At 43.4% G+C, this 1,153,433-nt stretch overlaps 5 protein-coding genes, 1 non-coding gene and 1 pseudogene across 21 annotated transcripts in view; 4 read left to right on the top strand and 3 right to left on the bottom strand.

Annotated features, from left to right (window-relative positions):
- PRMT3 (protein arginine methyltransferase 3) overlaps positions 1 to 12,310 on the bottom strand; it is a 128,083-nt gene extending 115,773 nt beyond the window's left edge. The window contains exons 1-6 of one of the 2 annotated variants that reach the window (XM_057299124.2): positions 12,108 to 12,310; positions 10,067 to 10,149; positions 7,621 to 7,670; positions 6,886 to 6,988; positions 3,928 to 4,087; positions 2,174 to 2,318 (exon numbers count right to left, since the gene is read on the bottom strand). In XM_057299124.2, the coding sequence (XP_057155107.2) occupies positions 2,174 to 2,318; positions 3,928 to 4,087; positions 6,886 to 6,988; positions 7,621 to 7,670; positions 10,067 to 10,082 (474 nt within the window). In that variant the 5' untranslated portion in view covers positions 10,083 to 10,149; positions 12,108 to 12,310. Of the gene's footprint in view, positions 1 to 2,173; positions 2,319 to 3,927; positions 4,088 to 6,885; positions 6,989 to 7,620; positions 7,671 to 10,066; positions 10,150 to 11,727; positions 11,859 to 12,107 lie in introns of those variants that run through there. The other variant, XM_063608135.1, reaches the window with a different exon arrangement.
- A 3,817-nt stretch (positions 12,311 to 16,127) lies between these two features.
- Positions 16,128 to 36,290, bottom strand: HTATIP2 (HIV-1 Tat interactive protein 2). 3 transcript variants are annotated; one of them, XM_008955908.4, is made up of 6 exons: positions 36,146 to 36,290; positions 35,464 to 35,659; positions 32,635 to 32,742; positions 23,198 to 23,335; positions 17,665 to 17,726; positions 16,128 to 16,928 (listed from the first exon to the last, which is right to left on the bottom strand). In XM_008955908.4, exons 2-6 carry the CDS (start codon positions 35,656 to 35,658, stop codon positions 16,703 to 16,705), a joined length of 729 nt encoding a protein of 242 aa, XP_008954156.1. In that variant the 5' UTR covers position 35,659; positions 36,146 to 36,290; the 3' UTR covers positions 16,128 to 16,702. The 3 variants fall into 3 exon arrangements, with proteins under 3 accessions (XP_008954156.1, XP_008954157.1, XP_003830508.1); XM_008955909.4 differs by having other exon boundaries at positions 36,098 to 36,197; XM_003830460.6 differs by having other exon boundaries at positions 35,984 to 36,190.
- A 203,327-nt stretch (positions 36,291 to 239,617) lies between these two features.
- On the top strand, positions 239,618 to 243,954 carry DBX1 (developing brain homeobox 1). Its single transcript, XM_024930566.4, has 4 exons — positions 239,618 to 240,136; positions 240,800 to 240,901; positions 242,846 to 243,048; positions 243,511 to 243,954. Exons 1-4 carry the CDS (start codon positions 239,770 to 239,772, stop codon positions 243,883 to 243,885), a joined length of 1,047 nt encoding a protein of 348 aa, XP_024786334.2. The 5' UTR covers positions 239,618 to 239,769; the 3' UTR covers positions 243,886 to 243,954.
- Positions 243,955 to 281,543: 37,589 nt separating this feature from the next.
- NAV2 (neuron navigator 2) lies at positions 281,544 to 1,051,906 on the bottom strand. 13 transcript variants are annotated; one of them, XM_055094236.2, is made up of 40 exons: positions 685,983 to 686,630; positions 567,281 to 567,398; positions 557,193 to 557,245; positions 533,151 to 533,223; positions 521,980 to 522,238; positions 517,747 to 517,815; positions 509,713 to 509,873; positions 468,345 to 469,446; positions 462,849 to 462,961; positions 456,421 to 456,529; positions 453,849 to 454,238; positions 418,793 to 418,915; positions 366,950 to 367,088; positions 358,759 to 359,050; positions 357,361 to 358,063; positions 353,818 to 354,285; positions 353,112 to 353,177; positions 351,677 to 351,721; positions 348,765 to 348,925; positions 347,048 to 347,236; positions 346,377 to 346,475; positions 340,647 to 340,699; positions 334,798 to 334,821; positions 334,609 to 334,683; positions 325,385 to 325,468; positions 324,916 to 325,027; positions 322,814 to 322,959; positions 319,836 to 320,008; positions 312,039 to 312,192; positions 310,690 to 310,852; positions 309,859 to 309,959; positions 307,296 to 307,391; positions 305,317 to 305,485; positions 301,886 to 302,121; positions 299,651 to 299,805; positions 299,336 to 299,407; positions 297,333 to 297,529; positions 295,350 to 295,468; positions 288,336 to 288,539; positions 281,544 to 285,004 (listed from the first exon to the last, which is right to left on the bottom strand). In XM_055094236.2, exons 1-40 carry the CDS (start codon positions 686,247 to 686,249, stop codon positions 284,879 to 284,881), a joined length of 7,458 nt encoding a protein of 2,485 aa, XP_054950211.2. In that variant the 5' UTR covers positions 686,250 to 686,630; the 3' UTR covers positions 281,544 to 284,878. The 13 variants fall into 13 exon arrangements, 12 of the variants coding, with proteins under 12 accessions (XP_054950211.2, XP_063464202.1, XP_008954159.3 ...); XM_063608132.1 differs by lacking the exons at positions 346,377 to 346,475; positions 517,747 to 517,815; positions 685,983 to 686,630 and adding exons at positions 1,046,071 to 1,046,725; positions 1,051,780 to 1,051,906; XM_008955911.5 differs by lacking the exon at positions 346,377 to 346,475 and having other exon boundaries at positions 685,983 to 687,109.
- On the top strand, positions 686,490 to 689,010 carry LOC130540586 (uncharacterized). Its single transcript, XM_057299123.1, has one exon. The coding sequence runs from the start codon at positions 686,490 to 686,492 to the stop codon at positions 687,225 to 687,227; it is 738 nt and encodes a 245-aa protein (XP_057155106.1). The 3' UTR covers positions 687,228 to 689,010.
- Positions 809,504 to 809,639, top strand: LOC112441285 (small nucleolar RNA SNORA1). Its single transcript, XR_003029222.2, has one exon. It is a non-coding gene; the product is annotated as a small nucleolar RNA SNORA1 (small nucleolar RNA).
- A 69,119-nt stretch (positions 1,051,907 to 1,121,025) lies between the features above and the next one.
- LOC100970761 (proliferating cell nuclear antigen-like) lies at positions 1,121,026 to 1,122,083 on the top strand (annotated as a pseudogene).
- Positions 1,122,084 to 1,153,433: the final 31,350 nt, after the last annotated feature.

Below are 1,153,433 nucleotides of genomic sequence, written 5' to 3'. Positions count from 1 at the left end.
GATTCTCTCAAAGGGAAAAGGTGGCGCTGGAAACTTCAAGTTGGAACTTCTTAAATCTATACGTACATTGAAAGGAGTTAAACATACCAGAGCAGGTGTGAAATCTTATGGTTACTGACATATAGATACAAGTGTCCAGGATAAAGATTTGTAAATGGTAAGTACTCAAACTGAATTTCCCTGATGATTGTACTCACAACACTCAACACTCTACTGAAAGTTTCGGTGACCTTTAATCTGTCTGAAAAGCCCAACACAATTTCCATACCAAAGGAATGAAAGGTTTATGGTATTTAAGCTGATGGGGTGATTTAAAATGACAAACATGGCCCTAGATAAACCTCTTTAAAGAAAATACTCTAAACATAAAAAAATTATTTTAATAAAGAAAATGAAGCAAGTCAATTTCTTTTCAACAAATTCACTGAGACTTAAAATAACGTATTACTTATAATAACATATCTATTATTTATAATGTTATGCCATTACCTACATGACAAAAAAAAGCACAACCATGACATGCAATTAGTAATGACATGACAATGTTTTAAAAGACCCTATATAAGTACAATTATCAATTACCAAACTTCTATTCTGTGATCCAGCAAAACTGAATCAACAAAATATATACATGTTATCAAATATCCCTGGTTAGCTTAAATGCCTATGCTTCAGGGAAACCATAAAATAAAACAATCTCTGAAAGAAGGATTTAGAAAGGGATATTTTGTTTGTTGGTTTTAAGAACAGGTAATGGTGGCATCTAAAATTCAGAGATAAACATCTAAAACTTTCAATTTTACGTTCCAACATTTATTTTACTCTATGTAGATATTCTCAATTTCACTGAACTAAAAATTACATCTTCCTATTTTACAATCTATAATACTTAATAAAATGTATAATTATCAAGTATAGCTAGAAATCAACTTCTATTTTATATGGATATTACCGTTATAAAAATTAAAACCAGCCAGATTTAAATACAGTCACATGTTGCTTAATGCTAGGGATACTTCTGAGAAATGTGTTGTTGTGTGAACATCATAGAGAATACTTCACAAATGGAGATGGTATATAGCCTACTACACACCTAGGCTCTGTAAGATAGCCTATTACTCCTAGGCTACAAACCTGTACAGCATGTCACTGACTGAATACTGTAGGCAACTGTAACACAATGGTATTTGTGTATCTAAGCATATCTAAAGATAGAAAAGGTACAGTAAAAATATGGCATTACGGTGAAACCCCGTCTCTACTAAAAAATACAAAAAATTAGCCAGGCGCCATGGCGGGCACCTGTAGTCCCAGCTACTCGGTAGGCTGAGGCAAGAGAATGGCGTGAACCCGGGAGGCGGAGCTTGCAGTGAGCCGAGATCGCGCCACTGCACTCCAGCCTGGGTGACAGAGCGAGACTCCATCTCAACAACAACAACAAAAAAATATGGCATTATAGTCTCATGGAAGCACCATCACACCAGTCTGACTGACCAAAACACTAGCATGCAGTGCACAACTGTACCTAATTTGACCAATTCAGGAAATACTCCTATATGTCAATTATTTCAAATGTAAAAAAGTTACACCATAATAATTGTGAGATTTATAATTAAACTTTATATCAAAGAATTATTATTGGCCCAAACAAAAGTCAGTATGGCTATTTAAAACACTGAAATTAATCATTTCCTTTACACATTAAAAGGTAATATATAATTTAATCCATCTAATTGTTCCTGTTTAATAGCTGCCCTCGAGAAGACTAAAATTGTCGTTTTTCCAATATTTTAAGGAAAAAGTGGTTTCATAAAAAGATTAATGATTTTAAATGGAATGTACAAATGACTGATGCCTCTGTAATCTTTTTTTTTTTTTTTTTAAATAGAGACAGGGTCTCACTATATTGCCCAGGCTGGTGTCAAACTCCTGGGCTCAAGCAATCCTCCTGCCTCGGGCTCCCAAAGTGCTGGTATTACAGGCATGTGCCACTGTGCCCAGTCTTGTAATATTTTCAACCCAAGATGAGCTACCAAGCACCAAAGAGGTGTTTAAAAAGCAGTTCTCCCCACCCAAAAAAAAGAGGTCTCTTATAGTGCACACATATATTAAGAAAGAACCTGTTCTATTTTTCCTTTAGTATGGATTTGACGCATTTGTGTTCTTTTCTAACCTTTAGCATTTCTTCATGTATCCCATAATGCCCGTATGAGCTGAAATAAACACCATCCTCATCCTCCTGGAGGTCCGCAATGACACTAGCAGATGACGAGCAGGTTCTGACATCTGTGTGCATCACAAAATCCTGAGCAAATTGTCTGTAATCAATTTGAAATACACCCTTGAGACAGGTTTATTGGACCATGAATAAAGGAAAGGCTAGAGGTTGAGGAAGAGGAAAGGGGAGGCAGTACAGCGTGATGAGTCTTCTAAATCACATTCTATCTTGAACAACTGAAAGCTCCCCCTGCGGGATCTGAAGCAATGGCAATATTCAGAAACAATTATACGCACTCCTTCTACAAACCACAATAGCAATGCCAACCGCAGATTATAGCTCCTTATGTCTTTCAACTGAACAAATAAGCATATTACTTTTATAATCCTCTATGATTTCTATTGTTTTAAAATCCTTTTTTAGCAAATGAATCAATGTCGTTTATTTCAGCTCTATTAATATTCTTTAAAACCATATTATTTCTTGGGAGTATTATGTAAGCAGAAAGTAGACCCAAATAGATAATTATTTACATACACCAGCACCACCCACTCCAGCTCTAAAACTTAGATCCCTCTCCGATCATGACATATTAGGAATCCATAAGGTATATAAAAGGGAGAAGTTCAAAGGGGCAAAAGGTAGAGCTGGTGTTGGTTACTTGGTTACCTAGCATAAAAATTCTGAAACAGGGAAGAGGAACTACAATTGGCTCTACTATCTTTCCTGCTGGACATTCATTCTGGCAAACCATCAGATGGGTACTCAGGCAACAGCAAACAGCTTACAAATCCAACAGGAAGGCCTGTGAGGTATACTTGTCAGAAATGCAGAATCTCAGGCCCTATTCTCAATCTTCTGAATCAGAATTTACATTTTAACACGATCCCAGTTGATTCCTATGCACATTAAACTTTGAAAAGTACTACACCAGTAGAATGCTAATTTATTCACTGGAAAAAACTGTCACCGTGTATCTGGTTTTCTGGGTTCATACTACACCATAATTACATTTTGATTCCCCCCCACCGACCCCACCCCGACAAAGTCTTGCTCTGTTGCCCAGGCTGGAGTACAGTGGTGCGATCTCAGCTCACTGCAACCTCCCCTTCCCGGATTCAAGTAATCCTCCTGTCTCAGCCTCCCAAGTAGCTGGGATTACAGGCATGCACCACCACAACCCGGCTAATTTTTGTATTTTTAGTAGAGACAGGGTTTCACCATGTTGGCCAGGCTGGTCTCAAACTCCTGACCTCATGATCCTCCTGCCTCGGCCTCCCAAAGTGCTGAGATTACAGGTGTGAGCCACCACACCCAGCCTACATTTTGATTCTTTAAAAATAAAAACTTCAACCCTGTATTTTCCCCAAACCTCAAAAAGATTAATCCTTCCACTTTAAAAAACTAGGATAGAAAAAGTAAAATGGAGAAATCAACACAAACAGGAAAACTGAAAGGAAGGCAATAAAGAACAAAAACATTCATGAGGACAACATTTGTCAGAACATATCAGAATAGGTAAAACTGTAAGATTTTATATTAACTATATCCATAGTGTACAAAAATGCTACATATCTTTAACAGTATGAAGATAAAATATCTACATTGTACTTTCCAGTATATGAAATGTTCTACTATATTCTACTTTGCCATTAGGTTGTATTATTCTGGAGATCTAAAGAATTAATTTTGCAAGATTGATAAATTACTTCATTTTTTGCAGATCCTCACGTGCTCTAGCCAATGCGGCTTCAGCAGACAGTGCCCTGGCTTCCATATGTTTCAATTTTTCAACAACAGATGTATTTTCACTGAGTCCATTGGGGTATGAGAAGGGTACTGACACCGGTTCATAAAGATCTTCTACATCTAAAGAAATAAATGGACATTATTATCAGGCCATCTTATAACAATAAAACAAGTATAAATATGTTAGGAATAAATATGCCCTAAGTTTCTACTATGTGGCCAATTGAGAAAGATTAGTGAAAGTACTTTTAATTGAATATTACTCATCTTGGCTTTGCACAGTGGCTCTTGCCTGTAATCCCAGCACTTTGGAAGGCCGAGGCAGGCAGATCACTTGAGGCCAACAGTTCAAGACCAGCCTGGCCAATTTGGTGAAACCTTGTCTCTACTAAAAAAAAAAAAAATACAAAAAGTTAGCCAGGTCTGGTGGTGCGAGCCTTTAGTCCCAGCTACCTGGGAGGCTGAGGCAGAAGAATTGCTTGAACCTCGGAAGCGGAGGTTGCAGTGAGCTGAGATCGCACCACTGTACTCCAACCTGGGCAATACAGTGAGACTCGGTCTTAAAAGTAATAATGATAATAATAAATACTTATCATCTACACTATTTTAATTTGAATTCAAAGAGCATGCTGTTAGTCTAAGTTTTTCATTAGTTGGCTAAACTGAACATATATTTAAATATTAATTATTAATTATACTCAACCAAATCCAGGAAGAAAGAAAAAAGTAGAAAGAAAAAAACCTAATATTTATTGATCAGCAGGTATCTTTCGAGTACATCATTACATCTTGTTTTATTCTCAAAACACAGTTAAGATGTATTTATCCCTATTTTAGGCAAGGAAAAAATAAATTTCAGAGAAATTAAGTGACTATCCTAAAGTTATATATCTGTTTATGGAGGAACTAAGATTTAAACCCAAACCTGCCTTCCCAGCCCACGTTCTTGCCATTACACAAAGCCACCTCCTAGCCCATGTCCTTATTGTAGCAGGTATTAAATTCAGATATTGCTTAAGGAAAATCCTGCCTATATGACAATATGAATGAACATGGAGGACATTATGTGAAGCAAAATAAGCCAGACACAAACAGACAAATACTGTGTGATCTCACTCTTGTGTGGAATTAAAAAAAAACTCACAGCAGCAGAGAGTGGAATGGTGGTGGGAATGAGGAGATGTTGGTCAAAGGGTACACACTTTCAGCTACAAGATGAGTAAGTTCTGGGCATCTGTCTATTGTAAAGTGACTATAGTTAAAAATGCTGCACTGTATACTTGAAATCTGCAGACAGTAGATCTTAACTGTTCTCACCACAAAAATAAAAAATGGAATGTGAGGTGATGATGTTAATCAGCTTGGTTATGGTAATCATTTCACAATGTATATGTATATCAAATCATCACATTGTATACCTGAAATGTACACAATTTTCACTTATCAATTATACCTGAATAAAACTGGAGGAAAAAAAAAACATTCCTAAGGACAGTGTGTAAAGAATTCTACACATTCAATAATTTTTCATCCTGGGCAAGGTGGAGTGAAATCTATACACTAAAGTCTTATTGCTGATATTATTAAATATCCTAATTCCTAGTATTTAATTTTAATTTCACTTCTCTACAAAGAGAAGTTAATATATGTAGTTAGTGAATTTCACAAAATCAGTGTCCATTTACTGATCTAACTTTCGGATCAACTTAAGGCAGTGAGCAGTGCAAATATTACATTTTCCCCTCAGGATAGCACTGGAAGAAACGTGACTTCGTAAAAATTCCTATTCATTTTTTAGTTGTGAAGACACGTCCTTGGAATTAGGACAAAATAGCTAAGCCAAACGAATGCATTATACTATAAGAGACTACAGCCTAAGTTGAATTCTTGTTATAAAAGCAGTGCAGGGTGTCACTAACTTCTCATCACTGTGGCAGAATATTGAGTCACTGAGGTTTAAAAACTGCATCATTCACTATCTAATTCACCAAAAATTAATGAGCACAACAAAATATTTCCAAACTATATAAGGCTGGTATACTGTATTTTCTACTTCCTACTACAAACCTCATTTTGTATTTTGATTTCAAAATTCTTCAAACTGTTTGGCCAGTTTCTGTTTTGCTTTCTGCTGCAATAAAAATTAGTCATAATAAAAACTTTTTAATGTTAAGAATATGCAGATAATTATATATTAAAGATTAAACTTAGAGATTTGAAAAAAAGAGGATTCAGTAAATATTAAGATTCCTAACTACAATTTGCTAGAACAGTCTAATTCAAAGGCCTAAACCATATTCAGAAAGATGAACATCTACATCTACCTTCTGTCTCAGGATGTTCAAATCACCTGGATACTTCTTTCGGGCAGAGAAGAATTACTGCAAAAGCTGACCAATTTTTCAGTAAAATATAACAATTATAAATGTGTATAAACCTCACATAAGAGCTCCAAAATACATGAAGCAATTAAAGGCAAAACCAGACAATCTTTTGATCACAGAGTTTTTAGTTTTTTTAGACAGTCTTGCTCTGTCACCTGTATCCCAGGTTCAAGTGATTCTCCTGCCTCAACCTCCCGAGTAGCTGGGACTACAGGCGCCCGCCACCACGCCCGGCTAATTTTTTGTATTTTTAGTAGAGATGGGGTTTCACTGTGTTAGCCATGATGGTCTGGATCTCCTGACCTCCTGATCTGCCTGTAGCCTCCCAAAGTGTTGGGATTACAGGCGTGAGCCACCACACCTGGCCGACTATTAGTTTTTAAGCAACTTAACTTTTCTACTGAAACTAATTACCTGATGAAGCATTTAGAGAATTTTAAAAAGCATGTCTTTTCCTAAAACACTCTACCTCCATTTTACCGTTAACAAATGGCCTTATGTTAATTAAAGGAGATACACTTATGTTCATCTTACCAAATTGAAGTAAAAGGTCATCTTCTAATACTGGCTTCAAATACTCTTCTTTCTCCCAAGGCACTGGGTTGTATATGGAATTCATGTACTCAACTGTAGGATTCTGGATATAAAATTAATCTCATGTTTTTTTTCATTACATATAATCACAAAATCCCCTTAGTAAAAACTACAGAAATTAAACAAAAAGGAAATCATGTTTGCATTACACAAAGTCAGTATGTCTCTAAAAAGTCTACGTGCCTGTCATTTCATTAACTTGCTGGATGATTGCTTAATCAGCAGTTTCAATGCAGAGTTTTTTTTACTGTTTGGATTTGGGGAAAGCCTTGTCATGTCATTAGACATTCATTTAAACAGGACAAAAAAAAAAAAAAAGTATCTGAAAAAAACAGAATAAAAAAGAGCAACCAAAATACTTAAAATCACATTAGAAATTATTTCTGATTTTACGGATCCTGTCCATCAGTATTTCCCTTTATTTGACACTGAATTACTTTTTCACATACACCGATTCATCTCTTAGATGCAGTGAAAACAATATTTGTTCGTTATGGTAGACATTTACATGGTGCTTTCTGCTGTGCTACCTCCTAATGTCCGTGATTCCCCCAATATGATGAGTACCAAATTTAATGCAGTTCCTCATATTCTTTTAAATAATCAGTACACTGACAGTCACTGTAGCATTTCTTTGATTTCTAAACGAAATTATAAATTAAGCTGTCAACTTACCTTAAGTCTAATAAAATTTATTAGCTTAATGTATCCATAAAATTCAAGTCCTAAAGGGGGAAAAAGATAATTCACCTATGTTAACATAATGAGTTTTGTTTAACTGACCTGTTCTATAAAGCCTTCTCTGATTAAACAATAAAATAATTCTGACCTCTAAATTACTACTTATATTTTGAATTTTATTAAGAATTAGAAGTAGTAATACAATGATACTTCTGAATATCTTGAGAAGCAGCCATAGATGACGAATTAAAGCTTTTGTAGTATTTCTAAAAAGATGGGAAACTGATTTTTAAAATTCTACTCCTCCTTTGTCAGAACAATACTAATCTGGAAAATTAGATCCACATTTTACCAAGTATTTGGCAACTGATATCAGAGCTGAAAGTATTAAATCCCTAATTTTTACGGTGTGTATCAAATTATAATTTTGCCAGGACATGGTGTATACTAGCTTTTACATGAAGTTAAATGATGCAAGCCCAATAAGGCTTGTTATCTGGTTCTCGTATCTTTCCAGAAATGAAGCAGCATTTAAAACAAAGGAAAGCAGTAATACATCCAACCAACCAATTATTTGTCATAAAACTCTTGTTATGAGAAAGCTTTAATAGTATACAAACGCCCTATGTCGGTAAGTTAAAAAAAAAAGCAAAACAAAATTCTATCTTAAGTATGATTCTAATACTTTAGAAATGCAACATTAAAAACATTAAGGCTGGGCACAGTGGCTCATGCCTGTAATCCCAGCACTTTGGGAGGCCAAGGCAGGCGGATCACCTGAGGTTGGGAGTTCCAGACCAGCCTGACCAACATGGAGAAACCCTGTCTCTACTAAAAATACAAAATTAGCCAGTGTGGTGGCGAATGCCTATAATCCCAGCTACTCGGGAGGCTGAGGCAGGAGAATCACTTGAACCCGGGAGGCGGAGGTTGCAGTGAACCGAGATCGTGCCATTGCACTCCAGCCTGGGCAACAAGAGCGAGACTGCGTCTCAAAAACAAAAACAAAAACAAAAAACATTAAAAAATGAGGCTGTCATTTATGCCTTACGAAAGTACTTGCAGTTGAATTTATGATTTATAAACATGTGATACCACGTATTTATCTGACACTGAAACATCTGTTAGTATTTGCTATTCTTCAGTAATGTCCCTTCTTAGTTGTCAACAAATATAGGGACCAAAAAACCTATTCTGTATTTTTTTTTTTTTTTTTGAGACGGCGTCTCAGTCTGTCACCCAGGCTGGAGTGCAGTGGCATGATCTTAGCTCACTGCAACCTCCGCCTCCCGGGTTCAAGTAATTCTCCTGTCTCAGCCTCCCAAGTAGCTGGGACTACAGGCACATGCCACCATGCCCGACTAATTTTTTGTATTTTTAGTAGAGTCGGGTTTTCACTGGGTTAGCCAGGATGGTCTCGATCTCCTGACCTTGTGATCCACCCGCCTTGGCCTCCCAAAGGTTTTCACTGGGTTAGCCAGGATGGTCTCGATCTCTTGACCTTGTGATCCACCCGCCTTGGCCTCCCAAAGTGTTGGAATCACAGGCGTGAGCCACAGCACCTGGCCTATTTAGTTAATTTTATTGTAGTATAGCTCTTCTACATCCATTTAAAGTGGAAGGCCTTAATTGTAAGGCAAGTGTGTTTAAATAAAAGTTTCAATAGAAACATCACCTGAGTATTTTGCATATTAACCTTAACTTCATCACTCTTTTTCCAGTCTCTACCAAACTTTGTATAAAACTCAGTCTCGTAGGCTGTGAAGTTCATGTCATGCTTTGAGCTGATTGTCTTTTTTCAAATGACCTGCCTCCTTTTTCGAGTCCTACATCTACACTTGCTCTCCCTAAATCTAATATGTAATCACATAAAATGTAAAAATGTAATCACATGCCAAGTCTGTTTTTGTTTTTAGTTGAAAAGCTAATATAAGCTTAAATACAGTGAATCTTGTCTAGAAGAGTGACTTATTCATCTTTTCTCAAGGACCGCTTGTCAAAAAAACTCCATTTCCACAAGATGTTGCTGTGTGATTCGCCATATTAAACTCGTACAGAAAAGGGTCTGAAAAACTATAAAATCTGAACTTATATTTCACAGATTTTTTTTTTTTTTTGAGAAGAGTCTCACTCTGTTGCCCAGGCTGGAGTGCAGTGATACCATCTCAGCTCACTGCCACCTCTGCCTCCCAGGTTTAAGCAATTCACCTGCCTCAGTCTTCTGAGCAGCTGCTATTACAGGTGTGCGTCACCACACCCAGATAACTTTTGTATTTTAGTACAGGTGGGGTTTCAGCATGTTGGCCAGGCTGGTCTTGAACTCCCGACCTAAAGTGATCCACCCACCTCGGCCTCCCAAAGTGCTGGGATTACAGGCGTGAGCTGCCACGCCTGGCCAAATTTCACAACTTAAATTGCCTTTATTCTAAAAACTACTCACCATGTTTATGAACCATGCTGTCAATATTAAACTGATGCTCAGACTTACAGTGTGAAAATGTTTCTTCAGCAGATGTGAATAACCTGAAAAATCAAGCAATAGCTTCACGGAATAGTCCCCTAAGAAGTCTAAATACTGATTTCATGTTACATATACACTTTTTTTTTTTTTTTTTTTTACTCTGCTGGTTTCTAGTTTTACTTCCAATTAAGAAAAAACAAACACACTTGTATCTGAAAGGAAGGGAACCCAGCACTTTTAAAGGGAATTAGTACTTCTGAGTCCCATTTTATACCTAAAACCAATTATCCTTTAAATGTCAAAGTGAATTTATTTGTCAAATAATATCACTGATTTTATCAAAAGGCTTTTAAGAGAGTTCCCTTTGATAGAGTCTGTTTCTCTCAAGTCATACAATTTCTCTACTTGAGATTCTTTTCTCCTCTAAGTGTCAACTCTGCTTTCAGAGGCTTTGAACTGGCACAGCTCAAACTGCTTTTACAAATAAAGCATAAAATGTCATTTTACAGCTGGCATACTCCCCAAGTGCCTTATTTCAAAAGTGATCTTGTAGTATTCCCAACGTACTTGCATCACAGACACTGTGAGGATCAATCCTCTTTATTATGTGACATGCAAATCTGAAGGCTACTTAAAGACAGGAATACACAGCAGAGAAGCTGTATACCTTATCTATATTCCTAACACATGTGGAGCATTAGTTTTCCACAAATGTTTACCGAGATAGGTTATTTGGACTATTTATGGAGGCTATCACAGCCACTGCACCACTGGTGCTCAGTAAATATCTTATGACAACTAGAATATATACAGGAATTCTATCTACCCAATGGGGCTACAGATGAGAACACTAACGCACCACCACTCAGCACCATGCCCAGATACAGGGAACACTGGAAAATGTATTAAAGTAACACCGGCCAATGCCAACCGGGCCTCTTTCATGCCTACTTGCCTAGGACAGGAGCCAAAGCTTCCCAAGACTAACAGGCAGAATTTTAAGTGGCAAGAATGTGAGTTTGGAAATAAGCACATCACAGCTTTGTGACCTTGAGCAAATTATTGATACTACAGTCTTTTTCCTTAAGTGAAAAGTCCTACTTAAGTAAGGTGAACTTCCTTCTTAGACTATGGAAACCGCTCAAATAAAAAAGAAATGTTTCACCTGAGAAGCTCTGTAGTGGTCAAAGAATTAGCATAGTAAAGCCGGAAGGCTCCGTAGGGATTATCTAGTTCAGGGTGGCTGCCAAATATGTTACTCATTAGTAACTTCACTGTTACTTCCGATCTTGTCCTCATAAAAGCAGAATATTCTTAGACCCAACCCCGACTTGGAAGGATTCAGGTGCAGAGTTCAGTATCATTTTGTTTTCAGCGTCTCAAGTGACAAGATTTGGGAACCACAGATTCAATGCTCTACGAGTCAAAAGCTCGTAGTACAACCGGCCTTCCAGTTCACGGTTCCCCCTCTCTACTACCGAGGGTCCTCCTTCTCCACAAGCCCTCACCCCAGACCAGTGGTTCCAGAATTCAGAGACAGGCCACTCTGGCTTGCCTCCCGCCCGAACGCGTTCCTGGGCACACAGACCCCACGCGCCCGGGCACCCTAGGGCAGAGGCCAGGCGCTGAGGCGGACGAACCTGTTACAGAACAGGCAGGGGGTCTGCTGCTTGTCGTGGGGGAGATCTGCATCGTCCTCATCCTCCCAGGCGGCCTCGTCCCCGCTGTCCGACAGTTCTGGCAGGTCCTCCTCATTCTCCACAGCGCCCCGGCCGCCTAACACACACACACAACAATCAGATCGGCCTCGGACACCGGTGCGGCCCGGGGGCTCGAGGAGCAGGTGAGGATGGGCTCTCCTCCGCCCCGTTCGCCCGCGGCCCTCACTCAGCACCTCCTTCATGATCCCTGCGAGCCCCCCACCCTGCCCGGGCCCGTGTCCCGGAGGGTCTTCCACCGGCCCCACAGCGGCGCGGCCTGGGGCTGGACGAGCCGGGTGCTGAGGGGCCAGGGTACCCACCGGTAGCGCCAGACGCTAACGAGCACATGGCTGTGGTGCCCCGAGAGCCCGGCGTGTCTGGGGGCGGGGACCGGGTTGGGCAACGAGCGCGCGCAGCGGCCGCCGACTCCAGGAACGAGCGCGAGCACAAGCGCGAACCCGCGGCGGGACCGGGGCTCCGGAAACTTCGCAGACCGCCGGGAACGCCGAAGCGCGCGCTGGCTCGCAATCGCTTCCGGCCTCGAGGCGCCGTGCGGGTCACGTGAGATGGGGGCGGGGCGAGAGCGGGGGCTCCGCCTCCTCCTGCCGCAGGGTTGGCGCAGTGCGCGCTGAAGAGGCGCGCTGATGACGGTTAATGTTGCAGCCCGGAAGATGACTTTTGTCACCTCCTTGGGTTGCGGCAGGCGTTAGTGGGCGGTCGCGGCCCGCTGCTGTGAGCCCCAAGGCAGAGAGACGTCGCTGCGGTTTTGGGGTTGGCATCCTGTCCTCTGTGCGCCCCTTTTTCCTGGGATGAGCGGTTAGCGGAGGGGCGATCGGCCCATGACGCCCTCTGGTGGCGGAGGAGGCCAAACGCTGGAGGCTCGGCTGGTTTCTGGGCTCCCAGGTCCTGGAGGGGGTGCAGCTGGCGAGAGGGAACGAACTGCATGGGCCAGGGTGGGTCTACTGCAGGGACAGATAGGTGTCAAACCCCCCAAAACGGATTTTAATCTTTGGTTAAGTGAGAACGTGAACTCTAGAGGCAGCCTGCTGGGTTTGAATCCTACCCACGTCACTTTGTAACTGTGATCTTGGGCAAGTTACTCGACCTCTCTCTGTCTCAGTTTCATCAAATACAAAACAAGGATAATAACTGCACTTGGGCAGGGCACGGTGGCTCACGTCTATAGTACCAGCACTTTGGGAGGCTGAGGCGGGCGGATCACCTGAGGTCAGGAGTTGGAGACCAGCCTGGCCAACATGGTGAAACCCTGTCCCTACTAAAAATACAAAAATTAACCAGGTGTGGTGGCACGCGCCTGCAATCCCAGCTACTTGGGAGGCTGAGGCAGGAGAATTGCTTGAGCCCGGGAGGCGGAGCTTGTAGTGAGCCGAGATTGTGCCACCGTACTCCAGCCTGGGCAACAGAGCAAGACTCCATCTTAAAAAAAAAAAAAAAAAACCTGGGCTAACTTCAGAACTACAGTAAGGATAAAACGAGTTAATACATGTAAAGTGCTCAGACATAAGTGTTAACTTTGTCCTAAACAATGGAAAATGGTTGAACTATTTAAGCCAGGGAGTGATGCTCTCAGATGTGTTGAGAAAGTAACATTCTGGCTGCTGTGTGGGGAAGAACACAAATGTTCCCCTGCCTGCCTCATGCCACGTCCCTTTCTTCCTTTCCTTATATCTATTCAAACCATAGAACTTTTTTTTGTTTGTTTTTTGAGACGGAGTTTCGCTCTTGTTGCCCAGGCTGGAGTGCAATGGCACGATCTCAGGCTCACCGCAACCTCCACCTTCCGGGTTCAAGCGATTCTCCTGCCTCAGCCTCCCGAGTAGCTGGGATTACAGGCATGCGCCACCACGTCCGGCTGATTTTGGATTTTTAGTAGAGACAGGGTTTCTCCATGTTGGTCAGGCTGGTCTGGAACTCCCGACCTCAGGTGATCCACCTGCCCGCGAGCCACCGCCCGGCCCGGAATTCTTGCTTAGGAGGGAGTGCCCCAGGCTCTAGCAGAGTTTATCTAATTGGCCTATCAGGCCCCGCATAATCCTGCCTCTTTCCAATGGAACCCTTCACCTTGGGTCCCACCCTTAAGCCTTTTATTTACTGCTAATCATTGAATGTTCTACACATGAGTAAGTCCCTTTGGTCTCAACCAGAAACACTTTCCTCAGGCCATTTCTAAAATAGTTTCCACCATTATTTCAGGAGTATCCTGTTAGTTTCTTAGCACCCACCATTGGCTTACTTGATTTTTTTTTCTTTTTTGGTGATACCCCACAGCACTGAACAATAAGGGTAAGTAAGGGCGATGTCTCTTTACTTTCATTTCTCTGGCACATAATATGTGGCCTGGCCCATAGTATTAATAGATACGGAATGTATTCACTGAATAAAAATGATGCCTTATATTATTGCTAAATGTACTTCTAAATGTACTTCTCTCCCTTAATTGTAAATTCCTAAAGGACAGAATCCATTAAACATTAGTTTTTGTTTTTGTTTTTCTTTGAGACAGAGTCTCGCTCGGTTGCCCAGGCTGGAGTGCAGTGGTGCGATCTTGTCCCACTGCAACCTCCACCTCCCAGGTTCAAGCGATTCTCCTGCCTCAGCCTCCCAAGTAGCTGGGATTACAGGTGCTCACCACCATGCCTGGCTAATTTTTATATTTTTAGTAGTGACAGGGTTTCACCATGTTGGTCAGACTGGTCTTGAACTCCTGACCTCAAGTGATCTGCCCACCTCGGCTTCCCAAAGTCCTGAGATTACAGGCGTGATTGACCGCACCCGGCCCAAATATTAATTTTGAAGCTTTCTTACATCCTAGGACATTGCCAGAATAGCTGCTGGCTCTTTTGAGTTGGAGTCATCGTTCATGGATGCATCCCCAGTGCCTGTGTGCTCAGTGGCACATGAAAGGCACTGAATAAGCATTTGCTGAATGAATTAATGAACACTTTTGATTACCTGGGCCCATCCAACTTTTCCCTTCATCCTTCCAACATAAACTTTTTCTGTCTGTGTAACATTTGGTGGAAAACTTCCTGAATCCCTTAGTACTAAATGGAACACCTAGTCCATTCAGTGTTGACAATAAAACAAGTTAACACCCATTGTGGAGGAGTGATTGGGCCAGAGACTTGTTCCTTAGTAAGTTCATATCTCACCACAATGCAGAGCTCAAGAGAGGGCTGCTTTTCTCTCTACTCCAAAGGTGAACACAGACCCTTCCTCATTATCCCACATCACTGCTGAGACCAGAATAACATGTTGAATGAAACCTGCTCGAAGGTTTGTGAGTAAGGAAATAATATAAGGAGAATAACTTAAAACAGGCCACTAGGTTTAGCTGCTTTCAGAGCCCAGAGGCCTCAACATATCCTCGGCCCATGCTTTTTCACCACCAAAACAACACACTTAGGCTCTTCAAAGTCCAACTCCCAGGGAACCCCACCTGGCAGAAGGAAGATATTTCATTTCCTTTTAAAGCTCACATTTCAATATCCCACCCTGCCCTAAAATATGCCTCTTTTTTGGGTGACTGACACTGGGAATGTCTTCTCCCTTCTAAGGATATACACTCCAAATTAAGGAGAATGGCCTTTATCCTCCAGTGTATACTGAAGCTTGAAATGTACTTGGCATACAGTAGGCCTTGGAAGAATTGACTGAGTCCCTCGAATCACTTTGCTTCCCTGGTGCAGACGTTAAGACAAGTTACATTAACATCTTTTGTTCTATGATGGAAATTAGCAATGTATGTTCCTCTTGGCTTTGACCCTTCCTTCTGCATCTTCCTTTGCCTTAATTTTTAAAGTGCAGCAGCATGAGCACTTTAAAGTGTGGTGGCATAGAATTTTACTGGCTATGTGAACATTTAGTAATTAATCACTAGAACAAAGGAGAAACCCAAATATTTCGATTTTGTTCATCCACAACATGTAGTAACAATCAACTGGAGCTACCTGGAAATATACGGGAACAGAGTGCTCTTGCAGGGTGCTTAAAAACACGATCTATGGGATCTGTGGGATCAGGCAGACCTGGGTTAGAATCCTGACTCTGCCATTTCTTTGCTTCAGTTCTTCAGATTTGGACTCTTGAGCAAGGCACTTAACCACAGTGAGCCTCATTTCCCCATCTAAGACATGAAGATCATGATAGTATCACTTTATAAGGATCGTTTATAAGAGGGTTAAAGCACAGATAACACATGTAAAGACTGGCGCTTAGCAAGCATTTGGTAAATATTAGCTGCTATTATATCACCCCATAGGCTGAAATGCTGCATATCACACTACATGGGCATTTTCAAGCAATCTAAGAGGCACCCAGGAGTTGTCCATTCATCTTTATTCCTTTATTTAATCCTCCCCATGTATTATATAAGCTTAGGTACATAACTTCTATTACATAAAGAAGTAGTAAAGGCACAATGTTTACTTACACAATTACATGTAGTGAATTAGCACTTTTGTAACTCAGAGACATGAATGTCAACAATTTTAGAGCAGAGCTCATTTGCACGGTCATAAGGTTTTCATGGCTGCTGTGACTCTGCAGACAAGCATTTCAAAGCAGGCCCCCCAGCCAGTGGCATCAGAACCAGTGGCATCAGGGGAAGTATAAACAAAGAAAATTACAGATTATTGTGCCCACACCCCAGAAATTTTGATTCAAGTTTGAGATAGGGCTGACAAATCTTTATTTTTCCAAAGCTCCCTGAGTGATCTATATGTATAGCCAGGCTCTGAACCACTGATGCAGAGCACCATCATTTCTTGATTGGAATGGATGCCTGAGGATACTAAACAACAAAGTTAAAACATGCTGATTTTTTTAGACCCTGAAATTACCGATTTGGTGATGGGTGTTAAGGTTGACAATAAAAACCATTTCTCCAGTGTGGTCATGGCTTGAGAGAGCCATGCGCTTTCCCCAGGTCATGGATGGCCTTGTTCTCCAGCAGTTCCATCTGCTTGTCTCTTGGTCTCACCACATTGTTCAGCATTGCTCTAACCACGGTCACCACAGGCACAGAATGCCCACTGGCCCAAGAGTCTGGTAAGGAGCCAAAGAACTTTCTAACCAGCCATTCACCTGGGCGAGATTCTTGCCTATCACATAACAGAACTCTAAAATAAAAATAAAAAAAAAAAGCAAGAAAAGCAGAGGAAGAGATGGTAAATTGCACTGAGACCACAGTGGGCATTACGGACAAAACTGTATCCCCTCAATATTCTAATGTTGAAGCCCTAATCCCCAAGGTGTCTATATTTGAAGATAAGGCATTAAGGGAAGTAATTAAGTTTAATGAGGTCTTAAGGATGGAATAGGACTAGTGTGATGGGACTGGGGTCCTCATAAGAGGAAGAGACATCAGAGGTCTCTCTCTCTCTCTGCATACACAAAGAAGAAAGGCCATGTGAGGACACTGCCAGAAGGTGGTCTGTCTGCCAGCCAGGAAAAGAGGCCTCACCAGACACCAACCCTGAGGGCACCTTGATCTTGGACTTCCAATCTCCGGACTGCGTGAAAAAAAATTTCTGTTGTTTAAGACACCCAATCTGTGTGGTATTCTGTTATGGCAACCCAAGCAGACTAATACAGTAGACGTAAGGTTTTATTTGGCACATGAAGAGGATTTAAGAAGGCAGCAAATGCTGTCCAGGAAGTTCCAGACTATTCTGAAGCAGGCCCCACCATCTACCCTTTCTTTCTAAGCAAAAAGGTGTGTCCTTCAGAGAAGCAATCTACCTCTAGCCAATGTCTTTCATATCTTAGATATTTCAGCTGTCAGCCTTTCCAAATGAAAAATTAGTATCTAGGGATTAACCAACAGTGGCATACTCTCATAAATATTATACTTACCCAGGCCTAAATACAGAGTAACGATCAAATTTTAATTCTTCAACCTTGGCTTCTACTTCTCCCTATTAAGAAAAAACACATTTTCAGTATTTAATCGCGACCAGCTCACCTGTGTGAAGTTTAAGAGAGAATAATTTGTGGTTTTGAGATAATCTGCTTTTGCAGATCTCAATACTCAAAATATCCTTATCCAGAATTTTAGGTTCCAAGGAGTCTGGGAAATTAAAGAAGAGATCATTTAATCCTGATGTGTAGTCTTGCATTTAAAAGATCCACTAAATGAGTGAATGGCTGCATAGTCAGTCCTCTCACTTTATTGATATTAAAACAGATTCAGAGAGGGTAAGTCATATGTTAGTACAATCATAAAAGAATATCCTCTATTTAGTCCAGAATTCATGTTGCATGCTAGCAGACACTAACGTTTTTTTGGTTTATAGGTAGTTCCACTGGGTCAGAAAACCATAGACACACTATATTACTCACTTCTTAAACCTCACAAAATGTTAAGACAGATTACATCTAGATGATGCTTTAAATCTAATTTGTTAAATAAAGCATGCATTTTCATGGCAGGCATCTCTGGAAACAAAATGCCTGAGGAGCTCAGCCCACAGGCACTTCCAAAGGCCTGTGAACTACCACACGGTCATGCACGCCTCCTTCTTGGCCTGTGTGTACCACTCAATTGGCACTTAACCTGTCTCATCACAGACATTTAAGTAGCTATTTTTAAATATCTTTTTCTTTTTAAAAATTTTTTAATTTTAATTATTTATTTATTTATGTATTTTGTGTGTGTGATAGAGTCTCACCATGTCACCTAGGCTGGAGTGCAAGGGCATGATCTTGGCTCACTGCAACTTCCACCTCCCAGGTTCAAGCAATTCTCCTGCCTCAGCCTCCCAAGTAGCTAGGATTACAGGCATCCGCCATTATGCCTGGCTAATTTTTGTATTTTTAGTAGTGATGGGGTTGTCACCATGTTGACCAGGCTGGTCTCGAACTCCTGACCTCAAGGGATCCACCGGCCTCAGCCTCCCAAAGTGCTGGGATTACAGGCGAGAGCCACCGCGCTTGGCCATTCTTTTTTTTTAATAGGTGGTTTTTAGTATATACACAGAACTCTGTAACCTTCATCATGATCTAAGTTTTAAAATATTTCATCACCCTGAAAAGAAATCCCATATCATTAGCAGTCACTCCTCGTACCCTACCCTCTGGGGACCTAGTCAACCACTAATCTACCTTCTATCTCTATAGATTTGCCTATTCTGGACATTTCATATAAATGGAATCATATAATTTGTGGTCTTTTGTGACTGTCTCCTCACACTTAGCATAATATTTTCAAGGTTCACCCATGTTGTAGTATGTATCATTTCTTTTTATAGCTGAATAATATTCTATTGCATGAATATATCACATTTTATTCATCTGTTCATCAGTCGATGGCTATCTAGGTTGTTCCCACTCTTTGGCCATTACAAATAATGCTGCTATGAACAGTCATACACAAGATTTTATGTGTACACACATTTCTTAGCTTTTTTTTTTTTTTTTTTTTTTGAGATGGAGTCTCACTCTGTCGCCCAGGCTGGAGTGCAGTGGCGCAATCTCAGCTCACTGCAAGCTCCACCTCCTGGGTTCATGCCGTTCTCCTGCCTCAGCCTCCCGAGCAGCTGGGACTACAGGCACCCGCCATCACGCCCGGCTAATTTTTTGTATTTTTAGTAGAGATGGGGTTTCACCGTGTTAGCCAGGATGGTCTCAATCTCCTGACCTCGTGATCCGCCCGCCTCGGCCTCCCAAAGGGCTGGGATTACAGGCGTGAGCCACCGCGCCCGGCCCATTTCTTAGCTTTTTAAAATATTTGTTTTGTCTCTATTAGCAGTGTGCATAAAAGAGATACCATAGCAGGCTGAGACTGCTATCCTTAGAAAGGCCTGTTGCAAGTTTGGCCCCTGGCTTGTGCTTGCAAACTTGGATTTTCGGTGTGTTCTCACCATTCCCTATCTGATAAGGGTCATGTACTATGCCTAAACTGTCTGTACCAACAATGTGGTTTGTGCTGAAAACTTGCCTTTCTTCTGGAGGGCTGCAATTTGGCTAGGCCAATGTGCCTATGTAACTGGCTCCCATAAAAACCCTGCATTCCTAGGCTCAGATGAGTTTCTCTGGCAGAAAACATTCATCGCTGGAGACATTAAGCACATCCTGTGCAAGCTCTATGGGGAGAGGCCTCTTGGAAGCTTGTACCTACTTTCCTCCAGACTTCACCCGACACACCTTTTCCCTTTGCTGATTTTGCTCTATATCCTTTCAATGCGATAAGCTGTAGCTGTGAGTATGACTATATGCTGAGTCCTATGAAACCTTCTAGTGAATTACCAAACTTGGGGGTGTCTTTGAGGATCCCTCAATACAAGCAGATTATAAACTCCTTGAGGTCAGGGATGATACCCAATAATAAAATGTCACATGTCTGGAAAGTATACCTTCACCCTGAATAGATGAGGAAACCAAAGCTTATAAACCCTGAGAACAGAGGACATGAGGCCCATCCAGTACTCTGGGCTCCACATCCTGACACGTCTCCCCACAGCACCAGCAGAGTGCCCATAAAGCACATGATTGATCCAAGCCCCCAGAGCTGGCCCACCATGAATGAATGCAATTGAAACTTCATTGAGTAGAATAAATGTTCCTAAACAATAAAGGAGTTTCTAAAATTGGGTGGGGCGGGGGAGTTCATACACACATGGAGGCTGAGAAAATAAGCAATAAATACTAGGAATGTTACACACAGTAGTTGAAGGATTATTTTGGAAAGATAATCTTTCCAAATTGTACAAGCAATTATATATTGTTCAGCGTCATTCTGGGTTGGATCATTTGGTTGTCATTTCTGTCCTTTATTAATCTAATTCATAATCCCAGGCTGCAGGTAATGCAGGCCAATTGCAGTGAAATCAGAAGTGTCTTTCCGTTGTATTGGCCTTAATATTTGCTGAGGCTCTGTCATGGTCCAATCTCTGCTGGGTCCCTTTTGCATGTATTAGTGACAAAGGCTATTCATTACTTAATAGCTAGTGGCATAGGCCTTCGAATCAGCCTGGGTTCAAGCTCTAGCTTTGCCGCTTAACAGCTGGTGTTTTTGTTGTTGTTGTTGTTGTTTGTTTTGTTTTGTTTTGTTTTTGAGACAGAGTCTCACTCTGTCCCCATGCTGGAGTGCAGTGATGTGATCTCGGCTCACTGCAGCCTCTGCCTCCCGGGTTCATGCAATTCTCCTGCCTCAGCCTCCCGAGTAGCTGGGATTACAGGCATACACCACTGTGCCAGTTAATTTTTGTATTTTTAGTACAGACAGGGTTTTGCCACGTTTCCCAGGCTGGTTTCAAACTCCCAGCCTCAAGTGATCTTCCCACCTCGGCCTCCCAAAGTGCTAGAATTACAGGTGTGAGCCACCGTGCCCAGCCAACAGTTGGTGGTCTTAATATCACAGTACCTGTTTCCACACAAATGCACATAAAAGTCCTCAGAATACTGCCTGGCTCATTTAGTGTTAGCTATTTTTTTAAAAATCTGGTTAAATCATTATTATAACCCAGTGAGTCAGTAGTAATGCCTTTATCTTTAACAATGAGGAAATATCTTATGTATATTTTCTTTCCTAAAAGGTATAAATGTTGATCTTGCTAATGAGAGCAAAAATCCTATTTGATAACCTTTCTCAGAACCCACATGTGTCAGTGTTTTGAAAAACAAGTTGGGCCTGGTCCCTCATGCCTGTAGTCCCAGCTACTCAGGAGGTTGAGGCTGGAGATTGCTTGAGCCCAAGAATCTGAGGTTGTAGTGAGCTGTGACCGCACCACTGCACTTCAACCTGGGTGACAGAGCAAGACTTCGACTCTAAAAAAAAAGGAAAACAGATTTTTTCCTTTTAAGAATTGTTCTAAACTCTGACAATTAAGTGGAAACTTTTCCATTCTTCGTGTAATTTCATTGGTGGCTCACTGATCTTCATCTGGTTCAAAATACTATTTTAGGATAGGTGAGATATGGCTCACTATAAGCCATGTGAAAAAAATCTGGAAATTTTTATTATTACAGGCTGATCATGAGCCAACAACATAATAAGGATGTTTGGTAAAATAGTAACAATCTTATATCTTATTTTTAAAAAAAAACATAGTGTTCGGAGCATGAATAGTACTCCCAGTGCAGTTCCAGTATAATATCACTGCAAAGTTCACCCTTAGCAAAGTGATGCAGTCATGAAGGAGCTAGACACAGGAACCCATAAAGAATGGTGCAAGGATTTAAAGGTGTTATGCCTGGGAAACATACAATTAAGGGGGCCATAATCTCCAAATGTCTTAAAAACTACAATGCAAAAGAAAGACTGGACGTATTTTTGTTATTTTACAAGGCAGAACTGATAACAATTTGTATTTACATAACAATAAATTTCACTTCAAGGTAAAGACTTTTGGACAAGTAGATCTGACCCAAAATAGAAAAAGTTGGCTAACAAGATAGTGATCTCTGTAGTGCTGGAGATATTTAAGCAGAAGGGAGATGAACTTCTGTAAAAGGACTTCACATAGGAAAAGTCTATGGCTGAATGACCTCTGTGGCTCTGCTGCTTAAACTGTGGGCACCTGGGGTGCAAAGGGAGGCACACAAAGACAAAGCCATGCCTATCTTCCAACAGCATCAATTTAACTGAAAGGTAAGTTAATAGAAACCTTTTAAATTAAAATAAACAGGGATATGTATAGTACTAAGAATAGCAAAATGTGCATAAATTTTTAAAAGATAAAACATAAGACTTTTAAGAAAGTTGAGGCCAGACGCAGTGGCTCACACCTGTAATCCCAGCACTTTGGGAGGCTGAGATGGGCTGATCATTTGAACTCAGGAGTTTGAGACCAGCCTGGGCAACATGGCAAAACCCCATCTGTACCAAAAATACAAAAATTAGCCAGGCATGGTGGCTCGTGCCTCTAGTCCCAGTTACTTGGCGGGGCAGAGGCTGCAGTGAGCCAAGATCATGCCACTGCACTCCAGCCTGGGAACCTGTCTCAAAAAAAAAAAGAAGAAGAAGAAGAAGAAAAAGAAAAGAAAGTTGAGTCTGTAACTAGAATACTGCTTCAGGATAGATTTCTCCAAATCTCTACACAAATAAAAGCTCTTCTTTCCGCTCAGTCATTAGGGAAACTGACGGAAAAGTTTAAGAATCACTGCCTCCAAGTCTCTTCCAATGCTAAGTTGCCATGCTGACAGTCAAGGCTGGAGATGCCATATCTCATTCCATTTGTTGCTGGATAATTAATAGAGAGGAAGACATTGGAAATTACCTTTCAAATCATTCCTGTTTACTAAATATATTCCTGCAGTCCCGTAGCCATACAAACGCATAATATGATGTATTTGATGGTTTTTGTATTACATAATATTTTATATTCTTTAGTACTGCCAAATAGCTAGGGTTCTCCAAAGTGTATGAAAAACAAAAAATTGCACAAACCTTAACTTGTAGATATAAAAAATTGCTTGATTTATCAGCTCCTTTAGAGGATAGCAAGTTGAAATGTTTGCACCCTCCAGCTTTTGCCAGCTCTGCAGACTTCAGCACATAATCTCGGTCAACACGAGCAAATCCCTCCTAAGGGGGAAAAGGACATGAGTTATTTCCAAAAAGCAGCAAGTTCATCTTAAAGATTACTACTTGGCTTGGGTAGCAGGCTGGGAGGCCTGGAAGGATGGAGATCTAAATAAAATGTGTCCAAGCAATACATGAAAGTCAGGCTTAGACCCTGGGAAAGGCTCCAGGTCTGGTCCTCTGGATAGACATACCAGCTTTAGCAGCAAGGCTGGACTGCAATAAGGAAACAAGGACAATGACATTGAAACACAGACACCAAACAAATCTGCAAAGAACAAAGGGAACAGTAAGATCAGGCTGAGAAACTACTTTTAAGCCAGACTTTTTTTTTTGTCTTAATAACTTCACAACTTTACACTCCTGTTTTCTGTGTCAATTCTAATGTGGTAGGGTCTCCGAGTATGGGTGAGGACACTCCCCAGGCACTAAGAGAACAAAGTCTATTTAATTCCCAATTTTTGTGTATGCTTTACAGTGTACCTCACACATTAGTAAAGAACGCATCCTCAAACGTTTTTATTAATGGGTCTCTAATCAAAAGTGTTTGGAGACACCCAATCTAGATTCAGTCCAGTGAAGGCAGTGGCTGGGTCTTTTTTCTTAATTCATCTCTCAGCATCAGCACATGTCCAGCATATGGTAGATGCTCCAAAAATGAATGAACAAAACTCCAATGAAAGCAGAGAAAAGGTAAATCCAGTCAGAAACAAACAGAACTAAGTGGCAATAAAAGGGGGAGGGAAGAGAATGACACAAATAACAGAATATAGACTCACTTCCAGGGCCTAACTGAAAAGCATGCACCTTTACCCAGAAAAGGGAATTCCAAGGAGTAACAGTCTCTTGAGACCACCATAAATCCTGGCATCTTCAAACCCAAGACAGCTGAAGACAAGTCTAAAGTCTATTGAAGCTGAACTTTATAGGTAGTCACAATTACAGAATGAGGTCTTAAGAGTAGTAGGAATTCCAAATCTGAAGACTGGACTACTGCCCCAGTGATTGATTGAGACAGTCTTGCTCTGTTGCCCAGGCTGGAGGGCAGTGGCGTGGTCTCCACTCACCACAACCTCTGCCTCCTGAGTTCAAGTGATTCTCCTGCCTCAGCCTCCCAAGTAGCTGGGATTATAGACACACGCCACCATGTCCGGCTAATTTTTGTATTTTAGTAGAGACAGGGTTTCACCACGTTAGCCAGGCTGGTCTTGAACTCCTGACCTCAGATGACCCGCCCACCTTGGCCTTCCAAAGTGCTGGGATTACAGGTGTGAGCCACCGTGCCCGGCCTGATTTTTTTTTAATTAAAAAATTTGCTCTGCAGTAGTTACTGATTCTAAATGTTCTATTTGGTAGGGCGATGTGTATCTTTCACAGAATGTTAGAAGGTACTTTAGGAAATATCACATCCAGTCCCCTCATAATATAGACAGGAACCAAGGTCCAGTGGGCGGGTGAACTGTTAGCTGGGAAGTGGGAGAGCCGAGAGCAGAGTGCAGATTCTGGACTCTGAGCAGTGCTCTTTTCACTGTACCCATGTTCCTTTTTTATCCCCCACTCTCTCTCGCTAATGAAAATGACTAATCCGTGATTGTGGTAGGCAGAATAATGGTCCCTCAAAGATGCCCACGTCCTAATCTTTGTGAATATGTCATGTTACATGACAAGGGGGAATTCCATCACAGATGGTATTTAGGCAGAAGCAAGATGAATCATGCTAAAACAACAACAACAAAAAAACTGAATTTATTTCACTAGTCAACTGTGTCATTTTGTTGTAACAAACACATTATTAAAATCAGAGTTCTAGTGAACTGGCATGAGGGGAAGAAATAGATGTGGAAGGGAAATTCAGTGTTTTAGAAATTCAGTGTTTAGAATTAGGGTGCTAATCAGCTGGCCTTGAAACAGAGAGATTACTTTGAATTATCCATGTGGGCCCAATGTGATCACAAGGGCCCTTAAAAGTAAAAGAATGAGGCAGAAGAGCAGGCTGGAGTAATGCAACCTAAGAAGGGCTCAGCTACCACATTGCTGGCCTTAAGGATGGGAAGGGGACCACAGGCCAAGGAATGGGGGTGGCCTCTAGAAGCTGAAAAACATATGGAAATGGTTTCTGTCCTACAGCCTCCCAGAAAGGAATGCAGCTCTGTCAACACCTTGATTTTATCTCAGGTAAACCCGTGTCAGACTTCTAAGATGATAAATTTGTGTTGTCTTAAGCTGCTAAATTTGAGGAATTTATTAAAGCAGCAATAGGAAACTAATACAGAATTCAATTTTAAAACAATACGCCCGTGCAGATTTTTTAACTTTGTATGGAAGTGTATCATAAAAGTAAACATAAGTATAGAGCTCAATAAATTTTCATAAACTGAACATGCTCTGCCACCAGTTCCAAGATCAAGAAATAGAACATTACCATTACCGTAAAAGCCTTCCTCATCCTCCTTTCCCATCACTCACAAGTATATTTTTAACTATATCCACCACCTGGAGGACAGTGTTATTTTTCTGCCTTACTTTTTCTACCTTAGTTTATGGGTAATATAAACTTACCTCTTTACTCACGAGTCATCACCATCTCCTTTTGTATACTTTTTGTTGTATACTTTGACACTCAATCCTGAACAACGGACTTGCCAAGCTGTCTATATACTGACTCAAATTCATGCAGTTGCTTTTAAAGTCACTGTAAAGCAAACCAATTTTAGTACTCAGCACATCCTGAGAGAAGTGATTACCCTCAGAGCCATTCTCCAAATGGAGACTTTAGATGTGCTGAAAGTGTGCCAAGAGAAACAGCCCAAAACTACATAGAAAAATTCTAAAACACTAAATTTTTCTTCCACATCTGTTTCTTCCCCTCATGCCAGTTCAGCAGAACTCTGATTTTAATGACAGGTTAGTTATTCACAACAAAATGACACAGTTGACTAGTGAAATAAATTCAGTTTTTTTGTTGTTGTTGTTGTTTTAGCAAGATTGATTGGAGGGATTATTATAGTCGTCTGTTAAAATACTTTTTCTTTCATCCGTTTCTTTAAAAATAAGGGAAAGATTCAGCCAATCACAAGTCTCCTGACCGACGCTGTCTCTCTCACTTAATCCAAAGCCAGTAAAAGGATAATTTGATTAAACTGAGACCCTAATTTATTTGGCTTTAGTTCTGGATCAACCTCTCCTTAATAGAGTGCTGTCGTCTCCAATTGTTTGATGAAAATTAAAGTGACATAAATACCATGGGACTTTTTCAATCTGATTAGTCAGCTAAGGCACATCAATACCACCCCAGCCATCAGACTTTGGCGTCCTTCCTTTCACCCGCCTCGCTAACAACTGACAACCGCTCCTTGAAGGACGAGCACCCACGCTGCTGCAGAGACCCCCACACTTAGCCCATCATCCCTGCTCAATGGGGCCTGTTGACAAGGTGCCCATACCTTTCTCCATTGCTGTTCTCTGGACAAAGCTAAATATTGTTTTATTAGCAATCAATGGCTGTTAATCCAAAACGATTTCACAAATCCTCTGAGCCTTCAAGCTCATTATAAATACGCGTTTTTCCAAGCCCACTAAATTTTGAATTTCACTTCCGTCACCCTGATGGCGTGGCCTTTTAGCTGGTGAATGAAACTCAAAAGCAAAAGGGTCAACAGCTTTCAAAGACTTAAAAATCAAACCGAAGCATGGGTCCTGATGACTGACTAGGAGGTATCACACACCAATTTTCTCTGGAGTGAGGAAGATTCTATTTACAGATGAAAGGAGCGATCTCGAAAATCTTATTCATGTCCTTTGTTGTTCTCCAATAGCTCGATTAAAAAGACAACAGAAAAACTAACTAAAGCAAGCTATTTCATATCTCAGAAACACAATTTTTAGAAAAACTGTACTTAGTTTCCCTAACCATGTGGACAGACATCTCTTCTGAGAGTAGTAAGTCCACATGTCATTCTGTCTTTATGATTCCATAGCCAATGTGTCCTGCTCTAAGCTAGGAATCTGAGTCCCTTCTAGAAAAAGGAATTAATTAAATAAGTTCCCACTATAAAGTCCTTTCCCAACACCCTCTCAAAAAGAATAAACACAGTATACTACACTCAGTAGAGATATCCTCATAGGCTCCACAACATCAAAGGCAACAAATTCTCCAACGACTCTTAAGTCTTACTAAAATCCAAAGCTACTAAGTATTTCTTCTAATCTTCTTTACCAGTGCCTGAAAACTAAAAACAACATTCTGGCTTCAGAACAACTCATCCTAACAAGGTATAGTATTTCAGTGCTGACTGATAGGACAAGTTAGCACATCTAAATGACTCAAGAAGGTCATGGGGTCAGTCACGGTGGTCTGTGGTCCCAGCTACTCAGGAGGCTGAAGCAGGAAGATCGCTTGATCCCAGGAATTTGAGTCTAGCCTTGGCAACACAGTGAGACCCTGTCTCTAAAAAATTAATTAATTTATAAAAAAGTAAATCATGGGGATCTTTTTCTAAGAAGGGTGGGTCTATCATTCTGTAAAGGTCCCACTCAGCCCTATTTCTGCTTCAGGTTCTTTCTCCTTCACTCCCTTTCAATCCAACCCTATAAATTAGACTAGAAAACAAAGATGCTGACAAACACCAAATGGTATAATCTGAGGCACCTTTTGTTTGTGTCCTGGAGGGCATCTCCATATTTGATGTTCAATGGTAGGGGAAAGATCTTGGTTAGAGAAGGAGTTCTGGATAGATAAATAAAATCAAGCAGATACTGAGGATTCCTGGGTCAATCTACATGTTCTTGAAAAAGTTTTCCAATTGGATATTCTTTCTTCTGTGTTTCATAGAGTCAAAGAATTTTTCAGGCCGGGTGCGATGGCTCATGGTAATCCCAGCACTTTGGGAGGCCAAGGCAAGCAGATCACTTGAACCCAGGAGTTCAAGACCAGCCTGGGTGGGAAGCATGGCAAAACCCTGTCTCTACAAAAAAAAATACAAAAATTAGCCAGCCATGGTGGTGCATGCCTGTGGTCCCAGCTACTTGGGAGGCTGAGGTGGGAGGATTGCTTGAGCTGGGTAGGTGGAGGCTGCAGTGACTGAAATCGCACTCCTGCAGTGAGCCGAAATCACACAACTGCACTCCAGCCTGGGCGATGGAATGAGACTCTGTCTCAAAAAAACAGAAAAATGTTTAAGAATTTTGCAGTAGGAAGGTGGGTTCACCGGTCACCTCCTTCTGACAGACAAGGAGGCAGTGGCCTCCAAAAGCTAACCAGCAAACTCCAGGCTCCATAGCTACTTGGCAACCAAACAGGGCCTGTGATCTGGGTCCCCTGAACCAGCTAGGACCTCGCCACTTCACAAGCCCCCTCCTAGACATCAAATAAAACAACAGAGATTAGAACAAGGGTGGGCAAACTTTTCCTGTAAAGGATCAGACAGTAACTATTTTTAGCTTTGCAGGCCTCTGTTGCAACTATATAGCTCTACCATTATATTAATAGCACAAAAGCAGCCACAGATAATACATAAAGTAATGAGCATGGCTGTGTCCCGATACCACTTTATGTATAAAGACTAAAATTTGAAGTTTTTATATTTTCACGTGTTATGACATTATTCTTTTGAATTTTTTAACCATTTAAAAATATAGGCCGGGTGCAGTGGCTCATGACTGTAATCCCAGCACCTTGGGAGGCCAAGACGGGCAGATCACGAGGTCAGGAGATTGAGACCATCCTGGCTAACACGGTAAAACCCCATCTCTACTAAAAATACAAAAAATTAGCTGGGCATGGTGGTGGGTGCCTGTAGTCCCAGCTACTTGGGAGGCTGAGGCAGGAGAATGGCGTGAACCTGGGAGGCGGAGCTTGCAGTGAGCCGAGATTGCGCCACTGCGCTCTAGCCTGGGCGACTGAGCGAGACTCCGTCTCAAAAAATATATATATGTATAAAGACATTCTTAGTTCACAGGCTGTACCAAAACAGGTGGCGGGCTGTATTGCAAACCTTTGAATTAGAAGAGCAGATCGTTAGAATCAGAAGCCATAAGATTCTAATGAGATGGGCCATGAGATGCCTAATAAATGTCACAGTGGCCACACTAATCACATTAATGACATCATCCACTCAACAGAAAACAAGAACCTGGACTTCTGGAGCCTACTACTACCAGGTGAGGAAACAAATGAAAATGTGAAACCACATCGAACCACCTTGAATTCACTAATCAAATCCCTCTTTTGATACAAATAAGGGGAAATGAACTATTCTCACTGGCATCTCTAAGTTTTTGTGCTTCACTCCAGGACAATACAGATCTGGTTTTCAAAGGCTATTTCGATCTTCACTAGCAAACAAGTTACTCACTAAAGCAAGGCAAAGGTTATCCAGGACCACAGTACCCAGAAAACCAGCAAGTGAGGAGAATTAATACACCCCAATGCCTCTTGAAAGTAGGTTCAACAAGAAGGACAGGGTTGACTGCATCAGGATCTCCCACGGAGCGTGCTAAAAATACAGATTCCAAGCTTCCAAATTCAGAGATTCTGATGCAGTAGATCTGGATCAGGGCCAAGTCAGGGAGCCAGTGCATTGACTGAACAACTATGTTCTGTGAATATGAAAAGGAAGATTAGCATCTACCCAGCTACTGCTAAAGGAAATAGTCTTCCAAACAGCTGAGGAAAGCTAACAGACCTTTTCGTAGAACCAGTGTCAATAGAAACCTGAGTAGACTGAAATTTGTGGGTTGGATTACATCCCCCCAAAATGCGTATGTTGAACTCCTAACCCCCATTACCTCAGAATATGACCTTATTTGGAAATAAGTTCATTGCAGATGTAATTAGTTGAGATCATACTAAATAGGGTGGTCCCTAATCCAGTATGACTAGTGGTCTTATAAAAAGGGGAAATGTGGACATAAGCACAGGTATTCAGGGAAAATACCACGTAAAGAGACACAAAGAGAAGGCTGCCATCTACAAGACAAGGAGAGAGCCTGGAAACTCAAGGGCTCAGCCTCAGAGCACTGACCAGCCTGCTGAGACCTGGATCTCAGACTTCTAGCCTCCAGAACTGTGAGACAATACATTTCTGTTGTTCAAGCTACTTGGGTTATGGCAGCCCTAGCAAACTAATACACTGAACATCACAGGGAAATAAGCCACCTACTCAGAGGATCTCAATACTGAGACAAAAACGCTGAATTTCTAGAAGTTTCTCTGCTGGAAACACAGACTGCTAAGGCAATATGTGAGGTGTTCCAGTTACAAAATCCCTAGTGAAGCGTACTAGTTTTGCCCCTAGCTTTGTAGTACTCATATGATAAACCACCCAACGAACTTTTTTCTACAGAGAGGGCTGCTGACCCAGAACACCAGCTGGGATAAGCTTGGAAATCCACAACCCCCACTTAAAACACTATCGTTACTTAGCCACATATGAACTGTCACCTCTTTCATATTGGCTAAAGTTATCAACCTCCCAACTTTATATTGTACACAGCCCAAATTAGTTTTTTTTTTAAAGCCCCCAAAACAAACAAAACACTTTTCTGGTATAAGTGTCAGCTTGCTTCCTACCACTAACCTCTTAAATCATTTAAGTCCTAATTCATTTCTAAGCTAGGTGAATAGTCTAGGCTCATTAGTCTATTCTTGCTTACTAGTTAATTACTTTTATCTTTCCAAATTGATTTTAAAGGAGAACAAAAGGTATTGAATAGCCTGAGAGGTGAAGAACCAACCCCATTAAAAAAGAAAATTCTGGATAGTGAAGACACACAATTCCTCTGATTAAAATTGCATTACCCAGTTTGAACACAAAAAGCAGTTTAGACTTTTCCCTGGCACACCCTATAATGAGATTTGCCTTATGTCATGAAAATCAACCCTTCTATGCCTAATGCAGCATTTTGTTTTGCTGACTCACCACCAAAACCAGGTTGGCACTTGAGACAAACCTGCAGTGTCCTGGAACAAAAGTTTTTCAATGCTTTTGGAGGGCACACCACTTGTGACTGTGCCTGGGACAGAAAAGACTGTACCCACTGTTAAGCAGGAACATGACCCTTTCTAGGAGAGATAATGTGCCAATTCCTGGGAAAGTCAAACTTCTCTATAATCCATAGTTCCCATCACAGAGCTCAAATCCCAGCTGTGTTCCAGGATAGATATGCAGAACTGCAGAAGGTATGGAAATACATCTTGATTGAAAGCATACATAGAATTACTCTTTGCATCACAAGGAGGCCCAGAGAAATACATCTGAATCTAACTACTCGGTTGGTATAAATGAATAGTTCTTCACTATATGCTCCCTTAATGATTCAGGTGAAGGGGTCTGGCTTATAAACCTAAGGAGAATTCCCACGGCAGAGTCATAGTCATATATATATATTTTTTTCTTTTTTCTTTTTTTCCTGGGATTACAGGCATGAACCACTGTGCCTGGGCTTTATTTATTTATTTACTTTTTTCAGTTTCTTCTGTTTTATTTATGTATTTATTATTAAATATTTTTAAATTTTACTTTAAGTTCTGGGATACATATGCAGAACGTGCAGGTTTTTTCAGCTCCAGCATGTAAATTCTACCAGAGGAATAAACTATAGTCAAAGTATAAATTAAATAAGATGTACCCGCATTAACATTTGCCCAGAATCCAGGTAGTAAACTCTGATTTCTAACTATGTAGTAAACTATGACTTCTGTACAGGAGCTGACTCCATTTAGAACACCATTAAAAAGAAAATAAAATGTGTGTTAAAAGACTTTTGCGTCAGTAAAGACTGAATCATTAGTGGGGTTGAATCATCGCTGAAGGCTGAGTCATCGCTGGAGGCTGGTTGAATCGTGCCTGTGTTCTGATGTTCTATTCCAGAAGTTTAAAGCTTGACATGAAAATAAGTTGAAGCAAATCACTCAAGTGAGACAGAACATTTCAAATTTCAAACATTTATTAAGGGGAAAAACAGCTGATTGTTAACAGCATAAACCAATTAGTTTTACTCAGACATCATGGTTTCCCTTAGTCAGGGGATGTAGTGATAGCGATAATCACAATAGGCAAAATCATGTAAATATTTACGACGTCTCCAGCACTGGGGCCTGAACTCAAGGATTACTTTGAAAGACGAACTTATCAGTACTATTAAAAGGATACCAAAGGTTAGTGCAGCATATAGAATCTTAAACAATAAAGGCTTATTCACATTTAAGCATTGCAACAGGCACAAAGAAAAAGAGTGAGCAAGAAAAGAATCCTTGATATTACTGGCCAGCAAAAAGGGAAAAGAGCATATGCCTTCCTTACCGCCCCAGCTTTCCCTCTGGTGGTACCCAGGCAACAGAATCCAACATCATGACCTTGAAAGGCAGAAGCGTAGTCATCCAACTTTTCAAAGTCCACCACTTCTTGATTCTAGGCAAGGACACAGTTGTATGTAGTTTCATGTTATTTAAACAACAGACCAAAACCCCCCTCTAGATTTAAAGACTAAGTTACAGAACATTACTGATAGGCCTGTCCACTTAACATCAAATTTTACAAATTCCTTTTCTCCAACCAAAAAGCAATGAACCTCAATTGAAAATCAATAACACACACATATGTCCACAGTCTATATAACCGGACTAGGGGTGATCCAGATTTCTGAAGTCAGGTTCGATTATAATCTCTCTCTGGAAAAATAAAAGACCTGTGTGTAGCTTACCAGGAAGGAGACCACTGAGGTATGATGTGAGGGCAAGAGATGGTGTTTGGCATCTTAAAGAAGACCTAGCTGCAAATCTTGGGCTGGCTACTCACTAGGCATGTAATTATGGGCAAATTATTCATCATACACTACAGCTTTTTTTTTTCCAGCTGTAAAATGGGGGTGACAATCTTTCCTTCAGTCCAATCCATGAACCATTTGCATTATAATTAGTCAGGGAGTGCTTAATAAAAAGGCATATTCCTACATCCCACACCAATAGTTCTGAATCAGAATCTGCACTTTTAACAAGCACCCACCTTAATTCTCATGCACACAGAAGTTTAAGAACCTCCATCTAACCTTATAAGTTGGCTGTATAACTTAAAAAAGAAAGCATGATAAATTCCTATCATCCAAGAACTCAGATAAAATGTTGGTTTCCATCCTTACCGTCAACTCTGAAAAGAATTTTTCTGGCACTGCCTATGACACTAAAGAAAAATAGGGTTTCACTGTAATCCCAGCACTTTGGGAGGCTGAGGTGGGTGGATCACGAGGTCAGAAGATCGAGACCATCCTGGCTAACATGGTGAAACCCCGTCTCTACTAAAAATGCAAAAAAAAAATTAGCCGGGTGTGGTGGTAGGCACCTGTAGTCGCAGCTACTTGGGAGGCTGAGGCAGGAGAATGGCGTGAACCCAGGAAGCGGAGCTTGCAGTGAGCTGAGATCGCACCACTGCACTCCAGACTGGGCGACAGAGTGAGACTCCATCTCAAAAAAAAAAAAAAAAAAGAAAAGAAAAGAAAAGAAAAAGAAAAATAGGGTTTCACAAAGTACCTAGTCAAACAGATGTGCCACCAAAACTCGACACTCAAAACACACATTTCAATTTTTTTCTTTTCTTTGCTTTTTTTTTTTTTTTGAGACAGAGTCTTGCTCTGTCACCCAGGCTGGAGTGCAGTGGCACAATTTCTGCTCACTGCAACCTCCATCTCCTGGGTTCAAGTGATTCTCGCACCTCCGCCTCCTGAGTAGCTGAGATTACAGGCGTGCACCACCACGCCCAGCTAATTTCTGTATTTTTAGTAGAGACAGGGTTTCACCATGTTGGCCAGGCTGGTCTGGAACTCTTGACCTCAAGAGATCCCCTACCTCGGACTCCCAAAGCGCTGGGATTACAGGCATGAGCCACCACGCCCAGCCTTCAGTTTCAGCTTCTAATTACCATGAATATCTGACACAGCCCATGAAACCGGTGAGAACACATCTGCCTCAGCCTGAGGAAAGATGTCTGTTTTAAATAAACAAGTCCTGATGGACCAAAGGCATTCACACCATGACCTGAACACAGACCTGCGAGAATCAAGAACATTTATTTGCAAGATGGCTTGTTATTTGAAATGTTCTTCCTATGAAACCTGTGGGGCCAAATTCTGTAGCTGTGGTGTCTTGAGATCACACCATGTTAATTTGTTGCAGTTCACAGATAATTCCCTTTAAATAAAGAACAGAATCTCCAAGAAACTCAGGCTTCTGATATTTAGGGGGTCATGACAAGACAAAAGTCTGGTATATCATTCCTATAATCATAAAAGTGTAACTTAGGCTGGGCGCGGTGGCTCACGCCTGTAATCGCAGCACTTTGGGAGGCTGAAGCGGGAGCATCATCTGAGGTCATGAGTTCGAGACCAGCCTGGCCAACATGGTGAAACCTTGTCTCTACTAAAAATACAAAAGTTAGCCAGGAGTGGTGACACACGCCTGTAGTTCCAGTTACTCAGGAGGCTGAGGCAGAAGAATCGCTTGAACCTGAAAGGCAGAGGTTGCACTGAGCCGAGATCGTGCCACTGCACTCCAGCCTGGGGGACAGAGTGAGACTCCGTCTCAAAAAAAAAAACAAAAAACCTTTAACTTAGAGTGAAGGTAATATCCGATTTACAGACACAAGCCTGGGAAGTCAGGCAGGGCAAATTCTTGTAAGTGAATAACCCCATCTTTCACTGCCATAGACCTTTCTCACTCTGCAAAGCAGTTTCAGAATCCCTGACAATATTAGTGTGAAGTGCGCAGGTTGACAAAATCAGCAAAGTGGCTGAGAAAATTCTCAAGGTCACCAGGGCTGCTTCTAGAAGACAGCTGAAAACAGTGCTCTTCTGTCTCACCAGCCCCCACCCCCATTACAACCCAGACCCAGCTTTATAGGGTTGCAGATGGAGAGAAGGGCTTTGCCCAAGACCACACAATGAGCGGGAGGGAGGCACACCTGGGCTACAATCCAGGAGTCAGACTTCTGGGAGGGACTCTCACAGACCAATCTTGGCCAAGTTTTGATGGCCTCTCACTACCCCCACCACTGGCAGGGCAGTATTCAGCCTTTAGGCATGAAATATGTTCACCTCGCAGAATCCTGGGGGTCCATTTGAGTCCCAGCTGAAATACCCACCACATTTTTATAAGCTTCCTCGTCGAAGGTGAGCTTCCTCCGGCCAATGAGCGTGACTTTGGAAAACAGGCCCTGCTCCAGGATTTCCTTTAAGAGCACTCTGCCGGTTTCTCCGCTGGCGCCCAAAATAAAGACGGATTTATTCTGCATCCTGAAGTCTTCCCGAAGCTTCGACAGGGCTTCTGTTTCGGCCATGCTGGGGAAATAACATCGACAGGTGCCGGTCTTAGGGTGTCAGGGGACTGCCCGTCCTTATCCCGAGGAACAAGGGCTGTTTATCTGTTAGGGAGGAGGCTATTGTTCTCCGCAGTCCCGGCTCTGGGGAAAGTGCTGAGTCACGTGCGGGGCGCGGCTCCCCGGCCATCGCCCGCACCTGAGCCAGCAGACCCATCGGAAGGGGCCCGAGCTGGAGGGTGGGCCCAGGTGCCACAAGCTGCTGGCATCACTGGGCATCCCCCACGGTATCCCCGGCCCGGCCAGGAGACCTGGCCCAGCTCGGTCCCATACGCGGAGGGGTTACCTGGGGCCAGCCCCCGGCCCCGGGTCCTCACGACGCAGCAGGAGCAGGGCGGCCGCCAGAGCAGCCGCCGCCGCCGCGCTCAGCGCCGCAGGCCCGGCCATCAGAGCATCCCACCTTCCCTGGTCGGACCGGGGGGTTGGAGGCGACGGAGACAGCGCCTACCCGGCTTGGTCTTCCGGGTGGCCTCGCGGCGACGCTGCCTCGCCCCGCCCACAGGGGCGGGACCTGGGGACGAACTCCCGGCACCCTCACAGGCGCGGGGAAGGTGACCCCGAGAGCACGTGCGCGGAGCCGCGACCCTTCCTAAGTCTGGAATCTGCAAGACCCTCTTCCCGCGTTTTCCCTCACCTGCTGGGCTCAGCTCACCCAGGCGCCAGCTAGTAGACTTGCCAGACTTGATCTTCAATGGTCCCCCCAGCTGGAATGTCAATTGTATATTGGCCATCATCTCAAATTCACCAAGTCAAAAACTTAACCCTGCCTACCCAACCACCCCAAACAGGAATAAAACAAACCTATTCCTAGCCTCTCTTGGGTGTCACTGTCCCTACATACACATACACATACACACACACACGCACACACACACACACCTCCTTCTACCCTGTCAAGTCAGAAATCAGGATTCCTTTGATCCCTTTCTTTTCTAGCCTTTCCACACTACAGACTTATCAAGTCCTGTTATCCCATCTGCCTTACAAATATTTCTCCCATGTAATTCAAGCTCTCATCATATCTCCCCAGAATAAATGCTCTTCCTGCCCAGGTCCTGGCCTAATTCGTCACCTAGATGGTTGAACCCGGGTGACCTTCCACACCTGTGATTCAGTCTTCCTAGCCCAGATCAGTGGTTTGGGACACAGGTATCTACACTGGGCCTGTCCTGGATCTTGGAAGTCCTGAACAGAGGTTAGAATGACAAGCAGAAATCTGAATAATTTCAGATTGTTCAGGTTTTGTTGGGAACATTGGTCATTTGGGGGCCCCACCTCCCATCTAGAAGCCAATGAAACACATTGCCTCTTCCATCTCCATGGGAGTTATTATATGTAGGCTTTGCCTAGGGTCAGCCAACCAGAGGCTCACACATAGGTTTTCAGTTTTGGAGGAGTAATGAAAAGATGCAGTGAAGGCCTGAGATATATGTGGGTTGGTTGGGGCAAGGGTATAGGATTATGGCATCATATGATCCACCAGCCATCTGATGATCTGATCTTGTCTTAAATTCCTGCCTGTTTTCAGAGACTGTTGTGAATACAGTACTTCCTGTTATTCTTCTGATAAATTCCTGTGCTGTATAAGCTTACCAGATATATTCTGTTGTTTGCAATAAAAAAGCTTGATTAATACAGAGCAGTGTGGTTCATTCCCCACTGGCCTGTCACAGTGCCTGGACTCTTCCCTTTGAGTTCCTAAAGCTTTTCTACAAGAATGCAATGTTAAACCTTGTCAGCAAACACTGTCCTAGTAATTCATTTATCAAATCTGTCACAGAAATTATTCATTGTACCCTGTCTATTCTTCCCCTTTGTTTAAAATTGTGGCATAATTAATATACAATAAAATGTACAGATCCTAAAGTTTCTGTTCCATGATTTTAGAAGATTGTATATACACCTAAATAACCACCACCAAAAACAAGATATAGAGCATGTCTGCCATCCCTGAAAGTGCCTTCATTCCCTTCTTGGCAATCTCTCCCCACTCCAGAGGTAATCACTTTCTGGTCACTATCAACATAGATTAGTTTTGCCTGTTGTAGAATTATATTTAAGAGTACAGCATGTACTCTTTTGTGTCCCAGGTTTTTGGCTTAACACATATTTTAATATTTATTCTTGTTTGTAGGCCTGCATTATGATTTCTATGGGCCCTAAGCACTTCATGAGCCCCTTCATTTTATGTGTACACACTATATAATCAAAAATTATGTCTTATGACTATGTTGCTATAAAGATAAATATGACAAACTATTTATATAATCAAAAATTATGTCTTATGACTATGTTGCTATAAAGATGAATATGACAATTTCTTTCACCTAAAACATTTTCTTCCACCTAAAAGTTTATTTTCACAGGCCCCAGAACTGTGCCTACTATGCCAAATGAGTAAATCAGCCCTGGTTGTTTCATGTGTCAGGAATTCATTCCTTTTTATTGCTGAGTAGCCTTCCAGTATTCCAGTATGAATATCCCACAACATGTTTAAATATTCTCCTGTTGATGGACATTTGGTTTGTTTCTACCTTTTAGCTAATTATGAATAAGGCTCCTATGAACATTATTGGACCAGTCTTTCTGCAGTAACATGTTTTCATTACTCTTGGACATACACACACACACACACACACACACATATAATGTTATATATATATATATATATATAATGTGTATATATATATAAAATGTGTATATATATAATGTGTGTATATATAATGTGTATATATATAATGGGTATGTATATAATGTGTATATATATAATGTGTGTGTATATATATAATGTGTGTGTATATATATATAAAATGTGTATATATATAAAATGTGTATATATATATAAAATGTGTGTATATATATATATATAAAATGTGTATATATTATATATATAATATAATGACCCTGCAGGCAATCAGACCTTATGGTTGTCTTCCCTTGTTCCCTAAAAATTGCTGTTATTCTGTTCTTTTTCAAGGTGCACTGATTTCATATTGTTCAAACACACATTTTACAATCAATTTGTACAGTTAATACAGTTATCATAATGGTCCTGAGGTGACGTATATCCTCAGCTTACGAAGATAACAGGATTAAGAGATTAAAGTAAAGACAGGCATAAGAAATTATAAAAGTATTATTTGGGAACTGATAAGTGTCCATGAAATCTTCACAATTTATGTTCCTCTGCCAGAGCTCCAGGCAGTCCCTCCATTCGGGGTCCCTGACTTCCCACAACACACTTGCAAGCTAGCATGAGCACGTGACAGTGATTTAGCCAGTGAGAAGCAAACAGAGGTAATATGTGCACATTTGAATCACATCTTTATAAGGAAGTTACCTTCTTTCCTTTCACTTTCCCTTTCCCTTCACTTTCCCTTTCCCCCTTTGCTTAGGCCAGAATGTGAATGTACTGGTAAACCAGCTCTGACCATGAGGAGAAAGACACTCTCTAGAGGATAGCAGGGCAAGGAGTCCTTGGATGACTTCATAGAACAGAGCCGCCTGCCCACCCTGGACTGCCTGCACACCTCTGGGGAGTAAGAGAAAAATAAACTTCTGTCATGTTGGAGCCACTGTAATTTTGTTACAGCAGCTTAGCCAGCATTTTGCCTAATGTAAGATTCTTTTAGTCAATCTTGTCAATGGATATTTACTGATTATCTAATGCAAGCCAGATACTGTGCTAGGCACAATAGATTTTTCCAAGGTGAATCAGGGACACCAGCTAAATTCACTCTCATCTTGAAGGCAAGTCATAAATACTTGGGAAGCTAAATAAAGTTAAGCAACATTATAAAACATCCCCCAAACTTTCATAGGGTGGCACATGCTGAAGGCCAAATGAGCATACAGAAATAGAAGGAAACTCAGAGAAAAACAAGTCCATGCCTTTCCTTCTCTGACAGCTGGAACGTCTCATCCAAGTGCTGAGATAATGTGACAAGACCTAGGCTCCTAGAGCAACTGGACCACAAAAATTCAGGGCAAAGGGGAAGGGGAAAGCATAGGGAAGGAGGGAAAGGGGACATAAAGAAACGGAGCTGGCATGGAAAGATCCTTGGCCAGAGACCTGCCTGCCACGTTCAGGTTTGCCTTTGATGAAGTCTCTTCATATATCTTGGCCTCCATTTCCCTATCTGTAAGATGGGAACTGTTTCATTACATTCACTTTGCTCCAAGGAACAAACTGACTCATGGCGAGTAAAGATGGTGAATATTGTAATATTGTAAGGCTATAAATCATGTATAAGAGAGACGGAATCTCAGAGAAATCTCAAAACAGGATCTGCTGTAGGATGGGGCCTTAGGGAGACTGGAACTGTATTTAGGTCAGATTTAGAGTCCTCAGGATCAGGGATCCATGCATCTTCACTTCAGAGCTATATTTTTAGTTATACCTTCATTAAGACTCTGTTTCACGTGTTTGAAGCCCCAAACTCAAAATGTTTTGAGGAAAAAAAAAAAAAGGAAATGTCCTGGCTCATGCAACTAAAGAATCAGTGTATACAATAGTCTTGGCATGACCAGAATCAGCCAGTCAGCCAATGGGGCCAGGACCCAGTCCCTTTCCCAACCATGGCTCTATTTCCCTTCACATCGGCCTTACTCTCAGACCCTGCAAGATGACCCAAAGGCTGTACTCTTGCTCATACTCTTCATTGTCTAAATTCAACCAGAAGCTAGAGGGAACTTATATTGTGCAGACCAGTTTTCTTCAGGGCATACAATAAGGTAGATAAATGAGGAGAATGGATGATTGAAGCTATCAAGTCCAGTAGAAGCTATCAAGTCCCCCTAGATTCAAGTCCAGTAGAAAGAGCATAATTGTAAGCAGAAGTCCCCAGCTGTATCTCCTTAGTTCTGATTAAACCTGATTGTCACTGTGGCTCTGGGAATGAAGCCGGGTGGGGCTATCTCTTCCCACATGTCTGGGAGTAGGGGAGGAAGTAAGGTCCCCAAGGAAAGTAGAGGTCACTATTATAGAAAGAAAAGAGAACGGATGTTAAATAGCATCTAAAATGGCTATACTTGTTCCCCCATTTATCTCATTTATTTGTAAATATGAATGCTAGATATTTTTTTTTTTTTTTTTTTTTTTTTTTTTTTTTTTTTTTTTTTTTTTACAAACGAGAGCTTTAAATAACTGTAGCATGACTAAGATATCTGGTTGGGCACATAAGAGGTTGGATTTGGTAAAGGTAGGTGTCTGAAAGAAAGTATTGTAATTTTCTGCTGTCACATAACAAATACAACCATGAATTGCATTCAACAGTTTAGGTAGTTGATTTAGTGTATCTATCGTGTTCTTGATAGCTAATTGTTTTTATAGATGGAGAAACTGAGTCACACGTTTATTAAATATATCATCTAAGATCTTGGGATTAAACTTTGGTGCCAGGACAAGAACCTGGATATCCAGATCAATGACAAAATCATGCGTAATACCTGTGTAATTCTAGAATGTTTTCAGGAAAGCATAATTCTTCTTGTTTTTAGCTGATAGCACTGTATTTGTTAAATTCTTCAGGTTCCCTAGCACTCATGGGTATGTCCTCTTACTGATATATACCAAAGGAATAACCTATGTAAAAGCACTGTGGTAGGTAGAAGTATGGCTGGTTTTGAAGGGCCAAAAACCAATATGTTTGAAATGGAGAGATGGAAGCACGGGGCAGGGGCAGGGCAGGGGAGGGGAGACTAGAGAGGCAGGTAGGGACCAGCCTGTGAAGGACATCATAAGATACATTATCATTTATAATTATTGTTAAATTTTAGGTTTTAAAATTTAGCAAACTTGATTTTATTAGATTTATTTTTTATGGTTTTCTTCTATTCAAGGTAGTGAAATATTACCTTAATTACCATTAATACATTTATTAGTACCTGTTACCAGTAGTACATTTAACAAAGTTTAAAAAAAAAGAGGACATTTTCATAAAATATTAAGTACAGCTGAGTGTATAGTAAACATAGGATATGGTAAACTCATGAAAATAGTATCAGAAGGAGTAAAGTTTGGGAAACACTGGTATGTTGGGCATTTTTCTTTTTTCTTTCTTTTGTGAGATATGATTTTGCTCTGTCGCCCAGGCTGTAGGGCAGTGGCATGATCTCAGCTCATTGCAACCTCTGCCTCCTGGGTTCAAGCTCCCACAGCCTCCCGTGTGGCTGAGACTACAGACACGCATCTTTTTTTTTTTTTTCCTCCAGAAACAGGGTTTTGTCATGTTGCCCAGGCTGGTCTTGAACTCCTGAGCTCAAGTGATTATCTGTGTCAGCCTCCCAAGTACTGGGATTACAGGCACATTTTTCATTTGCCCCTCCAGATCCACTTTCCACTCTCTGTATCCCTTTTTGTGACTCCACAGCTGACCTCTAAGGCCTGCATCACCCAGTCTACCTTGTCCTCCTTGACCTATCACCTACCTTGGTGATAAGAGTCACCAGTAGGAAATTGAAGCAGAGGAGGAGTATGGGGTTAGGGGCTTTATTCCCCTGAATTCCTGCTGTGAGATTGCTATTCCTCGACCCAAGATCCTCACTCCCGTTTGATAGCCTCCCTGACAGCTACAGGCACTCTCTCCAGGTTCCAGTAACCACCTCCTTGCCTCAACCTTTTAGACTTAGGAGTAGAAATGGCTCCCCGCTATTGCTAGCACTGAGACACAGCACCATTCCTTGTTGGGTTTTCTTTAACCCTTCCTGCTTCCTTGTAAATAATCTTTCACTAAATTCTCCCTCAGTTACTCTGTTGGTACACGTTCTCTGTTTCTTGCCAGGACCCAAACTGATACACATGATGTGCTAGAAAGCAACTTTGCAGTCAGACGGAAGTAGATTTGAATCCTGGCCATCCACTTAGTAGCTGTGTGACCTCAGTGAAGTTCAACTAGATAAGCACAATATTTATCAAAACAGGAAGACTCTGCTCTGTGAGGTCAGCCACCACATCTATCTCACTGCTACAGCCCCAGCTCTGGGGCAGTGTTTGGCACTTAGTAGGTGCTCAAGAAAAATGTTTTCATGGGGTAGATTTCACCATACCTTATGCATGAGACCTAGGAGTGTAAGAGGTCAACTAGTCAAACATGCTTTATGGATGACCCCCAAGAATGTAGCAAGACTTGTGCAAGTAGTGGATCTTAGACACACTCTTTAATGCAGGCAACAAAAGGAAGGGTTGAGGCTGGTAAAAAAAAAAATTAGAAAACATGTCAAGGAACTGACTGGCAAAGAGCACCCTGCCTACTATATCACCACGTCCCTAGAGATCTCATCTCCTCCCCCACTATCACTCCACCTCAAAAGTCAGTTCCCTTCTGAAGGGGGACTCTGTTGAGAGGGCATGTCTTCTTTCTGATGAGGAGGGAACATGAGGGAAGTCACACAAGGAGACCTGAGGGTCCCAGGGAGAAGACATTGAAGGAACAACCAGATGGGCAGAGGATTTATGCAAGACCAGGGCTGGATTGGCAGGGAAGCCACAGATGTCATGGTCCCTGAAAGTCAAAAAGAGGTGATGAGCTGGTATATTAGTTTCCTAAGGCTGCTGTAACAAATGACCACACACTGGATGGTTTACAACACCAGAAACTTACTCTCTCAGAAGTCTGAAGTTGAAGTGTCAGCAGGACCATGTTCCCTCTGCAGGTTCTAGGGGAGAATGCTCCCTTCCCTCTTCCTGCTTCTGATGGCTCCAGGCGTTCCTCGGGTTGTGGCTGTAAAACTCCCATCTCTGCCTCTGTCTTCACGTGGTCTTCTCTTCTGGTGTCTGTGTCTTCTGTCTCTTATAAGGACAATTGTCAATGGATTTAGGGCCTGCCCAGATAATCCAGGATGACCTCATACGAAGATCTTTAACTTATTTATATCTACAAAGACCTTTTTTCCAAATAAGTTCATGCTCATAGGGTGCAGAGGTTAGGATGAGGACAGGTCTTTTGGGGGGCCACCATTCAACCCACTACAGATGTTGATATGGCTTGGCTGTGTCCCCACCCAAATCTCATCTTGAATTGTAGTTCCCATAGTCCCCACATGTTGTGGGAGGGACCCAGTGGAAAGTAATTGAATCGTGGGGGCAGTTTCTCCCATGCTATTCTCATGATAGTAAGTTCTCACAAGATCTCACGGTTTTATAAGGGGCTTCCCCCTTTGCTCAGCTCTCATTCTTCTCTTTCCTGTCATTGTGTGAAGAAGGATATGTTTGCTTCCCCTTCCACCATGATTGTAAGCTTCCTGAGGCCTCCCCAGCCACGCTGAACTGTGAGTCAATTAAACCTCTTTCCTTCATAAATTACCCAGTCTCAGGTATGTCTATTAGCAGCGTGAGAATGGACTAATATAGTCGGTAAACAGGACAAATATTGGTCATTTTTAAACGAAAGAGTTACTTGATGAACTCTGCACTTAATGGTTAAAGATTAAGCCGAAGGTAGTGTCCAGGGAAGAGATAAAGACAGGAGGGGGCTTCTGGTGAAAGCTCTTGCCAAAGTAACCTACGGGATGATGAAAATATGAACCGATGTAGCCACTGCAGGAAAGAGGAGGAAGTAATGCATATGAAAGACCTTATTTTTTAAAAAATCAATCTCGTTCTCTCCAACAACATGGAAAGAGCATAAGTTTTTGAGTCATATGACCCACATATAAGCCCCAGTTTGTATACTGACTAGCTATGTACATTTGGTCAAGCTCTTAGTTTTAGTCTTTTTATCTGTAAGTTGAGGGTAATGGCAAACCTGCTTATTGCATAGGTTTATAGGAAAGTTCAAATCAGATACCACACAGCACTGGTTGTGTGCTGTGACAGTATACCACATGGCCACATGGTGGCGATTTGCAATTCTGACAACACGTGGACATCCCTTGAAGCTTTAGAAAAATAAAGATGCCTGAGTTTGCCCTAGACCTACTGAATTAGGAACAGCAGGTTTAAAAACTCCTTGAGTCATACTGCTGCCCAGTTAAAGGAGAAATTCACCGTGGAAGGACATGGTATTAAGATATAATATCCATAAAGAGAACGAACATAGTCTTCACCTTAGGAAGACCATGTAGTGGCCTGAAGCAAACTGGGGTTCAACTCTCCTCCTTTAAAAAAAAAAAAAAACTTATGAACATCCTTATAAATCAGGAATTATGATTATTATGGATTCATTTTGTATTTTTAGTAGAGACAGAGTTTCACCATGTTGGCCAGGCTGGTCTTGATCTCCTGACCTCAGGCGATCCACCCGCCTCGTCTCCCACAGTGCTGGGATTACAGGCATGAGCCACCATGCCCGGCCAATTATTATTAATTTTAATATTATCACTAATTATTCAGTTTCATGTAAACATAAAACAAGTTCCAGTTTAATTCTAACTAAGAATTTGAAATATCCGAGCCTGTTTATCTAGCCACTGGGACAGGACACCCAAAGTCTACTTGCTGGGGTCTGAGGAGCTTCCTGGGAGATAAAGCATCCAAACAAAAGAAAGATCCTGGTACGAAAAGTTTCACCTCATAAGAAAGATTTAGCCATCAGAAAGGAAGGAGGGTTATTCAAATACAACGTAGGATCTGTTTCTTAATGACATTTACTTCCTGAGCTTCTGCTAGTTTCCCATGGCTTTGTGTAACAGTCCTGTGGTGCACACACAGTGAACCTGAAAAACCAAAACGCTTGTTTTACTAAGGAATGAACAAAAAGCTCTGCAAGACATTGAAGAACAAGCAGCACTGCTTGGAGGCTGCCTTTAAATAAAGGAAAAGTGGAAGGAGAATGGCTATATTTTATTCTTCCAAAAGGAATTTCCTGCAGTTTTAACTCCTCAAGGAATTCAGAGCCTTGGCCTCAGAAATGAGGAAGAGGGTAGATGGAGGAGGGGAGAGAGAGGGAAAGAGAGAGAGAGAGAGAATGAGATGAGAACAATCTTATCAAATAACACAGTCAGACAGGGAGACATACTTCCAAAAACGCATTTCATAGATTGTGTGAGTCTTCAGAAGCAGGAGCTGAAGGGACTTCAAATGGATAAGGACAATTTCAGCCTAGGAAACCCAGGGTAAAGGATATTTTACAATTCCTGACATAAGCACTGATTAGAGTAACATACAGGGAAGAAAAACAAGTTTAGTTTATAAAGGTTTGTGTGTACAACGCAGAACATAAATCCAGATCCAGTATCACCATCCTGCACTCCTGGAAGCATCGCAATCTTGACAGTTGCAGCTAGGAAGCACAAGAGGGCGCCAGAGAAGGTGGAAATGTTTTATTTTCCCGGGTACTATTCAGTGTTGGAAAATCCCCTTTGATCTATTTTTTTCCTTTTTTACCATTAATTCTAGTTAACCCCTTTTATCTTTATTTATAAGCATGCTTACTATTAGTTCTCTTGGCTTTTTTAAGAAATGGAATGACTATGAGCTTTAAGTTTATTGGCTAATATTTCATTATCAACTTGGTTAAGTTGAGGGGTGGGATAGTTCACAAGTGAAAAAGCTAAAATAAGTAAGCAGTTTTGGAGAATGCAGAAGGGAAAGAAGTTGCTAGTGATGGATTAATTAAATAAATTAACATTTACTGGTTGGGTGCCCAGTCGTGCGTTAAACCCTATGGGTAGAAAGATAAAATGCACTCACAAATTTTCATTGAAACATCAGAAGTTAAAATTTCATAATACCTTATTTTCCCTATTTGAAACTCTCCTTATCCTCTTCACCTCTTCATCTGTTAATCTCTTCAGAGGAACTATCTGTAATAGTTAAGCACAAAGGCTTTGGAGTAAGACAGCTGAGTTCAGTTCCCAGTTCTTTCACTTTCTGGCGATTAACTTCCTTGTGCCCTACTTTCCTCGTCTGTAAAATGGGATGATAACAGCACCAACCTCATTGGGTGGTGTGAAGATTAAATGAGATAATCCACGTAAAGTGCTTGGAATTGTGTGATATTTAAGAGTGCAGTCTCTATTATTATTATTATTATTTGAGACAGTCTCTGTCGCCCAGGCTGGAGTGCAGTGGCTCGATCGATCTCAGCTCACTGCAACCTCAGCCTCCTAGATTCAAGCGATTCTCCTGCCTCAGCCTCTTGAGTTAGCTGGGATTACAGGCATGAGCCACCACACCAGGCTAATTTTTGTATTTTTAGTAGAGATGGGGTTTCACCACGTTGGCCAGGCTGGTGTCAAACTCCTGACCTCAGGTTATCCTCCCACCTTGGCCTCCCAAAGTGCTGGGATTACAGGCATGTGCCATCACGCATGGCTAATTTTTTGTATTTTTAGTACAGATGAGATTTCACCATGTTGGCCAGGCTGGTCTCGAACTCCTGACCTCAAGTGACCTCCTGCCTCGGCCTCCCAAAATGCTGGGATTACAGGTGTGGCCTGGCCTTTTTTTTTTTCCTTTTTTTCTTTTCCTCGAGAGAGGGTATTGCTCTATGGCCCAGGCTGGAGTGTAGTGGTTTGATCATGGCTTACTACAACCTCAACTTCCCAGGTTCAAGGGACCCTCCCACCTTAGCGTCTGGCATAGCTGGGACTATAGGTGGCACTGCCATGCCCAGCTAATTTTTTTTTTTTTTAATAGAGACAGGGTCTCACTATGTTATCCTGGCTGGTCTGGAACTCCTGGACTCAAGCAATCCTCCCACCTTGGCCCTCCCAAACTGCTGGGATTACAGGTATGAGCTACTGTGCCTGGCCCGCTATTTGTTCTTGTTCAGGTACTACCCATTCATAGGATTCCAACTGCAACAATAAATTCAAACAACTACAGAGCTGGAAAGGAAATAATATCTAATCTAATTCTCTCATCTTATAAATGAGAAAATGAAAGTTTGCCACTTGCTAGCTGTGTAAGATGGAAAAGTTCTTCACCTTTCCAATCCTGTAAAAGGGAATAATGAGCCTCAACAGTCTCTTGAAGCTGTTGAGAGAATTAAATGAGGTAATGTACATACAGCTATCAATATCACACAAAGTCAGTGCTCAGTTCTTCCATACTAGGGTATGGTAAAAAAAAACAAAACAAAACAAACAAAAAACACAATACACTCCAGCCAACTACAAACCCTAGCCTTTCAAGAAAAGATGGTCAAGTAGTTTCAGATTTTACAATCATCCTTCTCACCAAACCAAATGAATGACACCCAGAAAGACTATGCAGGCTGTACTCACACAAAGGAAGGGCACTCCCTCATACCTCAAACTTTAAAGTGGCAGCTGGAGATCAAAGAGCGTGGAAATTAAAACACAGCCTAGACCTCTCCCTTCCAGGGAGGAAGAAGAGTCTAGAGACTGTAAGGCAGACAGCCAGGAGGAAAAGACATGGAAAGTTCCTTGAGGCTAAATTCCCTCTTGGCAATGACATAAGAAGAGCTGAGCTAAGAAACATATTTTTCCCCCAGTTTAAAAGAAAGCTGGGGAGAAGGGCTGAGGAATGAATGCCTTATTCAATCATCTCAGATTGTGAGCAGAAGCTTGGGTGGGTGCAGGTGAACATCCCACTAGAAAGAAAACTCCATGAAGACAGGAGTTGTATCTGTTTGGTTCATTACTATATTCCTGCCACCTAGATTAGTGCCTGGAACTTGGCGGATGCTCAGTAAATATTGAGTAAATATATTGAAACACTCCTTATAGTAGGGAAAAGTGCAAACATATTTTTGGAGCTTGGGGAATGCAAAAATAAATTTTAATGAAATTATATATATTTTCTTAAAAATTCATGCAAATTTTATGCTGTGTCATCTATTAGTGTTTATTTTTACATAAATTAGTGACAACACTTGTAGCAGACAGCTGTACTTTTTTATCCAGCATCGATTCATATTTCCTTTATGACCCACCCCTTCCCATTCCCCGTCCTGCAGGTGACTCTAGCAGCAATTCTACTTTCAACTCTAAGGCTGGGCCTATGATTCACTTCTAGCCAGTCTGAACATTTCCTTCCCCGACAACAGTGATTGTTTTAGGGTTAGGCACATTACTCAATCAGACCTCATGTGACATAATTCCTATTTGGCTGTGACTATGAAAAGAGATGCACTGTCTTCCCTACTGGACCTGGAGCTGTGAGGGTATTTGTCTGTGTAGGAGAGGAAAACCAACCTTTCCTTCTATCCTTCTAAGTTCTTAGCTGAAGCCCCTATAACCAAGGACAGATTAACAAGAGAAAATCATATGAATGTATTTAAGATGTTTTATGTGACATGGAAGCCTTCATTAGGAAATAAAGACCCAAAAAGGAGGTTAAAGACAGTCCCAATAAAAATAGGAGCAGTCAGGTTTTAGCTCTCAGTGGTGCCATTTTAGGAGGCTAGAGAAAAATGTGAAACATTAATTTGAAGAGCTGTAGACAGATATTGGAGGAAACTAGAAGATTTAGGACTCAGTTTATAGGTAGATAACAAAACCTTAAAGACAATGAACAAGACTAAAATGGAATACTCACAAAGCTGTGCTACAGGTTTCCATTGAAACATAATTTTTCTCTCTACAATCACCTCCATTTCTATAAAAAAAATCAAAGTAAAACTAATTTGTTGGCAAAAGAAGCCTAGTCTCATTAAACTTGGTCTGATTGTTGACAACACTACAGCAAGAATAGTGACTGACCACATAGGTCCCTTTCTTTTAGTTCGCTTTGCTAAAACTTTGCATAAAAAAATCTCAGATTAGACTTTTAAAAGCCTCTTAAGGCTAGGAAGCCATGCCAGGGACTTGCCATCAGATCTTGTCTGCAATCTCTGCAGATTTAGGCAAATTCCTCTTTTCTTAAGTTTCCCCCAATATTATGAAGTTCCTGGGCCTGCAAGAACTGAAAAGACAACATGAAGCACAGGAAATTATTTTGATCAGACACAAATCTTTGTTTGCTAGGCAGGTTACTTAAAAGATAAGGAAAAGCCATTTTACAATTTCTTTTTAAGAGAAGACCCATAATCCAAAAGACCATCATTTTAATGTTGCATCATACATTTATGACACTAACATTCTTTTTTTCCCTTTTTCTTTTCTTTTCTTTCTTTCTTTCTTTCTTTCTTTCTTTTTTTTTTTTTTTTTTTGGAGACAGGGTCTTGCTCTGTTGCCCAGCCTGGAGTACAATGACACAATCACTGCTCACTGCAGCCTCAACCTTCCAGGCTCAAGCGATCCTTCCACCTCAGCCTCCTGAATAGCTGGGACTATCGGAATGCACCACCACACTTGGCTAATTTTTTTTACTTTTTATTTTGTAGAGATGGGGTCTTGCTATGTTGACCAGGCTGGTCTCAAACTCCTTGTCTCAAGTGATCCTCCCACCTCAGCCTCCCAAAATGCTGGGATTACAGGCGTGAGCCACCATGCCAGCCTCATCTCACATTTCTTATAGGTATATGCTGTTTCCTCATAGTACAATTTCTCATATTTATTAGCAGACTCAAATATATTTAGATTCTCTATACTGCATAAAAACAAGATGCCAGAAGTATACAAACTTAAACTTATATTCAGCAATTAATGTTTCATTGTTTTATCTTATTTGGAAATGATCTAGATATTCAATGAATACTCATAATTTAACTTAACTTACTAAAGCTTTAAGGTTTCAAATTACCAAAAAGAGTGGAAACTATTTTTAAGTAGACATATTAAAAACCATAATTTATACATCATAATTATTGCTGAAAAGTTCATTTACAAACTTTTATCCCACTTACATTAATTCACTTGTTCTTAGTAATTATGCTTGAATTGCTCATGAAAATTTCATGAGATATTAAACACAGCCATCACCTCAAATTATTTTTTGTTTTTGCTGACAAATCAGGCAAATATCAAAAATATCACAGGAGCAAAGAACCTAAAAAGTTAAACATATAGCTTTTTAAAATTTTACTGCTGTACTTGATATATGTCAAGCAATTCATTTTTATTGTATATTTTGTTCTGAGGTTGGATTTATAGTCTTACAATCTTAACTAATCCAGTAAAGATAACTAAAGCTTGTTTGACTAGTAAAGCTAGGTAGAAAATATGTCTGCATTATATTTAATGCTGACAACTCTAAAGGCATATTTATTGTCTTTAACTAAACCAACAATATTTTTATTTACCAAAGATTACCCAGGGCACATGTACTTGAAAATCATTTGAGTTAGTTCCTATATTTTTGAGAGAATACATAATATATATGAGTATTTTTTAAAGCTGATTAAATAGAACTCTTTTACAAATTAATTTTGGAAATACCATTCAGAGCTAGAAAAATATCACACGTACATAACATTACATGCCAGACACATATATATACATATAAACATATGTACAGATACAAAAAGATCTTATCGCTTTCATTCTAAATCTTAGCAATGAGTTAGATATAAACACAGAAACACAAAATTCACTAATCTACCAAAGAGTTGATTTTCATTTTTGTCTTATTTTTGTAATGCAAATTATGTTTTTGGCAGATGGAACAAGTTAAGGTTACCTACACAATGATGGCTAAAGGAATTTATTTTATTTTATTTTACTTTAAGTTCCAGGATACATGGGCAGAACGTGCAGGTTTGTTACATAAGTATACGTGTGCCATGGTGGTTTGCTGCACCTATTGACCTGTCCTCTAGGTTCCCTCCCCTTGCCTGCCACCCCCCAGAAGGCCCTGGTGTGTGTCATTCCCCTCCATGTGTCCATGTGTTCTCATTGTTCAGCTCCTACTTATGAGTGAGAACATGCAGTGCTGGTTTCTGTTTTTGTGTTAGTTTGCTGAGGATGATAGCTTCCAGCTTCATCCATGTCCCTGCAAAGGACATGATCTCATTCCTTTTTACGGCTGCATAATATGCCATGGTGTATATGTACCACATTTTCTTTATCCAGTCTATCATTGATGAGCATTTGGGTTGGTTCCATGCCTTTGCTATTGTAAATAGTGCTGCAATAAACATACATGTGGATGTATCTTTACAGTAGAATGATTTGTATTTCTTTGAGTATATACCCAGTAATGGGATTGCTGGGTCAAATGGTATTTCTAGTTCTAGATCCTTGAGGAATCGCCACACTGTCTTCCACAATGGTTGAACTAATTTACATCCCACCAACAGTGTAAAAGTTTTCCTATTTCTCCACGGCCTCACCAGCATCCATTGTTTCTTGACTTTTTAATAATCACCATTCTGACTGGTGTGAGATGGTATCTCACTGTGGTTTTGATTTGCATTTCTCTAATGATCAGTGATGTTGAGCATTTTTTCGTATGTTTTTTGGCCACATAAATGTTTTCTTTTGAGAAGTGTCTGTTCATATCCTTTACCCACTTTTTGATGGGGTTGTTTGTTTCTTGTAAATTTGTTTAAGTTTCTTGTAGATTCTGGATATCAGACCTTTGTCAGATAGGTAGATTGCAAAAATTTTCTCCCATTCTGTAAGTTGCCAGTTCACTTTGATGATAGTTTCTTTTGCTGTGCATAAGCTCTTTAGTTTAATTAGATCCCATTTGTCAATTTTGGCTTTTGTTGCAATTGCTTTTGGCATTTTCGTCATGAAGTCTTTGCTTATGCCTATGTGCTGAATGGTATTGCCTAGGTTTTTTTCTAGGGTTTTTATGGTTTTGTGTTTTACATGTGAGTCTTTAATCCATAGCAAGTTAAGTTTTGTATAAGGTGTAAGGAAGGGGTCCGGTTTCAGTTTTCTGCATATGGCTAGCCAGTTTTCCCAGGACCATTTATTGAACAGGAAATCCTTTCCCTGTTGCTTGTTTTTGTCAGGTTTGTTGAAGATCAGATGGTTGTAGATGTGTGGTGTTGTTTCTGAGGTCTCTGTTCTGTTCCATTAGTCTATATGTCTGTTTTGGCACCAGTACCTGCTGCTTTGGTTACTGTAGACTCGTAGCATAGTTTGAAGTCAGGTAGCATGATGCCTCCAGCTTCATTCTTTTTACTTAGGATTGTCTTGGCTATATGGGCTCTTCTTTGGTTCCATATGAACTTTAGTTTTCTCTAATTCTGTGAAGAATGTCAATGGTGGTTTGATGGGAATAGCATTGAATCTATAAATTACTTTGGGCAGTATGGCCATTTTCACAATATTGATTCTTCCTTTCCATAAGGATGGAATGTTTTTCCATTTGTGTCCTCTCTTATTTCCTTAAGCAGTGGTTTGTAGTTCTCCTTGAAGAGGTCCTTCTCATCCCTTGTTAGCTGTATTCCTAGGTATTTTATTTTCTTTGTAGCAATTGTGAATGGGAGTTCATTCATGATTTGGTTCTCTGCTTGTCTATTGTTGGTGAATAGGAATGCTTGTGATTTTTGCACATGGATTTTGAGACTGAGACTTTGCCGAAGTTGCTTATCAGCTTAAGAGTTTTGGGGCTGAGATGATGGGGTTTTCTAAATATAGAATCCTGTCATCTGCAAACAGAGACAATTTTACTTCCTCTCTTCCTATTTGAATACGCTTTATTTCTTTCTCTTGCCTGACTTCCCTGGCCAGAACTTCCAATACTATGTTGAAAAGGAGTGGTGAGGGAAGGCATCCTTGTCTTCTACTGGTTTTCAAAGGGAATGCTTCCAGCTTTTGACCATTCAATATGATACTGGCTGTGGTTTTCTCATAAGTAGCTCTTATTATTTTGAGATATGTTCCATCAGTACCTAGTTTATTGAGAGTTTTTAACATGAAGGGATGTTGAATTTTATCAAAGGCCTTTTCTGCATCTATTGAGGTAATCAGGTGGCTTTTGTCACTGGTTTTGTTTATGTGATGGATTATGTTTATTGATTTACGTATGTTGAATCAGCCTTGCATCCCAGAGATGAAGCTGACTTGATAGTGGTGGATAAGGTTTTTGATGTGCTGCTGGATTCAGTTTGCCAGTATTTTATTGAGGATTTTTATATCGATGTTTATCAGAGATATTGGCCTGAAGTTTTCTTTTCTTTCTTTTTTTTTTTTTTTTGTGTGTGTGTGTGTCTCTGCCAGGTTTAGGTATCAGGATGATGCTGGCTTCATAAAATGAGTTGGGGAGGAGTCCCTCCTTTTCAATTGTTTGGAATAGTTTTAGAAGGAATGGTACCAGCTCCTCCTTGTACCTCTGGTAGAATTAGGCTGTGAATCCTTCTGGTCCTGGGCTTTTCTTGGTTGGTAAACTATCAATTACTGCCTCAATTTCAGAACTTGTTATTGGTCTATTCAGGGATTCGACTTCATCACGGTTCAGTCTTGGGAGGGTGTATGTGTCCAGGAAGTTATCCATTTCTTGTAGATTTTCTAGTTTATTCGCATAGAGGTGTTTATAGCAATCTCTGATGGTAGTCTCTATTTCTGTGGGGTCAGTGGCGATATCCCCTTTATAATTTTTTATTGTATCTATTTGATTCTTCTCTCTTTTCTTCTTTATTAGTCTAGCTAGCAGTCTATCCAATTTGTTATTTTTTTCAAAAAACCAATGAAAACCTGGATTCATTGTTTTTTTGGAGGGTTTTTCATTTCTATCTTCTTCAGTTCTGCTCTGATCTTAGTTATTTCCTGTCTTCTGTCAGGTTTTGGATTTGTTTGCCCTTGTTTCTCCAGTTCTTTTAATTGTTATGTTAAGGTGTTGATTTGAGATCTTTCTAGCTCTCTGATGTGGCCATTTAGAGCTATAAATTTCCCTCTTAACACTGCTTTAGCTGTGTCCCAGAGATTCTGGTATGTTGTCTCTTTGTTGTCATTGGTTTCAAAGAACTTCTTGATTTCTGCCTTAATTTCATTATTTACTCAGGAGTCATATTGTTCATTTTCCATGTAATTGTGTGGTTTTGAGTGAGTTTCTTAATCCTAAATTCTAATTTGATTGCACTGTGGTCTGAGAGACTGTTATGGTTTCAGTTCTTTTGCTTTTGCTGCAGAGTGTTTTACTTCCAATTATGTGGTCAATTTTAGAATAAGTGCCAGTAGCACTGAGAAGAATGTATATTCTGTTGATTTGGGGTGGAGAGTTCTGTCGATGTCTATTAGGTGCATTTGTTTCAGAGCTGAGTTAAAGTCCTGAATATCCTTGTTAATTTTCTGTCTCATTGATCTAATATTGACAGTGGGGTGTTAAAGTCTCCCACTATTATTGTGTGGGAGTCTAAGTCTCTTTGTAGGTCTCTAAGAACTTGCTTTATGAATCTGGGTGCTCCTGTATTAGGTGGATATATATTTAGGATAGTTAGCTCTTCTTGTTGAATTGATCTCTTTACCATTATGTAATGCCTTTCTTTGTCTTTTTTGATCTTTGTTGGTTTATAGTCTGTTTTGCCAGAGACTAGGATTTGCTTGGTAAATTTTCCTCTATCCCTTTATTTTGAGCCTATGTGTGTCTTTGCAAGTGAGATGGGTCTTCTGAATACAGCACACCAATGGGTCTTGATTCATTATCAAATTCGCCAGTCTGTGTCTTTTGATTGGGTCATTTAGCCCATTTACATTTAAGGTTAGTATTGTTATGTGTGAATTTGATCCTGTCATCATGATGCTATCTGGTTATTTTGCACGCTAGTTGATGTAGCTTCTTCATAGTGTCATTGGTCTTTATATTTTGGTGTGTTTTGCAGTGGTTGGTACTGGTTTTTCCTTTCCATATTTAGTGCTTCCTTCAGGAGCTCCTGAAAGGCAGACTGGTGGTGATGAAATCCCTCTGCATTTGCTTGTCTGGAAAGGATTTTGTTTCTCCTTTGCTTATGAAGCTTAGTTTGGCTGGCTATGAAATTCTGGGTTGAAAATTCTTATCTTTAAGAATGTTGAATATTGGCCCCCACCCTCTTCTGGCTTGCAGGGTTTCTGTTGAGACATCTGCTGTTAGTCTGATGGGCTTCCCTTTGTAGGTGACCTGGCCTTTCTCTCTGGCTGCCCTTAACATTTTTTCCTTCATTTCGATTTTGGAGAATCTGCTGATTATGTGTTTTGGGGTTGATCTTCTCATGGAGTATCTGAGTGGTGTTCTCGGTATTTCCTGAATTTGAATATTGGCCTGTCTTGCTAGATTGGGGAAGTTCTCCTGGATAATATCCTGAAGTGTGTTTTCCAGCTTGTTTGCATTCTCCCGTCTCCTTCAGGTACTCCAATCAATCGTAGGTTCGGCCCTTTTACATAGTCCCATATTTCTCGGAGGCTTTGTTCATTCCTTTTCATTTCTCTAATCTTGTCTGCATGCCTTATTTCAGCAAGGTGTTCTTCAAACTTTGATATCCTTTCTTCCACTGGGTCGATTTGGCTATTGATACTTGTGTATGCTTCATGAAGTTCTCATGCTGTGTTTTTCAGCTCCATCAGGTCATTTGTGTTCCTCTCTAAACTGGTTATTCTAGTTAGAAGCTCCTCTAACCTTTTATCAAGGTTCTTAGCTTCTTTGCATTGGGTTAGAACATGCTCCTTTAGCTCAGCAAAGTTTGTTATTACCCACCTTCTGAAGCCTACTTCTATCAATTCACCCATCTCATCCTCTGTCCAGTTCTGCACCCTTGCTGGAGAGGTGTTGCAACAATTTGGAGAAGAAGAGGCACTCTGGCCTTTTGGGTTTTCAGTGTTTTTTCATTGACTCTTTCTCGTCTTCATGAGTTTGTCTAGTTTTGATATTTGAGGCTGCTGACCCTTGGATGGAGTTTTCATGAGGACTTTTTTTTGTGTTGTTGATGCTGTTGTTGCTTTCTGTTTGTTTGTTTTCAATGGTCAGTTCCCTCTTCTGTAGGGGTGCTGCAGTTTGCTAGGGGTTCACTTCAGGTCCTATTCATCTGGTTCGCTCCCATGCCTGGAGATGTCACTCAGTGAGGCTGGAGAACAGCAAAGATGGGTGCCTGCTCCTTCCTCTGGGATCGCTGACCTCGAGAGGCACCAACCTGATGCCAGTAGGATCACTCCTGTATAGGGTGTCTGACAACCCTTATTGGAGTGTCTCACCCAGTTGGGTGGCATGGGGAACAGGACCCTTTTAATGAAGCACTTTGTCCCTTGGTGGAGGGAGTGTGCTTCCCTGGGGGGAAACCCACTTGCCTGGGCTGCCTGGATTCCTCAGAACTAGCAGAAGGAAAGGTTAAGTCTGCTGGTCTGCAGAGACTGTGGCCAATCCTCCCCGTAGGGGCTTAAGCCTAGGGAGATCAGAGTTCTGTCCCTGAGATCCTGGCTGGAGTTGCTGGAGTTCCTGCAGGAAAGCCCCGCCCAGTGAGGAGGGATGGGTCAGGGTCAGGCCTGAAAAGGCGGTCTGGCTATAGTCTGCCTCAGCTGGTGTGTTGGGTTGTGGGGCACACCTCTTGGGAGCAAGCCATCCTGCCTCCCTGGCTCCAGCGGGGGCCGGGCGGGGGGGTGGGGGCGGTGTGAAGCGCAGCCTGGAGCTATAGAGATGGCTTGCGTCCTACTCCTGCCCAGGGAGCTTAGCGTGTTAGGCAGTTATCAGTCCCAGTGCTGGCTGCTGCCCCTCCCCCAAGGAGCTCAAAGGGCTTAGACAGTAGGCAGCCGCAGCTGTGGTGATGGTTGCCCCTCCCCGCAGGAACTCAGCAGGCTTAAGCAGATTTTAGCTTACTGGCTGTTGAGAATCTGCATGGCTCCATGGTTGGGACCCTAGGCCCCGGTGGCATGGGTTCATGAGTGGGATCTTCCGATCCGTGGGTTGCACAGTTCCGTGGAAAAAGCACGGTTTCCCCGCTGGGTAGCACACTCGCTCACCACCTCCCTTGGCTGGGGGATGGGTGCTCCCCCGGCCCGTGTGGCTCTAAGGTGAGCTGCTGCAACACACTGCTCTTCCTTCCTCTCTGTGGGTCATGCTAGTCACCTAGTCAGTTCTAATGAGAGAACCTCAGTTGCTGGTGCAGGATTTGCACGCTATTATGGTTCTTTTAAATGGGAACCTCCGATCGCCACTGCTTCTACTTGGCCTTCTTGGCCCCACCCCCAGGAATTTTTTAACCAATATCTGTGGGAAAATATGTTTAAATTCTCATTTGCCCTGACATGTAATCTTATGCAGGCTGTGAACTACATTCTAGGCAAGTGACTAGAAGACATCTAGCAGTTATCTGTGTGCATGTGTGTGTGTGAGTGTGTGTGTGTTTCAAGAGACGGAATCTACTATGTTGCCCAAGCTGGTCTTGAACTCCTGACCTCAAGCCATCCTTCCACCTCAGCCTCCCAAGTAGCTGGGATTTCAGGTATGTGTCACCACACTGGGCTCTATCTGGATATTTTCAAAGCACATCTGAGTGGATAAAATAGACTATTTCCAATTAGGCTTTTTCCTTTTCAGCCTCAGATACTTGCTTTTGGGGGCCCTCGAGTCTCTTGAGAGCAGAGGAGCTGAAGGTTCAAGTGACTGAGGGGCTGGGGTGGAAAAAGGTCTGGCAGAGATGGACAGAAGAATGGAGGAGGTAGGAGCTTGAAGGGGGACATATCAAAGGATTCAGGAAACTGAATGGAAGATTGAAAGTGGCAAAAGGATGAAGGAGGAGCAGAAGCAAAGGGAAGGCAGAAACTTCAGAGGGGCCAGTTTTGGGAGATCTTAAGTTTCCCCAAGGAGCCAATGGAGTTCCAAATTATCCTCAGCAAAATTGTGCCAACAAGAAGGAGGTGGACATCTAGTCAGCAGGGGCTTGAGAAGGGGATTTCAGTCAAGTGAGAAGTTCCCATGGGAGGAGCAGGATTAAACAGAGAAAACAGAGAAGACTTAAACGAAATTGGTTCCATTAGGCCCTGAATATCAGCTTCCAATTAAGCCAATTTCTGACCATAGATCTTTAAAAAAAAAATTCTTTCAAATATCTTATTATCAAGTTTTAGCTGGGACAAACAGTAAATATCTCTGGCAATACTGAACTTCTTTTTAAAATAATTTTTTTGAAACTAAAGGTATCTATTTCAAGTGACTCAAAACAAAAGCCAATAAGCCTTTTATGACTTACAACCAATAAGACTTTTATAGCTTAACCGTGGACGCAAGAGCCATCTTCAAAGAGAGTGCAAAAAAGGCAGCCTTTCAAGATCCAGACCACTCCCAAAGATAGCCACAAGAAAGACAGACTTAGATGGCCCTTCTTGGGGGCTGGCAACAGTCAGTAAGACATTAGTGGAGAATGAGATGCAACCTACATTTCCATCAGGCCATATTCTCAGGGCCAACAACCTGATGGTTGACTGTCTGCACATTTCCCTGGCAGGCAGAAAGCCAAGCCAAGCTCTCAGGATGCAAAATGAGATAACTAGGAAAGCAGTAGCTGTCTCTGGCATGGAAAGAATCAGTAAACAAGATGTACCTCAAAACCAAGTTAGCCAAATGTGCAAGAATCATAATCCAAAGAACTAATGTTTGCAAGTTTTTCTTCTGCAAATATGAATATGGAAAAGAAAAAGTGACAAGGAGAAATTTTTACCTTTGTCTCTTAACTGGGTGCTACAAACAGAGATCTGAGAAAGCTGACTTTGGGAGAATGCTTACCTTTTTCTGGCTTTTGTCAGTTTCCCTGGATCCCATCAGCAGGATCTGAAATGAGTGAGGTGTCCAGCCGTCCCTTTGTGGTCACCAGAAACTGTAGGGGAAGAAAAATTTCTTTTTATCCTTCTAAGTTCTCAGCTGGGGCCTCTGTAACAAAAGGCAGATTAAGAAGAGAAAAGCATACAAATTTATTTAATGTAAATTTTATGTGACAAGGGAGTCTTCACAAGGAAATGAAGATCAGAAGTGGTTAAACCTGAGCGTTTTTTGTTTTGTCATTTTAAGACGGAGTCTCGCTCTGTCACTCAGGCTGGAGTGCAGTGGTGCAGTCTCAGCTCACTGCAACCTCCGCCTCCCACGTTCAAGTGATTCTCCTGCCTCAGCCTCCTGGAGTAGCTGGGATTACACGCACCTGCCACCATGCCCGGCTAATTTTTTTTTTTTTTTTGTATTTTTAGTAGAGATGGGGTTTTGCCATGTTGACTGGGCTGGTCTTGAACTCCTGACCTCAAGTGATCCACCCACCTCGGCCTCCCAAAGTGCTGGATTATAGGAGTGAGCCACTGCTCCCGACCAAACCTGAGTGTTTTTATGCTAGGTTTGAAAAGTCATGGAAAGTTAGGAAAGTTGTGGAAAAATGTGATAGGACAAAAGTAACAAACTGGGGGAAATTTAGCAAGACCTGTTCATTCATATTTCTTTTGGAGTCCCTTCATCTTTAGGAATATGGATATTCCTTTCCTCCGGGTATAGAGTAAGGTACGAAGGTCTATAACCTGCTTCAGGATAGAAGGGCAAGGGAAAGTCAGAGAGTTCCTCCTACTGTTTCTCAAATTACTTCAGCTTAAAAATATTCAATATGCCAAGCTCCTATATTTTGGGGTAATGTGTCTTTGGGGTAGGCATCCTGAACTCCATTATCTCATGTAAGCCATCATGCCACCTTGGGAAGATCTATCAAGGAGTGAGGGCAGAGCAGAAGTAAAGCGCAGTCAACCAACAGAGAGAGAAATTGGGTCCTAAGGCCTTGTTTGCTATGATTATGCAGGCCGGTAAATTCTTTTCTCATTGCAATCTCTTGCAACAGAAGTAATCCAACCTGACGTGGCAGTTATATTTATTAATTTCTTACTTTGTGTCTATCCCTGTGCTAAGCGCTTTCCATGTCTTATCTGTTTTATCTTCTAACTGTCATAATAGCTCTATTAAGTAGAAATGAGATAGGCACTACTATTTTGGGGAAACTGTAAAAACCATGAAATAACTCATCTGAGAGCACACAATTTGTAAACGGAACAATCAGAATTTGAATCCAGTTTCAGGCTTTTCTTATAAAACTAGTATTCCCAGAAATGACACAACTACTCCCTAATGTAATATACATGCTCTAAAAAATATGACCTTGGTTGGTTGTCGCTCTAGGTAAGAGTAGCACATTTCTATCTATTCAAAGTTTCATTGATTTCTCCTTTCTCTGGGTATTGGTCAGGGTCACCATAGTCGAAGCCACCAAAATTTATCTCTCAGTTGCATATTGTGCTATATTACTTGCCAACTGTCTTACTAGAATGAACATTCTATGAAAGCAGGAACATTGTTTTATTCACCGTTGCATCCCTAACACCTAGAACAGTACCTAATCACCAAGGCATTAAATAATATGTTGCATGAGTGAATGAACAAATGTGGATTAGCTTTCCTTGACTGTATTGGACAACTTGGAGAGCAAGAGAATACTTGAGAATGTTACATGCTTGATAATATTGATCGAAATCCTTTTTGTATCTTCCATATCTTCATATTGTAGAGGCTAAATGCACTTGGTCACACGTACACACATGCAGGCAGGTATGCACGCATGTTAACAGATAGATATGTCAACTGCACTCTTAAAACTCACTTGTTTCTCTCAGCTTCCACAGCAGGATCTGAGAGCATCTGGTTAGTGCCTTGAAACTGAATGTAAATGTTCCCAAACCCTGTTCTAGGCTCCTTTGCTAAGAGCAAAGCAGGGTCTACATTCTTGGCACTGTTGTGGTGGAACTGGCCCCAGCAGAGGAGGCTGAGAGATCTGAGGTCTCATCCTAGCTTTGCCACTTACTAGCTTTGTGGCCTTAGGCAGAGCCTTTTATGTCATCATACCTCCATTTCCTTGGGCATAATACAGGAATAATAATTCAGACCCATTTATCTGCCAGCTTTTTGTGAGAAGCAAATTATATGGCTATGAGAAGACTGAAAAACCAAACAGGATATTTAAGAGTATAAATTGGATTCATACCATTTCTGGGTAAAAGAGGTTAAAAATCTCATTTTGATGCCTAAATCCCTTATATTTATTGACTGTGTGGGTAGCACAGGATTTGACTGAATGCAAATTGAAAGCAATTTAGCCAAATGATTTGGAAGAAAGAAATCTGGTTGAAATTAGTTGGCTCATAAAACAGATTGGTCAAAATAACAATTTGATAAAGAAAACTTGATTTTCCCAATTATTGGTTTTACAATAATTGGTTATTTGGTTTTACTTTGATGGGGAAGTCTTTTCCCATCTTTTGATATTATTTTTTGCCTTAAGGAATTTCTTAGACTTTAAAAAATTTTACCTGTTTAAGTCATTTTAAGGACACTTTTGATTTGGGTCTTTCATCAGTTTGGCCATGTATCAAATGTTCCTCTCAGGAGATCTTACTAGCATCCATTAATTATTTATAACTGGGAATTCATAATTGAATAATTAAAAAAATAGATTGCCGGAACACACTCAACTTCTCAGCTTGATAAATGTTGGAGTTTCCCTTTCAAACATTTGGACTCTCGGCAACTGGCTGCTTTTGGGTCCTTTTTACCACTTTTATGCAATTTGCTGTTGAGAGAGAGCAATGAAGGGGAGAAAATCTTGAGTGCAGGGGAGGAAGCAGTCAGGATTCCAGTGTGGACAAAGACACTATTATCGGCTAAGAGCCTTCTAAAACCTCCATTTAAATTTAAAACTAGCGGGCAAACTCAACTGTTGAAGTGGAAGAGGAAAGATTGGGTGAGAGGAAGGCAGTGAGGGGATATGCATCAAGCCGTAAACTCCGTGGAAAGCACAAGAGGGCGGTGTAACGCTAAATATTTCAACACTGACTGCTTGAAATCCTAACACTTGGACCTAAACATTACATTAAAATTCAAAGCCTTGAGATAAGAACTATAGCATCTATTTATGAGGCCATCAACAAAATACTTGCAAGTGGTTTTTTTCAGTGCTTTTACTGGGAAAAATTGAAATATACACACAAGTAGCAAGAGTTGTATATTGAATTCTCACGCCCATCACCCAGACAAAATAATCAGCAAGAGTTCACCACCTGTGCTTCATCTTGCCTTTCTTCTTTTCTCTAACTTTTGTTTGGAAGTATTTTAAAGCAGATCCCAGACATTATGTTATTTTGCCCCTACCTAGTTCAGTTTGCATTCCTGAAAGGCATGGAGATTTTTCTATTTTACATAAATATAGGCCATTCTCACTCTTGATAAAGTTTCTTGTTATTTTAAAATATCCAATTCATAATCCAATAATTCCAGTTGTCTCTAAAATATCATTTTCTAGTTTTGTTTGAATCCGTAACCAAACAAGGTCCATAAATTGTATTTGGTTGATCTATTTCTTGTCTCTTTTAATCTAGATAGAACAACAGTCACCCTTTCCCTTGCCCTCATACTTTTTCTGATGCCACTATACATTCAAGAAAGATCCAGATTCTGGATTTGCCTGTTTGATTCTTCATAATGTTTAGAAGTAACTTTTTATATTTTTTTAAGCAAGAGTAAATAAATGTTGTATTCTTAATAGATCGTTTAGGATTATTAGAGTATTTGGATTGTAGATGTTGGTTTTATGCTGTGTTACTCTTAAACTCAACAGCACAAACTATGAAGGCAGATAGAACCACGTTTAAATCCCAGCTTGGCTGTTTAATAGCTGAATATTCATCAATCTGAGCCTCAATTTCTTTATTTGTAAAGCGGATGTCTTGGGACGTATGATTCTTGGGAAGATTAAATGACAATTTATGGTAAGCTCTTGGGACATAATAGCTGTACCATAATTGATAACTATTATTGATAATTGTTAATTTGATAGTTAATAATTGATAACTATTTGATAATTGATTACTATTATCACCAAACTGTATTTTCATAATGCTTACCATTTCTGAACAAGACAGGTAATACACAATCTGATGACAATAACAGTCAGTTCATTTTCATCCTCAAGGGTGAAAAGTGTAATTAGTTTAGTTCTGCCACATTTATTCTCCTCCTGAAACTCATTTAATGACTATGGAAATCAGTATAACTCATTCAAATATAGAAATTAGTGTTCTGTGGAGCCATAGCAAATGAAAATGTCCTGTTATGTGTTAAGATGTTAAAGAAAGATTTATGAGTAGAGACTAGCAAGCCAAGAATTTATAAACCCATTTTTCTTGTCAAATCTCAGTACCTGATCCAATAACAACAGTAACCATAATAATAACAGCCCTTATTTTTCCAATTGACAAGACTGCCAAGCCCTAATTGATGAAAAGAATTCACCTGGTGATCCAACAGTCACCCTGCCATAATGTCAATCATAATAAATTGCAAGGCTGCAGATGAAGCACTCAGAAAATAAATATTGGCTGTTGAGGGTTTAAAGGAAAGAACACCTAGGACTGGAGAGTCACTGACGCTCCCGACTCCACTGGAGACGATTGTGTGAGAATGTAACATTTAATAGAAGTAGTAGTATTCTGCATGTGAGAAAAATTTCGATCACCACTATTGACATGGACTAATTCAGTCTAAAACAAAAATCCATTAGGGAATTGAAAGTAGAAGAACTTAAGTCTATTCTCAAATTGTGTATAAACAGAAAGAGGAGAGTGAAGTTAGCTGCTGATATTTTAAGTTTCTTTTATTGACCTGGAATAGTCTATTTACATACATTTAAAAAATCTTACATTTAAATTAAAATATAGCATTCTGCCTCCTATCCTTTTTGGTACAAATCCAACTACATGTAAATAAATACAATAAAATGAAAATATACTAATTGCATTTTAAAATAACATGTGCTTATTATGTTAAATAATTGTGTATGCTTATTAAGAAAAAAGTCCAATACATGAGCATTTATTTGAAGGTAATATAATTTGGCAACAGTTTTGTTATTATGCTGATCCAATAAAAAATCACCCCTATAAATGCATGTTACGTTGGAGATGATGATTCACTCTTCCACAGTAACTTTGAAAGTATCTGCTTTAATTAGCACTGCTTATAACAAAAGCATCATTCTGTTTTCTAATGTGCTGTAAAAATGGATATCAAAATTATTCTCTTAAATGTATTGTACTTTTGTAGTGAAATTCATACTGCAAATATCTGAGATGCAAGGACTATATATAAAGGACTATAAAATAAAGAACAAAAATGTGTTCCTTATAGGAAAGCTTGATTAGTTTCTACTTTTCTAACTAATGATTTACATCAAACCTACTGCAATCCAAAGAGACAAATGGTAATCAACTGGACAACTGTGGTCAGTGGCCACATAAATGACTTCATCTGCAAACCAAATCCCTCAATTTTAAATTGGATGGCTCTTTCCCTTGAAATTACAAGAAGGAGATCATACCCTTCCAACAAGGCCAACATGAATTCATTTGGTTGTTATTACTGTCTTTCTCCGGGCAACATAAACTGCCAGAGAATATTAGTCCTTTTGTAGTCATGTTTCAAAAGCAGACCTAATTGTTGGTAAAACATGCTAATTGTCAGAAACAGATGCTTGAAGATGGGTATGTCATTTTTGACAATGTAATCAAAGATCTTGTAATGATTATCTGCCCTTGAATTATGGATTCCAGAGTTCCAGAATTTCAGTGTTGGAGGGACCTTCAAGTCTTTTTTAGCTCTTCCTCTAGCGTCTACCCAGATTAAGCTGGAGACTCTTCTGATCTTGTAAAACTCCCCACAGATGAAGATTCTATTCTTTTTTTTTTTTTTTGTCTTTTTTTTAGGACAGGGTCTCACTCTGTTGCCGAGGCTGGAGTGCAGTGACATGATCTCAGCTCTCTGTAACCTCCACCTCCCAGGTTCAGGCGACTCGCCTGCTTCAGCCTCCCGAATAGCTGGGACTACAGGCATGCGCCACCACGTCTGACTAATTTTTGTATTTTTAGTAGAGACAGGGGTTTCACTATATTTGCCAGGCTGGTCTCGAACTCTCGACCTCGAGTGATCTGCCCGCCTTGGCCTCCCAAAGTGCTGGGATTTCAGGTGTGAGCCACTGCGCCCAGCCGAAGACTCTATTCTTATCTTACTAATTGATTTCAAGAGTTTACTAACACAGATGTTTAAGTTCTTTCCCAGAGCCCAAAGTGAATCTGATATTTTTGTAGTAGTCTCCACAAACTTCCAAATGTGTACACCGTACTGTTGTAGAAAGAGCACTGAACTTGGAAGCAAAAGACCTGGATTTGACACTTCCTATTTGACCTTCGACAACTCCTTAATCTTTCTTGGGTTCAGTTTCCTTATTGGAACAGTGAAGCTAGTAATTCTTCACTAATCTATCTCAAAGGAAGTTGTGAGAATCAAATGAACAAAGTTATGTAAAAACACATAACAATTGTAAAGTTGCAGACTTTTAAGTCTCATGATATTTAGGAAGTATAGAAAGAAGTAAAACTTTAGGTCTTAAGTATTTATTTTGCTACGGATTTTGGTTATGATTGTTTTCAGTTTACATTAGACATACCCTTTATGCAGGGGTCTGATCCCCAGGCCTAACATCTACAAAATTTCAACATCCATCCATCGCTTAGATTCTTTTTAAGCATATTGGGAGCTGTGAAGTCATATAAATTAAGCTGTTGCAAAAATGGTTAGTGCTGTTCTATTAAGAATTACAGTGAACCACCTGTTTCAGAAAATCCTGAGGCTACATTGTTTAATGAGGGCTGGGCTGAGTAGTTTTTTTTGGAAACTATAAGGCATATCCTTTATGAATAAATCTAGTTTGCAAGGAACTTGACTATACAGAGAATCATCTGATCCTAACATGGTAGTCAGCATCCCCAACTCGAAAGACCATAATGAAATCAAAGAAGCAAGGAGAGTATCTGCCATTTGTATAGTGCAGTTTTCTAAGTTCTTCCATATATTACAAATAGAATGTGTAATATGACTTACATCATTGGAATAATCTCAGTAATTTGAGAAGTGGCAACAAAAAGTAAGGAAGTAAATGTCATAAGTTCAACCACTTAAATATCTTAAGGCAAAACTGTAGGGAGATTAAAAACACAGATGTAAAAAGTGTGTATCCAAACTCAGGTGTGATACTAACATCCATCAGAATACAAAGCTGTACCATTTATGCAATGGAGTGGAGATTTGTACCTACTCCTCATTTGTTTCCTTTTTCTCATTCTAACTTTCCTTTGGAAAACCATCACTCATTGCCTAGCATCCATATACTTTGGGTGTTATAGACGTTATACTTTGGTCCTGGGGTGGGCTCTGATTGCTCTCAATCAATCTGGTTGATCCTTACTTCTTTGACATTATTCAGGATTGGTCTAAGCACAGTGAAACTCAGACCTGTGTTTGAAGGATGCGTAAAGCATCCTCTTTTCCAGGATGTGAAGGAGAAAGCCCAGTCTTCTGCTGTCAGCTATCTTAAGACTATGCCTGAAGCCCATCTAATGATAAGTTCACCCACACTGAAGAGCAGGGTGGACAGGTGTGTGGAGAAAAGAGGTGAAGCCTAAACCATCTCATGGCTTATCAAGTATGAAAGCCAACACATTTTCTGCATATTTAAGCTACTTTGAAATGGATTTTCTCTTACTTGCAACCTAAACCACCCTAAATGATATATTTAATATACAAAGCACTTTTTGGTTTTGTTGTTGTTGTTTTGCTTTTTGAGGCAGGGTCTTTCTCTGTGTTACCTAGGCTAAGTGTAATGGTGTATCACAGCTCATTGCAGCCTCAACCTGCTGGTCTCAAGCGATCTTCCCACCTCAGCCCCCCAAGTAGCTGGAACTACAGATGCATGCCACAAAGCCCAGGTAATTTAAAATTTTTTTGTAGAGATGGGGTCTCACTATGTTGCCCAGGCTGGTCCTGAACTCCTGGGATCAAGTGATCCTTCTGCTTTGGCCTCCCAAAGTGCTGGGATTACAGGTGTGAGCCACCACCCCCAGCCATAAAATACTTTTGCATCATATATTGTGTAATTGTACATTCACAATGACTCTGTAGAGTGGGTTTCACTGTTATTCCCATTTTACAGAAGAGGAAGGGAATCTCAGAGGTTTATGACCTGCATAAAGGCCATACCAGGCAAGTGTTGGAGCCAGAAATTGAATCAGGTGTTCTAGCCTAAGAGCAATTGCTTTCTGCTCTACCATGTCATGTTGAAAAGCCAAATTAAAGGCAGATTTTTGGGTTTTTATGACCTAGGAAGCATATAAGATTGTTTAATTATTAATATTATTAAAAATGGCAGGCATAAATTACAAAACTTAAAATCTGAATCTTTTGTTTGCAGCAGTGGTTGGATTCCTTAATTTAAAAAATCCTTTTGACATATGGGCCCTAACCTGTGGTCTGAGTATGCTGTAACTTTCATTGACTATACTGTAGTTTTAGCTCTGTACTGTACAACCAGGCAGCAATGATGATCTTCCGTTATGTGAAAGCTGGGATTATACACCTTTATGGTTAGTGCTACTAGCCCTGCAGTTAAGAGTGTCCAGCAAAAATCTTTGAATTGCTACCAGTTTCAAAACCCTATTCTTTGAAGGCAAGATGAGATGCTACATAATCCTGTTGTTTGTTTTTTAGTATTTCACTAAAAAGCCCATTTTCCAATGTCATGGGTGTAGAGTCTCATTGTATCAGAAAGGCTCAAGTGATATTCATTTATTTGGCAAAAATGTATTGAGCACAAACCAAGTGTCAGAAACTACTGGAACCCAGTTATACATATGAATGAACCATAGTTTCTTCTACCCCAGGTTCGCCTGTCCTTTTGTTTTCATTCAGTCAGCCAATAATTAGCTTTTATTGATTGAGTACCTTCTAGAGGAATGTGAGGGAATCAAGATGTGGTGTTCACCTTTGAGGAACTCACAGTAGAGAAAAAATAATGAAACATCAAGCTATTCAAGAACAACTAAATTATACATTTGTGACACTAAATCTGTTTATACTTGGTGGCCACATAATGAATATCAGGGTGGGCCCAGTTTTCCGTAAAGCCTTTGAGAAGGTAGTAGAACAGAAATCCAGTAAGAATAGGAGTATCCTATTTTCCTTAATGGAGGGTCGCTATACCATGACAAGACCTACCTCTACAGATCTGTCTATAAATTATGTTTGTTTCAGGCAAAGATCCTGCTTTTGCAGCTGGTGTCACCATCCGTAAAATGGGGATGCAACAAAAACTGTCTTCATAGATTGGCTGTGATTATCTAATCATATGATGTATAAAATGAAGGCATTTTCCTATCAGTTATAAGCTTTCAGTTGTAAGTAACAGACAACCAATTTTAAGTTTGGCTTAAATAATACAAGGAATGTCTTCTCTTTGAAATCCATAGGACGATCGGTCTTTAGACACAGCTTGATGAAAGCTCTGTATCTCTGTGAATTTCTCTAGTTTGTCCTTTTTGTTTTTTGTTTTTTCTCTGTATAATGGCTTTATCCTCAGGCTGACTTCTAGTGTTATTCAAAGCATTTATCACCCTTATCAGAATGTCCTCTTAAATCAGAATCTTGGAGTATGGGGCTGGGGAGCGGGTGTCCAGGAATCTTTTGACACGATTCTAGGTGACCGTTAGGCACATTAAAGATGGGGAATCATTGGATAGCCCAGAAAGAGGAAGAAGCTGAGAGGACATCATTTATCCCAGGTTTTTCAGTCACAAGCCTATGATTATAGGGCATTAGCTAACTACTTGGTAAAGCCCACGTCCCTTCATTCTTATACTAGAAGCACTCAAAGAGAAATTCAGGTCTGAGACTCTATAAACATAGTGTTTAGCTCAAGTCCCTTTTTCCTGTGTGCTTCCCTTCAGACACTTGACATATACACCATTATCTTCTCAGCGGAATCGATAGAGGGAGAGGCAGGTGGAAGGTGAACCATTAGGATTTTTTATCACAGCAACAAAAACAGACTCTGACTATATTAGGGAAAAAATAATTTATTAGGGCTGGGTGCAGTGGCTCACGCCTGTAATCCCAGCACTTTGGGAGGCCGAGGCCGGCAGATCACGAGGTCAGGAGATCAAGACCATCCTGGCTAACACGGTGAAACCCCATCTCTACTAAAAATACAAAAAATTAGCCGGGTGTGGTGGCGGGTGCCTATAGTCCCAGCTACTTGGGAGGCTGAGGCAGGAGAATCACTTGAACCCATGAGGCAGAGGTTGCAGTGAGCCAAGATTGTGCCATTGCACTCCATCCTGGGCAACAGAGTGAGACTCCATCTCAAAAAAAAAAAAAAAAAAGAATTTATTAGATAAATACTAGGTGCTTACAGAATTGACAAGCAGCTGAGGAACAGCATTTGGAGACAGGAAGGAAGCATGAAAGACCTGGAAGTTTAGGCAGAAGGAACAATGCACAGGTATGGCCACACCTACTGTTTGGCCTCTAGAATTTACAGTCCCCAGAAGACTGAGGGCATAGGGACATGTGTTGATTATAATTTCTTGGAGTCAATCTTTATTGAATGTTCTTCCTGTAACAGGCCACGTGCTAGGGATACATGAATTTAAAAAAAAAGAAATAACAACAAAAAACCGTCCTTGCTTGGAGGGTACTCACAGACACATAAGCAAAGGCTGGGGCTCAGAACCCCAAAATGAAGATATCAGAAGCAGCTCTCTCTTACTTTCTCCTGCCCTGGCCTCCCATTCTACCCCACGGCCAGCCATAGAAACTAGAATCCCTGCTCCCTAAAGCAGCTCATAGAAACCAGAACCCTTTTCCCCAGAGCCAGCCATAAAACCTAAAAATATTACTCTAATTTTCTCTTTTCTTCTGTGTAAAAACTGGCCATAAGGAAATCATCTGACTGACCTTACTTGAGCGTAGGTCATAAGACTTCCATTCCACAGAGAGTCCTGCCCCATACCTGGGAGGAAGGAAAGCTGCACAGAGAGGCCAAGAATAACCTAGATAGACTCACCTTGCTGGGTTTGCCTACTCGGTCCATTAGCATTCAATCATACCCTTTTTGCCTATCATATTTCTACAGGGCTATCTACACTTCATTGAACTTAAGTATAAAAATGGGCCATTCCTTTGTATCTTTGGGTCTTTATTCTGAAGGCTCCCACATCATGCAAAACTATGATCAAATACATTTCTATGCCTTTTCTCCTTTTAATCTGCCTTTTGTCTGTGATTTTCAGTGAACTTTCAGAAGATAATGAGGAAGTTTTCCCTTGGTGCCTACACAAGCAAGTAGAATAACATGTCAAAATTGTTATTATCCAAGATAGCAATTTTTTTATATCTTTAGAGCTATAGGACACAGATGAGGCTGCCATTGCTTTTAACTGGGGAGTAGCGGGGAGTCAAAGAAAGCCATAGGGAAACACTGACCTGGGCAGAGCTTGGAAGAACACGGTGCAGTTCACCAGTGGATCTGTGAATGTTGGGTAAGATTTTATCTTTTTATCTAGCTTGACACTAGACCATTCAAAATATACAGTTTCAGGAAATAAACAGAAACAACTGCAGCAAAGTACATTTAGTCTTAATTTGGCTCATTTAGAAACACAATTAGATTAAAAATTAGTTTTCTTCTTGATTTTGTTAAAATGCCCTCCCACTGAGACCTTGTCATTAGTAACATATCACTCTGGGTATCAGGTGTTTGGGGTTTATAAGGTACTGTGTGGTTAACATGCAAGTTTTTCACTGATTTTCTATGAATATTTTAACTTTATCTTTTCTAGACGTTGCTTACCAACCTGGACAATGACAAAGTGAAAAAAGAAAGAAGGAAAGAGAAGAAGGAGAGAAAGAACAAGAAAGAGAAGAAGAGGAAGAAGGAAGGAAGGAAGAGAGAGAGAGGAAGGAAAAAAAGGAGGAAGGAAGGAAGGAAGGGAGGGAGGAAGGGAGGGAGGGAGGGAGGGGAAGAAAAAAAGGAAGGAAGGAAGGAAAAGAAGAAAGAAAGAGATTGATCCTGGGGGCATATTCATTTGGAGATTAGAATCCAGTGCAAAAGATACATCAGTTCTTAAAAGAAACAGCATGACCTAGCACCAAATAAAGTATGAGACAAGCATGCTGGGAGTTGAAAGAATAACAAACAAAAAAGACCCAATAGGAATAAGTCAGAAAAGAATGGTGGCGGAGTATACCCGGCAGAGATGACCCAATTCCAAAAGCAGACACAAAAGACTAGGCTGTTGCTCTACTTACTAGGAAAAAGGATTAAAAGTGTGTAAAAATTTACCTCCCTGCACAAACAAAAACAAAAATTGCATCAGCAGAGGGAAAGTAGTTAAAATTGACAGTTTGTAAATAAAGCAAATTAAAATTTCATATCCTGTGTGGAGTAGGCTGAAAACTGTCTCCCTAATGCCAGCAGGAATTGTGCTCTGAGGGTCGTTGGCTTTCAAAGATACAAGGGTAGTTGCTGGTCCTTCTGTTGAGCCTTTGGCCCAGAACAATTTCCCACTTTGATGATGATTCCTGTTTGTCACTAGCTAGGGTTGCACTAAAAGAATCCTTTTCAGCTCTTTTGCAAGTTGAAATTAGCTTCTGGGGAAGATGACAAAGCCATCCTATTTCTGACTGCTATGGCTGAGTCCTAGAAAGTTCCATTCCTTGCAAATATCTGAATCCCAGGCAGCTGCACATGTCTTGATTTTCAAACAGAATCCCGGGACCGTCACTTCCCTGGGGATTTACCCTTTAAGCTGCAGAGCGACAGGCATTCAAATGATACCCATCCTCTGCCATGGGGGAGCCCAGGGAGAATTTTTACGTTTCACAGCTGAACCAAACTTCACAATGTGCCAGGGAAGAATTGGTAAAAGGTTGAGCTAGAGCGACCGTCTTCAAATTGGAATACTAATGATGACCTTTAATGAAGCCTGACAGTACAATCTGTTTCTCATTGTTGCTTAAGTGCCAGCTCCCAAGCACACCCTGGCTTTCGAGGCAGGAGCAGACTGGGATAAATGGGCCCTGCTGGTTAGCAGGCCTGAGCACAGCTGATCTTTCAGCCAGGATTAAATTAATTAAAATGATTCTCTTGGCCAAAGAATTAGTCTTTTTATCTGTCATTATTGTATTGTTTATTAATCTCCACTGGAGGCTAATTGGTGTCTGAGCTTTTAGGGGCAAGGGATCTCAGAGTGATAGGGATGAAATTGCTCTCATTTAGAATGGGGAGAAGAGGAAGGGTTGTCTTAGTTCTAGATGTAAAATAAGCTTGTTAATTTAAGACCTTCATCAAAAGACTACAACAGCCCAAGGCAAGAACAGTAAGGCAAAATGGACCTATACGGAGAAAGGTTTAACTGTGTTGGCTGACCCAGATTACCAATCAATGGAATAGTCACTATATGGAATAGAAACCTACTATATGCAGAGTCCTATGCCGGGAAATTAGAGAACCCAATTCAGATGTCCTGGTTCCTCAAATAGGGGCACTTCCATTAAAGAGATGCCCACGTTCCATACCCCAGAGGAATCTGGAAAAAAGTCGAACACTCATCTAGTTCAAATTTTCATTTTAACAGATAATAACGAAAATGCCATCAGTGGTGCCTAAGTTTATTAAAGCTAGAGTATTTCTTAGGGTGGGAGAAAAGTGCCAGGCCAAGCTTAGAGCACCAACATGTCAGCTGAGTCCAAAGGAAATAAGGCCTCCCTTCTACTCTGCTTTCAATTCTTCCCTTGGAACTGGGGTAGATTTGGAAGGATAATCCAAGGAGAGGATCTCCAGGTTGTGCAGATATGGGTGGGGTATGTACCCAATGCTTCTTGAAACCAGCCTAGCCAGGAAAAGAGAGAACCCAAGTTCTGTTTGTATTAGTTAAGGCTTTTAGGTTGCAAATGACAGAAACCTCTTTGTCCTTTGCCTTTATGGCCATTTGTGGGAGGGACATTCTGGGGAAATTCTTATTCTGAAGGCTATGCTGCTTTCGCAGTTCTCTTTCTGTTGGTTTGAGTTCTGGTGTCTAGGGATGGCAAAAGAAGGTGATCAATTACAAGATGTTATTTTGCAAGCTTGGGGCTTCTCTGGCAATACCAACCCTTAAAACCTCAAGTCAGATGCTAGACTGTTAGCATTATGTCAGGTGTCAGGGATGGTGGGCTAATGTCCAAAGCCAGAAATCTTGGCTTATGATTCTTGAATGTAGACTCCAGCCTTGGGGTTTCTGTCTCTTAGCAACAGTCTTGTCTTGCTAACCTTTTCCCACTCTGATCATTAAGTGCTTCTTAGCCTCTGCTGAGCAAAACAATAGCCTGAGAGGTAAAACACAGCTGATGTTTCTCTTGCCTCCAGGCTGCATCCCAGTGGATGGCTGCCTACAATAGGGTCAGATAGGGAGTACACGGCATAGATGTTTGGGAAAATAAGGAGGGTCAGTCTTCCCTAGTTCCATGATTATGCCCAAATTCTAAAAATATTTTCTGTTCTATATTGCATCCTTTTCCTTTGTTGGCAGTATAGGGTGGGATAAAGGATTCAGCCTTCTCAACTCAGGCAAGATACAACCATCTTGAATCACTGACCACAGCAGAAAGGGTACCTCAACAATTCCCCTCTGTTGCTAATGCTCTCACCTGGAGCATGTAGGAGACTTACAAGGACTCAGCGCTGTAATGGCCACCTCCACCATGCCTATGTTGGGGAAGGCCTGCCCCTTGTGAAAGTTGTCACAATAAAAATGGAGTCAATAATGTTAAGAAAACCCTGATGAATAGAGCCAGAGAAAGCCATGAAGAGCGGGTTTTACTTGTATGCCTGATAATGAAAAAAACTACAAAAACCACAACCTTGCACAAAGGCCATCGTAACCTTACACCAAAAAAATACTTCTGCAAGGACATCTGCCCAGCAACTGCCTGTCCAACCTTGGATTGGAGTCACCCTTGTTACTGATCTTCATAGCCAAGGATAATTATTTCTAAACAATTATGTAATCCTCCTTCTTTTTCTCCTTTAAAAACCTTTGTCTGCTTCTCAAAAGAAGACATTTATGAGGCCAAAGAACATATGAAAAAAAGCTCATCATCACTGGTCATCAGAGAAATGCAAATCAAAACCACAATGAGATACCATCTCATACCAGTTAGAATGGTGATCATTAAAAAGTCAGGAAACAACAGGTGCTGGAGAGGATGTGGAGAAATAGGAACGCTTTTACACTGTTGGTGGGAGTGTAAATTAGTTCAACCATTGTGGAAGAGAGTGTGGCAATTCCTCAAGGATCTAGAACCAGAAATACCATTTGACCCAGCAGTCCCATTACTGGGTATATACCCGAAGGATTATAAATCATTCTACTATGGCAAGGTGGCTCAAGCCTGTAATCCCAGCACTCTGGGAGGCCAAGGTGAGCAGATCACGAGGTCAGGAGGTCGAGACCATCCTGGCCAACACAGTGAAACCCTATCTCTACTAAAAATACAAAAAATTAGCCGGGCATGGTGGCACACCCCTGTAATCCCAGCTACTCAGGAGGCTGAGGCAGGAGAATCACTTGAACCCGGGAGGCAGAGGTTGCAGTGAGCCGAGATTGTGCCACTGCACTCCAGCCTGGGCAACATAGAGAGACTCTGTCTCAAAAAATAAAAATTAAAATAAAATAATAAAATAAAATAAAATAAATCATTCTACTATAAAGACACATGCATACGTATGTTTATTGCAGCACTATTCACAATAGCAAAGACTTGGAACCAACCCAAATGCCCATCAATGATAGCCTGGATAAAGAAAACGTGGTACATATACACCATGGTACATATGCTGCCATAAGAAATGATGAGTTCATGTCCTTTGTAGGGACATGGGTGAAGCTGGAAACCATCATTCTCGGCCAACTAACAAAGGAACAGAAAACCAAACACCGCATGTTCTCACTCATAAGTGCAAGTTGAACAATGAGAACACATGGACACAGGGAGGGGAACATCACACACCAGGGCCTGTTGGGGGGTTGGGGGCTAGGGGAGGGATAGCATTAGGAGAAATACCTAATGTAGATGAGGGGTTGATGGGTGCAGCAAACCACCATGGCACATGTATAACTATGTAACAAACCTGCACGTTCTGCACATGTATCCCAGAACTTAAAGTATAATAAAAAATAAAAAATAAATAAAAAAAAACTTTTGTCTGCCGGGCACGGGCTCACATCTGTAATCCCAGCACTTTGGGAGGCCGAGATGGGTGGATCACCTGAGGTGAGGAGTTTGAGACCAGCCTGGTCAACATGGTGAAACCCCATTTCTACTTAAAATACAGCTACTCACTGTAATTCCAGCTACTCACAAGGCTGAGGCAGGAGAATTGCTTGAACTCAGGAGGCAGAGGTTGCAGTGAGCTGAGACTGTGCCACTGCACTCCAGCCTGGGTGACAAAGTGAGACTCCGTCTCAAAACCAAACAAATAAAAATATTTGTCCTCCTTTACCTCCCTGAATATGCACAGTTTACTATGGCATGTATATGCCCATTGCAATGTTTTATTCTTAAATAAATATCTTTTCTCTTAGAGAGCCTCTCTCTGTTATTTAGGTTGACACCTTTCATTGCTAGGGTGGGTAGAATCCCAAGGGCTTTACCCAACAGAGGTCACTTTTTCCTCTCTCTCCTTCCATCTTTTTTCTTTCCTTCTTTTCTTTCTCCTCTCCTCTTCTCTCTCTTTCTCTTTCTTTCTTTTCTTTCTTTCTTTCTTTCTTTCCTTCTTTCTTTCTTTCTTTCTTTCTCTCTCTCTCTCTCTCTCTCTCTCTCTCTCTCTCTCTCTCTCTCTCCCTCTCTCTCATAAGTTCTTGCTTTGTGCAGTGGCCCAATCATAATTGACTTCACTGGCAGGCATGGTGGCTCATGCCTATAACCCCAGCACTTTGGGACACTGAGGCCAGTGGATCACCTGAGGTTAGGAGTTTGAAACCAGCTTGACCAACATAGTGAAACTCTGTCTCTACTAAAAATACAAAATTAGCTGGGCATGGTGGCGCATGCCTGTTATCCCAGCTACTTGGGAGGCTGAGGCAGGAGAATCACCTCTGGGAGGCAGAGGTTGCAGTGAGCTGAGATTGCACCATTGCACTCCAGTCTGTCCAATAAAAGCAAAACTCCACCTCAAAAAGAGAGAAAGAGAGGCAGAGAGGCAAAAAGGAAGAAGGAAGGAAGGAAGGAAGGAAGGAAACTCACTGCAGCTTTGAACTCCTGGGCTGAAGAGATCCTCCTGCCTCAGCTTCCCAAGTAGCTAAGACTACAGGCATCCACCCCTGCACCTAGCTAATTTTTTGTGGAGATGACACCTTGCTATGATGGGCAGGCCGGTTTCGAATTCCTGACCTCAAATGATCCTACCTCCTCGGCCTCCCAAAGTGCTGGGATTACAGGTGTGAGACACTGCGCCCAGCCAAGGGGTTGGTTACTTTCAGTGCTGCTGCTGCCACTGATAGGGAGAACAGGCTTGCTGTTTCCTTGCTGACTCTCACCTGGAGTGGGCCAGAAAAAGTCAGAAGACCTTCATATTGTAGCATTCCCCCGCATCTTGCAGGTCCTCTGGCTAGAGAGCATGGGCTTTTCTCAAGCTTTTTCTGTCCATAACCACATGTAATTCTAGGTTTCAGGCTTCCCTGGAGCCTGAGACAGGATGTATAGGAAGGAAAAGCAACCCAGGAAATTAACTGCTGGTTTGTCCCTCAGGTACAGAGTTCTTTATGCAGTGTACCTTCCAGAATCCTCTGAGAGTTGCTTTATGCATTTTGTCTAGGGTTTTAGTTGCAGTCAGTGGAAGTAACATTTCTATCATTGCAGTACTGGTCTAGGTAATTTCAGCTAAATAATGTCTTCATCATCTGTATTATTTTACATGTGAAAACAAAGCATAAAGCCAGGTCAAAATTCCCATAACATCTACGTATTAAATTAAATACACGTAAGAGGCATACATATAACCCAGGAAGTGCTTTTGAGCAAAAGGAAGATCAATGTTTTCAAACAATCAAATTGCTTTCCAGGCCAGCAGTTTATCTACTTAAGTCAGTTTTCACTCTCAAAAGAGACTTGAGATTATAACCAATACATTTCTCAAAAATTCAGAGTCCAAGATGCAGTACCATCTGAAATGAGAAATTCTTTATTTTTATTCCCTGTTTGTATTTTTTCCACTGAGTCAATGAGGGAGGGCTACTAAGTAAACACATTGTTGATTATACAAGGCATGTCCTAGCAGTACAATACATAAAGTCCGTCCTCTCTAGAGGACCACAGGATGGAGCCTTTGATGTTTTGACAAAAAATTGAAGAAGCTGACACAGTTCTCATTTTGTTAGCATTCTTACTAAAGTGTCACAAATCCAGGCCTGCTGACAGACTGGCTAGAGAAAAAGGAAAAAAATAATCTCAAAATTGTGTCCTATATTGTCTCAAATGTTATCACATAGCTGGTGATGCTGGTTTTTGAGAAAACGATTCAACAGTTACCACCATACAACAAACATCAAAATTTTCAAAAATTGAAGCTACAATGTCTTTAGCCTTATATTAAGAGGAGCATATAATCAGAAAATTTAAAACAGTAGTAAATCCAGTTGCTATAGGTATTCTATTCCCATACACTATTGGAATTGTTATTCTCTACCAACCAACTCTCACATTATTTAGTTGTTATTTCTTTATCCTTCACACAAATACATTCTGTCACACACACACACACACACACACACACTCTCAGCTCCTTTAGAAGAACTTGACCATTATGTTTATCTTTCTGAATTATTCTGACTCTTTGCACTTAAGACTTATAGCTCCTTGAGTGGCAATATGCCTGAAAGAAAAGAGAAGATCAGTTGAAAAACATGAGTGGAGTTGCTTAGAAAACTGCAAGCCTCCATCACAGGGCTGTTGTGAGGATCAAAGTGAGAATGTACGTGACTCCGTTTTGAAAACTCCAAAGGCGTTTTCAAGGGATGGAAGGGATCGCTATTGTCATCATACTAAAAACAAAATACCACCTCTTCTTCCCAAAACAATTCCCCCAAACACAGATCAGTGGAAAGGCAGAGCCTGTGGTTCATAGCCTTTCTTTTTATTGTCAGACCTCAGACAATTTGTAGGTTTTTTTGTTGTTGTTGCTGTTACTGTTTGTTTCACTAGGTTGCATAAGACTTGCACAAGCTCATGAACACTGTGCAGTAAAAGATTCATCTATGAATTGGTCCAACAGATGACACATTTTTTCAGGGAAATTTGCGTTTGTCGTTGCAATAATTGATTCATGCTCAACACATGAGTACATTTCTGAAAGATGTCTTTGTGTTGTGTTTGGGATTAAGAGTATTTTTTTTCTGTCAAAGCAAGGCAAATTCTGCCTGAACTCAATTCCTTTATAAAGCACAAAAAAGTAAGTTTGTAAAAAGATGCTAAGACAATCCTTTGGATGTGATGACCTCAGCTGAGCCTTTTTGCCATGTGGCCTGAGTAAAACATCATAAAACTTCTCCAGGTCACAGTTTTTCTAGCTAGAAAAACTGGATGAATGGACTAGGACTTTGTAATCCATTCAGACACTCACATTTTATGATTTTATGATTCTTCCCTTCTGAGATGCTCAAATGATTAAATGTGGTGCACTTAGGCCTTTAAAATGGATAAATCCTAGCATCTTCTCCAATTAACAGTGACATGGCTATTTTTGTTTTTGGCCAATTTGATGGCATAAGATGGTACCACATCATTACTACATTTGGCATGTCCGTCACTACTGAGGTTAAGTCTCTTTTCATGTGTTTTAGGACTTTTAGATTTCCTCTTATGTGAGTTTCTTGTTTATGTTATTTATCCAGTCCTATAGTTTGCCTGTTAAAATTTGTAGGAGCACCTAGCATAGTACAGATATTGTTTTCATTTGTCATATATTTCATATTTTTTTCTAGGCTACCACTTTGATTTTGTCATTGCATATTTTGCCATATTAAAAAAAAACACTTCTATTCCTTCATGGCTTCTAGGTTTCCTGTTTAGATTAAGAAGGTCTCTCACATAAAATGTTTCTACAAATATTTAAAAAAATTTTTAATTCTATTTTTGAAACACTGAAATATTTTATCAATCTGTAACTTTCACAAAGGATATGAGTTAGGAAGTCTTTTTCTTCCAGGTGGAGAGCCAGTACCATTTCTATAATGGGCCATCTATTTGTATTGAATTATAATGCCATATCTCATATTTTAAGTTCTCACTTGCACACGATCTTTAGATTTTCTATTTGGCTCCATTGTTTTATTTACTTAAAAAAATTTTCTGCGTTGTGGCAATCCTATACTGTGAGAACAGTAGACTTGTGATAAGTCTTTACTTGCCTTAGTTAGTTGTCATTTTTTTATAAGAAAGAATTGAGTAAAAAGTCAAATTATTTAAATTGAAAAGCTTATTACTCAAATGGAAGAACAAATGAAAACAAGCAATAAGCTAGTTTTACCTAACTGAGCTATTTTTGAAATGTCCTTTATTTTCCTCAACTTCAGACTTCTCATCTCTAAACTGGGTGTTGATAATTGACACCTACTCCCTGGGTTTGTTGTGACAAGCTAAGGAAATTGTAACACAGTTCATCTATCTAAAGAATGTTACAGATGTCTGCTGTTATTATTTACATATGTCACAATATGTGGGATATTATTTCTTTATGGAATATGTGTGAATATGTAAACATGATGACACCTTGTAAAATGTCATGAGCCTGCTCTTGTTTCTCTCCACTGGGAACAGAGGAATGGGCTACAAGGCATTAAAATCACATGGTTTTCAAAGCCTTGGCCAGTTAATTGAGAGGAACTACAGAAAACAAATGGCAGTGATGAACAATGTGGTGTGGAAAAGCTGCCTCCCCAAATCCCCAGGTTAAATAGACTTAAGCATCCTATGTTGTGGGCCTTGCCTGGAGAGGATTCAAAGAGGATCACTTCCCCATGGCAGGCTGGGTAAAGGGTGAAAGGTTAACAGGCCAATCCCAGGACAAGGTGTTGGCCCAAATTAAGTATTTAGAACATTTACTGAAGGACTTAGTCAGCTGAGTTCTTTATTTCCAATAGCAAAAGTATTTAGGGAACAAAAAAAGACATTTGTATGGAAGAACTTGAGAAATCTAGTTGGGTCCTCTCTTCTTCAAGGGAACCAAAAAAGTAAAAAAGTTTTCCTTCTATTTCAAGGAGACAGTTATAGATTGAAACTTATTTTGTGTTCTGAGAACCAATATCATATGTAAGACTCTGTGCTCAATAACTTTCATTTGGAATTACTCTTCCAAAGACCAACCAGAACCACCAAGAAGTACATACGTTTGCCTGGTAATCTGGCATCTCAGTACTTCGATAGGTTGGTGCAAAAGTAACTACGGTCTTTGCCCTTACTTTCAACCTAATAATTTTTATTTTTTTTATTTTTTATTTTTCAGAGAAAATGAATTCTCCAGTAAAGCCTAGGCTGGGGCAAGGGCAAGAAGAGGCAGACAATTTTAGAGTTTGGGGAAAGAAGTATAACTGGACACCTGCCTCCATTCACTCCAAGGTCAGAAAAATTTTCTCCCATCAAGTTGCAAGGTACTCAAGCACTGACTTTTGGCTACGTTGTTATCCAAAGATGGAATTCCATAGCAAATAGATCACAGACCTGGAAAATGGCATTTTTGAAGACAGAGAAAAGAATTTCTTCAGATATTTATATAATACACTCTGTAAAGACCTCTGTTGAATTTTATCTAGTGCCAAAACTCTCATATCATCTTTCTAAATTCTGAAGATGTTGGCATAGATAGAATACAAAGGATCACATTAGCAAATCCCTAGGAAACTGATGCCAATCAATCAAATAAGGATTTACCTTCATTCTGCAATGACAGGCAAGATAATTTTAGAAAGCAAAGTCATTGTACATGAGACTAAAGCCTATAAACTACAGAATTTAGAAAAATAGGTGTTTGGAATGGGATAAAAGGTAAATATGGGAGGGAGAGGGTAGCAATTATTCACTTTACTGAGGAATTGCAAATACAGCAAGATGCCTTAATGGATTTAAATGATATGGTATACAGAACAAAAATCTGAGTTTCATACATACCTTCGGCATAAGATAAAGTAAAATGCCACAAAAGCAAGGACAAGCCTGAAACACCAGTTTCTTTTTTTTGAGACATGGTCTTGCCTTGTCACCAAGGCAGGGGTGCAGTGGTGTGATCTCGACTCATTGCAGCCTCAACCTCCTGGGCTCAAGCTATCTTCCCATCTCAGCCTCCCGAGTAGCTGAGACCACAGGTGCACACCACCGTGCTCTGCTAATTTTTAAATGTTTTTGTACAGATGAGGTCTCACTATATTGCCCATACTGGTCTGAAACTCCTGGGCTCAAGTGATCTGCCTGCCTCGGCTTCCCAAATTGCTGGGATTACAGGCATGCGCCACCACACTCAGCTAAATTTTTCTGTGTTTTTAGTACAGATGGGGTTTTGCCATGTTGTCTGGGCTGGTGTCGAACTCCTGGCCTCAAGTGATCTGCTCACCTCGGCTTCCCAAAGTGCTGGGATGACAGGCGTGACCCACCATGCCCAGCCTGAAACATCAGTCTTCAGCTCTGTAAAATCCTTCTCATTTTAGGCCTCTTGTGACCAAGCGCATATACTCAAAAGATGGCTAGCTAGGGTTTAGGTGCTATCTGCAGAAGTTGGAACAAAGCCATTTTCTCCTGGAGAACCATCCCAGGTGACCTCACAGCCCGGGCTATTCTAGTTGCTTCTCCCTGCAGATAGATGCTTCCAACAAACCCTTCCCTCCCGGTGTCCTGCCTGCCTCCTTGCTAGACCATGAGCTCCTGCTGAAATGCAGCAGGGGCTTTTTGTCTTTGTTTCCCTATACCTAGCCAAGGACACAACATGTAGTAGAAGTTGGATCAAATTTTGTCAAGTAAAGTAAGCAAGGATGGGAAGGAAGAAAGCCAGGAGGAGGCCCTCCTTAGCCCTGAGCTTTTCAGGAGGTTGAGAAAACGGCAGATGGAGGGGTTGTGTCTATTCAACAAACACTCATTAAATACCTATGACTGCCAGACACTGTACTGGTTCTGGGGACAAGTAGGACCCAGTTCTTGCTTTCAGGAAGTTTGTAATTTACCAAAGTATTATGAAGCCAGACAGTTTATTGCAACGGAGGTGATGAAACAACATGGGGAAAATACAAGGGTAATAGGAAGGGGTTTTGTTGCCAGAGAAAGCTGGTTTGACTCCTTTCTTGGTCCTTCAGGAGCTGAATTACCTCAATAACTAATTAGTAATAGCCTAATATCTTATTATGTCACTGAACTTCTCTGTAAAATTCTGTATAATGCCCACTTTATTCGGTAATTGTAAGAATAAATTAATAAGACAAGGTATGTTACAACATCTAGCAGTCTCTGGTAGTCAGCAGGAACCCAGTTGTGTTTATTTTTCTCCTTGCCTTAATAAAAAGTAAGGGTAGAATATAAAATGATTTCTATGCTATGATGACAACATGTAATCATCATGGCTGCTTGTGGGTCAAGCCTGAAAGAGATCATTAAACACACAAACAAAAAAAAAACTGTGTGGGGGTGGGGTGGGGGATTAAAGGTAATTTTTTCTTTCCTTTTTTTTAAAAGGCTTATTAAGTTGCAATATTCCTTGGGAAGTAAATAAGAATTGCACTTTTTAAAAAGAATTTTTTTTTTTTTTTGGAGACAGAGTCTCACTCTGTCATCCAGGCTGGAGTGCAGTGGTGTGATCTTGGCTCACTGCAACCTTCACCCCCTGGGTTCAAGCAATTCTCTTGCCTCAGCCTCTCTAGTAGCTGGGATTACAGGTGTGTGCTACCGTGCCCGGCAAATTTTTGTATTTTTAATGGAGACGGGGTTTTGTCATGTTGGCCAGGCTGGTCTCGAATTCCTGACCTCGAGTGATCCGCCCGCCTCGGCCTCCCAAAGTGCTTGGATTACAGGCATGAGCCACCACAACTGGCCAAGAGTAACACTTTTTAAAGTCTAACTCTTAAAGTCTAACTCATCATATGATTTTCGCCAGAAGGATAACGATCCCTTATGATAATGGGGGTGTAGATTTGCTGTTTTCCAGAAGTGATAGTTTGCAGAAAGTCAGGTCAAAACATGTAGCAGTGTGTTTTCACTAAAAGTAAATGAAATCTAAAAATTAGAAAGGTCTAAAATTCTCCAAGCCTGATTTTGCATTACACACACTTCTTTTCTTTCTGTGTGTGCCAAAGATCACCAACATTTCAAAGGCCCTCAGGCCAAAGAGGACCTCACAGAGGTGCTGATAAGTCCCCAGTTTTCCCTAATCAGGAGAGTACACTCTGGTGAGGACCTCACCATTTTCTTTTGCAGTGTTTTCAAGTTTGCACCCTCATAAGGACTAGGAAGGCAACATAAATGTGGGAATCAGGGGGAGTGTATGAATGGGGAGTGGTGGGACCTGGAACAATTTAAACTTATCAAACACAGTGCCAGCTAAACAAAACACAGTCCCAGGATACATATGCTCCAGACCCCAGCAGCCAGAGTCATCATTCTAAATTGCAGATCAGATCAGATCAGATCATGACCCTACTTAAAGACTTCCTGTGGCTTCCAGTTGCCCACTAAATAAACACAAACTCCTAGGCAGGCAAAGCAGACAAGGCATCCCGAGCTTCAGAAGCTGTCCCTTGCCCTTCTCCCTTGCTGCCCCACAAAATCACAGGTCCAGCCAAGCCGACCTTCTTATGGTAATGAAAGCGCGTGCCCTCCTGGCTTACATAACCTGCCTGGCTTCCCCTTCACATCACCTTCATTAAGCAAACTCTTACTCATTCTTCAAGACAAAGAATAATATCCCACTAGATCAGTAGTTTCCAAATTTTTTGGTTTCAGAATCCCTGTATACTTTAAAATTATAAAGAACTCCAGAGGATTCTGCTGGTGAGAATTATATCTCTTGATATTTGTAGTATTAAAAATTAAAACTGAAGTTTAAAAAATATTTAATTCATTAAAAAGAATATAAATGCATTATATATTAACAAAGACAACATTTTTATGAAAAATAACCATTTTTCAAAAGAAAACATATTAGGTAAGAAGAGTGGCATTATTTTACATTTTCATAAATCCTTTTAGTATCTAAGTAGAAGACAGCTGGATTTTCATAGCTACCTCTGCATTCAGTTTGTTGGAAATGTGGTTTTGGCTGAAGTATATGAAGAAAATCATCCTCACAGATATGTAGTTGGGGAGAAAATGTGTTTTAATAACCATTTCAGATAATTGGATTGTATTCTTTGCCATTATACCCTAGCTTGACAAGTGGTGATTTCTTAAAGGTTGGTCACAATATGTAATTTGAAACCATTTCAATGAAATTTTCATACTCTCTCATGTTAAAATTTGTTACTCTATCTGGCACTCTGAATGGATCTTTTACCTGTGCCTGATTTTGTGCCACCGCGCACTGGTCAATTGGAAAACACTGGTTCACTGAGTTATGCAGATCTTTCAAATGTTGACACATTTCATCATGCAACACCAAAACATCACTTTCTTTAATATCTCCACTAATCTAAAGAGAAAAGTCATTATATCAGGAGATGTCAAGCTCATGATGGAGGATACATACACTTCTAAGATTTTAATTTTTGCTTTGAAATTTCAAATGTTAGGCCGGGCGCGGTGGCTCATACCTGTAATCCCAGCACTTTGGGAGGCCGACGTGGGCGGATCACAAGGTCAGGAGTTCAAGACCAGCCTGACCAACATGGTGAAACCCCATCTCTACTAAAAATACAAAAATTAGCTGGGCATGGTGGCACGTGCCTGTAATCCCAGCTACTCAGGAGGCTGAGGCAGGAGAATCGCTTGAACCCAGGAGGCGGAGGTGGCAGTGAGCTGAGATAGTGCCATTGCACTCCAGCCTGGGCAACAGAGTGAGACTCCATCTCAAAAAAAGAAAGGAAAAGAAAAGAAATTTCAAATTTTATTGTTCGCAACGCAACAAGTATTCTCAGCTGTTTCCCCTGAAGTGATCAGGCCCACTTCATTCATTTGCAGGAAAATGTCTGTCCAGTACCCAAGTCTGAATAAGTATAGTTTGCTCTTTGAAATAAAAATGTTTCATGAAAAAGCAGCTAGTGCTACTTCAGCTCAGAACCTGAGCAATCCCACAGTGCTTTACCTTGAGGTGATCATCACGTTTGAAGTAGTATGTTATATGCATTTCCCAAGTAATCACACAGAATATTTAAAAAGACATGTATTCAAGGATCAAGATTTAATAAAATTAATATTTTTTGCTGTTTCATCAAAGGCATTCTTAAGAAAACCTGGAATTTTTAATTTTCCTGCAAGTGTGTGGTGGTGAAGAACACAAAGATTGTGCTATGAGTGCCATGCCTTGATTCACACTAAGGCTCTAGTGTCTCCTGCCATTGCTTTTGCACCAACTGTGCAAATGTCAACACAGTGAAAAAAGGCAAAGAACCCAGTGAAAAAAGGCAAAGTATAATGTGAAAATAGTGTTAACCTCACAGACACCCTTTGAGAACTACTGCCCTGGACTGTAAGTGGTATGAAGGCAAGGCCTATGTCCAGGGGCATGCCAGAGTCAGCTCATACTGGCTAGCAAGAACTTGTTAACTTTTCAGTGATTTTTGCAAGGCTGTTGATGTCACATTGGCTGTCTGGCATCAGCCATGGTAGAAGTGTTTACTCTATGGAAATCAGCAGACATTACAAATCAGGGTTTTTTTTTTTTTTTCTGGAAAGCTTATTGTTAAACATCTACCAATATACCACTATCTATGTCTTTACTTCTTTGTGAATTAGCATCTTCCATTGTGTTTGTCACATATAGGTATTTAATAAATATTTGTTAAATAAACAAGAGAAAATGAATAATTCAACCTATTGATGCTACCCCCTCCAGGAGGATTTCCCAGGCTTTCCAGGAAGAGTCAGTCTCGCCTTTGTGTTCTCAGTATTTGACATTCTAACATTGATTACATTGAGCCATAATTATTTTACAAGTCAGTTTTCCCCACCAGTGTGAGAACATCTCAAGAGACTATTTCTTGCAGAGTGGTAAGACAGCAAATTTCAGCATAGATACTTTGTTGTGAAATCACCTGAGTTCTAATCTCAATTTTGCTAATGCTAACTGTATCACCAGGCAATTGATGTCTCTTCTTTGGGCCTTATGATCAAAGTAGAGATCACATTAGCTTATCCTTCCAGGGATTTTGGGGAAAATTAAACAGATTAACACATGTCTATCAATGCGAACAGTAAATTAGTTCAACAAACTTTTACTTTTTCTTTTTCTTTTTTTTTTTTTTTTTGAGACAGAGTCTTGCTCTGTTGCCAGGCTGGAGTGCAGTGGCACTGTCTTGGCTCACTGCAACCTCCACCTCCCAAGTTCAAGCGATTCTCCTGCCTCAGCCTCCCAAGTAGCTGGGACTACAGGCGCACGCCACCACGCCCAGCTTATTTTTGTATTTGTAGTAGAGACGGGGTTTTGCCATGTTGGCCAGGATGGTCTCAATTACTTCTACATCAACTATTTCTTCATCCATTCTATCTTCCTAGAATCTGGTATATAGCAGAGGTTCGTGAAATATGTTGTGAATGCATCCTGTATTTCAAGCCTTGTACTAGTTGCTTATGAGGATAAATTAAGTCTGGAATTCTAACCTCAAGATATTTTATAGAAAGGCACACATATAATACAAATAAGAAAGGAAGAAAGCAGAAAGCTCCACAAGATGGTAAAGGTGAAATGATGAAGGCTCTATTCTCAAGAAGATGAGGATAATAGAAAAGAAAACAGAAATAGGCGACTGACCAGTTTGAGGAAATGGTGAGACAAAATAACCTTCAGAAACAGAAGTTGCTGGTAATACTTGGCTAGCTTCTGCTATGCCATCTGAAGGGGAGGGGAAAAGTGAATGTGTTCTGGTTACTAGAATAAAGAATTCTATTCTGGGGTAGTTATAATTTATTGCATCTTACCTAAGTCTGGATTAAATATCCCTCAAAATACTTTCAGAATAGTAGCCCTCTTAGTCTTGGTTCCTCCACTTATAAAATGGGAATTATGATAGTGCCAGCTTCAGAGGTTTTTGTGTGTGCTAAACAACTCAGTGTTTGCAAAACATGGCACATAGGAAATACTTTACGAATATTAGCTATTGTTACTGGTTGTTCAAATTATTCTATGCTTACCTTCTAACTTCTGATTACTGTTTTGCTTTTTAAGGTACCTTGATGACTAGGAAATGGTTAACCTGTACTGATTACCAGTATGCTAGTCATCAGAAAATTATTTTGGTAGACATAATAATGTAGTGTTTTGGTGAAATGTTCCTCTGGTGCTTGATTACCTTTGGGTTAACTGATGATTCAGTTTTCTAACTCCTTTCCTGAAACCCTTGGGCCAGATATGTTTCAGGATTCAGATTTTTAAAGAAAATTTTTAGAATAATATCAAGTATATATCATAATTTAGATAAAACCCTGTGTGTTTTATCTAGTGTATGGTATATACTTTATATTATAAGCACCTCAAAATCAGACATATTAATAATATTCGTGCAATAAAATACATAAATACTTAATGAGATAGAAAGGTTATAAGTAGCTTCATGTCAGGTTTTGCTGTTAAATGAGTTATGAAAAATAACCTCTTTGGTTTTTCTGATCTTTGAGGATTTCAGAATTGCAGAGAAGGCGTGTAGGCTGGTTTTGGGCTTTGGGCTGGTGGAGCTGGGGATCCGACCTGCCTGGTAGTGACCTCTCCAGAAACAATTGCTCAGTTGCAGCCAGTCAGTCTCTCTCTGACCTTCTCTTTTGCAGCACATTCCACAGATAGGCTGTCATCCTCTGTAGGTAAGTACTTGTCTCAGGACACAAGAAAAAAGAAAAAAAGATGAGGGGCTAGGTGCAACTCCCAGATAGCATTCCTGGTGGAGGCTGCAGAGGCAGCAGTGAGTGGTGAATAATATTGGATACAATGCCCGCTCACTGCTCCATAGCAGTTTCTCAGGCCCTTCCCCATGTGGGAAGAGAAAGAAATCCCCTACCGTGAGGCCACTCTCATGTTGCTGTGTATGCCTAAACACCCAATGACCGGATTTATTAACTTCGTATCTTTTAGCGAGGAGTTCATGTCAGACCTACCACAGGCCTAAAGATGGCTCCTGCTGGCCCCCAGGGTGAGGACAAATGTCCAGGCTAAGAGTGTAAGCGCAGCATGAATAGGCCTAAATTAGGCCAGGCCTAATAACCCGTTCACTAACACCTGTATTAGTCCTCCATCACTAGGGGTGCACTGCTGTCTGACAAGCCATAATCCCATAAGCTTTTCATTTGCATGTACCTCATTAGCTGATTAAAACTTAAAGAAGGCAGGTTTTTGCAGCTGGCGGGCCCATTCCTTCACACTGCCTGCCTGGGTGGCTTTGGTAATGAAGTCATATGGGTGGATGTGAGGTTTATATGTATGGAAGGGATTAAGAGTATTAGAATTTGTGTGAGCTGATGTTGCCATATTCTCTCTACTGGAGCCCAGTAATTGGATGGGAGGAGAAATGGCAGACCCATTAGTTTTGTCTGTTTACTCAGGAGCAGGGTGCTAGAGATTCAATTTTGCTTTCTTTGGCTCCCTCGCCTTTGTGAAGCAGGCCCGCTTTGTCTCCTCTGGCCCTGAGCACCTCCAAACACCAGCCCCGCTAAGGCGATTCAGCCTCAAAGAAGAGACATCGGTGACTAGGGGCCCAGGGAGGAGAAAATGCAGCCCTGACTCAAGTACTACTTGAAGGCAACCTCATCCCGTCTAGTCCAATCCTGGGATAGAGAGCAAAAGATAATTGAAATTTATAAACACTTCTGAGGCCTTTTTTGATTATTTTATTAGTTTTCCACATTTGGGATTAACAATCCTCAGCATCAAACGCACCGCAGCCTCCTTATTTGAGAAATGAATGGTTAGACATTTCGGAGACTTAACAAAGCAATTGTTGTATTTGCTGGGTTTGCATAATTTTAATAGACAAAAAATAACACGAAGAAAAAATCCATTTCCTGTGTTGTTTGTACAGCTGGAGACAGAGCTCCTTGTGTTTGATGATGTAAGAGATGCACCATTGTCTCACCCCTCACCCCGACAATGCGGTCCCACTAATGTCGTTAACAAAACCGGACTGGGCAATTCTGAAAACTTTGAAGCTGAACATTGTCTCCAAAGTGTATGGGGCGCCACAGACACAACGATGTTTATTCATCAGCGGGGCTGGGTTTTGCAAAGCCCGGAGATGAGGACTGGAACCAGCAAAGAGTGAAGAAAAACGTGGCCTGAGCTTGAAGCCAGGGAATATACAGGGAAAATGTGGATTTGGAAATTTTATTTTTCTTCCATAAAGATATTACGGAAGCATAGAATATTTCAGGTCACTTATGTTCTGTGAAGGTTTATTTTATGTTTTCAATTTGCTTCATTAAAAGCCACAGTTCCCCTTTTCCCTCCAAAAATTTCTGATGTGAAACTGTGCAAGTATTTTTATCACTTACTGAAATATTTCATTTTAATTTGGTTTATGTTTTTAAATGTCTTTAGTGAAGAAACAAATTAAAACACCCATCACATGCAACTCTTGAGTTTCGGAGTTGGGTCATTGGTGGCGTTTTTAGTGAAATCACTCAGCGAGATTACAGAATTCTAATGAGACTCTCATAGGGAATAGAAAGAGAAACAGCAATACTGGTCATTGTAAAAAGTTTCCCATAGTACAATTGAGATGAAATGTTTAAAAACAAAACAAACAAAACCAAGCAAGCCAAAAAAAGAAACAAACAAATAAAAACACTAACAATAATGTAATAACCATCCTATGGGAATATTTATGTGTGTTTCACCAATCATTAAAACAAAACTTTTCTATCTCTCTCTGCCTTTTTTACTGTAATGATTTTTTTCTGCTCCTGTTAACACTTTTAGTAAAAGCAATGGAATCCCCTGTGCTTAGTGTTCAATTCAGCTAACATTTTAGATCCCCTACTCTGCTGTACTTAACTTGGGGTTAGAAAGAGACCCACTAACAAAGCCTGCAAGATTTCAACCACAGCTCGGCATTACCAGTGGGCATGAAAGGAAATCTGGTTGTAAAGATAGTGAGGAAAAGAGAATAGGAGAAAGTTTTATCCTGGCTCACGTAGTGATTCTTAGAGCCAGAGATTAATGGAATCTTAAGAACAGAATGACCTTTAAAGGTCCCCAAGTCCATCCATGTAACCTGCATTCTACATCCCTTCTCAGTAAAAAATTCAATGGATCTACTTACCTGTTCCAAGCATTTGTGACCTATCATGTTCCTAAATTTTTGTAACCCTAATCTACAAACTGATCTTCCAGCCACTTTGCATTCCTCTCAAGCTTATCTTTAGGTAACATAATCTTCATAAAGAAGGAATTTCACATTTTTTGAGGACCTACTTACCATATAGCAAGTAACATACAACATCCTGGGAAGTGGGAATAAATATGCTCATTCATAGATAATGAAATGGAGGCTCCAGAGGGCTAAGCAGCCTATCTATGAACAAATAGCCCCTAAGCAGATTGGCCCCCCATCTGATCTCTTGCTACATAACAAACCACTCCAAACTTTGTGGTTTAGAACAACAATTATTCTATTACTTTTCATAATCCTGTGGTTGAGCAGGGATGTTATGCTGTTTTGGACTGGCTTGGCTGGGTGATCTAGGAAGGCCCCACTCACAGGTCTGGGCCTCAGCATGAATGGCTAAGACAGCTGGACCTCTCTTCACGTCATCTCAAGGAGGCTAATGAAGACTTGCTCATATGGTGGCAGTATTTCAAGAGAGCAGAAGCTGCGAGTCCCCTGAGGTCTAGGCTCAGAACTCACAGTCACTTCCCTTGCATTCTGTTGACCAAAGCAAGTCACAAAATAAGCCCAAGCTCAACAGGTGGGAAAACAGATTCTGCCTCTTGATAGCAGTAGCTGCAAAAAAAAAAAAAAAAAAAAAAAAAAACAGACAAAAAAAAACAAAAACAAAAAACAAAGTTTGGCCATTTGCAACTGAATACATTATCTGGGTTCTATTCACTTAACTCTGGAGCCAGATAGTGTATGTTCAAATCTTGGCTTTGCTAGTTTTTAGCTGTGATGCTTTGGGAAAGTTAACAAACTCCTTTCTCTGTCTGTTTCTTTATTTGTAAAACAGGGATAATAATAGTACCTTAGTCAGAGGGTGGTCATAAGGGTTAAATAAATAGCTCTCCAGAAAGCACTTAGAATGCTGCCTGGCATAGAGTCTGCACACAGTGGAAAACTGTGTGTTTGTGACTTATGATCGTCATTCACTCATATGTTGTACTGTCTACCTCGATATTTACTAATGTTTAGCATGTGCTAAGACGTGGGGACCCAAAACCAAAGAGTTAGGTGGGAAAGATTTTTATCACCTATTTATGTAGGCACCACACTGGGTGCTTCATAAGTGTATTTTATTAAGTTCTTAGAAGGATTCAGTAGGGTAGATGTTATTCTCTCTGGTTACACGTAAATAGTGTCTCTTTTCTCAAAAAGCTCATAGAGTGTGGAAAACATTACAAATGATAACAGTTGTTTGGTAATTTTATAACACACTCATATACATTACTAACTCATGGGAACTTCATGTTTTTGTCATACCTATGAAGCAGCTGAAGACACTGATGTGCAGAGAAGTGAAGCATCGGGAGGTCACACAGCTAGTGCGAACAGCCTGCACTAGGACTAATGTCTCTGGCACTCCATTCGAGGCTTTTCCATGATGCCCCAATGTCTCTCTTATTTATATCGGCATTTAACACATTAGGAGGGAAAAGATCTCCAGAAATTGCTGAAGATCTCCAGACATTGATTAGATGAAGGCAGAACCGCCAAACAAAGCATATGATGGCTGCCCCTGGTGCATTCCATGCCTTGCCATAACACTTCCAGTTGTTTGCTGAAATCATTTCGGATGTGGTATGCCTCTTAAGCTGATACAGCAACACTAATGTACCATGGCCTTCTCAGGACTAGACGTATAGTCCAGTTCATACAAGGAAATCATGCGATAGCTGGCTTGATGAGTAATCAGCTCACAGATGCAAAGCGTTAGTCAAGGACTAGGATGGTCACTATGAGAACAGCTTTAGAAAAACTGGGGATCATCTACGTAATTTAGGATTGTCACAGTTCCCGGTCAAGGTGATATTGGCACATGGGGGCTCCTTTCGTACAGTGGAGGGGACCCAGTATCAGCCATCAGAAAAAGCAAGAGTTGGAGTCAGACAGACCTGAGTTTTGATGAACTGCCTCTTATTGGTTGTGTTACCTTGGGCAAGTCCTTCACCCCGTGAATCTCGATTTCCTCATCCATTATAATAGCAGCTTCCTCAGATGGCTATTAGGAGAACTATGTGAGATTCTGCACATAAAGTGCTGAGCATAGTGCCTGGCCCAGGGAGAACCCTTCTTTTTGGTGAAAGATGAATTGATAGTGTCAGAGTAAGGAAAACCCAGGCATTCCCAAATCCTGCCCTGCAATCACCTTTCCTATTGAGGAAGCTAAACACATAGGAACATGAGCAGAATGGAAATTCAGGTTCCATTTTGGCATTCAGCTGCTTGTACACCCTTTTCTAAGTTCTGGAAAAGCTGTGGGGGAACTCAGAGTTTTAACTTGAGGACAAAGCAGGGCCTTCACCTTCTTCTTTAAAGAAGAAATCTCAGAATTACCTACTCTCTGATGGGTTCACGAAGGAAACTGGTCAAAGAGAAGAGGAAGGACAAGTGGGCATGTTGACCAGGTTTGGAGGGAGGAAGAGAGAGAAAGAGAAAAAAAAAAAAGACAAGGACAGGAGGGGGAGGTAGTGGTGGACGACGAGGAGGAAGAAAAGGAGATGGTTGGCCCCTTTGATGTGCCAGGCTTTGTCTAGGTTTGCTAACCACACAGAGGTAGGAAGAAATGGAAAGGCTGTTTAACACAGTGATACTGCCTTTTGGTAATCATAACTCACTCAGTGTTTTAGAATCTCATTATTCAGATTAGCAATTCTTCTTCCCTTGACAGGGATCATGGAAAAAGGTGGGTGGAGGTGGGCTTGGCATTGGGATACAAGGCTGAAGACTCGTGTCCACTATGGGACTCAATCTACCATACTATTGTCATTGTTGTTGTTGTAATATGCCTATACTTCAGTGTCCCCACTAACAGTTATAGAGAAATTGAATAGTGGGGGCTAAAGTTCTTTTCAACTTGGAATTAATGACAGTAATATTTTAGAAAAACTGTAGGTAAGTAAAATTCATTATTTTCTAATGGTACATTGAAAGAAAGAGAGAGTAGCATAAAAATAGAGCACAAAGAGAAAACCATACTTGGGCAAATTATTTAACCCCTCTAAGTCTTAGTTTCCCCATCTGTAAATAAGAACTCATGATAACTATCTTCCAAATTTGGGAGAATTAACGAGCTAATATAGAATAAAACCTTGTATATGGTCAAGGTCCAAGAAGCGGTAGTTTATTATTATTCTTATTCATTAATTCTGATCTTTATTATGTTACTCAATGTACTCCTACTTTTTCAGCTTGAAGTTTATCATTCCTTACCCACCCACACCCCATAGCCCCACAGTGCCATGTCCAGGTGGAGCATCATAATAGAAGTATCATTGAATTTGGATTTAGGAAGGACTAGAATTAAGCCCAGGACAGTTTTCTAGTTTTGTGACTCATGACAAACTATTTACTATCTCTGAACTGCTTCCTTATTTACATAATAATTCTGTGGCCAAATTTCTAACTGTTAACCCCCGTATCCATTCTTTTCCTTTTTATCTGGGCATATTGCTGCTTGGTTAGAAGACTACATTTCTCAGCTTTCCAGTGGTGACCACATGATTAAGTAGTGGCCAGTGAGATACAATTGGGAATTTGTGATGACCCTTCTTTAATTCTTTCCTGTTTCTCAGGACAAAGATATGACGCCTGGAGCTTGGTCCCTGGGGACAATTGAATAGCTGGAAACAGGCCAAAACCCTGACATAGTATGGGTGCCCATACCAGCCCTGTAACAACTACCTTTTAACATCTCCTATGAATGACTAAAAATAATCAACCTTATTTAAATTAATATTTTAAGTTTTCTGTCACATAGAGCCAACTTTAAATAAAATAATGAATGTTCAACTGTTTGGTGTATTGTAGGCACTTTTAAAGAAATTTTAGTTTCTCTCTTCTTCCCATCAAATCCATTCTTCTTGCTCTAGTCAAAGAACCTTTCTTAAATTCAAATATTAAACAACATATTCCACAGATGTGCTTGTGTTATCCCCACTTCAAAGTCCTTGGTAGGATTATAATGAGGGTCAATTGAAATGATTCTGTAAAAGTACTCTGTACTTTGTAAAGCCCTATCTAGGTAGGAAGCCTGGGGGCCCTTCCCATCCTGACCGCAGACTTTCTGACCAGCCTTTTTTTCCACTGTTTTCTCCTGCCCATCCCAACTCTGTCTTTATGTACCTTATTTTCCAGGTGCACCAAACTGGACATGTCATACACAAGTCTCAAATGTTTCTACCAATGGCAGAGAAGCAAAAGCTCAAACCCCGGGAGTATCTAGGGACAGAATCTGAAGCAGCCTTAAACAAAAGCCCCAAATTTCTTGGATGTATTAGATTTTTATCTCAAAAAATTAATCTGAATTTTTACTCCTTAATATCCTGTTTACATGAATAAAACTTTACTGTTTAATTAACTCACCCTTGGGTAGCCTGTAGCTTTGAGAACTCCTGAGATCCAGGTCTGGGAAAGAAGAGCAAATTTGTCACATCTCTGTTTTTCTATGCTGCTGCTTCTGCCAGAAATGTCTTTCGCTGAACTTACTCCTTGCTAGCCTCCTCTGTAAAAATATTCTTGACTTCTTAAAGCAGACTTGGTCATTCTGTAGCATGTTGTATATCCGTCCACTATGGGTATTTAAGACGTTGTATCTAAAGTGGTCTTGAGGTGGGGAGGTGTTGGGTGGGATGGGCTCTTTATGAGTCTGCAGTATCTTCCAGAAAAATTACTTCATTTTTGTACCATCACCACTGATAAAACCACCATACCCCCATCTCCCTTAGGGCCTAGCACTATGCCTATGTCCATAATAGATACTCATTAAAGATTAGATGGAATGAATAAATGAATGAATGTTCAGCAAATGAATGCCCCTCATAACATCAAAAGAAAGGTAGCTTTGTGGATCTTAGACCTCAGATTTCACCCATGTGCACTGTCTAGTTTAGCCTGGGGCAATGCCAGTGGTGACCTCCTCCATGTACATGGCTTGCTACACTTCTGAGGTGGGCCCTGGACCCTTCTCCGAGTTCAATGGAAAGATAAAGGCAACCACCTATAATTCAAGTCAGCCCAGCTAGGAAAATCCACTGCCAAGGTCCCAGTGGTCTCCGAAATGTCAATACTATGAAGGTTGACGCTAAGCTTTGCACACCCCACATTATCAAATGCCCTTTTGCTTCATGTTTTGTCTGGTCTGTCAGCACCATTTACTGCTGAGCAGGTCCCTTATCTTTATTGATCACTTAATTTGTCTTTTCTTAACTTCCCTTGCACCGTCTGGTGCCGTGTGTCCGTCTGTTGAGGCTGTCATGACTGGTTTGCTCTTGAAATAATAGGGGCAGCAGGTGGTGTGACTAAGTCGACCCTGTGCAGAATGGGGGACCATTCCCAGTCCCTGTCTCAACCTGCCGGTGTGTCTACACCCTCCCAGCTGTTCCACATTAAAGCAGTCAACTGTGACTTTACAGTCCGAGTTTTACACAACTGTTTTACAAACTGGGAAGAGGGTCTTTTGTGACAAATCCTTTGTCAGGCAGTAGAATGGGGGGAGAGAAAGCCAGTTCCGAGACTTGGTGCATTTTAATGAATATGCAGATAGACACACAACCCTTTGCCTTGGTAAAGGGGGTGTGTAACAGAGATGGGTGGCTGGCTGGAAGGAGAGAGAGCAGGCTCACTTCTTGCTCTTGGGACAATTTAGTATGAGGAGCAAGTGCTCTTTCAACACTAGTTTCTGCTTCAAACAGACCTCGACTCCATGAAAGCCTTCATTCCTCTTGTATGAAGGGTAGTTAGTTAAGAGCTTTATGTCCTAGGGTCAGTACTCTGTAGGCAGGTGTTATGCAATTGGGAAAACAAGAAAAGCATGCCTTTGGGAGGCAAAAGCAAGTCCCTTTATGATTTGAGGCTTGTACTCACATGTGAGAAGACATGAGACAAAATGAAAAGAGCACAGAGTTTTGAATCAGACAGACGTGGCTCCAAAGTTAACTGACTTTGACATAACTCACTATTAACAATATGTTGCATTAAAATTTCTATTTCTTAAAACAGAAATCTTTGATATGACAACATCTCTATTAACCAGAAGTTGATTAATCAAAAATTTTAAGTAATTAAAATCTACCTCTCTCTCTCTCTCTACACACACACCCCTATACTTTAGTTATAAGCTAAAAGGCAAGGGAGAAATGATTTAATCTTAACACTATGGAAAGCGTACATTTGAGGAAGAGTCAGGAAACTTTCTATGTTCTAATACTAACCAGATGATTGAGTTTAGGCATATCACTTAAGCATTCCAAGCCTTAGTTAGGAAATTGTAGTAAGTTATTTTATCTCTAAGGTGTGTAAATTGGGAAAGGTGATGGTAATAGCTAAGCATGGTGGCTCATCCCTGTAATTCCAACATTTTGGGAGGCTGAGAAGGGAGGATCATTTGAGACCAGGAGTTTGAGACCAGCCTGGGCAACATAGCGAGACCCCATCTGTACTAAAAACAAAAAAAATAGCCGGGCGTGGTGGCACACGATTGTAGTCCCAGCTGCTTGGGAGGCTGAGGTGGGAGGATTGCTTAAGCCTTGGAGATTGAGGCTGTAGTGAGCTGTGACCATGCCACGGCACTCCAGCCTAGGCAAGACAGCAAGACCCTGTCTCAAAAAAAAAAAAAAAAAGAGGAGAATGGAACACTTGTTTTCTTTTCTCCCTTATTCATGTTCATGCAGGTCCATGGAATGGGAATTCCTACTCTCTTTTTGGTATTAAGAAGGCACTTTATTTAACTCTTCCTCACCTTGACTCCTTTCTAAGGTGGGAGAGGACTAGAGCCCTATCCCTTGGATCCACCTCTCTAACACACTATGTGGGGTGTTAAAGGTTGCAGTTTCCAACGGCCTGCTCTCCTCTTTCTGGTTGGTTGCCTGAGTAGTCACAGATACAATATTCTCCCTCCAGCCTATACATCTTCATCCATATGCTGAGCAAAGCTGGATCAAAACCCTGGTCCCATGGAGTCTCGCTCTGTTGCCCAGGCTGGAGTGCCGTGGTGTAATCTTGGCTCACTGCAACCTCCACCTCCCAGGTTCAAGCGATTCTCCTGCTCAGCCTCTCGAGTAGCTGGGATTACAGGCATGTGCCACCATGCCCTGCTAATTTTTGTATTTTTAGTAGAGACGGTTTCACCATGTTGGCCAGGCTGCTATCGAACTCCTGACCTCAAGTGATCCACCAGCCTCAGCCTCCCAAAGTGCTGGGATTATAGGCGTGAGCCACTGCACCCGACCCCTGGTCACATCTTCTAATGCAGAGATACTAAACATTTGATCCGTTGACCAAAATGTTTATTACTGATCCAAGACAAGTAATGCAGACACTGTCACTAAGCATTTAAAAATATGTCAGTTCAACCCAGGCTAGATAAATTAATCACAAAGCAAGCTTATTTTTCACATTAAAAACTCATGATGTAGCTTAGAGGAGAATGTATAGCATTATATGTTCTTATTAGAAAACAAGTAAGTCCTTTAATCAATAATCTAAGATTCCACCTTAAGAAACTAAAAAAAAAAGAAGAAGAAAAGAAATAAAAATCAAATGCAAACCAAAGCAAGAAGGCAAGCAAAAGGAAGGAAACAATAAAGAGCAATAAATAAATAAATAAATTAATTAATTAAAAAATACAATTTAAAATAGAAAATGATAGAGAAAAAATTTTGAAGTTAAAATTTGTTTCTTTGAAAAGGTCATTAACATTGATAAACTTCTAGACAGGCTGATCAAGGAAAAAAGAGGGAAGACAGAAGTTATCAAATCAGTAATGAAAAAGAGAACATTAATATATGTATTACAGAAATTAGAAGAGAAAATAATATTGTGAATATCTTTATGCCAATGAATTTGATCTCAGGTAGATGTACAGATTTTTTTGAAACACAAAAACTACTCAGGAAGAAATATAATCTGAATTGTCCTTTATTTATTAAAGCAATTCAATTAATTACTAGAAACTTTCTCACAAAGAACACTTCAGGCCCAGAGGAGTTCACTGGTGAATTCTACCAAACATTTAAAGAAGAAATTATGCCAATCCTAAATAAACTCTTCCAGGAAATAGAAGAGAAAGAAATATATCCTAAGTCATTTTATGAGGTCAGCATTACCCTGACAGCAAAACCACAGAAAAACATTATAGGAAAAGAAAACAGTGTAATATTTCTCATGAATACTAAACATAAAAATCTTTAACAAAATATTTATTAAGTTGAATTCATCAATATATAAATGACATTTCATGAGTTTATCCTACAAAGCCAAAGTTGAGTCAACATATGAACATCAATCAGCATAAATAATCATGTCAAAGGACCAAAAAGAAAAATCCCATGCTCATCTCAGTAGATGCAGAAAAGCATTTGACAAAATCCAACATCAATTGATGATAAAAATTTTTAGCAAGCTAGGAATAGAAGGGAACTTCCTTAACCTTATAAAGGACATCTATGAAAAACCTATACTGGTATCTTACTTTGTGGTAAAAGACTGAATTTTTCTCCTTTAAAATCAAGAGGAAGGCAAGGATGTTTGCTCTCACTACTATTGTTTAACATTGTATTAAAGATTATAGCCAATGCAATAATTCAAGAAAAAAAAGGCATACAATTGGAAAGGAAAAAATAAATCTCTCTTTACTAGAAGATTTATAATCACCTATATACAAAATTAAAAAACTATTTAAAATGCTACTAGAAATAATAAGTGAGTTTAGGATAATTTCAGGATACAAGCTCAATATACCAAAATCAATTATACTTCTACATACTAACAGTGAACAATCAGAAAGTTTAAAAGTTTTTAAACGCTATTTACAATAGCTTCCAAAACCATCAAATACATAGAAATAAATCTAACTGAATTTGTGCAAGATTTGTAAAATGAAAATTACAAAACCCTGAAGAGAGAAATTAAAGAATACTTAATAAATAGAGAGATATACTATATTATTGGATTAATATTGGGAATATGTCAATTCTGCCCAAATTGATCTATAGATTTCAATCAATTCGAACCAAAATCCCAGCAGGATATTTTGTAGAAATCACAAGCTTATTTTAAAATATGTGCTTTATTTTAGATAAGTATTATTACTTGTAATAATACTTTATAAAGATTATATATAAATAATATAGAATATATAAGTATATTTTTTAAAATAATATTTTAAACAAAATGTATACTGTATTTTAAAATGTATACAGAAAATCAAGGCCCCCAAATAGCCAGAACAACTTTGAAAAAGAACAACATCAACTGATTTCAAGGCTTACTGTAATGCTACACTAATAAATACCATGTGGAATTAGAATAAAGATAGACCTATTGATCAATGAAACATAATATAGGGTGCAGAAATATACCCACAGATATATATTCAATTGATTTTTGACAATAGTGTTAAGGTTATTCAATGAATAAAGTATAATCTTTTCAGCAAATGGTACTTCAAAAGTTGAATATTCATGTAAAAAAAAGAAAAAAGAAAGAAAAAAAGGAATTGCAACTCTTATTTACAACATATACAAAAATTAACTCAAATTGAGTCAGAGACCTAAATGTGAAGCCTAAAACTACAGAGCTCCTAGAATAAAGCACTACAGAGAATCTTTGTAATCTTGGATCAGGCAAATATTTCTTAGATAAAATGCAAAAAGCTTGAGCCATAAAAGAAAAACCTTGATAAAGTATATTTAAACAAAATATAAAATTTCTGCTCTTTAAAAGACATTGAGAAAATGAAAAGTCAAACCATAGACTGGGAGGAAATATTTGCAAATAAAACATTTGATAAAAGACTTGCATCCAGTATGTATAAAGAACTCTTACAACTCTATAATAGTAAAAAAATTTAATGGGCAAAAGAGTTAAATAGACGTTATCAAAGAAGAGATTTGGATGGCCAATAAGCACTTTCGAACATGCTAACATTTTTAGTCATTAGGGAAATACAAATTAAAACTACAGTGAGATATTACTACACACTTTTTAGAATGGTTAAAAGAAAAAAAGAAAGAAAAACAACTCCAAATACTAGTGAAAATGTAGAGCAATTTGAATTCTCATATAATGTTGGTGAAAATGTACAATAGTTTAGTTATTTAGAAAACAGTCTGACAATTTCTTATAAACTTAAAAATACCCTTACCATATGAACTAGCAATTCTACTTCTAGACATTTATCCAAGAGGAATGAAAATATATGTAGAGACAAAATCTGTTCATAAATATTTATAGTAACTTGATTCATAATTGCCCAAGACTGAAAATAACCCAAATGTCCATTGACTGGTGAACAGATAAATGAATTTTGCTACATCCATACAATGAAATACCACTCAATAATGAGAATAAACTACTGATATGTGTAATAACATGTATGATTCTGAAAATCATTGTGCTAAGTAAAAAAAGTCAGATACAAAAGATTGTGGAATCAAACTGTGTGGCTCCATTTATATGATATTTAAAAAAAGGTAAAACTACAGGAACAGGCTCAGAGTTACCAAGGGGTACCCTGAAAGGACTCTTGGAGGAATATTGGAATATTTTGTACCTTGATTGGTTGGTGGTTACCTGACTGCATGTATGTAGCAAAACTCATTGAACTATATATGAAAAAAGGGTAAATTTTACTCGATTTAAATCATAACTCAATAAACCTGATTTTTTTCCATTCCAAATACTTGGATCAATAAATCTGATTTAAAAAAATGTTTTGGATGATACATTTGTAAAAGTCTTGAAACAAAACCAACATATAGATGAGTGAAGCCCATCTTTTAAGCAACAAGTATGCTTATGCAGTTAAACTGTTGTAGACAATAGAAAAAGATGAAAAGTTTCCCAGTTTCTCAGCTGAGAATAGCCCAAAATTGATAACATACCTTAACAATGATAGCAATTAAAATCCAAAATTATAATTATAGATACAAATATATAAAATGCAATATTAGCAAACCTGTTTGAGAATTATTTTAAAATAATTATGTATTATAGCAAAATGGGGTTTATTCAGAATTTTTTTTTTTTTTTTTGAGATGGAGTCTCGCTCTTGTCGCCCAGGCTGGAGTGCAATGGCGTGATCTCGGCTCACTGCAAACTCCACCTCCCAGGTTCAAGCGATTCTTCTGCCTCAGCCTCCCGAGTAGCTGGGATTATAGGCATGTGCCACCACACCTGGCTAATTTTGTATTTTTAGTAGAGAGAGTGTTTCTCCATGTTGGTCAGGCTGGTCTTGAACTCCCGACCTCAGGTGATCCACCTGCCTCGGCCTCCCAAAGTGCTGGGATTACAGGCGTAAGCCACCACACCTGGCCTTCAGAATTTTTTAAATGGTTCAATATAAGGTAATCTATTGGCATCTATTCCTGGTTTTAAAATGCCTCAACAAACAAAAAGTAATAATGTAACTTAATATGCAACTAAAATGTAATGTTATGAGGAATTGCCTAAAATTATCAGCCAAAATCCTTCTAAATAAGGAAATATCAAAGAAATGAGATACAAAAATCAGAAAAGTAGAGATAAAGTTATAATTATTTACAGATTATATAACTATATATTTAGAAAACCCCTCAAAATAAGCTCAAATACTTTTGAAACTAATTAGAATACTTACTTTTTTAGTTTTAAATAAAAATCTATAAATATAATACCATGGAAAAACAGTAATCAGTTGGAAAATATAATGAAAAAACAGGTGCCAGCAGTAAAAATAAGAACAACAACATAATTCTTTGCATAACCCAAAACATACAGAACCTATTAAAGAGCTATAAAACTTGGCTGGGTGCAGTGGCTCACACCTGTAATCCTAGCACTTTGGGAGGCCAAGGCAGGCAGATCACTTGAGGTCAGGAGTTTAAAACCATCCTGACCAACATGGTAAAAACCCATCTCTACTAAAAATACAAAAAATTAGCTGGACGTGGTGGTGCATGCCTGTAATCCCAGCTACTTGGGAGGCTGAGGCAGGAGAATTGCTTGAACCAGGAGGCGGATGTTGCAGTGAGCAGAGATTGCACCACAGCACTCCAGCCTGGGCGACAGAGTGAGACTGTCTCAAAAAACAAAACAAAACAAAAAAACTTTACTGAAGAACATAAGTGAAAACATGAGTAAATGCTAAGACCCAGCTTGTCTCTCAATGATAAGGCTGATTGTTATAAAGATGTAAATTCTTCTCAGATTAATGTATAATCTATAAATGTAATGAAATGCAATAATCTATAAATCTAATGAAATTGCAATAAAAATTCCAATTCCTGTTTTAAACTCAAATATGCTTTTAAGAATATCCAGAATACTAAGGTCTGAGAACAGTCAAGAACATCTAGAGAAAGTATTGTAAAGGGTATGATAGGGACAGTGCTTGTTACACCAGATATCAGAACATATTATAAAACTATAGTAATTAAAAGACTGTAGCATTGTCTTTCACTTCAAATGAAATAATTTCATTTTCAGAGAAGAGAGGAAATTTTGTGGAACAAAATTCAAAGTTCAGAAACATACCTAAGTGTATGATAAATTTATACATGATAAAGGTGATATTTCAAAATAGGAGAAGGTCCACAAAGAGAGCTGGGAAAACTGGCTCAAAATGTGGGGGGAAAGTTAAAGCTTTACTCCTTTAATATATCAAAATCAATTCCAAATGCATTAAATATTGAAATGTAAATCGGAAATATGTAAATAATCAGAGAGAGGAAAAGAACATCATGAGGGTGACTTCTGACACAGGTCTATAAGAAAAGATTGACAGATTAAAATACATAAACTTAAGGCCAGGCGCAGTGGCTCATGCCTGTAATCCCAGCACTGTGGGAGACTGAGGTGGGTGGATCACCTGAGGTCAGGAGTTCGAGACCAGCCTGGCCAACACGGTGAAACCTCATCTCCACTAAAAATACAAAAATTAGTCAAGCGTGGTGGTGGGCACCTGTAATCCCAGCTACTCAAGAGGCTAAGGCAGGAGAATTGCTTGAGCCCAGGAGGTGGAGGTTGCAGTGAGCTGAAATCATGCCATTGCACTCTAGCCTGGGTGACAGAGTAAGACTCTGTCTCAAAAAAAAAAAGCAAAAAACCATAAAATTTTGTAGAAAAAAAGTATAAACATCATTAAAAGAGGCAAATCATAAGAGAAACACATTGGTAATGCGATATATCAACAAAAGAAAAAGAGTTTTTACAAATTATTGAGAGATAAATAGGTAAAAATATAGGCCAAGAACATAAATGAAAAATTCATGAAAAATTTATTAATGCATAGAAACAGAAAATACACATAAAATATTCAATTTTACTACAAATCAAACAAGTGCAACTTATGATAGAAATGTTCATATTTAAATTGTTTTTATTTTAAGGATATCGCCCCTACATTAATCTTTATTATGCTGTTGGTAGATATAAATTTATATAACTTTACCAGGAAACACTGCAGTGTAGGGTAAAACTCACCAAGGCTTTAAAAATATTTATTTCTTTTGAAAGAGCAATTTCCCTACCAGGAATTTATCTTAAAGAAAACATTGCTTAAGTGCGCAGCAATTCACCTCCTGAATGTTCAGTAAATGATTGTTTATAGTTATGGAAATTTGGAAACAACTAAAATGACTTACTATAGGAAATTAATTTTAGAAATTTATGAATGTTCCTACATTGTACAATCGCATACTGATGGTGTTGTAGAAGACTATTTAATAGCATGGAAAGACGTTCAGGTTAAAACGCTGGTATAGTATGATCCCATTTTGATAAATAAACAAAAAAATACTTATAAGGAAAAAAAAAAGTAAAAGTACATAGACCAAAATGTTAATAGTGATTTTTCTTCTATCTGAAAGCTTCTTCTAAGCTTTCTAAAGTGGAAAATTTTATTTAAAAAGATCTAATTGGTTTTATATTGTTTATGTCATCTGTGTCACTCTTAACATTGCAGAATGACTGTGATGATAAATATCTTCATGCATATGTGAGTCTGTATGTCAAGTGTGGGCTATGTTCTTACCATACTGTATTCTAGTTCTTTGATTAAATATCTCTTTCCAGTAGACATAGTATTATTTAGAGTTCTTCTTCTTCTGTGAATAACACAATATCTGGTGTATGTGATAAATAAATATTTAAACTGGAAAAAATATGGGCTAAAAATTTGAACCAATATTTCTCCAAAAAAAAAAAAAAAAGAGAGATTCTGGAGACGAATACATGTCAAGATACTCAACTTCATTAGATATCAGAGAAATCCAAATTAAAACCACAATCATATACCATTTCACACCTATTAAAACAGCTAAAGATTTTTTAAATGACAATACTGAATATTGGTATATCGGTGAGCAATGAACTCTTACATATTGCTAGTGAGAATGCAAACTGCTACAGGTACTTTGAAAAACTTTGGCAGTTTCTTATAAAATTAAATATGCTATTACCATAAGACTCAGTAACTCTAGGAATTCACTCAAGAGCTATGAAAAAATCTGTCCACACAAAATATGTGAATATTTACAGCAGCTGTATTTGTAATTACCCAAAACTATAGACACTCCAAAGGTCCATCTACTGGAGAACAAACAGATTGTATTATATCCCATACAAATGACATATTTCTCAGCAATGAAAACTAATGAACTATGGATACATGCAACAACATGGCTAAATCTTAAAAGCATTATGTTAAATGAAAAAAGCCAGACACAAATAGCTTCATCGTATTTGGTTCCATTTATATGTCATTCGGGGAAAGAAAAAAAAATCATACTATCAGAAATTAGATCTGGTTGCCAGAGGCTAAGAGTAGTGAAAAGGGTTTAATTGTAAGAGGGTATAATGGAAATTTCTGGGATGTTGAAATATCCTATATCTTGATTGGTTACATGACTTTACACATTTGTACTTGTCAAACTGTGCACCTAAAAGGGGTGGATTTGCTGGCAAATTATAACGTAAATTATAATAAACATAAGTTATACTTCCAAAAACCTGGCTTATAAAAATAACGTTGATGTACATAATGTTCACGCAAAGCACGCAATAGGTATTAAAAGTGGGGAATTGCTATTTTACTCATAATTTTAAATTTTGTTCTGATTTAGGAGTGGCAAAAAGTTGTGAGTATAATAGTAATTCTACATATTAATTGCCCATATGCACACTTTCAATGAAATGTACATAAAGCTTTGTAATTCTCTGCTTTTATCTATGTGATTTGGTTTTTGTTTGTTTAGTGATGGGAGTCTATGTTGCTCAACTGGCCTTGAACTCCTAGGCTCATGCAATCCCCCCACCTTAGCTGTCTGAGTCGCTGTGACCACAGGTGCATACCACTGCATGCAGCTCTTACTTTATTATATTAATTGAAATATAATTTTATATGTGTCAAATATAATAAACATTAACATTTGTGTTTTACATGTCTTTTCTTTCTTCATTTGTCTAGTAATTCATACTTATTGCATTTGGAAAATTTATAGTGTGCTATGGATTGGAAATTTTAAAAACCTAGTCCTTCAATATAGATAGTGTCTAGAAGTCTCTAGAACCACTATTCTAGAGACAAGTCTAGAGGTTCATATGAGTGTGTGTGTGTGTGTGTGTGTGTGTGAGAGAGAGAGAGAGAGTTTGTGAGTTAGTTATTTCCCTTGCAATTGGATTGAGTGACTGCCCATTCTTCAGACCCAATCTCCTCTCTATAAGGTAACAATTTTAGAAATTCCATTGGTTTAAAATATAAGATAAATTCTCCAATATAGCCCTATTGGCAGTCTGTAGCTAATTCTCAACTTTTTCTGAAACTGCAGGAAACAAGGTGTGATTGGCCATATCAAACCTCAAGATGAAGTTCCTTCCAGTTTTAAAATCCTAACTTTTGTTCCTTGAGCACTGAAACAGTGCTCAACGGTGGTTGCCAGGGCCAATTCACAGAGAAGTCTCCTTCCACTAGTCATTTTTGCCAATTTTGGGCACTTCCTTCTAAACTAGCAAACAGTTACAGGTGCCTGGGCTGCATAAGGTCCCTGCCTAGCACTATAATAGGGAAGATGAACAAAGCCGTCTGTGCCCACAAGGATTTATAGCTTATCTTATAATAAGAATTGCTCTCCAAAATGATGGTCCCAAGGTCAGAAAGATCTATAATTATCATGAAACATTCAATTGTGTTTTCCTTCTTATGTAATAAAGTAGTGCCAGAAATGCTAGAGAGGTTTTATACCTACAGTCATGAAAATTAATAGCTTCTTCCTTAAATTTCAGCAAACTAAGCATTTATTTTATCCAAATATCCAAATCTCAAATTTCTCAAGATTTTTATTCCTTCTAGTTAAGGATTTTTTTTTCTTTGAGATGGAGTTTCACTCTTGTTGCCCAGGCTGGAGTGTGCAGTGGTGCTATCTCGGCTCACTGCAGCTTCCGCCTCCCAAGTAGCTGGGATTACAGGCATGTGCCACCACGTCTGACCAGTTTTTGTATTTTTTTTACTACAGACAGGGTTTCACCATGTTGGCCAGGCTGGTCTCGAATTCCTGACCTCAAGTGATCCGCCCACCTTGGCCTCCCAAAGTGCTAGGATTATAGGCGTGAGCCACTGTGCCCAGCCCCTACTAGTTAAGGTTTTCACTGCCCACTTGGAACTGTTATCCGAGCAGGGTAGGACCTTCACTCCTAAAGGACCAAACCACTGTCTGCAAAACAGCCACAGTCAATCAGATAATTAGCTTGATTCTGATACACCTTCATTTCTTCCATTGTCTTAGTTTTTTAGCTTACAATTTAATGTATTTATGTAACATAAAAATACTTTAGAGATTTTTCCAAGTAAGATAATAGATATAGCATTAATTTCTTCTAGTTTGTTGATACTTTCAAATATTGGAATGCGAGGTTTATATAGAGATCTAATTTCCAGGCTTTTCTTTTGCTAAAATGTGAAACCCTGGACCTTAAGAAATAATGATCTAAAGGCTTTTCATTTCTGGAGCAAATAGTTTAAAACCCAACCATTTATCAAGAACATCCTTCTAGAATATTTTGTTCAGGAAAAGGTCTTACTTTCCTCATAAACCCATATAACTACATTTAACATAAAATGGGAGATATATGATTTATCACATATCCCCTTTTGGTTTAAGCCAAACACTTTTCTCTGGTTCACAATTACTTAACCCTTCCTAATCTCTGATGTCTCACTTTATCTGTCTTGCACCTTTATGTAAGGTGCCTCTGAACTTCTGTGGAGGCAAGAAAGTATGTAGTACTCAAAAATAAGCTGATTAACCTAATAACTGCAGTTTAAGAATGGGTTTTCTATGAGGTCCTTCCCCTCCTTCACCATTATTTTGTTTAATTACTTAGATCTGGAGGTCTTTCAAGACCCTACATTTATTTAACTAAATCCATGTAATGATATAATCACGTAAAAATATTTATTAAAACTGGATGTTATTCACTCTTTCTCCCCTAATGAAATCAGAAATAACTCTTACTGGGTTTCTGGAAACGATAATTTTTTTTTATTATTATACTTTAAGTTTTAGCCATCATTCTCAGCAAACTATCACAAGGACAAAAAACCAAACACCGCATGTTCTCACTCATAGATGGGAATTGAACAATGGAAAAGATAATTTTTTAAAACAAAAATAAAAAATGTTGCAAGCAACTAAACTCAGATAGTGGGTACCGGTGTTCCTCAACAAAGTACTAGAATAAGCATCTGAAATTAGTCTTTAAGAATAAAAATTCAGGCCACGTGTAGTGGCTCATGCCTGTAATTCCAGCTACTCAGGAGGCTGAGGCAGGAGGATAGCTTGAACCTATTCAAAGCAATATGCAAGATATTTGATATTTGGATAACATAAATAAAAGCAACATGTTTTCTTAAAGATAGCATAAAAGATTTAACTTATAACCAAAATCTGGGGCTCAGGTTTACCCCTGAATACAAGTCTTATAAAGGATGACCTTTTTTCAAACATCTCTTATACCCCTGTGTCAGTAATAAAACCATGAAAGCAAGCAACTTCAATGCCTGTCATCACATTCAGAAAGCTGGATTCTTTCTAAACTCCTTCAGTTAAAAGTCCTCCAGTTGGTCTTATTTACTGTGGTCAGATGATCAAATAGTAGGGTCTCTCACCTCATGGATCCAGGGTATAAATTACAGAGAAGGCACAAGTGAACTGAGTTTGGTGGCTTCAGTTGAGACCCTGATGGAAATTTGTCTACTTCACAAAAGCCTTTGTACAATTGGGTTCAATTTGTCACAATTGACAGTTTCTGCTCTAAAGAATCTGGAGTGGCACAGATGTTATAGTTTTTATCCTTCCTCAATTTGGACCAGAGAGACTCAGGAGAGTTAATAATTCCAAGCAATCTGCCCAACCCAAAATATAAACTTTTATATTTTTTCCCCTATCTCTCTGATATTATTTGAGATCAGATTCCTTAGCATGAGAGAAGTAGTTTCCCAGCCATTGCCAGACCCAACCAGGAGACCTGCAAAAACGTAGTCATTTTATAAACTCTTAAAAGAGCTCTAAAAGGTACAAGCCGAGAGAACATCCTAACAGAAGTCCAGCTTGTGGAAGGCAGAACACTGCCTGACCTGTTACTGTATTCCCACGTAGTGTGTGAGTCAGTTGATAGTGCAATAGTCCCTCAGCACAGGTAATAGATATTGCAATAGTCCCTCATCACTGGTAACAGAATTGACAGAGGAGCTTGACACGTTGCCTTAAATGCCAATGGACTCATTTAACTCAAATCTCCCTTAGGCTAGTTTCAAAGAAAGCCCAATTTGTAATCAAACATCGACAGCAGGGCCATAAGAAGGCACAATTATAATTGCTTTTGGGACAAAAGTCACCAAACTCATGTTTTTTTTGTTGTTTCCAGGAAGATGACTGAGGAAAACAAAAATTGTTGTGTAGGCACCTTGCAGTGAGTGCAGTTTCCATATAATTGTCTTAAGAGTAATTGAATCTGTCCTTTAACAACTCACAAATTATCTCCTGACAACTCGAAATAATAGACCTTTTTGTTAAAAGGAGAAAGCTTGTGGAGACCAAAGGTTAAACAGGTCTTTTCATCATGATAAATCACTGGTTAATGAGGTTACTATTGTTGGGTATTATGACCATTCCCTTTAATGCCATTACCTCCTGTTTGTAAAGCTGACACTAGTAATGATCTACATTCTTTGAACTTTTCCACAATATTGACTGGCTTCTCTGAGCAGATGTTCCTTGGATGCAATTGCAATAGGGACTACAATTCTTCGTCATGGAAAGAGCTTCAAGAAAGTTTATGAAATCCAGATGGTCTAGGCATTTGCAGAGAGGCAGGAAGAGGTAGTAGAAAACATAAGAACACAACATTTTAATTCTGTGATAACAATATCAATTTGCTGTAAGGACCAGAATGAATGGCCCTTAATTGGAAGGTCACACTGCCATTGCCACCAGGAGAAGAAATTAACCAATTACTGCAGTAGACTCTGTAGTATCAAATATCAAAATTAAGATTTTTCCCTTACAAATGCAATTCCACAATAAAGTAGTTCTTCATTTGAACTTGATGATTGAACAGAAATAGAACTATATAATTTTCACAACGGAAGGATTCTGAAGATCAATTACATAGGGAACAGATACCCAGAGGCAGGCATTTTAGCAACATTGGAAGCCACATAATGAATATATTATCAATGTTACATTTGTAGCAGTGTTCTTAGGGCAGAATGGTTTCCAGGGCACATTGCAATTTTTGAATCACAAAATCGCCCTTCTTTTGTTGTTTATTTTTGTTATTGTTTTGTTTCACTTTTTGTTTTGCTTATCTGATTCAAAAAAGAAAAAAAACAAATCAATAATCCAGACATACTGCTAATATGAAATAAATTATGCACAATGCCTTCCAAATATACATATGATTAGTGTTGTATAGGCTGGATATCCTGGTATGTTGGCATGAATTATATGTGCTGTTCGTCACTCAATGTCCACTGCCTTCGTGAAAGAAGAAAACAATAAAACCGTGCAATTGCAATCACTCAAGAGCTAGCAGGCACTCAGTAAATATCAGTTGAGTTAAACAGAAAAACATTTGTATGAATTTATGCCATTAATATTTGATACACTGAGATATTATAAATGTTTTCTTCTTTGCATTGCCGGGAAAGAACTTTTCTTATAGATGAATGAATCTAGAAATACCAATGCTTGTTACTTTTTCTCCCTCACAGTAAGTAATCACATCAGCAGGTTAGCTAATCTTTGGTACTTCAATCTTGAGCCCAGCTAACACAGTGTGGGTTTGTTTCACTTTTGAGAGGACATTGATGAGATTCAGAGAGAAAAAAATGAAGCAGTTAAAAAAAAAAAAAAAAAAAGAGAAGAGGGGGAAGTAAGAGAATGGTCTGTATTCAACATGTAAAAACTCTCCTTAATGGCAAGGACTATATTTTATTCACTTAGTACCTGTCAGATGGAAGGTATTCAATATATGTTTGTTGAATTAATTTCACAAATACATAAAGATACAAATTCACGAATGAAAACTTCATGTACACACTATAGTTTATGGCTTAACTATTTCAGAATTCCTTTTCCAAATTTGGCTCACTTCAAATACCTAATTTGTTATTACAAATTCCATGAGTCAATTGAGTGGGGAATCATTTTGTCTATTTTGATGGATTAAGGACATGGATCCACAGAGCAGGTAACAAACTGCATAAAAAGGAAATATTGATTTCAAAGGGATTTTGTTCTACTTTTAAAAATTGCAAAAAGGAGACTGTCCAAAGTAAAATGGATCAAATTAATGCAATAAGAGGTGGTCTTGGCTGAGTGCCTTTCTTGTGGAAAGAGGTTTCCATCCTTGGTAAAAGAATCAAAATCTTTCCTTTTGCACAACAAAGGGTGAAACATGGTATTGAAACATTAATCTCTTAAGTGCTTTGTCTCTGCACCACCAAAGATTCTGAGATAGGGGGAAAACTCTGGATGTCTGGAATCTCATATCAAAGCACTAATAATTAGCTGTTTTTCACTTTTTTTGAAAACACAACCCTGGAACCACAGCGGGGATTAGGCAAATGTTAAATAGTAGGGCTTAATTTCCAAACCAAAGCTCAGACCAGGCCTATTCAGCATTCAGCTGAAATCTGGGGGGAAAAATCAAGAGAACATCAGGATGTTTTGAAATATATGAGTATCAAGTCCCGTATAAGCAAAACAGATATTCCACTTAATTCCATTTTTCACCACATTGAGGTATCATAGATAGTCTAAATTGGAGATTAAGCCTTTTTTCTCATTTTCAGGGCTTACAGAGTTTCAGTCATCAATTAACTTGTGATTCTGAGAATCTAGAGACAGGTCAGTAGACAGAGACATGATGAGAAAATGACAATTTACATTTCACTTGAGCCTCACAACAATTTTACATTGTGTTAGCTTTGGCTGGTATTATTATTCCTGTTTTAGATGAGAAAACTGAAGTTCTAAGAGGTGAGATGAGAGGCTAGATAAAGCCCAGGGACATATGACTACTAGGGAAAGATGCTCATGTAAACTAAAAATAAAATCCTAAGCCCCCTACTGATTGAATGGACCCCTTCTTGGCCAAGGGGACCCAAGAAAAAAATAAAAAGTGAATTCCTGGCCATGACTGGAAGAGAGGTTGAACACGTCTCATTGTATCCCCTTCCTTTTGGAGTTCAGACACAACTGTCCAGCATTAATATTAAAATAGAGATCATAAGACTGACAGAACAGATTCTTTGTGGCACTAAGATACCGAAGTATACATGACCTAAGGCCATATGAGGCAAGGGTTAAATTGATGCCTGTAGGTCATCAATTTTGTTACATAAGATCCTTATCTTTACTTAAAACAACCTTTCTGCTGACTCCAAGTGTTAGACAGAGACTTACTCCTTTAACTAATTGTAAATTAAAGAATGTCCAAATCTACCTTAATCTGTAAGCCCTCCTTCAAGATATCCTGCCTTTTGGGGCCACACCAATATATATCATCCATGTACTGATTTGTCTTTGCCTGTAACTCTTGCCTCCCTAAAATGTATAAAACAAACTGTAATCCAACCACCTTGGGACCACTTGAGCGAGGCTTCTTGGATTTGTGTTTTCCCTGGGCTGTGGTCACTCATATTAGCTCAGAATAAACCTCTTTAAAATACGTTACGGAGTTCATTTTTTCTGTTAACACTTGCCTCTCTCCTGCTATGACTATGGGAATTTTCTTGTTGCACATAGATAACTAGACCCGTTTCTGTCACAATATACAAAATTCAAATCCAAATAGATTAAAGACTTAAATCTAAGACCCCAAACTATGAAACTACTAATAAAAAAATTTTGGGGAACTCTCCAGGACTTTGGAGTGGGCAATAATTTCTTGAGTAATAATCCACAAACACAGGCATCCAAAGCAAAAATGGACAAACGGGATCACGTCAAGTTAAAAAGCTTCTGCACAGCAAAATAAACAATCAACAAAGTGAAGAGATGACCCACAGAATGGGAGAAAATATCTGCAAAACTGCCCATCTCACAAGAGATTAATAACCAGAATATATAAGGAGCTCAAACAACTCTATAGGAAAAAAAAATCTAATAATCCAATTTAAAAATGGGCAAAACATCTGAATAGACATTTCTCAAAAGAAGACATACAAATAGCAAACAGGTGCTCAACATCACTGATTATCAGAGAAATGCAAAAAGGTGCTCAACATCATTGATTATCAGAGAAATGCAAATCAAAACTACAATGAGATATCATCTCACCCCAGTTAAAATGGCTTTTATCCAAAAGACAGGCAATAACAAATGCTGGTGTGGATGAGGAGAAAAGGGAACCCTTGTACACTGTTGGTGGGAGTGTAAATTAGTACAACCACTATGGAGAACAAAAAACTAAGAATAGAGCTATATATAAAAATGTATAAACATTAATGTAAAAATATTACATACAAAAGTGTATGAACATAACTGTAAAAACAAAAATGTACAAAGTATGCTCTCATTTTAAGAAAGTTATAAAAATTGCTCTGTGTTCAGCTGGTGAACTGTACTTCTAAGTGTCTACACCTGTATCTGTCCTCCTAGCATCCCACCTAGCTGGGGTTGCATTTCCCAGATGTAGTCCTTTGCAGGCCATGGGATTATTGCAACTATTGGGCAATTCTAAAATCTATAAATGAAGTGGCACAAAATGACCACAGCATAAGGCACAGTGAAAAAAAAAACTCTAAGATAGTGCTGTAGGAATTGAAAGAAGGGAAACACCACATTAATGAATGAAAAGGCCAAACACAGTGATAACAAAGTCAACGGGATGGAATCTCATGAGCTCATAGCCTCCTTGGCAGGAGCACATGAGCCTAGAGGCTTGTAGGAAATCTAAGGAGGTTGGGGATACCTTGTGAAGGACTGAAAATGCTCACCAGAGTATGTGTGTTTTGCCTTATTCTGGAAGCATTCATCTACAGTTGCATTGGGTAGGTCTGGTTAATGAAGGCTCTTTTACTTGCCTTTGCCCCTGATTCTGGAGTCAGTTTTCCCTGTACCCTCCATATGGATCATCCTCTCCTCAGATAGGTGAGTATTGTTGGGTTCAGGACACACCACCCCAGAATTTGACTAGAGAAGACCAGAATATGCCACCCCAAAATATACTTCTGTTAAAAGACAAAATTACAACAAATCTATCCTTATATTAAGTTTAGCCTAAAGCTGCCTCCTTACATATTTTAAGTTTGGCCTAGAGATTTACCCATATATAGTGAACTATAACCTAACTGGATGTGTAAACAGACTGTCATCTATACTTGTACCAATCACCAAGTTTTGGGTGGTCACAAGTGGCCAACTGTTCAAGCTGTGTTCAAATAAGGGAGATGGTGAGCTATAACCAATCTGGCTGTTTCTGTAAGTAAGATGTGTGCAAGGCTTTAGGAGAGCCTAGCAGCCACCTATTTTATTATTTATTTAGGAGATGGAGTGTCACTCTGGGGCCCAGGCCAGAGTGCAGTGGCATGATCTCGGCTCACTGCAACATCTGCCTCCCAGGTTCAAGCAATTATCCTGCCTCAGCCTCCTGAGTAGCTGGGACTACAGACGTGAGCCATCACACCTGGCTGATTTTTGTATTTTTAGTAGAAATGGTGTTTCACCATGTTGGCCAGACTGGTTTTGAACTCCTGACCTCAGGTGATCTGCCCACCTTGGTCTCCTAAAGTGCTGGGATTACAGGAGTGAGCCACCACACCCAGCCTGTATCTGACTTCTGTTTTCTGTATGTCACTTTCCTTTTTCTGTCCACAAATGCTTTCCAACCACATGGCAGTGCAAAAGTCGCAGGGAAACAGGCTATCCAATTCAAGAATCCTTCTTTGCTCAATGAAACTGTTAAATTCAATTTAAGTTTTTTGTTTTGTTTTATGTTTTTTGTTTTTTAACAGATGGTGTCAGAAGTGCTGTTAGAAGTAGAACTTTCAGTGACCCCCAAAAGCATCAAGTGGCCAAATGAGGTACATGCCGGGCCCATTGTGTCACTGCTTTCTTGGATTCTGAAGCTCCATGACTTTGTGTTTTGGGCTATCCAAGTTTGTTTGAGCAAATTTTTTACCCAAACTTGGTTCAGAAGCCATGACTGAAACTGGACTGGGTCCAGGATTTGATCGAATCTGATAATTAACTGGTCTAGATCCAGATAGAGGGTTTAGATGTCTGACTGGGTTATAGACAGAAACTGGCAGCAAATGTCAGTACTGCAGGAGGTGTGGACTTCAGCTTTCAAAAATTTGCAGACATGTTTGTGTTCTATCCCCTTTGTTTCCTTTTCTTGCATGCTTTAGGTAGGGAAAAAAATCACTAAGTTGATCAAAAGGGGATCCAAGAGCCAAAGCCAAGATTCAATGTGAAAATGGGATTTTTAGTTTCTGAAAAACTGAGTACTCCATCTTTTGGCTACACCTACCTATACACATATAAGTATTAGGCCCTGAAAGTAGCAAATGCTTATAAAATGGCAAAATCTTACTAAAGCTAATTTAAAATTATAGTGGAATTTTCCAAATGAACAACACTGTACTTTAAAAAATCCATTCAAAAATCATTGTTGGTGTGTCTGTATATCTACACATCTATGTATGTTATATGTATGTGATAATCCTTGGTAAATGAAGCTAGTTTTCAAATTGTTAGCAAACTAAAATATAAAAGCCTTCAAAATTGTCAGTTAAACATAATTGAGACATTTTTACCTGAGTCTACTGGTCAGACAGGTTTATTCTGTCTTAGCTACATGTTTTAAGGTCATAAAACTGATACTTCTGTAATATTTGTCACACTTGTTTGACTTGTCTGTGAGCTAAAGCTGTAAGAGTTGGCTGCTAGACTCTCCTAAAGCCTTGCACACATCTTGCTGTGAGCCTGTCTTAGGTTTGAGCCTCTAGATTTTTGAGGTCTGGACAGGTGACCATGCTGAGGCCTAGGGACATAGTCTCAACAGTTGAATCACCAGCTGCAAGGCAGAGCCACGCCCCATATGGCCCTATCCTCCCTGGTCCAACTTTGCCTCCTGGCCATTTTGGGATTGGTTGGATCCTCCAAGCATCCTCTTCACCACTGTGTTCTCTGTCCTGAGCTCTATATCTGGGACATAGAAGGGTCCTGCCTTTCATAGCTCTTCTGGGTGCCATGTGGTTACTTGGGACCCAGGAAAACTGGGAAAGACATTAGGGAGTTTATCTATGTCACAGTTTCAAAACTCTTCAGTAATTTAAAATCTTACAGTCATGTTAATAATTTAATAAATTAAGTAAAAATAATATAGTGTTTGAGTCATTTCTAAGTTAAAATACTGAAACATTAATTATTATTATTATATTACTTTTTGAGACAGAATTTCACTCTGTTGCCCAAGCTGGAGTGTAGTGGCTCAATCCTGGCTCTCTACAACCTTTGTCTCCCAGGTTCAAGTGATTCTCCTGCCTCAGCTTTCAGAGTAGCTGAGATTACAGGCATGCACCACCACGCCTGGCTAACTTTTTTTGTATTTAGTAGAGACGGGGTTTCACCATGTTGATCAGGCTGGTCTCAAACTCCTCACCTCAAATGATCCACCCGCCTCTGCCTCCCAAAGTGTGGGATTACAGGCATGAGCCACTGTGCCCAGCTGAAACATTAATTATTAAACATACGTTTAAGTTTATATACTTTGGCATTTTATTTTTATGTGGTATACAAAAGCTAAATATATTTAGATCTGTTAATAAAAAAATTGAGAAAGTATATCTTTTTAAAAATATGTAATATGGTTTTTATCTATAAATAATAATATAAAACAATTAAAACTTAAATCCTAGGTTTTCACTAGAAATTTGGGTTACTAGAGTTAAAATTGTAGTTAATATATGTAATTCAAACTACTAGATACTTTAAAATTCTGTACACAAAGTATATAAAAAGCAAAATATGTTTTTGGTGAGGAAAGTTGTAAAGGAATAAAAATGTGTGTTTGTTAAAAAAATAATTTTGTCTAGTTTAAAAGTTATTTAAAGGTAATTTTTAATTTCAAAAATAAAAAATATATAAATAAAACTAAAATATAAAAAGCTTAAAAAAGAAAAAAGAAAAATCTTGTAAGAAATTATAAAAGGTTTATGAAGATCTTGTGGTTAAAAGCTGACTGAGATTGGATGATATATTTATAAATTTATTAAAATTAGCTTAATATTAATAATACATTAATACAAAAGTAAAATTTGGTTTTTACTTTTAAAAAACTTTATGTAGTATTAAGAAGAGACAGTAAAATACTTTCGTTCAAATTTGCATAAACTACAAAAAAAGTGGGGGAGAGGGAGACAGATTCTATCTCATACTGTTTTTATTAGGTCTTTTGATTTTTTTGGAAAATAGTCTCCTCTTTATCAAAGAATAGAGGTTTTTGCTTTTTTTAAAAAAATAATTGATTATCTGTTTGGCTAAGTGAATGACTTTTATTTTACAGTGACCTGTGATTCTTTTTTTTTTTTTTTTGAGACAGGGTTTCACTCCCATCACCCAGGCTGGAGTACAGTGGTGCAATCTCAGCTCACTACAGTCTCCACATCCTGGGCTCAAGTAATTCTCCTGCCTCAGCCTCGTGAGTAGCTGGGACTATAGGTGTGCACCACCATGTCCAGCTAATTTTTGTATTTTTAGTAGAGACAAGGTTTCACAATGTTGGTCAGGCTGGTCTCCAACTCCTGACCTCAAGTGATCCACCTGCTTCGGCCTCCCAAAGTGCTGGGATTACAGGCATGAGCCACCACGCCCGGCCTCTGTTTTGATTAAGTGTTTTAAACTTTTGATATATTTGACAGGCTTCCAAAAATCAAATTTCAAAATCAGAATTAAGGCTTTTCACCTCAAACTAACTTTGGGATGTTACGGAGGGCCCCTGCAGCATCTAAAAGAGATAATAAATAGGCTTATTAGATATGTTAAATTATATGGGAAACCTTGTCAAATAACAAATGATGGTTAACCTTCTTCAAGTTACATTTTTATGAATATGTTATTAATATATCTTTCAAAATTGCATGAGATTCCTAAAATTCTAGTAGGTCTTTCTATGTTACCCATCATAACTATGGTTATTATGTTAAATTATTATAGGCCACAGAAATAACCAAATTTTCTTGTCAACTGTGTCTTTAACCATGACCATTCTAAGTCCTTTCCACAGTTAATTGCTGAATTCTGATGCATTTCCTGGAAGTTCTTTGCAAGCAAGTAAAATCCTAGAGTGTTGTGTCTTCAAGGAAGTTCATGGAAAGTATGGAAAGGACCCTGAGAAGCACTGCTGAATAGAGATTTTTGATAACTTTAGGATAATATCGTTTGGACTGGGTAAGAATTCCTGGAATTCTAATAAAGAGACTGGCTGGTTTATAAAACTGCTAACCCAAGCAGAACAAGAATTAGTTATATACCAAGGAAATACTTTGCCAGATTTTCATGCTAAATCAGCCAGTACTGAAATTGTTAAGATAGACAATTTGAGTGAATTCCATATCCAAGTTAAATTACCTATGATAACCCATTTAATAAACAGTTATGCACCTGAATTGGAGAAACAAAATTGATATTTAAGAGGATATTTAAATATCAATTTAAGAGGATTTATATCCTTTTAAATATCAATATAGAAGCTTTCCCATGGAAGAAGGCTGATGCTATAACAATAGCTAAAAGATTATTAGAAAGTGTGATTCCCTCATAGGACACTCCTGGAAAAATCTCTAACAATAAAAGTACTTGTTTCACTGGACAAATTGCAGAACAGTTAAATATGATATTATAGATACAATGGCATTAGGTAAAGCTAATTGAATCAACTGGATTGCCTTGGTCAAAGGTATTGCAGACTGATGACAATCAGATCTACTTCCAGTGGAAACTAAAAGTTAATCTTCTATAAATAGTCACTGGTAGGCTTATGCCCCTAATAATAGAACCTCATGTATCTCCTGCTCCTAAACTCCCATACGACTAAATGCTGCAAGCTTTAATGCATTATGCCAAAGTGTATTGCCACAAGGTAAAGAAAGCTTTTCCATGATCCACCAACTGAGGACCGTCATGATCTAGAACGCAGAGATTGGGTCTTCTGGAAATGACCTCAGAGAAAGATCACCCTTGCCACTCACACTGCAGCAAAACTGCAGCCAACTGTTTAAACCATGTTTAAATAAGGCAAAGATTGAGCTGCAACCAATCTGGCTATTTCTATACCTCACTTCTGTTTTCTTTATGTCACTTTCCTTTTCCCATACATAAATCTTCTCCAACCACACAGCCACACCAGAGTTGCTCTGAACGTATTCTGGTTTGGGGGGCTCCTCATTCAAGAATTCTTTGCTCAATTAAACTCTGTTAAATTTAATTTGTTTAAAGTTTTTCTTTTCACACTGGTTTTGCAGATCTTAATTGGCTTCTATTTGCAATTCTAGAATTGGGCAACATTTTACATCAAAAATGGTTCAGAAGCCAGGTATGGTGGTGTGGACCTGTAGTCCCAGCTACTCAGGAGACTGAGGTGGGAGGATCACTTGAGCCCGGGAGTTCAAGGGTGCAGTGCGCTATGATTGTGGCTGTGAATAGCAACTGAATTCCAGCCTGGGCAACATGGCAAGACCCCCATCTCTAAAACAAATAGAAAAATGGTTCAGAATGCTTCATCCCACCACATGTGCAGGTTATACTTATAGTCAGAGGAAATGAAATGACACACAGAAAGCAAAAATGAGGTATATAGACAGTCAGTTGGTTAAATCCCTGCATTTGCCTTAACTGAACCTAGTTCGAACAGTTGACCACCTGCCACAGGCTGAAATTCGGCTGCTATAATTGGCTGAGACTCAGTTGTTTTTACAAAGCCAAATTCCTAAGTTAGGTTTTCTGTTGGTTTATTTGCTAAGTTAGCTTGCAGTTAGTTACACGGACTTGTACAGAGACTTCTAAAGCCCAAATGTAGTTTGATTTAGAAATTTTTTCGTATATTTTCAGCTGGTCATTCTAAGAAACTGCACACACAGGAGTAGCTCTAAAAAGCTGTCCTTCTGTAAAGGAAATTTACATCTAGAACAGAAATCTACATTATTGGAGTATCTGTATCAGGAAGAGGGCTGCTGGGAGATATATTACCTGAGAGAGACTTCAGCTGCATGACAAGACAACCTTTATTCACTGTACAATTCCTCTCCTCACCTTTCCATAACTTGTACTGTCTGCCACTCCCCGAACCCACAAACTCAAAGCCTCTATTTCTTTCTGTAACTCAGGATGCTACAGAAACTTCAATCATCTGACCCTTCTTTGAGTCTCATATTTTGTGGGACTCCCATGGTTATGCATGTAATTAAAATGATTTTTTTTCATGTTAATCTGTCTACTTTCAGTTTATTTCACAGACTCAATTCTCAAACCTTCAGAGGGTAGAGAGAAAGTTTTTCTCTCCCCGAAATACATTAGTTTCACGTCCTCAAACACAGCCCACGCCAACACTGCCCACAAATGTGCAGGGCTTCATGTTGAAGAGATGGGCAGGTCTGACAGGCTCTGTCCAGTTCTCCACTGCTGCGTACTTTCCTGATGTCGGCCCCGCTTGCTGTGTGCCTCAGCTGAGGAATGTGGCTGTATAGACTCCCCTCATGTATCATGTCTCCAATTGAAAGAAGTAGAATTTGTAAAAAGAAAAAAATTTTAAAAGCTTCTTTCATGTACACTGATTAGCATAAAATTGCTCCTTTGTCTCAGCTTCAAGGGAGGACAATGGTGCTGAGACTCCCGGCTGGGGGGAGTCTTCCTTCCTGCACTCTGAGCTCAGCAAGCCACCCCACACACAGACCCCATCCGCACGGGAAACCAGCATCAGCCACACTTTCAACTGTAACACCTAAAGGGGGGCCACCTGGCCAGACCTCTTTCACCCCAAGGTAAAAGTATCAACATGTATAAACAAGTATAAACATGACCTAGAGACCTGGACAGGAGAGAAAATATTCTGCCTTAAGGTAAAGCTTCAGCTTTCCTTCAGGAAACACATCAGAAACTTCATTCATCTAGTCTTTCAATATTTATTCAGTGGCCACTATGTCCCAGCCACTTGCTAAGTACTGATTTGCCCAGACCCCTGGCACTTGAGAAAGAGATGAGAAACAGCAAACAAAGCCATTGCTTTTTCCAAGAACATGGAAAAATACAGCAGCCCTATGATGCTGAGATCCAGGTACATATATTGGATTCTAAAATATACAACTTTCTACATCGTAATACCTCTCAAGTAGGGATAATCCTATAATTAATAGCACTCTGAAATCAGTAGCACATAAAATAAAGGCATGTCTAATAATGGAGGGTGTCTTGGATAAAAATCTTACAGTGAAAGGCAATAACAGAATGTTAGAAACTGAGAAACTAATAAAAAAGCCTCATAGTTATAAAGCTCTGCGCATCTCATAGAAATTTTCCTTCCCATTCCAACCCTTTAAAATGTCTTCCAAAAGACCGAATTATATCTTATCAATCTGAATATGAGACCGTGTATTTAAAATTATCTAAGAGTATTTTGTTCCTGGCAAAATTGCATGGAAACAGAACCAACTTTGGAACAACAGAGCCAACAAGTCAGTAGACAGACTTGGTTCTAACTTCCATTTCAGGTACCTCTGATTCCTTTTCCTTTTTGAAGCCTTATTTTCCTGATCTATAAAAGATAGACGACAACATTCCCTTCCTTGTTGTTGTTGTAGGATTAAATGAAATAAAGCATGGCACATAAGAGATATTTAATAAGTTACTTTCCTCTTTATATATAATTCCAACAAGTTCATTCGATCTGCAAAACGTGTCTATCAAGTGAGGAACTGAGGAAGTTCAGCAAGATCACGCAGCTTGTGAAAGAGTCAGAGCTGGTGTCTCCAACAGATCTTCCAGAGCCAAGAGTCTAGTGCCCTATTTTCTATAAAATGGCCAATTCCATCAAAATCCTCATCACAGGATTTTCACTCTCCAGAGCAGGGTCTCCAGCAAGCCCCTTATTTAGGAACATTCTGGTTCCTGAAGAGCCACAACTCATTCAATAACAAAGTTCAGAATAAACAAATCCAGAGAATGACATTAAAACGGCTAGGCTACTTATAAGACATTGATTGATTCTAGTGAACATTTGTGTGAGTTCTTGTGTCAAAGATGCAGGGGTCATAATCAGCTCTGATAGGATCCAATGCCTGTGACCCTCTCCTCCTGACACCCTCTGGGGCCCACCAGTTCTGGGCCGACACAGCTGCTCTGCTACCCCAGTTTGCAGCTATATTGACACAGCCATTTTCATGGTAGGCCTGTTGTAAATGTGTTGTTACATGGTGCGTCTGCCCCAAATTGCACGGTGTACGTAAATTTTTGTGTGTGTGGTGGGGCTGGCACGGGGGTTGTGGGGGTGCTAGGGCTGAATGGAGCGTGTGATGGGGCAACCCGCAGGAGACCTAACCCTGATAAATTGTTTACTTGTTAGCGATGGGGCTCAAGAGTGGGCTGGGGGCTGCAGGCTCAGCAGGACAGACGTAGAAGGTGGACCCACGCCAATTACCAGCCATTGTGGTGTCCCACCCCATGATTGACACCAATGTCTCCCCTCTCACCATGGGTCCTTTTACTATCCCGGACCCAACACAAGCCCCACTGTGCTAATACTATGGTGTCTTCAATTTCCTTTGCAGCTAGCAAAAATTAACCTAGGCCTCCGGCCTGTAGGAGACCTAAGGGCCTATTTTATTATGCATTTTTTCCCCAGTTTTTCAAGGATGAGTAAAAAAATAGAGGTTGCTAAGGCCAGTTGGACAACAAAGGAAGCAAAGGTACAAACATTATCTTTGGATGACTGACTTCAAAGTTAATGATCTCCCCCCACTGAATTGTGCCCTCTGCAGCTCAATGAGGTCTTTGCCATCAGATAAAGAAGCACCTCTTTAATCCACTAAGACTTCTTTGTCCCATTGTGGCAAAATGATCATTTCATCAGTTTCGGGTACTCTCTGCCTGGAGAGTTTTTTAGCCTGAATGATTCAGAGCAGGGGAGACAGAGAAGGGTATTTCTCTACTTCATTTTTCCTCAAGTGACGGCTGAATAACTATGCAAAAAAATTAAGGCATAATGACCCGGCAACACTGACAAAACCTAATTAGTCACGGAGGCCACTGGGTAATGAGCCGCAAAACCCGGCTCTTGAGTGTGTAATAACTGTATTTTTCTCCATTTCTTCCCCTTTAGTCACAGTCTTGTGTGGCATTTTTAACAAACTAAAATGGCACCAGATGCAACAGGGTTCAGACATTTTAACTTGAATTAAGAAACCATATGTTCCGATAAGTCATGGTCTCTTCTTTCCCACAGGCTAGGTCCTCCATCTGTGAGGTAACACTCCAGTGGTGAGGGAGTGATGGCCACTGGGACGATCACCCCACGAAGGTGACTGGGTGTTAGGGTTGGGAGTGGGTCCTCCAGAACCCGCCTGAGACTGAGGGTCCAGCTCTTGGAAGCAGCCCGGACATTCCAGCTGTGGGCCCCAGATATGCTCCCAAGCCACAGCAAGACTGAGAGGCCAAAGCTGGAAGAGAAGATGGGAGGGAGGGGGAAGAAGTGGGAAGGGCTCTGTGTTCGAATACCAGTGTGGAAAGCTGAGAGCTGCCTTTAGCAACGTTATCCGCTTTCACGTAGAAGAGTGCTTGGCCATCTAAGGCATACGTTAGCCAACGCTGAGTGCCACAAAAACCTTGGGCCTTAGTACCTCCATTGCTTTTGAGATGAAGGAACTACAGACCAGTGAAGTTAGGAAATTGCCCGTGGTCACAGTTAGAAATGCAGGAATCAGGATTTCAAGCTCTATTTGTGATCATTATCCCAGTATGTTTCCTATGTTTGTGGTCATTATTACTGTTAATCATACTTTCTTCTTAGAATTAGAAAAACTTAAAAGGATGGAAAGTTTGCATATCATACAGCTTGGCATGATGTATCTCTTCAATCCTTGGACAGGGAATTACTTTCCAAAGTCAGTGAGGTAAAGTGTCATTAAGACATAATTTTTATTTAAAGCAAGCCATCATCTATGGTGTGTTCTTGGTCCCACTCTGGGTTTAATATGAGACATTTCCATCCCAGTTTATGGAGGAGACACTGCCCCACAGTGCTAAGTTGAATTTCTGTTCTAGTTTCATGAATGTCATCTTCTGGCTGTCACTAACATGGGGACTGTGAGTGGGTTTACGAAACGGCAGACATTATGATCTCTGTTCTCTGAGAAACAGGAAAGCTGACCTTTCTTTTGTTTTTCTCCTTACCCAGCAGATGAAGGAAAAAATCTCCCCAAGATGAATCCAATTCTCCCTTGACTTCAATAAGGGATTCATTTCCTCCTGAGCCTCTCTGGTCATGGAATCACGTAAGGGAATCCTGAATCAGGAATTCCATGTAGAATGTGGAGAATAGAATTAACCGCAGAACACAGACACAGTTTTGGACAGGGACTGCTGTCTTCTTGAGAAATCTTAAAACAGCATGCATTAAACAATAAAAACAAAAAATGTGGCCCTTCTCTCCCTGTAACAGGAACAAGACATGAAAAGAAAATGCAAACAGAACTAATAAACAAAAACAGATGTATCTGTGCAGTTTGAAGGTTTATACAATGTCAATTATATTCTTAACTCCTCATACCATTCTGACACAGCAAAGACCTGGTGTCTGGGACTGTATAAAGTGACAGCTCTTTGTCTTTCTAAACCAGGACTGGCTGCATAATTTGCTGGGCCCGATGCAAACTGAGAATGTGGGATATCTTGTTCAAAAATTATTAAGAATTTCAAGATGGCTATGCAGAGTGTTAGAACTCGTGCAGGAGGACCTCTTTAGGGATGGGGCCCTGTGTGACTCCACAGATTACACTCCCATGAAGCCAGCCCTGTAGAGAGAGCTAGTGCCTCAGTGTCCATGTAGTGAAGGCACACACTAGACAACTGTGAATAGTTCAGAAGGCTGCCTACCATTATTCCAGCTTCTCACTCAGAACCGTTCAAAGTTGAGTCTTTCTTCTTTAAACTTTGAACTTCAGAAAGTCTACTTTAGCATCTCAGAAGTACTGTATGTAAAATGGGGAGTTTCTCCATGCAGACAATGCCATTTCTTCTCGACTCTTCTCCAAACTTTCATCTATTCTAGTCCCGGCAAGCTTGGCTGCTCTGTTCATTGGGCCTTTTCCTGCACTGAAGTCAAGTCATTATCCTCTTTTTATATACTGCACTTCGTGCCCTTGTGAACCTGTTGAAAAATAGTGAAAGAGAGTTGAAAAGTACCACTGGCTCCTAAAAATAGTGCTGACTAGGAGGCAGAAAGGGGGAACTCCGGTTTTATTCAGTGCTAAAGATAACACCACCAGAATGATAGACTCCTCCGAATTGTTTGTCCCCACTGGCCATTGTCCCTCGGGCACTGAATGAGCCTCTTAGCAGCTCTTGAGGGCCTGTCACAGGTAGGCACCCAACAGAGATAATTCCCAGCCTATGCTTGACTGCCCCTTTATAGACACTCACTCATGGCTCTGAAAGGCCTCAGACACTGTTGAATAAACTCCTACTCGCTTCCATAAACTTTTTCTCCCACTGAATTTTCCGGGGATGTGAACAGCTTCCCAGCCTCACCAGAGGATGCTTCTGAATGCACTCCTGTTCTGAATCAAAGCCTGACAGCCAAGCCTCTTTCGAAAACAAGAAAGAAAAAACGGACCATCAGTCCCCAGGAAGAATCTCTGTGCTTTCTTCTGCAGGTGAGGGCCAACTCCCAGTGGCTCTGGTCTGCTTTCCGCTCTTCTTATGGGTTTATTTATTTTGGTTGCAGGAGGCATCTTTTTCTATGAAGAAAAAAACCCTCTGTTTGTGGTTCAAGTCTGTCTCCTTTGGTTTTAAAAACAGAAGGGTCTCCCTATAGGGCAAAAAGACTCCAGGGCATGCTTATCGGGATGTCCTAGAAAAGCATGGGCTTTAGGGCTCTGCCAAGCTGGAATCTGGCTCCCACACTCGCTTGCCTTTCTGAGGCACAGTTTTCTCATCTATAAAATATAATAGAGCTGCCTGTAATCCCAGCACTTTGAGAGGCCAAGGCAGGCAGATCACAAGGTCAGGAGTCAAGACCAGCCTGGCCAATATGGTGAAACACTGTCTCTACTAAAAATACAAAAAATTATCTGGGTGTGGTGGCAGGTGCCTGTAATCCCAGCTACTCAGGAGGCTGAGGCAGGAGAATGGCTTGAACCTGGGAGGTGGAGGTTGCAGTGAGGCGAGATGGTGCCACTGCACCCCAGCCTGGGCGACAGAGTGAGACTCCATCTCAAAAAAAAAAAAAATATATATATATATATATATACACACATACACACACACACACACATATCACACACATATATAATAGAGCTAGTAATAACCTATCTCAAAGGCTTTTTTTGGAAGGTTAAAATAGATAATGTATGTAACATATTTAGCATAGTTCCCAGCAGATTTTATGACTATATAATTATTATATTTTTCTTATATTATTCTTCTGACTTATCAGATTCTTGGGAGCCCCCTACAGCCAGTCCTTACATTCTGAAGTTATCATTTACCTATTGGTCGTTCAGATCTTTCTAAACTGGCTTCTTGAAGGAGACATTAATTCCTCCTTAATACTTACAATTCAACTCTCCAAAATATCCCAGGTAGACACATAGTGGGCTGTTCCAAGGAAATCCTGCCCCAATTCTAACTCACCCTGAAGAATCCATTCCTCTGAAACATCTCTCCTCCAAGTTTCATACAGCAGGACTGCTTTTCAGTAACCACTTACTCTTCGGCTACTATTTATTGAGCATCTACTCTGTGCCCAGTCCTGTTTAGGTGTGGTGATATAAAAATGAGTCAGGAACAGATCCCCAGGGCAAAGAACTTACTGTCTAGATGGGATAATGGGACTATATACAAAAAAAATGGGACTATATACAAGTTTTTTTTTTTAAATACACTATGCCCCAAAAGGGGTACAGATAAAATACTGTGAGGGTCCAGAAGAAGAGAGATTAGTTCAATTTTGAAGTGTAAGAAGGAGAGAGGATACGGTCAGGAAGGTCCTCTTGAGTTGCATCTTACAGGATAAAGCGGATTTGTCCTTGCTGAGCTTGGCCAGGGGGAGGAAGGGAGCTCTCAGGTGGGGAAACCATCAAAGCAGGGAAATGTGGGATCAAGGGGCATGTTCAGGAACCAGGGGCTGGGCACATATCCATCAAGTTCTCAAATAAGAATGAACTCAGAGGAACGGACCTTCCTTACCCATAGCCTTAGCAGTCAGCAGGCCTATTTGGTGTGGCCTTCTTGTTCTTGGTTAAATACCACAAATGCTTACCTCTTTCCAAAGGGCAGAAATTTACACTAGGAGTTCTGGGAAGTCAAACCAACGTGAGACTTGGTCCTTACTCTCCCAGGAATAAAAGCCCTGCTTCCCAGCCCTCTCCTTCCAATAGCGTCATTTAATTTGCTACTACATTGAAATTATCTCTCTATATTATCATATGTGATATAACCTACCTACATATGTGATTTCAAAAAAGCAATGTGATGCCCTATCAGTAATTTAAAGGAGAAACATAAAGAAAATAATTTATAATAAAACAGAATATATTTCAATATGTAAGTGCTTGAGGAAAAATAGTTATGAGAGGTCAGCAATTTTCATCTATAATCATTGTAAATGCAATAGCTATAAAAGCAAACTGACATAGCTATACTTTGTTGGAGACTCAAATGCCACAAGCAGTGTTGCCATTGGTGGGTATAATTTTCTGCAATAGTGAAAAACTCTTGGCCCTTTAAAGACCAAACTAAACAAAGTATAATTGTCTTTTAAATTTTTGTTAGTAATGTTAGTTCCTTTCCTGGAAAGTTCTCTGGGTCAGTTTAAGCTATGCAAAAATTATTTAGTGCCTATATGTAAAATAGTATTTGGTTTGAGCTTTGGATAATTATGAACAGGTTTTTAATCTTGGATATCTAGTGGGACATCCGAAGTTCTAATGAGTTGTGGGATGATTCTTTGTTGCCTGGGGCTGTGCGGTGCACTACTCCTGCAGGGTAAATGACAATGGTTCTCCCCAGTCAATGTGATGACCAATCTCTCTACACATATAAATTTCTACAATGCCTCCTAGGGGCAGTACCACCCCCATTGAGAACCACTAGCCTAGAGTTTAGTTGGGGAGGGAAGGTCTACATCCCAAAGGAAGGTCTATATCCCAAAAGACAATTTGTATTGTAAGTAATCACTGATTAAATGACAAATCAGCCATTCAGAAGAGACATCAGGTACTCTTCAAAAGAGGGCAAGCCACCGTGGGTACAAGTCATCAGGAAAGTCTTCATGACTAAGCATGGTGTCAGAAAAAGTATAGACTCTGAAGTCGGGCAGGCCCTGAGTTCAGAATCCCAACTTTGGCACTTATTCCCTATGGGAATTTGGGTAAATAATTTAACCTCTCCAAGCCTCCAGTTTCCCACCTGTAGAATGGGAGCAATGGTACCCACTTTGAAAGGTAAGTAGAGGGGATTCAGTAAGATTATATATGTAAAGTACCTAGGAGAATACCTGGTACATGGCAGATGCTTAATAACAGTAGCTAGTATTGGTATAAAAAGAGCAACTTCAGCCAGACTTTGAAGGATGACAGGGGTCGGCGAGGGCAAGGCAGGTATAGCATGAGCTAAGGCTTAGGGGGAAGAATGTCTAAGGTGGGTTTTTGGGCAAAGTAAATAGGTAAGTCGGGCTAACAAAGAGGGTAAGAGTGGGAGGCCCGACTGGAAAGATGGGCACATTTAAGAGTGTAAAACCTTAAATGCTTGGCTAAGGAGTATGGCACTTATTCTTGTTGACTAGACAGAGTCAATGAACATGGAGCATTCCTAGACACAACTTAGGTGAAAGCCAACTACAAACAAACCCAGTGAGAGCTACAGCATCTGCTTCTTTAAACAGCCAAGTTATACACCACAGGCTTCTTCTCACACTGCCCTATACCTCACCTGATGTGAAATGGGGTGGCCTTGGACTTGAGAGCAGCCTGTCCAGTAATCTGTAATTTATTCTTAAAATGCTTCCTTGTGGCTGAATGTGGTAGCTCATGCCTGTAATCCCAGAGCTTTAGGGGGCCAAGACAGGAGGATCATTTGAGCCCAGGAGTTGGAGACCAGCTAGGGCAATATAGCAAGACCTTGTCTCTACAAACAAAATGTTAACAATTAGCCAGTCATGGTGGTGCACACCTGTCATCCTAGCTACTCGAGGAGGTGAGGAAGGAAGATCACTTGAACCCAAGAGTTTGAGGTTACAGTGAGTTATGGTCACGCCACTGCATTCCAGCCTGGGCAACAGAGAAAGACCCTAACTCAAAAACAAACAAACAAACACCCCTACCTTGCTTACAGAGTTGAGCTGGACCAATCAGACAATGAGATTCTTCTCTCGGGAATTTGAAAAGATACAGTTGCTAGAGCCAAGCAGACCTGGTGCTGGAGACTTTAGTTGGGGCCATGGGGAAGTTAGGAGGAGGCCAGTTGATAGAGGGCTTGAGGACTGGATCAAACACGGACAGAAGCAAAAACATCATTATGAGAAACCACGTGGCTTCTGGAGAGGCTGAGAGAGTAGCTGCACCCTACCATTTGTACTGGTGGTTTTCTGGATCCAGATCCAGTTTCCATACAATTCTTATAAAAATTCCCCTTTTCTTAAGGTTAGTTTATGATCCTAGATACCCAAACTTCTCTAAGCACACTGATGTTTATCTCTTCTGGAAATTCATGGATAAAGTGATTCCAACCCTTTGAAAACCTTATGCATATTCATATTTCAACTTTGTATGTAGCCTAATTGTGGAGATGATATGCTAAGTTACAATCTATGACACCATAAGAAAGACAAAGAATGGATTCTGGTGAAGAATGTGATCATAGACCTAATGCTTGATGTTCCCTGCCTCAACAAAATTTCCACTAAAATTATCAAAGAAAATAAACTGTGTAGAGTTAAAAATTCACCTTATCCCTGGAAGCTAGGGAACTGTGGCACTCACATGCCAGCAATTTTGAGGAATTTCTGCAGATTATAGCACAGGCAGCACTGAATTGGTGGAGGGAATACCAATACACTGTGTGGGGAAATAACACTGCCTGAGTTGTAAATGGAAGAAATCCCAGTGAGCCCCACATAACGATCCGTAGTTTGCAGCATTTTTGGGGGGGAAATCAGTGAAAGGGCATATTTCAAGCTTCCTAAAGACTCTAAAGAGGCAGCATGCTATAATCCTAAAGGAATTAGGGATCCTGTTGCCACAGGTTGTACCCAACACAGATGGATAGTCTGTCAAAGTATGAAGACAATGGCCACAGGTGGTCCCTAGCAAGAGCAGCCCTGCAAGTTAGAGAAGAGAATGGGGGCACAGTTAATTCAGACAATCAATCCCAAGGAAGAAACAACTCATACACAAAAGTAAATACTCCAGCTTTGACACTTCTGGTAGCCACTTGTTTCTACTCCATGATCCATGAGAGTGACAGACTGCTGGTTTCCCCTCAGAGCCATTCTATGCCCCTTTCTAAGTAGTGAAATGTTTAGTGGAGCACACAACTGCTTAGAATAAAAAGTGTGTTTCCCAGCCTTCCCTGCAGGTAGGATTCAGCCATGTAACTAAATTCTGGCCAATAGGATGCAAGTGAAAGTACAATGTGGCAGCTTCCATAAACCTCCCTTAGTCCCTTTTTCCCCCTTTCCTTCATTCTGCCCCTTGGAATGTGGATATGATGACTGGAACTCTATCATGGACAGGGGAATAAGGAACACACCCTTATGATGGCAAAGCAGAAAGCTAGAGGGAGCCTGCACCCTGAGGACTTGAAGAGGGCTGCCTTACCAGCTCCAGGTTGATTCTCTCTGGATTTTTAATCTCTAGAAATTTGTTTATGTTCCATTTAAAATAGTATTATTTCATATCTTTGATACAGCCAGACCTAATTCTAACTGATTCAAAAAATAAAACTATACCAAATCTGAGGTGTTCACTTCCCCCTTTATCTGAGTTTAAAGAGCTGTATAAAGGTCAGATATAATCACACAACCTCGATACTCAACAAATAAGCACACCACATTGTAATGCTAAACAAAAAGAGAGAATCCCCTGGATACATAAAAATATTCAGCAATTCAAAAGAGGGTTAGTATGAGGAATGAGAAGATGTACATCTCTAAGAAACAAAGAAAAATTGTAGGAACGTCTACAATTTGTATTGTCAATAACCTCTAAAAGCTATTGATCTATAAAACAGGATCAAATTGGCAACAAGAAAAAAATCTGCTTAGAGGAAAGTTTTCTTAAAGAAACCAAACATGACCAGGTGTGGTGGCTCACACCTGTAATCCCAGCACTTTGGGAGGCTGAGGTGGGTGGATCAGCTGAGGTGACCAGCCTGGCCAACATGGTGAAACCCCATCTCTACTAAAAATACAAAAATCAGTCGGGTGTGGTGGCACACACCTGTAATGCCAGCTACTCAGGAGGCCGAGGCAGGAGAATCGCTCAAACCCAGGAGGCGGAGGTTGCAGTGAGCCACAATCGTGCCACTGCATTCCAGCCTGGGCAACAGAGCAAGGAAAGAAAGAAAGAGAGAGAGAGGAAGGAAAGGAAGGACAGAAAAAAGGAATGAAGGAAGGAAGGAAGGAAACAGGAGTAATGAATTTTAGAATGCAATGAAGGCAATAAACAGCAGATAGAGTGTTGCAGAAATCTGTGTGCCCCTGGTTATTTACCTTGCTCATTTCAACTTATAACAAGTGCTAAATCAAACTAAATTTGGGCTTTAGAAGCTTCAGTATGAGTCCTAAGTAATGAACTGCAACCTAACTTAGTATGTAAACAAACTGGAAACCTAATTTAGGAATTTGCCTTTATAACAAATAGCTGAGGTTCAGCCAATCACAGTAGCTGAGCTTCAGTCAACGATAGGCAGCCAACTGTTCAAACCAGGTTAAATTAAGGCAAACACCAGCTTTAACCAATTAAGCTGTCTCTATACCCCACTTCCATTTTCTGTATATCACTTTCTTTTCTCTATCAATAAATATAACCTGCACATGTGGTAGGGCAGAGCATTCTGAACTACTTTTGACTTGGACTGTAATTGAGTCTAAAGTCACAAATAAAAGCCAACTAAGATCTGCAAAGTTAGATTTGTTGTAATTTTGTCTTTTTTAACACCATTTTTTCTGAAGCTTACAACACAAATCTATTCTATTCTTTCCAACATTTGGCTTAACCTGTTTCATTGTGAATATTAGGTCTATTAGGTATGAAATCCATCAAGTTTTTCTTTATACTTTATACCTCATCTCCACCTGCCTGTGTCTTCACCAAAAAAAACTTCTAAATCTAAGAGAAATATTTATATTCTTCCCTGTTTTAAGGCCAACCCTTTAATCTGCATGCTTGATCACCCCCTTTTCTGATTTCTCTAAGATCAGGAACTTGTACCTTTCTTTCTCCCCTATACTATAACCGTTTAATCCTTTCCTGAGTCCTTTCATGCAAATTATAAATATGCTCAAATTACCTATCTTTTAAAAAGCCCTGTCATTCTTCATCCACCATGGGTACCACATCACCTATCATCTCCTGTCTCAGTCATGGTCCCCAAAAGAACAGGTGATACTATCTCTATTTTCTCATTTCCCTAGCACTGTTTTTAAATGAGTTGCTTTCATTGTTATAAAATAATTTTTAATTATAACAATTTTGAAAAACGTAAAAAGATACATAAAATAAAAATCATCCACAGTTATGTGACTCACTGAATATTACTGTGACTATTTGAGATTTTTAAATTCATCCAGTCTTTATATATTAGAATATAAAATTGAGTCCTACCACAATTATAATTTTGTAAGCTTTTCTCATGTTATACAGTATTTTGCAATTTTTCTATATCAATTTTTGTCAAAAATGGTATTTGTTCAGACAAAAATTTATACATGAACATTCATAGCAGCACTACTCACAACAGCCAAAATGTGTAAACAACCTAATTATCTTTTTTTTTTTTTTTTTTTTTGAGACCAAGTCTCACTCTGTTACCCAGGCTGGAGTGCGGTGGCAGCATCTCAGCTCACTGCAACCTCTGCCTCCTGGGTTCAAGTCATTCTCCTACCTCAGCCTCCCAAGTAGCTGGGACTACAGGTGCATGGTACCATGCCCGGCTAATTTTTGTATTTTTAAAATGGGGTTTCACCATGTTAGCCAGGCTTGTCTCTTAACTCCTGACCTCAAATGATCCGCCTGCCTTGGTCTCCCAAAGTGCTGGGATTATAGGTGTGAGCCACCGTGCCCAGCCAACGACCTAATTATATATCAGCTGATGAATGGACAGACAAAATACCATATAGACATACAATGGAATACCATATTGTTCAGCCATAAAAGGGAAGGGAGTACTGACACATGCTACTATATGGATAAAACTTAAAAACATTATGTTAAGTGAAAGAAGCCAGACACCAAAGGTTACACATTGTGTGATTCCCTACATAAGAAATGTCCAGAATAGGCAAATCCGTAGACAAAAAGTAGATTAATTGCTGCCAGTAGATAAGGGGTGGGGGGGAAAGGAGTAACTGCTTAATGGGTATGGGGTTTCCTTTTGGAGTGATTAAAATATTCTGGATCTAGATAATGGTGGTGATGTCACATTAGGTTATGTATATTTTACCACAATAAAAAAATGATATTCAATGACTACAAAAGTTAACGTTGTATGGTCATGCCATAATTTACTTATTTTCTCTATTGTCTAAATTTTAATGTATTTAAAATTTGATTTTAGCCTAATATTACAATAAAGTTATTTTTCATTAAATCTGACTCACAGTATAATAATGACTGTTAATTTGATGCATATGCCTTTATTAGTTTGAGGAAACATTAATCTATTCCTAATATTCCAGGAATTTTTATCAGAAATAAGTGCTGAATTTTATCAAGCACCTTTTCATTACCCATTGGTTGAAATAATTATTTTATTATGTGACCTTTTGCCATGATATATTTGCACATTTCCTTATAGCAAACTGCTCTTGCATTTCTGTTATATATCTTACTTGGTCATAATGTACTGTCGAATTCTATATATTAACATTTTACTTTGGACTCTTCTATCTATATCAAGAAATAAGATGATCTACAGTAGTGTTTCCATGTCTGGGTGTCTCAGGATATCTGCCAATGCCAAACAGTTTCAGAAAATTTGGGTAAATGCATTTAAGGTGTTTTTTTAATTGCAGAGTTCCTCAGATTCTTTAATATGCAAACGTATATTGTGAATCTCCAAGGGGAAGATACAATGTGAGAATTTCCCACATTTATTTGACCACAGACACATTTTTCAAGTCCTATCTGTTAATGGAACAGAGTTCCCTAATGTGGAAGTGTGTTCCACAAAATATCATTAGGAAACTGGCTATATTTTTTGTGGACTAAATTTGAATATATTATGTTTAATTTATAAAATAAGTTGGCCATCTCTTCATCTTTTCCTCTACTTCAAAACATATAAATTCCCTGCCGCCTTCAAAATATGATTTTCCAGAGCTCTGTCTCTTGATTTTATTAAAGAACTACTTGGGCCTGTAATCCCAGCACTTTGGGAGGCCGAGGCGGGTGGATCACGAGGTCAGGAGGTCGAGACCATCCTGGCTAACACGGTGAAACCCTGTCTCTATTAAAAATACAAAATATTAGCTGGGCATGGTGGCGGGCGCCTGTAGTCCCAGCTACTCAGGAGGCTGAGGCAGGAAAATGGCGTGAACCTGGGAAGTAGAGCTTGCAGTGAGCCGAGACCGCGCCACTGCATTCCAGCCTGGGCGACAGAGCCAGACTCCGTCTCAAAAACAAACAAACAAACAAACAAACAAACAAAAAACTACTTGGATCTATCTGTAAATTCAGTCTCTAATTTGGTGATTTCTGTTTCCATCTTTATTATTTCCATGCGTATCCATCAGTATCCTATCAGGAAAACAGAAACCATGGCAGTTATGTGGCCCGAGAAGATGTAACATAAGGAATGAGTGAAATGACGATCAGAGGGCTGAAAATTGAAAGGGGACTCAGGTAACACAGAGCTAGTAAATACTGGAAACAACTCCCACCCCTGGGGAAACAAAGGACAGAGCTTGGGCTTTTAAAACCTGAATCTTGGAGAAGGGAACCCTGTAAAGTCAGGGCCCAGTCTCGGAGGAGGAGGGGCTGCTGTCTGGCTGCTGCTAGCATCTTTTGAGGGGACATTGTGGAAAGCATCAGGACGCTGGAACCAATGTTGCTGCCATGGTCAAGAACTGTTGCCAGGGTGGTATAAAGAGGAACAGCAAGCAAACCACTGAAGCATATCCGTCTTCCTCTTCCACTTCCCTGTCCCCCTCTAATCCCTCCTAACTGACACCTAGCTAGCAAAGGAGGAATGTGGCTTGCAGGTTCCCAGCCTCAGCACCACACGGCAGGTATAGAAGGATGGGCTTGGAGCTGAAGACCAGAGCTTAATGGCCTGCACACCTTCCTTTTCACTCTTGTTTGTTCTTTCCTCTGCTCTTTTTTTTTTTTTTTTTTTTGGTATAGTTTTATTGAAATACAATTCACATGCCAAAAAATTCACCCTTTTAAAGTATACAATTCAGTGGTTTTTAGTACGTTCACAATGTTGCATAACCATCACTACCATCTAATTCCGTATTTCCATCACTCCATAAAGAAACTGCATACCTATTAGCAGTCATTTCTCTTTCCCCACTGCCCCCAGCCTCTGGTCATTCTTAATCTACCGTCTGTCTCCATGGATTTGCCTATTCTGGGCATATAAATGAAATCATCCAACACGTGGCCTTTTGCATCTGGCTTCTTTCACTTTAGTATAATATTTCCAAGGTTCATCCTTGCTGTAGCACGTATTAGTACTTCATTCTTTTTGTGCATGAATAATATCCATTTATATCAATATACGGCATTTTATTTATCCATTCATCATGATTCATCTTTTGTGTTCTTTTTGCTTGATATAAGAAAATGATATCAACATATTTCACAGTTATTTTGTCTCTCAATTTTTCTCTATAGTTTCTGGTTAGTTGACCCATAAAAATGGTTAGTTATCCATTCATTGTGAGTGGATAAATGAAATGTTGTATATTCATATAAATGGATATTATTGTTTTGTTTCTACTTTTTGGCTATTATGAATAATACTGCTATGAACATTTGTGTATAAGTTTTTGTGTGAACTGAGGTTTTTCAATTTTCTTGTGTATATACTCTTTTGTTTTTTATTTTTATTTTGAGACAGGGTCTCACTCTGTTGCCCAGGCTAGAGTGCAGTGGTGGGATCATGGCTCACTGCAGCCTCCACCTCCCAGGCCCAAGTGATCCTCCTGCTTCAGCCTCTGAGTCGCTGGGACCACAAGTATGTGCCACCACGCCCAGATAATTTTTTTATTTTTGTAGAGACAGTGTTTCCCTATGTTGCTTGGGCTGATCTCCAACTCCTGGGCTCAAGCGATCCTCCCACCTCTGCCCACAAAGTGCTGGGATTACAGGTGTGAGCCACCATGCCTGGCCTCTTTCATTTATTCTCAAACATAATGTTTCATGTAATTATTGGTTGTGTTTAAAAGCTGACCCCTTTGAGATCATTAGTCTTGCTCTGGTACAACTTTTCCACATCTGATAAAGCTTGACATGCAGTGTTCTCATGTATGCCTCTTCCTAAATAGCCATTAGTTGGAGGGTTTTTTTTTTTTTAACCCAATGATTATTTAGGAGAGTATTTTAAACTGCATATAAAACTTCTTTTAAAATTGCGTAGAGCACTTAAAGCTATTTGGAATGTGTTGAGCTTTTCTTGGCAGCCTAGTGTATTTTCAATATTTTATAAGACCCATGATTGCTTAAAAAGTTTTGTTATACACATTTTTCTAATTTTATTCTGCAAATTGTTTTTTGTCTGGTTGATATAAGAAAATACTATCAATATCTTTCACAATAATTTTGTCTCTCAATTTTTCTTCATAGTTTACCTAATTTCAGCTTTATGCATATTCACCCTTGGTTAGTCGATGCATAGAAATCTTTGACTATTAATTCTTCCTTGTGAATTTTTTATTAATATAAATTATTCGATTTAATACTTTTTAAATTTTGAACACATGCTAAACAAGGGAATAAGCACGCTTTCGCTGATATCTTTTCTTCCTGGATTACTTTTGCAATTGCTTTCAGTATGAAAACAACTATTTTTATGGAAATCATTCAGTGTTAATTCTAAATTTACTTTTTTCCCAGAATATTTCCTGTCATGTTCCAGTCAGGGTATCCAAAATGCTTCTATTATTTAGTCACTGGGGAAAAGGAGAGTGAAGTGATTATGTTTTGGGTAACTGCCTAAAAAAACAAAACCTAAAAATACTGAATGCTTATTGAACATTTCTACATGCTAACATCTGTTTTTAAAGCCCTATTTATATTAAATTATTTAATACTCACAGAAAGATGCCGACCTGCCACACTTAACCACTTCATTCCCCGACTCTGCACAGCTGACCACCATCTCCCTGTCTTTGGCAGTGTCTCCTCCTCTGTCCCCTGCCGGGAAGTCATGTTCATATATCATGACATGGCCGCACTCACCACAGTGATGAGACTAGGGCTAGTGGGAATTGGGCTGGGCCTCTGACCCAAGGTAACAATCTGTAGATTAGGCTGAATCATTTATATATTTTGTCCAAGAGACACTGAGACATTAGAGGGACAGGGGCACCTGTATAGAAAGGCTATGTGGAATCTATACTGGGCAGCCATTTCCAACCACAGGATGTTGATGATGCAGCCTGTGAGAGGCTGAACCAAATGCAAAGAGAGATGCAGTGTCAGAGGCCACGTGGATCCTGAGAGAGAGGACGATAGAGTTCCTACAAGGCTGAGCTATACTTCCTATATATTGTTACTGTGAGATATCCTTGCCTTCTTTTAATAATCCCTTTTAACTTTGACTGGTTTTGGTGTCCTCTTTCTTAGATGAGCCCTGATTAAAATAGAGCCAAGATTAAAATGCTATTTAACTAGAGAAGATATTGTGGCAAAGTATATTTTCCAAAGGTAGACACCATAATATCCCCCATACCACATGCTCTTCTAGACCCTTGCTATTTCTCAAATAAGAGGTGGAATCTATGTCCTCTCCCATTGAGACTGGGTAGCTCTTAATAATTGTATTGCCCAATGCAGTATGGTGGAAATGGCACCATGTGACTTCCAAGGCTAGCTCATACAAGTGGATATTACGGTGTTTATCTTTGGAAAATACACATTGCCACACTATCTTACATAGTTAAGTAGGGACACTTGCTCTTGGAACCCAACACCTTGTTGTAAGGAAGCTCAAGTAGTTAGTGGAGAGGTCCATGTAGAGAGAAATGAGGGCTCCAGGCCCAAACCCAGCTGACAACCAGCATCAACTTGCCAGCTAAGTAAATGAGCCATTTTGAAAGTGTATCTTCTAGTCCTGAGTTAAGCTGTCCCTGTTAATGCCACTGAAATCATAGATGGAGTTGCTCCTAACAAGTTCTGCTCTAATTGCAGATTCATGAGCAAAATAAATGATCACTGTTCTTTTAAGCCACTAAATTTGGTGGTGGAGGGGAGAGCTTTTTCCTGCTTTAGGAATATATAAGTCATACAAACACCACATTAAACTATAGTCATCAATTAATATATAGTTATTTCTTAGTGGGGATCTATAAAAATTGGACTTGGGGAAAGATGTCTTAAGATGGAGAGGAAGGGAACAAACAATGAGGAAAAGAGCCACCTTGCAGTCACCCATAGTCAGTGCATTTTGACACCTTGAGGGCAGGTTACTAAAGAAATGGATGAAAAAAGGAAGAGAGGATGGAGGGGAGGACGACTTTGGTTTCTTTCCCTATGCTCTGCAGAAATCTCATGAGTGGCTTGGAGGCAGTGGTGGAGGTGGTGATGGGAATGCATGAGATGCTGGCATGAACTGTAGAGTCCTCAGGAGTATATCCTGCTCTTTATTCCTTATGGTTTCCGCAGAGGCTGGCACAATGCCAGCCACATAGCAGATGCTTAATACATATTTTACATTAAAGAAATAAATGAAAATTCCATGGTGTCCTGGTCAGAATCTTTGTTTATAAAGAATAAAAACTCCATCAAATTAACTTGGGTAAAAGTGAGTTTAGTGTGCAGATAAAGGTGAATTGCCTATAACCCAACTATACAATGTAGAGCAGGGTCTTGTGAGGACGAACAGATAGGATGTTTATATGTTTCCCTCTGCCTGGAGCCATGGGCATCTCTTACCTTGGCTCCCTTCTCCATCTCTAATCAACTTTTCCTCTTTACAGGTTAGCTTCCTCTGCCAAGCTTTTAGTTTATTTTTTCCTAAAATTCTTCTTGCTTTATAGAACCTTGTTGACCACCCAACATGCCTACTGCGCTATGACCAAAACTAACTGGCTCTCTCAGCCTAAATTTCAAACTCCTGTAAGGGAGACTTTAATTGGCTAAGTTGGGGCTTGGTGTCCCCATGAGTCTAAGCAGCTGTGACCAGGCTGGAGCCATGCAGTTCTTTGGGCTTTCTCTTCTAGACTGTGAGTGAGACAGCTTTCTAAGATGGGCATTGTTGAGGAGGAAATAGTGAGGCTATGACAGGGTTAAGCACAAGAGTTAAGGGGCTTGCATTCCACCCTCCAAAGCTTTGCTACAATCTATGGTCCTATGAAAATGCCTTTAGGATATAAAATACCACCATTGCCATAAAAATACCATCAACAAGATGCTTCCACTGCCCATCTGTTTTTCAAGCCACAATGTAAGCCTCAAGGAAGGAGATCAGGCTACAGGGTGAACCACAAAGTCATGACTCATGTTGTCCAAGATTCCCTATGCTTCTAAAAATTAGCACCTCTGGACCCAAGGGCACTCTCAGGCTAAACAATGCGATCCACAGGCAGCCAATGATTAAGATTCAGCGTTCCTCCCTGATTGAGAAGTGCAAATACCAATCCCCTTTCTCAGAGTTCCAGCATTCTAGTCTTCTAGTAACCTATATAGAAGCATACAGGAACCAGGATGTCAATTTGAATCAATCAGCTGTGTTGAAGCAGGAAAGCAAACAGAGGGTTTCTGTAGTGCCCACCTTAGGCTGATGGTCTGGATGGATCTTCAGACTTTCAAAGGTCTCCTAGTGATCTGACAGGCGCAAAGCTAAATCTCCGGCTCCACCTTCTTCTTAAAGAGTAGCTCCCAATGGTTAATTACTTTTTATCATTTGGGCCACATACAAGAGTTGAACACACATTGAGTTACAAACACATTTTCTAGGCCACACATCAAGTTGGCCCAGAAAAAAAAAAAAAAAAAACCTTTAAATATGATATATTTTTATACTTGCTTGGTCATGTCTTTCGGATAACAGCTGATCAAAATTCTAGTTGGACAGTTTAAAAAAATAGCATTTTCTTCATTCTGATATTCTGCACAGTGTTCTAATCAGTGTGATAATAGGACCCTCTAAAGACATAATATGGGGGAAACTTTTATATTTATTAGTGACAGCCCCTAATGTCAAGTTTGTATCATGTTAGTTTCTAAAATGTTTACAATCCATTGCTCTATTTCGAAAAACTTAGTCTGAGATGGGGTTAAGTGCTGAAATAAACCAGATAAACTTAAGTTCTTGCCCCAAGGTACTTTTCTAAAAATTCCTTTTTAAATCTTTGAAGGTCCAGGCTGTTGGTTAACTGAGAGAAAGCCAGGGTTGATTGACAGTATCTGTCAGAGGCAATGAACTGCACTTCAACGATGCCTTTATGCCGGCGTGTCAAGTTGTTCAACTGTGACCCTTCCATCTGTTCCAGCTAATCTGAAAGTCATTTAGACCCGCTTCCCCATTCATTTGAAACACAGCACATTCTCCTGTTAACACACATATGCAAAGTTGTCCGCTGTCAGCAACCTAAGGAGTTTGTTGAAAAGTCTCACTTACAACATCTGTATAAACATTTACACAACAGAAAATCCATTTATGGACTATTACTGCCTCCCTAACTTAATTTTTTCGGACATTTCCAAGTATGGGGTCAATTTGAATGCACGTTTAGAAATTTACCTCCTCAAATTATTTTTTAAGCAGGTATGGTCACTTGATTTTGATATTTGAAAAAAAGAATCATTCTGTATTCCGTATATTAAGACTTCTTAAGAATACACAATCTTATTTTCAAGGATTCAGTTAAAATTGAAAATGCTTGCATACTTTGGGGTTTTCTTCAAGAAAGTCTGGGAGCAGATAGTCAAGTTCATTGTATCTACTGAATCAGAATCTCTGGGGTGGGGTTCTGAGAATCTGTATTTCAAAAAGTACCCCAAGTGATTTTGTGAATCAACCAGGCTCAGAAACAGCTGATCAGGTTTATTTACACCTTAATAAAGTGCCTCCTACTTCATGATTCTATTTTCTTATTCATATGACTCATATGATCCCATTGAATAAATTTCTTCACAAAAGGTAAAAAATAAAACATAACAAAAACAGGAAAGTTTATTTGAGTGATTTACATGAATGTTTCCTTGTGTTACTTGTAAACTGAGATTGTATTTGGATGTAATACAAAAGCATTTATATTAAATAAACACCTCCTTTGGTCCAGAACTTAAAATAATTGCTTTGCTCTATTTTAACCTGGTTCCTTCCTATACTTTGTCCAGATTTACATTGTATTGCTCAAGTATCCTCAACCCTGACACTGAATCTCTGTGTGACCTTGAATGGGTTAATCTCATCTCTTAGTTTGTATAAAGGAGTTGGAGAAGATGATCTCTAAAGTTCCTTATAACTCTGACATTCTCTGTGTATCTAAAACAAGTTTCCTCAATGATAAAATCACCTCCAGCTTTGAACATTATCTCCAACCACACAAAATCAGAGCCCACAAAGGTACAAGTTTATCAAGGTATCTTAGAAAAGTAATTCAGAGGTATAGGAGCTTAAGGGACCACCTTTGTGAAATCTCCCTAGAACTTAAATGTACACCTCAAGCTCCAATACAATTTTTATTGACCTCTTCACAAGATCTTCCACTCTGTTCCTTGAGGTTATATTTATAATATCCAATGGTTCTTTTCATTACATTTGTCCCTCCATTTCCCCACCTCCTCTTCATTTTTGTCTTTAGCCCTCTTGGTGCGGTCAAAAACACATAAAAGACCTCTGATGAGGTGTGTGAACTTGAACAAACAAGTCATTTAACCTTCCCAAGCTTTAGTTATTTTCATCTGTAAGATGGAAATAATATCTGCTTGAGTACTAAAGGAGGTAAGTGAATGTCAAAGCACTTTCTATGCTTTAACTTGTAAAGAGGTCATTATCATTATTTATTATAGTACTTCTGGTGCTGCTGCTGCTCATAAATTGATCCTCTGTTTTACTATTGTGAATAAAATGCCTTCTAATAAATTACTGTTTTGGACACCTATGGAGAAAAATGGAATTGCAGACATATATATCAAAAGACATGTATATTAAAATGTTTAAAAACATTCATAACTTTTGGCACAGGAATCTTTTTTCTAAAAACATATCAAAATATGTATCCTATATTTTACATAAGAACATCCATAAAAACACTGTTTATAATAGCCCCCATTAAAACCAATCCTATATCCATGAGTAAATCATTATCTAGCCATCAATGAGATACTATGTGGCCATTCACAATGGTGTTTTGGAAAAATATTTAATGACTTAGGAGATGCTCTTATTATATTGTAAAGAATAAAAATAAAGCAAGATTCAAATTTACTTTTTTTTTTTGAGACAGGGTCTCACTATGTTGCCCAGGCTGGAGAGCAGTGATGCGATCTCGGCTTACTGCAACCTCTGCCTCCTGGGTTCAAGCGATTTTCCTGATTCAGCCTCCCGAGTAGCTGGGATTACAGATGCCCACCACCAGGCCCAATTAATTTTTGTATTTTTAGTAAAGACAGGGTTTTACCATGTTGGCCAGGCTGGTCTCCAACTCCTGACCTCAAGTGATCTGCCTACCTCGGCCTCCCTAAGTGCTCGGATTACAGGCGTGAGCCACCGCGCCTGACCCAAACTTACATTTAAGTTTGTATCTTATTAAGTATGTGAAATATATTCCCTAAATGTATCTTAAACAAAGAAAAACAACTGACATATATTGAAGTATTTACAGTGGTTGTCAGCAATGGCAGTATAGATAACTTATGTTTTCTTTGCACCTCTGAGTTTTCTAAATTTTCTTTTAAAAATATATTTTTTTAAAACCTGCAGCACCTGCTCCTCTCTCAAATTTCAAGTCATATATACATTCACCCAAGGAAAACATTTTTAGTATCTCCTGTGTATCTTTGTGCATCTTTATACTCTGTTGGACACAGTGGAGACACAGAAATATATATATTAGGCTTTAAGGCACTTACAACTTAGAGGGAGAAATTGTTCGTTATACCAAGAATGGCATGTGAAAAGGGTCCTTAGAACAGTGCAAATGAAATGCCAAAGAAGTTAACAGAGGAGGTTTCTCTGAGGATGTGAAAGTTAAGCTATTTATCAAATCCCTTAAGAACTGCTATTGAGGTAATAAACAATTGATAGGACTATTTTAATCTGGTAAGAGTCTGCATAAACTATACCTTCTCACTGGAAAATGGGTAATATTTTAGCTTTTATTTACTGAATGTCTCCTATCAAATTAAGGCCCAACCTGGTGAGCCCCTTATTTTTCAGAAGAACAGATAAAAGTTAATTTATCAACAATTCATTGTTAGGAAGTAAGATATCTAAGAAAGAATTTGAGGAGTCTTCAAATAACAGGTTACTCAAATCATATGAGGGCACCTGGCTTCATCTTATGATGCTCACTCAGTCCCCTAAACTCAGAGGTAGGACTTCGCATGGAAACGAGCAGGAGCTAATGTGAGGAGGGAAAGAACACTTTCTATCCAGTTCCAAACTGCCTAGCTAGGGGAGAAAATAAATAAATCATAGTTGGAGTCTATAATGGTTGACCTCACTGTAGAAATACAAATAAAATTGCCCACATAGCTGTCCCGTCTTCCACCTTGAACAGCACAATTTTCTATTGGTGAATAAATTGGGGATAGATTATTCCACTTGGATGAGCACTTCTATGTCTAAAGCATGGGCCATGAACTTTAGTTGCTTACAGCAGCCAGGACAGGCAATATAGATTTGCGAACTAGATGGGTATTAGACCCTGATACTGCAGTAAATTGGAAAGTATGCCTCACCTAGAGGTATACTAAAGCATCCAAACACCACGTCAAACATTTGCTTCCCTATATTGTAGCCAGTTTTTTCCTGTACAGAGTGGCCCACAGAAGACATATTCATCAACACACTATTCACAATTCCAGGTAAGAGCTATCAATTTCTCCACCAATGCTAGCATTCACATCCTGGAAATGATTCCTTTTCAATGAGGAAGCTAGAACAATGAGAAGCTGAAAAAAAGCTCAATGTGACCAGAGAGCCAAGCAGAGCTTAAGTCTTAAGTCAAGAAATGTAAATGGTGAGGGAAGTTACACCCTACCTAAGGAAATGAATGAGGAGCTGCTGGTCTTCTTCTGATGCCCCCAGATGATATGATGAATTGCTTCATATCAGTGGTTCTCACTGGGGCAATTTTGCCCCAAAGGCCATTTGGGAATGTCTGGAGACATTTTTGGTCATCACAACTGGGGGACAGGGGACAATGTGACTGGTACCTAGTAGATAGAGGCTAGGGATACTGCTAAACATCCTACAATGCACAGGACAGTTCCCACAAGAAATACTGTCAGCATCCCAGAGGTCGAGAAATCCTGTCCCATGCTCATGGCCAATGGGTGTTAAAGGTAACACATTGCTACACTGAATCACAGAATTATATATTTGCATGTTTCTTCATTTCTAGGAGTAATCCTAGAGGGCATTTCGGAGTCTGTGGCAGACTGATGGTAGAAATGTTGAGGCAGGAAGCCCTTTGTTATCAAATCAATCCTAGCTCCACAATTGTGATTCAGCAGGTTGTCACAAAGTTTCCACAACAGAGTCTCCTGCTCCCAAACCTTCCAGGCCTCCCTACTGCCATCAAGATGAAGACTAGGCTTCTCAGTGTACCTTCCAAGGCATTTCATAATCTGATTATATCCTGTGCTGCCAGCTCCATCTCTAGTCAACACCTGCCACCTGTTCCAGATCTAGACTGTCTTGCCTTCTCCCAAACGTGGCTTGTTCTTCACACCTCCATGCCTTTGCCCATGGAATTCCCTCTGCCTCAACTGTCTTCTCAGCTCCACTCCCCTTCCCTGATTTTGCCAAAGGTAAAACCTCATTCATCCTTTTTGACCCAGTGAAAATGTTATACCCTCTCTATCCCCAGGAACCAGGTAGGGTGAACCACTTCTTCCCGTGTCTTCTATGGCGTTTTGTCCTCACCTCTGTTAACCTACTTAGCACTTACCGTCACGTGTTTTAGTTGCAGGTGTTTCCTCTAGCACTTTACCGTCATGTGTTTAGTTTCAGACTGTGCCTGGCACTCGGCCCGGCACAGGCTAACCCTCAAATCTTCCCTAAACTTAGTTCAATTGAATCATACGGCACTGTAGGTCTTTAGTGCTTACTATTCATTCATTCATTCGTTCATTCATTTTTTTTGGACACTCACTATGTATCAGGCATTAAACAGGCCATATGGTCTCTCATGGGGCAGAAGTTCTATTGGGGGAGATAGATAATAAAGCTGATTCTGAGGTGAGAAATGGACTCCATAGGCTTCCTGACCATCAACTTCCTCATCTCTGCTTGAACTCTCTCTGTGATGAGAAACTCACTTTCTGAAGAAATCTAATCCAATGCTGGTAGACTCAGACTCTCCTTTGATTGAGCTGGAAACTCTCCCCCTGTACCTTCTACAAATGGATCCCAGGTCAGCTCCCTGCAGCCATGCAGAAAAAGCCAGCCTTGCTCTTTCTCACGATGATGCTTTGTGGATTTGAAGATGGATCTCCAGGCCCTCACTTCCTTCAGTAATTCTCACACGCCATGGCTCAGACTGCTAACTGCTATCATATTGCTCCTACTCCTTTGGGGGTCTCCCAGAATCTCTAACCCTATAATTGTGATCATTGCCATAATAGCCAAGATATATTAAACATTTACTATCAGCCAGGCATTGTGCTAAGACTTTTTTTTTTTTGAAACGGAGTTTTGCTCCTGTCGCCCAGGCTCCCTGCAACCTCCACCTCCTGGGTTTAAGTGATTCTCCTGCCTCAGCCTCCCAAGTAGCTGGGACTACAGGCATGTGCCACCATGCCTGGCTAATTTTGTATTTTTAGTACAGATGGGGTTTCACCATATTGGTTAGATGGGTCTGGAACTCCTGACCATAGGTGATCTGCCCCGGGCTCCCAAAATGCTGGGATTTCAGGTGGAAGCCACTGCACCCCTCCTGTGCTAAGATTTTTAAAAGCCTTATCTCACTTAATTTTCATAACAATTCTATGAGGTGGGTACTATTATTATCTCCATTTTACAGATGAGAAATCTAAGGCTAAGAAGAATAAATAACTTGCCTAGGTTTACAGTTGTTACATGATAGGGTTGGGACTCATACCCTGAACTGAATTTGTAACTATTATATAATACTGCTTTTATGGCCTGTGTAAGGGGCCTTTTATAAACCTGGAACTTGGGTAATAACTCTACATCATATTGCATTTTTACAGATGACCACACAATCCTAGTGATTCATTGACTTCCAACTTTTTCAATCCTGGTACTGCTAAGGTCCCCGGTTCAGTGCCTGGCAAAACTCGGTATCAATAAATAGTTTTTAAAAAAATAAATCAGGTACATCTTCTAGCCATATCTGCACATTTTTTTTTTGTTTTATCTTGCCCAAGTACAGGACTTCACATTTATGCCTGAAATATTTAACTTTGTCAGATCCGACTCCTGGCTTTACAATGCTGTAGTAGGCTGAATAATGGCAACCCGAAGATATCAGGACCTAATTCCTGGGACCTGTAATGTTACCTAATTTGGAAAAGGGTCTTTACAGATGTGATTAATTTAAGGATCATGTGATGAAGAGATGAGCCTAGATTATCTGGGTGGGAACTAAATGCCATCACAAATGTCTTATAAGGGGGAGGCAGCAGGAGATTTGGCACACAGAAAGAAGAGGTGTGGGCAATGTAACCAGGGAGGCACATGTTGGAATCATGCTGTCATAAATCAAAGAATACCAACAGGTACCAGAAGCTGGAAGAGACAAGGAAGACATTTTCCCCTGGAGCCTCTAGAGCGAGTACAGCCTTGCTGACACCTTGATTTTGGCTCAGTGCAATTGATTTCAGTTTCCAACTTCTAGTACTGTGAGAGAATACATTTCCGTAGTTTTAAGCCACCACGTTTGTATAATTTGTCACAGCAGCTACAACGAACTAATACAAATGCTGAGTAGTTTTGGATCCTAATTTCCTAATCCAATGAATTAATTGTATCTCCCCAACCTTAAGCCATCAGCAATGTAAAAGATCTTGATCATGTCTTCTATTAAATATATATACTGTACAATCATGTAACTGCCAAAATGTACACCAGATGCAAGACCACAGGCATTGTCAGCCCAGGCATTTTCAGAATATGTTCATAGGATGCTAGTTTCACAGTAGGAATTACCACACAAAAGAAGCTTCATGGTTAGCAAGGAAGTTTGGAAAACGCTGGGTTGAAAACATTTGAAAAAGTTTCTCTACTACAGGACTTCTCAGAGCCTTTAGCATGCTAATGCACGCTGTGAATGTCTAAGTAGGCATGTGGTCTGGTGTGTTTCCCAAGCTTATTTACTCACATTCATTTCACCCTTGGAAAAAGCACTTCTACAAACACATCTTGCAAGGACCACAGTTAAGAGAAAAATATGTCTGGAAGTCCAAAGCAATTGCTTTGCTGAAATCCACTGTTGGTACATTCAGGACTATAACACAGGTCTCCTAAGATTGTGTCCAGCATTCCTACTACTAAATATGTCGAACATCCAAAAAGGAAGCACTGAATCTTACCTTTAAAATAAAGGACACAGATTCTCCAAAGACAACTTTATTGAAAGGAAACTTTTTTTTTTTTTTTTTTTTTTTTGCAGTGAGTTAACAGCTTATAGAATACAGCAGTGAGATATGAGAAAGGGTGAATTTTTCCTATCTTTTGTTATTGGCATTGACCCTGAAGGTCCTTAGTCCTTTGCAGAAGCTTAAGGAGCTTAGATCAAGGGCAGATTTTGAAATTGAATTTATTCAGATTAAGCAAAACCTTCAGTGAGAGGATTTACTCCCCACAAGCTGTTGCCAAGTTGGGGCTGCCCAGGCCAGGCCCATTTTCCTGAGTCATAATCGACCTGTTTCCAAATTGCTGTCAGTGTATGGGCAGCCAGTTTCCCCAGGACATTAAACATTCAGAGCTTCCTCAGCCTTCTGGATCATTTTCTATCTCTCCAATATTTTTAGACAGGTTTCTTGCAGGCTGCATATTTTATAACAATTGTACAGGAAAATGATCCTAGGGACAGTAGCCAGAGATTCAAAGTTTAGAAAAATGCTCCTTCCTTATCAGTTGGCAGTTGACAAATCACAGTGAGATTACTTTTGGCAAGGAGGATATATTTTCCCATAACAATCTAGAAGACAGAGTGCAGTTGGGAGCCCAGTGTTACGAGTAGTTGTTTGGAGATTTTTCTTTTAATGCCATATTCTCCTGGTTTACCAGACGCTACTTTTATTCTTCAAGTCTGAAAAATTGCCACTGATTTTGAGAGATCTGCCTGTGGCAGAAATAGTAGTTGTAGTGATATCTCTCAGAGTAGATGTCCTGCTTCTGAGATGCAACATTATCCATCTTCTATTAATAGTTTAAACCTACTTTGCTTTAAGACCTAGCATTTGGAAGGCCTTAGGTCTCAAGTTTTGTTCTTTCGTGTCTATATTTTAAATGCAGCTTTTATGGATGTGTTTCAAAAGTAATGCATATTTCTTTCAGAAATGTTGAAAATACAAGAAAAGCATAAAGACAGAAGTTAAAAATCTCCTCTCTTCCCGCCACTAAGAGATAAAGATCATTAACACCGTAGGCTCCTTTTAGAGTCATTTAAGAATATCTCAGCAGGATGCTGATGAGGGCAAACTTTGAGATTAGTCCCTCTAATCCCCACAAAATGAAGGTAGTCTGTGTGATTCAGCTCTGTATCAAGCACAAAGAGAATCACCTATAATTCGCTGAGCTACTATTTTTTTAAAAAATTATAGTTTGTGAAACTGAATGGGGTCTGTGAATCCCAATGAATAGATGAGGAAACTGAGAATCAGAGAGTGGCTGACTGTCCCGATCGCCCAGCATTTCAGTAGTAGGGCAGAGAGTATGAAACTCTTCTGATTTTCATTTAGTGTAGTTTCCCTTGTTATAACAGCTGTCTCACTACAGAAAGAATTCTAGCTATAAAATTCCACTTGAGTAAGAACATTTGGCTATGCCCTCAAAGCACAGGCAATTTTCATGCACCAATTTGGCATTATGGAGAAAGAAATGATCTCCACATAAATCCAAATTTCCAAACACCTGAAGGTGAGCTCCTTTAAGCCCAAAGACTTTTATCTTAACTTTAACACATTTCAGTGAAAATTATTCTAAATATACATTTGAAGGTCAGGCACACAATAACATTTAATAGTTTCTTGATGACTCAAAATTATAAGCATCAGTTTTTATTCTGTGCTACAATACAGTGAGACCTTCTGGGATTGGTAAATCGTAAAACCCTGAACTGCTCTTGACTGCTAAGCTTTTATAGTTTTATGTTTGCTTTATATGGATTTTCTGTCTCTCCCTGTGCAATCAAGCTGTCAGCTCTTATTTCTTGCTGCTCCCAGTATGTCCGAGATCTTCTCTTTATTTGTTTCCCATCTGCTATGCTGCTTCTAATCTGTATGTGCGGGGGAAGCAGATACTCATGTTTGTTAGAAGCATTTGTAATGTAAGAGTAAGTAGGTTCTGAGTGAGTATTGAGGGTCATAAAATTAGTGAGCAGACTTAGGGACATACATTTTGGTTAATCAGAATCCTCGTTAACTTTATTTTCTTTTTAGATTGGCAAATAAATGATGTCTAGATAAATGATACAGGACAGTACTTTAAAAAATAGGCATAAAAAACGCAGACATCCTTTGCTTATTTATATACATCAGTCTTTCCTTGGGAAGTGAACCAAATCTCCAAGCAACAGAGTGGGTCCCGGGTTTTTTAAGTTATTTCTTTCATTTCTTTTAAATTTCTAAAATCAATTTCCAACTTAAAAGTGGTCTTTTCTAAACTCAAATGGAGAGTAAATGGAAACTCAGCCAAGGTGTCACTCATGAGAGACTGGCAAGTACAGAGGACATATCTCTAAACATTGAGGCTGCTTCTCTCCCTAGCAGCTGCTATCTTCCCTCTGCCAATATTTTCATTTCTTCACTTGTTGCTTGTGTGTTTTTGAAAAAATTTAAAATATTTCCCTTCATCCAAACTTTAAAATGCAATTTTTCTTTTAAATAATTGATAAGACTGATTTTTCCTCTTGTCACCATATTTTCTCCCAGATTCCAAATTTCTAAAAATACAGTCACCAAAAAACAAACAAGTAAACATGATGGACTTGAAAACTTCAAGCTCACTTGAGGCTGAAATCATTTTTAAAGCTACCATTAGCAATGGTGCTGTGGGAGCGATATGGGTTGTAAAAGCCAAGCGATTTACAAAATTATGTTAAGACAAGGAATTACTCAATGCAAACACCTGCTTCAGAGTGATCATCAAATTATTCACAGCCTAGCTATGACCCTGCAAGCTGACTTCCCTGCAAGCTGACTTTCCTTTACTCCTACTCTGTGGTCGTTTGCGTTTATCAGTAAACACCCACAGACCCACTACACTTTGCTAAACCAAGAGGCCAAATTAAACAACTCATACTGGAGTTAATGATGGGTTGTAATAACAACAGCCCAGAAACATTTGAATGGTGCATTAACAATTTGCAAAGGACTTCACACGCAGGATCTCACTTACACTTTGTAATCACTCTACGCTTAGGCTGTTCCCTGGGAAAGTTGCCACCAATGAGTTTTCCCAAAGAATGTGCAAAACTTTAAAATAAACTGAGGTTAATATACTACCCTAAGTCTCCTTTCTACTGTCTCCTCCCCCTTTTCCTTTCCAGCTGTCAGTTTTAAAAGTGTATGTTTTAATTTTCCACGGTTGACCACATCCAAAGCTGTTTTAAGAGGCACGGGATTCTATTCTTCTCTAAAATCTATATGCAGCCGTGGATTACCACAGCTGGTTCTGGTAACATTTGCAAATTCTAAACTATCTAAGACTATTTCTAAGGCTATCGTGAGTGACATTAGGCCCATTTCTGGCAAGAAATCCTCTAGTTGTAATGTATACTATCTTAAATGGTCTTTTTGTGACCATGGTCTGTATCCTTAAACAAATGAAAGGCATATTTCCCCTGATGGGTGTCCCAAGGAGAGCTTGGGAAGAAATCATCATTATCAAGGCAGTTCACCCAGACACACAGACTTGCTTGTTACCGTATTTAAAGAAGTGGCCACAAAGAAATAGTCATTGGATTTACAATAGGGGAAACCTAGTATGCATTTCCAAGGAATCACATTTTGGGGAGAATTACAGAATAATTACACATATGCTTAGATCACGAGCATTCAATGAAGCGGACAGTATTTTGAGGATTTAAGATGTTGGTGTTGTGGTCGTCTCTAAGAAACCAGGATAATTCAGACATTCAAATGCAAAACCGCACCATTTGGAGAGTGTAATGCGGTCTGTTCTGGTCACTGTTACAAATTCGGAAAGGATTCCCTGGCTGCAGACATTAGAGGCACTTAATACTTAAATCTGTTTCCAAATGTAAAGAATAGAACAAAAGTGCTGGGCATTAATGAAACGTATCCTAACACTGGTGTGCTGACACATTTCATTAAAGTGTCACTTTGGGAGAGTAAAAAATAATGACAAGAGCTTTGCTGTGTGCAACTTGATAAGGTCCTCAGATGAAATATCATTAACTAATAACACATTAAACATCCATTTTAATGCTATCAGGGTTTTCAGATTGGGACTGAATTAATTTCATGCCTAGGATGTTTCCTATAACCAATTACTATAAATAAATCTCTCTCATTGGTCTAAATACTTATTATTTATTCATGTTAGTTTCATTTTAACTTCCAGGAAATCAAGTATTGTTAGAAATTACCTTAATAAAATACTTTGACATATCAAATATCTTGTTTACTTATAAGGCCAGCCATAAATTATTTCCTGAAGGAATGTATTTTGTGAATATTTTAAAATACAAACTTTCTCCATTTTTGTTGGGTAACTGGCAAAATAATTTTCTATTGAACTCTAAAATGCTAAAGTGCTCTTCTACACTCAAAATAGTTTCTTTAATTAAAAAATTGTGATAAAAATACTTAACAAATGTAGTCCTAAAACTCAGCATTTTATAGGTTCAAAAAGACTGCTAATTTAATGTTCCAGTTTAAAGCTAAGTTGTTTTCTAGAAAATTTTCCATACATAAATATATGTAATTTGTATTTTCAGTAAACTTTAAAAACTTCCTCTTCTAAGATCTTGTATGCAAAATATCAAAATAACAAAAACTTTGCAACTTTGATAGCCACTTCGATACTCTGGCAGATTTACATGGTGTTCTCCACATTTACAGATTTGTTTGGTTTTGTGCAGAAGAGTCATTTGGTGAAATGAACCAAGACAAGAAATTCTCCCAACAGGGCCTATGCAGCCAAGAATCAAGTTGCAAAGTAACACACAACAGGAGAGATGAAATAGAGAAATTAGTCCACAACAAAACAAGAAAATTGCTCAAGGAACTTGGAGCTGGCAGTCTCGCAATGTGAGAGGTTAATCACAAGATTCAAAATCTAATCTTGCTTTCAAACGCAGTTCATGTAATTGCATACATTGTGAAGGAACATGAGAACAGTGGGAACAGAAAAAAAATTTAAACAAGTGGGCTTGATATAAGCTGTAAATTTAATATGGAGAAATGTAAAAAGTTAGCAAGAGTAAGCACAGACCTCAGTAAAGGGTCAGCCCGGGACCTGGGACAGCAGAAATGGCCACAAATCGCCACCTTGAAAGGAAAAGAAAGTTTAAATTTTGGATAAACATGTATTCGGATGGGATACTCCCTAAAAGACCCATTAAATTCAATTCCATTCATTCATGTTGTCTAACCCATATTTATAGGGGACCTATCATTTGCTGATATCGTGGGAATACGCAGATAAATGAGACACTAGAGGAAGAAAGTCATAGTTCCTTAGAGCATGAAGCAGAAAGTTTGGAAGTGGAAGAACTCACTCCATAAAGGGGATGGCATTTAAACTATGCCTTGAAGAAGGGCAGGACTTGGTCATACGGAGGTGGGAATGGGAAAACACAGCTGGCAGAGGCAACTTCAGGAGCAGGACACTAGACTATGCACAGAAGCCAGGGAGCACTTCAGGCTGAACAGCAGTGGCTTCCTATGTGGGAACAGTGGGGGCTGGAAAGGTAAGAGGCCTGGAGGAGTTTGGCTTAATTCTATGGAAAGCAGGAAACCTTCCCCTGGAGGTTTTAGAGTCCAAGAATAATATGATGCTAAAGGTTAATTTATTTATTTTTAAAATTAATTTTTTTTTGAGACAGCATCTCTGTCTACTAGACTAGAGTGCAGTGGCACAATCTTGGCTCACTGCAACCTCTGCCTCCTGGGTTCAAGCAATTCTCCTGCCTCAGACTCCCAAGTAGCTGGGATTACAGGTGTCTGCCACCATGCCTGGCTAATTTTTGTATTTTTAGTAGAGACAGAGTTTTGCCATGTTGGCCAGGCTGGTCTTGAACTCTTGACCTCAGGTGATCCGCCTGCCTCAGCCTCACAAAGTGCTGGGATTATAGGCATAAGCCACTGCGCTCGGCCCAAAGGTTAATTTGACATCTATTGTGAGGCAATCTAGAAGAGGAAGAGGATAATATAATCTTAGCAGAATATATTTCAATATAGCAAAAATGTAGAGGTCTATATTCTTGGACTAGAAAGTACAGAAGCCGTATTTATGAGTTAAGTGTTTCTAAATTCCAAGACTACTACTTCTTGTTAACTGGAAAAGCAGTAAGAAAGAGGTGCCACTGAGGAACGTGGTTTTTTTGATTTTTTTTTTTTCTTTTTTTGCGACGGAATCCCGCTCTGTTGCCAGGCTAGAGCGCAGTGGTGCGATCTTGGCTCACTGCAACCTCCACCTCCCCGGTTAAAGCAATTATCCTGTCCCAGCCTCCTGAGTAGCTGGGCCCAGTTAATTTTTGTATTTTTAGTACAGATGGGGTTTCACCATGTTGGTCAGGCTGGTCTGAAACTCCTGACCTCATGATCTGCCCACCTCGGCCTCCCATGGGATCACAGGCATGAGCCACCACACCTGGCTGGACATGTGGTTTATCAAGGGACAGTGAAGGCCCTGACCAGTTGGTGCTCTCAGAGCAAATTCCCTGGTTTCCCCAGAGAGAGGTGCAAGTTCTAGAGTGGTTGGGGGAGGGGGGGTGATAAATGCCGGGGACTGAAAATAACCACCCCCAAGGGCATATGTAATTCCCCCATCATAGCATAAATTTGAATTTGGATACATCCCAGATCTCAGCCCCAATCATGATATACAACTGCTGGCCAATCCATGAGCACCACCACCCCTGTCTAGAATTGTGCTAATCAGGATAAAAACTGCCTCTGCATTAATATCTAGGAAGGAAAGCAGCCCTCACCATGCGGCAAACACATTTAGGGGCCCTTGGTAATAACTGTATGATGTTAAGGTGTGGGGGAGACAGTACAAAAACGGGTAATGGACAAGTGAGTAAAAGAAAAAGTCTTGGTTTTCATAGACGTATTTCTTTATCTGTCATATTTATGCAGTATTTTATACTTTTCAAGGTGCTTTTAAATATCTGATACTATTTCATTTCTCCTAATAACTCCATTATTTCCATTTTACAGGAAGAGTTATGGAAGCCCAAAGAGGCTGTGTGACGCATCTGACAGCCACTTGGCAGAGGAATGAGAACCCAGAGCCCTAATTTTTTTATTCCTCCACCACTACATCACCTGGTCTCCTACTTATATCAACAGATTTTTTATTGAGAGCCTATTCTATAGAGGCCATGCTTTAAATCTGAGGAAAACCTATGTTGCGTGAAAACTCCCCTGCACAGGGCCCTCTGGTGGCAGGTAAATTAAGAATTATAAGGTAGGAAATTGAGAAATGTTTAGGATCTGATTTTACGGAGAGAGGAGGATATTGAAATATAGAAAGTTGTTCAGAAGGGCTTATCTAATATAGTTCTCTCACTTGGCATATTAAGAAATTGATGCCCAGAGAGGTCAAGCAATGTGCTCATGGTGGCACAGCATCCCAAGTCAGCACTTCTCTCCAATCAGAAAGGCACCTCTCAGCATCTTCCTCATTCTCATTTGTCTTAAAAAAGATTAATATTCGCCCTTCTTATTCCCTTTTGAGCTTCAGTTTTTTCATTTGTAAGCTAGGAATAGGGATAGTTCTCACCTCATTGGGTTGTTTTAGAGACTGAATGAAATAATGCAAGTCACACACTTAGCACAAGCCTGCCATGTAGTAAACACTCAATGTGTGGTCATTATTATAATGCTTAAGGAACCATCTCTGTCTTGATGTACTCAGAACCATTAACCCTAAAGCTTTGTGTTTGCCCTCATCTGTAGATCAGAAATAAAAAATATTTTCAGGGGAAGTGAGTGCTTTAAAGATGGTTTCTTCTCCAAGCTGAAAATAATGACCACATAACCTCTGAGACAGCGTCTCTCAGTGTGCCCAGGGAGCCTGGTTATTCTTCCAGGGTTAATGAGATTGGTCCTTCTTGGGGCAGGGCCGAAGGAATCTACCTCCTGCCCATTTTCTGAATGCAACCTCAATCCCATGGGTGGATCAGGGAAAAGGAATTGCAACATTTCCCTGTGCTTTTCTATCTGCCCCTCAGTGCCTCTTCTAAGTTGCTCAGTTAAGAGGCATTGTTAGTACCTCTCATCCATAGTTGTAAAATGGGAGTCAATAAAAATGCCTTGCCCTTCCTAACCTCAGTGAAGATATGAAGAGCACAAGCAGAATACAGTAGCCTCACTTAACAGAGGTGACAGAAGTCAGATCTCAGTGAGGCTGAGACAACAAAAGTTTGTGGGGAACACTACTGGAAAGCAGAAAGCTACTTGGTGGAAGAGTGCTATAAATCTGCATGGGGTCCTATGAGTCTCTGATGGAATATTAAGCTGACATGCATAGAGTGAGACTTCACAAAGTCAGGGAAAGGACAACTGCTGCAGTGCTATAAGCTGAAAAATTATAGGAGCTTGCACAGGGATGGGAGACATTTGAGCTCTCCAGAGTAGTGGACCTGATAGAATATCAAGAATATGTCACAGAGACCCCAAAAGGCCACAGCTTCAAAGTACAGTCATTCATCTCTTAATGTATGAGATACATTCTGAGAAATACATCATTAGGCAATTTTTTCATTGTACAAACATCATAGACTGTACTTACATAAGCCTAGATGGTATAGCCTAGGTGATATGGAATAGCCTATTACTCCTAGGCTACCAACCTGTATTGCATGTCACTGTATTGACTACTGTATACAATTGTAATGTAGTGGTATTTGTATATCTAAAAATTGAAAAAGTACAGTAAAAATATTATAATCTGGCATAATATGGTACTATAATCTAATGTATAATGAACTATAGGTTTAAATTAGCCTAAGAGTAAAGAGTTTTCTAGTCCCACCGTAATAAAGATTTTTTTAAGTCTTTACAGGATAAATCTGATCTTACAGAAAATTAGCTGTCTATAATAATAAAACTCAAAACTCAACATGCTTTAAAGGGAGACAGCAAAATCTGAACTCTCAAATATTTAGCATCCACATTGTCCAGAATATAATTTTAAAATTACTGGCCTGCAAAGCAGGAAAATATGACCCATAACCTGTACAAAACTAAGTCACTAGAACAGACCCAGATATAAGAGAAATGATGGAAGCAGTGAAAAAGAACTTTAAATACCTATTATAAATATGTTCAAGGATTTAAAGGAAAACATGAACACAATGAGGAGACAGATGGAAATTATAAAAATAAAAGGAAATTCTAAATCTTAAAAATGCAACTTCTGAAATTAAAAATGTACTGGATGGGGTTAACAGAAGAGTAGATACTGCAGAATAAAAGGTTAATGAACTTAACATTGCATCAGAAACTATCCACACTAAAGTGAAAGGCTCGAAAATTTAACAGAGCCTCCATAAACTATGGAACAACATTAAGTGGTAATTGGACTCCCAGAAGGAAAGGAGGTGGGAGATGGGAAAGGATACAATTTGATGAATTAATTACTGGATATTTTCTCAATTTAATGAAAAGCATCAACCACAGATCCATAAAACACAATAAATTTCAAGAAGGACAAACACAAAAACACACACCAAGGCATATCTTAATAAAATTGCTGAAAACCAATAATAAAGAAACTAACTTCAAAGCAGCCAGAGAGGGAAGAGGACATAATACATAGAGAAATGAATGAAGATAGGAATTATTACTGATTTCTAATATAAACAATGCAAGTCAAAAGATAATAAAGTTTTTTTAATGCTAAAAGGAACGGAAAAAAATAACTTTATATCTGTAAATAAAGCTGTATTCAATTCAACATTTAGACCTATCTAAATCTGTATTCTATTCTGTTCTATAGGTATAACTATTCTAATTTATCCACATCTGGCTAAAATATCCTTCAAAAATAAAGACAAAATGAAAACATTTTTAGAAAAGGAAGAATTGAAATAATTTGTAGAACTGCACCATAAGAAATGTTAAAGAAAGTGCTTTAGGTTGAAGAAAAACAATACTAGAAGGAAATTTAGGTCCACATGAAGAAATGAACAGCATTGGAAATGGTAATGATTTTTACACTTTACATGAAACAATAGAATACTATTTATTAACCTATAATAACATTATTAACTTATATATAATTTAGTAACTGTGAGAAGTTAAAAATGCATATTGTAAATCAGGACATAGGGATAAGCTTAAGAAACTATTCTCAGAAACAGTATAATGAAAACAATTATACAGTATAATGAAAACAATTCTTTAACTGTTAGAAGTTAAAGAAGATCTAAATGTTCATAGATTGGAGGCCTCAATATTACCAAAATGTCCACTTTCAACTAACTGACTATTTAAAGTAATCCAATTGAAAATTGAAGTGGTTTGTAAAAAGAAGAAACTGAAAAGCTGATTCTAAAATTTATAAGAAAATGCAAAATAATTAGAATAGTCAAAACAATTTTGAAAAAGAAGAGCCAATTAGGGAGGCTTTTAATACCTGATTTCAAGATTCATTACTATAGTAAGTATACTAAGTATGGTATCATTTTGATAGACATACAGATAAATGGAAGAGAATAGAGAGTTTAAGTACATATATATGCATATATATCTATGTATATGTTCAACTGATTTTTAAAAAGCTTAGCAACATAATTTAATGGGAAAAGCAAAGTCATTTTAACTAACAGTTAATGATACTGAACAACTGGATATCCCTATGGGAGAAAATAATGAACCTTCACCACCAGCTCTCACCATATACAAAAATAAACTCCAAATGGATAATAGACCTAAATATAAAAAATAAAACTATAAAACTTATAGAAGAAAATCTTCACTGCCTTGAGATAAGCAAAGTTTTGTTAAATGTGATAGAAAAGCACTAACCACAGAGAAAAATATTGACAAACTGGATTTCCTCAAAATTAAAAACTCTGCTCTTCAAGACACACTATTAGGAAAAGAAAAAGCAAGCCCCTTACTTGGAAAAAATACTCACAGTACAGATATCTGAAAAAGAACTTGTGTTTAGAATAAATATTTTTTAAATGGGCAAAAGATTTGAACAGTCACTTCACAAAAAGATATAAACATCCCATTTATACTCACATACTATTGTCAGCCAAAAAGCACAAGAAAAATTGGCCATGATTCATAAACAGGGAAATGCAAATTAAAACTATAACCAGATACCAACTCCTGATGAGAATGTGGAGTAATTGAAATTCATACACTGTAGGTAATACAACCACTTTGGAAAACAATTTGGCAGTATCTTACAAACTTGAACGTAAGCTTTACATATAACACAACAATTCTACTCTTAGATGTTTACTCAATAAAAGTATATGTCCAAGATTTAAAAAAAAAAAGCCTTGAACATGAAGACTTATAGCCGCTTCATTCCCAACAGCCTCAAACTGTGAACAATTCAAATGATGTTTCATCAGGAGAATGAATAAACAAACTGTGGTTTATTCATATCATGGCATACTACTCAACAGTAAAAAGGAACATACGTGAACCTCAAGAATATTATGCTGAGCAAAAGAAGTCAGACAGAGTACATATTGTATGATTCCTTAATATGCAGTTCTAGAACAGGCAAATTGAATCTATAGTTATAGAAACCAGATCAGTAGAATGTTCTGGTTCTAGGCACAGAACCAGAGGCACAGAAATAGGCACAGAAATAGAAATGTTCTGTGCCTTGATTGGCAAGGCAGTTACATGGGTCCATATATTTGTCAAAACTCAATGAACTGCACATTTAAAATGGATGTATTTTACTGTTAAATTATACCTCAATAAAATTGTTTTTTTAAGACAAGTGAAAGGGGAAGAAGACATGGCAAAGTTATAAAATAGTATGCAGCTATTAAAAGGAATAAGGTAGATAAATATTTCTGAATTGAAAGATATAGTGTTAAGTGGAGGATAAGAGTTGTTAAATAGTACACTTGATCTAGTTTACATTTTCAAAAAAAGTAGTAGAGTGTGAGGGCAGAACAAGATGGTCAAATAGAAGCCTCCACCAAACTGCCCCCCTATCTGGCAGGAACACCAAATTTTAACAAGTAACTACACATAAAAAAGCACTGTCACAAGAATAAAAAATCAGGTGAGTAGTCACAGTACCTGACTTTAACTTCATATCACTGAAAGAGGCTCTGAAGAGGCTAAAAAAGAAAGTCTTGAATCACTGATGCCACCCCTCCTCCATCTTTGGCAGTGGGTGCATGGCACAGAGAGAGAATCTGTGCACTTGCTGGAGGTAGAGCACAGTGACTGGGGGACTTGGCATTGAATTCAGTGCTGCCCTGTCACAGAGGGAAGCAAAACCAGGCTGAACTCCTTGACCCCTATGGGGGGAGCATTTAGAAGACCTCTAGCCAGAGGGGAATTGCCCATCCCAGTGGTCAAAACTTGAGTTTGTCAGCAAACCTTGCCAATATGGGCTGAAGTGCTCTGGGATCCCAGGTAAACTTGAAAGACAGTATAGGACACAAAGGCTGCAGTTTCTAGGTAACTCCCAGTGCTGGGCTGGGCTTAGAGCCAGTAAACCAGGGTGGCATGTGACCTGGGGAGACTTTAGCCAGGGTGGCTAATGGAGTGCTTGTGCTAATCCTCCCCCAACCTCAGGCAATGCAGCTTGCAGAAACAAAAGTAACTCCTTTCTTCTTGAGGAAAGGACTCAAGAAGTAAAGAGGACTTCGTCTTGCATCTTGGATACCAGCTTAGCCACAATAGGATAGGGCACTGGGGAGTCATAAGGTCCCCATTCCAGGCCCTAGCTCCCCGCTGACATTTCTAGACATACCCCGGGGCCAGAAGGGAGCCCACTGCCTTGAAGAGAAAGACCCAGTCCTGGCAGGATTCATCACGTGCTGACTAAAGAGTCCCTGGGCCCTGAATGACCAACAGCGATATCCAGGTAGTAGGCTGTGGGCCTTGGCTTCGGGTGAGACCCAGCGTATTCCCAGCTGTGGCAGCTACAGTGCAAGATTCCTGCTTAAGAAAAGCGGAGGGAAAAGTAAGGGGGATTTTTGTCTTGTATTTTAGGTACCTGCTCAGCCACAGTGGAGTACAGCAGGGGTCCCCAACTGTACCATGGTACCAGTACCAATCTGTGGCCCTTTAGGTACTGGGCCACAGAGCAGGAGGTGAACGGGGGGCTGAGTGAGCATTACCGCCTGAGCGTTGCCTCTTGTCAGATCAACAGTGGCATTAGATTCTCATAGGAGTGCGAACCCTATTGTGAACTGCACACGCCAGGGACCTAGGCTGAATGCTCCTCATGAGAATCTAACTAATGCCTGACAATCTGAAGTGGAACAGTTTCATCCCAAAACCCCCAGCCCCCGTCTGTCCATGGAAAAATTGTCTTCCACAAAACTGGTTCCTGGTGCCAAAAAGTTGGAGACCGCTAGAGGTAGAGCACCAAGCAGGCTCAGAGTCCCTGATTCCAGGTCTAGGTTCATGTACAACATTTCTGGAAGTGCCCTGGGCCAGAGGGGGGCCCACTGCTCTGAAGGGTGAGTTCCAGGCATGGCAGCGTTTATCACAAGCTGACTGAAGAGCCCTTTGGCTTTAAGGGAACATTGGTGGTGGCCTGGCAGAACTCCTCATGGGCTAGTGGTGGTGGTAGCCACTGGGAGAGGTTGCTCTGCCTGTGGAAAGAGGAGAGAAGACAGAAGGGCTTTGTCTTGTGGTTTGAGGGCCAGCTTAGCTGCAGTAGAATAGAACACCATGTAGATTTATAAGGTTTTTGACTCCAATCTCTGGCTCTCAGACAGTGTCTCTAGACACCTGGGGCCAGGGGGAACTCACTGTCCTGAAATGAAGGACACAAACCTGGCTGGCTTCCATACCTGCTAATTGTAGAGCCTCAGAGCCTTGAGTGAACACAGGCAGTAACCAGGTAGTGGTTACAGTGGCCCTTTGGAGAGACCCAGTGTTGTGTTGGCTTCAGGTCTGACCCAGTGCAGTCTCAGTGGTGGTGACCATAGGGGTGCTTGTGTAACCCCACCCTCAGTTCAGCACAGACAGAGAGAGAGAGAGACTCCATTTGTTTGGGAGAAAGCAAGGGAAGAGAACAGGAGTCTCTGCCTGGTAAGCCAGAGAATTTTTCTGGATCGTATCAAGACCACCATGGCAGTACTCCTACAAATCTGCAAGAACCACAGCATTTTGGGGCTTGGGCTCAACTCCCTTTGAATGCCTGGAAAGCCTTCCCAAGAGAGATGGACACAAACAAGCCCAGACTGCAAAGACTATAATAAATACTTAACTCTTCAATGCCCAGACATCGACGAACATCTATAAGTATGAAGACCATCCAGGAAAATATGACATCTCCAAACAAACTAAATAAGGCACCAGGGACTAATCCTGGAAAGACAGAAATATGTGACCTTTCAGAGGATTCAAAATAGCTGTTTTGAGGAAATTCAAAGAAATTCAAGATAGCACAGAGAAGGAATTCAGAATTCTATGAGATAAATTTAACAAAGAGACCAAACTAATGAAGAACCAAGTAGAAATAGAACTGAAAAATGTAATTGATTATTCCCTCAAATAAGTTTTTTTAATTTCATATTTTATTTTTTTATATATATATATTTTTATTATACTTTAAGTTCTAGGGTACATGTGCACAACATGCAGGTTTGTTACATATGTATACATGTGCCATGTTGGTGTGCTGCACCCATTAACTCATCATTTACATTAGGTATATCTCCTAATGCTATCCCTCCCCACTCCCCCCACCCCACAACAGGCTCCGGTGTTTGATGTTCCCCTTCCTGTGTCCAAGTGTTCTCATTGTTCAATTCCCACCTATGAGTGAGAATATGTGGTGTTTGGTTTTTTGTCCTTGTGATAGTTTGCTGAGAATGATGGTTTCCAGCTTCATCCATGTCCCTACAAAGGACATGAACTCATCTTTTTTTATGGCTGCATAGTATTCCATGGTGTATATGTGCCACATTTTCTTAATCCAGTCTATCATTGTTGGACATTTGGGTTGGTTCCAAGTCTTTGCTATTGTGAGTAGTGCCACAATAAACATACGTGTGCGTGTGTCTTTATAGCAGCATGATTTATATTCCTTCCCTCAAATAAGTTGTACAAACTTTTAGATTTCTCTTCTTCCTCAGGAACACCAATTATTCTTATGTTTGGTCATTTAACATCATCCAAAATTTCTTGGAGGCTTCATTCATTTTTTAAATTCTTTGTCTTTGTCTTTGTTGGATTGCATTAATTCTAAAGCCTTGTCTTCAAGCTCTGAAGCTCTTTCTTCTGCTTGTTTGATTCTATTGTTGAAACTTTCCAGTGCATTTTGCATTTCTGTAAGTGTATCTTTCCAGAAGTTGTGATTGTCTTTTCTTTATATCTATTTCTCTGGAGAATTTTTCACCCATATCCTGTATTTTTTTTTCAATTTTTAAAATTTGGTCTTCACCTTTCTCTAGTACCTCCTTGAATAGCTTAATAACCTTCTGAATTATTTATCTGGCAATTTAGATATTTATTCTTGGTTTGGATCCATTGCTGGGAGCTAGTGTGATATTTTGAGGGTGTAATAGAACCTTGTTTTTTCATATTAACAGAATTACTTTTTTCATTTGGGTAGACTGTTTCAGTGAAAGAATCTGTAACTCAGGGGCTGCTGTTCAGATTCTTTTGTCCCACGGGGTGGGACATGTCATGCTCTCCCCCTTCCCCTAGGGGTGGGGCTTCCTGAGAGCCAGACTGCTGTGATTGTTATTGTTCTTCTGGGTCTAGCCACCCAGTGGGCTTGCTGGGCTCCAGGCTGGTGCTGGAGAATGTCTGCAAGGAGTCCTGTGAAGTGATCCATCTTCAGGTCTCCCAGCCATGGATACCAGCACCTGCTCCAGTGCAGGTGGCAGGGGAGTGAAGTGGACTCTGTGGGAGTTCTTGGTTGTAGTTTTGCTTAGTGCACAGGTTTTCTTGAGTGTTGGTTATGCTAGCAGTCACATAAACAGACTCAGGACCTCTGGTTAGTGAGGCTGTTGTTTTCTCCTCCTTTGGAGTGGGGTTGTTCTGTTATGAGTTACTGTAATGGCTTGAGTTTGTTGGCCTCCAGCCAGGAAGTGGCACTTTCAAGAGGGCACCAGCTGTGGTAGAAGAAGGGAGATATAAGCTTGCCCTACATTGGCTGGGATAAGTATTTTATAAGAATTTTATTTTTGGTTTACACACATAGACTGAAAATAAAGAGATAGAAAAAGATATTCCATGTGAAAGAAAACCAGAAAAGGGCAGGAGTAGCTCTACTTATATCAGAAAAAAATAGATTTCAAGACAAAAATTGTAAGAAGAGACAAAGAAGATCATTATATGATAATAAAAAGGTAAATTCAGCAGGAGGATATAATAATTATATAATAATTATATAATATAATAGTTATAATAATCATAACTATATATGCACCCAATGCTGGAGAACCCAGATATACTAAGCAAATATTATTAGAGCTGAGAAGAGAGACAGACCTGAATACAATAACAGCGGGAGACTTAAACACCCCAATTTCACCACTGGACAGATCTTTCAGACAAAAAATCAACAAAGAAACATCAGACTTAATCTGTACTACAGACCAAATGGACATAATTGATATTTACAGGATGTTTTACCCAGTGGCTAGAGAATACATATTATTCTCCTCAACAAATGGGTCACTCTCAAGGAAAGACCAGGTGTTAGGTCATAAAATAAGTCTTAAAATATTCAAAAAATTGAAATAATATCAAGCATCTTCTCTGACCACAATGGTATAAAACTAGAAATCAATAACAAGAGGAATTTTGGAAACTACAAAACACATGGAAATTAAACAATATGCTCCTGAATGACCAGTGGGTCAATGAAGAAATTAAGAAGATAATTGAAAAATTTCGTGAAACAAATGCTAATAGAAACACAACACCAAAACCTATGGGATACAGCAAAAGCAGCACTAAGAGGAAAATTTATAGCTGTAAGTACCTATATCAAAAAACCAGAAAAACTTCAAATAAATAACCTAGTGATGCATCTTAAAGAACTAGAAAAGCAAAAGCAAACCAAACCCAAAATTAGTAGAAGAAATAATAAAGATTGAAGCAGAAATAAATGATTTCAAAATGAAGAAAATTATACAAAAGATCAGTGAAACAAAAGGTTGTTTTTTTAAAAAAGATAAACAAAGTTGACAAACCATTAGCCAGACTAAGAAAAAATGAGAGAAGACACAAATAAATAAAATCAGAGACAAAAAAGGTGACATCACAATTGATATCACAGAAATTCAAAGGATTATTAGTGGCTACTATGAGCTACTATATGCCAATAAATTGGAAAATCTCAAGAAAATGGATAAATTCTTCTTAGACACATACAATCTACCAAGACTGGACCATGAAAGAAATCCAAAACCTGAACAGACTAATAACAAGCAATGAGATTGAAACCATAATAAAAAGTCTTCCAGCAAAAAGTGCCTGGGGCCCGATGGCTTCACTGTTGAATTCTACCACACATTTAAAGAAGAACTAGGCTGGGTGTGGTGGCTCACACCTGTAATCTCAGCAATTTGGGAAGCCGAGGAAGGTGGTTTGCTTGAGCTCAGTAGCTTGAGACCAGACTGGGCAACATGGCAAAACTCTGTCTCTACTAAAACTAACTTTGCATGGTGGCATGTGCCTGTAGTCCCAGCTACTTGGGAGGCTGAGGTGGGAGGACCACTTGAAATCAGGAGGTCGAGGCTGCAGTGAGCCATGATCATGCCACTGCACTCCAGCCTGGGTTACAGAGTCAGACCCTGTGTCAAAAAATAAAAATAAAGAAGAACTAATACCAATCTTATTCAAACTGTTCTGAAAAATAGAAGAGGAAAGAATACTTCCAAACTCATTCTACAAAGCCAGTATTACACCGATACCAAAACCAGGCAAGGACATATCAAAAAAGATATCAAAACAAAAAACAAAAAACAAAAACAAACCTACAGGCCAGGCCAGGCACAGTGGCTCACACCTATAATTCAAGCACTTTGGGAGGCCATGGCAGGTGGATCGCTTGAGGCCAGGAGTTCGAGACCACCCTGGCCAACACGGTGAAACCCTGTCTCTACTAAAAATACAAAAATTAGCCAGGCATTAGTCCCAGCTACTCGGGAGGCTGAGGCAGGAGAATTGCTGGAACCCGGGAGGCAGAGGCTGCAGTGAGTCCAGATGGTGCCACTGCACTCCAGCCTGGTTGACAGAGTGAGACTCCCTCTCAAAAAAAGAAGGCGAGGCGAGGCAGGGCGAGGCGGGGCAGGGCGGGGCGGGGCAAGGCAGGGCAAGGCAAAGCAAAAAATCAATGGAAAAAAAAAATCAACATTCCTATGATAAAAATCCTCCAAAAAATTGGGTTTAGAAGAAACATACTTCAACATAATAAAAACTACATACAACAGAGCCATAGTTGGTATTCTGAAAGGGGAAAAACTAAAAGCCTTTCCTCTAAGATCTGGAACAAGATCTTAGGATGCCCATTTTTAACACAGTTATTTAACATAGTGCTGGAAGTCCTGGGTAGATCAATCAGACAAGAGAAAAACATAAAGGGCATCCAAATTGGAAAGAAAGAAGTCAAATTATCCTTGTTTACAGACGATATAATATTATATTTGGAAAAACCTAAAGACGCCACAAAAAACTATTAGGACTGATAAATTCAGTAAAGTTCCACGGCACAAAATCAACACACTAAAATCAGTAACATCTCTATATGCCAGCTGTGAACAACTTTTGATATAGGCATGCGATGTGTAATAATGATATCATGGTAACTGGGGTATCCATCCCCTCAAGAATTTATTCTTTGTGTTACAAACAATCCAATTACACTTTTCTAGTTCTCTTAAAATGTACAATTATATTATTGACTACAGACACTCTGTTGTGCTATCAAATACGAGGACTTATTCATTCTTTCTAATTATTATTACTTTTTGTACCCATTAACCATCCCCACTTATCCTTCTACCGCACGCCCCCATTACCCTTCCCAACCTCTGGTAAGCATCTTTCTCCATAAGTTCAATTGTTTTAATTTTTAGCTCCCACAAATAAGTGAGGATATGCAAAGTTTGTCTTTGCATGTACCCCATATATATGTACAATTACTATATAACCAGAAAAATTAAAAATTAAAAAAATGTTTTAAGAAGTGGGGGGGAGAGAGAGAGAGAGTGTGTGTGTGTGTGCATGTGCGTGTGCACCCAGAAAGAATGCCTGAAAGGATACAGAGGAAAGTATATCAGTAGTTACTTTGGAGAGCATCAAAGAGGGGGAGAGAGCTTTTATTTTCACTCTGGGCTCTTCCACACTTCTCAAAATTTTAATGAGCCTTAATAGTTTTAAAATAAAATAATTTTTAAAACTTTAATACCCTCAAAGACAAGCTTTCTTCTCTCTAAATGATAGGGTTAATACAATAAAATAGAAAAGCATTTATTTTTCCAAATATTTTTATTATTCATACTTTAAAAATGTTTAGAAGCCTATACATGTTTTACTGTAGTTATATATACATTATAACTATACATGTTTTTCTGTAGTTACATATATATATACACGAAACTGATCATTTTAACCATTTTTAAGTATACAGCTGAGTGATAGTAAGTACATTCCCATTGTTGTGCAACCATCATTGCTATCCATCTCCAGAACTTATTCACCATCCCAAACAGACACTCTGTACCCAGTAGACCATAACTTCCCACTCCCTCCTTCTCACCCCTGACAATGACTAATCTACTTTCTGTCTCTATGAATTTTACTATTCCACGTACCTAAGTGATTAATACAATATTTGCCCTTTGTGTCTGACTTTATTCACTTAGTATAATGTCTTCAGGGTTAGTCTATGTTGTAGCATATATCAGAATGTCATTCATTTTTAAGGCTGAACAATATTTCATTGTGCATATATATTACATTTTATTTATTCATTAATCCATCCATGGGCACTTGGGTTGCTTCCATCTTATGGCTATTGTGAATAATGCTGCTATGAAAATTGGCTCAAATTCCTGCTTTCAATTCCTTTGGGTATATATCTAGAAGTGGAATTGCTGGGTCATATGATTATTCTGTATTTAATATTTTGAGGAGCCAACATACCATTTTCCACAGTGGCTGTACCACCTCACATTCCTACTTGTAATGCACAAGGGTCTCCATCTCTCCACATCCTAACCAACATTTGTTTGTTTCTGGGATTCATTTGTTTTTTGTTTTTATAATAGCCATCCTAGTAAACGTGAAGTGATATCTCATTGTGGTTTTGATTTGCATTTCCCTAATAATTAGTGATGTTGAACATCATTTTATGTGCTTATTGGCCATTTGAATTTCTTCTTTGGAGAAATGTCTATTCCAGTGCTTTACCCATTTATAAATTGTGTTGTTTGCTTTTTGTTGAGTTTTAGAAGTTTTTAAAAAATATATTCTGGATATATAATTGTTTATCAGATAAAGATTTGCAATTATTTTCACCCATTCTGTGGGTAGCCTTTTAATTTTGTTGATGATGTTCTTTGATGCTCAAAAGTTTTTCATTTTTATGCAGTCCAATTTATCTATATTTTCTTTGTTGCCCATGCTTTTGGTATCACATCTCAGAAACCATTGCCAAATCCAATGGCATGAAGCTGTTTTCTTCTAAGAGTCTTATAGTTTTAGTTCTTATGTTTAAGTCTTTGACCCATTGTGAGTTAATTTTTTATATGGTGTAAGGTAAGAGCCCAACTTCATTCTTTCACATGTGGATATTCATTTTTCTTAGAACCTTTTGTTGAAAAGCCTGTCTTTTCCTCATCAAATGGTCTTGGTATCCTTGTTGAAAATCATTTGACCAAATATAGGAGGGTTTATTCCTGGGCTTTCTATCCCTTTCCATTGGTTTGGTGTGTCTGTCTTATGCTAGTACCACACTGTTTTGATTACTGTAGCTTTGTAGTAAGTTTTGCACTCAGGAAGTATGAGTTCTCCAACTTCATTTTTCTTTGTTCAAGATTGTTTTGGCTATATGGGGTCTCTGGAGATTTCATAATAATTTAAGGAAAGATTTTTCTATTTCTGCAAAAAATAATGTCAGAATTTTAATAGGGATTATATTTAATCTGTAGATCACTTCGGGTAGTATTGGCATTTTAGCAATAGTAAGTCTTTTAATCCATGAACACAGGATGCTTTCCCATTTATTTATGTCTTTAATTTTTTTCAGCAATGCTTTGTAGTTTTCAGTATATATCTTTCACTTCCTTGGCTAAACTAATTCCTAAATATTTCATTCTTTTTGATGTTGTTGTAAATGGAATTTTATTTTAAATTTCCTTTTTGGATTATTAATGCACAGAAATGCAACTGATTTTTGTGTGTTGATTTTGTATCCTACAACTGCTGAATTTGTTTATTAGACCTAATAATTAATCTAAATAATTTTATGGGAACTTAGACCTCTCCATACAAGATAATGTCATCTCTCTAGTGTTTTCTTATTCACCACCTGATGTTTTATACACTGGGTTTTAATCATGTATTTGTTTGTTTCCTATCTCCTTTGCTAGAATTTAAGCTCCATAGGAAAAGGAACATTGTTTCCATTGTTTACTGCTGCCTCCCCAGTGCTGTGGACAGTATTAACACAAAACAAAGGCTTGATAAGTATTCATTGCCTAAATAAATGAAAGAATAAAACTTTTCTTATTGGAAAAAGAGATTATGTTTCAGCAAGCTTGAGCTATTTCTTCATATGGAAAATATTTTCTTTCTATTTCCTTAACAGTTGCGTCCAGACAATAGTAAGTGGGTAAAACTTGTAGTCAGGGCAAAATAGAAGCTTTCTAAAGCAGGGTTTTCAAGGCATGGTCCGTTAATCTATGACACCAGAACCACCTGGTGATACATACTAAAGATATAGACTGTTTCCTGAGGTCTATAAAATCAAGCATCTTTTGGAAATAGATTCCAAGTATCTACACTGGTAACAAGTTCCCAGTCGCTTCTATTTATACTAAAGTTTGAGACTCACTGCTAAGATGATGATATGACTCCTCTATGGTCTCCATTATCTCCACCTGTAAATGGTGGATGACAATGATAATAGTAAGATGTGGTGATGAGCAATGGAAAGGATAGAGAGTTCTCACTCATAAGTGGGAGTTGAACAATGAGAACACAAGGACACAGGGAGGGGAACATCACACACCGGGGCCTGTCGGGGGTTGGGGAACAAGGGGAGGGATAGCATTAGGAGAAATACCTAATGTAGATGATGGGTTGATAGGCGCAGCAAACCACCATGGCATGTGTACACCTATGTAACAAACCTGCACGTTCTGCATATGTATCCCAGAACTTAAAGTATAATTAAAAAATACAGATAAAAAAAGAAAGGATAGAGAACTAGAAGTCCAAAGAACCAGGTTCAAGACCTGATTTTGACACTTTCTAGCTCTGTGAGTGCAAGCTAGTCGTTGTGTCTTAGTTTCCTCATCTGTAGAATTGGTATGATAATCCCTGCTCTGTCCGTACCTATGGGGCTATGAAAACAAAATATGAAACCCTCTTATCAGTTGCTAAACACTAAGTTCCTGTAAAGAATTATGAGAAAGTTTTATGAGGAAGAGTATAATCCTAAAAATAAAATATGTATAAATAATTGTAAATTTAAAAATACAAATTAAGAATAACAACTAAAAGAAACATCTACTGTGTTTACATGTGCCAAACACTGATGTCAGTATTTTACAGGTGTTAACAAACTGAAGCCTCATGATATCTTCTGAAGTATTACTATGATAATAATAAATAAGAAAACAGAGGCAAAAAGAAGTAACTTTGTAACTAACTCACCCAAAGTCATGCAGCTAGTAAATAGCATAGTTAGAAATAAATTCAAGTAGTAAGGAACTTTCCCACACAACAGAATTCTTTCAATATTTAGTAGGTTTTGTTATGACTTACAGTTACCAATTTTGAGAATAAAATGCATTTTTCTAATTTCAAAGCCATATGAGTAGTATAGGGAAGACAAAGGCAAATACATTTGTTGTTATAAATGCTACATAAGTTTCTCTATAAATGGTTCCTACTTTGATTCTGGAAGGCAAGAAGAGAAGGGTCTAGACTTTATAGACACCAACATTATAAGTATCCTAAAAACTCGCTTTGGAAAAGATTTTGACCTCCTTGTTACCTGAGAGGATTGGGCAAGGGGGCAGGAGGGTGGGGCATGGAAGATGGAAAGTAATGTCTACCCTTGGTGTTAACATCAAGGAAAGAGAGAGCAAAGGAAAGCCTACACCAAAGGCATGTACGAGCCAACATGAGACACACCATATTTCTAATGAGGTCTTCATGCATTTCCTTCCTTCAAGTAAAAACTGGAGCCATGAAATTCCTTTTTTGTTAACGTAAAGATATGGTAATGCCAAGCATTCATGACCGTAAGCATGGAAAATTGATGAAATTACAGTCTGTTCAGGGAAATAATATGGTGATGAGAGAAAGCATCTTTGCCTGTGTCAGGATCTTAGTGGCAGCTTTTAAAAACAGGTGAACATTTTCTTCTCCCTTGGCTAAAAAACATCCCTTTGTACAATATGCCAAGTAGATGTCTATGGAGAAAGGTCAAAGGAAAACAGAATGACACAAATAATTGAGATATTTTTAAGGGCATGTAAGTCAGTGAACATTTCATGAGTATCATTTCAGAAATTTTCTGCTCTCAAAGAAGTAGCCAAATTGAAATCATATACTTCTACTTAATGAGAAAAAGAATGTGATTATGTTGCCATAACATTAAGATTTGAGATGGTCATGTGACAAGCATCAGAAAAGTCAGAGTTTAAAAATCTAAGTAAAATCAACATGGTCCTTTCCCATAAATACTTTTCAGCAGAATGCATTAGAGAAATCACTAATTTATGAGCTAGTAGCAGCCACAAGTTAATGTTCAGAGTGATGCATTTCTAGTATATGCTATATTAAAGTCTCAAGTGATTGAAAAAAGTGTCGGCGTATCCAATCATGGAGTACTCAATTTCCATCTTAAGTACCATCTCCCAAGGTTCAAAGCTGCTTAAGTGTATCAGTTAGTTATTGCTGTTTAATAAGTCAAAATTTTGTGACTTAAACTCAACCACTTATTAACTTTCATGAGTTATGCTGACCTGTATGAGCTTTGGCTGATCTCAGCTGGGCTCACTCATATGGGCAGCTGCTTTGTTGACTGGGGGTTGGCTGGTTTAGAACGGCTTTGGCTAGCATGACTTGGCTCTGCTCCACATGGTGTCTCATCCTCCAGCAGGCTAGTCCAAATGAAAGCAGTCAGAATCTCTTGAGGGCTAGGCTCAGAATTGGCACATTATCTCTTTATTACATTCTATTGGCCTAAGGCACCTTGATTCAAAGGGTGAGGAGGAAACAGTTCATCTCTGGATGGGAAAACTGAAAAATAATATTGCCAAGGGGTAGATAGAAGCCATTTTTGCAAGAAACCACTATAATTAGCTAATTGAAAAAAGATTGCCCCAAATTTACAAATAGACTAGGGTCATCGTTTGACTCTTAGGCCATATATTCCTCGGGTAACAAATGTTAGATTATGGTCCCAGATTTATTCATGAGTCTGTTATCTTAAAAGGCTGAAAAAACAATTATGCATTGGCAATATAATTTAAAAATAAATAATGTAGTTGCTAAAAAATTACAAAGAGAAAATAAACAGCATTAAATCAGGCATTTATTTTTTAGATACAGGTGCCTGAGAAAAGCAAGTTTTGTTAGAAGATGGCTATATGGCATTTTCAAGCCACTGGGATACAGTAAGTAATCTATAAAATTAGGAATGCCTTGTCTCTAAGCCCTTTTTTGCCATCTGCTACTTGCACCATTCCCTGCCCACCAAGAAAATGCAGTTTTAGTTCTAAATTCCCATCCCAATTTCTTTTTTTCATTTACTGCTGGGAAATTCAGGCAACTGCAGTAATGCTTAGGCTGGAAGCCTTGATTCCAATGCAGATTTTTTTTTGTGATGACTCTAAAAAGAACTTCTGTTCACTTTCAAGTGCTTAGAATTTAATGTCATTTATTCCTTTTCTTTAAATGCATTTTAATATGCTTCAACCATACAGAAAAATAGAGAATCACATAAGAAACACCCCATGTCCATTGTTCAGCTGTATCCCAATCCTAAATTATCATATTTGTTTTATATTTCTTTTAAATAAATAAAACATTACTGAAACGATTGCCCCTGTGTATCTCTCACTCCCTCATCTTTCTGCCCCTAACTCTCTACAAGTAAGAATGCCTCAGAGTTTGATCCTAGCCCCTTTTCTTGAACTGTACTTTCCTCCCAGGTTATCTCAGCCATTCTGCTGGCTTAAAATCAGAAGAGCACTACTCCCTTAAAATTACTCCTAGAGGCAGGACAGTAGGAGTTTTCTATCCCTGGTGCAAATAATAATGAGTGCCTTATCTGTAGACATTTTAGAAACAATATATGAGTGGGTCTAATTTTTATTATCACCATTTCTAAGCAGTATCAGTGATTAAATGGTCCTTCCAAGGTTGAGAGGGGGGATCTTTTTAAAAATTTAACTATGGGCTGGACGCGGTGGCTCACGCCTGTAATCCCAGCACTTTGGGAGGCCGTGGTGGGTGGATCATGAGATCAGGAGTTCGAGACAAGCCTGGCCAACATAGTGAAACCCCATTTCTGCTGAAAATACAAAAATTAGCCCAGCATGGTGGCACACGCCTGTAATTCCAACTCCTCAGGAGGCTAAGGCAGGAGAATAGCCTAAACCCGGGAAGCGGAAGTTGCAGTGAGCAGAGATTGCACCACAGCACTCCAACCTGGGCAACAGAGTGAGACTCTGTCTCAAAAAAAAAAAAAAAAATCAACTTATAAACAATGGTTACAGTTACTGTTGAGTTTTTATTAAAAAGATGTGAGTTTTGAATTTATACATTTTTATTATTGATTCTTTAATAAGCATTGTATCCTACAAGGAAGAAAATTTGGAGGATGCCCATTTATATAGTCAGCTCTTCTCCTCCCTGTAGGACACAGATAAACTCAGCCATATGCATTCATTTCAAGAGTGGTTCATAATAGTTGAAATTATTTAGTCTGTGTCAGGTATGGTTCACTCACTTTCCATATCTAAGTAATCTCCAAGGGGTTCCCACTAGTATCAATCTAGTTTAAGCCATCTGGGTGCCATGACCTCCCAGTACCCGTGCATTTTCATCTCTCTTCAATTAGTGCTTCCCATATCCCCTGGAGCAGGTGACGCTGACTCCTCTCAAAAACTTTCAATGACTTGCAATTGCACTAAGCATCATTACCACGGCCTGAAAGCCTCTCTGTTTCCTGTCCATCATCATCTCAGAACACTCTCATCCTCCCTTCCTCACTTCTATCTACAGAGGGCTTGTTTCTGATTCCCAAACACCCCAATATGTTCCCTAACTCAGAGCCACCACACTTGCCCTCTCCTTTTCCTGGAAGAGTCTAGAAGGCTTTTATTCCAGTTCTTGCAAGGGCTCATTCATTGTCATCCTTTATCTTATAGTTTAAAGTCACTTCTTCAGGGCAGTATTCCTTGACCCTGTCTACATTTGTTATCAAGTTCATAATTACAGTGTTTATTTGCATCCTAGTGAATGATTTATCCCCTTCACTATAATGTAAGCTCCAAGAAAGCAGGAACCTGGTCTGCTTGATGTTTAGTATCTAGCACAGTGTGGGTACACATTGGGCATACAGTAAATATTTTTTGAGAATGAATGAATGAACTCTCCCTTTTTGCTCTGCATTTGTATGATTGCTATAGAAGTTGCCACGTTTTCACGTGATATACTCCCACTGTACAGAAGAATACCCATGGCTTATGTTGAAACAGCAAGCCTCTGCCTCAGGGTTTTTGAACTTGGATTGAGAAAGAGTCATTCAATTCCTCTCAGGTAGATAAAGTTGTACTGTAAAAAACTCATTGGCTATCAATGACTTTGCTTTCCTTCATGTAAACCAGAAAAACAGAGACAACACATTGGCAGAGAGATAAACAAAGCAGATGTGCATGGAGTAGTAAATACAAGAGATAGCATTCCTGATGGTGTTATTGTACCTGGCTCCAGGTGTTCCTGAGGCCCCACTACAGCCCTATCCTTGGTGTCTACTAGAAAATGACAAAATCCACATACTAAAGAACCCTTTTGCTTAAATTTGTTCAGACTGAATTCCTCTCATTTGCAATCTTAAAAATACCACGAATGCACTATGCTTTACCCAAAAAGTCACATGGATAAACAATAAATTGTTGTGCCCATCAAGTGAGCAGTTTAAGAAGGTAGTTAGGTGAGTGAACATAAGTCAATGTCACTCTTATAAAAGACACTGATAATCTGAACTCACATTTACCAGCCAAATAGGACAATAAGAAAATGAGATAAATGACCAAAGGACTCACTGAGAAGACTCCATTGTCATGAGGCAGGAGGATGATAGCACCAAGTAAGAGGGTGTCCTCAGAGATAAGGGGGAGGAATGATGTCTTGGAGCACGTTCCCTTTGGTGGACTTGGTACTTGTAATGATCATCAGATTAGGTGATTTCACAACCTAGAAGACATTCATCCATCAGACATTCACCAAGTATCCTCTGTGTGCAAGGTACTAAGCATGGCCTGCACCTTTGGTTTGGTATGCAGTCTCTGTACTCAATAAGGGGGAGTGGAGTTAGTGGTCTGAAATCCAAGCCAAGTGCTGCTTGCCAAACTGTGAGCAGGAGCTATAATAAGCAGAAAGACAAGGGGGCTAAATGTTTTGACCAAGGGAATAGCATGTGCAAAAGCTTAAAAGCATGACACAATGACACATAGTAGTTTGTGTCAGGTACTATAAGCAAGTCAGAAAAGCTAGCAAATTGGGAACAGAGAAGAAAGATGTGGAAAGGATGCTGGAAAGGGAAGAAGCCATCAAGGAAGGTCCCCTGAGGGGGCCCTTGTTTAAAGTTCACACAAAAATCAGTAGTGGTCCTGCCTGAGGTCCCAAGCTTCTAGAGAATAATCAAACACAGGTATCACCCTCAGGGTACTCCTAGGCTAAATCCACACATTGTTATATGGCAAAAGTCTTCCCAAAGTAGAGGACATTTGAGCAAAATCTTGGATGATTTATAGGCAGAAAGACAAAGGGGCTAAATGTTTTGAGCAAGGGAACAGCATGTACAAGAGCTTGAAAGCATGACATGAGGTAGTTTGTGTTGGGTACTGCAAGCAAGCTAGAACAGCTAGAGAACTGGGTGCAGAGAAGAAAGAGGTGGGAAGGATGCTGGAAAGGGAAGGAGCCATCAAGGAGGGCCACGTGTTCTACACTAAGGAGCTTCGTGTTTATCCTCCAGTGCACAGAGCCACTGAAGGGATTTACTCCAGAAAAATCATATAAATGGGAATGGTGGATGAATTTCAGAAGGCCAGGTCTGGAAACAGGGAGACCAGTTAGGAGGCTGGTGCAATAGTTGGGGAGGGGGCTAGTGAGAAAGCAGTGGCAAAGGCAATTGAACAGAGGAAACAGACTGAGTGACATTTAAGGGGTGGGATGGAGACAATCCGAAGACCATAGGTCCTGTTTGCCCCAGATGATTTCAGTTTACATCTGTTGTCTGGCCTAATTATTAACAGTGCCTCTTGCACCCATAAAAATGTTCAGGTTTGGGTGATAAACTGTGTGTTCACCCCACCTGTAGGGCATAAAAGAAAGAGGAATCTAGGGTGTCCTTCAGGATCTGGTGTGGACATCCTTGAAAATCATCGTCTCAGTTAGTAGTGTAGAGTACAAAGGAGCAGTTCTGAGCCAAAAATAACAAGACTGTTCCATACTCGCTTTAAGGTGTTTGTGGGACATTTGAGTGAAATTACTGAGTAAGTAGTTTCAAATGTACTACAGTATGGTATGCGATGTTACAAAATATCATAAGTGACTTTAGGGCCATCTGTCATTGTTACATAATTCTTTCCCCTAAAATGTTCTTCCAGTCCTTAAATGTGTGAAGTTCTACACCAGAAACTCAAAATCATTGATAGAAAGCTAAAGGCACATCCATGACACATGGAGAGAGTAAAACCAATGGATTTTACTGATTGACACTGACAAAGGAATCTGGTTTCTTTTGCCAAATCCTTTTCCAGAGGAAACTCTCCTGCCTGGGACAGAAATATTTTACAGAAATGGCAGCATCCCAGGCTCTCAGAGGAGAGACTGAAATTATAATGTACAATAAGTCAATAAAGGAGCTTAATTTTTTATCTAGTCATTTGAGGCCAAAGCATTCCAAAACATAAAGTGGAAATTCACAGACTGCAATTAAAAACTACACTCCTCATTCTGGATTGAAAATTAAATAGGAAGAATAATGTAAGATAAGCTGAAAACTAGCTTCTTTCATGACTACTGCCTCTCTCTATGGCTTCTTAAAATTTAGCTTGCCTTCTTAACTAACCCCACCCCAGTCCCCCAACTACACATGCACATACACACACACACCACTGATACTTGGGTTGAACTTCAGCAAAGAACCAATTTGTCACAGCAACAGCTGAAACAAGAAGTGTCAGCAAGATTGATTAGACTTATTATTACAGGCTCTAGCACCCATCAGAACCATGACAACCATGCCTTCTCCTTACAGCCTGTGCTGGGGGAGTAGTAACCAGCCCAAAACTGACGGCCACGGAAGCCAACGACACCCATGCTCTCCTGGGCTACTGGAAACAGGCAGCCCACTCCACACCCCACCAACTGAGCCCCCATCTGACATGACCACCCCACCCATCCTGCCCTATTACCAGCCTCATTAGGCCCTATTTATGCCTGCAACAATCCAAACATCACACAGCAGCACCATCATAATTGATTAAGGAGATCTACCAAAGAGCAGTTTTGCTCAGAGATGTTTTTGGAATTCCAGTAGTCCACCCTAAACAGGGAGGGCGCAGAGTCATAAAGAGTGTGCTTACTAGGAGATATACCTAATGTAAATAATGCATTAATGGGTGCAGCACACCAACATGGCACATGTATACATATGTAACAAACCTGCACGTTGTGCACATGTACCCTAGAACTTAAAATATTATATGTGTATATATATATATATATATGTATATGTGTATGTGTGTGTGTGTGTGTGTGTGTGTGTGTGTGCGCGCGCTCACTCCTCTCTTGCTTTTAACTGGGTGAGGTTTAGAGAAGAAAGAAAATGGGGAGGAGGATGGGAAATGCCTTATCTAGAAGAGTGAAAAGCAGCATGAGCTTCAGGATACTCTCTGCTACTAACAAGTTGGGTGACCACAGACAAGTCCCTTCCACTTGCTGATTCCTAGTTTCCAAGCCAGAAGTCTGGAAGCAACCCTTTTTCTCCTTATTCATCAGGCACCTCAATTCCCAACTATATTTTTATTAATAAAATCTGCCTTGGTTTTAAGCATCTGTTACTCTACAACTTAAAATCCTTCATTGGCTTCTCAGTGATGGGTAGGAAAAAGACTCACCTCCCTCTTGAGACATACAACATTTTAGGATTTACTCCTATAGCAGAAATAGGAAAATAATGACCAAATCAACTGGACTTTCCTGACACTGATCCTTCTCCTGGATTACCTCATCTTTTAACCCCATATCCTCTGGATGCTATGGTCCACCTGCATGGCTGGATCCCACCCATCACTTAGAACTGAAATGTTCATATATATTCTCCCCCTTTTGACCTCAGGATCCCCTACTATCTTAAAAATTATTGAGAACTCCAAAGAGATTGTGTTTATACAGATTATATCTGTCAGTTATTACTCTATTAGACATTAGAACTGAGGGTTTTGAAAATATTTGTTAATTCAATATCCAGAAAGCCATAACTTGTTAACATAAGTAACATATTTGGGTAAAAATAACTATATTTCCAAAAGAAAAACAACAGGGCATAAAGTAACATTGTTGTGCATTTTTGCAAATTTCTTTTAATGTCTGGCTTAGTAAAAGACAGCTGGATTTTCATATCTGCTTCTGCATTAAATCTGTTACAATATTATATGTCATGTAGCCTCTGGAACACTACACACTTGTAAGACAATGAGAATGAACAAATCAAATAGCACCTTAGTATTACTATGAAAATAATTTTGAGCCCCTGAAAGACTCTTGGAAAGCCCCAGAAGGCCAAGGTCACATTTTGAGAACTTCTGATCTAGTGCAAATGGGAATGAGTTAAACTTCTTAAGATCAAAGACCACGGGAAGCAGTAGGGCAAACCAGGTAACACGCAGATTTAGAATCAGGCAGAATTGGATTTGAATCTCAACTTTGCCACTTACATGCTATTTAAGTTACATAAGCCTCAGTTTACTCACCTCTCAAATGGGAATAATGCCATCTAAAAATAGGGCATATAAGTGCTTGCCACAGCCTAGGACATGGTAATTATGAGAAAAAGAGAGAGAGAGAGTGTGTGTGTCATTAAATGACCTAAAAAAGTTATGTGCTGTCCTGACATGTCCTGGCACACTTCGGCTCTTGCTATCTAGTTTAAGGGGGAAAAAGGTACAAATGTATATAGTATATTATGGCAATGCTATACCATTGCCATTCCAAGCTATGCCATACCACGCCATGCTATAATATATTATGCTATGACATGACATAGGATGGTATGATACAGTATGGTACAGCATGGTATGGTATGGAATGGTGTGGTGTGGTGTGGTATGGCATGGTATGGTATATGGCATGGCATGGCATGATATAGTATGGTATGGTGTGGTGTGGTATGGTATGGCATGGTATGGTATATGGTATGTCATGGAATACCATGGTGAAGTTCCTGCATCCGGGGCTGGCCGTTCGTCAGCTAGTTGAAAGAGCAGTTAAAGCAGACCACAGAAGGTAATGCACGTTTACGTGAAACATGTTATCTTAATCTAAAATGTGTGTAAAGATTCATCAGTTTTCCAAAATGGGGTCAATGCTTTTGAGGACAAGTCTTCTCATTGGTGTTCTGTGTTATTACTCTTATATAAACCACACCCAAAAAATATCAGCTATACTTTCAAACTTCAGTTTTTAAGTGTAAGGAGAAATTAAAGACACTTGAGAAGCAATATAAATACAAAATCCTTTTTAGATTTTTACTATTTTTCCCCAAATATCCCCAGTTTTCTTCAGTTGTATAGCAGTGGCTTTTAGTGGTCGACTTTGACCTTAGTCCCAAGTATTAGACTTTATTTTTATAGAAACAACAGCTGTCTTTCATTGTGCACTTAAATTTCATTGACTTATCTAATATTTAGTTAAGTTATATATCTACAATAGCAAGAACAACTGGCATAAACGGGTTTGGGAACAAACAATTGACTCTTGGTGAACATACAACTCACCTGATGAGGGCAGACATGCTTGGGTGTGCTATGGAGTGGCCAACAAGACAAGAGTGTTCACGGTGCCTCAAGCATAGGTCTGTATATTTAACAGAGAAAATGGAAAGTGATGGTTTATCAGAATTGGTTACATGGAGACTGCTTAAGAGAGTTTCTATAGATCTGTCTATACCATAATGGAAAAATATTCAGAAATCTCAAATGGAAAATACTAGCTGCAGAATACCTAGCTTCACTTCATTGAAAACAAACCAAAAAATCTGTGTATGTCCAAATGATATAATGCGTAGAAAAAGGTCTCGGAAGATGGACACCACATCCTTGGTTGTAGTGGTCACCTGTGGGGCAAGCAGAGATTTAGGATTATAGTAGAAAGTGAGTTTCACTTTTTTCTCTAGATACTTCTATATTGATTGAATTCTTCTACAGTGGTGATTACTTCTATAATAAAAAAATAAGTAAAAGAGTAATGCAAAGCCCTCCCCAAATAGTAAAATTAGAGGATAGCAAAACAGCTGTCCTCAGCTGGCTAAAGCAAACTCCAAAGTCCCCAGTGTTTGTCCTTGATGCACCCTCATTCCACTTCTGTGGCCCTCCCCATGTGGGTCCCAGTGAGCTAATTCTGCACTGCCACTCTTCACTTAAGTTAAAGGCTGGCCAAGGAAAATGACTTTTATCAATTAATTGTACAAATATGTCCCCTGATAAGAAAGGAAAAGTGCTATGAGAACAAATAGAGAAACCAGACCTATTCAGGAAAAGGCATATAGGGTGAACTGAGATCCAAACTAGAAGTTAGCCCAGAAAGGAGATAAGAGGTGGGAAAAGCATTCCAAGTAGAAGGAACAGCATATGTAAAGACCTGGTGATGAGAAATGCTGAGCATGCTGGATATTTGAAAGATGAGCAATGCGACAGAATCATAGAAAGAAAAGAGAGGAAAGTGTGGTAAGAGAAGCATCTGGAAGAGTGGGAGCCTTGGGGGTGGAAGCAGCTCATTCTCAGTGTCATAGGCCAGGCTAAGAAATTTGGTCTTTATCTTATGAACAGTGGGAAGCCATGAAAAGATTTTAAACGAGGAGTAACATGATCAGATTTACTTTTTGTAAAGATAGTGCTGGTGGAAACATGAAACAGTTCATATCAAATGATACAATTTTTCTAGCTGGTGGTTACCCTTGATAGGAAGGTTAGTGATTGCAGTAAGGCACTAACTAGGGAGCTTCTGGGGACTGGAAATGTTCTGATTCTTGATCTGGGCACTGGTTACATTGGTGGGCTCAGTTTGTAAAAATTCAGGTTGTACATCTATGACAGGTATACTTTTTATAAATATACTTCAATAATAATGGTTTATTTTAAGAAAAGATGATGCTGGCTCTAATATGGACAACCAAGTCAGAAGCAACAAGAGTAGAGGCAGAAAGGCCAGTTAGAAAGCAACTGCTGAGGTAGAGGCAAGATGGAGACTTGGGCTAATGCAGTGACAGTGGAGATGTAGACAGTGGAGATGTAGGGGTGGATTCGAGAGTGGCTTAGGAGATGATGGGGAGTAGGGATGTCAAGAATGTCTCCTAGATTTCCTCCTATATAGTTTGATGGATGCTTATACCATTCACTCAAAGAAAACAAGACACTAGAGGAAGACCAAACTGGTTCTTGTTGGTGCTGCTATTGTCTTAAGGGCAGGGGAGGCAGGAATGCATGAGATGAAATTTAGGCATGTTGAGTTTGAGACAGCATGAAAACATCTAAGTGGAGATGCTAACAGCCTGCTAGATATGCAAGAGCTCATAGGGGATATTTGGGTTAGAGATTTATACTGGAGGATCATCTGGGAAGTTGAAGCCATGGCATAGATAGCCTCAAATATGGAGAAAGTCTAGTGTTTGAAGGGAAGGGAGCTCAAGAACTTTGAAAAATGTCAGCATTTAAAGGACTTCATGGAGGAGGATGAGCCAATAAATGAGAGGGAGAAAGAAAAGTCAGAGAGAGAGGAGGAAATCCAGACATGTTCTATTTGGGGAGCCAAATAGAGAAAGAGAAATAATGCTTGCAGGACAGCATGGTGAGAAGTGCTTACTGCTGTTGAGAAGTCAAAATAAAATATGAAAATGCTCATTGGAAAAAAAAATGCCCTTTGGATTTAGTGGCATTTTTTTTCCAATGAGCATTTTCATATTTCATATTTTTTTCCAATGAGCATTTTCATACAAAAGCCTCTTTTGTAGGCAACTGGTGAACACTGCTGATGATATGCCTGATGGTGCCCACGCCCAGGCCAGCACAATGAGCATTTAGAGGTCACCAGTGGCTTTATCAAGTACTCTTTTGATAGAATGATGAGGCTACATGCTAGCCTGGAGTGGTTGAGAGGTGAGTGGCAGGTGGGAAAATGGAACAGTGAGGATGAAGAGAGCTTCTGAGAAGTTTGGCTGTGAAGAGGGAGGAAGGGGAGACACTAATTGCAGTAGGTAGGGTTTTCTGTTATTGTTGTTTAACATGGCACAGAATTGAGCACATTTAAACAATAAAGAGAAAGATCCAGGAGATAGAGATTGGAAACCCAAGAGACGGAAAAGGAGAAACAATAGGGACATTTCCTGAAGAGTGAGAATCCAGTGGAATTGGAGCACAGGTAGAGGTTTTGGTTTTAGACAGAAGGTGAAATATTTCCCTATTATGGAGAAGAGGCAGAGGATGAGTACAGAAGCTGGTGGGAGTGGAGGCAGCAGAGCAGGAAGTTGGGAGAGTTCTCATCTGATAACTCCTATTTCTTTCCAAAATGGGGCCATTTGCTGAGTGTGATGGGGAGGCAATTGTTACACATACCCTGATAGTACCACAGAAATTCCAATGTTAAACACCCTCAGTCCAGCATTTTACCTCCCACTCCAGTGTTGCACGCGGTCACTGACAGCTCACACATAGGGATGTAACAACACAGGCATTCAGGTGTTACACACATGCTCACATCTTACAGAGTAGCTCAAGTGCTGTAGTGCATGCACACACATATTCATCCACCTATTCAGGTGTTCCCACGTAATGGCTGCCAAAGAGGTGGCCAATCCAGTTGTGAACAATGCAGGGAGGCTCTAAAGTTCTGGCATGGTCTCCTTGATCAGTCACCTATTTTCCTCCCTCTTTCCTCAGAAGAGTTCCACCTTTTCTCTTATATGGTTTTATTTTAACATCATCCAGTGTGTTTCTGCTTTCAGAGTACATGACATTCACTAGATGACAACGGGTTGTAATCTAGCTAAGGCCTAATCTCCAGAAGCCTCTTTTGTAGGCAACTGGTGAACACTGCTGATGATATGCCTGATGGCGCCCACGCACAGGCCAGCACATGGTCCCCGAGTGCTATGTTTAGGAAAACATGGCAATTATTGTTACGAGGCATTTCAAGGCTCTAGTGACCTTGTGTGATCATGGGTCACAGTCTCTTGACTATTGTCATTATAAATGGCTTTAAATAGCCTCTCCTTGTTAGGCTTCCATCTCCTTATTTGTAAGTTGAGGGGCTTGAATAGGTCATTTTTCAAGTCCTTTTCATCGATATCATTCTATGGTACCAAGCCTCTTTGGCTTTGACCTCCAAAACCAGTTTTTCAATGGGGCAATGTCCACAGACAGGCCAGATCATTGAAGAAAAAGAAACCAAGGCCAGATATGTTTTTTTCCCAAAGCCCAAGAGATTACCAAGCACAAAGCAAACGTTGGACCCAGAAGTTGCTAGCCACTTAGTGTCTGTGATAGCTAGCTTTACATGTCAACTTAGCTAGGCTATAGCAACCACTTATTTAATCAAACTCTAAGCTAGATATTGCTGTGAATATGTTCTGTAGATGTGATTATGATATATAATCAGTTCACTTTAAATAAAAGAGATTGCCCTCAATAATATGGATGACCCTCATCTAATCAGTTGAAAGCCTTAAAAGCAAAAACTGCAGTTTCCCAAAGAAGAAATTCAGTCTCAAGACTGAATTCTTGAGAATTCAAGAATTCAGTAACAGCAACTCCTACCTTAGTTTCCAGCCTGGCAGCCTGCCCTATAGATTTCAAACTTGCAGCTTCCACAATCTCATGAGCCAATTTTTAAAAATAAATATCTTAACACACATATATGTGTATGTATATATATATAAATACATATGTATATGTATACATGTGTATCTATCTACATCTATATTTATAGCAATTGTCTAATCTAATCTATTTATCTAATTGGTCTGTTTCTCTGGAGTATCCTGACTGATGGTATCTGAGAGGTCTGCAGGGAGAAGGGACAGTTGGTGATGTCCATTCTGATGATGATAAATGCAGAGAATGAAAGTGCAGCTGAGTTTTTAGTTTTTGTCTCAGAAAGAAGCAAGAACACTAGTTCATAGGCTTTGATTCTAAAATCCTGTAAGACTTAAAATCACTGCACTATGTTCAAGTTGACCACTTTTGTTACTTTCCCCGTTTCTGCACATTAGCAGTGATAAAACTGTTCAATGCCAAAGTATTATGTCTAGTTTCAGATGTGGCATAAAATGTGCAAAAGAGTGAGATGCACCCTACTGCAATTGTACTTAGGAAAGGGAGAATCCCAAAGGGAAGGGCTAGGGGCAGGACCCTAAGTCCCAAGAGCAGGCTAAGACCCCAAATCCATGGCCATCAGGAACAAAATATACTGGAAGGCACATTCCAGGCAAGGCCCTGAGGGTTAACAGCAGAAAGGCCTCTGATGTCTCCCCTTCCCTAAGAGTCCACAGTTTTTAGCACTGATTAGAGGGTGTATAGAGATAATCCTCTTGCCCAATACTGCTTTTCTCTTCTGTGCTGACTTATAGGATGGTAAGCATCTAGCAGCAAAAAACTACAAACGAGGCTGGCAGGTGTACTCATGATACATGTATGCTTTCCCAGGCAGTCATTCTAAGAAAGCCTTTATCTGTCATGGCCAGCTCCAGCAGGTGATGCTTTCAGTTTCCACTAATTCAATTTGTGTAGAAATAAGCATAGCTCATTGGCTAAATCTCTCTTTCTCTTAGAGAGGAACTTGATATGGCTTGAAGTGGCCAGCTTAATTCTCATCTCCTATTACAGTCAGGAAGCTATATTTTTATTTGGTTAAAATTAAGAAATCTGATATCTGGAAAAGACCTTAGAACACATCAAGTTTAGCCTCTTCTTTTAATGGTAAGGACCTGGAAGTCCACAGAGAAACACACCCAAATAAGGCAACTGAGAAAATAAGTGGTGGGGATCAGAAATGACACAGTAAGATATCAATCCAGGGTGCTCAAGTGTGGGGTCAGGTGGAGGTGAGAATGCATGTTGAGGGTGATGACATGGAAGTTCATCTGCCGGTAGGAATGGCATCCTGGTCATCTGGTCCAAACTCTCCCCCAAAACCCCTACACTATTTCCAATCTCTGCTTAAATACTTTTCAGGATGAAAGTCTCACAATTTTTTTTTTTTTTTTTTTTGAAACACAGTCTTGCTCTGTTACCCAGGCTAGAGTGCAGTGGCACGATCTCGGCTCATTGCAACCTCTGCCTCCCGGGTTCAAGCGATTTTTCTACCTCAGCCTCCCGAGTAGCTGGGACTACAGGCGCAAGCCACCACGCCTGGCTAATTTTTGTATTTCTAGTAGAGACAGGGTTTCACCATATTGGCCAGGCTGGTCTCAAACTCCTGACCTCAGATGATCCGCCCTCCTCGGACTCCCACAGTGCTGGGATTACAGGCGTGAGTCATGCACCGGGACCAGAAATGGTAAAAAGGCTAACGAAGGTCAAACAAGAGACAGAATCACGGGCAAAAGGGGCACATTCAGGGTTTTCTGGACGTCAGGCAGGGACTGCGGGGGCAGCTTTAGAAGGGGCCGGAGCCCGCCCCTGCACGCAGCTCACGCAGAAAGCGCCTGGATACTCCCTTAGGACCTTTTGCACTCTGGCCGCTCGACAAAAACACCATTTTGAAAAGGTGGTATTCACTGGGCTGTCAGAATTGAGGAACACCAAATTAAGGCCAACAGAACCGTGCTGGGCTCAGAACTGAGCCTTGGTTTTAATCCTGATGCTTTGGATTAATACCAGGTGCTAATTAGTTGACCCAAGACAAAGGTTTGGATTATTTTCAGAAAGAATTAAATCTGTCTCCTTAAAATTTCTATCTATTGCCCCAGTGATTCTTACCTTGCCTGCACATTAGGCTCACCTGTGGAACTTTTTAAGTGTCCTGATAGGCAGGTTACACAGCTGGCCAATCAAATCCGAATTTTTGAGGGTAGAACCCAGGCATTTGCCTAAAGCTCCTCAGTGATCCTAATAGGGAGCCAAGATTGAAAACCACTGCATTTGGCTCCATTCTTGTATTAGCCTGCTGTGGGGTGCCATAATAAAATACCTTAGACTCAGTGGGTTAAACAACAGAAATTTATTTTCTCATAGTTCTAGGGGCTGGAAGTCCGAGAGATGAGTGCTGGCAAGTTTGGTTTCCCCTGAGGCCTCTCTCCTTGGCTTGCAGAGGGCCACCTTCTTGCTGTGTCCTCACTTGGCCTTTGCTCTTCGGGCTTGCATCCCTGGTGTCTCTCCCTTTTCTTAGAAGAACACCAGTCACATTGAATTGGGGCCCCAGCCCTATGACTTCATTTAACTTTAGTTACCTCCTTAAAGACCCTTTCTCCAAATACAGTCACATTGGAAGTTATGGCTTCAACATATGAATTTTGGGAGGACACAAGTCAGTTCATAACAGTTCTGCTCATTGACTAGAACTGGTTGGGTTAGAGCACCTTACCCAATGAGCTGTGGCACCCACAGGTAGCATCATGTTAGGCTGTGAGGGTGGCCACTAGAGGCCCTGGGATAGCAACCTCTGGCTTTATGGGATCTACTCAAGCACCCAGTGAGTTGAGCATGGCCTGGATTTCTCCTTTCACAGTCAGCTGCAGGGCACCCACGGAGATACTAGAGGAATTTCAGGTGCCCAAGGAGCCCAGAGCCAGAGGGCGGGAGACCTCTGTAGAGAGCTACAGACCAAGGAGGCGGGAGCTAGAGACCACACAGGAGCATCTCCAGGTGGTGGTTTCTACCCTCTCCTTTCCCATATGTCAGATGACATATTGTAACAAATGAGCTGGTGTGTTAGGCAAGCAGACTCTGCAAATTAGAGTTTCATTATTTTGAAGTGCTTCGTATTTATGTGGCTAGAACAGTACCTGAACATAGTAATCTTCAATAAATATTTGTTGAATGAACACATAAATACAGTAAATGAAAACATTTGATTGGATTTGAAATTCATTTAAAATATCAAAGATTTTAGCACTAAAAGTTCTAAAATTTAACTGCAATTATTAAAAGTTTTGAATGATGATTAAAAATAGTTTAACTTATGTTTCCTGTGTGAATACAAGTTTTCACTGATTGTGTTTTTCAGGAATTTTAAGAGCTTATTGTTAAGTAGTCTTTGTTAGAATTGTATAAGCTATTTCAAGCTTAAAACCATTTTTTTTTCAAGTCTTGATCATTGAAGCAATGTCCCTCCTTGTTCCCAAGCAATATTCCCAAACAGGTTTCTCATCACATTTTTAAGAGATTTTATTTGAAATATATTTTTGACGTATTTACATGTGTTACATATTTGAGATTTAAATCCTTCCTAATACTTTGTATTTGATTTTTCTTATAATTGTATCATATATAGAAAAACAGTGAAAAATTTCACCTTAGACATCTGCAAATCTCCTCTAGTTTATCCAGCTAAATCTTACAAATATTATCAATTTGTATATGTGTTATGACACGAAAATGGATAGAAAACAGTCTTCTACTTCTCTCAGTAAATGGCACCCCCATCTAAATTACTAAACCAAAAACCTGGGGGTCGTCCTGATTTTTGTTCCTCCTGCTCTAAATCCCATTCTTTCAAAATTATCCCCACTGCCCACTCCTTTCCCTTCAACTAAGCCACAGTTATCTCTTGCCTGGACTATTGCAAAAGACTCCTAACTGCTCTGCCATCTTCTGCATTTCTTGCCCTTCTACAATTTCTTCTTTACATGACAGCCCGAGTGTCCTTTTAAAACCTTAAATAGATCATGTAATGTCTCCCCAACTCTCTGCACTTTTTAAAACCTCCCAAAGTCACTTCAAATAAAACCTAGGCTCCTTCCTATGGCCTAAGGGGCTCTACATGAGCTGGCTTTTGTCTTCCACTCCAACCTTATCTACTGTTCTTCCATAGCATGTCATGCTCCAGGCACACTGGCCTTCTCTCTGATACCTGGGGAGAGAATATCCCAAACCAAAGACCAAGGCCAAGTGGAGATACCAAGCAAGCAAATAGATATACAGAGGGTCTAGGGTTCAGGGGGACACTGAGCTGGAGGTATAACTCTGGGTGTCTAGTAGAAACCTACAAGGCTGGAGGAGTGCACCCAGGAGGTGAAGCTTAAAAAGAACAGTACTCAAGACTGAGCCATGGTGCTCTCCAACATTTTGAGGTCAGGGAGATGAAAAGGCATCTGTTAATTAGCTCAAGTGACTCTTTCTATAATGTGTACATAGATCAAAACATCACACTGTACTCCATACACACATACAATTATTTATCAACTAAAAATAAATTTTAAATTTTAAAAAGGAATCTGTAAGGCTGAGAAGCAGCAACCAGTGGCATAGGAAAAAAATCAGATTTGGGGGCCTTCATAGCCCTCTGAGAAGCTTGTTAAAAATATACATTTTTTCCCCATAATCTATCCATCGGAGTTTTGTTTCAGTATGAAGATGGACACCCAAAATTTGTTTGTTTGTTTTTTTTAAACAAGCTTAGTGTTGTTATCATAAGAGAAACCTGGGAAACGCTGCGTTAGAGCTTGGCCCAATCAGAAGAATCACCTGTGTGGGGCCCTGTTCAACCATGTACCTTCCAGGGACCATATCCCCCAAAACACTGAATCTGGATCCCCAGGGGACTTAGAGCTTGGCAGCTCATCATCCAAACTTCAAACTTATTATTCCTTCTTAGGACTTGTTCCAAAACAAGCCACATGGTTTTGCTTCGGAGCCGATGAATCAGTAGTTCTCGCTCCATTTACAAAGGCTGATATGCTATTTCTACAACTGGAGGTGCTTTCTCTAAAACCATGTGGAATTTATTTCAGTTCATGTATGGTATGTTAGGGTCTTGGCCAAGAGTCTTAGGTAGGAACTAGGATTACAATAAACAAACAAATGGGAATCTCTCATGTAGACCTAATGGTAAAACTAAGAGCTTGAGCTCGTCACCCAAGCTTCTCAGCTGATCTTGGCTTTCAAAAGCACAGGAAGTTATTTTCTCTGAGTCTCAGGAACCACATTTACTTTTCCCAAGTGTTCTGAATCTGATGATGCCAAAATGGTACTTAACAGCCTCTCTTACTGATGTCCCCACACTTCACTCAACCCAACCTGCAGACAGCTGGCTTTTCGGATTCTGCATTGAGGGTCTTTCTACATTTCCTTACTCTGGATGTTAACCATTCCCCCTTCCATTTGCTCAAAATGGGAAACTTTTTGCCCTTTCTGACAGAAATCATTCCTTGTTGGCCACCTGATGGGTACTTGGGGTTAATTAGAAAATCCCCATCAAGAGTTCAGAGGCCAATATCAGCTGTCAAAATCCCACATTCCCCTCTTTCCTCTCTTTCAAGTGCAAAACAACCTGTGTCTGAAGATGTGCCGGAGATAAAAGGGCACACACCAGCGCAGGGGGCTTTAGCCCAGCCCTATTCACGGCCCCACCACCATGAATACAACAAAATCTCAATGAAAGTTTTAATCTCCCCACTGCATTCAGCCTAAAGAGAAAAGCGCTTCCTTTTAACAATTTCCCCCCTTAAATCTTTTGTGTTGCAATGCTCCTGAAAAAAGGCGGAGATTTCACTCTGACCCGGCAAGGGCTTTACGCCAAAGAAAGCAATGCACCTCAAACCTTTTGTGCTAAAATAAGAAGGGCTGCCGGCCCGAAGCAACCGGCGCAAAAGCAGCAACCCAGTGGTGGGGCTCGCGGGGACAGAGAGTGCCCGCGTCTCTGCAGACCCCGGCTCTGGCCTCTAGGCCAAAGGGCCTAAAACGATTCCTGAGTATGATCAGGCTAAAGGCCCCATTGCGCCTCAAAACTGCGGCGTCTGGAGTGGGAATGCGACACGGGTGCATGATTTCCCAGCCCAGAGTCTGAAATGCACCCACAACCCGCAGGCCAGTAGGCCCAATTATGCCCTTTGTTTTCACATTGGACTGAAGAGAACAAGAAAGAACAATTGCAACATAAACTCCACTCAAAGGCCAGCCCTCTCCAAGCACCCTTTGGGGAGAACTTCTGACGGCTTAAGGGTTGTTCACAAGACCCTGGCTGGTTGCTGTGAACCAGATTCCAACTGCTCCACCATGCCTACCTTTCGGCACAGGCTCCAGGTCACTCCGCCAGCTGGAAGCGGGGAGCTCCCTCCCGCCCTCTGCAAAATACCTTTTGGTGAAAAGCGCCTCTCCCTCTCAGGCTCGCCTTTCCCAAGAGGACTTGGGAAGAACTTGCCGGGCGCCGCTTCGGTCTTTGGCTGCCTTCGCAATGACTCCCTTCGCACTTTCTTAACTGTTAGGGGTGCTCTTGGCAAAAAACGCAACCCCCCAGCTCTTGTAGCATAAACAAAACACAAATGTTTGTTTAATAAATCTGTATGACGTTCTTGTCTTCTTTATTTCTTCCAAAGAGCTGCCCTGAATGTTTGAAATTAGAGCCTGGTATTAATCCAAAGCATCGGGATTAAAACCAAGGCTCAGTTCTGAGCCCAGCACGGTTTTATTAGCCTTAATTTGGTGTTCCTCAATTCTGACAGCCCAGTGAATACCACCTTTTCAAAAGGGTGTTTTTGTCGAGCGGCCAGAGTGCAAAAGGTCCTAAGGGAGCGTCCAGGCGCTTTCTGCGCGAGCTGCGTGCAGGGGCGGGCTCCGGCCACTTCTAAAGCACCCCACGGCGGTCCCTTCCTGACGTCTAGAAAACCCTGAATGCGCCCCCTTCGCCCGTGATTCTGTCTCTTCTTGTTTGATCTTCGTTAGCCTTTTTACCATTTCTGAACATGATTTTTATGGAGGGTCAGAAACAGCACAGCAGATACTTTGCCACTGTCCATAGCAAAATTCTTTGGTTTGTTGTTTCTTTTTAAAATTTGTTGGTAAAAAGCCTCCTTTCTGGCCGGGTCCGGGGGCTCACGCCTGTAATCCTAGCACTTTGGGAGGCCAAGGCGGGTGGATCATCTGAGGTCCGGAGTTCGAGACCAGCCTGGCCAACGTGGTGAATCCCCGTCTCTACTAAAATACAAAAATTAGCCTGGTGCAGTGGCAAATGCCTGTAATCCCAGCTACTCGGGAGGCTGAGACATGAAAATCGCTTGCACCAAGAGGCAGAGGTTGCAGTGAGCCGAGATCGCGCTACTGCACTCCAGCCTGGGTGACAGAGTGAGACTCTCCCTCAAAAAACAACAAACCTTTCTCCTTCCCTGACCAGTTCTTTTTGGTGTGCATGGCTTGAGGTGTGTTTATCTTCAGGACAGTGACAGACACCGGGATAGATTTAAAAGATATCTCAAATTAGAGGTTTAAAGATACAGCGATGAGAAGGGAGTAGAGTGAGGGTGACTGTGTTACAGGAAAGGGGTCCTGATCCAGACCCCAACAGGGGGTTCTTGGATCTCATGTAAGAAAGAATTCAGCGCAAGTCTGCAGTGCGAAGTGAAAGCAAGTTTATTAAGAAAGTACAGGAATAAAAGAATGGCTACTCCATAGATACAGCAGTCCTGAGGGGTGCTGGTTGCCCATTTTTATGGTTATTTCTAGATGATGATATGTTAAACAAGGGATGGATTATTTATGCCTCCCCTTTTTGGACTACACAGGGAAACTTCATGACTTGCCATGGCATTTGTAAACTGCATTGGCGCTGTTGGGAGTGTAGCAGTGAGGACAACCAGAAGTCACTCTCATCACTCTTTGGGTTTTGGTGGGTTTTAGCTGGTTCTTTTACTGCAGCCTGTTTTATCAGCAAGGTCTTCATGATCTGTATTTTGTGTTGACCTCCTAACTCATCCTGTGACTTAGAATGCCTTAACTGTCTGGGAATGCAGCCTAGTAGGTTTCAGCCTCATTTTACGCAGCTCCTATTGAAAATGGAATTGCTCTGGTTCACACTCCTCTAACATTTCTTCTCTCCCTTTTATAAGAGAATCATTAATCTTAAGGGTTGTAGAGGGAGGAAGATCCATCTTCTGTAACTTCTTTAGGCTGAATAGGGGTGATGATATTCCTATCTCACTGTGAGCGTTTCTTGCATTCAGGGTAGAGAGGAGTTCAATCAGAAAGTATCGCTATGGTGGCTGGGCGCGGTGGCTCATGCCTGTAATTCCCAGCACTTTGGGAGGCTGAGGCAGGTGGATCACCTGAAGTCAGGAGTATGAGACCAGCCTGGCCAACATGGTGAAACCCCGTCTCTACTAAAAATACAAAAATTAGCCGGGTGTGGTGGCAGGAGCCTGTAATCCCAGCTACTCGGGAGGCTGAAGCAGGGAGAATTGCTCAAACCCAGGAGGTGGAGGTTGCAGTGAGCCAAGATTGTGCCATTGCACTCCAGCCTGGGTGACAGAGTGAGACTCCCACTCAAAAAAAAAAAAAAAAGAAAAAAGAAAAAAGAAAAAAAGAAAGTATCAGTATCATAAGGTCTATTCACAACTCTTGAGTTTTGACAAAAGGTGATATCTGGAATATTAATAAATGTTTAAGAAAACATTCAGTAAGTTTGTCCTGTATTTCTATACAAAGAGTAGAACAGTAATATATTCCACAAGAGTAATGTAAAATAAGTAAAGTTATTCTAAGTAAATTAAATTAGAAGGCTTTTCATGAACTGGGCAGCTGTTAGAACTAAGTTGGTATGGGGTTGTTACTTGATTCTAATATATCCAGAATTAGAATACTGATCCAGATTTTTACATTACCTGTCCCTCTTGTTTCTTCTGTGTAGCAGTCAGAGAGCCCTGGTTGGTTTACAGCAATAAGTAGGGTTAGCCTAAATTGTAGAAACAAACTTAAAAACAATTGATGAGACCAGAAAGTATAACATAGTTTTTGAAACATATTTCTCTCTCTCCAGTTTCTCATTTTTATTAAAGACAAATCATGGTAAGACTGATTTGTTTTATTATACTTGGCCTGATTATTTGTATAAAGTGTAATAAGAATAATTATTTTTCACATAGGTTTTTAATTGGCTTTGATGGAACTCTGTTTCATAAGGAATCTCAGATAAGACTTTTTTAAAGTCGAGTCCTGCCATGGGTTTTTACCCTCAAATACCTATGAGTGGGGTAAATTCTTCTCCTTTTGAGGTCCCAAGATAACTTGGGGCTCCTGGACCTGTGAGAAAGTGACATTCTTTACTTAACACAGGTCAGAAACCCTATACAGGGACTGTGTAGGGAAGGTATGAGGCTAGTTCCCCACAGGCCTTTACAAGTTAAGTTTGATTCCTTAAAGGAAAGTACACCATTCTAGTCAAAGTCTTAGTAAAATTAACCAATTTCTCCAATTGTGTCCTATTACAAAAGAAAACAGAATCTTATCGTACTTATGTAACTAACTATATTGCCATAAGAATGCTCACAGCTAGTTTCTAAACTCTGGAGAAATCAGGTAGAAAGAAACAAATATGTTCTAAATTTTGTTCACAGTAGTATACTTTACTCAGTTGTTACAAGCTGTAAATAGCTTAAAAGTTTCCTTGACTCTGAAAAACAAAACAAAGGATTAGTAGTGTTTTAAGCAAAGTTAAAAAGATTGCTTCAGTTTTTTATTGGTTCAGTTAATTCCATTAACTCCTCTTCTATTTGATATTCATGAATATTCCAGTTCTTCATGAGAGTTCTGAAAGTTGTTTCCTCTATTCTAATGTTACAATTTTCCAAAGTTATTAGAAAACCTTTATTTAGGAACATCTGTTAGAGTTCTATAGTTGATTATAAACCACCTTCTAAAGAGGATTAAAACAAGACAACAATTGTCTGTGGAAGATAAAAAGTTTTAGGACAGCCACTGTTAAAGCCACAACTGATAAGGAAATTTGGTTACTTCTGTGGCACACAAAATTTTACATAACAATTATAAGTATTAATAACATACACTAAGTTACATTAGAATTATAGGAGTTTCCCATAATTTTGGAACATATACTAATAACACATTTATGCAAATATAGTCCAAAGAAAGCAAAATACTATTTCATATTTGATAATGCTTCCTGTATAGTTTTTATACCAAATAAGTGAAATTTCACCTTTACATTAATGTACTATTAAACTCAATTTTTAATAAAACCTTATAGACATATTTACCTAATTTTAATGTTTAACCATAAGATTCTTATAAACCTGCTATAACCCTTTACATTTTTTTGTGAAAGATCCGATCAGTGCTCTAAGAAAAGCCCGTTGTGCTTTTATTCCAATGTTTAATTTATGGAAAAACTGAATAATATTCCTTTAACTTTAGCCAATATGTTCACATACAGAATCTCTTACAATTAATCTTTATAAACCTTCCACAACTTGTTTACATTTTTAGATTTTTTTTTTTCACTTAAAACAATCCTTTAGTACTCTAGGCCGAAAAAATCCACATTCCCATGACTTCTTATAATATTTCACCAAAAACACATTTTACTTTCTTTACACACCTTGCATATAAAGTTGTTTCTTTAGTAGTTTTAATCATGTTATAATATTAACTCTTAGCAACTTTTACTTTTGGTGAAAACCCTGGTTAGTAAGGATTTTTAATTGTGTACTAGGTATGGAGTCTAGTCTAGGACACCAGGCAGAAGTGTAGATAAGAACTGACTCTCTAGCATAGTTAGGGGTGTGGCTAACTCCACATGTCCCCAGGCCTTATCTAGAATCTAATGGCTTTAAGGGAGGTAAATTGAACAATTTTCAAAAGTCAAAGAAACAGTTTGACCTTAAAGTAGTTAGTAAATCTGATATCTGGTCTTAATTTAGACCAAATGTCTACATTTTGAAGACATTTTACTTTACCAATAATCTTTAAAATTGTCTTTATTTCCAAAAGATTACTAAAGTCACATGAACAAAAAGGCATTAAAGTTTCTATTTTTCTGACAAAATATTTTATTTAATTGTTCATTTTTCTAAGCCAGTTAATTAGAGCTCTTTTATATATAAACAAATGACACATATGACACACAGACAGAAGATTCAGCACACTTGTAAGATTTTTCATTGGTCAGTTTCTTAATTGGATTACTGGCTTCAGGGTGGAGCCCTTGGAAGAACAGGGCCAGGAAAGCATCCATTTCTAGGGCCAAATAAGCAGCTGAAGGCAAAGACAGATCCCCAAAATTAAGGGTATCATTTTATACTGGTTCCTGGATCCCCAAATGGAGGGAAATACTGTGGAAGAGAGTGTAGTGCTTCTACTCTGTATTTCATTGTAGAACAACCCAAAGCTAATCAGCCCATTTGGTAATCAGCCCATCCCTCAGGGAAGCCTCATCTCCCGAGGGGGTAGGGGTGTTTCCTTATCTTCCAGGTGGCCAAGAGCATGTTTCTCTGATACAAGTGTGCAAAGAGTCAAGTATCCCTCTGTAACTACTATTAACTACCTAGTTATTACACATCAAAGCTCTCTCATAATGTGAAGTAATTTCTGATATCCCCAAAACTCAAAGCCGTCATATAACATAATGTAAAACAGAACAGAGTCTTTGATTTTGAGAGGGATCTATCTGTTTTTAATTCTTGGGGTTTCACGAGGAAAACAGATTTTTCCCCAAAACGGGGTCTGTGGCACCTCCTCTGTTTTTCCCAAGGAGTCCCAGAAAAACAAGTTCCAAGAAGAGAAAAACATAAAGGCCTTTAAAATATATCTATAGCTTGTTTATCCACTTTTAGTTAAGTTGACTTTTAACCATAGTGCTCTTTAAAAAAGAAATCCTTTCAGATCTCTTATTACCTGACTTTAGCCATGCCAAGCAGCCAATATTTCTAGCTTCTGAACTTTACCAAAGGTAACCTGCTAGGTGCATAGAGAAAGGAAAATGTAAGATAGTCCACAGAGAAGAGAATAGACAAGGTCATGCAGATATTAAGCCAGAAATGATTTACTTCCTAGGTGAGGAATTGAACCCAGACCACCACTGTAAAAGTGTAAAACCTTAGTTACTGAGTTACAGTAGGAGGCAGTCTCCATTTTCTTTCCCAGAAGAAGTCTAGAGTAGTTAATTTTGAGGTTGTAAAGGGTTTTAACTGTTTAATATGATTTTTAGAGTTGACTATGACATGAACCCTAAAATTCCTGTTCCCTGCAAGGCGGAGACCAAGAGAAGGTACCACTACGTGGTTAAAAAGTCAAGCTCCCAAGGACATGAAACAAGGTGGAGACTTCATCCAGTTTTTTTGTTTGTTTCAGGGACCTGCAGCCAAGTTTGTTTACTGACCAGCTTGTTGGGTCGTCTTGAAACGTGGGGTTACAGGTATTCTAAGCCCATGTTTTATTCTACAGAAAAACGAATTCATAGCATAAAATACAACAGTTTAAGACTAGCCTTAGAATTCTTTTTCACATTAATCAAAACTTTACAGAGGAGATAAACACTGGTTTTTGTTTTGTTTTGTTTTTTCCATTCATTTAACCATTTGCACAGAGAGAGAGAGAGAGAGAAGCCAGAAATCTGACTGGTAAGAAATGGTTACCCTTTGGCCGGCATGCCAGGCTTCTGGGTTCCCTTCCTCTGAATGGCCCTAGTGATCCGGTTTGTGGCATCATCGCCCTGGGGGCCAAGCCGCATCATAAAGGAAAATTACTTTTTTTCATTCTGGCCAGAGTAAAATACGTGTGATAAAACATAGATATTAGCCACTCTGCTTAGCACCCAATATCAAACTGGCAAGACTTAAATTTGCCACCAGATGGGCCCTGTCATCTTTAATCCAACCTCTGACTTGGAGTTTCGACACGTGGTCAATGGGCAAGATGGCTGCCCTGAGTAATAGAAAAGATAAGAAAGGGAAAGGAGAGACAGAAAAGCATTGCCTGTGGCAGTGTGGGGAAGGCGAAATGCTCAGGGAGGTGAGAAAGACCCACCCACTGCAGCAATATTGAAAAGTTCAGGCGGCTGTTTCTCGGTAGCAAAGGGATATTTTCCAGCCATCCTATTAGCTCTCAAGTTTCCCTTTTAGGGAGGAAAAAGGTCCCTATGTCCCAGGATCCTGTACATGCCTAACCCTGTCACCCACAGCCATCAGCAAAGAGTGCAAGGCAGATTAATCCAAAGAGAACAGCAGTTAACATCACTAAGTGCCAAACCTGTTCTTAACTGAGAGAGACTTTACTGAGAGAGGCCTCTAACCCCCTAAATCTTAGAAGGGACTCTAACCCTCCTAAGTCGGGCCTCTAACCTAAAGTCAAGCATCCTTGCCTTTTATTAAGATGGGCCTCTAACCCATTCTGTTTTAGGAGAGACCCTAACTCCCCTAAGTTGGGCCCTTAACCCAATCCCATTCTTTACCTGGGTACCTCACCACTTACCCAAAGTTGTCCCATCAGTGAGTGCTGCAGTCTATTTCCTTTGGGTCGGGCGGGCGGGGGAGGGTCTCCTTAGTATTGTCCCTTTTGTGGTTCCCTAGAAAGATGTTACCGGACCCCACCACTTACCGAAAGGTAGCCTTTGGGTCAGGGGTTTCCACAGTATAGTCGCTTCCTTGGTTGCCAGAAAGACGTTACAGGACCCCGACACTTACCCAAAGGTAGCCATTGGGTCAGGGCTACTGCACTATAGTCCCTTCATGGTCACCAGAAATATGTTACAGGACAGGGGTCCCGATCCAGACCCCAAGAGAGGGTTCTTGGATCTCGCATAAGAAAGAATTCAGGGCGAGTCTGCAGTGCAAAGTGAAAGCAAGTTTATTTAGAAAGTAAAGGAATAAAAGAATGGCTACTCCATAGACAGAGCAGCCCCGAGGGCTGCTGGTTGCCCATTTTTATGGTTATTTCTGGATGATATGTTAAACAAGGGGTGGATAATTCACACCTCCCCTTTTTAGACCACATAGGGTAACTTCCTGATTTGCTTTGGCACTTGTAAACTGTCATGGTGCTGTTGGGAGTGTAGCAGTGAGGACAACCAGAGGTCACTCTCGTCGACATTTGGGTTTTGGTGGGTTTTAGCCGGCTTCTTTACTGCCACCTGTTTTATCAGCAAGGTCTTCATGACCTGTATTTTGTGCTGATCTCCTGTCTCATCCTGTGACTTAGAATGCCTTCACCATCTGGGAATGCAGCCCAGTACGTTTCAGCCTCATTTTACCCAGCTCCTACTTAAGATGGAGTTGCTCTGGTTCACACACCTCTGACAACTGCATGATTTTGTTTTGTTTTGTTAAGACAAATAATAACAAAGGCCAGATAGCATTTAAAACTAGTACATAGATGTGGGTCATATGTCATATATTTTTCAAATAAAAGTCACCTATAAAGACTTTAAGGTTCCTTTCTTTGTATTTGCTACTTGCTGAATAAAGGGGTAGTAGAAAATACTCCTTTAAGGAGAAGGTATAGCCCAGGGGTAGAGCATTTGACTGCAGATCAAGAAAATACTCCTTTGATCATTTTTAGGCTAGGAAATTTTAGCCAACTTCTTATGCCAAATACACACATGCACACACACACACTTACAAAATGAGAGCTAGAATAAATTAATAAGTGATGATAATGCTGATCAACTTTCCTGCATCTACATTCTAACTACAAGCTCAACATTAAAAAAACAAATCTACATACAGCTTGATTAAAGGGTTTCTCAGTTCCCTTCCAGTTCTAATGTTCTATAAATAACATTGTTTCTCAGGTTTGGGGTAGTTCAGGTGAAAGCATATCTTTCTTAAAAACCATAATTATCTGGATAATTAGACAAATGCAATAAAATTTAAGATAGTAATAAGTACACACTTTTAATACAAAATCATATTTCGGATGCACACAGATAAAATGAACTCCGGTGCAAATTATCCTGTAAGGTGAATAATTTTCTAATAAGAGTAAGCACTTCCTTATTAGTCTGTTTTATATGTCTGATTTTTCTTGAACTAGGTTCCTGTAAAACCATGCATAGCTTTTTTATACACAAAATGGCTATATTCATAATATACTCAAATTAACAATTCTCCAGAGTCCTGTTAAATCAAGATTAGCCTAAAGTTGCCTCTGTACGTATTTTAAGTTCGACTTAAAGGTTTTTCTGTACACTGTGAACTATAACAAGTGGAGGTGTAAACAGACCGTAGCTTACATTTGTGCCAATCATTGAGTTTTGGCCAAATGTAGCCAATTGTTTGAACATGTTGAAATAAGGCAAATGCCAACCTGTAACCAATCCAGTTGCTTCTGTGCCTCACTTTCGTTTTTCTGTCCATAAATCTTCTCCCATGTGGCTGTGCTGGAGTCTCTGAGCCTACTCTGGCTGGGAAAGCTGCTTGATTCACGAATCGTTGGTTGTTCAGTTAAACTTCTTTAAATTTAATTCAGCTGAAGTTTTTCTTTTATCAGTCAAATAAGTACAAAACTGAGGAGGTTGGGTGGCATTTCTTCTCTGTAAACAAGAAAAGGGTAGGGACAAATGTCATTTATATAAATATGTCCCTAGAATTTAAAATCACCTTTTTTTTTTTTTTTTTTTTTTTTTGAGATGGAGTCTCTGTCATCCAGGCTGGAGTGCAGTGGCACGATCTCGGCCCACTGCAACCTTCACCTCCCAGGTTCAAGCGATTCTCCTCCCTCAGCTTCCTGAGAGGCTGGGACTACAGGCACGCGCCACTAAGCCCAGCTAATTTTTGTATTTTTAGTAGAGATGGGATTTCACCATGTTGGCCAAACTGGTCTCAAACTCCTGACCTCAGGTGATCCGCCTGCCTCGGCCTCGCAAAGTGCTGGGATTACAGGGGTGAGCCACTGTGCCTGGCCTGAAAATCCTTTTTTAAATTCAGATCAAATCTTAATCTTTTTTTTTTTTTTTTGGCCTTTCCTGTTTATTTGCTTCAACGGTTTTCAGGAGCAGTGATGAGAATTATTCCACATGTGCTGGATAGATTTTAGGCTTTAAAAGAGGCAAGATGCCTCTGACTTTGTCAGCATGAAAAGACTGCCCTGAGCAGTCTTCAACATACGTTGTTAAAGACACTTGACTTTTTGTCTTGTTAAAAAAAAAAAAAAAAAAGAGATACAAAACGTAGGGCTATCTCTTGATCAGTGGGGAAAAAAAAGTCACTTAGAAAATATAAAAGTATTTTAACCCCTCCATTAAATAAATCTGTGCCAAATTTACATCTTTGTCAAGAGAAAATAAGATATCAAATTTAAATATTTTATATTTTAACTGAATTATGAGTAATGTATTCTTTACATAAGTCAATTTAATGTGGCTGTTTGTGGAAATGTTTTCATTTGATGTTGATGCTCTTTCCAGAAGTTTTAGAGAAGGGAAAATTGTGGGGTGAAAAAAAAAGATTAATACAATGGCTTACGGATTTCAGTTAAGCCAAGATAGGAAAGGAAACAAAGTTGTAGGTTATGGTGATAACTTGAACTTTGACTTCTAACACTAAAAATACTAACACTCCTTCAAAACTCAGCAATTTGAAAATTAATTTGTGAACTTTGCTGGAGTGAGATTTCTCACCTGAGCATTTTCTCTGCTTTTTGTAAAGCAAAGAGAAGACTTGATACAAACCACCTGTTGTGCTACCCACCTTATCCAATTAGACAAGTCTTTTGTCTTTGTGGAAATAATAACCCATATGAGTCACTACTTTCAGACTAACCAAATCTGAAAACCCTGCTCAGGGTAGTCTTTTCGTGCTCACAATGTCAGAGGCATCTTGCCTCTTTTAAAGCCTAAAATCTATCCAGCACATGCGGAATAATTCACATCACTGCTCCTGAAAACCTTTGAAGCAAATTAAACAGAAGAGGCCAGAACAACAACAACAACAAAGATTAAGATTTGATCTGAATTTAAACAAGTTAACAGTAACCCTATATTATTCCATATTTTACCCAGCTGTTTTGGGTATTTAATGAATTTGAACAAGGGAGCAGACCTGTGTTAAGGATTAGAGGCTATAAAGGTTCAAGAGGATTCGAAACCTTTGCTGAACTACGTATCTCTTACCCTGGCTTCTTGCTTGGAAGACTTTTAGGATTCAATGCCATTGACTTCTTTCTTATTTTATTTTACTGCAAAAATCTGGTTTTCTTGTCATTGCTTCCCAAACCAGATCCCTCAAATATTCAAAAACTATAAACAGTATATGTCATGCAGAGTGGGCTCTAAGTCATTTAGCCTCGTAGGACACTGAGGTTTATTTCTGAAGTCTTTCATAATCACCTGTGTCGACTGCAATGAAAGAGGCTTTATTTCAGTTTTACTCTTTTTCTAGGAAGGCATGAGAAAGAAAAAGACCAAATATTACCACATTTAGAGTAAAGTTGCAACCACTTCTCAAATTATCACTTCTCCAAAAAGAGTGAATCTCCTTAGTTTTCCCAGAATTGTAGAGAGAAAGATGAACATTTTCATAGATTAAAAAATTTGATGTTTAATAGAAGCTGATTCTGTGGATTAAGTTCAAATGGAGAGCAAGAGGGACATACAGTCACTCCTCAGGGTAGTTGGGGGATTTGTTCCAGGACCCACCCCAAGGTTTTACAGAACATGGACAATGAGACTCGAGTTCATGCTCTTAATTAAGTGCCATTTTTGACTGCCTCTGTAGTCACCAGAAAGATTAGAGCGATGCTGGAATTGTGCAATGGCTTGCAAAATAGGTAATACAGATGAAAGGAGAAGAAAACATTCCATAAAATTGATCCGAAAACGTAGCAAGACCCTGACTCTACAAAAATAAAAATAAAAAATTAGCTGGGCATGGTGGTGTGGGCCTGTATTCTCAGCTGCTCAGGAGACTGAGGCAGGAGAATCGTTCAAGCCCAGGAGTTGCAGGTTACAATAAGCTATGATGGCACTACTGCGCCCCAGCCTGGGCAACATAGTGAGACCCTGTCTCAAAAAAAAAAAATCCAACAAGAGGATGTATGCTTCCTAACTCAATTTGGCATTTGGGAAAGATTTCTAGAGTACCAAGAATAAATCATTGATCAAATGGGATGATAGCAACAAAGGTGAAGATATCCTAGAAGATGGGATTGATTTTCTACAAAGGAAAGCAATAGCATCACTACTTCTCTGTTAGTAAGAGTAAGTAGACAACTACAATATGTACAAAGTAACAAATAATATTTTTTGTTCATATAGAAAATTTAGGAAATGTACAAAAATTAGAAAATAAAAAAAATCATCCATAGTCTCACCACTCAGAGATAGTTGCTATTTTTTTTTTTTTGGTAATGCACATGTAAATACATATATAATACACATGCATAGGTACATTTTAAGTAGAATTAAATCTTATATATAATGTGTTATCTGCCTTTTTAGTCACTTATTATATCAGATAAATTTTCCTATTCCATTAAAAAGTATTTGAAAATATTCTTCCTAATGTTACACGTATATATCATAATTAAACCAATTCCCTAGAATTGGGCATCCAGTAATTCTGTTTTTTGCTATTATAAGTAGCTCCATATTATACAAGTATATTTTTATGGAAATCTCTGATTATTTAATCAATATTAAATAACATTTTTTAAGTTCTTTATACATACTGCCATATTGTCTTCCAAAATGGTTGTATTCATTTACTTTCCCATGAACAAGATACAAAATGATCTTTTCACTGCTGGGTGATGATATATAAAAAAATTTTTTCTACCAACTGAATGGGGTTGGGGGAGAGAAGCATATTATTATTTGAAGTTGTTTCATTATTAGGTTGAATATTTTAATATGTTTCTTTACATTTTTGCCTTTAGTAAATTATCTTTGATGTCCTTTGGCTTTTTTTTTTTTTTTTTTTTGCTATTGGCATGCTTGTCTTGTTTATTTTTAAGAGCTCTTTACATATTGAAAATATTAAATAATTTCATGAAATTACATTTGGACCTATTTTTCAAGGCCCAGACTAAATTATGCATCGTTCATTATATTTTTCCTGACTTAATCTGCCTAAGTCAAATCTCCTGCTTCTAAGTCCTAATACAATATTCAATACTGAATTATACACTGTTTGCAATTCTTTAGAGTTTTTTCTTTTATCCTCCATAATAACTTTTCAAAGGAGAGTTCATGGATTTTAACAACTAAAAAGATGATCAACTTGACATCTCTGAATTCTCAGTGTCATTTGCTGTGACAGAGTTACTGGAATTGGGTGGGGTTCAGCCCGGTTTCCTTAGCTACTATGTGGTTATTCTTGGGACATGACCAGGCTTTTTGTTTGTTTGTTTGTTTGAGACAGGGTCTTGCTCTGTTGCACGGGCTGGAGTGCAGCAGTGCGATCTCAGCTCACCATAGCCTCCGCCTCCCAGGTTCAAGTGATTCTCCTGCCTCAGCCTCCCAAAGTAGCTGGGACTACAGGCATGCGCCACCATGCCTGGCTAATTTTTGTATTTTTAGTAGAGATGGGGTTTCACCATGTTGGCAGGCTGGTCTCAAACTCCTGACCTCAAGTGATCCTCCCAGCTCAGCCTCCCAAAGTGCAGGGATTACAGGCATGAGCCACAGCGCCTGGCCTCACAGTTTATTTTAAATATATGAGACATAATTCAAAGAGAGCCTATAGTAAGAAATAGAACCAAAAAAAGAAATTTTGGATTTTTTGTGAAGAGAGTTGAAATATTTTTTCTCATAATAATTTCTTTAATGATTCTTTATAAAGAATATTAAATTTTTCCGAACTTAATTTTATGGTTTGCTTACATAATAAACCAGGTGTCCAATCTTTTGGATCCCCTAGGCCACGTTGGAAGAAAAATTGTCTTGGCCACACATAAAATACACTAACACTAATGATAGCTGATGAGCTAAAAAAAAAAAATTGCCAAAAAAATCTCATAATGTTTTATGAAAGTTTATGAATTTGTGTTGGGCCACATTCAAAGCAGTCCTAGGCCGCAGGCAGCCTGTGTGCCTCAGGCTGGACAAGCTTGATGTAAAGCATTTACATGAGTCACCTTAAAATTACAGCACAGATAAGCAATGATAATCGAAATAAAATTAAGCATCTTAGGGCTTTCAACATTTGTTTCCTCTTACATGACTTGCTCTAGAATCCAAGTCTTTATGAGTTATTTGGATGTCCTGAATGAATGTCTTTATCTTTCTTTTTATTAGTAATAGGAACTTATTTTGAACCAGTGTTCACCCACAAAAACCTTTTATTTAAAAATCACTCTGAAATGGAGTGGCTCCAGGGATGGTCTAGAACCCAATGGAGAGGAATCTGAAATCACTTCCTCTAAGGAGGGAATCTATCTATCTATCTATATCTATCTAACTAGAAAGATAGAGTGGGGTGCATACTTGATTTGTCTACTTGTATTATTTTTTGCGCAATCTAATATAAATTATCTGGGGAGAGAACTAATGAGGAGGAGGAAATGTTGTATGAAAAGGTGAAAATCATGCATCCTGTCTGGAACAGAGGCCTGATTTGAATGTTATTAACATAGCTGGACTTCCAGGCTTTCTGAAATGGTCTTTCATTTCCATATGAATATTGGAAAATGCTCCACTTAGGGAGGGGGAGATGTTGGGGAACAGACCTCTTTGCCTACATCTCAGCTAATTTATATGCTCTCCAATGGAGGTCATATCGATATGAGGCCCAACCCCTGTCAGCTTTGTGGGTCCCTTAACCTGAGAACCTTGAAGCCCATTGAGAGCTATTCATACTTGGCAGATTGATTTCTTCTGTCATTTTGTCATAGTAACTGACAATTCACTGCCATCCAAGTGTATCTGGGAGCACAATGCCCACATAAATATTGTTGGCAATTCTGAGCATATCCCTTTGTGGAAATAGTAGGTTAATTTCCTTCTGCCGCTCGACTTTCTATAGCTATGTGGCAGAAGATCATTTCCACTGGAGCCATATAGCCGACAGGCCCAGCAGGGCTTGTTTTGAAGAAGCACAGAGTTTAGAATCCCCCATCAGTGCAGAATAAAATTAATCAAAGCTTCAAACACAGGCTAATCTGAAAAGGGAGATGGGGTTAATAGGGACATAAAAACTTTGATGAGAAACAGGTGCAGCCCAAGTCCTAAAACTAGTCTAGAAAGTTTCAGGCATGAAATTAACAGACACAGGAAACTGTCTTTACTTTCAAACAACAATAATCACACAAGGGACAAAAGTCATTGAACCTCCTTAATCACACCAGCCTATTTGAAAGGTGCACTCTGAGCTGTGCTGACTCACAGAGCAGGTGGGGGACTTCTTGAAAGCAGTGCACAGAGTTCTGGGGTGGCCTTGGTCTATGGAGGACTTTCTTGTTGCATCCCCCGATGTTAATCCAATCATCACTGAATGGAGAGGCAGTCACAGTATGGCATGGCAGAAAGAGCAAGAGCTTCGGTAGTAAACATTCCTGGATTTGATATCAGGCTCCCCCACTTAGCCATGGTAGTCTAAGTCCCTTAACCTTTCTGAGCTCAGTTTCACTACCTGTAAAACGGGATTATAAAAGTACCCACTTTATGGGGCAGCCATAAGGATTAAATGAGAGAATTTATTCATTCAATAAATCTTTTAAGTGTCTTCTTTGAATTAGGCACAGCATTTAGGACTGGTGAGTGAAACTGTTGGGGTCGGGGGAGGTCTCTGTCTTTGATTTTAGTGCATCCAGTTAGAATAGAAAATAAAATTCCTTCAGTGCAGGACTTGACTCTCTGAGTTAGCTTGGGAGAGTCAAGGAAGGCTTCTCAGAAAAGATAGCTCTTGAGATTCGAAAGAAAAGATGTTTGTCAAGCAGACCAGCAGAATACAGGCATCCCAGGATTGTGTGAAGGCCATGAGCAAAGACTAGAGGGGTGGATGAGGGCACATTCATTGTTGCTAGAGTTTAATGTGCAAGGAGCATGTGGTAGAAGACACTGCTGAGTAGAAAGAAGGGGACCTAATCACACTGAGCTTTGTGTATGCCCATTGCTGAGGAGTTTGGATTTTATATTGTAATCACAAGGAGCCTGTGAGATATGCCTGCCCTGTTGAGGGTTTACTATGGAGCACGTGCTGTGCTCAATTTCTGTACTATCTCAACAACTCATAAAGTGTCAGGCCTATAAAATGGCAATACGATTTCTCTAGTCAGGGGTAATCAGAGCTGTTGTCCCATGGGAGTTGATTTTCTAATTAGTTCCTTGTGATGGAAAATGGTGAAACAAGTTTGAGTGTGGGTGTGCAGGGAGAGGGATGAGAAACTTTTGAAAAATTCTACTCATGTCTGGGGTTAAGAGGCATGGAACAACCTCTAATTGATTTCTTTATCTCTCTGAACCTCTCTTGGACTCTCTGGTATGTGTGTAAATGACATCTGCCAAGCCTTAATGTAGCGCTTTCATGGCATGAGGGATGGCTAGCATCTTAAAAAATTCAAGTGCTATCTAAGGCTATAATCTGCTGCAATTTTCTTCTTCCTGTTTCTGAAGTGTGAGGCCAGGATGCTGGAACATCTGAAAGAGCCCAAGCTTAAAGAGAGGGGAGCTCCAAGCTTCCCAAGTCCAATTAAACAGGAGACAGGATTCCCTCGGAGATTAGTAACATCCTTTGCTGCTGAGGCTTATGTATGAGATTCAGGACTTTGTGGGGGATATAGGGAAGACAAATCCTAGAAATCCAGATGCCTGGACTTTACCACCCACCGGCTATGTGACCTTGAGGAGGTCACTTAACTCCTGTGAGTTTCAGCTCCCTCATCTGAAAAATGAGAATAAATGGTAATGCCCACCTTGATTACTGCGTGGGCCAGCAGGGGCTGGGATTACCCTGTGTTCTGGTTATCTGTTGCAGCATAACAATGACTACAAAACATAGTGGCTTAAAACTACAACAGCATCTATTTTGTTTACAAACCTACAATCTGAACAGGGATCAGTGGGGACAACTTGTTTCCGCTCCACCTGATACCAACCAGCTGGGGCTACTCAAATGCTAGTCCTGGGCAGGGCACAGTGCCTCACCCCTGTAATCCCAGCACTTCAGGAGGCCGAGATGGGCAGATCACCTGTGGTCAGGAATTCAAGACAAGCCAGGCCAACATGGTGAAACCCCGTCTCTACTAAAAATATAAAACTTAGCTAGGCATGGTGGCACATGCCTGTAGTCACAGCTACTTGGGAGGCTGAGGTGGGAGAATTGCTTGAACCTGGGAGGTGGAGGTTGCAGTGAGCCAAGATCGTGCCACTGCACTCCAGTCAGGGTGACACAGCAAGACTCCGTCTCAAAAAAAAAAGAGGCTCGCTCCTTCCCATGTCTGGGAGTTGATGGTAAGTCTGTCAGCGCCTCCTCATGACACGGTGGCATGGTGGTGGCAGATTAAAGGGCGAGCACCTGAGATAAGCAGAGTGCCAAGTCAAAGCTATACCATTCTTATAACCTAGCCTCAGAAGTCAGGTAGCATCACTTCTGCCATTTCCCTTGGTTAGAGCAGTCACAAGCCCCCACAGGATTCAACGGGAGGAAACACAGACCCTCCCCTGCCACCCCTCTGCAGAAGGAACGGCAGTGATGTTATAAGAGGGTGTGGGATGGGATATATGTATTGATGGAGCTATCTTTGGAAAACACAATCTTCTACTCCACGTGTAGCAAACAGCTTTATTAAGTTTAAAGCATCATACAAATGATGCTGCTAACACTTGGGCCTTTCACTTAAGTGCTGGCTCACAGATTTAAAGAGTACTATTAAGCTCTGTATTTATTCAGATAAGCAATATTTATACCTATTAAATGCAATTACTGTCCAAGACATGATTTTTTGTTGCTGTTGTTTTGAGACAGTCTTGCTCTATCGCCCAGGCTGGAGTGTAGTGGTGCAATCTCGGCTCACTGCAACCTGTGCCTCCAGGGTTCGAGCTATTCTCCTGCCTCAGCCTCCTGAGAAGATGGGACTACAGGTGCCTGCCACCACGACCGGCTAATTTGTGTGTGTGTGTGTGTGTTTGTAGAGACAGGGTTTCACCATGTTAGCCAGGATCGTCTTGATCTCCTGACCTCGTGATCTGCCCGCCTCGGCCTCCCAAAGTGCTGGGAATACAGGCGTGAGCCACCACACCCAGCCGTCCAAGACACTTTTAAGCACAGGAACTCATTTCTCCCATAAAACAACCATAAGAGGTAGGCTTTATGATCCCTGTTTTATAGGAAACTGAAGCTCAGGGCATGTATGTGATAGCTTTATTCATTCACTCAATAAATATGTATTGAACCTCTACTTTCTGCCAGGCAATATGTTCCAAGGGGAACAATAATAAGCAGAACAGATATAATCTCCACTTGATCTAGTGAGATAAAAATAAAAAACAAATACTTTAATCATAAAATACATTGATGACCTTTGTGATCAACATCATGATGGGAAGACCCCCATATAGATGGAGTCAGGGAAGGATTCTCTATGGAAATGATACCTTAAATGACACCTGAAGAAAGAGTAGGAGTGAGGACAGGCAGGAGAGCATGCCAGGCAAAGGGACCAGTCCATGCAAAGGTCCTGTGGTGGAGGGAGAAGGGTATAGCTGGAGTATAGAGAGTGAGGAGGGGCTTGCTTTGAGAGCAGCCAGAGGGGTAGACAGGCACAAAAGCAGATCTTTGCCCAATCATAAGACAGAAGCTGCAGACTCAGGGCTTGAACGTAGGTCTTCTGCACACCCATTGAGGGCCTTCAACCCAAGACAATTGCCTGGATTGTGTTAGGCAGAGAGCTACCTTCCTGTCATCTCCAAAAGACCATTATACAGGTTTGGTTGAACCATGTGTTTCTCCACTCAAGTAACAGGCTCTTGAAGGGCTGCATGTTCTCCCACTTTAATTAATCTCTGTGTAATATTAAGTGTAGAGCCTCAGCTAATTACTCCCAGACTGACAGTGAATAATGCAAACTCCTCTGTTAATTACTTTTTTTGAGATAGAGTCTTGCTCTGTTGCCCAGGCTGGAGTGCAGTGGCATGATCTCGGCTCACTGCAACCACCGCCTCCCGGGTTCAAGCAATTCTCATGCCTCAGCCTCCTCAGTAGCTAGGATTACAGGCGCATGCCACCACACCCAGCTAATTTTTATATTTTTAGTAAAGATAGGGTTTCACCAATTTGGCCATGCTGGTCTTGAACTCCTGACCTCAAGTGATCTGCCCACCTCGGCCTCCCAAAGTGTTGGGATGACAGGCATGAGCAACAGCGCCTGGCCAATTCCCTCTTAGCCCCCAAAAGGCAAATGCCCAAGCACAGCCCTAAGACCAAAGGGCCTCCCTTGGAATCAGGATGGCACATTAGTGAAAGAAATAAGAAAGCAGGACCTTTTTCAAAGCCTCAACCTGCCCTTCTGTGAAATAGGAGAAATTCTGCCCAATTACTTCTTGCTGAAGTTATTAAAAATTAATAGCACCAAATCTAATATAATCAGTTCAGTTACATACCCAGTGCAGGGATGGCATCCTTTGCTGTTTTTGCAGGGGAACCAGTAAGCTGGAGCAGATGGAACAGGAAGGCCCCAGGGAGAGAGAATCTCAGCACTCAGATGCACCATCAGAAAAGAATGTTTGCAGAGAGTGAAATGTGTGTTACAGCACGCACTTCCTAGCAGCCCTTTGACTCGCTTACCCAGTGGCTGAACTGTTTCCAAAATAGTTCTGTATAGGCTTTTGAAAGAAAACATCCTGGTTTCTCTGCTGGCAATTGTTTAGGCTACTGGAAGCTTGGACATTAAAAAAAAAAAAAAAATTCTCTCTCTTTAGCCAAAGACAGATTACTGGATCCTCTGACATGAGGGAAAAATGATTCCTTGGAGATAGGCACTATGTAAAAGGTATTCCGATTGTCACTGTCATTCACAGTTTTCAGATCTGTTTTATTATGGTGTCCAGTAGTAGAATAGTTAAACCATGATCCTCTACATAAATCTTTTTCTCATGTGTTTATTCATAACAACTACAACAACAAAATGCCAACTTAAATGACAGGAATTAGAATTGCTCACCAAAGGCAGGTAAAACATTTCAAAGTTAAAAAGAAAGGACACCCACTTTTCCAATTCATCTCAGCAAACTGCTCTGAGTTTCTTTCATAGTAGCTCAGTCATTATTCTGGCAACAAGACCATGACAGTTTTCATCTTGAACAGCTATTACTGATGAGCTATACTTGAAATTTCCATTCACTTAGAAGGATTACAATCTCAGTTATAGACTTCTCATCTGGGATAAAACTCAGTAAAATGATTCTTACATGAGAAACCCTCAAAATAGCCACTGAGATGAGACTAGGTTGGAAATAAAAAGGCAGTTAGGAAAAGAGTTAATCTTTGGGGGAAAATATCCTCCCTGTAGTTTTCATTTCAGTAACTCTTTCATTGTGAAAAGAATCACTTTAAGATCACACATTGATGTGCTTCTGTCTAGGAACTAATACATTCCATGTGGTCATCTACCCTTTCTGGGCAGAAGTCTTTATTTCTAACCATGTTTAGGTGCCAAAGTAGGTTATACTTGGTTGCCATAGGGTGCCAGTAAACTATTGTGAAAAGTTGTCTTTTTTTTTAAAGTAAGCTCATAGGCAGATCTGAGGCAATGATTAATTGTTGCTTATAATTAAAAATACCCTGAGAACATAATAATTATGCTCCCTTTGTCACCGGCATAAAAAATTTCCTGATGTTTTCAGACTAACCTGGTAGCAGCTGTCTAACAATCAATCAACATATCATTGACCAGATCTTCTAACCGTGAACTATAAATCCCATCTGCAGCATCCCAGGCTGAGGTTAAGAGCATTGTGGAAAATGGGGGACAGCCCAGGATAGCAAGACCTTAGAAAGCAAGGGCAAATATGAGGGAAGGTGACACTGGAGAGCTCTGTGGTGCCTGGTCTTATACACAAGATCTAAAACTCTGTACTCTGTGGCCCTTGCTGTCTTGGAGACCCAACCTGTGACTATGAGCCATTCTTGTGATTGCATTCAAACAAACCTCCACTCAGTTACAAATGAATGAGTAAATACTTGCAATGGAAAAAAATTTAGACATCATAAAAAATAATTATTTTCTATGAGGATGGAAATGAGAACTTAGGTACTGTACTCACAGGTCTAATATCCATAGTTGTGATGAAAACATCCATCCATCTTGTTCTATGGTGATGTTTCAGACATGGTGTTGGACTCCTGAAATAAAGTGATTCTCAATATAGACCTTCAACATTTTCCCTGCCATCGTGGAGCTACAACCCGGGAGGAATGCACTCAATGAACTTGCGAGTCTGAATGTGGTGGGTGTTAGAATGGAGAAATGTCAAGTGCCACAGGCCCCGAGTTTTCTGTTGGTTGTGGTTAGGGAAGGTTTCCTAGAGGAAATGGCACTGAAGCATCTAATGCTACGATCTTATGTTGTAGGGAGAGGGAGAGGCGGTAGAGCATCCCAGGCAGAGAGAATAACGTATATAACAGCCCCATGGTGGAGAGACAATGCCTGACAAATATGCTGAGAGGAATTAAAGGTTTTAAATTATAGCCCGTGCAGCAAGGGTGTGGGGAAAAGAGATGAAAAGCGGGGTCTGTAGAGATTGCCAGGGGCCACAGCGTGAACATTTGCCAGCCAAGTTAAGGCATTTGGATTTTATCCAAATTCAACAAGCCATTCAGGGTTTTTAAACAGAAGAGTGACAAGAGATCTTTATTTCTTAAAGACCCCTCTGTCAATCAAAGAATAAAAAATGGCTTTATCTGTGTCAGAGAGGTTGGGGAGAAACCAGGTAAAGGCTGTTGCAGTCGCACAGGTTAAGAGATAGTGCTGGCCTAGAGGTAGATGGTTGTATTTGTTCTATTTATTTACCCAGATTAATAGAAATCACATTTTTGCATTTTTATCTCATTATATAGCATAATCAAACTATGATAGGTAAGTTAGACCAAAGAGTTTAATACAATTCAATCCAACTTTATTATTTTTATTTATTTAGAGACAGAGTTTCACTCTTGTCAACCAGGCTGGAGTGCAGTGGCACAATCTCGGCTCACTGCAACCTCTGCCTCCCGGGTTCAAGTGATTCTCCTGCCTCAGCCTCCCGTGTAGCTGGGACTACAGGCGCACGCCACCATACTCAGCTAATTTTTGTATTTTTAGTAGAGATTGGGTTTCACCATGTTGGTCAGGCTAGTCTCAAACTCCTGACCTCAGGTGATCCACCCACCTTGGCCTCCTTTGGCTGGGTTGCAGGTGTGAGCCACCACAGCTGGCCCCAACTTTATTAAATGAACCTAATCTAAGTACTAACATTTCTAAATTTGTAGAGAATTCTATGAAAATGAGAAAATGTTTAGAGGACTCAAGTTATATTAGGATGGCTCAGTTATATATTCATAAATCTAAAACTTGATATACTATAAATAATACTGAACGCTTACTATTTGTATGCCCCTCTTTGCTTCCAAAACACACACACACACACACACACACACACACACACACAAACAAAAATACAATCCTATAACTTTCTTAGTAATGGTTTTCCTCTCAGTTGACATCCTAACTTGGGTGGAGCCAAAAGTCTTTAACTTCAAAGAATGCCAATTTGGGATTCTCTGGGTCTGATTCAAGCACTGGAAACAACAGCAAAGAAAACAGGAGACTTGCTCAATACCCCCACCCATTCGCCTAAATAATTATGTCACTATTTTAGGTGAAATCACCATCACATGTTTACTATAACTGTGCAAATATTATTTATTAACGTGCTGGTATTATACTATGGTTACATTTCCTTTAATGTGTAATTATTTTTTTTTTTGAGATGGAGTCTTGCTCTGTGGCCCAGGCTGGAGTGCAGTGGCACGATCTTGGCTCACTACAACCTCTGCCTCCTGGGTTCAAGCGATTCTCCTGTCTCAGCCTCCTGAGTAGCTGGGATTACAGGTGTGCACCACCATGCCTGGCTAATTTTTTGTATTTTTAGTAGACATGGGGTCTCACCATGTTGGCCAGGCTGGTCTCGAACTCCTGGCCTCAGGTAATCCTCCCGCCTCAGCCTCCCAAAGGGCTGGGATTACAGGCGTGAGCCAATGCACCCAGCCTATTATATAACTTTTTATTTTTCCTGAAGTGAATACTTTCTTCTTTTTTGTTTACGTCGCTCTCTATGTAACTATCATTAGTGGTTCTAAAACTCTACATCAAAATTTTATTATTATTTTTTATTTTAGTTAGTATTTTGAGATGGAGTCTTGCTCTGTCTCCCAGGCTGTAGTACAGTGGCGTGATCTCGGCTTACTGCAGCCTTCGCCTTCTGGGTTCAAGCAATTCTCCTGCCTCAGACTCCCAAGTGGCTGGGATTACAGGCATGCACCACCGCGCCCAGCTAATTTTTTGTATTTTTAGTAGAGATGGGGTTTCACAGGCTGGTCTTGAACGCCTGACCTTAAGTGATTCACTGTTTCAACTTCCCAAAGTGCTGGGATTATAGGTGTGAGCGACTGCGCCCAGCAAAAATTGTAAAACACCTCGGAGTGCTGTTCTCTTTTCCATATCGGAGGGCTGTTCTCTTTTCCATATGGTCAAATGCAACAGGTGACAAAGATTCTCTCTTCGGCCAAACTCTACTTAAACTCCCCTGAACTTCAAACTAGGCCTTACATATTTCTCTCTGCATTGTTCAGTTTCAGCAGGAATCCCGATGAATTAATTTAACCAGAATCCTCCACCCCTGATACCTGATCACCCTGGCCTAACTTTTGGAAGAAGTTTATTAGGTTTGTTTAGCCAGAATCTGTCCTTTCCCCTGTGTTAGGCCATTCTTGCATTGCTATAAAGAAATACGTGAGACTGGGTAATTCACAAAGAAAACAGGTTAAATTGGCTCCTGGTTCTGCAGACCATGCAGAAAGCATGCTTTGGCATCTGCTCAGCTTCCGGGGAGGCCTAAGGGAGCTTTTACTCATGGCAAAAGGCTAAGTGGGAGGAGGCATGTCATATTGCAAAAGCAGGAGCAAGAGAGAGTGAGTGTGAGACACCACACACTTTTAAACAACTAGATCTTGCAAGAACTCACTCACCACCAAGGGCATGGTGCTAAGCCATTCATGAGGGATCTGCCCGCCGATCCAAATACCTCCCACCAGACCCCACCTCCAAATTTTGGGGATTACAATTTCACATAAGGTTTGGCGTGGACATATATTCAAACTATATCAACCCCTGATGTTTCCTGTCAGTAACTTTTCATCCAGTGACCACCACCCTGCTTTTTGGCTGGAAGTTCCCGCTTGCCCATGCTGTGTTCGGAGTTGAGTGCAATCTTTCTTCCCCACTGCAAATTCTATCTTGGTGGTTTCTACACCTATTGTGAATAAAGTGAATAAATCACTCGAATAAAATGGTTCCTACGCCTACTTCCCTTGAATAAGTCTGTCTTACTGTGCTTACCAAGTGTCATAGAATCATTTTTTAACACAGGTGACTGACAGCTCTGTTTTCCTCAGAAACTTTCCATTTTCCTGCTCCTCTTTGCACCATCTAGTCCTGCTGTCCCTAGACTTGCCTTTGTTTCTCTCCTGGGTTGGATCCCTTATTTCCAGAACCCTATGTCTTCTTTCTTGGTTTATACCCTCTTTTGGTAAAACACATCTTCCTGAAGCTTCTTCAGAAAGGATGGAAGACAGGTTCCTCATTGCTAAGAGTCCCAGTCCTCATTTCTAAGAATCCTGCTCCGTTGCAACCTTCTTTAAGGCAGATGCCATATGCTATGTTTTTTTTTTTTTATCTTTCAGGCTCAACATTCCCATTCTTCCACCAGTCATTCTTCATCATAAAGCCCTGAAATGATCTCAGTAACTTATCTGTTTACCTGTCTATTGTTTTTCTGCCTTGCATGCTTTATTCAAATACATTCAATGGAAAATGTATTTTCCATTCATAGGACCCCCATCTCACCCTGCCCCACCAAAAACTGTTGAAAGCATGATTAACAAAAATGGTAGTGTAGAAAGAGCATGAGTTTGGGAGTTGGGCAGCCTTATGCTCAAATATTGGCCTTGTGCTTTTAGTTCTGAGACTCTGAGGAATCTACTTAACATTGCTGAGATCCCATTTTCTCATATGTCAAATAAGAGTGACCATCTCTCATTTTCATACCAGGTGATGATGCTGATATAGTTAAGGGTTGAGTTGTCATGATATCTGTAACTTACTTTCAAATGGTTAGGTCTCCACCTTCCCAAATATACACATACACATGCAGAGAACAGATGTGAAAAAATGGGAACAATTAGTGAACCCAAGTTAAGGATATGCAGGTGTTTATTGTACTTGTTTTTTCAAACTTTTCTGTAGTTTGACAATTTCCAAAATACACATTTGAGGCACGGGGAAAAGCAGAGCTATCTTACAGGGTCTTTGTTAGGATTAAAGGAAGCTAATGATGAAGCACTTAGTATGCCTGGTTATATCAGATGCTGAATAAATGTTAATGTCCTTCATTCCCTGGGGCTAATCCCAACTGTAGACTGGCCATCAGCCAGCCCTGCAGAGGGCTCCCTTTTAACCTCACAACCCAGTTGTAGAAACTTGTCTCTTGACTTTGCTCCCTATGCTAGGCCCACAAATGGCCTCCCAAAAGATACCCACATCAAATCTGTTGAACCTATGTTACTTTATTTAGTTAAAGGCATTTACAGATGTAATTAAATTAAGGATCTTGAGATGAGATCATCCTAGATTATCTTGGTGGGCCCTAAATCCAATGGCAAGTGTCCTTACAAGAAACATACAAAGGAAAACAGACAGAAGAGAAGGCTGGCCAGGCATGGTGGCTCACGCCTGTAATCCTAGCACTTTGGGAGGCCGAGGCGGGCAGATCACTTGAGGTCAGGAGTCCGAGACCAGCCTGGCAAACATGGTGAACCCTCATCTCTACTAAAAATACAAAAATTAGCTGGCCATGATGGCGCATGCCTGTAATCCCAGCTACTTGGGAGGCTGAGGCACAAGAATTGCTTGAACCCGCGAGGCGGAGGTCCAGCGAGCCAAGATTGCACACTGCACTCCTGCCTAGGTGACAGAGCAAGACTCTGTCTCAAAAAAAAAAAGAGGAGAAGGCAGTGTGAAGACAGAGGCAGAGATGGGAGTGATGTGGCCACAAGCCAAGGAAGCCAGGGAATGCTGGCAGCCACCAAAGTTGGAAGAGGTAAAGAACATATTTTTCTCTTAGAGCTTCCAAAGGGAGTACAGCCCTCTAACACCTTGAGTTTAGACTTCTGGCCTCCAGAACTCTGAGTTTCAAGCCACCACGTTTGTGGTCATTTCTTATGGAAGGCCTAGGAGACTAATATACTCCCCCTGCCAAGTCCTCAACTTGTGCTCCTATTCATGCAGCCTGGCTCTGCCCAAGTCTTCCCATAGCTCTTTCTAAGCTTCTGAGACTTCATTTCCACAGCCAGAGATCCACCCTTGTCACGGGCACTCCTTTGTCTCTCACCTGCCCTCCTGGCAGCATCTCAGTCAGCTGCTTGCTGCAGCATCTCTCTGATACCAGCTAGCTGCTTCTCTGCTCTTTGCATTTGACTTTTCCTTCATATCTCAAGCCCCATTCTTGCAGTTCAGCTGTCTGGTTCCTAGGGTCTAGTTATCTCTAACCTAACTAACCCTACCAACTACCATGCCCAGTTATGAGATTTTTAATATTTAAAAACAATGAGCATAACAATCTATGGTGACAAGAAATCAGACAGGGGTGGTGTGGGAACAGATTGGAAAGGGGCATAAGAGAACTTACTAGGGTGAAAGAGATGGTCTATGTAGTGATAGAAATCTGGGATACACAAAAGTTTGCACTTGCTAAAAGTAATCAAAATGTAACAAGATCTGTGCATTTCATTATGTATATGTAAGTTATTCCTCAACCAAAAAAAAAATAAAAAATTAAAAAGAACAAGGCAAACCTGCTTTTAACAAAAAAACTTAAAAGAAAACAAAAGTCACAAATAAAAAACAAATTTTTTAAAAAGGCACTTAGTAAATTCAGGGTTTCTCACCTTTGGCACTACTGGTATTTTGAGCTAAATAATTATTTGACGGGCTGTCTTGCACATTGACTAGCAGCAGCCCTGGCTTCTGCCACTAAATACCAATACCATCCTCTGCATTTCCCCCAACTTGCCCAATTTGTGACAACCAAAAACATCTCCAGACATTGCCAAATGTCCCGTAGAGGGAAAAGTCGACACCCTATTGAGAATGGATGGGTTAGTTAACATGTAGTGTTCACCTATAGCCATCCCATACAAGGTGATTTGTGTACAATATGACAAGTTTGGGAGACAAACTGAAAGTGACCCGCCAAAAAACCTTTCTCAAGTGGAAAAAAAAGTTGGTCATTAGAGATATGGGCATGACCTGATATTTATTTCTCCACTCTTCAGTTCTAGTTGTGAAAAAAATATTAATACCTACGAGGACACCTAACAAGTAAGAATACCAAAAACAATAGCAGGAGGAAGAGGAGAGAAGAAGAGGAAGAGGGAGGAGGAGGAAGGAGGACAAAGCATATCAGTTAATTTAGCAGTTGCTATCATGGTAGTGATACAATACTAATGATAACTGATATTTATATATGTAATATATGTTTAAATCCTTAAAAATCCACTAATTTCTCCTCAACAATATCCCTTTGGGAAAGGTAAATATATTAGTTTTCTCTACTTCATAGGTAATAAAATCAGGGACAAAGGTTAAGTAACTGCCCAAGGTCACAGTCAATTAAGGGAAGAGCTGGAACCACCATCTTCGCCTTGGCCTTGTGATTTTTAATCCATCACTTTCTTCCCACTGCAAACCCTATTTCTAGGCATCAGCATCACTTGGAGGCTGGACACAAATCAGAGAAAATTGTGTGCCTGGGAGGAAATAATCAATCCGTCCGTGAAGGGCTTGCCCTACAGACCCAAGTTCACCTATGTGAATAATAAATAGTAAAAAAAAAAATTACTTTAGAAACAACAGTCATTGAAGGTTTTCTTCATCAGTAAGATGTCTGAGGAGCACAATTTGTGGGGATGTATGTGTGGGTAAGGAGACCATGTGACAGTGGTGCCCAGCACAAAGCAAAGCTCAGAGAATCCCAGAGACTGTTTCTGAGATAATAAACTCAGTCATCAAGCGAGGACTCCTCATTTCTCAGAATCTCAGTACTGTAATCTCTGGAAAGGCAGAGGCCTTGTTGTCTCATTTTTTACATGCCCCTGAGTATCTTTTAGGTAACAGATCCTAATAGACCCTGAATGGGTCGAGCTCTTTCCAAGCCTCTACCTTAAGGATTATTGGAGTTGGGAGGATTCTATTTCAAATAGGGTGTTCAGAGAGGGCTTCATTAATATGGTAAGGTTGGAGCATAGACTTGAGGAATGTGAGGAGTGAACCATGTAAATATCTGGAAAGTGAGCATTCCAGACAGAAGGAAGAACCAGGCAAAGGCCCTAAGATGAGAGTACACCTGCCAAGTTCAAAGAGCCACAAGGAGATCAGTGTGTCTGGAGCAGAGAGAGGGAGAAGACCAACAGGAGATGAAGTCTGAGATATAATAGGGTGGTGAGGGAGGCAGGGCAAGGTCATGGAGGACCTATGGGCTTTTGTGAGGACTTTGGCTTTTATTCTGAGATGAGATGCATTGGAGGGTTTTGAGCAGAGATATGACAGATCTGACTTGCATTTTCAATGGGTCCCTCTGGCTTCTGTGTTGAGCACAAGGTTAGAAGCAGAGAGACCATTGCATTAATGGGGGCAAGGACCAGCAGATAGCAGTGAAGCTGGTGAAGAGTGATCAGATTTGCAGATGTAGTTGGAGAGGAAAGCCTGCAAAAATCTGTATCTTAAAGCTGTGTGTCAGGGATGGGTAGGAACAAGCCAGGACTGAGAAAAACCTTTGCATGAACTCTGAAGCACAAAATAGCTCTGCTGGTTCAAGGATCCAAAGGCCAAGGCAGTTTGAGTTTAGTAAACAGGAAGGGGATGGGGTAAGAAGCTGACCAGGTGGGAAGGGGACAGATGAGGCTGGGCACTGCAGGCCACAGGGAGGAAGTCTCTGATGGGTTTCAAGCAGGGCCATGTTTTGATGTAATTTATGTTTTCAAAGGTCACTCTTCTATAAGGAGACTAAATAAACTGGCAAATGAGCCATTAAAATAGTCATATTTGTATTCAGCCAAATCAGTGTTCCTCTAGCAGTCCCAGTTCTACTTGCTTAGGGCCGTGTGAAATGAGTCTCATTTCCTTCCCTGAGACTCCTTGCTGTCATGAGAACTCATCCACTTTGTTCAGCACCTCTCACAGTTACCCATGACTGAGTGCAGCATCACAGCTGCCCTGAGGCCCACACACAGCCAAACCAAACAGGGTGCTCCAGCTTCTATGCTTCCAGCTTGAGCAGCAGCAAGGACAGGCCACTTGCCATTCTTTGCATTCTGGTGCTTGCTAGGTGATGCACTCATTTGGCCCCAGTGACTTCTCTTTATCTGATCTATTTCACAATCTGATTACCACAATCATTTTGGCCTCCAGGGATAATGGCTTCCCACTAATGCTCGGCTATTGGGAATATATGGGTATGAGTGTGGGAAAGTATTTGTCTTGTTTCCCTGATAGGTAATAAGATGTTGGAGGGAATGAGTGAATTAGCTTCTCTCTCTCAGTAGGTAGTATAATCTTTTGCATAAAAGTTGGTGACTCTCTTTCAGAGTAAATATAAAAGAAGTATTGAGTATACCATGACCAACTAATTAGAGAACAGGACTTGCATTAAATGAGGGCTAATTTCAACACAAAATTAGTATTACTGCTGAAAGGGTTAAAAAAAGCTATTGGAGGCTCACCTTTATTTAATAGGGGGTGGGATAAGCAGAGCTCAAAGAAAGGGTCCTCAGCTAGGTGGGCACTCCTAAAGCAGTGGAAATGCATAAAATAGACCTTTTCTTCTCTGCTGGTATTAGGCCCTTATTCCTTGATTTTCCTAAGCAACAAGGACATCTAATTGTCATTCTGGGTATAGTCAAGAAGAGAAAATGAAATGAACATTTGTCAAGCACCTACCATAGGCATTTCTACTATAGCAGGAAGTTTTCAAAATAAAATTTGGAATTAACCATGTGATCAGTTAGAAAACAGGATTTGCCTTGTTGTTGTTTGTCATGTTTCTCCATCTGGAACTGGTGAAAATAGAAGCATTTTCAGCCAACATGGCAGTTGCATCTAAATGGCTTTGGTGCTTTCTTTATCACAACAGTGAATGATAAGGGAATAAAAGTAATAAGAATGAGTAAGAAATACCGAAGACAGTGCCTATAGTACTATGAAAAAGAAAGGCCTTTCTTCTTGAGCAAAGGCTGGAAGTAATGAAGGCTGGATTTGCCAAGTAACGTTTATAGCTATATTTCAAAATTCTGTTAAAATTTTTACAGAAAAAATAACTTTGGTATCAAAAATCTGAAATTCATGAACCCTTAGTCCTCTTCCATCCATCCTGTGTTTATAATATGGTTTTTAAAAATAACACGCAGATTTCATTGTCATACCCACCATCACACACCAGCAGCACCAGGCTGTGCTCAGCAGATTCTCACTGATTGAATGCACTGAGTCAAAATAGGTCATGAATGTCCTGAGTTTTATAAGCCCAATTACTTATTTCTCAGTGAAATAGCAAATAGACGTGAAATTCTTTTCAGAAACACCCAGCGAACTTGAGTACACCAGAACTGAACCTACATATTTTTGAAACTATGATGTCCTTTGACCAGAACCTAAACCTGGGGGGATATTTCACTCTGGGCCGATGTCCTGAGCCTCTACTGAACAAGACCCCACCATCTGAGCCGAGAGCTAAGACTCCTAATGCTTCAGAAAAAGGTGATTTTTTCCTAGGAAGAGTTAAACTTCTTGAGGCAACGGGGCTTCCCTCAACTCCAACTCTTCTTGGTCCAGAAAACAGCTCTGGGAACCCCAGAGGGGGCTTTTGCTTCTCTGACTTCTCACACCCTCTTCTTTCAAATGAATTTAAACCTTTTTTTGTCCAAATCCCTGCAGAAGAAAAAAAAAGTAACCACTCTGCAGTTTTTCTACTATTATGCAAATAGATTAATCAGGCAATGCTCCTGTGAGAATTAATTTATATTTGAATCCAATGAGGCCTGGATGCTTGCTAACTGAACCCCCAGGCCAATGCCTCAGCTAGGTAGCACTTCATATTATTCCTTTGACGAAATGTGAACTGACATAAATACTATGGCTCCCTTTCAATCCGATTACCCCATTACCTCACATCAATGCTACCCCAGCCATCAGATTCTGGCGTCTTTCCTTTCACCAGCTCCAGGAACAACGGACAACTCCTCCTTGATAAACAAGCATCCACGCTGCCATCTCGTACCCCCACTCCTAACCCATCATCCACACTCAATGGGCTCTATTCGACAAGGTATTTTATTTTGTTTGTAGGAATCAAGGATTAAAACCAGTTCAAAATCAAGCCAGGCTGGAGCTGCTCATTCAGAGCTACCCTTTCACACAATCAGTCACTAAGAGCCTCTGGAAATAACACCCCTGAAGTATCCACCCTTTAATAGACGTCATCCCCCTGGGAGGCCCCCTCCACTTCATCTCCCTCCCTTAACGTCTTATGAACTCTTTTTAAAACACACAAAAAACAAATAGCAGCACAGGTTTCCCTGGACTTGTGTGACCTGAAGCTCAGTCAAAATGAACCTACGTTTTACACCATACCTTTGTACTAAACTCATGTTGACAACCACTAAATTCTTTCCGTTGCTCTGCATAGAAACTTAAAAAAAAAAAAAGATTTATTTCTTTACCCCTGCCTCCTCTTGTCCCCCCTTTTTAAAACTCTGCACATTTAAAAAGCTTGGCTAAACAATCCACCAGGTGGGAGGAAAGCTTTTCTATGTGGGCAGCTCTATTTCTGGAGCCCCCACCTCAGTAATTAGATTAACAGGCAATGTATGAATAGCAGCCCCGCTCTCTTCATGCTTTATGCGATTGATTGCACATAACTGATAGCAAAACATCTTCAATGGTGGCAGAAAAAAAACATGGATTTGTGAACTGTTCTATGATGAAAATGCAAATGAGAGGAAGAAAACAATGCAAGCTTTATTTTTAAAAAGCAACGCCTAGTAATCATAGTACTCAGTTTTTTGAGAAAGGGTCAGAAGTTACACATGAGAAGAAACTGGGCTGTGGGTATGTTTGTTAGCTTTGTAGTAAAATAGTTTGAATATTTTGGTGTCCCCTTTTAACACAACCTAAAATAGAGGGGCATGACCCTGTAGGCAAAGCTTGTCTTTCTGAATTGGTGAAGGCAGAAATATCTTTTCTAACCACAGTCCCTCTAGAGGCTCTGAATTTGAGAAAGCCTTTGAAACATATTTTAACTACATATACATATTAGGAAATTATTCACTTTTTAAAAATAAGATAAAGCAAAATAACTATTAAGAATTAAAATTCATAAACACTCATTCAGCTAACTACAAGAAAAATTATGTTTTTTTGCCAAATACCATTTATATTTTTTTGCAATTTTCTTTTGCTTTCTGTTATTCCAGAGGATATCTCTATTTTCATAAAAAGTAGACTTCCATTGAAAAGTAAAAGAGGCATTGAGGAAACACATTGAATTGTAGCAATTAATTTTTATTAAAAATGCCACACCCCCTTTCCTCTCACCCTAACCCTGATAATTTTCAGCAAATGTCTAAAATTTGCTGCTAAGTATCTGCCAATTACAGGTTTAGTGGTTATTCAGGAATATTGTTTGATATCACATTTTTACTCAAAAATAAATGCAACTCAGGCTGGATGTGGTGGCTCACACCTGTAACCCCAGCACTTTGGGAGGTTGAGGCAGGCGGATCACTTGAGCTCAGCAGTTTGACACCAGCCTGGGCAACATGGCAAAACCCCATCTCTACAAAAAATACAAAAATAATTAGCTGGGCATGGTGGCACGCACCTGTATTTCCAGCTACTCAGGAGGCTGACGTCGGAGATTACTCGAGCCTGGGAGGTCAAGGCTGCATTGCATTGAGATTGCACTACTGCACTCTAGCCTGGGCAACAGAGCAAAACTGTCTCAGAAAAAAAAATAATAATAAGTGCAACTCCATTTTTCCCTTCCTTTGTTCTGGTTTTTCATCATTTATTTAACAAACTCCCATTTAGTATGTACTGATGGCTAGATGCATCTGCAGTGACAGACGCTCAGGAGTGTTCAGGATGACCAGTCTGGTTAAAATCCCTCTCCCGTCACATCCTTCCTTTACCTACAATTGAGGGCCACAGGAATCTTCTCCAGCAATCTCAGCCCTATTCAGCCCTGCCCCTCAACAGGAAACATCTAGGAGACTTAGTGCATCAGCCTAGAGGACTCAGCCTCTAGTTGCCTTCTTCTGGTGACAAACACTCCCAGACTACCCTGACTGGCCCTTGCTTTCTGGGTTTCCATAACTGACCCTTTGTGGTCACCTTCTCATTCTTCAGTCCCTTCCCAGCTCATGGCCTGCCCAGAACCAGAATTGCTCCAAGTGCAGGGCTTGCTATCCTCTAACCTAGTCGTCCTCAAATGGGGCAAATAGCGCTGCCCCCCACCCCCACCCGGGAACATTTGGCAGTTTCTGGATGTATTAGTCCATTCTCATGCTGCTAATAAAGACATACCCGAGACTGGGTAACTTATAAAGGAAGGAGGTTTAATTGACTTTCAGTTCAGCATGGCTGGGGAGGCCTCAGGAAACTTACAATCACGGTGGAAGAGAAAGCAAACATGTCCTTCTTCACATGATGAGAGGAGAGAGAAGAATGACAGTTAGTGGGGTGGGGCAGCCCCTTATAAAACCATCAAACCTCGTGAGAACTCACTATCATGAGAACAGCATGAGGGTAACCACCCCCATGATTAAATTACCTACCACCGGGTCCCTCCCACAACAGGTGGAGATTATGGGAACTACAATTAAGATGAGATTTGGGTGGGGACACAGCCAAACCATATCACTGGAGACATTTCTGACTCTCATGATGAGGTGTTTGAGAGATGTGCTACTGGTATCTAGTGGGTAGAAGCCAGTGATGCCATTAAACATCCTACAATATACCATATGGCTCCACATGATGTTAAAAAAACCTTGCCATAACCAGTCCTTTCCCCAATCCCATAGGCAGTTTAGGCTGCTAGGTAGGAACACAGACTTTGGGTTAGATCATTCCAGGTCCAAATCCACTTCTGCCACTAAATTAGCTACATGACCCCTTGCAAGCTACTTTATACTTTTTGAGCCTCAGTTTCTTTGTCTATAAAATGGACTTATGAGGAGACAAGGAAATAAAATACATAAAGCACTAGCACAGTACTCACTAAAATAGAGGCCATCATTATTGCTGCAACTGTTCTTATTATAATCCCCAAATCCAGTCCCCTGAGTCCTGCTATTTAATGGCAAACTTCCTTCCTATGAACTTTCTCCCCATTGCTTAGACCAGAGGTGCCATATGGGGGCATGAGTCCACCACTTCTGCCTTCACAGCCTTGGAAGGCATTATTAATTAACAGTAGAAGTTTTTTCCATACCACTCAGAGTTGGCCTCAGAATCCTTCTTTGCACAGTGTGCTGAATCTATTTCAGTTCATGTGCTGAATCTCTACAAATTAGTGAGATTCAGCACATGAGCTGAAATCTAGTTGTCATCCTTAGTCCATATGCTATCTCTTACTAGAGGTTATTTCTTGCTAGATATAATGAGTTCCCAGTCACTAGAAGTGCTTAAGTAAGGCTGACATGAAAGGGATTTCACAGAGAGGATCCAAAAATTGGATGCATGTTTGGATAACCACCTTGGTAGCATGAGACCTGCACTCCAGATTGGCAACCCCTGTTCTCAAAACACAAGTCACAAGGAATATGATTTTGATGAGTACATAAGTCAATATAGGATGAATTCTCTGATAACTCCAAAATCTTATAAGAAAAGCTTGTTTCTTGCCCATGCTGCAATCTGATGCAAAGTGGGGGGCTCTCCTAAGTAACTCAGAGATCCAGGTTCATTCCTTCTTGTACCACTGCCACCCCAACATGTAGTATCCCACTGGAAGGAGAAAAAGCAAAGAAGTGTATATTGGGAATTTTGTATGCCAGGCCTGAAAGTGGTGTACATCACTTCTACCTACGTTCTGTTAGCCAGAACACAGTCACATGGCTCTATCTAACTGCAAGAGAAGCCAGGAAATGTCTAACTGTGTGCCCGTAAAGAAGAAAAGAATGGGTATTTGTGAGCATAAGCAGTACCTGTGGTAGAGTAATTAAACCACGAACAAAAGCCAGAAGTGAGACACAGTGATAAAGGGCAGCTACTAAGACTCAGCCCTGGTTCTAGCTTTGGGTAGAGCATATTTCACAAATCATGCTTTAATACGCAGTAACAGGCATTGTCTGTTGCCTACCCAAAGATACACCCCCCTTTTCCTTAATAACATGCACGTGTTTCCAGGAAGTTGGGCCCTTCACTAGCCCCAGGGAGGTGAACCTTGATCTGTTTAATCAAATAACGGTGATTCCATTTTCCTTGCCACTGACTGGTCAATTGGCACTATTCTGACTGATGACGTAAAAGCAATCCTTAGGTTGCACTTCTGGAAAAGATTTTCCCTGCTGATAAAAGGAAGGAGAATAGAATAAATTGGCTCATTTCTCTTCTGCTGAACATTGTCACTGGCTTGTGATGCCTGGAGGGGGGCAGCCATCAGGGACCAATTGGGAACCAGCCAAAGAGGACAATTCAAACACTAAAGATGGCTGAGCAGAGAAGGAAGGAACCTGAGTCTTTGGTGCTATCAACAAGCTGATGAATTAATGAACTCTTATCCACCATCCCTTCTCTGTCTGTCTGGGATTCTTCCTTCTGGGATTACCTTCCTTCTGGGTTTCTTGTTTTGTGAAATAATAATTTTTCTTTAGAGTTTATTCTATTTTTGCACAGGTCTTTTGCCACTTGCAGTCAAAAGCATCCTGACTGATAGATATGTACTAGACACTTGAGATATATGTACTTCAAACTGGAGCCAAGGTAGAACTGGAATTCATATTTAATCTCCCTTTGTCAGGGCAGGAATCTGAGAACTCTCCCACATGCTTGGTCCCCTGCCCTCACAAAGTTCACTTTTTAAAAATCTAATAACTACTTCTGTGAATAAGTAGGTGCTGGAAATGCTGCATCCATTTATTGAGATTGCTGTAAAGATTAAATGAGTTGATATCTAAGCACTTAGAACAGTACCTGGAATTCTGTAAGTGCTAAATATGTGGTCACATCATTGGTAGTAGTAGTACTGGTAGTTGTAGTAGTGGTAGTAGTAGTGGAACTCCTGATTTTTATAAGCCAGTGAAACTTTATTTGTTGCTGAATGCCTTCTGGGTGTCAGTTTGGCTTGGCTTATGAGTATAATGATGTTTTAATCCCTGTTAGTATTTCAAGGAAGAAGAAGGCCCCAGATTAATTGAAACCACAGACAACTCTCATCAACCTCCAAAATCCCAAAACTTTCTTAGAGAGTGGTTCTGAGTTGGTATAGAATAATGGTTATGAACATTGGTTCTGGGGCAGACTACTGAGTTCCAAGCCTCAGCTCTGGCATTTACTCTCTGTGTGTCCTTGGGCACTGTACCAGTCAGGATTCAACTAGAGGTTCAGAACGAATAAAATATATGCATACATATATATCTTACAAAGATACTATACCTCATATATACCTCATATATATCATACATAATATATGTAGCATATATATCATCTATGTATTATGTAGTACATATGTAGCATATATATTATATATCCATATCCATATATATGTATATAGATTTGTTACAGGAGTTTAACCTGATACAATTGTGAGAGCCAGCTAAGCATTTTCCATAAGGCTGTCACCTTCACATCTAATGCTGGTGCGCGAGGTCCACGGGGCAGGCAGTCGAGAAGGAATGGTGGATGAAAAGTAAGGGGAGATCAAGAGCAGGATAGAACCCACCAGCATGAGCTGGAAGCCCATGAGAACAGACTAAAACCCACACTGGTCAGTCCCTGCTGCCCCCATCCTTGTGAGTGAGTGTGGAAGTCCTTTCAAAGCCCAGGCCTTTCTTCATATGGCTAAACATGCACACCTGGCCCTGGAGTCAGGAAAGCTGGGGAACATGGAGCACTTGCAGGACCAGCTGCTGCCTCGTGCCAGTGAAGTGGCTACAACAGGGCTATCACTTTTCTTTCACTCTCCAAATTTCTCAGGCTTTCTTTTGTGGCCTACCCTGACTGGAATCACATAGGGAGGGAATTCTGAAAAGTGTAGTTCAGCCTAGTCAAGTTAACACCATGTAAAGCTACCACAATTAATATTATTAACTTTCCCTCAGTTTCTGTGTCCTCTCCTTTAAATAAGCAGGAATAATAATAGTATCTACCTCATAAGGTTCTTTTGAGGATTATTTTAAATAATGCATGGAAAATATTTAACATAGTACCAGACACATAGTAAGTACTCAATAAAGGTATATATCACTATATCACTATCATTGTTGCTGTTATTATTATTGGTTTAAGTATTCTTCACCAGGCCGAACGTGGTGGCTTACGGCTGTAATCCTAGCACTTTGGGAAACCAAGGCAGGTGGATCACCACTTGAGGTCAGCAGTTCCAGACCAGCCAGGCCAACATAGTGAAATCTCGTCTCTAATAAAAATAGAAAAAATTAGCTGGGTATGGTGTTGCACACCTGTAGTCCCAGCTACTTGGTAACTGGGGCAGGAGAATTGCTTGAACCCAGGAGGCAGAGGTTGCATTGAGCCAAGATTGCACCACTGTACTCCAGCCTGGGTGACTGTGAGACTCCATCTCAAAAAACAAACAAAACAAAAATCTTCATCAATATCTAAAAGGAAATCTGGTACAGAATTAGGAGTTAGAATATTTTGTTTCTTGAGGGGTAAAGGCATTAAACTTCTCATGTATCTAAATATAGGCTGGTCACTGTTGTAGGGAATATGTATTTTTTACAATCTTTTATGGCAGGTATTATTATACTTATTTTAGATAAAGCAGTTGAAGAAACTAAGGAACAAAAAGGCTGAGTAACTAGACCCAAGGTCACACAGTTAGTAAGTGGCAATGCTTTATATATATCATCCCAAGAAGAAAAAATATAAGGTGATTAAAACTGAATGATGAGAAAGTAGTATTTAAGCTGTAATTTGAAGGATGAACAAGAGTTAAACAAATTAAGAAGGCAGAGGAAAAACCACATGTGAAACTAGAGTAGTAAGAAGAAACCTGGCACCTTACAGGAGAGAGGAGATGGGGATGGCAGGAGTACGGGTAAGGAGGGGAGGATGAAGGGGCCAGCAGGACCTGCTTCCGCTTTATTCTCTGTGGAATAGGAAGGCCCAGGATGGCAGGAACTGTGTATGTCTTGTTACTCCAGCATTCCCAGCTCTTGGAATAGTACCTGCTGGCTTATGCTAGGGTGTCACTAAATATTTGTTGACTGAAGGAAAGGGTGGAGTGATAAGATCTAACGTATGTTTTAAAATCTCCCTTCTTGCTGTAAAGTATGCTATTCCTTGGCTCCTTCTAGTAACAGGGAACTCATTACTTACTCATTACTTACTCTAGGCAGCCCTTTTAATATCTGAATACCGCAGTCATATCTTTCTAGGTTTCCATTTCTGCAGGCCAACAGCCTCAGCTTTTTGGCTTCATTTTCCCATATTCAGGAACCCTAGTCAATGCTATCCAAAAGAACTTCTGCAGGCATCATATGACCTGATTTCAAAACACACTACAAAGCTATAGTAACCAAAACAGCATGGTACTGGCATAAACACAGACACACAGGTCAATGGAACAGAATTGAGAGCCCAGAAACAAAGCTACATGTTTAGCACTAACTGATTTTTGGCAAAGATGCCAAGAACACGTAATGGGAAAAGAATATTCTCTTCAATAAAGAGTTCTGGGAAAACTGGATAGCCACATGCAGAAGAATAAAATTAGACTGTTACCTCACACCATATACAAAAATCAACTCAAAACAGATTAAAGACTTAAATGTAAGACCTGAAACTATGAAATTACTAGAAGAAAACATAGGGGAAAATCTTTATGACATTGGTCTGGGCAATAGTTATTTTGAATATGACCCTAAAAGCACAGGCAACAAAACTAAAATTAGACAAACGGGGTTGCATCCAACTAAAAAATTTTCTGCATTGCAAAGGAAACGATCAACAGAGTGAAGAGAAAACCTACAGAATAAGAGAAAATATTTGTAAACTACACATCTGCTAAGAAGTTAATATCCAAAATATATAAGGAATGCAAATAATTCTATAGCAAAAAACTCAATTTTTTAAATGGACAAAGGATCTAAATAGACATTTCTCAAAAGAAGACATACAAATGACCAACAGGAATATAAAAAACTGTTCAACATCACTAATCATCAGGGAAATGCCAATTAAAGCCACAATGAGATACCACCTCACACCTGTTAGAATGGCTACTATCAAAAAGATAAAAGATGACACGTGTTGGTGAGAATGTGGAGAAAATGAATGTCTCACACACTTTTGGTGGGAATGTGAATTAGTATAGACATTATGAAAAACAGTATATAGATTCTTCAAAAAATTAAAAGTAGAACTACCATATGATCCAGCAATCCCATTACTGGGTATACATCCAAAGGAAATGAAATCAGTTTGTTGAAGATGTATCTGCTGTTTATTGCAGCATTATTCATAAGAGCCTAGAAATGGAATCAACCTGAGTGTCCATAAGTATATGGATGGATAAAATGTGCTACACATACATAATGGAATACTATTCAACCACAGAAAGGAATAAAATTTTGTCATTTGGGACAACATGAATGAACTGGAAGGACATTATGTTAAATGAAATAAGCCAAGGCAGACATCACTTTCAAAAACTTTGGTTATGAAAGAAGTACCATGCTTAGACCAAACAGGAACCTTGCTTGGGGCATGTACTTTAGATAGGTCCCTAGTCTGGGTTCTCTACAGCCCTATGCATCTCCATGGGGCAGGAGTCCGTAGGGCCACAGAGACACATGTTCACCTAGAGCCTATAAATTCCCTTTTAGGCCCAGGAATTCTTTGCCCAAATAGAACCAAGCTCATTTTCAAAGACTGCACAAGCCCCTCCCAGGTCTCTCTGCCCAAGGATGGATCATATCACTGGTATGCCTATCACCAAACCTAAGGCATAGCCCAGGGATGGCTGTTTTTGGGGCTTGGGGATGGATTTCAGATAGTCAGACCAGGTGTCAACACTTTAGGTTGTGTGGCCCTTCATAATGTAGGGTGAGTAGTAAAGCAGGGTGAGCCTCCATCTGTAGGCCTCATAGGAGTTAGAGGACATTTCTAAGAAGAGGTAGTTACGGGTAGACATAAGGCCAATGGAAAGTCCTTTTGAAAATGAACACAATTTGAAAGAACCAGTGGTGAAGGGAATATTGAAGCTATATAGAGAGAATATGAAGCTATATAGAGAGAGAATAATGGAGAACAAAGTCCTTGTATCATTTAGGATTCCAGCAGCATATTTTCCAGTGCATATGGAAGAGACTGTTTGTAGAGGTGTGAGTGGGTAAAGGAAATAAACAAAGGATATTAATGTACTTAAAGACCAGCAACAGTGGGAAGCCATTATATCCCATTATGCCCATAGGTGTGAAAGGGCAGAAGGCTGAAAGGACAATGTTGCTAGAGTCCAGTGACCTTGGAAGCTGTAGCTACAGTCCCTCCCAGAAATGCAACTAGGCAAGAAGGGAGTGGGAGGAATAAATACCTCTTCTGCCCTTGAGTTGGTGCTGGTGCTTTCCATTGATAGATATCAACTAGAAGAATCTAGCCAGCAAGGTATCCTGGTGTCAATGCACGGCCTAAAGGCCAGCCTCTCAGGGCAAAGCAGGAGGGAGAAAGAGTAGACAGTGGGGTTTAGAAGTGTAAACAGAAAACAACTAACCAGCACAATTCCCAAGGAGGCAGGATGGGGCTTATCTGCAGGGATGTGAATAGAATGGAGAGTAAGCTGGCAGAAAGGAACCTCTCTGTCTGATGACCATCTCTTTTCTCTCTGCAGTGGGAGGGGAGGTTGATGGTAGATGAAGGTAAGCAGGCAGGGGATTGTCTTATTATTCCTTCTACAGATGGAAGCTGGCATTTGGACTTGAGGCCTTTGTGTAGTATAGTAATACCAGAAATAAAGCTATTTTCCTCATCTCTTACCCATGTAAGAGAATGTCACATTCTCTTATGCCTCCCTCTCCCTTCCCTACACTGACTAAGTGGAACTGCAGAGCAGGCAAAAGTCCCTGGAGATTTCTTCTCTCTTTACTGCATTAAAGCCTACCTTTAATGCATCTAAGCCTACCTTAGCCCCAGGCAAAAAACTCTCCAGCAATTTAGAGGCTCACACAATTCAGAATTTCCTCTCAAGCATTGGCTCATGGTTCAAAACAGCCCCTCTGATAGGTCCCTCCTTTGGCCAAATCAAGACTCCCTACCTGTTAGAAGAAAAATAATTTTTAAAACTAACTTTCACTACATTATAAAGAACTAGTAGCTTTGCCTCCAATCCTCCCATGGGTGTCTACCTCTTTGTCCCAACAGGGTAAATCTCTAAATCTCAAACAGAGACAAAATGAGCTTTGATGTTTAGAGGCAAGGATGTTTCTCCCACACTCCTTCTCCAGTTTACGGGTCCTGATTCTAAAAATGATTCATTTTCCTTCTGTTGGGGCTCAGAAAACAATAGCCCAAAATATGGCGCTTTGGCATGCTGAGTGCTTTGAACAAAGGAGACTGAAAGTTCTCAGAAATAAGCCTCAGATACAAGGTCTCTCACTGACCTTCTCCTGCCTCTCCCACTTCTCCTTCTGAAGTACAGGGAGTGAGTGGCTTGCTCTGAAATTCCCTTATCTGACTGAAGGAAGTTCTTCCAAAAGAAACACAACTGGCCGGGCGCGGTGGCTCATGCCTGTAATCCCAGCACTTTGGGAGGCTGAGGCGGGTGGATCACGAAGTCAGGAGATCATAGCCATCCTGGCTAACACGGTGAAACCCCATCTCTACTAAAAATACAAAAAATTGGCCAGGCTCGGTGGTGGGTGCCTGTAGTCCCAGCTACTCGGGAGGCTGAGGCAGGAGAATGGTGTAAACCCGGAGGGCGGAGCCTGCAGTGACAGTGAGCCGAGATCGCGCCACTGCACTCCAGCCTGGGCGACCAAAAAAAAAAAAAAAAAGAAACACAACTGTCTTCAGCCCCCTCCCTAAGAATCTCATCAAACCATCAGGGAAGATTAATCACTTGAGAAAAGATTGCAAGTCATCACTACACCCAACAAGCTATTCTTATTCTTCTGGAAGCTGCTCCAAAACAGCTTTTAAAAAGAAATTCAAAAAAAATTTTTTTTTTTTTGTAGAGACAGTCTCAATATGTTGCCCAGGCTGGTCTCCAACTCCTGGACTCAAATGATCTGCCAACCTCGGCCCCCCCAGAGTGCTGGGATTACAGGTGTGTGCCACCGCACCAGGCCAACTTTTTTTTTTTAAGCAGATACTTACCTACATCATAAGACAACCTTCGTTCACAGCACAGTTCTGCTCCTTTTGCCTTGGACAAAAGCAGCCCTTTCAGAGAAAAATTCTATACCCTTTCCCACCCAGCACCAATTTCATCTTCATCCAAGCCTCTTTAACCAGAAAGATTCCAGGACAGAACATCAATAGTTCCAGCTTGGGGTGGGGGGAAGGCAGAAAAGGCAAGAGAGGGAAAAGATGATGGAGCATAGAGGGGAAGGGGCTCATTGTGGCATTCCACAAGCTAAAAAGTGAGGCCCAGGACAAGGGGAGTGGGTCAGGGAGGATCCCCTCCTACTTTTCACCTAGTGTCGGGCCATGCCTCATGGTGGGACAAGAACTGGCGAGGACAGTAGGCAGGGCAGCCTGTTTGAAGGGAGGGATGTGGACTGGAATGTGAGGGTGAAGGGGCATGACCTCAAGGCTTTTGCTCTTGGTACCCAGTGTATCTTGAGACCCCAGGAGTGACAGCCCAGTGTGTGCAGTCCTCCCTGGCTGGCAGATTTGCCTTAGGCCTCTAGAGCACTCCACTTTCCTCCCCTCCACCAAGGGAGCACCCTAGAACCTGGAGGTGCTGTCCTTCCTGTCATCACCCTGGGCTCAGAGGCTGGTTGTTGCTGGGCCCCTTCATAAGGCAACAAAGAGCTGAGGGGTTTTAAACCTCAGGAGATCAGATCTGAAAGGGCCCTTAGAGAGCTTTCTGAGGCAACCCCCCTCGTTTTACCCATAGGGACACTGAGGCCCAGGAGACAAGAACTTTTCCTAAAGACATACAGTAAAGTGAAATGGATTCAAATGTGAGTTAAAAGAATATTTAGATGCTGGAGGATCACTTGGGGCCAGGAGTTGGAGACTAGGCTGGACAACAAAATGAGACTCTGTCTTTATTATTATTTTCTTTTTTAAAAAAAGAAGAATATTTAATCCTGCAGTCTGTGAAGAGCTGGTTAAGCAAGGAGAAACAATGGCTATTTTCAAGCAGAGTGGGATGGAATCTTCAGCTTTAAAAAGTAGCAGTATGAAATTAATTTCCCAGACAAGTGGGCAGAGATAATGATGGAGAGAGAAAGCACTCAAGGCTGGGCTTACCAAAATTTAATTTTGATTATTTTGAACGGTCTCATATCTCCTTGGCCCAACATGGTTTTAATATTGCTAGGGCAGAGGGTTGTCCAAGAAGGGAGTTGAAGTAAACTTTCTCCAAGTCCGCACTGCAAGCCCTGCACCGCTCTACAGAGATCCCCTTTATTCGGGTTAAAAAAAAAATAATTAAAAAAAAAAGAAAAAGAAAACACCAAAAAAACCCACACACACAGAAAAACAACACACAGTTAACCACCTGTCAGGGCTGAGGATACAATGAGACTCCTGGAAAAAGAGCTTTTCATGCATGCGTAATATATTTGTTCAGCTATTCACTTAATGAAGCTGATAAATGTGATGCAAGACAATAGTCAAGTTAATCTATTTAGTAAAATGTTTTGAGACTTTCAGGCTACGTTAAGGAGGGGAGCGTCCGGCGACATTTTCATTTAAATGCGCTCATCTCCTCTCTTAGGCAGCACAAGGGGGTTCGGGCAATCTATGTGAATATAATTTCTTATAAATGTGTCTTTAATGGGTTTAATTCACCCTTGCCAGCTGTTTTGGGGGCTACTTTGTAAGAGCAAAACAAACGTTTCGGGCTTGGAAAGCTAGTTAAAATTAGTTTCGGTCAGCAAGGCCAAGCTATATTTCCTGCAAACCATCTGCTTGATTGGCACAATAGAAGGATTTTCAAGGAAAAAGAGAGGAGTGAGTGTGAAAGGGATGGGGGGTGAGGGGGGAGATACTAGAAAGAGCTGGTGCAGCGGTAGCTCCTAGTGGCCTATTCTGAAGGTGAACCCCTTAGAGCTGTCTTAAAAGAGAGGCTTGCGAAGAGGGGCTGGGGCGGTAGGAAAGCTCTTTCAGTCCGAGCCTCGCAGCCCTCCTCCCTTCGCCTCGCCCGTTAGCTCCCTGCCCCCCCTCCCCACACCCCCCACCCCAAAGCCAGGCGTCGGGCGCTTTTCCCTGTCGCCGCCCGGCATCCTGCCAATCTTTCCAAAATGCGCTCTCACTCTGTTGGCTGCTCCGGCAGGGAGCATGGAGGACTGGGGGTCCGAAGCCTGCAAAGGGTGACCTTAGCGTTGCAGCCTTCCCGAAACGGAGACTTGCCATCTTTTCAGAGGGCGGGGAAGCTCACACCACTCTCTGCTTTGTAGTGTCCGTTTCGCCTCGCTTGCTGGCCTTCGCTTACCCGAAACATTCTAGGCACGGCCCGCACTGGAGAGGCCAGCGCTGCTGCTGCGACCGCACGGCGCCCGGGGCAGGAACATGCTCGCTCTCCCCTGCGCGGGGGGAACGAAACCCCCAGAGTGCGTTCCGACACGCTCTTTCTACTATCCAAGGCAGGTTTCGGCAGCTTTGGCCACCTAGGCCCGGGGAGCCCCAGCCGGATCTGCTGCGGCCTCCCCGCTTAGGCAAGGACCTTAAACCCCAAACCAGGGACTCCGATTCTCTCTTTTCCCCTCCCGTCTTCTTTTCTCTTAAAAGAGAAATAGAAAGCTCAGCCTTGAGACAAAGAACGCGAGTGATTTCTCTGAAATAAACTTGAAGATAACGACATAACAGTGAATGGCAGGACGCACAAAACCCCATGGGGTCAGGTCAAATGGCATTAGTCACAGGTCTTAGCCGCAGCCGCCGCGCCGCGCAGCTCCTTGGGCTATCGCGGAGTTTGAAAAGACGCGTTCAAGGAGATCACTTAAAGTAAGATCCTTTCGTCCGATTTCTTGCTTCCTTAGGATTTATTTTTCCTTTCACGGGCGGCCAGCCCTCGCCTCCTCGCCCCCGCCCTCACTTTTCCTCTTTGGCGCTTTAGGAATTCTTTAGGAGGCTGTGGAGACCGACCCCAGGAAGCAGGGTCCACGTGGATCGCAGCAAGGGGTTGATCCACCCTCCAAAAAATGGCAGGGTAGACTTTTAAAAGCCGAGAAGTTAGTAGCAGTTAGTCTATAGTGAAGCAGAATGGCTGGGGCTTGGGGTGGGGGCTGGGGGGTGGCATGAAGCCTGTCGACGGGCAGGAAACCGTGAAAACTACATCCCGGCAAATGCCCCAACAGGGAAGGAGGAGCTGGGAAGGGCTCACGCTGGCTTCAAGTTCTTACCGTTCCCCCCTCCAAAAAAACAAAATCCAAGTTGATTTTGGCAAATATAGACTCTATTCTGATCATCCGGAAGACTTGGACAAGCGCTTCACCGGTAGGGAATCAAACATCCTGAAGCCCCCGGCGCGTCCTTCTGGGAACTGGCAATTGCCCAAGTCCTTAAGACTCGGGGAGAAAAAGGGGTGGGGGGCAGAGGGAAAGGGAGTGGGAGAAGGAGGGAGGTGGGCCTGAGGAAAAAAGTAAGGGAGAGGAAGGGAGAGAGCCAGTCTTATTGCAATGGGAAACTGTCTCGTGGCAAGGTTAAAGTGCAGGTGTTCAGATAGCTTATGCTTTTCTCACCTATTTTATTGCAAACTTCAAAAAGGAACTTTTGACGTTCTTCGACAGATCTCCTTCTTCCGTTTCCAGGAGACTCCAATTAACTCTAGCAAGGCGCTTCCCATATTTAAATAGCCCCTTATTTAAAAGTTGTTTCTTTCCTGATTGGTTTTCTCCCGCTGCCCATGAGCATGAGCGGTCTTGGGCTCAGAAACTCCGCACTTACGTCATCTTCTAGCATTAATTCGCCTCTGGAGCTGGGCCCTGAATAACTTTTTAATTTGAATCAAGGGAGAGTTTTAGCGGGCTCCGTTTCTGGTTTAATGTGATATAAATCGCAGATGCACTTTTATTGAATGGTTAAAGCAGCGACATGGAGATCATCAACACAAAACACCCCGAACAAAACCATCGAGAAAAATAAAGCTGGTTAATAAGATTTTTGAGAAAGCTTTGTGTTAAAAAGCAAAAAGGAAAACCAGCTGAAGGTGACAGTTAGTTCATGGTTAATAGGATCAGGGCGGCCTGGCGGGGCTGCACACTTCTCTTTGGGGAGGTTCAGCCACACTAAAGAGATGAATGGGACATTTAACACATCTGTTATCTCGCCGAACAGAGAAATGGGGGGAATCGAGTCTTAGTACCACCTCAGCCCCAACCAGAGGAAAGCGAAGGGACTGTCTCCAGGAAGATTCTCCTTTGAAGCCCCACATTCAGGGGAGGCTTTCTCGGAGTGGACCAACATTCTTGGGAACCGCATCCCTTCCCTCTGGTTTTCACGCGTTTGTGCGTTGTAGTTAATTAAGAAGCTGCCAAACCTTGGGCCAAGTTAAGGGCCCCGCAAGTGGTAGGGTTCTCTCCAGACGACGTCTGGACCTTCGCTGCTATGGCTTAAAATGTCAGGGCTGTGAGTTTCAACTTAAACTGCCGAGAGCTCCCTGTGTTTGGAGAACGGCCAGCATAGCACTCACAGCCTTTGGATACCCTTGCCCGAGGCAGTTTCCGGTCAGCCTAAGCTCTTTGCAAGCGGAATCCTGCCGCTCGGCAGCCCAGCGCCGGTCTCCTCCGCTCCTCCCGCAAGGTGAGGTGCGGAGAGCCCCTTGCAGAAACTCCTAGAGAAAATCGTTTTCCAAGTTGCTGGGAATTTGAAGGAGACTCGTTTTACTGTTCAGGTATCCACCAACGCTCAAACTCAACCAGTCTCCCGAAATGAAATAACTCCAGACCTCTCCCCACTCTTACGGACACACATCCAGTGGCCCCAAAGCATCCGTTTCCAAGTTTCCCTGAGTCGTCAGAATGGGACTTCTAACACTGATTTCACTCATCCCTACATTTGCTTTATGCTTCAGCTGGAGTAACGGATAGGGCTAGAGACCGGAAAGGGAGTATATTTTCATGTCCACTGACTTGAAACTTTTCATTGCCCCACCCCCACAAGAGGGAGGGCAACTTTGCTGATAGCCTGAAGATGTATTTCTATGAATATTTATTGATTTATTTTCCAGGCTTAGCAGGGGAGCTGCAAATAAATTTAGTGCGTTCTTTAAATAATTCCTTTTCTATGAGGCAAGATGTCATCTGAAACTTCTAAGTAGGCATTTAATTAGCCCGGGTGTTGCTTCGGAACAAAAACCTTCGGCGAGAGCTTTGGGGGCGCACTGTATTGCAAAGAGGCGGTCGATATGCAGAATTGATGCGCGCGGGCCTTTGTTGCCGGCCCATTGTGCGGGCCATGCTTATGAAGACTAATCCAATCATAAATTGCACCCCTGCGCCAATCAGAGAGTCCAGAGCCTCCGGCGAATGAAGCTCGAGTGGAGAACTTTGTTGAACTTCATTGTCAGAGCTGTCACTTTTCAAAGTGCTTTAGCGGGCGGGCCACTATAAAACCATCACCTCGACGAGAGGACCACGGAGGACTCGCAGACGCCCAAGTGGGATTGTTACTTGGAGACGTTTGCTAAGCCCAAGAGAGAGGACACTGTGGGGGCGGGAGGGGCGGGAAGCGAGGCGTCTACCCTCCGGCCACTGAAAGAAGGGTTATTTCGCCCGCCCCGCGCCTACCATGATGTTCCCCGGCCTCCTCGCGCCCCCCGCCGGGTACCCTAGCCTCCTGCGGCCCACGCCCACCTTGACGCTGCCCCAGTCCTTGCAGTCGGCATTTTCCGGCCACTCCAGCTTCCTGGTGGAGGATCTGATCCGCATCAGCCGACCCCCCGCCTACCTGCCCCGCAGCGTGCCCACCGCCAGCATGTCGCCGCCCAGGCAGGGGGCCCCCACGGCCCTCACCGACACGGAGGCCTCGGACCTGGGCTCCCCGGGTCCCGGCAGCCGACGGGGCGGCTCTCCGCCGACTGCTTTCTCCCCTGCCAGCGAGACGACGTTTCTGAAGTTTGGAGTGAACGCCATCCTCTCCTCGGGGCCCAGAACAGGTAAGCGAGGGCAGAACCCTGAGGGCCCATTCAGGTACCAGGCATGCGCGGAGTCATCCTGGCCTCAGTTTCCTCTAGCGAGCGGGCCCCCACACACACATCGGTGCACACACATATGCACGAACTCTGAGACCCTACGTCAGGCAATGTGAGAATAGCACAGTCAATTCCGGGGAAGAAAAGCCTCCAGGCTCGCCCCATCCTCGGAGTGAACTTGAGCACACGCAGTCGGAGACGGTGCGCAGTCAGCTGGTGCAGTAACGCTGAGCGCACGCGCCTGGACGTCTGCGTTTCTGCCTTCGAGCTTTTGGGAGACAGTTTTTTTTTTAACTCAATATGATATATTTATTGGATTAGCAAATATTATAAACCTGCAATTTCTTTCCTCCCCACTCAGTCCTATCTCGTTAGTGCCTAGGATGGAGATTGGGGTAGAGTGGGACGGCGCAGAGAATTATGTTGGGGAGAAAGAAAAGAGTTTTACAGATAAGACAATGTTGGGAAGATTTATTTTACCCTGCCAACGTATGAGAAAGATGTCTTTGAAACCAGATGAAGGGCTAATTATATCGTGTGTTCAGTGTGCTATACAATAGGCAAGTACGTAATCAGATTCTTTCTGTCTCCCTCTCTCCTTTCTGTCCCCCCTCCACCGCCCACCAGAAACATCCCCAGCCTTGCTCCAGAGCGTCCCTCCCAAGACCTTCGCCTTTCCCTACTTCGAAGGGTCTTTTCAGCCTTTCATCAGATCTTCTTATTTCCCAGGTAGGTCTCGTCCCCCTTCTTTGCGCGAGGCAGGGCGGCGCCCCAGACCCGGCCCATCGCTCCCTGCTCCGAAGCCATATTTCTCCGTCCACCCCTCGGGGTTATGCTCTAGTTCAGAGGTTGCGAGGCGTACAACATTCATGAATCCGTCGCGCCAATTTGATGCCCTATTTAGCACAAGCAGTGACTGCTTGACACTTTGCACCAATTCCCTGCTCTACAAATTAGCAGGAATTGTCATGGTCCCAATTTGAGGCGGTTCCCTTCCCTGCGAGGAGCTGTTGGCATCCCTTCACGCCGCCGTTTTCCCACAGAGTCAGCGCACTTGGCCACGATTCCCCACAAAGGTTTCAGCACCATGACCAATTGGTCAGCTCCTCCGGGCAGCCACACACAGACCGGCCCTAGTCCCTCCACGCCGCCGAGAGACACCTACCAGCCGGGGCTAATTTCTTTTTAAGACTCATTCAGGGCTTCGGGCTTTTCACAAGACCACATGGGGTGCCCTCTTGTGTGGGATGCCTAGGGTCGCCCACGGGGAGGGGGATTAGATCCTCCCCCAATCCCAACCTATTTCCAGCCTGATTTCCAAACCCCTTCTCATACTCCTTTCCCACCCTGTCTTATAAAATACCGTTGATCTTGCAAAATAAGAAGCAGTTAGAAGAAAGCCCATAATTGAGTCCCAGCCTAAAGGAGCAACACCTTAGGCAGCTTCCACCAGGTTTTCTTCCTGTAACCTCAATGATGATTCAAACTATGGCTCAAAAACTCTGCCACTGGTCAAAACTAAAAAGGAGGCAGGAGAGTCCCTATACAGAGAAGAAAAACTGGGTATGGCCTGCGGGGGATGGGTAAAATCACGACAGCACTCCCAAATATCAGCAAAAGAAACAAGCAATTGATTTTTTAAAGGGGGAGAGATAATTCACCATCCCCCCACCCCCCAGCACCACCACCACCACCACCACCACCACCATTCACACTGCTGCTAATAATGGAATTTGCTCCCTTTCTCCCTCATCTCAATGCTCTAACAAAAACAACCCGAGCTTTATAAATAGCTTTTCATGTCCATTTAATGAAAACGATTCGGGGAAGAGAAGCCTCTGCCATCAGTATTCTCCCAACGGTCTTGGCCTGCAGTTGTGTTTAGTTTGAAAGTGTAAATCTCTTTTGTCCCAGTAATATATGGCTTTCGCTGCTTGTCCTCAGTCTTTTTCTGTTAGTTCATTACTACACAATTACCATTCACGCTTCATTAGAGTCTCTGTTTCTTTTTGTTTTGTTTTTTTCTTTCGCTTAAAGCGAAACTCTCCTCCCTTTTATCATACCAATACCCATTGGGAAGCAGTCAATGTGCTAATTAGCTGCCACTTTTCATGTATTCGGGCCGAATTCTTTACGTTTCGTGGGGGAGGGGAGGAAGGATTAATATAAAAAAGATGAATACTTATTGGATTTTTCAAAAAAATCTAAATCGGATTTTTCCCTCTTTATCAAAATAGTAAAGCACCTCATTTTCATCTAAAGAATGCAAAAGCCACTGAAATGATAAAAGCTTAGGGGAGAAACCCAGTGGCCTCGGCTGGATATTTTATTTTTATTTTTGTAATTTATTTTTTCTATTGCTGTTTTAGCTGATGTACGCAGGTTTGTTTCCCTAAGTCCACTGAATGGAAAAACGAAACAGGCTATTGTGGGGGCTGTTTTCTCTGTTTCCGTGGTTTTACCTAATCCGGGTTTGCACGGTTGAAAGGGAAAGTTATTTGGGCGGAAAGCGCCTTTCACTCTCGCAGGTTTGTAGGTTCGTGGCCTATTCTCCAGGGGGAGAAAAAGGAGCGCTTTAAAGAGATGAACAGATCAGAGCAAAAAGCCAGGGAGAGCCGTGTTGGGACTGGGGGGCGTACGCCCACTCACTCGCCACCTCCCCCCACCCTGCAGCTTCCTCCAGCGTGGTGCCCATCCCCGGGACCTTCTCCTGGCCTCTGGCCGCGCGCGGGAAGCCTCGGCGGGGCATGCTGCGTCGAGCAGTCTTCTCCGACGTGCAGCGGAAGGCGCTGGAGAAGATGTTCCAGAAGCAGAAGTACATCAGCAAGCCCGACCGCAAGAAGCTGGCGGCCAAGCTGGGCCTGAAAGACTCGCAGGTGAGCGCAGTTCCTCCACAGCATCCCCCCGCCCCCGCCCTTCACCCCTCCCCGGCGCACTCGTCAATTGCAAGGGTTCGGAAACGGCTTAGGTCCCACTGTACAGATGGGAAAACCGAGGCCTAGAGAGGGAGTGAGTACACGGGCCACTACCCTCGAAGCTCCGCAGGATAGCCCTCTTCTCTCCCCACCCCGACTCCCCGCCTTCTCTCCCGGCCTCACCGGCCCCCAACCCCGCCCTTCGGGGCAGGGTGGCAGCGGATGAGGCTAACGGAACCGCGAGCTGAGGCGGGGGCAGAGTCAATGCGGGAATCCACCGGAACTCATTTCTGGGGGTGGGGAGAGGACACAGCCCGAAGGACAGAGCCTGCACCCCACTCCACTCCCCGCCCCCGTGCGTCCCCCGGGGCCCCTGATCTGACCTCTGCTTCTCCCTTCTTCTCGCCGACCGGGACATTCCAGGTGAAAATCTGGTTCCAGAACCGACGCATGAAATGGCGGAACTCCAAGGAGCGCGAACTCCTGTCTAGCGGGGGCTGTCGCGAGCAGACCCTGCCCACCAAGCTCAATCCGCACCCGGACCTCAGCGACGTGGGCCAGAAAGGCCCTGGGAACGAAGAGGAGGAGGAGGAGGAGGAGGAGGAGGGCCCGGGCAGCCCCAGCCTCCGCCTGGCCTACCACGCGTCCCCCGACCCCCAGCACCTGCGGGACCCGCGGCTGCCAGGGCCGCTGCCCCCCTCGCCCGCGCACTCGAGCAGCCCCGGGAAACCTTCGGACTTCTCAGATTCCGAGGAGGAAGAGGAGGGCGAGGAACAGGAGGAAATCACCGTGTCCTAGGAGCCGCTCGCACGCCAGAGTACTATTTTTAAGTGCTTTGAAATCGAAGATGTGGGGTCCAGTCTGCGCATTCACTTTGTCCCCGTGCCCAGATGCTGCCTCTCCCGACGGTAGAAACCATCACCTCATTGAGGGCGCCACCGGCCCTGCGGTAGCCCCAAAGAGACATTTCCTTCCCAACAAAACCAACTCCAAATAGTCCTCCCCACATCAGTTCACTTTAAGTCTTGGTCCCAGCCTTAACTTTTCAGCAAGGGCTCCATTCTATTCTGTTTATTACAAACTATTTTAAACACAGTGGGGTGTTCTATGGTCCCACGACGGCCTGGACCTTACTGTGAGACAGACTCTGCTGGTCGTTAGCAGCAACCACCCTATATGGTAGGAAACCTGTTTATGGAGGAGGAAACCGAGTTGGGAGTGAAAACACCAAACCATATAACTAACTCCAGCACCGTTGACCCTCTAGATCCCTTCCCCTCCCCTAATAGGTAGCAAGGGGCTCCTATTTCACTCCAGTCTCTCATTTCCACCCCCTACCCCACTTCTGTCTTCCCATAGATGTTCTCTTAGAAAGCTCAAGATTTTCAAAAAGGAAACATATATATATATATATTAGTGCCTTCTGATTCAAGGCACAACATACATATTGAGTCTTCTCTGTCACCTTCCAAAAGCTCTCTGGCGAAAGAAGTGAGTTCTCTAAAGGGGGAAAAAAGCAGCAGTCCCTATTCTTGTATGTGTGTTTTAAAGCTTTTTCTTTTTAATGTCTGTATCCATGGTATACGCACCACACACTCTACCTTGTGCCCTTTTGTTATTCCTAGGGAGGTGTTGCTGAGCTGCAAACCTCCTGGAATTGGGCATGATGTGGACAGAGAGACCTATACAGCCTCTTTGTTTTTTTTTTTTAACTGAACTTTGCTGTCTTTGCACAGCTCTTATGAACTGTACACTATTTTGTACACACAGGTTGTATGGATATTTTATACCAAGGTTATTGTCAATGACTATAAAGGACTGACTAGATTTCTCACTTTTTTTTTTTTTTGCAATGGCTTTTAAAGTTTAAAAAGGTAGCTGTTTAATTGCATAACTTATAAAGAAATACTTATTTTGTATTTTTATCATGTACAGATTTTTATATATGTATATATGTATCAAATGAACAAATGCCAAATAAAAGTAGAATGGATGCAATCAATGGTCAACTGATGTCATTAATTCACAGAATGGTAGAGCTGAAAGAAATGGAGCTGTTCTAGCCCTGGGACTGGGTTTTACAGTAGGTAAGCTGAGGATCAAGAGGTGCAGGCACTTATCCAAAGCCACCCAGCTAGTAAGTAGCCAAGCTGGAACTAGAAACCATCTGACTCTCAGGCCAGTGTCTTTTCTGCTTTCCTGTACCTTAAAGTAACCATATTTGCTATGTTACAAGTAAAGGAGCTCCAGAGTGATACCAAAAGTTGAATCTGCAATAAGCCGCCTCCCCTTCTCTGAGGACTGAAACGATGGGATAAGAGAAATCCATGCAAGTCAAAGTGGCTCAAGTTTGTAATGGTTTTTCTTTTCCTCCTTGAAGGCATTTTTCCTGGTCCTCAGGGAAGCTTCAGAACTGGTCTTGACTCATTCCTTCTGTGTATTACCTAATTTTATCAGGAATGCCATCTACAGGCCTGACATGGGAGCCCAGATATTGACTCTGGGGTCTGCATATGAAACAAAAGTTCTTTAAAGACTAGCTTTCAGCAGGAATGATTTCTTTAACCAGCAAGCTAGGGAATAAAGAACATCTGGTTAGATCCTGGCAGGGGCTTTTGTGCCCTTTGAGAGTTTGGTCTCTGCCCCATCAGCTACACACACCCATGTTTCTTTGCAATCCTAATCCAAACTCATGGTAGTTTGTATTATATTTGAAATTGAATATATTCTATTTTATATTAACCCTGTTTTCAAATAACACAAACCACCTCCATGCTAAGATCCCCTGCTGGGCTTGCTCCTGATGTTGGTGATCACTTTTCATTATTGTTATATATGATGTTGTGAAGTTGAAGAAAATAATTGTCCTCATTTTCATAATCATAAAATTCAAAAAACCTCCCACATTTCCCTATCAACAGACACAAAAGTGTTCAGCATGGTCAGCATTCAACCCAAGTTAGTGCTTTCCTTTCAGACAGGACTCTGAAGGATTCAGGCTGTTTTCTATCTCTCTGCTGTTGCCTGGATGTCCAACATGGGAGCCTGACTGGAAGCCTGACCTGGCCTACCTTTCCCTTTCTGCCAGCTCAAAAATTCTTTCTCATAGTCAAGAATCACATTCAGGCACAGGTGCGCATTAGTGTCTACATCTGGAGTCAAAGCACTCTGAAGGCATAACCGTGTTCATTGCAGTATTATTCACAATAGCCAGGAGGTGGAAACAACCCAAAGGTCCACGAATGGATGGATGAATGGATAAATAAAATGTGATATATACATACAATGGAATATTATTTGGCCTTAGAAAAGAAAGACACCCTGTCACATGCTACAACGTGGGTGAACCTTGAAGACATTGCATGAAGTGAAATAAACCAGTTACAAAAAGACAAATTGTACATGATTCCACTTGTATGAGATATCTAAAGTAGTCAAACTCAGAGAAACAGTAGAATTGTGGTTCCAGGGGCTGGAGGAGGAGGGAACAGAAAGTTGTTTGTTGTTCAATGAATATAGAGTTTCAGTCTTACAAGATGAAAAAGTTCTAGAGATTTGTTGCACAACAATATGAATATAGTCAGCACTACTCAACTGTACACTTAAAAATGATTAAGGTAGTATATTTTATGTCATGTGCATTTTTTAACCACAATGCTAAATTAAAAATTTGTTTTATTGGAAAAATAACTCACATGCTAGAAGGATTAAAAATCTAGCAACCATCAAAGTTATGGCAGGCAAGTGAAAAATGTGAAATAAGCAATATTATAAGACAATGTAGAAGTCAAAGCACTTAAGATATACATCAAGTGCTTTTTAAAATCAATAAAATGTAGAAAAGGAAAAAAATACTTGAGTTTTTTTTTGTTTGTTTTTTGTGTTTTTTGTTTGTTTGTTTGTATTTTGACTGTTTATTTGTTTTTGTTTTTGAGACAGCGTCTCACTCTGTTGCCCAGGCTGGAATGCAGTGGTATGATCTCGGCTCACTGCAACCTCTGCCTCCCAGGTTCAAGCGATTCTCCTGCCTCGGCCTCCCAAGTAGCTAGGACTACAGGCCCATGCCACCATGCCCGGCTAATTTTTGTGTTTTTAGTAGAGACGGGGTTTCACCATATTGGCCAGGTTGGTCTCGAACTCCTGACCTCAGGTGATCTGCCTGCCTCGGCCTCCCAAAGTGCTGGGATTCAGGCATGAGCCACTGTACCCAGTCAATACTCGAGATTTTTTTTTAAAAGCATATATTATTTACATATTCACAAAGTGTTCCTGAGAACTACAAATGCTGTATTTCGGTTCATTCTTTTAGTGTTTCTTTCATCACAAGGGTGAGGATCATGTTCATTTCACACTGCTCCCCTAATGTCATTCACAATCCCATACATATATTGGTTATTTGATATGTGTTGAGTGAATAAATGAATTATTATAAAAGGAGGGACAGATCTTCTAGTTATACAGGCAGTGGGTCTCCACACAGCAACCACATGGGGCTCATTGTCAGGGTGGCTGCTTTAAATTTTTTATTATTTTTATTTTATTTTATTTTTATTTTTATTTTTTATTTTTTTTGAGATGGAGTCTTGCTCTGTTACCCAGGCTGGAATGCAGTGGCGCGATCTCGGCTCATTGCAAGCTCCACCTTCTGGGTTCACGCCAGTCTCCTGCCTCAGCCTCCCGAGTAGCTGGGACTACAGGCGCCTGCCACTAGGCCTGGCTAATTTTTTTTTGTATTTTTAGTACAGACGAGGTTTCACCGTGTTAGCCAGGATGGTCTTGATCTCCTGACCTCATGATCCCCCTGCCTCCACCTCCCAAAGTGCCGGGATTACAAGTGTGAGCCACCGCGCCCGGCCTAAATTTTTCTTTTTTTTTTTTAATAAAAAAGGAGAAAAGAGACACTCTAGAATCTAGACTGCAGGCCTGGAAGTTTTAAACTTTACAAATGAATGTAAAGATTACTTTGGCTGATAAGAAAAAGGGAGTAAATTAACAGGTCAGATGTATTTTTAAAAATCAAACCAATAACTTTAGTCCAAAAAGACTGAAATAGTTACATGTATAAGCTAAAGAATAAGAAACAAATAGTAAAAGAAAAAAAAAGGAGATATTTATTGAGCACCTACAATGTGACAGGCAGTCAGTCTCCTGGGTGCCTTACACCAGCACTACTCTGTGCATAAGGACCGCTTGAGGGTCTCACTGAAATGCAGATCATGATTCAGAGCTCTGGGTATCTGCTTTGCTAATGTGGTTGGTCCACAAAACACACTGTAGCAAAATTTACATGAGTTTTAACCTCACAGTAACCCTTCTAAGGTAGATGCAAGTTACAGATGCAAAAATTGAGGCTAGGAGTTTTGGTGATATTCCTGTGGTCACCCAGTCAGAATTCAAATTAAGATTAATCACAATCCTACTCCCTTGACTAAACTGATTAAAAACACATTTAACTGAAACTCAACCAGTGGGAACTCTCTAATAGAGCTTTATGTCTTTTAATGTTGTGCAGTTATGTGAAAAAAATAAATTATCAATAGTTATTAAAACCTTTCTTATGCTTCTAAATGTCCTACCCCACCACGAGATCTCCTTCCTATGGTCTAAACCTGTGATTCTCAAACTTTAGTGTTAAAACTCCTTTATATTCTTAAAAATTATTGAAGTCTTAAGATTTTTTTTGTTTTTATAGGTTTTATCTATTGATATTTATTGTAGAAGAAATTAAGATTGAGATAAATTTTAAATATTTTACTAATTAAAACAAATCCACTAAATATCAATAAAATATCACATTTTATGACAAATATATTATAAAACAAAAAAAGTTAGAAGAGTAGAGCCGGGCACGGTGACTCACGCCTGTAATCCCAGCACTTTGGGAGGCCAAGGCAGATGCATCACAAGGTCAGGGGTTTGAGAATAGCCTGACCAACATGGTGAAAGCCCATCTCTACTAAAAAATACAAAAATTAGCCGGGTGTGGTGGCACACACCTGTAGTCCCAGCTGCTTGCAAGGCTGAGGCAGGAGAAACGCTTGAACCCAGGAGGCAGAGGTTGCAGTGAGCCTAGACTGTGTCATTGCACTCCTGTCTGGGCGACAGAGCAAGACTCCGTCTCAAAAAAAAGAAGAGTGGCACTGTCGTACCTTTCTGCAAATCTTTTTTTTTTTTTAGACAGTGTCACACTCTGTTTCCCAGGCTGGAGTACAGTGGCACAATCTCAGTCCATTGTAGCCTCAACATTCCCAGGCTCCGGCAATCCTCCCACCTCACCCTCCCAAGCTGGGTCTATAGGCACGTGCCACTATGCTGGGCTAATTTTTGTATTTTTTGTAGAAACGGAGTTTTGACATGTTGCCCAGGCTGGTCTGGAGCTCCTGGACTCAAGTAATCCACTTGCCTCGGCCTCCCGAAGTGCTGGGAGTACAGACATGTGCCATAGCATCTGGCCACAAATCTCTTTAATGATTGACTTTATAGAAAACAGCTGGATTCTCTTATATGTTTCTGTCATTTGTTGCGATATGAAGAAAATTCGGCTTTATATAGATATGCAATTGAAAAAGGAGGAGTATTTGTATAGTCTTTTTAGATAATTGGGGTTGTTCTTAGAACAACAAGACTTGACAAGTGGTAGTTATTTAATGGTTAGCTGCAATATGTAATCTAAAATCTTATTAATGAACTTTTCAGCTCCTTTACATGAAGATCCATTGGTCTCTCTTCCACTTAGAATGGGTATTTTAAAAGAACTAGAAAAGCAAGAGCAAACACATTCAAAAGCTAGCAGAAGGCAAGAAATAACTAAAATTAGAGCAGAACTGAAGGAAATAGAGACACAAAAAACCCTTCCAAAAATTAATGAATCCAGGAGCTGGTTTTTTGAAAGGATCAACAAAATTGATAGACCGCTAGCAAGACTAATAAAGAAAAAAAGAGAGAAGAATCAAATAGACACAATAAAAAATGATAAAGCGGATATCACCACCGATCCCACAGAAATACAAACTACCATCAGAGAATACTACAAACACCTCTACGCAAATAAACTAGAAAATCTAGAAGAAATGGATAAATTCCTTGACACATACACTCTCCCAAGACTAAACCAGGAAGAAGTTGAATCTCTGAATAGACCAACAACAGGATCTGAAATTGTGGCAATAATCAATAGCTTACCAACCAAAAAGAGTCCAGGACCAGATGGACTCACAGCCGAATTCTACCAGAGGTATAAGGAGGAGCTGGTACCATTCCTTCTGAAACTATTCCAATCAATAGAAAAAGAGGGAATTCTCCCTAACTCATTTTATGAGGCCAGCATCATTCTGATACCAAAGCCGGGCAGAGACACAACAAAAAAAGAGAATTTTAGACCAGTATCCTTGATGAACATTGATGCAAAAATCCTCAATAAAATACTGGCAAAACGAATCCAGCAGCACATCAAGAAGCTTATCCACCGTGATCAAGTGGGCTTCATCCCTGGGATGCAAGGCTGGTTCAATATACGCAGATCAATAAATGTAATCCAGCATATAAACAGATCCAAAGACAAAAACCACATGATTATCTCAATAGATGCAGAAAAAGCCTTTGACAAAATTCAACAACCCTTCATGCTAAAAACTCTCAATAAATTAGGTATTGATGGGACGTATTTCAAAATAATAAGAGCTATCTATGACAAACCCACAGCCAATATCATACTGAATGGGCAAAAACTGGAAGCATTCCCTTTGAAAACTGGCACAAGACAGGGATGCCCTCTCTCACCACTCCTATTCAACATAGTGTTGGAAGTTCTGGCCAGGGCAATTAGGCAGGAGAAGGAAATAAAGGGTATTCAATTAGGAAAAGAGGAAGTCAAATTGTCCCTGTTTGCAGACGACATGATTGTATATCTAGAAAACCCCATTGTCTCAGCCCAAAATCTCCTTAAGCTGATAAGCAACTTCAGCAAAGTCTCAGGATACAAAATCAATGTGCAAAAATCACAAGCATTCTTATACACCAACAACAGACAAACAGAGAGCCAAATCATGAGTGAAATCCCATTCACAATTGCTTCAAAGAGAATAAAATACCTAGGAATCCAACTTACAAGGGATGTGAAGGACCTCTTCAAGGAGAACTACAAACCACTGCTCAAGGAAATAAAAGAGGATACAAACAAATGGAAGAACATTCCATGCTCATGGGTAGGAAGAATCAATATCGTGAAAATGGCCATACTGCCCAAGGTAATTTATAGATTCAATGCCATCCCCATCAAGCTACCAATGACTTTCTTCACAGAATTGGAAAAAACTACTTTAAAGTTCATATGGAACCAAAAAAGAGCCTGCATTGCCAAGTCAATCCTAAGCCAAAAGAACAAAGCTGGAGGCATCACACTACCTGACTTCAAACTATACTACAAGGCTACAGTAACCAAAACAGCATGGTACTGGTACCAAAACAGAGATATAGATCAATGGAACAGAACAGAGCCCTCAGAAATAACGCCGCATATCTACAACTATCTGATCTTTGACAAACCTGAGAAAAACAAGCAATGGGGAAAGGATTCCCTATTTAATAAATGGTGCTGGGAAAACTGGCTAGCCATATGTAGAAAGCTGAAACTGGATCCCTTCCTTACACCTTATACAAAAATCAATTCAAGATGGATTAAAGACTTAAACGTTAGACCTAAAACCATAAAAACCCTAGAAGAAAACCTAGGCATTACCATTCAGGACATAGGCATGGGCAAGGACTTCATGTCGAAAACACCAAAAGCAATGGCAACAAAAGACAAAATTGACAAATGGGATCTAATTAAACTAAAGAGCTTCTGCACAGCAAAGGAAACTACCATCAGAGTGAACAGGCAACCTACAAAATGGGAGAAAATTTTTGCAACCTACTCATCTGACAAAAGGCTAATATCCAGAATCTACAATGAACTCAAACAAATTTACAGGAAAAAAACAAACAACCCCATCAAAAAGTGGGCAAAGGACATGAACAGACACTTCTCAAAAGAAGACATTTATGCAGCCAAAAAACACATGAAAAAATGCTCATCATCACTGGCCATCAGAGAAATGCAAATCAAAACCACAATGAGATACCATCTCACACCAGTTAGAATGGCAATCATTAAAAAGTCAGGAAACAACAGGTGCTGGAGAGGATGTGGAGAAATAGGAACACTTTTACACTGTTGGTGGGAGTGTAAACTAGTTCAACCATTGTGGAAGTCAGTGTGGCGATTCCTCAGGGATCTAGAACTAGAAATACCATTTGACCCAGCCATCCCATTACTGGGTATATACCCAAAAGAATATAAATCATGCTGCTATAAAGACACATGCACACGTATGTTTATTGCGGCATTATTCACAATAGCAAAATCTTGGAACCAACCCAAATGTCCAACATTGATAGACTGGATTAAGAAAATGTGGCACATATACACCATGGAATACTATGCAGCCATAAAAAATGATGAATTCATGTCTTTTGTAGGGACATGGATGAAATTGGAAATCATCATTCTCAGTAAACTATCGCAAGAACAAAAAACCAAACACCGCATATTCTCACTCATAGGTGGGAATTGAACAATGAGATCACATGGACACAGGAAGGGGAATATCACACTCTGGGGACTGTTGTGGGGTGAGGGGAGGGGGGAGGGATAGCATTGGGAGATATACCTAATGCTAGATGATGAGTTAGTGGGTGCAGCGCACCAGCATGGCACATGTATACATATGTAACTAACCTGCACAATATGCACATGTACCCTAAAACTTAAAGTATAATTTAAAAAAAAAATGTAGTAAAGAAAAAAAAAATGGGTATTTTACCCATGTATGATTTTGTAACATGATGCATTGGTCATATGGAAAATATTGGGTTCATTGACTCATGCAGATATTCCAAATATTAATCCTTTTCACACATCATCAAACATCACATTTGTTAATATCACCACCCATCTCATCATCAAAGTAAGTATTGAGAAGCTGTCAAGCTTATAGTAGCAGATACAAGCTTCCAAGACTCAAATTTTTATTTAAAAGCTCTAATTTTACTATTGAGAAAAATGCTATCAGTTGTTTTTTCAATGGATAGGTTCACTTTATTTATTTTTGAGAAAATATCTATGACATATCCAACTCTGAGCATGGTTTGTCTGTCAGTCATATTTTCAAGTAAAAAGGGAGTTACATGAGAAACATGGCTAGTTCTAACAATTGTACGAGTGCTTTTCTTGAAACAATCATCACACTTCAGTATGCAGCAGAAATATTTGTTTATTTATTTATTTATTTATTTATTTATTTATTTATTTATTGAGATGAAGTCTCGCTCTCTCACCCAGGCTGGAGTGCAGTGGCGCAATCTCAGCTCACTGCAACCTCTGCCTCCAGGGTTTAAGCGATTCTCCTCCCTCAGCAGCCTGAGTAGGTGGGATCACAGGAGCATGCCACCAAGCCCAGCTAATTTTTTGTACTTTTAGTAGAGATGGGGTTTCACCACGTTGGCCAGCCTAGTCTCGAACTCCTGACCTCAGGTGATCCGCTCACCTCAGTCTCCCAAAGTGCTGAGATTACAGGTATGAGCCACCGCACCCGGCCTAGCAGAAATATTTTATGCATACTTCTCATTTCATCATATAGAATATTGAAAGGGTTGAGTATTATATACTCTAGGGTTGAGATTTAATAACACTAATAAACTTTTCTGCTTTATCAAGCACATTCATAAGTGAAACTGGCTGGGTGTTGGGATGACTGGGGAATCATAGCGAATGTAATGACCGCTAGCATGGGTTGGTGCTACTCCCTTGATTTCTTTTAAGGTAGGCTAGCAGCTTTATTGATCACCGGTTTTACATTATCCACAAAAATCTCAACACAGTTGTTCCACAAAAAGCCATGAGATTTAAAAAGGCATTCAACACTTTAAATATTTCAGCAATACTTGTGTTGTTGTTAGGCATTCGTATAAAAGAAGCTCTTTGTTAATTAGTTGGTGCAAGTACTAAATGAATACAATCAGAATAAAAGGTCCAGGTACTTCTGTATATTTGGCCATTTTCAAAGCAAAAGTACAATTTTTCAGGTAATTTATTAACTCAGTCTTTTTCGAGCTGTTATACCACTGGAAGATGGCATTGCCATAATTTCGTTAGCTGACTATCCAGTAGGTGTTAATTAATGTAACTGTACAGGGTTTTATTAGTCTTTTACCTATTGAGGGCACTTTCCTAGCCAATGCAAATAATAACTTATTTTGTAAGATGCTTTAGTGACCTTTTTGTTTCTAGTTAGAAAAGGTGTAACAAACAGGTTTTATTTATTTATTTATTTATTTATTTATTTATTTATTTTTGAGACAGAGTTTTACTCTGATGTCCGAGGGTGGAGTGCAATGGCAGATCTTGGCACACTGCAACCTCCGCCCCTGAGTTCAAGCAATTCTCCTGCCTCAGCCTCCCAAGTAGCTGGATTACAGGCATGCACCATCACTTCCGGCTAATTTTGTATTTTTAGTAGAGATGGGGTTTCACCATGTGGATCAGGCTGGTCTCAAACTCCTGACCTCAGGCAATCCACTCGCCTTGGCCTCCCAAAGTGCTGGAATTACAGGCATGAGCCACTGCGCCCGGGTGAGAAAAGGTGTAACAAACAGTGTTTCAGTTTTTAAAGAGTGCGTCATATCAACGTTTTAAAAGTTCACTTCGATTCCTTTGTTTAAATTCCAGTGGCTGCCCTCAAAAGGATAGTAAAACTTAATTGGAAGAATAACAATTTCTAAGAATGGTCTCTTGTGTAAAACAATAAAGATAAATTATTAGCATCAATAAAGCTGAGGGAAAAGGTAACTTTTGACATAATTTCTTTCTTAATTAGTTACATTCAGATTTTTGTGTGTGTATATTTCTCCCTTCCATGGCTCAGAGAAGCTTTGATACGTCATCTTCAATTTTTCTTAGCATTTTGAGAAGTATACAGTGCAGCTGTGGACTGAGAGAAAATGAGTCTGCTAATTTCCTTATTTTATTTTTATTTTTTTTAGACAGAGTCTCGCTCTGGCGCCAAGCTGGAGTGCAGTGGCGCTCTCTCGGCTCACTGCAACCTCCACCTCCTGGGTTCAAGTGATTCTCCTGCCTCAGCCTCCCGAGTAGCTGGGACTACAGGTGCATGCCACCACGCCCAGCTAATTTTTGTATTTTTAGTAGAGACAGGGTTTCACCATGTTGGCCAGGATGGTCTCAAGCTTTTGACCTCTTGATTTGCCCACCTCGGCCTCCCAAAGTGCTGGGGTTACAGATGTGAGCCATTGAGCCCAGTCTGCTAATCTCCTTTCTAAAAGCCAACAATTCATCCTTAAATATGAGAAAAATACAGTCATCCCTTGGTATCCATGGGGCATTCGGTCTGGTACCTCCTTCAGATATCAAAATCCACAGATGCTCAAGTTCATGGTATAAAATGGTGTAGTATTTGCATATAATCTATGCACATCCTCTTGTATATTTTATATCATCTCTGGATTACTTATAATACCCAATACACTGTAAATGCTATGCAAATAGTTGTTGTGCTGTATTGGTTTTTTTTTTTTTTTTGAGATAGTCTTGCTCTGTTGCACAGGCTGGAGTGCAGTGGCTTGATCTCAGCTCACTGCAGCCTCCACCTCCCAGGCTCAGGTGATCCTCCCACATTAGCCTCCCTAGTAGCTGGGATTACAGGCACATGCCACCATGCCAGGCTAATTTTTTTATTTTTTATTTTGTAGAGATGGGGTCTCACTATATTGCCCAGGCTGGTCTCAAACTCCTGGGCTCAAGAAACCATCCCATCTCGGCCTCCCAAAGTGCTGGGATTACAGGCATGAGCCACCACCATACCCAGCCTTGTCATCCACGTATTGTTTAGGGAATAGTGATAAGAGAAAAAGTCTGTACATGTTCAGTACAAACAAATTTTTTTCAAGTATTTTTGATCCACAGTTAGTTGAATTCATGGATGCAAAACCCATGGATATGGAGGGCCAACTGTATATGACAAATGAATTTTCTTTCACTTTAAAATAAAATATAAAATTCTAAAATTATAGCAGTGTTTGGTAAAATCTTGTAGAACATTTTCAAAGATTTTTAAAATACTATATTGTTGCTAAACAAGACAACAAAGTGCACTTCTTGTGTTTCTGCACAGACTCAAAGGAAACTTGGGAATTTCAAAATAACAATTGGTTGAATAACAGGGTTACAGGTGTTGTAGCAGGTATAACAAGAGAGCAGATAAGAGCACAGTAGAAGTGCTGAAGAAAAAAATGGAGTTAATCCCGAGAAATGCACATAAATCTACATCTACTTCCCTAGAAAATTCTGGGAAGCACAAGAAAATACAAGCAAACATTCCATTTGCAGCCATCAGAGGGGGAGATGCGGACATCATCACACATGTAGCCTCTGGAAAACTCCACCACACAATTGCAGAAGGGTCTTGGGGACTTGCAGGGATCCTCACACCCCACTTTGAGAACCACTTCTCTACACATATAAACTACTTTACTGTGGTGAGAGATGGGAGAAATCTATGAGGCCAAGTTCCTACCACCCCACCTAAAAATTCAACTGCAACCACACCTGTGCCTTTCACAGGTCTTCATGTCACTCTCCCTTCTTGCAAGTCTTCCTTTCTACAACCTCTTCTCTACCCACGTTCAGCCTGTCTTTCTCACTGGTAACTTCTCAACAGCGTTAAACATCCCTCACCTGAAATATACCTCAAGGTGTCTAAGCCTCATCCTTGGACTCCTCAATCTCTGTCTTTCTCTTAAATGTTAGTGTACCTCAAGGTTCTATCCTTAGCCCTTGCTCCTTCTTTCTCTACAAGCTACCTGGGTGATCTGCTCCTCTCTTCTTCAGTTTCAATTAGCACCTGTATGATGCAGAACCCCAATCTGCCACTCAAAGTTTTTTCTTCTTGTTACGGTAGGTAGCTAGTCAGACATGAGCAGGGCAGGAGAGGGACTCCCCACACCTCACCAGGAATGTGAGGTGACCATCAGGTGATGGTCAGGTGGTTGTTAAACTCTCTAAAATAATTGGTCATAGCCAGCACCAGGGAAAGGCAGTCTCCCAACAGACAGAAAAAACCCAAAACTGGTCATCTGCATCTTTCTTATAAGATCCCAGGAGTTGGGTGAGTTGGCTCAAGCATGTGCATTAAGAGGCAAAATGGCGGGGTTTAACTGGTATATGACCTTCCTCTAGGAATGCTAGATGGTAACGGAAGAACGCCTCAAGTGAGCATGTGTACAACTCCAGTAAACACTCTGCGCACGTGGCCCCTCCCAAGTGCTGGTGAGCCACTGCACATGGGGATAGCCCACCCCAAGGGAAGAATCAGGGGAGAAGGGATGCAAGACATTGGAATTATGCCAACATATAAAACCCCAAGCCAAAGGTCAAACAGTGCACTTGATCTTTGAAGTTGCCTGCTTGGCCCTCTTGTAAGTGTACTTTCCTTCCTTTCATTCCTGCTCCAAAGCTTTCTAATAAACTTTCACTCCTCCTCTAAAACTTGCCTCAGTCTCTCACACTGCCTTATGCTCTCAGTTGAATTCTTTTTTCTGAGGAGGCAAGAATTGAGGTTGCTGCAGACCCCTACAAATTCACCACCACTAACATACTTTGGTGCCGGGTGACTCAAATACATTCCGCTGCTAACATTCTCATCTCCAGACCCAGATGGTCAACAGTCTCTGGACATCGGCCCTGCAGTGTCCCCACGACTTGTTAAATTCCATATGATCAGTGTCAAGTGCCATGTCCTCTAGTTGCAACAACACATTCATATAAAGCAAAAATGACTCTTGCCCCTAACTTTATGAATGCCTTTATTTCTCTTGCTCAAAAATTTAGAGACCCAGTGCCATTCCTGACTCCCCCCTTTCTCCTCCACACAAAACAATGAATCAACTGCTAAGACCTGCCACTGCATGTATGCCCTGAACAGGTTTTCTGCTTCTTCCCATTTCTCATTGCTACTATCTAAAACATTAGCTATTATTATTATTGGAGGAACATACTATATGCTAGATGCAGTAATTTGCATTTTACATACATTATTTTCTTTATTCCACATGATGACTATTTTAAATTCCATTTTACAGATGAGTAAACAGGTTCAGAGATCTTTTTGGTTATCCCTGACTCCAAAACCCTTCCCCTCTCACCAGCACTGAAGGCATCAAGGAAGGCTTTGTGGTGAAATTTGCCTATAGCCCTGAAGAATGGTATAATTTTTATAGGGTAAGATGGGGAAACCATACACCATATTGTTTCAAGAAAGACATAAGAAAGAGCAGAGAGAAGAATATTGCTGGCGTGTGTTTTGTGGACAATGATGTTGAGTGGAAAGGGGTCCCTAACCCCCCGGGCCATGAACTGGTACTGGTCTGTGGCCTATTAGGAACCAGGCTGCACTGCAGGAGGTGAGCATGGGCAAATGAGTGAAGCTTCATCTGTATTTACATCCACTCCCCATTGTTCGCATTACCTCCTGAGCTCCACCTCCTGTAAGATCATCGTCGACATTAGATTTTCATAGGAGCACGAACTCTATTGTGAACTACACATGCGAGGGACCTAGGTTGCGTGCTCCTTATGAGAATCTAATGCCTGATGGTCTGTCACTACCTCCCATCACCCCCAGATGGGACCATCTAGCTGCCAGAAAACAAGCTCAGGGCTCCCACTGATTCTACGTTATGGGGAGTTGTATAATTATTGTATTATATATTACAATGTAATAATAGAAATGAAATGCACAATACATATAATGTACTTGAATCATCCTGAAACCATCCTTCACCCCCCGTCCATGGAAAAATTGTCTTCCACAAAACCAGTCCCTGGTGCCAAAAAGGTTGGAGACCACTGTTGTAGGAGACGTTTTCACTCAGAGGCAATAAACTGCAACAAGTAAAACATTTCTAAAATGCTTCTTTCCCTTACTTAAGTATAAATGAATAAAAATAATGGCTACTTAACGCACCATAGTGTTCTGGGTATAATGCTAATGCTTTTATTTCCTTTTCTTCTAACCTTTACCTCAGCCCTGCGTGAAAGGATCAATATCTGCATGTGACAGAATGGGAAACTGAGGCTAAGTAACTTTCCCTCAATTAACCAGACAGCAGAGGTGAGATTCGACTACATTCTTTCCACTAAGGGCAGAGACACTGGAGAATTCCAATCTCTACCACTTCTCCCCACCAACTTCAGCCCCTACAAGGGGTCCTTTTGGTAGCTATTTACTCTTTCTCCTTTAAGAAGTAATTTTAGCTGGAGTTGCACAATCCAAATTTGAAAAGACAACCAGTATTAATTGACTATATACCTGGCAGAAATGTAAATAAGTTTGTAACTTTACACCCTCCAAAAAGAAAAACGTTTCCTTAATTTTAACATGATAGTTTTACTTTAAAAGAAAAAAATATGACTTTTTGATGCCAATGCAAAAAGAAGCCCAATCTAATGCAAAGTACTATCCTATCCAGATCCTAGAACAGAAAGAAGGACATTAGAGCATTAGGCAAAAACTAGGACAATCTCAATAAAGAAATGACTTTTGTGAATAATGATGCATCAATATTGGTTCATCAATGATGACAGAGGTACCATACTAACGTAAGATGTTAATATTAGAGAAGTTGGGTGATGGGTATACGGGAACACTCTGAACTATCTTTGCAGCTTTTATGTAAATCTACAATTATCCCCAAATAAAAAGTTTATGTAAAAAGAGTCCAAATGTGTTTGCGTAGAGGTTGCTAAGAACAAAATGAGACCACATTCTTTATCATGTAAATGACAAAAATACTATTAGAATAAGGTGTTTAATAAAAGAAAAAGTGAAGTTTCAATTCATTCTTTGGTAATCCAAAGCAACAAAAGTGTACCCCACCTCCAACTGGCTCAAGCTCAGGGGGGCTGAAGATTCTATCATTTAACTCACTCACCCCTGCTCCCCCACACCCCTCAACCATCAGGGTAATGCCTCTTGGAATTCCTTTTGGCACAAACATCTTGTTTTAGAACCATGTTTAGACTGTGATTAAAAGAGGATTATTTACACCACACAGCCATCCCAATGTGAAAGGACAGGCCACCCCCTACATTTTACTAAACTTTTCTGTAAATACTACATCCAAGCAATCACTAGCAAACTAAGCAAAGTAGATAAAGGGGCAAAAGAGCTGAATTTGATTGTTCTGAGCAAAAAGTTTCATTTCAACTAGCAGCTGCCACTAAACTCTTCATTCTCAAGTCAAAAGGACCCATTTCCTGGGTTTGATGACATAAGCAGTGCCAAGGTTTATATTCCAAGAAAATGCTTCCTTTAAAGCTATAGCTACAGGGGATGTGACCAGGGATAAATAGTTATGATTGATAAGGCCTTGGACAGACTATTTTACAGAAGCCCATTCTACTTACACATATTTAAGAAAGCAGGTTCCTCTAAAACTGGGTAAGCTAAGTTCTCATGTAAGTTTCCTTTGCTTCAATAGTAAATTTCCCTGCTTCACATTTGTTCAGAGTATTAAAATTTTACCTTGCATCATCACCCTTGATTTTCATAATCTCATGAGGATAATCAGGGTAGGTCTTATTATCTGCATGTTCCACATAGGCTCTGATAGGTTGACTGATTTTCCTAACACAGCACCACAGCACGGCCTGTTAGTGGTGAAGACGGTACTTTTTTTTTTTTTTTTGGAGACAGAGTCTCACTCTATTGTCCAGGCTGGAGTGCAGTGGCGCGATCTTGGCCACTGCAAACTCTGCCTCCCAGGTTCAAGCGATTCTTCTGCCTCAGCCTCCCAAATAGCTGGGATTACAGGTGCCCACCACCATGCCCAGCTTATTTTTTTGTACTTTTGGTAGAGACAGGGTTTTACCATGTTGGCCAGGCTGGCCTTGAACTCCTGACATTGGGTGAACCACCCACCTTGGCCTTCCAAAGTGTTGGGATTACAGGCATCAGCCACTGCACCCGGCAGTGAAAATGGTATTTGAATCAAGGTTTCTTAACTCTAGTTCAGGGCAGTTTCCTTTAGCAAGTATTTATTGCATGCTTTCTGTGTGTCTAGATATATGATTGTTTCTGTGGATAGAGTGATTCCTGAAATAAACAGACACCTTTCTCTTAGGGAGCTTATAGCCCAGTAGGAGAAGAAAATAATCAAGTAAATTAATAAGTGCATACATAATTATAAATTGTGAGAAGGGCTATGAGGGAAATAAGTACGACGTAAAGCTAGCCAGAGGAGCCTCTTTAAGAAGGTGACATTTTAGCAGATATCTGAAGAAGCCAATGAGGCACATATTGTAGAAAGGGTGTTTGTATCAGTCTGTTCTCATGCTGCTAATAAAGACATACCCAAGACTGGGTAATTTATAAAGGAAAGAGGTTTAATTGACTCACAGTTCCACGTGGCTGGGGAGGCCTCACAATCATGGCAGACGGCAAAGAAGGAACAAAGTCACATCTTACATGGCAGCAAGAGAGCTTATGTAGGGAAACTCCCATTTATAAAACCATCAGATCTTGTGAGACTTACTCACTACCATGAGACTAGTAAGGGGGAAACTGCCCCCATGATTCAATTATCTCCACCTGGCCCCACCCTTGACACGTGGGGATTATTGCAATTCAAGGTGAGATTTGGGCAGGGAAACAGCCAAACCATATCGGTGTTCCAGGCGGCTTATCACTGAGTCTGTGAAGGGCAGGAAGAGGTGGAAAAGGCTTGAAAGGAAATTGATACAATGTGGTCAAAGAGAGTGATAGTCTGGACCAAAATGGATCCAAAGAGATGAACACAGAATAACTCCTGTGGATGTTTGTGGGCCCATAAAAGACTTACATTTCATTCTATATGGGACAGGAAAGTACAGAAGGGTTTTAAGCACGGATTGATATAAATTGATTTGTGTTTTTAAAAAATTATCCTGAACACTATGTAGGGAACGAATTGAAGAATGAGCTAGTTCTATCTATGGGCAAAAGTTGAGGCAGAATGACCAGTTGGCATCAGTTATAAATTACGGTAGCTTGGATGGGGGGAGTGGCAATGAGGGTGCAGAGAGGCTGAGAAGTTAAAGGTAAAATCAACAGATTGTAGGAATTAAGTGTGAGAAGTGAGGGGAATGGAGGAATATACTGTTTGGTAATAAAAAATTCAGCCACAGAATCACATATGGACATTTTATGAAAAAGAAAAGACATATTAGCATGTAGTTAGATAAATTTTGAGTGTGAGAGAAAATCTCAAATGATAATAGTTCACAAAAGCATGCACATTTATCACCTGTGTACAAGTATGGGATGGAATGGTGGCTCCAAGATTATCGGTGTCTACGCCTTTCTAATCTTCCCCTCTCTCCCTCAACACACAGCTCCTACTTTATGGTTCCAGGTGGTTGCTCTGGCTCTGGGCATCCAATAGTGGAAAGGAGAAAAGAGAGGGAGAAGAGCATGTCCTTTCCTTTGAGGGAATGTCCTTGAAGTTACACACACCAATTTCCCTTCTCAACCCTCAGCCACAACTCAGTCACAGGACTACACCGAGCTGCAAGGGAGGGAAATGTCAGCTCACTTCTGGGCAGTTCGATTACAGAAGATGAAGGGGCGAATGGATATTTGGGGCAGCTCCCATTCTGTGCCCCATGTCTCCAACTGTCTACAGTACCTCTGTGGGGAAACAGGGGGAGGCAGAGATGAAAAGATGCTTCATGTTTCCTCTTATAGCTGTGCCCTGCTTCATTTATCTACTTTAGGAATGTGTTCATGCATTATTTACATACTTTTTTTGAAGATAAAGAAGGGTGGAAAAAGAGGGAGGAGGAGGAGGCGGGGGAACTGGTACCAAGGCTGGATAGAGTAGAAGGCACTAGTGAAGGTGATGGAAAGGATGCTGCCCTAAATGTGGGCAGAAGGCCAGGAGAGTAAGTCCTCATAGAAGCAAAGAGGAGAGAACATTTCAAAAAGCAGGATGCCAACTCCCCTGAAATTTCTAAAATGTCAATGAAAATGAATAGAAACTACTCTACTAGGTAGAAGTCACCAGGGACCCTGACAAGACCACTTTTCCTTGTGAGATGGATGTATAAGCCAAATGGAAGTGAACTGAGGAATAAAATGCACCAGAAACAGAACCAAATATATATGAAAGCTTGCTAGAGAAGCCATTTCAGATCAATGGAGAGAAAACACACAATTCAATAAAGGATGCTGAGACAATCGGCTCTTCAAAATCTTGTGCACTTCTGATCCTGAGCTCCTGTCATATGCAAACATTTACTCCAAATAAATTAACGAAAATGTAAAATATAAAATTTTCAAATTGGAAAAAGATATCTAGTAGATATACATAGATTTACTAAAAGTGAAGAATGCACACAGGATACACATCCAATTCTTGCCTGGAAAGAGGGAGAAAGGGAAATAGAGCGAGGTGGAGGTCATACAGAGGACTTGAATTTTGCCAGGTTTTCACCTGAAGGAAATATGGCAGTTAACATTTGTAAATTCTAAGTAGTAAGAACAAATTTTATTATACTACCCTTTGACCTTTAACATATTTAAACATTTCTTAATGCCAAAAAATTTAATAGGAAAAAAGGAGGCGGACAAAAATGTAGGTTAGTTTTTTTTAAAAAATTAAATAGCATAACATAGTATAGAATTGAACAGAAAAATCTTAGCATGCATTCCATGAGTAATGTTTCATAAAACATTTGTTCCCACTTTATATGTCTGTTTGTGTGTGACTATGTGTGTGCAGGTGTCTGTGTTTGGGTGTGTGTGCTTGTGTGAGAGTGTATGTGTGCATTGGGCTGCTTTATAAAAATATATTTCCTACTGTGGGTCATAGTCAAAAAAATCCGAAAGCTGAATATAGACAAGTTTTTCAAGCCGGTTAGCTATAAAAGGAAGCAGACCAATGAAACAGTAGCTGAGAAGGTACGTGTTGTTAAGGAAAGTTCTTGATTTGTTTTGCCTTTGTCTTATTTTAAGTCTATAGATACTGGGCTGATGCAAGATAAATCAGTAGGGAAGCGGAGTTTGGTGATTCAGACTGGGTGGGGCGCATGAAAATGAGAAGAGAATTGAGTGAGTGGATGGTGCAGTCAGATATCCAGCAGGCTTTGCTGAGCACTGATTACGTACACAGGTATAATAGTGTGTGTATGCATGCATATGGGAGAGGGTGCAGAAAAATGCATAAGATACATTCCCATCCCTTGCACTCCATGCCATGGCTGAAAGTCTGTGTGATGTGATGCACAGTCTTTGACACAAAGTCTGTGTGCTGGCAGCCACACAGAACAGGCCAGCCAACAGGCAGGCAAGACTGGGCGGTAACAGTGTGCAAGTTGGAGCTTAGGCAAAAGACAAGGGATAGAAGTGACCAAGGGGGAGAAGCCTTCTTAGGGGACATGGACCTTGAGGTGGACTTGGGGATAGGCACTGAATGGGGGCAAAAAGCAAGAGGGCATTTGGGAAAAATGGTATTTCCTTGTGGAGGGGATATGGGAGGAAGAAGAATTGGGTCTTGGTAAAGGAGAGCAGAGGGGAGATAGACCCTGGGCTTTGGATTCCAGCCTGGAGAAGGGGACTGGGACGCGAAGATGGAACTCTCTTACTCAAGGCCAAGTTACAAGTAGACAGAATAATAACATTTACAGAACATTTACTGCATACTAGGTACTAGTCTACACAAACTACATGTATTTACTTTCCAAGTTATTCCTCATAACAACCCTACAGGGTAGGTTCTATTTAATATATTTATTTATACTGACAGTGAAACAGAGGCACAAAGTGTGAAGGAGTTTGCTTGCTGGAGGTCACACAACTGGCAACTGGCAAGCAGAGCTTCAGACCTAAGCAGTCTTGCTCCAGAGGCTCTGCACTTCCTAATGTGTGCCACGTCTAACAGTGAGCTGCTTTATGGTAGATGGCACTTAGTAGGTATTCAGGAAATGATTGAATTACAAAAGGAAGGGCATAACTTGGAGAAAAAAAAAAAAACATCCCTACTCTGTCCTTCTATTGTGCCTCAATTTTTTGCAATTTAGCCTGAGTTACGCCCACAAGTCATTCATTGAGAATCCACTATGTTCAAGTCATGTTACTGAAGTCAGTTAAAACACTGCCTATTAATACTTCTGTGACAAAGATACTTGTGACCTGACTGAGAAGAGCAGCAGGAGGCAGTTGGATCCAAACTTCTTTGATTTTGGACTAACTTGTAAGTTGAAAGACATTGTCAAAGAGGCAGTTGTTATGTGAGTAAAGAAGACAGAAGTGTCTTAGTTCACATCTTAGCTCTGTCATTCACTGCTGTGTACGCCTTGGCCGAGTTATTTAATTTTTTAGACATCAGTGTCTCCATAAATAAAATAGCAGCATATTGGTAGTGGTCCAAGACAGGGAGAAAAATAGATCAGATTGTTTAATTGGCACTCCATGACCATATTTTGATCCATCAATTAGCATTGAAGAAGCTCCCACATTTATTTTTGTTATTTTTTATTTATTTATTTATTTTTTTTTGAGACAGAGTCTTGCTCTGTCACCCAGGCTGGAGTGCAGTGGTGCAATCTTGGCTCACTGCAAGCTCTGCCTTCCTGGTTCAAGTGATTCTCCTGCCTCAGCCTCCCGAGTAGCTGGAATTACAGGTTTCTGCCACCATGCCCAGCTAATTTTTGTATTTCTAGTAGAGATGAGGTTTCACCATGTTGGCCAGGCTGGTCTTGAACACCTGACCTCAGGTGATCCACCCACCTCGGCCTCCCAAAGTGCTGGGATTACAGGCATGAGCCACCACACCTGGCCTTATCTTGAAATAGGAGGAGAAACTAACATAGACCAACCTGTCACCAAGTAGCTCACATAGGATGCGAAGGCCCATAGTTAGTGGCATCGTGTCTTCATCAGGGGATCATGCCTGCAACTCAGGTTCTGTGGCATAGCTTATCATGTTCTGCAGGTAGACCATTCCATGCTCAATACTGTAGAGATTTATTTTGTGCTTTCTTACAACCTCTCATAATCAGTCCCTACCACCTTTCAAGGTCAGTTCCCACTGGGAAAAGAAAGGTTTTCTTTTACATTCTTTCCAAGTTTTCTGCTTGCCAATATTCCTTGGAGCCACAATAGTTCTCCTACCACTTCCAGCTGCCCTAACTTCTTTGCTCATGACCACTCTGGGATCTGGGACCCCATTTCTCGGTAGGATACTGCCATCTCTGTATAGGCATCAGTGGAGGAGTGAAAATGGACCAGGTCATGTTTCTCATACTGCCTTGTTCTGTTATTCTCCTATTCAACCTTCCTTGACATTTTGGCTTTGGAGCTGGTTGCTTTATGGTGGCAAGGTGGCTGCGGCAGCTCCAACCATCACTTCTTCATATGACAGCATCCAAAATGGGAAGCAAAAGGGACAATGGCAAAGGGAACTTCTTGCATGAATCTCTTTTATTTTGGAGGAAAGTCCTTCCCAGAATCCTCCTTATGTCTCTCACTGGACACAACTGGATTCTTGCCATGTATAGGCCAATCACAAGCAATGGAGCTACCATAATCAGACCAATCATGGTTTATTCTCTGTCGCTGGGCACACTGATGCTTGAACAAACCTGGGGTACTCTTACTCAGAAGGGTAGGGTGGCTGTTGTGTAAACAACCACCAGATGCCTCTTCCGAGACATCTAAAATAAATTCTTTAAGCAATTAGCCAATTTTGCTCCTCAAACCCATCCCATCATTTGGCCCCCTTCCAAAAGAGCCTTCTTAAGGCATTAACTGGCTTGAAGCCTTCCATCAACTTTTTGGAAAACTTGACCCCTTTCCCCTAGGGAACATTCTACTTCCAGTTGTATCTCCTTCCCCTCCTGTTTCAATTATTACCCCCACCCAAGCTCACATGGAATGGAAGGTAAAGAAGAGGTGTCCACATGACAAGTGAGGTGGCTGGGTGCTCCGAGTCCAGGGAGACTTTTGATGTCCCAAATTCTTTGTTTTTTTCAGATAGAGTCTCGCTCTATCACCCAGGCTGGAGTGCGGTGGTATGATCTCGGCTCACAGCAACTTCTGCCTCCTGCGTTCAAGCTATTTTCCTGTCTCAGCCTCCTGTGTAGCTGGGATTACGGGCGTGTGCCACCACACTTGGCTAATTTTTGTATTTTTAGTAGAGACGGGTTTTCATCATGTTGGCCAGGCTGGTCTTAAACTCCTGATCTCAAGTGATCCACCTGCCTTGGCCTCTCAAAGTGCTGGGATTATAGGCGTGAGCCACCGCACCTGGCCTAATGTCCTAAATTCTCCAGTGAAGTCCAGGAAGAGTGCTTCCAAATCTAGTCTTCACAAGTGGGAGTTCATCTCTTCATTCTCCCAACTGTCTTGTTAGCAGATGTTGAATCAAATTTCATCAAGCACACACATACACACACACACACACACACACACACCTCTATCCTAATGACAGACACTAATTCTCAGAGGCAGTGAAGTTTAAACTAGTGGTCATTCCAGTTTTATAGCTCATAAGTCAGAAACATAAACAAACTAGTGGTCATAAAGGATAATGTCTCCAGGGGCCAGACAGGTGGCAACAATCAGTGAAGGGAGCCTGTACTACTGGGAGCTCTGATGAGCCCAAGGATGCAGGCCCTACTGAATAGGACAATTTCTGCTCATGTTAGCTGACTGTTTTCAGGTTGGAATGAAGACTAGATTGCCTGGTTTTTAAGACAATCCAGAAATCTGGAATTTAAGTGCAATTTCCCAATTAAAGAAGTTTGTGAGTAAAAATATCTGTGAGTCATAGCAGGACATTAAGCCACCAGTTTTTAAGCCCTTGTCTAACCCATAATAAGGAAGAGAAATATGTTCTCATTTGGTAATACCTCCTCTCTCATAATGAAATCTCAGTAATATTATGCAGGCCTGTACCGTGCCTTTCCTTCATCTCGCCAACTCTTTTCAAATGGTCCTCTTTATGCCTGCCTGGCAAAAGAAAGTGGCCTGTAGCTGAGCAGTATGGTTTGGCATGGTAGCACCTTTAGCCTTTACTTGTCACAATGACTCACAGGTTTTTGTTTTATTCAATTATCTTATGATACGTAGCCACCGTTGCTCTTGTTGATGCTCAGGTCTTTCAGATCTGGCCAGGGATGCCCCTTTAAGCTGGATCTGGTGTTCTCCACTGTTTTTGTTTGTTTGTTTTTAGCACCTCCATGTTTTCTGATAGAAGATGTTCAGGCTTGCCTTGTAATTTTTCTGTCAAATACCTGGAATCGGCCACTTCTCTAAGAAGTTCAGGTTTTTAAAATTAGAGAATGGCATTTAGAAATCATGGTGTGGTGGCTGCGATCATTTGTACTATAATATCATTGCTTCTATGCTCTTTCAGGGAACAGATTTATAGCTATCATCTCTCTATCTATCTTTCTGGAGCAAGAGGGAGGTCTTACTGGTAATCTTTAATTTAATACAGCAATGTGGTGTTCTTCCTTTGTTCTCATTCCATATGTTTTCTCCCTTCTCTCTTAGTGAATGAGAATTATTATTCCCCCAAACAATATATTTGCTTTAACATTCCTTAGTCACAAATAGTGCTGGAATTACTACATCAATACCACGACCATCAACACATCTACAAAGCAAAGCACAAGATTATATTCCATTAACATTATATTCCACTAAATTATTAAAGTTCAATTTGATATACAGTTAGGTCTTTTTTCTGTTGGTGTCGACGTTTAAGATATCTTTCCATCCTTGCTGATTAACTTTATTTTCCATGCGCATTCTGTAGAGTTCCCCCTCTGAACTTCCTTGCACTCAACTTCCCTTCATCTCACTCCCTCCTCAACCCCTCTTTCTTTTTCTGCCAGACTGAGTCCTTTAAACTTCTGAGCTTCCTTCTACCTCTCTCTTTCTTTGTTCGCTGTCCTTATTGCATTTCCCCATAGGAGACTAGTTCTGTTCTAGGGACTAGATCTGTATCATGGAGTGAGCCATGCCTCCAGCTCTCATTTCATGTGGAAGAGATGCAGGGCCACAGCTACCACAGCAGATTGGGGGGCACTCTGTAACAGGGAAGCACAGGACTGCTGGGAGAACAGAGGGGACACTTCTCACCCCATGGTTGGGGGGAGGGCTTGCACTCCTTAGCTGGCTCTCACGCTATAGGAAGAAGAGATATTTCCTTGAGTTTTTCCTTTCATGAAGCACCATTAATAATACTCTCGCCATAGAGTCGCTGAGAGGATTAAATGAGATAGTACATGTTAATTGCTTAGCACAGTGCCTGGCACAGGAAAGGAGTGTTGCACAGGTTGGGTATTACTATGTTATTAGTTCTTCGAATAAGCTTTCTACCCCTTGCTCTTGCTCAGCTCCCACTGTTTTGGTTTTGTTTTTTTTTTTTTTTTTGAGACAGGGTCTCACTCTGTCATGCATGCTGGAGTGCAGTGGCACGATCACGGCTCACTGCAACCTTCATCTCTCAGGCTCAAGCGATCTTCCAGCCTCAGCCTCCTGAGTAGCTGGGACTACAGGTGCACATCACTGTGCCCAGCTAATATTTTTTAAATGTTTAGTAGAGACAAGGTCTTGCTATGTTGTCCAGGCTGGTCTCGAACTCCTGGCCTCAAGCAGTCCTCCCACCTCTGCCTCCCAAAGTGCTGGGATTGCAGGCATGAGCCACATGCTCGGCCTCAGCTCCCTCTTGAACACCAACAATTCTTAGATTTGGTCTTTTGAGTTACTTTTGTAGATCTTAGATTTGGTCTTTTGAGTTACTTTTGTAGATCTTGTTGGCGGTCTTCATTCCTTTCCGTTATTTTTTTCCTTTCTTTTCCTCTGGCTGTATTTTCAAATAGCCAGTCTTCAAGCTCACTGATACTTTCCTCTGTTTGGTTCCCTCTGCTGTTGAGAGTCTATCGAGTTCATCAGCAAATGAACTTCAGCGATTGAGCAAATGAACTTCTCAGTTTCAAGATTTGCTTGATTTTTAAAATTACTTTAATATTTTGTTAACTTTGATAAGTTTCTGAAATGCGCTTGTGTGCTATCTCGGAGATCACTGAGTTTCCTTAAAACTGCTATTTTGAATTCTTGGTCAGGGAGCTCACCAATCGCCATGTCGTTAGGCCCAGTCACTGGATTTTTGCTTTGTCCTTTTGCGTAGGTCATGGTCTCCTGCTTGCTGGTGTTTTTGTGGATATACGCCTGTGTCTTTGCAATGAAGGATTATTTATTCCAGTTTTCTCTGTCTGGCTTGTTTGGGTTTCTGTGGGACATCCTTGCCTAGCGAAGCTTCGCGGCCAGGTCGCTTCCTCTTTTTTGGCTCTAGGTGGCGCCCTAAGCCCAGGTTCGCCTCGTCTCCAGTAAAAGGTGGGAGCACGGCCTGTCCCAAATAGGGGAGGTTTCAAAAGGGTTATCCTGGCAGTGTGGGAAAGCTGGCTAGGGGTTTGCGCCCAGGGCATCAGAGGAACGTACCTTCTACAGCATGGTGCTGCGGAACAGCCGCTCCAATGCGGCGTCTCCTTTGGCCGAGTTACAGGGCAGAGTTTCCGGGCTGGGGTTGGCCCTCGCCTCCCTTTGTCTCCGACTGTGCTCAGGGATGCCGCTCCCTTCAGTCACAGCCACACCTACTGCGGTAAGGCAAGGACCAGGTCTCCTGCCAGGGGACCCGCGAAGGTGGGGGAGTTGGCGCACCCCCTTAGTTTCAATCGTTCCAGTGTAGAAACCGTGCGTTGGGGAGAGATTCCGCGGGATCGGTGCCAGGCCGAATGTGGATGGGCGGAGGTGTCCTGAACACGGAGGTTCCCTTCCTTCACCATCTGCCCGAGGTTTTCCTCTTTTCTGTGGCCCTGGAACCGTCTCATCCTCAGACTGGAGCTCTGGGTTGCTGCTGGTGTGGATCTGGGCGCTGGGTATTTGTTTCTGGTTGTCGGAGGGAGGGGTATTGGAAGCAGCTTGCCTGACGCTGCCATTTCGGGACTGGAACTCTCCACGCTGCGAGTATTGCTGCACGGTGCGTCACGCCCTCCATGGAGCCACACATGCCGCGGTGCGGTTCCAGGAAGAGCTCCGACGGCATGATTTTGGGTCTTCCCTCAACTACTCAGAACGTATCCCACGTCGGTGTCGATACGCACATGTATTCAATTTTGCCGACGCCACAACCATTCTTGCTTCTGGTAACGCTCTTCAGTTTTTCTTTAGCAACCCTGCCCCCCGCTTCTGGGTCCGTGTGGTCTGGGTGTAGCTGATGATCCCCGTACCCCAGCTCAATGAATGGGCACGGAACCCAGGCACATGAATCCACACCAGGACCCACTACGTAATAATCTGCAGGACCCGGTGCAGATGAAAATGCAGGGCTCCTTGTTGGAAAAGTATGAAGAATGACAAAGCTTTGCCCAGAGGTTCATGCCTGTAATCCCAGCACCTTGGGAGGCTGAGGTGGGAGGATGGCTTGAGCCCAGGACTTTGAGGCTGCAGTGAGCCGAGATTGGGCCATTGCACTGAAGCCTGGGTGACAGAGAGTGAGAAACTTTCTCTTTTTCTTTTCTTTCTGAGACAAAGTCTCACTTTGTCACCCAGGCTGGAGTGCAGTGGCATGATCTCAGCTCACTGCAACCTCCACCTCCCAGGTTCAAATGATTCTCCTGCCTCAGCCTCCTGAGTAGCTGGAATTACAGGTGGCTGCCAACATGTCCAGCTAATTTTTTTTTAATTTTTTTATTTTTAGTACAGACAGGGTTTCATTGCGTTGGCCAGGCTAGTCTCGAACTCCTGACCTCAGGTGATCCACCCGCTTTGGCCTCCCAAAGTGCTGGGATTACAGGTGTCAGCCACCATGCCTAGCCCCTTTCTCTTAAAAAATAAAAGGAAGAAGAAGTGTTCCACTGAAAAAGTGACCAGAGCCAAGAGGCTCAGAAACTGTAACTGAACCCAAAAAACCCTCCAAGCTTCTGCATCTCAGTGGTGCCTGAGGCAGGTCCAGCGCTCACTTGGGATACAGAGCAAAGAAAAGTCAAGGAAGCAAGGGGATGGGTCAGCAGTGAGGGAGGGCTCACTGATGTGTTGCCTTTGCTTCACACCTGACTGTCCTGAGCCCACAGATGGGAAGTGAGTCCCCACAGGGAATGCAGCAACTTCATGGAAATGAGCCCACAGATGGGAAATGAGTCCCTACAGGGAATGCAGCAAGTTCATGGAAATGTCTAAACTGAAACCCAGGTCCCCTAGCAGCAATCCAATCACAGGAAACTACATTGGTCTTTACTAGACAGGAGGCCAGAAATAAATTCCAGCCTGGCAAGATCTGGGGCAACTGCTATGGTTTGAATGTGTCCCTCAAAGTCTGTGTATTGGAAATGCAATCCCCAAGGCAACAGTGCTGGGAGGTGGGACCTTGGAGAGGTGATTAGGTCATGATGGCTCTGCCCTCACGAGTAGCTTAATGCTGTTATTGAAGGAGTGGGTTGTGGGTTAGTTTTTGCAAAAGTGGGTCCCTTGTAAAAGGATGAGTTCAGTCGCCTCACCCCTTTCTCGCTCTCTTACCTTTCTGCCTTCTGCCATGGGATGATGCGGCAAGAAGGTCCTTGCCCAGAGTTCAGGCGCCTTGACCATAGACTTCTCACCTTCCACAAAAAATAAATATCTGTTCATTATAAATTACCCAGTCTCAGGTATTCTGTTATTGCAGCATAAAACAAAGACAGTGACCTTTTAAAAACAGCTGTGATAACGATTGCAGTTCAGTTACGAAGAGTGGACAGTGGCTGCTAATGTCAGGGTTCAGAAAACGATATCCCAAAGTATGGTGTCTTGGCATGCTGAGTGCTTTGAACTGAATGACACTGAAAGGGTTTCATAAACAAAGTCTTTTTCTGTCCTTTTTCCTTTCTCTTCTGCTAACCTTTCTCCTCCAAGTCAGGCCATAAAAACTAGAATTCCTTTTCCCCAAAGCCAGCCATAAAACCTAGAAATATGACTTTAACTTTCCCCTGCCTTTCTGTGTAAGAGCTGGCCATAAAGAAATTCTCTGACCTACCTTGTCTGATAGCAGATAATAAGACCCTTATTCCAGAAGGGACCTTGCCCCATACCAGGGAGGAAGGAACGGCACACAGAGAGGCCAAGAAGAATCTGAAGTCGGGCCTTGCTAGGTTTCCCCACTCCACCTATTAGCATTAGATCATACTCTTTCTGTCCAATCATCCAATCACATTTCTACATGGCTGTGCATTCTTCATGGGGTCTAAGGCTAAAAACAGACAGTTTTCTCTTGAGTTTTTAGGTCTTTATTCTGAAAGCTCCTGTGTCACATAAAACTTTAAGTCAATTTGTTATGCTTTTCTCTTGTTGTCTTTTGTTATAGGAGTGTCATTCGTGAGTCTTATGATGGGTGAAGAAAGGTATCATACCTTTCCACCCCTACACTGAGAAGGACACTTATAGCATCACCTGCAGGTTAATATTGTCATGTCTATTTTACAGATTTGCAAGCTGAGCTCAGAGAGAGCTGCACCACTTGCCCAGGGTCACAGCTTGCAAACAGTGGAGCCCTGATTTGACTCTAGAGTCTGGGGCCTAACTGCTCCCCTAGTTGCCTGGGAAGGGAAGTTAGAGCACCTGGATTCTTATTCTGGCAGCATCATTAGCTCAGGGTCCATTCTGAGACAGTTTCCCTTCCTAAGTGTCACTATACCTTCCGGGCCTCACCTGCAAGGCCAAGGCAGAATGCCAGTGGGGTCATGGATGTGAATGCATAGTCAGCAGTGGCTGGTAGGGGTGCAGGCTGGTATAGGAGCAAGACTCCATGCTTTCTGGCAGGGCCTGGGTTCAAATCCTTACTCTGTCTCTGATTAGCAAGACCTTGCCCAAGTCCCTTGACCAATCATGAGACAGAGGATGACACCAACCTCACGCGAATGTTATGCAGATCACATGGTCCACGAAGGCAGGCTGCTTGGCTTAAGAAGATGCCTGACACACATCAATTCCTTTTCCTATCTCCTTTATAGAGAATGTAGCTTCATTCTCCAAGCATGAGGTAGAGGGAAAAATAGTATGCTCGACCTTCTGAGGGTCCTTTTGATTTTATTTTGAGACAGAGTCTTGCTCTGTCGCCTAGGCTGGAGTGTAGTGGCTCAGTCTTGGCTCACTGCAACCTCTGCCTCCTGGGTTCAAGTGATTCTTCTGTCTCAGTCTCCTGAATAGCTGGGATTATAGGCGTGCGCCACCACACCTGGCTAATTTTTATATTTTTAGTAGAGATGGGATTTGGCCGTGATGGCCGTGCCGGTCTCAAACTCCTGACCTCAGGTGATCCACTGGCCTCGGCCTCCTAAAGTGCTGGGCTTACAGGTGTGAGCCACCACACCAGGGCCCAATCCTTTTAAAAATACTCTAACTAAATCTGAGAGAGAGCTGAATTTACTGCTTTGCAGGTCCACCCGTAAAGTCAGGGCCTGCCTAAGGATGGCATTGCTTGGGCTTTGCTGCCCTCTTGTGGCCACTGTGAGGTCGAAGGAGCTGCCCCTAATTGCGGCCCTGGAATATAGGAGTTGGGGGAGGACTGTATTCCTGATTCCCCACCCCGGGACATTCTGATCCAGCAGCAATAGGGGAGGTTCTGTGTCACTGGTGATAAGCCACATTAAGGAACCACTGAACTAGTCCAATCCCTCATTAGAGAGGAAGACTATGTCCCTGAAGGTGGATAGGACTTCTCTGAGAGTAGCAGCTAGGGTAGGCTAAGTAACTCAGGTCTCCAGACCTCAACACCCTTTCCACTATCTCCCCTGCACAAGGCAATCCTGCCAGGTGAACAAAGCTCCCGAGACATCTGGACCCACCTGTCACCCAGGGCGAGGATTCGTCCGCTGCTTCGGTCAGGTCGTTCCCCAGCCTTTGTGTGAATCCAGTGGTGACAGGGCGCTCAGTATCCCATTAAAGCAGCCTATTCCTGTGGCCCTTAGGACGTTTTCCTTTGTATGGGGTCTTGATGTGCCTGTCTGCATCCTCCCCTGTTGGGCCTAATTCTGGCCTTAGAGGCTCTGCAGCTCCATCCTCTGACTCCTGCAGAGACTGCAGAGGCAAGCAATCACAGCTGGGAGAATGAAGAAGATGGAGTCAGTGTTTCATGGCATCTGGCACACGTGATGCATCACCCTTCCTCAATCCTGCAAGACAGGGGAGTGGCATTAACTTGTCCAAGCTCACACATCAGTTAGTGTCAAGGTGGACAAAGCGTCCTCGATTTATGCATTCAGGAACCGACATACTGCTGAGAATTCAAGCAGTGAGTTAGTGATGGGGTGAAGGCCAAAGCCGGTGCTCAAGGGCAGCATTCTCAGCTGCACTGCAGCTTTCACTGATGGCCAGGTGGGCAGCCTGGGGTCGTGTTTACTTTCTAAAAACCTTCTGGTGCACAAAACAAAGACATATAGCTCAAAGATCTACAACAAAGCAAACACTTGTGTCACCACCACCTGTCTTGGTCTGTTAAGGATGCTATAACAGAAATACCATAAACTGGGTGGCTTTTAAACAACAGAAAATTTTTTCTTCCAGATCTGGAAGCTGGGAAGCCCACAATCAAGGCACCAGCAGACTCGGCATCTGGTGAAGGATTACTCTCTGGTTCATAGGTGGCTTCTGTGCTCTGTGTCCTCACACAGTGGAAGGTACTAGCTAGCTCTGTGGCTTCTTTTTTAAGGGCACTAATCTCATTCATGACAGTGGATTCCCATGACCTAATCACCCCGTAAGGGCCCATTTCCTCATATTAACACATTGGGATTTAGGTTTCATTTTATGAATTTTGGAGGGATAAAAAACTCAGACCGTAGCATCACCCAAGTCAAGAAGGAGGACATGTGCCAGCACCCAAAAGCACCTTTCCACCCCTCCCAACTGCTGCCCCTCCCTTCTCGCTTTCCTTTATATTTCTATGATCTAAGCCTGCACTCACTCCTGAAGGCTATTGTGAACTTTATAGACGTGGAATCATACATTTGGCATGAGTTTGTGTCTGGCGGTTTTCACTCAACATTTACTCAACATTCATCCACATACATTTTCACTGTGGGGTGATAGTGACGGATCACAATTTCATTTGTCCTACTGTCAGCGGACGTGTGGGTTGTTTCCAGTTTTTGTAATTATGAATAGTGCTGCTATGAACATTTGTGTCTATGTTTCTTGGCCCATATATGTATGCTTTTCTGTTGGATAAATGATTGTGCTAGTTTCCTAGGGCTACCATAACTAAGTGCCACCCCCAAGGTGACTTCACACAATGGAAGCGTATTCTCTCGAGGTTCTGGATGACGGAGGTCTGAAGTCAGGGTGTCAGCAGGACTATGTTCCCTCTGAGACTGTGGGTACTTGCTTCTACTTGACTCCTTTCTGTGCCTCCATTTTCCCATGGCATTCGTCTCTTGGATCTTCACATTGTCTTCTTATGAGGAAACTAGTCAGATTAGATGAAAGGCCTGCCTTACTCTAGTGAGACCCCATCTTAATTAATTACACCTGTAACCACTCTGTTCCTAAATAAGGCCACATTCTGTGCTGGGGTTTAGGACTTCAACCTGTCTTTTTGGGGGACACAGCTTACTTAACCCATAACAATAAGAGGAATTGCTGAGTTATCTTAGCAGATCCTGAGAAAGGAGTTGAGTGCAGATCATTTGTGCTGTGGTGCCAGGAAGCATGGCTGAGGCTGGGGCCAGGACTAGGCTCTCCTGAGGCAAGTGAAGTGAGTCGGTGCAAAATTTAAAGGGGACTCCCAGGGCTGCGCCCTCGGTGCTGACTCAACTCATCATCATTCCAGCTCTGAGGGAGGGAGTAGGAAAATGTGACAAGGAAGGGAGAAATTCCAGCTGAGTTTCCTTCATTATGACTGTGGGCGACGTGGCGTTCAGTCCCACTGGAGATCCTCTAATGCACCTTGTGGAGGGTGCCTCCCATGCCTCCCACTTGTCCCACAGAAGGATGAGAAAGCTGGGCATAGGCTGCCCCTGGGCCACTAAGTCCCTAGTCCTTGTGGGCCGCTCTGCCCCAGGACTGGACAAGCTTCTGCAGCACTGGAGAAAGGTCCCAGGTAGAGAAGCAGAGAGACACAGGTGCTTGAGATGGACCACTGTGAGCGTGCCAGGAGTTGTCCACTGGAAGTTCGGGTGAAGTCAGGCTGAAGGGGTACAAATTAAGGAATTTTTTTTTTTTTGAGACTGAGTCTCGCTCTGTCACCCAGGCTGGAGTATGATGATGCAGTCTCAGCTCACTGCAACCTCCACCTCCAGGGTTCAAGCGATTCTCCTGCCTCAGCCTCCCAAGTAGCTGGGATTACAAGAGCCTGCCACCACGCCTGGCTAATTTTTGTATTTTTAGTAGAGACAGTGTTTCACCATGTTGGCCAGGCTGGTCTTGAACTGCTGACCTTGTGATCTACCCACCTCGGCCCCCCAAAGTGCTGGGATTACAGGCGTGAGCCACTGGGCCTGGCCCAAATTAAGGAATTATTGATGTCTGCTACAACCCATCCATTATACCCCAGACACATGTATTCCAGCTATTGGGCATTCAACAGTAAATTACAGCAGGCACAGTGGCTAACACCTGTAACCTCAGCACTTTGGGAGGCTGAGGCTGGAGGTTCACTTGAGGCCAGGAGTTTGACATTAGCCAGGGCAACATAGTGAGACCCCATCTCTACTCAAATATTTTTTAAAAATTAGCTGGGGCCAGGCATGGTGGCTCACACCTGTAATCCCAGCAATTTGGGAGGCCGAGGCAGGCAGATCACTTGAGGATGGTAGTTCCAGACCAACCTGGCCAACATGGCAAACCCCATCTCTACTAAAAATGCAAAAAATTAGCTGGGCATGGTGCCATGCACCTGTAATCCCAGCTACTTGGGAGGCTGAGCCAAAAGAATCGCTTGAACCTGGGAGGCGGAGGTTGCAGTGAGCCAAGATCGTACCACCACACTCCAGCCTGGGTGACAGAGAGAGACTCCATCTCAAAAAAAAAAAAAAAAAAAAAAAAATTAGCTGGGTTTAGTGGTGTGTGTCTGTGGTCCTAGCTACTCAGGAGGCTGGGGCAGGAGGATCGATTGAGGCCAGGAGGTGGAGGCTGCAATAAGCTATAATCACGCCACTGCACTCAAGCCTGGGTGACAGAGTAAGACCCAGTCTCCAAAACAAAAACCAACAAACAACAAATAATGGCTGACTGTTGAAAATTTATACTGTTTCCTAGATGACAGTGCTCTAACACAAAATGTCTTTCCTGAGCTGGTGCCTTAGTTACACTAACCTTGAAGAGGGCAGTCCAACCTTCGGCTTTAGAGTAAAAACCAGTGGATCCCATTGTCATGTGTTCTTTGTCACATTTTCTTCGCTTCTGAGACATTATTCATGATTCCATATAGCAAAGCAAGTGTGTGTTGGGTTTATTTCAGGGGTGTCTATCCTGTTCTTTTTAACTATTTGTCAATTCTTATACTAATAGCACAAGGTCTTAATGACCTTTATACTAAGTCTTGATTTTTGGTAGAAAAATCTCTCTCTTCTTCTTCTTCTTCATTGGCTATGCTTCACCTGTTGCATTTCCATGTACGTTTCCATGCATTTCCATGTAAGTTTTAGAATCATTTTGTCAATTCTATAAAAACTCTGTTGGGCTTTTAAATGAGATTGCATCAAATCTCATTTTGCAGGGATTGACGTGTTCACAACATGTATTCTAACTCAAAAGCATAATATTTTCCTACTTTTATTTGGGGTTTAATTTCTCTCAACAATGTTTAATAGGTTTCTTTATAGAAGTCTTGCACACCTTATATTGCATTTATTCTGCAGTATTTGATATTTTTGCTCTTAAATTGTTTTTTTTTTTTTTTTTTTTTTTGAGATGGAGTCTTGCTCTGTCCCCAGGCTGGAGTGCAGAGGTGCAATCTCGGCTCACTGCAAGCTCCGCCTCCCGGGTTCACGCCATTCTCCTGCCTCAGCCTCCCCAGTAGCTGGGACTACAGGCACCCGCCACCACACCTGGCTAATTTTTTCTGTGTTTTAGTAGAGATGGGGTTTCACCATGTTAGCCAGGATGGTCTCCATCTCCTGACCTCGTGATCCGCCCGCCTCGGCCTCCCAAAGTGCTGGGGTTACAGGCGTGGGCCACCGCGCCCGGCCTAAATTGGTATTCTTAAAAATTTAAAACTTCTGGCTGCATATAGATGTTCAACTGATTTTTATGTACTGACTTTGAAAACTTAGTTACCTTATTATTTCTAATAACTTACCGGCAAATTCTGTTGCATAATCTAAATACAAAGTGTTACCTGTGAATAAAGACTGTTGAATTTCTTCCTTTTCCAATCCTCATAATTTATTTTTCTTGTTTCTCTGTATTGACTAGGATCTCTACCACAGTATTCAGTGGTGGTAAGAGACATCTTTATCTGTTTCTTAATCTGCAAGGAAAAACATTTAACATTTTACCATTAAATATGATTTATATAGTTCTTGCTTTTAAATATTTTCTTCCTTGCAAATTTTATTTCAGACATGTTGACTACAGCTCTGTGGGAAACCCTGAGGCACAGTACTCAACAAGACATACCTGAACCCCTGATGCACAGAAACTGTTAGAAAATGTTCTGCTGTAAGCTGCCAAATTTGGGGTTAATTTGTTACACAGCAATAAAGAGCTAATGCAGAAGGGATGTGTAATCCTCCATCAAAGTCCAATCTAAGTTGATTGTAGCTTAGCGTAGCAGAAAAGGCATGGGTTTTGAATCAGATATACCAAGAATTCCATTTCTACTATGTATTAATTTAACATTACTCAGCCTCAGTTTTCTTAACTGTAAAATGGAGATAATTACACCTACCTCTTAGAGGTGCTGTAATTATATGTGATAGAGTGAAATTTTCTATACGTCTGGTACCCAGTGAGTACGTAAATGCAGTTCCTGTCCTTCCCTTTTTTTTTTTTTTTTTGACAGTCTCGCTCTGTTGCCCAGGCTGGAGTGCAGTGATGTGATTCTTGGCTCACTGCAACCTCCGCCTCCTTGGTTCAAGTGATTCTCGTGCCTCGGCCTCCTGAATAGCTGGGACTACAGGCACGTGCCACCACGCCTGGCTAATTTTTTGTATTTTTAGTAGAGACGGGCTTTCACCATGTTGCCCAGGATGGTCTCGAACTCCTGGGCTCAGGTAATCCACCTGCCTTGGCCTCCCAAAGTGTTGGGATTACAGGCGTGAGCCACCGCACCTGGCTCTTCCCTGCTCTTTAAAAAGCCATCTGTCCACCATCCCCTTTATGTATGCTGATCATATTTCCTAGGTAACCTCAGAATATATCATGGAGCAATGGGATAGAATGTTTGACATGGAATCTTGGAATTCAGGACATCTAGTCGTCAGACTTGTACTACCCCTTCTTTATTATTTTTTTGACAGGGATTAAAACTGCCTATGCTAAATATCCGGATTCTTCACCTCCTCCCTGGTTGGGCCACTGTTGTATGTTAAGAGTTAGACACTTCATGTTGTGAGCAGTTGAGCCAGCCATGTGGGATCAATTTCACTGTGAACCCACAGGACTCCAAACCATGCCTTTTTTGTTGTTGCTATTCAAAGTGAATGCTGAGATGTAAGGTCATCTCCCACGGCCTGTGTCTGCTATGGATGTGAGCTGCAATGTGGCAGGAGGCCCCCAAGATTAGAAGGCAGCCTGGCAAGCCAGGACGGTCAGAAGATGGGGCTGAAACTCCAACTCACTTCTTGGCTATAGGTTCCTTGGCACGTCATTTTCTCTGTTTTTTTTTTTTTTTTTTTTTTTTCCACTTGTAAAATGGGAGTAAGAATACCTCTCTGGCATCATTTTGCATTATACTGAGTATTTGGGAAAGCATTTGGAAATTAGTAGGTACTCAATACATTAAAAAAAATCCTTTTCATGCCAAGGGATTGACTTAGGGGGCTGGCTGGACACTGATGTTGCTTGCCACTCAATGTGTGGTCCAGGCACTAGAGCACTGGTATTGCCTAGGAGTTTGTTAGAAATTGAGGATCCACTAGATCCCTGGTGATTCATAAAGTCTGAGAGGATCTGAAATTCTACAGCTCTAACAAGCTCCACAGGAGTGGCAAGAAGACCTGAGAAACTGAGAAGATGTGGGATATTGATGGCATACTAGCCAAGATGGGTTTGCAAAGGTTTTGGGTTTTCCCTGCGTTTGCTGCATCCAGATAAGACTGACTTGCTCTTAGCATGAAATAAAACTCCTATGAGGACTTGCTCTAGCACAGACAAGCCAAACCACTAATCTGAATAAATAAGCATCAATTTTATTGAATCATGAATAATTTAAGACTGGTACAATCATCAGCTTTATTCTCTATGACATGGGGCATGATGTCCAGCAGATCATTGGCAAATCCAAAAACCTCATGACAAATGAAAATTAAATAGGTAGGAAGAGAGAGAGAGGAGGGGAGGAGGAAGGGAAGGGAGGATGGAAACATACCGTACACAAAATACTCAATTCCTAGTTTTCTCTTTAAAAATGGCTAGAAAAAATTCATCAAAATGCAGCACTTTAATCAATTATTTACAATTTCTATGTTACAATGAAAAAATGTACATCTTATAGAACATATTTCATAAACTGCTCCACTGGAAACAACTAGATCAAAACAGCAAACCTTCCATTTAATATCCACAAAGTTGGATTATTTTTCCTTTTTGAAGGAGATTCGCCACAATCAAATTTGAATACAGAGAATTTTGCAGTTTAAGCATCAAACAACAAAGTAAAAGTCCCCAAGATACAACAAAGATCTAGGCAAGTCTTGTTCCTGTCCCACTCCCACCCCACCCCTAATGAAACTTAAAAGGTATTCCCATTTCAATTATGGCCTGTATCATTCTTGGCAGTTTGGGAAGAGAACTTTTGGCTTCCATTGGTAACTCAACATAAATGTTGCATAGAATTTATATATTTCAAAATTGGCCTAACTGTAGAAAAGGCAAAATGGAAGCATTTCCGATAGAGCCCTAAATGAGTACAAAGTCACTTCGTAAAAGGTGAGTGACACTAAAGTAAAAATATGACCAAAATAAGAAATGTGCATATTAGACAACCCTGCTTCCTGAAACTTTAGGAAGGACACGGAGTTGTGAGTCACACAAGGGCTATGCTACTTGAAGTCAATGTTCACCAATCAGGCAGCACTAGGTACAGAAGTCTTGGTTCTGAACCTGGACCCAGTGGGAGGGAAGTCTGTGGGAAAGGGGAGAAGAGAATGACAAGAGAGGATCTCACATTAAAAAAAGGTTTCAAACAATATTGGCAGGTGTCTACTCACAAGGTGATTGGAAAACTGCCCACGAGGAGAAGTCAACTTTACCTCCTCCCAAATTCACAGTACGCGAGTGTAGTAGGGTCATTGCTGGGAGATAAATTGTCTGAGGAGGGCCACCCTTCAGGTTTACCAGAAATCTTAGGGTTTGGCCCCCCTGGTCACAGGCTAAATATATGGTTTAAAAGTTTTATTAAAAAGAAAAACAGAACAAGACACACTCACACCCAGATGACTAATGAAGGCTAAGCAGAATAGTCTGAGTTTGCTGAGATTAAAGCAGGGACAGTGTTGAAAAGTTTTCCTTTCACTAGTGGGACACATTCCCCTTTTCTTTTCAAAGAGGAAGAACATGGTGTCATCCAATGTGAAGTGAGCAGTTTCGGGTCAAACTCTTATGGTAAGAAACTAAAAAAAGATGCCAAGAGACAAACCTTCAGAAATAGAAGAAATGCAAAAGATGGAATAAAAACCCTGATCATTAAAACAGAGACACCTTCACTGGTGTCCAATAAGGATTCTCTTTACAAAACAGAAACAAAAAACTCAAAAATTTACCATACTTTGTAATGAAAATACCAGTATGTTGAAGACACAGCAGACTGGGTTTCTATTAGAACAAGTATCAGCAAGGTCATGTAGACTTGTAGAAACTTTTGCCTTCTCCTGCACCAGACAGATCATTGTCCAGTTGGGTTGTCAGCTGGAGACTGATAAGAACCTAAAAAATGGATCTTTTTTTTTTCTTTTTCCCATGGTCACGCATCCACACAAATGAGTCTTTTGGATGAGAAAAGTCACAGCAACTTGAGTTCTCCTAATGAATAGATGACTTTTTAGCCCTGTTTGTTTCAATGGGGAAAACAATGACAAAAAAACAAACCCCAGGCAGGCACGACACTTATGTAAAATGAACACAGTTAGTACAAAACGAGTAAGGCATCACTTTGGGAAGGTCAGCACCGAAGAGGTCAGGCAAGGCTCGTCCAGACGGGGCTTCTGGGAGGGAGTGACCCTCACCCTTATTGAGCTGCGTCATGTTGGTTCTGAGGAAAGTGCAAGTCTTTTGCAGGGTGACCGCATCACCCCACCGGAAGCTGGGGCGGGCACGCTGGAGGTGTTGGTGTGTGTTCTAAACCCTCGAGGACGAGAAGGGAAGGCAAGGTCCATGGCTCACCCACATGTCGAGGACCAGGTCCTCGTCCATTTTAAAGGACACAGATACCCCCAGCCCTAGCAGGAGGAGGCGAGTGTGTAGGACTGTGAGGATGGACAACTAAAAACCAAAACTGAGCAGGACCAAACCAAAACTCAACTCCTGCGGTTCTTACTTTCACCAAAGGATTGATTCTGACCAAGAGGGGAAGGGGGAAAAAAAATCTTCAAAAATCAATGCATCAGAAAGGAAGAAACTCAACCTCATTTTCAAAAGGTAATCTGTTCTCCAAAGTAGAACAAGTCTCACTATACACAGTGTTTGCAGAAAAAAAAAAAACCTGATTCATTCATATATCAGAAGGAAAGAGACACATGCTGTTCTGCACTGACAGCCACATCCACTCACTCACACTCTCACTCCGTCACTCACTCTCAAGGATATTAATCAGAGGCTGATGGACCTGAATGGGGTGGTTCGATTGGAACAGGCAAAATACCTCTCGGGTAAGGAAAGCACCATTTAAGAAACATGAAAGCACGGTTTATTTGCTCCTAAGGTTTCCCTGTGTCGTAGCTCTGTAGTGCGTTGAACGTGACCAAAGCAAGCACCCTGGTTAGCACCAGTTCTCCCTGTGGCCGGCTGTGTGGGAGGGTGGGTGGCATGGCTCTGAGACCCAGTCTGGAGGGTCTGTGCTGAGGGGAAGCCGTGCTTCTCTGTGTTTCCGACTTTGCTCCAGTCTCTTCTGTCTCTGGGAAGCTCATGGCAGGATGCTGTTTGGTTTCAGAGCTTCATGTGGGTTCTCTTTTTTTTTTTCTCTCTGTCTCTCTTTTCATTTCAACGGCGATGATCCTTTCCCGAGAAGTATCTTCAGTGTCTTAGGGAGGTCACAGCAACAAGGCAAAACAATAATTAAAGTACAACAGAAGGTAGTGCAGTTCTCGCTGTGGAAGGAAGCGGTCCGCAGGCAGCTGGCCCGGGATGCCTGCACCCAGGTCGAGGCTGAAGGACGAGGGGTCTCGGTGTTCCCGCAGCTCTAAGGCTGTGGCTGGGGGCTGGCTCAGGAAGTCATCTTCAGGGTGATGTGGGGGATGCAGGTGGAATGCGGTGAGGAGAAGAGGAGGGCGCTGGGCTCCGGGCCCCTGTCACAGAGTGGACTCCAAAGAGGAGTCCAAGATGTCATCGTGATGGCTGTTGCTGTTGGAGTCGCTGTCATAGCTCTGGGGGCTGGAGTAGTTGGCTGCCTCCTGCAGCCTCATCAGCATGTTCATCTAGGGGAAGAGTGGAGAAGCATGAGCCGCTTTCTGTCTAGTTGGCCGCCCACCCTGGACTCCTAGAAGGTCATGCCACCTCCTCCAGACTCACCTGGGATAACAGCCCACAGTGGAGGCAGTGGACAAGAACATGGACTTTGGGCCAGGCTTCTAGGGTTCAAATCCCAGCTTCACCAATTACTAGCTGCATGACTTTGAACACATTACTTAACCTCTTAATACTTGTTTCTTTACTGGTCAAATGTGAATAATAATAGTACCTGCCCTATAATGTTAAGGGTAGATTGAGTTAATATACGTAGAGCACTGAAAACAAAATGACGCTCTCTATACATATTTTATTTCTTTTTTATTTAGGAGGGGCACACCTTTCAGGCATAGCCCTTGGCCTGGATGAAGGTGTGGCTGAGCATCCCTGTTCCTGGAACTTGGCATCAGCATCACTGACATCGGAAGCACACGGACCCCCTCCCACTTCGACAAGCATCAAACCCATCTCTTCTCCTTGCTCTGGCCAGGTCAGACTGGAGCCAACTGTGCTGCAGCTCCTGTGGAAGCCTTGGCAGGGAGGTGAGGGGGAGCACCAGTTACAAGCAAAGCCTCCGAGTGCAAAGAGCCTTCGCTTATGATTCAGGAATCTCTGGGCAAGTTACCTAAGGTATCTGAGCCAGCAGTTCATCATCTGTGGAATGGGGAGAATGGCAACACTTCTCATAGGGTTGAAGTAGGGAATAAAATGATATAATGTGTATTAAACCCTTAGAAAAGGGGCTGGCCTGGCATATAGTAAGTGCTTAATAAATGTCATCTGTTGTCATCATCATCTAACTTAAAAGAGTTTAGCGACAGTGTTCTTGAATCTGCCTTTGTTTACATACTACGGGTCACATGTTTGGGAGTGGGGAGAGGGAATAAAAACTACTTTTATTTATAACTGTAAATTGTGTGTATGTATTTTATATTTTATATAGGAAGTAAGTCAGGAATATGGGGCCTCTCTGAGCTAAGGCCAAGATGTGGTGCAGCTGGGCATACAATCCAGCTGCCCCTCAGGATGCTTTGCAGAGTCTACCCAGATGCACCAGGCTGCAGAAGCACCATCATCTGGTGTCCATCTGCACAGCCATAACTAGGGAAGAGGCAGAGCTGAAGTATAATGGACAATCCTTGGCAACTGGGATTACTTATTCACTCATTAAACACTCCCAGTATGTCCACAGTATATGGTTCTGGAACAAAAGCAAGTAAATTCTGTTTTCATGAAAGTCTCAGTCTCATGAGTGAGAAGCATTAATACATAAGAGAGCTATGATAATAGAGACACATGGCCCTGGGTAGAAAGGGCAGAACTGAGGAGAAATACCAAATATCTAACTTGGTAATGGAAGTGGCTGGACTGGCACAGCTCACTTCTGGGGGCCTGGGGTTGGAAGGAGAAATCTGTTTCTGCATTTCCAAGAATCCTGGGTCTTACCTACACACCTTCTGTGTCCAACCAGTGATACAAATGTTACTGGCTCAGAAAAGATTGTTTAGGGATGGGCTGGCCATTCTTTCCTCTAAATATACTAAATTCTATTTTCTATGTAAGTTAAGACCTCATGAGTTTGCCCCTGCAAAAATACCTCCATGACTTTGGCTTTCAGCAATGGTTAACGTTGCAAACGGCTGTTTAAAGTATGCTTCTTTCCTTTGTAAGACTACTGTTATAAATATTGCAAACTAGGTTGTACATGGCAACACAAATAATAAATCCTTAAAAAATACAGTTCCCACTGCAATCTTCAACAGAACCACAGCTACATCCCACCAAACAGTAGGATAGCAACCTGAATCGCCTGTTAATATTATTATTTTTTTAATCTAGGGACTTAATTAGCTGCTAGGAATAGAACAGTAAATCAGTTGTCTTTTAATCCTGCTACATCTCTTATAATATTTTCTTTCATTAGGTAATGTAAATAATATTCTCTGTTATGTTTTCTTTTTGCTATGCCTGCCAAGAAAGCTTGGGGCTAAATTTAAGGCATGATAATAGTCCTTTAACCATGGGAGGTTTTGGTATATTTGCTTCCTTTTTATTTTACTGGGCTTTTGATTTGTTAGGTCTAATTTAGTAGTGTGACTCTGTGTGGGTCTTATATTGGTAGAGTACTACAGTCGATTAGAAATACTACTGTTATTGGCCCGGGTGTTTCTTTTGTTTGTTTGTTTGAGACAAGGTTTGGTTCTATCAACCAGGCTGGAGTGCAGTGGCACAATCTTGGCTCACTGCAAACTCTGCCTCCTAGGCTCAAGTCCTCCTCCCACCTCAGCCTCCTGAGTAGCTGGGACTATAGGCGTGTGCCACCATGCCCAGTTAATTTTTGTATTTTTTGTAGAGAAGAGGTTTTGTTACGTTGCCCAGTTACCTGCCCACCAAAAGTGCTGGGACTACAGGCATGAGCCACCACACCCAGCCCGGGTGCTTCTTCTTTTTTTTTTTTTTTTTTTGAGACAGAGTCTTGCTCTGTTGCCCAGGCTGGAGTGCAGTGGCGCGATCTCATCTCACTGCAAGCTCCACCTCCCAGGTTCACGCCATTCTCCTGCCTCAGCCTCCCGAGTAGCTGGGACTACAGGTGGCCGCCACCACGCCCAGCTAAATTTTTATATTTTTAGTAGAGACGGTGTTTCACCGTGTTAGCCAGGATGTCTCGATCTCCTGACCTCGATCCACCCGCCTTGGCCTCTCAAAGTGCTGGGATTACAGGTGTGAGCCACCCCAGCCTGGGTGCTTCTTAAAGGGCCTTTATTGTTTTAGCAACAGCCGAATAAATAAGAAGCTTAAGCAGTGTGAAAGACTTAGCTCATCTCAATGGCCATGGGACTCATATTCAGGCCTCCTCCCCTCTGTGAGTCCCTCCTGCCCTCAAACCTCTCCCTGTTTACCCTATCATTTGCCTTGGGCTTCTGGTCCTTAGCAATCTCTTCCTCTGCTCTGCTATTGGTAGGAGAGATCAAAGTAATAGGATAGTAGGTAATAGAGGTGGCATCCCAAATCAGAGGGCAAAGTGTTGTATAGAGACAGTAGGTATAAGAACATTTAAGGGGAAAAATCAATTCTTAATCTTTTATCTAATACCAGAAAAAAATTTCAGAGGAGAAGTTTTTAGTGAAAAACTAAAACCATGGAAGAAAATATTGGCAAAAATGGCCCAGTCATTTGGGTCCAGCCTTCCAAAGCGAGGCTGGATTTAGTCACCTTTGTATTTCCAGAGGCTCTGCATCATACCCAACACACAGTAAGTGCTAAAGGAATGCTGAGCTGCTCTGGTGGCTGAGGACTCACCAGCGGGTCACCTTCAGCATCACTGGGGGGCATCTGCTTGCTTGTCGATCCCTCTCGAGGCATGGAGTAGCCGTCGAAGCCGACATCCTCAGGCCGTAACTGCAGCAGGGGAGGCCACTCGTGCTGTTGTGGGCTGGCTGCCCATGGATATGTGTCCATCACCCACTTGGCAGGATCCTCCCAGGGGGCGCGCCTTCCATAGAGCTGAAAACAGGCAAAGAAGGAACAGTCTGGAAGTGGCCCACATCTCTCTTGTAGCCCCAGTTTTGCGGCTTTCTGAAAAACTCCCCAAATCCAGCATCATGCCTTCCCTGTTGGAGTAATTCCACTTCTATTCCATGCTCAGGAAGTCATCCAAGATGCAGACAGTTCGAGGTGCTAAGGCTGAAGGCAGCATGACCCAGTGGTCTAGAATACAGGCTTTGGAGTCAGGCTGATCTAGGTTCATGTCTCAGCTCTGCCACTGACTCACCGTGTGACCCTAAACTCTGAGCCTTGATAATCCAATGTGAAAAACTGGCTGTGGGGGAAAAACAATGACCTGATTTGAAGCATTTGCCAACATCCATGGTACAATCCCACCATGACTGATTTCAAACCACTGACATGATGTCACTGGATGTGGAGTTGGAAAAAGGTGCTATCAGTTTTCAAGAGCCAGCTCTAGTACTCCATTTGGTGCATCTACCCAAAGAATACTGCCTACATACCTTGGGTTCTGGGCACCAACACTGCAGGCAGAGGTCACAATGGCCCTGGCTCAATATTTACTTTGATTTTGTATTGAGACAAGGTTTTGCAATGTTGCTCAGGCTGGAGTATAGTGGCATGATCATGCTCCCTGTGGCCTCCATCTCCCGGGCTCAAGTGATGCTCCTGCCTCAGCCTCCCAAGTAGCTGAGACTACTTGTGTGCCACCATGTCTGGCTAATTTTTAAAACATTTTTTTTAAGAGATGGGATCTCTCTATATTGCCCAGGCTGGTCTCGAACTTCTGGGCTCAAACAATCCTCGTGCCTTGGTCTCCCAAATGTCTGGGATTATAGGTGTGAGCCACTGTGCTGGGCTGGTCCTGGCTCAATAAAACCCCGTTTCTTGAAAGGGGTCTGACTCTTACAGCCCCTATATAGAAGTGCTACTCCTTTTCAAAACAGCAAATTGCTAACAGAGGTTGCACATAGGCAGTGAAATTATAAGGGCTTCTCTCTTGTCATGTATTTCTCAAAATTCCATAATAGCTAATTGGCTCTTAAAACAGTAAACTATATTATCACTTAATTTTATGGTAAGATCAACACCATGCCTCCAAGCTCCTTTTCTTAAGCCTCAATTATCTAATGGTAAAATGATTTTAGTGACCATTACTAGCAATTTCAAGAAATACATACATTCTCTGAAGAACAGAAACCTAGACTGGCCCAACACGAGGCTCTGTATATTACACAGCTAGGTATAGGCTTTATATTTTTCTCCTTTAACACCACCACATCTTCCAGCTGACTTTGTGCCAGGTACCGTGAGAAATGCTTTACGAATACCTTGCTTAACCACCGTGCAACTCCAAGAGGAAGTACTAATACCCGTGATTTACAGATGAGGAAATAGGCCCAGGGAGGAGAGAAGCCAGAATTGGAAACTAAGTATGTTCAATTCCACGGCCCACTAGTTTGGCCCACTTGGTCCATGTGGCAGGACATGCTCACAGCCAGGGCAGTGTCACCTGTAGTTCTGCAGAGAGGACTCTGCAGGGGGCCTTAGGGCACAGAGACTAAAGAGTCCTGTGGGCCACCACGGCTGCAGTGTGTCTCTAGGGTGGCCACGGCTGTCTGTCTGTCTGTCTGCTCCCCCTGCCCTCCCGCGAATCCTGCCGTGGAGAGGGTACAGAGAGCAAGGTGCTGACAACAGTGCGAAGCTGAGCTCTGAACCAACAAAACCACGTCTTTCCAAGGGGAAGGAGCTGGGGCCACCTAGCCCCACCCCCTCATTTACCAGATGGGCCAATCAAGGCCTGAAGAGCAGAGCCCGCTAAGAAAGGCTGTCAGGCAGAGCCTGATTTGAACCTAGAACCTCAGCTTCCTTTGCCAGGCCTTTTTCCTCTCCACCCCTCCTGACTGACACCACCTTGAACAACTCTGAGTCATGTGAGCCACGTGACTCAGCCAGACCCGGAGCAGGGAGATGCGGAGCAGGCTGTTGGCCAGATATCAGTGTGACAGCCTGCTGGGCTCATTGTCCCTGCCAGCAGTGCCCATACTCCCATGACTGTCTGTGCCATCTGGGACCTCTAGCTATGATTTCTGTCAGGGAAGCTGCCCACCCTGCCCCTTCTCAGATGGGCCCATCTCTCTGTATTCGTGGCTATCACCCCCTCTGCTTAAGTCATGCAGCCTCCTATGACTCATTGCCTTCCCAGACACCAGCACTCCTCCCGTCCTGCGCTCTGGCCCAGTCTGTTGCTAAGTCTTCCTTAACCTGGGGCAGGAGTGAGTCTCAGGCCTAGGAGCTCAGTCTGGCATTTGAAAAGCAATTATTGTGTGAGCAGGAAGGAATCGTGTGAGGGGCATGAGTTTGTGTGTATGTGGGCATGTGTCTCAGGGCAGAAGAGAATGCAAAAGTGGGATATTTGGAGCAGAAGAAGGCTGCTCCACATTAGAACCATTTGTGCAATTTTGAGAAGTTTCTCCCTCTGAGGTCTTTCCCTGTGGAAACTGGGCTGCATTTCCCAAGCCAGACCTCACATGAGGCTGAACCAAACCCTCACAGCTACTGCTTCTGTGACAGCTACTGCTTCTGTCTCCACTCTACAGCCTGGATGAGGACATGCTCAGGGCTGCAGAATCACAGAGGCTAGAACTCCTGGAGCTGAACATGTCCTCAGAGATTATCTGGCACCATGGTTTTCAAACATTTGCTCTTCATCTCTGGTCCTCAACTGAGTAGACTGGGGAACTTTTGGGCTTCATAGAAACCAGCCTGAAAAAACACTCTTCCAGTCCAAACTTGTCAATTTATAGATGGAGAACCCAAGGCCAAGAGACGGGAGACCTGTCTGGGGTCTCAGAGCAGGCTGGATAATCCGATAAATGGCCCCACACTCACTCTGCACTGTTCCTGTTCCCTGCAGGCACCAAGCCTGCCCTGGGCACGAGAAAGGTCTTTTGAGTTACCCTGCAGACTTTAGACACTTTGGCAAGTGTTTCCAATGACAGCTCCAAAGGGAAGCAGGGCTCAGGACTGAGTCATAAGACAAATGCGCATTAGGTACAAGTTAACATCATCTGCAGGAACAGAAAATATTTTTACAAGCCTCCTCACTTGTCACTGGACATGTTCAAGTCTGGGTGATGAATGGCTGGGTAAGTACTGTGGTAAGCAAAGGAAACATCATAAAGCTCCTCAGCTCCACTGCAGGCCCCGAGGGCAGCAGCAGAGACATCTGGACAGACAGACACAGAGGGGAGGACATTCACTTTCCCTAAGGCAGGAGAAGGAAACTGGCATCCCCACTGGGTCAGGAAAAATGGGAGCAGGACAACAGGGAGCTGAGACATTGAAAACTAAAACCTGGGCCACTGTGAGCCTTCTGACTGTGGGATGCAGGGGGCTCCTGGGAGGGTGTGCACATCACAGAAGGATGCATCGGCTGCACATTCAGGAAGGTCCTCCAAGCAGTTCCACAAGTGCATCTGCACATACACGCCCTTGCAGTGCTACCTTATGCTCACTAGAGGGCGATATCATGTTTCCTCCTGGCATGGGTGTACCTGTGGGAGGGGCTACCTGGAAGCCATCCTCATCCCCTGATGACAGCAGGTCTCCTTACATTCCCACCAAATCCATACTACCATGGGCAGCCCTCCATCCCAGCTCCTGGTGCACGGTAGCCCTGTCAGAACCCATTCTAGGGACTCCACCTGTTCTCAGCCTAGAACCTCACTCTGAACTGCAATGTGCTCACTTCATGGCCACTTACCCGGGTTAGGTGAGGGGCAGGTGACCCTAGAGTAGGTGTGGACTCAAAGTAACACAAAGGAGAGTAGGGAATTTTAATTTTTTAAAAATAAAGGAATCCTTTTGTCAAATGAAATCACAGGGAGAACTCCACTCTATAAAATTCAGTATTTGGTTCCCCAAGCCACCTGTGGCTTCTCAGTGGAGTGATGGGTGTCCTCAGGATAGCCTGAAAATAACAGAAGTAGCCAAGGGGCCAGCTAGTCCTGGGCACCAACACGCACTCCACCATACCCTGCTGAGTGGACATGGTACGGGGCAAGAACGTCCGTGAGCCTCAGTTTCCTCATCTGTTAAGAGACTCACTGGGCTGTCAGAACTAAATGAGATCATGCACGTCGGGCCCCTAATGGTGCCTGGCAAGTAGCAGGCCCTCAAAAAACATCACCAAATGTTCCTTCAAAACCAGAGGCATGAAGAACACAGCAAGCTTCCCCAGGAATCCGCAGAGTCTATACAGTCTCCTGGGCTGATCAGGATGGCGAGGTCACAAGTTTGGGGCATAGTGACTCACTTTTGAGCCACTTAGTGGGATGCAAACTCTGGCCGCCTCCCTTTGCAGCTCCACACTCTTGAAAGACTAACCTTCAAATGACCTCTAAGCACAAAGCAGTGATGACTTTTCCTGCCTCACACTGAACTAGTGAGTCTTGAGATTGAAGCATGTCTCTGCTCTCTGCCCCAGATGGCTGGGGCCTCACTTTCCCATGGTGGGAAGGACGCCCAATGATCCTCTATGATCAGCTCCATCAGCAACCTCTCCTAGGTGGGAAGGGGAGTTCCTTTCCAGCCATGCCCAGAAAGCCTTCCTTTAGGTTCAGGTCCAAAGGAGCAGGGCCTTGGCACCGCCAACCACTGTTAACCAGTGAGGGGCTTGCTCAAGTGCAGCGCAAGGCTGGAGCACAGACAGGCTCCCTGCTTCCTGGTTAATGCCTTCCAGGGCAGGGGAGGCCTTTATTCAGCAGAGCCCGTGAGTTCTTCCCAGTGACTCTGAGGTTCACTCCCCTTCCTACACCAGAAGACCACATTTAGAGCAAAGATGAAGCAAATGGGAGAAGGTGAGGTGGAATCAGGGGCAAACAGTCCACCTCATCTGCCTGCAATTCTCTTTGCTTTTCTTAAGCAGCTTGGGTTTCCCAGAGGTGCTGGGCATATCACACTCCCTGGAAGCCATCAATGAGAACAGAGGAGAGAGCCTTCTGAAATGAGACAGACTGCAAGAATCCAGCAGGTAGGAGATGCTTCCACTGGTCCCAAAATAGGAATGACTGAGTGGTTGTTTGGGTCTGTGGTCTTAACAAAACCATTTGATTAAGGACTAAATTATGGTCAATTTATCCACGCCAGTGACTTTACCTACCTAGGGAGGTTCCACTGCAAAGATCTAAAATCATTCATACCTTCTTGTATGAAAGCAACAGTTGATAGAGCTCTGCTAACCAATGATTTTAGGCTGGCCAAAAGTTGCCTAATTTCTTGCTTTTTTCCTGCTTTCACAATACACTTTATTAAATATGCTGACTTGAATTTGCAATGTGCATGCTCCAGTTTAGTGAAATACATCACAAGAGGCAAAATACTTTCCTTTTCAAGCTCTCTTTGTCCTGAATGCCTCTGAAGACCATCATTGCTGCTATAAATCATAGATAGAAAATAGTTGAATACTCCTCAGTTCAGCCCTATACAGAAATGACAAACACTGACTGCAGCCATTAACTTGCATTTGTCACACACGTGCCTGTGGGTGCACACCAGTCCCTGCACCCTCCACAGGCCTATGATAGCATCTTGTGTCTCCCACTGTCCAGTACCAAGGAAACAAAGAAACTCTTGGAAACCTGGCTACCAAACTGGTTTCTGGATTATTCAGCCACATGTGATGTCTGCTGATTACTCACTGTGAGTGTTAAAAGCCTACAGAACTTCTTAGGCTGCCTCCAGGCTCAACAATAAAACTATCCCAAGTTCCAAATTAATGGTAAGCTTCCAGTTAAACCCTGGGTCAAGTGAGAAGTAAAGAATTTTTGCTTTCCGGGCTGGGCACAGTGGCTCATGCCTGTAATCCCAGTACTTTGGGAGGCCAAGGTGGGTGAATTGCTTGAGGCCAGAAGTTCAAGAGCAGCCTGGCCAACATGGTGAAACACCGTATCTACTAAAATTCAAAAAAAAAAAAAAAAAAAGCCAGGTGTGGTAGCACACGCCTGTAATCCCAGCTACTTGGGAGGCTGAGGCACGAGAACTGCTTGAACCCAGGAGGTGGAGGTTGCAGTGAGCTGAGATTGTGCCACTGTACTCCAGTCTGGGTGACAGAACAAGACTCTGTCTAAAAAAAAATAAAAAGAATTTGTGCTTTCCAACTGCTGCCAGGCAGGAGGAACTGGCAGCCTTATGGGCCCCAAAGTTCCTAAGAGGGTAGGGGTGCTGATGTCAGGGAAAGAATGCCACCAGCCTCAGGGCTAAGAACCTGGGATTTGACCCAGAAGGCATGGATTCAAATCCCAGACCTTTCAAGCTTCCCTTTTATAAACTTAAGCACATAATTTGTTCTCTTTGAGCCTCATTTTTTCTCTTAAAAATGGAGTAAAAAACCAAATTTCTGTCCAAGTTCCAGGACTAATCCAAGGCTTAACCCAAAAGGCAGATAGGAGAATATTTTGCAAACTGTGAAGTATACACATGTGTGTGGTTCTACTTCTCAGGCACTCGCGATGCTGAGCACTTTCATTTCATCCTTGCAACAAACTCTTTGTGGCAGAATATCAATGAGGGCTCTGAGGCACAGAAAGGCTAACCAGCTGGCCTGGGGTCACAATGCTAATGGGTGGTAGAGCCAGGACTTGCAGCCAGGTGTGTCCCTACACTGCACTATACTGATGAACTCCCAGGTGAGGGGTTGTCACCCCATGTCAGTCAGATTCCTGGAGGAGGAGATAAAGACAACTCATCTGGTCACCAGAACAGTCCCCCTCAGCTTCAAGGAAGCCAGCAGGGGTGTCTTCTCACCTGGAGTCCTTCTCTGACGGCTTCCAGGAGATAGGGGATAATGGAATAGTTCCACAAGTCGGTGAACCACACTCTTGAGCCGTCCACATCGATGGGGCATGACAGGAAGAGCCGGGGGCCTGGAGACCACAGTGAAAATACATTAGCACTCAAATGGGCATGGGTGATGGGGCATCAGGTGAAGCCATGGTCCGAGCACCCTTCACAGGAGGGACCCTAGACGTTCTGAGGGATGGCAGGGCTGAGGCCTGAACGCAGGTATACTAGCCCTGGATGGTGGCCACAGAGAAGGACACTCTGATCCCTGATTCCACCTGGGGGGTCTCCCTCCTCCAGAAAAGGCTTTATGGGGAAGATGCTCACTGTGGCATCACTAATCTTGATTTTTAAAAATGGAAGCCCATGCGCGGTGGCTCACGCCTGTAATCCCAGCACTTTGGGAGGCTGAGGCGGGTGGATCACGAGGTCAGGAGATCAAGACCATCCTGGCTAACACGGTGAAACACCGTCTCTACTAAAAATACAAAAAAAAAAACTAGCCAGGCGTGGTGGTGGGTGCCTGTAGTCCCAGCTACTCGGGAGGCTGAGGCAGGAGAATGGCGTGAACCTGGGAGGCAGAGCTTGCAGTGAGCCGAGATTGCGCCACTGCACTCCAGCCTGGGCAACAGAGCGAGACTCCATCCAAAAAAAAAAAAAATGGAAGCCCATGACTGCAAGTCCAAAAGAACAGAAACAGTTAAGCAAATGAGAGTACATCTACATTTGATAATGTTGTAGCCTTTAAAAATAATTTTTAAAACTGAGTAATTGGCTGGGCACAGTGGCTCACACCTGTAATCCCAGCACTTTGGGAGGCCGAGGCCGGTGGAACACCTGAGGTCAGGAGTTCGAGATCAGCCTAGCCAACATGAAGAAACCCCTTCTCTACTAAAAAATACAAAAAAATTAGCTGGGTGTGGTGGTGGGCACCTGTAATCCCAGCTACTTGGGAGGCTGAGGCAGAAGAATCACTTGAACCCGGGAGGCAGAGGTTGCAGTGAGCCAAGATCACACCATTGCACTCCAGCCTGGGCAACAAGAGCAAAACTCTGTCTCAAAAAACAAAAACAAAAAAAAACAACAACTGAGTAGCAACAGAGAATGCTCATGAGATAGTGCTAAATGAAAAAGGATTTTTTTTTTTTTTTGGAGTCTCACTCTGTTCCCCAGGCTGGAGTGCAATGGCGCAATCTCGGCTCACTGCAGCCTCCGCCTCCTGGGTTCAAGCGATTCTCCTGCCTCAGCCTCCTGAGTAGCTGGGATTACAGGTGCATGCCACCACACCCAGCTAATTTTTTGTATTTTTAGTAGAGACGGGGTTTCACCATGTTGGCCAGGCTGGTTTCAAACTCTTAATTTGAGGTGATCCATCTGCCTTGGCCTCCCAAAGTGCTGAGATTACAGGCATGAGCCACCATGCCTGGCCAAAAGGAACATGTTATATGTATGCTATGATTGCCACTTCATAAAGCATATATATATATATATATATATATATATATATATATATGCTTTTATATATACACACATATGAACAAGGACAGAAAAAATAAGCTCAAATTAAAATTATGTCAAGATGGTGGGGTGGTTAGTGATTTTTTTCTCTGTTCTAAATGTCCAGCTTTCAGAAATGCTGATAAAATTTTATTTTTCAAGCAAAGCCAATCCCAGAGTGTAGCTTCAGCTTGGGGGAACCTTGAGGTGGGAGCTCTTTAGTGAGCCAGCAGTTTCTACATTGGGCCAGGCTGGACACATCTCTCTTCTGCAGACCACTAGCAATTTGGGGTCTACCTGGTCTGTGACTGTCCCTCTGCCCCCCTTTCTATCTTTATGGGCAGTCCAGCTTCTGCTGACTGTGCCTGCAAAGTGCTGTCCTGGCCAGGGCCCAGAGGATGGGCACCTGAGGATGCCAGCCCGCCCCCCTGACCCCAGTCTCCCACCCACCGATGGTGACGTCCGAGGAACTGTGAGCCTCCAGGAAGCGGTTGAGGTGATGCCAGACCTTGGGAATCCAGTCAATGATTTTTACCAGCTCCATATTGCGCACCCGCCCACTGATCTCTGTTTCCATGAGCTTCCTCCTCAGGAATCGGCCAAGGAAACCCTTCACAGGCTCCGTGTGGTTGGCACAAAGCACCCATCTGGAGGAAGTCAGAAACACTTTTGAAGCTGATGATGGTGATCCAAATGGTGGCTGACCTCAGGAACCAAAGCACGTTAGAAACAGAAGGTGTATATGCTAATGCAACAAATTGGATTAGCTATGCACTGAACACTGTTCTAAACATTGTAACTATGTATTAACTCACAGTTCCTGATACCAACCCTCTAACATAGATATTATCTCCACCTCCGTTTTACAGACAGAAATGCTGAGGAACAGACAGGTCATGTAACTTTTCCAGGATCAAACAGCTAGTTAATCGAAGAACTAAGATGAGAACCAAGAAGCCTGGCTCCAGAGGCTAGGCTCTAACCACTGAGATAAACTGCCTCTTGTGCTTGATGTCAGGCCCGGTGCTAGGCTATGGAACTATCACTATGACTAAGACACAGTCCTGGTTCCCAGGAGCTCACAGTCTGGTGGAGGAGGCAGACAGGCAAAGAAAGAAATGAAATATGATGAAGCCTAAGGGAATCAGGGAAGGGTCCCCAGAGGAGGGGATGTCTGGGCTGAGACTGGACAGATAATGGGCAGCAACATAAGGAAAGGCAGGAGCAGTTGTTGGGGTCAGGAGTGGGGTGATGCTGCAGCCTTTGCAAAGGCATGGGAAATAGCGTGGATGTTTGGGGAAACTACCAGAGGTTTAGTGTAACTGAAGTTCATACTTGACCTGCCAACCCATGGAGTCTGGATTTCATCCTGCAGGCCACAGGGAGCTGGAGCTACTGAAGGACTTTAAGCACAAGAGTTCTATGGTCAGATGTGTACTCTAGAATGCTCACTCTGGTCTGGCTGCCACAGTGCAGAGGATTGGCTACAGAGTGCAGGGGGAAATCTGCAAGCAGACGTACCGGCTAGGTGATGGCAATGGTGTGCTGGGTGATGATGGGGCAGTGATAGGGGGAAAGAGGAGGACGATGGACTTGAGGGATAATTAGGGGAAAGCATGAATAAGACCAGGACAGCCTAAATGCAGAGGTGAGCCATGCTCTCAGTGTGCTGGAGGAGTCAACATTTCTCTGGTAATTACATTCAGACCCACTTTCAATAGATCTCCCTCAGAGATGCCCATAGAATGGCCAGTGGAAATGAGCCGGGGGTCCTAGCCCAGGAGACAGCTTCACATCCACCTCTAAGGGCCCAGGCAGGAGAGGCGGAGTCAACTGAGATTCAATATGGGGCAAGGGGTGTTTGGTGATGTCAATCAGGCAGCAATGCAATCTAGCACAATCGAGGTGAACAGCCCCTCCCACATCCTGGCCATGAGAGAGCACTAGCGTGGTGCTGTGACAGCGGGGCAGGGAAGACAAGCTGGTAGGGAGTCACAGCAGCTGGGACTCGAGGGCCCACAGACCCAGCTAGGTGGGGACATTTTAGGTAAAAGCTGTCATTGCTCATGTTCACTTGGGACAGAGAGATGCCACTGGAAACAAGCAGGGCAGCAGGGTCACCTGCAGTCCCTTCCAGAGCTGCCCCCTTGACCCTGTGACAGCAGGACTCAGAGGCAGAGACTTGATTGCAAGTTCCACTCTGCCACTGACCAGTGTGTGACCTCACCCAAGTCACTTAAGTCTCTGGGCCTTAGTTTCCCCATTTGTAAACTGAGAGTGGTGAATGTAATTACTTGAGGCTGAAGTTAAAATTAAATGGATTAAGCTGAGAAAAATGCTTAACGATACCTAGCATACAACACATACTCAACACAGGCATCTCTACCCGCCCCTTCTTGCTTTCCTTCTTTGTGATTCCATTGTTTAACTGGACAAGGGAAGGGAAAACTGACCTGAAGTTATGGTGAAGCTGCAGGTTGGGAGTCGAAGAGGTAGCCTGGTTCATTGTGCCAATTATGTAAGGGCTGCGGATAAAATAAAGGAAAAGAAAGCTGTGAGTCCAAGCCAAGCTAGAGAACAAGGTGGTCACAGAGGCCCATGGCCCTGTGCTTCCAGGCCAGTGGACAGCTGGCTGCCTCCCACTTCCAACCCTATGCGTGTGCACAGCTTCACTCCTACACCGGCCCCGGGCCACCTGTGTGCACAGTGCCCCATCAGCTGGCAGCACTCTCTCCCGGGGGGCTATGAGGTCCAGAACCAGCCTTTACCATTTGTGGTACTTGCAGTTGAGCAGCCCATTGAAGATCTCGCCCAGAGAGCTCACGTGGTGTAGGTTGTCCAGGATGATGACGAGGGGCATGTCCACAGCATTGTTCTCACTGTTGCACTGGTCAGCAAGGTTGGACAGGTACTGGCGCAATTCCTATGGTGGCCAGGAAGGCCGAAGGAGAACAAGTTGGTGAATGCACTCAGTGAAGACACACCGCTCAGGGCCTTTGCCTCACCCAAGCCAGTGGAGGCAGAAAGGCCCTTCATGATTCTGCACTGTAAACACATTCTGGGTGCCTGCCTATTACAGGGCACTGGCTTGGTGCTCAGGGGATGCAGAGTGGGCATGGGATGAGTTAGGACTGGGTCCTGACTTCCAGTATTCACCTGATGAGTGAAAACCTTGAGCCTGGGGTAAAAGCACAGCACTGTGCTCTGTATGTATGTAGCCTGAGAGCTACATACACAGAAGCCCTCTACACATCAGAGCAGCAGAGGAGCCAGACACACACTTCAGTCATGCTGAGTAGTGCTGTGGCAGACACAACACACAGCATTGGGGAGACAAGTCAATATGCACCGGGCTTGGGGAAGTCCTGCTGAAAGGGCAAGCTTTGTATTTAACCTTGGAGAATGGGTGGGGCACTGGCTCAGCAGGGACTAGAACACAGCCCTGCATGCCTGGGGTAAGGGATGCATGTCATAAATGGAAGAGGAAGAATAATGGTGCATCAGTGGAAAAGGCTGAAACGGCAAGGTAAGGAGCTGGCAGAGAACCTAGGATGGCTGCCTGCCATTACTGTCATAATGATAGCTGGCATCACTTAGAGTCAGGCAGGGCTTTAAGGGCCTTACGCACAGGAACTTCTGTAGTCCCACAATAACCTAGAAGGCGAGTACTATGATTACGTCCATTTTACAGAAGAAGAAGCTGAGGCATGGTATGATAAGGTGCCTGGCCTGAGAGTGCACAACGGGTAAGCAGCGGGCATGGGTCAGACCTGGGTGCCTGCCCCAGTCTGTGTCTTCACCACACTGGCCTGTCTTAGATGCTAGCCTGCTTGCTCAGGGGGTAACACCTTCTCCATCTCCTACCAGCACCCACCCACCCTGGGCCTCCATTTTAAGTCAAAATATGTCTTGTTAGCAGTAGAAAAAGCACACCTTTTAAAGTGGCTAGTTCTCTTAGTCCCTCTTCACCGTGATCTCTGGGCCCCAGGCACGTGGCTCCCCATGCCTGCGGAGCCTTCACTTACTGGTCCCAGGAGAAGTTCCCTAACTCACACAAAGGCTCTCAACAGAAGAGCTCTGGGTACTTCTCTCTTGTCCTGCACCTACATCAAGTTACTTGGGGAACTTGTAGATGGTGCAGATACCCAGCCTCAAACAACCTAGTGAAATAGATCATCAAGAAGTGAGGTCTAGGAACCTGTATCTTCAAGCACACTAGGTGATCCTTAAGGCGAAGGAGTCATTTCCAATCTGCCTTTGATTCTCTGGCCCCTTTGCATAGGGCCAGATAGAGTGAATTATCCATCAATGCTCACTAATGCATGCATGAACAGGTCTGAGAAAGCACTTTCCAACTCTCGGCTGGGACCAGGTTAGGCTCCATTCAAACAGGTTTCCGTTGCTCACTGTGAAGCAGGAGCCAATCTATTTGCTGGCCACAGGGCTCTAGAGTCCAAGACTTTGACTTGAGCTTCAGTTCTACCACTTAGTACCATCTGAGTGGTCTTAGGTGCAGGACCAATCTGCTTCAAGCCTCTGTTTCCTTCTCTGTAAAATGGGGATGGTGACAACTACTCCCGTGAAGGTATTGCTGTGAGAAGGTGTTTGCTGGTGATGGGGCAAACAGTCTATAAATGTGGGCTTCTATTATTTTTATTATTGTTATTTTTGTTATTGGTGTTATTATCATTGTTCCACAAAATATTTTACTTTGGAAAATCAAACACCCAGTATGCACATGATAAATTCTTGGTAAACTGCAACAGATGTATCGTGGATAACATTAAAGAACTACCAGCACTGAGCATCATAAATGAGCTTGATCAGCTTAACCACAGATGGAACTTCTTTTCTGCTAGCCCCCTCTGGACCTCGTTCACTTGGATTTCTAAAACCACCCAAGGATTGTTGATAGGAAATGCTGCTTTCCCTTCAGGCTAGTGGTGATATCATCAGTTTTGAAAGGGCCAAAAAATACAGCAGACTCAGAATGACCTCCTCACCTTGCTGGACTTATGGTCCACGTTAAAGGTGGCGATAACCCCATCTGTCAACTCCCGTCCCTCTCGAAGCACTATATACTCAGACAGCCGGTTGGCCAGGTAGGTTTTCCCAGTGCCGCTGGGGCCAGAGAGAATGATCCGACGGTGCTCTATCAGGAGGGAGACGTAGCGCTGCAGGATGGGCTTGGGAATCAAGGACTCAAACACCAGTGAGTCCAGGCTGTTTTCTGCGAGCCCTGCATTTGAGAGAGACAGGAAGCATCTGAAGCCCTGTAGAAAAGGCAGCTCTCTGTGCTTGCCTAACTGGGACTGCCAAGACCTGAGGTTATTCCTCTCCTCGGCAGTCCACTCACCTGAGACTCCTGCACACCCAGGAACACTGGAGGCTGAGAGCAAAGTGCTACTGCTCTAGGAAGTCACCTCCCTGTTCATCAACGCCATGTGCTTCTGTCTCCTGTCTTGGCTAACTTCCCAGATTCAAACTCACCTTGAACATTTTGGCTCTCAGTCCCTATCTGTCCTCTGCAGAATTCATGAGGCTCTGGGCTCTATTTGCCTGTCTGGATTTACTATACTTACTACACACACACACACACACACACACACACACACACACACACACACACACACCCCTCTAGTATACTATACCTATGGCATCTGCCCAAACCAAACCTGAGTCCTGTCTGTCACAACCCTGAGGTTGCCTCTTCACCCTGCTCCCTCCCACATACCAGGTACCACTGCTATCCACACTAAGATGTGCCACGAAGGCAACAGCACTTTTATCTTTAAAAGGAGGAAAAATGCAAGGCGGGATCATTTGATTCCGGAATGTGAATACTGGCAGACCTAGCCTGAAATGTTGTTAGCTGGGACTCTTGGTCCTCAACAACATCAAGTGGAAACTTATCCTTCTCCTTTCCTATCTGGGACAATGTCATTAATCAGGGTTGTTGGCTTCACAAGGGGTACCTTTTGGATACTGTCTCTAAGAGAAGATCCATCCAAGGTTAGCTGTCCAGAACCTCAGGTCACTGTTAAAAGGTACTCTCAAGAAACCAGCAAAATTAATAAAAAGTAAACTGAAGAGTATGTACTGTTTTATAATAGCATATTCCTTCTACGTACTCAGTCACTGCTAGCAGATCCCCCCAATGCATCTATATCTAAGTGTACAATGACTCTTCCAGAATGAACATGACAAAGGCCCCCAGATGCCTTATCTGCTAGGGACAAGCCTAAGATTTTCCTGCTACTGAGCTTGATGTAGTGTACACTTGCTCAAACCTCAATGCAAAGTATGGAGTGTAGGGTCTCTAAATTTAATAATAATAATAAACACAGGAAAAAAACACGAGAACACCCTCTCTGTATATATATGTACTGCTCTGTTTCGGTCTTCTGCCATAAACCCCACAGGAAGTGACTATTTTGCACAAGAGCTCACTTGAGGAAATGCAAAGTCAAACCCCCTTCCCCTGGTACCACTGAAGTGAATCACTGCAGCTCAGGCAACTCTTTCAGCTCAAATCCTTGAGTGGTTTTTAGTGTCTTGAAGGCATAAGTTTTAAGTACTCTAGGAAAGAGAAGAGTCAGGTGTCACTGAAAAATAAACCTGAGCTGATCCCTTGAGGTGCTAAAACTTGATGTGCTGACAGCAGCAACGGATCAGGGTCTGCAGAGGGGTGGCACGCTCCACTAGAGGCAGGTAATCTTGTTACTTTCTAGAGAGGCTTGGCCTGGTCTCAGCAATAGGCCATTCCTTTTACTCCTCAGTCCTTTGTAATGCTCACAGGTAAAACCAGCAAGTGAACAACGCATGCTTGGCAGGAGGGATGAAATGCAATTTGAACTCAGGACATAAAAGGCTCTCCTTAAAGGGTTCTTGTCGAGGATGATTGTTCCAGTGGGTCTGGTACTCCTTCCTGCTTCCCCTCATGGTAGAACTCTTCTTTCCCATGGGGAGCTCATTCCTGGTGGTTCAAGTGGAACCAATCCAGCTCCTCCACCAATTCTCCTCCACTGGTCCAGCTCTTCCACCAACCCAAATGGATGGGCTGGTGCCCAGGCTCGGACAAATCCTCTCCCTGGTCATAATGACCAATTCAGTGATGGGCATTTGACCTATAGTGGGCCAGAGTCATCCCTAGGAATTATCTGTTACATTTTCCCAAAAATCCCTCTTTCCTTCAGGTTCCTAAGCTAGAATAAGGAATTGGGCTATCAGGGGCCATTTCATCAACCATGTACAAAGAGCTCAATAAATAAGCACAGTCGATGGGCAAAGCTGAGGCAGGCCTGGTCCTGATTCACTGTCTGACCACCTGGATCCAGCTGTGCTTGAGGTGTACCCCTGGATTGCCCAGGGCCATGAGCCCATACATTTCCTTTTTTGTTACAGCTACTTTTGAGTCTGTTTCTGTCACTTATAGTCCAAAGGCACAATTGTGGAATTTCACTTGCTAGCAGGAGAAGGCTGTGTGAGGCTCAAGCAATATGTACCACTTGCCACCTGCAGAGCAAGATCTTAATTCCTGCTGATGGAAAATGGTGGGGTGCTTGTGGAAATTCTACCAACCAGGAAATACACCTTGCATCAAACAACTGCAAAACTGCAGTCAAGAGCAGTGCCTTTCAGGGAAGAAAGAAATGAGACAACACAAAAGAATGAGCCTAGTACAGTATTTATGAAAGTCTATATTCAAGTGGTCCATAACATATAGGAAATGACAGGGTTTTACAATCAAATACATTTGGGACAGACTGGATTAAACAGCCTTTTTAACAGCAGGAGTTAGGACATTGAATGACAGAGCCTTTGATGTACCAGTGCACTCCTGTCCCCTAAACACAAATGGGGATAACGATGTAGTTTCCCAGAATTGCATGGCAGTGAAGCTTTTTTTTTCCTCAGTGAACTTTGTGGGCCTGGAGTTCTAAGGAATCCACTGGCCTGGGACTTAATATCACTAGGTAATGAGAAACTGGAAGCTCTAGCAGCATCATGCGTGGGCACAAGCTTCAGCAGTTTCATCAGGATGCTCAGAGTGACTCCTACAGCCTATTGCAAGTCGTGGTTTTCCCATCTGTAGAACAGGACTGCATCCAAAGCTTGCTGGCAAGAGTAATTCATCAGTATTGGTGAAGCCCTATTTCAACAGGGTTATTAAGATTCCATCATCTCAGAGTCATAAGGCTAATGGGATCTTTTGTTAGATAATTGCAGCAATAAACTAAAATGATTTTGTTTCCTAAGGTGGTTGAAAAAGCAAAAGACGGTTCAACTTGTGTAGAGTAACTGTGGTAGAAGGGAGAAAAGCAGCCCACAAATATATGCACAAACAAAACTGGGGCCACAAGTGCCTATGCCAAGTCACAAAACGAACACTGCAATTCCTGAAAGCTCCGACCTCTGCAACAAGCTCAATTACCTTTCACAGTCACTGAGATGGTCGTGTTCTCTCCAACCAGATAGCCACAAGGAAGCAGCTCCGGTGTTTCGGAAGTGTTGCTGCGCTTGATTTCTCCAATGCTGTAGCCAAGAACGCTGTCTGAATTCAGCCCTAGCTGACTCACTGGGTCGACATGAATGATGTATTCCTGGAAAAAATAAAAAATAAAGACCCCATCAAAGATGTGGCTAAAATCTGCCCATGACTCATGTTTTCCCTGGGTGATTTATGATCATATTCTCTTCTTTCTCAGATGTCTGAGTTGAAATTGAGCTGTGGGATGAGGGGGAGAAAAACTGACTTTCTAAGGGGATAAAGCCCGAGTACCACAGGCCTCTTAAAATACAGATTTATTTGGGTAGCAGTGGAAGAAAAAAAACAAACCCCTAACAAGGTTGTGAACGTTTAGTCTGGATGAACCAAGTACGGAAAAGCTAGGCTGCTTTTCCTAAGTTTGGCTGAAGTCTTGAAGACATCAGGGCCTGTGAATGGTGCTGGAAAGTTCACAAAAAATTAATTTTGACGGGAAATCTCTCTTCCATCCCCTTCTTTTGGCTCAAAGATCATACAAAGAGATTAAAATGCAGACTGCTAGAAAAAATCAGCTCTAGATCTTTGAGAAGGAAAACGTGCGTTTAATTTGGAAAGTGTTCCCTCTTAGTTGAGTGAACAAAAGGTTTTAGGTTAGTAAATGTAGAACTAAGGTCCATGTACTAGGAGGTGACTGCACGATGACTTAGGTGGAATCCCAGTAACAGGCTTTGCATGGTCTCATTTCCTCACTTACTATGATGCCAGTGTGTCTCTTTTCAGCCCAAACTGTTATTCTAATCCAAGGATGTCCCAACTGTCCATCACCAGAGATAAGTTTTTGGCCTAGGTCGGAGAATCGGTCCATCTAAGCCATTCATATGTCTTCTCTGGTCTCATTTCTATAGGCTGGCTTACCAGGATGGGGACCAATCTCCAGTCAAAAAACAGAATTTTCTCTGTATGAGGCTACCTGGATCTAGCTGTTAGAAAGAAACTATAGTGTACTATTAGGTTGTTGCAAAAGTAATTACGGTGGTGCAATTACTTTTGCACCAACATAATAGTTAAGTTAGGTTTTGAAGTCAGACCAACTAAACCGGACCAACGGGGTCTAATTCTAGATCCATGACCTTGAACAAGTGCCCAACCTGACCCTCACTTTCTTCACCTTTAAATGGGATAATATAAGGGGCTTGGCATAGTGTCTGGCACAAAAAACGTGGGCTATTATTACTACTCAGGGAATATGATTAATGAGCACTTATAGTTGTTGACTTACTTCAGGACAATAGAAAAAAATGTACCAAAAGCTTCCTTCAAATCACCGTGTGTTTCAAGGTTCACCTTGGTACTCATTAGTTATTTATCCCATGGCAAACACCCAATCTAATAATGTGATTAAAAAGAATAGAGAAATAAGTATGGCAACATCCTTGAGCCTGGCCATCGATCAGACATTAATGTCACTCGTAAAACAAATCAAAGACTCTGAAGTGTTGGCACAGGATACCTGGAAAATCAAATTAAATCCCCCAAAATGAAGGCTAGAAATCTGATGTCTAAGCCCTGGCCACAGATTACACACTCCAAAGCATATGTCCTAAGACACAATTCTAAGGTGAAAAGAGAGTTGGACATTAGCAGTTCACTGTGAGAGGATCAAAGAGTTGCTCAGATCACACTCACTAGCTGGCCCACCACTGCAAAGGGCAGATGGAAAGAATTTGGCCGATGACCAGTCTGTACTTACCATTGTCCTTCCATTCCCTTGAGAGCCAGGGAACAAGTTCCAGCAACATTAACATGTAGGGAAGGGGACAGGTCTGAGAAATGGCCAAGCTCAGGACATCAACCTCTCTTTTCCTCCCCAGGCCCGGATGCCCATGTTAGGTAGTATGCTGTAGCCGTTGTCTTGAAACACTTACTTTGAACAGCCGTCTAACCACCCCATCGAGCACATCCCACTTCGTCTTGCCACTAACTCCAATGCAGCCAATAAGAAAGAGGTGTGGTCTGGAATCCTAAGGGTAAGGAAATGTACACAGGTGAAAAAGAGGTGGATCTTTTCTGACTCAGTTCAGCAGAGGACTCAGGTTGCCTTAGAACTCCGCCAATGGTTTGAGAGGGGAATAAAAGTCCTATTTGTATTAATACCAGGTATAACTTAGGTGGAAGTAATAGTCTTAATACCTTTCCCTGCTTTACTGCTAAAACAGCGTTCCAAGAGTCAGGAAGAGAGGATTTCCTCTCTGGAATATGGAAACTTTGGCTAAGTAAATGTGTCAGACAGGGCATAAATCACATATTCCTTGTATGGAACTCTCTCCACATCTGTCTAGCATCTCTCTCTTTTCAAACCTTGCTTATAAACTCACCTCTTCCAGGAAGCCTTCAGTGATTAACCCCATCAGGCTCAGAGCTTAAATTGCTTCAGCAATTCTGTACATAACTTATATAATGATACATTCTGTACTAATTTATATTTAGTTTTAGGTATTTCTGTCGTATTTTTGCATATCAAGTTTACCTCCTTACTAGATCTTAAACATTGTCAGGACAAAATGTGTTTCTATTTTTTCTTCTATCTTGTTTTTAAATAACATTTATTGTTTTTATTCTTGTTAAAACTTAAAACATGTGCAACTCAGAAAATTAGTAAAACTCTGGGAAGAATACTCTCAAAACATCTTTTTCTAACTCTTTTGCATCTCTGTTCACAGGGCTTTGCGTAGTGGCAGCTAACCAGATCACAGTGATAAAAGAAAAGCTGATAGAACATGCCATAATATTGGGTTTTTACATGCTCATAAGGATCAGAGTCAGGAGCGTGGTTGGGCGGAGGTGGGGGAGGTGTCATATGGCGGCTAAGCAAAATCAGCAGAGAAAAGAGCACCAGTCTTGCAGTGACATGATCTGACCCCACCACTTGCCCCTGGCTTCAAATAAGTAATGTTTGGGGTCTTGGGTTTCTCAATTGTATAATGAGGATAATAATCCCTGGTCAACCAACCTCACCTGTATGCTGTAGTGATGCAGAATAATATAACTTTTGAAGGTGACTTGTAAACTTTTGTAAAAGGTATGCTCTATCTGTTCATATTGACAATCACTAGAATAAATAGTCCACAAGGTATAACCTGCATTTACTGTAAGAATGAGTTTCCCAGCCGGCTGTGGTGGTTCATGCCTATAATCCCAACACTTTGGGAGGCCGAGGCAGGTGGATCACAAGGTTGGGAGTTTGAGACCAGCCTGGCCAATATGGTGAAACCCCATCTCTACTAAAAATACAAAAATTAGCCGGGCATGGTGGCAGGTACCTATAGTCCCAGCTACTTGGAAGGCTGAGGCAGAAGAATCGCTTGAACCTGGGAGGCAGAGGTTGCAGTGAGCCGAGATCGCACCACTGCACTCCAGCCTGGGCAACAGAGTGAGACTCTGTCTTCAAAAAAAAAAAAAAAAAAGATAAAGAAAAGAAAAAAGAACGAGTTTCCCCTAATAGTCCATCACTTTACTAGCTATGTTTTGAAAACGGAGCTATCTATTGTATATTTCATGGCTAGATGACGCTAATGGAAGTGCCAAAATGCTGAGCTTACCCCCTATAGTGAGGCTAGCAAGCCAGCCACAAAGCTGAATCCCCTAAGAAAGGTCTGGCTGCAGACGCTTTGCTCTGTGGGTTCCCTAGCTGTCTGAAACTACAATAGCATGTTGGCTAGAAATACTAAGAAATAACAAACAAAAAACACAAGGGAACTTGAAATGGTGACTCATGAGGCCTTTTCACATTTATTCGAGAAATAGTCATTCAAAGCATCACTGGGTTTTAATCACTGGCTAAAATTCAACTTTCAATATCAGCTCTAGCCCCCATCCCAAAACAGTCTCTGGCAGTGGTATAGACTCTGGAAGTTCCTAGACTTTGGAAGTGAACAGAAACCGTACTAGGAAAACTCAGATTCCCCAGCCTTGGGGAGTCAGGACGCCCCACTAGCTCTATTTTCAGCCACCTGCATGCTCCCAGGGCTTGGCATCTCCATCCCTTGATGTCTACCAAGATGTCTACTCTTGGTGACTGATGACCGATAAAACTGGTGCTCTTGGTCGGCTGCATGTGGTCAGCTTACTTCTGTACCTTACATGCTGAATGTGCATAGCTGCCTCTGAAGTGCTTTGGGAGTATATTACATTCAGAAAGGCCCTTTCCAATGGATGTTAGTGTTTAGTTAATTACATGAAAGTGAAACGTGGGACCATTTTTAGTATTCTTTATTAGACTTTCAAGCACACGAGAAAGGGAAATGCCGTTCGCACACTTTACTTGTGTCAGAATGCTGCAAGGGATTATGGTTAGTTAAGAGAAGGGTTAGTAGTATTTCCAAATCACCTTAGGCTCCAAGGTGATAGAGGTTTTACAATTAGATCACTAAGCTAGGTAGTTCTACCTGGGGGAGGGACAGGCAAAGCAGGGAAAGGGATCCAACTAACCTCCTTCCACTTCATTTCCTCCTGAAAGCTGACAACTATCTTAACATGCCTGCCTCCTTCCTTCCGAGCCGAGCATTCACCAGTGTCATCCAGCAACATGTCTGCGAATGGAAAACATCAACAGCCTTAGGCACATGGGGACAGCAAAGCCAGCTTCCTGACACCCCCGCTGCTGGTTGGCACAGCAGCGGGACAAACAGGTGTCAGGGTGCAGGGGGTGGGGGGGAAGGGGAAGAGGAGAGGGCAAAATGGAGAATGCAATCACAGAAACCAATGGTGGACCAACCAAAGAACCAGTAGGCTGACAATGCACCTTGCCGGATGGAAGTGCGAGGGAGAGACTCAACCAAAACAACAACAGCAGCAGCATCATGGATAAAAAATAAAAGCATCAGCCTTAATACGCTTACAAAGAAAACCTAGATTGTGTTCACTGATGGTTGCGCCAGCCTGGAATCCATCCTGAAGGCAGGAAGATCATAGACCAAGCCACTGCCTCAACTGAGACCTGCTACTATGGGGTTTGTGTACAGCATTCAGCTTGCAGGTCAGCCTCTTAAAATGGATCAAACAAACTCAGCATGGTGGGCGAGGGGATCCAAGCTCAGGGCTTGGAGAATTTGGGGTGCTGGAGCAAAGCATGAGAGCAGTCTAACGGCTGGGCTCATGTTGGTAGCAGACTCACACCCAGACACATACACACCCCAAGTGCACACACGCCTCTTGCCTCTCCATTTGATCTGTTGATCTGCTTATTTTGGGGTTCTCGCTTAGAGATCAGGGTGCCAGCTGTAGGTCCATTCCTGCCCCCAAACCCTGTAGGCCACTCACCCAGGCTGGTTGACTCAGTGAGGTTCAAGCTGTGCTGGGAGAGGCCCATGGACTGCCTCGGGGAGGCAGAGATGGACACTTGGGAAGGAGCCCGGCTGCAGCCACTGCCTTGAGACTCTGACTTCAGCCGATCATTCTCAGCTTTCAGCTTCTCTATTTCACTCTGCAAAGAGTAATGGAGAAGCTCCCTTAGTAGGCAGAAGTAATGTGAACAAGATTTTTCTGAAGGAAGGATCTGAAAGTTCCCTGCAGAAACCAGGCTGGTCTTCCACCCAAGGCGAACAACACCCTCAGAGAGATTTAGCAGTGTTTGCTAACCCTGCTGTAGACACAAGACATGCTGCCACGGGAGATCCATCCATTCAGAGAACAGGCCTTTGAAAAGACCTCTGAAATGCTTCCCAGAGTCTGCTGCTTGAGGGTTAAGTGAAAAACAGTCTTATGATCTAAGAGGTTTGTGCAACTCTGGCTTTTACAGGCTTCTTTCCTGCAGGACTTCTCAGAATCTTTAATGAGCTCCTCTACGCCATGAATTGAACAGAGGCACATGGTGTGCAGCATTTTCCAAACATATTTGATCAAGGTATTCTCCTTTCATAGAGCTTCTCATGGAAAGAGTGTTTCAGGGAACCTCCTTTGCGAAACACTGACTCCATTAAGGTCCCAGCAGACTCTAGAGGTATCTTTCATTCTATGAATATTCATGAAGAACCTACAATGTGCAAGGCATTGGTGCTACGTCCACAGAAAGGTATGCAAAAAGCCCAGAAGACCCAAATGTCTTCACTCCATGGCAGAAGGTGGGAGGGGCTGTAAGAACAAATCTACAAGAATACTCAGATAAGGGTACTAACTCTCCAGCTGCAAGACTTGGAAAGGAATCAGGCCGAGCATTAAGGGAAGGGTCTAACTTGGATGTGCCGAGGAATATACCCAGTGGAGGGAACAATATGAAAGAGGAATTTCCAAGGATGCAAAGGGGGCAGTCAGCGACTCCATCTGGCTGGCGAGTAGATTCTGGGAAGAGGAGCTGGGGAGGGTGGTGTGGATTAACAGTGGAAATGACCCTGCAGAAGGCCTTGAAGGCCAGCTGAAGGAGACTGTACCACATGCCACAGGCACCAGGGGAGTCACCAAAAGTATTACGTAAAGGAAGAGCATGGGTACTCTTATTCTTCCAAAAGACTGGTCTTTGAGCAATGTGTGGGAGGGACTGAAAAGAGATAGAGGCTGGGAAAGTGAGGGCTGCCACCAGATTCTGATGTAGCCCTCAGGGCTTAGTGGAGAGCAGCCTCTGGGAGCTCCTTCATAGACAGCCTTGAGCTCAGCCCATGCTCCTGGGCTCTCACCTGCATCCTGTTCATGGCCTCCCGGAGCTGGTCCAGCTGGTGGGCAGAACTGAGAGCTTCTAAGCGGATATCCGTCAGCTTCATCTCCTTGTCTCTTAACTCATTTCGGAGCTGCATGACGGTCTCAGCTTCACTATCCATGCATTCTGAAATTCTAGGGAAAGAGGAATGTTACTGATGAAAGCAGCTCCTTTTAGTCCCCTACTGAACACTGGTCCACATCAATCATCAGGTTTGTTTAGCAGTAACTGTGAATAACCAGCTGCCTGGTGCTTCCTGGGGGTGACAATGCCAAAAGCACCTGAAAACAGATTTTATTCCTTCTCTGTATTCTTTTTTTCTTCTTTACATTGGTTTATTTAGACCACTGATGTTTAAAATCGTTAATATAGTTAGATTATTATTTACTGTATTGTTACTTTCTATTTGTTGTCCTTTTTCTTTGTTCCTATTTTTGTCTTTCACTCTTTTCCTGCTTTTTGTGGTTTCACTTTTTAAATTTTATTTTTATTTTTATTTTTAGAGACAAGATTTCATTCTCTACATTCTTTCTTTGCTGAGCTCTGGCAATCAGAATGGCTTTGGTGTGCCTTTCAGCAAAATTCCAGGAATATAAGGATAAGCAGGAGCTGGCAAAAGAGAGTAGTAACCTTCCAGTTTGATAACCCCCTCCCCCACCATGTGTACACAGCTGGGCTTCCATGACACCACACGCCCTTGAGTTCCAAACCGACTCAGAGAAGCAGGGTCAGCTTACTGTTTTAAAGATTAGAAACTTCTTTATTAAACAACTGAGGGGTGATTTTTATTTGCCAAAATGGGGATGAAACCTAAAGATATGCGTGGAAGGTGTTAATCTGTTCCTGATCACATTCTGAAAACTCACTCCCCTAAAAGTGTCTAGACAGATCAACCTTCTTTAGTTCTCTCAGCCCCCACACTGCTTAACACACTCAGGGCAAGAAGGGAAACCTCTTCAGGGAGTTAGAGAACAGACGGGATGGTGTGACAGGCAAGCCAAAGTTGTATCTGAAAACTCTGCAACAGCCTGGCTAATTATCTTCTTTTCCCTGCTGCACACCAGGTCAAGGTCACCATGGGACCCTGTAGAGTTCCTCTTTCTGAAGAGGTGGTTCTTCTAGCTTAGGCTCCTTAGTTACTTAGGTTTGCTCTTCAAACACCTGGCAAATCAGCACAAAGTAGAAGATCATACAAGTCGTGATGAATTGCAATGTTAGGAAAGATAGTTCTCTTAAAAAAAATAGTTCTGTGAGTTTCAACGATCTTAGCATCTGGGTTACTGGGTGATCCAGAATAGAAAGCTTTGACATTTCTTGGACTGAAAACAGAAAAACAACCCCAAACACCCCCATTCTCAAGTTCATAAAGTTACAAAGCTGAAGCTGATTATGTCTAAAGGAGATGATAAGCATGTGGTCTCTGCAGAAATAAATGATCACATGAGTCTGCTCTCCAAGACCCAAGCTATGGGTTTGGGGCCAAACAAAACCTGACCTGTAAAACTGGGTGAGGGTGTGGAAATTTTAATTCCCAAAGGAAAATGATTTATAAAATTGTTAAAAGAGATGAAATTGTATTTCGGGGGCAGAAAGAACTGGAAGAAAAATTTAACACTTGAATAGCCAAATGTTTCTGTTGCTCTTTTCTTGACCTGAACCTGAACTTTTTTGATTTGAGAGACACGGTAAAACCACCTTATGTTTTTAAAAGTTACCAGTCACCAAGGAAGATTCTTAGCTTCAAAATCTTATTGAAAAACCCAAAGAACTCCTGAAAATGATCTAATTATTTCCATCTCACACTTTTGAGAGACTGAAGCCAATAGATTCAGGGCTAAAAGGGCGAGACAGAAATGTCTTTAGAATTTGCAACATCCTTTCTTTCTCAGCTCTCTGTACTTTGAATAGCCTGTGGTTTGTGAGGTTTACTGATAGAACCATGCTTTTTTTTTTTTCTTTGGTTTGGGAGGTTTGCAGGAGGAGCTTGCAAAAACTGGTTCTATCTTGAGAAGACTATGGTTTCTTGATTTAAATGGAGTGTAAAGTCTGAACAAAATTCCACTGTGATACTCCCTTCTTAGCCAAATCATGTCCTACATGAATCTTGAAGGCTCAGATTCACTGCAGAGAACAGTCTGTTCTGGCTGACACCATGTGAGGCTGGTCTGTCCAGCACTCCACGATAAGGCACCTTGCTCAAGTCATCTTCACCTGATCTGCACCCTTTTCCCAGAAAGCTCTCAGCAAGAGAGAAAACACCTTCTTGGCACTCATGTTATGGAACGTATCACATGGGTTACTTTGCAGAGCTTGGCCTAAACCCTTGACTTTACAAACGGTACCAAACTGAAATGAAGAAAGTCTGTGTTGGGAGGACTCTGTCCTCCCTATGCTCCTCCAGAATCAGCCAGCTCTCAGAAACACACAATGATGAGGCCTCATGAGACAGATGCCCTATAACGTAGACATGATGTTGAAAACACATTCTTGGCCCGGCGTGGCGGCTCACTCCTGTAATCCCAGCTGAGGCAGGTGGATCATCTGAGGTCGGGAGTTCGAGACAAGCCTGGCCAACACGGCGAAACCCCGTCTCTACTAAAAATACACAAATTAGCTGGGTGGTGTAGCTTTGGTGGCAGGCACTTGTAATCCCAGCTACTCAGGAGGCTGAGGCAGGAGAATCGCTTGAACCTGAGAGGTCGAGGTTGCAGTGAGCCAAGATTGCGCCACTGCACTCCAGCCTGGGAGGCAAGAGCGAAACTCAGTCTCAAAAAAAAAAAAGAAAACACATTCTTTTGCAGCAGCCTTAACTAAGCTTTAGTCCCTAATCCTAATGCCCAAGACAGAGCCTTCTCCCCTAGTTCCTTCCCTGACTAGACTTATGCTGTATCGCTGATAATTTCATTTCAACTTAACATGTCACCTCTGCTTGGCTGCTGGCTCCTCAGGGACCAGGGTTATTCTCTGCATCATTTCTGGTATCTGATCACATTTACATAATGGGTACCTAACAAATGCTTATGGAATACCTAAACAAATGGGCTAGGTAGTTGAAGTATATTATTCCATTTCCTTTGTACATTACTCACTCCATGAAGAGGTACTGTAATTATCTCCAGTTTTAAAATGGGGAGGCAGAGACATGGACACAAACAGGCCCAAGACTGCACCATGTAAAAATGATAGAGGCAGATTCAAACCTGGCAGGTCTGCTCAGCTCTAGAGCCTGTGTTCCTGAACTATACCCACTAGGCGCTCAATACATGCTTGTCCACTTCATAAACTGCTTACTGAAGACACCTTATGTGTGTTTTTCCCTACTCAGTCCCTTAACTGTGATTCAAGCCTTTTTCCACTGTCTCGTCCACAGTCAGGGCTGGTGGCATACCTAATTTTAAAATGCCTCGAGTGTGGGAAAACGTTGCCTTACCACAACTACCATTCCTTTCGCCCACGGATTGGGGAATTTCCTAAGCCCAACTCCTCTGCCTATGGTTTTGTCTTTGAACTCCCTCTCACATCTAGATTTGCACATTCTTACAAACCCTTCGAGGTTGGAAACAAGCATTTGCTCTCAGCCTACCCTTTGGAAAACGAGACCAAAAACAAACATCTCCAGTGTGCATGGATGCTGTGGAATGTAAGAAAAGGGCTGGGGAGCCAGGAGCCAACCCCACCTGATTCCTCTGGGGAAAGTGAGTGGCTTGGAGGATAGTTCGGCCATGGTCCTGCACAGCTGAGTGCATCACCGCCTCTCTCTGCTCATCTTACTTGGCCGCCCAGCAGCATCTGGCCCCGTTCCTACTCCCTCCAGCAACAGTTTCTCCTCTCTGCTCCCAGGTTTCCTCCCACCTTGCTGGCCGGCAGCTGTAACTCCCTCTTTCTGAACTTCAAATATCAGAGTGCCCCAGAGCTCAGTCCTCTTGCCCTCTTGCCCTCTGATCATCTTCGTCTTCATTCAGCCCCTTGGAGAACTCTTCCAGTTGCCCAGCTTTCGACACCACCAATAAGTCTGTGTCTCCCAAATCTACACCTCTAGGAAGTCCAGGCTGGTTGACCTGGATATGGATGTCTGCTGGCACCTCAAATTTAATGGAACCAAAGTAGTGCTCTGACTCCCCACTCTGCCCCACTCTGTGTCTCCCACTCATCCCAGGTACTCAAGTTGTAAATCTAGGAATATCCCAGGATGGCTCTCCTCTTTCCCTTGCACTCACATCTGATCCATCACCATACACTGTCAACTTTTCTTCAAGAATATATCCTAAATACATCCAGAACTCACTACTGTTATCAGTGGCTCATTCTTTCCACCAAATATTTGAGTGCCTGCAAAACCAATACAGTACTTACCTCCATGGAGCTTCTACTGTAGATCTGGGGTTGGGGTGGGGGACAGAGAACAAATAATCAAGGAAAACCTCTATGTCAGGTGTCAGGGGGCAACATGAACAATGGGGAAAAATGAAGCAGGGGCAAAGGGACCATGGGGAGCACTGGCTCATGGTGGAATGTTGGTTTATGCAAGTGAATGGGCAAGGCCTTATTCATTAAGTCACATTGAGCAGAGACCTAAGGAAATAAATATCTGAGGGAAGAGCATACCAGGCAGAGGACACAGGAAGGACACAGGCCTTGAGGTGGAGAGTGTGATTGGAATGTTCAAAGAAAAAGTGGGCCAGAGTGGCTAAGAGCCCCTGGGTGATCTCCCTTCCCCATATTCCTTATACACAGAACAGAGACTGATCTTTGTAAATTCAGATTATCTCATATTCCTGTTTCAAACTCCACCACACCCACCCATTATACATGAAATCGGATGCGAATTCACTTCAAAGCCTTGCGTGTTCTAGGCCCTGACTATGTCTGTGGCTGTAGCCTCTTCGCATATGTGGGAAGTCACGCTGTCCATCCCTCTCTGTTTCAGACACATCGAACCTGTTTCTACATCAGGCTCCTTGTGTTATTTATTTTTTGGGTCAGGAAGACTGCCCTGCTCATTGGGAGGCTGGGGTGGCAGAGGCTGCTATGTGTTCACCAAAGCCCATTTCCTCCTTCACTTCTTCTGCTGCAGGTGGTATGGCTTTGAGTCCTGGTCAGTGGACTGTGGGAAGAGGCGACATAAGCCTCTTCTAGGCCTGGTCCTTAAAACCCTCCTGCAGGTTCCTCTGCACTCTCCACACCTCCACGCCCACTGGCTGGACACAGAATGTTGAGCAGTGGACTGGGCCCTGTGGATGGCGGGAGCCTCAGTGCCTACATCACTAGAGGGCAGGCCACCTGCTGACTAGGACTATCTGCACTGGGTTTGGAGTGAGCAAGAAATAAACAGTCATATGTAAAGCTGCTGAGCGTTGGGCTGAGTTTGTTACAGCAGCTAATGTTACACGCTGAAACTAACCCAGTGGCTCCCCCTGGCATGCAGATTCAGCTGAAATGTCACCTACTCAGAGGGCTCTTTTCTGACCACCCCATCTAAAGTTGCTGCCAAGGTACTCTGTATCTCAGCACTGTTTTAATTCACAGCATTAGCCCTTAGCACTCTCTAATTTTCCTAGTTTATTCAGGATTTATTTGTTTAACATTCACCTCCTCTCTTGGTATACAGGGTCCATGAGTAGGAACTTTGTCTTGTACTTTATCGTAACCACAGCTGAGAATGGGGCCTTCAGAATGAAAGTTCAGGAGTAGAATGAACTGTACTATGTCATGTCTCCACTAGTATTTACTCTTCTCAGGGGTGCAGAATCTGTTTAACTTTTTTTTTTTTTTTTTAAACGGAGACATGGCCTTACTCTGTCACCCAGGCTGGAGTACAGGGTGATCACAGCTCACTGGAGTCTCAAATTCCTGGGCTCAAGTGACCCTCCTACCTCAGCCTCCCAAGTAGCTGGGACTACAAGTATGCAACACCATGCCTGACCGATTAAAAAAAATTTTTTTTTGTAGAGACAGAGTCTCACTATGTTGACCAGGCTGGTTGCCAGCTCTTGGCCTCAAGCAATCCTCCCTCCTTGGCCTCCCAAAGCACTGGGATTACAGGCGACAGTAACTGCACCTGGCTTGGTTAACCCCTTTTTGGTCTCTTCAGAGCATCTGGAATAGTGCTCTGCTCACACAGGTTGCTATACAAAAAGTTTAAATCAATAAATAAAGAAGACATGATGAGTTCCTTTTTCTCCTGGTCAGGAGACAACTGAGTTGGGATGCTTTGGGATGATGGCATGTGTGAGAGTCACAGGCAACTGGTTCTTTACTCTTTCCTTAGGCACTCTGCAGATGGAGGAGGACACACTCTCTCAGTCATTTGTCTAATTCTTCACTCAAAATAACACAGGGCACTGGGCTGGGCACTGCAGGGCCAAACCGAAGTCCAGTCCCTCAGTGTCCTTCTTCCTTCCCCCATTCAGTTTTACCCTCACCCATAGCAGTAGGAAGTACACATCCCTGTGGCTATCTTTTACTAGGGTGTTCTCCAAGAAAAGAGGAATTGATCATCTAACTCAGTAAAGTAGAGACCCTGACAGGGCCATGTTTCAATAGTGGGTGAGGTTGCTTAAAAGTCATAACCCTGGTTGGGTGCAGTGGCTCATGCCTGTAATCCAAGCACTTTGGGAGGCCGAAGCAGGTGGGTCACCTGAGGTCAGGAGTTCAAGACCAGATTGACCAATATGGTGAAACCTCGTCTCTACTAAAACTACAAAAATTAGCCGGGCATGGTGGCATGCGCCTGTAGTCCCAGCTATTCAGGAGGCTGAGACAGGAGAATTGCTTGAACCTGGGCAGCAGAAGTTGCAGTGAGCCGAGATCATGCCTCTGCACTCCAGCCTGGGCAACAGATGAAGACTCCATCTCAAAAACGAAAACAAAACCAAAAAAATTTCATAACCCTACTATCCTCTGTTTCCCCTCTTCCACTCCCATGCAGTTGGTATACTACAAAGACCTGGCCTCTGATTTTGCCTGTACTCCCTCTACCCATCTGGTAAGCTGCTAAGGCAGAGCCTTAAGACACTTATGCTGTCTTCAGTGGGCTGGCTGGTTAAGTGGACTTAGGGTCAGCGGCACAGACCTGGCCCCCTGAGAATGAAGAAAGATGGAACAGCACGGAAAAGGCCCTTCATGCATAGTATTTAACTTGGCCTTCCCAAGAATCCAGTGAAGTAGATGTAATGAACCCTATTTTTTACTAGTGAGGAAACTGAAGTTTATACAACCAAACTTCTTTCTCTAACCCTATCTCAGTGGCTGTCCTGACCCTGGCCATGACTTCCCTCTTCTCCCATGCACTGTCTCATCTCTCTGACAACTTTCCTTGCAGACTACCTGTGCTCCAGTTCTTTAATTCTAGACCTGGAACACCATGATTTCAAAAGAAATTCAGCCCTACTGAGCAGGGCCAGCCTTTCTTACTGCTGCAGGAAGCAAGCTCCTGTGTATCCATTTATCTCATTCAATTCTTAGGGCTAGGATACGTACACAAAAACCATTATCCCAAATTGATATACAAAGGTATGGAAACAAAGAGAACTTAAGTAACCCGCTTAAGGCCAACAAGTTAGTTATGGATATTGACACCGTCAGAACGAAAACCTAAGTTTCTTTTCTCTTTCAACTTTCCCAGTCCTAAAGCATTGAAAGAACATGCACAGTCCTATTAAAGCAAAGCATAAAGGATCCCAAGGAGCAGATGTGTCATAACAGGACTCCTAGCCATTCCTACTGGAGAAGGTTCTCAGGGGCCAAAGATGTTATCTGACTAGGCAGACAGACTTACAGAGAGTTGGAGTGAGAATTCCTCAGCAGTGGGGTGGAACCTGTGGACCCATTGTGTGGTAACTTTGGTGAGGAAGGCAAAGAAGAATCCGTCATCTCCTCAATGTCTGAATGAGAGGATGCAGATTTTGGGGACTTCTTCTTCCCGAAAGCTTGCTTGAAGGAGCTGCGTAACTGAATATACAAGACTGTCAGTCTCACAGCGGGGGCAACCAATGCTTAGACCTTGGCAAAACAGAGACATGCACACAAAAAAGCGATTAATTCTCCCATGTTTTTCCCCCCACCAATGGAAGAGGTTCCCAAGAGCTCTTTTGAATCAGTGCATTAAGGGAGGAAGAGTTATCTGGTGTTGCCAGCTTGAGGGACTGCATCTGTGGGTAACATTCCATGCCTACTCTTGGTTCAAGACTAGATGCCAACAGCAACACAGAGTCTGGCTCAGCAGATGGATGTTGGGAAGATGAGGTTACACAGCAACAAAGCAGGATGCTCAGACACGGTGATGGATGCGGATGAGGTTAGTCATATCAATGGATGGGTTAGCTTGGTATCTGATATTAAAGTTGGTCTTGCTTACCTCATTGACCTGCCAGAGAAAACGCAAGCAAAAATGGGGAAGGGGGAGGAAAAAAGACAATTTTTTAACAGAGAAAGCCAGTGACAGGGAAAGCTTCGGACTTTCAGACACAACATGGCTAATAATAAACACCACACACAGGGGAGGTTTCCAGTAGGAACACAGATCTTTAAAAGCACTGGGGGCATGTTCCTCCCTTCTGAAAGGAAGGGAATAGCAGGTTGGGGAGTCCTCTACAATTCCAGTTCTTCCAGCTTTTCCCTGTCTGGCTGAAATGGCTGCCTCCCACCTTCCTGTGCTTCTCATTCTCTTCTTTTTTCTTGTCAGTCACCTCTCTGTGCTTTAAATTTCTGGGGAGGTTGGAGTGGATGTCTTCTTTTTGAGCAGTTCTAGCTTCACTGTTACACTGGCCCTGGATGGCTGTATAGCTCCTTAACCTATCCACTTAGGAGTTTCAGCTATTTGTGTATATAAGAAGATACTCTAATAAGCAGCAAATTAGCCATGTCACTTGTTACTCAGAAAATGGTTATTTTAAAGAAATTTATTAACCATATTGGGGGAAAAGGAACTAGTATATTACAATTTCCCCAAATCATGAGATGGATCTGAAAATTCTTCCCCCCCCCCCCCCCGCCCCCCGTTGCAGGAAATGGATACCTAAACATTTTAATGAGAACATAAAGAATTAAAATGCAATGTCTTCTCTGAAAGCCATAATCAGATTTTTCTAGGCCAAAAACTAATGTTTCATCTTGAAAACAGGCCTTTTCAAAGTAATTTCCTTTTTCTAAAGTCTTTTTTCCTTGTGAAAATACATTCCAGGGGTTTTCTTAGTCACTGAAAAATTCAGAAAACAGGCCATTCTAAAAATTGATGAGATTTTTCTCCCATCAACAGGTTTCATCTATAATAAACCACATGTCCAGCTTGTGGGCAAATCTAGATCCCTTTTCTCTCCCATTTCCTACCTCTGATAATATTTCCAGAGAGCAGTCACAGAAACAGAAGGATTAGGGACACAAGCCATCAACTGAAATCCTTGCCTCTACCTCTGGTGAAAAGCCAGGTGGAAGAGGAGATTACAAAGATCAGACAGAGCTAAGCTTTGGGATTAGCTGAGGATGCCAATTATCCATCTTCCCTGATTTGACTGATAAGCGGGAGTTGTCTTAAAGCAACATAAGCACGTTTTATTTCTTGAAGAAAATGGAATAACCACTATTTTTCGTAGAAAATATCTCTCTCGTCACTTTGAAAATCAAAGCTGACCATGTTTATCGATTGCATATTAGAGACAGCAATATGAATTAATCCTATCTGTGTTTAGTCATAACAAATAAGTTGACTAAGAGCCATTAGTAACTTAAAAAAGAAAATTTAATCAGAAAGATGAGAGGGTCACACTAGACTGGCTTTTTAGCTTGCTTCCAATGCAAGTCATTGACAACCAAAATTACTAAATCCCTGATGTCTGTATCACTAGACCTCGCCACCCATCCAAGATAACACAAAATGAGTGAGAAGTGTACAGAATGAATGAGGACACTGAAGCTACTAGTGAAACAGGATGCCGTCAGCACAAATGGGGAATGGGGCCACTGGTCAACTCCAGATCAACTTGAGATATTCTTGCACTGAAGACAAGGGATAGCAAATCTCAGTCAGAGCTCTGTAGCCTTTAAAGAAGAATTAAAAAACTGGATGGAGAGTGGGGGGTGGAATTTTTCTGGGAGAGTGGAAAAAACCACTCAAGGCACCATTGTCCAAAAATTCAAATAACTCATTGGGATTATGAACACATGGAGAAACACTGTAATGGAGACTGATTCTATTAAACTTGCTATTTGAGGTACAACCTCTGGTTTAGAACTACTTGCTAACTTCTAACACTGACATTAGGAAACTTTTATTTATAGGACATGGTCAAAAAGTTTTCAAAGAGAGGGTTGGTTTGATGCTATCCCTAGGCATTTGTGATAATAAATAGATAAAGATTATGGCTAAAGATGGGATAACTAGCAATATGCTCAAAAAATATTTTGGATCTATGAAGAAACCATTTAAGAATAACTTTCCTCTAGTACCTGAAACTTTGTGGCCAACATATAATGAGGAAGAAATGACACACATATGAAATGAAAGATGAGTACTTTATGAAAAGTCTCATGAATGAGAAAAAAATACAAAGTGGTAGGGATGTTACAGATTCTAGTGTTTTGCTGAGTACAATATTGATTTTAGTAAAAATCCATCCACAAACCATTTCCTGGGATCTACGCCCAAAGTGCTATGTTCCACAGATAGTAGCTGGGCTGGACTTTATCTGGGGAGATGCAGCAGCCAGTTCTGCAACTGACTCTGTCCGTCAGTCCCCAGGAGAGTGGATGTGCACTCACCCAGTTCTTCCTCTTCTTCTTCTTTGAGTCACTCTCTATGTTGCTGCCCACGCTGGAGTGGCTGGTGGCACTGTTGATGCTGGAGACGCTGTCTGAGGAGTGCTGCCTGCGGATGCGGAGGTCTGCAGACTGGGCAGTGCCGTTTCCTGGAGACCAAGGCAGGGTGTTTCAGCAGCTGCCAGCCTGAGCCCTATTCTTTATCTCAGGATTTTGCCCTTTAAGCAAAACCCACCCACCTGAGGACTACTGGGTGTTTTCCACATATACATCAACTCTGTTCCCTACAGCTGTTTCTAAGATCCTTGAATAGGTGAGTGCATTGCCCTCTTTGGTCAGTTAAATGAGGCCTATCTCTCCCCACTTTACAAAACAGAAGTCAAGGGAGGTGTAGGGAGAATTTCCCCAACATCAGCTCTTAAGCTTTAGATAGGTGTGGAAATGTGCCTGTGAACTGAGCAGTTGGCACCTTCATTGCTAGCCCCCTCCCTCTCCTGCTCTCTGGGCTCCTGTCACAGTGGCCTTCTTGCAGCCCTCTGGAAGTGCCATGCCTGCCTCATCTAGGGCCCTTCCATGTGCTATCCCTCTATCTGGATATTCTTTTCCCTTAACTCTGTCCAGCCAACTCATTTGCAAATCCTTCCCATTTCAAAGCTATTATCACTTTTTCGGGAGGCCCAATAGACTAAACAACACCAATATTGAAAATGTGTGATATCTGACATAAAGTTTGCAGATAGTTTTTCTCATGAGGACAGAACTACACCTAAAGGCTGGTCTTTGAGAACACTAGTTGTAGGGTCAAACCAACTCATCAGGTTCTAGCCTCACTTCAGTTTCTCCCTAATCCCTGACCTTAAAAAGTGACCCTCGGCTGGGTGTAGTGGATCATGCCTGTAATCCCAGCACTTTAGGAAGCCAAAGCAGGCAGATCACTTGAGGTCAGAAGTTCGAGACCAGCCTGGCCAACATGGTGAAACCCTGTCTCTACTAAAAATACAAAAACCAGCCAGGCGTGTTCGCATGCACCTGTAGTCCCCGCTACTCAGGAGGTGGAGGCAGGAGAATCACTTGAACGCAGGAGGCAGAGGTTACAGTGAGTGGAGATCATGCCAGTGCACTCCAGCCTGGGCAACAGAGTGAGACTCCGTCTCAAAAAAAGAAAAAGAAAGTGACTCTCATCTATGAACACTAGTGTCCTCATCAGTACAAGGAGGAAAGAACAGAATCACACTCACAAGATTGTTGTAGAAAGAAAACCAGATAATGAAATCATTGAAACACTTAGCACTGCCCTTAGAACATATTAAGTGTTCCATAAATCCTAGCTCTCCATATTACTTCTATGATTACTATTACTGTTAATATTATTGTTATGAGAGCTAACTCACCTGCACTCCTACATTACCCCAAGATACACAAGGACAAAATAATTCACTTAGAAACGTTTTCCTGGGCTGGGCATGGTGGCTCATGCTCGTAATCCTAGCACTTTCGGAGGCCGAGGTGAGCGGATTGCTTGAGGACAGGAGTTCAAGACCAGCCCAGCCAACATGGCAAGACCTGTCTCTACTAAGAATACATAAATTAGCCAGGCATGGTGGCACATGCCTGTAATCCCAGCTACTTGGGAGGCTGAGGCAGGAGAATCACTTGAACCCGGGAAGCAGAGGTTGCAGTGAGCCAAGATTGCACCACTGCACTTCAACCTGGGTGACAGAGCAAGAGTGTCTCAGAAAAAAAAAGAAATCTTTTCTTGGACAAATAAGGGAGGAACTCAGTTCAGCTTATGCCATATATCAGCATGCAAATATCAAAGTGCTAGTGAAATTAAGGGTTGTAAAATACTTTAACACTCTGCCAATAGAAACATGTTTTCTTCCATTTTTCAGATATATCAGAGAAGATGAACTACCATAGCCATCTTTGTAGAGGCCAGAAGTGACTTGATTAAAGGTGTTTGCCTTCCAGTTCCTGCTCGCCTGACATGGAGCTGAATTACGCAGACACTGTCTTCTAGCAAGGAGGTTGCATCATATGATGTCAGGGGAGGGCTCCTAAGGGCAGGCAGGTCTTCTGGCTAAAGGCTGTTTCCCTTACTTTACCTTTGCAGTTGAGCTCAGGTGTGTTAATTACTCCATTAATGGCAGCCTGGGCAGCTGCGTTCTGTTTCTTTAGCAGCTCAATGGTTTTTCTTAACTCATTCAGTTCTGAATCCTAGGGAACAGAAAAAATTATTGGTCAGCCTAAAATCATTCTGTACAGAGTTCAACTGAAGTACAACTTGGCTTCAACACAGGAGGAGCGGGAATGAAGTAGCTCAACAAAACCTTTCAGATGGATCAACAGGCATGAACAAACACATAAAAGTAGGATTATAACTACAAGATCTATCATTGATGCCATTATCAATCTGTCATATTTTCACTCAACAGATTGGACTCCTTACAATTAAACTTTAACAATTCAAGAAATACATTAACATCCACACAATGATCTGAAATGAAAGAATAGTATTTTCAAGTTTGTTGTTAACTCCAAGTAGGGAGGGTTAAAGTATCCTTTCTGCCATACCTTCTGCTCAGCTGTCATGGTCAGACTCTGGAGCCTGATTGTCATGTTACCAAGACTCTGTTCAAAGGCTGCCACAAGGTGAGCCTGGAGGGGAAGACACAACCTCAGTTATATTACCTTGCAAGGCAAGAGTGCTTAGAAGGTGTCTGGCTCTTAAAGATGAAAATGCTGTGGGTCCATTGATCTAGGCTACTTTTTCAGCCTCCTCTTGAATCCCACTCCCCACCACTCTTTGGGATCCAGTCACTCCAGTCTTCTACTTGCTCAAACAACCCGTGCTCCTTCACACCTTAGGGCCCTTGTACATCTTTTCCCCTCTACCTGAAATGTTCTTCCCTCTCAACCCTTTCTCCCATTCCTTGCCTAATAATTTTTACCTGTCTGTGTAAAGAGCTCTCGGCTTGTACTTTCACGACACCCTCATATGCACTCTCACAAGCAAACTGTACTTCTGATATACACTTTGAGATATCATAGTTAAAAATACATGCAGTCTTGTAATTGGTAATGTATGTCTGTCTTCTCTACTACAATGGAGGATGATCTTCTGTTCACCAAGTGCTAAGCTCACAATAGAGGCTCATATTAAGCATGTTAGTAGAATGAACAAACAAAATGATTGGCGTAGTTTGCTTGTTATAATCCTGGTTAATAAAAAGCCACTGAAAGGCCCATCTGCTACCTCCTCAGAGAAATGTTTCCCAGTTCCTCCAGAGGGTTACCACTTTCCCACAGGCTTTCACGTAGTTTTATACACTTCTGTTAGAATATGACATAAGATGTACCATTATTTTATATTTCTAAGAATTTTTTAAATGCTTCCAGTTATAAGTAAAATAGCATCTAATTTTCAGAGATGTTAAAATACAAAAAAAGAGTAAGTTTAAGAATGGGGAAATGTGGCATTTTCCTGACTGCCACTTGCTCTGCAACTCTCTTCAAGGGTAAGAGGTAACTTTGTGCCCTAACACTAAGTTTTTGACTGTGAAGCAGAGTAGTAGGTGATATATTAGTTGATTGAATGAGAATCCTGGTAATGTTATTAAAGCCAAAAATAAAGAATGGAGCTGTTTCAAACAGTCATGCTAAGGAATTTCCAGCAATAGACTGAAGAAGCCATTAGGCAGCTAGGATCTTCTAATCTTCAATCTCTACTTGTATAATGGAATAGTGGCATGTCCAAGAGTGAGAGGCATTTGAGCAGCAGATGAGAAGGATCACCAGATTGTGCATTTGATGAGGACTGACACCATGTCTACCTTGCTCCTTACTGTATCCACACTGCTGGTACAAAAACAGCCACTCAATCATATATGTTGGATGAGCAATTAAAGGATTGAAAAGAAAAGCACTTAGATGAAGGAGGCAGTGTAGTACAGGGGAAGGGAACAGGATTTAGAGTTAGAGGTCTTCAGCTCTCCCTGTAGTTCCTTCTGAATACCCATAACAGAGCAAATCACCTGATCCTAGCAGCCTCAGCTTCATATATGAAATGGTACCAATATCTATTTTCCTCCCAGGGTTATTTTCAGCTAAATGAAACAAGACCGGTGAAAATGGTCTATGAACTGTTCAGGTACTGCAAAACACAGAAATGCATGGACACTTGTGGGGAAAAAAGGAGGTTTGGGAATGAGAAAGTGACAAGAGAAACTATGAGAGGAGTGCGAGTACCTGAGAACACAGGTGTAGACGGGGGAGTAGAAACACAGTGGGCTACAAGAGGGATGAGAAGGGCAGAGAATACATGGGAGGAGCTTGGGAGATGTGAGATTTGATCATGCTGTGAAATTCGAGAGGAGGAGATGACTGACACACACAGTGAGGAATCAACGCTGGATAAGCATGGGGGGTCGGTGGGGAGAAGCTTTTGCCGTGCACTGTGAGGAGGCACAGTGACATTTCAATCTAAGGAGAGATGTGAGGGGTAAAGAGAGGCCTGTTATTAGACTTCATTAAACAGGGATGGTGGAGGCTAAGACATCTCTAGAATCAACCGCTGGCAGGGAGCATTTCTACTTGTAGTAGAAATGTTAAGTGGAATAGTTAGCTTCTCTCTGATTGCACTCCCTCTCTCTATTAAAAATGGAGACAGGCCAGGCGTGGTAGCTCATGCCTGTAATCCCAGCACTTTGGGAGGCTAAGGCGGGCGGACCCTGAGGTCAGGAGATCGAGACTATCCTGGCTGACACGGTGAAACCCCGTCTCTACTAAAAATACAAAAACAAACAAACAAACAAACAAAAAACTAGCTGGGCATGGTGGTGGGCACCTGTAGTCCCAGCTACTCGGGAGGCTGAGGCAGGAGAATGGCGTGAACCCAGGAGGCGGAGCTTGCAGTGAGCCAAGATTGTGCCACTGCGCTTCAGCCTGGGCAAAAGAGCAGGACGAGACTTTGTCTCAAAAAAACAAAAAACAAAAAACATGGAGACAGTGCCTCTGCATTTTAAAATAAAGAGATATGCTTTAGTCTGCCCTGGAGAGTGTGGCAAAACAAAAGCCAAACAATTTATGACAGTCACATAGTTGACAAAGGAAACAGGCCAGGGTCTGGATGTCTCAAAGAACATTTACTATCCTCATATTGCAAATGAATGACAAAGTTAAATGTAAATGATTGGATTTCCATTGATTTCAGTTCTGCATTTGATTGTCACCCATGACTCCACTTACGGGCATTCCTATTGTAAACAGGCTAAATGCCCCAATCAAAAGACACAGACTGACAAATTGGATAAAGAGCCCACACCCTTCAGTGTGCTGTATTCAGGAGACCCATCTCACATGCAAAGACAGACATAGGCTCAAAATAAAGGGATGAAGGAATATTTATCAAGCAAATGGAAAGCAAAAAAAAAAAAAAAAAAGCAGAGTTGCAATCCTAGTCTCCAATAAAACAGACTTTAAACCAAGAAAGATAAAAAGATACAAAGAAGGCCATTACATGACGGTAAAGAGATCAATGCAACAAGAAGAGCTCACTATCCTAAATATATATGCACCCAAAACAGGAGCACCCAGATTCATAAAGCAAGTCCTTAGAGACCTACAAAGAGACTTAGACTCCCACACAATAACAGTGGGAGACTTTAACACCCTACTGTCAATATTAGACAGATGAACAAAACAGAAAATTAACAAGGATATCCAGGACTTGAGCTCAGCTCTGGACCAAGCACACCTAATAGACATCTACAGACCTCTCAACCCCACATCAACAGAAAATATGTTCTTCTCAGCACCACATCACACTTATTCTAAAATTGACCTCATAATCGGAAGTAAAACACTCCTCAGCAAATGCAAAAGAATGGAAATCATAGCAAACAGACTCTCAGACCACAGTGCAATCAAATTAGAACTCATGAATAAGAAACTCACTCAAAACCACACAACTAATGGAAACTGAACAACCTGCTCCTGAATGACTACTGGGTACATAAGGAAATGAAGGCAGAAATAAAGATGTTCTTTGAAACCAATGAGAACAAAGATACAACATACTAGAATATCTGGGACACATTTAAAGCAGTGTGTAGAGGGAAATTTATAGCACTAAATGCCCACAAGAGAAAGCAGGAAAGATCTAAAATCGACACCCTGAGATCACAATTAAAAGAACTAGAGAAGCAAGAGCAAACAAATTCAAAAGCTAGCAGAAGACAAGAAATAACTAAGATCAGAGCAGAACTGAAGGAGATAGAGACACAAAAAACCCTTCAAAAAATCAGTGAATTCAGGAGGTCGTTTTTTGAAAAGATCAACAAAATAGACTGCTAGCCAGACTAATACAGAAGAAAGGAGAAAAGAATCAAATAAGATGGAATAGAAAATGATAAAGGGGATATCACCACCAATCCCACAGAAATACAAACTACCATCAGAGAATACTATAAACACCTCTACATAAACGAACTAGAAAATCTAGAAGAAATGGATAAATTCCTGGACACATACACCCTCCCAAGACTAAACCAGGAAGAAGTCAAATCCCTGAGAAGACCAATCAGAAGTTCTGACATTGAGGCAGCAATTAATAGCCTACCAACCAAAAAAAGTCCAGAACTAGATGGATTCACATCCAAATTTTACCAGAGGTACAAAGAGGATCTAGTACCATTCCTTGTGAAACTATTCCAAATAATAGAAAAAGAAGGAATCCTCCCTGGCTCATTTTATGAGGCCAGCATCATCCTGATACCAAAACCTGGCAAAGACAAAACAAAAAAAGAAAATTTCAGGCCAATATCCTTGATGAACATCAATGTGAAAATCCTCAGTAAAATACTGGCAAACCAAATCCAGCAGCACATCAAAAAGCTTATCCACCATGATCAAGTGGGCTTCATCCCTGGGATGCAAGGCTGGTTCAACATAAGAAAATCAATAAACATAATCCATCACATAAACAGAACCAAAGACAAAAACCACATGATTATCTCAATAGATGCAGAAAAGGCCTTGGACAAATTCAACAGCCCTTCATGCTAAACACTCTTAATAAACTAGATATTGATGGAATGTATCTCAAAATAATAAGAGCTATCTATGACAAACCCACAGCCAATATCATACTGAATGGGCAAAGACTGGAAGCATTCCCTTTGAAAACTGGCACAAGACAAGGATGCCCTCTCTCACCACTCCTATTCAACATAGTATTGGAAGTTCTGGCCAGGGCAATCAAGCAAGAGAAGGAAATAAAGGGTATTCAATTGGGAAAACAGGAAGTCAAATTGTCTCTGTTTGCAGATAACATGATTGTATGTTTAGAAAACCCCATCTTCTCAGCCCAAAATCTCCTTAACCTGATAAGCAACTTCAGCAACATCTCAGGATACAAAATCAATGTGCAAAAATCACAAGCATTCCTATACGCCAATAACAGAAAAACAGAGAACCAAATCATGAGTGAACTCCCATTCACAATTGCTAAAAAGAGAATAAAATACCTAGGAATACAACTTACAAGGGACGTGAAGGACCTCTTGAAGGAGAACTACAAACCACTGCTCAAGGAAATAAGAGAGGACATAAACAAATGCAAAAACATTCCATGTTCATGGATAGTAAGAATCAATATCATGAAAATGGCCATACTGCCCAAAGTAATTTATAGATTCAATGCTATCCCCATCAAGCTACCAACGACTTTCTTCACAGAATTGTAAAAAAACTACTTTAAGTTTCATATGGAACCAAAAAAGAGTCTGCATAGCCAAGACAATCTTAAGCAAAAAGAACAAAGCTGGAGACATCACACTGACTTCAAACTATACTACAAGGCTACAGTAACCAAAACAGCATGGTACTGGTACCAAAACAGATATATAGACCAATGGGACAGAACAGAGGCCTCAGAAATAATGCCACACATCTACAACCATCTGATCTTTGACAAACCTGACAAAAACAAGCAATGGGGAAAGGATTCCCTATTTAATAAATGGTGTTGGCAAAACTGGCTAGCCATATGCAGAAAGCTGAAACTGGACCCCTTCCTTACACCTCATACAAAAATTAACCCAAGATGGATTAAAGAATTAAACCTAAGACCTAAAATCATAAAAACCTTAGAAGAAAACCTAGGCAATACTATTCAGGACATAGGCATGGGCAAAGACTTCATGACTAAAATATCAAAAGCAATGGGAACAAAACCAAAATAGACAAAAGGGATCTAATTAAAGAGCTTCTGCACAGCAAAAGAAACTTCATCAGAGTGAACAGGCAACCTACAGAATTGAAGAAAATTTTTGCAATCTATCCATCTGACAAAGGGCTAATATCCAGAACTTAAACAAATTTATAAAGAACTTAAACAAATTTACAAGAAAAAAACACCCACCCACCCATTTAGTGGGTGAAGGATATGAACAGACACTTTTCAAAAGAAGACACTTACGCAGCCAACAAACATATGAAGAAATGCAAATCAAAATCACAATGAGATACCATCTCATGTCAGTTAGAATGGCAATCATTAAAAAGTCAGGGAACAACAGATGCTGGAGAGGATGTGGAGAAATAGGAACACTTTTATACTGTTGATGAGAGTGTAAATTAGTTCAACCATTATGTAAGACAGTGTGGCAATTCCTCAAGGATCTAGAACTAGAAATACCATTTGACCCAGCAATCCCATTACTGGGTATATACCCAAAGGATTAGAAATCATTTTACTATAAAGACACATGCACACGTATGTTTATTGCAGCACTGTTCACAATAGCAAAGATTTGGAACCAACCCAAATGCCCATCAATGATAGAGTGGATAAAGAAGTGTGGCACATATACACCATGGAATTCTATGCAGCCATAAAAAGGATGAGTTCATGTCCTTTTCAGGGACATGGATGAAGCTGGAAACCATAATTCTCAGCAAACTAACACAAGAACCGAAAACCAAACACTGGATGTTCTCATTCATAAGTGGGAGTTGAACAATGAGAACACATGGCACATGGATACATGGAGGGGAACATCAGACACCAGGGCCTGTCGGAGGGTGGGGGGCTAGGGGAGGGATAGTATTAGGAGAAATGCCTAATGTAGATGACGAGTTGATGGGTGCAGCAAACCGTCATGGCACATGTATACGTACGTAACGAACCTGCATATTCTGCACATGTACCCCAGAACTTAAAGTATAATAAAAAAAAATTAAAAAAACCTGACCCCATGAAGACTGCTATTGAGAAGGTGTTTTTGCAAGCTTAAAAAGAAAACACATTTGCTCTGGAGATCCAGAGGATCCCATTTTTCTGCTAAGCAAAAGGGTTGCCTTTGTGTCATTAGCACAACTATGAAAATACAGGCTGTGGAGGCTGTTCCAAGCCTGGTTCAGAGCCACACACAACAGCCTACTCATCAAGTGCCACGCTCACATTCCCAGGGAAAACAAACACAAGTGGTATAAAAACACTCAGAGAAGGTGGCTTTGAGTAGTTTGTCCTAGAAAAACAAACACAGCTTGGTTTGCGAGAAAGATGGCAGACAATAAAACATGTTCACCCTTCCAGCAGTGTGCGGTAAGACTAAATATTTACTTTAAAACAATACTGGATTCAGTGCCTTTTATGAGGAACAAAACACCTTCTGGAATAATATAAGGGATCTCACTCTGACTCTTCTAGAACAGAGAGCAGAGTTCCAAATGGCCCAAGGTGAGGCTCCTGTGGCAGCACGAGGTCACTGGAACAATTAACCCAAGTTCACCGGAAAGTAAGTTAACTACTATTTGTTGACTAGTAAAGGCAACAATTGGCATCTGTAACTCTTAAACTAGGAGAGTAGCTCAGAATCACTGTGGTTTGACAGGGGTTTGCTGTCAAACCACACATTTGGATTACACCCAGAAGACCCTGACTTGCTGGTCTAGGGTTTGTTCTGGATTCAAATCTACACATCTAGTTATCCAGATGAAGAATCTGCCCATGGAATAGAACCTGTCTATAGAATACTGCTTTTCTGAATAGGACCTACGCCTCATAATTAAGTTCTCATGTCAGTTTTTAAGGTTCTTTTGATAGCATTACTGGTGGCAGAAGAGGTAAAGAAAATAAAAGATTACAAAACACGTTGTGGTCTCCTATGTTAGGGTTTTTTAAAAAAATCAAAGATTTCCAGAAAAGAAAGAGAACTTAGGAGACTATATATTAATGGGGGCAGCTACCAGTTACTGAGCTAATAACTAAGGTCAAGCACTGTACTAGGTATCTCACATGCCGACCTTAAAGAGAAATGGTTCCCTTGAGTAAACTAAGGCTCAAGCTGGGAATACCATGGCAAAAACTCCAGGCGAATGACTAATGTGGGGGACTGGCTCAGTTTTCTAGTTGAGGGAAGACAGCCTCTTGAAGTTGGTTTCCATTTTAACGACATGCCGTGGTCATGCAGGTTGCTTTCTGTCTGGCTTGAACACATTTATCAACGGGCTCAGGCTGGGTGGTGAACTCCTGGGCAGCAAGCCTTGCCTCAGAGGCACCTTAGCACCTTTCGATATCTCAGGCTCTGCCTTCTGAGCTTCAGCCTTCACCTGGTCACAGCTGTGCATCAGGGCTCCAATACAGACATGGCTGATGGGGGTGGGGGATGAGGCACCTCTGCCTCTACTCTGATCCTCTATCTAAAATGCAAACCAGCCCACCCACTGCTTACTTAAAACGCACTGAGAGGTGTCTACTAACTTCAGGAGGAAGCCCGGATGCTCACCCCAACAGCTCAGACACTGTGATCTGACCCCTGGCTTTCTTCGCTGCCTTCTTCCTCCCTACTTCTGTCCCCTCTCCACCCTTACCTCTCCTCCACATCCAAGCCATAGACACTAATTACACCCACCTACTGAGAGTTCAAAATACACCAAGATCTTTCTCCTTAACCTTTGTGCAAATTATTCTCTTTGGTTAGAATGCTGTCATCCCTGTGCATTCTCCCCTACCTAGCATCCATTAGATGTCACCTCCTCCAGGAAGTCCTTCCTGTCCCCCTTTTAAAAAATTTTTTTCTTATTTTCAATATCAGATGAGCTGTCCCCTTTTTCATCCCCCACCAAGAGTGAGCTAGGTGCCCCCCCCAGATATTCCCACTACCACCTCCTCCCTTTATCTTAACAATTATCATGTTATAGCAAAATTGTTTGTTTTGTTTCTCTGCTGTCCCAGAGACTGAATGTTAAGATGTCAGTCACTGTGCTTGCTCTGCTGTTGAACCCACAGTGCCCGGGGCATAGCTGGCACTCAAACAGTTGTTGAATTGAATGCTGGTTGGCAGCATCTCCTAAACTCATAATCGTGTATATCACAATGACAGAGCAGCTACCTACATATTGAAAAGCCCTACATTTCGTTTCTTCCCCCTTCTTTCCTTTTTGCTTCTTTTTCCCACCCTTAAAATCAAAATTTTCAGAAAGAGGAAGAGAAATTAAGATTTTAATAAGCACTTCGCATATTGCAAGCATTGACTGTGGGCCAATACTGAGATGTAAATACTATCACCCTCGTTACACAGATGAGGACACGCAGGCTGAGATTCAAGAACTTACCCAAAGTCACAAAGCCAGTAAGTGTCCAAACTGACATTCACACCCATGATGCTAAAGCCTGTGTCTTTTTCTTTATAATGTGCTACTTCTATTTGTTCAGCACAGGAGGACTTGAGGCTGTTCAGAAGGCAAGGATGGTGCTTCCTGTCCCGATGCTACTGCCCTATGTCTGTACTTACATTTGCTGTCAGCTGGGTGGTCAAAGCTGAAACTTTCTCCTGGGAGGCATCCAGTTCCCGCCGCAGCTTGCGAATCTAAAGATGACAAGGGAGAGGGTTACATGCTTTGGGAGTCCATTTCCAAGGTGAGCAGGGTCAAATAATTGACAATAGTTAAAGAGGAAATCCAACCAGAAAGCTGTTCCTTACCTCTGACTGGCATTTTTCTTCTGGCTGTAAAGAAAACATAAAGGAAATTAGACCAGTTAAGGAACAAAGAATAGTGTAGTCCAGCCCATCAGGAACACCATATTCAGATAGTTGCAGCAGTCTGGAAGAATTATTAGTTTCTTTTCTGGTGTATTTCTCTGGAAAAACTGGTTCAATTAAATTGACCCATCAGAAAGGCTAAATACAAACAGCTTATGATTTTTAAAAATTAGGAAGAATGAGAACACCACTCCACATTTTGGTTGTGAGGAGCCACCCTGCTCCCCAGGCAAGGATGGTGATAGGTAAAGTGCTCAGAAGAAGATATGTGATAAGAAGGCCATGAGTCAGATTTAGTAAACAAAAATACAGGAGGCCTAGTTAAATTTGAATAGCTTTAAAAAAAACAAAAAAGTCTAGGGCTGGGCATGGTAGCTCATGCCTGACATCCCAGTACTTTGGGAGGCTGAGGTTGGTGGACCACTTGAGGTCAGGAGTTGAAGACCAGCCTGGCCAACATGGTGTAACCTGTCTCTACTGAAAATACAAAAAAAAAAAAAAAATTAGCCAGGTGTGATGGCATGCACCCATAATCCCAACTACTTGGAGGCTGAGGCAGGAGAATGGCTTGAACCCAGGAGGTGGAGATTGCAGTGAGCTGAGATCACACCACTGCACTCTAGCCTGGGCAACAGAGGCTACCCGTCTCAAAAAATAAAATAAAGGGTCTAATATGTCCCATGCAATATTAGGGACATATTTATACTAAAAAAAATTTTGTTGTTAATCTAAATTTCACATTTAATTGAGGGTTTAGTATTTTCTCTGGCAACCCTGTCTAGGGAGCAAGGAAGACTGCTCCTGGGTTAATTCTGCCCCATTTTCTGCCCTCCTCTCACTTCCCTAGGACACTGCAGTGGGAGCACCAGGGTAGAAAGATCTCAAAGTGAGGGGGGTTTGGGAGCCCCTATCAGCCAGCCTGGTAACTCCACAGGTTGTGAGGATAAATGTGGCCTTCATCTTTGTGCTGTCCCATTTCAAGGACCCCAATTACCTGTGACCCTGTGAAGTAATCGTGAACTCTGCTGCCCCTCTTACTGGCTTTCCTCTTTGTCCCTTACATGCTGGCTCTGTGTCTAGGTGACACAGGTACCTGCTAGCCAGAAACTATAAGACCCTCTCTCCTCCCACAGGGGGAGCCCACATGAATTGGGGAGCCTGCTGCAGGAGGAACCTTTCTTTCCCTCTCCTCTAGTTCCCACAGGGGCTCATAAAGAGGAACCCTCCTCCTTCCTGGAAATGTTGAGTGTTCCTGACCTTCTCTCTACCCATCGCTGTACCCAGGGAGGGAAGAGTGACTTGGGAACCAGATAGGTGAGTGAACATCAGTAAGAACTCTATTTTGTCCTTGGGTCCTCGCTAGGTGTCCTAATCCAATTTTACTAGGGATAAGCCCATTATTTTTAAAAAATCAGCATCTGACCCTGATGTCAGCATCTCCATTAGTTCACAATACAAAGTGGGTATGATTCATTAGAACTCGCAGGGCACATCCATCAGCTGGAATAGGTAGGCAGCTGCTTCCTGTCTGATCCGCCTTCAACCTATGCTCCCCATTGTCCTCCCTCCTGATCCTGCCCACAAGTCCCCTCCTCTAGGTTGGCTCCTACTAGCAGCAACCAATTTTTAAATACACGGAGCCAAGTCATTTAATCCTTGCAGAAATTCCATTAGGTAGGTTTGTTTGTATTCCTTCTGAGGTTCAGAGAGGTTAAATGTTTTGTATGAAATCACACTGAACAACCTCGTTATCTAAGAAATGCTTTCAGGAGAAGGTTGGAAGATGTCTTCAGAGCTCACTCTTCCCTCCCAGATAATATTCATTTGTCTTTGTCTGTCCATCTATCCTCACTACCACCACCTATCAAATATTTACTGATTTCCTACTGTGTGCCAGGCACTATTTTTAAGAACCTAAGATAGAGCCGTGAACATGACCAAGTCCCTGACCTTGTGTTGCCTGCATTCTGGTAATAACAGCTAGCATTTATTGAATGCTTACCATGTGCCAGAGACTGTTCCAAGCACTTTACATTCATTATTCATCTAATCCTTATAACAACTCTTTGAGGAGGTACTAATACTATTGCTTTCTGTTTTGTGTATGAGGAAACTGAGGCACAGGAAGGTTCAGTCATTTGTCCAGGGTCACAGCTGGTAAGTGGCAGAGTTGGGACTGGATCTAAAGTAGTCTGGCTCCAGAGCCTAGGCATATTCTCCTGCACTTTTACTATAGCTACATTCTCACGGGGGCTTTCCAGAAATAAGCCCCGAGTTCAATCCAAAGGGTACAAGTTAATGGTGAGAATGTAACCACTATCTAACATTTAGAAGGCTGGCGGAGACCTGTTAGCAGGCTTAGCCATCCACATAGGACAAGCCCTACTTTGAAACACTTCTATCGACAGGCCCTAACAGCCCTTCCCCATGCCTCTGCCACTGTCTGTCACTGTGCCCACCTGTCTCTGGGGTTGGGCCCCAATTATCAACAGCAGCCTAGAGAAAGCATGTGCTTTGCATCTTGCCCCCCTTGCTGCTGTTCTGCACATCTGGTAACACTATGTGAAGCTGCTAGCCTCCATCCATCCAGCAGCTCTCCTGGGAACTCCAGTGTTCCCTACCAAACAAGAAAGCAAGTCTAATGCCAGAAGTGGCCTTTGAGATTTTCTCTACTCCAAGAGCTAGCCATAACTTTTCCATGGCAATCATTTAGCACTGTGTAATCTTTTCTTTCACTGATAATTAAAATTGCAAATTTCATGCAGAATGAGCATTCTTGAATATTCATTATAGAGATTTCAAGGAAAGAATCTACTGTCATCCAATAAGAGCCTTTAAAACTCTCAGCAGGCTCCTTGGTCTGGGTCTGTGGCAACTTAACATTTCAAAGATCTCTTTTCAGACAACAAACAAGTACTTTATTCACCTTAACATTTACAAAGGTGCCTGGAGCATGTGTTTCAGAATTTCATTATCACCAAGAATGTAATAACAGATAAAGGACCACACCTCAGTGCTAGGCGGTAGCAGAGTCTAGCCAGACTTGTAGTTTTTCTTGAAATTAGTAGACAGCACCAGCATAAAAACATTCAACTGATAGGCTATTTTTTTTCAAGTCTGCAAAAGCAACCTATATTCTCAGAGAAGGCATACTGAGGACAGTAAATGGGAGCCTTTGACTCCATGACTCATGGAATGTCAGAGATTGTAGGGGCCTCAGAAGATCACCTTGCTTGGTTTCCTGATGCCAAGGGCAAAACTGGGGAGACACTCTGAATAACCAGATGACTTGCCCAAAGTCATATGGTGAGAAGAACGCTATGATTACACCTCGGGTCTCTTGTTATCCAGATAAAAATGGAATTCAAAAGTATTATTATTAGGTCTTTACTAATTCATTGAATTTATATCAGCTCAGAAAAGACAATTTCAAATTTCATGAAAACAGTATCTTCATGTCCCCATATCCACAACAACAGCTACTGAAGGAGAGTCTTTTACTGTAAGGACTTCTAGTGGTTGGCATGAAGGGGCTGCCCCCGGGAACTGCATGTGACAGTTTCCTAGATCTGAAGACACACAGGTTGAGAAGGTTATGCTCTTTCCCTCCAAGTCTGGATAATGCTGGCCAGTCTCCCATTTTTTTAATCTTCTGGAAAACCCACTCTCCTCTGTGTTGGCAAGAACCCCTGGGAATGCCACAGGGAAAACACGGGGCTGGGCACTGAAATATCCACTACAGCTTCTCTGTGCCAGTCCTGTGAAGCTAGAGTCCCATGTCCCTCTGGTGCCTACAGCTTCCTCCGTCAGTAGCAGGCTCCTTTCTCTCCTAAATTATATCCTAGGGGTTAGTCCAGAGCCTGGTATATCCATGGTGCTAGTAAATACTGTTGAAGAAGTGCATTTAGGTTTGAAAGTACCAGCCTTGGTACCCATATTCCACAGTTTCATTCTAGAAGAAAGGACATAGTTTATCTACAGGCTGACAGCTGAAAGACCATCTCTATGCTTTCTTAGCAGATGATGGCTTAAAAAACCTCTCTCCAAGGTTACTCTACATAAAGCCTTTAAAAGGAAAGCTAGGACTTAGTGATGAAATTTCAAACAAGATGACTAGCTGAGGAAAGAGGAATTTTAGAGTTGGAGGGGTGAGGTGGGTAGAAGCAAGGGTTTCTAGGTCCTTCAAAACAGACCATATCAGCAATCACTGAAGTTTGTTTGCTCAATACAGGCCTAAGTTAGGCCCTGGTATCTTTAACTTGATTCTGGGGTGTCCTCTTATTTTCCAGGAGCTATACACAGTGTATTCTGCTATATAGAAACCAGGCATTATCAAAACCTAAATTATTAAAACATTTGTTTCCATGGGATTAAGGGCTAAAGAATTTCCAATTCACAATTAACAAAGAGACTTTTTTTTTTCCCTGTAGAAATTCCCAAATTACTGTTTTTAAAGTAAATAGCATACAGCTATAGCCATGCGCGGTGGCTCACGCCTGTGATCCCAGCACTTCGGGAGGCTGAGATGGGCGGATCAGTTGAGGTCAGGAGTTCAAGAACAGCCTGGCCAACATGGTGAAATCCCATCTCTACTAAAAATGTAAAAAAATTAGCCAGGCATGGTGGTGCCTGCCTGTAATCCCAGCTACTCAGGAGGCTGAGGCAGGAGAATTGCTTGAACCCAGGAGGCAGAGGTTGCAGTGAGCCAAGGTCGTGCCACTTTACTCCAGCCTGGGCGACAGAGCGAGAGTCTGTCTAAAATAAAATAAAATAAATAGTGTACAGCTATAAAAAGTAAATACTACTGAACAAATCCAGTAGTACTGAAGATCTAAATGTATTTGATTACATTTGGCTTTCGTTTAGTAAACCTCTCTCATGTATGATAGCTAGCATTTAGGAGTGCTTGCTCTGAGCTGTGTGTACTATATTCATTGTTTTAGATTCATTTTCCCATTTCTTTCAAACCTACTTAAAAAATACCTACTACGTGCTAGGTACTGTTCTAGGCACTAGGAATAAAAACAAAAATGTCCTTGTCTAGAAAGAGTTTATATTGTAGTGAAATGTAATCTTCATAACATTTAATCCTCATTACACCTCTATAAGGTAGGAACTGCTATTATTTCTACTTTACAGATAAAGAAACTGAGGCTGTTCGGGCACCATGGCTCACGCCTGTAATGCCAGCACTTTGGGAGGCCGAGGTGGGTGGATCACAAGGTCAGGAGTTTGAGACCAGCCTGGCCAATATAGTGAAACTCTGTCTCTACTAAAAATATAAAAATTAGCTGGGCGTGGTGGCACGTGCCTATAGTCCCAGCTACTCAGGAAGCTGAGGCAAGAGAATCACCTGAGCTCAGGAGGCGGAGGTTGCAGTGAGCCGAGATCAAGCCACTGCATTTCAGCCTGGGCAACAGAGGGAGACTCCGTCTCAAATAAAAAAAGAAAGAAAGAAAGAAACTGAGGCAGACAAAGGATTAATAAATTGCTCAAGGCCTTTATTTTCCAAGTCCATCAGCAGGTGGCCAAGGCTTCTCACACATTCTGAATAGTTATCACCTAAAGCACAATGCCACTTTAACAAGGCAGCCAGTTCTGGATTTTGGGATTGGTATAATATAATTAATAGCTGTTTGTGAATTTTAAATCTTGTTCCCTAATTAATTGATCCCCTTATAATGGAAATGCTTTCCCTAGGATAAATGCATATATTTTATTCTTGACACATTTGATAAAGGAACCCCAGTTCTCATGATCACAGCCACACAGCATTGATTTATACTCACTGTAGAATAAATTGACGATGTGCTGGAAACCAAGGAGAGTGAGGATCCATGAACTATTAAAAGAAAAAAAAAAGGTGAATTGATAGATGGCTGTTATGGAACCAAAAAGGGGACAGGGGAGGAGAACATCAGCAATACAGGACACTCCAGGCTTGGAATGACTTAATCTCACCTTGACACAACCTTTCCTGGTTTGGCGATAGGTCAGTGACAAATAAGTAATAGTTTGCTAAGGATGTCACTTTTCTATTACCACATTTTCCCCTTCAACCTTCTGAATACTTTTTCTCTTGACTGTCAGAATAATATATGATTACTGAACAAAAATGTTCAAGTACGGAGAAGGGTTAAGAAGCATATTCACTGTCACAACCTGCACTGACTCACAATTGCATTGCCCGGAGGCAACCTGTTACTGTTCCAGCATATTTCGCTTCACTCTTTTTTCTAATGTATTCCTTTAGGGTTAAGACTGTGTTCCAAATACAGTTTTTTACCCTGTTGGCATCTGTCAGTTGTATATGCAAAAAAAGAGCTGATTATTTTTAACCTAAGAGGCTGTTGGCCACAGTAAGTTCATTCTAGATGACCATATAGCAGATTATTTGTTTAGAAAACATATCCATCAAAATATAGATTCTTTATTTGATTTCTATCATGTCTACAAAGTGATGAGCAAGTGGTGTCTTCTTTTCTGTTTCAAACTGATACTTTTGGACTAGAACCACTTATATGTCCTTAGCACCCTTCCTGCCCCCAGCCAGTGGAGACATCTTTTTTTTTTTTTTGAGATGGAGTTTCACTCTGTTGCCCAGGCTGCAGCGCAATGGCACGATCTCAGCTCACCACAACCTCTGCCTCCCAAGTTCAAGTGATTCTTCTGCTTCAGCCTCCCGAGTAGCTGGGATTATAGGCGTGCGCCACCATGCCTGGCTAGTTTTGTATTTTTAGTAGAGATGGGGTTTCTCCACGTTAGTCAGGCTGCTCTCGAACTCCCAGTCTCAGGTGATCCACCCAGCTTGGCCTCCCAAAGTGCTGGGATTACAGTCATGAGCCACTGCGCCCGGCCGAGACATCTTATTATTTGTTCTAATTTTGCAGCATAGTGTTTTCTAGGACTTGGGTATTCTGGCCGCCTTCTTCTGTGGGAAGAAGGTTCTTTATTTTCTTGGTAACTTCTTGACAACTTGTTTGAAAAACAGAACTATTCCTATGTTAAGGCGTCACAGGACTTGTAACTGGGCACAGCTTTCCTGGCCATGGGTGGAATGGCTCTACTCCCACACCGAGTTATGACCTGTAGTCTAAAGTGGGAGGCACTGGGGTAACTTCCACGTGTACTAAATGGCATTCATCTACCACCCACGAAGTGAACTCACCTTGGATTAGCAGTCGGCAGAAGCTATATGCCAACAAGATAGCTGATAAGTAGCTCAGCCTAACACTCAGGTTCCTCTCTGTCATCTTTCCAATAAACCTTCCCTGACCTCTCCTTCTTCCCTTATATGTTCTTGTTACACTATGAATTCTGCACTGCTCTCCCAAGCTTGCCCTAGACAGTACTTTCCTGCCTCAGAGTCTCTGCCCATGCAGTTCTCTTCGTTTAGGCTGCATCTAAATACTGTCTATGAAAACAGATCTGCTCAAATGACATCTTCTCTATGGGACCTTTCCTCATTTCCCGGACTGCCACCTGGGTGGGCTTCCTCCTCCCTCTGAGCCCACGTAACTCTTGGCTTGCTATTCCAGCCCTCTTCTCTCTTAGCAGCTCCCTAATGCTCTAAGCTGTCCCTATATCAGCATGTACATCCACCCTCCTTAGCAATGCCCTGTGTTCTAGATCTTTTCCTCCATGCTTTCTTCATCCATGACTAATCTGACTCATGCCCATAAAAAATCAGGTTAAGGTGTTAATGGCCAATAATGGCTTTCAGTGTTAATATGTCCACACATTAACAGAGGCCTTTAATGTCCCAACTTTGTGGCCTAATGTTCCACAGAGGTAAGTTAATTCAGCTTACGACACAGACAATAGTGGAGGAATTATGTTGGAGGCCAAGCTGGGTGAAGAGATGTGTGTAACACATAGCCACACACACTTGCATGACTGGTCTGCCAGAGACTAGCACAGGGCTGCTATATGGCCTGTGGCTAATGGAAAATGGAAGTTTTTTCTTTTCTATTTCTGCATCTCATATACAGACATTTACTGACACAGTTTTAGCAACAACTCAGTACAAGCATGGGGCCACAGGCAGAGAAGAGCACATCTGGCAGGCTTAAGGTAGAGGTAATTATTTTTCTCAATAATTAACTCCTCTCACTTTGTAAATAGCAACAGCAAGGCTGTGTTCCAAAGAGACAGATCCTTGATTTTCAGAGTCAACCCAAAACTGGATGTGTTTTACCTGAACCATTGCAGTTCGGCCTCCTTCAAGGGAATTGAGCCAAGTCAGAGCCTAGGTTGTGCAATGTGGTTATTTTTGGACAACAAAATGCCTGTGGGAGTTACAGAAGCTAAACAGCTAAAGCAGGCTACATATTTTTCCTCCCTATAGCTATACCTCCACATTTTTTCAGCTACAAGGAACCACAGAGAATATCTAGGCCACTTCTGCCATTGAGAAATCTGAAACTCGGAGAGGTTAAATGACTTGTTTAAGGTCACACAGCAATTCAAGAACAGGATCTGCTGACTAGAAGTCCGGAGATCGCTCTGCCTTTGAGTAATCTATTGTACTGGTTTCTGATTTTTTTTTCGTTTGTTTGTTTTTTTTTAAAGAGCCTTTTGGTGTCTTTTAGAATGGTGTCCTAGTCCCTTCATTCAGTCAACACATGGGCACAAGCTAGGAATGTTTGAGAAGAAAGATGCTTTAGTAGGAGTGAAAACACTAGATAGAATGAAACAACTAGGCATATTCCAGCCAATAAAGCAATCAAGTGCCTCTGACCCTCATCACAGAGAATCTGCAGGTAACAATCCCAGACTAGGCAGGAGTTTCCACCGTTAATCAACAACAGAGTACATTACATCTCAGAATGGTTAAGTGACGTGGCCAGACACACAGCTAGTCAGGAGCAGAAAGAGAATGTGGATCTAGGCATCACGATCTACTTCTCATTCCACAATTGGGTACTGTGGAAAGAGTCAGAAGAATGAAATGCAGTTCTGATGGCTAATGGACTGCCCTGCCTCTCCACCAGCAAAGGAAGCATCACAAAACAGAGAAGACATTGATGAAAGATCAGAGCTTGCCTCAGACAGGTTTTAAAAAAAAAAACCCAACTGAGTCAGATATCAAGGTAGGATTGAGTGAAAAGAAAGAGGGACTGGAATCAAGAGGCTTAAGACATCATTGTGGCTGCATAAAGTCTTCAAGTCACTTTTGCCTCAATTTTGCCATTAAAAAAATGAGGATGATAATGGCCCTTGGGGAGAAGGCTATAATATGACAATTATAACAATAGCTACCATTGAGTGAGCACTTACAATACTCCCCCTTCAAAGTTATTTGTTAAATGCTTTCCAAGATTCATCTCACCTAATCTTCACTTCAATTTTCCAAAGCAGGTACAATTATTTTTCACATTTCAGTGAATAGGAAACAGGCTGAGCAGGTCAAGTCCTTTCTCAGAATCACACTGCTAACAGTAGAGGTGCCAGGATTTGAACCACTTCAGCAATTCAGGGGCTAGATACACAAGCATGCTGCAATACAAGCTTTCTTGATTAATAAGCTTCTGTGCTCCTGGGGATTCCATATAAATTGATAGGGTGGAGGGTTTCTGTGTTTTTCACTGCATTAGCTCTTAGTGATGATTGGTGAAGTCATGGGATTTTTTTTTCTCTAGAATCCATTTTAATAATGCCTCAAGCATCCCCTTAAATGTACGCTATTAAAGTTGACTTTAAGATCGCATAGTGCATCTGATAGAAAGTAATTTACCTGAAACACCTTTGAAAGGCTGCATCTGGCCATGCCTGTACCTAATCTACATATTTATAATTCCTAAAACTCCTTCAAAGTGGAAAGAGCTAATTAAATTGCACAAAAACCTCACACAAATACTTGTGCTACTTCTTCCTAAATTTCTATTCTGCTTTATGGCGTATAATACACCTAACTGATTATTACAAGGAGGTTCTGTTCGGTCCAAACATGAAATGTCAATTTTCTTCCAACTGCTCCTGCAATACTGGGAGTTAATAAATTCAAAAAAAGGAATTTCAACGAAAGGAATTAAAAACCTAATTACACAAACTCTATTTTATTTTTGAATGTAATAACCTTAGAAGAAATAAAATCAATCTGATGCCATATTTTCCAAAAGATGATAATGTTATGTATTCACAGTGTATTCACAGCGGTCCCTATCCATTCCCCTAAAGTTTGACTTTTACCTCTGTGCTTCAGTTCCATGTCACCATGAATCATTAGGTTTACAAAAGTCTAGACACTGCTTGTGGGCAAGCACTTTTTATCAATGTCATTTTGATATCCCAGATATTCCACAGTTGTGCTGTCTGCCAGCTTGATTCCAGATGGAATAAATAAAAGCTATCTGATGACGATACTGTAATGGTCCTGGATCTTTATGAGGCAAAGTGTGCTTGTTTGGACAAGTTTCAGTACTGGACATGGTTCACTCAGGAACACACATGGCAGAGAAGAGGAATACAGTGCAGGACAAACTCCATATGCAAATCCTTCCCAGGGAGGTTGGGAAATGCTCCCTGGCGATGCTTGGCCAGTACACTGACTAGAAAGAAGTTCAAGACAAACTGCCACTTCCTTCACCTTAGGATCACAATATATTCTCTACTATCACTGTTCTGAGCAGTTATAGCATTAATTTCTAGCTCTTAAATCTCACAAATGCCCCTCAGTGACTCAGGCTTCTCCCCTCCTTAATCCTTGGTCCCAGCAGCTTCCCATATATGGATTTACAGACTTGTGCCTGTTCACTGAATGTCATGGTATGCAAATGATACATAAATCAGGGTGGAAAGTATTAAGTTAACAAGAAAATAAACCAGGGGGCAATTGTTCTGTAAATACATTCTTTAAAACTTCTGTTAAAAAGAACATTAGGCAAAAGCAGAATCCTGTGCGTTGTGTTTCTCTCCCTTTTGACTTGAAACTTCCTAAACAATCACAAATTTGTTTGTTCTTTCATGCTGGGAGGATGGTGGCCCTTTTTCCCTACTCATATGGGGACCGGGAAGCACCTATAACTCACCCTCCACATTCTGCTTTTTCAATGGCAACAAAGGGACAACTAGATGTATAGTCCTCAGACTAGGCTCCGTTTGCTCCAAGATTCCCCACTCTCTGGCTGGGGACTTTGAGCTGCCAGGAAGTCAATGCTGAAGCTGTGTTTTTACAGCTATGTTATTATAGCTTTACGGCTGTGTTATTACAGGCCATGACATGTAATAACATTATTGTGTTAACATTTATATGTATTATCTCATTTAATTCTCATAATTCCATGAGCTGAATACTATTATTACTCCTATTTTATCCATGAAAAAACAGAGGCACAGAGAGGTGAAGCAACTTGTTCAAAATCATATACCTAAAAAGCAGTGGAGCTGGAATTTAAACTCTGCTAGTCTGACTCCTATTCTTAATCATTGGTTAATGAGCATTGCCGCCAATGTCCCATCAGCCCCATCTTCATGGGGTGGGGATGATATCCTCCACAGAATTCTGACGGCTTACTCACCTAACTCATACCTTGGGTGATGGAACAAAGGAAGAGAGAAATGAAGTGAGCTGTGAAGACGGCTGACAAAGTTGTCCACAGAACTTTTCTCCCATGATTCTGATTAAAATGAACCAAACATAAAAATCCAACCCCAAATATTCTCAGTTAGCAACCAAAGAAAGAAAAGGGCATAACTGAAAACAATACACTTAAAAACCCAGTGCTTGAGAAAAGAGATGAAAAATTCTGGAGCAGAGCAGAAAGGCGTGGCTGCCCGGCCCCCAGAGCTACATGGGCGTGTCAGCACAGGGAAATGAACTCTCCAGTAGTTCTCTCTGCCAAGATGGTGAGCCGGTGGCTGAGCCTCAAGGTGGAGGCGCATGCCAAGAAGCTGTGGCCCAAGTCCAGGAGGGAGAAGCCTAAAGCGGACCTCAGTCAGCTCTATGGTTCACCAGTGATTTTTAAGCAGCCTCTTCCTCAAAGGCCTGGAAGGTTAATTAAGGGTCAGGCCAGACCTTACTCTTCAGAGATCCCCATCCCTGACCCCCAGAGTAGGTGGGAGAGGTGGGAGCACTTATAGGTGGGCTCTCAGGTTAAGGAAGTGAACTTAGCATAGAGGACCCTTAACTACACTGAGTAACCTGGGAGATGGAAGTTTCCTTCCTTACCTTCTTCCTTTCCTTCCTTACCTTCTTCAAACCCATCCCGGAATGAGCCTGAACGGCTCATGGTTCTGCTTTTCTCATCCAGGGACATGGAGCTATTCCGGAAGCGGCTGTCAGTGTATGGATCATACTGCCCATCAGCATTGGAGAGGCTGTGGGTCCTCAGCATGGTCGGGTTGGACAAGCTCATCTGGGTGACAGTGGTGGGACTCGCTGGAATAAAAGGAATAGAATCAAAAGGTTAGACATTCATGTCTCTGTTCAAATCCTGGTTGGGGACAAAGAGAAGACTGCTTATTTTTAGCCATATGTGTTTCTGCCAACTCTTCTCCCATCTGTTTTCTAAATGGTAGTCCCATCAGCATTTGAGTTACACACCGGGAGCTAAAAATAAGAGTAAAAAGGCAGGTCAGCTCCAAAGCAAGGCTCTGGGCCTCAGCTTTCCAACTTGGCACGTTCAGACAGGCCAGTATCACCTTCCAGGCATGAGCTAATTACTCCCCAGGCTCATCTGGAATGATTTTCTCTAAAGCCAAAAGCCCAAAATAGTCCAATCAGGCTTTTGATCAGATGGGAAGCATTTGTGCATGACAAGAATCTCTTGCCTCAAAGAGTTATGGCTGGGAAAGAACAGTATGAACACAGATCCCATTGCCTCAGATGAGGGACATTTAATAATGGTATATAAAGAGTTTCAATGCAAGGAAGGTACATTTGTCTCAGCTAAAACTAGCTTTCTTATGAAAATCCTGTCCATTTGAGTCATGTGCAATATTTTCAGAGGTACTCATTTAGTCAATCAGAAATGAAGTGTTAAACCTCACTTGATTACAAGCCACCTCTATCCTTAGAGACTCTGAATTTGTTATTCACTATATTCAGAAAAGCCTGCCTCTCTAAAGAGTGAGATGAGATTAGAAAAGATTTCTCACCCTCTATCAGTCCTTCAAGGCTCAGCTCCTACTCTGCCACCTTCACATAACCTCTGCCTATAACTTCAGCCAGCACTAATCTTTCCTTTTTCTAAATGTGTCTAATACTTGCTATCTAATTATATTCAGCTTTTACATGATTTCATATAAAGCTTTGGATTGTTCTCTTTTACTCTATTATATAGGTGTGCATTGATGTGTTTGTCTTCCTGAAAAAGAATTCCATTGACATGTCAGCAGGGACTGTGACACAAATTCTTTTCCTTACCCCACTGTGCCAGTCAAAGCATTATGTCAGAAGTAGGCATTGTTAAGAATACCTATTCAATCAAAACTTAACTTTTATTTCCAACTTAATAAAGCAATGAGGATGACCTAACATGGCATATGCGATAAAATCTATTTCTTCAGAGGTCTTAGAAAAAGAATGCATTCTTTTTAAGAATGGGATAACATGTTCTTTGCTATAGCCCTACCAATATCAACCAAATAAAGAAAATCATTGATTACAGTATCAAAAACTTTACTATTTTCTCTATTTATTTTTCTGTCAATCTCCTGTAATCGAACTATATTGCCGAGGGCTAATCAGACACTGAGCGGGATGTGACTATATGTCTATTTCAAAATATAAGATAACTCAAGTGATGGGCGCACCAAAATCTCAGAAATCACCACTAAAGAACTTACCCATGTAACCAAAACCACCTGCTCCCCAAAAACTATTGAAATAAAAACATGTTATGTATATAAGATAACCACTGCCCTGTGGAGCTGATCAACATAGGTAATGACAAGTGGCTACTCACCAAGCTGGGAAAAGTTGAATCTTGTTCCGGAGGGAGAAGTCACGCTGGAGCCAGAGGAAAAGGGGGAATTGGCAGCGGTGTCCTGCAGGCCTCCTGCAGAATGGGACCGTAACCATTCTTTTGCATCTTCTTGCGTGCGAAGCTGGGAGGTGGGAGTATACCTGGACAGACAGAAATCAAGCCGGAATTAACTATGAACAATGCTTATTAAAATGAACTCTGTGGAGCTGATGGTAAATATATAAAAAGAAAACATATATCCGAAGATGATTTTTTTTAAAAATCAGATCACTACATGTCCTGAAACTTATGAAGTTTCTCAAAACCTTTTTTCTATTTGGCTGTGTTTGGGGAAAATGACTACTCCTTTCAGTTTGGAGGGAACACATAAAGGGAAGAAGATTGGTAAATGCTCAGAAGAGCCGTCACTGGGCGTATCTGTAACATGTTGCTTCATGACAGTGTCACGTCAAAGCCCCCACCTTGACAGGACTGAAGCAACAAAATGAGCTGCTGTTAGAGCTTTGAGGGAGGTTTAATTAGACAACTCATGGCATCTGCCATTCTACAACACAAATAAATGACCGTGAATCACAGCATATGAAAAAGCAGACATACAAAGCAAGGTTTGAGGACACTGATGCTTATAGTAGTTGCTGTAATAGAGCACAAACAAATCTTCATAAAAGCAACCCCAAATTGTTGAGTTTTATAGGAGAGGGTCTTCAGAAGTTATGTGGTCCACCTCCTCATTTATTCTGAAATGTATATGGTGATGATTTATTGAACATCTACAATGTGCTAGGTGCCTTCATGTGCATTATCTTACCAAAGCCTCAGACCTACTCAGCAATGCAGATGCCATTATTCCTATTTTACATTCAGGGAAGGTAAGGACCCTGCTGGTAGTCACAGAGTTGAGATTTCAATCCATGTTTGATTTTAAAATGCATGTTCTTTTCATTATGCCCATAAGTAGCATGTGAAATGTCTTTCCTCATTTTTTTTTTTTTTTTTTTTTTTTTTCCGAGACGTAGTCTTGCTCTACTGCCCAGGCTGGAGCAAGGTGGCATGATCTCGGCTCACTGCAACCACTGTCTCTTGGGTTCAAGTGATTCTCCCACCTCAGCCACCCGAGTAGCTGGGACTATAGGCATGTGCCACCATGCCCAGCTAATTTTTTGTATTTTCAGTAGAGACAGGGTTTTACCGTGTTGACCAGGCTGGTCTTGAACTCCCGCCCTCAAGTGATCCACCTACCTCGGCCTCCCAAAGTGCTGGGATTACAGGCATGAGCCACCGCACCTGGCCTGCATCTGAAATTTCTGAGTGCCAAGTGGCCAGGGTATCCTCGGACTTATATATTATGGAGTGACTACTGATTATGTCAATAGAGGGATTCTTTGGGCTTAAGGAAAGATGTTGTCAGTGTGTTCGTACTGGATGTTCATGTGTATGGAGTGGGTGAGCTACACAGGAAGAATCAGAGTGAGAGGGAGCACAGAAATGTTTTCTCCTTAATGTTTTTACTATATCTGACAGATATGCAACTTTCCAGGACACATCAATTGCCTGAAAATAGCCTGTCACGTATCTCTATTCTGAATTTTTAAAAAACCAGAGCTACATAATTTTGATAGGCTAGATCTGCTACAGAAGTATACGCACCATTTCACAATGTTAACATTTAGAAGTTAGCTTTCTCTCAGGGCACCAGTGGGGCATCAAAGTCAAACTCACAGTGAGAGTGGCCATGATTTAAGCATCTGGCATGGTTGCTGACAAGCAGCTCATAGGCATGATTGAAACTGGTAAGTACAAAAGGCCTTGCCAAGGCCCCCTCTAAGGCCACACTGCTCAACAACTTCCTGCAGGATGACTGTTGGGAGATTTTAATACTTTCCTTCTTAGATTCTTAGAACTGGCTTTACTCAGAGGATCCCATTGAAAGGAAGCATTGATACCTACCTCACATTACTGTTCAAAATGCTCTCAGTCTTAAGAGCTGCAGGTTATTAACTACAGACATACATGACAGCAATGAAACATTTCATTCCAAGTCCCATTTTATGCGAAAGCACTTAATGCTTAGTGCAGGGTGAAGCTGATGCTACAGGGCATGTGGTGTTTAGAAAGCAGAAGAAATGACGGCTGCAACCATAAGACAGCAAGATCACAGGGGAGGCATTAGCAAACTGAATTTTCTCTGATTGGCAAAGTGATATAGATGGTGTGAGCAATGGTGACTTATAGCATCTTGTTTTGCCAGGACTAGCACCAAAAATGAACCTGAGCCACCACTTACCAGGAATGGAAGGACAGTCCTTCCTGGGAGTCTTTTCTTTATTATCCACCAAAAAATGATCACACCCATGTCTTGTTGGGCAATGAAAGTGGACCAATTTTCCATTAGAATATTTAGACAAGGGCAAAGTATCTGTCTAGCAATTTTTTATGGGGAGAAAAGTTAAATATTTTCAAATTGGGGGAAAATATTCCTTGCCTCCTGTGCTCTTGTCCTAGCTTACAAATCAGTATGCTATAAGTCATGTCCTTTCTCTTGGAAGACAGCCATGTGAACAGAATGGTCATGGTGAAGTGCTCAGAAATTAAACCCATTGGCCCCAGAAGCAGCAATGACTGCTCCTTGGGCTTGCCCAGGGATGTTTTTCATGAGATGGTTTTACCACATTAAGCCTGAAAAAGCACAGCCCCTGCTCAAGCAAATAAGCTGACAAATGGAGAGTGAGAACGAGAGGGTGCAAGGGGAGCCGTCATCCAAAAGGTCCTGCTGTGGTGGTCAAAGCGGGGACCCCAGCCCAGCCCAAACCCCCACCAGCCATGAAGGAGTCACACAGCCAAGCTCCAAAGCCACAACAGATGGCACAGATGCAAGGAGGAAACACAGATACCTGAGTCCTTTCTTAGGCAAAGTGTTCCTATCAAGGTGCGGGTCACTGTAGGAAAGTTAAAACAAAAATAAGAACTTCAGAGCAGCACACAGAAGGCAGAAAGAGGGAAAGCTAGGGAGGGGGCTGAAGGGCCCTGGAGAAAGAGGTGCACATCACCAGGAAGTGCCTTATCCAGCTAGGCATGCAATGCAACACATCCACATCCGTGGAAAACAAAAGAAACCCAATCCTCAGCCTGAGCTGACACCAGCGCATACTTTACCCCAGGTCACCAGGAGGCCTGAGTCCCTTAACCCCAATTGTTCCTCGTTTTCCACAGATTCAAAGCAAAATTCAGGGGTTGCTCCACCTCAAAGCAGAGGTCCTGTGCCTTCTACTGCCCAGGGGCACTCTCTGCACCAACACGGCTTCTCAGAGAGAGGGATGCCCACTTCCCTGCACCCCTAACTCTGACCCACCCCCTAAATGCCACTGGCAATGACTTCAAATGGGAGAACGGACTTGTTGGAGGTTTCAAGAGGCCAGCAGTCTGCATATTTGGAATTCATCTGTAACGAAGTGAATTCCAGGTCCCTCTCAATTTCTGCGGCCCAGGCATAGCTAGGAGCTGAGTCCTGGGTGGGGCATGTTACAACTTGCTGGCTGATAAAGTCAAAGCCCCTGGATTTCTAAAGACCAACGGTTTAAAGGCTTGGTTTGTGAGCTGACAAAAACAAAGTTTTCACTGTTGATGGGGTGAAGAGTTTTGTTTTTTTTTTTTTTTTCTGGCAGGGGACAACATCTGTTTGTTATGTTTGGCCAAGTCATCACTCCCCCACAAAATTAAGGTCAGTATCCATCTCTGAGGCCCACCTACAGCTAGGGGCAAACACAAGTGTGTACATTCGTAAAGTCTTAATACTCTACACATTCTTTTTCATTATCATCGCAGGAAATGGGCACACAGAACACAACAGTCTGCAAGACATAATGAGCCAAACTTCAGCAAAGGATTTTGAAAGGGAGAAGAGGCAGCTGCATGGGGAGGGGTAGACAAAGGTGAGGGCCAAGCTACACAGTGGGTGGCAGGTCATTTCTGGGCTTGGGGTTGGGGGTGGCAAAAGGAATGGGAAGGAAGCTGAAAAGCAGGAACATGCCACAGGAGGCCACAAGAGATGCAAGCGAGAGCTTCCGCTGCCCCAGATCAAGTGGCAGGGTTTGAGGTCGCCTTCCCAAAATGGGAATGAAGAGGCCAGCCCAACTCCACCTCTCCCTGGGCTTTAGCAGACAGAGGAACAGACTCTCACTGGCATGTCCATGTGTCACAGAGTACACTAGAGCCACAAACACAAGCAGGTGGCTTAGGCCAACAGCCTCGCACAAGACATCTGGCTTGACAACGAATGGGCAGAAGAACCTAGAGGCTCGGTTGGTCCCCGGCCTGCAATGTCATTACCTGTCCTGTTTCCTGGGCAGAGTACTTCTGCAGAACTTAGGGCTAGCAGCAGGGGAAGAGAGAGGGCTAGAAGTCCAGGCAGGTAGAAAACAAGAGAAGGAACATTAGCTTGGAAGAAAGGAGTGGTGTTGTTATATACATTTTTTTCATTCCCCATGCTGATCCTCGCTTTCTTCCCTATATGCAGAAACTGGACACATTTATCCCTGCTGCAGAGAAATCCAGGGCTCCGAGAACACTTTTAATTTCTTGATTTCCTATCAGTCCAGGAGGAGGGTGTTTGCCACGATGACAACAAACCTACCCAGCTGTCTAAAGAGCATCCTACTAAACACTCCATGTCTGCACCCAGTCACCTGCTCTGCTTGCACAATTACAAGGGGAGGGAAAAGAAGCTGTTGATGAACAAACAGGATAAAACTGAAGGATTTCAAAAGCTGAATGCCATTTCAAATGGTAGCATAAATCTGCCCCCGAGAGACTGAGCAGCTCCAAGCACCAAAAATAACCACAGAGGAAAAGATAACAGGGAGCAGAGCCAAGCTTGATTCCATCCTGAAGTGGTTTCCCCATGAAAGACAGCAGTAATTAGAAACAGAGAAATCTTACAGGCAAAGGCTATTCGACATTTGGGATTCCTAAGCTAATCTTTTTATTTTTGGAAGGGTGTCTTTCTGAGAAAGGCAGCCAGAGGCACAGCACCAACCTTTCTGACAGTGTGGTCTTCACACTGTTAGTTCTGACAAAGGGAGTCAAGGAGTCGTCCTTGGAGGAGGCGATGAGGCCAGTGGAAGAATTGTGGCTGGGGACCCCTCCACTGCTGAGGGAGATGTCGATGGACTCACAGCTGGTGTGGAGGCTGCTGATAGACTGAAAGCCCAGGCCATCCTTGCTAACTGCGGAGGAGCTGCTGGCGTTGGTGCCCCAGGTGAGGCTGTTGGAAGGGGCCGAGTGGGCTGAGCTGGGGCTGGAGGCTAGCGGAGACTGGTTGAGGTCCACATTCTTGCTGTAGAGAGGACTGCTGCTCCCACTGCTCAGGACGCCACTGCCTGACGGGGAGTCTAGGTTACCTTGCTGAGTCATGGTGGCATGAGGATTGGAGATGACCACCGAATTTTTCATGTTTTCAGCTGTGGCGATGGGCACTTGCTTGGTAGGCTTCCCACCAAAGAGTCTGTGAAGAGACAAAGGGTTGTGTAGGTTGAACACCCAGTGCCAAGGGGCACCGGACTGTTAAAGAAGGGTAGGGCAGAGGAGTTGGTGAGAATTCCTGGGGAAGGAAGCACAGCCATTCCTACTGAAATGGCTAACGGTACTTCAGGGAAAGGTCAGCCAAAAAGTGGGCCTAGACACTAGTGCATCACAGGCTGCCGTCTTCAAGTTCTAAGCTGCAGCTGAGACTCTGACTCCATCTGAGCCAAAGAGCCATGAGTAATAATTTTCTACAGGCCTATTCACATGACACTGGGCCAAGATCTTGCTTCCCTTTCTTTCAATAGATAGACTAACTAGAAAACTGCCCTGGCCCAGGAAGATGGTTGTCTTCATCATCTCTGTCTCTGCGGCCCCAGGCATAAAGCAGGCACACAGTTTATGACAGCTCAACTCTAAGGGATTTGGTTTCTTGACCTCTGAGCACAATACATAGAATCAAGAGCATGAATTTAGATCTGGAGGGGGCCTAGGAAAAGTATCTTCAGAGATTTATCCACAATAGAAAACGCAACTGGAAAGATGTATCTTTTGAAGCCAGAGAGCTTACTTATCCAGTGACATACATGGAAATCTTGCTTGGTTCACAAGACATTAGACCAGACACACTGGGTGGGAACTGTGTCTCTGTGACAGACACACAGAAATGCCATTCTATGTCATCTCCCCTGCTCGTGGCCAAAAATGTGCCATCAGACTACAAGGAATGACATAAATGCCCCCTCTTCCACTGGCAGAGAGCTCTCTGGTAGAATGTTGAAATTATCTTTAAGTCAGAGAATTGTCCACATTCTAGTAATGCAAAGGCTCTATTACACTCACTGAAACCTGTGTTGAGTAAGTATCTCACAAGTGACAAAACTACTATGTATTTCTGACATGCAGGTTGCCTTGGGTGCTAAAAGTGGTGACAGTTTGATCTCTGCCCTCTCTAGACTGTCCTATAAATCTCAAGTATTGTAAAGACAATCAATCAATCAATCCTTACTACAGTGTGTGGTGGCAGAAGGGAAACACTTTGTGCCTGGTGACAACCAGGGAATGAAATATCCTAATGTAGAATCTTGGCTTTAGAATGCTTACATACTTCCAGTGATGACAGGGACCTCATTACTTCAAAGGGTAACTTGTTCCATTGCCAAGCACTTCCAATTATTAGGAAACCCAAATCTCATCCACTTTTTTTTCTGACTTTTGCATATTGCTCCTCATTCTGCTATGCATGACTACATACAAAAGTCTAATCTTTGGTCTGTTAGTCCTTGAAATCATTTGAAGAGAGTTATCTATCAAATTCACCAAAGATTTTTCTTCACCATACTAATACACATCAAGAGAACTGAGAATACCTTAACGATTTAGGAAGAAATGTAATTTACCAGGAATTGGCTAAAAGGTGTTCAATGTAGAGCCGTAGGAGCTGCATGCATTTTCAAGCATTCCATTACACTAGCCTAAGGGTCTAATAAAATGCCTTTGTAGTTAGTAAAGGAAATCTATAATACCAAAGAGTGAATATTACATATAATACTTGAGGCAAGAAACAGAGAACATTTTCATTTACAAGGCAATCTGTTAAAACAACAAAGAGCAGCACAACAGACTTACCCCTGGAAAAAAAAATCGTTACTGAAATTCTAATAATCAAGTCTGGACAAAGAACAGTGAACTGCTTCATTATACCTTTCATGTGGAATGCTTCTTCTGAAGTCTTTTCAAACATTCCTGTTCATCCCCAAATATGTACGTGTGCATATAATTTTTATTTTCTCACTGCTTGATTTTCTTTTCTTGGGACTTATTCTTTCTTATGATAAGAAATTTCCTGGGAAAGTAGGATGAACTGTAACCTAGCAGTTGCAGTTTGAGAATGGTCCAGTGGATATTATAATAAGATAATATGAACAGGCAAAAGTTGAATAAATTTAAAAGAAACTTTAAACAAGTGAATAATTTGTTTATATCTAGAGCTTCCACCCAGTGTGAAAATGTGGGGAAATGATGTCTATTTAAGGTAACAGGAAATCAATTTCTCTTTTTCAGAAATATTTCTTCTTTAAGAGGTTTGTGTGTATGTATGTGTGTGTGTGTGTGTGTGTGTGTGTGTGTGTGATGGGGAGGGGGAAGTTAAAATTTCAGAATGACTTGGAATTCTGGAGTAGCGTAAAAGTATATGTGGGGACACTGGGCTTTTTGAGTAAAGGAAGGAGCTGGTCAAGATCACTGCCTGCCATAATGAGGAAGCTCAGCTGAAGAATTATTAACACAAGAAAAAAATGTATCTGCTCCCCTGAGCTACCCACCCAGGTCCAAGGGTGTATCAAGACCTCATTCTGGATTGGATGGTAGCTAACTTCTTTTTTTTTTTTTTTGAGATGGAGTCTCGCTCTGTTGCCCAGGCTGGAGTGCAGTGGTGTGATCTTGGCTCACTGCAACCTCCGCCTCCTGGGTTCAAGTGATTCTTCTGCCTCAGCTTCCTGAGTAGCTGGGACTACAGGTGCACACCACCATGCCAGGCTAATTTTTTTGTATTTTTAGTAGAGACGGGGTTTCACCATATTGGCCAGGCTGGTCTCGAACTCCTGACCTCATGATCTGCCCGCCTTGGCCTCCCAAAGTGCTGGGATTACAGGCGTGAGCCACGGTGCCCAGCAGTAGCTAACTTCTATTGAGTGCATACTACGACCAGACACAGCTACAAAGACGTATCTTTACAAAAACCCTGACAAAAAAGTATCTTCATCCCCATTTTACAGGTAAGGAAACTAAGGCAGAATTGTTAAAAAAGGTTATATGGCAGCTAATTAAAATGGACCTAAGATTTGATTCCAAGATGATTGATTCCAGAGGCCTAAGTTTTTCATCCCAACATGGGAAAATAGTCAACTGCAAAACTGCCGGCATGATCTGACAAAACAGCTTTACTGGAGGACTAAAGTGGAGAAAAACAGAGGGTGCTTCAACTAAGAAACAGGAAATTACTAAATCCATTCCCTGTATTCTGGTTCTGCTCTGCACCATTTATGTACTCACTTACCTGCGGAGTGTGGGAGAGGCCACATCTGGGTACTTGGCTCCAGGCTGGAGACTGGTCTGAGCCGGACTGGACACAGGCTGGGCTGCCGGATTCACTTTCACCGAGTTACAGGAAGCCACACTCTCGTTGTCTGATGAGATGCCTTTCTCCTTATCTGTTTGGTTGACCAGACCTGGTAGAGAGCTGCCTAGGGCTGTTTTGGAAGGCTCCCTCAGTTTGGGCACTGGCAGGCCTGCGGACTTGCTGCTAATGTTGGAATCTATGCTGCTGGTGCTAGACCTGTTCCCAGCCCCGTTCCGGCTGTTGGACTTACTGGGCCTCGGCAAACTCCGGTACTGAAGGTTTGTCCGGGAGCTTAGGGCTAGATACCCGTCATCCTGATTCTGAGCCCCATCCATGCTTGACTTCCGACCAGCAGACCGACTGACGAGTGCAGATGACTTTGGGATTTTGCCCAGTGTGGCTGACCTGCTGGTGACAGTCACCCCGCTGGCTGTGATCATGGCCAGGCCGGCGGCGGAACCACTCTGCTTCTTGAACCCAAAGCTGTTGGCATTGGCAGTGGGTGTCCTCGAGCTGCTGGGGAGGGGCTTTTTGGATTCGTCACCACTGCTCCGGCCTGCATCTGATGGGGAGCGCTTCACCTGGGAGGCTTTAGGAGAAAGCCTTCCTTTCTCAGACACCTTTGCGTCGTCTGTTTTTCCTAAGAGAGAGATCAGCAAGATTAGCCTGCAAGCCAAGAGCCAGCTCATCCATCTCGTCTGTTTAAGATGCTCTCCTCCTCTGAAGAGCTGGTTCACTTTTCCCTTGGGGAGGCAGAGGAAAGAGCTTTTTATAAAAATAATATAGTCTACTAATGTACCGTGAGCCTTTTAGGAAATGTCAATAATTTTACTCATTTGCAAAGCAGTCTAAATTTACCCAGGATAAAGCAAAGCCAGCCAATCACTGATATGTCTGGGGGGAAAGAACCCCCTGCCTTTCCTGATCTTTCACCCTCTGTCCATTAAAGGGCTGTCCCTAACATGTCCAGGGGATACCTCTGCCCTTGTTTATAAATATCCCCTAAGTCAGGGACAACATCAACTCACCACACACCCACAGCTCATAAACCCATGCTGTTGAATAGCCTGAACTGGCTGCATTAACTCACCCAGTGTCTAGTTAAACCAATTCAGTATGTCTCAGCAGCCGAACCATCTTCAGAGCTTAAGAGGCTCCCATGCTTACTTATTTCCACTTAGAAAAAGGTAGGGATGTGAAAGTTTATGGAAGCTCGTTGTTAGCAGAGTATAAATCCTGAGACAAAATATATAATGTCACATCCTTGCTAGAGTTAACTATGGCTTTGGTTTTCAAAATGTCAACTGTAGGGCCAAGACAGCCCCGGCCTCTTACCAGTTCCTGGGGTCTTCAGTGCACCTGCCGGGGCTGAAGGCTTCGTCCTTGGCATGGTGATGCCCACCTGAGCTGTCATGCCTCGCCGCCATGAGCCTGTCTGGGAGATGACAGGATTCTTCTTGCCCGACGTGCTTTTGTCGGACTCGTCAGACACATCAGAAGGATTCCGCCTCCACTTGGAACCTGGCTCCATTTTTATGCCGCTGTCTGAGCCTCCGTCTGATTTCTTGACATCATCACCAGACCACAGGGAATTCCTCTCCACCTGTGAGTGCTTCTCAGCATCAGTCTACGGACAGAGACTCTCTGAATTAGTCCTTCCCCAATCCCAGGCTGGGAAGCCCCTCACTCCAAAGGCAAAAATGCCAAAACACTGGAGTAGTTAAGGGAAAAATAATCATTACTTTAAAGATGTTTGGACTTTTGTACTCTGGTTATCTTGTTAGAAAGACTGATTTTTTTTTTTTTGGAAAAAAAATAAAAAAGTAAATAATATCAATGTATCCCTGGAATGGAATGGAACGAGATGGCTGGGCACAGTGGCTCACGCCTATAATCCTAATATTTTAGGAGGTTGAGGCGGGAGGATCACTTGATCCCACAAGTTTAAGACCAGCCTGGGCATCATGGCAAAACCCCATCTCTACAAAAAAATAGAAAAATTAGCTGAGTGTGGTGGCACACGCCTATAGTTCTACCCACTCGGGTGGTTGAGGTGAGAGGATCACCCCGGGGAGGTGGAGGCTGCAGTAAGCCGTGACCGCACCACTGTACTCTAGCCTGGATGACAGAGCGAGACTGTCTCAAAAAAGAAGAAAAGAAAAGCAAAAGAAAGGAGTAAGGGAAGAGAGGAAAAGGGGCCCAGGAAAAAAGAAGGAAAGAGCCCTAGCGAGGGGAAGGGGCAGAGCAGATGGAGATGCAGTGGGAATTCAGCCACCACCTATTTTCTGCCACTTGAACAAGCCTCCTCCAACTCTGGCGGCTGATCTCTAACCAGCATCCAGTCTCCTGGCCCGTTTCCCTTTGTTCTGCCTTCTTCCCATCACTGCACCGCAGAGAGATCTTTGGATCTAACACACCAAGCAAGGGAGCAAGTGAGCAAGGGTGGCTGCTGGTTCTACTCAAATCAGGGAGAGCCAGGAGCTGAGGGGAAGCACATCCTCAAATGCTACTTCCCCCAAATGTGGAGAGCCAATGATGCCTGCTCCGACCCCAGCATTATTTATATGCCACTGCTTTGCTCCCCTTGTGGGATTTTGTTCTGACAAGGGATATAATTAGCCAGCTTTCTTTGGAAGAGCCCTGACCTGCTGGCCATAAAACCCAGAAGGGGACAGAAGTGTGACGTTAATGATCTCCTGCAGCTAAAAGGCATAAAGCTGACCAGAATGCTTTGGAGGCCTCCTGGGGTTTGAGGCCAGTTGGAGGATGTCAGTAGTGAGAAGCAGCACAGTAAAAGGGGAAGGGAGGTCAGGAGCGCTTTCAGGGTGGGTATACTAAGATACCAGTCCCATATTTGCAATGCTTAACTACCGAGAGTAGGCAAGATAGGAAATTAAAATGAACACCTGGCAAGAATCTGCCTAACGCCTGTCATCCAAGAGTGGAAGAAATGCCTTCCTCCATGGAATACAATGGCTGAATGGGATAAAAGCTAAAAAACAGATAGGCAGCCCAAGTTCAATCGCCTCCCCAACACCACCCCAACCCCTTCTCCCCTTATGAATTCCACTCATCCATTACAGACACCTTATGAGTTCTTTCATTTGTTTTTTTCCAGCTAAGTATTAGTCACTAGAGATATGAGGAGGACAAACACACACTGCCTGGCTATGAGAAGCTCATCATTCAGCTGTGGCAAGGGACAGAGAGAGGGGAGCTCCTACATGTGGGCACGGGGCAGGAGCTCACTCAAAGCTTGATGAGCGAATGAATGAGCCTAGGAAGGAGCCAAGGAACACACGCTTTTCAGGCCACAACAGACATTAGCAAAATTATCTTATCCGATCTCAGCCTCTATTTAATCAGAAAGGGTAAGTACACAAGTACTCAAGTACTGTTATCTTTATCTCAATCTTACAGAAACTAAAGTTGCCCATTCTTTGTCCCAACTACCTCAGGTCAGTTTCCTTCCTCTAAACACTTCCAGTACATTCATCCAACCAGAATTTACTCCATGCTTGCTGTCTGCCAGGCACCACGGAGGGTCAGAGAATCTGGGGATAAGACTGATTTCCCACCCATGGTGGAGCTTACGATCCAGTGAAACAGGCAGAGATAGAATAAATAAACACAAACAAGGGTGTAATTGTAGACTACGAAGACTATTATAAGGAAAAAGACAAAAAGTCTGAGAAATAAATATAGACATTGACCTAATTTAGATGACAATGAGGTGGGTAGGCGACAGTGATCAGTTCAAAAAGAAGTACCCTAAAGAAAGAAAAGAAACTTACTTAGTAAAAGAAGAGTTTGGGGCAGAGCATACCAGGGAGAGGGAACCACATGTATAAAGGTCCTGAGGCAGAAAATAACTTGGCTTTGGAACATTCACTTCACAAATATTTATTGGGTGCCACTACGTGCCAGGAAAGCTTATTCGCACTAGGAATACTGCAATGAACAAGTATAAATCATTAACCTCATGGAGCTTACATTCAAGTACATTTTAACATATTCTAATATGCTCTAAGAGGTACTGAAAATTTAGCACATGCCACATCCTGGGTTACTGCATTATTTATTCTTTTAATGTTCCTATACTTATTTCCCCCCAATCAAACTGTAATGGTGCTAATACTAGTAGCATAACAACTACAATTTATTGAGTACTTACTACGTCCCAGGCACTAAGCTAAAGTGTTTGATATGTATCATTAAATTTAATCCTTATCAAAAACCTATGAGGAAATTACAGTTAATAGTCTCAATTTTACATGACAAAACTGAGGCACACAGTGAAAAGAAAATTTCCCAAGATCACATAGTGAGGAAGTAGAGATGCAGGGAATTCAGGGAGTCTAACTGCAGAGCCCACATTTTAACCACCATGCCACACTGCCCTCCCTAAGGCTAAGTCGAGGTATATGATACATTTGTGCATACTCAGTAGCACCTAATAGCTATACCCAGCAGATTCTCCTTCCATACTGGCAGGCTCCCCAACCCCAGTTCTAGAGCAGCTCTAGCTTAGCCTCTGGGTGGGACCCATACAACTCCATTTCCATCAGTGGCAGAGACAGCGCACATGCCCCTGGCCTGGGAATGTGGCTTGACTTTCTCTCTCTGGAAAGAACAATCATCCAGCCATCACATCTCCCTAGCTTGGTCCAGGGTGGTCACCTTCCCAGCTCTACTCTGAATCCTTCATGAGCTACATGCCGGACTATAAGGTGGCACCCCTTGGGATTAAAAAACGAGAAAGTCCCAGCCTCTCTGTTCCTGGAGCTCGCAACAGCGGAACCAGCCAACAGGACATCCACATGGGGACGTACAAAGAGTTCTATCCTGCCTTCCCCTCCATGCCTTGGCCAGTTGTTTCCATCTCAATGGTACCTCCTTTCTGAAGGGTTTTCTTCTGCCTGTTCTTGGAAGTCTATGTAGTCATTCGATATCCACATGGGAAGGTGAGGAAAGAAGCCACGCACAAGGGACTTCAGAAGGGAGGCCAGTCTTCTGAGAGCAAGAGGTGAGGCCTGAGGAGCATGATGTGGGGGAAGAGTGTGGGCTTTGGGTCTGACAGATCTGGGTTCAAGTGCTGGGTGCTGCCACTCATTTGCTGTGCATGACCTTGGAGGACATTGCCCTACTTATCTGAACTTATTAACTCATGTATAAAACATGGATGATAAATAGGTCTCTTACAGCATTGATGGTGAACTCAGTGAACTCAGTGTGGGGGGACTCAATAAACAGTGGTTCTATTCATTACCAACTTTCCTACCTCTGAAAATCCCCAGCACTCTGTTGTCCATCTTTAGCATTTATCCTGCCTTTGTCTTGCATTATGGGAGAACAGGTACTTGTCTCTTCTGCCACTGGGCCACAGGCCTTTGGAAGGCAGGGATATTCCCTCCCTGTGCCATATCCCTTGCGGATCTAGATGCTGAGCTGGCTCAAGTTTAAGCCCCAGTGACCGTGGAGATAATTATCTGCATCAACATCATCGCCTGCCAGTCATCCTGCCAGGCACTGTGTCCCTCCACATACATCCTGAACTCATCTTATCCTCTCAGGCTGTGTTATTATCCACATTTTACACATCAGGAAAATACAGGACTGAAGAGGAAAAGTAACTTACCCAGCGGGTGAGCAGAAAGGGGCACCCCTCCTCACCCCCAGCCAAACCCCATCCCTACATCCATGCCAACATCTAGAGAGCTCTAGGGTCATTCAAGGCCACACAAGACAGGAATCCTTGCCACATAATTCAGAATTTTATTTCCCTGAGTAGCAAAAAATAAACTGACATGGAATTATCTTTTTCCTCCGCATATGTTATTAAACATTTCACAGGCATTGAAAATGAGAGGAAATCTTGATGTGTGCATCTTTGCTCCTCAGCACCTGGGATGGTGCCTTCCACAGAACTGAGAGAAAATACTGAATGTACAGATGAATATGTGAGGGAGTTGCGTGTGTTTGTTAAAGCCCTTTGCCACCAATATCTGTCCTCAAAATAAAATACTGCAAAGTAAGATGAGTTGCTTTGAGACTACAAACAAAATATATTAAGAACGTAGTCAACCTTTAGTTAACCGCCATGAATGGAGGCTGGAGGCAGAGGAACAGTTAACCCAGGTGGCAGGGGCTGGGAAGGGACGAAGGGAAGGAGAGGAGGGAGGAAGGGAGGGAGAGATAAGAGAAATGGAGGGAAGGAAGAAGGAAAGAAAGTAACTTCTGAGGAACCATCCAGTCTCAGGCACCTAGGGAAGCATGTGCTGATAAAGCATTTCCCTGTTACTTTCACACTCACCCTTGAAGATGCATCTAATTAGTGCCATGTTATGGATGAGGAGGCAGGGGCTCGGAGAGAGTGCTTAGTTCATCCAAGGATGTCATAGAGTGAGGAGCACAACTCAAGATCATCTGGCTTCCAGGCCCACACCTACTCCCTGACACCTCAATTTGCTTGGCCAACCAGACTCACCAGCTCTCCTGGAGGAGTTGCTCAAGAGGCTCTTGGGCCTCAAGAAGGGGATTCTCTGCCTGGCCCTGAGGAAACAGTGGGCACAGGAGCTGATGCTGGACAGCTGGCACCTGTGCTCTGTGGGGGGCATTCTCCATTGCTCCTCAATGTCCCCAATGATAGCGGAGTCCCTCACAGACAAAAGGAATCTCCATTCCCAATGATCCGTCTCCTCTTCTTTCAATCAGCTACACGAGGCTGTTTCTTAGGTTTTCCAGACAATAACTTCCCTGTTCCTGAGATGCTTTAGTTATTTCTCAGAGGCTTTTCAAACAGCAAAAACCTAGGCAGGCAACCTGTCCTCAATTTGCTTTCCTGATGGACATGCTGAGCCACTTCTCCCTGCCTCCCCATGCCTTGCCTGGCAGACTGTGTGCTGCCCACCCGTTCCAGGGTAAACCAGTATGTGACAGGAACCCAAATGAGTGACAGCATAGAAGGCGCAGCTCTTGGGAAGGGTACAACGCACATCTTCCCATTGCCTGATGCCGCTCAGACAGGAGTAATGGCCCTTAGCATTCCTCAGCGTGATACGAGGGAGGAGGATGGGAGCCTGTGAATTATGCTGATTCAAATATTTTGAGATGCTCCCTGGACAGGAACAAAAGGAATGTCACTAAAAATCCATTTAAAGAAACCATTGCGTTAGAAATCTTAGTAACTATTGGTGTAATCTGCATTTAGTTTACTTTAAGACCTACTTTTTTTTTAGTTTTCATTTCAACATTTTTAAACTCAGGTAGTTTTATAGGAAAAAAAACCTACCCAATGAATAGTAAACCATTTACATCCCTTAAAATAACTTCTGATCTTGATCAAAAGGCATGTTTGTGCAGAATCCTGCAGCCTTTTCTGATGTGACATTTACAAGATGAAAGCGAAGAGCTGGTCTAAAGAGCTGGGGCGACTGTATCAGCTAGAAAATCATGTAAAAATCCGAGGTGTTTATCAATGTGGAACCAGAGATTTCAATTCCAGCTTTGCAAGAAGGGAACAAAGGCAAGGACATTCTTCCAGTACAGTGTTTTACTGGCTCCACCTGCATCTCAGGAGCAAGCTTCTCCTACCTTGTAAGTCAAAAAGGGAAACCTCATGGATCTCTCTCTCTCTCTCTCTGCAGTACCTCTAATAGCCTGCCTCCTGAATATGTAGATGCAGGTGAGCAATTCCTTGGTTCCTTCCTTAGTATCTAAGGACAGTCTGGTTGTTCTTATCTTGAATATACAATGAGCCTCAGGAAAAAAAAATTAGTGTTCACAAGGAAAGGAAAATTGGTGGCAGGAGCATAGCCTGGCTGGGCACTTCTGACTTGCGTCTAATCACTGATGAAACAGTGATCGGCTTGTGAAGTGTGGGTTAGGTTTTGTTTGTTTGGTTTTTGTACAGTAAAGTACACAAATCTTAAGTACATAGCTTGAATACATTTTAGAAAATTAACATACTTACATAACCACTGCTCAGATTAACATACAGAGCATTACCCATGGCCCCCTTTCTAGTCATATGGGTAGTTTTTGTTTCTTAAAACAACTACCACCACCCACTGTCACTAGGTTGGGTTTCTGAACAATAATCAGAAAGTCTGGCTCAAATGAAGAATACAAGAAGTAACTGGGAATCCCAGGGGCAACACCTAGTGTATTTCATCAGGCAGTAAACGTTTCCATTTCTGTGGGACAGAATTACTCCCACACTCTGATACATCCTTTTCTTTTTTTTTTTTTTTTAGCCCTATTGTCAAAGAAGAGACACCTTTAAAAGAAAATAGATTTCCAAATCAGCTCCTATCTGTATGAAGTAAAGCACTGCTGAGAAAGGAAGAGGTTATGGAAGGGAGTGAAAGACGGGGCAGTGCTAGTTCTGCCTCCCCGCAAGGTTGCTCTGAGAGACTTTGTCCCAAACAGATTTCTCCAAGGGTTCGCCAAAGATGGGGGGTGGGGAGGGGTGGCGCCTGCAAATGGGGGGGATCAATCATGAAAAAGATTCCAGCCTGCGACGCCAGTGCCACCACAGCTGGCCAGTTCTGGTGCTGGTCAGTCCCAAACTGGGGACAAGCTGTGAGGACAGCACTTTAAGTTTCCACTAGTAAAATGGGCCTTTCAGAACCATCCCTTGCCAATCATGAAGGAATGGTCTGAGGGTCAGTGAACGTGTCCACATGAAACTACACCACATTTGAAACATGAAATCTGAAGCCTTAAAGTAGGAATGGAAAACTCCAGTGCCTTGGGGTCAGGCAGGTAATTTAAGGAGTACAGCTGGCCAGCAGGGTAGCAGCTGTGCACCCTGGAGCAGGAGTGGCAGGTCTAAGGGGTTGGATACTGGGACATCTGTTGATTGTCACCACATGGAGAATGTAGGCTCAAGGAAGCAATATCTTTGTTTTTCTCAAGAGCAACCAGGAAGACATTTTCATGTGAAATAATGTAATTCTAAAAATTTGACAGGGAATCTAGTTTAAAAGAAGGGTAACACTGTGGGCCAAATAAAACACGTCAGCAGGGGAATGTAACCCAGAGACAGAGTTCTCAACCACAGGTCAGGACATCCTGGCCTTCCGGTCCAGGGTTCTCAATCTTTATTTCCACCCCATCCTCCTACAGGGATTAGACATGTGCCCCTGGATAGCAGTGGCTTGCTGCGGCAAATAAGAGACACACACTCTGGGCTGAAAATTGCTAAAGTCCAACATCCTTTTCTGTTGTTTGTTTTTAAACAAATTATGAAACCGAGGTCCAGGGAGGAAGAGTGATTTCATCAAGTCCACACAGTGAGGGTGGTGAAGCCTCCCTACTCCCGTGTCCACCATCCGCTGCCTGACCCCTCCCTTGTGGACACAGGTCAGGGTCAGGAGGTGAGAGCAGAGGCGGCAGGAGGCTGGGCCTCATCTCATCAACCTGGAGATTCTGGTTGCCCCAAATGGCCCTCTTACCCCACAAGCCCAAGGTTCCCTGCTGCCAGAGGCTACTGGAGGAGCCTGGGAGGGCCTGTGTTCCTCACCTGCACATCCAGGTTTTTTCGAGAGGAGGCAGGTGTGTTGGCATAAGAGCTGATGGAGGAGCTGGTGTTGATGTCATCAGTGCTGAGGTTGTCTATGGTGTCGCTGATGCCGCTGCTGACGGAGCTGCTGTCGTCCCAGCTGCCAAGACAAACACACATCCTGAGCACCAAAACCTCAGGCTGTTCCAGCTCAGGCTGATGACACAGACAGACAAACACCATCCCCGAAAAGATCCAATCTATGCCATGAAGCCCCGGACAAAGCTCTTTTGCCTCAGATGTGACTCATCTCCACATCAATCATTGCTGTCTGGGATTGGAAGCTGGGTGAAGAGGCTGACAGATACCTTCCCCAAACTAAGTGCTTCCATAGCAGGGGTGGCTACAGACACTACCCATGTCCTACCCCATCCTCAACTTCATCCTGAGAATTTTATGGAAACCAATTTGTTCCTTCCCAGGCCTAGTGGCAGAGTAGGGGCATTGAGTCTGGGGACTAGAGCTAAAAGCATGCAGGGAAGGACTCCGCAGCAGGCACCTGTCGGGTCAGAGGGCAGAGCTGCTGTATGACTTCTGCAGACTTCACTCCTGGAATGAAACGCCGAGCGAGGGAGAGCGGCAACAGTTAGGAGAAACCTGTCAACTTGGTTAGCAGCTCTAACTCTAATAATATCCCCAAATACATCTAAAATAGATGTTCTTCATTTCCCAACCCTCCAACCGAATGAGGTCAGTCCCAAGCTGCCTAAGTCCAGTCTCCTAGCAATGGTTCTTTCTTTCTTTTTTCTTTTGTACCATCTCCCCACCTGCCAATACCACCACCACATTTAATCCAGCACCCAGTCCTATCACCTTGCTTCCAAAACATATCCAAATGTGCAGTTCTCTGCCCCCACTGCCACCCTGCAGTTCATGGTGCGGTCAATGCTGCCTGGATTACTGCTAAAAGGCCAGCTGGTCTCTGTGGTCTGCTTCTGCTCCCTAATGGTCCATCCGCCCGCAGCAGTCAGAATATCCTGTCACTTTACTGCTTAATACCCTTGAGTTGTTTCTCAGGTAATTAAGAGTCCAAACTCTCTATATGGCCCCTCAAGACCCTCTGAGCTTGCCTCCTACCCCAGTCCTGTTTTGCACCCCTCTCCATTGCGAGTGGCTCTGATCACATGCACTTCTGTTCCTTCTAAGCCAAGATTGCTCTCTTTGAGGCTTTCTGTTGGTTGTCCCTCTTTCTGAACACTTGCCCCTGCCTCCTCTCATCTTTCAGATCTCAGCTGAAGTGTTACCTTCTCAGGAAAACCACCCCACCAGCCATCAAGCCTGTCACACTCTGTCACGTCACCCTGTTGCATTTACTCATTTGTTTGCTGTGGGGTAGCAGATATGTAGCAAGTGCTCAATAAATACTTGCTAATCGAGGGCTGGGCACAGTGGCTCATGCCTGTAATCCCAGCACTTTGGGAAGCCAAGGCGGGTGGATCACCTGAGGTCAGGAGTTCGAGACCAGCCTGGCCAACATGGTGAAACCCCATCTCTACTAAAAGTACACAAAAATTAGCCGGGCGTGGTGGCACATGCCTATAATCCCAGCTACTTGGGAACCTGAGGCAGGATGATTGCTTGAACCCGGGAGGCAGAGGTTGCAGTGAGCTGAGATCACATGACTGCACTCCAGCCTGGGCAACAGAGTAAGACTCTGTCTCAAAAACAAACAAACAAACAAAAAAAAAAACAAAAAAAAACTTGCTGATCGAAACTTACAGAAGTGAGAAGTCAGGTAGACAATAAAGCAGAATTCCAAGATCAGTGTGACACTACTCTAATTGACCTATAGGGGAAAAGGGTAAGTATTATTGTTTTTCTAGTGTACAGGCAGAGAAAGTGAGGCTTAGAAAAAAATAGATACCCTGTACAAGGTCAGAGGGCTAGGAAGAGACAGAGTGGATCTTGATTGAGCCATTCTGATTCCAGAACCAACTACCCTCTTTACTGTGACTGCAGACAGTTTTGTATTATGTCAATTCTCAGCACACACCAGATGTGACACAGCCCACTTTCTCAGGAGGAAGCCAGGCTTGGGAGGCCAGGCAGCCTGGTTAAAGGCCGCTCAGCCAGGAGTGGCAGGTCTGATACCAAAGCATTGACTTAACCTCATCATTCTACCACTCAGTCTTCCACAGTCTTGCTGAAAGCCCTACAAAGTGGCAGCGTGGAACCTGGGAAATGCTGAGTGGTTGAGATTTTGAAAGCCAACAGAACATCTGCCACACACACACATAACCCCAAAGTTCTAGTTCATTCCAGCAGCTTGGAAGATACCTGCCTGTACATCTTGAGCTCTGCTGATCAGGCAGGAAGACCAAGGCTTACTAAAAACCTGTTTTCATCACCTTCTCCTTCAACACTATTTGGCTTCCAAAACCCAACCTGGAACATCGCACAGAAATGCGGGGGAATGTGAGGGTGGTCCCAAGGTGGGAGGATGAGGCAGGGAGAGTGAGGGCTCAAAAGGGGCTTATTGTGAATGAATCCACAAGGGTCCAGCAGCTCTGGAACTCTGCACACTTCACTCCTGTAATTCTACTTCTTGTGCCCAGCCCTCCATCCTGTTCCAAATTCTTCCTTTAAGGCTTTCTTCAAATACTCCAGCCCACCCACATCATCTCCTACTTTAAATTCCTACATAGCGTCACACATTTCTATTTGCTTCTATACACTCTTACACAGTTTTCTAGCTATTCTCTATACAAAGGGCTGTCCTATCTTCCAAACATATGCAGGGGCCTGCTTAGCGATAACAACTAAGTGCTTATCATGATCAGGCATTGTGCTGGGTACTTTAAATATATTGTTATAGGTTTCTCCAGTCCTCATATCATACCTGCAAGGTAGGTATCATCCTGCCCATTTTACAAATGAAGAAATAGAGGCTGAAAGAATAAGTACGCTGACCGATGTCATTCAGGGTTGGAACTGGGTTTAAAAAGCAAATGTCTAATTGCAAAATATGTGGTCCTTCTAGTCTGTGTCATGCTGCCTTCTGTAGCAACAACGGCTGTTCCCTGAGCCTGTGCCACATGCCAAACTATTCAACATTTGCACATACTCTCCTAGTCACTCTTAAGGGTGTTTCATAATGAAGAAACTGAGGCCGTGAGGACTGAGGGGCAATGCTGCAGCAATGTCAAGTTCATTCGGTGGACCACGTGCCTTCCATCTCCAAAGACACAGTCTGTGCTCCTTAAATACCTCCTGACGAACTCAATGTGCAGAGGCAAGACAGAGCAAGTTTCTGGTGCAAACTCGCCACCAGTAGTGGATTCTAAGCCCAGCTCCCTGCCCAATGATTCTTTGCAGGGTCACAGCTTCTGTGCCTGTTTCACCTAGGCTGGTAACCACAGGAGGATCTGATTGGGAAAGCATGGTGTCACAGATGGAAAAGGACTCAAATTTGTTCTAGTGATTAAAAGAAAATCCTATGTGTCTTTTCTTGCATCTGCTCTTTGGGGTTAGGAATTTAATGTATCTAAAATTTCTCATAATTTGATGAACAAGAAAGGGGAATGGTGGGAGACGACCGTGGCTGGCAGGGAGGAAGGAGAGCAGTTGTAACAGATGCTCATGAATCCAAGTCCCAGATTTTGTGCTTTGAAATTGTAACCTTTCTTCCCCCATGTCCTTTCAACACCAAGATAATATTCCGGAGGGGCATGTGGCCCTCGATACACAGGATTCTTCCCATATCAGTGCCTGGAGCACTGGGTGCTTACCCTGAGTTGACAGGAAGCCTTTGTAACTGAGCCACCCAGAAGAGGGGAAGCCAGGGATCTAATCCATGGGTGGGAGTGGGGGACACTTATGACAAGGATGAAGGGCAGTGACACAAGGGAAGGCCACAATGAGCAAGGGCAGCCTCGATATTTGCCAGAGCTGTCTGTGGCCAGAAACCAAAGCTGCCCCTGCAGCTGGAAAACCAGCCATGTCTCCTTTGCTTCTGGGTCTCTGGGATACTGGCAAGTTCATCTTGACATAAAGTCACTTAGTTCTAACTTGTCCTTTTCCATTCAGGGTACAAATGATCAGGAGCCACCAAGATTAGTTCAGTGAGTTAGCAGATGTATTCTGAGGAAAACCAGTTCCACCAGATGCTCTGTGATAAGAATGTTGCCCTAAGAAGGGAATGTGGAATCTCCTGCCTTGTTGGAGATTCACACTGTAAACAGTACATCAACATTTTAACAGCTGTGAAGTCCAGTAAAGATCACTATAACTTTGCCTAAAGGAGCATTCCCCAAACTTATGTGACTACACAGGAAACGCTGAGAAGAATGAAGCACACACACACACAAAAAAAGCGAAAATGAAGAAAAATGCAATAGAGCCTAGAGCTGCCAGTGGCTACTTGATTTTCACTTCCCTGAGAAGGAAGCTGGCACAGTGGGAAGCAGAGCTGAGAGGGATGGAAGTGTGCCTTTGACATCGCTTGAGTGCCCATATCCAGCCATACTGAAAGCCAGAAGCACCCCTGGGAGATCCAGCCATGAGAAATAGTAAATTCCTTTCTTTCGCTTTTTGTCACTTGGCATACTCATGCTAACTAATGGGGAAGCGTAACTTGTTTGTAAAATAACTCCAGATATGTGGTTGAGAGTCAGATGGGAAAAATGTGGAAAGCATGCAGAATTCACTCAGGCAGTAAGGACACTGGTTGAATCTAATCAAGTGACAAAGGAAATTAGGTACAACCTGGGATGAGGCACAAAACTCCACTGACCCAAATCGGGCAATAAATGTTGAAAGCAGTTACAAAAAGTGATTAAGATAGCAACTTGAAAGGAACCTAGAGAATTCGTGTTTACTATGTGGTGAAATGAAATTCCAGAGAAGTGGCTTGGGGACCTCGATAACACAGCAGAAAGAACTACAGTGTACTCAGCTATGATTCTGGAACCATCATTCCTGGAAGAGGATTGGACCATTCCTGTGTCCTGGTCCTGAAACGGTCGGAGAAAAACCATATGATGGCGCTGAGCCCACCTGAGATGATAAACCGACTACCCTTATTTCAGAGTGTGTGATTTTAAATCTGGGAAAGGTTTAAAAAGATGAAAAAGAATGATGAAGTAAATCATAATATTAAGATTAAGGCTTTGTGATCATTGGGTTAATCAGTATGTATTTATAACATTTAAAAGAATACACAGCATATAACAGGATCTGACAAAACAGTCTTGTGATTTCAATTTGAAATGACTATTGATTTTTTACTTGAGACTTTTAAGCTGAAATGTTTAAGAATTGGATTACGGTTGTAAAAAGAATTGAAATGTTTATGAAAATAATTTATGACATTTGTAACTTTAAATTATTTGATTTGCAAGAGTTGCTTAAGTGCTTAGAAAGATTTTGCTTGTTTGGCTGGGAAATCTACTCTGTTAGACATCTGAAGAGCTTAAGGAAACCAGGTATGTTAAATTTACGAATGCAGTCTAAAATATTTCAGAAAATTTAATTATCCAAGCTTTCAAACAGCACTAATTTTGTAGGTAAGTGTAATCTGTTGCCTGAATAAAGTACTAATTGACAACAAGTGAAAATGATCTTAATTTATGAATAAAATACTTGTTTTATAGATGTGATTTCTAAGAAAATCTAGATAAAAAACCAAAAACTTCGATTAAATATTAAATCCTAGTTAACTCTAAGAAGTTATTTTTGGGCACAAAAGCACTCTTAAAAATAAGATATTTTTTAAAGTATTAAAGCAGGTTTCATCTTTTGAATGAATCAATGATTTTTATATGAATGACTAGAAGAATAAATGAACCCACGATGGCATCTTCTCTCCTCACCAGTTTTTGCCACTCCAGTTCACCTTCACTCTACACAATAAAACTTTCAAAGCAGCTCCAAAATTGCTCTGAAAATGTTGGTGGAGATAGCACTGTGTTTGACAACCTTGGGAAATAAGCAAAACAACCCCAGGGCCTCCTCCTGGAAACTAACAGGAATATGGGACACAGAGCTTGGCTGGTTTCCCTATCTTTTTGGTTTTTTAATAATTTTAAGACAGCCTATCACAGATATACCTGACTTCTTTGGCTGAAACATCTAGAGAAATGGCTAGAAGATAATTCCATTGATTCATCAGAACAATCAACACAAAAGCATGATTTCCTAGCCAGATCACAGTCATGTACCTTTTTCTCCACCAATGAAATGCCCTACATTGGTCAAGTCAGATAAGAACATAACTGGAGTTATAAGTGATCAGATTTTAAAATAACCTTCACATATTTTTAGCCAATGTATAGGTGGAAGGAATTTTATGAAACATTTTCTATGTTTCTTCTCATAAACTCAACATTTTTAGACCCTTAGCCAAGGGCTTTGAATTCACTTGTTCATCTTATCCATTGAGCCACTGCCCCTGTGTGCCAGGCACTGTGCAAGGCGGTGGGGATACAGTGAGAACTCAGAGTTTTCCCTGCCTTGACCATAAATCCAGTAGACATAACAGACAAGAACATAGCTTAGACACAAATGAAAACATAAAATAGGGAGATGAGCAAAGGGCACCAAGTGGAAACAACACTGGTTCCAAACATCATTTCTATAGCCTCCCATATCTCCTAAAGCCACCAGCCAAGTTGGAGCACAAAGAGCTCTTCTGGCAGAGTTCCAAAGCCCGGGCCCACCAACGCTTTTAGCTATGCTGCTTTCTTCTTCAACACATGGACACGCCAAGGGCCAGGAGCAAGGAGAGCCAGGCCTTTGCTCCAGGCTTCCACAGAACTACCACCCGTGAGGGTTCAGACAAGACACATCCTCTCCAGGCCCCAGTCTTCTCTTCTTCATAATGGAGTAGCTGGACTAAGCCATCCCAAAGGTTCCTTTCCAACGGACGTCCTTTACATTTATGCTCAGAGAAAAGTTGGTACAAAGGCAAGTGGGCACACTGGAGTTCTCCACACTGAATGGTCTCCCCTGGTTCAGTAAAAGCTGCCAAACAGGTAACTCCATTTTCTAATGTCTGGGCTTTTTCATTGCTGATTTCACCTGTCAGATTATTTTTAGGTAGCCCTGAGTTAGCGGCCCTTTTTAGACAGAAGTATGTTCTCTTATTTGATACAATCCCCATGGGAGCCTTTCAGTTCACATGTGCTACCTGCTTGGTCCTGCAATTTGAGTTGGCAAACTCTGGTATAGAGGCGTTACAACTCAACTCACAACAGAGTGTCTGAACCAGACCATGCTATTTATCCAAAGAAAGAGGATGCAATCTTGCCTAATACTTAAAGCCACCATTGACAGCGTTACCAAATATGCCAGGCACTGTAGTAGGCACATTATTTATATTATTCCACTCCCAGTTTCCCCCGGATGGAAAGGAGACTTAGGACGCAGAGCTCATCAGAAGGATGAGATTCAAACCACGGCAGAATGACTGCAAGCAGCCTTCCAGCTCATCTGAAAGATGGCAGTGTCTTATAGATTGTAGCGCACAGCTATAGTACATACAGATCAGCTTTGAAATCTGTTAACTAGCTTAATCAAAAAGAACCTCCATCTACCAGCAGCCACCAAGTGTATCAAGAACAGACCCCATTTTGGCCAACATGTAGCCTTTTAACCAGAATCAAGGCTCTCACAGCCTCAGCCTCAGCTGTTTCTCTACTACCTCTTGGAGAAATACAGATGTGAAGGGAAAAGCCTCTACAAAAGTGACCAGAAAATCCATTCAAACATGGAAGGGCCCATTAAACCACGAGATCCAGTTTCAGTCTTAGAAGGGATGCTGACATCACCGCGTCAGGAATCCAAATGCCACTCAGAGGGCTTAAAGCACAATTTTAACAACCCCAAGACAAGCGATTTGCTATGAAAAAATGCAGGTGAAAGAAGCATAAATTATTTCAGCTTCACACATCTATTTTGCTCCACTGTTGTGAGGAGTGAGAATTCCACAGAACTGAGAAAGTAAACCAGACTTCACTGGGACCCCTGAGAAACTATATTTAATATAGGCAAATTTTTAATATCAAGCTCTTCCAGAGAGGTATCTAAAAGGAGCAAGAATCTGTAATGGTCCTGAATTAATGTGATATGATATTTACAATTTCATCTCTCACGAAGCAAAAAAAGCAAAATAGAATCCCAAGGTTCCAGGGATGATTAAACAGATTTTTCCACTAGGATATACACACCCTTGCTTTCAGCAAAAGACCCCGGGAGGAGGAGTTATTGAAGGATCTGGAGGGAGGATCATTACACCTTTCAAATGAACTCCCTGTGAGATAATGTTGTTTATTCAAGGGAAAGACATGCTACATGATGCTGTAAAAAAATCAGATTGTAGATATATATTAGTTCCTCTCTACTTACTAATAAAACCACAGCCGGTGAGCAGAGATGAGGTTCTCTAACTACGGTTCTGAAAAGCAGTCTTCACAAAGCAAGGATCCTAATCCTCCCCAAACTCCAAAGGCTGGGTCTGCTTCCAGGAGGCCCTTACTGTCCTTGGAAACAGTCTGGGCCAGCCCCCGCCCCTCTGTCTGCCTCTTTCTAGGTGACTAAGCTCACACTGCGCAGCTGTGACCAGCTGCATCCAGGACTTACCTGCTCAATTTTCCAGTTCTGCTCCAGAATCAAGGCAGAGCCCATTTACAGGGCTGGCCCATGCCCCCCGCCAGACAGCTGCATTCAGTTGCAAAAAAGTCCAGACTGGTGGAACTCGTTTTCTGGCTATTGTTCAAGGCAATTGTTCCCGTGAAACCCCAGGGCCCGAGCGGAACGAGATCCTTTGGTGTGGATGAGTGAGCAAGCCTAACTGTAGGCTTAGTAGTAACCCCTGGGGAAGAGAAAGGGTTTGGCTACCTACATTTCCCACCAAACAGGTATGTTAACTATTTCCTCCCCAGGAGGTTTTCTCGGGAGCATCATATCCTCTAACTATTGCTGGGGCCTGTTAAGAAAATCCACCTTCAAAGAATGAAGCAGGGCTCCTGCAGGGTCCTACCTTTTGTAGTCTATGTGGAAAGCATAATAATAGCCAACTTTAATCGACATTTACAGTTGTCAGCCCCTGTGCTAACTGCACTACATACATTATCTCAGTTAATCCTCCAAACTCTGATAAAAATAATCACCAACACTTATTAATGGTTTGCTATGTGTCAGGCTCTGTTGTTATGTAACATATGTTCTCCCAGTTACTGTTAGATAAATATTAACACTATACCCATTTTACAGATGAGGCAATTGAGGATTGGAGAAATAGTCCCACGGGTCATACAACTAAGAAATGTTGAGGCTGAGATTTAAACACAGACACATGAGTGTTCAACCATCGCATTTATTTATTCATTTTACACATTTTAATGAACACTCATCATGTGTTCATTAGACTTTGAAGGACTTCAAAGTTTCCCACACCAAAGAAGATACAGTTACTTGAATTAAAACTATAAGCAAGCTGGCCAGGCACAATGGCTCACGCCTGTAATCCCGGCACTTTGGGAGGCCGAGGCGGGTGGATCACGAGGTCAGGAGATCGAGACCATCCTGGCTAACACAGTGAAACCCCTTCTCTACTAAAAATACAAAAAATTAGCCAGGTATGGTGGCGGGCACCTGTAGTCCTAGCTACTCGGGAGGCTGAGACAGGAGAATGGCGTGAACCTGGGAGGCAGAGCTTGCAGTGAGACGAGATTGCACCACTGAACTCCAGCCTGGGTGACAGAGTGAGACTCTGTCTCAAAAAAAATAAAAATAAAAAATAAATTAAAAAAAAAACTATAAGCAAGCCACCTGTCTCTGGACTACAGCTCTGGGACCAGCTTACATAGTTTGCAGTTCTGGTGCAAGATGATCCAGAGCCTAAGCTTCAATTAATGCAAGGACAGAATGTAGTCACTAACCCCAGCAAATTTAGTCTCATCTAGTACCACTAATACCAGGAGGCTCCAAATGGAGGGACCACAGCTCTGCAGAGAAAATGAAAATAGGTCTGTGTTTGAATTCTGGCTCTGCCATCTCCTTATCAGGGCACCTTTACCTCCTGGGTGGCACTGTGCTAATAACATCCAGTTATCATAATCATTTTGGTGGGACCAAATCAGGTAGCCTAAGTACAGCTCTCCATGTATATGGGAGAGAGTCCATGCATGTCAGTTGCAGTACAGGATCCAGGGAAGCTGCAAGGACTGCAGGAAGGAGATGCAGGCCTACATTCTCAAACAGATGATTAAGTTCTAGTGTAAGAACTTGCTTCTTACTGCCATAAATGGATAGTGTCCTAGGGGAGAAGCAACGTCTACAGACGGTGCCAGGTGCAAGGCCAGTGATTTGAGGTGGAGAGAGGAAAACACAAACCGCATAAAAAAGGCTCCAAGGGGATTTAGCAGCCATCAGGCTTGAGTTTCACCCCACCGCACCTTTGTCCCATTTTGGTAACTCATTCCTTGACAAGTAGGTGGTCCCCTGAGTAAGCATGAAATTTTTCCCTTTGGCTTCAGGAGCTTGGTCGGGTTAGAAAGCCCAGAGCTTTGGTCCGGATGCCTTCGACCCTCATTGTTACACTAGGCACCAGCGTGTCTGCTGACCTCAGCTACACAAAGCCCTCTCTCCTTCAAGGCTCCTCTGGAGAGGGCTGCTTACCCTTGGGCCACTGCCGGCTGGCTTTTGCCAAGGATATCAACAAACTCATCCTAGTTTTCTGTTTACCAGAAGATATATTTCCCCTAAACATCAACAGAGTTCAGCATATTATAGCAAATGAAAATAACAGTAAACATTTATACAAGGTGAAAAGTTTTAATAATAGGTTTCAGATACCATGCTAAGCACCAACCCCTAAACACCTCTCCACTTTCTTATCAGGCACAAACTACTAATGCCCCCTTTGGATAGATGTGGAAACTGAAGCTTAGAGAGGCTATGTGACCTGCCCAAGGTGCCAGGGCTAACAAACAGAGCTGGATTTGAATACAGATCTGCCTGATTCTGAAACCCAAGCTTTTTAAAATCACATTGACTCAATGTTAAGAACAGAGGTAAAGATGCATTTAAATAGATCATGGTCATATAAGAACTCAGAACTTCCAACTGTTATTCAAAATACACAGGACACTTTAATGCAATCAAGTTACTTTTAAAACATCTCAAAGAAATTAAAGGAAAGGGGATGGGGGACAAATCCCAGACAGGGCATTGGCCAGCTGTCTTAAAACTAAGTAGAATGGGACAGGAGTTCAATACCCCCATAGTCTCCCTCCCTCCAACCCTCCACTAAGCTCCCAATATATCTTAGGGATGTGGGAACCTGAATGCACAAAACAGAACCACAGTTGCCCCAGGGCAGCCAAGGGAGGCGGCTATCTCCCAAAAACAGGCTGGCCTCATTTTGCAGTTTGTCAAGGACTTGCCCTTAAGCTGTCTCTTTCTTGGGGTAAGAGGAAAGCGAAGGGACCTCAGGTCAAGATTTCTACAGCCCAAGAGAAGCTCAGCTTTAGCTAATTAGGCACCTCCAGCACACATGTGAACAGCTAGCGCCAATAGCTTTGGTCAGCATTAATATGCTGGGTGTAGATCTTCTCCCTCCAAGACTCCATACATTCAGCGTCTTAAGAAGCAGACCCAGAGTTCCAGGGCACAGCCTCAGCAGCCCAAGGCCAGCTCCAAGGTCACTGGCCTTTCCTGATTTGACCTTCACTTGGGATCAAGTCTTCCTGAACCAGGTACAAACTAAAGCTCCAGCCTGATCCATCCAGCAGCCCCGGAGCCTCAAGATCACAGAACTCCCAGCTAGGTCCTACTGCCAAAGCAGGGCTGCTTCTTAATACACAGCCCTCTTCCTTCCAGAAACAAGCTGAATCCGAGAAGCCCAGGCAGGCTGTGCTGCTAGCATCCTGTGTATTTCGGTGAGTCCTCCACAACAAAGTACGCCCTTCATCCAGCTGAAGTCACATTTAAAATTAACAGGTAAAACCATTCCGAGCTCAGATGCCAAGCCCACCCAGGAAGGCATGGTGGTAGAGTGAACCTGGGTTCCAATCCCAGCTTTGCCTCTTATCAGCTGTGTAACCTTAATCAAGTTACTTAACCTCTCTTGGTTCCCACTGGTGATTTTCAAAATTGAATGTGATCTCCCTGGCTTTGCAATGAAATTGAATGACACAATGTCTGCTAGATGCTTGGCATGTGGTAGGTGGTCATGAACATTGTTTTCTTCTCCCCTTGTCTGGCTTAAAAACAGAAATGTGCTTCCCTGGGCAGCTCTATAGGTCATAAGGTAGCAAGAAAAGTCCTTATGCTTAAACCTCCCATGCCATCTCTCCTGGAGCCTAGTTTACTTACACACACACACACACACACACACACACCCCCAGTAATTTGCTGTATAAACACAACCACAAGTTCACCAGGATCCTTAAATTCCAAACAAAACCTCCAACTGCAAGTCTTTTTAATCAGGGCCCTCTGAACCACAAGCAGCCCTTGCTTGGGGCCACACTGCCTTTTTCCGGCTCACCCCTCTGTACTGCCCCCACCAGCTGAAAAGTCCGGAATAACGACTTAAGACAGCTAGGTGATCAACACCCAGATTTTCAGGCTCAGCAGCCTAATTTGATAAGACGGTTTGGAAAATATTGACATTACCCAAATGTCTAGGTGGACCCAGGACATTCGGGTAATGCCCCAGTTTCCTCTGAAACCATCAAGGTTAGAATCAATGGGGGCGGAAGAGGAGAAGAGGTGAATTTCCTGACCAGCAACCTTGCCCCCCGCCCCCTCCCGCCCCCACTCACACACCACCACATAGCTCACAGTGATTTAGGCAGCTGCACCACAGGCTGCTCCACCAGGCTTTTCAATACCGGCCAAGGAAGACAAGGCAGTACATGCACCACACCCACCCCCTGGCCCCAGAAATTTTAGAAAATCGTCCTACCTTGTAAGGTTCCTAGGCCAGAGCATTTCACTACATTGCGGCCCTTGGAGAACAGCGGACAAAGAAGCTGAATGAATCTCACAGGATGGCAAGTCCTTTAGCCAGCTGAGCCAGCCCACACTGGGCCAGGGAATCCCAGGCACCCAGCAACTCTGTAACTAAAGGACTAGCTAGCAGGGATCACCATTCCCCAGGCCAGGAAAGAAATCCGATCCCCCAACAAAATTAACCTCTGAAGTGCTGAAGGATTGAGAGGTCAGGCCTCAGTGCTGGTATCAAGTCAGCTGTGAAAAGTTTCAGCAAAGCAAAAGCTAACACCAAACTCTGAAACCATTACCGTAAAGCACTGAATGGAAGGGCCCTCCATGTGGTCCCAGGGGAGTTTGCAACAGCGGGTCAAATTGAAGAAAATCTAAGAATGAAAAACTACTTTAAATCCTCACAGACTGCACAGAAACATTGTAGAAAGTCATTCCAGCCCTAAGTGCTACTTTTAATGATGCAAAAATCATTGACTATAACATTTCTTAGCTCATTCCATTGACGTCTGAAGGCAAAGCATTTGATTGAAATGATTAGCCTACAGAGAGAATTTCTGAACCTAAAAAGGAAATGATACCTGTTTGTACAGTTAACAACGACACACATACATTATTTCCGGTGATGTCAATTTTGATGCAGTGCCAACAAAAATATGCATTAATTCCGCAGGCTACTTATTTCAAAAGAAAAAGAATCTCAGTCTAGGCATGGCTACATTAAACATTATGGTACAGAGGCTGGAAGGGGAGGTGGGTGGGAGAGAGCCCCAGCTCTGGGATGGGAAGGGGTTGCACGGACTAATCCCTATTAAAACCTGTAATCAAGGCACTCAGAAAGAACTATGTAAACAGATGCTATGAACAATGAACAACTGTATTACTACTGAGAACTCAAAAGCAAACTTATGTTATAGCCACAAGCTTTATTTGAAAACGAAGGATTAAGATGTTCTCCAAAACCCTGACTCCCTCTCCAAAAATCCTACCAGTTGGTTCCTGGTAGCTTTCAAAGACTTTCCCCAAGAAAGGCTCTCCCCCTGGCCAGGGTGGCCTCTCCAGTGGAAGCAGGGAGCGGGGGTTGTGGCCCTGGGGGATGGTTAGGGAAGGAAGCAGTAACTGGCTCCAAGCGAGGTCTCTGTGTGGTCAGCATTTGCTCAGCAAACAGAAGCTTTCAAAGTGGAATGAAGAGCCATTCCTCCCCCACTGAAAAGGGAGGGAATAAAAGATCTGCTCAAAGAGGAGAGGAGGGTCTGGTGGTGATTCCCAGGTGAATGAAAAAAAGATTGTAATCTCGAAGGAGTCCCAACCAAAGTTAATCATTCACATCTCATCCTTCAGGGTCCTCGTCCACTTGAAATACTGCTGAGGCATCTGCCGTAGGGAGTGGGAAGCAGAGGTGGGGGTGGGCAGTGGGTGAGTTTGAGGGAAGGAGTAGTGTCTAGATTTATTAAGACAAAAAAGTTGGGACAGACCCAAGTTCTGGCTGACAAGGATGCTTCAAACCACCCCTTACCTTCTATGCTGTCCCTGGAACTGACTGTATCTTTACGATATTACTTCTTTGAGAATCTGTCCAACATCCGAGTTAACTTGGGAATGGGATGGTGATTGTGTGTATGGAGACACACAGGCACATGGGCACAGATGCACACACACGCTCTAAAAAGTTTCCATTGTTTCCTCGCTCTAGGCAAACATAATAGGTAAACATTCTGATTTGTCATCAAGGTAAGCTAGGAAATGTTGATCTATTCATTTATTCATTCATCAACTACCATATTTATAAAGCATCTGCAATGTGGCAAGTGCTGTTCTAAGTGCAGAAGATACAAGCAGTCAACAAAATAGACCAAAAATCTCAACTCTAATGGAACTTAGCTTCAGTGGTAGAACTATAAAATAAATGAGACAAAATGTAAATTTTACAGTACATTAGCAATAAATGCTCGGGAGAACAACGTATTGTAAAGAAGATGTGATTTGTCAAGGTGGGGTGTGGGAAATTTTACATGGGCTGGCTATGGCAGATCTGCTGAGGGCATGGTTTTTATTACAAATCTAAAAGAAGTATGGGAGCTGGGTATCTGAATACCTGGGGATAAGGGACTTTCAAGAGAGGAAATGGTCAGTGCAAAGGCCCTGAGATAGTATACGACTTGCAATGCATTCCAAGAATGAGTGGCTGGAGCAGTGAGTGGTGAACCAAAGTGGGGTGAGGAGGGGGTCAGGCCAGAGAGTCCAAGGGTACAGTGAGAGAGGAGAGTGCCTAAATGGGGCCCTGCAAGTCAGCGTAAGCAGCTTGTCTTTTACTCTGAGGGAGAGAGGATACATGGTTAATAGATGGAGTTTCTTCTTTTTATAAAAGTTCATGTAAATGTACAACACTAAACATATCGTTTTGATTACACATGATTTTTACAGGGGTGAGTTTATTGTAGGAGACATAGTGCTTTAAGGAGGTCTTAGTTTTCTTTCTGTGGTTAAAAGAATCACACCTTTCATGTTAGAGGCTCTGAATTATTTGCAGCTACAGGTTCTAATTGAGTCAGGGTTTTCTCATGGTTTGAAAGATAATAATTAGCAGGGATAAGGGAGACCCAGGCAACGAGAGAGGAAAAGGGAAAGTAAACCAACTCCATGAGGGCAGATGCCCTTTGGCGCTTTTCAAGAGCCAGGATTGCTCTGTCATTTTTGACCCTTGCTTCTAAACAGGCCAAATTCCAAAGGGCTCCCAGAACTCATAACACTTTTCTCCATAGAAACAATGTTATCAGTGATGTTAAGGTTTCCAGGTTACTCACAGAGCCATCTATAAAACCAAGATGTAGTTGATGAACTCTACTCAGGTATCAAAGAGTAGAAGAAAACTTTATTCTTGGAACACAGTACATAATTAGACAAAACAGAAAACCACAAAGATAAATCTAAAAAGATGTTCACTTATTTCTAATGAGTATTTTATGAAAACAATGCTAGTGAAGACACTTCGTTCCTTTTCTTCCAACATATTCAACCCTCTTTCCTGGCTTTTCCCTGCAGGCTGAAAAATATATCACTAATCTCATCAAATCAAACAAAAACTTTTTTTTTTTTTTTTTTTTACCTCATGCCCATATTCTCCTCCACTCCTTTGAGGTGTTTTCCTGTACTTCTCATGTTCCGTGATCCTTCAACCCACCAGGCAAGATGTTTGTTCCCACTACTCCACTGAGACCACTTTCTGTTTTCCCTGAGAACATCAATGGCTTCCTCCTTGCCAAAGCCAATGGTCAACTCTCTGTCCTTACCCTACTTGAGTTTTCAGCAGCAGGTAGCATCGACAGATTCTCCCTTCTTGAGTGGGCCTCATCCCGGGTTTCCATACTGTCATCTGTACCTGGTTCCTACCTCCCTAACTGCGCTTCTCAATCTCCTAGGCTCACCCTCCTCTTCACCTCTCCAGAACTCCAGGGCCTCCATCCCTGGACCCCTCCTCTTCTCTAACTATAACTTCTCACTAACTTCTAACTAAGTTATAACTACCACTTCTAACTAACTTCTTTTCCTGGGTGATCTCATCCATGGCTTCAAATACTAGGTGCAGGCAGACAACTCTAAAGTCTGTAATCTCTAGCCTGGCCCCTTTGTGTACCCAACACATCTGAAATCAAATTTACCTTACTCAAAACTATTGCTCCCAACTTCCAATGTGTCTGCACCCCCACTCCCAAAGTCTTCTGTATCTCAGAGTATGACTCTACATTAACAGTCCTAATTCTCTCCTTCCTTCTCGCCTCTCATGTAATCCATTAAGAAGGCCTTTTGCCTAGAGTCCCCAAATATACCTTGAACCCAATCACTACTGAACATCTGCAATAAGATAACCTTGGACCAAGATGCCATCATCTCTTTCCTACAACAGCCACCTCCCGGGTCGCTCAGCCTTCCCTCATGCCTTGCTAGGCTCCATCCTGCACACCCCAGGGGCAGCAATCTTTCTCCAGTGTACAGCAGATTCTGTCACATTCCTGCTTAAAGCCCACTGATAGCTTCCCAGGGAACTTAGAATAAAATTCAAATTTGTTCCCTTGGCCTAGAAGCCCTGATGTGATCTGGCTTCTCCTCTTCATTACGTCCAAAGACAGGACCCACAAATGCACCAAGCTTCTTCCCACTTCCTAGGCCCTCGCACTGTGCCTCCTTTCTGGAATGCTCCTCCCCATGTCTCCCACTGGCGGCCCACTTCTCACGGGTCAGATGTTGGTTGGAACGGCACCTCCTCAGGGATTTCCTCTTAGATCCTGGCCCAATTACATTCCACCATATGATTTTCTTCATGGCATCAACCAGTCAACACATTGTCTTTCAACAGTCTGTCTTTCCCTCAACACAGGGAGCTCCTCGAGCACAGGTGTACCGTTTGCCTTTGTTCTGAGCCATATCCTCCCAGTGCCTAGATCACTGCTGATGTGGTCCTGGATCAACCAAGCATAGGAGGACAAAATGGAACTGATTATTCCATGCAGTCTCCTGGGGACTGTGTAGTACTTCCAAGGACTTTAGTTCAATGGTTTTATTTGGTCACAGACCCACTTAGGGGCCCGTCTCTCCATAAGAAAAAAGATATACAAACAATATTTTACACAGAATTTCCAGGGACTCACTGATCCCCTGAATCCTGTCCATAAAGCCCAGGTTAAGCGCAGCTGCTTCTGAGTTTTGTAATACCACTTTAGTTTCACTTTTTTTTTTTTTTTTTTTTTGAGATGGAATCTCACTCTGTTGCCCAGGCTGGAGTGCAGTGGGCCGATCTCAGCTCACTGCAACCTCCACCTCCCGGGTTCAAGCGATCCTCATGCCTCGGCCTCCCGAACAGCTGGGACTACAGGCATGCACCACCATTCCTGGTTAATTTTTGTATTTTTAGTAGAGACTGAGTTTCATCGTGTTGGCCAGGCTGGTCTCAAACTCCTGATCTCAAGTGATCCGCCTGCCTTGGCCTCCCAAAGTGCTGGGATTACAGGAGTGAGCCACCACACCTGGCAGTTTCACTTTTATACTGACTTTTTGTTTCCTTAATTTGGGAATCAGTATCATACTCAATTCAGTGGCTTTCTTCTTGCTTGCTAGTAACAGAACAAAGAGAGAAAGGGAAGGGAGGGAGGGAGGAAGGAAAGCTCTCCTGGATGAATGAACAAGAAGGAAAACAGAAAGGTTTAAAAGAGGATCTGTGTGTATGGGACACATTAAAACATGTGACACACATCGCATTGCCTGGTGTGGAATTTTACTGGGTGTGATCTGCAACAGGCAGTGGGAAGGAGAGTCTTTAGCAAAGATTTTGAAGTACAGCAGTTAATACTAGGGAGTTTATTATTTTCAACAAGAATTATAGGAAACTAGGCAGCTTTGGGGTAGAAAATGAACAACATTCAACAAATAGTCAATGCAAAACCTTTGCCAGATACTAGACTGGACACTGAGAATATAAGGCGGAGGAAAAGGAAATGCCCCAGTCCTGACAGAGCTCTTTACATGGAGGAGACAAACAAGCAAAATCATTATGGATGTTACGGGGAAAGTGATGGCAGAAATAAACAGGGTGCTGTGAAAGAGAGTCACACAGGAAGCACTTACTTTAAATAGCGTGGTAGGGACAGGCCATTCCCAGGAAGTGACATTTAAAGGAAGACATGAAAGATGAGAGGGCACCAAGCAGCCATCAGAAGGAGAAAGCCAGGTGTTCCAGACGAAGGGGTTGGGGAGTGGAAGGGGGACGCATCAAGTGCAGAGACCAGAGGGAGAGGCTGGGTGTGCTGGAGGGGCTGAAAGGTGGTTACTATGTTTGAAGCTTAGTAAGTGGGTGTGGGGACATTAGTGGAAAAGAAAGACTATCCTCTGGAGAACTCTCAAACCATTAATAACAACTGATCCTAGAAAAGTATCAATAAAGAGCTTTGAAAGGTAGTCAGTGTGCCTCTGCATCTCCCCCCATTCCTTTTCCACTTCCTCTATTCTTTTCTGGGAATTAGGACCTAAAGGATAAGCAAGAGGGCCTCCCTTCCTGTTAATGTTCTTTTTCTTTTCTTTTCTATTTTTATTTTTTGGAGACAGAGTCTTGCTCTGTTGTTAAGGCTGGAGTGCAGTGGCACGATCTCAGCTCACTGCAACCTCCACCTCCCAGGTTCATGCAATTCTCATGCCTCAGCCTCCTGAGTAGCTGGCACCACGGGTGTGCGCCACCGCACCTGGCTAATTTTTTTTTTTTTTTTTTTTTTTTGTATTTTAGTAGACAGGGTTTTGCCATGTGGGCCAGGTTGGTCTTGAACTCCTGAGGTCAGGCAATCTGCCTTCCTTGGCCTCCCAAGGTGCTGGAATTACAGGCGTGAGTCACTGCGCCTGGCCCTATTCATGTTCTTATGCAGAATCTCTATTTCCACCGGGTCCAGGGAAGCAGGACCTCACTCTTTGCATTTACCCAGATTGTGGATCCCTCCCTCCCTACTGTTTCCAGTGAAGTGGTGATACTGTGCTCCAATTATATTACAAAAACAGAATGAGCTGCCTTTCAGCTTCAAATATTTTATCTTATAGAGCTGCAGTTTCTGTTACCTTTTGTTGGTTAATTGTTGAGATTGTCTGGACTCCACATTTGTGAGTACTCACATGTAAAAGCACACATATTCCTTAATCTCTAAACAAAAGATTTCATTCAGCAGGAACAGTATCCAATCTGTTATCCATGCTTATGCCCTTCCCATTCTAAATCTGAAACCAGCGGATTGTTAACAAAACCTTAAAGACAGCTAAGGAACAGGACCATGTGGGTGCCAGCATCTTCAGCCTCAACTCACAAATCCAGACTTTCCACCCTCAGTCCAACATCAGGGATGTCTTTTCTGGAAGGGTGCCAATCGGCTATATCAACTCCAAAATGGCAGCATTTCCAGTAAAGGACATAAGAGGTCGAAGTTACTCCCAACAATAACGATAATTAAACTTTATAAGCTTTACTGCCTACACATCTCATCTCATTTAATTCTAAGAACTGTTCTAACACGCGTTATTATCCCCATGTTATGAAAAAGAAACCGGGGCTCAGAGAATTTAGATGATTTGCTCGTAGTCATACAACTGCCAAGCGACAGACTGGAGCCAAATCCTGTTTGATTTCCGTGACACGGCATCAGAGGAGTGAACACCTCCAGGTCACTATGCCAACAGATGACACTAAGACACTTAGTGGGCCAGGGCCATCCACAGGTTATCCCACAGTCCTTCAGCTCCTTCTAATACTTTTGGGTTTGGTCCAATTGAGATACAGTCATTTACCAAATTCCACACTATAGTCGCTCCTCCTATATTTGCAGTGATTGTTCTCTTTAAAATATCAGCTGGATATTGACTTTTGTGTGCCAGGCATTGTGCTGGGGAAACAGTGGTATGTCAAAGAGAAGATGTCTCTCTCTACCCCCTCGTGGAGCTTATAATTGGGGGTATGTGGGGGTACCAAGCAGTCAAATAAAAAACAAATACATTTAACCGCAATCCATGAGATATGCCATGAAAGAAAAAAAGAAATAGTAAACTGTGAGGACATATTATAGGGAAGAAGAGAAGGAAATTATTGTCCACAAAGTCAGAAAAATCTGTACTCAGGCTGCCTGTATAGGAATGCTGTGCAATGGTGAAAGTTGACAATTTTGGTGAAAATCTTGAAACTTGACCCTAGATGTAGCTTTCTAAATAGCAAAACCTAGATTACCCCATAAAACCCCATCCCACACATCCCTGGCTAAGAACAACAGCCACAAAAATTTCTGTGTCATTGTCTCCAAGGCCATAAGGAGTAGCAGCAGATGGCAATGCTCGACACGTATTTCAGGGAACAGTATGAAGTGAGGCTATCTTGCCTATTTGGTCATGATCATAAATCTGGTTATTTAGAGGAAAACAGGAAAAAAACCCAAAGAAGCAAATCCATGTGGCAATTGGGTCTTTTATTTATTAATTAACTACCTTTTTTGAGACAGTGTTTCACTATTGCCCAGCAGGAGTGCAGTGACACAATCTCAGCTCCTTGAAACTTTAAACTCCTGGGCTCAAGCAATCCTCCCGCCTCAGCCTCCCCAGTAGCTGGGACTACTGGCATGTGCCATCATGCCTCTAATTTTTATTTTTATTTATATTTATTTATTTATTTTTGAGATGAAGTCTTGCTGTGTCACCCAGGCTGGAGTGCAGTGGCGTGATCTCGGCAAACTGCAATCTCTGCCTCCCGGGTTCAAGTGAGTCTCCTGCCTCAGCCTCCCAAGTAGCTGCGACTACAGGTGTGCACCACCACACACAGCTAATTTTTGTATTTTTAGTAGAGAGAGGGTTTCGCCATGTTGTCCAGGCTGGTCTTGAACTCCTGACCTCAGGTGATCCGCCTGCCTTGGCCTCCAAAAGGGCTGGGAATACAGGCATGAGCCACTGCACCTGGCCTATGCCTGGCTAACTTTTAAAATTTTTTGTAGAGGCAGGGTCTTGCTTTGTTGCCCAGGTGGGTTTTGAATTCCTGGCCTCAAGCAATCCTCTCACCCCGGCCTCCCAAAGTGCTGGAATATTACAGACATGACCAAATACACCTAGCCATGGTCTTTTAAACAGAAAATTAAAGGAGATTTAAAAGAACATGATGGGCTTTGAGGATCTATATTTTATTAAGGGTGCTGTAGGGGCACAGAGAGAGTTCAAATGTTTATTTTTGCAGCTGCACTATTATCTCTATTAAGATGGATGGGGAATGAAAAAAATGTTTCAGTGCTACTCTTTGGCTTTTTCCAATGGGAGTCCGGCTCCAAGGACATCCTTGACTGTGTCTACCACAGGGTGATAATGAGGGAGAGGGACAGGTGGCTGGGGTGAGGAGGGGGAAGTGTAATCGGGGAGAAGGAAGGGATTGGAGAGGAAACTTGTAGGTGCTCATCATTGGCAGTCCCTAGGCAGACTGCGACTTAAGCCAACAGTTGGGGACTCTGATCTCACTCCACTTCCTGCACCCAAAGTTTTCCCACTGGCCCCGGTCATGCAGCCCTCATGTTGTAGGACGCGCTGCAGGGCAGAGGAGAGAACACTGGAACAGAACAGAAGCTTGGGGCTGAGCCCCTACATCTGTCACCACATTGACTTTGGCCAAATCACTTCCTGACTGTGGCTCTCAGATTACTCTCCTGCTTACTGAGCAGGCTGCCACCCCAGAGGTCCGCTAAGAACCTTCCAAGTATGAAGGTTTTGTAAAACTATACCCCTAGATCTCCCACTGAATTCCTTCTCAAAAGAAAATTCATTTGCCTTGTGAATTTGACTCATGATCCATCTGTCCCCTACTGGGGACAGACCTTGAATTTACTGCAGACTTTCTAGGGACCGGGCATTGTATGAAATGCTGTAAATACCTTTTCCCGCAGAACCCTTCCTACAGCTCCATGAGGTCGTAATTTCCCTTGTAAGAAAACCTGTTCTATACCTTAGCTTTGGCATTTCATTGTTTCCCTTCTGAGTTTATAGGGACTATAAAATAGGTTCACAAAACCTTTCCCAACCTCTGAACCACAGTCTTGTCTACAATGAAAGGAAAAAAAAAAAGTTTGGCAAAGAGCCCAACTCATTCTAGGTATTTGCCTAGCGGGAAGGCTAGCTGAAAAAGTTATAGACTGGTTAAGAATTAAACTCCTTCCATTTGACCATTAGTCTCTAAGAGAAAAACTGTTTTGAATGGAAGAAGAGAAGTTAAATAGAGTGACTGGCACACAGAAAGTACTTACAAATTTTGCTATTGGTTCTGGAAACCAACAGCGCGCCAGAGACTCTACTAACTTTGTATACAACGTTGGTATCAAAACTCACAATATCCCAGTATGATAGATTTTATTATCTCTCATATACAGATGATCTACAACTCAGAGAGGTTAAGTAAGTTGCTCAAGGTCACATAGCCAAAAAATGCTAAAGCCAAAATCTGGACCCAGGTCCAACTTATTCATAAATCAGTGTCCTTCTGGGGCTTTCTTAAGCTCCCATTTATGGAGTTCTTATCATGGTGTTTACTGTGCTGAATTTTCTGGTCTTATTTCATCCTTCTGACATTCCCTATGCAGTAGGTATAATCATCCCAAGTTTATATGAAGAAATTGGGGAGCAGTGGGTTAAGTAAGATGCCCAAGGCCACACTGCTGGTAAGCCCCCAGGCTTCTGATTTCAAAGCCCATGCTTAAAACTACTCTTTATCACCTCTGGATTTTTGCCTTGAGACTGGTAATTGGCACATTGGGGATGATTTTCTTGACTTTACAGACAGCCACTTCACTGGTTTGAGTATTAAGAGTGTATTGACAACAACCCTATCCCCTGGTCGCTCTTTTCCCTCCTTTCTTTTTTTTTTTTTTTTTTTTGAGATGGAGTCTAACTTTGTTGCCCAGGCTGGAGTGCAGTGGCACAATCTCGGCTCACTGCAACCTCCGCCTCCTGGGTTCAAGTGATTCTTCTGCCTCAGCCTCCCGAGTAGCTAGGATTACAGGCGTGTGCCACCGTGCCCGGCTAATTCTTGTATTTTTAGTAAAGATTGGTTTTCTCCATGTTGGCCAGGCTAGTCTTGAACTCCTGATTCCGGTGATCCACCTGCCTCGGCCTCCCAAACTTCTGGGATTACAGGCTTGAGCCACTGTGCCCGGCCATGAGTGGGTGATTCTATCAGTAGGCACCATCATGGTATTAGGTTGGTGCAAAAGTAAGTGCAGTTTTCACAATTAAGAGTAATGGCAAAAACCACAATTACTTTTGCACCAACCTAATAGTTTCAAGTTCTATATTTTTGCTTAAGTTTAGAGAGAAAGATAAATGTTCTCATTCAATTCAGAGCACAATGTAAACTGATGCTATATGTGTAGGTTCAGCTGCAGGGAGCTAGCTGGACCTAGACAGAAACTCCATTCTTCAGCCAACTTTCTTCCAAACACCGTACTAGGAACAATGGAGTATGGATAGAAAAAGTATGTGAATGGTTCAGGGTAGCCCCATCACCACTGCCAGAAGATACTCGAGACTATGCTCCTCTGTAGTGCCTCAAGGGCATCATCTGCACACACAAATGTCAGAATTATAAGGGAAATATACAATACAAGCTTTATTGGCAGCCCACACTAGTGTGCATACATTAGGTCCAAGAATGGTCTTTGCATTTTTGTTTATAAGAACAAAAGAAGTGAAATACCCTAAATATTCACCAGTAGGAAGAGAGTTAATCAAATTATGGCTCCGCCACATAGAATGGAATCCTGTGTGTGACCATTAAGAATGATGTTAATGAATCCTGATAAAGAAAAATGCTCATGCTGTACTACACAATTACAAAATTAGATTATAAAACATCTCTCATTTTTTAGAGGCTGTATAATGTAATTAAAATTAAAGACTATAGAGTCACACTGTCTAGCTACAAATCCTGGCTCTGTCACTTTTAGCTGTGTGACTTTGGACACGTTGCTTAAGCGATGTGTCTCTGTTTCATCACCTGTACAATGAGTTCTTACTCCCAGAGGTGTTGTAAACACCAAATGAATCAATACATGTAAAGAATTTAAACTAGTGTGTGACTCATTGCAAGCAAGTATTCAAGACATGTTTGGTCTTTCAAAAAACAAAATGTCTAAGTGCTTACATGAACAAAAAACACCTGGAAAGCACCACGGTGTTAACGATAGATTTCTCTGTGTCATGTAACATTACAACCTTTTTCTTTTATCCCTATTGTTTGCTTATCTGCATTTTCAATATTTTTTTCCAAAATTAAACATACGCTAAAAAAAAAAACAAGAAAATCACATTTAATATTTTTAAATCCCAATCTTTTATCAGAAACAGAAACCTCACCAAAACTCATTTTTTTAAAAAAGCTATGGGTCAGGCCAGGTAATTACAAAACCTGGAGTCTGAAGAAAGTTCATTGTGTTTCCTCGTCTTTGCTAGTTTGATGGCCTAACAGCAAGAAAGAATTTGCACCCCAGCACCTTGATCCTGAAGATGCATAGGCAGGGCTGCGGAGAGGAAGAGACTAGAGAGATGGGAAAGCCTGATTTCATTCCTAGCTATCCACTTAGTTTAAAATGTCAGGAAGTTTAGCGGATTAAGGGTATTACAGTCGCTATTCATAAAGGTGTTTTGTTAGAACTTCTAAATAGCAATCTGGTGAAATAAGCCTTGCACAGGCTTAAATGAAAGCCTGTTACAGTACTTAAAGTTTCCTAGAGAAGGAAAAAGACCCCCAGGTATTAATTTACCTAAAGAGCAGCTGCCTGGAAGACACTGTAATGTATCTTAAGTAGCCAATGCTATAAAATAGATAACCAGTCACAGAACTAGGAGGTTTGAGCCCAGATCACCCGGTGGTAGAACTGCAATTAGCAGTAATGAGAGGCATGTCTACATTTTGATAAAAGCCACAGCTGTACATATATTATAGACTTGGGCGCTTTCTAAAAAATCCAAGGACATTTAAAGCCGTTGGAATCCAAGAGACAGAGAGGCGTGTTTGAATTTCAAAATTCGCAAATTAAAAAAAAGGTGGTGGGGGGCTGTCACGCTTATCTCACAAATGCATCTGGATGGGACAGTATGTCAAACTCCAGGGAGAAAAGGAGACTCACAATTATTAAGCCCCTATTTGCACAGCAGACACAGTGCCATTTAAGCCAATTGACCTAAGTGTTCTCCTTTGCAGTCCTGATCCACGGGAGCAGACAATCTTGTAAATGAGTCTCTAAATCAAAGGTCTGCAAAACAAATTCCATTTTCCCCCAGTCCTTCTTATGAGATCATAGAAGGCATCTCAAGAAAAAAGACATCTTCACAATTAGGGGAAAGATGGGTCAGGATGAGAAGTCTTACAGAATGGAAGGGGGTGGGGTTTGAGAGAAGCAGGCTTGGGAGTGAATTCTGGCTTCACTAATAAGCTGAGCTATACAGACTGGAGCTAGTCTACCTGTCTGAGCAGTTTCCTCATTTGGCTTGGGTAATGAGGAAACACTGGTGAACAAGATAGGTTCTTGCCCTCAAGATGCTTACAGTATAGATGAGGTGACAGGCTAGTAGCAGACATTTAAAATAGGATGTATTTGGTACTATGATAAGGAAAAGTTCAGGCTATCATGGGAGCAAATAGGAGGGACACCCAATCTGGTCTTTGGTGTGGGGTAGAGAAGGCTTCCTGGAGGAGGTGACATTTAACGTGAGCCCTGAAGGGATGGGGTGAGGATGAAGAGAATGTCTCTGCAAAGATTGGAAGGCAAGAAAAAGGATGGTTTGGGGCGTGGGGGAAGCAAGTAATTCAGTGTGGTTGAAGAGAGGAGAAGGAGGGGAAGAATAGCAGGAGTCAGATCTCATAGTAAGCCCGGTAACAGTTTGAACTTTATCCAAGGGGGATCGGAAGCTCATAGACAGGCATTTGCTGCTTTTGGAAAAGCCATGGGTAGCAGAGATGCAGACGTACCAAAGGAAAATTACTCCAGCTCTGCTTCCCAATTCAGAAATCTCACGGCGCTGTTTGCATTTTATCTAATTTCTCTGACAAAGTCAGCGTTTTAAAAATTATGATGTCCACCCCATGGAAAGCTGTAAATCATAACACTATCTCACAGCTCATTTGTCACAGGTTCTAGAGCTCGTTCAGACACCATTGAGTTCAACGAGCACCTGCCTTCATGCACTTCATTTTGGATAATCAAATCTCAAATTTTATACAGGGTTGGTTATCTAGTAAACTGAAGTTACTCTAGACGCTCACAACTGAAAAGAAAATTAGGGGCCATTTGACTCAAATCCGAATTTGAGTAAGTAAGCTCAGGGGGAAAAGTACCTTGCTTGAGGTCACAGAGTTTAGGGATAGATCCAAGGTTAAACCTCAGACCTCCAACCTCCAACCTATGCTTTTTTGTCTTGCACCTTCATCTCTCCCCGTTACAGACTAGGAATTCCAAATTCCTAGCCCAAGGTCAGAGAGGTCTCACTGATGCCTGTGTAGCCACGTGAGGATGGGAAGTCTCATTTGCCAGTAAGCACTACAGGAAGTGATGGTTGAACACGATGGGACTAATAAGAAGGAAACGTAGTTAGAGTGATCTTATTCATTTAAAAACAAAAGCAGCAACAATACAGCAGTCGAGGAAAAGAATCAATTCTATTTAAGCAAAGCAATTTAAAGTAATAAAAAATGTTTCCAGCATTATCCTATTTCAAAACATTTATCAGATGCCAGGGAAATTAAGCATGTGCAAGCACACACACCACTCTGTGCAAACGGTTTATCTAGCAAAACAAGCAGGCGGAAAAAAAAAAGGTCTGAGGAACTTCAATTTTTAACTGCCAAGTGGATCAAAGACACAAGCAACAGAAAAAGAAATACACAAGTCTAAATTTAGTCATCTCTTATACTGGTTAAGTCTTTTTTCAAAGTCTGTTGGCTGTTGCCTGGACACAGCTTTGGTGTGAATGACTTTCATCTGAGCCTCTATCCTAAGGGTCAAGCTTAAGATGCTGATGGCAAGCATGCTTGTTTGCTGTGTCCCTGAAGTCTCTGTTTGGCTGTTAGGGGGCAGGAAAAGCTCTCTGGAAGTTTTTGGACCTCAAGAAGTAGCTGAAAAGAGTCAAAGTGATAGAGAAAAGACAGAGAAGATGACAGGCATTCATACACATACACTGATTTAAACTTTTTTTTTGAGACAGTCTCACTTTTTCACCTAGGCTGGAGTGCAGTGGTGCGATCTTGGCTCATTGCAACCTCGGCCTCACAGATTCTCCTGCCTCAGCCTCCTTAGTAACTGGGATTACAGGCACACGCCACCACACTTGGCTAATTTTTGTGTTTTTAGTAGAGATGGGGTTTCACCATGTTGGCCAGGCCGGTCTTGAACTCCTGACCTCAGGTGATCTGCCCGCCTTGGCCTCCCAAAGTGCTGGGATTACAGGCATAAGCCACCGTGCCTGGCCTGATTTAAACTTAAAATACACAGGCTGGCAGTTCTGAAATATTTGGTTTCTGCAACTTTGCTCTATAAAACAAAGCTCTCTCAATGACCAGTCTCACAAGATTTCTACAAGGGGTAAAGTATGATAACGTTCTCTTCTATAAAAATATTTTTTGTTTTTGTGAACGTAAAATGTTTTTACAAATCCAAAACAGCATCATAAAGCAAAGGATCTAAAGTGTGTGGCTGGGGATAGCAGGCAGTTACTGTACCACTGGCTGATCTTGGAAGATGATTACAGCTGAAGCCCCACAGTGGTGGCAGTTGCGCCTCCTAGTACCACCACTCCATTCTCCCATCGCAGCTGCTGATCAATGGGCTCACACACCAGGCTTGATAGAGAAAAATAATTAGTCTGACTTACCTTTCAAAGGAGAACTGATTTCTTCAAGGGCTGGCTTTTGTCCCCCAGCCAACCTGTCAAATCTATCTTCTCCTGGTGACCCAGGTGCAAAACAGCACATGAATACACTGTGCTGGCTAAATTTAGACTTTGAGAGCCTTTCTAACCTGTCATTTCACTCCACAGAAAAGCAGATCAGTTTCTTCAGTGAAAATACTGCCAACCCAATCAATGTGGAGAGATGAGGCAAAGCCCCAAGGCCACTCAAAGGTCCTCTCAAACTTGCCCTGCACCTCCAGGAAAAATTCTGTTCACACATCCTGGGCATATGAACAGAGTCTCATTTTCAAAACTGTTAGAGAGAGCAGTGCCACCATTTTACTTAATCACCTAATTCTTCTGTTTCAGAAAGTCCTATGGAGTCCTTACTACACCAATAAAGCCCTTACTAAAAATGGGCTGGGCACAGTGGCTCAAGTCTGTAATCCTAACACTTTTGAGAGGCCAAAGCCGTGGAGTCCAGAAGTTCAAGACCAGACTGTATGACATGGTGAAACCCTGTCTCTACAAAAAAAACAAAAATTAGCCGGGCATGGTGGTGCATACCTGTAGTCCCAACTACTCTGGAGGCTGAGGTGGGAGGATTGTTGAGCCTGGGAGGCGGAGGTTGCAGTGAGCTGAGATTGTGCTACTGTACTCCAGCCTGGGTGACAAGAGTGAGACACTGTCTCCAAAGAAAAAAAAAAAAGAAGAAAATGATCTTCAGAAACCAGGGTCCAGTCTCAGCTCTACCACCAATTATGTGCAAATTATTTTGCATTTTTGTACCTTGGTCCTCTGTTGTTTTTCTTTTTGAGATAGGGTCTTGCTCTGTTGCCCAGGCTGGAATGCAGTGGTATGATTACAACTCACTGCAGCCTCAATCTCCCAGGCTCAAGTGATCCTCCCATCTCAGCCACTTGACTAGCTAGGACTGCAGGCATGTGCCACTATGCCTGGCTAATTTATTTATTTATTTATTTATTTATTTATTTATTTATTTGAGATGGAGTTTTGCTCTTGTCGCCCAGGCTGGAGTGCAATGGTGTGATCTTGGCTCACTGCAACCTCCGCCTCCCGGGTTCAAGTGATTCTCCTGCCTCAGCCTCTCAAGTAGCTGGGATTATAGGCACCTGCCACCACACCTGGCTAATTTTTGTATTTTTTGTAGAGACAGGGTTTCACCATGTTGGTCAGGATGGTCTTGATCTCTTGGCCTCATGATCCACCCACCTCAGCCTCCCAAAGTGCTGGGATTACATGTGTGAGCCACTGCACTCGGCCACAATTTTTATATTTAATAGAAGGAGGCATGGGTTAAACATTTTTCAGAAGAAACATCTTTGGTGCCTCTGCTACCACCCCCAGGCTGGCATGACCTGTGGGAACCTGGCTTTCCGAGGAGGCCCTTATCTCCAGAATACAATACCCAGTCTGCTTTGTCTATAATCAAGCCCTAATGATCCCTATGGGAACCTGGACACCCTGAATCATACAACTGAAAGACCTTTGAAAGATCACCTCTCTGTCTCCTTCTCACCTCACGCAGGAACCCCTTCTGTAATGTCAGGGATATACAGTTTTCCAGATTCTGAGTGAATATTCCCAGGAACAGGGAGTAACAGGGTCTGGAACTCCTGACCTCAGGTGATCCACCCGCCTCGGCCTCTCAAATGCTGGGATTACAGGCGTGAGCCACTGCAGTCAGCTGGTTCCCTCATCTTTAAAATGATGAAATCTCACTGAGTTGTCATGAGGATTAAATGAGTCAATTTAGGTAAAGTGTCTGGCTCACAGTATATGCTACATACATGTTAGCTGCTGCTGCTGCTATTACTACTTCTACTATTATTCTAGCTTACCCAGCTGTCCGACCTCAGGCAAGTTCACTTCTCTGAGCCTCATTTCAGTTTTCTGGCATGAAAAGTGAAGGACACACCAGCCTTGCAGGAGTTCTGAAGGGTGAAGTGAGATGAAATACTTTGAGCATTCAGCTCACTGCCTGGCACAATGAAGTGCACAGAAATGTTGATTCCCTGTCCCTGTATTCCTCTCCTTATTGAAAATCGGTCTTATTATAGATAGGACTCATTTCTCGTTTTCTTTTTTTTTCTTTTTTTTAAAGAATGACTAGGCTGGGTACAGTGGCTCAAGCCTATAATCCCAGCACTTTGGGAGGCTGAGGCAGATGGATCACCTGAGGTCAGGAGTTGAAGACCAGCTTGGCTAACAAGGTGAAACCCTATCTCTACTAAAAATATAAAAATTAGCTGGGCTTGGTGGCAGACGCCTGTAGTCCCAGCTGCTCAGGAGGTTGAGAGAGGAGAATTGCTTGAACCCGGGAGGCAGAGGTTCCTCTGAGATTGTGCCACTGTACTCCAGCCTGGGCAACAGAGCAAGACTCCATCTCAAAAAAAAAAAAATATATATATATATATATATATATATATATATATATATATATGATTAAAACTCAGCAGAATCACTTGGGATTGAAATTGTTCTCAAACATTTATTGAACTTTTATCATGTGGCAGTTTCTTCTCAGGCCTTGGCTTTAAAGTGTTAAGACAGACAGAAAGGGTCTCTATTGTCAGAGAGCTTGTGGGCCAGTGAGAATGAATCAGAAGACACTTCCGTTCCTGCTCTGCCTTGGAGCTTAAACTTCCTTCCAAATAATAGCTATTGTTTATTGGGATTATCGCAAGTAAGCCTCACAACTCCACCAAGAAGCACTTCTTACTATCTGCATTAATTTACTCTAAGTCATTCACTGGTTAGCAAGTGGCTGAGCTGGGATTTGAGCTGAACCCTATTCTGGAGCCTTTGCTCTTAACCACTGTGCTATACTGCCTTGGGTTCAAGGTCTTGCATCAAAAGAAGGATTGGAAAAAAGGAATGGCAGACGAGAAACCCTGACTCCCTAAAACACATCTGGTGGTGTCTGGAACAACAACCAAGGCCAGTGTAGTCCATGATGAGGGCTTAATGTTTGTAATGTGAAAAGCAACCCAGTGGATTTAGATGCTATCTTCTTTCAGCAACCCCTTAAGTTACACTAAGGCACTGGGAGGGAGAGGGAATTTATGAGAATGGCAGGACTGAGCCCCTCTGAAAAAAGTCACTGTAACCTGATCAGAATACCAAAACTGCCCAGCATCAGAGCCCACTGCAGTCACTTCTTCAGTGGCAGCAGAGAGAAGCCAGGCTTCTCTGGCCAGAGCCCTGCATTTACAATGCCCCTGGGTTCCTAGGGGTGCTGTAAGCTCCTCGCCAGTATTGACTTACGGCAGTGGGGAGAGGAGAGACCAGGACTTTCCATGCCCATTTGACAGAAAGGGAAACTGAAGCACAAAAAAGGTGTGGATTACACAAGAAACATGGATTCTGAAATTAAAGGTTCCTCCTGAGGATATTTTAGCCTGGCAAGCTTACCACCTTTTGGCATCACAATTCTAACTGTTCTGGTGAACATACAAAATAGCAAATTAAGCCTTTTGAGGTGATATGGAGGGGAATGTAGGACCAGTGTAATAACATCTGCTACTAGGAATTCCAGGTGAGCTTCTGGATGGTCTGGAGGTGTCTCCATCTCTGGAGTTTAAAGACCCCTGGTGTTTGGGAACCAATTTTCAGGAGTTCACCAGCAAGTTAAGAGAACGGGCTTATGCAGACTGGATGCAATTTTCCTAAGATGTTTTCTTCTCAAATATTCCTGAACTCACATGAGCCTTCCATACTCTCTAGCAGTAACTAGAAATAGATAGTATTATTAACAATTTAACAAAACCAGAAGCTAGAACATCCAAATCCAATGAACAGAATGGCTGTTTTTCTTACTGAAGAATAAGAGCAACAGATCCCAATAATTCAGGCTAGCAATAAGGAAGGGCTTTGTTCTCATCCCCAGCTCTTAGAGACTGGTGAGGGTCTGCTTCATGCCCACAGCCCTGGTCTGGCCTGTCCAGAACAGTGGGAGGTGTGCAGGTAGGTGGATGTGACTCTCTCACCTTTCCCACCAATAGGGTCCAGTTGCTTCCTTCCTGGAGAGGCAACAAACCAGAGCAGGGGTGATTCTTTTACCTGCTGAACTCAAGTAGAACTAACTTAGAGATGGAGGGAAGTGGGTGTGGGTAGAACAACAGAGGCAGTGTCCCACACCTGGCACGCTGAGTCATTTACCCCTGGGAGTCGCTCAGTATAATCATTTCAGATAATGGAGAAGGCTTGTATTGCAGGGTCAGAGGACCTGGATTCTGGTCCTGTTTCTAGTCACTTGCTTGCTGTGTGATTCCGGACAAAAGACCTAGTCTCTCTGAATCAGCTGTATCAACTAACTTAAGGGTAGTGGCAATAGTTTTCCCCTCATAAATGGATATGCAGATAAAATAGACCCTCAATACAGATGTCATCCGAATCCATCCTGATCAATTGCCAGTTCTCACCAGGTTATGATGTAAGTTAATGTGCAGCATGTTTAGAGCACCTAGCACAGGGGAGGGGAGGGAGGTACTTGTCATTTTCCACTCTCAGTGACCTCAGAATCCCACCTTTCCCTCTCCGACTTCCCTCCCAGGGTGCAGGAAAGGTCTGCGTTTGTTTTCTGGGCTCTGCCTGAAGGGCTAGTTGCTTAGGACAGAAAGCATTTCTGTAGCCTCGCTTCCTCCCAGTTGGTGGAACAGCCACTGTCCACTCTGGTTTACAGCCCATTTATGGTGGGGTAATCTGGTCACTGGGTGTTTGTGTAGTGTTTAATCATTAGGAGGTGGCCAGTTCTAATACTGTGAGCCCCAGGGCATCTATGAATAAGTCAGCTATTTGCTTCAACCTATCAGAGTCTGTTTTTGGAAGGCTTCTCTCCAAGAACACAAGGCTGACCCCTGACACAGACAGTTCCAGGGGCGCTGGGGTAGGTTACTTCTGAAGGGCACAGTGGAACACAGCTACCGGAGGTGGCTATTACAGTGGCTTTGAGTATCAGAGTGGGGCACCTACTGGCCTGGAAAACAAGTGGTTGGCCTTCAACGATAGGATTTCCCAGAGAACAAAACTCCCCAGGCTCAGTCTCTTTTCTCCATCCCTCCCGCACATTCTGTCTTCCTTTCCACCAAACCTGGACTGCTGTTTCTCTCCCTCACCACCTATAACTCCCACCTGTTTTCCAAGGTCCAGCTAAAAGCCTACCACCTCCAGGAAGCCTTCCTTCTGACCCATGCTACAGTGCTCTTGTTCTGCCCTCTGAATCTGAACGCACTGACATCTCCCTGACTGCGCTGTCCCTTCCTTTAGTCGCTCACGACCTGATCTCTGAGATAGAGAGAGGGCTTTGGGATCTTTGAAAAAGGCTCCACTCCAGGCCTCTGTGTCCCCAAAGCACCTCTTACACAAGGAGTTCCCAGCAAGTACTATGCCTGATGACAGGTGTGAGGGACTGAATTCCCCTTCCCATGCCCCAAATTCACATTGAAATCTAACCCCCAATGCGATAGTGTTTAGAGGTGGAGTCTTTGGAAGGTGATTAGTCATGAAGACAGAGCCCTTGTGAGTGAAGTTAGTGCCTAATAAAAAGGATCCCAGAGAGCTAGCTTGCCCTCTTTCTGCCATGTGAACGTACAAGTAGAAGTCAGAATTTCTGCAGCCCAGAAGAGGGCCTTCATCAGAACTCGACCATGCCGGCATCCTGACCTTGGACTTCCAGCTTCCAGAACTGTGAGAAAGAAGTGCCTGTTGCTTATAGCCACACAATGTGTGCTACTTTGTTATAGCAGCCTGAATGGATTAAAACACGTGGGACAGCCACACCCCCACATCATCTCAGGGAGGCTTGCCCTGATTTTTTTTTTTTTAATTATACTTTAGATTCTAGGGTACATGTGCACAATGTGCAGGTTTGTTATATATGTATACATGTGCCATGTTGGTGTGCTGCACCCATTAACTCGACATTTACATTAGGTATATCTCCTAATGCTTTCCGTCCCCCCTCCCCCCACCCCACAACAGGCCCCAGTATGCGATGTTCCCCTTCCTGTGTCCGAGTGTTCTCATTGTTCAATTCCCACCTATGAGTGAGAACATGCGGTGGCTTGCCCTGATGTTTATTGAAGACCTACTCTGTGTCACCCACTGTGCTAAGGGCTGAGACAGTCCTGAGAGTGAGAAAAACAACAGTGTTCATAGTGAAAAAGCCAAGGTCTCTGGATGGAGAGAGATAACCCATCCATCTAAAACTGGAGTTCATTTCAGTAAGTGCTGAATGAGCACCGACTATGTGGCAGACATCATATTTTTGGGTCCTGAAAACCCAGTGATAAATAAGATAATCCCTGTCTTCAAGCCAAGCAATAGGGAAAATAGGAAAAAAGAAGGTAAAGATTTGGTTAGACTTAAAATAAAGGATTGCACGGGGTCCTTTGGGAGCCGTGAGGAAGGGACTTACTAGGCCTGAGATGCCTAGAAGTGGGCATTGGAGCTGAATCCAGGAAGAGGATGTGTTAGCCTGGCAAAGAAGGGTCAGGAGAGGGCATCCCAGGGGGCAAAGGCATGGAGGTTTACAATACCCCGGAGCGTGCTAGAGACTGCCAAGTGTTTGGCGCAGCCGGCTTAGATGTTGGGGACGAGGCGGGTGTGATAGCAGGGGCCAAGGCTGGAGGGTCATCTCTGAGGCTTGCACTTTATCCTGTATGTGACACAGAGCCACAAAGGGTTTTCAGCAGGCAGGTGGCACACAGGATCAGATCTGCATTTCAGGAGGATCACTGTGGCTGTGCTGGGATGATGCGCTGGGTAACAGGACGGGCACAGCAGGACAGTAGCAGTGAGAGCAGAGAGACAGTGCCAGGAACCGCAGCACACAAGGACGTGCTACAGAGCAGTGGATGAGGGAGGGAGAGGAAGCGTTCGTCCCAGCTCTCCAGTGGAGCTCAAACCTGAAGTCTCGGAGCTGACCTCTGTGGCACCAGAGAGGCTGGGTCATTAGCATGACAAGTGCTGCTTGTGTACAGAAGCCTCCCTAGCTGACTTCCTGCAGGGACATTCAAGGCCAGGGCTCCCATTAGCTCCCCCAGCTTGCTGGCTTTGCTCACTACCCCTTTATTCCAGATCATTAAGAATGCAGCCCTCTGGGAGGTTTCCTTGAGGCCTTTGTTTAAACTGAGAAGCAAGTACATTTAATTGCCTCAGCTAGACACCCTGCTTTACTCTCCTCACACCACCCTCCACACCCCTTCCTGGTCGGTACCCCAGGCCCTCCCCCAGGCAGCTTCATCCCACAGCTTGTGTCCTGAAACATAATAAGTGCATGCTCTGAGGCCCTCCTCAAATTATGGTTCTGATCTTTATTTCCAAAAACAGAGCTGGAATTATAGCTTGGCTCCATGAGAAGTTCAAATCCACAGGGTCATAAACCCTTTCATGTTCTGTTTCAAGACCTTTGCTGGGGATTTTAACAGGTTTGCACCTCTGATGTTGTTACACGGTGGTTAGTCTGCCAGTTCCAAAGATTGAGACCTCCTGCCAGGATGTGGAGCGTGTTAACTACTTCGGGTTTTGCCAGTTATCCATCGGGGTCTCAGGCCTTAAATATCTTCTGCCTTTTTTTCATTGCCAGAGTTCCCCAAGGACAGAAGTCAGGGAATAAGAGCTGAGTGAGACCTCCCAAAGCAGATCACAAAGAGAAGGGGACACTGCACCACGGAGGTGACACAGGCCAGTGGCCACGGTGCTGGACCTGGGGCTGAGAGGACCCACATGTATATCCTGGCAGATTTAGGCATCTTAGACTTTCTGTGCCTCACTTTCCTTATCTGTGAAATCAGCATTCTGATCATGACTAAATAAAAATTGCTGCCATTGATCAAGGGCACTGACTGGGCCAGGCACTGTGCTAACCTTGTGCCTGGCACTGTCTCATTCAATCTTCACAGCAGCCCAATGAAGACATGGGGGCTCAGGATGGTTAACTGACCTCTACGCAGCAGCAAAGTCGGCGTCTGAACTTGTAAGAGTGTCACATAGGTTAAAATCATTTTTCCTGGCCCAGCGCGGTGACTCACGCCTGTAATCCCAGCACTTTGGGAGGCCGAGATGGGCTGATCACCTGAGGTCAGGAATTTGAGACCAGCCTGGCCAACATGGTGAAACCCCGTCTCTACTAAAAATACAAAAGCATTAGCCAGGCATGGTGGCGGGTGCCTGTAATCCCAGCTACTGGGGAGGCCGAGGCAGGAGAATTGCTTGAATCCGGGAGGCTGAGGTTGCAGTGAGCTGAGATTGCGCCATTGTGCTCCAGCCTGGGCGACAAGAGCAAAACTCCATCCAAAAAAACCCCACATTTTCCCAAAGCAATAGTAGACTGGGTTAAACCATTCAGTCTCCCACAAGAGAAGTTCCTGAACATGAATAACCCGATTTTTTTGAAGGCAAGTTGGGCCATGATTATCTCTCTTTGAGGACTGGCTGAGGACTGAGTGGGTGGGTTCACTGTGTGCCACAACAGCAGGGTTGATTTATGCCAGGCATGAGTGGCTTACAGCCGACTGATGCCCCTTTCTAATGGGTCACAGCCCTGTTCTGGCTATTGGCTAGTGCCCTATTCTGGTTGGTTGGCACCAGAAGCACACTGGTTTTAAACATTTTGCACATCAGCCCTGCATCACAGTGCCTGGCAGTCATTTATTCCTTCATGGTATATGTAATAAGCACCCTCTCTGGACGGGCCCTGTGCTGGGAGAGGGGATTCACCTGCAAACGGAGCTGACCTGGTTTCTGTCTTATTGATACTGATAGTCTAGTGGGAAAGACATAACAGGCAAATAAATAAAAATTAACACAAATGAAAGTAAGAGATGTCAAATAAACAGTTTCCAAAAAGAAACCAACAGCTGAAACTTTCTTTAGATTGAGTGGTCAGTAGCAGCCTCTCTAAGTGGTGAAGTTTGAGTTGAGACCTGAAGGAAGAGAATAAGCCAGGCTTATAAGGAGAAAAGGAGAGGGGTGGGAAGCACAGTCTATGCAGAGGGGACAGTATATGCAAAGCTTCTGACGAAAGAGAAGATCCGGCACGTCCAGGGGAATGGATGAAGGCAGGAGTCAGGGAGGTAAAGCGTGATGAGGTGAGGCTGGAGAGGTGCGCAGGGGCCAGAACACACACCACCCTGGAGGCCACGGCAAGGAGTCTGACCTTTATTCTAGGTGCAATGGAAAGGCACTAAGGGAGGGTTTCAGGCAAGGGCAGAGGAGATCTGATGTATATGTTAAGATTACAATAGCTTCTGGGTGGAGAACGTACCGCATGAAGGCCCTGGTGGGTACAGTGGGCCTGGAAGGCTGCAGTGGGAGAGCTTAGATGAGAGAGGATAGCAGCCTAGACTCCTGGACCATGGTAAATGAGAGAGAAGGAGACGGAGGTGGGCGGAGAGAGGGAGAGAGAGAAGCAGAGAGACAGGGAGAAACAGAGAGAGAGAGAGAAGCTGAGAGATTTGAAACTGTTTGGGAGGAGTTTGCCGACTAGAAGGAAAAGGGGGAGGAAAACTAATTACCTAAAATATAGCAAACATCTCCTACTGTATATGCCCAGCTCTGTGCAAAGCCTGGGAATGCTGAGAAAAACACACTTTTGTTCTGCTTCCTTCCTCTCAGTCTTGGGGGAGACCATACCTAGGAGCCTATTGTTCCAAAGGCATGTTAAGGGCTACCAGAGAACAAAACATGGTTATGGAGAGACCCCGGATAGATGAGAGCCCCCAGAGGATCCTACCTGGGGTGGAGGGAGGAGTGTGGAAGGCAGGGGGCTATAGCCAGCCATGGACCATGAGTCGGGATTCCCTGGATAACGTAAAGGATGCCAGGAAGCTTTTCCTGATTATTCTTGGTGCTGGATCTACCGACTAGTCAACAGCGGCCTGCCCTCCCCTTTTAGAGATGGGGCAGCCTGGTGTCTCTGATATAACACTGGCTTTAGAGCCAGACAGGCCTAAGTTAGAATTCAAGCTCTGCTTCTCTCTGCCTATGTAACCCTGAGCAAGTCACATAAGCTCACTGAGCCAGGATTCCTTATTTGTGAAATATGGATAATTCCTGATGTGGTAAGTCCTCTGGGAGGTTAAAGCTAATATGTAGAGTACCTAGGAGAACACCTAGAACATAGCAGGTGCTCAGTGAATGAAAATTGTTGTTTTTGATGATGAAATTCAGACTAGGACCACAGATCCCAAACTGTCAAGAGTCCTACGGTAGAGTTTAAGCAGCCTCCCAAGGAGCCTCTGTTTCTGGTGTACCCAGAGCTCTCATGAGTTGCTACCACACTGACAATGGAAAAATGAACCTATTCTCTCCACAAAACTCTTCCACAAGTTGGAGGGGCCCTGGAGGCCCACCAACATCTCCCCACATAGTGCTCCACCAGCTTCTGGTTAGGTGTAGGGCACCCAAAGTCGTCCCTGCACTCACCTTCTAGTGTCAAACTTTGCACCCCATAGGAGGTGACATGACAGACTCCTACCCAGACTACCATGGCCTGTGGTTCTGTTCACATCTTCTCTAGGGCTTCAATTACTGCATACTCATAGGTTGCCCACAAGCAATGTCCAGGCAACTCAAATAAGCAGCCAGGGAGAATTTTTTTCAAGCCTTATTTTGCCAGTACAGAAACCGTAGGCTTGTGAGTCTCTCTCTCCAAACCTCAGGGTCAGCTAAAGAAAGAGGTACCAATAGAAATCCTCAAGTTGGAGGTTTGAGCCCACTGAGCCATGCAGCCACCTCATTTCCCTCTGTCCCCATTTAATCTCCTCCACACAATCCTGCAACATCCCTCAAAATGTCAGGGTCTCTCTTCAGATCTCGTTTCAGGCAATTTTACAGTACTGAGCACCACAGATTAATGAGGAAGATAAATCAAAGAGCACAGTGGACGAGCGAAAATAACAGGACTGCAGCTGAAACACACAAGGCTAGCCTCTTCTTTCTGCATTACTGAGACGCAAAACAGCCACAGGGGTTTACAGCAGAGGCTGCTCCTAGAGAAGGCAATGGAAGACAGACCCTGAAGGTCAACTGGTGTGATCAACACGACAGGGGAAACTCTGAAGCCTCAGCTGGGGGTTCTGGCAATAAAACAGTTAAATGTCCTTTAGAGAAAAATATTATACTCACAGCTTCAAGCATCCCTAAGATCTTCTTAAGTAAAGGATAGAATTCCCTCAGCAATAGCAGAGCTTGGCCTGAGCCTGAGCCACACTCTTGGGCTTTCTTTTTGCTGAGCCTCCCAGATGGGGAAAATGATACCCGGAAGGCGGACTGGCTTAAAGGTCAGAAATCCAGAGGCAGTGGCTTTGCAAGCACCTCAGTTGGTGCTAGGCCCTAGGGGATGCTCACTTATTACTCATGTAGGTCTAAACAAGGTTTGCTTTTTGGAAGGATAACAACTGACTCTTTAAACAAAGAGGGAGGCAAGCACAATGATTAAAAGCAGAAGTTTTGTGGCCAGAGAGACCTTAATTCAAATCCTAACTTTGCCCCTTATAGCACTGTGGCTTTGGGGAAGAAATGTCACCTTTCTGAGCCTCATTTTCCTTATTTGTAAGCCTATCCTTTCCTTGTGTAACTTACAACTCATTCCAAGAGCTGTTTTGTCCTCTGGCACTCAGGAGTACCATGCAAAGCCTGTCAACTGCATGAAAAATCACAGCATAGGAGAGTCCCTCCAAATGACCTGACATTGCCCATTCTCCAGGCTGACCACTGCCCTGCTCAGGACAGGCAGCACCCACTATTAGTGCTGATTTAGGGAACAACGTACATCCAAGTCTGATTAAATCCTGAGTCAAAGCACCCAAAAAAAATAAAAACAATTCAGTTACTTGGAATTTTGTTATCTCAATGAAAACAAGACTACAATTTCATGAGTGTCATCTCTGAATATAATTTTGATGAAGCTCCAATTAGAACAAAATCCATTGCAATGTATAATAGCAGATACTCTCCAAAGCATTAGAAAAGTCCAAGACCCCACCACTCTCCACCGCAGCTGTCCTCCTTGCACTTCTCCTTGGGAAGATTTCATTCTGGTTCTTCAGGTCCAGACATTCTTCTTTACCTGCCATCAGCAACAACAGCTATCCACCTCTCTCAAACACCTCGAAGTGCATTACAGCTTACCCTAGGCTTAGCTTTGAAGTACAGCGAGAATGGACACCTTAAGGCCTTCTCCTCTGCTGCCTGCACAAGAGGGGGCCCCACGGCATGCCAGCTGCAAGAAGCCACTCAGCCTGCTGGAGTTGTACACATGAAGGGCCTTGGGCAAGAACCTCACTCCTAACTGAAATACCATCAAATGAGACACATGTCATCATCACCGTCAGAGACAAACAGTTCACAGAGTCCCTGCCCTGCATGGATAAGCTATACCCATGAGTCATTCTGTTAACTCTGCCCTTCAAGTAATAAACAAGAACACTGACTTACAGGAGCTCGAGGACCTTAAAGATCAGCTGGGCTGACCACACAAATGAACAAATAGAGGTGCAGAGAGGGGAAGCATCTTGCCCAAGGTAATTCACTAGTGGCAGAGCCAGGTATAGAACAAGGTCTTTTGGTTCCTACTGCACTCCTTTCCTTATCGCCTGGATTGCATTCATAATCATCACCAAATAAATAATGTGTGCCTTCATCAGAGTTACTTAGAGTTCATGCTTTCCAAACCCAAGAGATGACCTTACCCCCGAAGGCTAGAGGACAGAGAGTAGTCACTGGGCTACTAACAATCTCAATTTCCTCATTGGCAAAATGACAGGGCTACAATTGATGATTCTGAACAAACCCAACCTTGACATTGAAAGCTTCTATCTGGTGTGAACTGGCTGAGGAGAGACAGCCCTGGGAAAATACATTTATATACAAAGTAACCTTGGATAGAAACATCAGTTCACTACAACTCTGGGTGTCACAGCTGTCCAGCATGTGAAGGTTATAGTGAAACCAGGGACCCTTTTCCATAGGCCACCGTAAGTGCCTTATATTCTGGGCTTATTTCAATCAGATCTTACATTTCAGTAACAGAAATCATGGCTAGGCTGACCTTTCTTTTTTTACTCTTTTTTTTTTTTTTTTCTTCTTTGAGACAGAGTTTTTTGCTCTTGTCGCCCAGGCTGGAGGGCAGAGGCGTGATCTGGGCTCACTGCAACCTCCACCTCCCGGTTCAAGCGATTCTCCTGTCTCAGCCTGCTGCGTAGCTGGGATTACAGGCGCCCGCCACCACGCCCAGCTAATTTTTGTATTTTTAGTAGAGACGGGGTTTTGCCATGTTGGGTAGGCTAGCCTCGAACTCCTGACCTTAGGTGATCCGTCCGCCTCAGCCTCCCAAAGTGCTGGGATTACAGGCATGAGCCACCACGCCTGGCCCTAGGCTGACCTTTCAACATGACAAAAGATACTTAGGGAAATAAAACGAAAATCCCAAATGGTTGATGAGATAAGCAGGACTATTGGACACTTGGGTAATGTTTCTAAAGGATCTTTCACATCATCACTGGCAGGAAAAGGAAATTTCCTGCATTTTATTAGGATAACAGCAAGTTCCCAGTATAGGACCATATGCAGTCCCCGATGCTTCTGGTCCTCTCTGCACCCAAGGCACATGGTTAAAGTCTCTATAGCACTTGGCACATCACGTTACAATGGCTTATTTAGGTCTTTCTCTCTCTACTTGATTGTAAGCTTCTTGAGTACAGGGACTACATCCCACTCATCTTTGGATCCCAAGAGCCCGTTGCATAGTAGGTGCTCAGTAAATTCTAAACAATCACCAGCATTTTCTATGAGCCATTACATATGAAAACATGGTCCAAATACTTTGTTGAAATACAACTGACTCATAGCATTGAATAAAATTCCTTAACCAACTCAACCATTATGTTCCTTCATCTACCAAGAAGACAATTTTACCTGCTCACTCTTCCCCATCCAGAGGAGCTACCAGAGGCCATGTGATCAGACTGGGTGGCATAATGCCTGGCATCTGATATTACTGCATGCAGTAAATACGTGATGAACTGCATGATAAGGCGTTGGTTAAATAACGGGGGGAGAGGGGAAACATCAAGCACAGGCACTCACTTGCATGTGATAAAAGCATGATAGTCATTAGTGCAGTTCACTACATATTTTCTGTTCTCCTTGCAGGCATATGGTATAACTGTACTTCCCTTCGCCTTTGAATTTAAGTGTAGCCATGTGACTTCCTTTGGCCAATAATGAGGAAAAGTTACGTGGGTCATTTCCAGACAGAAGCTTTAAGAAACTGTGTGTGGTTCACCATGCTCTCTTTCTTCTTGCAGTGAAGACTGTCAGTGCTCTAAATGGTAGTTCCTCTAACTCTGGATCCCAGAGTGAGAATGATGTACAACATAGCCTTCCACTGACCTGTTATGGCCAAATAGAGTTTTTTGAGAATTGTTTGTTATGCAGCATAACCTATGCTATCCTGACTCATACAAAAACATTCACAGGTACCCAGATTAAAACACATGAAGTTATTTTCTATTGCAGGGCACAGATATAGTCAAATTCTGACTTGGGATTGGGGCCTATGCTTTGGGTGACCAGGGGAGTTGGCATAGAGAAAGGTGACCCATCTTGGCCTTTCTCTTTGGCCTCTTATTCTTGCTTTCATATTGCTAGACATCTTTTCCTCCACACTTTGAACAATGATTAAGTTTAAACAATCACCTTTAAACAACAACTGTTGAACAGTTACCATTTATAGAAAATGTACTTCAGGTGGGGCACAGTGGCTCATGTCTGTAATCTCAGCACTTTGGGAGGCTGAGTAGGTGGATCACCGGAGATCAGGAGTTCAAGACCAGCCTGGCCAACATGGCGAAACCCTGTCTCTACTAAAAAGCAACAACAAAAAATTAGCTGGGCATGGTGGTGTGCACCTGTAATCCCAGCTACTCAGGAGGCTGAGGCAGAAGAATCGCTTGAACCTGGAAGGCAGAGGTTACATTGAGCTGAGATCGTGTCACTGCACTCCAGCCTGGGGAACAGAGCGAGACTCCATCTCAAAAAAAAAAAAAAAAAAAAAAAAAAAAAGTACTTCAGGAGCATGATTATACTCTCTCTGACCCTCAGGTCTGCTTTTACTATAGTGTAAAAAAGTTATGGAACAAAGTTATGAAGTTGGGCAACATTAGGGAATGAGCGATTCCCATGAGGCCACCATACAGCTCTTTCCTTTTTAAAGTGAAAACACTGCATGCACAAGAATGATACTCTGCAGACTATTCCTTCTCCTCTCTTTACAACCCCCTGGTAGAATTCCTCCGTGGTTTAAGTTACAGATGGTTTACTTCCTGTCAGCACCATCCCTTGTTCAGCACTTGTGGCTCCAGCCACTGATCCCACAGGTAGTGGCACTAGCATAAAAGAGCCTCTTGGGCAAGGCCAATGTAGTTATTATTACCCTGCTACTGAGGAAATAGGCATTTGCCTCTAAGGCTCCTTTTATGAGCTTTAAAATGAAAATGACTTTCACTGTCTCTTACTTTGTTTCTAGTTGTTATACACAACTAGGAGAAGAGGAAAGGGGATGGAAAGAAACCAGTGAAGATCGTTAATGCTGGCCACTGTGCTGGAAGCATCTTCTCATCCCAAGACAATGAGTATAACTCTTGAATGCAGGACTGAAAAATGCTCAGGGGCACTAATAGTATAACAGAAAGTTATAAGGCAGACAAAAGGAGAAGGCAAGGAAAATGAAAGAGGAAGAGAGGGGAAGGGCTGGGAATGAGAGGTAAAGAATGACAGAGAGTCAGAGAGAGGGTCAATTGATTGACCCTAGCAAGAAAAGATGAAGACAAAATAATACAAGAGAAGTCATGAAGGAAGGAGGGAAAAGCAAGGACAAGTTCATTCTCACTTGGGCCAGTAGGAAGCTCAATGCTGAATTACTAAAAAATGCAACCATGTGGGATGAAACACGGATTGTGTTTCATCAATCCGTGTTCTCTATTTTTACCTTTTTTTGCACATCATATTCAAACTTACATTTCCCCACAGTCTTAATGCTATACTCATTTATTTTATAATTGTTCTTTTTATTAAATGCAGTTATTATAAGCTGTTATAGAAATAAAAGGGGTTAATTATGAGCTAATTAATTAAATATAAAGAAAAGTGAGTTGCAACGAGGTAGAGCCTAGATTGTCCTAAGTAGCTTGCAGGACCTAAGAATTAGAGTATTTATCTTGGAGGCTTGGCACAGTGGCTCACACCTGTAATACCAGCACTTTGGGAGGCTGAGGCAGGCAGATCACTTGAGCTCAGGATTTTGAGACCAGCCTGGGCAACATGGTGAAACTCTGTCTCTACAAAAATGCAAAAATTAGCCGGGTGCAGTGGCATGCACCTGTAATCCCAGCTACTTGGGAGGCTGAGACAGGAAAATCACCTGAGCCGGGGTGGAGGCTGCAGTCAGCCAAGATCACGCCATTGCACTCCAGCCTGGGTGATGGGGCCAGTGAAACACTGTCTCAAAAAATAAAATAAAAATAAAATATTTGTCTTAGGTGCTTCGCAAAAACACTTTCACCACCCTCATTCGCCTCATTTGATCCTCACAACAGTCCTGTGAGACAGGTATGAATACTGCCCTCATTTCAGAGACAAAAACCTAAACTCAGGGGAGTTAAGTGACATGGAGAGTGAAGACTGGAATTAGGGCATGTTTACAGCAAAACTCACATCTTTTCTTTATAGCTGCCTTGGCAATATAACTGTGATGGTTTGTATCAGTGCTGTCCAAAAGAGTTTTCTACAGTGTGGGAAATGTTCTGTGTCTAGGAGAGCACTGGCCACATGAGACTTTTGAGTACTGGAAATGAGGCTAGTGTGATTAAGAAACCAAACTTTTAGTTAATTTTCATTAATTTTAAATAGCGGTGGCCATTACAGTAGGCAGCACAGATCTAGATTCTCTCACCTCTACCACATGTATGTAGGGGAGATAAGGCTCAAATACTGGCAGCTAGAGATTGTATGAAGTGGGATTAGTGGTCAAAGAGGAGAGCTCACCTTTGCTTTACTTGATGACGGTGGGAAGATTAGGAACAGACCGTACATAACAAGTAGAGAGGGGAGGTAATGGGGGGAGGGGGAAGGTATTTTAGGGTGCCCTTCTTAAACCATGGTCCCAGCCTCTGGAGGCCCTACAGATCCCCAAGCTCTGGGTAGAGAACCTCTAGCAATTGCTTAAGGGTCCATGTAGTGGTTAGCCAAGACCCGGAGAGAAAAGTTTTTGAATGACTGCAGAATCTCTGCAGATCTGGTGGCCTTGGAATTCCTAGCTCACTAAAGGGAAGCATCACCTCTGACCTGTGATCTTGACATTGCAGGCTCCTCCCTCAACTAACAATATAAAAATTGCAATAAGTCAGAATTCACAAATGGGCATCCCTTTTCTAAACTTGCAGGAAGGCCGAGGAGGCAACTGGCCCAGCTCTGTGTAAGAAAGGACCTTTTCCTTGAAGTCTGAGAACAGTGATGAGAAAAGGGGTGAGGGCAAGCCCACTCGCACGGTCCATGTGCAACAGGTCTGGGAGGGAGACAAGTCAAGAACTATTCCCTTTTTCCTCTTAATGTGAATCATTTTGCATTGTCTCTGAAGGACAGAGTTCACTTTTCCAGCTGTTTGGGCATTGCTTGTATTTTCAGTGGCTAAGGGCTCATTTGAAGAGACGATACCATGGTAAGAACTCAAAATTAGGGAATCTCTACAAGGAGAGCTCCCTAAAAGAAGCAGTATGTTAGGTGACTGGAGGATTTGGGGGGTGATCAGACAGGCCTGGGTTTGAACCCCAGCTTGGACACTCATTAGGTGTGTAACCCTGGGCACGTTTACTCACCCTCTCTGAGGACCACTGCTTCAAATCTATGAAACCAGGATAACATCTCCTCTCAAAGGGTCAGGGGTAAATGAGATATTTGTAAGGTGCTTGACACAGTTCCTGGCATAGAGCAACCCATCAGGAAATGGCAACTATTACTGGTTTTATTACCTTCTGATATAAGTTTATATTAGTTTTCTATTGCTGACATAAGTTTATGTCAGTTTTCTATTGCCATAACAAGTTAATATAAACTTAGTAGCTAAAAACAAAAAAAATTGATTAGCTCACAGTTCTGTGAGTCAGAAGCTGACATGGGTCTCGTGGGCTAAAATGATGGGTATGTGCAGGGCTACATTCATTTCTGGAGGCTCTAGGAGCATCTGTTCCTATGGCTTTTCCCCTACATAGAGGCCACCTGCATTCTTGGGCTGTAGCCTTCTTCCTCCATCTTCAAAGCTGGCAATGGCATGATGAGTCCTTCTTACATCACATCATTCTGACCTCCTCCTCTTGGCCTCCCTCTTTCACTTTTGAGGACCTTGTGATTACGTTGGACCCACCTGAATAAGCCAGAGTAATCTCCCTGTCAGCTGACTGGCAACCTTAATTCCCCTCGCCATGAAACTTAACATATCCACAGGTTCTGGAGATTAGAATGTGGCCATCTTTGGGGATGATTATTAAACCTACCACAGGCTTAGAATGAAGCGTGAGGGGAGCAGCCTCTTCCCGTTTTTGCTGCTTCTCTTATGTGGCTCTCAGTAGGGACTATGCTTCAGAAATAACTGGCTTGTTGGGGACCTACCACCTGGTAAGGGTGCCAATTGCATCTGCAGGCTGGGGACCTCTGGCCTGGATTAAACTCTTTCCTCCAGATCAGACCTGAATCCATGAATGCACTGCTTGGTGCCAGGAGGCCTGCTTTGTTCCATATGAATCACAAAGCCAAGCAGTGTCCTGGGCTCTTGGAGTTCTTATGACACTCCCAGCAAGGAAGGAGGGCTCAGCTTGGCAGGCTGCTCAAATACCAGGTTGCATAGTTACATTCTCGCACCATGAGACTCTCCTTGAGAGAGGCCTCCCAATTCAAGCTGAAACTGGGACGCCTCTGAGTGCCAAGGCCCTGGATGCAGCCTGGAAAGTCTGTACAGTGACTCTGAATCCTTCACTGAAACAGCAATCTCAGTACTTAAAACATTCAGAATTTAAAGGGTAATGAAAAACTTATAACAAGATGAAAAGAAAAATCTCTCCTTTCTGCTTGGTTTCCTGGCACAAAGGTGGAGGGTGATTTTCATTTTGTTCAAGTTTCAGGCTGACTCTTTACCACACAGCATTTGTTTTTTTGTCTTTAGAAGGTTTGAAGTAATATGGCCTTATCATCTAAATTAATAAAAAGCACTGAAATTCAGTAAGTATTCTAACGGCTTAGAAGAAAGTTACCAGGTAGTTCCAAAGTCCTCCTCCTGATCTAATGTCACACCAAGCCTGATTTCTGTCCTCGTTGTGCTCTCAATGGCATTTATGTGATCTTGGGATGACATTCGAGAGGAGCATCTAACTGGCTCAGCCCGTTCTGTGCTAAAACACAGGTTGGTAAAGAAAAGGATGAGGAGGATGGTGTGGCTTTGCAGTCACCAAGAAAGGGACTTAGAACTTTCCCAGAGCTGATCTTTACGCTATCAAAGCTCTCAACTTGCTGGAGTTCGGGAACTTTTGATGGGTTCTGAGAGGACAGCAGTGCATGTAGGAACTGGCAGGAGTTCAATGAGCCATTTGACTGTCTGTTAGCCTAGTCTTGGCCCTCCTTGCCATATTTCTTCTTCTTCCCAGTCTGCCAGTTTGGAGACCTCCATGCCAAAGCTCCTTTTATCTGTCTGTTATCTGGAGCCTATGATGTGTAATAAGCCACTCCATTTGTCCCTTTTGATCCTCTCTTCTCAGACACCTGGCTCTAGTCTGCTGGAAGTAGACACTGATCACTATCAGGAAAAACCTGGAGCCCAGGAGTGGCAACCCTAAAGAGTGACAAGAGATCAAGGGCACACTTTACTATCTTCATTTATTATTTCTTAGAAGCTGGCTGGTAACATACCAGACTCACCAACTGACACAGTCTCTATCTCCCAGGCTCTGAAGGCATCCATTCTTATCAGTTACTTTTAATAACCCTGAAGATACCCCAGCCACATTCTGCTGCAAACAGGCAAGTTCTGCCTGGTAGGCCAGCGTCCCTTAAGGTCTTTTCCTGGAAGAGCTGTTCTCCCCAGCTGCTTGGCTGTGGTTACTAATTTTCTTATTCACACAGTGATCTGCCTTTCTTTCATTTGCTGAGGTCTAATCAGGTCTAATCACTCAGTACTTTTCCTCTTTCCTTTGTAGAACTCATGTGGTCTATTGCTTATGTGTGAATGGAAAAAGGACCGGGCTATCTTTTTATACAGAACTTCCTGGAAAAACCTTAGCTCCGGGACCTTCGATTTTCAGGTTTAAAGGAAAGAATTCGGGTCAATTATCTAAGTTGTTTAAAGAACATATTTCCAATTACAGGGACAAGAACAGTATTATCGAAATTGCAGCCACTTGCATACTACCTTTGTTTTCTGATATAACTACATACCACCTGTGATATTCTTCCTTGATATTTCACATTAAATTGCCTCAAGTCTACACTATCCTTACCTTAAGCAGCACTTGTAAAATCACAGGTTTGATGTGCTAGTTGTAAGTTTTTAAAAAAATATTAAAATTAAAATGTAATTATTAAAAAGGAGTATTTTCCTATCTGCCATCTAAAATTATCTCCTATACCACCATGATAGCCTCCCACTTTGGGAAACACTCATTTAGAATATAGATTTTGTAACTACATGAGACTAAATTTGCGATTTACATAAAGAATTTTACAGAAACAAATGTACTATTTCAACTTAGCCAAAGATGAACTATTACTATGGTCAGCTCATAATAACTTTGGAAGTTATAAAAATTTAGCATATTCTAGAATAATGGAAAATATCTCCTTGCCTATAGGCCAGAACTTATGTAAAACAAGGGCAAATTTGTAGTCTTTTACAAATCCTATGTCTTTAAAAAGCCATCTGAGTTCTTTCTTTAAAACTTTGTCAGTTATCCACTCAGTTTGTTTTTTGTTTTGAGACTGAGTCTCACTCTGTTCCCCAGGCTGGAATGCAATGGCTGCAATGGCACAATCTCGGCTCATTGCAACCTCTGCCTCCCGGGTTCAAGCAATTCTCATGCCTCCACCTCCCGAGTAGCTGGGATTACAGGTGTGCATCACCACAAATGGCTAATTTTTGCATTCTTAGTAGAGACAGGGTTTCATCATGTTTGCCAGGCTGGTCTCAAACTCCTGACCTCAGGTGATCTGCCCGCCTTGGCCTCCCAAAGTGCTGAGATTACAGGCGTGAGCCACCATGCCCGGACTCATTCAGTTTTAAATAAATGATCATATTGGAGCATTCCAGTCTGGAGAGAACCAAAGGACATTGTTGTCCATTTGGTTTAACCATACAGGCTGAACTAAAACAACCTAACAAGTGCTACCTATCTTTTCAACCCCACCCTCATCCTCCATCTCCAGAAGCAGGAAACAAGCTCAACTGTGATCTATAGTAATCCCATTAATCTTACAATGAAGCATTAAATTAAACTGCCTAGCATAGATTCTTCTGCTACAAGGAAAACTGTATCTTGTAAGGCCTGTATTTTATGCAGATAGATTTACTAAACAACGTATAGAAGAATACAAATAAGCAAAATAATTTGGCAAATTGTCAAATCTCCAGTGGGGGTGTTGTAGCAACTGATTTTTTTTTTACTGTTATTATTTACTATGAAGATTTTAGTTACAGAGAGTTTAGTTTCTCCTTAGTAAGAGCAGTTCTCAGCCTGGGCGCAGTGGCTCACGCCTGTAATCCCAGCACTTTGGGAGGCCGAAGCAGGTGGATCACCTGAATTTGAGAGTTCGAGACCAGCCTGGCCAACATGGTGAAACCCCGTCTCCACTAAAAATTCAAAATTAGCTGGGCATGCTGGTACACACCTATAATCTCACCTACTTGGGAGGCTGAGGCAGAAGAATTGCTTGAACCCGGGAGATGGAGGTTGCAGTAAGCCAGGATCATGCCACTGCACTCCAGCCTGGATGACAGAGTGAGACTCTGTCTCAAAAACAAACAAACAAACAAACAACAACAAAAAAACAAAAAAAACTTTTTTTTCTCAAATGGTTCATGTTTCTATGGAATTTTCAAACCCATTCCTTTCTTTGTTAATTACAGGAAAAAATCTGACTTGAGCTAGAACCCTAGTGGAAGGCCTTTTAACATCCCTGATATAAATCACAAGCCTGGGCACTGGGGGGACTCTAAGGAGGACACATTCAAGTTAGTGGTAGAGACTGGGCCAGATCGCAAGTTCCTAACAACTCATTCAGTGTTTCCCAGCCTTCCCTGAGAGAACATGAAGATTCTTCTTCAGCAAATTCCATCTCTGGGTGTGATTTCAGTATTTGTCTCTTTGGTGTGCTGCCCTATTTCTCTAAAGCCACACAATTACAGAAGTCACTTAGCTCTTTGTAAAAAGCATGCCCTGGGAACAGCAGGAAGCTGTTGTTGTGCTACTATTTGGCTTTCTGACATAAAAGGTTTAGTACCCGAAAAGTCGATGGTCATTTTAAACCACTTGCATCTAAATTCCATGTTACATCTCATCAACCCAGATGTGGAAAGAGGTCACGTGTTCCAGCAAATCCTTAAACAGCCAGATCATTAAGGGTATTTGAAATCTGCACTGAAATCCAGAATTATAGCACATTAGAACAGGAAGGGATCATAGAAATCATATAGTCCAAACTGCTCACTTCATCGGTTGCTCAGGGTCATAGAATCAGTTTGTCAGAGTAAGAACTAGAACCTGGAGGCCAAATAGTCCTCTTTTATTATCACAGTATTTTCTGAAACTCTTTTCTTCTCTGGCAGCAGTGGCAGTGATGCCTGATCAGCCTCTATGATGTCAACTACTTAGCATGTGGTGTCTAAACCCATGTCCTTAAGCATTGCCTCCTATTACCATGCAACAGGAGGCTTTTTGGTGAAGGCTGCTCAGCCAAGGCTAGGAGAGATCCCTTCTGCACACAGACCTTCTGTGCCACAAGGTGCAATACCTCATTAGCCAGAAAGCTGGCTAATGAGAGAGGAAGTAAAGCACATCCCTAGGGCCTGCTGAACTGACAAAGACACAGTAGCAACAAGCAAAACAATAACAAAAACCACCCAAGCCTGAACTCCCTGTGTTACTGCTGCCAGAAGCACCACCCTACACAGAAGCAGGACTCAAGAACCCTCGGCAGCCCTTTCCTACCTGCTGTACCTGCTCCTAACCCCAGGTACAGATTCCAGGCCTCCCCTCCCTCTCTGTGGGTTAAAGTCTCCATTCACTCTCCCAATATCATAACCCTCATTTCTCAGGCCACCCTGGGATCACCTCTGCATCTGACCAGCCCCAAGTGCAGCAAGCTTACCTGTCAGCGTCTCCGAGGCCCAGGGAGGTATTTCGTTGCAGGGTCTCCCGTACCACAGCCATCCCATCAGGGAGCCGGTTCAGGCGACGAGTATAGAGGCCAAGTCCACCATCAGTCATGTATCTTTAAAAGGAGAAGAAGATGATGCACATGAATGTCCAAAGCAAGTGCCTTCCAGGCTTGCATTCATATCCAGAAGCCTGTACAGCCACCAAGTGCTCTAAGGGGGAAGAAACTGAGGATTCCCTGAGGCTCTGGTGCTGATCACAGCCCAAGGATAACTCAGCTGCTGATCCAACCTAGAGGATCACCAGCTTGCTAACAAAAAAGTGAAAAAAGAGAGCGAACTCAGCTTAATTAACCCAAACTCACAGGTACCTACGACGCAGAAGGGAACTAGGGAATAAAATTAACTGTCAGATGGATTCATGACATTCTTTTTAATGTCAGCGATTATACAAGCAGGTGTTTTACCTGAGTAATGGAAATGGAACTGACAAATCATTAGCAAATCATAGGCAATAATATTACAGAACAGTGAGTGGAAAATGCAGGCAAGCTTTTGAGAGAGGGGGAAAGAAAGGATAGAGGACAGATGAGTGACCTTTGCCATCACAGGCAAGTCACTTCCCTGGATGGTGAGTTTTTCACCCAGGCTATAGGACTATCACAGCCTGTGATATGTGGGGATATCACAACATGGGCATGAGAATTAGTGAGATAAGGAATATGAAAGTGCACTGCAATTTGTGTAAGGCTATATAAGTGGAAGACATTACGGTAGTCACGATCATGAGGTGAATTTCACCCTTGATACTGATGTTTTCAGGGGGTTGTCACAAAACTCTGAACAACACTAATGCTAATTTATTCTTTTTTTGGTAATGCTACAAAGCTGTCTTCTGATGAAATCAGTGCTGTTCTTGAGAGGGAGGATGTTTGGAACTTTCTGTACAGATGGCTGATTGTCTACCAACCAGACAAGTTCCTGAAAGCTTAGCCACTAGTAGGAGGTAGCTCAGTCCAAGGCAGCTGTACCTCATATCTACCTTGGCTTCCTCACAGCCCCCATAAAGGAGACTGGTTTTGTCATTTCCCTCATCTTCAGAGGAGAACAGGGAGGCAAAGCAAAACTTGGGCAGAGCCAGAAACCAAACTTGGATCCCTTCAATCCCTTGTGGGCCCCATCAGATCACCCTGCAAGGTATCTGAAAATGCAAGCATTTTACATTTCAAATCAAGTAATATGTAGTCAGAGGACCAATGAGTCATTATTTTTCTGAAACAGGGTCAGCTGAGCTACATCATGGAAAGCTTAATTGCACTTGACATTTTAACTTTTGCATATATGGAGTCGACCCTGAGGGTTCCCAATTCTTGAATTTCTTCTACCTGTAGCTGGGGACCTTTTTAGGATATATTTTTCAAGAACAGAATTATGAGATGCAGATGAGGCTGCCCAGACCAGGAAGTTCAAGTAAGGGGCAGAGAAGAAAATTCTCACTGGAGTTATCTCATGTGAAAAGCACCTTCCAGAATGGGTAAGAGGAACCCAGGAAGCTTCTAAGCTACTGTGGCTAAATTCAACACCTCCAATGTTCCCTGCTCCTCCCTTTATGACATTAATGATCCCCGAGGTCACAATGTCAACATAATGAGAAATCTGTTGGAGTAAATCAGAGTAAGTGTTTGTGCTTGTGCTGAAAATGCAACAGAAGAGACTGAAGTTTTCACTCAACTTTATCATTTTGAAAACCACTCTGGGAATACACTAAAAACCATCAAATTGTATGCTTTAAAATGGTGAATTTTTAGCCGGGCATGTGGCATGCACCTGTTGTAGTCCCAGCTACTTGGGAGGCTGAGGCAGGAGAATCACTTGAACCCAGGAGGTGGAGGTTGCAGTGAGCCGAGATCGTGCCACTGCTCTCCAGCCTGGGCGACAGAGTGAGATTCTGTCTCAAAAAACAAAACAAAACAAAACAAAACAAAAACAAAACAAAAAAAAACCCCAAAAATAAATAAATAAAATGGTGAATCTTATGATATATGAATTAAATCTCAATAAAAATATAAAAAATGATTACAGCTATAGTTAAATAATTATTTGTCTAATTGCCCTTCAATACATGTCTCTCACACTAAATAGTAAGCTCTTTGCAGGCAGAGATTCTTATTTTGTTCAAATCTATATCCCATGAGCTTAGTACATACTAGGTGCTTATTAAATACTGTTTTTGTTGAATGAATGAACACATGAATGAATGAAGCCCAAAGACACAGCCATAGGGCTGTGCAAATTTTTTTTTTTGCAAGAACACTGATTACAGGTTTTCTTTCCTCTTAAGCTTTAACAAACTTACATTTAAGACATATGACAAGCAAATTAAACGGTCGATCTGCCAACCTACCCATTATCCATCCATCCAGCCACCCTCCAACAGATAGAGTGACTCAGGGTAGAGTAATGGGTTATGGGCATCCATCCTACAAGTAGCACAAGGAGGAGAAAACACCTACACCAAAATGCCATAACTTTGCCAGAGGCTGGACTTTCTAGACCCCATGTCCTTTCAAGGAGAACTCAGTGGAAGCTCTTGAAAATACAATCTATTACACCATTAAGCAAGGCAGTTAATTTTGATTTTAGCAAAGTCTGCCCAGCCAGTTAGATAAACAAAATTCTTTCAACTGGGGAGATCTTGTCAAAGGACAAACAAACTAATTTTAGCATTCATTTCCCTGCTGGATTTTTATTGCTGGTGAAACAACACACACGGTTGGGTAATTACACACACACAGGCATGTAGACAAGGCCCACATGTACAGAACCCTGGCTTCCTGCTAAAGCCAGACGGTGGGGCCTGGTGAGCATTCCAGACACGGAATGCTGAGAAACGTTGCAGCCCCAGCCCAGCTACACCCGGGTGCAACGTGGATGTGTCAGAAAACGACAACCCCAGAAAAGCAGGAAAGCCTCTGAGAAATGGGACTGAAATGGAACTGAACATGTGAGCTGGGCTTGCTGTTGGGAATTCTGACTTTGTTTTGGCAGAGGGGAGGGGAAAGGCAAAGCTAAATCAGGATCTTCTGCCTTCTCAAACTGTAGGAAGAAATGAAAGTCAGGGAGGTGAATGCAACTAGTCTGACAATGATCTAGTTTCAAGACTGCAAGTCTATTTCACTTATCGTGCGCATGTAGAGGGAGGGCAGGCAGAGTGATAAGGAAAATGGGGAACTTACCTCTTCTTTTAGAGGTATGTAAACACATGTTCAATTGTTTTTTAAACAATAATATTCTTTGAAATAAATTCTGTTGTATGTCTCTCCCTGGGAGACGGCACAGCACCAGAGACAGAGCTGTGGTTAGAGCCAGCCTCACACTCAAGAAACTAATTTAAAATGTTTCTAAATTATTATCCACCAATTACAATGATTTACAAACAGCTCTGTATATATTTTTAAATAACTCCTGTATTATAGTCAATGAAAAATATACAAATTTGGGTTTGCTGGACCAAAATTTGTATAGGAATTGGCTATTGTATACATCAATATAGACTGCCTTAACAAAGTGAAAGCCTTAAGAAAGCATAATTTACAGATGAAGCAGCCACGGGTGTGTTTATCTGAAACACTGGCTTTTGCCCAGGGGTGTTAAAAAAGCTTGTGTTTCTGAAGGTTCAGGGAGCCAGAGGACTGATGGCCTCACCCTCCACTTGAGGAGCTTTTATAAGAGGCTCACACTGGGTGAAGAAGAAATGACTTGCCTGAGGTCACAAGCAAAGGAACCAGCTGATCCAAGAACTGAATCTCAGAACACCCATGCCACACTTTCCTTCTCCTTGGAGAGATAAATAATTAGTGCTGGAGCCTAATGAGGTGCTGGTAACATCCTAATGTCTTCTGAGTGGACTCTTGCCTCAGTTGCTAAGCTACTGAACCATCTCCCCGTTACCCTCCCGAGTTCTGCCATGATAGGTGGGTGGAGGTGGCTCTCCGCATCCACCTTCTTAAGCTTCCCCAGAGACCCCTGGATGGAAAGAGTCAGAGCCTCTGCTAAAGGGACAAGGTGTCTGTGGGGTGTTTTTCTTGCTTCCCTGGGGTGGCCCATGAGCATCAGGGTTAAGGAACATGACTGTTGTTAGACCCAAGTTGTTCAAATGCCTTCTCTGCCCCTTGCTGGCTGAAGGACCTAGTATACATCATTGTTAGTAAGCACTAATGGTACTAAATGCTCACTGGGTACTGTGTTAAGTGCTTCACATAAATCATGGCATTCAACCTTCAAAATAATCTTATCAAGTGTTATTATCATCTCTATTGTTCAGATGAGGAAAACAGAGCTGTGGTTAAGATCCCAGTGCAGGCAGGTGAGTTCAAATCCCAACTGTCGCATTTCAGTGCAATTTCTTCTAGTTTAAGTTCCCTCACAGGATTGTGGCAGGTTAAATGAGACAGTGCATATGTTTAGAATGCCCAGTACCTGGCATATAGGGAGCACTTCCTAATCATTAGCTGCTTACAGGAGTGGCAAGACCTAGTTCCTGCTCTGGTGAAGCTCAAAACCTACTAGGGACTAAGACATGCAAATAGCTCTACTGCTACATAAAAGTGGTATAACAGATGAATGCATGACTGGCTTTGAGAACACACGGGAGAAAGCATCGCAGAGGAGCGCTGTTTAAGTTGGCCCTAAAGAGTGCGGAGGAGTTTGCCAGCCAAAAGAGGATCCATCTAGACACATGGATAACATATGCAAAAGCAGAGAGAAATGGCAGAGGGGAAGGTATGTTCAGAGAAGGGTAAGTAGTTCACTATTGTTAGAACACTGGGATCACAGCCAGGAACTGGGCTGCATGGGACCTGGGGGATGGTTTTGAACATCTTGGATGCCAGGCCTTTGCCTGTAAGATGGGGGATACATGAAGGTACTAATGAGTAACAGGCTCTGGCTTCTGTTTCAAAGAGAACGTCGACTTTTCGATTCTTCCAACATTCTGTATTCAATTTTTGGTGGGCATTTTCTCATCAGTATTTTCTTCTACAGAGTTTTCAGAACACACCATTTCCTAGTCCTGTCTGAGTCATCCCAGACCTCTGGGAGCTGGCCAGACTTGAAGGGTAGTCCTCACCATCCCTCCAGTCAAGACAGACCTGTGAAGGCAACATGCCTTTTACGAAAGGAACTTTCTCTACAGAATAGGTTGGTAACTGACACTAGCTATGAAAAAGCTGTGGAATCTAACAGGACCTGTTAGAACAAATACTCCAGACTTCAAGTCTAACATTTAGTAAACAGATTTCTTCCCTTTCTTTAAATGTAATGATGCAACAATGTGGAACCAAGTGAAACTGGCTTTGTGAGTCACCTTCAGAAGCGGCGAAAGGTGGCTTCTCATTTCCAAAGTTCACAGTTCAACATGGCCTGCATAAGTAATACAAACTGACTGCCACTAATCTCACCAGAAATCACCTCTGTCAAGAACTGTGTGAGGAGAGAGGGGACAGAGAAGGAAAGAAATACGTACCGACTTGCTCTAGTCAAGTGCATTTCTAATAGAGCATGACATTAAAAAAAAAAAAAAACCTCTCAGATGCAAGAAATGAAAGAACAAACAGAAAACAAATCAATCGTACATAATTACTTTTCTTCAAAGACATGTCAGCCTGTCTTTATTTTTTGGACACACTTTTGGTTGAAACGTGGACATAGAAACATGGAATAATTACAAATGTGTGTGTAATATTCCTTGCCAATAACAATATAAATATCTGGACGTATATATCAACACATACTTTGTTGCATAAGATTGAAAAAACTAATGGGGGCTGATGAAAAGCCCTTGTTGTTGAGCAATGTCATCAACATCCAGATCCCCAAACATCATATGCTTTCACAGGCCCCTCTACTCAGTTATAATACAGCGTGACATTCATTCTCTGAGTTTATTAGGATGCAAATCGAGTTTCTGGACAGACCTGGAAAAGAATCCCTTTAGTTTAGGGCCTCTGAGAAGACAGATGAATCAACTTCACTCCGGGTCGCAGGAGGATGCACCGGCCAGCGAGTCTAACAAAGCTGCCTGCATCCTTTTGAAAAAAAGCTGACCTTGCTGGGTGTGGTGGCTCACGCCTGTAGTCCCAGCACTTTGGGAGGCTGAGGTGGGTGGATCACCAGAGGTCAGGAGCTTGAGACCTGCCTGGCTAACATAGTGAAACCCCGTTTCTACTAAAAACAAAAACAAAAACAAAAACAAAAAAAATGAGCTGGGCGTGGTGGCAGGCGCCTGTAATCCCAGCTACTCGGGAGACTGAAGCAGGAGAATTGCTTGAACCCGGGAGGCAGAGGTTGCAGTGAGCCGAGACTGTGCCATTGCACTCCAGCCTGGGCAACCAGAGTGAAACCCTGTCTCAAAAAAAAAAAAAAGAAAAGAAAAAAGTTGACCTCTCTGAAAAGAAAAGCAGTGGCCACATTGGCTTAAGGAAGAAGAGAATGCTCTGAAATGCAAAAATATGAGTGGAAAAAAAATGGGCTTAATTTCTCAGTGCGAATTATAAAACTGCAGCACTAAAATTTAGTGAATACTTAAAATTTTGCTAAGGAAACACATGGAAACCACTTTGTCCTCAATGAGTTTTTAGGCATAAATGTTCAGGCAAATGTGGCATATTTATCAAAACCTTTGTCCCCCATGACAAGTTCAGAGACATGTTGCAGTGACTCTAATATCCTACTCACAGCATATTCTTACATATTTTAGAATCAAATAAAGGTGAAATTCAAGCGAAGAACACAGTATTGCCTCTTCCTGATTATGGGTCACCCCAAACTGACACAAGATGAAACAAAACCAACAGCAACCTTTGGAGAGAAAGCCCAAGGTGACAATGCCTTTCTCAGTTGGGGTTCCCTGTGGTAACAGGACTTTAACCATAAATAAGACAGACTGCACAATCCACACAGTTAAGAAACAAGAGGATGTGAGGTGGAAGAGGGGTAAGAAATGTAATCTTTCATTTTTATGACTTAGTGGGCAATTCTTCTAACAGACCCACACATCTTTGGCCTTCATGCCTTTGGGGGAATGCTTCCAACAACCACTGGCAGAGGCCAGTGGGAAATGTGACTTAGAGAATCCAACCAGTTTCCTACCTTTCTGCTTGATGCAAAATTGGGGCACCCTTTACGCGATTTCCTACTGTCCTCCAGGACTGTCAGCTCTTCAGGATGTCACCAAGTTGATAACGACTTGTTCTTTTTAGGAGGATTTGGGAGTTCAATGTACATCGTGAGTAAAATCTTCCCTTATCTCACTCAAGCCTGGAATAGTCTCCTGTGGCCACAACACACACCACCTTGGTTCAGAGCATAGGATGACGTGACCATGGCATATAGACAGCACTGCTGCGAAGTTTCTTCAATGGCCACGAGCCATCCCCCAGGAGAACACACAGTTGAAGGGGCACCAGCCCCTGCTTCTCTGCTGCAAAGTGAGCCAGATAACCAGGAAAACCCAGATCAATCCTCTGGTCAAGGTACAGCAGGAAGTCAAGGCTGCTGCAGAAGTGAACTCACTCAGGAGTTCTGGAGCTGACTCTGGCTAGTCCCAGTCAACAGAGCACACCTCACTGGGGAGTACTGCAAAGATGTTGCTAAGCTAATCAAACAAGGGCTCAGATCTAGCAGGCCATGGGGACAGAGGCAGCAGCAGGAAAAGGTGGGCCTGAGTTAAAGAGGAGTCAAAAGGTCCCAGGGGCCCCCTGCCAGCCTCGCCAGGGAAAACTGGTGTCACAGACTTTTGCCATTTCTACTTCCTAAAGCCAGTGCTGAGGACTGCTTGAAAGAGAAAGAGACAGAAGAGATAGCGTGGGAGTCGCTGTCTGCAGCTCAACTCAACACATGCCTCTCCATCTACCTGCTGCTTGAAATACGGGCCATGGAGCAGTAGTTTCAACATCACCTGGAAGCTGTTTTAAAAAGCTGTATCCGAGACCTTCTAAATCAAACTCAACATTTCCATAAATTCCCCAGGTGATTTGTGTGCACACTAAAGAAAAAGAAGCACTGGACCCAGGCAGTGGTCTCTGTAGAGGGGAGCACAGATGATCCAGGAGTGAAAACGCAAGTGCTTCTATGTATATTTATTTCTCATCAAGATCTTTCTGATTCCTATGTTTTTGCACGCTATATAGTATATGCAATATTTCAATAGCATGGCACATATATATTTTAAAAACAACTACAACCAAATCCAGTTTACAGACCATTATCTAAATCAGAAATTCCTAAACTTTCTTATTAACCTCTTTGGAGAAACTAGTGAAAGCTAGGGACCTCATCTCACATATGTGCAAAATTCACATCCAGCATGAGTTGGCTCACAGACCTCGAGGCCCCACCTTAGCAGTGACTTTGCTAAAACAGGGCAGAAGTAGATCCTGGCTGAGTAGATGCTTCAACATACTCTACAATGATTTCTACATTGCAAGACTTGTCTGTTTGCTATAAACCAATTCCGCAGTGGCTCATGGCATTGCTACAATTCACGTTACCCTGAGTTTTAGCACACAGGCTCAGTCTCACCACTGCTTGGGTCTTGCTTTCACCAAACTTCTAGCAGAGAGATTGATCAAGTGGAGAATTTCTGTGTGGTGGTGAAACAGGCTACCAAGGTTTGTGTGTCTTTTGCAAAATGCAGTGTGACTTTCCACAAGTTTAATAAAATTCCATCTAATACTAATTTCCAGAGCATTTTGGTTGAAAAAGATCTATACGTATATAAAGTCCAGGAGCATTTTAATTTGAAAGGCCTATAATAGCCCTAATAAAATACATACTCCGATGCACAAAGAGCCGAGGATTATAACAATAGTGTACTTATCACCCTTAAACCAATAGACATATGTAAAATTTTAATTATAATCCATGGCTACGCTTGTTTGAAATGGACGCAGGCAGGGCACACTTCTGAAGAAAGGCTGCACACGTTCGAAAATTGACAGTCCCTGTGTCTGAAACTGGTCTTGCCTGAATTGTCTTTATTGTGGTTCAACTGTCAGTGTGGAATTGCAGCAAATATTTCTAGCATTAGCAGGAAGCTTTTTGTCCACCTTCTGAAAGATGAAACACATCCTAACACACAGGAGACAGTTCTCTAGACAAAGCCCCTTTAAGCTCTTTCTTAGAATGAAACAGATGGTGAAAGGAGATGGACTGATATCCAGGAATTCTCAAACCTCAGAATACATGCAGATCCTCTGGAGAGCCTGACCAAAATGCTTATTCCAAGGCCTCAGCTTCATACATGCAAGATGTATTTAGTAAGGCCCAAATCTTGCATATTTTTAAAAAACAGACTTTACTTTTTAAGAAATTATTTCTCTAACACCGTACAGAAATTACAGAGTTCCTTTATATCCCCTCTTCCCCCCAACACTTTGCTCTATTATTATGTACACTTTTTTCTTAGAAACAGGGTCTTGCTTTGTCACCCAAGGTAGAGTGTACACTGCTGTCCTAAACTCCTGGGCTCAAGGGATCCTCCCATCTCAGCCTCCCGAGCAGCTGGGACTACAGGCGCACGCCACCATGCCCTAATTTTTAAATTTTTTGTAGAGATGGAGTCTTGCCACATTGCTCAGGATAGTCTTGAACTAGGCTCAAGCCATCTTCCCACATCAGCCTTCAAAGTGTTGGGATTACAGGCGTGAGCCACTGCTCCTGGGCTATTATTAATATTTTGTATTAGTGTGGTTCATTGTTGCAACTGATGAACCAATATTAATACATTATTATTAACTAAAGTCACATTAGGGTTCACTCTGTGTCTTACAGCTCTACTGGTTTTGATACAGAATGTCACCTACCCACGATTACAGTATCACAGAATATAATTCCACCACCTTAAAAATGCCCCATGCTCCACCTATTCATCCTTTCCCCCAAGTCTGCATTTTTAACAGACATGCAAGTAATTCTCTTGCAGGTAGTCAGGCCAAAACTGTGAGAAATGTTGCCTTAAATCATGAGACCTGGGCGGAAGAACTGTGAGCTAGACTGGATTCAGTTTCCCTAAGAATTAGTTGACTATAATGTGGCTACACTGTAACAGTAATTTAAACTTCAGATCCTCTTAGTAACTACTCTTGGCCCCCTCTGTGTTAGGGGACAATATCCACATTAACCTAGGTTGAAGCTGATCCCCAACGTTTCCTCCATCTCAAATCAAGGCTTGATAAAAGTTGTTACTACTTTAAGTTTCTTCTAAAATATCAAGTGACTCATGATCTCATAGTTAAATGCCTACCGGCCTCAGGACAGTCTGACTGTTGGAAACTCAGATGGCTGGCAAGTGGCAAGAGAGAGCAGTATTAGGCATGCTGAATTCAAAGCATTATGGACAACACACAGGTAGCTCAGTGGGGCATCATAATCAGATGCTCTTCCTCTGGAAAAGCCTTCTACATTGTCAACAGAATCTGACAGAAGTGGATCCTGGCTGAGTAGATCCTTCATCGTATTCTGCAATGGTTTCTACATTGCAAGACTTGTCTGTTTGCTATAAACCAATTCAGCAGTGGCTCATGGCAATGCTACAATTCACATGTTACCCTGAATTTTAGCACACAGGCTCAATCTCACCACTGCTTGGGTCTTGGCTTTCACCAATCTCCTAGCAGAGAGATTGATCAAGCAGAGAATTTCTGTGTGGTGGTAAAACATACTACCAAGCTTCGTGTGTCTTTTGGAAAATGCATTCTCCCGAACACTTCTGATGCACTGAAACACACCTGCCAATCATCATCTGTGGGCTGGTAAGTCTTATCATTCTTGCGATTTCTGCTACGGCTCCCCAAGCCTCAGAGTGCTCTGAGACACAGGCTCACTTTTCACGTTCAGTCAGCAGAATTTTTGTTGGCTTTGAGGATTGTATGCTCCCTTTGGAAGATGACTAGAGCCTTTAGGGGTGGGAATCTGACATCTAGTGTCTGTTTCTCTTCTGGGTTCATGTAGACCCCCCCAGGTAACAACCAAAGTCTTTACCAAACTGGGGAGAAATCAGCTGGCACTTTGGCTTAGGTTCATGCAAGTTTCACCTTGTCTTTTCTAGACTGCAGCTGAAAGAATGCCACGGTGTACTGAGAATAGATAGAATGAGAAGGCGACTAATTTGTAATTGTGAGACAATCCCTGCTGTAGACAAAGGCAAAAAGCAGGCCTTGGGAACATCACTCAACCTCAGCGAACAACTAGATTTCTGGAAGCACTGTAGGGAGGCTGCAGGAAGGGCTCACATAGAGTCACATGTAGGACTTTGCCCAGAGGAGGCCTATGTTTAAGGTGGTGGCATTTGTGCAACAAACATTTATGTAGTACCTACTGAGAGGCAGGCACTAGCCTGGGTGTTGGGGACATAAGAATCAGACTCAGTCCTTGAGCTTGAGGGGCTTAGTGTCAGCTTGGGGCAAGCAGATGTGTAAATATTTGCATGGGGTTCAGTAAAGGCCAAAGCACAGACAGAGGCCAGAAAAGGCTCCTTAGAGAAAGAAAGCCTCCCATAGCATCTTGAAGGTGTCTGCCAGGCAATATTGGCTTGGGGGAGGGAGATCAGGTAGTTCACACAGACACGCATGTACAAACACAAAGGACCCAACATGTAAAGTGAACTCGGTGTATGGTTTTCTATGCTAAGTTTCTACCAGGTGATATTTTCATCAAGACAGTGATTATTCTGGGCACTTATTCTAAATGGGATTCAAAAAATAAACCACCAATACCAAGGAAACAGATATATAGACCTTTGGCCTTCAAGGGTAGAGGATTAAGCAAAACTAGGTGACTATGGGATGCTCAAATTACCAGCCATTGAATCCACAAGAACAGTAGACATGACAGCTGACAACATGAAATGCTGGCCCTGGTCACTCGTGCAGATGTCACCTTCAGAAACTGCACACAGGCAGCTGAGAACACTGGTTGTCTGTAGGAATGATCCTATCTCTAGGGAGGGAGCAGGAATTTGAAAAGTATGTTCAAGGCCCAATGTTTTTGATAATGCATTCTGTAGCTAAAGTTTGACAAAATTTGAGTTGTTGTGGAGCTATTAAAGATACAGTGATTCTGAAAAGCCACATCTAATTTTACCCTCCAGCTCTGCACCTCCTCACCCCCCAATCAGGGTGTGAGATCTTTCAGGATGGGGCATGACATCTAAAAAGAAAAAAGTTTGGGCCAGGCACAGTGGCTTATGCCTGTAATCCCAGCACTTTGGGAGGCCAACGTGGGTGGATCACCTGAGGTCAGGAGTTCAAAACCAGCCTAGCCAACATGGTGAAACCCCGTCTCTACTAAAAATACAAAAATTAGCTGGACATAGTGGCACGTGCCTGTAATCCCAGCTACTTGGGAAGCTGAGGCAGGAGAATTGCTTGAACCCAGGAGACAGAGGTTGCTGAGCCAAGATCGTGCCACTGCACTCCAGCCTGGGTGACAGAGCAAGACCGTCTCAAAACAGAAAAAAGTTTGAAAAACATTGAGTTAAAATATGTGAGGATGGAAATCAGTCATTGTCTTCCTGGAGAGTTCAGATTTTGAACTAATTAAGGTACCAGATTTCCATATTAACAGGAACTATCCAAAAGTGTGTTGTACATCCACAAAAGTTGCATATGATACATTCACATGGGGGGAAACAAGGCTGTGGCTGGGGTGTTACAGGGGGGCCCACCCATGCCCTGAGCCAGGAAAGGGAAATCTCACAGCTCTCTCTTTGGGGTGTAGAAAGGCTTTTTTATACCCTGCAAAATAGGTCCCAAACCCATCTCTCCATCTCCTTGCCCCCTAAAAAGAAAACAGGCCATGGTAGAAAGTCTTAAGATAAAATCCCACAGTGAAAAGGCACCCCATGCAAACCACAGGCCACAAGAAAAGAGAACAATCACTCTAACCTCTTCAGCTTGGCACATACCACATAACCCCCGTCCCTCGCATAGTGAGCAATGGAAAAATGCCCTTTTCTACTAAGGTTGGCAAAAGTGTGTCCTACTCAAAAACGTGCCTGTGGGGCCAGACATGACACAAACTCCCCAAAACCAGTTGATGTGCTCTCAATGACTAAAACACTTGTGCTTATCTTCACCTGGGCATGCAGTGTTCCCACACCATGATGCTCTGCCTCATCTAGCATATTAATGTCGAAATACAGGATGTCTTTTAGATCATCTCCCCCACCTCCCACTTGAGGACACCACACTGAGAAGGTGTGAACTCTAAAACCTCATTTTAAGTGCAACAGAGCATTGAGAAAAACATTCATGATAGGCAGTTTCATGGAACTACAGAACATTAGATCTGGGGGGATTTCAAAGATTACTTGGTTTAATGATTTTTCAGATGCAAAATGAAGACTCAGAGAATTGGAGTGATTTGTCCAAGAAAATACAAGTAGAAAGTAGTCACTAAGGTTTTTTTCATTTAAATGTATTTGTGTGTTCAATAAATCCTTTTTCTGTCTTTTATGATAAAATTGAAGCCTGGCTCCCTTATTTCACATTTATTATAACTGTTGGCTTGTCTTTCTTCTTGTGCTCCAGCCTTCACCCAACAAGTTCAATAAAGGTAGCTCTGTTATTATTATTTCAGAACCAATACTTTTGCTTCAAAATCCCCAGTCCCTATAACTGTGCCTTCAACTCTCGAGATAGGTACCTACCAAGTGTTTCTTGGTATACTGAAGAAAGAATAAATAACAATCAACAATTAAATTGTTGGACTGGGTGCAGTGCCTGTAATCTCAGCACTTTGGGAGGCTGAGGCAAATGGATCCCTTGAGGCCAGGAGTTCAAGACCAGCCTGGCCAACATGGTGAAACCCCATATCTACTACAAATACAAAAATTAGCCAGGCATGGTGGCGCACGCCTGTAATCCCAGCTATTTGGGAGCGTGAGACAGGAGAACCACTTGAACCCAGGAGGTGGAGGTTGCAGTGAGCTGAGATCACGCCACTGCACTCCACCCTGGGCAACAGAGCAAGACTCTGTCTCAATAAAAACAAAAAACTGCTTTCACTGTAGTCCTTCCTTATCTGTGGTTTCACCTTCCATGGTTTTAGTCATCCACAGTCAACTGTGGTCTGACATGGGGTGAGTATGGTACAATAAGATATTTTGAGAGAGAGAGAGACCACATTCACATAACTTTTATTAGAGCATATTGTAACAATAGTTCTATTTTATTGTTAGTTACTGCTGTTAATTTCTTTTTTCTTTTTTTTTTTTTTTGAGACAGAGTCTTGCTCTGTCACCAAGGCTGGAGTGCAGTGGTGCTATCTCGGCTCACTGCAAGCTCCGCCTCCCGGGTTCACGCCATTCTCCTGCCTCAGCCTCCTGAGTAGCTGGGACTACAGGCACCTGCCACCACGCCTGGCTAATTTTGTTTTTGTATTTTTAGTAGAGACGGGGTTTCACCATGTTAACCACGATGGTCTCGATCTCCTGACCTCATGATCCGCCCGCCTCAGCCTCCCAAAGTGCTGGGATTACAGGTGTGAGCCACTGCGCCCAGCCAACTGTTGTTAATTTCTTACTGTGTCTAATTTATAAATTAAACTTTATCACAGGTATGTATGCATAGGAAAAAAACCCCATAGTTTATATAGAGTTAAGCACAGTCTGCAGTTTCAGGCATCCACCGAGGGTCTTGGAATATATCTCCTATGGAAAAGGGAGGAATAGTGTATGTATATTTTATGCATTAAGCATCTGGAGAACACAAAGAGAAATAAGATGCATCCTTGCATCTGCTTTAGAGATAAGTCAAATACTATCAATAGTAGACAATGATACAGAAAGGGTCCAAAAAGGACTTCCAGGAAGATGTGGGCCTTCCGGGTCTCATTTAAGGGACAGCATGGCTCCAGCAAAGAGTCCACCGTATTGGGAACAATGTTACTGCCACACCCTACAGCATCCTGAACTTGAGCTGAAGTGAGTTTCATTTCTCCATGGCCAAATTCCCCACTGTATTTGATTCTTAGAAAAGTGAAAGCAGTATAGTGGGGAGCTCAGTTTGAAAGGCAAAAGAACTGTGTTTCTCTTTTAGAATTTCAATATGTACAGGTCAGGACAGTACCACAGGTGTGTTCACAAGAGGGACAGGGTGTGGCACAAACTGTGTGGATGAGCACGTTTCTCCCTGTAGGAAGGCAGCTGCTGGAGCTCTGGAGGTAACCTGGGCATAAGACACTCAGAAGCCAAGCAGCCAAACACCCAGGCAACCTGCGGACAAGGAGAAGCCAAGGCGGTTGGGAACAGGGTGTGGCAGGGGTGCCCTAGCAGCAGCCGGAGCACTCTGGGGGGAAAGACAGGCTGAGAAGTCGCCGAAACACAGGCCAATGACCTCCAGAGTAGGAGCCAAGCTATGGTCAGTTGCCTATAGGACACTCAAATTACCTTCTATCAGTGCACCAGGAGCTGGTCATAGTGACTGATACTACTACACAGACCAAATAATGGGGTACCTGACTTTTTTCACTCTTTAACTTGTTCAAACGCTTCCACTTCCACAAGAAGGTAGACAGATAAGCTAAAATCATAATTCAAATGGGATTGAAAGCAAAGCAGAATTCCCTAGGATCTGCATACTGAGAGAGCACATTCAACAGTAAAACATGTTTACACTTTAAAGACCTATTATTAAGGCTGGGCACAGTGGCTCATGCCTGTAATCCCAGCATTCTGGGAGGCCGAGGTGGGTGGATCACCTGAGGTCAGGAGATCGAGACCAGCCTGGCCAACATGGCGAAACCCCATCTCTACTAAAAAAAAATACAAAAAATTAGTTGAGTGTGGTGGTATGTGCCTGTAACCCCAGCTACTTGGGAGGCTGAGGCAGAAGAATCAGGAGGCGGAGAATCCAGGAGCTTGAACCCAGAAGCAGAGGTTGCAGTGAGCCGAGATCGCGCCACTGCACTCCAGCCTGGGCAACAAGAGTGAAACTCTATCTCAAAACAAACAAACAAACAAAACTACAACAACAACAACACCCTATTTGTTTTCATCATATGAACTCTAGGTAGTAAAGTTCATGAACATCTCAGCTGGTGTGCAGACACTGTGTTTCCAGCGGTCCTCATACTCTTATCTGGACTGTAGCCACAGTCCACTTCCTTATCTTCCAGATCAGAACCTGGGGCAGGAGGGAGGTGTGCACAATTTTTGTATTTATTAGAAGGAGTCATGGGTTAAACATTTTTCAGAAGAAATGTCTTTGGTGCCTCTACTATCACCCCCAGGCTGGCATGACCTGTGGAAACGTGGCGTTCCAAGGAGACCCTTATCTCCAGAATACAATACCCAGTCTGCTCAGTCTATAATCCAGCCGTAATGATTCCTCTGGGCACCTGGATACCCTGAATCATAAAACTGAAAGACCTTTGAAAGATCACCTCTTTGTCTCCTTCTCACCTCACGCAGGAACCCCTTCTGTAATATCTGGGATACACAGTTTTCCAGATTCTGAGTGAATATTCCCAGGAACAGGGAATGACAGGGCTCCTGTCCTTGCAAAACTGCCTCTAGTTTCAACAGGTCTACTTTTGGGCACATTTTTCCTTATGCTGATTAATGGTCACCTTGGTGTCTAGGCAATAAAAAACCTAAGTCTAACTTCCACCTATGGTTCAAGTTTGGTCCCCTGGAACCTACTGCTTTTCTAAGTACTTTCCATGCCAAGCCAATATTTGTACTTTCTACAAACATTTCTATTATGTTTTGGGTTTTGAATCCTGCACCTTGTTACCTGTTCTTAAAAAAACCTCTGCCTTATTCTGAACCCCTTAAAACCTAGCACTGAGAATAAAACAGAGCTTGATATTGTCTAGCTAGGAGAAACTCTGTTGCTTCCCATATTCTTAGTCTATGAATCCAGTTGAAGGTTAGGCTTTGTAGAGCTCTAAGGAAAGGTAGGAAAATCCTTGGGTCTACAGAGCCTAAAGTGCAGCAGGCGGCAGCACCAAGAGAATAGGCTTGGCTCTCAAGCTTCCTGAAACTGGCCGCGCCCTTTAGTAGCAGTATGACCTTGGACAAGGGACTTCTCTCATCCTCAGTTTCCACATCTGTAAGATGGGGACAATCACGTTATAGGCCTTCCAGGATTTCTACAAGAATTCAATGAGATAATGCCTGAAAAGTACCTGCCACATGAAAAGTACTTAATGAATACGACCTGTATTATTAATAGCAGCAGCAGCAGCAGCACTGCTCCTACTATCACCCCCTTTCTCTCTCTTTTCATTCCGCTCATATTACCCAAGCATACACAACAGGTCTGGTAGAAGAAGTTGGAAATGTGAGAGAGTAAAAAGACACAATCCCTCTGTTCAAGGATATTCTGGCCTGGGGGACAAACAAGCCCAAAGAACCTAAGAGAAGCCATCTGGGAGCTGTTACCAGGTGTTTGGAAACTCAGAGGAGGGAGACCATCAATGTCCATCAATGTGCATCAGCGGAGGCTTCCTAGCTGCAGTAGACTCTTGAAGGATTGTGGCAGGTGGGTGGTAATTGATGGGGAGGAGTTTATGGACAGAGCAGACTGATGCAAAGGCTCAGTTACAAGAACATGGTGTCTGTATCAAGGAAAACGTCTGTGGTTCAGAGTGGCAGGAACAGGATGGCAGCCGGGGTGGGGAGAGGACGGGTGGTCAGTGAGGGGATGAAGGAGATGGCAGGAAATGAAGAAATGAGGCTAGGCAAGTTGATCATTTGTTAGCTTCTCAAATGCAAAAGGAGGGCCTATGATGCGCCATGCTCTGTGCTAGGCACTGGGGATACATAGTGTACAAGAAAGACAAGGCTTGTGTCTCCATGGAGCAGACACTCCAATGTGAGACTATGGAGGGAGGGCCGTGTATATCACACTGGGTGGTATGGGGATATATTGTTGTGAACTGTATTTGCCACAGATGACCACAGCAACATCTCTGATCCCACATGCAAGGTGACCTTGCCATCCTCCCACTGAGAGGTGGGATCTATGCACCTTCCTCTCGAATCTGGAGGGCTCGTGACTGCTTTGACCAATACAGTATGGCAGAACGGACAGTCTCTGCCTTCCAAGGCTAGATGATAAAAGGTGAGGCAGCTTCTGCATTGTTCACTGTACCCTTTGCCCTTGAGCCCTGAGCTCCATGTAAGAAGTTTGCCAATCCCCAGGAAGCCACGCCATGTGGAGAGGCTGCAGCCATCTTAACCTTCAAGTCATCCCAGCCCAGGAGTGAGACGTGGGAGTGAACAAACTCTGGAATAACTCTAGCCTTCAGCTATCAAGTCAATGCCAGCCCTGCTGTTTTCCAAGCAGAGGCTCCACACATGGCAGACCAGACACATGCCATCTCTGCCATATCTTGTCCCAATTCCTGGTGCAGAGACCCCATGAACATAATGAAATGGTAGTTTCAAGAAGCTACATTATGGAGTAATTTGTTGTACAGAAACAGTAACTAAAACACAGAGTTTTCTCAGCAGGCAGTGAAGAGCCACTGAGGAATGTAAGCAGAGAATATAATCAGATTTGTGCTCTAGAAAGATCTCTCTCACCAATGTGTGGAATGGATTTGTTGGATGGGCATTGGGATCAGAAGAAAGGCAATTAGTGAAAGGATGAATTGTCATCATCTGGGTGAGAAATATTAGCAGCAAGATGAGAGAAAAACCATAGTAAGAGATACTTAAGAAATGGAATCCATCAAATTCAGTGACTGGCGTTCCATGAACAAGAGAATGGAAGAGTCTAAGATTCTGGGTTCTGGGTGTGGGAAAAAAAATGGATGGTGGAAACACAGAAGAAAAACAGGTTTAGGGGAAAGAAGAGCGATTACATTTTAGACATGTGTACACAGCTTCAGTGAAAGTCCTGAAATGAGTGGTTGAATTCAGGCTCTGAAGTCAGGCTGTCCAAGTTTGAGTCCCAGCTCCCTAGCTCACCACCTCTGCAACCTTGGGCAAGTTACCAGTGGCCCCGCCCCCCCAAATCCCTGTGTCCTCAACAGGAGAATGGGAAGAGGAGTTCCTAGAACATAGAGATTAAAGTAGGAGGCTGGGTCCAGTGGCTCACACCTGTAATCCCAGCACTTTGGGAGGCTGAGGGGGGTGGATCACCTGAGGTCAGGAGTTCCAGACCAGCCTGACCAACATGGAGAAGCCTCATCTCTACTAAAAATACAAAATTAGCCAGGTGTGGTGGCACGCACCTATAATCCCAGCTACTCAGGAGGCTGAGGCAGGAGAATTGCTTCAACCCGGGAGGCAGAGGTTTGGTGAGCCGAGATCGTGCCATTGCACTCCAGCCTGGGAAACAAGAGTGAAACTCCATCTCAAAAAAAAAAAAAAAAAAAAAAAGTAGAATGAGGCCAGCTGTGGTGGCTTATGCCTGTAATCCCAACATTTTGGGAGGCTGAGACAGGAGGATCACTTGAGGCTAGGAGTTTGAGACCAGCCTGGACAACATAGCAAGACACCATTTCTACAAAAAATGTTTTTAAAAAATTAGCTGGGTGTGGTGGTACATGCCTATAGTCCTAGCTACTCAAGAGGCTGAGGCAGGAGGACTGCTTGAGCCTAGGAATTCGAGGTTTCAGTGAGCTATGATCATGCTACTGCACTCCAGCCTGCACAACAGAGCTCCTAAGCTCCTGTCTCATAAAAAAAAAAAAAATGAGGATGAAAAGAGATAATGTATATAAAGCACAGTGCCTGGCATTTAAAAGTGTTCAATAAACGATAGCTAGTCGTGTTAATATTATTACAATGGTCATTATTATTAACCATTATATATACTTGGTCAGAGGCTAGGCAGGTTCTTTGTACCCTGAGGGCCTGGCTACAGGGCATTAAATGAAAGCTGTTCCCAAGGAGCCTCACATACAAATCTGGTGCATGGTTTAGTCAACTGTAACGTCCGTGTCAGCTTCTGAAATAGCTACACCAGCTTGCAAAGGAGGGAGAAAATCCAGTCTGTTAGCTGTCCTCAATCTCTGTCTCTCTCCCTCTCTCTCAACTCAATGGTTGAGTGGTTTTAATTAACAACTCCCAAAGAGTAAGGCAAAAGTCACTCGATTAATAAAGCTCTAACTTGCCGTGCACAATTCTGAGGTCTCAGGGTGGCGCTGAGCTTGTAATTGTGGGTTTTGTTTGGGTTTGCAGTGGGTGAGGGGCTGAGGGAGTGGAATTTCCTCAGAGAAATTCGGGTATCACGTCTAGAAACCATAGGTGACTGAAATGCCCACTTTCATGAGATTTAACAACAGGAAGCCACATTGCGGTAAGGCCCTTCGGTAAATCACTGTGCAGAATTGGCTCTTGATCTGAACTTTCCTGCCTCTGAGCACCTCATCGGTTTTCATTTCCAGCACGCACAGAACCAGTTTTGCCCCCATTCACTTTCTGCATAAGCACTGGGGAATGTTGACACAAGTGTTTCTCATGCTACAGTAAAGACCTGTGACATTTAATTGAAATTAAACACATAATATTGCTTTCGAGGCAAAGAGAAGTATCTGCCGCTGCCCCTGCCACAGCCTCCATGGTCCTTGCACAAGCATTCTCCAGCTATTTTTTTTCAGTTCCTACATAACTCACTCCTCTGTGCCTTACCCTTCCAAATGGCACTTTCAAGTACCTTCATAGCTCCTTCAAATGGCACTGGGATTATCCAGGGCTTCCGATGTTCAGAAGGTGCACACTCTTCCTTTTTGGTCTTGCCTTCCATATATTCGGATATTCAGAGTGTGGGGACTAGCTATAGTAAACTGCCATCCTATAGGGTGCTTGGGATCCCGGGCTTTGAATCAGCCTGGCTGAATGCTTGCTTCCACCAGTTACTGTCTGTGTGGCCCGGCCAAGTAACTTCACCTCTCAGAGCTTTGGCCCCCTTGATTGTAAAACCGGGACGAGAAACAGTCTCTATTGCAAATAACTAATGGAAAGAGTAAGTGAGAAAAAGCATGTAAAGAGCTCAACACAGTGCCTAGCACATAATAAACTCTCCAAAGCAGTTAGCGACTATGAATTACAGTGCCACCACAGCAGGACTGGCAGAAAGTCATGGGTTAGCAGGCGCTGTTGAGTCCTCTGTGGCCTTCCCCCTTCTCTATAGAGCCAACACCACATTTATTTCGTCCCATGTTTCTGACAACTTGAGTTGACTTCACCCTTTAAACTTCACTGCTCAAGTATGTGAGCTTTCTAATTTCGAAACAGATGACTGGATGATTACAAGCACAAAGCTCTGGGAAAGGGATACAAGACTCCAGTGATGCAGTGGAGATAACCACAGACCCTCTCTCCCACTGTTCCCAAGATCAAGAAGTGAATGTGGACTTGATTTATAGGTAGAAGGCTCTGGAGACAAACTTGGGGCCTCTCCTTAGGCTCAGAATCTTATTTCATTTTTGGGTCTCAAAAATCATCAGCTCTCTGGAGGTGTCCATGCCAGTGTGTCTGTCTCACTCTGCAGTTATTTCAGGATTAAGAGGAAAGGTCAAAACCTCCATTTCTCAGGGAGATTTCTTACCAGGACCCAGGGGACGAAGGAAGGGATGCAATGATTCTTCCAAGGCAGGCATAGAGTCTTGATCTGTGGTCACATCCCAGGCAGGGTGCGTTAGCTTTGAGCCCTTGCAGATGTTTATTAAAGCTGATGTGTTGACCCTGGGCCACAGGTGAGTTGCCTCCTCCTTACATGATTCACTCCCACTGATCATATGGCAAGGCCTGCTTACAGGCTGGGATGGCTGATTTTATGTGTCAACTTGGCTGGGCCACAATACCCAGATATTTGGTCAAACACTAGAGTCCAGATATTGTTGCACAGGAATATTTTAGATGAGACTGACGGTTAAATCAGTAGACTCTCAGTAAAGCAGATCATCCTCCATAATGTAGGTGGGTCTTATCCAATCAGTTGAAGGCTTTGAAAGACTGCTGTCCTCTGAGCAAGAGGGGATTCTACCTCAAGACTGCCTTTAGATTTGAGCTGCCACACTGACTCTACTCTGGATCTCTCAGCCAGTAGGCAGGCCAATAGGCTGAGAGACCCAAGGAGGAGTTGATGTTGCAGCTCGAGTCTAAAGACAGTCTAAAGGTAGAATGCCCTCTTGGCCTGCAACGAGGGCATCTGAAGATTTTGGACTTGCTCAATGACATGACCAATTCCTCTACACATGCATACACCCATACCCACACAAACCTACACACACCCTATTGGTTTCGTTTCTCTGGAGAACCTTGACTAATGCACAGACCAACTCTGATCCAGCCAGGAGCTATTTGGTCACTGTGCTCAAGAATAAGATGTTGTGCCTGATATCATCTTTGTAAATGTTCTAAATAAAATAAAAGACTAAAAAGGCAAGCAGATGTAGTAACTCCAATAGGGCTAAAGGAGCCACCATGCTACCTGTGCCAAACACTTTACAAACACCATCTCCTCTACTCCTCCTCACACACCTGAGAGGTGCGCCACAGTTTAACACATGGGGAACAGAGGCTCAGGAAAGGAAGAAATTTCCCTATGGTCACAGCTGCCAATCAAGAAATGTGAAGTCAGGTCTTCTGCCTCCATCTCTAAAGTTTCTTTCATTGTACATTTCTTCCAGAACAGCTTGATGAGAGGTTCATGAGGTCCCAACAAAACTTAAGCTTCTTATCTTGATCTGAGCACAGGCACACATCGCCTTCTGTTTTGAGTCTTTCAACATGGGCTGACTGTCTCAGGGCCAAAATACTCCCAACCTCGTCCAAATGTTTCTTTTCATATTCACCTCAACTCGAACTTGGTATTCTCCAACCTTCCCATCATAAATCTGTTGAGCCACTCTAGCTGCTGGCCCTTGAAAAATACTGGGAAGGGTATTTTCAACTTGAGTGATCTACATGCTTAAGATAAAAATAAACATGGGCCGGGTGCAGTGACTCACACCTATAATCCCAGCATTTTGGGAGGTCAAGGTGGGAGGACTGCTTGAGCCCAGGAGTTCAAGACCAGCCTGGGCAACCTAGTGATACCCCATCACTATATAAAAAGAGAAAAAAAATTTAAATTAAAAAAAGAAAAGAAATATGGATTTGGTTTTCTAGATGAGAACTATGCAAAGGCTTAGCAGGAAAAACAGGGGGGCTCAGGGACTGTCTGTGAGCCCTCGGGTTTCTGTCTTCCAGGTCCATTTGCATAACACTGAGTAGAGAAAGAAGATGCCTGCAGACCACTACTCTCCAGCAAAGAGGGTGGCCCTGGGCTGGACATAGTGGTTCACACCTGTAATCCCAGCACTTTGGGAGGCCCAAGGCAGGTGCATCACTTGAGGTCAGGAGTTTGAGACCAGCCTGACCAACACGGTGAAACCCCATCTACTAAGGATACAAAAATTAACTGGGCATGGTGGCATGTGCCTCTAATCCCAGTTGCTCGAGAGGCTGAGGCAGGATAATCCCTTGAATGCGGGAGGCAGAGGTTGCAGTGAGCTGAGATTGTGCCATTGCCCTCCAGCCTGGGCAATGGAGCAAGATTCTGTCTCAAAAAATAAATAAATAAATAAATAAAATTAAAAAAAAGGGTGGCCCTAAAGGATGCAGGACAGCATCAACTATAGCAAAGCAACAAGAGCACCAAAGTCACACTGGAATCCCAGGATACAAAGGGAAAGTGACAATAAGATGGTAGGCCATCTTTTTCAACTCTTCCATGGGCTTAAGACAATTAAGTAACAATTACCCTCTAGGGTCTTCATTTTCTTTATTAATAAAAACAGTATAAAGCCAGAGTGTGGGAGTTAGATAAGACGCCTAGCACACAGAAGGGATGCCACACATATCAGCCCCCATAAGCCACCCGGAGCTCCAGAGTAGGATGGAATATGTTTTTCCTGTACATGTAAGCACACTTCATTAAGTGTGAGCTCATGGGCCCCTGGTAAGAACCTTGAATGATCAAAAGTTGGCACAAAAAGTAGAGTATCAAACGATCCAGCTTTGAGAACAAATAACTGACTCCTCCTCTTGTCCATCAAGCCCCAGGGCACAGTCAGGGGCCTGGAACTGACTAGAACTTATTAAATACTTGCCAACTTGATTCAACTAACATGCAGAGTCTCGATCATGTTGATTAATGGACTTAAGGTGGAATTTCCCTTAAACATCTGGGCCAGTCTCAGTAACACCCAAATGCTGACTGTGTTTTGTTGATGCTGCTTGCCAGTGAAGAGCCCCGGAAGGGCAGGAGGTCCGTTCCAACAAGACAGCAGACAGTCCAGATGGTGATGGGGGAAGAAGGAGCACCTTGCTAAGCATGATTAGTCACAGCGGGCTTCTCTCGCCCAGCACGGTAGTTGTCGGCTGGAGGGTATCGTGTTCATGCTTCCCACATGAACATCAGTTATGGTCTTATGTCTAAGGAGAGGGCTCACTAGCTTCTTACCCTTTGGGGCTTGGGGAGGAGTCATGGGGGGAAGAGCATGAAATATGTTAAGTACTTTTATCCTGCACCATGCGCTGAATTTGGTTATATCAGATTGAATGTAGGAAACACCCTCATTATGAGGACAGTTTGGTGGGGTCTGCAATGCCCCAGGAACTGGACTAGCACTTTGCCTGTGTCACCTCATTCAATTGTCACCATAACTCCAGGCATTATTATTCTCATTTGCAGATGAGCACAGTGGGCTTCCCAGAATGTGAAAGTGAGAACATACAAGGTCTCCACAGGACCTGCTCTAGTTTCAGATCCACTTTGGAGCCCCCACATTTTGCCTCTTCATGTTAACATTCACCACCATCTGCCTTGGGTTGCAATGACCTATTGACACGCAGGGTGTTCTTCCCCTCTGCGCCCTGAGTTCCTCCGGGGACAAGAGTTGGCAGGCTGTGGGACTGGGTTTTCCTAAGGCTCCTGGAATCGTATTCTACACTCTCCTTAAACATTCAACCCACCTTGGTCTGGGGGTGGCCTGAAAGGCCTGAGACAATCTGGGGGCACAGGGTGGGTGCTAACATGCAAGAGGGAAAGCTAGGAAATGACAAAGGGTGCTGAGGACAGACATCAACTATTTCCCAGCAGTTACAACACAGGCTGGAGCTGGGGAGCCATCCTTATCTTCTCTGTCTCCTTTGTGTCCCCTGTGTAACTGGCCCCCACATCAGGCTGAGTTTAATGTAAAAAGTGTCTTTAAACTCATTGTGCATCTGTTCCCCTGGCCCTGGCCTTACCCAGCCCTGTGGCTCTGCTGCGTGGACTCTGGAATAGCTTCTAACCTGAGCCCACTGCCTCCCAACCTCCATCTTGAATCTGCAACTCACCCAAGCACCAACCTCATAATAACATGACAATGCCTGTATGTCCTTAGGCTATTGGTCTGCCTGGGCCCTTGTTTGTCCTGTGAGGCCCAGCTCACATGTCCTCAAGGTGCTACCGCTGCTGCTGGTAGTGACAGTGGTGGACAATATGGTAGCGAACCCTGCTGAGTGCTTAAAGCATGCATGCCAGGCACTGGGCTGAGAGTACACACCATGATCTCACTGAAACCTCACATCAAACCTATGAGATGGGCACAGTGAAATTAAATAGGTTACTCAAGGACACACAGCTAAGAGTGGTGGAACCAGCCTGGACTGCAGGTCAAACTCCACAGCCCACACTTTTCCCACTGACCCTCACCATATGGTAAGGGTGTTTGTGTCCCAACACAAGCCATCACTTCCTCACTGGCCTCCTTCACTCACCACTCTTATGCTGACCTACACAGTGCCCTGTTGCATGATCTTCCCTTCACAGCGTTAGGATCCTGGCAACCTGGTCTTACTCATTTCCCTTGGTCTCAGTGCTTTTAGCATAGTCTTTAACATATAACAAACTCAATAAACACTTTTTACACGGGATTTTACTGCCTTTTGCCTGGAGCCTTCCCAGAAGGTAGGCCAAAGGAAAGGATTCCAGTGTCCAAGGCCAGAAGAGCCTGTGCTTTGGAAAGCTATGGGAGGAGGACATGTGTAAGGGTGGGTGGCAGGCAGGGAACAGCCCATTTGGAGGCCTCTCAACAAGGGCCTGAGACTTCCTTCTCCCAAAGCACCCACTTTTGTTCCCGTCTTCTTTTTCCTTCCCACAGGATGCAGGGGTGGGAGGGAGGCAGGAAGGGATTCAAGCCTCAAAGCTAGATAGGAAATTCCCAAGAAATCAAGGCCCAACCCTAGTTTCCTGAGAAGACAAGACACCCATTTATTTATTTTTTCTCTCTCTTCCCCATAAATTACTAAGCCAGCATTTGCCATTAGACATCTGTGGCAGTCTGGGCTGCCCACGTCAAAGCTGGACCACACTTCATTTCTCCATGGGGCTGTCCCCCAGTAAATCTCTTTTTAATCCAGGTCTCAGCCTGCTAAGTCTGTCGTCACCAGCAGTGGACAGAGTGCGCATGGGAGTGCTGGAGAATTTCTCCTCCTCCAGTGGGCTAGCAGCTCAGTTATTCTTTCTCCTCTGATGAGACTGCCTACCCAGACGCCGATAAGGGCTAGTAGGTTTCCTGCACTCAGTACATCAAGTGGGTCCACCGTGGAGGGAGAAGAGGTGTTCAGTTGATGCTGCCCCAGCCATCAGGGACGACTGATATTGGTAGCCAGAGCCATCCATCTGCCAAACCACCCACGTCAGACAACATCACAACCATGCAGGGAAAGCTGTCATTTGTTCTGCAGCACTTGGGGAAATTAATCTTGCCCTCTGCATGACTCTGCGCTTGCTTACTCTACCTAGAGAGCTGCTTAGGAAAAGAGACCATTGTACTTGCCTGGGATATTTAACACCAAGGAAAATATCAGACAGGGAAAAGTATTTATGATTTCTGTGAATTCATACACTATTAAGAGCTGTCAGCAAGTAGACACTGAGGGAAGCAGAGAGGCACAGAAAGAACCCTAGACAGGATCTGGCCTAGCCCCATCACCAACCTATTGGGCTACCCTGGGCCTGTTCCTTCATCTTGGAGCCTCATTGCATCTTTTAAGTCTGTCTGTTTTAAGAGGATGGCAGTGCATTAGGGGCAAGTGACTTGCTGTGACATAATGAGAAATGCACATTTGGTCTCTGCTCCCAGTGCCTGGCACAGAGCTCCTAAGTCTTTGGAATTTCTTGATAGGGGTAAGAGGAGCATCTTTTGTTATTCATAGCAAACCCCTTTCAAACATACCTGGGCTTATGCTACTGAGGTGACTCTTGGAGGATAGGAGCTGGTTGCGAGACAAACCAACCATGTGATTAGAGCATTGGAACTTTCATTCCTGCCCTCTGACCTCCAAGACAGTAAGGAGACAGTAAGGCGGGGATGGAGATGGACTTAATTGCTGATGGCCAATGATTTAACTAGTCATGCCTACATAATAGAGTCTCCAAAAAAACATTCAACTATGGGACTCAGAGAGCTTCCAGGGTGGTGGACACACAGTGTTGCTGGGATGGTAGCACTCATGGAGAGGGCATGGAAGCTCTGCACCGCCCCCACACCTTGCACTATGCACCTCTTCATCTGGCTGTTCAACTGTATCCTTTACCATATGCTTTATAACACACCAGCCACAGTAAATAAGTGTTGCCCTGAGTTCTGTGAGCCATTCTAGCAAATTTCTGAATGTAAGGGAGGTCATGGGAACTCCTGATTTGCAGCCAAGTTGGACAGAAGTGTGGGTAACCTTGGGACCTATGACTTGTGATTGGCATCTGTAGATATATATATAGAGAGAGAGAGAGAGCGCGTGTGTGTGTGTGTGTATGTGTGTGTATGTGTGTCGGGGGTGTGGCAATCCTGTAGAACTGAGCCCTTAACCTGTGGCATCTAGGCTAACTCTAGGTAGATTGTGTCCGAATTGAATTGAATTATAGGATGCTCAGCTGGTGTAGGAGAATTGGTTGTGTGGGGAAAGCAACCCACATATTTAGTGTCTGAGTGTTGGGAAGAGAGACTTTCCATTCATTGGCTCCAAGCCCTACAGATAGGTCTGTCCACATAGCTGAGTCTTTACCTTTCCTTGACAGCTCAGTCTTCCTAATCCCACTGAGACCAGCCCACTGGCTGGCTGGCAACCTGAACTTCCCAAGCGTTCCAAGAGCGCCAAAAGCCAAGATCATTTCAGTGGGATCGGCCTAGAGAAACAAGAATCTATCCTTTCCAAATCTCGAGATGCCTGCCACACCCTGCTGGAACCTGCCATCAATCAGTGCCTTTCAGGACAGCCTCTCCTAAATTCATTTATCTTGGCTCCAGGGTGTGTTAGGCTGTAAGGAGCACTCTGGCTTTCTCTCCTATCAGTCTGCCAGAAACAACAGCCTATCAAGGTCACTCCAGGTCTGGTCTGGACATATTCACCAGATAAGAAAGAGCCTTTCATGCTATTAATCTACCCCCTTTGATTCAGGGTACTGTCTGCTATGTTCTATGCTGACTTGGTGAGAAATACCTCACACATTTGTCCCATAATGTTCAGTGAAAGAAGGAAGAGATGAACAGGGGCATGTCTATCTTCCATCAGTCCACATGGCAAATGCCCCTAGTTCTCTCTTTTTCTTGTATTGACAATGTCAAGCTCACAGGGTTAGAGGCAGTCCAAACTGACAGGGCCCAGAAGAAGAAAGACATGTGGCTACGTCCTCAAACTCAATGGTGCTACAATCATAGGCACAAATTCATTTAGCGGAATATGGTTGGCCTTGCCATTTCTAAAGTTAGTTGTAGCATTCATTTGACATTTTTTTTTTTCTCAGACAAGGTCTTGCTCTGTTACCCAGGTTGGAGTGCAATGGTGTAATCACAGCTCGCTGCAGCCTCAACCTCCTGGACTCAAGTGATACTTCCACCTCAGCTGGGACCACAGGAACATGCCACCATGAACAGCTTTTAAATTATTTGTTGCAACAGGTCTCACTATATTGTATAGGCTGGTCTTGAACTCCTAGGCTCAAATGATGCCCCCATCTCAGCCTCCCAAAGTGCTGGGATTGCAGATGTGAGTCACCATGCCCAGCCAACAAATATTTATTGACTGCTTACTATGCAACAGGCAGGCACAGTGCCAGCCAATGAAGATACAGGAGCATTCAAGACAGATTTGACCCTAACCTTTAGAACTTACAACAGGTTTGGGTTTTGTCTTTCCTATCTCATATACACACACACACACAAACACACACAATGTATATACACACACATATATATACACATACATACATACACACACATGCATATACACACACACGTATACACACATACATACATACAAACACTAATAAACCAATCCTGATGTGGTGCTACCAGTGCTAATACAGATACAGCAAGTAACAAGGAAGCATACAGAAAGGTCACTACCTCTGCTTGGATGGAATCAGAGAGGAGATGACCTGACGGGCAATAAAGGAAAAGATACAAGGCATTATACATGCAAATGATGCCTGAGAGCACGAAGCATCCTCTTATGAACAAATAATACAAACAAAAATAAAGTATAACAACTATCCATATAGCATTTACATTGTATTAGATATTATAGGTAATCTAGAGATGATTTAAAGTATATAGTAGGATGTACATAGATTATATGCAAATACTATGCAATTTTACATGAAAAACTTGAGCATCCACAGATTTTGGTATTTTCTGGGGGTCCTGAAACCAATCCCTCATGGATACTGAGGGATGACTAATTAATTCAGCATGAATGAGTTCCTCAATTTCTGAAGAACGGAGTCTCCCAGAAGGCATCTGTGCCCATATTTGTTGATGGAGTAATTCCTGCCACCAAGGAGGGAAGACAGCAGCCCCTAAAAAGCCACTGTGGAAGACCAAATGCTTACACCCTGTTTTCTCTCCACACTAGGCTATTGATCAGCCTCATTCTCAAAAGCCAACATCCTTAGCCCTAAATATCACCAACCAGGAGCTTTAAACCAACACAATGACTCACAGTGAAAAGGAATTGAGACCACAGCCTCTATCAACCACTAGATGGACACCACAGGCTAAGCTGGCTTTCTCCAAGTGTTCTGTAAATAGAACCATTGAGCTTCATAGCGTGTGGTAGCGAGTTATATAAGCATAAGGTCCTGCCAGAGTAGGCATCAAGAATAGACCATTCTCAAAATATTAAATACCTGCTAAGTCCCAGTCTCTGGGTTTAGAAAAATAATGAGTGCTGTCTGCCTGCTAGGAACTCCAAGTTTAGTGGAGAAAGACACACACACACACACACACACACACACACACACACACACACACACGTGCACATTTCTTGTGCATCTCAGATTCTTGCCTGTTCTTTTCAAGCTCTATCTCTAATATTCAAAGGTTAAGAACTTGTTCCAGTTCACTTGGCAGAGCCAGGATTAAATCTCAAGTCTGTTTGCCTTTTAAGAACATACTCTTTCCTCAGTACCATCTAGTGGCTTTCAAACACTTCCCATGCAAAGCGAAACGCTTATACATAAGGGTAGGTGTGAACCAAGACTACCAGAAACACGTGAGACTGAGCTAACTCTGACTGGGGGAATCCCAGAGGACATCACAGGGGAGACATTTTCTTCAGGATTAGTCAGATGGGCATGAGGGGAAAGGAATTCCAGGAAGAAAGCAGCATGTCCCAGGAGGGAGGGCTTTGCAAATGCAGGAACCAGCTTTTGGTGGTGGCAGGTAGCCTAGAGCAGTGGGAAGTCTGGAGTGTGTGAAGGGAAATGTGGCCGGGGGTAAGTCAGCGAAGGCAGATGAGGCAGAGGCCATGAAGAGCCTCCACAGTCAGTTACGGCATTCAGATCTGTTCCCACAGGCAATGGGAAGCCATCAAAGGTTCTGAGAGGGAGAAACTTCTGATGTTATATCTGAAGGGTCATTTTTTTGTCCATAAAGGGATATCTACTTATACTTTGGAACATTACATAACTCAGTGCCTCCTTTGAAAAGAAAAAAAAATCATTTCAAACATATGGACGTGGAGTCTGCCCCTTTAATTTTATTCTGTACCATATGGCACTTTGAATTTTTAGAATATGAGTAGAAGATTGACTTCACAGATCAAAACCTAGTAAGAGAAATTTCATCTGTTATTTTAATTTCCTCCCCATACAGCCAATGCCCAATTTATCAATCCAATAAAAGGGATGAGTGAGATCAGATAACAACCTGTAAAGTACTTAGACATGTCTGGTATATACCAGGCACAATATAAGAACACACACACACACAAAGTGTAAAAGGCATTTGCCCTTAATTCTTAGCTAAACTACATGGTAATATGGTAATAAAGTAATTTCAGCCCTACCATAGGGAGAATTGAAGGATACACACAGGTGCACATGCACACACCAGTACAGAAAATGAACTAGAGGCATCAAAAAATAGCTGTTATGCCAAGCCGAAGTACAGCATCACTTTGAAAACAGAGGTCTTAGGTTTTTAGAAACCAGAATTTACTTCCATATCAGATTTTCTAAATAAACTTGCTATAAACTTTTACAAGAACTTTCCTCAAAGAGCCTCTGTACAGATTGATATATTACTCATACATCAAGGCTACATTTCTACTAAGCCAAATAAACATCTGGACAAAAGCTTTAATCATTTCATTGTTTCCAAGCGCCTGGATGTTTGAGGGAGATAAGGCATCTAGACCCCGACTGGGATTTTGGTCTTTATCAGATACAACTGCAAACAGAAATCCAGCTGAAGGTTTAAAAACCATATTAATTGTAGCACTTCAAAGCTCAGGGAAGTCAAATGACATGCCTAACGTCACAGAGCTGGCAAGAGGGTGGGGAGGGTTTAAGCCCTGGTCTGCCCAATATGATATCCCAGCCTATTTCCCTTTCACTACATCAATTGCCTCAACAATGCCTTATTCAGCACATTCTGAAGCACAGAATAACCAGCCTTTCAATATTTACAACCTTGCCAGTTTATAGGAAGAATATGATGAGTAGAAAAGACATTAAGTGTCTTGCCCTGAACTCTGCCTGTAAACACAAACTGGTAACTTGGCCTCAAAGCAGAAATTCACATGCATTTCCGCAGAGTGGAGACATGCTTAACAAGTGTTCTAGAATGCTACAACTAGAAGGAGCATTAGGTTCCATCTGGGCTACCTCTCCTCATGCTGAGGGTACATTTCTACATTAAAAGGAACAGGAAGAGAAACCAGATCAAAGTTCTCCAGTTTCAGTAATCGGGTGCTTTGCTTACATTTCTGAACTTTTTATCTACACTTGCTCTAAGTGCTATCACACATGCTAAAACGTAAGCTTGGCAAAGCTGGAACTGAAATGTAAACATCGGTGCTTTTAAGCAAAGGTAAAGGCTCTGGTTTGGATGGTTAAAGAAACCAGGAGTTTCTCAATCGGCTATCACTAAGATTCAGGTTAGAGTGTTTCAATGTCTCCACCTTGTGGACATAATCAACACTACATCAAAATGAATTCACTGGCCATCTTTTTAGAATTGAAAGACTGGTTCGACAATAAAATCAACTCTTTATTACAGGATACAAAAGCCTCAAAACAAGCCACAATTTGTTTGGTAGTATATGAAAATGGGAATTGATAATAATAAATCTGAGTCCATGCTAGATACCAAAAGTCTTCTAAACAATAATACAAAGATTACATTATGTGAAATTCAGTTGTAGTAATAGGTGTATGCTATTGTTTTTCATGTTTATGGAAAACTAGAAAAAAAAGGATGCTCTAAATTGACCAGGTCATTTAATTTCTCACTCCATTAATTGCGCCAGCCATTCCAGGCAGCAGAAATTTGTTGTACTGTAAGGTGTTGGGGCTCAGAAAACACTACAAAATAAAGGCCTCAGAAGCGAAAGTTTTTCTCTGACCTTTTTCTGCCGTCTGGTCTCTCAATCCTATTTCCCCTGAGGCCAGCCATAGAAACTAGAATCCCTGTGCCCCTAGGTAGGCCATAGAAATCAGAACCCTTTTTCCCCAAAGCCAGTCATAAAACCTCCAAACATTATTCTAATTTTCCCTCTTCCTTTCTGTGTGAAGCCTGGGCATAAGGAAATTATCTGACCCACCTTGTTTGATTGTAGAAACCTCCATTACAGAGAGGGCTCTGCCCCATACCCAGAAGGCAGGAATGCTTCTCAGAAGGGCCAAGAAGAACCTTGCTTGGTTTCCCCACTCCATCTAATAGCATTAGATCATACCTTTTCTGCCCAATCATATTTCTACACAGCTGTCCATACTTTGTAGAACCTAAGCATAAAATTGGACAATCTCCCCTATATCTTTGGGTATTCATTCTGAAGGCTTCTGTGTATATACATTAAGTAAATTTGTATGTCCTTTCTCCAGTGAATCTGCCTTTCGTGAGCTGATTTTCCAGTGAACCTTCAGAGGGTAAAGGGGAAATTTTCCTTTTGCCCCTGCAAAAGTTTTGGTGGATCCCGTTTTCAAAGATTTCACTACCCAAGATAGTTCTAAAAGTAACGGGCTGAAAACCAAAGCACCTCTATGCCTCAGCTTTTAATGAAATAAAAGAACACTTCTAGTCACAGAGGTAGAACAGAGGAAAATCAAATTCATTTTGAAATAAACTCTAGTAGTTGTAGTATTTCAATACAGCAATAAAATGTTGGCAAGACGGTACACTATTACGCTCTGTCCCTAATAGCTGCAAGCCCTTGGGCAAGTTATTTAACCTTCCTGGACTTCACTTTCTTCATCTCTAAAATGGGGACTATGATATCATCTACCTCAAAGGATTGCTATGGAGATAGAACAAGAGAGTATAAAAGTAAAGCACCTAGCACTGTGTTTGGCATATAGGAGAGTTAGCTATTACTTAAATTATAAAAATACTGACTCATGCATTGGGTTCTTGATCATTATTTTCATGGAAATGAGTGGCACAATTAGTATTTCTGCTTTTTCTTATCTGTAACTTTAACAGCTAGAACATTCAAGGTGGAAAAGATCTTGGAGAACTTCTGGGCAAGTCATGTTAACAGATGAAGGAAGAAGTCCCAGGCAAGTGAAATAACTCACTGCACCTTAAGTCTGCAGGGTGATCTGAGAGGGGAGCATGAACAAGTTACCAGCCAGGCCTTGTGCTATACAGTCATGGCAGGCTCCACCTGAAAGGTTCCTTAGACATCATCTCATCACTCCTCTTCACTTCATATATGAGCACACGGAGAAACAGGGAGGCTAGGTTTGTTCATTCATTCACTGATTCACATGTTCATTGATTTAGCAATATTTATGAGTTCCTATTATACACAACACACTGGGGATTCTGCGGTGAACGCACAAGACAAGTCCTTGCTTTATGGTACTTACTGCTGCAAGTAGGAGGGGGCCGGGAGGCAACAGAGGATATACACATAATCAGGTTAATTTCGAATAGTGATAATCTTCCAAAGGAGCCTGCCACAGAGTGGTGGAGATGCCTAGGGCAGGAGGCAGGACACACACCTACTTCAAATTGCATGGTCAAGGAGGGCCCCTCCAAGGAGGTGTCAGCTGAGCAGCAAGAAGGACCTACCACGCAAAGATCTGGGAAGCAGAATCCAGGCTGAGAAACAGAGTGCAAGGCCGTGAGGCTGGAAAGAGCTTGACAAGACTGAAGATTGGAAGGGACAGCTGCAGCAGGGAAATAGGTAGGAGAGAGGAAGATGAGATCTAAGAGGCAGGTACAGGCCAGATCTCATAGGCCCAGGCAGGCCGTCTAACCTGCAAGTAGTCCATCCTCAGTGCAAGGTTTGGTTTAAGGGACTGATGCGACATGGTTTGTTTTCAGGTATTACTCTGTTGTGATTTACTGGCCAAGCCTGGACTACCCAGGCCTTCAGACTCACAGCCGAGCAGCGTTTCCCTCCATGTCACACAGCCTTTGATATGGACAGCAGAAACTCAGGTGGGCAGTTTGACCTCCTCCGGAAGACTCAAATAGAGCCCTACAAAGGAGAAGCCAGGTGCCAAGCCCTCTTTCTCTCTGGGAGAAAGGGCGGCCCCGGATACTTACCCGCTTGTAATGTCATCGGTCCGGATGTTCTTGCTCAGAACATCCCCATCGCTCATGTAGCCGGGGGCGTCCAAGCTGATGCCTTCCAGGTCCATCTCATCTCCTGCCTTGTCTGAGACGTCCACATGGCAGACACTACTGCCCCGGGAGGCCAGCTGCCTTCTCAGAGGGGCGGAGTACACATAGCGACCTGACTCAGTGTTGATGAACCGGCTGGCGTTGGCTCGAGGGGGGTACCCATTGCCCATTGAGGGGGCGTCTCCTGCTTGGAGCCGAGGGCTGGACTGGCCCAGTCTCCAGGACAGAGGCGTGGGCCTCCCTGTCAAGCTGAGTATGCTACGGCCACTCATCTCCGTGGTGACATTGGTGTCAAACGTGGTTTCCAATGTGCTAGAAACAAAACCAACCTGATTAGACTCAAAGGTACCTAGTATCCTTCACAGTTTATATGATCTTTAATTATTTAGAATTATGAAATAATCCTCATATATAAAATAGGATAAAATAGCCAGCCCCCATGTACCACCTGATCTGCTTCCTCTGCTCAAAATGAGAAAGGAAAGCTACACATCTACATAACATTCTGAAAAGCCTACCGGAGGCTTTCCCTGCTAAAACATGGTACAAGAAACGAATTACTTTAATTAAATGGCCTCAACTACTAGAATTTTCTTTCCAGGCCAGATGCAGTGGCTCACTTTCCAGGCCAGATGCAGTGCCTGTAATCCTAGCACTTTGGGAGGCTGAGGAGGGCGGATCATGAAGTCAAGAGATCAAGACCATCCTGGCCAACATGGTGAAACCCCATCTCTACTAAGAATACAAAAATTAGCTGGGCATGGTGGCATGTGCCTATAGTCCCAGCTACTCGGGAGGCTGAGGCAGGAGAATCGCTTGAACCCAGGAGGCTGAGGTTGCAGCGAGCTGAGATTGCACCACTGCACTCCAGCCTGGCAACAGAGAGTGAGACTCCATCCTCCCCCCGGCAAAAAAAAAATAAGAATTTTCTTTCCAATCTGGGAAAGAAAATACTAGAAAATGCTGAACTGATTAGGATGGAGCATGAAGGTTCCTGCTTGCCCATTCATTCTAGGATGTTGCATCACAGCCCTCTTTTCCTAAGGGTGGGATTCTCCACCCACCGGGAGTTCCTAATACCACATTTTACATCCTCAGCTCCCTCCCAACTGAGCAGTGGACACAGTTCTAATTTTTTAACCCTCTAAAGTTCACTTCCCCCAGACTGTTGCTTTTCTCATATTTCATCCAAAAAGCCTGGAAAGATTGGTAAATGCCTGGGCTTGAGTTCCCTCTTCAATCAAGTTACATGGACCAGAATCTGCCCAAGGATGAGCTCAATCTCTTGGCAGAGTCTGTCTTCCACTGTTTTCACAGCGCTGCAGTTTCTTGCAGCCCAGTCAAGACTATCGTCTGTACCTTCACAGGAAAACTGGAATTTCCTCACTGAGCAGAGAATGAGATTCTTCCCTGCAGAAGAAACCACTGAAGTCTTCCCTCCTGTCATAATTACCATCCCACCGTCAAACTGCTATGCCAACATTAAGTCAGTGTCAGTGACGATGGTGGAAAAAGGGATGTTTCACACCTAATGGTAGAGTCACAAGATCCAATATCTGACTCCCCTTCATTCAGATACCTAAAGGTTTAAGAGGGTACCACCCCCAAACCCCCGAGTTCACTCTCCTCTGGAAGAGCCAATTTGGTCCCTTAAGCTGTTTTTGTTTTCCTCTGATCTTGGAAGTGGCCTTATTTTTCTCAGATTGGACCCCTTGTTTTGGGCCTCGGTCCTATTGGAGATGGAACCCACAGTGGTTAACCCCAATCTTCCAAAACTGCTGACAGTGGGGAAGCCCTGTGGTTTCCTTGCCATAGCCACTTATCAAAGAAACTGAAATTGGAGAAGCAAAGGAGACTCCCTGGGAGCTCAGTGGGGACAACAAGAACTTTCCTTGATTTCTGCAACTATAAAACCTCCTCCTGCCCAAATCACAAAAGACATCCCAGGGTTGCATCCTCTTCAACTTCTTGTTCAACAATGAAAGCACCTGATGTTTCCAATGTAATACTAGATTTCATCCAACTAAATCAGAGTTAAAACATGATCATAAGTTTTTATAAATATTTCCTTACATGTTTTACGTATGTGCATGACTAACAATATTACAGAGTGCTGCATATCAGAAGATTGGGTAGGAATTCAAGCTATTCAGTTTATCACACAGGTCAAATATAGTTCACCTGCTCATTTCCACAGCACCAGACAGTTATAGAAAATGCAGGTAAAGTGAAATTTAAATAGAGCTGGTCTACAGTATCCTTTGTTGAATGGATTTAGCAACCTTCTGCTTTTGGGAAAAATCTGTCTATACTAATTTTTTATTTCCTATAACTCTCTTCTGCATGTCGTATGGCATTCTTTGTGAATTCCGGCACATTTGGAAAGCAAGGCTATGATCCATTATAACCAAATCGCTTTGCTACTGGTATGAACAAACACAGGAGAAAATTAGGATACCAGGTAGTTCAGTAAAGTAATTCACACTGCAGATACCTGTGTGTAACCTGAGTTCCCCTTAAACTGGACATGGTTTCCTCCAAATTCTGCCGCAGATCAGCGATGTTCTTCACTGTCCGCAGCCGCCGAGCCTCAGGATCTTCCCCTAGAAAGATGAGGGTTAAGACTAGTTTAATTCTCTGACCAACCATGAGCTTCATAAGGGCAGCATCCATGTCTATGACCATAACCATATTCCATGCTCAGCACGTGCTTTGCTGTGGGTGCTTAATAAGGATTTGACAATGAATGAATGATTGAATGGAAGTGTGAATGGAAGCCCAAAGGAAGTGTGAAGTCCAGGGAGATTCTTCCTTCAGGTGCCTCCTTAAATAGGTGAAGTCTAGCATGTGGGAGAAGCCAAGTGCCTAGTCTGAGATGTAAACACATTTCCACAGTGTCTCCAACAGAGACATGCTCAGGTTAGGTCCAACCAGGTAGTCATTTTCTACCCATGCAAAAATGAGTGAAGCATTTTGTTTTCTCACCTATTGGTGATATATGCAGCTATCTTAGGCCCTACTGTGCAAGCATAGCTTGCAGTAGCTAGAAGATCTGCACCTGTTAATCACAAATATTTATACAGAGAAAGGTTGCCTTCTTCCTTGTTAGATGTATTATGTCACCTCAAATTCAAGCTCCTCTACTTACTGGCTGTGTGACTGTGGGGAAGGTGCTGGTCCTCTCCATCCTTCAGATTTCACTTTTCTAAAAGGAACGCAGTGGTAGTACTGACCTCAAAGGACATTTGTGGAGATAAACTGGGATCAGGCCTGGAGATCCCTTAGCACAGTGCCCACCATAAGCACTCAACAGAAGCCAGCTGGTGCTCTAGAGCAGGGAGCCTGCAAGAAACAGCTGGGGGTCAGGTGCAGTGGCTCACGCCTATAATCCCAGCATTTGGGAAGCCAAAGTGGGCAAATCGCTTGAGCCCAGGAGTTCAAGACCAGCCTGGGAAACATGGCAAAACCCTGGCTGATGGCATACACCTGTAGTGCCAGCTACTCTGGAGGCTAAGGTTGGACGATGTCTTTAGTTTAGAAGGCAGAGGTTGCAGTCAGCCGAGATTGTGCCATTGCAATCCAGCCTGGGTAACAGAGAGTGAAGGGAGGAAGAGAGGAAGGGAGAAAGGAAGGGAAAGGAAGGGAAGGGAAGGAAAGGGAAGGAAAGAAAGGAAAGAAGGAAAGGAGGAAAGAAAGATGAGAAAGACAGAAAGACAAGAAGGCAAGAAAGCAAGCAAGAAAGAAAAGACAGACAGAAAGCCAGCCAGCCAAGAAAGAAAAGAAGGAAGGAAAGGAAAGAAAGGGAAGGGAAGGAAGACAGAAAGAAAGGAAGAAAGAAAGAAAGAGAGAAAAAAAGAAAGAAGAGAAGAGAAGAAAAGAGAAAAGAAAAGGAAAGGAAAGAAAAAAGGAAAGGAAAAAGAAAAAGAAAGAAGAAAGAAAAGGAAAGGAAAATGGAAATGGAAAGGGAAAGGGAAAGAAAAGGAATGGAACGGAATGGAAAGGAAAGGAAAGGGGAAAGGGGAAAGAGGAAAGGGGAAAGAGGAAAGGGGAAGAACAGAAAAGAAAGAAAGAGAAGAAAAGGAAAGGAAAGGAAAGCAAAAGAAAAGAGAAGAAAAGAAAAGGAAAGAAAACAGACAGCTGGGTTCCTCTTTGTCAGGACCACAGTATTCCATTCCCTGGGCAAAACTTTCCACAAGACACTTGGCTGAGCAGCATTTGAGCTGACCTGGCACTAGTGTACCATGAGAAATATGCCACACACAAGCTAGGACACAGTGCAGTCTTGTTTTGCCTTCTCTGGCAATTCTGTTTCTTTCTTTCTTTCTTTCTTTCTTTCTTTCTTTCTTTCTTTCTTTCTTTCTTTCTTTCTTTCTTTCTCTCTCTCTCTCTCTCTCTCTCTCTCTCCCCTCCCTCCCTCCCTCCCTCCCTTCTTTCTTTCTTTCTTTCTTTCTTTCTCTCTCTCTCTCTCTCTCTCTCTCTCTCTTTCTTTCTTTCTTTCGAGACAGAGCCTCGCTCTGTCGCCCAGGCTGGAGTGCAGTGGCACGATCTCAGCTCACTGCAACCTCCACCTCCTCAGTTGAAGCGATTCTTCTGCCTCAGCCTCCTGAGTAGCTGGGATAACAAGCGCCTGCCACCACACCCGGCTAAATTTTTTTTTTGTTTTTAGTAGATACAGGGTTTCACCATGTTGGCCAGGCTGGTCTTGAACTCCTGGCTTCAGGTGATCCACCCACCTCGGCTTCCCAAAGTGCCAGGATTACAGGCGTGAGCCACCGCACACAGCCTAGTTCTGTTTCTTTTAGCCTTACAAAGGGAAGAGGAGAGGGGCAATAACTACAATAATGATTAATAGAATTATATATTTTCTCCCTCAGAGTAATTTTAGGGAGAGCTGAGAAGACTGAGGAAGCACAATCATGGGTCTTTAAAAGCCTAGGACTATTTTCAAGTGTTGAGCAATATTTTCAAAGAAATCTCCATCTAGAACATAGCACAAGCAGAATTTACATTAGACATCAAGCAGCAGCAAGTAGAATTGACATCAGACACCAAGTTGAACTTCCAACAATTGCCATTAACAGGGGACAAGGCAGCTAAGAAATATAATAGAATTGACTTTTCTTCTGAGATAGATGACAACTTTCTTAGGTCGTTCTTGGCATGGTGGTGCCTGGAGGCTGGGATGGAGTAAATGATATACCCATGATTTCATGGAGGAAATTTACTTGAAAATGCAAGTGCTTTCCAATTTCTCCTTCCACCTTTTAACCCAAAGAAATTTGGAAGGCATTTTTCTCTTATCTGAAAAGTGGTCAAACTTGCATTTCCCTCCCAGTGCTTTAAAATACATATATATGTATGTGTTTTTAAACAACAGCAAAGATGAATGTCTATTATACCTTCCCCTAATGACTTTGGAGGAATGTAACTGCATCTACCTTCTGGGTCATCAGTGAAATCTTTTACTGCCAATTTGGCCACATTTTATGTATATAAGCCTGTTAAAAAAATATTGATTCTTAGGTTAGCTCTAGGCCCTTTAGAAAATATTGATTATGAAGCTAAGTCTAGGCATAGGTTTTCAAATTACCTCAACTGATTACCTTAACCACACGCACAAAATATAATAGCCATATTTACTTATCCATCACTCTATTAATGACATATTGTTGCTGGTCTTAACCCTCCGTTAGAAATTCAACTATTTTATTTTTTAGAGACAGGGTCTTGCTCTGTTGCTCAGGCTGGAGTGCAGTGCTGTGATCACAGCTCAATGCAGCCTCAAACTCCTGGGCTCAAGAGATCCTCCCACCTCAGCCTCCCATGCAGCTAGGGCTACAGAGATGCACCACCATGCCTGGCTAATTTGTTTTCTTTGCAGAGATGAGGTCTTCTATGTGTTGCCCAGGCTAGTCTCAAACTCCTGGCCTCAAGCGATCCTCTCACCTTGGCCTCCCAAAGTGCTGGGATTACAGGTATAGCTACTGCACCCAGACAGAAAATCAAAGATCTTTGAGTTGGGGATGGTGTCTCATCTTTCCTTTTGGTAACCCCCCCACAATTTATAGAGGTCTAAGAAATGTTTATTATGCAACACGTTTGGTCAGTGTGGGGTTGTAGGAAAAGCATGGACTTCACTTATCCACAGATAAATATTTAAATTGTGGCAATGCTGCTTATTAGCCACTTGATCCTGGACAAGTCACTTATCCTCTCTGGATCGCATTTGTAAAGTGGTCATAAAAACCTCTCGCTAGAAGGGTTAGGGTGAGAGTCAGGTGATATGGCATACAGCACAAAATGAGGGCTCAGTAAATATGAGTGTCCTGTTTCCCTCTTGTGGTTCGCGCTGGGAAATATTTGCCCTCCTCCAGGGCTCTACATCAGATCCCAAGGGCAATGTAGGAACACAAAACAGTAACCCATCTGACATGCTTAGGTGATCACATTCTGAACTGCCAATTATGCCTCCTCTGACAATGACCTGAATGTAGAATTTGCCCACTAACTCACAGCCTGAACACAATAAAAACACAATCGAGCTCCAGTGGAAGCAGCAGGGAGCTTTCAGCTCACAGATATGGAGAGGTCTTAAAACTTTAGTGTCTACCTGTAGCGATCTGGACTTTGCCAAGGAGGGCTCTACCTCAAGCCACTAGTCATGATTGGGAGAGCATCGCATTGTGACCAAATATGACTGAGTTTGGAGGATATCAAAGTGTTACAAAAGGACCATGGAAAAAATCCGGGATTTTTACTTGGAAATAAAGAAACCTTAAGGGATATGTTACAACATGAAAAAGAATGAAAACTGGGGCTTCAGAAGGCTGAATTATATCCGGTGATTGGAAATGTAAGAATAAAGAACTCCATTAACTGGTGAAGCCGTCAACAACAGCAAAAAAATAAAGGGCTGCCTTATGAAGGAACAACATTTTGTCCAAGAAATATTCAAGCAGAGGCTGAAAGATGAGTCATCAGTAAGCTATAGAAGGAATTCATGAGCAGGATGATAAGCAGGTGTGTGTGGTTCCTTCAATTCTATCATGCAAGATGCATTTCTCAACTGTAATGCTCTGTACATGACCACACATCATAGGAAAACCCACCCATTTGCATAAGTAAGAGGAAGAACTAAGCAATTGATCAAATAGTTATGTAAATGTCCATTTCTAAATAGTCCTACCATTCACTGTCATTTCAAAGGATTGGCTGTGGGTAAGTTAAATTCAATCTCATGCTATTTATTATTCAGTGTCTCCATAAAAAAAAAATTCAACATAGTCACATGTGTGATTTCTACTGCTTGAATATAAAGACATGTCACCCTGATAAGGAATTTTCGTTAGCGACCAACCCCATTTGATTTGACACCAAAGAGTGCATAGTCAAGCACTACTGGCTGCACAGTCTCTTCCCCGCAGCCAATTGACAGCATCTCAGGGTTTCTGAGCTCTTAAGGCCTGGTACAGTGGAGACATGGAGATAAAAAGAAAAATTAGGGGAAGATCACATACTGCAATCTGTCACTCTGAAATCTAAGTAATATTTGGAATATTCTCTGGCTCCTGCTTTTGCTTTTCAAATGTGGATTTTGCTGAGACTCAGCATCTGACAGGAATCCACACTGCTCCACGGGCCACACATCTGAACCATGCTGGGATCTGAAGCGTTGGCCTCACTCTTTTGATGTCTGCACATCAGAACACAATCTGGAATGTGCATAGAGACTTGAGCAGCCATCTGAACTCCACACCCTTCTCATTGCTGGTCCTTTTCCTGTGCTATCCATGTACTCATATGAAAAAAAGCTACAAACCTTGAAGAGAAGGAAACAAAATCGATCCCAAATGTGGGGCCCAAATCATTCTAAGATGGACTGCTTACAAATGGCTTGAAGAATCTCTGCACCGTCACTGTGCCCAGGCAGTGGAACCAGAATCCTCTGAAATTAATCATTGGGGCTAATTGCTAGATGGGTAAGGTTCAATCATTGGGCTGCAGATCAATTCCATAGCTGTAATGTGGCTATTAAAATGCTGTAGTCAGGGATATTCAGTTCAATAAATGGATTTTAAGCCTGGATTCAGGTTTTAACCCGACTGTGGAAGTGGTAAGATATGAGAAGAATGACACAGCCACTAATAAATCCATGGCTTACCACTCATTTCCCTGACTAGAAGTTGCTGGAGCATGGGACACAGAGTTGGGGAATGGGGAAAAGAGACAGAGAAGATAGCAGCCTGGAATCCACCGTAGTAAGAATTCTAATTAAGGTGTGACTTTTCTTCTTTAATTAAGAATGTGATAGTATAGTGTCCAAAAATAAATGCTTGCAGAATTAACTATACAACAACTGTGGATTTTATGCTGTCATACAGTATATTGTACCTGTAAACATCATTGTCTACATTACATTTAAATAAAATTTATATATTTTTTTGTTTCTGGTAAAAAGAAGCATGTTACAATTTTCCCCCCCAATTCATGTAGGACTCTAAGAACACATTTTAAATCAGTGCTTCCATACAGGAACAAAATCCACTATTTTAGAATTCTAAATCTTGTTGAAAAGCAACTTTATCTGAAGAGTAAACAAGAAGATTCAAAGTTAAGTATCAGTGCGGTCCAGAGCCCCTAAATGAATAAAACTGAATGTATCTTAAAAATAGGATTTGCACACCAGTAAGAAACTTGTTTACAATTCTGGGGAGGAGGGAAGAAACTGTAAGAGGGAGAGAAAACGGAAGAAAAACAAGAAGAAAAATAATAGGAAAAAAAAAAGAAAGAAAGTTTGTTTAGCTCAAAGTCAATGCAAACATAATGCAACTCATAATCAAGCTGGGTTCATGCTGTTCCAGCAGGTATTGCATGGAAGGCCTCATCACCAACAGACACAGATTTCTGAGGCTCCATACTCACCAGTGAGTTCTTCCAGAGCAGGCTGTCCAGTCTTGGTGAAGTGGCTGGGCTCCATGCTCACACCCGTTGAGCTTGACTCGGCAGTAACATTCCCTTCAGTGTCCGTCTGAGACCTTCACACACAAACCAAAGCAGACACACTTGTCATGAGAGGCAACTACCACATCTGGACCACTGTGGTCTAACCACAGCCCTCACCATCACCTCCTGTAGCAAGAAGCTTCAGAACAGAGTGGACCAGCGGACTGATGCTAAATAATTCATTAGCCGTATGTGGAGCAATGTCCTAAGAACAGAGAGAGCCGCTGAACTGTAAAAGATAAACTTTTCATTGCCCAGATGGAGGGTCTGCAATCCCTCACTGGAGAATGCTTCTCTGAACCTCCATCAGGATGCTAGGTCTAGCCAGACACATGCTGGAGGGTACTGGGTGGTTTGAATAATTTAACCTATGCCAAAGAACAACTTCTAAGTAACCAGCCATGCCAACAAGTCAAACATAAAGATGACTCTATTAACAGCACCCCCACCCCAAAATTCTCCTGACATGGTTTTCTCTATAAAGGTGACCATAAAACCAGTCGGAAGTGGGTGCCAAGCAGGTGTGTTTGCCCTCCAGGTCTCTGATTCAGAGCTTCGTTCTTCTGACATGAAAGGTCTCATTGATCATTATTTCAACACTTGACTGAAATCTGTACTTCCCCAAACCCTCTCCATGCCCTTATTTGTCAAGCAAATTGAAGCAACAGCTTCATGCAATGTTTTCTTGTCACAGCTACCTCTGCTCATTCAGGCATGGCATGCAAATGCATAATTACACTCAGATGCATGACCCTGCATGTAACATTATTAACGCACTGGCATGCTGAACTAATTCAACCGATTTCACTACCTGTGAAGAAAACGTTTGCCCAGAATGAGAATGGACCACGGGGGATGTACTGATAAACCTCAAGTCATCCAACTGTTCTTCCCTCCTTTGTTCTTCCTACTGAGGCCATCGTTCTCAATTCTCTTATCTTTACCTTTAAAGGATTTCATAATCCCTGTGCTCCTTTCACCTCCAGCCAGGGTCCAAGCCCTCATCATCTCTGCTGAGGCCTTATGAGTACTTTGAAACAGGTACCTCACACCTAGAGGTTGCAAATGGCAGCCCGGTGTGGAAACCAGCCCAACTTATTCCTACTGGTCTGCATAATATTTTAAAGTTTTAAAATTAGTTCAACATTTAAAAATCGGGATATTTCACAATAAATATCTGAATTTCTGCCTTCGTCCAGTAAAAACAATAAAGCCTGGAAAGGACTGTCTTTGTTATTGCAGATCGCCACCTGCTGGTGCCAAGTGGTGGCTGCACCCTCTAAAGAGGCGTGGCTCCCTCTGCCACAGCCCCACTCACCCTGAGCCACCCATCTAGATGACCATTTAGAGGCCAATTAGGCATCTGAATCTGTGATCTCCATTCTACACTCTTCCTAAGTTTGGTCTACTCCCCACACGATCCTTCATTGACTTTTGTAATACTGACGTGATGACATCACTGTCTTCAGTGGTTTCCATTACCCACAGAATAAGGTCTAAACTCATTGTGGTAGATGATGGCCACATTCTTCCTTTATTTCCAGCCCCATCTCCTGCCTTTCTAACCCTTTACATACAACTCTACTATGCTGCACCCACATGTGGCTTCTCTCCACATGGCTTTAACAGGTTTATCTTTGCAGTAACTGCAACCTCTCTGCCTAAAGGCCCTTCTCCTCCTTCCTTAGTTTGCTGCTAATCTGTCTTTAAGATGCAGCTTCCATGTCATCTTTTCCTGAGAGCTTTCCTTGACTCCTTGCCAGGAGTTCCTATAGCACTCTCCTTATTCTCTTGTTGGCTAAAATGTGATCCTATAGCACTCTCCTTAGTCTCCTGTTGGCGAAAATGTAAATCTTTCCTCAACTAGACTGAGAGCTCTTCAGAGGCAAAGGTTAGTTCAAGTTCATATGCTGCACAGGCAACACAAGAAGGGTGTGTTGACTGGATAAATAAGAAATGTTTAAGTCTCAGAAGATGCTAGGTACTAGAAGGAACATTAGACTTGGAAGTCTAAATATTCGACTAGCTCCAGGTCTAAGATCTCTAACTTGTTAGCCATGCAAAATTTGAGTTGTCACTTCACCTCTTTGAATCTCAGCATCCTCATCTGTACAATGGGGATAATAATAGCAATCTCCTCTGGTTCTATAAAAATGAAAGGTGATGTGACACACAACTCTTAGTAAACTATAAAGTGATAAAGTGATAGATGAATCCACTGTTACTTCTGAATTGATAAATATAATTCATTCTGAGTGATTTTTTAAAAAATGACCCATCTTCCCTTTACTCCTTGCTAACAACTTTAACATGGAGAGGTTTTGGTGGGGGTGGGGGGGAGCAATTATAAGTTATATATAGTGAACCATAAGCTTGAGGGAGAGAATTTTAGAGCAGAAAAGGAGAATAAACCATTTTATAGAATCTAATCTAATCCAATCTTCTCATTTTCCAGATGAAGACAATAAAGATAAAGTGATTTAGAGTCAAGACTGGTGGTTAAGAGCCTGGTCTCACTAGTTAGACGGACTTGGCTTTTTGGTTTGTTTGTTTTTGAGACAGTCTCGTTCTGTTGCCCAGGCTGGTGTGCAGTGGAGTGATCATGGCTCACTGCAACCTCCGCTTCCGAGGTTCAAGGGATTCTCATGCCTCAGCCTCCGGAGTAGTTGGGACTACAGGCGTGCACCACCTCGCCAGGCTAATTTTTGTATTTTTAGTAGAGATAGGGTTTCACCATGTTGGCCAGGCTGGTCTTGAACTCCTGACCTCAAGTGATCTGCCCACCTTGACCTTCCAAAGTGCTGGGATTTCAGGTGTAAGCCACCATGCCCAGCCCACACCTGGTTTTAAACATGAGCCCCTCTAGTCTAGTTCTGTGACTTGGGGCAAATTGCTTAATTACCTCTAAGCTGCTAGCTCATGGAGGTGTGGGAAGAATGAAGTGAGCTAAGATGTGGAAAGCCCTTAGCGGACTCTCTACCCACACTCGATCAATACCTGTTCCTGCAGCCAGTGCCTAAGACCTCAGAGGGCACCAAGGGCTGATAAAGGACAGGGCCCAGGTGTCCTGATTCGTATCCTGGTGCTCTTATTTCCAGCGTCACTTCCCAGACTCCCCTAAAGATGAAGGCAACTCAGAGGGGACAGAAGGACGTTAGTTACCCAGAGTGGGCATTAACGTAAAAATGGGGCTAGTCAGATCCACATCATAGACGTTTTCCTCTTCCTCCTCTTTGTCAGACATTTGCTCTTTATCATTAAGACTTTTTCTTCTGATAGAAAAGCTGGAAATAAAAAAGGTTATATCTTTTATAATCTTTCAAATGATTATAGCAAACAACAAAAAAAGAAGGAATGGGATTGATGGTGATCAAAGACTGTCATATTTTAATTTTGAAAATGCAAATTGAGAAGCTGTGAATCCTGAATATGTATTACCTTAAGACTAATAATGCTATTGGAATTATAAAAATTTCATATGGAGCTATTTAGTTGCCTCCACACTTCAGAGAACAGTTCATGGCTGGGCGCGGTGGCTCATGCCTGTAATCCTAGGACTTTAGGAGGCCGAGGAGGGTGGACTGCCTGAGCTCAGGAGTTCAAGACCAGCCTGGACAACATGGTGAAATCCTGTCTGTATTAAAATTAAAAAAAAAAAAAAAATTAGCCAGGCATGGCGGCATGCACCTGTAGTCCCAGCTGCTCAGGAGAGGCTGAGGCAGAAGAATTGCTTGTACCTGGGAGGCAGAGGTTGCAGTGAGCTGAGATGGTGCCACTGCACTCCAGCCATGGCGATAGAGCGACACTCCATCTCAAAAAAAAAAAAAAAAAAAAACAGAAACAAAACAAAACAAAACAAAAGCCATGTATGTAGACCAGCTGAGTCATTATCTAAGCCCTGGTGCTCTTCTCAGGATTGTGAGCTGAGCTGATGACTTGATTCAATAAAATGAGACCTCCCAATTAAAAAGATTGGTATGACCCTCACTGAAGGAGAATGCAAGCAGAACAAAAGGAAGGAGTGCAATGCCTGACATTCCTTTGCTGGCCTGGTGCTGGCTGGCTTTCCTTTGAAAGCACTTAAGCCAGTCCCTCCACCAGCTATTGGCAGGAACTGTAACAGAGACCACTAGAACACAGTTCAGGAGGAAAGAGGGAATATCGAATTCTTTGGGGAATCATACAAACATAGCAAGCTGAAAGTCTGGGCATGCACCTATGCACCTGAACAGGTATGTAAATACGTGTATGCACATATGCCTTTGCATTTTATGTATGAATGTATACTTGTGTCCATGCTTATACGTGACTTTTAATGTGTGTCCACATGTATGGCTGTATGAGTGTGAGTGTACAGCTGTGTATCTATATGCACTTGAGGTACAACTGTAAAATACGTGTCTAGAATGTGACACTTGATCATTAATCCTCTTTTGTGTGTACAAGTATTAGTTATCCAATTGTGCAGTGTGGCCAAATGCACTGCTCATCTCCAGCACAGGATCGAATCAGGCACTGTCAGTGAAAGCTCTGGGAATTATAAGAACTTTAAGGGCAGGGGCTGGGGAGCTTCCATCTGCCTGGAGTGGACTCATCCATGTGTATGACATGGCCCCTGAAGCCCATGTGCTTCATTCAGTAAGGGGTGTGGTGTAGCCTGAGCAATGAGCAATGTCACTGACCAGAATCACACGGAGCAGCAGCACCACTGTGTGGACTGGCTCCACACAGTCTCCCATGGTCCTGAGGATGTGCCATCAAAGAGACAGGGGCTAGGGGACAGATAAGGACAGAAGGATCCACCCATTGCCACAAACACCCAGGCTTATGTCCTCAGAACATGAGCTCTTCTGTACTTCTAGAACCAGCCCCTCCCCTACCATTACTCTTCTCCCCAATGTCCCTCTCCCTTCAGAAAGCCCCAGCACTCAGCAGGGACTGTGAGGATCTGGATGTTCAAGGCAATCCCTGCTATAAGAAATCTTAGTTATTGAGCCAGGTGTTTATTATTTTATTTATTTTTTAAGTATGTTGGGATGTGTTAGGACTAATGCTGGGGACTGTCGGGTGACACCAAACCGCCCCCACCCTGATATTTAGGCCTTCATGCTTTCTGCTCAGGGAAGCTGCTGCTACAAGGCCTGGGGTCCCCACATTCCTATGCATCCTGGGATCAGCTCACATTTTACTTCCCTTCTTCAGCTTTCTCTGTTCCTTCCCCAACCTGTGCTGTATGAACTGCTCCCTGGAGCACATTGTGTCTGCTTCTCTTAGGAGTTTATCACATGGTTTCTTAGCTATTGACTTAAGTATTCCTGGAGCACAGTCTAGCTCCTGCCCTTACAGACCCGGAATCCACTATAAAGGAACTTTTACCCAATGTCCCAGGCAGCACAGGTGGGTGGCAGCTCCTACCTGTACAGGAAAGGTGCAACCGTGGCAGTGTTGGGATGGTTGTATTGCTGCTGGGGCTGAGGTAGCTGAACACTGACGGTATTGCTTCCTGTGGTCTGGGTGGTCCCGACGGACCCACTGACAGTCTGGCTGCTGATGCTGTGGTTCAGGGTGGTCCCTCCTGGGCCTTTTCCTTCTGAGGACGCCAGGCTGGAAGAGGAACTGGAGTGTCTGCCGTCCAGCTGGGGCTTCTGCTGGGGGAGTCCTGAGCTCAGCTTCCCACTCCGGCTCCGCTCCCCTTCCTTGGAAGGCGCTGGGGCACTTGGGGATTTCCCGGGCATGCTCTTCATTCCTGGTTTTGGTATTCCACTGTGGGAAGGGGCCATGGGCTCCTTCTTGGCACTGTTGAGCTTCCCCCCTTTGGGGATGAAGCTGGCGATCTTGGAGGACTTTTTTGGCATCTCGGGCACAGCTGCTCCACTGGGGTCTTCTTTTGGCTCCTCCTTGAGGTCCAGCCTCTCCGTCACAGAGGCTCTCTTGGCAAGGTCCTTGCTTTTCTCCTTATCCTTCTCCCGCTGTTGTTTCTCCTTCTCTTTCTCATTGCCTTTCAGAGAACTCTTCTTGTTGGTCAGTGCCCGGCTAAAAGTCCTCTGGGCAATGCCCTTGAGTGCAATCTTGGGGCTGCTGGAAGCAGGGCCCACAGTGGTGAGCATGCGACTGGCGGCCTCCAGCTCCTCGCTCTCTTCAAAGCTGGGCAGAGTCTCCAGCCGCTCACAGCTTGTGTCCCGGGACCCCGGGCCCTCACCTGCCTTTGAGCCCCCTTTACTGTTGAAAAGTTTCAGCTTTTCCAGCATGGACTTCTGATTGTTGGGGGCCGGCTTCATGGCTTCAGGTGTGGGCCTGGGGGCCTCAGGCCCAGGAGGCTTGACCGAGAGCATGGATACCGTGGCACTGTGCTTCACGCTGAGGGATTTGCTGCGCCAAGGCTTGGTGGCCGCACCGGGCTGCGGGATGGCCGAGGAGGTACTGCAATTAGTAGGGGTGGAGCTGCTGCCGCTCTCCAAGGAAGCAGGTGCATTGTCACTCATTCCGGGGTGGGAGGAGGCTGAACTTGCCAAAGGCTCTGCAGAGACAGAAGAGAGGAGGCCTGAATCATACTTGTTGACCTGCACTGAAGACCAGGGAGGGTCAGCCATGGCCACACAACCAATCACTCCCAACCCAAATGCCGTATAGCTCCATTGCCCACTTTGTGGATTATCTGTGGTTAGGTTTTAATTTCTGGCTTGACTTCCTCCTGCTTTCCATACTGCACAGTTCACATCTCCCCAACCCCATCACATTTTGGTGGCATGTACCACCTGAAAGCATGCAGGTCTTAACAAATCTTAACAGACACCTGCACCGTTAATACAGCCAGTGCAGGAAAGAGTAGGAAATACCTACCGTTTTCAACTATTCATCCCATAGCCTGTTTCCCAATTATGGGAAAGAATCAAGAATTATCCAACTTTAAGCAAACAATGTATCAGAGACATTAAAATACAACAATTACAAAAATAGAAAAGAAGGAGAAACCATGTAGAATCTTTAAAAAAGAATAATTACACACAAAAGTTGTTAAAGCCTATTAAAGCATGTAAGTTTTTCCTATGCTGGCACTTTTTAAAAGCTGCAAACGGCTGGGTGCAGTGGCTCACACCTGTAATCCCAGTACTTTGGGAGGCCGAGGCGGGCAGATCACCTGAGGTCAGGAATTCAAGACCAGCCTGGCCAACATGGTGAAACCCAGTCTCTACTAAAAATACAAAAATTAGCTGGGTGTGGTGGCACATGCCTGTAATCCCAGCTACTTGGGAGGCTGAGGCAGGAGAAGTAGAGGTTGCAGTGAGCTGAGATCATGCCATTGTACTCCAGCCTGGGAAAAAGAGTGAGACTCTGTCTCAGAAAAAAACCAAACAAACCAAAAAACCAAAACACGTTGCAAACATGGTTCAGGTTGGACTTAAAAACAGCTTTTTTTTCTCCTTTTCTTTTTTTTTTTTTTTTTGCTTAAGAGTGTAATCTATGCAATGGGTTCACTGTGGGCAAGAAAACACACAGGTTATCTGAAAGTCAAGGCTTCCCCTTGGCGCTCAGTGAGTATTTCCCTGGCCAGACTCTTTTCTCAGAAAAGCCTCAAAATATTTCCAAACTAGAGCCAGAATTGTTCTAGTGAGGGCAGGCTCCAAACTAACGGCTAGTCACCAAGGTGGCCAATGTGACAGAAATGGAAACTGCAGCACCCTGCTTCCGTCAGTGCCCGGGATGATGCAGCCTATCTCTCAAGGAAGGACAGCTGTTGGAGAGAAAGTGCCAGGCAAAGCACGTCTCCACTGGGCCCCGTGCCCACACCCACCCACACCCCATGCCCAGTGTGCACGGCAGACAGGATACACCCCTTCAGCCCCCCAAAAAGCACCTCTGCATCTGCAAAGTCACAATGACATGACTTACCTAGCAGCAGCCACTTTCTCCTGCAATGATTCCCTAGGAAAAATCCTCCAACCGGAGAGGCTGCCCTTCCAATTGTCACAAGTGTTTTCGGTTAAACTGCTCATGTTTCTAATTAACTTTTGTCATCCACAACTACTCCAGTGCCCAGAAGCCTGGCGGGATTAACGGCTGCTTCTTCTGCCTTTTTTTTTTTTTTTTTTTTAAATACCTATGTTCCACTGCCTTCTAGCAACAGAGTAAACTGTATATAGAGCGGCTTTTTATGATTTAAAAGTCAACGGCTGCTGAAGCCGAGTGAAGGCAGCCCCTGTGTGGGGCGTGAGCACCGTGCCGTGAGAGCTCACAGTAAAGGAACTGCCTCCTTTCACTCTCAGCTGCTCGGGGAAGCCACAGCTCCAGGGTGATCCAAAGCAGACCTCCCAATGTTTTAAAACACATATATCTTCCTGACTTACTGGGGATTTGGGTTTGGAGGGAGGGTGCCTCACAATCCTCCCTAACAAAACTCAAGGGGTGTTGTTGGATGTTTTCCTGGGGAGACTGGCTTGGAATCAGGCTCCAAGAACCCACCCACACTGCTGGCCTGTTAGAGGGTTGCTACAGGCTTGACGCTGCCCATCAGCGGCCTGCTTGGTGTCAGGAGGCTCAGTGCTCAGCACATTGTGAAAAGGAGTTCCTGCCCCTATTTTAAGAGTGAGGAAACTGAGACTTAGGTAGAGCTAAAGAATAATCCTAAATTACACAGCCAGAAATGCAGATATCTGGGATTTGAACTCAGGTCTCCTGACATGGTGTCATAGCTACCTCCTTCGATGAAGAATGCATGTGAACAGCCACTTAAACAACAAGAGCACTTTTAGGAACTGCGCATTCTACTAGCTTATGTATGTTCATGACATCCATGGTGGGGTACAAACCAACCCTGCCATTTGAAATACAGCAGCCTACATCACAGAGGATGGCTCTCTGGCTGAAATAACAGTGAACCCACCAATCCTGAGTACCACTCCTCCTAGGAAAACTGCCTTTCCCTTTACCTGAACTTAGATCTGGGGCAGATGTAAAGTTTTCATTCATTCATTCAATATATTCATTCATATGTATCTATTCATTCACTGAGCTCCTAATATGTGTCAGATACTGTTTTAGGTACTTGGGATCCATCGATGAAAAAACAGATAGAAATCTCTGCCTTCATGGAGTTCACATTTTAGCAAGAAGGAACAGATAATAAATTTAATTAAATAAACTATATTATTTGTTAAAAAATAGTGCTAAAGAAAAGGACGGGGGTCTTAGGGGCAGGTTGCAACACTGTCCTTATAGGAACTACAAGATCCCATTCAAAGGTATGTTCCTCTTTCCTAAAGAAGTTTTAGGCATAGTCCCCACATGTACATGGATCAATGTGATCTTACTGCTTGGAACTACTCTGAGGCTTGCTCAGAAATGGATGTCTCCACTATAATTTCTATTTTTTTTAACACTAACAATCGCAGCTAGAAATTAACCAACTAAGTAGCTAATAACTGACCCAGAAGAAAACAGATACTTGGCTTGTCTTGGTGAAATGGCCATCTGAGACTCTCAGGCCTGGTTTATATCACATGACATTTTCCCCTACTGTGTGCTTCACTAGGATTCTGTCCATACCTCTTCCATAGAATGATTTTGGAGGGGCAGCTACTTTATACAATGCTCTGGGAACACAGAGTTGAATAAAGCTCCCGCCCCCTAGAACTCACTGTCTCAGGGTGCAATGGACCTCAAAACAAACCATGAAAACAGTGTAAAAAGTGGTAGAGGGCTCTATGAGGTGCTATGAGAACTGGAGAATTAGTAGGCTCTACTAATTCCCTCTGAAGAGTTTGGGAAAACTTCCTGGAGGAAGTGATCCTTGTGTTATCACGTGGTGCTTCTGCTATAGGTCAGTTATTCCCCTGGTCTGGGATTTCCTCCAGGACAGAGACTCCCCGCCCTGACTCATCTTTGTGTTCTAAAGCCTGCTGGAGCATAAAGATACTTATGAATTGCTGGTGGGTAATTTTGATATTTGCAAGTCATATTTAAGGCAACAGAGATGTAGGATTTGTGATGAGTCTTTAGGGTTTTATTACAACTCTTAAGCCTAAACTCAGGAAAAAATTCAGATTAAAACTCAGAGAATCAGAATTTCTATGTAGTATTTAGTCTGGGCTCCCCTGGTTATTAAGTCATGGGGGCATTTCAAGGCTACTCATTACACCTATAAAAGGTAGCACCTGGGTATGATTCTGAATTTGGTTTCTAGAGCAGGAGTCTTGAGTGGTGCTAGATAGGGGGCACTAGGGCATCTGAGGACCAGGTCATCAACATTCTACACTCATGTCACAGCCAGAAGTCCCCTATGACATGAAGGGTATGTCAAGTCATGAGTGGTCTTGTACAAAGTAACTTGATACATTTCTATCATTCCTAGGATATCATACCAGTGATCTCAGAGCCTGGCTGAGTGGCTGTTTGGGGCCTGTTCCTCTCTTTGTCTGTTTCTTTTTTTCTTTTTCTGAGATGGAATCTCACTCTGTCACCCAGGCTGCAGTGCAGCGGCTCGATCTTGGCTCACTGCAACCTCCACTTCCCAGGCTGAAGTGATTCTCCAGCTTCAGCCTTACAGACGAGTACCACCAACACCTGGCTAATTTTTGTGTATGTGTGTGTTTTTTTTGTAGAGATGGAGTTTCGCCATGTTGCCCAAGCTGGTCTCAAACTCCTGAGCTCAAGGGATCCAGCCACTTCAGCCTCCCAAAGTGCTGGGATTACAGGTGTGAGCCACCGCGCCTGGCCTTCTTTGTCCATTTCTAATCCTGGGGTCCTATGACTCCTAGCATGAAGCTTTCCTCAACAGGCTTCTCAGATAGTAAGTTAAACAAAGGGGAGGTGTGGGTGGGTAGGCTGGACCTTGAACTTTGTCCCCAACTCATGGCGTGATCCTAGATATGCCATTTTGCCTCTCTTGGCTTCAGTTGCCCCATTTGTTAGAAAGAGGATGAGCTATTTCTCTAGTGTCCTTTTAGCCTTGCTTCTATTCAAATCTGGGCAAGTCTCTGAGACGACCCCTGCAGCTGGGTGATTTCCAATCTTGATGGAGAAAACCGGCTGGGTCAAGGTATGGTCAACATTAGATGAGCTGCTTGTGAATTCAGAAATGCTAGTATCCTATGAAAACCAGTTTGGGGGAAGGTGGGTGGGGTGAGTTCTTCAAAATGAAAAGCACTTATTTCCCTGATAACTAACAACTCTTGTTATTTTCCTCAAATATCTGAACTTTTGTTAAAGCAAAGGAACCTGAGGGGGAAAAAGAAAAGCATAAAAGAATGTTTTGAACATCTGTATCCCCCAAATGATGATATGTGGGCCACTGAAGTGGATGAGATTGTGTTGGATGGCACATGAATATTTTTATATTTTAAAAGTCATATTTATTGCTTATTAGATATATTAGAAACATATTGGAAAATGATAACTAGCCATATATAAATTAACAGTTTCATGGATATTAAATGTAGATTTAAAATTTGAGCTAGTTTAAGGAAAATACGAAATAAAAAACACAAGTGGCTCACAGATTTGGCAAAAATCACGCAGAAATTTTATGAAAGACTGAAGTGGGAGAAACACTGTTACATTAAATCAAGATATACTCATATTAAATGTGTTCTTTTGAAAAACGTAATCAACCAAATAGAAATCAAACCAGAAGGCTCAAATAAGGACTAGGTTCAAAACGAACCTGAAATGGTTAGTTTTTAGAGCTTTATTTATTTCTATGTATTTGTGTAGTATGTGATATTTTGCCAGTTCTGGCAACATGACCAGGCCTTGTTGAGCCAAAGGTAATTTTAAAATAGTAGCTGTGACAATTTTTGACCACATAGTAAAAACACAGTAAGAATGATATATCGCCATCCAATAAACAGCCACTTCTCCACATGTTAAACTGAAAAATATCAAGATATACTCTTATTATGTACAATAAACTCTGATATATGCTACTCTAGTCTGTTCTAAAATGCTGATTGCAGAGCCCTTAAACAGGTTTGTTTTGTTTTGTTTTGTTTTAAGATGTAGTTTTGCTCTGTTGCCCAGGCTGGAGTGCACTGGTGAAATCTCGGCTCACTGCTGGAACCACAGGCACATACCACCACACCTGGCTATTTTATTTATTTTATTATTTTATTTTGAGACAGAGTTTCACTCTTGTTGCCCAGGCTGGAGTGCTCACTGCAACCTCCACCTCCCAGATGCAGGCAAGTCTGCTGCCTCAGCCTCCTGAGTAGCTGGGATTACAGGTTCCTGCCACCATGCCCGGCTAATTTTTGTATTCTTAGTAGAGATGGGGTTTCACCATGTTGGCCAGGCTGGTCTGGAACTCCTGACTTCAGGTGATCCTCCCACCTTGGCCTCCCAAAGTGCTGGGATTACAGGCGTGAGCCACTACGCCTGGCCCTTAAACAGGTCTTATGCCCCACTAGTGGGCTGTGCCTTGCAGTTGGAACACCTCAGTTCTAAAAGACCAGCTTACAAGGTTGGCCCACCACCAACTGACAAACCACTGTAAGAAGGAAAAGTTTCATTTGAAACACTGCAGACAGGATGCCTTTGAAGAAAAGGAATTTTTTTTCTTGGAGTTTAGAGAGAGTATTAATCCTCCGGTTGGGAGGGAAAAAGTTTGGTTTGGTTTTTCTGGCAACCAGACTTAACCTTCCCTGACAGGAACCAAAATGCTTTCTAAATGAAAATACTGTTTAAAGCAGATAAATAAAGCATTTCTTCCTCTCTCCTTCAGTGAGGGCGGACACTGGCCCCAGGTCTCTCCTGTCCCCAGCTTTTCAGTTAGGGAGATGTTGGTGGTCTGGTCCTGATGCCAACAGGCACTCAGGGAGAGTGTCCTGTTGATCCCAGCTCCTGTCACTGCTACTGTGATTTTTAAATCTGCCCTGGGGGGGTTTCTGGCCTAAATCCTCTCCCAAGTCTTTGGAGAACAGGCCTGATAATTGGGTGTGGGAAAATGTCTGCAATTTCCTAAAATTTGTCAAGGTGTCAATCTTGAGTATTCAAATTGATTAGTATAATTGAAACTAGTTTTTTTTTTTTAAAGTGTATTGACTCCAGCCACATGAGCTAGAGACTGTTTTCAGAGTCATCCTAGTCAGTTCTTGACAACCTGGTAGCCACCAGACCACAGAAGGGCAGGTGAACCTGTCTCAATCCACTTAGAGGTTCTGCAAGGTTCTTGGAGCCTGGCTGGAGGAGCCTTCTCAGCAGCACTGCTGTGTCAATGTCTAATATTAAGTATATAGCTTAAACACAGTCTTCTCTCCAACTCCATCTTGGAGAGGATCCCTGGAGGTACAGAGAGAAGTAAAGAAGGTAAGCGGGGCATGAGGACAAACAAAGAATGGAGACAGGAAAGTGAGAGGGCATGGAGGGAGAGCGAGCTGGGCTTTGGATCCACATGCTTCAAGGATCTTATTGTGTCTATAATTCCATACGCTTCCAGAAAGTCTAAGCTAGAATAAGGATGAGGATCTATACAATAAAATGTTTTTTTTAATAATCAAATGTTTTTTAAAGGTTGTTTGGTTAATGCAATCCCTATCAAAATTCCAGTGACTTTCTTTTTTTTCCAGACATACAGAAATCTATCCTAAAATTCATTGGAATCTCAAGGGACCCCCAAAAATCAAAACAATCTTGAAAAAGAACAAAGTTGGAGGCCTCACACTTTCTGATTTCAAAACCCACTACAAAGTTAAAGTAATTTTTTAAAAGTGTGGTACTATCATAAAGACAGACATATAGACCAGTGGACTAGACTAGATAGCTCAGAAATAAACCTTTGCACATATGGTCAAACAATTTTTGGTAAGAGTTCCACAACCATTCAATAGGGGAAAGAATGGTCTTTTCAATAAATGGTGGTGGAAAAACTGGATATTCTCATGGAAAAGAAAACTAAAGTTGGATTCTTTTTTTTTTTTTTTTTTTTTTTTTGAGACGGAATCTTACTCTGTTGCCCAGGCTGGAGTGTAGTGGCGCGATGTCAGCTCACTGCAACCTCTGCCTCCCAGGTTCAAGCAATTGTCTTGCCTCAGCCTCCTGAATAGTGGGATTATAGGCATGCACCACCACGCTCGGCTAATTTTTGTATTTTTAGTAGAGACAGGGTTTCACCACGTTGGCCGGGTTGGTCTCGAACCCCTGACCTCGTGATCTACCCGCCTCAGTCTCCCAAAGTGCTGGGATTACAGGCGTAAGCCACCACACCCGGCCTGGATTCTTACCTTATATCATATGCAAAGATTAACTCAAAATGGATCTAAGATCTATACATAAAAGCTAAAACTATAAAACTCCTAAAGGAAAATATAGGGCAAAACCTCGTGACTTTGGATTTGACAATAATTTCTTGGATACGACACCAAAAGCACAGGGAACCAAAGAAAAAATAGTTGGATTCATGGAAATTAAAAACTTCTGTGCATCAAAGAACACTATCAGTAGAGTAAAAAGACAACCTACAGAACCAGATGGAATATTTATAAATCACATATCTGATAAGTGACTGATATCCAGAATATATAAAGAACTCTTACAACTCAACAAAAACAACCTGATTTTAAAATGGGCAAAAAACTTGAATATTCTCAAAAGAAGATATGCAAATGGCCAATAAAAATATGGAAAGACATTAAACATCACTAATCATTAGAGAAAGCAAATCAAAACCACAACAAATACCATTTCATGCCCATTGGAATGCCTACTATTTAAAAAATAAGCATCCCTGACCCTTGTTATCCTGCATTGTGGTTAGTAGATGCACCTGACTTAGCTTACTTCCAAGAATGCCTGAAGTCTTATTAGGTCCCCTGAAATGGTGGTTAGAAAAATCAATAAACAAACAAAAACTATTATCCACACCAGATCTCTCCACAGGGCTCAAAATTAAAATCAGGTGCTCCTGACTTGTCCCCCTCTTGACTAACCATGTCAGTTCTCTCTAAAACTAACTGAACTCAATGACTAGAAATCTTGGTGATGCTTTTAATGTTTTCTTCTTCTATACATGGTGGAGATTTTGCTCTCTACTGGGTCACTTAAAATGTCATGTATGAATACTCCAGTATCTTGTGACAGTTTGATCAAAAATAAATATGCAGAATGCAAAAGCACATTATCCTAACAGACAGAACCCTTCTCTGTCCTGCATGAACCACACATTTCCCAGTTTTTCTCAGTGACTTTTTCACCCCAGAGGAAGCAGAAGAGGCCCTCGACAGCTGGAGCAATTACAGTTGTGTTTCTTTGTAATATGTGACAAGGTAATCCTTTTTCTTCAGTGGCTTATTTTAGATAAAACCAAGTGAAACCATGGGTGATGAGGTAATTCATTTATCTGCTGGTAGCTAAGAACCAGTTTTTTTTTTTTTTTTTTAAAGAATTACCCCTTTCCAAAGTAGTTTTCACTACATTTTCTCCAAACAGTTTTACAAGGTATGTTCTTAAATCCCACGTAATGTTATAAAGAATTGGTAAAGCTAAACAAAGGTTAACTTGCTGGAAATATTCATATGCAGCTGGGCTTATGTTTGACCCTATGATAACACCTTAAAAAGAGAATAAATTCTTAAAATCTCTCCCTCTCTCTCACACACACACCCTTTACATCAAATGTATTCCATACAAATTTTAAAAATCCTCCCACTCAGCTGGGTAAGGAGACGGATCATTTGCTGGTATCTGAAGGAAGATACCTTTAAAAATATAAGACATGTCTATTCTTTATCTTTCAGTTCTTGAAGCCACATCACCCTCAAAACACATCCTTTCTCTCTCTTGAACTTATTTGTTCAAAATCCCCAGGAGAAAACTTTTGCTTTAATTGGTCAGGCAATTTCTCTATCTTGTACCATATATGGCTATAAGAAAGTACAAAACTGGCTGTAGAAAACCATCTCCCTTTTTCCAAGAGTGTATGAAGTTTCACAGACAGATTATACACACTTTACAGGGGGCAAATCCCATTCTCTCAAGAGGTCATTGTTCACAACCAGCAGCTTTTTGGCAGAATGCAATGGCTGTACACTATTGTAAATACATCCTTCTAAGATAGAGTTAGTTAAGGAATTCTGTAGGCCCCTTCCTCTAGGAGCCCAGCCCAATCTTTCTGCTTTCTATTGGGGCAAGGATGGGCAGCCCCAAATAGGAGCCTCCAAATCAGTGTTAAACCAGAATGGCTTCCACTGAACAATATAAATAGACAGTAAAAGAAAGAAGAAATTCCATGGTCAGGTAAGTTTGGAAAATGGAGGTCTAAATAGTAGTCAAATAGTTTTTTTTTTTTTTTGTCTACAGGACTTCTCAGAACCTTTAATGTGCCTATTTGCACTGAGAATATCCTAAAGGATAATGGGATGATAGTGTGATTCTTAAATGTATTTTTGCCAGGGAACTGATTTTATGGGATAGTTTAAAGAAAAAGCCTATCATGGGATGCATTTTGGCAAACACTGTCCTAATGAAGGGGGCATAAAATGGGTTTACAAGCTAAATCAGAAAAGACGGATGTCCACTGGCCACTTACTAGGAGAATTAGAAAAGGGAGAAGAAGATGAGCCCTTATTTCCCCCTGTGATGTTATAATCTAGTAAAATGTGGGATTCTTTCATGCATTCGAGCATTAAACACCCGTAAGGTATACCCGCTTTCTTTTATTTACTCTGCATGGAGGCCAAAAGCTACATGAAAATAGGAAGTAGGTTATTACCAGGCAGCAGTATGCCTAAAAAGATTTCTATCAACAGTTAGGTTCACTGTGACTCACTACAGAGACGTGGCTGTCATGAAAATCCATGGGATCTTGGGTTATATTAACACAGGAATGACATTCAGAACAAGAAGGGTGAGGATCTTGCTTTGCTGCACACAGCCCAGACCACAGCTAGAATGGTGAAATCTTAGAATTTTGGACCTGGAAAGGCTTCTTGGAGGTCAGCTACTTTAAGGCATTCTTTTCTCAAAGCGGGCAACAGAACCGTGGGCAGGTAATGACTTCTCCAAGGTCTCACATTCAGTAAATGCCACAGCTGCTACTAAACTTGGGACTCTGGAATTTGTTAAGTAACATAGCTTCCCTGGCTCTACTCCAAACTCACCAAATCAGAGTATCTCTGGGGAAGGACTCAAAAAGCAGGGGTTTTAACTAGCTCCCCAGGTGACTGTAATAGATACCGAAGTTCAAAAAGCAGATGTTAATAGAGTTCAAATCTTACAACACACACTGAGAAACTATAGTTTGCCCTAAAGGACGAGGATGACCCTAAACCATGCTCAAGGAAGAGTGGCCAAAATGATAGAGACCCTCAGCTTTAGAGAAGAGACAATGAAGGAAAAGGCAACGGTAGAAGAACTCTTCTGAACAAGGTGGCTTTCCTTTCCCTTCAATTTTTCTGCCCAAAGACACTGGGAGGCAAAGAAAAAAAAAAAGTTACAGCAACACCTGCCAGAGCAGTCCATGACTCAGGACCATTCTGAACAAGAGTGTTTGGACAGTGAGAGACCCAGGACCCATTACTTACAGCAGTGGGTGTTAGGAGGAGCCCTCGGGTTCCCTGGAGCAATTCTGGGGACAGTTGAAGAGGGTGAGGTCAGAGAGTATTTATAGCAATTGTGGAAAAGGGGAATTGAGTCAGCCTGTTTTTATATATTCTCTGCTCCACTTCGACCAGAGCAGCTCTCTTTACATCTAAGATTTTATTGGACAAAAATTTTCCATGGCAAAATATATTTATACACACACACACACATATATAGCAATATTACTAACAACACATGTTAAGAAGGATAACATTCAACATTTACAGAGCATGCACTTTGTGCCAGGCACAGTGCTAAGCATTTTTATTGTTTTAACTTCTTTTATTCGTGCTATAAATCCAATGAGGTAGGTAATAATGATCCCATTTTACCAGTGAGGACAACTGAGGCATAGGGGTTAAGTTACCCAAGATCGAACAGATTAGAGCTAGGCAACTTTATTTCAAAGTCCACACATGTAAGTTGCACTTCTAGTCTACCCCATCTTGAGAAGGGACAATAAACAGGACTCTCAAAATATGTGCTTTTCTCTGGGCACAAGATATAGTATTTTCATCAAGACTTCTGTCAACAGCTTTTAGAAACTTTACAACAAAGTTTGTTGACCTTTAACTCCTTCCCTGAAGACAAAGAGAATGTTTCCCTCCAGGAGGTTCTTTTTAAAAATAGGAACGTCAGACAATTTAGCAGTCATTTAAATATGGTTTTTGTTCTTCAAAATTTAGGATGCTGGCAAAATGTAATCTTTCTGCTGTTATTTTTTCTGTCAATCAAAATCAGGAGCCAACCAAAGAACGAGCTTATTATATTTCTCTGGAGGAATCAATGCAGAAACTGAGAGCTGAATTGGACTATTATTCACTCTCTATGATTGTATTGTGCCAAATGTGCAGGAACAGAAGAAAAAAAAGGAGTCATTTATCCTGATTCTGCCAAGAATGCAGACATTTAGTATCAGATAGATCAAACAATTTCAGGGCTTCACGGATGTGACTGATCCACACACAGCCCTACTAGATTTCTGGGCCTTTTCACCTGACAGTTGTCTTCTTAATGGGAAAACAGAATTCTTCTGAAAAGATGAAACATACTGAGATAGAAAATGCCTCAAGAGACTTCTCACCAGCTTTACTCACCTAAATCAGGAAACAATTTCCTCCACGTGTCTGTTTTATTTTATTTAATAGGTCTGGCTGTGACAAGTTGGTGGTAGATTGAGGTTTTGCAAATGAAGCACCCATTTAGAGGAATCCTAACAATTCTTTGTAAGGCTAAGACACTTTTAAAAATCAGATAATTATAATGAAGTGGAAAGAATGCCAAGATAATCATCTTATTCTGTTCTGTGATATTCAGACTACCCTTAGAATTATGCAATCATCGAACTTTGTGAATGGGTTCAAGTCCAACTTAAAGGCTTGGTAATCTTGAGTCTAGCTAAGCTCCAGTTTATTCATAAGTAAAAATAAAACTAACACTAATAACTAGTACTTTTTGAATGCCACCTCTGTACCAGGCACTGTACTAAGTGCTTTAAATAATTTCATTTAGCCGGGCGCAGTGACTCATGCCTGTAATCCCAGCCCTTTGGGAGGACAAGGTGGGTAGGTCACGAGGTCAGGAGATCAAGACCATCCTGGCTAACATGGTGAAACCCCGTCTTGACTAAAAATACAAAAAATTAGCTGGGCGTGGTGGCACACGCCTGTAATCCCAGCTACTCGGGAGGCTGAGGCAGGGGAATCACTTGAACCTGGGAGGCAGAGGTTGCAGTGAGCTGAGATTGAGCCACTGCAGTCCAGTCTGGGTGAAGAGGGAGACTGTCTCAAATAAATAAATAATAATTTAACAGGTTTATTTAATTATTTCATTAATTCACGCAAGTATCTTATACAGTGGATTTACTGCAGCTCAGAGACATTAGCAACTTGCCCAAGTCATGGCTAATAAGTGCTAGAGTAAGAATTTGAACAATAAAGTCCATGCTCTTCTTATTTTTTTTTTTTTTTGAGACGGGGTCTTGTTCTGTTGCCCAGGATGGAGTGCAGTGGTGCAAGCATGGCTCACTACAGCCTCACCTCCTGGGCTCAAGCAATCCTCTTGCCTCAGCCTCCCATGTAACTAGGACCACAGGTACATGCTACCATGCCCAGCTAATTTTTTTATTTTTTGTAGAGATGGGGTCTCACTATGTTGTCCAGGCTGGTCTCGAACCCCTGGGCTCAAGTAATCCTCCTGTCTTGGCCTCCCAAAGTCCTGGGATTACAGGCGTGAGCCACCGTGTCTGGCCCCATGCTCTTCTTAATCAATGGACTTTATTAAATGGAGATGGTGACTAAAGCTTTCTTCCTCCCTCATGAGCAGCAAAAGGGCAATGATGTGAAAGCACACTGCAAACTGCAAAGTCCTGAGATTAATTCTTATTCTTCTCTACTAATATTGGGCTTTCTTAAAGCAAGGTATAGCTACACCAAATTTTGGTGGCGTTATTCTCTTTTATAAGCAAGATGGGACCAGGTCTCTAACCCAACTCTATGGAGAAAGGGAGAACTGTCCTTCCAGTGCCATAGTTTCATACGTGGCTCCCACGGCCCTGCCCAAGCTGACCTCTGCCATATTCCCACTCTGAGCCAGGGCCCTGTGCCCTACAGGCATTGGCCTGTGTGCCCCGTCAACTTCACCAGGCTGACTGGAAGCAGCCCAGTAAACACACAGTTCTCACTGTCTGGAGTGGTGACTCAGTCACTCTTGGCAACATCTACTCTGTTTCCATAAGGCTCAAAGAGCTCTTCATATGAACCTTGTTGAACAAGGACTCAAGGAGCTTCTCACCCACGTGCACGGCTACGAGATAGAACATGGAAACCAGGCTCACTCGCAGACCAGCTTGGAGGTTTTATTCCAACTTAAACATTCTCAAGCTTATTAAATTTTGTTTCAGAGAATCTTTGTCATCTTGAATAATGAATTCTGGATGTACAGGAACCAGGGATATGACTGGGCTCAAAGTTATTTGGCCACATTTCTCTTCGGAATCCTAAAATAACCACAACGTTGCATGTTTTTTTCTCCAATCACCCTATCTCATCCCATCCTTCCAACTTTTATTTTTCTTTTGACATTTCTTCTGTTCCAGGTACTTTCCCAGGTGTTAGGGATACAGCAATGGATATATGGTGTATGCCTTCAAGGGGTTCCAGGTCTTGGGGATGAAACAGAGCATAAAGCAGAAGGAAGGACAAAGCAAGAAGCTATCGTGATGATTGGTTTACGGACCTGTGGATCACAAAAGGGGTTGCCTAACTCAGTCCGAGGGCAAGTGGGAGTCAAGAATTCATTCAAGTCACTGAATGACTGCATGAAACTTCTAGAACTAAACCTTTTACAAAGTAGGAAAAAGAAATAAAATGTCCTGGGGTCCATGCCTAGTGATTAAAATCAAACTCAAGATAACAAAATATATAGATTCCGCACTTGATCAGGGCAAAATCTGGTCAGCCAAATACATTCATGATACTAATCATAACCAGGAATTCCAGGGGCATATCTATTCCACCCAAGCATAATGAAAAATGGGACATATAACTGAACCAGAATGTTGTTCTTCTCTGCTCACCCAGCATGCATATACTTTTTTCATTCAGTTGCACGTCGTGAATTTATTTCCACAATGAAGAATGCTTACAAGTCACCTCCCAGTCCATGATGGAAAAAAACAGGCATGCAGACTCAACTCTCATTTTTTCCCCAAATTTGGCTGACAAGCCAGAAGCAAAGTTGATGGTTTCAGATAATATCAAACTGACTATTGACCCAACCACTCCCAGCTGTCAATCCAGATACCAGTAGTTTGAGACAAATGGCAAACTTTCTCCAGCAAGAGTCACATTTTGTACTAAAGATGTAAATGAATGGCAGACCCAAATGCAATGTTATCCTCTCAGTTTGGGACTTAAAGGAGAAGATGAAGGCAGGAAAAGACAACCAGCATTAGCTCCACACTGAGGTGCACTGGGCTTGATGGACCCAGGTTCTCTCCCTGAAGAGGGGATTATCAAGCCTATTTTACACAACAGTAAATTCAGGCTCAGAGAGGTTGAGTCATTGGCCTGATATCAAAAAGCTGGAGAAGGTAGAGGTGGGATTCAAATCCAGGTCTGTCCAATGGGGAAGCTATAGCCTGTTGCCTCAGTCTCATTCTCCTTTGTGAAAAGTAACAAACCTGGCCAGGTGCAGTGGATCATGCTTGTAATCCCAGCACTTTTGGAGGCCAAGGTAGGCGGATCACCTGAGGTCAGGAGTTCGAGACCAGCTTGTCTTGGCCAACATGGCGAAACCCTGTCTCTACTAAAAATACAAAATTAGCCAGGGGTAGTGGCGAGTACCTGTAATCCCAGCTACATGGGAGGCTGAGGCAGGAGAATCACTTGAACCCAGGAGGCGGAGGTTGCAGTGAGCTGAGATCGTGCCACTGCACTCCAGCCTGGGTGACAGAGTGAGACTGTCTCAAACAAAAACAAAAACAGACCTGTGAGAACAAAGCTATGAAATGAGGTAGATGTGAGATGAGAGGGGGATAGCAGAATATTTCTTGGAAGCCACTGTCTGTGAGGGTAAGGGGGGCAACGACATTTCAGTTACAGGGGAGAGTTGTCTCTAGTAGAACAATTCCTTGACAAGCCACCTGGCCCAGAAACTCAGGCCCTAGGAGAATAGCAACTGCCTTACAGAAGGCAGAAAATTGCTAGGGAACATGGGGTGTGCAATATTTCCCTCCCTGTGACACCCCCTCCCTCAACAATATACTGTCACAAAAGTTACTAAAAATATGAAATGCTTGCTGTGAATGCGTATCTCTTGGAAACCAGCAAGGAGGTGGGCTTCTTGGTCAGAATGTGGGAGTGGAGTAGAAACCACCTTTACAGAAAGGCTGGAGGCAGCACCTCATGGGAACTCACAGAAATCCTGAGGCAGGTTCCATACTGTCCAATCAGATCTCCAGAAGGCAGGTAGGTTCTTGAAGCATCTAGGCTGGGCAGGGCTGATCCAGGACACCTGATCTCTTAGTTACACCAGCATTGCCTGCTTCTGCATCAAGGGATAGCCATGCATTTCTTCCTCCTGGCCTTAGTTGTTCTCCTTTACTTCTCAAAGTACCCCCAGTTCCATAACCCATTTCCTAACCCATTGTCTTCTCATCTCCCCATTCTCTATCCTTCACAGATTTTGGCCCTCTGTACTTATCAGTAGCCTGCTGCAGACTTAACTCACTCCTCTAGGATGAAGGCCAGTAAGCCTGGGCCTGAAGGCCAAATCCAGCTCCCCACCTATTTTTGTAAATAAAATCTGATTAGAACACAGCTGTACTCATTCATTTACATATTGAATAGCTGCACCAGAGACCCCATGGCCCTTGAAGTCCAAAATATTTATTGTCCGGCCATTTAAAAGAAAGTCTGCTATCCCTTGCTCCAGAATATCAAGTCCTTAAAGCCTGGGGCTCTGTTTCATTCATCTCTTTATCTCCAGTATGTGATACAGAATAAATGTTGTTTGATAAAGTGAGTGAATGCATGCATGAGGGTTAGACAGACACAATTAGATCAATTTAACACAGTTGTTACTGCAAAGACACTAATTGGAAATCCTTTAAACTGAAAAGAGATGTTCTAGTTAGCCATATTTTCTATTTAAGCCAGTTAACAGCAACAGCAACTTTTACGTATTAATGCATACTGATTTTATTTTTTTTCCTCAAAAGCATGTTATTCTATTTCTCTTTCTTAGTAAAATTGGGTCTAACTGAAAACTCTGTGATGCTTTGGGCTGCATTGCTGAACATTAGTATCTGGTACTGAAAATGACAGGTATAGCCTTGGAAGATATTTGGGAACAGGATAATTTATCTTCCAGTTAAATGGTGGATGTTACTGGTTTTTGGTACATATACCAAAAACATTAGTTTATTTCCCTTTCATTTGCTCTTCATGATTTTAATCATTAATAGTTTAATAACTTATTAAGTATATACTGTATAAAAGGCACTATGCTAAGTATTGTACTTGCATCACCTAATTTACTCCTCACAATAACCCTATGAAGTAGATACTGCTATACCCCCGTTTTACAGATGAGGAAACCGAGGCTTGAAAAGACTAAGTAGCTTGTCCAATGTCAGATGACAGGTATACATCTGTGTGGCTCCAGAGTCTGAGCTGTAAATAATTACTCTATAGCTCACTCATTTATTCACTATACCAACAAATATTAAAGTACTTAACAAATACTTTAATGTCTCTGTATGCCAAGTCCTGTAATGGCAATGGAGAGAGAAGAAAATGAGGCTCAGTCCCTGACCTCAAGGAGCTCACCTGCTCATGAAGGACCAACAAGATAACCATGGAACCTGGGGAGGACAACTAGAGAGTAGAATAGGGTGCAGGAGAACTCAGAGAAGGGGCTTCAAACTCAATCTCCAGAGGTCAGGGAAAGATTTCTAGAGGAAACAAAATCTAACCTAAAACATAAAAGATGAGTTAGAAACTTGGTGGGAAGAAGGATGAGGAAAGTGGAATGCATTTCAAATGGAAAGCTGCAGTGGCAGAGGCTGATTATAAGAGAGTATGGCCTTTGCATGAAAACACATACTATTGGATATGGCAGAAGCTTCCAGTGAGAGGGGAGGGCACAGCAAAAAAAGGAGGACAGCTCACGGAGTCTTATAGGCCATGGTGAAGAGTCTTCAAATAATTAAAGAGAGAGGAGAAATGGTGATTCAGTGTTCCAAATTTTATGTGAAGGAAGTTTACCTGGCTACAATTTCCCTCTTCTCAACACAAGTCATCTTTCCCTTTACGAAAATGAGATAACTTCTGACAGGGGATTTCTCCCCAGTGCCCCACTGAAAACCCAGATCCTGGTGGACTCCATGATCAACTGAATTCCTTGAAAGCACAGTGGCTGGAAAAAGTCAGGACTCCACAAATATGTACCACATGAATGCACTGGATTAGTGCAGCAAAGCTGTGCACCAACTTTGACTAACCTTGGACAGGCTACTCCAACTGTGGAAGACAAAGCTCTTAAGGGTATGTTCTGAAAGGAGATAAGAAAACAGAGATAAACTTCTCTGTATAAAAAGAGGAGAGAAGGGGAGAAAAGTAGAAAGGAGAGGAGAAGGGAGGCATGGCTGAACAATATAGCAGAAGGCTGGAATATTAAGAACAAAACAAAAGGTGGCCATGGAGAAATTCTAAGTGGCAAGGGAGCTGAAGAACTTTTAAGAACAGGAACAACAATATTAAATTTTAAGCGGTTTGTATTGCAATCGTATAACCCCTCCACGGCCCTAAACATTCAGGAATAGTCCACAATGCCCAAAGCCTGTATCACTTTTCTGAGAATGATTTGGGGTGGTTCCCATGGGTAAGAGAGGGATATTACACAGAGAATGAAGATACATGACCTGTAAGTGCAAGTATTTCGGCAGAACAGACTAGGCAAAAATAGTGACCGACAGTAATGTGACACCACCTTTATCCCAACAAAACAAAATAAGCAAAAGGAAACACTTCCAAAAAGATTAAAAAGGACACTGGGTCTTCCACATGTGAGTTCTCCAATTCACATTTAATGGCTGGCAAATGACTAACAATTGATTCTGGAGGGAAAAAAGAAAAGTTCTCATTCATAGTGTTTGCCAATTCCTGTGGTGTAGATACTCCTGCTATGGCAGATGTCTAGCTACCAGCATGACATCAACAGGCTTGCAAAACTCCTGAAAATTAAAAAATTCGCTCTGATGTGCTAGTAGAAGCTGACTCCAGCAATAACACTGGCTCGTGGAGTCCACAGCTGATGTCTAAGTTAAAGGCAGTTTCCATGGATCAAGCCTTTGCTTAGGTTTTGCCAAGACAAGGTTTTACCCAGAGTTGTAGTAGTTTTTGGAGACTATGCGGACCCTATAGGAGACTAAGGTAGGCACAGGGATAAGAAAGGCGTAGAGCTAGTTGCCATCCATCAGGTAACTATCGTGTGATCAAAGTACATAGAACTAAAAGGAAGCACTGAGGTCAGCTAGTGCGATGGAGGAATCTAAGGCCCAGAGTGCGTGATTGCTACTCAACGTCACTCTGAATTAGTAGCAGATCTGGAACCAGAGTTTTGACAGCCTCCCTCCTTTCTCTCTGTGCCTCGAAGTCTCATCCTCTTAGGCAAAGGCACGGCATGAATTTGGCTTATAACCGGGCAGGGGCACACATAGACAGTTCTGGCTAAATTTGTACATTTTGCTAGTTTACAATTTGCAGGATTTCTGCCTCTCTCTGTATGAAGAGGAGCTCTGCCAGGGATTGGTGTGAGCTTAAGAAAGCTAGCCAGAAACCCAGCTGACAGGAAGATAAGACCAACTGGGGTGGCCAACAGTGAAGGAATGAGCAGACAGGTTTCTACAAGACAACATACAAGGATGTGGGGCTGATGGGATATTACAGACTGGGAAAGGCTCCCCCACACTCTCATGCTAATTAGCAGGAAATAGAAGGGCAGAAGAGGGAGGTCCTTTTATTTTCTTAATAAAGCTGCAAACACAAAAAATACAAAATGTACCAGGCAATGCCTCTCTTTTGCTGAAAATGAGATCAAATTAGGTACCCTAATTATTTTTCACATGATTTCTGACCTGGTTATATTATACAAAACAGGACAGAGTGATTCAAACCTGCTGTCAATACAGAGTTAAGGAAAGAAAAATGCCAGCGATTCTGCAGCTGTCCAGCTGTAATCCTGGAGGAGTAGCTTTCATGGCGACTCTGAGGCACAGAAACAAGCCAAACTGCCAGAGCAGGAGTTAAACCAAATAAACCTGAAGGATATCAGTTTATTAGGAGGAGAGTCTTAAAATAGCAGCCAGGAATGCATGGGTTTCCCTGGACAACTCAGATTACATGCCCTAACCCTGCCTTTAGTAACACAATGCACTAAAAGGTTCTGTTCAATCTAGTTTCTCTCTGAATTGCAGTAAGTTTTCAGCTTAGGGAAGTCAGTCTGTAAGCAAACACACTGGATGAGCAAAATGTATACATACAGTGATGTTCCTCAGAGGGGTTAGCTGGGTGTAAAGAGAAATAAGGCACAGTCTGGGTCTCTTGGAAATTTACATCAGGGTTAGAAGAAGAAACATGCCTATAAGGACATGGTCCCAAGGGTGAGGGTTTCCAGTTACACTAAAGGATGGTCTTCATGACAATGAGTATTCGACATGAACTCTAAAGAATGCATTCCTTCATTTAATGCATCTCTGTTTTGTGCCAGTTATGGGGACACAAAGATCAACAGTGACCAGTCTCATGGGGCTGGGTAAGGGGTGTCAGGCATTCTAAAATATTACATTGAAACAAATTTTATTTTCTGTTTCATTTATTTAACATTTTGGTAATCAGCAGCACAGACATTAAAGTCCAAATGTGTTTAAGTGGAATGTAAACATTTGCTCAAAGCTGTGGGTGTTTGAAAGCAAAGAGGACTTTTGCAAGAGATATAGAAACGTACAAGAATCACTTTTTTGCTCTTATTCTGCAAATGAAGCAGCAAAGTGTCCTAGAGTCCAGATGTAAATTCCATTTCCATTTTTTCTATTTCAAAAACATTGGCCCTAGCTCATCTTGTCTTTGGCAGTTCACTAAACTTTATTTAATGAGATAAAGTTGAAGAACTACTACCAAACACAGACATTCTGCTTAAAAATTAGAATGTAAGCACCAAAAGATTAAGTCAGGATGTAACCTAGTAGAAATTCAATGATGAAATGCCTGCAATCCATCATTTTTGCCAGTTAGAATCGCTAGAGTGGCTGCAGATGTTACCACTTGTGCTCTCAAAGGTTGAGGGCTGCCTTTTGCTAACAGATGCTGAAACCTACTAGAATTTAGGTGGCCCAGAACTTCATCACCACAGAGCTCTATCAGGTTTCCCCATGTCCACAAATAAACCAATCACTGGATCAAGATGCGCTCTCCCTTTCGCTGTAAGTCAACCAAGTTATTAGCAAAGCTCCTTGGGCAGAAGTTTGGAGTCTTTCCGCCTTTGCTGCAGCTCTGTCACCCACCAAGAATTTGATTTCTGCCCTGACTGGCTTGGGTGGGCATTCTAGGTCATCCGCTGTCTGAGGTCAATTTGGAACTGATGAAGAATTCTTAGAGTGAGGTGACAGGATTCAACACCAAAGAGATTCAGAAAGCCTGGGTTCTGATCCCATTTTGGCCACCATCCTCTCAATTCTTTCAACAAGGATTTATTGAATATGACAGGCATGCTCCCTGCCCTCATAAAACTTGGAGTCTAGCACCAATTTGCTGGGTAGAATTGAGAAAGTCATTTTTCCTACTTCATTTAGACACCTACACACATATACACACTCAACTTCCCTCTATCATGCCATGTCCCCTTTTACCACCTAGACTTTGGACATGCTGTTCTGTCTAGAATACGCTTTCCTTATTCTATATAGCTAATGCACCTTTCAGCTTAGACCTCACTTCTTCCAGGATATCTTCCTGACTCCTCCAAGATTGGATTGGATGCTCCTTCCAGACATAAATGTCCTATAGACACTTATCACAGGATATTACAAGTGTCTGTTTCCGTGCTACGTGTCCTGTCCCTATTCCAAGCACAGCATCTGGCACATGCGGGGATTTCAGGCACCATATAGCCAACAGAGTTGGCTGCAGTTCACTTCCAGCTCACAAATATTTGCTGAGCCCTGTCCTTGCCCTAAATGAAATCAAGACCAAAAAAAAAAAAAAAATGTGCTTGCAAAATGATGACACTGTAAAAGCCAATGAGACAGGGATTAAGCATTACCTTACACTTAAGGGCATTTTGGGGGAGAAGTGATCATTGTCCTCATAAAAATGAGTTCAAATTATCATGATATTTTTACATATGGTGTTTGGTTATTTTTTTATTTTATTTTGTTTTGGAGACAGAGTCTCGCTCTGTCACCCAGGCTGGAGTGCAGTGGCACTATCTCGGCTCACTGCAACCTCCACCTCTCAGGTTCAAGCAATTCTTCTGGCTCAGCCTCCCGAGTAGCTGGGATTACAGGCACATACCACCACGCCTGGCTAATTTTTTGTATTTAGTAGACGTGGAGTTTCACCACATAGCCCAGGCTGGTCTTGGACTCCTGAGCTCAGGCAATCAGCCTGCCTCAGCCTCCCAAAGTGCTAGGATTACAGGCATAAGCCACCGCGCCTGGCTAGTTATCTTTTTTTCTTAACATGCTGATATGTCAGAAAACAAACTCCAGGGCGCCTCTGATTTAGAGTGTCCCTATACAGTTTTTCAAGAACTTCATACTCTTCCTTTAAGCTCCAATTCTATATGAACTCTCCTTGCCTACCTTCTCCCAGTCCCTAAGCTTCCACTTTCTTCTCTGAATTTCCATGACTCTGACTGCCTGGACCACTCATCTGGCATTGGCTGGTTTTGTTCATAGTTGCACCTCCAGCAATTTGTACAGCATTTAACGTAAAAGAGGGGCTCAATGATTAGTGAATTTAGTAAAAACTAGCTTGTATGATAGCATGAGGGTTAAAAGCAAAATATTAGCTTTGCAATGATGCAGATTCTGGTTCAAATGTCAACACTGGCCCTTAGCTGCATAATGTAGGCCCATTATTTAATCACTCTGAACTTCAGTTTCTTTATAAAATGGAGATGTTACTACTGACACTTCTAGTAGTGATGTGAGGGATTAAATGAGACTATGTATGCAAAATACCTAACACACCTCCAGGCACATAATAACTCAATCACCCCACGATGGGCAGTGACTGTTACCATTTTCTTTGTTGTTACTGTTTCAGTGCCCCCTTTCTATTCACAGTCCATTTCCTCACCTATATTATAAGCAATTATATAAGTTATTATATATGCCTTATAAATAACTTTATAAAGTTATAAAACTATAATAAACTTTATAAAGTTATTTATAAGGCAGGCGTTTGTAACATCTGTTGTTGACACACATGGAAGGCTTTAGGATAGTGATGAAGAGGAGGAGGAGGAACATGATGGCAACTATTACTTCGTCTGATGTCATTAATTTGCAACCCTATGGCAGGCTTTTGATTTCAAAAAGAGCAGCCGAGAAGTGGGAGAAGAGAAAGACCAAGCTTGCTCCTGAAGAAATGTGCTTCCCAGAGAGATTCCACAGGACCCCTGGACCACAAACCACAGAAAACCATGAGATGTTTTACAGCCAGGAATCTCCTCCTACTCCCAACTCCCCACCTCTTCCCCAGCCAGGGTCTTTGCTCACTGAGGGTATAGAAAGTGGTTTCTGTGCATTAGGATCAATTGACAACTCAAAGTTACAATCTGTTTTTATCTGGATCAGAGGCAGAAAGATAAATGTCTCAGGCATTACTTAAAATTCCTAGGCCAGCACCAAAGGCCTTCTATCTATGCTGTGGTTCCAGAGGGAATGGCCAGAGTGGGGTGGCCAGTTACCTGCGTCAATGCTCCGTTTACTGCCTGGGTACTCCTGGAATGGGGCACTGTCTAGAATTGGGGTCTCAAAAGGAGGGGGTACACACAGTCCCATTCCATATGAACTAGATTAAAATTAAATATATACAGGGAAAGTGGGACCAGAAATTCTTTCCTTTAGTATCCTTCATGCAAAATCAATACACTTTTTTTATTGAGGGGAAACTGAGGTCCAAGAAAGGGGAGACATTTAACCATTAATGTTTTGGGGTAGAAGAGCTAGAGTTATAACATCTACTTGAATATGGCATGAACAGAAAGCCATTTTTAAAACCACTGTATTGACATATAATTCACATACCATGAAATTCATGCATTTAGAGTGATTCAATGGTTTTTAGTATCCTCATACTCACGAAGTTCTCCAACCATCACCACAATCTAATTTTAAAATATTTTCATCACATCAAAAAGAAACTCTAGCCACTCCTCATCCCTCCTCTACTCCCACCCCACAGCCCTAGCAACCACTAATCTATTTTTTGTCTCTATAGATTTGCCTACTCTGGAGATTTCATATAAACGGAATCATACAATATTTGGCCTTTTGTGTCTAGAATGACATTTTTTTAATGACAGACTTCAGCAGCAGACTCACTGGCTGCTCAATGAATAATTTTCTAGAGCTGTGCTGTCAAATACCATATCCACTAGCAAATGTGGCCATTTAAATGAATTAAAATTTACTACATTAAAAATTCGTTTATCCACACTAACCACATGTCAATTGCTTAATAGTCACATGTAGCGCTAGTGGCTACCACATTAGACAGCACAGAGCGTAGGCTATTTCCATCATTGCAGAAAGTACCGTTGGACAGTGCTGCAGAGGATAGAGGCATTTATTTATTAAATACAGACCAGCACTCTGCAAAATGTCTCCTCCTCCTGGTGCTGGAGAGTAACCAGTGAGGATGAGGAAGAGGTTAAGGGAGGAAGGAGGGAGTGAACGGGTGGGCCAAGAAAAGCTCAGTATACCCTCCTCCTACCCCACCACAATGTTACTTCCAGTGCCCTGAGAGCTCCCACACCCACCCTGGACCTCAAAAGCTCTCTGTTTAGTTAAGCTCATCCAAAAGGCAGATATGCCAAAGCCTCTGGAAAGACTTCAAGGAAGCCAGCCTCTACCTTAGCCGTTTGATGATTTCTGAAGCGTTACATGTCAGAAGGTGATCTGAGGGGCTCCTTAATGAGACTGAACAGTTCTGATCAGTTTCCGGCCAGCAGTGGCCATTCCGGTTGCCAAGATCATAAGTGCTAATGCTGACTAACACCACAAGGCCAGAGCCAGGGCATCTTGGCATGCTCAGACTGAAGGGAACACAGAAAGCTCCCTGCTCCTTTCCTGGGGGCTGCCTGGGAGTTCAGCTACAATGTCTTTCCTCTAATCTGTCCAAAGACACTGTAGTCACCAGCCCCCAGCAATGGGGGAGCAAGTTGCAAATTGTGGGTCTGGATGCATTAAGACAATCAGAGCACCCAGACTGAGGGATGATAAAAAACAAAAGGAAAAATAAAATCATATTCAGAGAAAAGTCCTTTGATCCTTCACCTATCAGAGTACTTTGTTCCAAAACACTGTGGAAAAATAATCAATTCTGACTTTCAAACATTGTTTTATAGGAATATAATTGGCTAATTTCCTTTTGTTTAAAACTCTGCCAAAAGATGTATCTTCTTTCGTCTACTTTAGCCAATTTATAAAAAAGAAAGGACAACCTAACAAATGCTTCTTTCAGTGTTCGCTAGTTTCAATCAATACTTCTGTCTCAAATTCCCCCTCCCCCTATGAGTGGCAGTGGGGGAATTTCAAGAATCAATAAGTGACATTTCTAAGACACCAGGAGCAAAAGATAACAGGGTGGATATTTACCAAACTATGTCAAGTGTGCATTTGCTAAAAGTTGTCCTTTCAGTGAAGGTCATTCAGTGTTTCTTGGTCCCTTGGTTTTCAAAAACACTTTTCATCACGGTTTATGAGAGAGAGAGGAGGATGAGCAAGAAGAGGTGGCTACAGGGGTGCTTCAGACTTTTGATCTGAAGCAACAGACCAGGAGTGGAGAACTGGCTCTCTGAGGTTCTCAGTTCAGCTGCTGTGGTTACTTTCTCCTTTGTAGTCATTTCTGACTTTTGGACACTTATGAAATCATTGATTCAACAAACCTTATATACACAATTTAGGGTATTTTTCTGTATGTTTCATCTCATGGAAACCATACAATAACTTTATGTGGTTGGTGCTATCCTCATTTCCATTTTAGAGCTGAGGAATGTGAAGTTCAGAGGTGTTCAATGACCCATCAAAGCCACACAGCCATCAAATAGAGTTGCTGGGACCAGACCCCAGGTGTCCTGAGCCCAAGTCTGACATTTGGATCATCTTCATCACACAACAACTTTTGCCAGTTGGTGTGGGAAAGAGAAAGCAGAGAAGTGTAGGCCTGTGAATACCAAGAATCCCAAAGGCTGGAGAACAGGCTCAAGTGGAGTAAGACCTGTTTTGCAGAGTTCTACTTTAACAGCTGGTTCCTACCTTCTTTCCTTGGCCACAGGGGCCTCATAAAGCAAGTGGTGCTTGTGCCCCTTCACCGACCTGCCAGCATCTGCTTCTTAGAGACACCTTCTATGGGACTGGGGTAACCAAGGATGCTTTGGCTGCTCTACCCCGTGAGTTCTTAGAACTACATACCCCTATAACTTATAGGAAACTGCAAGTATGTCTTAGTGCATCTTAAATGAGCTCAGTGCATTCTCATTTTCATGCAACTACAGTGGAAACAGACTATTACCTTGACAACTGAAATCAATCCATCAACACAAATTCACTGGGTGCAACCTGTTTATTGTTGTAGATTGATTACAAAAACAGCCCCTAGTGTCCACCCCTCTCTGTGCCATGTACGCTTTGCAATGTGACTTTGCAGCTCCTCCTTCAGTAGGTGGAATCTGTTTCCCAATCACAAGAATTTGGGCAGGTCACGTGACTAGGTTTGGCCAAGAGAATGAAGACAAAAACTGGTGTCCTCTTTCAGAGCTTAGGCCTCAAAGGGCCTTGTACATTTCAACTCTCTGCCTTGGCACTCACCTACCACCAGAAGAATAGCTTAGACCAGACTGCTGGGAGATGAAAGACCATGTAGAGAATTCTGAGTTGTCTCACCTGAGGCCATTACAGATCAGCCAGCATGCAGTCAATGTGCCAGATGCCCTCAGACATAGGAGCAGGCCCAGCCGAGACCCCCTGAAGCTGGTGCACCTTAGCAAGACCGTCCCGTCAGCCTTGGGCTTGTAAGAAATCATACGTGGCTATGATTTGAAACCATTCATTTTGAGGGGCTGGGAAGATAGGGGTGAGTAAGGCACCTGCTTCACCAAACTTATCAAGATGAGAGGGTCCAAAAAAAGGTTTGCTCCCACAAGTTTTATTATTATCTATTTCCTAGGCAGTAACAGGTTTGAAGATGTTCTGGGGGAGGTAAACACTACTTGTGTTGGAAGGTATGAGCCTGAAATGGTTCAAATTGTGGCTAAAAGAGCAAAAGCTTGGAGTCAGGTGACCTAGGTAAGAATCCTTGCCCTAGCACATATGTCCTATATGGAAAAGTCCCTCTCCCTCACAGGTATTCACTGGTTTTCACTCCAAGCCAGATGAATTTAACATAAGCCAAATTAATCCTGGCCCCCTAAGAAGGTTCATTACTGAAGGTCAGAGCCTCATTCATGCACGAACAACAGGACAGACTGAATGAGTCTCTAGTATACAGGAATAGTTAAAAATAGGGCCCAGTTTCTTCCCTACGAGGTCGAAATTACTGGCTCTTCCTGGACTCTGTCCCTGGTTTTCCTTAATGAATACTGCCCCCTACAGCATGTCAGTGAAATAGATTTTTAAAAAAAATAATTTGCATGAACATTCCTATCTGGCTCTTAGATGAGGGCAAGGAATTATCCAAGTGTTAAATGGTGGAAACCACACATGCGACTTCTCATGAAGTAGCCATGATTTCTTCTGTGTGGCACCCATCCTTGCCTGTGAACTCTCTGATGGCCTCTGAGCATGAACTTGGCAAGTTCAAGACAATTTAAGTGAAGTTAAGGGAGAAATCTTCTCAAGAATGTGAATGGAGTAAAAGAGGTCATCACAAATGCACACAGGCATATCCACATAAGATGCAGTCTTTTTCCAGCATACAAATGAATCCTAGAGTACAAGTAGCACCCTCAAAAATAAAGCGCATTTTTGGAATGAATGAATACTTTTAAGGGAACCAATCCAAAGGTGGGGTTTTGGGAACTCTAATAAACTGTGGGGATATGTGTGAAATTACTGAGGTGGAGGAGACTCTTCCAGAACAAATCACACCAACTTTACCCTTGCCTGGGGTAATTAAATGCTAGATTTGCAAGCAATCTTAGAGAAAATCTATTCCAACCTACCGGCTATTGTAAGAAACCTCACCTGTAGCATCCCTAGCAAGTGATGATCCAGCCTCTATTTGAATACCTCTGGGGTCAGGGAACTCACTACTCTCAAGAGAGCCTATTCAACTGTGAGAAGACAAATGTGAAAAGCTCTTTTCACAATATACATATGGAGCCAAAGTTTGCCTCCCTGTATTTTTTTTACTTTTACTCCCTATGTCCAGAGAGAGAAGAAAAAAGCTAGTTCAGGATATAGATCTTCATTTGTGCAAGGGAACTGGTTTCTGTCCATAAAACTGTTTTCAAAAACATCCTTTATTTCCAACCATTGTGTGGGAGAATGGGGATCGTGGGCACAATGGACCCTGCAAACTTTGGCTATGGGTCTCACCCTGAAGAGGTTGTACCTAGTCCAGAGAATTAAGTTTCTACCTAATCCAGAGAATTAAGTTCATTCATAGTACCCCTCTTTTTTTTAATAAGAGCAGTTACCACAAAATGTAATGATACTGTTTGCATTTGTTTACTGTCTCTTCCATCAGACTTTAAGTTCCATGCAGGCAGAAATAATCTGCTTTTTCACTTTTGAATACTCAGTGACTGGCATAATGCTTGGTACATAGAAGACATTCAATAAATAACCTCAGACACATGAATATATGAAGGACTGAATTCCAAGTACACGAATGTATAATAAATAAGGGAGAGAATCATTTATTCCACACTATACAGTCTGGTTTAGAATTATTTGCCTCTTAAAAATGGAACCAAATCTAGCATACCCTTTTTGCAGCAAAAATCAACTAGTGCCTTCAAAAATCCTTCTCCTTAGGGCTAAACCTGATCCTTGAATCCACCAGCTGGCTGCCTGCCCACGTGAGTGGGTGGACAGCTTTGTGAAGACCAATTTTAGCTCAGGCCTGCTGTCAGTTCCTCACCACTCAAGAGAAAGTCTTTCCACTAGGCCACATGAACCTGATCACACCCACACTGTGGGTTTTCTCCACTTCACATACATTCTCCTAAATTGAGGAAACAAATGTGGGGAGGCCCTGTCTGGAAGAAAGCTTTTAGACAGTCTGCAAGTTATTATCCTCCCAAGCACAGTGCCTGAGAATGCCAGGCTAGAAACCAAGGATCCTCTAGGAAACACACACAAAACTTGGGCAGTAGGGGGCAGCAGTGACTTACAGTCCTAGGCTGTCCTGGAGCCAAAGGACTTTTTTTTTTCCTTAAACTTTTCTTTTTCCAAGCTATGTAATTATAGCTTCCCCACTCCACATTTAGATTTCCCACTCCACATTTGAGAAGAATGCTGTGATTCTCCAACTCTGAAAAAGGCCAAGGGAGCATTAGATGTTAAGAGGCTGCCTTTACCTTTGCTCTTATGAAGGAAGCAGGCCAGGCCATTGATTTCCATCAGCAGTTGTTATCTGTGCTTTGTCCACAAAGTTTGGGGAGCCTTGCCATCATAAAAACTAGCATAACCACTGCTAAGGAATCATGGCAGGAGCTCCTAGGACACTAAGAATGTGAACTGTGTCCATGAGGCCTTGGCACAAACCACCGTGTAGCATGACCATTCGTCCACAGTGTGTGACACCTGCAAATGGCCCATGTGTCACTCTCACCACCAAGTAGATAAACCATGACCATTGTCTCAGATATTCTCATTGCAACCCCGATACCTTCATCAGGAGAAGATGGCTCCCTGGCACGTGGGCTACACACTGGTATCCCAATGAAATGCACACGTTGATGGAATCACAAAGGCAAGCTGCAGCTAAGAAACAAGCACTTTATTTGCGAGAGTCACTGAAGCCTGAGGATGTCATGTCCTCGGCCCAGAGAGGCAGCCAAGTGCACATTCACAAGAAACTCCTCAGTAAGTAGTTGCAGCTACATGAGCTGCCAGGCTTTACTGTTCAGGGTCTCTCTCCTCATTCTGACCAGCACTCCATGCTTGCACTTCACATTGTGAACATGGGCTACATATGCTCACAGAAATGTTAGCTTCATTTATCCCAAAATGTATGTATCTTCTCATGCTGTTGAACACTGTCAAATACCTAAACTTGGAGGAAATAGACTTTTAAAGAGGACCTTAAACTAAGGAATGACTAAACTAAGTCCTGACTACAGATGAGAGCTTGATAAAAATGACTATTATGAGAGCACCCAGAAATGTAAATACTTCCCCCTCCCAATGATCCTTGAAATGAAACTGAATTCATGTATGTGTGATAGTTTCCTCGTAACAGATGGAAGCAAGAGAAATGCTGAGATTTATCATCTGAAGATCGGATGAACATCAACTAGTCATTTTCAATTCCTGAGACAAGACTAATCAAATAGATCGTTCATCTTTCCAAATGATTTATTTTCTCTTTTTCTCTACTCCCTGTTACAAAAAGCCAGGTTTATTGTATTTTAGAGAAAGGTTATATAGCAGAACCATAAGTTCACACATTGGTTTTGAAATGTATCCATATTTAGAGACAAACAAACATGGTGGCATTCTTCTTCTCTGTGAAAAAAGGAAGGCTTCAGTATTAAAGGTTATTAGTTTCACACATTAGAGGGATTTTTGTGTCTCCTCTTCTGAAGACTCTTTTAAATTACACAGTAGATCAAGAAAATGACTCCCAAAGGGGGCGAAAGACTGCACCGGATACAATTTCTTTCACCTTGATGTTCGACTGTAATGCTTGAGGTTAAGGACAAAAGCTAGGGTGGAATAAGGGCAGTTGGGCACATCACTCAGGTGCCTCTCTAGGCAGCTTTAATAGTGCTCGCCCTTCCTCTGAACAGGACAGTGCTCTCCTCCACATAAAGTACCACCAAGCTCTGCAAGTGCCAAGGAGACAAAGAGCCAAAAGGTGATTCTCCAGCTAGGGCAAGGTGAGCCAACTTCTCCCTCAGAGCACCTCTTTGTCTTGTATTCCCTCTGCTCCCCTATTTAGACCTCAAAGGGACACTTTCTTTTTAATATTGCCAGTCTAAGGAAGAATCTGTTAGCTCAGCAGAAACAAGACAGCAATGAAAATGTAAAAATGAAAAATGCAAGAAAGAACTTTGCTAAAGGTTAGTGAGGCAATAGCACAAAGCCAAAAGAAAGTAAGACCTATGCAAGTAGTTAAGTCTACCCAGTGTAAGTTGCTGGTTCTCAGAATAAATTTCAATATGTATATGACAAAATGTATACATACATTTAAATGATTCCCCATTTATTAATCTCCTGCTATGTGCTAGGCATTTGTCTGGGTGTCTTACTATATTACCTCCATTCCCCATAACAATGTACTACAAAGTAGTTGCTGAGAATTAAAGGGCAATTAAAAGGGAGTGTTCTCTTTTCTCGCTCTGTTGCCTAGGAGGAAGTGCAGTGGTGTGATCTCGGCTCACTGCAACCTCTGCTTCCCAGGTTCAAGCGATTCTCCTGTCTCAGCCTCCCACTTAACTGGGACTACAGGCGTACGCCACCACACCCAGCTAATTTTTGTATTTTTATTAGAGACAGGGTTTTGCTCTGTTGACCAGGCTGGTCTCAAACTCCAGACCTCAAGTAATCCTCCTGCCTCCGCCTCCCAAAGTGCTGGGATTACAGGCGTGAGTCATCATGCCCGGCAGGCGGTGTTCTCTTTTAAAGGTAACCAAGAAGTCCTGCTAAAACTAGGGTTCTCAAGCTCCAGTGCCTTAAGATCTCGTGGGTGTGAAATGTAAACTTCTAGGCTTTTATTCAAAAATATGAATTAGAAGGCCTCAGTTTGTAATGCCTGGGGATTTGTCTTTTTAGCAATTACCTCAAGGGATGATGAGATGGCTCATGAATCACACCTTGAGAGACAACAGTCTAGAGTTTTAATTGGATTATGCAAAAAATGAGAAAGAATGCTTCACATCTAACTTTCTCCCAACATTAGGGCTATAGAAGCCTGTTGCCACTTCAAAGATAAATCAACTGAATCTCTGAGAGGTAAGATAACTTGCTGTTGGAAAAGGATTAACAAAACCCTTCCCTCTTTTGGATGAGAATTTGACCTTGGATTAACTTGCTAACTGTTCCCCTGGAAATGTGATAAAGACAGAATGCCCACTATATTACTAAGCACATTGCTTATGGTAAAAATGACACATCTGGATGGGAAAAACCATAAATGAGGTATAAATACTTCCTGAGGACACCATCATTTTGAGCTTCTCTGAGTTCTATGACAACTGATTGGGCCTAATCCTTGTGGGAACCCTAGAATTTATACTTATGGGGCTGTTACATACTCCCTTGGGATATGTGACTTTTAAGCTGGACGGACTTGTGCACCTGCCCTATTCAAGTCTTATTACCTCACACCTGAGCTGTTACCTGGGGATGCAGGGGTACAGCACTAGAATGGTGCTAAGCATGGCCTGTGATGGTCTTTTGAGGGTCATCCTGAGCAGATGCATTGGTGACCATGACATTTGGCCAGAGCCATACTTCTGGGAAGCGGCAGAGCAAATACTCAAACGCGGTGGTCTGCCTTCACAGTACTTGCTTTCTCTTTGATTGCAAGGCCCCAAAACTCCTCTCCTGAGATAACTGAACACTGGCCCCAAGACTTTGATACAACTTCTTGTTTATTCCTCCAGTGATCTGTGAAGTCCCTAAATTTGGCAGCATCTAATCCATCCTGCCTACTTAGCCTCAACAGGTGGTCTAACTGGTCACTGAGTTCCATTCCAGGCAATATCCCAGACAATTCTTTAAATTCAATGATGCCACCTTGGTTCACACCTCTAGGTTGGCTTTCTAAGCCCTTTGACAACTATGGGTTCTAGCTAGAAGGTCATAATAACATCACAGCTGATTCCCAAAAAAAGATGGCTATCACCCACTCTAACCAACCGACACCTAAGCTCTCCCTGGCCTGGGATAATAGCTCCAGCAATGACAAAGACCAAGGGAGGCCCTACCCCACCACAGAAATAATCTTGCAGAAGTTTACACTCTACAAGCCCTCCATAGAATGTGAGTTGAATAACACAGTGAACCCAGCAGATTTGCTGTCAGATTAACACCCAGATCAGAAAGGGTAGGACAAGTCATTCTTTCCCAGCCTTCCTTTTCTCTAAGCAAAAATTTTGAAATGGAAATCAATACAAATGATATCACTTCTCGGAAGTCCTCCCTGAGTCTTCCCAGCTATGTTCATCTTTTTCCTCACAACTTTGAGCCTCTCTCTATTATAGAACACGTGAGCATCATTCCTCCCTGAGACTGTGAGTCCCTGGGAAGCAGAGTCTGTGTCTCAATTCTGCCTGTCACGACAACCAGTCCAGTGCTGGACAGATAGTAAGTGCTCTATAAATGATGATGAAATGAACAAATGAAGAAAGTAACCTGAAACAGGCCACCCCAACTGTATTTTTGTCTGCATGACTTGGATGACTGAATTAATTTCATCTAGTCTAACCTGTAATTTTATGTCAGAATCCTGGTTAATAGCAGGACGTGGGCAACTTTTCCATGGTTACATCTAATCACCAGCTCAGATAAATAACTTGGTTTGCCAACCATAAAGTGACATGTTTATAGAGATTCTAAATCAATGGCCCCAAAGTTACTCAGACATGACATAGTGCTGAAGGTTATAAAATTCTGTCTCGAGCCATGTCTGGCTCTTCTCTTCTGCTCATGACAAGGAGTGAACAAAGAGGAAGGGAATGACACAGAACAAAAACTAGAGGAGGAAACCCACCAGAAAGCATGGATCACGGATGGCGCTCCCATCAGATGAGGTGCAATAGCCAGCGCCAACTGAAGAATTCATTCACACCTCACGGTGGTTTAGTGATGGAGGACCTCAGACTCACAGAGGGGAAACTGAGTCTGGAGAAGTATCTTGAGAGTAGAAAGTTTGACCTCAAACTCAAGTGCTTTTTGTACTATGTTAAGGCAACTGGTTGTCAAAGCAGTGTCAGTAAACAAGTCCAGTTTTTATCAAATGGTCTTGTTATTTCAGCTTCTTAAAATAATTTGCCTCATTTCAAAAGAATGAAAGTATTTTTTGCTGAAGACAGTGATAAAAGTGCTATCAAGTATGTAGAGAAAGTAGCCCTCTCGTATCTTGTTGATGGGTATATAAATAGGTATAATCTTTTGGGAGCAAAATTTGGAAGTATTAAGAAAACTATGCATACCCTTTGATACAGCAATTCCACTGAAATGGTTATATACATGTAAAAAACATACAAGGATATTAATTTCAGTACTATTTAAAACATCAAAAAATTGGAAACAACATAAATGAAAGTGATTAAATGATATTGTGGTAAGTCCATACAATGGAATATTATGTGACTATTAGGAAGAAAGAATGACCTATATGCACAAACGAGAAAGGCTGTCCATGACTTCATGATTTCATTTAAAAGATTTTGAAAGTAATATGAATGTGTGTACGGGTACAGAGCTTCTGAAGAATAATTACTTATAAAGCACTTTCTAAGAAAATTTTATCTGTCAAAATGTGATCATATGTGCATAAAATATGGAATAATATAAACAAAGTGATAAACAGTGGCTAATCTAGGAGGTGGGGCTATGTAGGGTTCTTTGTCTTTGAATACATTTCTATGTTGTTTGAATATCTTCCATTATTTTTGTAACGAAAATCAAGATGTGCTTTCTGTAAAATGAAGAAAACCGTATTATTCAGGAGAAAGTATCTTCTATATGCATGTAAGTCAGTCTAGGAATACCAAATTTTTCAAATTCATAATATGGACCAAATACTTTAGAAATGTACTAGATCCCAGGCAGTGTTAATTCATTCAAAGGATGAGAGAGGACAGGAAGAGAAAACACATATCACAAATATTTAAAAAGACAGCTATTTCTTTGCCCCTGAAAATCTGTGATTCTGGTCTGGAGCCCTAGGGCCACTTGGAGTCAACAGAAGTGAGTAGTCTTCCTGCATCCTTGACCATCTCTGGACACTGACTTTTCAAGGGCAAATCTGCTCACATATATATCACAGGTCAGGCACAGCTGTGGCTCATTGCTGCTTGCAGGAGAGAGAAAAGGAAATCAAAGGCAAATCTAACCATGATGGCAATGATGATACAACAAACAACTTGCAGGTTCTCCTAAAGGTTCTGCAGACTTTCCTCCAAACCTCACAGGCAAAATCTGAGATCAGTCTTTGGGAAAACTAGTAGGTTATGTTGCTGTTCAGGAATATTTTTGTTTTTTATACATGAACTGTGTACTTGGCCACCACCTTATGGAACAAGTGAATGAATTTCATGTGAGTCTCTGGGCCTTTTCTAGCTAAGAAGTATTATATACTATCACTTTTTCTTTAGCTTCATATCTCAGTGGGTTGTTCTGTGTAACCAGAACTAAATTCAGTGATGATGGTAGGAGGGGGCATGATTTTAAGATAAATTCTTTAGGATTTCCCTACAAAGCATAAAGTGCTCTATGGGTTTTGAAAAGTTGCCTGTTACAATTTTTAATTCCCTTTTTTAAAAATTACACTTTAAGTTTTAGGGTACATGTGCACAACGTGGTTACATATGTATACATGTGCCATGTTGGTGTGCTGAACCCAGTAACTCGTCATTTAACATTAGGTATATCTCCAAATGCTATCCCTCCCCCTCCCCCCACCCCACAACAGGCCCCGGTGTGTGATGTTCCCTTTCCTGTGTCCATGTGTTCTCGTTGTTCAATTCCCACCTATGAGTGAGAACATGTGGTGTTTGGTTTTTTGTCCTTGTGATAGTTTACTGAGAATGATGGTTTCCAGCTTCATCCATGTCCCTACAAAGGACATGAACTCATCATTTTTTATGGCTGCATAGTATTCCATGGTGTATATGTGCCACATTTTCTTAATCTAGTCTATCATTGTTGGACATTTGGGTTGGTTCCAAGTCTTTGCTATTGTGAATAGTGCCGCAATAAACATACGTGTGCATGTGTCTTTATAGCAGCATGATTTGTAATCCTTTGGGTATATACCCGGTAATGGGGATAGCTGGGTCAAATGGTATTTCTAGTTCTAGATCCCTGAGGAATCACCACACTGACTTCCACAATGGTTGAACTAGTTTACAGTCCCTCTTAATATTTTTTAAAAATTGGGACTAAATGTTGAAATATTTTTGTGACTTATTGACAGAATAATGAAATTCTAATTTAACTTACTGATGTCATTAGAACAATTCCTCCAAGTGAAATTCTTAGGTCAATGGGGTCACACATTAAAGCCTATGAATTGCAGGCTATGACATGGATGACCCTTGGGGACATTATGCTAAGTGAAATATGCCCATTATTTATATTATTCCATATTTTTATGCATATCCTATCACATTTTGATAGATAAAATTTTCTCAGTGTTTATTTTCCAAGCAGTATTCTAAAGTGCTTTATAAGTAATTATTTAATTCTTCAGTAGCTCTGTCCCATACACAAAAAGACAAATGCTGTGTGATTTCATTCACATGAGGTATCGAGAGTTCTCACTCATAAAAACAGAGAGTAGAATAGTGGTTGCTAGGGGCTGCTGGTGGGAGGTGGTGAAGGAGAGTTATTGTTTAATGGGCACCGAGTTTCAATTTTGCAAGATGAAAAGGTTCCAGGCATTGGCTGTACCACAATGTGAATATACTTAACATTATTGATTAAAATGGTGAAGAGGGTTAATTTTATGTTATAGGTATTTTGCCACTACTTTTTGAAAAAGTAGTCTATGAATTGGCTCACCTGAGAGTGCAATGCCAGATCCTGACCCAGTCAGGGTCTGACTCACTTACAGGAAGGCTTCGGTGAAGGAGCAGGGGTGATGGGATTACATCACGGACTTTACCTCACCTGAAAACAGTCCACACCTCAGCTACAGCACCCACCACAACAAACTGTGGCTTATCTGTTCACAAGAGCGTCCCTCCCCGAGACAGAACTTCTCAAGGTGAAGGACAAGAGGTGACCTCATCCAGGTACCTGTTGTGTCTTACCCAGGTGGTTATTTCACTCTGCATGTGGGCTGGCTACCTCAGGAGCTGCAATCAACAGGTTGGATTCAAGGAAAACCAAGGACAAAGGTGAAGGAAATGCAGAAGTTTCTGAAAGTAAACTTCCACTGGCTTTTTACCTCAGGATGGTTGAAAAAGTTAGTATAAAAAAAAACCTGGGACAGCCCAGGGTAGGAGAGAGAATAAATGCACCCTTCTACAGACTGGGACCACCATCAGTTATTTTTATCATTGTGAATTCTCACAGGAGTTTTCCAGCGTCACAGCTCACATAACACTCTCACAGGTACCTTATCCTCATAACAGACCTCCCCAAGGACAGGAAGAAGCCAGAGTTTGAATCCCGGAGTGGAACCTGGATACAATTCCAGTGCTTAGTTACCAGCGAGGGCAAGTTACTTAATTTCTATTAACCTCATTCTCTCTGCCTGTAAAATTGAGTTAACAGTATTTACCTCACAGAATATTTGTAAAGATCAGGTACCATACTGAAAATCAGGCCAGGCGCAGTGGCTCACACCTGCAATCCCAGCACTTTGGCAGGCCGAGGCGGGCAGATCACTTTTGTAGTGATCTGTAGTGGAGTTAGAGACCAGCCTGGCCAACATGGTGAAACCCCATCTCTACTAAAAATACAAATATTAGCTGGGCATGGTGTTGCACACTTGTAATCCCAGCCACTTGGGAGGCTGAGCTAAGACTGTGCCACTGCACTCCAGCCTGATTGACAGAGTGACACTCCGTCTATAAAAAAAAAAAAAAAGAAAGAAAAAGAAAAGAAAGAAAATCAAAGTTCCTGGCATATAATATGCACTTAATAAATAAGTATGATAGCCGGGCACAGTGGCTCGCGCCTGTAATCCCAGCACATTGGAGGCAGAGGCGGGCGGATCACCTGAGGTTGGCAGTTCGAGACCAGCCTGACCAACATGGTGAAACCCCGTCTCTACTAAAAATATAAAATTAGCCGGGCGTGGTGGCACATGCCTGTAATCCCAGCTACTAGGGAGGCTGAGGCAGGAGAATCGCTTGAACTTGGGAGGCGGAGGTTGTAGTGAGCCAAGATCACACCACTGCACTCTAGCCTGGGCAACAAGAGCAAAACTCCATCTCTAAATAAAAAAATAAGTATGACTTCCCTTTCTTTCTTCTGACACTAAAGTCTTTCCCTGGGGCATTGCCTCTACTGGAATTTGCACCATGGTCCTTTAAGGGGCCTCGTTGTTCTCAGGCTGCTCAGAGCAGATATGGGAGCCTTTGCCCAGGGCAGGGGCAGGTCAGTCACTGTCCTAGCATTGGCGGACACACCCGTAGGCAGCTGTAGAACACAGTATACTTCTACACCTGTTAAATCCACCAGGAACTTTTACCTTTATTTTCTCAATTTTTTGGACTTGAGTCTCACATCCATCTTTCAGACTCTTTTATAATAGCTTCTCCCCAAATGAGCATAGGGCAAGGGCAGACTGGCCCACGAGGAGACGCCCAGCACAGGCTTTTCCTAACACCTTCCCAACTTTCTCCTCCTGTGCCAGCCAACCAGCCCTCAACAGACGAAGCTTCAAGCATTTGTTTCCCACTTCCAGGGAAAGCACGGTATTAATCATGGTTCTGAAACCGAAGTGCCTAGGTTCAAATTCAATTCCATCTCTCACTATCCCTGATATGACTTCAGCAAGTACTTAACCTTTCTTTGCTTTAGTTTCATCTTTTGTAAAATAGGGTAAAATAAGACACATGGTAGATACTCATAAAGTTTAGCTTTTACACATCAATGTAAAAACACAAAACTTTCTATTACATATATATATACACACACATACATATATACATATATATAAATGCATTGTGAAAGTTATGGATGGATATATATAGAATGGTGTATATTTGTACTCTAAGGAGAATATGCAGGAGAACTTTGATACTTGTACCATTTTACAAGCATATATTATTTTTGTAACCTAAGCACACTTAAAAAACACACGGGTATGGTGAAGAAAAGGAAAGTGGGAGAGAAGAGGGCAAGGAAGCAGGAAAGGAGAGAGAGAAGAAGACTAAAAATGGTTGCTTGAGGCAGAAACTAAGGGCTGGATGACAAAGTCTTGATAGGTTAAGATATCCTGGTGATGGCGTTAGTGCCATTTGCAGAGTTCCCAGTGCCTTGGCTGGGAAACCTTTTTCCATACACATCTGTCAGCCCTGTATACATTTCCTTCATATGTAGGGAGGAAAAGATAGAGTGATTAGCAAACACTTGGGGGAACTCAGTTCCACTGACTCAAGTGACCCTGAGTTAGAGGAGAAAATGGCGGTGGTTCCCAGCTCATTCACAGTAGGAGGGCTGCCCATGTTCCTGGGGCACTTTAGGGAGTGAGGGGGCAGCTTTCCTGGACGTCAGGGAAATAGAGAAACACCATGTAGACAGCCCTAGGAATCTTCTACACCACCAGGTAGGAAATGCTTCCAGGAGACCTGGACGTATTTCCTAAAGATGTCTAGACTACTTTGCCTAGAAGGAATGAAGGAAGGCTCTGCCTCTTTTGGAATAATCTTTGAAACTACCTTAGTTTCTCCAATGTCTCAAGAGATAGAGGCTGAAACAAGCAAAGGTTTGTTTTACTACATTCTGGGCAGGACCCCCATGGGACTATTCACTATTTTTCTCCAACCTAAAAACTCAGTACTGTGTATAGTAAAAAAAAAAATCCATATCCTTTTATGGCAAAAGTTACATCATCACAACTCCTAGAGCAAGGCTGTCCACTCCTTATATGTAGCCAAGATCTTCAATGAGCCAATCCACATTCCTGACTTTTTCAAAGGGTGAAAAACCTCTTGTTCCTAACTCCCCTCACATTATTTCTGACGGATAAAAAAGCTTATCACAGTTCACAAAATGCATGCTCCAAGAAGCTTGCATTTCTGAAAAACTACTTAATATATGGAACATATTCCATGAAAATTTATTTTCAAATTCCAAATGCTATATTGCTTCTATGCATAGCCAGGTGTCTATGGGGCCCCACCCAAACAAAGATAGCAAATTATTTTTGCTAGTGACTATAACAATATTTTCCCCCACTTTATTAATACCTCTGGCTACTAAAGTTCCTGCCTACCAAATATGTCCTTGTAACTCATTCTCAACACAGATGCAACCCCTCCCCACGACCCAACCCAATTCACCCAAAGGAACGAGGTAGATGTGCTCTGAAGGAAAATACCAAAAAGGCTCCTCAAGAAGGTGACTCACCTTTCTCGTGGCTGCTTGGCGGTGGGGGTGGGGAGGTGACTGGTTTGGATTTATCATAGTTGTTAAAGCTCTGGCTGCGTCGGTTGTTAGCAGTAGTTGACCCTCCGCGTGTTTTGGCCTCGCTGCCTGCAGCGGATACCCTCGCGGTAGGACCTGGAAGTCTAAAATGCAAAAGCAACAGGATAATGCATTCAGTCTCAGAAGAATAACAGTGTGTAGGAAGAAGGAACTGCAACCATGCAGGAGGTAAAAGAAACTATCCAAGACATTGTGTGGAGGTTTGCCAGTCACAGAATTTGGTGGAACCATTACAAACATGTAGGCAAGTAATGACCCCAGCAAAGTCCAACAGCAAAATGTGAAGTTTCCCTTTGAGCAGAGAGAAAAATTTTGATGAAGAAATATGTTTGTGGATTAAAAATACAAAGTTCAACATGGCAAAACCCCATCTCTGCTAAAAATGCAAAAATTAGCCAGGCATGGTGGTGGGCACCTATAATCCCAGCTAATTGGGAAGCTGAGACAGGAGAATCAGTTGAACCTGGGAGGCAGAGGTTGCAGTGAGCTAAGATCACGCCATTGCACTCCAGCCTGGGTGACAGAGTAAGACCCTGACTCAAAACAAAACAAAACAAAAACAAAGTTCATTTTTTTTTCCCCCTCTGGGATAAGTATTTTTACTTTTGCATAGGGTCAAGCCAGTCATTTCTAATTCTATCAAGCATGGAACATAAAGGCCTCAGAGGATTCTAAACTGATAACCTTGTGTGTGCATCTCTTCTGATAGGTATAAAAACTGTTTGCCATAATCTGGGGTTGTAAGTATCAAGAAAAGGACAATTTATAGTGGTGAGAAGGTGAATTACTACCACTCAGAATCCAACATATTTGCAATGAAAACTTCAGGTTGGTTGGAAACACTTGCCCACACATACATTTCCCTTCAACACCTGATGACCTGTCTCCAAAGGCATTATTTTGAGGCTGAAGTACAACTTATCTGCACAGTAGATGGATAACATCATATATTCTTCCTGTAAAACTGGCAGGAATTTGTTGGCCTAAAGACAAACACACACTCTCCCTTTAAATAAAACACCTCATTTTGGGTGGTTTGGGAAATAAAGTCACCATCCATAATGTGTCTAAAGGTATTATGGCCCATTCACCAAAGAGTTAATGGTAAGACTCCTCAAATCAGAATTTTGGTCCAGGGAATTACTAAGCAGGCTGTTTCCAATAATTAAAGTTGAAAGATGAATAAATGATGAAATGTTTAGTTATATCTTTCAGCTGAAATCCACTTAGCTGTGTTTAAAAGCCACTGGAACCTCAGCTGACTAGCATTAGATCTAGTGATAAGTCTGAATTTTCAAGTCATAAAACTTTCAGCCTTCTCTTTCCATGCAAATCTGTAAGCACCAAAGAAGTCTACAGTCTGGAAGCATTTTAGATATAAGCAGGCAATCACTTTAAACTTTTTCTTGTTGGCTGGGCAAGAAAGATGGTTGTAGAGTAAACAGAGAACATGAGCTGGTGTGAGGGGACTGTAAAATTTATATAGTTAAAAAGAAGCTGGCCCAATTCCCTGACTGGGAGCTGGGAGAGAAGGAAGGGGGTTAGCTCTTCCCCCAACAAGTTGCAGTGAGAATTACTTCCCACTGTGCTGCGAGGATTTGTCCCTTGGTTAATTTACCTCATCTCCTTTGGAGAGGACATTCACTCCACAAAGACAGGCACAGAACAGAGTACAAAATACTAGCAGTGCCAGTGCCTGTGTTTGGGGACCAGATGTGGCTAGCACATCTGGCCAAGGAGGTCCAGCAGTGGGATCTTAGTACCTCTTGGTTCTGCTTCCAATGCAAACAATGTTCTGCAAGTCCTTCAAGTCAGTGTTATCTGATTACTCACATCCAATGGAAGAGCTTCTGCAGGTGAAGATCTGGGCCTCCCTTGGGCTGGACTTTTTAAACCAGACAGAGTCTTTGGGAATCATTATGCCCACAGATAGGCCTAGAAAAGGATTATGGACTTGTTCCAAGATGATGTCACAGCAATGGTATTAAGTGGTGTAGGGGAACGCAGGTCACAGTATTTTACCACAGTGTGGAATTTGCAAAGAGCAGGGAAGCAAAAAGTAATGAAGAGGGAAAAGATGCATTCTTTCAGAGTTGCTGGAGAGCCCCTGCTGTGCTGACCATAGGCTGAACCACAGCAGATTTTTAGGACAGGATAAGGACTTTATAGAGGCAAGCAATCAAAGCATAGGATGGGAAAGATACAACCTTAAATCAGGTAGGCAGTCTGGTCCTCTGTGAGGCAGCATGGTGTAATGGATAGAATACAGGTTTTTCCATACACAAGACATTGGCGCAGTCTCATAACTTCTCTGAGATTCAAATTCCTTACCTGTAACTTTGGAATAATGATGAATAATGATTTACAGTTATACCCAATAGTTAACAGTTAAACCATTGGGTATAGCTGTAAATCTGAAATGGCTTAATGTCCAGCCACCATATGTTAGTTTCCTTTCTTGTCTTCTCCAGTGAACACAGGTTCATGAAGGGATTGGACACTGGCATAAAAGAAACATGCTATGGCACAAGAAATAATTGGATAAATCAAGAAAATAGATGAGTCTAGGTTAAAGTATCAGAGAGAACTGGACAAAAATCAATACACAAAAGTCTGAGATGAACATTTTCAAAGAGGCAAGATAGGCTTCGGCGAGCAGGGCTCATCATCTCCCTAGGAACATTCCAGAAGAGAAACTACTCAATCCAAGTATCTGTGGCTGACTGAGATCTTATACTTGGGGTATCTGTGGGCTCCACTCTCTGGAATGAAACATCCCTGGTTTTGGATTAACTAAGACAGTTCTGGGTTTTCCTTGGGTTGTCATGGTCAGATTCTTTTCACTGAGTCAGTGGCTAGCTACTCTTTTGATGGGAGCAGCACATCGTTCAAATGGCTGCAGCATTGTGCCAAGCCTTTTGGGACATGGAGAAGGAGTTCTTGAGGACTGTGAGGATAGTGGACATGGCAAAGGGCGAATGGTTTGCATATAGCCGTCAAAAGCCACCAAAAAGCTCAAGCCAGCTCCTGTCCACCCCTGACCACTATCGCCTCTACACTCTAGTCAGGACAGCTCCCTGAACTTGATCAAATCAGAAAACTGGATGGAGATCATGTACTTTTTCCCACCATTCAGAGAGAATCTATGTTGACTCTGTAGTTTAACATTAGGTTCTGTTGTAAATGGCCTCAGATCGTTGCTTGCTCCAAAGTAAGCCCCCTCCGTCTGACATTTTCAGCAAAATTTGGTTCACAAACAAAGGCCATAATGACTGTGTGGTAGGTGGGAAGAAAGAAAAAAAGCTAAGCCCGGACTCACCCAGGAGGGAACCAAAACATCTCTTGGGATGATGAGTCCATCCACAAACTGAACTAATTCAGACTGAACTTTAAAGTACTGGGGTTCAAGTGCAGGATTTCAAAGCCAAAGGTTACCACAAGAACCTGAGACACCCAAGCAAACCTGGAAGGCCACTGGACTTTCTACAAACTGAAAGAGGCAGAGCTAGAATGCTCAATCTTACCCGGATCTCGAGGGGCTTGTCGACCCCAGCTGACATCTAGATTACACATGTATTGGTAAAATACGTGAAGTTCAGAAGGTATTCAGAGAAGGAAATGAAGATCTCGGAGGTTGGTGAGATGATCAGGAAAGGTAGTGTGTACAAGACCCCAGAGCAAGTCCGGCACGCTGAATGGGAATGTGAGTAGGGGATGGGAAAGCAGGGGGCAGAGCATGCCACTCTGAAGCAAAGCCTGTAGAAAGTACAGGGGAAAGAAAGAGCTGGTGTGTGCTGGGACTCGGGGGACAGAGTGGGAGTAAATGAGGCTAGAGAAGCAAGCAGGGCAGGGGAGGGAAGACTTTGTATGCTACACTATGGAGCTTGGACTTGGTCCTGCCCTCCAGGGATATGGTGTTAATTAAGGAGGCGGAGAGCACAGGTAGAGGTGAAAAGCAGAATATCTTCCAGTTTACCAGTGGTGCAGAGCCGGGGCCTCTGGCTAACATTTTGAGATTCATTATTGGTAACATCCTTGTGTATCATGGGAATGTCTATCAACCTCCAGTCTGGAAGCATCTGCCATCTGGAGCATTAGAATCCCTGTTTGCTGAAGAGCTAGGTCTTGGCTCCTGTGGAACCAGGTATCACAACAGATGCTGCCTACTGGGCCTGCCTCACTGAGGCAGCGTGGTGAGAGGGGAGCATGGCAGGTCAACCCTGCGTCCCTTACAGCACCAGAAAGTCCCAACAGCTCCTTCCCAAGAGGAACTTGACCTCTCATAATCACTGTATGTCCAAACACAGTTACAAATAACAGAGAACACAGACGGGTCCTTTGAAACATATACATGTTGAGTTTTTAAAATATTAAGCTTAAGGGAAGTGGTGTAAGAGGTGGGGGAAGAATCCTGCTGCTGTTAGAGCCATGGTCAATTTCTCCAACGTGTGCAGAGCCAATTAAGCAGAGCAGTAAAACTGTCATTCCCAGCACATAACCTACGAGTGCATCCCGGCTCCTCTGCTCCACGTGATGTACGTGCTGATGGCAAAAAAAAAAAAAAAAACCAGTTCTTCCCCCCAAAACCACTTCAGAGGCTGGGAGCAGAGGATGGCCCCTCCCAGGAAGCATGGCAGCTTGTGTGCACATGCTGGGGTTTGGGGAGGGCGGTCATAATCAGAGATGCTTTTTGCCAGGCGAGATGATTACATACGAAATCTCTCATTTCCATGGCATCTGCTTTTCAGCCCAGCAGCTGGGCAGAGAGGACCAAACTACTAACCCCACTGCCTCTTTTCCACAAGATAGTTGCATGCAGATCAATTCTGTGGGACTTTCTAGAGGCAGCCTGGTTGCCTTACCTGACCCAGATGAACCCAAAATACCAACACTGCCATATCTGAACTGATTATATATCAGGACTAAGGAAAGACTTTATTAATTTATATTTATAATTATTCATTAAATGACTTTTTTAAGCCTCACAATGCTGTGAGCAAGGCAAGACTACCCCATTTGACCAATAAGGAAACCCAGGCTCATAGAGATCAAATCATTTGCCCAGGTAACACCATCAGTAAGTGGTAAGGATGGGCCTTCGCTTAGGTTTAACTGCACCTCATATCCACTATGCTTCTCTGCTTCCTGCAGGTAAAATAAGCCTCCCTGGGCTCACCAGGGAGGCCGGGAGGCAATAAGAGTGGTCAAAGGCAGAAGTCCATGGAGAGCTTTCACCCTTATATCAATTCCCTCCATACGCCCCTACCCACATCCAGATTCAAGGGTGAGGCTTCCCATTCTTCTCAATACCCCTGGTGCCCATCAAAGTGTTGGGTTCTGGCAGGTGTTCCACCAATGCTTGGTCTCCAACAAGAGACCTATTTCCAGAGCCCCAGGGGAGGTGGCCTCCTCTGCCAGAAGGGGTAGGACTGCTTCTTTTGGCAACCAAACTTTACTGCTGTGCTTAGTGGTGCTTGATCAGCTAAAATTCTTCACAGGATCCTGCTCAAGGCTGGGGGTGGGGAAAGGGGGGTGTAGAGAAGGCAAGGAAGAACCTTCAAAGGCTTCATTTGAAACAAAGAAGCATCCCTTCATTGGCCTCAGCAGAGACAAAAGCGTATCTCAGAGAAGCTCTAAGTGGGGGATATGACACTAAGGGAAAGCCAGATCTTGGCTTAGGGTAAACCCAGAAGCACTGTGCCCAGCCCAGCATCAGGACAGGGTTGACACACCCTCATCTTCCAGTGCTTCCTCTCTTCCCCCTGCCTTCTTCCATCATCTGGGACTGATAACAAATCATTCCTGGGATGGGCATGTGCTTCCAATTAGATATTTCCCCAGCTAGGTCCTGTTTTCTTTATCTTGCAGGACTGAGCACATCGTGGGAACAGGCACTAAATTTCAGGTTTCCTCCCAGCTCATCCCTCCCCTTTCCTTTCCCATGTATGTGCATTTGTGTGACATTCAACCCAACTGAGAAAGAACCAGTTTGCCAGAGCAGTGGGTGTCCACTCTGACTTGGGCCTGGTGTTGTTAGGGAAAGCAGCTACTTTCTGCATGGCTACCAGAAGTGGTGACAAACTTGGGTCCTCTATTGTCCTCCTCCACCGAGTCTGGGTAACGTGTGGACTTGCTCTATCGAGAAGCACACTGCCATACGGTTTCTCCCCTCGCCAGCCAGGCAGAGCCTGACCTGGGTCTCCCCAAGTGTAAGCACTTCAGAAAACCAAACTCTAGGTTTGGCAGCTCAGTGGCTCACACCTGTAATCCCAGCGTCCTGGGAGGCCAAGGCGGGAGGATTGCTTGAGCCCAGGAGTTGGAGACCAGCCTGGGTAACATTGAGAGACCCCACCTTTAAAAAAAAAAAAATTAGCTGGGTATGGAGGCATGTGCCTGTAGTCCTAGCTATGTGGGAGGATTGCTTGAGCCCAGGAAATCAAGGCCACAGGGAGCCATGATAGCGCCATGATAGCGCCATGAGTCTAGGTTAAAGTATCAGAACTGGACAAAAATCAATACACAAGAGTCTGAGTTGAACATTTTCAAAGTGCATCTGCACTCCAGCCTGGGTGACAGAGTGAGCAAGACCCTGTCTAAAAAAAAAAAAAAAAAAAAAAAAAAAAAGAAAAGTAAACTCTGGCTAGGAAAGGCACCTAGAGGCTAACACACTGGGGTAGCAAGTGAGCAGTTATTTTGTATGTATTTGTGATAAATGAAGACAGACATGAGTATGGATTTCCCTTTCCATACTCAATAAGAATATGGAATTCAATGAAATATAAGAATAAGAATTCAATGAGAATTCAATAAGAATTCAATGAAAAATAAATACCAGTCATAATAAGGAGATTCTACCCCAGCAGCAATTTCTGTTAGGATGCCACAAGGGCAGTGTGAGAGAAAAAGCCAAGAGTAGTGGTTGAAACGTAAGATTTTAAAAAGCAGCCTCAACAACCACAGAGATCCCAGAATTGAAGGAGAGGGAAGAGAGTGTAGCACTGTGGTTATAGTGAAGGTTCTGAGTTAGACCACCTGTGTTCAAATCCTGGTTCGTCCATTTTTTAATGTGTGTGGCCTTGGGCACAATGACGTAACTTCCTAAATTTTAGTTTCCTCATCTGTGAAATGGAGACAATAATATGACCTACCTCATGAAGCCTGGCATGAGGATGATATAAGATGACACATTTGAACTGGTGCATTCAATAAATGTTAGCTGTTGATACCTTGAAAATAACAGTAGAAGCAATGATGCAACGTGATATAACTGGCTTTTCCCATACCATAGGATGGGTCCTCATAGGAGGCAGCAGACAGGTTAAAGTCTGAATTAAGAGAACTAGCTCGTGAGCAAGCCTATTTTTTATTTTCAGGGAACTGAGGCGGTCTCCATGGCACCTAAGAGCATCCAGAAACAAAGACGAGACATAGCTGCCTTGCTGTTTTGTCTCCTCTGCCCAATATGGATTCATGCTCAAGTCTTTATAACTCAAGAGAAAACCAAACCCACATTAGTAATTTTAACAACAACAACAACACAAAGCACAACACACATAAATGAGATGCAGGTGAGGTGGGATTAGGGCCAGGACAAAGCAGGAAGCAAACTCATCATAAAACCACTATAAAAACTATGTAGAAACTCACCTTTACCTAAATCAGAATGGATTCTGATGACAAAGCAGTCAAAGCCAAAAGTCAAGAAAATGCGAAACGTCGTGTACACCTCAATCTCACTTGCACTCTGTCACTTCCCCCACACACACTTGCAACAATCCCATGGCCACTTTCAAAGCTCTGCACCATGGGACCATTAGCCAAAGCACATTTAGTTTTCTCGAACTGCAAACATGAAATGAGGAGAGGACCAAAGGCAAACTCAGCCAGAACAGAGGGAACAATGGAACAGTGGGTTGGGATTAAACCATGCTTTGCAGGACACAGAGAAAGTCTAACCTAGAGATCTTTTTCTGACCCAGAGTGAAGCGGATGATTTTGCTTTGAGATGAGTCCTTGGATGATGCACTGCATGATAGGAAAGAAAAAAGTGGAAGAGCTGAATGAGGAGAGAGAAGATACATTAGACACACAAATCCTAAGAGTCTTCTGACAATGGGGATGTTGCTGTTTCTTTCCCCCTGCCCACTGTTTTCTATGACACACAGCTTTCTTTCTAGGTCTCAGTTTACTGATTTGATAGATTTCCAATGTGAAGAAACTGCTTTTAAGATTATCTAAGAATGCTTGTGTGTATGTATTCATGTGTGTGTTTCTTTAAACATCAAATGTCTTTCTTGCCTTAAGGCCTTATTCTCAAAATATGGGGTCCCTAACAAGTAAACAAACTTTATGCCTTTCTAAAGTATTGAGATGTTTCTATTTCACATGCTTGTTCTACTGGGGTGCTTTTCAGATGAATGTCCTCAGTATCCCATAAAGGTGACCCAAAACAAGATGTTTGCAAACCTATACCCAGATGTTGCTGGCCTTGGGAATTTTTGCTTTTAATGCTATAGAAATCACCATTTAATGCTTGTTAAACTCACTAAATTCTGCTTTTCTTGTACTATAAATTGGTACATATAAAGAATTTTAGTTAGGCTTAATAAAAGAAAAAGTTAAACTTATTTACTGCTTTCTGAAAGATAGAAATATTTATCTTTCTTGCATCCATACATCCTGTACCATGTTCATGAAAGGATCTGAGGTAAGAAATAATTTATTGGTTTTACTAGTCTTAGGCAGTGAAGAGACAGAGGAGAATAGAGAAAAATATAAAGTCATTTTCTGGATTATTCTTTAACAACTGAATACTGATTATCTGTGTAGACGCAGATGGAGGAAAAAAAGCAAGTCCTGGAGACTATGCTCCTCTCCTGGACTCCAGACCAGTGGGGAATTTCACAGGGTGAAATGTGGATTAAGTTCTTGGCCACCATGTCAGTTATGAGATGAGCTCAGGGGAAGAAGCAAAGTGAGCCTCTATGAGGCTGTCATGGAAGATTTGCTCTGATTCCTTCATGCCAGTGGAGCAAAAAAAAATCTCAGATTTTCTTTGCCAACTTCCATAGCTCCTTTACCAGCAAACTTCATGAAAAGTTGTCCAAGCTTTAGTATTTGCTACCCCCCAGGGGTGCTGAACCTAGATAGCTTCAAAATAGTTTTTAGGCAGAGTTCTAACAGAAAAACAAAACAAACCTGGCATGTGGGGGGTTTGCATCAACATTTGACATTAATAATCAAGGGTCCAAACCACTGCCCTTGGAATTTTGGTTATCAAAGATAGAATTTGGAGACCGAGCCACTGATGTAATTTTATCATTCTTAAATTTATAGCCAGAGTGTTAGCATGGGATAGCATATCCCTAGACCTTGAGAACAGGATTATCCTTTGGAAATACAATTAGAAAGTATCAGGATATAGTGAATAAAACCAGTCTTCTGCAGAAGTAACCCAACCTGGGCAAGATGAAGGGGTGAGGACATACAGCAACTCCAAAGCCCAGTCTATGTCACCACTGTAGGGTCAGGGGGCCATGATGGCAGGACACTTTGTAGCTGGAATAAATGAATGTAAAAACCTGACTCAAGTAAGTTTGGCTCTTCTTTAGGTAAAGCACTCGTTAGTAGTAGGATGTTTTGGCTTACTGGGAGATGGGTGCTCTGACTGGAATATCTGGTTATTTTAAGAAAACAAACGCCTACCATGGAAATGGATGCCTCAGGTTAGCAAAGCTCAGTGACACAAGCCACTATTTCTCAATGCATGTTCCTTGGAACCCTATGCAGTGAGATGCTCTATAAAATAAGAAGAGTGACATGGCTAAGTTTGTAGAATGCTCCTTTCTGTGTCACCACCTGTCTGAACATTCATAATGCATACCTGCTCTCCTGGGCTTCCTCATCTCAAAGAATAATACCACCACTTACTTAACTGTTCAAACCAGGAATCTAGGCTTTATCTGTGATTCCTCTCTTTCCATTACTCCCGAGAGTTAATCTGTTTGCAGGCCTCTTGGTTCAACCCCCTAAGGATTCAGAATTGGTCCAACTCCATTTTTGCTTCTATTACCTTGGCCCAACTCATCTATAGGATTGCAAAGTCCTCTCAATTGAGGTCCTTCCTTCCATTCTTGCTCCTCCACAATCTCATTCTCCAAAGAGAAGCAAAGGTGGATTTTTCGACCTGCCAATCAGATCCATTCTTTCTACTACTTTAAGACTTTCCCGTGGCTTCCTGTCACCCTTAGAATGGAGTCCAAACCCTATCCAGTTTAACTGGTACTCTATGATGGGGCCTGAGTGCCACAGCAATGTGCAACTCCAGGGACCACAGGTCACACTGTTATCCACATAAATGGTAGCAGCCCTCTCTCCTTCCAAACTACCTTATCACTGATCCCTCTCCTCCCCTACTAAGCTGTAATAACCTTGTTTATGCTCTTCCAACACACCAAGCTTACCCTTCGTGTCCTGAGAGAGACCTTTCTATCAACCAAACCTAAATTAGCAACCCAGCCCCTCTGAATCCCATCATCTTATTACAATACTCACCACTATCTGATAGCTCCCTTTCCTGTTCATGTGCTTGTTTGCCTGCCTCCTCCAAGAGCATAGGAGAGCAGGCACCTCGGCAATCTCATTCATTCTTGACTCCCAAGTGCCTAGAACAGTGTCTGGCACGTGGGAGGCTTAATACCAATTAAATAAACAAATGCATATTGGCAGGTTCAAGGATCTCAGTAGACCTACAATGACAGCCATATAACAATTTAACCCAAATTATCTCCCAATATTTTCCCCCCACAGAACTGCAATATGACCCAAGTTAACATCCCAGGGAATAAGCACTCGGCAGAATGCAGTCTGGGAAATGATGCCCTGATCATTTAAATAACCCATGTCCATCAGGGAAGCTCTGACTGGGAGTGACTCCCACTCAGGCAGTTCTCCAGGGAAAGGGTTTGGCAACTGGCTGATAAGGCTGTCTGTTCCTCATTGCTAGTCCAGGCATCTCTCCCACCCCACAAATTTCCATAATGCAAACTGGATATAATTAGATAATTAATTACAGGACCTGATTTACATTACACCCATCAGTGCTGGTTTTAACATCATCACAACTGGGAAATAGCACTTCTCATGGGGAAAAAAGAAGGCTGTAACTGTCTATAAGGCAGCAGCTGTGTTTGAGCAGCTTTGTGCTCTGCCCAACTAAATGGGTAATAAAAGGTATATCAAGGTGTGTGAGAAGCCTTATGATTATTAATGCTGGTGCTTTGGGGGAATGAAAAGAAAAGGCCATTACTCTTCAGCACACATTGGATGAAATCAAGCAATCAATCTGATCAGTGACATTTAGGGTTTATAGCTGAAGTCTTGTGGCTTAAAAGAAAACAGTATGAACTTTTCTGTAGAACTTGACCTCCAGTCAAAAACTCTAGTTCCTAAAGTCTTCCTTTTTTTTCTACCATTAAGACAAAAGTTTTACAGGGTGATGTTATTTCCATTGTAGCACAGTAGATAGTAACTACAGTGGCAATTGGCTTGTACCCGGTGAGTATGACTGGCAAATGTCAGTCCCCCTGGGAACAAAATCCAGGCCCTAACCCTGCAGATCACTCCTGCATTGTGGGACTCTCCCCATCTCAGTTCAACACAACACAGTCACATTTAATGGTAACTGCTCCTGTTAGGTGATACTGCCCTGCTCAGGGATGGCTGCCTCCTTCCCTTGCCACCTTTCTTTGGTGCCCTCTATATTTCTGTTCTCGCAAAGCAGAGGCATCCACAGGAATAGAACTTTTACCTCCACTAAGTAAAACCACTCTCATTTATAACACTGAACATTCAGCTTGTAGGGAGACACACAAAAGGTGTTTGAAGTCTATTTTAGGGGCTGTTTATTGTCTACGAGCATGTGTGTAATGGGCCGGAGTAATAGCAGGAGCAGGTAATTAGCTTTGGCTGCTGGCAATTCTGACCTATAAAAGCATACATCTCTGCCAGACACAAGAAGGGCTCCTCACTGCATCCATTTCAAGGCCATGCTAATTTCCCACTAACCACCAGTAGCTCTCAGCATTGAAGAAGCACAAATGAAAAAGCCATACAGGATAGCCTAGAGATTGGTTGGCATGGAGGAAGGTGCCTGAAAAACAGAACCATCAGTTGGCAAGGAGCCCCCACCTGGACTGCATTTCAGCTTGTGCTTTTGACTGCTGATGTGGCGCTGGCTGGTGAGGCTGGCACGGGGCTTGGGGAGTGACTGGCACCTGCTGCTGAGGGGTGCCAGCCTGGCACTGGGAGGGGGCCCCGGCCACCTGGGATACGGCGGGCGGCAGAGGTGAGGAGAGGTGCTGCTTCTGGGGCTGCTGCTGCTGCTGCTTGAATCGGGAGAGGCTGAAGAAGAGGCCTAGAATGGCCTTGAGGTTTCCATTCCTGATCTCTGCAAGACAATAAAGAGACTCTTGTCAGATGGGGAGCTCTTCTTGCTGTTCAATGGGCTGTTTCAGTCGGCACGTGAGTTTGATTTCTTTAGGATATGACAGGCTTCCTGAACACTTCATTGGTATCACAGTCAATTAAAATCAGGCCTATACCACAAAGAAATTAGCTTATTCTCGCCATTAGGATTAGAGTGGATACAGGAGGCAAGTTGCAACTGGATGTCTGGTAGGTGCCAAGAGGAAATTCTCAGTAAGGACACCAGTGAAAAAGCGTCTCGAGCAAGACCGTGCTTGTTCTACAGGCAGGGGATGGAGGAACTCTGGCACTGGGGGAAGCTTATGGGTCTTCACAGTGCACTTGGCTTCTGCCAAGTCCATGTTCTAAGCTTCAAGCCACAGTGAGTGTGCCAAGTGGCTGCTGTCCCACTCCATGATCTGTGCTCTGCTTTCCCCAGTCGTCCTACTCTCAAATACGTGGCTCTGTGTCCCCCATCTGCTGAACAGATAACTCTAATTTGGGGTGGGTATAGGATAGGCTAGAAGGACTTGGTTCCATAATGGACTCATACAAAATATTCCCTACATTAAAAGAAATTAGAACAGAGTGGGAATAAATTTTTGTTTTTATTCCAGACAGTATTTTTCAATGTTAAAATGCATTTGCCTCAAAGTATGCATAAAGAGTTGCAGAGGAGAATAAAATATTTATTCACAGGCAAAGGCTATGGCTCATGAGGGGCTTCTCCTTGGGAGATCCCTCCTTTCTATGCAGTTAACACTAGATGCAGATGGCCAGAGTCTGAGCAGATCCTGAGAGTGAAGTTCTGGGGCCACTGAGCATGAGGGACAGAGGAAAGGGAACCTTGGGGGCAAACTTACTCAACACTCTCTGCTTTCCTGTCATCCTAGGATGGGTTTTTCTTAACTGGCAAGGGGGAAAAGACAGATGTGAAGCAAGAAAGCTTCAAAGGCCTTGTTAGAGGGGTAGGTAATGCACACTTACAGGTTAGCCCCAGGCTGGGAAAGAGGCTGCTAGTGAAGGAACAAGAGTTTCCTCCAAGGCTTAGTTGAGGGGCAGAAAGTATGAATGGAGTCCTTTCAGAAGTAAGCTCCATTCCACGCAGAGGAGGAAGTGCGCCCTGCCAGTGCCTTCCCCCCAGAGTGATTTGCTGATTAGGTCAGGCTGAATTATTTCCCTTGAAGCATCCCTTTCTCCAGGCTCTGAAGAAACTGACAATACAAACTTCTAGAATCCAGCCTTCACACCCTACTTTGGGAGCTAGCAGATTCTGATCACAGGACAAAGTAGACAGGAGCATAGCATTTGGAAAACCTAAGCCATGAGTTCCAATCTGTATTCTTACCACTTAGTTGTGCAACCCCAGGCAAGTCACTTAATCTCTCTGGGCCTCAGTAAAAGGGCAATACAGACACCACTTTGCCCCATTGCACAAGGTTGTTTTGCAGAACAAATGGGAGCACTTAGGCAAAAGCACACTTTAAACAGTGAAGTCCTTCATTCATCTTGGTTATTATATGACTATAACCCCAGAATCCTGAATGAGATTCTCATACAGCTCCAGCTTCATACCTTAAAAATGACAGTTTTTACTATGGTGACCTTTTAACCTATTGTGCTAACTATGACACTTTTGAGAATGAAAGCCAGGGAGTGGGGAGCTCTTAATTAGACCAGGACCACAGTTGATAGCCAGGACTGATGTGGACAAGTCAGGATGCAAAGTCACTGCTTATAAACCACTCTGTGTGATGTGTGAAGCAGATAAATGTCCAAGGGGTGGGCCAGCCCCTCAGTCTCTTTTGGTAATTCAGCTTTAATCCTTCAGCCATGGTTCCTTCCCCACACTAAGGAAACCAAATGAGAGCCACACACCTGTAGCATGTTCCACTTCTGCTTCCAAATGTTCTCAGTGGTACATGAGAATCACACAGTGTGAGGCTTGGATGAAATAATTCAGCTGGCTACTCACTTTACTTATGGGAAAACAAAGGCCCACAAGGTGAAGTGACATATCTATAGTCACCCAACTGGGCAGTGACAAGACCTAGGGACAGAATCAAGATAAGCCGGCCAGGCATGGTGGCTCACACCTGTAATCCCAGCACTTTGGGAGGCCGAGGTGGGTGGATCACGAGGTCAGGAGATTGAGACCATCCTGGCTAACACGGTGAAACCCCATCTCTACTAAAAACACAAAAAATTAGCCAGGCGTGGTGGCGGGCGCCTGTGGTCCCAGGTACTCAGGAGGCTGAGGCAGGAGAATGGCATGAACCTGGGAGGTGGAGCTTGCAGTGAGCCAAGATCACACCACTGCACTCCAGCCTGGGCAACAGGGCAAGACTCTGTCTCAAAAAAAAAAAAAAAAAGAAAAGAAAAGAAAAGAAAAAAGGAAAAAAAAAAAAAAAAGAATGAAGATAAGCCAAGCAAGGTCTGACACTCTAGTTAGTGTCTGTTAAAGTTAAGAAAACAATTTCCCCTCAAAACTGAATTCACTGGAGGGAGAAAGTACTGCTAATTATGGGGATAGATGAAATCTATGTAAGATTTATTTTTAGTGCCTTTTACAGTTATCAAGTCATATAGTTTATAACAATAAGAGCTATTATTAACCAGTGTGTATCAGGCTAAGCTCTTTATATGCATGATCTCATTTAATCCTTACAATATGGGAAGTGAGTAGGATTATCCCTCTTTCACATAAGGGGAAACAGAAGCTCAGAAAGGTTTTATGACTTGTCCAAGGTCGTAAACACTGGAGCTGGGATTTGAATCTAGGTTTTCCGACTCAGGGTCCAGTTTCCTAACACTGTGTAACTTGAATTACTTGTATAGCCATCATGTTTTATTTTAATAAATAAAATAAATGCTAGCTGGTAGGCATTTGAGTATTCTTTATTTAAATAAATAAATATTTTTTATTGATAAATATTTTTTATTGATAAATAAATATTAAATATATAAAAATATATTTAATGTTTATTTTATAAATAAATAAATGAAATCCTAGCTGGTAGGCATTTGAGTATTCTTTATTTTTCTGGGATGTCAAATATTCTGTGATGCTTTTTTTTTTAACCATGCAAGAAAAAACAGGAGAGGAACTAACAATTCAGCATACCTGGAGGATCAGGGGTCATCCACTGCAAAAAGCAGGCACGTTCACATCAGCTCCCTCCATCACCTACCAGCCCAATCCCAGTGCAAACAGCGTCAGTCCTGTTGTATTTTCTACCTACCATTGTCATTTAGTCATTTATTGATCAGAATGGCCATTGTTCCCTAAAACATTTTTTTCATTTGTCAGAGACTACAGTGCTCCTCCAATAAATATATTTCCTCTTAGAAGGCAGCATTTTTATAACAAACATCTCTCATTTTTTGGAGCCAGAAAATCTTGTGGTTAAATCTCTATAGTCCATCGTTTATACACTTTGAGATTTCACAGGATTCAATCTCTCTGAGCCTCAGTTTTCTTCTTTAAAATGGGCATATGTCCTACTGTACCTTTCCTATAGGATTGTTATGAAAGTTAATTGAAGATTAAATGAGAAAATGAGGCCGGGCACGGTGGTAAACTCCTGTAATCCCAGCACTTTGGGAGGCCGAGGCAGGCAGATCACAAGGTCAAGAGATTCAAACCAGCCTGGCTAACATGGTGAAACACCGTCTCTACTAAAAATACAAAAAAATTAGCCAGATGTGGTGGCACGTGCCTGTAGTCCCACCTACTTGGGAGGCTGAGGCAGGAGAATCGCTTGAACCCGGGAGGTGGAGGTTGCAGTGAGCCGAGATCACGACACTGCACTCCAGCCTGGTCAACAGAGCAAGACTCCATCTCTAAATAAATAAATAAATAAATAAATAAATAAATAAATAAATAAATAAGAAACTGAGTGCACCTAGGATACTTCCCGACTCTGTACTTCCCTTTTTTGGCTGAGAAAATGTGGCCATTCTACCTGCAACCTCCTCAGAACCCACCACAGAGCTCTTCACCCAAAGGAAGCCTAAGAAGTGGTCCATTCTCTCTGCTCATCCCCTGTGAGCCACAGTCGCTGGTGTCCAGAAAGGAAAACCATGAATGATCTAACATTAGAGAAAACTCAATGGTAATCTTTCTGGTTTTAAAAACAGTTTTACTGAGTTATAATTTCATAAAATTAAGTATACAATCTAATGATATTTAGTAAATTTAGCAAATTCTAGATTTAAAATATTTCTATCATCCTAAAAAGATTCCTTGTGCTCATTTACAATCAATCCCCAAACCCACTCCCAGGCAACCACTAATCTGCTTTCTGTTTCTACAGACCTGCCTTTTCTGGATATTTCACATAAATAGAATCATGCAATACAGATGGTTCCCAACTTGTGATGGTTTTACTTACAATTTTTCACCTTCACTATGGTGTGAAAGCAATAGGCATTCAGTAGAAACTATACTTCAAGTACCCATACAGCCATTCTGTTTTTCACTTTTGGTATGGTATTCAATAAATCACATACAATATTCAACACCTTATTATAACACAGGCTGTGTGTTAGATGATTTTGCCCAACTATAGGCTAATGTAAGTGTTCTGAGCACATTTAAGGTAGGTTAGGCTGAGCTATGATGTTCAGTAGGTTAGATGTATTAAACGCATTTATTTTCAACTTATGGTGGGTTTATCAGGACGTAACCCTACAGTAAGTTGAGGAGCATCTGTATATAGTTTTTTGCATCTAGTTTTGTTCGTTTTGAGACAGAGTCTCACTTTGTCATCCAGGCTGGAGTGCAGTGGCGCAATCCCAGCTCACTGCAACCTCTGCCTCCTGGATTCAAGTGATTCTCCTGCGTCAGCCTCCCGAGTAGCTGGGATTATAGGTGCATGCCACCACGCCCGGCTAATTTTGTTGTTTTCAGTAGAGATGGGGTTTCACCACATTGGCCAGGCTGGTCTTGAACTCTCGACCTCAGGTGATCCACCCACCTCAGCCTCCCAAAGTGCTGGGATTAAAGGCGTGAGCCATCGTGCCCGGTCTGCATCTGGGTTCTTTTACTTAACATACTGTTTTAAGGTTCATCGATGTTAGAGCATTTGTCAGTTTTTATATTCCCATCATATAGATACACCATATTTTGTTTATCCATTCACCAATTGATGGACATTATAACTGTTTAATTTTCTTTTCAGATTACAAAAACTCAAGAGTGCTGAATGTGCTGACAGCCACACAGTTTCTACCATGGGTGGTCTATAACAGACAGTATCTAAAATAGCTAGAATTATATTCTTTCCATATTTCCAAATGGTATTTGTCTGTGTTCCATGAGGCTTGGTAAGCCAGCTCCACAGGAAGCCTAAAAAAACCCCAAAGCCCCACAAGAATGTTTCCCTCATGACATTCCCCAAGGCTTTGGAAAAGGAGTTACTGTTTTGTATCTGATTAACCTCACTTTCTGGACTTCTAGAGAAGGAAAAACATGTAGATGTAGAGAGAACTGACTTGCCTGAGGAGACACTAGTCAGTTGTGGCTAAACCCAACCTGGAGCCCTGTTCTTTCTCTTCCTGTGGCCACTCTTGTGGCAACAGAAAAGCAAATTGCATGAGCCATATTCTCATATTCCAATTTCTATTTGAATTAGTATTGCCTTGACTCCACTTTCTTTGGGTTCTGACTAATCGCTTTCTTCCCACTGGCTGGTCCTGATCTGCATAGATGCTGGGGGGTAATGTCAGGCATGAAGAGTAAGATAAATAGGAGTTATTTTCTTTCAACATTTTTAAAGAGAAACTTCAGGCTTGGTTTACATGGCACAAGTGCTGAAATAATCTAATACAAAGAAACCGGCTTTGTAGGGTATAAGGGATTCAAAGCCAAAGGGAGGGCTGTGCAAACCACAGAGCTGCAGAACTCCTATTCAATTCCTTTGAGCCATGGTTGTGTGAGGTTTACCCAGCTGATTAAGGACTGTGGATTCTGCAGCACTGTCCCTGCAGTTGGGCCGGCCACATAATCAGCATTCACCACTTAACTTGCCCCTCCACTCAACAGCCCTCTGTGTTCTTGCTGCTCTCCAAGTCTGCCAATCACTCTACCCACAGGAGAAGTGGGATGAGAGGATGGGAGCAGAGCCTATGGGGACCCTTCTGCTAAGAAACAGAAACTGAAGGTCTCAGTCAATGCCATACTCAGGTAATATAGGTAGGAGGAAATGGAAATGTTCCACCTGCTGCTTTCACCGTACGGGTCCAGAAAGACCTCCTGCTTTCTAGCTTGGGATGAAAGGAGGAGAAAACTCAGTACCTAGATCTCTGGCCATCAGGGCAGCAAACCCAGGACTGAGCTAATCAAATCAGCAACTGGTTTCACTTCAAAGCATACACTCCTTCCACCTGGAAGGATGTTCCTACTTTTGTTTATCCAATGTCTGCAAGGTTTTCCCCCATCATATTAATATTACCTATGCCTGATCTTCTGTCTAGATTTCCTTTCACCTTCCTTTTCTGTCTGGCAAATGCCTATTCATCCCATGAAATCTGGGGAGAAACGTCCCACTTCTGTGTAGCCCCACTGAGAGCCCCAGCAAAAGTTGATTTGCCTGTCTTTGGTCACCACTGGATCCTGTGCTTACCACTAACACAGCTCTGTCTTATTAACTGGAATCAAGGTTAGTTTAATATGACTGGCTTGATCACTGGTGTACCCCAGTGCCTAGCACTGGGCCTGGCATACAGGATGTGCCCAGGAAACATTTGCTGAACTAGATAGAATATGCCTTACTCCCCAACCTCCACTTCTCCATTGCAGGAGGATGGGCTCAGGGCCAGATAGCACAAACCCCAGGTGTTCTCAAAATGGCCAGAAATAAAGGCCATCCTTCCTCACAGGGGCAGGTTTACAGATGGCTGTGACAGGTGGTGTGTTCTGGGGAAGGGTTGGTGGGGGATCTTGAACACCACCCCAGGGCAAAGGGAGGCCCAAGCTCACAGGACTCTGGCACATCTCCAAGAGCAAATAGATAGGTTCAATCTTCAGGAAAACTGATGGGGCAGGGAGACCTAGTCCAGGGAAGTTCCCCAAACCAGCAGCACCTCCATGGGGCTCACTCAGGCCTGCAGCCTCTGCCCCCAAGCATCCGCCGTCTGTGCCCTAGAACAAAGGCTCCCTGTGGCTCTCTAGCAGGTGGGTCGGGGCAGGCCTGAGCTGCTGAAATGCTTTGAGGACAGGTGCATACACCCTCCTGAGTGCAAACCCAGCTTTAGACTGGGAAAGGGTGGAGATGTATCTATGGGGCCTTCCAACTGCTGATGTTTTCTTCATCAGAGAAGGAGCCTCAGGGCACTCAGTCATCTTCAAAAGGAGAACAAAAAGCATTAAATCTGCATTACTTTTTAATACACCACACTGCTTTGCTAGTAGTTATGCAGGTGGATAGAAACATAGGCAGTAATGTGCAGTAGCACACACCAGGCCTTTGAATCAGCAGATGTGGGTAGTTTAGCCACTGCTGATCTTGTGGGCCTCCTTTTTATAATGTGTAGCTTAATCTCTTTGGGCCTTGGTTTGCTCATCTGCATGAGGGGGATAATACTAATACTGACCGCATAAGGTTGCTGGGGGTACTAAATAAGATATAAATATGCACAGCACTTAGCTCAGTGACTGACATGTGGTAAGTTCTCAATAAATCTATCCCTGTAATGTAACATGATGTCAAGTGAGATATTGCCTGTACCCTGAAATTATGAATAAGGCCAAATTTGAGGATTAAAGGCTGTAAGTACCCTTGCTTTTTATAAGTTTGAGAATGTGGCAGACGTTGGGGCCACTTTCCCAAAGGAATGCAGCACTTCACATTTTTAACACTCATATCTTCATCACTCCCCAACCTCCAAAAAATATAAGAAGATCTAGATGACAGAATGTCATTTTGGGGAGACAATGTTTGATGATCATGGAGAAAGGATATTTTCCTCCCCTCACCAAGGAGGCAAGGCAGCAGAGTCCTTGGGCCCCTTGAAGTCAAGGGAGTGGTAGCTCTAAGAATCGCTCAAAGTAGGGGTGCTGGCAAGAAGGAGGGCCTGGCATTCCAGTCCCAAATTGGACATCCGCTTAGCAGAGACTTGGCTGATCTGCCTCTTGGCCACCTGAGTGGGGAAAAGAACCGGAGAGAGACTGTCTGGTGGGGGACTGCTGCCAGGTGACAGGAGGCCTTGCAGTTCCACCCACTGCAAGTGGAAAATGGGGCCCACACGTTCCTGCTAGTCCTATGGTAGGTACCGGAGGGATCATAAGACTGAGGTAAAAGATCTGGCCAAGTCTCACAGAAGACCACCGGTGCCCCGGGAGCTACATGGGAGTAAGTCCTGGTCAGCAGGGCCTGCTGAGACTACCAGCTGAGACAGTGGCAGTGATGTATACTGAGGACGGCACCTTCCCCAGCAGCAGAACTCTGCTTCCTCTGTGCTGCCTCAATCCTGGGGGCTCTGGCACAAGAACATGGGAAGGGGAAAGGAGAGAAAGTCAAGCCGGCATGCCCCCATCTCTCTTCAAACTCCTAAAGCCATTTATACTGGAAGGAAAGAGGGTAAAGAGCTTTGAGTAGAGTCTGAGATTGAAGTTTAAAAATGACCGTCACTGAGTCATAAATATGGGCATCAAGTAATTGTAACAACTTGAAGATGACTAAAGAGTTATACATTCTGGCCAAAATATCATTAAGTGAGTCTTGACCCAGCAGGAAGGATGGGGGTTCAACATAGCACAGTTAGGGCAGTTATTGAAATACCACAAAACTCCTTCATGGTTATACCACAATGGCTTGATACCACAGCACACTGGCTATGGTATGCTCTTCCATGCTCAGAGCCTCCAAGGGTCATCTCAATGTTAAAAAGGGGCAGACAGCTGAGTGTCTCTCTGCATGATGTGCCTCCATGGGCTATAACATCTTCTGAAGCAATGCTCCAGGTGACAAAGAATTTAAACCTCATTTCTTTTACCTTTATATGGCATACCTAGATTTTATCCACCTCTATCCCAGAAGACGCCATAATCATGAGCTCTGAAATCACACAGAACTGGGTGTAAATCCTGGCTCTGCCACTCTCTAGCTACATGCTTCAGGGATGCCGCTCATAACCTCTTTAAACCAAAGTTTCTTCATCTATAAACTGAGGCTGTTATAAACTCCAACTTTAGTTGTGAGAACTGAGGCCAATATAGATAAAATCCTGCAAAGTACAATTGGTACTTGTTCTTTCAACAAATACTTTTTGCATAGATTCTCTATGCCTTGGGGTACAGAGAGGATGGGACAGATGGGGAAAACAAATGAGGCAGAAGTCAGGCCAATGGGTAGATTGCTGAGTAGCCAGGGGTCACTACCAGCCAGGCAGGATGAAGCAGGCCTGCAGAGTCTGCATACCCAAGAGGCCCTGCTGCCAAACACACCTCTGTAAAAGTCCCTGCTGGTGCTCTGCTGGGGGACACAGGCCTGTCCCAGGAGTTCAATCACTCCCAGAAACTAGGAGGAGTATGCCCTGCCACCTACCAGCCAGCACAAGAACTCTCTACTAGGAGGAAATCATGTGCTCCTCTGAATGGGAATTTGCATCTTCCTACTCCCAGCAAACCCCCGCCCCCCAGCAAAGCATATTCCACATGTCAGCCAGCCCTGATGTTATCCCCATGGATGAGGGTCCGTACCCCAGGGCTGGGGAATCTTCTGGGATTAGGACTGACCACACGACAACTGCTTCTGCGACCTCTGGAAGCAGTGTGGCCGTGCCTGACTGGGAACAGGTCCAACACATCAGAGTTATTAACTGAGGAATTCCTACAGTCCCACTCAGAGACGCAATACATCCACGAGGCATTAATAGTGGTCATTTATACCACCCACCCCCAATACCAGGAGAGACTACCACTCAGAAACGCAGCCAGGAAAACCAAGCTTTCACCGTGTAGCAGAGCAAAGGCAAGGAACAGGTCCCAGATGGAATCCATCATGCTTGCAAACTTACCTGCTCAATTTGGCTGTTTCCTTCCTCATTGTTCTTCTCTGCCCCACTCTGACCACCAGAGTCCATGCTAACAGGCCTCCTTTCAAAAAGCAGTCTCACTAGGGAAAGGTGCTATCATCTGAAGCCCAAACTGCTTTACCTGTTCTGGGAAAACTGGAGGCAGGTGCAGCCTAATGAGCTTGGGAGGATGCCTGGGCCTATGGCAGCTCTGAGCTGGCAGCTGCTTGTATTTACAAACAGGAGAGAGCGTGAAAGTTTCAGGCTGACTTGTTGTCTGAGGTGGCTGAGAATTCGAACCAGCCATCTCCAGACCAATAACTAATTTAATAGCAAAACACTGGTGAACACTCATGTGCTAATTAGCCACCAAATTTAATTAAAAACTAATCACAATGTAAAAATATAGCATTGCATTAATAAATCACATGCTTTTTTAAGAGCAAGAAAAAGTGCTGCTTCCTCGAATAAAAGAGATAAGGATTAAGCATTTTTCCCTGGGAACTGTACAGCTGAAATATGCTCTGTGGTGAAGCATGCTCTCTCCCATAGATAAGGCCTGACTTGATAATTAACTGAATTACTAGACAGGTGAATCAAATCAGCATTGTTTAAGCAAGTCTTTCTCAAATAGGACAGCTTCCCCTTCACTACCCTCTCAGGGTCTTGCAGAGGTGGCTGGTATGGTTGAATCCACATTCTTGGAGTGAGTCCTTGGCATCCTCAAGTCTAGGCAACCACTGAGCAACATAAAGGAAAACAAAACCAGAGGAGCCCACAAGCATCCCTTGTCATAATGGTGTTAATATCATTCATAAGTAACAGGTGGGCATTTCTAATGATGAAGAGGCAGCTTCGTGACAAGCGCTCTGACTCACCTTCTGCAGACAGCCCCTGGATGTTTATTCCCTTAGCTGCCAGGAAATTCAAGCAGGCATCTATGTTTTCAATCTAGGAGGGAAAAACAACAATATATACTTAATAAATGTTCAGCCTCTCCAGAGCCATCTCTTATTAGGAACAATGGGAAAACAGAATGCTGTAAAAACGGCCGATGAATGAACGCCAAGATAGGACACTCTCTTTTGTCTGTACTTGCACAGGAAAAAGGTTACCTAATATCCCAACCACATAGTGCCAAAAGTTGAGGTCTTGCATTGCTCACAGCCGCCAAAAATAACCAGGGTGGAATGGGAGCTCTCATCTTGATCACTGTCACCACCAGTGCAATCCTGAAAACTTGAGCAGTTGCCAGAAAAATGGAGGTGGGGAAAGGGTTAGTGGACACACCCATCTACCAGCAGCTGGGAGAAATTTCCAGCCACCAAAGAGGCAGGCAGTCAAATGTACCAACAGTGAATGGGAGTTTTCGCAGGAATCTGGGTAGCATTTACTCACAAAATTCTCCGGATGGCAGGCATTGCAGATGACTGGGGAGGGCTGTGACCTCCTGAACCCCTCTGTCCTTTGTGCTTTCTGTGGCAAGAAAGGACCCACCAGAGTCTGTGAGATCTGCCAGGTTTGCCAGGGCTGACACCACAGCCAAGGGCAAGCCAGTGTCCAGCCTTCCCAAAAGAACAATTAGGTCATTCCCAAGAGGCTAATTTTACTTCAGTTGTCAGGGCTAATTGTTTTTTGGTTTAAAGGAAAATGTTCTGGCTTGATTAATGTCAACGGGTACCATAAGTAAAAGAAATTGCTTTAGACTTGGCACAGAGGTCTTTGAATTTCACACAATTTGCATTTCACAATGGGGACCCCACTCATTCCCCTCCACAATCACCCCACCCCTCATTACTTCCCAGGTTCCGTCAACATTCCTATGAACTCAAATCAGTATTTAACCCATAGAATTTATTTTGAACTAATAAATGATTGCCTTCCACAGTATACATGTGACCCTTCTCGTTTCTTCAACTCCAAGCAATTTCCCAATGCTCCTTCACAGCCACAGAAAATGTAAAGTGTCTACACTTAGGAGCTCTAATTTGAGTAGCGTCTAGCTCCAAGGCAGTCTTCCTAAAGTTCACATCCACCCACCTATTGACATTTGACATTTTATGACTTATCTACTCCCAGTCTTCACATCTTCCAAGTGCTTTAAATTAAGCTATGGGATACCTGAATAAAACTGCACCCATAATATAGACTCTACTCAACCCTGAGCTTGAAGTTGCTCCATCCTTGCATGTTTAGCACAGGTTCCCATCTCCTTTCCAACCTCCATCTCACACTTCAAGGGTCCTCATCTGGAAGACATTTTCTCATCTCTAGAAAAAGGTGCAGAATGCAATTTGCTGCAAACTAAATGTTGATGCTATGCGTTATGCCTTTCATCATTGCAGAAAGTCCTTTCTTATACACATGGAGGAAAGGTGAGTTTTCTTTTCATCTTTCCTGTCCTCTGTCCAGCCCCGTGGATGACCACTTTTGATGGTGTTGGTTTTAGCAAGTATTATGTGATAGAGAAAGTGAAGTAAGGAGGTCAGACTTCTGACCAAGATTACACAGGTCAATGTCAATGGCAGAGCTGGGTGAGAAACCAGGAGGTCCTCTTCCCTGTTATACACAGGAGCCTGCATTTACATAAATGCAGACAACCAGGTGCTATTGGCTTAGAGGGAATGAGGGAGGGGAAAGTAAAGACAATACTGGCCGGGAGTACCCTGTGTGTGATGTCTTGGAGCAATCTGCTCCCACTTGTAAGTGCAATAACAGTTGTGTCTCTAAATGCCACTTCACCATACCATGAAACCCTGCTTTTGAGAACAAATGTTAACTATCAGTCCTTATTTCTACTTTTGTACACAGTGGTAATATACCAAATCCACTCAAAAGGACTTGTTGCCCCCCAAAAGAGACACTAGTATTTAAATAATAATAAAATTATAAAATCCCTCTTCTACTCCTTGCCTTTTCCTATCATTCTCTCCTACTTCTTTTATATAATATCTTGCACATGGCTGGTGAGTGAGGCTTTGGCAATTATGTCCCCATGGAAAGTGAGAAAAAGAAAAAGCTCACCATCCCGGAATCTCTTATTGCAAAATCAAAAATAGTACACTCGATATTTATTCTGGGAAGTGTCATGGAGGTGGGCTGACGAGGTAGGTTAAGATTTTTCAGCAATAGTCCAGCAATATGGCACTGAAGAAAAAAATAAAGACAACCACCAACATATTCAAGAAAAGCACTGCTCTACTACAACACTATTTCTATAGAACTCACATTCCAAGAAGCATAAAGTACATTACTTATATTTACGGAACATTCAACACATACAGCATCATTTAAAGTACATGATAGTGTCTGTTTGCAAGGCTAGCCTTGATACATTTCAATTCAGCCATCTGCTGGACTTTCTTTTAATGTCCGATTCTATTAAAAGAATGAATAATTATAAATAAGTTACCCGAATACTTCTTCTTTGTTAACTTTTTAAAGTCCTGTCATTTTTTTCACAGAGTTTTATAATTTTGATCAGTAGTTCTCCACTGGCTAGGGATGGAGGGTGGAGGTGAGGGACCAATTTGTCAATGTCTGGCAGCGTTTGGGGCTGTCACAATGGGAGCAGGGTACTACTCGCATCTTATGGATAGAGGCCAAGATGTAGCTAAACATCCTACAACGCACAGTACAGCTTCTCACAACAAAGAACTGTCCAGTCCAAAACATCAACAGTGCTGAGATTGAGAAGCCCTGAGTTATAGGATTCTTTCAAGCATTCATTCAGTCAACATCATTGTGTAGATGTCTGCTCTGTGCCAGCATGGCACTCAATTCTTTGGATGGTGTTGGTTTTAGCAAGTATTACGTGATACAGAAAGTGAGGTAAGGAAGCCAGATTTTTGACCAAGATTACACAGGTCAATGTCAATGGCAGAGCTGGGTGAGAAACCAGGAGGTCCTCCTCCCTGTCATACATAGGAGCCTGAATTTAGATAATCCTTCTCTAGGGTCCACAGTGCCATTCAACACACACCTTGATTCCTGTCTTTCTCTAGAAGAATCAGAGCACATAGACAAGAGAAGCATTAGGATCTTCCTTTATTAGGTGAACAGGGAAGGCCTGAGGGCACCATTGTTTTCTTCTAAAGAGATGAAATACAGGGAGCCAAAACCAGATGGCTGGTCTGCACTCCAGAAGATGTTAAAACTAGAACTTTGTCATTATTTAAAAGATCATTCGTAAGTCCATCAAGTGCCTTGAATTTTTCCCTTCTACTATGATTTCTGTGTTCACAGAAGGAGTTCAAAAAACATTCCTCAAGTCTGAAATCCACTCTTTAATAATATTCCATTAAGGTTAAAAATCACTCCTGACAAGGCGGCCGAGACCCACGCTCTTTCATCTGCGCCCCAGGAAGAGAGTGAGGCTGGGAAGCAGAATGGGGTCAGATGTGGCTTCCAACCTCCTGGCTTCATTTGGAAGGAGATCAGAAAGGGAGATTGTTTCTTTGATCCAGGCCCTCTTGTGATTAAAATTCACCTTAAGGTTTTCTTCTAAATACTGTACAGGTAAACACAATCCATCTTCATGTACTGTTGAAACTGCAAACTCCTACATCTCAAGAGGGGAACAGCCCCAGCAGCAGCACCCCAGTAGTCATTACAGCACAATAATGTCCTCGTGCCCATCTTTAACAAGACTTATGTGTGATCCAGACACACAGCATGAGATGAGGATCTGATTAAAGTTGGGAGGCAGAGTGAAAGAAAAGACTCTTAAACAGCAAAGTATGTAAATAAGACCAAACTTGTTCATTAGCATGTAGTGGCCAATATAAACTACTTTCCAAAATTAGCTGAAAAAAATCTGTATGAAGTCTGACATTCCAGTGTTTTTGAAGGGGGCTGGGGACTGGGTGAGAAGCTATTGTAGTTGTTACCATAGAAATGGGTCCAAGAGCTCTGGGACTGAGTTCCTGGAATTTGCAGCATTAGCTGGGGTAGAGGGGGAAACCCAGAAGAGGGACTACCACGTGGCTTGGAGACTCGGGGAGCAGAGAGGTGTTGGGTGAAGGATGGAGGTAAAGAAAAGGTGCAGACCAGGATGCACCTCCCCAGAATTCCCTTTGTTTGGAGCCAAATGTGGCCTCCACCTTGCGCAGTGCCTGAACATCCATGAGAGAGGCTGCAATTAAGCCTTTCTGCCAATCTCAGCTGAGACTGCCATCCCAAAGTTTAGTTTCTCAACAGTCCCTGACCTTTAGACTTGCAGGGCAACTTCCAGGGGCTGTGTTGCAGCCTTTGTCTCCCATATCCTGAAGTATTTCCCCACCAAGGAGAGCCAGGGAGTTAGAAAAATCAAAACAAATGCCAAACAACTGGAAAGAGAATCAGGAGATAGGAAGCAAATGGAAAACTTTGCATTTCAATCATGATTAAGGCTGGACTTGGGTCTCCTGATAACGTAAAATATGCAAACCTCGGAAGCACTGCTATATATCTCCCTGGTAGCTTAGAGACTGATCAAATACCATCTGTTGTGGCATTTGTCATGGCAGCATTTTTCTCTGAATACCACTGTAGCTGAGTGCAAAGCGCATGAAAATGATTAATGCAAACGAAGACCATCTCTGTGGGTGCTACCACAGCCTAGGGGAAGATGACATTCTGGGCATACCAAATAAATGGAACTGTAGTTCTTATGGTTTAATAGTTTTTCACCAAGCCCCTTGGGAAATCTCCAGTCTGGAAGGAGAGGTAAACAGCTGCTGCATTAAAGTCAGGCATGGTCACAACCATTTTTGTAAATCATGAAATGCCTAAAGCTTAGGCAGTAGGAGCTTTAGACCCCAGGCAAGGCTAAGTGAGAACCTGCAAGTTCTGGTGACTTTGGAAGCACGTGTAGCTTCTTCATAAAACTCATATGTCAACTCAACTTCCTCCCAGAAGTGTGTGGGACCCTCATACCTGATATTGCTATTTGCCATCAAAAGTAATTGTCACCCATTCATTTATCTATTCCTTCACCCCTATTTACTCAGCACCTACTGGGTGTCAAGCAATGTGCTGGTGTTGAGTATATAGTGGTGAATAAAACAGACATAATCCCCAACCTTGTAGAACCTACAGTCTAACGCAGGGAAACCAGCATTTAATAAAGAAAGCACAAATAAGTATATGATGACAAGCTGTTATGGTTACTGTGAAAGAGAAGAGTGTTGGGAACGTGTACACAGGAAGGAAGACCTAATCTAGCCTATGGGTGCAGCAGGGCCAGGGGGAGGGTAACAGACAAGAATTTCTTAAGGAAGAGGCAGCACATAGGTCCATGGATAGGGTTTTCTGTCTGCTTTGCTCACTGATGTAGCCCCAAGCACCTAGGATAGGGTGCAGCACATAATAGATCTACTCAAGAATATTTGTTTACTGAAGGAATAAAGAGAAATTTGTGCTGAGACCTAAGGAGTTAGCCAGGCACCAAGAGTGGGGAGAATAAGAACCTATCAAGCCTAGGGAATCTAAAGCTAAAAGACTCCATACAGGATGCAATATACCACATTCTGGAACCCAAAAAAAGTCATAATGGCTGGAGCATGGCAGGCAAGGGAGAAGGGCAATGAGAGGTCCCTTGAGCAAGAGTAAATGGGGCCACATTGGGGCATGTTGACCACATAAAGGAGTTGACATGGAGAAGGAGCAAAGGCAAGGGTCTCTTCATTCCTTGGGAAGTCTTGTCAGTACCTCGACCTGCCCCATTACCATGGAAGTAGCAGCCCAGCCAAGTCCTTCCTATCTGAAAGCTGGAGGATGGGCTGTTTCATGTTAGGGATGGGTCAAACAGTGGCCTCAAGGTGGCTTCTAGGCTGGTCACAAAGAAGGGGAGGGATGGGAGGCAGATAGCAACATTTGTGGTCACATGTACCAGAAATGTCTGTTCCATATCTAAGAGGTCTCCACGTCCTTCTAATATCCCTTCCTCTGTCTCTTTCCAAAACTAAAAAAGAAGAAAAAAACTATGAAACCAAACCAAAAAGCAAAATGAACTTTAGGGAAATGCCCTCCTAAATGTCTGTCTTGTAGTGTTATCTGCCTCTTTCCTCTATACTCCTAGAGGTCACAACCTTACGCATGATTCACCCACCTTCTTTTTTTTGTCCACCCGTATCAGTGTTGGGGGCCTAGCAACCTCACAAGATCACATGTCTTATGGAGCACAGTGTGGTCCTGGAGATGCACAACTCCATAGGGCAGAGCTTGCGGGGTCCTGACACTACAGTTTTAATTTTAGAAGCGGACCTCAGAAATGAGGGAAACACATGGTGGTGCTTCCAATTCTCCTAGGTATGGAAATATTCGGGAGCATCAGGGCCTGCCCTTCTGTAATGTAAGCTACTCAGGCTGATGTATAAAGAAAGCCAACTTCGTCCTGTCATAAGAGGGGCTCCATGACTCTGTCCCAGCTTTGGCTATTCAAGCATCAACGTTTACAGCAAGCCAGCTCAAGCTCTCATGGTGGCTTTGAAACAGGAAAGCTTAAGAATGTGGGAATCACAGGCTGGACACAGCTTATGAGTCCCTATGTCAGACTGCTTCTCCTCCTGCTTTTCCGCCTTGCCCAGCTCCTGCCTTTAATTTGGCAGTGTTATCCACCATACTGTTTATAATATTTATAACTTCAGCTTTCCAAGATGTTGTCAAAAATTCCCTTTTTAAAAAACTTTTTAAGAGTTTCTCTGCTTTACAGCAAATGGGTAAGTCCATATGGATACAAAAAAAAATTATCTCTAGAGAAAAAATTGAAAGCAGGATTCTCAAATTCCTCCGGTGACTATCTTTTTCCACTTTGCTTCCAAGTGCCTAGAATATTTTTTCCTATTATTTTCCAACTTCTCAATTTTTCCCTTGAAACAAAGAAAGCAACCTGGGAGGGGAGTTGTAGCTAAAGTTCTAGAAGTCTATCCTTACTCTGGAGGCTCCCATAAGATACTCTTATGGCTGAACTCTGTTCTCTTTTAGAGATGGTAGACCCTACGAGAGGAAAAATTCCACTGGTGACTAGTGTCAGAAAGGCCCAAGGATACCTTTGTGTGCATTCAATCAGTATCCCATTCTGTGTATCCTTTCTCTTGCTACAATTTCAGAGTGACTCTCCTTAAAACTTCCTAGCACTTCCAAAAGGAATCATCAAGCTAGAAGCTGGACACAAACACAAAAGGGGAATGATTAGGGCTAAGGAGTGATATTTAGAGGATGTAACACAGGCTTTAGGTTCAGGCAAGTCTGGATTCAAATCTTGTTTCTGGCATTTACTAAATGATGATGTTCAGCAATTACCCCAGTGGCCTGATCTATAAAATGGTCATTATAACACCTACCCCCTAGGGTGGTGGTTGTCATTAGACAAGAGGATATATTCGTGATGTTTAATATGTGCCCAACAACTGGTAGTTTTTATTACTGTGTTGTAATTTCAGGCATGAGTGGCCCTGGGCAATAGTTCTAAGGACAGGACATTCCAAAGCTGTGTCTTGGGTTGGCCCCTGGTGAAACAGAATCGAACAGGCTTATCTGCTTTCCGTTTCCTCCTCCAGGCTTTCCTCTCAAGCACAGCTCTCCAGGAATCTGGGCCCTCTCCGTAACCTGATGTCATGCTTACTTCTCTGCAACCTCTTTCTTGAAAAGATGCTGATAAACAAATTCACACCAAGACAGAAGGGACTGCCATTGGCTTCCCACATTACCTCTTGCCCACAATTATTAGGTGACAATATGTGTTTAAGAGAATATGACTTTGGACTCCTCCATATCTGGTTCTGGCTCCCTGACAGATGCCCACAAGACTCTAAGAAAATTATTAACTGCTTCAAGCCTTAGATTTGTCATCTGTAACATGAAATGCTGATATCTATCTCCCACCATTACTGAGAGGATTGGGTGGGTAGATATATGTCAATGATCTGGAACTTCACATATTCAGAGCTCTAAAAGGGCTCATTCTTCACGTAATTTCATAATGGCAGAATTTTCATACCAGTGGCATTTCCAGAAAGTGAAAGATCATTTTGAAGTGTGAGACACTCTGAGACTTGTTAAATTATGTGACACTAGTACAGCCTTTCTACGAATATGTAATTTGTCACTAGCATTCATTTTTAGCCTGCCAGAACCAGAACTATCTATCCAAAAAACTTTGTGGTCAAAGTCTCTTCTATTGAGTTGCATGAGAAACTCTAAGACATTTTAGGCAAATAGTTTTGGTTAAGGAGAGTCAACAGTCCATTATGAAAAACAGTATGGAAGTTCCTCAAAATATTAAAAATAGAACTACCATGAGAACTCCCATTGTCAAAAGGAAAGGAAATTGGTATTTCAAAGAGATATCTGTACCCTCATGTTCACTGCAGCACTATTCACAATTACCAGGATATGAAAATAACCTAAGTGTGCAACGCATCAAAGGATAAATGGATAGAGAAAATGTGGCATATGCACACAATAAAATATTATTCAGCCATAATAAAGGAGGGAAATCCTGTCATTTGCAACAACATGGATGGGCCTGAAGGACATTATGCTAGGTGAAATAATCTAGGTACAGAAAGACAAGTCCTGCATGATCTTGTTTATACGTGAGATAATAAAAAGTTGAATTCATAGAAGCACAGAGCAGAACAGTGGTTTACCAGGGGCTGGTTGATGGGGGAAATGGAGAGATGGTAGTCAAAAGGCATCAACTTTCAGTCATAAAATGAACAAGTTCTGGCCGGGCGTGGTGGCTCACGCCTTTAATCCCAGCACTTTGGGAGGCCAAGGCAGGTGGATCACAAGGTCAGGAGATCGAGACCATCCTGGCGAACACGGTGAAAACCCATCTCTTCTAAAAATACAAAAAATTAGCCGGGCATGGTGGCGGGTGCCTGTAGTCCCAGCAACTTGGGAGGCTGAGGCAGGAGAATGGCGTGAACCCGGGAGGCGGAGCTTGCAGTGAGCCAAGATCGTGCCACTGCACTGTAGCCTGGGCGACAGAGTGAAACTGTCTCAAAAAATAATAATAATTAAAAAATGAACAAGTTCTAGAGATCTAAGTTAGAGCATGCGTGGTAATTGAAGTATCAATGACTTTGATTGTGGAAATCATTATACAATGTATACATATATCAATTCTACTTTTTAAAAATCAAGTCGTTTTTGCAGAAAACATTGGTTTTACCCACAGAAGAGGACATAAACTTGGACTCAAACTTTAAGAAAAAAATCCTGACTTCCAGTCCCCTAAGACAGACAACAGAGGTAGACAGAGTGGGACTACAGACACTTGTTGGAGATTTCACCCAGTGCAATTACCTGGAACCTGACAGTCTCATTCATTCCCTGAAAATACAGATTGAGCATCTACTCTCTTCTCAGTCCTATTCAATGGGCAGAAAATGCAGGCAGACAAGACAGTGTGGTCCTTCCCTCAAGGAGCAGCTAGTCTCCTGGGCAAGAGTTGACTTTAAGTAAACAATCACTCCACTAAACATACAGTCACAAATATGTTAAGGGACAACTTATTCTTATCAAGGCACCTACCCAAAAGCCTGACACTTACTCACCATGCTCTTTTAAAAAGGTCTGGATTGTTTTTTTGGTATCTTTGCCATATTACATGCTTAAACCCATAAGCCACCATAGAATCTTCAAGAGGTAGCAGAATATAAATGCAAAATTAAATAAGACATCAGATCCTTGAAATTCAGGAGTAGATATGTCTCTAGAGTGCAGTGACTCTTCAGTTTTGGAAGAACCACTAGACCACATCGTTATACCCACAAAACAAGTAGATATAAAGGAATATGGTAATGGAATAATCTGTAGAGGAAGGCCAAGAGTGAAACTCATTCCTCAGCTTGGTACCAGTTCCCTCACACCAGCCTGTGTAAGTCAGCTTTGTGCTTTGTGCCTCAGCCAATTTGCCACTGTCGGCAGCTTATGGTTCTTCTGGTTGTTCATGAACAGTCAATCCATGCATTTCCTGAAATTCCAATGATAGTGTGTACTTAAATGTAAGACCTGTCCTGGTGGCATCCATAAGCAGGAAACAAAGCCAAGCAAATACCTTTGAATGCATTAATGCTCAATTCAGAATCCTGCAGGACTTTGTTCACCTACTCTGATGATGGCTAGAATGAAGGCTATGGGTCTGCTATTCTCTGCCTTTATAGAACACCCTATTGTGTTAAAGTCTATGAGAAATCTAACCCCAAATCACCATTGTTTCCACTCTAATTTCAAATTCTGCTAGCAATCAGTGGGTGATTATTATATGCCAGGCACAATACTGTCCACATACATTACCTCAATCTATTTTTTATTTCAAAAGCTAGTTGTAGGCATGGCTAAGGAGTTGCACCTGAATCCTAGATCACTGATGATCGTGAATATAGAATTTGGGGAATTTTGCAAGGAATACACAAAATATTTTAAACTAAGAAACGATTTGGCCAACAGTTTCAAATTCTAAAATCTGTGATAAAGGCAAAGAGCTACATGCCAACCAATTAGGAATTATGAAATTAAAAATAATTAAGCATATAATAACTAATTCTCCACTCTGCATACTGCCTGCTGCCACAGCCACAATGTCAGAGGCATGGTCGAAATCCACTGAAAGAGGAGAACAAACTAGACAAGGAAGGATTCCATTGCAGGACATCCCTGAGCTTTCCAAGGCCACAAGATACCAAATGCACCTGTGAAGAAAGAGTGATAATTTTTAAGTTGTCATAGAATGCTAACCTCTGTTACTATTTACATCTTTGCCAAATCTTTGGTTGAACTAGATAAAATTGCCATTTTTGTAGGTAAAAAATGGTTAAATATTGGTCATTTCATATGGTTCTATCTACATATCCACATATCAGGAAGGCTCCCTCCACCCACCCCAAGGGCTAAAATTAAACTGCTGGGTGATCATAAAGAGAGAGCACTTGATAATCATTCATAAAAGGAGGCAACCAATGAATTCTGAAACTCAAATCAAATCCCAGCAAATCCTTCTTAAAGGAGTCTCACAAGACTGGTTATGCAATGTATGTAGAGGAAAAGACCAAGTAGGAAGAAACACCCTATCCAAAGGCTAACCATGAAAGGCCCTTTGCTCTGGTTAGGGTTTCTTCTGTACAATCTCCTTGGAGAGACAGAAGGGGGCCTGAGGAATACTTTAATTCAAAGTTGACTCATTTCAGAAAGCCTCCCACTAAAAACACGCACGAGTAGTCCCTCAGTGGAAACCCGGAATGCATGCCTCTTTCTTCTTGACTTCATATTCCTTCAGGGGAAAGTATATGAGACGACATTGTGGACAGGTTCTGCCCTCACATCCAACTCTGTGTAACTGGTACCATGTTCCCACAAATGTGGGAGTCCTCTCACCCAAGAAAGCTACTGAAATAGGAAAAGTCAACTCATCTCAAAGTTTCATCATTACTACAGCTATTACTAAGAGGAGATTTCAAGGGTAGACAGCGGAATCAAGGATTTCGAATGACCAGGTGGAAAGTCTAGGGAATTGTGGATTTCTCAGGGCTCCTTGGCCACCTCTGGGCAAGGTACTCAATTTCCCTAAGCTTCAGTTTTTCCTTCAGTAAAATGGGGATAATTATTCCTTTCTTGAAAGCCGTACAGAGACCTTGCCAGAAACTAGTATTTGCATTCTTATGAAACCTGAAGCACTGCGCTAAATTCTGTCCCATACATTATTATTTCAGTTAATTTTTATTTTTTTAATCCACCACTAGATAAGGTAGATATTATTATCATTTTTCAGATGGGGAAATGGAGGCACAGAGTGTTTAAGAGCCTGCCTAAGTCACAGCTATTAAACAGCAGAGTTAGAATTTGAACACAATAGGAAGGGTTCTGTAAGCTATGAAGCCCTATGCAAACATGGGGCATTAACAACCAAACAGCAAGTGCTTTGCCAGAGCTGGGAAGGAACATGACCACCTTGCCTGGTCATTTTTCCTGCCCTCTGGTTTCAGCAGTACAACAAGGCAATAAGTAATCAGTCCATGCAAACCAAATCTAACCTTTACATTTTAAAAAGGATGCTTCACAGAGGAAGAAGTAACTTTCTTAGGGAAGATATTTAGGTTCTAAATCTTCAGGAGCAAGAATAATTTAAGTCAATATAAACATTTATAGGCCTCTCAAGCTACCACATGCCAGTGCTTAGGATTCCTGAGGAAGCTCAGGAAACTTATGAGAATATCATCATTTAGGGATCAAAAACGTCAAATGTGTGCAGGGGGATAGGCAGGTAACAAATGATTAAAAGGGGTTAGGTATAAGACAATAGGGAATGGTGGAGATTGTGACAAACAGCCCACACCCACCCAAAGGGGGCAGCTCCTACCTAGTTATAGCCAATTTTTTGCCTGTTGTGTGCCAATCCACAGAAGATCAATTTTAATGAAATATATTGATTTTTATCTAACTGTTGGCATCTGTTCAGTTTTTGTTTTAAAAGCACCTCAACTTAGCTTTTTGGCCACCATTCTCTACTCTCTGAAGTGAACACACTGGCACTTGTCCACTGACCTGACCAGTTTCCAACATGCAGATGCCATAGGCTAACCATGCCTTACAAAGTCCAAACAGGATTTCCCTGCTAAGTTCCACTTCACGGCAAAATTTTTAAAAAAACAACACATATACAAAAAAACACCTCTTTGATGCTAGGCTGAAACATAAGAACTCCATGAAGACATATGCAGGGAGGTGGATCCAAGCATGAGGCCCAGATGGCTTTTATATAAACCACAATCCACACGGTTATAAATCACCATCCAATTTCTCTTTCAGCTCAGATCTACAGCTATGTTTCCCTTCCCCCAGCCCCAACCTCAGTCAGTCTCACATTTGCTACGTTCTTTAACCTTCCTGAGTACAACATGTTGCCACTCACAACACGTCAGTCCCAATGCAGGTGTGTTGGGAATTTCTTCATTAAACATTCACTGAGTGAGCATCTACCAGGTTGCTAAGCAGTGTGAGCAAATGGACAGATGCCACTACTGTCCTCAAAGAAGTTAATGTCTAGTGGGGACACAGGCATTTAAGCCCAGTGTGCTAAAGAATTATCACCCCAAACGTTCAGTGGAAAAAAAAAAGTTACAGAGGTTAAGTGAGCTGGAAGAGGGTAGAGAAGGCATCTCAAACTCCAACCAGATCATGACCACATGCACAGTTCAGATCATATCAATTTGGAACATATAATAGTTCTAAGAAAAAAGAATGTACAAGGCAGGAATGCCTAAACTTTTGACTTCCCTGGGCCACATTGCAAAAAGAAGAATTGTCTAGGGCCACACACAAAATACACTAACAATAGCTGATGAGCTTTAAAAAAGTCACAACAAAAAAGATCTCGTGATGTTTTAAGAGAGTTTACAGCTTTGTGTTGAGGCTCATTCAAAGCCATCCTGGGCTGCAGGCGGCCTGTGGGCCACGGGTTGGACTAGCTTGAAGGCATCCTAACCTTTCCAAAAAGTAAAAGGATTCCCTCATATTAACTTTTAAAACTGGAAACAACTTTACAGACTAATATATATTTAAATGCATGTTTGCTCAGTCATATCCCAGCAAAGAGGCTTTGTTACTTAACTCAGAGACAATGTGTCATGCTTGGCAAAGTGTGGCCACCAGAGCAGTAACATGATCAGCACCCAGGAGACTGTCAAAAATGCAAATTCCCCAGCTCCTCCCTAGGCATACCAAATCAGAAACTCTGGGGATGGGGTCCAGCAATCTGTTTTAATAATCTCTCCAGGTGCTTCTCACATATAAAGTTTGAACACGGCTATTGGAGGCTTTACCAACCCAAACACCATTTCCCTTATTAATGAAAATAATCTGTTATTTTGGTGTCTTTTCATATACCTTTAGAATTGAGTTAAAATATAAAATTGTGAGAGAAGAGACTGAATCCCACATTTCTTGAGAGCACTTAAACTTACACAGTGCGCTCAAAATATTAAAATTTGATATGTCACATCACTCCATTCTCTGTGAAACTCCTGGATTGTTGGACCACTTATTGTTTAGCTTTCTCATCTGAGAAAAATTGCTGAGCACTTCTAACATACCTAGACCTATGCCAGGTGCTGAGAATATGGATATTTTTATTGAACTGAAAGAGATTTTTAAAAAAACTATTCACATTACAAAGCTTTGATGTTATTAAATAGCATATAAAATATGGTAAATTCCTAACATTTGCTTAAATGTTATGTTAATTAACAAGACAAACATATGTTAGTTGTGGGGACAAAGTACCTATTTGTGAGTTTACATTGGCAAAGAGGTCCAGAAGATGCAATATTCACTTCTAATTACTGAGATGAAATGCACTTGCCTCTCCCATGACAGCTTAGTATGTATATCAGCCCACAATGTGGACACAGTACTAGAAATAAAAAACTGTGGGTCTCTGTCCTCCACATGCTTCCCTACAGTGATGTGCTCTGAATGTACTGATGCAGCAAGCTCCATTCTGAAGGGTTCTAACAATAGAGGCACCTTCCAGTAAACTCAGAAATCCAAGGAACCCACATTTACAGCAAAATGAGCCTGTGCTATAAAACCCAAATAGCTTACTCTCTGATACAGCAAGTTATTTTGCATGAATCCCAGAGTGTATTAGTTTCTTATTGCTGCTGCAACAAATTAACCCAAACTTAGTGGCTTAAAACAATACAAATGTATTATCTACAGTTCTGGAGGTCAGAAGTCCTGAATCAGTCTCAGTGGGCTAAAACCTAGGATTTGGCAGGGCTGCATCCATTCTGGAAGCTCTAGAGGAGAATCTGTTTCCTTTACCTTTTCCAGCTTGTGGAGGCCACCTGCATTCCTTGGCTCATGGCCCCTTCTTCCACCTTCAAAGCGTGCAACTTAGCATCTTCCAATCTCTCTCTCCAACTTTACTTCCATTGTCACATCTCTCTCACCTTCCTGCCTCTCTCTTATAAGAATCCTTGTAATCACATTGGGCCTGCCCAGATAATCCAGGATCATTATCCCATCTCAAAATCCTTAATCACATTTGGAAAGTCTCTCATCAGGTAAGATAACATATTCACAGGTTCTGGGGATTAGGATGTGAACATTGTTGGGGATGGGTTGACACTGTTCAGCTACCCCACTGAGGGCGTACTTTCTGAATATGAAAAAATCTTTTGATGTACCATAGTTAGGAAATATGTGACTTGTAAACAGGGCAGGGAATGACCTTCTCACTTGCATTAACTGTGAGCCAGGATGAGACCAGGTGCCTTTTATACCCCCATCACAACAACCCTAGAAGGTAGCTTCCATCATTATCCTTTTCCAGATGAGAAGACAGACTCAGAGAAATTCAATTAACTTGCCCAGCACACATACCCCGTGTGTGGAACCTAGGTCAGCCTGATCCCAGAGCCCATGCTTATTCTTCTTATCCCACATCTCCTTCCCACAACAGAATGTCTCATCCTGAGCCTCTGCCTATGCCTAGATGAGGGGCTAGGGTTACAAATGGAATGTTTGCCTTTCCATGTCATAGTGAGTCTTTTTTTTTCTTCTTTAATCAATTTCTTTACATGTAGAATAGCATAACAGTTAAGGGAGTAGACTCTCGAGCCAGGCTTCCAGCAAACAAACTCCAGCTTGCCACTTACTAGCTGTGTGACCTTGGGCAATTTACTCAACTGCTCTCTGTCTCTGTTTCCTCATCTATAAAATGGCAATCATAATTGTATATGCTCTCATAGAGTTTTAGGAAGATAAAATCAGTCAATACAGATAAAATATCTAAACCAGTACCTACTCTAAGTGTTTGCTATACCTTGTTAAATAAAAGCATGGTGGAAAGTCAGGGACAAAGGTGCTACTGGGTGAGGGGAAAGAATGAGAGGTTCTTTATCACAACCCACAGCTGGCCCCTGGCAGAGCATATTAAATGGCATCAAGGTCTAAGTTCCTCATTCTTTTTAATGGAATGGATAAAATACATTCCTCATTCTATAGGACAGTTATGAGAATAAAATGAGTTAAAACATGGAAGGCACTTAGAACAGTACCTTATCATCATTTTTGTTATCAACATTAATAAACTGGTGGTTGTGAGGGTGCTTAATTAAATATGCTCACCTCAAGCAACACAAAAAACTCAATAAACTAAAAATTAACCACAAGTCCTGAGAGTAATTACAATGTTCTATTTGTATTTTCTTCCTCTGGATAAACTGAGGAAGAAAAGAATTAGGGAAAGACACTTCTAGAACAGCACTACATATCTATTTCTTAAATCCTATTAGGAACTTCCAAATTAATACTGAGTGCTCAAAGCACTGCTCAGCTGTAGATAATGAAATCAGAATAATGGTATGTTAGAATCCTCCAGCTACACACACACACATTCAGGCCAGCTCCCTCCCTGGTCTTTCCGTCTGTCCATCTACTCATCTTGTATTTACTAAATGCTGACTACAGGCCCAGTCACCAAAATGACAGACACTTAGGATACTCAAGTGAAAGACATGGTATTTCCTTCAAGAAGATGAGTAAACAGACAACCACAAGAGAGTGTTATGTTAAAAGCAGGCACAGGACACTTGGGGACACAAAAGATGATAGGCACCTCATTATGTCAACACTTTGAGGAAACAAGTGACCTGAATATTAGAGGTCACACTGCCCAGGAAGGGGCAAGCGGGAGATCAGTCCTGGCAGACTGGACAGTACTTTATCTGTAAATAAGTACTTTGTATATTACCAAAGTACAAAGGCATGAAAATACACGGCCTCTTTGGCATACTACAAGGTATCTGGTCTCGCTGGGGCGTAGAGTTTGAGTGGCCAAGTGGCAGGAGAGGATGGTAATCAGATCTTGAAGGATCTTCTATTCCGTGCTAAAGAGTATGGAGAGGGAAATGGGAAGGCAATGACAGTTTTAAACAGGCATGACTGAAGAGACAGACAGATGTGGAGGTTGTTGCCACCTTTGAAAGACAGTGAACGATGGCCAACACATAAGACAGTGTGTATATGCTGCCCTGGGTGGGAAGCAGTGGATGCTTCCTGCTGATCTTGGCCCTGAGCTCTTTCTACTTTGCTTTAAATTCTAAGTGGCCTATGGACTTTTCTTCATTCCTTCTTGGTTCTGCAACATGTGTGTGCCCTTAGGGCTGTGTAAAAATAGGCCCAGGGCCCAGGGAAGAGGCAACTCAGCTGCCCAAGGATCTCAGACACTCCCCAGGCATGTGGCCGGCTTTCTGGCAGCTGTTGGGAGGGCTCAAGGTCACTGGGCCTGGAAATCTGATCCCACTGCAGATGGCCTTTTCCTGGCCCAGGAGGCTCTGGAGAGAATGCAGCCAGAGGTACCTGGCGCCAGGGCCCTTCGAGGCCAATTCAAGGAGCTGCCTTTCACAAGGGGCCACCTGCCCCTGTTTCAGCTTTCATGTTCCCATCAGCAGGTCAACTCAGGCCCTTTCCAGAAATATTCCATCTCCTCCCTTTTTGCTAACTCTCAGCTAAACCTAACTGGTTCTGCTGTATCTGCAGATGAAAACTAAGGAGAACAAGGCTTAGTGAGGTGGAGACTATTTTTATGATACCCCTTCTCTGTCACAGAGGTAAACACCATATCTCTGAAAATAGACTTGGGTTCGAGCTCCAACTCTGCCTCTCCCTAGGTAAATAATCTGGGACCAAGAGCAACCTTTTAAATCCTCAGTCCCCATGTACAAAATATAGACAATAACTGCATCTTTATCATAGGGCTGCTTTGGGTGATTGAGTAGGCTCTCAGCACATCGTCTGGTGCATAGTGAGTGATCAATAAATGTTAGCTCATTAAAATCTCATGGTAACCCTGCGAGGTGTTGTTCTCTTCCACATTTCTCACAGAAGGAAGTGAAGTGCTAAGGCCAAGTGGATTATCCGGGGCCACTTATGATGGGACTGAGCGAGACTGACCACACTGTTCTGTGACATGAGATCTCTCAGGGGTTTCCTTTGAGTCCAGTGCTATCATTCAGAGAGATGTAGGTATACAAATGAATTCAAACCCCACTAAACAAGCCCCCACCCAAAAGCAGAGTTGGCTGTTCCCAAGGCATGTCTGTTTTTTAACAAATAGTTAAGTCCCTTGAAAAATCATCAAAAGAGCTAACATCTACTGAGGCCAGCAACTCTGTGGCCAGCAACGTGCCAGCACTTCATGTAGATTGTCTTGTGGAAGCCTTAAAACAACCCCATGGGGCAAGTACTGTTACTACCTCTGTTATAGGAACTGGCTACCTTAGAGACTAAGGGACACACCTGGGTTACAAGCAGTTGGCGTTCCCAGCCCTTGCTCTCAGCTGTGATGCCTTGCAGAGGTCAGAGGTAAGACCTAATCCGACTTCACAGAAAAGAGACTGAGGAGGACCAGAGAAAGGAGGGCTGGAGCCAAGAGCAGAGCTGAAACCTGACACTGCCATGTTCCTTCCTAGGCTGCATCCCGCTGCATCTCCCCAGGTGCTGGCCTCCTGCAAGGGGCAGCTATGGTGGCCCTGTCCTGGGCTACCTACCCCTACTTATAGCAGATTTTATCACTCATATATGGGGTTCCACAGCTTTTATTTGGGAAAATGAGGGGTTCTGCTTATGGAATAGAAGTTAGAAAATCACTGCCTGGCCCTTCTCTGTGCCTAAGTGCAGATTCCTACTGTCTTAGGAACTCCAGTGCTGGCATTTTCCATAGAGCTCCCTGAAAGGACAGGGTGAGAAGAAGGGCTGTGCCCTATGCAGCAGGGGCACCAAACCTGGAGTCTATGGAGCCCCAGGGCATACATGAGCTGGCCTCTGGGGTTCATGATCTGCTCAGGTTGTATGCAAAATTCTGGGGTAAGTGCAATTTGGGGAGGAGAGAGCTAGAAGATTTCTGAAGGGTTCTCAGATTTCCAAAAGGTTCTATGTCCCCCAAAACATGAATGATCACTGAAAGAAATCTTCATTATCATAGTAACTGCCATATACTGAGTGCTGATTATATGCCAGGAGAATAGGGATAATAAGATCACCCGCATCAAAGGGCTGTTGGGAGGATGAACTAAGGGGACATGCTGTATTTGTAAAGCACTTAGAATGGTGCTTGGCACAAGGCAAACACTGTAAGCTTTGGTTATATTTTATCACTTTAATTAATATTATCCATTATTATCATTTTCATTGCCTCATTAGTCTTCATGAAAACTTTATGAGGTATGTATTATTATCAACCCCACTTCATAGAACAGGAAATATGAGGCTTCAAAGAGTCAAGTAATTAGCTCAAGGCTGCAGAATAGCAGAAAAGGAATTAGAAACCTGGCCTGGCTGGTCCCCAAGCTCAGGCTGGCCCTCAGTCTAGATGCACTGAGGGAAGAAGGCAAGAGGACTCCTTGAAGAGCCCAGGAGGAAGCAGGGGCTCAGCGCTGGGAGGCTCAGCTGACTCCAGGTCCAAGATCAGCTAAAGGGGAAAGCAGGCCTGGGGCTTTTTTGCTGAAAAGGCAAGCAAGCCTCCCTAACTTTGCACTTCTCCTAATCAACAACAGACAGCCAAGCTGCTTAAAATAATAACGATGAAAAAAGAAAAGCACCCCCTGCCACTGGCTATTCCCAGGCTCCAAAGTGAGCCAATGCCCCCAATGTCTTGAGTACAGTGAGTTCAAATTGGGAAGCAGGGCCGCCCCAGCACCCGCTGGCTAACCTCCAAGCAATGTTTTTCCTTCCACACTAACAGATAACTCTGCTGAACACTTGAAAGCCAAAGAGATGCCCCTTGGTTGCCATGGCAATGTTAAATAGACAAAACATTTTAACCAGCTCTGACGCACACACACAAACTTATTTAAGGGCCAAGGGGATGAATTTGGTGGGGGAGAGGGAATGGGGTGGGAGTGTTGTTTCTAAAGCTCCATCTCCAAGGATTTGGCCCCAAAAGCATCTGGGTCAGACTGAAACAGGGCAAAGCGCTCCTTAAAAACAAGCCAAGGCTGGGCTTGCTCCAGGAAAGGGAAGCCACTGCTGTGCCTCTCTGCCTTTGGGTTACAGACCTGGTGCCATTTTACCAGGGCCAAGAGGAGGGCGGCACTGAGGGTTACAAATGCTGATGGAAAAGCATCAGGCTTGAGTCCTAGGGAGAGCATCTCAGTTTCTCACCCAAAAGGTGTGAGTGTTACGCCAGCCCACAGCAGAGTCAGGAGGACTGAATGTGTGATGGGCTCATAAGCCTTAAAGCACTGTGTAGATGCATATTAGTGCTAATATAAAAATATTAACAGCCGTTTCCAACCGGGTTGTGTTTCCATTTCCCAAATTTCATGGCTGAACTTCTGTCCACAGGAATGGATGACCTTGAATTTTTTCCTTTAGAAAACTTTGTTCTGAGGTTTCTCCCCCATATGTAGGAATCTGTGTGATGAAGCATGCACAAGGCTTGTCCCAGGTCTGAAAAGACCTCTGTGCCTATGAGTCTGTTGCACTGTGGGCTCTTCCATGCCCCTCCTTTCACCCCAGGTACAACAGGACAAGGAGTTGATGCTGCCCAGAGGCTAGAAGAGCCTCACCAGACACAGTTCATGGCAATTTGGTACAATCAATGGATGACTGTTTGTAAAACCTTCCTCTGTGGGATCCATGATTTCCTCAAGTAAACCCATTCTCCAGAAACGGGTTCCATGCCTGGCTGTCTCCACTTGGAATCCTCTTCCACCCATCATCTCTTCTGGTGAACTCTCTGACCTTTCAAGACTCACCCTTTAGAAGTTATTTAGGAACCTTCCTTGCCCTGGGGGTAGAATGGGTCCCCACAGTGCCATGCACAGGTGTCTGTGGGAGCAGCTGCAATAGTCTATTCTTCTCATTGTTCTCTGGTCTCTTGCCCACTTATCTGAGTTCTTTGAGGGCAGGGATCACATCTTGGTCACCTGTGTATTCAGCTTGGCCTAGTCCAGCATCTCACATTAGTAGGCACTCTGTGACTGCTTGCTGATTGACAGTCTAAAAGTACACAATGCCAAGCCCATTATGATTATGCACTGCTGCCCCTGGAATCCTCTAGGTCATATTCCACAAATGTCTGCTTTTATTTCCCTATCCTCTGGGAAGACAGCAGGAGTTACAGCAGAGAACAGAGCAGCTGGGCAGCCTAGTGGGTTAGGAAGAATGAAGGGAGGGAGGAAAAGGTGCCTTCTTCCAGGGCTTGCTCCTCCTACAAAGCTCATGCTCCTAACCTACTCTTGAGCTGAGGATACAAACTGACCCACTGAAAACTGGAATAGCACCCACTCCATTCCTGCTCTGAAATAAAACTCCTTTTGTCTCTATTATTAAAGGGCCCTAAAGGTGCTCTATCTGTTTTCTTAGGGAGTGACTGCATTAACTCTATGCTGATTATTTTTTTTTCCTAGCAGAGCCCGTTACCCTCCTAACAGGATACACTTCCCAAGTTCTCATCTCATTGTGTGTCATCTTCCTTCTGCCATGCTTTCTACATATCTTCTCCTTTGGTATCCTCCAAACAGGCAATATTTAGCGAACAACAAATGTTTATTATTGGCCACCCAGATAAAGTCTAATTGGGAGGTTAACCACCTAGGAATCTAGAAATGGTGGCTCACACCCTATGTCATCTTCTCAAATTATACTTCCCATGAGCAAAAATGCTTTAACTCTATATATGCTTGTGTGCACACAGGTGTCCTATTAGCCAGAAAATCATCCATGCCTGTCTATCGAAAGAACTTCCTGTGTAATCTAGTGAGTTCTGCCTTATGAACTTGTCATTGTTTTGTGATGTAGGGGCAACAACAATGATCCTATTGTCCTTCTCATCATCCTATTCATTTCCTACAGAATAGAATGACTGTGGCAGAGGTTCTCACATTTTCCTGGACTCACATCCTGTACGCTGAACTACTCTCTGCTAGGCTTACCACAAGACTGTGTCTGCCTCCCTACCCCTAAGCTGGAACTAATTATCACAGACAATTATAGGATTTTATATTCTTGTGTTCTAAAAAAAAAAACACACACACACAGTTCACACACAAAAAAACAAAAACAAAACAATATAGCACTGGCATGGCTGAAAGAGTTATAGAGAAACTGCAACACTGCATTGGTGCTATGGTAGTATTTATAAGTAACTTATTTGCATATGGAAATAAATTTGCAAAGAAGAATCTGAAATGACAATATTACAGGTTGAACATCTCAAATCTAAAAATCTAAAATCTAAAATATGCCAAAATCCAAAACTTTTTGAGCATGACATGAGGCTCAAGGGAAGTGCTCAGTGAAACACTTTGGATTTTCAGATTTGGGATGCTGTAAGTATAATGTAAATATTCCAAAATCCAAAACATTTCTGGTCCCAGATATTTCAGATTAGGGCTACTCAATCTGTATAAGCTTGGAAGTAGACTCTAACAACACGCAAAACCTCCAATAGAAGGTGCTTAGAATACAGGTGCACCAAATAGAATAAAAGGTTGACAATTTCCACATATCAGTTCTACACACACATTATAATGGCCTGGGGCAATTGCATCAGTATCTATCCTGGAGGGAAATAATACATCTGTTTCATATGAAGATAGGACTACATGTGTAGCATGCCTGCACTAAAATTAAGTCTTCTATCATCCAAATTTTCTCAATTATTAATACCCTAGACAGCTGCAGTAGCTGCAGCAAAAATAGCAGCCCAGCTTTTCCAAAAGTCAAAGCAGCCATGAGATGTCAGCCTGGGGACTTTCCTATGTAAGAAGTGGTTGGTCTTTGGATCAAAAAGAAAGAAAACCTTCAGTGGAACAACAACAACAAAAACTTGTTTCAGAATATAAACTGGAAAATGACTCCCTTTCCATACATACACTGACATCTTTATATTCAAAATGTGCATTAAAAAAAGCCAACTAAAATGGCTGCCTACTTGCCCAAGTCACTGGGATAACAATTCAGAAAACTAAACAGTAAACCCAAGGAATGCCAATCACTTTGGTTTATTCTGAAATGAGACCTATCAAACTGTGCCTACTCAAAGGAGGTAGCATGGGGTTACAGAAGCAAATTAAGCTTTTTTTTATTTTAGATTTCTGGAAGCAAATGAACATCCAGCAAAAAATAGTTGTCCTTAAGTTTCCACCTTCATGTTTTAAATAGGTTATTAGTGTTATCTTAACGGACTCTGGAAACATAGTTTTTTTGTAAATATTCATTCTTGAAATGTGTTTTGAAGTGAAAAACTAAGCCAATGTTTTCTGAACTCAACAATGACCATAAATTTTAATTCAAAGATTATGTGCAGGACATGCAATAAGAAAAAGAACAGATTTTTAAAAGAATAGTTTTGGGGGTTATGTATAAAGCTATAATATCAGAACTTAAATGCATCATGCCAGAGAGAATATCACTTGCAAAGGTTATGTTGAAAAGCTTCAGATGTGACTGCATATTTCACATTTCCTGTCACAGTTCTGATTTCACATCATTCTAACCTTTAAAGGCAATCTGACCACATGCTCCAGTTTCTGATTAGTAAGATACCATCACTTCATCCGTGCCTCAGCTCCATACACAAACACATATTGATGTGGGTCTTTGAGGAAGCAGAACGAGCCATAGCAGTTCAAGTACTAAACATGTATATGTTTGTACCAGTTCTGCATAATTTGTGTCTAAGAACAAGGACAATATTTCACTTTAACTGTCTCACAATCTGCATAAAAATCATAGCCATTTTTCAATAAATGCCAACAAATGTCAGAAAAGCAGAACACAGCTACTTGGAAATAGCTGTGAGTTTATTAATATAATCCCCTGGAGTAAAGCATCTGGTGTGAATGTTTTCAAGATGGTCAATATCATTTAGAGGCAGGGCTTGCTGACAGAACTCAAACATTTACTACCTATGCACCACTTACCATTTGGGATCTGTTCTTCGGACAGCCATTGATGTCTTCAATCTTTTCATTTGCTGAAAAAGGAAACACAAGTCAGAAAAATAAATCACCAGAGAGACACTTTCAGTAGTGATGTTCAGGACACTTGAGGCAACCAAGTCCTAAGGCCCATACCAGGGTTTGTCCAATCAGTGCAGGCATGTGAAATACTGAGACACATCTAGCAAGCTTCAGGACTTACTCATCGAGCTGTCGTCCTCCAGGGACAGCTGGGGCAAGGTCGTTATCTAAAACAGAGACAACTGCATCGATGACAGTCTTGGAGTGATGGGGCATCGTGGAAATGCTTGGAGACTGGGAAAGAGAGTGAGCTAGCTGTGATTGTGCTTTAGGCTCTTGGAAAGGCAAATACAACTGTCACAAAAGACAGAATAGTTCAGAGTGGATCAGTCCAGCTACAACTCAGCTCCCAGGGAAAAAAGCCACAGATGAAAGCGTCTCACTCCATCTTTGGCCAGACTAATATTGCTTTTGTTTGTCCTAATAACTATTCCCAAAGCAGTGGCAAATGGGGAAAATGAGAAAGTGAGACTTCATCACTTTCTCACTATGTGACTTGACCAATGCCACACAGTAAGTCCAAATTAGATCAAGGGACACACATATGTGAAGTCATAATAGCACCCAGCTACTTAGAGAAGTAATAGAAAGAGGTTGCATTGCATTCACAGGAAATCAAGTACTAATACAAAGGGGGACTGGCCCAGCTTCCCTGGGTGAATGCAGTTCATTGTAAGTATGGAGGAGTCCCTGGCATAACACAGTCCAAGATATCTATGGAGAGACTGTGTTTGAGAATACAGCAGCACAAGAAAGGCCGTAGCATAGTGGTTAGAACACTGACTTTGGAGGCAAAGATACGTTAGTGTGAATTCCAGCTGCAGAGCTTCTTAGCATGTGACATCAGGCATGTCACTCGACCTCTTTGGGTCACAGTTTCCTCATCTATAAAACACAGTTAATACTACCTGCTTCACAAGAGAAGCAATTAGAATTAGATGATGCCAGTAAAATGCTTAGCACGGTGCCCAACACGTAGTAAGTATTCTCTAAATGGTAGTATCATTAACCCAATAATACGTATTGTATATAAAAATTGTCCTTTTGATATCTCTGTCTCAGTTTGGAAACTCAGCTAGGGCTCCACAGTAAAGGACTAAGGGTTAGCTTCCTCTTGAAACCTTTATATGCTCCCTCTGCAATCCCATGTCCTCACCCACAGAAGGGAAAGATACATTCAGGCCTCTGTCCTCACAGCACCCTGTACCTGCCTCTGTTTTGTTCTTAATCATCCAATACATAATTCCTCCTTTTCTTGTTTCCCCAAAATATGCTGTGAGAGCCTGGCAGACATGTATAGTTTACCTTTCACATCTGTATCCTTTGAGCTCAATAACTGCTCACAAAATTGAATTCCCCAAATAAAATCATACCATATTTTAATAAATATGATACCTAAAACTTCCAAAAAGAGAAAAGCCATTGGAAACTGTCTGAAAAAGATAATAGAATCAAAGTGTCCCAAGCCTCCAAGATTTTAGAAACCTGAATCATTATCTCAAATTGAATTCATTTTTTCTCTGTTTCTATCTTGAGAGACAAGTGAAAATTAAGAAGCAAGCTAGTGGCAGAAAATTGTTTAAAAATCTAATTACCATAAGACAGACTGGTTAGTATATATTCAGTCTAATCTACACCTTTTTTTTAGAACCTGCCAGAAGTAATAGATGTTAAGGTTTATGACCCACCTGGGAAAATCCCAATCTTCAGAGATCTAATTGCATTTTCTCAACTCCTCTTAATATAAGAACACTAGGATAGGCATTGTAGAAAGCCTTGCTCCCAAAAGAGGTGCCATGAAAAGCACAAACAAGATGCCCACTGAATGGAATAACTCATAGATGTTTGTTCTTCTGTTTATTAGAAAATATAATGAGCCAGAATATATTGCTAGCTTGTAAACTTCATAAGAATAGAGATTCTTATCTGCTTTGTTTTCTACAGTCACCCCAGAGCTTAGCACAGTGTCTGGCACACAGGAGCCACACAATAAATACTTGTTGAGTGGAACTAAGAAATAAGTCTTCTGAATATCTCAATGAATCAAGAAATCTTGATTCTTGAACACTGAGATGAATCAAGAAATCTTGATTCTTGAACACTGAGATGAATCAAGAATAGCTGCCTATTTTCAGGCAGCTATCCTTCCACTTGTAATACAGATGTACATACTAAAGTCCAAAAAAACCAAACACTTGACAGATGGCACTCTTCCATACCTGGGAAATTATGGCAGGCATGAGCTCTGACCTTGGATTTTGACACTCAACATTGGAGAGAATAAATATGCCGCTTTTGAGAATCAAGGCCAGTCAAGGTGTCTTCCAAATGGATACTCATGATGGCCAAAGTCATAAGTCATTGGATTCTGATCAATACCCAGTTCAGCATTAGGTCATTAGTGCTCATTACAGTGAAGGATGGATAACTGTGATCCTAATAAGTCATTTGGGACACTTTAAAGATTCTTTATATGCCACCTGAATAATGAAACCAAAGGGCTTGGTCTAATTTCTCATCTAATTCCTTTTCATGGTCTGTCACCTAAACCCAGTCAGGTGCTCTTTGAATTTAAATATCATGGCTCTTACAAGCCTAATACTTCCATTTTACAAAAGTCAAAATAAACTGATGGGGTAAAGCCTAAATATAACCACTCTAAAGAGTACACGGGAAGAGATGAATCAAATGACTAATCCAATCTCAAAATAAATAATTAATAAAATTACAAAATGAGTTTTGGGCCTCCTAGTTTCCAGTTTCATATACTTGAAATACTTCTCCTTTACTTAAATTCCCAGGAATTCCTATGGTTGTCATAAATAATTAGAGTGCTAATAGCAGCTCTGATTCTGCTGGTAAGAAGGAAGAGCTTGGTCTTCAAAGCTGAATTTAGTAACTCAGGGCAGGGGGTCTTTGGCTGCATCCCAAAAGCAGATAATCAAAGAAACAAAGGCACTTATCCCCAAAGTCCTCATCTGTGATTAAAACTGGCATCCTTAAGTGCCAATGGTTATTTATCCCAGCGTATTCAAGACTTTCTTAGCCCCACTAATGCAGTAACCTGCCTGCATGCAAGGTGACTAGTTAGTGACTGGAAAGCATCAGTGCACTTTTAAAATAAGAACAGTGATATCAAGCTTATTACTTTTCAAAAGACTTCATTAAAGGATTCAGAACATTTCAACATAGCTTGTGCATCTATGCACTTATCATCCCTGGCAGTTAACAATCCTGCCAATGGGAAGAGACAAAAACTGGCTCCCCAGAAAGGTAAATGACTTACCCAGGGTCACATAATGGTAGTAGATCATCAACAGAAAGAAGGGATAGTCCTACATGTTGTCTGAATTTCCTGGTTGTGTTCAGAGGCAGCCCAAATGGTGGTGGAAAAGAAGCTGCTATCAGGTCTTCCCACTTCTAAGAAGAAATTCTCTCTCTCTCTTTGCTCCCTTTTTCTCCAATCCTCCTTTGTTCATCTTTTCCTTCCTCTCTCAACTCTTATCCCCTTTTCTCCCACCCCTTCTCTCTCCCTCCCTGCTTCCCTTGCTCCAACCTCTTCTGGCATCCTCCCTGTGTGACAGCAACGTAAGCAAAGGAGGGAGGCCTGTCTCTCTCTTGATTCATGCTGTTTATCCTGGCCTCTTAAACCTTCTTAATAATTCACAGAGATGCCACTGTGATGGGCTGGCAGGCAACAGCCAACTTGGGGAAGCTCATGACTCAAAAAGATAATCACACTAACAAGACGCTGAACACACAGATCCAACCTTAGCCACCAAAGGAAGGCTCCTAAAGAGCAGCAGCAAAAGGCCCACTTTCTTCTGCCTTATAGAAGATGATGGCGGAAAAGTCCCAAACAATCCCACCATCTAGGAAGCCCAGCTCCAGGGGTGTCTGGGATAGATGAAGACTTAAGAACAGCGCATGTGAAAAGCATTTAAGGCCAGGCATGTGGCTCACACCTATAATCCCAGCACTTTGGGAAGCCGAGGTGGGCAGATCACTTGAGGCCAGGAGTTCCAGACCAGCCTAGCCAATATGGCAAAACACTGTCTCTACTAAAAATACAAAAATTAGCTGGGCATGGTGGTGTATGCCTACAATCCCAGCTACTGGGGAGGCTGAGGTGGGAGAATTGCTTGAACCCAGGAGGCAGAGGCCTCAGTGAGCCAAGATCGTAACACTGCACTCCAGCCTGGGTGACAGAGTGAGACTCTGTCTCAAAATAAAACAAAACAAAAACCATTTAAGTTTTTCCTTGAAGTTACACATCAGATGTTACTTCTCAGCCTGAAAAATCAACTCTTCAACCACTAGCCCTTGTTCTTAGGCTAAAGCCCAGAATTCATTGCCTTATACCTGGTGGCCCTGCCCGACTTTGCCTTGCTGGCCCTCTGGCTCTCCTCTCCTCTCTACACACTATTTTCTCTGCTGGGAATGCCCTCCCTGACTGCTTTGCCTGTCTCACTCTTAATAAAGTCTGGAGTCTTGGCTTATAGGTAAGTTCCTTGAGGAACCTTTCTGTGATTGACACCCTCCCACCATCCCCACTCCATCATAGGTCGGGTCTTAGCACCTGACCCATAATGGAGTGGGTCCTCAACCATGCCATCATCACTACACTCCTCCTGGGCCTAGAAAGCGGCTGTCCCTTAAAAGGCACAATCTTGCTGCCTACAAATTTTGATAGGCCTTCATTTAGATATGTTTTCTTTTTAACTTTTCATTTTGATATAACTTCAAACTTACAGAAAAGTTACAGGAATAGTATAGAGAATTCCCACATACATCATCCATTCTCCTTTCCTTTCTCCCTCTCCTCCCCTCCTTTATCTGTAAGGCACACATATCATCTTTCTTCTGAGCCATTTCAGAGTAAGCCACATAGATTATGCCCTTTGCTTCTTATGCTTAGTGTTTATTTCCAAAGAACTAGTATATTGTCTTCCATGGTACAGCTATAAATTCTGGCAATTTAACATTGATTTAATTCCAACATTCCAGTTTTGCCAATTGAGTAAAAAATGTCCTTTAGACCATGTTATTGCTCTGCACAGGATGCAGTTCAGGATCACGTAGTGCATTTAGCTGTCACATCTCTTTAGTCTCCTTCATCCTGGAACAGTTTCTCAGCCTTTGTCTTCCACAGCATTCACATTTTTGAACAATGTAGCCCAGTTTTTTTTTAATAGAATGTTCCACAATTTGGGTTTGTCTGAGATTCCTTATGATTAGTTTCAGGTTTTCCATCCCTGACTGGAATATAGCATAACTGATGCTGTGTTCTTCTCAGGGTATCACCTCAGGAAGCACATGACGTCCATCTGTCCCTCACCAGTGATGTAATTTTGATCACCTAGTCATGATGTGATCTGGATACTCCAATTAGTGCTTACTTTGTTTCCCCTTGCAGCTAATAAGCAATCAATAGAGAGATATTTTGAGACTATGCGAAAATCCTGCTCCTCCTCAAATTTCCCCCTCTAGATTTCAGCATCCGTTGATGATTCTTGCCTTAACTCCCATTCACCAGATGGTTGCAACTCCCTCTATCAGTCAGCGTTCTCCTGTAGAGTCCAGCCCTCTCTTCTCCTCCATTGATATATCTATTTTTAAATGTATCTATTTATTATTATAGGCTTGTGGATTCCTATTTTATTTAGTGGCTATAATCCACTGTTGTCTTCAATTGATTTTGATGTTCACACTGTCCCCAGATTGGATTATTCTTTGTAGCCCTACAGGGAATGACACTACCAAGGGGAGGACTTAATAAAAGAAGAGCTGCTGTGGTCTGAATGTTTGTATCCTCCCAAAATTCATATATTCAGGTTTAATCCCTAATGTAATGGTGTTTGGAGATGGGGCCTTTGGGAGATAATTAGGTCATGAGGGTAAAGATCTCATGAACAGGATTAGTTTCCTTATAAAACAGGCCCAAGAGAGCTTGATCATGCCTTCCACCATGGAAGGACACGGTGAAAAGATGACTGTCTGCAAATGAGGAAGTGGGCCCTCCCAAGACATAGAATCTGCCAGCACCTTGATCTTTGACTTCCAGCCTCCAGAATCATAAGAAATAAATGTCTTTTGTTTATATGCCACTCAGTCTGGTATTTTGTTATAGCAGTCTGAATCTAAGAAAAGAGCTTTTGAAGGATTCCAACTCTACACCATTAGAACTAGTGCCTGAAAAGGTAGTAAGCTGCCCATCACAGGAAGTAATTAATAGAGGTTGTTGACTACTTTTTATAGAAGCAATTCATTCATCAGATCGGAGCTTTTAAAGGTCCTTTCCAAACCTGACAGTTGAGAGCTGTGGTAGATCCCTAGAAAGTAGAAAGGTGTGACATACAATTTAGAGGAATGTTTAGTGGAGTACTAAATGTTGAGAAGGGAAAACATTCGGGCTACCTATTGGAAACAATCCAACCCAGGCTGGTAGTGAATAAAATTCTTATTCCTAATCCTCTCAACTTTTCGTGAACATCACTGCATGCAAGGCACCATGCTAAATGTTGGGAACCCAGAAAGGAAGACAACTAAGACCCAGGCCCAAGACAGCAGCTGGTGGGATGATAGAGGGAGGTCCCTCTGGTTCTGTGTGGGGGAGCTAGGAAAGGTCTCAAAGAGAAACTCACTTTTCAAGAATAAGTAGGAGCTTGCCAGTCAAAGAACAAGTATAGCCACTAGAATTCTGTCCAGTATAAGATGAAGTCAGTAAGATTCCAATTCTGGGAAAATTTTATGTAGATATATATAAAATTTTATGTAGAAAATTTTATGTAGATATATATAAAATTTTATGTAGAAAATTTTATGTAGATATATATAAAATTTTATGTAGAAAATTTTATGTATGTATATATAGATATATGGATATCTATATATACATACATATGTGTATATTAAATATGTGTACACATACAAATATATTTTTACATTTTCTTTTAATGGGCATGTATGGGGGAAAGCATGGACTTGAAAAGCAAAGTGTTCAAATGGCCAATAGTTCAGCATCCTAGTCAGAAGATGCTTCTCCCCTCTCTCACCAAGAGACCTGTGTTCATCAGACAATCTAAGAGTAAATGCTCTGAGCTGGCTGATAGACAACTGAGGAAAGAAGTCACACAGGAGATGCCTACAACTGCTGTCTTCTCACTCCTTTTAGCCTGTTCTCTACATACAGAGCAGAGTTTCCAAGCCCCAGCACAGCCAGTCTGGTGAGAGAGTCACATGCTGATATCCAGCCTTACTTGAGGAGTCTCTGGACAAAGCGATCCTGTGTTGGAGGGTGGAGGGTTTAGGGAAGCAATTTAGTGGCCTCAGGTGTGGCCTGGACAACTGGTGCTAACTTGGGTCTCTGGAACTGCAGACCAGTACCCTAGGCCTAAAGATGCCACTGTCTAGGGAAGTTCATCTGATCTGAATAGATTCAGGGAAGCATCATCCTGAGCAATGATAAAACTGCTAACTTACATTTTCATAGCACTATGTTTAGAAAATGCACAACATACATACTCCCATTTGCCTCTTCTGAGCCCGAGGCAGACATGACTAATCTATCACAACATACTGACACAGATATTGAGACCTCATCATCCTTCCATACATACCTTTCTAGGTAGCTGCTGCCAAGTGCTATCTGGAACATGCCATAGGTTTCAAACTTATGTCATATTTGATACCTAACTTGAATTTCATAAGACTGCTGTAAGATCAGATAAAACAAGCATGAATATCCTCATTTTAAAGATGGAGAAACAGGCAGCAGAGCTGATCCCACAATCAGGAGGGATGGAGCTGGAATGAATGTAAGACCTCTCAGTATGATCCTTTTTATATTCCCTCTCTTGCTGCCTGTGCTAAAACCTGGGAAGTTTTCAGGTAGAAACACTCTGCACAGCTGCAAAACTCAGTCAAAGTAGGCCCACATGCATAATGTGATTCTGCTGATGTGGGCTTCAAATCCCAGCTCAGATGCAAGTTGTATTTCCATGACCATCCTACCAAAAAAAAAAAAAAAAAAAAAAAAGGTACCCCTTCTGAGGTCTCAGCCTTCCACATTTGTTATTTATTCTTAGCAAGGAGTACAGAACTGGAACACATTGGTGCTCAATAAGTGGTTACTAAAGTGAAGGAGGACAAGGCCCCGCACTAAGTTAAGCATCTCTGGAGTAAAAAGTAATATAATACAGCAGAGCAAAGAACAGAAGCTTTAGAAGCAGACTGGCTGGGTTAGAATTCCCACGGCGACTAGTCAGGTGACATTGGACTACTAAGCTTCACCAGGCCTCAATTTCTGCATCTGTAAAATGGAGAGAATACCACTTACTTCAAAAGGGTTTTGAGAAAATGAGAGAAATTTTAAAAGAGCTTTGGACAATAATGATGAAGAGTAAGAGGAAGAGGAAGAATTGGAAAAAGGAATGTGGCAGACAGACTTTACAGCGACCCCTAATGATGTCTGCACTTTGGTATTCATGCCCTTGTATCATCCTGTCCCCTTTGAGTGTAGGGACCTGTGACTTGCTTCTAACCAACAGACTATGGCAAAGCTGGTAAGATGCCATTCCCATGATTATGTTAGATTAGGTAAGATTCTACCTTGTTAGCAGACTTGTTCCAGAAGCTTTCTCCCATGCTGGCATTGAGGAAGCAGGCAGATATTGGGAGGCCCATGTGGCAAGGAGCTGAGAGCAGCTTCTAGGAGGTGATGGTGGCCTCCAGCTGACAGCCACCAAGAAGCCAGGGCCCACAGTCTTATAACAGCAAGAAAATTAGTTCAGCCAACAAACTGAGTGAACATAGAAGCAAACCCTTCCCCAGTTAAGCCTCCAGATGAGAATGCAACCCGGGGCAACAGCTTGACTGAAGCCTTGCAGAGGCACCCAGCTAGCTATGCCTAGAGTTCTGATGCACAAAAGCTGTGAGATAATAAAGACATGTTGTTTTAAGTGGCTAAGTTTGTGATAATTTGTTATACAGCAACAGAAAACTAATACAGGGAGAGGAGGAAAAAGGAGAAGAGGTGAATCAATGGCAGGTAGTCTAAGAAATCAATCACAAGACAACAGGGAAAACAAACTCCTTTCTCTTTGAATGGCAGCAGTAGTCCAAAAGTTTCAGCTAAGGCCAACCTTCTGTGTTTTCAGGTACATACTCCACAGATTTGAGCAGAGCTCCAACTATGAAAGACTACTTCTCACACTTGAAGGGTAAGCAACTTTTCCACAACAACACGCCAGAGAGGCTGGGCCCTGTCCTCTCCTTGCACCTTCTCCCTTGGCCAAGGCTACCAGTAACAATAATCAGGCTAACGCTGTCCAATTGACCTGTAAGCCTCCTCGGTCTGCTCTGGGCTCTCAGTCAGGCCCATGGGGTGGTTACCTTAAGGCCCAAGGCAAAGCTGTGGCCAGTATCCACCCACGTGCCTTCACTGGAGGAACTCTCTCCTCCCAGCACATGGCCAAGGCATGACAAATTCCACTGCTCAAGTTCCCTTCCCCTAGTATTAACCAGGACCATCTAATCCTCTCTGGAGTCTTAGCCTTTGATTTGTCAGACCCAAGTAGAGTTGGCAGGATTAAACCAGCCCCATGTTACTTTTTTTTTTGGAAATATTTCCAGAGTAATCCACAAAAGTACCATCCAAAGGGGGAAATGAGAGAGCCAGAAAGATAATGGGAGGCAAGAAGTGGGGCAGAACACCTTTTCCCCAAACCACCAGCATTTCCCTCTGGCCTTGGCCAGCCTTTCTTCTAAGAGAATCAAGATGATATTTCTGTGTATGTGACCTTAACAGGAAAAGCATAAAATCAAGCTGGTACTCATACAACTTAGTCAAAACACAAATCAAATAAATTGTCAAGACATGAGACAGAAAGCTGCCTTCTGAGAGATTTCAGTGCTCTGTTCCCCTCACCCCGGCCTTTTGAGATGGCTCCACTGTAACTCATTACCCCCAAGGTAAAATCTGCTCTTACCCACAACCTGGATAATCTGGGCCAGGAGGACGCCATCTGTCACATCTTGCTGGAGATCCTTGATGAGACGCTTGTGGCCGGATTTGGCTAGGTAATGATTGGCCCAGTCTGTGTAGATCTGTAAAAAAAGCAAACAGGCAACTTTAGGAAGCCAGTCGGATCCCCTCTCAGAGTCTGAGGCAGCTGCTCGGGCCGGCACAGTGGCCACTGTCCCATTGGTGAGCTTTCAGGGCCAGCCAGCACCATTAAAATTCAGTGCATTGTGCTGATCACGCATTCAGCTAACCATAGCTGGGCCTTAGCCTATTGAGAGGACTGCCGTCAAGATTCAGGGAAAAACTAAAGAAAGCTTCAAAACATGCAGAGGGCTGAATGAGACAGGGGACACAGAACTAAACAGTCTGCTCCAGACGGCTTTGAGAGGCTGCAGCTTTGAGAGGCTGCAACTCTAGATGCAAGCAAAGTCTCCCCCACCCCTTCCCATCTTTTTCTCTTTATTGAGAAAACGTATGGGGAGGTTACCACCCAACAGGCATCTCTTAATGGGCCATTTCAGGGTAAGGAGGGCTATTGAGCTATTCTGAGTTCTCAGGAGCCTGGGTCCCTTGAAAAGAAGCCAAGTATGAAAACAGAGCCCCTTCAATTACTCTTGTGTGAGTGAAGTTATTTATGGCCTCACAATAATCTCAAATTTAATCGGTTTAATTTAAAAGCCAGGCATCATTTTCACTGTTGGGATTCTGTGAACAAAACCCAGCAAATTCCAACATATTTAAACACAACACTGTTGTGTGCAGCATTTTAGAAGGCAAAGACTGGCTGACCCATGGAATCAAGAGAACAGACCCCCTTGGGGAACATATCTGACCTGCTCTTCCTGGTCACAGAATGGTCAGGAAAGAAGAATATTTTCTTTCCAAACAGGCCAACAAGCACAAGAAAACTCTTGCCTGAAAATTTTCTCCCCAACCATCAAAGCCAAAAACAAAACAAAAAACCTTCTGATTTTGAGTGCCAAGTTCCATGCATGGACTTGTGAGTTTGCAGAACAGTGTATATGTGAACATGTAGGCCTTAGGGTATCAGCACCTCTTTTTTTCAGATGGATAGGAACAAATGATTGGTCAAAAGGAGAATGTCCTGCCTCAACTGGTTAGTGACAACAGGCTCAAGTACTAATCCCATGATATCTCCACCAAAATGATGAAGGTGATCATTCTACCTCAACCAGTAGGCCTGCTCCGAGGATCCATGTGACTCCCAGAGCAGCATATGATCTCATCCTCACCCTCCATCCTGTTCTTCCAAATGCCTTTCCCAGTGTAATCCCACACAATGGTCATCCCCCCCGACTCCCCACCACGCCCCCCCCGCAACACTCCTGGAATGGGAACAGGAGCCGGGGTCAGGTTTGCCAAGCAGAGATCTTCTAAGGAGGTAGCATCTCTGGCTACTCCACCTGGGGACCATGAGGGCCTCATACGAGGAAGTGATGAGGTGGAGCTGCATCTTCTGGTTCCTGAAGAGATGAGAGCTGTAGCACCTGTCCACCACCCACCCACCTAGAAGCTCTGTCTTCCACTGCAAAGGTGCACCCACAGTGCCCTTCTATTTCACAACACAGCCCAAGGATCCAATCCTTAAATCCATGCTAGTCTCCTTCCCCGTGACTCTCCAGTTGTCAGAGACCAACGATCCAGTAAAGCAAGAGTATTTTCAATTTTATAAGCACAAAGAAGGCTCAGGAAGTAGACCCCATCACCTTTGTAATGACAATAGCCAACTTGAAATTTAAAAGATCATTAAAGAAAATTATTAAGAGGGAGAGAGGAAGGAAAATAAACATTAAAAGGAAAAGAAGCAGACATGGGTTCAGGTCCCGGTTCTGTAGGCTCCACAAGAGTAGGGATTTGGGTATGTTTTGTTTAATGACATATGCCAAGTACCTACAAGAGCACTTTTGAAAGAGTGCCTTATGCAGAGAAGGAGCTTAATAAATCCAACTAACATACAGTGCCTACTACATGCCAGGCACTGACATAAACATTTTACACATGTTAACTCATTCAATCCTCATTCTATGTGGCAGAGGTTATTATTGTGTCCACTTTTCAGAGGAGAAAACTGAAGAGCAGAAAGGTAAAGTAACCTGTCCAAGGTCACAAATAAGTGGCAGAGCCAGGATTTGAGCCCAGACTAAACTATTTTACAATCCCTTTGACATCCTACAATGCCTCTCTGAATACAAATGTGAATGTTAATCGAGTTATTCATCCCTTCCGTGGCACCCTCCTACTGACTCTAGGTTCATGCCTCTATTATGTTCTCAGTGAAAGAATTTATTTTATTTTATTTTTATTTATTTTTTCCCAAGACAGAGTCTCGTTCTGTCACTCAGCCTGGAGTGCAGTGGCGTGATCTCGGCTCACTGCAACCTCTGCCTCCCAGGTTCAAGAAATTCTCCTGCTTCAGCCTCCCAACTAGCTGGGATTACAGGTGCACGCCACCACGCTTGGCTAATTTTTGTATTTTTAGTAGAGACGAGGCTTCACCATGTTGGCCAGGCTGGTCTCTAATTCCTGGCCTTGTGATCTGCCCACCTCAGCCTCCCAAGTGCTAGGATTACAGGCGTGAGCCACCGCACCTGGTCCCAGATTTTAAAAGTAATCAAAACCCAAACCTAGCTCTTTCCCTTGCTATCTGAATGCCTTTGGATAGATAAGTGACTCTACTTTTCTGGGCTTCAGTTTACTCACCTGTAAAATGAGTACAATAAGGCCTGCTTCAGAAGGTCGATGTGAAGACTCAGAGTGGGACTACATGGAAGTGCCTGTCCTGATCCATGCTGGGGCTCAGGAAGTGAAGGCAATTGGGGAGAAGGGTAATAAAGAGGCGTGCTCTGGAACTGACAGAGTTGCTTTAATCTTAGCTTGTATGCTATCAATTCCCTCTGTGCCCTCTGGCCTAAGTGTTGTCATTTGCAAGATAATGATACCTACATCATTGGTATTATGAAGATGAAATGAGCTCATACATACAAAGGTCACAGAATCTGGCACATGCTAAGTGTTCAGTAAATAAAAGTTAATAATAAAAAATTTTATTAACAGCTTCATGAAATGGGCATAACAAAATCAGCCACAGCCTCCATCCTGAATCTCCAGGATACAAATGACTCAAGGATTTCTTCCCCTTCTCACAGCCAAATTTCAAGAGTCTGGAATATCCCCTACCTGGAATAACAAAGTATGGCACAGTGTAAAAGAAAAACAAGTCAGAAACCGGCCAGGCTGGTATATAAAGCAAGGCTTCCTTCCCTAACTAGGGGATGCACCACACTGCTCTCTCAAACCCTGGAGGGATTTCCTCAGCCACGTGGGAGGGACCATGAAGTTTACAGTTTAAAGCCACGTGCACCTAAAACATCAGCTGAGTGAGAAGTGAACATCAACAAGGGCACAGCTGAGTGGAATGAGATGCTGTGCCTCAGCTCATCCCTTCTTAGATGATTAAGGTTCTTTAAAATAGACGTACTGTCTCTACAACTAGGTTTCTTTGTGAGTTTGCACAACACAGCAAGAAGCCAAGGTTAAACTTATTTCAACAAGTGCACATACACACACACTGCGATTACAGAGCCACGGTGAGGCCACACAAGTATCAGGTACACTCACAAGAACTTCTACAGGATAGAGTGGTTGGAAACGGCTCTGCCAAAGTGAACTTCTCATTCTGAAACAAGAGCTCTTCTCTCAACTTTAATTTACCTACACACCAATGCCAAATGAACTTTCCTAGGGCGCAGCTCTAATCTAATTACCCGTTCAAAAAATCATCAATGGCTCCCCACTTCCCACTGAATTAAAGGCAAACTTGAGCCCACGAGTTCAAGACCATCCTGGGCAATGTGGTGAAAACCCCCCCCCCTACAAAAAACACAAAAAATTAGCCAGGTGTGATGGCACGTGCCCATAGTCACAGCTACTGAGGAGGCTGACGTGGGAGGATCACCTGAGCCCTGTAGGTCAAGGCTGCAGTGAGCCGTCATGCATCATTGCACTCCAGCCTGAAAAAGGAATGAAATTCTGAAACATGTTACAACATGAATGAACCTTGAAAATGTAATTCTAAGTGAAATAAGCCAGATACAAAAGGACAATATTGCATGTTTCCACTTACAGAGGTACCTACAAGAATCAAATTCATAGAGACAAAGTACAATAGGGGTTAAAAGGGTCTGAGCAGAGGGAGGAAAGGGAAGTTTTATGGGTACAGAGTTTTGGTTTGGGATGTTGAAAAAGTTCTGGAGATAAATAATGGTGATGGTTATGTACCATTTGTTACATGAATGTACTTAATGCCACTAAATTGTATATGTGAAAAATGGTAAATTTTATATCTATTTTATACCATCCCCCCCTTAAAAAAATTGTTTTTAAGAGTCAAGGTCTCACTCTGTCTCCCAGGCTGGGGTGCAGTGGGGTAATCAAAGCTCACTGCAGCTTTGAACTCAGCCAGCTTCCCTGACTCAAATGATCATCCTGCTTCAGCCTCCCAAGTAGCTGGGACTACAGATGGTGCCATCACGCCCAGCTCATTGTTGATTCCCTCCCCTTCCTCCCCTTCCTCCCCTTGGTAGAGATGGGATTCCGCTCTACTACCTAGGCTTGTGGAACTCATAGAACAAAGGATCCTCCCTCCTAGGCCTGGGCATGGGCTCGCAAAATGCTGGGATTCCCAGATTACAGGCTGGTGCACCACACCAGGAGCAAACACTTCCCACTTTAAATATTCAGTTTGTGATTGGCTGTCATTCAGTATTATGCTAATTAAGCATGCCTGTTTTTAAACTTCTTAAAACAATTTTTTAAAATTAAAAAAATAATAAAAATAATAAAGGCTAACTCTTCACACTTCAGTCAAGGCAGCCTTATCATCCGTCTGTCCCAGAAAGTCCTCCAGCCTTTGAAGGGGAGGCAGCGTGTGTGGAAGAATGCAGCCTTTGGAATCTGACCTAGTCAAGCTGGCCCTTGCCCTGGGCAATGTTAGTTTCTACTAATCTTTCTGTTCTTTGGTTTTATCCTCCATAAAACAGGGATTATATCAAACATATTATAAGGCAGTGGCTGGCAAACTGCAACCCGGGCCAATTCTAGCTGACCACCTATTTATGTAAACAAATAGGCGGTCAACAACCTCGGGACAGGTATCGGGACACAGACTCATCCATTTATGGTCTCTGGTTGCTTTCATGCTACAAAGCAAAGCCAAGCAGTTGTGACCAAGAGACCTGTGGCCCACAAAACCTCAAGTACTGACTTCCAGGTCTTCACAGAAAGTCTGCCAGTCTATGTTATAAGGACCAAATGAAATGATACACCTACACATACCACATGCTCAGTAGTAATAATACGATAACCCTCAGGAAAACCGGACACACCCCACACTTCCCTGTCTCTGAACTCAGTCTATCCCCTCTGCCCAGGTGCCTCTGCTGCCTGAGGCCATCTCACCCAGCTTAATTCCAATGCCTGTCCCCCATCAAGTCCCTCTTAATTTCCTGACCCAAACCTCAGCTGCCTGTGATATAGCAGATGTAGAGAACGTGTATGCTGGCACCACCTTTCCACTCCCACTCACCCATCTCTGCACTCCTGGTAGTGCGTCACAGGGGCTGGCCCACGGCAGGAGGCTGGTAAGTGGTCGCCAGGTAGAGCTGAACATGGAGAAAAAGGGCAAATCTTGGGAAACTGATTACACTTGAGACTTACATGATGTGGGCTCTCAGCAAATCCTCCAACCAGAATCTCTTTATTGATTAAAAAGAGCAGGGAGCAGGGAAAATAAATCACTCCATAGCTCAGGCTCATTAATCAGAAACCATTTCACAAGGATCATTAATTATCTGGAGTTTCCTCTCCCTTCCCTCCCTGTCCCCAGCTCTCAACTTTTTGAAGTGAATCAAGAAAACACCTAGATTTATTTTTTAAATCAGTGTTCATGGGCCATGCTAATCATGGACATAAATTCAGCCCCATCTCCTTCACTTGCTGTTTCAGTAGCTCATGCAAGGAAAATCATTCTTCCAAGGGGTACCCTTGAAAAATAAACTTATAATTTCTTTAGTCATCAAAGATAGATTTCATCAGGTCCAGCAATTCAGCAAAAACAGAGCAATGTGCGTTTTGAGTAAGGGCTCAAGATTTTGAGTAAGGGCTTAAAGCAAGCAGGCTTCCTGTCTGAGCCTCAGCTATCCAGAATTGTTTTCTCCAAAGTCTTTCATTCCCTAAAATGATGGAAAATTGAGGGCTGCTGTTGCTTTTTCCCCAGGAGCCCATTGATTCTTCATCCTGGTTTGCCCCCAGGTGGATAGCTGTGAAGTTTCAGTAGAAACTGATTGGACAAAGAACAGCAGGAAAGACCAAAACCACCATCCCATCCCCAATTCCAATTCTAAATCATCAAGTCATTTCACGAGAAAGTCTCTAGGATCCTTTGACACTAGTACCCAAGAATGAGTCCAGCCATCCTCTTGCTCCAATCACTCCATCTTGCAGAGGTACCCCTCTGCCCATCCCTTCTAACCAAAAACTCAGTGCTCCAGAACTGCTCTGTGAGGGAGAGAAGCTGCTGTCAAAGGCTTGACAAGATAAAAGGGGAAGGAAAGCTAAGACAGCTAAACAGTGAATTCATTTTGATTCACTTTATTACCCCTGACAGAATTTTAAGGAGTGCATCATTTGTTTGCTTATAACTCCACATCATTCCACATCAAACAGGCTGAAATCCAAAAGAGAACATTTTGTCAGATCAAGTAAAGAACCTAATCATTAGTTGTAATAACAAAAACTGATAATAATTGTACCATGTTAAACCAAAGGGGATAATAACACTGCTAAGTTTATACTGCAATTAGCCCTCAAATGAAGCAGGGTAGCACTAAAGAACCCAAGAAAAATTCTGCAAAACAACTGCACTGAAAGTGCTAGAATGGAGCCTTAGCTACCAAACTATAAATGCAGATGGATATGCCAGGCAGCCTGATGGATCCAGAGGCAGATGGCATCAGGTTAGCAGCTCCAGGAGAAACAGAGCAAACTGTATTTCTTAGAAGGAAATGCCAATGTGGAGACTAATGTTTAAAGTAAACCAGTCGTTTAGCATCTGAGGCATTTCCAGTGGATTGATTGTAAGGGGAATGCTACTGTTTGGCCCCAATTCAAGAAGACTCACTCTAGACTTTGGTAATGTCATCATATAATGCCTTTTTTTTGTTTTTTTTTTTGAGACGGAGTCTCACTCTGTCTCCCAGGCTGGAGTGCAGGGGTGTGATCTTGGCTCACTGCAACCTCCATCTCCTGGGTTCAAGTGATTCTCCTGCCACAGCCTCCCAAGTAGCTGGGATTAAAGGTGTGCACCACCATGCCCAGCTAATTTTTGTATTTTTAGTAGAGATGGGGTTTCACCATGTTGGCCTGGCTAGTCTCAAACTCCTGGCCTCAAGTGATCGCCCTCCTCAGCCTCCCAAAGTGCTGGGATTACAGGCATGAGCCACCACACCTAGCCAACACAATGTCATTTCTAAGACTGAGCAGTATGTGGTTAAATGGTTTAGTTCTGAATGCTCTGGAGTATAAAAAAATGATTTTGCAACAATAGTAGAGTGTTCATCCTGTCCTTGAACACCACAAAGAATGTCACCGCTTATTCAATTGTTCACAATTTTAAGAAAATCGAAATGCACCATTTGTTATCAAGAGCTAAGCTGGTGACACATTCATTCCTGCATCTGCAGCATCTAGCAAGGAGTATGATACCCATCCCCACAGGTGTCAACCACAAGTCCACACAACCTTTTAGCTGCATGGGGTGAGGAAACCGAAATTAGCTGGTGGCTTTTTCCCACTTTCCTCTCTCCTTAACGGTTTAATGTATCCTGCTTTTAATGTAGCCCCCACCTTGGGATTAAAAAACACCTCCTTACAATAGTCAAATAGGTGAAATGGTGTCCCCAGCCCTATACACTGGAGAAACAGGCAGAGCACAGAGAAGCAAGTCTTTTGCTCAAGGCTGCACAGCACCACAGGGGTTTCTGCTCTCCGGTTTCTCAGAAAAGTCTGGTTCTGTCCAATGTCCCTGCAGTGCCCCACATGCCCAACCTCTAGGGCAATGACCATGATTCTATCCCCATCCTTGCCATCTTCTGATGTATTACTTGGGACATTTGTGGGCTTTCCGCAACCACAAAATCATAAAGGCAAGTGTCTACAGTCTCAGGTGTAGGTGTGGACCAGGGTTGAACTCTGGCTTTGCCTTATAAGCTAGGTGACCCTTGGGGAGTCATATCCCTTCTGAACATCAGTGTCCTTCTGAACTTGTGCAGTGGTGATATACAGTTGCTTTACAGATTAAATGAGATCATATAAGTGGTTAACACAGTGTCTGGCACATAGTATGTAGTAAATAAACAACCATTATTAATATTCAAATGAATAACACTGAGTTTTGGAGGAATAAGTCATTCTAGATTGCTGAAGGTTTACACTTCTGAGAGCCACACATTTTAAACTATTCCACTGGGATTTTTTTCCAAACAGATTATAATGATCTGATTTTTAATTAACACAATTGCACTTTTTCTTTTCTTTTCTTGTCTTTTTTTTAATACTTTAAGTTCTCAGATATGTGTGTAGAACGTGCAGGTTTGTTACATAGGTATACATGTGCCATGGTGGTTTGCTGCACCCATCAACCCGTCATCTACATTGGGTATTTCTAATGTTATCCTTCCCCTAGCCCCCGAGCCCCCGACAGGCCCCGGTCCCAGGGATGTCACTATAAATGATAGTGTTTTGATGTTTACAGGGATGTGTCCTTAGGACCTACTGAGTTGCCGGACCTTCCTTAAGAGACCCCAGAGTCTTTAGAAACTGTATAAGCTGGGCACAGTGGCTCACACCTGTAATCCCAGCACTTTGGGAGGCTGAAGCAGTCAGATTGCTTGAGCCCAGGAGTTTAAGACCAACCTAGGCAACATGGTGAAACCCTGTCTCTACAAAAATAAGAAATAGGCTGGGCACTGTGGCTCACGCCTGTAATTCCAACACTTTGGGAGGCCAAGGTAGGCAGATCACCTGAGGTCAGGAGGTTGAGACCAGCCTGGCCAACATGGTGAAACCCCTTCTCTACTAAAAATACAAAAATTAGCCAGGCATGGTGGTAGGCACCCGTAATCCCAGCTACTTGGGAGGCTGAGGCAGGAGAATCACTTGAACCTGGGAGGCAGTGGTTACAGTGAGCCAAGAACACGCCATTGCACTCCAGCCTGGGCGACAAAAGTGAAAATACATCTCAAAATAAAATAAATTAGCCAGGTGTGGTAGCATGAGCCTGTGGTTCCAGCTACTCAAGAGGCTGAGGCAGGAGGATTGTTTGAGCCCAGGAGGTCGAGGCTACAGTGACCCCTGATCACCACTGCACTCAGCTTGAGTAACAGAGCGAGACCCTGTCTCAAACAAAACTCTGTATAAAGTAAGAGCACACACTGTTTAAGCAAGAGCCATGCTGGAACTTTTCCCTCAAGGAAAACCCATAAGTAGAAGGATTTTGTGACACCCCTTTGAGCTGCCCCAAGGTACAGCAGGGAAGGCTCTTTGGTTCTCAGCTGATCTTGAGCCAGGTAAGACTCCTAGAAAGCTGGGTTCCAGGAGCACTGAGATGTGAATGGGTTCTCTATTCCCCATCTGAGCATATGAGGAATTGTATTGCCAGCCTTTGCTCTTGACATATGTTTTGTAATATGGCTAGCATGAACATTTATACCAAAGGGTATAAATCCCCGTTTGGACCCAGAAGAAGGCAGCAGGGGGAGGGGAATAGCCATCTGCTGGTTTCTTCCCTTTTTATCTGCAGTAACCTACTTGCCTGCACAACCACCAAACAAAGATAAACCCTAATACCTGCCCACCTAGAAGCCTTTGTTTCAAAGGGATACTCACACAGAGCAAGTGACAAGCAAGAGTGGCACAGCTTCTCATTAATTAGGATTTTCATCTTTTTCGACATCCTGGGACTATCCCTACTCCTAACTTTGCCTGTGAATATCAAGTTAAGTAGCTTAGAGCTGCATGCGTGCCTTGGTGCATGAAGCAAACATTGCCTGAGCATCTACCTGTGCAGGGGGCAATGCTTGCTCCAGTCTTATGTAGGATAGTGACTACCATCTGCCAAATGTCTACGGTGATATGATTAAGAGAACACTTCTTAGAGTCAGATAATTTAGTTCCAAACATGCTCCAAGCATTTCCTGATAGTTTTAGTAACTTGCCCAGAATTACCCTATCTGAGACTCAGTTGCCTCATCTGTAAAATGGATCACCCATTCTGGTTACTGTGAGATTGAAATGAGATAATCTACCAATGCCTGACACACGGCAAGGGCTCAACAGGTTAGCTGTGATTATAATTACCATGAAGATGATGCCATGCAACGTGAACACTTTACAAACAAGGGATTCCCTCAGTTTCCAACCCACCTCTGCGGGAGATATTATTTTCCCCATCTTACAGATGAGGAAACTGAGGCTCAAAGAGGCAAAGTGACTTTCCCAATGTTATGTGACAAGTACGCAGGGTTTGAAAGCAATAACTGGCTCCTAATGATGCCACACTGTTACTGAGGGGCCCACACAGAAAGCACTAGCCACAGAAGGTCAAGTGCTACAGCAGTGCAGAAAAAGCAGAGAGAGAGGGAAAGGCATATTGCATAATACCCATCACAGTGTTTCCCCTGTCCCTGGGAACAGGGCTGGCCACTTGTCAATCAGGACTAACAGACCCAAGAGGGGAGCTGACACTTTCCCATGTCACCAAAGCACAAAGCAAACATAGTTTCACAACAATCTCACTGTAGCAAAAACAAAAATGCCAATATAACATGAGTTACCATTGCAGGACTGTATCCAAGTAGGGAAACACTCAGGGGCAAAGTCCCCCAGTTCTTCCAGTCTGTGGTGTGCAAGGCTGGTCTGGGACCCCATGCAGCAGCAGACACTGGGTCATGCCTGTGAATGGCACCACAGCCACACAATGGTGACATTGTCTGATGGGAACATGAACAAGCCACAGGTGGGTGTACACAGCACCTCCAGAGGTTTTGAAACTATGCCTTTAAAAAAAATAAACCAGGCTGGTGAACGTGCTGGGAGAAACAGGTGATATTTTAAGGATGAGGGTGTAGGTGCCTGCTTCATCCACACCTCAGGATAACCCACATTCAGTGCCTACGAGCTTCCTCTTTTTTTTTTTTTTGAGACAGAGTCTCGCTCTGTCGCCCAGGCTGGAGTGCAGTGGCGCAATCTCGGCTCACTGCAAGCTCCGCCTCCCGGGTTCACACCATTCTCCTGCCTCAGCCTCCCAAGTAGCTGGGACTACAGGTGCCTGCCACCACGCCTGGGTAATTTTTTATATTTTTAGTAGAGACGGGGTTTCACCGTGTTAGCCAGGATGGTCTCAATCTTCTGACCTCGTGATTTGCCCGCCTCGGCCTCCCAAAGTGCTGGGATTACAGGCGTGAGCCACTGTGCCCGGCCCTCGATCTTCCTCTCAATGCCCCGTTTCATACTTCATATAATAGAAAGTACTTTCCTATTCATTTCCTCATTTGATCACTACCCCCTATGTGCTAGGAAGTCTGTGCTTCTGTCTACTGTGTGCCAGGTGTTTTGTGCCTGTGATCTCATCTACACTCTCTCGCTCACTGGAGTAACAGCTCCAATACGCCAGGACCAAACATTTAGAGCCGTCCTTGTCACATAGTAGGTGTTCACTAAACAGTTGTTGAATGGATGATCAGCCCCATTTTACATACTGGAAAACAGGCTCTAAGAGGTTAAGGTGCACAGGATCACATAGCTAATAAAAGGTGAAGCTCCATCTGACTCAAGCTGACCAGCCTCACGGCTACCACCTCTCACCACGGCAAAATATGTCTCCAGCTCTCCCTGTAAACTCCCTGGAAAATCAAATAAGTCCAAGTGAGGCTGAAAACTGGAATTCTTACTGGTCACTTCAGAAGAAAATTGAGTCCCTTTCTACAGCACTTCCTCCCACCCTCTCCAACCTTAGAACCCAGATCTGAACAACTTTTAACCACAATGTCTACTAGCTGCCAGAAAGCCAGATGTCAGAGCCCTGCTAGGAATTTTTCAAGTGTTTTTTCTCCCTGTGCTCATTAGTTACTGACTAATCAGATGCATTCTCCTTCCAAGTGCTTCCTCTGGTATGATGGCAATCAGGCCCTTGCAGAAAGGCTTGGGAGCAGCTGCAAGCACACTTATTGACAGCAGACATCAATCAGTGCCACTGCCTGACAGGGCAGCCACACCTAAGTGGGTACTGAGAACCTGGGCCACTACAAGGCCTCTCTCTGGTCTGGTCACAAACTGACCTTTTAAGTCGTAGCCTCCATCCGGTTGTTCAAACTTCCATAGCTCCCCTCACCTGCAGACTGCAGACAGAGGGACTGTCAGCTGCCCTCATCCAGCCAAACACCTCAGCTCCACCTTCTAGGCACAGGCTCCCTAGGACGTCTGGCCTTATCATGCCCAGCCAAGACCTTGGAGTCTTGGTTGACGTCTGACAGGTTGCTTAACATCTCAGGATTGTTGAGGGGATAGAATGAGAGATTAGATCCGCAGAACTCTGCACATGTTTAGACACAGACTACACTGAGGCTTTGTGGCTTTGGGCAATCCACCACTCTCTAAGCCTCAGTTTCCACATTTGTAAAATGGGATAACACTCTTATTATCTGTTGTAAAGACTAATGTGTCTATTGTGAGGACTCAATGTTTGTAAAGTGCTTAGCACATAGGTGGTGCCTTTACTGTTAGTTTCATTATTTCCGTCATCTCCATGTCCCTAAAAAATGCCTTCAAGTGCATCAGCTGGTGGCATCCCTCACACCACAGTTCCATGCTACTCTAACCCTCAGTCCCTATGGGCAGGTTCTCTGGTCCCATGTGCCTCCCTGGTCCCCTCCACTTAGCAGAACGCCCCCTTCTCCTAGAAGCCAACCCTGCCTGCCAGGCTTCTGTGTGAACTGGGAGGTCAGAGAAGGCAATTAAAACAACCCTGTGGGACAGGCTCCCCAGCCTCTGTGCCTTTTCACACGCTGCCCTCTCTGCCTAGGGTGCCCTTCCCCCACCACCTAGGAAATGCCCACTTGAAATCTGAAATGCAAAGTAAATGTCAGTCCCCGTAAAGCCATTCCCAACCTGCTTGCCTACTCCTAACAGAATTACTCATTTTTTCTTCTCACCTCTGAAAGCACTTTGCATCTGCCTTTATCCTGGCTGTTGTAACTACTCACATCTGTCTCAATCAGGAGCTTCTATAGAGTAGAGAACAAGTTTTATACATATTTAAAACACAAGCACAACACCTGGCTCACTACAGGAGCGTGATAAACAAGCACTCATTGATTTACTGGTGGGTGGGTAGATGGATGAATGGAAGAAAGTAAAAATGGATGGAGGAAGGGAGGGAGGAAGATCTGGGTAAACAGACTGGTGAATGTTCAGATGGATGGAAGTGTGGATGAGTGGGTGGAAAAAAAGAGATGAATGATTAAATGGTGGGGGATGCACAAATAGACAGATGGACTAATGGGTGGGACACATGAATAAGTATGTTCCCCTTCACTGCCTAGATTATAAAGTCCATAAAACCAACATATTTCATGTAGCTTTTAGACCAGTCATAGCAAAAGGCCCACAGCAGGCACTGGTAAGTAACACTGCCATGAGACAATTTCAGTAGCTTGGTAGCAGGACCCACCCGACGGTGGATGCTAAAGTGCTATTTTCAAAGATACAAACACACATACAGTGGTATGCCAGGGCAGGCATGGACTGGCTCAAGAGAGTTGGTTGTAACATTTTCAGTAAATTTTGGAGCTGATTGTTAACTACAGCCACTATTTTAATAATTAAATTATATAAACTTAAAATTATATTTTTAAAGTGATAGTAAATATTTAAAACTCATCACTTTCTAATTATTTTACTGTATTTTACTATTATTTATGGTCATGAGATTATTTACACCTATTATATCTGTATGAGGGAAATACTATATAATAATGCACTACTGTACATCTCTTCCCAGCTCAGAGTGGGTAAATTAAAATCAGTCTTGGTAGAAGGATTTACACCATGGTAATTGGCAAGTACTACCTATCAGGCTTTTCTCCTTGGAGAGCCAACTGTTAAACATCACTGAGTATAGACAGGTGAGATGGAGTTAAAAAAAAAAAAAATCACTAAATACACACAGGTGGGACAGGAAAAAAACATGAGTTATTATTTTCCCTCCTTACCCCTACCCCTCCCCCAAACTGGAAATCTCTTTGTTTTGTAGAATGATGGGTAAGAGTATGCAAATTTAGGGGACAGTAGACTGTGCTAAAATGCTTTGCATAAAAAAAAGGGAATTCAGGGAGAGAGGTAAGATCTGGAGCTGGGAAGCCTGTGGGGTGCAAAGAGGCTATCTGGGTGGGCAAGAAGGCTTGGAGATGAGATCGAGGGGCCTTTAGGGAGACTGAATACGATCTGAACTCTCCCCTTGGAGATGAGATCGAGGGGCCTTTAGGGAGACTGAACGATCTGAAGTCTCCCCTTGGAGATCTCCAGTGCAATCTGTATTCTTACTGGTGCTTTCTAGGGCAAGTGGAATCCTTCTCAGAAAGGACAAGAGGTGCCAAGTTCCGCTTCCTAGTAGGTGAAGGGACAGGAGCAAGTGAGCTGGAGCCAAGGTTCAGTTGCTCCCCATTAAGAGAGTGACCCGGCTTTATTTACAGGGCCAAGTGGGTAGAGCATGAGCTCAAGGTTTCCCTTTGCAGGACCTCTCAGCGTGCTTGTTACAGAGCACCTGCTCAAGGACTGCTGGCTCAAAGGCCCTCTTGGCCACCCCATCCCTCCTTTCACATGAGTGTCTTTGGTTTTGGCACTGGTCTCCCAAACACTGACCATCCTCAATTTGCCCAGTCCCTCCCTTCCCCAACTCGGACCTCATCACCCACTGAGGCGTCCCAAAAGCCCCGCTCCAGGTGTTCCCCCATTCCCAGACACTGGACCTAACTGTCTCTGCCTGACTTGGGGATCAAAACTCACTGGACCCACATTCCATTCCATCAGGGCTTGCTCTGGCACAGGTCCCAGGCACACAGCTCTGGCAGAGAAAGGTGAGTCACAGTTCCCAAAAAACATTTACATTTCCAATGGGATCCTCAATGCTTTAACCCCAGGAGACTGATGTGAGGCTATATAATAACTCTGGAAAGCCTGGGAGATTTTTTTTAATGGTAAAGGATTTTTGTTTTGTTGTTTTGTTTTTGTTTTCTTAGAGCCATTCAGACCAGGGCAGGTGAGTGGCTATATAAGGTGTACATTGCTTATTAAAATTCCCAACACCAAAGGCAAACTGTGTGCATGCATGGTGATTATTTGAGGATGTTTCTTACCCAAGAAACCTGAGCAGTGGGGTGGTGGGTAGTTTAAGGATTTCCCCTGAGAGATGAGGGGTCAGGTTTCCTGAAAGATTACACAGCAGACTGATTTATCTGGGAGAAGTAGATCCAGAGAGGGCTCCATGTGGAGTCCCTTTTTCTGCATAAGGGGCTGTGACCGAAGGCACAGAGGGGAAAAGAAACAGTGGTGGGAGCCTCCTCTGGTTTCACCTGAAGAGGGAGGTGGAAGGGCCTGAAAATTATATTTTGTTTATAAATAATAGACATTATTGGTATATTTACATATTTTTACATAATGATGCCAACCATAAACAATGGACCATAAAGCATTGACCTCGGAATGATCAATTGCAAAATGTTTAAACCCTGGAAGCATTTGCTTAGGAGAGCGGATATTCTGTGTTGATGTTATTCTATAACCATAAACTTCCCTGAATTTTCTGCTAATGTATCCAAGTCCAGGCAAGTCACTTAAACTCTTCAAATGCAGCTTCTTCATCTGTGAAGTGGAGATCGTAATAGCATCTACTGCACCAACTTAGATGAAGAATTGAATGAGGAAAAAATGTGAAGCACCTATGAGCACACTTGCAGAAGTACTCAGGGAGGGGTAAGGGACAGAGGGGTGAAGGAAGGTACAGAAGGACTAGAGAAGATCTGACATTCTCATAAATGGCCATGGCCCTCCAGCCCGTTGGGCAGAGAGGCACAGAACCTGGCAAAGACTGTTGTGTCATTTGTGGGAAAGTTGTGTAGCAAAGGCTTTAAAAAACTCTGGAAGGCAGGCAATTCCCAGCAGTGGCTGGCTCTGCCCAGCCCTAGGAATGCGCTTGCCTGCTCCTTCCCCATTTGGGAGCCTCATTCCTTTCTCAGCAACTCCATGGCCAAGAGACTTGGCCACAGTGGAAATGACCGTTGTGCCCCGGGCCCTTCTCCAGCCCAGATGTCAGAGCTCTCAGGCCTGAGGGCATCTCGGGTTTTTCATGTTTATTATTTTTATTATACTAGGCGTTTACTACGAAGAATACCAAACACCAAGCTGGCACCTAGGAAAGAAGTGGTGTCTCCCCTACCCAGGGGACAACCTGGCCCAGAGCACAAAAGAACAATTTGCACAAAGGTACTATTTATTCTCCAAAGTCCTGGAAGAAGGCCCTGATTGATTCATCTCAAGAAGAATAATAAAGTCCTAACAACAGTGCTGTCTCTGCCTCCTGTCTGCAGTGCTTACCATTTATAAAGTTCTTTCGTAAATACAATCCAATCTGAGCCTCAACACAATCCTGGGAAACATGGGTGGTGGCAGCTTGCATTCTCCCCATTGCATGGATGAAGCCAGTGAGATACCAGCTGGACAAGGTTAGCATCTGTCCAGCTAACAGACCAGGTATTCCAACTCAGTCCAGTCATCTTTATGCCACAAGGCAGTTACAAAAATCAGGCCAGGTCATTCAGATGACCACGATGAAGAGGAAGTTCTAGGATGGAACTGGAAGGAGCCTTGTGTTCCTATGAAGATGGGAATTTGAATTCTATGTCTAATCACCCAGGTCCAGCATGGGATGGGAATTCCCGTGCAGGCATATAAGATGTGTTCATCCAACTTCAGAACCACATACAATAGCTGCCTCCTATTGAAATGTCTATTTTTAACATTCTATCTCAAAAGAAATCTCTTCCACAGGGCAGTGAGCCTAGACCCCAGGAGTTAAAAATAATAATGATAACTCAGGGACATCCCCATTAATTGTGCTTGGCCTGGGTAGTGCTACACATCTAGAGCAAACGACACACATGTCCAATATCCCAGCAGCCTTCCACCTTTAATGAGCCACACACCCAGAGGATGAAGGAACAAGAGGATATCAAATACTCAGAGGACTCAGTAAAGTGGCTCACATGGAAAATGACCTCAAAACTGTGTGAAAACGTATCTTCATGAAGGGATTTTTTTCCCTACACCTTTCATACCCACATCATTCTTATCTTTGTACATAAAGGGCCACACAGAATATCTGCTCACCAAAGCAAATGCTTTGCGGGTTTAAACGTTTTTATAATAGATCCCTCCAAGGTCAGCTGTATAGAGTAAGCATTAAGCAGATAAGAGAAGCACACTCTTTCCTAGAAAATAAGCACCTGCCAAGCCACCTAATAATGCTAATGTTGCCTAGGAAGTTGGGTTAGATACATGGGGGAGAAGGATAAGTTTTAGGAGGGGAGGGTAAACTACAGCATTTTTGCAAGAAGAATAGGCTAAGAAGGTTCTCTCTCTGTCATAAAGCCATTGCCTCTGACCACATCAAAGTGACCATTCTACCTGGGCATGGTGGCTCAAGTCTGGAGTCCCAGCTGCTCCAGAAGGCTGAGGCAGGAGGATTGCTTAAGCTCAGGAGTTCAAGGCCAGCCCGGGCAACATAGTGAGATCCACTCTCTCAAAACAAACAAACAAAAAAGTGGCCATTCTGATTGTAAAACCAGAGCGCCACACAGCTGCAGGCACCAGGACTGCCATTAGCCCCTGAGTTACAGTAACCGTCTGAAGGTTAAGGAGGCATAAAGGAATAAAAATGCATCTTGCCTTTTTGCTCTGTGAATGCATGCTCCCAAATGGATTCTCGGCAGCAAGTGGAAAGCCATGGGTACAGATGCCTTCCAGCTTAAAAGATCCCATTCAGGTCACCCTGGCCAGGGGAGGGAGAGGGCAGTGGGCCCTTCCCAGGACATCCCTGGGTCTCACTGAACAGGAAATTGCTTCCAGTTTCCCCCAAGCAAGTCCCTCCTTCAACGAAGCCCTCAGGAGTACTCCCTGGCATCTCCTCCAACTCTTTTGCACCTGCTGAGGCCCACAATTAAGAAAACAACCGAAACCTGCCACACCTGTTGACATCCAGGACCTTCCCAATTTCAGCTTCCTCAGCTTGGCCTTTGGTTTATGCAGTTGTATTTTCTCAGGCCACCAACAATGTCCAGACAGATCTTTCTCTACCTGCTCTAAAAATACACCACCCAGCCCTCACCCTGGGCGGACATATGAAACAAAAAAGCAGCACAAAGGTGGCAGTTAGCTCTTCTAGCTTTCCACAGATGAAAGTCCTGCTTGGAGGGCTCGTGGTCTCTGCTCTGCATAGAAAATAAATTGAAACCATCTCTAAACACAAGTCCAATTCAAATAAACTTCATTGTCTCTCCCCAGAGACCCTGCCAACATCCCTGGAGGTTGCTTACCACTTTATAATGGTCACAGGAATCCCGACTTTGACCCCGAGCGGGAACCCATAAGTTGATGCTTACAGGCATGGCTCAACCCACAGCAGCAGCGCAGTCCTCAGCAGTCAACGTCCCATGCCCTCTCTGGGGGTGTCTAGTTCAAAGCACTGTGGAAGCGTGTGAAGCCTCCAAGGTTAATTTTAGCTGAAGTCACGCACCCGCTGTGGTCAGATTTTCTTACACAGGCCACCTCCTGAATAGCGGCAGCTTATGTTACCCCAACCCACTGGGCGGCCCTCTGGCCCCCAGCCCTGACTCCAAACTGCTGCAATTCTTCCATCTCCATCTCCCCCATCAAATTCTCACCCTCCAAAATAATCCAACTCTCGGTGCTTACATTTTCATGACACACTCAGGGGAAATAAATCACCGTTTCTTTGGCTGCCCTAGGCAACCAAACCTGGGGAATCGTTCCCCCACTTGGCCCATGCTTGGCAAAAGCTGGGCATGAAGCTCTAGGCCAAGGGACTGTGCAAACTTCACTTGAACCAGGCAGTGGCTGCTGAGGCCACACAAGAGCAAAACCTTACATGCTTTCCAACTCCTCCAGTGGGGTTTTGACAATCATCCTCAGAGCTTTTAGTCGCATGGTGTCTCCATGTGCCTCATCTTTTGCTTGACTCTGTTGAAAAGAAAAAACAACAGTGCCTGCCCTTACATTTCTCTAAAAGGCCAGTGCAGGGGAGGAATCTACATGTTTCATCGAAAGGTCTCCCTCCTGCAAAGAAGAGTTTGAGCCTTCATTCAACTTTGTAGAGGTTATGAAAAGGCTACCGAGACATTGGCATGGGTGCCGGATTCCAGATTCCAACAAGGGAATGAGTATAGGCTTCAGGTGGAAGGTTATTAGAAGAAGTACATTTCAGGCCTTGCCTCCTGCCAAGCTCAGAGATAGGGGCCTGGCAACTTCATGATGCAATTTGTGCAAGAGTTGCTTGCTGGACTGAATTCTGGTCTCCTCTTAAGATTGCCTTTTTTCATTGTGGACAGGACTATAGAAAGGCGAAGGAAAAACTAAACAAATCCAGAGTGGCCTGCTATGATCGCAGACAAATCCCACAGCCTGTAACCTTGAAGACAAAACTCTGGTATGCAGTGTTTAAATCAGGTGTTAAGGCCACATCTAGAAACTGCTCCAAGTAGGATGAAATGCAATATCTTTGCTCCACGTTAGGTCTACCTGTTACACTACCAAGGCATCTTAGGTCTTTCCTTCATATGACTCATTACTCTTGTAATTATTTAATTCATTCAGGTATTTATTGAGCACATACTCTGGTACTCTGATAATCTCAGAGGATTCAACAGTGTCTAAGGAAGTGCTCTCATGAGGCTTTATTCTACTGAGGATGAGAGGTAGGAGAGAGAGACAAAATGGTAATAAAAAATAAGCAAACTAATATTAGAGAATAATAAATGCTATGAAGATGCATTAGAGAGTGAATGGCCAGAAGTGGAGGGATAATGTGGTTGGGAAATCAAGAATGGCCTCTCTAAGCAGGTAATATTTGATTAGAGACCCAACTGATAAGAAGAGAGCAACCATGCAAAGGCTCAGGGAGTGGTTCTCCCAGACCAGCAGCATTAGCATGGCCTGGGAACTCATCATAAATGCAGATTATCAGGCCCCACTCCAGGCCTACTGAATCAGAAATTGTGGGGGGGGGGGGTGGCAGCTTAGCCGTGCAATTTGTGCAAGAGTTGCTTGCTGGACTGAATTCTGGTCTGCTCTCGAGATTGCCTTTTTTCAATGTGGACAGGACCATGGAAAGGTGATGGAACAACTAATCAGCAGACTGGGTTTGAACAAGCATTCTGGTGGTCCTCATGCATACTACAGTCTGGGAACCACTAAGCCATAGGAAGACCATTCCAGGCAAAGGATTCTAAAGACAACGCGAATCTGTTTTGCTCACCACTGCAGTTCTCAGCCACTAGACCAGGGCATAGCACATAGTAGGAATTGAATAAATATTTTTTTTGACTGCTCACCAAGCTTAAGTCCCATCCCCCTAGAATCCAGATAAAAATCACAAAAAGATAAAAATCACAAAAGGCTATCTGCATAAAACTTTAGCAAAAGCACGCAAAAAGGAAGAGGAGGCAGTCATTTACAATTCCAGGTGGCCAGTGGAAAGCTTTCTGTCATGCCAGAAACTGCCAACCACTAAGAGCAACTCTTCCCAATCTAATAAACCTTGGCACCACAAGGTTGGCAATTAGATTTCCTGTAAAAGGCTAAATGTGGTAACCTTCTGCTTCCTGATTTTGAAACTCAGTAAGAAAGGCATTAGTGTGTGGCAGCTGGGATAATCATTTAATTGATCTTTTCCCCCCATAGAAGCCTCCCTTCCCTGCTCCAACCCACTGACTTGTAAATCAATGTCACCTTCATTGTGAGCATGAAAAGACAGGAAAAAACACCCCCCTTCCCAAACCAAATGGGAGTCAATTTCCTAATGAGGCCTGGGTGACACTCTGAATGGGTGCTGCCATTTCTCCCCCTCTGACCTCCTCCTTGGCCACCCACACAGCTCCATCCAGTCCAGTAGGAGAGCCCATGACATGCAAAGCAGAAGACAAGAGGCTTCCTACCAGCAGGAACTCCACAAGAGAAAGGGTGTGGATTCTGATGTCAGCCGGACCTGATTCAAATCCCTGAACTGGATAATATTTAGAAAGCAACTAGACAGCCGTTTAGCATGTAGGAAGAGTTCGATAAATCACACACATTTTTCTCTTCCTCCTCAGTGTTGCTGTGTGTCATTCCACCCATTCATTCAACAAATATTTAATAAATACCTACAATGCACCCTTTCTGAGGACAGAATGATGAGCAAAACTGACACAGAGCCTATTGTCTTGAGGGAGTTGACAGATATTAATCAAATAAGGATGTCAAATAAAGATATTATAAAAAGATGCCAAAGGGAAACGGTGACAAAAGGTACAAAGGAGAAATATATGGCATCGTGACAGCCTATATTGGGAGAGTTCAATCTGTGTAGAGCTTATTAAAATACAGATGCCAAAATCCCAGGTGGGCATCTACCTCAACCTCAGGCCATAAGGCCCAGGCCCAGGTGTGTTTATTAACAAGCTTCACAGGATGTTCTCACTGTTGGAGTGAAAGCTTACAGACGAACAAAGATGGAAGGCTAGGATGAGCCATGTGGTAATGGATTAGAATTGAAGACTCTATAGAAACTAAAAACTGCTTTCAGTTTATAAACTATACTATAGTTTATCAGTATAAATTACATACTGATCTATATAGCATGTCAGTGTAAAGGAATCTAGATGGGATATTTGTAGATACGTGTACATATCCTTGTTCTTTCAGCTGAAAAGTTCTAAAAATAACAACAGCCCAGTAGCAACAAGCAGATCTAGCCCCTGATCTTGGTTTCTAATAGCATTCTCCAATCAAAAGAACCAGGGATCCTTGGAGAAATGATTCTTGGACTGGGGCAGGAAGTATTTAAAATAAGCCTGGAGCACAGTATAGTGCCAAAATGTAGGCATATATCCCCACTCCAAAACACAATGATGGAGTATGTCAAAGTGACACAGGAGCCAACTGAAAGAGCTCCCAATGGCCAAAGCTGACCAAGCTCAAAATAATTTGAGCAACAAAATAAAGTAGTATTGGATTATAACTCAAAGCGTGAAATAATTGATACTGCCACAAAGAAATGATTGACTAAATAAATAGAATAGAAAAATCTTCCATGTAAATAGAATTTCAAATAAAGTATGTAGATGTTCTGCTCTCAAGGTTAAGTGTGGGCTGCACAAAGAGTAAAACATGGAAAAAAGGGAAAGAGTAACTTTACAGTGAAGATACCAGCCAAACACTATCTCAGCCAGGTGATCGAGGTTAACATAAACATTAGCAAGTCATGTTGATAGCATGACCCTGATAGGATGGGATGAAAAATGTCACTTTACCTCTGTGTTCTTCCTCTCCAAAACCTACAACTTCAGTCTAATTAGGGGAAAAGCATCAGACAAATCCCAATTGGGGGGCAATAGCGATGATGTCCATTCTACAAAATATCTGACTATAACTTTTCAAAACCATTAGAAGCATCAAAAACAAGGCAAGTCTGAGAAGCTGTCAAGCCCAGAGAAGTCTAAGGATGCATGAGAGCTAAATGAAATGTAGTATCCTGGATGGGATCCTGAAACAGATAAAGGTCATTAGGTAAAAACTAAGGAAATCAGAATAGAGTATGGACTTTAGTTGATAATATTTCAATGTGGGTTCATGGGTTCACTAACTAACTAATATGTGAATATTAGTTGTTAATAATGGGTGGGGTATATGGCAACTTTCTGTACTATCAAATTTTCTGTAAAATTAAATCTAGTCTTAAAGTTTATTTTTTAAAAAAGAACAATTACAAAGCTCCATAGTTGACTATGGTGTGCAACCAGGTTTGAAAACCCAATTCTTAATCCTCCATGGATAACATGTGGATTTAGCCATTTCAAGGGCAGAATGCTAGCCTGATGTTTGATTTGAGATCAGAAAATTTCAGAAACTCTCATGTGTGTGTAAACACACAAACAACATACATGGGTATGTGAATATAAAGTTTATACCCTAGTTATTATGCACAAGAAATTCTTCCTGCATGCATGAATTTCCTAGAATACTCATTAGTAACTGTTCAGGATAAAAGGACTTAACAAAAAAGAAGCCATTCAAAACTCCAGGTTTTGCTTTGATCCATTCAAAAGGGCCATGAAAGAACTATTTGTGCCCAAACAATAAGTATTGGGAATCTCCAGTTAACAACCCTGAGCTCTAACTCAAAAGCTCCCATTTGTTCTTAGATAAAGATTCTGCATTTGGTTCTTCCTCACCATTAAAAGAAGGACTCAAAAATGCCAGAGGTTCCCTCAAGTTTACTTGATGTAAGACATTGTAATTAATAATCAATAAACTAGAAAACATCAGATCCTAAGAACACCAGTAGCATAAAAATGTCTCCAAAATGAATTAAATACTCAATAACCCATGAAGTGAAGATTTATTTCTAAGGGGAAAAAAATATCCCCCATATGATTGGAAACATAAGCCAGGTTTTACCAGCAATAGGTGGCAGCATTTCTATTCTCTGGGCCACATTCTACATAATTGTACCAACTATTAATAGACAATAAAAAGACAATTGTTTTTTAAGGTCCTACCATAACTCTTGTTTTCCACTAGCGGATAAACTTGCTATAAATCTCTTTTGCCAGAGATAAGAAACTCACATCTCTTCTTTTTTTTTAATAAATAAAAGAAAAAATAATAAAGTGACAAATTAATTCCTCCAAACTTAATAAAACTAATTTAATCATTTTGTGCAGACCATCTGCTTCATGGATGCAAATCTAACTGCATTTTCTACTGCCTGATAACTTGCTTAATTCAGTTAGCTCTTGTGACCCCGCTTTTGTGCTCAGTTCTCAATGGGACCTTTCCTTGGTGGCTTCTGACAGCTCCTAGTCAGGAGCTGACTGAGCTAGAGGAGTGTTCCCCCATGGAGTGGTGATGCAACCCCTCTCCAGCTGGTGCCCCTCAGTGAATGAAGTTTTAAAGAGGGCAGCTAAGATGGCTGGAGTTTTAGTGGAACTGAGGCTGGATAATGGGTACCACTGAGCACTTCCTACGTGCCACACACTAATCCCTTTATATGTGTTTGCCACATTTAATCCTCACAATCTTAGACTTAGTTTCTGTGACTAGTCCTGTTTTTAAGAGAGGTTAAAACACTTGCTTAAGGACTCATAGCCAGGTCTCAATACCAAGCTCATCTCACCTGACAGCCACCTGCCACTCTGAAGGTAATTCAGCATGACAGAGTGGCCACTCCTAAGTTGGCTTAAGCTGAGGCACCAATACCACAGTTAGTGGTTACCAAAGTAAGCAAGCACAGGACAAATATGCAAAATGCAGAATTTCACGGAATATCAAAGAGTCAGTTTCACGACTTTTCCTGCTGTATCAGACGGAGGATAGAAAAACAGGTGAACGTGTAGAGAGAGAATTTTTTGAGAGGAGGTTATCATTGGAGAACACTGCTATGAGCACATCCTTTGCTCACCCAATCAAACCTAGTGGGTGGGTGAGAACTTCAGTGGGGTCACTGGGGAGCCTGCAGTGGATATCCCTGCAGTTAGGGATGCTGTGGCCTGGGGCCTGACTCCTGCCCTGAGAATCTAGAGGGAGAGAGAAGAGCATGGCTGATGGTTCAGTGGTAGCACCAAGGGATGGTTCCAGGCTGGGATTGGCCTGCAGCCCCCACCATTGGGGCAAGGAATTCAAATGTCTCTTTGGAGAGAGTGTGCACATAGGTGCATTTTGGGTTCTAAAAAGGGACCCTAAATGTGCCCCAAAAAAGAAAGGCCCAGCTTTTAGCAGAACAGGAAACCAGCTCAAGAAGGCAGCATCTAAATAAGCATCTTTGTCTTCTGTGTAGCTCCCTGGGGGTGGAGCAGGAAGGTGAGGGTGGAGGAGGCCGGCTGTTTTCACTCTCCTGCTTCAGGGTTCTGACCAGAATTCCAGTTTGGAGCTTTGGTTTGTATTGTGGAAGGGATATTCTAATTTGTAATGTGAAACTATCTTTGCAAATTATCATGACCATGGGACTTTCTATGAATGAACAGAAAGGCCATGGGTTGCTAACGCATTTACCCCCATGGCAGGAAAACTCCATGGGCTTTGTCCGCAATGCACACATCACATTTGCCCCATATGCTGGTTACATGACTAGTCTCAATTCTAGCTGTGCATCAGAGTCCCTGGGGGAGCTTTTAAGAAACACAGATGCCTGGGCCTCATATTTGAAGTGTGCGAGTCAGTAGGTTTGGATGCCCATTTTTCTTTTCCCTTCAAGGGTCTCAAGAGGATTCTGATGCCCAGGCAGGGTTAGCTATCATATCACACTCTACATAGAGATATATAGATAATTATCTCCGAAAGAGGAAACAGGGGCATTTCACTGACACCCAAGTTACTTCTTAATATTTAGAAAATCTATTATATGGTGAGTGGGACAGCGAGGCTTAAGTGTTCCCCAAAAAGGAGGGTCTCTAGCATTGCTTTTTCTAATTCACCAAAGCATCAGCATACAAAGCCTCTATGAGATTACCAAAAGAAATTCTCCATCCCCTCTTTAGAAATGAATCTCCACTTTAAAAATAAAACAACTGAAATTCAGAGACACGATCTGGCCAAGGTCTAGTAGTTAACAAGAAGCAAAGCTGACATTCGACCAAGGTTTTCTGCTTTCAAAGACCAGGTTATCAATCATCATACCTTCTTCTTTCTAAGAATCAACACTGATATGAGAGATCAAGAGGTTCCATCTCCCTGGCCCCAGGCCTGATCATGTTCCAAATTTTAAGTTGAAGAAATGCAGGTACTTGAGATGAAAGGAATCTGATGACAACAGAAGTGACTGATGCAGGATAATTTCCTACACAGAACTGCAATGTCAAGGCCACTAAGAAATAGTTATCACTTACAATGTAATATCCCTTTGATGGAGAAACAGAAGTCAGGAAAGGAATATTTTCCAATGAAATGTTCACTGGAGAATTCAACCATCTATAAAATACATTAGGTTACAAAGCCAGAAGGAATCTTGCCTGACATTTTAGGGCCTTGTTTATTTTCATATAAGAGTGTGGGAAAGAAACTCTATAAAGATGGAACACTGGCTACCACACTAAAGCAAATTCAGCATGAATGAGCTTTAAAAATTGCATGTTCAATCAACTACTTAACTCCAAGTGACTGAGCTATCAGGGGACAAAATAAATAAATAAAAACCTCTGTAGTGAAATTCCAGGTTCAGAAATCAGACACGCATGGTTTCATGGAAATTATCCAGGCTTTGATTCTAGGCAGAAGTCGGTTTGAATTCTGGCTCTGTCACTTATGAACTGACCTGGTGACTCTGGGATAGCAGTTTAACCTTTTGACCCTCAGTGTTCTCTTCTGTGAAATGGAGATGTGAATGCTCTGGTTTGGAAGGATGTTGCGGGGATGAGAAGTACGTTTGGTAAAGTCCCAGCAGCCACAACACAAGCGTTCCTCAAGATTATCTTTTGAAGAACCTAGATAAACATGGTTAGATATTTCAAATAAATGGAAAGAGACAGCCTGATAAGGAAAGGCAGCTCACAGCTCATGAAATTTTAATGTCAGTGACAGTTCAGGTTTGGCCCTAGTCAATAGGAACCATAAATAGCTGTCACCTAATGGCCATGTCCTCTAGAAAATGGGTTATTCGTCTGAGTCCATCTCCCAGAGGACAGCTGCAAATACCATCAATACTGGCACTAAGCAACAGCCTTATTTATAGCCAAGGGACAGATTCCAAAGATAGAAGAAGCCATGGACGCCAAACCCCATCTCAAAATTCTCATTCCTAGAGGACTGAGAGGTGAGGCTGGAGAGTAGGTCTTAGAGGAATGCCTGTGACAGTGGAGAAACTGTTAATAAAAGTGACAAAAACTAAAAATAAGAAGAGGTCTGAAAAGAAAGAAGCCATGGGAGAAGAAAATGTAAGTGGTGCTACATATGCCTGGCTTTGCTGAATCAGCCATCACCCATCATTAAGACTGCCTCATCTCTCAGCTGACACTTAATCTTTAAAAATTGGAAGACCTGTCAGAATCTGTCAGCATGCATCCAGATTCAAATGAGGGCCAGAAAGTCTTCCTTTGGCCACCCCTGCCAAGAAACCATTCCCAAGCACCTACAGAACCAAGTCCTACTTCCTTAACTTGACTTTCAAGAACTGCCACTTAAGCAGGTGCCCTGATTTCCCACTCCTCCCTTTCACTTCAGCCCAATTCAACTACTGGTGATTCCTCATAAAGACCCACCTCTTTCCAGCCTCTGGGCCTTTACTCCTGCAGTGGGAATGCACAGTCTTCATAAACTGGGATCCTACGGGTTTCTCAAAAGCACTGGGTTAGAATGCCACTCTTCACCCCTAAGTTTTCCTTGGCTTTTTCATCCAGTTTCTTACATGTCTTATCCCCTATTTCACATGTTAAATTCTCTAACAGCAGGATCTATGATCATTATCTCCATATCCCCTTGTAAGTTTCATGTCAACTCAAGTGCCAATAAATGTTTCTCAGATGGATGGATGGATAAATAGATGGATGGAAGGACAGACAGAAGATTGGACAGATTTGATGGATTACAAAGAAACCACCAAGGGAACACATTATCCACTATGTCATTGTCATTCAACACAGCCAGGAGATGGAATGTCCTGGTTATCACAATATGCTGATTAACAGAATGCTCCTCCCACAAGACCATCCACAGATTCAACCACTGATAACTGACCTTCTCAAGATTAAAATAAGATCCACCCTGCATTTCAAATGGACTAAAAAAGACTGTCTCTTGTTGATGATTCATTCAGCACTTAGATACCTTGCAAGACTTGGGGTTGGGAACTGTAATTGCCACTGCACTGAGGTATGTGAGAGGGATAGCTTACAAAGAGTACTGATTAAAATAATCCTAAATAACTAGACATACGTTTGGTGACGTTGTAATTGAAAATGAATAATTTTTTCCATATTCCCTTCTTCAATGGAGACTTATAAAACGAGTATGAACATTATCTATTTTTAACCAGATGACCCTACAAATCTGCAGAGACCTGAAGGGCACACACACATACACACACACCCGCTCTCTTTAGTGCATGAGGTCTGGCTCTTCTCACTGACCTAATGAGTAGACCTGGATTCAGAAAGTAAGTAGTAAAAGTCATTAAGCAAATTGGCCACAGATCGCCTTATACCATATCACTTTTGTCTCACCTTTAATCCTAGCCACACCCCTTTCAAGCTCTACCCTACCCTTGCCAATTGTTCCTAGACAAGGGCCATGTTTGTTTGATCACTTTCCAATTCGATAAGCCACAGATGGGGCGAGGCAGAGGAAACACATGTCAAACAAGTCAGATTGCTATTACTTTTAACTTGCCTTTTTCAAGCTCTCAGGTAGAAGAACTGGTTCTGCTGCATGCAGAATTTTTCCATTGCAAAAGCAGGGAGAAGAATGAGGGGCTTCCCTGGACTATACATTATCCTCTACCATTGGGGGAATCCCCCAAGTGCTCATTTAACAGTTTCCTCTCACAAGCATCTTCCCTGCCCCAGGGCATTCTGCTCTATCTCAATTAATTATATGCAGCACCTCAATGAAGCCTCACAATATCCTTTGAGGCAGGGATGACTAATTCCATTTTGCAGATGAAGACACTGACACTCTACAGAGGTAAGTAACTTGCCTAAGCCACAGACAGGATTTGAACACATATCTGAAGCTCTGCTCCCACCATTTCAGTGGGAAAGTGGAAGGATGTAGCATTTCATGCTGCCAAATGCTTTCTTGGCCCCCAAGGTAACCTCTGCAGTGTGAGGCGTTCTCTGCTAAAGGGCATTAAAGGGTGAGCAGATACTCACCAGAGGGAGTATCTCCCTGCCTGCATTTTCAAGACAAAGCTGATGCGCTCTGTGTGATCAGAGACTCCACCTGAGTTCAACAGATGCACTGGTGATTCTGTTGTTTAGTTTTGATATACAGCACCAGCACAACCTGCCCACCTGGGAATATTTTGGTGCCAAGAAGGAACAGAAGGGAATACATCGCAGAAATATTAACCTTGGCAGCCTCCTCCCACAGCAAACCACTGGTTGAACTTTAATGAAATTTTGCACAAGAGCAGAAACATCTGTATTGCTGGTAAAAATAAACCCCTGCCTGGAACACACAACCATCTCTGTGCAAGCACATGACAAACCTGGAAAGGAATGGAAAGGAGGCCTTCTCTGTGATCAAAATGGCTGTTTATAACAGAGAGGAAGCAGCTGCTCCCCTCTGTCTGTTTTTCCTAGTTAGGGTTAATGGCTTCTTAGGAAAGAAAATACATTCTAAATTTGTGCATCTGAGGCTTTCCTAGAAGGCTGATTTGTGTGGGAGAGCAGAGGTCCTGCAAATTGCCTGTCCCCATCGACTCTCTCATCCCCACAAAACCATTCTCCAGGATGAAAAAACATTGGTGTAATTTTTTTTTTTTTTTTTTTTTGAGAGACAGGGTCTCACTCTGTCACCCAGGCTGGAGTATGGTGGCATGAGCATAGCTCACTGCAGCCTCAAACTCCTGGCCTTAAGTGATTCTCCTGTCTTGGTGATGTACTATTCTTAACCAATACTGGCACTATAAGGCCTAATTGCTTTAAGTATCTAGAAATAATAACTCATCCAAAACCAAAATTAAGAGCATGGACATTAACTTATTTAAAAGATGCAAGAACAAGAGGCCAGTTCACAGATCACAGGTGGCTGGGGAGGCCTCAGCAATCACATAAAGTTGCTATACAGTGTGGCGTATTCCTCTGGGTAGTCTTTCTTTAGAAAAAAGAGCACAGGCCCTCCTGGAACCCAGAATCAGAGAATTCTGGGAATGGAAGAGGCCAGCCAAGCCCTCTAGCCCAATCCCACTCCTCCTTGATGCATGAATCCCTTGCACAAGCTCCATGCCAAGTTTCCCTAAACTGCCAGGGGTAAAGACCTTCTGACCTCCTATAAGAGCCATTTGGCACTAATCTCAGAAAACTCTTCCTCCCACTGAATTGAATTTTGGTCCCAGTTTGGTGAAGAACCCCAGTGATTAATCCTTCTAGCCCTTCGGAGATAAAAGGTGGCATAGTGTCTCTTTCATGAGTCATAATATCATAAAAGAGTTTCAAATTCCTATAAATACTCTTCATAGAACAAAGCTTTAGTTCTCTCACCACCCTGGCTATTCTCCTCCGGACAAGGGTGATGATGGATAAGGTCGGCAATGATAATTATTAAAATAAAAGCAATGATTTTAGCTCTTATTAAGCACACACTATGTGGCATACACCATACTACATGCTTTATATGCACTTATCACTGAATCCTCACAACAACCCTGGGAGTTCAAGACTATTGTCCTCTTAATTTCACATTTTGAAAAAATAGGAGCTCACAGGTGACATAACTTGCCCAAGGTTACAGAGCTAGTAAGTGATAGTGCCGGGATTTAAACTCAGATTCAGCCAGAGACTGCCCTTCTTTGTCACTGTGCCTCCAGAAGATGGGGGCAGATTCCAGCTCAGCCACATCCTCCGAAAGTAGTCCCCAATGGTGTTAGCCTGGCTCATGATCCTCAGGGCTAGGAGGTCCATGTGCCTGACCCTATACTTCCACTTTCAGGTGGAGGCCGAAACTGCCTTGCTCTAATGAAAAGAAAAAGATCCAGGCAGACGTAAGCCTCAGAGAGGGAAGAGGAAAAGGAAAGTGGGAGGCAGTGAGGACACACTTTGTATCATTTAGCAATCTGAAGCAATGCTGGGCTTGGAGAGGACACAGCAAAGGGAGAGGTGCCCAAGGAGGACAGCAAAGGGCTGGCAAAGGACTCTGCCTTTGGGGAGACCCAGTCAGTCAGTTCAAAGAGGAGAGGGGCAATCTGCTGCCCACAGGCAGGGGGCAGGCCGCACCACCACAGACTGACTACCATTTTCCATTCCCTAAATTGGGATGGGGTCCTGCTGTTGCCAAACTGGTTGGACTAAGTCACAGACAGTAAAAATGACCTGTCTGGCTGCCACATCCCTGATCAAAGCTGACTCATTTCAAAGGTGAACTGTCAGCAAGTTGGGAGATTGTAATCAGACAAGGAAAAATAAACTATAAGGTTACTTCAGGGGTTAAAATACAAACCTCCCTAAAAAAATAAAGTTATCTTTTGTGCTTGCTTCTGAAATGTTCAGTCCTAACAATCTCATGAGGAAACTTATCAGGAACTAATTAAAGAATACATCTGGGTCCTGAGGTAAGACCTACTGTTCATTTGGCCTCATGCCTTGTCTAGGATGGGGAAATTTTCTGAAGCTTAAATAAATGACCCAAGGCTACAGACCAGACTGGGATCCCAGGTTTTTGGAGAGCCCAATGTTGCTTCCACACACCTTCACATTTTAATCATGGTGTAATGAAAGCACAAAGGTTCCCAAAAGACACACACACATACACATATGTATCTATACACACATGCATACAAACACACACACACACACACACACACATACACCCATTCTCCTTTTTTTCTCTCTTTTTGGAAAAGCAAATAATCGCCAAGCTATCAAGTTGGAGCACACTAAGCTTGCATTTCGAGATAATTTGGTTTAAGATTCATTCAGAACCTGGATTTTCAGAGTAACATGATTTGGTCAAGAGAGGGATTTTTTTGAGCAGGTCCTAGGGTGTCTACTTAGAAATGGGAACAAGAATTATTTTACATTTGATATGTTGAAGAGAATGAAGTTTTTCTTGCTTCTCAAACCATGAGAGACTTGAAAACTTCTATGAAGCCCATACATGTTCCCAGGAGGGGGCAGCCTTGCCTGGCCTCCTGGAAGCCAACTGGAATCCTCTATGTGAGACTGTGGGCTGCTCCCCAAGTGCTAGAATATCCAGAGAACCCCACAAAGCCCAGGCTTGTCAGAAGTGGGCCCAGCCCCACTCTCCCTATACAGAACTGCCAGCGAGGACAGCAAACTCTAGTGTGCAGGGAGGAACGTCAGTCTAGCTAGTGGGGAGGACAGAGGTGTAGTGGGGGCGATGGACAGAAGAGGTTGGGAGAAGCACTGTGAAACCATCACTAATGTCATACCTGCATTAATCAAACAAAGTGTGTCAACTTAATAGAAGATGAGGGGCTCCCTTGAGCTCCAGGAAACTGCCAAGATGCATTTTCCTATTCAAGTTTGCAGCCCTGGGCTGAAACCCAGGGACAGTTAAAATAATTTCTCCATCAAATTACTCTTGTGAAAAGGAGCATATTCCAGCCTCCTAAATGATGAAAGTCACTTAAGTCCATATAAAGTAGAGTCTCTCAGGGCTCTGCTGTCCCCACCAACATATGTGGAATATAGCAAGGGGGAGGCAAAGAAAGGAAAGAACAGGGCAGGTGTGTGGGGGGGGGGTGGGTTCCGAAAAGCACCCGCACACTTGACCTCATTATCTCTACTGCACTTGGGACTCTATTCCCTTAACAGTTTGCACATGCTCTGCAGGAAAAACAAGTAAATGCTGGACTGTCCTGGCAGGGGCAGGTGACAGACTTTCTGAAGCTCAAGGGCTGCCCAGGAGCTTCTGAACCAGCAGTTCTTCACCCCGCCACCCACCCCCTGCCCCTGACCGCACCACTATAACAGGCGTCCTGGCCAGTTGCAGTCCAGCACCTAATTTGGGAGATACCAGGTTCATTGTACAGGGCAACTGATTCCAAATCTCACGCTATCTGCCCACACTAAGATCCACTGGGTAGTTCTGTCTACTCACTTAGGGTTGTTGATTCTTAGCAGGTTTTGGTGACAGGGACACAACATTCAGCAATTGTAGAACTAACTCAGTGAAGATCTGTAATCTGGAACGCCCTCCTCACTCTTCCTTACCTTTCTAAGTCCTATGAAAATGTTCTATGCTGGCAGTTCCCCACCTGTGGGCCCAGAATCCCTGGAGTTCTTGAAGATGAAGCAGTAGGGTCTCTTGGAATTCATGTGGGCATAAGAACGCTTTCAATCAATCAGCGGGAAAAGGCATGTCTGCTAGTGTCGGCCCTCAATAGTTGCTGAAGTTGCTTCATGCCACTCTTCTGTTAGGACTTTCAATATCATCCTGTTATCCTCAAGATAAAGTCCCAGCCCCTGAGACCTTGGCATGGTCTTGCAGGACCCAGCCTCTGCTCACCTCTTCTCCTTAACCACCTCATGCATTTCCTCTGAGCGGAGTGGAGGGGATGTGTGCTAAAGGGGTTACAAGAATACTGACTGGGGTAGTGCTGATATTTCAGATCTGTAAATTTAGGGATTTTGTTTCCAAGAGTCCATAGATTCATAGGTCGAAGTCAGGCATTGCCAGGAAAACTAAAAGCTTTGAAGTCAGCTAAACCTAGATTTTAAAATCTCCACCATCCACTTGGTAACACCAGGCAAGTTATGTAATACATCAGAACCTCGGTTTTTCTCTATCTGTAAAATGGGTACACATGAAGGCAGCTATGAGATAACCCATGTAAAGCATCTGACACAGTATTTGACACAGTATCAGTTGCAGATCCCCAAAACCCCAACTCAGGCTTCCAAAGTCGAGTTAAACTAAAGCAGTACTTTATCCACAGTCAGAAACAAGCATGAGGGCTCCCCGTGGCCAGCCTCCCTTCCAACAACAAGTGTCATTTCTCGTCATCTTCATTCATGCACAAACCATCCCCTCCCCACATCTTTTTAAAGCCATTTTCCCACAGAAGAGGAGATTGGCAGTGATGATTTCAAACTAGATTTATGAAAACTCATAACTAGAAGATTAAAATTCCAAATGTCATCTAGATAAGATGGGCCAGATGCTTGGAGAACTGCAAAAGCTTCAAGCTCTCTGCACTGGCAGAGAAGTTGGAGCGGTCAAGCAGTCACGTCTGAGCACTTCTCTTGGTGAGAAGGGAGTGCACTTCTGTCTATTACAGGAAAGAAGAGACACATTTTAACAGGACTGAGTAGGTACACTGCATCTCCTAGATGAACCATCAACTGGTGTTTGGTGTGGACTTCAATTCACTGGGAGACAACTGTGATCTGGGTTGGCTCACTGGTCTTCTCCTGGGTGGGTCTGGAATGTGTGTCTGTCTATGCTGAGGCCTTTACTAGAGACCAGAGGGAGGGAATCACACCATGGCCACTAGGAAAGAAAAGCCCTAGAGGCTAAATCATCAGACAAACATCAACTGACTTAAGCTGATCAGAACCATCTCCTACAGATCCCAACAAGCTGAAAAGGAAAGGTGAAAAGTATTTCCAGAGCTCATACCATACACATGTCCATCATGGTGAAAGCTTTACACCGGTGACTTCATTGAGTCCTCAGGACAACCTGAGGAGGGCCACTGTTATCCCTCCTGTACAGAAGGGAAAACTGGTGCCCAGGGAAGCTAAGAAAGATCTCCAGGTTCTATAAGCTCCCCACACAGAGTGGCAGAGTAGGGATTCAAAGCAGGTATTTCTGAATTCAAAAATCCATCCATTGTGCTAGAACTGGCTCGTTCCAACCAGAGCTGCCACATCTCATTGTCTGTGTCCACAGAAGCTGGCTTGCTCCCACTCACTGTCATGACCAGAGTATCTCGGGTCAGAAGGTCAATCAAATCTTCCACATCATGGTCAAGGCATTAAAAAATAGTACAGAAAAGAAAAAGAGAGAATGAATGGCATTTACAAGTTGACCCTTGGAAATAGTCTAAGATCAAAACTCTCCACAAGTGAGAGAAAAATGCTTTTAAGAACCTAGTCTTAGCCTTCTGAACTGTGCAATATGGGGATGGGAGGAGGTGGAGAACATAACTGCAGCTGAAATGGATGGCAAATGCCAACAGACAATAAAACCACTGGTGGCCAAACTGAGAGCCTAAAACCACCTGAGATTCAGGAATTGTTAGGGAAAGAGTTCATGCTCTTTGAAAAGCCAATAAAGACCAGGAGGGGTGGAGGGGAAGTGGGGGGACTCATCTACTGCTCTTGTCTCCTAGCTGCTCTCTGATTCTGGCCTTTTCTCATGCCGACCAGGCCCACATTCTCCTGCTCGATCCTCTACATGCCTCCATCACATCACTCTCTCTCTGGCTCTCAAACCTGTGTGGGGGGCCAGTGACCCCTCATACCATTTGAGATAAAGTTCAGCATCCTTAGCCTGGCACTCAGGACTCATCATATCCTGGCCTCAGCCTCACCTGGGTTCAGCAATATGGAAATGGGAGGGGATGGAGAAGAAGGAAAGTGGGGGCCGAAATGCATGCCAAGTGCCAAGAGACAATAGAGCCATGGGGAGACTACCTAATCAGAGAAAGTGTGCAAATCTCAGCTACATGGTAACAAGCAGCAAGTACCAGCAAGGCCACAGGAAGAAGAGAACAAAATTGGCTTAATCTAACAATCTTGCAGAATTCTGCTCAGGGTGTGTAGGGGCACGTGGTAGTAAGGTTTGGATGAGAAAAAGTCAGAGATGGAGTAGTACAATGCTACCAACCTATCTCCACCAGCCTTCCCTCCACAGAGAGGTGGTGTGGCTTAGCGACTGGGCACACCACTTTCAGGGTCAGCCTGACCTGTGTTTAGCATTATGGCTCAGCTTCCTAACAGCTGTGTGACCTTGTCAGGGAGGAAGATTACTTAGGTTCTCTGAGGCTAAAATGGGAAGAAATAACATTCAGATGAAGAACTAAATTACTGCATGTAAAATGTTTTCAGTACAATATATGGCACCCAGAAAGGGTTCACAATAAAGAAAGTTGAGGATTTTCAAGCCCTCATGACAGCAGACAGGTTTGTTTAATTTGGGTTCTGTCAATAAGGTGCACCTGCATGAGGATTGAGGCAGAGGCCCTCTTTCTTGCTGTAATAATACATATTAGGAGGGTCTGGTTGAACTCTTGGTTTCAAGGCCAAACTACTATAGCTGAGCACCCCTAGATCTAACTTCTGTTCTTTGTAACTTCTCATTTCTTTTCTTCCAGAAATTCTATAAGTATCCAATTCCCTGTATGAAATCTCTTCTTGTTTGAGGTACCAAGAATGGTTCCTAGTTCCTGGACTATCCCCCCCATTGATGAATTCCCTAATTTACTATTTAGCTCCTCAAGCTCAGTAACTACATAACACATTATATACATGCAGTTTAGTGCTCAGCCCTACTCTTACGAGCTGCTCACTACCTGAGTCCATGAGGAATCCAGATTCATTTTCATTCAGGAGCCAGCTAAACCTAAGTGGGTTTCTCAAAGCCACTACAGTCTGTGGAACTGACAAATGAAAGTATATATTGACTAACCATGCCTATGGCCAAGGAGGGCTCAAAGTATCTACAAAACCTTTTGCTGGGCAAAGAAATAACCACAATTTGTCCCATGGCAAACTGGAAGGACAAAGGCAGATCTGTCACTGAGACAAACCTTCATCACACTTTCCAATCAACATGAGGAGGCAAATTTATCACGAAGTGTTAGACTAAAACTTTCTGACCATTATGTGAGCTTTAGTAGTTCCTTTGCTTTCCCATTCCCCTGTCTTCCTTTCTCTCTGATCAATAAGAGTTAGCCTTACTTTATAAATCTCTGTTTCACGAACTACAGTAGATGAACTACTTATGGTATAATTTATAAGATTTCAGACTGTACACTGGTGAACATCTTAATAGCTATATATTTATTTTTATGATTACCTTCTATTTTGCCCAATATTGCTTTCGCATTTACCATTAGAATATTTTGTTTCCTCTTTATTTAAATTTATACAGGTTAGGTAGTCAATTTGAAGGAAACAAGTAAATAAGGGACATAAGTGGTAGGCAAATATGGCAAAAATTCTAAATATGCCATGAGAATGATAAGCTTGGGTGACATTGACTTAAATCAAATCTTACAAATAAATGTTCTGGGGAATTCCAAATATCTAATCTATTTGGCTTATCAGGACAGCAGTATGAGATGGCTCTGAGAATGTTCACAACTCATTTTAAATAACTTCTGTCCCATTTCTCTTCTCAGGCCCTTGGGAACAGTTTGGTCTTACAGGAAAACTGTTAGAGTCACGAATGTCAATAGCCTTGCACAGACTGTGGCACTGGACAGGTTATTCAACCTTGTTTGCCTGCACTCCTGTACCTGGGAAAGGAAGCCACTGAGTATGCCTACTCCATAGGGTACCGAGTAGGGCAGAAAGATGCCGCTAGGCCTTTTAAGTTAAATCATTAATTTCGATGATTGTCTTTATTGCAATTGTTTTCTTTAAATGCAGTTTTCGAGATATATATATTCCTGGAGTTGAGGGAGAGGAAAGGTTTGCAATAAATTATTCAAATAAATGAATATTAACTGGGAAAAGCTACAGAGCCATGGCCGCAGAGGTAAGTTTACCTCAAGAATACAAATTCACAATTATGTGAGGGAAAGGAGGTTGGCATTTTCTCTCTAGACATCCCATAAAAATGCTACTGGCACTTAGGTCCCTCCCCCTAAACCCATCACAAGAGGGCGTAACAGGAAAGATTAGGAACAAAGCCAAGGAAGTAACTCCCTGCTAACAGGACAGGATGAAGCCACATTCTCTGTGGACCTACCATGGTCATTTTTAGCTCAGATGTCACAAAATATATCCTAGAATGTTTGAGAAGGGAAAAGGTCTTCTGGGGAAAATAGTTGTTATATTCATTGTAAATACCATATTGACTTAAAACAGTTTTTGAAGGGTGGGATCACACCTGTTTTGTAAGATATGAGTTGGGTTCTTCAGCAGCTATAAAGATGTAAGAGACTGGAAATCTACCCATAAGAGTAGGATCTCAGAGAGGAAGTGAGAAAGATGATACATTATAACCAATGTGACAACGATATATGGCGTGTGGGACCCTAACAACTGTTGAGGGGGAGGAGGAACCGTCGCTGGCTTAGATGGAGTGAGAAGAAAGCCTCCTTACAACGCCGAGCACAGGCGTTCCTTTTCAGAGGACCCTGCTCAAGTCATTTGTCATTCATTCATTTGACAAATATTTATTAGGCCCTACCTTTGAACCAGATATTCTGTGAGGTACCAGGAATTCAGTAGAAAATAATGCAGACATGTCCCTATGTCATGGGGCTCATCTACAAGTTGAGGGAGGCAGATGATAAACAAGTAAACATACCCCTAAACGAGGCGATTTCGGTGTGTGATGCACTCTGAAGGAAGTGTGTGGTAGACATGAGGTAGGGACTGAAGTGGACACTGTGGTTGGGGGTCCCGGCGGCCTCTCTGAGGATAAAATGAGAAGGAAGCATCATGTGAAGAGCCAGGCAAGAATATTCTGGAAAAGCAGAATAGCCAAGGCAAAGGCCCTGAGGTGGGCGCCTGTGGCTGAGAAAACAAGAAACTTGAGATGATATCAGGAGGAAGGCAGCGGCCAGATGATACGGGGCACTCCAGGCCAGGACAGGGGAATCGGATTTTATTCTGTTTCCTTGAGTAGCCAGGGAAAGGTTAAAACAGGGCACAACACAATCTGATTTAAGTTTTCCATAGGCCGCTCTGGCCACCTATGGGGAGAATGAACAGAGAGGCAGGGTTGGGAGCAGAAGCAGGAAGCCCAGGCTACTGGAACAGTCCAGGTGCAAGAGGCCCAGGCTAGGTGACGGCAGCAGAGACGGAAGGAAGTGAAGAAAAGCAGTTGACAAAGAGTGCTAGTGCTGGGCATGCTTTGGCACTGAATCAATGCTTCCCCAGTGAATACATTATAACTTGGCTGGAATTTTAGCTGATTTGATTGGCTTTTCTAAATTCAATCATCATAAAAGTTAAGACAATTATACACATATCCAATGGCTCTAAATCAGAGATGGAAAACAAAAGACATCTTCAAACTTGACAATAATCAGCTGTTGTGATATATGCACTGAGACAAATCCAGGGCAGCACCTCCATCCATCCTTTCTTTCTTTCTTTTTTTTTTTTTTTTTTTTTTTGAGACAGAGTGTCACTCTATCACCAGGCTGGAGTGCAATGACATGATCTCGGCTCACTGCAACCTCTGTACCTGGGTTCCAGCAATTCTCCTGCCTCAGCCTCCTGAGTAGCTGGGATTACAGGTGCCCACCACCACGCCCAGCTAATTTTTGTATTTTTAGTAGAGACAGGGTTTCGCCATGTTGGCCAGGCTGGTCTCAAACTCCTGACCTCAGGTGATCCACCCACCTCGGCCTCCCAAAGTGCTGGGATTATAGGCATGAGCCACTGCATCCAGCCTCTTTTTTTTTTTTCTTTAATGGCTCACTCAAAACTGAGCTGTTAGGCGCTCCCTGTCTTCCACTGCCTTCCCTCCACCCCCCATCCCTCACAACCCAAGTCTCAAAGTTAAGCACCTAAAACCTCCCCCAGAACAAACTGTAACTTCCAAGGAAGAATGTGCTCTGGCATGATGCTTCAGTAAACCCAGAAGGCATGCTGAGATAAGAGTATTAAGGGTACCTATTAATGAAGCCGGAAGTTTCAAATAAAGCAGAAGAGATGTCCCAAAGGGAGACATAAACCAGAGCCTGCATCCAGGCAGAGTCTGAGTGAGTTCTGTAACTGCTGGCAGGTTTGCAGAGAAGGCCTTTTCCTCCCAGCTTCCTCAAACAGCAGCAGTGTCACAGCAGCAAGGAGGAATAGAGGTTTTCTCTTTCCCTCTGGAAGCGTGAGGTGCATACAGTTAGGACACGGATCTTCAATGGGCTCAGAAAAACCATTCTCATTTACCAAGAGTGCTCTCCCCTGCAGCAGACCAGGGTGTCAGGCTTGGTACGAGGAGCCAATGGGCTGGCCAAACCCTTCGGAGGGCAGGAGGAGGGGGCAATGCCCCCCACTACTTAGAACAAAATCCCCCTGGCAGTGAGAGCTTTGACTTCCAGAAGAAATTATGGGAGAAGGGAGAGGCAAAGGGACCCATGACAGGAAGGAATGTCACTGGCACAGAGCTCCTAAAGCCTGGGACCTGGACCTAAGTATATGTGTGTTGGAGAGACATGCAGAAAAGAGGATCTCCTGTCAGTCTCTAAATTTAATTACCTCCTACCACCACTTTGGTATATAAATTGCCATGCATGTATATAAAGGTATATAAACTGTCACACATGTGCAGAACAATCACCCTCCTCTCCCCCACCATGCCCAGGACAGTCCTCTCATGGGGGCCCAGCGTTGGTGCTGCACAGAGATGGTGGAAGAAACTGAACATTGCAAAGCATCTCCTGGGGCCAGGCACTCTGTTAGCACCTATGCTCACACATGTCTACCATATAGCCCCTCTGAAAATCATCTTAGGTGGAGAGGAATGACCATCTCCACACTAGAGGGGAGTAAATGAGGCCCAGAGCCATGTAAGCAGTGCTTGGCAAAGCTGAAATTTGAATAAGTCCTATGCTTTCCCCACACCTTGCTGCCTTCCTCTCCTGCCAGGCTTTCTTCTGGGGAGACTGAGTGCCCGCTCTCTGGATGGTTATGGCCTGAGATTCCAACCCAAACACTCGGCTTGCCCCAAGTGCTTACCAAGCTTGAGAAAGGCAACCAGTCACAGATGTTCTCACATGGAACTAACTCTTTTTAGGGAGGGAAGAACTCTGCAGCACCCCAACTCTGCTACCAAGTGTATTTACCAACAGCAATGGGATGAGGTCTCTCTCATGTGCAGATTAAGATGCTCCTTTGAACAGCTCTCAGGCACAGCTTCTACCTGTCATGCCAGCGTGTGCTCCCCAGGGGCTCCACACCTGGGCCAGTAAAGGAAAGGAACTTGGCGGACTTGACGTGTTCAGAGGCCCCAGCAGATTGGTGGGTGCAGTACAAGGGGCGGGCTGGATAGGGAAGGGGAGGAGCTCAAAGATGCGGTTCCAACGCCTTGCCCTCTTGCCATTTGGCAGCTGGTGAGGTGGTAATGGTTAACCTGGGAAGGTGCTCCATCCTCCTCTGCTGTCCTTGATGTGAGTGATGTCCACTTGGGCAGGACTTGTCTGCAACCTGGGCCTGGCACAGTTCCTGGCCGAGAATGGTTAAGGGTATAGTTTTCAAGCCAGATTGTTCTGGGTTTGAAATTGTGGCTCTCCCTCTTACTAACTAACTCTGGGTAAATTATCACCTTCTGAGACTTAGTTTCCTTATCTATCATATTAGGATAATAATAGCACTTACATCACAGGGACTGTTGTGCAGATAAATTACATAATGTGTGTAAAGGCACAGAACAGTGATTGCCACCTAGTAAGTGCCCAATAAATGCTAACAAATAAAAAAAAAAAAACAAGCAATATTCCTTTTAAGTGAAAAGTAATTGAAGCTGCAGTTCTTCCCTGGAAGTGGCAGCAGATCCAGCCCTAATATTCCTCCCTTTTGCAAACAGAAAGGAACAACTGTTAGCGACTTGGTGTTGCATGATGTGTTGGTTGCCTCACACCTTGGGGGGCAGTAAAAGATGTGACCATTTACTCAGAGCCTACTATACAGGCAGGTAGGTGCCTCATACACATAATCTCTAATCTATTCAACAATTCTGGTGAACCAGAGTTACTCTTACAGAGGAGGAATCATAGTCTCAGACATATCAAATAACTTGTCCTGGGTCACACAGCTAATAAGCAGCAGTTTCACAACAATGAAAGCAACATTTACACAGCCCTTATGCTGTGTAAGGAATTGCTCTGAGCCCTTTCTGTGCATACTGTACTACCCTATCTCTAAGAATAAAAACCTGTGGGTGCTGAGGACACTCTTCTAATAAGAGACAACTGTGTTGGAACAAAAAATGCCCTGGGCTGGAAGTCAGAGACTTTGGGCTGTGACCTTAAACAAATCACTTTCCCTCTCTGGATGTCAGTTGGCCCAAGTATAAAAGGATTGGTTTGGACTAGAACTCTGTCTTGAAAACTTGCAGTTCTAACAGTATATGGTTCTCTGAATTGGGCTTTCCTCCTTCCAGAGGAAGACCATGAAATCCATGAAAATGTGGGCTGAGGTTACTGACCAGGCCCTTCCTCAAACGGCCAAAGCACGTCTAATGGAAGAGACAGCATGCAGCCGGGTGCATGAGAGCCGCCCACAAGATAGCATCTGAGGCTGGGAAATCCTGGGCAATTTACCAGATCCTTGGTTTTTCCCCCTTGGCAAAGAGAGGGAAATAACTTGCCTTAGCGGGTTGCTTTGAGGTCATAAAAATGGTCATAAAGCATTTTCCCAGATTCAAAGTCCGGGTTTCAAAATGCTCTTGAACTCAGCCATGAGAAGGGTAATCAGAGAAGAAGTCGGGACTTTGCAGGATTCCCAGAAAGCGGTCTGAGAATGTAAAAAATCTTCATTACTTCTCCATGCTTCTTACAGCTGAGTCTGGTCCAGAAAGGGGGAGGAAGCCCCAGCACTAATTCAAAGCAACTACAAAGATACTCAAAACAGTGCCATGCTATTTAGCACAATTATATGCTATCCTGTTCTCCAAAGTCACCTCTTCCACTGGACAATAAATTCTCACAGGATATGAAATTTGTCTGTCTCTAATCAAGACCTGATGACTGATTTCATTTTCACGATAAGACCTGAATATACCGTCTCTGTACACCAACCAGTCTAATTCTCTTTTCTTTTTCCTAAGTGCTTTGATTCAAGTCAACAAATGTTTACTGAATATGTACTATGGGCCATGCAGTATGCCATGTATGCATTCCGGTTACTTCTATAAGCTAACAATAACAATAACGGCCGAAAATAGCATCAGTCTCTTAGACTGGGAGTGGAAGAGGAGAATCAAACCTTCCCTCCCTGAAAGTTTGAGAAGGTCAAAGGATGGATTTTGGGATTTCGACTACTTGCTTAAAATCTGTTTATTTTCATTATTTAGCATTCACAAACTATTACATAAGTATGAACCATTCATCTATTCAACAGTGATTTCTTGGGCATCTACTCTTTAGTAGGCAGTGTACTAACAGTACTGAGAAGCTAAAGAAGAAAACTAGCTTCTTACTGATTTTATTGGAAGAATAATTCCAGAGGTCTGCAATTACCAATTTTAAACTAGAGAAATGGTGTCTCTCTTCCTCAAGAAAGATGAAGAGATTCATTTGTTGATTTAGTCAAATAAATGAATATTTACTGAGCACCTATCTTATGCCTCGCAGTGGGGCTGCATTAAAAGCATTGCAGCAGGATTCTTGCCCTCACGAGAGCCAGCAACATTTCAAGAAGACAGCCTGTTACTAACTGGCATAGATGTTATGAAGGGATAAAATGAGGGACTCAGATTTTGCAGGGGGTACCTACATGAGACAGAGGGATCAGGGAAGGTCTCTGTGAAGGAGCTCCACTTAGGTAGAGTTCCTGAGAGATAAGAGCCAGTCAAGTAAAAAGAAGAGAGAAGAGCATTCCAGAGCAAGGGAATGCCATGGGCAAACTCCCCCAGGTGAGAATGAGCTTGGTGAGTTCGAGGAACCAGAGGAAGAATGGTGCAGCTGGGGCCTGGTGAGCAATCAAAGGAGGTACAGGAGAGAGAGGGAAGGGAGCAGACTGACATGTGCTTAAAGCAGCAGACTGGTACAGTGACATTTCTTTTTTGACACCTCTCTGGTGCTGTATGGAGAACAGACTGGAAGCAGGCAATAGTGAAACTATGGAGACCAGTTAGGAGATTATGGCAGTTCTCTAAGTGAAGGGTGAAGGTGTCCTCGTCTATGAAATGAGAAGTTGTTGGACTTTAGATCTATTGGGGAGGCTCAAACGGAAGTATTTGCTATTAGAATGAACGAATGCAGACAAGGAGGACTCAAGGATGATACCTCAAGCTCTGGCTTGTGCAGCTGGTTAAGTGGTGGGACCATTTACTACAGTGGTGCTCAACTGGGGCAACTTTCCCCCCTCGGGGACATCTGGAAACTTACAGAGACATTTTTGATTGTCATGACTGGGCGTTGCTACTAAACATTTTACAATGGGTAGAAGCCAGGCATGCTAAACATCCTGCAATGCACACAAAAGCCCCCTATAACAAATGGTCATCTGGCCCCAACTATCAAAAGTGCTGAGGCTGAGAAACCCCGACTTACAGAAGTGGGAAGACTGAGGTGGGGGAAAGTTTGAGGGGTTACTTAGCTCTACATCTGGGACATATTCCATTTGAAATATTCATGCTAAATTGGACTTGGAACCACACTGCTTAGAATGGAGAAAGTAACATGTGGGACGGGCATCCAGGTTCTTTTGGAGAGGAGAGAGTACATGTGCTCTCTCTGAGCCAGGAAAAGCTAGCTACTCATGAGCCCCTCCTGCTAGCTAAGTTATGAAAGAAATTTCATAAAATCAAGAAAGTATGGCTCTTTATACTTGCCATTCACCTTATTTATGACCCTCCCTTTCTCCCACTCTAAATTTTGCCTATTCTTTCAGCCCAGCTCCAAGTCCTAGATTTGGGAGGCTTCCTGAAGGACAACCATCCTTCCTGGGTCTGAATTCAGAGGAGGTGACTTTTCCAGCCCCTCTCTAAGTTTACTATCATGCTATCGCATACACACCTCTTAAAGATATCTGATATCCCTGTGAGAAAAGGACTCCACCAATCTTCCAGATAGAGAAATGGAAGTTCAGACAAATTAAACAACTTGCCCAGGGTCACAATGATTTGTACCAAGTTCTTTTTGTTTCTGAAATCAATGCGTTACACAAATTGCCTCCCTCTGATCTCCAACAGTGCTTAATCTACAGCCTTTAGATGATTTCTACATCCTGCTTTAGAATGCAGCACTCTACCGGGTGCAGTGGTTCACGTCTGTAATCCCAACACTTTAGGAGGCTGAGGCAGAAGGATCCCTTTTCCCCAGGAATTCAAGACCAGCTCTGGCAACATGCTGAGACCCCATCTCCAAAAAAAAAAAAAAAAAAAAAAAAAGATACAATAAAAATTAGCCAGGCATGTTGGTGTGTACCTATAGTCTCAGCTACTCAGGAGACTGAGGCATGAGGATCCCCTGAGCGCAGGAGTTTGAGATTGCAGTGAGCTATGATGGTACCACTGCACCCCAGCCTGGGTGTCAGAACAAGACACTATCTCAAAAAAATAAACTAAAAATGCAGCAATCTGGCACCCAGAGTGGTTATCATACAGTTCTTCTTCTTCTTCTTTTGTTTTTAACTTTTTAAAAAATATGGGGTCTTGTTATGCTGTCCAGGCAGGAGTTCAGTGGCTATTCACAGGCACAAATACAGCACACTACAGCCTTCAACTCCTGGCCTCAAAACATCCTCCCAACTCAGCACCCACCCCCGTCCACCTCCCCAGTAGCTGAGGCTACAGGTGCACGCTACCACGCCCAGCTTAACACACAGTTCTTGCTGGGTAATTTGTAGAAGTGTCTTCCCTCTAGTCCAGCCTCCCTAGCCAATTATGTTGTAAACTGGACAGCAGGGAGCTATGTAGGGAAGAAAGGGAACTCCTCCCCTTTTCCCTCTCCCCCAGGTTCCCACTTGGATTCCCCAAAGAAAGCTCCATCAGTATTTCTGGCTTCCTTCTCCACACCCAAGTCACTCTCCCACAGGAGAAGCTGTATCTAATCTGACCTGGCAAAAATCAGTACTCTTATGGGACCCCAACTTACTGGTGGGGTGACTGTGTTTAAAGGCACAAATGAAGCTGTATGCAATCTCAATGACCTTACAGTAAACAACCCCACATTTTATGTGATTCAACTTTGCATTATACTGAAACACTGAAATGGCAACTGTACCATTGTTCCATTAATTGAACACTTAGTGTGTGCCAGGAGCTGTGTTGTTTCTGGGGATACAAAAATGATGGAGACTAAAGTGCTGACTTCCCAGTGCTGATGCTATAGCAGGTGTCTGCAGAGGGTCAAGATGAGCTGAGAGTAAGGTGGTGGCATGAAATAGCAGACTGTAACCACAACTTCCACTGTGAAGACATAATAGGCTTAGCAGCTGAAACATCCTGGAACTGCACTGTAGATGGCCTTGGAACACCAATTGCCTCTTTGAAGAAGTCTATTTCAATTGTACATTAATCTTCACATTTTTAGAATCTAAAACACTTCTGGGAATTAAGTCAAGAAGATAATGCAATAAACTCCAAATTCCTGTCTTTGCCCTTTTTTTCTTTTTTGACCAACTTGGCTATCTAAGAAGGTCTATAAACAGAACCTTTTCCCTCCTTGCCTGGTGTAAGGTAGGTGTGCAGTCATCCTTACTGACTGATAAGCACCTTGGGAAGGAGAAAGGGCAGAAAGCATGTAGCATGTATTCAGGAAAGATAATGTAAAAGAAACCTTTTTGTCCCCAAGTTGTCTGGGTTTGGAAATCTATTTATTCAAATAGGGGTCCCCTTAAGCCAAAATATACTTAAATCTGGAATAGTACCTAACAAGAGAGACAGTGAGACAGCTTCTAAGGAATGAAAACTACCATGCCTATAGCTCCCACTCCTCCCCATACAGTGGCCAGACATTACTCCGTGGACAGAACATTTACTACTGCAATTAGTGCTTTAAAAAAAAAAAAAAAAAAGCCAGCTGACGCAATAAACTCATCTTATTTAATTTCAAAACATGAACTCATTGCTATCTCAGGAAATATCACCTTACTCTTTGGATTAAATGTTATCCCAAGTCTAGGAGGCATTCAATACTGAGAAAGTAATATGCTTTAGTTGGCTTTTCCAGGCTCAAGTTTCACCAAAACAAGTTTCATGCAAAGATTAGCCAAGTACCAGGTAATGGGAGATGGCAGGGTTATGTCATCTGTGGCCCATTTCCAAAGAAACATGGCTTTTCCAGGTGGAATTCTAAGTGCTCTCTCTTCTCGCTCTTTATAATCTTTGCTTTGCCAGTCAGCAGAATGGTTAAGGACAGATGCATTGAAACAGGCTGCAGGCCATGAGGCCCTGGGCCAGTCATTTCACCTCTCTGGGTCCTTCCTTCCTCTACTGTGAAGTAGATTGTTCCAGGCCACTTGTCATGGGGCCTCTTCTGAACTAACATCCCAAGATTCTTAGTCCTGGACTCTACTTTCCAAACTCTTCCTGTGGCTGCCCCAGCATGAAGTCACCTACCCGATCGGTAACATTTAAACACTGTGTGAGTCTTACATTCTGTAAGAATGAATGGAGGCAACTACTTGGCAGATCATTCAGCTCATCTCCCAAGTCCACTGCTCAGGTAAATTTCCAACCCTAACATTAATCCACCTTGTATATCCTCAACCCCTTCCCAGGCACAGAGATATCAAAAAGAGTGATTCTTGCTCTCGATCTGATGATGATGATGATGATGAATTTCTGTTGACTCTTTATGAGGTGTCAGGTCCTGTACTGAGCGCTTTGCCTTCATTATCTCATTTAATTCTCACAAAATCCCCATTAGGTATGCATAACAAATGAGGAAACTGAGGTACAAAGAGGTTAAATGACTATTCCAAGATCTCACAGATAGTGGTGGAACCCAGGATTTGAATCTAGGTCTGTCTGACACCATACTATCTCTTATACTTGGAGTGATCAAGTGCAACTATAAGTGCAACTTACTCTGCCCAAGACAGGACCAATTTACAACTGTATCTCAATGATCAAAGGAAATGCAATTATCATTAGTACTCCCTTTCACTCTCAGAAGTATCTTGGTTGGGATAATAAACTATACAGTCACCTGGTATAATACCTAATGAGTGTCAATAATAATAATAATTACTATTATTATTATACAATATTCATGTCACTTTTGCAATAAAGCCCCTCTTTTTTTTTTTTTTTTTTAAGATGGAGCTTTGATCTTGTTGCCCAGGCTGGAGTGCAATGGTGCCATCTTGGCTCACCGCAACCTCCACCTCCCGGGTTCAAGCGATTCTCCTGCCTCAGCCTCCTGAGTAGCTGGGATTACAGGCATGTGCCACCATGCCCAGCTAATTTTGTATTTTTAGTAGAGATGAGGTTTCTCCATGTTGGTCAGGCTGGTCTTGAACTCTCAACCTCAGGTGATCTGCCCACCTCAGCCTCCCAAAGTGCTGGGATTACAGGCATAAGCCACTGCGCCTGGCCAATAAAGCCCCTCTTAACCATCCTACATTAAAGGTAACCTCCACCATTCCTTCCTATCCTTCTCACCCTGCTATATTTTTCTTAATATAATAGCATTCATCACCATAAAAAGTAACATGTTTTGCTTATTATCTCTTTCTTCCAGTAAAATATAGGTATGAAACTTTTTTGTTGACTCATATATTCCCTAGTTCCCAGAAGATGTTTCATAAATGTGTTGGATGAATTAAGGTAACATCATGATCATTATCATTATAACAATGGCTAACATTTATTGAGCATTTACTACGTGCTTGGATGCTGCTCTGAATACATGTATCTTACTAAACGACCCTAACAACCTTGAATTTGGAATGATTATCATCATCATTTTACAGATGAAGAAACTGGGGCTCAGAGAAATAAAGCAATATTCTCCCCAGGTTGCACAGATCATTGGCAGAGCTAGGAGGGAAGGGGGGTTTGACTATCCCCAGTATCTATGCATGAAGCCACTGTTCAAAGTCTGATAGCAAAGATACCACATCCACCAGCAGCTCAAGGACTTAGAGAATCAGACGAGGGTTCATACTACTGCCTGTCAGGGCTTAAAAGCCCTCCTTTTAAGAAGTCAGGGAGGGCTTCTTAAAAAAAGGGGACTCAATCTGAGCTTCAAAAGGATGGGGTGATAACATGGAGAGATGGAAGAAGCGTGAAATTGGAATATCACCAGGCCAACCATGCTGATTGGAACTAACAGGTTCTATGTGGAAGCTCTGCTGAAGAAGACCTAAAACACTGTTATCATCTAAAAGGCCTTGAATCCCACAAAGGAGTTGGACTTCATCCACCAATGGACTGGATCCCACAAAGGTTGGAACGAGAAATCAGTAGTCTTGAATCCTGAAACTTCACATCAGGAACAATGCTAGAAAAATAGGCAAAGCTATAGCTGTGAAACAAAAGACTCACTCCTGGACCCTCTACAGACATACACACCTTCCTAAGCCCAGTAAACATACTGGAGCTGATAAATCCCATTTAAAGTGCCTTGCTTTCCTATAGATTCATTTGTGCCACAGGACCTATCATGTTCCCAGTGAGCACACAGCTCATCTCTCACTATGACAAAGATAATGTATAATGCAGGTGCTTACCCTTGTCCCACTCCACAGTGTTATAACCAGACATATTATTTCTGGTCACAAGGGCAATCCTCGACTACATCCCAGCCCACCCAAATATCTCCATCACACCTTCTTGTTACCCTGTTTAAACAATATCTGTCAACTCGTTCTAACCCTTCACTCTAACACCCATTCTTAGTGGGAGGTCAGGTTCTTCCACTGCCTTTCCACCTTCCTGGCTATTGCTCTTATATTAGAACAAGCATTTCTGTAACAATCTCTGAATCAAAAAGAACAACCCTTGGGAACAGCACCTGGGTCACCCAGCCCAGATCTCTAGGCTGGCAGCTGGATAGACAATGGCAGCCTGGTCCATGTGTCCTGAAGAGTCTTAGAGACCCTGAAGAAAAGCTTAGCCACATGCCTTCTGGGTGGCTGGCATTACATTACAGGAGCCAGAAACAAAACAATTTTTTTCCCTGGCTTCACACAAAAACAAAAACAATTGCATAAGTAATGTAAGCACTGCCAGGTCACCAAAGGGACCAATTATAAATCTCTACTTCTCTATTAACACAAAAATGAAGGAAAATGTGTTACCTCAAAATGACATTAAGAGGAAGTCACTTACTAATTTCAGAGGATTTCTCTCCTTTCCTCCCAATATTCCCTTCTTTATTTTCCTAGTAATTAAACAAAGTCAAAACCTTCCTCACATGCTTTGGTTTCAATTCAGGAAAGTACATCAAGGCTATGAGGGCTCATTACCCATAGCTGAAATGCATATGGAACTATTCTTGTATATTCCAACCTGCTTTCTCAAGGAAAGAATGGAACTTCTTGCCCTTGAGATTTTGGGGAATTAGTAGAAAATGGACATGACTTCAGTACCTGGGAGATGGTCAAATCTATGCCAGTTACAATTAGTGGAAAGCAGGAGAAAGTCCTAGAAGTCCCTGAGAGTGGAAATGACTGTTGTTTTCTAGCCAAAGGTGGTAATACTTTCATTTGAGTGTTAATGAGCTTTAGTCAGGAAAAAAAACGGAAGTTGTTAAGATGAGAATCAGTCTATACGTGTAAAGAGCTGAAGCAAGCTGAGGGATGTGTTAATTAGTTTGATAGTGGGAATCATTTCATAATGTATGCATAGATCAAATCATCACATTGTACACCTTAAATATATACAATTTTTATTTGGCAATTAAGCCTCCATAAAATTAGGGATTAAAAAAAAAAAAGCTAAAGGAGCATTTGTCTTTTAAACACAGCACCTGGGAGCTCAGGAGTTCTGCAGGGCCCACAGCATCCTGGCCTTTGGGAGGGAGGAGCTCAGGAGTTCTGCAGGGCTCACAGCATCCTGGCCTTTGGGAGGGAGGAGCTCAGGAGTTCTGCAGGGCTCACAGCATCCTGGCCTTTGGGAGGGAGGAGCTCAGGAGTTCTGCAGGGCCCACAGCATCCTGGCCTTTGGGAGGGAGCAATATAACTACAGGGAAGCAGACAGAGCCCTTTAACCCACTGACCTCTTTTAATCTGCTTGTTAGCCTGGCTGTGGACAGGCCCAGGGGGTCTTTGACCAATGCCTCTCTGGGGAAAGGTCAAAGGTCAGGGGCACATTCCCTCATCATCATTATTCTCAATTATTCTTCATGCAGAGCCACTTTCTCCTTCATTTTGAGGAAGAGCCCCCGTAAGTGTTTTCCAAGACGCTGAAGGGTGATGACCCAACCCATCCCCACTTTCCTCTCCGCCTCCCTCCTAGGATGTCCCTGATCAAAGGGGCTAAGAGGGGATTGCAGTGAACAGAGAGGCCCCTCACAGAGAGAACTGCAGCAGTGAGCACAGGCGTCTATACTGCACGCTCATGCAGACCCACCTCAGCAGCAGGCCCTGCAGCGCTCTAGGAGGCATCCAGGGTGTCTGATACAGCAGTTCAAGGTACAGCCTTTGCCATCAGACAAAGCAGCACTTCTAAAGTTACTAGCTCTGGAATCTTAGGCAAGTCATTTAACTCTCTGAGCCTTAATTTCTTTGTCTGAATAATGGAGATAATAATAGTTTTTATTTCAGAGGATTGTAGAGAAGATGAAATAGAATCATACACATAAAGCTCAAAGTAAAGGTTGAACACATGTTAGCTATTAATATGATTTTAGCAGTAATTTAAAAAAATCTTTTCTTGATGATAAATGTAACATATGAGCTTTGTATAAAACTAGAATATAAGGAAAAGTATAGACCAAAAACAAACAAACAAACAAACAAACAAACAAAAAACAGTCCTGGTAACTTCCCCCCAAGAACTTGGCACTATTGACTTTTGGGAATGTTTCTGTTGAGTCTTTTCTCTGTGTGTGGAGAAATGCACACACTACTGGTTCATCTCGTCATCATATGAGCAACCATTCACTGCCCACCAACTAATTGCAGAACGCTGAGCTCAAATCCGGATACATTTTTTTCCCTAATTTTTACTGTAATTCTGTGAGGTGCTGTAGTCTCAATTTACAATGAGAAAACCAAAGATCGAAGAGGTGAAGCAACTGGCCCATGTCACAAGGCAGTGGCTCCTGTGCAGAGCTCTGGCTACAGGTCTTTCTGACTGGACTACCTGCACTCCGTGCATTAGCACAGGCTGCCAGGGGGCCTCTCTCAGTGCCTTTCCTTTTGCCATTCTTGGACTCTACCACTCCTCAAATAATACCAGCTGCTCCAGAAGTGGCCTCATTGTTTCTCCTTGCTCTGCCTAAGTCCAAAGAATTTAAAAGAAGGGAACTGGGGTGTGGAGGGAAGGTGGTAAGAATGTCAGAACCACCCACAGGTATGCTATGTGGCTGTGCCCCAAGCTTTTCCCCTCCCAGTGGGTGCTTTGGGCCTGGGCAGTCACCTCCTCTCACTTTCATCAAAGGCCTGTGACCCTGTCAGATGGGATTTGGACAGATGTAGGATCTACCAGCTACTGCCTTCTCTCCTAGGTGGGCAGGTGCATTTCTGACATTCCCCTGCAGAGATAACATATAAAGATGCAAGTTTTGCCTCTAATTACTCTGGGCCTTATTTTTGATCCAATTAGCCTTAAAATGGAACATGAAGCAAGACCTTTAATTCTACTATTCAAACAAAACAATGAATTTTCAAGCTGTGGGTTAACTGATTTCATGTTTATTGAAGTGCATCAATGATAAAAGTTCAGGCACACACCTCTGGCCCCAGGCCTCATCCTGGAGCAGTTATTCACACACAATTGACTTCCAAGATGTTCCCAGGGAGCTCCTTCCTGCTGAGGGCCACTAATGATTCAAAGGTAAGAAAGGTTTGTTTTCCCAGAGCCCATTAGAAGAACCAACCATTCACCCAACAGTACAACGTAGAGTGGGGACAGATTATGTCTGATTTACCACTGAAGAAAATAATGATAGTTCCCATTTAATAGACAAACATGCTTCCAACTCTATGCTGGATCATGTTCCTGTATTATGCCATTTCATCTTTTCACAACCTGGGGAAAGAGAGTTGTAAAACAGCCTTTTACAAAAGAGGAAAACTGATTCAGGGATTAGTAAGTGGCAAGGCTGGAATTCAAACCAAGAATCATCTGCAAGCAAAATCTTTCACAACGAACACAGGCACCAAGGCTGTGCTCCGCACAAAACACACAACAAATAAAGGGTAAATTGATCAATCAATAAGTGAATGAACAAAATGCAAACTAATGATACTTCAGCTAATGATGTATCAGTGGTTTCTAGCATTCACAGAAAAGCTGAGGCTCATCACTGAGGATATCTGAGGCTATCTGGATGCCAAGACCCAGTCATGCCTCTTCCTGCCTGGGCTCTGGGGCAGTGGGATACACCGGACAGAAACTGCTACTCCCTCAGGGCTTCCCAGTTGCTTGAGCTCCCCTAGCCCTTCCTCCACCTCATGGGGAAAGGGTATTTTGGTGGACCATAACTACCTTGGGTGGTCTTCACAGTTAATTTGAAAAGTGAGACAGCTCTAAAGATTCAGGCAGACCCAATAAAGGCTGACCCCTGACCCGTGTTGAGGAAAGCTCCCTCCTTAGACTAAACGGGCAGCAATATCAGAGTGGAGAAGACATCCCAGCCCTTACCATGGCCACCTGCCACCAAGCTCCAAAAGCCATCCCCTGGGAGGCTCCACGTTTTCCCTGCCTGGCAAATCATTCTTTTTCTTCTTTTTAAAAAAGGATTTAGGTTTGGCAACCTGACCCTATGCAGTTCAGATCGGGACCCAGCTTTCCTATGCTGCCTGTTAGAGTGGCATCTCAGGTATAGCTTGGAGAGAAATTATGTGAAACTCTGGCCTCTTCCACACCAGTCTGGTTGGAGAAAGATTCCAGGAAGGGATTAGGGAGCTGGAATCATGACATAGCATAGCAAAGGTGCATAACGTCTGCTAATGTTACAGCACATTAAATGAAGTTGTAAAATAGTAGCTTAAAGTTAGGCAGGCCAAACATAACACAAGAAGTATGAAAAGCAAGGTGCCATTTTTCCAACAAATAAGTTCATTATATGAAGACCCAGCTTTGGTTGATTTAGCATCTTGGTATCCAATGCAGCTGCTGTGACTTTCTTTTCTTTCTTTCTTTTTGTTTTTTGTTTTGTTTTGTTTGTTTTTGTTTTTTGTTTTTTTGGTAGCATCTTTAAAGACCTCACACCAGTAAGTATGCATTCCAGTTTATTAATCATACCTATTTCTTATTGAATCCTTTTCATATGCCAGGCAAACCACAAATATGATTTCTTATCCTGGCACTAGTTCTACAAGGTGGGAACTTGCTCCATTTTACTGAGAAGGAAACTAACATCCAAGGGGGTTAACCGACTTGGCCACAGCACTGGCTGACTTTAATGGGGGAATTATGGTCCCCGCCAGTTGAAACTATCCGATAAAAAAACAATTCACAAAAGCAAAACCCAGAGATTTCCGATCACATTTCCTCTTTGGGATGGAGAAACAACTCAGGCTTCTTTGGACAGCAAAGAAAATCCTGCTATCCTCAGCTCTCCCGGGAGTGATAGGCGGTTATTTTTGAAAACGGAGGAGGGAAAAAGTACCTGCACCCTGGATGGTTCTTTGCAAGCTTGAAAGAGAACTAAGCCATTGTGAGAGGCGGGAGGAGGACCCGGTGCATACTCACTCACTCGGGGCTCATGTATTCCCCACAGACAAGCCAAACGGCAATAGAGATCAATAGCCATGTGCACCCCAAAGTATCAAGACACAATGGGGGCTCGGGGGAGGCGGACCACGCTGTCCCGGGACCGGCTGTGAGGGCGCAGACCTGCTCGTAGGAGACAATCCCAGCGTGTGCAATCCAAGAGAGCTCCAGGAATTCGTAGGTGGAAGGGACGGAGAGATAATGCAGCCCAGTGCCACCCCGCTTCAATGACTCACAACCAGAGACATACACACATCGACTTTCCTGGTTTAAACACACACACCTCCCCTGAGATCTAGCTTCAAAACAATAAGGGAAATACCAAGTGCGGAATGCATTTCAGGGGCTTTCCACCACCCGGGCCAGTTCCTAAAGGGGATGGGGGGCGGGGTGGGGGGTTAAAAAGTAGAGCAGCGCCCGGGGGGTGCGGTCTGCAATCCACCCTTACCAGCTTCATGGTGGTGTTATTCTGTTCCCAGCGCCACAGCATCACGCTCATCTTACTTCAGGGCGAGGAAGGAAGAGGCAGAGGAAAAAGGAGGAGGGGAAAAAAAAAAAAAAAAGCCGAAGCACCTGCCCGCGCGCCCGGCAGGTCTGGCCGTCCAGTCCCGGGTCTCCTCTCGGCCGCGGCCCCTCCAGGCATCCCCGGCGCCCGCGGTCGCCTCGCCCCCGCCCCGGGGCCTCTGCTGCGCGCGGGGACCCTACCCTGGAGACCGGCGCCCGCGCTGCCCAGCTCTCGTGCCTCCCTCGCTCGCTCCCCGCCGGCCTCCCCGCCTCCGCCAAATCAAACAACTCCCCCTGTGTCCAAGCGCCCGCTCCTCGCAGCGCGGAGGCCGCTGGGGCCGCGGCGGCCGGGGGCGGGGGGGGGAGTCGGAGGCTGGTGAGTTCCCCGCCCCCTAGCTGGCCCGCGGGCCGCCCCGCGTGGCACCCGGCGCTTCAATGGGCCCTTCGCCACTGCCGCGGGTGGGCGCGAAGGGGGAAAGATGGTCGGAGTTGGTGGGAGGATACTTAACTATTTCGGGGAGGGCGTGGGTAGTAGGGAGAGCCTTGGGCAGAAGATGGGTAGGGGTGAGGCCGGGGGAAGGGGCTGTGGAGCGCAGTTCATGGCTCCCGGGTCCCCATGGGTTCTTAGCCCAGACACCAGCCGGCGCCTCACTATGCGCACTCATCTCCATCCGCATTTTCTTTCTGCACAGAACTCACGCAAGTTGACAGAGCCGCCTCCCCCTGGAGCAGGTGGAACTATGGCTGCAGGATGGATGCATTTCTGACCCCCACAACTGTAACCACACACACACACACACACACACACACACACAATTTTCTGACCCCCACAACTGTAACCACACACACACACACACACACACACACCCTGCCCCAGCCCACACGCTACGTTCCCAGCAATATTTATTTCCTGCCACGTGAAGGACAGAGTTTGGGTATTTCCAAACACACCTTGCCTGGCCGCTGCTGGAGAAAGGCCATTCAAGGCCCTCTGGAGAGGAGGAGAGGTCAGGCAGCGACAGAGGAGGCAGCCTGTGGCCTTTATTTCCTCGTCTGCCTGCTCCACCTGCCACAGGCCCCGGGTGCCTTCCTTTGAGGACTGGGGACCTCCCCACCTTCCTGCCCAACCCTTGTCCTAGGTCCAGCATCCTCTCATCTGGCAGTGACCCTCCAGGGGTCCCCAGCAACTTTCGGTATCCTGAAAAGGCTCAAGAATCCTTCAGCTCCCCAAGGCAAGATGGCACTAGCCACCCAGACCTCGGAACTTGTTTCTGATTTGGGCAGCCATGACATCCTAGGATGGAAATCCTGGCTCTCCCCGACTGGCAGAGAGTTATAATGAGAAATCATGGATTGCCTTATTATATATTCATTTCCGTAGTCAAAACTGTTCATAATGAGGAAAGGTGATAAAATTGGTCCTAATCTTTTTCATTCTAATCTTTAAAACATGGCAATTAGATCAACTTGTCACCCTACCTAAACCTTTCAGGACTTGATTTCCTTTCAGAGTTTAAAAATCCCAGCTCTCTTCTATGACGTGCAACCTGGTCTCCCACCCTCTGGCCAGCTGTGTTGCAGCAACAGTGGCCTGCTTTCTTTTTCTCAAACACATCCAAATCATTCCTACCTCAGGACCTTTGCACGTGATAGTCCCACTCCCTGGAGCACTGTTTCCCCCTAGACTTGCCCATGGTCTCATGTCTAATGGTACCTCTTCAGGGAGAATTCTGACTCCTAATGTTGAAACTTCTTGTTCCCACACTCTCTTCCACTCCATTACTGTTGTCTCATCGTCATTGTTTTGCCTACTAAGTTAACTTAGCTAACCTGTATTCTTGTTTCTTTTCTGCCTTGTCCCACTAGACTACAAATTCCAACAACCTTGTCTGTTTTGTTTCCCTACTGTTCCCCAGTACCCAGAACAATGTGTGGCCCATAGTGGGAGCTCAGTAAATGTTTCCCAAATGAAAGGCTGTTGATGATTGTCCTAGTGTATGTCCATGCAGCTTCCTCTACAGCTAGGACTGAGCCAGACCCAGGCAGCAGATCCCACATCCTGCCTCGGGCCCTAACTCACACTGAATGACTACAAGAGGCCCTTCTATGTACATCTCTACACATATTTCTGAAGAATGAAACAGAGGCAGCAATATTTGCTGTCTCAAGGGAAGGGGCACAGGCTAGGACAACATATCAGAAATGAGAGAGTATGTGTCATTTGAAAAAGCATATTCTGTATTAAAATATATTTATATATTTGGAAAACAAATCCTAAAATAATTTTTCCAAAAATAAAGCTTGACAAATCTTATTGGCTAAGAGAGCAAAACACAAGATATCTCTATCACAGCTTTTTAAAGCCTAGAGTTCCTTGGAGTTGAGTGGCTGGATAAAGAATCCAAAATCCTGATTGTGTGAAAATACTGCAAGATCAGGGATTTATACATTTTCTGGGAAAACATCATTAGGTTCATTATACTTTCTAGGATAGCCACAACATTTACGATCTATACATCTGCAGAAAGTCATTGAATGAGCAACTAGTTTCCAATCTTTGCTGGAAAAAGGTGAAAAAATACCACTCATGGTACAAGGAGAGATGGGAAGGTGTGGAGGGAGATACAGAAGGTACCTGCCTCAGCTTTAATTAAAGAGAATAAAGCCTGTGACTTTTCACTTCAGATCTCGCACACCTTAGGTCATAGGTATTCTAGCTCATTTAGCAAACAATCCTTGAGCATCTACCATGATGCATTTACCCAGCTTTGCCGAGGGTGTTGAGAATCAGGGAGGATTCCTTGTCTGGGGTATGTGTCTCTGTGTGTGTGTGTGTGTCCCTACCATGCACACACACAGTCTAGTAAGAAAATGGACAAATACACCAACAGTTGCAATGTAATGCAACAGGTGCTACAAAAGAGGCCTGTATAGTGTACAGCTGGGTCATAAAGAAAAAAGCTGGCTGAGCGCAGTAGCTCACACCTGTAATCCTAGCACTTTGGGAGGCCAAGGTGTGAGGATTGCTTGAGTCTAGGATTTCAAGACCAGACTGAACAACATAGTGAGACCTTGTCTCTACACAAAATTTAAAAAATTAGCCAGGTGTGATTGTGCATGCCTTAGTCCCAGCTACTTGGAAGGCTAAGGTGGGAGGATCATTTGTGCCCAGGAGTTCAAGGCTGCAATGAGCTATGATGGTTCCACTGTACTCCAGCCTGGGCAACAGAGTAAGACCTCCACAAACTCTGCAAAAAGAAAAGAACAATGCACAAGGCTGGAGAGCATGGAAGGACTTCACAGAGGTGATGCTGACCTGCTTCTGGCAGGTTTGACAAGAAGAGAGAAGTATCTCAGGAAGGTGGAATAGCATGTCAAACGTGTAGAGGGGTGAAAGTTCATGGCAGGTTCTGTGTGTTCACATCACATGGGGTTATTTGGTAGGCTGGGACAAGCAAGATTGCTGTAAAGGACACTCTATTCTTAATTCTTATAAATAGGGGAATGATTTGTCCAAGCTCCCATTTTAAGAAGACCTAGTAACAGCAAGAAGATAGCTTTAAAAAGGTAGAGGCTGGAGGAAGGGAGACCAATTAGATGTCTGTTGAAATCATGCAGGGGATGGGTATGAGGACCCAAGCAAGAAGAGGTGAGTGGAAGAGATGACTGATATCACCAGCATGATGGTACAGATGGTTCCAAAGGGTAATGGCTGTGAGTTCACAGGTGTCAGGACCCTGTAGATTGGCAGAGACAGAAGTGGCTTCTTACAACCTCCTCATCCACCAAACCCCTCCTACCACCTTTCTCCTTCCTCCTATTTCCATAATCTTCCACCAAGACCTTTGATGTGAAGTAGCGGAAAGAGATCAGTCTGTGTTGACCACATGGAACAATGCTTATGAAGGTCTGCCCTGAAGTGTGGTCTGGTGCCTTCCAGCTGTTGTCCTCTTTTTTCAGCTCATGGCTTTCTGACCCATCCCCTGGGCCTGACTGCCAGCTTAGCCTATCTCCCTGAGCATGACCATTCTTGAACTCTCATGGTAGCCACGAGGTAGGGTCCCAGTGTTCTGGTACTGTGGAGCCCCTGGTGGGGCTGACCCCTCAGAGTCTGGATCTGCCTTTCACTGAGTGGTGTCCTCTGTTCCAGACCTTTCCCGTCCCACCATACAAGAGACATGTCCCACATCGTTCAATCACTCAACACTCCCATGTCTGCCTCCAATGCTTCTCTGAATTTTCAGCACCTGCCCAGCTATGGCTGCCACATGATAAATATCTCCTGAATGAAAGTTGGACTGTCCATCTTGCTCATCAAGGCAGAATGAAGAGGGGTTCAGGCCAGGAGGCAGGGTTGAGGCCTGGCATCCCAAAAGGTGCCACTGGTGTTTCCTTGAGCAAAAGCTACTCATCAGTGGACCTTCTTCTCTTCACTAAGAAACTGATGATCTATAAAGTTCCTTCTCACTCCTAAATTCTGCAAGCCCAGCCTCTGTCTGATAAACTAATTTGTGTCCAGCTGTTAATGGCTTAATGTATTTCCCAGATAACGTATTTCAGTTTAACAGGGGTCTTCCACTCTTTCAGCCAAAGCAATGACTAATGGGAAAAAGCTCAGACATGGTGGGGGCCGGCCAGGGGAACTTCAGACAAAGTAGGCTCTCTAGACTGCTCCTATGCATGATGTGGGCTGACGCCTCTCCACCCACACATGAGGCAAGGCTGATGGGGGGATGTCAGCTTTTACATGGTCTTAAAATGACAAAAGAAGGATCAGAAGCAGTGTGGCACCCCATGGGGAGGAGGGAATGAGCTAGATAGCTTGTCAGAGGGAGCCCATTTTGCCTCCAAATAGCTGGGCTTGAATATAAAAATACCACAGAAGAGCTTCACATTGCCTGCCGCATGAAAACCCTAGCCATAGTAGTGGCTATTTATTGAGCATGGTACAGGACACCTTTCACAGCAATACTGAAAATACCTCATCACAGCAATACTGAAAAGAATCCTTTTTCCTATTTTGCAGAGAAAGGCTCAGAGAGGGAGAGTGATTGATCCTCTTCATCTGACTTGAAAGCCACCGAACAGGAGTAAAACTCAGGCCTCCCTGCCTGGTCCCCTATTTCTGCAGTTGTCTGCATTACTGTCATATTACATGCAGGAAATGAAACCCCAGAAATGCCATCTCTGGGATCATGAAGGCAAACTGTGTGCAGACATTTTTGCGAGTAGCTTAAAGACTTAGTCTCTTTCCTTCTCTGGGGGTACCCAGAGACCTTGGAAAGAAAGGAAGAAGATGTATAAAAATTAAAATAAAAAGCTTGTGGAAGTACACAGTTGGTAGGCTTTTCAGAACTTCAGAGTCAAATTTAAGAAAAGCACTAATCCTTCCTAGAGAAGAAAGGACTCCTGTCCACAAGCCAGCGACAAGGAAGGCCTGAGCACAAGAGGTGCCGTCTCCCCTCCACCAGCCTTAGAGGGGAGTAAGCCTCCTACCAAAAGGTCAGCCTTGGAACACTGGGGTCTGCAGGGGGTTGAAGGCTGTTGGACGTTTTGAAAGTAAGATGTATGGCTTTCAGGAGGGCAGACAAAATGTCACACTGACAAGCCTACGAATGAATGAATGAATGAATACGCCCCCAGAAAGGGCTGGGTTGGGCTAGCAAAGGATTTCTCTCCTTCCTCTCTTCCCTTTTCTTTTTTCTTGAGATAAAGAATTATGTAAAGGGATCTCCCCATTGCGCATACTAAATGCCACTGCATTTAGTATGTTCCCTTGACAGGGTTTAATTTGTCACTTCCTGGCTCCCCCGACAACTCAGATACTTTCTTCCTTCTAATGGTGGGGGTCAGATGAGGGTCAAGAATTTCTGGGTGGAGTAGTGTCTCCTATCACCCCTCCCAATGTCCCTGTGGGCTGCCTACTCCTCTGGAGTAGGTCATGTATGGTCACACCTCCATGCCTTTGCTCAGGCTGTTCCCTCAGCATGGAAGGTTTTTCCTTCCATTCTCTACCAATTGATATCACGTTGATCTTTCAAGACTCAGAGCAAAACTAACTGCTGGTGAATTCTCGGATCCTTTCCACTCATCAGAAGTATGTAAATGCTCTTAGTATTTTGTTTCTATCTCCTCTGCGGCCTTTAAAACAGTACAACTCCTCTTATAGTAGGGGAGGGGTGCATTTCATTTGTTGTTATGGATGTCAGCAATGACATTAATATTATTACAACTGGATTATAAGTTGCTTAGGAACAGATACTCTATCTTATTCATCTTTGTATACTCAGAATAGTACTGGGCTTATCATTGGTATAATTAAATAGAATTGACAGATTCAGTGTCAGGGCTATAGGGAATTTAAAGATCATCCCATCCTACTCCCTAATTTTCCAGAAGAATCTGAGTCCCCTAGATAGACCCGTTTCCACTGTACCATCAAAAATGTAATGAATATAAACTGCACTGAAACGGGAAGCCAAAAATACTAGGCATACAGGCATCTTGAGTGAGACCTCAGGAAGAAATCAGAAATTCATGATGCCCTCACCAGGCTAAAGATTCACTTGTTTGCTGGGAATCTGGATATGTACTTGACATTTTCTTTTAAATATTACCAGAAGGAGAGCTTTTGGAGAGTGAAGATTACGTGTCATTTCTCTCTATAGCCCTCAAAACGCTCGAAACATAGAAGGCGTTCAGGGTAAAAAATAAGTTTCAGGATGAATGAATGAATAATTGAAGACTAATTTGAAAGCTCCAGGGTAAGTGGTTTTTTACTTATTCAAGCAGACAAACTGGTCCCAAGCAACCCAGGGCATATATCCCAAGAGCAGACATGCTATTCCCATGAATCCAAGGGTTGCCAGGTGCCTCTGGAATTTATTTGCTCTGTTCAACATCCGGGGCCTGAGGACTCCTTCTCCAGCCCCCTCCCCACCCACCACCTCAATGCAGCAGATAAGGGTTGAAATTGTGCAATCTTTGGGAGACCTCTGACCCCCTTTTAAGGGCCTCCGTGCTGCTGGTCCTCCCTCCTCCCACCCTCCCAGGAGCTGCACCTCTAGGGTCAGGGCATGGGGACCTGTGGCCATTTTGGGAAGTGCCTTAAAGACTCATTTTAGGCATATCTAGTCTACTCAGGTAGGCTAGGGGTTCATTAAGGTGAAAAAAAAATTTTTTTTTTTAAATTTTTTTTAAAAAAATTCCTGCCACAGAACTGTGGGCACAGAAATATGGATAGCTATTGTTGAAGCACTTTTAAAAGTTCAATGGCTTCTAACTTTTGCCCTCTGTTCTGGTTTTGTATTTGAATGATTCAGAGAAACAGTTTAGAAAGGAGTTGCCCTCAAACTCTCACTGGGTTGCATTTGTCTGTTGGTTTTTTGTTTTGTTTTGTTTTCGGTGGTTGTGGTTTGGTGGGGGTGAGGGTTGGTGTGGTTTTGTTTATTTTATTTTCCCTGTGGGATCAGCCCTTTCATTCTTGGCCAGTTCTGGTCACTAGGGATTAAGGTTAGCAATTTAGGAAGCAGTGTCTTTCCCAAAGGGCTGTGGTCTATGTTTCCTGGGAACTATTGAGGAACTGAGTGCCTCCCTAATAACCCTTTTGCTGTACGGAATGTGGTTGCTAAAAGTTACCTGATTGAACAATTAAAGGAAAACAAATAGCCTTGAAGTGGGTTAAAAAATTATTACCTGATGGGAGGCTTGGGAAACCTTTCCCTTAGAACAAAAACAGTAGGTAAACTAACTCCATTTTTGTTAGGGATCTTAATCCTCCCAGGAGATGGTTGTTTGCAAGCACACATACACAACGGTGGACACAATCTACTCCAGGGCTTCCTCCTTCACCCAGCCCAGGAGAGGCTGCCTCCAATGAGCACCACTGGGGTGGGGGTGGATGCTGGCACTCTGGGTCTGGTCCACAAACATGAGTTGAGGGAGGAAACAGGTGCACCAGCAGACACAGAGTGTATCTGCAATCACCCTCTATCCAAAAGTCCAGAGAGGACAACCTGGGAACTCCCAAAATGAAGGTGCCATTGTTTAGCAAAGGAAAACTTCAAGTGCTGCTAATGACTTGCTTTTGGCTTCTGCGCAGGTCCATGACATTGCATTGGTCATAATTACTGCTGCTGTTGATTGGCCTCAGCAGTTCTGGGCATTTCTCAGATTGTAGAGCAGAACCAGTATGGAGGTCCTCCAGAGCAAACTCAATTCCTTTCCACAGCTTCCTTCCTGGTCATATTCCAGTGAAATGCCAACATCAAGAACTCATGATAACCTGGTTTTATATTTTTCAAAAACACTCTCACATCAGTTATCCTGGCAGTTATTCTTAGAACTGCTCTGTGAACTAAGCTGAATGGCTGGCATGGTCCCATTTTCCTGAGAAGGACACTGAAGCACAAAGAGGTTGAATGAGCTGTCCCAAGCTGCACAGCTGCCTAATGAGAGGTTCACACTAGGCCTTAGACCTATTAGCTCCTATCCAAATACCCTCCTCATAGGTTCTCAAGACAAGTGGACTTTACACAATAATGTTATTATTAGCAAAAGTCCTAGGCACTATCTAAGTGCTTTATATAAATCACCATCTTCAGTCCTCACAATAAACCTTTGAATATGGTACCACTGGCATTTTACAGTACAATGGAGGTACACAAGTGTTAAGCAAATTGCTAATTGTCACACAGCTTATAAATAGTGTGGCTGGAATTGCAACACAGGCCTGTCAGACTGCATAGCCTGGAACCTAAGCTTCTGTGCCTTTCTGCGTATTTCCTTAGACTAGTCCCTGCCATCCCTCCTCCACCCCATGGAGTCCACATAGAACTAGCCTGCCTCAAGACGGCCCTTTGGATATTTGAGGACAAGTGCTAAGGCTTCCCAAATCTTCTCTAGGCCAGGACAAAGGCCACGGTTCTTTCAATACTTCTTCTACCTCTTTTCCGTCCTTTTGCCATACCAGTCCATCCTTGAAAAGGCTCCTCAGGCATTCTCGGAGGGGTGCCCAGAAGCCCTTATCGGCTACTTTTTGTTGACTGAACTCATCAAACTCTACTTCGCTGACTGATATTAGGCAAGCACAGCAAACTGCACCATGGGGCTGTGCTGCTGTGAAGGGGGATGAGAAGCCCCCAGAGGAAGGGCTGCAGAGAGGAAGTGCTGACTGCTTTTTCTTCTCTCCTTCCCGATGAGAACATGGAAAAAAACAGCCTGCCCTTCAGAGATTGCCTCCCTGCCTCTGCTTTCTCAAGGAAATGTTTTCCTGAGAGCCACTCAACGTGCATGCAGGACGCCCATCCTGGATGAAGAAGTTCCAACCACATGTGTCTGCTCTTCATAACCTGGAGGAGACCCTGTGCCCTGGCATCACTCCCTGTTTCCCAGGATTGCTCAGGATTTGCTGTCCCAGCTGGAACCCTTAGCTCTTAGAGCTGGTAAACATCAGGCTCTGCTCAGGCTCCGCAGCTTCTCTGCAGTTGGCAGGGATCAAGCCCGTCTGCAGGGAAGAGATAGACATAGGTCTGTTTTCACTGGACAGACTCATGGTTATCTTCCTGAAGGAAGCCTAGGGGGCTGGGCTGGGAGCCTGGAGATCTGCACTGCAGGCCCTCAGGGTCTGAGTGCATCCTTCAGAGACAAGCTGCTTGAATTCAAGTTCTGGTCTTCCCTGGAAAATATGTGACTTGGGGCAAATTATTTAAATTTTTCATGCCCTGCTCGCTCATCTGCACATGCAGATTATAATGATGCCTGTCTCTCAAGATTGCTGTGGGGACCATGTGAGATATGCATGTGAACACTGGGCACAGTGCCTGTCACATGATCAGTGCTCATTGAATGTTTATTGTTCCTATTGGTATTATTGCTTTATACAACTTGACTAGGGATCAAGTTATACATGGCTAGAGCATTTTTAACTTTGCAAGGACTTTCATTATTCTCTCATTTGATCCTAATAATTCAGTGAGGTGACAACATCAAGGTTTACCATTATAATTGTGTAGAAAACACTAAAGCCCAGAAAGGTGAAATGACTGGTTCAAGGTCACAGTCTAGACCCATGATTAGATCCCAGACCATCTGACCTCCTGCCTTGGGCTCCTGAGACAGGGCTGTGATGAAGTTTGACATGTACTATCACTGCATTTTCCCTCCTGTTATGCAGCTGTCTTATTTACTAAAATCAAGAGCTACTCTCATGATCTAGGACATAAAATTCCCAAATGTGGATATGTACAGGCTACCCTGATCTATACACCCCAGTTTCTATCCTAGGGGAAGTCCAAGGAAGAGATTCTTGTATCTTTTCATTCCCTGACCTGGTTCCTGGGCCAAGGATGGTCCAGTCCCTGCCTGGTGCATGAGTCAGTTTATAGCCTGGCTCACTACCCAGTCCATCCCATCCTGGGACATCAGGTTCAGCCAAGACTCATCGTCTGACTATGAGCCAAAACTCAAGGGTGTAGGGTACCAAGTCCTCCTGGAGCCTTCCACAGGATCATCCCCTGCAGTCCACCCACCAAGGGGCCTTTTATGATTGCCCTAGGAAGGGGCCTAGGCTCTCTTTTTCAATAACCCAAATCCAAGCTCATTTCTCCTGAGGCCTCTGGACTATAGCAAATCAGGGTGGGAGAAGGAGGTGGAAGGAGGGTATAGCTGGCTGCTCCAGATGCTTCCCTCTAGTTGCCAATCCCAAGTGGCCTATAGAAGGAGATCCCAGGAGTAGGAGGCTTCACACCTGGAGCTGAGAGGCACCATGCTCCATAAAGTGGCTCCAGAACTACCAGCTTTTCACACCATGATCCATCCAGGACTGATAAGCACCATCCAGTCCCCATCCACACCAACTTGGTTTGCAGGCTGGCTCAGCTGTGTGTTTCTGGGAAGGACAGTTTATCTCAGCACTCTTCTGGCTCTGAGAGCTACTTCACTCCCTCCTTAAGAGACATCAGCACTGGCTCCACTCAGCACTTATTGTCCAGGGATGCTCTAATGACATCAGCTTCCTGAGAGCTGGACAGTTCCCCTCACATCAAAGCCTGGCTAAGCTCTCCTCTACCCCCATCACCATGTTCACACTTGGATTCACCCTTCAGACCATGACAGCACATGGAACTGGCCTCTCACAGTCCACAGCCACCCCAAGCACTGCTTGGCACCTTCATCCGATTCCTCTTTGCATTACACAGAGCCAACCGGGCTGAGGATTTAAAAAGAGGGCCTTGTTGCAAATGAGTAGTACTACAGGGGTTGAAAACCAGCTGGCCACATGGCAGAATTGTCCTTATATGTATTGATTATATATTATATAATTTAAAAATTGTCCTTATATGGATATATTTATTAATGTATCCAGCAAATATTTTTTTCTGAATGACCACTAAGTGCCAGGTTCTATTCTGGGTGATAGGGAGGGAGAGTGAGGAATGAGACAGACAAAGCTGGCACCTGCCCTGGAAGAGCTGATGCTAGGCTGGCATTAGTGATAAACAAGCAAGTGAAGATATAGTAAGTCCTAGAGAGAGAAGCCACTGAGGGATAGCATGTCCTTGGGGTGGAGTGGGGAGAGCATTTTGGAGGGGCTGCTCAGAGAGGCTTCTCCAAGGAGAGCTTCTGCAAGCAGAGGCTTAAACAAAGGCAGGAAGCAAGCCACATGGAAGACCTGAAGGGGCAATGTTGCGGGGAGAGGGAACAGGAGTGTGCAAGCCCTGAGCAGAATGTGACCAGTGTGCCCCCAAACAGCCAGCAAGCTACTGAGGCTAGAGCACAGTGAGCAAGGCAGTGGGCAAGAAGATGTGAGCAGGAGAGAAGGGTCAGGCCAGCTTGTATAGAGCAAGAGTCAGCAAACTGCCACCCAGGGGCCAGATCCAGTCCTCAACCTGTTTTTGTAAGCCCATCAGTTAAGGACAGCTTTCAGCTTTTCCATTTTTAAAGGGTTGGAAGGAGAAGGAGAAGGAGACAGAGGGAGGGGGAGGGGAAGGGGAAGGGGAAGAAGAAGGAGGAGGAGGAGAGAGGGAGAGAGAGAGAGAGGGAGGGAGAGAAGGAAGGAAGGAAGGAAAGAAGGGAAGATGAGGAGGACAGGATGAGGAGGAAGAGGAGGAAGGATGAGGAAGGAGGAGGAGAAGAAGATGATGATGTGATAGACTCCCATTTGGCCTAAAATATTTACTATCTGGCTTTTTACAGAAAAAGTTTGCTTATCTCTCATATAGAGACCTACAGAATTGTAAGCCATTTAAATTTTATTTCCGGTGTTATCAGAAGTCACTGGAAATAAAAGTCACTGGAGGGTCCTAAGCAAACAAGTGGAACAACCTGATGTAAATCTGTTAATGCCTATACGCTGGCTACACCATGGAGAGATGACTGCGGGGTCCAGGGTGGTGGCAGGAGGGTCAGATCCAGGACACTTGCACAGGAATGACAGGAGGGTAGTGTCTGGGAGGGTAGCAGTGAGTGTGGTGAAGAGGGATCAATTTTGAAACATATTGGCAAAGATGTGCAACTGAATATGAGTGTGAGGGAAAGAAAGGAGTGAAGGATGACTCTTAGGTTTTTAGTTTGAACAACTGGGCAGGTGTTGGTGCTACTGACAAAGATGCAGAAGACTAAGGGAGAAACAGTCTGTGAGATGAACTTGAGAAATCAAGAGTTCCAGTTTGGGCATGACCAGTTTGAGATGATTAGACATCAAATGGAGACATTTATATATACATTCATGCAAGATGCACGCACATATGACATAAAGAATGATGATGTCACTGATGCTATTGGAGAAAAGAAAAGAAAAAAGAATGTACTGAAGGCTTACTCTTACGTGTGAAGTATTTCATATTCATTCTCACAACAACCTATAAGGAAAAAATTCTCCATTTGTCTCTCCTATTTTACTGATAAGAAAACAAAGCCAGGGGTTCAAGTTTCTTAACACCACATCTGTTAGCATGAACAATACATCTGTGTCTACTTGGGAATATGCCCTTCCTTTTTTGGTGCTTGTGTTGAAGCATTTTTATTTGGGGACACAGTGGACAAATTGAGTTCTCCCAGTTGTCTGGAATTGTTTTCTACAGACCAGGGACAATAAAATTTTCTTGTTTCTTACCTCTAAATTTAGTACAATTAAATAAACACATGTTTTCATTACAATACTTTTTCTTAAACAGTACTTAATTATAAAATGCATGCTTATCCGTTAAAATATCAGTGAAAATCCGGGAAGGTGCTGAGAGTGGCCGAGAGTGGCTGGCCACGTTGATTTCCTCCAGGAATGCTTCCTCTAAGACCTAGAGGTCTCATCATTCATCATTTCACTAAGGCACGTGTTCGTCCTGTGCCAATCCACTTGTTCTAAAAAACGAAGAACTTCAGGAATGGAAAAAATGTAATTACAGAGCACTACTTCTATTTTGTTTTTTAGACTGTAGCTTCCTGGCCATCTCTTATTAGCTTATTTCTGCTCAATTTCCAGTCAGACCCACTAACTGGGATTTTTAACCCGAGGGGTCTCCATGGATAGAGAGATGTTATACGGCCATACGTTTTGCAGTGGGCAGGGCAGTGAAGGGGAAGGAGGGTCCATAGGTTTTGTTACATTTCCAAAGGGGTATGTAACTTCAAAAAAGGTAAAAAAAAAACAAAAAAAAAAACGCTAATCTTTTTCCACTTCAGTGATATTTCCCATAGTCTGTGAATGTTACCTCTTTTTTTTCCTTAACAGTCTCCCATGGAGCTGAGACAGTGGCATTTGGGGTTTGCTTTCAGAAACTATGCGAGTACGGATTGGTATTTTTCCAGGCACAGCATAAAACGGAGCCTAATTCATTCACTTCCACATTGACACAAGGGAGAATGTTCTAATTCCGCAGCCACTGAGAAAGGCAGTGTCGCCCCCAGGCTTCACACAACCCTCTTTCACTTAATTATTATTTAAGTCTCACCCCTGGCCCTGACTCCACACCGTGGGTCTACACCATTTCCCTGAGTACACACAGTCTTAGATTCCTTTGAGCCAAAGAAAATAATGCTGTTCTGATAGTCGAAGGCAAGAACAGACTTTCTAAGCAGGTTGTTCATCTGCCAGAATTCTTGCATGCTATGCCTTATTCTTAAACTCCAGATATCAATCACCATCTCTATAGGGTAGACAAATGGAACAGAAAATACAGACAGTCTCCTGTTGTTTCATTTTGTCAAAAGCAAGTAGCATATTCAAGTGGAACATTTAAGATCCAAGATCTTTGTGAGCATTCATTCCTTCATTTCTCCAACAAATACATATCACATATCTACTGTGGTCCAGATACTTTTTAAGTGCTGGGGACAAAGTAGTGAACCAGACAGACAAGGTTCCTGCCCTCCTGGAGCTTATGGACAAGTGCAGGAAGATTACAGGTAAATACAAGTGTGCTAAGAAGTAGGAAGGAAAATATGAAGTGCTATTGGGGACAGGTAACCAAAAGACCCTATGGAGTAGATTGATGTTAAGGAATAAAAAAGACTTCCCTGGCTGGGCATAGTGGCTCATGCCTGTAATCCTAGTACTTTGGGAGGCTGAGGCGGGTGGATCACAAGGTCAAGAAATTGAGACCATCCTGGCTAACATGGTGAAACCCCGTCTCTACTAAAAATACAAAAATTAGCTGGGTGTGTTGGTGTGCGCCTGTAATCCCAGCTACTCAGGAGGCTGAGGCAGGAGAATTGCTTGAACCCAGGAGGTGGAGGCTGCAGTGAGCCAAGATCATGCCACTGTCCTCCAGCCTGGTAACAGAGTGAGATGTCATCTCAAAAAAAAAAAAAAAGAAGAAGACTTCCCTGCTGAAGTAACAGCTATGCTGAGACCCAAGTAGAAGTTGCTGAGGCCAAGGCGCATGGAGGAGAACAGAAGATTAGGAGCCACCAAGGCTTCTGCAAAGGCCCTGAGGCCAGAACTAATACAGCATATTGCAACAACTGGAAGAAAGCCTGTGTGGCCAGAGCATGGAAAATGAAGCCACAAATGTCTAGAAACATGCTGGAGAAGAACTTGGGGATTTGCACAGAGTGGGCTTTGCATATCATTGTAGGGACTTGGATCTTTATGCTGACAGCAATGGGGAGTCATGAAGAAGTATTCGGCATGTGTGTGTGGGTTTGTCTGACATGATCAGATTTGAGGGTTTGTTTTGTTTGTTTGTTTTGAGATGGAGTCTCACTCTGTTGCCCAGGCTGGAGTGCAGTGGTGCAATCTCAGCTCACTGCAGCCTCCACCTTCCGGGTTCCAGTGATTCTCCTGCCTCAGCCTCCTGGGTAGCTGGGATTACAGGGATGTGCCACCATGCCTGGCTAATTTTTGTATTTTTAGTAGAGACGAGGTTTCACCATGTTAGCCAGGCTAGTCTTGAACTCCTGACCTCAGGTGATCCACCCCCCTTGGCCTCCCAAAGTGTTGGGATTACAGGCGTGAGCCACTGCACCCAGCCAGATTTGAGGTTTTACAAGATCATTCTGACTACAGTGTGAAGAATGGGCAAGGTTCAGTAGACCAGGGGAAGGATGCAGATGGTTTGGACCAGGGTGAAGGTAATGAACATGAAAAGAAATGGACTTACCTAGGAGAAAACCGGGAGCATGAACCAACAGAACTCAATGGTAGGTTAAATGTGGAGATGAGGATGAGGGTAGGATTAGTCCTCTAATCAGTAATTTCTGGTAGTCCTTAAAGCAGTTCTAGACATCCCTTCCTCCCTCTCCCCTAGGAAATGGCTACGTCAGTGGACATCGCAGTTGGGGTTACAGTAGCTGGGTGAAACAGCCACTAACTCATGAGGCTGCAGTGACACTGGCCATTGTTGTGTTGATTGAAAAGCCACAGATGTCCTCACCTGGAGCCTTTGTGTTGGCTATTGTGCTGCCTGGATCATGCTCTCTGGTCTTTACCTGGTGGATTGTTCAGTTTTCACGCTGCTGCCTCAGAGTAGTCTTCCTTGAGCCCCTCATCCAAAGTTGCCCCTGTCACTCCTGAGCATATCATTCAACTTTACTTTCTTCATAGTACTTGTCACTCACTGAAATAAACTTATTTTTGTATTTGTTTACTCGTGTTTTGTCTACATCTCTCCACAAGAATGTAAATTCCGTAGAATAGAAATTTTGCCATTCTTGCACCACACTGCTTAGAACAGTGCCTGGTACATGGTAGGTACTTAATAAAAAGAAGATAAATGAGTGAATAACTCCCCCAAGAAAAAAGGCCTCCAGACTGCCCTCTCTTTCGGCATTCTGGACATCCATAGCAAACTTGACTTCAGTGTTGTCCTGGTCTGAGTGATCCCTGTGGTTGGATTCCCCACCAGCTGCTTCAGACTCATTCTGGCCTCCATCTCAACAAAGGGCTCAGGTAAGCTGCAGTTTTCAAAGAACAGCACTCCCATGGGGAATTCCTTTTCTTTATTCCCCGAAACAGAAGAACCACCAGCACTGGTATTTTTCCAAACTCTATACCCTGGGGCACAAAGCAAAGGCAATAGGATCCCAGGACAGAACTACTCATTCACGCCCATGACTGGAAGAACTCACAAGCAAATATTGCTTGTGCTGCTGATTCGTTACTATTTTTTCTCCCTAGTTTTCCCTATAGAGCTCAGGGCCAAAGTCAACTGCATTTGTAGTTCATAACTGTTTCTTTTTAACCCAGTGTATTGGACAACATTTGGTTCTCCTAGCTAAATTCCTTCTCAGAAAGGGCACTAGATTCTTCTCTCTTACTCCTCTAAAGTTTATTTTGAAAAGATGCCGTTTGCATAACATGAAGATAGGGACTCCATTCTACAGAGGGGAAAGAAGCCTGGCATAGTAAGACCCAGCCAAGCCCCTGAAAAGCCCAGCAAAGGGGCAAGTCAGTGCTTCGTCACCAGCAAATGGTCACTTCTCAGAGCTTGTGAGTCGATGGCTGGTGTGCATGGTTCTTCTGTTTTCCTGCAACATGCCTGCATTCTCCCCTGAAGCCAGGAGGGAAATAACTAATAACAGAATCACTGTCCAGTATTATTTCAGCTAAACCATAATATGATGCCGGTAGGATGATAAGATCAATTGTCATCTTATAAACCTACTGGATTGCCCTGGAGTTGGGTTGGGAGCGGGCCTGAGAATGGGGTAAAGGACAGGGTCCTAGAATGGCTGGGTTAGACAGAGGGTCTCATTCTCCAGCCTGCCTCTCGGAGGAGCAATGCCAAAGCTCACCCTAATATGCTGGGCCGCTCTTGAAATGAAATGAGGATACAGTTCTGTTTTAAACCCTAATTCATCTGCTGGAGCTCTCACTTAACCGGGAGCATTTTTCTTTTTCAAATACATAGGTGTTATCCTATCCATTTGCCTCTTTCAGAAAATAGAGTCAAATGGACAGGATAACACCTATGTATTTGGAAATTTACGAAAAGAAAAAAATCAGCTTGAAGGATGCTATGGAGGGCTGAGCTCAAGATAACGGCAGCGCCATTTGTAGACCACCTTACCCCCCACCCCCAGCATTTCCACATGCTCCACACCACCACTCATCTGCGTCTTCTGCACCTGCGCCTCAAACGGCAACAGCAGCAATCATTCATTGAATAATGATTCTTCAGGATGTGATGAGCACTTTGTATATATTATTTTTTCAGTTCACATTAAAAAACCCCATGAGGTGGATATCATTATTATTTATATTTTACAAACAGGAAACTGAGAAATTAGAGACTTAAAGCAACTTGCCCAAGAAAATATAGCTAGTAAGTAGTACCTGATGTGGGAGCCAACCCCAGGAGTACCCAGCACCAGAGGCCCCGCTCCATGCTGTTCCTGGCCTCTCTTTGACCAAGCAATCGATTTATTCTGTTTACTAAGTCAGGAAAAGTGCATTTGTTTGGTTTTTGTTTTTTCCCAGAAAGACTTTCACCGACTATTTTTCCTAACACTAAATTCAAACAATACCTGAGCCATAGTTTCTTCTTAAAAGTTAGGGTGTGTTAGACAAGATTATCATTAAAGTGTCTTTCAGATCCTTGCCAGGCACGGTGGCTCACGCCTGTAATCCCAGCACTTTGGGAGGCAGAGGCAGGCGGATCACGAGGTCAGCAGATCGAGACCATCCTGGCTAACACAGCGAAACCCCGTCTCTACTAAAAATACAAAAAAATTAGCCGGGCATGGCGGCGTGCCCCTGTTGTCCCAGCTGCTGGGGAGGCTGAGACAGGAGAATGGCGTGGACCCGGGAGGCGGAGCTTGCAGTGAGCTGAGATTGTGCCACTGACAGAGCAAGATTCCATCTCAAAAAAAAAAAAAAAAGTGTCTTTCAGATCCAAAGTTCTATGATTTCATTCTGATCAATTGCACAAAAGCACCTTCTTTCTCTCAAGAAAGAAGTTGGTGGGGGGGATCTTATTCGATTCTTTAGAATATCCACCAGTAATTCTCTGTAGACAGGAGGGTTCCTCCAAAATCCTCAGAGGGGATAATTAATTAAGATCAATGACCTCCTGGGGGTTGTGGAAAAGAGGGCAGAAGCAGTTGCTCTGCCTCCCTGGTGAGGTTTTGGCTCCCTTTCTGGCAGCCAGCTGGGTCTAGTCACAAGGCGATTGCCAGCCTCATCAATCACCCATGCACCAGCACCACAACCAGCCCGAGATGGCGTGGAGGGAACCCACAATCCCCCAGGTCAGTTGACTGTTTGCACTGCAGCAAAATAGTAGAGGGCTCCACTGGGCCCCAAGCCCGAACCCCGCTCCCCTGCAACCTGCTCAGTTCACCCACCACTGGGGCTGCCCACCAGCTCAGCTCACCCTTCCCTGCGAGGCCTGGGCCTGTCCTTGGCCATCATGTCTCCTTCCATACATTGGTGGGGATGGATTCCTGGTCCCCCGCACTGCCTCTTATAACGAAGTCACCCCGCTTGCAATCACAGTCGCTGCTTCCTGCTCCTCTGATCCACCACCACCCTTCGCCAGCTCCAGCTCCTTCAGCCCCTCTCTATTGCCCATACATTTTATGGGGCTCTTTTTTTTACCACTCAAGCCTCATCTCACACAGTCCCTCCTCAGAGAGGCCTTCCCTGACCCATCACTTGTCACATTACATTATTTTCTTCACTGCCTTTAGTATTACTTGAAATTACTGTGTTTATGTATTACATCACCTGGTTCCTTCACACTAAAATATACGTTCTATGAGGGCAGGACCCTCCTGTTTTGTTCATCCTTGTGTCCCAGTGCCTCAAATAGAGATGTAGGTGCTCAATAAATGGAGTGAACAAAACCCTTTATTCTCAACATTCCTCATCTATGAAGTGGAGGGGATAATATTTACACCACAATGTAAATATTACAATGAGTTAATATTATGATGCTGCTGTGAGGATTAGAGACAATGTATAATATTTTTGGGGTTTGTCGAAGACTAGGTTCCAATAACTGGGCAATGATGATGGTAATGATAATGATGACACTGAGAGAGGCAGCACCAAGAGACTGGGGGTAAGACTGCAGGCTGCAGAGTCTGAATTTGGCTTTGGCAATTAATTAGCTGTTTGATCTTCAACAAATAAATTCTCTAAGCCACAGTTTCCTCATCTGTAAAATAGAGATTATAACAGTATCTCTTAGGGCTTTTGTGCAGATTAAATAGGACAATCCATGAAAAGTACCCAGAACAATGTATAGCACATACCATACCCTCAATAAGTGTAAGCTGTTACTGTGCACCAGATACAGGGCTATTCATGTCCCTTATACCTTCCCATCACACACCATGCAGCCCTATGAAGCACTTTCCCAGAAATCCTCTTAGTTCATGCTGCTGAATCTTACGATGAAGAGGAATTACCCACTCTACTTTATAGCTGATAAAACTGGTGTTCAGAGAGGTCAAGCAACTTGCCTAAGGTCACACAGTTAACCCGAGGCAGAGGAGCAAAAACCTTTAATTCAGAAATTCAAACTCTCTTCTTGTCACCACCCCAGGGTTGCTCTCTTGTGCAACCTGCAGCCCCAGAATCTGAGGACACCTTATGAGGCAGTATGGAGAAACTCTGCCATGCTGCTTGAGTACTCCTGCTAAAAATAAACAGAAGCCCTAGGCCTCCACACACACGTTGAGGCCAACTGTGTTACTCCCAAGCCCGCTCCCTTATAGGACAGTCAAGGGTTTGGCAACACCACAAAGGCAGATGAAGCCTGTGGTTTCCACCAGGAGAGCAGGCCCAAGGTTCTGGTGCTCTCTCAGCTTCAAAACAACATTAAAATAGCCCCACATTAGATGGGAAAAGGTCACAGCAGGGCGCTGAAGCGGTCACCACAGACTTTTTCAACAGTTTCCAGCTGGCACAGTGTGTTCTCTGGGCATCAGGGTCTTCCCCGTGGATCAGCCCAGCCCAGCCCAGCTCAGTCCAGCCCAGCAGCCCCTCCTGTTTTGGTCCCTGGCCTTGTCTCAGCCTCTGTCCTCAGAAAGGTTTTCAAAGGTGGCCTGACCAGGCCTTGGCAGCTCTCTCTGTACCAGGGGCAATTCAGGAAAGGGGCTCTGTGCGTGAAGTCCGAGAAATCCAAGGGGCTGGATGCAAATGAAGTAAGGGGAAAAACAAACTGTGCTCACCAAAAAGAAACCGGCGCCCTGATCAGCCTTTTTAACTCCCAGCAGGAGCAGATTTGTTGTGACTAATGCATCAGGCTTTAAATAGTTTCACGCGGCATACTGATTAGTCCAAGGCACAACAGAGGCAAATGCAAAGTTTCCAAAAAGAAGAAAAGGCTGCCACTCTCAAAAAACACTCATCTGCTGATGGACGCCCACCCTGTTTAATTCCTTAATAAAGCAACAAGGCATAGGGAGCTGGGTGAGAAAGAAAGAACACGGAGCCAATCAGATTCCTGGGGGTTTCAGGTTGACTCTGGTTATTCTTTCCCTCAGTCACCCTTCATGACTGCCCCTTGCGCGCAGTCCAAATTTCTTGGTAATACCTTCTAGACTCTTCATGAACTGGTCCTGTACTGGTCTGAATAATGTCTTGCCAAAAATTCATGTCCTCCTGGAACCTCAGAATATGACCTAATTTGAAACTATGATCTTTACAGATTTAATTAGTTAAAATGAGTTTATCCTGGATTAGGGTGGGTGTAGGGTAAGTGCCCCTTATAGCAATAATTTAAGCATATCCTTAGAATGACCTTGTCTGGCAGAAACACCTGAATGTGCGTTCTGAGCCAGGGAATCCAGACGTAACCAACCCACAGATTCATTCCTTGCCCATGAGGAACATCTGAGCCCCCATCCCGTCCCATAGAACAAGAGCTGTACAGGAGATTGAGGCTCTGAGCTCTAGATTAAAAGAAAGTTGCCACGTGGAGGTCATTAAGGGGAGGCTGTTAAGTGATGTAGAAACTACAGTCTTTTTGAAAGCAGTTGTGATTTTCCTGCCCAGCCAGCCACCCCTGTGGCTGTGCAGTTATCTTGTCCAGCCTGCTGCCGCTGGACCATTTCTATATGTAAGGTGGTTGTCCTGTCCAGACTGCTGCCACCAGATTCTCTGCCCTGTAGGTAAGTCCCTAATAAAACTCCATATCGCATTTGCTGGCTCTGGGTCTCTTCTTTGGCCTCTAGAACCTGGTGCCTTCCCTACTGAGAATAATAGGAGTTTAGCACAACATTGGGTTGCAAAGCCAATGACTGGTGTCCTTATAACAAGGCTATGTGAAGATACAGGAGACACGAAGAGAAGAACACCATGTAAAGATGAAGCCAAAGATTGGAGTGATGCATCTACAAACCAAGGAATGCCAAGAATTGCCAGTGACCTTAGAAGCTAAGAGAGAAGCATAGAGCGAGTCCTTCCCCAGAGGCTCTAGAAGGAACCAATCCTGCCAACAACCAGATTTTGGACTTTTAGCCTCTAGAGCTGTGAGATAATAAATTTCTGTTGGTTTAAGCCACCGGTTCATGGTATTTTCTTATGGTAGCCATAGGAAACAAATACAGGTCACAACCTACATGTCTAGCCTTTCTTCCATCAAAGTCACCTTCCTCACAGTCCATGCATGGGATGTAGCTCTTATACATTTTTAAAAAATAGAATGACAGAGTTCAGATCTCACCTCCACCATTTTGGCTGCTGTGTGACATTGGGCAAACCAATTCTCTTATTTTTAGTTGTCTACTCTGTAAAATGAAGATATCAGAAGGACTGTTGTGGTGAGTTGAATGTGAAAATGTACTCGTAACAACAGGGAGACTATATTCGCTACCAGAATTTTCTTGGGGAAGACATTGCATTTGTTTGGAAAATACAGCTAAAACAACCTCTTGCAGAAGAGTGGATCCCAAGGGCCATGATCTGGACACAATGATCTGGATCATTGATCCTGTGGATTAACACAATGGATCTGTAGTTTGCAAGTTGTGGGTGATGGTGGCAAGAGTTGGCTAACAAAGGGTGAGGAATGTAGAGTTCACAGGAAAGAATCCAGGAGAGAAAAGGGCCAGCAAGGAAGTAAGCGAGGGAAAGAGACAGCAACACTCCTCCATACCACGGTAGGCTAAGGGGAGTTCTCTGGGAAAACAGAAACCTCTAATGGATATTTTGAGTTGCTTGCAGTGAAGTATACAAGATAAGCTCAATCCTCCATGTCCTCTACAAAATAACCAGTCAAATCTAAATTGGGTACCAATATTTTTATAATCATGGATTCTTTTGGTTCAAACTTGTAAATGTATTGAGTTTAGAGTCTGGGTTGTTGTCATGGGGTAAAAATGAAGAAAGCCCATGCAGACACATGAGCTGGAGAACCAGGGACCTGAGTGACATCTGGTTTACTCACTTAAGAAAGTTGCCAGCTTACTGCAGGTAGTCTGTAAACATTACAAATAAATGTTTGCTTCAGCCTCAGCCCTCACCTTCCTGACCATGCCTTGCTCCTGCCTAGGCTTGGAATGACTTATCCTCTGCCTTCACCATTTCTTCATCTGTTTGAATCCTACCCAGCCTTCAAGAATCAGCTGCCTCCTGCACAAAGCCTTTACCCACCTTCCCAGCCAGAAAGGATGATCTTCCCTTCTCCCAGCTTTGTGCAGTGTGTTCCCATGTAACAGGCACCTTATTCCTTCTGGAGTTAATTAATAAAAAGCAAAGTTAAAAGTCATGCAGAGGAAGATAAGGGAATATCAACTCAGAAAAAAGAGAAAGGCCCAGAAAGAGGTAGGGAAAGGGGAAAAGTTGGGAGGAAGGGCATTGAAAAGCTCAAATGGCCAACTTTTTTCATGGTCATTGTATCCCGGACTAAGCAAAAGGGACAGAGGGGAAAGGCGATATCTCTAGCAAGCCCTTTTGTAAAGTTGAAATTCAAGCATTTCTGTTGACTCTTGAATGTCATTCTGAAATACAGTGAAAACAATTGCTATGCTGCTAACGTGGTTTCCTGGAAGCTCTCTTATAGTCATGTGGGCATGAATTACCAAAACCTCCACCCACCAAGCTTTCTCCCCACCCTTCCTCTGAGCAAATAAATACACCAGTCATGGCCTAAAATGGGCATTAACCTCAAAGCTGGGACAGGTGAGATGCTTTGCCCCACCCGCCAAGGGCTCCTTAAAGGAGCTCTCCATGGGCCTGGAATGAGGAAATAATTCAATTTGCCTATTAGTGGAGAGGACAGAAGATAATCAGGGGCTGGGTCCACCCCCACCTGTCCTGACTTCAGCACCTGTCCTGGAGCCTGGGCTACTGGGAGCAGGGGACAAAGGAATGAAAGACACATTTGCTGTTCTCAAGGAGGTCCTCGTGCAGGGGGAGACCAATGAGCAGACAAATACAGTATAGTCTGACTAATGCAACGACAGAGTAGCCTGGAGGTTATTGCAACCCAGAGAAGAGAGCCTAAACCCAAAGAGGAACTGCCTGGGCTGAGCCTTAGACAATGAAGAGGAATTCTATGTCTCCAGTCTATGACTTACTGCCACAAATATGCATAATGACCCTTCAATTCATCCTCATTTCAGAGATATCAAAATATAAGAAAATGTATGCTTGGGTGGGGGTGGTAGGAAAAAATCTGTGGAAATAAGATAAAGAGGCTTGAGGGGGAAGGGCTATCCAAACAGAGGGAACAGAATATGCAAAGGCCTAGAGGCAAAATCATGGTCAAGATAAAGGTACCATTCTAATAAGTACAAGTGAAGGACTCATGAAGTGGGGAGTGTCTCACTCAGCTTGGACTGCTATAACAGAATACCATAGACTGGGTGGCCTAAACAAGAAACATTCATTTCTCACAGTTCTGGAGGCTGGAAGTCTGAGATCTGGTGCCAGCATGGTTAGGTTCTTGGTAACGGTGTTCCTCCTGATTCACAGGCAGTTGTCTTCTCACTTTATTTTCACATGGTGGAAAGAATGAGTCTAATACCTTCATCTCCTTATAAGAGCAATAATGCCATCATGGGAGCTTCAGCCTCATGACCTCATCTCAGCCTCGTTACCTCCCAAAGGCCCCACCTCCAAATACCATCAGATTGGGGATTAAGGCTTCAACATATGAATTTGGGGGAACACAATTCAGTCCATGGCATTGAGTTTAAAATAATTGAAGTGAATAACCATGAGAATAATCACTGTTTGTCTAATACTTACCAATGAGAAATTCCCTCATAGTATTATCTGTGATAATATACAACTGGAAACAACATAAATGTCCAATGGTCAGGAATGAGTTATACAAATTATGGTACCTTCATACAACTACTTTCTGGCTACTAAAAGTGACTGTGTATAAAAATCCTTAATGACATGAAAAGGTGTTCATGATGTACTAAGTTTTTAAAAATGTGGGTCACAAAATACACAGATGTTAATTAGTAGGAAAAAAAATGACTAAAAGGAAATTGATCAAAATATTCACAATTTTTATCTCAGGGGTGGGATTGCAGGTGATTATTAATCATCCTTTTCCCATCCCTATGGTTGACATTTTCTATAAGATTTTTGAAATGAGAAAGGAAAGTGAGTGTATGTATATGTGCATGGGTATGTAAGAGTGATTATGCATTTACTGCTGGACATGACCCAAGAAATGCAGGAAACAACATCAGTGTGGCCCTCCAGGTGAGAATAAGTGCACAGGTACCCAGCCCACGGCTCACTGCAGCTTCTCCCATTGCTGGCTGTTCCCTGAGTACCCTCGTGTGGGCTTTGCCAAAGGTCACACTCAGCCTCCACCATTCTCTTACACAGTTTAAATGACACAGGGACAGTCACCTTCCAAGATGGGGATATAATTAGTTCTTGGGGCCAAAGGTTCCTTTTAAAAATGTTTGATCTATTATCTGTCTGCAAATCAGCACCAACAGATATGACTGTTGGCCTATTCTCAGAGGGATGGTGAGAACATGAAAGAAGAGGCTCCAAGGTGGAAAGAAGATGGTTTTAGGCTTTGAAGATCCTACGAGATCACAGAGCCAAGGAGAAAGCCCTTTGCCTTTACTGGTGAATGTGTGAACTAGTAGTTGACCACCTGGGTCAAGTCTAAGAAAGGTGGCATGTGGAGTAGAATACAGCTGAGATTCACTCATTTTCCTATCTAATCCCTCTCTGTTCTCTACTCTGAAGCTACAACAGTGAACAGGGACAGCTCCAACCTTCACGGGGCTTGCATTCCACTGAAAGAGAAGGACAAAAAGCAAATACGTGCTTTGAAAACAGGTAGTGATACATGCTATGAAAATAAAGGAAGAGAGTAGAGAATATTGGGGTGCTAGTTTAGATGGGTTGGTCAAGAAAGAGCACACATACTAAAGAAGTAAAGGAGCAAGCTCGTGTTTATCAGTGGAAAAGCATTTAAGACAGCAGGAACAACAATAACGGCCCTGAGTTGGGAGCATGCTTGAAAAACTCAGAAAACAGTAAGGAAGCTGATGTGGTTGGTGTGGAGTGAGATCTGGGAAAACTTCTGGGGGCATCCTTCTCTAGCTGGCCGGGTACGGTCTCTATAGATATGGGTACCCCACACCTTGCTACCATCCTATGTACCAGACCCCTGGCAGCTGCTTTCTCCTACTCATCATCTCCAGTCTAAGAGTAAATGAGTCACTGAAAACCTGTCCTTGTTGACTAGCAGTATGAGTATTGGTTAAGAGCTCAGACTCCGAAGTCAGAGCCCTGGATAAAAGTCCCAGCTCTGTCACCTCCCTGCTGTGTGCCCTTGGGTAAGCTGCTTAGCTAATATGTAAGCTAAGTGGTGCGCTGGGAAACTGGATCTTCTTTGGGAGGAAAGGGGATAAAGAAATGCTCTGATTTGTAGCATTTGCCAGTTTCCATGGTGTAAATACTCTTGCTATAGTCTATTTTTAGCTAGCAACATGATGTCACTGAATGTGAAATTGGGAAGAGATGCACACAACTGGCTCTCAAGAGAAAGTACCAGCCAGCCTCAGCATACCATTGCCTCAGTTTCTTCATCTGCAAAATGGATTTCATCTTATAGAGTACCTGGTGGGAATCAGATGAAGCATACATAAAAAGCACTTAGCACAGTGTATAGTATATAGCTAATGCTCCACAAATGAGAGCAGCAATGCCGACTCAATAAGGATCCTGAATTCCTGTGTGGCATTTGTGTATAGAAATGAATTCTCAAAGGGAAAGGGCCAAGAGGAGCCTGGGACCCTATTCTGACTCTGTCTCTGCCTCCTTTTGTGACTGTGCAAGTTGTTTTCCCTCTGTGGTCTTCAGTTACTCTATCTGAAGTGAGAGATAGAACTCAGTATAAAGCCCCTTCCACACTGGACATTCTATAACTTCCTACTTTGGGGAATGCTCTGGAAGCAGCATTAACAGAGTGGGTGAGGGCTCCCAAGGCAGCAGGAAGGTGGGATAGAGTTAGCCATATCTCACTAATATTAAAACTACCTGGACAGAGGTGGCAGATGTGTTCAGAGTCTAGGACAGCAAGCCTGAGTGAGTTCTTTACTGGCAATGGCCAAAGCATTGTTTGAAAGGTCAAGGGAACGACAGAAAAATACCTGGGGAGAAAATGAGACACATGGCAGTTGTGAGAGAAAAAGATGTGTATAAGTGAGAAGGTTCGGGACTGATAGATTTTCAGAAAATGTCTTTAATCAACATTTTAGAAACGAAGGCCATTTCTGCCAAACCTTGCATGTGAAGAGAGAAAAGAATTCAGAGGAGCTGTTGATAAAACTGGGGGTGAGATGAGCATACCAGAAGCAAAAATGGAAAATGAAGGTGAAAATGATCAATGTCCTCTAAGACAATCCTCACCCAGACACAGGCAAGGGAGAGCGAAGAGGTTCGTTAGAGAAATCAAGTAATGCCGAACTTTATGGAATTGAGAACTGACTTTGCAAAGCTGAATTCTTTGTGCTTCCAATGTCCTCATTAGAATCCCTTTGAAGTACATCAGAGTATAATTTTCAAGAGTCAAGAACAAAGCTTCATCTAGCCATTGGCTCAGATGGCCCACCAGCAGAAACAAAGTATCTGAACCCTCTGCTCCCTCAAAGCCACAGACATGAGGCAGGCCTCTCCGCAGATGACAAACGGCACCAGGAGATTTTGTGGACTTTGCACTTTTATTCGTGAAAGTCTCTAGCCTGAATTCCTTCTCAAGGGGACAAATGAATATCAAGTCTGAATGCCGTGATCCCAGAAATTGCTTCCACTAGCTATTATGGTTTGGAACTCAATTCTCCTCACAAATGAGTAGTTTTCTCAAGCAGGCTGAGAATTCACGGCCCTTCTAAGTCATGACAAGTAGGTAACGTAACCGAATTTCCATCTCGGTAATCCCTGTCCTAACATTTTTGGGTCAGATATTGTTCCCATAAGGAGCTTAATTCAGACGTCTTGACATCCAGGGAAATGAAAGGGGAAGTTACAGGATGTATTTCATTCTGACTGAAGCTAAACTCTGACAGGTGAGCTTAATTACTGGCTGCCTCTAGCTCCTAATCATCCAGCTTATGATGGAAAGAATAAAGTCATCATAAAAAATAACGACATTTTAGTCAAACTGGGAACAACGTTGCAGCAGCCAGTGACTGGAGTTGTGAATGAGAGCCTTGAAGAGGTGAGGAAAATCTGGGAGGGAGATGCCCCCACCTACTCCTCACACCTTGGTTTCAGAATCTTGAAGGCGCAGTGAGTCCCAGGCCTAAGAAATCAGGAATGGCAAGTACCACATTAACTGTCTATAAACAGTTATCAACAGTAACCTTTAAGCTTATTAAAAAACAAACTGGGAAATGAATCGATCACTGTCAAATGCTCAGTGGGATGCTGCTTCTAAAAATAAGAGTCCATTTGAAATTCTAAGAGCTTCATACAGAGGATGCTTAAACAATCTGCTGGTAAAACTTTAAAGGGTACAAGAAGACCTCTGAATGGCCCAGAAACAACACAAACTGAGAGTTAGAAGCTCCAAGTTTTAACCCTGGCTTTTGCCAGTCACCAGCCTTGTGGTTTGGGCAAGTTCTTCCCTATCTCTGCCTGTCAATATCTTTAATCATGGTCACTCACATCTTTACCTTTCAGCAGCATCATCTGCTTTGGAAACCTGGCTGAGGGATATGCTCATTGTCTTGCAAGCCTGTTTCTCTTTGGTCTGCACCTCTCTGTGAAGTGAGGTGCCTGCACCTTCCCTGCCCCCTGTTCCTAACAGAGTATTAACACTACCACTCATTGAGTGCTTCCCATGAACCTTTAAGTAAGCATTTTACCCACATCATTACATTTAATACTCATGACAATGTCTACTCATTCATTTAACAGATATGCATTCCTTACTCTGTGCCAGGCACCATGCTAGGGGCCGGGGATTAGGTGGAGAACAAGACAAGCCTGGCCCTTGTCCCTGAGGAGTTTGTGGTGTACATATTATAACTAGTTTACAGGTAAGGAAAATGAGATTCAAAAAAGATTAAATAGTGAGAAGTAGCAGAGGGAGGATTCAAATCCAGCCTAGATTGTGACACTTCCAGTGGCCTGGGTACATTTCTTTTTCCCTCTCTCATACTCCTTGGAGGTGGGGTCCAGGTCTCTTGTGCCTTCACATCACAGTAAGATGCTTGATAAATAAGAGTGGCTTAACTGAACTCTGCAATTCTTGGTTACCTAATTTGTAAAATGTGGGTAAACAGGTCTGCCTCACTGTCTCCTGGGATGTGAAAATCCCAGGGCACATGCAGGCATCTATAAGGGCCTCTGAACAAGCTGGGAGAATTGAATGTGACTTGCTTTGAAGGAAATCCAATCTCTCTGCCTCCACCAGTCCACTGGCCAGCACTGCCCACAGCCTCAGAGCTGCCTTGTTTCACATCAGAGCCTTCCCCACAAAGCCTGGACAAGGTCTCACTACATGCCCAGCATATCCCACTAATGCCATGCTCAACTGCCCATGTGCTCAGGGTTTCCTGGGCTGCAAACCTTCTCCCTACTTGGTTAGCAGGCTCCCCAGGGGCAGCAGACAGAGGCCTAGCAGCCTGGCCAAGTCTTCCAGGTCTCTACCTGGGCCGGAAGCTCCTGGTTTCCAGAAGGGATCACTGTCAGGAGAGAAAATGACACACACTAGCTCTTTCCTGGAAGGGAAATAACTGCCAAGGGAAAGCATTAAGTAAATAGTGTAGCCCAACTCAGCTTACTTTTTAGTTTGAAAAACCAAAATAGCTTGAAACCAGATCAATGCCACTGCCTAAAGATAGTCAGGGGGAGCAGAGGAGGCCAGGAATGGGACAAAAGCAGATTTGCCTCCCCTGCAAGGGCAAATTGAATGCTGAGTGGTCCAAGCATTGAGACTCAGCCCTAGTCCTAGATCCCTTCCACTCCTGGTTGCTTGGCGATATGCTTCATTCAGCCCTTTCTGACTATTGTCCTGTGTGAGAATGGCATAGTCAGTGTTGACAATATGTAATGAATTTGACTCCTATATCTGCTGTGTGACTTCAAACTACTGATTCAACCTCTCTGAGCCTCAGGTTTCACAGCTATATATTAGGTATAATTATTCCTACTCCTCCTAATAGTGTTATTAGGAGGTAAAATAATGAGTGGTGAGAAAGTACTTGAGACATAATGAGTGTTCACAACATAAATGTCCAACAATGACAGACTGGATTAAGAAAATGTGGCACATATACACCATGGAATACTATGCAGCCATAAAAAATGATGAGTTCATGTCCTTTATAGGGACATGGATGAAACTGGAAACCATCATTCTCAGCAAACTATCACAAGGACAAAAAACCAAACACCGCATGTTCTCACTCATAGGTGGGAATTGAACAATGAGAACACATGGACACATGAAGGGGAACGTCACACACTGGGGACTGTTGTGGGGTGGGGGGAGGGGAGAGGGATAGCATTAGGAGATATACCTAATGCTAAATGACGAGTTAATGGGTGCAGCACACCAACATGGCACATGTATACATATGTAACTAACCTGCACGTTGTGCACATGTACCCTAAAACTTAAAGTATAGTAATAATAAAATTAAAAAAAAGAGTGTTGAATAAAAGGTAGACAGTGATAATCTTCATGTTTTTTTTAAGCCGGGAGAGACATGATGAGAGAATCTTGCAGCCCCTTGCAATCAGGAGTACCAATTTTAGGGGGCATCCAAGACGTTATCTTAGTAACAATGTGGATGGGGCAATATGAGGTGAATGAGAGCAAGATTCAAAAAGAGAACATGGGGGCATGTGGCAAAGGGGTTAGAAGAATCAGAATGCAGAAATCAGATACAATTTAAATTAAAAAGGAATAAATCCATTTCAAATTGTCCTATCCATAACTACTTATTCAATCCACCTTCTTTTGATCAATCCTCCTTCCATGCCCTTCTAGCATTCTCCTCATTAATGACAGTAAACATGCTCCATAAATAAAAAGTGTAGTTGAGAGGTAATTAATGCTGGGCCGTCTAATTCTGAATTTCCAATCATGCTCTACTTACATTAAAATAAGATTGGAGGCATGTGTGACAATCAAATTTACTCTAGTTTAAAAAAACATACAAACGCATACTGAAGTCAGTTACTTGGGGAGATATTTGGGAATCACGGCTGCAATTAGCTTCCATATGCCACCCAAATATGTTGAGCTCCACTTGTGCACCTGTCAGGATGTGACACTGTCAGCGTGTCTTCTGCAATGCCACACATATGAGATGTTCAGGGACAAAGATATCTCATGAGATCCAGTAGAACCTAACTGTGCTGGAAGCTGTGAAGTGGGCCGAGGCTGCATTTGACCTGACCCTATGATTCCATTTCTTACTAGCTTTGTGTTTTGGACAAATCACTTCTCTTCTCTGTTTTAGTGTCTTCATTTCCCTAATCTGTAAAATGGGCATAATATTTTAAGAAAATCATGTTGATAAAAATGCTTTGGAAACTGCAGGATTCTGCAGTTGTTAGTAAATACTGTCAGCCCTGATCCCATCCAAATGTTGCCCAGTGCTTTATGTCAGGGGTCCCCAGACCTTGAACCACGGACAAGTACCATTGTATGGCCTGTTAGGAACTGGGCTGCACAGCAGGAGGTGAGTGGTGGGCGAGTGAGCATTACCACCTGAGCTCTGCCTGTCAGATCAGTGGTGGCATTAGATTCTCACAGGAGCGTGAACCCGATTGTGAACTGCACATGCGAGGGATCTAGCTTGCACACTCCTTATGAGAATCTAATGCCTGATGATCTGAGGTGCAAAAGTTTCATCCCGAAACCATATCCTGCATCTCTGTCCATGGAAAAATTGTCTTCCACAAAACTGGGTCTTTGGTGCCAGAAAGGCTGGGGACCACCGCTTTCTGTGATAGCCGGCTACCCCCAAGACAGATTGTATTTTACACCTTTCCAGTGTCAAAAGCCAGGGGCAGGAATGGTGACAACATGTAGGGAAGCAGGTGTGTGGAGGGCTACTCTGGGGACAAAATCAAGGGCCAACTTACCCATTAGGCACAGTAGGCACAATGCTTAGGAGCCAAGATAGTTTTAGGGGCCCATGGAAATGTTGTAATTTGTTTTTTAAACCAGAAGGATGAAATGGATACAATTTAGCCTGGATTATATTTGTCTTTTGCAAATACAGTCATAAAATAAACACCTGAGCTTTCTGGAGACAATGCCACAGGTCAAGGAATGAATGAGAATTCCAGACACCATGACAGGCCGAAAGGGGAGATTCCTGAGGGGGACAGGGTCATGAGCAGTTTCTGGGTGCCTCTGAAATCATGTCTTCTCAGCAATTGTCCCACATGACTACTGGACTCATCTTCCACGTGGAGATCATTTCTACTCCTAGTGCTGGTGACAGTACAACCCTGCTAGAGAGCGATAGGGAATATTTAGTAAAATCTAAAAAGCATGTACTTTGATCCAATAATTATGCTTTCAGGAGTCCATCTATCTTACAGTCCTATATGGGAAACTGTGCAAAAATAGAGGTGTAATCGGCACATTGTTCATGACGGCAAAAAATCAGGATAACCAAAATGCCTACCAGGAGGACAATGGCCATATAATAGTCTACAGTGCAGAGTTAAGAGAAGGCATTTGACATCTATGTCAGGAGATGCCTAAGAGATGATGATGCATGAAAGAAGACCTCTGTAGGATGGTGAGGATGGTGAAATTCCAACTGGAGTAAAGAAAGGATAGATGTATTTGAATATACTTGTTTTTGTACAAATTTTCTGGAATGATGCACAAGAAACTGTTCATAGAGGTGATTTCTGAGACAGTGGGGTGAGGTTGGTTGGAGAAAACATGAGTGTTTTCTATTCCTTTTATACCCATGTCACAAATCTTTAAAAAAAAAAACCATCCACAGATATTACCTTTTAAATTAAAAGTACTGATTGAAGCCATAAGCAGAGAACTAATTATGGGTTTACCACAATTAGTGGTGCTCCTTCCTCCATCCTCAGCCGTGTTCCCTAACTCACTGTCTCTCTAAATGGGCCCCACATGAGTGCTGTCAGAACTAAACCTTCTGGAGGTATTTAGGACAGGGAGATGGAAGGAGTGACAGCCAACAGCTGGCACTGGGGAGTGTTTCAGTGGGTCTCTGGCAAAGTATGACATTGGCATCCTCTACTCTGCACAGTGAAGGCCTGCAACTCATCCCTACGATTGGACTTCACTCCAGGTCTCTTTCTGGAAAGTCTTTCACTCTTAAACTACACAAAGACAAGCCCTAGAGGCAGAAGTATGGGTTTAAAACCAAGCTCCCACTTCACTAAGTGACTGAACCTCTGTAAGCCTCAGTTTCTTCATCTGTAATATGGGAACAATCACACCACCCTTCCAAGGCTTCTTTGAGGAAGAGATGAGATAATCTCTGTGAAAACATCTTGTACCTTATCTAACACATATTAGGTGCTCAGTAAACCAACTGTATCTGAGGCCAGTGGAGGGGAAGCATACTACAACCCAAATAGGACTCCTCCTCCGAGTACCTGTGAGATGGGCTTAGCATTAGGGCCTGAGGATTGGGATGACCCTGGCCTGACCCAAACCTTCCATGCCAGTGGGGTAAGTAGACACTCCAGGCTCTTTGGGCTGGACCAGTCCAGACAGCTGCCTGGGCAGGACAGTGAGAAGCTGCCGGGATGACTGCCCAACTCTGAGCACTAGGCTCTTTGTCTATCATCAGAAGGGATGAGCTAATGCTTTGTGTCCAGGTCCAGATACCGTCACATTCCTGGGGCTGGAGAGGTAGCTCTAGGCTAAGCCCAGCACTTTTTTGTGGCCTTGCCTTGGAATTCTGCATCTTGTCCTTCATTGAGACCCAGAATGTTGTCCTTTGGGGAAACCCAGACACAAGCTCCTCATGCCTAGAACTGACAACTGCAGGCACTAGGCATTCCCACCTGAAGCTACCCTTGTGTGAGCAGACTGCAAGCAAGACCTAGGAGGGAGAAAGCACCAGGAACTCACAGCACGGGTGGAAGACCCCAGTGCTTCACCCACCCTGGAGATATCCTGGGCCAGCAAAGAGGGAGTAGCTCATATCCATTCCTTCTGCCATCTGTCTTGTTGCTAGGCTTGGGTAGTGGTTGGTTATGCTAGGCCAGACCCGACTCCCAAGTTCAGAAGTACTGGCCTCACTTTGGAGCTGCAACAGCTATAACCACCACCTCTCCACCTGTAGGGTCCTTTGCAGTTTATAAAGCCCTTCATAGGAGCCTCACAGTGGCCTTATGAGTAAATGTTGAGGATCTCCACCACATTTTAGATAAGAAACAAGTTCACATAGGTTGTCATTTGTCCAAAATCCCAAATAGGGGGAGCAGAATTTGAACCAAGGCCACACAACTCTCACAGTGCTCTTTCTCCTAAACCCCACTGTTCTTCCTTCTCTGATCTTGGTTTTGCCTTCCGCACTGTGAGCAGGTAGAAGTGGACCTTCAAGTCCCAGGATGCTACAAACTCTGACATCTTTAATAAGACACTACAGAAGTCTCCATGCATGTGTTGCTGTGAAACGCCACCAGGTGGCAATAGTAGCCACAGCTTGCCAGGACAGCCACCAAAGTGGACAGGAACACGGGCCTGTCTGCCTGTCTGTGCCTTCCAGGTTCAGCAGTGCAGAGCTGCAGCTTCTAATCCACATGTGGACTGGCTTGGACAAGGGCAGAGGTGGCTTTTAGATTTCCTGCCCATCTGTGCATCAGGACTGAAGGATTCCTGCTCCCACTATCTAGAGATGGGCAGAGCTGATACCAGGCTGTGCCCTGGTACAGGGGAACCAGCCCTGTAACCTCCCTGGAACCAGTGCCTCATCCACATAGGCACCAAGCAGAACAAGGAGGCATGAACTGCCAGCCACCAGCTCTTACCTGGAGCAGCTCACATAGTGGGTAGCAGGCAGTCCATGAGTCTTCCTTGCAAACCACACCCACACCCTTGCCAATCCCAGAGCTAGATGATGACCATGTGTGAAATTTATTCCGGCCTTAAAGTAGCTGTTTATTGGGCACTATGTGCCAGACTCTGTGTTAAGTGCCTTGCACGTATCTCCTTTAATTCTCACAAAGAATGTATGAGGCAAGTACTTTTATCACCCTTGTTTTACAGATGAGGAAATTGAGACTGAAAGAGGTTAAGTAACTAGCCCAAAGTTACAGGAGGTAGGAAGTGGTAGAGCCAGTATTTGACCCCAAGTCCCGATGACTGCTGAGTCCATGGTCTTCCAAAAATGTTTGGTTGGGCTGGAGTATAAGGGGCTTAGGAGGGGTGAAGGGGAGAACAGGTGTATGACAAGGGGCTCAACATCACTAATCATCAGGAAAAGGCAAATGAAAACTATAGTGAGATGCAGATATTACCTTACACCTGTTAGGATGGCTATCATCCAAAAAAGTCAAAAGATAACAAGTGTTGGCAAGGATGTGGAGAAAAGGTAACCCCTGAACACTGTTTTTGGGAAAGCAGGCATTATGAAAAATAGCATGGAGGTTCCTCAAGAAATTAAAAGTGGAAATGCCGTATGACCCAGCAATCCCCCTTCTGGGTATATACCCAAAGGGAATGAAATCAGCACCTCATAGACATATCTGCACTCCCCTATTTGTTGCAGCATTATTTGCAATTGCTAAGATATGGAAACAACATAAATGTCTATCAATGGATAAATGGATAAAGAAATTGTGATATATATATATACACACACACACACGATACATACATACACAATGAAATATTATTCAACTTTTACAAAGAAGGAAATCATGCCATTTGCATCAACATGGATGAAACTGGAGGACATTAGGCTAAGTGAAATAAGCCCAGACACAGAAAGAAAAATACCGCATGATCTCTCTTATATGTGGAATCTTTAAAAAAAAAAAAAAAAAAAAGAAAGAAAGAAAGAAAGCCAGGCTCATAGAAGCAGAGAGTAGAACAGTTGTTACCTGAGGTGGGGGAGGGAAGTGGGGGAAAGAATGGGGAGATATAGATGAAAGGGGACAAAGTTGAAGTTCTGTGGGATAAATAAATCTAGAGATCTAAAGTGCAGCATGAGGACTATAGTTAATATTGTATTGTATGCTGAAAATTTTCTAAGAGAGTAGGTTTTAAGTACTCTTACCACACATACAAATATACTTATATGAGATGATGGACATATGAAATTGCTTCCCTGTAGTAATCATTTCACTATGTACAAGTATATCAAAACAGATTGTACATCTTAAATTTATACAATTAAAAATTAAAAAATAAAATCTGTAAGGGGGAGGCTAAGGCCATTTAGGAGACAGCCTTGATGTCAGAAAAGGTTACATTCCCATCTTTGAAAATGGTGCCATTGCAGGATCTAAACTCCTCTCACTTGATCTCTTGCTACAATCTCACATCCCTTCTACTGATAAGTCACCCAGACTGTTGGCTGCTATTGGAAGCAGCAGGAAGAAGAGGTTAGGAGTGTGGGCTCTTGGGCTCTAAGACCATAATACCTGGGTTACTAGCTGGGTGACCTGGAATGTGGCTGTGAGCTCTTTGCATCAGCTTCCTCACCTGCAAATGTAGATGATAACAATAGTAATAGTGTCTACCTTATAGGCTTTTTGTGAGGACTGGAGAAAACAATATATGTCACATGCTGATAACATGCCCGAGATACAGTAAGCACTCAATAAATGTTTGCTATTATTGCTGACTGGGCTACCAAAGGAAGTATTGTTTCTAGTTCAATTCCCCCATTGTACTCTTCCCCTCTGCAAAATATCAGTAAATCTCCTTGCCTGAATATGTCTCCTGTGTTTTTTTTTTTTTGTTTTTTTTTTTAGTATTTATTGATCATTCTTGGGTGTTTCTCAGAGAGGGGGATGTGGCAGGGTCACAGGATAATAGTGGAGAGAAGGTCAGCAGATAAACACGTGAACAAAGGTCTCTGGTTTTCCTAGGCAGAGGTCCCTGTGGCCTTCGGCAGTGTTTGTGTCCCTGGGTACTGGAGATTAGGGAGTGGTGATGACTCTTAAGGAGCATGCTGCCTTCAAGCCTCTGTTTAACAAAGCACATCTTGCACTGCCCTTAATCCATTTAACCCTGAGTTGACACAGCACACGTTTCATCCCCATGTCTTTACCCACAATGTCCCCTTTACCTGGAATGCCACCTACCTACTTCTTTTGAATAAACCCCTTCACACTTCAGGGCCCATCATGAATAAGTACAGTTTGCCCTGGGTCTGTTCCTTGTATGTTTTACTGTCCGGAGATCCCTTCCAGCATGTCACAGGGTACTTTGTTTCTAGTAGATGCCTCCAAAGTGCGCAGTACAAAGGATTCCCCATCAAGCTCCCAGTGGCTGCCCTCCAGGGGGAGCCTGCTCGGAGTACGAATAAACAGGGAGAACCTTCCTTTCCCTCTCCAAGGAGAGGATAATACAGTTTCCTCTCCACTGTCCTCTTCAGATCTACTGTGAAATTTAAATTCATGAAAGCTGGGTTCTGAGCCTAAAAGCAAACACCAGGGCCCTCTTAGAAGTTCCTCCATCCAGCTTGCCCGAAGTCTGGAGCTGCCGGCCGCTGCTTCCTTCTTCAGAGGGCAAAATAAAGCATTTTTTCCTTGGGACACTGCCAGTCTCCTCTGTTTCCATCACTGACTCCAGCAAAAGAGAGGCTTAGCTAGGGATTATAAACTCAAATTCCCATAGGGGCCAAGAAGCTGACCAGGTATAAGACATATGAGCATGGTGGATACTGTGGCTAACAGAGAACACTCTCTAAAATCATTTTAAAAAATTTTCTAAACCAATGTGCCAGATAAGCAAATGTCTCCACAGACCTGATTCAGTCGGAGGGCCATCAGCTACACCGCTCAGCTTAAAAATTCGCTACTGACCCTCAAAACAGGGGGATTCAGGGTCCTCAGTGTGACCTCTGAAGTAACAATTAAGGGGGACAGACCTGAGTTTACATCTCTGCTCTGTCATTTCCTGTGTGACCTTGGGCATCTAGCCCTCTCTTTACTCATTTCTCATCATTAAAATGCAAATAAAATGAGAATGCTCTAGGTTGCTATGATGATTAACTGAGAATATGAAGACAGTAACACAGAATCTAGTATATATGAATGTTCAATAAATGATTTTAAATTTTACTGACCAAGTTGGGAGGATTACAAGGGAAGTGTGTAAGAGTTGTCTATGTATCTTCTTTTCTTTTTTTGACAGAGGGTCTCACTCTGTCACCCAGACTGAAGCCCAGTGGCACAATCGTGGTTCACTGCAGCCTCAAACTCCCTGGGCTCAAGTGATCCTCCCACCTTAGCCTGCTGAGGAGCTGAGACCACAGGCGTATGCCACTAAGCCCAGCTAATTTTTGTATTTTTTGTAGTGATGGCATTTCACCATGTTGCCCAGGGTAGTGATTTGTATATGTTTCTAATTCCATTTTTCCGTCTAATATTAGTCGTGTGTTTTCTCCAGCTTCTGCCTCTTCTCCCAGCAGGTACCAATACGTGAACCAGGGGACAGAAGCTAATTTACTGAGCTCCAGCACACAACTCTGCACTGCTGTGGGCAGCTTGGACAGACAGTCAGACATCAGAGCAGCAGAAGCCTTACCTTTCATCTCTGCTGACATTAAAACACCTTTAAAGAGCCGTCACAAAGCCCAAACACTAAAACCTGTGTGGCTTCCTTTACAGGACAGAGACTGAGCTCTCCTCACAATGGCCAGGAACCATTCTCCCCAGTATCCCCTAGCAAACAAGCCCCCTCTACCAACTTGATCAGCCAAACCTGGTGTCAGGATACTGGGGGCGGGGTCTGGGTTGGTTGTAAATACTGCTTCGCCCCAGGAAAACTCAGCCACAGTTCCCCATTAGGAAAAGCCACCATCCACTTATGGTCTCCGTATTTTCTCCAGAACCAAGCAGATGGAGATATCTTTTCATCTCCTGGATGTGTCTCTCCCACATCTGTCACCCACATTTATGATCTACATCTACAGAACTGGAAATCCAGCCTGGGCAAGGCTGACAGGCTCCTGCTGGGTCTTCAGCAGACATGTGTCTAGAGGTCCCTGCCCTGCCTGGGCTGTTGCCATGTGGCAGGGAAAGCATAGCTGGCACCGAGGGAGGAAAGGGACCCGACTCTGGGGCATGTCACTGGCCCCCTGAGGGAACTCTCTGCAGAGCAGATGGTTCTGGAGGTGTCAACCTCTCCATAAGCCCAAGACAGCTCTTTCTGCATGCCATGTCAGGGAAGGAGGCCTCCCCAGTCAGTGAATTTTCCAGATAATCTTCCTGTTCAAAGCACTCAAAATTTTATTTTACCTTTTCATTCATGAAGTTGTACATTATATACTCACATCTTCTCAAAAAGACGAGGACATCAAACAGAAATTCACATCATAACCACCACTAATTGCTCTAAGAGCTGCTGAGACAGTAGATTTTTTGGTCCCCCCTTCCTTTGCTGTCAGATCGTCAGTGGTTTCACCATCAGCCATGGCTTGGGCTGTCAGAGCACCTACTTATCTCAGCTCCCCTACTCAGATCAGCTGCGTTGGATCTGCTCAGGTCTCAGAAATCAGATAATAACTAGTAATAGCCACCGTTCACTGGGCACGATATGCATGTCAGACCTCCTGCTAAGTGCCTTCCATGCACTATTTCAATTAACCCTCTCAAGCAACCTGTCGGGTAAGAACTCTTATCTCCATTTTTCAGATGAGGAAACTGAGCTCAGAGTATAAATAAATGCCTTGCATAGGGACATGGAACTGGAAAGGAGCAAGGATGGTTCTTGGATCCAGTCTCTTTGATCCCAAGTCTGTGATTGCAATTGCCAGGTTATACCACCTTCTACCATATTACTCTGCCTTGGAATTATCTATTTGACAGCTGGGCCCTTTCCCCATCTCCTCTTCCCCATCCCTTCTCCCTGCCACGATGTAATTATAATGCCTATTCTCCCAACCAGGCTGTAAGATCCGTGAAAGTATGGGTTCTGTCCTTCTTGTGCACCCTGTAACTCCCCACGATGCATAGCACTGTAACTGGTATATAGACGGTGTATAATATGTAGATTCACTCCCTTCCCTTTCACTCATATTTTCTGGTTTCCATGCTCTCTTTGAAATTCTCTAAGTCCCTTTCCAGTGGCTGGGATTGACCAGGCTGTTCCTTGCTCTGACCCAGAACCACAGGAGTCCCTGTCCTCAGCTGTCCCTTCAGAGCAGTCTCTGAACTTCTGTCCACTTATGGTGTCAACCAGATGTCCCAAGGATCTTCAGGAATTACCCCAGTGGTGTTGCCTTGGGCTCTATGGCTAGCAGCCAATTCTAGGAGAGCAAGAGGACTGCCCCTCCTGGCTGGCACTACAGTTCTTTCATGAGATTGTGTGAGACCGGCCTGCCAAAATGGGGCTGGCATATTAATGTTTGGCAATAAGTTTTTTTTTCCCCTGGTAGGGGCCCCTCAGAAAAGGTTTGCCAGGTGTCCTGCATAACCTAGGGGAGGTGGTTGTGGCTATACTAACTCTAAAGGAAGACCCCACCACTAATGTTTATATTGATGAAATCTGATTAAAATGAGCACCACAGGTAGCCATAATCAACATGTAGAACAGCAGAGTTGGGCGAAGAGATGTCATGAGTTCCTGGGCTTTGGAGGCACCAGACATGAGTTTAAATCCTGGGTTTGCCTTTTATGAGGTGGATGACACTGGCCAAGTTCCCCTCCCTCTCACATATGGAGCAAAATGTGAGCACTTCAGTGCAGGAGCATTGTGGCAGTTTTTTAAAGGCCTCCATGCCTTTCCCTGGGTATTTAATGCTGACAACAGCTTTCATTAGAGCTCAGCATATCCAGTTTTATGAAACACGCAGTAAAGACTTTGTAAGAGTCCTTACCACTGGAAGATAAAGTGTCTTTATCTTCCACTTCAGCAAAGCTCCAGAACCTGGGACTGCCAAGGAGGATCTCATAATCCATGTCCTGTGTCTGGCCCACCAGTCCTGGAGCCCAACAAGAGGGCCTAGAAGGCATACTGGCAGTATGTAGTTCTAGTTTTCTTGAAAGAAAGCTATTTTTAATCCTAGCAGCAGTGGAAACTGCATAAATTAACATAATCTCAGCCTCACCAACTACTTTCAGTATTTTTTTGTTTGTAAAAACATGCTTCATGATCAAAAGCCATGCCCAGTTTGTGTCTGGAGCTAGTTGCTATAGAGAGGGTGAGATATAGGGTCACTGCTGCATACTATAAATGGACAGCATGTTTTGAACTGTCACAACCCTCCACGGACCTCACTCTGCCCCTTGAGCTTCCCTGGGGGACAAAGGCTTTCTGAAAAAGATCTTTTTCTTCCTGAAAGCTGATACTGGTAGCCAGGTAGGTGCTGGCAGGTCAGGCTGATGTTGCCCCCATACTGGGCAGATGGCAGCACATGGCACCAGGTAGACAGCCCCCAGCATTCTAGCTCCTTCCTCCTCACAATGTCAGCCTCCCAACCTCCATTTGTTCTTCCCATCCTTGCATGTTATTTTTACCACGGGGAAAAAAAAAGTGATGCTATTTCTCTGCATTTTACCCTGAAACAGTCACACCAGCTCCCTTGAAAAAGCACCCACCAGATGGCTCTGGTCCCTTGGGCTCAGAGAAACTGCAAACCTCCTGGGCTGTCGGCAGGTTATTAAAATTTCATGCATCATGCAGGAGGAATGGTTTCAAACTCCTTGGTTCAGAATGGAGTTCAAGTTGTGGCTCTGATTTGGCTATATAATTCTAAGCAAGTGACTTGCTCTAAGCAAGGCCTTGCTGTGCCTGCATTTCATCCCATGTAAAACAGGGTGAATAATAGTGCTGATTTCACAGAAAGGTTGGGAGGATTAATGAATCCAGTGCCTGGAACATAGTAGGTGCTCTGTAAGTATCAGTTGGAACTACTATTACCTCTGATATAGATCTTTGGGGGCTGAAAAGGAATTGTACAAAGGCCCTGCCTAGGATGCCAAGGGAAGAAAGCTGCTCGCAGGGAAACGCAGACTCTCCAGTACCACCCATTTTTCTGGCAGAGAGAGCCAGGGAGCATGAGCAGGGGCCCATGCTAAGCTCACTGCCATCCTGCAACTGGGAACACCGAGCTGCCTGGTCCCAGGCTTCATCCAAAGCCCATGGAGAAGCTTTATGTCTTCTGGAGTTGTTCACAGTGGGCCTGGCACGACAACTGCAGCTTATATTTAGTGAGTACCTACTATGTGATATGTCCTGGGCTCAGCACCTTACAGACCTTCTCTGATTTACTCCTCTCAACACTATTATCCTCATTTACAAATGAGAAAACGAAGAGTTGAGAAATGAAATGACTTGTTTAAGGTGACACAGCAAACAAATCTGAGGCTTGGCTCCAACTCTAGCTTGGCTGTCTGGAGAGTCCATGCTTGTAATAACTACATGCTACCTAGGTGGGCTGGAGGGCCCAGGGCTGCTTTTCACTGCCAGCCTGAGTGGAGGCTCATAGGCTTGACCCAGCCCTCCATGGCATACTTGGCTAAGAGAATGTGTTTCATGACTTTTTTGGGAACCTGGGTCTAGAAACTTGGAGTCCTGGCACTGCTGGTGTGAAGCCTAAGTTGAGACCCCAGCCCTTTCCATTGTATGTCTGTTGGGAGTTAGGGGAGGGATGCACGAACTTTTCCCATCCCTTCCTAACCCCAGGATCACTCACATCCCCACCTTCATTAGCCAAGTTTCTAAAAGTCTCTGTTAAAATGCCAATGTATGACCTGGAAGGAGGGAGATCTTAATCCAGTGTTGGCAACGAATGCTTGAGCATGAACTGCTTTACATCAGATTGAAGGTGAATAGGAAGGAAGGGGAAGCGGTTGTAGGAAAAGAGACCCTGGGTGGTTATGTTTATGATAGCACACCCTAAAGGAAGGAATTGGCTGGCACAGGCCTTCTCAAAACTAACCCATCCAGTGTCCCTTCACTTAAGCAATTCCCCTTGCACTGAAGCTGATGACCTCACTCATGTTAAGATGTCTATGTCTGGCAATGGGTCATCATATTCATCCTCTCAAATATCATATTTCCATTTTAATAAAGGCATTTAGTAAATTGAAAGCTTGTTTTTCCTAGTCAGGTCATAACTTCACCAATAACTACCGCCAGGAAGTTGGCTCCTATAAAAGATCAATAGGTTACCTTGAATTCATTGTAGACTCTCCTATTCCTTTATCCCTTTCTCGACATGGTCACCAGATTCTGCCCTAGTTCTTCCTTCAATGGCTCTTACATCTGCTTGTTATTCTCCAGCCTCAAAGTCCACCACTATTTCAGACCCTTATGCCTCTCTATGCCTCCATTTCCTCATCTAAAAATGGGGCTAATTAGAGTACCTTTCCTATAAGATTGTTGTGAGCATTAAACAAGTTCATGCTTGTAAAATTCTTAGACTAGTATCTGGCAAATATTAAACATTCAATACATGTTAACCATCACCATCACTATCACTATCACAACTACCACCATCAGCCTCCCATTACCATCATCAATAGCAGTACCAGGATTACCAACAGTCTCCAGGTAGGCCTCCAGTCTTCATCCTTTTCCATGTCCTGATATGAATATCTTATACACTATTTCAGCCCGCCTTCCCCTACTTGGAATCCCATGATAGCTTTCTGTCCTTGAAAAACCCTCTTTCCTCTCCCCATATATCTAAATCCTTTCTCTCCTTTAAGTAAATGTGAGATCAGAAACCAGCTCCTACCCCATCTCCCCTGGAAGTCTCAGTCCCATGTTATCAAGTCAGGAACTAATGGTGCAGGTGCCTTAAAACCCGTTGTGCAGTAAGTGAAGCATCTTGGGTTCTTAGCAGAACCTGAAGGCAAGCACATGCCTTCCACTGTTTCGGTCTCCCTTAAAGCACATAGACCTAGGCACATGGGTGATAGTAAGGCATAGACTCCAGAACTGAACAGACTTGAGCTCAAAACCTGGAGCTATCATTTACCAGCCATGTGACCTAGATCAAATCAGTCAACTTCTCTATCTCATCTTACTCATTTGAAAAATGGGTCTAAGACATAAACACAGAGTGATAGAGACAACTGAACTTGATGTTGTGAAAGAAGCTCCAACACAGAGCTGAGCACACAGCAAATGCTCAGCCAGGTCTAGCTCCCTTCCCTGACCTTCAACCATCAAGGGTTGTTGATGATTACTCTATTAGAAACAAAAGATCGCCTAATGGAGCAATTTAATCCACCTGCTTCTGTTCCCACTGGAGGGGGAAATGATTGGCTAAAGTTTGCCTTCTCCAGTGAGAGGCTCACCCCTAGCTGCTCCCTAGAAATACCCCATTTTCAAAGCTGCTTTTGTGTTCAAGACAATAAAACTAGCATCCATGCCAACTGCATAATTGTGCAGGCATTGATTAACACAAAGGAATAAGAAGATAATAAAAATGAGGCCCATATCTCAGACTTCACATCCAGCAAAGGAAGAATAGTCGGTGTGAGGCACATAAGTCCTCAGATTCCTAAAGGATGCTCTTTCTCCCTGACCCTGCAGAGGCTGGGCAGGTTAGGCCTGGCACACACAGGCATGCTGAGATCTCCAGGAAACACCCAGGTATCTGAACCAGACCATAACTGGGCAAGGAATCCCAGAGTCCAGCTAGTCCCCAGGGATGTGTCCAACCAAAAGCTAGAAGCAGAGTTCCTTGAAGGCTGGGTGACCAAAGGCCTCCTAAGAAGCCAGGGGTATATTCTCCCAGAGGCACCTCTCTGGCTATGCCTCCTTGGGCTGGTTACCTAACCTCTCTGAACTTCATTCTCCACCTGATAATTTCTACCTCACAAGGTTGTTATGCTACTCAACTAAGACCCTCTTAATAGCTGCCCACTTCTGGGCACTTGCTATGTGACAGACTCCATGCTAAGCACTTTATATGAATGGTCTACTTTTCATCCTTTTAACCATGCCTGTGAGGCTCCATTTTACAGGGGAGAAAACTAAGGCACAAAGAGATTAGGTACTTACTTGAGGTCACACAGTAGAGATGGTGCTGAAACCCAGGCCTGTTTGAATTTCCAGCCCATACTCTTTTTTTTTTTCTTGAGACGGAGTCTCACTCTGTCACCCAGGCTGGAGTACAGTGGCATGATTTCGTCTCACTGCAACCTCCGCCTCCTGGGTTCAAGCGATTCTCCTGCCTCAGCCTCCCGAGTAGCAGGGAGGCTGACTACAAGTGTGCGCCACCATGCCTGGTTAATTTTTGTATTTTTGTTTAGTAGAGATGGGGTTTTGCCATGTTGGCCAGGCTGGTCTCAAACTCCTGACCTCAGGTGATCTACTCACCTCAGCCTCCCAGCCCATACTCTTAATCATTATCCTTTGCAAACAGCAAAATACTGTACAAGCCACAGAGCAGGGATGGGGCCCAAGCATTCCTAACCCCTCTGTATTTTCCCTATCCTTCAACTCCTACCTCTGACCTCACACATACACACAAACACACACATTTGTTTGATCTAGGACCCTGCAGTTAGCAATACATGTTCACGTTAATCATTTACTTGGAAACTCACATTGGTCCCTAAAGCAAGGCAAATTGTTCCCACTTTCTAGATAAGGAAAATCAAGGTTCAAGAGGTTAAATGATCGGCCCATGCCCACATAGCTACTCAACTCAATGACGTGGCCCAGGATTTCATCTCAAATCTTCTGACTCTAAGACCCCTATCCTGGTCCTACAGGTGCGAGTGAGATGCTCTCCTCGAATTTCTGAGACACCTCCCTCAATAACTATCCCCTCAACAACCCCTGCCATCTACCCACAGTGTTTATGGTTCACTGAATTATAGTTGCTCTTTTGTTCAAATGCCTCTCTCCCCTACTAGCCTGTAAGCTCTTTTGAGAGCAAAGCCTACATCTGTCTCATTCTCATTAAATTGCCAGGGTTCAGCCCAGTGTGATAGGCAGGTGCTCAGTAAATAGTCACCAACTGCAATTGTATCCCAAAGCTTCCCTTCCCACTGTGGGAGCCAGGGAGAAAGCTGCAGCTCCTAGAAGGGAGGGTGGTGTGGGTAACATTGGGGGCAATGCTTGCCTGTTAGTAAGACCTACTAAGTGTGGCATCCAGTATTTTATGTACAGGAAATGGGAGGTGGAGGGTGGGCACAGAGAGGCCTCCTTCTCCCTATCCCCCACCTTGGTGGCATCAAGGAAAACCTAACTAAGTCCTAGTAACCCCACATGGGTATCCATCATGGCTGCCTTGGGTAGGGTCATCAGATCTAGCACATAAAAATAGAGGATGCCCAGTTAAATCTGAATTTCAGATAAACAGCAAATAATTTTTTGGTTTAAGCGTGTCCCATGACCCACAAAATGAACTCATATCTTGGTTCAGGCTTTGTCATTTATTACATATTTAAATATAATTAAAATTTTTTCACCACTTATTTAAAATTCAAATTTCACTGGGCATGCTGCATGTTAGCTGGCAGCTGCACCTGTAGGCAGGCTAGACTATTGGGGAAGGGGTGTTATTTATCCAATCAGGCTGAAAAGAATGCCCCTGAGGACCAAGGGGACACTAGAAGGAGCTGACTATGATCCTGGTGTCTGGTGAGCAAGGCCTGGCTCAGGAAGGTGGAGCAGTGCCAGGCCGGGAGGAGGAAAAGAGCGGCTGTAGCCTGAGGAACTGGGTTCACGCTGCCTTCCTGGCATAGGGAGTTATGCGGAGCCCACCCCAGCTGCTACCCATTAAGCAAAGCTGGCATTTCGGAGCACGTCAGAAGCGCTGGCTTCCAACCCTGGAAGTCAGCGTCTGGCCTCTGAGCCAGCACTGCCTATCCGGCCCCAGCCCTCTCACCTCAGCAGACCGAGGGCCCCAACAGGCCCATTGTCGTCCTGCCCTGGAGCCTCAATGGGTCCATTCAGGGGCTTTGCAACAAGCTCCTCTGGAAGGCACTTTTTCCTCCCCCTCCAGGGTGCCCTTGGCCAAAACCTTCGCCTGTGTGGGTGGGGGGTCTGGATGTGGTGAAAGCAGCCGGCAGCAGCACAACGTTACTGAAGGCTGGATTGTTGGCAGAGGGCACAGAAATGCCCCACAAGTCACAGGACTCCAGGGCACTCTGCCCACACTGAACCCCCAACCCTGCCGAGGGGAACTGGGCTTCCGAGGCACTTGCACCTGAGGACCAAGAATCAAGGTCCCCAACACATTCACCGTAGAACTGTGGAAGATTCATGACAGAAACCAGATAGATGCAAGTTCAAGCCCAGGCTTTACCAAATCCTGGCTGTGTAAAGTTGTGAGTTGCTTCACCTCTCTGGGCATCTCTTTCTTCATCTGTAAAACTAGAGCTATCTACCTCCTAAGGTGGAGGCTAGATTACAAACATCATGTAAGCATGGAATGTGGAGCCTGGCACATAGTAAGTGCTGAGTACACATCCCCTTCCCCTCTCCATTCTTATTTGTAGCTCTTCCTGATCCAGTGAAGACCCCCCAAAATTTGCTCTCCTATAGGTTGCAGATCCAAAGGCCACTGTTACAGGGATGTCTTGGTTCAGACTTTATCATGGAACATGGGTCCCCTGCAGACCTGAGATTCAGCTGTGGCCCCTCTCAGCCAACACAGCCCCTAATAAGGAGAAATGGCACTCAACATCTCCTATCATCTCTGGTGCCCTTTCTGCTAGCCCACTCTGGTGCCCTGAGCATCACAAATCTACTTTATACTTCCAGGTCTACCACTGCAGGCTGCTTCAAGCCCTGGTTTCTGAATAAGAAAATAGATAAAAAGAAGCTCAACTCTATGGGCACAGTTAGGCAACTTAAAGCCAGCCATCTTGGGCCTTAAACAGAGGACAAAGAGACACATGCCTTGGGTTCATTATATTTCACCAGGAGTCTCAGTAAACCCTTCCTGGTGGCTGACATTCCCAGTGTGATGCCTACCCAACCTGGCAACTCCTGCCAATGGCAGGAGGGAGAAGAGCAGAGCTTCCTGTCCACCAGAGCTCTCCACCGTCTGTTCATCAGACCAAATCCAAAGTATGCTTCCCTGTTTTCTCGGGATCTTGCATGCATTCAAACCTCAGCTCCTCTCCCATCTTCTAGGATCCCATTCCTGCTTGCTCCAAGTCACCCAGTTCCCTCCTTCCCTCAGTCTTCCAATTTCATCTTCTAATCTAGACCAGTCTTTGTCAGAGTGAAGGCTACAGACCATCTTATGCACACTCACTTGGTCATATTTTTCAAAGATATGAATTCTTGGACCTCACCCCAGATCTGCAAAATCAGACTCTCTGATGCTCTGGCCCATGATTCTGCACACTTAACAAGCTCCCTGGGTAATGCTGAGCACATTGAAGTTTAAGAACTACTGTCATGAAGGAAGGGGTGGACTCTTGGCATCTCTCTCTTGCCCCATAGGACCTTTCTCTGCACACGTTCCTTGCTATTAATAACAAAGAATGAATTAGTTGGTTTCCTTATTACCAAATTACACTAATATAATAGAGCACTGCCATCTCATTTCTTGATTGAGTTCTGCCTTGGACTTTTCTTGAGAGGATTCTATCCATATATAACAGTACAGCAGAAAACACACACAGACATACTCACACCCAAGATGTAACATTTACGCTGTACTCACATGCCAGGCATTTGCCACATGCCTCATCCACATGATCGCATTTAGTGCTGAGAGCAGCCCTGTGAGGTCATTGCTATGGTGCCTGTGGTGCAGATGAGGAAGCAGAGGCAGGGTTTAGCAGCTTGCCTAAGACCATGCTGCTGTACGTGGACAGAGCTGAAATCCAAACCCTGGTCTGTGTGGCAATGACCACTCGCTCTTTTCCACTTCACTATCCTGACTTCTCTGAGGTGGCTAGTATCAAATTCAGATCTCACCCCAGAGTGTGCATCAGAATCTCCTGCAGAGCCCTAAGAAATACAGATGCCAAAGTGCCACTCCAAGCCTGAATCTATGGGAGACATCAGGGCTGGTGGATTATTTGGACAATTCTACACACGGCTGGTGAAGAACCACTGAATATGTGCCCAGAGTCATGAAGCTTGCTAAATGAGGGTCTAGAAAGAGAACTTAATGTTTTTGACTCTAAGAACAGTGCTCTTTCAGGCTCACTATACTGTCTCATATGCTATGGTGATGCCAGTGGCCAAAGTGGACTTTCTACAACCTCTCAAGGAGCATCTGGACACATGTGCGTGCAAACACAAACACACGCATGCACACACACAGAAACCTTCTTGGTGCCAAAACATCATCTCTCAGTCATAGGACAGCTTCCCTGTCCCTGCTCAGGACCAGGTCTGGACTCCAGAGTGGCTGGACTAGTCATTCCTGCAGGTGGTTTCAATGGGGTTAAATGAGACAAAGCTAGGAGAGCTGGACAAAGCTAGGAGAAGCCAAAAAGTGCTCCACAGCATCCTCTACTACCTTCCTTCCTCCTGCAGACTCTGGAGTGAAGCTACACCTCTGTCACTAAGTCCTCTTCCTCCACCTGTGGTGGCCCATGCCTGACTGAGACACAGGTGTGCACAAGGTCAGGCAGTTTCTATGGCATCAGTGATCACGTGACAGCTTTAAAATAGCCCTGATTTACACAGAACAAGGGAAAAAGGCTCCAACATCAGCATTAGACAATAATTTCATCAAGTGGCCTAATTCAGGAGCTCAGTTATTCTGCTCTACTCTTATCAATGGGCTTTCCCCAAATCAATGCACAATTGCAGGGTGATTGAAAGAAATGCCTCCACAGGCAGATTAGATTTGCACAGCACCTGCCCATTGAGAGGGCTTCCCTGAGCATTAGACAAGGCAATGGAGAGGGAGTGAGCCCCTCCCACTGGTGCCCTGGGAAGCATCCTGCCTCCTACATAACCACATGCTAGAATGATGCAATGTGATTTGGGGGACTCAAGAATTGGAAGATTTCCAAACAGCAAAGGACTGTGGGAGTTGGTTTCTATTCAGACTGTGGGAATAGCTGACCTGTCTTTGCTGAAGTATCTAGAGAGGCATTCACAGCCATTTGTGAGACAGGCTGGATGGAACTACCTCCAGCTCCTGAAAGGTGCTATCTCAACCAGCCCAGGCACACCTGGCAGAGTGGGGAGTCAAGGCCCTCTAATTACTGCTGCACTCCCAGGTTGAAGACTGGGTTTCCCTTCCCTCTGCAGCTACCAAGTAGATAACAGTCTCTGGTCATGGTGACCAAACATTAGCTACAAAGCCCAGTGTGCAGGTGAATTACCCTAAGCAACATGAGAGATGTAAGAAACAGAGTAGCTACGGATTCTGGAAGTCTGTCTTATGAGGTCCTCTTCTAGGGTGACTCCATCCATCCCTCCCATCTTCAACCATAGGGGGTTATTTGAGGCAGTTGGGCCTGTGCCTCCAGACAGAGGTGGCGACAGTACTTTGTGGGATGGGGTTTCTCTTAGATTCTTCTTCTGAAGGGGTTGAGGGCATAAATGCTCTTCTGCTTCTTAAACTTTCATTTCTGTATATGTCATCCGGGATCTTATTAAAATACAGATGTTGATTCAGCAGGTCTGGGGCAAGGCCTGGGATTCTGCATTTCTAACAAGCTTCCAGGTGATGCCATTACAACCAGGCCACAGACCATACTTTTGTTAGCAAGTGTTTAGATCACAAAAAGTGGGCAGAAAAGAAAAAGAAAAAAGAAAATCTGAAAACAAAGTGGAATCGTGCCTGTTGGCAACCCTGATTCCCACATTCTACTGTGGGCAGCTCACAGTCAGTTCTAAATTCAGGAAAGGCACCTCTCTGATAAGGTAACATCAAAGCAAAGAACTGGAGCTGAGGGAGTGAGTGCTGTTGGTATCTGGGGAAGACATTCCATGCAGGAAGAGCAGCAAGTGCAAAGGCCCTGAGGCGTGGCATCCTCATCTTCAAAATGAAGGGGTAAGAAAACAGAGTCTTTGTGATATAGTTCTAAGGTTCCAGAGCCAATAGGAAGGCTTTGGGAGATTGGGGAAAATAACCTATCCTATAGGAACAGGACAGGGGAGTGAAAACTACAGGCCACCATTTCAGCCCCTCCTTTTTTAGTCTGACACGCCTCTCTTTCCAATGCTGTTTCAGAGGAGAAAATTACTAGTTGTTTTTAAGAAATAAAATAATCTAGCCTGTTAAGGAAGAGATATTTTTAAACCACTGAAGGGATTTTTCCTTTCCCATTTCTTTTATTGATATATCTCCTCTCCTTCCAGTTCTAAAATAAGCACCCTGTCTGCCCTTATGCTAATCCAAAGGCAACACACCGCAGAACGGCGAGGGCCTCGGCAGAGCCAGGCAGAGGTCGATTAGAAGCCACCAGACCTGGGGAATGCACCAAGGCAGCCCAGCCAGCCTGGCCTCGCCCATGGCCTGCTTCCTCACAATCCAGGTGACGAGACACTCTTAAAAACAGCAATGGAATGTAGCGAGAGTTGGTATTTGCAAATGACAAATTTCTGACTGAATTCCAGTTCTTTGGAATGGAAAACTAGCAGGTCCTGTTACAAAATGTACCAACAGTTCATGCCTAATACATGGGTGTGGGCAATTCATATACTTCAAATCTAAATGTGACTAAAAATATGACAAAGCTGGCATATTTTTAGCCAGGTAAACATTTCTAGAGACTGGGTCAAATTTATACTGGTTTCTGCTCTGCAATCCAGAGAAGGAATGATTCCAAATGAGTGAGAGGCAAGGACCAAAGAGGAAAGCCATGGAGTCCCCCAGGCAGTTGGGATTCCTGGTGACCGTCTCTAGTTTATGAGTACTTTCCAGGACATCGTGTCCTTCTCCATTAGAGAGGGAACGCTTTTGAAAGACCAGGGCCCCATGTTACTTTAGACGGCAAGTCTTTGCTGGGTTTTATGACCTCTCACTTGCTGGGGGACCTTAAACAAGTTGCTTTCCCTTTCTGTGTCCTCAGTTGCATGTGTCTCTCTTCCCCACCCTCAACTAGACTTGGGTTTAGTGGGCGGCAGCACTAAGGGAGGACCATGCTGTGGGGAAGGAGGCAAGCTCTGTAGTCACTGCCTGAGATTCAGACCTGGCGCCTCCACTCACTGGGTGTGTGACCTTGGGCAAGTTGCTTATGCTTTACCTGCCCCAGCTCATCTGTACAATGGAAACAATCACAAAAGTATCCATCTCAGTGTTTACTGCTTTTATGGCAATTAAATGGGAAAATCCACATAAAATGCTGAGAATATCAAGCACATAGTAAGTGCTCAGTAAATAACAGTGATCTTATCTACCTCACACTTTTACATACATGAACTGCTTTAGCTTGCACAATGTGTTGAAATGCTATAACCACACAGGGAAATTGAGGCTTGACAGGGCAGACCTGTCCAAGCTGCAGTTCAACAACTATTTCTTAAGTGCCTACTGTGCCCCAGGCCTCGCCCTAGCATTAGGAAGGTGAGATTCCTGGTAAATAAATGGGGAAGTAGGAACTTAACCCAGGTCTCTCTGGCTTCCAGCTAGCAAGGGTCTTAAGAGGCTGGGTAGAAAGAACGTGGACTTGAAATTAGACAGTCCCAGTACCGGCTCCATGTGGTCTTGGTCAAGTTACTGACCTCCTCTGAGCCTCATACATAGAATGGGGATGAAATGCCCCCAGTGCCCTTGTGAGACTTAAAGGGGATAATGTATGTAAAGTGTCTGGACTATGGGAGGTGGTCAGTGTTGGCCTATTGCCACACTTATACTATCCACAAAGAGGCCCTATTTTTCTGATTCTTTGAGCCAAGTGCAAAAGCTTCCTAATATGAAGCAATTAAGAACACTCATTCTGGGCCAGGTGTGGTGGCTCACACCTATAATGCCAGCTACTTGGGAGGCTGAGGCAGGAAGATCCCTTGAGCCCAGGAGTTTGTGGCTGCAGTGAGCCATGGTCACGCCACTCCAGCCTAGGTGACAGAGAGACACCCAGTCTCTTAAAAAAAGATACTCATTTTAACTACTTGGTAGAAGGAGGGGAAAAAATATATAGCATACGGCTGGTTCCAATCTTTAAGCTATCAGGCCTTTCAGAGCAGAACATCTGATTACTAACTGAGATGAAAATACTGGCCCACAGTCAGAAGGCTTGGGTTCTGGTTTTTACTCTGCCCTTTGGAGCTGGGTGACTGGAGGCAAGTCACACCCCTCTCTGGGTCATGGTTTCTTCATCTGTACAATGGAGCTATGGGAACAGATGGCCTCATAGGTCTCCTCTGGCTCAGATGTCCTAAGTCTCTAGTACTTAAAGGCACAGATCACTAAGCAGATATCCCAAGTAAGCCAGGTTATTCTAAATCTGGTTTTGTCACCTAAATGGAGGTTTTTTCCTTCAAGGCTTGTCTTCTAACGATCAAAGCTTGCACACCGGAAGGTCTGACAGCTCTGGCACACTTGTGGCCCACACATTTTGAAGTAAACATGCGTCACTCCCAGGTCTGAAAAGAATCAAAGCAAATCAGCATGAAATGGGGACTGTCTGCAGAGCTGCAGCCAGCATGTGGCAGGAGGACAGGAACAAGGTCCTGCCAGCTGTTAGGCACATGGACCCTGCTGGGCCGGCAGCACGGGGGTCACCTGGGGGACAGCAGCCACAGCAGTAGGACAAGGAGATCCTGCCCAGATTGCAGCAGGATGTGGGCAAAGGCCAAATAGGGCTCCTCATCCTATAAACACAGAGCCTCTGTCAACAAGCTGGCACAGGCACAGAAGGCCCCAACGAGGGGGAAGCAGCAAGAAGGGCCGAGACCAGGGAAGCAGGGAGTAGGCTCCAAGAAGAGGAGGGTCTGGAGGTTTGATTATCTAAAGCAGTAGCTCATATGGGACTCAGGCCTCCTTCAATTACTGGCAAAAGAAGGCAGTGGTTAAAAGCACAGGTTTGGGAATCAGAAAGACCTCAGTTCAAATCCTGCCACTGTCTATACCAGCTGTGTGACCCAAAAAAGTCCCAGAACTCCTCCAAGGCTAGTCCTCTCACTGACTCCTATTTTTCTTCTTACTGGTAAAGTAAGTTCAATAATATCAGCTCAGAAAGTTCGTTTGAGGATTAAATGAGATTATGTAAGGAAATGGCACATAAATGGTTGCTGTGATCATCATTCCTGGAAACTCTGTCCTATCCTAAGCTTTTCTAAACCTTCTCCCTTTCCTAACCAACCAAAACCCCCTCAGAACCCTTCTCAGGTCCTCCATCCAAGGTAGGGGCGGTTGGGGGTGGGGGGCAGGAATCTGCCCAAACTTGCCAAAGCCCATGATGTTCTCTCCCTCTCAACCCCTCCAGTCTGCTGCAGTGCCATTATTACATCCTGACAGCTCTTCTTCCATCGCAGCAGCCAGAGAGTTTGGATATCATAAACAGCCTTGTGCAAAGGAATCTGCCTCCGCCCTCTACTCAGCCAGACCAGGCAAGTTTCCCTAAGACCTGGTGTTGGAGAGCTTTGATGCTGGCTCCAGACAGTGTTCAGGTTGCCCACTCTGTGTCTCTGTCTCCTACGCTTGGCCACCCACCATCATATGACCTTCTCAGTTCACATCCTAAGAGGGAGTTCTGCAAGATCCATCCACAGCTCGAGTTCAATATCTATTTACTACTGTTTTCCAATGCTTTCTTTCATCTCCCCTTACCCTTCTTTTCTTCTGCAAATATTAACTAAAAACTTATTATGCATAGATCCTGTGCCAGCAGGAATCAGGAGAGACACAGCCCTGACCTCATGGAAGTCATCGTCCAGCAAAATAAGCAATCACAGTCCAAGCTGAGGGGCTAATGGCCAGGCTATGGAACACATAGAAGATACACTGTATTAGGACCATGGTGGTGGCAGAAGGCTTCCTGGAGGAGGTAACACTAAACTGATTTTGTGTGGGTAAAGTGTGGGAGGATTCAGTCAGGCAAAAGAGAAAAGCTTGCTTCCAATCATACTCCTTACCTTCTCAGTGCCTAGACCAGTAGGGCTCAGTCAGAGGTTTTAAATTTTTTTAAAAAATTACTTCATTTAAAAAATTTATTTTGTATTTGCAACCTTGGAAACACCTTAGATTTTTACAAAAGATTACCAAATGAAACTGAATCTTGTGATTTATTTCCAGAAAATGGCAGCAACCATTCTCATGAAAGAACAAGGAATTAAGCCAAAGTTTTCACAGTATACCAGAAAGAAGATAAAGAGTCCAGAACCGAAACCTCATGAAACAAATTTGGCCAGGCTATTGTGAGTACATACACACACTCCTATTTCATTTATGTTCTCATAAATATCAGGGGCATCGGTGACAAATACTATTCAGGCAGGACTTTGTTTTGTTTTTAAAAATTTCAAACCTACAGAAAAGTTGAAAGACGTGCACATATATCTTTGCCTAGATTCACCAGTTGTTAACATTTTGCATTTTCTTTCTTCTTTCTGCAGATGTTCTCACCTTATTTTTCCTAATTGAGAGTTAAGTTACTTACTGACATCAAGATACTTCCCTTCTAATATTTCAGCATATAGCTCCCAAGAAAAAGGACATTTCCTTACATAACCCCAATACCATTGAAATGGATAGAATAATACTATCTAATACACAATCTACAATCAAATATCTCCAATTTTCTCCCAAATGACCTTTGTAGCATTTATGGTTTTCCTCATCCAGGAGCTACTCAAGAATCTCTCATCGGATTTGGTTGTCATAGCTTTGGTACTCTTTTCTAGAAGAGTCCTTCACCTGCTTTAAAACTTTTTCATGTCTTTCATGACACTGACATTTTTGAAGATCCCTGGCCTGTTGTCTTAAATAATGATTCATAATCTAAACTTATCTGATTGCTTCCTCATGCCAACAAGTGATTTTGAATCAAATTCCTCATTTTCTCCTTCCTCTGTCTAGAATCAGCCCGGCCAGTTAACACTCAACAATGACATTTAGTGGGCCTTGTGGCCTCAGAGGACTTGAAATTTTAAACATCCCAAAAGGGTTCAACCAATATGATTAAGCAACTATAAGCAACTAATACTTACTTAACATTGAAAGAGTATTTTCAATATTTCCAAACTCTAGGGCAGGGGGAGGAGTCAAATGGCATATGTATTACCAAGCTAAAGGAAATTTGAAAGTGATTTACTTAGACTCAGTAGTAACAGCATTTTTTCAGATATTTTTTCAAAGTGCTTTCACACTTGCTATTTAAGAAGGTTGACTTCAAAGGTCAAACAGATAAGCGTTCAAATATTTGGGTCTACCTACCAGCTGTGCTCCTTGGAAAAGTAGCTTCACCTCTGTCAGCCCTGGTTTCCTCAAGGGCTACCTAAAGTGTAAGATGCTTAAACAGGTGACTTGTTCACAATAATTACCTGTGTTAATCTTCATAGTAACTTCAAAGAAGGTACAGAAGGTACTATCTTCTCCATTTTATAGGTGAGGCTACTGAAGCTCAGAAAGAAAATGTGATTTGTTGAAGGTCATGTAGCAAGGTGACTAAAGAGACAGAATTAGAACCAAAGTTGCTAAGTCCTAGAGTGGTCATTTCCAGTTCTCTTCAGGAAGTAGCATCTACCTCATGGGATGCTGTGAGGATTAAATGAATGATACATATCTGGTGCTATGCATTATGCTGATACAGAGGCTGTGCTCAATCGATATCCGTGACTAGTATTATAATTATTTTTAAAGTGCCACATTGCCATGAGTAGCTAATTTTGTTGAAAGTCTTCCAAAGACCGCTGAAAGTGGGATCACAATTATCTTGACTAAGACCCCATTTCTGCCCTATCCTCTGTCCCACCAAGATGAACGGAAGGATTGGAATAACCCAAAATTCACTGAAGGTGTTGAGGTTTCACTTGGAAGAAGAGGCAAAATATTCTGAGGCTGGGGGCCCATTGTTTGCAAAACACAAGAGAGGATCTGTATTCCCTGGGAAAGGGGGCACTAAGCCATGAGTCATTCTCTGCCTCTGTGTGGGCGAATGGGGGTTCCTGCAAAAAACTTTGTGTCACTCACTATTGTCTTGTGTAGATTAAAGCACAAAAAGCCTAGCTAAGTTTTGTTCCCAAAATCACATGGCCCATTCTGCCCAAGCCATTCTAGGAACACATTGTCCATCTCTTTGAAAAATGTGACCAAGAGACAGAATAGTCATTGAATTTGGCCTGTGGTTATTGGTAAAGCACCACTGGGCAGCTGGCCATGCCTTGGGGCACCTTAATGGCCAACTGATCACAAGGTCCAGCTCTCATTACAACCATGCCTGCTGGGAGAAAAAAGGGCTTTCCTTCTGCCCTCAGAACAATGAGGAACCATTAAGAAGCCCAGTCAATGAAAATGTTCCATTCTTGGTCCTGTCCTGGGCTAGGCCCTCAGATTGGCCGGCTCCACTCAACCACCTCTACAGTGCCAGTTCAGACTGGTTGTACAAAGGAAGCTTCCCACAAGTTTGGTTTGTAGCAGATCCCTCAGCTTGGTTACTGTTATAAAGATGGCATGTCTGGGACCAACCTGTGAAGGTTTCAATTAACAACTCGAGATATGACTTCTTTGGATGACGTTGTTCTTAATTTACCCATCCATCTAACCAAAGCCCTGCTATGCCCTCCACTTTCATGGTGCAAGCCATCTGTCTTTTCATGTACTCAGCTGCGTACTTGGGAGGCAGAGAGGTAGGGTGGAAAGAACGTGAGCTTGGAATGAGGCAGACATAGTTTCCAAACTTGGATCTGACCTTAGGTAATAAAAATAGGCAATACTATATATTCCTAGCTTAGTATGTGCCATACACTGTGTTCAGGAACCTACCTGTAATATCTCACTGAACCCTCACCCCCAACCTATAAGCATCACCATTTCTGCTTCAAAGATGACAAAACTGAAGTTTAGGGATGTTCTATAATTTGCCCAAAGCCTAGGTGCAAACTCTGACCTCTCAATAAAGTCGAATTTACCACATAAAACTGCCTCCAAGTGATAACCTCCCTTGGCCTCTGCTTTCTCATAAAAAATGCACAGACCGTTTTCCATTTTATCCAGCTTCTTGTGCCTCACATTAAATAATATCTATATAAAGAGCTCCGCAGACTACCTGGCACATAGCAGATGCTCCATAAATGTTCCCTTCCCTGCTGCTGAGGCGGATTCTGAGAACTAAGAATTTCTGACCTTAAGCCAAAATCTCGCTGGGTGGTTTGACTTTTTCAGAATGGTTCCAAGAGTTTCACTGGGGCCTCATGAAAACACCTCTCTGAAGGCTACATCCCTTATATCTTATAAGTAAATAATATGGGACCCAGATTTGGTGCTTCAGATCTTGGTCACAGAGGAAGACAGAATGAGAAATGGAAAGCAAACCTAGCTATTCTGAAAGCTAGAATTTGGGCCGTAACTCCTCCAGCCTCCCCTTTGATGTGTGTGTGTGCTTATATGTGCTCAATACTTTAAGCTGTTCCATGTGTATATATTTGTGTATCTGTGTGTATATATGCATATATACACATATCCAGAAGTAGATGTATTTATATACAGATATATACACATGTAATGTTACCCTGAATAAGCCACCAGTACCACCCTTAAAGTGTCTTTAGAAAATTAACCCATGGAGTAAGCAATAATATGTGAACCATAAACATTCTTGCATGTTGGCAGATAACCATGCTATACATTCCCCTCCAAGAACTGAGAAAGAGAAGAAAGGGAGTAACACAATAGCAGAAAAATGCCCTAATCAAATCCATAATCACCTTTGATGATGGAGCAAGGATTCTAATCAAAACACAATGGAGCAAAGTTGCCACAGGTTGTAAGCTTAGAGCTGCGCTCTCTTCCCAGGGGCCTCCTCTACACTTTCTTTTTCAACATCTAAAACACCCACAGAGAAGTTCAATCACTTCTAATTACTTTTTTAAAAAAACTAGGTGCAACTTGAACACCAGCTGCTAAAAACAGGAAATATCAAAATATTTTATATATGTATATATTTTTTCTTTTTTTCCTTGCAACTGCTTCTTAAAAATAGGCTAATGTTCCTCAAATAGCTCAGGCATGTTACTTATCTGAAGGTCAGCCAGAGAGAGTTTCTGAACAAACACAGAGCATGTCTTTAAAACAGCTCTCTGCACATGGTCCTAATTTATTCACATGTTAACAGAGCAGATGCTATAAATGTTCATACTTGGGGGAAGGCACAGGTATCTCAGTCCCAGGAAGGTAATTCAGGGGAGGTGTGCTGCTGCTGCAGAACACAGTTTCCTCCACTGGGAAGGGTGGGGGTGGGTGGGGGAGAACCAGCTGTAGGTTTATGGGAGAGACTCAAGGTAAGGGGCCTGGAGGAAGGGTGGGTGACAGTAGGGCTGTACCTAACAGCTACTTGCTGGCTAAGTTAGGTCTTTTCACACTTGATGGAGATGAAGAGCAGGCTTAGGGGCAATGGGATGTCACTGGCTGAAGAAAGTTGCTGCATAATAAAACAAGGTGTCAGAATAGCCTCCTTTCCCCTGTAACTACCACGTTGAATATTCTGAACCCCAAGCTAAAAATAATAATCACCATCATTTCCCAATGATCTGTTATGAATCTGAATCAGGTCCTTAACGGACACCCTCTCCGGATCTTCTCACAACTACCCTGCACATTCAGAATGATGATCCACCAGGAAGCCAACATGCAAATCCAATCCTTCAGCTGCAAAGCCTTTGTTCTTTCTCTTCATCACCTTTTGAAAGGGAAGATGTCAGATTTGGAGCAATGACTTGTTGCATGAAGCAACATCAACTGCTCGGTACCACTGCATGACCTTGCTCTTCATTCTCCACTATCACATTCATTCTGACTTCCTCTCCTCCCGATCAGTCACTCCTTCCCATCTCCAAAATTCAGCTCATCTTCTGTCTCCTCCAGAGGCTCTCTGGACTTCTCCAGCCATCTTGGCCTTTCCTTTGAGCACCTTGGATACCCAGCCCCAAGCATGCCTCTGAGGCCTCCCTGTGTTGTGCCCTGTTGCCCTATGTATATCAGTTATGCCTCCCAACTAGATTATAAAATCCCCAAGGCCCAGGCCATGTCCTATTTGCCTTGTAGATCTGCCAGAGCAGGATGGAAAAAGAAAGCAATGAAGAGTGGGAAGACCGCAGGCCTCAAAGCCAGACCAACCTTGCTGGACTCCCTGCCCTGCCACCCTGGATGACCAAGAGCAAGTGGCTGTACCTTGCTAAGCCTCATCTAGCTCAATGGTTACAGCAATGGTCTTATAAATCAGGGCCTGCAAGTTCTAAGACAGTCTCTGTGTTTCTCCCTATACAATATCATGGTTAAAGACATGGGATCTAGTACCAGACTGCCCAAGTTCTAATTCTACCTTTGCTACTCACAAAGTTACCAAACTGGTCTTTGCCTCAGTTTCCATATGTGTAAAATGGGGATAATAACATTTATCTCATTTGATTGTAATAAGAATAAAATTAGTTTTCAATGTAAAGTCCTTAGAACAATTCCTGGCACATAGGAAGTGATATATAAGGATTTGGCCATTATTACCATTGTTATTATTGTTACCATGTTGTTATTGTCATAGAAAATGGATGTATCAGACCTGATTTAATGTTTCTGTAAAGATGAAATGAGATTATATGTAAAGAGCCTCACCCATCAGGCACTCAGAAAGCAGACATGCCCTTCCCTCATCTTCCCGTTCTGCCTGGTACTCTACTAGAAAGGTGATAGATGTTCTACAGATCCTTGGAACAGATTGATACCTTTCCAGGGGCTTGAGAGAATAAGCCATATCTTTTCTCATTTATGGGCTATTAATGTTGATTCAGCATGCCCCATCTCTTAGGTTAGCAATATAAATAGCTACTTTTATTAAGTGTTCCTTATTTGCCAGACACTGCACTGAACACTTTACGTTATTTTTCTTAATGCTCACAACTCTAGTGGTTGTTCATGCTCATTTTTTAATAGATGAGAACACTAAAGCCCAAAGAAATTAATCAAGGTGGTCACCTAGCTAGTATATGACAGACGCAAGACACCAGCGATACCCATCTGACTTTAAAAGCTATGTTATCAGCCACTACACAACCCAATCTCCTGCCAAAAATCCCCTGAATAAAAGGGGAGTCAGGGGCCCCAAGAGAGCATTTGCCATTTAATTCATTGTTTCCTGAGTATCTTCTAATAATATATACCAAATTTGGGACCTGGAAACTACCAGATGGCCAGTCAGACATAGTCCTCATGCCATAACCAAGAGACTGTTTTGGAGGGGGAATGGGTACCCTATCAGGCAGACTGTGGGAGAAGCCCTGGCAAAGAAGGTAAAATCCCATTGGCCAAAATCACTTTGATGTCAGCTGTGCAGACAGGGATCTGCCACAGGGAAGACCCCCCAGAACCCCTGGGCACTGGCAAACGAGGGCAGGCAGGTAAAAATCAGGGTAGTCCACTGGAAGTGGCCAATTTCCTTAGCAGTCCATCCAAACTATGTTCACCATCAGTACACAAGGGCCCATTGAGGGCGAGAGAGGTGAAATGGGGGGATTATGGACCAAGGGCAAAAGAGGGAAGCAAAGTCTTGAGGGAAGTGGACTGTTCCAGCCCCTCAGAGAGAAGCTGAAGGACATTTTTTTTCACGGAGAGGGTGATGAATCACCTTTCCAGAGCCTATGCACTGCCAGTCCTCTGACAATGTTTGTTAAATGAAGGGTCAAACGGGCAAAGGCAGAACAGCTGCCTGGATATGAACAATCCCAGCATGGACTTTCCCTCTCATTCCTCGGGTGCTCCTCATCAGGCTCGAGGGTATGTGTCACCTCCAGTCCCGAGTCACTGTACTGACCTCCCACCGACTGCCCACTACACCTCATAAACCCCACATCCATGGATGAAGGGAAACCCCATGCAGAAGTGTACCCTGGTGCTCACCCCCATTGCAGAGCCCACTGGACAAATCCTGTATGTAACAACAGAAGAAGAGCAGAGCACAACAGAGGCAGGCCCCCGGAGCACTGGAGGAAATCTTGCCTTCCTCCCACACACCATCACTCAAACCCGTCAGCTTCCAAAAATGTTTAGCAAGTGCAGCAGCAAGGGGCATGCTTATCAGCCTGGTGTGGGAGCTTAATCTGCTTTGAGGGCCTTCTCCAGCCCAGAGTTCCAAAAGTCTGCTTACAATTAGCTTCAGCTCCAGTTCCCGCATCAGAAAGCCTAGGAATGTGTTGAGCTCTAGCCTCTGATCAGCGAAAGCTCCAGGAGAAGGTGGAGACGGTGTCAGCAGGGAAGTATGTGCCAAAAAGGTCAGCTGGTCTGTTGCCATTTTCCTGACACCAGCCCCAAACCACCTCCCCTCTGGCTTCCCGCCTCTCCTAACCGGACAGTCACATCCGTCAGGTCGGCCTGTCCCCAAAAGTCCCTGCTGACTGACTGCCAAGAAAATATAGCCCCCTCCTACCAGAAGAAGGGGGAAATGGAGCGGGGAGGACCAAGAGAAACTGATTGGCCCTTGCTAATTTCTGTAAAAGAGATTGCACGGCCAGGGCTTGTCACCCAGCCGAATTAAGTGATGCAGGCTCTGTCTGGAAAGGTAGGAGTCACCAATTCTCTTCAAGCCATCTCCCATCCCCATGCCCCGTCACTCGGGCTACCAACACCAGGATCTACCACCCAGGAAGGAGGGGCTTAGCTTCGGCCGCCATTCTGAGGCAGCCACCTCCACCGCCACCTCCACCCCCACCCCCACCGCAACAGCCAGCCAAGGCGCTAGGAGTCTCCAGCTGCCGGCCTCAGCTGGTGCACTAGTACCGCAGTCCCAGCACCTTGCCCGGAATCCCGTCACCCCGCAGGATGGGGCAGGGACAGGTCATCTTCAAGCCAAGGGAAGAGCAGGTTCACTGCCACCCGCGACCCCCTTTTCTTCCTGGATCTTACAGCCAGGCTAGGGGGCGTCGAACCCAATGGGGCCTTAGATCATTCCTTGTCCGGAACAGAATCTCTGCGGAACCGCCAGACAGACACACAGCTGCTGCTGCGGATACTGGCTTCTTGGGGCCAAGACCTCAACATGCAGGACCTCACATTTCCAGCGATGCACACGTTTTTTGAGAACATCCCGACCTTTCCTCCTCCCCAGGAAGATACTGCAGACGTGCCCGCCATCCCAGGTCTCGAAGAGCTCTTAAGGCAAACCTCCGGCACCCGGGCCACACCCACCGGCCGGCCCACTCTCCTCGCGCATCCCCCACCCTGCCGGCCTAAGGGGAATGGTTCCCTTCCCTGACCACATGGTAGCCCCTTCTCCCATCCAGCCCTTTCTCCCACACCATCCCGAAAGAACTATTCATCCATCCTTCCAGAACAGTACCCCGGCAAACGGCATCTCTCACCTGGGTATCGAACCCGTTTTCCACCGAGCCGCTCTTCCGCAGCGGGAGCCCCTCCCCCGCTGGCTCCTGCAGCCCCTGCAGCACCTGCGATTTCAGGGGGATCTGGCTAGGATAGGTGGTCTTGCTCACCTCCACCTTGCTTCCCAACTTCAGGTAGCAGGGCTGGGGGCCCGCCCGGGCCGGGGGCACGTGCAGGATGGGCGCGGCGCTGTGCACGGGTTTGGGCAGTCCCGACTTCATTTTGGAGGCGACCAGGATGGCCGGCATCTTCTCCCGGGGCTTGGGCTTTCCCAGCACGTCCCTGGCAGCGGCGGCGGGGGCGACCGCTAAAGGCAGCGCGGGTAGCAGAGCAGGCGCCGGGCCTTAGCCCACGAGGCGCCCACCACCAGCGGCTAAAAAAAAATCCCCAGGTCGGGGAACTCGAAGCAATCGGGCGAGCGCGCCTTTGGGGTGCCGGGATGGGAATGGGGGACTGGCCACGGCGCTCAGCGGGTCCCACCTGGACGGATGCTGCCGCCGGGTCTCACACCTCTCCTGGGTGGCCTTTCAAGAGCTCTGGGGGCTCAGGGGCTGCCGCCTCTTGCAAATTTCCTCCTGGGAAACAGAGGCTTGGACGCCCATATTAACTTGTCACTGCATCTCCGAAGTGAGGAGGCCCCTTTGGAAGAGACAGAGGCGGCGGCGACCCACGAGTCCCGTTCCGGAGGCTACGGGTCTGAGCCGGCGACAGAAAGAGCGAGCAGCCAAGGAAGGAAAGGAGAGAGCAGCGAAGGAAGGAGAGAAGAAGGGCGCAAGGGTCCCAAGACGTCTCCACCGAGAGGCAGCTGCCACCCTGCTCGCGAGCACCGCAGTGTCACCCGCGACGCAGCAGAGGTGCGGCAAGAGCCCCCGAAAGGTCTCTCTTGGGGTGACAGTCACCGCTGCCCAGAAGGCCCCCGGACTGAGAGCACCTTAGCGCCTGCGGGTCTGCACATGCTCCGTGAGCTAGATAGCGGCAAGGCTGTGGCCGTGGGGCGCGGGCGCCGGGACGCGCGGCTGGCGGGCCGGGCAGGGCTGCGCTCGGGAGCGGCCGCCGCGCTTCCCGGGAAGGCTGCGCTGGCTGCGGGGCTCAGCGCAGGGGAGGACAGGCTGCGGCCGGCGCTGCTGCGGCGCGCGCTGACAGCCGGGGCCGCCCCGGCGCGCCCATTGGTCCACGGTGCGCCAATCAGCGGCCGCGGGTCTCACCGCAAAGAGGGCGTGGCCTAAACTCTGGCCGCCGCCGAAACTCTGGGGCCGCGCTTGGCCGCGAGTACAAAGCGGGCTGGTGGCCGCTTTGCGGCACTGCCCCGGCCGCGCGCCTCCCGGGGGGCCCACACCCCTGCGTCCCTGAAACCCTTCTTTTGAAAAATGCCCTTTCGAACGCAACCGTCCGCCCCAGAGCCACGCGGGCACGGCTCGAGGGAAGTTTGTTTCCTTTTTCAAATTGCTCCGGTCACCTTAACGGTTTGAGTCTTCCGGAGTCACGCCCGCAGCCTCGCTGCCCCCATCTGGCTTGGGCAGGGCCGAAGCTCGTCTCCCGCTTTAAGAGCGCGCCAGCCATTTCTCCGCCTGCTCTTCCAGGCCGGCTGGGCGGGGGGCCTCCCAACGGCTTCCTCTCCAGTTTTCAAAGGCTGCACATTTCACTTAACTATTTGAAGTATTTATAGGCAAATACAATACGCAGGGAAGCTTCCCGCCCCGAGACAGCTCCTCCACGCAACCTACCACAGACTCTGTAATTAGAGTGGCCTGAAGAAGCCGGGAGAGGCTCCATGACCCCGGCAGGCTCTGGCCAAACCTTGCTGCGTTTCATGGAGCCCCTCCCTGTCCGCGCCTGGGACGCACTGGCCCCAACAGGTTCCTCGACTCGAATTCTCTGTTTGGGTTGCTCTGTGGTTTCCTCGCTGACTCAAAGTGTACGAGAATAAGAAGGAAACTGAGAGATGATCAGGCAGGCCAGACTTCGCGATTTATGAATGAGGAGCCTCTCACCCTGTAGAACTGCTTGGATTAGAATTGGGCAAGTTATTTCAGCTTACATGCATCCTTATAAAGCTTCTGTTTTCACATGTAGTAAGGTGGAGGTTTGACGACATTTACCTAATGAGCTGTTGTTTGGATTAAATGAGATGGTTGGTGCATGACAGTCATTTAGCACAAGTACCTGGCAATGTAAGAGACCAATAAAAGCTGGGTTTTATTTTCCCTGTTGTTAAATTACTGCTGCTTTCCCCCAAAGTCATCTCTGTTTATAAACTATTTGTCTTTCTTCTTTGTTTCCAGGACACTTTGTGCCCACCCTATAGCCTGATCTTCAGTGCTGATAGCATTGATTTAGAATAACTCAGATGCTATTAACTATGTCCTCCTGGAATTCATGTTAAACCCCTAATCCCCAATGTGATGGTATTAGGAGGTGGGGAACTTTAGGAGGTAATAAGATCAAGACAGTGGAGCCCTCATGATAGGATTAGCACTCTTATTAGAAGAGACAGGAGAGAGATGCTTTCTTACTGCCTTGTGAGGACACAGAAGGCAGTCTTCTGTGGACCAGGAAGAGGGCCCTTACCAAGAATCCGATACCGTGTTGGCATCCTAGTCTCAGACTTCCAGCCTCTAGTACTGTAAGAAATAAATGTTTGTTGTTTAAGCCATCCTGTTTATGGTATTTTTGTTATAGTGGCCCAAAGTGACAAAGATCTCAGACCAGAGGAAACATCAAAGTCTTAACCTCTGAAGCATTAAGAAATGAGAAGGCACCTTCTTAGCCATTCTAGGTAGCAACTTTCTACTCTACTTAGGCTGAAATGCACGGCCCTGTCTATGTCTGTTTCAGTTATCCTCCCTCTCTCTGAAATCAAGTCACACATCATTCATGCTACTTACTTAACACTTTGCCCTTTGCCATCTGATGCCACCTCCCGTACTATTGTCTCCCATTATTTAACCTGTTATTTATTGTTTCATGCATTCATTTTCATCTTAGAGAATAAACATCTTGGAATTAGGAGCTGTGTTTTAACTTTCTTTAGATCTTCTCAGTATGGAGCATAAAGCTGTGGACAGAATAGCTACCCAACATTTATACGGAATGAATGATTGAATGATGCTAGCATCAACCCTCAAGAAGGAGAGATTGTCTTTTAGATTTAGGAACATAAGGACATACGAAATATTATGCTATAAACCTTGGGACTCTTTTGCCTGCCCTGAATTCTAGTTCTGACCAGTGTACCAAGATTTGTGGAAAGATATCACAATCTTCAGCTTCTAAAGATCAGGGAGATATTCCAAAGTATTCTCATGGCCCTAATGCAGTGGTTCTCAAAGTGTGGTCCCTGGACCTGCAGGAGCATTACCTGGAAACTTGTTTGAAAACCCCACCCAGACCTATTGAATCAAAAGCCCTGGGGATGGGGCCCAGTAATCTGTGTTTCAACAGTGTTCAACCTAGTGATTATGATGCAAACTAAAACTTGAGATATTCTGCCCTAATGAATATATCATGCATTCAGTGCATCTCCAGAACTTCTTAAACCTTAATATGCCTAAGAATCACTGGGGATCTTGCTAAAATACAGATTCAGATTCAGTTGGTCTAGAATGGGGCTGAGATTCTGCTTTCCGAGTAAGTTCTCATGTCATGCCCATGCTGGTGTTCTAAAGATCACGCTTTGAGTAGCACAGACAGCAGGAGGATTTCATCTTAAGGGCCATCTACTGAAAAGGATCTCAGAGTGCATCCATCTAGTTGGAAATAGCCGCCTGATCACTTGATAATGTCTGCTATGGGTATAGAAATGGAAATAGTGAAATACATATTATGTATTTGCCATCTTTGGTTTCCTGTTTAAATTGTATTTACTGCCAACGTCATTTTGGGGTTCTGAGACCCTCAAATATGCATAATTATGAAAAACAGTATTTCTTTTAAAGTATTTCTAATGTTCTAGGATTGGTAAACATGAGCATTTCCCTTAACCCTGTGTGTTTTATATAACTAAATTCTGATAATTCTTCATTTTTCTTGATGAAAGATCTTTCACTTGAGGACAAGTGAATCTTTTAGTCTGTTTCCAAATTTCTTTCTTTTCCTGCCTCTTCTTCCCTTTAGTAACTCTATTTGCTTTTTCCTGGAGCATTATTTATCTCCTTTTTTTTTGACCGAGTTTTGCTCTAATTTCCCAGGCTGGAAGCTGGAGTGCAATGGCGCGATCTTGGCTCACTGCAGCTGGGATTACAGGCGCATGCCACCACACCTGGCTAATTTTTGTATTTTTAGTAGAGACGGGGTTTCATCTTATTGGTCAGGCTGGTCTGGAACTCCAGACCTCAAGTGATCCACCCGCCTTGGCCTTCCAAATATTCATCTCCTTTTATATCTTTTTTTTTTTTTTTTTTTTTGAGACGGAGTCTCGCTCTGCTGCCCAGGCTGGAGTGCAGTGGCGCGATCTTGGCTCACTACAAGCTCCGCCTCCTGTGTACACCCCATTCTCCTGCCTCAGCCTCCTGAGTAGCTGGGACTACAGGCACCCACCACCATGCCCAGCTAATTTTTTGTATTTTTAGTAGAGACGGGGTTTCACCATGTTAGCCAGGATGGTCTCGACCTCCTGACCTCGTGATTCGCCCGCCTTGGCCTCCCAAAGTGCTGGGATTACAGGCATGAGCCACCATGCCTGTCCCTATCTCCTTTTAGATATTTTCTATAAACGTTCATTTTTCTTATTTAAAGCAAAATAATTTATCATAATAACCAGACAAGGGTGGGGGGGGAAGCTATTTTTTCTCCTAGGATAAATGAGATAATTATAAGTTTCTTACTTAAATAAGATAATCTCAAATTATAAAAACGGCCTATAAGTTTACTCCTTCCACACTGATACTGTGTTAACATGAAAAACGTCATTTTAAATCAATGTTTTGCAAGCATTGGAGGCCAACGCAAGTCACTGGTTCAGAGAATGGCAAGCTGCTCTGGAAAGAATATACTATCCAGGTATTAAAATAACTTTTTTCTTTTTCTTTTTTTTTTTTTTTTTTTTTTACTATATGCACTATGGACAAGTATGCCAAGTTGAAATGGCCCACCATTTTAAATTCCAACTTTGACAACCATTCTTTATTTTTCTTCTGGCTCAGAACTTGCAAAATCACCCAAATGTCAGTGATAGGCCAAATTGAAACGTATTATCAAAGCTCTCAGGACCACTGAATCATCCTAAGAGACTGGATAGCTCCCTGGTTCTAAGAGCCATCCTCAGATCAGGAAGTGCCAGCTGCACCCCTCTCTGCTCCTCAACATCAGCCACTTGTGATTAGTTGAGTGTGAATTGGGCTTCAGAGCTGACCTGTGAGTGACCAGTTCCATCAACCCATCCTTCATCTTAGTTAAAGACCCCTGTTGGCCTGACCTCCCAAGAAGACAGTCCGGTGAAGAGCCTGGAACATCTAAGCCCCAGCCTGTCACCAAAAAATGCAGGGATCTTGGGGGGAAAAGTCTACAGCCTTTTGGAGACCCTAGATTATACATGATGAGGGGAAATGTTGCAAAGTTTCTTGAATAATATAAAAAGCAAAATATTTATGAGTTTATTTGGGAGAAAAAAATGCACTTTTCCTTAATTTTCTACAAATGGGTTGGCAACTTATGAGACATCTCCGAGATGGCACAAAGGCTCACCTTTTAGTAGTGGCTGAGTTGAGAGGCCACACATCTCATACTGCAGAGAAGTGAGGTAAGAACCTTAAGACATCTCTTTGGAAAGTCTGCTCATCTACTCACCCTATCAGTGACTCACTTCCAATCTCAAACTTTCTTCCAGATGGGTCTGTGTGCAAATCAGTATGCCCAATGGTAACCTCTGGGGCTTTTTTTCTGAGAACAAAGGCTGAGGGTTCCCCTACCTGCTGAAGCTAGAGTGTGAGGGGTATGTATGTGTGTATGTGTGTTTATAGGCATTTGAGTCAATGACCCAGACTAAATGTCAAATAAATATAGTCACGCACTGCATAATGATGTTTTGGTCAATGACTGACTGCATATAATGATGGCGGTCCTGTAAGATTATAAGGAAGCTGAAAAATTACTATTGCCTAGTAACATAGTAGCAGTCATAACATTGTAGTGCAACACATTACTCATGTTTGTGGTGATACTGTGCTGCAAGTTTTATAAAAGTATAGCGCACACAACCATGTACAGTGCCTAATACTTTATATAGTTGATGATAAATACTTGATAACAAATTACTGTGTTATGGGTTCATGTATTTACTGTACTATTTATTGTTATGTTAGACTGTACTCTTTCTACTTAAAAACATTAACTGTAAAACAGTCTCAGGCAGGTCCTTCAGGAGGTATTCCAGAAGGCATTGTTAGCATAGGAGATGACCGCTCCATATGTGTTTTTGCCCCTGAAGACCTTCCAGAGGGACAATATGTGGAGGTGGAAAACAGTGATATTGGCCCTGTTTAGGCCTAGGCTAATGTGTCTGTTTGTGTCTTCATTTTTAATTTTAAGAAGTTGAAAAAGTTAAAAAAAAAAACTAATAGAAAAAAGCTTATAAAGATATAAAGAAAATATTTTTGTATAGCTGTACAATGTGTTTGCATTTTAAGCTGTTATTTCAAGAGTCAAAAAGTCAAAAAATTTAAAAGTTTATAAAGTAAAAAAAGTTACAGTTAACTAAGGTTAACTTATTATTGAAGAAAGAAAAATATTTTTAATAAATTTAGTGTAGCCTAAGTGTACAGTGTTAATAAACTCTGCAGTAGTGTACAGCAGTGTCCTAGGCCTTTACATTCTCTCACCACTCACTCACTGACTCACCCAGAGCAACTTCCAGTCCTACAAGTTCCATTCATGGTAAATGCCCTATCCAAGTATACCATTTAAAAAAATCTTTTATACTATATTTTTACTGTACCTTTTCTACGTTTAGATACACAAATACCATTGTGTTACAATTACCTATGGTAATCAGTACATCAACATGCTATACAGGCTTATAGCCCAGCAGCAATAGGCTATAGAATATAGCCTAAGTGTGTAGTAGGCCATCCCATCTAGGTTTGTGAAAATGTACTCTATGATGTCTGTACAACAACAAAAAAGACTAAAGACTCATTTCTCAGAACATATCCCTATTATTAAGTAATGCATGACTGCAGGTAGCAAACCATTGATTAATCAGTGGCTCAATAATTAATACAAGGAATAAATTGTTGCAAGCCATCTATGTGCCTGGCTTTGGGCATTATGATGGAGAGCAGATAAGAATAAGTTATTGCTCTCGGCTCTCAAGCTTCAAAGAAGGATGTAGCTGCTGTTTCTCACCTGAGGATTGTCCTTTCTCGAAACTGAAAAACAGAAACAACTCACAATCTAGCAGGGAAACCAAACGGGAATAAATGAATGACAAACAATATAACCAATACTCTAATAGAGGCAGCACAAAATATACAATGATAAACCAGGCACAAAGGAGGGTCAACTATTTGTGGGGTTATCAGGTATGTTGATTAATTTAATTTTCTAACAAAAAACCTAAAGTAATAGAATTTTTTTGCTTTTACCCTTAGTGTTGAAACTCTAAGAGATATGTTCCACTCTCCTACTTCTATAAGTTAAGTCTAGGAAACATTCCTTTGTTTACATCTTGCCTCATCCCACAAAGGATTAGAGGAAAGCCTATATTCAATAAAACAATGGCTAAATATAATGTAATAGAAGAAAAGGATTCTTATTTAAAACTTAGACTGTGACTACTTTCACTTTCTGTAGGTGGGAGAAGGCTGTGTAAATAAATCATATCAGCAGACATATAAATCACATATCACTTCCTTCCATATTCAGGCACTAATATCTATTAGTGCCAAGTCTGAGATTTCAAAGTCTGCCAGTTCTAAGCTGCTCAAGAGGTCCTCTGAGTATATGGTCTTAGAGATACATTAGTGAGCATTTGGATATATGAAGGTCAGCCTAGAGTCCAGGGGTCAAGCTATATTGTCATCTATAATAAGTGAGAAAAATTCCGTTTCCTGGGAGCGGTTCAATATGAAGGGCTCCCAAAAAATGGAGTAGCCAGAGCAGTGTGAAGAGCCTATTGAGGAGGACAAAAACACAGACAAAAGTGCCAAAGTAAAACCCGTTTATTTTCCCAAAATAGCAACAAAGCCTGCTATGGTACCAAATACTTGGAGTGACTTGATTTTTCTTTAGGTGGGGGAACATTACTATTTTTTTTTAAAGAGATAAGTTTTGAATTTGGGGTTGTTTTGGCACAGAAGGAAGAGAACAGAGAAAACAGATACACAAGAGTGAGATCCTAAGATTAATGGGAGCAGAAATGTAGTCAGGGATGGCCACGAGAATGAAATTGTGCCTCTTCCCCATCACCCTTGCTCCTCATTCAGTGATTTGCAGAATCCTGGACAGACAGGGAATTGGATTTCCTGTTTGATGTGAGATAGAATGACCAGGCAAATTTAATTAAGAATGTCTTCTAACAAGGAGCTGGGACCAGGAAAAATATAAATAAAAGATAAGTATAAATTATATGTGTGGGCAAAGAGGTCAAATAGGGAGAGGGAAATCAAAACGTCTGGATTCTCCAGTCCAAACAGTTGGCTCTAGCTGGTATTTTGGAGTGAGCACCACCTAGGGCTTTACCTGCAAAAAGTAAAGGTGACACTGAGATGAGTATGTTCAGATTCTAGGCTGGATCTGACATGCAAGGTTTGTTTGTTTGTCTGCTTGTTATTTTTAATTATCCACCCACTTTTTCACTATTACAGAAGACTTATTTATTTATTTCTACGAATTGAGGTCTAGTTAATTCAGTTTCAAATTGATATTTAAAAATTTTTTTTTTTTTTTTGAGACAGAGTCTCACTCTGTCGCCCAGGCTGGAGTGCAGTGGCATGATCTCTGCTTACAGCAAGCTCCGCCTCCCGGGTTCACGCCATTCTCCTGCCTCAGCCTCCCGAGTAGCTGGGACTACAGGTGCCCACCACCACGCCCGGCTAATTTTTGTATTTTTAGTAGAGATGGGGTTTCATCCTGTTAGCCAGGATGGTCTCGATCTCCTGACCTCGTGATCCACCCGCCTTGGCCTCCCAAAGTGCTGGGATTACGGGCGTGAGCCACCGCGCCCAGCCTCTATTCTTCTTCCCACACATATGACTAGGCAACCAGAGTTGACCCAATAATAATGATGATGCTGATAAGAACTGTAATTTATGAAGTTATTCTTCTTATGTGCCAGAGACTAAGGTAAGCATTTTACATACATGATTTCTTATACTCACAACAATTTCATGAGGTAGATAGTTATTCCCATTTTTATTTTACAAAAGAGAAAAATGAGGCCCAGAGAGGTTTGAGTATCTTACTTAAGATCCCACCACCAATTAAGTAGAAGAGCAGGACTTGACTCCAGTGCCTGGACTCTGGACACTAGACAGTATACTATCAAAGGAATAGCCATCATAATGATAAGCATGGAAATGATAATGTAACTTCCTGTTTCTGATACGGTTAAGATCTGCCTTATATATGGCATTTAAATGAATCCCCACAGCACTCCTGAGTGGTGGCAGAATGAGTCCATTTTAAGTTGAGGAAATGGGTGGAAAGGTTTGGTAGTCACCCAGTTTGCTAATGATAATGGTCTTAATAATAAGGCAAGGAAAGATCACCAGTTACAGGGGGTGGTCTTTGCATGATGTTCATGCTCTGAGACAGGGCTTCCTGCTATGTTCATCTGGAGGCAAAGACAACTTCGACCAGTACTCCTTAAACAAGAAGCCTAAAAATCACCCAGGCTGCTTGTTAAAGGAAAAGATACCTACCCCCTTCCACCCCCACAAAAAAAACCAGACCTAGGATTCTGAAGCTGTGAGTCTGCATTTGAAAAAAGCAATGAGGTTACTCTGAATTAGTGGTCCTCCCCTTTGCTTTGCATCCTTGGCTTTACATTAGAGTCACCTGGGAAATCCACAAACTAAGGCTGTCCAGGTCCCACCCTGGACCAGTGAAATCAGATTCTGGGAGTGGGCACAGGCAGTAGAATGTTGAGAAAGCTCTCTGGGTGCAGACGAATTGAAAAACATGGCTTTATGAAGTGCTGCAAAGGCTTTGCTCTCACAACACTTTACAGTGGGGGATTACTGAGGCAATAATCTGGATAATTTCAATCTATGTTAACAGCCAATCTGGAAAAATCCAGGCCTTCTATTACTTTCTGAGTGAGATTTCCTTTTTGACAGAAACACTCAGCCAGTCCAGCTGCCCATGCAGCCCAAACACAGCCAGGTAATCCCCCAAATGCCGCCTCAGCTCCAGCGGTGCGGGTAGCGTCAGGCAGCCTGACCCTTACTCGTTACTCTACCGGTTGCTCCTGCAGGGCCACCAGGCACTGAGCTGCGATGCTCCCCACCTCCCCACGGCTCTCTCAACACATTTCCTCTTTTGGTTACTGCTGTCATCCTGGAAGCCTTCATGCCTACCCTCTGACTCTGCCCCAGGCATGGAGCCTGGTGAGCCTCAGATGGAAGAGGCGCTGCTGGTCAATGTCTGACCTCCAGGAAGAGGCCCAGTGCCCAGGGTTTAGGACTCTGAGAGGAGGATTTGGAGCAGAGTTAACTCATGAAGGTCTGTGCTAATAAAAGGATGTGTTGGCCTAAAAAAAACCTCAATAGTGGATAATTTAACAAAAATTAGAGCTTTGGTATGCATTTTGTAATTTAAAAAAATATTATTTTCTTTATTATTTATATATGTTAGCCTACTGTTAAAATTATTTTGCTAATATATTTATGTGTGTGTACATACGTATAAATAAATATGTTTATAAAGAGAAGGAAAAAGAAGGAAGGAATCATGTCGAATTGTTAACAGCAGTTCTTTCTGAGGGGTAAATTAGGGACTATTAATTTCTTATTTTATACCATTATTTTTAAAAGTTGGAATTATGGGTGGCTTTAACTTACTTTTCCATGGGATTTCCTTTTTTTTCAAATAAATATTCTCATTTGTTTTAACCTTTTATTTATTCAAGGGACATATTATTATTATTAGTATTAGTATTATTATTTTGAGACAGGGTCCTGCTCTGTCACTCAGGCTGAAGTGCAGTGGCACCATCTCAGCTCACTGCAAACTCCTCCTTCCGGACTCAAGCAATTCTCCTGCCTCAGCCTCCCATGTAGTTGGGACTATAGGCATGCACCACTGTGCCAGCTAATTTTTGTATTTTTCATAGAGACAGGGTTCCATCATGTCGCCCGGGCTGGTCTCTAACTCCTGGGCTCAAGCAATCTGCCCACCTTGGCCTCCCAAAGTACTGTGATTACAGGTGTGTGTGCTTGGCCTCAGAGGACACTTATTAAGCCCTGCTGTGAACCAAGCCCTGTGCAAATGTTGGTGATACAGAAATGCAGAAAACTAGCTTACATCCATCTCTGCCCTCTCCTTTTTCAGGCAGGAGAATTGAGCTCCTTCTCCCAAACTAATAAACAAAACCTATGTTAGCAACCAAAAAGTGAAAATCCAGTTCTAGTTAAAGGGAGGTTATCTGTATAACAAAGTCACTGACAAGTGGGATCTCTTCTCACACAACTAAAAACCATTACCCCGGAAATTCCGTCTATTCTCCCTTCCTTCCAGGGAAGTGGATCCCACAGAATCATTGTTTACAGAAGTGCCAAGACCACCCCTGAGCACAAGGACTAGGAAATCAATTCTTTTCTGACTGATCTATCAACTTGCCTCTATAACTAATGATGTTGGTGGCCCCAAGACAATCTTCTTCCTGCAGAAACAGAGAAGATGGAGAGGAAAGTGGGATGCCAGAAATGAACCCTGCAGGGCACACGTAAAAGGGAATTCTAGTTAATGCTACCCCTTCGCTGAGCTCAAGGATGGTCTAAAAGCTGTCAACAAAACAGAGACACCCATGAGGATCTTTTGGGCCCTGAGAGCATTTGAAGTTGTGTGAAGATTTGAGACCATAAACAGCTGCATTGATTTCCGTTCCCTCTCCAAATCCAAGGCAAATAAAACCTCAGAGCTTCACGGGTGGAAAAAAACAAAATACACAGGAATTGTCTTTTATTTTTTGGCTTAGAAAGATATTGTTTTATAAACAGTGGGGCAAGACACTATTAAATTGTTTTCCAAAAAATTGCCTGGCAGCTTTCTTGAAGCTCCACATTGCACAAGAATTTTAGACATTCACACACATTTATCAGAATTTTCTTTTCAAGGCGGTCTGGAAGTGCCTCAAATACGAACCAAACAAAGTTAGTCTCCCTGAGGTTGCAGTGAAAACTACTAAGCATCATCATCATCCTGGCTTCATTTCCACAAAGTCCATCTTTTCAAAAAAACATCAGAATGTTGAATTAACTCCCATTCAGAATCATTTGCTTGTTAGGTTCTTATCCTTCCCAAGGGGTACCACAAAGGGCTGATTTGAGTATGCAGAATCCAGTTTTCAAAGGCGGCTGACTGACAAAGCTGATTTCCTGCTGAGTTATCAAAGGCAGTCTTCTAGAATCCCCTCCCATGACCGTGGCCATTTGAGCGCTTTCCTTGCCTTTGATCTCCACGACCCCATTTTCTTCTGGTTTCCCTACAAGAGAAACTCTGGCAGACCCCCCACCAACCCCCAACCCCTTAGATAGTTTATTATCAGGTTCCTTTCTAAGTGGGGTGAAAAAAAGGAACACGGAGGCTGGATCTGGCAGACTTCACTGTGGTGCCTGGCTTCATTTCTTATTGACTGATTGAGGCAAAGGTCCCCTCACTTCTCTGATCCTCAGTTTCTTCAACAGTAAAATAGGAATGATGACGACTATTTCACAAAGTTCTTGTGAGGATTTGAGATAATGGAGACAGAGGGCCAGGTGTAAGTCTAGAACCTTATAGCTGCTACACTCATTCATTCATTCTAATAGCGTTTTATGTTGCTACCAAATGCTGGGCAACATGCCAGTCACTGGTGATAAAATGTTAGTAAGAATCAAAATTCTTTTCTCGTGGAGCTTCCAATCAGGGAAATTGTAATTACATAACCACATCAGTGAATGTATAATTACTAAGTGAGGCAAGTGCTATGTTAGCAGGTAAGACATCTTAGACCCCTTTAGATGTTTGGGGCCAGGATCTGAAAGGCAAAGAGGATGACCAGGCAAGAATAGGGCTTTTGCTCCTGCCTGCCAGTGTGCTTCGGGTGGAGGTCTGGGCATTGAGGGGTAAAAATCTGGGTCCCCAACCCCACACTTCTCTGTGTAGAGTAAGAGATAATGTCAGGGTTTCGGTTGCTCTTTTGGAAGCTATTTAGTGAAGGAGAGTCTCACAGATGTTTGCGCTTAATTGGTTGTGTGATCTTGGCCCAGTCACTTAACCACTCTGAGCCTCAGTTTCTTACCTCTGTTGGTAATAAGGCCCACCTCCCGGATTTAGGGGGAAGATTAAAGAGAGGCAGTGGAGCTTAGTGGTTAAAAGGATGATTTTGGAATTTGATTGCATACGTGTGACTGCATGGGTCTGAACTGTGCCACTTACTAGCAGTGTTACTTTGGACAAGTTACTTAATCTCTCTGTGCCTCAGGTTTCTCATCTGTAAAATAGAGTTTATAACAGTCCCTCCCTCATAGGGTTGTTGGAATGATTAAATGAATATAGGTAAAACACTAAACCAGTGACTAACACATGGCCGCCGCTACTATTATGATTACCATATTTCCTAGCACACATTAAGTATTCAAGCCACAGTTCCTCTCCCACCTACCTTAGGGCCACTGCATGATCCCTTGCCGTGGATATATCTGAATGTGTGGAAATTTCCATTGCTACGACACTAAGTGAAGGCCCAGAATCTGAGGCTATGAGCCCACTGGGGATCCCTGTCCCTCTGGCTCACAGGGATCCTCCAGCATCTTGGGTAAGGGATCTGTATGTGCAGAGCTGGGGCATCCACAACGGACCAGGCAGGAAAAGGAAGCTAGAGAGTGTGTGATGGAAGCTCCCTGTAGACACTTTCCTTGCCGTTTTGCAGGCCAGGAGAGGCACAGAGGGGCTCAACTTTTCTCATTGCAGTCCTGGATCACATCTGTCCACATCTGACCTCTTGCCTAACTAACTTGGTTCACAAGGAAATGCATGGTAAGGCTATGAATGTCTGTTTTCTCAAAGTCATCTATTCAAGGTGCTGCACTACTCTTCTGCTGTGGAGTATCACATATGGGATAAAAGCAGATCCCTACCCCTCATCACCAATAGCTGCTTTTGTCCCAAATATATGAGGTGCCCAAGGCAATCATTTCCAAGTGAGATGCCTTTTCTTGGAAAACAGGCTTTGCTTTCAGTGACCACCTCTTCATACTGGTATCTTTCTGACTCTTCAAAATCCATAAGTAAAATCAACATACCAGGATCAGCTCAGGTGCTATGGTAACCCAGGCACAGGAAGCCACTGGGGCTGGTGGCAGTATTTGGGGTAAGAACTAAACAGTTATGCACCAGGGTCTTCATCCCATTTAATTGCTTCAAACAATGCTTGGAAGTAATATTTTCCCCTCTTTTACAGACGAAGAAACTGAGGTACACAAGTGGTAATTTGCCCAAGGTCACGTAGCTAGGAAGAACCGGCATTCAAATTCTTAATTGTCTGATTCTAAACCCCACGCTTTTCTAAGACACTCCATTTGACATCAGCAACCTGGCACAGAATTCCTGACTGTGCTTCTTGTTTGCTGAAGATTTCAGCAACAGTGTTACTGATTCACTGTGGGCCACAGAGTGGGGGCCCTAGGCCAGTTGCCCTTCTTCACACCTTTCTCTAGCAGGTGGCTGGAAGTAGGATCTGGAACAACTGCAAAAGTAGCTAGCAGTGGTCTTCTTCATAAGGCGGGGGGCTAAGTCACAATGTCCTGGAGTTCAGGTATGGAAAAGGACTTCAGAATGTCTGGAATCCTCTAAGTGGTCTTCTCCCTCCTTCTCCTTTTTCTTACCCGCCTACACACACACATACACACACACTCTCTCTCTCACATGCACACACACACGTGAGCATTGTCCACATGAAGCTTGCATCTGGTGGGAAGGCATGCCAACCGAGGTGTTGAAATCCATGGAGAGTCATGATTTGGCACCTGTGGAGTACTTTTCAGCACTTTGGAATAACAGCTTACTCGTCCACACAAACCCTTCCAGAAAGGTTGTGTCTGTGCCATTGTGGAGGGAGGAAATCAGAGCAAAGGCTATGGGTGGCCGTGGCCAAGCTGGAGCTGAACTTTTCACCTCTGCTCTGTGGTTGGAGCCAGGAGGCCTCTCACAGGTAGCTCCTGCTCCTGGTTGTGCTCTTCACAGTCCGGGTGACCTGGGGAAAGCCACTGCCCTTTTTAAGCTTAGCTTTCTCATCTGCAAAATAAGGGGTTTATTCAATGGCTCTCCACCAGGGCTCTCTGGGCCCACGGGGATCTAGAATTCAGTAATGGCAGTTAAGCAGGCATAATAACAGCTGCCATTTACTGAGGGCCTCCGACACATTTACTAGGTCCCTTGTGAATTATATCCCCAATGCTTAAAACAAAGCTGCAAGGTAGGGATGGCCACCTCATTTTACAGATGAGAAAAGTGAGCTTCCTAGAGGTCAAGGGGCTTGCTCAGAGTCACGTGGTAAATGATGGAGTTGGAATTCAAACCCTGGCTCATGTGTGTAACGATTACACCCCGTTCTCTCCTGGATTACACAATGAGCAGGGAAGTGGGTTTGCAGCAACTCCATGGCAGCCCCATCAGCGCTCAGCCCTGTGCCGTGATGAGTGGGTTCTGAGCAACAGTGTAGTGAAGATTCTGGTGGGCTTGATGATCAGAGTGGGCACAAGTGCTGGGTAGGCAAGGCAGCTTCCAGGGAAGGAGGGCACAGAGCCAGCTGCTCTAGGACTGACCCCAGAGTTACGATAACGTGTCAAAGCAAGAGTTCAGTGGGGAAAAGGAGCAGGAGGCCCTTCTCACATTCCTCCCCACTCAGCACAGAGCTGCTGTCACAGCCAATTGCCATCACAAGCATCTGCACCTTCCCTGCTCTCTTCTGAAGACAATGACCTACTTTTTGTTGTGTAGAAATGTATGCCGAGCCCCTCCCAGCAAATGCCTTCACAGTCTAGTTGTTACAGGTGGTAACTATTCCAATCACCTGACTAAAACCCAGTGTCCCAGTCGGGGTCCCCAGGACCCCTCCTGCCCCATCCTTGCCTCCCTCCCTAGTTTTTCTTTTGCCACCTGCACCAGCCATCTCCAGACATGCCATGCCCTTTAATCTTTCCTCTATAATAAAATCTGAAATAAAAAAAAAAAGAACTATCTTGCCTCTTCCTGCATTGCCCTATTCAGGAAGAGGCAGGACAGTTCCTTTTTTTTTAAATTTCAAATTTTATTATAGATTAAAGGATATATGTGCAGATTTGTTACATGGGTAAATTGTGTGACACTGAGGCTTGGGGTCTCAACGATCCCATCACCCAGGCCAAAAGCATAGAACCCAACAGGTGTTTCTTCAGCCCATGCCCACCTCCCTCCCTCTCCTGTCTAGCAATCCCTAGTGTCTATTGTTCCCATCTTTACCACCATGTGTATTCAGTGCTTAGCTCCCTCTTATAAGTGAGAACATGCGATATTTGATTTTCCATTCTTACGTTAGTTTGCTAGGATAATGACCTCCAGCTCCACCCATTTGCTGCAAAGGGCATGATTTTGTTCTTTTTTATGGCTGCATAGTATTCCAGGATAGTTCTGAGGTAAGTACAGCTCTCTGAAGGCACACCTTCTGTGGTCCTATTCTAGTTTCACAGTGCTGTGTAACCTTGGGCAAGCGACTCAACCAATCTATGCCTCAGTTTTCTCGTCTTTGAAATATGTACAACAGCACTATCTATATTGTAGGATTATTGTGAGGATTAAAGAGGAAAATCGTATCTTAACACTACTTTTAAGAAGCTCCCTAGGTGATTCTACTGTGCAGCCCAGGGTTAGGAACCACTGAATCAAACTATCATCTCCAAGAGGGTGGAGAAGGTGTCTTTTTGTGCTTAAAGTCCTTGGTGCTTAGAGAGCACAATGCCTGCTGCAATGTCAGCATCTTGGGAATAGTTTTTGAGTGGATGAATAATTCTATTTATTTGGAAGATTAAAATGTAAACAATCCTTTCTCTGAAGCCAGACAGCCAGCCACTATCATCAAGAACCAATTTCAAACCGGAACCAGTAAACCATGATCCTGATCATCAAGATGTTATGCTGGCTGAGGACTCCATTGTGAGATGCTGAGCTGAACTAAACTCTGCCTTAGTAAATACAGTTGATATTTAATACTGACTCCTGGAAAACTAGGAACAGCAGACTAAATGAGAGTCATGCAATACACAAAAGAGAAGGAGACTTCAATATGAGACAGATTTTTGGGCAGGTCAGTGTTTGGACATTTACTCTAGGATTCTTGGGTTTTTGTCAGGCTTCCAAGTTTCAAGGCCCATGCCAGGTTCAGACTTGAAATGGACAAATGCACTTCCTGAGTCCTCACACCTAATTCCAGATGGAAACACTGGGAAATGTTTCTGACCAGCTGTACTGCTAGGACAGAAATTATTCTTAGCACAATGGCGTTGGTGGCAAGCCAGTTTATTTTTTTATTTTTTTTTCCCGATGTGATTGATGTTCAAGTAGGCTGCCGAAAAAACTAGGAGAGCATTTCTATGTATGGAGGAGAAGGTTATGGGGGCATGATTCAGCATCTCAGTGTCATGTAGCATTTTGCTTTTTCTCCTGTGCTATGTCCTAGCAAGCCAAGCCTCATTCAAGGAACCATTAGCATATGGAGTAGAATGGGATTCAGTGAACAAGGCCTTAGTTAGGATTAGAAAAAAAAAAAGCAGGTCATCTAGTGTCTTTATTTTATTTTATTTTATTATTTCATCCAGGCTGGAGTACACTGGTGTGATCCCAGCTCACTGCAACCTCCGTCTCCCGAGTTCAAGTGATTTCCTGCCTCAGCCTCCTGAGGAGCTGGGATTATAGGCACACACCACCATGCCTGGCTAATTTTTATATTTTTAGTAGAGATGGGGTTTCACCATGTTGGCCAGGCTGGTATTGAACTCCTGACCTCAGGTGATCTGCCCACCTCAGCCTCCCAAAGTGCTGGGATTACAGGCGTGAGCCACCATGCCCGGCCCATCCAGTGTCTTTAGACAGAACTCAAATGGTAAACCAGAAGGGACAAAACTCTTTATGACAATAAGGAACACATTTTCCAGCTTGCACCCTGCAGCCAATCAATCCCAGGACAGCTAGGCTGTATTAAAATGCATAGAATGACCTGAAGTCAGGATAGGTCATGTGACAGATAACAATGCCAGGTAAGGCAAAATCTAGAAAAATAAAAGGCTGGGAGCAAATATTCCTCAAAGTCCACTCTGTGCCAGGTATTGTCATTCCCTGTTTACGGATGAGAAAACTGAAGTACAAAGAAGTTAAATAACCACTTCCATTATTAAGTGGCTGAACTGGGTTTTGAACTTGGATTGCAGACTCCAAAGTCTGTATCTTTCCCACTATGTCATGTTTTGGACCGGAGAGTGCTGACTCAACTCCCTGAAGGCCACCTTGGGTTGCCAGATAAGAGCAGGTAACTGACTGCACCTGGCCAGGGGAGTGAGCAAAGAGGCAGCAGTGGGAGGTGATCCCCTCATCAGGTGTTCTGATGCCAGTGTGTCCCTTGGCCTGGAATACTGGGAGTACATTCCCTGATCCAAGACAAGTGGTGGCAGCTCTCTCAGGCAGTGGCACTGGATAGCACTTTGCTGCTGGCCACTGAGGTAGAGAGTATCAGGTCACACCCGCCTCTGCCAAGGGAACCTTGAAAGGGAAAACAGGCTCCGGGGACAGTGGAGGAACATGTCAGCAGATCCCACCGAACTGGGCCCAAGAAAGGCCTTTTTTCCAACCTAGAGAGGTACAAGGGAGAGCTAATGTGACAAGAAGTCCTAGCTTGCTGCCAAATGGACTTAGACGAGCAATAGCTGTTGGTCCCTTGGGTGGTCCCTGCACCCCTAGTCTATCTGCATGAGCCAAGCTGGCTCTAAAATTTCATTCTAAGGAAAAGAGGGGCCAGACACCACCAGCTGACCCCAGTGACTAAGGGCATTGGAAGTGACAGTGGGAGTTCTACAGAATGGCCAGTTCAGGATAATAGAGTTCTGGCCCTATCTCTTTATGATCAGAGGTGGGTTACTTTCATCCTTCCGAGTCTCAGTTTCTTCAGTGTAAAATAGGATAAAACTAATACCTACCTCCAGTGGACCCTGAAGATGCTCTGCCCAGAGTACCATAGGTCTCTGTTCAGTGGCCCTCCCCTCCCCTGGCTTCCCTGTACTTTGCTTCTAATGATCGGCACCTGTGAGCTTTCTCAGAGGCCTGCCCCTTCACCTATGCATGCAGAGAGCTGGTTGTGTCTGAGGGTTGACTCCCTGGGCAGCCTGTGGGTATATGAAAACCCAGCTCATTTGCCTTGCAGTGGGTGTGATTTAAGCTCCAGAACTCCCCACACAGTGCAGCTGAGGCTGGGACTCTGCCTGAAACCTCATCCTTGCTTGGCTGTATCCCTGTCCCTGTCCTACTCTCCTCTCCTTTACTGGTTTGTCCTGGGAGCCCTTCTTCAATAAGTCACAAATCCTCATCTTAGCGTCTGCCTCTGTGGAACCCAACCTGAGACACCACCCTGTTGGGTTATTGTGAAGATCAAATGACATCATTCATGTAAATTGCTTAGCTCACACAGGCAATAATCAATAAATGGCAGCTGTTTATTTTTAGATGGAACTAAATGAAATTGTCTATAACAACTACTTTTGACTCAAAAATGGTGATTTCCTATACATCGGCCTAATGATATTTTACAGTCCAATCTCCTAACATTCTCCCTCCAGCTACAATGAAGAGATCTTTCTAAAGAAGACCGTAGTCTACTCTAGTGGGTTCTCAAGCCAGGGTCTTCCATGTTCTATCCTTCCTAGAACAGTGCTGGCCTCCAATGTTACACCAGTCGCTGGTGTGTGGGCTCTACTAGGCTGAGACTGGGACAGACACACTTGTTATTTAACCAGAAAACCATGTGAATCTGGGCTCCACCTAAAACAGTAGAAAGGGCAGGGGTGTGGGTGGGAAACAGCAATCAGTGTTTGTCAAGTGGAAAAGGACCAGATCATAAATAGGAAAAATGTTTTCAATTTCCCCCAAGGGCAATATTTTCTAAATATATTTTTGTTTTATTTTCCTCAAAAGATGACTTTGGTGGCCTCTTAAAGCAGACTGTTGTGAACCCACCCTTTGAAGGGCTATGGTATATTTATGGTACATTTCAGCTTCAAACACTGAACAAATGAACACTGTGTTTGTGTCAGCATGGCACTCCTGGTTGGAGACAGAAATAGGGCATGGAAAATTGTTGTTTGTATTTCCTCTAGCTGTTGCCGCCCCAACCTCATGACAATGGGAAAAGTCTATGTTACAAACAAGCCATCGGCTATCTCACTCGAAACACAGCATCCCCTCCCATCCCTTCACGAGGGGACCCTGTGGAGGGTGAGAGTCACACGCAGAGGCACCACCTCAAACACAGAGGAAACCAAGGGCCCTGGCAGAGGTGGGCTGGTAGTAGATACGTGAAAGAGACAAGATTAATCTGAAAATACAAGGGCAGGAGGGCACCAAATGATCTGCTTAATTGGCAAGTGCCAGCCATTGGTTAGATAGGAGGCTATGAGCTTGGAGAAAAGGTCTTGGTCAGGTTCCCTGTAGAGCCTGGGCAGGCAGCAAAACCTGTCCTGATGGGGGAGCAGCCTTGGCTGCCCTGTTCCCTCGGTTTGGAGCCTATCAAATGTACAACAGCACACAGAACACCTACCAGCTGGTATAATGTATATGCTATCTGCTTGTTTACTGCCCATCCCCATCTCCCCTCACCTCAACACACATGCACACACTTGAATATTAGCTCCATAAGAGCGAGGGTTTTTTTCTGCTGCATCCCCTGAGTCTAGAACGATGCCTGGCTTGTGACAGGTACTCAATGCATATTTGCTGATTGAATGAATGAAGTGTAATTGCCTGTAGGATCAATATGCAAAATGCCTGTGGAGGCAATTAAGGATACTGAGGCATTAGATAAGATTTGATTTTGCTCATTAGATTCTACTTACTAAGGTAGGAAAAACTCAATCCAAGATTAGAAGGATTTGCAACAACAAGGACTCAAACAAGGAATGATTTTTGCTTTACCAGAAAATACCATTAATCAGGACATCCTTATAGATGTGGATGTTTTGTCTATAGACCACAGCATACTTAGATGTTTCCAGATAAGTCATATGTTTAGCATTAGGTAGCATCAAGCTACAAGCTTTCCCAGACACAAACAAGCAAAAGCATACATTTGGTTGGTGCTTCAACATACCAATGACCCAGCTTCTCAGACGTGGGTTTCCGGGGGGTACATATGAACAGAAGTGCCTGGTGAATCACATGCAGGTCACAGATTGGGGAAGATGTTTGCAGACTTCGTTCTAGTTCAGACAACACCCGCAACCCCCGTGGTGAGGCCTTCAGCCAGTGTGGGTCTTTCTCCCAGTGAGTCTGCATGCTCACCCAAAACTGTCAGATGGATCCCATTGATGTATTTTGGCAGGAGAAGAGCCGCCCCTGAAATCACAGAGGGCCCACAGATGTCACGCTGGCACTCGGCCATGGAATCACAGACTGTGTCTCTCATGGTCAATGGCTGGCCTCATGCAAAACCCTTCAAACCACCTGGCCAGACAGTGGCAGGGCCTGAGCCATGTGGAAAGTGTTGTCAGCTCCTGTCTCCTAATTGAAGGCAGAACACACAGGCCTTCAAGCATTTAGCTGTGCATTTTGACACCATAGTGCCAGCCAGGGAGGGGTCTTTTGGCCCAGATAATTCTAGTGTGGCCAGGAAATGAATGATGTAAGGTGGATTTTGGGCTTCTTTGCCCTTGTCTTCCTCCAGGAAGCTGAGGCTGGGTGAGAGTGGGGACTGCTGTTCTTCAGTGGGAAGAACATGCCACAGTGGGAAAAACCCAAGGAAGAACCAAGAGGCGGGAGAATGGTGTGAACCTGGGAGGCGGAGCTTGCAGTGACCTGAGATCGTGCCACTGCACTCCAACCTGGGCCACAGAGCGAGACTCCGTCTCCAAAAATAAATAAATAAAATAAAAATAAAAATAAAAAAGATGGTGTGGTCAGGAAGTGGGGCTGAGACCCACTGAGAAACTGCCTGGAACTACACTGCAGTTAGAAGCCACATGTGACAACTGCGGACTTGAAACGTGGCAAGTCTGAATTGAGATGTGCTCTCACTCCAAAATGCACATGGTATTTAGAAGATTTTGGAAGGAAAAAAAGAAAGTGAGAAATCTCATTAATAATTTTTGTATTCATTATAGGTCGAAATGGGAATATTTTGGATATAGTGGGTTAAATGATTTCATTTGCTATAATGAATGTCATCTGTTTTTTTTTCTGTTTTTTAATGTGGCTACTGGAACATTGAAAACTACATACATGGCTTGCCTTCTATTTCTATTGGATAATGCTGACCTAGAGCCTGGTTATCTAAATGTGATCCCTGGAACAGCAGCAGTAGCACCTGGGAGTTTGTCAAGAATGCAGATTCATGGGCCACTCTCCAGCTCTACTGTAGCAAAGCCTACATTTTTAACAAGATCCCCAGGTGATTCACTTGTACGAAAAAGTTTCAGAAGCTCTGGGCTAGCTCATTCCCTAGGCACTTGGCTTTACTGCTGACAACCAGGTCAGCTTTGAGGGGTGTGGCAGAACAGACTTTGAAAGAGAAAAGCTTTGGTGTGTGCTGAAAATCGGGGATCTGGGTTCTACTTCTGGCTCTGCCTTGAAATTGCTGTGTGACTTTGGGTAAGCCACTGGACCCTCTCTGGGGCCAGTTCCCCATCCTGCAAATGAAGAACCTGGACTAGAAGAACTTCAAAGTTCCTGCAGGAGCTTTCTCTTGCACCAGCTGGTAGGACTAAAACCAGCTCCTTTTACCAAGATTTCTAGAAAATCCTAGGGAGGGTTTTGTTTTGTTTTTACCTTGGCTTTTGCATCAGTCCCATTCACATATGGTGGGGAACCAACACATGTGTCTCCATTGTCACTGCCTCCTTTGGATCCCCCGAACTTTATTTTAATTAATTAACATTTTTGAGCACTTACTATGTGTTGATTCTGATTCTAAATGCTTTACATGTATTGTCTCCTGTAACACTCACAATGACCCTAAAAGATAGGGCTCACCATGACTTTTTAATATATGAAGAAATTAAAGCACAGAGAGGCCAAGTAAGTGGTCCAAGATCATACAGTCCGCAATTGGTTAACACTCAGAAACCACCAGACTTTGGCCATGCAGGTATGCCTGATGAGGAGAGGAGTGACCTAAAACTATAAGGTGGTAAACATAGGCATGAATAAAGGAAAATATTAGAATAAATGTAAATGGGCTGGGCGCAGTGACTCACACCTGTAATCCCAGCACTTTGGGAGGCGGAGGTGGGTGGATCACCTAAGGTCAGGAGTTCTAGAGCAGCCTGACCAACATGGTGAAACCCCACCTCTACTAAAAATACAAAATTAGCCGGCCGTGTTGGTGTAATCCCAGCTACTCAGGGGGCTGAGGCAGGAGAATCACTTAAACCCGGGGGGCGGAGGTTGCAGTGAGCCTAGATCGCGCCATTGCACTCCAGCCTGGGTAACAGGAGCGAAACTCTGTCTCAAAAAATAAAAAGTAAAATAAAATAGATGTAAATGAATCAAGTCAACACATAAGGCCAAACTCTAGGTTCTTTCTGCAGCATTTGTTTGATTCTCATATGATAGTCAGTATCGTGCATCTGGCAACCATGGCAATCTTTCTATTTCAACTCAGCACTCTCATGATGAAAGTCTCGTGGAAAGACACTCTGTCCATGTGCTACAGTGACACCAAAACCCTGCACACACATGCTTTGGCAAGGCTGACGCCAGTGAACGGGCAAGCTGATTAGCTGAATTCATCTGCTTGTGAAATAATCTGAAAAGGGTTAATGCTAAAATAAGTCCTTTCCTTTTTTAAGATTCCTCTCCTCTCTTATGAATAAAATTTTCTGTAAAAAGAACTACTTATAAAGTAATCACAGCAATGCCACCAAAATCAGAAACGAAAAGGCAATTTAGCTGGCTGATTATGAATGCAGCCTGGGGAGGACCGTCCTCCTGGCAGATGCCTCCGACCCAACCCGGCTGTTGCCAGCCTTGTGGCCAGCTCTTGGCCCCCAGTGATGTCTTTGCCCTGAGTCCTGTTCCCATGTCCCTACCTTGCAGTCCTCTTCCCCAACTTTTCCTCCCATTCCTGGTTCTAGGCTTCTTGTCTCATCTCTTGTTGATGTCTTTGCACGTATCCCTTGGAGCTGGTAAATTATTTTGGGTTTGGCATGCTGACTCCCTTGAATATAATTTGCACTAGCCCTACGGATTTTCCACCTCTGGCTGCTCCAGGGACTGGCTGAGGCTTGGCTCAGCCTGGCTTTCATAACTCTGTCCCAGCATTGTCACACAGCCTTTGTCTAGAGCAACTTTGCCTTGACCAGGGCAGCCAAGAATGGAACACTGAGAAGGGCCACATTGGGATCCTCCTTCCTTTTAGATTCCCAATGCCTCCAGGAGCTCTTTGTGGAGATGTGCAGAGCTCTCCTTATACTGAGTTACTTTCAGCCAGGGAATGTGCTTACAGCCTTCCTCCTCTACTCTCTGAAAAAATAATCTAGTTTTTCATAGCCAGGATGACCATATGATTTTTTTCATCCAAATTGGGCTCTTTGTGCAGTGAAAGGGGATGCTATTAATAATTGTGCCTGGATAAAAGGCACAACCCGGGACTATCCCAGGCTAACTGGGGCATACCATGCCTATACTCATAGTCCCACTTTCCTTTCAGAGGTAAAGCCTGATACTAACTCTATCCCCACATTATATAATATATTTTGATTACTCCTTTGTTCAGAATCTCTCAGACTTGCCCACAAAATCTCTCTTAGTAGAAGAGAGCTGATATGTATCCCCCTGAGTGACTGGTGCACAGAGCAAAGGGATCATCCAAAGCTTCCTGATAGCAGAGCTTGTCTTTGAAATTTGAAAAGAGCATATGAATATTATCATTCTACTTAATAATTCTCCTTGTTTTGTTTCAGAAAATATTTTTACTTCTCATATATTTTTTCTTAAAATGTAAAGTAGACTTGATGCCCAGAAAGACGCTTGCTGCAGGTTTTCCCTGTGGTTTGTGTACCTCTGTTACCACGGCATAGTCTGAGAATCACAGCTTCTCACCCAGTGGGGTTAGGGGATGAACATTCATGGTGCCCAAGGCATTTGTTGGAATGGATAAGATTACACAGGTCAAGGTTTAGCTCAGACTCTGAGCTTGCCTAAGCATTCCACTTTCTCCTTTACAGAGTCTTCTGTTCCTTTATGTACAACAAATATAAGGCCAATAAACCCCTCCAAGAGTTTTCAGGGGCTTCATAATCATACAATTCAAGGCAGTAATTGGGATTCTTTGCTTCTCATGTAAGAATACATGAGCTTGATAATGAGCCAACTCTAGGTAGACCTTCCCCAAATTGGGGGTGTGTTTTGGGTTACCTCCCCTCTTTCATCCCATTCTATGATCTCTGAAGAAACCAGAAGACAGATCCCCTAGCAGGCATGATTGCAGTGCTAGAGTGTGTAGCAACTTCACCTGGATGGAGGATGAGAGGCAGCGCTAGGGCACAGGGGCTCTCTAGATGAATTTCCTATACTTCCCTAAGCATGACCTTCTTTCTCAATGAGACCTGACCTAACTCAAGAGGTTGAGGCACTCATTTTCTGTGATCCCACACTTGCCAGTCACCCTGGGCCTCCCTCTTGCCAACAAAGTTCACACACACACACACACGCACGCATACACACATGCACATGTACACAGATGTGCACACACCCATGTGCACACATCCCTTTTCTCTGGAACCTGCAGCCATTTGCCATATCTGAGGGTTTAGTACATCTTGTGTTCATTCCTCCCCTCCTCCACATCCCTCCTGCAGACTTACAATTTCCCTGGAGATGAAAGGATAATTTGAAAATTAACTTCTTATTCCAGCCTTTCTCCATAGCTCCAGGGAATATTCTCAGATCAAAACACAAAGGACCTGGGAGATAATGATTAGGAGGGGACCTAATAGGATGCTGGTAATGTTCTATGTCTTGACCTGGATAGTGGTTACACAGGTGTGTTCACTTTGAGATAATTCATGTATAATGTTTGCTTTTTTCTGAATGCATGTAATATTTCAATGAAAATTTAAATGTAAAAACAAGCACAGAACCAGGTTATGGCTGAGAGAGAAGGCTGTAACCTGGAGATTGACTATCTGGATAAGAAATATTTCTAGCTCTTTTCTGGCTCTCAAGTGTCAATGCAGCCAAGAGCTGCTGTATGGCTCCCAGGGCTACCAGTGTTTCGGAGATGCTGGGCTGACAGCCTGCACTGTCTCCCTGTTCCAGGGAGAATGCTGTATTGAGAACATAATAATTTTAGATCTCATACTGACCTTCTGAGCCTCTGGGCAGTTTCATGTTCCTAGAATAACAGAGTCAGCAGGTCCTTGGAGGGGAGGCAAAGTGGTTAAGAGCTCAATGTGTTGAAACCCTACCTCTGCCACTTTCTAGTCATGTGACCTTGGGAAAGTTATATAAACTTTCTAATCTTCGGTTTCCTCATCTGTAAAATGGGGCTAATAATAGTGCCCGCCTCATATGGTTACTGTGGGAATTACCTGTACTGCATATGAAGGGTTTAGCCCTGGGCCTGGCAAAAACTAAGAAGTATCCATTAAAGACTAAATGTTATAATTGAGTCCAACCCCCATACTTTATGTGAGGAAACTAAGACCCAGATAGAGAAGGGAGTATCTTATCGAAGGTCAGAGCCAGGATATAACAGTGATAATCCGGGCCTCCTCGAGTCTAGGACTGTGGAGCTCTCTCCATGATAACATGCTGCTTTTTCCCACACTGGGGGTCCTCCCCACCTGGGCAGACCCATGCAGCCATGCTTTATTCATCCAAGCACCAGACAATGTAAACTTATTTTGCTCACAACCCCTTTAAGTGAGAGGAGACTGTGATGAATGCAGTGTCATTCATCTGATAAGGTGAATCCCCAGGTTGAGGAGAAATGAACAGGCAACCCCTATGACCTGGAGTACCTCCCTGTGAGCCACCCTGAGGCCACACAATGGGCGGATTGAGGGAAACATGAGACTCTTGTTTAGTAAACACAGAGTACCTGCTTTGTGGTCAGGCCCAGTGTTGGGGACAACTGGGAAATAAGAAGGACCCCCACCTTCCTGGAGCTCCCAGTCTGGGAGGGGGATAGGTGGAGGGATGGAGAAGGGTGATTCTGAGAGATAGGTTATTCAAAGGAAAAGCAAGGGAACATATCACAGGGGACCCAACTATCTGTGGTATGAAGCAAGTGACATGGTTGTGGAGGCAGTGATGTCACCATAGGGACTAGAAGGCTGAGTAGAAGCCACCTAAATGAAGTGAAGGGGGCAGAGAGGAGCCAAGGAGGAGGCCCTGGGGTGGGTCAAGACATGAACATGGGGACCTGGAGAATAGGCTTGTACTAGGGAGCTGGGGGAGCAGTGTGACAAGAGGTGAGTGTGAGCGTGCAAGATCTCCTGAGCATGCTGAGAATTCTGGACTTTATGAGATGTGAGAAGCCTCTGGAGAGTTTTAAGTTGGGAAGTCACATGATGAGATTTGCCTTTTAGAAAATACCTGAGCCCTGAGAGTCAGTCTAAGTCCAAAAGCACCGCTTGGTGCAGAGCGTGGGAGGCTCCTGAAACCTCACACCATTCCCAGGACCAGAGCAACAGGGACCCTCTGAGACTGGTGCACCTTCATTTATCAGAAAGATAAATGGAAGATTAGAGAGGGAGGGAGGTTTACCCAATATCACTCAGCAACTTAAGAAGAGTCAGAGCTAGGTCCAGTTTCCAAGTCTTCAGCTGCAATTCCTGTTGCACTTGCAATCATCCCCATGCCTCACACGGCTGTTTCACTAGTTTGTGTGAAAATCTTTCAACCCCAAATAAACTGATACTCTTAATGAGCACTAAATTCATCTTTGCAGAATGAAGGAATTTAAGTGCATGGGAACTCTGGATCTGTTACTCTTCCTCCTCTTCCTTAACATTATCTTGGAGCCCGCAGAGCTTGACTCCTCAGCCCGGCCATACCTGCAGGCCTGCTCAAGTAGATATTGGGAAGGGGGTGTGGCCACAGGGCCTGATTCTAGTAAGGGCTGCTTGAAACCTGCTTTCCCCACCCCTACTGCTGGGGTCTGGAAGTCTTCGAGGCTTCTTCAACTGCTCTCCACTGATGGATGATATCATAGGCATTTTGAAATGAGAGGAAAACTCCCATTTGGCTGGAAATTAAGGTGATTTAAAAGCAGATGGCAGAGCTTCTGAACTGAGAGGGCAGGACAAACCACCCAAACATGCCTAGCTAAGCAGTCTGTGGGGCCTTCTGAGGGAAGGTCTGGGATTCGCTGGAGGCTGGCCCAGGGTGGGATCATGGTACGGCCTCCTCTGAGGGTCAGGACTGATGTCAGCATTTGGGTCTTGCTCTTATCCTGCCCCAAACCCATATTAACTACAGCTAGAATGAGGGAAGGATTTCCAGGTCCTAGCCCTGCCTGACCATGTGCTTTTATGGAGTGAGGGACTTGGATGGGAAATCAGCACTCACTGAGCACCTACAATGTGCCAGGCACTGTACTGAGAGGCCATGGGTTATAATGACCCAACTTTGGGCAATGTGCCAACCAAGGGCTCTTGAGCCCATAGGGATGTGAGCACTCTTGGAGGATGGGTGAGAAGAACTCTACCCTTGAAGAGAATGGGTATTCCCATAGTCAATCATCCCGGAAGGGCTGGAAATATGATGAGACTCAGGACTGGATGAGGGAGAAATATATTCCTCACTCTGGTGTCTGTGGGGTTGGCACTGGGCTTGCAGTGTGGGGGGGCCTTGAGTGATCTGGAAGTGGGTGAGTGCCCTTGGCCGTACCCTTGGAGAGGCAGTAGCAGCTCAAAAAGCATCAAGTTTGGTGATAATCAGCATTTAGGTAGTGCTTGGGTGCTCCAGACTAAGGGGTATATCTGAGCAGCTGCCCCTCTTCTGAGAGTTGTGAGCCACCAAGACTGACCTTTAGACCAAATCAAGAGCTTCACCTTCATCACTGGGGTCTCAGAGACAGCCAGCAGTGGTGACAACTGTGCCAGCAGGGAAGATACCTCCTGCTGGGCATTGACACATGAGTCAATACCCTGGGAAAGCTCCCAGAAATGATGGGAGGACATTGTGACAAGGGCTGAAGTCTCCAGCATGTAGACCTAGGATATAACAGTTGGCATGAAAAGGAAGTATAATTCTATTTAAATTGAGTTCAGGAACAGACACTTTATATATTACCTCATTTTTTCCAACACAATACCCTTTGAAGAAAATAGAGCTAATTATCCCCACTTCACAGATGAAGAAACTAATTTTCAGAGAAGCTCTATCAGTGATTTCCAGTTTTTGGATTTCACAATCAAGTTAAAACAATTGGGGGAGTATACATGGATTGTTCACGTCAATTATCTTAGTAAGGAAATTTTAAAAATTAAAAAATGCTACATCTAAACTTATCGTCCCATTTTGGCAAAAGAAAAGATATTTTAATGCAAACAATTGTGGCAGACAATTTAATCAGAATAAAGGTCATTTTTTAAAACTTAATAAAATTATATTGTTGAAGATCCAATTTAATATCCTGAGTTTTCTCCCTCCTCTGGGCATTGGTGAAATGTGGCCTTGTCCTTGTGCTGGTTTGTGGAGTAAAGGTTGCAACCCCAGGGGCTGAATGACTTGCTCATGTCCTGGTCACTCAGCCAGAAAGGGGCAGAGCCAACCCACACAGACCCGACTGGAAGCCCAGCCTTTCTGGATGCCCTGCACAGCTCTGCTCTACTGAGGCAGGCAGTGGGGACCACAGTGCTATCCAAATCCTTGCCAAGGTGCTCCAAGAGAACATCCAGGCCTCGCCTGACTCTTCTCCCCACAGGCCTCTTGGATGGGCTCAGTGAACTGGCTGAGAACTCTACCAGTAATGCCAGCATAGGGGATTTGGCTGAGCTCAGTACAATATGTTTTTATCTGTACCAAATTATGACCCATAAAAATTCAGTCCTTGCTAGGACACAAGCAGCTAAAAAAGAAGGTGACCCAACTCAACCTTTTCTCTTTTAAGAAAACACATCACTGACCCCGCCTTCCTAAGCTGCTGCCATGAGGCTTTCTGTTACACCCCACAACCCCTGACATTCTGTTTAGAGGAAATGAAAAACTATTCTCTCTCCTTGGCCCTCCCCATTCAAACAGGCTTACATGTGTCCCAGAACAAGGCCACTGATGACTTCCCAAACTCCCGGCTACTCTTCCTTCCTCAGGGAAACACAAAATATTAGCACTACAAGGAAATTTAAGGATCATTTAATACAAATACCCCCATTTTATCTATATGAACCAAAGCAGTCACTGAAACCCAGATCTTCTAAATTCTAGCCAGAACCAGGGTGGCACAGTTGACAATCCACAGATTAACAAAGGTTTGAATCTAGTCCTCCCTCATCCTAGTTCTGCAACCTTGGAAAATGCTTCACTTCTCTGAACCTCACTGTTTTCATCTGAAAAATGGGCAAAATGAATATGATATGTTTTGGATGTTTGTCCTCTCCAAATCTCATATTGGAATGAGTGTTGGAGATGGGGCCTGGTGGGAGGTGTTTGGTCATGGGGGCAGATCCCTCATGAATGGCTTAGCATCATACTCCTGATAGTGTGTTCTAACTCAGTTCATGCCAGATCTGGTTATTTAAAAGAGTGTGTGGCATCTCTGCCCTCTCTGTCATGCTCCCTCTCTCACATGTAATATGTAGCCCCCCGTCCCTTCTGCTATCATTGTAAGCTTCCTGAGGCCCTCGCCAAAAGCAGATGCTGGTGCCATCCTTGTATAGCCTTCAGAATCATGAGCCAATGAAACCTCTTTTCTTTATGAATTACCCAGCCTCAGGTATTTCTTTATAGCGACACAAATGGACTGACACAATACCAGCCTCCCAGGTCCTCGCAGAGGTTAATGGGGCTATGTATATAAAGCACTTCTTGAACAATGAGATCACATGGACACAGGAAGGGGAATATCACACTCTGGGGACTGTGATGGGGAGGGGGGAGGGGGGAGGGATAGCATTGGGAGATATACCTAATGCTAGATGACGAGTTAGTGGGTGCAGCGCACCAGCATGGCACATGTATACATATGTAACTAACCTGCACAATGTGCACATGTACCCTAAAACTTAAAGTATAATTAAAAAAAAAAAAAAAAAAAAAAAAGCACTTCACAATGTGCTTGGCACATTGACCACAGTGCTCATTTCCACAGTACACATTTCCTTTCTGGGCAGTTTACGAACTTCTCTAACGCTCAGTGTCCTCATCTGTTAAGTAGGATAACGATTGGATTATGAGATAATGCATGTGTGTAAAAAGTTTAGCACAGTTCTTAGCACATACCAAGCATGTGGAAGCAATTATTATTAGCATGGTATTATCATCAGCCCCTTCTTTCTTTCTTTCTTTCCTCCCTCTCCAGATTCCCACTCCTCAATCTACATAAGTCAACAGAGCAATGTGTAGGGTGTACCATGGGGTGAGTATGTTGTATGTGGGTAAGGTGCTGTCTAGCGGAGTGAGTCCAGGTGCTGTGCCTGATGCTCTGGTAGTGGTGGGCAGCCCTGGAACCCTGCAGAGTGAAGTCCACTCCGTGGCTTGCTCTCTCTCAGCTGCTTGATCAGATCATGTGACTAACACAAGCTATCTTGATATTGTGGACATCTATCTATTCCCTGCTAGATATATTTTCTCAGGTGGAGGTGTCCTAATTTCTATATGAAACCACCACGCAGCCTCCTGAGGCTGCCAGACACCTGACACGTACATCCCACAGGAATTCCATTCAGATGTGCCCACAGGTCTCAGTGGATTCCCACAGTGGCTTCCTAGGTACCTGGTCTGGAGGACGTGCTTACTATGCATTGGTGAGAGTTTCTGGACATTGAATACATGTTCTGTATAGAGAGATTTCCTGTACTCCAATCCCAGACTTGCCAAAGGCTGGCCAGATCCTCCCAGAATTGCAGGCTATTGGTGTGGAGGACCAAGGGCTCATCCCAAGGGGCAAACCTATTGCTAAATCCCATCAGACTGGTCACCTCTTTAGAGGGACTTAGGCAGACCAGTGGGCCATTAATGCCAAATAATTAAATCGATAGGCTTCTAGAAGATAAACCTGATCTCAACTCAGCTAGCCATTTCACACAGAGTGGTGCAATTACCCCAAAATTGCAGAGAGACCTGGGTTCAAACGCTAACTCTATCACTAACTGACTTTGGGTGTTTCCTCACCATTCAAAACTTCAACTTCCCTATATATAAAATAAGGACAAGCAAATCTATCTTTTATAACTGCGGTGAAATTAAATTGAAAATTGATGATACTTCAATGCCTGGCACATTGTCATTATTTGATAATGATCCAGTTAGGGCAAAACATATGAAGAAGGACTGCCAGGTCAGGGGACGTCCCTGAGAGAATCTCACTGCCAGGCATGACCTTGTCCCCAGAAGCTAGATCATTTCAGTTCAACCCGTGGCTCTGTCTCTCATTAGTAAGTTAGTTAAATTCTGCACCTCAGTTTCTGTCTCTATCTGTAAGTGGGGATAATGATAATACCTACCCCAAAGGGGTTTGTGATGATTAAATTAATTACTTAATGTAAAATGCTTAGAACAGTGCCTGGCACCCGCTAAGTGCTGCATAAATGTTGGCTATTCATAATAGAACTAAGTGATTCATCAGTAGTCTGAAATAAACTCCTAAAGCATGGGCTTTGGAAGCCCTTGATTATTTGGCTTTACTGAAATGACAGGTGCAAAGAAGGCATGAGATCCCTACCGTTCTCTCACGTGAGCTCATTCCTGAGCAGAAGAGCCGTGTTTTATAATAATTACCATTTCTGGAATGCTTGCCATATGCCAGTTCCTTTATAAATTTTAGCTCTCATTCTCACAGGAACCCTCTTATATAGGCATTATTATCCCCATTTTGCAGATAAGGAAACTAAGGTTCAGATAGGTGAAGTGATTTTCCCAAGGGAGCACAGCAGGTAGGGGTAGAGGCAGGATTCAAATGCAGGTCTGTCTGGCTCCATAGCCACAGCCTCCTTGCTTCCCTAAGCAGAATGGGGTTCCGCATCCCTCCTGTGTGTGCGGGTGAGGGGTGTGTCCTACAGTTCCCCAGCACTCATTCAGCCCTACTGGCCTGGCTGGGTGGTTGATATTTAAAAACTGGAGAGGAGGGGAAAAAAACCCTTAAAAACAATAAACAGTGATTCAGACTGAGTCTTTACTCAGGCAGTTACGGGAAACTGGCGGGAGGCGACAGCCTTAGTCACTTAGGAATGGCCGAGCCCCTGACTCATGGGCAGCAGATCACGCTGCTCAGGACAGAAGCCAGCACTGCATTCGGTGCCAAAAAGGCAGGAAAACGCTCTGAAGAGGGGGGTGGGGGATGAAAAGAATGATGTGCTGGGGCCAGAGCTATCTTTTGTGAGGAGCCAGGCTTGTCCTGGGCGCTGGAATAACATCCAAACCCCCAAGCCTGATGTTCCAGCCCCCTTTCTGGAGCCCTCCTCTTTTCCAATCTGATTTCTCTCTATTCTCATTCAAGAACCCCACCCTCCAGCCAAATGGGATGGCCCACTGTGCCCAGGATGTCCTGTCTTTGCCCCTCACTCCAGGTGCCTTGGCCCCCAACCCTCCTGGCCTCTCTTGTGCCCAATAGGTAGGGCTCCCCTCCAGGGGCCCTTCCTCTTGCCTTCAGCACTAAATTCAGCCCCTCATTCCTCAGGTATTTATGGAGCACACATTATGTGTTAAGTTCTATGTTAGATACTGGAAATCCAAAGATAGCTTAGACACAGTCCCTGCCCTCAGGAAGCTCATACCTAGTGTTTGTTTCAGTACCAGGTACAGGAGTACACAGATCACAACAAGAACCACCAAAAAGGAAGGGCTGTGATGTGGGGAGCACAGAACACTGCTGGGGTGTCCCAAACCACCGTAGGAACCAGGGTTCCCTAAAGGACGTGATGTTTGAGATGAATCTTGAAGAGTAGGAATGAGTCAAGAGATGGTGGGGTAGAGAGGGGAAGGATATAGAATCATCTCTGTCTTCTAAACAAAAACAGAAACAAAAGCTGAGGCAGGTACTGTGAGTTTATTGTACCAAAGGGGAAGGAAATGAAGAAAAAACAAAGGGGCAAAATAATAGCCCCCAAATCTTTTTGTGGTTTTTTTTTTTTTTTTTTTTTTTTTGAGACGGAGTCTCGCTCTGTTGCCCAGGCTGGAGTGCAGTGGCACAATCTCGGTTCACTACAACCTCCGTCTCCCAGGTTCAAGTGATTCTCCTGCCTCAGCCTCCAGAGTAGCTGAGACTACAGGCATGTGCCACCACGCCCAGATAAATTTTGTATTTTTAGTAGAGATAGGGTTTCACCATATTGGCCAGGCTGGTCTCGAACTCCTGACCTCAGGTGATCCACCCACCCAGCCTCCCAAAGTGTTTGGATTACAGGCGTGAGCCGCTGCACCCAGCCAGCCTCAAAATCTTGTTAAAATTTTGGACTAATTCCTTTCAGCCTTTTCTCCATATAGCTCTATGTATGGAGACATATACATTTTCAAAAACCCAAAACATGTTAATCTGACCGCTTTGTAATTTGCTTTTCACATTTAACAACATAGGAAATCTTTCTATGTTGATAAATATTAGTCAACATAACAGATGCCACAGCTGATCTGGCCTGAGAGAGGTAGGTTTAGCTCGTGGAGGTGGTGGGAAATTCTGAATTTGAACACCTAGCACTGGGGAATGTACTCATCCATTCTCCACAGGCCCCACCTCTCCTTGCTGTCTTACACAAATAAGATCTGCTTCTCTGTTCACATCAGCTGCCTGGCCAATCCAGGCATTAGCATTTTGAGCCTCTGATGCTCAACATTTGAATGGCTATGTGGTATCCCGGAAGATGATGCCCCTTGATTCACCTGGCATTTTCCCCATGCTTCTCTTTCGACACTGCCAATTTCTACCCTAGATAGCAATTGATCACATAGCTGCTGCCTTCCCATCTGCGGGCTCCTCAGACGCGGGTTTTATATGTGATGTTTCTTGCTCTCCCATCACAGAGCCTAGCACAGCTCTGCTGTGACTTGCGCACAACAGGCAGTCACTAAACAGTTGATGAAAAGAGAAAGGAGGAAAGTTACAGGGTTAAGCTCTTGACCCCTCCCAGTGCAGGTGAGACACCCATTTCATCCAGATCCTGCAGCGAGATGACAGGCATGGGCTCCGGAGTAAGCATGCCTGGACTCCTATTCTGGTCCCATCACTGACTAGGCTAGGCAAGTTATTTAATCTTTCTACGTTTCATTTCTCATGTACAAAATGAGAATACTAACTGTACCCATTGTGCTAGGCTGTTGTGAAGGTTCAATCCTACAAAAAAGGACCTTAGAACAGAACCTGGCACACAATCACAAAAGTTAGCAATTGGTTTTCTTCTTATCATCCTTATTATCTTGGGCGCTCTCCAAGTGTGAGTTGGGACTCAACTCCCCTCTGAAGGAGGCTTTCTTCTTGGTCAGCATCCCCTCGTTCCTATTCCTGGGGCGCAGCCTCTCCCTGTGGAGAGGGGTCTCTGGCCAGTCCCCAACCTGACAATAGGGATGGATTCTCTTCTCCTCAAAGGAGAAGGATACTGGGATTGTGGCCAGCAGTTTCCAGGCGTTTGGAAAAACCTCAGTGGGTTAGACCAGGGGTTGGCAAACTTTTTCTATAAAAGGCCAGATAGTAAATATTTTAGGCTTTGCAGGCCATATGGTCTTTGTTGCAACCACTCAATCTTGCCCTTGTAGCATGAAGACAGTCATGGACAATACAGAAACGAATGGTCATGACTGTGTTCCAATAAAACCGTATTTACAAAAACGTGGCCAGCTGATTTGGCCTGGGGGCCATAGTTTGCTGGCCTCTGTAGATCAATCACAAAATCACGCAGTCAGGGCTGTGAGTCTTCTCTGCTTCTCTGTAACCCTGAAAATGCTCCTTTCCTTCCCTGAACCTAATTTTTGTCATTTATCAATTGAGGAGTTTGGGACAGATAATTTTTAGGAGTCATTCTGTCTTGAAAATGCAATAAGTCTATGACTGACAAGCTGTGTGACTCCCGACCCTCTCTGGGCCTCAGTCTCCTCCTCTGTAAAATGAGGGGATGCATTGATTATCAAGCTCTGATCACAAGCCGAGTAGGACACACTGGGCTTGGGAGGCACCCAGACCATGGCCAGGTGCTGCCTTTGCCCACCTCACTGCCTTTCTTCCCACAGCCAGGGACCTCTGCAAGCTGTCACCCTGGGCTCGGCCAAAATTCAGTCATGCTTCGTGATGCAGTCAAGTTTCTCTTGCCCAAATGGCTTGCCTGGAAATCACTCTGCAGCCAGACTGCAGCAATCCAGGTTTGATTATGCCAGGCATATGGGGAGACTCTTTGTGCAGGGTGCCAAGTGGCAGTACAGGCTGGGGTTAGTATCACCATGGTCTGGACCCGACTGCAGCTTGCCTCAGAGGCCAGTAGGGACAAGGAGTTCTCCACTTCACAAGGCCAAGTTGATAGCCTTTTTCTGTGGCTGGCAGTCTTGATTCTTTCCTTGAGAGGCCGTGCCTTCACTCTTGGTGTAGTTAACAGGCTCCCACAAACTCACACATGCACACACAATCACATGGTACTCTTGTGACTGTCACATCCTAGGAAATGTCTTAAGGATCTAAGGAGAGTCAGGAAGCTCTCCAGACCCAACCAAATGCTACTTTTATCCCCATAAAAAGAGAGGGCCAGCTGCTCTGGCCTGACCCACAACGAGGCAACCCTTAGAAGATGAATTGAGTCGCCAGTGGGAAACCACAGCATCCTCGTGGCCTAACCCAGGCCTGGGACAGCCTGGTTCTCTGAGAGCCAAAGTGCCAACAGCAATGACACCACCAGCACACTGGGCAATTCTACCCAGCAGATGCCTCCACCCCATAGAGTGCATGACGTCCACATCTTCCCTGGGGTATCGGAATAACAAAGGCTGTGTCCCAGCACTATTGTACAGCTAGGGAAGGCCGGAAACCAAGCTACAGGAAACTGGTTGCTATGGTTTCCTTGAGCGTAATGCCATAGAAATTGCTTTCTAAAAATTTTTTTTTTCAGGGAGAGGTAAGGAGGGAAACACTGACTTCAATATTTACCATGCACCAAGCATTGTGCTAGGTTGTAAATACTCAAAGTGAATCACTAGGATTGGTAGTATTATCTTCATTTTGCAAATGAGAATATGGAAGTACAGAGGAACTGAGACTCTTGCTCACAGACACACAGCTGGAAGGTGGGAGAGCCAGTTATGAACCCAAGATCTCCATACTGCAGTGCATGCTCCTTTTCAAATATATGTGCTGGAAGCCAAGAGATCTTGCAACCTAAAATATTCTTATTATGAGGCCAGACTGGAGCAGGGAGGGGGATCGAGGAGGAAGGGACAGGGAAGAAGCTAAATGAGAGAAATCAAACAGCTGAGGAATGAAGACTGATGCCTTCTGATGTGCCAGAACAAGGCTCTCAGGGTGGGTAGAAGGGGCACAGGACTTGGCATCAAAAGGCCTTAGTGTGAAGGTCACCTTCCTCACTCCCAGCCAGAGCCTCCCACGTCTGTAAAATGGGTATAACAATCATATCTGCCCTTAGGGTTGTTGTAAGGATTAATTGAAATAATATACGTCAAATGCATGGTACAGAGTAAGCACTCAGAAAATGTTAACATTCTTGTGATTGATATTATTATTAATTATACTGTTGTGAAAACTCATGAATTATAAATTGCTGTACAAATATCAATTAGTTTCGAGGGGACTTGAGCAACTCTGAGGCTAACTCAGTTGAGGGAGTAGAGCTAAAACACATTTGGGCCCCGGGACTGGCCATGCAGGTTGGTACACTCCACAACTCACACACTGTACAAAGCAGCCCTGATTTATTGGTGGATAGAAGGAAGCTTCCTACCACACATTTCTCAGTCAGTGATGCAAGCATTCATTCCACAGGTATTTATTGAACACCTATTTGCTATATCCTGTGCCAGGAGGCATATGACATGCTCCCTGCTCTCCAGGAGCTCACAGACAGTGAAGGAGACAGAAAAGCAACTACAGACTGATGCCTCGTATAGTTGGACACAGGCAGTGGGTGTCCACTCTTTACAGGGAGTGTATGCATGCGTGTGTGAGCATGCGTGTATGTGTCCTGGTGGACAGGAAAGGCTTCCCTGAGAAGGGAGCCCTTAAGTTAAGCCTTAAAAAATAACTGGGAGTTTATCAAATAAGTGAGGGAGGGCAGACTGGGAAAAAGGAATAATACCTACAAAGACTCCAGGGCATTTTTGAAACATATGATTAGAGTTTAAGTGTACATCCATGGCGTAGAGTCAGGGAGAGCTAGAGAGGTGAGTTGAATGAGAGATGGAATGGAAATAAAGGTTGGGACCAAGTTGAACAGGGCCTTTTTTACCATGCTAAGGATCCTGGAGGTTTCTCTCTGCTGAGGCAAGAGGAGGAAGCTGCAGTGTGCATGAAGGATGTGGCCATGAGGTCTCTGGAGGTCCTGAGGGGGACGGATTAGAAGCACTCAGGCTCTTGATCTCTGCTAGGCACCTTACTGAGCTCTTTGCATGGATTTCCTACTTTGATTCTCACCCAAACTCCATAAAGTGGTGCAACTATTTCCCCATTTTGCAGATGAGGAAACCAAGGCTTAGCTAAATTCTGTGCTAGATTTGAACCCAGGGAGGTGGCCCTTTGCCCTCCTAATAGCTACTGCCTCTTACTGTGGACAGGGAGTACATTTCAGAGGTCAAACAAGAGGCCAGGAAAGAAGTTATGAAGTCTGAAGGAGGGAAGTATCTTGTGGGTGGAGGCTGAGGTGGAAAACCTTATGTTCCAGGCAGAGAAGTGCCCAGGAAGCCTGAGGCTCAGGAAAACCTGCTCTCTAGGTGATCTCACTCACAGAAACTTGCAGCTGTTAACACATAGCCATTGAGATTCCTTTCTGGGCTTGCCCCCACCTTTTGTTTGAAGGAGGTAAGCCTGGCCCGTGACAACACTTGAGAACAAACTGCTCACTGCAAAACTGGGAGAAGAAAGCAGAGGCATATACCCTTTTTCCCTTGGGGAATTTGACCTTTGGGGCTTGTTGCTTATAACCTTCCATTGAAAAAAATTGCTACTTGGGAGCTGCAGTCATTCCTGCCTGTCAAGAGTGGCCCTCTGGCCCAAAGGCTGGCACCCAGTAGGACTTGCTCTCCTTTTGAGAGCGCGCCCTCCCGTCCCTCTTGTGTAAAAAAGTACCCTGGAGTGGAAATAAAATAATAATTGGGGCACAGTTATTCTCAGGCCAGTCTCGGGAAGTTTCCAGGCAGCTCAGGGAGACGGCGGCTTCAAGAGTTCCTGATGCAGAGGTAACAGAGAAGGTGAGTTGGGGCCAGCAGGAGAGAGGGCAGAGGAATAGCCTGATGCTTAGCCAAAAGCTCCTTCCACATCCCAGGCCAGAGGCACTTGGCTGCACAGCCCAGGACTGACGACGGCCCACGCTGCTTTCCAAGTGCCCCTGAGTTGCTGTTACTTAATTAGCTCCATGGCCATAAAAGGCTGGCTCAGCTTGGAGGAGGCGCCTGGCCCCAAGAAGCAGCACACTGAAGTGTCATAAAAACACAGCATGGAGAAGGGGCAGGAAAAGGAAGGGCAGGTGGTAAATTCAAGTCATCTTGGGTCTGTTGTTTCTAATAGGGCTTGCTCACCCTGGCCTGAAAGGATCCTGGGACCCTGCCCCTGAGCCCTGGTTGCTCACATTCACTACTGTGCCTAGATTTAACCCATCATGGAAGGGAGGGAACAGGCCCTGAGAGCAGAAAGTTGCAAGCTTTGGTGCTTGTGGTGTTTAAACAAAACCAGAAGACAAGGCACACAAAATTTCAGCCCTCTATTTAAAATCATTGCCAGGATTCTTATAAAACTGACTAATGTGCCACTTAATGTCTTCTGTTCCTCCCCAATTAACACCTCAATTTGAGAAAATTATTGTAGAGTATAGTGCCAAGGAAACTTGTTATCAGAGAAGCTGTGCTCACAGGGTGGTGAGAGGAGAGGTTTGGAATCAAACTTCTCTGGGTTTGAATTTTGGCTTGGGCACAAGCTGGCTGTTTGACCTTAAGAAAATAACTTCACCTTTCTGTTCTTCATTTGTTTCCTCATCTGTCAAATGATGATAATAATAGGATTTATTTCTTAAGATTTGTAGAAGAATTAAAATTCTGTGCATCAGGCACCCAGCACAGTGCCTGGCATATAGCAGATGCTCAAAAAACACAGACATATCTGAATATATTTATAAAACTCAATGTAGCATCTCTAGCATCCTGGTTCTATAAATGGAGATAGTAATAAGTATCATTACAGGGTTGCGTGTGGAAATTCCTTCCATGGTAATGGTCCTCAGCATATGCTCAGTATTAGTCTTTTTCTCTTTTCTTTCCCTCCCTTGCCTAGGCTGCTCAGAGGTTCAGAGCCAAATTCAATGTTCAATATAGCTCTTGGGCAATGGCTATTTCTTTTCCTTTCTATTATATCAACCATGTTGTATCCATGTAACTTGTTACAACCTGTCTCAAATTCCTTTTGAAGAGAGGCCAGGAGCAAACAAACACACAGACACTCACAAATCTATATTCTGCCCCATGGGAACTCTCCCCTGTTCCTCTGCCTGCCTCCTTAAGACCTAAATCCTCTGGCTTAGAAGGTACCATAAGCTGCTAGCTAGTAGCTGCATGGTTCCCTGACCCCTGATTCCCACTGTTTCTGACACAGAGGGCACTCAACCTGCCCATGGGCCTATCCTGAGCCTGAGCTGGTTGGTGTGGGAGGTGCCAGCTTGCATCATCTCTTAGGCTCCTTCCCCATGTCCTCTCTCTGCTGCTGGTTCTGTGTCAACTACCCTCAGCATATCCCTCCTGCCCTCCATCCCTTGGGTCAAGCAGATGAGAAAGAAGTCCCATTGGCCACCATTTGCAGAGCATTTACAGGGGCTCACTGGCTCCTGAGGATACCCCCAAGAGGAAGATCCTATCATGATACCCCCTTTATGGGTGGAAAATTAACACTTGGAGAAGTAGAATAACTTACTCAACCAAGGTCAGTTGGTGGCAGAGCCAGGAATAGAACCCAAGCTGAGGAAAAATGAATCACAATGCCACTTTGACCAGCAGCGATACCCACGTAGACCTCCCTCACTGCTAAGGGTTGAATGCACATTCAGGCTCTGCAACTTTATAAGAATAAAAAAATGGAGAAAAGTTAAACAACCACACAAATCCCAAATATTTCTTGAGCATGGACTCAGGACCTGGTGTTGGGCTGGGGACTTGGTGAGACTGTGCACTGCACTTTGCTATGTGCCTGGAAGCATGCTCGGCAACTCCACTCAGAGTTCCCAGGAGATGTAGTGCTGGTCCCTGCTCCATCCCCTGGCTTGCTGTTTCCTCAGCCTAATCTCATTCCTCCTTTCTTCCTTCTCATTTCTCATTCTTACTCAACTCGGAAAACTTCCCCAAGAAGTCTACATTCCCACAGCGCTTGGTGGCACCCATCACTATTGTAATGGCCTGTCTGTGAATGTCTCTCCCTCTAGACAGGGCATTTTCTGCGGACATGAATCAAGCTTTACACATCTTTGAATTCCCCACATGTAGACCAGTGCTAAGCATGCAGGAGGAGCTCCTAAAGGTTTGTTTACGTAAACCAGGAGGTGGCAAATTACAGCCCATGGGTCAGATCTGGCCCTTGGCCTGTTTTCGTCTGGCCCCTGAGCTAAGAATGGTTTTTACATTTTTAAAGGGTTGCAAACAAATAAAGCAAAAACAAGAATATGCAACAGAGACAGTACACGGCCCTGCAAAGCCTGAAACATTTATGATCTTGCCCTTTATGGAAACAATTTGCCAACCCCTGCTCTAAACTGTTGAAACTCAGTCTTGTGCAGGAAACAGGTGGGGCAGAGGAGCTAAGGGGACAAGTGGGGTTCAGTCTGACAACAAGGAGCTTCTCTGGATGCAGGAGAAAGACAGGAACCACGAGAAACAGGGGAGGGAGCACATCATGCCAACCTGTGGTGGGAGCAGGGAGCAGTCAGACAGACTCCACAGAGCAAGCTGAGTTCAAAGGGCCAGTAGGGTTTTCAGAGTCATCATCAACAAGACATATTCCTAGCTGAAGGACAGGACATAAAAACTACATGAAATAAGCAGCTCTGTGTAAAGAAGCCAATAACCTAAGAAATCACGCCATAAATTATGGAGGGATACTGTGTGCATGTGTGCTTGGGATAGCTAAATGTCATACGTTTTTTAAAGCACAAACCAGTAGTTGGTGAGACAAGAACAAGAGCAAACAGTACAAAACTAGGGAAATCCCAAGAACTAGATCAGAGATACATGGCAACCAGTGCTAATTGATCACCATCTTCTTTTATGATAGGCTCAGATGTAGCTTCAAAATGCCTGTCAGCCCAAGCTCCAGCCTGCTCTGTGCACTTGGCCTGCACCCCGGAGGTGTAACCATTTGCCATCCTTAGACTAGATGGAGTCTCCAGACTCTTGGCATAGCGGGGGCTTTGAGGAGAGGGGCTGGGGAGCTGGGTGGACCCAAGGAGCTCCTCCCTTAGCTGCGCTGGCATTCCAAGAGGCCGGATGAACTAGATTGTGGCTGCAGAGTGCTTAGACTAGGCCACTGGGGAAGACAGGGTGTCATTATTTATCCACACAAAGGGCTGCGTGGTTGTTATGTCTTTATTAATAATTTCCTGTGGGCTCAGAGGTGCCCGCAAGCTGCAGCATCACCTAATTGGCTGCTTCTGCCTTCTATGTGACCCAGCTGCCGCTTCAAAGCCTGGGCCTTCCTTTGGGTGTGGAGGGACCAAGCAATTAGCACCCGCCTCCTCCCTCCTCTGCTCAGTGAGTCAGAGAGATGCTTGGTCAGCAGTCCTCTTCCCCTGGCCTGTCCTCTGAGGACTTCAGACACCCTCAGCAGCCTCAGATGAGGAGCCGCAGGGTGGCTGCAGCCTTTTCCTTGGAATGTGACCAAAGAACATGCACTGTCCCCTCTCCGCGGGGTTCCCTGAGCACTGCAAGGGTAGACACTTCACTTGGCAAGTATCTGTTGAGCCTGTACTGTTTGTAAACTCAGTGGGAGTCCCCGGAGATGCAGCAGTGAGGAGGAGTGGCTTGGCCTTTTCCTTGTGGAGTTCCTAGGAAATCCAACAAGGCTGTGATGGCCCGGGGAGATCAGAGTTAGGTGAGGAGGCAGCAAACCCAGACTCCGGGAGTCAAGGAAGTCTTGCTAAAGGATCTGAGGCCTACGCAGAGATGTCATGGATGGGTGGGAGTCACTGCTGTGAGTGGCAAGGAGTATGCAGGTTCTCGGCAGAGGCAACAGCGTGTGCTAGTAGAGGCAACACAGTGTGCGTGGCATATGTGAGGGACTGAGACTTAGAGAGGCTGGATCATAGCTTGCAGGGTGGGCATGACAAGGAGAGGCCGGAGTCCATGGGTTAGTGAAGGCAGGAGCTGAATCGCCTGGGACTTTGTGGCAAACTGAAAGCATTAGGGCTTTTTCCTGAGTATGTTGATGTGTGTATGCAGGGCATATGATTATATTCACACTTCAGAAAATCTTGAGATCTAGATCCCAAGTGGGATTTAAAATCTGACCCACTGGGCATCACCCAGGACAAGGGAGGAAGGAGCCCCATCTCACCATGGGTCACCATGGGCAAATGGGTCTCACTCATTGGCACTTGTCCTTAAAAGGGCACTGAAAGGCACTTGGAATTTACTAAGAGGAAAGGGAACTGGATAGGGTACTGGATAGGACCCTCTTACCAAGCTGAAACCACTCAGCCAGGTGCTTCTGGCTCAAAGGCTCACTAGTGCTGAGCTTCGTTGCAAGCAGGATCTCACTGGTGGTGGAAGGAGAGGGAGCTGTGAGCTCCATGGTTCCCAATGCCTAACCTTTGGTAGGTAATCCATACAGTTAGCACTTAAACAGAGCATACTGTGCACAAGGCACTGTGCTTTACACATCCCAACTCATTTAATCATGCCCAGACCATGAGAGAGGTGCTATTGTCATCCACACTTCAGTGATGTTAAAATTGAGCACAGAGAGGGTAAGTCACTTGCCCAACCCCATATAGCAGGTACATGGTAGAGCCACTTTTAGTGACTCAGTGAAGAAGGAAAGGAAGGAATGAGAAAGGCCATCTGAGGCTTTGGAATGGGAAAGTATTCAGTGAGATGAAATGGAGTAGATGAGAACACTGGAGTGACAGTGCATGTAGGTGTCCAACATGGCTGGAGCCTGTGGGGAGTGGGCAGTGAAGCCCATCTTGCAGATAGCTTGTGCAATTAAATGGCCTTTCATACAGAAAGGCCCAGTGTAGCTTCTGGCACTGAGGAATAGCTCAATAAATCTTAGGTGCTGGCTGCACTGTCTCTTTGTGTCCGGTGCCCCTGCTAGAGCTAACCATCTCTCTAATGGCCGTATATGGCCGTCCCTTGTCCAGCCATGGATTTTTCCATTCACCTGTCTGCTTGTCCTTCATTTTGCTGGCATCCCAAGAGAATGGACAAGAGATGAAAATCCAAGCTTTCCTAATTGTCTCCCATAGGTCTGTCATGTATAGGGAAACACTCAACAAGCATGAAATAGGAGATTATTGTCTGTTACCTGCATTCTGCCTAGACAGCAGGCTAACTAATACCCTAAGGGAGAGAGCCAGGGATCCTGGGGCCTCACTTCTGATTTGGCAAGCAGATGAGCTGATGGGAAAGAGTGTGAATTCTCAGCAGCCACAGATTGGACACCAGGGCGAGGTGGCTCAGCGTCCCTGTCTTCAACCTAGCCTTGAAACAAAGGATGAGTCAAGGGCCTGAATGAGGAGGGACAGGAAAAGGGTGCCCCACCCTGGATTGAGATGATGCAAGATCATCACTGAGCTACAAACACACTTCAAATCACTGGACTATGGAACGTAGGGCTACTTTTTTTTTTCTTTTTTTTGAGACCGAGTCTCATTCTGTTGCCCAGGCTAGAGTGCAATGGTGTGATCTTGGCTCACTGCAACTTCCACCTCCCAGGTTCAAGAGATTCTCGTGCCTCAGCCTCCCGAGTAGCTGGGACTACAGATGTGAGTCACCACGCCTGGCTAATTTTTGTATTTTTAGTAGAGGTGAGGTTTCGCCATGTTGGCTGGTCTTGAACTCCTGACCTCAGGTGATCCACCCACCTTGGCCTCTCAAAGTGCTGAGATTACAGGCATGAGCCACCATGCCCAGCCTTAGGGATACTTTTTAAGGCAATTGATGACAACAATGTTTCATATGTGAAATGCAAATCTTATACGTCATGGGACCAAAAAATGTTCTCTTTTGTAACATTTCCCTCCCTGCTCTGCCTGCTCAGATTCTCTCCTTCCTCTGTCCTCTCTGCTCCCAGGAGGGTCCTGCCAGTGTCGTCCTCTTGACCTGGGAATAGAGGGAGAGAATAGGTGGGATGGGCCTATGGGTCTGGGCTGGGGGAGTTTGGGGGGATTTAGCTAAGACAGGCTGCAAGGGACCTTAGAAGTATAAGGGCAGTGGATGAGAGTGCTAAAACACAAGGAAACAAACACCTTGAGATGTGTAACTGCGGGTTTTAAGTCCCTTTAATGGTGTTTGAGGAATACAAATAAAGGACTTGAGTTATGTTGAAATTCCTTTTGGCTTCTGAAATGTGTTCTTTTAACCATGACACTGTTCTGGGTCTAAAACCCATGGACCACTGCTTTACTAGCTGTGCACTTCTAGCTAATCCCATAGCAAAGAAGTCTATAAAATACACATTGATACTAGCCCAGTGAGTTCTCCAGTTCCTCAGAGATTATGCATTGACTTGTCTCATTCTATCACTTATTCATTCACTCACTCAACAAGCTCCTAATAAGCACCTATTATTATGTTCTAGGACCTGTGCTGGGCATAGGGGATCCAGAATGGTTCCTCCTCCAGCACACCTCAGTCCAAACCCTGGGCCCCACAACACACCAACTGAATTGTCTCCTCCTCTTCACTCTGTTTCTTCACTTCCTCGTGCCCCCAAAGCACACCCACAGGTATTGGCCATCTGGATTGGACTGAAGAAATTGCCAACCTTCCACCTGTGCCCATAGTCAGATACACATTGTAATTATTTGTCCACGTCTGTCTTCCCTGCTGACTCTGAGCATCTCAAGGTCAAGGACTACGCCTTACTGAGCTTTCATTCCCCAGAGTCTACAACGGGATCTAGCATAGAGCAGGCACCAGTGAATAATTGTTCAACTTCTACAAATCTGTTTGTCTTTATGTTATCAGTCGGCAAATAAGAACGAGCACATCCTCTGTGCAAGGCCCTGGCTCTGAGAACCCAGTGACAATGGGGACAGTATTGCTATGTCCACACAGTTAGCAGCTTCTTGGGGGAGACTGACAATGGGAACATACAGAGAGGGGCTGGATCTAGTCTGGGGGTTGGGGTAGTTGGATTATGGTGGGAGGGAGGCTGGGGAGGGCCTTCTGGAGGAAGCGGCATTTAAATCAAGTGGGAATTAACTAGAATCAGCAGTTTTCAAACTGTTTGCATATGACAATAACCTGGAGAATTATATAAAAATAGTGGTGTCAGAGCCTTACCCCCAGAAATTCTGATTCAGTTAGTCTGGGTTGATACCTAAATACCAGCATTTTTAAAAGCTCCTTAAGTGATTATATCATGAGAGGCCAGGTGGAGTCTCATTGAGCTAGATAAACGTGAAGGTGGAGTTGGAGGTAAAGGGGCGGAATGAGCAAGAGGGACATTCAAGGGCAACATGTATGAAGGTCCTGAGCATAGTCTAGAAACTGAAAGAAGTATAGTAAGGAGGAGGCAAAGACAGAGAAAGGGCATCATCTCAGCCCTAGCTCTCAGTGTCCACCAAGCCCCCATCATGCTATCCCCAAGCTCTAAAATCTGTCTGGGAGCCTACTGTGCTACAGGGGAGAAGCAAACATCCAGAGCTCAGGCCACCCACACTTGAGGCCACCACCCCAGATCTCCCTCAATGATGGCAGTACTGAGTGGTGGTTATTTTCTGCTGCCTACGGCTGCTGGAGGAGGAGTTACCAAGAACACCTGGCTGGGTAGGGACTGTGATGACAGGAGGAACGATTGGTTTCTGCAAAGGCATAATGTGACCTTTCTATGCCATCCCAAATATTGCTGAATGTGCATCTGGATTCCATTATATGTGTTGGGCCCCACCCTAAAGCAACTGAATCAGAATCCTGGTTGGTCTGGCCGGTGAAGAAACTACATTAAATATTGAAAGCTGGTGAACAGAATGAGAAGAGCATGTGATTTTAACGTCAGAGAGAACAGATTCAAATTCTTACACTGATTCTTTGTTATTTGAACCTGCATAGCTGTTTAGCCTCTTGAAAGCTCAGTTTTATTTTACTTGTAGAAGGGACTTATAATATCTTACTTGCAGGCATGTGGGTGATATGAGACTAATAACGTGAAAGGTCCAATTGCCTGGATGGAAAGTAGTTGTGATGAAAATGGGATAATGATAGTGATGACGATGATGATGATGATGACGATGATGATGATGATGATTCTGCATTCTTTGAAATTATGTTGTGATTCATAATCCTAGAATGAAATAACTTTCAATTATGGTTGTAATCAATCATAAGTATCATATTTACTTATACTTTGGTTGATTAAAAAAGTTATTTATAAGAAGAGTGATAAGAACACTGTGCCAAATGTTTCACTATTAACTTGAGCCAATCATGCTTTTCTGCTCTTCCAAGAGAAGATTATAAATACTTCTGACGGTGAGAAGTTTGAGATAGGCTTGTCCTCAAATGTCTATTTTGAAATCAAGGTATAATAATAGTAATGCCTAGCTGAGCATCTACAGTCTCTTAGGGCTTTTACATATATTGAGTTTAATACTAGCAACACCTCTTCCAGATAAATATTAATATCCCCATTTTACAGAAGAGCCAGTTCCTTAGAAAAAATAAGCCACAAGTCTTTTCCTGGGTTAAGCTTCCTGAGCAGAGCTGCCATGGGGAGGAGGAGAGGCTCATGAGCTGTCAGGAGCTCCAGAAGGGATGTCAGGCAACCGCCCCCTCACCCATGCACCATCTGCTTCTCAGCTCAGCTGCCTCAGAAACAGCATCGGCTCCACAGACCTGAAAGGAGCACTGGTCCAGGGAACTGTGGGAGTAAAAGAGGATCTTGGCCAGTCGGCTGCAGCCTAGAGAGCTTCAGGAACCACAGAGTTGAAGCTGCTGTTCCTGCAGAGGTTGCAGGCATGCCTCTTGCTTCTTGGATTTGAGTGGCAGTTTCTGTTCTCTTGATTTGGCATCAGGCTCTGCAATGGCTCCCTCTCTGCCCAGCCCTTTAGCTCAGCCTCTCAAACCTGGGACTGCCTCTCCCTCTCCAACCCCCACAGGAAATGCGACATAAGTGATAAAATCCTTGGCTTTTGAGTTTCACAAGACTTAGGTCTGAATGCCAGGTCTGCTACTTACCCATCAGCTGTGTGACATGAGCAAGTTACTTAATTTCTCTGAGCTCTTGGTTTTTCCTCTGTGAAGCAGATATAGCTAAACCTCTCTCTCACACCCTGCCCTGAGGATGGAATGTGAGAGTGAATATAAATATGTCTAGCACATTGCAAACACATAGTAGGTGTTCAATACATGTTCTTCCATTTCCTCTCCTTCATTTGGGAGGTGGAACTCAACATTCTCCTCCATAGCAAAGGCTTCCTGGTATTGTAAAGCCCTCAATGTATAGCTAATGGGTCAAAGGCAGGTAGGCTGAGGCCCAAGAATTGGGTGGTATCTGACTCTCAGTTTCTACTGAGATTCAGAGCTGTATAACCTACCCCTTTACAAGGCTTGCTGGAAGCCGTATAGATGGAAGACTCAATTCCTTTTCTGGGAAACTCATGTCTGTAGTCAATCCTGTTACCACCATATTGGCTTGGTGCTTCTCCCATAAATGGCTCTAAATTAAGCTTGGACTCATGACCTCTCCATTAATATTCTGCTGACCAGTCATAACCAGTCTGGGACATGAAACATGACTACTAAAAGCTCAGGGATAGCAATAGGGAAGCACAGGCGGGACTAGGAAACTGGCAAATCTAGCTCACCTTCAGTCTGGCATCTGCAAAAGACCCAACCCATGCCTGCATGCTCAGCTATAGGACATGTATCCAGGTGATGAAGGGTTGACTTTTTCCTCTCACCCAAAGGAGGCTTCAATCAAAAGAGCCTAAACTAAAAAAGAGGGAGACTCAGAGAAAGAAATCAATTTCAGTCTAAGGCCTATCTATCAAGTTCTGGTGTTCTTTAATAATTGAAGTTGGGTTTTGCCTTCTGGCTTCAAGGGAGGTCTGGTTCCCTACCTATATAGCTGTGGGTTCACCCTTTGAGAGGGAAGAAAGGCTTCCTTTCACATAACAGAACAGATAAGTTGATAGTGGCCTTCTTGTGCACTGTGCCGTGGATTCTGAAGCTGTGGTCTGGGCTTGGCAGGAAGGAATCTTGTCGGTACTTAGCGGTGCCTGCCATGGGTATTGGAGTGGGGAGTGGTAGTCACATGCTACACAGTTGTCATCCCTGCCCCATAGCAGAAAACATGTATTAGAAAATGAGTCCATACTCTTAACATCGAAGATATATGGATGTTATTGTATGTGAGGCTCTTTTGTTCTTTCTGCAGAGAACTTTGATGGAATCCAAGATGGAAGAGGAGGCTGTAAGCAAAGGGCTGGGGAGACTTGAATTGTTTTGAATAATAGAGGGAGAAAATATTGCAGTTTCTATGTTCATCTGAAAGGAAGGAGATAAAATGAAGAAGGAAGGAGGATAAGCAATGAGAGCTGGAAAAAGAGAATATGCCACTAGGATGGTGTGAGGCTGGGTGCTATATGACAATGGAGCAGACAATGAAAAGTCCATACCATAGGGGTCGGGGACAGGGGACCACAGGAACAGTTTTTGGATTACAGGCCCTGGAGTCAGACTGCCTGAGTTCAATTCTTTAGCCCTGTTACTTCCTGACTTTGTAACCTCAGAAGTTTCTTATCTTCTCTAAGCCTCTGTTTTATTTGCAAATTTGACATAATGGTAGTGTCTAATTCATGGGGTTGTGGGGACAGTAAAATCAGATAATGTATATAAAATGCTCAGCACAATGCCCACCATATAATAAGCACCCCATAAACATCAGCTTGTGTTATTTTCATGTATTACACACACCATGTCTAATATTCAATATGAAATTACATGCATTTCTAAAATACATATCCCCTCTCTGTCTCTCCAGCAAATCTTTTTTTTTTTTTTTTTTTTTTTTTTTTTTTTGAGACGGAGTCTCGCTGTGTCGCCCAGGCTGGACTGCAGTGGCGCGATCTCGGCTCACTGCAAGCTCCGCCTCCCGGGTTCACGCCATTCTCCTGCCTCAGCCTCCCGAGTAGCTGGGACTACAGGCGCCCGCTACCACGCCCGGCTAATTTTTTGTATTTTTAGTAGAGACGGGGTTTCACCGTGTTAGCCAGGATGGTCTCGATCTCCTGACCTCGTGATCCGCCCGCCTCGGCCTCCCAAAGTGCTGGGATTACAGGCGTGAGCCACCGCGCCCGGCCTCTCCAGCAAATCTTTAGTACACTCTACACACATACACACTGTCTTGTGTGAGAGATATTGGGTTTCCAGGTGAGCAGATGTGATGAGAACAGAGTCAACATGGGCTGGTTGGGGGGAAAGGGTCAGTAAACAACAGAGGAAAAGTGTGGGATCTCAGGGGACTAGGCAAATGGCTTATCCTTACCACTCCCCAACCAGGAATTGACTGAAACTGGGGAGGGCTTTGGACCTCCACGAGGCATGGAATGTGGCACTCAAGCTAACTGTAAGTGGTCCTCTGTGAGTCAGGAAGGCCCTAGCAGGCATCATCTGGGTCCCATGTCCAAGAAATAAGGATATGGAGTGGCAAGAGGAGGGTGTGCAGCCCAGGAAAAGTAGCCAAAAGGCTACCTGGCACTGGACCTGAAGCTTCAGTCTCAGGCATGGGTGAGACAGGCAGGTGCTACTATAAGAAGCCTATATCCTGCTACAGGAATTCCTGAGCCAGTGGGCAGAGCTTCATCTTAAGGGAGCAGCTGAATGGAAACAAGGCTCACAGGCAGGCCTGTCCAGTGCCACTGGGGTGCCAGACAACTGAGGGCCACACAGTCACCCCTCCAGCTGCCTGACATGTGGTGGTTAGCAGGAATGGAAGAACACGTGGGGCATGGGGCCCACATGGATTCTGAAAGGCTGAAAGGTAGGCCTCTCAGCAATTGCTATTCTTTCCCTGAGGAGGCAGGGATCTGGTCTTACATGCTATGAACCTTGCCAACCAGTTTCTGTCAGGTGTTTCCACCTCCTGCCTCACCCCACTGATGGGCAGGGAGTAAGGCCACCTTGGGTAGGCAGCTGCTTCAGTCTGATAATCAGAGTGACTCTGACCACAGCAAACGGCCTTCTGCTGTGGGATCAGCTACAATCATAATATTTTTTTTACTCACTTTGGATAACAACCTTCTGGTCTTTGATGGTAGGTAAACTAGAAGTCTCATATTCTTTTCACCTTTTTTCTATTAATTTTGTAATAAACTTGTTTAAAACCACACACAGAAGATGATCTTCTGGCTCACGCCTGTAATCCCAGCACTTTGGGAGGCCGAGGCGGGCGGATCACGAGGTCAGGAGATCGAGACCATCCTGGCTAACACGGTGAAACCCCGTCTCTACTAAAAATACAAAAAATTAGCCAGGCGTGATGGCGGGCGCCTGTAGTCCCAGCTACTCGGGAGGCTGAGGCAGGAGAATGGCGTGAACCCGGGAGGCGGAGCTTGCAGTGAGCCGAGATCGCGCCACTGCACTCCAGCCTGGGCGACAGAGCGAGACTCCGTCTCAAAAAAAAAAAAAAAAAAAAAAAAAAAAAAAAAAAAAAAAAGAAGATGATCTTCTTCTTCACACATTTTTAAAAAGAATTTAAGTGATGCTATAATTTAAGCCAGAGGTAGTAGCCATGTGGCTGCTGTACCCCCACTTCCCATTCCCATAACTATGGCAGACATTGCTAATCAAACCCAGCACTTTCCCACTGCATTCCAGGCAGCCAGTAGCAATTGATTGGGGTGGACATATACATTAAATGTGACTTGCTGCCTGATCATTCCTCACCTCAAATTCAAGAGCCCTGGGTTCCAATTTGACTTCTGCCACTAATTAATTGAGTAGCAATTAGTCTTCTTAGTTTCCTTATATGAGATAAATGTCCCACCTAACTATAGATTCTCATTTGAATTGAATGGATACAAAGAAATAACATGAAATCAACAATGAAATCCATTGAGTATTGAATGTAAGACTCTACTCAACATTTTCACACTTGTTCTCTTATTTAGTATTATAATAACTGTCCACACTGGGCACAATGTCCTCACTCCTTCACACATTAAGGATACTGAAATACAGCATATTTAAGGAACTTGTCCCAGAGCACAAAGCTAATGAGGCTACAAAGCCAGGATTACAATCCAGGTCTGTCTGGTCTTCAAACACTTATTTTTCTTTCCTTTACACCTTAGTTTCAAAGCGCTCTGACAAGTTTAAATACTGTACAAACAGAAAAACCCAGACCTTTTATTGTTATGATGTTTTTGACTTTGAATCACCTCATCAAACCGAGTGTCAACAGTGGCACTCTGACAATAGCCAAAATATAGAAGCAACCCAAGTATCCATGGAAGAATGAATGGATACACCAAATGTGGTATATCCAGACAGTATGATATTTTTCAGCCTTAAGAAGGAAAAAAATTTCTGACACATGCTACAACATAGATGAGCCTTAAAGACATTGTGTTAAGTGAAGTAAACCAGACACAAAAGAGAAAACACTATAGGATTCCATTCACGTGAGGTACCTAGAGTACCAAATTCATAGAGACAGAAAGCTGAATAGTGGTTGCCAGGGGCTGGGAGCTGGGGTGACAGGGTAGATGGTTATTATTTCAGGGGTAGAGAGTTTCAGTTTGGGAAGATGAAAAAGTTATAGAGATAGATGGCAGAGATGGTTGCACGACAATGTGAATGTACTTCATGCCACTGAACTACACACTTAAAAATGATTAAAATGGTAAATGTCATGTTATGTATATTTCCACCACAATTAAAAAAAGAGTGACACCAAACAAAAGCCCCATTTTCCCTCAATTTTTAGAGCATTTGCACAGAAAAGTGCTACTATGATTGCTACTACTACTATAGTTAGAAGGACAATTCTCCATTCTCGACTGGGGGCATGCTACACTTAGGCTTATTTCAGAACCTTGGAGCAGCAGACAAATGTTTAGAAATTATATTCAATATTATAATTTTATATTGTGAAAGCAAACAGAGCTTCCTGTTACTTTTGTACTATATCTTGTCCACACTTTCTTGACTGGCAGGACATGGGATCAGAAGGGTTGAGGAACGCTGTCTAGGTGTCTGAAACCAGAGGTGGTTGGGTTATCCTGACTTTTGTTGGGATCTGATGCTCTTTCTAGGTGGCTTCTCCCCCTCCCTAGTGCCCTGTGGACCTCTAATTTCTCCTGACATTGCCCAGCCACTGCCTCCCCTCCCTACTTGCTTTCTTCTGGACTCCATCTCTTGTTGCCTGGGTGTCGAGTTCAGGAACATATGAACCATAATGTCCAGGCCAGGAAGTGGTGAGTGACAGTAATGACTCATCCTGAGTCACACGAGAAAAGAAACCAGACAGGTGAAGAGCTCCCAGATCAAGGCCTTGTCTGCCAGAAAGCACCAGCCCTGCTGGGGCAGCCCCTGGGATGCAGTGGCCGAGTGAAATCGGCATAAAGCAAGCCTGTTTCCTTTGGTCCAGACTTGCCGTGCTACCAAACCTGATATTTTCTGTGGCACTGAACCTGTGTTTACTTTGAACAGCTTTGCCTGCCAAACTCTTGCTGGGGAAGGGAACACAAACAGTGAGAGAAGGATGCCTGGGGTACTCCTCTCCAGAACATTTTCTTTCCAAACAAGAGTTGTTTGCCTGGAAAGGCTCAATCTCTTAATGGTAGGCAGAGAAATGATCAATAGACTAGTATTAATAGCAATAATAATAATAATAATAGTTCTTTTATGTAGTGCTCACTATGTTCAGGTATTGTGCTAGGCACTCCATAGAGAGTAACTCATTGAAACATCACAACAACCCTGTGAAGTAGAAATTAATATGATCTCCATTTTACTGATGGAGAAACTGAGGCTCTCAGGGACTGACTCAATTGCCCAAGGCTATACCACCAGTAGATGGCAGGGTCAGGATTGAAACTCAGGAATTCTGGTTTGAGCCTCTTGTCTTCAATGTCTCAAAGAAACTGAGATCTAGACTAATGAATCATCTTGAGTCCACCCTCTTTCTAACCTTGCAGCCCATATCAATCTCTTAGCTTGTCCTGTTGATTCTGCTTCCTACTTGTATCTCCAATGTGTCCCTATATAGCCCAGGCCACCATCATCTCTTGCCTGAATTCCTGCTATTTCCCTACTTCTGCTCTGACCACTCTCCTCCCTGCCTACTTTCTATACACGAGCCAAAGTCATCTTTTAATATCATAAATTAGAGCACATCACCCCCCAGCACGTTAACTCCCACTTAAGACCCTTCTTCAATGCCTTCCCATTGCACCAAACTCCTTCCTGTGTCACACAAGGCCTTACACCATCTGGCCGTAGCTTATGCTTCTTGCCCACCACACACTCCATCTGAACTGGCCTCAGCATTTGCCCGTCCTGTTGCCAGCACTCAGTCTTCACCAAGTTTTTCTGCCTACCTGGGTCTTGCTGGCTCCTTTTCATACCAGAGGTCTCCGGTCTAAATGCCAGTGCTTTACAGTCACCTTCCTTACCCCTTATACAATTAGATTCTTCTCTGTGTCCTTCATAATATCACAACTTGAAATTGTACACTTAAATTTCTTTAGTTTTCTTTATATTATCCATCTTCCCTCTTGGACTATAAGCTTCCGAAAGTCAGCAATATGTCTATTTAACTCACTGAAGTACTTCCAGGGCCTAATGGTACAAAGACAGAGCATCCTTTAGCTGCTAAGCTTGTGTTTGTCAAATGTTTTGCTGATTTCGTTTTCCCCAGGACTAGTGGAGAGAGGTACCTGGCTTCCTGACTCTATAACTTTCCTGTGCCTCCAGCTGAGCACCCTTGATTCTAAATGTCAGATTAAATCTAATCAGTCATGTACTGGAATATTGGCTGTCATGGAAAAATAACCCCTGCTTTGTAGAATTTTCTGATTTCCATGGTGTAAATACTCCCACCATAGCTGATTTCAGGCAATCAGTGTGGTGTCAGTGAATGCAGAACTAGGAAGAGACACAAGCAATTAGTTCTCATGAGCCAGTGAGAGCCTGCACGGGGATACTGCTGGGGCTCACCCAGATCTAGAGCCAATCTTACCCTCAGTAAGAGGATTTAGGGAGTCTGGCTTCCACATTCAAAGGGCTCAGCATAAAGCATTCTCTCTGCCACCTCTGCCTTCCACCAGGTGGCATGGATCTGATGCTATGGCTGGTAGTTAAAAGTTTGAACACTGGCACCATGCAAAGACCCCGTCAGCATTTTTTAGTTCCCCTGCCTTCCAGCTGTGTGACCTTGAACAAACCACATAGCCTCCTAAGACTCACTTTTCTTATCTGTAAAATAGAGATAATAATAGTATCTACATGGCTGTTGTGATGATTGAATGAGTTTCTATGTGTTAAGTGTTCACTATAGAATAATAGCTAAAAGTCTAAACTCTGGAGTCAGGCAGCCTGACTCCAATGCTGGCTCTGTCACTTACTTGCTGTGTGATCCTAGGCAGGTTACTCAACCTCTCTGTGCTTAGTTTCTTAAGTTGTGAAATGGGATAATAATTGTTCCCACATCATAGGATTGCTGTGAAAAATTAAGTAAGTTTATAAATGTAGAATGCTTAGCACAGAGTAAAATATATTTATTGTTTGTGATTAAATGACTATAACGCAAACAAAAGTCCAGAGAACAGTGTCTGTTACATAGTATGAGCTTGATAAATAGTAGCTTTTATTGTTAATAATACCTGATCTATTATTATTGTTAATAATACCTGTGTTCCCCAGCTCATGTCCCCTAGTGTTCTCAGATCTAATATCTGAGTCTTTATCACCCCATACCTCTGTCCCTGCTCTGATGAGCTGCTCCTATCCATCACCCTGGGCTCCCCTTCCTGGTGAGGGATCCTTGCTTGGATCTGTTGCTTGTCTCATCCTCTCAAGACTCTGAGCTTTTCTTCATGCCTCCCTGACTCACTTTCTGCCCGCATAGGGGTCTGGAGCCGCAGAGCAGTAGATGATCTTCGCTTGGAGGGTGAGGGACATTAGCACAGTCTTTCCCTCAAGGCCCTCCACATCTGGTCTACCCTGCCTGGTATCACTAACCCATGTGTTCCTCACCCTCTCAGAATACGGAGAAGGAGTGACTTCAGAAAGCTGAAGGAAGTGGGAAGAACCAGCATGGTGGGAAACGGGCAACAATTCAGATATGGCCATATTTCCCTAATATACACAGCCAACTTGACCATCTGCCTCTGGATGAGGCATAATCAAAAGACTATGGGTGTTGAAAATTAACTTGAGTTCAAATCCTCAAATAATGCCTACCCTCTCTGAACCACAGGGTGGTTTTTTTATATTAAATGTATAAAATAAGTTCCAACTGCTCAATTGTATTGGGAAGTACAAACTAGCAAAACATGTATGTACCTGGCACAAACTGGATGCCCAGAAAGGAGTGGCAATCATGGTAGCCTTCCTGATCTACCCTAGCCTCTCCTGCTTTTTCCAGCTCTAAATACCAGAGGGCTAGGTTGAGCCGCTGGTCTTACTCATCTCTATCCATACTTTCTAGGCATTCCCATGGGTTTTAATACACCCCCAGCCTCAAACTCTCCCCTCAGCTCTGAATCTGTAGAGGTAACTTCCCACTCAACAGCACCACTTGGACATCTAGAAGACATCTCAAATGCATTACAATCAAGGGAGAACTCTTGGTTCTCCCACTTCCCTCTGCAGGCCTTTCCCTCCCCCAGTGTATCCACCTGAGTAAATGGCTCCTGCATTCTCCCAGGTGCTCAGGTGGAAAGCCTAGGTGATATCCTTGATTCTTTTTTCCCCTCACACACAGAATCCAAATCACAAGCAAACATAGCCAGCTCCATCTATAAAATATATCCTGAATCCGACCGCTTCCTTGTTCCTCTGTGGCTACCATCTCAGTCCAAGTAACCATTTTCTCCCCCTAGAGCATTGCTTCTCACAGGAGTCCAGGGGGATGCAGATTCCAAGTCAGTGCGTCTGGGCTGGGGCCATGATCTCAGTTGATGTGGGTGTGGCTGGGTCCCCAGGCACCCTGTACCAAGTCCCCCTGCCTCCACTCTTTGCCCATTTATTCACCCATCAGCAACCAGAGAGATCAGATTAAAACATAAATGCCTTCCCTTCAAACATGGAGTGAAATCCAACATTTTAACATGACCTTCAAGCCTGGGCATGATCTGGCTCTGTGCTCCTTCCCCAGTCTCCTGTCTGTGCCTCTCCCCCCTCACTCACGGCATTTCACCACAATGGCCTTCTTTCTGTTCCTCACACACACCAAGCTGCCTCCAGCCTCAGGGGCTCTGCATTTGATGGCCCTTCTGCCAGATGAATGCTGAGCTGGAGAGTCCAGTAAAGCATGACGCACCACAAAAACCAGTAAGGTACAGGCCCCCGTGACAAGGGATGGGCCTTTGCTGTTGAGAACTGACCCCAGAGCGCAGCCTGCAGCTCTTCTCCCTGGTAATGGTGGTCTCTGCATGCCACTCCTCAGTGCTCTGCATTTTGTCATTTCTATCTGCTATTTAGATAGCAACTTAGCTTGAAGCTGTGCTGTGAGATAATCATAGCACAGCAAGACGAGCTGACACTGCTGAGCCCCTTCACGGAAAGGTTTTCTCAAGTCAAATGTTCTGAAAATGACATCTTCCCAATCCCCCAGCAGAGGCTTGTCTCTTTGAAAACCAAGGGATCAGCTGGACAATCTTCCTTCTCCAACCAGTGACTTGGAGGAGTGTGAGGCTGCTCTTTGATCTTTCTGGTCACCCCTAAGATTCTTTTTTTTTAATTTTTTATTATACTTTAAGTTTTAGGGTACATGTGCACAACGTGCAGGTTTGTTACATATGTATGCATGTGCCATGTTGGTGTGCTGCACCCATTAACTCGTCATTTAACATTAGGTATATCTCCTAATGCTATCCCTCCCCCCTCCCCCCCACCCCACAACAGGCCCTGGTGTGTGATGTTCCCCTTCCTGTATCCATGTGTTCTCATTGTTCAATTCCCACCTATGAGTGAGAACATGCAGTGTTTGGTTTTCTGTCCTTGCAATAGTTTGCTAAGAATGATGGTTTCAAGCTTCATCCATGTCCCTACAAAGGACATGAACTCATCCTTTTTTTGGCTGCATAGTATTCCATGGTGTATATGTGCCACATTTTCTTAACCCAGTCTATCATTGTTGGACATTTGGGTTGGATCCAAGTGTTTGCTATTGTGAATAGTGCCACAATAAACATACGTGTGCATGTATCTTTATAGCAGCATGATTTATAATCCTTTGGGTATATACCCATTAATGGGATGGCTGGGTCAAATGGTATTTCTAGTTATAGATCCTTGAGGAATCGCCACACTGACTTCCACAATGGTTGAACTAGTTTACAGTCCCACCAACAGTGCAAAAGCATTCCTAGATGGGGTTGTTTGTTTTTTTCTGGTAAATTTGTTGGAGTTCATTGTAGATTCTGGATATTAGCTCTTTGTCAGATGAGTAGATTGCAAAACTTTTCTCCCATTCTGTAGGTTGCCTGTTCACTCTGATGGTAGTTTCTTTTGCTGTGCAGAAGCTCTTTAGTTTAATTAGATCCCATTTATCAATTTTGGCTTCTGTTGCCATTGCTTTTGGTGTTTTAGAGATGAAGTCCTTGCCCATGCCTATGTCCTGCATGGTATTGCCTAGTTTTTCTTCTAGGGTTTTTATGGTTTTAGGCCTAACATTTAAGTCTTTAATGCACCTTGAATTAATTTTTGTATAAGGCGTAAGGCAGGGATCCAGTTTCAGCTTTCTACATATGGCTAGCCAGTTTTCCCAGCACCATTTATTAAACAGGGATCCTTTCCCCATTTCTTGTTTTTGTCAGGTTTGTCAAAGATCAGATAGTTGTAGATATGCGGCATTATTTTTGAGGGCTCTGTTCTGTTCCATTGCCCTATATCTCTGTTTTGGTACCAGTACCATGCTGTTTTGGTTACTGTAACCTTGTAGTATAGTTTGAAGTCAGGTAGCGTGATGCTTCCAGCTTTGTTCTTTTGGCTTATGATTGACTTGGCAATGTGGGCTCTTTTTTGGTTCCATATGAACTTTAAAGTAGTTTTTTCCAATTCTGTGAAAAAAGTCATTGGTAGCTTGATGGGGATGGCATTGAATCTATAAATTACCTTTGGCAGTATGGCCATTTTCATGATACTGATTCTTCCTACCCATGAGCATGGAATGTTCTTCCATTTGTTTGTATCCTCTTTTATTTCATTGAGTAGTGGTTTGTAGTTCTCCTTGAAGAGGTCCTTCACATCCCTTGTAAGTTGGATTCCTAGGTATTTTATTCTCTTTGAAGCAATTGTGAATGGGAGTTCACTCATGATTTGTCTCTCTGTTTGTCTGTTATTGGTGTATAAGAATGCTTGTGGTTTTTGCACATTGATTTTGTATCCTGAGACTTTGCTGAAGTTGCTTATCAGCTTAAGGAGATTTTGGGCTGAGACAATGGGGTTTTCTAGATATACAAGCATGTCATCTGCAAACAGGGACAATTTGACTTCCTGGTCACCCCTAAGATTCTATCCTGTCTGATCATCCAGGGGAGTGTGGGAGGTGGAGTGGCTTTGCCCAGGACCTCAGGTATCAGTCTTCTCAGGTTCAAAGTCCAACTCTGCCAGCTGGGATGCGTTACCATGGGAAAATTACTTAAGCTCTCTAAGCTTTGTGTTCCTCATCTGCAAAATGGGTATAGCAGTTGTTCACTATCTCACATCCTTACAAGTGTGTTCATATACAGGATGAACTTAGGATGGCTCCTGGCACATAGTAAGCACCCAATAAATGTTAGCTATTGTTGTCATGCCTTACCATCTCTGATATCTTCCAATAACACAGCAACCAGGGCAGCAGAATTGGACAGAAACAGCATGAGGTTTTGATGCCAGTCTCTGCCTGTCTACGTGTCTTTGGATAAGCTGCATCACCTGAGTTTTCTTATCTGCAAAATGGGAATAGTATCAGCAACTCTCTGGGTACAGTGAGGAATATTCGTGAGCTCACAAATGTAAAATGCCTGGCGCTTAGAAGAGGTTTAATAAATGTTAGTTCTCTTCCTCTTGTCCTCCTTACTCTCCCTCTGAAGCTTGCCTATGCATTCACAGTACTTTTTTACTTTCGCTGTCACGCTGAATAAATGAATACATTAAGTTAGTGTGAGCAGATACTTTAAGAACTCAGGCTGGTACATTTCCCATGTTTCACCGCCATCCATCATGAAACATTAACAAGAGCACTTAAAGAAACACAGCCACATCAGAGATAGAACGAAGCTCCTCTGTTGCTCAGTGGCTCTTGTGCCAAGTGTCACATGCTATTAAGGCCAACAGCAGGAGAGGCTGAGCTGAATGGGGAGCCTCAAGAAGGGAATGGAGAAAGGATGGCTACTGAGAAGCTGCACTGTTCATAGTTGGGGTCTGTGGCTGGACAATCTCTGCCTTCCCTAGAGCTTTGGCAAATAAAAACCAATGCTTCATGGCCTCAGAAAAAGTGGAGATAACCTTAACACCCATCAACAGGAAACTGGTTAAATAAATTGTAGTCCATGCAAACTATGAAATGGTTTGCATCCATTAAAGAGAAAGAAGCAAATTTATGTGCTGCCATGGAAAGCTGCCAAGTGTAAAAGCAAGGTGGAGAATACTATGTATGGGATGGTTCCATTTATGCTAAAAAAGCTCTGTAGTCATTTATGGACATAGCTGCATGTAAATGCATAAGCTGCACACCAAACTGGTGACAGCCTCTGGGCAGTGGGGAAGCAGACTCAGGGCAGCCATGGAGGATAAAGCGACACTTGTGCTTTTTACCACGCATCCTTCTGTGCTAGTGATTGCTTTATGCATGTGTTACTTGGGAAGCTAAGGGAGAAAAGGGCGGTGGCGGGCGTGGAGTGGAGGGAAGAAAAGAGGGAAAAACCAATAGTTCTTTGTCCAAAAACCTAAGCTTAGACAATCAAGGATGCTAGGGTCTGGGGGAAGCCTTGATTCCTCACTGCATATCACAGTTTATTCAGAGAAATATCCAACTGTGCAGCCCTCACAGCTGACCCTTGGCCCACATCCTCAGCACCTCTGCAGAGGGGCTGGGATGGAGGCTGCCTTGACTCAGGACCCCACAAGAACCCACCCTGCATGTCAGTTCTGCTGGCTTCAGACCGGAGCAGCCCTGGAGTGAAGATGGTCCTGAGGACACTTGTAATAAACCAAGATTCCTCCAAGCACTCCTCAAAGCCCCTGACCCTGGGTAGATTCTGAATGAAGGCTTCTGTTAGCTGGGATTGTAGTGGGACAAGTGGCATTTTTTTCTAATAGGCTTCATTTAATTGGTTAATATCTTGGATTAATCACTGTGCATCCAAGTTATTATGAAATAAGGTCACTCCTTGCTCCAGGATGTTCTATGGTCCACCATTACCTACAGAATGCAGTACAGCTTTCTTACGCTGTCACTCAACGTCCTCAAATTTCTGGTGTAACTAAATACTCATCCTTCAAGGTTTAAAGAAAAAGCATATCCTATTATGCTTTATGACTCATCCTGCCAGAAATGGTTTTTAGAAACAGATGCCATCTGTCAAGGCTGCCATCTGCCCTGTCTTTGCTATGAGGGCTAAGGTGGATGGCTAAGCTGGTCTATTCAGCCTCAGTTTTTCACTCAGATCCTCCTCAGGCTCTTAAATGAGTCAGGATTGGTAATAATTCAAATTATAAAACAAGTTTCCATGTGTTGACCTTTTACCTCATGCCACATGGTGCTAAGTGCTTCACATACATCATCCCACTTACTTCTCACAATGAAATTTCAAAGTGGGTGTCATGTGCTTCCTTTAAAGATGAGGAAACTGAGGTTCAGCAAGCCCATGCTGACAGGGGAATCTTGACCTCTAGGTAACACTGCCAACCCAAGGCATGGTCTGACCACTCACTGATGTGGGCACCTCTGCAGCCATGTGGCCCGTTGGGGTGTGCAGTGAAGGACATTCCAACAAGCACGTCTTACAGACATGGCACATTGTATGTTTCCTGTGCATCACAGGTTCTGAAATTCCCCATGCCTCTGTCCCAAGGGAAGTGTACCCAGGCCTCTCTTCTCTACCTTGGGGCCTGGCAGGTTGAAAATGCTTGAGTTAGGCTCTTATTTAATCTCTCTGCTCTTATAGAACCCTTGAGAAAAGACGTTCTCCCTGGAGATTAGCTGTGAAGAATGCTTTCCAGGAAAAGGCTCTTGAAGTGTGTCAAGAGGGTCTGTACAAACCTAATGGCTTTTTACAGACCTAGTGGGGTGTTTTTTTTCTTCTCCCAAGAGCTACCTTGAACGGAGACTCAGATGATGGGATTCAGGTTCTGGCTTGGCCATCAGAGCTGTGTGACTATGGGCAGGCAAATAGCTCTCCATGTTTAGGCTAACTTAATTAAGAAATAGTTTACATAGAATAAAACACTCATTTTATGTGTTCAATTCAATGAGTTTTTATAAATGAGATACTTCTGTAACCACCAGCGCAATCAGATATATACATTTCTATCACCCCAAAAGCTCTACTTTCTGTTTTCCGTCATTAAAGATTAAGTTTGCCTTTTATGGAATTTCATACAGATGGAATTATTCTGTATATAGTGTTTTTTGTTTGGCCTCTATCTCTCAGCATGTTTTTGAGATTCATTCATGTTGTGCACGTGTCAGAAGTTCATTCCTTTTAATTGCCGGGTAGTATTCCACTGTGTGAATACGCCACAATTTGCATATCCATTTACTTGTCGTTGGATATTTGGCTTGTTTCCAGTTTGGGGCTACTATGAATAAAGCTGCTATGATCCTACATAAACAAGTTTTTTGTGTAGCCCTATGCTTTCATTTCTCTGGGTTAAATACCTAGGCATGGAAGTTCTGGGTCACACAGTGGGTGGTGTTTTAGTTTTCTTGGGCTGCCATAACAAAGTACCACAACCGGGAGGCTTAAAACAACAGGAATTTATTGTCTTACAGTTCTAGGGGCTATAAGTCCAAAATCAAGGTGTTAGCAGGGCCACACTCTCTCCAAAGCCTCTTAGGGAGGTTTCTTCCTTGTCTCTTCCAGCTTCTGACAGCCCTAGTTCCAGCCCTTGGCTTGTGGCAGCCTAACTCCCATACCTGCCTCTGTCTCCACAGGGCCACCTTCCCTCTGTGTCTATGTCTTCACATGGCATTCTCCTCTGCAGCTGTCTGTCTCCAAATTTTTCTCTTATAAGGGTGCCAGTCATATTGGATTAGGGCCCAACTTCATGATCTCTTCTTAACTTGATTATATCTGAAAAGACCCTGTATCCAAATAAGGTCACATTCACAGGTGCCAGAGGTTAGGACTTCAATATATCTTTTTTGGGGAAGACAAGTCAACCCATAACATATGGTAAATATATGCTTAACTGTATAAGAACTGCCATTTTCCAAAGTGGTGGAATCACTTTACATTCCTGCCAGCGATAGAAAAAGTTTCAGTTGCTTCATGTCGTTGCCAATACTTGCTATTTGTCACACTTTTGTGTTTTGGCATTCAAATGGGAGTGTGGAAGTATCTCACTATCGTTTTCTTTGCGTTTCCCTGGCTATCAATGATACTGAGGGTCTTTTCATGTGCTTATTTACCATTCATATATCTTTTGTGCCTGTTCAAATATTTTGTTCAATTTTTAATTGCATTGATTGTTTTCTTATTATTTGGTTATGTGTTTATGATAGACTGAATATTATATTCCCCCAAATTCATATGTTGAAAACTAATCTCTAATGTTATGGGATTTGGAGCTGGGGTCTTTGGGAGGTGATTAGGTCATGAAGGCAGAGCCCTTGTGAATGGGATCAGTGCCCTTATAAAAGAGGCCCCAGAGAGACCCCTCCACTCTCACTGTGAGAATACAATGACAAGACAGCCATCTGTGAACCAGGAAGCAGGCTTTCACAAAACACCAAATCTGCCACATCTTGATCTTGACCTTCCAGCCTCCAGAACTGTGAGAAACAAATGTTTGTTGTTTATATGCCATTCAGTCTAGGTATTCTGTGACAGAAGGCTGAGTGGACCAGGACAGTGTTCTTTATAATATATTCTCTCGAGGTCATTTGAAACACAGGAGTAATAATCTTATTATGAAAGTCCCCTAGAGCTCTTGTAGCTCAAATTAAGTGGTGGAATGGTGGGAATGTTAGCCCACTAACCAGATGCAAATATTGCACTGTTCTATATCCCTTGACACAGCAACCTTACTCTAGAGAATTTATCCTGAGGAGAATCACAAGGATTTGGTGATATGAATGTTCCTCATAGCACAGTTTATACTATAGAAACACTAGAATCAGCCTAAATGCCCCAAAACTGGAGCTGTAAGTCCACATGATAGAATACTATAGAGCCACTAAAACAAATTTCTATGGATAAAAAATAACATAGAAAGATGCTTATAATGTCGAGTGAAGAAAACCCAATTACAAAACATCAAGTGTAATATAATCTACTAAAAATGTCCATAATTAGCATAGTAAGATATCAGGTAGGAAATACATCAAAATATTAACAGTAATTGTTTCTAGGTGTCAGAAATTTGGACAATTTTTATTTCTTTTTGGCTTATCTGTATTATCTGATTCCTCTACACCTGGCTAATAATAACTGTACAAGTATTTAATTGTGTTACTGCCAGGGTATAATTTTCAAAGGACAGATATATGTTTGACATTACCTTGTTATCCTGAAGGCTAACCATCGCAGAGTAGAAAAAGTCCACCCCTGTGATCTCTCAGGGGGCCCCATCACCAACCACTCTCCAGGGCTGTTTTCACTCGGCAGATCAGCAGCAACGGTGGAACCAAGGCCAGCACCCAACAAACGTAAGAGCCATCCCAGTGTGGACTGGGCTTCTGAGACTCATGACCCTTGGGCACTTCCTCTGAGCTACTGGGCCCCATTGTGAAACATGATATGCTTGAGGCCTATCAGGCAGTGATGTGCAGGAAAATGTTTACCAGCTGGCTCTCTAGGAAAAATAAAACCAACTCTCATTTGGCATGTTTGCAATTGCTGTGGTGTAAATATTCCCATCATGGCTGATGTCAAGTTACTGCCATGGCACCACTGAATGTGGCAGGGGAAGAGATGTGTATAGTAAATCATTACATAGTATTTTATATAGTGTTTCCACCATCTAGAAACAATAGACCTAAAATAACTTCAAGAGCATAGACAGTAGGAAAGAAATGATGATGAGTTTTGAGTATTTATTACCTTTGTTTTTAATATACTGTTTTAATTCTCAGATTATAAAATTTAATTTTTAATAATAACTGCTTTTCACAAGTAGCTCACAAAATTCCTGAAAAATTAACAGCTGGCTCTTGTGTGAGTATAAGCTGACTCCAGCATACCACAGCATATCAAGCCACCCTCCCCTACAGAGAAGCCTGTCCCACATCAATGTAGGGAGGCTACTAAAATGTCTAAGCCTCAGTGTTGTCATTTTTTTGTAAAATAATACTAATGTTATCTGACTCACAACAGTTGGGAGGATTAATGTAAAAGTTCTAACATTATACCTGGCATAAAATAGGAGCTCAATGACCGCTAACTTTTAAACCTCTGAAGCAGACACAGTTATGAGAAAGAGCCAGAACCTTTGCCCTCTTGCCCAGAGCCCACCTCTTCTCTCCTGCTTCCACCAAAGTGTGGGTCAGAAGCCTCGACTTTCTCCCTCTACTCCACATCCATCCTTGGCCAGGGCTTACAACCTAAAGGTGACTGGCTACAGACACAGCAAGGTATGGGTGTCCAAGTCCAGGTTCAAGAGCTGGAAGATCCAGATGCAAGTGCTGCTACTCCCATCTGCTTGCTGCAGAAGCTTGACATGTCCTGGAGCCTTCCCAAGCCTTGGTTTCCTCATCTCTAGAAGGGGGTCATGCATCTGCTTCACAGAGTTATAATGAGGATGAGGGATGATGTTGGTGCTGGAGGGAGGTGGGCAGATACTGACCATCCAGCAGATGCTCATTTTGTGTTGCAAGTGGACTTATGAATTTCCAGGCTTGGGAGGATCAGGAAAGCCGGGACATTTTGGGAAGCAAAGAGCAGCTTTAACACTAGGTATGATCTGAGGACTACTCCACAGTCTTCCATGGTGGCATCAACTGATGAACAGAGCCAGCATCTCCGTGACTTCTGGAAACCCATCAGCCTGGGAGATCTGCAACAGTGGACGAAGTATGTAGGCACATGTGTGCTCAGCCACATCCTCTCAGGCCTGTGGTTTTCTAAGTGCTGAGGGCAGCTCGCCAAGGGAAATCTATCTGGACAATCTTGACCACAGGCACCAGGATGGCAAGTTCTAGCAGCTCAAGCCAAAGACCCAGAGAAAAAGTGTCGTCTCTTACTCCACCTCTGCTTGTGGCAGGAACAGTTGGCATTTTCTGATACTCCTGCCACCTGCCTGTGGCAGAGCCTTCAGAAAATCTGGAGGCCTAGGAGAGGGAGTATGGGAGGGGGCTGTTCTCCTGTAGTGCCTGAAGAGAGATGGGTTGTAGTATAAGTCATATCTGAGTTCAAGTCTAGGCTCTGCCACATTCAAGCTGTGTGATTTTGTGCAAGTTACTTAACTTCTCTGAGCCTCATGTTCTATATCTATAAATTGGAGAGATCTATAATGCCTACCTCACAATGTTGTTGATAAGATGAAAGGTTTTATATTTAAAGCATCTAGCTCAGTGCCTGGAGTATAGATGCTATTTGAAAATTGTTGTATGATTACCTGCCTCTGGCCAGCACCCTCACCCTGAAATATACCCCAACATCCCCACACCCTGGGAAGCTCCCCAGATCCTGTACCCTAACTCTTCTGAACCCATTCTTCCTCCTGCCCTCTGACTTCCAGTAGTTTTCAGCACCTGGTAAACATCACCACACGCCCTCAGCTCAGATGTGGTCATGAGCCATGTGTGGCTGCCCAGAGCTTGCCTATACAAAAGACAAAAAGAATGAGGAAGCCTGCCTGCCAAACTTTCTCTGCCCCATTTCAAACAGGCCTGATGTGCAGTTAAGAATATTTGTATTAAATGAAATAGAGCTCCCATCCCACACCTCCATTTTCTTTTTCTCAGTGAGCTCCATTCTGCAGCCCCTCAAGGTTGGTAAGGAGGAGCAATTAGAACACGAAGCATGTTGGTATAAAGTCATACTCAGAGATGCTGGGTGTGCATTTTCTGGTTTTCTGGCATTTGCTCAAGAGGCCATTAGCATTTCTGCTGATGGGGCTGAAGCCCCCAGCCCTGGCCTCTCATTCAACCCCATTTGCAAAGCCAGGGGATAATCTGCAAGGTAGGTGCAGGTTCTAAGAAAAGCTCAGTGCCAGGCATTTTCATCAAGCCAATGAGGTATCACTGCCCGTGGCAGCCAATGTTACCTTTAATGACATCACATTGCATGAGAGAAGCTACCCAGGTTCTTGGCCCCAGCAATGGTGTAGTTTTGGAGTTAGACTTGGTTTTGAATTTCTGCTTTGTCATTTACCACTGGGTGACTTTGGAAGAGTCACTTAACCTCTCTGGGCTTCAGTCTTACTCAGCTGTAAAATACTAGTTTCCACCTCATCCAACCAGAGTTGTGGTGATAATTATTAGGTTGGAGCAAAAGCAATTGCAGTAATGGTTTTTGCCATTACCATTAAAAGTAATGGCAAACAACGCAATTGCTTTTGCACCAACCTAATAAATGAGACATGCTTTTGAATCATATAGCAAGTGCCTGGCCTATAGTAAAAGCTCAGTAAGTTTTAGTTTCCATTTCTTCTCATCCCTTTTCAGCTTGTTGATATCCCTTTCCTAACTCTACATGTTGTTAGTTGCCAGACTAGGGATGGTGAATATCTGGCATCCTTATCACCTCAAACCTATACCAGGTCCTGGGCAGACATTACTAATTTATCCCTATGGTGGCAGGTGGAATTATGGCCCCCAAAGATGTTCACGTCCGAATCCCATAAATCTGTGAAAATGTTATCTGACATGGTAAAAAGGACTTTGCACATGTGAATAATTTAAGGATACTGAGATAGGGAGAATCTCCTGGATTATCCAGGTGCACCCAATGTAATCCCAGTGGTCCTTAGAAGTGAGAGCAGGAGGCAGGAGAGTCTGTGTCAGAGTGATGCAGCAAGAGGGAGGCTCAAATTGGCCTTTGCTGGCCTCGAAGATGGAGGAAGGGGCCACAAGCTGAGGAATAGGACCAGCCTCTAGAATCTGTAAAGGGCAAGGAAATGAATTCCTCTTTAGAGCCTCCAGAAGGAATGCAGACCTTTCGACACCTTGATTTCGGCCTGGTGAAACCCGTACTGGACTTCCAACCTCCAGAATTGTAAGAGAATAGGCTTGCGTTGTTTTAAGCCACAAAATTTTCATAATTTGTTATAGCAGCAAAAAGAAAACTAATACGTCCACCTTCTTTTCCCATAAGAATTCATTGGCCTATGAATTATTTTCAATACAGTGCTCCAGGCAACCACAACCAAGCAACTGGTGTAAAATACCAGACGCAACATTCAGTCAAAGCCTTACCTGGGCTACAGATAATGCCATAAACTGGTCCATACCTTTGTGCTCTGGTTTTTCTGCCCTGGCCTGCTGGCCCATCTATCCTGATTTTCAGATCTCATCTCTGCTGCCTACTTTCCCCTTTACTTGAGGCCCAACAAGCTGAGGTCCACACTCCAACCAGTTCTGAATCTCTTCCTGCAGTCTCAGGCCCAGTAGTGGCCCCAGAAAATCGACTACTTCTTTCCAGGGCTTTACTCTCCCAGTCTCAGCAAGAGCCTGGTCTTCTGCAGCTGCCCTGTGACCCATGGCTGAGGGATCCTCAAAGCAAAGGAACCCACAGGAATGGTGGGATCACAAGCAATATTAGACCACAGTCCGCCTTCCTGGCTCCCACTTCCTTTAGCTTCAGTCAAAAGGCCTCTACCACAGAGGGTTATATGAGATGCATTAATTCATATCCACCGGCCTGGGGCCACCATAGGAACAAAGGCTTCTCGCAGCAACAGCCAATACCAAAAAAATGCTTCCTCTGGAGGAACAAATGGTCCCAAATAGAGACATTTTTCTTTTGCTTGTACATCCAGAGGGGCTATACACAAGGACAAGGTTCCCAGGGGTTGGGCATCAAAGTGGAGAAAATAATGACTTACAGTTCAAAATGTCCTGATATGAAACACCTTTTCCCCAGCATCTCTTTCTGGAATTCACTTCCATGCAAATATAACCATACATGCTTCTGCTGTGTACATACCCCATCCCCCTCCAGGGCAACAAAACTCACAGAAAGGCTGCCGTGTGTGTGTGTGTGCACATGCACACAGAGGTATCACATACACAGACACATACACACAGGGGTACCTACTTACTAACCCAAGATACTTATGCATTTATCTACATGGAGATGATTAAATGCCAGCTTCCTGGTATGTACGTGCTCAAATACAACACACATATTTAGAAGAGCAAATACATCCAGAGAAATGCAAATCAAAACCACAATGAGATACCATCTCATACCAGTTAGAATGGTGATCATTAAAAAGTCAGGAAACAACAGGTGCTGGAGAGGATGTGGAGAAATAGGAACAATTTTACACTGTTGGTGGGACTGTAAACTAGTTCAACCATTGTGGAAGTTAGTGTGGCGATTCCTCATGGATCTAGAACTAGAAATACCACTTGACCCAGCCATCCCATTACTGGGTATATACCCAAAGGATTATAAAACGTGCTGCTATAAAGACACATGCACACGTATGTTTATTGTGGCACTATTCACAATAGCAAAGACTTGGAACCAACCCAAATGTCCAACAATGATAGACTGGATTAAGAAAATGTGGCACATATACACCATGGAATACTATGCAGCCATAAAAAGGATGAGTTCATGTCCTTTGTGGGGACATGGATGAAGCTGGAAACTATCATTCTCAGCAAACTATCGCAAGGACAAAAAACCAAACACCGCATGTTCTCACTCATAGGTGGGAATTGAACAACGAGAACACATGGACACAGGAAGGGGAACATCACACACCAGGGCCTGTCGTGGGGTCGGGGGAGGGGGGAGGGATAGCATTAGGAGATATGTCTAATGTTAAATGACGAGTTAATGGGTGCAGCACACCAACATGGCACATGTATACATATGTAACAAACCTGCACGTTGTGCACATGTACCCTAAAACTTAAAGTATAATAAAAAAATTTTAAAAAAGAAGAGCAAATACATCCACCCTGTGGCACGTATATATATAATTATGTATAGGATCAACACCTCAAAACCATAGTGATTCCCCCTGTATGCATACACCCAAGCCCACACCAGATGGCAGCCATGCAGAACACACGCTGGCACACATCTCAAAATACCTTAGTGAAAATAAGCAAAAGCCAAGTCAATAGAAGCAAAGGCCTTTGATGTTTTTGTTTCTCCAACAGAACTACCACCTGATGCAAGGGTTTGACTGCTGCAAGCTGCCCACTTTCTCGCAGCAGGCAGCCACTGTGAATACAGGGTTGGTGCATGCTGATAGCATGGTAATCATTTCCCAGGAGCCATGGGTGCCCACATTAACACACACACACACCCCTGACTGTTTGCAGCTGCCTTTTCTTTTTAAATTTCTCATATAATACACTTTGCAATCCAGCCCCCCTCCTGCTTGGCTGAGCTAAACTATTTCGGGAATTGGCACAGATGCTGAGAGCAAAGATCTTATTCCGAGATGCTCAACAGAGATCAAAGCTGCTTAATCAAAGCCGTTGACTCCATGCACAGCGCCTTGGCACATCCAGAGAGCCCAGGTGGAGAGGAAGAAGTCAAAGCGGATGACTTAGGAGACAGAGAGAATCCAGCAGTGGAACTGCAGGTCTGACAAGAAGCCTTCAGCCAGGATCAGGGAGGAACTCCTGAGGTCATCTAAGTTCCTGGTTTGTCTCATTCTCCATCTCCAGATGGAAGTTTGCTCAAAATAACCCCAGAAAAATGAGAGTCTATTTTAAAAGCTCTCCAGGGAGGAAGATTTCCTAACACTGTACTGAGCAATTCTCACACTTAGGAAATGGCTTTGTCTTCTGGTGCAGGTCTGATGAAGCACCCTGGAGCTTATTGAACAATGGCCTCCTCCCTGGCTTGTGCCTGGGTGGGGCTGGCTGGGACTTGAAGAGTATGTGCAGATGGGGAAGTCATCATTATGGGTACAGTGCCACTGTGGGAAAGTAGAGACATGGCATAGGGATGTCCAGTGGGATCCCGCAGAGAGGAGTCTTCATCTAACGCTTTCAACTTTCCATCTCGGCAACAAACAGAGCAGCCCGTCATTAATTAATTAATTCAACCAATATCTATTCAGTACCTGCTATATGCCAATCACTATTCTAGGTATTAGGAATATAGTGTGAACAAAATAAAGTCTCTGCCCTTAGGAAGCTTGAATTTTAGGTAGAAATGGGAGGGATGGCAGAGATGGATCAAAGTATAAATAAATAAAAATTCTATTTCAGATTGTTATAAGTGCCAGAAAGGAAATAGACAAAGGGCTGTGAAAGAGAGTGGGTAGAAGCCATAGCAATAGAGGCTGTGTTGATGTGGACAGGGTAAGCACAGAAGCTTCCTGGGTGGGGCCAGGGGAATTTGAGCCAATGCCTGAAGGATGAGAAAGAGTCACCATAGGAAGAGCAGCGGGAACTGTGTTTCAAAGAGAAGGAGCAGCCAGTGCAAACGCCGGAAGGTGAGCGCTCACTGTGTTTGTGGGGGTCTGCATAGCCATGGTGTAGTAGGCAAAAATGGAAGTGGAAAGAGAGGAGATTGTACAGTCAGACTCAGATCAGCTCAGGGGGGCCTGGCAGGTCACAGTGAGGAATTTGCCCTTATTCCAAGGGTTTCAATTCATTGGCTGCTGAGGAGGATGGGTTAAAAGATAGCAAGAATAGACGCAGCAAGACCAGCTAAGAGTCTCCTGCAGTATTCCAGGCATAAAGTGATGGCCACTTGGACTAAGGGAGTAGCAGTGGAGGGGGAGGGATATGGATTGGTTTAAGACTTATTTTGTAGGCAGACATGATGGCCTTGTTGCTAGATTGAATATAGAGGGTAAGGGAATTAGAAAATGCTGTCATTGGTCAATATTATTACAAAGTCAAACTATGTAGAGTCAAAATTCCCAGGGCTGGGAAAGGTCTTTGAAATCATACCTCATCCAGGGTTTACACTTACCTCTGCCCCTCCCAGGTGGGCATGGGATGGCGAGCCAGCTACCACAGGGGCCTGTCTGCCCAGAGTGCGATGGACAGCAACAGTCTCTGGAAAGCTTTCTTTTGGGTGGTGCTGAACTCTGCCTCTCCAAAACACTGATGCTCTGATCCTGGTTGTGTTCCTCCCTAGAGGTTAGGAGGAAAACCAGCTGATTTCCCTAGGTAGGGACTTTGGGGAAGTATAGCGCTAATGGTGTCCTGGGTCCCCAGGTTAAACATCCCTGGTGTCTGCAGTTGCTCAGGCCATCCCTAGCTTGACATCAGTGCCACAATGTCCCTTCACAAGTGTGATACCTGTTGTAAGTCTTAGATTTTAGCATGTCCAGGTTTGGAGAATCTCCAGAGGATAAGAAGTCAGCTATCATCTCTCCTGAGACAAACATTTGCATCTCTTAGCTCACAGTCCAGCCACCTGCCCAGAACACTGGACTGGCTAACCTCCATCCTTTTATCCTTATCCTTCTCCTCCTAGAACCACATCTCTTTTCCTAAAATGTTCTCTCAGGCATAGAAGATGGGTAACACCATACAGAACTGTTTTTCCCAATGTCAGCCCTGAAATAATGGTCCCCTGAGATATGGCAGGGGAAAAAAAGATCTTCAAGTGAGTAAATCTGGAAAATCCTGTACACTATAAGATATAGTAGTATATATTATAATGTATTTACATATGTGTATTTATGTATATGTAGTATATATTATATGTATTTTTATATATTATATGTATTTGTGTGCATACATACATTTAAAATATCATACCACAGTAAAATCTTCTCTCAGAGTTTCACGATACACATGAGCAGGCTCTGAGAAGTCCTGTAGTAAAGATACCCATCAACTTGGTTGACCAGTATATTGTCCAAATCTGTCGGCCAAAACAACCTTTCTTCCCAGAATATCTATTATTAATAGCTCTGCTTGGAAAATGCCATTCCAGGTAAGTTAGGAAATGGAATTTGTTATTTGGGTAACTTAAGCCTCGAGCCCCACTTTGCCCTGAAACATATAGATGTTTTCAAGCCCAAATGGCTGTTTTTGAATTCAATTATCTGCTTAGTAGGTTTCTTTGTTCTTCATTGGTAGTCACAGAGCTTGCTTCACTTACATACACAAACTGACTTTAACAAGTGAGCAGAAGCCGGGTTAGTCTCCTTCCCATCTTCCCTTCACCCATGCTGAATTTGAATGAGCCATCCCCTTGGCTGCCAACCAGGCCTTAGATAGAACTGAATGTTTACACCCTGCTACCAGTTTCTAGGGGGGTATCCCCACATTTTCTCCACTTCCCACTCCATCTCCCTGATCACAAGGCCAGGCAGCATGTAGCGGTGGGAGAACGCTCCACACAAGTCCTGGCCCCATCCCTCACTCTGTGGGGGGTGCCTGTGAGACACTCAGGACATTGCTTTTCTCTGATCCTCTGTTTCCCCTTCTGTTGAAGAAAGTAGATGACCACTCACAGCCCTATTGGCAATGGGGTTGTTTTTTCTACCTCCACATCAGTGGGCCTATGTGGTTGGTTTCCCAGAGAATCAACCTAAAAATACAGCTATGGAAAGTGTCCTCCCCACACACAACCTTATTAAAAACTGGAAAACCTCTTGAAATAAATACATCCTTTGTTGCTAAAATATCTCAAAATATTTTGCCATTCTATATACAGTGCTAGATCTAAAGTATAACTATTGGGAACTTAAAAATAGTTATGGTGATGGTGGTGGAGGGGGCTCCAGGGGCCCCCACATGGGGTTATGCAGGCTGTGCCTTCCACACAGGGGCAGTCATAGAGGGTCTAACCATTTCATAAGCATGCCTGGTGACCAAACCCTCCTCAAAGTAGTGAATCTGTTTCATCTTCTATGTCAAACCACAAACCTGAAGTGGACTATGTCGGGGGTCCTCAAATATAAGCCAGATTCTTTGAGCAAACATTTTAGGCATAGTGAGCCATCTTTATTGGGGAATGAGAACCCTCCAGAAACCCTAGTTCTTAGATGCTAGTCAAGGGCCAATCTTGTGAGCAGGACTTTCTAAGGATAGCAGTCTTAAGCCTGCTATGTCAATTCTATTCTGCACAAGAGCCAATATTCTCTCTATTTCTTTATTATTTTTATTATTATTTTTTTGAAACAGAGTCTTGCTCTGTCACCCAAGCTGGAGTGCAGTGGCACGGTCTCAGCTCACCGCAACCTCTGCCTCCCAGGTTCAAGCGAGTCTCCTGCCTCAGCCTCCTGAGTAGCTGGGATTACAGGTGTGCGCCACCACGCCTGGCTAATTTTTGTATTTTTAGTAGACACGGGGTTTCACCGTGTTGGTCAGGCTGGTCTCGAACTCCTGACCTCGTGATCTGCCTGCCTCAGGCTCCCAAAGTGTATTCTCTCTGCTTCTTGAGAGAAATTAAAGCTCAAGAGATGCACCCAACCACCTGTGTATATTTCGGCTCATTTCTAACTTTGCAGGACCTTAGTTTCTTCAAGGGTAAAATAATGAAGATGATAATAGAAAATACTTTATGCTGTCATTGTGATAATAAAATGAGTTAATGCATATAAGACCTTGCCTATAAAGCTTTGGAACAGTACCTGGCACATCATAAAAATTCAACAACTGTTAGATAGTGTTAGTATTGTCAGTCCAAATCACACGGTTAGTAACTGGCAAAATGAGGCTTGCAACTCTGGTCTGTCTTAATCCACCACATCTGTCTTACTCCTTCACATTATTGCTTCCAGAAAGTTCTGCTTTCTCAAGCACAAAGGTTGCTTTTGTAGTTCATGTGGTGGGAAGCATGGTTATAAAGGTCCCTGGGTTTTACTTACTACTGTTCAGACACGGAGAGTGAAACTGATTTTCTTCTTTTATGCCCAGTACCAAACTTCCCAGTATCAAAGGGAATGATTGGCCCAGTCTTTATCAGGTGCTCACTCCTGGATCAATCGTGTGGGCCCAAGAAGTAGGATCATGTAGAAATCTAGTAGCTCCTGCTGAAACCATAAAGATTTGTGTAAGAAGTTTCTACAAATGAGGGTTCAAGACAGACAATTCTGCGTCCATTACAAGTGACGTATCAATATATACCACCTAAGGTTACCCTGAGTATTTAAGAAAACATATGTAGAATATTTAGCACATAGTAAGTACTCAATAATTGATCAGAAATCTGTATCTGAAATAAAAGCCAACTCACTGGCCTACCCTAAGAAGATACCTGGAAATAAAGAGAACAAAATGCCCACTCGCTATGAAGAATCCTGATATAGTTTGGATACTGTCCTTACCCAATCTCATGTTGGAAGGTAATCCCCAGTGTTGGGGGTGGGGCCCAGTGGGAGGTGTTTGCCTCATGGAGTCAGATCCCTCATGAATGGCTTGGGCCATCACCTCAGTGATAAATGAGTTCACATGAGATCTGGTCGTTTAAGTGTGTGACATCCTCCACCCCCTTGCTCCAATTCTTGCCACGTGAGATGCCTGCTCTCCCTTTGCCTTCTGCATGAGTAAAAGCTTCCTGAGGCCTCCCCAGAAGCAGATGCCGGTGCTACACTTCCTGTACAGCCTGCAGAACGGCAAGCCAATTAAACTTCTTTTCTTTATAAATTAGCCAGCCTCAGTTATTTCTTTATAGCAATGCAAGAATGGACTGATGCAGATACCAAATCACCTTGTGTGTGTCAACATTGGCAAGATGGGTTGAGTGGAAGAAATATGTCAGGGATTCATGAGCTCAGAGGTAAATGGGGGCTGAAGGGAGGTGCACAAAGATTGAAGGTGGAGGCAAGACCAGCAGCTAGGGAAGGGAATACAGAGAACAGAGGCCTGACCAGGCAGAAGTTTGTGGTCCTCCATGTGGCCAGGAGGCCAAATCTCAACTCAATGGGCCAGGTATTAGTCACAGAAACCAGCCAGGTAGCCACTACCTACCTTTTCCAGGAAGGTACTTTGAAGCTTTCTGTTGGGATAGGGACCATCCCAAGAACCCAGGCTGTGGCAAGCTTACGTTTTGCACATGGGAAGTAGTGAGGCTTCCCAAGACCATGGAAAACTTGTTTTCTTGGATGAAACATAAAAAGAAGGCCCAGAGGTATTTTACTGGTTGCTTTATAGAAGGCTTAAGTTAGAACTGCTGAGCTATGCTGGAATCACATCTGGCCCATTTGAATATTTTTAATTTTCAGCACTGAAGCTCCTTTCTTTTAAGAGGAAACTCATTATCACATTTCATGAGGTGTGGCTCTACACCAACTAGATTCTGGACTGACCAGGTCTTGTATATCAACCTGAAAGGTGTGAGTCTGAAGTTTTAGCATCCTTCACAGTAAGTGAAGGAAGACTTAAAGACTGCAGAACTCGGCCAGGTGTGGTGGCTCACGCCTATAATCCCAGCACTTTGGGAGGCCGAGGCGGGTGGATCACGAGGTCAGGAGATCGAGACCATCCTGGGTAACATGGTGAAACCCCGTCTCTACTAAAAATACAAAAATACTCCTGTAGTCCCAGTTACTCGGGAGGCTGAGGCAGGAGAATGGCGTGAACCCAGGAGGCGGAGCTTGCAGTGAGCTGAGATCGCGCCACTGCACTCCAGCCTGGGCGACAGAGCGAGACTCCGTCTCAAAAAAAAAAAAAAAAAAAATACTGCAGAACTCATCTCCTTAATTCCAAGAGAATTGCATGCACAGACTTGAATCCTTCTCTCTCCTGGTATAAAGTAAGTCTGCAGTGTCCTGGGTCCCTTCCAGAGTGCTGAGCCCTTAAGTTACAGGCAGGGCCTTCCAGAAGGTGGTTTGAGTATAGTCAGCCACAGACCAAGAGCCGCTTCTTAGGGATAAGGAAATCTCTCTCTACCCACTGATATTCAGGGGCAAGTCATTGCTTCTCTAGGGGGAAACAAAGGCATAAGAAACATATATGGAGAACAGAGTGGGGAACAGAATAAAAGACACAGATGTTAAGACAACAACAGACATATCTACGATTTCTCCAAAAGCTAACAAAATGTACTGACCAAATCTATTGACCAGTGCTCTAATAGGTGAGATTCAGGCTTGTGAAAACAGCTCTCAGATAAGTTCGTTGTCATTTCATGAGCATAATGGTCACTTAGCCATTGAACTAGACATGAACCTAAAAGCTATTCTAGCTTCACTGCAATACAAATTCCAATTGATGACTCAGATTACCTTTTAGGACTTTTAACATCCCCCTCTTCCTTCCAATACCCACTGCTCACCTATCCTTAAGGTAAGATGGCCTGTGCTATGGTTTGGATGTGGTTTGTCCCCACCAAAACTCATGCTGAAGTTTAATTGCCAATGAAATAGTGTTGGGAGATAGGGTCTAGTGGGAGGTGTTTGAGTCACGAGAGTTTATCCTCATAAATAAATTAATGCCCTCCCAAAAGAAGTAGGTGAGTTCTCACTCTCATGGGACTGGGTTAGTTACCAGAGGGCAGGTTGTTATAAATACAAGTTTTTCTTTCTAGACTGTCTATTCCCTCCTCTCTTGCTATGTGATCTCTTTGAACACATCTGCCTCCCTTCCACGTTCTGCCATGAGTGGAAGCAGTATGAAACCCTTACCAGATGCAGCTGCCCAATCTTGGACTTTCCAGCCATCAGAATCATAAGCCAAATAAACCTCTTTTCTTTGTAAATTACCAATCCTCAGGTATTCTCTCATAGTAACACTAGACTGACTAAGGCAGCCTACATTACCATAATACCATTCTGACTGGTGCTACTGCTTCTAGCCTCTCTTTTCATAATCTGTCGTCCACACTGCAGCTGGAGTAATTGGTTTCAAAAGCAAATCTGATTATGCATTGCTGTGTTCAAAAAATTCTGATGATTCTGCACTACTTTCAGGATAAAATTCAAACTCCCTAGCTTGGCATATATCGCCTGTACACTCTGGTCTTGCCTACCAGTAGAACCACATCTTATATCACTTCCTGCGATACTGCTATATATTCACCAAAAGCAATTTCCTTTTCCTCCTGGGGACATGGCTAGAAGTGATAGATTCTAAGGAGCCAAAGGATGGCAGAGTCACACAATGAAATCAGGAACACCAGCGCAGGACCACTTCATGAGCAAGAAACAAACTTTTATTGTTTGAAATCACTGAAATTTTGTAGACGCTTATTATAGCAGTTAACGTACTCTAACAAATACATGGGCATGTTCTTGAAACCAATAGGTCTTTGCAAGCTATACTATCTCTTCTACAACATTTTCCCCTTTATTTTCTGCCTAGATAGTTCCTAATTATCCTCCAACAGTCTGGTATCACTTATTCTGGGAAGCCTATCTTGTTTTCCTAGGCTGAGTTAGGAGCCTCATCTCTGCAGTGCCCCAGAATTCTGTCCTTCTCTTCTACCAATGTACCTAACCTGTGAAATGTTTAATTGCCTCTTCCCTTGTCCATTTCCCCCACTTCCTAGACACTGGACAGGGGCTGTATTTGCTCACCTCTATATCCCTGGGGTCCAGAATATGTGTCCCTTCCAAGAGTAGCAGTTGAGTAAATGTTTTTTTGAAGGAACGAATGAATGGATGGATGAATAAATGAAGTCAGTTAATACATATATTTGTGAGGGGTTGTTCCTTTTCTTTTTACACAATTAAAAAAACTTTTAGGTTTGGAGGTACATGTGAAGGTTTATTACACAGGTAAACTCATGTCATGGGGGTTTGTTGTACAGATTATTTCATCACCCAGGAATTAAGCCCAATACCCAATAGTTATCTTTTCTGCTCCCCTCCCTCCTCCCACCCTCCACCTTCAGTTAGACCCCAGTGTCTGTTTCCTTCTTTGTGTTGGTAAGTTCTTGTCATTTGGATGGGCTGTTCCTTGATGATAACCTACACATTTACTCAATGCCACCTCCCTCACATGTGTGTGCTGAGGACAATGGGGGTATGAGAGCAGTGTGGTGGCAACCAAGGCCCAGGCCCAGTGCAGGGAAACCTATGCAGCAAACCTGCTCCACAGTGGTCAGTGTCAAAGCCAGAGCTCTGGCCTCTCTGCATGTTGTGGACACAGGTGAGAGGGGCAAGAAAAAGTTTGGAAGCCTTGGCACAGTGTGAGAGAAGGAAGGAACATACCTTTATGAAGTATTTCCTGTGTGCTAGGCTGTTTAAATTTATTATTTCATAAGTCCATCCTATGTCAGTTCTATTAAGTTTGCTGTTATGATCCCCATTTGTCAGATAAAGAAGCAGCTCAGAGAAGTTAAGTGACTTGTCCAAGAGGCCACACAGCTGGTAAGTAGTAGAGCTTGGAATCCAAACTAGGCCTACCTTCTGAACAGGGGTCCTCCCAGTGCACTTTATGGAGCAAAGGCTGAAGCCAGACATGCCCCATTTCTCCATGACACCCGGTGGCTAGACCCTGCACAGATAGGAGGCCTGCGCATCAGTCTCAGCCTGAGCAAACACTCAAAATGCTTCCCCTGGCAGCAGTCCGTGAACATGGGGAGAGTGAAGGAACAGGCTGCTTTTCCCTGGGCCCGAGCTCCGTCAGGCAGGCCTGATTTGCCGGCTGCCCCAGACACTGTGGAAACATACACTGGGCTGTTGGGTCAGGTTCCCCTGATTTCTCAGATGAGGGAGCCAGGCTGGAGCCAACACATTTCTCAATCTCCAGGCAACCACTGACCAGGCCTCCTGGGCTGTGTCTCCACTGGCAGCTGTGAGCACCGCAGCCTCTTGGCGGGCTGAGTACCTCTTAGCCCTGTTGGCAGGTAAGGACCCAGTGTCCTGAATGCCAGGGACCTCCCCCTCTGTCTGGGGAGACAAAACCAGGAGCTTAGCCAGGAGCCCCAGGCCCAGGTCAAGCCTTCACTTGCCTCAACAACCTGGCAGCCAAGAAGAGGCCCCTGAATTGCGGGCAGGGAGATCGGGAAGGCAAAAGTCCTGGGATGTGGCTAGGAGGAGAGGTTAGTTGGGAGAGACAGGGAGGAGCTGGGGGCACGGAATGAGCTATCTCAGTGGTCGCTGTCTTCTGAGGGGCCTCTGCCAGCCACTGTGATGAACAGACACAGCTCCCGCCCCCAGGAGCTTAGAATGTAGAAGAGGAAGAGACAAAATAGACAGTCGTAGTACAGTTTCAAAAGGAGGCAGCGTCTTCAGGCTCCACCCTGACTAGCTGTGTGAGCTTGGAAAGTGACAAACTCTTTGGGCTTCAGTTTCTTTGTCTGTGAAGTGGGACTAATAACATCTTCTTAAAGGGTTTGGATAAAATGCGTGTGGGTACAGTGCCTTGCACATAAAAGCTGCTTGCTAAATGCTGTGTGGATTTTTGCTCTCCTAGTTAGATGGAGCATGTAGAAGTCACGAACTCAGGCTTATATTTCTTTTATAACATCCATGGTTTCTAGCCCAGTGGAGAGCACTGAGTAGTTTTCTAAGTAGGAGAAAGGTCGAAGGCATATTCCGATGAGATAGGAACAACTGCCATCAATAATAGCTTCAGGAGATACATCTTTCCCTGCTGAGTTTGCTCCAAGGAATCAGCCTCTTTGAACTGACCACAATGAAAACCACAAAACAGGCAACAGCAGGCAGGAAGGGTTGGCCAGTTTAATAATCTCATAATAATGAGTCTGGATAATCTAAACTTGATAAAAGCTCGTTGAATAATCAAAGACAGTCTGCAATTGTGGAATAACTCCCACCTAGACAACACTTTCAGTTTGCAAAGCGCAGACATGAACATTATTTCATTTGGACAAACCCAATAAATATGTATGGAAGCATACAGCCTTGCAACAGACTCATAATGTGAATTATTCAGGGCCTTGATTTAACTGATAAGGAAGCCAAGGCTCAGAGAGGTAAATTAAATTGCTAGAAAAAAGACCAATCCTGTTTGATGCCAAACCCAATGTTCTTTGTACCGCACCAAACCGTCCCTATAAATAGATGGTAATGGGGGTGTGCTCTCACTGATCCCTGTGCCAGGCAGGAAATCCAACCAACACAGCTGTCCTTAGTGTGCTGGTCTTGAAGATGGGCCTTTGAAGCGACATGTAATAGCTATTCCCCACACCCCCACCCTGCCTGCCAACAGGCATGTTCCCTGACGGGTGGGAACCATAGAAAAGTAAGAAGTGGGCAGTTGGCACAGCTGGAATGCAAACAGACAATGAGGCTGGTGAAAGATTGGCGTGGGTCTCTCTTGCTGATGGAGAATGTGTAAAATATGGAAATAAAAATTGCACAACTGAGCTGTCTCCTGGGAAGACGATGGCTAATTAGATGTCTGACAGCACACAGGCTCCTAATCACTGAGCAATCCTTGCCCTCGGATTGCAAACTCCAGCCACAAGCCGGGCATGATGCCCATGGAGGCATCCATCTCCTGGGACACTGGTGGTCACCACAGCCACCACTCAGAGGGTGCCTTCTAGGTGCCACACTCAGTGCCGGGGGATTGCTTTCATCAGCTTTGAATGCAAGTCTCTCCTTAAAACACTGAGAGTGAAGTGCTGTGAGAGTTCCCTTTAGCTAGATGAGAAAGTAGAGGCCAGGGGAGGTAATGTGAGCACACTAGTCTTGGTAGGAAGGGGAAAGGTAGTCAGTGACTCTAGATACAAAAGGAAAGATAGCCCTAAATCCATAAAAAAACACTTGTTGTGCTTTCTGTCTTACATGGGCATTTTATGAGGTGAGAATCTTGTTTTGGCAAAAGCTGGAAAGGCCCTCAGATGAAACTGGAAACCATCATTCTCAGCAAACTATCACAAGGACAAAAAACCAAACACCGCATGTTCTCACTCATAGGTGGGAATTGAACAATGAGAACACATGGACACAGGAGGGGGAACATCACACTCCGGGGACTGTTGTGGGGTGGGGGAAGGGGGGAGGGATAGCATTAGGAGATATACCTAATGTAAATGACGAGTTAATGGGTGCAGCACAACAACATGGCACATGTATACATATGTAACAAACCTGCACATTGTGCACATGTACCCTAAAACTTAAAGTATAGTAATAATAAAATAAAAGAAAATAAAAGAAAGGGTCATGGATAAAAGGAAAGGGACAATGCAGGCCATTTTTGTAATAAATATAGTAAAATATTAAAAAAACAAAATAAAACACTGCTTTTAAACTGGTGTTTTACCAAATTTCTTTTTTCTTTTTCTTTCTTTTTTTTCTTTTTTCTTTTTCTTTCTTTCTTTCTTTTTTTTTTTTTTTTTTGCAACAGGACCCTTTGTTTTGGGGTGCGTGTATGTGTGTTTCTTTTTGAAACAGGGTCTCACTCTGTTACCTAGGCTGGAGTGCAGTGGTGAAATCTCGGCTCACTGCAGCCTCGACCTCCCAGGCTCAAGCAATCCTCTCACCTCAGCCTCCCAAGTAGCTGGGACTATAGGCATGCACCACCACGTCCAGCTAATTTTTATATTTTTTGTTTCACCATGTTGCCCAGGCTGGTCTTAAACTCCTGAGCTCAAGTGATCCATCTTCCTTGGCCTCCCAAAGCATTGGGATTAGAGATGTGAGCCACTGTGCCCTGCCAAAACCCTTTGATTAAGTGTAGTATTGTGTGGAAGCATGGTAGACAAAACAGAGCAAGAAGGAGCAATCTGGGTAGAAGTGGGGGTCCTGCTCATTAACAATTGCCTTCTTTCCCTTTTGCCTTGCTCTTCTCACCATCACATCTTCTTGGAACCCTAGGGTTCCTCGGAATCCAGTTTGAAAACCACTGTCTTTGTTCAACTCCTTTATCTTGCACATGATAAAACAAAAATCTGGAGAAGCTAAATGACCTTCTCAGTGTCAGAAAACCAAGAAGTAGTAAAGGCAGGAGCAGAAATCAGCTTCTTCTTGCTCAGGTTGAGGATTTGGGGCTAAGCCAGGTAGGCTTTATGTAGGTAGATATTGATGATGGAGATATTGATGACACAGATTTTAATGAGTTCTAGATACAGAGAGACGAAGCAAATGATATATAATTTATTGAGCATTCTTTGTGCCAGGCTGTGTATACTGGGTATACTAGGGACTCAGAGTTGGGGGAACATAGGTCGCATTCCCCAGAAGTTCACCACAGAGTTGGGGAAACGTAGTGGCCCCAGGGGCTGCCTCATAAATCAGAGGGTACAGAATTTTGGTAGAGGTGCACATGACAGCTTATGGGGATTATTATAGTGAGAGAGTCATTTGGGACTGACAGAGGCTAAGACTTTGGGAACGGAGGACTTAGCCAGAGCTGGAGGGTTGATGCGGCCATTCCAGGGTGAGGCACTGTGAGAGCAGAGGTTGAGAGGCGGGAAAGTGCGGGGTGTGATTTAGTAAATACATTGATGCCCTTCAAAACTGAGGCCGATTCAGGTCCTTCCCTGACTCCTTTCCTAACAAGGTCTGTTCTCCCCACCCTACCCCTGTCCCTGCCTAGGACCTATTTGAGGGTCCAGCCTCTTGGTTTCCAGCAACTGTCCAAAGATGGGAGGGGGAGTGGGAGGAGAGTAGGAAACAGGAAATTAATTCTCCTAGGCTGTGTGTGTGTGTGTGTGTGTGTGTGTGTGTGACAGAGAGAGAGAGAGAAAAAGAGAGAAAGAGGCAAAGAGTGTGTGTGTGTGTGTGTGTGCGCGCGCGCGCATGCGTAAGAAAAATGTCGCTGACATCAAATACTGTCTGAAACCACTTCTGCCTTTTAGGAGAGAAGCACAATTCCTTTCCAGAGAGTTTTTCTTACATAGCTTTATTATTATTATTAGTCTAGGAAAGAGCCTAATGGGCCCCTTTGGTCCCTGAGCCAGAAGGGATAGGAGAAATACAGGAGAGGACTGAATGGCTCTGCCTAAAATGATATTTGGGTCTTGTTCTCTGGGAGCTCCAGAGGCTTGATGGGTGAAGGCTGGTGAGTGGGGTTGGGGCAAGGGCTCAGAAATGGTGGGAGAGAGAGATGTGACAAGGAAATGAGGATGGAGACACTGAGGCAGAGCGGGAGGCTGCACTCCACGGAGACAATGAATGGCCACCACATTTTAGATACATAGGGCTGTTTTCTGCCCACTCTTATATTTTCAGCAAAAGCTGGGTAGCTTCAAGAACCTTGTGTCAATGAGAATTTTCGAACAAAAGTGGGCATAGGAGATAGGGCTGTAGTCTCAGGTGCTTGCAGCAAGGTCAGGATGGCAAATGCACCTGGCAGGTGAACTCCGTGGGAGTACCGGGGAGAGAGCACCTCTCAGAGTAGCTGGGATAGAGCTTGAGCCATTTTATTTGGATATTATGGTAATCAATGATTCCAGAAGACTAGGAGGGTAGGGGACCTTGGTGTACCTGGTTCTTTGAGTATAATTATATGTGCATGTTTCTGGTATGCATTTTTATATATGTGTTCATGAATGTTGACACCTGTGTGATTGTGTTGGCAACTGTATTTGTGAATATGGGGAAGTGTATGGGAATGAGTGAGTTTCCTTGTGTATGTGTGAGTGTATGTGTCGGAATCCGGACTTCAGGATCTGTGAGTTACATGTGTACACCTGAATGTAGATGAGTGCATGGCCACATGAGCGTGGATGCGTGAGTACATTTCTGAGAGGCTTTTGAATATATATCTGTGTCACTCACCATGTGTGTACGGGGTGTGGGGATATCTGTGAATGTGTGAGAACATATACTCTGTAAGAGTGTGCCCTGATTGCCAGGAGCCCGGGGCAGGCTGGCACCTCTGCTCTGGTGTCTTCCTCCTCACAGGGCCCTGCACTACGCTTGGCTCTGGGCAGTGGGGAAGTAGGAGTGGATGTTCCTGGGTGTGCTTGCCCCAGAGCCTTGCTCCTCGCCCAGGAACATTCTCCCTTTCCCATTCCTGGGAAGGAACATAATGTCCACTGGCTCCTCTCCCGCCGGACAAGTCCAACTCCTCTGCTGCCTCAGGCTGTGAGGCACTTCCTGACCGGATGGGGAGCATCCAGAGAGCCAAACCCTGGGGCCAGAGTGGGAGGGAGACATACCGGCTCCAGGAGTGTCAGCAACAGGAGATTCTCCCCAGTGGTGATTAAAGTAGCCATCATCTATTGGGTGTTTGCCACATGCCAGCCCAACACAGAGCATTTCACATGAATATATTTGTTTATGCCTCCTTGTGGACTGAGCTGCCAGATATTATCATTATCTCTTCTTCTTCTTCTTTTTTTTTTGAAGACAAGGAAACTAAGGCTTAGGTTGAGGAACTTGTCCAAGGTGGCAAACCCAGTGAGAGGTATATGTGGGATTAGAACTAGGTTTCCTGTCTCTGGAGCCAATGTTCTCACTTTGCAGGCAGGACCCAACCCTCCCATCTCATCCATCGCCGTCAGTGCATAGATGGGAGACTGAGGTCCAGAGGGGGGAATGTTCTCTTACCAGGCTTCCTTCGGCTCTGAGATGTCCCCTAAGAAGCCCTGGAGCTGGGCAGACTGTAACTGTGGCAAAGGACCTACATGACAATTGTGACTAACTTTCCCAATTTGGTAAAGGTCTCACTTAAAGGTCTGTGGCACACTAGACTTTACACAAATTGGTCCTCTTTGCTGGGACTGATGAGGTCAAAATTGCAGCTTCTCTGGCTGTGACCAGAGAATTTCATGCATGAAAAACCTCCCACTTCCATGGCCTAAACAACCCCAAAGCCAACGGACCCCTTGGTCCAGCCCAACAGGCACGTGAATCTCTCTCTTTTTTTTTTGACACAGAGTCTCGCTCTGTTGTCCAGGCTGGAGTGCAGTGGTGCGATCTTGGCTCACCACAATCTCTGCCTCCTGGGTTCAAGCAATTTCTCCTGCCTCAGCCTCCTGAGTACCTGGGATTACAGGCACACAATACCACGCCCTGCTAATTTTTGCATTTTTAATACAGACGGGGTTTCACCATGTTGGCTAGGCTGGTCTTGAACTCCTGACCTCAGGCGATCCACCCATCTCAGCCTCCTAAAGTGTTAGGATTACAGGCGTGAGTCACCGCACCCGGCCCACATGGATCTCTTGACCTTCAACTGATTATACACACCTCAGCCTGCCTCACCTTCTTCAAACACCACTTTAGTACCTGAGGGTAAACTATGTGCCAGATCATATGCCAAGTGCTTTCATGTCATATTGGGTACATATTGCACTTTCTAATTATGGTCTCAGTTAATCTCCATAACTATATTATGAGGTTGGTATTATTCCCATTTTATAATTAAGAAAACAGAGTCAGAGAAGCTTAAGTCACTTTCCTAGGGACACACAGCTCATAAAAGCTGGAACCAGAATTTGAATTTGGATCTGACACTAAAACCTATGTTATTAAAAATGTAAAATAAAATACCTAGGAATAAAGTTAACAGAAGCAGTAAAAGACTCCTATGGAAAACTACAAAACAGTGATGAAAGAAATTTAAGAAGATGCAAACAACTGGAAAGACATCCCATACTCATGGATCAGAAGCATTAATATTCTTAAAACGACAATACTACCCAAAGCAGTCTACAGATTCAATGCAATCCCTATCAAAATACCAATGACATTCTTCACAGAAATGGGAAAAAAAGTTCTAAAATTTGTGTGGAACCACAAAAGACCCCAAATAACCAAAGTAATCCTGAACAAAAAGAACAAAGCTGGAGACATCATACTATCAAAGTTCAAAATATACTACAGAGCTGTAGCAACCAAAACCACATGGCATTGGCATAAATACAGACATATAGGTCAGTGGAACGGAATAGAGAACCCAGAAATTAACCCACATATCTACAGCCAACTGATTTTTGACAAAGATGCCAAGAACACTCACTGAGGAAAGGACAGCCTCTTCAATAAATGGTGTTGGGAAAACTGGATATGTAAAAGAATGAAAACAGACCTCCATCTCTCATCCTATACTAAAATCAACTCAAAATGGCCAAATACCTAAACGTAAGACCCCAAACTGTAAAACCACTCAAAGAAAATATAAGGGAAATGCTTCAGGACGTTGGTATTGGAGAAGATTTTATGAATAAGACCTCAAAAGCACAGGCAACCAAAGCAAAAATAAACAAGTATGGGATTATATCAAATAGCAAAGCTTCTGCACAGTAAGGGAAACAATCAACAAAGTAAAAATATAACCTATAGAATGGGAGAAAATGGTCACGAACTACTCATCTGACAAGGGGTCAATATCCAGAATATACAAGGAACTCAAACATCTCCACAGGAAGAAAAATAGGCAAATGATCTGGACAGACATTTCTCAAAAGAAGATACACAAATGGCCAAGAAATATATGAAAAAAAATGTTCAGCATCACTAGTCATCAGGGAAATGCACATCAAAACCACAATGGGGTGTCTTCTCCCCCCAGGTAGGATGGCCATTATCAAAAAGAAAAAGAAGAACAAATGTTGGCAAAGATACAGAGAAAAGGGAACTCATACATTTTTGGTGGGAATGAAAACTAGCACAGCTTCTATGGAGAACAGTATGGAAGTTCCTCAAAAAACTACAAATAGAACAACCATATGATTCAGCAATTCCGCTACTGGGCATTTCACCAAGAGAAAGGAAATTAGTATATTGAATAAATAGCTGCACCTCTATGTTTATTGCAGCACAGTCCATGATAGCTAAGTTATGGAATCAATCTAGTTCAACAGGAGATGAATCAATAAAGAAAATGTGGTATATATACAACATGGAATACTATTCAGCCATAAAAAAGAAATGAAATTCTGTCATTCATAGCAACATGGATGGAACTGGAGGACAGTATGTCAAGTGAAACAAGCTAAACACTGCATTTTCTCACTAATATGTAGAAACTAAAAAAAGTTGTTCTCATTGAAGTAAAAATTAGAACAGAGGATACTAGAGACTAAGAAGGGTTGGAGGAAGGGAAAGATAGGGAGAGATTTGTTAAAGAATACAAAATCACAGCTAAATAAGAAAAATAAAGTCTAGTGTTCTATACCACTGTGGGATGGCTATAGTTAACAATAATGTATTATATAGTTTCGGTTAGCTAGGAGGAGGATCTTAAACATTCCCAACACAAGGAAATGATAAATGTTTGAGATGATGAATATGCTAATTAGCCCAATGTGATCACTATACATTATACGTATCAAAACATCACTATGTACTTCATGAGTATGTACAATTATTATTTGTCAATTAAAATTTTTAAATAAATGTTAAAATATTTTGAAAGATCTGGTTCCAAGATGGCCAAATAGGTACAGCTCCAGTCTACAGCTCCCAGCATGAGTGATGCAGAAGACTGGTGATTTCTGCATTTCCAACTGAGGTACCGGGTTCATCTCACTGGGGCTTCTCAGACAGTGGGTGCAGCCCACCAAGCGTGAGCCAAAGCAGGGCGAGGAATCACCTCACCCAGGAAGCACAAGGGGTCACGGAATTCCCTTTCCTAGCCAAGGGAAGCTGTGACAGACGGCACCAGGAAACTTGGGTCACTCCCACCCTAATAAAGTGCTTTTCCAACAGTCTCAGCAAACGGCACACCAGGAGATTATATCCCATTCCTGGCTTGGAGGGTCCCATGCCCACAGAGCCTCACTCACTGCTAGCAGAGCAGTCTGAGATCAAACTGCAAGGCAGTAGCGAGGCTGGGGGAGGGGCGCCCACCATTGCTGAGGCTTGAGTAGGTAAACAAAGCGGCCAGGAAGCTCCAACTGAGCAGCTGGAGGAGGCCTGCCTGCCTCTGTAGACTCCACCTCTGGGGGCAGGGCATAGCTGAAAAAAAGGCAGCAGAAACTTCTGCAGACTTAAATGTCCCTGTCTGACAGCTTTGAAGAGAGTAGTGGTACTCCCAGCATGGAGTTTGAAATCTGAGAACGGACAGACTGTCTCCTTAGTGGGCCCCTGACCACTGAGTAGCCTAACTGGGAGGCACCTCTCAGTCGGGTCCGACTGACACCTCACACGGCCGGGTGCCCCTCTGAGATGAAGCTTCCAGAGGAACAATCAGGCAGCAACATTTGCTATTCTGCAATATTTGCTGTTCTGCAGCCTCCGCTGGTGACACCCAGGCAAAGAGGGTCTGGAGTGGACCCCCAGCAAATTCCAACAGACCTGCAGCTGAGGGTCCTGACTGTTAGAAGGAAAACTAACTAACAGAAAGGACATCCACACCAAAACCCCATCTGTACATCACCATCACCAAAGACCAAAGGTAGATAAAACCACAAAGATGGGGAGAAAACAGAGCAGAAAAGCTGAAAATTCTAAAAATCAGAGCTCCTCTTCTCCTCCAAAGGAACAACACAGCTCCTCACCAGCAACGGAATAAAGCTGGACAGAGAATGACTTTGACGAGTTGAGAGAAGAAGGCTTCAGACAATCAAGTTTCTCCAAGTTAAAGAAGGATGTTCGAACCCATCGCAAAGAAGCTAAAAACCTTGAAAAAAGATTAGACGAATGGCTAACTGGAATAACCAGTGTAGAGAAGACCTCAAATGACCTGATGGAGCTGAAAACCATGGCATGAGAACTATGTGACAAATGCACAAGCTTCAGTAGCGGATTCAATCAACTGGAAGAAAGGGTATCAGTGATTAAAGATCAAATGAATGAAACAAAGCGAGAAGAGAAGTTTAGAGAAAAAAGAGTAAAAAGAAGCAAACAAAGCCTCCAAGAAATATAGGACTATGTGAAAACACCGAATCTACATCTGAATGGTGTACCTGAAAGTGATGGGGAGAATGGAACCAAGTTGGAAAACACTCTGCAGGATATTGTCCAGGAGAACTTCCTCAACCTAGCAAGGCAGGCTAACATTCAAATTCAGGAAATACAGAGAATGCCACAAAGATACTCCTCGAGAAGAGCAACTCCAAGACACATAATTGTCAGATTCACCAAAGTTGAAATGAAGGAAAAAATGTTAAGGGCAGCCAGAGAGAAAGGTCAGATTGCCCACAAAGGGAAGCCCATCAGACTAACAGTGAATCTCTCAGCAGAAACTATAAGCTAGAAGAGAGTGGGGGCCAATATTCAACATTCTTAAAGAAAAGAGTTTTCAACCCAGAATTTCATATCCAGCCAAACTAAGCTTCATAAGTGAAGGAGAAATAAAATCCTTTACAGACAAGCAAATGCTGAGAGATTTTGTCACCACCAGGCCTGTCTTACAAGAGCTCCTGAAGGAAGCACTAAACATGGAAAGGAACAACTGGTACCCGCCACTGCAAAAACATGCCAAATTGTAAAGACCAGCAAGGCTAGGAAGAAACTGCATCAACTAACGAGCAAAATACCCAGCTAACATCATAATGACAGGATCAAATTCATACATGACAATATTAACCTTAAATGTAAACGGGCTAAGTGCTCCAATTAAAAGACACAGACTGGAAAATTGCATAAAGAGTCAAGACCCATCAGGGTGCTGTATTCAGGGAACCCATCTCACATGCAGAGACACACATAGGCTCAAAATAAAGGGATGGAGGAAGATCTACCAAGCAAATGGAAAAAAAAAAAAAAAAAGCAGGGGTTGCAATCCTAGTCTCTGATAAACAGACTTTAAACCAACAAAGATCAAAAGAGACAAAGAAGGCCATTACATAATGGTAAAGGGATCAATTCAACAAGAAGAGCTAACTATCCTAAATATATACGCACCCAACACAGGAGCACCCAGATTCATAAAGCAAGTCCTTAGAGACCTAAAAAGAGACTTAGACTCCCACACAATAACAATGGGAGACTTTAACACCCCACTGTCAACATTAGACAGATCAACAAGATAGAAAGTTAAAAAGGATATCCAGGGATTGAACTCAGCTCTGCACCAAGAGGACCTAATAGACATCTACAGAACTCTCCACCCCAAATCAACAGAATATACATTCTTCTCAGCACCACATCACACTTATTCCAAAATTGACCACGTAGTTGGAAGTAAAGCACTCCTCAGCAAATGTAAAAGAACAGAAATTATAACAAACTGTCTCTCAGACCACAGTGCAATCAAACTGGAACTCATGATTAAGAAACTCACTCAAAACCGCTCAACTACATGGAAACTGAACAACCTGCTCCTGAAAGACTACTGGGTACATAACGAAATGAAGGCAGAAATAAAGATGTTCTTTGAAACCAATGAGAACAAAGACACAACATACCAGAATCTCTGGGACACATTCAAAGCAGTGTTTACAGGGAAATTTATAGCATTAAATACCCACAGGAGAAAGCAGGAAAGATCTAAAATTGACACCCTAACATCACAATGAAAAGAACTAGAGAAGCAAGAGCAAACAAATTCAAAAGCTACCAGAAGGCAAGAAATAACTAAGATCAGAGCGGAACTGAAGGAGATCGAGACACAAAAAACACTTCAAAAAATCAATGAATCCAGGAGCTGGTTTTTTGAAAAGATCACCAAAATTGATAGACTGCTAGCAAGACTAATAAAGAAGGAAGGAGAGAAGAATCAAATAGATGCAATAAAAAATGATAAAGAGGATATCACCACCGATCCCACAGAAATACAAACTACCATCAGAGAATACTATAAACATCTCTATGCAAATAAACTAGAAAATCTAGAAGAAATGGATAAATTCCTGGACACATACACGCTCCCAAGACTAAACCAGGAAGAAGTTGAATCCCCGAATAGACCAATAACAGGCTCTGAAACTGAGGCAATAATTACTAGCTTATCAACCAAAAAAAGTCCAGGACCAGACGGATTCACAGCCGAATTCTACCAGAGGTATAAGGAGGAGCTGGTACCATTCCTTCTGAAACTATTCCAATCAATAGAAAAAGAGGGAATCCACCCTAATTATGAGGCCAGCATCATCCTCATACCAAAGCCTGGCGGAGACACAACAAAAAAAGAGAATTTTAGACCAATATCCCTGATGAACATCGATGCAAAAATCCTCAGTAAAATACTGGCAAACTGAATCTAGCAGCACATCGAAAAGCTTATCCACCATGATCAAGTGGGCTTCATCCCTGGGATGCAAGGCTGGTTCCACATACACAAATCAATAAACCTAATCCATCACATAAACAGAATCAAAGACAAAAACCACATGAGTATCTCAATAGATGCAGAAAAGGCCTTCAACAAAATTCAACAGCCCTTCATGCTAAAAACTCTCAATATATTAGGTATTGATGGGATGTATCTTAAAATAATAAGAGCTATTTATGACAAACCCACAGCCAATATCACACTGAATGGGCAAAAACTGGAAGCATTCCCTTGGAAAACTGGCACAAGACAGGGATGCCCTCTCTCACCACTCCTATTCAACATAGTGTTGGAAATTCTGGCCAGGGCAATCAGGCAGGAGAAGGAAATAAAGGGTATTCAATTAGGAAAAGAGGAAGTCAAATTGTCCCTGTTTGAAGATGACATGATTGTATATTTAGAAAATCCCATCGTCTCAGCCCAAAATCTCCTTAAGCTGATAAGCAACTTCAGCAAAGTCTCAGGATACAAAGTCAACGTGCAAAAATCACAAGCATTCCTATACACCAATAACAGACAAACAGAGGGCCAAATCATGAGTCAATGCCCATTCACAATTGCTTCAAAGAGAATAAAATACCTAGGAATCCAACTTACAAGGGATGTGAAGGACCTCTTCAAGGAGAACTACAAACCACTGCTCAATGAAATAAAAGAGGATACAAACAAATGGAAGAACAATCCATGCTCATGGATAGGAAGAATCAATATCATGAAAATGGCCATTCTTCCCAAGGTAATTTATAGATTCAATGCCATCCCCATCAAGCTACCAATGACTTTTTTCACAGAATTGGAAAAAACTACTTTAAAGTTCATATGGAACCAAAAAAGAGCCCACATTGCTGAGTCAATCCTAAGCCAAAAGAACAAAGCTGGAGGCATCACGCTACCTGACTTCAAACTATACTACAAGGCTACAGTAACCAAAACAGCATGGTACTGGTACCAAAACAGAGATATAGACCAATGGAACAGAACAGAGCCCTCAGAAATAATACCACACATCTACAACTATCTGATCTTTGACAAACCTGAAAAAAACAAAAAATGGGGAAAGGATCCCTATTTAATAAATAGTGCTGGGAAAACTGGCTAGCCATATATAGAAAGCTGAAACTGGATCCCTTCCTTACACCTTCCTTACACCTTATACAAAAATTAATTCAAGTTGGATTAAAGACTTAAGTGTTAGACCTAAAACCATAAAAACCCTAGAAGAAAACCTAGGCAATACCATTCAGGACATAGGTGTGGGCAAGGACTTCATGTCTAAAACACCAAAAGCAATGGCAACAAAAGCCAAAATTGACGAATGGGATCTAATTAAACTAAAGAGCTTCTGCACAGCAAAAGAAACTACCATCAGAGTGAACAGGCAACCTACAGAATGGGAGAACATTTTTGCAATATACCCATCTGACAAAGGACTAATATCCAGAATCTACAAAGAACTTAAACAAATTTATAAGAAAAAATCAAACAACCCCATCAAAAATTGGGTGAAGGATATGAACAGACACTTCTCAAAAGAAGACATTTATGCAGCCAAAAGACACGTGAAAAAATGCTCATCATCACTGGCCATCAGAGACATGCAAATCAAAACCGCAATGAGATACCATCTCATACCAGTTAGAATGGCGATCATTAAAAATTCAGGAAACAACAGGTGCTAGATAGGATGTGAAGAAATAGGAATGCTTTTGCACTGTTGGTGAGACTGTAAACTAGTTCAACCATTGTGGAAGTCAGTGTGGCGATTCCTCAAGGATCTATAACTAGAAATACCATTTGACCCAGCCATCCCATTAATGGGTATATACCCAAAGGATTATAAATCATGCTGCTATAAAGATACATGCACACGTATGTTTATTGCAGCACTATTCACAATAGCAAAGACTTGGAACCAACCCAAATGCCCATCAATGATAGACTGGATTAAGAAAATGTGGCACATATACACCATGGAATACTATGCAGCCATAAAAAAGGATGAGTTCATGTCCTTTGTAGGGACATGGATGAAGATTGAAACCACCATTCTGAGCAAACTATCACAAGGACAGAAAACCAAACACCGCATGTTCTCACTCATAGGTGGGAATTGAACAATGAGAACACTTGGACACAGGGTGGGGAACACCACACACCAGGGCCTGTCATGGGGTGGGGGGAGGGGGGAGAAATAGCTTTAGGAGATATACCTAATGTTAAATGACGAGTTAATGGGTGCAGCACACCAACATGGCACATGTATACATATGTAACAAACCTGCACGTTGTGCACAAGTACCCTAGAACTTAAAGTATAAAAAAAAGAACAAAAAAAATTTTGAAAAACACAAAAAAATTAAATGATCACATTTGAGCCCTACAATATTCCTGTGAGGTAAAGAATATTTAGCCTAGGATCAGAGGCAGGCCACAGAGATGTTAAGTAATTTGCCTAAGAACACACAGTGAGTAAGAGGCAGAAGCAGGATATGAACTCAGGTATGTGGAAACGCCTATGTGCTTTTGTGGATGGACACTTGAGAGCTTGTTATAAGAATGTGGGCAGATGTCAGGGGATGGGGGGAGGTTTACTTTTTCCTGCCATCCCTGCCCTTTAGCTCCAGTCAAAGTGGGTCTCTCTTCTCTGGGTCCCAGAGAGGCCATCTTCCTTCTTACTCCACTTATCTCTTTCCCTGTACCCCCTCCCCAAATCTTTCCTTCTTAGATTTCCTATGGTTCTCAGAAGCACCCGTATATCTCCCCTCAGAGCCCTCATGTCCCCAACCTGACTCTAGATTTTTCAGCTGATTTTTCTTTGTCTGGCCCCATCTGCATGTCAAATCTATGGCTCCCCACCACCACAGCTTAGCACAGGGCTAGGCCCATGGTAGAGACTCAGACTGTTCCCATTGCTTCTCCTGATGACAAGGATGAGCCTTGAGTCACCAGGGACCCATCCATCCATCCATCCATACATCCATACATACATACATACATCTATCCAGACAGCCATCTAGCCATTCAGCTACCCATCCATCCATCCACCCATCCGTCCATCCATCCATCTATTCATTCATCCATCCATCCATCCATCCATCCATCCAGCAATCCATCAAGCAATCCATCCATCCGTCTGTTCATCTATCCATCCAGCAATCCAGCCAGCCAGCAATCCATCCATTGATCCATCCAGCCACCCAGCCAGCCAGCTAGCAATCCATCCATCCATCCATCCATCCATCCATGCAACAAATATTTAAGGACCTACTATGTTTGAGGCACCATTCTAGGTATTTATTTATATCAAAGAATAAAATCAGACAAAAATATCTGCCTTATGGGTCTTATAGTCTAGGGAGGAATGAAAGACAACAAACAGTAGGTAAGTAAATTACGGAGTATGTGAGAAGATGATGAGTAAGGGAAAAATAGTGTAAAGTAATGGAGAATCCAGAGCCCATGGGGGAATTTTAGGCAAGTCTTGAAGGAGAGAGTGAGTGAGTCATGGGGATATCTGTAGGAAGAGGGTTCCGGGTTCTGCGAGTGGCAAGTGCAAAGGCCCTGAAGTGGGTGTGTGCCATTGTGACTGGAGCGGCATGGCCTGAGGGGAGTGATAGGAGAGGAAGTCAGATTGCGTAGGGACTTAGCCACCATAAGGACATGGATTTGTAATCTGAATGCAAGGGTAGAAGGTGAAAAGTCCTCCCTCCCAGATCATTGTTTTACTGCTTCTTTTCATTCAGGTTTCAACCAAAACTGTCTCCTCAGGGAGGCCATTCCTGGGACTACCTTACCTAAGTGGCACCCTCACACTTTACCATGCACTTCTTCTCACAACTACCATATTTAATCTTCTTCATAGCACTTACTGCCTGGAAATTAGCTAATGTGGATTTTCTTGATTCATGTGTCTCTCTCTATGAGAGTGGAAGTCCCTTGAAGGCAGGCCTGTGTCTGTCCTCTTTAGTACAGAATCCTCAAAGCAGAGCAGCAAGCAGCCTGTTATCCCCCCATTACCAGACAGTTAATAGCTGATATACCCCCAGAGGGCTGATTACTGGCTCATAAACCTGTTGGGAAGGCAGGTGTATGCTTTCTGCAGAATTCCAACCTACCCCTACTCCAGCTGCCAACATCCTCCTAAGATGCCCTCCTAACACCCACCTAACTAGGGCATGAGAAATTACCCTCAAGTTATAGGAAGCTAAAAGAAACCATTTTCAAAGCTACATCCTTTCCCTGACCCTGCTGCCTCTCAACTAGGTCATCAGAAATAAATAGCCCTTTTCCTAGAAAGAAAAGAAACATGTGGTGTTGCCCTGCTGCTCCAGTCAGAAATCTGTATTACCTAGACTTCTAGGGAGAAAATAGGGGGAAAAAGGAGAGAACAAGCTAGGTACTTGACACAGATTTTATCATTTAGGCCACCAAATGAGCCTGCAATGTAATGTTATGAGACCCATGTTATAGATGAGGAGACTGCGGCTCAGAGGGTAAGTAATTTTCCCTGTCTTAGTATTAAATGATGAGTACATGGCAAAGGCAGAATTCTATCTTAGGTCTGCCTGACACCAAAGCCTCATGCTCTTTCTACATCTCTATGCTAAACCCTCAGCCTCAATTCAGCATAAAAACCTATTCTGAGGACTGAAAAGAACCAGGAAAAGGAAAAAGGAACCCATCTTGATAGGGTTGGGGTTTGCTGAGAGCCCTCTCACCACTTATGCCAGAGGAGCCATCCTGGGCCTAGTGTCACCCAAGCAGAAGCATTGTGCACCTTGGTCTCAGGGCATGCAGGACAGCCCTGTCCTCCCCATCATCGGGGCACGTGGAGCAACCCTGGGGGCCAGCTCGCCAGCCTGGGTGCTCCACAGGGAGTCTCCGCTGCCTGCCTGACTGCCTTCCAGACTAAACATTCCCTCTCCCAACTCTCCCTGCTCCGCGGGGGCAAAGTGTCCTAGGAGAGTCTCAACAACAGAAGTGAAGGATAGTTTATGTGTGTCTATGGACACCCTTGGGAGAAATGCGGGCATGTACCCAGGCTTACAAACAGGCTGCAATACACACACATAGGGGAGGCCAGCCCAGAGAGCCACAGATCACGTGCACACACACACACACACATACAGTCAAAGGCAAAAATGGTTATCTCTGAACACTGATAATGAGAAGTGGGCCCACATTAAATTACAAACACAGAAATACTCAGCATGGTGTGCCCTGGACTTCTGGACTCCAAGAAGGACATGTAGGCCTAAATGTGAATACACATTCATACAGTCTACGGGGCTCTATTTTGGAAAAAAGGGAAGAAAAAAAAAACCCCCGTGAATGTTTCCACTGTGTGCTGCTTGTAAAAATTCTGCAGCCTGGAGCAATGCCCCTGAGCTGTGTGGCTGTGTGTGGGCTGTCAGATAAAGTGGAGATCATGAAAACAAACAGCTCTGAGAGCATGATGATGGGGAGGCAGCGCTCTGCTTACAGGGTTAGGGGTGGGGGCTGGCTACAGGTCAGGATCCCCCCAACAGTGGACTCAGACAGAGCTGATGGGCTTACTGCTTCAGTTTTCTGAAAAATAAAACAAGCCTACCCTATGTGATTGCTTTGCTAAGATTCAGTGTAATGAGAATTTGAAGCAGGAGCAGGGTGCTAGCACATCACACGCTCTCAATAAATGGAGGCTGCTATGATTAAGCTCACAATTCCTCTGGTAATAAGGGGACATGAATCATTTCATTGCTATCTTCAATGCTTCCCCTTTTAGAGCTGATTCATTATGGCTCAGAAATATTATTACTAAAAATGCATTTCCTATATGTGTATATGTATATAATGAATGCCTAGCACTGAGTGCCTAGCCACTGTTTTGCATTTATTATTGTTACTAAAAATGCATTTTATATATGTGTATATGGGTGTATATGTATATATACATATACGAAATGCATTTTTAGTAACAATAATAAACACAAAACAGTGGTGAGGCACTCTGTTAGACATTGCCTAAGACATTACGTATATCTTACTTGGCTTTTACAACAACCATATGAGGACATACTATTATTATCCCCATTTTACAAATAAGGAAATAGAGGCTCAGAGGAGTTCAGCAAGTTTTAAGTCAAACCATTAGTAAATAGAGGAGTTTGAATATGAACATAAATCCATTTAAGTGTTAAAAACTCTGGTCATTATATATATACATATATATGATATATACAGTATATTTTTACATATTTTAGTATATTATATATACATCTGTATATTTAATATACATATTTGTTATTGTTGGAAGTCAGCCTGAGTAGGTGAGTAGGCACTAGTGAGCCCAGACTCTCAGGCAATGGGTATAAAGTACCCATTCTGAGCTTCCCTCAGTTTGGGGCAGGCAGCCATCTGTTGACTCCATCATGGCCCCTCTCTTGGGCATAATTTTGAGCATGAAGTAATAGCACTGGGGGTGGGACAGAAGTCACAAAGAAGAGTACCATGTTGGGTAGTAAAAATGAAAATTTATGGTGGCTAGAGAGGTCTTTAAGGAAAAGATCCAGAAAACAGAAGGCACATAGGGATTAAAGAAAGGAAGTCCTCATCATAATCCTTACTGTGACCTGGAGGGCATGATCAGTCACTCTATAGAGTTCTAGGGGAAATTCCTGACAGAGGCCCTGAGCAGAACAGGAAAACCACAGCTACAGAGAAAACGCCTCCACCAGCATGACCTATGCCACTGGCCCATAGAACTGGGTCCCTCTGTCCTCCATTGGCCAGATGTGTGTGTTGAAAAGACAGCAGGACACCAAGAGTGATCCCTAATGTGAACTATGGACATTGGGTGATAACCATGATATGTCAATGTAGGTTCATTGAGTGTAACAAATGCACCACACACTGGTGTGATATTGATAGCAGAGGATGCTATATGTGCAGGGCCAGGGGCTACATGGGAATTCTCTGTACTTCTGCTCAATTTTGCTGTAAACCTAAAACTACTCTATACAATAAAATTTATTAATTAAAGAGAGAGAGAGAGAGAAAGGGAAAAAGGGTGGGGTGGAGCCAAAAGAAAGGCACACGCTACCACTGCATCTGAGGATTTTATCTCTGTTCTGAGCAGCCAAGGGGTTTCCAGGAGGTGTCTCGCGGAACTAGGCTGGAGTGGAGAAGAACACAGCCAGCAGGACCCAGCCCCCTGCCTCATCTCCTCTTCAACCCCCACCAGATTTTATTTGCTTTATCGACTGGGCTTCCACATCAACTTCATTTTAAGAAAGTTGTGCTGCCAGCCTTGTTTTAAGGCCTTCTGCACCAGAGACTCCACCAAGGGAAAGACCACAACCCTCTTTATCTGTACAGCACCCTGCAGTTCTCAAAGCTTTTTCATGAAAGGGGCCCTGAAGGAAGGAAGCTCACCCTTCAGCCCTATTATCAGGTTGGGCATATAGAAAGTGCTAAAAAATTATTTATTGCATGAATAAATAACTCACGTGCATTTTACAGCAAACCTGTGAGGTAGATGAGGCAATTTAGGTTTTATCCATTTTACATTTACTGAACTGCTTACAATTGGTTAGGCATTGTAGTAAGCACTTCACATGAATTATGTCATATAATCCTCCTTGAAACCTCTGAGCTAAGTAACATTATTATGGATGAAACTGGGGCACAGACAGGTAAACTAACTTGCCGAAGGTCATATAGCTAGTTAAAAGTGGATTCCAACTCTGGCCGCTTGTTTCTTGCCCACGATGAAAAGTTGTTTTAGACTCAGTGAAACCTGGGTTGGGAGAGTTGTAGCAACCCCTGCAAGTCCTGGAAAGGATTGGCCATAGAAGCCAAGTTCAGATCCCCCAAACAGCTCAGACCCCCTCCCACATCATCAAGACATCATTTCAACAGTCTGATTATGGCATGAGATGGCTGCTTCCTCAACCACCTAGCAAACACAGGACCTTTCCAGCCTGGGGTGCCAAGGACAGCCCCTCCTGGGAGATCTGTCCATACCCAAGGCCTGCCTGATGCAGTGGTGGTGGTAGGGAAAGGAAACAGGAAAGCATATTTAGAATGATAATAAAAGCAAGACAAAAACATGATTTTTTTTTTCCTTAAAGCCTCACAATCCCTCCATATCCTCAGCTCAAACACAGGATAGACCCTAGTCAGTTGTGGAAATTTGCCAGCTGGGTCCCTGGTGTGGTTTGGCTGTGTCCCCACCAAAATCTCCACTTGAATTGCATCTCCCAGAATTCCCAAGTATTGTGGGAGAGACCCACGGGGGGGTAATTGAAATCATGGGGGCCGGTCTTTCCCATGCTATTCTTGTGATAGTGAATAAGGCTCACGAGATCTGATGGGTTTATCAGGGGTTTCTGCTTTTGCTTCTTCCTCATTCTCTCTTGCCACTGCCATTTAAGAAGCACCTTTTGCCTTCCGGGATGATTCTGAGGCCTCCCCACCCATATGGAACTATAAGTCCAATTAAACCTCTTTTTCTTCCCAGTTTCAGGTATGTCTTTATCAGCAATGTGAAAACAGACTAATACAGTAAATTGGTACCAGTAGAATGGGGTGTTGCTGAAAAGACACCTGATAAGGTGGAAGCGACTTTGGAACTTGGTAACAGGCAGAGGTTCAAACAGTTTGGAGGGCTCAGAAGACAGGAAAATGTGGGGAAGTTTGGAACCTTCTAGAGACTTGTTGAATGGTTTTGCCCAAAATGCTGATAGCCATATGGACAATAAGGTCCAGGCTGAGGTGGTCTAAGATGGAGATAAGGAACTTGTTGGGAACCGAAGTAAAGGCAACTCTTGTTATCTTTTAGCAAAGAGGCTGGTGGCATTTTACCCCTGCCCTAGAGATTCGTGGAACTTTGAACTTGAGAGAGATGATTTAGGGTATCTGGTGGAAGAAATTTCTAAGCAGCAAAGCATTCAAGAGGTGACTTGGGTACTGTTAAAGGCATTCCTTTTTATAAGGGAAGCAGAGCATAAAAGTTTGGAAAATTTGCAGCCTGACTATGTGATAGAAAAGAAAAACCCACTGTCTGGGGAGAAATTCAAGCTGGCTGCAGAAATTTGGATAAGCAGCAAGGAGCCTAATGTTAATCCCCAAGACCATGGGGAAAATGTCTCCAGGCCATGTCAGAGACTTTCACTGCAGCCCCTCCCATCACAGGCCCAGAGGCCCAGGAGGAAAAAATGCTGTCATGGGCCAGGCCCAGAGTTCCTGTGCTGTGTGCAGCCTAGGGACTTGGCACCCTGTGTTCCAGGTGCTCCAGCCATGGCTGAAAGGGGCCAATGTAGAGCTTGGGCCATGGCTTCAGAGGGTGGAAGCTCCAAGCCTTGGCAGCTTCCATGTAGTGTTGAGCCTGTGGGTGCATAGAAGTCAATAATTGAGGTTTGGGAACATCCGTCTAGATTTCAGAAGATGTATGGAAATGCCTGGATGTCCAGGCAAAAGTTTGCTGCAGGGGCGGTGCCCTCACGGAGAACCTCTGCTAGGGCAGTACAGAAGAAAAATATGGGTGGGATCCCCCACACAGAGTCCTTACTGGGGCACTGCCTAGTGTAGCTGTGAGAAGAGGGCCACCATTCTCCAGACCCCAGAATGGTAGATTGACTGACAGCTTGCAGCATGTGCCTAGAAAAGCCACAGACACTCAACGTCAGCCTGTGAAAGCAGCTGGGAGGGAGGCTGTACTCTGCAAAGCCACAGGGGTGGAGCTGCCCAAGACCATGGGAACCCACCTCTTGCATCAGAGTGACCTAGATGTGAGACCTGGAGTCAAAAAAGATCATTTTTGAGCTTTAAAATTTGACTGCCCCACTGGATTTTGGACTTGCATGGGCCCTGTAACCCCTTAATTTTGGCCAATTTCTCCCATTTGGAATGACTGTATTTACCCAATACCTGTACCCCCATTGTATCTAGGAAGTCACTATCTTGCTTTTGATTTTACAGGCTTATAGGCAGAAGGGACTTGCCTTGTCTCAGATGAGACGTTGGATTGTGGACTGTTGGGTTAATGCTGAAATAAGACTTTGGGGGACTGTCGGGAAGGAATGATTAGTTTCTTGAAATGTGAGGACATGAGATTTGAAGGGGCCAGGGGTGGAATGATATGGTTTGACTGTGTCCCCATCAAAATCTCAACTTGAAATGTATCTCCCAGAATTCCCACGTGTTATGGGAGGGACCCAGGGGGAGGTAATTGAATCATGGGGCCAGTCTTTCCCATGCTATTCTCGTGATAGTGAATAAGTCTCACGAGATCTGATGGGTTTATCAGGGGTTTCTGCTTTTGCTTCTTCCTCATTCTCTCTTGCTGCCACCATGTAAGAAGCACATTTCACCTTCCACCATGATGCTGAGGCTTCCCTAGCCATGTGGAACTGTAAGTCCAATTAAACCTCTTTTTCTTCCCAGTCTTGGGTATGTCTTTATCAGCAGCATGAAAACAGACTAATACAGTCCCTCTCACCCAGGAAGGGGCTGGGCTGAGCCTGGAGAAAGACGAGGAGGTGCTAAGTGTACAGGCATTTAGGCAAGTAGGCCTGGGCTCTTATGAATGCATCCATCCACCCACCCACCAATTCATCCACCTCCATCCATCCATCCATCCATCCATCCACTGCCCCATCCATCAATCCATCCATCCATCCATCTGTCCATCCACTTATCCATCCATCCACTGCTCCATCCATCCATCCATCCATCCACTTATCCATCCATCCATCCATCCACTTATCCATCCATCCATTTGCTGGAAATGGAACAAGTGCCCATATTCTGCTGCTCTGAAGCTGATTGACCTCTAGACTTGCTCCCTAAGACTGATGGTCATTTGAGAACTGGATATCAACAGGCTGTGACAAAGCTCTTCAAGCTCTGATGCATGTTACCTGTGAAAAGTTGTTTCTGCTTATACCTGCATTATAAAGCAGTAAGAGATTTCTGAGACTTCAAAGGGAATTCATTGTATAGAAAGCTCAGAGCTGCAACTGTAGCCCACATCTATGTAGCATGAATGAGCCCAGGCACCCACTGCCTTAGGCAAAATCTGATTTCCCCATCCCTTTATTTTCCTCTTTATTCTGACTTCCTCATCCAAATATAGGTTATTATCTTTTGTTAACTTATATATTTTAAGCCTCCTCAAATCCTTTTTTGGAATCAAGTTGAAACATAAAAGAAAAAAAATGATTGAATTGAACTAATGCAGATGAAATAAGGAGGGGATTTATTTCAGGAACTGAGCTGAGCTCCCAAACTGAGAGTTCAACCATTCTCTGTCACCCCCACTCATGATCCTGGGGATATGATTGCTGTCAAATGACTCTTTCTAACATTCTTTCTGCTCGAGGAATGGCAGCCCTTCAATTAGCACCTATCAGTCCTGGTTTTGGGCATCTGATGGAGAGCCCCTAGCTTAGTGTTCTCATTGTAAAATTGGGATTATACTTGTTCCTAGCCTGCAAAACTGTTGAGAGGATTAGTTGACTTCTGCACATAGTAAGGGCTCAGTTATAGTTAGCTGTTATTACTGGTAGATTTCAGTGATGCATGACTTAAACAGAGGTCCAGTCTTGGCACTAGAGCCAATATGGACCCACTGAGCAACTCTTTCTACCTTCCTCTCAAGCTTTGAGTGTAGAGTAGAACCTTTGAGAACACAGAGGCTTGCATGGCCAATAATCATTTGTTCAATTGATTCTAGATATTTAATGGTAATAACCTCCTCCCTCCACAGTTAAGGCTGGGTGAGGCATGCAGTGGTTAGTCTCTGCTTAGCCCTTGGGGTACACATGATTCCTGTCTTCAAGGCACTTACTGTCTCCAGGAAAGACTAACCTACAAACCACCAACCTCAGCGCCAGGATGAATGAACTGGTGATGGCTCCATCTTGCCTTTAGACCTTTGCCCGTGCTATTCCCTCACCTGTAATACTTTTCCTTACCTTCATCCTCCCTTCACCTGCTCTTCTTCCCTCTCTACCTCTCTCTCTCCCCTCTGCAGAAGGTGTTCATTGTGTTTCTACGGACTCATTCTTGATATATTTTGTATTCTCTTTTTCTCCCTCCCCTCTTTCCTCTCTTTCTCAATTTGCAACTCTCAATTTCAATTTTTGTTTCAATTTTTATATTTGGAATTGGTTACTGTCCTTTTAGTAGTAAGATAAATGGCTAAAATATGCCTGCAGCTTATCTTTAATTAACACAGCTCACAGTGTTATCTGCTTTCAAAAAGGCCTGTACTGGTGTACTAGGCAGAATCGTGCCATCTAGAGATGTCTGCGACCCAATCCCCTGAACCTATGAATAGGTACATTTATGACAAAAGTAATTTTGCAGATGAGATTAAATTAAGGATCTTAAAATAGGGAGATGATCTTGGATTATTCAGGTGGGCCCAGTGTAATCACAAGGGACCTTAAAGATGGGAGAAGAAGGCAGAAGAATGAGAGAAGGAAATGAGACCATGAAAGCAGAGGTCACAGTGATGCCAGTGATTGCAGCTGGGGGCCAGCCAAGCAGTGTGGGCAGCCTCTAGAAACTGGGGAAGACAAGGAAATTGATTCTCCCTCTAGAGCCTCCAGGAGGAATGCAGCCCTGCTGACACCTAGATTTTCAACTCGCACCTCCAGAAAGTCATTAATTTGCATTGTTTCATGCCACAGAGTTAGTGGTAATTTGTTACAGTAGCAATAGGGAACCAATAGAGCTGGCTCCAAAAGAAAGGGAAGGAAATCCTGTTTCTTACAGGAGTATTTCCGTTTCCTAATGTCAGTACAACTAGGTTTTATGGGCGTACTTGTGTGTGAGTGTGTGGGACTTGCCCGTATGGCATATGGCTATCTTTTCTCCTCCAGATCATGGTTGACACAGGACAAGTTTCCTCAAAATAAATAAACACTGTCATTTCAATTGAACCTTTGTGTGGAGATAAGTTCACATCCTGAAGTGGACTTGGGCTGCAAGCCCCTTCCTCTGAAAAACATCAAGGGCATCATTGTGTTCATGCACTAATAAGCACTGCAAGGCAGTGTATTTGCTTTTCTTGTGCTTTCTTTTCATAGTGGCATCTGCTGGGCTTCAGCTGGCATCTGGACATAGCATAAGAGAGGACATGATGGCAGATGAAGGGATCTGACATCCTAGGAAGGAGGCAGTGGTCTGAACAACATGTTACCACTTATGAACACACCTATGTTCGTGCAGTGAAAGCATGAGTTCTGTTTATTTGAACAACAGAGCTCTGAACAGTCCCCAAGCCTCCCATTTGCTCTGCTGGAATGCAGAGCGTGGTGGTGCAGAGAAGTCTTGAGGTCAGAGATGAATTTGAAAACTGCCTCCTATTGATGGGTAACCAGGGTTGTTATTGTTTTTTCTTCAGCTGTAAAATGGGAGAATTGGGGGAGGTTCTGGTTTTGAACTGAGATAATGCATTGATGTGCACAGCACAGTCCCTGGATCAAAGTAAGCCATCAATACACAGTAGCTCTTGGGATTGCATTTAGCCTCCTGATCTAGCATAATAGTAAGAATAATAAAGAAGCAAGACTAGGGTTCTGTGGTCAGTTATCTTGTTTGAAGAATCTTTGCTGAAATGTTTTGAAAGGACATGATGTACCTTTTCTTCTTGGTTCCCTTTACACATGACGCTTCTCTTCCAAGCTGTGATTATGAAGTCTGTAATCTGAGTTCCCATCTCAAATCCTGCTCCATGAGTCTGTTTACTTCCCTGTCCCTCAAAAGTATTCTCAGTCCAGCCATACCCATTCATTAGAGACTCCAAGACTGACAAGGAAAAGAGCTGAGCCATGAGTGGAGACAGTGTGCAAGAAGTAACTGCTTACTCCTTCCTTTGGGGCAAGGAGTACAATCAGCTGATGTGGCAGGAAGCCTGCAGTGTTGGGTTAAGTAGCAGTCAGATACATTTAAGTGGAACTGGCCCATCTTCCAGCTGCAACCTCAGATGACAGCTATCCTAGCTCCACTTAGAAAGGCAGTGCCTCTTCTGCTCACCAGTGGGCTGCCTTCCCCAGAGCTCATGATGGCAAGGCGGAACAGAGCTGGTCCCCAGGCCTAGCAGAGCAAGAACAGGGCAGCTAGGGACCAATCATCCTGGCTTTCCTCTGGGCCAAGAGGGCTCCCCGTTTCAAAGGCAGATAGTGGAAGATCTGAGAAAGAAGTCAGGATTGAGGGTGATAGCCACCCCCATGGGCCTATGTAGAGTAACAGCTGAAGATCCAACTGGAATGGAGGGTAGGAGCCATCTCCACTGCACCTTCTTCAAACTCTCCAGGGACACAAACTGAGAGTGGCCCTGTAACCAGTGTGGTTACCGGCCTGCTCTGCAAGGCCGATCAGAGCCCAGCTGTAAGCAGACCCTTCTTTTCCTTCCCTGGCCTGGGAGCTGGCCCATACGGTGTGGAAGGTGCATGCCAGCTGGAGCAATGCATCTCCAACTTCAAAGTGTTGGAGAATCACTTGGAGATCCTGTTAAAATGCAGATTGTGAGTCAATGGATCTGGAGTGGGGCCTGAGCCTCTGCATTTCTAAGATCTCAGGTAAGGCCATGCTGGTGGCCTGCCTTTGGGATTGCAATTAGCTTGATAACAGGCTAAAACAATAAAAAATAAAGGATAATACAGAAACAAGATGAGGGTCTTGTAGGAGACTCTTCTGTCTGCTTCCATGATGTTCTGGGTGTCATATCTCTTGGCAGAGGTAATTTAGAGTGCTTCCACTTCCAAGTGACCTTTGAGGTTCCCCTCTGTGGGCACTTTGAAGAATTAACAGGGAATAGGACAGGGCTTGGAGATTTGGATGAGACTAACATTGAGTGCCTGCTTGGAACAACAGCAAGAGGAAAGGCAAGGAGCTGGGACTGGGCAGAGTTTAGCTGAAGCAGTTGGGAGGGGGCAGGTGAGGAGAGGACGGCTAAGGGAGAAAAAAGTGGAAAATGGAGAAGTGAGGTCAGCGAGGAGCACTGGACACTGAGTCAAAGCTCTTACTCTCATCAGCTTTAACACCTGGGGCAAGCTGACACCTCTGAGCCTCAGTTTCTTTATCTATAAATGAGTAGTGTAACATTTAAGCCTCAGGATTAGGGTGAAGGTTAAATAAAGCAACAAATGTGAAAGCATCCAGCAAATTACCTGGCATGTAATAGTATCCAATATCCAATACACTTTGAAATAACAAACCAGTAAGTAGGCTCAGGCTTTGCAGAGTCTTCACAGCCAAACAAAGGAGTTTGGCTTGTGCTGCCAAGAAGCCAGTCACAGATTATTCCTAACTGCAATAAAGCAAGCTCTCCCTAGGGATCTCTGCTTAACTGCCTCTGAGTAATTCTGAGCACTTAAGTGGAACTCAAACAGATAAAATTATATAGTTCAAAACCAGTCTTGAATGCAGACCCCTCACTAATCCCGATTAATCTTTTGCCTCCGTCTGAAACGGTATGATTCCACAGGCCCCTGGATTTCCTGGAGTAATCCACTATCCCTCTCTCCTCATCTCCTCATCGATGAGCAGTGGGTTGCACTGGTTGCATGTTAATAGGATGTCCCAGGGAAACAACACAACCCACGCCCAAATCCTGTCCGGGGCCTGGAATACCAGGACCTTCCAAATCCCAAATCTGATGAAAAGAAATGACCCATTTTGCAGGGACCTTGCTAGAAGCCCTTAGAAAAAGGCTGCATTGAGAAAGAGTCCTTTCTAGGCAAACAAATGAGGTCCAGGAGGCAGTGCGGCTGCCTATGCCAGGAAGGCTTTGTGGAGGCCTGTGTCTACCCTCCTCCCCGCTAACCCTTCCATCCTCACATGCTCCCTTGCACAGGTCTCAGCTAAGTAGAGCTTATGCTGCTTTTCATGACTTTCTTTTTTTTTTTAAATAATATTTAGAAATTGTTTGGGGCCCAGAAACTTAAACATTTCCACTAAGCCATTATTTTCCTGCAGTATATGTTTTTAAAATAGATAGAAATAAAGCTTGCATTTCACAGACAAGAGGAAACGGTAAATACACTTAGGATCAGTGCAGAGTCCATCTTCCTTTACTCTCCTTGGGAGAGGATCTTAAGTGGTGCTGGGCCAGACTACTAAGTGCTTCTCCCCCAAAACCAAAAGATCTAGATGAGTTTGGGGGTTGAAGGGGCAGCTGGATGGAGGCACATCAGAACCAGCTGTGGGTATTTTTTCTTTCCTAAGTAAATATCCCTTGTCCCAACTCCTCCCCTGGACCTTTCAAAAAACAGGCAGCAGTCCAATGTAGTAGTTAGAACATGAACCCTGGACAAAGGCTGTCTGGGCTCAATCCTAGCTCTGCAATTCACCAACTAGAGGCCTTGGGTAAGTTAACCAATGTATTAGTCCATTTTCATGCTGCTGATAAAGATACACCCAAGACAGGGAAGAAAAATGGGTTTAATGGACTTACAGTTCCACATGGCTGGGGAGGCCTTACAATCATGGCAGAAGGCAAGGAGGAGCAAGTCATGTCTTACATGGATGGCAGCAGGCAAAGAGAGAGCTTGTGCAGGGAAAGTCCCATTTTTAAAACCATCAGATCTCATGAGATTCATTCACTATTATAAGAAAGGGCAGTAAAGACCCGCCCCCATAATTCAATCCCAGACCAGGTTCCTCTCACGACACATGGGAATTGCAGGAGCTGCAATTCAAGATGAGATTTGGATGGGGACATAGCCAAACCATATCAACCAACTTCAGGGCCTTAGCTTCTTCACCTGTAAAATAGAGGGATAAAAGTGCCCATCTCATGAGGCTGCTACAAGTGTCACAGGAGTTAATAGCCATGAGGTAGTTAGAGCATTGCCTGGCACAAAGCAAGATTCAACGATTTAATGCATCCCAAGCCACCAATATCTAATGTGTCCCCAAACTCTCAATCCTAGCTGCTCCAGCCCAGTCCTCTTGCAGTTCCCCAACCCCATAAATGACAACTCCATCCTTCCTGTTGCTCGGACCCCAATGCTTGGAGTCATTTTTGACTCCTCTTTTTCACACTCTATACACCATCCATTAATAAATCCTATCAACTCTAATTTGAGCATATATTTAGCACCTGGCCACGTTTAAACACACCACCGCTGCCCCCCCAGTCCAAGCCACTGTCATCTTTCATCCTGACTGTTGCAGTAGCCTCCTCCTACCCTCACCTCCAGCCCACAATCTCTTCTTCTCACAGCCTCTAGAGTAATTCTTTAAAAACATTTAAGTCACATGATGTTTCTCCTCTGCTTAAAACCCTCCAAAGCCCCCTATCTCACTCACAGTAAAAGCCAAAGTTCTACTGGGCCCTAGAAAGTCCTATGTGATACAGCCTACTGCCTCTCTGATGCTACTGCCTACTTCTCTTCCCCTTGCTCCCTCTCCCCCAGCCACACACTCTTCCTTGCTGTTCCTTGAACATGCCCCGCATGCTCCTGCCTCAGGGCCTTTGCACATGCCATTCCCTCTGCCCAGAACACTCTTCCCTCAGAACCCTTATAGCTCCCTCCCTCCCTTCCTTCAGGCTCTACTCAAATGTCACTTCATCAGAAAGGCCGTCCTTGAACCTCCTATATAAAACCTTCCATCACTCACTATACCCCTTTCTTTGCTTGATTTTCCTTTTGAGCTCTTATTACCAGTTAATGTCATACATCTTTGTTCCTCTGCTTTTTTTCCTCTCTCCCTGCTTTAGATATGCTGCTCTAATATAGCAGTAGCCTAGTCCCTTTTCTCTTTTGCTCTGTTTCTTTTCTTTTCTTTTTTTTTTTTTTGAGATGGAGTCTGGCTCTGTTGCCCAGGCTGGAGTGCAGTGCAGTGGCGCAATCCTGGCTCACTGCAACCTCCGCCTCCCGGGTCCAAGCGATCCTCCTGCCTCTGCCTCCCAAGTAGCTGGGACTACAGGCGCATGCCACCATGCCAGGGTAATTTTTTGTATGTTTAGTAGAGATGGCGTTTCACTGTGTTAGCCAGGATTGTCTTAATCTCCTGACCTCGTGATCCATCTGCCTTGGCCTCCCAAAGTGCTGGGATTACAAACATAAGCCACTGTGCCTGGCCCTCTTTTGCTCTATTTCTAGTCTCTAGAAACATGCCTGGCACAAAGTGGGTGTTTATAACTGTGAATATCTCCCTCCCTCCATTTCTGTCCCCCTCTAATACAGCTCCATGCTGCAGCCAGAAGGATCTGCTTACAATACAAATTTTAAATTTTATAATGCTCCTCTGTCACTCGAGAACCACCAGTGGACCCCCCTGCTGCCCACAAGGCAAAGCTACTACGTGACGTGGAAGTCCTTTTGTGGTATGGTCCTATGTAACCTCAGCCCTCTCTGTTGCCATCACTGAACCCTCTGCCCATGGAGCAGAAATGTGTCATTGCTCCCTGAGTAATGATCCTTTGCTCATGCTGTTCCCTCAACTTAGAATGCCCTTCCTCCCTTTCTCCATCTTTCAGACTCTCACTGTAGTGGGTTGAATGGTGGTCCCCTAAATGATATGTCCACCTGGAATCCATAGAAACAACCATATTTGGAAAAAGGATCTTTGCAGGTGTAAAGTTAATGGTCATAAAATGAGATTATCCTAGATTAGGGTGGCCCCTAAATCCAATAACAAATGTCCTCAGAAGAGAAGAGAAGGGGAGAAGATACAGAGGAGGGGGCCAGGTGAAAACAAAGGCAGAGATTGGAGTGATGCTGTCACAGCCACGAGACGCCTGGAGCCACCAGAGCTGGAAGAGGCAAGGAAGGACTTTCCTCTAGAGTCTGCCAAGAAAGCATGGCTCTGCCCACGCCTTGATTTTTATATTTCTGACCTCCAGAACTGTGAGAGAATAAATTTCTGTTGTCTTAAGTCACCAAGTTTGTGGTAACTTGTTATGGCAGCCCCAGGAAACTAATATACTCTCCCTTCAAGACTTGTAGAGAAGTGGCCGGGTGCGGTGGCTCATGCCTGTCATCACAGCACTTTGGGAGGCCGAAGCAGGCAGATCATGAGGTCAGGAGCTCAAGACCAGCCTGGCCAACATAGTGAAACCCCATCTCTACTAAAAATACAAAAATTAGCCGGGCATGGTGGTGTGCACCTGCAGTCTCAGCTACTTGGGAGGCTGAGGCAGGAAAATAGCTTGAACTCGGGAGGCGGAGGTTGTGGTGAGCTGAGGTCACGCCACTGCATTCCAGCCTGGGCAACAGAGCGAGACTCCATCTCAAAAAAAAAAAAAAAAAAAGACTTGTAGAGAAGCACTCCTTGCCTCCCACCCCCACTGGGGGATTGTGCATCCTTTTCATACTTGACGTCCCCAATTTCCTGGCCAAAGCTGATTGGACTGGGGATGAACACTCAGCCCAAGCTGGGCCAATCAGAGTGTCACAGGGATTCGAAACTGGGACAACAGGACCATGGGGCCCTGGTGGGGCAGGTCATCTAGGCTCAGAGCTGGGCAGTGTAGGATTGTGTGCAGAAAGGAAGCCATGCAGAGAGGAGCAGGACAGACATCATATGCCCTGATGATTCTCTAGTTCCTAGAGGAGAAGTTCCTGCTCTTTGTTTCTAAAAGATTCCCACTCCCACTTTTCCAAAACCTGGCTTGAGCAAGTTTATTTTCCTTGCAACCAAATCATTCCTAAGCTAACAACTGAGCTTTAGTGTCACTTCATCTCTGACCCCATCGCATAGAGAGAGAATATCCTAGTCTCTGGGCACCTCAGCTCTGTGTCCCCACCAAGATTCACTGTCACCGATAGCAATGTTTGCATGCCAGTTTTCCCCCAAACTGAGCTCTTCAACCATGGATCCATCTTGTTCTGCCTGTTCCCATTTCCCCATTACCAGATGGGGTACCATGTCTGGGACCACAGTGGATAAATAAATGAATAAAGGAAAAAATGCCACTCAGTTATGCCCACAAGAAACTTATGGTCAGGGTAGGAAGCCCAGACTGACACACATACCCAAGAGCACCATCCAAAAAGGACCAAGTAGAGGGCTGCTCTGAGTCCAGGAGGGGAGGCCGGAGGGCCACTGCAGAGGCAAGGGAAGGAGAAATTGTAGAAGTGGGGTGTGGGAGATGATCACTGGACCAGGCAGAAGGCAGGGTGGAACAGGGAGGATGTTCCAAGTAGGGTGTAGGGGCAGTAGGGAGGAGGAAGCAGCAGCAATTGGGGTGTGTGATAGAGATAGGGCCTGACTTTGAGCAGAAGTTCGCAGGCAGGAGCTCTGAAGGAAGGGATCACTGGGCCAGTCCTGGGCTTTGGGTAACTCATCCACCTAGCTGACACCCATCCAGACACTGTGCCCAGTGCCAGGTGTACAGAGATGACAGATAGCAGAATTCAAAGACCAGGCTGAAGCTCTTGAGAGAACAAGACTGTATCTGCTGTTCCAAGGAGGAGAAATAGTATATAAACAAAGCTTCTGTGGAGCACTTTACAGTTTAGAAAGTGCTTTCTCATGTATTAATGATTACAAAGTCACATGGTATAGTAGAAAAAGTGATGCTGCTGCAGAAAGCCTGAGTTAAGATCTTGCCTCTACCATTTGGTGGCTATAAAACCTTCAGCTAAGAACCTCCTTGAGCTTCAATTTCTTCATCTGTAGGATAACACCAGCTAGTGTTTATTGAACATCTCGTATATGCCTACTATCATAATTGCTTTTATGTGTATTAACTTATTTGATCTTCAAAAACAATACTACAAAGTAGTTACTATTGTTATCCCCATTTCGCAGGTATAGAAATTGAGGCTCAAGGAAGCTAAGAAACCCGTCCAAATCACACAACTACCCAGCAGAAGAGGTGAGATTTGAACCCAGTTATTCTGGCTCCAGAGTCCATGTTCTTAGCCACAATGCTGTACTGTAGATGATGACAGCAGCCCCTCCTCAAAAGTTTTAGGGGATCAATAAGATTAATACACATGTAACTGGCTAGAGGTTATAGGTAAATATTGGCAACTGTTATAATTTTATCCAGTGCACACAATGTTAGAGCAGTTGGTTGCTTTAGCAGATGCTGTTGACACCCTGTCATGTTCCCTTGGCTTAGCCTGGAGGTCATCCACAGACAGTGGGCATGTCCCTCGCCTAGGGACATCCTGTCTCTGAGAGATTCTTGTGCATCAAACAGGGCAGGCCAGAAGTGCTGGGGTTCTCATATCCCAGGAGAAAACCACACCCAATGAGGCAGATGAGTTGGTGCATAAACACCCCAGCTTCTTTGTTCCTCCACGGGACAATTCTCAGGTAGGTCCAACATAGTCCTTCAGAGGGCCCCTGTGGGATTGAGCCCAGCTGCCCATTATAGTAACCCACCCATTAGCACACCTTTTATTGGCTTTCTCCTCGCTGTCTCACTCCCCACTCCCTCACAGTGCTTCCTGGAATCGCTTCCCAAATAAACTACTTGTACTGAAATACTTACTTCACAGTCTGTGTTGGAGGATCCAAACTAAGACATGGATGCAATTCAGTTTGGAGAGAGAGAAAAGGAAGAGATATACCCATTAAAGCTTGAGATTTTTCTGGGCAGATACTGCCAGGAGAAGAGCATCAGCCCTCGCAGTGAAGGGAAACGTTCCCAGTAACTAGAAAAATGGATCAGCCCTCCCTCATGCTGTTTCTCAAACAGAATAGCCCCTTCACCCACATTTCACCTGACACTTCAAAAAGATTGACCATCAAGGGATTCTGGCAAGAGCCCTGATGCCTCTGGAGTAGATTACAGAAGCATTCCTTGAAACCTTAGGACGTGAGCATAAAATAAACACAAATAAGCTCCCCTTGTCTAAATAAACCGAGGTACAGTTTGATGAGGCAGTTTTCTTTTTCTCCCTACCCCTTCCACACTTCTCTCCTCAAAGGCCAGGCTTGTTTGCTTACTTATTTAATACTAAACCCTTTGTACCTTCAAAGAACGCCTTTGTGTCTGAGATGAAGTGGAGCATTTCTGCCTGCTGGACACAATTTTCCAAATGAACCTCCAAACACAGAGTAGCCCAGATTATTAACAATAAGACAACCTTGCAGGTTGGCCGGATGGATGAAATGAACAGGAGGTAAGAAGGAAAACATGAGAAAGGGTGTATTTTCAGCAGGTTTTTCCAGCCAAACCATTTGCAATTCCACTGGAAAGGATTCTCAGGGGGAAAGAAACCAAAGAACATGGTGAGAAAAAAAGCAAATTACTGGCTCAGCAGTGTGACATCTTCCCTTGACAAGTTGGGCATGAGGAAAGAGAGAAAGACAAGTTGGGCATGAGGACACATTGAAAAGGACCAACGCTGGCCAGCATGATGGCACAGAGGGCTTTGTCACCTCCAAACGTGGGTGGCCTGGGCCACAGTCCTAGGCTGGGCTCAGAAGTGCCCCTGCCATTTCATCCATCATGGAAACTGCACAAACACTAAGAGCAGAGGCATTTGACTGGACCCAGACATTTCAAATGGAGAGAAGCTTTCAGAGAACACAGTTGGAACCAAAAATCAACACAAGGATCACCAAATGCACACACATACACAGGCCATAAAAGAATGTATTATGCAGAGCCAACTAAAGAAAAATCACAGGGGATATTTGCATTGTGAAGCAGCCCATTCTCTAATGGGTCAAGTCCTTCCCATAAGAGGCAGGATAACCTACTGGTCAAAAGCTTGGTGGTGGAGTCAAACTCCTTGGGAGAGAATCTCCCTAGCTCTGCCACATATGGGCTGGGTGACCTCGGGCAAATTCCTTAATCTTTCTGTGTGCTTCCATTTCCTCATCTGCAAATGAGGGCTGATAATAATAATTATATTTACCTCAGAGCATTGTCTGTGAGGTTAAATGAATAAATACGTATACATCACCTAGAAGAGGGTCTGGCATGCCCAACACATGTTAGCTCTGATCACTACATAACTTCAGCAGACAATAACTCATCAGCACTACAATAGCTTCCCAGGTACAATAGGATAAAAGTTAAAAAGAAAAAGCAGCATAAAAGCAGGTCAGACTGAAAAAGAATTCCCTGAAGCTAGGAGACTACCTTACTTCAAACAAAGCACAGTGACCGTCTTACCTGTGTACAGTTTCCTCGGCTCACGGATGGCTACTCGCTGTGGGTGCCACAAGTGCAGTGTGAGCTCTGAGGACCCCCTGGCACCCCCAGGTTCTCTTTGGCATGCTAGAAAGGTCTGTTGGACTGCAGATCAGAAGTGTGGCTGAGGCTGGGGCACTGCCCTTGCAGAAGAGACGGCACACCCCCTCCCCTCTCCCTGCTCCCAAAAGCCGCTCTTCCATCTGGCTGTGCCTGTCACTGTCAGGGGGCGGCGGCATCTGCTTCTGAGCTGGTCAGTGGCTGGGGCCTGGCCCCCCAGGGCAGCGGAAGGGCATGCCATTGGCATGGGTCATAACTGGAGGCCAGCTCCCCCGTGGTCTCTCTGTGCAGAGAATGCTATGTCCCAGACCCACCTGCCCTTGAGAGCTGGGCCCCATCCCTGTCCTTAGCTCAAGACAAGGGCCCAGGATTTTCTTTATAGAGGTGAGAAATGGCCACAGCCATTCCTCCACTCATCTCAGACAAACACACGCACCCCAGTAAAACTCGCAGTTCTGTGCAGACATTCCTCACACATCCCCAATCCTCCCCACCTCCTTCAGCTAAAAATGCCCACTTGTTTAGACTTCCGCAGCTTGGGCATGAAGCTGGAATTAAAACAGAGACAAAGGTCCACTATCAGTAATTATTTCTGAAGTAACAAGCAACTAATTGGGACTTACTGTTATTAAAAACCTATACGGCAGGCAGTAATTAAACTGCAGCTAATGAGAATTTCTGCACCAGGCTCTGCAGCCACCACATGGCTATTCTCCTCATCCTGGGTGGAAGGGTCTGTTGTTGGAGGAAATAAATGGCTTCCTCATAGCCCTCCAAGAGATATTAGTCATATTGGAGATTTCTGCCCCAGGGAAGTCAGTAGTAAGATGGGGCAGCGAGGCAAGACAAGGCATAAATATGAGAAGCCCAGGAACACATGGAGGTTTCTAGATTGGCTGCTATTATCCTCTGGATGGTGACATCATGCCTCTGGGAAATGGCTGTGGGATACTGTCAAGTCAGTAGGAAAACAGCTGAATCAACTCTTTCATAAATAGATTTATTGAGCACTTCTTATGTGTTAGGAGCTCTGGGAGATGCATTTATATACATTATTTCATTTACTCTTCCTAACAGCCTGAGGAAGGAAGTAGCACTAGGCCCTGTTTTACAGATGAGGAAACTTGGCTCAGAGAGACAAAGTCACCTATGGAAACTCACCTGGCTGCTGAGCAGAGTGAAGCCAGAGTTGGATCCAGAAGGAAGAAAAACTTGGAGTCACATTCTTGCATACAACACAGCAAAGGGAGGCAGTTGGTGGAGTCAGGGGGGCCAGCTAGGTGTGGCCACCTTCTAGCCTCCTGGTGAGCTTGTTTAGCTACCAAAACATTCTGTGCCTCCGTTTCTGCATCTGCAGAGTGGGGATAGTTATACCTACCTACTGGGTTTGCCATAAAGATGAACAGCCTGCAGATGAAGTGTTTAGCCCAGGGCTTGGTGCATGGTAAACACTCAATAAAGTCCAGTTGTTATTCTAGGTGCTCTACAGATGCTCTCGGAAGTAGTGCTATCATTTGCTGAAACTCATTGTCTGAGCATGGCAGAGGTTTTGTAATAATGAAAGCTGTGGAAGTCTCAGCAAACAGTGTCTGTCTGCCTGTGTCCCTTGGGAAGGGGGCAGACAAACCCAGCGAGCTGGTTCTGCTCTGAGGCCACTGCCCTGGTGTCCGGGGCAGTGGGAGGCTGGCCAAGCTCCCAGACAGCCTGTCTCGGGCCTGGAGCACAGAGCCGTTGCCTCACCAGCTTGTAATGAACTGCGTCTCCATCCTGATTAGGGGAACAATCCTCACACAGAGAGACTCAGGGGAAGGAAATGACAACGTTGTGGGGACAGGGTATAACCTCACCTCCCAAGGAGGAGCTGGCTTCTGGGGAGCCGGTGAATTGAAGGTCACAGCCCAAGATGGTGCCCATCCCCAGGGAGGAGGCTGAGCAGATTCCACTAGGGCAAGTCTAGGATTTAAGAAATGTGCTAGGTCCAGCCAGGCCTCTGTATGCAAGCCTAGAAGGTAGCAGCTCATAGGCTCTGGTTTGCCAGAAAGGGCACACAAGGAAACCAACCTTCCCTGGGCACCTACCCCATATCATTCCCCATGCCAGCCTTATGACATCAACATTGTCCTATAAAATAGAATTTTAGAGCACTGTCTTTTCCAAAACTGTGGGTTGCAGCCCATTACTGGGTTATGAAAACAATTTAGTGGGTGACTAATACCGTTTTTAAAATAACATGATTAAAAAAAATCAGAAAATTTCAGAGTGCACTGCACGTGGTACAGATGAGTATTGTTTTAGGAATCTTTTATTTATTTAGTGTAAGTGTGTTTGGGAGCAGAACTGTGATATAAAATACATTTTTTACTGAGAATTATGGTCAAAACTTCTCAAAAGAATGCAGGCTCTGGCCAGGCATGGTGGCTTATGCCTGTAATCCCAGCACTTTGGGAGACCAAGGCAGGGGGACTGCTTAAGTCCAGATGTTTGAGACCAGCCTGGGCAACATAGTGAGACCCCATCACTACAAAAAAAAATTTTTTTTTTTTAATTAGCCTTCATGGTAGTGTGTCTGTGGTCCCAGCTACTCGGGAGGCTCTGAGGTAGGAGAATCACTTGAGCTTGGGTGGTTGAGGCTACAGTGAGTCATGATCGTGCCATTGCACTCCAGCCTGGGCAACAGAGTGAGATCCTGTCTCAAAAAATAAAAATAAAAAAAGAATGCAGGCTCTGAAATCAGACTGACTGGAGAACCTTTATCAAGTTGTAAAACCCCTCTGTGTCTCAGTTTCCTCATCTATAAAATGGGGATAATAATAGAACATTTCATAGTGTTGTTGCATGAAGTAAATGAGTTAATATTATAAAGTGCTTAAAGTGGTGTAGCAGACACTGCTAGCATTCATCAATTTCCCCTCAGCCAATCTCAAAGCCCCACACAGATAGTTCAGTTCCTTGTATGTGCCAATGCCTTCCTGAGTCTTTCTCCTGAGGATGCTCCCTGGTCATGGTTATATGCTTAGCCCAAGCACAGGGTAGGTCAAAGGTGTGGTGGAATGAATGCCCCAGGAGTGACCCTCCACCAATAAGGACTGGAAGATGGTGGATAAACACAGCAGTGGAGATTCTGAGGTGTGTTTCTCAGTCTCTAAGAGGATGTCCAGTGGGACTGAGCCCCCATTGCCCACCAAAATGACTCCTCCCCATCTCACTTCCCTGTTCTCTCACATTGCTTCCTGGGATCCCCTCCCATATAAACTTGCACCTAAGTCCTTGTCTTGGTGTCTAATCTTAATTTTGATGAACTTAAGCAGATTCTGACACAAAGTAAGTGCTTGATAGATGTTAGTTATTACTAATCATGTTCATCTTGAGAGAGGATCTTTGCAAGTGCTTTATGTGCAATATCTCACCAAGTCCATAAAGTAGGAACTGTGATTGTCCCCATTTTTCAAATAAGAAAACTGAGGCTTAGCAAAGTTAAGCACGCTGCTCAGGTTTACATAGCTAGAAAGGAAAGAGTTCCACTCTGAACCCATGAGTGTTACCAGTGCCCCTGTTCTCCACCTCTCCTCTCTATCTAATCTATACAATCACTCTGCCAGCCAGCTACTGTTGTCACTCCCATTTTACAGATATGGAGATGGAAAGCCCAGGGAAATTATTTGCACTCAATTCCTGCACTATTCACTACCATGCTGGGACCGACAACTGGTATCCTGACTCGTTACTGTGCTTTCCATGACAGCAGCAGCAGCCTGCTTCTATGTGCCCTGGATAGAGAAGACACAGGAGAAATCCCTTCTTAAAAAAAAAAAAGTCCCCGAAGTAGAAACCAGCCAGCTACCATCAAACCTTGCAGCACAGGAGAAAGGTAGGATGCGGTTGAAAAGAGACACAATTTTCAAAGACTTAGTGAAACTTACAGAAACTTAATGACACAGACAGATAGAAATCTGTTCTAGTGCTTGTGCCTCAACTCCTCAACCTGGTAAATGGGCTGATGGGCCGGTACGAAGTCCCTCTACTCATTGCTGGCCTTCACTTTCAGCTCCTCTTCCTTATCTCCAACAGCCCCAGCATTCCACCAAGGTACCTCGAGCTACTGTACCTTTGGTCTGAGCTCCATCTGCATGAAATTCACTGTGATGTTTCCCTGGAAACCTGCTGTGTGCCACACACAGTGCTAACCTCTCAGTGCCCCAACTTCCTCATCTATTAAATTGGGATAATCCTAGTATCTTCTTCATGAGTTGTCGTGAGGATTAACTGAGCTAATTGTGCAAATCCCATAGCTGGCAAAGGACCCATATCTAGCATATATAAAGAATACTCAAAACTCCACATTAAAAAACAAACAATCCAACCAGAAGATGGGTAAATGACACGTAGAGACAGTTTACTGAAAAGAATATACAGATGGCAAATAAGCAGTGAAAAAATGTTCAACAACACCAGCTATTAGGGAGATGGAAAGTCAGACCATGATAAGGTGTCACTACATACCTTTTAGAACAGATAAAATTAAAATAGTGGCAACACCAAATTCCAGCAAAGATGTAGAGACACTGAATCACTCACACATTGCTGGTGGGAATGTAAAATGGTACAGCCACTCTCGGAAAGAGTTTGACTTCCTTCCTAAAACACTAAACATATACTAACCATGTAACTCAACAATGGCACCCCCAAGCATTTATCCCTGTGAGATGAAGACTTACATTTGAAATAAAAATCTATACACAACTATTTATAGCTGCTTTATACATCAAAGCCAAAAACTGGAAACAACCCAGATACTTTTCCTGGTTAAACCATGGTCTGTCAGTCAGTCATGTATCAGTGGTATATCGGTGTATATCAGTGGTATATTGGTGGCATATCCACGGAACAGAACTCACCAGGAACAGAGGAATGAACTGTAGACAGACAACCTGAATGGATCTCAAAGGCATTATGCTGAGTGGGAAAAAAAAAAAAGCCAAGCTTAAAAGGTCACATACTTTGCCATTCTACTTAGATAACATTGTTGAAATGACAACATTTTGCAGATAGAAAACATACTAATAGTTGGTTGCCAGGGGCTGGGGGTGGCGGAAGGGAGAGGGGTGGGTATGACTCTGAAGGGGCTGCACAAGGGAGATCTTTGTGGACAGGGGAGAGTTCTGTATCTTGATTGTTGTGGTGATTGTGTAAGATTCTCACAATTTTACACAAGTGAGAAAAGGACACAGAACCATACTCACACAGTCAATTGCCTGGTTTTGAAACTGTACTATAATTACATAACGTGTAAACATTGGAGAAAACCAGGTGAAAGGGACCTCTCAGTTCTATCTTTACATGGGATCTCTCACAACCATCTTTGCAACTTCCTACAAATCTATCATTATTTCAAAATTTTAAAAAATATTTTAAATGAACTACTTGTAAAAAGCTTAGAGCAGTGCCTAAATGAGCACTTAGTCAATATCAGCTCTCATTACTATTATTTTATTTTCATTGTTACTTCATACAAGTCATCTTAGTTAATGCTAACAATAAACTTGTTATCACAAGTTTTTAAAAATCCCTATTTTACAGGTGGGAATAGTGAAACTCAGACATATTAGATAACTTGTCTAAGTTTGCATACCCAGAGAGACCTAGGAATTAAAAAGCCCAAGTTCATGGACTTCCCCCAAACATTCAACTATGAAGACCAGTAAGATAAAAATCTTTGCCCACATCAAGCTTTATAACATAGTGGGGGCAATGACAAAAATATAATTCAAATTAAAGTGGAAAGTCACATACTGTATAAGTTCTATGGGAGGACAGGAAATGGAGGAATAAAAAATTCTGAGGTGATCTAGGAAGGCTTCCTAGAAGAGGTGGCATTTGGAATTGTTTTGAGGATTGAGTAGGAGATTAGTAGGTGTGGAAAGAAGGCAGTGATGCAGGAAAGGGTATTCCAGGCAGAGAGAACCTGATCATTAAGCGGTGGGAGTGCTTAAACAACAGTGACAAGCCCAAGGTGGCTGAAGCAGCTGGTATGTTACCAGAGGAAGATGCAGATGAAGGACAAGCAGAGGATAGTCAATGAAGATAGGCGCTGAATGAGCAACAAATCAATATTGAATCAATCAAAGGGATGAATATGGGTGCCTCTATGTGGCCTGCTTCAAGCTAGATTCAATGATGATCCAAACATATGTGGATGCTGGCCATGCAGATGTTATTCTGGGAGGGAAGATCAATAAGTGTGATGGGGTCAGGACTTAACTGTAGATTGGGCTTGTATCCTTAGCTTTTGCTCATTGTGGCCTCCATAGCCTGCCTGGGAAGCTGAATGGCCAATGTCTAAAGTGCATGTACAATTATGACAGCGTCCACAACAAGCAGCCAGCCATCTGTATACGCTGAAAAGCCAGGCAGAACTCTGCTGTGGGTCTTGGGGTCCCAGGAAGCAAAGAGATCTTCCATTTCAGGACCTCAAGATAAAGTTTCTCAAGGTCCTCCCAAGGCTCAGCCCTAGCAGATCCTGAAGGCAAACCCCTACTTTTTGTGGGTTATAGGGTCCCACAATGGTTGTTCTGGACCGTGGAATTTTATCTTTCAAGTCCTGATCCCTATCACACTTACACTAATTGATCTTTCCCCCTAGACAATAACATCCGCATGGTCAGGATCTACATCTGTTTGGGACATCATTGAATCCAGTTTGAAGCAGTTCACATAGAGGTGCCCATATTCAGATCCCTTTGATAGATCCAATATTGATTTGTTGGTCATCTGCTGTTCTCAGATTAGAGGTGAGGAAATAAGACAGTTCCTAAGTAGAGAAGAGACAACCATGGCACACTGCACACAGGGCAATGACAGCGCCTGACCATCTAGACAAAAAAGAATGAGAAACTATCCTGGACCGTGACAAATGAAGGCAGTCACATATGCATAGCTTATCCTAAGAACTGTGAAGGTGATGCCCCATTCTCAAAGAGAATAGGCACTGTTGATCATGCGATCCAGAGATTGTTAATGGGGCTATATTGAGAAACAAGCTATGTTTCCATTCACAGCAAACACATCACAGTGGTGACAATGAGACCTGTAACATTTCTGCTAAGGTCACGAGTGAAAATGGGATGCAACACAACCTCAACATTAGAAAAATGTTAAAGAATAATGCATTTTTGCTCATTAGCCAAAATAGCAATATGCTTTCTACAATTCAACTGCTAGGGCCCTAAAGTGAATTATTTGAAGAATTAGACCCTAAAGATTCTGGATAGGAAGTTTTTAAAGTATTTCATCAGTATGTCTGTATTGAAGTGGAGACAAAAGAAGCCCAACTAAGATGGACAGAAGGACTGTGGATTCAGCAAGAATCTCTAGAAAGGCCTATCTTGAAGATAAATCTTGACTCAAGATTTGGAGGAACTAAGATGACCCTGATGGGCAGTAGAACGAATCACAACATGTAAAATTCCTTAAATAAAAATGTATTGACTTAAAGAAAAAACCATAATGGTGGTATTTGGTTGTTTGTGAGCTTTTGCAGTCAGGATTGTTGCTCAAATACCTTCCTCACTTCTCCATATCTGCCTTGGTTTGCCTTTATCACACTGTCCCCCAGGGCCTGGCTCAGTTGATGCTTTTGGAAAATGGATTTTGAGCTGTAAAAGACAGCTTTTCCAGATATAAACTCAAGCTTCTGAAGCAAGAATTGGATTAAAAGGAGCAACCGAAAAGGACCTCAGAGATCCTCTGGGACAATTGCTTTTAATCTGGGTTTCCTGGAGCTTAAAGGTTCTGCAGAGGTGCCTGGGGTGCGGGGAGCTGGGAGGCAGTCCTGGGTAAGGGGGATGCTAAAGTGGCAAGACTCAGGGTCTCCACCTTCCAGCCAGAAGAGCTCAATGTGACCTTTTTCACCCACTGAAGTTCCAAATCTGTTAGGAGAAAGATTCCAAGGTTTAAGGTTTTAAACCCACTAAGCTAGTCCAACACCATCATCATATCATAATTTTAAAAATAGCTGATTTTGAGTGTTTAGTGTGTGCCAGGAACCGTTATAAATGCTTTACATGCATTACCTCATCTAATCCTCGCAGCAGCTCTAAAAGCTAGGTACTATTATTATCTCAGTTTTACAGAGGAGAAAACGTCGGCACAGTGGTTAAGTAATTTGACCAATGCTCGCAGATCACAAGCGAGGAAGCCTAGCCTGGGACCCACACAGCTGGTTCCTGAGCCTACACAATTCACCACTACACAAGACTGAGGAAGTTGAGGCACAGAGAGAGGCAGGAACTTGCCCCAGGCCCCACGGTGAGCTCAGGGCTGAGCCTAGGCTGGAATCCCGCCTCCTGAGCCCTCTTGCATGCTTCTTCCTCCTGACATTCCCCTTCCCTCTCTCCTTCTCTACCCTACAGTGTGCCTTCTGGAACCAACTTACAGGTGGCTTTAAATAGACCATCCCTTGGTTACCAAGCATCTGTGCTCCCACGCTGGGAGCAGCTGAAGGAGATGGAGCTGTGATGGCTGATCGGCTTCTAGGCCCCCATTCTGAAAGGGGCTGTGGCTCTCTCTTGGCTGGAGCCTCACTTCCCACCTGCTGCTCTAGATACATAGAGGCCCTTCACCATTTGCATGCTGTCTATCCAGGCTCACCTACACATGCTCTTGCTATTGTGGATATAGATATGCCCTGTTCCTTTGACCATGCCATTCCCACTGCTGGAAATCCCTTTCCCGCTTTGTCAGCCTGGTGTACTCCTCCTCAAATATCCTTTTTCCAGGGCCCTGACCTTCCTGACCTCCCTTCCAAGGCAGAATCAACCACACCTTCCCCAGCACTCTCCACATCACAGCACAGATCACTGAATTGTAACCACTGATTGAATTTATTTCCTTGATTAAAAATCATGCAGGTGGTCCCATTTTTCCTTTGGTAAAGTCAGGATAGCTCCTACAATCTGCCTCTGGTTAAGCTGGGAGGTTTTTTTGTTTGTTTGTTCGTTTGGTTGGTTGGTTGGTTTTTTGTTTGTTTTTTTGTCTTCCTGAAATTCTGTCATTAAATTGATAAAATGTTTTGTAACCATATCATCTTAGGATCCAAGAAATACAGGACTTCTCTGTCTCCCTCTAGACTGTGAGCTCACCTGGGTTGAGGGCCGTGATTCAATGTCTCTGGACCCCCAGGAACCAGCACAGAGGAGGCACAGAGGAAGGACCAGGTATGGTGAGTCGTGGTGCTCAGGGGCTGGACGGTGCCCTCTGTGCCCAGATCTCCATGGGAGGCATCCCAGAGGCCTAGGAGAACCCCAGCCATCTACCTATTGCCCATTGAGTTCATGAAACTACCTTATGATATGCAGAAGGAAACATGGGCAAGGACAGCAGGCTTCTTTTTCCCCCTCTAACCTGGCACAAATGAGGTTGACCAAGCCCAGCAAGATTCCAAACCACATCACACCCCATGCTCTGACTCCTTTCTTTTTTCTTAGAGATAGCTACCATCGTTGGCTTGTTCCTAGCAGTTAGCTCTATTAAATTCTTTATTTCTAAGAGAATTTTCCAACAGACCTTCCACCATTTTCTATCCTTTTTCATTCTGCCTCCAATGACCTTCTAGGCCCTCCAACCTATGTCTCCAATGGTAGTTGTGTACCACTTCTTCTCTTTGAACCTCAGCCCTATACATATGAGGATCTTAGACTTGATAGGGTCTAGCAGGTTACACAGGACTTTGTTTATCATTTTCCTTTTCTCTGCCTATGGCAGACATTACTAATCAATCACAGCATGCTTGCCTTCAGAATTCATCTTCAGGAAGCCACTGCCAAGTGGGTTGGCTCACAAGCTGGGTCATTTTTGCAGCTGTGGGCCTAGATGCCCTCTAAGGGAAACTCTAATCAGAGATCCTTGGGTAAAATATCCATACACCAGATTGTTTTGGATACTCCCAAATTCATATAATTTTAAATTTCTCTTTAATAAAATCAATTTGTAAAATGGATGAGTAACTAATTCAGGATTTTGTGGGAGCAGGAGGAGGAACATTTGACTAACCAGTGGACTCTGGGGTCAACAGATGTACCTTTGAAGTGGCCCGAAATAGTTGACCAGGAATTTGGCTTTTCTGTCAGGTGACCCAAGTCAGGGAAGAAAGGAATAGAACTAGTAGGATAATCATTCATTCATTTCTTTCACAAACATTTACTGAGCACCTATTACATGCTAGACACTGATCTAAGGGCAAGAGATTTGCAGACAAAGACAGTGACAGCCCTCATGGTTGACCAGGTACTAGACCCAATGGCACTCTATTTGCATATCACATTTAATTTTTTATGGCCTCAAGGCTGGATTCTTGAATCATTGGGTGGAGAAGAGCTATCCACTGACTAGAAATATTAGCCTTGGACTAAAATGTGGATGAGAACTAAATTTCTATTGTGTTTGTGCCTTTATACATTGTGGTACCTTCTTGTTATAGAAGCTTGTGTTATCCTAATTAACATATTTTCTGTGTGCAGTCAGTCTCATTGTGACTTTGGTCTGGAAATGTCTTTGTAGCTCCATTGCTTACTTTCAGAAGAGCCCTTGGGATTGGGTACCCAAAGAAAATATTCATCAGCCATGAATTAACCCTTGAAGTCAGATGCTTTCAACCCAGACCATAAGAGTTTTCTATGAGGACCAAAAAGCCCTGATAAAATGAACTTTCAATCTTTTAGAGAAAAATGTGGAGCTGGGAGCCAAGGTGGCTGAATAGGAACAGCTCCAGTCTACAGCTCCTTGCATGAGCGACACAGAAGATGGGTGATTTCTGCGTTTCCAACTGAAGTACTGGGTTCATCTCACTGAGGAGTGTTGGACACTGGGTACAGGACAGTGGGTGCAGCTCACCGAGCGTGAGCCAAAGCAGGGCAAGGCATCGCCTCACCCGGGATGTGCAAGGAGTCAGGGAATTCCCTTTCCTAGTCAAAGAAAGGGGTGACAGACAGCACCTGGAAAATTGGGTCACTCCCACCCTAATACTGTGCTTTTCCAATGGTCTTAGCAAACGGCACACCAAGCTTATCCACCACGATCAAGTGGGCTTCATCCCTGGGATGCAAGGCTGGTTCAACATATGCAAATCAATAAACGTAATCCAGCATATAAACAGAACCAACAACAAAAACCACATGATTATCTCAATAGATGCAGAAAAGGCCTTCAAAAAAATTCAACAACCCTTCATGCTAAAAACTCTCAATAAATTAGGTATTGATGGGACATATCTCAAAATAATAAGAGCTATCTATGACAAACCCACAGCCAATATCACACTGAATGGGCAAAAACTGGAAGCATTCCCTTTGAAAATTGGCACAAGACAGGGATGCCCTCTCTCACCACTCCTATTCAACATAGTGTTGGAAGTTCTGGCCAGGGCAATTAGGCAGGAGAAGGAAATAAAGGGTATTCAATTAGGAAAAGAGGAAGTCAAATTGTCCCTGTTTGCAGATGACATGATTGTATATCTAGAAAACCCCATCGTCTCAGCCCAAAATCTCCTTAAGCTGATAAGCAACTTCAGCAAAGTCTCAGGATACAAAATCAATGTGCAAAAATCACAAGCATTCTTATACACCAATAACAGACAAACAGAGAGCCAAATCATGAGTGAACTCCTATTCACAATTGCTTCAAAGAGAACAAAATACCTAGGAATCTAACTTACAAGGGATGTGAAGGACCTCTTCAAGGAGAACTACAAACCACTGCTCAATGAAATAAAAGAGGATACAAACAAATGGAAGAACATTTCATGCTCATGGTTACGAAGAATCAATATCGTGAAAATGGCCATACTGCCTAAGGTAATTTATAGATTCAATGCCATCTCCATCAAGCTACCAATGACTTTCTTCACAGAATTGGAAAAAACTACTTTAAAGTTCATATGGAACCAAAAAAGAGCCCGCATTGGCAAGTCAATCCTAAGCCAAAAGAACAAAGCTGGAGACATCACGCTATCTGACTTCAAACTATACTACAAGGCTACAGTAACCAAAACAGCATGGTACTGGTACCAAAACAGAGATATAGACCAATGGAACAGAACAGAGCCCTCAAAAATAATGCCGCATATCTACAACTATCTGATCTTTGACAAACCTGAAAAAAATGAGAAATGGTAAAAGGATTCCCTATTTAATAAATGGTGCTAGGAAAACTGGCTAGCCATATGCAGAAAGCTGAAACTGGATCCCTTCCTTACACCTTATACAAAAATTAATTCAAGATGGATTAAAGACTTAAATATTAGACCTAAAACCATAAAAACCCTAGAAGAAAACCTAGGCAATACCATTCAGGACATAGGCATGGGCAAGCACTTCATGTCTAAAATACCAAAAGCAACGGCAACAAAAGCCAAAATTGACAAATGGGATCTAATTAAACTAAAGAGCTTCTGCACAGCAAAAGAAACTACCATCAGAGTGAACAGGCAACCTAAAGAATGGGAGAAAATTTTTGCGATCTACTCATCTGACCAAGGGCTAATATCCAGAATCTACAATGAACTCCAACAAATTTACAAGAAAAAAACAAACAACCCCATCAAAAAGTGGGTGAAGGATATGAACAGACACTTCTCAAAAGAAGACATTTATGCAGCCAAAAAACACATGAAAAAATGCTCATCATAACTGGCCATCAGAGAAATGCAAATCAAAACCACAATGAGACACCATCTCATACCAGTTAGAATGGCAATCATTAAAAAGTCAGGAAACAACAGGAGCTGGAGAGGATGTGGAGAAATAGGAACACTTTTACACTGTTGGTGGGACTGTAAACTAGTTCAACCATTGTGGAAGTCAGTGTGGCAATTCCTCATGGATCTAGAACTAGAAATACCATTTGACCCAGCCATCCCATTACTGGGTATATACCCAAAGGATTATAAATCATGCTGCTATGAAGACACATGCACACCATGTTTATTGCAGCACTATTCACAATAGCAAAGACTTGGAAGCAACCCAAATGTCCAACAATGATAGACTGGATTAAGAAAATGTGGCACATATACACCATGGAATACTATGCAGCCATAAAAAAGGATGAGTTCATGTCCTTTGTAGGCACATGGATGAAGCTGGAAACCATCATTCTCAGCAAACTATCGCAAGGACAAAAAACCAAACACCGCATGTTCTCACTCATAGGTGGGAATTGAACAATGAGACACATGGACACAGGAAGGGGAACATCACACACTGGGGCCTGTTGTGGGGTGGGGGAGAGGGGAGGGATAGCATTAGATGTACCTAATGTTAAATGACGAGTTAACGGGTGCAGCACACCAACATGGCACATGTATACATATGTAACGAACCTGCACGTTGTGCTCATGTACCCTAAAACTTAAAGTATAATAATAAAAAAAACTTTAAATTTAAACTTTCAAAAGAAATTAAAGGAGATTGAGAGAAATTTGTTAAGCAAGATACAAAGAGTGCTAATCATTAAAGAGGAGATTGATAAGTCAACGCCATTAAAACCAAGAACTTATGCTAAGAATACTTTAAAGAAAGTAAAAAAGCCAAGTCACATGCAGGAAGAAGATACTTGCAATTATATAACAACCTACAGATTAGTATACAAAATATAAGGAACTCCTACAAATCGACAAGATAAAGCAAACAATTCAATAGGAAACTGGGTAAAAGACATGAACAGACATCTCACAGAAAAGGAGACACATGTGGCCAATTAATATAAGAAGAGATTATCCACCTTGTTAGTAATCAGAGAAATACACATCCAGCCAAAATGCTATTTTGTATTCATCAGCTTAGGAAAAATAAGAACCAAATGTAGGATAGGATGAGTATCCTATAAGTAGGCTTACACATTCTGGTGGGAGGATAAATTATTACAGTCACTTTGAAAAATAATTTTGCATTGCTGGTAAAGTTGAACATTCACATACCTTCTACTCAGCAGTTTTACTCCTAAGTGTATTCCCAAGAGAAAATCTTGTTCACATGCCCATGAAGACAATGTTCAAGAAGGTCTATGCAGTACTCCCCATAATAGCAAAAAAGTGGAAACAACTGAAATGCTGACTGACAAGAAAATAAATCAAATTGCCTAAGATAGTGCCTGGTACACAATAAACACTCAATAAATGGTAGCTGCTATGGTTTGAATATTCATCCCCTGCAAAACTCATGTTGAAATTTAACCCCCAATGTGGCAGTATTGAGAGATTCATGGATTAATGGGTTATCATGGGAGTGGGACTGGTGCTTTGCAAGAAGAGGAAGAGAGACCTGAGCAAGCACACTCAGCCCCTCACCATGTAATGCCTTGAGCTACCTTTGGACTTTTCATAGAGTCCAAATGGGGCCCCTTGATCTTGGACTTCTCAGCCTCCATAACTAAAAAATAAATGTCTTCTTCATAAATTAAAAAAAAAAAAGAAAGAAAAATGTGATACTTCCCAGAGAAATTCCCAAGCACCATGTTCTTTTCCTGGGAAATCAATCTGGCTACAGGTCAATCTTTTAGGCAGCCAGAAGCCCCTCATCTGGGTTTTGGTGACAACTGGCTGTGGCTCTCCGAGGGTACAGGCACAGTAACAGCCGCCTGGCAAAGAGAAATTAGCAAGTCCTGGAAGCCCCACCCCCCGGTTGGGTCAACAGCACCAGTCAGATTGCCACAGAAATAAATATATCCCATTCATAGAGCTTTCCGTTTAACAGCTTTCAAAGTCATAAAGTCTGCATAAGGCCAAAAGATACAATTGTCCAATTAGAGGTTTTATCTAGGAAAACACATATTTTCAAAGACTGTTTGGTCCCCATGCCAGGATCATAGCTGGGCTGGTTTAACGTGCTGGGCCTCTGGGTTTTATAGTACTTTCCACTTAAGTGAGACAGGACAGAGGCCTTCTCAGAGCCTCTTGTCTCCAAGGTGGTGTCCAAGAGGGGCCTAGAGATGCTCAAAGCCAATCATTCCCATGAGAATTCCAGAAAAGCTAGAATCTACCTAGACCAGGTCATGTAGGAGGGGAATAACAACTAACATTTGTTGGGTGCTTACTATGTACACTTACTGAATTCCAGGTTCTGCTCTAAATACCTAACACATATCATTGCATTTACTCTTTCTTATTGCCTTACAACGAAGTGTCTATTTCCTTCCTATCTTCCAGAGGAGAAAAGCAAGGCTTGGAAAGGTAAATCAACATATTCAAGATGATCTGGTTCAGTGAGTAGTAGGGTCAAGATTTGAACTTAGGTCTAGTGATTCTAAAACACTTCATCCTCTATAATCAGTTGCCACCCATGACTGTCAGGGCCCTTTCTCCGTCTCTGTCCAGCTACTTGAGCTGTGTTATGAAGGACAGATAGACGAAGACCAAGGAAGGGTTTGTCACTAGCAGTGGGAACCAATGAAGGGAACCAGGCCTGGGAGAGAATCCCTAATATTTGCCAGGAACCATGTTAAGCATTTACTTAAATTATCATGCTGAATTCTCATAATAGTCCTGCAAAATAAGTCTTATTATATCCATTTGACAATTGAGACAGCTGAGGCTTAGAGAGGTTAAAAACTTTCCCAAGGCCACACAGCTCAGAAGTGGTGGAGAGTCTGCCTGAATAGACTCCTTGCTCAGAAACATTAAGTCAGGCACTGAGCTTACCCACCTACGTACACATCATATGGCTTTTATTCTTGGGAGAGATTTCTTTCTTTGTCAAATTCTGGCTCTACTTGTACACATTGCACTGATCACTTCCCTGATAGTCCTGGATGTTGAAACTTACACACACACACATTTACATCTAGGCCACTTACTAGCTGAGTAATCTTGGGTGTGTGAACATGTCCCTAAACCTCTCAGAGGGGTTTCTGCTCTCCTGGGACTCACCACTTAGACCAAAGGTAGCAAACCTTTCCTGTCGAGAGCCAGAGGGTAGATATTTTAGGCTTTAGGGTCATCCACTCTGCATGACAACTGCTCAACCCTGCCCTGTAGTGTAAAAAACAACCATAGATAATGTATAATCAATGCTACGGCGAGATTTGGCACACAAGCCTAAATATGCAGACCCCTGACCTAGATGGTCAACATAATGCACAAATAAGTGTAAATTCCCATTTTGTAAGTACTACAAATGGGAGGTATTAGTGTACTCAGAGTGTATACTAGGAAGAACTGACCTCCAGGGGATGGTGGCTGGACAATGTCACAATGTCACCACAGAGCAGGGCCAGAACTGGAGTCCAGGCATCCCATTCTCCCACTGGGACTCACCCCCTGCATGTGTGGCCTCCTTGGTCACCAGTGAATCTCCCAAGTCGATGTCCCTTCTAGAGGCTCAATGACATCAGGCTGCACTCAGAGAGCAGCCTAGGACATCTGCAACTGCCTGGCTTAACCTCTGACTGTGGCCAAGAGCCTTCTACTAGCAAATCACTGGCTCATTTCTCTCCAGCAGGGCCTGGCTCACAGCACCTTCTGGAAAGCCATTACAGCAGCTACAGCAGCACGCGCAGCGTTAATTTATGAAAATCTCAGCTTGTAAAAGCCCAGCTCGCAGGCAGAGCCGGAGGAGGCAGAGGCACTCTGCACTGGAGATGCGTGAACTGCTATTTGCTTCTCTTACAGCCACAAAAGGAAATGCTGGAGAGGGCTTCAGAGAAGGGGTGGTGGGGAGGGGACGCTGCTGGATTTAATAGGAGGAATACGAGTCATTTGTCTTATTGTAAAATAGATGTGTGTTTGGAAGCAGAAAATGCTCTGGATCCTTTCTTTCCTCCCCTTGCAGGCATGAAAAGCCTTGAGCAAAACAAAATGCTGCTGATTTTGAGTCTATTTTGGGCGCCTGTCGCTGATTGTCTGCTTCCGAGGCCTGTGCACATGCTGCCTTCTCAAAGAATGGTTTTAACGAATTGAAATGGAATGAATGAGCATCTTGCTCCTGCTGCTGCTGCCACCATTGGAACAGAAAGCAGCCCCCAATGGTGGGGCCTGGTCCATGGCTCCTCAATTCTTCCCTCTCACCCCAGATGCCCACACAACCCACACCCCCATCCACACAGTGCTTGCTGGCTCCCGAGTTAGGCTGCTCACCCCATGCCAGGAAGCTATTTACCAAAGGAAATAACTGCGATAAAAGGGCTAAAAATAGGCAGCAGTGATGGAAAACATTTTGTTGAGAGATCTGCTGACAAGAGGGGAAACAGAGCTGTGAAAAAGATAGGTGGTGAAGGACACAGAGGGAGAAGTGGCTACAATGAGCATCTAGGGGGCCCAGGAGGAGCCGGGGTCAGGGCCCAGAGGCCAGGTGGCTCACACAGATGGCTGCGCCCTCACGGCAGATCTTCCCTGTCAGCGGCCCTACCCTTGTGGTATTTCACCCTGCCTTAGAAAAGTGAAGGGGTGCGAGCCAACAGCTTCCTTCGCCAGGTGGGTATCTGAGGACAGGTATCTGAAAAGGAGCCCCATGAAGGAAGCAAATAGAACGCTGATGGAGGCTGACCACACATTTGGCTTTCGCCAGTTAGCAACACACGGACGTTGGACAAGCTGCTTAACTTCTCTGAGCCTCAGTTTCCTCATGTGATAAATAAAGATATGCTTAGACCCACGTCATAGGGCTGTGGTGATAATCCATGCACACTATTTACCAAACAGTGGCATTATTCCAGTCATTCAGGCTTTTACAAACATGGATTGAGGGCTTTCATTGTGCAAGGCACTTCCTGGAACCCAGGGATTCCTTGAAGTAAAAGACAAATTCCTGCTGTAAGATACTTTAATTCCTTAATGAACAAAGGAATTAAAGTAAAGAAGGGGGAGCTGTCCTTAGAAATATATAACCAGCACCACTCAGCCTAAGACAGCCAAGTGGAAGGACCCCAGGACACCTTCCCAGGCCACAGACACATCCATTCCATCCAATGCTGTGTGTCTGCTATGCACTGTGTACTGAAGAGGGAATGATGAGAAAGGCTCAGGGTTCCCTTCTGAAGCCCACAGACTGGTAGAGAAGACAGGGAGGGAAACAGATATATGTTATTCACGTGAAAAGGACCATACAGAATTAGGTTTAAGAGCTCTCTTTGGGAGCAGCAGATCTTTGAAATTTCCAGGCACCGGAATGTGTAAGTTTTACAACAAGCTAAATATATACAAGTTAATCATATTCATGTATTTGCATAAATTAATAAACAGCAATTATATATTATAGCAATTTCTAAGTAATATCCCCAAATAACTATCTCAATATACCAAAATAGTAACAATGGTTATTTCTGGGTGGTGGAATTATGGGTGATTTGTATTTCTCCCCAAATTCTCTACAATTAGTATGCATTATTTTTGTAATAGAAAAACAAACAAATAAAACATGAGTAAGAAGCGAGTGGTTTCAAAATACCCTGCAGATGGGAAATCTGTTCGCTTGCCTTGGATTCAGCTGAAAGCCTCTCTATGACTTCAAGAACAATCAAAAGTTTGAAGTAGCTTGAAAACAGGTTTTTGCATCAGAATGCGGCAAGGCTGCCCAGTCTCTGGCCAAGTGGGTCTGATCCCTTACCTGTTTATTTTGTGGCTGAGGATCAGAAAGGAGTATGCTAGCTTGGAATGGAGAGTGTAGACAGAGGAGGACCCATTCCACAAATGGCTGTGTGCAAAGGGCACTTAGGCCTGGATTTGAGCACTTTTTCTGCCATACACTAGATGTGAGATCTTGGGCCAGTTATTTCACTCCTTTGAGCCTCAGATTCCTCACTCTGTATGAGTTAAAAAAGCCATCCTGAACCACCCAGGCTCAACTGGGCATCTATTAGAGTCCACACCGTAATCTGCTCAGCCCTCTGGGTTACAATGGCCTCTTTGCTAGGAACAACTTAAAACTAGGGAACACACCTTGTCCACAGCTGTGATTCCCTTACCTCTCATAGTGCCTGGTACAGTGACCTTCAATACACATTTGCTGAATGAATGAGATGCCAAAGCTCATGCTAGGTCCTGTAGCTGCAGAGATGAACGACATGGATCGCTGGCCATCAGGAGCTCCCACTTTAGTTGGAACTCAGTCTCCCTGACACAATATAGATGATGACCAATGCCTTAAAGGGCTTATGTGCAAAGAGAAACTAGAAGAATGGGGAAGAAAAGGTAATTTCCCCAGGGGTGTCTGAGGAGGTACTTGTATAGGGGGGTAGAATCTGAGCACAGTCTGGAAAAATGAGTAGAGCTTCTCCTGCGGGTACAGAGACAAGGCAGGCAAAGGTGTGGAGTGGAGCAGGAATGTGCACAGCAAGGAAGAGGCAAGAGCAAGGCTAGGGCCAGGCGTGGAGCACCGTGGATGGGAAACCAGTGGGTCTGACTGGCATTCTGGCTGCTGTAGGAGGCCAGGCTTAGAAGGAGAGCTGATGGGCTCCTTTCTCATTGCAATGGCAAGAGCAAGCATCTACCGCCTGTGCTAGATGCCAGCCTCACCCAGCATGCTTCCACCTGCCCATCAGGAGGGCAAGGCAATAGGACCAGTTTGGGGTTAATCACTGCTAAATCTAGTCTGCTGCAAAGAACCCCTCTAATTTAAACCAGCATCTGTGAGAAGGGCCAGCTTTGGCAGGGGCCTTGAGGAATGTGGACATGATTAACCTCTGCCAGTTGCAGCAAATTAACTGCAAAAAGAACATCCTGGCAGCACCCCGGATCTTAAGTGCAGCCAACCCTTGAAGATGCAGGCTGATTGCTTTGCCTGGGCTGGAAGTGCAAAGCTGTGTCTTTACTGGGCACTTCCCATTAGGAAGTATAAGGGCACCAGCTAAGCTCCATCCCTCCTCAGGGCCTTCACCTGTGCTATTTCCTCAGCAGGAAACCCCTTCGCCCAATTGAGTATGGTTGGCCTGTTCTGATCTTTCAAGTCCTGCTTCAAATGTTGTTTCCTTTGTGATGTCTTCCCTGACTCCCCATCTAAGGTGGCTTTGCTATTCTCCCCACACTCATCACTTTCTGTTCCACCATTCTATTTTCTACTTTTCAAAGAGTTTATTTTCTTGCATGGTTGTTCATTTCCTTTCTCTCTACCTAATTCTAACTGGACCTATGCTCCACGGTAGCAGGAACCTTGTCTTGCTCACAGCTGTATTCACTATGTTTGGCACTTAATAGGTGATCAACAAAAATAAATGGGATGGAAGGAAGGAAGTAAAGAAGGAAAAAGAGGGGGTTTCTAATACAATGGCTCCAAAATGTCCACCAAAGCACTTAGCCCCACTGCCCTGGGAAGATGGCTCATTACCCATGAGCCCACGGAAAACCTATAGGCCAGGGCCAGGAGTGTTGGAGCCCCAGGGACAACACAGGCCAGGAATCTGATGCTAAAGGAAGAATAAGGGACTACGAAGGGAATTAACATTTATTGAGCACCTACTGCTCAATAGTGCCAGGCCTGTGGTTACTGAATGAAACCTCTCATTTTACAGATGAGGGGGGCTGTAGCTAATAATAAATCATAATAAACATAAAATATCTAACATTTATTTTTGCACCTGGGCTAATCACATTGCATATATTTTCCCAACAAGTTTGGGAGGTAAGCATGATTACTGCTCCCATTTTGTGAGCAGTGGGAACCAGGAATGCTCAGTAACTTGCTCAGTTTTATACAACTAGCTAGTGGCAAAGCCAGGATCAGAACTCAAGTCTTTCCAACTCTTGTCCAATATCCTCTTTTGACAGAAAATGCCCTTCACACTATCATGATGGCTGGTTTGGCCCTGCCTTGCAGCCAGCTCTCCAGGGAAGTTGCTGGAAGGAGCCCTGCCCCAGGCCACGGTTCTAGGCAGACTTCAGACAATCCCCAGTCATCCACCAGCTGCTCAGCAGGCCAGTTAATTAGCCTGCCACCCCCAAGTGCTGAAAGCACTTGGGCCGCCTGACACAGCACCCATGCCAAGAGCCTCCCACAGACACAGGCAGGTGAGGAGGGATGGGCCTTCTAGCCCTGCAAAGCAGCCAGCTCAGAAACCACCCAGGGAGGCCTCCCTGACAGGCTGGGTACAGGGGAGGGCTCAGGCAGCACTTTCTGTCCAGGAGAAGAAAGCACAGTCCTCAGGCTCTACCACCTACCTATAAGCTGGTGACCAGATAAGTTTCTTAATCTCTCTAAGCCCTAGCTTTCCCATCCATAAGGCTTCTGTGAAGATGAAGTGAAATGGCAGATGTCAGGCACTGCCCGAGGCTGGCACAGGGTAGCAGCTCAGTGAAGCTCAGCTGTACCAGGTAAATTCTAAAATCAGAACCCGCCAGGAAATCCTCCTTCCCACCTATATACTCACACATGCCACAGTCATTGCGTCCATACTATGTGCTCGGCTGTGTGCTAAGCGCTGGAGAAAACATCATGAACAAAATGGTCAAAATCCCTGACCTCAAAGACCTTCCAGTTGGGAGTGGGTAACCAACAAAACAAATACGATAGTATGTCAGACAAGGTGCCAAGAAGAAAAAGGCAAAGCTGAGAAGATAGGTATGAAGTGTAGGGGCAGGATAGCTGAGATTCTGAACAGGGTGCCCAGGGATGGGCTCACTGAGAAGGTGACTTCTGGGAAAAGAAGTGCAGGAAGTGATGAAGGTAGCCACACAGATGTCTGGGTGGAGGTGGGAGGTAAGAATGTTCTAGGCAAAGGAAACAGCAAGCTCATGCCTGAAGCCAGAGGAGCGCCTGCCGAGCCAAGACGGAGTCCTCACATGAGTTCAAAGACAAAGCATTTCCCAAACAAGAGGTTAATGAGAAAATTAGATTTTGTAAAAATGCAATTTGTGGCCAGTTTTTCAAAAGGCATGCTGTTGACCCTGTTGGTTCTGCGGTTTGTTGTTTCTGGAAAGCGGTCCTTGGCAAACTTCAGCATATTCATATAGGTTTCCCCAGGTAATTATACTAATTAATATCAGCAATAGGAATTATAATCCCTGTCATTTATCAAGTCCCTACCATGTGCTGGGCAAAATTCTGGAAGCTTTTATATACACCATTATGATTCCCATTTTACAGATGAAGAAAATGAGGCATAGAGAGATTAAGCCTTTTAACCAAAGTCATGCAGCTCATAAGTGGGAGAGTTGGAGTTCAAACTCCGACAGACTGGTTCTGGCATCTATGTGCTGACCACCACGTAACTACCTTAAAAACATGGAAGTCATTATTATTACTAACAAGATGGGGTTCCCTGGGCTGTCCAAGCTCTCTTGCTCTTCCCCAAAAGCCATGCTGTTTCCCCAAAATGAACACTCCAGAGCTTCCTGTTTAATCTTTTGCCCCAGGTCAAGTCCTTTTGTCAAGATATAAAATATTGAAGCCAAAAGGTTGCAGATAGAGTACTACAGCAAAGGGATGACAAAATTCCAATCTCTATTGCAGAGAAGGGTGGCTGAGCAAGGAATATGGTAAGCTGATGCCATATCCCCAAGTCTCAGTTTCCCTGTCTGCCAAATAAGAAGGGACGGAGGACTTTAAGTCCTCTTCTAGTCCCTGATCTTAGAGTTCAGCGACAGGGACCCTGGACCCTGACCTAAGCCATGGAGCATACTGTCAGGAGTGTTCAACTGACATCCGGAAGGCAGCAGCCTGGGCAAGCTGACTGTGTTGCCAGGCAGTGGGAGGAGCAGGCCATACTACCTAAGTCCATGGCTTGGGCCAAAAGAGCATCTTCCCATCTGCACCCCTGTGTCTGCCAGTGTTGTCCTGTGGTCCTGCCCCAGGCAGTAGGGGGCAGATGGTTCTACCTGCCAGTCTACTCATCCACAGGATGTCCCTAACACAGTGAGTGCTTAGAGGGTTGGGAAAGACCAAACCTGCCACAGTCTCCCCTCTCCTCCTTCATCCTTCCATCTCTGCACTTCCTGTTTTGGGACCTCCTAACATATCTTATCATTCAGCCTTTGGGAAAAGCTGATTTCCAGTGGGAAGGGGATATAATCATAATAAGTAATAGTAAAGGCACCATTTACTGACTGCTTTTCTGAGCTACACGTTTCTTTTTAATGAAAGTAAAATTGACATAACATAAAATTAAACTTTTTTTTTTTTTAATTTTCTGAGATGGAGTCTCACTCTTGTTGCTCAGGCTGGAGTGCAGTGGTGCAATCTCAGCTCACTGCAACCTCCACCTCCTGGGTTCAAGCAGTTCTCCTGCCTCAGCCTCCCGAGTAGCTGGGATTTCAGGTGCATGCCACCACTCCTGGCTAATTCTTATATTTTTAGTACAGAAGGGGTTTCACTATGTGGCCAGGCTGGTCTTGAACTCCTGACATCAGGTGATCCACCCACCTTGGCCTCCAAAGTGCTGGGATTACAGGCTGGCACTGTGCCCAGCCGAAAAGTTTTCTAAAGTGTACAATTCAGTGACACTTAGTACTTTCATAATGCTGCGTAGCCTTCACTTCTAAGTGGTTCCAAGACATTTTCATCATCCCAAAAGGAAGCCTGTGTCCATTAAGGAGTCAGTTGCCATTCCTGCCCTCTCCTTTGCCCCTGGCAACAACTAACCTACTTTTGTCTCTCATGGATTTGCCTATTCTGGATAGTTCATAGAAATGAAATCATATAATATATGACCTTATGCCTGGCTTCTTTCACTTAACACGTTTTCAGAGTTCATCCATGTTGTGGCATTTGTCAGTACTTCACTTCTTTTTATTGCTGAATAATATTCCTTTGTATGGATATACCATACTTTGTTTATCTATTAATCTGCTGATAGACATTTGGGTTGTTTCCACTTTTTGGCTATAATGAACACTGCTGCTATGAACATTCATGACCACATTTTTTAAACACTTGTTTTCAATTCTTTTGGGTGTACGCCTAGAAGTAAAATTCCTGGGTCATATGGTAATTCTATGTTTAACTTTTTGAAATACCATCAACTGTTTTCTGCAGTGGCTGCACCATTTTACATTCCCACCAGCATTATAGGAAGGTTCTAATTTCCCCATGTCCTCAGAAACACTTGTTATTTTCAATTTTTTAAAAATTGTAGCCATCCTAGTGTGTGTGAAGTGGTATTTCATGGCGGTTTTGACTTGTTTGTCCCTAATGACTAATGACGTTAGAATCTTTCCATGTGCTTCTGGGCTATTTGTATATCTTCTTTGGAGAAATGTCTATTCAAGTCCTTTGCTCACTTTTTAATTGGTTTATTTATTTTAATCAGGTCTTTTTTATCATTGAGCTTTTGATATATTCTGAATACTAGACTTACCAGATATATGATTTACAAATATTTTCTCCAAGTCTGAAGCTGTCCTTTGGTGTAGAAAAGTTTTTAATTTTGATAAAGTCCAACTTATCCATTTTACCTACTGTTGCTGATGGTTTTGATGTTGTATCTAACAATCCATTGCCAAATCCAAGGTCATGAAAATTTACCTCTAGGTTTTATCCTACAAGTTTTGTGTTAAGTGTTTTACATCTAATCTTCTTGACATCCCCTGGGTGAATTCCATCATCATCATCACCATTCCCATCTTAGAGACTAAGGGTCAGGGCATTTAAGTTACCTGCCTAATGTCACACAGCCACACAGAGCAGAGGCAGGGTTTGAATCTGTGTCTTCAGCTCCGGAGCCCAAGATGCCTATCATTCAGCCTCTCCAGATCTGCCTCCCGTTGCCCATTATCCCCTCATCTCCAATAATGTAGGTAGTGATAGGTAGTGATTCCACAAACAAAATGCTGGCCCCAAAATTTGAAGGGAAGGATGGAAGAAATACAGATGTTCCCCCTGATAGCTACAAGGAGTAATTCTGCTGCCTGGGAGGAAGACTCAGGTGAGACAGCCACCTGGTTGAATCCCAGGGGAAAGTCATCTTTACCTTTCAAAATTTAGCTTTAGTAGACTTTGTTGTGCTTTTGTACTTTCCTTCCTTATAAAGCAGCAACTCTGGGGCAGTGGGACAACCTCCATGATCCATTTCATCTCATAACTCCCCATCCTGGGTGGTGAGGGACAGTTCTCCCTCCCCAGGGAGCATCACATTGTAATCAGTTCCTGACAACGCAGCTCATTCCCCAGAGAAGGGGGTGAGATGTAGCCCTTTGCATCCTGATTCCTTGCCTTGAAGTTGACAGCAAACGTTCATTTACTGAGGTCTATTATGTACCAAGCTCTGTGCTATGGGTGCCACAGAAATAAGTTTTTCAAGTAGGCCAGCAGAGAATAGAGAGAGAGAGAAACAGCTGCCATAGTTTGAGACAGAAGGCAGGATGGGACAGACCGAGATGGATATTAGGAATCAAATGTGGGAATATTCATTTATTCACTAAAAAAATTTTATGGGTTTTTCTTACATGCTAGACACTCTTTTAGATATTGGGACAAAACAGTGAAAAGACAGACAAGGTCCTTTGCCCTCATGGGGTTTACATTCTAGTGAGGAAGAGAGACAATAGACAAGGAACCAGCTTGAGATGGGATCAAGAAGAGGCTGCATTTGAGCTGAGCCCTGCAAAATGAGTAAGACATTAATGTATTGACAAGGAAGGGAAGGACATTCCAGACTAAGAGAAATGCATGAACAAGGGCAGGGAGGGATACAGCTCCTTGACATCTTGCAGGTGTATTTGCTAATTTATTTATTATTTAAAACTTTTTTCCATGACTATAAACATTTTATTTTTATAAATTTAAAAAGTACAGAACAAGAAGAAAAATCACCTATCATTCCCTCACCCAGGATAATAAGTTTCATGACCATGCAGAAGCTGAATCCATTTGACTTCTCTGAAGTGCTGGGCCCAAGCATTCTGTGCTCAGCACCTGAAAAGCATGTGCTGGGTGAGACAGAGCCTTGCTTTCTTCCAATGCTGCCTGTCACATAGAAGATGCGTAGGAGACCCAGGGCAGTACATCTGAAATGAAAGTTAATGACTTTGGCCCAACAACTCCTAATCAGATCCACTTAGATTAGAATTAGAGAGACCTCACCTTTGCATTCTCAGAGTGTGGCCAACGTGAATGGGGAGGTGACGTTAGCAGCACAGACTTGGGTTCTGAGACCTGGCTCAGCCTTACGTAACTAAGACCTTGGGCAAGTGCTCACCATCTTTGCTCCCCTTCCTTCAACGGGGGACTAAAGAACAGGGACTAGACCTACCTGGGAGGTGCTTTCATAAGAAGTCAATGAGATCAAGTCTGTGAAGTGCTTAGCAGGGTCTGACACAAACAGTGTTCCAGGAGAGAGCCTCTTATGCTCTGGACTTCTGGGTCAAGTTGGCCTTTGCCACTGTAAAGATCCATCTGTACAGCTTGGACATCCAGAACTCACAATCACAATCCAGAACTGGGCTCCAGACACACCCTCACCTCTAACTCTGCCTGCTCCATGTCCTTCCTCGAGTGTGAATCCTCCCAGGCTTCACATTGATTCCACAGCCCAAGTCTCTCATGTCTAGAGCCTCTCTCAGGGTCTCGGTACTGGAGCTCATTTCTACAAAAACTATTTTTACTGGGCATCCTTGCCTGAGCCTAGAGATCTCTGAGCCCCCAAAGACAGCCCTGGTGGCCTCCTAAGCTTCACAGAGTGATACTCAAAGGAAGAATGTGAGCTGTGGCTTGTGCCAAAGCATGGAGAAGAATGTGCCAGGCCAAGGGAACAACAGGGGCAAATGGGCACAGGCACTGGTTCTCTGACTTGCTCATTCATGTTTCATCCATTCAACATTTACTGAGCACCTACTGTGAGCCAGGCACTGCATCAGCTGCAGGATCACAGCTGTGAACAAGCACCTGCCCTCAGAGAGTGCACAGCCAGGGGGAGACAGAATATGAAATATGAAGTTACACTATCGTGTGATCGGTGTTAGGATGCGAGGGTACACAGAGCCCCTAACTGGGCATGAGGCAGGGTGTATGCAGCCTGGGGAGAAGGTCAGTGATGGGAGACCCCTCAGAAGGAGGAACTTTAAGCTGAGCATGACTGTGAGTAGGTTCCTGGAGGATTTTCTTTTTGAAAGAGAGGGTAAAGTGAGGAAATGGGTTCCAGATTGCAGAACAGCCTATGGAAAGACCTAAAGACAAGGAAGAATGTGGTCTATCAGAGGGACTGAATTAAGCTCCAGGGCTGGAGGTTAAAGGGCCATAGTGAGATGTCTGAGGGCCGAGGCTGGGGACAAAGAGGGGCCTGGCTCACCAAGAGTCTTAGAGCTACAGTGTAATGGTTAAGCTCACAAACCAGGGAGGCAGAAAGCCTAGAATTAATGCCCTGTTCAGCCACTTACTAGTTGTGTGACCTGGGGCAAATCACTCAACCTCTCTGGGCAGTGCTGATGGGAAAAGAGAGAAGGGAATAAATGTGAGAACATTACAGAAATAAATCTGCAAGATGACTTCAGGGAACCATATACATTGGTCCAAAACATTGCATGGAAAGCCTCAGCTTTGCTCTCTAGTGGGTCGGTCGTCCCCTGGGATCACCACTTAGGATGCAAACTACACTTCCCTTCCACAGCCCCGGCCTCCAATCCTCGCCCAGTGTGGATCACTGGCCAGCCTTTCTTTCTTTGGCTGCAAGAAGTCCACAGTCAAAAGTGAAAAGAACCAGTTGCACCCAGTCATCCTGTCCCCGGCAATAGCTGGATGTTCAAGAGAGGAGAAAAAGAAGTATCTATGAAGATGTCAGCAGGGAAATTCTGGAACATGGTGGAGACAGAAATATTTACTTTGCAGGGATAAATATTACAGAAACAGCCCTCCATCATCCAGTCTCTGGTCTAATGTAGATTTCTCCTTCCAGAAAGGTGTCCTTATTGCCTGCAAAAGTGACAGCTGCAGAAAGTGTAGACCTTTTTCATAAAACAAATAAATGCAAACAAATAAACATAATATATGGAAGATTCTGTCTCACAGGCAATGGTGAAAATACATGGATTTGAGTTAGGCCTTTGTGGGTGTGTCTTTCAGATCCTTGGTGACCATGGGCCAGTTATCATGCCCCTCTAGACCTTAGTTTCCCTGGATGCTGGACAGAGCATATGTAAGTATCTTCACAACATGGCTGTGAGGATGGAGTGTGCCCAGGATAATGTCTGGTGTTTCATAAATATGGATTCTCTGTCTCATACTCATCTTCCTCTCTATAGCATGAACTTCCTACATAACCGGCAGTTCTGGAATATCTGAATCCACAAGCAGCTCCAACCAGCTGCCTGAGCTCCCTGTCTCAGGCACAGGGGTGGCTGCCAAAATGACACAAAGAATCTCAGTAACTGAGCCAAATGGCGTTTGCAAAACTCCTCAAGTTTATGGATCACCTTGAAGTTAAAGGTGGAATTTAGTCATGGTCTCCTTTTGACTCAGAGAGGTCTTTACAAACTGGAGGTCATTTGCTTGTCTGTAACAACTGCACATTAAAATGACCACCTTGGGCTGGGAGTGGTGGCTCATGCCTGTAATCCCAGCACTTTGGGAGGCCGAGGTGGGTGAATTGCTTGAGACCAGGAGTTTGAGACTAGCCTGGGCAACATGGTGAAACCCTGTTCTTACCAAAAAAAAAAAAAAAAAAAAAAAAAATTAGCCAGGTGTGTTGGCGTGCACCTGTAGTCCCAGCTACTCAGAAGGCTTAAAGGTGGGAGGATTGCTTGAGCCCCAGAGGTTGAGGCTGCAGTGAGCTGTGATGGTGCCACTGCACTCCAGCTTGGGTGACAGAGTGAAGCCCTGTTTCACAAAAAAATAAAATAAAATAAAATAAAATCTCCTTGGATAGCTCTTCATGCTGCAGCCCAGTGTCCTGCGGTCTATCCATAGGTTGCTGACATTACAATTCACCAGTGCAAATGAGAGCAAGCCCAGAGCTCCAGAGGAGAAACACGAAGTCGCAAGTTCTTTTCCTCCAGCTGCCATTGGATGCCAGGCCACATCAAGCATTTCGTCTTTAGATGGCGAGACAGCTGGGAGGAAAATTGAAATGTCTGCACAGTGTTGTGTACATTGCATGACAGTGTCTTTGAAAAGCACATCTCATTGGGTGCACACATGTTTACACACAGACATGGTTTATTTTAATGGTGTATTCAAAGCAGGGAGTGGGCTGTAGTAGTCATTTTACTGGCATTAATTTCTGTGGAAAAAAAAGGCGGGCTGTCAATTTATCACTGTAGGAAAATCAATGAAATTTGAGCTTATTCCAGATACCTATGAAAGGGGTGGTTAAAGGAGAGATCAGTGATGAATGTAGCCCTTCCTCAGATGTCCTGACTCCTGGGTTCCTGGGAGCAGAGCCTAGCAAAGAACTGGTGTTTTCAAGACTGCTAATTACAAGCAAATCTCAAATTCAGAATGTGATCAAGCCACTACCGAAGCTCTCACCAAAGGACTCTTGGATGAAGAGGGAGGAGGGGACCTTTAATTGGAGAACAAATGGGAATTTGAATAATTTGAAAGATTAGGGAAATAGGAGAAGAGTACTTCCAAGGGTTTCGAGGCAGTGAGGAGTAGGAAGAAAAGCATGGGCTTTAACCTCAGCCACTGGGCTTTACAGATTTGATTGATGTAGAAGTAAACATATGTAAAAGGACAGCCATGGATCCCGGCAACATACTGGGCACATACTAGGCGGCTGGTGCCATTATTACCTTTTTCTGGAGAGGGGGCAGGCAGGGTCTCACTCTGTCATCCAGACTGCGTACAGTGGTGTGATCTCGGCTCACTGCAACATCTGCCTCTTGGGTTCAAGAGATTCTCCTGCCTCAGCCTCCCGAGTAGCTGGGATTACAGGCATCTGCCATCACGCCTGGCTATCTTTGTATTTTTTAGTAGAGGTAGGGTTTCACTATGTTGACCAGGCTGGTCTTGAACTCCTGACCTCAGGTGATCCGCCAGCCTCTGCTTCCCAAAGTGCTGGGATTACAGGCGTGAGCCACCACGCCCGGCCCAGTGTCATTATTACTTTTGCTGCTCATTGGCTGCGTGGCTCTGAGCAAGTCACCCGACCTCTTTGGGCCTCAGGCTTCCCCTCTGTGACATGCTCCTGGGCAGCCAGGTGGGAGGTACAGAATAGCACACGGTGGGCACTCAAGCGGCGGCGGACCTCCCGGCCCCCTGATTTCTAGGGGACGGCAGGAAGGGAACTGACTCTTGGCTCTGGATTAGAGGGCAGGTCTGGACACTCAGGCCCCGCCCCGCCCCTCAGCCCCTCTCGCTAAGTGTGGTGAGGCACCTCACGCAGTTGCTCCTCCAAATGGAAAAAGAACACGACGCCCAGATCAGAGCTCTGCCAAGAGTCTCCTTAGAAAGGCCCGGCAGCCAGCACTCTGCCGAGGGCCTGCCAGAGCCCGACTGGGTGGTGAAAATAAAATTAACAGCTAATGAGCCGCTTCCTGAGGCTTCAGGGAAGAGCCAGTGTCAGCCAGCGCAGGGTCTCACTTTTTGAGCAATTAGAGGAAAAGCAGGATTCTGTCTTGTGAGCATCACCAGATATTCCTGTCCACAGTGGGGGGAAAATTCGAGAAGAAACGCTGATCCCAGCCTCAGCCCATTCCCCCAGAGAGCGCCCCACCCTCAAGGATCACCAGCGCTATGCCCTGAAATGTGTTTATGCTTCCCCCTGCTGGTGGCTATTGTCACTGCACTCCCCAAAGCCCCCGCCACAGAATGGGTAGGCCAGGCTTCTTACAGCCGCTCATCTTCCCTGGAGGGGTAGGGGTCGGGGGTTCAGGTGGGGACGGGCTCCTGATTGCAGAGGCTGCAGCTGGCCTCCATGTGAACAGCTGAAGACAAGGAATGTCTCTAAAGAACGACATTACAGCAGCAGCTAATATTTATTTGTTCAATATTTAATTTATTAAATATATTTGCTTTGCTTTAATTGATTTGCTTAATATTTATTTGCAAGGTGCCAAGCCCAATGCTAAGCATTTTTCCTGCTTTACCTCCCTTAACTCTCTCAATAACCCTGTGAGGTAGTTATTACTATTCTCTTCATGTTACAGGAGGAGCCTGAAGCTCAGGCATGCTGAAGTTCATACATCTGGTAACTGGCGGAGCCCAGATTTGAACCCAGGCAAGCTTAACTCCAGATCTTCCATTGTAGTGGAGGTTCTCCAACTTTTGGGGGCATGTGAATCGCTTGGGATACATGTTAAAATGCCCCATAGACCCGGGATTCAATGGGTCTTGGGTAAATAAAGCCCAGGACTCAGCATTTTAACAAGCACATTGGTGAATTCTGGTGTAGCTGATTAATGGATGCTACTTCAAGATTTACTGCAGCCCACCAGGTGCATCCCGATCCAAGGGCTCAAGTAGCAACCAAGGTGTTCATTTTACCTTACAGTTGTTACAGACAAAAATCGACTCTGGTCTATAAAGGTCCCTCTGTGTCAAAAGGAGACCATGACTAAATTCCACTCTTAGCCTCAATATTCACAAAGATCTAGCCTAAGTGTAATGGGGCTCCGACTCCTGAGTCCTGGCACCCAACTCTGTATTACCGGTAGAGCTGTGTTTGGGAAGAGAGACTGACTGGGGAAGTGATGGAGAGCTGGTAGGGAAGGTGTTGTCCTGACTATTGGGCAGGTGTGGGAAATTCACTTCTTTTCCCTGGTCTTGGTTTGTCCATCTAAGCAATGAAAAGATTTCGGATCTTCTCTAAATTTTGAAAATTCTATCTGCCCACAATCCAAACTTTTGTATTTCTTTTGTTTTCCTGAGAGCTCTCATAGCAATCAAACTGAGCTATCCAGTGTCCCAGCTTCTGCTTTCTGATAGGCCCAGATGTTAAGTTAATTGGGTCTCTGCTGGTAATGTATTTAATACCTTCTCTAGGTAGGTGAGGTGTCTTGGCAGGGCCTACTCCACGTTTTGAAGGTGACATTATTTTAGGACCCAGAGAAAACTCATGAGATTAGATGGATAGACAGAGATTCCTTGACATCTTACTGACCACACCATTAATACATATGATTGGCTCTGAATGGAACTTGGTTATGAAGCAACCCTGTCTTGTAGGTGCTACTGATGCAGATCTATAGACTAGGAGACATAAAACCTGGGCTCTGACCTGAGAACTATTGCTTTAGTGCTGGGTAAATCCACACCAGCACAGGGCCTTCATTTTTCTCTTCACAAATGAGGCATTAGGCTTTGTGGTACATGGTCCCTTTCTTCCTGGATTCTGAGATGTATTAGATCAGCCAGCTCTGGGCAAGCCATGTGTCAGAGGTCTAATCCCTAATCAAACATCTTAGAATCCTATTCTGTTGCTGATTTAGTGCCTAAGCTCCAGGGCTGTCAAAACTTGAAATTGAAAAAAAAATATGAAGAGTCAAAAACATTAACTGAAGACCCAATCCATGTCTCAAAGACAGAGTTTATTGTAAATATCTTATCCTGCCCTAAAGGATGCCCGGAGCCCCCAGAGATGCCCCAAAAGCTTGAGGCCCCAGGGGCTACTCTGCTTGTCAACAAGACTTTCCACCCTCTGAGAGCGGATTTGCCCCAAAGGGTTGGTGGTCAGGCATAATAACTTGATTCTGTCATGATCCACCTCACAGGCAGGTGCCGTCTTTCTATATATGGATGTTGCGAGACTAAATGAGAAAATATAGATAACACTTGGCACAGTCAGGGTTCTGTAACTGTGGATTGTTGTGGTGGTTTTTGTTATTTTTACTAGTTAATCCTTATAAGGGTATCTGTAAAATGGGTATATTACCACTGCCAGGGAAATGGTTGGAAGATTAAATGAATGCAGTGTGGAGGCACGAGGCCCTCACCCCCAGAGGCTTAGTGCCTGCATCTCTGGATGGGGTGACACCCAGGCCCATCAATGGCAGGAGAGAAGAAAAGCCTGAAGTGGAAAAATGTTGGAGACCTCAGCCCTCATCTCCAGGAGCCCCCTTCATCATCCCCAGGGATGGTAGCCTGGGGCAGTGGGGCAGGATCTCTTCTTAGCCAAGGCCCAGTGGCAACCGTAACTGAGCCAGACTTGCAGGCTGTGGAGCCTTGGCCAAGTCACTTAACCTCCCTGAGCCTCAAGGGGGTTAAAACAGAGTGCAAGGCAGAGGTCCCATTCAAGGAATTCAATGCCAAGTGGTATAAGAAGCAGAAATCTTAGGAAGGGCTTCAGATAGCCACAGGCTATGGAATTTGGGATCCGTGGCAATTTAACTTAGATCTCAGGGAGTCCCCAAACACATATCTAAATTAAACAGAGTGATGAAGATAATTAACTTATTGATATCTAGTAATAGTAGCTGCTTACACAATGTTCACTGATTAACAAGAGAAATTTACTGAATATATTGTACTAAATAGCTGATGAAAGCAAGGTCAAGTTCAAGTGGCCTTTGCTATAAGCCTTGGATTTCTGAATTTCATATATGTATGTGAAGGTTGAGGCTAGCAAACACAAGGGCCAGACAATTTCCTGATTTTCCCAAAATAACAGGTGGGCCCAGCACTGCCCCCCTTCCCTGGTTTCCCGCCCGACTCTCCGTGACTGGTTAGGAGACGCTGCACCCAGATATCCGGCTTCACTCACAGCTGACCACACTGAGCAGTACCGTCATGTGAACAGAATTAGTCATCATTTTGGTGAAAGTGAACAATCAAAGGAAGAAGACCCAACACACATTCTGTCTTTTATCTTCTATCAGAAATGCCTCTTTCTGACCTTAGAGACCCAAGCTGAAATTTAGAATCGGAAGGGATGGTTGAGGTCATCCATCCAGAATTTGCCAGGTGTATTCACAAGAACACTGGTCTTAACGGAAAAAGAGGGTCTGAGGTCAGGGAAGTTTGGAAAACACTGCACATATATCCTTTCCTGCCCTTTGAAATTCACTATGCAGCCAGGCACTTAAAACTCTTGGAAGAGTCCTGCAGAAAGAAGCCTGTTCAATTTTGTTTAACCCAGAGTTTCTCAAACTTATTTATCTTTGGGACCTTGCTGTTGATGCACTTTCCTCTTGCCCACTTAGTGTGTACTGACATGAGCATTTCTTCTATCTGGTCTGCTCTATTCATTCCCAGTATAGCTGTAGTTCCTGAAGTCACCTGAATGTGCAACCCATTATCTAGACCAGACACTCAGAAAGATGGAGTAGCTTACCTAAGGCCATATAGCTAATTATTCTTAATAGTCATAAACCAATATTTGTATAGCAATAAAGCTCATATTTGTACAGTGCTTTAGAGATTTCTATAAACTTATATTCACAGCATGTTGTTTATCAAATGTGATAATAGCTGCAATGTTGTTGAAGACATACTCCACGTCAGGCCTTTTACAGGTATGACCTCAGTGGCGCTTCACAGCAGACATCTGAGGCACATTGCTCGTTATAAAGGTGAAGACACTGAGGCTCAGAGACTCCAATTAAAGTGCCCAAGGTCACACAGCTGGCAAGTAGCAGAGCCAAGACTTGAATCCAGAAAGTTTGATTCCAAAGCCATCCCCAGTGCCCCGCACCCCAACAAGAACTTGTTTTCTCGCAGGCAGGAAGCAGATGTCTCAATAGCTGATAACCTGGGAATCTCAGGGTTTGTCTAAAGCTTGTGATTAGTTATCAGATTTCTCAGGAAGCACATCCTTACTCTTTTTTTTCTCCTTTTAAGTGGAGAAATCACCAAAGGAGGCCACAACATCAAGAAAATAGTCTCTTTTACCACCGATTCTGAGCAAAGCAATGAAAAACAGCTTCAACAAAAAGCTAATTAGAAAGTCATAACTTGGAAAACCACCAAATGCAATTCTGATGAGGATCAAATTTAATAAAAGCACAGCTTCTGGTTCCTGCAGCTAGAGCGAAGCAGGCACGTGAGGGGAATGGCTAAGGCAGACTCAGCTAGAGAAGTCGGGATTCCAGGTACACCAGGCAGCACTCCAGGCTGTCCATCTATCCGCCCCCAGGGGGAGAAGGGCTCAGGCAGCTCACTGAGAAGGGGGCTCTGGAGACACTCACCAGGGGCAGACCATGAAAACCAGACTGGCCCTGGGAAAGGGAGAGCGCCAGAAGCTTCCGAAGAAAGCACTTCCCATCCCCAGGCTCCTTTCCTGTAACAAGGTTCCTGGGAGTATCCTTACTGCACAGATGAGAATGGCTTGTCATTAACATTCACATCAATAGATGCTTCTTGAAGACTTGAAAATGGCTATTGCCTGTGGGGATAAGCATGTGACCCCTCCTGCCATCCACCCTCAGCCACCCTAGTGCCAAGGAAAGGAAGCATGAATACAGATTCTACCAGCAGTAGACACATTCTGAACAAATGAAGTTCAAATTAAAATCTCAAAATAATTCATGCTCCCATAATGCTTTATAGGTGATAAGATGCTTTCTTGGGCATTTCCTTATTTAGTCTGTGCCATAATTCTATTTGGTGGTTGTCTTTACTATATCCACCTGACATCACACGAGGAAAACAAGGCTCGGGGGTTAAATGACTTGGCCAAGGGCACAGAGCTTACAACAATGGTGCCATAGGAGAATGGGCTTTTAATTCAGAAAGACCTGGGCTTCAATTCCAGCTCTGTCCTTACCTGACATGTGATCTTGGGAACAATCTCCGTAGCTGAGGCACCTCAGTCTCCTCAGCTGTGAAGGTGGCTTCCATGTATCGAGGACTTTCTGTGTGCCAGGCACTACTATAAGTACCTGTGGTAGGTGGTTTGCAAGATGGCCACTAATAATTCCTCCCATTCTTGCATGTGCAAGTCACTCATCTCATCAAGAGGAGAGGCCTATGTCTCTTTTCCTTAAATCTGGGCTGGCTTTGTAACTTGCTTTGACTTATGGAATATGGTAGAAGTGACTGCTGTGCCAGCTCCCAGGCAAGGCGGTAAGAGGCTGGTAACGGCCTTTAGTTCTCTTGGAGTCCTGGGCCACCATGTATAGGGCAAACACACTTGACAGCAATAACATAAACATACCCTGAGAATGGCCCTGTATGACACCTGTGTGGGACTTGAATGTGTGTTCCGAGACAGGGAATCCAGGGATGGCCAACACAGACATTCATTCCTTGTCTATGAGAAAACATCCGAGCCCCCGGCCTGTCCCATGGAACACAGGCTGTACAGGGGATTGAAGCCCCAGGTTTTGGGTTAAGTGAATGTTGCCAGTTGCAGGTCATTCAGGGAAGGTGTTAAGTGAAAATGCTCTATAAATTGCATGCTGTTCACAAGCAGCTGTGGCTTTTCTGCCTAGCCTGCTGCCATTGGGCCATAGGAAGGTGGTTTGACTGTCCAGTCAGCTGCCACTGGATTCTCTCCCCTGTACATAAGCCCCTAGTCAAACCCCATGTCTTGTTTGTTGGCTCTGGGTCTCTTTTTCAACCTCTTGAACCTGATGACTTCCCCATTGAGGTGAGTAGGGGTTTGGCACGATGCCATGTAAAACCATTCTGACTCTCGTGCTGGAGAGAGAGGCCCTGCCAGCCTTTAGCTGAGGTGCCATGCATTTGAGGAAGCCCACTTGGCTCAACCAGCCCTACTGGAAGTGCCCAGCCAACATCACATGAGGAAGCGAGTTGCTGTCCCACTGAGCCCTGCCCTAATTGCAGAATCGTGAGCAAATACGTAGTTGTTTCGGGTTGGTTTGTTTCGCAGCAATAGATAACTGAAAAAGTACCTAATGTGTATTCATTTAGTCCTCATATCAACCCCATGGAGAAACTGAGGCACAGAAAACTTAAGTAAGTTACCTAATAAATAACAGCAGGTTTTAAATACAAATAGGCAAACTATCCAGAGCCCACCACGTTTATAAGCACCACGTTATACTGCCCCTTCATAAAAAGAGCAGTACCTCTCAGAGTTATTAAAGAGATTGTCCCTCCCCTACGTTCATCCCACAAGAGCACCCCATCTTCCAAAGAGGAGGCTCCACATGGACTCACATGATATTCACCAGACGAAGTGCCCTCTGTCATTCTGGCTCGATGCTGGCTGGACTCACATGATATTCACCAGACGAAGTGCCCTCTGTCATTCTGGCTCGATGCTGCCCCCACGTGGCCACTGACTGTCCAAGCCTTCCGTTTGGACACATCCTGACTGCAGGAATGCAGCTTGAGAATCTGCCATCCCTTCAGCCACCTCTTGATCCCACCCTATGCTTCTCAACTGGAAGTGCAGCCCCAGTTCTGTTCTGCGTTCGGTGTGGGTCCCATTTTAGCCAAGGCTTTTCGCGTTCAGTGCTTATAGGGAAGCATCCCACCTGAAGCTCAAGTTGAAGTGTGTCTACGTGACCACATGAGCACTGATAGGGCCCCTGGGAGACAGAATGTCCCTGCCTAAGCCATCAGCAGACTTGTGGCAACCAGAAGTTCCAGTTTTCTCATTCAGAGCCTAGAGGACCATCGATTGTCCATGAATTGCATAGACAACATTTAATCAAGGGCAGATGTACTTCAGCAGGAGAAACATTCATGTGAAGAGATTACTTCACAGTGGCTAAAATAAATCAATTCTACAAACAAAACATTCAGTTTACTCATCATAAGCCATAGATTGCCAGGCTCAGTGGATCTAACAGGTAAGAGTCTGGGTTTGAATGATACACCTCGGTTCAAACTCTGGTTCCATCATTTGCTGACCGTGTGACCTTGGACAAGTCTCTTAACCTCCGTTGGCATCAATGTCTTCATTTGCCAAATGGCTACATTAATACCATGTCTCTTGTGGAATTTAACCTGCGGGTTAAATGATATGGCATCTGAGAGCACTTACTGCCTTATCATCCAGTGATCTAATAAGCCTGAATTATATTTTCTTTGTTCATTTGCTTATTTAATTTTAAAATTCCTTGGTTATTTTACATGATAGAAGCAATGCATGTCTATTATGTAAAATTTTGGAATTAGAGAGAATAAAGAGAAAGAAGTAAAGAACTCTGATACAGGGATTTTTAAAATCAGGGTCCATAAATCCCCTAGAAGACTAGTAAGAATTTCAGAGAGTACATGAACTTGGATAGGAAAAATGACGTTTTTATGTCATGATCTAACCAAAATACAGCATGGTCATTTATTATGAATTTTGGCATCAAATAACAGTAGTTTTAGCTATATAGACAACTTTGTCACTGACAGAAACTTAGACATTTTTATACCACATTTTAGCTATTGCATGTAATTTAAAATATTACTTGAATTCATCACTACCTTATAGGTATAGTAATTGTTTGATCTTCTGCTAGATTGTGTTACTTAAGGTATTAAAAAGAAGCACATATATTGAAAAATTATTTTAACATTTTGATATCTGTATTTCAATATTATTGGTTTTCTTTGAAATTCTATGGTTTATATTTCAGGCATTTAAAAACATGCTGGTAAGCCCATAGGCTCATCAAGCTGCCAAAGGTGTCTGTGGCACAAAAAGGGTTAAGAGATCCCTGCTGTGGTTCCTCCAGCCAAGCCCATGAGCAGTTCAGATTTTCCTGCCACCCTTTAACTGTTTACTTCGTTCATATTGTTGCAGTCAGGTTGTATAGTATAATTTTGTAGCCTGTGTTGCTAACCATAAACATGTTTTCACATTGCTTCTTACACACATAATTTTTAATGGTGGCATGATATTCCATTTTGTTGATGCACCATAATTCACATTCCCCTGTGGTTTACCATTTACAATGGCTTGAACCTGTCACTTTTACAAATGACATTAGGATGAGTATCTTCTCTCATAAAGGATCTCCTGTATTTTAGATTATTTCCTTAGGCAAGATTCCCAGCAGTGGCAGAGTGAACATTTTCAAGTTGCTGACACCCTTCCTGGTCCCCGGGGAGCTGCAAGCACATGGAATCAGCACATGGAGGATTGAAGAAGAGCGAAGGCTTTGAAAGGAGGAGGGAAGGGAGGCTGAGGAGGAGAAAGATAAATGGGAGGGCAGGGTCTGTAGGGAGAGGTGCACAGGCTGTGACCCATTCAAGGGTGTCCAGCCAGGTGATAAGCACAGGCTGAACTCTAGTCAGGCTCTGCTACCAAGCTGTGCACTCAGGCTGGGGCTGGGGCTGGGGCTGGGTGGGCTCGAGGAAGGTACATCTTCTTCCAGGCACCATGGGAGCAGAGGAATTCACTATTGCTGAGAAATTCACTATTGTTCCCTGGTGGTGGCATCTTCTTGGGGTCTCCAGGACATACAAACCCCACACCCTCAGAGAATGCTAGAAAGAAGGAGCCACATTTTCAACCTAGAGTCCCCGAACCTTTAGTACCTGGGAAGGCAAAAATCTGGGAAGGCAAAAATGTGAGCAATGTTTACTTCCAAAACAGCTAATAAAACTTGAACATTGACCTTCAATAAGGCCTCCCCATGTAAAACTCATACGGGTTGGAGTTCACTGCTGCTTGTTGTTTCTTATGAGTACACAGTGATTGGAGTGGATGCTGTGGTGAGCTGCCCAGAGCCCCCCAGGTCTGGGAGTGTTGGCTGCTGTTGGTTTATGGCTAGTCCGTCCCCAGGAATTGCACTGGATAAAAGAGCTGCCTTGCCCAAGGTGATAGCCCTTGCCTGATTCATGTGGGAGTGCACAGGCCTGGCCTGCTTTCCCCAGTGGGGACCACTCTGCAGCTCTTCCCAGCCCCAGACCTACCTGGGGACCAGCTGAGGCCTTTGTCGTGCATGTTTCATGGTTCCACCTCTCCCTCTGCCAGCTTCTGCTTCCCCACCTCATTGATGGCATTACCAGCACATGCCCCAATTTCCTGTACATTGATCCCTGTCTCAGAATCTGTTTATCGGGGAACCCAATCTAAGATAGTCACATATCTTGTTTACTCAAAACTGAAAAGGAATAAATTATTACAACATACATACATGGGTAGATAAGATTTTTTTTTTTTTTTTGCAAAACGTGGTATGTATGAGATAGAAACCCCATTTTTAAAAAATTTATTTATCTTTAATTTTTTTTTCGGAGTTTCGCTCTTGTTGCCTAGGCTGAAGTGCAATGATGCGATCTCAGCTCACTGCAACCTCCGCCTCCCGGGTTCAAGTGATTCTCCTGCCTCAGCCTCCTGAGTAGCCACCACGCCTTGCTAATTTTGTATTTTTAGTAGAGATGGGGTTTCTCCATGTTGGTCAGGCTGGTCTCGAACTCCCGACCTCTGGTGATCTGCCTGCCTCGGCCTCCCAAAGTGGATAGAAAACCATTTTTAAGAAATGTCCTTGCTGGCAAAAACACCACCACCATAAACAACCATCTAATTCATCCTTACCTACTCCCTCATTTTATAGACGAGAAACAGAACCCTGGAGGACAAGTGGCCTGAAAGTCACAAAGCCCACAAACAGCAGAGCTAGAACACAAAGCCAGACCAGCAGTGTTTCCATTCCTTGAGGCGCCTCTACTAGCTTTGGGTTCAGGGCAACGCATTTTCTAACAAAAGCCTACCCCATGAGTGGGGAGGAGCTGGGCAACGGAGCCTGGGGTCTCCCCCAGAGGGTTAGACACTTCCTGCTCTCTAACATCCAGAGACAAATCATAAACTGTAAGGTTGGCCTAGTGTGGGCATTGGCATCAGACAGCCCAAACTCAATCCTGGCTCTGCTATTGGCTAGCTGTGTGGTTTTGGCACAGTTGATTTACCTCTCTGAGCCACACTGTCCTCATTTCTCAAATTAAAATTCTAAATTCTAATTATCAGAGTTGCTTTCTGAATAAAGTAAATGCCTGCACGTAGATGTCATAGCACGATTTCAGGCCCTTAGAAGACTCTAACCCAGCATTAGTTCCCTCTGGCCACCTTTATTTTGTGTTGCCTCCTGGCTTAGAGCGCAGAATTTCAAAAACAAAAAACGAGAGAGAGCTCCCACAACTTTTCAGTATGAAATGCTCTGTCCCCTTCTCTGATTGCTAGGGGAACAGAAAGCAGCCTCTTTTTCTACTGGGCGTGAAGCCCTTTGAGTCCACCCAAACTCGCCAGCAGAGGGCAGCACAATTCTGCTAAAAGCCCACGAGGGGTTTGCCACCCATTCTGGGCCTCCACCATCTGATGACTTCCCGGCTGGCACAGAGAGGCTGGTGCTGCCTCTGTACCTCTCCTCAGTCTGGGTCCCTGGAGCCCTGGCAGCTGTGGTGTGTCTCCCCAGAAAGGGAATGGCCAGACCTGCTCTGCAGCAGCAAAGGCTGGATTCAATTTGCAATGCCAAGGCATATTTGCATGTGCTCTTCTGTTAAATACATCAGTTTGTTACAAACAATACTTCCCAGAGGTGAAGATGCAAACCAGGCTGAGGCCACCCGCAGCCCAAGCTCCCATTTCCTAGGCATTGAAAATCGGCTGGTCAGTGCCTTCCCTGGCTCATCCTGGGGTGATGGGGAGGGGAGAGAGGTGTGTGTGTGTGTGTGTGTGTGTGTGTGTGTGTGTGTGCGTGTGCGTGTGTGTGTGTGTGTGTGGTCTGCATTACTGTATATTGGTACTCAGATGAAGGCTCTGAGGCCTGGGTGGGCATCCCCAAGGGGGAGGATGAACTAAAGCAGGGGTAGGCCCCCATATCTCTCTTACTCCTTCCAAAACGAGCTGGGAAGAACCCCAGGAACAGAATCCGCACATTTCCCCTGACTTCAGAGAGCCCTGCTCAAGACAATGAAATTAACAAGTGAGAAGCCCAAGATTAGGGGTGGGGCTGTTGACCTCCTGTATCTCTGTCTCTAGATTTCCAGGAATTTTTGGGCTTTCTAGACAAAGGTTCTGGCTTGAAGGTCCATCTGGGCTGGAGATGGGGCTATGCATTGAAAGAATGCTGCCCTCCCAAGAGTCCTTCTGAGCCTGGCTCTTGCAAGGGACCAGGAATGCCTCTCCTCACCAAGGGACATTTTCCTGCACAAATGTATCCATGGAGAGCATGTTACACAGCCATGCTGAGACTGGAGGCAAGGCTGCAAAACCTGCCTTCCTTTTCACTCCACAATTGCAGAGGACAAGAAAAAGAATTTCAGCTTACGCGTTCCTTTCCCTGCCTTGAGAAGGATGGTCTCAGCACCCCCATCCAGTTCCCCCCTCCCCCCCCCCACACACACACTCACACACACTCTCTCACAATGCAATGTTAACGCTAAAGAAGTAAGCAAATTCCTTGGTGGGTGGAACTGCTGCCCAGGAAACAGCCCCTCGGAGAGAGCTACTTTAAGGCAGAAAATCCTCACAGCACGCTGGCCAATGAATGCTGTTCAGCTCTTTTACACTACAGCGCTGAAATAATCTTTTTTTCACTTTCTCTCCAAAATGCCTATAATGTCTGTGAGGCTGAATAATTTACGGTCCTACCGTCCTTCATGTCACAGAGTGGTTCCACTTAATGTTGTTCCATGGCCTTGTGACAAATGGAGTTTTTCTTGTGTTCTTTGACCCAAATGGGATTCAGGCTGGGGAGCTTCTGCTCGGTCTGGGTGGGATGGGAGAAAAGTGAGGAGGAGGGGAGAGGGTGGCTCCTGTGCCCGTGGCCACAGGGCCCAGCAGGACAGGCCCTGGGCTCCACGCCCCTGAGCCCCGATGGAACAGCCCCTGGGTTTCTGGGAATTGATTCAGAGAAGTGTAGAGAGGCAGAGTGGGGAGGCTGAACACTCAATGACTGTAAACTGTGAATTCCCTGCAGACGCCTCACACGCCTCCCCTCTGGTGTCTCCATCTGTCCACGGATTCCCAGTGACTCCAGCTCTTGCTCTTCCCAGCCCCAGGCACCGCAAAGAGGCAAATGAAAGCCAAAAGGCAATGAGCCCTTTCCCCCGCCTCTCCCTGCCACTTACACCCCAAGAGGCTCTGTCCTGTCTCCCAAACTGACCAGTCTTGCTGCCTTCTCCAGGGGCCCAGGCCACCCCAGTCTCAGCCCTGGGCATCCATAGAGCACAGGCCTCATCAATAATTCACTGCCTCCCCCGTCCTCCTCAGACAAAGGGAAGGGAGCCTGCAGGCCTCAGAAGCCCCAAGACCCCAGGGTTGCAGTCAGGGAGCTAATGTCCTCTTGAAAGGAGAGGAGATGTGGAGAGAGAGAGAGAGAGAGAGAGAGAAGAGGAGAGGAGAGGAGAAGGAGGGGAAGGAGCAGAGTAAAGAGGAAAGAAAGGCTAGGAAAAGGAAGGCAAATAAATCCCATCCAGGATAACCATTCTGGAAGTTGGTATGCTCCACACGTGAAATGCACTATTCTGAAAGAACTAACCATTTTTTCCCCCACCACTATTTTACTGTAGAAATGAGAGGAAGCAGGACGTGGCTGGGTTTCACAGACTATTTCTTCACAGTTTCTTATTCTGTTTTGACAAGACATCTGCTTAAGCTACTATTCTGAACCACGCGGTGTATAACCTCCATCAGCTTTGCCAGTTCCAATGTTCTGCAACATAACACGGAGGGAGCTGACAGGGCACACACCTGGTGGGCTGTGAGGCCAGGAGGGAGGGGTGCAAGCGGGTCAGGGACAGGCATACTGGCAGGCTCAGGCTGGGGAGCAGCCATCTGGGTCCACAACTCAGCAATGAGGACTTGCCGTGGAACCCAGGGGATGTCCCTTGACCTCTCTGAGGCTCAGCCTGATCTGCAGATCCCCACCTCACAGAGATGACTGGGGGGACTTTAAGAAGAAAATACGTGGTCCTGACCCCTCTGTACTTATGGTCTTGCTTGCGTAGACATGGAACTTGATCTCAATGACAAGTGAGCCTGCCAACCTGCACATGTTCTTGCATAAATTGTAGTAAAGAAAGTGATGGTGCTGCAGGGCAGGCAAACCCCAAAGTGGGGCTTAGCTTGCAAGGGTTCTTGGCTTCCCCCAGGACAGCATGCAAGGGCGAGCCAGTGCTGGGGTAGAAGAAGACAGCTCATTTGAAGTGGCAGTGTCACAGCTCCAGCAGTCAGCGCCAGCTCCTGCAGAGCAGGGCTACTGCATAGGCAGTGTGCTGAGAGTAGCCCATCAGAGCAGTTTTGCAGTCATCTTTATACCTACTTCTCATTATATGTAGATTACGGGGTGGTTTATGCAGAAATTTCTAGGGAAGGGGTGGTAACTTTTGGGTTGTTGGGACATTGCCATGGAAAGGGGCAGTAACTCTTAAGTGTTGCCATAGCAATGGTAAACTGACATGGCACACTGGTGGGCGTGTTTTATGGAAAGCTGCTTCCACCCCATCTCTGTTTTAGCTAGTCCTCAATTTGGTCCAGTGTCCGAGCCCCATCTCAGGAGTTGAGTCCTGCCTCCTACCTCAAGGGGAGTGGGCAATATCACAGGGCCCACGTAGGAAGCCACAGCATTGTGGGCATCTATTAGCAAACATTCATTGAGCGTCTGAAGAGGTGGCAGTGAGTGCACGTACACAGTCCCTTTCCTTGTACAATGCTGCTTGCAATGCTGCTTGCAGACTATTGAGCTCCAATCTCTGCTCCAGAATCCATCCTGTATCGATCTGCCTTTAAGCAAGCCCCTTGACCTCTGTGGGCCTCAGTTGCCTCATCTACGAAATGGAAATTGTCAATCCCAGACTTATGGAATTATTGGGGAGATTTCGTGAAGTTTCAAGTATTCGGGTTCTAACAGAGTCCTGTACACAGTATGTGCTTAATAAACGTGCATTCCCTTTAACTTCTCATTCCTTAGAAGATGGGGCATTGAGGAGCTCTGGAAGGAAATGTGGAGTTTCTCAGCTGATTTTCTTCATATGGCCATTTTATTAAATGAGCTTCAGAAATAGCTTTATTCTCCCCCTTTAGATATTGTTTTGTCAAATTTCCCTTTTTCATTTCTAGACAATATCTCAAGCAGGTCCCAGAGTTTTTCTGGCTGCCTCCGGGTATTAGAACAATCTCATTTTCAGGCAATAAAAAGTCCAGTGCAATCTAAATCAAAACTTGAATTTCCCATCCACCTCCACATATGTCCTCCCTCCCTGGCTGAGGCGCAAACTGCAGGACTCTAAGCCAGCAGAAGCCGGGGGAGGCTGGCCCCCCTATTTTGCTTTCCCTGCTCCATCTCCCCTTCTTTTGCTCTCCTGTTAGTGGGCCCCTCCAGAGCCGAGGGCAGGGCATGGGAAGTGGCTATCAGGAAAAAGCAGATTCTTACCAGACTAACGTTCTTGTCATCTGGTCTATGGTGCCCTTGGTGGGGCAGATGACCTAATGCTCATGGTGCAGCTTGGTTTCTTGGGTGATGTCCACTGGGGCCTCTACGCTGTATCACGATTGAGACCTCTCAGACACCTCCTCTGAGCTGCCCTGCAGCACACCACTCCCGTGGAATTCTGCTGCAGGAGTCCCCTTACCCTGGCAGGCAGGCAGCCTTCTGAGCTGGAGTCCTTTTGAGATGGCTTAGCCTGGCTCCCATTAGCTGTCCATTTGCCATACAATTGGTAGGAGGGTTGTGCTCTCTCACGGTACCTGCCCTCCTTCCTCTGTAGTCAGGGGCATCTACTATCTCCTTCCGGCCAGTGTCTCTCTGCATCGGGTGAAGCCTCAAGCTCCTGAGGATACTTGTCCTTCCATCCCCCAAGAGAAAGCACAAGGTGGGGGAGGGGCACTCTGAGTTCCCACAGGGACAATTAAGCCACCAGTTGGGAATAGGACGCCAACCTCTCTTCGTGAAGGCAGCCTCCCGAGTGGCTCCAGGAGGATCACCTTTCTTAACCATCCCAGGTTTCCTTTCTTCACTCTAGAGGTAGGAGCCCCAGGGCTGCTCTTGGTCACCTCTTAGCCAGTCTGATGAGAATGGCCCAGCCCCTATTTTTAGAATGTGTGGACACTTGGCTTCAGTTTTGGAACCTCAGCCACATTCCAAGACAATAAGAAATGTCCTTCTTAACATCATGTTACAGTCCCCAAAGCTGAGACATTCACCTGTTTAGGGTCTAGATGATCTTCAAGCCCCTCTCCCTCTGAGAAGCAATAATCTGGAAGAGATTCACTCTTACCTTTCTTATCTGTAACCCCAGGTCAGACAAAAAGAAGGGAATGAAGAGAATCCATCACCTCTACTTAATAGCTTTGAAAAGTTTACAAGTTTAAACACTCACCTTGAGGGTGTTTTTTTTTTTTTTTTTTTTTTTTTGAGACGGAGCCTGATGTGTCACCCAGGCTGGAGTGCTGTGGCGTGATCTTGGCTCACTGCAAGCTCTGCCCTCCGGGTTCACGCCATTCTCCTGGCTCAACCTCCCGAGTAGCTGGGACTACAGGCACCTGCCACCAAGCCTGGCTAATTTTTTTTTTTTTTTTTTTTTGTATTTTTAGTAGAGACGGGGTTTCACCATGTTAGCCAGGATGGTCTCGATCTCCTGACCTCATGATCCGCCCACCTCGGCCTCCCAAAGTGCTGGGATAACAGGTGTGAGCCACCGCTCCTGGCCGAGAGTGTTTTTAAATTTACTATTACTCGTGGATGGCAGGACATTGGTCAAGGGCACACTCTTTGGTTGTGGGCTGGATCACATGGTTCATAAACCTCCCCCTTTCCAGTAACCATCAGTGAGACCTTGGGCAAATGACTTGACATCTTTCTGCCTCAGCTACTGCATCTGCGAAATGGAGGTAAGCACAGGCTCGCCCTCCTAGGGTATATAGGCACAGGTCTCTTAGAATAAGGCCTGACACACTGTAAGGGCTGTGGAAATGTTTGCCAGTAAAGGGTAATAACCGAATTCTCTCTTCGTCTGATTTTCCTTTGACTATTCACATCTTTGCTGTTTCAGGGTTTTGCTTTCATTGTTATACCTTTTCTTTAAGTTTCTTTCTTTTATGTTTGTCTGTGAACTGCTCTTTGGAGATACCCATTACCGACAGCCATGAAATTGTCATGCTGCAGATATCATTGCTAAACCTATCCTACGAACTAAGATATTTAAGGAGGAAAGATGGCAGCTGCAGAGTCAGGCCCCCTGAGTCTGAATTCAACCCTGTTACTCACCAATTAGGTGATTTGTGGCTGGTTATTTAACCTCTTGCAGGCTGGGATTCCCCATCTGTAAATCACCTTTACCCATCCTTCAAACATTTCTGTGGGTCCGCCAAGTTCCAGACATTGAAACGTTTACTATCCAGACTGCAATTGCTTTGTTTTAATTAGTATGGAATTGGAACCCAGAAACATCCTAAAAATCCAGCCCATTTCTTAGAGTAAAAGTGAGTTCTCAGATCCTTTATTATTATTATTACCACTATTCTACCACTATCATTGTCATTATTATGACTTCCCTGAAAGTACAAGTCTTAGAGCTCAGGAGAATGGAAGAGAGGGGGGTCCTACTTGTCCCCCGGGCTCTCAGCCCCCACTCCCTTCCGTTAGTAAGGGGTCCCAAGAAAAGAGAAAATGAAAGAAAAACTAGAGAGACCAAAACAAGAGGTAGAGAAGATCAAACCTGCAGTTGGAAGCCAGCAGCTCCCTCTCTGCCTGATTACACAGTGTGCAGCGTGAGGATGTACTTCAGGCACCTGCAGCCAAGGGGGGATGGAAAAGAGCAGTGGTGGGAAAAGGAAGAAAGGGAAAAAATCAGCTTCAATGAGGTGATCCAGAGTTTGCAATTAGAAAAACCAGAAGAAAGCTATTTTGGTGTCAGCAGTTTTGTGTTTCATAGTTAAATCCTGCTTTGATTTGGCATTACATTTGGGGGTGGGTAAGAGGAACCCAAGTGTTTCCAGCATCTTTAAAGCTGTCATCTGCTGGGTGTGCTCCTGGCCCTCCGCTGGGCTCTGCAGATTGCTTCACTGCAGCCCTGGCTACTTCAATGAACAACTGCTTTCCATCGCCTGGAGAGCTGGCCTCCAGAGTTCCAGTGGGACCATCAATGTCTGGGGCAGCAGTGTTGCCATGTGCAGGGCAGGAGAGGCTGCTGTTGGACGTGGGTAGGCAGGGACCACCCCCATGTCAATATTCAAAGGCAGCAGGACACAGTTCCGGTGCACCCACTCTGATTCTATGCCTGCCATTCTGAAGAGCAGTAAAGAGGCTACATCTGAGCTTCCAGAATCCAGGTATCAATAGTGACCTAAACTCCAACTGATCATCTCCCAGACCCTGATGTAAAAAATGAGACAGAAGTTGTCTTGCTGGAAGAATCCTAGAGCTTCCTTATTTTGTGTGTGAGAAAGTGTTTGCAGCTGGGGTTAGAAAGTGCTGTGTATTAGGAATGTAGCTTCACATCTCAAGAGGAGAGAGATGGAGAAAAAAGAGAAAAGTGGAAAGTAAAAACACTAAAACGGTTACATTTACTTTTAGGGAAAGTTAAGAGAGAGTGTACTCAAAACCTGGGAAATAAAATCTCTTCTTACATTCCCCAAGGCAGTTTAAATAATAGAAAACACCCCCAAAAAGCCTAGGGTGATTAACAGTGGAGTTTGGACATCAGAGGGTGGTTGCCATGGTGACCAGTCCTTCCTTCTGTACACAGCCCTCCATTCTTCATGAAGCCGCCCCACCCTGCAGGTGGCTTTGGAGAGCTGAGGATTCTGCAAAGGGGCAGTGGAGGTGGCCGCGCTGCCCAGCTGCCAGGCTGTTTCCTACCTTCCCGCAGCAGCTCAGCCTCTGCCATCTGGGCCCCACACCCAGGGCCCCAGCATGGGGCCTCCATTGGTCACAGCCACCACTGAACCCCCACCAGTCAGTCTCGCCCTCAGCAAGATCTCAGTTACAAAGCAGCCAGGGTTGAGAGAGGGAATCTCTGAGCTGGGGTTCAAGTTTCCTCTGCCATCTGCTCTTCAGAAATCCATCAGGCCTTGCTCGAGACCCCAAATCAAGCCCTCATGGGGAGGAGATGTCTTTTCAAGAAAATATCTACATACTTGTCTCCCATGCCTGCTTGAGCACAGTTTGGTGTGGTTTCCTGGAGAATGACTCTGCTTGGTTTTAAAATTGAGCTCCATGAAATTCTAGGGTTCCCTGGAAGCATCTGAGGGAAATTTCATCAGTGGAGGAAGAGACCCCCTACCCCAACCTACTTGGAACAGTTCTGCTTTCATTTAGATTAGATTATAGACTCTGCAATTATAACTGCATATAATACAAACTACAATACAATACAAATACCAAAAAGTTCTGCTTAAAAGGCTGAAGATTCTTAGGTCAGGGGTGTCCAATCTTTTGGCTTCCCTGGGCCACATTGGAAGAAGAAGCATTGTCTTGGGCCACACATAAAATACACTAACACTAACAATAGCTGATGAGCTAAAAAAAAAACTGCAAAAAAAATCCCAAAGTGTTTTCAGAAAGTTTAAGAATTTGTGTTGGGCTGCATTTAAAGCCACCCTGGGCCGCGGGTTGGACAAGCTCGTCTTAGGAGATTTCCGTAGTGCTTAGTTTTCTTACTATTTCACCAAGTGTTTAGTACCCTCTAGGAAATAAAATGCACTACCACTTTCCTGATTCAGTCTACTCACTCCAAGCTACATTGTCTGATGAGAAACTGACTCCCAGTTGCGCCATGCCAGCCCTTTAAGTGAATGAGGCTTCCAGGCAAGCTTTCCACCTCAAAGGGACACCACTGCCCCATACCTTCTTCCTTTCACCATCCACCTGGCAGTCTTCCCACAGGAAGGGAGCCGTCCTTAGAGGCCACATCCAGACAAATGTCAGTCTCTAAACCAAAGAGGCTTGGAGGAAAAAAGACAGAGAGCACACATGTCATGAATAATTCAGTTGGCTGCCCGGCCCAAACCAAGCTCCCCTGGAGGCAGTGTGGAGACACAAATCTGCCCACCTTATGAAGCTTATAGCATTTGCCAGTTAGGTCTGGGTAGCAGCTTGGCCCTCCTGTGAGCGCCCAATAATAAATGCCCACACTGGCGTGGAGGGCTGTGGTGTGCAGCAGGTACACAAGAAATGAATGAGAACTGCAAGGCCGGAACGACTTCATGGGAGGGAAAGGGTCTTTGATTAAGGCAACTGCTCAACTCCAATGCACATTTGCTTTGCTGTCTCTGGGGCTGAAAGCAGGGTAGAGAGGTGGAGAGTGGGACATTTACTTTGGCCCAACCATCTGCTAGGTGTTCCACATGTGTGGAGCCAAGACACAGACACCCTAGCAACATTTTGGTGAGGCAGGTACTACGATTCTCATTCCTTTGCTTTACTCTCTCTCAAGGAAATTAGGCTGACAGACAGTTTGGAAGATTTGCCAGCAATCTTAACAGCTAGCAAGTGGCAGGGGCAGGCTCACCTCCAGCCCTAGCTGGCTCCAAAGCTGGGGCTCGTTCTTTTGTGTCCCTAATTCCCTTCTTACTTTCCATGCTTTCTGTTCACTGTGTCCAGCAGGATAAGGTGGCCAGGTAAGCAGCCAGGGGGTGAGGAACTGGAAAGAGGCTGCACAGTACACCCTGTTTCTTCCAGAGGATGAATTCTCTCCCCCACTCCAAGCTGTCAACATAGACAGGTGTTCAAGGGTGGAACGCGGCCCAGCTAATCCCTGCCTGACTTTAATTTCCCATGTGTGGAATATGGACTCCAGGGAGGCAGAATGCAGGAGGCAGAAGCTCAGGCCTTGATGCCTACTCAGATCTCTAGATGCCAAACTCTATTAACTGGGGTACTGACCAGTAAGCCTTGGGGATGTGAGATCTGAACCTGATCTTTATGGTGGCCTCAGTCTACACTGTCACCCTTGAAACCTGTGTCTGTCTTACAGCACGGATCCCATTCTGCTGGTATTGGAAAGATTCATAGTGAAAAGAACTCGAGATTAGAGTCAGAGGGTCTAGGACCAAAGTCCATCTCGTTCTCATGCTCCTTCAATCACTCGATTTTGATGGAAATCAACTCTGCCAACATAATTGCTATTTCAAAGAAATATTCATTCATACGCTCAATAATTTTTTAGCAATCAAAGATGTATTGAGCACTTACTATGTGCCAGGCACAGTATTGAGAACCACAAACCCATAAGATGCTCAATAATATTATTTGAATGAATACAGTGCAAATCATGTTGTAGTAAGTATATATTCACAAGCTTTGGCCAGGAAGAGCAAAATAAGTAGTTTACATTTGAACAATACTTTTCATAAGGCTACAGAGTACACTCACATTCATTGTAATAATTGATGGATTATCCTCAGCTCAAACCGAGAGCATGGCCACTCTAGAAATACTTGGGGAGCTATAAGAGGAAGAGGAGGAGGTGACAAATAGTATTTGATGCAGTTGAGAGGTCAGCCTCAGAGTTAGCCAAGTGAGACAAGAGAGGACAAGGAAGAGAAAGAGAAGTAACTTTTGAACACCTACTATGAGTACCTCATTTAACGCTGAATGATCCTATGAAGGGAGGTAGGTATTTTCACTCCTTTTTTATAGACAAAGGAAGGCAAGCTCATAGAGGGTAGCTATCTTGGATAAAGTTACACAGTCAAAAATGGTAAAATATCTGACTCCAAATTGAACATTTTTTAATCCCTATGCCATTCTGAACCTTTCCCAAAAGAGGAAGACGAGGAGGAGAGGCTGTGTCAGTGGGATAAGGTGAGATTTGTTGTGATAAAAGAAAAAGAATAGATACAGGACCATGCAAACAAACACAAAAAGCCCAGTGACATTTCACTGATGATAGCAATGATTACTGTTACATTGATTGGCAGCATGCATCATCGGCAGTTCAAGCCATAGTTCCTGGAACTTCACAGATATATTTTGAAAGGACTTTCAGCAGGAAGCCCAAACTTCCAAAAGAGGAAGATTGACTACCATACCAGGCAGTCATTTTTATCTCTACTTTATAGACAAGGAAACTGAGTTTCTACGAGGTTAATCAATTTGCTTTAAGTCACCCATATCGGAAATGGCAGAGCAGGGATTTGAACCCAGGGCTTTCTGACCTTCAAATTTATGTTGCTTTTTATGGCCCTATCTTAAAGACAACCAAGGATGGGTGAAGGAACTCTTAGAATCTCAGAATTTGGAAAAGATAATAAACTTTCTCTAATCAGGCAGTTCTCAAACTTAGGTGATTAGACCCATGCTCAACCAGTGACATGGAAACCTTATTAAAGGGAAACAGGCTTCATCCCTAATCAAGGAACCTGCCTTCTCCCCTGTGGCCCTGGTGGCAGGAGAGGTACCCAGGAAGGGGCAGGGTTTCAGGTGAAGGGGAGAGCAAGGTGGTGCTCACAGTCTGAGTCAGGCGGACCACCTGGCTCTTGCCTTCTAGCTCAAGACCTTTGACAAACTTTCATGTTTCCTGAATCTCAGTTTTCTCACCTGTAGAATATTTTATAGGCAGCACTTAGAGATATTAATTGAGTATGTGTTTAGGGTCAAAATGACCTGGATTAGAGTAACAGCTCTGCTTATGACCTTCGATAAATTAAAACCTCTGGGCATTTGGGGTCCTCATCTCTAAAATGAGCATAATAAAATCTACTTCATGACTTGTTACAATGAAGTGAGACAGTATATATGGAACCCCTCAGTATAGAACCTGACCCCTAGTAAATACTCCACAAATGTTAGCTATTCTTACTCTGGGCAGCGGAGCAAAGTGCTTAAGAGCTCGGGCTCTGGAGTGATCCTTCCTCAATTCACTGACTCTATCATTTACTGCCTTGGGGCCACGAACAAATTCCTTAAACCCTCCATGACTTGTTTCACTCATTCTGAGAAATGGGGATAATCATATTATAGTATCTACCCTAGAGGGTTATTATGAAGATTAAATAAGATAGGCATGGAAGATGCCTAGCATAGTGTCTGGCAGGTGGTGAGTGTTCCTTAAAGGGTACCCATTATTAGCTCCATATGGGATCAAACTTGCCAAGAATTGGACAACAGCAGTCAGGTCTGCACAGTGAGAGAGTGAGCTCCCCGTCTGTGGCTGTGCTAGGCCAGAGGCTAAAAGACCATCTGTTAAGGGTGGGTGGAAGGGATTCCCATACGAGGTCAATGGTGGGCTTTGCGAACCTCTAAGACTCTAACTGTCTTTTCCGTGCTGTGACTCTTAGTGTGAATTAGTAGAGAAGACACTGACCCATCAGTTCAGCAAATCAAAAGTGGAAAAATTACTTTCTAGCTTAGTTTTAAAAATCAAAGCCCCTTTCCAGCCAAAGGCAATTACAGACTGATCCACAGTAAGGCAAGGCATATTTCAATTGAAAAATGGCATCTTCCTAGTCATTGCCATATGGAGCCAGGACACCAGGTGGCCCAGGGCTGAGACCAATCACAGGGTCCAATTGGAACTAAATAAAATGACCCCCTGGAGGAAATGGCTCCAGCGAGGCCCACAAATCCCCATGACATGTCATTTTGGCAAGTCCCACATCAGCCTGGGCCTGTGCTCTGCCTGATGCCCGAGGCCCTGTCCCTTCTCTCAAGTGGGACAAAAAGATAAGGGGCCTCAGCTGTGAGTACATCCCCTGTGTGGGAGGAGGAGACCACAGGCACAGTGGAGGAGTCCTGGCCTCAGCCTGCTCCTGTAGAAGGCCCCAGAGACAGCCAGAGTCACATGGGTTGTCATTTGCCAACCATCGGCTGGCAGTTCCCAAAGATGGGCCACATGACCCAACGCCTTCATCTATATTAAAACTCTCACTTCCTAAATTTCAGCTCCATCCCAGGACAATCATTTCAACACAGGCATTCTGTCTCTCCTTTCCTGTCTTCTAGAACAATTTGTCTTCTCCCTGCCATGGGAAAGCAGGTCACATTTTTGGTAGAAAAAGTGGGATAGTAGATGCCGGAAGATGGAGCCATGTGCTGTTGTTATGATTCCCTGGCCACCACCCCAAATCCAGGGCAATGGTCAACTCATCTGCCTCCACTTCTGGTTCCAGTAGCAGTGAATGCAAGAACCAATTACATGTATAACTTCCTCTAGGTAGCATCTCTCCTCCTCATAATAATATAGTTTAGCATTTAACAAAGTCTAATGTGTTTTATGCAAACATTTAAAAAGACAAATACTTGAGAAGTACCAAGTTAAGCAACATTAACAGGTTTCTTTCCTGCAGGATTTCTCAGAATTGTTTTCTTTTCTTTTCTCTTGTATTCTCTTCTCTTGTCTTGTCTTCTCTTCTCTTCCCTTCCCTCCTTTTCCCTTCTCTTCTTTTCTTGTCTTTCTTTGAAGAAACAGGGTTTTGCTCTGCAACCCTGGCTGGAGTGCAGAGGCACAATCACAGCTCATTTCAACCTTGCCTCCCACCTTGTGATCCTTCCACCTTGGCCTCCCAAAGAGCTGTAATTACAGTCATGAACCACCACGCCTGGCCAGAGCTTTTAAAAAATAAACTAAAGTGCATTGGGAATCTCCAAGAAAGGGATTGGGTCAGGGGGAGCAGCTACAGCATTTTCCAAGCTTTGTCTCAGAGTGTCTTGAAGGAAACACACTTTGGGAAAATAGCAGAACTTGGAGCATGGACTTTGAAGCTAATAGCCCCTGCAGGGGATGGGGAGGGTTGGAGGGTTAAATCTGGGTTCTGCAACTTACCAGGTGTGTGACTTACTTTAGGCTGCATTTTGCTGCATTTAATGGAAATGGGAATGATTATAGTTACCTTGCAGAATCACCATGAGTACTTGTAGTTACATGCACAAATGTATATAAAATGTTTATTTCCTAGGAAATAGTAAGTGGAGAATAAATGGATGCAATTATTCTTGCTGATGTGATAATTTTGTTGTGAAGAATGAAATAGAGAAGGGCCCTTGGGCTTGTCTTTAGAAAGAGTGAGGAGCAAGGAGGAGAGGAGCTAGAAGACCTTGACGGCAACCAGTCTTGGTGGGACATTAGGAGCAGCTCAGGGCCAAGTTGCCACTGAAGGTGGGTGGTGGCAGCCACTGCAGGAGATGAAGGCAGGCGGGGCCCCCTGGCTCTGCAAGCTAACAAAGAAAGGGCTTTTGGGGCTCAGTCTGGCCCTTCAGGGATGGTGGCTGGGAATAGTCAATCGTGTTTACCCCCTCAGTTGCTGGGAACAATTGTCCCTCTCAGTCGGCCTATTGTCTCCAGTAAAGCAGGCACATAACTCCCATTGGCACTGATGGGATTATGTGCTCCTATCGGGACAGAAACAGAGCCCAAGCTTGAATAAGAGATGGGGAAGCAGTGGGTCCCCCTCCGCGACCTATCTCAATGCAGCCATTCGTTTGATTATCAGCTGAACACAGTGAGGCCTCTTTCAAGAGAACTATTCAACCCTGAGCATTTGTAGCCTGCCTGCTTCTTGATAACTTTTCAGAGAGTAGGACTGATTGCATCAAATTCAGTATGCAATGAAAAGGCTTCAAAATGCCCATGACATTCGATCTTGAATCAAAATGGCAGCTGATAATGGCTTTCCAAATGGCTGTGTTGTCTCAGTGGCCTTCAATCTTTTTGCTCCCATCCCCTAAGAAAAAGAATGTTGAAAAACATTTGGACTCTTTTGCACATTGTTAAACGACTCTCTAAAACTTACCATGATGTATGTACCTAAGTTTACTTTGTGTTAACAGGGAGTGAAAAATTGTATACATTCTTACAATGAAATAAGATTAATATTAAATATAATTAGAATAAGTATTTCACAATGTGATTAGAAAAAAACACAAGCCTGAGCTACCCTAATTGGATAAAGCACACCACAAGATTTGGGATGGAGGAGGGATCTACTTTTTATCAAGTGGGAGAAGGGCCTCTGTGAAACCTTCTTGGACAGATCTTCTTCTTGGGTAGATCAATTTTGAAAACGAGTAGACAAGTTGAGACCTGGAAATCGATTCCCTTCAACTATTCATGCCTGCACACCCCTTGGAAAATCTTCATCTACCCCCAGTTTGAAGACCATTGATCTAACTGATCTTAATGAGGCTCAGTACGTAGAATTAGAGAAAACTGTGACTTTGCAGAGGCAAGGCTGCCTGGGCATCACAGAACCATTTACAGTTCAGGGGAAGGGGAGAGGGATGAGAAATGACACAGGGCTCTTGCATTACATTTTTAGCCATACTGTTAGCAAACATTTACCAAGTACCTACTATATGCCAGGCTCTGTTCTAAGTATTGGAAATATTGTATTGAACAAGACAAAGTCCATGATTTTGTGGCCTTTAAATTGTAGTGGAAAGATATATATATATATAAAATGTCATTATCCTGGTTGTGATATTGCACTAAAGTTTTGCAAGATGTTACCCATTGGAGCAAACTGGGTAAAGGGTACACAAAATCTCTCCATATCATTTCTTAAAATAGTATGTGAATCCACAATTATTTCAAGATTTAAAAGTTCAATTTAAAAAGATACATAAATAAAACACAAACACATAGACTATGACACAAAAGCATAAAAAAAAGAAAGTTATAATTGAAAAATAAGTCTGGGCCTGGCAGCTAATGCCTGTAATCTCAGCACTTTGGGAGCCTGAGGTGGGAGGATTGCTTGAGCCCAGGAGTTCAAGATCAGCCAGGAAAACATAGTGAGACTCCCATCTTAGCAGAAAAAAAAAAACAAAAACAAAAGTTAGCCAGGTGTGGTGGCGTGCACCTGTAGTCCCAGCTACTCGGGAGGCTGAGGTAGAAGGATTGCGTGAACCTACGAGGTCCAGGCTGCAGTGAGTCATGACTGCCCCACTGTACTCCAGCATGGGTGAAAGAGCAAGACCCTGTCTCAAAAAAAGAAAAGAAAAAGGAAACAGAGGAGTGTGCTAGAATAGAACAGTGAGCTTCCACAGATTCACAGCTCAGGGAAGAGGCAAAGGTCAAGCTCAATGATGACAATAGCCACCTGGGCCAGGCCACTCTAGAGATGTGTCACAGCTTGGCTGTGTTATTGGACCTCACCAGGATCCTTCCAATATCAATGACATTTAAAGATATAGGAACCAGAAAAAACAAACCAAGAGAGTCTATTGGACTGAGCTGCTTTCTGTCTGGCATTTTCTTATCAGACATGCTGCAGAGCATAGGTGCTGCAGAAGAAACTGTGAGTAAGGAACCCAGGTCTGAGTTCTGGACTCTCCTTCTCATAACAGTCATGTGACCTTGGTAAGTTACTCATTTCTTTGGGACTCAGGTGCTTTCCCTGCAAAATGCATCACCTAGTTCAGTCCTTCACAAATATTTCACCTCTTAATCCTCATGACATCCTATGAGGCAGGTGCTATTATTATTTCCATTTTACTGATAAACGAACTGAGACTTAAAAACATTAAATAACTTGCCCAAGTCACAATAAAGTAGCAGAGCAGGGACTGGAATCCAGTTCTATTTTATTTAAAAAGCACTTAGACTAGATCAGATATACCTGTGAGATTGTGTCTAGAACTAAGGAAAGCCAGTCTGGAAGTGGATAGTAAAGGCGACCATATCTAGAATACACTTAAGAGCAGAAGCAAAAGAACACAGTCCATTTGGTGGCTGCTGAGCCAATTCTAAAGCCTGTCACTGAAATAATAAAGTGAAACTGACTGTCAGCTTCCACTGCACAGCAAATCAAATCCATGCAGCATGAAGGGCTTGGTACTGAGAAAAGAAAGGGGTCTTGGTAGACTTGGGTTTGAATCCAGGCTTCATCATTTATTTTGTAGTATGCTTTGGGAAAGTTACTTGATTTCTTTGAGTCCCAGTTTCCTCAGCTGTAAAATGGAGATAATAATATTAGACTTTCCTCGTGAGGTTGTTGTGAGGTTGGCTTAGAACACTACCTAGCACACTGGGCAGTTTATTCATGGTGGGTGCTGTTATTATTATTATTGTTATTAGTTGTTGTTATTGACCTAGAGCTGGATAGCTCTAGAAAAGTTATTATTATTATAGAATTAAATAAAATATCACATATAGTAGTGCCTACATCAACATTCTCTTGCAGTTCTCCTCGATTTCTTTTTCAACACAAGTGAAGAATTGTTAGATCCCCAGGGACCCTTTTTATAATTTCCTTCCCACCATAGACCTCACAAGGACATTGTCTCTTAAACAAGTTGAATTTTTGAAAGGCAACTAATTAATGTCTCTATTTTTTATTAATCAAAAGCATATATAATTGCCAATCTGAACTCCTGCTCTTCAGTAAATAACCAGTTACCATGCTGGTCTACTATAATTCTTGTCAATGGAAAAGATGTTTGTGCCCAAGTTCATGTCCCTCTAGTCTGACTATGATCAAGTAGAATATACCAGCTGGGCTTTTGGGAATGGTAAGAATGGCTCCCAGCCCCCATTATCATTTCCTGAAGGTTGTGAAGGACACAAACCTGGAACTAGTGGATAATCTTAGACTTCGGCTTCTAGAACTCCAGGTCAGGGAGGAGAGACACCACATTTGGAGTCTGCCCACTAGTTGGGTATATGACCTGGGACAAGTCACTTAACTTCTCCTTATCAATTCAATAGGAACAACATTGATCTTGGAAGGCTTGTAAGCATTAGTAGTAAGTGCTGAACAAATATCAAAGCTCCAGTTTGTTTTCCAAACTTTAATGGGTATTGGCACATGGTGGGGAGTCTTGTCAAAGTGCAGATTGTGATTCACGGTGTGGGGTGGGGCCTGAGATTCTGCATTTTTAACATGCACTTCAGTGAGCTGGTACAGCTGGTCCCTGGACCACAATCAGTAGCAAGGATCTAATGCACCTTCCACATGGGGCTTAGAAAAAAGTACAGTGGTGTTCAAGTGGGGACACTTCAGTCCTAATCCAGCCAGCATAGTGCAGTCGACAGAGAGAGATCTTTGAAATCAACAGAGCTTGACCAAAATGTCAGCTGGGCCTCTGACTAACTGGATAGCTCTAGGAAAGTTGATTTACTTCACTAAGGCTTGGCTTTCTCTTCTGGAAACTGGAGACAAAACTGCTTACACCTCATTAGATGTCTTGGAAGATTAACAGGGACCATGTACGTAAAGCATTCAACATAAGACTTGGCACGTAACATTGCCAAGTAAATTGTAGCTTTCTAATCTTCCACTACCTGGCGTTGTGACTCTAATCAAGTAACTTAATCCCCTCTGAGCCTGGGTTGAAGCCTATGAGCTGACCCATTGGCTCTTCTGCTTCTGTTTTCCTAGTTATGATACTGGGTCCTAATGTATCTGTGGCCACTGCCTTGGCCCAGTCTGCTCTGTTCTAGAAGCTTCAGCAAAAGATCTACACCCAGAAGGTCCCCATACTCAACCCTGGGAGGCACATTTATTGTGTGCTTTCCTGGGGCTCATTTGGACCACAAGAAAATGGATCCCCACGCTGTTGGGCGTTAATTGAGAACTTTAATTCTCAAACCCCTGAATCAGGCTTGATTGGGCCCACTGAACCCGTAAGGCCAACAGGGAATGGAGTTCAGCTCAAGAATGATGAGACCCTGTGATCAAAGGAGGTGGAAGAAACCGCTGAGAGATAATTTATTAATAAGGGATAAATAGAATACTAATTAAGGCAGAGCTTTCAAGACGGCAAATTCCCAAAGTAAACCTTTAAGGAATGCTCAAATAATTACCATTTTAATTAAAAGTATATCACCCGGTACAAATGGCAAGCCACCCCTTCTCACCATGAGGATGGCCTGAAATGCAAAGCTGACTGCATCTTCCCAGGTGCAAAGGCTGTGAGCTGGTGAGTGAACCCAGGTCAGGCTGAGCTGTAGTTCCCCACCTGGGCCTCCTCTAGGCTATCACTTGTTGGGCCTGGGGACTCCTCTTCTACTCCCCTGCAGCCTTACTCAGAGGGCAAAGTATGAGTGCATCTCCTGCTACCAAGGTTCCCACAGTAGCTGCTCCAAGTCCCAGGATTCAAACCCCCTTCTCTGCCTCTCTTTCCATTCCAGCAGCTTCCTGTTTTCCCTGGTTCCTGTCTCACCTGATCTCCTCAGAGCCACTGCCAAGCCACTCTCCACAGCCCTGCCTGCACAATCTAACTAAAATGCAAATCTATCATGTCCTTCATTTGCTTGGAAAATCTCTACTGGCTCCTTGTTAACCACATCAATAGGAATAGCAATGATTTATTAAGCACTTATTATGTCCCAGGCACTGTGCTAAGGACTTATTTTGCACTCAAAACAGCCCTACAATGGAAATATTAACCACATTTCCAAAATGATAAAACTGAAGTTAAGAGATGTGAAATTGCTGGCCAGTCATGCAGTGCACAAGTGGCAGAGTGAAGATTTGAACCAAGGTCTGAAATTAACTTCAAAGCTTACATCTTAACTACTAGTCTACATTGCCTCTTGGGTCCTGTTTGCTATAGGTTAGGGTCTGTTTCCTGGCATGGAATGCAAGGTCTCTCAGTTTTCCTCCTCTACTCCACCTCCTTCATTTTCTGCTGCTTCAAACATTGCACAGGGAGCCCTGCAGCTCCAAGTTCCATGCCATTGCTCCTTCCCTGCTCCCTGGGAGCCATCCATGATCCCCTGTATCTTCTTGCATCTGCAGATACTGTGTGATCCTCCTTTCCTCAAACTGAAGATCTTTCCTCATCTGCAAGACAGGTTCACTTGTTCCTTTCTCTGTGCTCCTTCACTTCTCTCTCTCTCACCTCTTTTATTGCTCTCCTTCCATGAGACACTGAGCTCGTAGGAAGCAGGGACTGTGCTATTCAACTAAGCTCCTAGCACAGAGCCTGGTGCTGTTGAGTAGGTGTTCAACATATGTTCACCAAAGCTGTTGGACCCATGATTACAACCATGCACTGGAGTCTGCACTGTGGGTACAGCAGGGGACAAACTGGATCAGGTCCCACTAGATCAGGTCCGTGCCCTCTGAGATCCCACAGTCTAATGGGGGAGACAAGCAATAAACAAATAAGCAAATAAACATGATGCTACCAGGGGTTGGCCAACACTCTGCAGGCACTAAGTAGAGAGATGCAGTAAGGAGTAACTGGAATGATAAGCAAGGTGGCCTATGACATGGGGCTGTAAAAATGGAGACCCAAATGAAAAGGAGCCACATGGGTGGTGTGGGGTGGCAAGTGCAGATGTCCTGAGATAAAACAATTTGGTGTGTCTGTGGATAAAATAGTTCCCAGAGGGGAGAGAGAGAGAGAGAGAGAGAGACAGACAGACAGACAGAAACAGAGGGGGTGGGGGTAGAGAAAGTGCACGTCTCAGAGAAGGTTTCAGTATGTGATATTTCCAGGAGGACAATTACTGAAAAGACAGGGAGAACCTGGTTTCACTGGGGTTTCACCCAGCCCTGCAGGAGGATGCCAGAGGGAGGAAAATGCCCAGGAACACCCAGCCTGACAGCTGGGACATGTGTGGACATGGTCAGCTGATGGCCTTTGTAGGAGGGAGAGAGAATTGTTTACACCAATGTTTGTCAGCCTTGCAGAAGGGGGTGGATATAATTTTGACCCCAAGAACATTTCACAATGACTGCAGATATTTTTGGTCATCTCAACAGGGGATGGGGAGTTGTTGCTAATGGCATCTAGTAGGTAGAGGCCGGGGATGCTGCTAAATAGCCCACAATACACAGGACAGTCCTCCATCACAAAGATATATCTAGCTCCAAACGTCAATTGTGCTGAGGTTAAGAAACCCCAGTCTACACTATATTCCTGGTTGAAATGTTGATGCATCTGACTCTACTCAGCTCCTTGATTAGTCCTAGACTGACAACAAGCTTTCTCCCGTCACTGAAACTCACTCCAACCCACTTTTCCCCTTCTTCCACCTCTAGCTCAGGAAACGTTCTCACAACAACCTGACCAAAGGAATCCCATTCAGTACCACTATGTGTGGACACTGGTCCTTGACTAGCAAATAATATGGTCAAAGAGCACTAAACCCAGAGTCCACAGGATTGGGGATGAGTTACCTCTACACTCCAACATCAGTTGCCTTCCTTTCTGTTGACCTTTTTGCAGGGACACTCCATTCCCATGAAAGTAGAGGGTCCCCAGAGACAAACTATCTTCCCCTTGTATGTGAGACAACCCTTTGAAGTTGCCTCGTGTCATAAGAAGGGGTTGCCCTTGGGCTCCAGCCACATGCTACTAAGTTTAGCTCAAGAATTATGCATCAATCCCAGCAGGGAGGCAGGGGGCTTTAAGCCAATGGCCTGAAATACTCTGGTCTGCAGCCTGGCTCCACCACCGTGAGTAGCCTTCTCCCTTTTTGGCCTCAGTTGCCTCATTAGTGAAATGGAAATCATAATACATGGCCATTTATGATGATTAGTGATTATATTAATATAAATCACCTAGTAGATGTTCAAAGTACTGCAGCTAGTAGTATTGTTATGCCTGAGCTGGAAGAGGAATTAGAAATCACCCTGTCCAGACTCTTCATTTTATAGATGCAGATGTTGAGGCCCAGAGAAAGAAACAGATGGACTTTTTTTCTGGGTTTTGAGATGATAGAGTAGACATTATACTTGCATATTACTGATGAGAAAACAGTCCAGCAGTGAACCAGGCGAGCTGAAAAGCTTGGCCTTTCTGGGCAATGCCAGGCAGCTAGTGCTGGGTGATGCCCTGTGTTACAATTCTGGCCATCTGTGAGTCCTGAGTCCCCAGACCAAAGCCCTGCAGAGCAGCTCCACAGTGGCTCCTATTCCAGAAAAGATCTTTCACTGCCCAACTTTCCACTGGGCTCGAAATGGGCCATGAATCTCCCTGCTCAAAAATTTGCCATGCTAGTGCTCAGTCCTTTATACTTCTATTAGTTTCCATTGCTTTTAATGGCAAACACCACAATTACTTTTGCACCAACCTAATTTTTTTTCTTTCTCTTTATCCTCTATCACTCCCTTGGTGATTTCCTCAACTCTCACAGCTGTTAATACCATCCATATACTGGAAACCCCCAAACTTACTAAATCCCATTGACTCTAAACCACACATTTTTTCCACATTATAATATCTCTGAAGTTGCAGTGTATCCTAGCTTAATGGACAGTGCTTTTTCTTGGTAGTAAATAAAATAATGGTCTTATAGTCAGTGGCCTCTTTGGTATGATTAAATATTGGACATATTTACCCCTAGAACACACCCTTGAATTCCAAACTCAAAAATCACAATGGCTTTTCAACATGTCCCTTGGACTAGTAATAGACATCTCAAACACAAATGAGTCCATTTGAATTCCCAACCTTTCAGTCTCCCCTGTCTCAGCAACTGGCAATCCCATCCCTCCAGTTGTTCAGGCCAAAATCTTGGAGTTACCATAGACTCCTTTCTTTCTCTTGTAATCTGCATCCAATCTGTCAACAAATTTTGCTGGCTCACTTAAAAATAAATTCTGAGTCCAATCATTTCCTACCAATCTGCTACCATTATCTGGAGACAAGAACTTCTTGTTTCTTACCTAGATTATCTCCATTGCCTCCTAACTGGCCCCCTGCTTCTTTGACTACCTACAGTCTTGGCTCAGAGCAGCAGCCAGAGTGAGCCTGTGATTAAAACAGCCTTAGCTCCCTGCCCAAATCACTCCCTGCCTCCTTACTCTGGTTCATTTTTAAAGTCACTTATAATTAGGTGCTATTACATATATTTCTTTCTTTCCATGTCTATCTTCTGTTTCCCCTACCAGAATGTGAGCCCCATGAAGGCAAAGATTTTATCTGTCATGTTTAGTGCCTAATCCCTACTTTCTAGCATAGTCTATATATTTCTTCAATACCTACTATATGCCAGGCAATAAATACATAAATACATAGTAATAGTAGTAATCTTTGTTGGATGAATATTATAAATATTTGTTGAAATACATACCGATATTTAATAAATAAATACTAGTTGGTAAATGAAGTATATATAAATATTTGTTGAGTGAATCAGTTTTCACAGGATAATGCTTTCAAGGGAGCAATGACTTTGAAGTCAAACTAACCTGAGTTCAAATTCTGAATATACTACTTCGTGGCTGTGGGACTTGGGAGATTCATTTAAACTCTCAGCCTGTTTCTAATCTGTATAATTGGAAGAATTAGGCCCACCTTTCAGGGCTGTTTTGAGTTAATGTGCATACAGTACCTGCACAGTCCCTGACACATAGCAGGTGCTTGGTTTTTTATTGTCTATTACTTTATTACTGTTGTTCCAACCTCTACATTTAGCCACGGAGCTCTGGAGCTTGTCACAAAACCACAGCACATTTCCGTGGCAGGTGAACTCAGAGCAGAAGCACAGCGGTGTCCATGCTTTGGGGGCGGGAAGACTTGGATTCAAGTCCATGTGATACCATCCATCAGCAGGGTGACCCTGGGCATGCCATTTAACCCCTCTGAGCTTCAGTGTTCTCAGGCATGAAGAGGAAATAATGACCACATCTATTTCATACAATTGCTGTGAGCCCTTCTGGTGTGCATGATATGCGTGTAAAGCACATAGGGCATAGCCAATTCTAAGCAAATGCTACCTTGCATTATTACCATCTAACCTGACAGAGCTCAGTCCCTGCCTCGTGATGCCCAGGGTGCTGCTTTGAGCTTCATGCCACCCTGCCTGCCTGTGGATACACACAGTGGTAGGAGCTTGCAAAGGCTGTCCTGTAACTACAGCTACCTCCTAAGAAACAATCACATCCCACCCCACACAGAGGCAGTCCCCACACCGCCTCTTTGCTGGGGTCACCAGAATGCTAATGCCAGGCTATGGTCCTGCCTGCAAGTGATCTTCCTCACCACTTCCAGTGGCGACAATGGTGACTTGCTCAGGGGACTTCTGACCCTCCAGCTGCCACCAGTGTGCTTTGTTGGGCCGATGGTTTCCACTGGGGGAAGGGAGATAGACAAATGCTGATTTTTCCATTCGAAATATCCTATGACCTTCCAGCAACCTCCCACACCCCTAGAGGAGGAGGTAAATGGTAGTAAAAAAGATGTTTTGTTTTCCTTCTGCAAAGAAAAATGACGCTTTGTGTTCCACTCTAAATTATCTTTCTGACTGGAACCCAACTAATTCAGAAGTTAGAACACCTATGTAGGGCAGGAGGCCCGCTGGTCTCTTCACCGGTCACTGAGTGACTTGAAGAGGTTACTGTGTGAGGGGCTTAGGACAAGGGGGTGCCCTGTCCTATTCCCTTAGCAACTTCCACCCCACATCAGCCACCAAGGGGAACCCTGGACCTCTGTGCTGGTGCTCCAGTGGTCACCAGGGCAGAAAAGGTTCCTGCACCCCTGGGACTTATATCCCAGTTGGGGAGACAGGCCCCAAAGGACATAAAGACATAAACAAGGTAATTTCCATTCAGGTGAGGGCTCCAAAGAAAAAGAAAAAGGCAAATTACTGGGGATGGGGTGGGGCAGGTCTCAACTGCCACTGTAATTGGGGTGGTATTGGGGGGCCTCCCAGAGGAGGTGTCACTTCCATGTCCTTTCACACAAGTACACACTCAGGGAGCAGCTGTTCCCCCAGCACTAAATCTACTGCCCAGCAAGAACTAGACAACCATGCATGTGTGTTAAATGTTAATGTTAATCAATGCAATGAGATGTAGCTGTTTGTAGATCTAAATGCTTCTTAACTTTATGACTAACTCAGTAACTTCAGCTCCTGCTTTCCAAGAGCTAATCCAAGGAACAGACTACAGTGAAGTTTTCATGGGGCACCAATAACATGAGAAAAATAAAGACAATATTGGGAGTTTTTATACAAAAATCTAATTTTTTTAGTGTTTATTCTGAGATTAAGTTCTTTCCGACTTGGAGTGTGTGTGTGTGTGCACGCACGTGCCAAAACGCCCTTTCTTTTATAAAATAATGGTGCTGGATGTTCACTTTTTAGGTTTCTTTTTCTTTAATGTTTTTTCTTGGCAAAATAAGTTTCTTCTCATTCTTTTTTTTTTTTTTTTTTTTTTGAGATGGAGTCTCGCTCTGTCACCAGGCTGGAGTGCAGTGGCATGATCTCAGCTAAATGCAACCTTCACCTCCCGAGTTCAAGTGATTCTCCTTCCTCAGCCTCCCGAGTAGCTGGGACTACAAGTGTGCATCATCACATCAGGCTAATTTCTGTATTTTTAGTAGAGACAGTGTTTCACCATATTGGCCAGGATGGTTTCGATCTCTTGACCTCATGATCTGCCCATCTCAGCCTCCCAAAGTGCTGGGATTACAGGCATAAGCCACCGTGCCTGGCCTTCCCATTCTTAAGAAATGTTATTGGGAATTCAACAATCTGGGAACCACTGTTTTATAGACTTTTTACTTGGCAGCCTGAAGGCTAAAGGAAAACTAGCTTCATTTTGGAAGGGAGCTGGCAAATGCCTTCCAGCCGCCTCTGCCCACCTGCCGGAGTCCATCCCTGTTTTGGCAGTGAGGTGATGGGGTTTCAGGTCTTTGGAAGTCAGACAGTGTGTATGAGAAATGGACTCACCTCCAGTTTCAGTAAAGGATGAAAAATAAGAGACATGGGGCACTGTTCCCTCAGCAGTGTCCCTAAACTGCAAATTGCTCCTTCTCACTAAAAATTACTGGCGATCAGGGAAGGCAAAGACCAGAAGGTCATCAAAAGAACTGCCCAGGGTCCATGATGGCTGATTTACAGCAGATTTATGCAAAAGATCTTCCTCAAACCACCTCTTTTTCTGCTACCATTTTTCTTTTCCCTTTGTCCCTCCGTGGCCCCCTCCCAGATTAAAAACATGAAACTGGGGTGGGAGAAGAAGCACTGGGAGTGTGCTATGTTTCCTCGATACAAAAATTATTAATCCTTCATGCCTGCCGTGTACCGCACAGCAGGGAACGTGGCTTGATTTCACAAAGCTCTGGGAAAACTTCCCCACTGCCATGTCCCTACCATTTGTTAAGAGAAACAATTGCAGCCTGATTCCCAGGATTTGTGTGTGTGTGTGTGTGTGTGTGTGTGTGTCAGGGCAGGGAGCTATCTCCTTGTGACTTGGCTGCACCCTCAACCCCACAGGGAAGTGGCAGGGAGGTCTGTAGAATTCCCCTCTGTAGGAGTGCTGGTGGAAGGTGGGGTTGACCAGTCAGAAGGGACCACCCCAGATGCAAATCAAGAGCCTAAGTCAGAGTGCATTCCAAGTGTGTGGACCCTAAGACAGACAAAAAGACATCATATACTTTGCAAAATACTGTGAGAGATCAAGCTGCAGAAGTTCATGATTGGCATCTGATAAATTCAAGAGAGTGCTGGATGCGGAGAGAGTTGCTGAGTGGACGGGGTGAGGGTGGGGTTGGTGCTACCATGTCGAGGCTAGGAAAAGCAGTTTCAATGGGCTGGAGAGCCTGATGTCTGTCCACTGGAAAGTTGAAGCTCATTGGACTGGTGCCTGATACAGACTTGGGAAAGTTAAAGGCAAGGGAGTGTGGCTATCGGCTGGGAGATAATGAAAGATGGAGAGAGAGAAAGAGCAATGAATTAGTCCGTTTTCATGCTGCTGACAAAGACACACCTGAGACTGGGTAATTTATAAAGAAAAAGGGGTTTAATGGACTCACATTTCCACATGGCTGGGGAGGCCTCATAATTGTGGCAGAAGGCAAAAGGTACATCTTACATGGCAGCAGACTACAGAGAATGAGAGTCACGCAAAAGGGGAAACCCTTTATAAAACCATCAGATCTCGTGAGACTTATTCATTACCATGAGAACAGTATGGGGGAAACTGCCCTCATGATTCAGTTATCTCCCACAAGGTCCCTCCCACAACACGTGGGAATTATGAGAGCTACAATTCAAGATGAGATTTGGATGGGGACACAGCCAAACCATATCGAGAGAGAAACAATAGAGGTGGGGGGGGTGGGAGGGTTGGAGAAAGATGCCATAGCATGGAGAAATAAACCAAGTCTCCCTCCCCAGAAGCAGCCAAGGAGCCATGAACCCCAGGGACCTGGGATGTCCTCAGGAATGTTGGCCTGAGAAGGAAAGCTGGGATGAAGAAGAATTACCACTACCTTACTCCCAAGGTTTGTGGGTACAAAAACGGTATTTTCCAGATATGGACTTTGTGTAACAGAAAGTTGGCCCAGGGAAGTAATGGACCTCAGCAGAAAGCTGGAATGAACTTCAGATTTCCTAAGGGGTTGCCAAGCCAGTGGTGGCCTCATGATCAAGTGCAATCAGCCAGGTCAGGGGACTGTAGGAGAGCTTCCCCAGCCATCCTGGGGACTCTGAGAAAGTGGGAAAGACCTCTACTGCAGAGTGGGTTTTAAGGGTCTGCCAATAAGCACAAGCACACCAGGCAAGTAAGAACTGTCTTTCCCTCTTTTCCCCTTCTTCTTCATCCAATCCTGGAGTGTGCAGTGAGTAAACAACAGGTGAAAAAAGAACAGAGAAAGAGATAAGAGGCCAATCATATTCATTCCCCCGAGACAAGGCTGACTCTGAAGCTGACTTTAGAAAGAGAAGGGGAGAAGATTGATCTCCAATTCAAATGCAGAGTTGGAATTAGCACACAGGACTGGGAATTCCAATTACAGAACTGAGGCTGTGTTTTGTGACTTCAAGTTATGCAAGATATTACCTAACAGAGGACGAAAACATTGTGGGGCCTCTTTGAGTTTTCACTGCAGGGGAGAAGAAAACACTGAGAGACAAAAATGAAGTCATGTTCTGCTCATTCTAAGAGTTATGCTTGATTAAAACACAGTGAATCAGGAACCAGGAGGAGCTGTAATGGCCCTGGGGTGATTTTTTAAAAAAGACAAGGCAGAAAGGACAGGTCTGCCTTCGTGACACTGTGGCAGTAGGGCCATGTGTGGACCTCTCAGCATGATGCTGAAAGAGAAGGAAACCTTCTTCTGGGGCAACATTTCACAATGCCCACCCAAACCTTTGCACCTCCTGACAGGGAGGCGGGGAACATTATCAGGAGAGGTGGGACCTGTCCCCGAGACCTGGGCCTCCACCCTAGGATACTCGTCCAGCTGCCCATAAGCCTGAAGACTGGTTTTTCTGAACTACCAATCTCAGCAGGTCATCAGATAAATACCTGGGATTCCATATCAATGAGGGAGAAAGGTTAAACTTCCTCAAAGGAAGGGAGGGCAGGTAGGTTATCTCCAGGAGGCATTTTTTGTCTCCTAGATAAGAAAATGCAGAATGAGGGCACTGTTCCACGATGTGATGGGTATTTCCCCAACCACTTCTTCTGTGGGAACAAGACTATCCCCGCAGTTTTGCCTGCAACCCCCTCACTGAGAGAAGTGCCCACTTTGCAAAGATGGGCAGGTTCTCACTGAAGTTGCTTCCTACCTCGGGGACTACCCAGCCTTCTAACCTTCTGCCCCTGCATGGCTCCCTGGGCACACAGACTTGTCAACACCTTCATAAACAAGATGTGTGGTTTCCACATCACTAACGACAGACCGCAGTCCTCACTTCCTCTGCCTGCACCCCCTCTTCTATTTCACTCAGACCAAGTTTGGTGGCAGGCTCAAGGAAGCATATCCAACACCACTTAAGAAATTCATTCTAGAGTGGTTTGGGGTTGGCACACAGCAAAGCCTGAGCATTTCTGATGATCTGAAACATGGTGTAGGAAAGAGGCCACTGGAGACCAACACATGGCTTCAGCTCTGCCACCTGCTTGCCGTGTGTCCTTGGGCAAATCAGTGCACCTCTCTGGGGCCCAGTTTCCCCATCTGTCAATGACACAGGTTGGACAGAAAGATCCTTTCCAGCTCTAATGAACTCCAGTTCTGTGAAATCCGCTATGGCTTAGGACACTGCACTTTAGCTTGAACTTATGACCCAGACAACTATTTGAACACAAATTTGATATTTCTTTTATGGAGAAATGAATGACATTCACAGGGTAATAACTAGGAAGCCATTTCAAACCGGGGATTAACAGGAAGAAAAAAACCCCGCATCTCCAAACTTGCTAAATATAATTGTGTTTACACAACACTGATCTTATATACCACTCTGAACACTAAGCTGTGTCTGTTAGCTGAAGTCAAAGGGCCTGGATATCACAATCCTAAATAACAATTGTAGAAAGCCCAGAAGCTTGTAAAGAATTAGCAGGAAAGAGACACCATCTCCTAGGGAAGTCCTTAGAGCTTAGGAAAATTTGAGAGTGGGGTGCTGGGACTTCCCAATGTGAAATTAATATCTTAAAAAAAGATAAAAACAATAAAGTCCCCAAACTTCTGCAAGCTTTCCAAGAGTCTGTTACAAGCCTGGCCCTTTTAGGCCCAGCCCCCCCCCAAAGCCAGTACTGACGTCAGCTCACTGTCTCCATAGCCGGCAGCCCTGGGAGCTGAACTCACTAGATCAATGAAAACATCAACCATGCCAGACGTGCCTGCCCTGCTCCAAGCCTGCCAAGGAGCCAGGGGTTCAGGTGCAGAGCCGGGCCATCTGTCATTAGGCTCTGCTGTTAATTGCTGTGCTAATGAACAAGGTTTGAACTGGAGGCACGAAATGCACATGCAGATTTACACACAGCTCTGTAGTACTGTGTCCCATTCCCTGACAAGCTAGCACAGTCTCTTGGATGCAAAGGTAAAGGTGGCCAAGTGACATCACACACACAGATGTTGCATAACCCAACCAGCAGATACTCCAAGTGGCAGATGTGCAGAATTTTTCAGCTAGGTGCTCATTCCTCCAGTCCTCCATCTACTCAACAAATACTGGCTTGGTGGTGGCCACCATGTCAAATGCCAGGGCTCCAGAGATGACAACAACAGGGTCCCTACCCTCAGGGGATCATATCCTACCAGGGGAGATAGAGAGGTGAACAAACAGGACAAATACAGGTTGACAAGTGCTAAGAGAGAAGTCAGAGGCTGTGGGAACAGAGAGGAGGAGTATCTAACCAGCCTGGAGTATCTGGAAGACTTCCTGAAGGAGGAGAAAACACCTGGGCTAAATCTTAAAGGAAGACCAGAAGTTACCCAGGGAAAGAAGTGAAGGAAGACATTATAAACAGAGAGGCCAGGAGGTAAGAGAGAACTTCAGTGTCTGGGGACACAGGGAGTCAGATACAGGAGGCTCAGAGTGGGCAATGGGAGGTGAAGAGTGAAGACACTGGGGTATAGAGAGTGAGGATGCTGGAGAAGAAGGTGGGGTACAGATGGTGACGAGTCCTGAAGAGCAATTGCTTTGCAAACCTTGATCAAGCTCTTGCAATGTGCAAACGATGGCATTAAGTCAATGTGGGGGCCCTTGCCCTCATGGCACATGGACTTCCTAGAGGAGAAAGAAGAAGAGTGGCTCGGAAGAAGAAGAAATGTCACCAGACTGAGTTAGTCAGAGAAGGCCTCGCTCTAGAGGAAGCAGAACTGGGCCTCCAGCTTCAGGCAGAACTTCAACAGGTGAGCCAGTGCCACCACCCAGATGTTTTGTGTATGTTGCCTCACCAAATCAATGATGACATGACATCTTCCCATTTTCCAGGTAGGGAAACTGAGGCCCAGAAAGCTTAAATAGTTTGGGAGCTGGGAAGTGGAACAGGAGGGATGCACTGTTCCTGACTCCAGAGCCTGTGCCCTATCCATTTCACCTTGCTGCTCCCCAAGGCTTTCCTGGTCAAGGGAACAGCCTGACAAGCATGGGGATGACAAGCATGGGGAAGGCATGTGAAAGGCACACAGGAGGACCGGGCAGGAGGCGGTTTTCACTGGAGAAGGGAGTTCGTGTGGAGGAGATGGGGGCCTTGGGTGTGGAGTGATGGTCAACAGAGCAGCACAAGCTTCAGCTTTGAAGTCTAGGAGCCCAGGGACAAGTGAGGTACCCTCTCCTGGCTGCAGATTTCTCACTGCAAAATGGGACCTAACACCTGCCTCCTCTGGATGAATTCTCCGATGAGAACCCAGTGAGATAATGAGTTGAGTGCTTAGGAGATGGCCTCATGCCTTGTGAGTCCTCAACTGTGGATGATATGATTATTTTAATCAACAGCCATCATTATTCCCAATAATAATAACTGCAAGTAAGACCCCGGAGGTAGGTTGGGGCTGGTATATGGAGGACGCTGAGCTCTAGGCAGCCATGCCATCAGGATTCTGTTGACATTGGGGAATTACAGTGACAATTCTTAAGAACAGACGTGAAATAACAGCTTGGACAGAGCATGTTCTCTTCTACAGAATAACACAGCAACTCCCTTATTCAGAAGTGTCATGATTTTTCTCCTATGCAGAAAAATTGTATCACAGTGAAGAAAGGCATGTCCAACACTTCAAATGCTGGCCACAAGGTGCCAGTGGGGGTGACAGTGACCATCTGAAGGCTGGACACACACCAGTGGCACTCCAGTGGTGAGGAGGCTCAGGAGGGCCTCATGGGTTCCAGCAGGGGCCAGGGGCACTCTGGATACCCCCGGCTGGTGAGGAGGGAAGAAGGTGGGGTCACTGCTGCTGGCCCCTTACTGCTGACACTATGAGCCTCTTGAAGGTGTGGGGCCTCATCCTCTAAGCTGTTTATCGCTGAAAATCAGAAACCTCTGGAGGCCACACTCCTGTAAACACAGAAGCAGGTGCTCCCTGGACCACTCCTCTCTCTATCAAAAAGAATAAGGCAGTGTGCTCCTCCTCCAGTGGTGGGCTTGGAGACGATGGAGGGAGGCGAATGCCTTTGTGAGGGGTGCAATGTGGCTTCATTTTGAGCCTGCCTCCCACCTTCTTGCTGTTCTGCAGAAGAGGGAGGCTGTGTGGTGGCTTCCAAGCGGCACAGTCATCCTTGAGGAAGGCAAGTGGGATCTGGCGTATGTCGGGCACCAACAAGTCCTTGAGCTCATTTACTGTCTTGTGACCTCTCTATGTAGCAGGCCTTATCCTCACTTTACAAACAAAAATGTGGCCCCAAAAGGGCAAATGACTTTCCAAGCCATGCAGCTAGTAGGCCACTGAGCTGGATCCAAACCCATCTGCCTAAACTCTAAAACCCCAGTTTTAGCCCCTGCCAAATTCTGCCTCTCAGAGCAGAGGGTGGGAGAGAGAGTAGTTGGCTACAGTTCTTCACAAAAGTGATTGAATGATAGTGGCCAAAGAGAAAGGAAGGGTCCAGAGCCATGCAGAGGGACAGTCCTGGGTTTGCATCTCTGCTGGAGCGACCGTTGGCACGTTACTTATTCCCTCTGATTCCTGCTTCCTCATCTGGAAAATGGATCTCAGAAGGCCTATGTGCAGGGTGGTTGTGAAGACCAGACACAAAAGACTGAAGCCCTTGGACTTCAATAAGTGCTCACTGATGTCAGATATAATTATTGGTTATTATTACAGAGTGGCAGATAGGGTAAGGAGCTCCTCAAATATCCCCACTAATGCATAAGATAGGTCAAGAATGAAACTGTGTGCTGCACAGGGCGTGAGAATTTTCTTCTGCCTCCCCGATAACTGGATCCTTTATTGCTGAGCACTTATGTACATTATCTAATTTCATCTTACCCAAAACTCAGAAACTAAATGTCCCATCACTTAGAGAGCCAGCTCCGATTTGGCCGTGGATTCTAGAGCCTGTGCTCCTCAAAGCTTGGCTCTCTGCTGCTGTGGATCACAGCTACCTAGGACTTGGGGACTGGCCTCTGGGTCCATGGTCTCCAAGAGGAAGCCTGGTGTCTCCTCACAGCCCCCTCACCCTCCTCTCAGAGGGTCTGCCCAGCAGTAGCACGTGACTCAATCACTCTTCTAAACCCAGTGGCAACCACTGGCCACCCACTATGAATGACCCAAGTGGAAGAGTTCTCTCCGGATGGGGAGAGGCAGGGTTCAGCTGGGAGTGTTTGGGTTCCCAGGCCCATCACCACGCCCTGCCTCATGGCCAAATGGCTGTTGGACCCAAATGCAGGCTTGCAGGGTCCAAATAAACCAGATAGGCAGGCGCATGGGCCTTCTTAAAAGATTCCAAGGCTGGTCTTCCATTCCCTTTCCATCAAACCACTGCCTCAGCCCACAGCGAGGGCCAGGGGAGCTGTAAAATCCCCATTTGCCACAGTTAGCAGATGAGTAATGAAATGGTAATGGCAGCCAGCAGTGGCCTCTGCTCTCCCAAGGCCCACGCCCCTGCCTCCTGTGAGTGCCAGCTTGGGACTGAGACCAACAGAGCACCTGGTACCCAGAGGTACCTGGAGACACACCACTGGGCCCTCGCTTGGCAAAGTGCATCTTCCTGTTCCCCCTTCCTGAAATCTGAGCTGTCTTTGATATTCCTGGGGAGCTCATGTCCTCTATGAGAGGCCTTAGCTTACGGTCTCCAAAGATAGGGTAAAATAGGGGAGGGGACCCTAGAGGATGGGAAAGGAGGAAGGAGGGAAAGGGGGAACAGCATTTGCATAGAGCTTGGGGCAGGAAGGAGCTGTCACTGAATGGAAAGCAGGCAGCGTGGCTGAAACACACAGTGAGGTACAGGATCGGGAGGCAGAGACAGTCAGGTACACTGAGGTATGGGACAGGGAGGCAGAGACAATCAGGTGGGCCCCACAGGCCGTGGGGCGGATTTTGCCTCAGGGTTGGCAGGGCATCCCATGGCTTCTTCCCTTCTGCCCTGGCAAGTTATTTAATACTTTTCTAGTTTTCAGCAGCATTTTAAAATTCATCTGTAGCTGGCCATGCGTGCCTGAAAATGAGCTGGTGTCAGCTCCTGGGCTGTTGTCTAGTAAAATGCCCATGAGTGTTTGTTTATGAGTGCATCACAATAAAAGGATTAGAGGCAGCCATATCCTTCCAGTGGTCCCTGTGGTCAGTGGCTGCCTGAGCGTGGAGGAGAGTGGAGCTCTGGGCACCCTGCCAGGAAACACTCTGTCTCCTTTGGTCCAGCAAAGAAAGGACCTCAGTGCCCTCAGGCCCTAAGAGTAAAGTTAAAGAAAGCCTGGGCCAGAGAGAAAGAGTTATCCCTCAAAATGCTTCCGTCTTGCTTAGTTAATCTAATCTGCTTTATGTGGCACAAAATAAACACAACCCCTAATTAGCAGGTTCATGCTGCAGCTGAATTCTCAAACGCGCTTCACAGATTCCAGCCTCAGCATTCCCAGAGAAGGCCCAGGATCTCCCTGAGAGGCCCAGTTGGTGTTTGTGGAATCATCACTCCTCTGGTGATCACGCAGTTTGCCTCACTTTCTCCATGGAGCTCTTTGCTAAAGGACATTCTCCTCCAGGTCAGTGCTCCAGCCAGCCAGCCCCAGCCTGGAGGGTCTGCTTAAATGAGATGGGAGGGGTAACATGGTGAATCGACATGCTGGGCTGAATCTCAAACCAAGGCAGGGGCAGCCTTCCTGAATGTCAAACCTGGAAAAGGGGGATTCTGTCATTCCTTCATTCATTCAGCAACTAGTTACAGAGCACGCCCTCTCTGTTAGGTGGCAGAGGTAGCTAGAGCTACATCATCAGGGTTCAAACCCTGACTCTACCATCTCCGAGCTCTGTGGCCTTGAGCAAGGGACTTACTGCTTTGTGCCTCAGTTGCTCCACCCATAAAATGGTGATAATGAAAGCACACATGTTAAAAGGAAACGTGAAGATTAAATAAGGCATAAAGAGTTAGGACAGCCCCTAGCACACAATAAGCACCTTACGAGAGCCCATGCTGCATGAAGGCAGAACTGTGCACCTGCCTTGTTCATCATTTTATCCAGGCACCTGGGAAGCCTGCCCTGAGAGGCCCGGTTGGTATTTGGTGGTAGAAGGCAGGTGTTCCACAAAGATTTGGGGAACAAATTATGAATTAATGAAGTTGAGTGGTTGTTCTAGTTATTATTATTATTGTTGTTAATATTGCTTACTTCAGGCTGCTATAACAAAATGCCATAGACTGGGTGGCTTATAAACAACAGGTATTTATTTTTCACAGTTCTAGAAGCTGGAAGTCTCAGATCAGGGTGCCAGTATGGCCAGGTTCTGGTGAGGGCCCTCTTCTGGGTGGCAGACTCTCATCTCATTGTTTCGTTTTCTCACACAGCGGAAAAGGTGAGGGAGCTCTATGGGGTCCCTTTTATAAGGATGTGGATCCCATTCATGAGGGTTCCACCCTTATGATCTAATTACCTCTCAAAGGCCCCGCCTCCTAATCCCATCACACTGAGGGTTAAGATTTCAGCATAGGAATTTTGAGTAGGGGCGCAAACAACCCGTCCAGGGCATTTATTACCGTTATACTCTGTAAGCTCTTACACGTCATGCCAGGAACACAGGAATGAATAAGTCAGATGTGATCTCTGCTTTCATTTATCAGATGAGAGGAATGTTAAACAACTAATAAATGTTTGCTGAATGATCAAGCGAATGAACTAATTACATGATTATTTAATTACAGCTGTGAAGGAAAAGCCCAACAAAAGGCAGGGTATTTTGTTCTAACTGAGGATGTCTACTGACACAGTCAAGCTGTAAAGCAGACCACGGACGGCAGTGCAGCGGGGAGAACAACTCTACATCTGGTTGGAGGTGGAGTAATGTCCAGTCTGGGCACAGAGAGATGGCAGGTGTGCAGCTGCACTCAGCATGGGATAGAGGTACCTGATCTAACCACAGAGAAGGGGTGGGTCAGGAGAGCTTCCTGGGCTGAATGTTAAATAACAGAATTGAAGTCAATTGAGCCAAGGCAAGGGTAGGCTGTTTCCCCTTTACTTCCTGTGAATCTCAACATTTAGCATGGGTCTGGAACATCACAGATGCATAACAAAATGTGTGTTGAATGAATGGATGGCTGAATGACTGAATGAATGAAGCTTTGATGAGATTCCCCTAGGAGTCTGTTATCCAGGAAAGTTGAACATCCATTAATCTTTCCAAGCCCAAATGAAGAAATTGAAGCCCAGAAGGAAGAAGTCAATAGCCCACTCTATTCACCCTACTTCTCTGTCCCTCTTTAGCTCTGTGCTGCTGTTTGAGAGGAATTGTTTACTGTCCCAGCTATGCCCTCTTGTATTTTTACAAAGCACAGTTTTGTTGTTCCCAGCAAACATAGTATCTTTCTATGGCACAGGCTGGACGCCATTCTACACCTCCATCTTAATGCAAAGTTGTTCCCCAATGCTAGGGCTCAGTCCATGCTTGGTTTTGCAGACATGTCTCTATCAATAGAAATCCTCAGCTATAACAAGATTATTTTTACCCATTGATCCTAGTGGGCTTTCTTACCTGCAAAGGGTCTTAGGGGACACCAGGGTGGGAACCACAGAACCCTGACTGAGAACCACTCCTTTAGGAGCCTCCTCTGGCTGTTTGGTGTATCACTGGTGCATGGTGCAACATCTGGATAAGCCTGGCCAAGAGCCTAGTCTGCTTCTGGGGGCTTATCCTGAAATTCTGGAATGACTTCTGAACCTTTGATGCTCAACCACCTCCTCTTTGCAGGGCTGAAAATAACTTGGCCACTTCCTGACAGGCATGACTGGTGTCAGTTTGGGGTGCATGATACTGAATTAAGTGCCAGGTACAGATGGGCAATTTGTGGGCAGTTTTACTTAATCCGCCCAAAAGTTCTGCAAGGAGGTGTCATTATTCTCATTTAAAAGTGGAAGAAATCAAAACTCTAGAGGTTTGGTGATTCCACTCAAGGATGTGTGAGAGTTCAGAATCAGAAGCAGAAAGACTTAAACCAGGGAGATAAATCCCCCAAAGGAGGAACACCATGCCAGGGCACGCTCACAGGCAGAACCTCCAGGCTTTCACTAGGGTGGCTGTGAGTTTTTGCAAACTATGGCTCTAAAGGGATCATGTAACAGGCATGAGAAACCAAGAAAGTGGACTGCGCAGGCCAGGAGAAGGGAGTTAGCAGTGATTCCTTCTACTACTTTCTCACCAATCCACATCCTTTCTCTTCTGCAAAACCCATTTCATCGTATTATTATTATTTTTTTTGGAGAGAGAGGGTCTTGCTATGTTGCCTGGTCTGGTCATGAACTCCTGGGTTCAGTTGCTCCTCCCACCTCAGCCTCCCAAAGTGCTGGGATAATAGGTGTGAGCCACCATGCCCAGGTGAAATTTCATCTTTTTAATTCTGTTAATAACTTCATCTACCATTGTGTCTTTCTTGTTTGTTCACTGAAATTTCATAAAACCCCACTGCTGACATGAATACTTGGGTATGTTGTATATGGTGACCTTGGTCTGTTGCCCAGCCTCTGGAAACTCAGGTCCTCATCCAGGTGGAAACACCAGCCCAGCAGGAAGTCCCTTGGCTTTACTGCAGTCCTCATTTCTCCTACTCTCTCTCTGCAGAGACTGTTGAACAGTCAGAGGGACCAAAATAGAGCTAGCCAAAATTGCAAGTGCATTCTATCGTCTCCCCCGAACCCTCATGCTCCTGTCCCACAACATGAGCCAAAGGAAAACAAAACAGGGAAAGTAGACATGGCTCATTTTGCTTGTAACAAAGAGATGAGTTGTGGTGAAGAATTAACCAAGGTGCATAAATTAGCACAATCCTATAGGTTGTAAATAAATCAGCCTTAAAAGTGTTCACAACTTAAGCCTCTTTTATCCTCAGCTGAGAAAGCCTTCTGTGATTTCCCGCCCACGGTGTTGTTAGTAAGGGTGGCAGTTCTGGACTTTGGGGGTGGGAGTTGTTAGGAAAGGTGGCAGTTCATTTGGTATTGTGGGGCTCAAACTTCAATACTACACCATTGGCTTAGGAGAAAGAGGGGCCTATGTCACCTTTTACTTGCAGCAAAAAGACAAAAGATCCCCATCATGTTGTAGAAGCTGTTCTGAGTTCTGCAGCTCTTGGAGTCCCTTAGAGATCTCATTTGATCTCAAGTCTTTAAGTCCATCTCTACACATTGATGACATCCTAATTTATATCTCCAGCCAGGACATCTTCCTGAATTACATGCTCATAACTCCAGCTGCCTATTTGACTTCTCCACTGGCACATATAAAGAAATCTCCACAGTAACACTTTAAAACCAAATTCCTGCTATTCTCTCCCAAACCTGCTGCACATGCAGCCTTTCCCATCTCAGTCAATGGCAAGCCCATTCTTCTAGTTGCTCAGGCTGAAACCCTTGGAATCAACCTTGATTCCTTTCTGTCACTCACATGCCTCATCCCATCAACCAACAAATCCTCCCAGCTCTACCTTCAAAGCAACCACAGTCCTAGCACTTCCCACCCCACCCTGCTTCCACCTGGTCCAAGCCTCCAGCATCACTTCCTGAATCGCAGTAACTGCCTTACAGAGTTATTTGTATCAAGGGAAAACTGGAAACTATTCTAGTATCTATAATATATATTTTATCTCTTAATTTTCAAGGCTTTTGTACTCTGGGTTGTCAAACTATTTAAGATGCTGCTGAAGAGGAATTAGCATCTGGGAAGATGTTCACATGAAATTACAAAGTGAAAAAAGGATATGTAGAAACTGGAAAGTTATATTGGAAAATGCTCTCTGGTTCGGAAATTGTAGAATTTTAAATTTCTTTTTACACTTAAAAAATTGTGTTCATGATTTGGAAAAAATACAATTAAAAATAAAATGATGGAAAAGTAAAAGACAGAAGTAGAGAAAATACATGGTTGATGTAGAGGACAGAGAGGCTGCAAGCTCCCTCTCAGGCATGGAATATAATATTTGAGCTGTAAGTGCTGTGAACCCCCATTTTATAGATGGAAAAAGAGAGGTCCAGAGATACACAGTGAGTTGCCCAGAAAAATAATGCCTGCTTTCATTTACTCCTGTGTACCAGACATTGTGCTATGTGCTTTATAAATATGAAAATTTGTATTCTCCACACTGGCTATATGAGGTTAAGAATATCTCCCTCTACCACTCCATCCATTCTACAGATGAGGAGACTGATGCTTATACAAGTTATATAATTTGCCCAAAATCACATGGCTAGTCATATTCAGAGCCGGTACCCAAACCCCAAAGTTCATGCTCTTAACTATTACTGTTTTCCTACTTTACAAAGTCATACATTCAGCTGGGAAGGAGAACCTAGATTTCCAAACTCCCAGTCACCTTGCACCATTTTGAAACGAAGGGTGGATGATTAGAATTAAACAGCTCAGAGGCCCCAAAAACTCCTCCTCATGCCCCTGCTTCAGCCCAGAGCACAGCCTGGGCCTGCCTGGGCTGCAGCCATCTCTTCTGGTTCAACTCATGAGTCCGAAGCTTTTCCCTCTTTGAAGGAGCAGCTGCTGTGGGCAGGAGACTTCCAGAGAACATGAAGTAAATCAATGTTGGAGACTGGCCTGGCGTTGGAAGTTTCTCCCAGAGCCTGGCCTGCCACCCAGAATTCTCCCCTAAGGTTAAATGTCAAACACACCTTCAAATAAAATGTCAGAGATAAAAACAGCTAGTGAGTTGGTCTCTCTGAGATGCGGAGAAAGTGTACTCTGGTCATTTCCGCAGCTTCCAGGCTGTGTGGAGAATCCTGTGGCCTAAAGGGGGGAATTGGGTTGAGGAGTTGATAAATATTTTCACCTAAAATGTCGGTAAAAATAAGGTCAGAAAAACCGCAATGTTAAAGAGCTGCAGAATGTGTGTTGAGAGGATCTGGTGAGAGAATGTTACAGAAACCCTGGGTGAACCGAATTGTTGTTCTAGTACTGAGGACAACAGTCTCCCTCCAAGCTTGAAAATGAGAACATTAAGATTTTCCTGCTAGAGGCACCCTCCAAGACAAACACAATACACCCTAGAGAAGAGCTGCACAAAAGCATCATGATGAGGCAGAATAGCCCCCAGCCTGCAGGCCTAGGTGCCAACTTTGGTGCAAATCTTAGCATTGTAAAAGAAAATATACAGATTAGGCTGAAATGGTGGGGCAGGGTAGAGACTGGCATATTAGTCTCCTGGGGCTGCCACAAACTGGGTGGCTTAAAGGAACAGACATTCATTGTCTCACATTTCTGGAGGCTAGAAGTCCAGAATCAAGGTGTGAGCAGCGCCATGCTCCCTCTGGAGCTCAGAGTAGAATTCTTCCTTGCATCTTCCTAGCTTCTGGTAGTGGCCATCAAGCCTTGGCATCCTTTGTGTACAGCTGCATCACTCCCATCTCTGCCTCTTCATTGCACAGAGTTGCCCATCCCATGTGTGTCTCTCTCCTATTCTCATACCAGTCATATTGGATTAAGGGCTCACGCCACTCCAATAACCTCATTTTCACTAATTACAGCTGTGATGACTTTATTTCCAAATAAGGTCACATTCTGAGGAATTAGGGGTTAGGACTTCAACATAGGTTTTTGGAGGATCCAAGTCAACCCATAATAGTTGGCCCACAAAAGAAACGAAAATAATGGGAGCATCAAAAGGGAGAGATTTACATAGTGTGCCAAGCATGCCTGTGCTTCATGGGGACAGGGCCCATGACTGTCTACACCACTAGATCCCCTTAGGCCACACCCTGGCCCAGGACACCACTCTGTCCCCTCCACAGAGATGCCCTGCTGCTGATGCACAATGAAAGGAGTGTGGCAGCCACATCAGGGTGCCATCACCCTGGGATCTGACTGTGTAACCAGCAGGGCTTCCCAAAGTAGCCCTACTCTACAGTTTTCCATGCAAATAACCACTGCAAAGATTGGGGTCATTCCACATTCTACTTGCTTTTCAACACCTGTGGGTCTCAACTTTTTCTGGTTGAGAATAACACCCCTTTGAATGCAAAAACTGTGGATGACACACTGGAAGAGATAAAGAAACGTGAAACACCACCAAACAAGTCAGCAAGAATAACATCACCATTGCTGCAGCAGAAGCAAGTCTCACCCTTTCTATAAAAATGCCCGGTCATCACACTTGTCACGCATGGTCTAGAAATGCAACCGCAGAAATCACAAGGTTCTAGTCAGCCCTCCACACTGCCCCCACCCCAGCCTGGGTCTCTGTGCAGGTAGAGTTACGTATCGTCCTTCTTGGGCTCCCCTACATATTTCCAAAGCAAAGTTCTCACATATCTCAAGAAAATCAAAGGGATTCACCATTTTACTTCTTTACAGGTTGTATCCCTCTCTTTGCAGCATCATCCAAGCCAGTGTCACAGCACAAATATTCAGTTATTGCAAAATGCAATATCGTGCTGATCTGCATAGTCTGGTGGCATGCCTGTGAAGGGCTGTGTGGCATGTCAGTATGAAAACACACTGCTGGGAAACCCTCTCCAGCACTGACAAGGAGAAGGAGACCAAGTTATTTTCAAACATTTTCTTTTCTCCTGGCAAAGGCTGAAACAGAAAAGTGGCTTCCACCTGGTCCCGAGTTATTCAGCAATTCCAATTAGTCATTTTGCCCCATTCTAGTTAATTGAGCTTTCACTCTAAGATCCTAAAATAAAATGTGAATGCAGAACAGTTACCTTGTGGTTTTAGCCTACCAGCAGGGGATGGGACCCTTCCTTTTTAATTTTTTCCCTGCCTCCCTCCCCGTCATGTAGCCTCCCTCTCTGGTTCTCCCCAGACACATGGGCCATTGGTAGTTGGCACCTCAGAGGCATTTACCATTACTGCCCACCTTGCTCAGTCTCCTCTCATGGAGGCCAGTTTTAGTCTCTGTCTCTAATTAAGCTCTAGCCTCTGTACCCAGAATCTTCCCAAGAGAGCAAACTGCCAGCTATGAGTTTCACTTTACAGCCCATGCAAGGCTGTTTTCCCTGAAGACAAACTGCAACCCTCCCTGCAGCCCCCAGCTCTCAGAGTTGATCAGACCCTCCCCTCTTTCCACCCCTCAGAGTCCCAACAGAGCCTCCTAGGTAGAGAGCTCTCCAGGGAATGAAGTGGTTTCCTGATGGGAAGGGAAACAGAGAGTTTATCTATTTCCTTTGGAACCTGTCCATGCAAAGCAATGTCAAAGACTGGGCTGGGGTACAAAAGGCATTAGGCAGGGACCCAGAGGGCAATGTGCAGAATTCTGGCCACAGCCCCCAGAATGTGTTGTTACTGGCTATGTCCATTCTTATTTGGCAAGCAGTCTTTGGACAGGCGTTTGGTTTTCAGGCTGGGCTTGATGTGTCCTGGGTCAGGAGGGAAAGGCTGGTGGCCATGCTGGATCACAGGGCTTGAGGCTGGAGGGAGGCTGCAGAGCTTGGCAGGGTTCCAGCAGTGGTGCGGGCTGAAGGGAGTCACCACCGGGAACCCAGGCCCGGGCAACAAGAGGTTCTCTCATTCTGGCTTCTCCCTCCAGCACCACCTGCCAGGCCAGAACAGAAAGAAGGGCGACAGAGACTGGCAGAGAAACAGCAATTACTGCTCAATGAGAAGTAAACAGCGTCTGCTTCCAGAGGCTTTACGGACCAGAAAGCCCACAGGAAATAGCTCCTGCTTCCCAGCCTGGAGGTCCTCATGCACTAGCCCTCCCTGCTACAATTTTGATGGTTTTTCGCATATTTACAGAATTGTGCAACCATCACCATAATCAGTCTTAGAAGAGTTAATCACCCCTGACCCCAGAAAACTCTGTGTTCATTAGCAGTCACTCCCTTTCCCCTTCCCAACCCTCTCCAACATTAGGCAACCACTAATCTACTCTCTGTCTCCATAAACTGGTCTATTTTGGACATTTCACACAAGCCTCCCTGGATCCCAGTTTAAGCATCCTGGGGTTTGTCTGCCTGCCAGAGCCATGGTGCCACTGGGGCTACCTGTCCTGTGGGATGACAAGGCAGGTCCAAACCTTTGCCTCCTCTCCCATCCATTCCTTTTGTGTTAGTCCATGTGTCTCCCGACTGTTCTCTCCAACAACACAGACTGACAAAACCTACTGACTTGGAGTCATGAACAGACTTTGCTATTTTCTGGCTGTGTGATCCTGATGAGTCACTTGAACCTCCTGGACTTGTTCCTCAGCCTAAAACCAAGACTAATAAATCAAGTCTATCTCACAGCCTTACGTGGGGATCAAAAAAGATGGAGCATGTGAACACACATTGTACATCACGAAGCTGTATGCAAATAAATATCGTGTAATTCCAGCCCTTTTTTGAGTTTATAAATAAAAGCGAAAACCTCGTAACTCTAAGTCCTCCCCTTCCTTGCCTCTATTCCTCTGTGCTTGTTGGTCTGTGTGCCTACGACACAGCTGCCAAGGATAACTCAAGAGACCCAGCTATGAGAAGCAAGAAGAGAAGAGCTGACTACTTTCCAGTGTCCCTAGATGAAAAAAACAAAATGATCAGCCCTGGGCTGGGTAACCTGTTGCCCGAAAAGTGCTGGCCCTGCCACAATACACAGGGCACCATGCAATGACCAATGGACTTCGGGCTGGGGCAGTCCTGGGTTAAGCGCTGGCTCTGTTGTGCCATCTCTGCCAACGTAATTAACCTCCTCTCACCTGTTTCCTCACCTGTACAATTTGGAATAAAAATATTTACACCCTTGTGAGGCATCTGCTAGGATCGCCCGACATAAGGGCTCAGCACAGAGCCTGGCTAATGATAAACAATGAATTGCAGCCACTGTGATTAATGCTGTCATGGTTGTAATGATTACTGCTGTTATCAAAGAAGGAGACAACAAATCAGTATGGAGAACTGGCTCTCATGTAGGTTTCAGGACAGCATCCACAACCTCTCTGGACCCCAGTTTCCTCATGTTTAAAATAGACATAAAAATAGTAGCAAACTCATAGTGTAACTGTGAGGGTTAATGAGTTCACACACTTAATGTGCTTAGAACAGAGAGCCATGGATTTATCACTCTTAAGACAGTTTCCCTCATCCCCTCACAGATCCACAACCACTCCTGTGTTTCTTCCTCTCACGTTCTCCTCTATATAATCTCTCTTGGTCCCTGTTTTCCATTTAAAAGGTTCTTCTGGTATTTCTCCAACTTGCATAATAGCTTCTAGTTTTCCAATCTCATCTAACAGTCTGTTTGCACCTGCAAAAGTCAAAGAACTGAAACATTTGATAGATCCTCCTGGAAAAATGCTAATGCCCAGTAAAAGAATGATCCCAGGAATGAGAAAAGACCTCAGACCCATTCTTGAAGGTGGGTCCCTGCCTGCTAAACCCAGCTCATAACATTTTTTTTTTTCCTATTTCTTTCCAGTTGGATGTTTTGGGTGAGATTAAAGCAATTCTAGCAAATGTCAGGGGCTCAACTGCCCAGTGCATTAGAATAAAATTTCATTTTCTCCTTAGAGTTTTAGGGGCAGTGATTCTAAGGCTTTAGGGGGGAAACATTGATGAAATCTAAAGAACCAGCAAAGAGAAGGTGGGGCAAACAATTATCTTCTCATCTTGCCTGCTGCTGCTGATTGCATTATCATTTATCTCAGTGCCTGCTCTCACCTAGGAAAAGCATCTTGCAATATCGGGTTGAATAAATATCCCAAACATCAGTGCCAATACAAGCTGAATACAAGCCCAAATCAGCCAAATCTTAAGTGCATTTGCATCTAATCCCTTTATAATCCTTTCTATGGAATAGAGTAAAAGCTGAGCAAGACATTCCAGCCTTCCCGGGGTGCACAGGACACAAACACCCTTGCTCAAACTCCATAACGTAATTATCCAAGGTGCCTCCTTTGAGGGTTTGAGGCCCCAGCACTCATGCCAATGACGTAGTTCCTGTCCAAGATGATTTTGTGCACTTGCATGTGCATGCACACACAGACACACACACCCACACACACAAACACACTAATAAACAATAGGGGACGAAACCTCCAAAGGAAAGTGAACGAGTTGGCACAGACCTTAAGGGTTGCCTTGCTCACTCATCCCCAACCCCATTTTACAGAAGAGGACACTGAAGTCCAGAGTAAGGGACTGACATGTCCTAATGCTCTGTCCTTTTTTATTTCCTCATTTGTCACATGCAAATAATTTCTTCTATATTGCAGGGTATTTGAGGATACAATGAGAAACACAAGCCCTGAAATGTAGTAGATGCTTAATAATTTTACTTTCTGCTCTTCCTTCTCAAACTACCCAGTTATGTAATAATTTTGTTTTGTTTGTTTTCTCCTGAACACTTAGTAGGACCACAATATTAAGGAAGCTAGGAAAGTTATGAAGGGCTCACCTTGCAAAGCATAAGCTTTTCCCCCAGGGCAGATGTTGAGATTTCGGAGGTTTTACTTGCTAGTTCATTTATTTAACAAATTCAGAGTCATTTGGGGATTCAATAGTGAATAAAACATTTATTGAGAGAGATAAATCTTAAATCATTTTACTCATAATCATTTAATTAAAATTCTGATTAAGTGATACAAAAGGCAGACAGGTGGCTGTAGGGGTACATGACGGGGAACTTAGAGACTGGAGTGGAGGATAATCAGGGAAGGCTTCCCAGAAGAGGTAACATTTACATGCAGATATGAAAGGTGATTAGGAATTCGCCCAACAGTAAATGGGACTGAGAATGAGAACTGGGAAGAGAAGCCCAGGAGGAAAGAGTAGAAACATATGCAAAGGCCATGAGGAGAGAAGGTACCTGCCACAGTTAAATAACCAAATAGGATTAGCAGGAAGTCCAAGGGGCTGGTTTTGTGCTTCTATGCTCCTTTGTTTTTCTTTAGTTTGAAAGAGGACAAAGGTCAGCATCCACAGAGCCCTGGGGAGGAAGGGTCATTAGAGTGGATAGTCAATGAGTCAGCCTTGACTCATCCTGACCCTGATTCTGACCCATGGATCAGGTCAGGGTAGGAGTTGCTGCAACTCCAGAGGAATCAGTAGGACAGCCTCAGGAAGAGAAGGCTGAACCCCTGAGACAGAGCAAGGCTGGTCCACAGAGCAGCCCCCATCAGCATGTGCTTATTAAAACAATCTCCCTCCTTCATCCCACCCCACCACTGCCCTTGCTATAAAAGGAAACATACTTTCCATTTCATCAAGGACCAATCTTTCAGAGCCAACTGAAATCCAGAAATGCATGTCTCTTAGGCTTCATGTATTTATTAATCCTCATCCCAGGGGCACTGTGTATAAGGGTTAAAAGCCTGGGCTCTGGAGTTAGACTGCCTGAATTTGAATCCTGACATTGTCATTTACTAGCTGTGTGACCTCAGGCAAATCTCTGAACCTCCGTGTCCTGATCTATAACTTGAGGATAACAATGGACTCACTGATAGGGTTGTTATAAAGATTAAATGAGATAATGTACACAACATAGGGACATATAGGTGGAAGCCTTCAATAAATGGAAGCTTTATGATGATTATAATGATGATGATTTCATCAATATCATCGGCATCATAGAAACCATGTAGTATCCGTCTATAATGCTCCAGAAACTGAGCTAAGCATTTCACATCCTTTATTTTCAATGTTCCTCCAACTTTGGTTTAATGATCCCCATTTTCTAAATAAGGAGACAGGCTCGGAGAAATTAAGTGATGCAGCTATTTAGTGACACAGTGCAGATTCAAACCCAGGCTCCAAAAGTAGTCCACCCTCCACATTTCTATACCAAATTAGCCACTTCTCATCAAAATCCTGTAAAATCCTGTTAATTACAACAAATGAGGATGAAGTCAGTTTATACTACCTGTTCATTAATTGGCAGATTTTTAACATCATTCCTTGTCCCAGGAGGACTCTCCAGGGGTCTATTATTACCATACAATTCTTTGGGGGAAATGAAACAACAGCTGGCCCTGCCAATCACCATGGCAAAACTCCTGTAACTACTAGAACTATGTCAACAGCAACTTTATACATACATACAGATTCCAAATTTGCACTTAACTGCTATATTATGTATGTACTTGTTCATGACACCACTTGGAATTCAGGTAGAGGTATTTTCAATCAGCTCCAACATCCCTTTCCTTCCTTGGATGTTTCCAAGACCCCATCAAGCCAGGCACATTTAGGGAGAGAGGTTGCTGGGGAGAATAGAACATTGCCAAGCTCTGGCGCCAAATACTACACTCTGGCAACGTGTAAGTGTAAGGCAGGCATTGTGGGTGTGTGACCTCTGCAATCACACAGGGCCTCATGCTCAGGAGGGCCCTGTGCTTGATTCAATACTCTACTGGCCCCATCTTGAAATTCTTAATGATTTTTGAACAAGGGGCTCCACATGTCCATTTATCAGTGAGCCCCTCAAATTATATAGTCAGTTTTGTGTGAGGACAAAGCAATGGACAGATACTGTGAAGCTCCTTTCTGCGTGGCATTTTCTCTTTCTTTTCTCCTTCCTTTCAGAGCTACCAAGTCACCCCACACTCTAGCTAAAGAGCTCTACCTGACCAAAACTCAATGGCCTTTCCTCAGGAAATCCAGCTATGCTAATGCCACCAGAACTGAGTCAGAACTCCTAACTCTACAAATATGGCTCCTCTGTATTGAGTGCCTGCTAGGTGCCAGGCACAACACTCAACTGGGACCAATATTATTTCTGATCTGGGAGACAGTTAGGTATGATCAGCCCCATTTCACAGTTGAGGACATTGAGGCTCAGAGAGATTCAGTGACTTGTCCAAGGTCACACAGTGCATCAAACACAAATCTGATGAGCCTTCTCAAAGGCTCTTGATGCCACCTGCTTCCAGAACATTCTGCCACTCACTCTGCCTAGGTTGCTGCCCTGCCTGACTTGAGCTCAGGCAGTTCTGCCACTTGGGGCAGATCGGCTACAAGTCCTGGAGTATGGGCCCTTCCTAGCCCCATGCCTATAGTTTCTGGCTCCTCTTACCTCTTCCAGATTTGGATGAAAACACTCTCCAGCATGGGGTGGGAACTGGTCTCCTGAGAGGCTGCCATTAGGACTGGGTGATACAATCCTGAAGTGCAGAAGAGTTAACTCCCACTAGGAAAACTTTGACCAGTGGAAAATAGGAGTTGAGAGGGAGCAGCACACATACATTCCTTCTTCCTCTCTCCATGGACTGCTTCATGATAGTCTGCCTTGCAGCTCATCCAGCTGAGTCCCACGTGTCATGCTGAAAGGTCTTGTGCAGTGACCTTCTGGGTGTCTCCATGGCTGTTTGTGACATAATATCCATCAAGGAAACACACCACTTAGTGTGGCTTTGCATCCTTCTTTGCCTCGCTTCCTTGTGTCTCACCTTTGCTGCCATGGATTTGTATCTTCCAAATGAAACATCTCATTTTCAATTTTTGCCCCAGGCTCTATCTTCTAGAGAAGCTAGCCTAACATACATATAGGAAGGGCAGCCTTCCCACTCAGCCCAGGGTGTGGTGGAACTTCATTTAGGCTACATGTGAAAATTGGCCACCTGCTTTGCTGTAAATGTGATTTGTGGTTCTCTGCTGTCCAACTGCTGTAGGAATGGCCCCCACCTGAGAGATGCAATGGCCATTCCAGCTTGCTGGCCAGTGCAGGCCTCCCTTCTTCTCTCTCTCCCCACTCCATCCATCTGCATGACCCGACCCACCCCACCTCAAGGCATGGTTAATTGTTCGTTAGTGACACCTGGCCCAAGTTGACCCAATGAATCTCTCCCTCTCTTGGGATTTTTAAACTCAGGACTAAGTGATTCCATCTCCGCTTCTTTCTACATACTCTCTCCAAAACCACATACACAGTGTCTACAGCTCTAAGTAAGAAATCCTGGGAGTGGTCAGTGGACATCCTTTCTGTTATGTGGGTAATGTCAATCTGCAGCATGAGAGAAGAATTCCACCAATATGCAGAGAGAAACAGAGGCAGGAGCTACAGAGAATGTCCTAATAGCAGTCTCAGGTATGTGGCTTTCTGCATTCCAAAGCTCAACTGCTCTTCCACCCTCCCCAAGGTTCAGTTGCTCTGTGTGCTCACACAGTAACCTCCATTAAATGTCCCTTGTGGCCTAATCCTATTCTAATTATGCTTTTGCCATTTGTGACAGACGGAAGTGCAGCTAGCACAGTGTATTCCCCCAAGGGGTGAGAGAATGGGAAGATGGGAAGAGGCTAAGTTTTGGACTCCAACAGGCCTGGGTTTCAATCTCGAACTCCATCACTTTCTATCTGTGGACCATGGACAAGTCATTTAACCTCTCTGTGCCTGAGGTTCCTCATCTGAAAATTAGAGGAATAACACTATGTTTCAAGGCAGATGTGAGGATCGAATTGGGACCAGGTTTACAAATAACATTCTTAGCACAGGGTCCCCACACAGAAACTGCTCAAAAATGTGAATTACTTTTTCCTGCCTTACATGCCAGGGGGAGGGGCTATCTCTAAAGGCAGGCTTTGCTTCAGCCCCAGACCCCATTTTGTTGGGTCAGAAAGCACTGTTGGTTACTATAAACTGTCCTCATTCCCAGCACTTTGGAAGGGGAAAACAAGACCTAGAGGCCTTCCCCAGAAATCAGAGATTCATAAACTTTCATCCCTGAAGCGTATCTCTCAGATAGGATAGCTCCACCTTTCACATTGGGCTGCTCTGAAAATCCTAAAGAGTGGTCACTCAGCTTGGACTTGAATATGTCTCCTAACAGGAACCTCCCTCCCTCCCCAAAGCAGCGCATTCCATTTTTACATAACTCTGACATGAATAAAGGTTTAAGTTTCCCTCTTCCATCAGGCTTGGAGTCCTTGACAGATTGGAAACTCCAGATTTCTACGACAGTAGGATTGAAGCCTTGAAAGATCTTAATGTCACCATCATGAGCCTAAAAGAGATCTTTGAAAAAGATACTACATGGATCATATGGTAGGAGTATGTTTAGTTTTGTACCAAACTGCCAAACTGTCTTCCCGAGTGGATATTTCATTTTGCATTTCCACCAGCAATGAATGAGAGTTCCTGTTTCTCCACATCCTCACCAGCATTTCGTGTTCTCAGCGTTCTGGATTTTGGCCATTATAATAGATGTATGGTGCTGTCCCATTGTCATTTTAATTTGCATTTGCTTGATGACATATGATGTGGAACATCTTTTTATATGTGTTTTTGCCATCCGTATATCTTGGTGAGGTGTCTGTTAAGGTCTTTGGCCCACTTTTAATCAGGTTGTTTGTTTCCTTATTGCTGAGTTTTAAGAGTTATTTGTATATTTTGGATAACAATCCTCGATCAGATTGTCTTTTGCAATTATTTTCCCTGCTTCTGTAGCTTGTCTTTTCATTCTCTTGACAGTGTCTTTCACAGAGCAGAAATTTTTAATTTCCAGCCATTATATTCCTAGACATTCACCTCAAAGACTTGAAAATTATGTCCATACAAAAACCTGTACATGGATATTTATTGCAGCTTTATCCACAATTGCCAGAACTTGTAAGCAACCAAGACATCCTTCAGTAGGTGACTGTATCCATTGTGGTACATTCAGGCTATGGAATATTGTTCAGCACTAAAAGGAAATGAGCTATCAAGCCATGAAAAACATGGAGGAAACTCAACACATATTACTAAGTGAAGGAAGACAATCTGAAAAAGCTACAAATTGTATGATTCCAGCCACATGACACTCTGGAGAAGGCCAAACTATGGAGACCGTAAAAAGATCAGTGTTTCCTGGGAGTAGGAAGGCGGGAGAGATGAATAAGCAGAGCACAGAGGACTTTTAGGGCAGTGAAACTACTGTGTATGATACCATAATGGTGGATACTTATCATTACACATTTGCCCAAACCCATACAAGGAACAACAGCAAGAGTGAACCTAATGTAAACTATGGACTTTGAGTGATTATGATGTGCCAGTGTAGGTTAATCAATTATAACAAATGTGCTACTTTGGTGACAGATATCGATAATGGAGGAGGCTGTGTATGTGTGGGGGGCAAGGGGTATATAGGAAATCTCTGTTAACTTCTGCTCCATTTTACTGTAAACCCAAAATTGCTCTAAAAAGAGGTCTATTCAAAAAGGCATTATATAACTCAATTTAATCAATTTAATCAAGACCATGTTTACACAGTACTTTGTGTCCACACATCATGATCATAAGATCAAAATCATGTTGGAAACTGAAGAAAGAAAATTACCTGACAGTCTTCCAATCCAGAGGCGAAGTCCAGGTCCCATCTCCTGGAATTCTGATAGGTTCCATGCCTACTTCAACTAACACAATATGGACGCTGCCAGTTTCCAGAGCCAGGACTTACGAAGCTGGCAGTTTGTATTCTCCGCTATTTGAAATACTGTCTCTGGGAGCAATGGACTTCAAACTCTGAAGCCACCATGCTAATGTGGCTGCATGTAGGTGTTCTAGCCAATAGTTCCAACTCATATGTAAGTTGCTTTGCTGGAGGGATGGCTTGAAAGCCTGCCTGAATTTCTGACCCACAAAGTTATATCATAATAAAATGATGTTATCTTAAACTACTAAATTTTGGGGTGATTTGTTATGCAGTAAGAGATAACTGAAACAACCTTTGCCCCATCCAACAAATGGGAAAACAGAGGTATAACGAGGTAAATGACTTGCCTAGATAGCTGGACAACAAGTGAGGCTGGACTCCAAGACTTCTTATTCTTAGCCCCATTTTTCTACTTCATCTTAATTGCACTATGAAAACCTATAGCTGTCATCAGCAAAGCGTACCTGCCTTTAATTTTAACTAAGGTAACATTATCTGGCACTTCTGTAGCCTGGTGTCAGTAGAGTTCTTTGGCTCTGTTCTAAGTGCTTTATGTCGATTTACTTATTTAATCCTCAGAACAACCCTATGAGGTAAGTGCAATTATAATCTCTAAATTATAAATAGGGAAACTGAGGCACAGAATGATTAAGTAATTTGCCAAAGGTCATATAGTTGGAGGGGAGCAGAGCAGGGATTTGAACCTAGATATTTTTGTTCCTGAGACCATGTGCTTAACTACTGAGGCATATTGTCAATAAAAAAAAACCTAGACTATCTTAGATCTCTTCCATTTATTAGATAGATCTCTTCTAATAGAGATGATCTGAATTCATGGCCACTATGTGTGGCTCAGTGCCTCGTATGGCTTCCACCATGAGTAATTTCTAAAAGGTCTCAAGAAGCTTTTAGGAGACTTGAGACCCATCGACTGTTCACTTACAATGCGGAGCAAAGCTAAAAAGGATATAACTGCTTTATATCCAGTTGGGTGCAGCATCTTTTTGTCTGTCTGAAACTCCAACAGAGAAGCCAGGGCCACCCAACGAATGCCACAATTAATTTCCCAGAGCGCAATATTGCCTGTGGGAAGAAGAGACGCCGGCTCATTTCTTATTCATGAAGTCACACTGTCAAGCTTCATTTGCATGAAGTAATTTCTGCTGCTGCTACCCTACCATAAAATAAATCCATTTCTCCTACAGTATCTAGTATCTTTACACTAAGAGAAATGAGTAAGCAATATGTGCTATAAGAACACACCCTTTGGACCATTTTAATCAGAAACATGTCTGTAGCTAGCAATAAGTGATTTTATAGGAATATAAAATGTTTTGGGCTCAACATACTCAAAGGCGACTCTGCCTCAAGATCTGTTTTTGGGAATGTGTTTAGCATTTCTTCCTGCTTGGCCAAACACTGAGGTTTTACAACCAGTGGAGTTGTGGAATTATAGCTACTGTACCATCATCCAGAAAGAAAAAGAAGAAGAAAGGTAGGCAGGTAGGTAGCCAACAGAATCCTAATTAAATGAGTTACTGGAAATGTAGATGACTCCATGTATATAGAGAGAATAGTGGTCCTGCAAAGATATCCATACCCTAGTTGCTGGAATCTGTGAATATATTACACGCAAAAGGGACTGTGCAAATGTAATTAAAATTAAGGACCTTGAGATGGGGGAGAATATTGTGTATTATCCAGGTGAGCATAATCTAATCACGCGAATCCATAAAAGTGGAGAAACTTTCCCCACTGTAGACAGTCAGAGAGAGATGTGATTACAGATGAATGTTCAGAGAGAGGCAAGGTTGCTGGCTTTGAAGATGGAAGAAGGAGCCATGAACAAAGGAATGTGGGCACCCCCTAGGAGTTGGAAATGTCAAGGAAACAGATTTTGCCCCCAGAGCACCCAGAAAGAAACACAGCCCTTCGGATGCCTTGATTTTAGCCCAGTGAGACCCTGTCAGACTTCTAACCTATGAAAGTGTAAAATAACAAGTTTGTGTTGATTTAAGCCACTATGTTTGTAGTAATTTATTACAGCAGCCATTGAAAATTAGTATACTTTGTATCAAAAGATCTTTGCCACTCACTAGCTGTGTGACCCAGCCTGAGCAACCTTACCCATCAGAACTAGCATTCCTCAGGGAATCAGAGCAAATTAGATAAAGCATCTGAAAGTTTTATAAGTCTTAAAGTGCATTGCAGAGATAAGATTTTAATATCATTAGTATTGTTATTCCAGTCAATTATACTCTGTTCAAGGGATAGCCCACGAGGGATGGCTGGAATTTTCTAGTTCATAACGCTTAAAAGTAATTTAAGCAACTAATACTATCTTCCTCCTGACCAAATATTTTTCAGAGGTGATAAAAGTCAATTTAAAAAAAGACAAGAGGTGCTTAATCATTTCTTCAGGACACTTTTCAAGCTCTATCCTGGATAGTAATTGGGGACGGGAATGGGTGTATCAGCTTTTTATTGCCACACTAACAGTATGTAACAAACTACCCTAAAAGTCTGTATCTAAAAACAAGAAGTATTTATTTCACTTATGAGTCTAGCTCTGTGATCTTGGGTGGGTGTGGCTGGACACTGCTGGCTGTGGCTCAGCTCACTCTTATGACACGGTCAAATGGCTATTGGGTGACTGGTCCCTTCTTCACATGCCTCTCACCCTCCATCAGACCAGCCTGAGGAGCTTCTCATGGCCACGGAATAGGAGCAACAGTGGAAATGTGCCAAGGTCTTTGTAAGCCTCTGCATATGACATATCTCCGAAAATACCATTGGCTAAGACATGTCACTTGGCCAGACTCAGAACCAAGTGGTTCTTTAGTGAAAGAAAATGCAAAGTGATGTGGCAAAAGGGCATGGAGAGGATGTGTGTGTGTGTGTGTGGATGTGTGTGTGTGTGGTTGTGTGTGTGTGTGTATATATATAGAATCAGGGCCACTGATAGAGTCAATTTACTTTATTTAAAATTTATTAACGGCCTACTGTATGCTAGAACTCATCTAAGGGATAGGAGATAAACATAATCTACCCTATGCAGGGAATTTATATTCTAATAGTGTCTGAGATGAGTGCCTAAGGGGAAAAAGAGCAACATTTGATGTGCTCTTATAACCTGCCAGGCCTGGGCCAGGCACTGAGGATATAGCTGTGAACCTTATATTATCACATTTACTCTACACAATAACCCTGAAAGGTGGGTGTTATGCTTATCCCTATTTAATAGACAGGGAAACCAAGGCTGAGCAAGGTTAAGCTGTCTACATGCCCAAGTTCAAGATACAGAGATACATCTATCTCATTCCAAACCCCAGATTCATTCTGCTACACTCTGGAAGGCATTCCTTCACTGACTCAACACATACTTAAGTGCCTGTGCCAGGCACTGCTCACCTCTCCTTAGAAACGACTCACAGCATTTCTCCCTTTGACTATCTGTCAGATTTCACCAACTGCAAACAGAATACCTGCCCTTTCCCACCTTGACCCCTGTGTGGGGTCAGCATGGTTAAGAGATGCTAAGTAACTCCTTTAAAAACAACAACAACAACCCTCTAGCAGGAACAATTTATCATCATTACTGTAACCCCTGGTTCACTTCAATCTTAGGTTCCTGGCCTTCTATTTATAGTACCTTCAAAGAGGTTCCACGTCATTAATTGCTCGCCATTTAGGCCAATTAGATGAGGTTAGAATTTCAGGGTAAATCAGCCCACACAGGTGGCAAAGGCAGCTGTGCCTGCCTGGTGTACTGGCTCTGCCTTTTAAGAAGTATAACAGCCCAGAGGTCGTATGAACAGGTTGGCTAGGCTGTATGGCTTGCATAAAATGAATGAGCTATAGACAGATGTTGACCGTGGACTTAATTTCAACAACACAGACTGGAACATGGTGAGAAGTTTAAACTAATGATTTAACCATAGTACTTTGCTACTCAGTGAGGAAAAACCTTGGGAGAAAAGCTTATAACAGAGCTGTCAACCTAGTGAATTAAACCTGGCTGAACAAAGCTTTGTACATCTGATTATGATGTGACATCCAACAGCACATGCGGAACCCAGATTCTTGAGAAGAATCTACTTCAGAGCAAGGACCTAAGCTTTCCATCTTTGGAACACAGCAGACAATAGTAGCTCAATAAATATTTGAGTAAGTAAATATGTGGATGAGTGAACAGATGGATCGATGGGCAGGCAGATGGATAGACGAAAGAATGTAACAGAATAAAATATGGGAATGAACAGGTAGGAATAAATGTTTTTCAATAAACAAATGGATTTGTGAGTTTTAAAAAATGAAGTTACAAGATAGTTATGGGCGTGGATGGGAAAAGGAAGAAAACATTTCTTGAATACCTTCTGTATGTCAACACTTCATTTATATATTTTCTCACTGAGTTCTAACTGCACCTTTCCAGAGATGCCTTCATCATCTTCTGTTCAAGAAAAGCATACTGAGGCTCAGAGAGATTCCTCAGGGGACCTGGCCAAAAAAGCCACAGTTCAAACCTAAGTCTGCCAATTTTCTAAAGACTGTGCCCTCCCCCTTTTGGGGACCAACCTCCTGGTGTGGTAGATGAGGAAACCAAGGCAGGGAGAAATAGAATGATTTGACCACATCAGTGGCCCATGTGTAATAAGATCAGGGGGTGCTGCCTAGATCTGTTGTCCTCTTCTCTGGAGGAGCCACATGGTGAATAGGGATAGCCCAGAGAGACTGGAGCCATCAGGGCAGCACGCAGAGTGCTCGGAGCCTGGAGTCTGGAGCCAGGCTGCTGTGTCTGAATCCTGACTCTATCACTTCCTAAGTGCATGTCCTCATGCAAGTCACTTAAGTTCTCAGTGCATCAGTTTCCTTATGTGTGAAATTAGGATGATGACAAAACGACCTCAGAATTACTGTGAGCACAAAATGAGCTCTGATAGTGTCTGGCTCAGAATCTGCAAGTAATAAGCATTAGCCCCTTCTTCCTAGAGTCTGCTGTTCCAAGCCACTTTTAATATTTTGCATTCCCAAACCTGGCAATCCCTGACTTAACACAGTGATGGAGCAGAGGACTTTCTGCTGGTTGATGTGTGCTTGGAAGCACAGAGCTGGGCTAACCGAGACACTCCAAAAGGGAATTCCATTTTCTGTCTGTGGCTTTAGGGTCACAAATTCAGGTGGCGGGCTCACCTGTAGGTTAGCAAAATTTATTCACTCCCACCTCATGATTAATGATTCCTGAAAGCTCAGAACCATGTGGACCCTGAGGCCAAGGCCTGCAGCTGTTTGTCTAACCATGGATGAGTAGGGACAATATACTGAAAATAGGAAGAGAGCCTGGGTAATGCGAGGCCATGAAAAGCCAAGGAATAGCAAACACACTAGACCACTCTAAGGAGGCTCCCACACTCACATTCTAAAGACTCCCACTCACCAGGGGAATTAACCATTTCTTCCATCATGTTCTGGCATCTTCTATCTCTGTCAAGGGGCCAAATCCCAGATGAAGGGGAGAGAGAGCTACCCATTACTGAGCACCTACTATACACCAGACTATGTTTTACTTCACAAATTCTTATACGGCACTTACAATGTTCTGGTCACAGTCTAAGCACTTTCCAAACATTAACTCATTCAATCCTCATAACAACCTGTGAGGCAGAGACTGTCATTATTGCCATTTTACAGAAGTAGAAGGAGATGCACAGAGAGGTGAAGAAACTTGCTCAAAGTAAAACAGCCAATATGTGATAACACCAGGATTTAACCCCTTAAGTTCTGCACTTTGGAATGGGTACCTGCTGGGATGGGTACTATCTTTAATTCTAAGAGCAAATGCAATGGCGGCTATTATACTCTCCACTTGACAGATGAGGGATCCAAGGCATAGAAGGATTAGGTAACGTATCCACACACAAATGGTAAAAGTCCAGGGTAACCCCAGGTCTTGATGAACTCAATGCCATTCCCGTGTCATTGGGAGCCAAGCTGGCCTTAAGCAAAAACAGTCAAGAAAACTGTTTTTGTTTGTTTTGTTTTGTTTCTGTTTTTATTTTTGTTTTTTGTTTTTTAGTGATCACATTGTAAACTTTTTGGAATAATGCTAATTTCATGTCATTTTAAAATAGCTTGTTCATTCGATAGCATTATGGCAGCCAGCCTCTAAGACAGTCCTCAATGATCCTTGCCACCTAACATTCAGGCCCTTGTGTAGCACTGTTCACCCTGAACAGGACTAACCTGTGTAACAAACAGGATGCTGCTGACCTGATGTGTAGTGACTTTGGAGGCTAGATCATAAAATACACTGGGGCATCTGCCTTGTTCTTTCTTGAAGCACATGCTTTGGAGGAAGTCAGCTACCATGTTGTTAGCACACTCAAGCAGCCCTGACAAGGAACTGAGGCCTTCTCTTGCAATCAGCACTAACTTGCCAGGCATGTGGGTAAATCATCTCAGAAACAGGTCCTCCAGCCCCAGTCAAGCCTCCAGATGAATGCAGCCCCAGCGAACATCTTGACTGCAACCTCATGAGAGACCTTGAGCTAAGCTGCTCCTGGATTCCTGACCCAAAGAAATGGTGAGATAATAAATGTTTATTGTTTTAAGCCATGAAGTTTTGAGGGTAATTTATTACAAAGCAACATATAACAAATCATTACATATAAATTTTTCAGTCTTTGGGGAGGCTTTTTAATCAGAGAAAAATATCTTGAGAAAAATAGTCACTTTGTGACTCTGAATCTCACCCAATGCTAGAGCCCCCATTTTCACTCTCTTTACCCCTAGTTTATAGAGAGATGCCTACTTTTCTGCATCTTCCTTTCTGGAAGCCTCCTGCACTCTTTGGGTCTCAGCTGTATCCACTGTGTCAGAAGGGAGGTGGGAAGATGTGATCCCCAAATCCAACATTAGCCTCCCTTAGACCTGCTCCCGCATCCTCTGTCCTTTTTCCCCATCTCCTCTCCCGCTCTCACTGACCCCCACACCTGCTTATACATCACCTTATCAGAGAAGAGGACAGCAACATCTGCCACTTGTTCTCCCTTAGCAATCTGTTCTTCTCTGATTTATTTTTTTCTATAAGTTTTATTACTATATATAATATATAAAATTACACATAAAAACATGTATATTTACATGCAATATAAAGTTACATATATGTAATTTTTTTGTTTATATTCCCTCTCTCATCCATGCATTTAGGCTTTATAAGAGCAGATATACCTGTGCCTAGAATAAATCCTGGAACACAGGAGATGCTCAATAAATGCTTGCTGAATGAATGGATGGATAACAGAATAAATGAATGACAGCTCATTTCTAAGTATTTTCTGTAAGTTCTGCAACCTAGAGGTGTTAGGCAATGTATTAAGTAAGCTGTATGTCACCAGCCAGTGTCACCACCTCTGGGCAGCTTTCCCTTTACCAGGCTTAATTGAGGGCTCTCTCTGCTCACAGCCAGGTTTGCTTCCCTCTCTTATTGCAGGAAACACACCACACTACAGTGGTCTGTTTATAGCCTGTCACTCCCATTAGAGTCTGTGCATCTGGATGGCAGGGACAGGGACTACTTCATTTCTGGATGTCCCATTCCTAATGGAGAGCCTGGTGCTTGCTTGCTGAATTGAATGAAGGAAACCGCCAATGTGAGATAAGGAAAGAACAAGTACATAAATGAAAAGAGCTTTTCCAAGGGAACTCAGCTGTCACAGGCTGAGCTGACAGCTGAGTTCATGCCGTGACCTAAGGGGCTGATAAGTGTCCCCTCCAAACTGTCCAGTCCACAAGTTATCCATGGGTCCTCTGGAGACCCAGGCCCTAAGGCCTGCCTGCTTCAAGCAGCAATGAGTTTTCCTGTCAGGGGGTTCCTGACCTGTGCCCATCAGGATTGGCTAACCCAGAATGGGGAGAGGAGGGTAGTGGAGCCCCAAAGACCAGCCATGCAGGCTCTCATTCTACACTCAGCAGCCTTCCTCCTGTAGGGCAGGCTATGCAGGGCAAGTGTTCAGGAATCTAGGTCATCCAGTGGTTTTCAACCAGGTTTCACATCAGTATTACATCTTCCAGAGACTCAGGAAACCCGGGGTGGGGTCTTTGTATCCTTATAATTAATAAGCTCCACAGATGACTCTGATGCATGACCTGCGTTGAGAACGTCTGCATTTAGATCACAAGTTTTGCACCACACACATATAGGCTTCACCCCTGGCTCAGCTACAATGATCTGTGTGGCATTAATTCTGTGTCTTAGTTTCTTTATCTGTAAAATGGGGACAACTTTACTGGGAAGTGTGAGGATTAAATGGCATATCAGCCTTTCCTAACAAAGAGCACATATTCATTAGTGTGTAGTAAATACTAGTAAGTGGCGGCTCAAAGAAGAATGATTTGGGGCCTAGGGGGAAAAAAAATTTATGGGCCAAAGTGTTGTCACTTGTGAGCCAAGAGTTCAGAGGACCCAAGAGATCCTGAGTCCCTAGACAATTAAATGCATACCTATTTATGACAGGAAGCCCCCAGCCAGTGTTTTCTCCACCCACAGTGACCTAACTGGCCCAATCCATGGCCCTCTTGCCACTTCTTTCAGCTGCCTTGTCTTCTGTTCCAAGAAGGTCTGTTCCTTCTCCAGGAGAGTCACACACCACAGCACCTGGGTCAGTCACTTGTGCATCCGTTGGGGTCCTGTGTCCCAGGGGCCACTGCTCTGCAGAGCTCAGTCTGGTCTGCAGGGATCAGGCCAGTGTCAGTCATCTCCACAGCTACAGATCCAGCCAGAGGGAGATCAAACAGTTCTCCTGCTAAGAGGATTTGTAAAATACACAGCACATTAAGCATAGGCAGCTATTGGTCTGATACATTGCTTTCTTTCGGGCCTTTCTTTTTAAGGAGGGAAAATAATTTTTCTTACTGCAAATAGAGAAGTGAACTCCACTCTCTGGCTGGCATTCATTAAGTTCAGAGCACTTCCTCCAGGTCAGAGAAGATGCTAGAAGGGAATGGTCAGGAGGGATGGCAGAGAATGCAGCAACTGTCCCAGGCAGCTCTAAAGGGATATCTGTCTCTCCAATCCCACCTGCCACATGCCTCACCCTTAAGGCTCCATCCGGTGGCAGTCCCAGGGGACTTCTTCAGCCAGCTGGCAGGGGAGGTGCTTTCTGTTCACAAATGCCCTGCAGAACTGGCCTCTCCAGGGATTGGTATAGCTCAGGGATGCCGAGCTTTTTTATAATAGAGGAATGACAAATCATGTTTAATCATAAATTTTAACAATATTTCATGCTCATGGACATACCATAGACATTACAGAGAGGCTTTAAGAAGAAGGGAAAATTACTAAAATTCACCTCTTAGAGATAAACGCTATTGGCGTGTTTCTCTCCTAACTTTTTCAATAGATTCCTACATAGTTATGAGATCATGCTGTATAAATATGTATGTGATATGATTTTAAATTTCCGCTAATGTGCCTTTAATCACCTTCATTGTGGTGGTAGTGGTGCAGATACCTTTAATTCCAGTATAGTATTCTATTGGAGGAGAAGGATAATGGGGGGAGGGAAGAACCAATTAGGAGGAGGAGAGAGGGGAGGGGGCAGGGGAGGAGAGAAGGATTGCTAGCCTCCACCCAGTGATTAACCTGAGCTGGGCACTCTGTGAAGTGCCTTATGTACATTCTTTAATTTTACCCATATAGCAACATTATCGACCTGGACGATTATTATCAGCCTACTTTGTACATAAGAAAACTGTGGCTCAGAGAGGTAAAGTAGAAGGTGCTCCAGTGATAGAGACATTAAGGAGCTGAGGTGAGACTTAGAATCTGGTCCAGCCCCAGGCTTCACCTCCGGAACTCTAAGCCACTGACTTAGGATGTACCGTGTCACATCTAACCTCTCCTCCCTCGGTGAAAATATAGGCATCCATTTGCTTTTGTAATAATACGAGTATTGAATATCTTTGTCCATGTGACTTTAAGCATTTGTCTTATTATAGCCTTTGGATAAAATCCTGAAAGACAAAGTTTTTAAGTTTTTATAAAGGAGAGCCTTTATATCTATTGGGATTTGCTTTTGCTAAATAGGACAGAGGAAGTCAAAATAGCAATTGTTTAAATAGACAAATGTTTATTTTTATATAAAGTTGGGAGGTGGGCAGAGCTGATACTGTGCCCCATGAAGTGGAAGCTGGCCCCTTCCAGCTTACCCTCTGATTTCCCTAGAATACGGTTTTTATCCTCATAGTACAAGATGGCTGCTAGAACTACAGCCATCACATCCAAATTTCAAGCAGCCAGATGGATGAGGAGATGAAGAAAGTGTGCTCCCTCTCTTTCAGACACATGCTGATATTTAACACAGTAAATTTAGGGACGTATCCACATTTGGCTACGAGGGAAGCTGAGAAATAGTGGCATACCTTGTTTCATTGTGGGTTGTTTTAATTTGCCTCACAGGTATTGAGTTTTTTTTTTTAAACAAATTGAAAGGTTGTGGCAACCCTACGTCTAGCAAATCCACTGGTGCCATTTTTCCAATAGCATGTGCTCACTTCATGCCTCTGTGTCACAGTTTGGTAATTCTCATAATATTTCAAACATTTTCATTATTATTGTATCTGTTATGGTGACCAATGATCAGTGATCTGTGATGTTACTATTGTTTTGGGTACCACAAACTGTGCCCAAGATTAGATGGTAAACTTAATCAATCAATAAATGTTATGTATGTTTTGACTTCTCCATTGAATGGCCCTTTCCCCATCTCTCTTTCTCTCTCTCTCTCTCTCTCTCTCTCTTTGGGTCTCCCTATTCCCTGAGACACAACAATACTAAAATTAGGCCAATTAATAACCCTACAATGGCTTCTAAGTGTTCAAGTGAAAGGAAGAGTCGCACATCTCTCACTTTAAATCAAAAGCTAGAAACTATTAAGCTTAGTGAGGAAGGCATGTTGAAAGCCCAGATAAGTTAAAAGATAGGCTTTTTGCACCAAACAGCCAAATTGTGAATGCAAAGAAAAAGCTTTTGAAGGAAGTTAAAAGTGTTATTCCAGTGAACACACAAGTGATAAGAAAGCAAAACAGCCTTATTGCTGATATGGAGAAAGTTCTAATTGTCTGGACAGAAGATCAAATCATCCACAACATTCCCTTAAGCCAAAGCCTAATTTAGAGACATGACCTAAATCTCTTCAATTCCACGAAGCCTGAGAGAGATGAGGAAGCTGCAGAGGAAAAGTCTGAAGCTAGTAGAGGTTGGTTCATGAAGTTTAAGGAAAACAGCCACCTCCATAACATAAAAATACAAGGTGAAGCAGCAAGTACTGATGGGGAAGCTGCAATAAGTTATCCAGAAGATCTAGCTAACATCACTGATGAAGGTGGGTACACTAAACAACTGATTTTCCGTGAATATGAAACAGCATTCTATTGGAAGAAGATGCCATGTAGGACTTTCATAGCTAGAGAGGAGACTCAATGGCTGGCTTCAAATCTTCAAAGAACGAGCTGACTCTCTTGTGAAGAGTTCATATAGCTGGTAACTTGAAGTTGATGCCAATGCCCATTTACTACCCTGAAAATCCTAGGGCCCTTAAGGATTACACTACATCTACTGCTTGTGCTCAGTAAATGGAATGACAAAGCCTGGATGAGACCCCATTCATTTACAGCATGGTTTACTAAATATTTTAAGCCCACTCTTGAGACCTACTCCTCAGAAAAAAATATTCTTTTCGAGATATTATTGCTCATTGACAATGCACCTGGCAAAAGCTCTGATGGAGGTGTACAAGGATATTAATGCTATTTTTCTGCCTGTTAACATAGCATCCATTCTGCTACCCAGGGATCAAGGAATAATTTCAACTTTGAAGCCTTATTATTTCAAAAATACATTTCAAAAGGCTATAACTGCCATGGATTATGATTTATGGAGCTGAGCAAAGTAAATTGAAAACCTTCTGGAAAATTTCACTATTCTAGATGACATTAAGAGCATTCATGATTCATGGGAGAAGGCCAAAGTATCAACATTAATGGAAATTTGGAAGAAGTTGATTCCAATCTTCATGGATGGCTTTGAGAGGTTCAAGACCTCAGTGGAAGAAGTAACTATAGATGTGGTGTAAATAGCAAGAGAACTAGAATTAGAAGTGGATCCTGAAGATGTGACTGAATTGCTGCAATCTCACAATAAACTTAAATGAATGAGAAGTTGCTTCTTATGGATGTGCAAAGAAAATGGTTTCTTAAGATAGAATCTATTCCTGGTGAAGATGCTGAGAACGTTACTGAAATTCCAACAAAGGATTTAGAATATTATATAAGATTATTTAATAAAGCAGCAGCAGGGTTTGAGAGAACTGAGTCCAATGTGAAATAATTTCTACTGTGGGTAAAATGCTATCAAATAGCATCACATGCTACAGAGAAATCTTTTGTGAAAGGAAGAGTCCACTGATGTGGCAAACTTCATTGTTGACTTATTTTAAGAAATTGCCACAGCCATGCCAACTTTCAGTTACTGCCACCCTAATCAGTCAGCAGCCATCAACATTGAGGCAAGACCGTCCACTAGCAAAAAGCTTGTGACTCACTGAAGGCTCAGATGGTCATTAGCACTTTTTGGCAATAAAGTATTTGACAATTAAGGTATATACATTATTTCAAGAAATAATGCTATTGCATCTTAATAGACTATAATATAGCATAAATATAACTTCTATATGTACTGGAAAAATAAATTCATGTGACTCACTTTATTGCGCTGGTCTGGAACCAAACCCGCGATATCTCCAATGTATGCCTGTATAGTGTTTAACTGGGTGGGAATATGTGTCCAGCTAAATATTGGGGTTCTGGGACTGTGGAATAAAGAAGAATGTATATCCCAGCCTCCTGTGGATCCCATGACAGTGTTCCTCTCATGGAGCAGTGGAAGTCAGGAAACAGTTTGGGGGAGAAGCATCTATCTTTGTTAGAAATATTATAACAATAGCCAGATGGACTCAGTACGTAGTATATCCCAATACTCCACAAGACAATTCTCATATGTCATCTCTGATCTTACAGTGAGAGAGCTGAGAATCAGGCACAGGTGATTCTCTAGCATGTGCTGAGCACCAACTCCGTGTAATTTATTTTAACTTCTGACATCCAAGCTGTTGTTTTGCCTCACAAGATGTGCTCCTGTAAGTCAGAGACTGTGACCCTCATTTAATGGATGAAGAACTGAGATGTAGGAAGTGATAAAAGTTACTCAAATCTGCCTGTGAGTAGTAAAACTGGAATTAAGCACTACTCTGTATGAAACTATAGTCTCTGCCTTCCCACATCATAGTACACAGTGTTCCTTTATTTTCTAAGAAATGTATCATTAGAAGTGACAGCAGAGGTAGAAAGGCATCACAATTTTCACATTGCCCTTCTTCTTCCCTTCTCTCTCCCATAGGAGCTTAAGACAACAATGTTGGGTCTCAGGGTTTGAATTATTTGCAGATGCGGCTTCAATTAAGGTGTAGACCCTTGGGAAAGGGACACTGGGACCTTGTATCTTCACAGTATCAGAGACCCCCCTCAGCTGAGACAGTCTCATCACCTCTTCTGTGGGGTAAAGGGAACCTTCTGGATACTTCTTTCTCTGTCCATGGAGAAACAGACCCTCAGACAGTAGAAGAGATGCTGAGTTCTGGGCCCAGGCCAGGATTGACTGAATGGTACACTCCTGAGAGCAGATTCCCAATGTCCTTTGAGTCACTGTCTGTCCAAGTGACTCAAAGCATCCTGGGGGAGAAAACTGTCTGCTTTACCCCAAAGAAAGCAGGACAGACAGGGTCACCCTCTAGACTGCAAGACCTGTCAGTAGGCATGTGAAATACTGCATGAAGAGTTTGGACTCATGCCTTGCCCATAGTAAGTACTCAATAAATGGCCACACCTGGTCATTCATTTGTACATTATTTGTATTTGTACAGGTATTTGTATATAATTATGTCAATAATAATGCAAAGGTGGAATTTATTATTTGTTATTATTAGGTGTCACTATTGAGCAATAACTAGCTGCTAATTTTCTATGCATTATTGAATTTAATATTTATAACAATGCTGTGGAATAAGTATTACGATCCCCAATTTAGAGGTAAAGCAACTGATGATTTATGAAATCACTCCCTGTAGGGTACACATCTGGGAAGGACAAAAGTGAGATGCTAACCCAAGGCCATCTGACTCCAGCTTTCCCTCCCTCACCTTTATCTTGCCATCTATACATTTGTGCCACGTGATTAAGCATAATTCATAATGCGCTGCTTTAGTTGTTCTCAATGAGAATACTCTCTATCCATAGCCATTCCTGTTTAGCAATGCCTGCACATTGAGTGAGTATAAAGGATGACAGTCTCAAATGCACTGAAGTGTTATTGCGACTAATAAAGCTAGTTATAACATCACTGTATTTAGAGTAGCTTCTTGTCATTTTGCATCTTTTCAATCAACGGATAGAAAAGCAAAATTACTAAGGTGGAGGAGGGCAGTGGTCCCAGAAACCTTGCAGTTCTGATTCACCAACCCAACCCCTTTATTTTACACATGGAGAAATTGTGGGAGAAAGAGGGGCACTGCCATGTCTGGGATCACTTAGTGACAGCATGTGATATTTATCTTGCTTTCCTGAAGCTGGAGGAGGTGGGGAACGTACTTCCTAATTTTTAGGATGTCTCTGGCTTTTTACATCCATGACTCCCCTAAACTCTAGAAGCATGCATTAGCTATCTCTTGATGTGCAACAAATTATCCCTAAACTTTGTGGCTTGGAGAAACAACAGTTTGTGCCTGTCAGTAATCCAAAGACAGTTTAACTGGGTCCTCTACTTTGGGGTCTCTTACAGGCTGAAATCAAGGTACTGGCTGGGGCTACAGTCAAGGCTTCTGAGGTACAGGGTCCCAGAGGGAGATTATAAGTGGATGCATCTAAACCCTGTCAAAGTTTAATGGGAAAAATTCACTTCCCAGCTCACTTGCATGGTTGTTGGCATGAATCAGTTCCTTGCAGGCTGTTGCACTAAGGGTCTTAGTTTCTCACTGGCTGTTGGCCAGAGGTTGCTCTCAGTTCTTGCCACATGGACCTATGTAACATGGCTTCTGACTTCACCAAAGCAAGCAGTCCAAGAAGGCTATAGAAAGAGTTCCGCAGGATGCAAGTCACAGCCTTTTGAAACCTAATATGGAAGTGACATCCCATCTCTGTCACCATGTTCTTCATAATTTTTTCAATCCTTCCTCATATGGAAGCAAGTTAGAAGCAAGTCAATAGGGGAGAGGATTACCCGAGGGGTGAATACTGGAGGCAGGGATCATTGGAAACGTGTCAAATGTTGCTTATTATAGAGTATCAGCTCCTTTTCCCATTTTGAGAAGCTGTTACTTTACTTTATGAGGGACATTTTTAACAGGAATGCCTTTCAGCACTGAATCAACAGATCCACTTCAAGGTGACCTTGCAAGTGATGAGTCTTTACAATCTAAAATTGTTAGGTCAGTTCTACTGGCTGCATCCTCTCTCTGCTTCAGACCCAGGCTCAGAGAGCAGGACAGCTGGAAGGGACCTCAATGCCCTCTAGGTATTTTCTAGATAAAGAGGCCCAGTGAGGGAAAGCCACTTACCCAGGTAATGTGCCTGAGCCCTATTCTTTGGTCTTTAGCTCCAGAGCCTCTAATGGTAGAGGCAGTCCACTCCTATCCTTATCATCCTCTTAAGTCCAGGAGAAAACACTTGGTTGCAACTTTCCCTAGGCATCCTGTGGGGCTTGCAGGAGCTCTTTTCTTGCTGACTCAACGATCCCAGAAGGTGTTCCAATGGATAGAAGATTGTTCCACATCTGAAGAACTACCCATTCATTCCTTCATTCACTAATTCATGGGTGGCTTTAGAGAGAAGATGATGCCTGAGCTGAGTCTTGAAGGATGAAAGATAGAGAGAGTGACGGTATTAGTCCATTCTCACACTGCTATAAAGAACTACCCAAGACTAGGTAATTTATAAAGGAAAGAGGTTTAATTGACTCACAGTTCCACATGGTTGGGGAGGCCTCAGGAAATTTACAATCATGGTGGAAAGAGAAGCAAACACGTACTTCTTTACATGGTAGCAGGAGAGAGAAGTGCCGAGCAAAAGGGATAAAAGCCCCTTATAAAACCATCAGTTCTCATGAGAACTTACTTACTATCACGAGAACAGCATGAGAGTAACCGCCCCATGATTACCTCCCAATGGGTCCCTCCATGACATTTGGGGATTATGGAAACTACAGTTCAATATGTTCAAGATGAGATTTGGGTGGGGACATAGCCAAACCATATCATTGGCTAAGGCAGAAGTACCAGAAAGACCAAAGGCCTGAAGGATTGAAAAAATGACGAGGAAGGCCATCACCTAGTGGCTTCAGAGGCACAGGGTCCCAGGAAGAGACTATAAATGGATACACCTAAGCCCTTCCTGTTTCCGGGCAGCCAGCCTCAATTCCACCCACAGCTACTCTGCTACCACCCACCTTTGCTTGGTTGGCTTTGCAGTCCAGAGGCTATACTGGGCAAACACCAGAGGAAGGGTGTTTTGCACCTGTTTTCAGGGCTACTGTGGGGTGATGCTTTTGCTATATCTCATTCCTGAAGGGCTGCCTCACCCTATTGAGAGGAACAAACCTCAAGGGCAGTGCCAAGCTTGTCTGCTGGCATCAGGTGGAGGGCGCATGGTGGAGGAGGCTCTTGCATTCATTTCTGCCCAGCCTCTTTTCTCCTGCCCTGCAGTCAGGTTCAAGCTTGCCCTGTATACTGTAATAACACAAGCCTGGCAATGGCACAATTGGGAAACAAGTCATGTTTGTTCCATGGCATCTTTATTCCATAGTATCCCACCCCTGCACACTCTGCCCTGTAACTCGGATCCATCCCCTGGTCTCCCCACACTAGTTCTTGGTCTCTTTCTTTCCTTTTAAAAAAAATCCTTAATAGATCCTCCCATATAAAAACTCATCCTACCTCTTACTGTCCTTTCAAGAATCTTTTCCATGGGAAGAAAATTTAACCTAATGGGCATTAATGGGTGGGAATGAGTTTGTTGAATTGCCTTCCCTGGTGCCATATTTAAATATTCACAGTTGATTTCTGGAGACTATGTCTCCCCAAAGGAGTGATTGCAGTTTTTGAATTAATAAGGTCAGTGAAGATATTTGGGAGTGGATGGGCCTTTAAATGTCCCTCAGTCAAGCCCTGTGTGTTGGTAACTTCCTGCTAGTCTGGTCCCAGGCTAGAAGAGAGGGTAGAGATGAAGCAACTTGTTCTTTCTGATTCTCTATTCTCTCACCTCCCACTTGGACCTGAAACCCAGATGGATATCTCAAGTCAAAGGTCCTGGGGATGAAAAGTCAGGGCTAGACAGAGCCTTGGATAACACCACATCTTGACCCCTCCACATATCCACACTTACACTTTGTGAATAAGGAGACATCACCAAGCAGGGAAAGCAACTTGCCTAAGGACACAGTTATGGCAAAGTAAAGCTCTTAGGCCCCTAGATAAGGACCTTTGCACTATGATAGCTCCAGGGGTCCACAGGAGTTTCCTGTGATACATTCTAGGGCAAGGCCAAGGTGGGGAATGGAATAACTGAGTCTGTAGCCTGGGCCTCTAGTGCACAGGAAGGACTGAAGGTATCCCAAGACACAGGAATTTCTCCTGGCCTTGGGGCCACAGCTGTCCCATGGATAGAGGATTGTTCTACATCTGAGGAACTGCACATTCATTCACCACACAGGGTCCTCCCTCAGATCTGTCTGGATGGGTGCTGGCTGGGGCAGGAAAGCAGGCAGGTTAAAGCCAGACCCCATGCCAGCTGCCAGAGCCAGCATTGCAACTAAGAGTTTTCCCTTACACCTGTGGGTCCATCCATCAACACTTTCTCTGCCTGACCCCAGCAGCCTGTTGCTGTGGGGCTGGAGAGGATGTCGGGTGGAGAGCTGGGGGCTCAGGGGCTGGCCAGGCTGATGAGGAAGGGGTTTGGGTCAAGATGGACAAAGCCTATTTCTGCCTCCTCCTGAGAAAGAAAGAATACCAGAAGTTGGAACTTTCTCCAAGAGGGATCCAACCCTGAGAATAGGATGCTGTCATCCCAAGGTCTAGGAGAATGGACCTCAAGGTCTAGGCAAAGGCCTCTCAGGGTCAAGAGCCAAAGTGTCCCTGCCTCTGGGCACAGGAAGTGTCAGTGGGCTAAGTTGCTCTTTTGGGGACTGTTTTCCAGGGAATATATGATTCCTAAGAAGAGATGCTTTCTAACAGCCAGAGCTTTGGAATAGTGGAACCAGCTCCCTTGGAGGAGGTGACCTCCCTGTCATCAGAGATGTATAAGAAACAATTGAACCAGTATCTGCGGATGCTGCAGAGGTCACTGACCCCAAAGTACCTTCCAACCTCTCAAGATAGGAAGCAGCACAGTGCAGAAGAAAGAGCCAGGCTTTAATTAACATACTCATTCCTTAGGGGTCTTGGAAAGCTCTGAGACTCTCTGTGTGTGTATGTGTGTGTGTGTGTGTTTGTGATCAGTCACAAATCCAAGGTCATGCAGGGCATGGAGGAGATGGAGATCAGTGTAGCAGAACCCAAGACGCAGAAGAGGCAGTACTTTAATTAGCAAGAAGGCATGCAGAGCACACCTCCCAGTGGTCTGTGACACTCCAGAGGGGTGGGGCCCTATGGATAAGGCCTGTTGAGTTAAAATTTGGGTTCTAGAATCAAGAAACTTTGTTTTCATTCTGGCTCTGCTGCTTCCTGGGGCATGTCATTTTACCTCTGTGTGCCCCAGTCTTGTCTTCTGAAAGACAAGAACAGTGGTCCCCCTTAACCTTGCGGGATGCATTTCTAGACCCCCAGTGGATGCCTGAAACTGTGGATAGTACAGAACCTGATGGCTGTTCATCAGAACACGTTTCTGTTTATGTCATCTGCCAAAAAACTTAATACCTTTTCCATCTTAATGAAGCACTTATCATGCACTGTGGCCATAACTTTTACAGTATAAGGTGGGACAGCAAAACTAGCATGCATTTTTTTCCTTCTTCACAATTTCCTCCTTCTTAGCAATCTCAGCATATGACTTTTTTTCTTTTCTTATTAAGTTGAGAACTTTCACCTTTTCACTTAAAGGTAGCACAGCACTTCAAGCCTTCTCTCTGGCACAACCAAATTTCCAGCATCACTACCCTTGTGCTTTGGGGTCACTATTAAGTGCAATAACGGTTACTTGAACAGAAGCACAACAATACCATGACAGTTAACGTGATAACTAAGATAGCTACCAAGTGACCAATGGGTGGGTGGCATCTACAGAAAAAATACACTGGGAAAATGGAGGATTCATGTTCTGGGCAGAATTTCATCACACTACTCAGAATGACATGCAATTGAAAACTTAAGGATTGTTCATTTCTGGAATTTTTCATTTAATATTTTCAGACTGTGGTTGACCACAGGTAACTGAAACCATGGATAAGGGAGGACTACTATATACTCATAGTGCTTACTTGCCTACAACAAATTGTTTTGAGGATCTTATTTAATTAGAGAGCAGACTAAAGGACTTAACACTGTGTCTGGCAAGTGGCAAGCTTGGCTCAATAAATGGAAATTGGTATTCATTTTAAGACATGGGATGTGGGAAAGGCAATGGTGCACAACAGCCAAGAGAGTCATGGTGGGAATGTAAGCTGCTGCCTTGCCTCAGCCCTCCCTATGAACAACTCCCCACAATCCATACATGCATGCACATATACACATATGCAAGTGTGTATCTGTGGAGTCCCCATACCTCTCCAGCACACTGGCACTTAGGGAAAGGCTGAAATTGATCCCAACCGCCTTAAAGAGAATACCCATTTACCCATGTCTTGAACAGTACTAAGGTATGTTGGGCATTGCTCAGGTGGTCCTGATATGCATTCTCCTCCATGCCACTGCCCATCCGACCAGCTCCAGATGACTTCTCAGCCTCTCTGGACCTTGCTCAGCCTATGACAACAGCCTTGACTTGCAAAGACTATTGGGGAGGGCGGTGCTGGTATGGTCAGAGTAGCTCACACTAACTCCCCTAAGACTCTATCTTCCCCAGTCATCAACAGCAACATGCCCTCTCCATTTACAGTGAATTCACATATGTCTTCAAGCATTGAGTCAGCCTCGGCTTGACTTGTGGAAAACTGCCTTTTTCCAGTTCTACAGGCAACAATAACCCCGGGGTCCTATAGAACATTCATTATGGTCCAGGACAGTTGAGTTTCACTGTAGAGAGCTCAGGTAACAGGAGACTAATTCAGCAGCATATTCTCATTACTAGAGGCTCAACACAGGAGCAGCAAGGGTCCATGGAGGAAATTCATCTTGGAGTTGATCCTGGAGCTGATGTCTTCCTTTTTGTAGGGAATGTAGATGGGCTTCAGTTTCACTATCTATAAAATGGCAATAATCATGGTACTTGCCTTCTTGGGTTGTTGTGAAAATGTAATTTAGTTAGATTATATTAAATGTAAAGTTCTGGGCATAATGCTTACCCACAGCAGACTTTCAATAAATGGATTATAAATTTAAAATTACAAACACATAAAGTTATTATCCTTCTCTGTGAAAAGCAGTAAGAATCTTCCACCTGAGTCAGACCTCCTATTTATTTGCCTGGGATTCTGTCTTTGAAAGTAACATGAAGGGGCATGCTGTGGATGACAGTATGAAGGTCATCTTAACTGACCTTTTACTATTAAAGTGCCTGAGGTCCAACAAGCGTTCAGTAAGGGATAGATTCCATCTTGTCCCTCCCCACCTTTGTGGGCCAACTGTGAGACATTGTAGATATTTAGTGGCCTTTAAGCACCTTGGTATGCATGAAATATCAATACACTCAACTACAGAGTATATTTTTTGTGTATCTCAAGGCACAGCCAGCATGGAATGTTTAACAATCCGAAGAGCAGCCTCTACATACAGACTGTTTACTATGTGCTGGGCACTGCTCCAGATGCATTACATGGATTATTTCATTTAATCTTCCAAACAACCTCATGGACATAGCTATTACTATTTATCCTGTTTTACAGATGGAAGAGCAGAGGTTTAGAGGGCTTAAGTATTTTGCCCTGCATCACCCAATTAATAAGTGGAAGAGTCAGTACTTGAACCCAAGTCTTTCTGCCTTCAGCATGTCATCTCTTAACCACTGCTTGGATATTTAGCAGAAAATAGTTGCAAGACAAAAATGAGGCTCAGGGGCTTTTACAGAGCATTGGTATAGATGTCCTCACCTGGGGTGTCACTGAGTGACTGAAAGCTCTTCCAAGAACTTTCTTTCTGCAGAGTCCTTGGGGCTGGTTTCCAGGCCACAGTTCATAAGCCCAGGCCTGGGGCCAGGTGCTCCTCAGGCCCTTGGCTTTTCTACCAACCAGAAGCCACCATTGTCCCTATCCATCCAGTACAGGTACCAGGAGGTAGAGATTCTCCAGGGTCCTGTGGGGAGTATTTGAATGTATGTCACTCTTGTAGACACTGGTGATTTGATTCAGTAGTGGACATGAGTTACAAATGGCCCTAAGATCTGTCCCCTAAAACCTACCCAGCAGTCACCTGTCCGGGCTGCAGGTGCTACGGATCCTTATGGCTGATGTCTCACGAAGGCCATCTGCTCAGCCCCACAACATCATCCCTCTATTCCTCCCCTTCAGGCTCTATCTGCAGAAGGCATGATTAGCCAGTAAGCAGTCCCAAAAGAGAAAGTTCAGAGAGGGAACACGTGAGTGGGAAAAGAAAGACAGACAGACAAAGCGCTCAGCAGCAGCTGGTCTGGGAGCCTGGACCCTCACCTCTAATCTTGGTTTCTGCAGTCAATGGGGAAGAAATGCCACAATTTACATGACAAGGGCCAAAGGAGAGAATTATGGCAAATCAATTCTGCATGAGGAGATAAAGCCCCATATTTAATGTATGCTGTGAAAGGTGGAAATTCAATTCTCATAATGTCAGATGATGCTGATTAAAACTGACATTCATGATTAGTATGATGGTTTTCCCTTCTCTTCTTGGATTTGAAGAACAAACAGGCCCCATAAAGACAGAATTGCTGAACACCATTGTAAACAGGCAACTGAATAAAGAAAAGGCTGCACCGGCTCCTACCACCGCCACCGCTCAGGAGAAGGGGCATCCATCCCTCTGAATGAAGTTGGCAAATGGCAAACAGAGTCCAGCACCACCTTGAGAAGTTTCTGGAATCCAAATCCAGTCCTGGTCAGCCACACAAGCTACATGCCCTAGGGCCACTTTTCCTCTCTAAGCCCGTTTCCTCCTTGAACAAATAAATGGGTAGTGTCCCCCAAAGCTTGCCTCAAAGATGCTTCAAGAAAAAGGGGTTCCTGGTAAAGTATATCAGGATACACTACATCCTCTGGGACTCTCAGAGTACATATTAGCAGGTTAAGGGCTCTGAGAAGTCATGCAGCAAATAAACCCGCTTAATTTGTTTAACTCTGGGTTTCCTTAAGTGAGAATTGACAACGCTTTTTTTCTGTCCAGGGCCAGATAGTAAATATTTTAGGCTTGGCAGGCTACACAGTCTCTTGTAACTACTCAGTTCTACTGTCCTAGCATAAAAGCAATCATAGACAATATGTATATGAAAGGGAGTGACTATGTTTTCCCCCCAATTATTTTTACAACAAGTTTGCCAATCTGCAGATGGACCACAGTTTGCCAATCTGCCCTAGAGCATGAGCCCTCTAGCCTCGGCCTTCTTTTTCAACTGGAGGTGGGGCTGAGAAGCGTGTGTGCGCACATGTACAGCGTAGGGGTTAGCGTAGCAGGCAAGATCAAGGCTTTTGTCTTGGTTGGTCAAGGCTTAGATTGGGCACTATCTCCTTGTTGCACTTCATATTTGCAGAAGCAAGAACTCCCAAACACATTGTAGGTGCTCAACAAATTTTAATGGGCTGATTACAATATTTGATGAATTAATTAATTAGCTAATATATTTTCTATGAAAGACCTACAAACAGGCCAACTAACATAGAGGCAGGAGCTTAGTTCCGAATCCCAGTTCTGCCATTTAGTGATTCTGAATCTTTGGGTAAATGACTTAAGCTCTGTCACAGCTCCTGGCATATAGCACTTGCCCTCCTGAGTGGTGGGAATTAACAGGACGGTTTATGGAAAGGATATACATAAAGCACTTAGCACGGCATCTGGCACATGGTACTCAATAACTGCTCATGGTTGCCGATGACAGCTTATTATTAACATTACTATCCAGCAGTGGAGCTTTATTTAAACACCCAAAAGAAGCAATCTCCGAAAAGGTCCCTTTTGGTGCTTGAATTCTGTTACGAGTTGAGGAGGGGGAAAACTAGCTCCTAATATGCCACCAGAGAGACCCACGGTGGCAAAGCCCCTCGTGGGGCTTCCAGACTCTCATCATTAATTTCCCATCAGAGTTCATCTTCCCTGACCTCCCTGTCAGAGAAGTTTCTTTAGATTCCTTTCAGCTTGGTTAATTATACCCGACACAGTGACTGCGCCACCAAATGAACTGCAGCCCAACTCACAGCGACCTTCCAGACTCAACCCCACCCAGCTGGCTGGGGCAACCCCATGAAAATGTCTACCCCACCTCTGTAGAATCTGCCCAGACCACCGACATCAGGGGAGACCTCTGGAAGCTGGGAACTATGCTAAAAATGTGCACCTGTCTCGTGCAATGAAAAATAATTCCTCGGATGCCTGGCAAAGCCTCCTTTTAATTAACTCATTAGGGGGAAAGCCTCGTTTCTAAAATAGACATTGTATTTGCATCAGAGTTTTTCACCTGACAAGTGAAGGGGACTTGCCTTGGGACAGCAGAGAGATGCTGGGTAAAGTTTATGGAAGCCAGGAGAAAGTGGAGATGGGGGCTGAGAAGCGTGCGTGCACACATGCACAGCATAGGGGTTAGCATAGCAGGCAAGATGAAGGCTTTTGTCTTGGTTGGTCAAGGCTTAGATTGGGCACTATCTCCTTGTTGCACTTATCTTTGTATTTGCAGAAGCAAGAACTCACAAGCACATTGTAGGTGCTCTATAAATTTTAATGGGCTGATTACAATATTTGATGAATTAATTAATTAGCTAACATCCTCCCCATTTCTTGTTTTTCCTTCTGCTTTAATCTGCAAGGTCCTTGCTGTTTTTCTTTTCAGTGAACTCCAAACTGGCCTGCTCTGTCCGTTGCTTTGATATCGTCTCCTGCCAACTCCCCTCACCTCATCCTCTCACATTTAAAACCTTCCATCAGCAATTCTTGCAGGCACCGGGCTCTGGGTCTCCCTGTCCAGTCACCCTCAGTGACTGGGACTCCCCTTCACTTTGCTGATGTAGAGCTTTGCTTGTGCAATTTTCTCCGCCCTTCTCTTCTGCTGCCCATATTTGAATCTCACCTCCACCATGCCTGCCAAAAGGAGGTCTTGTTCCTGTGACCTACTATCTCTCCCCTGGCACCTGCCCACTTCCTCTAATTGACCCTGACCATTTTCTGCCCAATGAAACATTTTTTTAACATATATAGCTTATTACCCTTATAAGGGCTCTTTGAGCATTTTGAAGGCTATAGGATAGCTTTCTAGGGAAGATCCTTGCTTATAGCAATACCTGCTGAATTTGCCATGATAGCAGCAAGTTAGCCTTTGTATTGAATGACATTGCATTTGGCAAAGCATTGTATTTTGGGATCTAGTGCTATATTCTGAAGGCCACCCAGGGTATAGAATTTAATTCCTGCTCAAACTTTAAGTTCTGGCTCCCCACTTTTTGGCTGAGAAACTTCCGGCAATGCCCTAATCTCTCTAAACTCCTGTTTCCTCATCTGTAAAAGATGTTCATAATCCTAGCCTCACTGAGCTCAAGGAGAGGCATGAAGATAAAATGAGATTATGTACATGAAAGGAAGTCTCAGGTAAACCTCCAGCCATCACAATAACAGTAAATTCCCATGGACTGCTTGCCGTATGTCAGGCTCTATGCTGGGGACCCTCGTGAAGGTTGTAAATTTCCCAATATGGTCTCCATTTTAGAGATGAGAAAACTGAGACCCAGAAAGAAGTAATGTGACCAAGACCATATAGACCACATAGACCCAGTTCTGTCTGAATGCAAAATTCACAATTCTCCACTCTGTCACACCGGGGATTTTGTTACTTGTATGACTGTAAGGTAGGAACTTATACCTCAGAGGGCAGTAATCCCACTCAATAAATCCTTGCTGATTAACTGTTTCAATGCACAAAATATAATAAATAATGCAAATAAAATCAGTGCAGCTCCCTGCCTTCTAGGTTTTGGTGTAATGTAAGTGGCAAAAATTGCAGAAAACAGAGAACAGCAGAGTTGGACATAAAAGGCCCATAAATATGACAGGTTTTATAGGGTTTGCAATTTTTTCTTAGCAATACCCTCATCGATGCTTATCTGTCAGCTTTGCTAGAGAGCTGCCTGAGAACCTGACTTTACCTTGAGAAGGGTTTTGATAGTCTTATCCAAAAAAATCATTTAGCTTGACCCAAGACTGGTCATATTTATCTCTTTGTGACCAGGTGTGGGGGCAAATGACCCCTTGGGAATGCAATATGATGGAGGGTGGGGCAGTGATAACCCCTCTCCTTTAAGCCTCCCACCTGACACCTGAAGGGGCCATGAAGAGGAGAGGGAGAGTGGAGGGTGGGAGAAGGAAACCACATAGGAAGGTGGTAGAAACTGGGGCTGCTGGTCCAGGGCAAGATGCCCTGACCCAGGGCTAAGTACTGGGAGGACCATCCTGGGCACTGAGCTTTCATGCTGGCAGGAATTTGGACATCACCTTTTGATTCCCCAAGTCTAAGCAAGAGAACACTAGTGTTCCAAGAGGCTCCATGAAGTAGGCTTTCCTAGTAAATTCATTTGGGAAACAGATGCACATCAGCTTGGAAAGTCCTGCACACAGCGATTGACTTGTTCTGTCTAACATGTGCTTCCCGGTGTATTGGATCATGGATCCTATCATGTTCCACAGAGCTAATGTTACTCAGAACATAGTTCAGGGGGAAAAACTGCCCCCCACCTTTTTTTACATGTGAGGGTAGTGGCATCAAAGTGGAAGAGAGTGCGGGAATGGCTGCTTAGGATCAGATCAGTTGGTAAAAAACTGAAATCAGGATCCAGGCCTAGAGGTTCTAGCAGTAGCCCAGTGGTTGGCAATACAAATACCCATAGGAGTAAGGCAGGCTGGCTATAGGGGGGGAAAAAAAGTCTCTTGATGGTCTAGCTTGCATTATCTTACATCTTAATAATGTTGGGGGTTTAGAGAACTATTTTTGACTATAAGAGAAACAATAGTGTAAGAATGGGCCGGGTGCAGTGGCTCACGCCTGTAATCCCAGCACTTTGGGAGGCCGAGGCAGGTGGATCACAAGGTCAAGAGATCGAGACCATCCTGGCCAACATGGTGAAACCCCGTCTCTACTAAAAATACAAAAATTAGCTGGACATGGTGGCACGTGCCTGTAGTCCCAGCTACTCGGGAGGCTGAGGCAGGAGAACTGCTTGAACCCAGGAGGCGGAGGTTACAGTGAGCCAAGATCCCACCACTGCACTCCAGCCTAGTGAGTAGAGTAAGACTCTGTCTCAAAAAAAAAAGAATGGCATGCTCTTAAGGGCAACTGACACTCGACTTCAGGCAGAAAGGTCATGGTGAAGACTGAGGCTAACAGGAATGCCTGGAGCCAAGGGGCAGCCACTTCGTGGCTCTTACCATATGAACACGCAGACAAAAGTTGTTGGTTCTTCTGATTTCTCAAGAAAAGCAGGACAGACCGATTTTTATGGCACATCTCCTGAACAACTATTTTTTTCAGGCTGACTTTTATCTGCACGTCCTCATTTTCTCTGTGGGACATTTTCCTCTCCATGGATGGCCAAGCACTAGGCACTCTCTGGCAGTGGTAGGCAGAACCAGGCAGGTCAGCAGGAGGTGGAGATTCCCTTCCTAGTTTGCTTTGCCTCCAGGGATTCCCCAGAGAGATAAATTGGAACAGCAGCAGCTCCACAAACAGCAGTGTTCAACATAAATATTGCCAGGTTTGAGCTAATGTGATACCAGCCTGTAATCCAAACAAAATAGACCATTGTCCTGTGATTATTTCTCCCCTGGACAAAAGCCTCTGAACACTTGGCCTCCCATTTTTTTAACCTCTCTATTTATGGGCCATGTTAATTTAATTCAGCAGCTCCGCCTTCCATGTGGCTCAAAGGCAGCAGTATTTGCATTTCACGATTTCAAAGCCTTTCTGGTCTGCTGGGCTTCACTGAAAAGAAAGGCTTTGTCCTCTTCATTCTGAGAAACAAGAGGACAGAAAAACCACCCAAATCCTTTGACGTAACACAAAACATGCCCAGCAGCTACACACGCCGTTGCTCATATATCAGAAAGACAGACTCAATCCCAGAACACCTGGAATGGTCCGGAATCATCTGTCCTTAGCCTTCCGGCTTTCCCCAGATGTAGGCTGTGACCAGGGAGTGGAGAGACCTCCCCTTCTCTGTGGCTGCTGACCCAGGGCCCAGTGGAAAGTTGTCTAAGCAGCTGGCTGGGTATCCTGAATGAGACAGTTGTTCATTTGACCAACTCATTCCCTACCACCCACCACCACTAATGGAATACTGGGCACCAGGCTGGCAGCTTTGTAAAGCTTACCGCGTCTCAGCCTTGCAGCAGATGAGACGGGGCTTGTGACTGCCACTTCACAGATGGGGAAACTGAGGTGTAGAGAGGCAGAGTGATTTGCCTGAGGTCTCAAGACCTCCTGGAAATAAAAATAAAGGATTCTCTTTGGACAGCAAAGCTGGCTTTTTTCATCGGTTCTCTGGAGATGACTTTGATTTTTAGTCCTGTGAGCAAAAATGGATTTCTATTTTTCTTTTTTAATATAGATTTTTAAACTGTGCAAATAATCCATGAATATATTGTTTTTATACAGCATTACAGATAAGGCTTGCAGCTCTATAGATCACCCTCATCTACTCCTTCACTCCATTGCTACACTTAAAAGCCTCACATGCTCTCCTGTCCTCTCCAAAGGCAGCTGCTAGCATCAGCGCCCACAGTAGCCTTCTTTTGTTTCCTGTTTATAAACCATACATTTTCTATGGCTACACATACGTGTATTGTTTGATGCTTTCTAATAAAATTGTATCATAGTGTACACATCTTTCACACTTTCCTTATTACAGTCAACACTTGGAGAATATAGAATGCAGCAGATCAAGAACTTTCTCAGTCTTTCTAACATGCCCCAAAATACAGCCTCACTACGGTTCATTTAGCGTCTCATTGTTTTCACTCTCACAAACGACGCCACTGGGCTGGACTTGCATTGCTTCTTTGGACACATTTACAAGTATTTCTTCAGAGCTGACATGAGAAGTGGGATGGCTGCAGGCAAAAAGGACTGCTGGTTCTCATACCCTTCTACTTCTTCCATAGGCTAGAACCCCAATTTCTTAGTTTGGGTTCCCTGAAATTATTTCTGGCACAGAGCAATGAAGACCAGTTTATTGGACAGTGCTCTAGAGAGGGCCACGTGTAAGGAAATGTCCAGGACTAAAAAGAAGGAATAGTGGGCCTGCAGGCCCCAGCGGACCTGACGAGGACCCCTGGAGCTAGAATGACCCTTCAGAGTTGTCTCAAATTCAGCCAAGGAGGTCATAACCTTTTATGTCAGCATAAGGCAATTCTTGGCAAAAATGGTCTCCTCCGGGAAGCTTGAAACTTCGGGCAGGTATAATCTTGGGTGAGACAATTCTTTGTGGCTCTGAGGAATAATCAGAAAGGGACAGAGTTATGTACTATCAGTCATCAGTGCTCTCAGCAGCTGGGGGATAGGCCTATCAGTCCTTAAGAGGGGACCTGGGTGAGGCACCACAGCATCCCATGCACCCACTTCCAGTGTGACAGCCAGAATAGCAACTCCATTTCCAAGCCTCCCTCACAGCTATATGCATGACACTGGGTTCTGATTGACAGAACACGGGCAGAAAGGTGAAAAACTTCCAGGTTGTACCTTAAAGGGAAAGGGTGTGATCCCAAATCATTTCGCTTTTGCAGGAAAGGAAAGTGAACTTCAGTGTCATTTAAACCAATTTTACTTGGAGTTTCTCTGGAAAAGAAAACCTGAAAGTATATGCTGACTTACGAATTATGAGGTCATTGGATATGCACTTTTAAATAAATTTAATAATTATGATACTACCAAGCCTCTCCCCCCACCCCCTCCTGCAAAGTATGAGCATGGAAATGACTTTGTACTGAGCCATCTGTACCATCTAAAGCCTGAGCCTATGTCTGACCTATCTTCAAGAGTTCTAGCAGCAGATAAGGGTTTGATCAGACTCATAGAGAGAAGCAAGCTTAACTTGGCAGGAAAAAGACCCAAGTAGACCTGACTAAGCCACATAGCTTCTGGCTTCAGTTGGCTCTGGCCACCAGAAAACATGGCTGGGAAAATCAGCAAGGACTAAAGAAGCCGTATAGGTCTGAGGCAGAGCTCTGAACTCTGGAACCTGGGCTCCATCCATTCCCGGCATGGCTGCTCTCTCAGGAGCCTTGGGAAGTTCCCATGGGTCCTCTGTCTTCTCATCTGGAAAATGGTGCTTGCTGGCCTGCAGCACAAAGGATGGGATCTTCACCCAGACCTGGCAGACCTCCAGTTAATTGTGGTTCTTTAATGCACTGCACAGCCAAGCTGCTGGGGAATCCTATTGGTGAGTAGACAGCACCAGGCTTGGCTGCCTCTGCTGAGTAAATGATGGTTTTACCACTGAAACTTCAGGCAGTGCTTCATCTTTCCGGCAACTACCGCTCAGTTTAGTAGCACCGCCTAAATCAACCAGGAAACAAGCCTTGGGGAAACAGCATCAAGGGAGGAAGGTAACAACACTTCCTGAGGCCTGCTAGGGGCCAGGAGTTTACAGATATCATCCCATTTAATCTTCTTGACAATCAGTGAGATCTAACTCTGACTACACAAGAGGAAATTAGGACCCAAAGTGATTAAGGAATTTGCCCAGACTGACAGCGTGAGGCTACTACACCCGCCCTATATTACTCCAGGCTCAATAATAACAGCATTATTACTCATAATAATATTAATGACTTATATTTACATGATACATCTATTATTGGTATCGTTCTAGGCACTTTACATGTATCAATTACTGAATTCTCGGGACAACTCTATAAGGTAAATACTCTATCCCCACTTTACAGATGAGGAACCTGAGGCACAGAGTGGTGAAATAATTGTCCAACATCACAGAGCAGGTAGAAGTTGAAGCCAGGACCTAAACCAAGAACCTTGTTTTGGAGTCTATGTGCTTATCCTCTGTACCATAGGACCTCTCTGCCCCATGTTCCTGTCTATACCTCCAGCTTACTATAAGAGAATTTGAACTGAAAGGGATTGCAGAAAACACAGTCTAATCTCCCATTCTACAGATGAACAAACTGAGACCCAGAGAAGAAAGAATACCTGCCCAATAACACAGATAGGAGTAATGAAGCTAAGAGCAGGACTAAGGAATTAAGATATACATAATTAAGTTTAAAAGCAACCCATTAGTTGGGATAAGTACACATTATCCCTTGATCTGTTTCTTATTTCAACAGATCTGAAGTTTTGGGGACTCTGGCAAGCCTAACTGTGATATTCAGTGAAGGCGCAGGCAGGAGGGAGGATCTGAGAGCAGCATCTGTGGGAATAGCAGTGGGGTGAAGTCAATTGGAGCAGCCAAGGCTCTGGTGGCTCTGGCAGCCACACAGGTGCTAGGGGAGGTGCAATAGGGCCCGCAACTCCACTAGATTTACTTATTGGGTTAAGCACTGCCTTCTTCATACTTACTGTTTGCTGGTTGAAAATCAAAAATGAACACCTAATAAGGATGAGGTTGGCAATGTAATCAGTATTGAGAGGTAATGGAAGGTAATGGTTGCAAGCATAGAGCCTGAGTCAGCTCTATCATTACTCTCTGCATGATTATGGACAGCTGCCTGACCCCACTTACACTCAGGTCCTGCACTGGTAAGATTGTGATGGTAATAACACCTCCTTCACCAGTGAGAAGGAAATCTTACTGAAGAGATTTCAGGTAGTCCTAAAGTACACACCACATGGCCGGCACAGAGGAAGCACTCAAGAAATAGTTATTGCTGTCGCTTCTTATTAATACTGCTATATGTTGGGCATTGAGTATGTGCTGGACACTGGCTAAGGGCATTATAAGCGTGTTCTCACCTCAACCACCTGCTGATGTGAGTATTACTGTTTCCAACTCACAGATGAATAAATGGAGACTTGGGAAGTTTAAGTGACCTGCACAAAGGAACCAACTGCCTCCTTGGTGTGTATTCTTGACATGGATCCCCATCCCTACCTTAGTGCAGTATTCAAAAGGCCACTGGTAACACGAGGATGTGGCCAGGAGTGCTAGGGGTCATTTGTGGAAAGGCATAGAAGGCAGACTTCAATGAAAGTGCTAGAATACCGCTGTAAGTCTGGGGGACACCAAATGGTCCTTCATTAGAAAGAGAGAATTTGGAGGTGGTTGATTTTATCTCTTTGCCCTACCAGATCCCTTCTAGACACTTTGCTATGCTCTGTGGCTTGGGAGGCTGACTCTACAGACTACATTATCTGGGCTCCCTTGCCGTCTTGGTCAATGAGGGACACTGACAAGAGAAGGAAGAGAAGGGAGATTGAGTGGTTATCCCCTATGTCCCTCAGGCTTGTCTCATTGCTCTCCCCAAAGCCAAGGGAGCCCCTTATCCAAGTCTGTAGTTCTTCCACTTTGATCTTTGGATCGAAGAGTTGAAACAATTATTGCTTTTGCCAGTCCCATTGGTTCCTCTAACCCTGCTGCAATGATTTGAATATGTCCCTCAAGTTTCATGTGTTGAAAACTTAATCCCCTATGTAACAGTGTTGGGAAATGGGACCTTTAAGAGGTGATTAGGTCATTATGGTCATGATGGATTATTGTCATTGTCATGGGAATAGGTCTATTATCACAAGAACAGATTTGTTATAAAAGTGAGTTTGGCTCACAGTCTCTCTCTCCTTTGCCATGGGATAATTCAGCAAGAAGGCCCTCACAAGATGCCGTCTTCTTGATATCGGATTTCTGAGCTTCCACAACTGTAAGAAATAAATCTCTATTCTTTATAAATTACCCAGTCTCAGGTATTCTTTTACAGCAGTATAACATTGATTGAGACACCTGCACATGGCTTGGTAAATTGTCCCTTGATTAAGTCCTCTCCAATCACCCTTTCCAGTGTTCCACCTGCTTCCTACTGGAACCCTGATCTAGGCTTATAAGATTCCAAGGAGCTTATAGTAGAGGGATGTTACTGGAGTCATGAAAAATCATCTGGAGTCTGTCTAGGGAATGGTCTAAACACCTACATGAGTGATCAGGGAAGCCAACAGGTCTTTGAAGCCCCATAGCTCCACTAGCACTAATTCACTGGCTCTTCCAGGTCTTCCACCCCTACCTCAGCCCCAGTGGAGCAGGGAGTCTTTGCAGAAGCAAGCTCACAGGAACCACCACAAGGGCTGCCTGACATGGCCTGTGGCCACAGTCAAGCTATCTCCAGGTCATCTGGCACCTTCCTCTCTTAAGTGTTAATGAAAAGGCACAGGTGGCTGCCTTATTTTGCATTCTTTCCTCCTTCTAAGAAGACAGAGGATCAAAGTGAGGGGTTCTTGTGGGGCTTTGCTCACCAGCCGAAGCTGCCTAGGTGAGAAAATTCAATACAGTAAACACAATAACTGAAAGGAGTCCAGTAAAAAGATGTAGAACAGACAGAACATACAGAATAGCCAGAAAATATCATAGCCCAGTTAAACAATGATGCTTGGACTTCAGAGGTTTTTTTCCTTCTTTTTGCCTGCGCTTTCAAACTCCTGCCAGGTTTTCCAGGGAAAAGGCTGCCGGGATCCTGCAAGTGAGAGTGTACCTGGGAAAGCGAGGTGAGAGACCACAGTGGAATGCTAGAGCCAGAATATTCAGGAGGGTGAAGGCTGAAACCAATGCCACTAACCACATGGGGAAAATGGTTCTGGTTGATCAGATGGTTTAATTAGTAGGACCAGTGGAACTGGGCTCTAGGAATGGTAGATTTTCCCACCCAGTTGTGCAGGAAAGGCAGAGCGTACGAAATCCTCTGGAACCTAGAGGCCAACCTTATAAGACCCTTGCTATTCTCCACCTCTTCCCATAGAGTTAATGGGGAAGTGTGAAGATCACAGCCTAAAGAGATGGCTTCTCTACCACTCTGCTTCACCCTGGGACTCTGACTCAGCTCATTCATGACTTGCATTCACACATGGATGTTCTTGGTGCTAGAACTGGAGCAAGAGGAACAGCCACTGATCTTTAGGAGGCAGTGGGTTCCTTGGAAAGGAACTTTGACATCACTCTTGTATAGGGTTTGCTTCCAGCTCTGCCACTTGGGCAATGCCAGAGGACTGCAGTTTCTGAATACTTTCCACATGCCAGGTACTATGCTAGGTGCATTCCACGAATTATCTCATTTAATCATGAGATTAATCATGAGAACCTGAGAACTCATGATAATCCTATGAGTTAAGTTTGGTTATCTCAATTTTACAGCTCCACGGGGACTCAAACCTCAGTTCTTTGTCTCCAGAATATCTTCACTTAAACCATTATTTGATCTATATTTCATATAACCCCTTTGTACCTCAATTTTCCCTTCTAAAAAATGAGAAATAAAAAGCTACCTCAAAATACAGTAACATCAGAGAAGGACCTCACTATGTAGTAACAATAATAATAGCTTCCAAATTTTGAGATTTACTACATGCTGACACTAGACAATGAATTTTATTTCAATTTAATCCTCCTGTTATGAGTTGAATTTTGTCATCCCAAAAGATATATTGAAGTCCTAATCCCCAGAAAGTGACCTTATTTGGAAATAAGGTTATTACAAATGTAATTAGTTAAGATGAGGTCACATTAGAGTAGAGAGGACTCTTAATGAGTGATGTCCTTATAAGAAGAGGAGAGAGACACAGAAAGGAAAACGCCACAAGAAGACACAGAGACACCCAGGGAGAAGATGGAGGCAGAGATCAGAGTGATGTTGTCACAAGCCAAAGAATGCCTTCCAGGAACTGGAAGAGGCAAGGAAAGACCCTCCCCTAGAGCCTTCAGGGTGGCGTAGCCCTGCCAACACCTAGATTTTGGACTTCTAGCACCAGAACTGTGAGACCATAAATTTCTGTTGCTTTAAATCTCCCAGTTTGTGGCACTTTGTTACAGCAGCTCTCAGAAACTAATATACAACTCTAGGCATTTAAAAAATATTTTTACAGATGAGAAAACTGAAGTTCAAGTGCATTGACTAACTTGCCCAAGATCACGCAGCAAGTGAGTAGTGGAGTTGGGGATGGAAGCCAAGTTTGTCTGACTCAAGAACCTCCATGCTCTACCACTAAGACCACAGCCTCTCCCTAGGACAGTCTCAGCCATGCTAATTGCCTTCCATGTACCATTACCCTCATCAGCTCCTTCTGCCCACCCAAGCCTCCCTTCCTTATGCCCACCTCCCACTGGAAGACTTCGCTGTTGATTCTCACCCATGTGGCCTCCCCCTTCTCTGAGCCTCATGCTTCTATGGCTATGAAGCACATTTCTTCGTGCCTTTCTCTGCAGCCCACTTCTTCAGTTCAGATTAAGCCCAGCCTCCACTGCCAGACTGAAAGCTCTTTCTGGCCAGGACCAGGCCAGATCTTCTGCAGCTCTTCTCAGAACTAAGGACAGGGAGTTCATCTCTACCCAGTATTTTCTCACCTGCCCTTAGACAACCTGCTCCAAAGACAGGACGCTGATTCTGGCAGCAAGATGCCATTCTGATTCGCCCCAGATCTGAGAGGTCCACAGATCCTCACAAGGATCAAAACACTTCCCAGATGTTTTTGGCAACACTGGGCATCAGTTACCTTTAACTTACTCTAAATTCAATGTTCAGCCTCTCATGGAAAAACATCTGTCCATCCAGGGTGTGATAAAATAAGTTATTTCGCCTCCAATGGAAAGGTACCCAGAAAGCAAGTCAGTTACGAACATCACAAGTGATTTTCTTGTCTTAAGTTCATGGTTTTTAACTTACTTCTAAAAATCTTCTCTATGGAAATAATGAGAAATTACCACCAAGATTTGTGTTCAAAGATGTACATTAAAATAATATTATTTTGAAGAAACTAAAAACAGCCTAAATATCTGACAATAGTCAATAGATTTGTTAAATTACGGTATACTCACAGAAGAAATATGCCTTATTGACTAGACAAGTTATGGCTTTTCTAAAAATTTAAATATCATATCTGACATATTAAAAATGTTAATTCTGAAGAAAATGTAACATCATAGGGGAAAGTGGATGCTATACTGTTAAGAGGAAAAATTGAGCTAGAGAATTATACATGTACATGTAATGTGATCCCAATTTGGATTACAGATAGATATCCATCTCTCTCTCTCTCTCTCTCTCTCTCTCTGTGTGTGTGTGTGTGTGTGTGTGTGTGCGCATGTGTAGAGACAGAGAGAGAGAAGAGAGAACAAGATAGAAAGATTGAATCATGGCTGATAAAGAGAGAGAGAGTTCTCAGAATTAGAGAAATACATTTAAAAATCCCATTTTTGTAGCAAGACTCGTAGTGAATTTATTTTCTTCTTTGCAACTTTCTGTGTTTTCCAAGATCTCTGTAACAATTAGTGCCAACACTTGCATAACTGAAGCAGGGGACAGGGAGCATCTGCCCAGTGACCTGTCCCTGCACACCACCCTTGCCCCTCCTTGCATGTGTCCATGACCTGTCCCAACTGACAGACTCCTCTGGGTTCATCCCGTGGCTTCTTCAGAGCCCTCGTGTGTGGCTCCTTCCTTAGCTATGTAGAGCTGTAGAATAAGCAAGCGTCAGTGCATTCAAGAGTCGAAGAGCGGTCTCAGTGAATGGACAATTTTCTAGAGCATCTCTCTGCATCACGTAAGCAATTCATCGTCTGGGACAATTTCCAAGAAAGGCTCATCTGCTCTGAGCAGCAGCTGGCTTTGGCACCTGCACACCTCCTACCTTGTTCACAGACTTTCAGAAACAAAAGCAAAGAGAAACTGCAGGCTTCACCCCCAAACTAGAAATGATCTCTCCCAAGAGTGTAGCTGCCAGCCACGTCTCAGGGACAGGCACGATTGGGGCATTTGGTAGAGAAAATAAGGGATTGCGGACAGGTGCAAATGGATTTTCCGCATCGAGGTCACAGGAGGGGAAATCCCACCAATACAGACAAATGAAATATCTAACCCATTCCCTTGGCCTGTCACCCAACACAGAGACAAGGCTTTTATAAATGCTGCCTGTCTTCCCATCTGGCACATCGCTATAAAAATTTAAATAAAATATCAAACACACACAGCACCAACATTATCATCATCATCACTCTTCTCGTGGAAACAAGAAATTCAACTAAATGAACTCTGTGCTGTGAACCGCATTTTAATGAAACACATTCATGTATATTTCTAGACCCCTACATCTCTAGAAAGTGTCACACTTTGTGGGAAACAGTTGGTGCTCTTTGATCCACCACTTTAACTGGTTAATTCCTCTCTACTGATTCCCTTCTGAGCTCATGCCTTAGGACATAGATCATTTCTAATCCTAAAATATTAGAAAGAGCAAAGGAATCAGACAGCTGAATTTGAACGGTGCCTCTGCTACTGGTTAGCTAAACCTCAGTTTCCCCAACTGTAAAAAGGATATTTAAAATGCCTACATTATGGGATGGTTTTGAGGATCAAGTGGGATAATAAGAATAAACTGTGGCCCATAGTGGATCCTCAAATGACTATGCCTTATGCTATATCATCTTTCATCCTTACAGTTCAGCTATAAATTTGGTCTGGTCACTTTCTCAAAAGCCCTAATCAGGGGACTTTCTCTCGAGTTCCTGTTTCTATAACTTTCCAACACACAAAAAGACCAGATATTTTTACTTAGGCTTTCATCATGAATTGGAAATTACAGAAGTTTTCTCTGAACTAATTAAATTTGATTTATTTAATAACAATTAAAATAATTAAAATCTGTTGGGATGATAATGGTTATTTAATACAAAGAAGCTATTTTATAAAGGAAAAAGTTAAGATCTGTGATTCGACTCTACCTGTAGATATGGGAAAATCTTGGAATGGAAATGATAACATCTCCATGGCCACCATGGCCGGGTAGTCCTCTCCTCTAGCAGGGGGCTGTCTTTTCTTTGGCGGATCAGGAGCACCCTGAACCCTTCCCATCCACGCCAACACAACCTCAGGAGCAATGACACTCCCAGTGCCCTCTTACCTAAGGAAAGTGGAAAGTGACCCTTCACAGATGGTTTCCCAGGATCCTCTGTAAAATAGCTCCATTTTAAGTTAGCTTGTCAATAATCAACACTATCTCAGACCAATCCATAGAAATAGGACTACTGCATAGGAGCCCCTTCAAAACAGTGCTATTCCAGGCTAGCTCACAAAAGAGCCCAACTCCAGGCTAGCCCGTAAAAACAGTAATATTATAAGCTTCGTTCTATAAAACTAATATTATTTTAATTCCATTAAAGACTAAACGGGGTTTCTGTGCATTGGCCATGAAAGTTATCTTCAAATTAAATACTCCCTGAAAAGTGCACTCTGAGTCTGACACAAAAGTCCTAAATGCAAACTGTAGGGATGCAATCCATTTTCAAGTGTGGGCCTGCCAGGAAGGCCTAACCTTTTTGCACCAGTTTGTCTCCAATCACAGCAGCAAATTTGGACAAGGCATGTTAACAAGGCACATCCCTCTGACAGATGAGAACAGACAGAGCCTGACAAATTTGCTGATTGAAATCCCTATGAACCACATCTCCTGGGCAACCACTGTCTAAACAAGGAATATTATAGATGAAAGGAAATTTGGATAGTGTGATTCCCACTTCTCCATTCTGCAGATGAGAAAACTGAGGCCTAAAGAGGAGAAGGGACTTGCCCAAGGTTGCCCAGGAGTAGGACAAGTCTGAATGCCAGGCCCTCTCTTAGAGGGATATTGCCTGTTTGCTTCATTCTGCTCTAATCAGCAGGATCTATCCTATATCCCCTCTCACTTCTTTCATATTCCTGAAACTCTAAAGCTTATTAATGAGAAACTTCTGCAGCTAAAATTCAAAGCCAATGACCCCGAAGAGTGTGGCCTTAGCTATTTTTCTGGGCCCCAGCCCCTCACAATAGCAACAGAGCTCTGGCTCAGGGAGAAAGACAGGTTTTTAAAGCAGGGATGGCATTTTTTTAAACAAACAGTCCCACTAGAGTGTAGCCTGCAGTCAGCTCGTGATGGAAACGGGTGCTCTGGGCTGCTCTGGCCCAGCACTAATCAGATTCTGCGCTTGATCCTGAGGGACCCGGATTACTACCGTATGAAATAGAGAAATGCCTCCATTATCCCTTAAATATTTTCACTGGATTCAAGGGTTTTCACACAGAGGAGAAACATTTCTTGCCTATTGGCTTCTTTTCTCCAGGTTAATCTGTATCGGTTCAACCTTCTTTCCGGGTGCAGCATGGCAGACACTCACCTGCCTGCTCCCTGGGGCATGGTGAGGGTCCCCTGACTTCAGCATGGCCAGGAAGGACCCCCAGCCCGGCCCTTCCCTACTGCCACTGTGTCAGCTCTCCCCAGCCCCTGCCCCCACACTCTGTCCTTCCAGTTCCCCCAAGTGCTCCCTGTTCCCTCTTGCCTCCAAAACCTTGTCTTCCCTGCCTGGATTGCCCTTCTCCCTCATCACCAGCTCGCCTCTGAACATAATTAACTACTATTTGTCCTTCCAGACTCAGCTTTTTCTGGAAGCTTTAGACACCACACCCTCTCCAGAAAATTAAGCAGCCCTCACACAGCTCCTGGGGACCTCTGCTTTCCCTTATCATGGCATTGGAGCCACTCACCAAAGTAATTGTCCATTTCTGGGTTTCTCTCACCAAACTAAGGTAAGCAAAGAAGTTAGGAGTCTGTGCTCACTCCATCTGCCTGGCAGTGCTGTCTGAATGGCTGTATGGAGAAGGAGGCTAAAGTTGCACATTGAGCTCAGTGTGAAATGATACCACAATTGATTAACCATGTCTGACACAGGCATGGGATTAGAGTGGAGACAGGTAGGCCAGTTTAGCAATAGATTGTGAGCTGCTGGAAGGCAACTTTGTATTTTTCATAGACACGGCACAATGCCTGAAACATAGTAGGTGCTTGATAAATATTTGTGAGTGGATGAAGAACATGATCTCTATTACTTATTTAGGACCCATTAAATACCAAGCTAACACCATGCTGCTTTATTTACATTATTAATCCTCAAAATATTTCTATGAAGTTATAGATATTTGGAGTCTTATATAAAAGACAACAAATCCAGACCTGGAAAATAATTTGGTAAATGGCTCAGAATCACATAGTAATGGACACAGGATTTGACCCAGCTCTGTCTAAGCCCATAGCTATTGCTCTTTCAGCTCAGTTACTCTAGAAGAAAAGAAGTATCCTCTGAATACTATACTGAATACTTCAGCCCAGAAAGTGCCAAATTTTGGACTCTGTAGAGGCCCACCTGGAAACAGAGCTGATATAGGGAAAATTTCTGGGCAGTGAGGCTTTCTCTTGGCTTCAGGATCTTTCTGAACCCTAGCACGCATGTATCAAGACTCCAACTAAGACTCAGGTGTCTATAGAGAGGAGAACAAAAGAAGGAGTAGACAGAGTGAGGTTGGGAGTCTCTCAAAGACTGATGGAGGCTAAGGATGCTCTTCCTCAAACCTGTGCTACTCAAACCTGGTCATCACTACCCCATTCTGGGTGTTAGGTCCTCATCCAAATATTATGAGCTTTGGCCTTGTAAGCTCCAGTGCTTCTTCTATCTCAGGCAGTTTATATATGACTTGGAGATGAAATACAAAAGCATACATGAAACATAGAGAGAGGAATTATTGCTGATTCACTCACTGAAGATAGCTTATCTCTAAAACCAAAGTGGGCATAGCATAGTTTACTCTTTTGGTGGCATGTTGTGTCTGAATCCGAGCTCTTAATTATACCAGCTGTGAACCCTGGGTGAATTTCATTCTCTCTCTGAATCTCAGCTTCCCCACCTATGAGATAGGAATAATTCGGCCAGTGGTTTTCCAATGTGGTATGGAATTAGGAGTAGTTGTACCTCCTGGAAGCTTGTTAGACATGCAAAATTTTAGGCGCTACCCAGACCTATTGAATCAGAAACACTGGGGATAGAGTCTAGTATTCTGTGTTTTAACAGGCCCTTCAGGTGATTATGATACATGATGAAGTTTGAGAACCACTCAATTAAGCCAGTGTCTTTCAAACCTTTCAGCACAACTCATATTAAGAAATTTATTTTTCGGCTGGGTGCGGTGGCTCACATCTATGATCCCAGCACTATAGGAGGTCATGGCGGGTGGATGATGTGAGGTCAGGAGTTCGAGACCAGCCTGGCCAACATGGTGAAACTGCGTCTCTACTAAAAACACACAAAAAATTATCCAGGTGTGATGGCGGGTGCCTGTAATCTCAGCTACTCAGGAGGCTGAGGCAGGAGAATTGCTGGAATCCGGGAGGCGGAGGGTGCAGTGAGGCGAGATCGCGCCACTGCACTCCAGCACAGTCTAGTTTCCACACACACACATCTGTTCATAACGGAGATATAAGGTTCACAGTCTAGTTTCCACACACACACATCTGTTCATAACGGAGATATAAGGCTCATAAAACATTCTTCTTTATTCTCAAAATACTCTCTGATACTTGCTACTCCATTTTGTTCCACGTAATTTTGTCCTATTTCATATTTAAAATGCTAGTTTTGACCCATTAAGTTGATTTCATGACCCACTAATGGATTTCAAGCTATGATTTGAAAAGAAACATGATCTAAACAGTCCCTTCCAAGTTGGACTGACCAGAAGAGATGCTTGTAAAATACCTGGCCTACTGGCTGTTGCATACCAGGTTCTCAATTAATGGTAGCTATCATCATCATCATCCTTATTAACAAATTACACAGTGGGTAGAAACTTATTAAGTATTTTAAGTGAAATGAAACTCACGTTAATGCCTGAAACCACATAAAACGCACAAGTCCCAAACCTCTTCTTTCACATGTGCTTATGCATAAACCCAAATTCATTTTTTCCTAGGAAATCCCTCCGAAAGTTATAATTACTCTGATTCTTGGCAATAAAATAATCGTAGCACTATAAAAATCCCTGTGGAGGAGTGTTGGCAATGGACCAGGGAGAGGGGAGGCGGGGTCTGAGATGATCATTCTGTGCAGGCTGAGAAGGGAATCTCCATGGTGCACTGAGCTCTGGTGAGTAAATTTCAACTTTCCCGTGGCATTTACTCAGCACTGTAGTTGCCAACAAAACAGATCTCCACTAAGGGGACCAGATGGCCACAAAGGAGCCAAATGGGAAAGTGCTGGTTACAAATTACAACTGCAGCACCTGAACTCTGTAGACGGAAGCTGCTGCAGTGCTAATAGTCCCCTCCTGGAAAAGCAGACCTGAGTTTAATTCTAAGGACCTGGAAGTATGAATCCCACCAGAAGCATGCTCTATGTCTCAACTCTGTCTATTGCGTGTAGAAGGGGATGAGTGTACAGGACCCCACCTAGCAGGCAAAGGAAAACCTCTACCCCAGGGCTGCCAGATGAGATCTTTACTTATCTAGGAAGTTCATCTTGGATTCCCTCCAACCCAAAGGAATTTTTTTTTATTATACTTTAAGTTCTAGGATACATGTGCGCAACATGCAGGTTTGTTACATATGTATACATGTGCCATGTTGGTGTGCTGCACCCATTTACATTAGGTATATCTCCTAATGCTATCCCTCCCCCCTCCCCCCACCCCACGACAGGCCCCAGTGTGTGATGTTCCCCACCCTGTGTCCAAGTGTTCTCATTGTTCAATTCCCACCTATGAGTGAGAACATGCGGTGTTTGGTTTTTTGTCCTTGCGATAGTTTGCTCACCTGGGAAGCGCAAGGGAAGAAGCTACCAAAGGAATTTTTTAAATGATGAAATCTAATAACTACTATTTGGGGGTCACCCACCATGTGCCAGGTGGGCAACATGCTGAGTACTTTATCTGTTAGGTAAAGTGGGATTATAAAGGAAAATTTTCAAATGTGAAAAGAGGCTCAGGGAGGTTAAGTTGTCCAAAATCACAGAACTGGTAAATAAGAAAGCTGGATTTGACCCAGATCTCTGACTTCAAAGCCCAATCCCACATTCTTTCTAAGTCAGCAGCTACTTCCTCAAACTCTTCAGCGGAATCAGGTCCCTGGATCACAAGAAGAGAAAGGAAAAAGGAAAGAAACTAGTATTTGTTGAGTATTGACTATGTGTGAAACACCATGCTGAGTGCTCTAAAGACATTTTCTAAATCACACCATTCCTTTCAGATTATTATCCCATTTTCCAGATGAGAAAACTGAGGCAAAGAAAGGTTAAGTATCTTGCCCAGAGTTACACAAAAAGTAGCAGAACAAGGATTTTAATCCTAATCTCTCCAAGTCTAAACTCCTTGCTTTATCCACTACACCATGCTGCTAAGTCTTGGAAGGGCATCTTCTCCCCACTTCCAATCCACCCTAACTGTTCCTGCAGTATTAATCATCCTAAGACACAACTCAGGCTATAGCATTTTCTTGCTCAAAAACATTCTGTGGCTCCCAAGACCTAGAGAAAAGCCTAAATTCCTTACCCTGGCTCCTCAATCTGATTCCAAAAGGCTTTTCCAGTATTTATACCCAATGCATCTTTTCTAGCACAAGTAGACACCCCCTATATCCTCTGGCTCAAACTCACCTCCACACAACCATCACAGCATTCTCTCTAGAATACTGGTTGATTATCCCACTCCATTCCTTGAACATCTTAGATGGCTCTATGGAGACATCTCTCCTACTTGCTGCCACCCTTTATCTCTTCTCCTGGTAATAGAGATGACTGTCCTCCACTCATTCTACCTTAGAGTGAGTTCATGACCAGGCCTGGCTGATCAGATGATCACCTCCTCCAGGCCACAGTGATTGGGTTAGGTATAAGGAAATCACCTGAGTGAAGTCTGTTCAATCCACTCAGAGCTAATCCCAGGACTCTGGCTCAGGCAGAAACTTTCTCTGTTCTGGGAGACTGAGGATTTTGACCATAAGGCTGTTGGCAGCCACTTTGCCACCACTATCTAAGAACACAGCTCACAGAGAGGAAAGATGCAAAAAGACAAGGTCTTAAACACATGGTGTGTTGCCCCTGGACCTAGCCTGGCCTGAAAAGACAGCTACCCCTGGTCAATTCAATGACACAAGCTAATGCATTTCTTTATGCATAAGCCTGTATAGATTGGGCTTTCTATGACTTACAACTGGAAATTTCCTTATAACCAGAAGTTACAATTGATGTAGCTCTTCCCTGCCTTTAGCATCTTCCAGGCCTGAGCAACAAGGACCCCAGCCCACCTTCCCATGCTCATCTCCTTTTATTCCCCCCAGCCCCAAGCACCACATCACCACCTGTGCTCACACACACTCAAGACTCCCTGCTGTGGCTCATGCTGTCTCTGCAACAGGTAGTTGGTGGCAGATTGGGATTTGAATCCACACTCATCCATCTCAGCATTTGACCTCAACAGCCATGAAGGACTGCCTCAGAGAGGTAGGGGGTGTGACTAGAAAGGTGGTATGAGGGACCAAGGGGCACCCCATGCTAGGACAGGAGTCTGAGCATTATTCTTCACATGTGTAGTGAACTGGTTAAAAGCATGGGCTCAGGAGTAAGGCTTTTTGGGTTCAAATCCTGACTCCACCTCTCACTAGCTCCGGGACTTGGAGTCTTCACTTTTCTGTGCCTCGGTTTCCTTTTCTATAAAAGGTGGTCATCATGAGGACTAAATAAGTTAACAAAGATGAAGGACTTAGACAAGTGCCTGACACATAGTAAGTACAATCTAAATCTTAGCTATTATCACAATTCATTTGTAGGAGACAGAGAGCCATGGAATGGTCCTGGGCAATTTCCCAAGGCATATGCATGGCTAGACTTTATCATATTTCACATGAATGTGTGGCTTAGGCACAGGAAGGCTTTGGTGAATCATTCCGTGTGCAAGTAAAGGATCCCCCACCTAATGCTTCCTCTACATTTGACCAGACATCTGTGGGAAGGGGCTCTGGGAGCAGCCACAGCTGGCTAGTCACCCATCACAAGCACTGCCTACTCCCTGCTACAGTGTGGCTGTCACTGGGCTTACCTCTCATCCACATGCTTCAGGAGGATGGCAGCTACGGGCACCAGGCCCAAAGGACTCCTCAGGACCTCCTCCGCCAGTGAGACTCCCATTTCCCAGATGCTGTCGTCTGGCTGGGCTTGCAGACTGGTGAAAGCAGGATGCCTGTCATATAGGGGACATGCCTGCTGCCAAACCATCATGGGAGGGGGACCAGATGGGGGTTTTGAGGCCATAAGAAAGGCAAGGAGTGGCAACTGGGCTTGGAAGGGAGGACCCCCTGCCATCTTTCTTCTCTAACTCCTTGTGCCCTATTCTGTGCATGTCCCAGCAACCCACTTCTGTGCCTCATTCTCTTCAATTCTTTATAATTATTTCTTGGGGGCAAAACATGAGTTTGCAACTCATCTGAAAGACCCTTCAGGGTGGGGGCTTTGTCACATGCATCTCTGTTCTCCCCTCTGCCCAGGACGGTGGTGCCCCAAAACTTGTTACAAAATCTGTCTCCTTTTCTCCACTTTGCTGGTGACACCCCAGGCTGGCATCTCCTGCAGGGATGACTGGCCTTCCTGTTCTCATCTCTCCCACTCCCTACAATTCACCCTTCACTTCATGTGGCGGCCCAAGTGACCTTTTAAAAAATGCAAATCAGAGGGTGTCATTCCTGCTTAACTCTCTCAAATGGCTTCTCATCCTAATTAAAATTCAACCTAAACTCCTTACCACGGTCAATAAGGCCCTCCACAATCTGGCTTTGCCCCTCCTCCATCCCTCTTCCCAGCCCTGACCATTGTTCTCTTTCTCGTCCTCACTAGGTCAGATCCTGCCTCAGAGCATCTGCACTTGCTGTCCCCTCTGCGTTACATGCAGGTCCCGAGGTCTTCACACAACTGGCTCCTTCTTGCCCACAAGCTACCTTGCTAGAGACGTGTTCCCTGACCACCCAATGTGAATTAGCCAAGTATGTCAACCCTGCATTTCCTCTCACATTACTCTATTTTTATTTCTTCACAGTATTTATCATTACTTCCTTAAAATGACATTGCTGCTGTTGTTTTCTTCCTTTTAAATTTTGCTATTGTTTTTCTTCTTCATTTAGAGTATAAACTCTATGAGAGTAGAGATGTTGTCTGTCTCACTTATCCCTGTATCCCTGAGCCTCGAGCAGGGTCTAGTAAATAACGAAAACTCACTAAGTATTTAAAAATAAATGAAAAGATCTAATAGGTTAACTACTCCCACCCTGCCTTGACCGTACTTTACAGAAGAGCCGAGTCCTAAGAGGTGGGAAGCAAAAGGCATGTCCAAGTATGGCACCACAGGACCTCTAGTCTGAAGGGATTTGGGTTCATCTCCTGTTTGCCTCCCTCACATCAGCCTGTTAAGCAGATGACAGCATCTGTCCAGGAGAGTCTAGTCCTGGGAAGGAGCAGTCCAGCCATAACAGGAAACTGCACCAAAGGGAGAGCGAGAATGGGGTAGAGAGCATGAGCTCTGGGGTCAGACGACCTGGGTTCAAATCCCACCTCTAACAATTTTACCTGGGAGGTCAGACATGTTATTTATTTGTTCTCCAAGCCTCCAAAAAGTTAAGCTTCAGTGACTTGGGGTTGACTTGATGATGCTGGGGTCAGTAGCATCTGCAAAGGGAAAGGAGTCCACCTGGCCTTGTAGGGTTGGGGGCCAAAGCCAGCTGTAAACAGCTGCCTCTGTGCTGGCCAAGAAAGAAAGTAGGTATTGGGAGGAGCTGTGAGAACACAGCCTCTCTGTGGCTCCTATTTAGGGAGGATGGACATTTTCTCCAGGCCCATCACCCTTTATCTGTGAAGTAGGGATAATAATAGCTATTCTGCAAGGTTGTTCCACACAATAGACACTACTTATTAATAGCCATTATTTCATGAAGGACTTCGAGGAGTCAATGAAACAGTGACTGTGCATCTATCGTGGCACCTGCCCACAGTCAGTGCCCTTTAGATGGCTGCTTCAAGATCACATGAAGGAATATCCCAGGAACACTGGGTATATCACAGGTATCCTTTAAATGCACGCTCTTTTACTTTCCTCTTTCCATTGGTAAATCAGGGGCTTCCGGTTATGTTTTTCAGAGTTGGGTCTTCACCTGTCTTGGAGAAGCTGGTGGGAGCAATCCAGGTTGCTTGGATGACATTGTTATACCTCCTTGGTGCTCAAACCCTGAATAGCAGAAGAAGCTAGTGCTGCCTGGCTTGGCCTCCTTCCCTCCCCCTCTGCAGGGCTGGCCCCACCATGAATATGCACGGTCAGGCTTTAGCCACAGCTGGGGAGGAAGGATGCCTCTGCCTTCTATAGGTCAAACACCATGGCAACCGGGCAGGCCCCCAAATATCCACAGCCTTTTGATGCAGTAGGTTCTGGTGCGTTGCTCAAGAGCAATTTCTGGGACTGTTTTGCCAGCACAGACATTACCCTGGAATTCTACTGATGGTTTTCCTTAAATAGCACAGAGGTAAATGCACAAAGGAGGGAGGAATTATCATAGTTTTGAAGAGCATGAGTTCTGATTCTAGCTCCTACACTTCCTAGCTCTGGGATCCTGAGACAATTTACTTACCTCTTGTCATGTAAAATGGCATAATAATAGTGCCCATTCATAGAGATGCTGTGGTTATATTCAATTATTCATTCAACAAATATTCACTGAGGCCCTAAGTGCCAGGCATTATATCTAGTAGCTATTCTTGCCTTGTAGAAATTACAGCAGAATGGGAGAGAGATTATGTACAATTCATTCAATTTCATATGTAGCAAATACTATGAATGGAATTTACAGGGTGCTATGAGAGCATATAGTGGCCTAAAATGTGATGATTCTGTCAGTAAACAGCTACTGAGCACCTACTATATACTACTTGTGGTTCTAGGTGCTAGGGATATGGTAAACAGACTCCAAGCTGGTCTCCAACCTTCCAACCCATCACTTTTCCACATAGCAGCCATAAACATTTTTGTAAATAAATATTACATTATATCACCCAAGTGCTGAAACTCTTTTGGTGCCTTCCAATTGCACTTAGAATGTAATCTCGCTATGGCAGTTACCTGACCCAACCTGGCCCCACAAAGACCTACCAGTTCTCTGCGTCTTCTAAAGTCACTCTGCCTCTTGCTTAAGTCCAGTGGTTCTCCAGCTCTCAGGTACATCTGAATTACCTGGAAGGCTTGCTGCCTACCCCCGACCCCCAGAGTCTGTGATTCAGTAAATCTGGGGTGGGGCCTGAGAATTTGCATTTCTAACCTGTTCTCAGGTGATGCTGCTGCTGCTGGCCCAGAGACCCACAGTAAGAACCACTGTTTTAGCCACAGGGCCTTCTTTTTGCTCCCTGAAGACACGAAGGTTTGTCTTATCTTAGGACCTTTGTACATGCTGTTCTCTCTTTCTGGAAGGTGCTCCCACCTCCCAACCCTCCCCTGGCTAGCTCCTTCTCAAATCAATTGCCCTTTCCTTAGAAATATTATCTTTAGCCATTGACCTCCTTTACTTTCAGTTACGTGTCCCATTAATTCACGGTTACAGTCTCTGGTCTGTTCCATCATCAGCCTGGCCCACCTTCCTGGAGGCTCCATGACGGAAGGACTGGGTCTGTCTTGCCTCCTAGCTCAGCACAGTGCTGGCAAACAGTGAGCAGTCAATAAGAATGCTCAGAATGAACAAACTTGCAAACAAACAGGATCCCTGTCCTCAGCGATCTTCCAGTCCAGGACACTTCGTCTAAAGCCCCAGGTCCAGCACACAGTAAATGTCAATTAACATTAACCTCCAATGCTCAGGGTGATGGGCCTGAAGAAAACATCCATCCTCCTTCAATAGAAGCCACAGACAGGCTGTGTCCTCTTAGCTCCCCTTGGGGACCTACTTTTTCAGCCAGCATTGAGGCAGCTATTTGCAGCTGACTGTGGCCCCCAACCCTATGAGGTCAGGCGGACTGCTTTCCCTCTGCAGACACCACAGGCCCCAGTATCATCAGAACAACCCTGAGCTGCTGAAACCTAACCATTTAGAGACACAGCCCTTCTTCCAGCTTCCCTGTGCTCCAACTTGGGACTTGCAGTCTGACCCAGCCTTCACCTCTCAGTGCTCTGAATCACAATGCCTCCAGGGACGGGGAGTGTTCACTTTAAGCTGCAGACTCAGAGCCCAGTAACCCTTGTTTCACTGGAGCCAGCACATCTCCGTGAGCAGAATCTACGTCCAAGGCGGTGGCAGCGGATGGTGTCCAAAATTGCCCAAGAAGGCTATTCAGAGGCAAAAATGGATGGGCAATTAATAAGGAAAAATGATCGTAATGGCCTCCCCCAACATAAAGGTATTCAATTAAGGCACAATAGTGACAGGAAGGCCAATGGATGGCTCTGGATGGCCTCTCTCCTTTTTCTAAAGGGCTGACTCTGGCCTTGAGCAGGAGACAAAACCTAACAGAGTCATTTAAAAGGATAAAGGATTTATCAGCGAAGGGTTTAGATTCATGGCTGGAAGGATTTCAGGAGGAGGAGAGAGCTGTGGGGGCCCTGAGGATTGTGCAGAGAGACATGGCCTCCGCTCCAAGGCCAGGTTAGACTGCTCTCCAAGCCCCTGCAGGTTCAGGAGCAGATGGGGCAGTTTGGGCAAGGCCACATAGATGACATACATTTCAGGCTGATCCAGGCAGCCCATGGGGGCTCCAGAAGGTGTCTAGGGAAGAAATTCACATTCCAAAAACTGTTAGCATAGTCAGGGATCCCTTAAACACATTTCTAACATCAGTTTAAGGTTAGAGATTAATTTTCCTGAATTGATCTAAATCTTGCTGCCCGGTAGCACTTTGTCAGAGTCCCAAGAATAGCCCTTCTTAAGGACACGCATCCTTTCTTGGTGCCTCCAATCCTGAAAGGCTTTCTCCTTCCTTGGGCCCCATATCTTGCCCAGTATTTTGCTTTGCCTCATTTGTACTCAGCTGGGAGCCACCTGTTTATTTTGAACACCTGTGATGGGCCAGCCACAGTGCTGAGCACTGGGGATCTACAGGGCACAAAAAACACAAGGTGTCTGCTGTCTAAATTGAGAGGGGAACTCAGAGCAGTGGACAGTTGAATATGAGCAATGTCATGCAGCAATCCCAGTTATGATCCCAGTCTCTGGAGTCAGATTGCCTGGGTTCAAACCCTAACTCGCACTTACCAGCCATGTGATTTTGGGTTCATGTGATCTTGATGGAATTACTTAACTTCTCTGAGCCTCAATTTCAACATCTGTGAAATGGGGATATAGCAAAGGTTTGTTGTGGATTGGATTAATACATGTAAAAAGCTTTTACATATAGTAACCACTATTTAAGTGTTAGCTATCTTATTGTTATTATGAAAGTCGAAATACAGAGGGTCCCTGACTTACAATGGTTTGATTATATGATCGTACAAAAGCAATACACATTCACTAGAAACAGTACTTTGAGTACCCATACATTGTTTTTCACTTTGAATACAGTATTCAAAAAAGTTGCATGAGATATTCACACCTTATTATAAAATAGGCTTTGTGTTAGATACTTTTGCCCAAATGTAGGCTAATGTAAGTGTTCTAAGCACATTTAAAGTAGGCAAGGCTAAGCTATGATATTCAGCAGCATAGGTGTATTAACATATTTTTGACTTAGGATGTTTTCAACTCACAATGGGTTTATTGGGATGTAACCCAACGGTAAATCAAGGAGCATCAGTACAGGACTGTGGAAGAGAGAGGAGGATTTCTCACCCAGACAGTGGGCTATGGAAGAGGATGGTGGCTAGACAAGGAACCTGTCCTAGAGGTCTTTTTGGAAGACAGAGAGGGCATGGTCAATATGGTCATTTTTTTTATGGTCATCTTCCCAACCTGTCAGCTGTGTCTTTATCTTCCTCATTCGTCTCCATATGTCAGGGCCCAGCATGATACCTGGCACATGGCAGTTCTTCCATAACTATTTGATTCTTAATTTTTTAAAAGCAATCTCTTAAATTTGCCTTTAGTTCAACTGATCTCTGGAGGGTTATCCACTTAGGTGAAAAGACTGGAAAGGAAATGAAAAAGAAGAAATATTAATCTTTACACACACACACACACACACACTTTTTTAACCTAATAGAACTGACCAGGTGTTGCATACAGGATAATGATGTGAACCACGTAGTGAGGATGAAACAGCTGATACCGTAGTTATGAGGATACTTCATAGTAAAGACACATTTCTTGTTGATCCTCTTCAATGCCTCCTCTCTCACTTAGGATAAAGACACCCACTTTTGGTCTGGCCTACAAGACCCTGCTGATCTCTCCTTGCCCACCTCAGCAGCTGCTGTTGCTCTGTCACTCTCTAGACTCCAGCCAGCTTCTTCTATTTCCATGTCCTTACATTTGCTTAACACCTTTCTGCCTCAGGGCCTTTGCACAAGCTGTGAGGCTGTTCCTTCCTCTAGAACTCTCCCTCTTCCCTTCTTTCCTCCTAGGAAACTCAGACTTATGTTCAGTCCCAGCTAAAACATCCTCAGGACAGGCAGGGCTTTCAATTCTCCAGACCAGGTCTCACTGTGACTTGTCCTCCTAGCATCCTACACTTCTCATGTGCAATACCCAAGTCACCTGTAATTATTTTAGTATTTGCGAACTTGGTTTTTAAAATCTCTGTCTCCAGCTTTAGACAGTAAGCCCCACTGCTGTTTGTTTAGAGCCCAGCACAGAGCTGAATAATAGTAGGTCCTCAATAAATATCTGTTGGAAAGAAGGAAAGGATGCAGGGAAGGAAGGAGAGAGAATGTGTACCATTTGGGGAGAGGTATAGACGGACAATGAATCTATTACGGTGAGATCTGCTTCCTTTTCTGTGATGTGACGAACTCTGTGCTGCTTGGGGGATACAAGTAAATCTCTAGGAATATCTTGGAGTCATGAAAGAAGAGAATGAGGGAGGGGCAGAGAAATGAGAGGAGGTGGAGACAATACGCAGGAGGCTTGGGACTCGGTTTTGGAACAACGGGGAGATGGAGATGGAGGGATGCAGATACAAACAAGGGGCAGACAGAGCTATGTCCCTCTGTCCCGTCAGCTTCTTTCATACTATGTGATCCAGGGTGGAGTTAACCTGGGGACAGCTAAAGCTCTCTATGCCAGTATATTATGGGAAGGTAATCAGAGAAGTCCCTACTGGGTGGTGATTTACTAAGTGGCCACTCTGATCAGAAGCTTCCAAGTTGTTTCATCCTCCCTAACCGTAACTCTGTACCTCATTCAGAAGCTGCTACACACCTGCACCTCACCCAGCAGACCCGCAGGATCACCCACCAGTTGGCACCATAATGCACAGGTGGCTTCAATGAGGAGGCTTCAGAAACACCAAGCGCAAGCCTGTCACACGCACAACCCTGTTCTGTAGGGAAGAAAATCCATGCCATTTGGTGAAAACTCTACACAAACGCGTCCCTGCCAAACCAAACTGATTAAGCCAACCCAGCTGCTTGATTTAGTTGTGAATGACGAAGTTGTATAGGTTATGCAGGGAAATCTTGTTAATTTAAAACTCAGGAGACCAGACATTAATTCAAAAGTCAAAGTGAAACTATACATGTGTGGTTTCTGATATTTTTATTAATAGGGCATTTTTGTCAGCTGGGAAATGGCAAAGGTTCTGAATTATGTGCTGTTTTGAATAAGCCATTAATGGATTTGGAAAGTTTTTTTGCCATTTATGCTACAGGATGTAACAAATGACTTCAGGGCTTAGCACCAGTGATTTGCCTAGGCTGGTTCTGGTGAGAAAAGGATAGACCTAGCCATTTTCCTGCTACCAAATGGTTTTCATCCAGCACTCCATGGCTCAAGGAGCTGGTCTTTAGACACTGACAAAGAGAAAAATGAGAGGGGAAGGGAACAGGTGGCCCTGCAGGTCTGAATACTGCTGATTTTAAGTGACCTGTCACCACTGAGGAGTCAAATCATACGCTGTGCAGGGAAATTAGGTGTTGAGCCACTCCCCAGGTGCTCAGAAGAGGGGTTTTAAAAATCCATGTGTACCATGCGGCTGCTCACCCCTGCAGCTCCACTGTACAGTGGTACCTGGATTTCCAAATTCCTTGTTCAGGCTGTCACTGTTGTCCCAGAAGGTCTTTTCCCCCATTCCAAACACTCAGGCAGTTCATTTTTTAAAATGAGGTCCCAGTGGTGAATTGAAAATAACACAGTTTTCAGATCGGCATCCCTTCCTGTCATGTCTTTCCCTAGAAAAGTGAATAAAGGCTCTTTGTTGCCCTTTGCTATGGATGTCTGGTTAGTTCTCACCATAACCGAATGAAGCCACGAATCTTCAGGTGGAGGGCAGAGCACCAGAAAGATTTGCAGAAGGAAGGGCCAGGGGGTGGGAGGGGGGTCACCGGAGTCCACAGTTGTTGTTTTTAGCACAGCCATTGACTTGCTCTGGGCCAGGCACTGTGGACATAGAAGGTGCTCTCATGGCCCAGCCCTGCCCTCAAGGGGCACACAGCCTGGTGAGGGAGGCAGACATGGAAACAGACTATAATAATTAGGAAGTCACAAAAGCACCCCACCCCGTGCCCCTACCCCCCCACCCCCACAACACACACACACACCCTGAATTCTTCCCTTGCTCTCAGTCAGGTGCAAGGTGGGGGCCAGCCCTGGGAGGTGGCGGTCCCTGCCTGAGGAGGTATGGGCAGGCTTAGTATAGAAGTGCTTTCCCTGAGCACAGCAGCCCTCCCTGTGGGGTTGGTACCAATGCATTCTGCCTGTGGGCCTGTGGCTGTTCCTTCTCGGCTCCCACATTTTTTTTTTTTTTGAGATGGAGTCTCGCTCTGTCGCTCAGGCTGGAGTGCAGTGGCAGGATCTCAGCTCACTGCAAACTCCGCCTTCCGGGCTTGGCTCCTACATTTCAAATCAGGCCTCCACATTCATCAGAATCTTCTCTTGGGGAGTGTTTCAAGAGCCCTCTACATCACTTATATCACTGTGGACCAGGCCACACTTGTCTTTCCTCAGCTCAGAGCCCAGCTGGGTCACGCTCCCCAAACTGGAGGCCAGGTTCATGATGGCTTAACAGACCCAGGAGCTGGGGCTGGAAGGGAGGGAGTGTGGAGAACCAAAAATAATCGCTCAATTTCAGGGCTTGCTCAAGGCTAAGTGAATTTAATAATCCATAGATCATGCTATACAAATTGCATTTCACAGTTAAAAAAAAATAGTCTCACACTGTGTAGAATACTGGGTGGTTTATTTTACAAATAAATAACTGCACTCTAAACAGCTCTATTTCCTTAGCAATCACTCTTAGAGAGCACATTGACTTTCTGGCTCTCCTCTCTCCCTCCTTCACAGACCATAACTTCATTGCCAAAGAGTCTTTATTTATCAAACTAATCACTACGTGAACAAAAGAGAAAACGGATGGCATTTATTAAGTGCTAACTATATGTTAGGCAATATCCAGCATGCCCTACATATATCATTGCATTCAATGCTCATAATATGAAGTAAGGAATGTAATCCCATTTTACAGATGAGGAAACTCAGAATCAGAGAGGTTAGGGAACTTAATTCAAGTTCACATAATGAATACTTACAGCCCAGACCTCGTAAAACAAAATGTCCGACTAAATAGCAAATGGTCTCCCCATGAAGAACTACGTGCCAGGATCCCAGTATAAGATGAACTTGGGATTGGGAGAAGCCAGACCTCCCAGGATGTCCTGGCCATCTGCATTTCTGATGTTGCTTCTGAGGATAATGCTTATATTCCAATCCACGCAATGAGAGAGCCAAGCCTGCTGAGAGCGCTAAGGTAACACTCAGGTTTGAAACCTGGTCTGGTTTGAAAGGTGGGAGCTGAGAAGTAACAGCCACAGGCAGAATACATTGGTACCAACCCCACGGGGAGGGTTGCTGTGCTCAGGGAAAGCACTTCTATGCTGAGCCTGCCTGCCCGCACCTCCTCAGGCAGGGACCGCCACCTCCCAGGGCTGGCCCCCACCTTGCGCCTGACTGAGGGCAAAGGAAGAATTCAGGGGGAGTGTGATGGGGGGTGGGGTAGGGGAACGGGGTGGGGTGCTTTTATAGCTCCCTAATTATTATAGTCTGTTTCCATGTCTGCCTCCCTTACCAGATTGTGTGTCCCTTGAGGGCAGGGCTGGGCCATGACAGCACCCTTCTTCCTTTAACCACTTGTGGTGGGCAACAGCTCAAGCTAAACCAGGGTGCGTGTTTGGTCAGAGGAGAGAGAGGAAGGTGGGAGGGTCTGGATTTGTGTGTTCTGAGCTGCTCATTGGGAGCTGGGGGTGAGCATGGAGGTGGGGGTCCCTGTGCCTCATCTCTCATATCTCACTGCAAGAATCCAGCAGAAGGACCTGCTGATGGAACGTCAAGGCTAAGGAAGACAGAAGCAGCACTTCTCCAGAAGCAGCACATCTTAAAAGTCAACCCAGTTCTACCTGGTCCAGAAAGGGACCCTCTGTGACTTATTCTGTGGGTAAGTGAAAGAGATACGGTCTCTGCCCATGAGGCAGGCTTACATTCTAAGTCAGGAGTGCTTGATATTTACCCCACCTATGTCATAGTGTTGTAAGAATTCAGGGTAATAACAATAGCAGCTAACTGAATGCTAGACCATGAGCTAAGGGCTTTAAATGCATCGTCTCGCCTTCCCCCAAACCTCTGTGAGGTGGGAATTACTATCCTCACTTTCCACAGCAGGAAGCTGAGGTTAAGCACATTTGTCCTGGTGTCTCAGCCAGGAAGTGGTGGAGCTGGAATCAAACCAACTCTACCAAACCCCAGAGCCCAGGCTCTGAACCTTCACCCCACACAACCGGTTCAGATGAGGGTGAGTGGAAATGCTTTGGAAACCACGAAGCAAGGTGCAAATGCCAATGATTATTTGGGTTCATAGGACAGACTGATGGAGAATCTATCTTGAAAAGAACCAGCCCACTCAATTTCAGAGATGACTCAAGTAATCTGGAAGAGATTGGCAGTATCATGTTTCCAACTAGTTTTGTTCACTTGGAAAAGGATTCAGGTTAGGATTAGAAAGCAGATAAACCTCTTTTACCGCAGGCCTCTGAGCAACAGTGGCTCTCAGTATCCCAAGTTGTGAGTGGGGCAAAATCTTCTTGATTCTGGGGAGGGGATACATAGAACTCCCTTCTGGTCCAGCAGGCAGCATAGTAACCTCACTTCCTCATGCAATGTTCTTTTCCTCACTATTGTCTCCCCTCCTTGGAGAGAAGTAGAATCACAGGTGCCTGGAGGACTTTCATGGCACTAGAGAGACCAGGCTGACGCTGGCTCCCCTTTCCCTGGTCCCAGGCTACATCAACATCTGTTCCACACTGTTGTTTGGGGGTCATGAGACCTCCAGTCTGTAATGGGATGGTCATATTCAAAAGGACAATGGCCTTTACAATGACCTGGTTCTCCCTCCCCACCAGGCTCTGGCTCCCACATTTGAGGTGCTCCGAGCAGTTCAGCGGTTCAGCTGTTTGCATTAATGATGACTCTGGCGGCAGGCAGGCAGGCACGCAGGCACACCGTCTGAGATGCAGTCCTCATTCTTGTTATCGAATCCCCTAAAGCAATTGCTAACCCCCTGCTATCACCTGGCAGGCTAGAAGGAGCTCATTAAGAGGCAGAAAACTCCCCAACATGTCCAAAAACTCCATTCTCTGGAGAGCTGCCCACTGAGGCAGATAAACCTTGAGTTGTGTCAACTTTCATTTAAACCCAAACAACCTCTGGCCTTGTTCTCTGTGTCGGCTGGGCCTTGGTTAATGTCACAGAACATATACTAAAAGGAACTGGGAGGGAAGGAAGAAAGGATGCAAAATTTGTATTTAAATTGCTCCTCCCCAATCCTTAAAAACATGGAGGCATCTAGGAGCCCATAGCTATGATTCTCTGGTGGTAGGAGGGAGGGGTTTTCTAGTCAAGAGAACTAAGATCCCTGATCCTGTGCTTCAAACGAGGCTACTTGGTTCCACTTTCATTACCTTAGTCTGGGAAAGTGAAGATAGGTGAATGTAGAGCTAGATAATCAAATCGTTGTTTTTCTTGTGTTGTTTCCTGAAGAAATTTTACAGATGAGACTGAGCAAACTAAGATCTGGAAAAAGTCTTGAAGATGCACAGCGTGGTAAAGCAAAATGACTTGGGCTTTGCACCACAAAGACATTGTTGACACAAGGACATATGACAGGATGACATAGCTAAGAAGTTGAGTCTACAACAGAGAATGGGCAAGTGACTTAATCTCGCTTTCTGCCTCAGTATTTCTCACCTGTACTATGGGGATAATAACATCACCTACCTTGTAAATTATTGGAAAGATTAAATGATATGGTTGCTCTATTTAGAGCCTAATATGGTACCTGGCACTTGTAACTTCCCTCCATCTCCCTTTCTCTCTTATTTAAAAAAAAAAAAAAATCAGAGGCCCAGAGACAATAAAGAGGGCTGCCAAAAGCCACAGAGCTAGATCCAGCTAGTGGAAATGGGCAAGTATCAGTCTCCTAACACTTTCTGCTTTTTCCTAGCTACATCTTGACATTCTGCTGAATTACCCTTGGCAAATGGATGTGGCTTGAGAGACCAGAGTCCCTACCCAGTTAAAATTCAAATCTCAGCTCCAAAATTTACTATGTGAATATGGCATAATTCCATCAAGTACCTTGTATCAGCTTCCTTATCTATAAAGTGGGGATCATAGCAACTTCATAAGGTTTGTGATGAGGATTAAACAAGTTAACATGAATAAAGTGCCTAGTCCCATGCCTGGTGCCTCCCAGGAGTTCAGAGTCCCCTCCCTCACCTCCTTCTTCATTGTATCTCCCACAGTGTCCAGCACAGTGCTCTACCTGCAGGATGTATTCTGATCTTTGTTGGCCAGTAGGACTAAAAAAAAACCACCTGCCAGAAAAATGTAGCCTTCTGGTCACCAAATTCAAAGGGGGCCATGTCTATCTGGTTTTGAGTGATTCCAAACCCACAGACGTAATTATCCTTATGTATCAGCCAGCCTTATCACAAGAACTCAGCAACTTGCCTGTGCCGCCAGCAAAAACCAGATAGGAGCGGGGACTGTTTGAAAGCCTCAGGCAATGAGCAGGGGAAACAGGAATGGAGGCCCAGCCTCTTGCCAGGACAGCCCCCTTTCCTCAACCATTATGATTTCTGAGAGGGCCTCTGGGATGATGGGGAGGAGGGAGAAAGGTGTGAAAGTAAGGACCACATTCCTTACTTCCTCTTCCCGTGTTCGACTGTCTGTTTTGCACCTGTGCACCATGTTCTCAATCTTCTGCATGCCTCTCTTCAACCCCAGGACCAGACCACAGTCCACCTCCCATTCACCCAGTGCCTGATTCTCCATTGATAAATAATGATGATGGTGATGATGAAGATGGAGATGATGATGGCAGTGATAGCAGAGATGGTGGTTGTGGTAGTTAACTTTTATTGAACTTTTACTCTGGGCCAGACATTTTCCTATTCTTCATACACATTTCTTTATCCAAGTCCCATAATATCCATATGCCTATTTATAAAAAAGTTTAAGTAATTCACAGGGCTAAGTGATGGAGTTGGAATTCACATCTAGGCATTCTAACTCCAGAGTCTGTACAGTTAACCACTAGAAAAGCCTGAAAACGACCTCTCAGAGGAGATCTTATTCTATATTTTATAATAATTAGTAATCATATAATAATTAGTAATAATAATAATAAAGGAACAACAGCAATAACAATGTAATTATTAAGGTAGTATTAGCTGCTTTAACAGGTAAGATCCAAACTCTTGGTGGTTCAACACAAAGGGAACTCATTCCTTGTTCATACAGAGTTCAATGATAGAGTGAGGGGAGGAGCAGGTGGGCAGTGGGGGGCCGGTTCTACAGCCATTCAGGGATCCAGGCTGATGGTTGCTGCACCATCTTCAGCACATGGTTAAACCACAGCAAGAACATTTTATGAGCCCGTCTGGAAGAGGCATTACATCACTTCTATCCACGCTGTATTTGCCAGAACTTAGCCACATGACTTTCCCTAGATGCAAGAAAGGTTGAGGAATGGAGTTCCTGGCTGGGCAGGGCTTCTGAGCAATAACTCTTCACTGTGGAGGGGGAGCCCAAATCTTTGGAGACAGCTAGCCATTTCTACCACAAACAACAACAGCAGCAACCATAAAGATAATAATAAGGGCCAGGCTCAGTGGCTCATGCCTGTAATCCCAGCACTTTGGGAAGCCCAGGCAGGCGGATCACAAGGTCAAGAGATGGAGACCATCCTGCCCAAGATGGTGAAACCTCGTCTCTACTAAAAATACAAAAATTAGCCAGTCGTGGTGTCATGGTGGCTGGTGCCTGTAGTCCCAGCTACTCAGAAGGCTGAGGCAGGAGAATCACTTGAACCTGGGAAGCAGAGGTTGCAGTGTGCCGAGATTGCGCCACTGCACTCCACTCCAGCTTGGCAACAGAACAAGACTCCATCTCAAAAAAATAATAATAACAATAATAATAATAAGAGGAGTTGTCCTTTATTGAACACTCACTACGCATCTATACTAGGCTCTGTTCTAAGTACTTGATACAATTATATCTACTTTTCTGAACTCTAAAACATAGATGTTATTATGCCTATTTTACAGAGAAGAAAACTGACATTTTAGAAGATGTGAAGAATTTGCTCAATCTCACACACCTATCAAGGGGCAGATCCAAATTCCAAGCCAGATGTCTTAGTCTGGGTCTTGTAGAAAGCAGAGCTTGAGCAGTGTAAACACTCTTTGGGAAGTACAAGCCCAGGACAGTGAGAAAGAGGAGAGAAGAAAACCCATGTGAAGGAAGGAGCAAAAGGATGCAAAGAGATGCCTTAGTGTGCTGGCCACTGCTTTACCACAAGCTGCTGGGAGATGCATCAGGTCACCTGACAGGTGTTCTTGCTCAGCATGTGGGACTTTCTGCAAAAGATTTGCAAGGACAAACTGTATCTCAGAGTGGTCCATGGCAGGGAGAGAGAGTGGGGATGCACTGCCCATCTCTTTCAAGTTTCTTCCTTCTCATTGGTCCAACTCCATGGAGAGCTGACTCTATACTTCTACATCATTGCAGACCATTGGTGGCCACTGAGAAGGCCAGAAACCATATCCTGCAGTGTAGCATTTCATCCAAGTGTCACAGTGGAGGAGCAACTCAGCAAGGATAAGGCCTGGCATAGAGGGCATGAAGGCCATGCTGGCCCAGGGCTTCAGCTCAGAGATTCTAGCAAGGATGCTGCCATAGGTGGCAGCAGGACAAGGTAACTGTGACTTCAGGAAGAAGGAAGTAGTATGAGGAATATGATGCCCAAGATTCATGTCTCATTCCCAAAGCTCATGCTCTTTTTACTATGTTACCTGGCCTCCCTCTCCAGTTAGATCTAAATGTGGGCGTTTCAGACACCTTGATGGGTAGGTCGGGGGACCTCTTTGGGCAGGACTGCATCTCAGATCTTATCCTAAAAGGGACCACATTTCTCCCGATGGTGGAAGGGGCAGCTGAAATTAAAACACCAAAAACACAGGACAATCCACTTCTAAGCTGCTTTAGTCAAGGGAAACAAGCACATTCTTGAAGCTACTGGAAGGGAGAGAATGATACTTTTTATATAGCCTATTGTCACACTTGCTGTAAAGGTTGGGACTCTAGGGCCAAGGCAGCCACAGGGGGACTTGTTTAAGTTTACACAGCCAGTTGGTGGCAGGGTGGAACCAGAGCCCTGGGCCCTTGCTATGATGCCACCGTCTCCCAACATCACTGCAGGCTTCTGCAGGCCACCTGAGCCCTGCCCTCTGATCCTGGCCAGCTCTCCCACACCTGGGCTCTCCCAGCAACAGCAGAGAAAGGTCACCTTCTCACATTTGAGAAATGCACCTCCTTTCTAGCCATATCCACCACCAGCGCATGAGTCACCTCTCTGGGGAAAGCCCTCCTCTGTGTTGAGTCATTTCACCTTTGGTTTTCAGTGATTCCAAACCCACAGACGTAATTATCCTTATGTATCAGCCAGCCTTATCACAAGAACTCAGCAACTTGCCTGTGCCGCCAGCAAAAACCAGATAGGAGCGGGGACTGTTTGAAAGCCTCAGGCAATGAGCAGGGGAAACAGGAATGGAGGCCCAGCCTCTTGCCAGGACAGCCCCCTTTCCTCAACCATTAGGATTTCTGAGAGGGCCTCTGGGATGATGGGGAGGAGGGAGAGTGCAGGTGTGAGTGCACGCAGTCTCCCCTCCCCAGGGCCCTCACATTCGGAGCTCCACTCCACTTCCGCCACAGCAGTCCCTGTTTCTAAAACTGGAGATTGCTAGACCAGGAAATGGCAGGCCTGAGCCAGTGGTTCCCAAGCAGCCCTGCCCCGCCTGCCAAGCCATTAGGAGGAGGATTGAGATGATGGGGGATCAGAGCAGGCACAATTAAACCACACGTTGCTATCTTGCAAATGGCATGAGCAATGTGATTTAACAGCTCATTATTAATGGGAAAAATGAGATAAGGACCAGGTTCGGTGTCCAGAGGAGAGCTCCCAGACCAAATTGAATATGTGCTAATGCTTGCTTTCAAGCCAGCGGCTGACAGAAGGGTGGATTCCACTCCTGCCCAACTTAGCACCCCCAGCCCCTGGCTCCCTGCTGAAGCCAAGGGAAAAAATGGGCTCCGATAAATTGTCTGCTGCAACCAACATCCTCTCTTTGAGAATAACAACCACAAGAGAAGCACCACATCTGTTGTTTCACAAAATTGGTTAAAAAATAAATAACAAGTAGCAGCCCACTTACAAGTGCCCACCATAAGACAGGATGAAGGAGTGGGTTGTTTCGAAAAGATTAGGAAGAAATGACGTGCAATGACTCCAGTCTTCTCTTAATCAGATCTCAGTTTCATGCTCTTACTGCTATCTGTACGCAGGGCATTAGCCTGTTGAAGGGTGTGTGTGTGTGCATGTGTGTGTGTGTGTCCCAGTGTCCTTTCTTGTACCTCTCCGATCTGTTCTCCTCACAGCAGCCAATGTGATTTGATCACATATCTCTCATGTTTAAAACATTTCAATATCTCACTAGGACTCTTAAGTCAAAGACCAAAATCTCCAACATGGCTGAGAGACCTTGTAGAGGAATCTCCTCCAGGCTCTAGACCCATCCATCTCCAGCCATTCTCCTAGATGATCCCCAGGGTCCAGCCACACTGGCCTTTTGTCCTGCCAAGGCCTTTGCATCGTATTCCTCCCCCTGCATGAGACATTCTTCCCACCTCCTTTTGCCCCTTCTAAACCTAGTTAAACATCAATATCTCAATAAAGGCTTCCTGGGCTTTCTCCTTTATGTGCCCTTCCATCATCCTGTACATCTTCTTTGTATCATGTGCCACAGTTTTAATTACACAATTATTTGTATGGTTAGTTATTTAATGCCTGTTTTCCTCATTACACTGCAAACAATGACAGCAAGGTCAAACTGCATTTTTTCTGTACTGGTTTCTAGACGCTGTGGAAGATTGGCCTACTTAGCGATGGGGCAGAGGTGTTTCAAGATGTTTATCCTGCACAAAGAAAATAATGGGAATAGTTGTTGAGGGAGGGTGAAGGTTAAACCAAGTCTCCATTCATTCATTGAGTTAGTCAATCACCTAGAGTTCATTGAATGCCTAGTCGATGCCAGGAGGTGTGTAGACTGGGCAGTCAGGTTCAACAGTTAACAAGACAGCCATGGCTTGGTATTCTGTGCCCATCTCTCACCCCCTTACCATACTTGACTGCACTTAACCTAACACAGTCAGTACTTTCAGCATCCTCGGTACCAAATAAATGTTCAATGCAAGAATGAATGACTAGAGTTATATAAGCCTCCCATGAGACAATCAGCCAGGAGCATAACCTAGCCCCTCTCCTTACCCCGTTCTCAACTTCCCAGACCCACCCTCTATTCCAACCATACCGACCCCAGCAGCTTGGACAATACTAGTTACACCCTTGTACAGGTTACAACCTTTCCCTTTGCCTAACTCCAACTCATCCTGAAGCACTTGGTTTAACCATCACTTCCTTCAGGATGCCTTCCCTGTCCTGACCATCACCACCACCACCACCCTCACTAGACCCAAGACTGACAACTTAAGACTGAGTTGGGATACTTGCCATGGCTTCCCATAGCACCCACTATCTCCCCTGCTAATTGTCTGTCCTCCCCACTAGACAGTAGCTTCATGCAGACAGCAACCACGTCCATCTGGTACACCAGCCCTTTGCCTGACACATAGTAGGCCCTGAAAGATTATTTTTTACATGAATGATCGACTAAACATTTGAGTGGCAATTGAACATAAAGAAAGAATGCTTCTATTATCTAGCTTTTAATTATATGACTTCAAATACATGGGCATTTTGCTGAAGGTCTGATCAAAAGGGTAAGTTACTTTTAAAAACTGTACTTGTAATTAATTTTTTTAAACCAATTTGTATGTTACTCTCAATATCCCACATCATCCTTGGCTATACCTGAAGCCCTGGGTAATGAGGACTGATGTTCAGAATGAATGGAAGATTAAATCACGCTCAGCGCATGTAAGAAAAATGAATTCTGACATGTTCTAAGGATTTTTAACAAGGGTTGAAACAAAATAGGATTTCTAATTAACCCTCAGTTACCTAGGAAATTGCATCAGTCACAGTGTTCATTCATAAAAATGTATTTCTTGATCATGTCATGTATGAATGATTAAGGAGCCAAATATGTGAATAAGCACATTGGGACATAGAAAGTAAACACAGGTATCATGTTGGGCCTATTACATAGGTTATCCCATCCACAGCTCACAACCTCTCTGTGAGGTCAATATTATCACTGCCACTTTTTTTTAACTTTTAAATTCAGGGGTACATGTGCAGGTTTGTTACATAAGTAAAATGAATGACTCTTCCTATATCCTTTTTCTAAGGACCGGTGTGATTATGTGGTGCCCATCTGGATGATCCAGGGTAATCTCATTTCAGGAGGTTTGTTGTACAAAATTTCATCACCCAGGTATTAAGCCTAGTACCTATTAGTTATTTTTTTCTGATCCTCTCTCTCCTACCCTCCACCCTCTTATAGACCCCAGTGTGTATCACTGCCACTTAGCTGGTATGATATTTTGATACAATAAGAAATATATATTTGGTCTTTGTCTTGGGTTCCTGGCAGAGAGTTTCTAAAATGCTTGGAACTTCCCGAGCCATAGGAGTGAAAGGAGCATCTTTTGCTATTCATACAAGCCCCTTCCAACCACACCTGAGTTTATGATAATGAGGTGACCCTTTGTGGGCCCCTAGAAAACTTCAAGATGGGGGCTGGCTGCCAGAGGAACCAACCATGCAATTAGAGGATTGGAGCAATCAGCCCTCTCCACTCCCCACTTCCAGGGAGGAGAGAGGGGCTGGCGATTGAGCTAATCACTAATGGCCAATGATTTAATCAATTATGCCACTTAATGAAACCTCTACAAAAAAAAAAATCTCTAAACTTCTAAGTTTAGACAGCCTTTGGGTTTAGAGAGCCTTTGGGTTGGAATGCATCCACATGCCAGGAGGGTGGCACATTCTAATTTTACAGAATGGAGACTCCTGCAATCAGGAACTTTCCAGACCTCATCTTATGCAACTCTCCTTTGGACTACTAATCTGTACCGTTTATAATAAACCAGTCAATGTAAATAAAATGCTTTCCTGAGTTCTGTGAGCCATTCTAGCAAATTATCAAACCCAAGGAAAGAGGTGTGGAAAATCCTAATTTATAGCCAATTGGTCAATGTCACTGGGTAGTTAGAGTCAGAATTGAATGGAATTGTTGGAATGTTTGGTGTCTGGAGAGTATGAAAATTGGTTGTTGGTGTGGACAACCCTCACATTTGGTGTTAGAAGTGTTATGAGTTAAAAACAGATCATAGTAGCTAGTAAAACAGACTCTGAGATACAGAATAAGTTCCCCAGGATTGCACAGGTGACAAGGGCTAAAGACAAGATTTGAGAATAGGGCTGCTTGCATCCAAACCTGTGCTTCCCCTGCTCCCTGTCTTGCTACATACAGTGGTTGATGACTGCTACTTAATCTTCGGAAGCCTCAACTTCTTCACCTGTAGACTGGGATAACAATAGTACCCATGAGGTTGTTGTTAAGGATTGACAAGACAGTCCATGGAGAGTACCTTTGTGCACATTAAAGCACAACGATGAGGCCACAGGGAACTCCTCTTTTAACCCTGAGAATCAAATGACTATAGAACAAGGGATGGGTGATAGTGGATCAAAAGTCAGGTGAGGCCAGAGTCAAAAGTAGAAGCACTTTATATCATTGCCAAGGAGGCGGCTTGGAACCTAGCCCCAGTGAAGGCTTTTCATTCTTTTAAGAATTCATTCCAGAGACATTAAATCACCAGTGATTATGTTGGCACAGAGAGTGATATTATGGAGAAAAATACACATATCAATGACTCAGAAGTGATTCTGAAAACTCAGCCTCTAATTGGAGATGTTTGAGGAATACTTATTCAATGTATTTTGCCTGTCTTTTTTATGCTTGCACAATAGTTATATGATAGGAAGTTATGTCTAGTTAAGTATAAGAAAACTTTATAATGGGTAGAAACATTCAAAGTGATGAGAATGCATCGTTTCATAGTTTAATTGGCAGTAACTTTTTTTTCTGAGTGGCACATAAATCATAGTGAATGTTATAACCAATGGTTTTTGAGATTTGATGAAATGCAACAACCTTTTTACAAATAGACATTTGGATATTTGACCCATTTGTGAGCTTTAACTGCCTAAAGAAGGAATTCAGCCAAAGGTATAAAAGACTATTGTCCCCAGTATTTTCCAGAGTTAATTTTGCTGGAAAATAATGGTGCAAAGAAAGACAAGAGGACAGAAGGAAGGGGATGGAAAAGAGAAAAGGGAAGCAGAGTGTGGGGTGGGGTTGGAAACAGATTGTATATATTAACACTTGGATACAGGTTTAATCTGATTGATAGGAATAAATATTTAAAGGATGACACCAAGACACTGTGAAATCCTCAGTCATCAAGCAGAGATTACCATGTACATTTGGGAAGATAGTGGGTTTTGAGTTGAAAGTTTTCCAAGGATTGGAAAAACGTATTTGTCTGGTTAGCCTTAAGTAATCAGAAACTAATGAACCTGGGACCTTCCAGTTAAATGAGTTGATAGTAGTAGCTTTATCTCATGAGTGGTCAGTTTCCTTTGTGATAGATCACATTATCTAGAAATGCACTGCTGCTTTCACAGTCTTGCCTACCTCATTTTAGTAATTAGGCAAGAAAAAGAAAGAAAAGGCATCCAAATAGGAAAGGAAGAAGTGAAACTGTCTCTGCTGACTACATGATCTTATGTATAGAAAATCCTTTAGACTCCACCAAAAATGTGTTATAACTTATAAAAGAACTTAGTAAAGTTACAGGATATAAAATCAATATACAGACACCAGTAGCATTTCTATACACTAACAATGAACTATTCGAAAAAAGAAATTATGAAAACAATCCTATTTATAAAAGCATCAAAGAAAATAAGATTTAACCCAGGAAATGAAAGCTCTGTATACTGAAAAGCATAAAATATTGATAAAAAATTGAAGATGACACAAATAAACAGAAAGGTGTTTCCATGTCTTCTAACCTATGTTCATGAAGTAGAACAATTAGTATTGTTAAAATGTCCATACTACCCAAAGCAATCTATAGATTCAACGAAATCCCTATCAAAATTCCAATGTCATTTTTCACAGAAATAGGAAAAACAATCCTAAAATTCAATGGAACCATGAGAGACCCCAAATAGCCAAAGCAATATTGACCAAAGGAAAAAAAAACAAAGCTTGGTGGCATCACACTACAAGATTTCAAAATGTATTACAAAGCTATAGTAATCAAAACAGCATGTTACTGGCATAAAAACACACATAGACCAATGGAATAGGCTACAGAGCCCAGAAATAAATTCACACATCTATGATCAACTGCTTTTCAACAAAGATGCCAAGAACACACAATGGGGGAAAGAACAGTCTCTTAAATAAACAATTTTCAGATAACTGGACATCTACATGCAGAATAATGAAATTAAATTCTTGACTTATGCCATATATAAAAATCAAGTCAAAATGGATTAAAGACTTAAACACTTAAATATCAGACCTGGAACTGAAAAATTACTAGAGGCAAACATAGGAGAAAAGCTCTGTGACACTTGTCTGGGCAATGATTTCTTGGATGTGACCCCAAAATCATAGGCAACGAAAGCAAAAATAAACAAATGGGACTGCATCACACTAAAAAGCTCCACAACAAAGGAAGCAATTAATAGAATGAAGAGACGACACAGAGACTGGGAGAAAATATTTGCAAATCATACATTGGATAAGGAGCTGATATCCAAAATAGACGAAGAAATCAAATTTCTCAATAACAAGAACACGAATAACCGTATTAAAAAATAGGCAAAGGACTTGAATACTTTCTGAAAGGAAGACATACAAATGGCCAACAGATATAGGAAAAATGCTCAACATCTCAATCATCAGCAAAATGAAACTTAAAACCTCAATGAGCTATCATCTCACACCTGTTAGGCTGGCTATTATCAAAAAGACAAAGATGACAAGTGTTGGTGAGACTATGGAAGAAAGAGAACGCTTGTACACTGTTGGTGGTACTGTAAATCAGTATAGGCATTTTGGAAAACAGTATGGAGGTCCTTCGAAAAACTAAAAATAGAATTACCACATGACCCAGCAATCCACTTCTGGGTATATACTCAAAGGAATTGAAATCAATGTCAAAGAGATGTCTGCACTCCCATGTTCACTGTAGCAGTATTCACAATAGCCAAGATATGGAAACAATTGAAATGCCCATCAACAGATGAATAGAGTTTTTAAATGTGGTATGTATACACAATGGAATATTACTCAGCCATTAAAAAAACAGAAACATCTGCCATTTGTGACAACATGGATGAACCTAGAGGACATTATGCCAAGTGAAATAAGCCAGGCACAGAGAGACAAATACGATATGGTCTCGCTTATATATGGAATCCAAAAAAGCCAGACTCATAGAAGAAAGAGTAAAATGGTGGTTACCAGAAGCTGGTGGTGGGGTGGGAAAGGTGGACAGGGAAAGGCAAGACATTGGTCGGAGGATATAGTTTCAGTTAGATAGGAGGAATATGTTCTGATGACCTACTGCATAGCATGGTGACTATAATTAATAATAATGTATTGTACATTTCAAAATAGTTTAAAAAGAGGATTTTAAATGTTTTCACCACAAAGAAATGATATATATTTGAGGGGACGAATATGCTAAATTAGTCTAATTTGATCATGCCACAATGTATATATGTACTGAAACACCATACCATACCCCATAAATACATACAATTATTTATCAATTATAAAGGAAAGAAAAGATTTCAAAGAACTGGATATCAGTGTGAGAAGTTGAGACATATTTTGAGAAAATAAAGGCTGTTTTTATCTTTGCTGAAAAGAGCTTGGCAAAAAAAAAAAAAGCCACAACCTTTTGCTTCTTACCTGTGCTTCTTTTGACCATAAAAATATGAGAGATTCACGTGACAATTGATATTTCCATGTATGAGGTTAATGAACATCTTTGTGATATTTGAAGTCTCATTTATAACAAAGCCAAGGTGTTGACCCCACCTCCCAGTTCGGAGTAATTTGATTTTGCAAAAGAGGAAAATGCCTTAGGAGCTGTTAAAATACTTATTTTCTAAAGGAGCTAAAAAAGAAATGTGCGCCAAAGCTGGGGATAAATCACTGTGTATTCATTCTTGGTAGCTTCATGTCCAGTCTGGCTCTGGATTCCATGCTTCTGGTGGCAACTCAGCTCCTTTCTTCTTCTCAAGGATACACTGAAAAACTCCTCACTTCCTTTCATGCTCTCCAACTTCTTCATTCTCCTTTTTCCAATTATCAATAATAAAACATTGGCCATTCTGACATATGAATTCTGCTTTTAAAAATGCTTCAGTTCTCCATCACCTAATCACACAGAAATGAACCCCAGTGCCACTTTCTCCCTCCAGGGACCAAGATGCCTTAATATCTTTAATATGTACATCATCAGCCACTGAGCATCTACTGTGTGTAAAATCTGATGCCTTGGTCCAATTTCATGGATAAATTTGTAGTATCCATCTCTTGAGACACATGGAAAACCATATCTTCTGTTTCTTATAACAGACTGCTGGTGTTCACCAATATCCATGTTCTCCTCTTTTTTTTTGGCTCATTTTCCAGTCTCCTTTCATCCAACAGAGGCCATGTGATTTGTTTGCACCAATGGAGTGTGTGCAAAATAATCATTACTTCCAAGCCTGGCACCTACACTTCCTGCATGATACTTCTTGCTCTCTCTTCCTTTGCCTATTGGCCAGATGCTGAAGTGTTAAGCCATTGCGATTTTGAGGCTCATCTCTTACAGCAGCCAGCATTGTTTACTCTAATACATTTCTATTTTTTGAGACTTTTCTCTAATACAGATTTTATTTGTGCATATAATACTTTAAACATTCAATTGGATGTGAGATCTTTTGAAAAGCAACGATCCGCCTTTGAATTGGGGGAAATGCAATTTGCCAACAGTGGTCACAACTGCAAGAAGTTAATATAAAGGCCCCAGTTAGCTTCAGGGGCCTAATCAGAGACTCCCCATGGAGCTAACATTCTTCAACAAGCAAGCCTGTTGCTGGCTCACAAAATGCTTGGTCCACACCACTGCCTTTCAGTTGAGCAGATGGGGGTTTTGATATAAATTGTGCTGGCATTTGCTGCTCTGAAAATAGATTTGTTTTTGCCTCCTTCCAAATTCAGTCCTAAAAAGCAATAGTCAACAAGTTTCATTTCCTCCCTTTAGGCAGGTCAGCCGGACCAGATATCTGTTTGCTATTAAAAAGCACAAAATAAAGCCAAGGATCTCATGCTTGCGGGGCACCTTGGGCTTTACCTTGTTGGTGCCCCATCAAATGCAGAAATTTCCTCTAGAGCATTCCAGGTGGAGCATCCTGTTCTGCTTGCCCTCTTTGATGGGGAGCTCACCACTTAATGAAGGAACACATTCTAGTGTTAAAGAGTACTTCCAGTCAGAAAGCTGAAACTGACCTCCACAAACATTCCGTTTTTCAGTCCTGTATCTGCCCTTTAGAGGCATCCTCCCAAAATATAGTCCCATCTCTACATATTGGCCCTTCAGGCATTTGAAGACAGAATTGAAGTCTGAACTCTTATCTTTTCCTTATCTCTGCCCCAAAGTCCTCTACACAGCATAACTCCCAGGACTCTTCCTCAGAACATACTCCAGCTTGTCAATGTCCAGTGAAAACTGAAGTGACAGGAGCTGGCCACGGTTTGAGCAATATGGAAAGGAATGGGGTTAACATCAGTGCCTTCAGGACACTGTGGTTCTGGGTGAGCTGGACTCTTGTGTTTGGGTTTGAGGCATTTTGAAAAGTAAGAATTGCCTCAGAGGACAGCAGCAGCTCTCCTCAGCTGCGGTAAGAGTTATTGGGGAGATTCAAATGAGGGTAAAGAACACAGGAACCTGGGCCTCACAGAAACCCTGGAATGGATTAGTACTGGAACATGCTTTGAAACCTGCAGGGAAATCTAGAATTCAGTGCAGTCTCCACTACAGGGACACCCTAGCTGTACCTTGGGGGCCCCAGCTCCTTCCTGATTGACTTCTGCTGCTCTCCATACCACCCACTCCCCCACTGCCTCGCTCTCCATGCTCCATGTCTTCTCAGTGGCTGCTTCATCCTGGCTTTCACCTCCTCACTGTCCATGACACCTTTTGGCTTCTGCCTGCCTTCTTGTGAGTGTGCCATTTGTGGTTTTTTTCCCAACATACTCTCTATGACTTAAATTCAACACTTCCACAGGGAGAGAATATGATCTTTTCCCTTAATCACCACCAACTCAGTCATGAAATGTTTTAGCTGCAGTTTGTCCTAGCAGCTGCTGGCCAGCCTATGGGTTAGTTCAAATGCTCTCCCCTAATCAATAAACATCAATTAACAATGATGACAGGGGTGGGCCACAGGAGAGGAAAGTGGCAATTTCTACAGAAGGATTCTGGGTTTTCATCACATTCACAGAATGTGAATTCAAGCTTATCAATGCTTTTTTTTTTTTTTTTTTTTTTTGGTCAGAGTTTTGCTCTTGTTGCCCAGGCTGGAGTGCAGTGGTGCAATCTCAGCTCCCTGCAACATCCACTTCCCGGGTTCAAGTGATTCTCCTGCCTCAGCTTCCTGAGTAGCTGGGATTACAGGCCTGTGCCACCACACACAGCTAATTTTTGTATTTTTAATACAGACAGCGTTTCATCCTGTTGGCCAGGCTGGTCTCGAACTCCTGACCTCAAGTGATCGGCCAGCCTTGGCCTCCCAAAGTGCTGGGATTACAGGCATGAGCCACCGCACCCAGTCTTATCAATGCTTTCGACAACCAGATCACACCATGATGTATGTTGGAAAATGTGATGTGTGTTATGGAAAAATCCAAAAGCTGTGTTTTTCCTAGCTGCTGCTAAGCCAGCACTCTCTACCTTGCACCTATATGTGCAAATCTTGGCTTACTATATTTCATCTTGATAGACTCTACAGAAGGTCCCAGTCCTGCAAATTTGCTCTTAATCTAAATTCTATCTTCTGACACCAGGCATTTGTTTGTTTGTTACTCTCTGCTCTGTAAATTCCAAAGGTTCCTTACAGCCCTATCAGAACCACAAGGAGAGGAAGGAGACCAAGAAGGTTGGGGTCAGCACCCAGCCCCAACCTCACTTTGGCCAGAAAAACTGTTCTAGTGCAACAGAATTCCTGGTAAGAGTTTCTTGGAACAATATTTTCTGAAACAGAAATAAAATTTGAAAACCATGGAGGCAGGGTCTTTTTGTGGCTTCTGTGCTCAGTGGTTGGTCTCATTTCTCAGCATAGCATGCTTGCCCACCCCCAGGACCTCCTTCTGGGGCACACTAAGATGGGTATACTGCAGTGCCCTGTCACACTTCCAGCTTCAGCAGTCGTTAAACGCAGCAAAGAACTAGAAGAACGACTGCTTACCTCCTTGCTCCAGGAAGCAACATCCTGCTGTGCCGATTCCCACTTCGGGCTTTAACCAGCAGCAACTCAGCACAGCTTGAAGGGATGCACTCTTTATCCCTGGTACCATCAGACCAGGGCTGAGGGACAGCAGTGGAAACTAGCTGTGGGCAGCTTCCAGGCAGGGATGAGATGCCCCTCCACCTGCCTGTCTATGTTGCCTTTAACAAAGCTAAAATAAGGCAGATTTACATTATAAAGGTTTAGCAGGCCATGAAGGGAGTTTTTTTTCTATTGTGTCTGAATCTTGGCTAAAGCCTCAGGCTAAAGATAATTGGTGGCAAGTAGCCCATGTTCTAGAGGGCTGCTTGACACACTTGCAGCACTTACTGGAAGATGGCAAAGCTAGCCTGGAAACACCCTCCCTGGGTAAGAGGCTGTGTCAGAGGAGGCTGGAGCTTCTCTGAGGAGCAGACCTTTCCAAGGACATCTGTAGATGAATTGGAGGGGACAAAGAAAAGTGATGCTCTCTACCCTCAAGTGTCAACTGATCCACATGGCAGGGGAGACTGGCATCGTATCTTCTTAACTGGATGTGTGCAGAGCTCCAGAAACTTGCAAAAACAACTCCCTGGTGTTAGTGAAGCAGGCCAAAGTGAGAAAGTTCTTGAGAACTTGCTCTGTCTCCAGGTGTTTGAAAATGTGTGTAAAATAAACATTGCTGCCCATGAGCTGAAGCTGCCATGATAGCCAGGTGAGGGGATGGCATCAGCAGCTGGGCTCGCTGCTCACTCCCCTCCTCGCAGGGCAAGGGTGCACTGTACTTATGGGACAGGGAATGCCAGTGAAGGTCGCTGGGTTTGAACTGTCTCAAGAGGACCCAGCCTGAGAAGGCTATGCGAGAGGGGACTGAAGAAGGGGAGAAGACACCAAACGGGTCAGCTTTAGGGGCAGAGACCACACGCCGAGACTCTCATAAAGCCTGCCACATACTCCATGGAAGAGCTGACTCTAGGAAACTGCCCCAGCAAAGGTGATTGGATGGCCAAGTGAGAAGTGCAAAGAGCATCAGCTGCATGAAGAGGCCTCTGCCCCATTCCTTCCTTCCCTTGCTCGGCCCTAGGGAGCCAGAACTGAGAGGGGTGGGGGTAAGGGGACAGGTGGGTAAGAAGTGGAACTGAAGAGTGAAAGGACAGCCAGGGTCTCCTCATGCCCACCATTGCTCCCTGAACTCTAGACCAGGTTTGAGCTGATGAGAGGGATAAAGTTTGTAAACTGAATGTGAAATTGAAGTTTCCATTTATATTGGGCTAGACTTTCTAATTACTCAAGATGAGGCTGCTGCCACTTTTTTTCTAATAGCTAAAAGGGACTGGAAATGATGTTTCTCCAAGTGACAGGGAAGTGAGTTTGGAGGCCCTGGTGGGAAAAGACAATGTGTTTTCCTGATGAAATCCTGCTGACTTCAGGCCACTCAGCAAACTGGTTAAACAGTCTCAGGACTTAATCTTCCCAAACCTTAGATTCTTCATCATCTGTCAAATGGAGAGCAAAATGCCCACCTCCTAGAAGTGTTTTGAGAACTAAAATGAAAATGTTATGTCAATCTTTAAAGTGTCCAGCACTTGGGAGTGCCCAGCCAACAGTGCTCCCTTCTTCCTCTATCTGCCATCACTGAGCAGAGGCCCCTCCCTGCAACCTTAAACCAACAGACTTGAAGAACAGCAGAGATGAAGAGACTGTGGAGAGATGTGGTCTAACTTCCTCCTATTAGAGAAGATGAAACTGAGTTTCAGAGAGACTGGAGTCCTACTGCCGAAGGTCACTCACTGGGTAACTGGCAGAATCAACATTGAGACCAAAATCTCCTGACCCCCAGGCCAGTCTTTTTTCTTCTATGAAGTGTATGGACACTCCCGTAATAGCCCAGTGAGGCTTTATTGATTGGTTAACTGAAAAGTGACTGGAGACCTTTAGACTTGGTCCTGGCCCCCTTGGCCGTGCCAAGAAGTGCCCAGTAAATAAATGCATTGGCACAAGTTTTCAATTCACAGAGTACCAGCCCTGCTCCAGGAACTATGATTAGAGCTGGATACACACCTGGAAACCACCACCTCTGGACTCCCTGAGCTCCCAATCTGGCAAGAGAAGCAGAAGACTCTGAGTGCACCTGGGGGATTCTAGAAAGGCTTCACAGAGGGCTTAATGAGCTTGTGCAATTGGGTAGAAAAGGATGGAGGTCCATTTAGGGTCTTCCCCTTTCCCCTTCTCCCCAGGTGACCTCTCTGTTTTAGGGGTACCCAGTTTTGAATTCCTTGGCTGTGTAGTGGGGCTAGCAGGAGGGCATTTCTAACCTTACCTTTGCCTCCAAGTACATTAACATAATGCACACACGTCAAGGCTCTTAGGCAACAGCTTTCCTGATATGGATGAAGAAAGAATCACATGGGAAAGAAGTTTCCCACAATCAGCTTGCACACCTCTGCTCATTTCACAAGTTAACAGTCCTACTGATCAGCCCTTCTCTTCCCACCCTGATTCTCTGCTTAGAAATTTTTATGACAGGAAGATGACTAGGTGGCATAGAGGAAAGATGACTGCTAAGGTACTTCCCCAAAGAGAGCAAAACAAATAGAGCTCAAGGTTTAATTCCTGCTCAAGGTATTAAATTTCGCATTCAAGTATCACCATTGACCAGTGATCTCAAAAGACTTAGAAGGAAGAACACAAGCTGCATTTTTCTTAACTCAGGTAATCCAAATCTGAATTCAGTGTAAGTAATAGCAGGGATAAGCACTTACCTCTTTGGATGTAAAACCAATTAAATGCAGCCAAGAAGGTACACTAGCTTGAATGCGTCAAGGAGCTAATTCTCAGTGAGGCCCCACATTAATTGGTTCAGCCCCACTTTGCAGCTGGCAAAATTTCCAGTGTCTCTCAAAGCCCAGTACTGAGATAAGCCACTAGGCTACCCCTTCCAAGCCACAGACACTGACAGACAAAGGGCAGAGGCTTTTAAACAAATTGGGACATGGTATGCGTGTATGTGTGTTTTAAATTCGTTGCCAATATTAAAAATTGGGATATTTAACAACAACAACAACAACAAAACCCTGACTTCTGGGTTTTCTTAAAAACATGAAAGTTCTCAAAGAGTTAAACGTATTTGTAAAACCCATTATAATAGCAGAAGAAATCATTGGAGAATCCTTTTACAACCTCAGGGTAAAGAAGGTCTTTCTAATTTGGACCCAGAATCCGGAAGTTCTAAAGGAAATGATTGATTTGGCTACATTTAAAAAAATACCCCAAACACAATCAAAAACACAAAACACTAACTAGCGGGGGGATGCAGATTCAAACTCATATCAGAAAGGGATTAGCTCTCCAATATATAAAAAGTTTAAGAAATCAATAAGTACATGGTCAACAACCCAATAAGAAACAACTGCATGCAATGAACTGACAGATCACAGACAGTGAAATACAAGTGGCTTTTGAGTACGGAAGATATTCAGCTTCACTCATAATTTAAAAAATAAAAAGTAAAATTACATCAAAATGCCATTTTTCACATGTTAGAATGGTAAATACCCTAAATCTTCATAATACACTGTTGGCATGGCTGTGGGAGATTGCAATTCCGCCCCGCCTTGACCCCCATCCCAGAAATTAAAAACAACACAACAACTATTTGTGCCACAGCCAGGAAGCCATTTGACTTCAAGTCATGTGTCCCAAAGGCTGGATTCTCTTGGGAGTTTTCTACCTGGATTCTGAAGATGAAAGTGAGAATTTTTTCTGAGTTCTATTTGACACTTAACATGCTGCCCTCCTATAACTAGGCAAAGGTTCAGGTTAAAAATAACAGGTGTCTCCTCAGTAATCCTAGCTGCATGTGCTCTTCTATTTCTTATTAAAAGAAAGAAAGGGAGAAGCAGCAGGAAGAAGAAGGACCAGCACAATTGCAAGCCTGCTGTGCGCCAGGAGCTGCATAGAGCTTTATATGCATTATCTCATTTATAGCCCACGTCAAGTGTGAGAGCATTGCCATCCTCTTTCTGCAGGGGAGGAAAGAGACTCAGAGTAGCCACATGACTTGATTTCTTTGACAGATGTGTGCAGAGGGGACTGAACAAAGGAGCCACAGCTTGGGTTCCCTTGGAGGAAAAGCTTATTTTGATATGGGTCGTTTTTCATTGATTGAGTCAAAGGAAATCTGGAAGCTAAGAGTGTCCCGGTCAGCTGCTAAGAAGTCTCAGTCACACTGTAGCAGGGTGCCATGCCAGGGATTTAATTTGTGTTTTTCTTTAATACTCTTCTCCAGTGAGAGAGGTGCCAAGACCAGTCTTAAATGGATGCTCTGTGTGAAGCAAATAGCAGCACTGAACTCATCAAATGCCATTGCTCCCTCTGATGAGAGGAGAAAGTATGAAGATTCTTCACACTGCATAAATCATTAGGTTCCTGGGTAGTGTGGTAGGGCTGAGAGTCAGATAGGTCCTCAAGAGAGACATAAATTTCCTGCCAATACAGCAGTTGTGGGAGGAGTCAATAAATTGATGACAACCCCGCCCCCCAACTCAGAAAACAAAAATTGATAGGACTGTTTACTCTAAGCCTGAAAAGAGTTTCTCACTGGCTATGGCCTATTTGGTTTCCCTCTCCCTGCACCCCAAAGCATATTCCTCTCTTGGCAAGTTTCCTATGAGAGACTAGGATTCCTGCTGACCAGTCCCTCCTTGTTAGTAGAACCACTGTGGGTAGATGTTGTTGTGCTTGGCAAGGGAATATCTTTGTAAATTAGGGACTAGAGCAAAAAGGCGAATATTTTTTTTTCTGTAACCAAGGAGCATCCCTGGTTTATTTCTTCATGGAGTCCTTCAAGGAGTATCAGGTTGTGATGGCAGAAATTTTCAGAGAAGAGGGATGAGGAAGAAAGCCATTAAATGCCCTGGGGAAGCTGGGTTCCTCTGGAGACTGCCAGCCGCACTTCCCCATCCTGGAAACTCCCTGGGACCCATCTGACCCCTTCTTTGGGGATGAAACAACACTTTACATCTAGAGCTGTGAGGCAAGCTGGTTTCTTGGGACGCTAGGAGCACTGGAGAGACCAGGCAGGAAGCTGTCAAATTTTGCTGAGACCCACATTCCCAGAATCTCTCCAATCCCAAACTCATGTCTCCTTTCACCACAACTCAGAATCACTGAGCTAGAGTTGTCCAAATGGTGCATTTCTCTGAAACAGCGCAACTTCAGGAAATATCCCATAATATCTTGCTAAATCAGAACTCTCAGTAACTCAAATACCATCTACTTCCCTCTTTCTCTCTGTCATTGAAACAAGGTAAAAGATAAGAAAACAATCTCACCTCAGGGCTTTGGATGATAACTTTTAGCAGATATATGGGTCTTGACATCAATAATAAAGAGCCTTGGGAATTGATGTTCAGAATTACAGGCCTGGGATCCTTTAACATCCTCAATAACCAAAAAGGGATTTAATATGAGTCTTATATTCTACCTATTCACGTGTGAAAAAGAGATCAGAACTAAGAAGGGTTAAAACCATAATGGTTTTCTGGATAATCCTCCATTATCCAGTATCATCCCTGTCCCCAAATTTAGTATTTAACGGAAGTTGCACTGAACCTTTCCATTGTATAATGTTTCTTGGCCACTATTCTGTGACATAATGGGGCAGGACCACGTAAAATAAACAGAGAATATGGTTCTAGTCCAGACTGTAACCACTGGCTACATGCCCCTCTAATTCTCTAGGTCTCAGTTCCCACGCATGTAAGACAAGCCAGTTGAATTAGTGCAGGCTGTCTCTGGATGGAATGAAAGAGAGACCAGCAGGGCACAGAGTACCTATCCAGCTGGAAGAAGGAAAAGGCATTCATGAAGAAGGGAAGAGCATGATCAATGTCCATGGTAAAGCACGTTTGTCATTGTCCTTGGATTTGGTGACTCTATCTACGCTCTTCTTAGATATGGATTGGCTCTGCTCTTCTCCAAGAATAACATTTCTTTCCTTCTGCATGAGACTCAATTCTATTCATCCTTAAAGGTCCAGTTCAAAAGTCACTTTCTTAACCTTTTTCTATAAACAATCTCTTCACTGAACTATTCCAGCATTAATTTGCTCCTCTATAATGAGCCTTGCCACTTTGCCTTATTATTCCATCATAGCCCATAGTCTCATAAACACAAGGTTGTATTCCACAAATGTGTACCAAATAATGCTTAGTAAAATGCCTCAAGCATAGTATATGCCCAGGTTACCATAGAATGGCTGACTGAATGGAAGAATAAATGAATTCCCATAATATCAACATATTATGGGACATAGCAAAATTACTCCAATTTAACCTAAATACTTTAAATATTTTTATTTTTAAATTCTTGCTTAGATCTTCTTATAAAAACACCAAACTAAGGCCGGGCACAGTGGCTTATGCCTGTAATCCTAGCGCTTTGGGAGGCTGAGGTGGGCGGATCACTTGAGGTCAGGAGTTAGAAATCAGCCTGGCCAACATGGCGAAACCCTATCTCTGCTAAAAATACAAAAAAAATTAGCCAGACGTGTGGCAGGCACCTATAATCCCAGATACTCAGGAGGCTGAGGCAGGAGAATCACTTGAACCCAGGAGGTGGAGGTTGCAGTGAGCTGAGATTGCGCCACTGCATTCCAGCCTAGAAGACAGCGAGACTCCGTCTCGAAACAAACAAACAAACAAAAAACACTGAACTAATCCTATTCCAAATTCTATGGCTTATTTCCTATAGATCCCTAATTTGACCGCTTCTTAGAATGTGGAGGAACCTTTAATTTCTGACAGTCAAATCTTTGATGAATGCCACACATAGTGCTCTTCTCTTGGCCCTCAAAGAAATATCTCTGACAGCATTTCAGCCCAACCTTCTGGAAATATTTAATTCCTCTCTTACAGCCTCCCCATGCCTCTAGGAAGCAGCAAATAATACTTAGAGAACTAGTAATCTTTATTCAACACAAATAAAGGGGAAAACAATACCCATGGCTCCTTAAAGCTGTATATTAGCCACCGTGCAGAAAGTATCTCATTGATATTAATGTGCTTACAGCTTATTACACAAAAATTAATTAAAAATTGAATAAGGCCAGAGCTCAAAATTCCGCATATCTAATTTCCCCGCCAAAGCAGCTCATACAAAGAATAGCTAAAATTCTAAGAGCATTAGTTTATCACAGTGCAGCACACAACTCCATTTCAGTTCACTCCCTTTCAAAGGAAATGGGGACCCTGTGGCTTTCTGAGATCCTTCATTAACATGTCATCTTTGGGGAGTGGGCTTGGATCTAAAGAGATTTCATACTATTATTCTACGATTCTCAGCTCATGCCTCAGCTCCTAGAGAACTTCCTAGTTATTTCTCAATCACAGATGGCCCGTCCCAAGCAAAAAGGCTAAACCTGTCAGAAGTCTCCCCTGGCCCCAGATATCTCTACCAACTCATGGGTGACTCAGTGAGAAGAAACTCCTGACAGTCAGATCAAGCTGATTTCTACCTCTCTGCTCCCTGAAGTAGCTGTGTAGAGTAAAAGATAATGAAACCCAGTTAGATAGACATTGGCAAGCCACTTTCAATCTCTGAGCCACTGTTTCCTCACATCGTACTTGCCTTAGAGGAATGTCAAGAGCTCAATGAAATAACATGTGTGTTGTACATGGTACAGAGTAGATGCTCAATAAATGCTCTCCCCACTTAAGATGCTAAGTTTCAGTCCAGCAGTTTGGAAGCTTCATTGCTTTCCCCATAACAGAATATTCTCAAGCCTCTTACCTCTGAATCCTACAGGACAGTAAATTTTTGAAGGTGAGAGCTTTTTGACCCATCTCTCTACTCCCAGCACCTCACACATAGCCTAGCACACGGTTCTTAGTCCATGACCATCTGTAGAATGAATGAATGAACAAAAATAGCCACCAGTGGTTGGGTGCTTACCAGTAGCACTTTACACATATTAGCTCATTTAATCTATACAACAGCTCTATAAGGTAGACATTGTCACTGTTTAAAGGTTAAAGATACAAAAGCTCAAAGAGATTTGGTATGGCAGCTTTGCTGAAGCTACCAAAATAATAGATAAACCATATGAAGTTGCCTATATCCCATCTTTTAAAAAATACAAATGAGTATTTACTGTGTATCAGGCACTGAGGTAAATAACCTGCATATATTATAATTTAAATATTATAACCTTGTGAAACAGTTGAAATCACAGATAGGAAAACTGAGGCTCACAAGGGTTAAGTAACTTGACCACAGTTTTTGACTCTTTTAGACTTACAACAATGGCCAAGAGAGAGGAAGTCTCATCCACCTGATATTAAAAGGAGAAGACAAGCTCACACTCAGGCCTGTCTGCCTCAAGCCCCTGATGTGCCACATGCCTCTTGAATCAATGGATCAATGAATGGCAGAAGGGGAGAGGGATGGAGAGAAAGAGCAGGCATAGGAAGAAAGAGTGATGGAGAGAATAGGAATGAAAGGGAAGACTTTCACAGGCACTGTAACTATCTGGGTAATTCCTACAAGGCCAGACGATTCCAATGTAATCTTCTGTGTAATTGTTGCCATGCAGAACAGGCTGGACTCCAGACCTAGCAGTTTCCGGCCAGTGTGCAGAACAACAGAGAGAAAGGCCTCTCCTGTATGCTCAGCCGCAGAAGGGCCTTATGGGCGGCTTCCTGTTGGGACAGGAATCAGGCTCTCCAGCTCCTACCCAACCCACAATCCTGTGCAGACCAGCCACGCTCTGCTGGGTTTGGCATCACAGAGGCATTCCTTCCCTTTCTTTCAGCCCCTAATTGCTCTTCAGGGCCGTGGGGGTCTCCCTACTGGCTGGCAGCCTATGAGGCTGGCCAGACTGAACTCACTGTTCCATGGGATCACGCATGAAGGCCTCTTAAAAGCACTGGTTCTCTCACCATCAGAAGCTGGATCAGCCCAGCAGAGATGACAGTAAACCACCACGTACCAAGGTGTGATTTCCACCCGCTCCCCGCCCCCCAAACTGGCACTGTGTCACTGGAACAAGGACTCACAGAGCAGCATGAGGGATGGCTCCTCAGAGAAAGAGCATGGGCTAGGAGCAGTGAGTCTTGAGTTGTAGGCCTGGATCTGCCTCTGTGTGTGACCTTATGCAAGTCCCCTCCTCTCTCTAGGGTAGGAGACTGACAGGCTCTTGGGCTTGAACATCTCTTCTAAGCCTTATAACAACCCCATGATGCAGGTATAAAGCTTTTCGTTACAGGTAAGAAACCTGTTGCTCAGAGACACTAGGTGACTTGTACAGTGTCACACAGCAAGAAAATGAGGAGTCAGGATGTGATTCCAGGCTGGCCTGGCTTTGAAGCCCTGTATTCTCACCACTGCCCCTCAGGGGCTCTGCTCCTTCATTTGTAATAAGGGTTAATGGTCATGGTCATTATCTTAACTTCTCATGCTTGGGCAAATAAAAAAAAAAAAAAAAGCCTCTCTCTTAAGGCACTTCATGGGCTCTCAAGTCATCAGTGTTAGGAATTAGAATCATTATGTTGTTTCTCCCACCATTTCCAGCCTCAGTTTTCAAAATTTCCACCTCCATGATTTTTGCCATATCCTCATATCACATATGCTAATACTTAATGTTTGTCTTTAAATCAAATTTAAATCAACTAATTTTTAAAAAGTTAATATCCTCCTAAGCAATAATATACATAATATCAAGGGTTTAGTGCACTGATTATATTCCTTCCTTATATGCAACAAAATAAATTGATAACAATTAAATTATAAACTGTTCATCCAAGTGACACCTTGGAGCATGTGAGCCTTCTGTGAGGAAATGCTCTGTGAGTCTCGGCCCTTCCCCCAGCGTGGACACATGTGAGCATGCGTGCCTTAGAGCCAGGTCATCTTCCAGCTGCGCACTCTGGTCCTCTGTGATGGATGCTGGGCTAGTACAGAGGCAGCTGTGTGATGGGAACCTGGACTGCAGCAGGTGGGCAAAGGAGGCAGAGTTGAGCTCTGAGGACCCAGCGAAGCATGGCTTCCATTTGGGATGCAGCTGAGAGGGCTGGAGGGCTTGGGGCAGGTGAACATGAAGAGATGGAGAGAAGGGAAAGGCAGGTCCATTGACTATGACCCCTCCACCAGCAGCCACAGCATCAAAGCCAAGGCCAGGCGTCCCACAGTACAAGGCTAGAGAGAGCAGCTGCTTAACACCTTCAGAGGCAGCAACATCCTCAGAGATCTAGTTATGGCAGGCTGTGGGGAGGAGGGCAGGCCCACCTAGCACCCTGCCATGCACCGTGGAGGTCACCCTTGAGTTTTGTTTTGTTTTCCTTGTTAGCTTAGCTTTTATTGAAGCATAACAGAAGACAGGACAATGCATAATTCATAAGTGTACAGCTCAATGAATTTTCAAATACTGAACTGCACCCAGAAAAAGAAATGAAACATCAACTTCATCCTAGAAGCTCCCTCATGCTCCATTCTATTATGGTCACTCTCTTGCTCCAAGGGTAAACATTATCTTAATTCCTAATACCTGATATTGGTTTTGCCTATTTGGAACTTTATAGAAGTGAAATCGAACATATGGAGTCTTGTGTCTGGCTTCTTTTGTTCAACATTATGTCTGCAAGATTGATCCATACTGTTGCATGGAGCTTAGTTTGTTCTCATTGATGTGTAGTAGTCCACTGTATAAACAGACTTCATTCTACCTTTAATGAGTATACGAATACTACTCAGATTTTGGCTAAGTAATGTTGCTATGAACATTCTAGCACATTACTTTTGCCTTCATTTCTTTTGGGTGTGTACCTAGGAATGGAATAGCTCAGTCATAGTATACAGACATGTTTAGGTTAGTGGATACTGACAGTTTTTCATATCAGTCACACCAATTTTCACTCCCACCAACAGTGTGTGCAACTTTTAGTTGTTCCATATCCTTGCCAACACCTGGCATTTTTTAATCTTTTTAATTAGCCATTCTCGTGTGCATATAAGTCACCCATATTTTGTTTTTTTCCAAACTGCACAACAGCCCATAGGCTAACGTCACTACTAAAGACAGTGACATGGGAGAAACACAACAGTCCATAGGTCAACATCACTTCTAAAGACAGTGACATGGGAAAAACACAACCGCCCATAGGTCAATGTAACTTTTAAAGACAGTAACATGGGCGTAGTAGACTGACTCAGAGGACCTCACCTTACTGCTTGCTCTCCAGCTACTGAGGCAATGCCATTAGGAAAGAACTGCCACTGCTATTTACAAAGCCCTGACCCAGGGCTTTGCTCATTCGTTCATCTCACCCTCACAGCAAACTGCCGAAGGCAGGCAAGGAAGGAATTATTCTCAAGAGCTCACATAACTTTCCAAGCATGCACCCGACGCAAACTTCAGGCCTACCTTCTTCTGATTCCAGTTCAGTTTCCTTTCACTGAGTTTAAACTGACTCTTAATTCACTTCTTCTCCATTTCTCAGAAGCATCTGTTGAACTGCAGGATCTCTGATGTTCCTTCCAGTTTCATTATGGTGGACTGATTTGTTTCTAAGTGTGTGAGTGGTTTACTCACTCACCAAGTGTGTAAACAAATGGAAGATCCTTGCTCAATCCTGTCTACAAGGAAATGAAAAGAATTTGGAATATGCATTTCTATCATTCCCCACGTCTTCACATCAGACTGAGAAGCGGGTCTCGAAGCCCCACCTGCCACGGTTCCTTTCTCATGCCAAGCAAAGTGCAGAAAGGGAGGAGCAGTCGATTGCTGCAGCAACCTCCTCCTCGGCTGTCCTGAGGTATGCACGCTGCTGGAAAAAAGTTCTGCCTGCATTGCCAGGAGAATCATATTCATGAGATTCCTCCATATCAGACATGTTTCCTACGTTTTCTAATTGGCTCATGATGGATTTCTGCAAGTGCTTTTGATGAGGCTCACCTGCAGTGCCTCTCCTCTAAAGATAGTAAGAAAGTTACATGTTTTTGAAAGAGCAAATAATTGTGAAACAGCATTTCAACAACAAAGATGAGCAAAATACAGTTCATAGAAGGTGAGCTACTTGCAGGCAGGGGCCATGAAAGAAAGGGAAGGCACCCAAACTCCAGCACAGTGCCAGCCCCCCAGTGCCACTGACCCTTGAATCTCCAGGGCTCAGCTCCCAGACTCAAGGCATACATCTCATCACATATATTCAGGTCCGTATACCCTCCTTGAGCCCCTATTACTGCACTCACTACTGTTATCCTTGCCTCCTCCCTTACCTACCAAATACCCTTAACTAAGCCTACAAGTCATCTATGTCTGGAATCCATGCCCTGCTATCACTCCTCACTGCCACTACCAGAGATGAGCCCATCATCCTCCTACCTGGACTCCCACTATAGCCTCCTAACCGGTCTCCCTGACTCCACTCTGGCCACCCAGCTATATAGCAGATGCAACTCTGATCACAACACCCCACCACCACAAGCCCTTCAATGGCTTTGGATGACCCTTAGAAAAATGCCCCAAGCCATTTTGCTCATCTGCCAAACCTTCTGTGATCTGGCTGCTGCCTCTTTTTCCAACCCCGTCTCAATCCATTCTCCCCTTGGCTTATTTTGCTTCAGATCCACAGGTCTTTCAGTTCCCTAAATGTGCCCCTACGCTCTCCTACCATCATATGCTGGTAAGATGTGATTACACATGCTGATCACTCTGTCTGGAATGCCTTTTCCCTGTCCTTCATCTCCCAAATTCTGTTCATCCTTGAATAAGAGTTTCAGCTTAGAAAACATGTTTTCAGTGAACACTCATCCAAGCCCAAGGTGAGAAGGCATCTCTGGGCTGCAAACCTCACACCACCTGCATGTTCCCCTCTGGAAATGCTCATCCCATTTAGTAATTCTTCTCTCAGTGTCTAGCCTCCCTCCTAGACTGTAGTTTCCTGAAAGCAGATGCAATGTAGAACTTGTTCATAGCTCACTCTCAGCCCCTATCATGCAGCCTGTCAAATAGGAGGCTCTCAATGAACACTGACAGATTGAGAGGTTGACTGAGTGATAGACTGTTTGCTTGTACTATCTTGATGCCAGGAAGTCAGAAAGTCATAGAGAAGACACCTTTTTGTTTTGCTGTTTTTCATACTTTAAGTTCTGAGATACATGTGCAGAACATGCAGGTTTGTTACATAGGTATACACGTGCCATGGTGGTTTGCTGGACCCATCAACCCATCATCTACATTAGGTATTTCTGTTAATGCTATCCCTCCCCTAGACCCCCATCCCCTGACAGGCCCCGGTGTGTGATGTTCCCCTCCCCAGGTCCATGTGTTCTCGTTGTTCAACTCCCACTATAAGTAAGAACATGTGGTGTTTGGTTTTTTGCTCCTGTGTTAGTTTACCGAGAATGATGGTTTCCAGCTTCATCCATGTCCCTGAAAAGGACATGAACTCATCCTTTTTTAGGGCTGCATAGTGTTCCATTATTTACCCAGTATTCCATGGTGTATATGTGTCACGTTGTCTTTATCCAGTCGGCATTTGGGTTGGTTCCAAGTCTTTGCTATTTCCAAGTCTTTGCTATTGTGAATAGTGCTGCAATAAACATGCGTGTGCATGTGTCTTTATAGTAGAATGATTTACAATCCTTTGGGTATATACCCAGTAATGGGATTGTTGGGTCAAATGGTATTTCTTGTTCTAGATCCTTGAAGAATCACCGCACTGCCTTCCATAATGATTGAACTAATTTACAATCCCACCAACAGTGTAAAAGTGTTCCTATTTCTCCACATCTTCTCCAGCATCTGTTGTTTCCTAACTCTTTAATGATCACAATTCCAATTGGCATGGGATGGTATCTCATTGTGATTTTGATTTGCATTTCTCTAATTATCAGTGATGATGAGCTTTTCTCCATGTGTTTTTTGGCCACATAAATGTCTTCTTTTGAGAAGTGTCTGTTCATATCCTTTGCCCACTTTTTGATGGGGTTGTGTTTTTTTCTGGTAAATTTGTTAAAGTTCCTTATAGATTCTGGATACTAGCCCTTTGTCAGACGGATAGATTGCAAAAATTTTCTCCCATTCTGTAGGTTGCCTGTTCACTCTGATGATAGTTTCTTTTGCTGTGCAGAAGCTCTTTAGTTTAATTAGATCCCATTGGTCAATTGTGGCTTTTCTTGCCATTGCTTTTGCTGTTTTAGTCATGAAGTCTTTGCCCACGCCTACATCCTGAATGGTATTGCCTAGGTTTTCTTCCAGAGTTTTTATGGTTTTAGATCTTACATTTAAGTCTTTAATCCACCTTGAGTTAATGGTTGTATAAGGTGTAAGGAAGCGGTACAGTTTCAGTTTTCTGCATATGGCTAGCCAGTTTTCCCAACACCATTTATTAAATAGGGAATCCTTTCCCCATTGCTTGTTTTTGTCAGGTTTGTCAAAGATCAGGTGGTTGTAGATGTGTGGCACTATTTCTGAGGCCTCTGTTCTGTTCCATTGGTCTATATATCTGTTTGGTCCCAGTACCTTGCTGTTTTGGTTATTGTAGCCTTGTAATATAGTTTGAAGTCAGGTAGTGTGATGCCTCCAGCTTTGTTCTTTTTGCTTAGGATTGTCTTGGCTGTACGGGCTCTTTTTTGGTTCCTTATGAAATGTAAAGTAGTTTTTTTCTAATTCTGTGAAGAAAGTCAATGGTAGCTTGATGGGGATAGCATAAAGTCTATAAATTACTTTGGGCAGTATGGCCATTTGAACAATATTGATTCTTCCTATCCATGAGCATGGAATGTTTTTCCATTTGGTTGTGTCCTCTCTTATTTCCTTGAGCAGTGCTTTGTAGTTCTCCTTGAAAAGGTCCTTCACATACCTTGTAAGTTTTATTCCTAGGTATTTTATTCACTTTGTAGCAATTGTGAATGGGAGTTCACTCATGATTTGGCTCTCTGTTTGTCTATTATTGGTGTATAGGAATGCTTGTGATTTTTGCACATTGATTTTGTATCCTGAGACTTTGCTGAAGTTGCTTATCAGCTTAAGGAGATTTTGGGCTGAGACAATGGGGTTTTCTAAATATACAATCATGTCATCTGCAAAGAGAGACAATTTGGTTTCCTCTCTTTCTATTTGAATACCCTTTATTTCTTTCTCTTGCCTGATTGCCCTGGCCAGAACTTCCAATAATATGTTGAATAGGAGTCGTGAGAGAGGGCATCCTTGTCTTGTGCGGGTTTTCGAAGGGAATGCTCCCAGCTTTTGCCCATTTAGTATGATATTGGTTGTGGTTTTGTCATAAATAGCTCTTTTGATTTTGAGCTATGTTCCATCAATACTTGGTTTATTGAGAGTTTTTAGCATGAAGGGGTGTTGAATTTTATCGAAGGCCTTTTCTGCATCTACTGAGATAATCATGTGGTTTTTGTCATTGGTTCTGTTTATGTAATGGATTATGTTTATTGATTTGTGTATGTTGAACCAGGCTTGTATCCCAGGGATGAAGCCAACTCGATCATGGTGGATAAGCTTTTCGATGTGCTGCTGGATTCAGTTTGCCAGTATTTTATTGAGGATTTTTGCATCGATGTTCATCAGGGATATTGGCTTGAAATTTTCTTTTTTTGTTGTGTCTCTGCCAGGTTTTGGTATCAGGATGATGCTGGTCTCATAAAAAGAGTTAGGGAGGATTCCCTCTTTTTCTATTGTTTGGAATAGTTTCAGAAACAATGGTACCAACTCCTCTTTGTACCTCTGGTAGAATTTGTCTGTGAATCCGTTGGGTCCTGGGCTTTTTTTAGTTGGTAGGCTATTAATTACTGCCTCAATTTCAGAACTTGTTGTTGATCTATTCAGGGATTCGACTTCTTCCTGCTTTACCCTGGAAGGGTGTATGTGTTCAGGAATTTATCTATTTCTTCTAGATTTTCCAGTTTATTTGCGTAGAGGTGTTTATAGTATTCTCTGATGGTAGTTTGTATTTCTGTAAGATCAGTAGTGATATCCCCTTTACCATTTTTTATTGTGTCTATTTGACTCTTCTCTCTTTTCTTTTTTATCAGTCTGGCTAGCAGTCTATCTCTTTGTTAATCTTCTCAAAAAACCAGCTTCTGGATTCATTGATTTTTGGAAGGGTTTTTCGTGTCTCTATCTCCTTCATTTCTGCTCTGATCTTAGTTATTTCTTGTCTTCTGCTAGTTTTTGAATTTGTTTGCTCTTGTTTCACTAGTACTTTTAATTATGATGTTAGGGTGTCAATTTTAGATCCTTCCTGCTTTCTCCTGTGGGCATTTAGTACTATAAATTTCCCTCTAAACACTGCTTTAGCTGTATCCCAGAGATTCTAGTACACGGTGTCTTTGTTCTCACTGGTTTCAAATAACTTATTTATTTCTGCCTTAACTTCATTATTTACCCAGTAGTCATTCAGGAGCAGGTTGTTCAGTTTCCATGTAGTTGTGCAGTTTTGATTGAGTTTCTTAATCCTGAGTTCTAATTTGATCGCACTGTCATCTGAGAGACTGTCTTTTATGATTTCCATTCTTTTGCATTTGCTGAGGAGTGTTTTACTTCCAATTATGTGGTCAGTTTTAGAATCAGTGAGATGTGGTGCTGAGAAGATGGTATATTCTGTTGATTTGGGGTGGAGAGTTCTGTCAATGTCTATTAGGTCTGCTTGGTCCAGAGCTGAGTTCAAGTCCTGCATATCCTTGTTAATTTTCTGTCTCATTGATCTGTCTAATATTGACAGTGGGGTGTTAAAATCTCCCACTATTATTGTGTAGAAGTCTAAGTCTCTTTGTACGTCTCTAAGATCTTGCTTTATAAATCTGGGTGATCCTGTATTGGGTGCATATATATTTAGGATAGTTAGCCCTTCTTTTTGCATTGATCCCTTTACCATTATGTAATGCCCTTCTTTCTCTTTTTTGATCTTTGTTGGTTTAAAGTCTGTTTTATTGGAGAACTAGGATTGCAACCCCTGTTTTGTTTGTTTGGTTGGTTGTTTGGTTTTTGGTTTTGCTTTCCATTTGCTTGGTAAATATTCCTCCATCCCTTTATTTTGAGCCTATGTGTTTCTTTGTACGTGAGATGGGTCTCCTGAATACAGCACATAGATGGGTCTTCACTCTATCCAATTTGCTAGTCTGTGTCTTTTAAATGGGGCATTTAGCCCATTTACATTTAAGGTTAATATTGTTATGTGTGATCCTGTCATTATGAAGCTAGCTGGTTATTTTGCCTGTTAGTTGATGCAGTTTCTTCATAGTGTCAATGGTCTTTACAATTTGGTATGTTTTTGCAGTGGCTGGTATTGGTTTTTCCTTTCCATATTTAGCGCTTCCTTCAGAATCTTATAAAGCAGGCCTGGTGGTGATAAAATCAGCATTTGCTTGTCTCTAATGGATTTTATTTCTCCTTCGCTTATGAGGCTTAGTTTGGCTGGATATGAAATTCTGGGTTGAAAATTCTTTTCTTTAAAAATATTGAATATTGGCCCCCACTCTCTTCTGGCTTTTAGGGTTTCTGCAGAGAGATCTGCAGTTAGTCTGATGGGCTTCCCTTTATGGGTAACCAGACTTTTCTCTCTGGCTGCCCTTAACATTTTTTCCTTCATTTCAACCTTAGTGAATTTGATGATTGTGTGTTTTGGGGTTGCTCTTCTCGAGGAGTATCTTTGTGGTGTTCTCTGTATTTCCTGAATTTGAACACTGGCCTGTTTTGATAGGATGTGGAAGTTCTTCTGGATAATATCCAGAAGAGTGTTTACCAACTTGGTTTCATTCTCCCCATCACTTTCAGGTACACCAATCAAACGTAGGTTTGTTCTTTTCACATAGTCCCATATTTCTTGGAGGATTTGTTCATTCCTTTTCATTCTTTTTTCTCTAATCTTGTCTTCATGCTTTATTTCATTAAGTTGATCCTCAATCTCTGATATCCTTTCTTCCACTTGATTGATTTGGGTATTGATACTTGTTTATGCTTCACGAAGTTCTCGTACTGTGTTTTTCAGCTCCATCGGGTCATTTACGTTTTCTAAACTGGTTATTCTAGTTACCAATTCCTCTAACCTTTTTTCAAGGTTCTTAGCTTCCTTGCATTGGGTTAGAACATGCTCCCTTAGCTGGAAGGAGTTTGTTATTACCCACCTTCTGAGGCCTACTTCTGTCAATTTTTCAAACTCATTCTCCGTCCAGTTTTGTTCCCTTGCTGGTGAGGAGTTGTGATCCTTTGTAGGGGAAGAGGTAATCTGGTTTTTGGAATTTTCAGCCTTTTTGTGCTGGTTTTTCCTCATCTTCATGGATTTATCTACCTTTGGTCTTTGACGTTGGTGACCTTCAGATGGGGTTTTTGTGTGGACATCCTTTTTGTTAATGTTGATGCTATTCCTTTCTGTTTGTTAGTTTGCCTTCTAACGGTCAGGCCCCTCTGCTGCAGGTCTGCTGGAGTTTGCTGGAGGTCCACTCCAGACCCTCTTTGCCAGGGTATCACCAGCAGAGGCTGCAGAACAGCAAAGATTGCTGCCTGTTTCTTCCTTTGGAAGCTTCATCAGAGAGGGGCACTCGCCAGATGCCAGCTGGTGCTCTCTTGTATGAGGTGTCTGTAAACCCCTGCTGGGAGGTGTCTCTCAGTCAGGAGGCACAGGGGTCAGCGACCCACTTGAGAAGGCAGTCTGTCTCTTAGCAGAGCTCGAGTGCTGTGCTGGGAGATCCACTGCTCTCTTCAGAGAGATGTTTCAGCAGACGTTTAAGTCTGCTGAAACTGTGCCCACAGCCGCCCCTTCCCCCAGGTGCTCTGTCCCAGGGAGATAGGAGTTTTATCTATAAGCCCCTGACTGGGGTTGCTGCCTTTCTTTCAGAGATGCCCTGCCCAGAGAGGAGGAATCTAGAGAGGCAGGCTGGCTACAGCGGCTTTTCGAGCTGTGGTGGGCTCCACCCAGTTCAAACTTCCCTGGGGCTTTGTTTACACTGTGAGGGGAAAACCGCCTACTCAAACCTCAGTAATGGCAGATGCCCCTCCCCCCACCAAGCTTGAGCATCCCAGGTCAACTTCACACTGCTATGCTGACAGCAAGAATTTCAAGCCAGTGGATTTTAGCTTGCTGGGCTCTGTGGGGGTGGGAGCTGCTGAGCTAGACCACTTGTCTCCCTGGCTTCAGCTCCCTTTCCAGGGGAGTGAATGGTTCTGTCTCTCTGGTGTTCCAGTGCCACTGGGATATCAAAAAAACACCTGCAGCTAGCTCGAAAGACCCCTGGTTTTCTTTCCAAGCTCTACTCTATAGCATGACCTGTGTGACCTTGGGCAGATGACTTCACCACTTTGAGCCTCAATTTCTTCATCTTTACAATCTTGATAGCAAATGCATGCCCTTTCTGCTTCATAGATGCACCTGAGTAATGGGGACATTTACTCCCCAGTGCAGCCAGTGTTTCCAGGGGTCATGGGGATGTACCAAAACGAGATGCCAGTTGTGAAGATGCTTCACAAATTGAAGCTCTCTCTTCTCCTTCCATCTCTTGGATTTAGATAGCCCTTGGCTATCTAAATGAAGATGCACCAAGTAGGGCAGATCCAACAGCTGGCTATGCTCTTGGTTAAGTCACATCTCTGGCCCTCTCCTCACCCAGGTAGAAAGGAAATCTCCACATACCCTCTCCCCAATCCCTATCCCTTAGAACATTCTCAGGGCACCTTGAGATTGAGATAGCAGCCTCTTGATAAATAATAAATGGGACACAACCAGATGAAGGAAAGCTAGAAGAGATTACAGGAGGTGGAAGAAAGATACTCCAGCCACAATAAATAAATGACTCCAGGTCCTCTGTGTCTCCAGGGTCTTGTAATAACGGAGAAAGCCCCTAAACGCATGTGAGAAGGGGAAGGAAATGCTATTGGTGGCATGGGTGTAGAGAACATAGTCTGTGCACTTAGAAGGTCATTTAAACTCCCCACAACCCAGTGGCTTTCAATGGCTTCAGGAGGTCAAATTAGCTGACAAGGTGGTCCAGAACTGAAGTACCTCCTGCTGCTAATGCAGTGGTAGTCCCCAGAGCAGCAGCATCACCTAGGACCTTGTTGCGGCAGATTCTCAGGACTCACCTAGCTGCAATGAATCAGAAACTCTGGGGGTGGGGTCAAGCAACCTGGGTTTAAAAAAGGCCTCCAGGTGACTGGCATGCCCGTGTGTGCCAATTGCTGTGCCAATGCCCTGGAGGAAAGCAAAAGGAAAGGGAGATAGGGGAGCCTTTCCCATGCAACAGAGGTGTCCCAGGGTCCCTCTAGCCCCAACAACAGGGGTTCCCTGTATTTCAGACTAGCTAAAGAAAGATTTGATGTCAAGCTGCTCTCTGTGCACACATCCATGATTCCCTTCATTGGCAAACAAACAAACAAACAAAAAATAAACAATTGATCCTGGAACCCAAGCTGAGCCTTGAGAATAGGGGCTCAAAACTGCAAACAAGTATATACACCTGCCTGCCCTTCTTCTTCCCCATGATCCCTGGAAACACTGGCTGCAGGGATGAATGTCATGAGGGACACACAGAGTCCCTACCTCCTATGGCATGTCATTCTATCTATTATACCTTCATTAGTTATGTTTTACATGCCTTTCTTTCTAACACAAAGAAAAAAATGAGAATATCCTATAACAGGAGTCATCAGAAGCATCAGCACAATGTAGTGGCCAGGAGTACAGATGCTAGAGCCAAATCCCCTGGGTTCAAATCCCAGCTTAGCCAGATAATGACTGCATGACCCTGGATAAGGTAGTTAACCTCTCCATGCCTTGGTTTCCTTATTTGTAAAATAGAGATAATAACTGCTACTTAGTAGAGTTGGTATGGAGATTAAATGAAATCGTATTTGTAAAGTGCTTAGAATAGTGCAGGGCACACTTAACATTATTTAAGCGTGTGTTGAATATATAATCAGGCAGGGCTTAGATGGAAACCAGCAGAGTCAGAATGAAATTCCATATGAAAGGGAAGATGAAAGGGAGGAAAGGGCCCAGATGAGGAAGCGAAACGAAAAGTTTGCCACCTTTATAACGCAGTTAAGGCTGCCTCTGCATGTTCTTAGCTCTCAGAAAGGTCCCCATTACTCAGGGAGGACCACCTCTGTCTGCTCCCCTGAAGCAGGGCAGGAAATGGGTAGGGTGGAAAAGCAGCTCCACAAAGGATTGGCAGAGAGAAGCTGTGGACATCCTGGGGCCTCACCTAGTGGGGTCCTGTCTCCTGTTTACAGTAGACCAGGAGAGCATCCCAGAGAAGTTCCTAGCCCCGAGTTGGGCCAGGGCTCCCACTTCTTCCCACTGAATCCTGAGCCGCCTGTCTCAGCCCAGAGTACTCAGTCATTTCTCTCCAACTCTGGGTAGATTAAAAAATCTCAAACTTTGGTGTCAAACAAGACCTGGGTTCAAATACCAGCTCTACAACAGAAGACTCGTGTGACCTGAAGTGAGTAACCACCCTCTGTGAGTCTCAGTTTCTTCATCTTTAGAATGGAGACAGGGCCATAAGTCCACCTCCAAGAGTTTTGGAGAGAACTAAATTAAATAGTGAAGGTGAATCCTGGGTCATGGTGCCTGCAGCATCACGGGAGCTCTGTGGATATTTGCCAAAGGAATGAACGGCCGCTCAGACCAGACAGTCTTGGAGTCCTTCTGCTGACAGCCTTCACCATTCCACTTAGAAAGGACAGGCCTCTAGTGCTGCGTTCCTTCTTTCCCTCTCAACCTTGCCAAGGCCCCTCCAAGCAGCCAAGGGCTATCTAAATCCAAGAGATGGAAGGAGAAGAGAGAGCTTCAAGACTCCACCCACCACCCAAGAGCAAGGCTGAGTGCTTAGGGAGTGACTGGGAGTGATGAGAAGGTTCAAAAAGAAATCAAGTTCTGTTAATGAAAGACCAGAAAAACAATGCTTAAATTAGTCTCCATGCTTTGTTAAATCTGAAAATCACATAAAACACCAGTGATTGAGGAAAGCATTCTTTTCGTTCTTACTTTCTCTTTTTTAAACCCTCAAGCATCATTTAGACTTTTGCATTTTCAGAATAAATCCACCATCTTTCTAGTTTCCCAAAGGCTTGGCTGACATGGGGTGGGCCAATGATTTGCTCACCAAGGGAAGCTGATGTTCCCAAAGGGGAAAAAAAAGACATGTGATTTACATGGCTTAACATACTCGTTAAGGATGTAATTGGAGTCACTTTGCCACTGATCCTCCAAGAGCCCCCCTCTCCCCACCCCCCATTTAATTAACAGGGTAACCTTTAGCTTCACAGCTCATGAAGAAAGCCAAGTATGAAAGAGGGAGCTCTATCCACTTCCCCATCCTGATCCTACCATGCAGCTTAAAACCCCAGTGGGACTCCCGAGTTCTCAGGGGCAGGAGGGCTGTCTTCAGTTTGCAGTATTAACATCCCCCCCGCCAGAAAAAAGAGGCTGTAAAGTTTGCATCAGCCAGGCCCAGGCTCGAATTCTGGCTCTGCCATTCACTGGCAGTGACCTTGGGCAGAATTCTTAATCTCTTTCAGCCTCAGTTTCCTCATCTGTAAAATAGGGATAATAATTCAACAGACAATTTACAAGGTCGTTGTGAGGTTCAAGTGAGTGCAACATTTACTGTGATCTCAGCACAGAACCTGGCAGGTAGTAAGTATATTGCAGTTTGCTTTTGTCACTAAAGTTGTGAGGATGGAGGGTAATGAGTTTTGAGGTAGCAGGACCTGAACTGCCAAGGGGATTCCCAAACAATGATACCTTTTTGTTTTGCCTTGATGCAGACACAAAACAGTTTATGGGAAACCACATACAATATTTCTAGCAAAAATTATCTGGAGTGACTGCACACAATTACTCAGATGTAACCAAGGTTCAGAATATTTTAGCTCCTTTCCATGATCTCAATGGGTCTGCTGTTCCCCTCCCAGCCTCCCCTTTCCTGCCCTTTCCCTGCCTGCTTGCAACATGGAATATAAATAATTAATGCTCTCCAATTACCTAAGCCAAAAATAAATAAAGCTTCAATGTGTATTGGATTTCCACACAAATCCACCATTAGAAAGAGGATGCATCCCCACGTGCAGGTGTCTGCATCTCGAAAGCCATTTGTGATGAGGCCGCTCAGTGGGTACCAGGGTTAGTTAAAGCTCGCTTCATTACAGTGGCATTGGGGCAGATGGGAACTGACGGCACTGGGCTGTTTTCATAGGGAAATGTGCACAAAGTCCCAGGTCAGCACGGTGATAAATGGGCTTGCCGACAATTTGCTGGGAGTACGCATCTTGGGGGGCTCCTGAGGTCATGAAATGTCTGCTGTTAAGCTACACAATTTTCTTTACTTATCAGTCCCAACCACATCGCAGACACATATTTGAACAATGAAACAAAGGACAACACGCATTATCATGCCCCAGCCGGAGAACGGGAGCGCCGCTAAGCCAGACGGTGCTGATTGGACAAAGCCCGGGACACACAAAATGCCGAGTGTGGAAGGGAAAGAAGGCTGGCGATTGCTTTTTAAGGTAGCAAGTTGGAAGGGGGGCATGCGGGGGCTATGGGTGGGTGGGGAATTCTCTAAAGAATACAAGTCCCAAAGGCTGAAGTCACCTGTGACCACAGGGCCTCAGTGGCTGGCTCCAGTCTCTACACAGCAGCCACAGAGATATCTCCAAAATGCAAATCCCATTGTCCACTGGTGAACGTCAAACTCTTCCGCATGCTTACAAACCCTCCCATGTTCTCGCACCTGCTTACACCACCTAACTCTGCTCCCACCTGTATTCCACCCTCGGGCTATATCTGTAGGCCTTTGCACATGCCATCCTCTTTGCACATGTCATACTTTGCGTCTCAGCTGAGATCGGCTTCCTCCAGGAAGTCTTTTCTGACCACCATTAAGTTGGAATTTGGTGCTGCTTGTCAGCCTCTCTCAGCACGGCTCTGTTTAGCTGTGTTGCTGATGCCTTGGTCCCTGCCTCTAGATTCTAACTCCACAGAGGCAGGGGCTGCCTTGTTTGTGGTCTTTCCAGTACCCTGCAAAATGCCTGAAACAGAGTAGATGCTCAAAACTATTTATGAAATGAATGAGTAAATATGCAGAGAAAGAATCTTTGCACTGGCAGGAGGCAGCTGTCCTAAGTGGGCCACACACACACATCCTGCCAAGTAGGGTCAGGACCTCCATCTCCTCCCTGCCTCCATCCAAATGAGCCTCCATCTGGCACCAGGAAGGAGAGATTAAATGAGTTAACAAAGTTAAAAGCCATACAGGTCCCAAACACAATTCCTGAAAGGGAGTTTGGAAGTTACCCCAAAATAGGGGAGTAGAAGTGGGCATGGCATTTGGTGTGTGGCCCAGAAGTTTGGAGTCAGAGAGGTGAGAGAGAATCAGGAGCAGTCAGGAGAAGAGGTGATATTAAGGAATTTCCTTAAACTATCATGAATATATGCTGCTGCATTCATGGGTGAGTTTCAAGGGCCAGAAACTAAGCAGACCCTGTTGGCTATAGGGAGATGGGGCAGGGAAGCCCAGATCCTCTATAAGCCAGTGGTGACGACAGAGATTCCAAGAGAACAAAAAGCTCAGTTAATTGAGAAAAAAGAAGGCTGGATGAGGGGAAAGAGGAAGAGCCTCCCAGGGACATGAGCCCATCTCAAGGGAATGTATAACTTCATTGGGGGGGGCAGGGATACCAGAGAAGTATCAGCAAGCTTCTGAGAAGCCCAGCCTGGAGGAGAGACAGCCATGGCCTCGGTTCTGTCTACCCCACGACTTTAGGCCAAGTCACCTGCTGTTTCTATCTTCCCTTTTCCTCTTCTGGAAAACGCTCTCCTCCACAGTTTGCTTAGCATCTTGCCGTTCTGCATGGTGCTTCCCCATTCGTATTGTTTAGTCTTCCCACGTCCTATTGGACAGGACCCTCATTTAGCAGATGAGGAAACTGTGGGTCAGAAAAAATAGAGCCACCTGTCCAAGCTTACCTAGCTAGTAGGTGGCCATGCACAGATTTAAACTCAGGATGAGTCCACAGTGTGTGCTCCCTCAAGCTTAGCAGGCTACCAGGTGGCACAAGTTTCCCGCCAGCTGTAACCTGGGGGGAGAATACAAAAGCCAAGCCAGCCTGGGCTGACCACAGAAGTAGACAATACGTTCCACCTCTCCCTACCTACCAGGCACCTCATAGCTCTTTTTTGGTATTTATTTCTTTGTATCCAGCATCAAATTACATTATCCCTCCCTTCCCCACCGACCAATGCCATGCTTCTGCTACTCTGTCCCAGTGACCCTGTCTTGCTTATCAAATTAGCAATCCAAACCAAGATAATTATGGGCGATGACTATGGCATCCCTCCTAGATAACACTTAGGCATTTTTACAGGGCTCTTTTTGGAGACCCAGTGCTTTTACTCAAAGGCCTAATAAGAAGAGAGAAAATGAGAACAATCATGTTCCCTGATCCCACTCTGTGCTGGGCACATGCACAGATATTACAAAGCAAGTACTGTCAATCCCATTTTACAGATGGGACTGAGACCTGGAAAGATTTAATAACTCAATCCAATGTAAAAGTCAGGAAGTGACAATACTGCTTTCAATCTAGGCCTGTCTGAATCTCACTGTGTCAAGCTGTCTTTCAACAGAGTGGTGTTTTCAAGCACCTCATGAGTATGCAGGGGAGACAGATGGTTTTCTAACAGTATACAGAAGGAGGAATTCTCAGGACACACACACCTTTCAGCAGCCTCATGTTACTCCTTCGTATTCAGATAAATACAGCCCTGACTGCGGAAAGAACTCAGTGGAGAACAGAAGCAACTGCTACAGAAAGGAAGGGATCATTTATCATGAAGGGGAAGACGAGAGACCCAGGTGGGAAAGGAGAAGGGGAGGGAGCCAGTCCAATGTCAGAATTTGGGTGAAAAACAATCAATATCTGGCAGGCACCTCCCAAACATCTGCTTCCCTATTTGTTTGGGGGAAATAATGATCTTGTTCCTTTCCATGATCTCCCCATCCATGAAGAGAGCCCACTCACTTGGCAGAGCATATGCCTGGTGGGGTCTAAGACCAGCAGCCTTCGTGTACTTGTGAATGTGTTTTCCTTTTCTTATTCATGAACGCTCAGGGGCATCAGGATTCTGGGCTTTTCTAGGACAGTTAATACTAATTCCTGTCTTCCACGGACCAGGGACAAAATATTTATGAAAGTTAGCTGCCTTTTGCCTCTGTCCTTGGTCCACAGTCCTTGTACACTGCCTCGTATAACTGGAACTCCAGACAGAAAGCACAGAGAGAGGAGGGAAGGCAACCAGCCACTTGGCAGTGGGGCTTTGAAGACCAGACAGACAGGCCTTCCAGATTAACACTTAAAAAAAGAAAAAAAAAGTTGTTTTACCCTCCGTTCTATGATTCCCTGCTGAATAGGAGTGTGAGTTTAAAATTTAATCATGAATTCATTGGAAGGAAATAAATCAGAGTAAATGTTTAAAGTGCAAAATTGCTGAGCTCTTGGGTTGTGATCACTCGATTTAGCATAAAAATTAAGAGTTAGTGTTTTCTGAGAGCAGGCACAGAGGCGCATTTACAATTTTTTAAAATGACAGATGCCATTAATTTTTTAAAAAATAATCTGATTTGCAATGTAGTATACCATACTCAAAAAAAAAGACTCACTATTCAGAACCTAGGGTTAAAACTGCAGAAACTATATCTATAAAAGCATCCACAGAAAGCTGAAGGTTGATTTCTCACTATTGGCCTCATAGGCCAATGAATTCTGATCTTTCCCACTCACAACTCAATTCAGGAGGAGATGCTTATTCGCAGTGAGGCACTGCTGAGGTGCTGGAGAGAGGAGAACTCACCAGTAGGCAAGAAGCCTGACGTGCATTCAGCTCTGCTCCCTTGCCAAGTTCAGGCCTTCCTCCTCTCTCATCTGAGTGACCCAGGTGCACCTCACTTGACTCCAGTGAACTCCAAGAAACTCTCAACCTCAAATACAATGTGATCACATCGTTCACAATTAAAATCTTTCCATGATCTCCCCCTCCATGAAGAAAGCCCACTCCCTTGGCAAAGATTATGCCAGGGCCCCGAGCAATTGGGCCCCCAACCTCTCTGTCTCGCACCCTGTACTCAAGGCCTCCACCATATCTTCACAAGGCCAACAGAATCTGCCCCCACCTTTGCCTGACCTTCTCCCACTGTCCCCTCACTCACTCCTCAGACTCACCTCTTCACCATTTCCCAGCCTGCTACTACCTCGTGGCCTTTGCACACGACTGTTTCTCTATATGGACCACGGTCCCCTTAAAGAGCCACGTACACAAGGAGTCTTCACTTCCCTTGGGCTCTGCACAAATATCACTTATCAGAGAGTCCTGATTTTAGATGGCCACCCCATCTAAAATAACACCCCTTCCCCTAACCCCACACTCGATATCCCTTCCTCTGTTTTATTTTTCCCCGTAGCACATACTTGTAGCCACCTGGCACCTGACATCCATGCCTGTTTATTGACTGCCCTCCACACTAGAACAGAGGCTTCATGACACTAAGGACTTTGCCCGTTTTGTTCTCTGCACTATCTCTGTGCACATAACAGTGCCTACCATACACCTTGTTGCCTCTCAATGAACATTGATAGAATGAATTAAATGAACAAATGGCATCCCATTCTGTCTGCTGATCCCCACATCGTGTGCTGCTACATGCCTCCCTATCTCTGAACAAGTTGTTCCTTTTACATGGAATGCTCTTCCTCCCATTCCTCTTGCTAGGCTAACCTGCAGCTTTTGTTTAAAGCCCCCTTCTCTGGGAAATTCCACGTGTCTTCCTACCTTGAACCCAGACCTGGCAAGAGTGCCGGTTCTATGCCCCTTGCCATCTCCTGTTATTGCACTAGAGTATCATTGTTGGTATGCTTTGCTATCTCCCCTGGGGCATGCTGACCTCCACTCCAGAAAAGTGTATTGGTTTTCCTACGTATCTGAAGCACCCAGCAAGGGCCTGGCACACGGTAGATACTTCATAAGTGGCTGCTGGTTTAACAAATAAATGATTATTATATTTTACATCTGTTGGGTGCTTCCTATTTGCCTGTCACTGTTCTAAGCACTTGGCAGAGATTAACTCATCACCTTTTAACAACGCATATTTCAGATGTAGAAACAGAATCACAGAGAGGTTAAATAAGTTGCCCCAAATTCACACAACATAAGTGGCTGAGCTGGAGTTTGTGCCCAGCTCTAGAGTCTGGGCTCTTCACCACCACTCCCGATTGCATTAGTAATGAATGGATGAGGGATGAATGTTGAACCTTAAGTAATATTCTTTTTTCTCCTCCTTTTCCCTCTTATCTCTATGTTCTTTCTGTTATTCTTACTCTCTCCTGCTCCTTACTCATACATTCAGTTCACAAATATTTGTTGAGAACCCACAATGTGCCATGCACTGTGCTGAGAGACAGAGGTAACTACAGTGAGCAATGCTCACATGGAGACAGATGCTACTTAATCACAAGAGTATACATGGACAGATCATAATAAGGACTATTCATTCCTGCATTCATTCTGTTATCCAATAAATGTCTATTGATTGCCTGCTATGTGCGAGGGGTCGTTCCAGGTACTGGGGATAAAGCAGTATCTATTTACACTCAAATAAATAAAAAATAAGCAAACAAATAAATGGAAAAATTGCAAAAGCTATATAAATTACACTATAAGTGTAATGAAGGGGTAAAAATACAGACTGTGAAGGAAATATACAAAAAGAGCTACAAAAGCATATAGCAGGGGACCTTGCTCTAGACACACAGTGATAGAAACTAATACTTACAAAGTGTTCACTGTTTCAAAGCACTGAGCTCTGCATGTATCAGCCCATTTATAATCACCACGACTCTATGTATTGGGTGCTATTGTTATCCTCATTTTACACATGAGGAAATTTAGGCACAGAAAGATAAGTAACTTGTTCAAAGTCAAGCCACTAGTAAGTAGCAAACCTAGATTTGAACCAGGTGGTCTTGCTCCAGAGTCCATGCTCCTCAGCACATTGCTAAGAGAACACTTTCTCCTACCATCTAGAGAGGTGGCCTTAGGATGATGTGTCAGGAGCTGTGTGACCCTGGGTGGGCCACTACCCCTTTGGACTTCAGCATTCTTGAGTTAAAAATAAGACTACTGGACTAGATCAGAGTCCAATGTCTTATGTAGGGAATGAGGGACCCTTAGAAATCACATGAAGAAATTTGTGTGCATGCATGTCTATGACCATACCACCCTGAATGCGCCCGATCTCGTCTGATCTCAGAAGCTAAGCAGGGTCGGGCCTGGTTAGTACTTGGATGGGAGAAATTTGTGTGCATGTGAATGTGACATGTTTCTTAAGTGTGGCACTGCAATTTAAATTAAATTTTCAGAGTGGTCTGTGGCCCCAAAGGAGTGCAGGAAATTATTCCTTCTAGAATTTAGTGTTCCATGAAATATACCGAGAAACATATCTTGTGTGCTTTTGTATGGAATATGCCATGCTCACGCTCAGAAGAATGCAAATGTATACATAGTGCTCCCTGCAGAGTGGGTGAATCCTGAGTCCATCTTAAATAATTTTCCCTGCATCTTCCGGATTACCCTTTCTTCCTTTGATTTGTGATCATTCCTCCTTCAACTGCATCGTTCTGTACATTGAAGATCCAGACATATCCCTGCCTCGCTCTAATGTCTAAGGCCAAATAAAGCTTGGCTGCACAGTTGTGATTTCATAAATGTGCCCAGTAAATCCAACAGTGAAACATTTTATTAGGTGGGAAATGCCAAATGCCATACATAAGTTATTTATTTGCCTATCAACACCAATAAGACAATTTCATTTTACAGGGGTACAGTTGGATTCCAAGGCTGGCAATTCGTGGCTGCTGGCGCAGTCAGTGGTATTTGGTTTTGTCTTTATATTTTACATGAATATCCCAAAGAAAAAGAAATTTGGTCATTCAATGCTTTTGTCTTAAGTCACTTAACATTATAAGTATCTTTCAATAATGCATTAACATATAAAATATATTCTTAAAGACAAACAGAAAGAATTAATATTTTATGGGCTACAACCCGCAAACATCTCTAGAAGCACTGAGAGCATTGATTGTTTCCTAAATCCATTAGGCTCTATTTTGATCTCCAATGGCTGGAGACAGTCTGCTCTGTGGTAGGAGTTATTCTGGCAGCACGATAATTTAGAGGGAGCCAATGTTTTGACGACCTTCAGCTTTTGACACCAAATGCTAAAGAAGCTCCAATAAGAAGACAAGACTCCTGGCTCACCCCTACCAGTTGCCACAATTACATACTAGCTGGTCAGATTAGAACTGCCCTTCTGTGATGAAATCTGAATTAATCAGGCTGGTCCAACTAACCCACCAAAAGGTCAAGTTGGAGCCATTTTCCATCAAGATGATGATAATGATTATAATAGCAGCAGCTATCATTTATGCAATAGATAATGAGCATCCTACATGGCCCTAGGGGTCACTGTTCACATCGTGGGCTAGAAGATGACAGTAGTGTCTTGAAGAAGGGTACCTTTTTCTAATTCTAATTCTTACCTTCTAATGACATGCGAGTTAAGAGTCATTATCCCTATTCTACATTTAAGGAAGGAGACTTAGGCAGGTGAATGACCTACTCACAGCCATACAATTAGCCAGGGTTGATGCTAAGACTCAAACTCAGTCCACCTGGCTTCAGTTCCTGTGTTGTTTTCCTAGCACTATGGTGGACAGCACACAAGCTGGCTGCTAAGAGGGACCGATGTGACTCCAGGAGACTGAAGGAAGGTACCAGCTGGAACAGATGGGAAAACCAGGGTAATGCCTCCTTATCACACGGTTAGGACCTTCGGAGTTGGCAAAGCCCACCACCAGAGGTTCTACCTGGAACATAGCAGGGAGATGGAGCCCCACTCCATTGATGAAGATAATGTATCTTCCTCTTCCTTGTGACTCCTTATGTCTCACACCCCGTCGGATTTTCCAAAGCTCTTACTGAATTGAACCATAGTTTATAAGGTTTGTCTCTGCTGTAAGGAAGCATTCAGTCTTTTTCCTGCCTACCCCTTATTCACACTTTCCTACACACTCCCAGTCCCCACAACTCCCCGAAAGACTTACAGCTTCCCAAATGTACTCTGCTCTTTAGAGTAACTGCTGTTATCTCTTCATTCTTTCCCATATTCTCATAGTCTCCTCCCACCTACCTTTAACTGTGAATAACTCCTGCTCAGTCTTTCAGACCTAGCTGAAGCGTCATCTCTTCCAACAATCTATTCCTGAAGCCCATCTGACCCCAGGCTGGGTAAGGGGCTTCTCTTCCGTACTCCTAGAGCCATCCCATCAGAGAACCCACCAACGATCTGGGTGCCAGGAGGGGCAGCACCCTATATGTGGTAAAGGGCTAGCTAACTTCAGAGTCAGGCAGACCTACCCAGTTTCAATCTCAGCTTCACCACTGGCCCTGGGCATTTTAATCTCTCTAAGCCTCAGTTTTCTCATCATAAATGAAGCTGATCATAGCAACTACAGTTGAGGATCAATGACATAATACACATTAAGTACTCAGCACAGGGCCTGCCATCTTAACCCTGCAGTACTGAGGGCATGAGGGGGCTCTGACCCCCATCTGTCCACTGCTCCCACACTGTAGGCTTGTGGGCTTTGAGGACAGGATCCTTGTCCAGTTTCTCTGTGTCCCCTGTCCACCTACACTGGGCCTGTACACAGAAAACTGATCAGTAAGGATTTGCTGAGCTGCACAGAATTGCAAAATATGACAGCTAAGGAGTATATCCAATCTCTGACTTGTAGGAGAGAAGGAAGGCACCTGCATTACTGCCCAGGGAGATTAGCATACTGGTAGTGTCAGAGCTGAAATAAAGAGCTGCTGACTCTCCAGGTTAGAATCTGACTTCTGAAGGTGGCAGGGAGTGCAGCGTGGGTAGAGGGAGTTCTGATTTTTTTCTTGCAAAATTCATCACAGACACTCAGCCTAAGACACAGGGGAACACAGAACTGTGTTTTGACTTCTAATTTATCTTCTTAATATCCACTTTCTCGTGCCGTGGAACAGGGCCAACAAGTCTCAAAGATCACATTTCACCAGAGACCTTGAAAGTGTGATTCAACATCTCTTTTTGCAGTAATAAGATCTTTTAACCGAAAGTGACCATTTTATGAGGCTGATGCATTACAAAAGAGCCAATAGGCAAACTGAAGCTCAGGATTATTAAAGCCCTGGGAAAAATCAATGTGCTCTGAAGCCAGCCTCCAGCTGCGACTTAAGCAACAGTGACCCTGAGTTCAGGAAAAGTGTTTGCCAGGAGCTGAGGCTACGTCCAAAAATGTTGTGCACCCACTAGCTGTGAGTGTGTCTGTGGGGGGAAGGAGGGGCCCGGATCCCCAGCAGGGCAGGCTGCTGCTTGGGAGCAGGAGATTAACAGAATGCTTTTTAATCCCAAATGATGGGTCAAGTCATAATTAAGGGGCTGAGCAAGAACTGAGAGTCAGAAGGGAAACTGAGTTTCAGGAAATTAGGGAAGGACACCCAAAAGGTTGGAGAATGAAGGCAGGGGTCAGAAGTTCATGAGAGCAGAGGGTGAATGAAACATAGCAGGGGCTTGGCGGACCAACAAGCCAGAGTGTAAGAGGGGCTGATACCACAGATTTTCTGTGGTGGCAGAAGCATGGTACGTGGGAAAGCCAGCTATGTTTAAAGGGACAGAGACAGGCCGATGCAGGGTGATGTCATGCAGATCTGTGTCCCTGCCCAAATCTCATGTTGAAATGTAATCCCCAGTATTGGAGGTGGGGCCTGGTGGGAGGTGATTGGATCAAGGGGGTTGATTGCTCATGAATGCATTCGCACCATCCTCTCATTGCTCTCCTAGCAATAGTGAGTACGTTCTCCAACATCTGGATGTTTAAAACTGTGTGGCACCTTGCTCTCTCTCTCTTGCTCCTGCTTTCCCCATGTGACATTCAGGCTCCCAATTTGCCTTCCGCCATGATTTTCAGTTTCCAGAGGCCTCCCCAGAAGCAGATGCCAGTTATGCTTTCTATACAGCCTGCAGTATTGAATCAATTAAACCTCTTTTCTTATAAATTACCCAGTCTCAGGCATTTCTTTATAGCAATGCAAGAATGATCTAATACATGGGGGAAGCCAGCAGTGCCATCTCCCCAGCCTGTTTCTCCAAAGGCCATCCCTCTTGGCATCAAGGCTTCTGGAATACAGCGATGCCAGCTACTATCCCTATTCCCATCACATAGAGGCACTGCTGCTGCCCTTTCTCCTTTTCTCTTTTCCCCTGCCCTACTGCAGCCCAGCCAGTCTCAGAGCTGTATGGGCTTATGCTTAGCATATATAGTCCAGTCCTCCCGGTTTACAGATGGGAAAACTCAGACCCAGAGGGGAGACGTACCTCACCCAGCCATGTGGCAAGAGAGGAGCTAAGCTGAAGCTTGTCTCCAGGTCTCTTAAGAGCTGATCTTTTCTCTGTGACATATAATTTAGAGGCCATTTTTATTCAAGGTGCAATTTTAACCTATTTTTTATTATAAAACCAATACTTGTTTGTTGTGACGAATTCAAATTAAATATACATGCAAAAATAATAATAAAATGTAAAGATGATGTACCTCCTCCCCTACCCAGCTTATCCATAAACACATGTACCAGAGGTAACCACTGTGACAGTTTGACAAGCTACAGGAGGTGTTTACAGCCCCTTTTCAGGAGGCAGACACAAGGACAGTATTCCCTACACACACACGCACACACACATACACACGCACACACACACACACACACACCCCCAGAGAATCCAATTCTCTCCACAGTAGCTCTGCTAAGTGGTCACCCAGTCCTGACTCGTGTCCCTCCAAAACCGAAAGAGATCATTACCTCTGGAAGCATCCTGTCCACTTTTAGATAGTTCTAATGATCAGAGAAACCCTCTTATAATTGAAGGAAAATGCCTACCCATAGCCCCAGTTTAATCCTTTTGACAGCCCTAAACACATCAGTTCCCTCTTTTTATGGGGACCTCTAAGCAGCTGAGAATAGTCCCCATAGCCCTCTGGGTTTTCTCCCGGCCATGCCAACCACCCCTGGTTCTATCAATGATATCTGAAGAACAGACTCAAGACCACGTGTCCCTTACAAACTTCATCCAGGGCAGAGCCACAGGGAACTGCAAGGGAGAGATATATTCATTACACCCTTACTCCTCCGTGGTCCCCATAAAAAGAGGAAGTGGCTTCCAGTGAATACACATGAGCCTCACTTTAAGGGAATCCACCATATCTAAGTCCAAATGTAGCAGTCATGAAGGATGACTTGCCTGGTAGCATGTATTTTTGGATTCTTTTGGAAAGTGAAAATTCTGCATTACTAGAGAGCTCTGTGGGAGTTTAAATAAGCATCAAATTCCACAGTATCCACCGCCACACAAATATCTGGATCCCACTCCAAATACGAACTGGAGGCCCCACGGACCACTCCATCAATGTTCACCAAGTTCTCTTTATCAGTGAACACCTAAGAAGGGATGCACTGGCAGAGAGCAGGGCCCGAGAACCAGCGTACTGTTGAGACCTCCCCACCCAGTGAGGTGCCAGGGGACAGAAAGAGCACATGCTCCTTCTGGAGATGCAACAGACTTCATGGATCTCACAGTGTGGCCACCATAGGGGAGCCCCAGACAAGAGCAGAAGGACACAGATAGGGCATTCTAAATAATGTGGTACCTCTTCACAGAAAATGCACACTGTGTAGACACCCTCATGGGTTGTATGTTAGTCACACTTTAAACGCCAACCTAAGACAGACACCACTGGGCTGAGTCCTGGTCTCACACATCACGTTGGGCCCCTGCTTGGGTTTGAATCCTGCCTCCATACTTCCTCACCATGCGATCTTGGATAATAGTACAGACAGCTACTGGCTACAAAGTGCTCAAATGCTAGCCAGTGGTAGTACTAGGTGTGCTTACTAAATGCCAGTTGTTCTGCTGACTTGAAGACATCCTCTCTCCTCTGTATTTTCATAGCTGCTGAGACTGGTTATTTACAACAACCATCATCATTTATTAGGGATTTATTGGGACATGCTGAGTAGGGCTCTAGGTACTTCATATGTATTATCCCAGTGAATGCTCACAAAATCCCAGGAGGTAGGCATTATCACCCATTGTAAAGATGAGCAAATTCCCAAGTCCTGCCTGAGGCCAACTCAAAACTCTCCTAGATTATACTCCATAAGGAAGTGCAAGGCTGGGACAGAGACTCAGTTCTGCTACAGGAATAGCATCCTGTCTACTTTTTGATAGCTCTGGTAATCAGAGAGAACCTCTTATAATTGAAGGAACATGTCTACACATAGCCCTAGTAAAGGGGCTCAGCATGTAAAGGGGCAGAGGAGAGGGGGAAAGAGGAACAGAGACCATGAGGAAGGGAGGCGGGAAGAGGCCCAGTGGCAAGGACAGAGGCTGAAATCAATCCCAGAGCCATCAGTGTGCTTGGTTTGCTCCCAAGAGACATCCAGAAACCGGTAGCAAGTTTAGTGGATCAGCCGCTGTCCACTCCAAGGGCTTCCTCTGCCCTGAGGACAGTGGTGGGAAGGTCTGTCAGCCGCCTGCATGGTTCAGACTTCTGCAAAGATGATGTCTTCTTGGTCAGGACCTGGGCAGATGCACCTGCTTCTGAGCAAAGACAAGCTACAGGTACTGCCCTGTACAATGGTGACCTCAACCATGTCTGGGCATTCTCCACAGACTAGGCTCTGACTGGGGCAGTTTTGTCAGAAACAAGAGTCCTCTCTACATCCCAAGCACTCTGCACAGAGGAGGCCTTCAAAATGCACACTGAACAAATGTAGGGGCAAAGAGGGACAAGTGCTATCCAAGGTAGCAGATGTGTGGGCCCAATGAGGGGCTTTCTCTCCCTGACAAATATCTGCGTGACAATGAACAGGAATGTGAATGCACTAACACGCACAGCATGCACCCACTCAGGTGTAGCCATGGCCTCACACATGCACATGGGCACATGCTCACAGGTATGTCCATGGGAACACAGTCTCACTCTTCCTCATTGGTCCCAAAGCACAGCACCAGAAGATTTCAAGATATTGTGTGAACCCAAAGCTGTCCCCACCTGGAAGGTCATTGGCACTGCTAATGTTCCCATTTCACAGACTGAAAAAGGCTTGCCTCTGACGAGTGAGGCTTAGCAGCTCAGTGACTTCCTGCATTTTGGCCTTTACGGGATTATGTACTGGTTAACCACACACACTGCAGGTTACATTCAGCCATTCCTTGGTTGGTTTTCAGATAAGGACATCCTTCCTGAACATGCGCTGCAGCCCTGTGTGGTGTGATGAGGCCTCAATCCCCGCCACATTTGAACCTCTTTCAGGCCCTCATGCCACCACTCCCCACCACACTGGGCTTTTGCCCACACTGTTTCCTCTGCTGAGATACTCTTCCCTCCTGTTTCACTCATCAACTTCACTCTGCCTGCAGATTTCAGCTCGGGGAAGTTTTATCTCACCTTCTTTCCTGGGACTTTCCTTCCCTACTAGACATGTCATCATATCCCTGTTTGAATGTGCCATGTCTGTGAGGCCCTATCATTACTGCTGTCACTCCCACAAGACTCTAAGCTCTGAGAAGACAAGAGCCATCGCTCCTCACATTGACCATTGTGCGCCAGAGTCTTGGCTCCTTACATTGACCACTATGCGCCCAGAGTCTAGCATGGGTATGCCTGGAATATAGTAAGTGTCCAGAAAATATTGGCTGAAGAAACAAATGAGTGAATGAATGCCCAACAACCCTGGAAACAGTCTCTTTTGGAGTTGTGATTTTCCTTGTTAAATCAAAGCGATTTTTCCCCATTATAAAAGTACTATCTATACCTTAAAGAGAAATAGAAAGAAACTGGGAAATACCCTCTTTCCCAGGACCCAAAGTTATCCCTAAACAGTAAAATCATGAGACACCATTGGGCAAAGCATCCAGGATGTTAAGGAGACTCAGTGACTTTCCTGGCTATGATGCAGTCCATGGGAATGAAACCATGCTGAATGGCTCAGAGTTTAGCTTCCAGAAGAGACCTATGATGTTTCCTTTGACTTCTCACTTCACTGCCTCCCCCAAGTAAAGCAGGTCTTCAACACTGCTGCCTCTGAAAACGTTCCAGGTTTACAGTTTCCAAATGGAAAGAGAAGTTTCTGATACAACAGTCTACATGAGTTTCACACTTTTAGAAGTGAGATTTGACCTAAAAAAAAAAAAAAAGAAAAAACAAAAAAAACCCTTAAGTTATAAAATCTCTTTTTAGAACAGAAGTAATAATATTGGAGCCAAAAGGCTCTGCAGTCAGTACATTTCAAATTTAAGGCGAGCAAATTGCTACTGGGAAAGAAAAATAACCGGGCACAGAGGAGAGAGAAAAAAGAAGAAAATCCAAATTAAAAAGCCTAGAGTATGTCCAATTACATTGTCTTTTTCCTTAGATTTTTGTCTACAAAAGGTACTTTTCATTTCAAGGAGGAAAAATAAATTTTAATTTGACAGCTGATATGATTTCCGTTGCAAAATTAAAACACATTTTGTCAAGGTTTGTTTGTTTCCAAAAACTATATATTTTATTGTCACACATATAATTTCATAGTACAGATAAAGCTCATATTTTATAAGCCTTATACAACAGACAAAGGGATCCGCAGCTTCCCCTCTAAATCAATGGAGCACAGCAAGTAGAATGGGATGGAAGTATTTTAAAGCTGCAGATCAGACCAATTTACTTAACAGCTGAAGTAGAGGACAGAAGCTTCCAGAGCAAGCCAGCAGATTTTAGAAGCCTCCCAGGAGGCACTGGGCTCAATGGCATATAGGCCTGTCTGGCACCTTTATCAGAGGCCTTCTGGTCAACAGCATGAGAAGAATGAAACTGATGGTCTTACTGTGTCATTCCCATGGCAGGATGGGCAGTGCAAAGCAAAATATTACAGTCCCCAGGTAATCAACCCATAAGCCCTCTTTCAAAGAGAAAAGAGGGATGGACAGTCTGGGAAAGGGGGAAGTATGACTTTAGGCTGCAGGGGTTAGATCATCCAATTCACAGATCTCTGCCTGTGACCAGTGGCATAGCATATTTCACCAGGGAACAACACACCAACAATGCTGAGTGACATCAGTACTGTTTGCTAGCCTCTGGAAGACCCATAGGGAGGCCATAAGCAAGTTCAAATCCCTGCTCTGGCACTCACTGGGAATCTGAGCAAGTCACGTATCACCTCAGAGTCTCAGTCACTTCAATTGTAAATAAGAGAGATAACATACTTCCTAAGGCTGTTCTTGTAACTGTGTGCCCAGCACTGTGCCTGGATTTACTGCAAGATCACACTTGAACCTCACTACAGCTCTGACCAGGTAGGAACTATGTGGCAGTTTTAAGCATGGCTGCAAATTATTTACCACCCTTCCCATCAAGAGTCTAATATCCCTCCCCTTTTTATGGGCCAGCCTTCCAGACTCACTCCCAATGAACAGAATGCTGGAGAAGTGATGCTGAGTGACTTCTGAGGCTAGGTCACAAAAGGCAGTACATTTTCTGCCTGGCTTGCTCGTGCTCTCAGGATGCTCCCTCTTGGATCCAGCAACCACATTGTAAGGAAAGCCAGGCCACACGGACAGGCCACATGTAGCCCAGCTGACTGCCAGCATCAACCACCAAGTATGTTAGTGAGAGAACCTTCAGATAATTCCAGCTTCAAGCCACCTCAGTTGATGCTGAATGGAGCAAAAAGCAGAAAAAAAAAATTACCCTGCTGAGCCCTGCTCAAATTGTATATTCCTGACCAAAATATATGTAACTGAGTTAAGTCATTGTGTTGGAGTGGTTTGTTATATAGCAATAAATGCCTGAAATAAACTGTTATTCTATCCATTTTACAGATGAGAAAATCAAGGCTTGGATTGATTAAGTCATGCCTCAAACAGCTTGCAATGAGCACAATCAGGACTTGAACGCAGCTGGCAAACTGTATGCCCATACCCCCTATTCCATACTACTTTCTGTCTGATTCTCCATCATCAAAGTAAAAGAAGAGTCTGATTAATCCTTGGTTCCTAGAAACCACTAATCCAAACTCTCCATTCTCTAGGCCTTCTAGTCAGGAGTTTAATGTATTCCTTCCTTTACTATGATTTGTAATCATTATTTATTTTTTAGCTTCATTTAAGTATAATTTTCTCAGTGATGGTCACATTAAAATAAACACATATGCAGGAGAGCTAGTTAATCCCTGCAAGTTGAGCTGATGGGTGGAGACACAGCAGAGGAACGAATATTAGCATCTTCTATGTGCATGGTACTGTCCTAAGTATTTGTCAGTCAGTATTCTAGACACACTGGAGAAGAACAAACTCAAAAAGAAAAGTCACACTTGAGATTTAACTCCAGTGTTTGTTACAACACACAGTATGAAATCCATCCCCCCCAGTTCCTGCCCCTCCCCCACTGCCCCACACCAGACTAACAGGCATTAAAAGAACTATAACTTTCTTACAGCAGTGCCATTAGCAACACCCAAATTTAAAATCATACCCCACTGTTCCTGCTACTTACAGGGACACATTAACAGTGAACGTCTTGCCCACTTCAACATCCTCCTCCAATGTAAGGGGACATTATTCTCAGTGTCATTGATAAGGTTTAAAATACTTGATCTCCTTTGAAATTGAGAGCATCAGAACTCACTGGGGGTTTAACTCGAGGGTGATGATGAAGTCATATGTAAGGAAAATTCTTCTGGAAAAGGTGTGCGGACAGGGTGGTAGAAACCAGGCTGTGGGCTTTGGGAACAGGTGAAACAGCAGCTGGGAAGGAACAGAGGTGAGACACTAAGACAGAACTGAATGGAAGCTAAGGGTGAAGCAGGGGGACAGGCCAGAGGCAGGTCAGAGGGGCTCTGACAGGGAAGGGGTGCCCCTTGGAGGTGAGTGGTAGTGAAGGCCAGAGGTGAGGTTTAATCAGAATGAGAGACCGGGGCAGCAGGAGGCAGTGTGAGCAATGATCACTAGAGAACGAAAGCCTTGGGGTATGGTGACTCCCATGAAATGCTGGGCCCCTCATTTACTTGGCCTGGGATACCTATGGGCAAATTATTTATCCTTTCTGCCTCTCAGCTTCTTCATTCTTAAGACAGGAATGAATTAGAGTAGCTCCTACCTCTTGAGTAATTGGAAGGGATAGTGTTATCACTGAGCTCATAGGATCAATTAGATACTGCATTTAAGAACTAGGCACAGTGCCTGGCAAGTAGTTATTGAACAATAAATGGTAGCCTTTCCTAACACTGACCAAGCCCACTCCCATCTCAGGGCCTCCTGGTACATTTGGCTTCCTCTTCCCCTGATCTTCCAGCTCTTTCTCAGCATATAGGGTCTGCTTAGAGGTCATGTCCCAAGAGAAGCCTTCCTGACCATTTCCCTCCCCTCCCCTTCACCACTTACCCTACTTTACTTTCCTCATAGCAGGCAAACCAGAGGGGTCATCAGTTATGAGACAATCCATCAACCCAATCACTCTATTCCCTGACCATTTGGTTTGATGTTTCATTCCCCCCAACTGAAACTTTATGATTTATTTATTTATCTTACTTGTTTATTGCTTCTGTCCAGGAGTTTTGTCTATATTGTTCACCCTGAATTTCCCTGAATCCCAAGGGCTAGCACATAATAGGAACTCAATGAATGTTTGCAAAAGGACCAGATTCATATTTATTATTATTTTTCTGGCAGGGAAGCAGGATTAGGCTTTCAGGGCAGATCTGGGAGTCATCCACTGGGATTCAAAAGCTGAGGCAAGGATATGGTGATCTCTGCTTGAAAAGACTTGAGAAACAGAAAACTGTGGGCCCAGGACCATCCATCATGAAAGGCCACAGAGAGGGTATAGAAAACAAGTCCAAGGAGACCAGAACAGAATCATCACAGCATCAGTCCACCAGCACCCACACAGCTGGGCCCAAAATAAAGCAATGACCATGGTGAGGATCCTGGAATGGACATTGCGCCCCAGGAGATTATCATGCAATCAGGCTTCACATGTAAACCATCCACTAATTTATGAGCCTACACAAACAATTCCTTCCTGGAATGTTTGCACAAATGGTGCAGATTACAAAACTTTAGCCAAAGAACAAAAATATCACATGGCTAGGGTCACAGAGCAGCCTGGGCCATGAATAGAGGGCAGAGGGATTCTGCCTCCGAACTGAGGCCACAGTTTTCCTGGTCTGACCAGCTGACAGCTGAGAAGCAATGTAGGAACCTGGCCAGTCCTTCACCGTGAAGAGCTTAGCAATGTGGGCTGGGCGAGAGAATTTCAGGGAAGTTCAAGAGGCCTAGGCCAGCCACAGGAACACAGATGAGATGTCTGGGAACAGCAAGGTTTAAAATAGTAAAGCACCAAAGACTCACAGTTCCATAAACATTTTCAAAGTACCTACTGTGTGCCATACATACACTGCACCGACCATTCACACAAATTATGGCATGTAACCCTTATGAGGCACAACACAGTGAGGCACAACTCCTTGTGAGTTGTTGTGTGATGACTGTCCTTGATCTTCATGGTCCAGATGAGGATCCTGAGACTCAAAGAAGGAAAAGGATCTGTTCAGCATCACAAATCTGGTGAGTGGGAGAATAAGATTCAAAGCCAGGCATTTTGTGTCCAAATTCTGTGCCCTTTCTGATATATTGCAGCAGCCTCTGAAATATAAGACACGTTGGGAAAGCACATCGTGCTTCCAATATGCAACTTAGCATGTGCAGGTAAGTGGTAAATGTATTTATTTGCTTGTCTCCATAAGACTGAAGTCTCTATCTTAAAGGCTTCTACCTCCCTGTGGCCTAGAGCCCTGTCTTGTGCATAGTAGCTATTTATCCAGTGTTGGTGAATTGACAACCTGGTGGATTGACTGCTAGCAGAGAGGATGGACAGCAAGCCAGTCACTGCTCACCCTCCAGTGGATCACAGAGGACAAGTTTATGAGTTTTGCTTCCATCAGTGGAGGCATCAGGGAAATGAGTATTGATATGGGGACAGCTGTGAGCTAGATTACAAAGCATAGCCAGAGAGAGGAGGCTGGTAAAACACCAGAATGCTATGCCAAACATGAGCTTGGCTCATAGTGAACTATTGAAGACTGAGTAGGGAGATCATTAACTCTGAACCTAAAAGAGTCTGGATTCAAATTCCGGCATCACAGCTAGTGCTGTGGCCTTGGATAGGTACTTAACCTTTCTGAACCTCAGCCTCCTCATCTGTAAATGGGGAGAACACCATCTGTTTGATGGGATTGTTGTAGGGATTATAGACAATGTATCCAAAGTCCTTGGTGCATAGTAGGTGTTCAATAAACTATGGCTATTGTGAATTTTAGGGGTGATACCTACAACAGAATAAGATTTCACAGATATTGTCTTGCCCAGTGTACCTACACTGCTAACGTTTATTTCGTAAGTCTCTAGGAAAGCAGCATTCGGGGTCAAGCACCTTCTCCAAATCCACCAAAATCTGCCATCACACCCACTCCCTCTCAGCCTTCCTCCCAGCCAAAATCACCATTCATCTTATAGTTCAATCTTTCTGTGAAGATTACAGTACAGGAAGTTTAGAAAAACAGATTCTCAGATGGAATATGTATTACATGGGTGTTTTTAATTCCTAGCAATTAAAATCTTTAGAATAAGAAAGAGAATCAGCAGGCAAATTTTAAACATCTCCAATGAAGCTCCACTGTGAGGAAGCAGGACTCAAGACATCCGAGATAAAGCTGCTTTTTCTGGGACTGGGAACAGCTGGGACAGTCGGGTTCTTGCAAAGTCTTTTCAGAGATGAGCGATAGGTTTGCAAGGACAGTCATAAATGTCCATTATCCTGAGGAACTCCAATGTGCACTATATAATCCACGGTTTCACAAAGTATTCTAAAACATGCAAAGATTTGCACATTGTTTCTAAAATCCCTTGACCCCGTTCCTTCCATCCCAAAGTCTGACGTTTCTTTCTTGGAGTTTTCAAGGTTTCATCTCCTAGGAAATTAGTTATACTTTCTGTGATTATCATAGCATGTGCATTCAGATCAACTGAGGATCTTGTTAACATGCACGTTCCAATTCTGGAGGTCTTGGGGAAGATCCTGGGACTCTACGTTTCTAACAAGCTCACAGGCAATGTCATCGCTGGAGGTTGGCTCACTGAGAGAGGAGATGCATAAGAGAACAAGTGGGTGAATCAGGTCAAAGATTCATAGAAGGGAACCACACATTTGCAAGTTTTTCCTCTCCATTATGCTTTTTTTTCTGTAAATGCTACTTTTAAATTAGGCTGAAAATCAAAGAACTCTATTTAAATCAAATTATAGCAAAGAGGAAGACTTAAAGAAAACAAATGACTACAGAGTTGTTCCTCTGAACCAGTTTTAACCATCTTCACTAGCATTAAAACGGCTCCAGTCCTCTATTTCCAGTCTCTGGGACTCTCTGGGTCAAGTCCCCAGTGCTGCCTGCGACCTGGCAACCTCACTCAATACCCACCAACTACTCAATCCCTTCCTGTCTCTTTGCTTAAGGAAGAATATACTTTTCCATTCCACTTGGCTAGCAAAACTGGGAAGGGGAAGAAAATGTCCCCTGGAGGAAATGGGTGGTGAGACTCAGCATCTTCTCTCGTGCACCACCCACCTCCCAGCCCATGCTCCAGCAGCCTGAACTACAAGCAGTGTCTGAAACTTCCATGCTTCCAGTCTTTATGCAGCCCTTTCTCGGGATGCCATTGCATCCTAACTACCTCCTTTTCTTTAGAGCTGTCATCCTCTAATCTCAGAGACAGAAAGCTCTGGGATGTCCTTCCACTGCTACTCCTCCTCCCGCCACCATGCTCCCTGAACACCTAGCTGACTGGGATCACAGATGCTTAAAACCTACCCAGCAGGATATGGAAAATTTTAAATGATTAACGTGAACCAATGAACTGTCTCGTGTATGTGTATACAGAGAGTGTGTGTGAGTGCGAGTGTGTGTGTGAGCACACTTAGCAAATGAGAGACCAAGAAAATGATATTATCAAAGAAAATTTTGAAATGGAACGAAAAAAGGATAATTGGAGGATGAAATGTGAGTTCTTGTCCTGGATCAGGCAGTAACCACCTGTGTAGCCTTGATAAGCAGCTCCCAGCACCCATCCCATGCCTTTGTCTATACTTTACCCCAAAGAAAGACCCCACTGTCCTTCCATTGAGTGGGTGTCACCTCCCCCTATTTTTACCCTGAGCCCCTCCCATGCTTGATTGTTTTCCAGGAAATTATTTCTGAATATCATGCCCGTGCTCCCACTTGTTTTACCCTTTACCCATTGCCTTTTTGAGTCACAGAGATAAGGGGCTTGTTTGGGAGCTTGCTTCAAAAACTCACTTTAGTTATGCCAACTCACATTTTCTCTCTACCAAACCAAGGTCAAAGTTATTGACACATTTCCTGATGTTATACTATGGCTCAGTGGAAGCTGCTGAAAAATCCTTGGGTAGAAGTTACACTAAAAGCTGTACCAGTCCAAATGTGAACTTGATAATATAGGCTCCCCACTGTCTCCCGCTGTCTCTGAGAATCTGTTGGAGTGCATCTTATGCCTCCACTGAGATTCAGATTCAACAGGCATTCATTGAGCACCTATTACATGCCAGGATGTTTATACCTGATCCATTTAAATCAACCATATGAGATGGGTAGTATCATGCCCATTCCATCCAGGAAAAAACAGAGTCTTAGAAAATTAAAGGGATGTGCCCAAGATCACATAAGACATCACACAGCAATAGAGCAACCCAGTTCTCTGACTTCAAAACCAGAACCCCTCTCATTATAAAATGATATCAGTTTTTCACTTCAGAGCTGTTCCTTCTGTGTTTGGTTCAATGCTGGGCACCCAAACGATTGTTAAATGCATTTATCTTTGCTTGCATTCATGCTTTGGGGCAAGTAAACAAAGCCAAGTTAAAGTACAATTTAAGACTGCATTAATTTAAGATAATTGTTTTTACATTGAGAGGTCAAAAATGGAGCTATATTGGGCTGGGTGTGGTGGCTCACGCCTGTAATCCCAACACTTTGGGAGGCTGAGATGGGTGAATCACGAGGTCAGGAGATTAAGACCATCCTGGCTAAGATGGTGAAACCCCGTCTCTACTAAAAACATACAAAAAAATTAGCCAAGCATGGTGGTGGGCGCCTGTAGTCCCAGCTACTCGGGAGGCTGAGGCAGGAGACTGGCTTGAACCCAGGAGGCGGAGCTTGCAGTGAGCAGAGATCGCGCCAATGCACTCCAGCCTGGGCGACAGAGCGAGACTCTGTCTCAAAAAAAAGGAGCTATATTGAAAAAGCAGTTGAGAAATAAACAGTTTACAGATAGAATGAGATAATTATTGCCATGTGCATTAATATGCATTTCTTTTCAAAGAACTTAAATGCAGAGGCAAAGGCAAGAGGTTAAAAATCATCTCTTTCCTGATGAAGAAAGGTCTAAGTTGTGAAGAAAATGACAGACAAACACAGGTGCCTCAAGACTTCAATCTTTGGTGCAAAAACATTTTTTGCAGTTGTCAGGTGTATTTTGAAATTTGTTGTAAGATAATACATATATCTGAGGATCAAGAAAATATGATAAATAACAGTAGCTATATGGTGGCTAACTTAACAAGGCTTCCTTTTGCGAACTGTCTTTATGGTTCTTGAAGGCTTTAACTTTGTTTTATTCACCATGAACTCTAAATATATAACTGTTGGATAAGTGCATGAATGAATAAATATATTTATCCAAAACTATTTTATCACATCAAATCATTTTGAACAGAGTTTAACATAAACCGGAATTTAAACTGATTTTACAATAGCACTGAACTGAGATCCCATTTGCTCCATATCCTTACCAATCATGGGAATTGTTAGACTCTCGTATTTTAGCCATTCTAGTGAGTATAAAATGGTATCTTACAGTGGTTTAAAATTGCATTTTACCTATTATCAATGCTGTGGAACTCCTTTTTGTGTGTTTAATAGTCATTCTCATATCTCTTGTGAAGTGCTTGTTCAAGTTTTTTGCCATTTTTTTGAGTTGTCTTTTTATTGTGCATTTCTAGGAAATCTTTATATATTCTGGATGTGAAACCTTTGTCAGATGTATACATTGTAAATATATTCTTTCAGTCTGTGATTCACTCATTCTTGCAAAAGCCCATTTTTTACAAGCTTGGAGACAAACTCATGCACATCCATTAGGGTCCCAGCTCAGGGATAGCAAGGTCCATGGTGAGTGTATCAGTCAGAGAAGCCCGCACTGAACGCTTCCATACCAGATGCCTTGTTGTATGAAGGCTGAGAGTTTCCAGTTTTCATCTTGTGGTCTTCAGTCAGTTCAGAGAAGCTCATATTCACTGGGCACCTGGAGAGCGTACAGGATACATGGTCCTATCCATGACAGGATTCACACTAGAAGCAGCACTTTTGCAAGGAAGGCGAGGGGTGGAGAGATGAGTGGCGCACATGAGTCCATGCAAACACCCATAATACTAAAAATCCAACAACCAGCACCCAATTAAGCCACAAATGACAGCAATCCAACCCTATCCTAGATAGTTCCACAGATATCCTGAGTCAACTCACATTTGTCTTTGTCTCTCACACTGTCCAAGTCAACATCTACACAATGATAAAGATGATAAAGGATGTTCAAGGTCACAGCTAATGCAGGCAAGGCCAAAAAATAACTTTTTATAACTCATTTTACTCTCTTTACCAAAGTAATATCTGTTTACCATGGAAAATGTGGAACTACATATAACCAAAGAAGAAAAATACACAAATACCACTCCATAGAGATAAACATTTTATATTTTAAGATGTATCCTTTTAGTCTCTTCTTTCTGCATATATACATTTTTGTCTCTATTTTTAAAAATGTGTTCATGGAGTATACACTGTTATGTAATTTGCTTCTTCTACTTTGAATATTCTACTCTGAATATTTTTTCATGTTATTGCACAGTCTTCTATTACATAATATTTAATGGCTGAACAGTTCCCAATTAAATAGATGCAGCATGGTTTATTTAGCCAATTTCTTATTGCTGAAAATTTACCTTGTTTCCAACTTTTCACTTAAATGCAACATGAGGATAAACATTTTAAGAGCTAAATCTTTGAGCATCCAAGATTATTTTCTTAGACTAAATTCCTGGAAGTGGACTTGCTGGGTTAACAGGAATACAAACATTTAGGTTTTGACGCATATTGTCCAACTACTCTCTCATTGAAAGGAAAAAGCTTTAACACTTATTGAGCAAGTATACAGCAGGCACTGTCCTAGGGGCTTTGGCTGAATTACTTCTGATGCGTTGCAATACCGGCAAGGGTAGTGTTACCTTGATTTCACGTAGGAGTCCCGTGGAGTTCAGAAAGGTTGAGGCACACAGTCATGAAATGGTAACCTGGGACCAGAACTCAGTTGTGTGTGACGCCGAAGTCTGTGCTGTTTCAAAACTTGATTCTCTCAGCTTCTCTTTACTGTGGTAGAGACGCAGACTAAGGCATTTCTCAAGGGCTTTTTAAAAAGGGTCTATATTGTTGGGAGCAGGGGTGGGAGAAACTGACTGCTATAACAATATAAATAACTTATTGACTTAACCCAATAAAAGATGATCTCTTGCTTACATCATAGTTTAATGCTGGGGGCAAATTGAGGTGCTTTGCTCCATGTAGCTATTCAGGTACTCAGGCTACTGCCACCTTATGACTCTCCTTTAAGTCCTCTGGTATCATGAGGTTATTTGGGAGGAGGGGCCAAGCCTGGAAGTGGTGGACAGCTCTTCTGCTCATATTTTGTTGGCTAGAATTCATTGACATGGCCACAGTTAACTGTAAAGGAAGCAGGGGTATGTGGTGGGGCTGTGAGCCAGGACAGAGAGAATACAGATGCTAGTGCACTATAGCAGTGTCTGTCAGAGGATTGAAGGCAAATGGGATTTCTTCCTAAGCCTCAGTTAACAAGAAAACTCCACAAATCTGTCAATCAGCCTAATGTAGAAATTCAATGTAGATACCCTGGAGTCAGACATCCTGTATCCAATCCCAGCTCTGGCCTCACAAGCTATATGCCTTTGGAGGTAATAAGAGTAATAGCAGCTAACAGTTATTGAGTGCTGTCTATATACAAAGTGTATAGTAAATGATCAAGCACTCAAACTTTGGAGTCAGACTCCCTAGGTTCAAGTTCTGGCTCTGTCATGTACTAGCTATGCAATCTTGGGCAAGCCACTTAATCTCTCTGTACCTCAGCATCCTCATCTATAAAATGGGTGGAATAATGGAAGCTATATGAGGTGGTTATATGGATGAAATGGGTTCTACCTACAGAAGCACTTAGAACAATGTCTGACACAGAGCAAACCTTATGTAAGTTTCAGCTACTATTGTTGGGATGATGTGCCAGGCATTGTGATTTTCAGTCATTAGACTTTGGGCCGCAGTTTCCTCCTCTGCAATGTGGGGGAGATAATTACTTCCCATAGAGCTGTTGTTGCCGTGAAGCAAAGTCATGTGTGGAAAGCACAGCCTATAAGTGGGCTGCCGGAGCATCTGGCTGGAGCGAGCTGCTCCATGAACGGCAGACGCTGCTTGACTCCCCGACAAGTTCCAATTCATCAAGGTTTGCCAGTGGGCACAATTGCCTCACCCTGTGCTGCTGTCGAAGGTCACTGGCAACAATTCCAGGCTCTCATTCAGCATGGGCCGAAAGAAAAAGAATTCTATAGCCAAAGCTGTCTCCCACGCTCACCTCCTGTCCCATTGTACACTGGGAACATGGTGTTGCAGCACATTATTCCACCCCCGAGGACACCGCGCCCTTCCCCCTCAGGCGCCATTCAGCTTAGATTAAAAAGGCACTGCCTTTCCCAGCTGCCTTTCTGAAATATTCATCCTGCAGACAGAGATTCCAGCACATAAGGCAGCCCCCTGGAAGCCCAGGAGTCTTCTCTTTCCAGCAGCATTCCCACCTGGGGGTCAGGTGGTGATGGCCCCAGTGAGCAGCCTGCAGACTAGCTCTGGCCACGACCCAGCAGATTGGCATAGGACACACTGCCCAGAGCTGCTTTGATTTTCCCAGGTCCTGTCTGGTGGCTTCACAGCCCCTCTTGCCCTCAGAAACCCAGAAACGGCCCCTCTAAAAGGAACCTAATTAGTTCTGGTTGCCTTCCTGTATCTCCCATCTCTCTTTCTCTGGCTCCAGCCTCCATTTGTGAAGGCATCTTAGTTAAGACTATCTCTTTGGCACCAAAAAACCAAATGGCCACATTTGCCCTGACGTTATTTCTCTTTGGTCCACTTATACCCAGTGCTGACCTGTTCCTCTCCCAATCCCAGCTCCCAGGACACCAGCTTGCTTCAGAGCCCTATCCTGCCACCACCTTCATCAAATATCCCCACCTCACTATCCACGCCCTCTTCCCTGGGCAGCAAGCTTGGTGGCCCTGAGCTACCACACTTCCTTTCTCATCTCTGGAAAGAGTCAGGGTCTCCGTATGTTTCATAAACTGCTCCACATGCTTGCAGATAGAACACAGGCACCCAGATTTTGAAAGATCCCCAGCACCTGGACTATATTTTACCATTTATGACTTCATTCATTCATTCATTCACTTCAATATTTATGTAATTAAATAAATCCTTATATTAAGTGTTTAGTGAACATTTATGTCCAGTTACTGTGCTAGGGTCCAGGAATACCAAATCTAATAAATCATAGTCCTGCCTTCACAAAGCTCCAAGTCCAGTGAGTAGAGAGACAAGGAAATTGACAGAGAAGATATAGAGTGATAACTGTGATAGTAGGGGAGCAGAGGAGAGAATCTCCCCCAACTTTGGTGGGTCAGTTAAGGCTTCCTAGATGAGGTGATGCCTGGCTGAATGTCAAAGGATGAGGAGAATCAGTTAGGCAAGGATAGGGAAGCCAGGGAAGGCTTCTAGGAAGCAGAGAGAACACAGGTATAGGCAAAGAGGCAAGAAACACTGGAAACCACTACAACCCATTTAGAACCACTAGTGCTTACTATTCAGTGTGTGGAAGGAGGTGGGGCTGCAGTGGGGTAGTGGAGGACCTAGGTCATAGTCACAGGGTGGGAAACTCAGCCTGGTTTGCCCAGATTTTCCTGGTTTTAGCACTAAGAGTCCCATGTCCCAGGAAAACCCTAAATCCCAGGCAAAGCAGGACAGTTGGCCACTTTACACAAGTGGTTCTTTGTTCTGCTCAAGAGCTTGGGCATTTTGCAAAGGTGGCAAGGAGTTAGTGGAAGACCATAGCAGAGAAGCAGCATGATTGGCTTTGTATTTATAATTTATGCAGAAAATCTACTCCACTGATTCCACCATCCAGACAGAGGGTGTACCTTCCTCCACGTCACACCATGGGATGATTCATAATGCCTCAGAGCACACTGACCTCCAATGCTTTGTCATGAAGGTTCTGCCGCTTCCTGTTGGCCTGCTGTCATGGAGAATGTCATGGAAGATCCCCGGAGATGGGAGCTCTTCCCTCCTGCACACCCACATGCCTCATGGTAACCTACTCAGAAGCACTCCACTTCCTGAGCAGCCCTTTAGATCACAGGACATGGAAATTCCAGAGACAGTTCAAGCATGCCATGATTTTCCCAGACCAGCACAATTTCTAGCTAGTGTCTTCCAGACTTTTAGAACCACAGGGATGAAATATCTAATGCAAGGGAACAGCAGTGGCCTAAGGAAATTCAATATGGAGAGAATCCCACTGTAACAAGCTTGACGGGTATCAACATCACTGTGTTGTATTCAAATCTCATTAAGACTGACTAGACTGTTGCCAGAGTAGAGAGAAGATATACGCTATTAGTTTTATTTCTTTGCATAAAAAGATTCCACTTACATGGTTAACTGCAAGTAACATGGCAACAATAAGGGGATGTAGAAGATTAGGTAAAAGGGATGTGTTATGCAGGAGCCTGGAAGGTAAAAACCATCATGGCCGTATTTATCCCTTTTGCAACTATAATAAATTATATTAATTATATAACTTTATTATATATGTCTATAACTATAGATACTAAAGCTAACCAAGATGTTAATTAAATCTGTTTTTTGGAATGGTGTTTGGTGATTTGGAAGAGCTTGTTAAATTATCGGTGCTGGCGGGAGTAGAAATGCTTCCTGGGAAGACACTGTTGGCAGGTGAGCAGAGAATTACGTGGCTGGATTGCCTGCAGACAGCAAAACAGAAAAAAAAGGAGAATGCGAGGAAGTCTCAGAGGAATGCCAAGGAAAGCAGGCAGTCTGACGTGAAATAGAGAAAGACCTGGAAGAAGTCCATGTGAAGCTCTGGTCAGCTCACCAGAGGCACAACAGGACCAGGAAGATGCCGGAGGAGGGAAGAGTCAGGGCAGCGGATGTGGCCAAGCCCGGCAGGTGTCAGTAATCTAAGGAGGCTGTCACTTTCTCTCCTCCCATTTCTCTGCCCCTTCCTCCACAACAGCCACTCAGGTATCTGCTTCAGAACATAACTAGGAAATGGACAGAAGAAGGACATTTTCCAGTGAAGCAAGTATGAGGTACAGATGTGAATGTCTTCTGAATTTCACTTGAAATTATCCCTACTTCTGTCATTGCTTCACAGCATACCTTCTCAACCACCCCCTTGCTCCCAAGTAATAGGCCTTGCTCTTATTCTCTAAATATTAATAGTTCTCTCTCTGACCCCTCTGACTTTTCCACCTTATTAATTCCCTTAGTGGCCCCACGCCCAGTCACCAGGGCCTCAGTGTCCTTGCCCCTGCTCACGCCCCATCCAGTCTGTCTGACCCTGAGCCACACTGCAAGTTTCCAATCTCCTCACCACCAGCCCCGTGGATCTATGGAGCCAACTTTACTGGCCCACAAAAGTCCTCCAGACAGTCCTCCTCCTCCTCCTTCAAGACTCAGCTTTGGCAGCAGCCTTTCCGGGAAACTTCTCTGCCCTGCCCCTGCACACACTGGGGAAGAGATTCGAGAGAGGTTGAGCAATTTGCCCAAAACCACACAGGGAATGAAGGATGAAGCCAGGGCTTGAACTCAGGCCATGGGCCTCTGCTGACACACTTAATTTCTCCACATGCCCAGCACCGAGCCTGGGGTGGGACAACTGGAAGAAAACAACAAAGCCCCTGCCCTCAGGGAGCTCAGAGTGGGGTCCCAGTGCATGACCTGCCTTGTGGACCCGATGGATCCTCAGAAGCTGCTGCACGCCCTTAGCAGCACTAAGATGTGTGTGCTGATCAGCTATTCTTTCAGAGGAGACAATCAAAGAAGGCGCCAAACCTGTCCTCGGCTTGACACCTAGAGCACTGGCAGACACGAGGTCACTTTCATGACAGGGAGCATCTCCTCCGTGAGCGACTCCCTACCCCACCCCCGCCCAGCCCTCCATCTGCCACTTCAAAAGCCAATCTGAAGGAGATGCTCTTATCACGACCGGCCCTATCACCACAAATAGTGAGGCGCTGCTCTTTATTAAGGGCGCGCGCTGATTCCGTGCATGGCATCTATCAGCGATTCAGTGCGTGCACCCTGCACCACCTCCCCACGTCTGCCAAGGAGCCGATAAGGTGTCTCTCATCAGGAGGATGCACCATAGGCCCCACCGAGCCAGGGGCATGTTGCCAAGAAATAAACTCAGGGGAGGGGGGTAATAAAGAAAACTAAAGGAATACCCCAAGGTGGTGAAGACTGGACGTGAAAATGAAGCGGGCACCCCCAAAAGCTCAGTCCTTGTTTTCTGCTTGCCTGAAAGAGTCCATTGCAACTTGGAAGCCAGAAGACAAATGACATGTGTAGGGGGGCCGGGGCTGTGACAGCCGAAGCGGATGGGAGAAATGTGTTTGCGGTACGCATCACTTCACTGCACATGGAGCTTGTCTCATACATACGCTCTGAGAAGCCCTGCTCCTGTCTCTCTGGAGAGGAGCTGTTTGTTCAGACCCCAGACAGCTCTGCCTTGTCAAATGCTGTCTCCTCTGATCTTCCACCTGCCTCCTCCCAGCCTCACCTCCTTAATCTATTCAAAAGGCTGTAACCCAAATGAACCTTCCCACACTTCATATCACTCCCAGAGTCAAGTTGAGCTGTTACACCCCACTCCCATCTCCTTCCGCTTACTCCAACAAAAAGGCCCCTCTGTTTTGCTAAAGGAATGAAATGAAATTGGATTCCTGGGAATTTTCATGGAATGGCAGAACCTTTGCCCTGGGAAGCTGGAGACCTGGGTTATCCTTCCCAGTACATATTCTAACCTCCCAGGGCCTTGAGAGTCTTGTCTGTAAAATGGGCATGAACGTATTTTATTCTGAATACCCAAGTCATCTTTTGGAAATCTCCTTCAACCTGAAGACTTATAATCAAGCCAAGTCCACAATTCCCCCTCATATATTCACATATGTGTCATGCTCAGCACAGTGCTGCATACTGGGAATATGGAAATAAGAATTGCAGTCTCTCCCCTAAGGAGCCCATGGCCAAGTGGAGAGAGAGGCATGCAAATATCCAAACACAGTGAGGGGGATAAACATGCTGTAGCCCCGGGGCTCTGCAGGAGCTGAGAAGGACCCCTGAATCTGCCTGGGAACAGGAACAGAGCAGGGTAGGAGTTAGAGGCTAGCAGATGGACAAGATGGTCAAAGGCTTTCCAGGCAGAAGAAAGAGCTAGTGCAAAGGTTATAAGAAGGCATGGCCAGCCCCCATAGCAAGTACTCAGGTGTGAAACTACAAGAAGACATAGATAGCACCCTTCTATGCTCCCTGACAACATTCCTATTTGCCCTATTCTTGCTGCTTCCTTGGGGCAATGCAATCCACCCTTTTAACTTTTTAAAGATTGAATCCTTTCATATTGTTGTTGAGAAAACAAGGCCTAGAAAAAGGACAGAGATTGCTGGGAGCCAGAACCAGGTCTCCTGATGCTTGTCTGGGGCACTTTCCCCATGCCATGTTTTACAGCCTTCTCTGGGTCACGTTACCACTCAAAGTTCCTTCACTGGGAATGCCTTTCCCTCTTTAGCTAGCTCTGCCCTACTACTTTCTTGACAGCTGAGCTCAACTAAAAGTGACATAGAAGTGGCCAATAAGTGGTACCTAGGAAACTGGGACAACCCAGGGAAATACATGCTTGTTAAATACCATACACATCCAGACTTGGCTCCAGCACTGCTTCCTCCAGGAAGCCTTCCCTTACTCTGAGCTTCCCCTCCACCTCAGGCTAAGTGTCCATTCTTTGTTTTTCCAGAGCCCCAATGCTAATGTCTGAGCACTTGTTACAGTTTACTATTATCATCCCTTCACTTGCTGTCTTCCCTACCAAGCTGAGGGTTCTAGACAGTATCTGGTATATAGTAGATCTTTCATAAATGTTTTGGATGGATGGATATAGACAGACAGTTGATTGAATGAATGAACAAGGCTGTTTCTTTGGGAAATAATGTGTGATTATAGAAAGACCTTGAAACAGAAATAAGAGAAGTTGGGTTCAAGTCCAGGCTCCGCTGCTCACTAGCAGTATAACAGCAGGTGAGTCCCTCGTCCCCTCTGTGCCCTCGTCTCCTCCTCTGCGGTAGGGGTTTCTAAGTGTACCTGTCTCAAGGTTGTCATGAGATTTAAATGTGATTATCATTATAAAGGTGCTTTGTAAACTCGCAAATGTCATGTACCTATTATCTGTATATACCAATTAGGATGCTTCACCAGCAAGTGTTGTTTTGTTTGTTTGTTTTTTAAATCCACTTTAATGTTGCCTTAACAAGATCCAAATTATATAACCATAAATGCACAAATAAGAAAAAGTTTTGAGCAGGAAGTAACTACAGAAAATAGAAAACAAGACTTTCTAAACACCAGATTTTTCTTAACATCATCTCCATAAACTTGCCTTTTCCCTGCGACATATCTGGCTTTTCAGGTCTCAGCTGTTACTTCCCATTGGAAAGATAATTAATGAAGGCTACCTTTAAGAAAAAAGTTCATGGCTATATTGTGAGCATTTATTTTAGCAACAGTTTAAACCTATAGATCTTTAATCCTTTTGCCTAGTCTCTTTCAAAATCCCTTCTCTACCTCTCTACCAAGATACTTATAATGATATTTGTGTTTTTAATAAAAAACGAATCTTGTGTGGAAAGGCTAATAAAATGATCGTAAACACACACCCCCCACCATCGCCACCAGAAGATAAAAAATAAAGAGATGTAGGAATGCCAAGTGATAATAACATGGGATTATTTTGCTGAGACCTTCCAGGGGAGTTCAGTGTTTTATTAGGTAGTGTGACGGGACCTGAACACCTGCACAAGTGAAAACAAGAGGGTTTCATGTAATTCTGTAGATAAATTTAGGTCCATCCAAGCCACAGCATCCAGTGATTTAGGCACAGGGACTGTAAACTGTACCCTCAAGCAGCACTGGCTTGATGGATCTCTCTAATATCTAATTTAATAGGAAGGAGAGGCCGGGAGACCAGTAAATTTAGACTGATGTAGAGCAAGAGCTGAGTTTGTGGGGGAGGAGGTAGATATTGAAATTCAAGCACTAGGGAAAGAATAGGACCCCAAAGAATTTTGCTAGATTGTAGGAGAAGGGAGTACCAACATGGTGCCTGCTCTCACTGACCGGTCTCTTGTTTCCCGGCCTGTGCCCAGCCATCTTCTGGGATAAATTTAAACACACCTGCTTATGAGTGTCTGCAGCAGGGAAACAGTGTTTCTGCAGAGGTCTTCCACCATAACCTCATGGAAGAAAGGGTTTTTACCCAGATTTATGGGACTGTAACTACTCAAAGCTAAAAGGATCATGGAAAGAACAATTGGCTGCCACAAACCAATAAGTTGGACAAATGAGTATTTACTAATTTTATTAGTCTTGGGCTACATTTTGGAAGGAACACAGAAGTATAAGATCATTATTGTCGAGAAGGAGCTTCCAATGTGCCTAGAGAGAAGGACATCAGAGTCCATGTCTTGACTGGGAAGCTGGGTGAGCCAAGTGGGAACATCTTGTTGTCAGAGGCAGTATCCGATCAGAAGGGATAGCTACAATCAAAGTCAGTTTCTGTGCACCTAAAAGACTGAGAATCAGAAAGGGGATGGGGCAAGGCCTTGATAGGGAAAGACAGAGACAGGCTCCAATCCAAAGAGAAGAAAAACCTAGGAGAGGCATTGAGTAATACAATGGGAGTCAAATTGCCAGGTGGGCCAAACAGTTGGAGAACAAAGGGGGAGAACGTTATATGCCCTGAATGTCCACATCCTGATCTCTCCTGAATTCATGATATTTCCAGTAAAGGCTTCTTAGAATCAAAAGGACAGATGATTTCTTAACACAACAAAAAAGAAGAGTTGATCTAGCTCATTAACTCATGGTTGAGTTCTCTTGGTGTTTCTTCCTATTGTGCAGATTTTTAAAAGGATATGTAAAATATACTTGCATAATTGCAACATAAAGTATCAAAACAATTAGTTTCTGCTAAAGTATGTGAGTGACTGAGGATGTCTCAACTATGTGTCATATGTGTTGCCAGAGAATACACTATGGTGCCATGTGACCATCCAGTCAACTCACTGATAGCTCACCCTGCAACCAAGTGCCAGGCACTATCACAAATCATCCTTCAGTGAGGACAGTTACATGGTGAGTCATTTAATAGCTGATTTTTTTAAAAAAAAAAAAAACCTTTTCGGAAAAATTCTCTTTGGATGTGTCAAGTATTCAGATTCCTAGATAAATTGTCATCTGCTGGAGCTGACAAAGAAGTATGGGTGCCAAGTTCATTGATACATAGTGAAAAACAAGAAAGCAAGATTATGTGTGAAGTCAGAAAAGCATGTGTTTTCGAGAAAAAGAAAACAAGACTGGTGATACGTGTGGTAAATTATGGTCATGATAACATTATTATAATTGCTATAAAATGTACATACTGAGTTTTGTTATCTGGACAATTAAGAAAGATCTACTGTTATTTTTAAGTTATAAATTATTATAAAAATAACTCAATGCCTTGTTTTCATACAGGTTATCTTGACTAAAACTATTTCCCCCTTTTCTGAGGGGGAAAAAAGCAGGTGATGTGGGGTGTATTATGTCTTTCAGCCTCCACTGACTCATTTATAAAACTAGAGGTGACACCTACCTGTCATATTTTCTTTCATTCAACATGTAACAAATATTCACTGGCGCTAGGCCACATGCATCCACATTCTAGGTTCAGGGCTATAGCGACGATCATGAAGATAATGCTTTTGCCTTTGTGAATTTTATGTCTAAGGAGAGAGACAGTCAATGAACAAATATATAATAAGCATGCAATATCATTTTAGGTAGGACAAGTGCTATGACAAAAAAACAAACAAAAAACAGGGAGGGTAAGAGGCTACAGAGTGGAAGATGGGGTCCTGCAGGAGGGACTAGTTTGGATGATGTGATCAGAGGAGGTCTTTCAGAGGAGGTGACCTGAAGGAAGAGTGATACAGCCATGAGAATATTGGGGGAACTCTTTTCCAGCCAGAGAGAAAAGCAGGTGCAAAGACCTTGAGGTGGGAATTGTTGGCAGATTCAAGGAGCAGCAAGAAGGTCATTGTGGCCAAAGGGAGAGTGAAAGAGAAGAGAGGGGAGAGGCAGGCAGAGGCCAGACCTTGGAGTGCCTCTCAGACTTCCAGGTGGGGGGACATGAGGTTGGAGCACAGGTGAATAGCTGGATCTAGAGTCATAAATTGGGGAGTTATCAGCCTAGAGATGAAAGGTAAGGCCAAAAGCCTAAATAAGATCACCTACAAAATCCCAGAGAACAGAAGAAAGGACTAAGTTCTGAGCCCCAGGGCACTTAACATTCAGAGGAGGAGCCAGAAGAGAAGACCTTATTAACATGGGAGAAAGAGAAAGAGAATGTGAACATCACATGGAAAGATGATCTGTTTCTGTGGGAATGGTATGGGATAATGCCTGTAAAAGTGTCCAACAACAAGTCGACTCCCAAAAATGTTCGTTGCCCCTCATAGGTTTCAAAGAGAATAAAGTTCTGCAGGATTTAAAAACGAGAAATCAGTGAAGACTGGAGAAAGAAACAATATTCTCCCATCTGGATAAAAAGAAATACAATAATACTGGTTAAGGTTAAAATGAATCTTTCCTAGAAACTCCAACAGCCCAAGTGGCCAAATGCTGTGAGATAATTAGAGCGTAGTGCTGATGGGGCCAGGAGGTCCTGAAACCTGGTTTCCACAGCTGTTTCTCAGCTTTACTTATTACTAATATCTCTCAGGCCTGCTCTTTCCACAGTCACATAGAAATAAGGTAGGATTTTGGAGCGGAGGTCAGCCTTTCTGTTTGGGGCCAATGTTTTCTAGGTGCTATCCTTCAAGCACAAAGGGATGGGGACTCAGTGTTAGAGACCCCACTGCTCCCCTCTGCAAGCACCCCCAGACATCTGGAGGGAGGACTACCAGCCAGCTCTGTTGCTCCTCTGCGCCAGTTAGAAAAGTGGTCTTACTGACAGCTATTTAATACCCAGGCCAAGCTCCATCTGAAGAAAATACAAGCCCAGCTGTCATCTATTCACAACAAATGCAGACCATCCAGTACTGAGCCCAGTGGATGGGGCAGCAGAGAAAGCTCCCAGGTTTCAAAGGATAAAGGGACCTGATTGAAGGAGTCAGAAGAATCTCTATTCAGCACTTTTCAGCTAGGGAATCAAGTGCATATTCAGTATCTCACAAGATGCTATGGTATAAAAGGATGACACCCCTCTTTTACAAATGAGGAAACTGAGGCATTCAGAGGGGGAAGTGACTTGCCCCAAGAGAAACATGATGCCTTTAGTAGCAAAGCTAGAATTATATCCAGGTTTTCCAATTCCTTACCAACAGGGTTAGTATGAGGATTAACTGTGATACAGAAAAATAGGCCAGGTGCAGTGGCTCATGCCTGTAATCCCAGCGCTTCAGGAGGCCAAGGAGGGTGGATCACCTGAGATCAGGAGTTCCAGACCAGCCTGGCCAACATGGTAAAACCCTGTCTCTACTAAAAAATACAAAAATTAGCCAGATGTGGTTCTGGGTGCCTGTAATCCCAGCTACTCAGGAGGCTGAGGCAGGAGAATCACTTGAAACCAGGAGGAGGAGGTTGCAGTAAGCCGAGATTGCACCACTGTACTCCAGCTCCAGCCTGAGCAACAGAGTGAGACTCCATCTCAAAAAAAAACAAAAACAAAAACAAAAAAAAACCTGATACAGAAAAAGGTAGGCATAGTTGATTCCAAGATGCTGGCCTGGCAGAGCAGAATTAGGGAAGTCAAATTTTGGAGTTGGATGGCTTCCTCTTGAATCTTGACTTAATAACTATAAAATATGGCATAAGTTATTCTTAAGCTCCCTAGCCATCAGTTACTTCAGCTAGTACTACCTACATTCTTCTAGAATTATGGTAACAAACAAGTGAATGAAAAGCACACAGCACAATCCCTGGTAAGCACTCAGTAAGTACTCAATAAACGTTAACTACTTTCAGTCACCATAACAATATTTTCCACTATTTGAAGGGTCTCGGGCAAGTTGCTTCCCTTTTTTGGGTTAGAGTTAACCTGTAAAATGAGGGAGGGTTAAACTAGAATCAGATGGAAACAGGAAGAACATGGTGATTCAGAATGCAGACTCTGGCCTCCGATGGTAAGGATTTGAGTGCTGGCTCCTCCACACTTATTCTCTCCAAACGGCATTGCCCCGTGGAAAAAAAATCAAGATAATAAACAGTATCTACCTTCCAGAATTTTCCTGAAGATTAAATGAAATAATGCATGTAAAATTCTTAACATGGGGTCTGGCACAGAGTAAATTCTCAATAAAGCTTGGTTATTTTGGCTGTTTCACTTTTCTGCAATCCTTTTCCAGCGACAGCAATGATTACAGAGGCTAACCTGCTGCTGTGTGACATTAAGTCTCTTGCCATCTGAGACCCTAGCTTCTCTGTCTGAAAAATGGGAATTGGACTAGAAGGTCTTAAAAGAACCTCCATCTCTGACCTTCTACATATGAGGCTACAGGCAGCTCAGGAGCAAACAATCAAGAAAATGCCCTCTTCCCATGAAGCCATGGAATCGTCCCAAAATTCAGAATTGGAGAGCCCAGCTGGCTGCTGTTACACAAGGTTGGAAGCCATGTCTCCTGGTGCATGTCCCCTTAGCATTAGCTGTCAACAAAGCTGGCCCTCAAAGCAACTGCAAATGATGTATCTGTGCACGGTGGGGAGTCTGCAAGCACAGGCGCCATGTTATCCTCTGATTGTTACACAATCCAGGCTGGCCAGTCCTTCTCTGACTGAGCACATTCCTAGGCCATTTTAGGACACAAAGTATCACAGGAAAGGGAGGACTATTCTCCTTGCTTCCTCCTTTCCTAAATAAACATTCCATTCCATGTTGTAATTGTTCTCCACATGGTCTAAAATATTTAGCAGAAACATTTGAGGAGTGGGCAACCACGTGCCAAAAACTGTGCCATCTGAGGTCTTTGATGCTCAGAGTCTTCCACATCAGATGACACACTCTCACCTGCACAATAGCTGGACCTAGGTAATTAGAACAAGTCTCTGCTGTGGAATTTGAGAAAAACTTGCTGAACAAGTAGTACAATGCAGCTTCCTCTCTTCCCCCATCTCCCAAGACCGGCTCAATGTAAAGGCTTGTCCAGCAAGAAAGACTTAACCATTTCCTCATTAGACATTCTTTCACTCATTCAGGCCAAATTGGTATTTGATGCAACAGGGAAATATGTTGAGTACATTATTAATTGAGCTCAGCAAAGGAAAGGTCGCAGGGGTGACTGGCACAATTACAGGATGTGGGCAACAGGCCAATGAAAGAGCGTGTCAGGGAGAAGGGGAAATCGATGGCTATGAAATTATGGAGGGTTATGAATAGTTGGAGGCAATTGAAAGGCTGATATTCTGCCCAAACCAAACACATGCAAGGCTTCTGTGTTCAACCATCTTCAACTGTTTATTATTAAGAGGAAAACTTCTTAGCTCCAAGGCAGCTAATACAGAGAAGTGAACCCAGAAGCCTGTACCAGGTCTTAGAGCCACTTGATTCAAAAGACTTGATTGGAAATTTATCAGACTGGTTAAAGCTCCAGCAAGAAAAGAGATGTCAAGGTGCCTACCAAAGGAAACTAGACTTGTTATCTTTCGATTTCCTGATGCACCGGCTCGATATTCACAACAACCTCAGGAGGACATGGGTTTCCAAGAGGCTTTTTCAGATAGAGTATGCTGGGGTAAGGAAATGGCCCCCAAACTGCCTTAACTGAGCATTGGTTCTGTAGAATCAATGTGCATTTCATTCTACAATAAAATGTTAGTGAACCATCTAGAAGATTCCCTAGGGCACCTAGCTCAAAGAAAATCTCTAAGGAAGTCACAAAAGTTTGCAAAGGATATTGCACTAAAAATGAACCACACAGCATTAAAACCCTCAGTCTCCATGAACAGGCCTGGTTAAAGATTTCTTTTTAAAAAGAAATCACATTAAGTGATAACTATGGACAGAACTGCCTATCTTGTTTATCAAATACAGAGTAGACCAGGCAGAAATGAAGTTGTGGTCATTTTATAAAGGTTTTTAGATTATTAATCTGAATCATCAATAAAAGCTTTCATTAAGTTGCACCCTAGGAATTGATTTGCAATGGGTCGTTCCAATGTGCTATGCAAAGTTGCTGTAGAAAATTAGTCATCCTAGACTCCCTAAAGAATATAGACATGACATCCGGGCATCTGTTAAGTTTGCTCAAAAACATATGCGAGCCTCTTTTTAAAGAACCATAATTACATCCTGCTGAAACCTCCAAGGACCCTAACTGCCTTTGTATTACAACATCCATTTCCCACTTAGGAAGCTCGGCTCTGCTATTTAGATGTGCGTTACAATCTGCTTGCTTCTCCAGCACACTTTCTCAGCTAGATTCTGTAAATAGTCAAGTCATTCCATGCTCAAAGAAGACCAAACTTGGAGAAAGAAAGAGTTATGGTGTGTGTCTGTATACTTTGTTAAAATATAACCAGGAATTTGGAGCTAAATGGACTTGAACGTTAATCTGAGCCATGTCTCCTTTTCAGATGGCACCACTGAAGACCTGAGAAAGAGGTAGCTTGTCCCAAGTTGCACAGCTAAAATCTGAAAAATTTATCTGAAAAATATGATTAAAAGCTTACTTAGGCTTTGAAGTCAGACAACAAATACATGCTCTATCACTTATTTGCTGTGTGACTTTGACTTTTAACTTCCCTTAGCTTCAGGTCCTTTAGTTATAAAATATAAACTGTAACAGTTCCTGATATATAATAAGTACCCAGTGAACATTAGCTGTTAGTGTTCTTTTTATTTTCACAAATATGACCTCATCTAATCCTCATAACAACCTTATAAGGGATAAAGGGCTGGGATTACTAGCCTCATCATACAGATGAGAAAACTGAGGCTCACAGTAGTGAAATGGCTCTTCCAAGGCCACACACACCTCAGGTCCAGTTTCTTCTTATACAGTCCTGCTGCAGTAGATGGGAAGAAGCTTGGCCCCTTTAACATTCCATCAGTTTTCCTCACTTCACCTAGAGATGAACAGGGAGGCCACCAGGAAACTTGCTTGTTTGTTTCTACCCAAAAGCAAACTTAATGTAGCCACTATTCTAAGGACTTCAAATCCTGTAGGACCTCTTGGTCTGGCTGGCTGGCTGTTCCTTGCCTTGGGAGAGGAAAAAATAGCAGTTGTGGCTCTGAACCTGCTACTGGACATTGAGGGTGCATGAATATGAAGCAGAAAGAGTGGGAGAGACATATTATTTCAGATTATTTCAGGATTCTACTGCATATTTTAAAGCTAACATCAGAGTACTTGTTGATGCTCCATCAGCCTGCCCTTCTGATCCCCAAATCTGGCCTTTGGGAAAATCTAATTGCCTATTCTGAATGACACGGGAGCCATGTGAGTGATAAAGTTGTAGACAGTCACTTTGTGATTATGTGTCCTAATGGAAGGAGGAATGCATTGAATGAATGTGTGAGTGAATGAATGAATGCACATAAGAGTTATTTATTCCAGCTCTGGGGTACAATATAATGATGTCTCCATTAATGCATCTTCTGGGAACTCAGTCCTTGTGAGGATGTCAGCCAAGGATAGAGCCATAAGAAAGCTGCAAGAGCTGTCTTAAATACAAACCCTAAATATTGGGCTTCTCTGGACCTGACTTAGGAGGCATTCTAGTCCTTAGGGCCCACAAGGATGGACATACAACTCAAGAAAGGAATAGCTGCACTCTGGGCCACTGGCAAGGAGACCATCCCAGTGAGAGGCAGAGATGACTCCAAGAGCAGATGGGTGGGAGGATCTAGAGAGCCAGTGGGAGCTCTCTTGAAAACCCCACCACCATGAGCACTTTATACTCTTGGTATTTGCTTATTCACTTATTCATTGTTTGGATGAATAGTTCTTGGAGTACCTACAATGTCCCAGACATAAAACCAGAAATATGAAGATGAGTAAGACTTGGCTTGAATTCTTGAAAAGCTCATTTTCAAGTAGGGGAAACAGACAGGGAAACAGCTTTCCTCAAAACAATGTGAGAAGTGCCACTGTAGAAGTCAGCTCAAGGGGCCTTGGAAGTCAGAGGAAAGGCTCCCAACCCAGTGGGTAGGTGGGAGGCAGAGAAGGTTTCTCAGAAGAGGCAACTCCAATCTGAATCTTAAAGGTGGACAAATAGGTCAGCACAATCACTGTGACGGTTGTTCTTGGCAGAGGGAACCGTGAATCAAATGCTCAGAGGCTGTGAGAACATTGAGAGGCCAGGACGTTACAAATGGTGCCACATGACCCAGATTGAGAGCCTGGTGCTGGTTCTCCCACCCTAGTCATGACAATTCTGGGCCTCAGTGTACTTGTCTGCATAATGATGACTCTGGATTAATGACCCAAATACCAAAGAGAATTCATCAGACTTAAGAAAAACTGCTCTCAACAGTCACTAAACAAAAAATGAAGAGCTGACACATCATTAGAATATCATAGCAGCTCCTAAACTGCAGCTAGTATACTCTAGCTAGTTATCTATTTAATACTTGGGAGTGGGAGGACGGGGAAGGGACAGCAAGTGGCTGCCATGTGTCCAGATCTCACTATGCACATTCTCAGTGTTTTCTCAGGGTCTCTCAGACAGCCTTGGTGCTCTCTCCTAAACAGAAAAAAAAAATCCCTGAAAAGTGCTATTCTCCTCATTTTACAGATGAGGAAACTGAGGCTCATGGAGAGGTGATTTGCATATGGTTCCACTGTAAGAGTTGGATCCAGGATTTTATCTGGGGTCTGTTTAATTCCAGACCCAGCTCTTCCCAGAATCACTCTCTGCCTCTGATCCACCACTGACAGCTCTGGCAGATCTATCCTAGGGATCTGGAGCCTTTCTTCAACTCATCCAGCCACATGCTTGCTCACCCAGGGGCTCCTGGTACCCTTCATCTGCAAACTAGCATCCCAAGGAAAGCTACAGAAAGACAACCCAGCTAGAAGAAGCAAGCAGGAAGCAGGAAGAGCAGCCCTGGCTCTCCTACAGGTGAGAAGAAGCCATCCACACCCTCCTGCCATCCATCCAGAGCTCCAGGCCTAGCAGGGCTCCACAGAGGGGCACAGTCTTTGGGTACAGCTACTGCCTCTTCTCTCTGGCTAGCATGGGGCTCTTAGGAGCCAGGAGCCACCCTGACATCATGCTTACTGGTAACCTGACCCCTAATGACTGCTCACTCCTCACCCCAGCTGGGCCCATCATGCTGGCTCAGGGGAGAGGTCACCCCTCCAGGGGAAGGGGCCAGGTGGGGCTCTTTTTAGTGGCTGCTGAAATGAGAGATAATTTGGGTTACTGACATCTCCCACAAGAATTCCCCATTCTCAGAGCTGTTTCTAATTCTTCCTCTCTGGCTCCTTCAATAATCAGGCCTACTTTCACTTCTTACTAAAAGGGCAAAGGTGGCTCTCCCTTTGGGCTTTCACTCATTCAGCGAGTTGACCAAGAACAGGAGTTTTCAAAGCACAAGGCTTTGTCCAGATGCTTATTGCTCTAGGAAGATAAACACTTATGAACAAACTATTTAATCACTGACTCATGCACTCTATAAAATGGGTCTAAGTATCAGCAAAACACTAAGTGTATTTAAACCCAATTCTAATAAAGCAGACAGAAGGGAAAACATAAAATATAAAGCCTCTTTAAATACACTGAGTATTTATGCTATGACTCTGAAGGGTAGAAAACAAATCTGAGACTCAATCTCCACCCTCTAGCATCTTAGAGTCTAATTGGGAACAAAATTATTGTAATTACCACTATTACTGCTTCTGGTCAGCACTTACTGAATATTTCCTGTCTAGTAGGTACTTGCTAAGTGCTTGCATTTTCTCATTTGATCCTCACACCAAGCCCAGGTTATAACAGCTGTTGATTTCCCCATTTAACAAAGAAGGAAGCTGAGGAACACCGAGGTGAAGTGACTTTCTGAAGGTCACTGAACCAGGACTTTCATCATTTTGACCACAGTGCATGCTCTTAAGCCACAGGTGATTCAGTGAAATGATGTATCGGGTAGGAAAACAGGGAGAGAGCTGAAAGGAGTGAGAGAAGAAAGAATAAGAGGAAAGTGACAGAGAAGGTTTCAAATGGATAGAAATGTGAGATGAATCTTGAATAGTGACTAGGGGTAGATGGTTGGAGAAAACTGGAAAGAATGAGGTGAAGGTAGACAGATTTCATTTCTGTTTCCACTAGGAAAGCCAGTCTTACTGAGATTTGCCCAAACATAAGCTATTGTCTTCTCTGAACTCTATCATCTATATCTGTGAAACTTGGGCTCTAAGCATATCTGGAAAAGAACCTCAGATGGGATCATTTGTCGCTCATTCTTTCCAAAAGGAGGTGAATTTCTTTACCTCAAAAGAAAGCTCAGATTAATAAAATTTTTCCCAGAGATCTTCCTACAGAAGGTGAACGAACAAAAACCGAAATATTGTTGTATGGGTAAACCTAGCTTTGCATAGTAAACAAATCTGTGAAAAATAACAAAAGGTGACAGTTTTTTGTAAAGTTCTCTAACTAAAAGAATTCCATGATGACATCTTCTGTAAAGCAAATCCCTATTTTATACAGTGGAAAACAGACCCTTAACTCCTTAGATTTGGAGAACTGGATGTTCATGTGTGAATGTGGCTGTTGTACTGCTACCGTGGCATCTGTCTGCTCCAGGTCACTGTATCCCTCTTGCAGTCCTGTGCTCCAATAGTGATGGCCCACTGTGTTCAGGGGCTCTAAGCAGACACTGCAGGGGCTCTGGGTAGACATTTCAGGGGACACAAATATGCCAGAACAGGCTAGCAGGAGCTAAAGACCCATTCACATATGACTAGGATCAAAATTGGAAGACAGAGACAGAGGGGGTGACACTGGCTGCTTTCAGAACACCAAGCAAGGATCAGTTGGTTCAAGAGAAAGTCTGGCCACATGTTTGGGAAATAAATAAGCAAGCATCCCTCTGTCAGGAAGGAGAGCTTCCTTTCCTGGGGTGGTAGCAATGGCAGAGCAGATAAGAGAACCAGCTACGGCTTCTGTGATACTGTGATATAATAAGAAATATATATGTAGTTCTCATCACTGATTCCTGGCACACAGCTTCTGAAACCCTTGGAATTTCCTGAGTGATAGGAGTGAAAGGAGCACCTTTTGTTATTCATAACAAGCATTTTTCAAGCATACCTGCGTTTATGTTAAGGAGGTGACTCTTTGGTGGACTTCTGGAAAGGTTCAGGATGGGGGCTGGCTGCCAGAGGAACCAACTATGTGATTAGGGTTGGAACTTTCAGCCCCACCCTCTGGGGAGGGGAGAGGGGCTGGAGATTGAGTTAATCATGCCTGTGTTGTGAAACTTCCATAAAAATCCATAAACCATGAGATTCAGAGAGCTTCCAGGTTGAAGAACACAGGGAAGTGCTGGGCGGGTGGAGGCCCTAGAGAGGCCTGGAAGCTCAATGCCCCTTCTCACACACCTTGCCTTGTGCATCTCTTCCATTTGCCATTTTCCAAGTTATTTCCTGTATAAACCGGTAATAAGCAAACTGTTTTCTTGAGTTCTGTGAGCTATTCTAGCAAATCATCAAACCTGAAGAGAAGGTCTTGGGAATTTTCAGTGAGAGGTACAGGTGGTCTAGACATGCAATTGGCATCTGAAGTTGGGGCGGTCTTGTGGGTCTGAGCCCTTAACCTGTGGGCTGTGATGCTAATTCCAGCCAGATAGCATCAGAATTGAATTGAATTGTAGGACACGCAGTCAGAGAATTGGTTGGTGTAGGAAAAGAACAACCCACATTTGGTATCAGAAGTATTCCGTGGATAGAAATGAATCACAATAGCAGAGCTTCAGACATACTTGGGTTTGAATTTCAGTTTCATCACGTATTAGCTGGGGGATGTCAGGGAAAACTATTCAACCTAAGTTTTCTCACCTGTAAAATGAGGATGATGATAATAATACCTTTGGAACCAACCCAAATGTTTATCAATAATAGACTGGATAAAGAAAATGTGGCACATGTACACCATGGAATACTATGCAGCCATAAAAAAGGATGAGTTCATGTCCTTTGCAGGGACATGGATGAAGCTGGAAACCATCATTCTCAGCAACCTAACACAGGAACAGAAAGCCACACAACACACGTTCTCACTCACAAGTGGGAGTTGAACAATAAGAACACATGGACATAGGGAGGGGAACATCACACACCAGGGCCTGTCGTGGGGTGGGGGGCTAGGGTAGGGATAACATTAGGAGAAATGCCTAATGTAGGTGATGGGTTGATGGGACCAGCAAACCAGCATGGCACGTGTATACCTATGTAACAAAACTGCACATTCTGCACATGTACCCCAGAATTTAAAGTATAATTTTAAAAAACCCTTCATCATCAGATTGTTGTAAAGATAATAGAACAGTGTCTGATATACAAAACATGTTCAAACATTAATTGTTGAATGACTGGATGATCAAATGAATGAACTGATAAACAAATAACAACTAATACTGACATAGTACTTAGTAGGTGTCAGGCATGTTTCTAAATGTTATTAATATGTTTAATTCTCAAAATGGCTCTAAATGATAATAATACTATTATTACCCTATGTTATAAATGAAGAAACTGAGGCACAGAGAAGACAACTAAGTTTCTCAGAGTCACATGTCCAAGAAATGGTAGATTTGAATTGCAAACCCAGGTAACTACAGAACCTGTGTTCTTCTCACTATGATGATGGCAGATGGCAAGTGTCCAATAATTACAGATGTTATCTATTGTTATTATATTATTATTTATGCTACAGAGCAGTGCTTTCCAAACAGGTCTGTGTACTCCTGGTGGTATACAACATTATTTTAGGTGGTACATTGACGAACTTTTAAAAAAGTTAATGATCGTGGTTTTATTTCAATGGGTATTAGAAAAATAAGTAGCTCATCAAAACCCAAGATCTCATTGATATTACCCTTGTGACAAAGCTCAATTTTAAAAAAATGAGTCAATTTAAAGACACATAAGGTGGTAATAATATGGTAGAAATTAGATCAGTGGAATGTTAATGTCTAATAATGGTATATGATGGAAAATGGCACAGGCTTTGCAGTCACATAGAGCTGGCTTCGAGACCTGGTCTACTACTTCTAGCTGTTGGACTTATAAGAAAGCTACCTAACTTCTCTGAGTCTTTACTTTCCCATCTGTAAAGTGGGAACAATAGTACTCTCTTGTGTGTGCTGTTCAAGTGAAGTTAAAGTGACAGTGTATACCTGCACCTGCATTACAGGGCCTCACCAATTGCTAGTCCATCTCCCTCTCCAGCTCATCCTCCTCCCCATCCAGAGCCACTGTCCTCACTCACCTCCTCTCCATCCCCTCTACCTTATCCCCCTAATCTAGCTGAAATCCATGATATTTGGGCATCATTATGGGAGCCTAGGGATTCTCCTCTTAACCCAGCTCCAGCAGGTGAATTCCTTCCACCACCTCACTTGTGTTGACAAGATTTGGAGACTCTATAGGAATCCAAATGGGAAGATACTCCAGGGACACAAGCAGAAATTAGATTTTTTTTCAATTACCGTAGGCAAAGGGCTTCATGATGTTCTACTAATGCAAATGCTTATTTGCCGTTTCTCTCTTTGCTGTCCTATGGCAGGCCCTGCCAGTGATTGACGGCCACCAGAAAAGAGAGCGCACACATCCCACACTCACGTTTTCAAGCTGTATTGATCTCAGATGGCAGAGGAAGCTGGCTCCCTGGGCTTCATGTAGTGACCTCAGGACTGTGGATGGCATCCAGGGAGGAAGACACTTTAGAGCCCGGAACTTTGGCCTACCTTCCGTGCAGAAGGATCCCCCCATCCCCAAAAGCAACCTAGATACCAAATGCCCACAAAAGGCTAGATAGACCAAGAAGTCAATGAATCTCACACCAGTCCAGGAGCAAACTGATACCCAAGGATAAGATGTGACACCCAGTCATGCCTGTCACTCGAGAGGTGACATGCTGGGATTGGAACCCAAGTCCAATGTAAAGTGTGACTTTTTCTCAGATTTCTATGGACAAGAAATGGTAGTCCCAAAGTAGACCCACTAAAACCTCAATAACAAAATGCTTAGCAGAGGCTGAGAGACATAAAAAAGAGCTCACTTTTAGTCAGCACCAACAAAATACACCAGGTGTTGTGCGAAGTACTTTACTCATTTTATCTAACCTAATACAACCCTACAAGGCAGAAACTATTGCCATCCTCATTTTATAGTATCTAAGCCAGTTTAGCGAGGTTACAAAATTTTCCCAAGATTTCTGGACTTTTTCCCAGGACTTTCTGAGGCCAGGATTGAAACTCAGATCACTCCAGTTGTCACAGTTTTTTCCACCTCATCATTCTGCTTCCTGTTTTCCATTGTCAAGAACTCCATCTTCTCTGGTATATTCCATCTGCCAGTTTGTGGGACCTAAGTAGACATTTATTTAAGTATCCAATTGATGCCTGTTTGCTCCATTGGACTGAGCTTTGCGAGGACAGGGGCAGTTCAGTGGGAAAGACAAACATTCAAGAGATGATTCCATCACTCCCCTGACCATCTACCACAAAGAGTGCCCCCTGCTCTCCAGCCTTCTTCTTCCTCCCCTTTCTACCAGGTTTTTCCCAATAGATTAGAGATGTCAATCACTGCCTGTCCACTCATGCCTTCTTCTGGAGCGATCCACCCTCAAAGGCTAGGTTTTATACCATGTGACGCTGTCCCTACCCTAGTGATAATTGACTGGCCCAGGGACAGACAAAGAACTTGGGTGGCTGATCTATCTCTATGGACTTGCTTTGTTTACATAAATATATATTTCTGACACTTGTTAAAACAGTCGAAGAGACTTTATGTGAGACTATTGCAATAAAAGCAAAAATTTCAACAGGGGAGAGAGATTGGGCACAACTCCAAATATAGCAAAGACAGCTGAGGATTTATAGCCTATGGGCAGAGTGACAGGGGATCAGTGGGTGGAAAATTACCAAGAGGACATGTCAAGGATAGGGGGCTTCTTGCTAAACTGACCTAACAGGATGCTTGCTACAGACAGGTCAAGGACACATACATCAAAGGTGGGGAATGAGGAATTTGATCAGGTCTCAAGGGTGGGAAGATTGTGCTAATAATTGACTTAGCACAGTTCTTGCTAAGACCAGGCTGGCAGGCCAAAGACAGGATGGGGGCCAAGGCTGAGATTTGGCTGAAGAGACAGCTCAAAGGAGCCTAAATGAAGTTTAGTCAAGGAAAGAGTCTTTGTCAGTTTCTAGGCACAAAAAGATGGGATAAGCCAATTAGATCAACTCATGACTCTGAACTAAGAAACCCAGAGGGAAGTTCTCAGTAGACAGTGATAATAAAAGAGACGAGTAGTGATGGTGGGTGGGGGCAATGAGGATCAGCCTTGAAGGGAAGAGGGAAGAGAAAGAAACCATGAGAAGCAGTGGAGGAAGAGTATTGGGAAGGAGAGAAAGGACCTGCTGAACCAAGACAGGCAGAGAAGTGACCCGACAGCCAAGGAGGCACGCATGGCAGCATCTTGAGCCCCTGATTTCCTGAAGCCTGGCTGACACTCAAAGGAACAACCTTAATTAGCGTCTCCTTGCTCAAAGCTGTTTCTCTTGAATGCATTCTATTTTTTGGAAAGAATAACAGCATTCCACCTTCTCTTCTGGGTAAGCATTTCTAAATGACTGGTGACGTCATTTGTTTCTATTTCAGAACATTCCATGGGCTTCAACAGGACACTGACTCTGCCCTCAGAAACTGAGACTCCTCATTACTTGCTCTCACAATTTGCCCCATTGTGCTGCAACATGTAAGGGCATATTTTGCACTGATTTATTCAGTACATCCCCTTTTGGGTACATCTGAGCCACAGTTCTTGCCTCTTATCTTACCTCTAAATGATCAGCCAACACAGACATCAATGAAATGACCTTCCAGGTCACCTGTCACCATGGACCCGTGGAAATTCAAAGGGAAAAGGCATGTCTCTACAGTGGGGGTGACAGGGATAATAGATTCACAATAATAAAACTGGGTCTTCACAGTTATGAATCCCCACACGCATAAAGACTCACAAATGCAGAACTTTTACCTCTAAGCAGTGCTGCCAGACACTATTTCTCCCATCCCAAATCAAAGACAATTAAAACCTTCTCCTTTCTAAGAAACTACTGCTCTGTGCCACAAAGAATCTAACTCAGAGAGTCAAAGGAGAGTCCTAACTCTCCCTTTTACCCTCTCATTTGGAATGTCAACTGTCACTCATTCATTCAACAAATATTTCCTGATCATCTACTGTATGCCGAACACTGTAATATGTGTTCTGAATACAGAAACAAACATGAAACTGAATGGCTAGTGAAAAAGAGAGACTTTCAGCAAACAATTCAATATAGATTTACACATGTGAGGTGCAAAGTGTATCTAAGAACAATTATTTATCCTACTTTTTAGCTTCTCATGATGATTTTCTCACATCATTAAGGATTTTTACTTATTGCATTTTTAAATTATAACAGTGGAAACAAGGAGAAATATTTTAACTTAAATTTAGACTCACACACCTCTGTGTAAGAGGTGGGAAGAGGGGGTCTGAAGGAACCTTACTCACCTAAGAAGCAGACAAAAACCTGGATTCTGAACATAAAGGCACACTGTTCCTAGGTATCCAGATTGGTACCTCTATGATGGCTTCACAAGAGATGAAGGACATAGGATCTTGCTGTTTGTAACCAACATCCTGATTCTTGTCCCTCAAGTCTCACTGTGACCCCAGAGATTCAAGGGAGTGTAGGTGCTGGAAATGGATACAGCTTTGGGTAACTTTATCTTTACTTACTCAGCTTAAGGAAGAAATCCCCTGTACATCCAAGCCCAGTTCTTAACTTTCCTCTCTAACATATGCAGTTACATGGCTCTGGCTCATTCCCCAAATGACCTCCAATTCCCATGTCAGGAATCACCCTGACTTGGCTTCTTCAGTCACCTGTCCCGGTCCCATATTTGCCTCTGCTTCCTCCCCGCAAATGAACTCAGAATGTAGATGCAAGGCTGCAATGTTGTTCCTCATCTTTGGAAGAAGCTGTGTTGTAAAAAAACATCTACTCCTGCTCTGCCATCCGCATCTCCTCTCATTTCTCTTCCCAGCCCCCACATCCCTCTCTTTCTAATTATACCAACGAGAAAGAAGATTAAAAATTAATGCCCTGAGGATGGGAGTCAGAGATGTCATTATTGTGATTCAAACCCCAGGCATGGAAGAATCTGATCCAAGCTTTAGGAGCAAAGTAGCCTAGGATGGGTTTTGGAAAACCTTGATTAATTGTAACCCACCTCTAGGTAACCAGGTTTTTTTTCCTGGTGCTGAGGTTATAGGGGATGCCACAGAGTGGATCAAATGAAATTCAAAAAAAAATTTCAAGTAAAAATGCAACCTGTAAGGGGTGTCTTAGACACACTTACAAAGGTTTAACCTAATCCCTACATGCCAGGGTCCTGTATATTGTAATTTAACGTGTGGAAAGATGAAGTCGAAGTGGTTATTACAGGATTGCTACATAAAGGAAGATTTTGTTGTCTCCACTGACTGTACTTCTGAAACAGAAAAGTACACTTTCTTTTAGAAAGATGTGCATAACACAAGTTTAAACCAGAAGGAATTTTATGTGACCTTCAGTTAACCAAAAGGAAACTCAAATGTAGTAGCAGCAGCCACCCACCCCCATCCCCATTTTACTCCTCCAATAGGCCTCTTACAGGGATTTTTGCAAAATAATGCAAGGGAAACGTATGATAAGAATTATAATAGGTATCATTTAATACTTATGTGCTAAGTACTGTGTTAAATCTTCAAGTACATTATATCTCATAATCCTCACCAAAAGTTGTATTATTAGCATCCTAATTTTCATAATGAAAATGGAGAGGCTAGAAAGGTTAAATAAATTATCCCCTTAATAAAGCCTCAAAGTTATGTGATTAACAAATACCAAACAACCTAGGTGACATTGCTGCTCTTTCTCCCTCCAGTTTAAAACCATACTTCAGATAGTTTAAGAAAGGAATAAATAATGACACAGTACAGACCAATAGGATAAAATTAAGTCTAAAGAGATCAGGTAAGTAAAAGGGCTTTAACAAATGTGCCAATCCTGGATCTCTACACAGGATGCCAGTGGGAAGGCTGGCACTGCATACCACTTAGCATTAAATTTCATCCTTCTTTTGTGCTGAGGACTCAATGATTTGGTTTCTGGAAGCCAGGTTGGGATAGAGCTGCAAAGCCAAAGTAAATTCAGTTTACTTATGTTCAGAGCTATCCTTGTGCAATTTACATGAATCTGTCAAATAAATGGAGAATGGCCACCTATGAGGGTGCCTGAATCATTGTTCAACTTCTAGCGGCTTTAAGGACCAAAAATAACCCAACTTTTCCAGCATCATTAAAATCAGGTCCAGAAAAATGTCAAATTGTCTTCACTGTTGAAAATTAAGCCAAAATAAAAAATATCAGCATTCATTTCTGCTGATTGAAGAAGGCCGTTTTATTCCCTAGAAAACAATCCTAATACAGCCACAGTGGGGGTTAAGGTTTCATGAATGTTTGGGAAACGCAATTCAGTCCATAACAGCCAGCATCCATCCCAGCTGCAGCCCCCCAAAAGGCCACATGGTTCCCCTGTGAGCTGCTTATTTAGTTCTCTCTTCAGTGTGCCTTTCACTTGGCCCCTTATAGGCAGAGCTCACGTTCCCCCTCCTCCAGAGAAGTCCTCCCTGACCTCTCCAAACCAGAAGGATGCTTACCTAATAACACAGTCACTGCTGATTGAATTGCCTCCCCCAAGACACTGGAAGTGCCCAGAAACAGGAGACAATATCTAAGCTCATCATCATGATCCCAGTGCTTCATGCTGCGGCTGGCTGGCACACAGTAGGTACTCATCAAAGCAGGATGAATGAATAAATGAATGAATGAAGACTAATCATGCTATCTCACATTCTCTTCATTGAGATGAAGGCTGGGAATTGGTCTGACCCCTTTGCCATCCTCCCCCCTGACCCTATACCTGAGTCAGGTCTCAAAGCTTACTGAATGGAGTTGCATCTGGCTACAGTCTCTCTCCTTTCTTCTTCAGTGATATTTTAAATGTGCTGTGGTAGGTCCTCACTGTCCATCCTAAGCTCTTGCTTAACACTCCCTTCATTCATGTCAGGAAGACAGGTGGGCCCTACAGGCAGCGACCTGTCAGAAGGCAGATCAGTTGTAACTAACTGCTGCTACCTCCAGCTCCAAAGGAGCAGCAGCAAACACTAGCCCAGGCCAGGAAACAAGCATTTCAGCTCATCTGGGGAGCTGGGGCTGAAGCCTCATCCTCACCTAACATGTCAGTATCCATCAATCCAGACCCCTAACCACACCTTCAATGCCCCAGAGCTCATATCACTATGGCCAAGGAAAATCCCTCTAAAGTAGCCCAGCCTCACTACTGGCCTGGGATTGACCTTGGGGAGGGTGGTGGCATGCAGCCCTGACTTGCTGAATGACATGGGCATTGTTCCCGGGTAAACAAAACATCTGTAAGATGTCATACAGGTACCATGCAGGACTGAAGAAAGAGAAATGGGAACAAGGGAGCCAGCCAGGAAACTATGCCACCATCCAGGCAAAAATTCCTGGACCTTAAACTAGGGTGGTAGCAGTGAGACTAGAAATTCCACTACTGATTGAAGAAGGTGGTGGGCCTGTGAGGTGGGAGAAGGTCAAACAATTCTGAGTTGCAAACCCAAGTGACGAGGAAATTGGGAATGCCATTAATAAAAATGAAGACAAGAGGCTGATGGGGCAAATATGATAGTATATTACCCTTTGAAGGGCAGGGCTTGGCAGATCCAGAGCAGTTCAGCCAACCCTAGAAATTTTAATTACACTAAGCCCGAGTTCACACTCTCCAAAGACATTTTTAAAAACTGGCTCCAGAAGGCTTTCATGCTGAGAAGTTGACAGCTAGGAGAATATTCAAACTGAACCATCTTTGTCACTACTCAATCATCAAGCATCTTTAAAAAAAAAAAAACAAAAAACCAACAATTCTTATTTTACAGTGTTCATCCGCTGTGGGAAACCTCTGTCTGTGAAGGACAAACTTCTAAAGAAGAGTAGAGAAAAATCAATCAAAAAGTCATTCCCTTGACTGATCAATAGGTGTCTGTCAGGAAAATTTTACTTCGCCAATCTATGCTAGTTAAGTAGGTTCTTAGAGCACTGAACAATACTTACCTCACTGAATTTCTCTATGCAGAAGCCCCCTGTCTCCCCGGCTTTTTCCTCACTTCAGCACAGAATTTGAATCTGACAAGAGTTAGGGATGCATAGAGAGCTACCATCTATATGTGGCACCCAGGTAAGTCTTCAAAGGAATAGGGAGGAGCTTTGAGAGCTCTGAATGATAACCTCTCCTGGCACAGGGGACAAATGGGCACATTCACATCTGAGAGCTGCCTCCTGATCTTCCCACAGCCAGCCGCTAAGGTCTCTGCTCAGAAGACACCTCCTCAGGGAGGCATCCCCTTATACCAGCTAAAGCTCATCCTCTTGGGGCAAGAGAAGAGGTCTAGATCTTAATACCTTATGCATCTGTGGCTGCATCGGTGTGTATGAGGTAGAAAAATTCATCTTCATTGATTTGTAAACTTTAAAAGCACACACTTTACTGAATCTAAGTTATGCATCAATTAAAAGGGAAATTCAAGAATAATCATAAATATGAAATGTATACCTCTCTCACTCACTACACCAACTTTGCCTTATTAATTTTCTTTAGAGCATAGGCCAGTGTCTGGAAATTGATGGTGTAGTTATTTGCCTGTTGTTGGCTCTTCAGAAAGGTACTGTCTACCACAGTGGCCCCTAGCCACATGCAGCTATTGAAGTTTAAACTAATTATAACTCAATAAAATTTAAAATTTGGCCACACTAGTAACATTTCAAGTGCTCCGTAGCCAGATATGGCTAGTGGCTACTGATTTGTACAGTGCATGAATAGAACATTTCCATCATTGCAGGAAGTTCTGTTGGAGAGCACTGATCTAAAACATAGGCTTCAAGAAAAAAGTGGCTTTGTATGTCTGGTTTATATTTAGCTCTTAGAAAGGTGCCTGGCACAAGGAGGCACTTCATAAATACTTCTTGAATAGATGAATACTGGAATTATGTAATATCAAAAAACAGAGCCCAAACCAAAAACCTGGAAACATCCTAAATATACATCTATAAGGGATTAATAATATAAATTTTGGCACTTCTACAGTGTAACTCTATCCAGTGATTAAAAGGCATGATTTGGGTGTGTATGTAAGGACTCAGACAGACACCCACATTATTTTAAATGACAAAGCAAGCTTCCTAAAAATATGTATGGCATGAATCCATTTTATTAAGAAACACAAACCCAAAAAAGTCGAGAATAATATGTACAAAACTGTTAATAGCAGTCACTGCTGGATAGAATTAGAGAAATGAGAAATTTATATTCTGTATTCTTCTATAACATTCAGATTTGTGATGTGTATGTATTACTTGAGTATTTTTTTAAGGATTTAAAACAAAATCACATGCAGCCCTCTAAGAACAAAAGGAAAAAAAGAAAGCCCACATTGCAATCTATCCCAAGGATATGTGGAACATTTCTTAAATATTTACCGAGTGCCAAAGTCCTTCCCAGCTACATTCCATTTAATCTTAATAATATCCCTATAATAAAATCCCCATTGTCCTATGTTGAAAATGTAGACTCTAAAAATCAGAGAGGTTAAGTAGGTTTCCCAGGGTTGCACAGCTAACACACAGCACCATTGGCATTTGAACCCAGGTCTCTAGTTCTATATTCCATGACGCTTTTCACTGCAGAAGGTATACGCACATACCCACAAACAGCCAGATCCTATTTGGCCCTAAACTAGCCATTTCATCCACATGAAACCCCCAGCAATCACCAAGCTACAACCAGGTGCATGAGAAGTGGCTTTTCCTTCTTGGGACATTGGGAAATACAGCAAAATTGGATCTAGCTAGCCCTCTGCCTTGTCTCTTGACTTATCTCACAATTGTCTTTCGCTAAACATCTCTTACACACAGACAGAAATGCCAGGAGGATCTGGTGCCAATGAATGCTTGGTAACTTAAGCATGCTGGTGGAGACTTCCCAGCTCTCCAGCAGATGCCTCGATTGTGCCTTTGTTGGATTTTCAGCCAATCCCCCCTGAAGAGGAGTTTTCAGCTCACCCGAGGTATATGAGCCAAAACACTGTAGAGTCGCCTTTCAGCTTCGTGGACAAGACATTCCAGGCTGCACGCTGAGAGGCTTGTTTAGCTTCACACTTGACGCAAATGGGGTGTATGTTTACCCACAAACACACACATGCACACACCAACAGAAGCTGCTGCCGCCAACAGAAGCTACTGCAGTGGTGGTATTTCTAGAAGCCCAGAAACTGTACTCTGGGCAATGTGGAACTCGATCACAATGCCTATCAGGAAAAACAATCTAATTCTTTCTACACAAAGTTTCAACCACAGCCCAGAAAATTCAGTAGAAGATGAAATGTAATACTCTGTTAAGCCTTATTTTGCCAGCGCAAGTGAGAGCTCACCCAAGCATGCAGACTCATTAAAATGGATCTTACATATATCATTATAAATTTAATAATCGCCATGACGGCTAGAGTTCAAGTTAAAATGAATGTCAGCTGAGCATGACCAATTGATGTTACCCCAGCTGCCGCAGAGCCTCACTTGGGGTTATATTCTACTTCCAGAGGCTCCATAGTACATGTGGACCCAACGCAGCCAGAGCCAAGAACAGATGGGAAATGCAGACATCTACACCTAGCCAAAAAGAAGCCATCATAATTGCAGATTATCTTGCTGTACCAGCCCAATTAAAATTGTCTACAGTGTCAGAGGTCCCAAATGTTCCTCCACTAAGTGTCTGGATACCAAACTTGGCTAATATTTAGTCAAATGCAATCAATCCTGGGTTCTGTTCACAACTATTATTGATTTTTCTCCTATCTCTCTGAAAGCTTCCGTAGAAATAGGAGTAGACAGGTCTAGTAGGTTATACACTTAATAAATCAAACACCACAAAACAAATCCCACTTATCTAGGTTCCCAAGATAGTGGGCATTCTTCCCAAATTATAGCGACAGCAGTTTCAGAAATTGAATTTTTTGTTAGGAATGGAGTCAATATTTATAAAATGTTTATTTTTGATTATTTTTATCCTTGGAAAGTCAGAGAAAATGCAATACAAAATCCTTTTTCATACACACACACACATACACACTCACAGAGAGAGCCACATAAAATCATAGGGAAGAGTCAGAAGGACAGTTTTCATCTCCATGTGTATTTCACACTGGGAAGAGTCAATCTTTGAGACTCAGGAGGAGAGGGATACCCACACCACTCTGAAAGAACATCAGAAGTCTTTTTTTTTTTTTTTAACCATCCACAACATTTCAAAGGAAATGTCAGAAATTATTTTCAGTTCAACAAAAATTTGGACTCTGCTAGAGCTGTATTTAACCCTTGCCACGCCCCGGTCTTAGCTATGCCCCAAGAGTGAGAAGATGTAGCTTCAACTTTCTTCCTAGACAACCAACCACCCTATGCTACTCCACAACGCGTCTGCCTTTTAAAGACAAGTTGAACTTTAACTGGTAGACACAGGTCCTGGGTGACTGCAGCTTTCAGACCAATGACAGCAAATGACCTACGCTCAACAGGCCATTTTAAATGGCTGTGACATTCTCACGGATAGGGCCAAACAGTGCAGTAGAATATGTTTTTGATCCATAAACACAAGAGCCAGACAACCACACAGAGAATAATTCAAACAAAACCTCCGCTGTCAGGAGCAACATTTCCAAAAGGTGCTAAGAGTGTGTGAATCCCGAAGGGGGCTTCAGTACAAAGAAACTCATATTAGACTTTGAGAACACCAACATTTTTTGTTAACTCCCTCAGTTAACGCTTATAAATCTTTGCCTTTTTGGCTGCCAGGACTGAATTTTTTTTCCCTTTTCTTTATCTTTCTTCTTGCCTACCAGTAAGTCAAGACACCCAGCATCGAGACATAGCAAATCTCAAGCCACCATGCTACCTCCTTCCGGAGAGAAAGACAGACAAGCATGCTCGATGATGACCACCTATGCTCTCTGAATCACACTTAGCAATTCCAGCACCATAATCCAATCAACCAACAAAGTTCTGCCACTTACCCTCTTTTGATCTTCCAGTCCGTGGATAACTGGCTTTCTCTTCTGCTGTTGGCTGGACTCAGAAACCGATTCCATTTCCCAGAAATAAAATCCTCTCTCTCCTTCAGCGATGCTTCCAAATCCACAGAGGAACAAAATAACCCACACAAAAGTGATGCATGCAACAGCCAGACAGAGTTCCCGCCAGCCAAGGAAATCAGCACCACCTCTTCAAAGGTCTTCCTGTCTTCTTAAAATCCACTCGGGAACCTCACTCGGCACCGCTGCCTTTGCAATGAGGGTGACTGCTGCCGGCATCATGAGAGCTAAGTCTTGGGGTTTTACTTTAGGTCTGAGACTCGCTTCATGAGAGCCCAGAGGACAAATCTGGGCAAAGACAAGTCCATATCCTGAGGCACATACCACATTACTGCCCCAGAAACCCTTTCCTTCACTGTCTCCTTGGCACAGATAATTTATATGTCAATAACAATGTAAATGGGCATTTAATCCACCAAGCTGATAACATCCACATCCCTCTCTGGCAGCCCCTGACTCCCATAAATCACTGCAAACACTGCACGGAAAGCCGCCCCTCATGGCTCCTGCAAGCGTTCATCACAGCGGTGGCTCCCCTCCTGGGCTGTCATCTTCCTTCATGGTGTAAGACCCATACCTGAGGAGAAAATGTTCAACAGTCAGATTTGTCTTTTGTAGAAAAGTACAGATTCGAGCTGTCTTTCCCACCATCTGGAGCCACATAGTGAGGCCTGAACCAAGCAGCAGCCGATGATCGTTTTCCAAGCTCCTCTGAGCACATCCATGGACAAGCAAACTCCAGGGGCCTCACGGGCTCCCCACTTCTCACGTTCTGGAAATAAGCACACCGGAGCTGGAAATGAGTTATCTTTCAAACTTCCATGGGGTGCATGATCATCATCATCATCATCATCAGAGGAATAAGGCATGAACGTATGAAGAGACAGGGAAGCAATGGTCTGTGAAGCACAAAGCATCAATGTTTTTCCCCCAATTACAGCTGCAGGAGGCAGTGTATGGCAGGCGAGACACCAGGGTCCTCAGGGAGGGTGAGAAAGAGCAGCCGAGATTGTCTCAGGGCCGAAAAGCAACTGCCTATGGAGCCGCATTCCCTGCCTGGGAATCTGCAGATGGAGCAGACACTCAGTCACCTCCTGGCTGACGTCACAGAAGCTCGGAGGGACAGGGAGGGAGGAGAGAGGAAGGGACCTCTGCACCAAGAAAAATATTCACACTTGGTACACCCTCCCGTAAATAGTCCAAGAGGTGGGGACACATCTGAGGATGCTAGGAAGATCATGCATCAACAAGTAATTATGAATGCCTCCTCCCGCAACACCAGCACCATCAGGAAGGAAAGGAATGGGTGGTGGGGAGCTCTTTACTCAAAGGCACTAGTCTTGCCAGCATTTGTAATGAACGCACTAGCCATTCTACAATTCAGGCCATGCCAGCCTCCGGGAGAGCTGTGGCCAGATCCGGCCGCAGCGGGTACTAGACAGAAACCCACAGACCCTCCCTTGCAGCTGTCCTGACTGGTGGCTACTTTGGAATAAGGCCGAAGCCATCCCCTATCACAAAAGGCTTCCGCACAGCTCAGTGCCAAAGCAGGTTAAGAGGCGGACATGAGACTCGGCCACAGAGGGCTTGTGAGGGGGGAGGAGGAGGAGGAGGAGGAGAAGGACTAGCAGATGCTTGGGAGAGAAGCAGCAGAGGGGATGTGACTTCACAGGTACATCCCTCTTAATTGAAGGCTTGTCCCACACACGTGAAACACTCGGCCAGAACAGATTTCTGCAAGTGAATTCCCAAGTCACAGATGTTCTGAATTTGGTAAGAATCAGTGAGGAGCAGAATGTTCAAAAGGTTATCTTGTATACCCAAGAGTGGGTGACATTATAGACAGAATGACTGAAGCCCTCTGCTGACCCAGGAAGTAGCTGAGCTTTTAGAAAAAAGTAGATACTCTCTTTTTGCTCACCACCACTATCTCCACAGCCCCTTCAAGGGATCCTTTGCGAAGGTGAAACCTCAGAATCATTCTTTTTAGCTCCAGACCACAATGCAAGTGAACTCTGACAAACTGGCTATACGTATTACCCTTTTCTGAATCCAATTGAAACCTCAAACTAAAAGACTCAGGCAGACCTAGGTTCAAATCTCAACACTGCAGCTTTGTGTGTGACCCTAAGCCAGTAACTTAATCCGAATCTCAGTTTTCTCATCTATAAAGTGAGGAGAATGATACCACACAAAATTGGAAAGATCAAGATCACCTATTAACACAGAATAGGTGATCAAATGATAATTGCTAACATGTACTGAATGTTTGCTATATGCTTAGTGCTAGCTACTGCTTCATATATTCATTTATTCAGCACATCTCTGTTAAGGGCATGCTGTGTGTCACTTCTTCTGCTTCAAATAGAGATGTTTAGCTTTGTATTCAAGATGAGACAACTGAAGATAAGAGAGGTCGAGTAACTTGCCTAGAGTTACACAGCGAGGAAGGGTGGGTCTAAAATTTGAACCCAGGTCTGACTTCAAAGTTCCTGCTCATATCCATGCTGCTCTGGAAGGAGTACTGTTGTTTGACTTTTCACAAGCAGGCTGAGTTCAGAATCTACACTTTTCATAGCTACTGGCCCTCCTCATGAATAATAATAAAAGAAAAAAAAGTCCGGTGCCAAAAAGGGTCTCCTGCTTGGAAGGCCTTCTCCATCGGGGCTGCCTCATTGACAGCTCTGGGCTTTCTCTGTATCTGAGAACAGCTCTGCACTCTGTGCCAGGCCCCTGTGCTGGAGCTCCCTCCCAGGTGAGACCCTGTCACATCCCATCACACCAGCCGGCGCACACGCCCCAAGTGCACATGGGGACAGACGCTCTCGCCACAGAAATACCTCCCAACCAGCAGGAAGTGGGAGGATGTTCAACACCTCCTGTGAGCCTTTTGTTTTTTTCTAGGAGTCAGTCTCCACCAGTTCTGGGGCTGTTGCTGTCCTTGTGCTGGAGCCAGAGGGGAGAGAGTCACAGGAGAAAGAGGAGAAGCAAGGATGCTGTTGTCAGCTAGCTAGCTGCCACATCCAGTCTATTTCCTGACTGGGCAGAGGGGACTTCAAGAGAGTATGCCCTGATGTAAAAGCTCTGGTTTCCTACTGCCAGAGAAATCTCAGGATGTTTAAATACACTTGAATGAAAATGAACTGAAAGAAAGGACTCAGGGAACATTTAACTGAATTGTTGAGAAATGAACATGCTTGCTGGATTGATCCCTAAATGCAGCAATGGATCAGCAGCTTCTCCTCTCTGTGTCATGAGTCAGTTAGGAGCAGCTGCAAGGGAAAGGAGAAAAACAAGAAGGCCTGGCCAAACTGCACCATAAGACGAGTGGGGAGCATTGAGGGCAAGCCCTGGCTTCTCCTCAAAGTTCAGAAGAGAAGCCCACTCTTACTGAAGATCTTCTGAACACACTGCCAAGACTTTTTCCTGCCTGGTACAAACAGCCTCCAAAAGGCTTCAAACTCCCATTCCACATCTGCCCAAATCCTTCTTCCTCTGGGCAACCACCCCGGGGTAGGAGGTTGGGTGGGACAGAGGTTAAAGACAGGTTTGGAGATATAGCCCAGTACATAGATGGTACAGGAAAAAGCTTCCTAGTCTTAGAGGTAGAGGCATCCTTCAGAGGGACCCGCTGAAGTCCCTTCCTGCAGTAAAACTTCATTCCCTGTTAAATGCCAATTTAGGATTCCAGGTGCCAGACAAGTCATAGGCCAGGCCTTCTTAGCTATAACTTACTCCTTCTGCCGTGGGTGTTGGAATTGTGAGCTCAGCTTTGGCAAAATATCCTTAGATTTTCCCAAAGTTTGCAAAATCAGGCAATGCCCCTTTGGCCTTTTCCTCACTCCTGTCCCTCTCTCCAGTGGCTGCCGGGACTGGGGAAACTGTTTTTTAAATCTGGATTAAAGGTTGGAGGGTTGGGGGGCCTGACCTGTTTCATCTTATACCTGGAGTTAAGCTTCTAAAATAAGGGTGCATCTAAAAGAAGGGTCTTTCCAATGGTCTAATTAACACTTATCACCAAAATCGCATTTTTAATTAGCCCTTGGTGTCAATAGGGGAAACAGAAGAGCTTCTTGGAAATCTAGCTTTTCATTAATCAATCAATAAATAAGTTACATAAGAGGTATGAAAGAGAACCAAGGAGGCATGGTGGTTTCTGGGCTGAGTTTCTAATCTAGGGGTTTTTTTGCTCCCAAAGGGAGCCCGTGAGCCGGCCACTTCTGCTAAGCCACAGGGGAGGGAGGGCAGACCCAGCCGCCAACCCTGGCGCCTTTATCTGTGCACTGCGAGCGAGCGGAGCGTGCTCCCGCCTCTTCCCTGAAGAAAAGAAAGGATCACACACAAAAATAAGTCACTAGGGCCCCAGCTGGGCGACGCGGGCTGCCACCGCCGCCGCCTGAGTCCCTTTGCAGGCAAGAAAGGAGCCGGCTCAGCGGAGCGCACACCCGGGAGGCACAGCGGCTCCCGGTGCTCGGGCGCCCCCTCCCCGCCCGCGCCCTAGCCCGCTGCCCGCAGCTAACCGGAGCGTGGGAGAGCGAGAGCCAGGGGAACCGCAGGCCTGGCCTAGTTGCCCCCGGCTTGGCTCGGATCCGATCCACCTACACCACCCCCACCAACACATACACACGTATGGACAGACAGGCACAGCAAAGAGACACAGACCGACACAAGCATAGCAGATACTCGCAGACATGCAGACAGACACACATACAGACTTACAGACGCACATCCATATACACAGATCACAGAAGCTCAGATTACAGACGAGGAAGCACGCCTCCACAGAGGGACCCGCGCAGACAGGTACTGGACCTACATTCGGAGACAGACGTAGCTAGAAAACAGAGGCGCAGACAGAAAACACATGCGCTCATAGATACACCTAAAGACTAGCACACAGAGAGGAGGACACACAGACCGAAAACACAGAGACGCCGACAGAAGGATCCACAAATAGCGGTATTCAGACACAAGCACCTGGAGAGGGCGTTCACAGACACCCATGCCAACAGCAAACACAGAGGGACCCAGATGCGGGGATACACCCAGAGACACAATCACGCAGAGGGGAACCCACAGAGACACGCAAACAAGACAGTCAGAAACACAAGAACACGCACAGGAGGTGGCACAGCCTCAGGCACGTACGCCCAGAGGGACACACACCCACTCCGGATGGGGGCGTGCACAGTGTCGCTGGAGGCCGGGAAAGTGCGCCCCCGAGCTCGCAGAGCAGCCTCGGAGCACTGCGCCGGGCGCCCAGCCCCACATCTGCTGGAGAAGAGTTTCCCAGCGCATCTGTGAACAAGGGCCCGCCGGCCGTCATCGCGCACGGGTGGCTATGCGTCCGCTCGCTCGGTATCTATGCTGCGGCCGGGTGGCTTGAGAGGCCCTGGCTCTCGGTCAGAGTCCCGCAGCAGAGGTGTGGCCCCCGAGCCTCTCAATGAGGGGCTGGCCCTCTCCCCAACGGCAGTCCCCACCCTGCTCTGGACCCCGGAGCTCAGCACAGAGCATCCCCAAGTCCTCTCCTCCTTGCCCACCCAGTTGCACCGCAAACTTTCCCAGGCCGGTCCTGCCGCCGGGCAGTCCAGCCAGACCCGACCTGGGGGAGGCAGCATAGGGGGTTCCTACCTGCGCCCACACCGGCTTCGCGGAGCCGCCTCCTCCAGCCGGTCTCGCACTGCACTCCGGCCCGCGCTTCTCAGCCGCGGCCGCTGCCGCTGCAGCCGCTCCTTGCCCTCCCGTTACCCGGGAAACCGCCTCCTCCTCCCTCCCGCCAGCCAACCAGTGCAGTTCACATGGCGCCTCGCTGCCAATCGGCGGCCTCGCCACCCCGGTCCCCTTCCAGGGTCCAGAGCCCTTTCCCAGGCTAGCGGACCAGAGAAAGAGAGGGGGTCTCTCCGGAGCTACTGCTATTCAATGGCAGACCTGCCAGGCAGAGACATGCCAATCATGCCTGCTAACGCCCTTCTTCTGTGGGACAGACGCACCTGACACTTTAAGGAAGACCTGCATCGTTGGACAACCTGAGTCAGAAGATGCCTCCGGGCACCTGGTTCAACCTCCCACTAAATCCAGGAATCCCCTGGACAGGATCCCATCAGGGAGCTGTCCAGCCTGTGTCCAAACACCTCTCTGGATGGAGCTCTCTGAAGCTCCCAAGACAGTGCTTATTGCCTTCCTGATTGTAGAGCTCTGGTTGACAGCAAGCTCTTTCCAACACCAAACTGAAATCTGCCTGCATGTCAAGACCCGTTTCTGCTTCTTGGACACGCAGAACAAGGATCCCTGGGCCACCTAACAGCCAGACCTTCTGTAACCTAGAGGGCAACACATCCTATCCCCAAGGTTACCCATCTCCGGACAGTTATTCATTCTTCTTACCTTACCCAGGGCCATTTTGGAATCTGGGAGGCTTGTGCTCCCCATGTCCCTTATCTCTCTTTCATGGAGTGGCCTAGTACATAAGTGCCCACACGAGAGGATATCAGGAACCCAGTACTGCAAATAAGACTTAAACTTCTGAAAAAATGTTCTCTCCTCTCCTAAGTTAAGGTCAGGTCCAAAGAGTAAAAGGGGAGGCCAGACATGTCTGGAGAGGCACTACCATGGACATTTCTCTCTTTCCACTCCGCCTCCAATCCTATCATCCAATCAAAACTTGCCCCACCACAGGGTGCCCAAGGTGAGAAAGCAAGGAGTCCTATTGGTCTTGGCAGGAGAGAGTCCTGGCCTTTCCAAAGTCTCCAGGGGCCACCAGGCTGCAGGGCCTGTCCATAGCCACAGGCAGATCTTTCTATACCACCGTCTGGTGAAGACCAGGTGGGTCCAGCATTCTCAGGGTGTTATGTACACAGACATCCCATTAGAACAGGAGCTCAAGACACACACCAAAGCAGAAGGCCAATCCTGCTGCCGGGCCCCTATTTGGGAGGCAGGAAGAGATTGGGGCTCAGGAAGGGAGCTACACTTGTCTGGTGTCAGAGCAGGAGGGATTGATGAGGACCAGACAGTACCCAGCTGGATCTCTGCCAGATCCAACCATCACTCTCCAGGTCTGGTTGTAGGAAGGGGGACCAGCTGTAGGATGAGGGGATGGCAGAGGTGAGGGAATTGCAGCTGGGGTGGAAGTTCATGCTCACTCAGAAACATTCACATATATTACACTCCTGAGCCCTGTCCCAGAGGGGCCCATTGAGACTGCTCACAAGACAGAGCTACAAAATAAAACCCATGCTCTTTCTGAGCCAGTCAGCTCAGAGAGGCTTGCAAGAAAGTCTCTCTGAGCTCATGCAAGGAAGAAAATCAGTAGGGTCATGGTAGGGAAGTGACATTATGAACCCAGTCATAAGGAGTGTGATATAGTTAGAAGAACACAGACCTGAGTTAGACAACTTGGGCTGAAATCCCCTCTCCACCATCATCAGCAATGTAATCTTGTCTCTGAACCTAGATTTGCTCATCTATAAAATAGGGAAGTTAATATTCCTCTTCATATAGATGTTATAAGGATTTGATGCGATCATGGATGAGCGCAAACTTTGTAAACAATAATATATCTTACAGAGACAGACTTTTCTCAATATGCCCACTTTGCCCCTGTGATGGTTAATTTTATGTGTCAGCTAGTCTAGGCTATAGTATCCAGTGGTTTTTTTGTTTTTGTTTTTTTGTCAGACATCATTCTAGATGTTTTGGGGAAAGTATTCCATTAGATATAATTAACATTTAAATCAGTAGACTTTGAGTAAAGCAGATTATCCTTCCTAACATGGGTGGGCTTCATCCAATCCATTGAAAGCCTTAAGAAAAAGATGGATGTCCCGAGGAAGAAGGAGTTCTATATGTGTGTGTATTCCATTGGTTCTATTTCTCTGGAGAGCCCTGAATAATACATACATCCCCTTCCTGGAATGATGATGATTTGCCAGGCAAATCCAAGGAGCAGACACAACCAGGTGGTCAAATCTGTAGCCTGATCATGAGCCTGGAAGTCACTGGTACACATGCATATGTTTCCCCAAGCCCAGTACTGGTAGGTGTTGTCTTATTTTTATAGATGTTTTCAACCCAACACTCTGTGCAACAATCTTTCACCTACTAGGGGTGGGCAATCTGGGGAACATTTTTCTAAAACAGCTACCTTTCTCTCCTGCCATTATGCCACTTGCCTTAGTCCCCACCTGCATGCTAGGAGCCAGGAGAGCAGAGCCTTCTCCATGGAGATTCTGATCTCTGTTTCTTTCTCTCTAAGTTTCTCTCTCTCTCTCTCTCTCCCTCCTTCCCTCCCTCCCTCCCCCACCTCTCTCTCTCTCACACACACAGACACACATGGTGTGATCCCAAGTGACAGTTGCAGTGGCAAAGACCTTAACACCTACTGCCAACAGCAAGACAGTTTTTGCCTCAATAAAGGATGACCTATTTTTTAAAATTATAGCCAATTACCCATGTAGGATCCTAACCCCAAACCTGACAGTATCACCTAAAGATAGGGTTACTTCAATTTCAGATATTGAAAAACAGGAATCAGAGTATAACCAGGTCTCCCAGAGAATGGAACCACAAGCCTAGGGACTGTAGAAACTCCCTCTATGGCTTCTGGGGGGAATGCACCTTATCTCCTTTTCTGTTTACTCACCTTCCTCATAGCCTAATATGACTGCCAGTCTAAGTGTCTACATCAGGATCTCTCAGTGCAAACACCCAATAGAATTTGCTCATAACCTCTGGAACTTAGTTCAAATTTTCATGAGAGAATCTGATTGGTTGTTGACCTTTGGGACAAGTCAGGGGGTCAATCAATGGTGGCAAACAAGAAAGGGACTTTAGAATGGTTAAGCAATGTCAGACATTTGTAGCACACAATAAAAAGAGGACAGGCAAAAGTACTTACTCAGTGTAGCTTCTGACTCCTAAAACTGAGCCCCTGCTGCTCCTCAGTTTTCTTGTCTTCAAAACAAGAATATCCATGTTGCCCTCCTTCAGAGCTAGGGAATATCTGAAGCAAGTGTATGTGAAACACTTTAGGAAATTAAAGCATGTCCTTTCCTTCCCTAATTTAAGGAAAATGTTCCATCCAATCTTGAGAAGACTTGAGGAAGAAGTAACCAGTCTTAGAATTCTGGTAAGCAGACACAGTACTAGATTCAGCTTAGACACTGTCTTACATGAGCTGGGCATCACAGAGGTGAAATCTTAAGTACGAAAATGTTCTCTCATGTCTTTAGCTCTCTCTGAATTGGACACAGAGTCAGCTGACCAGCAGACCAGGAAAGGAGATGAAAAATGCATTTTCAACCTTTTTTTTTCTTTTTGGACTGGTGAACTTTCATTACCTTTGGGGATCAAAATCTAAGAATTTTTCCCCCAAATACTTGTCAGAATTTGTTGTCTTCTGCTCTGGAATCCCATAGTTCTTTGTTCCCATCTCTTTTACGGCATTTGTCATGTCATACTGTAATCATCTCTTTTCATATTTATCTCCCTTACTACTCATTCATTCAATCATCATTCACTCACTCCTGCAATAAACTGTATTACTTAATAAACATTCTGAGATAGAGTAATGAACCAGGTAGGGAAGGTCCCGCCTCTCATGGTGACAGTGGGAAAAGATGGGAAATAAATAAATATTTAACCCAGATAATTTGAGAGAATAATTAGAGCTAGGCAGAGAATAAAAATAAGATGGTATGAGAATGACAAGGTGCTACCTTCATTTGGGTAGTTGCAAGTGACTTCTTTGAGAAGAAGAAATTTAAACTGTGATTGGTGAGAAGGATACAGCCATGCAGGATCAAGGAAAAGAACATTCCAGAAGAGGCAGCTGCTAGTGCAAAGGCCATGAGGCAGATGGCAGAACTACAAACTTGCTGTGTTCACGGAGCAAAAAGATGGTCAATGAAATTGAAGCATAGTGACTGAAGGGAAGAGCAGTGCAGGATGGATTTGGACAGTAGGCAGAGCCAGACCATATAGAGCCTGAGCCCACTGAAAGGCAACTAGATTTTATTCCAAGTGCTGCTAGAAGCATGGGAGGTTTCTGTGTTTGGAAGTGACCTGATATGATTAAATAGATCACTCTGGCTGCTTCATGGAGAATTGACAAGGATGGAAGCAGGGAGTTCACTCAGGATGTGATTACATAGTTCAGACAAGAAGTCCACTGGACCAGGATGGTAGCAAATGGATGGAGTTGAGGAATACTTTGGAGTCAGAATCAATAAGACTTTCTAATGGATTGGAGGTTGAGGGAAACAAATCATGTATATCTAGATTTTTTTTACTTGAGTCACAAAGAGAGCTCCCTCAATGCAGAAGTTATTTCTTGTTTCTTTTCCTATGTCCCACTACTGGAAATGAACCAGGCACATGAGATGCCTATTAAATGTTTGGATGGATGGATTAGTGAATCCTTTAGAAATATCTTATTCATGTCATCCTGGGAAGAAACAAGCCCATCAGAATAGCAAGCACAGGGGAACATCCACTCTTTCTCTATCCTATACCCCTTCATGATGTCAACTTTATCCTCACCCCAAATCTTTCTCTTCCTTTAAGACTTAGCTCAATTAGTCTCTTCCAACATGCCAAACTAACCTCACTCTATATTCCCTCACCTCACCCTTACCCTCATACATACCACTTGAGTTTATGGTATATTAAATACATATGATTATGCTTTCTTGCTTCTTCATTCATGTATTTAATAAATTTTATTGAGTGCCTACATATGCCAAGAACTTTCATGTCTGTCTAACATATCATTGATGAGAACACACAAAGAATCAGGAAATCTCTGAGAAGTCAAAACAGATGATGCCAAGGTTTGTAGTAAAGACCATAGCCTTCCCAGGTCCTCATTCAGGGTCTGATGCTCTTGGTTTACTCACACTTTAAATGGGTTCAGTTAATTCATTTTCAAGCCCACAACAAATTAGGTCCCCACCTAACTGGGAAAACTGACAACTGTAAGAATTAAGGGACAACAATCTGACAGCAAGAGAGGAGACCAATAGACCTACGAAAAACAAAACAAAAGGTCTGGGCGATCTGGGACCATTTAGTGAATGGACAATCAATCTTACACATCTCATCCATTCATTAAATTACATGAATCCATCATAATGCCGACTCTGAATTCAGCCAAGTTTTATACAGCAGGAAAAAATTCAGTATGCTAGAAAGCTTTTCAAATAAATTGACTAAATGGAATTTAAGGGACAAGCCCAGAGCTACCAAAAAGTTCAATTGTCAAAAATAACTCGAATTATATATAGCTAATATTTTACACTGATAGAACTGTAAACTTCAATTTATTGAACAACTCTAAATGCCAGTAGCTTTAAATGCTTGACTTCATTTAAGCTTCACAATAACTCTGTGGGGTAGGTACTGTTATCTTTATTTTATCAGGGAGATAAGAGGAAGAAACAGCATCAGAGAGGTTGAGTAACTTGCCTTTGGTCACAAAGCCAGTTTGCAGCAGTTCTTTTACAACCAGATCAAAAGCTGAAGGAGAGAATAGACTGTATCTATTTCTCCTTTTTTATCCCTCTTAATGCTTAGCATAGATCTGGACAGATAGTAAGTTTTCAAAGTAGGGACTCAGGGCTCATTCATCCAACAAATTTGTCCCAGGAACTGTTTTGGCACTAGACACATATTGGAGAGTAAGCCAGGCATAACTTGTCCTCAGGGTGCTACAGCATGAGGAATGGATGGACCTATTCCATAGTCTGTCACAAAACCAATTCGTTGTTGTCCTACTAAATATGACTCTTATTCTGGATCTTTGGGAATCAGCTGAAGTTTCACTCTTGAAAATAATAAATGCCAATAACAGCAAAGTTAGACATTTGTATTTGAAGAAAAGTCATCACCACACCTATCTTGTACCTGTTTCTCAGGCAGCCTGCAGTCCTTATTTTATATTGCCACCCTTCTGCAACTTCACTGAAGGGTGGCTTAGTGAAAGTCACTTCTAGTTCCTGTCTGGACTTTGGTATCCTCATCTGCAGAATGGCTGTGGTGGGGAGGAGGAAGGGCAGAAATGGACTGGCTGGGACATTCTGGTTCTCTCTTCCTCCTACTCCTGGCAGTTTTTATTTTTCCTCAAACATTTCCGTTAACATCCTTTACTCAGCACCACCATGGTTGAGTAGCTAGAATAGAAGGAAGGAGCCCGATTACCCAAGTGATGATGGGTTGAGACAATGTAGCATTATCTGAAATAGACAGTGGCTGGGAGGGAGCTTATTTTCAGCTGGCAAGGGGTGGAGGCAGAGGGTGGGCTGGCTCTGTTTTTCTTGCCATTAGGGGCTGGCACCTCTGTGAGCATGGGAGGTTGCTATAAAACAGGCCTGCAGTGAAACACCCACGGGTGGCATGAGCATGTCAGTTAGGCTGTGGAGGAGTCACATGTGGAGGAAGAGCCTCAGAACGGAACTTCCCAGGGAGGTTGGAATGGGTAACAAGATTCAAGCTCTAAGTTTATTTCAGTAGGCTGTTTTGGTTTTCAAGGTATCTTAAAAAAAAGAAGGGGGTCATATATGTACTGGAAATGGAGTCGAAACTGAAATTGTAAAACAAATCCAACAAATATTTATCAAATGCGCTATCCTCACTACTGGAAATGCCACAGTGAACATGACAGGTGAGCTTTCTTCCATCAAGGAATTTGTGTCCTAGCAGTGGAGCCAGTCATTAAACACAGAAACAAATATACAACCTGGATAATCTTAGATAGTAATGATCACTGCCACAAAAGAAGTAAAATAGGATGATATGATAGTGAATGAGGTTGGGGAGAACAGCATTTCATAGTGTGACCAGGGAAGGCTTCTCTGAGGAGGTGACAATTCAGACTAGACCTGGAGGAACTGGCCAAGTGAAGGTGTGGGGGAAGAAAGATCAAAGAGCAAGTGCAAAGGCCCTGAGACCACGATGTGTCCGATGTAGTCAAGAGACCAATGTGGCTAGAAAGTGGCAAATAATGAAACAATGTTACATGATTGAGTCAGAGAAGTCTGTTCTAAATGCAATGGGAAGCACCTGGAGAGTTTTAAGCGGATAAATTTTCAGAAGTTTTCTTTGGCTGCATTTTTGAGACTAGATTATAAAAGAGGGAGCAGGGGGACCCATTAGGTCACTGAAGTCACCTGGCAGGAGACAATGGTGGCTTACGTAGAGATGTGAAGATGGAAATAAAGGACAGATGCTGTCTCTCTCAGACTCTGCCCACTCTCTCATCCTCAGTTCTCACTGCTAATTGGGTAGCCTAGTTCAGGCATCAAAGGAGGGTCTGATTGCCCAGGTCATTTCAACATACCAAGCCAACCTATGGGTCATCTCCTCTCTCTTCGTCAAGTGCTCACCTCTAGGGCAGGTAGGAGAGACCGGGTGCATTTAATCAAATCAGGGCCACTAATGCAGTGGGGGCTAAGGCAGGCCAGCCTTAGGTGTGTAGTAAGGTGGAAGGCGCAGAAGGTGCTGTGTGCCACATGCAACAACAGGCAGGCCCAATGGTGATCTTAGCCAGCACCTCCATACCACTTATTGTCCCAGGCACTGTTCTACATTATTTAGATATAATAATTCATTTAATTCTCACAGTTATCTCATAAGACAGATACTATTATTATCCATATTTTTCAGAAAAGGCAATAAGCACAGAGAAATTAAGTGACTTTTCCAAGGTCATACAGCTAGTTAGGGGTGAAGTTGGGATTCAAATTCAAGCAGTGTGACTCTTGAGGCCTTGATCTTAACCACTGTTGAAATCTTCTCTAAAGTCTAGCTCAAATATTACTGAGAAGGTATCCTGAACATGGATGTTGAAAAAAAATAGGAATAAATATTGCCACAGCTGCTGCTGCTGTTTTATCTAGTGAAACCACGAAGAGACTTTCTACACTGCCTGGTTTAAGCTCCAGCTCTTCCATTTACTATTTCTAGGATCTGGGTAAAGAACTATAACTTCTTTGAGCCTCAAGTTTATTACCTAAAAGTTTATTTTCTAAAGATAGAGATACCATCTGTCTTTGCTGTTGTCTAGGGATTGTTTGTAAGACAACAATTACAATGCCAGGGGCAAGGTGCTCTGATAAATTAAGAGTGTGTTCTACAAGTAAAAGCTTGTTACTCCATCTGAATAGTGTTTGTTTCTTGGGTGTGTGACTCTTCATTGACATTTTGTTTCTGTGAATTCTTCAAAGGGAAGGCTTTTTGCTTTGATGACGAGACCCACCCACCCAAGCTTCCTGTGTGTGGATCACGACCTTCCCTGGGAAGACAGGTGTGGGGACCCTGGCTTGGCTCCTTTGCATAGCACATTGGGAATATTTGCTTTTCCAGTGTCTTGTTTCTCCATTGAATCCGGGACCCATTCTATTTTTTTTTTTCTTCCTGTGGCATCAGATGAAAGTGGCCTGGAAGTCAATGCAACTTCCTTTCATCTCACAGTGTGTCCAGTGGCCTCCTAACTACTCAAAGCCCAGCAGGCTAAGCTGAGCAAGGACACACAGAAGAAAACTCCCACTTAGATTCTTTTGGAGGGATTCCTGGCTACTTCCTGACTGGCACTCCCTGACTGCAGCCACACACACGTGCACGCGCACACACACAGACACACACACACACACACACACAGCAGTGCACCCACAGAGCCCCAGGGAGCACTCTTCAAGACATCTTTGAAGTCTGATTATGCCATTGTCTTCTCCCATGGGGTTGGCTAACAGAAGCCTACGTCGTCTAAATCCTCAGAGAAAATACAAAAAACTCTTTTTTTCTGGGTCAGTAGGTAAGCTTTGTATAAAAAACAAAAACAAAAAAAAACGAAAGATGTATTCTTCATGGAGAAAAATGGCAGTATGAATGCTTTTACCATGAATCTCATTGCCTTCCTTTATCTGCAGAAATCTCCCATGGGGATGGGATGCTTGGCTCTAAGCAATGTGTAAGTGGGTACAGGTGACAGCAGGTCGAATGCCAGGGAATCTTTGAACCCAGAGATTCTGGCTCCACAAGACCTTGTTTCTGTTTAGCTTTGGTTCTGAGAACAGTTTTTAAATATTTAGGGTCCAATTCCAGCAGGCTTACTAAGCATTTTGGGGGCAGAGGGTGTGATAAGTTTACAATTTGTAAATATAGGAACCATTATTTTTGCTATCAGACTGAAAAAAAAAACTTTTTAAAGTAGCATTAAACATTACTGGTGAGGGCAAAAGGAAACAAATTCAACAAATATTTATTAAGAACCTACTCTGTGCTAGGCATTGCTCTAGGCTAGATTCACTATGGTACAGGAAATAAATGAACAAAATCCTTGCTTCATGGAATGAACATTCTAGTATAATTCATTGTGCTAGAAATGTGTATACCTACTAGAAAGTAGGATGCATGGAACACCTTGAAAATGTGTATGTGTGCCCTTTGACCTGAAAAGTTGTGCACCCATATATGTACAAGAATATAAAGTTTGTTTGGGAGAATAAAAATTTAGAAAAGAAAAACCTAAATATATAACATGAAGGTACCATGTACATTCATTATGGTCTGCTTTTATAACTGAATACCATGCTACTACTAAAATAATATGGAAGAACATTTATTGATTTGGAAAATGCTAATGATACATTGCTACACAGAAAAGTAGGTTACAAAATGGTAGGTAGAATATGATTCCACTTGCATAAAAATGTTTATGAATGGAAAAAATTTCCAAAAGGTTATTGTTTAATTTAGCAATATTTACTTAGCTTACTTACTATGTGCCTGGGCCCTGGGGTTACCAAAATGAACAAGATAAGCCAAGTCCTTTCCCCTCATGGAATTTGTGGCAGTTATCTTTGAGTGGTAGAACTTGGGATAACTTTCATTTTTTCCATTTGTTTTTCTGTGTTTTCCACATCTTCTAAACCAATCAGATATTCCTTTTGAAATTAATTTAAATTAAACATAATTTGAAAAATAAACCTTGGAGATACTGTTTGTGGTTTAGGATTGAAAGGTGAGCCTTAGAAATTAAAGCACACCTGTTATGTCCTTCCTCCCTCTGAGGAGGTAAATGAGATGGCCAAAAATGGTATAGCCAGAGGACAAGAACCAAAGAGACAGTGCAAGACAAGGACCAGGGTTGAGAAGGAGAGGCCACATCTTTAGCCAGGATCTGGGGAGAAGCAGACAAAAAGTCAAGACCAGGAGGTAGAGAGAACAAGCACAAAATGGAAGACAAGGAGAAGGCCCAGCTCTTTGCTATGAGTAGGGTGGAAGTGCCCAAAGCCCCTCTTCATGCTGCCTCCAAGTTTCGTGAGGGGTCAGTGGGGGACAAAGGCGCAGGATCAGGGACAAAGGTACAGAATCAGGTGGGAATTTTCTGCCACCTCCTTAAGCACACCCACCATCAGATTAGCAGTCAAATGCTGAAAACCAACCAAACGTCCATAAATGAATGATTAAGTTCCTTTTAACACTTATCCCTATGGTGGCCAAATAAAATTTTGAGATGCTAGCTTATATTTTATTATTTTTTCCTTATAATTCCTTAAAGATTTGGAAATAAAGTTCAAGTGTTAGGTATTGGTGGGTTCTCTGAGAACGAGGTCCCATGCCTTCACCCATATCATCCTTCCCTCCATCCCCAAGGCCAGTCCCTGGAAAGAGTAAAATTTATTTTTAAAAACATGGTTGGGGGTATTTGAGAGTCGAGGAGACCCATGACTCACTTCTTTAGGGTAGCTCAGAAAGATGGTCCCCATAGCCCCTACCCCAGCATGATTTCATGCATTGGAGTAGAAGCAAGTCTACTTGCAGTGGGGAGGCCGACGTGTAGAAGCAGGAGAGATCAGGGTGCTTCTCCTGCTCTCATTCCACCTTCCTTGAGTAAAGTTCCACCACCACAGGTGTCTGTGTCTCTTTTGTGATTCTAGCTCCCGCCAACTAAACCCTCCCTACAAGGTCCTATAGCTCCAGCCAGGCAGCCTCTGCCCTGGTTCTAGCCCGAGGGTCCTGGCTTCTGGGCCCTGCAACCCCACCATTTCTTCATGTCCCTCCATCCCTCGTGGTGATAGTAGTTTCCCCCGTAGCTAATCCTGTCCCGTTTGGCATCTCAGCCCTTCTATATCCATGTATTCAATTTCCTGTTGTATGTTTGATTTTGTTTGTCTTAACTGGACTTTGACTAATCAGAATCAGAAGGCTCCTCATTCACAACTGAGATCTTGATGCCCTGTAAGTCCCCTGGGAATTTATCACAATCCCAACAGGAAGAAGGGAGGCAGAACACCCTCAATTAACTGAATGCACCCTCACGAAAACCTGGGAAACCTTTGGATGGTTTCGTTTCCATGGAACTGATCAGTGGGTTTTTTGTTTGTTTCTTTGTTTTCTACCAACAGGTGTAAAGGGAGTTCAAAATAGAGCTAAAGTTATAGAAAAATAGAATGATTATCTTTGCACCCTTGAATATGTAGCTGGTGAAATTCCTACTCACGACATAAAATATAAACCAAATAATGCGGGTGCAGTGGCTCATGCCTGTAATCCCAGCACTTTGGGAGGCCGAGGCGGGCGGATCACGAGGTCAGGAGATCAAGACCATCCTGGCTAATGCAGTGAAACCCCGTCTCTACTAAAAATACAAAAAATTAGCCGGGTGTGGTGGCAGGCGCCTGTAGTCCCAGCTACTCAGGAGGCTGAGGTGGGAGAATGGCATGAACCTGAGAGACGGAGCTTGCAGTGAGCTGAGATAGCACCACTGCACTCCAGCCTGAGCGACAGAGCGAGTCTCCATCTCAAAAAAAAAAAAAAAATATATATATATATATATATATATAATAAATGCATGCCATCATTTTGACTAAGTAAAATTTATATGCATGTGGACAGATAAGCAAAGGAATAGGAAAACAATTCCTTATGATAAGGTGGGAAGATAATACTTTATTTTTAAAAATATGTTACCCTTTTTAAAATGAGATGTTTTCACTATAACTCTTACGGGTCATCTAGAAGCCTTAGTAAAGCAGACATCTTCTCCATCCCAGGGTCATCATCTGTGGAAAATGGCAAATATTCTTCCCCTGGAGCAGCACAAGTGAACAGGGGCATTTTAATTCTGTGGAAAGGCTGACAGAACCTGAAATGTAAAGCTAAAAATATAGGCAAGCAGCAAAGAATAGCAAAGGCGCTAAGATACATGTATCAGAAGCAGGTGTTAGACACTTTCTGAAGCCACATCATAATTCAACTAGGTCAGATGGAAGGCTTAGATGACACAAGACCGAGAACTGGTGCAGAGCCAAGGCACCCTGAGAAAATGAGGGCAGTTTGGCCATTTTGGGGGTTACCTCCCTTCTGAGGTTAGATGGCATTGTTCTGCTCTCTCACAAACCAGTTCTTGGTACCCTTCTGAAAAATATAAGCCTGGACTAGAGGGGTTGATCCATTCTCCATGTCTTCATACCCAGGGGGATGGGTGAATGGCCTCTGCAGAAAATTTTGAAAAGGAGACACTTAAGAAGTAATAGCATCTTTTGCCGGGTATGGTGGTTCACACTTGTAATTTCAGCACTTTGGGAGGCCAAGGTGGGAGGATCACTTCAGCCCAGGAATTTGAGACTATCCTGGAGAAACATAGTGAGATCATATCTCCACACACACACACACACACACACACAAACACAGAGTAAAAGAATTAGTTGGGCATGGTGGCATATGCCTGTAGTCCTAGCTACTCAGGAGGTGGAGGCAGGAGGATGGCTTAAGCCCAGGAGGTCAAGGCTGCAGTGAGCTATGATCATGCCACTGCACTGCAGCCTGAGTGACAGAGTGAGACCCTACCTCAAAACAAAAAAAGAAGGAGTAATTGAATCCAAGAGGAAACAGTTCAGCACAGTGGTTCTGATCACAGACTTGGAGCCTTGCAGACCCAAGTTGGATCCCAGCTAACCACGTACTAGATATATGACTCCAAAGCAGCCCTTAACCTCTCTGGGCCTTAGTCTCCCTATGTGTGTAATATGGTTGATAATAGAATGTACCCTAGAAGATTTGGGAGAGTAGTAAATGAGATAATGCTGATAAAATGTTTAGCACATAAGTGCTTGATCAATGTTAGGTGCTATAATTTTATGGAACTGCAATCCCTAAGTTTGATTTCTTAGGATAAACTAAAGATGTCAAATGCAATATATATTGAGCCACAGACCCTGTAGTAGTCACAAAAGGAGAAAGTGAAACGAATATGATCCTGTTAAACCTTTCTTCTGTTCACTGTTAGTTGGCAGAGAGAAGGGAGAAGGGAAAATAAATAAATAAGTAAAACCCAATCAGAAAAGCTGGAGGCCCAGTGGAGAACCCTTTACTGAGGCTGACATGGGAAGTACGTATGCTCCAGGTTACAAAGGATTTTGAATAATGTGTGTCTCTGAGTGTTTACGTAGAAGTTCTCATCTATTTTATAAGCAACTCTGCTCTTCCCTCAGAAGTTGGGACAAATAGGACTCAGGTCACTCAGAGGAAAGATAATGGGTCCTTGCCCATGTCTCTGAGATCAGGTAAGCATCCCTCACAATTCAACCTGCCCCCATGGCCTTCTGAACTTGGGCACCATTGTGGACCCAGGGAGCTACGATTTGGATAGGCAGAGGGAAAGGAACTGCTGGTTGTTAATTTGTGTTTTCAGACCACACATCCAGTCTCAGGAAATTAAATCACAGATCCAAGCTGGATGTTCCCCAGTCCTGTGATCCTTAACATTTTGAAGGGCCAGTACTCTTGGAAATCTGATGGAAACTTTGGACTCATCCCCAGACAACACACTCAAGCACAATGCACACATGCGGGTGCATACCCTATTTTGCATACTATTTCAGAGTATTTATGAAGCCACGTGAACCTTCTAAGATCCAAAGATAATTTGATTCTTAAGACTTTTTAATCCTTGAACAGGAAATTTCAAGTGACATCCACTTAGGATAAATAACAGTATAAAAACAAACAAACAAAACACATCCTTTCTGTAGCAAAGACCAGCTGCTCCCCTTGCTGGTTTTTGCGTGACTCTTACAAATTTCAGGGACTCATGTGGTAAAAGCCCAATTTCCCCTCACATTCCAAAATCCAATCACTCCCTCATGTAATGGCCTTCCTTCTAAGTATTCCCTGCGACATCCCTAAGGCACATCCCTGTTGTCCCTCCTAAGCAGCTGGGCAGTCAAGGCGAGCCTCATTGCAAAGCTGTCAAGGCAAAGGCAAGAGGTTACATAATTCCAATTACCAGAAGCCCCACCAACTCTAAACAGCTCCTTACCACTTCATCATCCTTCCCCTCTGAGGAAATAATCACAATTGCCACTAACATCCTGGAAACAAAAGCCAACAGAATAAACACAGTGCTCTCTGGCAGACCTCAGGATTAAAATGTAATCTCAAAATAAAGTCTAATAACTTTTCCCCTTTTGAACACACTTGGAATAAAATTAGCATATAAATCAAAGCTTAATTAGGACATTGTAACACTGAACAGCACCGGCTGGTATTAAGGGTTTCAGGCCCAATATGATGCATCAAATAAACACCATAATTAGAGAACAAAATCAGGGTGGTCTCCTGGTAATCAATCACCCAGCTAGGTTCAAGCTTTTCAACTTGAGGGTCATCTCTGCTTTCTGTCTTGTGGATCTTGCCTTCCAGCCAGTCTCTCCCAAGGGATGTCATGCATCTTCCAATCTGTGTTTCTGGCACATCTCTCCAGCTCTTGGCTCTCAAAGGGGAGTCCTGGCACCAAGCAGGGGTGGGGAAACTTGCAGATTGCTCAAAACAATAGTTTGTGGGCTTCCAGAACGAAGCATTTATTCCTTCTATGAGCTGTGCTATGCCCATTATCCAATCTAGACAAATACCTGTCTGGGACAGAAAGTCAAGAATCCCTGAGAACCGTCCCCTCTGCTTTCACTATGCTCCAGCCACATTGCCATCCTTGCTGTTCCACACACACACTAAACAAATGCCTGCCTCAAGGCCTTTGCACAGGCTGCTCCCTCTCCCCAGAGTGCTCTTCTCCCACAAGGCTTTCTCCCTCACTTCCTTCAGATCTCCCCACCAAAATGTCGCTTCATCATAGACGTCTTTCTCACCTCCCTTATCTAAAATAGCACTACCTAACCGTTTCTAACTCCCTTCGTTGGAGAGTTTGAGGGGCTACAAAATAGCACCCTTCTACTCCGTGTTAGTTCTGATGCAATAAAGAATAAGAAAAAAAAAAAAAGCAAGGCAGATGGGAGAACAAAATCTCACCTTTATTTCCAGTACAGTTGATATTAGAACATGTGGCTGATATCTGTGGGCAAAAGGGCTTCTGGGTGCTGACATGCAGACTAGGAAGCGGGGTCACCTAAGAGGTAGGGCAGGAGGAGCAGAGCTGGCTGGAGCTTGCCATGGACAGGCTCACTCCCTGCAGAATGGAAGAAAGAAAGAGCAGGATCTTATGTGCCCTGTTCTTTATCCCAAAATCACCAAAAGTGAACTGGGCCCTTCCTACCAGGAGGAGTGTTCTCAAGGGCAGGTGCTCCCACCCCACATGTCCCAGTATAATTACCCATGAGCTCCTTGAAAAGCTACCTGATTTCTCATCTGCTTCAGCTTTCCTGACCTCCGTGAATGCAGGACACTATTTGTCTTGCTCACTGCTGTATTTGCTGCACCGTGGCAAGCCCTCTTCCCTTGGGAGGGGTCCATGCAGCCTGAAGTTGGGCTTGGGTTTACAGTTTCCTGGGGCTGGGCCACCTGTTTGAGGTCATGCTGGGGCATAGGCAGAAGTCTCCTCCAGTTTCTCTGGCTTCCTCATCCTGCTTCTCTTCCTAGTGTCTGCTGGCTCCCTGACACTGCTCCCAGACCACCAGAGCCCTGCATGGGAGCAGAGATCCCTGCCTGAGTCACATCTCTTGAGCATCTGAGCTTCACGAGGCTCTGGCTCTGCAGGGAGTGGGGGGACCCAGACGAGGTGTCACAGACCATGCTCAGGGAACGCAGCCTGGTAGGGAAGGCAGATGTATAAATATCTTCAGTGTGGTCATTTCTGCATTAGACTGACCAATACTAATGACTAATACCGATGATAGCTTCCATTACAGAGTATCCTCTACGGGCCAAACCTAAAGCTGAGTAATTCACATCTATTAGCTAATTTAGTCCACGATTATTTTATGAAACAGTGACTATTCTAGTCCCATTTCACAGGTGAGAAAATTGAGGCTGAGAAAAGTAAATTACTTGTTGAAAGTCCTGCAGGTGGTAAGTGATGAAGTCGAGATTCAAGTCTAGGTCTGCCTAACTACAAAGCTGAAGAGCCTAAGCTCTTCCTGCCTAACCTTTCCCCTCCTGGGTTCATCTTCTCCCCAGGCTACCTCTCCCCATGCTCGCCAAGAATAAGGGATGAATGACCCCGCAATGCTGCAGGCCTGGCAGCCTCTGCCTCTTCCCACATAAGATCATTTGCCAAACAGGCGCTCATCTCTCCCCGTCTTGTTCATGCCCTGCAGGGAACCTGTGTCCTTATCCTGAAAAATCCTTCTCATCCTTATAGGCCCAGTTCAAATGTCACCACCTCTATGACCACTCTCCTAGAGTCAAATTTAATCACACGGCTTCCCCATTCATGTCAAGAACATGCCCCTATTTCAGTGGTTCTCAAAATGTAGTCTCTGGACCAACAGGATTTGCTGCAAGTAGAACTTGTTAGAAATGCAAATTCTTGAATCCCAACCCAGAGTTACTTCAATATTAGAATTACTGAGGGTGGGGCCAGCAGTCTATGTTTTAACAAATCCTGCAGCTTTCATACAAAAGTTGAAAAGCACTGCTCTATTTTAACACATCTCATTAGAGCCACATATATAGGTTTGAGAAAATTTTTATTCTGCGAGGACCTACAGGGCCAGGACTGGACGCTGTTGAGAGTTTGTCACACAGTAGGTGCTTAGTTGGCTTTGAAAGTGCTTTTTTCCCCCAGCAATTGCCTGGCAACCATGGCTTAGTGACATTAGCAATGACAGCCAGACTGAGGTTGGAGGCAGGGGCCTTTTGCGTCCTTTGCAGCAGGCTTCCTCCTCTTGTCTTGTACCTGCTTGTTGAAAAAAAGTTTAGGATTTTTCCTTCATTTATTTCACAAAAATTTATTGAGTGCCTACCAGAGACCAGACACCACTAAATATGAGAATACAATGACAAGTAAAATGCCCACTCTATCCTCATGGGGCCAGCACAGGAGACACATACTCGTCAAATAAAAAGGGCCAACTCAAAGTGGCATTTACATTTATTAGCTTATTTAATTGTCATAAGTAACCCTAAAAGTGAGTAGTGGTGTCGTCTCCTGTCTACCAACGAGGAAGTGAATAAAGAAAGGTGAAATACCTTGCCCAAGTTCACGCAGTTTGCACATGACAGAGCTGAAGTTTCAACCCTGCAGGCATTTGTTCCTGCTCTTAATCACTACACAATGCTGCCTTAAAATAATTACAGAACAAAATTATAAACATTGATAATCACTTTGAAAAACAGTACATAAGAGCACATGACAGGGAAACCTTATGTAGTCAGTGAGGGGAGAGGGTGCAGTCAGAGAAATACCCTGGAAGAGGCCACATCTGAGCTGGAACCTGAAGGATAAGCAAGAGTTAACTTGCCAATCAGTGAGGCAAGGCAAGCGTGGGTACAGATGAGGCCTTTCCCCAAAGAGGAACAGCACTTGTAAAAGCCTTGAAAAGGAGGCCTGGGGGAAGTTGCCAGTGGCCACAGCACTGAGTTGAGGGTGGAAGAGGATGTGGATAGAGGCTGGAGGTATGGGCAGTGTCAGACTGCCATGACAACAGTCCTTATCCTTGGCCCACTTTTCCAAAGCAGTGTTGTCAAACCAAGGGTTCCACATGGATGGATGGCTCCACCGTGTGTGAAAATGTGGCTGAAGTGCAGGAAAATCTCATCATTCATCCACTCAGTCATTCAGAGATATTGATTGTGTGCCTACCATGTGCCAAGAGCTGTTGTAGGTATCGGGGACACAGCCCCATTCTCCTGGAGCATATCCAAAGCAGGCCTGGGGAGAGAGGACTCTCTGACAACTGACTTTCGCATTCCTTCATCAGCACTGAGCCTGGGCTGTGGGCTGCGTACTGTGTTAGGTGTTCTATTGGATGGTCTGGTTTGCATTTTAAAAAGAAATTGAAGGCACATTCCAAAATCACAACTATACCTCCTAGTGGCTAAAATGGACATCTCTTAATAATTTCAACAACCACTTATAGCTCAGGATTTGAAACATTCCTGAAGAAGCTGGCATTAGATAAATCATTTTGGACTGCTCCATAAAGTGAACTTTGCTAATAGAATCTAGGGTAATGAAATGAATGTCTCCAGACCTGTAATTCATTCTGCATAACATTTACACACTCCACTCTGCTGAAATCTTGTCAAATGACTTCAGTCAGCAAAGCTCAGCCTGAAGAGGAGGTGGAGAACTAGCACAAATTTGTTCAAAAACGCCTTCCAGAAAGCATTTTCAAAAGCTGTCTTCATTGCTTCTTGTTTTTTTCTTTTTTCTTTTTGTTTATTTTAAGTTCGGGGGTACATGTGCAGGTTTGTTATATAGGTAAACTTGTGTCATGGGGTTCTGCTATACAGATTATTTCATCACCCAGGTATTAAGCCTGATATCCATTAGTTATTTTTCTTGATCCTCTCCTTCCTTCCACCCTCCACCCTCAGGTAGGCCTCAGTGTCTGTTGTTCCCCTCTATGTGTCCATGTGTTCTCATTATTTAGCTCCCACTTATAAGTGAGAACATGTGGTATTTGGTTTTCTGTTCTTGCATTGGTTTGCTAAGGATAATGGCCTCCAGCTCCATCCATGTACCTGCAAAGGACATGATCTCATTCATTTTTATGGCTGTATAGTATTCCATGGTATATATGTAGCACATTTTCTTTATCCAGTCCACCACTGATGGGCATTTAAGTTGATTCCATGTCTTTGCTATTGTGAATAGTGCTGCGATGCGTGCATGTGTCTTTACGATAGAATTCTTTATATTCCCAGAAATAGGATTGATAGGCTTAATGGTGTTCTGTTTTTAGGTCTTTGAGGAATTGCCATTCTGTTTTCCACAATTGTTGAACTAATTTACACTTGCACCCACAGTGTATAAGTGTTCCTTTTCCTCCACAACCTCCCCAGCACCTGTTATTTTTTGACTGTCAAATAATAGCCATCCTGACTGGCGTGAGATGGTATCTCATTGTGGTTTTGATTTGCATTTCTTTAATGATCAGTGGTGCTGAGCTTTTTTTCATATGCTTGTTGGCCGCATGTATGTCTTCTTTTGAAAGATGTCTGTTCATGCCTTTTGCTCACTTTTTAACAGGTTTATTTGTTTTTTATTTCTTATAGATTTGTTTAAGTTCCTTATAGATGCTGGATATTAAACCAGATGGATAGTTTGAAAATATTTTCTCCTATTCTGTAGGTTGTCTGTTTACTCTGTTGATAGTTTCTTTTGCTGTGCAGAAGCTCTTTAGTTTAATTAGATCCCATTTGTCAATTTCTGCTTTGTTGCATTTGCTTCTGGCATCTGTCATGAAACCTTTGCCTGTTCTCATGTCCAGAATGGTATTGCCTAGGTTGTCTTCCAGGGTTCTTGTAGTTTTGGGTTTTACATTTAAGTCTTTAATCCATCTTAATTTGAATTTTGTATATAGTGTAAGAAAATGGTCCAGATTCAATCTCCTGCACATGGCTAGTCAGTTATCCCAGAACCATTTATTGAATAAGGAGTCCTTTCTCCATTACTTGTTTTTGTCATCTTTGCCAAAGATAAATGGTTGAGTGTGGGCAGCCTTATTCCTGTGCTCCCTATTCTCTTCCAATTGTCTGTGTGTCTGTTTTTGTACCAGTACCATGCTGTTTTGGTTACTGTAGCCCTGCAGTATAATTCGAAGTCAGGTAATATGTTGTCTCTAGCTTTGTTCTTTTTGCTTAGGATTGCCTTGGTTATTGGGGCTCTTTTTTGGTTCCATATGAATTTTAAAAGAGTTTTTTCTAGTTCTGTGAAGAATATCATTGATAGTTTGACAGGATTAGTATTGAATTTGTAAGTTGCTTTCGGCAGTCTGGCCATTTTAACAATATTGGTTCTTCGTATCCATGAGCATTGCAATGTTTATCCATTTGTTTGTCATCTCTGATTTCTTTTAGCAGTGTTTTGTAGTTATGGAAGAGATCTTTCGCCTCCTTGGTTAGCTGTATTCCCAGGTATTTTATTCTTTTGTGGCAATTGTGAATGAGATTTTGTTCCTGATTTGGCTATCGGCTTGATAGCTGTTGGTGTATAGGAATGCTACTGATTTTTGTACATTTATTTTGTATTCTGGAGATGTCACTGAAGTTATCAGCTTAAGGAGCCTTTGGGCTGAAAGTATGGGGTTTTCTATTTATAGAGCCATGTCATTTGCAAACAGTGATACTTTGACTTCCTCTCTTCCTATTTGGATGCCCTTTATTTCTTTCTCTTGCCTGATTGCTCTGGCCAGGACTTCGAATACTATATTGAACAGGAATGGTGAGAGAGGGCATTCTTGTCTAGCACTGGTTTTCAAGGGGAATGATTCCAGCTTTTGCTTATTTAGTATGATGTTGGCTGTGGGTTTGTCATAGATGGCTCTTATTATTTTGAGGTATGTTCCTTTAATACCTAGTTTATTGAGAGTTTTTAACATGAAGGGGTGTTGATTTGGCATCAGTATGCAGATACCACTGAAACTGTGACATGTTGGTTTCTCACTGCACACAGAATAAAAATCAAATTGCTTTGCTTTGTCTATAAGGTCCTACATAACATGGAAGTCCCCCATATCTGATACTACCACTCTCCTCACTCCTCTAAACCAACATTTTCTGGGCACCTCAAATAAGTCAAGTTCATTCCCATCACAAAGCCTTTTTTATTGCTATTCCACTGCCTAAAAGGCTATTTTGTAAGATTCTCACATGGCTGGCTCTGATTCTTAATGTCACAGCTCAAATGTCACCTCCTCAGAAAGACTTTTGCTAATCACCTTAAAGTTCCTCACCTTTAGCACTCACCATTCTCTGAAATTTTCTTGCTCTTTAAATTTACCTGTTTTTTCTTGAATCTGTCTCCCCCTACTGAAATACAAGCACCATTTAGAGCAAGGTCCATGCCATATTTTCAGTTTGAACACTTTGACCTTGGAAGCTAAGTGTGTAAGATGCAATGCCTGGGTTCCTGAATCACTGGTTGGAGAAGAGCTGCCAGGTGATAATGAACAACTATTTTTGTATTTCAAATGAGATTTGGCAGCTTGTCTGTTACATTAGCAAACATATCCTTAGCTAATCCAATACTTTTTGACCATTTTCTGTCAGGTTGTTAGAACTTGTTTGATTGATTGGTAGAAGTCTTTTATATTCTGGATAGAAATCTTTTCTATGTTACACAAGTAGCAAATATTTTCTCTGGGTTTGTCACTCAACTTTGAACTTTCTTTATGGTGTCCTTGTTTTACAGACATTCACAATTCTTATCTAGTCAAATCTGTCAGTATTTTTTATCATATTATAGACTCTGTTATATGCTAAGAAGGGTTTTCTCTATACCAAGATTATAAAAGATACTCTCCAAAGTTTCCTTCTAGTTCTTCTATTTTCCAGCTACAATTATTCTTATATATTTTATAGATATTTTTGTTATAAGCACCTTTTCTCCTAGTTGCCTAACTAGGTAATGTTAATATATAGGAAGGTTACTATTCTGTATTCAGCACCTTAAGTACAAATTCTTAAAAGTCAATCTTCTTAGATAGTTCAGCCAAACAATTTTACCATCCTCAAATAATTATAACTTTGGCTCTTTCCCTCCAATATTTGTATCTCTCATTTCTTTATCTTATCTTACTGCTTTGGCTAAGACTCCAACACCATCTTGATTAATCCCAGGGACAGTATGTGTCCTTATACTTTTCTTATCTTTACTAGTGAGGCCTCTATTACTGTACCATTAAATTGATGTTTGCTCCCTTCTTATGCTCTTTATATTTTAAAACCCTCCTTCTCTTCAAAATTTACTAAAACCTTTAATTAGGAAAAGATGTTGAATTTAGTAAAATCTGTTTCAGCACTCAGAGAGAAAGTCATATGGTTTTTCTCCTTTAACCTATTAGTAAAATGAATTCATTAACAGACTTCCTAATGTTAAGCAATATCTGCTTTCCTGGAACAAAACTTTACTCTGTCATCATATGTTGTACTTTTAATACTTTTCTGGATTTGATTTGCTAATATTTTATATAGAATTCTTTTGCAACTACATTCATAATCATGTGTATCTATTTGGGGCCAGTGCTCTTGAATGTTGGAAAACATGATATTGAAAATCATAGATCCTCATGAATTAGGTGGTTTATTAAAAGGATACCTGGGATAAAGTAACAGAATGTATAGGTGTATCTGAGGCTGTTGGTGAATCCCTCAGCCAAGCCAATCTACTCCTCATTTTAGAGGCCCTGCCGATGCTCTGGAACTAGAAAAGAAAACCGGAACATGTGGGAGATTTGAGGTTTGGTGAATTTAATATTGAAGATGCTAAAGAGGTGTTCAATCATTGCAGTAAAAGATAATAGAGGCTAAAGTAACAAAAGAAACCCAGACTGCACCCACGTATCTGGATGGGACCTCTCTAGCTGAGAATAAGCAGAAAAAGGAAGCATACAGGAAGACATCGTGGGCATTTTTCCTCCAGAATTTTACAAGCAAAGGGAATTTCATCTTGAAATTTAATGTCTCAATGGGACCATAATAATGAAAGAGAGTTTACATTCAAATTTGGAATGTTTCAGATTGTGTGGGTGTGTTGTACATATTTTGTACTAGCATATACAACATGGCTAGGCATAATTTGAGATGGAAATTGAATGTAAGATAAATTTTTTGATAATGTAGAATTACCTGGAGTGTTCCTAAGATACAGTGACCTAGAGTTAAGAAATGCTTTTCTGATAAGTGCTTGAGTGGATGGATACCCCATTCCCCACGATGTGCTTATTTCACATTGCATGCCTGTATCAAAACATCTCTTGTACCCCATAAATATATATGCCTACTATGTACTCACAAAATTTTTTAAATTATGAAAAAAGAAATGCTTTCCTACTGCCCACGTCAGAGGCTACATTGCACATCTGGTCCTAGGAGAATAGAAAGGAGCAGTAGGAGACTTCAGGTGAGCAGCCTCACAAAGGTGAGATCAGGACCCTTCTGATAAGAACAGCGTCACCCCTGGAGGCTGACCTTGGGTTTGACTAATAAGACCAGTGGATTAAGACAGAACAAAAGGAGGGGGGTATAGAGCAAGAGGACCCTTCAGCACCTGTGCCGTGAATCCCAACTCTGCCTGCTCCCTTGATAACCTCACCATTACCAAAGGGACTGTGGGTTGGTAACCTGATGGGTCAGAGCCCAGTATTTTCAGTGGGGAATTTTTTTTATAAAGTTACTTTTCTTTAAAGGTCAATAACTATAGAGTGCTCTTTTCTCCTTCTTACCTCCAATTAGGGCTTCTTGTCTTCAGAAAAAAAAAAAAATCTGGCCATAGCTTTCTTTCTCTCTACCTTCTCTGTATTTGTCCAAAAAAAAAAAAAAGGGACATGATCTATTCTGCAGATTGAGACAGAGAGACAGAGAATGCTCTCTAACTTTCAGCACAGCTGAACTTGCTATTCCCAAGATTTCGATTTAAACTGGAGAAGTGGAAAAACCCCACTCCTGAAGCTAAGCCAGACTCTACAATTCAGCTTTTGCCAAAGGCCCTGTCTTGTGCCAAGCACATGTACAAGTATTAATACGGTTATGCTTTGATTCCCTTTCTTCTGTTTCTGAGTAGCACATGTGTCCTCAATTGCATGAGAAGAGGTCAGGATCTAGCCATTGCCTGGTTTTTTAACCATCACAAGGGACCAAACATCTCCAACCACAACAGAACCAGAGTAAGGATTGGAGCCCTGGCTGTCTTTCTCCATAATTGGCTCTCTCTACTTCTGCATCAGACCATAGATATGCATCATTGGTTTCGTTGCTCACAAGTTTCATGCACCTTTATCTTCCCCTTTGTTGGGTGTCTTGTGCTAATTATTTTTTTAGTTGGCTGAAGAACTTCCTTAAGGAGTTATTTGTTTAAAGTTACATGAGTAGCATACTTGCTGAGACTGGGTCTTCAATATTTATTTATTTTGCCTTCACATAAGAAGAATCATTAAAATGATTATAGAATTATAGGGTATCTATTTTTTCCCCGCTAAACTGTATAAACATTGCTCCTTTGTATTGCAGCATTTAGTGTTGTGGATTAAAAATCCAATAACAGCATGACCCTCTCTCCTTTGTAACTGGCTTATTTTTCCTTTTTAAAAGATTGCAGGATTTTTCTCTTGGTTAGAATTCCAAAATTTCAGACGTATATAGGTTTGTACCTTGATAAAAGTGAGAGTTTTAGTCTAAATTCACATTTCTTCTGTTACGAGAAGAAATTTTTTTATGTTTCCTTGATTATTGTCTCTCCTTTATGCACTCTGTTCTCTACTTCAGTATATTTATTTTGTGGTTCTTGGACCTACTAAATTCTATCTTGTAAGTTTATCATTTATTCTCATAATTTCTATCTTTGTATTTTTGCTCTGCATTCTGGGAAATTTCTCTAAGTTGTCCTCTAATTCACTAATCTTATTTTTAGCTATATGCCCCTTCTAACAGTTACTGTCTCCATTTCTTTTTTCTATTTTGTTCTCAGGATTCTTTTCTATTGCCTGATTTCCTCGATTTTGTGTCAAACTTTCTCTTATTTTGTCAATTAAGTGTCTTTTAAAATACCTCTGAGAATATTCATTAAACTTTTTCTTCCATTTCCTACATTAGCCCTGTTTCAGACAGAAACAGTCACTCCAAATTCTCAGCCTGATCACCTTCCTTTGAGCTCCTGATTCTCCTCATAGTTCTGATTTGTTCTTTGCTTTTCGTTAATCCTAAATGAAGACCTATCCTGGTCAAGACTGATGGCTGATATGGATTTCATCAGCTACTACAGAGACCATTACTTGAGTTCCTCTCCAAAGCCAGGTGTGATAAGATAGAAGAAATGGGTTTTAAGGTGGGCCTCTCTTTGGGTCCACAGGCTGAGTGCAGGGTAGCCGACAGATGACCCCCTTCAGGCCCAGGAATGGCATCATCAACTCCCAACAGAGCACAGTGTTCACACCTTGTGCAACCTGGGGATGAAGGCTGTGGTCAGACTCTCTGAGTGAAGCTAGACAACCCCCCAAGTCTTTAAATTTGGCACTTCTCTCTACACAATGACACCCTGCTTCCTACCTCCCACACTTAATGCTCATCCTAAATTTCCTAATCACTCCCATTGTATTAGGCCATTCTTGCATTGCTATAAAGAAATACCTGAGACTGGGCTATTTATAAAGAAAAGAGGTTTAATTGGCTCACAGTTCTGCATGCTGTACAGGAAGCACAGCTCCAGCACCAGTTTCTTGGGAGGCCTCAGGAAGCTTACAATCATGGCAGAAGGGAAGGCAAAGCAGGACCAGGCACTTCACATGGTGGAAGCAGAGCAAGACAGAGTGAGCGAGGTGCCACACACTTTTAAACAACCAGATCTTACAAGAGTTCACTACCGCAAAGACAAGCACCAAGGGGGAATGGTGCTAAGCCATTCATAAGAAATCCACCCCCATGATCCAATCACCTCCCATTCACCTCCCACCAGGCTCCACCTCCAATACTCGGGATTACATTTCAACATGAGATATGGATGGAAACACATATTCAAACTACATCACCCATATATACCCTTAGTGATCAACACTGAGTAACCATCTGGCTTTGGTGATTGATAGGCTTGGGGAGGGAGCAGGATGATTGCAGGAAGATGCACAACCTTCTGGCCTGGACAACAAGGTGTGCCCCCAACAGACTATGAGCATTTGGAGAGCAGAGAGTGGGTCTTATGCCCCTCTATTTTTAGCCCCTAGCACTGTGCCAGCACATGCTGCCTGCTTGGTGAGTGACAATGGAAGAAACGATGTGCACTTCCAAACCAACAGTGTTTTGTTCCAAATTTGATGCGGTTTGGCAAGTCCTTCTCACCCCCATCATTACTCATTCCCATGCCCTGGTTTGACCATCTTTGGCACAGACTTCAAGGTTGGCTCAAATATCGCCTTAAAGGAAAACTTCTCTGCCCTTTCCTGTGTACCTTCAGACCTCATCATAACACCTGTTGTACTCTGTACATTTGTGGTATAGGCTCCAAACAAATGTGAAAATGAATAAATGCACAAATAAATAAACCCCCCACAAAACTGTGATCCCAAGGCAGAGATCACATGCCATTCAATTTCACATCACTGATGAGAATGCTTCAGCCTAGCACCTGGCACAGAATGGCCAATTATCGTATAACTGAATTGAACAATACACAGAGTATGATTATCCCCAAATTAGGGCATTTCCATATTATTGTCAAACACTAGGAAATAAAAAATACTTAATGATGGAGTCTCAGGCACCATATTCCCTTAGATTCAGGCAGAAGAATGACAGGAAATTCATTATTGGGCACCCTAAGACATGCCAGGCACTGTAACAGGCACTCTCATCATCATAAAAGAGAAGATAATATTTATCAAGTACTTACCTACTGCCAAACAATGTTTTAAGTATTTCATATATGAAAACATATTTGACAGCACTGTCAGATAGACGTTAACATTGTCCTTACTTTTTATAAGAGTAAGTCAAACTAAAAGGTGATGTAATTGTTCAAGACTGCAGAGCCAGTAAGTGGCAGAGCTAGGATGTGAACCCAGGCAGTTTGGTTCTAGAATATGGCTCCAAATAGCTGCAGTATTCCAGCTCCTTCATATAGTGTCCACACCAACCCCAAAAGGTACTATTCCCCCATCATGTAGATCAGAGAACTGAGGCTCACAGAGTATGTAATTTCCTCTCATTCAGCCAACATCTACAAGTTAGACACTGGAACATGGCAGTGCTGGCAGGGAAGCCAGGTCTGCCAGTTCTCAATCAATGCCATCTCTGCCACACACACACACTGCTCCCCTTCCTCGCCTCCCTGAAGTGGGGGTGCAGAGGGAAGCCTCTTGGCTGAGCATCACACCACAATCCCCAGATGCCTCCATGATATAGTACTAAGAAACCCCGGGAAGCCAATAACATGCTTCACCCTTGGGTGTCCTGAGCAGATTGGGGGCCCGGCCATGTGGACATTTGAGAAGCACCTATGATCTGAAGGCTTGGCGTTCGAATGGCTTCCATTTACTAGGGACTGGCTATGGGCCTGAGATATTATTTATATTCAGCATCTCTTAATTCTCTCCACAATACCATGGGACAGCTATTACCACCATTTTACAGATTAAACTGAGTCTACAAAAGATGAAGTTCCTGCCCCAGGTCTCTCAGCAGTGAGTGGCAGAACAGGATTTTGATCCCAAGTGTGTCTGACACCAAAATCCATGATCATGACAGAGAGGTTTAGCCTCAAATTCACCTTCACCTTCCCCACAGGCCTGCTTTACAACTGTCAAGCTTGTAAGAGAGTTGGTAGGAAGAACTAGAAGAGGAGGGTGGATTTGGCCCAGAGAAGAGTGAGAAGAATGTCTCCAAAAAGGAGTAGGAAATGGTGAGGAGGGTTGGGGGGCACAGAACTGGTAGGGATGTGGTATAAATGTAGGGTCTTCCCAGTGCCCATCTCCCAAGGGAGATGGGCCAGAGAGAGGAGACCAAAGAGAAGCATGTTTTAGAATGTTGAAGGCACAGCTAAGGAGTCTGGTCCTGGTCCCGGGTGCAGGTGAGGAGTCGGCGCCACTGGCCACAGGTCCTACCTCTGGACTCTATAGAGAAGGCCTCCTAGGTCTCAGGCTCAAGGTCAGAAATCACTAGATGTCCAGGCTTCTAGCCTCATCCACTGTATAGGCCACATAACTCAGGGTCTGTTCAAAGGCTCCATGCTGGGGATCACGGTAGAGGCACAGCCAGTGGCTGCTGGTGGCCACAGAGGGCCAGCCCTGGCTGGGACTTTGGCTTCCCACTCTCCTCAGATCACACACAGTCACAGCCCAGCAGCACGGCCTTAAGCCAAGTCTAATTTTGCCTCTGGGACTGAGAAAAAATGAGCTCTGCTACTCACAAAGGAAGGCCACTTGCCAACAAGTTGCTCTTTCACACTCTTTTTGGAGCAGACACAACACTGGGTTTGACCAGCTGAAATCTTTCCCTGAACAGTTTTCTCCCAGGCATCTCCTCCCCAGTCTTTACCTGGTGTAAAGCCTGTTTAAGATCAGCACACAGTGATTTATGGAAAGCTTTGAAATGCCCAGCGTTGTGCTGCTTGCAGTGGGGCAATGAGAGTTTAAGGCATAATTCCTGACCTCAAGGAGTTTGCAAAATCTCTGCAGGAATTAAACCCACCACAATAACACCAACAGTAAAGTGTTACATTCAGTTGGTGCCCATTTATCACGTTAGTATGCCTTATATTATTTAACCGTCAAAATAGTATAGCAAAGACAATTACCAGGACTTTACGACCTGGTGTTCCTGTCTGTAATGTAACTATCATTGGTGGATACTGGAGTTGCAAATGGAATGAAACATCAGGTTTTTAAGTTCCCTAGTGATCAAAAGATGGTAATCTAATAAAGTCCAAAACACTAAGAAAAAAAGTATTTAATTAAAAAATAAAAAATACCTGAAAGCCCTATCTGACCTCCCAAATTAAGGTGAATTACAGGCCAAAGGACAGAAAAGGTAAACAGTGTGTTAGAAAATACATGCACGGGGTCTTCATTGTGAGGTCTCCCATGTATACATGTTAAATAAATTTGTATGCCTTTTCTCCTATTAAAAAAAAAATGATAGGAAAATGCATGCATGAGACCCATGCCACAGTTGGACCAGAAGGGTCTCCTTGGAGGAAATTGTCCCACTTAGATGGACCACTGCATAAACAAATGCCCAGGGACCCAAGAAGGACTGGGTGAGAGAAGATGCCAGAACAGCCTGTGTCATCCAGGCTAGGCCACAGAGGCCCGAGGCCTGTGGAGGCTCCTGCTGGCCCTGACCCAGCAGCACACTACTCTGATGATCAGCCTGCAGACATCACTGAGGAAGCTGAGAACTTCAGGGACAGATGCAGGGGTGCTTGGTGGGGGCAACTGGATACCTGCAGGCCTACAGCTATAGACCCACTCTGTGTGACCTTGGGCAAGTCACTGCCTTTCCAGGCTTCATTTTCTTCCTCTGTAAAACAAAGGACTTGTAGAATACCAGGGATTCTTTAACCTCCAGGTTGGGGGATTATGAATCCCTCTGGTAACTTGAAAGTTACAGATTTGTGTTCCTTGGGGAAAGGAATGCATACATATTTGGCATAAAATGTCAGGGATGTTTCCACCAACATCTACCCTCCCCAAAAGGCCCCTAGGTAACAATAAGGCTAAGAGATCTCCAATAATCATTTTAGGCCGGGACAAGATAGGTTGAGGAGGCCTGGACAAGATTTGTAGGTCTTCAATGCCAGGTTCAAGCGGGGTTTAGGGTCTTAGGCTCAAGCAGTAGGAAGCCACAGTAGGTAATAACTGAGAACTGATATGCTCAAAATACCCCCTGGTCCAAGTTCTGTGACTTCTTCAACAAGGACCTAGGACTAAGCAAGCCTACAACAGACACAGAGATGCCCATTTGCTGCAGAAGCCGAAAGATTTGTTGTTGATATAAAGTGATATAATGACCCCGAATTCCTAGGAGAAGGATCTCGCTGAGCCCATAACAGCTGAATATATTCATCTCCTAGGGCCCATATGCAAGCTTGAGCCCTAAGCCTTTTAGATTCAAGATGCTTCTTGGCTCTCTGGCCAGCTTGTGGACTCGTATGCTTACCTGTAAGTCCTGCTCAGAAGACATCTGTCACTAACTCCAGTCCAAGCTGCCAGTTGGCTGAAAGGGTTGGAACAGAAATTCAGGACCCCGCGGACATTGTGAGTTAGGTTTTACATCTCCTGCTTAAGACGTCAAGTCAGAGCTAAGGTCTTGTCTTAGTGGAAACTCATCTCTCTTTCCATGTCGTGAGGGGAAGGGGCCTGTGAGCTGGAAGAACAGATGCAAGAAAAATTCCATGCATGAGATGGGAGGAGGTCTCAGTGCAAGGCTCTTATTCCTGGTTGCACATTAGAACCACCTGAGGAGCTCTCGAAATATACTGATGCTGGTTTCCACTTGGCCAGGTGAGTCAAGGCTCCCCAGGTGGTTCTAATGTGCAGCCATGGCAGGAAACCACCATCCTAGGCAGCCCACACCTTTAATAAATCAGCTACAGGGCTCTAAGACCAAAAGAACCCTAATGCAAAGCAGTCAGCCGTGAATGGCACAAGCCATGTGCAATGCCTGAGAAAAACCATAATTCCGACATGGAGAAGGTTCCAGAAAGCTTCTTGGAAGAGGTGTCCTAGAGGCAGCAAATCTTCAACAAGCAGACATGGAGGTGAAGGGCACTCCAGACAGAGACAACAGCTTGAGCAAAGATCCAGAGGCAGGAGAGTGCTGGGGAATCAAGTCCCTGTGCTCTTTGAGGGGAATATCTCACCAAGTGAACTCTAAAACGCATTTTATATGAAACCTGGCCCCACAGTTCCTGCATTCTTTGAGCTTGATTGAAAATGTTTCTGACTTTAGTGCTTAATTTTTTCTTTTTGAAAGGACTGTTCTTAAACTTGAACTGGAGGTGAAAGAGGATGAAGTGATAGATTTCTGAGTAATTGTTAAAGGCTTTTCACTGCTTTTTAATTTGCTTCGCTGGAAATCATCCTTGGGAGGGAGGCAAGAGAAATGTAACTGACTTTCTAGAGGAGGACAGGAACAAAGGTAAGTTCCCCCACCCCCACAAGGCCACACAGGTGAGTACCATAATAGCATCCTGTTAGCAATTCTGCTTACTCTGGGCAGCCTACGCTTCAGTACATAGAGCCCAGCCGGCTGGATCACCTAGAAATTTGGAGAGAGGAGCCACAGTGCTATGCCAAGGCTAGAGAGGGCAGTGACAGAAGTTCTCCGTAATTCACCAGTCTCATCTGTTCATTCGACCAGGAACAAGAAACTAAGAAACCAAACAACAAAGTGAGCCTGGCCCTGCTGTAGCTTGATAAATGGGGAATCAAATTAATCTGTGTAATCTTTCAGTATCCAAAACTGCAGGCATACTTAACACATGCTTAGATATCCATACCCTAGATTATTATCAGCCATTTAAAATGATGCTTTTGAAAAAATTTTATTGACATTGAAAAATGTTCCCTCTATAATATTAAATAAAATTATATCTGATGTCATGGCATTATGAATTAATTCATTCATTCTGTAATTGTGCCAGGTATTGTTCTGGGAATTAAGGAACTTGCAGTGAACAAAACATGAAATCCCTCATCTTGTCAAGCTCCCATTCTAGAGAAGGAGACAAAAAATGAAAACCTAAGTAAAGGACGGTGTTAGATAGTAATAAGCGCAGTTGAGAAAAATGAATCCAGAAAGATAGGAGAAATTTTTTTCTCCTTGATGCTTTAAAGTATTTTCTAACAATTTTTTTTAAGAGATGGGGTCTTGCTAGCTGTCTAGGCTGGAATACAGTGATGCAATCATAGTTCACTGTAACCTCAAACTCCTGGGCTCAAGGGATCCTCCCGCCTCAGCTTCCTTGAGTAGCTCAGGTGTGTGCCACTGCAACTGGCCCAGAAAATATTACATGTAGGATCAGAAAATATACATACTTTTTAGAGAAAAAAAGCAATACCAAAAAAGTGATTACATTAAGAAATGAAGTTGGCTCACAACTTGGACCTAAGCTGGGATATGAACATGTGACTCTTTTGGTAGACTGATGTCCTACTGCCAGATGAGGGAAACAGACATTGGCTAAAGAAGGCAGGGCCCTGGCCTGCAGTGACCCAAAAGATAAGGCATTTAGTGAGGCAGCAGCCTGAGTCCTAGATCCAGGCTTGGATTGAGGAATGTGGCATTAGTGGAGTTCTCAGAATCAGGACAGTACTGACAGCAAGATGTCCCTGGTGCCAGTATCCCCAAGCCCATCCCAAAAGTTTCAAATATGCTTGGATGTGCTTCCCTAAATAAGGCCAGGATTGATCTCTGAGCCCAGGGTGGAGCTGAGGCTGCAGGAGGTGAGGGGCGTTCTAATGTGACCTTCCAACGTGACGTAACTCTCACAGTAGGCAGATAAATCAATGACTTCCACAGTGAGTACTTGAAAGTTCCATACAAGTTTCTGTTATCTTTCTTTTTGCCTTTTTCTGGGGCTGTTCGAGCCCAGCTACCTTACCCCGGCTCTGCTGAGGATGGTGCATGGACCTGTGAGCCAGTGAATTGGCTAAATCTGTCAGGAGACCCGTGGCCATCACGAGACAGCAGTCTGTACCAGAAGGACCGTTTGCCTTCCCTTGGGTCCGGGACACTCCCCAAGGATATTCTAACTCCACGTGCACCTTTCTGCCTCCTTCCTGGAAGGGCACCATAACACAGACGGCAGGACAGGCAAGAGTCTAAAATGTGGCTTGGCCCTCCCTTAGTCACGTGATCATGGGCAAGGTATTTAACCACTCTGGGACCCTGTTTTCTCATCTGTAAACTGGGGGTTTCCCCACCTCAAGTAGTCTTTGAGAGAATGAAAAGAAAGCACCTTGGCAGAGGGCCTGGCACCCTACAGGGGCTGGGTAATTGTAACTGTTGCTGTTAACATTATTATCTTCCTTCCTGTTCTCAGAGCAGCCTGGCATCCAGCACAGGCTTTTCTCCACCTGAACCCCAAAGAACTCCCTCAGACCTTTATTGCTGTGGCCTTGGACCACACCACTTGTGTGGACAATAGTCTCAAGAGTGAGTTCACAAGGATTCGGTTTTGAGGGAAGAAGAAGATTGGAAGTTTTCCTAGGTCTGGGTCAGCCCAAGCCAACCAATTCTTCTCTGCTCTCTGCTGCCCCCTGTTGGTTCCAAGCCTGAAGAGCCAGTTGCCCACTCGTCCACAGTGTTACACCTCCTGTGGAAATGAGGATGAAAGAAGAGAAATTGTAAGCAGTTTAAAGAAGAAAATAAGCAAACAAAAAACTGGAGATTAACAGACATGCCTGCCTTGCCCTGCCATTGGGACACTAATGGCTCAGGTGCCCCTGTGATCTGAGGCTTTACAAAAAAATGGAAACCAGGCTTTGCCTTTTACCCATTTGCGGGGGGCGGGTTCTTACCGTATCTCTAAAGAAAATGAATTTGAGAAAAGTCTGCAAAACCTGGCAGGAGGATTACCCTTTCCCCCATTCTTAGGCCTATGTCAGGCATTACCAAACAATTACTTCATTTTTTTCCTGCTGAATGCAGACCCAGACTCAGAATCTTTCTCAATACAGCTGTACTCCAAGCAGCCAGTCCTAGTCATTGGTCAGAGTTGGTGCACAAGAGCTGCGGCCTGCAGCCAGAGAGAGGATGTGGATCAAAGCTTCCTGCTGTGTGCCTGCTCTTATGTCAGCTTTCTCCAGGTGACCTGGATACTTCATAGCTGCAACAGGGCAGCACCGGGCTTCGGTTCTCAAAATATGCAATCGTCCCTCGGTATCCACAGGATTCCAGGGCTCCCTGCAGAAACCCAAATCTGTGGATGCTCAACTCCCTTATATAAAATGACATACTATTTGCATATAACCTATGCATATGCTCTCATATGCGTTAAATCATCTCTAGATTATTTATAATATCTAATACAATGTAAATACTATGTAAATAGTTGTTATATTGTTATTGGCTTTTATTTGTATTATTATTGTTCTTTTCCTTCAAATAGTTTCAATCCTTGGTTGGTTGAATCCGAGGGTACAGAACCTGTGAATATGAAGGGTTGACTGTATTAGCAATTTTATTTAGAAAAATCTGTAAATAAGGTGTCACTAAACTGGGACTTCAATGCATTACTGAGCCACAGGGTGTGTTGGTATTTTACTGAGGGAGCCTAGGCGGGAATATTGCCCAGGCTGAGTCACCTAGGAATGGCAAATAGGTGCGTACTTGGATGATATTAAGTGATGTATTTTCCTCCAGTATCTCTTAAAGCTGCTAAACTGGACCATGAAGCACCTGTTGCCTCCTGATTGGGTGATTACAGCAGAACAGAGGAGAGCTGTACAGCCAAACCCTTGGAATTTAAGGTTGCAAACCTTTCCAGACTCTTGAGCTACAAGACCTGGGCTTTTGAGCGTCAGTTGCCTGAGTCCTGCAAGCAGCCTGGGGATGAAGTTGATGCTGTAAACAACAGACCTGGAAGAAACTGTGACCAGTCTGAACCACTCCTTACCACTCCCCACGAAATAAGAACTGCAGGTGCTGTTGCGAGAGGAGAAGGAACAAGCAAATCAATGATCTCCAATGCAGGGAGGCCCCTGAGGAGGAGGCCTGCACACTGTTCACCCCCCAACCCCTGGTCCAGCCAGGCCCCGGGGCAGGATAAGTTGGGCATTTGAGAGCAGATGAGACTGAGGCTCACTTCCTGGGTAAAGCCTGGGCAGGTGACAAGTCTGACTGAAGTTTCCCTCCCAGAACCCAGCAGAGAAAGAAAAGTTAAGTAGAAATGGTTGCAAGAAATGTAACCTGTATTTTTGTATAACAGCAGGGAGAAATCTAATCTCAGACAATTTAATACGATATTATTCAGTCCGGTGTTTCACTATCTCTCCTCCCTTGTGGTGGTCATTTTGTTTTGTTCTGTTTGAGGTTGCCAAGGCATGGAGGAGGGAGAGGGAATCTGTTCTTGATCATCACCTGTCCCCTTGTCATTCACAGAGCTGTCCTGGCCTGTCTGGTCTCCAGGCATTAGTTCACACGAAGGGCTGCTCTAGTCACCTTGACCCATGGCCTGCTGAGTCTCCGTTTCCTCATCCACAAGACCACATTCTATTGCTTTTCGTGCTTTGTGTGGGCATGGGAGGGCCCTGGGAGACTTCTACTTATTGCTAACTTGCAGTGTTAGCTTAGGCTAATTATATAATTAGATAACTTCTCCATAACTCAGTCTCCTCATCTGTAAAATGAGTATAATAATAGTACTTAGCTCACAGGGCTGCTATGAGGATTAAACAAGTTAACACATGTTAAGTGTCTAGAACATTACAGATGTGTCAGTTCATATTATTATTTGCTACTACTAATAAAGGGGCAAATGTAAAAATGGCTCTATATGCAAACATGAAATACTTAATATTTATCACAGGCATTCTGATGTGCCTTCCTGGATAGGAGAAAAAAGGAGAAGTTACAGCCAGGGCTTTAGGAACAGCACACCATACTGGAAAGTGCTGACACTCTAAATCAGAACCAACAGAGGAGTCCTGGAGATGCCTCTGTGCCAGGCATGACCCCTTCAATTGCTGGATGGTGAAGAGCAAGTCTTGGAATGAAAGGGCAGGTGACCAAGGCAATAGGTGGAGTGGGAGGGGTGGGGACCTCCAGGGGCTCAGGGCACTGGCTCTTTAACCAACAGAAGTTACAGCACTTTACTCTTTTAGCAACCAGTGTTGCCTTACCAGTCTGAGCTGGCTGACTCACCCCCACACTCCAGACCTGGACATACCCACAGTAGCATCCTATGCATGTGAGCATCATTCCTTTATTGTCATGAGACTGGACCCACTCAGGTGAGAGTAGGAAGAGTGAGGAGTGGGCAGAGGGGCTTGTTTGGCTGCCCCTTGGCTGGATGCTTAGCCAGGGCACCTCGGAAAGAAAGGGCATAGCTCAAATCTAGTTAGTACCAGATGTCCCGCCTGACCAAACACCTTGAAGCCAGCTTACGTGTTCTCTTTGTGCGGGGCCAGCATCCAATATGAATAGCCTCCTGGAAACCAGGCTCTGTCCTGGGCCAATCCAGATTCAGCTGGCCTTATCCTACGTGTATAGCTCCTGGATTCTGCAGTCCTCAGACTCTCTGCCTGACCTGATGCCTGAGGTACTTCATTGGCTAAGCCTTACTTTCTGCACATGGGTTTCTATCTGCAATGGTCCCTTGGATCATATCTGCTTCTGGAGCAATGTCTGAGCCTGACAGCAAGTAAGTATTATCTATAGTGCCAACTTATTGGAAGCACCCACCTGGAATTCCATGCTTGAAAAGTGGCCCACTCGGAGGCTGGAGGGTGGGAGGAGTGGATGATCACTTAGCCCTGTCTATCAGAGGATCAGGGAGTAAAAGAGACAAGAAGCATGTGGTCTGTTGGTCATCCCTACCCCAGGCCCATCAGCCCAAATGTGAATTCTTCAGCTCCTGTGGGAGAGAATTGGGCACACGGATAATTAATAAGAAAGGAATAGATCTGGGCTCTGAGAGACTCATGAGGTGGATTCACCAAAATCTGGAAGCAATCACCAAAATATCCTAGGGGACCATTAGCAACTTAACAGGCCATGGCCTAGGACCACCTGTCTTGTCCCATCAGTCCTTACAGGTAGGTTTACTAACAGTCTCACTCAGCCTGGGACTGTTTCTATTTCAGCACTCAAAGTCCCACATCCCAGAAAATCCCTCAGTTCCAAGCAAATTGGGACAGTTGGTCACCCTACAGACAGAAGACATGTAAGGCCTTACCTGTCCCTATGCCCAGAACTGATCCTGAAGCCTAGTAAACAGAAGAACACAATCCTCTTCAGAACAGAAGATCCCCACAAGAGCCTGACTCTGAGGATACTCGGCGGGTCTTAGATAAAATATGTGCCCAAGATCCTACAGACTTTCAGTTCCCCTGGTGCCTCCTTGTGGATGAAGATGAAGCATGGGGGACTGTGGAGAGAGATCCATCTGGAGCCGGGGGACTGAGTGGCTCTTCCCTTCTCCAGGAAATAAAACCTATGGGACTGCATTTACACAGCCCATCTGCTAGCAACTGACTAATCACAAGGAAAGCACAGAGAAAATGCAAGATGCTGTGACCACAAGGTAGGGCAAGCATCTCTCTCTTGCAGAGGAAAATACACGTGGAGTCAGACTAGTTTCACCCTTCCAACTCTTATTTCTCCCGCTCTGCAAATCACTAGGGAGTACCACCCTTCTTTAAATTCCTAGTCAACTGCCCTCACACAAAAAGCTACCTGCAACTGGGAAGAATGCTATTTAGGTATCCCAGAGATTCCTGGAAAGAAGAAAATATTCCTTCTTGTTTGTAGAAATTTTACTTTTCAAAGCTAGAAAAAAAGAGGAAACAGAAGCAGGGCACAGGGTAGTCATTTGCATTGGTCAAACATTCAAAATTAGACATCCAAAGGGAAGGAGGAAATTGAAAATTAACTGCAGCTCCCTGGTTTATGTCCTTTCTGCCTTCAACTTGCTAAGAAAAAAATCTCCATTTGCACTCAGCTATGTCTGCTCAAGGGGACATCTGTCAACCTGGAAGTTTAATTGTTGGTAATAGTATTTCCCTGTTATTCGGGCACCACACAAATAGCATAAATATGATTTAACCACCCTTGCCAGAAATCACAAATTTGTGTCGTGTATGCTGAACGCTAAGGCTGATTAGCACAAAATTTAATTTTCGTTAATATCAGCCTAGGACAAGTAGAGCATGAAATTAACCTGATGTGTTAATATTGTGCTTCACCGTTCTGACTGTATCCTGTAGACGCTGTCACTGGAGACAGGTGCCGCTCTGCATGGGAAGAACTCTAGCAATCGGCACAGCTTGGGTGGAGCTGGCTCAGGAGGTGGTGTTCCCTGCAGCCGTAGGCAACCAAGGAGGCATTGGATGACAATATCGGAAGCACTGCATAGGAATCGGATATTATGGTGGGAATTAAGGACTAGTAGCCTTTGAGGCCCTTTCCAATGCTGAAGTGCTGAGATTTTGAATCTTAAAAGTTCCACATGTCAGATGCTGTTACCCAAGAGAGGAACTGGCAAACTATAGTCTGCAGACTGAATCCAGCCCACTGTCTGTTTTTGTGCAGCCCTCAAGCTAAGAATAAGTTTTACATCTTTAAATGGTTGAAAACATTTAAAAAAAAATTCATGATGTAAAATGTATGTGAAATTCAAAGTTCACTATCCATAAAGTTTTACTGGAACTCAGCCATGCCCATTCATTTTTGTATTGTTTATAGCTGCTTTTTGTACTACAACAGCAGACTTGAATAGTTGCAATAGAGACTATATGAACTGGAAAGCCCTAAATATTTACTATCTGGCTCATTACTGGAAACGTTTGCCAACCCCTGATCTAAGACAATAATGGTTTTTCAAATGGGTGCTTTGGAGAAGGGACCAGGACATTAAGAGAGAGGAATGGCGCTTCAGGCTTTAGCCAAGGCAGCTGCCCTTCTATCAGTTGTACATAATGTGCTTTTGTTTGAAAAGAGATTGTAGCTAAACAAGGTCCAGGACACACATAATAGTTCAAAACCCATTTCCTTTGGAGAGGCACATTGTGGTTTGAAAATGGTGGGCTGCTGGCCGGGCGCGGTGGCTCACACCTATAATCTCAGCACTTTGGGAGGCTGAGACGGGCGGATCACAAGGTCAGGAGATCAAGACCATCCTGGCTAACACAGTGAAACCCCGTCTCTACTAAAAATACAAAAAATTAGCCGGGCGTGGTGGCGGGCACCTGTAGAACCAGCTACTCAGGAGGCTGAGGCAGGAGAATGGCATGAACCCAGGAGGCGGAGCTTGCAGTGAGCCGAGATCACGCCACTGCACTCCAGCCTGGGCGAAAGAGAGAGACTCCGTCTCAAAACAAAGAAAAGAAAATGGGAAAATGGTGGGCTACAAGGTGGCTTCAGGAGAGCTCCAGGAAATTGAAGACTAGTCCAAAATTCAGCTGAAACCAAATCTACATGTGTGCCTGCATGCATGCATGACCACGTTACTCCTATAAATAAGGGGTTTGAGGCCAGGAGCAAGTATGCAGTGAAATATCTTATAATCCTCATGGAACACATTTCAGGAATTCTTCTCTGTAAGAGGCTTCCCTTCCCTCTTTGCCTGGCAAACACTTACTCATTTTAAAATAAACATGCTCATATTATGAATCTATTAAACCATCCATGGTAGACCAATATCTACCGCAAATCCCTATAATCTGTGCTCATTAGCTTATTGGGGGAAAGGGTCCTTGCACGTGTGATTAAGTTAAGGACCTTGAGATGAGGAGATAATTCTAGATTATCTGGGTAAGCCCTAAATGCCATCACAAGAATCCTTATAAGACAGATACATAGAATACGGGACACACAGAGGAGGCAAAATGACAACAAAGGCAAAGATTAGACCTGCTGGAGTTTGGAAGTCTGGCCTCCAGAACCCTGAGAGAATAAATTTCTCTTGCATTAAGCCACCAAGTTCATGATAATTTGTTGAAGCAGCCTCCAGAAGCAAATCACAGTTACGAAAGGGTTTTATCATAAATGGTTCCACAATTCTGATACAATTATTTTCATTACGTTGCCATACTCAAAAGTATCACTCAAAAGCCCAGTCAAATTTCTTTTCATATACTGTAAGAAGAGTATGAGGTAATTTAAAGCACCTGGCACATACTAGAGACTTAATAAATAAGAATTTCTTTCTTTTTTAGAGGCAGAATCAGTTGCTCCAACCTTTGAGTCACATGACATGATGCTTTATGCATGTTTTAATGAGCAGTTACTTTTCTCAACTACACTTCTGTGTTCTCGATGTCAATCACCCCTACTAGAAGGCTATAAACTTCTTGGGGACAATAATCATAATTCATTCTTCTTTTTATCGTAATTTACTTTTTATTGAGGTTTGACTTACTGCTATGGTTTGGATGTTTGTCCCCTTTGAATCTCATGTTGAGATATAACCCCCAATATTGGAGTGGGGGCCTGGTGGGAGATGATTACATCATGGGGGCAGATCCCTCATGAACGGCTTAGCACCATCCCCTTGGTGATGAGTGAGTTCTCGCTCAGTTAGTTCACACGATATCTGGTTGTTTAAAAGAGCCTGGGACCTCCCCCTTCTCTCTCTCTCTCTCTCTCGTTCCCTCTCTGGCCATGTGATGTGCCTGCTCCCCCTTCACCTTCTCCCATGACTGTCAGCTTCCTGAGGCCTTCCCAGAAGCAGATGCCAGCACCATGCTTCCTGTATAGCCTGTAGAACCATGAGCCAATTAAACCTCTTTTCTTTATAAATTACCCAATCTCAGGTATTCCTTTATAGTGATGCAAAAATGGACTAACACACAGATATATAGTAAAGTGCCCATATCTTAAGTATATATCAAAGACTGTTTACAAGTGTTTACTTCTGGGAAACTACCACCCAAGTCAAGAGATAAAGCATTTCCCGAACCCCAGAAGGTTCTTTAATGCCCCCTCCCAGTCAATACCTCCTGTAAGAGTGGCTGCTATTCTGATTCTTTTGACGTTAATGAATTTTACCTGCTCTTGAATAGATATATTCTTTCGAATATGGCCTCTCTCACACAGCATAATATTTTTGACATTTATCCATCATTTTACTGGGTGGACTCTGGGGAGTTTCCAGTTTGAAACTATTACAACTAGTGCTGCTAGGAAAATTCTTGCACTTATCCTGCCATCGAAGAAAGCACACATTTCTTTTGGATATTTATAGGAATAGGATCACGGGGCAGGTATACAGCCAGATTTAGTAGATACTGCTGAATAGTTATTTGTAGAACTTAACTATGGGCATATCTTGTTTTATTGTGCTACATTTTATTGTACTTTGCAGTTATCGCATATTTTACAAATTGAAGGTTTGTGGCAACCTTGCATCAAGCAAGCCTATTGGTACCATTTTTCCAACAGCATGTGCTCACTTCATCTCTCTGTGTCACATTTTGGTAATCCTTGCAATATTTCAAAGTTCTTCATTGCTATTATACCTGTTATGGTGGTCTGTGATCAGTGACCTTTGATGTCGCTATTGCATTTGTTTCAGGGCACCACAACCGCACCCATACAAAAATGTGAAGATAATCAATAAATGGTGTGTGTGTGCTGACTGCTCCACCAACCAGCTGTTCCCCCATCTCTCTCCATCTCCTCAGGCCTCTCTGTTTCCTGAGACACAACAATATTGAACATAGCCCAGTTAATAACTCCACAATAGCCTCTAAGTGGCAAGTAAAAGGAAAAGTCACACATCTCTCCCTTTAAGCTAGAAATGATTAAGCTTAGTGAAGAAGACCTGTCAAAATCTGAGATATGCCAAAAGCTAGGCCCCCTGAACCAAACAGCCAAGTTGTGAATGCAAAGGGAAAGTTCTTGAAGGAAATTTCAAGTGCTACTCCAGTGAATACATGAATGATAAGAAAGTGAAACAGCCTTTTGTGATTTGGAGAACGTTCTAGTGGTCTGGAAAGATAAACTAATCACAACAGTTTCTTAGGCGAAAGCCTAATCCAGAGCAAGGCTCTAACTCTCCAATTCTATGAAGACTAAGTGAGGTGAGGAAGCTGCACAGGAAAAGTTTGAAACTAGCAGAGATTGGTTCATGACGTTTAGGGAATGAAGCCATCTCCATAACATAAAAGTGCAAGGTGAAGCAGCAAGTGCTGATGGAGAAGCTGCAGCAAGATATCTAGAAGATGTAGCTAAAATGTTTGATGAAGGTGACTACACTAAACAACAGATTTTCAGTGTAGACTAAATAGCCTTCAGTTAGAAGAAGATGCCATCTAGGACTTTCATAGCTAGAGAGAAGTCAATGCCTGGCTTCAATGCTTCAAAGGACACGCTGATTCTCTTTTGAGAGGCTAATGCGGCTGGTGACTTTAATGCTCATTTACCACTCCAAAAATCCTAGGGCACTTAAAAATTATGCTCAATCTACTCTGCCTGTGCTCTATAAATGAAATAACGAAGTCTAGATGACAGCACACCTGTTTATAGCATGGTTTACTGAATGATTAAGGCCACTGATGAGACCTACTGCTCAGAAAAAAAAAAAGATTCCTTTCAAAATATTATTGTTCATTGACAAGGCACCTGGTCACCCAAGAGCCCGATGGAGAGGTACAAGAAAATAAATGTTGTTTTCATGCCTGCGAAGACAGCATCCATTCTGCAGCTTATGGATCAAGGAGTAAATTTGAATTTTCAAGTATTATTTCAGAAATGTATTTCACAAGGCTATAGCTGCCATGTATAGTGATTCCTCTGATAGATCTGGACAAAGTTAATTGAAAACCTTCTGCAAAGGATTCTAGATGTCTTCAGGAACATTCTTGATCCATGAAAGGAGGTCAAAATATTAACATTAACGGGAGTTTGAAAGAAGTTGATTGCAACCCTCATGGATGACTTTAAGATCATTAACTTTGGAGTTCAAGACTGCAGTGAAGGAGGTAACTGCAGATGTGGTGAAAATGGCAAGAGAATTAGAAGTAGATTCTGAAGATGTGACTGAATTATTGCAACTTTATGACAAAACTTGAACAGATGAGGAGTTGCTTCTCATGGATGTGCAAAGAAAGTGGTTCCTTGAGATGGAATCTATTCCTGGTGAAGATGCTGTGCATATTTTTTAAATTCCAGCAAAGGATTCATAATATTATGTGAGCTTAGTTAATAAAACAATAGCAAAGTTTGAGACGATTGATTCTAATTTTGAAAGAAGTCTACTGTGGGTAAAATGCTACCAAACAGCATCACGGGCAACAGAGAAATCTTTTGTGAAAGAGTCCATGAATATGGCAAACCTCAATGTTGTCTTATTTTAAGAAATTACCACAGCCACCTCAGCCTACAGCAACCACCGCCCTGATCAAGTCAGCAGCCATCCATGTCAAGGCAAAACCTCCACCAGCAAAATGATTACAACTCATTGATGGTTCAGATGATCGTTAGCATTTGTCATCAATGAAGTATTTTTAAATTAAGTACATGTTTTAGACATAATGCTATTGCACACTTAGTAGACAACAGTATAGTGTAAACATAACTTTTATATGCACTGGGAAACCAAAAAAATTGTGTGACTCACTTCATTGTGATATTCACTTTATTGCGTGGTCTGGAACTGAACACTCCAATATCTCTGAGGTAGGCCTGTACTTTTGTTGTACAGATCTTCATTTTCATTAGCACTGTCTGAAATTTGGAGCAATGTGTCAAATCCTCACCATCCTTGTCAGTCTTTTTAATTTTAGTCATTCTGGCAGTGGCTAATTTGTCTTTATATTCCTCATGTACAAGGTCAAAATTTGTAGTACATGACCCTACCTTCCTTCCTGGCCATAGGGATCAGGCACAGTTATCTAACCAAAGGCCAGGTAAACCACAAGCCAGCTACCATCTGATGCTGCCCTGCAAGAAAAAAAACATGAGTTGGATCAATTAGATTTTCTCTCTCAGAAATAATGCAACCAAATGAAGAGAATAACACAGCCTTCAATGGGAGCAAATAATGAAATGCTGTAATGGCTATGATTCATCAATACAAGCCAAAGATATGGGAAAAAGGAAGGAAGTAGAAGCTATAACAGAGAAACAATGCAGAGTAAAAGGGAAAGAAGCCCACTGAGACCAGGACAGAAAGAAGCAGGTACTGTGAGAACAGCAGTGAACCAGGCCACAGACCTCAAGGCCTTGTTCTGAGGCCACTGGAGTGACCCTATATCAATTATACCTTAATAATGCTATTTTTAAAATGGAAAAAATAAAGTCAACATGATTTAATTTATATGACATTCTTGAAAATAAGGCCTTGGGGTAGGGCCTGTTCTTGAATCTCCAAGATATTCTATATCCCGTTCCTCTTAATAAACACCCCTACCATAAGCCTCTCTTCACCTTAGCTGAAATAACTTGAGTGGTCCTTTGTTTCCTTTAACTAAAAACATTCAACTGCCATGCCTGGTATATAATATCAGTGATGTGCTAGTAAATGTTTAACAACCAACCATCTAAGAATCAAAGGCACTGATTTGAAGCATTTACCAATATCTGTGGTGTAAATACTCCTCCCATGGCCAGTTTCAAGCTATTAGTGTGACATCGCCAAACACAAGAGATGGGAAATAGCATATAATTATATAGTATTTTCACTGCACAGATGCAATAAATGTAAGTAGCCTCAAGAATGTAGTTAATAGTAAAATAATTAGTTGAGTATTTATACTCAACTTGAGTATAATTATTTATTGCCTTTGTCTTTAATTTATTTAATTAAAGTGTATATATTTTTTATAATGATGGTGTTTAATAACTGGCTCACAAAACTCCTGCAAATTTAACAATCATCTCTTACAAGCTGATACAACTGACTCTGACACACCACTGAGGTAGATACTCACTAAATGTTTGCATCCTTTCTTGCCTTCTCTGCGTTTTCACAGGCTCCTCATTGTGTGGAGTTCACTGCCTGGCTCTGCAGCCAATGGCACAGCCAAATATGAGCAAAACAAATCATATGATGATAGTGTTGTACTCAATTTTCCACAGTAGATTCCCACTGGTGATATTCTAAACCATGGAAATAGACATGTCATAGCTGTATTTACCCAGACAAAAGAGTGCAGCTTTTTGGTTTGGGAATTTGATTTGTTTTTATATCATCTAAGAGCAGTACACAAGCAAGCGTGTAATATGTTAAGTGGTCACAGGAACTTTCTGATTCACTGGAATGGTCCCTTGATCAAAAGCCCAACAAATATCTGAGCTCCATCCACAAGCCCACAACTGTGGACACAGTGAGAGTTGTAGTTTTTGCTGTTAAAAGGCTTTCAACGGTAATGGTACTGATGAAGCCAGTGGACATTTATTAAGTGCTTACTGTATAACAAGATTCTTTTCTAAGTGCTTTATGCAGATAAGCCCAATTAATCCTCACAAGACCCTTTGTGGTAGATACTGTATTGTCTTCCTAATTTTACAGATAAGGAAAAATGACACAAAGAGAGGTTAAACAGGAGCCTAAGGTTAACTATATGAACCTAACTATCTAACCCCAGAGACCATGCTGCTAAACACTGGGCCACTCACCTTAGGACAGTAAGATACAAACACTGTTATATAAAGAAAGACCACAATGAGAGGTTGTCTGTAAGTACATTAGGAGTAGAGAAGGAAGTAGCAAGTGTGGGCTGAATTATTCTCAAAGGATAACTTTAAAGGACCCTTTAGACATTGGGTGGTGGGGAGGGCTAAAGCGTAGACTTGAAGGATGGGCAGGATTTGGAGAGATCAAAAGGGCCAGGTGGTAGCTTAAGGGAAAGAAAGCCACCTGAAGGAGGGCATAACAGTGGGAGTGAGCATTGTGCCTCAGAGTACATGCAGAGAACCATCAGTTTGCTGAAAAGTAGTGACAGTAGAAGTTGAGGACACTTTTAGGGTGATGGGTATATGTTCACTATCCTGATTGTGGGGATGATATCACAAATGTATACATAACCAAGACTTACGTGTTGTATACTTTTGTATGTACATTTTATTGTATATCAGTTATACCTCAATAATGTTGTTTTTAAAACTAAAAACAATAAAGGCAACATGATTCAATTCATATGACATTGTAGAAAATAGGAACAAAAAACAGGTCAATATTGCCAGGGGCTAAGAATAGGGGAATGGGTTGATGACAGAAGTGTGAGGGAATTTGGGGGTGAAGAGGTTATGGAAGCATTCTATGTCTCGTGTTCTCTATTTTAATTGTGGTAAGGATTACATGATTGTATTTTTTGTCAAAACTCAGAACTGTACACATAAGAAGGATGAATTTTACTGTATGTAAATATATTTCAATAAATCAGACTTTTAAAAAAGTTAAAAGATTACACACACACACCCATATGACTTGTATGTGTTTGCTTGTTAACAGTGATAAGTAAATAGAAAGTAAATCTTTCTCCTCCTGCTGGAGCAGAAATGCTGGAAAATCCAAAGCAGGCTTCAAAGACTGACTTCCCATCTATGTACTGTCTTTTATACTTTTTAAAGTCTTTTCAAATCTAATGTCATTTGATCCAGTTGCCAACCCTAGAAGGAAGGGAGGGGAAGGGGTTACATACTGATTGGTGAATGAGGAAACTGAGGCCAGGGAGGTTAAAGACTCTCACTCAACATCACGCAGCTCAGAAGCGGTGAAGTCAGGACTAGTGTCAGACAGACCTGGCTTCTAGTCTGTTGCTCTTCCCATGTGCAGCACTGCCCCACTCCACCCCATCTCCAGCTTTGCAGGGTCCTTCTTGATCAGCAATCCATGGTCTTGTGCATCCAGAGGGAAGGACTCTGAATCAAGACCCTCATCCTGTAGGAGGCTTCTCAGAGCCTGCCCTCTGCCTTCAAATCATGGTGTAACCACAGGTAAATCATGTGGACAGCACCTGGGTACATCCCACAGGTTGTGATGAGAGCACACTTTACCTTGGTGGTCTTCCTCCCAGAAACCCATAACCCCAGTGTAATCATGAAAAAAATACTTTGCAAACCCAAATGGAGGGACATTATATAAAGTACCTGACCAATACTTCTCAAAATTATCAAAGTATCAAAATAAGGAAAGACTGGAAAATTATAACTAAGAAGACACAACAACTAAAGGTAATCTGATATGCTGGATGAAATCCTGGAACCAAAAAAGGGACATTCATGGAAAAGCTAGTGAAACCTGAATAAAGATTATAGAGTTTAACTAACAATAGTAACCTGTCAATGTTTGTTCCTTAGTTTTTCTGAACGTACTGTGGTGATGTAAGATGTTAACAATAGGGAAAACTAGGAGAGGGGAACATGAGAACTCTTCGTATTAATTTGTAAATTTTCTGTAAAAGTGAAATTATTCCAAAATAAAAAGTTTATTTTTAAAAAATCTCAATGGAGGCACTAGATGCTATTGTCCTTCCTGTTGAATCTTCTCTGAAGAAGCAAAGGGAATATTTTGTTTTTAGCCAGGATAGTCAATTTTTAAGCCAGGGGCAGGAGCTTCTCTGCTTCGGCTCATAAAACCCCACACCAGGTTGCCTGGTGGTGAGAGCCATCCACCTCTTCCCATCCAGAGTCACTCTGCCTTCTCCCCATCAGCAGCACCACCTGGCTCTTTGAACTCAATAAAGGCATCCTTTATTGTGCATCCAGACAGCTGAGGGTCAGAGGGCAATGGCAGCCTCATCCACTGCTCTCTTGAAGCCTGGCTGGTCAGATCCCCTCTGGGCAGGACCACTGCTGGGGCAGGATTTCCAATGCTCCCAGTAGATATAGATAAAGAAGCATGGGTGTATGTGTGTGTGTGTTTGAGGGCGTGTGTGTGTGTGTGTGAGAGAGAGAGAGAGACAGAGAAAGACAGAAAGACAGAGAAAGAGAAAGAAAGAAACAGACACACAAATGGAGAGAGACAGACAGACATACAGGGAGACAAACACAGCTGATCACTGAGTGAGGACGTTATGGTGAGTGACCTGAAACGGGCTCCTAGAAATAATCTCTCAGTAGGGAAGCATCAAATCCCTTTGGAAACCAATGAAGCAGGAAAGTGGTGTTGACCAATCTATTGTGCAGGCCTTTTTTATTATCAGTAAATAATGAAAGGCTGAAACTGTCCTATTACCAAGACTAATAGTTTCCGTGACTCTCTCCCTCTCCACACCCCACCCTCTGCCAGCTTTTGGTGACCAATTTTTCACCCTGCATTCTGCCTCTGATAACACAGTAGTCCTTTCTCTTCCAGGCCTCTCTCCTTCCATCCTCCTTCTCCTCTTTGTCTGCCTTAAAGGATTATTCTGCTTCCCAAATGTGGACACTCACAGTGAGGTCTCATCCCTGCCTGCATTCTTGGAAGCAGCCGTAGCCCACAAAGCACAGTCCCCCCAAGCCATGCCTCCAGGGCATCTTCAGGGCCCAGGTGGTCTGCTGGCTCCGGTACTCCTACAATAAGTAGAATTATACAATAAGTACAATCAGGATAAAGACTAGACTCCCAGCACTCTTCCTTCAGAGTAACATTGACACATTTACTCATAAAATGAATCTTACCTTCTCAACTGATTCTCAACTGGTTTATTTAGGGAAGGTGAAGTTTCCACTCAGGAAACAAAAATAACATCAGAAATTTTAACAGAGATCATTTAGTGTAAATCATTGCTCACCAGGAATTGGAGAACTGAGATGGCAGAGAGGATAATGCTGAAGTTTCACAGAGATAACTACAAAGTGGCTATGCCACCATGGCTGGAGGAACAAAGGGAAGAGTCTAGGGCTACTAGGACCTAGAGACATGAAGGAACCCTTCACAGAGATGGAGCCCAGACCTCTGAGGAAGGTATGCCAACAGGCCAGGGCTGGGATCTCCAAGGAGGGACAATGGGACTGGTTCTGAGAGTGTGGAAAAAAATGAAGACTGGAGCCAGCTGCTCTGCTGAAATGAACTGCCACTGCCAAAGCAAAGAAGCATTGTTGGAGTGATGCTGGCAGGAACTGGAAGCAAACAGGAAGAGGCATATCCCTTTTCTCTTCTCCAGGAAGCAGTCTCCACATAGCACCTTCTAATAGCGGAATCTGATATGGATCCATTTGGCAAAAGGAAAAAGGGTTTGCAGAATCCCATCCCAGCATCACAAAGCTGAGTATTAAACAGTAGGTGTGAATTTGAGGCACAGTAGCAAGAAACCAATGGAAAGAGAAGGAAAAAGAGTATACCTGTATAAATGTACAACTTATCAACTGACTGTTTCATAGCTAAACTATGTGAATGTATATTCATGCATGAATACATCATGTTTTAACGATAACCCTCAATTTCAAATAATAATATCTAATATTTACTGAGACTTTGCCAGGTACCAGACAAATGCTAAACTCTTCACATGAATGATCTAATTTATAAGAACCCAAAAAGGTAGATACCAAAAAAATCTTAATTTTACAGATGTGAAAATTAAGACTTAGAGAGGCTAAGTTGCATATGATCCTCAGAAAGTAGTAGAGTCAAGACCAGACCCTGTAAAGTTCATGCACAGTCACTGCATCACCTCTTATCTGCTGAGATCCATAGCTACAAACTCTTCCATCCTTTCCTCTCCCTTCCCACTAATATCGTCAGGACCTCTCTAGCAAGAGGGCTAAAAGATTCCTCAGTGCTGTCTCTTCAGATGCGCCATACAGCTCCAATTTCATGTACATCAAAACTCAGCATTTCACAGAATTAGAAAAAAAAATCTGGCCAGGCACGGTGGCTCACACCTATAATCTCAGCACTTTGGGAGGTTGAGGTGGGCAGACTGCTTGAGCTCAGGAGTTCCAAACTAGCCTGAGTTACATAGCAAGACCCCATCTCTACTAACAATACAAAAGAAAAAAAATAGCTAGGTGTGGTACTGCATGCCTGTGGTTCCAGCTACTTGGAAGGCTGAAGTGGGAGGACTGCTTGAGCCAGGGGGCAGAGGTTGCAGTGAGCCAATATCATGCCACAGCACTCCAGCCTGGGTGACAGAGTGAGACCCTCTCTGTATTTTTTTAATTAAAAAAAAGAAAGAAAGAAATCTAAAATTCATTTGAAACCAAAAAAGAGCCCAAATGGCCAAAGCAACCCTATGGAAAAAAAAAAAAGTAAAGAAGCTGGAGGCATTATACTACCTGACTTCAAACTATACTACAAGGCCACTGTAACTAAAAAAAGCATGGTACTGGTATAAAAGCAGACCACAGGCCAATGGAAAGGCTTAGGGAACCCAGAAATAAAGTGCACACCCTCAACCATCTGATCTTTAACAAAGCTGACAAAAGCAAGCAATGGGGAATGTACTCCTGATATGGTTTGGCTCTGTCCCCACCCAAATCTTATCTCATATTGTAATCCCCACATGTCGAGGGAAGGACCTGTTGAGAGGTGATTGGATCATGGAGGCAGTTTCCCCCATGCTGTTCTCCTGATAGTGAGTTCTCAAGAGATATGATAGTTTAAAAATCTGTGGCTTCCTTCACTCTCTCTCTCCTGCCACCATGAAGACGTGCCTTGCTTCCCCTTCGCCTTCCACCATGATTGTAAGTTTCCCGAGGCCTCCCCAGCCATGTGGAATTGTGAGTTAATTAAACCTCTTTCCTTTATAAATTACCTAGTCTAAGGTAGTTCTTTATAGCAGTGTGAAAATGGACTGAAACAACTCCCTATTCAATAAATGGTGCCGGGATAACTGGCAAGCTATACAAAAGATTTAAAACTGGACCCCTCCCTTTCACCATATACAAAAATCAACTCAAGATAGATTAAAGATTTAAGGGTAAAATCTAAAACTATAAAAACCCAAGAAGAAAATCTTGGAAATACCATTCTTGACATTGGCCCAGGCAAAGACTTCATGACAAAGACTTCAAAAGCTATTTCAACAAAAACAAAAATTGACAAATGGGACCTAATTAAACTAAAGAGCTTCTGTACACTAAAAGAAACTATCAACAGTCAACCTACAGAATAGGAGAAAATATCTACAAACTATGCATTTGTCAAAGGTCTACTATCCAGAATCTATTTTTAAAAAAAACTAAAACAAATAAACAAGAAAAAAAAACCAAATAAACCCATTAAAAAATGGGCAAAGGATATGAACAGAGCCTTCTCAAAAGAAGACATATATGAGCCAACAAGCATATAAAAAATGCTCAATATCACTAATAATTAGGTAAATGCAAATCAAAACCACGATGAGATACCATCTCACACCAATCAAAATAGCTATCATTAAAAAGTCAAAAATAACAGATACTGGTGAGGTTGCAGAGAAAAGGGAATGCTTATACACTGTTGGTGGGAATGTAAATTAGTTCAGCCACTGTGGAAAGCAGTCTGGAGATTTCTCAAAGAACTTAAAATAGAACTACTATTCGACCCAGCAGTCCCATTATTGGGTATATGCCTAAAGGAGTATATTCTCTACTATAAAGACAAATGAATGCATATATTTATCACAGCACTATTCACAACAGCAAAGACATGGAATCAACCTAGATGCCCATCAACAGTAGACTGGATAAAGAAAATGTGGTATACATATACCATGGAATACTGTGCAGCCATTAAAAAATGAAATCATGTCCTTTGCAGCAACATGGATGGAGCTGGAGGCCATTATCCTAACTAAATTAACACTAGAACAGAAAACCAAATACCACATGTTCTTACTTATAAGTGGGAGCTAAACATTGAGTACACATGGACGCGAGGGTGGAAAAACTACCTATTGGGTATTATGCTGATTACCTGGAGGCCAAAATTATCTGTACACCAAACCCTGGGACACATAATTTGCCCATATAACAAACCTGTACATGTCCCCCTTGAACCTAAAATAAAAGTTAGAAAGAAAATAACAGCATTAAAGCATGACCAGCATTAAATCACATATACACAACCATACACCAAATGAAAAGCAGAAAAGAATGTTCCCATACATAAATACATTAGTATCATCTGCAGCCAATAAAATAATGATGTGGCAATACATGAGTTAACATGGAAAGATAATCATAGCTAACATTTAACAAGAGCATCTCATATGCTGGGAACTGTATTATGGAATTTTTTTGGCATTAACATATTTAACCCTCACAACAACCTATAGTTAGTATATTCCATCATTATCATCTTCATTTTACAGATGAGGAAACTGATGCACCATAGCAATTATGTAACTTGCCCGAGATCATACAGCTAGTAATTGATAGAGTCAAGATCTCAAACAAGACAACCAGACTTCAGAGCATGTGATGTCAACCACCACATTATTCTGATTTCAGTAGACTATAAAAATCCATAATATGCCATTCAGTGAAAAATAAAGCAGATTACAGAATAGTATTTATAGTATTATGCATGTCTAATACACATACATGGATATATATACATATGTATTTTTTATTTTAGTCCATAGGGAAAAGTATGGGAGGGCTTATAATAAAATATTAACAATGGTTATCACAGAGAGGTGGTTTGATTTTTTTTTTTTTTTTGCTTTCTTGTATTAAAATAACTATGTGTTCTGGTTTTTCTACAATAAACACATTCTTTGTAATAACATTTTAAAGATTTTTGTAAATAAATAAGTGTCATCTTGGAGAAAATGATCTGGCAATTTGAACAGCTTTTTAATATTTTGGGTGAAAAAGAAGAGCAAACATGTGTTCCCACAGACATGCACAATAGAAAAGAGATTCAAAAGCATCTACTTCATCCTAGCAAGACAATAAACCAGTCCCTGACAATCATTCCGATATCTGAATAAGCCCAGGAGCCAAGTCCCCGGAATTATTTTAAGCATGTTCCCTTTTCCAGTGCACTGTGAAGAGATTGCAAATTTATTAAATATGAGATTATTCCACTTTGAAACTCATACCTCCACGATTCTAATCAAGATGACTTGGTCCCTCTGAACATCCGACATTTGCTCACTGGATAGCATTGTTGTGGCAGCTGTGATGTTATCCCTTTCCATCGGGAGTATTCTCTCCAATTTCCCCAAACCATGTGCTGCCTTGGAAACATCATGATTCTTATAGAGATCTAAGCAAAGGGAAATAATAAAAATAATAAAATCTTACACTTAAAGTCTATCTTTCATGCCACCAAGGTGCCTTGCTAAACCCTTCCTCTATATAAAAAGACAGACAAGCAGAGTGGCCCATACCATGTGTCATTCTCATAATTAACAATTAGAGAAAACACACCGATCTCTGCTCTCTGGACAATTCCAGTCACAGTAGTTTTCCACCTGAATTAAGCAGATTGCCAAGGCCAATATTTTCATGAACAGAAAGATTGAGTTGCATATCTAAAGATGCTGACATGAAAGAGGCCTCTGTGAGAGAAAGCAATGTGGCATCTTACCATCAGGGCATCAACTCACATGAAATAAAGGTCTGTGGTAATCCAGGGAATCTTCCCTCTAAAGCAAAGGTTCACAGACTTTTCCTACAAAATGCCAGATGTAAATATTTTCAGCTTTGCAGACCGTATGATCTCTGTCACAACTACTTAACTCTGCTGTTGCAGAGTGAAAGCAGCCATAGACACTGTGTGAAAAGAAATCAGCATGACCGTGTTCCAATAAAACTTTATATAAACAGATGGTGGGCCAGATTTGACCCATGGGCTGTAGTTTGCTGAACCTTGCTCTAAAGTATAGGCTAAAGTATAGGTGTGTCTGCAATATTCAAGGCTGCCTCTGAGGAAAACTATAAAGTTGGCAATATTGTTCTCATTGGCTTATTCAATAAATGCATTGCATCCCTTAAGCCAGGGCCTGGCTTAAGCCTTGAGAATCAGAAGTAGAAAAGCAAATAAAACCCCTAGCGTTTACATTTGGGAGAGGAAGTACTAAGCAAGTAAACAACATGTAAACAAAAAAAATTTCTGGTAGTGGTAAGTGATATAAAGATGATAAGTAAAGGCATTGGGTTACTTGCTGGGGCAGCGGAGTCCCGCTTTAGATAGGGTAGTCAGGGAAAACTGAGGAAGGTACTTTTGATTACACATGACAGTAAAGAGAAGTAGGTACAAATGCAAAGATCTAGGCAAAGAGTAGGCTCTCAGGTATGGAGAACTCAAATGCAAAGAGGCCTAAGGCAGAAAAAAGGCTTAGTGGGTTTGAGGAGCAAAGAGACCTGAGGCAAAAAGGCTGCCTAGTTGGAGAATTTCTTGAGGTAAGGAGTTTGAGACCAGCCTGGGAAACACAGCAAGACCCCATATCTTAAAAAAATAAAATAATAAATTGTCCAGGGGTAATGTAGTCTCAGCTTCTTGGGAGGCTGATGTGGGGGGATAGCTGGAATCCACAAGTTTAAGGCTGCAGTGAGTCACGATTGCACCACTGCACTCCAGCCTGGGTGACTGAGCAAGACTCTGACTCTAAAGAAAAAAAAGTAAAGAAAGTACAAGACAGGTCCATGTCAAGGAGAACTAACTGATGGAGTCCTCCAGCCTCTACAGGTCTATAACCTGGACTAGTGGTGTGAGTATGGCTTGCCCTGCAGAGCCACCAACACTTCATCAAGGGTCTTCTGCAGTCCTTGAAGTTTAAACCCAGATGGGGCTGAGGTTAAGGGCACATCAGAGAGAAAGGACAGGAGCCAGGCAAGGAAGGCGCCAGAGGAGGAGGGCCTTGCCTTCACCTGTGTCTTTGCCAGGTTAGCCTTTCCTTCTGAGTCTACCCAGTGATTCCAACGGGCTTCAGCTCCTGCTATGATCCAGGCTCAAATCACAAGATTGCTTCTCTTTGAGATCATCAAAAGTGCAAGCACAGAGAGTGACCGTAGGGTTCTCAGCTTGGTGTCTGCTCTCTCCTTATGTCTGCTGAGGCATATTTCACTCTTTTCTTTCCACTCCAGTGGTCTTGGAGCACAATAAAAAATCTAAAATATTTGTATTCCATTTGAGTTAATACCACATTTTCTGTAATTATCCCCGCTGCTAAAATGATTTTGTTGTGTGCTTTTTGAGTGAGAGGGAGGGGGTGGAGGATCAAATTAATTCTTTGGCCACAAAAATCTGTTTGTAGTCATTTAGAGCCTCTTCAGTCTGTGGAAACTGCAGCCAAAAAAGAGTAAGAACACTTAGTTTGGTAGTGAAAAAAAAATCAGGTACTTTTTAAGATACCAGTTTTTATGAATGTGCAAGTGGGAGGCTGGGTAGGTAAAGGAGAGGAGGGTTTTTGCAGTCAGTCTGAGCTGGGTTTGAATCGCATATCTGCCATTTCCTGGCTGCATGACTTTGAGGAAGTTACTTTGTCCATCTGGTCCTCAGTTTTCCCACCTATGAAATGGAAATAATGATGTCCTCTCTTAGGGTCAGTGGAGAGATTGAGATGATGTCTGTAAAACCTTTACAGGTGTTTGTCACATGGAAAGCACTAAGTGTTAATGATGATTTATTAGCCCCAAGCACTGCTGCTATTACATAAATTACAAATTTTTGGGAGACAGTTTTTAAGCTTTTTCAGTAATGTTCTTTAGGCTGGGCACAGTGGCTCATGCCTGTGATCTCAGCACTTTGGGAGGCCAAGGTGGGTGGATCACTTGAGCTCAGGAGACCAGCTTGGGAAACATGATGAAACCCTGTCCCTACAAAACATACAAAACTTAGTCAGGCTTAATGGTACGTGCTTGTAGTCCCAGCTACTCAGGAGGCTGAGGCGAGAGGATCACTTGAGCCCGGGAGGCAGAGGTTGCAGTGAGCTGAGACCCCACCACTGCACTCCAGCCTGCGTAACAGAGTGAGACCCTGTCTCAAAGAAAAAAAAGTTCTTTAATATATATACATACATATATATGCACGTTGTGTATATATATCCTTTAACTAAATGTATTATGATTTTAGAAATACATACTGAGGAAAAAAGAGATAAAGAGATTTAGCTGACAGAATGTTCATCATGCTATTGACTCTAATACAAAATAAGAAAATCTAAACGTCCTAAAATAGGGATTAGTAAAATAAATCATGCTACACCCATAAAATGGATAATCACTCTTCATATCACTGCCAAAGAGGAATGTTTATTGATGAAAATATGTGTTCATAGTTAAATCAGGGGAGGCACAGGAAGCCAGTTACCCGTTTGTAAAGTATAAACCATATTTATGTTGTTAAAAATATTTTGTACCTGTGTATGTGTATATATACAAACTCATACACACACACACACACACACACACACACAAAGAGAGAGAGAGAGAAAGAGAGAAAATGTTCTGAAAGTATGACCAAAGTTTTTTTTTTTAAATTTTTAATCTTCAACTTTTATTTTAAGTTCAGGGGTACATGTGCAGCATGTGCAGGTTTGTTACATAGGTAGACATGTGTCCTGGTGGTTTGCTGCACAGATCATCCCATCATCTAGGTATTAAGCCCAGCATCCATTGGCTGTTCTTCCCTATGTTCTCCCTCCTCCCACTCCCCATCTGGCTCTACCCATCCAGCTAAGCTGCCGGATCAGAGTTCCTTCTGCAGCAACTCTCAGCAGCAGCACGCTGAGCAATAAGATGAAGGCAGGGCTGTGATTTTTCACAGAATTGGAGATCAGTTTGGGGAGTACTGAGCTACAAACAAAGCCAGAATTGCATTTTGGAGAAAGAGAGGGAGGGGAAAAGTTACAAAAAAGAAGAAAAAAGGAAAGACAGACAAAAAATACATATATTAGCAAAGGATCACTATCCTGGTCTTACCCATATTCTCCCTTTATGATTGAAGCCTGTACTTATTCCACAACAAGCCCCTAGACTATCGTTGCAGGATCCCCTGTCACCTCCATGCAGAGTCCATGCAAATTCCAAGTGGGGGCGGGAAACATGCTTTGATCATGGCTGGGCAAGGCAGAAGGGTAATGCTGTCCTAAGAATGGAAGGCCCTGATGGAAGTTTGAAGGCATGTCTTTGAGACTTTCAAGAACGTTCCTACAGACTCCTGCAAAACATGAAGCAGATGCCCATAATAAAATGGTATCCTGCTGGATCTCTGATGGAAGAAACAAGCCTTGAAGCAAAAGAACCTCTACATTAGATGGACCATTTCAGCTTAATGGTAAAAGAGAAAGCAGTAAATGCAAAACTGGAAGAATAATAATAAAATCCTCAAAACAGCCTGACTTGGACAGTCTGTATTTATTCATTTAATTCAACAAATGCTATGTGTATCTTAATGTGCTGGGCCTATGAGAGTTACCAAGAAGTCTAGGACAAGGTCAGTCCTCATGAGCTCACCATCTAATGGATATGTTTCTTCAGGTTCCTTCATGCAGCAGATTGAGTTTTCCAAAAGTAATCAGCCACATAATAGTTCTGATCACACATCTTTCAAAACCTTGCTACTCCTCTATCAAAAAGGGGAGTCTATTTCCCCTTCTTTAGTGTCTGGATGGGCCTTTGTGACTGCCTTGACAAGTAGAATGTAGCAAAACTGAAGCTGCACATCTTCTGAGGCTAGATCTTAAAAGATGGTGCTTTCCACCTGGTTCTTTTTGGAAGGACCCTCACTTGCGGGTTGGCAGAGGCAGTGCCATCATGCTGTGAAGAAGCTCAAACTAGTCCATACAGAGAGACTTGTAGAGAGACCTATGTGGAGAGGAACTGAGGCCCCCAGCCTCAAGCCAGCCTCAGTCACCAGATATGGGAGTGGGCGGGCCTTCAGATGGGTGTAGCCTCTAGCCTTCAGGTCTTCTGGCTGAGGCTCTAGACATCACGGAGCAGCAACAAGTCATCCCTGCTGTGCCTTGTCTGAATTTATGACCCATAGAATCTATAAGCTTGATAAATCGTCTCATCCTAAATTTTGGAGTAATCTGTTACTCAGCCATAGTAAGTGGAACATCTTGGTCTCTTGAAGTTTAGAGCCAGGCAGACCTGTTTTTAAATCCTGGCCCTGAGATTTTCCAGTTGCAGGAGGCTGGCAAAGTTATTTAATCTGTGTGAGCCTCACCTTTCCTCTCTGTAAAATGGTTGTAACGTCTACCTCGCGTGGCTGCCTTGACAAATAAATGCTACAACGTGTATAAAGCAGCTAGCCTGGTACTGTAGAAACAGAGAGAAACTGCTGTGGGCAGTCTGGGAGAGGATTCATCCTTAAGGACTAGAGTTGTCAGATAAGCATCCTTGAAACAGGTGAGATGAGCATGACCTGGAAGGGTCTGGCCAGGAAAAGAGATGCAGGGCTTCCAGGTGGGCCCGGAGGGGCATCCCCCTGGAGGGATCCCCTCCCACCTTGTGGGCCAGGTCTAGATGGCCTTGCCTGGCTCCCTGCCCCCAAGCCCTGCAGTCTAATCCAGCGGCCACTTGACAGTTATTTGGAGCTTCTGCTTTGTTCTGGAAACAATTCTGGCCCAAGCCAGGGGAAGAGTAATTTTGATGCCCTAGTGACAGTTCCTGCCCACTCTGTCCAACTTCTCCAGGAAACAGCTGACCAAGGCAGCTGCTGAGAATCCAGGAAAAAAATCCCGGCAACTGCCCAGGGACTCTCCCACCTCTCTGACCTCCCACCCACTTCTGACCTGAGCTTTGCCCCGCTTCCATCCCTGTACCTGCTCTGCGCATTTGTGGAAGGATCTTGGCTTCCCCAGACTGAATTTAAATGCCCTCTGAGGACTCTGGCTCCTCCCCAGTTTTCTGGTTCTTCCTGCCCAACCCTACCCTCGAAATCAGCCTAACCATACTAATAATAAGCAGCTACCATTTATTGACCACCCATGCCAGGCAATTCCTCACATTATCTCCTGTAAACTCCAGCAGCCTTCTGAGGCTCGTATCAATAGTCCCATTTAAGATGAAGAAACAAATGTCACTCAGAGAAATTAATTAATTAGCCCAAGGACACAAAGGAGATAGTGATAAAGACTCTGGGATTCCCCCAAGTCAGCATATTCTTTTTTATTTTTATTTTTTGAAACGAAGTCTTGCTCTGTCACTTAGGCTGGAGTGCAGTGGCACAATCTCAGCTCACTGCAACCTCCGCCTCCTGGGTTCAAGTGATTCTCCTGCCTCAGCCTCTTGAGTAACTGGGACTACAGGTGTGCGCCACCATGCCCAGCTAATTTTTGTATTTTTAGTAGAGACGGGGTTTCACCATGTTGGCTAGGCTGGTCTCGAACTCCTGACCTCAGGTGATCTGCCCATCTCGGCCTCCCAAAGTGCTGGGATTACAGGTGTGAGCCCCTGCGCCCGGCCCAAATCTGCATCTTCTTAACCCTGGTATCACACTCGCTAACTCAGCCTACTTAGCATGCACACACTCACCTTACAGCCTGCAGTTGTACCACATCATTCCTCACTGCCTCCTCCCACCTCTGGCCTGAACTACTTCCCTGAGAGCCTGCAAGAGGCTGTCTGGACACTGTCCCTCTGGCACTGCCTGCTTGTCTTAGTTCCTTTCTTGGCAGCCAGGACCCTCATCTCCAACAGCCAGGTTACCTAGGATGACGCACGTGCTTGAAGTGGATCTGCTGCAGGTGATGGGAAGAAGATGGGCTAGGATGGGAGAACTACCACAATGTCTCAAGAATGTAGAGGCAGGCTCTGGGGGTTGGCCTTCCCAGTCCTGGCCTTCCCTGAGACATCACTGCAGGGCATCTTGTAATCAGCCAGACCTGTAGATAAGACCAGCAGCCCAGAAATTCTCAGATTCATGGTTTTTATGGGGTGGAGAAAGAAAGTATCCCTGACATTCCAGGCAGTCCTTCTCAGTTACTGCTGCTAATTATCAAAGCAATTGTCAAGCTATTTACTGGAAACTGCCCCCCTCATTACAGCTAAGTTAGAAAGTTACCTCCAACTATCAGGAATCTGAGACAACTAGACGAAGTAACATGGAAGGTGTTTAATAACTGTTTGAATGAATGAATGAATGAATGAATATGTGAATGCACACATGCATGAACAAGCTCACTGCAAGCTCCACGAGGAGAGATGCCAGATCTGCTTTGCCTGTCTCTATACTTCCAGTTTCCAGCACTGTCTCCTGTAATAAATTATTTGGGGGATGGGGATTATTATAGTTTGGGGTGAACTGATAAAGACCTGGTCCTCAGGGGTGGCAGAAGGAAGGGGAAGATGAAAGAGGCCCTGAGAAGGAAAAAAAAAAAAAAAAAGGCAAACCAGATGACAGATTTAGTCATGGATGGTGGAGGAAAGAGAAAAAGACTAGGGTGTCCCTGAGTTTAGAGTGTAGGATACCAGGAGACACAGGAGGCTCTGGCCCATCAGGCAGGGGACGAAAGGGGATGATTATTAGAAGGGGCACAGGCCCAGTGTCAGCATCAGCGGATATTTGTCAGAGGACAGGAAGGAAGGCACACTGAGCTCCAGGGGCTTTAAGGATCTCACAGGACAATGTCTAGCAGGTAGCTGACTAGAGAGGGCCACCCCCCAGGAAGTCCTCTGCAGAAGTGATAATTGAGGCTGGCAGAGAAGGGAGGGGAGGAAGGAAGTCACTGGGGAGGAGGAGGAGGTGAAGTGCCAAAGAGGTGGGCATGTTTAGCAGGAGAGGAAAATGTTCAACTGGCACGTGGTGACCATTTTCTGTGAAAAGAAGGGCTTGCCATGTGAGGGAGGGGACTGGCATGATGCTGTGAGGGGCCTTTGACCAAAGTTGCAGAATCCCTAACTAAAGCTACAGGGACCCCAAGACCACAGGAACAAGCAGAGACTGTGGGAAGAGACCCAGTGGGTAGAGGAAGGGAAGTGTGAAAGGCAGTCAAGTCAGAAAGGCCAAAAGCAGTATCAAAAGATCAAAGCCAGTCTGGGAAAGAAAGGAGAGCTGGGTCAGGGAATTAGAGGGCCAACCGAGAAAGGCTGGACAACTGTTTAGGGTATAGGAGCTCAAAAGACCAGACAGGAGGAATGGCCTCAAAGAGAAAGACCAGGACCAGGAAGACAAAACCATAGGGATGCAAATTCCAGCCCAACAGCAAGTATTTTTTACATCCAAAGATGGGACAGAGTAACAAAGATGTGAATTTCCCCCTCACTTGGGGTATTTGACCCAAGGCTGGATGCCCATTGGAAGGGATGTGCAGAGCACACTGGCTTCATCTAGGGTATTGGACAAAGGACCTTTAGGGTCTGTCCTGCCCTGAGACTCAAATTCTCAGCAGCCACCCTGTCACTCTTCAGTATGTCTATCACCCTTCATTCATGTTCAGCACTGCCTTTTCACCAGCTCATATCTTCCTTTTTACCCATTAATTTATAATCTCACTCCCCACCTCCAGCCACCATATTATTATCTATTACTACAAAACAAATTGTTATGGGCTGCTTATTTATTTGTGTCTTCCCAAAATTCATATATTGAAGCCCTAATTCCCAATAGGAGGTGGGGCTCTTGGGAGTGATTCAATTTAGATGAGGTCATAGGGGAAGAGCCCCCATGATGGGATTAACATCCTTATAAGAGAAAGATGGCCGGGCGCAGCGGCTCATGCCTGTCATCCCAGCACTTTGGGAGGCCAAAGCAGGAGGATCACATAAGGTCAGGAGTTAGAGACCCAACCTGGCCAACATGGTCAAACCCCATCTCTACTAAAAATACAAAAAAATTAGCCGGGTGTGGTGGCACACATCAGTTAATCCCAGCTACTTGGGAGGCTGAGGTAGGAGGATTGCTTGAACCCAGGAGGTGGAGGCTACAGTGAGATGAGATCATCACACTGCACTCTAGCCTGGGCGATGGAGCGAGACTCCATCTTAAAAAAAAAAAAAAAAAAAAGAAGACACTAAAGCTCTGTGTCTTTCACTCATGTGAGGACACAGTAAGAAGGTGGCTATCTATAAGCCAGGAACAGGGCCCTCACCAGACACTGGTTCTGCCAGCACCCTAATCTCAGAGTTCCCAGCCTCCAGAACCATGTGAGATAAATGTTTGTTCTTAAGCCACCTAGTCAATTGTATTTTGTTTTAGCACTCGGAACTGACTAAGCCAGAAATTGCCCCAAAACTTAATAACTTAACATTAAAAACATTTACTATCTCGCAGTTTCTGTGGGCCAGGAATCCAGGAGTGGCTAGCTAGAGCCTATGGCTTTGAGTCTCACAGGCTGCAATCAAGGTTTTGGCTGGGGCTACAAGTGCCCTCAAGCCTCCACTAGAAAGATCTGCTTCCTAGCTCACCCCTGTGGACACTGGAGTGAGGCCTCAGTTTCTCATGAGCTATTGGTCAGAGGCCACCCTCAGTTCCTTGCCACATAGGCCTCTCCATAGAGCATCTCACAACAGGGCAGCAAGCTTCATCAGAGCAAGTGAGAGGGCAAGAGACAGAGAACGCTGTTGAGATAAAAGGCAGTCTTTTGTAGCCCAATCAGAAGTGACATCCCATCACTTTTGCCATATTCTGTTTCTCAGAAGCAAGTCTCTAGGTCCACACCACATTCAAGAGCTAGGCTGTGACTGCCAGGAGTCATGGTTCTTATTGAGAACCACATCAGCAGCCTCATGCCATGCTCCTGCACCCACCCATCCCCAAGGGCAAGCTCCATGACAGCAGGAACCTCATCTGTCTTGTTCTCCACACTACCCCAGTACCTCACTCCTGGTAGATGTTTGATATCTATTTTTTAAGGAATAAACAAAGTAACCAAACTATAAGCTCCAGGAGCTCCCAGTATTGCACCCTTGAATACATGCCCGTATTTTTTTTCAAATTTTATTTTTAATTGACAAGTAATTGTATATATATATGGGATACAATCTGATGTTTTGATATATGTACACAATATGGTATGATTAAATCAAACTAATTAACATGTCCATCACCTCACATACTTATCATTCTGGGAGGAGTGTGAACATTTAAAATCTACTGTCAGCAATTTTGCAATATACATTACTAAATGCTTGTTGAATGAATGAATGATCTGAATGTCCTTTGGTGAACATTTGACACAGTCCCTAAATCACTAGATTAAAAAAATGTAGGAGACTGAGTGGCTTCATGAGTACCATGAAAAATAAGAGTTTTTTAGATATAATTACCCATAAATCCTCATTCCAAACCACGTGTCCATGGGGCCATTTTGCAGATGCTTAAATGACTTAGGAATCTCCCTGGAAGATATGTGGGAAGAGAACTTGCTGTCACTAGAGAAAGGAATGGAAAGCAGACCTTTATCCTCTTACCAGGTTGTGGCAGGGGCTCCAGAGAGTTTACATTTTAAATTTGCATAATTGTTTCCCATTGATTGGCTCCCCTTCCTGCTAAGGCTGGTGTCCTGGAGATGCATGTCCCAATTACAAGTATATTGCCAACGCAGATCAGATCTGTGCATCACTGCTGCTGCTGCTGCTGCAGTCAGCTGATTGGCAAGCCTATTAAAATACAAAGAGAGCCCCAAATGAGCAACTTTGGGGACCTGGAGGGGGAGGCTGGTAAGAACATGTCTTTCCCACCCCCACCCCACCTCTACCACAGCTGTTAATTGCAAAGGGGAGCCTTGATAAATGAAAGTGAAAACAGATACACAACTCGACCGGTGTTTATTAAAGAAATAGCAAATGGCAAGATGCCAGCACGGATAAGCTTCACTATAATCAGTGTGTTTATTTCACCAAAAAAAAAAAAAAGCTCGTCTGGGCTGCTTTTAAGGCTGATAAACTCATTATGCAAAGTTTCAGCCTCCATAGAACTGAGGCTTTTCTATATGTTAATTCATTTCAGTAAATAATTAGTCTGTTTGGCTGAGGAAACACATGTCTCCATAATTTAATAATTGGGAGGGTTATTACATGTGATTAATAGGGGTCATAAACTAACACTGAGAGTTTAAAACCATTTTTTTCACTTTGAACAGATATAATAAAGAAGGCTGATGGGAAGGTAGGGAAGATTCTCCTCCCCTTCACCCCCACCCCCTTCTCGTTTTCTTTTTAGAGTTGGGAAAGCAGTGCTCAGAACAGGAGAGGTTGTCTTTCTTCCCCACCAGAGGTCTAACTCTGATACATGGTCTGCTTCTCTTTGGAGCTTTGAAATGTGCCTCAGTGTGTCTAAGTGTGTCTGTGTGTAAGAGGTGAGAAAGGAAGAAGAAAGGGAAGAGGACTAAAAAGAGAGACAAAGAGAGAGGAAAGAACTTGAGTGACTGGTTCCTCCAGGCCAGAGGCTCCCAAATGCCCATCTGAGCCCGGACCTGTCTCTTCACTGTGAATCAGTGAAGTTTACCCCAATCCTCAGTGAAATGGGAAAAAAATTAGAACAATGTAGTAACTTTTTCATAGAACCAATATGTATCCAATGATTTAAAATTCTAGGATCACCCTTCACACAACTGAAGTGTTTAAATGCCCTTTTACGAAATAACAATTGTCGGTAATATCTTTCTCCATCTCCTTACTTGGAAAAATGAAAAGCTGGCAGCTTATAACCACTTCCCCGCAATATTTTTTGGCATTTTTAGTTTAGAAATGTATTAATACCAAGTCTGTAAAGCTTCAAAGTCCTTAGAATCAGAGAGAACCATTTGGTCTCAAGAGTAAAACCACCCTGAGCCAGATTTCCAAATCTGATTTTTCTGGGCTACTTCCTTGTTCAGTAAATGAGTGAAGTCATTAACCTACATATTAATCCAGCAATTCAAAAATATTAATTGAGCATCTACCATGTAATAACCACTATTCTTAGCACTGATGATAAAGCAGCTGATGTATTTTAGTAAACCATCATCTATTTTGTTGCAGGAGTGTTAGTTACCCCTATAAATGTAGAGATTTCCTATATGTGACTGCTATAGTTTGGATGTTTGTCCCCCAAACCTCATGTTGAAATTTGATCTCCAGTGTTGGAGGTGGGGCCTAATGGGAGGTGTTGGGTCATGGGGATGGATCCCTCGTGAATGGCTTGGTGCCCCCTTGAGGTAATGAGTTCTCTGTTAGCTCCCAGGAGAACGGATCGTTATAAAAAGCCTGGCACCTCCCTCATCTCCCTTGCTTCCTGTCTCACCACATGACCTCTGCACACACCAATTCCCCTTCCCCTTCTGCAGTGAGTGGAGACAGCCTGAGACCTTCACCAGAAGCCATCAACAGATGCCAGCTCCATGCTTCTTGTACAGCCTGCAGAACTGTCAGCCAAATGAACCTCTTTTCTTTATAAATCATCCAGGCTCAGGTATACCTGAGTCCATAGCAACACAAATGGACTAAGACAGTGACTGAGGCAACATCTACAGTGCCTGGTTCTTACACGGGATCAACACATATTTGTTACCTAAATGAATAAACATACTACACATGGTTGTTATGAGATAACAGATATGTAGGATCTTTACATATTACAATATTGTTGCTGTTTATCCTGTCAAGAAATGGACCTTTCATGCCCAGGTAGGACCAGCAGAGAAGTCCTAAGTATCAATAGCTTACAAGAAGCCACCTGAACTGGGCCCATATTATCATTTCAGAAACGTTGGCTACTCTATTAGTCCGTTTTCATGCTGCTGATAAAAACATACCTGAGATGGGTAATTTTTAAAGAAAAAGAAGTTTAATGGACTCACAGTTCCACGTGGCTGGGGAGGCCTCACAATCCTGGCAGAAGGCAAAAGGCACACCATACATGGCAGCAGGCAAGAGAGAATGAGAGCCAGGTGAAAGGGGTTTCCGCTTATAAAATCATCAGATTTTGTGAGACTTATTCACTACCACGAGAACAGTATGGGTGAAACTGCCTCCATGATTCAATTATCTCCCACTGGGTCCCTCCCATGACACATGGGGATTATGGGAGCTACAATTCAAGATGAAATTTGGGTAGGGACACAGCCAAACTATATCAACTACCCAGCTCCCCTAAATGCCCACCAAGGACCCATTGGCTCTTCCCAGCCCTAGCCCCAGCCCCAGATCCCTGTCTTGATCTTTGACCCCTGATGTCCTGATCTCAGCCATTCTCAGTCCTGACCTTTCCCAGTCCTGCCATCCATGTCTGTTCTGGCCAGAGGGATGCTGGTCTACCAGTCCACCATCCATCTCAACTAGAATCTGCTTCAGACTGGGACACGTTGGTTTTGGCAGAGGCTGGGGGGCTGGGGCTGCATCTTATCCAACATGCCTCCTCTTTTCTAAGGATATAGTGAATCTAATAAAGTAGAAGCTCTGCCACTTTGTAGGCAGTAGCATCCTAGGCCAGGATTGCTCTTCCTGTGAAAGTAGCACACCTAGAAGCTTCAGAGAGGTAAAAGTTTCAAACCACATTAACTCATTCAAATACGTTTAATTTGAATCTAATATGCCTAATGTACCTAATATATGCGAGTCATTGTGCTAGGCACTGGGCATACAGCAATGAACAAAGCAGGCAAAGATCTCTGGCCTTGTGATGCTTCATTTCCAGTAGATAGACAGAAATGCATATACAATAAAATGCCAAGGAGTGATCAGTGTTATGGAGAAAAACAAGGTAGGCCAAGGGGGCAAGGTGGCAGAGAGGGCCTCTCTGAGGAGGTACATTTGAGGTAGACAGTGGGGGAAAGGCATATCAGGCAGAGAGAACAGCAAGTGCAAAAGCCCTGAGGCCTAAGTATGCTGGAATGTTTTAGAAGTGGCAAAAGGCGGCCAATGAAGTGACATTCCAGGGGCTACAGAGTGGAAGAGAGAAGACAGTGGGCAGCCAGCTCAATGGCACCTTGTGGCCCATGGTGAGAACTCTGGATCCAACACGTTCAATATTTAGGGAACCAATGACAAATTTTCTGATAACTTAAAAGCAAGGAGAGGCTTGAACCGAAACCTGGCCTGGCCCACATAGTCATGAAAGAAGCAGCTCATCTTCAGAGAATTCGTTCCAGCCCTTTCTTCCTCTTGCGCTCTTCAGCCCCGACCTGACACCCTTTGCCCTCACCCCAGGTCTCTTGTCTCTCCTTTGCACTATTCATTTGGTCACTGACTCATCAGCAAACAATCCTGGAGGTAGGGGATGAGAATCATGTGCTAAGCACCATGTCATGGCCAGGATTGGTTACTGGGATATACACAATCAGAACGCAACCTGGCTTGAGATCATACTGGACATGGGCTCAGAGGAGCTGATTCTATCCAGCTTTGCCATTTAGCAGGCTTTGTTTTTAAATAGAAACTGCAATAACTGCTCTGCTCTCATGCAGTGCTGAGGAGCCAGTGATGAAACTGGAGTGGCAGTGCTTTAGGTAAACTGTATAGCGAGATGCCCATGTCAGCTGCTCATGCCAAAGTGATTATAGTCATTAAGCCCTAAACCTGCCTATAGGACCTCACCCTTGCAGCTAAGTGCCTTCATAAACACCATCTTTCTTACTTCCCTGGGTCCCGGGCCCCAGAAATGTCACACCTCCATTCCCTCCTTCAAACTCCCCTAACCTCACTGTTGCTCAACTCTAGGAAATACTGATCTTTCAGATCCCAGAGGTCACAGAAAACTTGCACAAGTGTAGGGCGTGGCCTCGTGTATGACACACCCAGCACTATGCTAGCACCTTCTGTAGACACATACCTCAACAGCCTCACCCACAGAAAGAACAACACACACTGCACCAAAAGGGCCCTTGGGCACATGCGTATCCTCTGCTTAGCTGATCAGCTGATCCATGTAATGGGGATGTTTATTCATTCATTCATTCATTCATTTGGTGAGTCTTCAAACATTCCTTCAGAGGCTTCCCTGGGCCAGCTCTGTGGTAGGTCCTGAGGCTCTGGCCATGACCTCTATTGCCTGGCCCTGGCGTATGGAGGCCTGAGATCTACCTGGGACAGACTCTGGAAGACTGCTTTATGGCCATGGCCATCTCATCAGCAAGTAGGAGCTATGGGAAACTGCATCCATCTGAGGGGTCAGCGATAGCAAGGCTGCCTCTGAGGTAATGTCTGCGTCACCTCTGTTGGAGACTATGTTTGCCATTTTGAGTGGCCCATGGGACAAATTGCTTTCTCCATAGAAGGGGCCACCTCTGCAGCCCTGTAGTTGATAGTGAGTCAAGTGAGCAGGGATTTCATTCTGCCTTGCCATGCTATGTCAGTTTATGACTTTGGATACAGCCCTTCTGCTCCCTGGGCCCTGGGCCCCCAACTGTCAGAGCAAGAATTGCAGAAGACAAACATTCCTACAAACTTCTCTTGTCCTAGACCCATCCTCATTATGTTTGCCCTATACTCCCCTACCACCTTGATTCACTGCATTTTATTTAACAGTTACCTATGTGATGCTTAGTGTGAGCTGGGACATGTTGTAAGTGCTTACATGAACTAACTCAGGAAGTGGGTACTACTGTTATTCCTTAAAGATAAGGAAACTGCAGCACAGTGAAGTACTTACCCACTGTCCCATAACTGGTAAGTGTGGTGCTGGGAGTCTGACCATGCATCCGTCTTCAGAGTTCATTCTCTTAACTACTATGCTATGCTGCTTCCCTTAACAATTTTCTTTAAACAGATTCACTTTTTAAACATTATTTTAAAAAAACCATTATGACCACTGATTGAAAACCTATATGACTTGCCATAAATAGAAGAGACATTAAAATGCATGACTATTACATTTAAAACCCAATAGTCCTCCAAGTGACTCATAAGATCATCTCTCAGATGACTGGGGACACTTGCGGACACCTGGGGAGGAAGCACTAATGGCTTTTCTGACACTTTAGGTACCTGCAGGCCTCCCAGGAAGAAGCTCGGGGGCAGACAGCCTTTATGCCTCTGTGGCCCTCCTCTCCTGCCTACAATAGTGCCACTCAGCAATACGCAAGGTAAAGGCTTCAAGGAACTTGGCTACCACCAGCCTGGGGCTTCAATGACTCACTGCCAATCCCTGGGCATGATGCATCCACTCAGGGGCTGGTGACAGCCTAGCCAGAGGCTTCCTTTGCTCTCTGCTTTCTGGAGCGACAGCACCCTGGAGGCATGTCCAATCCCCGCCAGAGTAACGGACAAGTCTCCACTGTCTCCAGTGATGCCAGCAGAAACTGCAAGGGCAGGAGGTGGAGTGGGTGTGGATCCCAGCATGGCTCCTGGGTTTCTGCCAGTAAGGTATTCTGAGGATAGCAATCTGTGAATTCCACCACTCGTGCTCCTGAACCCGCACCAGCTCTTCATTAAAAAAACAAGTCTTGATTAAACAGTTGCAGGCATAGTGGACTTGTCATCATCTTTTGAGGTCTCAGCCTCTTCCCACGGCGTTTGCCCACTTGCTCTGAGCTTCATAAAGCCAAAACTGCCTAGACCTTCTTCCTTCGCACCTTCCTGTAGCCATGTCATTGTGATTCCACCATGTTCGAGGTACACCTGGTCCAGGGCTCCATCCTGAAGAATGTGTTGGAGGCCCTCGAGGACCTCATCAGTGAGGCCTGCCGGGACATCAGCTCAAGCAGCTGAATGTGCACAGCATAGACTCGTTCTGCATCTCCTCGTGGCAGCTCACCCACTGCTCCAAGGGCTTCAACACGTGCTGCTGCGACTACAACCTGGCCATAGGCATGAACCTATCCAGTATGTTCAAAATACTAAACTGTGCTGGCAATGAAGATGTCATGACGTTAGGAGCTGAAGATAATGCAGACAACTTAGCACTAGTATTTGAAGCACTAAATCAGGAGAAAGTTTTGGATTATAAAATGAAGCTAATGGATTTGGATATTGAACAACTTGGAATTCCAAAACAAGAGTACAGCTGTGTAGTAAAGATGCCTGCTGGTGAATTTGCATGCATATGCTGAGATCTCAATCATATTGGAGATGTTGTTGTAATTTCCTGTGCAAAAGATGGAGTGAAATTTTCTGCAACTGGAGAACTTGCAAATGGAAACATTAAATTGTCACAAATAAGTAATGTTGATAAAGAGAAGGAAGCTGTTGCCATAGAGATGAATGAACTAGTTCAGCTAACTTTTGCACTGATGTACCTGAACTTCTTCACAAAAGCCACTCCACGCTCTTCTACAGTGACACTCGGTATGTCTGCAGACGTACCACTTGTAGAGTATAACATTGCTAATATGGGACTTTTTTTTTTTTTTTTTTTTGAAACAGAGTCTCGCTCTGTCCCCAGGCTGGCGTGCTTTGGCGCGATCTTGGCTCACTGCAACCTCTGCCTCCCAGGTTCAAGCGATTTTCCTGCCTCAGCCTCCTGAGGAGCTGGGACTACAGGCATGTGCCACCATGCCTGACTAATTTTGTATTTTTAGTAAAGACAGGGTTTCACCATGTTGGTCAGGCTGGTCTTGAACTCCTGACCTCAGGTGATCCATCCTCCTTGACCTCCCAAAGTGTTCGGATTACAGGCATAAGCCACCATGCCCAGGCCATATGGGACATTTAAAGTAAATATTACCTGCCTCCCAATATTGAAAATGAAGAAGGATCTTAGGCATTCTTAAAATTCAAGAAAATAAAACTAAGCTCTTTCAGAACTGCTTCTGGGATGCCAGTATATAATAAAGTCTTTTCTGTCACCAAATTTATGCTTCTGAGTACATATGTAAGTACAATTTTCTGTAAATAACCTATTTTTCTCTATTCTCTATAATTTCTTTTTTATTATTATACTTTAAGTTCTGGGATACTTGTGCAGAACATGCAGGTTTGTTACATAGGTATACATAAGCCATGGTGGTTTGCTGCACCCATCAACCCATCATCTAGATTTTAAACCACACAAGCATTAGGTATTTGTCCTAATGTTTTTCCTCTGCTTCCCCCAACCCCCCAACAGGCCCCAGTGTGTGATGTTCCCCTCCCTGTGTCCATATGTTCTCATTGTTCAACTCCCACTTATGAGTGAGAACATGTGGTGTTTGCTTTTCTGTTCCTGTGTTAGTTTGCTTAGGATAAAGGTTTCCAGCTTCATCCATGTCCCTGCAAAGGACAAGAACTCATCCTTTTTTATGGCTGCATAGTATTTCATGGTGTATATGTGCCACATTTTCTTTATCCAGTCTATCACTGATGGGCATTTGGGTTGGTTCTGTCTTTGCTATTGTGAACAGTGCTGCAATAAACATATGTGTGCGTGTGTCTTTATAGTAGAATGATTTATAATCCTTTGGTTATACACCCAGTAATGGGACTGCTGGGTCAAATGGTATTTCTGGTTCTAGATACTTGAGGAATTGCCACATTGTCTTCCACAGCGGATGAACTAATGTACACTCCCACCAACAGTGTAAATGCATTCCTATTTCTCCACATCCTCTCCAGCATCTGTTGTTTCCTGACTTTTTAACGATTGCCATTTTAACTGGCATGAGATGGTATCTCATTGTGGTTTTGATTTGCATTTCTCTAATGACCAGAGATGATGAGCTTTTTTTCATATGTTTTTTGGCCACATAAATGTCTTCTTTTGAGAATTGTCTGTTCATATCCTTCACCCACTTTTTGATGGGGTTGTTTTTTCTTGTAAATTTGTTTGAGTTCTTTGTAGATTCTGGATATTAGCCCTTTGTCAGATGAGTAGATTGCAAAAATTTTCTTCCATTCTGTAGGTTGCCTGTTCACTCTGATAATAGTTTCTTTTGCTGTGCAGAAACTCTTTAGTTTAATTAGATCCTGTTTGTCAATTTTGGCTTTGGTTGCAATTGCTTTTGGTGTTTTAGTCATGAAGTCTTTCCCCATGCCTATATCCTGCATGGTATTGCCTAGGTTTTCTTCTAGGGTTTTTATGGTTTTGGGTTTTACATTTAAGTCTTTAATCCATCTTGAGTTAATTTTTGTATAAGGGTGTAAGGAAAGGGTCCAGTTTCTGTTTTCTCCACATGGCTAGCCAGTTTTCCCAGCACCATTTATTAAGTAGGGAAGGCTTTCCCCATTGCTTGTTTTTGTCAGGTTTGTCAAAGATCAGTGGTGGTAGATGTGCGGTGTTGTTTCTGAGGCCTCTGTTCTGTTCCATTGGTCTATATATCGGTTTTGGTCCCAGTACCATGCTGTTATGGCTACTGTAGCCTTGTAGCATAGTTTGAAGTCAGGTAGTGTGATGCCTCCAGCTTTGTTCTTTTTGCTTAGGATTGTCTTGGCTATGCGGGCTCTTTTTTGGTTCCATATGAAAGTTAAAGTAGTTTTTTCTAATTCTGTGAAGAAAGGCAATGGTAGCTTGATGGGAATAGCATTGAATCTATAAATTACTTTGGGCAGTATGGCCATTTTAACAATATTGATGCTTCCTATCCATGAGCATGGAATTTTTTCCCATTTGTTTGTGTCCTCTCTTATTCCCTTGGGCAGTGGTTTGTAGTTCTCCCAAAAGAGTTCATTCACACACCTTGTATTCCTAGGTATTCTCTGTGTAGCAATTGTGAATGGGAGTTCACTCATAATTTGGCTGTTTGTCTATTATTGGTGTATAGGAATGCTTGTGATTTTTGCACATTGATTTTGTATCCTGAGACTTTGCTGAAGTTGCTTATCAGCTTAAGGAGTTTTTGAGCTGAGACAATGGGGTTTTCTAAATATACAATAATGTCATCTGCAAACAGAGACAATTTGACTTCCTCTCTCCCTATCTGAATATGCTTTATTTCTTTCTCTTACCTGATTGCCCTGGCCAGAACTTCCAATACTATGTTGAGTAGGAGTGGTGAGAGAGGGCATCCTTGTCTTGTGCTGGTTTTCAAAGGGAATGCGCCCAGCTTTTGCCCATTCAGTATGATATTGGTTGTGGGTTTGTCATAAATAGCTCTTATTATTTTGAGATATATTCCATCAATATTTAGTTTATTAAGCGTTTTCAGCATGAAGGAGTGTTGAATTTTATCAAAGGCCTTTTCTGCATCTATTGAGATAATCATGTGGTTTTTGTCATTGGTTCTGTTTATGTGATGGATTACGTTTATTGATTTGTGTATGTTGAACCAGCCTTGCATCCCAGGGATGAAGCTGACTTGGTCGTGGTGGATAAGCTTTTTGATGTGCTGCTGGATTCAGTTTGCCAGTATTTTATTGAGGATTTTCACATCAATGTTCATCAGGAATATTGGCTTGAAATTGTCTTTTTCTGTTGTGTCTCTGCCAGGTTTTGGTATCAGGATGATGCTGGCTTCATAAAATGAGTTAGGGAAGAGTCCCTCTTTTTCTACTGTTTGGAATAGTTTCAGAAGGAATGGTTCCAGCTCCTCTTTGTACCTCTGGTAGAATTCAGCTGTGAATCCGTCTGGTCCTGGACTTCTTTTGGTTGGTAGGCTATAAATTACTGCCTGAATTTCAGAACTTGTTATTGGTCTATTAAGGGATTTGACTTCTTCCTGGTTTAGTCTTGGGAGGGTATATGTGTCCAGGAATTTATCCGTTTCTTCTAGGTTTTCTAGTTTATTTGCATAGAGGTATTTATAGTATTTTCTGATGGTAGTTTGTATTTCTGTGGGATCAGTGGTGATAACCCCTTTATCATTTTTATTGTGTCTATTTGATTCTTTTCTCTCATCTTCTTTATTAGTCTGGCTAGTGGTCTATCTATTTTGTTAATCTTTTCAGAAAAACAGCTCTTGGATTCACTGATTTTTTTGAAAGGTTTTTCGTGTATCTATCTCCTTCAGTTCTGCTCTGATCTTAGTTATTTCTTGTCTTCTGCTAGCTTTTGAATTTGTTTGCTCCCGCTTCTCTAGTTCTTTTAATTGTGATGTTGGGATATCGATTTTGGATCTTTCCTGTTTTCTGACAAGGGCATTTAGTGCTATAAATTTCACTTTTAACACTGCTTTAGCTGTGTCCCAGAGATTCTGGTACGTTGTGTCTTTGTTCTCATTGGTTCCAAAGAACTTATTTATTTCTGCCTTCGTTTCATTATTTACCCAGTAGTCATTCAGGAGCGGGTTGTTCAGTTTCCATGTAGCTGCGTGGTTTTGTATTCTCTATAATTTTTTAAAGAATAAAGTCTAAAGTCAAATCTGGTCTTGTTAACCTAGAACTAACTTTTGCCTTACTTAGAAATACGTCTTGTGATTTTTTTAATACAAAAAGGTCTTGACTCTAAATGCAATTTTAAGAATTGTTTTTGAATTTAAATAAAGTTACCTGAATTTCAGTGCTTTCGTTTGGACCAGGACTGTTGCAAGTATCTACTGAATTATCAGCTAAAGCTACCATTTCATGTAAATGCTTTTTTAGTCTAGAGCACCCTGGTGAAGGTCAAAAATACTTCAAACACAGTAGGGTACCAGTTATTTGGGGGGAATCTGTCAAGCTTATTTTGCTCTTATTCTAACTGTGCTCAAGTAACGAACAGGGGAGAGTAAAACAAATCCTATGTATTTCATCATTTTGTCATTTTAGTTAGCAAAAATCAACACTCTTCAGAAGCCTAATGTGCCCAAAGTCTTGTGGACTTTATAAGATTATAGAGGTAGCATTTCTTTTCAGCCTAGGGCATCTTTTACAAGGGCTTTGGAAGTTTCAGTAGATGCGTGATGGGGCCCTTGGAGTATGGTTGTGAAAAAAAATTCTCTAATATAAATACCCTTTTTTGTGACTTCACTCCCTTAAAGGATTAAGATGTCTTAAATTCCATGGATGTTGGACCCAACCAAGAAAGCAAAAAGGCCCTGAAGTTGTAAAGAAAGACCTTAAAACATCCCCAGTAAATGCTGCAAGGTATATTTTGTGTTTGATAGATTAAATGACTGGTTTCTTTCTTGTATTACTTGGACTGAGTTCTAGTTACTAGACATTACAACTAACTGTATTAAGTAGCTGGTATTCATTTACCTCAGTGTGCTTGTGAGTAGCGAAGGAGGGCTGCAAAGGGGCCCGATGGAACTTTTTGGAGTGATGAAAATATTTTATCTAGATTGGTGATCATTCCAGGAGTGTATGCTTTTTTCAGAACCCATCCAATTATACTTTATTTTGTGTAAATTACACTTTAATAAACCTGACTTTTAAATAACCAAGGTTTTACTTGCATTGGCAGTGGAGGGAGGAAAAGTGAGGAATTGGCACAAGACAAAACGGTCTTCCATTAAACAGTTTTCTTTAACTTGGAGCACACATTCACTTGGGGAAGATGTTTGGGGAACCAAATCATACATGTGCCATTGAGCAGCAGGCTGGGTGCTCAGAGGGCATGGTTGAGTCATTGAGGTAAGAGAAATCGAGCTGGAATCCCCCAAAATAAAGTTTGATTCTTGTCTCTAGCACTTGGGCAAGTGTGTGTGTGACCTCCTCTCTTGGTCTCCATGTCCTCATCTCTAAAATGGGGATGATATCCTGGGCCACCCAGCTTACAGGGCCATTTTTGGGACTGAGTGAAAGAGTGGCTCTGAACATGCCCTGGAAACAGTGAAGCTCCCTGTGGATGGGGGCATTTGAGATGATGAGGAATTAACCACCCTCACCTGGTGACACCAAACCTGGTGTCAGGGACAAGGGCAGTTGGTTTTAGATCTGTCCTCTGAAAACAAGGGAGTAGTCCTGCCCACTTCCACGGCCATCATAACTTGTCAAATGATGCATTATTTGATCCAAAAGATAACCAGACTCACAGGAGGGCAGAATGCCAATGAAATGAAGCATTGGTTTATGCAGAAATGGAAATATTTTTAAACTCCTTATTTTGTTCTGGAATAAAATATAGGTTTGATTCCCATTGCAACTAGTTTACCAAGTAAAATTTGGCCAGGAGGCATCGGAGGGGATGGTTCAGGAGGCAGGGAACAACTTTAGCTCAGTTGGAAATTTCAATAGATGACAGATACTCGGTTCAGTTTAGGTTCCAAGCAGGAGGGTTGTTTGCCCAGTTTGGGTTTAGAGGCTGTTACATTTGCGGTCCACTGGCCTTTTGTAATGGGGTTTGGCTGAGCAAGTGACATTCATCATAATGTGCTTTTTTAGTGTTTGCAAGTCAGAATCCATTTGATGGATGACATTCAGCTTTGGCTGTAACCACTAAGAGAATAAGCTGGCACAATGGCTTACCCAGACACACAGGAGGCATCTACCCACTCTTCATTCATTCATTCAACAAACATTTATTAAACTCCTATTGTGCTAGGCTCTCTTCCAAACAATCAGAAAATGAAGATACTGAAGATTTAGTCTCTGATCTCAAGGAGTCCATAGTTGAGTAAAAAACAAGCCTGTAGAGAGATATATTACTATATAGGGATGTTAACAGTTATAGTCAATGCCCACACCAGGAGCAGGACAAGGACAAAAAGTCTAAGCATCAGTTCATGATTCATAGAGGAGGTGGTCCCTGGTCTGGACCTCAAAAGATGAGAAGTTCACGAAATAAATGACACTGCATTCTGATTCTTATTTGTTTACCAGTGAATGGGTGTATTCATTTCTGCACGTGCATACACACACACACACACACACACACACACACACGCCATTAACTTTGTCTTCTTCATTGCTAACCAGTGAGAAAAACTCAGCAAGAAAAGGACCATTGATACCTGATATAGTTTGGATATTTGTTCCTACTCAAATCTCAAGTTGAATTGTAATCCCCAGTGCTGGAGGTGGGGCCTGGTGGGAGATGTTTGGGTTGGGGGGCGGATCCCTTATGGCTTGGTGATGTCTTTGTGATAGTGAGTTCTCATGAGATATGGTCATTTAATAGTGTGTGGCACCTAACCTCCCCCCCACCGCCCCCACCTATTCTCTCTCTTGCTCCTGATTTCGCCATGTGATGTGCCTCCTTCCACTTCACGTTCTGCCATGAGTAAAAGCTCCCTGAGACCTACCCAGAAGCCTAGCAATGTCGGCACTATGTACAGCCTGCAGAACAGTGAGCCAATTAAACCTCTTTTTATAAACTACCCAGTCTCAGGTATTTATAGCAACACAAGAGCGGCCTAATACAATACCACACATAAACCTTCTTCCCCTGACAAGCCAAGGCCCTGGGAAAGGCTGAGGTGACAGTTACAAGCTGGAAAGGCCATTCTCATAGAGCTGCCACTTGCAGTGATAGCAAATAAGGAAAGAAAGTTCATTTCAGATTCTACTGGCTCAGGATGGGTAGCCCCGTGACAGCCAAATAGCCTTGACTTTGAGGAAAAAGCAAGAAGTCAAAACCTAATACCAGTTACTATCAAGACAAAAAGGTAATTATGGCATTTGGTCTGCAGGTATCAAAGAGCAAAGCAATGTTTGACCTTGCCAAAGGGTAGGGATTATGTCATGAGGATGTGTTAGCCACCGTGCGCTCTGCTACTCAGTATCAGAGGAGCTGGGGAAGAGGGAACTTAATTCTCCCAGCAAGCAGGCAAGGCTAGCAGAGGCAGCATATTCAGTAGCCAATTGCCCAAGGTGACTGCAAACAAAAAGATTAGACTTGCTTAACTGTTCAAGCTGCAGAACAACTCCCGAGGAAGGCTCATTGACTGCAGCTTCAGAAACAACAGCAGAAAGAAGGAACAAGGAGGAGGGAAGAGGAACACATGTGTTGATCCTGCTCCCACCGGCAGGCAAAAGAGCCACCAGCCAGAAAACAAGTCAATGCAGAAACACTGGCTGAAAGTCACTCATTCTGGGGAAATTAAGAGAGAGGTAACATTCAAAAAATGTAAAGCTGGCTCAAGCCTGTAATCCCAACACTTTGGGAGCTGAGGTGGGCAGATCACGAGGTCAGGAAATTGAGACCAACCTGGCTAACATGGTGAAACCCCATCTCTACTAAAAATACAAAAAAATTAGACGGGTGTGGTGGCATATGCCTGTAATCCCAGCTACTCGGGATGCTGAGGCAGGAGAATCGCTTGAACCAGGGAGGCAGAGGTTGTAGTGAGCCGAGATGGCACCACTGCACTCCAGCCTGGGTGACAGAGTGAGACTCCGTCTCAAAAAAAAAAAAAAAAAAAAAGTAAAGCATCAAGTGACAGCATCAAGATGAATTTGTAGATTTAACCAACCATGAAGATGTACCTCTTAAGTAAGCTAAGTCCCCTAACCCACCACTCTTCCTCTTAAATGGTCACAGACTAGTAGCTGGCAGGGGCTAGAGAGGCCTCCAGACCAAATCCTTTATTTTATATTAGAGGCATCAGGGGTGGTAAGCAGATCAATGGACTGTGATCAAAAGGCCTTCCTCTCACTAGCTACAGGATCTCAGACAAGACACCTCAGCCTGTAAGCTGCAATTTCCTCATCAGTAAAATGGGAACATTAAGACTGATGTCATTTGAATGTTGTGAAGACTAAATGAGACATGTGAGAATGCATCCTAAGGGTTAGGTATATTTTTAACCTGTGAATATACTGCGGTTCCAAGAGGTAAAGTGATTTAAGCCCAAGAAATCAGCAAATGGGATGCAGAGCTAGAATTCCTGACACCTCAGGTGGTGTTCTTTCTGCTAAGCCACACCTGCCAACATGGAAAGAGTTTCATTTCAAGGGTGCAAATCTTGTCTCCTAGGCAAGCTTCTGTGGGACAAGGATTATGTATTCGCCATGCCCCACAATGGTTCTTCGTACTTAATAACAACAGCCAACATGCATGGAGGCTTTACAGTGTGCTGGGCTTTGTTCTAGGTGATTTTCATGTGCTAACTCATTTCATCCACATGTCAAATCTATGAGGTAAGATAGTATTATTATCATCAACTCCATCATTACAGATGAGGAAACTGAGCACTGGTTAAGAAAGTGCCCAAGATCACACCGCCAGTAAGTTGGTTATATTTATTTTCAAATCAAGGCAGTCTGACCCAAAAGCTCTGCTCTAACCACTATGAGGAGAAGCACTGATGTCAGAGCTGGCTGTGTTATCCCAGGGGTAAAGTAACCTCCTTGGATGTAGAAGACTGGCACAGGACTTGTACACACTAGGGACTCAATCAATTGTTGTTTCCCTTTATTTCATGGAAGTCCTGAAATAAAATAACTTGCCATGTGCAGCCCTGGTGCTGGCTTCTTGCCATCAGGATGACCCAGAAGTACTTCAATCCTTTCTGCCTGTCACATAGGACTCAAGGAAATTTGTCTTAAATGCACTGGGCCTGGACTTTAACCAACAAGGAGAAACATTCAACCTTGCTGCCAGTCAAAAAACACACATTAGAATTACATACTTTTAGGCTGAGTGCAGTGGCTCACACCTGTAATCCCAGCACTTTGGGAGGCTGAGGCAGGTGGATTGCTTGAGCCCAGGAGTTCAAAACAAGCCTGGGAAACATGGTGAAACCCTGTCTCCACAAAAAAATACAATTACCTAGGTGTGGTGGCACATACCTGTGGTCCCAACTACTCAGAAGGCTGACATAAGAGGACCGCTTGAGCCCAGGAAGTCGAGACTGCAGTGAGCCATGATTGCGCCACTGCGCTCCAGCCTGAGTGACAGAGCAAGACCCTGTCTCAAAAAACAAACAAACAAAAGCCTATATACTCTTTTCACCTATCAAATTTGAAAAAAAATTAATGATAACATTTAATGCTTTAATGCTGGCAGATGTGCGGTAAAACTGATATTCCTAGACCCTGTTATAACAGTATAAATTGTACTTCACAGGAAAACAGTTTAGCTGCATATAGTTGACTCTTGTTATTCACAGTGGTTATATTCCATAACGTCACCACTAACACTGAACTAACGAATCCTGAACCATTGCTTCTAGGGGAGTCATGGGGTTAGGCTCCTGTGATCCTCTGGTCACATCTTCATCAAACAATCAATGCATAACCTTGTTTTATGTGTGTTTCTGTTTAAAGACACGTTATTTAATATACTATATACTGTTGATTAACACTGAACTCACAGCCAACAGCACTCCAACTCAGGCCTGAACGATGCTCAAACACACATATTTTCTCTATAAGGCACATCACAGCCTTCTTGCACTTAGAAACACAAGACAGCACATCAATACTATGATGGGGGTCATTTTAAACAGCAAAATCGCCCACATAAAGCACAAAAATGCACAAGCCATAGCACTAACCAGACGGTGAAAAGGACATTCGTTTATAACTGAATCAGGAAGGCAAGTGTCACCTTGCTGGACCTCAGCTGCGAATGTGCATGACAGGTGTCTCACTTGCTCTCACAACGTGCATGTCCAAGAATGACCATGAAAGCACAGCCAGCATTGATTTGGGAGTTACAAATAACTGTTAGCATGCAGATGAACTCACGAACTCAGAATATGTGAAAAATGAGGACCAACTGTATATATTAAGAACCTAACAAGCTTGTGCACATTGAAAAGCATGGGTGACAGAAATCTGGATTTGATTTCACAAGCAGCTTTTGAATTGATCTTATTTCAGCTGAAAAAGATCCATCTGAGACTACAGTGTGGGCTCAACTGGTAAGAACTACTGTTCAGTTCAGGCTTAGCATTGCAGCAAGAAGAGTTAAAGGCCCCAAGCTTGGATTTGGGGATGGGAAGCATCACAAAACCAGGCACAGGCTCCCCTGCCCCTCACAGACTCAAGGCCCTGGCCTCCAGGGAGAAAGCTCCCACCAAGAAACCAAGCCCTTCTCAAGTGTCTGCTGAACCCACGGTTCTAGGGATAGCCAGGAGGACAAAGCCCCTTCTCCTGTTCTGACTTATCTCTGCCCCTCTTCACCTCTCTGATCTGTTTGTGGTACACTGGCCTCCTTGCTGTTCCCTGAACACACCAGGCAGGATATGGTCCCACCTCAGGGCCTTTGCACTTTCTGTCTGCCCACCTAGAACACTCTCTAGACATTTGATGGGCTCCCTCCCTACCTCTTTCCTCTCTGCTCAGTGAGGCTTTCTCTCCCCTCTCTGCCTTCCCTGTTTTGTCTCCATAGGAATTACCACCATCTGATAGATCATTTGTTTTGCTTGCTCATTTATTATCTCTCCCCCATGTAAACTGAGGAGAGGGGGATTTTATGGTTCTTATAGTACCCCTATTCCTAGGAGAAGGCCTAGCACATAGTAGGCACTCAGTAAATGGTACTATTTGTTAACTGAATGAATGGATGTAATATACTAGTAATAATGATAGTGGGAGTTAACATTTTTGCATCAGTTACTGTGTCAGGTGCTTTACACAGGTTACTGCATTGAAATTCCAAAGCCTTAACACGTGAGCACTGTTATGCTTATTTTGCAGGAGGAACCAAGGCACAGGGAGATTATGCAACTTAATTAAGGTCAACCAGCCAGTAAAAGATTGAACTGTAATAAATCTCAGCTTTTTCTGACTCGAAAGTCACTATACCAATTTTCAAACTTTCTGTGGTTAAGGAACCAGTTGGTTTTTTTCTTCTTCTTCTTCCCAGTCTATCATAGATTGATTAACAGAAAAATGAAATGGGGGAAATCTACAAAATACAATATGTGCTTGAATGTCATGGCACTATCCAAGTTTTTAAACACCTTCAATGTTTGTACTTATCTCCCCACCGACAGGTAGAAACAGTTTGGTCTACGGTGCAGTTTTTGAGTATATTGAGCTCTGCATTACACCCAAGGAATCAAATACTGTCGTTCTGAGTTTCTAGGTCATCTGGGGACTGAGGTTGAGACTCCAGAAGAAAAGTCCATGATCTCTTTTACTTGTAGGAAACTTGAAAATGTCTCAAGGCAAGTTTCCTTCATTTGACCCCTTACAGTTGTTAGAAGTGGGTCCTCTCACCCTCAATTTTCAGGTAAGAAAACCTGTTTTTCCTCTGCCCAGAATGCCCCACCTCTGGGCTCTGCGGGGGGTCACCTCCTTAGAGTGACCCTCCCCAACCAACCATGCAAATAGCATTGCTGACCCTCTCTTATCACACAGCCTTATTTCCATCACAGCATTTTTTACCATCAGAAATTTTCTTTTTCCTTGTTTACATATTTGCATTCTCTCATCCCTCTTTATTTTAATAACACAAACTCCAGGAGGGTGGAAACCTCAGTTCATCAGTCCCTCTACCCAGCAAAGAATTTGGTCCCTTGAAGTATTAACTGAATAATGCAGTAAGAAAAAAGAAACACAGAATGATTAAATAGCTTACCTAAGGTCAAAAGCAGGTAAAGGCCTGAGATGGAAATCACATCCACTCAGTTGTTCAACAGAGAATGTTTCAGTGTCTCCTTCTCCAGCATGGGCATGGAGCTGCGCACTGGGGTCTTGGTGGTGGATGAGAGAGGGAAGACTCCTGTCTTGATTGGGGCCCACAGGACTCAATCCCAAGCACAGCGGTTCTCCTCCCCGCCTTTCTGGCCCTCTCCATGTTCTTTCATCTGTACATACTATTCTGTTTTCAAACACTTTCTCACAAACAGTCATGTTATTGTGTAAGCAGGATATTGTGTTACACTCACTTTTAGCACTGCCAGATAAAATGTGTTACATTTAAATTGCAAATAAACAATGAATAGTTCTTTAGTATGAATATGTTCCATGCAATGCTCAGGAAATACTTATACTGAGAAATTGTTCGTTGTTTATCTGAAACTCAAATTTAACTGGCTCTCTTGATTTTTTTCTTTCTTTTTTTTGCCCATAAATATGGCAAGCCTACACATTTTACTGATTAGAAAACTGGGGCTCAGGGAGGACGGAGAACTCCAGTAACTTGGCCCTAAAGGCAGACACCAACACTCAGCCAGAGAGCAAGAGCTAGCCCTATCCACCATAGAACAATGAACTCAATGTTTCTTCAGTCAGAACACCTGACCCCCCACAGTTCCTTTTACTTCTTTCTTAAAGACCCAGTGCTTCTGAGCCCAGGCCAATTCCAGCATGGCTGTCCAAATCCATATCCCCTGAGGATTACCTTGCCATTGAAATGTCTTCCTGGCCTCCAGCAAAGAAGCAGTTGCCATGTCTATATTTAACCACTTTTAGTAAATTTTTCTTCTGATGATAAAAATACCTTTGTAATATATTTACACAATGGAACACTACACATCAATGAAAAAGGAACAGATGCTGCTACATACAACAGAACAGTTTGGTAAGTTTTTATATATTTATACACATCGACCTAAAGAAATAGCACTGAGTAAAAGTCTCGACACGAAAAAAGAAAACATCTGGTATGACTCCGTATATATGAAGTTCAAAAATAGTCACAACTGATTTGTGTCAGTAGAAGTCAGAACAGTGGTTTCTGAGGGGTGGGGGTCATTGGGAAGGGACATGAGGGAACTTTCTGGGGTTTTCATAATGTTCTGTATCTTAAGCTGGGTGATGGCTATATGTATATATAAATATATCTTAAAACTTACGTGTTCACTTAAGATTTGTGTACTTTTCCAGTTGTAGATTACACTTTAAAGAAAAATTTAAAATAAACAACACATGCTGACTGTAAAAAAATGCCTAAAGTAGACAAGTATTTATTTATTTTTTATTTTTATTTATTTATTTTTTTTGAGACAGAGTCTCACTCTGTCGTCCAGGCTGGAGTACAGTGGCGCAACCTCGGCTCACTGCAAGCTCTGCCTCCCAGGTTCACGCCATTCTCCTGCCTCAGCCTCCCGAGTAGTTGGGACTACAGGCACAGGCCACTACGCCCAGCTAATTTTTTTTTGTATTTTCAGTAGAGATGGGGTTTCACCGTGTTAGCCAGGATGGTCTCGATCTCTTGACCTCGTGATCTGCCCGCCTCGGCTTCCCAAAGTGCTGGGATTACAGGCGTGAGCCACCGCGCCCGGCCAAAGTAGACAAATATTTTTTAAAAATTAGGCCGGGCGTGGTGGCTCACGCCTGTAATCCCAGCACTTTGGGAGGCCGAGGCGAGCGGATCACAAGGTCAGGAGATCGAGACCATCCTGGCTAACACGGTGAAACCCCATCTCTACTGAAAATACAAAAAAAAATTAGCCGGGAGTGGTGGCGGGTGCCTGTAGTCCCAGCTACCTGGGAGGCTGAGGCAGGAGAATGCCGTGAACCCGGAAGGCGGAGCTTGCAGTGAGCCGAGATTGTGCCACTGCACTACAGCCTGGGCGACAGAGTGAGACTACATCTCAAAAAAAAAATAAATAAATAAATAATTTAAAAATCATCTGTACTACCACCACTGGGGGATATCGCAACTAACATTTTAGAGTGTCTCCTTCCAGATCTTTTTCCAATAGCATTAACTTTTCATGAGTATTTCCTAAGAGAGGAATTCGGGACGTAATGCCAATCAGTGGAGGTGCTAACTTACTTAGGAGTCTGAATTTCCTGGACGTGACTTTCACTTATCCAGGAAGCCCTGACACAACTAGATTTAATTTGACCATTTTTAGAAAAGCATGGAACAATTAACAGCAAATAAATGGAATTTAAATCAAATTGAATACAGCTTTTCAATGATATGTCTTAGAATTTAATTTTAAGCACAGTAATGAATAGGAAATGAAAGCTTGGCTTTGGAGAACTCATGAGCCTTCTGGGACCACGAGTGCCACCTACTGGTCACGGCCTGCCATGACACATCCCATCATCTGTGTCACCCTCCTTAATTAAAAGCCCCAACTATGATGCCTCCTTTTCTCATAAGTTTATACATCTCCTCTAAGAGCTTTCCAGACATCTGTTTCTACAGTGCATTGTATACGTCCTATAACATAGAATTATCTTAATAAATATTTGCTCAATGAATAAATGCATGGATGCGTGGATGGATGGATGGATGAGTTAGATGGGTGGATGGATAGATAGATGATAGATAGATGATTAGATAGATAGATAGATAGATAGATAGATAGATAGATAGATAGATAGATAGATAAAAGATAGACAGACATTCTTGCACCTCATTGTAAAATAAGAGAATAATCCCTATCCTACCCACCTCATAGTCTTTTTTCGAAGAATAGACAACCACTGGTAAAGACCATAGGGATATGAGTGAATATTATGACAGCCAATGCCAGGAGACTGTAGGGGTCAAATGGTGACCAGGGTAAGCAGTGAGGCTAGAGACAGGTAGAGCATTAAAAACAGGAAACCTAAATAAATGTGAAAATGTCTTGAGCCAGGGACTTAATAGGAACTTGAAAAATGTTAGCTCTTTTCCCTTTCTTCTGTCCCCGTTTACAGCCCCAGCTCACAAATCCTTTCTATAGTATATGAGGAGTTAAGAATGAAGATCTGACCGGGTGCAGTGGCTCACTACCTGTAATCCCAGCACTTTGGGAGGCTGAGGCAGGAGGATTGCTTAAGCCCAGGAGTTTGAGACCAACCTGGATAACATAGTGAGACTTCATCTCTACAAAAAAAAATAAAATTAAAAAAAAATTGCTAGGCATGGTGATGCATGCCTGTAGTTCCAGCTACCTGGGAGGTCGAGGCTGCAATAAGCCATGACCATGCCACTGCACTCCAGCCTGGGCAACAGAGCAAAACCCTGTCTCAAAAAGAGATCTGTCCTTTCCTGGGCTCATTCAGAGGTAAAGTGATGTTCAATGTTTGCCTGTTGTCAGTTTTGAAAGAGGCCAAGATCACTGTGCTTGTAATGTGAGCTGGCCCATCAAAGCCCCTTTCAGTTAGGAAAAGTGGTTTGTGAACCATCACTGTCAGTCTGGCTGATTGCGAGGTGCCCATCTGAGCGTGTCCACTGTTGACAGCATTTGACAAGCATCGTGCGGGCCTCACTTCTAGAGGCTGCACAGTGGGGGCTCTGTTCTGCATAAAGGCTGCATGATGTGGCAGAAAGAATATAGACAATAATTAGGAGGATTAGGATTTGCCACTCACTGGCTGGGTGACCTTGAGCAAGTCAGCTTGCCTTTTGCCAGTATACAAACCACCTCATTAGAACAATGTAACAAGATAATGCCTGGGAAAACACTTTGTAAACTAAAGCACTGGACCCAGGGTAAGGTGTGGCTATTAATAGAATCCCAAGTAGGCCAGGTGCGGTCACTCACGCCTGTAATCCCAGCACTTTGGGAAGCCAAGGTGGGCGGATCACCTGAGGTTGGGAGTTCGAGACCAGCCTGACCAACATGGAGAAACCCTGTCTCTACTAAAGATACAAAATTAGCTGGGCATGGTGGTGCATGCCTGTAATCCCAGCTACTTGAGAGGCTGAGGTAGGAGAATCGCTTGAACACAGGAGGCAGAGGTTGCGGTGAGCCAAGATCGTGCCATTGCACTCCAGCCTATGCAACAAGAGCGAAATTCCATCTCAAAAAAAAAAAAAAAAGGAACCCCAAGTGAACTTCTGCCCCAGAGGTGGCCTGACCCAGCTGAAAAACCACAGCCCCAGCTACTCAAGAGGCTGAAGCAGGAGAATTGCTTGAGGCCAGGAGTTCAATGATGTAGTACACAATTATCGCACCTGTGAATGGCCACTGTACTCCAGCCTGGACAACTTAGTGAGACTCCATCTCTAAAAATTTTTTATTTTAATAAGCAAAACTGCAGGTAGTGTCACTTGCACTGATCTGGATCAGACTTCTACTGATGAACTTCAACACTATTTCAGCAGCTACATAACAAACTTTTTCATGTTAAGCTTATGGTCCACTAAGACCTACCCCTGATGGCTTTTTTAAAATATGGACTACAATCCTTCGTATTTCACCCACTCTTTGATTGGGTAATTGACATTTTTAAAGCTAAATATAGACTTTGTGTTACATTTCCTCTAGATAAATTTAATATTATTGCTTTGGTCCATCCATCTAGGCTATTCAAATATTTTTATTACTACTTTGGCCATTCCATACATTACCTTGCCCTGTTGACTTGGCGAGAGTTGAACATTTCAACAGTGTCCAATCCATTCATCCATTCAACCTACATTAACTGAGCACTTACTACTCTCTAGATGTTATGTAGGAGCCAAAGATGCAGAGGATGTATCTGACAGAGGGTGGCAAGTACTGCTGTAGAAGCAAGCCATGGGTTCAGAGAGCAGGGAATCTCTATTGCTGCCAGCAGCAATGGAAAGGTTTCCCAGTTTATGAGACATGGCAGAAGCCAAGACCCAGTCTCCTTTTCTTTCTGAGCATACTGCTGGGCTGTATTTTCCAGCCCCCAATGATTCTTTGTGCTTCCACATTAATGACCAGGTCTTTCTTCCCAGGCAGATAAACAGATGAAAGTCCATTGTGGTAATCCTTTCATGATTTCCTCTGCCTTCCAAGCAAAAAAAAAAATCTGCAGGTGGCAGTAGTCTGTCCTTATCTTTCTGACCTCATAACCCTACATTCATCCCCTTGCTAGTACACATGTCCATTTGGCAGATATCAGTAGAGTTCCCACAATGGGCCAGGCACTGTGTTAGGTTCCATCGCATTCTCTTAAATCCTCTCTGAGCTCAAAATCTCCACACTGGGGAGTGGTGCCTTCCCCATCCTGGTGGGTCCCCTTCTCCTTTGCATCCTTTGCTTTTGCATCCTAGCTTAGATCAAGGTCTGGGCATCTGCATCCATACACCCTTGCTTAGCACCAGGCATCCAAGCCACTGTGTAAAGGTGCTGCATGAGGGAAGGAGAGGACAAGGAGCACTCTGTCCACTTAGTCTCTTGATTAGTAGAGCACTGCAGTAAGAAAAAACTGGACATCAACTGAAGAGACAGGGGCTCAAGTCCCAGACCTGTGAGCAACCAACTCTGTGATTTGGGATATGCCCTTCTGAACTTTATTATAAAACAAGCTAAATAGACTTTCAGCTCCAATATTGTGATTCTTTCTAGGCCAATCCCTAATTCCTGGTTGAACCCTCTATTCTATTCTAATCTAGATTTACAATAAAACAAACAAACAAACAATTTTAAGAGGCAGAAGAAAGGGAAAAGAGTTTACCCAACCTTCCTTATACCAAAATATCTGCTGGCAATGTGCAGCCCAAAGCTGAAAAACAATTGCTAAGGGTTATAATTCCAGAATATCCTTAGATTTGTCCTTGCCCATAACCTGATTTCTTTTAGGGCCAGACTAATTGTGTCCAGACTCAAGCTCCATGCTAAGTCAGGACTGACTTCAATTATTGATGGAATTTCCACACTGGGATGGTTTGGGAGATATTATTTGCAAAAGTATTTATCCTTTCCCATCTTCAGAAACTCTTAATAATGAGCTGTTTAGATAAGCAATCCCTTAGCTTCCTTGAGCCTCCATTTCTTCACCTGTCAACAAGGAACACAGTTCCTCCCTTGTCTTTGGCTCTTGAATATCTTTGGTTCTGTGATTGCAGGTGCCTCAGCCTGAGATTTCACATGCAGATCATAACCAACAGCAAACTACATAGACATTTAAAAAAAAAGAATGCCATATGATGATTAAACTCAAAAGGAATTATGCAATTAGCAAAGGACGTTGATCACACAACATGTGAGTCTAATTGCAGTGCATGCAAATGTTTGCTAAATTAGATAAATATAGGTTTGCAGGCACTCTGGTGCACAGATTGAGTTGTAAAGTTAAGGAAAATATAAAAGTTAATTATAAGATGGGAGTGATAAACACAGGGTATGCGCACTAGGCCGATTAGGATTATTAACCAAGTAATCACCTCATGCCAAAGGTGGAGTGTTATAGGAGTCATAGGCCCATACCCTGACTACTGTGTAATGAAGTTATCATGTTTTATAGAACATGAAAAACTTGCTTCATTTTTACACAGCACCTGTCATCTGGGGAATCTCAGCACTTGGAGGTGTTTCCATTCTCTCACCACTTTGCCTGATGCACATTGCCGAGGTGAGCAAGACTTCGTGTACTGGCTTAGGGAAGAAATGCTGGATGCTAACCATTCTCAGGCCCTCAGGAACCTGACACGAATGAGAAATCCATAAGCCCACAAGGCAGCTCTTATAGGAGTACACCTATTAGCCTGCCAGGACCTTCTAAGTAGAGGAAAAAGAGTGCTGGAAAGCTACCTACAGCGGGAGTCTAGGTCCTGGAGGCAGATTTCTCAGATTTGAATCCTGGGTCAATCACTAATTCTTTGACTAGCTCAGCTCACCATGCCTTCGCTTCTTCATCTCTATAATGGAGACACAATATCATCTACCTCTTAGGGTTATTGCGAGAATTAAATTATTACTTTGAATAGCACTAAGAATACTGTCTGACACATGGGAAACAATAAATGATTTATTTCTTATTATTTGCTTTTCACTGTTCATTAGTTTACATACAACAAAGGGACCACTACATATAAGGCACTATGCTAATGACCACAGTGGGGGATACACACACATGGGTTCCATCATCACATTGGTATATAGGGAGGAAATGTTGGCACACAAATAATTACAGTGAAGCAACATATGAGAAGTACTGTTTAAGTGTTTCAAAGTGTTCAAGGTGGGGGGATCATTCCTGCAACGTGACTGGAGAATGCTTCATTAAAGACAGGCCACTTCAGGCAGACCATGATGAGATTTTTAGCAGAGGGGAGGTTGGGTGGGAAGGTCACATTCTAGGCAGAAGATACCTCATGAGCAAAGATGCTGAAGTCAGAAAATCCCAGGCAACATCAAGTTATTGCAGGAAGTGATGGGCAAGGCTGGAAAGGAGTTGATATGTTTTGGCTGTGTCCCCACCCAAATCTCATCTTGAATTGTAACTCCCACAATTCCTACAATTCCCATATGTCATGGGAGGAACTGGTGGGAGGTGATTGAATCATGGGGATGGGTCTTTCCCATGCTGTTCTCATGATAGTGAATGGGTCTCACAAGATCTGATGGTTTTAAAAATGGGAGTTTCTCTGCACAAACTGTTTTGCCTGCTGCCATCCATGTAAGACATGACTTGCTCCTCCTTGCCTTCCACCGTGATTGTGAGGTCTCCCCAGCCATATGGAACCGTAAGTCCAACAAACCTCTTTCTTTCGTAAATTGCCCAATCTCAAGTCTGTCTTTATCAGCAGCATGAAAAAGGACGAATGTAGAAGCTTTGAGGTCTACCTGGGGGGACTGGGGGCTGTGTCAGGTCAAGTACTGAGTCTTGACTTTATCTCATGAGTCCCTGGGATATTTTAAATGAAATAGGACAAAGCAGTGTTAAAGGAAGATGAGTCTGGCAGGGTTAGTGGAAAAGATGAAAAAGGGAAAGACTGGTGACAAAGGGAGCTGCCAGCTACGGCAGTGCCCCAGGTGTGTGGCAACAAGGGTAAGAATGAAAAGGCAGGGGTGCAAGGGGGGACACTGGGCCAAAGTGTCAAGATTCAGTGACGGAGTGGAGGTACAGAGCAAGAACAGGGAAGAGGAGGAGAGGATGGTGAGGGTTTGAACTCGAGCAGCAGGGACAGAAAAGAAGTCATACTCGTCCTCCAGAGGTTCTGATTCCTGGTTACCCAGCACTTTATCCAGATAGGATCTCTGCAGCAAGAGGCAGCACAGGGCAGGATTTCCCAACACAGGCTTGAGAGTCAGACAGCTCAGGGTTTCCTGCTAAGCTGTGTTATCGTCACCAAGTTTTAATCAGAGCTTCCATTTCCTCTTTTGCCAAAGGGGGATTGAAGACAACATACCTCAGGGATGTTGTGAAGATTAAATGAGATCATGTGATGATGAAGCACCTGCACATGGGGAAAATCCTGGGGCGGGGAAGAGGCCAGTGCCCCAGAATGCAGAATATCAGAAAAGACGAACAAATAAAAATGAAAAATATTTTGCATTAAAATTCTTCTGAACAGGGGTTGTTCACGTTTTAATGATTCAGAAGCTCTTTGTGAATCTTGCAGCACCACCAGCGCCTCCAGCATACTATCACTATACTGAGGCCTCACAGAAGCGCTAGCTGGCACATATTCGAGTCAGAATAAAGATAAACCAGCTCATCACATTGATCTGGAGCCAGAAAGAAGGAGAGCAGTGATCAACAATCCCAGATCCTGCTGATGGGCTCAGCCTGTGAATTTCGGTAAATTTCTCCCATGTTTTCATCAAAGATCCCAACAGTTTTCTTCTCCTCCCCTTCCAGCAATGCTAGCTTCCACATGCCTTTCCCAATTTCCTGTGACGAAGGTTGTAGAGACCATCCCAGGGGCTGCTGACCAGTCAGCTGGTGTGCGTGGACTTCAAAGGCCTATTGACACAGCTGTACACCACTGGGCCAGGGGCCAGCGGCAGGCCTGCCTGAAATGCTTTATCCACACCTTGACAGCAATACAGCCCTCCCCAAGAGGACCAATAAACCATCTCAGCTCTTGGATCACTGTTATTTAGTCAACAAAAATTCAACATACAAATGCAAACTGGTTCTACCAAGTGGGCCACTGGAGTTTGGAAATTATAACCTGAATCTCTGCCTGATCCGTTTTCTGCCACTGCAGAACTCTGCTCACAGCTGATGTCTTATTATGGACAAAATTGTCTTTCAGCCAAGCTGCTGTTACTTTTCAAAAATACCCAGATCATTCAGAGATAATCCTTATGGGTACAGAGAGACAAAAAGAAAGCAAGCTGCGAAGCAGGGGATTAACCCCAGTCCATCACACTTCAAAGCCTGTGCTTTTTCCAGTTTTCAAGGAAAGCTCGGCATCAGCATAGACTTGTACGATGTCGGGAGATTTAAGTAATCAAGTCTACACTCCCCATGTTACAGGGGAGATGAGTGCAGCTCAGAGGAGTTCAGTGACTTGTCCAAGATCACACAGCAAGTGACATCTCCTACTATGAAAACCAATAAACTAGCAAGAGATTTGATCATATTAATAAGACTATGTCCTTATAATCAAATAGCAATTAACATTTTCAAACAATATTTTTACACATGTAGCCTCAGCTGGTCCCATACCATCAATGAAGTGTTTATGCCATAGATATTACCAGCCCATTTCACAGAGGAGGAAACTGAGGCTCAGAGAGGTAAGTGGTTTCCCCAAAGTTGCAGAGCTAGTAGGTGTCAGAGTCGGGAACTAGGGCTGGAGTCTTCAGATTCTAAGCCAGTTGGCAAGTGTTAACCAAATCCAATTCTATGCCTGGGCCTGTACTTCGAGCAATTAAGAAATCTCTGTGCTGGGAGCAAAGAGACAGGAAAGTGAAGCACAAGAGAGGTGATATTTACTAATAGAGCCAATAAACTAGATACGAAACCTTAAATTATGATGCATTGACTAATTCTAGTAATAGATAAGAACATGTTACCTTAACGTATTTTTCCTCTTCAACATGTCTTTCTCAAGCCATTTCTCCTTTAAAAAAAAAAAAAAAAAAAAAAAGGATAAAGCAGGCTTCTAGTTGTAAGGATTCCAAAGACACTGGGCATTCTCTGAGCTGAGCACTGAACATAGCTGCACCTGCAGTAGGGGCAGTGGGAGGTCGGGGAAGGGGGTGGAGGACACAGATTCTGCTGCTTAGAAGAAACGATTTCCTCGCGAAAGGTTCTTAGACACAATCTAACTATTGGAAATCTCTACGAAGTGATTGAGAAAGCAAAAATAAACACAAAGGCAGATACGCATTTCTCTGGATTGGTTTGGATTATATTATATACAACATATGATAATAATAGCTATTAAGTACTTGCCATGTGCTAAACATTGTGCTAAGTACTTTGCATCTATTATCTCATGTAATCCTCATGATAGCCCATGAAGATGTATATTTTAATCCCAATTTTAGGGAGTGGGGGGAAAGGAGGTTCAGAGAGGTTAAGTCATTTGCCTAAGGATGCACAGCTATAATGATGAGATGGCCTTTGAACCAACCAAGGTCTGTTTCACCACAAAGTCCTAATTTTCATCCACATCTTATCCTATCTCAAGGAAAGATTACAGACTAGAAGATACTTCTCTGTCCTCCAGACCCTGATTTCTTTAAAAGCAGCCATCTTAGGCGAGGAGTGGTAGCTCACACTTGTAATCCCAGCACTTTAGGAGGCCCAGGCAGAACTGCTTGAGACCAGGAGTTCAAGGCTGCAGTGAGCTATAATCACGCCACTGCACTCCAGCCTGGGTAAAAGGGCAAGACGGTGTCTCTAAAAATAAAAAAAAGGAAAAATAATTTAAAAGTAATGTCATTTTGTATTCTTCAAATCAACTTTAAAACAATTTTAAATTGTTATCTCAAAGATTGAATCTGTAACAAAGCTTAACACTATTTTATCTATTTTTTTAAATAAAAATGCTTGTTCCAATTTTTAATTTTTTTTCAACTTTCATTTTAGATTCAGGGGATACATGTGCAAGTGTGTTACCTGGGTATATTGCAGGATGCCGAGGTTTGGAGTATGAATGATCCCATCACCCAGGTAGTGGGTATAGTACCCAACTGTTTATTTTTCAGCCTTTGTCCCCCTTCCTCCCTCCTCTCATTAGTAGTCCCCAGTTTCTACTGTTGCCATGTTTATGCCCATGAATACCCAAAGTTTAGCTCCCACTTGTAAGCGAGAACATGTGGTATTTAGTTTTCTGTTCCTATGGTAATTCACTTAGGACAGTGGCCTACAGCTGCACCCATGTTGCTTCAAAGGACATGATTTCATTCTTTCTTATGGCTGTGTAGTATTCCATGGTATGTATGTACCACATTTTCTTTATCCAATCTACCGCGATGGGCACCTAGGTTGATTCCATGTCTTTGCTATTCCAAATAGTGCTTTGATGAACATGAAAGTACATGTGTCTTTTTGGTAGAACAATTTGTTTTCTCTTGGCTATATACCCAGTAATGGGATTTCTAGGTCGAATAGTAGTTCTGAGTTCTTTGAGAAATCTCCAAACTGATATCTGCAGTGACTGAACTAATTTACATTCCCACCAACAATGTATAAGCGTTCCCTTTCCTCCACAGCCTCAACAACATCTGTTGTTTTTTAACGTTTTAATAACAGCCATTCAGACTGGTGTGAGATGGTGTCTTATTGTGGTTTTGATTTGCATTTCTCCATTTAGTGATGTGGAGCATTTTTTCATATGTTTGTTGGCTGCTTGTATGTCTTCTTTTGAGATGTGTTCATGTCTTTTGTCCATTTTTTAATGGGGTTGATTTTTGCTTGTTCAATTATTTAAGTTCTTTATAGATCCTGGGTATTAGACCTCTGCTGGATGCATAATTTGCCATTTTTTTTTCCCATTCTCTAGGTTGTCTGTTTACTCTGTTGATAGTTTCTGTTGTTGTGCAGAAGCTCTTTAGTTTAATTAGGTCTCACTTGTCAATGTTTTTATTGCAATTGCTTTTGAGGACTTAGTCATAAATTCTTTCCTAAGGCTGATGTCCAGAGTGGTGTTCCCAAGGTTTTCTTCTAGAATTCTTAGTTTGAGGTCTTACATTTAAATCTTTAATCCAACTTGAGTTAATTTTTATATATCTTGAAAGGCAGGGATTCAGTTTCATCCTTCTGCATATGGCTATCCAGCTATCCCAGCACCATTTATTGAATAGGGAGTCCTTTCCTCATTGCTTATTTTTGTCAACTTTGTTAAAGATTAGATGCCTGTAGGTGTGTGGCTTTACTTCTGGGTTCTCTATTCTGTTCTATTGGTCTATGTGTATGTTTTTGTGCCAGTATCATGCTGTTTGGGTTACTGTAGCTTTATAACATAGTTTGAAGTTGGGTAATGTGATGTCTCTGGCTTTGTTCTTTTTTCTTAAGATCGCTTTGGCTATTTGGGGTCTTTATTGGTTCTGTATGAATTGTAGAATTTTTTTTCAATTCTGTGAAAAATGATGTTGGTAGTTTGATATGAATATTGTTGAATCTGTAGATTGCTTTGGGCAGTAGGGCCATTTTAATGATACTGATTCTTCCAAGTCATGAACATGGAATGTTTTCATTTGTTTGTGTCATCTCTGATTTCTTGAGCAGTGTTTTGTAGTTCTCCTTGTAGAGATTATTTCACCTCCTTTGTTAGATGTATTCCTAGGGGTGTGTGTGTGTGTCTATTGTAAATGGGATTGAGTTCTTTATTTCGCTCTCAGCTTGAATGCTATTGGTATATAGAAATGCTACTGATTTTTGTACATTGATTTTGTATCCTAAAACTTTACTGTTTACAGTTCCAGGAGCCTTTTGGCAGAGTCTTTAGGGTTTTCTAGGTATAGAATCATATAGTCCACAAAGAGATGGTTTGACTTATTATTTTCCTATTCAGATGCCTTTTATATCTTTCTCTTGTCTGATTGTTCTGGTGAGCACTTCTAGTACTATGTTGAATAGGAGTGGTGAGAGTGGGCATGGCAACCTTGTCTTGTTCCAGTTCTCAAGAAGAATGCTTCCAGTTTTCATGATGTTGGCTATGGGTTTGTCATAGATGGCTCTTATTATTTTTATGTATGTTCCTTCGAGGCCTAGCTTCTTGATGGTTTTTATCATGAAGGGATGTTGGATTTATCAAAAGCTTTTTCTGTGTCTATTGAGATAATCATATGACTTTTGCTTTTAATTCTTCGTATGTGGTGAGTCACATTTACTGATTTGTATATGTTGAACAAATCTTGCATCCCAGCAATGAAGTCTACTTGTTCATGGTGAATCAACTTTTTGCTGTGCTGTTGAATTCAGTTTGCTAGTATTTTGTTGAGAATTTTTGCATCTATGTTCATCAGGGATATTTGCCTGTAGTTCTCTTTTTTTGTTGTATCTTTACCAGGTTTTGGTATCAGGGTGATGCTGGCTTTGTAGAATGAGTTAGGGAAGAGTCCCTCCACCTTGATTTTAGGAATAGTTTCAGTAGAACTGGTACCAACTCTTCTTTGTATGTCTGGTAGAATTAGGCTGTGAATCCATCTGGTCCAGGATTTTTATGATTGGTAGGATTTTTTATTACTAATTCAGTTTTGGAACTAAATATTGATCTGGTCAGTGTTTCAATTCCTTCCTGATTCAACCTTGGGAGATTGTGTATTTCCAGGAATTTATCCATTTCCTGTAGATTTTCTAGTTTGTGTGCATAGAGGTATATTCACAGTAGTCTCTGAGGATCTTTTGTATTTATGTGGGATCAGTCATAGTGTCACCTTTGTTGTTTCTGATTGTGCTTATTTGGATCTTCTTTCTTTGTTAATCTAGCTAGTGGTCTACTGATCTTGTTTATCCTTTCAAATAACCAACTTGGTTTTTGTTAATTCTTTGTATGGATTTGGGGCCTCAATTTCATTCAGTTCCACTTTGATTTTAATTATTTCTCTTCTTCTGCTAACTTTGAGATTCACTTGTTCTTATTTTTCTGGTTCTTCTAGGTGTGACATTAGATCATTAATTTGAGATCTTTCTAACTTTTTGAGGTAGGCGCTCAGTGCTATAACCTTTCTTCTTAACACTGCTTTTGCTGCAACCCAGAGATTTTGGTATGTTGTATCTCTGTTTTCATGTATTTCCAAGAGATTTTTAAATTTCTGCCATAATTTCGTTGTTTACCCAAAACTCATTCAGGACTAAGTCGTTTAATTTCCATGTTATTGTGTGGTTTCTGAAAGATCATCTTGGTATTGATTTTTATTTTTATTCTGCTGTGGCTGAGAGTATGGCTGGTATGGTTTTGATTTTTTTTTTTAATTTATGGAGACTCGCTTTATGGCCGAGCATATAATCAATCATGGACTATGTTCCATGTTAGCACTATCGTAAAAGAGTATATAGAACTATATATTTTGTGGGCAAACTCAAATGCAATTCATTAATAACTATAACCACACGTGGATTAATATATTCTAGTCAATTTCCATATTGATAACTGCTGTGAGCTTTTATTAAGCTTTTTTTTTTTTTTTTTGAGATGGAGTCTCACTCTGTCGCCCAGGCTGGAGTGCAGTGGCACAATCTTGGCTCACTGCAACCTCTGCCTCCCAGGTTCACACCATTCTCCTGCCTCAGCCTCCCAAGTAGCTGGGACTACAGGCGCCCACCACCACGCCCTGCTAATTTTTTGTGTTTTTAGTGGAGACGGGGTTTCACCGTGTTAGCCAGGATGGTCTCAATCTCCTGACCTCATGATCTTCCCACCTCTGCCCCCCAAAGTGCTGGGATTACAGGCATGAGCCACTGCACCCAGTCTAAACATTTTTGATTAAGGCTTAGAGGAGAGCTATCTAATTCTTTTGGAAAATAAGTTGTTTTGTCAACAAAATTAATCTGTGTAGGTCCTATTCTGTCTCTGTATTGTACAATAAAGCAGTTCAATGAGCAATAAAACTCTACCATAATATATCTGGATATCATGAAGCATATTAGGTCAAATCATATCCTGAAAACCGTAACTTTAAGGGGTATTCATTAGTGCCAAGAAGTTGGAAGAAATCAGGCAGATTTCAGATTTCAGGGAGGAGTGGATTATTAGAATGTTTGGTGACTGTCTAGAACCTTATATGGGGGATGCCCCCAGCCTGACACAGCTGATCAAGAGCCTGCTCTGTCTTCTCAGTGCCTGAATTCACAATGACTGACGGCCACTGAGGTGTAAGGAACCCACTTATGCCAACTTCAGTATCATTCCAGGAGAAACAGGGCATCCTCCAGTGACTAAGAGGCCACAATCTTGAAGAACTCAGAGAAGCAGACAATTTGTCCAGATGAAGTCCACATCTCTGCAGAAGAGGGAGAAAGAGAGAGGGGGAGTGGGAGTAAGTGAAGAGTTGGCTTTGTTGCTGGGATCCCAAGGGCAGCCAACATGTCCTGTAGCTGGTGCCTAGCTGAGTCCCTAGGCTTGGAGCAAGTGATCCATACATATGGGATGAAAGGAGAAGAGAAGAAAACTTGGGTTCCTAGGGAAGAAAAATATCTACAGAAACTTTTAAAAAGTACTATAGAGATAGAACATTTATTTTTTAAAAAAAATAAAAAAGGCATATTTGTTGAATTGAGGAATGGCGAGAAATCTCACACTTACAGGAAAAAAAAATACCATAAAAGCTAACACTTTGCACCAGACACTTTCTACTGCTTGAATATAAACTCCAAAAGGGCAAGGACTTTATCTCTTTCACTCACTGTGTATACCTAGCACCTAATTCAGGGTTTAGGGGCATAGTATAGCACCCAGTATACTATTTTTCAGTGAGTAAATAAATAAAACCGAAGAACCTAGCTAAAGTAAAAAACCTGACATTTAAAAGGGAGTGGTAATTACGAGCTCATTTTCCTAGCATTATGGAACACCAAGTGCGTGCCAGGCATTGAACTCAGTACCGAAGATAAAGAGATTAAAAGACAAGGTATCATCTGAGGTTGGTGGGATAACATTCCAGAGTAGAATTTTACTCCATCAACCAACACCTATCAAGCCCCTGCTCTGGGTCCGGCACTTTGCTGGGCACTGGAAAGACCAAGAGGTGAAGAAGTCCCTCTCCCTGCCTTAAGGAGCACACAGTGGTGTAGGTGGGAAGCATCCATAACAGAGGTGCCTATATAGGGGTATGATCAAGAACAGGATGTGATAAATCTGCCTGGAGGGGATCAGCACAGTTACCTTTCACTACCAGCTTTAAGCAAAGAGCAGCAATCATTGATTGATCAGGAAGGTTATAGGATTCCTGCATTGAATGGGACTTTTGTTTTTTTTTTTTTTAAGACAAGAGTCTTGCTTAATGGCCCATGCTGGAGTGCAGTGGTGCAATCTTGGCTTACTGCAACCTCCACCACCCGGGTTCAAGCAATTCTCCTGCCTCAGCCTCCCAAGTAGCCGGAATTACAGGCCCCACCAGCACGCCCAGCTAATTTTTGTATTTTTAGTACAGACGGTGTTTCACCATGTGGCCAGGCTGGTCTCAAACTCTTGACCTCAAGTGATCCACCCGCCTTGGCCTCCCAAAGGGCTGGGATTATAAGCATGAGCCACAGCGCCTGGCTCCAGTAGGACTATATTTTAGGTAATAAATTCCTGAACCCTACTCCTAGGAATCTCTACATATACTTCTTTAATGTCCTAGAACCTGGAAAAGCAGGTTTTTCCAACCCACTGATAAGCACTGGATTACATGACATTATGACAATTTTAAGATTCCATGTGCAATAATAAAATGAGAACAGAACTCAGACTCCAGCTTCGCATGAGGACTCTCAGAAAAATTTGTGTTCTATTATACCCAAAGTATTTTTAAAATTTAGAAGCTGGCTGGGCGCAGTGGCTCACGCCTGTAATCCTAGCACTTTGGGAGGCTGAGGCAGCCAGATCATGAGGTCAGGAGTTTGCGACCAGCCTGGCCAATATGGTGAAACCCCATCTCTACTAAAAATACAAAAATTAGCCGGGCGTGGTGGCGCGCACCTGTAGTCCCAGTTACTCGAGAGGCTGAGGCAGGAGAATTGCTTGAACCCAGGAGGCAGAGGTTGCAGTGAGCCGAGATCACACCACTGCACTCCAGCCTGGGTGACAGAACAAGACTCTGTCTCAAAAAAAAAACAACAAAAAAGGAAATTAGAAGCAGTAATTGCTCAATAAATGGCAGCAACTGTTGCTGCTGCCGCTGAGTCCAGGGCTGCAAATGTCTATATAGGGCTCATCAGGATACATCAGGGCCCACCAGGAATCTCCCACAGGAGGTCACAGGAGAGTCTGAAGGGATTTCACACACAGCCCTGCTGCTGCCTGGGACTTACTCTGACCTAGTCTAGCTCCACAGTCAGCACAAGCCAGCTCCAGGCATGCCCACTTCCTGGGTCCCTTGCTTGTATCCATCCTCTTTAACCCTGCCCAGACTAGACCCAGCATGATTCATTTGCAGGCTTAGTACAAGGACCAGGAATAGCTGAGATCTAGTTGTGAGCAGCCACAATCCAACCCAGCACATAGGGATTTGTGCAGTTTTAAGCTCCAGAGAGCTGTTTCGTGGTATCTATGCCAACACGTACTGCAGATAAAGCACAAACCCAAATTGCCCCACTAGGTCAGGAAGCAGAGTTGGTGATATAAGCACCTAGGAGGTGGGGCAGCAAGACAGACAGAAAAGGTCAAGAAACCCATTAGCTAGAACTCCTTCCTTAGCCCTTCATCCTTCCCTGCTCAGCAGGGGAAGGTCTTGCTTGTCTTTTTGGTGATGATGAAAAGGGACACGCTTCAGAAATCCCAAATGTTACCTTTGAATGTAGGCGCCCCGGTGATGCCTATCTTTCCTCCTTACCTTTGATATCTTTTTTCATAATACTTTATTTAATGCTGAACGTGTTACACAACGTATCAGCCCTCCGAGTTGTGCAATCCAGAAGGGCGACAGCACAGAGTAGAAAAACTGGTCTAACTTCAGTGAGACACAGATTACACAACATGATGAACAAAAGACCAGAAACAAATACACAAATATTCCCTTGGATTATGTAACTAATAAGTGGAAAACATATTTGATGGGAAAATTAAAAAAAAAAAGTTTCAAGCTTATGCCCTGATCCTTCCTTCTTGGTTATGCAGTAAACATAAAAGTTTTCAGTAGTCTTTTCCCTCCTTTACACTCATGCTGCATTTCAAATTGATACTCTACACAGTGATGAGTAGAACCTTTCTTTCTTTATTACCTTTCATTACATGAAAGTGTTGTTAAGACTTCAAAACTGTATCACTTCACTCTTAATAAAACCACTTTTCAACATATTCAATGAGTTTGACTATAATTTCACTTCCTTCAGTAAGACATGACAACTATCAGTAAGCAAGAATTACACTCTCACCTTCCTGTTTTTTTGTGTGTTTAGGGAGGGGTTGAAATGGTTAAGGGCTAGCCTGAGTTGGCACTAACATTGCTCTCATAGGAACTTTCAGAGGCAGTGGAATGGGATGTATGAACTTGGAGCAGGTAGACCTGGATTCTAATTCTGGCTCTATAGCTAACTTGGCCATCAGTTTAACCCTTTTGTGCCTCAGTTTTCTTCTCTATAAAATGGGACACAACTATCCTATGAAGCAAGTAAGGACAAGCACGCCGCACAGTGGTGAACACAGCTTTCAGTGGAAAGCCCTGAGACGTTAAACACCCTTGGCTTCAAATCCCAGTCCTGTCACTTACAGTTAGACCTTGGGTTTGTCACTTTAAAATGCTGCTTCCCTCTCGGAGTCATAACCCATGTTTTCACACCTGTGCTGAGTATGAAAAGAGAGGCCATCTGTCAAGTGTCACCAGAGGTGGCTGCTCCCTGCATGATGTGCCTTACAGGTAATTGTCACTCAGACATCTGCAGCATGAATGGCCCTGTAGATCACAGATTTGAACGAATTAGTCACTATCTCTGAACACAGGTGCATGAGGCAGACTGCTTCTAAAGAACTTTAAAAGGGATTTATGGCCCACAGGACTCCGGGGCTGTAATAACTTCGGGTACATTAGGCATAGCTGAATCAATGCACTCTTGGGAGCGCTGACCATTCGGGGGTTGGGGGAGATGACAATCTGGCCAACAGCTAGTGGCTAAAGCAGAAGCACCAACTCCCCACTTTTTGTTGATACATTTAGAACCCAGCCTTGCTCCAAAAAAGGGGTACCTGGGCTTAGTAAGAACCAGTCGCTCAGTGCTAGCAACGGTGGAACCCTGTATAGTGACCTCTGCTTTATTTCAAATCTGCGAGCTACAGGCAGTGGCCCCTCTGCACAGTACCTGAAAGGCCTGCTTTCAGGTCGAAGCGACTTCTTAAGCAAGACCTGCACCTCAGCTGGCGACGAAAGGGGGACAGGGACACGACGGCGCCAAAATTCCAGGACGGCCACCCCGCAAGCCTGCGGGCGCGTTCCGCGGGGAGATGAGCCTTCGCTCGCCACGGAGACCCCTGGCCCTATGGCCGGCAGCTGCTGCGCTGCGACCCCAGCCTCAATATCATAGCATCCCCGCCCTCATCGCGTTTCGCAGAAAATAAAAATGCCTCGCCCTGCTAGTCAGCAATGGGAGAGTCCACTGATCCCCAAGTTAGCGGTGGGAGTGGGGGACCTTGGCCCCGGGCCCTGCTGGAGCCTAAAGACACGCGA

This window comes from Pan paniscus, chromosome 9, assembly GCF_029289425.2.
Source record: "Pan paniscus chromosome 9, NHGRI_mPanPan1-v2.0_pri, whole genome shotgun sequence".
Classification (NCBI taxonomy): Eukaryota; Metazoa; Chordata; class Mammalia; order Primates; family Hominidae; genus Pan; species Pan paniscus.
This window is presented reverse-complemented; position numbering and strand designations above follow the sequence as displayed.

Bases quoted from the DNA above. Each gene is read 5' to 3' on its own strand.
- HTATIP2 (XM_003830460.6), bottom strand. From the start codon at position 36,084: ATGGCCGGGCCTGCGGCGCTGAGCGCGGCGGCGGCGGCTGCTCTGGCG. The intron at 35,660-35,983 runs GTAACCCCTCCG...TTATTTCCCCAG, and splicing joins GGGCCGGGGGCTGGCCCCAG to CATGGCCGAAACAGAAGCCC. The intron at 32,743-35,463 runs GTGGGTATTTCA...GTCCTTGCCTAG, and splicing joins AGGAAGCTTATAAAAATGTG to AATCAAGAAGTGGTGGACTT.
- DBX1 (XM_024930566.4), top strand. From the start codon at position 239,770: ATGATGTTCCCCGGCCTCCTCGCGCCCCCCGCCGGGTACCCTAGCCTC. The intron at 240,137-240,799 runs GTAAGCGAGGGC...ACCGCCCACCAG, and splicing joins CTCCTCGGGGCCCAGAACAG to AAACATCCCCAGCCTTGCTC. The intron at 240,902-242,845 runs GTAGGTCTCGTC...CCCACCCTGCAG, and splicing joins CAGATCTTCTTATTTCCCAG to CTTCCTCCAGCGTGGTGCCC.
- NAV2 (XM_055094236.2), bottom strand. From the start codon at position 686,249: ATGCCGGCCATCCTGGTCGCCTCCAAAATGAAGTCGGGACTGCCCAAA. The intron at 320,009-322,813 runs GTGAGTGCACAT...TTGTATATTCAG, and splicing joins AGAAGAAGAGGAAGAACTGG to TTACGCAGCTCCTTCAAGCA. The intron at 312,193-319,835 runs GTAAGTCTGTCT...CTCTTTCCCTAG, and splicing joins AATTCTCACTCCAACTCTCT to AATTTCAGAATGCATGGATA.
- LOC130540586 (XM_057299123.1), top strand. From the start codon at position 686,490: ATGCTGCCGCCGGGTCTCACACCTCTCCTGGGTGGCCTTTCAAGAGCT.